The sequence below is a fragment of the Carcharhinus amblyrhynchos genome, chromosome 17 (genome assembly GCF_965287045.1).
Source record: "Carcharhinus amblyrhynchos chromosome 17, sCarAmb.v2.hapA, whole genome shotgun sequence".
Lineage (NCBI taxonomy): Eukaryota > Metazoa > Chordata > Chondrichthyes > Carcharhiniformes > Carcharhinidae > Carcharhinus > Carcharhinus amblyrhynchos.
The window spans coordinates 10,871,093-12,011,770 of NC_137340.1; the positions used below are offsets into that span (position 1 = coordinate 10,871,093).

A 1,140,678-nucleotide genomic window follows, 5' to 3' on the forward strand; every position below is an offset into this window, starting at 1 on the left:
CAAAGATGTGCAGGTTAGCTGCATTGGCCTGGGTAAATTGCCCTTTAGTGACCTGGGATGCGTAGGTTAGTGGTGTAAATCTGTGGGGTTACAGGGATAAGGCCTAGGTGGGATGTTGTTGCTGGAAACTCAATGGGCCGAATGGCCTCCTTCTGCGCTGTAGGGATTCTATGAAATGCCAGACCTGCTGAGTTTTCCGTTTTTATTTCAGAATCCCTGCATCTGCAGTATTTTTAACTTTTATATTCACCTCAATTCAGGATTTTTTAAAAACAAATAATACACATGATTTCTTTAAATATAACTTATTTTAAAAAAAGTGGGTCAGAGATACAATTTTGCACTGATAAAGGCAGATAGTAAACGCAGCCAACAGTTCATTTAAATGCAATTGTGTGTGCTGCCACTGATTAAAATCTGTGGTAAGGGTGGGGGATTTGTTTTAACAACACAGCCAGCGTGGGGAGTAGTGTGAAAAGAAGGTTGTTCGGGGAGCTCTTTGATGAAGTGAGATCAAAGAGAATTCTCAAACTCACTAACCTCGTCTTAATCAGGTTTCTAAGGGAAAGGCGTTTGTACAAACACGCCACTCTGTTAGCTGTTTCCCCTCTCCCGATTGACTGCTGCTCAATAAAACACTGAGCTCGGTACATCTAATCCTTATTAAGATGCTTGGCTGCCAAACTAATCCACCCAGACTACAGTGGCCGCTCATAAACTCCCGAAATACACGCCGATTTTGATTAGAATTGACACAGACCGGGCAAGATGTGAAGCTGGGACCCAGGGTAAAAGAGTGAATACCTAACGCCACCTCGCGGATCATCAATCAGTTCATACCCTCGCTTTCCATTCATTTGCTTTACAGTGGACGCAGCAGCAACCCGCAGCCGTCCTTTACCGTGTAGTTTATTTACATCACTCGTGTCTGTCACCTCGTTAAGAATAAATGATTTACTGCATTCAACTGGGAAACAGCAAGTTGTTTTTCATCCAGATTGAACTGTTTTTTTGCGAGGGAAATGTGCTCGGTGCCACGGAAGATTACCTAGCAGTGAAAAGCCAGGCGATCTAATTGTGTTACGTTTGATGGAAATCCTCTGTTCGATGGCTCGGGCGTTTTATGTTATGGCGCTATTGACCTATTTACAGAATACAGTGAAGAAACAGGCCATTTGGCCCATCGAGCCTGCACCGACAACAATCCCACCCAAGCCCTATCCATCTAACTCCAGTACTCACCCTGCTGTTCCCCCGACACTAAAGGAGCAAGGTGGCATGGAAAATCAGCCTGAACTGTACATCTTTAGAATCATAGAATCCCTACAGTGCAGGAGGCGGCCATTCGGCCCTCGAGCCTGTATTGTCAACAATCCCACCCATGCCGTATCTGCGTGATCCCATGTATTACCCTGCTAATGCCCCTGACACTAAGGGGAAATTTAGAATGACCAATCAACCTAACCTGCACATCTTTGGATTGTGAGAGGAAACCAGAGCACCCGGGGCAAACCCACGCAGACACGGGGAGAACGTGCAGACTCCACACGGTCACCCGAGCCCGGAGTTGAACCTGCGTTCTTGGGCTGTGAGGCGACAGTGCTAACCGCTGTGCTGACCTCTTGCTCATTTCCCCAATTGTAAATGTTCTTTTATTTAATTGGGGGCCAAAACGTTATCTGATTTCAAGAAGAAATTAGATAGTGCTCTTGGGACTCAAGGGAATAAGGGATATAGGGGAAGGGGGAACTCAGAATATTGAATTTGATGACCAGCCATGATGAAAATGAATGGCAGAGCAGGCTCAAAGGGCCAAATAGCCTCTCCTGCTTCTAATTTCTATATTTCTTTTTTGGTCACATATTTTCTGTAGCCTGAAAGTTTGAGTGAACTAAAACTGCTAACAGTCAGTTTTTTTTCCATTTCCTGTTTGCTTCAACTCAAAAGGTTAGACTGCAGAATGAGAAATACTTCAAAGGAAAGCCATTTTCTCTCAGAGTAGTTTCTTCAGCAAAAGACTGGGGTTCCAGACACTACTTACCCTCAGTGGGGAAAAAAGAACGGCTGACATTTACATTGTGCCTTTCGCAACTTCAGGACATCACAAAGCAGATTACAATCAATGCAAAACCTCCTGAAGTGTACTCATTGTTTTAAGATAGGGAAGTGACAGCCAGGTTTCACACAGCAAGCTCCCACAAACGTACAAATTAAAAACAGGAGTAGGCCACTCGGTCCCTCCAGCCTGCTACGCCATTCAATAAGATCATCTGATTGTAACCTCACTCCCACAGTCCTGACTATCTCTAACAACCTTTCACTCCCTTGCTTGTCGAGAATTTTTCTAGCTGGGCCTTAAAAGTATTTGAAGATTCTGCTCCCACTGCCTTTTGAGGAAGAGAGTTCCAGGGACTCGTGACCTTCTGAGAGAAAAGATTTCTCCTCGTTTACATCTTAAATGAGTAAGCCATTATATTTTTAAAGTGACCCCCTAGTTCTAGGTCCTCCAACAAGAGGAAACATCCTTTCCACATTCACCCTGTTAATGCCCCTCAAGATTTGAAAGGTTTTGATCGAGTCACGTTACTCGTCCAAACTCTAGCGGATACAAACTTAACTGCTGGAATTGTACTACCTCGCTCGCCCAAGGCTCATAAGATACTGCCCAATGCCGTTCCGCAAGCCTCGCCCACCCCGATTCCAGGGAGAGCGTGACCGTAAAATTCACACCAACCTCTCCAACCTTATTTCGTAAGGTAACCCTTCCATTCCTGTCATTAGTCTAATAAACCTTCTCTGAACTGCGTCTAACATATTTACATCTTCCCTTCAATAAGGAGACTAATTTGTACACAATATTCCAGACCTGATTCCACCAATGCTCTGTACAATTGAAGCAAGACCTTCCTACTTTTGTAATCAATTACCCTCACAATAAACAATAACCTTATGAGCATTCCTAACGACTTGTTTGTACCTGCATGCTAGCCTTTTGTGATTCAGACCAACCTCTTGTGAAACAACAATGTGTGAATGAGCAAACACTTTGCTTTAGTGATGGTTTACAGACAAGATACTAATAGCTAGATAACATCTAGATTGTGGGAAATAATGAAACAATATTTAAAGCAGTTTAATATTGGCCAGCAGTCTATTCCATCTGAAATGTGCTGAGATCTTGATATGGGGAAGAATCCCCATAATGATCATAAAACTTCAGAATAGCAACTGATTTGTTAGGAACCTGAAAAGTGTCCTCAGAGAAAAGTATCAGCTGGCCATCTCATCACATCAATGGCACGGCTGATGTGCCATTGTTACATTGAGGTAGTTTCGCATTCGCTTTGTCATAAATGTAACATAAACATAAACATAAGAACATAAACATAACAAATAGGAGCAGGAGTAGGCCATCTAGCCCTTCGAGCCTGCCCCGCCATTCAATAAGATCATGGCTGATCTGTCGTGGCTCAGTTCCACATTCCCGCCCTCTCCCCATAACCCTTAATCCCCTCTCTTATCAAAAACCCATCAACCCGCGTCTTAAAAATATTTAGCGAGGCAGCCTCCACCACTTCAACGGGCAGAGAATTCCAGAGATTCACCACCCTTTGAGTGAAGAAGTTCCTCCTCAACTCCGTTCTAAACCGCCCCCCGTTTATCTTGAGGCTGTGCCCCCTAGTCCTACTGTCTTTTTTGAGCAGGAAGAGTCGCTCCACCTCTATCCTATCCATCCCATTCATCATCTTATACGTCTCAATGAGATCTCCCCTCATTCTTCTAAACTCTAACGAGTACAAGCCTAATTTATTCAGCCTCTCCTCACAGCTCAAGCCCCTCAACTCCACTATCAGCCTAGTAAACCTCCTCTGCACTCCCTCCAAGGCCAAAATATCTTTGCGCAGGTGCGGCGCCCAAAACTGCACACAGTACTCCAGCTGCGGCCTCACCAATGCCCTATACAGCTGCAGCAAGACCTTCCTACTTTTATATTCAATCCCCCTCGCTATGAAGGCCAGCATCCCATTCGCCTTCCTGACCACCTGCTGCACCTGCAAGCTGGGTTTTTGCGATTCATGCACAAGGACCCCGACGTCCCTCTGCACCGTCGCCTGCTGCAGTTTTTCGCCACGTAAGAAATAGTCCTTCCTACCATTATTCCTACCAAAGTGGACCACCTCGCACTTGCCAACATTAAATTCCATTTGCCATTTCCTGGCCCATTCGCCCAGCCTATCTAGATCCTTCTGCAGACTCTCCACACCGTCCGCACAATTTGCCGTTCCCCCAATCTTGGTGTCATCAGCAAATTTCGACACCCTACGCTCGGTTCCCTCCTCCAGATCATCAAGTAAGAGACATAAGCCCATCTCCAGCTGGTAGTCTCATAGAATTCCTACAATGCAGAAGAGACCATTTGGCCCATCGCGTCTGCACCAACTCTTCGACAGAGCATCTTATCCAGGTCCACCCCCATCCCCGCTAATCCCCCTTACCTACGCATCTTGGCTCACTAAGAACATAAGAAATAGAAGCAGGAGTAGGCCATCTAGCCCTTCGAGCCTGCCCTGCCATTCAATAAGATCATGGCTGATCTGTCGTGGCTCAGTTCCACTTTCCCACCCTCTCCCCATAACCTTTAATCCCCTTGCCTATCAAAAACCCATCAACCCGCGTCTTAAATATATTTAGTGAGGCAGCCTCCACCACTTCAACGGGCAGAGAATTCCAGAGATTCACCACCCTTTGAGTGAAGAAGTTCCTCCTCAACTCCGTTCTAAACTGCCCCCCCACCTTATCTTGAGGCTGTGCCCTCTAGTCCCACTGTCCTTTCTGAGCGGGAAAAGCCTCTCCACCTCTATCCTATCCATCCCATTCATCATCTTAGATGTCTCAATGAGATCTCCCCTCATTCTTCTAAACTCTAACAAGTACAAGCCTAGTTTATTCAGCCTCTCCTCATAGTTCAACCCCCTCAACTCCACTATCAGCCTAGTAAACCTCCTCTGCACTCCATCCAAGGCCAAAATATCCTTGCCTAAGTGCGGCGACCAAAACTGCACACGGTACTCCAGCTGCGGCCTCACCAGTGCCCTGTACAGTTGCAGCAAGACCTCCCTACTTTTATATTCAATCCCCCTCGCTATGAAGGCCAGCATCCCATTTGCCTTCCTGACCACCTGCTGCACCTGCAGGCTGGGTTTTTGCGACTCGTGCACAAGGACCCCGAGGTCCCTCTGCACCGTCGCATGCTGCAGTTTTTCGCCATGTAAGTAATAGTCCTTCCTACCATTATTCCTACCAAAGTGGACAACTTCACACTTGCTAACATTAAATTCCATTTGCCAGTTCCTGGCCCAGTCGCCCAGCCTATCTAGATCCTTCTGCAGACTTTCCACACCCTCCGCGCAATTTGCCGTTCCACCAATCTTGGTGTCGTTGGCAAATTTCGACACCGTACACTCGGTTCCCTCCTCCAGATCATCTATATAAATGGTAAATAGCTGAGGCCCCAGCACCGACCCCTGGGGCACTCCACTAGTCACCAACCGCCAATCCGAATAGCACCCGTTGACCCCCACTCTCTGCCTCCTATTTGACAGCCAATCCCCTATCCACGCTAACACCCTACCCCCAACTCCATGCCCCCTGACCTTCTGTAATAACCTCTTGTGCGGCACCTTGTCAAACGCCTTCTGAAAATCAAGAAACGCCACATCTACCGGCTCTCCTCTATCCACCGCCCTAGACACATCCTCATAGAATTCCAATAAATTCGTCAGACACGACTTCCCCTTAACGAAACCGTGCTGCGTCTGCTCTATCAAACAATTCTCCTCAAGATGCCTTGCTATTTTCTCCTTGATCACGGATTCCAGCATTTTACCTACAACAGACGTTAAACTAACCGGCCTATAATTCCCTGCCTTTTGCCTGCCACCCTTCTTAAACGACGGCGTAACGTTAGCCGTTTTCCAATCTTCCGGCACTTCCCCGGAATCCAGCGAGGTTTGGAAAACAGTCTTCAAGGCATCCACTATCACCTCCGCCATTTCTTTCAGAACCCTTGGATGCATTCCATCCGGTCCTGGGGACTTGTCCACAATCAGTCCCTCCAGTCTGTCGAGCACCACCTCTCTAGTAACAATAATGTCATATACTTTGCCTGTGAACTATTGCTCCCACTTAACATAAGTAAATAATTTTAGAGTCAATGAAACCAGTTCAAATGACATTACAGAGCAAGCTGAATAAAAGGTAAATAGAGATCATCCTTAAAACAATTTTAACCCAGCCTGCTGAACAAAGACAAATTGATCCCAACTAAGAGAACTGCTGCATTGGTTGAAAATAATTTCCCAATCCTGAAAATCCCAAGTCTGCTTTCAACAATGTGCTGTCATCAGAAAGAGGGGAAATGTCAACTTCTCCACATTGGAGGCAGAAACTGTATAAGTGTATAGGCACAGATAGCAAATTCTTGAATCTGCACATCATGCAATATGCTGAAAACACGCACAATGAAGAGACAAAAACCACAATGAAGCACTTTCTATCAAATGAAAGGAAGGCTTAAACCAAAGGAGATAATTTCACATGCCAAGACATTACAATTTTCTAAACCAAGAAGAAAGAGAGAGACTATGAAGAATCTAATATGGAAAGAATACAAAAACAAGAAATGTAACCAACTTCACAATCAGGAAACTTTTGCATCTATTAAGCAATTAAAATTAAGGTTGTGTGTGATCAAAAGAGAAAAATGGCAGTGAAATAGAAATAATCATACAAATGTGCAATTTCCCACCAGGGCCAGCCTGAGTAAGAAGCTGCCTGGCCCCAATATTTATGGGGAGCCAATGAGAGAGCACAGGTACTTGTCAGTGGCTGGGAGGCCCACTAATTCCAGGAATGCAAAGGGCCTGCCAAAGTTGTCTGCCCAGCAGCCAGCCCAAGTGAAGGTTGGATGACTCTCAGGCAGAGTGAAGGGGCAATTTAACATGAAGTTGCATGGGATCAGAGGTGAATTGGCAAGGTGGATACAAAACTGGCTTCGTCGAGGAAGACAGAGGGAAGCAGTGAAAAGGTGTCTTCCTGAATGAAGGGCTGAGACAAGTGGCGTTTCTCAGGCATTAGTGCTGGGACCTTTGCTGTTATTGTATATAAATGATTTTGAGGAAAACGTAACTGGTTTGATTAGTAAGTTTGCGGACGACACAAAGGTCGGTGGATTTGTGGATACCGATGAGGACCGTCAAAGGTTACAGCAGGATATAGATCAGTTGGAGACTTGGGCAGAGAGATGGCAGATAGAGTTTAATCTAGACAAATGTGAAGTAATGCAATTTGGAAGGTCTAATACAGATAGGAAATCTACAGTAAATGGCAGAACCCTTGAGAGTATTGATAGGCAAAGCGATCTGGGCGTACAGGTACACAGGTCACTGAAAGTGACAATGCAGGTGGAGAAGGTAGTCAAGAAGTCATACGGCATGCTCGCCTTCATCAACCGGGGCACTGAGTTCAAAACTTGGCAAATCGTGTTACAGCTTTATAGAACTTTACTTAGGCCGCATTTGGAATATAGTGTTCAGCTCTGGTCGCCACACTACCGGAAGGATGTGGAGGCTTTGGAGAGGGTACAGAAAAGATTTACCAGGATGTTGCCTGGTATGGTGGGCATTAGCTATGAGGAGAGGTTGGTGAAACTTTGTTTGTTCTCTGGAATGACAGAGGTTGAGGGGTGACCTGATAGAAGTCTACAAGATTATGAGGGGCATGGACAGAGTGGATAGTCAGAAGCTTTTTCCCGGGATGGAAGAATCAGTTACTAGGGGGGCATAGGTTTAAGGTGCGAGGGGCACGGTTTAAAGGAAATGTACGAGGCAGATTTTTTTAAATGCAGACAGTAGCGAGTGCCTGGAACTCGTTGCCGGGGGAGGTAGTGGAAGCGGATACGGTAGTGAGTTTTAAGGGGCATCTTGACAAGCGCATGAATACGATGGGAATAGAAGGATATGGTCCCTGGAAGGGTAGGGGTTTTAGTTCAGTCTAGCAACATAGTTGGTGCAGGCTTGGAGGGCTGAAGGGCTTGTTCCTGTGCTATAATTTTCTTTGTTCTTAACGTGGCCGATTCACCTAACCTGCACATCTTTGGACTCAAAATTACCCATATGGTCTTGGAAATTTCATTGAATGTTTTGCATTCCTTGGGGAATGGAACTTAGATTATATATGTATTCAATCATTGTCTCTGCTGAGCTTCTACTCATGTCAATCATTGCATTCTGGAGAGATTAAATGCTGAGTGGTCTCCGCAGTAGAACTGCAGCATTAGACACCGATGAATAAACTCAAGTGGGCACCTTCTCCACCAATTAGCATGGAAATCGTGGGGAGCAGAAATCAGAAATTTAGGCCAGTGCTACATTACATATATCCACATGTTTAAATCAATGGTTCAAAAAACATAAGCAACATTTCAGATGCCCTACATGCACTGCCAATGTGTAGGGTCTCCTTGAAGAGTGCAAGGTAAGAAAAATCATATTAGGATAGTAAATATACATTTTTTACGTATCAGACTTTGCTATGTTAAGAAAGTAAAATAAAAGTCCAATATAAGTTTTTGATTTTATTGTCATGATCTCACTGTTTTCTCTAAAAGGTGCATCTGCAAATCTTTCCCTATCCATCATCGTTTGCAATCAATTAACAAAACATGATCACTGTACCAATACGTGTGACAATAATAAATCAAATACATTTTAATTAATGGTCTTAAAAATGTTTTTTTTCCCTGAACATCTGTCTCGCTTTGGAGAGTAATAATAACTTCTTTAGAAGATTCAGCAAGGGTTAAACATAGAATAGCAATCTATTCTTTTGCACAAAATTTAAAGCACATGTTCTGCTTTGGCAGTGGTCAGACATGGAAGGGGAAATCTCCACATGCTTTGCATTTGTTACCTGGTGAATCACTTATGCTTAATGTCTGCTTCTGAATGACGCTAAGGTTAGAATTTAATGTGAATTCAGTTAACCTCAATTCATTTGTGCAATTTCCAGTTTACGATGTGTTTACTTTTCTATCAGATTCTGTATTGCTCTCAACCCACGATCATCCCATCCCGAGTCAGACATTCAGGACGGTTATGGCTATGTCTCTGGACTGAGCAAAATTCAGTCGAAGCCATCTAGTCTGGAAGGCAATGTCCAAGGGCTTTCTCATACATATCTCAGTCCACTCAGTGCTTTGTATTTAGGGAATTATATTTAGAATCGAATGTCATGTGAATGAACAACACATTCTCTTTATTGAGTCACAAGGCAAAGGGTCCCTCCCTTTGCTTTGACGAGTGAGCCGATGGCTACAGTAATTTGACCCATCCTCAACAATAACAGAGCTAGACTACAGAATGCAGAGGATAAAAATATCCTCCTAGGCTTGACCTGTTCTTTATCTCTAAAAAACAGCTGTGCAGCCCTGCAACTTGCAGTGAACTACTGAGCGTGGAACTCAGTCTGATATTAAGATGAGCAGCACTGTGGCACAGTGGTTAGTGCTGCCACCTCACAGCACCAGGAACCTGGGTTCGATTCCTGGCTTGGGTCATTGTCTAGGTAGAGTCTGCGCGTTCTCCCTATTTCTGCACGGGTTTCTTTCCGGTGTTCCGGTTTCCTCCCACAATCTGAAAGATGTGCTGGTGAGGTGCGTTGGCCGTGCTAAATTCTCCCTCAGTGTACCCTAACAGGCACCAGAGTGGTGACTAGGAGATTTTCACAGTAACTTCATAGCAGTGTCAAATAAGCCTACTTGTGACACGAATAAATTAACTAAAAATAGCCATGATGCTGTGGTGAACTTGGTTTTGTTTCACCTTTTCCTTTTGCTGGCCCTGCCTGCATTTTGTTGGGACAATTGGAAGATCGCTTATTTACATTTTCTCAGCGGTTTTCATTATTTTGTGTGGTGGGGTAGTTTCTTCCGCCGTTCAAATTTCTGTTAAAATTATTTTGCATTATCTCAAATGTGAAATCTTCCATGAACCAGCACAATCAGGCAGCATAATGGAACGCGATCTCTTTTTTCCATTACTGTTCCTCAATTGTTTTGAGCGGTAAACCATGGAATTATATTAATAAACTGAAAATGGGTTCATTACCAGAAAATTTGACATTTCTATTAAGTTGTGATCGGCTTTCCTCAGTTAACCTGATTTAAAGACATGTCAAAATTATAGCAGATTAACCATGGTGAAATCTTTATTTTTTTTTGCAATAAATCCACTATCATCACGGACTAATCAAACTGCATCTGGTTACCCCACTTAAATATATCAAGGAAGATTTTTAAAAATCTTTAAAAAAAAATGTTTCCCAAGTTCATCGGATCACGATAGATATTGTAGTTGTTGATGTGTCCAAGCTAAAAACTCAACCACCCTGACAGCAACGCCAGTTTCTGGGGAGTGGTTGAGAGTGGGTGTGGGGAGTCAGATTTGGTATAGTTTTTAAAACTAACACAAAAGATTGTGCAACTTCCAGTTGAGAAGAATACAGCTGGTGCTTAAGATTCTGCAGTCTTTCGTACTGGTTACACCGATGTTAGACAGATTGCACCGTAAGAAACAACACAAGTGATTGGAAATTCCAGGCCGTTGCTATCTTCTCATTCCTTTCCTTACTACTTCAACTTGCATTTTACCCATTGGGCTTTCTTACCTTGCTGTCCTGTCCTATCCTGGCCCTGCCCTTTATGATCCATCTCACTCTTTATCGTTCCAGCCTACTCCCATCCTTACACGTCCAGTTCATCATTTCCACTTGTTAGAACACCAACCCGGTCAGTAGGAAAACATTTATTCACTGAGTCGTTGGGAGATTTTTAGGGGTTATGTTTTTCATGCTGTTATTTAGACGTCAGCAGAGTTTCCAGATATAGTTCAAAAGTAATCATCTTTATTTCAGCTCTAGAAAGTATATAACAGGCACTCTGCATTGACAGCTGCAGGGAGATACAGGACAAATCGGGGACAATTAAATATGTAAAAGTTAAAAATCTACAACCAAAGGAGTGCAACAAGCCTGAGAACAGCATTCAGTGACAAAATATACATTTTGACAAATTTGCCATGCTCGTTTATCTAAACAGAAAGCTAAATTGGAAACAACTCCCAACAAATACTTCATATAAAGTTATAAATGTTCAGTGAGTTTGATGGTAAACTTCTTGTTAGATAGAAGCAGGAAATATAGATCTTATAGTATCAGCTAGTATGTTAAATCAATGATTAAACTCAGCATTCGGATGAGGCTAAGTTTTAACATGTTATTCTGAAAGATTTTGAATTGTCAGCCAGAGCCACATTTATTGCAATTTGATTACATTAAGGAGATAATTTCACCCTAATTTTTGCAACACAGGTAAATTAAAATAAGAGGGATTTGCATATACGATGAAGTCACCCGAAGCAACGATAGTGATAGTCATGAAACTTTTTCTTGTTGCACGTGCACACATTTCACAGAAATGATGCATTACGTCGTCACCGGTTTCACAGTTTCTCTAAAACTGAACATAATAAATGGTACCACAGGATGTTTACTGCAAACTCGTACATCATATTAAAAAAAAGGCTTATTAAACCTTACAGAAGAGAGAATTTACACAGAAGCCAGCTAAGAAGGATTGATCCTTGAGGTTTTTCTGTTTTGCTTTATTCTTTCAGTTAACGCAGCATTAGACCAAATTTATAAATTTGTTTGGATGCCATGTTTTTAAGGCACTTGAATCAATGTCAAACCTAGTCTAACCTATGGGAGAAATGATCTTTACGAAGCCTTCAGGTTTTTCTTAACACTTCAGCGGTGTTGGGTTATATTACAAAATGGGGAACGTATCAAGTCAACTAAAATGAAAAGGTTAAGTCACACAAAAACGTGTCAACACCTAAAACATGTCCGCTTATTTACAATAATATGGAGCTTGTGGTCCAATTAAATAAAAACAATCATAGATATTACATTTCAAACATATAAAGCTGAAAAAAATGTGATTACAACCTCTTGACCCACAGGGTTTAGAAGTATTTGATTGCTACATCGCACAAGATTGTATCTAGAGCTTCTTCCTTCATCTTTAGTAGGCGTATTTCATGTGTTCCCCCACCCGCCAATTCCCTCCAGTCGATTTCATTTTCAATTTTCATAATTCGCCAGAAATAGAACGCGCATGACGATTCTAGCAGTATTTTCATTGATTCATTAACACGCAGAGAGCAAACATCGGTAAGGACAAACAGCCCAAAACAATTGCAAATTTAATCAGAAGCGGTAGTCGCACTATTTATAAACATGAAGAAGGACATTAGGAAACCAAGTTTATCTTTTTTGTAATTTCAGCGTGAGTTTGTATTATCAATAAAGTGTCAGCCATCTCTGAGGAAATGTAAAGCATTTCGCATCTACAGCTTAAATTAAATTTTACGGTGCTATCCCAAATATAATCCAAGGCATACTCAGATGAGATATGGCTGTTCCTGTAAAGGATTCCATATCATACATTTCCATGTCTTTCTTTGGAGTACATTTTCTTAACTAAAGACAGAACACTAAATTCAAAGTGGCAACTTGTTAGTATCGGGTGAGAAATTGGTTCTAAAGTATATTCTTAGCCCCAGTAACATTATTGGATAGTTGGGAGTGACTGGTCTTTCTGCTCTTCGTGCAGTTTTCTCCTCACTCCCTTTGTTCTTTGCTCCCTTTAGTGGTGATATTCTACAGTGATTCAGAGGAACAGGTGAAGAGATAACTTACCTTGTTGCTACAGCTCCTCTTACAACCTCAGCACGTCCCAAAATATATCAAACGCTTCTTGAAAATAAAGAGTAGAGACTGTTGTGATGTAGGAAATGCCGCAGTCAATCTGTGCACAACATGGTCCCGTGAGAGAAATGAGCAGATGTTCACTTTCCGCGATGCTTTTGAGAGATAAATCTTGGCCAGGATAAAAGAAAAAAGCTCAGTACTTTCATATGATTCATTTAGAAGTTGGGAAAGAGATACGAGTTCAATTCAAGGACATCTAAAACGTAAGTTAGATTTTTAAAAATCGTGCGCCTTTGACAGCATTACTCAGAACGCTGGCTATAATGATAAATCATTGGACACAGTTTCCATGAACCTATAGTTTTCAGCTAGCATTTAAATCCAGTGGCATATCAAACAGAAATGATTATTATTCAAACGTATCTTCAGGCAGTATTTGACCTTTAGTATTTCTGCTAGCTTTACATTGCAGTACAGAGAAACATTTTTGCATTAACAAATGTATAGGAGACCATTTTAATATTCATTGATCAGGCGGGCAGTTGATTTGGGGGGTGGGTGGGAGGGAGGGCGGGGGACAGGTCCTGATAGCATCAGCAGTTGTGCTTTCTGTATATAAATACGTGATGCCACATTCAAAAGTATTGCTGAAACCGAAAAGTAAGATCCAGACTAATAATGAATGAAGTGACTTGACATAAAAAGTGGCCTACGAATGCTTTGACAGGTCCTTTCGAGGGGTACGTACATACATACTTGGCTTGTAGTGCACAGTAATGTGAGCACTTGCACTCAGGAATGCGAATGTCCCAAATTCAATTCTATAGCAACTAACATAGTCTGGTGAATAAAAATCGCCCCCACCTCCCCCACCCCCCCTCCCCCCCCTCCCCCCCCCCCCCCCCCCCCCCCGAATAAATACCTACATTGAAAAAAAAATCTAAGTTTAGAATAAGTTTACTGGTTTCAAGTGACCCATTTTCACCTTTTGAGTAATAACTGGTCTCTGGAGCAAAGCACTAGTCACCTCAGTGAAGGAAAAGCCTTACATGTACGCGAGTAAAACAAGTTGCTCTAGGACCACCACCTCAGTTGCGAATTTTTTTTGATTCAAACCTAAAGTGTTTAGTTTTTAAGGAACACCACTGCAATTCTCGAATGGCACAGCTCCGAGTGCCACCGTCACGAGTGTCACAGGCATCAGTCAAGGCATCGTGGTGGCCCAGAGCACTAATCCTCCTCCTTGTTTCTTTCCTGTTGACTGGTAGTCTCTTTAATTTCGCCCCTTTTTTTTTAAACCAAAGATGCTGTCCTAGGCAAGGCAGAAGCAAGTTTGCAGGAGCAGGTTTAGAAATCTGCGTCCCAGCCGGAGTTATCGTCAGGGGGTGGGTCGTCATTGTCTTCGGGGAAGCTGTCGAAGTTGCTCGTGTCTGTTGGAGATGTGACCTGCAAAAAGACACACCGTGTCATTATTTTCGGTCAGTGACTCACGCCGGTGAGTAACTTCCCACTCGCCTCATCATCAAATGAGGGGGCGGAATTTTGTCAGAACGATTCTAAGTGTAAAACGGGCGTGAAAAGGAGAGGTTTGCCGTCGGTTTTTTTTAGGCAAGGTAAGTAATGGGAATTTACAGCAATCTGAAGACATGATGTGAAGCTCGTCAGGAAAGGGGGAGGGGATGGAGTCGCAGCTCACCTGTGAGCTCGAGGGATGCCATTGCTCAGGCGCCCAGTTCTCCCAGCGTACACAGTATACAGGGAGATCTGTCACCCACTCCATCATCCACCCCCCCCACCCCCCCAAACAGATATTCCCCCTGTTCCCACAGAAAACCATTTTTTCCCCATGAAACCATTGTCGATTGTCACAAAAGCCCATCTGGTTCACTAATGTCCTTTCGGGATGGAAATCTGCTGTCCTTACCTGGTCTGGCCTACATGTGACTCCAGATCCACTGCAATGTGATTGACTCTCAAATGCCCTTAGGGTTGGGCAACAAATGTTGGCCCAGCCAATGATGCCCATATCCCATGAACAAATGAAAAAAAAAACACTCTACTCACAATATGGTCCCCTCTGCATTGAGGAGATCGAACACAGATCGAGTGACCGCCTTGCGAACACCTTTGTTCAGTCTGGAGGTACATGTGACCTTGTGCCTCCAGTCGCATTCCTAATCCTGACAAAGAGCCACTAAAACTTGAAAAGTGAACTTTGTTTCCCTCCTCGCAGATGCTGGCAAACCTGCTGCATATTCTCAACACCCGCAGCGCTTTGCAGTTTGCTTTTTCATTTAAATTAGGTTCTGGCTGCAAATACAGGGGGTGAAAGAACCAGTTTGATTTGTAGAAAGCCGCCTGGAAGGACGTCTTGAATCTCTTCACATTCAATTAGTCACTGTTGTTATCTTGACTTAGAATCTTGACAGAAAGAGGCCATTCGGCCCATCGAGTCTGCACAGACCACAATCCCTACCCCCATATTCCTATGTATTTACCCACTAATCCCTCTAACCTATGCATCTCAGGACACTAAGGAGCAATTTTTAGCACAGCCAATCAACCTAACCCGCACATGTTTGGACCGTGGGAGGAAACCGGAGCACCCGGAGGAAACCCATGCAGACACAAAGAGAATGTGCAAATTCCACATAGACAGTGACCCAAGACAGGAATCAAACCCAGGTCCCTTGCGCTGTGAAGCAGCAGTGCTAACCACTGTGCTACCGTGCCGTTATCTGGATAAATATAGTGCTCATGTTTTCACGGGCAGAAAACCTGATGGAGAATTGGGCTAATCAACTTCTGACTGAGCACAGACTGTTGGACAGATAGAAGCCTTGACTGGATATTCCTAGAACAGCACCTTGGAAATGAGTAATTAGAATGCAACCTCAGGTTAACGTGTCAGCCGAAGGACTGAACCGCCAGATATATACAGAGCTGGTGCATCCGTCCAAACAGTGCAATTACTTTCTGGCGTAGTGCTCAGCAGGCTGGCCTTCCTGAGCTGGAGGTGAGAGGGCCGAGCCAAGAGGAAAGCTACAGATGTGGCTCCAGGAAGTCAGCTCTCGAGTTGCTGACGGAGAAAGGGCCTTAATTGTGATGGAAGCAACTGACCTCAGAAAGCTGTGATCACAATCAGTAATTCTGTGCAAAGGCACTTGCTGTAGTAAAAAGAATCCCTAGATTGTTTTGAAAAAGTAAAATCATGATTGACAGGGTAGACGTGGAGAGGATATTTCCTCTTGTCGGGCAATGGAAAACAAGAGGTCATTGTTTTAGGATAAGGGGGTGGCAGACCTAAAACAGAAATGAGGAGAAATTACTTCCCTCAAAGGGTCGTGAACCTGTGGAATTCACCACCCCAGACTCTGGTCGATGCTGGGACTTTGAGTAAATTTAAGGAAGAGGTGGACAGATATTTAATCAGGAAGGGTTTGAAGGGCTACTGTGAATGGACAGATAAGTGGAGTTAAGGCTGAGATGAGATCAGGCATACCCAAGAAAATATTGGAAATTCTCAGCAGGTCTGACAGCATCTGAGGAGAGAGAATGTTTCCAATCAGGATGCCTGACTCAAAACATTGGCTCTAATCTCTCTCCACAGATGCTGTCAGTCCTGCTGAGATTTTCCAGCAATTTCTGTTTCAGATTCCAGCATTGGCAGTATTTTGCTTTTATACAAGATTAGCCATGGTTGTATTAAATGGCAGAGCTGGTATGAGGAGTTGAATTGCCTACTCCTGCTCCTAGTTCCTACAATTGTTGCTATGTTGATGCAGCACTTTAAAGAGAGTGACCTAAAACACTTGTGTGTTTTCTGGTTACCTGAACCCCTCATTTAGAAACACTCTCAAAGTCATGCCACTATAGCTATTAACTGCCAAACAAAAGCTTAGAAATCTGGAAGATCACATTTAACAGTAGCATTTGGAGCCATCACAGATACGGTGAACAGGACAATTTTGGTTGTACACTTACGCTAGATACAATTGGAGGTGTTAAAGTGCCTTTCCTTAATCCTTCCCAGTTAAAACCTTCAAACCACCTGGGAAGAAAAAAATGTTGATTATTATAAATGTGAAAAATTGAAGCATTTTCCATTTTACACAAAATTAATAGCACTAAGAGCTTCTAAAGCAGGCGTCATGCAAGCTAATAGATGGTCTTTGTGTGTGTGCTCTGTATCGGAGACCTGCTCCTTTAAGACCTTGACGTACAGTTGAGGGTGGGAAGAGTGGGGGAGCACAAGTAGTCATCTGCATGTTTCAGGCTAATTTTCACTGAGATTTAAAATGACAGAACACAATCTGCCAATTTCTTCAAGAACTCAAGTCCATCCCATTGAGTGGCACAGTGGTTCTGTCTCAGTGCCAGGGAGGCAGCTTCGATTCCCAGCTTGGGTCACTGTCTGTATGGAGTCTGCACATTCTCCCTGTGTCTGCGTGGGTTTCGTCCGGGTGCTCCTGTTTTCTCCCACAGTCCAAAAGACGGGCTGGTTCAGTGCATTGGCCGTGCTAAATTCTCACTCAGTGTACTTAGGCTCCGGCGTGTGGTGACTAAGGGATTTTCACAGTAAATTCATTGCAGTGTTAATGTAAGCTTACTTGTGACTAATAAATAGACTTTAACTTTAACCAGAGACCTGGGTTTGATTCTGGCCTTGGGTCACTGTCTGTGTGGAGTTTGCATGTTCTCCCCGCATCTGCGTGGGTTTCCTCCGGGTGCTCTGGTTTTCTCCCACACTCCAAAGACATGCAGATTAGGTTGATTGGCCATGCTAAATTGCCCCTTCGTGTCCCAAGTTGTATAGTTGGATTTGGGGGGATTAGCGGGGTAAATACATGGGGTTATGGGGGGGGTAGGATCTGAGTGGGATTGCTGTCGGAACAGGTTCGATGGGCTGAATGGACTCTTCTGCACTGTAGGGATCCTATGATTTTAGCAGAGAGCTGGATAGTACTATCCTGTCTCACATCTCTGGCGAGTAAAAGCAACAACTCTATTATCCAGTGTTCAGCATTATTAATATATACACCTGTTCTTGAGCATCTAAACTCACACTCCCCCGATATCGCTTAAGAGTAAACAAAGGCGCAAATCTTTGACTTTCTTAAAAAAATAAATTTATTTTCTCATATCTAGTCATTAATTATATGTGGATCCTGACGCATTTATTCTGTCTGATGAAATGACTCATCCAGTGACCACTCCTATTGTGGAAACAATGTCCGGGATTGGGTTTACCGGGAGCAGAGGCGAGTGCTATTGGCCAGCAGGTAGCCGGCCGTGGAAAATGCCATTACCTTTGACGGAACCGGAAGAGGGAAGGAAGAGGTAATTAGACAGGCTTTGCCCCGATCATCAATAAAATGGGTGAAATGGCATCTATTTTCCAAGCTTTAGATGCGGATGTGGTGGAAGTTGGAGACTCCAAACCTGGCATATCAGGGATTTTGGGAATTAGTGTTTACAGATATTTTTTAAAAAATTGTACATGTGACATTCCACTGCAAGAAACGTTCCGATGAGAAGTAGGGTTATCTACAGATAAGGATGACAGAAAGTGTGACACGGACAGGAAATTTATTGGTGAACATTACATTAAATAGTAGGCATGCAAAGTGTAAAACAGCGGATTTTTCTTCAAGTGGCCGATAATACAATGGCTAATGTAGAAGACTAAGATTCTAACACCGAGGTTGAGTTAAGCACTGAGTGAGTACCAAAGGAGATCAGAAGTTCATACGCAATAAAGTCTCAAAAGTTAATTTAAATTGAGGCACTTCCCCCCTAATGCAGCTGCCATCACTGAATGGTGCGTCAGCCAACACAATGCTTACTGGGGACAGGTTTTGAAGGGAAAGTTTCCCTTAACTTATATACACATGGGCACTTCCTGCTCTTTGCTCAACAATGCCCCTGAAGCACCTCTCTATTCTTTGCCAGGTCTGGTGTAGCTAACGTAACTAACACACACACTAACGTACAGAAAATCTTCAATGCTGCTGGTAACTTGGTACTCCGGAATCTCAAATTTGTTCGGTGCAAAATGAGGACTTTGGGAACATCGTATCTGTACTGGCTCTCCGAACCAGCATCAAGGCTGAGTGGTATTTCCCTGCCTCTGCCCCCCACCCCAGCTCCACTCCTGCACGTCTCATCCCCCCTCTCCCCCTTCCCCCATCCCATCCCACCCCCTTCTCCCCCCAGCCCCGCCTGGTATTCCCAGCATGCGAGATGCCAGCACGTTTTGGAGCTAAGCTGACCTTGCATTATCTGGCAATAACCAAAAGCAGGTAGCCCCTGTGGGCAGGAATCCAAAACGCCTGGATTGACATCAATCCAGAAATCGGAACCTGCACATTTCCAACCACGTTTCTATGAAACCATGTTTTGCCCCAGTGCCACACGGTTATTCAAGACAAAGATCAATGCCAATGATTCTCAAATCAGTGAAAGACCACTGCCACAGCTTTGAACATTTTTAAAGCAGCATCAGTAATTTAACGTGCATGTTAATGAAGACTCAGACATTTTCACTGAACTTTGATAAATGTTGCTTAATCGGGAAACAAACCCTTAAAACTGAATCTAGCAACTGTTCAGAATAACAACTGGAAGAAACAGGGTAAAACAAATGAGCCATTCACTAAGTGAATACGCAAAATTATTAGATTAAACATACAATTAATGAGTGCAAGAACTCTGATGCTAGAGCCATGTATTATAAATAAAAAGGAGTCTCTTTGTTACGTTAAACTTACATAGTTAAGCTTTAAGTCTGATACAATATCGAATATAGTCGCCATTAAGGAAAGACTCACTTGTGCTTTTGAATATCTTTAACTCCATTTTTCAAGTTTCCAAGTCTTTCTGATGGATTGTCCCTGTCATGAGAGCAGAAATACATTTTTGAATTGTTGAATTCCTCATCAATACATTGATCTTTTCTGATGGCCGTGTTTCTGACCGAAACGTTGGAGACAAATTAATATGACGGAGGGGAGCGGGGGGGCGGGCGACCTCTCTTCTAAATGTCAAACAGGCAATCGGTCAAAGAGATTTACGACGCTGAGCAGCCCAGCTGGCTGGAATTTTTTCACATCCTCGCTACGACCATTTCTGCCAGCAGCTCACCTGCATAGTTTCTTGATGAGGTTAGCAGCATTTTTGGTAATCTTCTTTGGAAATTCAATCATGTCAATCCCACGAAGTATGATGTTGTACGTTTTCATGGGATCCGGACCTGAGAAGGGCGGGCTTTTAACAAAGACAAGGAGGCAACGTACGATTAGAAAGGGTCACACACCATCGCCACCAAGATTATCCCTCAAGCCCCACCCCTCACCACCAACAATAAGTGTAGGCCTGGTCTTTTAGCTATACTGCCCCATTAAATTAATTTTCATACTCCTTTCCATCTTCCTGTTTGATTTCCTTCAACGTGTTGCCTTTTTTCTTGCCCGCAGAGAATAAAAATCTTTCCCTGTTCTCATAAGAAGTAAGTGGCGTTTACAAAAACCACTTCACATCCTCTGGGTGTTCCAATGGTTTTTGGAGATGATTCACTTTTATTCGTGGCCAAACCAAAAAAATCAGTTTCCACGCAAGAGGAAACAACTGATTAATCTGTTTACTTCACCTCCTCCCCCACCCCCCCAACCATCATGTTGGTTGATACATGCAATTACGTGCACAGAAGGATCCACAAACAGGAATGTGACTGACGATCATCTGCTCAGTATTAGTGATGTCCGTTAAGAGGTAGAAATTGACCAGAGGTATCGGGGAGAACTGCTTCGCTATTTTTTTTCCAGCTAGTGCCACTTGAGCTGACAAGTTGGGATCTTGGCCTTCTATCTACAGACCTAAAAGGCCGCAACACAGCCAATACAGCGCTCCTCCCAGCGACACACTGCCATGTTAGCCTGGGCGGTGTGCTAACGTCAAACTTAAGCCACGAACCTCGGACTCTGAGGCGAATGCCACCAACCGTGGCGGGCAGATAGATTTTCATTAACGTCGATACGAGAATTAAGATTGCATTAGTAATGTTACAAAATTGCAGCTACGAGGAGAGATTGAATAAGCTCGGATTGTTTCTCTTCGAACGGAGGGGGCTGAGGGGGTGACTTAATTGAGGTGTACAAAAACATGAGGGGTCTGGCCAGGGTAGATAGGCAAGACTGGTTTGCCTTGGCTGAGGGGTCAATTACCAGGGGGCATATGTTTAAGGTGATTGATAGAAGGATTAGAGGGGACTTGAGGAAAAACTTTTCACCCAGAGCGTGGCGCGTGTCTGGAATTCACTGTCTAAGTTGGTGGCTGAGATTGAAAGGTCCAACTCGTTTAAAATGGACCCGCAGCTGAAGTGCTGCAACATGAAGGACCAAGTGCTGGAAAATGGGATTAAAATGAGTGGCTAGCTTCCTTTTGCTCTTTGGGTTGAAGGGCCTCTTTCTGCACCGTAACCTTTCTACGTTTCTCTGGCGCGACGGTTCCTGTCAAGAATGTTTATGAGTATTTTGGAAAATACTAGTTGTGGGCTAACACAGGGACTCGTACGTGCCCTGAGGTGATGTTTGGTACCAATTAGACCGTACGAGGGAGGTTGACTCGCGTTTTCTTGCTGCTTAGAAAGGAAAATAAATGGCTTGTTTGGAAAATGTTTGCACGCCACACTAATTGCAGTCTCTTCACAGTTTGGGAAATAAGTGTGGGACTAAGAAAATGAAATGGTTACAGGAGGTGAGATTAGATGCTGAAGCGGGTCTTCTGGAATGGCCATTTGAGGATGACATGAAGTGTGTGCTATGCACACAGGCCTTGTAATATCTTCACACTGGAGGAAAAGGCTATAATAAATTTGTATATAATATCAGGTACCCTAAGTCTGTTCCGGATTTTCTCACCTGCCAGTTAGAAGTTCATACATTAGGATTCCCAGTGACCAGTAATCTGCTGATATGTCGTGGCCTTTGTTCAAGATGATTTCCGGAGCCACGTACTCTGGGGTCCCACAGAAAGTCCATGTTTTCTTCCCAAACCCTATTTTCTTGGCAAACCCAAAGTCCACCTAGTCACACAGACAAGAACTTTAATTTGTAACTTTGTAAAGTCTTCCTGGGTCGTAACTTGCAACACAACATGTAAATAACTAAACATTAAGGCTCTGGTTTCTCCCAACTGTCTGAAGATGTGCGGGTTAGGTTGATTGGCCATGCTAAATTGACCCTAGTGTCGGGGGATTAGCAGGGTAAATATGTGGGGTTACGGGAATAGGGCCTGGGCAGGATTGTGATCGGTGCAGACTCGATGGGCCGAATGGCCTCCTCCTGCACTGCAGGGATTCTGTGATTCTAAATAACGTTTACTGTTTGGCTCAATCATTGTGATGAAGGTCAGTCTTTATTTATCAGGTTGCACCAAGTAGTGAGGCGAGTAGATGATAATTCATGCATGTGGTTTCCCTTATACTGATTACAGTTGATTTCCTTCCACTCAAGGAGGGAAGTTGACCTGGCTAAAGGTCAGAGGGTGCTGGGAAAACTCAGCAAGACTGGCAGCATCTGTAAGGTGAGAAAGCAGAGTTAACATTTCTCATCCTTTGACTCTTCGTCAGAACTGGAGCGGAAGCATTCAAAGGTTTACTCTGCTCTCTCTCTGGACAGATGCTACCAGACCAGTGGGATTTTTCCAGCTTCCTCTGCTCTTGCTTCAGATTCCAGCATCCACAGTCATTTGTTCATTTTTGCTCAAGCTAATCTAACTTTTGCTGCATGACCCGCAGCACTTATCGTCAGCCGTGGACATTTTGGCCAGGATCCTGAAAATAGATGGATTGAGGCCTGCCTTTCTGTGGGTGGCACAGTGGTTAGCATTGCTGTCTCACAGCTCCAGGGATCTGGGTTCAATTCCAGATTTGGATCGCTGTCTGTGTGGAGTTTGCATGTTCTCCCCGTGTCTGCGTGGGTTTCCTCCCATAGTCCAAAGATGTGCAGGTTAAGTGAGTTGGACATGGTAGGTAAAATGTCCCTGAGTGTCCAAAGATATCTTGGTTAGAAGAATTAGCCAGGAGAAATGTGTGACGTTATGGTGATAGGGCAGAGAGAGGGCCTGGGGTAAGATACTCTGGCAGAGAGCTGGTGCAAATGTGCCAAATGGCCTCTTCTGCACTGTAGGAATTCTATGATCCTTGTTTCAGGAAATGAAGTTGGAAATTGAAGATAGGGAAGCAAAGATTTGCAGGGTGCAGTAGCCAGGACACAAACCTGATGTCAATATTTAGATTCTCGGGCCTTAACTTCCCAGGAAAACTGTTCTTTGGAATTGTTGTCCAGCCACTAAAATGTTTGGGGTATGACTCTCAAATTCCAGTCGGTCAGTTTGGCAGAGGATCAACAGGGAGGTCAAATAAATAAACGTTAAGGCTAAAACATGACTCAGTGGGAAGAACTGAAAATCAACGAAACCCAAAACTAAAATAGTCAAAACAGAGATTGATGTACAGACAGGGAACAGCAAAATTGCACAGTTTATTTTCTAAGTGCTTATTTATTCATCCTAAGTACACCAATATATATTTGTGACTGCAGCTAGTGTTTGACTCAGCGCTGTGGTTTATGAACTGAGAGCTAAAATAGCCAGCCAAAGATTCTCTAATTCCCCTTCCCTCTGGTGGGCACTGTAAGAGTTAGTAAAAGGGTGAATCTTTTTAATAAACCAAAGCCTTCCAACACTCACCAGTTTAGCATAACCCCGATGGTCAAGGATTAGGTTCTCTGGCTTGAGGTCCCTGTAAATAATTCCTTTGGAATGCAAATAGGCAAAGGCTTCTACCACACAGGCCGTGTAAAAACGCGTGGTCGCGTCGTCGAATGAACCTCTGCAAGAAAAATACCAAAAGGCGGTTACACCAGAGGACTTCCCCCAGTCAACGTATAGGTATTGTATTAGTCATATGGCTCAAGTTGGCATGTGATGCAGCCGGTGGTGCAACCAGGCAATGGTGCTATATACTGGAGACCACCTTGATATCATGCGTGCACACTCCATTTAAAAATACCATTATAATGTAGATGATGTTCAGTATCGTGGAGGGGGCCTGGCTGGAGGGTTTTCATCCTGTTTGTCATTGCATGCAATATTATTGCACAGAACCTCAATGCCGCTGTATCGCGTTCACCTCTCCACAAACTTACTCAATTTGTTTCAAAGGAGACAGCTCCTCTGTGAAAGTATTGGGAGGCAGGAAACTGTGGCAAGGGTTTTTACAATAACATTGTATGCACATGGTCACCGCTAAGCTGTCGAGATGCTGCAGGTTATAGGAAGAGATGGACTTGGGATCCTAAACCAAAGGAGATGATGAGAAACACCAGAAACCACAGCCTGGGAAGTTGACACATACATATCCAGGAAAAAAGTTGGTGCAAATGGGCAAACTTGTCATCCCATGCAATGGACAAACACTTAACACAATGCAAATGGATTTAGTGGCGCCCTCAAATGGATGAGACAAGCTGGATGGATTGAGAGGCTTGTTTGCACGTTCCAATTTAAATGATTGCCGTTCAATTATTTTCAACACAAAGCTGCCACATACCTTTTAACATTGTCTTCTTTGTATCTACGGAAAAAGGTCAATAAAATATTATTCAAGAAAGAGGTTGCCACAATATAGGTGGGAATTTGTCTTTTTAAAGGTAGTGGTTTGTAAGGATTTGGGCTCGCAGGGTAAATACGTGGGGTTACGGTGATACAGCATGAGTGGGATTGTTGTGGGCGCAGGCTCGATGGGCCGAATGGTCTCCTTCTACACTGTAATGATACTACGATTGCTTCAATAGAGCTTGGGCAGAATGCGTTCTTGGTTTCTTTATTTAATATCTGTCAGACAGAAGTATTGGGAACAAGTTGCAACTTTACTACTTGGGCAGTAACGTGGCAGAGTGAGCTGTCTGCCTATATAGAACCCATCTGATTTTCAGTCTGTTGACTTCAATTATATAAAATTGGGTGGTAACAATAGTCAGCACGAGACTCACTCCAACAAATTACTGTCAAGATGATAATGGTGATATTACTAATCCAGTCCTCTGGGTTGCTATTTGTAACATAACCACTTTATTATACTTTAAAATGCACATTCTTCAGGTTGTTATTTTTTCTCTACCTTATTTAATACATTGAAAAATCTTTTAAAAAGATGTGTGAATAAAAAGATAGCCAAATGTGCTACCATTTCTTCTGTAAATCACAGGGCTGTTGCTTGACTAAATGCACTGATTGATAAACTTATTTGTCAAAAAGCAGTAAAATTTAACTCAGCCTTGCTTTCCCTCCTGCAAAGATGTTTCTCAAAGTACTTAAGAGATTACAGCGAAGTCACTCCAAGCAAGATCTTACAACCTACAACCTAGACACCACGCAAACAGAGAAACAATCGGCACATTGGCACAGTGGTTAGCATTGCTGCCCCTCAGCACCAGGGTCCCAGGTTCAACTCTGGGCTCAGGTGACTGTCTGTGTGGAGTTTGCACTTTCTCGCCGTGTCTGTGTGGGTTTCCTCCAGGTACTCCGGTTTCCTCCCACAGTCCAAAGATGTGTGGTTTTGGTGGAATGACCCTGGTAAATGGACCCTAGTGTCAGGGGATTAGCAGGATAAATGCGTGGGGTTACTGGAGTACAGCCTGGGTGGGATTGTGGTCGGCGCAGGCTCGATGGGCTGAATGGCCTCCTTCTGCACTGTAGGGATTCAATGATTACAGAAACAAACCACTTCCAGGAGAGCCAAACTCCTGCAGAATTTTCATGGCTCAAAATGTATAGAAGCTGTATTTTAGGGCTACACAACACATCTCAAAGCCAGCATTGGATTAGGTCACGGGTTAAATTGCTGTTCCGTCGAATTAATGTTCCGTTCTAGCCTCAACTAAGCTGCTCGTTTTCTCTCTCTATGCAATCATTTCAATGATCTGGATCTTTCAGTCAGTGGTGAGGGAATGGTGCTCATTGCTGACCTCTCTGAAAAAGCTACTCACAAAGATCTAGTCATTTCCGTGCTGTGTCCCCCTCTTTCATGACGTTAGCTTGAATCTGGCATCAGAGCACCGAGTCATAGAATCCCCACAGTGCAGAAGGATGCCATTTGGCCCATCGATGCTGCACTGGCAACAGTCCCACCCAGGCCCTATCCCCTTAACCCCATTTATTTACACTGCAAATCCCCCTAACACTAACATCTTGGGACATTAAGGGGCAATTTATCATGGCCAATCCACCTAATCCACATATCTTTGGACTGTGGGAGGAAACCGGAGCACCCGGGCGAAATCCAAGCAGGTATGGGGAGAACGTGCAAACTCCACACAGACAATGGCCCGAAGCTGGAATTGAACCCGGGTCCCTGACGCTGTGAGACAGCAGTGCTAACCACTGTGCCACCATGCTGCCCTGACATTATGGACTTCCCCTTCCATGACACTAGTTTGAACCTAGAGGATCTCCAGGCGTCCAGCTGAATTGGCAAGCAGCCAATTACACAAAGCAGTCTCACAATCAGTAAACCGGGAAGTAAAACTTGGAATGCTACCTTCGCTTATCGTTTTAATTTCCTGCAGATAGTGAAATCATTCATTGTGGCACCCCTGCTGGATTGATTTCAGTCTGGGTGAGGGTGGAAGGTGGACTTTGGCACTGCACTCCATGGACTTGGGAAACATGGAATTACTGATAGCAACTTCTGGATTTTGACATTTAACCGTGAACTCTATAGCACCGTAGAACATTACAGCACAGAAAACAGGCCTTTTGGCCCTTTTTGGCTGTGCTGAACCATTTTTCTGTCCAGTCCCACTGACCTGCACCTGGACCATATCCCTCCACACCCCTCTCATCCGTGAACCCGTCCAAGTTTTTTTTACATGTTAAAAGTAAGCCCACATTTACCACTTCATCTGGCAGCTCATTCCACACTCCCACCACTCTGTGTGAAGAAGCCCCTCCCCAATATTCCCTTTAAACTTTTTCCCCTTCACCCCTGTCCTCTAGTTATTTGTCTACCCTAGCCTCTGTGGAAAAAGCCTGTTTACACTCGCTCTACCTATAACCATCACAATTTTATACACCTCTATCAAATCTCCCCTCATTCTTCTATGCTCCAGGGAATAAAGTTCTAACCTATTCAACCTTTCTCTGTAACTCAGTTTCTCAAGTCCTGGCAACATCCTTGTAAATCTCCTCTGCATTCTTTCAACCTTATCAATATCCTTCCTGTAATTAGAACATAAGAAATAGGAGCAGGAGTAAGCCATCTAGCCCTTCGAGCCTGCCCCGCCATTCAATAAGATCATGGCTGATCTGTCGTGGCTCAGTTCCACATTCCCGCCCTCTTCCCTTAATCCCCTCTCTTATCAAAAACCCATCAACCCGCGTCTTAAATATATTTAGCGAGGCAGCCTCCACCACTTCAACGGGCAGAGAATTCCAGAGATTCACCACCCTTTGAGTGAAGAAGTTCCTCCTCAACTCCGTTCTAAACCACGCCCCCCTTTATCTTGAGGCTGTGCCCCCTAGTCCTATTATCCTTTCTGAGCGGGAAGAGTCTCTCCACCTCTATCCTATCCATCCCATTCATCATCTTATACGTCTCAATGAGATCTCCCCTCATTCTCCTAAACTCTAACGAGTACAAGCCTAGTTTATGCAGCCTCTCCTCATAGCTCAACCCCCTCACTCCGGCATCAGCCTAGTAAACCTCCTCTGCACTCCCTCCAAGGCCAAAATATCCTTGCATAAGTACGGCGCCCAAAACTGCACACAGTACTCCAGCTGCGGCCTCACCGATGCCCTATACAGCCGCAGCAAGACCTCCCTACTTTTATATTCAATCCCCCTCGCTATGAAGGCCAGCATCCCATTCGCCTTCCTGATCACCTGCTGCACCTGCAAGCTGGGTTTTTGCGACTCATGCACAAGGACCCCGAGGTCCCTCTGCACCGTCGCCTGCTGCAGTTTTTCGCCACGTAAGAAATAGTCCTTCCTACCATTATTCCTACCAAAGTGGACCACCTCGCACTTGCCAACATTAAATTCCATTTGCCAGTTCCTGGCCCATTCGTCCAGCCTATCTAGATCCTTCTGTAGACTCTCCACACAGTTTGCCTTTCCTCCAATCTTGGTGTCATCAGCAAATTTCGACACCTTACACTCGGTTCCCTCCTCCAGATCATCTATATAAATGGTAAATAGCTGAGGCCCCAGCACCGACCCCTGAGGCACTCCACTAGTCACCATCCGCCAATCCGAATAGCACCCGTTGACCCCCACTCTCTGCTTCCTATTTGACAACCAATCCTCTATCCATGCTAACACCCTACCCCCAACTCCCTGTCCCCTGACCTTCTGCAATAACCTCCTGTGAGGTACCTTGTCAAACGCCTTCTGAAAATCCAGAAAGACCACATCCACCGGCTCTCCTCTATCCACCGCCCTAGACACATCCTCATAGAACTCCAGTAAATTTGTCAGACACGACTTCCCTTTAACGAAACCGTGCTGCGTCTGCTCTATCAAGCAATTCCTCTCAAGATGCCTCGCTATTTCCTCCTTGATGACGGATTCTAACATTTTACCTACAACAGACGTTAAACTAACCGGCCTATAATTCCCTGCCTTTTGCCTGGCACCCTTCTTAAACAACGGCGTAACATTAGCCGCTTTCCAATCTTCCGGCACTTCCCCGGAATCCAGCGACCAAATTAGGTGACCAAAACTGCACACAATACTCTAAATTCGGCCTCACTAATGTCTTATCCAATCTCACCATAACATTCCAACTCTTATACACAATACTTTGATTTATAAAGGCCAATGTATCAAAAGCACTCTTTACAACCCTATCTGCCAGTGACACCACAGGGAGAATTTTCCTGTCCCGCCTGCCACGGGAATCAAAGCAGGCAGGACAGAAGATTCGATGGACTGTGCAAAGGTCCATTACTCTTGTGCAAGAGATTTCTGGCCTGGGGCGAGTGCAGTCAGAAAATCCCATTAGACGTTGTTGTTATTTGACTAGGGCAGCAACGGTGAACATCTATAGTTTCATAGTCACTGATGCCCTGAAATGCATGACCCACTTAGGATCATGTCCAGGGCAAACTTCACGGGAGTAGGGAAAATTTTGTTGGACAAATGAACCGGCTGACAGCATTAACAATGTAAAAGATTAATGAATAATTTCAATCTGTTTACATACCAAGGTTTGTGCAAACCTGAAACTTCTACAAAGTATCACAATGGAATAGACGGCCTCTGGCAGCAGACTCATTCAATTATTCCTTCCAACTGGTTCGTCTCCATTATCTGATAGTGTATTGTGCATCATCACAAGGTTATGGAAGGCCATTGGGCCCATCTACCTCAGCTTGCGGATGGGAATATTTTTATTTTAGATTGTTAAATCGGCCAGATTCTCTGCCTGAGATCACAATGTGTTGGAAAGTTAAGTCAAAAACATATTTAAGACCCAAAATAATATGTTATATCTCACCAGGCACACAGCAGGATGGATTTAAACAAATCTTCAGTTTTCTGCACTTTAGGCTGGACTTTAGCAGTTCTCTGAATAGTCAGTACCTGAGTAATGAATTCATGTTCACAAGATTCACAGGATGCTGGTTATTAATGAGTTAACCTGCAATCGGCAGCATGGTGGCACAGTGGTTAACATCGCTACCCCACAGCGCCAGGAACCCAGGTTCAACTCCCAATTTGGCTCACTGTCTGTGTGAGTCTGCATGTTCTCCCCATGTCTGCATGGGTTTCTTCTGGGTGCTCTGGTTTCCACCCATAGACATGCTGGTTAGATGCATTGGCCATGCTAAATTCTCCCTCCATGCATCCAAACAGGCACCGAAGTGTGGCAATTAGGGGATTTTCACATTAACTTCATTGCAGCGTTAATGTAAGCCTACTTGTGACACTAATAAATATTTACTTTTATTTCCAAGCAAACTGCATTTTGATCAAAAGGTGTCTTGTTATTTTAAGGCAGCAGGTGGCGCAACAGGATAGAGTTGGATAATAATGGACACTCAGTAATTGTAACTTCTCAGGAAATACAAAGGGAAGGTGCACAGATTTGATAGATTAATCTAGCAGTACTTCCTGTATTGATGCAGCATGCATGGGACAGCCACAACTTTTCAATTTCTTATCCATTGGATTTTCCACTAAATCATTCAACATCAAAATGAAACAGTAGTATTTCTGTCAGAGCCAAAAATAACAATTTGAGAGCAAGACCCCAGATGTTACAGTGAGTGTGTGTGCTCGAGGCATATATATGAGTGTGTGAAAGTGGGGGAGGGAGCGAGATGAACTGTGTTGCGTTCAGAAGTTAGTGTGAGGAGGGAGGGAGCAAAGAGGGAGAATGAGGGAGGGAACAAAGAGGGAGAATGAGGGAGGGTGGCCAACTGTGTTTGTGTTCAGATGCATGCGTGAAGGATGGGGAAGGGATTGAGGAAGGAGAGGAGGGAGAGCGAGGAAGAGGAGGGAGAGCGAGAGAAAGGGAGGGAAACAGACTGTGTGAGTCAGGAGTGAGAAAGAGAGTGAGAGTGTGACAGAGTGAGAATGAAGAGAGAGAGTGAACAGTGGGGGCAGAGGGAGGGGAAAGGGAGGGAGGAGTGGAGGGAGTGAGGGGGGAGTGAAGGGGGGGAGTGAGGAAAGAGACAGACTGTGCTTGTGAGTTCAGAAGTGTGAGTGTGAATGTGCAGCAGTGTATCTGAGTAAAAATAATCAGGAGATGGGAAATTGAACCTTCCCTTAGCCAATCCCTGAGGATTGAGGATTTAACATACAGTTTAGGGCCCTATAACTTACTGAGAGGCCTGTTTACCATTTTAGGACAGCACTGAGTGGGATGTGCAGGAGGCTCCAGTATCAGCTGGTGGCCCAGCTAAAAGGGATTACTGTAGGCAGGCTGGAAAGAACAGGAGAACGTTAACCAGTCCATATTCTGGTCTTATTTATTGTTTATTCATTCATGGGACACACCCTTCCTTAGTTGCCCCTTGAAGAGGCAGTTAAAAGTCAACCACATTGCTATGGATCTGGGGTCACATGGAAACCAGACTAGGCAGGACAGCAGATTCCTATCCTTAAAGGGCATTAGTGAACCAGATGGGTTTTTACACCAATCAGCCACGCTTTCATAGTTATCATGGAGAGGTTGGTTTGTTTTGTTGGAACTGAGAAGGATGAGAAGTGACATAATTGAGACAGACAAAATAGTGAGGGGTAGAGGGAGAGTAGACAGGAGGAACCCATTTCCCTTAGCAGAGAGTTCAAAAACCAGGGGTCACAGGTTCAAGCGAAGTGGCAGAAGGATTAGAGGAGATATGAGGAAAAATCTTTTTATGCAGAAGGTGGTGGGTGTCTGGAATTCACTGCCTGAGTTGGTGGTGGAAGCAGAGACCCTAAACTCATTTAAAAAGGACCTGGATCTGCATCTTAAGTGCTGTAAATTGCAGGGCTATGAATCATGGTAGGAAGATGGGATTAGAAAGAACATCTGGATGTCTTTGGGTTGACATGAACACGATGGGCTGAATGGCTCCATTCTATACTGCATCATTTCTATGGTTCTATTCGACTTTTAATCCCAGATTTGTACTGGATTCATCTACAGTGATGGGATTTGAACCTGGGTCCCCAGGCAGTAGCCCAGTGAAAATATCTCGAAGCCACCACCTCTCCATTCCCACTCAGAGTCACAGGGGTGCTCCACGCACACCAACCCAGGGAGGGGGGTGGCTTTCTTCCACACGAAACACAACACCAATGACATCTAGTTGCTTCATCAGCTAGCTGTCCATCCTGAAATCCAGGCCGCGTGAGGGGGGGTGGTGGCGAGAGGGCGGGGGTGTGTGGGCAACAAGGTGGGGCATGTAACGGGGCTTTGCAAGAGGGTGGGTGTATGAGAGTGAGTGGACCGAGGAGTGCATGAGAGTGTACGTGAGAGAACACAAGGACAGAAGTAATTATGAACACACTCATAAAAGCTCAGTCTCCTTGTACCAAATCTCCCCGCAGTATTTTAAATGGATAAAGATTATAAAGCAGAGGAATAATATCAGAAAGCTTGAGTTATTGGGCATTTGGACAAAACACGTGCAGTAACTTTGTTTCTCCTATTTATTTTATCTTGAAACAATTGTCAATTCCTAACAAAAATAAATTGCATTCTCGAACTGAGTCAATTCGACCAATATAAAAGAGTTTTACACAGACCTCAAGAAGAAAATTAGGCGGGTATTTTGTGCCAAAAAACAATTTCATACTTAATATTCTCAGAAATTGTAATTATAAAGTGTAGTGAAATGTGTCATTGGCTGACTAAATTGATCCCTTGGATGAGGGAGTCATCCTATGATGAGATGCTGTGAATTGGATCCATTTTCTCTGGAGTTTAGAAGAATGAGAGGGAATCTCACAGAAACATAGAAACTAGAAGCAGGAGTAGGCCATTCAGCCCTTCGAGCCCGCTCCGCCTTTCACTTTGATCATGGCTGATCATCAAACTCAATATTTTAATCCCACCTTCCGCCACCCCCCCACCCACCCTCCGTGCTCCCCCCTCCCTCCATATGCCTTGGTCCCTAGAGGGTGACATTTAAGAATCAACCACATTATACAGAAACAAAGAAACAGAGAGACTAGAAGCAGGAATAGGCCATCTGGCCCTTCGAGCTTGCTCTACCATTCATTTTGATCATGGCTGATCATCGAATTCGATATCTTGATCCCTCCTTCCTTCCATATTCCTTGATCCTTTAGCCCCTAGAGATATATCAAAGTTCTTCCTGAAATCACACAACATTTTGACCTCAACTACATTCTGTGGTAGTGAATCCACACATTCACCATTCTCTGGGTGAAGAAATCTCTCCTCACCTCATTTCTAAAAGGTTTACCCCTCATCCTCAAACTATGACCCCTAGGTCTGGACTCCCCGCCATCAGGAACATTGTTTCTGAATCTACCTTGTCTAACCCTGTTAGAATTTTATAAGTTTCTATGAGATTTCCTCTCTCTCTTAACTCCACTGAATACACTCCTAATGAAATTAGTCTCTCCTTATATGACAGACATGCCATCCCAGGAATCAGCGTGGTAAACTTTCGCTGCACTCCCTTTATAGCAAGGACATCCTTCCTCAGATAAGGGAACCAAAACTGCACACAATATTCCAGGTGTGGCCTCACCAATGCCCTATACAATTGCAGTAAATGATATAGGACGGCTTCATGAAGATGATCACACACCTCTGACAGCACGTACTCCTTCCCCTCTCATAGACATTTCAAATGTCCCCAAGTGGAGCCTACAGTCATGGCTCACCAGCACCCTGTACAATTGCAATAAAACATCCCGATCCCTATACTCAAATCCTCTCACTGTGAAGGCCAACATACCATTTGCCTTCTTTACTGCCTGCTGTAACTGCACGCTTACTTCCAGAGACTGATGCACAAGGACACCAAGGTCTCACTGAGTCGCCACCTTTCATTTACACCCATTCAAATAATAATCTACTTTCCCATTATTGCTACTGGAGTGGATAACCTCACTTTTCTCCTCATTGTAGGAGAGTCTGAAGGGGCTTGATGGGGTGGATGCTGATAAATTTTTGTTGCTGGTAGGACAATCTAAAACAGAATCTCGGGATAAGGAGCCAATCGTTAAGGGCTGAGATTACTTCACTCAAAGGGTTGGGCTTCTTTAGAATTCTTTACTCCAAAAAGTTGTGAATACCCCATCATTGAATACATTTAAGGTTGGGGTAGAAATATTTTTGATCTCTCAGGGCTTTAAGGGTTATGAGCAACGGGCAGGAAATTGGAATTAAAACCCAAGATTAGCCGTGATCATATTAAATGGTGGAGCAGTCGCAACAGGCCACATGCTTTACTCCTGTTCCTATACCTTTTGTTCTTCCATTAACATGTCACACACGCTCTGTATTTTAAGGTATTTTTGAAGACTAAATTAAGTTTTGCACATATTTTGCAATTACAGCATTTGAGGTGAATTTGGTTAAAACCGTACTTTTTCGCTCTTAGTTACTCAGAATGACCATATAACCCAAACTTTCTCCCTCTGCAGTGCCACTGACGGTGAGATGATATAATTGCAGCATGACACACTCACAGAAGCAGTTCTATTGTACATGTAGAATTTATACCTGAAGTATAAAACTAAAGACTGCCTTTAAAAGGGTTAAATTTATGACTAAATCCTGAATCAATGGTTGACACACACTACCATTTCGCAAGAAGATGACACTTGATTTTGCTTCACCATTTGCAAAGAGAAATTGACTAGTTCATTACTAAATCTTTGGTTGAGCAGTTTAAGATCTGAATAAAAGAACTGGAGTTCTCCAAATCTGATATAGCTCATCACAAAACAAAAATATCCCGATGAATGTGTCACAGATCTATTTTTGTAGAACTGAGTTATCCATGAAATAGAAAAAGCTTCAATTTGAAGCCCCATGCAAAAGGAGGCACCTCCAACAGTGTAGCACTCCCTCAGTACTACACTTGGGGTGGGATAATTGCTGAAACACTCCTTTGCAGATGATTGGTAGCACAGTGGTTAGCACTGCTGCTTCACAGCGCCAGGTACCCAGGTTCGATTCCTGGCTTGAGTCACTGTCTGTGTGGAGTTTGCACATTCTCCCTATATTTGTCTAGGTTTCCGCCGGGTGCTCCAGTTTCCTCCTACACTCTGAAAGACGTGTTGGTTAGGTGCACTGACTTGAACTGTGGCAACTAGGGGAATTTCACAGTAACTTCACTGCAGTGTTAATGTAAGCCTTACTTGTGACTGATAAATAAACTTTAACTATATTCAAAGTCGACCTTGGGCAAGGGGGGGGAAGGCATGGAGTCGACCAGTCAACAGATTAGCTCAGGGCTCATGACTCACCCCGTTCAACATTTATACAAATCAGCTGTTAATAACCACATCCCACATATCCATCTATGCCGATGACATCTGTTGGATCAGCAAAGTTCCAGCCTTTGGATCTCTGGGTCAGATCTTTAATGAAACTGTGTAAAGTGGATGGACTACTGTGGCACATGGCAACTCACACTGAACCCCTCTAAAAGCATATCCCGTGAATTTCACCCCCACAATGTCACTGCTGCCTATCTGCAAGGATGGCCAGAGACTAAAGCGTGATCCCAACTCAACAAATCTAGGTACGAGTCCACACATGACTCTGCCATCCAGGGGGCATCTGAGGAAAATAGCAGCAAAGCTCAAACACAGAAACAACCTCATAACCAAACTTAAGATTAAAGCAAAATACTGCGGATGCTGGAGTCCGAAACACAAGCAGAAAATGCTGGAAAATCTCAGCAGGTCTGACAGCATCTGTGGGGAGAGAATAGAGCCAACGTTTCGAGTGTAGATGACACTTCAGGCACACAGGCGACACACAATTCAATGAAACAATAAGAATCACATGGCAACTACACTACTTGGAAGTTCTCTTTCAAGCCACTCACCATCCTGACTGGGAAAAATATTGGCCGTTTCTTCACAGTTGCTGGGTTAAAATCCTGGTACTCCCTCCTTAACAGCACTGTGGGTGTACCTGCACCGCGGAGACCGCAGCACTTCAATGTGGCAGCTCACCACCACCCTCTCAAGGGTAATTATGGATGGGCAATAAATGCTGGCCTGACCAGCGACACCCACATCATTTGCTTGAACAAAAAGTAAACTGAAACTTTTGGCTCGATACCTCTCCCCTGGCTTCCTGTCCTCTCAAACATCACTCTGGGGATTTGCATTTGGTAAATAAAGTACTGTACTGGAGGGTCAGCTTAGGTTATGTGATCAAGTGTCTGCTGTTGGATTTGAACTCACAGACTTCTAATTGGAGATAAGAGTGCTACCCACTGAGCCAAGGCTGTTACTTAGAAAGTAGCCACTCTGAAAATAACAACTGTTTTGGTAAAAGCTGCTGTGTTGATCAATGCAAAGAGATATTGAAAGTGAATTCTGCATAAAAATAATTTCTTTCATTCCATACCTGTCCCTGAGAATGGTCCACAGCTCTCCACCAAGGCAAGCCTCCATTAACATGTATAAATATTTGCTGTCCTTGAATGTCCTATAGAGCCTGTATTGAAGAGAGAAGAGTGTCAATGATTCAGTTAAAGTGACAATACACAGTCTAGGTTTACACAACTCTTCCTTATTTCAATCCAGATTTCACTCATTATTTGTGCAGGCTTTGCTGAGATTATTAATATTTTCATTTGATTAGAATTCAGAACATTTCTCGGCAACCGTGTCTTAAGCAAACACACATCGAATTGAAAGGACTTAAGTGACAGTATTTTCCTGATTCATGTTACAGCCAAAGTTCTACAATTGAATTGTTTTACAAATTTGAAGAATACATTCTTCTGATTCTGTGCAAGTGCTGAGCTGGAGTGAAAGATAAAACAAATGGACATTCAACAAGGTTAACAGCATTGAACATCCCAGTGAATCTTCCAAAGGTGAGAGATAGGAGAACCCCAGAACACAAGGGGTGCAATGGCTGAGCGCACTGCTGTCAGTGCTGGAGCAGTGGTCCCATGAGGAAAGCGTACTGGATGTGAACTGGGATGCAGGAGTGAGGCCATGGGGGATTTGTGGGTAAAGGGCAATATTTTACAATTAATTAGTTTGGGAATGGGCAAAGAACATAGTGAGAATGGGGACAGTGCGTGAGAACCCAGTGAGAATGGGGAGAGTGCGTGAGAACCCAGTGAGATCAGGGGCAGTGTGTGAGATCTCAATGAGATCAGTGACAGTGTGTGAGAACCCAGTGAGACCAGGGACAGTGTGTGAGAACCCAGTGAGATCAGGGACAGTGCGTGAGAACCCAGTGAGACCAGGGACAGTGTGTGAGAACCCAGTGAGAATGGGGAGAGTGCGTGAGAACCCAGTGAGATCAGGGGCAGTGTGTGAGATCTCAATGAGATCAGTGACAGTGTGTGAGAACCCAGTGAGATCAGGGACAGTGCGTGAGATCTCAGTGATGATGTGCGAGTGGGACTGGGTGTTGTGTATGACACAGAGGGGCATCAGGATTTGAAGACATTGCCATTTGTGCAGTATTGAACTTGCTAGACCAGTGTGGAGAGAATTTGGGAAGTTGAAGTAATGAAAGCATGAAGTCGGGGGAAGTTGGGGGGGGGGGGGGTGCAGACAGAAGGGTGAAGGCAGAACAAACAGTCCTGGCGATGGAATGGATAGAACATTAAGGTTAAAGGTAAACGTAGCGTCAAAGATCACAAACGAGTGCATCATCGGTCTGAGTTGGATAAAGGAGCAAAGTTATAGAATAGGACTCGGGTTTTATATTTCTGGTGGACACTTTGTCTTCATCTGGTGAGAAATGGCAGAATATTCCAGCTCACCCTTGGCAGAATATCAGGGTAACAGTGTGGGTCATTCAGGATGGGAACAAAGAGGGTGAGGCAGACGCCACGGGCACATTAGTAGAAGCCGAGGTCCTGCTTATGGACAATGTAACGTTACTGAGGAGCGGCATATCAGAGTGAACCCAGGAAACACAGTTTTGGGGTGGGCAAAGGAGTGATTGCAGGAGACGTGAGGGCCACAGCCAGTGGTTTAGAGAGGTAGTACAGGAGATTAGAGAAACAGGGCCACATTGAAAGTTCCAGAGAAATTGGGCAGCACACACTGGATAATCCAGCTGTTAACTTTGAGCAGTGCAGCCCTGGTGCTATAGGATCAGAGTATAAGGAATGGTTCGGACAGCCCAATGCGGAGATGGGTGGTGATCATGATTTCCTGGATTTTGACCTCCGCAAATTCCTATCTCTTGATTTCTCTTTGCAACTCAGTGTTTAGGGTAATTCATACGGGATGACCTGTGATCCTTCCTTGTATTAGAACGGTCCTGTCTGTAAGAGTAATTTAGCATAATTAGTTCTAAAAATATTCTCACTATCAATGCTGCTACGTCACATTTAACAGCCACAGTGCAAATAAATCACAGGGGGAATGCATTGGCACACATTATTCAGTAAGAATTAGATCTGATACAAGTAAACCTCTAATAAATCATGTTGAAAACACATTTGAAGTTCACCTCTGAAAGAAAAACACTTCAGCACAAATCCAGGGTATGGACACACGAACATACACATTAGGAAAAGGAGTAGGCCATTCAGCCCCTCGAGCCTGCACTGCCATTCGGTATCATGGCTGATCTGACTGTGACCTCAACTCCACATTCCAGCTACTCCCTACGGCCATCCATTCCCTCATTAATCAAGAACCTGATCAGTCTGATCTCTTCCACAAAGGAAAACATCCTCTTAGCATGTCACGTCCCCTCAAGAAGTATAGACTAGAATCCCTGCAGTGCAGAAGGAGGCCGTTTGGCCCATCGAGTCTGCGCCATCTCTGACAGAGCATTTTACCTGGGCCCTATTTCTGTAATCCCACATATTTACTCTGCTAATCCCCCTAACTAACATATCTTGCAGGATACGGGACAAATTAGCATGGCCAATCCACCTAACCTGCACATCTTTGGAATATGGGAGGAAACCGGAGCAGAAGAAACCCATGCAGACATGGGGAGAATGTGCAAACTCCGCATAATCACCCAAGGCTGGAATTGAACCTGAGTTACTAGTGCTGTGAGGTAGTTGTGCTAACCACTGTGCTACCATGGTCCTAATTTTATATATTTCAATAAGATCACCTCTCATTCTTCTAAACTTTAATGGATATAGATTCAACCTTTCCTCATAAAATAACCCCCTCATCCCAGGAACCAGCTGAGTGAACCTTTTCTGAATTGCTCCTGATGCAATTATATATTTTCTTCAATAAAGAGAACAAAATTGTACACGGTACTTTATATGTGGCCTCACCAACGCCCTGAACGACTATAGCAAAACATCCATGCTTCTATATTCAACGTCCCGTTCAATAAACACAGCATTCCATTCGCCTTCCACACCACTTGCTGTACCTGTGGACTAACTTTGTGATTCACATACCAGGATACCCAGATTCCTCTGTACCTCAGAGTTCTGCAACCTCTCTCCACTTAAATAAAATGCTGCTTTTTATTCTTCCTGTCAAAGTGGAAAAGTTCACATTTTCCCACATTATACTCCATCTTCCAGATTTTTTGCCCACTCGCTTAACTGTACATATTTTGCTGTATTTTCAAATGATGGATTCCTCGCTTATGAATCTTCAAAGCAAGTTGCTGATAAATTTCTATGGTTTTAGTTCCTGTTTGCCCGATATGGAGAATCTACTGTATTACTGTAAGGATATAACCCAGTTATATAAATGCAGGTGTAGACTGGTAGATATAGGATCTCCAAGTGATTAAAATGGTGCAGTTTCCCAGCACAATGCATTGGTAAAGTGCCCCTCTAGTTGGTGCACCCTATCCAGTAGTGTCTTGGCCTGCTGCTTGTTTGGGAGAGAGTAGGAAAGATGCCAGCTCCCAGTGCCACCTCTGTCCATTCAGCAACCATCACACCAGATTGGCTGCTCCTTCACCCACATCCCTTCGTGGAGTTGTGGAGATACTGGGTGCAGGATTTGCATTACTGAGATTGCCCCAGAGGGCTGCATTGGGTCTTTTGTGGCATCACCTCAAGTGTCTCAAAAACTCAAATCAGAATGGTGAATGTGTGGCATGAATATAGTTGAGGCCAAAACATTGACTACTGACTTCAAGAAAAAAAAATTAGATATCGCTCTTGGGGGCTCAGGGGATCAAGGGGGCAGCGGGGAATCAGGATATTGAATTTGTTGATCAGCCATGATCAAAGTGAATGGAAGAGCAGGCTCGAAGGTCCGAATGGCCTACTCTTTCTTCTAGTTTCTACGTTTCAATGAAACCGGCCTCAATGTGTGAAGTCTGTGGTCAGAACATGTTGGGAGCAGCTGTGGTCTGTGCAAAAACATGTCATCGAGAGGGCATTGCTGCTTCCAGGGTGGGACTCACGTCTGTTCAGCAGGCAGCGTTCCAGAACTGATCTGTTATTAAAGGAGGGTGATGTGACAGCTGCATGGGTTTGTCAATTAGTTTCCCAGGCTTGGCATTAGCCATTCTCTTAGATTGGCACCAGGTTAGTGCCAGTGCTGTGGATATTGGTAAAGAGCTTTCCTCGCTACTTTCTTCCTGTTGACCCAATATTTCTTCAGGAATTCTGGATAAACCCCACTGATTCCTGCTGCTTTGTCTGACTTGATTGATATCAGGGGCTGTCTCTTATGTGTAAGGATTCATGGAGTCTGCTCTAGGGCAGTCTTGAGGACTCTTCTTACTAGTCATTTATCTTCCCTGCTGATTGGTATCTTAGCGTTTTTTGGGAGTTGTGAGGTGGTGGCATTAGCACAATTCTGGGCCAGTGTTATGGCTTGTATTCAGATGCTGCCAAGCATCAAATGAGTTGCCACAACATTTGGCTTGAGCGCATGAAATATAATGAAATGTCCCAAAAGTGATTCACAGGAGCAAAGTGTGAAACTGAGTCATACCAGCTACATCTTAGAGGACGAGAGCAAAATAGAGAGATAGAGGAGTGAAGGGAGGGAATTTTAGATGTAAGGATTGAAGCAAGCAAAGGCTTGGTCAATAATGGTGGAGCAATTATAATTCAGAATACATAAGAGATCAAAACCAACAGAACCAACAAGTGAAAGTATTCAAACTAAGTGGAACAATATAATTTTTTGAATATCCCAATATATTTACCACTGAGCTACTGGCAAAAGTGAGCTGTAGATCATTATTTTACAGACCAACCTTTACAAATGCACCATGGAAAGCATTCCATGGTTGTATCACAGCTTGGTATGGCTCCTGCTCTGCCCAAGATCACAAGGAATTATAAAAGTTGTGAATGTAGCCCAATCCATCACACAAACCAGCCTCCTATCCATTGACTCTGTCTACGCTTCCCGCTGTCTTGGCAAAGCAGGCAGCATAATTAAAGACCTCATGTACTCCGGACATTCTCTCTTCTACCTTCTCCCATTGGGAAAAAGATACAAAAGTCTGAGGTCACGTACCAATCAACTCTAGAACAGCTTCCTCCCTCCTGCCATCAGACTTTTGAATGGACTTACCTTGATTTAAGTTGATCTTTCTCTACACTCGAGCTGTAACACTACATTCTGCACTCTCACATTCCCTTCCCTATGAATAGTATGCTTTGTCTGCATAGCATGCAATAGGCAATACTTTTCACTGTATGTTGATGCATGTGACAATAATGAATCAGATCAAATTAAAATCTTTAATTTCTAAATCCTTCAGGGTAATCTAGGAGGGTTGACAAGCCTACACATGGAAATCATGTGATTTATAAGGGTGAGTTTAATCAACCTGTCCGACCAGCATGTAAACTGATATTAGGCAGACAACAGGCCAGAGACTGGGCTCAATATTAATGGTGAGGTTTCTTTAGCACAAAGGCATTCAGTTATCCATTTGCTGGTGATTTGCAGAAACTGAAAAGTCGCCTCTTACCTTTCAGCAAGCTTTATTTAACCAAAATGTTGAAGCTCAGCTTTCCAACTGATTGGTTCACAAGGGTCAGGTCATTCACACCTGGTTGTTAAAGTGTCCCGTTTGTCCAGGTCCCTGTAATACGCTCTTGCTGGGACTCACCTACTCCCAGCAGCAAGTTCACAAGGTCATAGTTCAAATGTCACTTACCCTGGTGGTGATGACCCCTCCAAGAAGATGTGTTTTTTTTAGTGATTTCCAAGTCCTGCACCTTCACACAAAAATCGTGAACGGGAGGAAATCCAATTTTACTGTAGTCCTCGCACTGCCGACATCAGTAGAACTCTATGTGTATTTTGGGCCCCAGACCGTCCCAAACCACAAAAGGATCACAGGGAAGTGGGGCGGAGTTGGGAAGGCAGAGGAAGATTGTCTTTCCTCAGGAGAGGAACAAAGTGTGCCCTGATTAAGAGTACCTTTTACTCACAACCACTCTAACCCACTAGTTGTCCGTATAGACAGCAATGCAGCAAACCATGTGAAAAATTTCCTTTCTCCTTCTGACTTTTCTGCTTAAACTTATACTTTCAAGTGGTTTACTCTTATCACCAGTTCTGTTGTGCATTTGGAAACATGACACTCAGGAGCACTTTGGTGAAAAGGAAAGGAACTTGTGGTATCTGTTCACTCTTAAGTCTGCTGCGCCTCCGTTTCCTGCGCTCTATCTCATTACGTTGGCCTCACACACACATAAAAACGGGGCCAACCCTCACAAGAATACTTTCTTTCACATATTACTTAACTGGAGCACTGGGTGGCACAGTGGTTAGCACTGCTGCCTCACAGCGCCAGGGACCCAGGTTTGATTACAGGCCTTGGGTCACTGTCTGTGTGGAGTCTGCATGTTCACCCCGTGTCTGCATGGGTTTCCTCCGGGCGCTCTGGTTTCCTCCCACACTCTAAAAATGTGCGGGTTAGGTGGATTGGCCATGCCCCTTGCTGTCAGGGAGACTAGCTAGGGTAAGTGTATGTGGTTATAGGGATAGGACCTATTTGGGATTGTGGTCGGTACAGACTCCATTGGCTGAATGGCCTTCTGCACTGTAGGATTCTATGATTCCATACTACAGCAGGGTTCTACGGCAAGCCAAAAGACATGACATACATCTGAGAATAATTTTCATTCATACAATGTTTAAAGTTTATTTATTAGTGTCAAAAGTAGGTTTACATTAACACTGCAATGTGAAAATCCCCTAGTTGCCACACTCTGGCTCCTGTTCGGGTACACTGAGGGAGAGTTTAGAATGGCCAATGCACCTAACCCGCGAGTCTTTCAGACTGTGGGAGGAAACTGAAGCACCTGGAGGAAACCCACACAGACACTGGGAGAAGGTGCAGACCCCACACAGACAGTGACCCAAGCAGGAGTCCCTGGCGCTGTGAGGCAGCAATGCTGACCACTGTGCCATCGTGCCGCCTGCACAGTAATTCCAATTTATTAATTGATAATTGTTTCACCCTGCAGAATGTTTCAATAAAATCCTTGCAGCCCAGGCAGCAGGACAATTTCCTTAAGTCTGTGTTGTTTGGCTGATCATTGTAACAATGATGCTGTTTGATTTCTGGTGCTGAGGAATCTCCTACTGCAACAACTGGTTCGTGCTCTAGCAACAGGTCTGCAACCACATGCTAACTCCCATCAATCATAGGTTAAAGCAGAACTGGAGCTGTTATTCTGGGCGAGCTCGCTGGAAATTTATCTTGGAACTGCTGCAGTGTGAATCTTTAGAATCTGTTAATGAAATGTGCTTGGCGTGAAACTGCGTAATAAAAAATGATAAGCGACATACACAGCGAACGATCTGTCAGCTGATGGTGCTGGGATGAGTTACTTTCAGTCTCCAGCTTCCGGTATCAGGACTAATGTTTCACTTGGTTGGGAAGAGGGATCTGGTTGGAATTTCTGATGTGATATCAACATACACAGGTCTCGCTGAACATCAAGCCTTGATTTCTCCTGTAAAGTCTATAAAGGTCCCAAGAGAAAAAAACGAGACGTGTTTGGCTTTTGAATTATCTTTCCTCGTTGCTTCAAATGCGTTATCAGGAAGGATTAGTGCTCCGTTTGTTTAGCTGTGCAACTGGGGAGATTGAATGGCAACATTCAGTTGAGTTTGGAATATCCAGCAAAGCGCGTGCGGCACAGTGACACAGTGGTTAGCACTGCTGCCTAACAGCACCAGGAACCCAGGTTCGATTCCGGCCTCTGACGATTGCCTGCATGGAGTTTGCACTTTCTCTTTGCGGGTTTCCTTCGGGTGGGCCGGTTTCCACCCACAGTCTGAAAGACGTGCAGATTAGTTTAATGGCCAAGCTTAATTGCCCCTTAGGGTCCCAAATAGGTGTTGGTTAATGAGATTAGCAGAGTAAATGCGAGGGGTTGGGGGGATAGGATCTGGGTGGGATTGTGGGTCAGTGCAGCCTCGATGGGCCGAATGGTCCTCTTCTACACTGTAGGGATTCTATGATACACCCCATTCTGAAGTGCGATATCAAATGAATTACGATTGTTGCAAATTAGTCAGTAATTTCACATGAAGAGAAAAGCATAACAGTTTTCTCTTTTTGGATTAGCGCTGGGAAATAAGGATAGTTTAAGTAATCCATATTCCTATTCTGTGTATTAGGAATAGTAAGTTTAAGTAACTAAGTTATAATTGTGTGCTAAGAAAGGGTTAAAACTTCAGTTTGGCTCATCGTTAAGAAAGGTACCTGCAAGTCTGTAGATTTAGTTTCACTTCAAGTTTTGCCTGCATTGCAATGAAGATTTTATGATGTAAAAGCAATCACTGGGGTTTAAAGAAAACTAAGCTGTTGCTTAGCAACCAGAAATTCACAGCGAAAAGCAGAAACAGTTGAGTGTCAGTTTGGAACCAGGCAACCCAGAGTCAGGAGAATTCCACATAAACTGCTAGAACAGGCCAGATCATGCACAGGGACAGAAAACTAATCCCAAGCTAAAGGATAGAAAGTACCAGAAACTAGGGAATGGGAAGAGGAAAGTCCCAAGGAAACTGTGGAGTCAAAGACAGTTAAAGTTAGGAGCAAAAAGAGGCTCCCAGTTTAAAGGCAGGGCTGCAAGGTACAGACCTGGAGATGTCGGCTCGCAAGAAGCAAGAGATCCAAGGTGAAGTCTAAGGTTGATGACACCTTAATACAGCCTGTGAAGTAGTGGTCTTCTGTTGGTGTGGCTGAATGAACGTGTGGAAGCTTGAAAAGATGTGGCAATTCAGAGCAGAGGAATACTGTAAGGAGAGACTGGATGTGGATCTTTGGTGAAGGCATCTAAGAAAAAGCGTTGTCTGGGAGAAGGTTCCAAAGTGTGTTCTTCGAGAGTGGAGTTTGAAAACCCTTGAGTGAAAGCCAAAATTCCAGTGAGACCAGTTGGCTGACAGTGTGATAAGCATCGAGGGGGATTTGATGAGGCATCCACAGGCGTTGTATCGGGTGGCATCCTACACTTATTTTCAGAGTTTTCTTTTATTCATTCGTGGGACATGCGCATCACTAGCTGGCCATCATTTATTGCCCATCCCTAGTTGCCCGAGAGCAGCTGAGAGTCAACCACACCTGGATTCATATATAGGCCAGGCCAGGTAAGGACGGCAGATTTCCTTCCCTGAAGGACATTAGTGAACCAGACGGATTTTTCTGACAATCAGCAATGATTTCATGGTCATCAGTACATTCTTAATTCCAGATATTTTTTATTGAATTCAAATTCCACCACCTGCCGTGGCTGAATTTGAACCCGGATCTCCAGATCATTAGCTGAGTTTCTGGATTAATAGTCTAGTGATAACACCACCCGTTGATGTGGTGGAGGCTATCTCGCTAAATATATTTAAGACGCGGGTCGATAGGTTTTTGGTAGGCAAGGGGATTAAGGGTTATGGGGAGAAAGCGGGAAAGTGGAACTGAGCCACTTCAGATCAGCCATGATCTTATTGAATGGCGGGGCAGGCACAAGGGGCTAGATGGCCTACTCCTGCTCCTATTTCTTATGTTATGTTCTTCTTATGTTCTTCGACAATCACCTCCCCAGTGTGAGGTGTCTGACCGTAGTCACAGCAGAGCTAACCACCGTGCCACCTGATTGCAGTAAATTTAAGAATAAGTATTTGATGGAACCAAATGAGTAAATGAAGATAAATATATATCTGGCCATCATAGTTTTACAAAGAATTTACAGCACAAAAACAGTCAACTCGCTCAGAGTAGCCTATCCTGCTCCTCCTGACAAGCCTCCTTCCGTCTTTTTCCCTCTGGTCCTATCAGTAGGTCCTTCTATTCATTTCTTCCATTTGTACTTTTCCAGTTTCAGCTTAAATCTATCTCAGCCATTTGCCTTGATTGTCTAATGTGGTGGCAAGTTCTACATTATAACCAATCTTAGTAATGAATTAGGATAGAATAAAATAGATTAGACCACGTCAGAGAGAAAATAGGAAAGATTGTCGTGAGAATAGGCAACATTCTATCAGAGACAGAAATAGGAGAGACAATAATCAAGGGGAATGTAGGCTAGAATGTATTAGAAATACCTGTTATGCCAGGGGCAGAGACAGGGGGTGACCCAATACAAAGCAAACCAGTTTTATATCAGACTCTTTGCTTCTGTCTCAGTGTCCCAGTGTTTCTTTTATGTCCCAAGAGGTTATCTGATGGAAGTTTACCTCACAATGAAGTCCGAGTGAGCCTCCTGCATGATCTGCTTTTCCGATCGTATGTGCTCCTGTTGCCGGGTATCCACTATGTGACGCTTTTTCAGGATCTTCATTGCAAACGTTTTGGATTCCTCACTTTTTAATTGGACCTTAAAAAGAATAGACAAAGGAAGAGTTTGATTTGCACTTGAAAGTTAAAGCTATTTATTATTGTCACAAGTAGGCTTACATTAACGCTGCGCTGAAGTTACTGTGAAAATCCCCTAGTCGCCACACTCCGATGCCTGAGGGAGAACTTAGCGCGGCCAATGCACCTAACCAGCACGTCTTTCAGACTGTGGGAGGAAACCCACGCAGACATGGGGAGAATGTGCAGACTCTGCACAGACAGTGACCCAACCGGGGATCGAACCTGGGTCCCTGGTGCTATGAGGCAACAGTGCTAACCACTGTGCTACCCTTCAAAATGCCTCAGCTGCTTTTCCCAAGAGTCCCAATACTCTGGAATTTCATTTGTTCCTCTTTATCACAAACAGCATGTCTACAGTGTTCACTCTCCTTACTCCGCAAACAAAACTTCGATCCAGAAATAATCTCAAATCTTTGGCCACAAAGATGCTGATCCCTTGTGTGGTTCTTCTACCAGGAAGTTGGACAGCCTATTTTTAGGAATTTTTATTTGTTTAAGTGATAAGAGAGTCTGATATTTCTATCCAGCAGAGTTAAAGTTTAAAGCTGTCCAGCGTTCCTAGGCATCGCACAGACAGTGACCCAAGATCCAAGCTGGGAATTGAACTCTGGCCCTGCCACTGTGAGGCAGCACTGCTAACCTCTGTGCTGCCACGCTGCCCTAGTCCACCTCGGGATGCTATCAGATTAAAGGCCCTATTTGAATGCAAATTGTTGCTGTTATGAAAGCCACAAATACCATGGGGGATTAGCAATAGATCTACCAGTGGGCTTTGTGGAGTATTTAGTGAGTGAAAGCTTGCCCGATGGGAAACAGCCATTGTAAAGCCTGTGACCCTACCCAGAGCGGGGTTGTAGGTTGCGAGGTGAAGACTACCTGATTGAGAGCTACAGGTGTAGCCTCTTCCCTTGGTTCACAATAAAGCGTTGGTGACGGGAAAGTGCCATTTAGCTGAATTTCTACAGTTGTTACACCTATAATTAATAATCCCAGTCATATAATAAAGATTGCAGCCAACTTGGCTTTATTCCAAATGTGGCTTCTTCAGCTAAACTGCCAGACTGCCTTTCCACATATTTGTCTTTTACTTGTTATAACAACTGATTAATTAAACATTGATAACATGTTGCCATTAATATTAAAACATCCACATTTCAGTTCCCCATGTTTAATGAAAATATAGACTGTTAAAGTGAATTGGCAAGAATCATTAATACCTCAATGTCAAGTGTTATCACACTTTCGGTCAGATGATGGACACGACAGGTTTATTTTCAGCTTACAGTCAGCCCGTGGAATGGAGCCATACCGAGTGGAGTCCCTGGGACATACTGCTCGAAGAATAGCAGCTGCTTGGAGTGATTATAAAGCAACAATCTTGCCTCAGGATATCAATGAGAATTTCTAAAGCTTTCAGCTTTGCTCTTGCTGCTTGTTAGATCATCTGAACCCGTCAAATATCCCAAGGACTTCGAAACTTTCAGGTCATTATTTCAAATTAAAATATAAATGGGGAGAATTATTGCACAGGTCAGGGGGTTTCCCTCCAGAGGTTAAAGCTCTCTCCCCAAGTCCCTGTTACTTCTCTAGCTTTCTCCTTTATGTTATTTAAAAACTTCCTCTTTTTCCAAGCTTTTGATCATCTGTGTCAATTCCTTATGTGGCTTGGTAGAAAACTCTGTTTGATAATGTTGCACCTTGATATGTTTTATAATGTCAGACGTATGTCAACTTGATGCCACAAATTAAAACACAATTATGATTCCTCTCTTCAAGATCACACCTCAGAAACAACACCTCATCCTTATTGTGTGACTTTACCTAGCAAACATCAAGCTTTGTCATGACATATATTTTGTTCTTGGCGATTCTTGTACAGATTTCATAGAATCCCCACAGTACAGAAGGAGGCCACTCAACCCATCGAGCCTGCACTGACTACAATCCACCCAGGCCCCACTCCCGCAACCCCACATATTTATCCTAGCTAGCTCCCTGACACTAGGGTCAATTTACCATAGCCAATCAGCCTAATCTGCACATTGTTGAACTGTGGGAGGAAACCGGAGCACCCGGAGAAAACCCATGCAGACTTGGGGAGAATGTGCAAACTCCACACAGACCCGAGGTCGGAACCGAAGTCAGATTCTTGGCACTGTGAGGCAGCCGTGCTAACTAATGTGCCACTGTGCCGTCCACTTCCAAAACTATCTTTTCATTTACGGCTGAAATAATGTCCAACTCACAGGTTCTAATTACAAGTGTTAAACAATCACAGCAGTTGATGGTTATTCAGAAAATAATTTATGTGTCAATCTTTCCTTAATATGTTTGATTTGTGTCATGTGTTTACTTTCTCAGTATGAAGAACGCCAAATGTCTACTTTAACCTACCCAACCCATGAAGCAATCTGTGATCTTGTTCAATTGCTGTGGGCACTTACAGAAGTGTGTTAATTTGTTCGTGTTTAAATGTTTTTTTAAACTAATTCTCCTCCGTGACTTTGCTCTGTCTTAATTCCTGTGCTTTGTGCTCAGTTTTTTCTTTCCTTTAGGTTTCTATAATCCTCTGTGATTTCCATACCTCTCTTCAGCAAGAGCAGATAGACACCAATAGGAAAGACATTCAGCCAATCCATGTGAACCTTGGATCAGATAAGAGCCCGTGGTGTTGGAGCTGGTATATTGGCACGGATAGAGAATTGGCTAGCGGACAGGACACAGCGGTGGGGATAAGGGACACTTTTTCAAGATGGTGACCTGTAATCAGTGGGGTTCCACTGCTGAATGCTGAGACTGCAACTGTTTACAATATATGTGAATGACTTGGAGGGAGGAAACAAGTGGACTGTAGCCAAGTTTGCAGATGACACAGAATAGTTGGAAAGGAAAGTTGTGAGAGGGATGCAAACAGTTTACAATGAGGTAGTTAAGTAAGTGAGCAAAAATTTGGCAGATGGAGTATAATGCGGGAAAATGGGACATTATCAATTTTGGAAAGGAGAATAAAAGAACAGAACATTATTTAAAAGGAGAAAAACTGCAGAAAGCTGCACCACAAAGGGACTTGGGGGGGATTGTGCACAAAATGCAGAAGGGTACCATCAGGTGCATCAGGGAATCAGGAAGGTGAATGGAATGTTGGCCCTTATTTCAATAAGGATTGCTGTATAAGAACATGGAAGTCTTGCTGTAAGATACTGGTGAGACCACATCTGGAGTACCGAGAGTAACTTTGGTCCCCTTATTTGAGGAAAGATGTTGGCTGGAATTCTCTGGCTGTTAACGGCCCACCACTGCTGCTAGTGAGGACAGAGAATTAGGCGTTCAGCCAAATCTCCGTTCACAGAAGCAGAGAATCCCAGCTGTGGCAAGGCTGGAGATCCTGCCCATTATTTCATTGGAGGCAGTTTAGGCAAGGTTCACTGGGATTATCCCCGGGAAGGAAGTATTGTTTTATGAGCAAAAAATTAAAGAGGTTGGAACTCTACTCATTGGATTTTAGAAGAATGAGGGGTAATCTGATTAAAACATAGGGGTTTGACAGGGTAAATACTGAGAGAATATTTCCCCTCATGGGAGAATCTAGGAGCAGAGGGCATAATCTCGGAATAAAGGGGGGCCAATTTAAGACTGACATGAGGAGGAATTTCTTCGCTCAGAGGGTTGAGAGTCTTTGGAACGCTTTGCCACAGAGAGCTGTGGGGGCAGAGACGTTTTGTATTTTTAAGGTGGAGATAGATTGATTTTTGATCAGTAAAGGAATGGAAGGTTATGGGGAAAGGGCAGGAAAGTGGAGATGAAGAATGCTGGCTCAGCCCTGATCCGACTGATCACAATGAGGTAGGACACGCTCGAGGGGCCAAATGGCCTACTCCTGTTCCCATTTCTTGTAGTCTTATAGTTTGACAGCCATCATTTCCCTCTGTTACTGTCACTTCCGGTTTGTTTTTTTTAACCATCCTTGTTTGGTGGCAATCGTATTATTTTCTTTCCGACTTACATTCACATTATATGATAAAGATAAAACGCTGCCGATAGTGGAATCCGAAAGAAAAACAGGAAATTCTGGAGGAACTCGGCACGTCCGACAGCTCTGCTGGAGAGAGAATAGAGCCAAGTTCCGGGCATCCAGGTCCAAAACATTGGCTCTATTCTCTCTCCATAGGTGCTGTCAGACTTGCTGAGCTTCTCCAGCATTTTCTGTTTTGACTTAGAATACCCTAGAATCCCTACAGTACAGAAAGAGGCCATTTGGCCCATTGAGTCTGCACCGACCACAATCCCACTCAGCCCCTACCCCTATATCCCAACATATTACCCACTAATCCCTCTAACCTATGCATCTCAGGACACGAAGGGGCAATTTTAGCATGGCCAATCAACCTAACCCACACATCTTTGGACTGTGGGAGGAAACCGGAGCACCTGGAGAAAACCCACACAGACACAAGGAGAATGTGCAAACTCCACACAGACAGTGACCCAAGCCAGGAATCGAACCCAGGCCCCTGGAGCTGTGAAGCAGCAGTGCTAACCACTGTGCTACCGTGCTCCCCTGTTTTCATTCACATAATATGTCTTTGTTGCCTATTTCATGCCTCCTTCCCTAATATAAAAATGCACCATTTTCTGTCCTACATTGCAGCTCTTCCATTGCCACATTTCCTACTTGTTCCTCTAATTTTTGGCTATTTTAATGGAGCAACCTCCCATGTCTGTTTCTCCCTTCAGCTCCCTGCAGAATCCAAGCAAAACGATCGTTCTCTTCTTCAGCTGATGCTCAATATCTGCCGTTCCCCATCTCCAGGTAAGTGCTGAATCAGGAGGTGAGGGAACCGTTGAGCAAGAGGTCTGTGGACAAGCAGCTTAGCAACCGAGCAGTGAAAGTAGGGAATTGCGAGTAACGTGTTGGAGATCCGTACACAGTTAACCAAAATCCAATCTGCTTCTTATTTTGACGATGCGGTTCCTGCGTACAACTTTCACCATTATTTTTTATTTTTCAGTCTCAGGATGTGGGCTCGGCCAACATTTATTGCCCATCGCTACTTCCCCTGCTTTGATAGAAATGTGCGGTTTTCCAGGCCACTTCAGAAGAGTGTTACAAGACACCCGCAGTGGTGTGGGACTGAGTCACATCGGCCAGACTGAGTTAGATCAAACCCTAAAGGTCACTGGTAAACCAGTTTGGTTTTTGTGTCAATGATCCAATTGCTTCTTGGGCACTGCTGAATTGTTTTGAAGTGAGTACAGATTTATAGGTTGCCACAGTGGGATTTGAACTCACTCCCTGCACGATTAGTCCAGGAGCAAAACCATTACCCAGGCCGAGAAGTAACAAAGATGCCTGACCTCTGATCAAAAATCTGACCACACTGATCAAGTGGATCAGGTTAGCTCTGTTCCGTACCCTCCCCTTTCCTTCTCCCCTTTGTACTGCACGAACGTCGTGTTTTGTCTGTAATAGTACGCAATAAACAATTTTCACTGTGTCTCAATACATGTGACAATAATAAATCAAACCACAGACTCACAGGTATAATCAGCACGGATTAGAGATATTGGAGATAAACCAGTTCAGAATAACATGCAAATAAAAACAACATGCTGTTTGCATAACGACTTCAGGGTTATTAAGATACCTGAGCTTTTGATACTCGTGAATATTGTTATGACAGATGGTAGTTATGGATTGGAAATCTCCAGGTCACTATCATTGTGATAAATGATTGCTCACAGACTGTGCTGTTGTGAGTGTTCCATATTTAAAGCCATAAACACATTCTTCTATTGGAAAGCATTCTGGCATTAAGTGAGCCAGCATTAGCCAGACAACCTGCTGTTTACAGCTACATGGGTGGCAGGTGGCACAGTGGTTAGCACTGCTGCCTCACAGCGACAGAGACCCTGGTTCAATTCCGGCCTTGGGTGACTGTGTGGAGTTTGTACATTCTCCCTGTGTCTGCATGGGTTTCGTCCAGGTTTTCTCTGGTTTCCTCCCACATTCCAAAGATATTAGGTAGGTTGGCCATGCTAAATTAACCCTTACTATCAGGGGGATTAGCAGGTTACAGGGATAGAGCCTGGGTGGGATTGTTGGGCTGAATAGCCTCCTTCTGCATTATAGGGATTTTGATTCATTACCTTTCCATTTCAGAGGACGAAGCGGCAGCAACACTTGGAGTGATGCAGTAAGTCACCACTATTAATATGGGCTGTGTCCTCTGCTGGCTGGTAGTTTTCGCTGTTAGGTCATTCACGTGAGTGTCAGAAAATGAAACAGCTGCTATTTTTGAGCTGCTCGGCACCTAATAAGTGCCCCTAAAATTGGCACAAATGTGATAATAAAATCATCTGTGTGAGTCAAAGATTTGGAGGAGCCAAGGCAACTCAAGTAAACTGTGGTCTTGTCAAATGCTTGGGTCTGTTCATCAGCTGCTCAATACTGGACTGGGGGAATGTGGAGTGGCGGGGGGGGGTAGTGGTAAAGTTACAAGATCAACCAAGGTCACTGAAGGCAATGATAACGTGGGGGTCAATTTTCTAATAATGCCTCTGGTTGGGCATGAGTTGGTAATGTGGATTTAGTACAGTCCCATCACGTTTGTTTCTGTACAGCCAGCTACTTTCCAATAATAAGGTCCCAGTACTTACTGGTCCTAGCATTGAGAGTTTATGCTGGCTCTCAGTTCCTTTCGTATTGCCAAGGGATATTACGGGGATATTTGGGAATGGACATGGAGGAATTGCACTCTCCAAAACAGTCCCAGCTCCTATTTCCCATGCTGTAGGGAAAATATAGCCTTAAACCCTTAGCCTGAATTTTTTTTTAAGTTTATTTATTAGTCACAAGTAAGGCTTACTTTAACACTGCAATGAAGTTACTGTGAAATCTCCCTAGTCATCACACCCCAGTGCCTGTTTGGGTCAATGCACCTAACCAGCACATCTTTCAGAATGTGGGACAAAACCGGGGCATGTGGAGGTAACCCACGCAGACACCGGGAGAATGTGCAAGCTCCGCACAGACAGTGACCTAAGCCGGGAATCAATCCCGGGTCTCTGGCACTGTGAGGCAGCAGTGCTAACCACCATGCTGCCCTCAATAGGCAGAGTAACTGCTGAGAAACATTGCTGCCTTGGCTAGAGGAGGCCTCCACATCTGACCAAGAAGAGTTTGACTAGCGTAACAACACGTCAGCAGCTGGGTGGAGTGAAACAAGACCTGGATGCAATGCTGGGAGAGAGTGTCCACTCTGTAAGGCTGAGAAATGAAACTCCTTTTCACCTCACATCATTGTCAATGTCTGGGCTTGCAGTTTGTGGTGCTTAAGGGTGTAAAGCTGTGAGCTAAAGTTGGCACATATTCTTGTGCCTCAGAAGGCTATCTCGGACAAGACAGGATGGCTGGAAGGGGGTGCTCATGTAATGTCCTAGGCATTAAAACCAGCAATGCTGATGAGCAGAGAGGGAAACAATATTGGTGGGGTGTGCCAAATCTTGCAGTGGTGTCCCAAATCTTTGGGGGGTGGGGGGTGGTGATGGGGGCAGTGGCATAGAGTGAGATGCACTGGTCATGGAGATACTGATGTTTTGGAGGAAGGTGACAGGCTGCCGAGTGACATTCACTTATCCATTATAGTAAATGTCCCAGGGCACTTCACACAAGAGAACCAGTGTGTTCAAGGGAACAGAGTATAACATTAAGGTGGTGACCAAAGGAAGGAAGTAAATTTGCTGAAGGAAGTAGATTTTGAAGTTGGGATGTAGCAAAGTGGCAGGGTTTAATAAGAGCTTTCGGAATGTAGTATGAAAACAGCTAAAGACCTTCAAGGTTGCAAGTGGGAATGAAGCAGGCGAGAGCAAGAAGGGCAAGAAACATGAAATAGAGGATGGAGAAAATAATAGGACTTATGATACACCAACGTCCATGATTTAATGGCCTACACACTGCAGTATTAAAATAAATAGGTGAAAAGGGTAGATACATTCATTGTCATTTTGCAAAGCGTTAGTAACTTTCAATTGTAACTATTATTTAAGGAGAGAAGAACATTTTTTGCGTGCATGCCAGCTTTTTGGATATCTCCCATTGGTGCGTGGATTGATTACAATTAACTCTTTGAAAACCTGGCAAGTGGGCTAAGTGTAGTATAACAGAATAACCTTTGGCATAAAAACTCCATTTAACAAGTTACTGATATTTTCAACTGTGCACTGACTTCATCTTCTTAAGTACTGTACTTTCAAGACCATTAATGTTCATGATTAAAATCTTTCCATCCAATGCATGCCCTTCGGTTTAAAATCATACCAGCAGGGTTCCTAATGGTATAAAAATCCTGACAAATTCAGATTGAATATGAATGCCAGATGATCAATGTTCAGTGAACAAGGTTAATGAGGTCAAAAATGACGAATGATATTTTCACATTCCACAAGCGGGAAACTGAAAGCACTTGGTGTCAATGCTCGACATTGAGTGAGTGGGCAAAAATCTGACAGATGGAGTATAATGTAAGAAAATGTGAAATTAGTCACTTTGGCAGGAAGAATAAAAAGCTGAATATCAATTAAATGGAGAGTGGCTGAAGAATTCCAAGGTGCAGAGGGTTCTCGGTGTTTCAGTGTGAGAGTCACAAAACATTAGTGTGCAGAAAGAGCAAGTAATTAAGAAGGTTAATGTGATGCTATCTTTTCTTCTGAGAGGGATCGATCACAAAAAAAAGGATGTTATGCTTCAGTTATACAGGGCAGTGGTGAGACCACATTTCCAATATTGTGTGCAGTTTTGGTTTCCTTTTTTAAGGAAGGATGTAAATGCTTTGGAGACACTTCAGAGGAGGTTTATTAAATTGATACCTCTTGTACAGAAGGAGGTTGTTTCCACTGGAGTTTAGAAGAGTGAGGGGTGTCTTATTTGAAGTATATATGACCCTAAATGGCCTTGACAAGATGGACATGGAAATGATGTTTCCTCTGGTGAGTGAGTCCAGAATTGGGCAGATGTTTTAAAATTAGGGGTCGCCCTTTTAGGGCAGAGATGAAGATTGTTTTTTTCTTGGGAAGTTGAGAGACTTTGGAACTCTCTGCTTCAGAAAGCGGTAGAGGTGAGGTCAATGAATATTTTTAAGGTGGGGGTAGATGCTTGATAGATGAGGGATTCAAAAGTTATCGGGGTTAATGAACTTGAAACACAGTCAGATCAGCACAATCTTATCAAATGGTGGATGGAGCAGGTGAGTGGGGCTGAATGACCTACTTCTGCTCCTATTTTGTATGTTTGTAGATATTCCATGCATATTAAATACAAACGCCCAAAGTGACTGTGAGCTGGAGTCAGCCTACTTCCTCTCATCAGTTTGCAATAGAACAGAGACTAAAACCGCATTTCATTATTGGGGTAGACAATTGCAGCAATTAAATATATAACTGAAGTATGATACAAACATGTAATACATTTTATTGAGCTCTTCAGGCCATTTTTAATCCAGTTCCCGCAGCACTCGGTTGTTCTGCACCTTCCTTCCCTTTCATAACCCCAAAGCCCACCTTACTTGCTCCAATGCCCAGCCCATATCCCAGAACGTCTCTGAGGAGTACAATAGCAAGGCAACTAGTTGAACTAAAGATTAGATCAACCAGCTTTTGGCAAAAACCATCAAGGAAAGTATCTATGTGAGCCAGAATAGCCATTTTATCTTTTGTCATTGAGATACTTCCATTAATGGGTATGAGATTAAAAACTTCTATTTGGTGTCCGGTGCTCATCCGTATCAATGTGCAATCTCAAACCACCCAGAAATGAATGCTTATTCAATGGCACCTTAAGGTACATGCAGCATCAATGGAAAAAAAACTTACATAAGGTACAATAAACTATTAAAGAACAAAGAAAGTCTTTGAATATTCAGTTATAAATTTCAATTAATGAAATTAATTAAGAAAACTCCGGTGCATTTCTATTTATATTTTGATGGTAAAATAACAGACAGTAGGCTTTCAACTTGCTGCCTGAATGTAAGACTGGCTGCAGGTCATTCTAGAAAACATTCGATTCCATTTGTGTTTCTAATATAATGGGGCAGCACGGTAGCACAGCGGTTAGCACTGCTGCTTCACAGCTCCAGGGACCTGGGTTCGATTCCCGGCTCGGGTCACTATCTGTGTGGAGTTTGCATGTTCTCCTCATGTCTGCGTGGGTTTCCTCCGGGTGCTCCGGTTTCCTCCCACAGTCCAAAGATGAGAGGGTTAGGTTGATTGGCCATGCTAAAATTGCCCCTTAGGGTCCTAAGATGCTAAGGTTAGAGGGATTAGCGGGTAATAACATGTAAGGATATGAGGGTAGGGGCTGAGTGGGACTGTGGTCGGTGCAGACTCGATGGGCCTCCTTCTGCACTGGAGGGTTCTATGATTTGATTCTACGATTCGAATAGACAGCTGATCATGAAACTGGCTGTATGCATGGGTGGTAAAATAAAAACACAGCCCAAAAAGAGAGGGTGGGCAAAATGGAATATTGCAACGTCTTACTGAAAACGTACTAGTGTTGTGTTTTTATTGTGCTTCCGATACTGACTGCTTTGAAGCGGCGGTGGTAGTCTTTGTGCCACAGGAATGGCACAACAATTCTCTTGACAAGAAGATTCCTGAGCAAAATTGGTAATGTATGGAAATAAGACATTGAAGAGGCCTAGACATCTTAAAAGATCCAGAGATGAGGGGGTTGGACTATGAAGAGAGACTAAATAGACTGGGTCTGTACTCATTGGAGTTTAGAAGGATGAGGGGGGATCTTATAGAGACATATAAGATAATGAAAGGGATGGATAGGGTAGAGGTAGAGAGATTCTTCCCGCTCAGAAAGGACAGCAGGACTAGAGAGCACAGCCTCAAGATAAGCGGGGGGACAGTTTAAATCAAAGTTGAGGAGGAACTTCTTCACTCAAAGGGTGGTGAATCTCTGGAATTCTCTGCCCATTGAAGTGGTGGAGGCTACCTCGCTAAATATATTTAAGTCACGGGTAGATAGGTTTCTGATAGACAGGGGAATTAAGGGTTTTGGGGAGAAAGCAGGAAAGTGGAACTGATCCACTTCAGATCAGCCATGATCTTATTGAATGGCGGGTCAGGCTCGAAGGGCTAGATGGCCTACTCCTGCTCCTATTTCTTATGTTCTTATGGTCCTTAGCTTGAGAAGTTGGCATCATCTCAAGATCCTCTATTTTACTTGGATCGGGACAGATGCCAGGACCAGAATAAATAGAATTGAAGGAATTGATCTACTGTATGTTGATGTTGCATTTCAGGCTGTTTATTACATGTCATTGACTACGTCACTTGCATCAATAATTGCATATTATGATCATGTTCTTGCTTTGTTCTTTCCGAATAGCCAAATTATCTGTGATACAGAAACATGATGGTTCAGCGCATGCATCTTGGCTAACAAATAGCCTGAAAGGACGTCATGAGGCGGTGCGGTGGCACAATGGTTAGCACTGCTGTCTCACTGTGCCAGGGACCCAGGTCCAATTCCCACTTTGGCTCACTGCGTGTGTGGGTTTCCTCTGGTTTCCTCCCACAGTCCAAAGACATGTAGGTGTATTGGTCATGCTAATTTCTCCCTCAGTGTGCCTGAACAGGTGACAGAGCATGGCAACTAGGGGATTTTCACAGTAACTTCATTGCAGTGTTAATGTAAACCTACTTGTAGTACTAATAGATAAATAAACTTAAACATTAAAAACAGTTCGAATGGGGGTATGAAATGTAGTAAGCTCTTGGGATTTGTCTATGAGATGTATTAACTAATAACCTTGCTTGGCATCAAGCTTCAAAAAGAATTTTACATCTTCAAATCTCAGATTTAATTCTTTTAATGTGGGTATTTTTTTGAGGACAATGTTTCAAAGCTGTGTTTAAAAGTTGTGGATGGAGACGTACTCTCAATGATCCGCCCTCCTCTATGCCACATGTGATTCAGGTACATCAATCTGTGCACTCTTGTATTCTTCTGATGCTTCCATCCTTCTCCATTTTGTCGAGTTCAACCTTCAAATTGTTTTTAACTGGATGCTGCATTTACATGGTGGATCAATTGACTGACTTGCAGTCTCTTGCAGGTGTAATATTGCAACTCCCTTGAAAGTGCCAATCTATTTGAAACATTCTGAGTATTTTGATGTTAGGTTGAGAACTGAGATGGCAAGCGTAGTTTCTGAAGTTCATCTGCCTTGAGGTGCCTGACTGATTCCATGGCTAACGATTATTGACCTGCTGGGTAGACCTGCAATCTCTGTGTGTCTTTGGTTTCCACGATATAGAACATCTGTGACACCCAGAAGAATTGATTGTTCTTGCCCTTCAAGACTATGGATCCTACACACAAGATTAGATGGATGTTTCACAGCAGTAGGTTCTGTGTCTATGGATACATATCTTTTAGAATTTGCAGAGGTACTACGTTGGCATTTGCAACTGTGTCAATCTCGACAATTACAAATAGTTACCAGCTTTCTTTGGGCAGATAATTTGAATCTTGGCAGAAACATTGGTTAGTCTGATGTTTTCCACAAGATCGATGGTGTGAAACGTGGGTTCGCTGTTCTTCTTCTCATTGTGCACATTATCGTTATTTCCTCATTTGTAAGTAATCTTATTGTATGTTTCTGATGGGAAACCGAATGGTCATTCTTATTATCCATCGATATGATCTGTTTGGACCAGTGCATGGCTCTTTATAGCTGCATCAGTCTTTGTTCTAGTACACTATTGCTGCCAATGGCCCACTTTGCCACATACTTTGAAGAATCAGTGAAAGGCTGAGCATTTCCTTAGTGCCTGCAAAGGTCTGTATCTTCCACATCTTGCTAAGTTTACATGTTCTCGTGCATTCGCGAGGGTCACTTCTTTGAATAGCTTTTCAATGCCAAACAGTTTTGAGTTTGCCTAGCGGATCTTTCTGGAATGCTTTGTGGGAGTGGAAGCAATCACCAACTCAACAATGTTATCTGCTAACTCTGCTTCTCAAAAATTGCCACCTGCCCCCTTTCCTCAGATCTGCTGACAAAGTTGTCTATGGATTCTGTAGGCTGTTGTCAAAATGACATGAATTCTAGTCGATGAACGTGTAAGTTTAACCTGATACTGAACCAGGCTTTCAACGTCTTTACTTCTTTGGGGCTGTCAATCTTCCTCTATTAATCCTGATGTGTTCAGCCTCTTCATTCCCAATTGCTAAGTGAATTTTTATAGCTTGCTTGTCTGGTTCGGACATACCTGAATCAAAAATTAATTTCTCTGTGCTGTTTAAACATTTGGATAGTAGGTCAGCTGCCAACTGGGGAATTCTGTTGGACATTCTGATAATATCCCTTTGACCTTCCTTTTTCTGTAGCACTTGTGATGAGTGTCGCTGTAGCTGCTTTCAGGCACTGTTCTTAATCTTCACCTGCGACGATGAGTTGCGGTGGGAATGCACCTCTGAGTAATTGCATTTTTGCCTTTTATTCAACTTATTGTTCAGTAAGTCCCTGTTATAATTGCAATGTTTTACAATGGACTTGTTTGTTTTTATTATTTGACACTCCCTTTGCTTATCATATGATCCCTACACTGCAGAAGCAAGCCATTTGGCCCATCAAGTCTGCACTGACCACAATCCCACCCAGCCTCCATCCCCGCAGCCCTACATATTTAACCTGCTAGTCCTCCTGACACTAGGTGGCAACATAACATGGCCAATGAACCTAACTCGCACATCTTTGGACTGTGGGAGGAAACCGGAGCACCCGGAGGAAACTCACACAGACACGGGAGGAATGTGCCAACTCCACACAGACAGTGACCCGAGACTTGAATTGAACACACAGGTCCCTGGCAGCAGTACTAGCCACTGTGCCCACTGTACCGCTTGTCGTCGGTCCGGTCCAAGCCCTGGTCACTCACCTTTCCTGACCAAGCTAACGCGGCACTGATCCTCTCAACGCACTGTCCCACTTACAGAACCAACAGGTTGTGCGCTGCAATCTCACCACAAAGAATCTGTCTGCTTTTCAGCTCTTTACTTCAGCACTTGTGTCTCTAATGCATTTCTTTGGAGTTATGAAATTGCATTTCCGGCACTCTCTGACGCTGTAATTCTATTGCGTCTGACCAGAACATTGAGGGTTGTCTTATGTCATATACCAAGATCGAAGGTTGCTTACTACGTCATTTATATTATTATCACTCATCACCATGCTGTGTTACTATAATGACATAAAATTGTTACGTAAGACACAAGGCACCAGTCACTATTAAAGGTTTGGAGAAACATATTGTGGATTTATATATTTAGACTGGGCACTCAAGAACGGTCTTATATAACTGCATAGCTTGGAGGCATTCGAGCTGTGCACGTGTGCTCTGCTCAAAGCAAAAGTGAAACTAAGATTTCCTTCCTCATAACGTGATGCTGATATATATTAGAGGCTGATTACGACACTGAGATGTTCATTTAGGGCACTGGGGCCATCTTTTTGGAAGCATACTGCCAGTACAGTGCCTGGGTACAAGTGTTGGCAAATTGCAGACATACGCTCCTCCATTTTGCGTAGGTCTGCTTGCTGAGAGGATATTAAAATATGTTAAATTTGCATTTGCTGCACTGCGCATGAATTGCCCATTTCCCACCACAATTGGAGGACCATGTATTGCATTCATTGGTTCACATTGGTTGCACAGTAACTAATACTGATTAAGAGATTAATCTGAAATCATGACTAATAATACAGTCGAATGAGCTGCTAGCCATCCAAGGGGCTTCTAGAATGTGGTCGACCCAAATACAGCATAGGGGAATTTAAACCCACACGACGCAAAGGATGAGACTAAGAAGATTCCTGTGGATTGTGTGAAGGGATGGAATGATGCTTTCTTTGCCACAGAAAGAGAATAAACACAACAGATCACCCGGATGATGAATATGTGTTGCCCAACCACACACAAAAGTCTTTGAGGAATAGCTATTCCAATTTGACCAGAGGTCTCAAAATAATTCATTGTTTGACTCAATTTGATTTCCCAATATTTGTCTCTTTCATGGAAATCTCTGCGGGGAGAGCACTACTAATTAGAAACCACTCTAACCGTTCTGGTTAGGTGCCAGCCTTGGTTCAGTGGTTGCACGCTTAGCTCTCAGTAAGGAGGTTACGGGGTCAAGTCCCAGACTAGAGACCTGAGTACGTGATCCAGGCTGGCACATCAATGCAGCGATGACTGAATGATATGTCGCACAGGAGCCATCTTTCATTTGAGACATTAATTGTGGCCTCTTAAGCCCTCAGGATGATGTAAAAGAATCCATTATATATATTCTTCAAAGAAGAACATAATAGAATTCTCATTGCCCTGGCTAACGTTTCCCCTGCGATCAACATAACTAAACTGGATCATAGAATCATTGCAGTGTGTGGATCTTGAATAAATGACTGCCACATTTCCCAACATTGCAGCAATGATTACATTTCCAAAGCATCTCATGGCATGGCGCACCATGGGACACTCTGAGGAACCTGGAAGGTGTTAGACACACACAGGTTGTTTTTGTATAAAAATTGCATCCTGTCACTAGGGCAATGAATGTGATATTCAATGCACCAGAGAGAGTCTTCTGTAATTGAATGCAGCAACACAATGAATAAAACTGCCCAGCCATGTACTCATCATGTGACATCTTCTTTTATCACAGACAGTTCACAGGTCTGCGAGAGTTAAGTATTCACCTCTTGCTGCTCAACATGTTACCTTCGGAAGGTAGTCATGAGTTACTGGGAACACAGGGTGGGTCACCAGTAACAGGTGATGAAGGTACAGTCTGGAACACCCTATCAGGGAGGACTGGTGTTAAGCACAGGACAAACATTCATGTACCTCCTTCTTAACTAACAATGAGGTATAGAAGATACTTCATCAGTCAGCCAACTGACTCAGGGTCACACTGGAAGATGCATTTGGAGCAGGCATCCCATGTTTCCAAGTATTTAGCTTTGTTACTTGAAACCTCAGGGAACATATAATTGCAGCAAGTTATATGTATGGTCAATACTTCTCTGGAAGAAGAGCAGTATGTCACAATGTGATGATAGTGTCCGATTATATATAAATAAATATTTATGTTGAAGGGGACTGTTTTAATGTTACTTTTTTTTCTCCAGGTAGTCAGCATGTCTCATAGGAATACAGCTCAAGTGCTGGGAAAGAAGAATAATTTCTTATTTTAGGCATGCAGTGTTTACTAAGATAGAGCTAATGGATTCTTGTTTACAAAATAAAAGCTTCCCTGGGATTTTTGATTACAGGAATGGAATGTGGGTTTGGGTATGCAGGGTCATGTGATAATGGAAGGACCCAGGTTCGTAGCAGAATAAAACTGCTTTTAGTTCTGGTTGGGCTTGTTTAACAACAAAGGTCAACAAGCTGCACTCTCTATAAAATTTCTCTGAAAGCTTCCAGGCTGTTTACACTCATTATAACAAGTATATTTATGGTTGCTGACTATATCTGAAGTGCCGATGATCACCATGATGTGGAGATGCCAGTGTTGATTCAGGTGGGCACAGTTAGAAATCTCACAACATCAGCTAAGTCACCTGATGAAGGAGCAGCACTCCATAAGCTCGTGATTCCAAATAAGCCTGTTGGACTTTAACTGGTGTTGTGAAATTTCTTATTGTGTTTAAAGTGGTTTTAAGTCTGGAAGAAGAATGTTGCTTATGTGGAACTGAAACAGTGATATGTTAGAAATTAGACTTGTTTATTTTCATGTTTATATTTTGTTCGACTGTTAACAGTTATTTTACTTCATTTGTTAGAGTTATACCTAAACTGTGTTATTAAATGTTTGTTTTGCTATAAAGGATTGGTTATTTGTCAATGGAATCATTCCTGGAGTGAAACATCCCATCCTCGCAATTTTACCAAAATATAAAAATTGTTGGACTTCTATTGTAACTTGGGGTTCTGGTCTGGGACTCTAACATGGAATTGTTTGTATTGAGAGATTAAATATGGAGCAGAAGAGCTCTTTTTAATAAACGGGAGGACATTGTCTGAAGATTCATAAGTGGGTAATCTCAGTATGATCAATCTACACTGGAAATAAAGCACATTTCAGATGTGTGAGATGATATGCAGAAAGGTGATTAAAGCTGTTACCTGTGATCAATGAACTGCACCTTAGCTGACCTTTGAAAAGTCTCCTGCCAATTGTCTGGAATGGTCCAGTAGGCCAATTAGGTGTGGATGTCACTTTTTGGTTGTTGTTTTAATTTTCAGGAATGGTACAATAAGTTATTGATCTTGACTCTGATGAGCACTTCCTTCCCATGCAGCTCCTTGCTGAGGTGCAAATGGCTGTTTTTTCTTTACTGCACTGGGTGTTGGAAGGCTTTCTATGCCCCTGAGCCCTCTGGAATAATCTCCCCTGTAGTTTCTGCTCCTCTTCCCAATGTCACAAATTTGATGGCTAACTCATGCTTCTGTGTTTACTCAAAGGTTTACATTTTCCCAACAAAGAAGAAACCTTTTACCTTGGTAAACCCTCAGTATATTGGCATATTTCCCAAAAAATACCTCATTAAGAACACGTGTGAAGTAAGGAAAAAAACTTTAATCTTCACATCTTCAATATGTTTAAAAACTATTAACTATCTCAAGTAAGGGGTAAAATTGAATGTTTGAAAAACCAGCATTAACACATTATTATTCATGGACAATGCATTTTACATAAGAACATAAGAACATAAGAAATAGGAGCAGGAGTAGGCCATCTGCACAAAGGAAAACTCCCCCTCGGTATTGTGACAGTAAAGCTTGGACTGAAAATTCTGACTTCAGGCAACAACTGAAAACTAAATTATCTCTCACCTTTTTTTCATTATAACAGTTCAATTGTAGATCTTTGGTGATAAGGTTGTTTGAGATGATTCGAGGTCATAAAGGGTGCCGCATAAATTCACATCCCTTTTTTAGCATTAAGAATATAAGGCAGCTTTAGATGAGTTGCTTGCAAAAAAAAAATTGCACCTACCAGTTCAACTCTCCCAAATCCTCCAACTCCGAGCGTATCGATGATGTTGAAGTCACACAGCTTCAGGTTTGAAAAGAAGGCAGACTCGGCTTCATATCTAGATTTTGTCACATGGAAAAATGGAAAGTTCTTAGTTGCGATGAAACGACAACTCTGTAGCATTATTTTAGGGCGGGAGGGCATGGAGATGGATCTGTTGTCAGCTGCTTCATCAACTGAAGCCTAGGCTTTGTCACACAAGTCGACCATATTCCGGCCCCAGAAATCCAACACCAGAATGTTGACGCTCTGTAGTTTCTTGACATGCAATAAGTCAGGAAGTTTAACTTAGGATCTTGCTGATGACAAGCCTGGACAAGGCACATTCCCCTTTATGCGTCTCACTCCTTAATTTTGCTTTGGCAAATATATCTTGTAACAGATTTTAATGACCGATTATCTGAGGCAAGGGGAAGGAGACGAAGAGTATTTCGGATTTCCAAATCTCATTATCTGAGCTACCTCAAACCAATTTCTCATCCGCAGCTGGCACAGCTAATCCTGCTGAGACGGGGCTAGAAGTGGTAATTCTGTAAAAGCTGACAGAGGGAAACCCCAGCCAGTATTCCACCGGGAAACTCTTCACAGCAGATATCAGCAAGCGTTCCACTTTAGGATTGCATCCATTTTCCAAGAATTAGACAGAGCAAGTGTTTTTAGACTCTCGCTTATTTACGTTTAACACAGTTAGGGGGAGATGCCTTTTCTGAACTGACTGCCAACGTGTAAAAGTCAACATTTAACACTGCCAAAAGCGAATTACCTGAATTTAGAGCCTGACAGACGCACAGGAGAATGTAGAAGCCCCACATCCATTTACTAACCGGCACGCAGCACTAAAAATAGCAACATGTGGTGGTCCTGGTATGAGCAGAAACATTTTGATGATATGCACTCTGGATAGACATCTGGTGGCTAAAAAAAAAGGGGAACCACATGGTCTGAGGATTGATCTTTAACCCACTTTACTGCACGGTTCCAGCTGAAAAGCACCGAGAGAACTAGTCACTGTCTCACCTGGCTGCAGCGTTATAGAGTTATTTCCCCGGTTAATTGATCAGCATATTTTACTCAGATTCCACGGTCATGACAATGCACAAATCTCCCATGATAATCAGTAGATAATTACATTTAAAAGCTTTCTTGACAAAAGACTGATCAGTCTTTATACATAGTTTGAATCTGTGGGAGAGTATTTTGAAGCCCCCCCACTCCCCCTCACAGAGACAGACAGACAGACACACACACAGTTGACATTCATGAGGGGTAAACCACTGGACAACCCTAATCAGTCAGTAGATCCTTTCAATGCAAAAGATTGTGTTATGGATTATACAAAGGATTCTGTCACTTGTGGACGATCCTGGGTGGTGTACGTACCATGCAGGGTGCACACATTAGCCGAAAATGCAAGAGAAGTCCAGAGACATTAAAGTGATGCTCCACCTACACTCTCAGGTGGATGTGAAAGACCCCACTGCCTGAATTTTTAGAATGGCGGAGGCCAAGCAGGGGCTTCTGATGGAGATACCCACTCTCCCTCCAGTCTGCCCTCCTTCCCAGGTTTCAAACCCGGAGCTCTTATCCGTCCACCAGCCTTGAAATAGAGACCGGGCGAGAAATGGTCTTTGAGAGGCCATTAAGTCTAAGAGCCTCAAGTGGGGCAAGAGCAGCTTTCCATCCAAGACGCTGCCTGGCCTAGCAATGAATCGCTGTGAGGTCAGGGAGACGGGAATCCTGTGCATACAATTTCATGCCCTTCCGCTTCCCCTCCCCCAGTCATGGGGGGCATAAAACTTAATTTAATAAATTTAAGTTGAGACATTGATAGAATGCAAGACTGGGCGGAGAAGTGGCAGATGGCGTTTAACCCAGATAAGTGTGAAGTGATTCATTTTGGCAGGTCAAATGGGATGAAGGAATACAGTATTAATGGTAGAACTCTTGGCAGTGTGGAAGATCAGAAGGATCTTGGGGTCCGAGTTCATAGGACGCACAAAGCAGCTGCCTAGGTTGAAGCTGTGGTTAAGAAGGCGTATGGTGTACTGGCCTTCATCAATCGAGGAATGGAGTTTAGGAGTCGATAGATAATGTTGCAACTATATAAGACCCTGGTCAGACCCCACTTGGAGTACTGTGCTCGGTTCTGGTTGTCTCATTACAGGAAGGATGTGGAAGCCATAGAAAGGGTGCAGGGGTGATTTACAAGGGTGTTGCCTAGATTGGGGAGCATGCCTCATGAGGATAGGTTGAGTGTGCTGGGCCTTTTCTCCTTAGAGAGATGAAGGATGAGGGGTGACCTGATAGAAGTGTATAAGATGTTGAGAGGTATTGATCGAGTGGATAGTCAGAGGCTTTTTTCCACAGGTGAAATGATTGCCACAAGAGGATACAGGTTTAAGGTGCTGGGGAGTGGGTACAGAGGAGATGTCAGGGATAAGTTTTTCACTCAGAGATGAGTGGGTGCATGGAATGGGCTGCCGGCAACGGTGGTGGAGGTGGAATCGATAGGGTCTTTTAAGAAACTTTTAGATAAGTACGTGGAACTGAGTAAGATAGAGGGTTATAGGTAAGCCGAGTAATTTCTAAGGTAGGGACATGTTCGGCACAACTTTGTGGGCCGAAGGGCAAGTATTGTGCTGTAGTTTTTCTATGTTTCTATCTTTGGACTGTGGGAGCAAACTGGAGCACCTGGAGGAAACACACGCAGACACAGGGAGAACGTGCAAACTCCACGCAGACAGTGACGCAGGCCAGGATCGAACCTGGATCCCTGGTGCTGTGAGGCAGCAGTGCACCGTGCCGCCCAATGCGTTCCCTGTGCACTAACTCCCTGCCTTTCTCTGGAAATTGTCAGGGGATAATCAAAACCACTAAGCATCTCAGTGTTGTTTCTGACTCTGAGATGGACTTGATCCAAGACCACCCACTTCCACTTCTGCCCCTCCATTCACCTATCTGCTGATGAAACTCTTATCCTTGTCTTTAGTACCTCTAGACTGAATTATCCCAGTGTTCTCCTGGCTGGCCTCACTCCTACCACCGTACGGAAATCAGAGCCGCTCCACACAGGGTTTTCCAGCACTGGAGCTGGCTCTTCATTGGCTGCTGGTGGGAACTTCCGGAACCATTCAAGTCAACGCCATGTGCATTGGTCACCAGCTGCACCATTGGGAAACCCACCAGCAGGGCAGAAGATCCCGCTGATGGGAAGGGATGGAAAATCTTGGCCTTGAAGTTGTCAAAACCTCTGCTTTCTGTATTCTGGCTCACTCTAAATCCTGAGCATCTGTCATTCCTGTGTTCCGTGGCCTAGAATGGCTCCCAATGTCTTCACGTCAAAATTCTGATCTTGCTTTCAGATCCTGCCTTGGCCTCACCACTCAATTCCTCCTATAATCCTATAAACTTTCTGCATTTCTTCAATTCTGGTCTCTTGAGCATCCCCAACTGTGGGTTGCTGTGCATTCAGCTGCTTATCATAGTTTCCCAACAGTGCAGAGGGTGGCCATTTGGCCCATCGAGTCTGTACCAACAACAAGTCCACCCAGGCCCTATCCCCCTAACCCCATGTATTTCCCCTAGCTAGTGCCCCTAGGGGCAATTGATCATGGCCAATCAACCTAACCCACGCACTTTTGGAGTGTAGGAGGTAACCGGAGCACCCGGAGGAATCCCACGCAGACAGGGGGAGAATGCCTCTACTTTCTCAGAAGACTAAGGAAATTTGGCATGTCAGCCACGTTTTACAGATGCACCATAGAAAGCATTCTTTCTGGTTGTATCACAGCTTGGTATGGCTCCTGCTCTGCCCAAAATTGTAAGGAACTATGAAAGGTCGTGAATAGAGTCATTGAGGTTTACAGCATGGAAACAGGCCCTTCAGCCCAACTTGTCCATGCCACCCTTTCTTCTTAAAACCCGTAAAGCTCATCCCAATTGCCCGCATTTGGCCCATATTCCTCAATATCCATCTTACCCATGTAACTATCTAAATGCTTTTCAAAAGACAAAATTGTATCCATCTCTACAACTACCTCTAGCAGTTTGTTCCAGACACTCACCACCCTTTGTGTGAAAAAAGTGCCCTTCTGGGCACTTTTGTATCTCTCCCCTCTCACCTTAAACCTATGCCCTCTAGTTTTAGACTCCCCTATCTTTGGGAAAAGATATTGATTATCTAGCTGATCTGTGCCCCTCATTATTTTATAGACCTGTATAAGAGCTCCCTCAGCCTCCTACTTTCCAGAGAAAAAAGTCCCAGTCTATCCAGCCTCTCCTTATAACTCAATGTAGCCCAATCCATCACACAAACCAGCCTCCCAATCATTGACACTGTCTACACTTCCCGCTGCCTCGGCAAAGCAGCCAGCATAACTGTGTGCAGTTTTGGGCGCCGCACCTGCGCAAAGATATTTTGGCCCTGGAGGGAGTGCAGAGGAGGTTTACTAGGCTGATACCGGAGTTGAGGGGGTTGAGCTATGAGGAGAGGCTGAATAAACTGGGCTTGTACTCGTTAGAGTTTAGAAGAATGAGGGGAGATCTCATTGAGACGTATAAGATGATGAATGGGATGGATAGGATAGAGGTGGAGAGGCTCTTCCCGCTCAAAAAAGACAGTAGGACTAGGGGGCACAGCCTCAAGATAAAGGGGGGGCGGTTTAGAACGGAGTTGAGGAGGAACTTCTTCACTCAAAGGGTGGTGAATCTCTGGAATTCTCTGCCCGTTGAAGTGGTGGAGGCTGCCTCGCTAAATATTTTTAAGACGCGGATTGATGGGTTTTTGATAAGAGAGGGGATTAAGGGTTATGGGGAGAGGGCGGGAAAGTGGAACTGAGCAGCGACGGATCAGCCATGATCTTATTGAATGGCGGGGCAGGCTCGAAGGGCTAGATGGCCTACTCCTGCTCCTATTTCTTATGTTCTTATGTTCTTATTTCTTATGTTCTAAGGACTCCACGCACCCCAGATATTCTCTCACCTTCCTTCAGGAAAAAGATACAAAGTCTGAGGTCACGTACCAACTAACTCAGGAGCAGCTTCTTCCCTGCTGCTGTCAGACTTTTGAATGGGTCAACCTTGCATTAAGTTGATCTTTCTCTACACACCAGCTATGACTGTAACACTACATTCTGCATTCTCTCATTTCATAGAACACTACAGCACAAACAGGCCCTTCGGCCCACAAATTGCGCCAATAAAGTTTCCTTCTCTACGAACGGTACGTTTTGTCTGTATAGCGCGCAAGAAACAACACATTTCACTGTATGCTAATACATATGACAATAATAAATCAAATCAAATTAAAATGTGCAAGCTCCTCACAGATAGTCATCTGAAGCCGGAATTGAACTTGGATCCCTGGCACTGTGAGGCAGCAGTGCTTGCCACTGTGCTGCCCCCACTGTGCCACACTATGTCCTAACTTATGGAATTAGCTCTTTAAACCTCTGTCTCTCTAATTTGCTCTCCTCTATTAAGGCAGTCTGTAAAACTGAAGCTGTTGGTCTCTGTGCTAACATCTCATGTGGCTTTGTGTCAAATTCTGTTTGATAATGCTCCTGCGAAAAGCCTTGGGGCACTTTGCTGTGTTAAAGATTTAGTATAAATGCAAGTTGTTTTTTTTGTTTCAAATAGCAAATATGATCCAAGTGTAATATGGCAACGTCTATTAAACTTACTTTAAGTTATTTTAGAGAATACTCCTAATGGTTCTTTGAAATTGAAGTGCAGAAGCTCTGGATAATTATCTCTATCAATTTTGAGATTTTATTATCTTTTCATTCCCTTTGGTAAACTAACCACCCGTAAGTGAGCAGAAACCAATCCATAAATCCGCAACAAAAAAGAATCAGCTAGCAATTTCTTCAAGATGATTTTGAATTTTTGACATTTCCTCTGGAGCAACATGATATTAAATTTGGACAGAATGCAGCATCCTCTGCCTGTAACTCCCTGGATCCCCACCAGCTACTTGCGGAGAAGACAGGTTCCTGTGTTCATTTAGATCAGGAAATGGGCTATCAACAAACACTGTCAGGTCATGAACAGGACAAGATAATATTTGATACAAAGTCATCCAGGAAAAATTCAAGCATCCCTCAAATGTAATAGCATTCAGCTTCGTCCCCTATTCTAGCTATTTCCTTCGAACTATTTGCTACACATAGTAGCTCAAAATAATATCAAATAAAATCACATAATTTAAAATAAAAACAGAAAATGTTGGATTAGTTCAGCAGGTCTGGCAGCATCTGTAGAAAGTAACAGAGGCTGGAATCCTCCCACTGTTCACGCCGGTAAGATTCTCCCATTCCGCCACAGTGAATGGAGACTTTGGCTGGCTGGACATGGGGTGAACGGCCAGTAAGATCACGCCCAGAGTTTCCCTTCTACAGAACTGGCGAAAATAATGATTTAAATGGCAGGGGTTTTAGTCGGTGCAAACTCCATTTTGTCCCCATTTCTCACGTATTGGCCTTGCGAACATGTCACAATTTTACAGAGAGACTCAATAGCATTTTAAATAAGCTGAACTTGATGAACCTTGCTAAAAGTCACCATTAACTGATTCAGATTCAATTTATTCATCAAAGACTTTTGAAATGATTGACACCAATGAGAAGTCTGCCACAACTGACATTTTACAGAAATGATCCGTGTACCTCTTAACGATTCGCAATGATAAAATTGTGTTGTATTAGTAATTCAATCACTCTTTTACTTTGCTTTCTTAATTAATTAGTGAAACAGCACTTGAATATTGTGTACAGTTTTAGTCCTTTACTTACGGAAGATGTAGTTGTATTTGAGGTGGTTTGGAGGGGATTCACTAGGTTGATTCCAGAGATGAGGGGTTTGACTCATGAAGAGAGATTGGGCAGTTTAGGCCGATACTCTGCAGAGTTCCGAAGAATGAAAGGAAGTCAAACTGAGGTGTACAAAGCAATAAGGGGGTTTCACAAAGTAGACGTGGAAAGGATGTTTCCTCCTGTGGGGAAATCTAGAGCAAGAGGCCCTAATTTTAGGGTAATGGGTGGCAGATTTAAAACAGAGATGAGGGGAAATTACTTCTCTCAAAGAATTGTGAGTCTGTGGAATTCAGAGTGTGGTGGATGCTGGGACTTTGAGTAAATTTAAGGATGAGGTGGGCAGATTTTTAATTAGTAAGGGTTTGAAGGGCTCCATGGGCAGGTAAAAGATGCTGAGGCTGTTATGAGATTAGCCATGATTGTATTAAATGATAGAGCGGATTTGACAGGCCGGATTGCACACTCCTGCTCCTAATGCTGACAATTAAATCGCTGAATTAAAGTCCTCAACTAAACAGGGGGCAGCTGGTGACACAGTGAGGCTGTTAGATGGAAGGAGGGAAGTTTAACCTTCTGAGCTGATGTTCTCAGGCACAGCTTTGCTTATTGAGAGAGATGATCAGACAATATTGCGCAGAGCTCAGCATTCCCCACTGGCAGCCCTTCCTGATTTCTCAATGGGGTATTCGGTTGGGAGGGCTGAAAATTAAATTTGACCTCCACATCCATGTAGTCTCCCTTAACTGAGGTTCTGGACCAAGACTGCCAATTCGTAAAACTAGCCCCCGGAGGAAGGTTTAGGAGATGTCTTCTAGTTAATCAGGTCGGAGATAAAAGGATTTACCACGTACAGTTATTATGGGCATCAAGTCCCTTGAGTCATGCTGGCTCTCAATACATAGGGCAATCCAATCAGACCAATTAACCCACTATCATAGAATCATAGAAACCCGACAGTACAGGAAGAGGCCATTTGGTCCAAAGCATCTGCATCAACCACAATCCCACTAGGCCCTATCTCAATATCCCCACATATTTACTGGCTAATCTACACATCCTGGGACATTAAGGGGCAATTTAGCATGGCCAATCAACCTAACCCGCACACCTTTGGGCTGTGGGAGGAAACCGGAGTACCTGGAGGAAACCCACGCAGGAAGAATGTGCAAACTCCACACAGACAGTGACCCAAGCCAGGAATCGAACACAGGTCCCTGGAGCTGTGAAGCAACAGTGCTAACTACAGTGCTAGCGTGCCACCCCTATATCCCCACAGCATTGCAAACTTATTCCCTTCAAGTGTCCATTCTATTTTCTTCTGAAATTATTTATCATTTCCACTCCGCCACCCTTGTGGTCAACTGGTTTCAGATTATTAACACTCACCATGTCAAGTTCTTCTTCATATCCCCCGTGTCTCTTACTCAAAACCTGTGTCCTCTGGGTCCTTGAGCCATCAACTAATAGGAACAATTTTTCTTTGTCTGCCTTATGTAAAACAGTTAAAATCTTGTACACTTGTTGATGATCTCCCCTCAATCTCCTTTGCTCCAAGGAGGAAAAGCACAGCTTCTCCAGTCTATTCTTGTGGGTAAGATCCCCCATTTCTGAAGCCATTCTTCTCTGCACCTTCTCAAGGACCCTCACATTCTTCCTCTAGTGTGGTGACAAAAATGGGACACATTACTCCAGTTGTGGTCTAACCAGAGATTTATAAAGGTTCAACATAACTTAGCTGCTTTCATACTGAATACCTCTATTTATAAATCCCAAGATCCCATGCACATTCTTCTTGTGCCTGCGTGGGTTTCCTCTTGGCGCTCCGGTTTCCTCCCATAGTCCAAAGATGTGCGGGTTAGGTTGATTGGCCATGCTAAAATTGCCCCTTAGTGTCCCGGGATGTGTAGATTAGCGGGTAAATATGTGGGGTTGCGGGAATAGGGCCTGGGTGGGACTGCGCACGTTTTAGAACCACATCATTCAATCTACATTGCCTCTCCTACTCCTTCTGTCAAAATGCATCACCTCACACTAATAGATTTCATCCGTCATTTGTCTGTCCATTCTGTTAATCCATCCATGCAAACAGTGACCCAAGACCAGAATTGAACCTGGGACCCTGGTACTGTGAGGCAGCAATGCTAACCACTGTGCCGCTCCAAACATCTTACTGATGTTTTGGTGAAGAAACAGAGAAGTTTGATGAAGGGAAAACAAGAGGTGTTGTCTGACTGGATTTTTAAAGAAATCTTCTCGTGGAAGACCGCATAAAAGGCTGATTCCTAAATTTGAGGTGGATAGTTGTCGGCCTCATTGTCTGCCACACGAACAAATTTGGTATCATCGTAGATTTTGAAGCTTTATTTTGTATTCCAACAACCAAGTTAGATATATATATATATATATATATCAAAAACAAAGCACTGGTCCCAGCACAGATCCTCTGGGGAAAACTACTGTCTACCAACCTCCAGTTTGGAAAAAAATTCGTTCACCACAATTGGCTGTTTTCTGTTCTCAAGCCATTTTTTCATCCGGCTGACACCAGCCCTCCTTTTCCAAGAGCCTCAAATTTAGGAATCAGCCTTTTATGCGGTCTTCCATGAGAAGATTTCTTTAAAAATCCAGTCAGACAACACCAATTGTTTTCCCTTCATCAAACTTCTCTGTTTCTTCACCAAAACATAAGAACATAACATAAGAACATAAGAAATAGGAGCAGGAGTAGGCCATCTAGCCCTTCGAGCCTGCCCCGCCATTCAGTAAGATCATGGCTGATCTGTCGTGGCTCAGTTCCACTTTCCCGCCCTCTCCCCATAACCCTTAATCCCCTCTCTTATCTTAAAACATCAATAAGATGTTTGGAGCGGCACAGTGGTTAGCATTGCTGCCTCTCAGTACCAGGGTCCCAGGTTCAATTCTGGTCTTGGGTCACTGTTTGCACGGAGTTTGCATGTTCTCCCAGTGTTGGTGTGGTTTTCCTCTGGGTGTTGCGGTTTCCTCCCACAGTCCAAAGATGTGCGGGTTAGGTTGATTGGCCGTGCCAAATTGACCCTAGTGTCAGGGGGTTTAGCAGGGTAAACGTGTGGGGTTATAGGAACAGGGCCTGGGTGGGATTGTGGTTGGTACAGACTCAGTGGGTCTTCTGTACTGTAGGGATTCTATGAACTTTCAACATGCATGATCTGCCTTTTACAAATCCTTGCTATTTCTCCAAGTGCCTATTCAAGATCTCCTCATTTTCTTTCTTTGCATCCACCACTGATGTCAAACTGACTGGCCTGTAATTACTGGGAATGCTACACTCCAATCCTTGGGCATCTCCCCGGTATCTGAGGAAGACTGGAAGATTATGGCAAGCTCTTCGATTATCATCACCCCCATTTTCCTCGGTATTCTGGAATGCAAGCCAGCTAATTGATCCACTATTAAGTATAACAAGGTTCCCCATCACATTGCTCCGATCAACTTTCACCCATCTATCACTGCTACCATTTTGTTAGATTTCTCTTCTACAATAAACATTGATACAAGGGTATCCTAACCTTGCTTGCACCTCTACATAGTACCCTTTTGACCCTAACTAGCCCCAAGCCGTCTCTTACTCCATGCTTACTATTTACATGCCAATTGAAGATTTGTGGGTTCCCTTTTCCGCTAACAGCTCTTCTTCATAGAATCCCTACAGTACAGAAGGAGGCCATTCGGCCCCTTGAGTCGATACCAATCACAATCCCACCCAGGGATTCCTGTAATCCTATTCCTGTGAACCCACACATTTACCATGGTAATCCCCCTGACACTAGGGACAGTTTAGCGTGGCCAATCAACCTAACCCGCACATCTTTGGGCTGTGGGAGGAAATTGGAGCACCTGGAGGAAACCCATGCAAACACGGGGCAAACACCACACAGACAGTGACCCGAGGCCAGAATTGAACCTGGGACCCTGGGCCTGTGAGGCAGCAGTGCTAACCACTGTGCCGCCATGCCGCCCAAAATTACTAGGAATATCACACTCCAAACCTCGGGCATCTATTCTCATAGTCTCTCTTTGCCAGTCTTATTTTCCTCTTCACTTTTCCCTCTCAACTTACTGAATTTGGCCTACTTCTTGCTTAAGTATTCACTTGACACTTATACACATTTAATTTTATCTCATTGTTTTTTTCTACCTCACTCTTTATCCAAGTGACTTTGGCTCCTTTATCTTTCACCCTTGTTGGAATACATATCTTATGCCTGAAACATCTTTTCCTTAAGGGTCACCCACTGTTTCGTTACAACTTTCCTATCAATTTCTAGTTCTAAAGAGTTATCAAAGGCAGATTAATAGGTTGACGCGACAAGATTCTCATTGTAACATTAGGCTGGTGATAAAACAGCTCCCTCTCTCTGTTACATACGGCAATTCCTCTGAGCCAGCCCCAGGGAGTTTCACTGACATCCACAAGTATTTCAAATTTTATTAATCTGAAACCTTCAATGGTAACTCGTCCTTTCCCACATTTTTTAATCAAATAAACACGAACTATAGAAGAATCAAACCTGTGAAAGTCAATTCTTTTAATGCTTTAATTCATTTTAAAAAGGATACTAATATTTTATCATTGCTGGAAACGGCAGACTTACGAATTTGGCATCCATAGAATCCTACAGTGCAAAAGGAGGCCATTCAACCCATCGACAACCAAACACAATCCAACCCAGACCCGATCTCCCATAACCCGATGCATTTACTCTAGCTAGTTCCCTGACACTAAGGTCAATTTAGCCTGCCAATCAATCTAACCCTGAACATCTTTGGACTGTGGGAGGAAACTGGAGCACTCGCTGACATGAGGAGAATGTGCAAATTCCACACAGATAGTGACCCAATCCGGGAATTGAACCCAGGTCCCCGGCGTTGAGATGCAGCAGTGCTAACCACTGTGCCACCGTGAAGCCCCCTGTTATATGCTCATTTAATGGGATGATGCTATTCTTTATCAATAGTCTCAGGATAATTTTCTTCTGCTTTATTTGTCAGGCCTTGCGAGATGGGAGCATGAGTTGCAGAATTGGTCCTTCATGTGGCGCATTTCAGCAGAGGTTCAGCAAAGTTTTCCATATAACTTTCCAGTGGAACTGTAGGCTATTGAGGCTCCCCCAATAGGCCGAGGGCAAAGGTGGGTGGGGAGGGGGAAATAAGCCTGGAGCAGTGCCAGCCTGGCACCTTGGCACTGCCCACTGGGCACCTGGGCAATGCCCAGCAAGCATTAGGGAGGGAATTCCAAGATTGTGTCCCGGCGACGATGAAGGAATGGTGACATATTTCCAAGTCAGGATGGTGAGTGGCTTGGAAGGGAACTTGCAGGTGCTGGTTTTCCCATGTAACTGTTGCCCTTGTCCTTCTAGATGGAGGCGGTCGTGGGTTTGGAAGGTGCGGCCGAAGGATCTTTGGTGAATTTCTGCATCTTGTAGACCTACCTTGCATTAAGCTGATCTTTCCCTACGCTCTAACTATGACTGTAACGCTACATTCTGCACTCTCTCGTTTTCTTCTCTGTACATGGTATGCTTTGTCTGTATAGCGTGCAAGACATTGTAGACTAATACACGTGACAGTAATAAGTCAAATCAAATCAAATCAAACCGAACAGATCGTACACACTGCTGCTGCTGAGCATCCGTGATGGCTGCAGTATCTTCAGCTGCTGAGGTTCTCTCCCTACATCACCCTACCTCTGCCTCCACCAAAATATCCTCCTTAAAACCTACCTCCTTGACTAAGCTTTTGATCACCTTTGACAATATTTCTTGTGATTCGGGTGTCAAGTCCTGTGCCTATGAAGTAGTTTTAATGGCAAATGGTAACTATTTAAATGCAAGGGGCTGTTGTTGTGGTTGACATTTTCAGTTGGTGGACTAAAAATAGGCTTCCACGTCTGAACTGGAGGCAAGTCAATCACATAATAAAAGAAATGGTTCTCGTGTTCAGCTGAGAACTCCAGTCAGGAGGCATTTGGACAGCTGGAACAGCACTGGGGAACGCAGGACAGCTGTTAGCTGACCAGAATTGTCAAAGCAGAAATGGGATCTTACAGGTTGTAAATGGTATGTAGGCCCCAGCTGCTGAAAACCCAATGCCAAGGGGTCAGGGGGAGTGGGTGAACACTGCCTCCCTGAAACATAGCCCAAAAGGGATCGACAGTTACCATCATTCCAAAAGTACGTCAACAGTGAAGCATGCATTGGGGAATGACCTCGAAGGAGCAGAATGGTTAAGTGTCACGCAGTTAAAATTAATGCTGAACACCAATAAGCAACCTCACGCCAACTCAGAGTTGCTGACACCCATACACCAGGTGGAAATAAAGATGCTTCACTTGACTAGTGCATTAGGTTGAGCAATTATTTGTCGCAGTTTGCAATAAGCCCAGCATAAAATGCACACCGATGATATTTGAAGAATTGAGCTTGGAGATGTTTGGGAACAATTACTTGACAGGCATTTCTTTAAGAAATTGTGATGTCCCACTTGCCAATCTCTCCCATCCCACCTTTCCACACCGCTGCTCAGCTCAGCCCTCTCAGACAGAGGATCCTGGGTTCAAAGCCCGCTCCACAGGCTTGAACACACAGGAGTGAGTATTCCCAATCCAACCTCCCCCCCCACCCCTCCCCCAGGGGAATCGGAGCGGGTGAGAGGTGGACCATGGAAAAGTCCGTTGACCTCAGGTGGGATTTTCCCCTTTCAGGATGAAAATCCTGCCCAGGATCTAGGCTGATAAATCCCGCACTGTACTGCACTGTTAGAGAGGCCACTTTCCAAATAAGAGTCTGTCTGCCCCCTAGGACTGGTCAGAGAGGAACGGGGCATTCTCCCAGAGCCTTAGCCAACATTTAGCGATTGACCAATGTCTAAAACAGGTCATATGATTGTTTTATTGTTACTTGTGGGACAGTATTGTGCACACATTCGCTGCCATGATTCTCGCAACAGTGGCTATACTTCGAAAGTGGTGGTAGAGTGCTGTCCCGAGGCTAGTATATAGGTTTGTGTACTCTTTTCTCAAGTCTTAGAATCTTTACAGTATAGAAAGAGGCCATTTGGCCCATCAAGTCTGCTCCGACCACAATCCCACCCAGCCTTTACCCCCATAGCCCCACTAACCCCCCTGGACACTGAGGGGCAATTTAGTACAGCCGATCCAACTAACTTGCACATCTCTGGACAGTGGGAGAAAACCAGGGCACCCGGAAGAAACCCATGCAGACACAGGGAGAATGTGCAAACTCCACACAGGAATCCGGAATCAAACCCGGATCCCTGGCACTGAGAGGCAGTGGTGCTAACCACTGTACCACTCCTACAGATTATCTGATCATTATCACATGGCTGTTTGTGGGGACTTGCTGTGCACAAATTGCCTGCTGTTTCCTACATTACAATAGTGACGATGCTGCAAAAGGTACTTCATTAGCTGTAAAGCACTTTGAGATGGCCTGTAGCCATGAAAGGCGCAAGAGAAATGCAAAGCTACCTTTCCACACATAACTTGGCATCTGTCCTTGGCAGTAGCCTGTAGCCCTATGCCATTTCCCATTACCACCAGCTGTCCTCTGCATCACCTTTGGTGGCTTTCAGTGATAGGTGTCTACTGTCAACCGCAACCCATGCTGCTGGGGGTGGGCAGGCGTGGGGAGGAATGGGGGGTGGGGGGATGATGGTAGAGGGTTAGGGGATCATCTCCCATTGTACAGCGGCAAAACATCGCAACTGCAACTCTCCAACTGAACTGAACTCTTCCGCACAAAGTTTAGTTTATTTATTAGTGTAACAAGTAGGTTTACATTAACACTGCAATGAAGTTACTGTGAAAATCCCGTAGTTGCCACGCTCTAGCGCCTTTAATTTGCCTCTGGAGAATTTAGCCAGAACCTAACCAGCACGTCTTTCAGACTGTTGGAGGAAACCCACGCAGACATGGGGAGAATGTGCCAACATCGCACAGACAGTGACCCAAGCCAGGAATTGAACCTGGGTCCCTGGTGCTGAGAGGCAGCAGTACTGACCACTGTGCTACTCTTCAAAAAATTATCAACTTATTGAAGCACCAGATTTGAATGGAGTTGTGCAATTAATGTGCAAGTTCTCACAGAAAAGGCAGTGACGTGTATCGTATATATGCAAACAAATGAGGCACTGTTCATAGAATTACTAGTAGGTAGGGATATGATCAGCCCAACTTGTGGGCCAAAGGGCCTGTTTGTGCTGTGATTTTCTATGTTCTAATTCCCTGTGGTGCAGAAGGAGGCCATTCAGCCCATTGTGTCTGCACCGACCCTCTGAAAGAGCACCTTACCTAGGCCCACACCGCTGCCCCAGTCCCTTAACCCCACACTGACTGCACATATTTGGGTTGTGGGAGGAGCACCTGGAGGAAACCCATGCAGACACGAGGAGAATGTGCAGACTCCACACTGAGAGTGGCCCAAGCTGGGAATCGAACCCGGGTCCCTGGCTCTGTGAGGCAGCAGTGCTAGCCACTGTGCCACCACGCCGAATAAAACAACAGATTCAGTGGCGCTCTTTTAAAAAGTAATTCCTGGAAAATGAAACACAATGTATTGAAAAGCTGCCCCTGTGCACAGCAGCTGTTGTTAGATGGCAAGGTTATCCCCAGCTATCAAAAGCTTCCAACTGGCAGAAGCTACGGGCATCAAAGATCAAAAGTAGCGATGCCACAGTAAAGTCCCTTGTGGTATCAGTCACCTCAGATATCATTATCGACCTGCGCTGAGGAAAGTAATGTTCAATCCGATGTTTCCATAGCAGCATATTTGAACGATGGCTACTTTTCCCCATAGCCTCGTGTATCTTGTTGCAGGAACGTGGTATGATTATCTGTTACATTAAACTTGCTTTCACCTTCCCAGAACCAAATTCCAAAGTGGCCACCGTGATTGGAACACTTTATTATATCTGACAGCTTGCCTGGAATCCTTCCTGGATCCATCCCCACACTAAGTCCCACTCGTCCATCACCCAGTCTCGTGACTGACACGTACTTCCAACTGGGACATCCTTGTATTACACGTGTGACACGAATGGAAGCTGTTTATTGACGCAGACCGGCTCCCATTTAATTGGCAAAACAATGGCATTCACATTTCTGAAATATTTGGGATGATTTTGTTCCAAGACTGGCCATTACGTAACGTGACCCTCCCCATCATCTTCATCAAGGGAAAAAGTTACGCAAAGTTCTCACGTCAAAACCTTTCCGAATCTCGATAAGGTATCAGGGGCCGAAGGGTAAAACATCGACAGATAGTGTTGCTGTTGAGTCTTTTTCATTGGCCATTATCACCATCATTAATCTTTGTATACTGTAACACATTGCCAATAAGTGTGACAGGAAGCCACACTGATCATGTTTGAATTTTACACACATGGAGTTCAATTTAGTGACCCCGTTAGCCACAGGCGCAAATCCCATAATGCCACTAAATCTCGTGAGCAGCCTAAAACAGCACTTGCGCTGGCAAGATCTCAGTTTGAGATTTTCCCCCCACCTGTGATATAACTAAGTTCAGACCCAGTGAGGCTGTGAATCTGATTTCCATATATTTCAATGAATTTTAATATAACTGATGGACATGATGCCTTACCATCTACACATGATGTATATATACTCTGTCTGCAACCCGCCCCCCTCGCACCCCCTGAGCCAGTGTGTCAACACACTGGTGCAAATTGTTACTGGTTTCAAAAGCAAAAACCATCATGATGACCATGACAGGGACACAAATGTGCCTGGGGTGGCCCAGAGTCCTGAGGGACAAAGCTGAGCAATGCCTCTCATACTGCCTTCTGATATCGCCAGGGGTCAGTCCCCGGTTGCAATGCCAAAGGGGGTCAGTGCCATGGGGACACATGAAGGGGATAGTGCCAAGGCTGCTCTGGGTTAACCCTCATCCATTGGGTTAGGTGGATTGACCATAGTTTAAAACATTGTCCCTTAGTGTCCTGGGATTTGTCCTGAGATGGACGAGCCATGGTAATAGGTGATAGGGTGGGGGAGAGGGCCTAGGTAAGATGCTTCGTCGGAGAGTCACTACTGACTTGATGGGCCAAATGGCCTCCTTCTACACCATGTATAAACTGGAGCAAAATTAATTGACATTCAGAAAAATACAGGCAAATAAATGAAAGTGAGCATGGATTTGTTAAAGCCAAGCAATGTTTGACTGAGTTCTTTGATGAAGTAACAAAAAGGGTTGATGAGAACAGAGAGATTGATGTTGCATTATGGACTTTCAAAAAATGTTTGATAGAGTACAAAAGTACAATATTGACTTGTTAGACTAAAGTTAAAGCTCACAGGATTAAAGTTACACTGGCAACATGAATATAAAGTTGCCGAGGGAACAGAGAGCAGAGAGTAGCGATGAGTGCTTATTTTTCACACTGATGGCAAGTATCGAACAGCGTAGCCCAGACATGAGTAATAAAGCCACCACATGTTTTGATATATATTATTAATGGCCTGGACTTGGGCAAACAGGCATAGATTCAAAGTTTGCAGGTGATAATGAAATATAGTCAACAATGAGAAATAACATTGTTCAGGACAACATAGACTGATGAAACAGTTAACTGGACCACAGACGAAATTTAATGCAGGGAAATAGGAAGAATTACATTTGGTTTGAAGAAAGAGGAAAGGCAATTTAAGTGAAATAGTACTATTATAAACAGAGTATTAAAGCCAAGCACAGCAACTTCGACCACCAATGCAGAAATCCTTGAAGATGGCAGGGCTAAGTCGAAAAGGCTGCTGCAAAAATAGACACAATTGTTGGCTTTATCAATATAGGCCTAGGGCACAAAAACAAGTAATGAGGGAGTATGCACATTCTCCCCGTGTCTTCATGGGTTTCTTCCGGGTGCTCTGGTTTCCTCCTATAGTCCAACAGATCTGCTGGTTAGTTGCATCGGCCGTGCTAAATTCTCCCTCAGTGCACCCGAACAGGCGCCGGAATGTGGCGACTAGGGGATTTTCACACAAGTTAGACATCAACTGGGGAAGTTAGTTCAACTTGGGAAGAATGTCAAATTCTTGGAGAGGATGCGGAAGAGGTTTACTAAAATGGTATGAGGGAATCCGTTCTGTGGAGAGACAAAAGGTGCCAGAGTTATTCAGCTCAGAACCGGGGGCAGAGTAGCACAGCGGTTCGCACTGCTGCCTCACCGCACCAGGGACTTGGGTTTGATTCCCGGCTTGGGTCACTGTCTGTGCGGAGTTTGCACATTCTCCCTCTGTCTGCGTGAGTTTCCTTTGGGTTCTCCAGTTTCCTCCCGCAGTCCAAAGATGTGCGGGTTAGGTGGATTGGCCAAGCTAAATTGCCCCTTAGTATTAGTGGGACTAGTTGGGTAAATGTCGTGGACTTATAAGGATAGGGTATGGGTGGGATTGTGGTCAGCGCAGGCTCGATGGGGTGAAAAGCCTCCTTCCGCACTGTCAGATTCTATGAACAGAGAACGTTAGGAGGAGGTTTGAAAGAGATGTTCAAAATCGTGAACAGTTTTGATAGTATAACTAAGAAGAAACAATAGTAGGAAGGCCATTAATCAGATGATTCCGATATAAGGTGCTCAGATAAGGAGAAGAAGTCACGTGAGGAAATATTTTCCAACAACTGGTTTTAACTTAGTGTGAATTGCCTGAAGGAAGCATTGAAAGGATATTGGATAAATACAACGAAACAGAGAAAGTGCAAAAGTGCAAGATTAATCGGATAATCCACCAAAGAACCAACACAGACTGAGTGGCCTTCTTCTGTAGTGCACTATCCAATCATGATTTGAAGGGCCATGCCTCCAATGGTGCGTTATGTAATCTCACAGCATTGGCCTCTGTAACTCCACCTTACAGAGCGTTGTCACAAGTCGCTGTTTAAACAAAAGCCCTGGACTGCTCGACCATATGATCTGACAGGCTGGAATGCCAGTTGAGTTTCCAGCTAGGCCTGTTCTGCATTTGAGAGAAAGGGTCTTTTGTTTGACCGCAGAGGGGGGCATCACATCACAAACCGTGGCACCTGTCCCTGCAGTCAAGTGGGTGTCGGAGCAACACTCAGCCATTCTGACAGGGGAAACACCCCAGCTGTGGGAAGAAGGAGACAATTGAAGATGTTGCTTTAGAGAAAGCAGTTCTGGGAGCATTTCAAAAGGAATCTCCTCTGAGAGTGATTATTTGTAGTTTCTGGGACTTCTCCTGCGCATCATCGGTCAGTTTTGTCAAGAGAAAGATCGCTGAACCTTAAAAGAATGCAAATGGTCACAATTTTGCAACACAGAGATTCACAATGTCTCCAAATTTTGCTCATTGCTGAATGGGGCATGGGTGCAAGATGTGCCATTGACCATTTTGTACTTTACAACGGCGGTAAGAAGCAGACCTAATGCAACAGAAACAAAGAATGCTGGAAAAACTCTGGCAGCATCTGCAGGGAGAGTGAATAAAGTTAATGTTTCCAATCCGTTTGACCCTTCATCAGAACTAAAGAGAGGGAGAGGGCTTCCTTCTTTAACTCTGAAGGGCATATGGCAAGGTGCTCCTGCAATTCAATGATAATGCAGTCAAATGTCCAGGGAAGGTGGTTAGATTTGGTCTTGTTGGAGAGAATCATTTCCTGGCACTCATATGGAGTGAATGTTCCTTGCCACTAACTTATTAGGCCAAGGCTGGATGCTCCCCAGATCTCATTGCGTGTGGGCACAGAGCTTTATTATCTGAGGAGCTGAACACTCGCCAGTGAACATCTCAACTTCTGACCCTCTGATGGAGAGAAGAGCATCCTCGAAGGAGCTGAAGATAACTCACTGACACACTATCGCCCGAGGAAATCCTCCCAATCGAGGTACAACGGGTGGGATTCTCCATGCTCCCCAAGGCGTGTTTTGAGACAGCAACGCGCCAGTAGCGTGTGGTAGGATCTTCAAGTTTCACCTCTGTCAACGGGCTTTCCTGTTATTCATGCTCTCTGCTGCTGGGTAACCTGCTGGAGGGAGGCACTCTCCATCAACAGGACCGGAAGATTCTGCTGGAGGGAACAGCCTGAAAATTTTGGCCAGTGTTTCAAATCTGGCCACCCAAAAGCCTGGTGATGTCTGAAAACCGGGCATTTTTTAACCTGCCATGTGTGAATTTTATTATTGCAAGGCGAGTAAAGTAACTTGCTGGTTTGGTGAGTTAGCTGCTGCACCAACGCCATGCTACGTCAAATAGTTATTGGCTGGAATGTAACCACCGCTCATATTGGCTGGATTTTCCCATCCTGCTTCAGTGAACGGAGATTTGGCTGGGTGCCAAATTCTCCGACCACACTGCACTAGCATGGCATGAATCATCAATAAGATGGCGCCCATTGCCTTTTCCCGCACTCTGACTGACCCTTGACCTGACCCAGCCCAAATCACCTGAACGAATAACCAGCACAATCCGAAATCCAGAAGAGACTCAGTCTGGAAGTTTGCAGCTTCTAAACACTGTATCATTTACAGGAAGTCAAACTGAACTTTAACCTAGCAGGTGTGCAATAAAAGTTAAATTTTGTTAATAGTCTTTTTTTCCTCATTAGCTAGAACCAGGCAAAGACCAACCACTTGAGAACATTAATGATAAATATTCATTTTACACACTCGCCTTGAAGTTAGAATGTTAAACATTTAGTATGACACAATAAACCTTGCAACCAAATACCCAAGGATCAAGCAAAGCTTACTGCGTCTTTGTTTCCAGAATTTATAGCGCATGTAATTGATATTTTTCCCCTAGGGTCTCTGTGAGGGAAGAGGAAAGATTCTAACTCTTGTTTCAATTTGTAAATATGTCACCTTGCCACAAATGATTCCGCCTGATACTTCCTGCTGCTACTTGTAAAACAATTTTGTGCCCTTTTTTTAATTTGATAAGATCTATTATTTTCACATATAGTAGTACTGTTTTTTGTGTGCTATACAAAGCATACATAGGGAAGGAAAGGAGACAGTGCAGAATAGAACACAGAAAAACTACAGCACAAACAGGCCCTTCGGCCCACAAGTTGCGCTGAACATATCTCTACCTACAAGGCTTACCTATAACCCTCTATCTTACCAAGTCCCACATACTCATCCAGAAGTCTCTTAAAAGACCCTATCAAATCTGCCTCTACCACCTCTGCCAGCGGCCGATTCCATGCCCCCACCACCCTCAGTGAAAAACTTACCCCTGACATCTCCTCTGTACCTACTCCCCAGCACCCTAAACCTGAGTCCTCTCGTGGCAGCCATTTCAGCCCTGGGAAAAAGCCTCTGAGAATCCACTCGATCAATACCTCTCAACATCTTATACATCTCTATCAGGTCACCTCTCATCCTTCATCTCTCTAAGGAGAAAAGACCGAGCTCTCTCAACCTATCCTCATAAGGCATGCCACCCAATCCAGGCAACATCCTTGTAAATCTCCTCTGCACCCTTTCAATGCCTTCCACATCCTTCCTGTAATAAGGTGACCAGAACTGAGCACAGTACTCCATGTGGGGTCTGACCAGGGTTTTATACAGCTGCAGCATTATCTCCCGACTCCTAAACTTAATTCCTTGATTGATGAAGGCCAGTACACCATACACCTTCTTAACCACATCCTCTACCTGCAAGACCGATTTGAGAGTCCTATGAATCCGGACCACAAGATCCTTTTGATCTTCCACACTGCTAAGAATCTTACCCTTAGTATTATATTCCTTCATAGAGTATAGGGCTAACGGTAGGACTCTGAATAGTGTTGATGAACAGAGGGATCTAGGTGTATGTGTACATAGATCCCTGAAAGTTGGGAATCAACTAGATAAGGTTGTTAGGAAGGCATACGGTGTCTTGGCGTTTATTGGTAGGGGGATTGAATTTAGGAGCCGCAACGTCATGTTGCAACTGTACAAAACTCTGGTGCGTCCGCACTTGGAGTATTGTGTGCAGTTCTGGTCCCCACATTATAGGAAGAATGTGGAGGCATTGGAGAGGGTGCAGAGGAGGTTTACCAGGATGTTGCCTGGTATGGAGGGAAGGTCCTATGAGGAGAGACTGAGGGATTTGAGGTTGTTTTCGTTAGAAAGAAGGCGGCTAAGAGGGGACCTTATTGAAACATATAAGATGATTAGAGGTTTAGATAGGGTGGACAGTGATAGCCTTTTTCCTTGGATGGAGAATGCTAGCACGAGGGGGCATAGCTGTAAATTAAGGGGTGGTAGTTATAGGACGGATGTCAGAGGTAGGTTCTTTACCCAGAGGGTGGTGAGGGATTGGAATGCCCTGCCTGCTGCAGTTGTAGATGCGCCTAGTTTGGGGGCGTTTAAGAGATCCGCGGATAGGTTTATGGATGGAAAGGGATTGGTTTAGGTTAGAGGGTCATTGCTTTTTTAATTGGTCAGCGCAACATCATGGGCCCAAGGGCTTGTTCTGCGCTATAATGTTCTATGTTCTATGTTCATCCCGTTTGACCTGCCAAAATGAATCACCACACACTTATTTGGGTTGAAGTTCATCGGCCACTTCTCTGCCCAGTCTTGCATCCTATCTAACAGAACGTAGTGTTACAGAGATAGCTAGGGCGTATGAAAGATCAACTTAATGCAAGGTAGGTCCATTCAAAAGTCTGATGGCAGCAGGGAAGAATCTGTTTTTGTGTTGGTTGGTACTTTTGTATCTTTGTCCTGATGGAAGAAGGTGGAAGAGAGAATGTCCAGGGATCCTTGATTATGCTGGCTGCTTTTCCAAGGCAGCGGGAAGTGAAGACAGAGTCAATGGATGGGAGGCTGGTTTGAGTGATGGTTTGCTTCAGAAAAACTACTGACTTCCTCTCACTCAAATGAACTTTCATTTTATGCATACATTAGATGATGACTGATAGGAATTTTCATCCTTGTGTTCTGAGGTCAAGTATGTGTCTTCACTCTTGTTGGTTCTTTCACCACCTATCGCAGTCCCAACTTGGTCTGTGGTGGTACGACTGAGCCACTCAGACTCAAAGAGTACATTCTCAAGATGGAAGATTACTGATTAATCTGCTGAGGGCAGATAGTATGTGGTAATCAACAGGAGGTTTCCTTGGGCAACGTTGACCTGGTGCCATAAGACTTCCTGAAGTCTTTCCATTTAGCACAAACCCGACATTAATAAGTAGAACTTTGCAGGGTCGACAGGGCTGTGTTTGCTGTTGTCGTTACTAAGTGATCTGTCTGCTTTCATTCCTTTTGTTTCCCTTTGAAGTGAATGATACAACTGAGTGGTTTGCTAGGCCATTTCAGAGGGTATTTAAGAATGAACCACATTGCTGTGGGTCTGCAGTCATGTGTAGGCCAGACCAGGTAAGAATGGCAGATTTCCTTTGCCAAGAACATCAATCAACCATTTGGGATTTTAACAATCATTACATTAGACTTTTCATTTCAGATGTTTCACTGAGTTCAAATTCCACCATCTGCCATGGTGCAATTCAAACCCATGTCCCCAGAGCATTACCCCGGATCTCTGAAATATTACTCCATTGACAATATCACAATGCTATTGCCTCCCTGTGGTGATCATTTAGCCCACTATCCCTGTGCTGGCTGTTAGTGTCACAAATAGGCTTACATTAACATTGCAGTGAAGTTACTGTGAAAATCCCCTAATCGCTACACTCCAGCGCCATTCACTGCGGGAGAATTTAGCATGGCCAATGCACCTAACAGGCGTGTCTTTTTGACTGTGGGAAGAAACCCACGCAGACATGGGGACATCATGCAGACTGCACACTGGTTGTTAACCAAAGCAAAAGCCAATCCCATAGCCCCAAATCAGACTCTGTCTCAAATAGTGATGTACTGTTTCCAAAAATGTTTATTTGTCTCTTCCTCAACTACTCTCAGTGGCAAAGCATTGCATGTTCTAATAACTCTGTGTAAACAATTCTCTGCTAACTTCTCCCCTCAAACTCTTTGTTGCAGCCAAGGGTAAATGTAAAATATCAGAATTGATATTGATCATTTTTATTAGTACAAAGAACAAAGAAAATTACAGCACAGGAACAGGCCCTTCGGCCCTCCAAACCTGCACCGACCATACTACCCGTCTTAACTAAAGCCCCTTACCCTTCTGGGGACCATATCCCTCTACTCCTGTCATATTCATGTATTCATGTAAAAGTAACTTCCATATCTGCTTCCAAACCTCCCCCGGCAATCAGTTCCAGGCACCCACCACCCTCTGCGTAAAAAACCTGCCTTGTACATCTCCTTTAAACCTTACCCCTCGCACCTTAAACCTGTGGCCCCTAATAATTAACTCTTCCACCCTGGAAAAAAGCTTCTGACTATCCATTCTGTCAATGCCTCTCATAATCTTGTAGATTTTTATCAGGTCGTCCCTCAACTTCCTTTGTTCCAATGAGAACAAACCAAGTTTCTCCAAGTTCTCCTCGTAGCTAATGCCCTCCATATCAGGCAACATCCTGGTAAATCTTTTCTGTACCGTCTCCAAAGGCTCCACATCCTTTTGGTAATGTGGCGACGAGAATTGAACACTACATTCCAAGTGCAGCCTAACTAAGGTTCTACAAAACTACAACATGACTTGCCAATTTTTAAACTCAATGTCCTGTCGATGAAGGCAAACATGCTGTATGCCTTCTTGACTACTTTCTCCACCTGCATTGCCACTTTCAGTGACCTGTGTACCTGTACACCCAGATCCCGTTGCCTATCAATACTCTTAAGGGTTCTGCCATTTACTGTACATGTCCTATCTGTATTAGACCTTTCAAAATGCACTCTCTCATACTTGTCCAGATTAAACTCCATCGGCCATCTCTCCGCTCAAGTCTGATCTATATCCTGCTGTAACCTCTGAGTGTCTCATTGCTACCCATAAATCCACCAACCTTTGTCTCATCTTCAAACTTACTAATCAAACCATTGCATTTTCCTCCAAATCATTTATATAAATTACAAACAGTAAAGTCCCTGCACTGACCCCTGAGGAACGCCACTTGTCACAGCCCTCCACTCAGAAACGCACCCTTCCACTGCTACCCTCTGTCTTCTTTGACTGAGCCAGTTTTATATTCACCTTGCCAGCTCACCTCTGATCCCATGCGACTTCACCTTCTGCACCAGTCTGCCATGAGGAACGTTGTCAAAGGCCTTATTGAAGACCATGAAGACAACATCCACTGCCCTACCCTCATCAATCATCTTCATCACTTCCTCGAAAAACTCAATCAATTTAGTGAGACACGATCTCTCCTTCACAAAACCATGTTGCCTCTCACCAATACGTCCACTTATTTCCAAGTGGGAATAAATTGTCTAGAAGAATCCTCTCCAATAATTTCCCTACCACTGATGTAAGGCTCACCAGCCTGTAATTACCTGGATTATTCTTGTATCCTTCTTAAACAAAGGAACAACATTGGCTATTCTCCAACTCTCTGGGACCTCCCCTATACATGATGTGGAGATGCCGGCGTTGGACTGGGGTAAACACAGTAAGAAGTCTGACAACACCAGGTTTAAATCCAACAGGTTTATTTGATAGTAAATTCACAAGCTTTCGAGGTTAAACTCTTTGTCAGGTGAATGGAGAGTTCTGTCCTCAGACAGAGCATGTAAAGCACAGACAGTTTACAGATTACTGATTAGAATGCAAATCTTTACACCTAACCTGCTATTCAAGTCTTAAAGTGGCTGACAATGTGAGTGGAAGGAGCACTGATCATAGGTTAAAGAGATGTGTATTGTCTCCAGGAAGGATGTCCCGAAGCATGGTACATTGGGGAGACCATGTAGATGCTACGACAACGGATGAATGAACATCGCTCGACTATCACCAGGCAAGACTGTTCCCTTCCTGTTGGCAAACACTTCAGTGGTCATGGGCATTCGGCCTCTGACCTTTGGGTAAGCATTCTCCAAGGCGGCCTTCACGACACATGACAGCGCAGAGTGTCTGAGCAGAGACTGATCGCCAAGTTCCGCACACATGAGGACGGTCTCAACAGGGATCTTGGGTTCATGTCGCACTATCTGTAACGCCCGTGACTTGCCTGGGTTTGCAATACCTCACATACTGTACTGTCTGGAGATAATACACATCTCTTTAACCCATGCATAATGCTCTTTCCACTCACATTGCCGGCATCTTTAAGACTTGAATAGCAGGTTAGTTGTAAAGACTCGCATTCTAATCAGTACTGTAAACTGTCTGTGCTTTATATGCTCTGTCTGAGGACAGAACTCTCCATTCACCTGACAAAGAGTTTAACCTCGAAAGCTTGTGAGTTTACTATCAAATAAACCTGTTGGACTTAAACCCGGTGTTGTCAGACTTCGTATTATGTGTACCTCCCCTATAGCCAGTGAGGATATAAAGATCTCTCTCAAGGCCCCAGCAATTTCTTCCCTTGCCTCTCTCAGTATTCTGGGTATATCCCATCAGGCCTTGGGGATTTGTCTACCTCAATGTTTCTCAAGAACACCAATACCGCCTCCTTTTTGATCTCAACATGACTCAAACTAGCTACACATCCTTTCCCAGACTCATCATTACCAAGTCCTTCTCTTCGAAGGATACCGATGCCAAGTGCTCATTTAATACTGCACCCATTTCCTCTGGCTCCACGCATAGATTATCCTTGAGTAAGTCACCCCTCTCCCTGCCCTTAAATAAGGGCATTGTGCATTATGGAAGCAAGGTGAGCAAATGGAGTTAAGATCTAGACTAGTCATGATCTAAATGAGTGGCAGGAAGTGCCTGAGGGGCTGAATGGTCCATCCTTGTCTCTATGTGACCAAACCAGATTGATGCTGTGTGTCACAATAGCCAGCTGCAGTGGGGCTTTACTAAATGTTTAGCTGGTCCTCTAAGATGCATAACAGAAAATAGGGAGCAGCTCCACTGAAATGCAGAGAAAACCAAAAATCACCACAATGAAATTTGTAACAGGGAACTGTGATGATACTGTGCCTTTAAGAAATGTATTTATATTGTGTTTTTTGTGAAGAGCATGTTTAAAATTCAGCTCTGCTTGCACTGTGCTGAGTTTCTGTACCAGGCAGCTCTCAAACTGAGAAAGCAGACTAAGAATTGATCATAACTGATGGGGTGCTTTTTATAATCTGAGCTAATACATTTTTGTTTACTTTGTTTCTCCCCCAGGGTTTCAGAACAGGGTTTGATTAGTTTGATTGACAAAAGACAGAGTCACATGCTAATGACTAATGTGCACGGTGGCACAATGCTGCCTCACAGTGCCAAGGACCCAGATTCAATTCCCAGCTTGAGTCGTTGTCTGTGTGGAGTCTGCATGCTCTCCCCGTGTTTGCGCGGGTTTGCTCCCACACTCCAAAAGGCGTGCCTGTTATGTGCATTGGTCATGCTGAATTCTCCCTCAGTGTACCTGAATAGGCACCAGAGTGTGGCGGCTAGGGGACTTTCACAGTAACTTCATTGCAGTGTTAATGTAAGCCTATTTGTGACACTAATAAATAAACTTAATGGGAGGAGTTAAGCTTACGAGGAAAAGCAGGCAGTTTCTGCTTCATTCTGAAAGAAGAAAGAGCTGTCTCTGTCTCTTTCTCTCTCTGGAGGCTGTGTTTTGGAGCTGTTGGAAGACAAATGTCTCTCACTCTCCTTCGAGATGTTCTCCGGAGCATTGAACCTGGTGGCTGTGGCGAGTGACTGATTTAAAGTGAAAACCGCTTTTTTCCTGTACTTCCGGTTCTCGGGGCTTGTTAGAGTGTAGTTTACTTCCGTACCGGAAGTTAGGCCAGGGGATTGTCGTTAAGGGGGAGCGGGGGGTATAAAAAAGGGGTAGCAGCATAGAGCGGGCAGCGTCGGGAGCGGGCAGCGGAGTGAGTGGGAACTGAGTGAGAAGGGCTTTGGCTTGCTGGGCTTAGGAGAGTGCAGGCTTGGAGAAGGTGAGTGACAGATTTCTACCTTGAGCACTTACAGGAGGTTGGGACATGGTAGGGAATATAGGGAGGAATCTAAGTTGCGTCCGGTGCCACATGTGGGAGTTCCTGGTGGTGTCACGGGTCCCCAAGGTACACATCTGCAGTAAATGTTTAGAACTGCAGCGATTGAGGGCCCGGGTCAGGCAACTCGAGGGGCGGCTGGAAGATGCGTTTCTAGTCAGGGAGAACGAGGAGATAATGGCTGGGAAACATGAGCAGGAGGAGGTCTCAAGGGCTGAAGAGAAGGGAGGATGGACGACTGTTAGGAGGGGAAAGAGGAAGAAGAAGAGTAGTCAGGGTCCCCCGGCCTCCCTGGAGGCCCCCCAAGGTTCGTCGGCAGGGGCACAGAAAAATAGGAAGGAAGGGGAGACTGACTTAGAGGGACAGAAGGGGGCTGGTAAGGTGATAGTGGTAGGGGATGGGAGGGTCCGAGGGATTGATAGGAGGTTCTGTGGGCAAGGGCGCGACTCCAGGATGGTGGTCTGCCTCCCTGGAGCAGGGGTAAAAGATATAATGGAAAGGGTAGAGGGAATTTTGAAAGGGGAGGGGACCCAGGCAGAGGTCATAGTACACGTAGGGGAGGGGGACATAGGAAGGAGGAGTAGGGGAGAGGTCCGTAGGCAATTTAGGGAGTTGGGGGCCAAACTAAAGAGCAGGACCTCTAGGGTGGCACTGTCTGGGTTGCTGCCCAGTACGAGCAGGGCTAAGAATGACGAGATCATGCAGTTGAATGCATGGTTGAGGGACTGGTGTAGGGTAGAGGGGTTTACTTATGTGGATCACTGGGAGGTGTTTAGGAGAGAAGGGCAATTGTACAGGAGGGGTGGGGAGGATTTGAACGGGAGGGGGACTAGTGTCTTAGCGGGGAGGTTAGCTGGGGTGTTCAGGAATGATTTAAACTAATAGGGAGGGGGGGTGGGGAGGTGGCTGGGAGAGAGACGGGTGAAAGGAAAATTATAAGGGAGAAGGTGGTTCCGAGGGACACTTGTGGGTTGAACTGTGTCTGTTTCAATGCTAGGAGTGTGGCAGGGAAAACGGATGAGCTTAGGGCCTTGATGTTTGTGAGGCAGTTGGATGTGGTGGCTGTAACGGAGACGTGGTTACGGGAAGGGCAGGACTGGCAGCTGAATGTTCCTGGGTACAAGTGTTTTAGGTGTGACAGAGGAGGATTGAAGAGAGGTGGAGGGGTGGCACTGTTAGTCAAGGAAAACATCACAGTAGTGCAGAGGGAGGGCGATATGGAAGAGATAGGGATTGAGTCGCTGTGGGTGGAGTTGAGGAATAAAAAGGGAGAGATCACATTGCTAGGGGTGTACTATAGGCCACCCAATAGCCCAAAGTCAGTGGAGGAGGGAATTTGCAGGGGCATTTTGGACAGGTGCAGGAAGAATAGAGTGGTTGTAGTGGGTGATTTTAATTTTCCCGGAGTGAATTGGAGGGGGCCTAGAACTGGGGGTACGGAGGGAGAGGAGTTTGTGAAATGTGTTATGGAAGGGTCGCTAGAACAGTATGTAACTAGCCCGACTAGGGGAGGGGCTATACTGGATTTAGTGTTGGGAAACGAGCCAGGGCAGGTGGGTGAGGTAGAGGTAGGCGAACATGTGGCGAACAGTGACCACAAGTCCGTCTACTTTAGGATAAAAATGGAAAGGGACGAGTGCCGTCCGAACGGGAGTGTGCTGAACTGGGGAAAGGCGAGCTATAGCAGGATTAGGAGGGAGCTGCAGCAAACTGACTGGGAGGGACTGTTAGCTGGCAAATCCACGGTTGGCAAGTGGGAGGCTTTTAGGGACAAAATGAAATGGTTGCAGGGGAGGTATGTTCCGGTTAAGCGAAAGGATGGGAAAGGTAGGATTAGAGAGCCGTGGATTACGGGGGATATTGAAGACTTGGTCAGGAAGAAGAGGGAGGCATATGTTAGGTCAAAACAAATGGGTACGGAGAGTGCGCTGGAGGAATATAGAGAGAGTAGGAGGGAGCTAAAAAGGGGAATTAGAAGGGCGAAGAGAGGGCATGAGATGGCTTTGGCTGGTAGGATTAAGGATAATCCTAAGGCATTTTATTCCTATATTAGAGGCAAGAGAGTAGTTAGAGGGAAAATTGGTCCTCTTAGGGACAAGAGTGGAGAGTTGTGTATTGAGTCGGAGGGAATGGGGGAGCTCCTGAATGAATACTTTGCGTCGGTATTCACGAAGGAGAGGGGTTCGGAATCGTGCGGTCTCTTGGAGGGAGCGGAGGTTCAGTTGCAGGATATAGTTATTACGAGAGAGGAAGTGCTAGGGCTTTTAGGTAGCGTAAGGACGGATAAAGCTCCGGGGCCTGATGGTATTTATCCCAGGCTGCTTAGGGAGGCAAAAGATGAAATTGCTGGGCCTCTGGCGCACATCTTTGTCTCTTCTTTGGACACAGGTGAGGTCCCAGAAGACTGGAGGGTAGCAAATGTGGTCCCGTTGTTCAAAAAAGGTAGTAGGGATAACCCTGGGAATTATAGGCCGGTGAGTTTGACGTCGGTGGTAGGGAAATTAATGGAAAAAATACTTAGGGGTAGGATGTATGAGCATTTGGAGCGTTGCGATCTGATTAGGGATACGCAACATGGCTTTGTTAGAGGGAGGTCTTGCCTTACGAATCTGGTGGAATTCTTTGAGGAGGTGACAAAAACGGTTGACGATGGGAGAGCCGTTGATGTCATCTATATGGATTTCAGTAAGGCGTTTGACAAAGTCCCTCACGGTAGGCTGGTAGAAAAGGTTAAGGCGCATGGGATACGAGGCCAGGTAGCTAGGTGGATTGAGAACTGGCTGGGCAATAGGGGACAGAGGGTAGTTGTGGAGGGTACCTTGTCGGGCTGGAGGCCAGTGACCAGTGGTGTGCCGCAGGGCTCGGTACTGGGACCTCTCCTCTTTGTAGTCTACATAAATGACTTAGAAGAGGGCGTAGGTGGTGTGATCAGCAAGTTTGCTGATGACACCAAGATGGCAGGGTTGGCGGGTATGGAACTGGATTGTCAGGTGATACAACAGGATATAGATAGGTTGGTGCAGTGGGCAGATAGGTGGCAGATGGCATTTAATCCTGACAAATGCGAGGTGATGCATTTTGGACGGAATAATGCAGAGAGGAGCTATGTGATAAAAGGTAGGCCGATTAGGAGTATAGACATACAGAGGGACCTGGGAGTGCAGGTTCACAAATCCATGAAGGTTGCGTCACAAGTGGAGAACGTTGTTAGGAAGGCTTATGGGATGTTAGCCTTTATAGGAAGGGGCATAGAGTATAAAAGCTGCCGTCTAATGCTTCAGTTGTACAGAACGTTGGTTAGACCGCATTTGGAGTACTGCGTCCAGTTCTGGTCACCTTATTACCGGAAGGACGTGGAGTCTCTGGAAAGGGTGCAGAGGAGGTTTACCAGGATGTTGCCTGGCATGGGGGGACTGGGTTACGAGGAGAGATTGGAGAGACTGGGGCTATTCTCCTTGGAAAGACGGAGATTGAGAGGGGACATGATAGAGGTATATAAGATACTGAAGGGAATAGATAGAGTTAATAGTGAGAGACTGCTCCCTAGACTGGGTACGAACACGAGAGGTCATCACTTACGGGTGAGGGGGGGGAGGTATAATTTGGAGGTAAGAGGAAGGTTCTTTACGCAGAGAGTTGTGGGGGTCTGGAATGCGCTACCGAGTAGGGTGGTGGAGGCAGGAACGTTGGACTCGTTTAAGATGCAGTTAGATAGGCACATGAGTGAAACGAGAATGGAGGGATATGGTAGGGGCTATTAAATAGGGTTAAACCTCGGGAGACACCGGAAGGGCAGGCTGTATGATTAATATTTTTTGTCTTTATTCCACAGGTGGAGGTCCACCTCGTGTCAAGCGAGGGGCATGCACACGGCGGGTCGTGCGTGGGCTGCTCTTGGAAGTCCAGGAGTGGCCTAGTACTTCATGTCGGTGTGTGTGCTTGATCCTGGACCGATAGACGGGCGCCACAACAGCTCAGTGACTAGCACTGCTGGCTGTGCAGATACATGGATTTGGGCCTGTGTCTGTGGGAGTTTGCGCATTCTCCCTGTGGTTGCGTGGGTTTCCTCCGGGCGCTCCGGTTTCCTCCCACACCCCAAAGATGTGCTCTTAGGCTAATCGGTTTCTACCAAATTGACACTATTTCTTCCCTGAATCTGACTGAGTAGGGTCCCATTCGTAGACATGCAGGGTAAAATAGGTGTAGGGTGATGCGGCGGCACGGGCTCGTTGGGCCGAAGGGCCTGTTTCCCGTGCTGGGTTGTTCTTTGTTCTTTGTTCTAAAAGGCTCTAGGCTGTTAACAGGTACCAGCACGCAAGGAATTTTGTTTAAATTGGAACTAATACAGGTAGGTTAGCAGTTAAGAATTGTATATTGTCATGATTAAGTACTTCAATTGGTAAAGTTAAGCTAATTCATTTGTTACTGTTAAATAAAGTGTGTTTTGATAAAAGCGTCTTGATGCGTCAAGAGAATCACAGCTCGAGTGAAACACCTTATCTGCACACTATCGCCAACATAGCAAAAAAAATGTTGGGGTCTAGTTGAGTTTCAGAACACAGTTTGGTCTAATTCCCTTCAGAACACACTACATTTCACAGGTTAATAGTACTGTCCAGGAAAAAGGCTGCTTTTTTCAGTCCACTTAGTTTATCAGTAAATACCTTTTCCATTGAATAACTCTCCTGTGAGCAGGGTTTATTCCCTCCATACAAAACAATATAATTAGAGCTAATCTATTCAGCCAAATTATAGCTATTTAGTACAGCTAATTTCAATCTCTCTGTGGAAAATAAGGGAACGGTTCTTTTTTTGTGCAAGCCTCCAATGTTGTAGCAATAGCTAATTAAAGGTTTTCAGTGTGTTATCTATTTAGCCAAACATTTCATGGCAGTCAGGCTCAGAATTACGTTGCTCATTTTCTTCAGAGAATGCTTGTCATGGCAACGTCCATTCTGTGAAGAACGTCTCGATTGCTTGTGACAAGAGTGGATCAGGTGACCATTACCTCTTTTCAGTCTGTACACAGGGCAGATTTTAACTCAATTTAAGAGTCCAGCCTGTCAGCTGCACGTTTTGAAAAGCCGAGTGCATTCTGCCTCGGATTTTATGCCCAATATTCATATTTCCGCTGATAGTTTACACCTACCTTTTTACTGAATTGTAACCAGATTACTAGTAGTAGTTGTTTAATAACGCATCACTATAACCAAGCGTCCTGGTTCCTGACAGCATTGGGCCTTTGGTAGCGTGGTCCCCTTTAAGGGGTGAGCCCTCAGGGCCAAGTGTTCAGGCAAGTACTCTATGGAGAGGCAGCGCTGGGAGCCAAGCTACTCAGGTGCAAAAGCGTACACCTTGCATCGGGGAGGAACCTCAGCTGAAGCAGGGAGGAGCCGAGAGTAGATTTGTATTGTAGTTCTGTCAGACCATCGCTTAAAAATTGTTTGATAACAAACAGATCTTAACTTGAAGTCACAATGAGTCACCTTCAGAGTTATTACGGGACCTTTTGGCATTATCTGTACAACAGCTTATTTTTCTTTTAGTATCCCTACAATGCAGAAGGAGACTGTTCCGCCCACCTGCACTGACCACAATCCCACCCAGGCCCTATTCCCGTAACCCCACATATTTATCCTGCTAATCCCCCGACATTAAGGGGCAATTTAGCATGGTCAATCAGCCCAACCTGCACATCTTTGGACTGTGGGAGGAAACCCACGCACACACGGGGAGAACATGCAAACTCCACACAGACAGTTACCTGAGATCAGAATTGGACCCAGGTCCCTGGTGCTGTGGGACTGCAGTGCTAACCATCGTGCCGCCCCTATTTCAGCACCAGCTCTGTTATAAGGCAACTAAATCCTGGCCGCCACCTTACAGAGTCCATCTTAATCAACGACTTCTCAGTCCCAGGGTCACAGATCTCTGACACAATCGTTGAAAAGGGGTTTGTTCACATGCCCACCTGTTTGCAGGTTGCACGGCTGATCCAATGCTAATTCAGTGTTACACTGCTTGGACTGCAGGAGTGGAGTTACCAACCTCGTCCATCATGGGTTCACATGGAGAGTACCTGAACCAGGGCTTCTATCAGGGATGGCTCTACATCCTGTGGATGATGATGATGATGACTGGGAGCGTAACCAAGATTGCCACCGGATAATGTCCACTTCTTCCGCCCAATTCAATTATATTCAAGGAGTGTTTTGTCCACCACCTGTGTTTGGGTTGTTGGGGGTTGCGGGTGGCCATGACATTCCTGAATTCCCACTCCAATCCCGCTGGTCTCTCACTTACTGAGAGCAGATTCCCAGCTGTCACAAAAAGTCCCAAAAACTAACGCTTGAAAACCAACGAAAGTTCACGTGAATATTTTACCAACTTCTTCCCATTAAAGATCTCGGGGGGCGGGGGGGGAGTGTTTCTGGGTAGTGGGAGGTGGCACACTGTTCGCCGGCAGCGGGATTCTCTGGTCCTGTCGCTGTCAATGAGATTTCTCATTGATACCACCCCTCTCTGCCACAAAACCCACAGGAAGGTGTGCACTGCCAATGGGGCCAGAGAATCCCACTGGCATGAACAGCCAGAGAATTCACCCCACTAAATGTAAGCAGAGCAGAGTGAATATCTTCTCAGCACCTCCACAGGTAGGTGCCACCCTTGGCACTTATTCAAATAGTCACAGCTCTAAGATTTGGGATGAGATCTTCCCAAGGTGAGATCCTTAGGGGGTTAGACAGGGGAAAGGTTGGATGGATGTCTCCACTAAGGGGAGGAGGCAGGACCAGAGTAGGCATAGCCTCAGAATAATGAGGTGCTCATTTAATATGGATTTGAGGAAGTATTTCTTCTCTCAAAGAGTGGTGAATCTTTAGAATTCTTTATCCCAGGAAGCTATGCAAGCCAAGCCCTTGAACATGTTGAAGGCTGAGATCAATAGGTTTTTAATCAGTAGGGATAAGGCAGGAAAGTGGACTTAATGAGTTGTCGATCAGCCGTGAACTTATTAAATGGCAGAACAGGCTCCAAGGGCTGAATGGCCTCCTCCTGTTCCTATTTCTTATGGTCTTAGTAGACAGACACCCTGCTCTGCCACACTGAATCTTTTGCAAGCCCAAATATATAGGTGGTACAGTGGCTAGCGCTGCTGCCTCTCAGCGCCAGGGTCCCGGGTTCAGTTCCAGCCTTGGGTCACTGTCTGTGTGGGGTTTGCACATTCTCCCCGTGTCTGCATGGGTTTCCTCCGGATGCTCCTGTTTCCTCGCACAGTCCAAAGATGTGCGGGTTAGAGTTGATTGGCCATGATAAATTGACCCTAGTGTCAGAGAAATTATCAGGGTAAATGTATGGGAATAAGGCCTGGGTGGGATTGCGGTGGGTACAGACTCGATGGGCTGAGCGGCCTCTCGCTGTACTGCGGGGATTCTGTGAATAATACTCAGATATAGATGGAGAAAAAAAATAATAATTGAATTTCTGTTCTCAGCAATTTATTACGTTTACCATTTCAATGTTTCGGCTCTTTCAGTACAGCAGCTGAGATAATTATTAAATGTTCTGCCCTCACAAGGAAATGTTTGAGCAAACTATAATCACTGGGCTCAAAAAGCTGATCACAAGCAAGAGCATAACCAGGGGAGGAAAAATAAGAGCAGGTCACTGGAGTTCAGTAACTGGCGCTCTGAAGTGTCTGTGTGAATGTCAGGCAGGGAAATGGGATGAGGACCTTTCAGTGGCTTCTCTGCAGTTAAATATCTTGCTGTCACTCGCTGTATGGATTCACACATGACCAGCAGCCAATTGAACGAGGTACCAGAGGCCGGTGACAGTGAAGAAGGCCAAAAAGGTTAACAATTAGAATTTTTGAACTGCTTACCCCTCAGTCACATTGACCTTACAAAGGAGCAACTTGAAAGATAAACGGAAGAGGTGGATCAGATGCCACATTGACAGAACAAACGGTTATCAGGGCACGCTGAATTGTACCAGGTGCTTCCACTAGAGGGCAAGGTTGTTTTATATTTCAACTAATTTGTAATTATTTCACTTGCAATGTCCCTCTATTGTTGTACATTAATGAAAATTCACTGATAATGAATGTGGTAAATGCACTGGGGAACCATGGAAACCAGTATCAAGTGAGATTGGAACATAAGGTTGGACGTTTCTTGTGACGTCAACTTTTGGTAGACAGGCAGATGATTGCCAGGCCGATCTGATGAATACCGAGGCGCAGGCAGACTGATCCGGGACTCTGGATTGTACATCACTGAAGGTCTCGGAAGACCAGAGGTATCAGAGACTCCCTCGCGTAACACTTCAGCCATCGGATGCCAAATGGCTCCAGAGTATTGTAGCAAAATACCATGCTTTCTATATCGAACACCGAGGGAAATGTGCATCCCTCCACGATGGGTCACTGAGGGACAAGGGTTATCAATTGTTTTTAATCGGCTAATGGGACTCAAACACGCTGTGTAAACAGCTGCTGCCATTTTTGGAGTCTCAAGGGGCAGCGTACCTCTAAAATATTTCATGGAGGTGTAAACTGACCCAAACAGGTGCTGGAGTGTAGCAACTAGGGCGATTTCACAGTAACTCCATTGCAGTGTTAACATAAACCCTACTTGTGACTAATAAATAAACATTACTTTTACTTTACTTTAGTCGCAGAGTGCAGTTTCATTTGATTCCTGGGATTTGCGTCTGGAGGAGGAGTGGCTCCCGCCTCGGCCGGACAAGCAAATCTTCTGCCACGTCAGGTTACTCCAACTGCAACTCTCCAAATCTTCAGCCCCTTCACCGATTGGCAATCTGACACATCTCCCTGCTGCCGCCAACCCCCCCCCCCCTCCCCGTCTCTCTCTCTCATCACCCACTTCCAGCCCGATTGCTAGGCCATTCTCCATCACCATAACTGCTGGTGTGTAGCAATCAGGGTGGCACAGTGGTTAGCACTCCTGCCTCACAGTGCCAGGGATCTGGGTTCAATTCCCACCGTGGGTCAATGCGTGCAGAGTTTGCACTTTCTCCACGTCTCTTCACGGGTTTCCTCCCACCATCCAAAGATGTGCGGGTTCGGTGGATTGGCCATTGTAGGGTTAAGGGAATGGGGCAGAGGTGCAGGCCTAGGTAGGGTGCTCTTTTGGAGGGTCGGTGCAGACACAATGGGCTGAATGGCTTCCTTCTGCACCGTAGGGATTCTACGAACAGAGCTTCATTTGTTTGTCTATTATATACTATACATGTCACTGTCTTTTCTGTGAGAACTTTCAAGTTTATTGCACAGCTCCATTCAGGCCCAGTGCTTCAGTAAGTTGATAATTTTAATATCATTCTCCAACCAACTTACCCGCATCAGATCTATCCATCATGGAGAGCAATTTTCCACCTCTTTTCAATAGACTGCCTTATGAACACACCCACATAGCAGTCAGCTTTCTGCTTGAAGATGTAAAACAATCAAATTATTGTGCACTTTAAAATCTTTCACAACAGTGAAATAACTTTAACATAATTGCAAATAGTACGCACTTTAACCTACACTTATGAATTCTGAATCAGAAATTTGAATGAATTAGTACTGAACAATAAAAGGGTTTTATCTGATACACTGCTTACATCTCTACCAGATGTCGTTACTATGGTATTCTCCCTAACTATGAATATTCTTCTTCTTTTTGCATGGGTAACGTAGTTGGGGAACCATGTTGCGAAAGAACAAGCCATTATTTGAGGGAAGAATAATTGGCAGCTGTGCCAGGAGCGTGCATAGTTTTAATTCCTGCAATTTTTCTTGTGATTTGGCGAGAATATTAACTTCCCTGTTCACTTGGCACCTGCATGTGATGATTAAGTAGAGGGGCGTGGTTCTGGCACTGGTAATCCTAGATGCAAATGACGATTTATTGTGCTTGCACCAAGACAGTAAACATCCAGCAATGAAATGGTCACAGAACCCAGCGCTGCCTTCACTGGGTGTTCAGGCAAGTCCAGCTCCAGAAGGAGTCACTAGCTAGTGCCCAAAAGTTGGAGAACTGACGTATTTTCTTCTCCCCTACGCTGGAAACAGTTCGACCCAGTGTCGAGCTCCCCCTCTCTCAGTGCCACCCGAGCTGGGATCAGTAAATGTAGAAATGCGCAGGCCCCAAATCCCAGACTTTCCGATCACACAGAGATATGAAGCAGTGCAAATGAAACCTGTAGCAAAATAAGGACATGGTTCGGGTCTGTACGTTGACAGCACGCCCCTCAGTGATTTCATGGTTCGACAGTAACATTTACATATAACCAAGGCTACATGGGGTTATGCCAATAACCTAGAATCATACAGCGCAGAAGAGGCCCTTCGGCCCACCAAATCCACACCGACACAGTAAAAATACTTGAACTCCTACCTGATCCCATCTGCCAGCACTTGAAGCATGGCCCTGAATGTTCCGACATGCTAAGTGCTCATCCAGATGCTTTTTAAAGGATGTGAGGCAACCTGCCTCTACCACCCTCCCAGGCAGCAGACCATCACCACCCTCTGGGTAAAATAAGTTTTCCACACATCTCCCCTAAACTGCCTGCCCCTCACTTTGAACCCATGTCCCCTCGTGACTGACCCTTTAACCAAAGGGAACAGCTGCTCCTTATCCACTCTATGTCCATGTCCTGCATAAACCCAAGCCCATTCAACCTCTCTTCATCACTTAAATGTCCTCTGCATCCCCTCCAGTGCGTTCACATCCTTCCTATAGTGTGACGACCAGGGACTGCACACAGCACTCCAGCTGTGTCCTCACCAAAGGTCTATGCAACTCCGGCATGACTACTCTGCTTTTGTAATCTCTTTTTCCTTCATCCTGCTGTCCCTGTAGATGAAAGGGTGGCTACAGTGCACACTACACGTGTGGAATCTCATGCTTCCTGCAGCCAGCATCAAGGCTGGTATCTAATAACCCTCATTGGGATTGATTTGGGGTTTGGAGTTTGGCCTTTAATTGGTCTTCCCTGTCCTCTTTCTCTCAATAATATCTAAAACTTGGCCAAATGTGAGGGTACTGAAATCCCTAAGTATTTTGAGGATGTAACAAGTACAATTGACCAAACAGAACCAGTGGATGTGGTCTTTTTAGACTGCGAAGGCTTTTGATAAGGTCTTACGTGGCAGACTACTATGCAAAGTTGAAGTGCATAGGATTGTGGATAGCGTCTTGAGATGGATAGAAAGCTGGTTAGCAGATAGGAAGCAAAGAGATGGCATAAATGGGTCTTTTTCTGATTGGCAGTCAGTGACTAATGAGACACCGCAGGGACCTGTGTTTGGACCTCAACTGTTCACGTCATATATTAATGATTAGGAAAAGCGAACTAAATGTATTATCTTCAAATTTGCAGATAATACAAAGTTGGTTGGGAGGATGGGCCGTGAGAAGGATGCAGAGATGCTCCAGAGTAATTTGGCCAGGGTGAGTGAGTGAGCAGATGCAGCGTAATGTAGATAAATTTGAGATTATCCACTTTGGTAGCAATAATAGGAAGACAGATTATTATTGAATGGGTGTAAATTGAAGGAAGTGGATATTCAGTGAGACCTTGGTGGCCTCGTGCATTGGTCACTGAACGTAAGTGTGCACGTACAGCAAGCAGTAAAGAACACAAATCGTATGTTGGCCTTCATAGCAAGAGGATTTGAGTAGAGGAATAGAGGCGTTTTGCTGCAATTGCACAGGGTGTTGTTGAGGCCACACCTGGAGTATTGTGCGCAGTTTTGGTGTCCTTGTATAGAGGGAGTACAGCAAAAGTTTACCTCTTTGGCAGGTCTGTCATATGAGGAGGGACAAAGTCGATTAGCGTTATAATCATTGGAGTTTAGAAGAGTGAGAGGGGGTGTCTTAGAAACTCGTAACATTCCAACAAGATTAGACAAGGGTGGATTCATTATTGTTCCTGATGGTGGGGGAGTCCAGAACTAGGGGTCATAGTTTGAGGAAACAGGGCAATCCTTTTAGGACTGAGGTGAGGAGAAATTTTTTCACCCAGAGAGTGGTGAATGTGTGGAATTCACTACCACAGAAAGTAGTTGAGGCCAGAACGTTGTGTGATTTTAAGAAAAAATTTGATGCATCTCTTGGAGCTAAAGGGATCAAGGGATATGGGGGAAGGTGGGATTAGGGTATTGAATTTGATGATCAGCCATGATCAAAATGAATGGCAGAACAGACTGGAATGGCCAAATGGTGTACTCCTGCTTCTATTTTCTACATCCCGTAACAGGATTGTACCGGCCAACAAATAAAACACTCAGTTCGGAATAATCTGACAAATACTATCAGGGAAAAAAAACACATTTGCACCTAAACTGAAGATGGAATAGAGTGGGTTGTATCAGGCACGTGTCACATTGTGAGTGGTTTGGGTCTGGAATGCACTGCTTGGAAGTGTGGTGGAGGCAGGTTCAATTGTGGCATTCAGGGGGGCTTTAGATGGTTATTTGAATAGAAATAATGTGCAGGGATATGGGGAAAAGGCAGGGAATGACCCTAAGTCATGATGCTCATTCAGAGAGCCGGTGTGGACACAATGGACCATATTGCCTCCTTCTGAGCCATAACAATACTACGATTCTGCCTTACACCCTGTCTGATTGCTTGGTAGTCACTGCACAGCTAAATGAGTGCAATACAGGTCTCTGACCACCAAACCCTTTACGGCTGGTGGGTCAGGTTGATACCAAGGCTAATAATGGGTTCAAGTCCCACTCAAACCACAACAACTTCCACCTATATAAAACCATAACAGATTAAAAACATCCCAAGATGCAACCGAGACCCAGCCTGAAACTACACTGCAGTACTGGGGGGAGTGTTGCACTGTTGGGAGTTGACATCTTTCAGATAAGACACTGAACCGAGGCCCTGCCTGCATTCTCTGCTAGTGTCATGACACACTTCCAAAGAGCAGAAGAGTTATTGCTGCTGTCCTACTCAATATTTATCCCTCAATCAACTTCACACAAATAGATTATCTGTTCATTGTCACATTGCTGTTTGCCACAGCTTGCTTAACTACATTACTATTTAAAAAGTAGACCACTGGATGTAAAGCACTTTGGGAGGTGAGGGGGATGTGAAGGGTTCTAAATAAATGCCAGTCATCCTTTCCCTCTGTGAAAATGGAATCTTGCATAGAATCAGAGAATCCCTACAATGCAGAAGGTGGCCATTCGGCCCATTGAGTCTGTATTGACAACAATCCCACCCAGGCCTTATCCTCATAAGCCATATATTTACTCTGCTAATCCCCCTGACACTAAGGGGCAATTTGCCACAGTAATTCCACAAAACCTGCGCATTTTTGGACTGTGGGAGAAAACCAAAGCACCTGGTGGGGGGGGGAACCCTATGCAGACACGGAGAATGTACAAACTCCACACATTCATCCAAGGCCGGAACTGAACCCAGGTCCCTGGCACTGTGAGGCAACAGTGCCAACCACTGTGCCACCGCATCGGACAGTTATCTCAAATTCCTTCAGCACTCAAGATGAAACCTGGAATTGCTTCCGAGTTACACGCTGCCTCCTCTGTTCCATTGTGAGTCAGTTTACACCTTGCTAGGAATGCCGATTGGAACAGCAACCCATCTGAGAGATGCAGACGAAACAGCCTTGACTGAGCAGTCACTGGATCAGCAGCCTTGCTTTCCAAGAGCACACCGCGAGGACTATGTATGATTCCTAAATTACACCGAGACCCATTGTGGTATTCCTAGCGTGTTACAGACAGATTACAAAAGCTGCCTCAGAGTATGTTCAGTTTTAGCTAGAACCAGAAAGGAAGGGAAATGATCCTCTGCCATGCATCTGATCAACTTTGGGTACTGTTCCAGCCTCTGTAATTCAGGTACATGTGCTGCTCATCAGAGATAACCGAGACCACAATACACAACACAGACTGAGCCCCAACTCAGTGCTGTGTGCAGACATGGACTTGTACTGCCTGGCAGAAAATATTCATTACTCACTTTAATCAATTTCCTTTAAAATAGAAGACTGCCAAGTTCACCTTCTGCCCTGCCATAGCGATGCTGAAGTCATTAACATTTTCACAATAGCCCCTGACCCATTGCTCTGATCTGCAGTCGACGTGTAATCCCTCAGAGAACTGATTACAATTTATCTCGTTCTACAACGTTGTGATCCTCAAACTCTTTCTGAGAGTGTCACTGTGCACAAAGGACACACAGACAGCAGTGCTCCAGAGAGAATCCCAGTTACATCCAAACATTGAGGAAGGGATTTTTTGCACAGTCAGGGAGACTGGTGGGCAGGACAGAAATCCCAGCTTCCCAGCCCCATTCCTGACACTCCCAGGTTTCACCAGTGTGTGTGGGCTGGTGCAGAAAGGTAAGGGCAGTAGGTGCATGGGAACACCACCATTTGGAAGTTCCCCTCCAAGTCACTCACTATCCTAGTTTGAAAATTTATCCCCACTCCTTTACTGTCGCTGGGTCAAGAGCCCAGTACTCCCTCCCTAACAGCACTGTGGGTGTACCTACATCACGTGGACCGCAACTGTTCAATAAGGTAGCTCACCACCACCTGCAGAAGGGCAGAAAATGCTGGCCTAGCAAGTGATGCCCAGGTCCGACATGGTGATGATGGAAGAACCAGAGCCTCAGGGGCAGCTGACAGGCAGAGGGAAGGCCCTTTGGGAAGAGGAGTTGGGTTTCCTTCAAGCACACAGGAAGAAACCAGGAGGAAACCTCCTCAGCATATTGCTTCCATAAACAGAAGCCTCTTGCAAGCATCCAAAGAGGAAAATGCAAGACATGGAGTGGCATCTTCTGGCCGTTCACACTGCTGGGATTCTCTGATCCTGCTGCAGTGAATGGAGGGAGATTTGGCTAAGGACCAAGTTCTCCATCCTCGCTTGCAGCAACAAAAGGATGTGAATGGTTGGTAAGAACGCACCCAAGGTGTGGAGCAATGAACAGAGGAGCTTCCCTTAGGAAGACTGTTATTACATTGGCAAAGCCAATTGCTGCTCTGTCCTTTCCCCCTCATCCAACTCTCTGTACCAAAACCAGATTTTCTGGTTATTCATCTGCCTTTTAAAATTGACCTAAAATACCCAGTTGGACAACCTGAAGGGAAACTTGTGAACCTTAACCTAATGTCAGTAAACTGGGTTCTCTTGTCATGAGGCTCATGGGATCTTGCTGTGTGCAAATTCACTTGCCCACTTCCTACATTATTACAAAATGACTTAACCGTCTTTGAAGGTTTCACGATGTCTACGGTCATGAAAGGTGCGACTTAAATGCAAAAATAAAAGCAAAATTCTGTGGATGCTGGAAATCCAGAAAAAAAAAGAGAGAAAAAGCTGGAAAAACTCAGCAGGACTGGCGGCATCTGTGGAGAGAGACCGACCAAATCAACGTTTTCAGGCTGTGTGGCTAAAGTTCTTTCTTTCATTCAGTGGGAGATTATATGCAAACTAAGAGATGTCTTTGGCTACAGAGTCGACATTACAGAAAGTAAGCCTTTGGTTGTCGTGCCTCCTGTGGTACCCTGAGAAGATGATGGGTTGTTCTATAAACGTAGGCACTTTTTAATGGGCATTCTTCTACAATGCTAATTACTCCGGTGAGCCCGGTGTCAGAGGACTCAGGCATCGTTTTGTAAGGTGCCCCAATCTCAGAATGCAACGGGAGACCATCTGTACCTCCCCCCACCCGCCACAGAGATCGGGATCCCCCCACCTCCCTCCCCTTACCAGAAGCATGCACCACCCCCCCCCCCCCACAGGTCATCAGCATTGGGGCCCGCCTGATGGGCCCCCCTACCTGACCCCCAACATACCCCCCCCCTCCCCCCCCGCTCAAGACCCCCGACATAATCCCAATGGCACTTTGCCCACACTTCGCGGTCCCACTGGCAAATGGGGAGACTGCTAGGAAACTCCTGGCAGCCTCTTAACAGGTCTCCCATATGTGGTGGGGGATGTCTTCTTGACGGTTGCCCCATCACCCGTGGAGAGGCCTCTGAGAGGCAAATGGTCACCTCTCTATAGTAATGGCACTACCACTGCAATATGTCTCCTTCTACCCACCCCAATGGCTGGGGCCTACATGTTTCAGATGAACTTACCTGGGCTCTGGGGACACAGAGGAACCCTTTCCTTCATCTTGCAGCCTTGGCAACTTGACACCACGAGTGATCGCTGTTGCCAAGGCTGCTCAGCTGCTAGCCCTCTGATTGGACCGACCGCTCCGAGGATGGGCACTCGACCTCATTCAGTGGCCACTTGCTGATTAAAAATGTCTCCCCAGGGTCCTGCTGCCAACTGCCATGTCAAACCCCCACCCCAGTGGCGGGGCTCACTAATTGCTAAAATTCAGACCCTGGTTTTGAAACACTGCCCCAGATTCTGCCCAAGGCTGTGACTGGAAGCTCATTGCTAATCGGAACTTGGAATTTCTAGAGTTATCACGGATTTTGACCGTACAGGTGCGAAAAGCTCTTTTTTTGCCCAAGAGGGTAGGTTCTGCACGAAGTTACCTGTGGCCAATCTAAATTAAGATGTGGAGATGCCGGCACTGGACTGGGGTGAAGTCTGACAGGTTTATTTGGAATCACGAGCTTTCGGAGCATTTCTCCTTCCTCAGGTGGGTGGAGAGGTGGGTTCGCAAACATGGCATATATAGACAGAGACACAACAGCAAGATAACGGTTGGAATGCGAGTCTTCACAGGTAATCAAGTCTTTACAGGGGCTTACAGTGCGAGTGGAGAGAGGGATAATCACAGGTTAAAGAGGTGTGAATTGTCTCAAGCCAGGACAGTTAGTAGGATTTTGCAAGCCCAGGACAAATGGTGGGGTTATATGTAATGTGACATGAACCCAAGAACCTGGTTGAGGAGCAGTGCTCCAAAAACTTATGATTCCAAATAAACCTGGTGTCATGAGGCTTCTTACTGCGCCCAATCTCATTTGATGCTGCCCGATTTGTCCAAAGTGGACACGATGGTCTAAGTGGAGGACAAATCAATACCTCTCATTACCTTTATGACTCGCTGCCACTCAAACAGTAATGATTGTAGTAATCACCATTATAACTGATGCTGGAAATCCATCCTCATGAACGCAGCCAAACATTACTCAGCTAATTACAGCAGCAGCGCCTGAAAACTGTCCCGACAGGCATAAGGCATCAACAGTGCAAAACAGCTACTTTAAGTGCCGTGATAAACATTCCAGAGCGAAGCCCGAATATCCAGGGACAAATCTGAAAGCATCATGTCTCATCTCGTATCTCATTATTCCAGCTCCAACAGCCAAAACATTTGTAGACCTGGCTCAGGGATCATTACAAAGTCATTTATACTCATTACAGGCACTCATTTGAAAACTCAATAAGCAATGTATTCATCAAAGCGTGCATGATTAACAGGCAAACTATTAGCTGCAATTATCTTTTTTGGCAACATCAACTCAATTATAGGGTGATAGAGGTTTACAGCATAGATGATCTGGAGGAGGGAACCGAGTGTAGGGTGTCGAAATTTGCTGATGACACCAAGATTGGGGGAAAGGCAAATTGTGCGGAGGGTGTGGAGAGTCTGCAGAAGGATCTAGATAGGCTGGGCGAATGGGCCAGGAAATGGCAAATGGAATTTAATGTTGGCAAGTGTGAGGTGGTCCACTTTGGTAGGAAGAATGGTAGGAAGGACTATTACTTACGTGGCGAAAAACTGCAGCAGGCGACGGTGCAGAGGGACCTCGGGGTCCTTGTGCATGAGTCGCAAAAACCCAGCCTGCAGGTGCAGCAGGTGGTCAGGAAGGCGAATGGGATGCTGGCCTTCATAGCGAGGGGGATTGAATATAAAAGTAGGGAGGTCTTGCTGCAGCTGTATAGGGCATTGGTGAGGCCGCAGCTGGAGTACTGTGTGCAGTTTTGGGCGCCGCACCTGCGCAAGGATATTTTGGCCTTGGAGGGAGTGCAGAGGAGGTTTACTAGGCTGATACCGGAGTTGAGGGGGTTGAGCTATGAGGAGAGGCTGAATAAACTAGGCTTGTACTCGTTAGAGTTTAGAAGAATGAGGGGAGATCTCATTGAGACGTATAAGATGATGAATGGGATGGATAGGATAGAGGTGGAAAGACTCTTCCCGCTCAAAAAAGACAGTAGGACTAGGGGGCACAGCCTCAAGATAAAGGGGGGGCAGTTCAGAACGGAGTTGAGGAGGAACTTCTTCACTCAAAGGGTGGTGAATCTCTGGAATTCTCTGCCCGTTGAAGTGGTGGAGGCTGCCTCGCTAAATATTTTTAAGAAGCGGGTTGATGGGTTTTTGATAAGAGAGGGGATTAAGGGTTATGGGGAGAGGGCGGGAAAGTGGAACTGAGCCACGACAGATCAGCCATGATCTTATTGAATGGCGGGGCAGGCTCGAAGGGCCAGATGGCCTACTCCTGCTCCTATTTCTTATGTTCTTATGTTCTTATGAAACAGGCCTTTCAAACCAACTTGTCCATGCCGCCCAGTTTTTACCATGAAGCAAGTCCCAATCCTTTGATATCAATCTTAGCCATGTAACTGTCTAAATGCTTTTTAAAAGACAAAATTGTACCCACTTCTACTACTCGAGCATAAAGTTTATTTATCTGTGTCACAAGTAAACTTAGATTTACACTGCAATGAAGTTACTGTGAAAATCCCTTAGTCGCCACACTCCCGCGCTTGTTCAGATACACAGAGAGAATTTAGCGTGGCCAATGCACCTAACGAGCACATCTTTTGGGAGGAAACCAGAGCATCTGTCGGAAACCCATGCAGACATGGGGAGAACATGCAAACTCCTCACAGACAGTGACCCAAAGCGGGGTGAGGTAGCAGTGCTAACCACTATTACTTTGAATGTCAGGCCTGACGTAGGAGTAACAACATTAATAGCAGCAGCCCAAAACCAATAAAACATTCAGCGCCCGGCACCTTACTCTACTTTTACAGAGCCAATCCAGGGCTGGCACAGTTATTGACAGAAATAAGCAGCTTCTACCCAGCCTCACAGAGCCAGTGGTACCTGGCTTTACTCTGGACCTCACCTCACACTCTAGTTCTCGTCTTTCACTCCTGAACCAGACCTGCCCTTATCTACATTCCTTCGTGCTTTACCACTCTGTGGTTACCTGGAATGATGGCTTAAAAAACATGGCAGGATGTCAGCGTGGGCCAGGGAACCAGACTGGTTAAAATTCCACATGTGGTGAAGGTAGTTTCTGGTGTTTGAAAGTTTATAACATATACAGATATATCAACATGATAATATGACAGTGGGTTATTGGCCAAAGAGGTACAGTACTGTGAGATAATATATGTGATTATGGATATAGTGACACAGACTGGGTTATTAAACAGGTACAATGAGATAGAGTGGGTTATTGAGCAAACAGTTCCATTGTGATGGGCTGGGATATTATGCAGTAAGTTACAGCGTGATAGATTGAGTTTTTAAGCAGAAAGGTACAGGAAGATAGGTTACACATTCAGATAGCCTGTGGTCACATAGATCAATGCAATATTCTTCACAGAACATATAATCCCTACAGTGCAGAAAGAGGCCATCTGGCCCATTGAGTCTGCAACCATTCTCCGAAAGATCACCCCACCCAGGCCCTCACCTCCACCCTATTCCCATAAACGTGGCCAATCCACCTAACCTACACATCTTTGGGCTGGAGGAGGAAACTGGAGCACCGAGAGGAAACCCATGCAGACACAGGGAGAACATACAAACAGAGAATCACCCAAAGCAATCCAAAACTGGGTCCCTGCTGCGGTGAAGCAGCAGTGCTAACCACTGTGTCCAATGTCGCCCCTTTTACTTTCTTAGCTTCTCTGAGTCATTACCTGCCTCCATGTCATGAAAACTTTGGTTGGGTCTTCACTTGCCTGCTTCCATTCCTATCTATCCAGTCATAGCCACAGAATCCCTTGCAATGGCTTCTCCTTCTGCATCATTCCCTTTGCAGTTCCCAAGTACCTATCCTTGGCTTAGCTTCTCAGCTAATTGCTATCCCTCATCATTGAAAAGCACAGTGTCAGGTTCAATGCGGATACTGGCGACACCCACTTGTACCTCACTGCCACCTCTCTTGACTTCTTGGTAGTTGGTGAATTATCAGCTGATCCAACATGCAGTGCTGGATAAAGAGGAACTTCCACCGATTAATTATTGAGAAGACTGAGGCCCATTGCTATCACCAAACTCTGATTCCCTATCTCTCCATGGTCACTGACTGAGGCTGCACCAGACTGATTGTGATACTGGTGTCCCACGTTTATTTGAAATGAGCTTTAACCTCTCCATCACCAAGACCACTTGCTTCTACCTCTGTACCGTCACGTGTCTTGGCGCCTGCCTCCACTCAGTTGCTGCTGAATCTTTTATCCATGCCTTTTTGTCCCCCTCTTGGATTTGACTATTCCAAGGTCGATCTCCCACATCTCCCCCTCTAAACATGAGTTAATACAAACCCCTGTTGGCCATATCTTAACTTGCACCAAATCCCGTCACCCCTCATTCCTATGCGAGCTGCTGGTTGATACCACAATTTTATCCTCGTTTTCAAACTCTTCCATGTGCTTGCCCCTATCTATTTCTGCTAACTCCTCAAACCTCCAGCCCTCCGAGATATTGGTTTTCCTCCAAATCTGTTCGGATAGGCATCCTCGATTTCCTTTCTTCTTCTATAGGCTATATCTTCAAGTGCAGCAACTGGCACAGCATGGTAGCGCAGTGGGTAGCACAGTGGTTAGCACTGCTGCTTCACAGCTCCAGTGACCAGGGTTCAATTCCTGGCTTAGGTCACTGTCTGTGTGGAGTTTGCACATTCTCCTTATCTCTGTGTGGGTTTCCTCAGGTGCTCCTGTTTCCTCCCACAGTCCAAAGATGTGCGGGTTAGGTTGGTTGGCCTGCTAAAAATTGCCCTTTAGAGTCCTGAAATGTGTAGATTAGCAGGTAGGGCCTGGGTGGGATTGTGGTCGGTGCAGACTTGATGGGCCAAATGGCCTTTTTCTGCACTGTAGGCTTTCTATGAACTCCAAGCTCTGGAACTCCATTCTGAAACTTCTCCACCTTGCTCATTTTCCCCAAAATACTCTTTAAAAACTTCATCTTTGACTAAGCTTTAGTCACCTGATTGAATATCTCCCTATGGGCTTGGTGTCAAATCTTGCTTGGTATCACTCCTTGGGATCTTTTTCAATGTTGAAGCACTATATAAATATTGTTGTTGCTGGCCACAGCTGACCTGCCAGCATGACTGCTTACAGAACACCACCACCTACAGTAAGTCAACAGTACTGCAGGCAAAAGCCTTAAGTGCTTGAGCTGTCCAAACTTAATTCAAAGCTCTGCAGACTTGAATTTTGGCAGAGATTGCCTGGAATGTATCAGGTTTGCAAACAGGAGCATCTTGACCCTAGGAGGGCCAGAGAAACTGAAATGCATTAAGCTGTTTATGCGATCGCTACTTGTGAAGGAAGGGGTTGCAGCCGATCAGCGCTTTGTTCTTGCTCTGCTGTTTAATAAGCTCATTGGTCTGCCTTTTAGAACATAGAACATTACAGCGCAGAACAGGCCCTTTTGGCCCACGATGTTGCGCCGACCAGTTAAAAAACAATGACCCTCTAACCTAAACCAAACCCTTTCCATCCATAAACCTATCCACGGATCTCTTAAACGCCCCCAAACTAGGCGCATCCACAACTGCAGCAGGCAGGGCATTCCAATCCCTCACCACCCTCTGGGTAAAGAACCTACCCCTGACATACGTCCTATATCTACCACCCCTTAATTTAAAGTCATGCCCCCTCGTGCTAGCTTTCTCCATCCGAGGAAAAAGGCTATCACTGTCCACCCTATCTAAACCTCTAATCATCTTATATGTTTCAATAAGATCCCCTCTTAGCTGCCTTCTTTCTAACGAAAACAACCCCAAATCCCTCAGTCTCTCCTCATAGGACCTCCCCTCCATACCAGGCAACATCCTGGTAAACCTCCTCTGCACCCTCTCCAAAGCCTCCACATCCTTCCTATAATGTGGGGACCAGAACTGCACACAATACTTCAAGTGCGGCCGCACCAGAGTTGTGTACAGTTGCAACATGTTTTTTCCAAATCTCTCAGGACCCATTTCCTAACAACAATCTAGCTATCCCATTCTTGTAAGCATCCATTCACCCTTTCATCCAAAGCCATTTGAGGGAATAAGTTCCACACTTCCATCACCTTCTCGCATGATAAAATGTTTCCTGACTTCACTTTTAAATGGACTTTTCGCCCTAGTTGGAGAACCAGCTTCCACAAGACAAAGCCCTGATGCACAGTGTGTGTGTGTGGATCTCTCCTGGTATTAAATACATTCCCAGACTCTGAGCGATCTGCAATGGCGTTCATTAACAATCTTGGCCTTCCTGTCCTCTGTCAGGCTTTGTCTGGGTTGTCTTATGAGGAAGGGTTGGACAGGTTGGGCCTGTGTCTGTTGGAGGTTGGAAGAACAGGTGGTGATCATATTGAGGTGGGGGGGGGGGGGGGGGGGGGGGGGGGGCGGTGGTTTGGGGCTTGGTGAAATGGGTGTTGAAAGGATGATCCCTCTTGTGGAAAAGACCAGAACTCGGGGACACAGCTTAAGAATAAGGGGTCTACCATTTAATTTGGAGATAAGGAAGATTTATTTCTCTCAGAGGGCTGAGAGCCCACGGAACTCTACTCCCCATTCAGTTAAGTTTAAGTTCAGTTTATTTATTGGTGTCACAACAAAGCTTACATTAACACTGCAATGAAGTTACTGTGAAAATTCCATAGTCATCACATTCTGGTGACTGTTCAGGTACACAGAGGGAGAATTTAGCACGACCAATACATGTCACCAGCACAGCTTTCGGACTGTGGGAGGAAAGTGGAGCACCTGGAGAAAATCCATGCAGACACGGGGACCCAAGCTGGGAGTCGAACCTGGGTCACTGGCACTGTGAGGCAGCAGTGCTAACCACTGTACCACCATGCTGCCCAGTTGTCGAGGCAGGGTGATTGAATACCTTTTAAGACAGAGGTAAATAGATTGTTAACTAACAGGGGAGTCAAGGGCATCCGCAGTAGGTGGGACCATGGCATTGAGATGAGACCACGATTAGATCAGCCATGATCTTATAGAACAGAGGAGCAGGTTTAAGGGACTGAAAGGCTGACTCCTGCTTCTCATTCATACGATCATACGTTTGTATGTTTGTTCTCATTTATCTGTCTTTTGCACATCATTGCATTAAATTCTCATCTGTATCTACTTTGTCTTCTGTCTTCATACTTGCTGAAATATTTTGTGGGGAGATGATGACCTTGTGGTATTATCGCTAGACTATGAATCCAGAAACTCAGCTAATGTTCCTGGGACCCGGTTCAAATCTTGCCATGGCAGATGGTGAAATTTGAATTCAATAAAAAAAATCCGGAATTAAGAATCTACTGATGATGACAATGAAACCATTGTCAATTGTAGGAAAAAATCCATCTGGTTAACTAATGTCCTTTAGGGAAGGAAATCTGCCATCCTTACCTCGTCTGACCTACATGTGACTCCAGAGCCACAGCAATGTGGTTGACTCTTAACAGCCCTTGGGCAACTAGGGATGGTCAATAAATGCTGGCTAGCCAGTGATGCCCAGGTCCCACAAATAAAAACAAAACAAATCTAGCACAATTGGAAGTATTGACTGAGATCCAATCAATGTGAATGTTCAAGTGATATAAAAATTTATGACCACAACTTGGCTAAGAATTGACTAAGTTCATTCTCAGTAATAGACTGTCCACCATCCACAAGGCACAGGCAAGGAGTGTGATGGAATATTCTCCACTTGTACCCCCAACAACACTCAAGAATCTTGACATCATTCAGGGCTTGATTGGTACCCCATCTCCAAGCATTCAATCCCTCCCCCACCGATGAACAGTAGCAGCAGTGTGTACCGTTTACAGGATGCACTGCAGGAACTCACCAAGGTTTCTTAGGCAGCACCTTCCAAACCCACAATAACTGCCAGCTAGAAGGAAAAGGTAGCAGGCATACTAGAACATCTGACTTGGAAATATATTGCTGTTCCTTTACTGTCACTGGGTCAAAATGCTGGAACTCTCTCCCTAACAGCACTGTGGGACTGCAGTGGTTCAGGAAAGCAGCTCACCACCACCTTCTCAAGGGCAATTAGGGATGGGCAATGAACACTGGCCTAGCCAGCGAAACCCACATCCCATGAATGAATAAACGAAAACTGAGATTGGAAACATTGCATTACGAACACAATAACAAGAGGCAAAGTCAGCCAGCCAGAACCATGGCAAATCAAAATGTGACAAGTTAAACGAACTGAGTTGGTTCCTCAAGTGTAAATCAGATAAGCATTATTGATCACAAGCAGCTCCAGTTATCTCTCTCACATTCCTCTGGCTCACGTAACAAATTCAATTCCGATACTAAACCTCAAAAGGAATTGTCGTCGCAAATACACCAGTGTTGAGGTTAAAAATGGTCTATTTAACAAAAAACAACGCCTGAAAGGATAGTGGAACAGAATCAATCGTAACTTTCAGTAAAGCATTGAATATATACTCTTGAAAGGGAAGAGATGCAGGGCAATGGGGGAAAGGTAGGAGAATGGAATCAACTGGTAAGAGCCAGCACACGCACAATGGGCTGAATGGCCTCCTTTTGCAATACTGTAAGTATACATGGAATTCAGGCTTGCTCAAAATGTGTCAGTCCTTTGGGAATGGTGGAAATATGCTCAGTTCAAATGGATATTTCCAGGTGGCTATTTTGCAGTGGCTATTTTATTTGACTACGAATGTTTGTGCAAGATTGTGATTTCTCCTGCTACATCTACATCACACCAAAGAAGTTTTGCAATCACATGTTACGAAACCAAAAGGATTGTTCTCCACGATAATGCGTCATGTTGAACCACCAGCAGCAGACAACAGCAATGATAGAGGCACACTTCAAAAAGGTACAAGATTGACATACTTAGCTTTTGCTTCAGCGTCTTCATAGGCTTTGTTGGAAACATCTTCCAGGCCTCCGATCAGGTGTTTGAATGAACTGCAACAATCAGAACACAGCTTTCAGTAAATCCACATTCTTACTGAACAGTGTAAACTGAAAGGAAGGACCCCAGTCAATCTAGACAGAGCAAACTCAAGGCCTAAATATAACTGTTCCTGTAACAGATAACATCAGGACAATCTAAAACACACATGCATGTGCATAGATACACATTTACACATGCATGTGCATAGATACACATTTACACATGCATGTGCATAGATACACATTTACACATGCATGTGCATAGATACACATTTACACATGCATGTGCATAGATACACATTTACACATGCATGTGCATAGATACACATTTACACATGCATGTGCATAGATACACATTTACACATGCATGTGCATAGATACACATTTACACATGCATGTGCATAGATACACATATACACATGCATGTGCATAGATACACATATACACATGCATGTGCATAGATACACATATACACATGCATGTGCATAGATACACATATACACATGCATGTGCATAGATACACATATACACATGCATGTGCATAGATACACATATACACATGCATGTGCATAGATACACATATACACATGCATGTGCATAGATACACATATACACATGCATGTGCATAGATACACATATACACATGCATGTGCATAGATACACATATACACATGCATGTGCATAGATACACATATACACATGCATGTGCATAGATACACATATACACATGCATGTGCATAGATACACATATACACATGCATGTGCATAGATACACATATACACATGCATGTGCATAGATACACATATACACATGCATGTGCATAGATACACATATACACATGCATGTGCATAGATACACATATACACATGCATGTGCATAGATACACATATACACATGCATGTGCATAGATACACATATACACATGCATATGCATAGATACACAAAAAATGCATACACAGCCATATACACATACAAATGCATACATATATACACATGGATATACATTCATACAAATATACACATGCATACACACACATTTGTATAAATATATACACATGCAAACACATGCATACAAATTCAATAGTGTTTTTTAAACTAATGCATTTTAATTAACATTTCACATTTTTACATGAAAAATATTAAGTATTGGAGACACAATGAGAAACCTTTTTACATAGTGAGTCTTCAAGATCTGGAATGTGCTGCCTGTCAGTGTAGTGGAGGTAGGTTTAATCGTGGCATCAGCAAGTAATTGGATTATTATCAGACAAGGAAGAATGTGCAGCACAGTGTGGGTTGGGGGGCAGAATGGCGCTTGGTGCAATGCTGATTTGGAAAGCTGGCACTGACACAATGGGCTGAATGGCCTCCTTCTGTGTTGTAACAGCTCTGTGATTCTGAGATTCTGCCTGTGCAGCCTGCTGAACAGCTTGAAACCTCTCTGGGTTTTGTGTCTGCACGCACACAATTAATATGTAACAGTCAGATCCTACGGACAGGGCCAGGGGTCTATGTAGCTTGATGGAAATTGGCAGTTAGGAGCTTTCAAACTGATGCAATGTCAGATATCATTTAACTGGGGAGGGATGAAGAGGGAGCCAGGGGAATGCAGAAACAAAGACGTCAGTGATGCATATTCAGTGAGGAGAAGAGGAAAGCAGGGAGTGAGAACTGATTATCAGGGGTAGCAGTCCTCAAGGTCATCACAAAACGCAACTCACATCAAAAATGAAAAGAAAATTATAGAACCATGGGTCCACTTTTCTTGGGACGCTTAAGGATCCAAAACCCTTTGGTGTGTAACGCCCAAGGTGCAGTTAGTTATCTGCTAAATAGGTCTGGCTGACACATTCAGAAACCGGCATGTGTTCTGGGGTAATGTTGTCCATTACGAATGGTGCCTTACAGCTAACTTGAGCCTCTGCCTCCTATTCCCTGGTCTTACGACACTGAGGTTTGACAGAATTCTTCCAATTGTACCAAGGGTTGTCTTTACAAATTGCTTCATATAACACTTAATTAGCCAAGACATTAACAGTCCATTGCTCTCAGGCTTGAATATATTCAATAACGGGGCATCCACAACCTCTGGGGTACAGAATTTCAAAGATTCACAACCGACTGAGTGAAGAAATGTCTCCCCATCTCAGTCACAAATCATTGGCCCCTTCCCCCCAAGACAGTGCTTGCATGTTCGAGGTTCCTCAGCCAGGAGTAGCGACCTCTGAACCCTGTCAATCTCCTTCAGAATTTTGTGTTTTCCATTCTTCCGAATTACAGAGACCATCGGTCCAGTTTACTCAGCCTCTCATACATGACAACCATTTCAGCTCCTGGATGACAACAAACCTCTCAGTTTTCTGAGGAACGGTTGTCCCATTTGATAGCTGACCTCTGTCACAGTAAGTGGCACAGAGAACGAATGTTTCAGCTCTCTAAATGCTAACCATTTCCATTTACTCATGCCTCAGTGCGGAGCACACTGAACGGGTCAGTATCAGGACCACTTTTTCCCCTCAGACCCAGAGCCTCTAACGTGAAACATTCAGCTTTCTCCCACAGTCTTGGTCCTCCCAAGATATTTTCCTGATTGGGATTCTTGATGGCCACTTTTTAAGCAAAAATGTTCCAAGAGTTAATGCCAATTCAATGGGGGAAAAAGAAAAGACTGGAATTTAAAACTTACAAATTACAGCTGGTGACAATGCTTAACAATGCTCAATATGCAGAGACAATGGCCTAGTGGTATTATCGTAGACTGTTAATCCACAAACTCAGCTAATGTTCTGGGGACCCGAATTCGAATCCCGCTGCAGCAGACGGTGGAATTTGAATTCAATAACAAAAAAAAATCTGGAATTAAGAATCGACTGATGACACTGTCAATTGTTGGAAAAACCATTTGGTTTGCTGATGTCCTGGGTGGGAGGAAATCTGCTGTCCTTGTCTAGCCCAGCCTACATGTGACTCCAAAAAGCCACAGCAATGTGGTTGACTCTCAACTACCCTCCAAGGGTAACTAGGGGATGGGCAATAAAACACTGGCCAGCTAACGACACCCATGAATGAATTTAAAAAAAACTTACACAGTTCTGTGCTTCACTATTGTAACAGCTGTTAAATTTCATATGGGCATCTTAAGCACAGTTACATCCCTGAGAGTAATTGTCATCCTCGGGTTTATTAAGGCTGTTTAATTTTTATAAAATGAGCTTTATGAGGTGATGTAGACACAGTGTAAAACATGCCTGACAGTAGGATGATTAAATGTTTGTTTATACAGGGAACTACGTTTGGTTCCAGTCAGTGTTAGCATCACTGAATCATCTCCTTCGCATCACAGTGATTACTTCTAATAATTAATACTTTACAATGCATTAACCTAGATTTTCTCGATGAGATTTTAATGGTGCCATTATTCCAATGGATCACCTTTCTGTCAAGTTATTTGAACGTTTATTTGCATTTGTGAATACACACAAATGCACGCACTCTCATGCACACACGCATCCGCACACATGTACATGTGCACACATAACATATGGCCAACTTTTCTTGCCATGCTGTGTGAAAAAGAATGGAGTGGAGATACTAGCATTGGACTAGGGTGGGCACAGTAAGAAGTGTCACAACATCGGATTAAAGTCCAACAGGTTGATTTGGAATCATGAACTTTCAGAGTGCTGCACTCACGTGAGGAAGGAGCAGTGCTCCGAAAGCTCATGATTCCAAATAAATTTGTTGGATTTTAACCTGGTGTTGAGAGACTTCTTACTGAAAAAAGCGGAGGCATGGCCTATGCTGTCAGCCTGGCAGGGCTGGGATGGAGAAAGCCGGCAAAGTCGGGAATCCTGAGATTGGGGTGCCCCAGAGGGAATTCTGTCACTACCTGCAGCACTGTCACGTGGCACTGCAAGGGTATATGGGGCAGTGTCAGATGACAGTGCCTAGGTGTTGTCCAATAATGTCCCTGCCCCCCCTCCCCAGAAGCTATACTTATCTGTGTGGGTTCCCTTGACCGCTCCCTGTTTTTAATAATCAGTTGTAAACATGATGTCAGCGAGGGGAAAATTTCTAAAAATAGAATTCCTTACAGTACAGAAGGAGGCCATTGAGCCTGACAGGACATCTTACCCAGGCAATGTGACATTAGTTAATGAACTGGACTACTTTCCATGACTTCAGTAAGTGTTTTTCTCCAATCTAGGATTGTCTTGTACATATCTGTGTATCTGCTTAATTCTTTCAGGATTCCTTTGGCAATTCTCACTGCTGCCTCAGCCTTTTCATTTGACTGGTGATAATTTGGAGATGACGAGTGGTGCTGAATTTCCCAATCATTTCTGAAGTGCCTGAATTCTTCACTCGTGAACTGAGGGCCAGTGTCACACGTCATAATCTCAGGAATGCCATAATGACGGAAGTGTGTTTTCAGGTATTTGACAATCTCATTGGTGGTCATTGATGTCAGTTTTTCCAAATCCCAGTAGTCTGAATTGTAGTCAACGGTGACAAGATAGTCAGTTCCAGTGAGTATTACAAAAACAGAAAAAATCTCAGCAGGTCTGTGGAGAGAGGATAGAGCCAATATCTCAAGTGTGGATGGGCCTTTATCAGAGTGCCAGTGAGTGGGGAGGTCTGCTCCAAGCTTCATCCATGGTGTGTCTGGAGTATCATGAAAGGCTCTTTAGCTTGCTTAGCTTGATGTTGTTATAATTCAGGTCAGAAACTCCAAAGTGTTTTATGAAGTCATATGTTTTGCACTTTGAATATAATTAGGGGGAGCATGAGATATTTCTCTTTAGGTATGACTCAATTGACCTACTAAGGAGCTTTTATCAAACATATTTTATTTAAGCATACATTTAACATATATAGAAAGAAAATTAGCAATAATTTTTACCAATTGCAAACAAAAAAACCCATGATATTGTATTAGCCTTAACAGCTAACCACCGTTCCAACCAAACAAATCCCAGAAATAAAACCATTATCAGAGGTTTAACACAGCAAAATACCAATGCTCACGTGATGCTGGAACTTAGTCCTTTGGGTGGAGAATTGAAACTCTGACTTCCCAGCCTTGTAACCTCTAGCAGCCCTCTGGAGAGGCACACCAACTAACCTAAAGACAGAACAGCTTCCCAAAACACCAGGCAGAGAAATAGAGAGACTCCAAGCAAGTCAAACATTAATTCAGGAAGGCCAAGAACCTTGCTTCCAGTTAACAGCAGAATTTCCAAAACCAGGGGAGAGAGAGAGGAAAACACTTCTTTTCAATCTGATTTTCTACCCCCTTCTAAACTAAAACTGAAAATAAATCCCTGAATTCTTCTGCTGAGGAGCCACCTGATTTTGACTCGTCAATCAATCTTCCCCCTCACAATGCAGGGTCATAAAAGATCCTAGAGTAAAAATAAACAAAACCCCATTCAAACCATTGAAGCAGCAATAAAAGGAGTCTCCAGACATCCCTGACAACAATAAAAAAAACTGAAGTTGCGATAGCTGCAGAGAACATGATTTAAAAAAAATTCTTAAAGGTACACTCGCATCACAATGTTCATTGTGCACTTCACTATTTGACACACTTTTTAATCTCACCGTTTATGTTGGGCCAGTGAAACACTTCACTTGTTTTCCTTAGACTCATCTGAATTCCTTGATGGTTGACAGGGATATTTTGCAGCGTTCCTTTTCTCATCTCATTAGACTCTAGCTCCTTTTTACAAGATGCCACCTTGGGTAATCATTTCACCCTTGCATGCCCAATACTCTCTCATAACAATAGGTGTGCCCTTGTTTCAGGCCATCAATTCATCACTGCTTCCTGCAGCACTTGGGGAGTTGCATCTCACTGTGCTGTTTGCTCTGAACAAGAACCTGTCTCTTAGATTCAGTGTCTCTGCTGGGGTGATGACCATGTCATGCTGTTGTTCCTCCTTGCATCTGGAAGCTTTCACATTCTGTATTATCATCAGCAATTATCTTCAAAGGGATTGCGGCTCTTGATAGCATGTCAATGATTACATCGGCTTCCCTGCTTGTTCTTCACTTCCAAGTTGCGTCGTTTGTAGACACTTTGAAGCAGATAGCGGTTTGAGAAGATAGAGCCTTGAAGTTCCAATAGAGGGGCAACTGAATCGACTGCCTCACCACTCGAATATTCTTACCTTAAAATCCAGGTGATCCTATCTCATCTGACTTTTCTTTTAAGGTTTAAGATTTATTTTGTTAGTCACAAGTCAACTTACATTCACAATGCAATGAAGTTACTGTGAAAATTTCCCAGTCACCACACACTCTGACGCCTGATCGGATACACAGAGGGAGAACTTAGCATGGTCAATGCGCCTAACCAGCATATCTCGAGACTGTGGGAGGAAACTGGAGCAGCTGGACGAAACCCACACAGACACGGGCAGAATGTGCAAACTCCACACAGACAGTGACCCAAGCCGGGAATCAAGCCCAGGTCCACGGAACTGTGAGGCAGCAGTGCTAATCACTGTCTGACTCAGGCCGGGAGAGATCTGGGTTGTGCAATGCATCAAGGGCTGTAGAGTTACAGATAAGGAAGTTACGCCTCTCCTGTACTGCACTCAATCCATTTTAACTTTAATGCACTGAGGTGGCCTTTAAAAAAATGGCAGCCTGACTTTTAAATAATGAAGTTGCTGGCAGGGAGGGCTCAGATGTCGTGGGACCCAACCCCTCAAGATTCCTGCACTCTGTTCCTGACAATATGGTGGAGAAAACATAAGAACAAAATAGGAGCAGGAGTAGGCCATCTAGCCCTTCGAGCCTGCCCCGCCATTCAATAAGATCATGGCTGATCTGAAGTGGATCAGTTCCACTTTCCCACCTTCTCCCCATAACCCTTAATCCCCTTGCCTACCAAAAACCTATCAACCCGCGTCTTAAATATATTTAGCGAGGCAGCCTCCACCACTTCAACGGGCAGAGAATTCCAGAGATTCACCACCCTTTGAGTGAAGAAGTTCCTCCTCAACTCCGTTCTAAACTGCTCCCCCCCTTATCTTGAGGCTGTGCCCCCTAGTCCTACTGTCCTTTCTGAGCAGGAAGAGTCTCTCCACCTCTATTCTATCCATCCCATTCATCATCTTATACGTCTCAATGAGATCTCCCCTCATTCTTCTAAACTCTAACGAGTACAAGCCTAGTTTATTCAGCCTCTCCTCATAGCTCAACCCCCTCAACTCCGGTATCAGCCTAGTAAACCTCCTCTGCACTCCCTCCAAGGCCAAAACATCCTTGCGTAAGTACGGCGCCCAAAACTGCACACAGTACTCCAGCTGCAGCCTCACCAATGCCCTATACAGCTGCAGCAAGACCTCCCTACTTTTATATTCAATCCCCCTCGCTATGATGGCCAGCATCCCATTCGCCTTCCTGACCACCTGCTGCACCTGCAGGCTGGGTTTTTGCGACTCATGCACAAGGACCCCGAGGTCCCTCTGCACCGTCGCATGCTGCAGTTTTTTGCCATGTAAGTAATAGTCCTTCCAACCATTATTCCTACCAAAGTGGACAACCTCACACTTGCCAACATTAAATTCCATTTGCCAGTTCCTGGCCCATTCGCCCAGCCTATCTAGATCCCTCTGCAGACTCTCCACACCCTCCGCGCAATTTGCCGTTCCACCAATCTTGGTGTCATCAGCAGATTTTGACACCATACACTCGGTTCCCTCCTCCAGATCATCTATATAAATGGTAAATAGCTGAGGCCCCAGCACCGACCCCTGGGGCACTCCACTAGTCACCAACCGCCAATCTGAATAGTACCCATTGACCCCCACTCTCTGCCTCCTATTTGACAGCCAATCCTCTATCCACGCTAACACCCTACCCCCAACTCCATGCCCCCTGACCTTCTGGAATAACCTCGTGTGTGGCACCTTATCAAACGCCTTCTGAAAATCAAGAAACACCTACCGGCTCTCCTCTATCCACCGCCCTAGACACATCGTCATAGAATTCCAATAAATTCATCAGACACGACTTCCCCTTAACGAAACCGTGCTGCGTCTGCTCTATCAAACAATTCTCCTCAAGATGCCTTGCTATTTTCTCCTTGATTAAGGATTCAAGCCTTTTACCTACAACAGACATTAAACTAACCGGCCTATAATTCCCTGCCTTTTGCCTGCTACCGTTCCCTGTCAGCTGACACACTGTGAACAGAAGGTCAAATGCTGCCCAAAGAGTGACATCAGATGTCATATGATTCTGGCTAGCCTATGAATCTATTCCACAAAGGCACTTCTTCCAACAGATTCTCGCATATAAATCCCTGGTGGCAAAAGCAGTTCTCAAGCTAGGAATTCTGCAGTGAATAACTCACCCTCGATTCTCCAAAGCCTCACCTCACCCAGAAGGCAGAAGAATGATGGAATAGTCTTTGCTTGTCTGGATGGGTGTGGCAGAACTCGACTGAGGACCATGCAGCCCACTTGATTGGCACCCCACTCATCAACTTAAACATCTACTGCCTTCACCTGTATCGCATAGTAACAGGAACGTGCACCATTTACAACTCGCATTGCAACATATCATCACACAACAAACATGGTCTCAGGCACACATTAAATATAGACACTGGATGATGAAATTGACCATCTGTTGCTCAGTGGGTGCACAGACAGATCAGAGACATACAGGCCAGGTAAGTCCAAGTCCCAAGCCTCAGGAGGTGTGCAGAGGAACCAAGTTGATCGCAGAATATCTAAGCCATACCAGAAAAATCCACCACGCTCCCTGTTCTCAATCTCAGAGCCAATTGTGAAGGTTACATGAGGTGATGGCCTAGTGGTATTATCACTAAACTATTAATCCAGAAACTCAGCTAATGTTCTGTGGACCAGGGTTCGAATCCCACCATGACAGAAGGCAGAATTTGAATTCAGTAAATAAATCTGGAATTCAGAATCTACCATGAAACCATTGCTGATTGTCGGAAAAGCGTATCTGGTTCACTAATGTCCTTCAGGTAAATAGGGGAGCTATAAAATATATGGCAGAACCATCAGGAGCATAAACATACAGAGAGAAGTAGAAGTCCACAGATCCTTAAAAGTGGCAGCACAGGTGCAAAAGGTGGTGAGGAAAGCATGTGGCATGCTTGCCTTCATCGGCATCGAGTATAAAAGTTAGCAAATTCTGTTTCAGTCATATAAAATGTTGATTAGACCACATTTGGAATACTGTGTCCATTCTGGTCACCATGCTCCCAGAAGGACATGGACGCTTTGGAGGAAGAACAGAAAAGGTTGACGAGGATGTTGCCTGGTATGGAGGGTATTAGCCATGAGGAGAGATTTAATAAACTGGGATTGTTCTCCCTGGAAAGTTGGAGGTTAAGGAATGACCTGATAGAAGTTGATAAAATTATCATGACTATAGATAGGGTGAACAGTTGGAAGCTTTTTCCCAGGGCAGAAATGGTAATTACAAGGGGGCACAAGTTCAAGATAAGGGGGGAAAGGTTCAGTGGAGATGTGCAGGAGAAGTTTTTTACACAGAGAGTGGTGGGGGCCTGGAATGCACTGCCAAGTGAGGTGGTTGAGGCAGAGACATTAGCGACATTTAAGACTGATTTGGATAGACACATCAACAGGCGGGGAAAAGAGTGATATAAGCGGTTGATCTAGATAGGACAACATGATCGGCACAGGCTTGGAGGGCTGAAGGGCCTTTTCTTGTGCTGTACTGTTCTTTAAAATCTGTCATCCTTATCTGGTGTGGCCTACACGTGATTCCAAATCCGCAAAGTGGTTGACTCTCAACCGCCCTCTGAAGTGGCCTACCAACCCATTCAGTTCAAGGCCAACTAGGGATGGGCAATAAATGCTGGCCCAGCCAGTGACACCCATGTCCCACAAATGAATAAAAAAAATTACACGTTGGGTGAGCATTGGGCAAGTGGCTGAGCTGAGAGGATCTCCCAGGAATAGAACAGTATGCAGAGGCTGAGAACACTAACAGGTCGGAGAGAACTGCGAACAAGGATTGTGTAAGGTGTAATTGGGGAAATACGTCAATAGATATACAGTCTGTACAGACAGCAAATGTGAAATGTGAAAACACGAATCTTACGAAAAAAAACAGTGGCGTTAGTATAATTAGCCAGGTGATGATCATTTGGGATTGAATATTAATGCACTGCGGAGTGGTGAAACTTGGATTCTCTGATATGATTCGCAATCCATGGCTCACAAGAAGAACACCGAGGCTGTAAGACATGCCACACGGTAGCCAGGGGATTCAACTGGGAGAGCAAACAGGGAAAAGATAATCTACTGTTAAACCACAGCTGCAGGAGCTGAACATCAATAACAGATTACCAACTAAAACAAGTCAGCGGATTGGTGCAGACCAGAATAGGTTATTGACCAGAACAGGTCAGCAGACAGGTATAGACCAGAACAAGTTACTGACCAGAACAGGTCAGCAGACAGGTCACTGACCAGAACAGGTCAGCGGATTGGTACAGATCAGAAAAGGTTACTCACCAGGTACAGACCAGAACAGGTAACTGACCAGAAAAGACTACAAACTGAAAAAGATCACCAACCAGCATCGATCAACATACAGACTAGACTAGGGTATAGACAAGAACTGGACGCAGACTGGACCAAAATACAGACCAGCATATATCAAAATTCAGGGGACTGATGAGAACAGATTCCAGAACTGCACAGAAAAGAATAACATCCAGAGCTGAACACAGCAGACCCCGTGAGGAACTGACCTCTCTGCCTCTGCAGCTGGGGAACCTTGAATTTGGGGAACATATTTTTATTCAAAATGATGCACTTGTGGTTGCTTGAGGTGGTCTCACTGGGCTGTAAGATTATTCTACATTAAGATCTGTCACATCCTAGACACAAGAGGGACTAAAACAAGCCTTACATACTTGGTGGCTATTCTATCCAGGGTACAGGTGCTGGTGACTCCTGTAAATGGTTTGAATATGTTGATATTGTCCAAAATCTAATTACACAGGGGTGTAACAACATCCCCCCCCCCAACACCACACCGGCGCTCCCACCACTCCCCCCCACACACACACACACACACACACAGATCTGAACTTCACATTGTGTCTGTGACATGTGTGGTTCTACAAAAGCAGTAAAAAGTCTGACAACACCAGGTTTTAGTAAAAACTTGATGTCTGTGTCGATATGTGCAATCTTCTTGGAGATCCTCTCCACTTGGATCCGGCAGTTGTCAGACTTTTTACTGTGTTTACGCCAGTCCAACGCCGGCATACCCACATCATGTCTACAAAAGCAGACAGGGTATCGAGAGGCCCGAGGTGATTTGATTGAGCTACTTTACTTCCCAACAAGGGGACACAGAGAAACTGTCAAAGCACTTAATTAGCTTAATGTCATATCTGCCCTGGAGGACATGGGGTAAACTGCACCACTTTCTCCATCATTTTTTATAGTCTGACTTGTCTTTTTTTTGGCATTAATTTATTTGAGACAATTTCTAACTGTGAAGCTGACATCCTGCATTTTTCTGAGCTTCCAGTTGAGGAACCTGGATCTCAAGGATACTTCTTGGCAGTCTTGTTTTGAAGACTGACTACTCAAGTTATTGCTTTGTCCCATTTGTGGCCTGTATTGCTGGCTTGTTCTCGAGTAGCAACGCACGAGTAGATGACGTACTTCAGTAGGATGTTAAGGCCTTAGAGAGGGAGCAGTGGAGATTTACTTCAACAGTAAGGGAGGTCATGTGGGATAACAGCTATGTGGAGAGATGAAACGTGCTGAGTTTGCTGCCTTTAGAGCACAGACGTATAGAGAGACGTAATGGAGGTGGCTGAAATTATAAAGCATAGAGTAGATTTGGCAAAATAACTTCTATCGTCAAAAGGGTTGGTAAGCAGTGGACACAGGATAATTGTCCAAACAATGAGATGGAAGATGAGGAGGTTTTGTTTTTCAGTGCAGCAAGTTAAAATCTTGAATTTATTTTTATCATTTAATTCATTCACTAATTGCCCTCTAACTGAGGGTCAAACACATTCCTGTGAATCTGGAGTCACATTTGGCCAGACCAGGTAAGGACGGCAGATTTCCTTCCCTGAAGGATTTTAGTGAACCAGATGTGTTTTTTTTCAACAATGCTCACCAATTAGATATTTAATTGCAGATTTTTGTCAAATTCAAAATTGACAATCTGCTGTGGTGGGATTCGAAAGTGAGTCCCCAGAGAATTACCCTGGGTCTCTGGGATTAAAAATACAGGAACAATACCAGCACCATCCCCACCCCGTGGATGCACCAACTGAAAGGATGGTAGATGCAGATTCAACAGTAACTTTCAGAAAGGCACTGAAGACATGTGTGAAAAGGAAAAAAGAATGCGGAGCTACGGGGAAAACAGCAGGAAAGTATTACTAACGGGAAAAACCTTTCAAAGTGTTAGCACGGGATAGATGGGCCAAAACATCTCCTCCTGTGCTTGCTGATTAGTGGTAGTTCTAAGAGGCCACATTCTAACATTCTCAAAATGAAGGTGTATCACCCTGATGAATTGACCTAAGGTAATTGGCCCTTCACAATACCGGTTGTGATTTCCACAGCCTGTTCATCATCTGAGATCAATATGGACATTTACTGCCTGCCACCTACCACTTAGTCTTTTTAAACCTGTTGGAATTCACTTTAAACACATCTAAACATAGCACAATCACAACATCAGCTCCCCAGAGACAGAAATGATTCAAAATACTAAATTGTGACAGCAAGAAAAAAAGCATTTCTCGGGGTGGATTTAGCGATTTAATTGTGAACTGTGCCTCCTAAATCACTCCACTGAGATTACCTGACTCAAGCTGAAATTTCACCTGACCTTTGTGAACATGACAGCTCGGATTTAGCGAGAATTCCCTATCCCTTTGTTAGTGAATAATGACTTTGTCACAGGTGCAAATCCAGTCCTACACGCATAGTAAAATGCCAATATTTGTTTTGGAACCAATTACAACAACAAACCATTCAGCAAATCTGTCAAACCTTTTGTTATCTGAATCAAGCGCGGTTGTTACAATTAAGGAGTGGAAACTTTCTTCGGGGGATTAAGGTTGACAGAGCGACAATCCCCACAGCTCACGTACTCTGTGTCTGCCACAGCTCAGAGTACGTGGCCCTCACCTGAATGGTCATCTGACCAGGGTGGCGACACACCTATTGTAGAAAACACACAATTTTCATTCCGACAATGGTTGCCCTCGATTGCACCTTGCCCTGTTCTCCCCGAAAAGGGACATTCCTCATCTACCCCAACTGGTATTTCACACATTTGGTGAGCATTTGTGTGTTGCCATACTAAACGTAATAATGCATGGAGATGTTACAGTCTTAGATAGACCTTGGCCCGATGCAGGTATGGAGATGTGGAAGCGATAAGATTAGTTTACTCACTCTCTGTCAATCACTAGACAGGTCACTGTTTCAGCTGCAATGACATTGGCGGTCCTCACATCCTCTCTGAAAAAGAAAACAGAAAGTACCATGTAAACTGAGATCGTAGGTTCCATTAGACTTCCTGGCACCTAGGACAATATGGGATAGCTTTACATTTCATACAATCGTAGAACTCCTATGATGCAGAAGGCCGTCTGGCGCATCGAGTCTGCATTGACAACAATCCAACCAGGTCCTATCCCTCTAACCCCACATATTTACCCTGCTATTCCCCTGAGGGGCAATTGAACATGGCCAATCCACCTAACTCGCATACCTTTGGAGTGTAGGAGGAAACCGGAGCACCAGGAGGAAACCCACGCAGACACGGGGAGAATGCGTAAACTCCGTACTGTCACCCAAGGCCGGAATGGAACCTGGGTCCCTGACGCTCTGAGGCAGCAGTGCTAACTATTTCTACAGCAGCAGGAAATCTGTTGGATATTGGATCTGCCACGTTATGTAAATTGTGATACAGAAAGAATATCGGGCTGTGTAACCAGAGGGACAGCAACATTACAGGGTCACACCCATAACTGTTGAATAGCTCCAAATGAGTGACAATAGCTGACGCACTGTTAACAACATCCAGTTCAGGAAGCTGTCAGTGAAAGCCCTGCAGCTATTCGTCTCCTTAAGCTAACATGAGGCCATTGCCCGCCTGATGGAAAGCAGACAAGCAAGCAGCTAAAATTGCCCTCGGATTTTACTGCCAGAGTTGCAGGACTCAGGCCACCAGAAGATGCCTGCCAAAGTCAACTCAAGTAACAGGGCATGGCAGTCAGCAAGCTGCCTCCGTCACTGCTGTGGATCAGGCCAGACGTAGTGACAGGGTACGAAAAATGAATGCGCAACGGTGGCACAGGTGATCATACACTGTGTATACTGTTCACTATTGTAAATGTATTTTGCATTTATCCCTCTCCCTCTGCACGTCTCAAGTGACCAATAAATAATCGATGTGATCCAAGGTCCCATTCATTCATTCAGGGATCCAATTTTTAAAAAATTCTTTCATGGGATGTGGACAACACAAACTAGGCTAGCATTTATTGCCCAAACCCAATTGCCCCTGAAAAGGTGGTGGTGAGCTGCCTTCATGACCCACTGCGGTCCATCTGGTGTAGATGGACCATAATGCTGTTAAGGGAGTAGTTTCAGGATTTTGACCTCTCACTGAACGAGTGACATTATCAATTACATTAATTCTGCAGCAGGTAGCATTTATTTACACATCGGAGACATGAATAAAGGCATTTATGATGTCCGAACAATACAACTGTGACCCTTGGATGTCAGGCAGACAATATTTGGCTTCAGAAGAATTGCTTATCAAGGTTAGTGATTACCCTGATGCTGCTGCACTGAAGTGTGTAGTTTGAGGATATGACAAGCAGTTAGCGAATGTTAGAATATTTTCACCTGATGCACCTGATGAATGGTTTATTTCATGACAAGTGAGCCTTTGCGAAAAGTGATATCCATCAACAAGCTTTCATGCCTCCCTGCTGCATGTTTTGCCTCTGTGTTTAAGGCTGAGCATTATTACATTCTTACTTCGCACTCGCTCCAATGTGTAACACCGAGTGATGGAATTGAGCCACGCTCGGTGAGATTAGGATTGTCTGCTGGAGAGGATGAGTATGTGCTGTCTCACCTGGGTGCTCATCCTCGTGCAGCCATCTATTTCCCTCTGAGGACCTTACCTGGCTCCCGAGAGGCTGCCTAGCTGAGCAATCCTTCCTGGAATCTTTCTATGAAGGCACGGTATGTAACTCCATATGGAATTCATTACACAACTGTGCACTAATTGACTGAAGGAGGCTAGAAAGGACTGGCCTCTGTGAGCTGTTGAGGACAGTCATGCTATAAAAGTGATGTTTAGACACATCCACTGAGTCCTCAACAGGATCTATCAAGGCAAGATGCTGCTAATGAGTCACTGGGCCACCTTCCTCCCGACTGCCAAGGCAATGCAGGAAATAGACTCGGCATGCATCCAACCAATGCAGGGTCAGGAACATTTGTCACTAAACTAATAGCCCTCCTGAGCATTCTCTGTGAGGACAACGTGAACATAATTTGCAGCTTTGTCGAGTAAAAGGTCACTGCATCCTGATGTCGATGGCGTATTGGGATCAGTATCAAGATGCAGCCTCTGTATTATTCACATGAGAACTGGCAATGGGAAGGCTGGTGCTGTCCAGATTTAGTTCTGGTTTCAGACGGTCAATGCTAACCATCAGAGTGTTTTTCCTTCGAACACCACCTTGTGAAGCCACAGTCATACTGGCATGAGTACATCCATGTACCAAACGGCATTTCAGCTGTTTGAAGGCAGCCAGGCTCACTGACTTGTTCAAGGGATTGAACAATGTGCTAAAGGGTGTGTGCTAGTGTAGCCCACATTCCACAGTGACCACATGTCCCCAAGGCCATGACACGCTCCGAGCATGGCCCCATCAATAGGGATGAAGGTGATTAATGTTGCTTCCGTGATTATTGTGAAGTTGATGATCTTTTGTGACATACAGACACTGGCAATGAAAGTCTGTTCTGCATCGAAGCCTGAAGTGTCAATTCTGAAAATTTCACCTCATTCTTCTTGAAATCTTGTAGCTGAGAGGTTGTCATGAGCATGTCATTGTATAGACACAATGCGGCAGACACCTTCATGTAGCTCACCTGAGTCCTCACCCTCATCAGACTCAGTCCCTTCAAAGGCCCCCTCATCTAAGGAGACTTGAAACTCCTCAATGTCTCCCTTTGACAATACATTCCCATATCCCTCGATCACTACTTGCTCACCATATTGTACATGACCATTACTTGCCAGAGAAGCCTTCCCTGCCCAAAACCAGGACCAAGAGTATGTGACTTCTAACTTGGCTTTTACGGCCAACTCTTCACTATCCCTTTCTACTGGGCCTTAGCCCCAAGACTGTTTCTTCAATATCCCCCTGACAGTGTGGACTCAGTCCCAGGGCAGTCTCTTCAATATCCCCCTGACAGTGTGGCCTCAGTCCCAGGACAGTCTCTTCAATATCCCCCTGACAGTGTGGCCTCAGTCCCAGGACAGTCTCTTCAATATCCCCCTGGCAGTGTGGCCTCAGTCCCAGGGCAGTCTCTTCAATATCCCCCTGGCAGTGTGGCCTCAGTCTCAGGACAGTCTCTTCAATATCCCCCTGACAGTGTGGCCTCAGTCCCAGGGCAGTCTCTTCAATATCCCCCTGGCAGTGTGGCCTCAGCCCCAGGACAGTCTCTTCAATATCCCCCTGACAGTGTGGCCTCAGTCCCAGGGCAGTCTCTTCAATATCCCCCTGACAGTGTGGCCTCAGTCCCAGGGCAGTCTCTTCAATATCCCCCTGACAGTGTGGCCTCAGTCCCAGGACAGTCTCTTCAATATCCCCCTGACAGTGTGGCCTCAGTCCCAGGGCAGTCTCTTCAATATCCCCCTGACAGTGTGGCCTCAGTCCCAGGACAGTCTCTTCAATATCCCCCTGACAGTGTGGCCTCAGTCCCAGGGCAGTCTCTTCAATATCCCCCTGACAGTGTGGCCTCAGTCCCAGGGCAGTCTCTTCAATATCCCCCTGACAGTGTGGCCTCAGTCCCAGGGCAGTCTCTTCAATATCCCCCTGACGGTGTGGCCTCAGTCCCAGGACAGTCTCTTCAATATCCCCCTGACAGTGTGGCCTCAGCCCCAGGGCAGTCTGTTCAATATCCCTCTGACAGTTGTCAATGCTGAAAACGTAGTGACTTATAGAAGACTTGTTAGAAACACAGTGTGATTTACATGTGTGTATTGTTTGATGTTGTTACAGTTCTCGTCTTTATGTGCTTGTGCGCTTTGCACTATATGGCAATAAAGATAACTAAATAAAAAACAGCATGGTGTCCTGCAATGCAGTGGTAGCACCCTTCCTTCTGGACCAGAAGCTCCAGGTTCAAGTCCAACATGAGGTCTTGTTGGAATAGAAAGTATGTTCTTAATCAGCTCAGGAATCCTTCCACCATTATTCCCCCAGAAGGGAAAAACAGTGTTGGTGTGAAGATACGCTAAAAGAAAAAAGATGCGGCTTCAGTCTCAGGACGGTCACTGACTCCTCCTTGGATATTCTATAACTCTTGTCCCAAGGCAGCCTTTCAAGACTCCCGTCTGTTCCTTGACCCCACTCACCCCTGTCCCATCTCCTTCTGCACTGTATGATTTGATGATATTCCCCCAAATCCTGCCTCTGTCTTCTCCCTCCCCTCTCCCTGTCTTCATCTCATCCGTCCCCTCTCATGTTCCACACCCCGCTCCACCTTGTCCTGCCTCTGGTCTCAACCCGGGTTCTGTGTGTTCAGCTCCTTTGCATTTCAAATTTGGGAAATACACCTTTGCCTATCTCTTCAACAGTTTCAGAAACGCTCAACAAATCATCGCTGCCTATTTATCACTTAACTGCATTGTGTGTGGCTGTACAAGACATTCCGTCCTCCAAGGATGTAGGCTTGTACAGCCTTTACCAAGAGAATGAACATACTTTTGACAAATCGTTTCTTTCAAGAGTTGCATAAACAATTGAGAGTGACGGGAGTCTGTTTAAAATGCATCATGACCGTCAAGCAGAGTCACGGCAAATGGAGACAAAACGTCAAGCATCTCTTTTTTGATGATGATAGTGTCCCTTTAAGGACACAGCTCTCCACACATCTCCGGTGCTTTTTGTGAAGGCAGAGGGGGGGGCAAGGGATTGATGTACTGGAAAATAATTCTCACTGATTTCCCGTCACCAGAGGTTCCAGTTGATATTAATGAAAGTGTGCAACTTTGTAAAAGGAGACCATCACTGGAATTCTATAATTTTGCCTACGGAGGAAGTGGAGTGGGCAAGGGGTGGACAATGGGAAGGTCTGTTGACCGCAAAGGGATTTTACAGTCTCGGGTCGAGCGAGGCTGTAAAATCCCACCCTGTTTTTGTCCCATTATAACATTGAGCAACAGGTTATAGATAATATCTCTCCCATAGTTAGGGTGAAATCACAGTTTGCAGTCCGTTTTTGTTCTTAGATACAATGATAAGCAGAATATTTTTAACACATGATAAGAAACACAGATCCCTGGTTAGCACGGTGCAATAATTGAGGAAATCATTAAAACTCCAATTATATAAATACATGTTAAAAATTCTAAACTCTTTTGCTATGATGTTTTAACCACACATTAGTAATTTAACATTCAGTTTTGTTCTAGATGGCTTTGCCATCAAGTGAGGTCTACTGAAAGCAAAATATTTTAGTTGACATCTCATGAACTTAAATCAGTCTTATAAGCTTCCCAAAAATATTTAACCTCTTGGCTTGGGATTTGTGAATTTATTTATCAGTGTGTTTTAATCCAAAATTATCTCATCTCCTTTTGCCAACAACTGTACTTACGTTGAAAAAAGATCTAAATTAAGTTTAAAACTCAAGGCGTGCTTCATTTACAAGAAATTTACTGGGTACAGTTGAGCTTAACAGATGAAATTTAAGGAAAGTAAAGTCACTAACTCAGTTATCTCCCCATCTGTATCTTCATCACTGCATTCTGAGGAAGAGTTCTCGAACTCTGTTTCAGTGTCTGTGTCGTTCATATTTCTCTAGAAGTTGTTGCCTTCCACTAGGCTCCACATAAAACCCTCTCAGCTTTTAAACGGTCAACTGCAGTATCCTGATCATTGGAAAGAGCCTGGCCTATGTCCAGAGCACCTCCAGGCTCAACAAGCAACAGGACACCAGGAGTTACAACTGCTGAGGGAGGCAAGAACTCGATACCACAAGGGGCTTTTCGAAAAGTACACCGTCTGTCAGAGATGTCCGTTTGCCGTACATCGCTGGGAGCCTTGCTTTTACCCAGGGCTGCTGTTTCTATCTATGTCAGCAGTTACTTGCCAATGCTTTTATACAGTATTGTTTCACTGTGATGGGATACTTCCAACTTGGCTCTTGCGTAGTCCACTGCACCTGTTTATTAACACGTTTGTCTCCAGGACAACTTTGTGTCCACTCATCAAATTGCCCTTGACATGAAACAAATGTCACCTGCCTATAAAGACTTTAATCATCGATGATCACTCTTACTCCATGCAGAGCTATGACACAAAGCACAACTTGGAATGGGATCAATAATAGGGTGAAATGAATCATTAAAACACAACCCATAAGTGGATATCCCCGCAAGTGCTGCTAATTGGGCTGAAATATCGAATGATTGTTCAGGGATCAGTATTTTGCTTTTTCTACTGAGTCGTGAATAAAGAAATAATAGCTCACGGAAACCCTCGTTTGAACTTCAACATTGAAAACACCGCAGGTCACCTTCCAATACATGGAGGAATGGATTCCTGCAACCAAACAACACTCCACCACAATGGCGGCCTGGCCATCAGGAAACTGATGTAAGATGGCGGCCTGGATCTTCATATTCATGCTTTGGACTGCTCAACATTAACTTTGCATGTGGTCTTTCCTCAGCTGTCAGCCATTCAATTATTTACTGAGTGCCTCAACGTGCAGCCTCTCGGTAACCAAGACCTTCCCATTATAACCAACTCTGTTCCTGGATTCTGGCCAGCCCTTTTCACTGAATGCCTAGAGTGCAGAAGGGGGCCTTTCGGCCCATCCAATCTGCGCTGGTTCCCTTACAGAGCATCTTATTCAGGCCTCCTCTCCCCCGCCGTATCCCCATAACTTCAAACATTTACCAAGGTTAATCCATCTCACCTATATAGACTGAAATGCGGTGTACATTGCGTCCAAATTAATGGGACAGGCAATTGCGTACACCCGTCTTCTGAAAAAGCAAAAGTGCTTTTATCATCCAGTGCTGGAGGGAGATAATTAACCAAGGTCAAGCTACATTCTCTTAACACGTTGCTCATTAGAACGAAGCAGCTCCTAAAATATACGTGTAAATAGCTCCCCTTGGCCTTCTGCGTAGTCAGGGGCTGCAGTTACCTTTTTAAGTAGCTGATGTCTACAATTAGATCGCAGCTTTCACTGGAGCATCAAAGCATAAGGAAGACCCAAAAAAAATTAGTATTTTATTGTAAGAATGTGCAGCTGAGGCTGTGATGAACAAACACATCTGCGGTCTATTTGCTGTGATCCCTAATTCTGCTCAAACACTTTCCACAGTGAACGCAAACAAAATAAAAACCGTCTATTAGCACGGAGGTGCAGGGGCAGCGTGATTTCTTACCGAAGCAAGTGGCTTGCTTCATATGAAGGATAATCTGAGAAAGATTCAAACTTCTATCAAAGGGGTTGTCGTACAGGGGTTACACCCCACAGAGCATTACTATCGGATTGATGCCTTTCCATTGTAAACCACTGAAGGGTTGAAGCAAATGTGGTGGGGGGGGGGGGTGATGGGGACGTTAGAACCTACTTTCTCAATAAATTCATTGGATTGGATTTGATTTATTATTGCTACATGCATTGGGATAGCGTGAAAAGTATTATTTCTTGCACGCTAAACAAAGCGTACCAATCATAGAATACATAAAGGAGAGGGAAAGGAGGGTGCAGAATATAGTGTTACAGTCATAACTAGGGTGTAGAGAAAGATCAGCTTAATATAAGGTAGCTCCTTTGAAAAGTTTGATGGCAGCAGGGAAGAAACTGTTCTTGAGTCAGTTGGTATAATGATCTCAGACTTTTGTATCTTTTTCCCGATGGAAGAAGGTGAAAGAGAGAACGTCCGGGGAGCATGGGGTCCTTGATTATGCTGGCTGCTTTTCCGAAGCTGTGGGAAGTGTACGCGGGAATTTCATGAATAAAGATGAGCTAAAAGCCTTCTTGTCCATAACTGTCTGGTAATCCAAGATAAATTTTGGTGCTAGGCCCTAATTAAAAGTACTACAGAATTGTATCATCTTGCAGACTGAACTGTGGTGTCCAAATTAAAGGCCACAAATGAAGGCACCCTTGAAGGAAGTGTGGGTCTCAGATCGGGCTGTATCACTGACTCTCAGCCAGTTCCCCAGTGTCATTTCAGGACTAGGGGTTTGGGGTGGAGGAAGCCGTGGAAGAGTTACCTTTCAGGGGATTTAGATTGCAAAAGGGGAAGATCATTTCAGTCAGGGTCTGGTGGTCCTCAGCAACCACCAAAAATGGACCTCTTACCTCTGAAAGCACTGGGATATATTCAGAATACTGGCTGAAAACAAATAATATTTGAAGTTAGCTTGATAATTATTTGGAAATTACAGTTCAAGAGATTAAGGCCAGCAGCTTCTGCCAGGGGAATTATGAATCATAGCGTACTTCAGCAGTAAACTGTTTGTAAATATTGACATCATTTTTATTATGTTTTAATTTAACCAGTGAAAGAATGTACAATATTGGCTCATTGAGCATTGACAAATTGACCAAATATAGAGCCTTTAACGTAGAAAAGCAATTCAATGTACTTGTCTGAACTGCAATAGGAAACAAGTGGACACTGAACCAGAGAAAGAAATATTAGGAGCGACTAAAATGTGGTCATGTAGGTCAGTTTTGAGGACAGAGAGAGACAGAAATTCAAAGAGGGCATTCGAAAGTGTGGGGAGTGTGGGATTCAGAAAGGCCAGAGATTGCGGAACGTAGAGTTCATAGAGGACTATAGAGCCAAGGGAAGCTACAGAGATAGGAGGGGGTGAGGCCATGAAGCGATTTATATCCTCCAGCCACACATGGCGCTGTAGATAATTCGACAACAAGAAGGTGTAAATGCAGAGTGGTACAGGTCATGTATCCATCAATCTAGAACCCTCAGTTCATAAAAGATGGGCACTGGTATTTGTGATGGAAGTACGACAGCTCGGTCTTGTGCCCTGATGAAGGGCCATCCAGACTCGAAATGTTGGCTCGATTCTCTCCTCACAGATGCTGCCAGACCTGCTGAGACTTTCCAGTATTTTCTGTTTTTGTATCAGATTCCAGCATCAGCAGTATTTTGCCTTCAACTCGGTTTTGTGTTGAGAGTTGGAACAAGACACAGCACCCACAAACATAAGCTTAAGACTTAGTGAGCAGAGCAATGGGCTTGCAATGAAATAAGAACACAAACATAAGAAATAGGGGCAGGAGTAGGCCATCCAGCCCTTCGAGCCTGCCCCGCCATTCAATAAGATCATGGCTGATCTGAAGTGGCTCAGTTCCACTTTCCCGCTTTCTCCCCATAACCCTTAATCCCCTTGCCTACCAAAAACCTATCTACCCGCGTCTTAAATATATTTAGTGAAGTAGCCTCCACCACTTCAACGGGCAGAGAATTCCAGAGATTCACCACCCTTTGAGTGAAGAAGTTCCTCCTCAACTCCGTTCTAAACTGTGCCCCCCCCCATCTTGAGGCTGTGCCCTCTAGTCCTGCTGTCCTTTGAGCAGGAAGAACCTCCCCGCCTCTACCCTATCCATCCCTTTCATCATCTTATACGTCTCAATAAGCTCCCCCCTCATCCTTCTAAACTCTAATAAGTACAAGCCCAGTCTATTTAGCCTCTCCTCATAGCTCAACCCCCTCAACTCCGGTATCAGCCTAGTGAACCTCCTCTGCACTCCCTCCAAGGCCAAAATATCCTTGTGCAAGTGCGGCGACCAAAAAGTGCACACAGTACTCCAGCTGTAGCCTCACTAGTGCCCTGTACAGTTGCTGCAAGACCTCCCTACTTTTATATTCAATCCCCCTCGCTATGAATGCCAGCATCCCATTTGTCTTCCTGACCACCTGCTGCACCTGTAGGCTGGGTTTTTGCGACTCATGCACAAGGACCCCCAGGTCCCTCTGCACCGTAGCATGCTGCAGCTTTTCGCCCTGTAAGTAGTAGTCCTTCCTACCATTATTCCTGCCAAAGTGGATAACCTCACACTTGCCAACATTGTATTCCATCTGCCAGTCATTTTCATTCCTTTATTCGGAAACAAAAAGCTTTCTGAAATAACAATACTAATACAGAACATTTTATACGTTGTGCGCTCTATTCTGGTTAAATAAACAAACTTAGAACAGTTGCTGGATAGCGCATATCGCCACACTCATAATTCAGTGCCGAAATAGCTCAAAGTAAAACACAGGCAACGGTGACACGGCAGTACAGTGGTTAGCGCTGCTGCCTCACAGCATCAAGGAGCCGATATGATACTCAGCTTGGGTCACTGTCTGTGTGGAGTCCGCACGTTCACACGGCGTCTGCGTGGGCCTCCCCCGAGTGCTCCAGTTTCCCCCCACAGTCTGAAAGACATGCTGGTTAGGTGCATTGGCCGTGCTAAATTCTCCCTCAGTGTATCTGAACAGGCACCAGAGTGTGGTGACTAGGGGATTTTCACAGTAACTTCATTGCAGTGTTAATGTAAGTCTATTTATGACACTAATAAATAAACTTTGAAAAGTAAATACTAGATATACACAAGGAACCCTGCATTTTCTATTATAGTAATGGTTGATAGGCAAATTTAATAGTACTGTTTCTCCTGTGATGATCAGCAATCACTCTAGGAAAGAACTTAAATTGTACAGATCTGATTAAATATATTTTGGCTACATGGGGCATAGGTACAGTTTTGGGTACAAACCAGTGAAGCAATGGTGTAACCATGCCTTTTCTGCTAACTTAACATTGCTGTTCATTACTGAATTACTCTCTTCCTTCTTGCACAATTACTTAAATTTATGTATTGCAAATTGTGGCGAACAAGTCTACATCATTTTCCTGGCTCCAAAAATAATGTTTTTGCATACGATCAATGTTTAAATCCACTGCCCAGTACCTTATAACTGGGAGCAAGAGGTCAGTGTTGCAAAGACGGATAGGAGTTTAAGACACGACCATTCTTTGCAGTCATCACTGTTTTAGAGTCAAATACAACAGATCATTTGCACACAGCAAGATCCCACAAACAACAAGATGAACAACCAATTAATCTCTTCTGACGGTGTTGGCCGAGGGACAAATCTTGGGTCAGGTTGTCAGGATGACATCCTGCTCTTTTCTTTGGAAGGGGTGGAAGGGGTGGGGGTGGCAAGAAAAGCATTATAGGATCTTTGGGATTCATCCAATCAGACAAGTGACCAGGGCCTCGACCTCTTGAATACAAAGCATACGAATGGTTCATAACATCAGACTCCATCGCGATAAATTATCATTTAAGAATTCTGAAATCAACCCTTTGCTGTTTAAAGTCTTGCTAAAGAATTAGAGAAACATATTGCAATATCTCACTCTGCCTGTTGAGATGCCCTATAAACCTGTTGGTGAAATGACTGCAGATTGGTGACTTAAAAAAAAAATACATATAAATAAACCAAGTAATAACATGCCCAATGTTAATCTAAATTGATAAAACAATACTATAAAGTCTCATTTTAAACAGACTACAGAAATCCCATTCGAACAAACTTCAAGAAACTCTCTCAATACTTTGATTTATTATTGTCACATGTATCCATATACAGTGAAAAGCATTCAATACATGCAAAACTAAACTAAATTTGCCAACTGGATTTTAGAGACACATCTCTGATTGCACCATGCAGCGGTACATCCTTTCCCTCAGTACTGGGAATCCTCAGTAAGCTGAGTTTCCCTCAGTATTTCCACATTCCAATTGGTAGAATATTTACAAGACGGTTATTTTAGAATTCTTAATTATTCAATCTTGAAAACCAATTATTCCAAGCAGCATTCAAACATCAAACCTCTAATTCTATTGTAGCTCTCTCACGCTGCAGAATTCAGGTGAAGTTCCCTTTAACAAAGTTCAACTTCTAAAATTAGAAAAAACATTAAAAAAAGACTAATCAGGAATTTTTGCATGTTTTTATCCTTTTTATTAGAATCTTGTAACTATTATCTTCCTTGACAAGATTTAGATCAATAACGCTACTGTACAATTAACAAAAGGCTTAACTGACCCCTGCTAGAAAAGGGAAATAAATCTTAATTTCCTCCACATTATCAATGAGAAACGAACACCCCATTAAAATCTTTACAGCATCTGCAAAGATATTGCTTAATAGAAATTGGTAAATCAGGTACATTTATGTTACTGTTCTCTGCTGTTTAACTGCCTGCCTTTCATAGAGCTGCAATCCCAAAAGAATTAGTTGTCATCTGCTGTCCTTCAATTAGGTGATGATGTCTACTCAAATGTCACGAGTTTCTACTGCAGGTCTTCTTGTGACTGAACAGGCCACTTCGCCGCCCACAGATCTTTGGCCAAATGAGGAAGCTGTTCCGTGAGGTAGTGGGATCAGAAGTGCAGGATTTGCTTCCTTTTCTTTTCCCCTGATTAAAGTGCGATGCAACTTGATGGATAGGTTATTGTCACTCTGAACGACAAGTAGCAAAGGCTTCTCAGCATTAAGGTCAATGCTACCATGCTGCAAGGAGATCTTTTGTGTGTCTTTAGAACGTTTCCTTCGGCCTCCCTGGAAAGTTGGACATTCAGAAGATGGGAGAATAGCTGCTGGCGGGGAGATTTTTGTTTTAGCCATCCAGACATGACAGTCCAAAGTTGATTTTGCAGTCCTTCCCAAACTGACTGACTAACCGTACATAATCTAGAGGTTGCAGATGACTGCAGTGTCATTGTGAACTCTGCACCAGCTTCACTCTCAATCTCCTTAAGTTCTGCATACAAGAAATTTGGCCTGTCCTTACATTTCCAAAACAAAACTCAGCTCAATCCAGACCAGGTCAGCCAAATATTCCACCACCCATATATATTGAAGAGATATTCTGGGACATGTTCAGCAATCCTCAAACCATGGCAGCCACCTCTCTCAAATGTTTTGGGTGCAGAGCAGTTGTCATCACCGCACTCCTGTACCACAGACTTCAACTGTGCAACACACACGCACACAGGAGAAATTCTGTAAGCAATGCCTCCACTGCATCCCTCAGATTCAAATCATTTTTGAAATCAGGTTAAAACATGCTGGCTTTAGATTCTGTCTTTAACTGGAACACCTGAATCACGATCAATTTTATATAATTGTAGGTTAAACACTGATTGCTTGAATGGAACAATGCAACTTTGTACATTATTCTATCCTGTTCAGCTCAACCTATTCTCCTGCCACTAGTAACCTCCTTGCATACTGGATCTTGCAAAATACTTTTTAATGTTGTGTTCCAAATACGTTTGTGTGTTCTCATCCCGGTTTGCAAAGCCTCCATTATCTTTTAAGCTTCACTTCAGGATTGGACAATCCATTTGAGTTTGCACTGATGAGGGAGTCATCAACCGGAAAATGATAAACATTTCTCTCTCTCCACAGATGCAGCCTGATCTGCTGTGAGATTCAAGCATTTTGTTCTTAGCTCAGAATACTGTTTTGAAAAAAATAGTACCTAGTTACTACATAGCCATCATTTTCTCCCCCAAGCTGTCAGAAGGAGCAAACCAAGGGAGCATGAAGATGATCAATAGTCAACGTCCTTTAAGTTTCAAATGAATGCAATGAATTTGTGGGGAGACTAAGAATCATAGAATCTGCAGTGCAGGATCTTATGTTTCTTTTAATATCACATGTGCTTAAATCAGTTCTGTTATTTTCACTTCATTGTCATAAAGAAAAATGACATTTTCTCACTTGCCCTGAGTGTCCTGTGTATTCGATGGGTTTTGGCCTCATTTGTGTCTGGTGAAAGACCGTTGGAGTAGCAACCTTTATACCAGTGAAGCAACATTAGATGCAGGGAATGGTTTTGTGTGAAATGTTTGGGACGGAGGCACCTTGGTCTCAGACTGAAGGCAAGCTTTCGCAGCCTAGATGAAAGAATGAGAAATCAAGGCTTCCCTGGTACCCACTAACTAGTGATCACCCACTAACCCCTGGAAAGTTCTGGAAGAATAAAAGTTAAGGCGAGCAGGACTGCGAGAGACGTGGGCATTAGATATCCACCCACACAGCTGGAGACCAACTCCAGCCCAACCGCCTGGCAAATGGACGTGATGACTTCCCTTGAAAGGCGGAACCTCCTCAGCCACTGGACCTCAGTCATTTTCAGGGGTTTGATTTGTACACCATCAGCTGAATATTGCCGCCATTTGTGGGGACGTCCTCCATGCTGGCTCTGAACACCCTCTGCCTGCGCCTCTGCTCTGAGGTGATACCTGCGACCATATGGCTTCCTCTCCCTTTCTCCCCTGTCTCCTTCCTCAGAGTACTGCTGAATACGATACTTACCTGCTGAGGTACCAATGGTGCTGACCCAAGTACTGAAGGTGCCAGAGGGCCCCAAATCTCAGGCGTCACAAGATCAAAATGTCCTGAAAGTTCCAGACTATATGTACAAACCCCCAAGGAAAGCAGTGAAAAGACTCACAAGAATCTAAACGAACCTCTCACCGAGCTCCCAATACCTGCTAATTCCTCGGCTGCCTTTGCTCCTGCCTCTTTTTATCCCACCCTTGGATGAGGAAACAACAAAAGTGGATTGCCCGCCTGCCTGCGTTGCTCTTGTGCTGACTCAGAAATCGCACCGTTATGCCATGTACTCACGGTCTGATTTTATTATCCTCTTTTCCCCCAATCTCTCAAACATCCTTTCATTGTTTGTACGGTTGGAGGTGCCTTTTGTAATGAACAAGCGTTGTTTTTCAAACTGCAGGCCTGTGACCAGCGGTGTGCCTCAGGGATCAATGCTCGGCCCACTGTTATTTGTCATTTATATTAATGATTTGGATGAGAATATAGGAGGCATGGTTAGTAAGTTTGTAGATGATACTATAGTGGCATCGTAGACAGTGAAGAAAGTTCTCTCTGATTGCAACAGGATCTTGATCAATTGGGCCATGGGCTGACGAATGGCAGATGCAGTTTAATTTAGATAAATGCGAGGTGATGCATTTTGGTAGATTGAACCAAGGCAGGACTTACTCAGTTAATGGTAGGGCGTTGGGGAGAGTTACAGATCTAGGGGTACCTGTTCATAGCTCCTAGAAAGTGGTGTCACAGGTGGACAGAATGGTGAAGAAGGCATTCAGCGTGCTTCATTTAATTGATAAGAACATTGAATATAGGAGTTGGGATGTCTTGTTGAAGTTGTACAAGACATTGGTAAGGCCACACTTGGAATACTGTGTACAGTTCTGGTCACCCAATTACAGAAAGGATATTATTAAACTAGAAAGAGTGCAGAAAAGATTTACTAGGATGCTACCGGGACTTGATGGTTGGAGTTATAACGAGAGGTTGGATAGACTGAGACTTTTTTCTCTGGAGCGTAGGAAGCTGAGGGGTAATCTTTATAGATGTCTATAAAATAATGAGGGGCACAGATCAGATTGATAGTCAATATCTTTTCCCAAAGATAGGGGAGTCTAAAACTGGAGGGAATAGGTTTAAGGTGAGAGGGGAGAGATACAAAAATGTCCAGAGGGGCACTTTTTTTCACACAGAGGGTGATGAGTGTCTGGAACAAGCTGCCAGAAATAGTAGTAAAGGCGGGTACAATTTTGTCTTTTAAAAAGCATTTAGACAGTTACATGGTTAAAGAGGGATACGGGCCAAATGCAGGCAACTGGGATTAGCTCAAGGGTTTAAAATAAAAAAGGGCGGCATGGATAAGTTAGGCCGATGGGCCTGTTTCCAAGGTGTAAACCTCTCTGACTCTAATCCAACCCTCCTGTGCCGGTGCTCTCTTGTCTGTCTGTTATGAGTAATTGGAAAAATCATAGAATCCCTACAGTGCAGGAGGAGGCCATTTGGCCCATCAAGTGTGCACCCAATCCTACCCAGGCCCTATTCCTGTAACCCCATATATTTATCCCGCTAATCCCTCTGAGACTAGGGTTAGTTTAGCATGGCCAATCAAGCTCACTCGCACATCTTTGGACTGTGGGAAGAAACTGAAGCATCTGAAGGAAACCCACGCAGACATGGGGAGAACATACAAACTCCACATACACTGACCCAAGTTCCTGGCGCTGTGAGGCAGTTGTGCTAACCACAGTGTCACCATGCTGCTCCGGTGTAGCTGTACTGTACCAATCCTTCAGAGTTTGTTTATAAAATGCGCCGCAACAGCTCGGTGACAAGCACTGCTAGCTGTGCAGATACATGGATTTGGGCCTGTGTCTGTGGGAGTTTGCGCATTCTCCCTGTGGTTGCGTGGGTTTCCTCCGGGCGCTCCGGTTTCCTCCCACACCCCAAAGATGTGCTCTTAGGCTGACTGGTTTTACTAAATTGACACTATTCTCCCCTGAATCTGGCTAAGTTAGGGGTTCCATTCGTAGACACGCAGGGTAGAATAGGTGTAGGGTGATGCGGTGGCGCGGGCTCATTGGGCCGAAGGGTCTGTTTCCCGTGCTGGGTTGTTCTTTGTTCTTTGAAAGCGTCAATAAAAATATATTTTAAAAAAAACAAGGGCAAAGTCTTTAGCTGCTAGGTGATAGTCCAATTGAGGAAAATTATCGGGCTAGAAACAAGAGAACAGTATCAGGGACACACACAAATCAGAAGTTTACTTCATTCTTTTACCATTTGAAGTATATTTCAGACTTTAGCCCAGTGTCAGGATGAACACTGACCTGATGATTCTGCCACAGTTCATTCCATACCACCACAGAGATCATATCTGCTTCCACAAGCACAGAGATGAAATAAGAATGGAAATTCTTTGTTACATGCTGTGTTGGACTCGATATTTCCTTCCCATCCATCCAACCCACGGTTCACCAAAGTTCTATTTTGTTGTATGAGATTCCGGAGATCTTGGTGTATACACAAACAGGATGTTTAGAATCTGTTCCAGACATACCCACTTTATTGCAACAACTGGACTCAATAAGTTACACTGGAGCCAATAAATGTCAAAGCACTAGAACACAGGGCAGGGTTCGCTGCTTTTCATTCACGATAACTTCATCCCATTCTCACTTAGGTCCCGCAAACTGATTGGGTTCGTTTTTTTCCCTTCACTCCCCTCCCTCAAAACACTTCCAAAGCTATCAACACCATTCAATTCAAAATAAAGAGCTATATTTATGTACTTTGCTTTTCACAAGTAGTGCATTAACAGCCAATGAAGTATTTCTGAAATGCAGATAAAATATTCATACATTGCTCATAAGGAACTATCAAATTTGAAAAATTAAAAGATCGCCATCATTGTACCATGGAAGATGGTGCGTTGCGAGGTGGATTTGCATTGGCTTTTAAAAACTGGACAGCAGTCCGTCCACTCTGTTACATTAGCAAGTTGTTGCCCTTCTTGAGTGTTCCACTACAGTTAAGAAGCTCCAGGACAAAGCAGCCCACTTGATTGGCACCCCTTCAACAAGCGTTCACTCCTTACTTCTCCACAGTAGCAACACTGTGTACAATCTATAAGACGCACTGCAAGAACTCACCAAGATTCCTTTGACAGCACCTTCCATGCCCACTGAGCACCACCGTTCAGAAGGACAAGGGCAGCAGGTGCATGGAATCGCCACGGAACATCCCCTCCAAGTCACTCACCGCCTGGACTGGGAAATATGCCAGATTTACTAGAGCCACTCTGGAGGGTGAAACTAGTTTTGGGGGGGCGGGGAGACAGTGGAATCCAAAGCAGCCGAGAGATAGAGGAGAAGTTTGAGGGCAGCACAGAAGTTAAACGGAGCACTTTAATTAATAAAGGCTGTGTCAGCAATCCTAGTACCAGGCAGATCAGACAAAAGCAAGACAGAGAGCAAGGAAAGTCCAGATTAAACTGCATTTATTTCAATGCAAGAAGCCTGATAGGCAAGGCAGATGAACTCAGGACATTGATGAGTACATGGGATTGGGATATTATAGCAATTACTGAAAGAATGGCTAAGGGAGGGACAGGACTGGCAGCTTAATGTTCCAGAGTATAGATGCTATAGGAAAGATAGAACAGGAGGCAGGAGAGGAGGGGGAGTTGCACCTTTGATTAGGGAAAGCATCATAGCCGTACTGAGAGGGGATATATCCGAGGGTTCGGCCACTCAGTCTACGTGGGTAGAATTGAGAAATAAGAAAGCGGAAATCACTTTGATAGGGTTGTACTATAGGCCCCCAAATAGTCAGTGGGAAATTGAGGAGCAAATACATAAGGAGATTACAGATAGCGCCAAGAAAAATTGGGTGGTAATAGTCAGAGATTTCAATTTTCCCAACATTGATTGGGACAGTCAGAGTATTAGAGGGTTGGGTGGAGAGAAATTTGTTGAGTGTATTCAGGAGGAATTTCTCATCAGTATGTGGTTGGCCCGACTGGAGAGAGGGCAAAACCTGACCTCCTCTTGGGAAATACGGAAGGGCAGGTGACAGAAGTATTAGTGAGGGATCACTTTGGGATCAGTGACCATAATTCTACTGGTTTTAAGTTAGCTATGGAAAATGATAGGTCTGTCCCAAAAGTTAAAATTCTAAATTGGGGCAAGGCCAATTTTGATGGTATCAGGCAGGAACTTTCAAAAGTTAATTGGGGGAGTCTGTGGGAAGGCAAAGGGACATCTGGTAAGTGGCAGGCTTTCTAAAGTGTGTTAACCAGGGTTCAGGGTAAACACATTCTTCTTAGAGTGAACGGCAAGGCTGGCGGAAGTCAGGAACCCTGGATGACTTGAGGCCCTGGTCAAGAAGAAGAAAGAGGCATATGACATGCGTAGGCAGCTGGGATCAAGTGAATCGCTTGAAGAGTATAGGGGTTGTAGGAGTAGAGTTAAGAGAGAAATCAGGAGGGCAAAAACGGGACACAAAATTGTTTTGGCAGATAAGGCAAAAGAGAATCCAAAGAGCTTCTACAAATACATAAAGGGCAAAAGAGTAACAAGGGAGGGAGTAGGGCCTCTTAAGGATCAACAAGGACATCTATGTGCTGATCCACAAGAGATGGGTGAGATCCTAAATGAATATTTCTCATCAGTATTTACTGTTGAGGTAAGCATGGATGTTAGGGAACTTGGGGAAATAAATAGGGATATCATGAGGAGTGTACATATTACAGAGAAAGAGGTGCTGGAAGTCTTAAAGCACATCAAGGTAGATAAATCCCCAGGGCCTCATGAAGTATATTCCAGGGCGTTCTGGGAGGCTAGACAGGAAATTGTGAGGCCCTTAGCCAAGATATTTGAATCATCAATAATCACAAGGGAGGTGCCTGAAGAATGGAGAGTGGCAAATGCAGTGTCTTTGTTTAAAAAGAGCTGCAGGGAAAAGCCTGAGAACCACAAGCCAGTGAGCCTCACATCTGTAGTGGGTAAATTGTTGGAGGGTATTTTGAGAGACAGGATTTACAGGCATTTAGAGATGCAAGGACTGATTAGGGACAGTCAGCACGTCTTTGTGAGTGGAAAATCATGTCTCACAAATTTAATTGAGTTTTTTGAAGGGGTAACCAAGAAGGTAGATGAGGGCAGTGCGGCTGATGTTGTCTACATGGACTTTAGCAAGGCCTTTGACAAGCGCATGGTGGGTTGTTGCATAAAGTTAAATCTCACCGGATCCAGGGTGAGGTATCTAAATGGATACAAGGTGGTTGTTGAGAGTTGTTTTTCAAACTGGTGGCCTGTGACCAGCAGTGTGCCTCAGGGATCAGTGCTGGGCCCAGTTATTTGTCATTTATATTAATGATTTGGATGAGAATATAAGGGGCATGGTTACTAAATTTGCAGATGGCACCAAGATTGGTGGCATGGTGGACAGTGCTGAAGGTTACCTCCAAGTGCAGCAGGATCTTGATCAATTGGGCCGGTGGGCTGACGAATGGCAGATGGAGTTTAATTTAGGTAAATGTGAGGTGATGCATTTTGGTAGACTGAACCAGGGCAGGACTTACTCAGTTAATGCTAGGGCGTTGGGGAGAGTTACAGAAGAGAGATCTAAGGGTACATGTTCATAGCTCCTTGAAAGTGGAGTCACAGGTGGACAGAGTAATGAAGAAGGCATTTGGCATGCTTGGTTTCATTGGTCAGAACATTGAGTACAGGAGTTGGGACATCTTGTTGAAGTTGTACAACACATTGGTAAGGCCACACTTGGAAACTGTGCAATTCTGGTCACCCTATTATAGAAAGGATATTATTAAACTAGAAAGAATGCAGAAAAGATTTACTAGGATACTACCTGGACTTGATGGATTGAGTTCTAAGGAGAGGCTGGATAGACTGGGACTTTTCTCTCTGGAGTGTAGGAGGCTGAGGGTTGACTTAATAGAGGTCTATAAAATAATGAGGGACATAGGAAAGGTAGATAGTCAATATCTTTTCCCAAAGGTAGGGGAGTCTAAAACTAGAGGGCATAGTTTAAGGTGAGAGAGGAGAGATACAAAAGAGTCTAGAAGGGCAATTTTTTTCTCACAGAGGATGGTGAGTGTTTGGAACAAGCTGCCAAAGGCAGTAGTCGATGCAGGTACAATTTTATCTTTTAAAAAGCATTTAGATAGTTACATGGGTACGATGGGTATAGAGAGGAATGGGCCAAATGCGGACAATTCGGATGAGCTTAGGGGTTTTAAACAAAAGGGCGGCATAGACAAGTTGGCCAAAGGGCCTGTTTCCACGCTGTAAACCTCTATGACTCTAAGTTACTCACCACCGGACCCGCAAATATGTCAAAACCCTGGAATTCCCTCCCTGACAGCACTGTGAGTGTGCCCACATGATAGGGGCTACAGCGGTTCAAGAAGGAAGCTCACCACCACCTTCTGAAGGGCAATTAAGGATGGGCAATAAATACTTTTCTAGTCAGTGATGACTGCATCCCATAAATAAATATGAAAAAAAAGAATTGGAATGTAATCTATTGATGCTATTTTGGCTCACAATATCAGCAAATGGTTTGGCTGGAAAGGTGTTTGGAGTGTGTATGTATTTGCATGGATCCACAGATGTCAGCCAACATGTACAAGTGGCCCTTCAGCTATGAGTCTGCAAATCAGTCAAGTGTAAGCGCTCGGAACTGCTCACCATTATTACAATGCATCGATTAACCAAAGTGTGGCACGTGGGAGGGAACCAAGTTGTTTAAAGAGAACAGTGTAGCTTTCATATTCCAGAACCGATCAAAAATATCCTGCTTTCCAGCTTCGTGGAGACCTCTCACAAATTCTTCTACAAATTCCTTCTCTTGTACTTCCGAGCAATGGTGTGGGAGACCTGATCAATGATATTGTCAATGTTCTTAGCAAAGGGATATGATAAGAATTCAAACTGGGGCTCTTTGAATGAAAAGGTGGTGCGCAAAATAAAAATATTCCATGAAAAATAACGAAGTGCTAGAGAAAGAAAATGTTAGAGTTGCTGAGAAAGTTGATGCTCATCAAGTTTGCTTAGGAAATCATTATTTCATGGCATCACAATGGTAAAATATCTTCAGTGACTAATCTGCCTTCGAACGAAGAAAGTAACACACCTCAGGATTTATATCGATAAAAACATATGAAGTGAAGTCGTCTCAAGGTCAGTCAGAAGTACAATGACCCTCATTTATTTTCAGTTTAAGAACGTGGTGACAGAGAGTTGAAACTATGAATAGGGTTCTTGCAAAACATTAGTAAAGGAGTGAACAGTTACAGCTGCTGATGTTTGCTGGGGAACTTGAGCCTCTTTTTGCACTTCACACTCAGAAACCTGATACCCTGCCAAGGATTTTCCACCATGTGATGCCATAATGTATAAGACCCCAAAGTGTAGCAGTGTGCTGGTCGTGAGATATAAACCTTGGCCATACCTCCGGCTGAGTTATATGGTTTTTAATGACTCTTTCATGGGACGTGGGTGCCACTGGCTGGGCCACCCTGTATTGCCCATCCCTAATTGCCCTAACGGGTGACATTTAAGAATCAACCACGATACATAGAAACATAGAAACTAGAAGTAGGAGTAGGCCATTCAGCCCTTCCTGTCTGCTCCAACATTCATCTTGATCATGACCGATCATTGAATTCAATATCTTGAGTTCCCCTTCCTCCCACACCCCATGATCCCTTTAGCCCCTAGAGCTATCTCAAATTTCTTCTTGAAATCAGACATTTTGGCCTCAACTACATTCTGTGGAAGTGAATTCCAGACATTCACTACCCTCTGGGTGAAGAAATTTCTCTTCACTTCAGTTCTAAAAAGTTTACCCCTTATCCTCAAACTATGACCCCCTTGTTCTGGACACCTCCTCCCCCCCCCCCCAACCATTGAGAACACTCTTTCTGAATCTACCCTGTCTAATGCTGTGGATTTGAGATCGCATTAGGCCAGACCAGGTAAGGATGACAGATTTCCTCCCTTAAAGACATTCATCACCCCATGGCTTCATGGTCATCAGTAGACTTTTAATTCCAGATTTTTATTGAAAGCAGTTGAGGTCAAAACATTGTTTTCAAGCAATTAGATGTAGCTCTTGGGGCAAAGGGAATTAAAGGATATGGGGGAAGGTGGGATCAGGCTATTGAGTTGGATAATCAGTAATGACTATAATGAATGATGGCACAGGCTCAAGGGCTGAATGGCCTCTTCCTGCTCTTATTTTGTATGTTGCTATGAATTCAAATGTCACATCTGCTCTGCTGGGATTTGAACCTGAGTCTCCAGAATATTACACTGCACTTCTGACAGTAAGTTAGTCCAATCAAATCCAACCAATCAAGGTGGAATTTTAACTCTCCGCCCATTGGTGACAACGGAGCTGCTTCATTTCTCATGTCAGAACTGACAATTGCCCATTTCAACCCCTCGGGGAACATGAGGTTCCTATCAAGCTTTGCTGGAGTCTGATTAATAAATGCAAATCAGGGTCCTTTGACAAACATGGGATGTTGCTGGTATTTTAACCCACTTCAGAGGGTTAAAGGTAAAGTTGGCATGAACATCCTTTAAAGTAAATTTTTTAACAAATCTCCAGTTAACAGGGCCAGCAGGACTAGGAGTAATGACTAGAGAAAAGTCTGGACCCTCTGTTTCTCCAGCCTCCCCCCTGTCTCCAGCTGTGAAACTTTCACAATGACCTTCCTGGGATTTGCCTTTTAGCAAGTAGCTAGTAGCTAGTTGTCAGTGCCCTGGTCACACAGTTATCACTCCTTTTCCTTCAAATCGGTCCTTTAATTTTTCATTTATGATACATAATTTGGATGACTATTTAGCACAGGCATTGATTGCAAATTGGCTAGAATTCCTTCAACCTACCATGGCACTATTTTGAAAAAGGGCAGTGGAGGTCTTCCCAACATCCCAGCCAATATTCCTCCTTCAATTACAATCACTAATAAACAGATGACTGGATCATTATCGTTGCTTGTAACATCTTGATGCACACAAACTGGCCACCACGTTTCCCATATTACTCCAAGTATTTCATTAGCGGTACAAGATTTTGGGGTGCCCTAAGGTCGTGAAAGACATTATTTAAGTGAAAATATTTTGAATGGTTATAGTCTTAAGTTCATGCAGATACAATATGGGAAAAAGGGGCCTGAAAATATGAAACAAGGTATAGATGCCACATTTGATTTCTTATCCAGCTCTCTTTAAAGAGATTTACTTTTGCTCTGTGTCGATTCCCCAAATCTATGACAGTGAGGGAAATTACATCTCTTCATATCTTCAATTTGCAATGGCTAATTGTCTATTCATGATCTTGAAAATAACTTCCTTGTATCTACTTTGTTGATCAATGTCAGAATTATAAAGGTAGGGTTGCGACCCCTCTCAGTCTTTTTCCTAACACAAATAGGTTCAGTTCTGTAAGTTTCTGTGCACCCAATCTGTACACCCAAACTTATATCAGCATGAAACATTTAAGGTGCACCCATCCAAATATCGATTTGATGTACCAGGATTCTAAAACTTCACAGAAGCACAATGCAGCTGTAACAACTAAGAGTTAATTTTATTCGAGCAATGGATATTTATTGCAGGAGTTGACTGAAAGTGTGGTTTGATTAGTTGAAAATGCATGGTGTGTGTGTCTCTGTGAACAAAAGTTTTTAATTCAAGAAACACTGGGCCCCACTATCCTATTCTTCATTGCCTTACGCCCTGAGTTCTCGCAACAAGCACTGATCACAAATTAACCAACAAAATTAATAAACTTAAGTATACATAGAGTTAACTAAATTGGCTACTGTCACCAGAGACCATGACAATGTGAGGGCAAAGCTTTGCTTAACTTTTCCCAGTAGGCTTCTACTCAGTTGATCTGCCAATTGCAGAAACTCTGGTCAAACACACACAGACTGGAGATGATAGACATGTAAAGCTAATGTAACCGCTCTCTCCCATTGGAACAATCATTATACATAATACAGTAACTGTGAGCCAAGTAGAACAAAAGCTCAAAAGTTAATCGATTTTTTTTTCGGTAAAAAGCGTTGCTTGCTAGGAAAAGCATTTATATGACTCGTCAAAATGGAGAATTGTAAGATAAATTACTTGGAAACCTTTCTCGTGCACTGTGCTTCATGCTGCTAAAACTCTGCAATGTCCTTCAAGCTGCAGAGTTGCCTTGATAGAAAGGGCAAAAGGTGTGAAATAATTCCAATGGTGCAAACAAGCGACGAGATTACCTGAAACCGTTTATCCTAAAAATGTCTGAATTTCTCTCGGGTGAGGAAGGCAGTGACAGGTAGCAAGCTTGAACAATACATTCGTATTCTCATTTCAGAACTTCCTAGCCTGCATCAGGTACCATTTGTCTACAGCAAAATCCCTGGAATATGGAGCTCGTCCCAGTTAAAACTCTGGATTTAATTTTGCTAGAAATGGAATTATAGGAATTAAAGTCTCAACTTGAACTCTGAAGTCGAGTTTGACCAGCTCAGAAAGTAAAGGAGATTATTCCACAACAACCCAATAAAAAATGAGAAGAAATTCTTCACTAAACATTGGATTTTCACCATGCAGCAATTCTGATCTTCTGGTGCAAATCTGGAGTTAAATCTTTCCTGATTCTGAAGGTGGGAGGTGGGGGTGCCGTAGGGTGTGAATTCCAATGGAGGAAACAGATTTTGACAATACCTATGTATGAACAGCCTGTTGCTTTGAACAGAGGGAGAAGGACTGAAATGCTGTTGAGAAGAATACAGTATGGATTGAAACAATATTTGAGGAGCCTATTCGAGCTTATTTAATTGCTCAAGAACTGTAGAAACGTTCCGGGAAATGTTTGGCACAACCCGAATAGAATCACGTTGAATAAACAAGATACACTGGCACTTTGGAAGCTGCCATTCAGTCCTTTAAGCCTGCTCTGTCATTGTATGGGGCCTTGTCTGCCTTCTGTGTGAGTTCCATCTATTTGCCTTTATTTCTCTTGTTACCCCTTAGCTGATAAACATTTTATTAATCCCCAGTTTGAAATTTTGATTTGCCAAGTGCCTAAAGGCATTTTTTGGGTTGGGGGCTGGAAGGGTCTGCCTGGCAGATACCAACATGTGGTCTCAGAATTGTAGCCAGAGGATAATGTACCTTGGTGTAATATGTCTTTAGGGAATATCAACTAGAAGGGAAATGTGTCATGTGATCCTGGCTTAGTTTCACTTTTGCTTTGAGCAGAACACAGACACACAGCTCTGATGTCTTTCATCTTTGTACCTATGTATAACTCTTCTCCTGTGCCTGGGTCTCAATTAATGAACTCACAATGTGTTTACCAAATCCCTTATGAGAGATTGGTGCCTTGTGTCTTGTACAGTAAATATGCCCACGGTACTGCATCTTTTTCTAATAACACAACACATCCTAAAGCAACAATTCATCTCTCATATTGGTGATACACAAGCAGAATATTCACTGGTGATCGCCATCTAACAACAGAAAGAGATTGCATTTATATAGCATCTTCACAACATCAGGATGTCCGAAAGTGCTTTCACAGCCAGCCAAGTACTTTTGGAGTGTAAAATATTTGTGATGTTGGGTATGCCACAGCCAATTTGTAGACAGCATGCTATCTCTAACACTGATGTGGTAATAAACAGATAGTCTGTTTTAATGATATTAATTGGCATGGTTTAAAATAAGATCATCTTCTATTATGTAATAGATCTTAAATGAGAGGCCTAAGTGAAAGCACAGAGCAATGTCACACACTGATGTCCTTTAGGGGAGGAAATCTGCCGTGCTTACTTGGTCTGGCCTGCATGTGACTCCACAGCCACATAGCTGGTCTGAATTAACTTTTTGTATGCCCTCAGGATAAATGCACTCATTGTTCAGTATTAGATTATCAGAACAAAAGTGACATTCTCACAAATGGTAATACGTGTGTATGCGTGTGTGGTTGGTGTGTGTGTGTGGATTCACACAATTCATGTGACTCCAGAGCCACCACAATGTGGTTGACTGTCAACTGCCCTCGGGTAACTGGGAATGGACAATGAATGCTGGCCAGCCAGCGATGCCCATGTCCCATGAACGAATTTTAAAAAAAAGCTACCTGCTCCATCAAGCCGGTTCTGTATGGTTATGGAGTACATTCTGTACATGCGCATTTTATCTCCTCCCCATCCCATTCACCTTCCTAATCTTTATTTAAACTGATAAATAGTTCATAAATAGTAAAATATTTCAATCCACCAATAAATGTTGACAAACATCATTCTGCTTCTTCTTTCTGTCTGAATCCTCAATTCTAACACGAGAACTTGGTACTTTTTTTTAAAGTTTAAAGTTTATTTATTAGTGTCACAAATGGGCTTACATTAACACTGCAATGAAGTTACTGTGAAAATCCCCTGGTTGCCACACTCCGGCACCTGTTCAGGTACACTGAGGGAGAATTTAACATGGCCAATGCACCTAAACAGCACATCTTTCCGACTGTGGGAGGAAACCAGAGCACCCAGAGGAAACCCATGCATACACGGGGCAAACATGCAAACTCCACACCAACAGCGACCCAAACCATAAAACAAACCCAGGTCTCTGGCGCTGTGAGGCAGCAGTGCTAACCACTGTGCCACCATGCCGCCCAGAGTCCTGGAGCGTAACAGTCATCCATCAGCCACGTCTAAAATAGTGAAAAGTTGCTTTGCTGAATAAATGAAGAAGTGGTGGGCCAACATGTTTATTCATAGATTTAGGGACTTGCATAATGTCCCACTGTCAAATAGTTGCCTGTATTGGAGAACTTGAATTAACTTTTTGTGCGCCCTCAGAATACACCCATTGTTCAGTATTAAGTTAAAGGAACAAAAAGTGACATTCTCACAAATGGTAATTCTGCCAAAATATAAATGATAAGTGTCACTTCACAGCATTCAGTCATTCCAAACCAATGCCAGGATTTGCGTCAACCAAGAAATTGTTCAGACAAACAATTAATATTTTTCAATAGAACACACTTTCAATGAGACAGTTCCAAAAAGAGAAAGTGTGTGTGTGTGCGTGCGCGCGCATGTGTTGTGTACATGTGCTGTGTGCATGTGTATTCACATAATTCTGTTGCTGATTGCAATCTGGTAGCTCTGTTGGTGAAAAATTAGGATTCTCATCGAGAAACTCAAAGTGTTTAATCTTAATCTCTAAATTCCACCCGTAATTCTACAGTTCCTAGGTCAGATGACCAAACTGCATTATGTAACGATTAGATTGCTTTGACTCAAAAGGAAGGAGGGGGAAGGGTCAAGTACAAAGTTCTCAAAGTTCCTTATTAATCTGCAAAATAGTAGGAATACGCAGAGATTGCCAGTAAAAATCAGGTTCTGAAATTGCCCTCTGATGTAGGAAGCATTTGTAACTAAATTAATATATTCAATTTGCTCAATCATAGTTTCCATAAAATGCATGGCAACAACCTCTCTGTGGAGTTTGCACATTCTCCCCATGTCTGTGTGGGTTTACTCCAGGTGCTCCGGTTTACTCCCATGCTCCAGAGGTGTGCAGGTTAGGTGGATTGGCCATGGTAAATTGACCTTAGTGTCAGGGAGACTAGCTAAGGTAAATGCATGGGTTTATGGGGATGGCCTGGGTGGGATTGTTGTCATTGCAGACCCAATAGGCCAAATGGCCTCCTTCTGCACTTTAGGGTTCTATGATTTTAAATTCGCAACCTGCATCACCCAGACAGCCAAAAACATTCGGTACATGAGAACACCAAACAACAGCACGATGGTTGTTTTAAAGCCATCAAAGTATTTTTGAAGGCAAACACCAAACTGACTTAGAAATATATCATTGATCCTTCATCATTGTTGGGTCAAAATCCAGGAACCCCCTACTTAACAGGAATTACTTTCATCACATGGACTATCACAGCTCAAGAAGGTGGCTTTGCCACCACGGGCAAATAGGGGAGGGCAATGAGTGCCAGCCTTGCCAGTGATATTGACATCTCATGAGTGAATATATCTTTTTTAAATGAATGTGTATACAAATTTTCCACAAGTAATGCAAGTTGCTTTTAATTGTACTACTGGTGCCAAGTCATACAGTAGGTGGCCATTTATTTGGGGTTAATTCTTGATTGCAATTACAGGAGATGTATGGACACCAGCAGTAAGCCATGTCATCTCCAATGCAACTCTGTAGACAGAATCTGCTTGCTGAAGTAGTCAGGAACTCTTACTTACTCCACCTTCTGAAAATGATTGCACAATGATTTATTTTCATGGGGCATGGGCATCGCTGCCTGGCCAGTATTTATTGCCTGTCCTTGGTGGCCCTTGAGAAGGTGGTGGGGAGCTGCCCTCTTGAACAGCTGAGCGGTGTCGCTAGGCCATTTCAAAGGGTGGTTGAGAGTCAACCACATTGCTGTGGTTCTGGAGTCACATTTAGGCCAGACCAGGTAAGGACGGCAGATTTCCTTCTCTAAAGGACATAAGTGAACCAGATGGGTTTTTCCGACAGTCAACAATGGTTTCATGGTCATCAGTAGATTCTTAATTCCAGATTATTTTTTCTTGAATTCAAATTCCATCATCTGCTGTGGCGGGATTTGAACCCGGGTTCTTAGAACATTAGCTGAGTTCCTGGATTAAAAGCCTAGCGATATTACTAGGCCATTGCCACCCCACAGTACCATGCTTTCCTCAATGGTCGATCTTGATCATGCTCCTTTAAATTTGTTGGCTAAACGTATTAGTTAATTTTTCCCTAGAGTGCTGTGCACTATATCTGGAATAACACTGTGTGCTTATAGGCAGTTTCTAAATGCTAAGGGTCACATGAACCAGTTCCAAGAACTGGAAAATATGTACGTGTAATTCCAATATCAATTTCGGTGGACTTATCTGCATTTGGCTATCAATGCAGTTCTGTTGCCGAGTGTAACTGGTAGCTCTTTGTTACAGAGTTAATATCCTAATCTCAAAATTCAAAGCATTAAAATTTGATCTCTACTGCTGTTTGGATTTCATCAGTTCTTAGGTCAGAATATTTGGCTAAGTATGATGTGATGATTAGTTACTCCACCATTGGGAGGAAGGGGATGGAAATTTCCATTGCTCACTTGTACTCAGAACAAATTCAAAGACTGATCCACCAAAATTGCACCCTTGTCACAAATCAAAAAAATCAAAAGATTTGGTACAAATTTCTAAGAGTTGCTTTTTTCTTCCCAATAAATAAACCAATATAGATGGTCAGCTGGTTCATAAATTTCATTTATGTTTCACTTAATCACTAACAGGTCTGAGCTCTTCACTATTACTGCCCATCTGGAGGAATGAGGCCCAAGGTCAGGGGACAAGCGCTCTGTGCTCCAAAAGTGCCTGGAGAACCTCCAACACAAGATTGAGTCCGTCCACTTTCCAAGTCTTCAGTGAGGCTGCCCTAGACGGGCGTTTGGCCCCTCATACAGGATGGGATTTTCAGTCCCCAACCCCCTTCCTGGGAAACCCATGGCATGGATGGGTTACTGTCAGCGGGGCGGGACTATATGACTGTGCCAGCAGAAACAGCTGGAAAACTTCAGCCTCAGACTCATGAAGGAACTTGTGTCTAATTCTCTCTTGGAAGGTTCAGGCCTGGAGTTGCTGCACCCACCCCCACCTCAGTGAGTTTTCTGGTGACGGAGGTGGATCGCCATTTGCCGCTGATGGGATCTATAGTGTTTTGTATGGCTCATCCACCCTGCTGCCTGAGATCCCATTGCGTGTGGGGGGATGGTTTAGCCTTCAGCAGGACTGAAAGTTCCTGCCTGGGGCAGGGGCTGGAAAATCCCACCCTCAGTCTCTTGATGGGAATGTCCCTGTCAAGAAGATCCATGGGAGATCTCTTGCTGAGAAGACACAATAGATTCCTTCTCACACGTGCCAAAGCTGTAAACAAAACTGTCAAACGGTATTGAAACTGTCAAAGCTGATTTTACTGCACAGAGCTTTTCATTCTATTGACAGGTTATCATTATAGGATTTGTGCTGTAATTACTTATTTTACTAACTAATATTATCACAGTGATGTTTCTGTTTTGTAAGCAGTTTTGCTGACAGCTTCAAGTGGTGATAGAATAGAAAAGCTTGTTTTATAAGAGATAATTGAAGGAATTTCATCGTATTGAGTGTCATTTTTACCAATGAGATTATTTTTAAATTGATGATGTAAACAACTGACACACATTTATTTTATGTCAGCACGGTTCCTGAGGTTTGCCCACGCTGGATACCTGGTGAGTTGGTACAGACAGGATAAAGACAATGGGTAGTGAGTGTGGGGCATGTGTTGACAGGAATGGGCACTAAATTTGCATAGACTCCATAACGAGCCATGGGGATGAGGGTGGCATGCCCTGGCATAGGAGTATAAGGGGGTATTGTGGGTGGGTGGCAGCAAGAGGTGGCATGAATGGGGCATCGGGAGTGTATGGGGGTGAAGGGTGAAAGTTGGTGGGATGTTTTAAGCTTTTTTTCCTGTTGGACACTGCCAGGGTCCTGAGGCCGGTCTTGCACCCAGTCCACATCTGCACCTGGCAGTTTCCTCATTTCTTCCTGGATTACCCTCCCTGATTCCTATTCTAGCCTGCCCACCCCACAGACTGATGTCCGGGAAGCCATTTTTAGAGGCCAGGCTCAAGGAGCCAGGAATCCTCCTGCCTCTGCACACCCAACCTTTTCCATGACCAAGCTGCAAGCAGGCCTGCCAAGGTCAAGGTTCATATGGTATTTATCCTCATCACTTGGATTCCACATTGAATACCAGCCGTGGTGGGTCGAGGCCATTAAGTGGCCACATAAGGGCTCAATTGCCCTCTGGACAGGACTCCAATCATTCCTGCCCTGGAATCAACTGGAGGGAGTCAAGTCAATGCAGGATAAAGAGTGCAGCAGATCTACAGGAAGTGAGGCAGGGGATTACCCCTGGTGGAGTCAGTAATCCAGACAGCCTGATTGGGGTATAACCTCGATAAGAAACCGGAAACGACCGCGGCAGGGATGGGGCTTGCCGCTGTGACCTCAGCGAGCAGCCGGGAATGGAAATGGATTCAGCATTGGGAAAAATTAGAAAAGTGACGTGTGACTTTGCAACAAATGCACAGTAAAGACCAGATTCCAGAATACTGAACTATATCAAGCAGGAACTGATACATAACGTAAACATAGTACAAGATTTTCCCTCTGTTTACACCCAACAGGCCATTAAAGGACAATATACAGCTTTATTTCCAGTTAGTGACCAATTAATGCTGGGAAATTTTCTAAACAACTTATTTTATCGAATTGCTCAATGAAGCATCGGCAAGAAGCAAAATCTTTAGAACTTGAATTTGTATGAAAGATGAGCCTGTAATCACCCTCACCTTGAAGACTGCGCATTGATTTGTAAATCTTGCGCAACATCAAAGTAGCTGACTTAATTGGAGCATAATATCATTAGCTAGGCATCGGTTAATTTGCTGAACATGTTAATGAGTGGAGGTCCATGCTTATTAAATTTGTTGACAGAGTTAAGATCAAAGGTCCTTTGATCCAAATAGGTTCCTTCGTTGCCCTTTATTGAGGGCTGTTCGTTGAACCCGTGTTAGCAAGATTGGATTGTTTTGCAATCGTGCTGGATGCCAAGTTAAAATTTCACTTTCTCTGTGAAATGAATGGAGTCAACCCCACATCACCCAAAATCTAATGAAGGAGCAGCCCAGGAATCCTATGGAGAAGGGAACTGTGGGAAAAGGTGGAACAGAAACCAACCCCAAGGTCAGTGTCAAAAGCAGACAAATTGACAAAAATTTAACCTGGAGACTGGGTGGTTCTTGCATGCAGCGTATTTTTGACAAAACAAGCCGAGCAAGAAATTAGGACAATATTTTCACTCAGCAATTATAAAGTTTAAAATTTAAGTTTATTTATTAGTGTCACAAGTAGGCTTACGTTAACACTGCAATGAAGTTACAGTGAAAATCCCTTAGTCGCCACACTCTGGCATCTGTTCGGGTACATTAAGGGAGAACGTAGCATGGCCAATGCACCTGACCATCACAGTTTTCAGACTGCGGGAGGAAACTGGAGCACCGAAGGAAATCCACGCAGGCACGGAGAGAACGTGCAGACTCAACAGACGATGACCCAAGCCGGGAATCAAAGTCAGGTCCCTGGTGCCGTGAGGCAACAGCGCTAACTACTGTGCCAACATGCCACCCATGGCGATTTGTAATGACCTTGGGTGCACTGGCTGAAAACAGATTCAACCGTAAATTTCAAAACGGATGTTGATCAACGCTGAAAAACAGGTGTTGCAGGTTGACAGGGTAAGAGCTGAGAAGTGGGATTGACAGCCAACACACACGATGGGCTGAATGGCCTCCTTCTGTGTTGTTTTATTCTGTCATTCTTTATTCCTGTACATTCATACATCAACATGTAAACTAATTTGCAAGATGCATTGGAACATTTACCATTCTAAATGATAAGCGTTTATTAGTTTGACTTGTCATTAAACCTCGTTCTTTGTGCCCTTCTCATTCATAATTGCCTGTGTTTAACATTAATTTCCTATTGGCATAAATATAAGTGAAGACTGCAGCCTTGCTACACTGCAGTGTTTATGAATAGACATGCTTTCTCTCTTGTTTGTATCTTTAACTTGTTCCTGGAAAACTCTCAAAGTTTCAACTGTTTGTAGGGTCAAGCCACCAGGGACTCTGGGAATGTTATTTACTTGTCAACAGCTGAACATTTTGTTCTCACAAGCCTTACCCAAAAGCAATTGTAGCCACATGCATTGTCTTCCAATGAATCCAGCTTCCTTTGTTGCTATTATTGCAATGATCCTTTAAGAAAATAATATTTAAAACGAGCTTTAAGTTTTTTATTTAAGGATTTTTGGGTGAAAAGGTGCCAAGATCTTTCTTTATCTTGGGTTGAGTTTCAGATTGCTCAATCACTTGTTATTGGGAAAAGATCCCTACAGTGCAGAAAGAGGTGATACTGTCCATCGATCCTGCACAACAATCCTACCCAAGCCCGATTCCCATAATTTACCCCACTAATCCCCAACACAATGGGGCAATCTAGCATGGCCAATTAACCTAACCCGCACATCTTTAGAGAATGGGAGGAAACCGCAGCACCCCGAGGAAATCCACTCAGACACAGGGAGAATGTGCAAACTCCACATAGATAGTGACCTGAGACCAGAATTGAACCCAGGTCCCAGGCACTGTGAGGCTAATTGCTGTACCACTGTGCCGACTCGAGAAACTTGCAGGTAGTGTCTATTTATTACTGCTTTTGTTCACAGCATAAGTCTTACAGTTACAAGTTTAAACAAGCTGCTAAAATATCAGGACCTGGATGTTGCTCCTCAGTCACACCCAATCTCAAACACATGGCTTAAAGTATCACCAATTTTGGACTAAGGAGAGTTGTCCTTTTAACTCCAACAGATAAGGCTCCTTGTTTTTTTTTACATCCATCCATGAAACCCTCTGCCCAAATGAATCACCACCCATAAAACTGCCCGTGCTGAACTCAACCGTAAAGGTCCACCACTCACATCTGACTCTCAACATTGAGCAGATTTTTAGGTGTGGCAGGGAACAGTCATTTTCTGGTTTCTCAATTGTCATTTAAATTGCCACTGTCCACCACCTACAAGGCACAAGTCAGGGGTGGGATGGAGTGCTCTCCATTTGCGTGGGTGAGTGCAGCTCCACAAACACTTGAGAAACTTGACACCATCTAGAACAAAGCAGCCCGCTGGAATGGCACCCCATCCACCATCTTCAACATCAACTCTCCACAGCACTGATGCAATGTCTGCAGTGTGGAACGTCTACGAGACACACGTAACAACTCACAAAGGCTCATTCGACAGCAACTTCCAAACCCACGGCCTCAACCATCTAGAAGGACAAGGGCAGCAAACACGTGGAACACCACTACTGGAAGTTCACCTCCAAGCCACACACCAACCTGACTTGGAAACATGATGATCTAGGATCCCCCCCTCAAGCACTGGCAGTCATTGCTGACTTAAATTTGAAGAGGGCCAAAGGTCAATTGATTATAATTGACTGGGTAGCGTTAAGGCCACACAATTCCTCTCCACCTCCTTCCCAAACCCTCTACCCACCCCATCCCGGAAACCTCCGACTCTTTCCCAACTCCTCCAAGCACACCCTACCAGATACATCCCCCCCGCCCCCACTCCCGATTCCTCTCTGCACCCTCTACACACGTTGGCAAGCCTTGGCTCTTATCCATTCTGGTAATCCCCAACAACCTTGCGTAGTGACCACCGTTACCCACTGTAGTTCTCCAAGGTAGTCATACTGTGGAGATGCCGGCATTGGACTGGAGTGAACACAGTAAGAAGTCTCACAACACCAGGTTAAAGTCCAACAGGTTTATTTGTAGCAAACACAAATAGCTTTCAGAACTGGCTTTTCCTTCGTCAGGCCTACCCACCTGACGAAGGAAGAGCCAGTTCCGAAAGCTAGTGGTGTTTGCTACAAATAAACCTGTTGGACTTTAACCTGGTGTTGTGAGACTTCTTGTGTTCTCCAAGGTACACAGGTTGCACAGAAGCATGGATAGTACCATGGTGCGTTGCCAGGTACAGGTCTCCTCCGGTGGTGTGTCTCTGAGGTCGCAGAGCCAGACTCCTGCAATAAATGGAGATCTCTAACTTCACTTCATACTCAGTGAACATTCCCCATCAGTTCTCTCATCACATGATAACATTTGCTCCTATTGATTGCAGCTTCTCAGTTGTCAGGTACTGGCTGGTACCTCTCCCAGGTGGGGTTTATGAATATTCAGGCTTTGGTAAATTCCGGCAAAATATTTGACCATGTTTGACCAATATCCAGACAGTATTTCCAGCAAGTGATTCAAGGATAACAATCAGGACTGTATAATATGGTCAACCTCCCTCCTCTCAGCACTGGGTCATTGACAATCCCTGCTGCAACTGTATCCATACACATTAAGAACTGATTTTAACCTAATCCAGCAAACGAGGCTTACTTCTTCAAAGGAAACTAAAATCAACCTGATGTCAAATGCAAATCCACCGCATTGCTGTCAGGGGGCAAGGTTAAACTGGGTCTTTAGTCACCACACCTCACAGTTTTACTAACTGAGCCAATCACAAAGATAGCTTACTTCCTCCCAGAACACATGCGCCTGGATAACGAAGGCCTGAAGATGAGGCTGCAAACAAAATGGGTCAGAACCCCGCTCTGTCCACAATGAAATTTATTTTAATATTCAGCCTCATTATTTTCCTGCAGATGTGACACCGCACGGATCCTGATTAGTGTCTCATTAAGACAGGACTTGAACTACAGCCAGTAAAGCGGCTGTTAGCAGATTTTAATTCACTTAAAAATAACCCAGGGAGAAAAAAACAAATGCATTTCCTCATTACCTTCAAATACTGAGTTTATCAGTCCAACTTTTGTTCCACGGTAAAGAAATCAAAGACAAAAAGATTCCATTTTTGAATCTGTCACACCAGTGATACAAACTTGGTCTCCATGAGTTCACATTGAAGAAATATGCCCATAATAGGTGCTTATGGCACCACAATCACTTAAATTGCACACACAGAACACAAGAACTAGAAGCAGGAGTGACCACCAGGCCCTTCAAAGCCTGCCCCACCATTCAATATGACCATGGCCGATTTATAACGGCCTCAACTCCTTTTTGGTTCCATTTCCTCAGCCCTCTCTATTCCTCAATCTATCAAACCCCCAATTTAAATACTTCTAATGATCCAGCCTCCACCACCCTTTTGGGCACAGTATTCCAGAGATTCACCACCCTCCGCGAAAAATCTTTCTAATCACCTCCATTTTAAATGACTGGCCCTTTAGCTTGTAGCTCTGTCTCCTTGTTCGAGACTCTCCCACTACTTTTACTCGGATGCTCCCAGATTTGATGGTTTGAGTTATCAGGAGAGGCTGGATAGAATGGGATATTTTCCTCTGGAGTTTTGGAGGCTTAGGGGTGATCTTATTGAGGCCTATAAAATGAGGAGTGCAGGTAAGCTAGATAGTCAACATCTTTTTTTTCCCAAAGGTAGGGGAGTTTAAAATTGGAAGGAATTGGCTTAAGGTGAGAGGGAAGAGATGCAAAAGTGTCCAAAGGGGCAAATTTTTTCACACACAAGCTGATGAGTGTCTGGAATGAGCTGCCAGAAATAGGAATTGAGGTGGGTACAATTTTGTCTTTTAAAAATTTAGACAGTTAAATGGGTAAAACTGGTATAGAGGGATATGAGCCTAACACAGGCAATTGGGACTAGCTTAATGGTTAAAAACTGGGCGGCATGGACAAGTTAGGCCGAAGGACCTGTTTCCATGCTGTAAACTTTGATGACTTTGACTCTAGTGAAAGCATCTCACCAACTACTCTCTGACAATGGATCATCTAGACTCAATGGTTGGCTCTATTCTCTCTCCACGGATGCTATCAGACCTGCTGAGGTTTTCCAACATTTTCTGCTTTTGTCTCAGATTCCAGCATCCACAGTATTTTGTCTTTCCCATCTACCCTGTCAAGCGCCCTCAGGATCTCATATGTTTGAGGAAGGTCACCCTTCACTCTTCTAAACTCCAAGCAATACAGTCCCAGATTATTTAGTCTCTCTTGATAGGACAACCCTCTCATCCCAGGAATTTGCCTGGTTAGGCTAAATTAGTCTATAGACTTAATGTCATTCACCTAATAATCTGCTCCACACACACAAACACACATCACAAATTAGCTTATAAATGGCTGGTAGCTTTATCATAGTTGGGTAGATCTTACTTTAAAATATGTGACATCCAAAAGTTATTAGAAACTTTCAATGATCTAAAAATCCACAGGGCCATTTCCATAGATATTGCAAACCCTGATGCTCTCACTTCCCAATCCTATCCAGCATAATCAATTGCAGCATCAGCGTATTTCAAAATCTTTCAGTAGCATGAACCTTGTGAAGCCTTTAACAAGCCAAGAGAGGCTGCTAATTTCAGTATCATGCTGGAACTTGGGTGGTTACGAGGAGCAATGGGGCAGTAGCAAGGTCGCTGGCTCAATGAAAGGAGGCAATGGCCTAGGGGTATTATTGCTCAGCTATCAATCCAGAAATTCAGCTAAGGTTCTGGGGACCAGGGTTCGAATCCCACCACGGCAGATGGTGGAATTTGGATTCAATAAAAATATCTAGAATTATGAATCTACCAACCACAATTGTCAGAAAAACCTATCTGGTTCACTGATGTCCTTTACGGGAGGAAATCTGCCATCCTTACCTGGTCTGGCCTACATGTGATTCCAGAGCCACAGCAATGTGGCTGATTCTCAACTGCTCTCAGACAACTAAGAATAGGCAATAGATGCTGGGCAGCCAGCGACACCCATGACCCAAGACTGATTTTTAAAAATGAGATAACTGTCACTACGATGGGTGTGTTCTATGCCATTTTATAAGGCATGTCTTTACATGGTGAATCTGATAGGGGCATACAAAGACAGGAACACAATATTGCAAGGAGATAGTGAGGAAAGGGTGATAATTCCACGCAGCTGGCCTTAACCACCCCAGAGTGAGATGCAGCAAAGAGAGGGAGGAAATTTCAGATGGTTGGGTGTAGGGGAAAGAGGTTACATGAGTAAAAATATTCATTCTGAGGGAAGTGTCCTTGTTAATGTTTATTGTAATCCCAAGTCTTCCCGGTTTGATATAATCCAGTGGCTTGCTAGATAGAACATTTCCAGTGACATGTTTAAGTGTGTATAAACTCACCAGGTTAGGTAAAGATGGTAGATTTTCTTCCTTAATTCGGGTATTGGATATTTACATTAAATAACTGCTTCACTGTCACATTTACCAGCTTTTTAGTTTTGGACTTTTTAATACCAAATTCAAATTTCCAGGCTGCCATGGCAAGATTTGAACTTCTGTTCTCCGTGTTGTGAGTCCAGACCTTTTGATCACTTGGCCAATTATAAATCCAGTGCACTGAGCCATATAAAGTCAATCGCTCCCAAACTAGGTAGCTTACAACCTTGAGAGAGAATTGATTCAAGCCATCAGCAACCAATCCATTCCCACACAGTGCTAGTTTTATGTAGCTTCTTCCTACTAGAGGTGGTAACAATATTTAATCTAAACTGAAGCAGCGTAACTATGCAAATGTAATCTAATTAGCATGCATTGCTAATATACATACCCCTTCACAGAAGTTATGTCCTTCATCTTTTATGTGTACAGGGTCTGGTTACTGGATTATATAAAGACATTAACCATCAGATAACCTGTTTTGGAAATGCTAATAAAATCAGATTAGCATCATTCATAATTCCTCATTAGTATGCCCCCTGCAAACGCAAGGTTTGAATGACTGAAAATGAGGGAATTGGCATGTTGTTGATGCCACCAATATTGCTGCCACTAAAGGTTATCATTTTTCACCGCACACTGAATACTATATTCCACCTTATCTAACAAGCAAAGTGAAAACTGGACGCTAACAAAACATCTCTACTTGAGGACATCAACAGGGTGCATTTCACCTCTTTTTGATGAGAGGTTTCAAGAACAAAAGAGTAAAGAAAAAGGAAAAGGCTGCCAATCAGATTTCTTAAAAATGTTTTGCAGATAAAAATCAAAGTTAATGAGCTCCATATTGAAACAGAAAGCTCAGCTTTGAGGGGAAACTTGGAAAATACAAACAAGGAATGCACTGCAGCAAATGGCAGGTTATTTATTTAGTCCATCATTCTTCTCTTTTAATTGGAAGAGAAAGTGTGATTAATGTATGAGAACACAGTCAGATGAAATCATTTCATTAAGAAACTTGATGTTCAGTGTCACATCTCCTCAGTCAGGTGAGAATCAAACAAATGTCCTAGATTGTAAAAAGAAAGTCCCTGGGGAAGGTTTACACCAACTCAAGTTCGCCGCTACACAAGGATCTTACCAATCCACCTGCTCGCCTCCCATCACGTCAGCCCGGCTAAGATTACCGTGCCAAGGCATAGAAGCAGAGCTCAGGTGGCAGCAGGAATAGAACCAACATTAAAAACCACTTCCTCATCACCGATCCCACAGCTCATCCACCTGACTTCAACCTACCATGCCAACATTGGGTACTCCTGAACCGTCTCCACACTTTCCAAGGTCTTTGTGCAGAAAATTGGCACATGTGGGGCCTTGCAGAGAACCTGGACTGTTGCTGTAGTGTCCCCCCATCAATAACCCCATCACTGAGGACTGCCCCCTGACCAAATTCAGTGGAGGACTCAGAGAAACTCCAATGTAGTCACTGTGGAGGCTATTGCCTAGCTTGGTGATTACTGTACATGTTAAAAAAAATTCCTACAAGTCAAAGGGAAAAGTACTCCAACTACTGTGCCCATCAATCTCCCAATCCTCACTAGATACTGCTTTTTAATCTGGATTGCCAATCTATTAACAAACATTCAGATAATTCACAGCTTCTTGCATGTAATCATTCATTTTGGTCGTCATGTGATGACAATCACATCGGCACAAAATGTACGCTCCCGGAAAGCACCATTTTAGACAAAGCCATCAATATTTCCTGAACGCAAAACTGTCTCCAAAATCTTCACTGTTCTTCACCTGGTGCTACATTTATTCTGGCAATTGTGTTGACACCACCATAGTTCCTCTCTTTGAGGGAAATGATCACTTACCAACAACAAGCCATTTCTATTTTCCGACAGTCATCAACAAAAAAAAATGAGGATGCAATGAATACACCAATCCAACAAATGAAAAAGCAAAGGCAAAACAGCTGAGTCCAAATATCTGTCAGCACTGTTTTTGGGTGCAGGCATTACTTTCACATCCGGTTTACACTGGCAACATCGGAAGTGGGCAGTACAAAAAATCTTGCGCCTTGTTCTTGGCATCTGCTTTGTATTGCCAGTTGCCCCTCTTCCCAGCAAGAGGCTATGAGATGTTGCTCTGGGGGCATGTGTAGCAGCCAGCTTGCTCTTCTTAAAGGCAACCCATCCCTCTTAGAAGAATGCAGGGTTTAATAATTTTGCTGGGATTTAAAACATGGAAGATGGAACATAAATTGTAGACAGAGGCTTCCAGGGTGAAGAATGCAATGCAATAGGCATTAGTGGAGTACATGGGCAAGGCTGGTGTTCTGCAGAGAACAAAAGACCTTTGAGGACCATGCTGAGAAGGTAATGGGGGTAAGTGACCACAGATGTCCTAACACCAGCATCACAAGAAGTCAAATGACCTCATATGGGTGGTTACTGTCAGGTGAATGTATCTTCCCGTGACATCTCATAATCACCACACCACAAACCTTCTGCACTGCACCGTATCCCAATCCCCTACTCAGAAGCCCTTGCACTCAGAACTTAAGTCCAACGTTAGGTGCTCCCTGTCACCCTCACACAATTATCAGTGCTGCAAACTCACAGCCACTGTCTCATTGTCTCCACATACCTCCCAGCGTTTCACCCAAGGCAGGATCATCATCCAAATATGCAAGACATTCAGTAACAAAATGTCCCCCATTCTTCCTGTTTGGAGGCGGAATGGTGGCACAGGGATTAGCACTGCTGCCTCACAGTGCCAGGGACCTTGGTTCGATTCTGGCCTTTGGTCACTATTTGCTTAGAGTTGGCACTTTCTCCCTGGGGCCACGTGGGTTTCTTCTGGGTGCTCCGGATTCCTTCCGCACTCCAACAATGTGCAGGTTGGTTGAACTGGTCATGATTAAGGCATGGTCATGCAGTTCGGGCGGAGTATTGGGCCGAAATAGGGCGCTCTTTCAAAGGGTCAGTGCAGACCCGATGGGCCAAATGGTCTCTTCTGCACTGTAGGGATTCTTCCAGGACAATGTGACACATAACAGAAAGGAGCAGAGCAGAACCAACAGGGAACAAGAACGCCTGCAGCTCCTGAGCTCTGTAGAGGATGTGACTCCTGCCATCACGGTGTTCATTGCAATTTGCTGAGAACATGAAGGATGTCCCTTTTCCCATGCTTATCCTTCCAGTTTAACCTCATCCTGACGATGAGCAAGTAACAAATGTGTGATCCTTTAGCTCTTGCTTCCGACCTGACCCTATTTTCCCTCCCCCATCTAATTTGTTCCTGGCTGTTATCTGCCCAGCCACTGTGACCCAAAAGGGAAGAGAGACAGGAACAGCACAGTCCTGTCACTGAAAACTCACATCCACAACCACTGGCTCAGAAACTGGCCCCGCACCTATCCTGTTGAATTGGGATCAGCATCACACGATAAGCCAGGGGAACATGAGTTGGCGAAATCCTGGTGAGCTGGAATGGACGGTTCATTTGTCAGCTGGTCGGAGGGTGAGATCATAGCGAGGTTCTACTACTGAGGACAAAGATGTGGATCTTGAAAGGTCGCAGGCAGGAGAACGTTAATACACACTGAGATGCGAGGTGCATTGGCTGGCCTGCCCGACAGTCAGTCTCCTGTCATTGTCAGAGAGCATGGCAGGAGCTGTCACACAGAACTGCCTCTCCCACTGTGGGGGGGGGCTGTCACACAGAACTGCCTCTCTCACTTGGGGGGGCTATCACACAGAACGGCCTCTTCCACTGTGGGGGGGGCTGTCACACAGAACTGCCTGTCTCACTGGGGGGGCTATCACACAGAACTGCCTCTCCCACTGGGGGGTGTGGGGAGAGCTGTCACACAGAGCTTCCTCTCTCGCTTGGGGGGGGGCTCTGTCACACAGAGCTTCCTCTCTCGCTTGGCAGGCTCTGTCACACAGAGCTTCCTCTCTCGCTTGGGAGGGGGGGGGGCTCTGTCACACAGAGCTTCCTCTCTCGCTTGGCAGGCTCTGTCACACAGAGCTCCCTCTCTCTGCAGCCTCAGGTCCATCTCTCTGTTGTGCCGCAGCCCCCAGTAGCACTGCAACTACCTGCTGCAGCCTGTGGAGGGGGGAACATGTCACCTACCCAGCAGTCTGCCCTGTGAAGATGCAGAAAACATCTCTGACCAATCCAGCAACTCAGCACAACACCTACACCACTCCCCCAAAAATTCCAGAGCGCTTGCAGACACTTTGCAGTGGAAGAAGTTTTGAAGAATGATCTTACCTGCAATTTAGGTGCCTGGCCCTTTAAGGCTCACCTGTACAGAACCCAACTTGTGACTTCGAGCGCTTGTTGTTTGAGGAGCGACGACTGAAGGCTCAGGAAAGAACACGCTGCCAGTGACCACTTGGACAGTGTGACGTCAGTGCTGCCTCATAGCCTTCCAGTGCATAATGGTGACACAACATGGCCTCGAAAACTGTCACTTCAGGGAGATTAAACCTTCACCCCTGATCTTCTGCTAACTTGGAAACGAATGATCCTTTCCTGCACCGACACGCATCAAGTGACACTGTTGTCTGATGTCTCTGTTTCGTCACTAAAGCAGAGTAACAGATGTGGCTTGCCGGTGGCTAAGGCTGTACGTTCTAATCCAGGCTCGACATACTTCAGAAGGTGCCCTTCACTTGTTGCTTTCAGCTCTGCCAGTCACAGGGGCAGGGGCACAGCGCTGGGAGAAAAGCAGGCTGGCGCACAGATGTGTCCTTCCGGCAGCTCAGCCAAACTAAAGGGAAACTGCAAGTAGCTACCCAGCGACTTACTTTAACCTTGCTTTGGTCATCCGTGTAGAAAGTGGGGGCTGTGGAGGGTGCACCTCGGAAAGAAGTGTTGGTTAGATACACTGGCCGTGCTAAATTCTCCCACAGTGCGCCCAAATAGGCACCGGAATGGGGATTTTCACACTAACTTCACCGCAGTGTTAATGTACACCATTTGTGACACTAATAAATAAATTTTAAACTTAGACTGCAAAAAGCTAACTTAATTTTAAACTCACATCGCTTCCTCCGTTATTCGCAGTCTCTCATGAAATATTAATTAAATACAGCCATATGGATTAGGGGGAGGAGTAGGCCATTCAGCCCCTTGAGCATGTTCCACCATTCAAGGAGGTCATGGCTGATCTGATTATAACCTCAACCCCATACTCCTACCTAATCTCCACCCCTGATAAAGTTTCACCCTCTTATTAGTTGATGTGGTTTGGTCTTGGATGCATGATTTGTAATAGAACGGCATTAACGTGTACATTATCTCCTTAAAGAATGGCTATATTCTCCTCTCACTTGGAAAGCACTTTCCTATATTAAACAGTAGTAAGAATAAAGAGTTCCCATATGAAAAGCCCAGAGTGTGTTTAAGGTTAAACTGGGGAGTAATTTGCAGCATGGTGGCACAGTGGTTAGCGCTGCTGCCTCGCTGCGCCAGGGACCCAGATTCAATTCTGACTTCAGGCCACAGTCTGTGTGGAGTTTGCACGCTCTCCCTACGTTTGCATGGGTTTCCTCCGGGTGCTCCGGTTTCCTCCCGTGCTTGAGATGTGCGGGCTAGGTTGATTAGCCGTGATAAATTGCCCCTTAGTGTCAGGGGGATTAGCAGGTGGGGTTGTGGGGATAGGAGTGGGTGGGGTTGTTGTCTGTGCAGGCTTGATGGGCCAAATGGTCTCCTTCTGCACTGTTGAGATTCTATGAATTTATGATTTTTTTTTACAGAATCCTAAAAATGATGGAAGCCACTTAACTGCTGACTGTCAGCTTGCCCTTTGTTTGTAAAACATTTTTAGACCTGAAACTTCAGGTTCAGGGATGGTGGAAAGCAGGTATTCCAGGATTAAGTAAATCAGCCTCAACACTGGAGAGCTTTTCTCTTTGCAGGTAAATCAGCTAATCAAACACACAAACTGTCGTTCCTTTTTATCCCCAATTCATTCATGTTAATTGTAGCAAAGCAGGGATTGCCTGTATAGGATTCATCAGATCTGTACTCCTGCCTGGCTCCTTCAAAGGAAGCTTTGGCCTGGATTTTCTCAGCAACAGAGAGTTTCCCTGAGAGGAAGAGAATGTCTCTGTGGTTGCAAAAATTGCAAAGCTGGAAGTCCCATCCTCAAACATGGCACCGACCATTTTCAAGGAATGGGAATGGGCCTGGGTCAGGATTGAGTCAGGAACGCATATACTCATTGGAGCTGTCAAAAACATCAAAGTGTTAAGATGAGCTATCAAAGGGCGTTGTCAAGCTATCGAGGCATGTTAAACCCCTGCCCTTTAACTCTGAAAAAAAACTATCTGCAGTGTCAAAAAAAACAACTGCTTGCTATTTCACTCTGTTGACATTTAGGGCTTTAGGGCCACCATTACTAGATTAGTGAAGCATGATTAATTTCACAACTGTCCTTTATCATAGCAGGATGCTTGATGAAAAGTTCCAAGTGGCTATGGATTCTTTGAAGTGGGATCGTGAATTTGAATAAGATTTTTAGGTTACAAGCGATTATGCAATTAATTGAAATGTTTGATGCTATAAGGGATCATTTAGTTGAAGAACTGTAAATGTAATTTTCATGATTTTTTAAAAATAAGTCTGCAATTACCATTTGGAGCTTTATTTTATTTCATTTCAGCATGGGCCCATAATGGACACTAGTTGAGTTGGTATGGTAGGTATAAGGGAAAAGGGTGGCATGAGGTGGTACTAGATTGGCATAGACAGCTATAAAGGGCTGGGAACATAGGTTGCCATGGAGGCTTTGCGGGGCCATGGGCGTTGGGAGTTTACTAGAAACAGATTAACAAGTCATTCATACAATTGGATATGCCCAGCAGCCACAGTGCATACTACCAGACTAAATACGGAAATGTGGAATCTATAGCTCCTTTGGTGTCAGTTTGAGTCAGTTCACAACACAATGATCTGACATTAAAGTTTCCAAAAGCCAAACTCCTCCAAATGAATAATCAGCTGCACCAGGCATTGCTGTCAATCACAGCTTCCCAATCAAAAACAACTCCAGAAGATCCACTGTTCACTGACTCTTAAATATTTTGACTGGCACCGCGAGAATTCACAACTGATCAGCCCAGCTTTCACGTCCATCAAGCACCTGGAACACTCATCAACAACCTCAGTTTCCATGTTTTAAGGTGGGATGTGATAGCGACAAAGGGACAATCTTCTAAGATTCATCGGATTGTTGGGATGGCACTGGGTATTGAAGTTATAAGAACATAAGAAATAGGAGCAGGAGTAGGCCATCTGGCCCTTCGAGCCTGCCCCACCATTCAATAAGATCATGGCTGATCTGTCGTGGCTCAGTTCCACATTCCCGCCCTCTCCCCATAACCCTTAATCCCCTCTCTCATCAAAAACCCACCAACCCGCGTCTTAAAAATATTTAGCGAGGCAGCCTCCACCACTTCAACGGGCAGAGAATTCCAGAGATTCACCACCCTTTGAGTGAAGAAGTTCCTCCTCAACTCCGTTCTAAACCGCACCCCCTTTATCTTGAGGCTGTGCCCCCTAGTCCTACTGTCCTTTCTGAGCGGGAAGAGTCTCTCCACCTCTATCCTATCCATCCCATTCATCATCTTATACGTCTCAATGAGATCACCCCTCATTCTTCTAAACTCTAACGAGTACAAGCCTAGTTTATTCAGCCTCTCCTCATAGCTCAACCCCCTCAACTCCGGTATCAGCCTAGTAAACCTCCTCTGCACTCCCTCCAAGGCCAAAATATCCTTGCGTAAGTGCGGCGACCAAAACTGCACACAGTACTCCAGCTGCGGCCTCACCAGTGCCCTATACAGCTGCAGCAAGAGCTCCCTACTTTTATATTCAATCCCCCTCGCTATGAAGGCCAGCATCCCATTCACCTTCCTGCCCACCTGCTGCACCTGCAGGCTGGGTTTTTGCGACTCATGCACAAGGACCCCGAGGTCCCTCTGCACCGTCGCCTGCTGCAGTTTTTCGTCACGTAAGTAATAGTCCTTCCTACCATTATTCCTACCAAACTGGACCACCTCGCACTTGCCAACATTAAATTCCATTTGCCTGTTCCTGGCCCATTCGCCTAGCCTATCTAGATCCTTCTGCAGACTCTCCACACCCTCCGCACAATTTGCCGTTTCACCAATCTTGGTGTCATCAGCAAATTTCAACACCATACACTCGGTTCCCTCCTCCAGATCATCTATATAAATGGTAAATAGCTGAGGCCCCAGCACCGACCCCTGGGGCACTCCACTAGTCACCAACTGCCAATCCGAATGCACCCATTAACCCCCACTCTCTGCCTCCTATTTGACAACCAAAGTTATAGCTTAGATGTGGCACAGATTAACAAATCTCCAGTTCAACTCTGATTACAGGCCCATTTTATTCTAATGCCACATGTGCATGATCTAACCCTGGGAACATAGGAGCCAGGGTAGAACATTCAACCACTCCAACAGGTTCTGACACTGAATTAGGTCACAGTTAACTGCATCTAACCCACTTGGTTAGAGAATGCTTACTATCCATGCTTAACAAAACCTATGTTGACATTTTTCAACTGAGCCAGCCAAGTAGCTTTTTGGGCAGGGGTTTCCCAGAATTCCACTTCCCTTTGTGTAAAGGAGCACTTCCTTTGAATGTCTTAACTCTGATTGTGCATCTTTTTGCAGGACTCACCCTGAGGTCCACCTGATTCAAAACAAATTTGTTTGTTTATAACTCGGATGAAAACTAAAGAACTTTGAGATCCAACTATCCAACTTCCATCTTCTGCCTCACAGGAATGCAGCAAATGCTGGTCAGAGAGGCAACATTCTTTTTGGCGAAGAGTTGCATTCATTCCAAGGCCTCGAGGGGAAACGTCTTGGACCCCCATAGGGAGGCCTAGGCCCAGAAATGTACTCCATGGATTTAGTCTGGCTTGTATGAACCTAGTAAAAAGTCTGACAACACCAGGTTTCAGTCCAACCGATTTATTTGATAGTAAATTCACTAGCTTTCGGGTTAGCACCTTCGTCAGGTGAATGGAGAGTTCTGGCCTCAGACAGAGCGTATAAAGCACAGACAGTTTACAGATTACTGATTACAATGCGAATCTTTACACCTAACCTGCTGTTCAAGTCTTAAAGTGGCCGACAATGTGAGTGGAAGGAGCACTGAGCACAGGTTAAAGAGATGTGTATTGTCTCCAGACAGTACAGTAAGTGAGGTTTTGCAAACCCAGGCAAGTCACAGGGGTTACAGATAGTGTGACATGAACCCAAGATCCCTGTTGAGACCGTCCTCATGTGTGCGGAACTTGGCTATCAGTCTCTGCTCAGCGACTCTGCGCTGTCGTGTGTCGTGAAGGCCGCCTTGGAGAACGCTTACCCGAAGGTCAGAGGCTGAATGCCCGTGACCACTGAAGTGTTCGCCAACAGGAAGGGAACAGTCTTGCCTGGTGATTGTCGAGCGATGTTCATTCATCCGTTGTCGTAGCGTCTGCATGGTCTCCCCAATGTACCATGCTTCGGGACATCCTTTCCTGCAACGTATCAGGTAGACAATGTTGGCCGAGTTGCAAGAGTATTTACCGTGTACCTGGTGGATGGTATCCTCACGTGATGATGTCATCCGTGTTGATGATCCGGCATGTCTTGCAGAGGTTGCTGTGGCAGGGTTGTGTGGTGTTGTGGCCACTGTTCTCCTGAAGGCTGGGTAGTTTGCTGCGAACAATGGTCTGTTTGAGGTTGCGTGGTTGTCTGGCAAGAAGTGGGGGGGGTGGGATGTGGGGATGGCCCTGGCGAGATGTTCGTCTTCATCAATGATATGTTGAAGACTCCGGAGAAGATGTCGCAGCTTCTCCGCTCCGGGGAAGTACTGGACGACGAAGGGTACTCTGTCCACTGTGTCCCGTGTTTGCCTTCTGAGGAGATCGGTGCGGTTTTTCGCTGCGGCGCATCGGAACTGTCGATGAACCTCAGCCAGACCCGGCTCATCCCAACCTCAGGGCCGTTCCTCAATCCACTTTGCACTCTGGAGAATTTACTGCGCTTACTATAAGATAACAAATCAGTGAGCAAAGCTGTTACAATAAATGAATCAATGTTTATGGGCAGGGACAGCTCCACTTAGTTTCCTTTTGATAGGCAATGTTCAGGCTGACAGAGACTGTGACAACGTGTCGGCAGTTTTTGTTTCACTCCTGGGAAATGAACTGCCTTGTTGAAGAAAATTATGAAGGTGCTTTATATTTATCAGTGGTGAGCAGTCCAGATGTATGTGACTGCAGTGTAAAATCAATATGGGATTAATCCTAATGTGTTATCTGAGGCAGGATGGCTGACTGATTCTGAGGCATTAAATTCAACAAACAAGATTTGCATTTGTCGCTGTGTTAATGATTTGAGATATCTATCTAAAGGAATCAATGTACCAGGCAAACATTAGGATAAAACTGAATTAGACACCTACATAAAAGTAATCTATGTGGTAGTCTATTACATCATGGATTACATTATGTTCGACTATGTTGTTATTGCTCCACAATTAGTGACTTCGCCTTCAGCTGCTGAGGTTTTAAGGTCTGGAATTCCTTCCCGAAACCTTCCCCACCTTTATGATAAAAACATAGAAACTAGAAGCAGGAGTAGGCCATTTGGCCCTTCACGCCTGCTCCACCATTCATTATGATCATGGCTGATCATCAAATTCAACGTCCTGATCTCCCCCTTCCTCCCATTTTCCTTGATAGTTTTAGCTCCAAGAGCTATACCTAATTTCTTCATGAAATCACCCAACGTTTTGGCCTTAACTACATTCTGAGATCGTGAATTCCACACATTCACCACTCTCTGGGTGAAGAAATTTCTCCTCACCTCAGTCCTAAAAGGTTTTCTTCCTTACCCTCAAATTATGACCCCTAGTTCTGGACTCCCCCACCATTGGGAGTATTCCTTCTAAGTCTACCCTGATGCTTTAAAATCTACCTCTTTGATAAAGATTTGGTCACTTGTGTAATTTTGGGGATACAACAACAACTTTCATTTACACAGCACCCTTAAAGTAATAAATCAGGAACATGAAAAAACAGAATATTCGCTGAACTTGACTTTTGCTGGAAAGAAGAGACATGTTGTTGAAGTTTTTCATCTTGCATTCTTCAGGACAGACTCAAGAATGCCAAATCTCAAAGAGAGCAAACATTTATACCGCATGGGGAAAGGGCTGTTGATTGGATGGCAAGTTGGCTTTGATTAGTTTGCATCAACGATCTTGAGTTCTTGCTCCCTCAACTCCAGGAAATAGTCTGCTTCTCTCCGACTTTCCATAAATGTTAAACAATATCCTGGCAACACTCTTCTCCATCACACCTGAATTATCACAGAATCCCTACATTGCATAAGGAGGCCATTCAGCCCATCAAGTTTGCACTGACTCTCCAACAGAGCACCTTTGCACAGGTCTTCGCACACCAACCCCCTCCCCGGGCCACTTATCTCCGTAACCCCATGTATTTACCCCACTGATCTCCCTAACTTACATATTTTGTGACACTAAGAGGCAATTTAGCATGGCCAATCCACCTAACTTGCGCGTCTTTAGAGCGTGAGAGGAAACAGAAGCACTCAGAGGGAACCCACACAGACACGTGGAAAACGAGTAACCTCCCACACAGAAGCCACCCAAGGCTGAAATCGAACCCAGGTCCCTGACGCTGTGAGGCAGCAGTGCTAACCACTGTGCCGTTCCAAGCCTAGGTGACTTCTGAATTGTACTTCAGACTATCTGACAAGTAACATTGTGCCTCAGTGGAAAGCAGCCTCAATGAACAACTAAAACAAACTAGCAATAAATTTGCTGGTATATCTTGTCAAGGGTAAACATCAGCCAGGAGTACTCAATCATGGCTTTCCGATGATGTTGAAAACTGTTCAATATTCATGCTTGTGGCTTCTGTCACCAGCATCATTTGATTTATGTACAAGATATGTATTTCTTTCTGCATTAACCAAGCATCTTGAAACTTCAATCAGATATAGGTTTATAGATGTAGAAGTTTAATATCACCAAAAAAGGTTTTTATTGTTAAAAGCTTCAGATGCATGCACTTCAGGTAATTTAATTTCTATACCAAATCAAAAGACCAGGATGAATCAGATGCTCTGTGTTTGAGTTCCAGCACGATTAAAGTCCCATTAACAAAGTGACTGTGCAATGCAGCCTCTGCAGAAATTGGATTACCGCTTACCGCAGCTATTATGTTTATGCTTTAGAGAGACAGATTGCAATCCCTCTGGCACTATTAAGACCCATTAGTCTGTTCAAAATTGCAGTTTATTATCCTCTAGGTGTCAGCACCCGACAGGATGTAAAGCACCTGCAGAGAGGCTCCCAGTCCTCAAAGGTTTTCTCTTCTGGGCAATTTGATGTGCGCCGTATATTTATTTCCAGATCCCCTCCGCTTCTTCATGCACCTATTTCTCGATATTGCGTTCGTCTTAATAACAAATCCTGCAAAATTACAAGGCATTGGCCTGGAAGTTCTTGCGATGGGCTAAACACAGCCACCACTTTCAGGGCCTGTGCGCTTCATGGGGACCAGGGTTCAACCCCTCGGACCATTCATTTTGATCGTGGTTAATTTGTACCTAGTTCCATTTACCCCCCAATGGCTCCACACACCTTGGCATCCATTGATCTCAACCTAAAAACTCCCAATGAACCCCATCATTTTGGAACAGACAATTTGAGATTGTCTTATTGCGTCACAATAAGCTTCCTGATTAGGCTGGTGAATAGCCTCATTTTATTTTTAAGATTTGTGGTCCCTCAGTTTTGATTCCCCCATTTGAGGGATCAGACTTTTCCGCAGTTCCCTTACCAAATCCATTTATCAATTCCATAGAATACCTTCAGTGCAGAAGGTCGTCATTCAGCCCATCGAGTCTGCACCAACTTTTACCTAGTCTTACCCTGTAACTACACTGATTTAACCCACTAACCCTCTAACTGATATATAAGACACTAAGGTGCAGCCAATCCATTCAACCTGCACATTTTTGGACTATGGGAGGAAACTGGAGCACTCAGAGGAAACTCGCGCAGAGAAGGGGAAAATGTGCAGACTCCACAAGTGAGTCACCCATGGCTGGAATTGAACCCAGGTCCCTGGTGCTGTGAGGCAGCAGTGCTAACCACTGTGTCAGCATGCCGCCCTTATCAGATCACACCTCAAACTTTGATACTCAAGTCGCGCGTAAGCAATCTATCCCTCTGAGTCGCAGTATTATTCTGGTGACACTACACTACCCTTCAGGCCCCCAAGTTATGCTGTAATTCCTAACAGAAAAGGATGAGTGACGACGACAATCTGCTCTGCCAATCTGCACCAGCCGTACTACAAAGCTTGCGATATGTCACTGAGGTCCCGTGTGAAATCTAATTGGGATGGATTTGGACCCAGTTATTGGGTCTGCTGCAGCTGGTTCTTCAAACAATTTCTTTATACTGGGAACACATTGGAAACACGCTCACTTTTTGTGCTGATAAAAACAGAATTCTTAGGTGGTAATTTTCATCTTCACCCTCTGGGTGCTAACTGGCAGAGACCACCCACCTCCCCATCAATAACTCACAAGATTATCGTCACATTGATGATAATACAGCCAGGAAGTGAAGGTAAAGATTAACTGCATTCTATCCCTGGCCGCTGGTATTTTTGAGAGGGAGTCTGCTTTTTCTCATAAAATCCCTGTACTGCAGAAGGAGGCCATTCAGCCCATTGAGTCTGCACTGAATCTCAGACACAGCATCCCATCCAGGCCCTATTCCTGTACTTACCCCTCTAATCTCCCTAACTCACACTAAGGGACAATTTAGCATAGCCAATCCATCTATCCAGCATATCTTTCAGACTGTATGAGGAAACCGGAGCACCTGGAGGAAAGCCACCAGACACAGAAAAAATGTGCAAACTCCACACAGACAGTCATCCAAGGTTGGAATTGAACTTGGGTCCCTGGCACTGCGAAGCAGCAGTGCTAATCATTGTACCATCATCTGTCTACTTCTGATGTGTTTCTAACAATCTTCCCCATAGGACTGCAGATAGCTAAGTTCAGCTCATATTACCCATTTCTCTGCTACTGGGCAATGTCCCTTTGCTGTGACATTCTTTTTGGTGGCACATTATAGTTATGCCTTCAATAGAGAGAGTGCCATGACTTCCAAACTGCCAATATTTTAGTCTCAAGGACTATATTGTAATGCAAGGCATTCCCTTTACATAATATATACTATAAAATAAACTACGATCACAATTTTCTCTGTGGAAACCGTTTTTCCCCAATGATGATATTCCACACGTCGTTAAAATCTGAATAGAATCAAGTCTGTTTTAGTGTGAATCTCAGAACTCGAAAGGACCTCAATCATTTACGCCGTAACAAAACCGACACCGCTAATTTTCACCTTTTGTTTCATTCACCATGGGGTTCTTTGACTGGTAATGCTGTCACAGTGTGTCACCTTCTGATCAAAGGGAGGTTAGGATAACCAGCTCCTGGTTGTTGAGAACCACCGCATGTGACCACCTCTCCTATCTGAGGACAATGTGCCCTAGGTTTCCCTGCTCCCAGGGTGGAAACACTTACCAGCGTGAACATAAACCCTGACCTTTTATGGATCTATTGGCTGGCATTTTTGCTAAACTAGCTGGGAATAGAATTTGAGAAGTACCCATTAAATGTTTTTACACTGGCAACCCATGATGCATTTTCACAACCATATTCTTGGAATGTGAAAAGCTGTACTATCATAGTCACTGTATTTATGTCACAAAAACAATTTAATTTCTGATAGGAGCAATGCTGCAGAACCCTCCCTGTGAGGCATCGGCAGCTAGCAATAATGGGTCATTCAAAACAAAATATTTGTCACCGCATCTATTTGAAAAAATTGTTGATGTGAAAGGAATTGAAACCAATACTAGAACAACATTAACAATAAAATAGAGCGGCACGGTAGCACAGTGGTTAGCACTGCTGCTTCACGGCTCCAGGGTCCTGGGTTTGATTCCCGGCTCGGGTCACTGTCTGTGTGCAGTTTGCACATTCTCCTCGTGTATGTGTGGGTTTCCTCCGGGTGCTCCGGTTTCCTCCCACAGTCCAAAGATGTGCGGCTTAGGTTGACTGGCCATGCTAAAATTGCCCTTTAGTGTACCAGGATGAGTAGGTTAGAGGGATTAGTGGGTATAATATGTAGGGATATGGGGGTAGGGCCTGGGTGGGACTGTGTTCAGTGCAGACTCGATGGGCCAAAGGGCCTCTTTCTGCACTGTCGGGTTCTATGATAAAATGAAATAATAAAATGGATATTTCTTGCAACATGACATTATAGCTGCAAGATATGTAGCACAGTGGTTAGCACTGCTACCTCAGAGAGCCAGGGACCCAGGTTCAATTCCTGGTCCGTGTGGAGTTTGCATGTTCTCCCCATCTCTGCATGGGTTTCCTCCAAGTGCTTGGGTTTCCTCCCACAGTCCACAAACATTTGGGTTAGGTCGATTGCCCCTTAGTGTTGAGGGATTAGTAGGGTGAACATGGGGGTTACGGGGAGAGGGCCTGGGTGGGATTATTGCCGGTGCAGGCTCGGTGGGCCGAATGGCCTCCTTCTGCACTATAGGATTAATAAAGAAAGCTCTTGTATTTTAAATCTAAAGATGAGCATTGCTACAGATTGCTGCTAGGTTTTAATGTAGTGCAGACAGAGTTAGTCCTGGTGGATAACTTCACAGTACATGAAAAAGAGGTGCTGCTGGTAAGACCTGAGGGGCATGAATAAACAGCACTGAAGGTTTCCACAACATCAAAATGTAATCAGGGCAGCTTTGTGTCGTACGCACGTGGGCAGTGGTCCAACTGCACACATGGCTTACAGCCCATAGCCTGAGTGGAAATGTCATAGGTTGACCTTGAAGCAGGTCCTCATTGCTGATGGATACAAATGAGAAGCAGGCAGCCAAAGCTGCTGACACAGCATTTCTTGCTTTAAGGCTAACTTATCACTCCCAGGCCTTGGAACCGGGCCACAGGATAGCAATGGACAAATGCCTGGCACATTCTGCTGAAATTCCTCACCGAGCTATTTTAGGAGGGATTTACAAATGAGCCAACTTATCCACTGAACCAACACAGAGGGAAGTTTAAGCCAAGCGCATTAGTGTTTGCATAACAGTGTCATGTTTGTTGCCCTACCTTAGGGCATTAACAGTTAACCAACATGTTCGATCCCATTACTGCAACAAAAGTCTCGGTGAAGGCCATCAAAGTGGAAATGTCTTTCACCTTTCACTAGGCACCCAAGCTGTTAAGCAGCTCACACCATCTCATACAATCCCTGCATCCCATCGAGCCTGCACCGACAACAATCCCACCCAGGCACACCCACCGTACGGATTCAATTCTCTGATGAACACATCTTGGGAAGGGTTTCAAATAAGGGATTTGAATCTTTGCCGGAGAGCGCTTGCACTGATATTTTTACGCCAATGCGGATTGTGGAACAACAGCTACAAGGATTCAGTGAGTTGAGGTTACACATGACAAACTGAGCTTCACAGAGCTATGTGGCTCAATCCCTGCGTGTGTGCGAATCAGCCAGTTTCACTTTGGAGGATATTGCAACATGCTTCAACAATGTTGAAAGATTCAGGAGATAGACACTGGGTGAAAACAGAATTAGGTACGCCTGTGGAAACTCCTGGAACACAAAAACATTCAACCTCCCATTAAAAAAAGTGTCAAGCCAGCAATTTGGCTTTAAAAGAAAACACTGCTTTCAATGGGTAATCAGTTCATAGTGACATGCTACAGCCAAGCAGGCTATCTGCCATTGGACTCACCCCTGAAGAGCCTTTTCTCCAAACCAATCTCCTTTCCCTAATGTGCGAAGGAATATAGTCTCTTCATTCGACGACTCTTCCCGTGTTACATTCACCTGCCAAAGAACCAATCAGATCGTTACTTCTGGTAACAGGACTGGAAACCATTTCCCTTTCATCCAAATTATCCTTCCTGATCTCCCAACGGCACAGCCCCCTTCTGGACAACAGGAGATAATCCTGCAACGATTAACAAGCCTCCTAGTATCTCGCCCAAATGGTCATTCCTACAGACAGTGAGGCTTACCTAGCTATTTAACCTCGGAGGGCTTCACAACAGATTCTATCACAATCCTATGTCTCCACATATGGGCATTTGGATCAGTGAATATTGAGGAGCAAGACCCAAAGGATTTTACCTTCTCCAGGCCATTCATGCTGTGGCCAACTGAGACCAACTGCTTTCCTGGCTGACTTCGTTCACTCATTGCAGGCCAAGACTGGAGCTTGGGATTTCCACTGTATAGCCCAGTGCCATATTGAGCAATACGTTGCCCCTTGAATCATTTCAGGCAACATGGATTCATTTTAAAAGAGGAATTAATGGGTGCACTTTTCAGTACGTGGTATAGTTTCACTTGGAGCTGATGTACTTGGTTACCACCTTTGCCCCCTCTGACATGGCACACTTGGGCAGTTCCATGGGCAGCAGCTGCCAATTGGCTGTCTGGGTGTCCCGGGAGCTGATGGTGCTGTGCTTGTTATTATGGGCCAGCTGGGAAGCCTTGCCCGCAACGTGCTCGAAGATATTGTTGACCAACTCGTTCATGACGCTCATGGCCTTGGAGGAGATGCTGGTGTCGGGGTGAACCTGTTTCATCACTTTGCAGATGTAGATGGAATGACTCTTCTTCCTAGACTTCCTCCTCTTCCTGCCGCTCTCGGGTGGCACTTTCTTGATGATGTTCTTGGCACCCTTCTTGGCTTCCACCATCACCCCGATTTCAGAATTTCAGAAATTGAGGAATTGCATATGGAAATAACTTTCTCCAGGTCTTGTTTGCATCAAATTCCCTTTCCAATGCATAATTGGGTATTCATTCCCAACGCTCTCCCATCCTGCCCCCAGACCCACCAAGATGGCAGGAGTCTTTGCAAATGCAGTACTGTATCCACCTGATAATTCATGGTTAAAAACACATAATCCTCTGGATTCAAATGGAATTCCAGTCAAACAGAAATGTGTCGAATCAACAAAATCATTGGGCTTGTTAAATGGAAGAAATGAAAAGGAAATCAGATGATAGATCTGGAGTTCCATTCAGGCCACTAGCAATGGATTGGTGTACGAGTTCATAGTGAGGGAGAAAGAAAAAGGTCTTATACGACAAGAGTGGCAAGAGCGTCTATTTGTACAGGGGCCATCCCCAGTGTATACATTCACAGCTTCTAATTATAAATGACTTCTTTCTTTGTTAAGAGTGGTCAGTGCCACATACTGTCAGGTGAATTTGGATCTAACTTTGGGGTCAAACCATTGCATTAGGGCAATGGCAAGAAAAATTTAGATGCTCATGTAGGATAAATGAGTCCCTGTGACCACAGCATAGAAGGCCATTCAGCCTATTCCCCTTGTGCTGGCTCTCTCTTAGAGCTATTCAGAAGTATTCCGACTGCCTTACACTTCCTTTATGTCCTAGCGTCATGATAAATTAGCTCAATCCTCAAGGAAAATTGAAGTGGAATGAGTGATATTAAATTGCAACTGCAAGAGTGGTTAATAACCTCATGAACATGAAAGAGATTCCACAGTATTACTAAATCTTTAGATCAAGGCAGACAACATTCAGGTTAAATTAAGCTACTACACCAATAAATCGTAATCATTTTCTGTGGTTGGAAATTTATTACTTTTGCAGAAAGAAAACTAAACACAGTTTGCTCGGCTGAATAGTTACATTATTAACTGCCTGGAAGCTAAAGTAAGAAGTCTCACAACATAACAGGTTAAAGTCCGACAGGTTTATTTGGAATCACAAGCTTTTGGAGTGCTGCTCCTTCATCAAGTGAGCATTCCTGGAGGCTGAGTAACAATTTTGGCAAATACTCCTTTGGAACCAAAGTAAGCTCCATGCACTGAGTACCTCATTTTCCCCAAAGCTTTAACTGTTCTTTGCTGAGGTTCCCAGCTTCACATAAGCAGGGTTAAACATCCTGCAAAGATGATAAAATGGATTTTTCCTCTGAACATGTCCATCAATGCAACTGCCAGAAACAACATCAATATTTAGATTTCTTCCTCACGGAAAGCTGGAATATTTGAGTCAATAATAGAAGCTGCCTGAGGAATCCAACTGAGCTGGTAAATTGACAGAAACAAGGTAAGAAATATTTAAAATTGATTTCCATAAATAAAAGGATGTCGAAGGGTAACAGTTACATTATGAAACTGCACTGTGTAACTGCATATAACAATCCCGGGGCTCTCATTATTTATAATACAGCCATGAGTTAGCTGTGTGATGGAGTACTCTCCATTATTGTCACTGGATTAGTAACCAAGAGGCCTGGAGTAATGTTCTGAAGATAAAGGCAAAATACGGTGGATACTGGAATCCGAAATAAAAACTGAAAATGCTGGAAAATCTCAGCAGGTCTGACAGCATCTGTGGAGAGAGAATAGAGCCAATGTTTCGAGTCAGGATGACTCTTCTTCAGAACCGAAGACAAGGATAATCAGACAAGATTTATACTAGTAAGGTGAGGGTGAGCAGGGGTCTGGAATTGATGGGAATGGCGCTGACCAAAAGACAAAGTGAATATAAACGGTGATGATAAAGGCTCTCCTGTCCACATGTCCTTCCTTCGCCTGTTTGCAATGTTCCAGTGAAGCCTAACGCAAACTGGAGGAACAGCACATCATCTTCCGATTAGGCACTTTATATTCTTCCAGACTAAGCACGAACTTCAGAGCGTGAACTTTCTCCTCCATCTCCACTCAATCTCCATTTATTTTAGTTCATTTTTTCTTTTCATCTTATTCATCCTTTTTTTATATTCTTATTTTTATTTTTCCATTCCAACATCTCAGTTTCCATTTTGTTTCCTCTCCACCTCACTGCCACATCCTACTCTCTGCATCTTTGTTCTTCCATTTACACATTCCGTTCTCTTAATGGACACTCTTAGCACCATTCTTAGCCTTTATCATCACTATTTACATTCTCTTTGTCTTTGCCATTCCTATCAATTACAGATCTCCCCTCTTCCCCCACCTCACTAGTATAAAACTTGTCTGATTTTCCTTGCTCTCGGCTCTGATGAAACATTGGCTCTATTCTCTCTCCACAGCTGCTGTCAGATTTGCTGAGATTTTTCAGCATTTTCTGTTTTAGAACATAAGAACATAAGAAATAGGAACAGGAGTAGGCCATCTAGCCCTTCGAACCTGCCCCGCCATTCAATAAGATCATGGCTGATCTGTCGTGGCTCAGTTCCACTTTCCCGCCTTCTCCCCATAACCCCTAATCCCCTTGCCTATCAAAAACCTATCTACCCGTGTCTTAAATATATTTAGCGAGGCAGCCTCCACCACTTCAACGGGCAGAGAATTCCAGAGATTCACCACCCTTTGAGTGAAGAAGTTCCTCCTCAACTCCGTTCTAAACTGCCCCCCCTTATCTTGAGGCTGTGCCCTCTAGTCCTACTGTCCTTTCTGAGTGGGAAGAGCCTCTCCACCTCTATCCTATCTATCCCATTCATCATCTTATATGTCTCAATGAGATCTCCCCTCATTCTTCTAAACTCTAATGAGTTTATTCAGCCTCTCCTCATAGTTCAACCCCCTCAACTCCAGTATCAGGCTCGTAAACCTCCTCTGCACTCCCTCCAAGGCCAAACTATCCTTGCGTAAGTGCGGCAACCAAAACTGCACACAGTACTCCAGCTGCGGCCTCACCAGTGCCCTGTACAGTTGCAGCAAGACCTCCCTACTTTTATATTCAATCCCCCTCACTATGAAGGCCAGCATCCCATTCGCCTTCCTGACCACCTGCAGGCTGGGTTTTTGCGACTCATGCACAAGGACCCCGAGGTCCCTTTGCACCGTGGCATGCTGCAGTTTTTCGCCATGTAAGTAATAGTCCTTCCTACCATTATTCCTACCAAATTGGACAACTTCACACTTGCCAACATTAATTCCATTTGCCAGTTCCTGGCCCATTCGCCCAGCCTATCTAGATCCCTCTGCAGACTTTCCACACCCTCCACACAATTTGCCGTTCCACCAATCTTGGTGTCATCAGTTTTTTAATGTTCCGGGGAACCAGGTTCAAATCCTTTCAAATGATTTCAGGAAGAAAGATACAACTCTTGGGGCTAAAGAGCTCAAGGGATATAGAGGGAAGGGGGGGATCAGGATATTGAATTTGATAATCAGGCATGATTATAATGAATGGCATAGCAGGCTCAAAGGGCTAAATGGCCTACTCTTGTTTCTAGTCCCAATGTAAATCATATCACAGCAGATGGTAAGAATTTGAACTGAAAAGAAAATCTGAAATTAAAACTCAGATGGTTCACTAATGTCCTTTAGGAAAGGAAATCTGCCATCCTTACCTGGTCTGGCCTACATATGACTCTAGATCCACACTCTTAGGAATGGACAATAAATGCTGAGCCTGAAAGAACAACTTGCCTGGATGAATGTAGCTTCAACAAAACTCAAGAAGCTCGACACATCCAGGTCAAAGCAGGCCCTATAAACAAACCTACTCTCCCTCCACCATTTACGCATAGTGACAGGCATGTGTACAACTTACAGGATGCACTGAAGGAACTCACCAAGACTCCCTGGACAGTACCTTCCAAACATCTCCACTACCATCTAGAAGTCCAGGGGCAGCAGGTTCATTGGAACACCAGCAGCTCTAAGCCACTCACCATCCTAACTGGGAAATATATTGCCGTTCTTCCCTGTCACTGGGTCAAAATTCTGGAATTCCATCTTAACAATGTGGGTACCTACATCACATGGACTGCAGCGGTTGACGAAGACAACTCACCACCACCTTCTCAAGGGCAATTAGGAATGGGCAATGAATGCTGGTCTAGCCAGCAACGCCAACATTCCTTGAATGAATAGAAGAAACTATATTTAAGATGAGAATATCAGGAGCTGGATCTTTCAGTTGTGTAAGATTATCCCTATCCCAATTTGAAATAGGTCTTGAAGAGTCTGCATCCACTTCAGAACTCTGCAACCTGTTTCACAGGTCAGCTAATCTCTGACAAGAGAACACATTAATCTTGCTTTTACATAACTTATAGACAGCTCATCCATGTTGTACATATTGTGCATTGGAAGACGTGCGTCCTTGGCTTACTGCCAAGCAAGAATTTGTTCGTATTGTCTATTTTATTGTTAGCTCTTTCTCGAATACCTCAGTAGTAATGCAACACAATCGATTCCAGCCGTCTCAAGGACCTGACAGAGGTTAGCTTGGTTTTCTGACTGCATTGCAATTATATTCCGAATGTGATTCCTTAACCTCTATATGTTAGCAATAAGACTTACCTTTCCTTTGCTAATAATGAAAAAAGTGTCCCCACGAGCTCCCTGCCGAATAATATACTCCCCGTCTTCATAATACGTCTGCAAGAAAAAGAAAACAAAATCCATCACAGCTTCCCCTGAGTTTTCAATGGCAGGTACAATGTGGTAGGATGGATTCAAAGTGTTGATAACGGATATCAAGCTGAAACTCGACAATGAAAATCAATTAACAAAAAGTCCCTTCACGTGGCCGTGTTCATCGTTCCTCTTATCCCTCCAGCACCTTAGCCGAGTGAGCCTTGATAATGAGTATTGCTGGGCTGACCAACCACTGAGTGCATCTCAGTGCAGCCTGATCCTGCCCTTAAGCAATGTCTACAGATCGGGCTTATCCTATTAGGGAACACACTTATTTCCCCTGTACTTGGTATTGAAGTATTTTATCAAAGGTCAGCAGAGGCCGCTAGTTCTGTACAAACCATAAATGTAACCTTGGATTTGCTAGTCCCTTTGAACGGTGCCTTTACACAGAAGGCTAATAGGGAAGGTACGTGCTACAGCTGCTCCACATCTCCAAACATATACTGAAGTATTGAACTCAACTTTGATTTATGTTCTGAAATCCTGAAGCATTTGCTAGGCAGTTCAAACAGAAGAGGGAGTCAGAGAGGTAACATTCACAACCACAAGGATCGTCGTGACACTGTCTCCAAGTAATAGCGTTTGCGTTTGGAATACAGCTGCAGAAGTTTAGCTTTTAGCTTAGCATGGAACCTACGTGCCTTTGCTCTCTAATTGTACTAAAGTAATGGTCTGGCCAATTTTCTAAGTATATATTATGCCATCTCTGGCAGAATCCTGAAACGTCGATAGTAGTCATGATGTGGGTATGCTGGCGTTGGACTGGTGTAAACACAGTAAAAAGTCTGACAACACCAGGTTTTAGTCCAACCTATTTATTTGATAATATACTCGCAAGCTTTCGGGTTAGCCCCTTCGTCAGGTGAATGGAGAGTTCTGGCCTCAGACAGAGCATATAAAGCACAGACAGTTTAGAGATTACTGATTAGAATGCGAATCCTTACACCTAACCTGCTGTTCAAGACCTGAAGTGGCTGATAATGTGAGTGGAAGGAGCACTGATCACAGGTTAAAGAGATGTGTATTGTCTCCAGACAGTACAGTAAGTGAGGTTTTGCAAACCCAGGCAAGTCACGGGGGTTACAGATAGCTCCATTCACCTGACGAAGGGGCTAACCCGAAAGCTTGCGAGTATATTATCAAATAAATAGGTTGGACTAAAACCTGGTGTTCTCAGACTTTTTACAGAATTCTGAAACCACAGAAGATTATCATTAATTTCAGTGGAATAAATTAGCATTTTAAAATACACGAGGCATACTTCATAATTATATCAACATTTATATGTCTAATAACTTGAGAAATTAAGCAAAAAGTCATAAATGGATTGCTTTATTTTGCTCATCCACAGTCAGTGCTGTTGTATATTTTCAGTTGATCTCTCACAAAGAGGTTCTGGTTAAACAAGCGTTTGTTGATAACACATAACTACGAACATATATACATACGGAATATAATCCAAACTCCGAGCTTCCACACAGGGCTCTGCGTACTCTCTGATCACGCGACCCTTTCCAGTACACCTTGGATGGGATGCTCCCAGTCCCACATTAACTCTTGCTTTGCCAAGTACTCTTAAGCTGCAAGCTTCAAGCACTCCCAGTCTGCATGTCATGTGGACAGGAGCGGGAATCCTTCAATTCTTAAATGGCACCTTGGTTTCCATCTCACCTTACACTCTATAATATTCCATCACTGATACATTTCTTTGTCCATTATCCACCAACAGTTCTGAGGTACAAACAATTCACTGACAACACTGTTCAAGAATAAGACAAAAAGTTTAACACTCCCTTCAATGGGGAGGTGACGGTTTTGTGAGATTATCACTAGACTATTAATCCAGAAACGCAACTAATATGCTGGGGACCAGGGTTCGAATCCTACCATGGCAGATGGTGAAATTTGAATTCAATTAAAACGATCTTGAATTAAGAATGTACTGATGACCCCAAAACCATTGTCAATTGACAGAAAAACACATCTGGTTCACTAATATCCTTTAGGTCCTTATCTGGTCTGGCCAAATGTGACTCCAGAGCCACAGCAATGTGCTTGACTGTCAACTGCCCCCTGGGCAACCAGGGACGGACAATAAATGCTGGCCAGCCAGTAACACCCATTTCCCATGAATTAATTTTACAAAAAGGAAATTAAGATGGAAGTGGGATATATTCTATCTTCACGCCACCCCCCCCCATGGCCTGTGTTAGACTGGTGTTGAGCCAGGCAATCGAAATGTCCACCTGGCTCAAACGGTCACCTCATAAATATGAGATCCTGTCACTTGCATTGAACTGTTATCGCCCAGGACACCCCCTCCCCACAACTTCCTTACCTTTGCAGAAGCTCTTCCTCCCCCACCCCTGGCAACTTTCTAGAGTGCAAATGGGCAGTGTGCAATTGTCATCTGGCTGGTGGTGAAATGTCTTTGATGGGTATGTTTCAAAGTGGGCAGCTTATGTGCTGCATTTAAAATGATGCCCAGTTTGATAAAACTAACTGAGCGCCTCATTAGTCTCAGTCAAAGAGTTAAAATTTCCTCAACCGAGTCCAGTGTAAAAGCTAGGTTACACTGAGCACGAGATGAAGCAAAGCATCTCCCAGCATGGCCATTGTATCTGTTTGGCTAACCCTACTACACAGGTTAAATCCTTCAATTACAATGCAAGCTGTCAAATTATAATGGACTGCACTCCCACTCCTTCCTTATTTCGGTTCAATTAAATGAGATTGGGCAAACAGTGTGCAGGCCATTCAAGAAAGGTAAAAGACCCTTTTGATTTCTAAGCTGTGGCACTCAGATAAGTGGGGTCAGAGGCCACAGCGTGAAAAGCTGACACTATTCATGCCGCAACTAAGTGTTTTAAAACGTCTCGCAGCAAGTCGCTGGTCGCAGAAATAAATGTGGCAAGCTGTCGGAGGCATCATCGCTTCGCGAGCTATCATTAGGCCTGTCCTCAATTTGCAGAGAAATTTGAGTCCAGCAATGCATTCAATTAGAGGTCAGGAAGTCTGCGCAAGAATAATCAATGATAATGGGAGCAGAATGCTTGAGTATTTCTCAAAATGGTTGTGTGGGAGGGCAAATCTGACACACTTCTGCCCCAACGCCTGAAAGGCAGAGTCATCTACCCAAAGGAATACCGTGTCTATGAGTGCAGAGTATCATGTTAGTGAACAGCAACAGAAACAATTTACTAACACAATGAAAAGATGCAGAATGTAGAATTCTTGAGATAGCATGCCTCCTTGCGAGGATGTTAAATTCTAAATGGGAAAGAGGCTGATAACTTTGTGAACTGTACGTTAATCCTAGTCCTGGTTTAGGAAGTTATGCCTTGAGTGTTTTGTTTTAAATTCAATTCTGGAACATGGACATCATTAACACTGCAGCATTTATTGCCCATCCCTAGTTAAGGAAAACCGTTGCCAGTTTTAAGCTTGTGGGGCGGGTGGGCAGGGGACATAGTTTGGAGGGGCCAGAGTTTGGTGTTGGTGGTGGTTCTTCCCACATATACATGTTACCTGTTGTCTGTAATTTTCCGCGTGATGAGTTTAATCACACCTGGTAGTCGCAGTATATTTACTGCCAGCCAGAGCTGGTATTATGTCTGGCAACAATTAAATGAGGTAAGATATCCTCAACTCTTATCTGTCTAACAACAGTCACAGCACTTGACTGAGCGACTCATGTGAAGCACTTTATGGTGTGATCTGTTCCAAGATAAACACAACTTGTTTTTTAAAAAAATTTTCCAATGCATTTTAAACATTGTGGTCTCCTGTATCGCCAAACAGACTAGGCTGACATTGGAACTTCATTTTGTTTTATGTTTCTATTAATTTCCCAAGGGAAACAGCTTGGCAGAACTGAGAATTCCTCCCCCTAGTATAGACAGAGGGGTTGAATTTTGACTTGGAGAGGTAAAGTGGTTGGCAGCATCTCCTACCAGTTATACAGCCTGCAGTTCCATTTAAATCAATAGCGACTGATTGTCAGACGGGATATAGAATGGGCAGCAGATGCAATATTACCTTTGCTACCTCTCCCATGTCTCTGTTGAAAGAGTTGAGATATCTGCTGCGTTACACTAAGTTATTACGGTAGCTGTTAGACTAATGAGTCTCATCTCTGCTCCAGTCAACGTACTACAAACACACCAAGTGAAAATATAAGCTAGAAATAGCAATACGCAGATCAGGGATTAGATATTCTAAAAACTCACTTTGTCTTGTTGATAATATCTGAGTAAGACCCATCAAATAAGCACAATGAACCCTGCAAAGCATTACCTTTGGCAAAAGGGTGACTAGAATCTGCTTTGGTCATTTACAAATGTTTCATTTTGAAGTTTTACCAGCAAATAAAACTCACAGACAAGTCCTCTTTCAAGAGACACTGAAAATCACAATTCTGAATGAATACACTAACTCTTCGTGTGCTGACCCTGTATTCATTATGTTTTATACTGATATGCTATTGAATATCTTGCTGCATTCTGATTGTTCTGTAAATCAATCTGATCATTTGTTTTACCCCGAACACAACAGTCACGTTACTTTCTGTCTTTTTCAATGGGTGCAAAATTGTGTGTAGGGATTAACTGTTAAACCGAGCCTTCCAGACTAATAAAGGCACATAAAGGTGTTAGTTCATAGCAGGCTCGGATTGCATTTGGAAGTGTTTACAAAGACCTACATATAAAATATATGGCCAGGAAACATGTTAATTGGTCCAACCAGTCCATGCTAGTGTTCGTGCTCAAGATTCCTTCAATCTTTTCTGCCATTGTAACCTTCTACTGCCCTCTCCCTCATAGGTTTGTCTAGTATTCCCCTTAAATGCATATGAACTATTTGGCAGTATGGTGGCACAGTGGTTAGCATTGCTGCCTCACAGCTCCAAGGAACCGGGTTCACTTCTGTCCTCGAGTGACTGCCTGTGTCAAGTTTACGCACCCTCCCAGTGCCTGCCTGGGATTCCTCCAGGTGCTCTGGTTTCCTCCCATAGTCCAAAATTGTGCAGGTTAGGTGAATTGGCCATTCAAATTGCCCCTTTGTTTCAGGGAGTTAAGCAGGATAAGTAAGTGGGGTTACGGGGATGAGACCTGGGTAGCTTTGCTGTCGGTGTGGACTCGATGGACCGAATAGCCTTCTTCTGTATTGTAGGGATTCTCTGATTCTATACTTCAACAACTCCTCATGGTTGTGAGTTCCACATTTTTATCGCTCTTTGGATAGAAGCTTCTTTCGAATTTCTCCTTGGATGTGTTGGCGATGAGCTGACAGTAATAGCTTCTTGTTGTGCTCTTCCCCACAAGAGCAAACATTCTGTCTGTACTGGCCGTCTATCCAAGAATACATGTTCGGAAAAGGCCAAATTCTGGAAAATGGATACACCAGGCAACAGCTAGTACTGCCTCAGAAGCTGCCTAAGGAAATCACAGCCGAGTTAGGGAATGCAAGGTGCCAGAAACAAAAGTATTCTGCCTTTGACAAAAGTTTTGAAATGCCCAGTACTCGCCTACTGTCACTGAAAACCAAACACATCTTTACGTGGGCAAGGACAACATTTCATAGCATCCCTATAGTGCAAGAGGAGGCCATTCAGCCCATCAAATCTGTACCAACCACAAGATCTCCCAGGCCCGATAACAATCACCTCATGTGTTTACCCTAGCTGGTCCCCCTGACGCTAAGGGACAATTTAGCATGGCCAATTCACCTAACCCGGACATCTTTGCACTAGGGGAGGAGCATCCAAAGGAAGCCCAGGCAAACATGAGGAGAATGTGCAAACTTCGCACAGGCAGTGACCCAAGCTGGGAATCGAACTCAGATCCCTGACGCTGTGAGGAAACAGTGCTAATTACTGTGCCACCCACATTGCCCCCTTTAATTATCCTTGAAATGAACAGTTTGTTTGCTAGGCTGTTTCAGAGGGTAGCTGAGAGTTAGGCCAGCAGTTACATTAGGCCAGACCAGGTACAGGTGACAGATTTCCTTCCTTAAAGGAGATTAGGGAATCAACTGGATCTCTATGACCATCACCAATGATACTCACCATTACTGAGACTAGTTTTTCAGTTCCAGAATTATCAATTAATAGAATTTAGATTCCATCATCTATCATGATGAGATTTGAACCCGTGTCCCACTGGCCAAGCCCTTAGGATTGTCAGCCCAGTGGCATTACCACAGTGCCACTATCGTCCTAGTAAAGCCAAAATCCTCATCACTCCTGTTGTACTCAGTTTCATTGGCCCGGGGCAACAACTTTCAGGTTGTCACCTTCAAACCTTCTTTTCTTCATCTCCTCCAATACAAGCCTTCTCGCTCTATTCCCTCTGTTTAATATCAGCACTGCACCAACAAACAGCACATCATCCTGCTGAAACATCTGCCCTCCGATGCTCCCTTCCTATCTTCCACCTGAGCTTTCAAACCATCGAATCCCTACAGTGCAGAAGAAGGAGGCCATTCGGCCCATCGAGTCTGCACCAACTCTACCTAGGCCCATCCCTCTGCTCTATCCCCGTAATCCCACATATTTACCTCGCTGCCGGCCCTAACCTTCACGTCTTGGGTCACCAAGGGACAAGTTAACATGGCCAATTCACCTAACCTAAATGTCTACTTTAAATCCTTCTTTTTCAATGTGTGCTTTAAAGAAAAATAAATACTTACATAGTGTCTTCCACAATCTCAGGACATCCCAAAGCGCTTTACGGTTAATCATAGAATCCCTACAGTGCAGAAGGCCATTCAGCCCATCGAGTCCACACCAACCACAATCCCACCCAGGCCCTATTCCTGTAAACCCACACATTTACCCTGCTAATCCCCTGACACTAGCGTCAATTTAGCATGGCCAATCCACTTAACCGGCACATCTTTGGACTGTGGGAGGAGACCAGGGCACCCGGAGGAAACCAACGCAGGCACAGGGAGAATATGCAAATTCCACACAGTGGAATCGAACCCGAGTCCCTGGCACTGTGAGGCAACAGTGTTAACCACTGTGCCATCCCTCTTGAAGTACTCCTGAAATGGAGGCACTGCTGTAATGTAGGAAACGCAACAGTTAATTCGTTCCCATCAAGGTTCCACAAACAGTCATGAAATAAAGATAAAAGAGATGTATTTTTGTAATGTTGATGGAAGAATTAATATTGTCCAGGGCACTGAGGATAACTCCTCTCCTCTCCTCTAAAATAGCACAATTAGATTTTTATCTCTGTGTGGGAGAACAGTAGACCTTGGTTTAACGTGTCATATAAAAAGACAGTCAGTCAGGCAGGCAGTGCAACACCAGTGCTGTCTGGACCGTTACTCTTAATCTTTGTGCACAAGTCTCGGGAGTGGGATTTTGAGCCCACGACCGTCTCACTCAAGAAGCAACACAACTCCCAACTCGGTCACATCTGGCACTGCCCACAGTGGTTCCTCTTCCCTGTCTACTGTCTGTTTGTTGGCCACCTGCTATCCATTGCATGGAAAAATCCTCTTGAAAGCTCTTTCTCTGTATACAATCTGTAATATTGAAATGTAAACAGTTGTTCAAACTCTCAGAGATCTGCAAATCACCACAAGGAATGCAGCAAGAAATTTGAAGATGATTACATTTTCTGTCGCATCGGCAAAAAAAAAATCACCATGGGAAATTGAAACCTGATAAGATTTGAAAAGAGGAGAAAATTCAAGACAATGAGGAAAGATTAAGATAGTGGGACTAATTAGATTCACTCCCTTAAACGGCAAGAACAACAGGATGAATTATCTCCGATGCTTTAAATTCTATGATTCTCTGACTATACATTGCAAAAACCCCTCCGAAAAAAAAATCATTAACGTCAAGTTCTAGAAGACGGAACAGTGCCCAAAGAAAAGCTGGAGTTTTACTGGCACGCTGGATTCTGCTGTCAGGATCAAATGTGGCCCCCAAGCCCAAGTGGACAGCTTGCTGGACCAGAGAATTAATTTGACGAGCTATATCCACCTCCATACAATCTGCATGAGTTGCATCGCAGAACTGGACATAACTCAGCACAGGCTGAGGGGAGCGAGAGGGGATCTCGTAGAAACTTATAAAATTCTAACAGGGTTAGACAGGGTAGATTCAGAAAGAATGTTCCCGATGGTGGAGGGAATCTAGAACTAAGGGTCATAGATTGGGGATAAGAACTGAGAACTTAGAACTGAGATGAGGAAAAATTTCTATACCCAGAGAGTGGAGAATGTGTGGAATTCATTACCACAGAATGTAGTTAGAGCTAAAACATCATGTGATTTAAGAAGAAATTAGATAGAGTTATTGGGGCTAAAGGGATCAAGGGATATGGGGAGGCAGGGGAAGTTGGGATCAGGACTATTGAATTTTATGATCAACCATGATAAAAATGAATGAAGGCTCAAAGGGCCAAATGGTCGATTCCTGCTTCTTATTTTCTAATTTCTAAATCTGGCACTCAGCTGTCTGCCAGTAAGGATAAGATGGTGGTAAGGCTGGGAGTCCAGATTCTAAACACAAGCAAAACATCTCTTGTGAATGCTTGCCCTGCTGCTGCTCTCCACTACACGTCTGTCCTGGTTCAACACCTGGGGTATCAATTGAGACAAAGCTTTACAGGCCACACTGTCCACCATCTAGGATTGGTGCACGTGGTGGTGGACAATGTCAAGTCAGGCCTTACTGGCGACTAGGCCCAGACTCGGGGAACATCTCTGCTGGCTAGAATGGATCAACAGCAAACCCATCTTCCTTACATTTCAAGTTATATTGAACAGATGTCAGGCATTAGAAAAGAAGATTAAGTAACTTAAGTGCTACTGGAGAAACCAATCTGTCACAATCCTGCCTCACTTGCCTCCCTGTTAGTTGCTCATGGCACAGATTTACTTTCAGAGGATCTTTGATCCCTTTGAGCAAGATGAGTTTGCCAAAATTGCCCATTTAAGCGTGCAATGACTGTAAGATCATCTGGTGAATGTACATTTAAAAAGGCTTTGAGGCTGTAATAATTACTTTACCATGGAGTATGCAATCAACTAAACCACTATAAAAGCACAGCTGCTGTAATAGTAACACTGCATGATAATCTCTCTACATTATCTGATGATTATTTTTTACATTTCTTGTCCCATGGCACCATCTCTTTCTATATCACTCTATCTGATTGAAAAACAGAGTGTGAATAATCATGGTGGAAGTGAGGGTAAAAACATAGGAATATAGAAACAGGAGTAGACACTTTAGTCACTCAGTAAGACCCTGCTTGATCTACAACCTCACTCCGTATACCTGCCTTTGGCCTATACCCCTTCAATAGATTTTGATACTGAACAATGAAAAATTCTCCAATTTCCTGCTAAAAGCAAACTAGTTAATTCTTTCAAATTCTAGGCAGATCTGAATGGGTTTTTTTTTTAAACAAGCGTTCCAGAAACATTGATGATAGACCTCTGACAGCTGTCAATTGGCACTGAGCAAGCAGCTTTTGTCTGATCGTAACTGGTAGAACCATCAGGCTGGCAGCATGGAATAAACCTCACAGGCTTTTGCTACCCTGGCACCAGAAGGGTCCAGAACTCTATTAGCCGTTGTAATTGAGCTCCAGTTCTTGGAGCGCTGTGACAAAACCACAGTGGTTAGCACTGCTGCCTCACAGCACCAGGGATGCGGCTCTGGTCACTGTCTGTGGGGAGTCTGCATGTTCTCCCCATGTCTGCATGGGTTTCCTCCAGGTGCTTTGATTTCCTTCCACAGTCTGAAAGACATGCTGGTTAGATACATCGGCCATGCTGAATTTTCCCTCAGTGTCTCTGAACAGGCGCCGGAGCGTGGTGACTAGAGAATTTTCACAGTAACTTCATTGCAATATTAATATAAGCCTACACGTGACACAAATAAATAACATTTAAAATCTTCCTCTTTAAGTTTTGAGACATAGCGGAAACACTTCAGGAAATCATAATGTATCTCTGGGCTAAAGGTTCATTTAATTTGCCATTAGGTAAAGTTTGATTCTTCCCAACTGCTGCAATCTGTCTCAATTCCCTTTCTTTTCTTCCCTGTAACTCTCTCTCAAACCTCATGAGTTGGAAAGCACATTCCCTGGTCTCTCCATGAATTCCCATCCTATTTGTGCTCTCGTGCTTCCCTTTCCGTTCTTCCTGGGCTTGTCTCTCTCTTGTCTGAAACTCTAACCTCTACTCTTTTAGTCATAGAGCGCATAAAGGGACACTTTGGCCCATGGTGTCTGCAGTGGCCATCAAGCACCTAACTATTCTAATCCCATTCTCGAACTAATGGTCCGTAGCCTTGTAATCTTATGGAGTTTCACGTGCTCATCGAAATGTTGTCAGGGTTCCTGCCTCTACCACCCTTTCAGGCAGAGAGTTCCACCTTCCCACCACTCTCTGGGTACAAAGATTTTTCCTTAAATCCCATCTAAATCTCCTATTCTTTACCTTAAATCTATGCCCCCGGTTATTGACTCCCTCTAGTAAGGAAAAAAAGATTCTTCCTATCTACCCTTTACATCCCGCCTAATTCTGTACACCTCAATCAATCCCCCCTCTCTGCCCTTTCCCCAAGGAAAGCAACCCCAGCCTAACCAGCCTCTTCTTAGCTGAAAGGCTCCAGCCCAGGCAGCATCCTGGTCAACCTCCTCTGCACCCTCTTTAGGCCAATAGTAGTTCAGGTAACCTGCTGTGTTCACATGTTATGCACCTTCTACCTATTCTCAAACCGCAGTGCAGCCCGAAAGCTCAGGCAGCATCTTTTTATTTTCTACATGGGCGGCAAGGTAGCACAGTGGTTAGCACTGCTGCTTCACAGCTCCAGGGACCTGGGTTCGAATCCCGGCCTGGGTCACTGTCTGTGCGGGGTTTGCACATTCTCCTTGTGTGTGTGTGGGTTTCCTCCGGGTGCTCCGGTTTCCTCCCACAGTCCAAAGGTGCGCAGATTAGGTTGATTAGCCGTGCTAAAAATTGTCCCTTAGTGTCCTGAGATGCATAGGTTGGATGGATTATTGTGTAAATGTATAGGGATATGGGGTTAGGGCCTGGGATTGTAGTTGGTGCAGACTTGATGGGCCAAATGGCCTCTTTCTGCACTGTAGGAGTTTCATGATTTCTATGATTTATATTAAGTTCCATCTGCTTAGCTAAGTTTCTAGCTGTTCCGCAGTTGGAGATGCTTTTTTTCTCCCCAAGTTAAGTTCCCCTCTTGCAGAAATGCTTCCAAATCAAAAGTAGCCATCTTATTTTCCATTGTTAGTCCTCTCAAAACTTAATGCTACAATGCTGTGTATTTTGTTGCAACTATTTTTCCTTTACATTATTTTTATCATCTACATCTAATTCCTTTACAGTCAGATTTAGCTCATTTGCAATGGATTGATCCTGTCCATGATCAACAAGTTTTATGTGCGAGGCTGGTTTGTTAGCCACAGCGCAATTGACATGACCCAATTTAATGATTCCACCCAAAGGTTAAAGTTTATTTATTAGCGTCACAAGCAGGCTTGCATTAACACTGCAATGAAGTTGCTGTGACAATCCCCTAGTCGCCACGCTCCAGTGCCTGTTTGGGTACACTGAGGGAGAATTTAGCATGGCCAATGCACCTAACCAGCATGTCTTTCGGACTGTGGGAGGAAACCAGAGCACCCGGAGGAAACCCATGCAGACATGGGGAGAACATGCAAACTCCGCACAGACAGTGAGCCAAGCCGGGAATCAAACCTGGGTCCCTGGTGCTGTGAGGTAGCACTGCTAACCACTGTGCTGCTCCATTAGCTACTGATGAGGAGGGAAAAAAACCTGTTTGCAATCATGTTTTTGTTCATGGTCCAATCCTTAACACTGATTTTCACAATTGGTTGTGATTGTGCACGTTTTATTTAGTTTCAGGACTGTCTGGAGCTGGACATTGCCAGTCATATGATCTACCACAGCCATCTTAAACAGCTTTGGATGCACATTTCAAAAAAAAACTTTAAAATTTACAATTTCTTCACACTGAGAGGAGAGTCGATGGAGGGGCTCGAAATAATAAAGATTTCGGCGGAACAGATGGAGAGAAACTGTTCCCATTTGGCAGGAGGGTCAAGAACAAGAGGACATCGATTTAAAATGGTTCGCAAAAGAACCAACAGCAACATGAAGAGAATATACTTCAAACAGTGAATGATTATGATCGAGAAAGCATTGCCTGAAAGGATGGTGGGAACAAATTCAATCACAGAATGTGAATAACAATCTGCCTGGGGAGAGGCGAGGGGGGGTGCGGGTTGGAATCAAAGGGGGCAGAAGAGCAATCTGGACTGGAATGATTCGATGGGCCAAATAACAACATAAGAAATAGGAGCAGGAGTAGGCCATCTAGTCCTCTGAGCCTGCCCCGCCATTCAATAAAATCATGGCTAATCTGAAAGTGATTCAGTTCTACTTACCCGCCTGCTCCCCATAACCCTTAATTCCCTTATCGATCAGAAATCTATCTATCTGTGACTTAAACATATTCAACGAGGTAGCCTCCACCACTTCAACGGGCAGAGAATTCCAGAGATTCACTACCCTCTGGAGCGAAGAAGTTCCTCCTCAACTCTGTTCTAAACTGACTCCCTCTTATTTTGAGGCTGTGTCCTCTCGTTCTTGTTTCCTTTCTAAGTGGAAAGAATCTCTCTGTCTCTACCCTATTTAGCCCCTTCACTATCTTACATGTCTGTATAAGATCACCCCTCAGCCTTCTAAACTCCAACGAGTACAGGCCCAATCTACTCATAAACTCCTCATATTGTCTCCTCATAAGCCAACCCTCTCATCTCCGGTATCAACCTGGTGAACCTTCTCTGTACTCCCTCCAAGGCCAATATATCCTTTCGCAAATACGGGGACAAAAACTGCACACAGTACTCTAGTTGTGGCCTCACCAGTACCTTGTACAATTGCGGCAAGACCTCCCTGCTTTTATATTCTATCCCCCTCGTGATAAAGGCCAACATTCCATTCGCCTTCTTGATCACCTGCTGCACCTGCAAACTGAGTTTTTGCGATTCATGCACAAGGACCCCAGGTCCCTCTGCACAGCAGCATGTTGTAATTTTTCGCCATTTAAATAATAGTCCATTTTACCATTATTCTTTCCAAAGCGAATAATCTCGCACTTGCCAACGTTATACTCCATCTGCCAGATCCTCACCCACTCACTCAGTCTATCCAAATCTCTCTGCAGACTTTCCGCGTCATCCACGCAATTTGCTTTCCCATTTATCTTTGTGTCATCAGCAAACTTTGTTACCCTATACTTGGTCCTCTCTTCCAGATCGTCTATGTATAGTTGAGTCCCCAGCACCGATCCCTGCGGCACGCCATAGTTACCAACTGCCAACCAGAAAAGCACCCATTTATTCTAACTCTCTGCTTCCTGTTAGATAGCCAATCCTCAATCCACGCTAACACTTTACCCCCAACTCTGTGTACCCTAATCTTCTGCAGCAACCTTTTGAGAGGCACTTTATAAAACACCTTCTGGAAATCTAAAGACACCACATCCACCGGTTCCCCTCTGTCAACCGCACTAGTCACATCTTCATAAAAATCCAGTAAATTCGTCAAACATGACTTCCCCTTCATGAATCCATGCTGCGTCTGCTTGATCAAACCATTCCTTTCCAGGTGTCCTGCTATTTCTTCTTTAATGATGGATTCTGTGTTTTGTGCTGTATCCATTCTGTCTGTAAGAACTGTTCAATTAAAATGAAAAAAACTATTCTTTTTAATGAGCAACAGTGTTCTCCAGGTTGCTCCAAAAATTGACCAGAGGATTAAAATCTGTAATTCTGCAATATTCCAGGATGGATAATCCTGGAAGTTTGACAATCTTAGAGCAACACTCTGAATCATGGAATTCCTACAGGGCAGAAGGAGATCATTGGCCCATTGAGCCTGCACCAACAACAATTCCACCCTAATCAAATGTATCTACTCCCTGCTAATCCCCCTGATACTAAGGGGGAACTTACCAAGGCCAATCCACCTAACCAGCACATTGTTGGACTATGGGAAGAAACCAGAGCACCCGGAGAAAACCCATGCAGACATAGGGAAGAATATGCAAATTCCATACAGTCGCCCAAGGCCAGATTTGAACGTGGGTCCCTGATGCTGTGACGCAGCAATGCTAACCACTGTGCCCCTGTACCAGCCTTCAAAACTATGCAAGCCATTCAGGCTTTCTTAGTTTGATTTAGTAAGGGATTGGTGCTGCTCAGTCCTAACAAAAGTGACTCAAGTCTCAACTCAAAAGGGCACCATTTCATATTTTTCATTCCTTCACTGCAGTGATACAAGTTTATTTATTATAAGACCTATGCAGCTGGAAGGCAGAGAAAATAGCTTGTAACCCAGAGATGAAAGGTCAGTGACTCATCAGTGTGTGTGCCAGACTCTATCCATATGTTTATTTGGCAAGCTGATAACTGAAATGCAGTCAGACCTTCTTCCATACATAACCTCAGAACATAATGACAGTGCAAGGTTTATTTCACAAATGGCCCTGAACGACATTTGTTATCTGACAGAAATGAAGGACCTTTGGCAATCGTTCTCCATAGATCAGATGGTTTTCTGAGAATTTTGCCGCACCGCCCCACTGTAATGATGTTTCAGACATTCTTTGGAAATCCTTATCTACATAACTGGTCACATCCTACTTCTCAAGTGCACTTTACACGATTATATGCTGGCAGACAGGACAACAGTCATCATCTTCTTTGGATCAATTGTTCAGCCCATTTCTTATCTTAACTCTCCCTTTTCAGGAGGGTGGAGTTTTCCGGATGTTCCTGTTGGCGGGGTCTTCAGACCCCACTAATGGCGACCTACCCTACCCCCACCCTCCACCTCATCTGCAGGTCACCCAATGGGAAACCCCTCGACAGCGGCAGGACTGGAAGATCCTGCTGCCAGCCAACGGCGGGCTGTGGGGGTTGTGAAATATCGTGCCCGAGAATTTATACCATCCCTGAATTCGAAAAGGAATGATAATCCGCTTGTTTTCTCTTTGGTAAACCGGAAGTGCATGTTCCATTTACTTCTTGTTCATTGCACCATTTTAATAGCTCTTCTATGTTATCGTACAAGGTTGGTTCCCCATGCAATCTCTTTGTGAAGGCTTGAATCATTCAAATCTTCACATTGCTTCACCCGTTCTTTAAACTTTTAATTTATTCTCATACCTATTTCTGTAGATTTGTAAAATTCCAACCCATTATATTGCCTATTAACAAGATAGACGTGGAACTGTTCAAATTGCATGAGAAAGCTTATCTCCTTAAAGCTTTTGTGAAGTTGAATTACAATATTTAAGTTCAGCCTGCACACCGTAATCTTCACTTTTATTTTATTCTAGCAGGTTGTCAATCTTTACAACCTTTGCTTCAGTCCCACGCGGGCTAATACATTTAATTGGGTGAATGAAATTCCGACTGAAACTAGTAGATAATGTTTAAAATGAAGAAGGATGTTGGGTGGAAGCAGGATGGTGAGGTTAGGTTTTGGATTGCTCCAGGAGGTATTCAGCAAAGATGCAACGAGATACAATTGACGCAAGTTCAAACTATAAAAATGCTCCAATGTGCCAGTTTGCACAGGCATTGGTCCCACTGCAGAGTTAGTGACCACCAACTTTTAGGCATCCAGTGGTGGCACAGTGGTTAACACTGCTACTGTACAGCGTCAGGAACCCTGGTCCAATTCTGCCATGGGTCACTGTCTGTATGGAGCCTACACATTCTCCCCGTGTCAGTGTGGGTTTCCTCCGGGTGTTTTGGTTTCCTTCCACAATCCAAAAATGTGCAGGTTTGGTGGATTGGCCATAATAAATTGCCCCTTAGTTTCAGGTACCTAAATGTTAATGAGGGGCTCAATATCTGTTTGAGGATGCCTGTGTAAACTTTATTCCCAATGAACAGGATTCTCCAGAGCACTCTTCTCCCCACGACTAATTTCCCCTTTCTTAAAAAAATAGAAAAACATTTAAGAAGCCAGGAAGGAGCAGGAATTCTCCCCTGCTGGAATTTTTCCAGGAAGTACCTGCCGGTTATCCACCCAGTTGAAAAGTTGGAGCAATCCAGCCTCCATCAATGCAGGAGGCCAGCAGTGTATTTTGGGGTCCTGATGCAGTTAACCATAGTCAGATGGCCCAGTGTGCGGGGGTGGGGGCAGGTAAACAAGTGGGGGCAGCCAATTCTGTTGGGAGGCCTACATTGGGCACAGGATCTCAGAATAGGGGGCCTCTCCCTGCCCAAAACCTCCAAGCCTCCAACCAAGCTGCCAGAGTTTGTCTTGCCACATGTCATGGGCATAGCATCCCTACAGTGCAGTTAGCCCGTCGAGTCTGCGCCGACTCCCTGACAGAGCATCCCACACAGACCTACCCCTCTGCCCTTTCACCATAGTGTCCACATATTTATCCCTCTAATCGCCCTAACCTTCACATCTTTGGACACTAAGGGGCAATGTAGCATGGTCCTTATATCTACCCAGCATATCTTTGGACTGTGGGAGGAAACCAAAGCATCCAGAGGAAACCCACACAGACACAGAGGGAGAACATGCCCAGTCACACAGCCACCCAAGGCTGGAACTGAACCCAGGTCCCCGGCGTCCTGAGGGAGCAGTGCTTACCACTGTGCCACCATGCTGCCCCCTTTGATTAAAGGCAGCCCATTTGCTGGTAAAATTCCAGCATTAGGGCTGCACGGTGGCACAGTGGTTAGCACTGCTACCTCGCAGTGCCAGGGACCCTGGTTCAATTCTGCCTTGGGTCACTGTCTGTGTGGAGTCTGCATGTTCTCCCCATGTCAGCGTGGGTTTCCTCCGGGTGTTTTGGTTTCCTTCCACAATCCAAAAACGTGCAGGTTAGGTGGATTGGCCATGCTTAATTGCCCCTTAGTATCAGGGAGACTAGCTAGGGTAAATGCATGAGGTTATGGGGAATAGGCCTGGGTGGGATTGTGGTTGGTTTAGACTCAATGGGATGAATGGCCTCCTTCTGTACTGTCAGATTCAATGATTGATGGGTAGGTAGGTGACAGGCAAAATGTCCCACATCTTGCCAGCAGATTTTATAACTCCACCTACCACCTGCCAGTTTGTTTAGGGAGGCATAAAATCCCAATCACAGTCCTAATGATTCTGGATCCAATCATTAATGCCTTCAGATTATCCAATCCAGCCATTATTCTGGAACTCACAAGATGGTCAGCATGAACACTGCTGGGTCAGCTAATGTGCTGTTCATGCATATTTCAGACACATTGCTGACACATTAGATCATCCAGACGCTACATCTTCTTTTGCACTGAAGTGCTCCTAGAACATGCTACAGCTTCCACCCTACATTGCACCTGATGCTGCGTTAGAGGTGGTGTGACTGGTCACTGCTGACCGCCACACTGGAAGGCTTGCCGTCGTCTCTGAGCTGCACCACGCACTTCCTCTGCATCCTAATGCTACCTCCTCAGGGTCACTAATTGCAACCACTAAGTTGTTTGCAGCACTGTAAGGTTTGCAAGAATGAATGGACATGCCACAGGGTGCCTTAAGGTAGTGTCCTATCCTGAGATACTCAAAGGTTTGCCCCTCCAGCAATGCTCCTCTTAGCTCCACAAAAGAACTATGCAAGTTGCTCTTAGCAACCTTGTTCATCTCCTCACACCCAGCACCCCTCACCTTGCCTATTCAAGGCCTTTCTCAGGGTCACACACAATTTTGTGGTAAATATGCAACTGGGAAACTGCAATGGAATATCAATTTGAGGGGTACAGCTTGCTAGGTTCACTTAGAGAATGGTCACTGCCCAAAATGGCTGACCAGGCAAGTGCAATGTAGGGTGGAAGCTGTATCAGTGGTGGCATGGTGGCACAGTGGTTAGCACTGCTGCCTCACAGCTCCAGGGATTCATGTTCAATTCTGGCCTCGGGTGACCGTCCGAGTGGAGCTTGCACATTCTCCCCATGTCCGCATGGGTTCCTCCAGATACTCTGGTTTCCTCCCACAGTTCAAAGATTTGCAGGTTTGGTTGATTGGCCATGCTAAATTGCCTCTTAGCATCCAAAGATGTGTAAATTAGGAGGATTAGCAGGGTAAATATGTGGGGTTACAGGAATGGGGCCAGGGTGGGATTGTTGTCGGTGCAGACTCGATGGGTCGAATGGCCTCCTACTACACCGTAGGAATTCTATGATTTGATTGCAAACTTTAGCAGTTGGTGGGATGGATAAGGAGGGCCTTTGGGTCACGGCTTGTCCACTAGGTTTTGGTTTATTTTTACCTTTCAATGCCACCTCAAGGGCCAGAAAAAGAATAGTTTCTTATTCAGAAAGACTGAACCACTATGACATAATAACCAAAGGATAAATGTAATGGAAAAATCAACCTATTGCGCGTCTCAGTTAATACCCGAGATACCTTTCAATTCAGTAATAATTGTACAGCATAGGACCTAAAATCTTGATCTCAAGTACAAAAAGAGCCAAAAAAGTCTTGGAAAAGGAGCTTTTCTCAACTTGTTATCTTTTCTTTTCCCTACAGAAGAGCACTGACTGTACTTGAATCCTAATTCATTGGCTGTGGAGTGCTTTGGTGTGTCTGAAGGAGATGTGAGATCCTTTATCATTGCACATTCTTCTTTTCATAAAAGACTTTGGATTTTCAAATCTCCATCTGAATGGAGACAAGAATTGGTGCAGCCATTTTCGATCTAAATTCAGTAATTAATAACGTGTTCTTCATAAAAAGGGACCTATTGTTTAAGATGCTTTAATAAATATGCACATAACAAATCTGGGTCTTTGTGATCCAGACTGCATATAATGAATGAACAAACAAACGCAGCATCTCTTTATTGAAAGCATTCAGCACTGTTTCTGTTGCATTTGGAACACTCAAAAAAAACCAGAGAAAATTATACATTTTCACATGTTTGTATTTGAACCACGAAGGATCTTAGATAATGAAATACTAAGGAAACCATTCGAATGACTTGTGATTATGGATTTGATTTCCTTTCACTCCCAAGAGAAAGTGACTGATTTTTAGAAACTTTGACTGTAAAATATGGAAAACAGATTCATAAGGAATTATGCTGCTCAGTTGCTCGTGACCCTTTGATTTTCTTGGTTCTTATTCCTGTGCTTGATTTCAATAATTGTCTATTATGCGCCCCTGAAAGAAATGTTCTAGTAGCAAGCACTATGGATAAAAATGGTTTAACCTGCATGAATCCACGGTACTTGGGTGTTAGCTATGACTCAGCAGTACTATCCTTGCTACTGAGTCAGAAGATTAAGGACCACTTCCACCTAGAAGGACAAGGGCAGCAGATATATGGGAACACCACCAGCTGCAAGTTCCCCTCCAAGCCACTCATCATCCTAACTTGGAAATACGTTGCTGTTCCGTCGCAGTCGCTGGGTCAAAATCCTGGAATTTCTTCCCTAACAGCACATGAACTGCAGTGTTTTAAGAAGGCAGTTGACCTTCTTAAGGGCAATTAGCAATGTGCAATAAACACTGGCCAGCCAGCGAAGCCCATATCCCACAAATGAATAAAAAAAATACAAGTCCCACTCCAGAGACCCCAAGCACAAAATTCAGGTTTACACACCCAGTGAAGTACTCAGGGCCTCTGCACTATTGGAGGTGCTGTCTGTCAGGTAGACATAAATAAATCCATTGAAGCATTTTGAAGATGAGTGGGGGAGTGGTGGTCTGGGCAATAGAGCTCCACAACCAACCCAGCGCGAACAGATTATTTGGTCATCATCACATTACTATTCATGGCACACTACTTAATGCACATCAGCTGTGGTATTTCCTACATTACAACACTGCCTGTACTTCAATAAGTACCTCACTTGCTATAAAGCACTTTGGCACATCCTCAGATTGTGATAGATGCTATATAATTGGACATTCCATTCTCTCTTTTACTTATTCATATTTGCTTTTAATATTTGGTCCTCCAAATATTTCCATTGACTTGTCCCTTAACATTTAATGAGATTAACATCACTGAATCCCCTAGTATAAACATCCTGGGGGTTACCATTGACCAGAAACAATTAACTGGGCCAGCTGTATAAATACTGGGGTTACAACAGCAGGTCAGAGGCTGGGTATTCTGTTGAGACTAGCTCACTTCCTAACTCCTCAAAAGAACATCCACCATCTACAAGGGCTCAAGTCAAGAATGCGTTGGAAAACTCCCCACTTGCCTGGGCAAGTGCAGCTCCAACAACACTCAAGAAACTCAACACCATGCAGGACAAAGTTCCTCACTCAGTTGGCACTTCATTCACCAACTTAAATATTCACTTCTTCTACCATTGATGTGTGGTGGCAACCATGTGTACCATCTGCAAGATGTACCACAGGCTCCTGAGAGTGCACCTTCTAAACCCTAAAAGGTCAAGGAAAAATCACCACCTGCAAGTTCCCTTCCAAATCACTCACCACCCTGACTTGGAAATATATTGCCGTTCCTTCATTGCTGCTTGATCAAAATTCTGTAACTCCCTCCCTAACAGCACAGTAGTTGTACCACATGGTACAACTGCAATAGTTCAAGGCGGCAGCTCGTTGCCACCTTCCCAAGGGCACTTAGGGATGGGCAATACAAACATTTGCCTGGCCTGTAGTGCCCAAGCCCCATGAAAGAATTTTTAGAAAATTACAAATCTCCCCTTAGGTGACACAAGTGTGAGGGATTGCCTTGAACCTTTTCTGATTCTCATTGTGTCATTAAACTATTTACTTTCAGATTTAGTTACTCCCAGTGTGCTCACATACTTCTGAGTTTTTAAATGGTCTATTGGTTGGCGTACAGCTCACAATCTGTATGCACACATGTGGAGTTTGTATAAAAGAAAACAAAATGCATTTACACAATGCCTTTCAGAATTTCAGGTTCCCTCAAAGCACTTCACTGCTAACAAAGTACTTTTAAAGTGTTGTCACGAACATAATATACGTAAAAGAGCAGGATTTAATGTATAACCACAATTACTGAGATAAAGGCTCTCACATTGCACACAATGTGACAATGTTAGACAGCTTAAAGAGGCTCTGAAATGATATCTAGAAAGATTGACAATGATCATAGAATCCTACAGTGCCAGAAGGAGGCCATTTATCGCATTGTGCCTGCACTGAAACAATCCCACCCAGGCCCTATCCTTGTAGCTCCATGTAGTCACCTTGCATGTAGTATCTCTCTGACATTCTGGGCAATTTAGCACGGCCAATTCAAACTAACCTGCACATCTTTGGAGCGAGGCAGGAAAAGGGAGCACCCGGAGGAAACCCAGGCAGGCAGGGAAAACGCGCAAACTCCACACGAACAGTGACCCAGGGCCGGAACTGAACTGGGTCCCTGGTACTGTGAGACAGCAGTGCTAACCACTGTGCCACCCCACTGCTCATGATTCAGGCCACTGCTAGCAATAAGAATGATAACATAGGCTGAAAAGAAATGTTTATAATCACGTGGTTAACACAGACGATGAAAGCTTGGTAGCTTCAAATGACATTCAAAGGGGTGTTATATGAAAAGAACAAAGAAAATAACAGGTTTCTTCTAAATGTTTTAATGCCGCCATCAATATCGTAGAGAGGCATCTCAAGCAGAGATCAGTGCCCACTGATTTCAGATAATAGGCAGCACAGTTGCACAGCAGTTAGCACTGCTGCCTCACAATGCCAGGGACCCGGGTTCAATTCTGGCCTCGGGTCACTATCTGTTGGAGCACTTTCTCTCCATGTCGGCGTGGGTTTTCTCCGGATGCTCCTGTTTCTTCCCACACTCCAAAGGTGTGCGGGTTATGTGGATTGGCCGGGTTAAATTGACTCTAGTGTCAGGGGGATTAACAGGGTACATGTGTGGGGTTACGGGAATAGGGTCTGGGGAGGATTGTGGTCAATACAAACACTTGCCTAGCCTGTAGTGCCTATGCAATGAGGTCAAATAGCCTCCTTCTGTACGGTAAGGGTTCTATGGATTCTATAATACAAATACAAGCAGTAGGACAACACATTAAGGGAGTGTGCTCTCCTGTCCGTTTTTCATAAGACTGTCTTCTTTACAGTCAGGTTTCGATATTGTTACACATAACACACAGTGGGAGTCTCCTCCATTTTGTCTATGTTAAAAACTGCATTCATTTTGATAGACTGTAAACATCTGGCAACTGTTCGTTGACTGACAGTTCTATTCTTAATATCAAGCAGCAAACATGTCAGACAAGGTAATAATTGAAACAAGATAAGTGCTGTAAATGTCATCACTCACCTCTTCAAGAACATCAGCTAGTTTGCTGAGTATTTCCTCGGAAAGGTTCTGGAACGTTGGGACGCTGTGGAATAGAAAAACACCTCATAAATAAGAGACACTTGCTCCATTATCTACAAGAAAACATCTAACGACAAGCCTATCAATCGCTCGCCATCATCAAAGTATAGCTAGGGGCTATAACGGTGCTGGAATGATGCACAAAATGGATTTACAAAATGTAATTTGTTCAGTGATAAAATGACAATAACACTGGTTGTTACAATCTTGCTTTCTCCATTGGTTGCAAAGATCCCGAGTTGGCATCACTGCCAATACTCTGAGTACTCACTAATTGGCCAGAATTTTACCGTCTCGCCTGCCATGGGAATCAGAGCAGGCGAGGGGTGGACAACGGGAAGGTCGGGATTGTATGGCTTTGGGATGTGAGGCCGTAACTTCCTGCCCATACTGTAGGATCATTGTGTTAATGCTTGCCCACGGAACTCCGCTCCATTTTTAAAGGAACTCAATGAATTCAATCGCCAGCAATCATTTTCCTTGAGATTTTCTTTGAATTTAGCCTCTGCCCGTTCTCCCCGTTTCTGCGTGGGTTTCCTCTGGGTGCTCTGGTCCCCTCCCACAGTCTGAAAGATGTGCTGGTTAGGTGCACTGGCCGTGCTAAATTCTCCCTCAGTGTACCCGAAGAGGCGCTGGAGTGTGGTGACTAGGAAATTTTCACAGTAATGTGTTAATGTAAGCCTACTTGTGGCACTAACAAATAAACTACCTGATATCTGAAAAAAAAAGAGCAATCTCCTAGTTTGGATAATTAATCATGCATGGATAAACAGTCTAATATGATAATTTCACCTAGTTTGACAAGCTTTCAATATCATGTCCAACATTCAGATACTGTGTTATGAAGTAGGCCCAATTCTCACTTCTCATTAAAATTCAATTCTTATTGAAAAGTGAAAATTAACAACGTGTAACCTCCCACAGTTATAAACTAGGTTCCAAAACTATGGACTCATGATCAAATTTGCATTAAAACTCTGAACAGCAATCAGTAACAAGACTCCCAGACATGAATTCTTTACCAACTGGTGCCAGTAGTTAATCTTAGATCGACAATAGAAATCCAGGCTTGTCATTTAGATTACTATCACACTGCCACTTTATAGCAGCTCTGTAGGTGAAAAGAAATTTACCATAGGAATCCTCCCGTTGTTTGGGGAAAGTTGAATGATTCATAGGCCTCCCTAAGTTCTTCACTTAACCTTTCCCAGTTGACCTGTGTCAATAGTAAATGAAGCTGCTAATGCTGACATCTGTCAACCTGCTGGGTGACATAGTAGCATAGTGGTTAGCACTGCTGCCTCACAGTGTCAAAGGCCTGGGTTCGATTCCCAGTTTGGGTTACTGTCTGTGTGGAGTTTGCACGTTCTCCCTGTGTCTGTGTGGGTTTCCTCCAGATTCTCTAGTTTCCTCCAAAGATGTGCGAGTTAGGTGGATTGGCCATGCTAAATTGCCCCTTAGTGTCAGGGGAATTAGGTAGGTAAATGCATGGGGTTGTGGGGATTGGGCCAGGGTGGGATTGTGGTCGGTGCAGACTCAATGGCCTCCTTCTGCACTGCAGTATCCTATGATTCTATAACTATAGGCCAGTTGCCGCCAGGCCAAAGGGAATAAACGGCAGATTGGTGGCAGGGCACTGGGCATTGTCTTCAGCTCGATTGCCACAAAGTTTCAAACATTGGCAGGATAGATAGGAAACTGTGTACGCCAAATGTGCCAATGATGGATATTTACCAAACTGTAAAGTGCATACTTCTAAACACAAACATATTGAAACATAATGTTTTGCCACTTAGATTGTAAAGCACTTGTTTCATTCCATTAGCTGTGCTATTCAAAACAAATTAGAGTGGAGTAAATATTTGACTATACTGCTTCAGGTACAGACAGGTAATCGATGCTGAGAACATATGCACTCCCGGCTTATGATCTCCAATCCAAAGAGAGGAATCCCAATGTTGGAGCTACTGTACGAAATCATTAAAAAACCAGCACTGAATATAAAATAGTCCTTACGTAGACAGAATTGTATTTATACAAGTACAATCTTTTATATTCAATTTTTTATATTATCTGTCCAATTATTCATCTATACATTAAATTGAAAGCATACATTAGAAGAAAAATGTTCTGTTCAAATGTCACTTTACACTGATTTACATAAAATTTAGGCAAGGATTATCACCTTAAGGAAATGAGTGGGGAAGGAAATGGAATGGCAACGTGCTGTGTCAAACCAACCATTTTTCCTTGCACCACAATATTCTGGCGTATACCCTGCGGGACACTGGAACCGTTTTGTAGATGAGCCTAAGTTAAGAGTCACAGTCAGTTGCATTGGTGGGAGCTGGACATTACCAAGGAGCAGAGACTAGGTTGAGTGGGTTAAACAGTGAAATTTGGGGAAGTGGGAGATCACCAACTCTGGATTCAAGGGAGACACAATAGGAATATTTTCTTAATGGAGACGCAAAAACCTGTGTGAGGGCAGTTGGATTGATGTATTCATGTTCACAAATTACTAAAAACTGACACAAAAAACCATGAAGAATTATGGTGCAGGAGGAGGTAGTTTGGTCCATTGTGTCTGCACTGGCTCTCCAAACAAGAATTATGGCTTAGTGCCATTCCCTACCTTCTCCTCGAACCCCTGAACATGGTTATTTTCAAATAATTGTCTAACGTCTTCCTGAAAACCTCAATTGAACCTGCCTCCACCACACTGTCAGGCAGTGCATTCCAGACCCAAGTCACTCCTTGTTTTAAAAGGTTTTTCTTCACATCACGTTCGCTTCTTTTACAAATCACTTTAAATCCATGCCTTCTCATTCTTTATCCTTTAACTGTTTCTCCCCATCTACTCGGTCCAGCCCCCTCACGATTTTGAACAGATCTATCAAATCTCCTCTTAGCCTTCCTCTCTCCAAAGAGAAAAGTCCCACCTTCTCCAAGCTATCCTCATAACTGAAGGTTCTCATCTCTGGAACCATTTTTGTAAACCTCTTCTGCAGTCTCTCCAATGCACTCACATTCTTCCTAATAGTGTGGCACCCAGAACTGTATACAATATTCCAGCTGATGCCTGTTCAGTGTCTTGTAAAAGTTCAGCATTACCTTGTCCTTGCACTCTATGCCCCTATTAATAATGCCAGAATATGGTATGCTTTACTTACTGCTCTCTCCACCTCACAGTTTACATTACTTTGAAGTTTTGTGTGAAATTGTCACTTGCACACTAAGATCTAGGTCATTAATGTATATGAGGAAAAGCAAGGGGCTTAATATTCCTGTTGAACTCCATGACAGACCTTCCTACAGCCCGATAAATATTCATTGACTATTACTCCTGCTTCCTATCACTTAGTAAATATTTTATTCACATTTACTCTGTCCCTTTTATTCTGTGAGCTATAACTGTTCTCACAAGTCTGTTGTGTGGCACTGTATCAAATGCCTTTTGAAAGCCATTGTTCACCATTTCAACAACATTACCCTCATTGACCCTTTCAGTTACCTTCTCAAAAAATGTCCAGCGAGTTAATTAAACATGACTTTCCCTTCAGAAATCCATGCTGACTCTTTCCGATCAACCCACATTTATCCACATGACTACCAATTCTACCAAATAATTGTTTCGAGAAGCTTCCTCATTGCTGAGGTAAACCTGACTGGTTTGTAAGCTGGGCTGTCCTTACAACCTGTTCCGAACAAGGGTATAATGTCTTCAATTCTCCCGTCCTCTGGCATCTCCACAAATCTAGGGAAGACTGGAAAACCAAGCCCAGCGTACCAGCAATTTCCAATTCCATTTGCTTCAATATCCGAGGATAAATCTCACCCAGACCCCATGCCTCGTCAACAATTCCTTGAAACACGGCAGTCGGTTTTGTGCACTGCACCCCAGGAGGCAGTTACGGAGCAGATCCATCAGAATGATAGCAGGGCATAAAGAATTAACTGATGAGGGCAGGTTGCAAAATGTAACTTGTATTCCCTTGAGTGTAAAAGGTTGAGTGATGATCTAATCAAAGTGTTTCAGCTGAAGGAATTTGACAAGGGAGCCACAGAATTCTGAGCAGGAGGATATCATCTTAAAATTGAGATAGTTAGGCTGTCCTGGAATGATGTCAAAAAAAAAACTTCTTCACATACAGTTGTGGAAATGTGGAACAGGCAAAATGCAAAACTTGCCTGGACTTTCTATTGATAAAATCCCCGGGCAGGACTTTTCCTGCATGCTTCAAGATCCTGATACAAGATCAAATGAGGGTCAGAAGCCAGCGCCATGTAGGAAACACCCTGTCCTGATTCACTGGATCACCCAGTTCTGGTTCAGTGGAATACGGATCTACTGGATCACCTAGTTCTGGTTCAGTGGAACACAGATCTACTGGATCACCCAGTTCTGGTTCAGTGGAACACTGGATGACCCGGTCCTGGTCCATTAGATCACTCAGTTCATTACATTTACAATGTTTGATACTTGTTTAACAGACTTAAATAAAAAATATTTTAATTTTTTTTGCATTTTTATGCTTTGTTAGGCACCTTCAATGCTGAGAATAAATCATATATTTGTTTCCCATTTTCTGACAGTGCTGATATCACGAGTCATAAATTGGCTGGAAGAATTGGACATTACACACAGTAGGAAATAAACATTCATATCATTCAGTTTGCAGAGAGATACAAAGCTGACAAACAGTGCAGGGAAGCTTTATACTTTGTGCTCAATTTACTGCTGAACTCGGATTTGCATGATTGTAATACCAATGAAAATGAAATGCCAACTTTCCCTTTACAATTTAAAATTCCGCCATGTAATGCAATCCATTTTAACCCATGTCCCACAGTGCGAGCTCCCGCAACTGCTGATCCCAGCTGATAATTCCAATTGCAAAGAATAGATAGTAACCGTAGGTGGTGCTGTTTGCAAACTTCAGCCTTCAGTTTGCCTTTCCAAAAGCTGTAATGGTAAACCAGTGTTCCGTACGCAGGTGGGAAGCCTTTCCCCTCCAGAAATGTCATCAGTTCAATATATCCACCCCCAGAAAATGAACAGAGACTTGGGATGTAAATCTATGGTCCCTCCTGCCAGTTTCAAGTGCAGAGTTTTCAATTCCAACAGGACCTTTCTTCAGGAGTTTCTCTCCTCAAAGCTGCTGCTGCCACTGAGTTTATCTGTTTTTAATTTCAGATTTCCAACACCCACAGTATTTCGCTTTTCTTTTGGGTGTAAGAAATACTGATAGTGCAACCCTGGGGCTACGAGGGGGCAGCAGGTAGCTGCTGAAGAGGCAGTTTGACATAGAATCATAGAAATCTCAACAGAGCAGGAGAAGGTCGTTTGGCCCATCAAGTCTGTACCGACCACAGTCCCACCCAGACCCTGTTCCCACAACGCCACACATTTACCCTATTAATCCTCTGACACTAAGGTCAAATTAGCATGGCCAAGCAACCTAATTCACACATCTTTGGATACAAAATAGTTGATTGCAAAGAGATTTGAGTCCATGAGACTAAATTTAAACATTACAGCTTGCGAGGGTTTTTCAAATAAAAACTTTAGCCTGCTACATCAGCCCCATGGTGCAGAGGTGCAACACAGAAACTATTTTACTCCTTTGGTCTGAGGATAGCTTTCCTTCCCCACCTCCACCTCCCAACCTCTACCCTTGGGACCAAAAATGTCCCCAGTGAGGGGCGGGTGGAAGTCCTCTATCATTGAGCATCCCAGTATCCCTTATACACCTCGAGCTGTGATATCTCATGAAGCAAATCTGTTTAATGGGGTGCAATTGTTAATAGAAGCATAGAAGATAGGAGCAGGAGGAGGCCATTTGGCCCTTCGAGCCTGCTGTGCTATTCAATAAGGTCATGGCTGATTGTCCAACTCAATAGCCTAATCCTGCTTTCTCCCCACAACCTTTGATCCCATTCGCCCCAAGTGCTACAAAAGAAGGTAGAATTCTAATTACTTTTTAAAAAAAAATCAGATTTTTCAGCTTAATCTCACTGAATATCATGGCTGTTCTTCCTGATGTTAGATGTTTGGAGTTTGCCTTGTAGGTGCTACTTGATTCAGCTGCCAGGACCTTTGCCCCTAAATCTCTGTCGAAGAGTTGGTGAAGACTGGATGGACTGAATGGCCTCCTTCTGCACTGTGAAGGTTCTATCCTAAATCTGGAGACAATGATATAAATGGTACTCCAGATCGCTACCACGTCACTTGGTGGAATGGTTATCTTCGGGTCAAATTTCAAAGTGTCAATTTTCTATCACGGGATGTAGGTGGCATTGGCTAGCCAGCATTTATCGCCATCCCTTACTGCCCAACACAAAGTGGTCATAGACATTGCTGCCACTGTGCGTCAGTGGTGGAGGGAGTGAATGTTTAAAGTGGTGGATAGGGTGCCAATCTGACAGGGTGATTTTTCCTGGATGGGATCCAGCTTCCTGAGTATAGTTGGAGCTGCACTCATCCAGGCAAGTGGAGAGTATTCCCAAACAGTCTTACCTGAACCTTGTGGATGCCGGACAGGCTTTGAGGAATCAGGAGATGAGTTACTTGCCAAAGCATTCCAAGCTGTTGACCTGCTCTCCGTGGCAAAATATTTCTATGGCTACAATGAATGAGCAGAATTGATACTGAACAGTGGGGGCTGTGATAAAGAGGCAGGTTTGAATGGAGCACTGGTTTGTTTTCTTGGTAATCGTGGCAGGGAACGCAGCTTTTGCAGAAGGGGTGGTCTGGTGGACAGCCAGCGAGAGATAGAGGAACAGATATGTAGGCAGATTTTGAGAAGGTGTAAAAGTAACAGAGTTGTTGTGGTGGGAGATTTTAACTTCCCCTATATTAACTGGGGCTCACTTAGTGCTAGAGCTGTGGATGGGGAAGAGTTTGTAAGGAGCGTCCGGGAAGGCTTCTTGAAACAGTATGCAGATAGTCCAACCAGGGAAGGAACCGTACAGGACCTGGTATTGGGGAATGAGACCGGCCTGATGGTCGATGTTTCAAGGGGGGAGCAATTTGGGAGCAGTGACCACAATTCAGTAAGCTTTAAGATATAGATGGATAAAGGTAAGTGTAGTCCTCAGGCGAAGGTGCGAAACTGGGGGAAGGCTAATTTCAACAATATTAATCAGGAACGGAAGAATGTAGATGGAGGCAGACGTTTGAAGGCAAATGAACATCTGGCATGTGGGAGGCTTTTACGTGTAAGTTGATAGGAATTCAGGACCGGCACATTCCTGTGAGGATAAAGGATAAGTAGGTGAGTTTTGGGAACCTTGGATAACAAGAGCTATTGTGAGCTGAGTCAAAAAGAAAAAGGAAGCATTTGCCAACGCTGGGAGGCTGGGAACACACAAAGCAAGTGTGGAATACAAGGGAAGTAGAAAGAAACTTAAGCAAAGAGTCAGGAGGTCTAAAAGGTGTCATGAAAAGTCATTATCCAGCAGGATTAAGGAAAATCCCAAGGTTTGTTATACATATGTAAAGCACAAGAGGGTAGCCAGGGAGAGGGTTGACCCACTCAAGAACAGGGGAGGCAATCTATGCATGGAGCCAGAGGAAATAGGCAAGGTATTAAATAAGCATTTTGCATCAGTATTCACCGAAGAGAAGGACTGGGTAAATGATGAGCCTGGGAAGGGTGTGTAGCTAGTTTGGGTTATGCTGACATCAAAACGGAGGATATATTGGGGTTCTTAAGAAACATGAAGGTAGACAAGTCCCCAGGGCCTGATGGGATATACCAAGAGAGGCAAGGAGGAAATTGCTGGGGCCGTGAGAGAAATCTTTGTTTCCTCATTGGCTACAGGGGAGGTCTCAGAGGACTGGAGAATAGCCATTGTTGTTCCTGCAACATGACTTTGTTCCTTTGTTTAAGGGTAGCAAAGACAATCCAGGTAACTACAAGCCCGTGAGCCTTATGTTAGTGGTAGGGAAATTATTGGAGAGGATTCTTGCATTTTGGAAGGTCTAGTACAAATAGGAAATCTACAGTAAATGGTAGAATCCTTAAGAGTACTGATATGCAAAGGGATCTGGGTGTACAGGTACACAGGTCATTGAAAGTAGCAATGCAGGTAGAGAAGGTAGTCAAGAAGGCACACGGCATGCTTGCTTTCATCGTTCAGGACATTGAGTTTAAAAATTGGCAAGTTAGGCCGCATTTGGAATCTAGCCTTCAATTCTGGTTGCCACACTACCAGAAGGATGGGGAGGGATATGGCCCCAGGAAGGGTAGTGGGTTTTAGTTCCGGCAGCATGGTTGGTGCAGGCTTGGAGGGCCAAAGGGCCTGTTCCTGTACTGTAATTTTCTTTGTTCTATGGTGGAACCTAAATTAATCTGAGAATAATTCAGACCTCAGATAGAGTGAGTGCTGCAACTGATATACTGGCTGCAACCGATATACTGGCTGCAACCCATTCTGCTTCTCTCTCTGAATCGTCCACAGGGATTCTGTTCCTAGTTCATCCTGCAGGTCAGAACCTCGCTGCTACACAATGTTGTGAAGAGTGTCACACATGGCCATTCTGGACATCATGGTGCATACTGAAGGATGTCTGCAAATCTGCTCATCCCCCGCAGTGTACTTTCAGCATACCTATTCTCTGACACATCTGGTTATCGTACGACCCCCATTGTGGTGCTCCTAGGCCTCACTGGTTGCATTCCTCACAGAGGGCATTCTCCATGTGTATCCCATGTTCCTGAGCAGCTAGTCAGCCAGCAGCTCTGCTTCCAGATACGGAGACGTCTAGTCGAGGGGATTCCGCCGGGGGCGGGTGCACAGTTAAGTATATCCGGGGGTGGGGAGGAACATGTTCAGACAATGCTTCCTGCCACCCTGACACTGCCCCCCAGAAATGCCACTGCCGTCCTGGCACCACCCTAACCCTTCCTCCAGCTGTGCCGTCCTGGTAGTGCCATGTGCAGACCTTCTTGGAAACACCGTTGGGAGGAGTTCCCCTTATTTGTGTCTGTGGGGATGGTTTTCCCTGGTGCTTGTGGAAGGGCGACTGTTCCCCGTAGCTGTGGGAATGCGGGGACAAAGTTTTTAAGCGTAGATCTGTGAATCCGGAGTTCCTGGCTCCATCAGGTCCCGCCTCATCAGAGTAACAGTGAAAACCTTGGCTCCAAAATTTCTGTGCAGAGAGTACCAGAGAATCCGGAGAGAAAACTGTGCTGCTGAAGCTTCAGCCAACACTTTGTGCACAGAGAGCATAATTCCGCCTGCTGCTCTTTTTTTCTCTCTCAAGTAAATTGACCAACAAGAGGCATATTCAATGGTGGAAACGATTGATGCTTTCGATGTGAAGTCAGGAGAAAGACCCCTGCACCTTATTGGTCTATATTTACCTTTCTGGTGGAGGTCTGTAGTCCTCTCTCTGAAAACCACAAATGAGGTCAAATGCACATCAGGCCTTCCTGAACGCTGGCCTATGCTTGAAAGCTTTCAGGGAAAACTTGTTTGGTAAAGGAGAACGTCCGATGGGTGTTAAACCTACTATTTGAACACGGAAAAGCCTAACAGCTGTTTCAGCAAGGGCCCGGGATCGATCTTTCGATGCCTCAGAGTACAGCGGGAGAAATTGCTCCTAACGACGGAAGGATTGAGAACCAGAGGGCACGGATTTAAAGCGATTGGTTAGGGAAGCAAAGGAAACATGAGGAAAAACCTTCCTTCAACAGAGCAAGAGGCCAAGATCTGGAATGCACTACTTGGGAACGTGGTGGAGGCAGATCCAATTGTGACTTTCAAACCTCACCAGAGAAAGCATCTTCAAGGCAACAGGGGAATGGCAAGGAAATAGCATTCGGTGAATTAATCTAGCAGAGTAGGATTGGCAATGGCATAGTGGATTAGTAATCCCAGAGAGCCAGGGTAATGCTCTGGGGACCTGGGCCAAATTGAATTCAATAAAAATCTGGAATTAAAAGTCTAATGGTGACGATGAAATAATTGTCAATTGTCTAAAAACCTATCTGGTTCACTAATGTCCTCTATCCTTACCTGGTCTGGTTTACATGTGACTCCAGATCCACAGCAATGTGGTTGGCCTTCTGATATGCTACTCAGTTCAAGGGAAATTAGGGATGGGCAATAAATGCTGGCCCAGTCAGTGATGCCCACATCCCATGAATGAATAATTAAAAAAAACACTACAGATGAATGATCTCCCTCTGTGATGTAAGCATTCCAAATGAACCAATGTGGTGGGCTGCACACATGTAGCTCAGAGTGTGCATGTAAACTGCCTGCTATTTTGGACACTTGCAGGTTAAAATTCATGCCAGCAACACCCATTCAAATTGGACTGATTTCAGTGAGTGCAACTTGTCTGGAACTGCTATGTTCTAAGACTGAACTAAAGGAAACAAGCTGAATCTGGGAGGAGTACTTAACTTGTGTCAAAATTATAACTGAAGAATTGGAGCCCAACCAGAGAGATGTGATGAGAGACCCCCTGGAGGAGGGAACCCCACAATAACTGGGACTGACATTACAAAGAATATAACTCCTTTTCAGCGCTACACGTTTCTGTCAGATCACCTGAGCACTTAAATTTACTGAGATAAAAGCGAATTATTGCAGATGCTGGAATCTGAAACTAAAAGAGAAAATGTTGGAAAATCTCAGCAAGTCTGGCAGCACTGGTAAGGAGAGGAAACACAGTAAAAAGTCTGACAACACCAGGTTTTAGTCCAACCGATTTATTTGATAATACTCACAAGCTTTCGAGGGGACTGCCTCTTCGTCAGGTGAATGGAGAGTTCTGGCCTCAGACATAAGAACATAAGAAATAGGAGCAGGAGTAGGCCATCTAGCCCTTCGAGCCTGCCCCACCATTCAATAAGATCATGGCTGATCTGTCGTGGCTCAGTTCCACTTTCCCGCCCTCTCCCCATAACCCTTAATCCCCTCTCTTATCAAAAACCCATCAACCCGCATCTTAAAAATATTTAGCAAGGCAGCCTCCACCACTTCAACGGGCAGAGAATTCCAGAGATTCACCACCCTTTGAGTGAAGAAGTATAAAGCACAGACAGTTTAGAGATTACTGATTAGAATGCGAATCTTTACAGGAACAGCAGGTGAGGTGTAAAGATTCGCATTCTAATCAGTAATCTCTAAACTGTCTGTGCTTTATATGCTCTGTCTGAGGCCAGAACTCTCCATTCACCTGACGAAGAGGGAGTCCCCTCGAAGGCTTGTGAGTATTATCAAATAAATCAGTTGGACTAAAACCTGGTGTTGTCAGACTTTTTACTGTGTTTACGCCAGTCCAACGCCGGCATTCCCACATCAAGGAGATGAAACACAGAACATAGAATAGTTTGGCACAGTACAGGCCCTCCGGCCCTCGATATTGTGCCGAGCTATGTCCAAACCCAAGATCAAGCTATCCCATTCCCGATCATTCTGGTGTGTTCCATGTGCCTATCCAACAACCACTTGAAAGTTCTTAAAGTGTCCGACAAAGGGTCATCTGGACTCAAAACATCAGCTCTTTTCTCTCCTTACAGATGCTGCCAGACCTGCAGAGATTTTTCCGCATTTTCTCCTTTGGTTATAAACTTACTGAGAGTTGGTTTTAAATGCCTCTATAACCATCCTGTCACTTGCTCCAAATCCGCAATCATCATCTTCAACTCTGCATTCCTCCAGTTCTTCTTCAGCACATCTAATTAAATCTCTCATCCAGGTGTGGCTGGAACTTGCCAAGACCTTCAATTCTGAATTTGCTCTTCAACCTCTCCCCACTATGCCTTTAAGATGCTCCTTAATATCCACCTTTGACCAAGTTTTTCGACCTCTGATCTACTAGCTGTTTACGTGACGCTGTTTTGAATTTGGGTCGCGAATACTGTGGAGCACCTTGGATGTTCAAGGTGCTGTATAAACACGACTTGTCCCAATCGTTGACCTGCTCACTCTAAGACAAGCATTCTCACCAGCGCTTTGAAGCAAATTGAACTGGAAGAGGAACGCTAATGAGAGAAAGACAGAAATAATTGCATCGATAGAAAGCCCTTTTTTTTTACAACTCGGAACATCCCCAAACACTTTATAATGGGTCAAATTCTGTCAAAGTGCAATCAGTGCTGCACAGTACTCAACATGAGAGTCAACTAGTGCTCTGCAGGGTCTTGCAAACAGAAAGATGGCCGTGACCAGATGATTTTTCTTGTGTGTGATGTTAGATAAGGAACAAAATCTTGTCCAGGGACACTGGGGTAAAGCGGCAGATAAGGGAGAGGGAGAGAGAAGGTGCCTCAAGATGGAGGTTAGCACTATGAAAATGGCCTAACAATGACAACCACTACCAGCCTGCTTTACATGAAGAGGAAACCCATTCTCAGGGTTGCCTGTGGCCACAGCTGTAACCTTTGACCTGATTCAGCAGTGGAGGAGGGTGAGGCCTTGAACTGCCTCAGCTGCACTGGTACGTTTGTCTACCTCTGGGAGGCTGCGTCCTCTCACTGACCCATTTCAGTGGAAGCCCCATGTTCAAACTGCAACATTCCAATTGGTGTGGGAGGGGGCGCTTTAACCTCTTATTGGCCGCAATTGGCTAGTGGCTGCTTTCCCCAAATTAACCTGTCTCCTTAAATGGTCCCAGGGATGGAACTGCGCTGGAAAAGCAGCACAGCCAACTGTGGAAAATTCCTCGCCCATCCCAAATTGGTTGGGTTCCCCAAATTCAGCTCTATGGCTCCTGGTCTCAGTCCAATAATCCCACTGTGGAAGCCGGAGCATCCGGAGGAAACCCACACAGACACGGGGGAGAAGATGCAAACTCTACACAGTCACCAAGGCCAGGATTGAACCCAGGTCCCTGGTGCAATGAGGCAGCAATGCTAACCATTGTGCCTCCGTGTTACACAGATCAAATTCTGAAAATACGTCATGTCTGAGGGGTGACTTTTTCATACAGAGGATGGTGAGTGTATGGAAGAACCTGCCAGAGGAGGTGGTAGAGGCGGGTACAATTACAACATTTAAAAGACATTTGGACAGGTATACGGACAGGAAAGGTTTAGAGGGTTATGAGTCAAATGGGACGAGTTCAGTTTAAGAAACTTGGTCAGTGTGCATGAGTTGGGCCAAAGTGCCTGTTTCTGTGCTCATCTCTCTTATGATTCTATGCCAAATAAAGTGACAATCAAGAATTCCCTCTTTTCTTAACCGTTTTTGTTTTCTTATTTACATAGAATCCCTACAATGCAGGAGGCGGCCATTTGGCCCATTGAGTCTGTACTGACTCTTACCCAGGCCATCCCTGCACAACCCCACATATTTACCCCACTAATCCACCTAACCTACACATCTCGGGACATTAAGGGGCAATTTAGCATGGCCAATCAGCCTGACCTGCACATTTGCAGACTGTAGGAGGAAACCGGAGCACCTGCAGGAAACCTACGCTGACACAGGGAGAACAAGCACAGACAATCACCCAAGGCTGGACTCGAATCCAGGTCCCTGGTGCTGCGAGGCAGCAGTGCCAACCACTGTGCCACCTGGAACAAATTCAGAGAATACATCACACAATATTGGCAATTTCAGGTCATTCACGAATAACAGGAGATTCCTAGTGCCACGTTGTGGAGAAATTTCCAAGTTCTTTTTTGTTTCACATGCCGAATAATAATAGGATCTGGAAAACTGAAACTCAAGCTGAATCATACAGGAAATGTAAAGTTTGAAAAGTCCGCAGGGAAAGATTACTGTGCGATACGCTATTATTCCCATGCCCTATTTATCACCCCATTACATTCTCTTCCACAGCCCTACTCCTTTTCCCAGCTGACTTTTTAACCAATTACACTTTGCCAAGATAAACAGCCAGCAAACTCTTTGCAGCTCACACTGGTGTTGGATGAACAATATTCACTTTGGCGTGCAGGTTCTATATTGAGCACTTGAAAACTACTGTTTCTTGCAATACATAGTGGGGGTGAAATGATTTGGTTATCAGAAGTTGCTGTTGTCTTATCCAAACTGTTGTCATCTTGCACAACCTCCATTGCCCTCAGGCCGCACAAATTTTCAAAAGGTCAAGTTTTAAGTGTCTTAATTGATAAGAGTTAACTATTATTTCTGAGTAAAATGTTTTCTTAAATAAGTTAGCCACTTCCATTAATTTCGCGACGCAAATTATGAAAGAATATAACCTTGTCAGTGTGCCCACTGGAGCTTAAAAAGGGAACATTTCAATTTCATAGAATCATAGAAACCCTACAGCACAGAAAGAGGCCCTTCGGCCCATCGAGTCTGCACCGACTACAATCCCACCCAAGCCCTACCCCAAATCGGTACATATTTTGCCCACTAATCTATGGATCTATGGTCAATTTAGCATGGCCAATCAACCAAACCCGCACATCTTTGGACTGTGGGTGGAAACCGGAGCACCCGGAGGAAACCCACGCAGACACGAGGAGAATGTGCAAACTCCACACAGACAGTGAGCCAAGTGAGGAATCGAACCAAGGTCCCTGGAGCTGTGAAGCGGTTGCCCATCTCTCTGGATGTTTTTGAAATGTCACAATGAGAAATAAGTGAATTGGAATCTCTTGTATTATATTGTATCTAATTGTAATCTATATTGTAATTGAGGCAGCACAGTGGTTAGCAGTGCTGCCTCACAGTGCCAGGGACCCAGGTTCAATTCCGGCCTTGGGTCATTGTCTTTGTGGAGTTTGTGCATTCTCTCGGTGTCTGCGTGGGTTTCCTCCGAGTGCTCCGGTTTCCATCCACAGTCCAAAGATGTGCGGGTTAGGTGGATTAGCCATGCTAAATTGATCCCTGTGTCAGGGTAAATACGTGAGGTTATGGGACTAAGACCTGGATGGGATTGTGGTTGGTGCACAGTCGATGGGCTGAAATGGATTCTATGATAAACCGGATACAGTAGTTGATTTTTCCCCGCTTGTGTTAACCCACACACTGCGCTTCAAGTTTTACAAGGTTTTCAATCCGCAAAACTCCAAAGCGAATGAGCAAGGCACCTAATTAAAACAAATGAGGAGGCAGGGTTTAAACCGCACACAAACAGGGCAAAAAGATACAAGCTGGTTAATAGCAGTCGTTATTGTGCATTAGACAGAGAGTGGGAGGAAAGAGACTTTTAATGTTGTTTCTAACAGGGAGGAAACAAGTGCAACAAAAATAACAAACCTCTTTAGAAATTCCATATACTCTGCATGCTTGATTAGTCCCGTCCTCATCATTATAGTCTGAAAACATTGTCGATCGATGGCCCAGAGCTTCACATTCGCAAGAGCTGTCAAACCATAAAAGGAGAGACACTATTAACCAACAAGTGAAAAGAAAATCTTTTTTTGATGAAACAAAATGTATTTGTATCTATTAAAACGGCAGCAAATCTACTGGAAAGACATCAGTATTCCTTTCTTGGAGATACACTTCCTGATATTCCAATCTTACTCGGCCAGTATCTTCAAAGTAAGCTTCCCACTATTCAATCAGACCTCGCATTTTGACCATGGGAAGGTTCGGTTATCTGCAACTGTGTATTCAACTCACGACATGTTTGTAATGTTCACTGTGGCAAAGAGCTCCCCATCAAAACTGCCACACCATCTAATCAGCCGGGAGGAAGAATCGAACACACTATTCAAAAACAAACACACTTAAGAAGGTTGATTGCAGATTGGTCCGTTTCATTCATCAAGAGATGGAATTTAAACATTTCTAAGTCTCAAACTTCTGTCAGCGGGCAACGCTGCGATGAGCTGCCTCAATCCTTTCCCTCCTTTTAGCAACTCTGTCCTGCTATCCACTGTCCCTACAACAGGGTGGGTGGGATTGTGTTTGGTGCAGACTCGATGGGCCGAAGGGCCTATGAACTATGATCTGTGATCTAACACTGGAGTTGTAGAGTGATCACTGTGACTGGACAGGTTCCTGGGAGGTCAGCACACGACCCGCTGACAACAGTAACCCCATCCCCCCTATCCACCACTGGTCACCTGACTCATCCATCCAGAGCATTGAACATCAGTTGGAAAGCATATAGGCTCTCATAGCTAATTTGAACATTTCACGACTTTTGAGCAAGGAATTACTTTTCAAGTCTTTGAGATTTTTACAATTAAATAAAAAATGTTGAAGGAAAATGCACGCACCGCAGTTTTTTTAAACAGCTTGAAATAACTCCTCTGGGACTGGTGTCCCTTCACCAGATTGCTTCTTATTTACAAACTTATCTCCACCCCTAAGAGTGCTTCAGATACAAAGTCAGAATCCGGAGTCTCAACAGACCTGATACTCCTCATTATATATACAGGTCAGGCTCCCGGATTGGGGCGCCAATCATTACCGCTCTTTTTGACAAACCAAAAAAATACTAAATCAAATTAACAAAAGGGACAAATTAAAATGGGCAGCCCCAAAAAAAAGGGAACTGCCCAAAACAACTGGCAAATTGGTAAGGAAACATAAAACATCAAACCAAAATGTGATTAAAGGGGTCAATAATGCACCCCGGCCCCTGCAGTGTCCAACGGGCATAGAAGGCATTAACGATACCGATCACAGAACTCATACTCCAAGAGGCCAACCTCATGGACCTCATTGAGGTCAATATACAACTTGATGATATTTCTCCCAAGACGCTTCCAGATGTGTCTGGAGATTATTTTTAACTCCTGGAGACTCCAGGACAACTCTGCAAAATTGACAGTCTCACACAAGTAGCCTAAGTGCTGAAAATAATTGTTTAAATCACCACAATGCCAAGATATACTCGGACTCTGGCCCTACAAGGGGTGGACATAAGCCATGCCTCCACAAAGATCCAACATCACAGTGTACCTGAGAGAAATCTGTACTCTGGCATTTTCACATATGATGAGCTAGGATATCCCATGGAGCAAAACTAAATCAGAGAATTGTTACAATGCAGAAGGAGGCCATTTGGCCCATCATATCTACACTGCCTCTCCAAATAAGCATGATGTGGATGTGCCGGCGTTGGACCGGGGTAATCACAGTAAAAAGTCTGACAACACCAGGTTTTAGTCCAACTGATTTATTTGATAGTAAACTCATAGTGAGTTTACTATCAAATAAATCGGTTGAACTAAAACCTGGTGTTGTCAGACTTTTTACTGTGTTCTCCAAATAAGCATCATGGCTTCGACAGAAATGTTCAAAGACCTGAGGCTACTGATGTAGGATTCTCACTGCTGTAATAGATTCAGATTTTTCAGTTGAGTTACAGAACTAATTCTTAAAAACGCAACAAAACCTTGAGATGTGGAATACAGTTTAATCAGAAACTTGACCCAACTATCCCGTGCCAGCTTTACTCTTCAGTGCTAGCCATATTTTTTTTAATCCAATTCAATCCAATCAAGTCCAATTCAGAGTCTCAACAAGTTGAGACATTCCCGATCCACGCTGACAAGACAGGGCTCTCACCTCCTGTCTCGGGCTTGATCTACATGATCCAAGCTGATTGAAGTAGGCATAACTCCTCCTCCAAGGCTTGATCTCATTTGCAGCTTAGCCAAAAGGCTGAGATGCCACTTTTAAAAATTGCTTCAAAAGAGCTAAAATGCCATATTTATCCAGGCCTATCAACCCATTTTCTTTCAAACACCTTCTTTCATCCACCAATCTTGTGTGTCAATCTAGATCCTAACTGAACCACATTTTCATGATACTATGTATAAAAGTGCCTCCCATCTTTTTATTAAATCTCTTAATTTAATTTTTAATCTATGGCCCCTCACTGCTCTCCTATCAAAGACAGTATGCTATCTACTCTGCCCCATCTCTTCATAATTTTTGCTATAATGTCCTTTGTAGCTTTGATGTAAATGTCCAATTCTTAAGTTTTTTTTATAGCAATCCTGTCTCATCAGTGGCAGCATTTTCAATCAGTGTAACTCTTTAATATCATACAGGGAGTATGGAGTCCAATACTGCACACAGCACCCTGAGATTTTATTGAGGTTTTATGTAGACATGTCATCACCTCTTGGATTTTCTCTTCTATATCTCAAGATAAAACCTAGAATACGATCGGCTTATTTAATCTTCTGCTAAATAAACACTGCGAAGTAAAATAGTCGCACAAGGTTCATGCTTCATATTGTCCCTGTCAATGTAACAAATCAGTTTGCTTTTGGGTAAACAATGGGAATGTCACAAGGTGTTATCATCATAACATCGGAGTCACAGGTGAGGAGCTCCAGATTAAACCATCCCTGGCGTTTTGAAATTCTGGAATTAAAAACCTTACAGGTGGCCACGAAACCATTGTTGATCATCATAAAAACTCACTGACTTCACTTATGTCCTTTGGGTGGGGCGAGGTTTTGTCCTTTGGGCAGCACGGTGGCACAGTGGTTAGCACTGCTGCCTCACAGCACCAGGGACCAGGGTTTGATTTTGACCTCTGTGGCTGTGCAGTGTTTGCACATTCTCCCCGTGTCTGTGTGGGTTTCCTCCGGGTGCTCCAGTTTCCTCCCACAGTCCAAAGATGTGCAGGTTAGGTGGATTGGCCGTGCTAAATTGACCCTTAGTGTCAGGGGCATTATCAAGGTAAATACGTGGGGTCATAGGGATAGGCCTGGGTGGGATTGTTGTTGGTGCAGGCTCAATGGTCCTGCACTGTAGGAATTCTATGATTCTAAATCTGCCGTCCTTACCTTGTCTGGCCTATATGTGACTCCAGAGCCACAGGAATGTGGTTGACTTTTAACTGTACTCTGAAATGGCCTAGCAAACCACTCAGTTCAAGGGCAATTAGAGATGGGCACCAAATGCTGGCCAACCAGCAACGCCACATCCCATGAATAAATGTTTAAAAATGACCAACTACCCTTCAGACTTTAAATGATAAGACCTGCATTCAACTTTCAATTAAAAGGGCAGATAAAGTACAGAATGAGACTTTCTTGTTCCAAAAGATTGCTCTGTACATATGATGAAAAGTGACGTAACCTTTAAATTACTGTGCACAATATTAACAGATGAATATTTGATTATACACATTCTTGATGCTTCTGCTTGACATTTAGCTATCCATATGTTTTAAACATTAAAATGGAACACAAATAGATCACACACATAAACTTATGTCCACATTCATTTTGCTTCATTTTGTAACTTCATCTAACAGAGGGAACACACAATCAACAAACGCAGGAAGCTTATACTTTGGCTCCTACACAATCATAAATTGGTATAAAATATCCCAGAAACTCAAGTTTAAGTTTATTTATTAGTGTCACAAGTAGGCTTACATTAACAATGCAATGAAGTTACTGTGAAAATTGCCTCGTCGCCACACTCTGACATCTGTTCAGTTACACTAAGGGAGAATTTAGCACGGCCAATACACCGAGTTAACCCGCCTTTCAGACTGTGGGAGGAAACTCAAACGCCCAGAGAAAACCCCCATGGGGAGAATGTGCAAACTCCACACAGACAGTGACCCAAGATAGGAATTGAACCTGGGTCCCTGGCGCTGTGAGGCAGCAGTGCTAACCACTGTGCTGCCCTTGAACTACAAGAACAGGGTTAGTACAATGTTACGCCAATCTTTGGCACCACAGATTGAGGGAATCCAGATGCAACTCTAAATGTCCCTTATATATGCTGCACTCAAGTATCCTGATCTTTTATGCTGATTCCACAAAGCTTCTGCCAAAATCCTCTCCTGTTCATGGATGTACCTTCACCCCTACATTACAAAAGCTCAGCTCAAGCAAAAATACCTGAGTTCCCACCAGTTCTGAATGAGCTGTAACAGTTTTAAGTGCAACAGAATCAAGGTCATACCTCTCACGTTTTCTGATGGTTTTTTAAAACAATTTCTCCCCACAGAGATCTACAATAAAGTTACTTTGAATGCACTTTAATGACAGGAGAATGATTTGCATTGTAAACCTTACAAAGAATTGTATTTTCTTAAAGATGCTGTTCCCAATGCGCATAAATGATGGTTTCAAATCTCATGCATAAAAGACGAATCAAAGAATGATTAGGGTGTATTTTTATTCATTCATTCATTCAAAGGACGTGGGCTTTGCTGGCTAGGCCAGCATTTATTGCCCATGTATAATCGCCACTGAATAGGTGATGAGCTGCCTTCTTCAATCACTGTAGTCCATGTGTTGTAGGTAAACCCACAGTGCTGTTAGAGAGGGAGTTCCAAGATTTGGATCCAGCAGCAGTGAAGAAACTGTGATATATTTCCACGTCAGGTGAGGGACTTGGAGGGGAACTTCCATCTAGTGACATTCTCATGCATCTGCTGCTCTTGTCCTTCTAAGTGGTAGTGGCAATGGGTTTGAAAGGTGCATGTTCAAGGAGCCTTAGCGCAATGCATCTTGTACTTGGTACACACTGCTGTCATAGTACATCAATGGTGGAGGGAGTGAATGTTTGTGGGTAGCATCCCAATCAAGTGGGCTGCTTTGCCCTGGATGGTGTGGATATCCTTGAGTGCTGTTGGAGCTGCACTCATCCACGCAAGTGGAATGTCTTCCATCACACTGCAGACTTGTGCCTTGTCGAAGATGGACAGATGTTGGGGAGTCAGCAGGTGAGATACTCTTTGCAGGCCACTGACCTGCTTTTGTAGCCACAGTATTACATGGCTAGTTTAGTTCATGCGGTGGTGGCTACTCATTATATGTGGTGCTTTCCTTGGGCCCCAACTGTTGTCCACTAATTATTCATTCCAGTAGTTTTATATGTGTTAGCATACGCAACTGAACATTTCATGAACTTCTGCTGTTACTCACCAATTAGATGGTTTCAGGAAATTCCAGACCTATGCCATTATTGAGAAGTGAGCATTTTATTTGTAGATAGTCTATCAGGCTTGAATCTGTAAATTAACTAATATGTTTACAGCGACAACAGGCAAGGGAGATGTCTAATCAGAAAATGGGCTTCAATTGACTCCTGTCCTCAGGTCTGTCACCTCCCAGCAATCCTGGTCTGAGATCCTCATTTATCAGCCTTTTAATCCCACCAAATAATAGAAAAGCATCAAGTGTAAATATATCAGCTGGGTTCTACTGGATAACCAAGAATTCTTTTCTCTAAATTCATGTTGCAGAATGCAGCACCACTGGCTGGGTCAGTATTTATTGCCCGTCCCTAACTGCCCTCCATTTCAGAGGGCATTTGAGAATCAACCACATTGCTGTGGCACTGGAGTCACATGTAGACTGGGTAAGAATGGCAGATTTCCTTCCTTAAAGTACATGAGTGAACCAGACAGGCTCTTATGACAATCAACAATGGTTCAATGGTCATCATTAGACTTTTAACTCCAGATTTTTACTGAATTCAAATTTCACCATCTGCAGTGGTGGGATTTGAGCCTGGGTCTCCGGATCTTGTCCTGGGTGGCCAGATTAGGAGGCCAATAGCAACTATGCCACTGCCTCCTCTATAATGATATCAACAGACTCTCTCTTCTCCTAACCCTTTCCCACCCATTTTCTTTCTTTCTTTCATCCTTTCTTTCTCTCTCTGTTTTTCTTTTCCGAGTTACCTTTAGCTTCTGGATTTAAATATGCTTTTTCTTGCTGACTGTTGCCTGTGATGGAAAGACTCATTTGTGGAGACAGGTCTCACGCTGAGTTTCAGGGTGCAGACAGCAATGTAAAATTCAATATACTTCATCCTCCCTTCTTTCTTTCTACTAATGTGATCATTTCTCGAGTGGGTATGGTCTACTGAAAATGTTCAATTTTACATTTAAAAAAAACACATTTTGGTTCATTAAGGAGCTATTTTAAATGTCATAAGGGATAAGATACTTAATGCAAAAAACAACTCGTCAATCTATGCCAAATTCTCTTCCAAGAGAATGCTTCAAATACAAAATGGTCACTGGCATGAAACATTAATATGAAATTGATGACTGAATAAATTAATTGAATAAATTCCAATACTAGCAACGTTTGTGAAATAATCTAAGAAGAACAATTTTGTTATAATTATTTTTTCAGTTCTAATGCTGGTATGTAAATAAATGAGATTATCCTCCCCCACAATCCATGCACTTTTAAAGAGAAAAATGTCCCCTAACTGAGCCACGCAGCCTCAGTTTAACAACCGATAGCTTTGAAAGTGATGGTGAATATAAAGCAGATGTTTAGAGTATTTTGGAATGAGTGTAACACCAGTCTGTCCTTTACATACCTTTGTGATTCTCTCCAACAAACACAAACCTTCACTCTCGATGACCATCAATCAGATTAAGGCAAATGTTAACAGTGTGAAGTCACTGAATGATTCAGCAACAGTCATACTTGACTGTTGGAGAAAGGAGAGCACCTGCTATGTTTCAGCCTGGTCTTTAGTTAAAGTTTCTGCGACTCTGCTTGTACTAGGTAACTTTTTGTAAAATAATGGAAGCACAGAAAGAACAAGGGACAAAGAAAATTACAGCAAAGGAACAGGCCCTTCGGCCCTCCCCCGGCAACGAGTTCCAGGCACTCACTATTCTCTACGTAAAATATCTGCCTTGTCCACCTCCTTCAAACCTTACCCCTCTCACCTTAAACCTATGCCCCCTAGTAATTGACTCTTCCACCCTGAAAAAAGCTTTTGACTATCCAATATCCATATTCTATAGCTTTCTAGTTACTGACACAAACCCATACATGATACTAAAGGACATTTTCCAGGCTGACACTTCTGCGCAGTACTGAGGGAATACTGCACCTCCCAAAGAGCTGTCTTATAAACAGATATCAAGCTGAGGGTCCAACTATCTATTCAACCGCACGCAATGTATTCTATGCGCTGTTCACAGATGAGCAAGTTAGTAATTTCGGCATTCTGTGGCTAACGTTTATCTTTCAAACAACATCGGGCACAATTTTACCATCCCAGCAAGCTGGGATGTAACACTATAAATCTACTTGCTATGTTCCTGGCCCCTTTCCAATAGCATGAACCACTTCATGCCATTTCAATACCATTAGTGCGTTTAGCATGTATACTTCTCCCCCTTCCCGGATGCTTCCCACCTCACCGGCGAGACATTCGGGACGAATCAGTGCTGGTTTCCACCAGCGGAGACCAGATCTGATGGCATCGCTGGTGGGATCGGAGGCTATTGGGTGGTCGGGAGCAGGGCTGGGCGGTGCCATTCCGGCAGTGCCCGACCTAGAATGGCCCACCAAGCACCCTGGCAGTGCCTGCCTGGAACCCTAGCACTGCTCATGTGCCATTCTGGCACTGCCCACACGGCACCATAACCGAGCTGGGGCAGTGCTAAGGAGGCGGCAGGTCCTGAGTGGGGAGGGACCAGAGTGGGAAGAGCCATGGCAGAGGGCGGAGAAAAGCAGCGAGCTCTGCAGGGTGGAAGAGGGCTGGGAGATCGGGGGGCCTGTGCCATGGTTACTCTCGAGCTCAGCAGCCAGCTTCTCTGATCAGAGGAGGCTCACCTGTTGGCACGAATTACATCCTGGTACTTTTTTTGCATCAAGTGCCATAAGATTGCATTTTCAAACACCCAAAAAAATCTGAATTTCTCCCATTTTCTCGCTCTTTTGGCACTTAGAAAGTTTTGGTAAATTGCACCCTTTGAAATTTTGGGTGCAGTTTTTGAAATTTGAAGTCACTCAACGAGATCATCTTGTCGTTATCACACTGCAGTTTGCTGTGTGCATACTGCCTGCCATACTACAACAGTGTGTACACCTCGAGAAGTATTTCATTTGACTGACGCGCACTTTGGGACACTGAGGTTGTGAAATGAGCTCTGCAAAAACCACGTAACGTTGGTTACATTTAACGGAAGCAACAATTTTCTAAGGATTGTTGTTTTTCTTTATGGAGCATTTCTGCTGCCCATAGTGTATTTGCTCTTCATGTCATAGGAGTGAATCAGGACTCTGTGTTACCTGTTTTTAACAAGGACATTGAGGTCCAATCTAAGTGATAACCTAGCCGTGTCAGAACAGCACAGCGAGCACCCAATGTTCGGGCACTGTAAAGGCATTTGCCTAAAATAGTATCATTTTCTTACCAAAGACAAAGGTAGGTTTTAATTTTGACACTTTTCAAACTGTCAGAATGCTCACCCTGTCTCCAATGGCAACCTGTGATTGGCCCGTGCCCTATTTCCTCCCCTGTTTCCCCCATGACCTACCATCGTGTCCCTGCTGGTGTTGCCCGCTCCCTAACCCGGGAATACTGATCCAATAGAATCAGCAACATCCAAGCAATTGGTCGTAACGTGCAGTGAAAAGAATTGCAAAAACTGCCTGTAGGATAAGGAGATCCTGGGTAATCTGTTTAGCAACCCACTCAAACTGTCCCCAAGGGAGTTAATCTGTGGAATTCATTGCCGCAGAAGACTCTGGAGGCCAGGCCATTGAGTGCCTTTAAGACAGAGATAGGTACGTTCTTGAATGGTGAAGGGATCAAAGGTTAAATGAAAAAAGACAGGCGAACGGGGTTGAGAAACTTATCAGCCATGATCGAGTGGTGGAGCAGATTTCATGTTCCAAATGGCCTAATTCTGCTCCTATATCTATGGTCTTATTAAATTTGGACTCAAAGTTGTAATCCTGCAAAGTAATTGGTAGCAACTTCTATCTAGTCATTAAGGTCAATGCTGAAAAGCTTCAGAGTGACTTGGAGGCATTTTTTACATCCTCCCTGAGAACGCTGACCATTTGAGAAACAAGAGCTGGTGGATGAGATGTTTTAAAGGTATCACAGAGTAAAGGCACTCTGCATTTAAAAGAAAAACAGTAAGAAGTCTCACAACACCAAGTTAAAGTCCAATAGGTTTATTTGGTAGCAAAAGCCACTAGCTTTCGGGCCTCTGACCTTTGTTAGGTGAGTGGACGCTGCTCTTTACTAAATAGCATGATAGGGTCTTTTAGGCTCATTGCGGAGGAAAAACCAGGCCTCAACGAGCCTCACCTTTTATTTGGTAGCTTTTGCTACCAAATAAACTGGTTGGACTTTAACCTGGTGTTGTGAGACTTCTTACCGTGTTTATCCCAGTTCAACACCAGCATCTCCACATCATGACTTTAAAAGAAAAACACAGATTAATGAAATGTGATGCTGCTTCCCTGTCAATGAATATTCAGTGAAGTTTCTTTGTTTTTTTTTAAATTCAACCTTGAAGACCTGCAAAAGACCTCAGTTTTGGCAATGTAATTATAGTGCTCCTTTGCAGTTGAATTATTCTAATGTTAAAAGTTGCCGTAATGAACATTCACCTCACTAGACCACCTAGGTCCTTGTCAGTGCACCCAAAAATAACATTGTATGGGTTCCCAGTTAGAAGTTGCTGCTTTGTGTTGCAGGGAAGAGGCTGCCAAATCATGCCATTCTCTGGTTTATTTTGTTCCAACAACGGGCAGATCTGCTACACTGTGAATAGGAAGCCGCTGCTTAACGTAACTGATCACATCATAGCCTTTAGCTCCTTTAAACTGACAGCTGTCTATTCCTGACAGGGTTCCCAGATTGGAAGCAAGGCTTTTCCGGTTATTGTTCCCCTTGATGTTTGTCCTCGAGAAAAGGAAGGTCGTAGATTGTAGAAATTGTTGAGATACTGTGAGCGAGATTTCTTCCCCCCTCCCATCACCCGTGGTACGTTTAGCAGCAGCAGCAGCAGAGGTGGCCCGCCACCATTGGATCTTCCAGTCCTGCCGCTGTCAACAGGGTTTCCTGCTGCTCATACCCTCCATTGCTGGGGAATCTGCAGACAGATGGGCAGGGGGTGGGGGTCACCATTAGCTGGACCGGGAAGTCCTGCCAGCAGGAACGGTCAGTAAATCCCACCCTTTATGTGGAAGGTTATGGGAGAAAGCAGGATTAGACTATTGAGTTGGATAATCAGTCACGATCGTAATGAATGGTGGAGCAGGTTCGAAGGGCCAAATGGCCTCCTCCTGCTCCTACCTTCGATGTTTTTACGTGAATTACACTGAACCTGCAGCCCACGTGGTCTATCCCAATGTTTATATTCCACGTGAAGGATATTTTGGCCTTGGAGGGAGCGCAGAGGAGGTTTACTAGGCTGATGCCGGAGTTGAGGGGGTTGAGCTATGAGGAGAGGCTGAATAAACTAGGCTTGTACTCGTTAGAGTTTAGAAGAATGAGGGGAGATCTCATTGAGACGTATAAGATGATGAATGGGATGGATAGGATAGAGGTGGAGAGACTCTTCCCGCTTAGAAAGGACAGTAGGACTAGGGGGCACAGCCTCAAGATAAAGGGGGGGCGGTTTAGAACGGAGTTGAGGAGGAACTTCTTCACTCAAAGGGTGGTGAATCTCTGGAATTCTCTGCCCGTTGAAGTGGTGGAGGCTGCCTCGCTAAATATTTTTAAGACGCGGGTTGATGGGTTTTTGATAAGAGAGGGGATTAAGGGTTATGGGGAGAGGGCGGGAATGTGGAACTGAGCAGCGACAGATCAGCCATGATCTTATTGAATGGCGGGGCAGGCTCGAAGGGCTAGATGGCCTACTCCTGCTCCTATTTCTTATGTTCTTATGATGTGAACCTTCTTATATCCAACTTCATCTAATCCTTTCAGCATAACTGTCTAATTCATTCTCCCTTACCCTATCGCTTCCCCATAACGGCATCGAATCACTCGAGCAACTCTGCACTGTCGAGAGTTCCTCAATTTAATCACTCTCTGAGTTACATATTCTCCATTGCATTTATTCGTGATTATCTTACACTAATGGCAGTTAATATTTCATTATCTTTTTGTTTTATCCTTCACTTTGGGTATTTAGAGTGGATCTTGCACTCGGTTGGACGGTAGTGTGTTACACTGCTGACTGTGTTAAAAGTTCCTAAGTTCATCAGACATAGGTGCAGAATCAGGCCATTCGGCCCATCGAGCCCGCTCCGCCATTCCATCATGGCTGATATGCTCCTCATCCCCATTTTCCTGCCTTCTCCCCAGAACCTTTTAACCCATTACCAATTAAAAATCTGTCCAACTCCTCCTTAAATTGACTCACTGTCCCAGTATCCACCGCACTTTAAGGTAATTACATGCCTTTCGCGTTGGTGGCAGTGGCTCCATCGGCAAGGTGAGCTGGGAGGCCGAGTGGTGTGGTACAATTCTCATGAAGCCACTCACCCTTTGATGTCACAAGCTGAAGACATGCCCTTTGGGGTCCGCATGTGTATGCAATGATTTTAAATGCTTTCTTTTACTTATTTTTAATGATAGCAGGCTCCAAAGCTGCTAGGAGCAGCCTGACATAAATCATCCCTTCCTGGTATTGCTATACCTCCACCCGATGGACTGCAGCAATGGATGCACCACCGTCTAGGGATAATACTGGCCTTGCCAGCGAGGCAAACATCCCCCGAAACAAATACAGGTCCAAATTTCCGCACGGGCACATCCTGACAGGATCATCAGCATGAGTTCACCCGGAGCCCAGCGGGCAGACTATAACTCTTTGGGTCGATGTCAGTGGACTCCCTGGAAGTAATGGTGAAATTCTCTGTGTTTGCAGCTATTGGGACCACAAGATCTGAGCCACTGTATTTTTGACTTTCAGGAGGTAAACATCTGACATGGCTGCCCTGCTGTGCAGTGTGGGATCCCTGAGCCTGAGGTAGGCCCAAAACCTGAGTATTGGAATTCGGACCTCACCTAAATTACAGCGGTGCTGATTAACGCCAGGAAACCGCCAAGAAAAGCAAACATCAATTCTGAAATGTTGCTGAGTTCCGTGGGAAGGGAGAAAATGGAGCAGTGGGCACTCGTAATGGTTATATACTGTTCCAATATGATTTAGGTACTACATTCACGCATATCGTAAAATCCCGACAGTGCAGGAGCAGGTCAATCAGCCCATTGAGTCTCCCCAGCAGAGCATCCCATCCAGACCTATCCACCTAACCCCACTTATTTACTCACTAATTCTCTAATCTGCACATCTTGGGACACTGAAGGGCAATTTAGCATGGCCAATCCAACCAACCTGCATATCTTTGAAGGGCAGAAGGAAACCGCAGCACCCAGAGGAAACTCATGCAGACATGGGGGGAACATATGGAGTGGCGCAGTGGCACACTGGTTAGCACTGCTGCCTCATAGCGCCAGGAACCCAGGTTCGATTCCCAGCTTGGGTAACTGCCTGTGTGGAGTTTCCACATTCTCCTGGTTTCTGTGTGAGTTTCCTTCGGATGCTCCGGTTTCCTCCCACCATCCAAAGATGTATGGGTTAGTTCGATTGACCATGTTAAATTGTCTCTTAGTGACAGGGGGACTAGCTAGGGTAAATGCGTGGGGTTATGGGGATAAGGTCTGGATGGGATGGGCCAAATGGCCTCCTTCTACCCTGAAGAATTCCGTGATTCTAACATGCAAATTCCACACAGACTGCCGCCCAAGGCTGAAACCGATCCCTGGTGCTAACCACCGCGTCACCCAAATGTGTACATGTATCTCCAGATTGTCACATCATTACACGGAAGTCTGTGTGCCATGGTGCAAAATGTACGGTTCCGTAGCACATGGTGAGATCCGAGAAAAAAATTCACCCTGCGTAAAATAACATGGTTATTTTGAACTTCTGGGAACCACAAGGCAAAGCACGACAGCAGCAGGTAGCACTGAGTGAAATGCAAACATTTTAACACTGAATTAAGGTTCAGAAAAATTAATGTGAATTTATGCCACAGAAAGAAAAAAATACTGAATAAATCATCCAAAAATGAAATGGCCATTGGTGCAGCATTAAACACGATGAATCAGAAAGCAGGTGATTTGAAGTATTTTTTAAAGTTTATTTGTCATTGCTACAAGTAGATTTACATTAACACTGCAATGAAGTTACTGTGAAAATCCCCTCGTCACCATACTCTGACGTCTGTTCGGGTACACTGAAGGAGGATTTAGCACGGCCAATGCCCCTAACCAGCACGTCTTTGGACAGTGGGAGGAAACCGGAGCACCCGGAGGAAACCCACACGCAGACATGGGGAGAACGTGTAAACTCCGCACAGACAGTGACCCAAGCTGGGAATCGAACCCGGGTCCCTGGCGCTGTGAGGCAGCACTGCTAACCGCTGTGCAACAAAAACACAGATTGACATTTAGTAGATTTCTAAAAGGTGCGAGTGAAGAAAGAAGGGTCAGCTGCATCCTTTTCTGGGCAGGAAATAAAGGTTTAGATCTTTTTGACAGCTAGGTATTGAGTGAGGACGACAGTAAAAATAAAACTTGTGAAATTCAGCCCGCATCTCCAAACTAAGCAAACTTCTGGGTCAATCAACATGAATTTCAGCAAATTGGTTGGCCCTTTGACAATTATTTTAACGGGATTGAGAAAGGCAACAAGTGAAAGCTCAAGGAGTTTGATGAAAGGCTGGGAGAGCAGCTCATTTAGGACTCTGCTTACCCTGATGTACAAAAAGCTCTGATTAGAAAGCTCACTATATCACCAGCTCTGCCTGAGCACACGACACTACGTGTGGACAGGTGAAGGCACGGTACATAAACAACTAGTTAAGTCAGGAGCAAGGCTGCAGCATTGAGGCAGTGAAACACTAAGAGAAGGGTGCAGACCGCACTGAGAGAATGATGTGTGAGAAATGTTCAGACAGAAGGAAATGTCTCTCATATGGAGCAAACTGCAGGGTGTGTGTGTGTGTGTGTGTGTGTGGAAAACCCAATCACTGGGGAAAGAGGAAGGAAAATGGTAATGAAGCTGGCAGGGGTAGAGCAAAGGACAACGATAGAGAAATGAAACCAAAAATCCTCGAAGGTGACCATGACCAGAACTCCACCATCTCCCCCGCCATGGAATCAAAGCAGATGAGGATCTGACAATGGGAATTTCTACTCATCTCGGGTGGTAATCTCCAATCTCACCTCAGCGAGGCCATAAAATCCCACCCGAGTCTGTAATAGACATAGGAACCCATATATGTATTACTGAATATCTAGAAAGTTTACAAAACCAATACATGGATTGGATGGGTTGTTTTATGAGGAAACGATGGACAGCCTAGACTTGTATCCACTGTGTTTAGAAGAGCAAGAGGTGACTTGATTGAAATATACAAGGGTCTTGACAGGGTTGATGTGGAGAATCTCTTGTGGGAGAATCTGGTATGAGGCCACTGTTTAAAAATAAAGGGTTGCCCATTCAAGACAGAGTTGAGGGTTTTTGGAACCCTCTTCCTAAAAAGGTAATGAAAGCAGTCTTTGAATATTTTTAAGGTAGATAGATTCTTGATAAGCAAAGGAGTGAAAGGTAATCAGGCCATAGGTGAGAATGTGGGGTTGGGTGTTATAATCAGATGAGCCACAGTCTTATTGAATGGCAGAACAGGCTTGAGGAGCCGAGTGGCCTACTCCTGCTCCTAATCTGTACATTCAAAAGTGACAGTTCCCAGAGAAAAGAAATACACACGACCATTCAGCTCAGGGAAAGGCCGAAAAATAAACCAACAACCATGGGCAGCATGGTGGCAGAGTGGTTAGCGTTGCTGCACTGCAGTGCGAGGGACCTGGATTCAGTTCCGGCCTTGGTAACTGTGTGTGTGTGTGTGTGTGTGTGTGTGTGTGTGTGTGTGTGTGTGTGTGTGTGTGTGTGTGTGTGTGTGTATGTGGTGTTCTCGCCATGTCTGCACGGGTTTCCTCCAGGTGCTCCAATTTCCTCCCAGAGTCCAGGGATGTGTGGGTTAGATGGATTGATAATGGTAAATGTGTGGGGTTACAGGGATAGGGTGGGGGAAAGGCCTTGAATAGGACACTCTGTCAGAGTTGGTGCAGAGTCAATGGGTCCAGCGGTCTCCTTCTACACTGAAGGGATTCAATGATTCTATGATCAATCTGGAGCGTGAAACCTGATGCCAAAGCACAGATGAACATCCTAAAGAAAGATGCTCTAAAAGAGAGAAACATCATGCTGATAGCATATGGTGGAATTGAGACTTGACAACTCAGAACAATCTAAATCAGAGGGACACACAGAGGAAAAGACATTAACTGCATGTTCTACATCACTGAAAGAGTCTCCTGCTAATCTGGGGTTAAACAGTTACAAAGAGCTGAACATTACCTCAGTACGCCGTAAGATGAAGGAGACGTCAGCAAGGGCTGAAAAGCCCCCTTAGATCAGAGGCAACACAGTTCTGGTCAAAATGTACCCAGAGTATTTTGATGAGATTTTGGATACTACATCATCATTAATCCACGGGAGAAGCTGAGGATTCATCCCCAACCAAAAGCATCAATAGAACAGAAAGGAGAGCGTGATAGTCAGAAAAGAAGCAAAAGAGATGGTCAGACTCACAGAGGCTACAGGTAAAGTAAATTCCTTTATCACGGGGGAGGGTAACATGGAAAGATAAGTGAATGGGCTGCAGTGAGAGGCTGAAATTCCCAAGGCCAATATTGAGAGACACACAGAGAGCACTTAATAGAAAGAGACAAAGTTCAGAAAGTTTAGGCAACTAAAGAAGAAAAAAGATCTTACAGCTCTCAAATATGAAAGGTTAGAGTCAAGTTGCTGATCTGAAAAGACTGAAGGCTGAGCAAGAGATCAAATGGCATATGGAAGAGAAACAGTTCACCTCCAGTTATTAGGGGAGCTATCCGGGAGGGAGATCCTGAACCTCAGGCTAAAACTTCAACAGCAGCACCCACTTCAAACAGAAGAACATGAAAAAGGAAAGAGTGACACTGATGAGCTCAGGCTGCAAGCGAGTGAACTTCAGTTTCTGCTTAACAAGGTGTCGGAGAACGCTCCAACAGTGACAAACCGCCAGAAATGCTGAAGAGTTTCAAAGAGGAACTCAAGCAGTTAAGCAGAGGGGTTCACAGCAGGGAGCCAAAACCATGGTGGAAGGCAGGATGTGGTATGCCGGCGTTGGCAGGCACAGGGAGTGGTTAATGCATCGGCTGCAGAATCGTAATGTGAAGCTTGAGGAGATAGAGTCATAGAGGTTTACAGCTTGGAAACAGGCCCTTCAGCCCAACTTGTCCGTGCTACACCTTTTTTTAAATCCCTAAGCTAGTCCCAATTGCCCACATTTGGCCCATATCCCTCTATACCCATCTTACCCATCTAACTGTCTAAATGCTTTTTAAAAGACAACATTGCATCCGTCTCTACTACTACCTCTAGCGGCTTGTTCCAGATACTCACAACCCTCTGTGTAAAAAAATTGCCCCTCTGGATCCTTTTGTATCTCTCCCCTCTCACCTTAAACCTATGCCCTCTAGTTTTAGACTCCCCTACCTTTGGGAAAAGATATTGATTATCTAGATGATCGATGCCCCTCATTATTTTATAGACCTCTATAAGAGCGCCCCTAAGCCTCCTACACTCCAGAGAAAAAAGTCCCAGTCTATCCAGCCTCTCCTTATGACTCAACCCATCAAGTCTCGGTAGCATCCTAGTAAATCTTTTCTGCACACTTTCTAGTTTAATAATATCTTTTCTATAATAGGGTGACCAGAATTGCACACAGTATTCCAAGTGTGGCCTTACCAATGTCTTGTACAACTTCAACAAGACGCCCCAACTCCTGTATTTAATATTCTGTAAAAAGTCTGACAACACCAGGTTTTAGTCATTCTGATTTAATATTCTGATCAATGAAACTAAGCATGCTGAATGCCTTTTTCACTGCTTTGTCCACCTGTGACTCCACTTTCAAGGAACTATGAACATGTACCCCTAGGTCCCTGTTCTGTAACTCTCCCCAATGCTCTACCATTAACTGAGTAAGTCCTGCCCTGGTTCGGTCGATCAAAATGTATCACCTCGCATTTATCTAAATTAAACTCTATCTGCCATTCATCAGCCCACTGGTCCAATTGATCAAGATTCTGTTGCAATCTTAGATAACCTTCTTCAATATCTACCAAGCCACCAATCTTGGTGTCATCTGCAAACTTCCTAACCATGCCTACTAAATTCTCATCCAAATCGTTAAAATAAATGACAAATAACAGCGGACCCAGCACCGATCCCTGAGGCACACCGCTGGTCACGGGCCTCCAGTGTGAAAAACAACCCTCTACAACCACCCTTTGTCTTCTGTCTTGTCCTGCCAGGCCAAAGCTCAGTTGCACTATGCTGATTTAGCTTCGCCGAAGAGGCACAATACTTTCCCACCGAACCAATACCGTGGATAATATGTTTGTGAAAGGAAAGGCGGTTACAGAAGACACTTGAGGCGTTTGGTTTAATTAAACAAGTCTATTGATAATCTTCTCTAGTTTAGATACAATATAAAAAAGGTGCTAGCTGTTGATATAGAGGCATTCTAAATTTTAAATAAAGAGGGATGCTTTATTAGTATCAAAGAATTGCTATTAGTGCAGCAGGAGGCCATTCAGCCCACTGGGTCTGCACCAATTCTGACATCCCACCCAAGCCCTATCCCCGTAATTCTAAGTATTTACCCCACTATGCCCCCTAACCTATTCATATTGCGACACTAAGGTGCAATTTAGCATGGCCAATCCACCTAACCAGTGCATCTTTGGACTGTGGGAGGAAACCAGAGCACCCAAAGGAAACCCACGCAGACACGGGGAGAATGTGCAAACTCCACACAGTCACATAAGTTGGAATTGAACCCGGGTCCCTGATGCTGTGAAGCAGGTGCCACCGTGCTGTACCCAGGTATTAAGAACAAAGTTATTTATGTTTACACAAATATATATATTGCCCTGTAAAGGCATGTCACATTCATAACTTTACCCAAGGACTGAGCTCATTGAAACTGGAAACTTTTGTCTAAAATACACACTGATGAACTGTGAAGATGGATGCCTCTGGGTCAGGTGATGTTTGATCATTCCACACAAGCTTCCAGAAAGTTCTGAATTGAATAACCATGGGTGGGGGGCCTCCCCTGGAATGGACGTACCAAACCAAACGTTATCTGTGGAATTCATGCCTAGTGCTGTTCAAAACTTATTCAGAACATAGAGTTCATAAACTTCTGAACCCAATGTCTCCAGGTTTGCAATTCAACAGCGGAAAGCTGACCAGAACATTTTTCCACAAGTTAAATGTGAAAGACCATCAGCTATCGTGTGTCAACAGCCTTTTAGCCTGAAACCATCCTGAGTGGGCAATGGCTGTTGACCATGTGACTGAAACTGGCTTCTGATACTGAGATCCTTTACTGTGCTAAAACCCAAGAGATGCCAGAGCAGAGTTCAGAACACTGACAGGACAACAGCTATGGAGAAATAAAAGCAAATTACTGCGGATGCTGGAATCTGAAACCAACAGAAAATATGCTGGAAAATCTCAGCAGGTCTGGCAGCTTCTGTAAGGAGAGAAAAGAGCTGATTGTTTCGAGTCCAGATGACCCTTGCTCAAAGCTGCAGAGAAATGCTGTACCATATTTGTATTTTATCAGATGACAGCTAGTCTGGGAAAGTACTTAACTTTCCCAGAGTAAAAGTACTCAACCTGTTCCAGTTTCAAAGTTCATCTGAGAACCAACTTTCTAGATATTCAACAGCAAGACCCCTCGCAACCAGCTGTGAACTCTTCACTTTACAAAACTTCAATTTATCAAACACTGAATCCATTCAAGAGATCACAAGCATGCTACACTGGAGATGGGAAACTATAAACCAAAGATCGAATTACCTAATCTGTAAAAATGCACTATCATTATCTGTATCCAATACATGTGTACATGACTGGATGGGTGCATGTATGACCCTGATTTTCTGATGTCATGTTCATCAGTGGTAAATATATGAAAATAAATAAATTGATTTTAAACTCTCAAAAGTTTGCTCCTGAGTTATTTATTTGCAATACACAAGACACACCTCTTTCCATACAAAAGATCAAAGAGCAAATACATGCTGCCCATGACAATATTCAGAGTGCCAAATTGTTCATCACTGCACTACATTCTGTGTAATAATGCAACAATTGATTATGTCACGATCTGAGGAACATGTTCAGTGTCCACTCCTGTATTTGTGTGAAATGGTGTGACTACTTCAATTTTCCGGGAACCCTAAGACGTACAAATGACACCGGCTCAGTTATACAAGAATTCTCAATTTGATGAGAAAGTAATCGGCAAGTGAATTAGACCCAGATGTAGCAATGCAAAATGTTTCACAGACAAATTACACGAAGAACTCTGGGTGGGAGTTTCTGACTCTACCTGCTGCTGTGAACATCCGGCCCCACCGCAAGGCCAGCCCAAGAGTCCATCACATCTCCTGCAACGGGGTCCCTGGACACACTGGGGCTGAAAAATCCTGGCCAACGTCTTGTTTACAGCACATCACTTTAACAATCTTTCAGTAACATCACCATGACAGATGGCATCAACAAAACTGTCATATTAACACTCACTCTAAATAGTTATTAACATCACTTTTAGCAATTAAACAGATGTAAAAAAAAACTCAGTGCAATAATTTTCTGGGAAAGAAAAGTCTAATTCAATGTTAGAAATGAATTTGTGAACAATCAATAGGTTCCCATTTAAGAGACGAATTCAATAAAAAAAGATTGTTCCTCCTCAGTTATCACCGACTGTACTCTGTATATCAGACATGCTGGAATGAATGAGATGATTGATGATTACATAGGGTACCTCTCTGGTGATGAAAGACCATTTTGAGCACAATTCTGGCAGCACCATGCCAATATTAAGCACTATGGTCTATTCAGACATCTGTGTTTGGATCCCTCTTTACATCTCCTCCGCAGAGGTGCAGTTGTAATGCATTTCAAAAAAATCAATGCACCTTAAATGTTGCAGCTTGCCCTGGCCACCCAAGAAATGGTTTTCGATAATACCTTTCAGATGTTAACGGATATAATTCTGATCTGTATTGACTCATCTGCTGGGCTGCGAACAGTCAAAAATGAAAGGAGCTCAGTCAGTCAATGTAGCCTTCTGTCTCAGTTCCAAAAAAAATCAAGAAAAGGAAATGCTACTTAGCGTAGCAGACTGTTTTTAGAGATTTGCACACTCAATCACCATTCCTGGAGTCAACTGTGCCAAGGCCTGGGGGCCGCATGGTGGTACACTGGTGAGCACTGCTGCCTCTCAGCGCCAGGGACCCGGTTTCAATTCCAGCCTTGGCTCACTGTGTGGAGTTTGCACATTCTCCCCATGTCTGCATGGGTTTTCTTTGCGTGCTCCGGTTTTTTCCCCACACTCCTAAAAGATGTGCAGTTTAGGTGGATTACCATGTTAAATTGTCCCTTAGTGTCAGGGGGGTATCAACAGAGTAATTACATGGGGTTATGCAGATAGCGTCTGGGTGGGATTGTTGTCGGTGCAGGCTAATGGGATGAATGGCCTCCTTCTGCCCTGTAGGGATTCTATAGTCTTACAGCGATTATCACTGCCATTAAATAAAATCAGATTATTTAACAATGGTATATCCCATTCAGCTGGCACCTTGTAAAAAGGTGAGCCCAATTAAAGGCTAATATTGTTAGTATTATTACTACAGTCAAGGAATCACCAATCCAACTGTGGTGACAAGGGCAACACAGCAGTGTAAGGAGCACATGGCCTATGTGACCAATCAGGACTCAGTATAGAGTCACCATATGATGAGTGTGTTGCTTGGACAAAGAGACATGTAGGGAGTTATCTACAGCCACAAGGCTGCTGTACAATTCTTATCAGCAAATACGTTGTGTGTTCATTAATGAAGTGTGTGAAAGTGCATCTTTGCATCTGGCAACGAGGATAAATTATCCTGACACTGCCTCTGGCCCGACAGCTGAGTATCCTGTTTTAATTGAAGTCTGAAACAAAAGATACTGCCTCTCTTTATACCAAACAAGTGCACCAAATGAATAAACAGAGGAGTTTATAAATAAACTAGCAGAATTTGAGATTTGATTTTTAAATAATTAAAATTATTAGGCTTTTAATTAGCACCATAGAATACTTGTACATGGTATTTTAATTTCACTGTCTAGAATCCATGAGGATTGTCTCCTCAAATATCTCCAACACCCCATCCTGATCCCAAAGTACCTAACAATTAAAGTACAGGGAGTGCAATACCTCCTTCCTTCTCACCCTCCAAAGTCCCAATCTCTTCCCGCTGAAATATTGATTTACTTGCATTTCTTTCGATTTATCTATTCTGTTCACTGCTTGAAATCAGGTCTCTTCTACACTGAGGAAACCAAACAACAAAAAAAAATTACAGCACAGGAACAGGCCCTCTGGCCTTCCAAGCTGCACCAACCATGCTGCCCGACCGAACTAAAACCCCCTACCCTTCTGGGGATCATAACCCTCTAAGTGCAGAATGGGTGATTGTTTTGTAGGACACTTTTCCTCAGTCTACGAGTGAATGCCAAGCTTCTGGTCATTTCTCATTTCAAATCTCCAGCTCACTCTCGTTTATCGCTTTTATTTGCGCACAGACAGGAACTCTTCACGATTCTATCACGCAAACCTTCTCTACACGCATTCTTTGCTCTTTTTTAAACTTCTCCCAATACTATTCCCTTTTGTCTTCCTGCAGTGTAGCAAGTTAAGGCTCAGATTCTGGTCAGTGAATTAACAATGCTTTATTAACAGAATAATTGTACACTTTACACATTAAGAAAAGGGCCTTAACTGCACGGGCCCAAAACTCTGACTCCTGGAGCAAGTCCTGGCAAGTCTGAGTGAGTCTCCAACATGGTTCCCGATTGGACAAGTGGGCCACATGGCCCTTTCAGGGAATCACTCCTTAAAGGGCTCCCACACTTCCACAACAAACTTAATCTTGCCTGCTTTCTACCTGATTATAGACCTTCTCTTTTGTTCTTTCCCTCCATCTATCACTTGCTTAAACCAATATTTCTCTTAACTTTGCAGAGTTCTGATCAAAAGTTACAGGCCTGAAATCTTATATCCGTTTCTCTCTCCACAACTAAGGTCTAACTTGCTAGGATTTTCCAGCGTTTTCTTTTTTTTTTAATCTCCCGGGACTGGATTGAGCCATTTGGCACCCATTTTCTTGGGCGTTACACAGTCAACTGAAACTTGTAAATGAAGTCCAAGATGTATTCATGCATTTCAATTGGCCAAAGAGTTTGAATATCTATGATGATAATGATATCAACCAGAGTGCATTGCTGCTACTTGCCAACTCCACACTCCAGCTAACCTGAAACAGTATGAAGGACAGCAAGCTCCTCATCCACCTTAAAGTTTATTTATTAGTCACAAGTAGGCTTACATTAACACTGCAATGAGGATAATGTGAAACTTGCCTAGTCACCACACTTTGGCATCTGTTCAGGTACACTGAGGGAGAATTTAGAATGGCCAATGCAACTAACCAACACATCTTTCGGACTGTGGGAGGAAACTCACGCAGGCACGGGGAGAACACGCAAACTCCGCATAGACAGTGACTCAAGCCGGGAATCGAACCCAGGTCCTTGGTGCTGTGAGGCAGCAGTGCTAACCACTGTACTGCCCCGTAGCGTTATTTCAAAGGGTTATGAACTGAGTACAGCTGACAGTAGCTGGATCATTTCTACTGGCTATGATGCTATTTTTTGGAGGCTCAGCCCTTTCACTTAGCACAGGTTCAATTATCATAATGGCTGAGGTTGTTGACGCTGCGACAACGGATCAATGAGCACCGCTCGACAATCACCAGGCAAGACTGTTCCCTTCCTGTTGGCGAGCACTTCAGTGGTCACAGGCTTTCGGCCTCTGATCATCGGGTAAACATTCTCCAAGGCGGCCTTCACAAAATACGACAGCGCAGTCGCTGAGCTGAAACTCATAACCAAGTTCTGTACACGAGGATGGCCTCAACCAGGATCTTGGGCTCATGTCAAACTATATGTAACCTCCGTGACTTGCCTGGGCTTGCAACATCTCACTAACTGTCCTGTCTGGAGATAATACACATCTCTTTAACCTATGCTTAATGCTATCTCCAATCATATTGTCTGCACCTTTAAGAATTGATTAGCTGTAAAGACTCATATTCTAATCCATATTCTGTAAACTGTGTGTGCCATTATACGCCCTGTTTGAGACCAGAACACTCCACCTACCTGACGAAGGGGCAAACCTCGAAAGCTTGTGGGTTTACTATCAAATAAACTTGTTGGACTTTAACCTGGTGTTGTCAGACTTCTTCTCGAGGGTTAGCCAGTTTTACCCTGCCTCCTCACTACTGAAAGGGCAGAGGAATTTCGAAGCAAGATTACCTTAACATTGCAATGAAGTTACTGTGAAAGTCCCCTAGTCACCACATTCCAGCACCTGTTACACTAAGGGAGAGTTTAGAATGGCCAATGCACTTAGGGATGTGGGGATAGGGCCTGGGTGGGATTGTGGTCGGTACAGACTCGATGGGCCAAATTTCTGCGCTGTAGCGTTTCTAAGATGTTAAGTAATCTTATACTCACACGCCACAACTTAAATTTAGGACAGTTAATGTCCTGTGTGTTATTACAATTGATAATGAATTCTCCAAATGTATATTTTTGCACAGTCATTTTATTACAATATTAAGTCAGTAATATCCTCAGAAGTTAAATTGTTATAAAAAAGTAATTGGACCCGTGACATTTTGATGGCAAATCAATTAGGTGCAAAAATCCTTAATTCAGCCAGGCAGAATACTGTGTGTTCTTTTCTTTACAATGCCATTTTCTGCTGTCAATAACTGATAAAGGTTTACAATCAATCTCAGGCTCAATCACTTCTTTAATGCTACTTGTCGCTGTTATAATTTGGGTTGCAAGTGAATTAAATGAAAATGAGTTAAGGCTTACATTAACACTGCAATGAAGTTATTGTGAAAATCCCCTGGTTGCCACACTCCTGTGAATACATGGAGGGAGAATTTAGCATGGCCAGTGCACCTAAACAGCATGTCTTTCAGACTGTTGGAAGAAACCAGAGCACCCAGAGGAAACTCACGGAGATACAGGGAAAACGTTCAAACTCCACACACAGTCCACGTGATTGTTGTTTGTCCAGGTTTTTTTTTCCCCAGTTACTTACTTCTGTGTGTGTCTCAGTTACACCTAAGTGCGTAATTTCATCCTTAATGGGTGGTGTAAAATGAGTGTGAATGAAATTGCGGCCTATTAAACACTTTGCCCGGCTTTCCTTTCTACTGAAAGTAAACGAAAACAAAATGGGATGGCGAATATACTGTGCGGCCAATTCAATATCACAAATTTTACACAACTGTTAAAATTACCCCATAACTCTTCTTGATGTGTATCATTATCCAGGTCAGTCTGCAATTTCTTCCCATTCTTTCTGCCATTTATGCTGGTCTCTCTTTTAGGTTCAAGCCCAAATGCTATACCAGATGTTTGATCTCAGTTGAAGGCACCTCCTCCAAGTGACAGTCAACAGTTTCTACATTAAAAATTCCATGACACCATTCAAAGCCAATTGGTAAATATTAACATTAACATCTTCTTCCTAGTGAAACATACTAGCTAACCACTTGTCGCGCACAGTCACATTTGCTTATGTAACCACAGTATGGGCGGTACAGTGGTTAGCACTGCTGCCTCACAGCTCCAGGGACCCAGGTTCGATTCCCGGCTTAGGTCACTGTCTGTCCAGTGTCTGCATCTTCTCCCCATGTCTGCGTGGGTTTCCTTCAGTGCTCTGGTTTCCTCCCACAACCTGAAAGACATGCTGGTTAGGGGTGCAGTGGCCAATCTAAGTTCTCCCTTAGTGTAATAGACGCCAGAATATGGTGACTACAGGATTTTCACAGTAACTTCATTGCAATGTTAATATAAGCCTACTTGTAACACTAATAAATAAACTTAAACTTAAAAGTCAGTGTTTAAACAACTTTATTAATTCATAACTCAACCATAGAATCTCTAGTAAAGGAGGAGGCCAATAGACCCATCATGCCTACACCAACTCTCTGAACAGTATCTTACCCAGGCCTGTCCCCTCTGCCTGCACATTTACCATGGCTAATCCACCTAACCAACACATCTTTGGGCTGGGCGAGAAAACCAGAGCACCCAGAGGAAACCCACGCCTGTAGGAGAATGTGCAAACTGCGCAGTCAGCTGAGGCCATAATCAAACCCGGGTCCCTGGTGCTGTGGGGCAGAAGTGCTAGCCACTGCCACCACGCTGCCCATGAGCTTGTACTCGTTAGAGTTTAGAAGAATGAGGGGAGATCTCATTGAGACGTATAAGATGATGAATGGGATGGATAGGATAGAGGTGGAGAGACTCTTCCCGCTCAAAAAAGACAGTAGGACTAGGGGGCACAGCCTCAAGATAAAGGGGGGGCAGTTCAGAACGGAGTTGAGGAGGAACTTCTTCACTCAAAGGGTGGTGAATCTCTGGAATTCTCTGCCCGTTGAAGTGGTGGAGGCTGCCTCGCTAAATATTTTTAAGAAGCGGGTTGATGGGTTTTTGATAAGAGAGGGGATTAAGGGTTATGGGGAGAGGGCGGGAAAGTGGAACTGAGCCACGACAGATCAGCCATGATCTTATTGAATGGCGGGGCAGGCTCGAAGGGCCAGATGGCCTACTCCTGCTCCTATTTCTTATGTTCTTATGAGCCCCTGGTATTTAAAGCAGAGTTTACAGGATTGGGGTAGTATTTTAGCATGGATGGAAGACTGATTACTGGGCAGAGAACATTGAGTAGGAACACACAAGTTATTTTCTGATTGGGAGTTTGTTACTAATGGAGTGCCACGAGGATCCTCGCTTGGGCTTCAGGTATATACAATCCACATCTACATAAGACACTCAATGCAATATATCCAAAATTGGTGACGATACAAAAGCTCAGTGAGAACATAGGTTGTACAGAGGATGTACGGTGGCTGCAGAGGGATACCGACAGGTGAAATAAGTGGATTTGAAGGTGGCAGTTGGACTACAATGTGAGGAAATATGAAATCCTCCACTTTGGTAAGAGGAATAGAAAAACAGAATATCTTTTTAAAAGGTGAGAGACTAATAAAAACTTTTGCAGAGTGATTTGGGTGTCTGCAGAAGGAAAGTTAACATGCACATACAACAAGCAAACAGGAAGATTAGCCTTTATTACAAGCAGGTTAGAGTAAAGGCGTAAAGAAGTCTTGCTGCAATTATATAGGACTTCAGTAAGACCATGTTTGGTGTATGGTATACAGTTTTACCTCTTTACCTAAGGAAGGGGATGTAACAGAGGGTTATTAGATTAATTCCTGGGATGAGCAGGTTGTCCTATAGGGGAGAGACTGAGTAGAAAGCCAATCTCTGCACTGACAGATCGGCTCGTGCGCAGTGGCCCACTCAGTGCTACGCTGCCAGTTGGGAATGGACTTCGCCCCCTGATTTTTAGAGGGAATCATGTTGAGGCACTCTGCATTGCACAGAGTGTCAGATATTCATTCAGGTAAGCATGCCCATAAAAGGGGCAGGGAATACTCTCATTTTTCTGCCCACTGGACACTTTGTTTTGTTTTGGGAGAATCCTGGCCTATATGTTTTTAGAGGGATTGAGGGGCTACACACCAAAAGACTGTTCCCCTGGTGCAGAGTCTATAACACAGTGTGGCACGCTCAGGGTGAAGGGTTATGCACCTTTGTAATTTTTACACAGAGCGAAAGATGATTGGTCATTGAGAACGTACGAGATTGGGATTGATAGATCTTTGGTCAGTCAAAGAATCATGGGATTTGGGGATAGGGTGGGAGTGTGAAATTGAGTTGGAATATCTGCAAAGATCTTACTGAAACATACAGCAGGCTTGAGGGGCTGAATGGTGCACACCTACTCCTATATCCATTGTTTATCGGTAGGTTTTTAATAAACATTCACATAAGTGTTTGTTCTTTGCTTGTTTACATTCAATGCACTCCAGTGATTCCTGCAATCTGAAGTAAATCATCATAACTTCCAAACATTTTTCAGGTTCAAGAAACAAACAAAACCCTTTGATAAATTATGGTTTCATTGAACCCTTGATCATCAGGTTCAATCTGACAGATATTTCATATTTGCTTTTCAGTTCACTGAACTTTTGACATTAAGGAGAATTTTATACAGCGTTTGATCATCCTGTTCTTTGATAGAAGCTGCAATCTGGATGGAGAAACCTTTGGTGCATCCCTTACATCTGGCAGTTTTCATTAGCAACAAGAAGAAGAAGAGAAAACGCAATGGATTTTAAAAAAAAACTAATGCCACTAAAAAGCACCAAGCGAGCAGATGATGACAGCTCTCCAAGCATTAGCTTGCTTCTCGGAGAAAATGTTCAGCCGATACAGCTCGCACAATACAACCAAACATCTGCATGTGTAAGGCGTCTGCATCCCTGGAAGCCAGGTGGAGATCATTACCATTATAAAGCCAAGCATTTTTGTTCAACACAGTCATGTATCCCTCCTGCAGCATGAGATTCTGATGGGCCTCAAAGCAAATTACAAGATGACTGTCTGCAATTTTGAATGAGTTTGCACAGAGCTCTGCACCTGCAATTTCCTGCCAGAACATTCTCGAAGAACCACAGAACAGTGCAGCACAGGAGGAGGCCATTTGCCAGTAACATCTCTTCGATAGAGCTATCCAACTTCTCCTTTCAACCTGCTTTATCAATATTAAGTTGATGCCGGAGTGCAGCGACTATTTGAGAGTTGTCCCCAACATACGGTCTAATTCTATCACTTACTTTCATTCTATACTTTAATCTGACAATGCTACACCCTAGCTATGACTATGACATTACACTCCGCTGCCTCTCCTTTTGCTTATCTATGAATAGTATGTTTGATCTGTAGAGCACACAAGAAACAATATTTTTCACTGTATAGCAATACATGCGACAATAATAAGTCAAATCAAATCCTTCCCCATAACACTGCAAAGATTCTCCCTTCAAACATTTATCCAATTCTTCAGTGTTATTATGGAATCTGCTTTCACCACCAGGCAATGCATTCTGGGTTACAACAAATTGCTCTTGTTTTCAAAAAAAATGGTTTCTGCATGTTGTTCCGCCAATCACTGTAAATCTGTGTCCTCAATTTACCCACACTTCTGGCACTGGAAACTCTTTCATCTTATTTACTTTATCAAAGCCATTCACGACTTTCAACACCACTTTTAAATCATTTCTTAATCTTGTCTGCTCTGGGGAAAGCAACACCAGCTACTCCAATTACCTAATGGCCCACATACCAGCTATGATTTTGGTGCATCATTTCTGTACCCTCATTTATGGCCTTAACACCCTTGCAGGGTGTAGGATTAAACGTAATTCTCCAACTGAGGCCTAAGCAGTATTCTACAAAGGTTTAGGCTGTTGATTCGGCAGAAGGTAGTCTTCAATTACGGGCAATAAAATGAAACAAAACTTACTCCAACAGATAAAACAAAGAAAAAGGTTTAATAAAGAAACTTCTTTACTCCAACACTTGAGGCCTTGCCCTGGGCCAATCCAAGCTATTAAACAATTCCCAGCAGGTTCTTATTTATACTGAGTCAGCCGGTCAGCTGATCATCACATCATTTTTATCATTGGTTACATAGTTTACTGGGTCAGCTGACCATTACAACTTGTTGCCATTGGTCACACCACAACAGATCCAATGTCATCACTGGTTGCCTTCGAACACAATCTAACTTTCTTTATGTATTCAATGTCTCTCCAAATATGTTTTTATTTGAATCAGCTTTCTCCTGCCACCTCTTTTGAAACATTAGTCCCTCTGTTCAGGTCTCTCTGTTCCTGCGCTCCTTTTAAAATTCTGTCAAGTTCTTCTCCTTTTCCTACCCAGCTGTATCATCATTTCACATTCTCTGCCACATGTCCGCCTCTTTCACCAGTCTGTCAATATCCCCCCTGAAGTCTCATTTTGCATTACAAATCTGAGTTTCATGCCATCTGCAAATTTTGCAATCAATTCTTATATACCCACGTCCAGTGATTAATATGCATTATGAATCTATATATTCATTCATTGTTAACGTATCATTAATATAGAGCAAAATGGCAGAGGTCCTCACTCTGATCCATGGGATCTACCTCTGTAAATAGGCCATTCACCAGCACTTTCCAGCCTATTTTGTATTCACTCTGCCATCTCCCCTTTAATCCCATCAGCTTCAATTTTACTAACAAGCCCATTATGTGATACTTTGTCAAATGTCTTCTTAAACACCATGCAGACAACTCCAGGAACTAGAAATTTAATCTAAGTTTGTATCTTGTAGCTGCAGCACAGTATTGGCACATCCTGGGAATCTTGCAGATTCCAGGGACAGGGTTCTCGGGCCACTCTCGCCTCAAAACCTGGAGAATCCCGCCTGAGGCCAATGGACCTTTGCATGGTCCGCTCTTCCCCATGGTGGGCGGGACGGGTGAATTCCGGCCTAGGTTTTTCCAGGGATTTCAAACCAGATTAGAGTTTCTGCAATCTCTTATTGGCGAGGGGTTTTGTGCTGAAGTTGACATCTTTTACTGATGCCAATTGAACTGATGCATATTTGTGTTGCTTCTTGACTTATTCCCTCCGTTAACTTCCAACGAGAATCACAATGGCACAGAGAATCAGATGTTGGGCTAAAAACAGGTTTTGCGCTGGGTGCCAAATCCGTCGCAATGCTCGTGACTTGCCCCAATGACCCCCTAGTGGGCAGGAACCCAATAAACGTTCCAATTGGCCAAATAACATACTATTAATGAGATTGAAGCCCAATTTAAACAGCTCCCACGATTCACCTCAGAGGTGTCTGCACTGGGCGTGCTTTGGGTACAGGTCCTCACAAGCAAGGACCTGGGGTGCTGGACCTCAAGGGTCTGGGAAACACCTTTCAATTTTCCTCTTACAGTCTGCCTGTGTCCAGTTTTTATAATTGATTGACTATCATGACTTCCATTCCCAGGATGTGGTTGGACCTGAAAAGGTTGGCACTGATTGTCCATCCCCAGTTGCAATGAGCAGGTGACAATAAGCTTTCTTTCCTTCAACCCCCACAATCTGACATTACAGAGAGGCTTGTTCGTCATCTTGGAACTGAAATCACATGTTCCAATGGTACATGTAGTGTAGACAAAGTAATTGTGGTTTCCTTTCCTGAAGCATCAGCCTCAGTATTTTAATTTTCACTCTTGTTTTCAAATCACCTCCCTCTCATGATAAAGCGAGTTATATAGGAAGATCGAGCAATTAGGAAAGCTAATAGAATGTCAAATAATCACCATACAATGTTTCTTTTATGCTTCAGCTGTGCAGGACATTAATAAGATCACATCTGGAGTATTTGATTGATTGCCACATGTATTAGTAAACAGTGAAAAGTATTGTTTCTTGTGCGCTATACAAAGCATACAGCTCATAGAGAATGAAAGAAGAGAGTGCGGAATGTGATGTTACAATCATAGCTAGGGTGTAGAGAAAGATTAACATAGTGCGAACTGGATGGCAACAGGGAAGAAGCTGTTCTTGAGTCTGTTGGTACATGACCTTAGACTTTTGTATCTTTTTCCCGAAGGAAGAAGGTGGGAGAGAGAACGTCCGGGGTGCGTGGGGTCCTTGATTATTCTGGCTGCTTTTCCAAGGCAGTGCGAAGTGTAGACAGAGTCAACGGATGGGAGGCTAATTTGCACAATGGATTGGGCTATACACATAACCTTCTGTAGTTTCTTATAGTTTTGGGCAGAGCAGGAGCCTTACCAAGCTGTGATACAACCAGAAAGAATGCTTTAATGGTGCACCTGTAAAAGTTGCTGAGAGTCAGAGCCAAATTTCCTTAGTCTTCTGAAAAAGTGGGGCCTTCATTAATTATCGAGTCAGCTTGCGAGGAACAGGGCAGGCTGTTGGCGATTGTGTACAATATTATTCTCCTTATCTAAGGAAGGACGTAAATGTATTAAAAGCAATTTAGAGAAGATTTATGAACTGATCTCAGGAATGAGCAGGATATCTTAAGAGGAAAAGGTGAAGAGGTTAGGTTTTTATCCATCAGAGTTTAGAAGATTAAAAGACAACTTGATCAAAACCTCTAAGATCTTGATGGACATTGACAGGGTGGATGTGGAGAGGATGTTTCCTCTTGTTAAAGAATCTAGAATTAGGAGTCACTCATTTAAAACAGAGATAAGGAGAAATCTCCTCTCTCTGAGGTCACAAGCCTCTGGAACACTATTCCTCAAAAGGCAGTGGAAGCAGAATATTTGACTATTTTTAAGGCAGGGCTAGATAGATTCTTCATTAATGAAGGGGGCAGGGAGGGGTGAAAGGGGTAGATTGAATGTGAGGTTGAGGTTACAATCACATCAGCCATGATCTTATTGAATGGTGGAGCAGGCTCGAGGGTGTGTGCATGTGCAGGCGGGTGCACGTGTGAGTGTGCTTTCTATATTCTGTCCCAGCTCTGCAACCCTTCAAGAAGAGAACAAAAGAAATTGGGACAGAAATCAACCATACCGTCCATCAAGCCTGCTCTACCATTCAGTTAGACCATGTCTGGGTTTCTACATTAACTTCACTTCCTCACTTTATCACTTCACCTTTTGATTCCTTCTGTTCTCCTCGAACTCTGACCACTTGCACATTCCCAATCTTAGACATCCCCGCCACTGGCAGTTATACTCTCGGCTGCCAGAACACTATGCTATGGAATTCTCTTTCAAAACCTCTCCTCCTTTTAAAAGGCCCTTACCTACCCCTTTCACCAAACTTTTGGTCACTTGTCCAAAATCTCCTTTTGTCGCTTAATGTCAGTTTTTGATTGTTAATACTCCACCCTAGGACGTTTACAACATTCCAGGTACTATATAAATGGACACTGTTGTGGCAAACCAATTGGGTGTCTACGACAATCCATTAGCTTCACGGTCATTTTTACTGATACTAGATCTAGTGTCATTGGCTCCCATTTTATCTTTATCATTATGTGAGTGATTGTGGTCCCATGCAGACTGACACCATGCAATTTTCTACTCTTGTCCTAATAGTACTGTTCTCGTTTTGTCACAGTTTCATGCATCCTCGACCCAAGGGAAGATTTTTGAGATCAGGTTTTCTTTAACCCGTCTGCTTTCTTGCGGATTATTTGGTGTGGGGCAACTGCTTTTCTCAGGATTATTCCACTGAAAACTTCATCAAACGTGTCTTGATAATAAATTGGCTTTTCACATTACTATCTTTATTCAATTTGCTCCAGCCTGCCTGGCAACCTTCCAGTTATGCATGGAGCCCTTAAGCTAATACTAACGTCTGCTGTCATTGTTCCACGGTCTGACATGATTGTGTTAAAAGGAGTTGTAAACTTGATCATTCCTGATGCTGTTTTTCCACTTTTTCCAGATTAAGATGCAATCCAGCTGGGGTTTTCTTGGCGTTAGAAGGATTGATATGTTCACAGTTCTCTGCTTTTCTTTCTACAAGCCTTTTATTTGTAGGTCTGGCATTGAATCCCGTGATGTAAATCCCTGCTTCTATTAATATCAGGAAATGAGTGGCCAACTACTTTTATATTCAACCCCACATTCCTCCCACAGTAAAGACATTACGGGTTGAGGTAGGCATTGGTGCTCTTGGAACGTAAATACAACCGTACATGGGCTACATTTCTTGAGCATTAACAGGTTGTTTTACTGGCCAAAAGATAATTGCACAATTCTGCAGAATGAAAGGGAATTGAATGAATTCTTGGAAGCTGCGGAGATCACAGTGCTATGGAGAATGAGCAGAAGAGTGTGACTAATTGGACAGCCTTTTCAAAGTACTGGGACAGCCACGGTGAGCCAAATAGCCTCTTTCTACACTATATGGTTCCATATTCTATGATAAATTAGCTCAAAAGGCGGACATCACTTTGTTACATTGAGGCTGAAAGAAGTCCTACTCCTCTCGCTCTGGCTCCTGGTTTATACTTTGCAGTTAAAGCAAGAACTGGAATCCATTAATCACAAAGACCCTGTTCTTTCTCTCCTTTAATCTCCTGAGAGGCAGCATTCCAGGAGACAGATCATCCCAATGTCATAACTTCTGCTTGGCTTCCCCTAACTCCTTTTACAGGATTTGCATCTGAAGTGCAAACACCGAATTTGGATCCTTTTATTGTTTTTGTGCATTCTTCATGATAGGATTTCAGCAGAGCTGTTCAAACATCGAGCTGTATAATAACGCCATGTGAGAAAGAATGCTCAGCCTCACAACGCACTGAAGAGGGATAGCACTGCTGAATAAATGTCATCCAGCAATGAACAACCTCAAGACAGAAGCAGAGGTAGCTTCAGGAAAGGAAGGGCAACAATTGGTTACACACTCACATTGAGAAGACTTATTGAAGAAGTGTGCGAAAATAAATATCCCACATCTTGGCCTTTGCGAGTTTTAAGAAGCTCCATCCACCTTGATCAAGTGTTCAATATTGTGTAATAGTATGAAATTCCAGCTAGGAGGCTCATCACCACCTTAGTGGTGTCAAACATTACCACAACAATAACGACCAGATGATGATACAGCTTCAATCTAGGTCACTTCTTCATTGCCATCCCTTTCAAATCGTCACTATGTTGGAGGATGTTCTGAGGGGAGCAGCAGTCTCCAAATAAAGATCAGGGTGGCACAGTGATTAGCACTGTTGCCTTACAGTGCCAGAGACCCAGGTTCAATCACAGCCTTGGGTAGCTGTGTGGAACTTGCATGTTCTTCCTGTGACCGCGTGGGTTTGCTCCAGTTTCCTTCCACGGTCCAAAGATGTGCAGATTAGGCGAATTAGCCACGTTAAATTTCCCCCAAGTTTGTAAATTAGTGGGATTAGCAGGGTAAACAGGTGGGGTTATGGCGATAGGCTTGGGTGGGATGATCCGTCAGTCAGTACAGACTCGATGGGCCAAATGGCCTCCTTCTGCATTACAGGGATTCGAAAATTAAGATTTCCTTAGCTTTCGTCACCACATTCGTGGAAATGTTAGGTTGATCAATATAAAAGCCAAATTAGCAGAGTAAATACGTGGGGTTACAGGTGTTGGGCCTAGGTGGGATTGTTGTCAGTGCACGCCCAATGGGCCAAATGGCCTTCACATGCAGTGTAGAGTCTATTCTATATCATCTTGGAACAAATAAAATAATGAATTTAAATTTGGAGAAGTGTACCCTCTGGTTTCCAGCCCTGGGTGACCAAACTTTGTAAAGTTAGCCAATCTTCCTGATGAGGTTTCAATTACAGCTGAATTTATTATTTTCTTAGTGGGTGAAAACTGAAAATGTTGTTCCTTTGGCCTGGGAAGTCAGGAAAATAAAGAGGGTTGTCAAAAGTACCTTGGCTGCAAAAACATTGGTGCTGATGGAAGTCATAGATATGAAATTGCAGCTACGTAAAATCTATCTCTTGGAAATCCAAAACAAGATGCATTCTGAGTCAAGTTTCCCTGTTGAATACTACATGGATACCCATTCTCTTTGGGTTAATGTTCATTCGATAAAGAATGTCACTGAGAAGTCATCAGGGTTGACTTTGCTTGTCTCATGGCAATACTGTTGAGAGAAGGGGTCTCTCAAATAAAATGGATCAACGCAACTAACCATTTACCAGACTGCTTTACAAAGAGAAATGCTTGCTCCCAGAATTATTGAAGGTCTGAAAAGAACTTGTGTGGTGAAGAGCTGTAAGAAGTGTAGAAAACCAATCATTTTCTTTGCTTGCATTTTAATTATTTAAACATGTTAAAAAGCCTTCTGTTTAGAGAAATTTGTTAATGTTCAAGTTACACAGATAACGAGCATTGTTTTATTCAGGACAAAGAGAATCAGAGTGGTTCTAGTGGTGTGAGTAGTTAGAGTGCAGTTTTGATGTTACAGAGGTTTGTGAAATGCAGAGTCTGGGTTCAAACCTCATCTCCAGCTGTGCTGTTGCACAGTGATGTTCATGCCTGGGTGTCAATGGTGAATACCTTTGAGATCTTACTTGAAAAGTGGGTGCCACAGTGGGTGGGGTGCATCATCAGCCCCCAAAATTACACTTTGATAAATTTCCTTTCTAGTTTGGTTTCAGTTACAGTGTCGCCTCACGAATTGTTAATTACTTAATTTGTTTAGGTTCTTGTTTACTGGTAAATATAAAGAGACACTTGAGATACTTAGTGGAGTTAATTATCAGTCCCCATAACAACAATTTATTTTCCTTTGACATTTTGTTTTAGTTACAGTGCCTCTTTAAGGCATGTTAATTAGCTTAAAGGCAAAATACTGCGGGTGCTGGGATCGGAACCAAAAACAGAAAATGCTGGAAAGTTTCAACAGATCGGTGGAGAGTGAATAGAGCCAATGTTATCCAAACTCAAAACACTGGCTCTATTCTCTCTCTGATGTAGAGATGCCGGCGTTGGACTGGGGTAAACACAGTAAGAAGTCTCTCAACGCCAGGTTAAAGTCCAACAGGTTTATTTGGTAGAAAAAGCCACTAGCTTTCAGAGCTCTGCTCCTTCATCAGGCGAGTGGATGTTCTGTTGACAAACAGGGAATATAAAGACTCGCATTCCAACCATTATTTTGTAAATGGAGTTTGTGTCTTTATATGCCCTGTTTGTGAACAGAGCTCCCACTCACCTGACGAAGGAGCAGCTCTCTGAAAGCTCATGATTGCAAATAAACTTGTTGGACTTTAACCTGATGTCGAGAGACTTTTTACTGTGTCCATCCCAATCCAACTCTGGCATCTCCACCTCAGAAATGCTGTGACACCTGCTGAGATTTTCCAGCATTTTCTGTGTTAAGTAGTTTGTTTTTCATTTACTAAGTGTATAAAGAGAGTCAATTGGGATACTGAGTTAGTGGTTAGGAGGAGATCTATAATGCAGTATAAACCTGTGAATAAACCCTCTAACAACAGAAAGGATTTGTGCCTCATTTCAGACCAACTGACCTGGATCCATTTAATATTGGCAATGCAGCTCTTGCTCTACTGTCTTGTGGCTGCAGAGTTCAGTGAGGACTTGCTGAAATGCAAACATCTAACACATTATTCCTCGTTGAGGTTCATGTACGAAAATTGCTCTCTGAAAATCCAGGACAGAGAACGTTTCCTGCTGCAGACCCCTTCTCTCGCCCTCCTCCTTCACTTTTCCAGCAGCTTGTGTTGTATATTCATTCTCTCAGTTAACCTGTATTCCTAGTGTAATGGATGTGAGCGTAGCTGGCTTTTGCAAAAGCCTTGAAGTGAGCAAAAATCCCCTGATCACTTGCTGCACCGTTCCATGTAGAGTCTGCATCTTGAATCAAGTATGGAAAGCATCAAACACTGAAAGAACTGAAGCAACTGCTGGAGAGATAAACAAGTAACTAACTTGCGTGCATTTGGTGATCTTTTTAAACGGCGCTGTTGGAGGAAACTTCTTGTTGCTAAACATGTTCTCAGCTCTGAGCTTAAGACAGGACATCAGCTCTAGTGCTGATCCCCAAATTGGCACTGCTGGCGTTAAATCTGAGAGATCTGTCTGTTCTGCATACTTCTGGCAGTTGTTCGCTGTGCCCCTGGTAATGCCCTCACCAAATGGCATCCAATGCGATTCGCCTCAAAGAATAGTCGCAAATGGAACTAATTTTGTAACGGACTGTGTTTCAGGGTGACACAGTGGGGCAGTGGTTAGTAATGCTGCTCCACAGTGCTCTTGAGGTCACTGTCTTGTTTGCATGTTCACACCATGTCTGCGTGGGTTTCCTCCAGGGGCCTAAACTTCCTCCCACACTGCAATGATGCTCATGTTAGGAGGATTGGCCATGCTAAATTGCCCCTTGGTGTCAGGAGGATGAATAGGGTTGATACATGGGGTTACGGGGATAGGGCTTGGGTGAGATTGCTGGCATGGCAGGCTTGATGGGTTAAATGGCCTCCTTCTGCACTAATCGGGATTCTATTCTATTCTATTCTAATTTTGCATTCTGTTCTTCAACACAGCAGTGTGGAAGAGTTTTGTTGATATGGCCTTGTGGTATAGCCGTGTCAACACGGCAGTGTTGTGCGGCCAGTAAAAAGTAATCTCGCAATAACAATCACACAATTTTGAACAAGTTATTGCTGAGGAAATAAAGAATTGATTTAGTCTTGTGAATGTACGCTTTAACTCAAATACAGTTTCTTTGGCCCAGAGTTCAGTAAAAATAAAGAATTTTTCTTTCATTTCAGCTATCAACATTTGCAACTTTTTATTATTCCCTCGAGCTGCAAACAAAGCTGATGAACAATTCTATGGGGGAAGGAAAGCATCTTCATTCTTACTTATTTATATTTTTAAAAACATAGAAAACTCAACAAGCTTTTGCTGCCCTCTCACAACACATAGTAAAGGTCCTAATTATAATTTATAGTGGATATCCTGCGGCACTACTCAGACTGAGTTGCAAAACGTGTTGGTTACAACGATCAGAGTGGTGTCAACAAAACATAGAAGCACAGAAACCCTACAGTGCAGAAAGAAGCCATTTGGCCCATCAAGCCGGTGCCAACAACAGCTCAGCCAGATCCTGTCCCTGTAACCTCCCCCCCACCACATTTACCCTGGTAACCCCCCCACCATGAAATGGCAATTTAGCATGGCTAATCAACCTAACCCTCTGTTCTCTGGACTGTGGGAAGAAGCTGGAGCACCGGAGGAAACTTACTCAGACATGGGGAGAATGTGCAAACTCCACATAGACAGTCAGCCAAGGGATTTAGGGATTGCCTGTTACTCTCAGAATATTACCATAGGCTGTTAATCATAAAAACAGACTGTTTGTTTACCCATCTAGGTACATCTCAGTACTTGATAAGAGATTGCACTGCTGCTTCTCATCAGATCTCAGTTCATTAATCATGAGTTATTGAACCATAGTTACATCAGTAGTTACATCAATATCAGGTGTTGCTGATGATAAGCTCTTTAAACTGTACATTCCTCATTTTGTTATTAATCAGCCTCCAGCTGCCTAAGCCCTTAACTCTGGAATTCCCTCATGGAAACTCTCAGCCTTTCTACCTCCGTCTCTGCCCCTCACCTTGAATCGGCCTCTCACTTTGAACCCATGTCCCCTCGTGACTGACCTTTCAACTAAGGGGAACAGCTGCTCTTTATCCATCCTGTCCATGTCTCTCATAATCTTGAACACCTCAATCAGGTTACCCCTCAGTCATCTCTGCTCCAACAAAAACAACTTAAGTTTATCCAACCTCTCTTCATAATTTAAATGTTCCATCCCGGGCAACATCCTGGTGAATCTCCTCTGTATCCAGTCCAGTGCAATTACATCCTTTCTATAATGTGGCGACCAGAACTGCACAGAGTACTCTAGCTGTGGCCTCGCCAGAGTTCGATACAACTCTAACATGATTTCCCTGCTTTTGCAATCGATGCAAAGGCAAGTGTCCCGTATGCCCTTTTCATCAGCCGACTAACATGCCCTTCCACTTTTAGAGATCTGTGGACAAGTGCGCCAAGGTCCTTTGTTCCAGAGGACTTCCTAGTGTCCTACCTTTCATTGAGTGCTTCCTTGTCAAATTACTCCTTCCAAAGTGTATCACCTCACACTTCTTAGGGGTAAATTCCATCTGCCCCTTATCTGCCCATTTGACCATTCCATCTATATCTTCTTGTAGTCCAAGATACTTTGCCTCACTGCTAACCACCCATCCAATCTTTGTGCCATCTTCATGCCCTGGAAAATACCTGTGGGCCATTGTCAGTGAGGGAAACAATTTAATGTTCTTTTTCACTAAATAGTCAAACTATTTGTGGAGATTCAATGGCTCAATCAACATTCATTTCGAGCTGACTTTGGATCTCCCTGGCAGGACTCCAAACTGATGACCATTTTGGTATGTTAAAGACAGCTTGCGTAGCAATTCACATATTCAGATTTTAGATTACAGCAATCACAAACCATCACGTCAATGGCCTCTTTAGCCCACGCATGTTGAGTGCACAGTGCTATCTTAGGGAAGTCCCATGATGATTAATTTTCATATCATTAACTCAAATGCATCATTTAAATAAAGTTTTTACATATTTAATTGAAGAGCAGATTAGGCTGCCTTAAAAGTCCCAACAGAATTTTTACCTGAGCAATATGGATCTTTAATCATTTTCTCTTTCCACATCCATTCTCAGACAATGGGACAGATCTCCCTGAGCAAAGAATCTTTCCTAAAGTGCACTGAGCAATGGAAAATGCTTATGTAGAAAAAGATCTTCACTTTCCTATTAACTCGTGTTCTCAGTTCAATTATTAAACTTGTTCTAATGATGGGGCAGACACATTTATTGTCTATTCCCCCTGTTTCCTGAAGCATTACGGTAACTACGCTCTATACAATCGAATGGATCATTAGAACATTAAGAGTCAACCATATAATATGGGCTTAAGTCAGTTGTTTTTAATTCTCTCATGAAATGTGGGCAATGCTGGCAACACCAGCGACTGTTGTCCATTCTTAATTGCTTTTGAGAAGGTGGTAGTGCAACTCTGCAGTTCGCATGGTATACGTACACCCACAGTGCTATTCAGAGTGAAATTCCAGAATTTTAATCCAGTGACACCAAAGGAACAGTGACATAATTCCAAGTCAAGACGATATGTGGCTTCAAGGGCACCTTCTGGGCGGGGGTGTTCCAATGCATCCCTGTCCTTGTTCTTCTAGGTGGTCGAGATCACAGGTTTGGAAGGTGCCATTGAAGGAGCCTTGGTGGTTTGCTGCGGTGTATCTTGAACACTGTGTCAGTGGTGGAGGGAGTGAATGTTTGTTGATGAGATGCCGATCAAGCAGGCTACTTTGTTCTGGATGTTGTCAAGCTTCTGGATTTGTTAGTGCTGCAAGTGGGGAGTATTCCATCACGCTCCTGACTTGTACCTTGAAGATGGTGGACAGGCTTTGGGGAGTCACAAAGCAAGTTACTTGCCTTGGAATGCTCAGCCACTTCTCACAGCCTCAGTATTTATATGGCGGATCCAGATAAATTTCTAGTCAATGATAATGCCCACACATTGTGAGAATTAACTGTTTGTTTTCAACAAGATGGCACCTTTCACAATCAAATTTGCTGGCATTTGAATCAGCGGATATATGAGCGGATTTCTCACATTTGCTTTAGCAACTTATCACAGCGGCAGAAGGAGGTTGAACCCAGAACCTCCAAGTTTCTCCAGTATAGTAATTAATGAACCAGTCTCTGCCTGATCAAACTCAGACTTTTCTGTTTCAATTGTATGGTAAATGGGAAGACTTGAATATGCATAGCATCTTATTAAATCTCTGCAATCTGTTTCACGCAAATTACTATAGAAAGTGTTACTCAGTATGCAAAAACAGCTGCCAATTTAATGTTCACAACTGTCAAGTTAATGTTTTGCACACCGAAATTCCACGGACAGCTGAACAAATGGTCCGTTGAGTTGTTTTTGGAGGCATTGGTCAAGGGGAGCTGTCGACCACGACGGAAGGGGACTGCCAGCTCTTCTTCAAAAAGTCCCACAGAATCTTTAACACCCACCTTAAGAGAAGACTGGACGGGATTTTCCGGCTGCATTCTCCCCAAACCGGAAAATCAACACATCCTTCCATGGTCTGACCGCCTCCCCCCAGGCAGCACAGGAAAATGCCCTGCAGGGTCTCAGTTTAATGTTTCATTTTAAGGGGGAGTGTCCCAAGACATAATGGAAACTTATTTGGGATTCACTGACACCGGCTAAACCAATGGAGTACTCAATAAATCTATTCCTCAGTTTAAAACGATTATAAGACACTTGTCTGGATTTAATTAACAATGATACAACATTTACATATTTACTACAAAAGATACGGAGTGCATTTGACAGGCAGCAGATAACCTCTCGAAGTGTAACAACCTTTCCTGTAATCATTCGGTACTCCAGATGCAGATATTAAATTTCATTACGATAAACAACTCTTACAATCACTTTAAACTTTCAATCAGCAAAACAAAGAACGATATGACCTATAAAGGGAAAAGTGTATAGACCAGTCACAACTTCCAAATGGAACTCTTGTATGTGTCACATCCAAATCTTTCAAGATTGTTACCTCTGATTTGACTGTCAGTCAATGTTAAACCTGTGTTTTGGCGATAAGCATTTATTTTCCTATTATCATGCTTCATTAATTATATTATACAAAATCGGGTTCCTTAATTTTTCATTTTCATAGAATCCCTTCAGTACAGGAGGCAGCCATTCAGCCCATCAAGCCTGCACTGACAACAACTCCACCCATACCCTATCCCCCACAACCCCACATATTTACCCTACTAAACCCCCTGACACTAAAGGGACAATTTGGCACCTGAGCCAGGAATTGAACCCAGGTTCCTGGTGCTGTGAGGCAGCAGTGCTAACCACTGTGCCACCCAATACATTCTTTCTGAAAAGCTCCCCGTACTGCTGACTCTCAGCACCAGGGACACAGATTCCATTCCTGGCTTGGGTCACTGTCTGTGTGGAGTCTGCATGTTCTCCCTGTGTCTGCATGGGTTTACATAAGAACATAAGAAATAGGAGCAGGAGTAGGCCATCTGGCCCTTTGAGCCTGCCCCGCCATTCAATAAGATCATGGCTGATCTGTCGTGGCTCAGTTCCACTTTCCCGCCCTCTCCCCATAACCCTTAATCCCCTCTCTTATCAAAAACCCATCAACCCGCTTCTTAAAAATATTTAGCGAGGCAGCCTCCACCACTTCAATGGGCAGAGAATTCCAGAGATTCACCACCCTTTGAGTGAAGAAGTTCCTCCTCAACTCTGTTCTAAACTGACTCCCCCTTATTTTGAGGCTGTGTCCTCTAGTTCTTGTTTCCTTTCTAAGTGGAAAGAATCTCTCTACCTCTATCCTATCTAGCCCCTTCATTATCTTATATGTCTCTATAAGATCACCCCTCAGCCTTCTAAACTCCAACGAGTACAAGCCCAATCTACTCAATCTCTCCTCTTAAGCCAACCCCCTCATCTCTGGTATCAACCTGGTGAACCTTCTCTGTACTCCCTCCAAGGCCAATATATCCTTTTGCAAATAAGGGGACCAAAATTGCACACAGTACTCTAGTTATGGTCTCACCAGCGGTTTGTACAGTTGCAGCAAGACCTCCCTGCTTTTATACTCCATCCCCCTCATGATAAAGGCCGACATTCCATTTGCCTTCTTGATCACCTGCTGCACCTGCAGACTGAGTTTTTGTGACTCATGCACAAGGACCCCCAGGTCCCTCTGCACAGTAGCATGTTGTAATTTTTCACCATTTAAATAATCGTCCATTTTACTATTATTTCTTCCAAAGTAGATAACGTCACATTTGCCAACGTTATACTCCAACTGCCAAGTCCTCGCCCACTCACTCAGCCTATCCAAATCTCTCTGCAGACTTTCCGTGCCCTCCACGCAATTTGCTTTCCCACTCATGTTCGTGTCATCAGCAAATTTTGTTACCTGACACTCAGCCCCCTCCTCCAGATGGTCTATGTATATGGTAAACAGTTGAGGCCCCAGCACTGATCCCTCTGGCACGCCACTAGTTGCCAATTGCCAACTAGAAAAGCACCCATTTATTCCAACTCTCTGCTTCCTGTTAGATAGCCAATCCTCAATCCACGCTAACACTTCACCCCCAACTCCGTGTACCCTAATCTTCTGCAGCAACCTTTTGTGAGGCACTTATTGAACACCAGCTGGAAATCTAAAAACACCACATCCACCGGTTCCCCTCTGTCAATCGCACTAGTCACATCTTCATAAAAATTCAGTAATTTCATCAAACACAACTTCCCCTTCATGAATCTATGCAGTGTCTGTTTGATCAAACCATTCCTCTCCACGTGTCCTGCTATTTCATCTTTAATGATGGATTCCAACATTTGCCCAACTACGGACGTTAAGCTAACCTGCCTGTAGTTACCCGCCTTTTGTCTAATTTTTTTAAACAGCGGCGTAACAGTAGCTGTTTTCAATCAGCCGGCACTTCCCCAGAGTCCAGTGAATTTTGATAAACAACTACTAACGCATCTGCTATTACTTCTGCCATTTCCTTCAGTACCCTGGGATGCATTCCCTCCAGGCCCGGGGACTTGTCTACCTTCAGTCCCATTAGTCTACCAAGCACTACCTCTTTAGTAACAGTAATTGTATTAAGGACCTCACCTCCTACCAACCCTCGATCGTTAATATTTGGTAAGCTATTTTGTCCTCCACCATGAAGGTGGACTCAAAAAACTTTATTTAAAGTCTCAGCCATTTCCTACTATTAAATCCCCCCTCTCGTCCTCCAAGGGTCCAGCATTCACTCTAGCCACTCTCTTCCTTTTTATATATTTGTAAAAACTTTTACTATCATTTTTTATATTTTGAGCTAGTTTAGTTTCATGATCCATCTTCCTTTCTTTATCGCTTTCTTAATCGTTCTTTGTTGTTTTTTAAAGCTTTCCAATTCTTCTAATTCCCCACTATTTTTGGCCACTCTGTACACATCGGCTTTTAATTTAATAGTCTCCTTTATTTCCTTCATTATCCATGGCTGGTTATCCCTTTCCTTACAGTCCTTCTTTATCACCAGAATATATTTTTGCTGAGTACTGAAAAAAAGCACTGTTTTAACACAGTGGGTGTACTGATTGGTTCAATAATACTACAATAGGACTTAATCATGAATTCTGCTATATAAATAATTTATAAACACACTCAGATTGCTACATTAACTTTAAAGCGTACATTCATTAATGAAAATAATTTCATTGATTACAACACTAAACTAAACATCACAAGCCTGAAGACTGAAGGGTGGAAAATGTTGTGCCTTTGTTTAAAAAGGGCTGCAGGGAAAAGCCTGTGAACTACAGGCCGATGAGCCTCACATCTGTGGTGGGTAAGTTGTTAGAAGGTATTTTGAGAGACAGGATCTACAGGCATTTCGAGAGGCAAGGACTTAAGGACAGTCAGCACGGCTTTGTGAGTGAAATATCACGTCTCACAAATTTGATTCAGTTTTTTGAAGGGAGAACCAAGTGGATAGATGAGGGCAGTGCAGTTGATGTCATCGACATGGACTTTAGCAAGGCCTTTGACAAGGTACCGCATGGTAGGTTGTTGCATGAAGTTAAATCTCACAGGATCCAGGGTGAGGTAGCTAAGTGGATCATAATTGCTTGATGACAGAAGACAAGAGAGTGGATGTAGAGGGTTGTTTTCAAACTGGAGGCCTGTGACCAGCGGTGTGCCTCAGGGATCGGTGCGAGGTCCACTGTTATTTCTCATTTATGTTAATTGTTTGGATGAGAATTTAGGTAGCAGAGTTATTAAGTTTGCAAATGGCACAAAGATTGGTGGCATAGTGGACAGTGAAGAAGGTTATCTAGGATTACAACAGGATCTTAATTGGGCCAATGGGTTGACAAATGGCAGAAGGAGTTTAATTTAGACAAACGTGAGGTGATGCATTTTGGTCGATCGAACTAGGGCAGCACTTACTCAGTTAATAGTAGGGCATTGGGGAAGGTTGCACAACAAAGAGATCTAGGGGTACCTGGTCATAGCTCCTTAAAAGTGGAGTCATACGTGGACAGAGTGGAAAAGGCGACATTTGGCATGCTTGGTTTCATTGGTCAGAACATTGAATGCAGGAGTTGGGATGTCTTTTTGAAGATGTACAGGACACTGGTATGGCCACATTTGGAATACTGTGTACAGTTCTGGTCACCCTATTATAGAAAGGATATTATGAAACTAGAAAGAGTGAAGAAGAGGTTTACTTGGATGCTACCAGGACTTGATGGTTTGAGTTATAAGGAGAGGCTGGATAGACTGGAACTTTGTTCTCTGGAGTGCAGGTGATCTTATATAGAGGTCTGTAAAATAATGAGGGGCATAGATCAGCTAGATAGTCAATATCTTTCCTCAAGTTAGGGGAGTCTAAAACTGGAGGGCATAGGTTAAGGTGAGAGGGGAGAGATACAAAAGTGTCCAGAGGGGCAATTTTTTTCACACAGAGGGTGATGAGTGTCTGGAACAAGCTGCCAGAGGTGGTAGCAGAGGTGGGTATAATTTTGTCTTTTAAAAAGCATTTAGACAGTTACATGGGTAAGTTGGTATAGAGGGAAATGGGACTAGCTTAGGGGTTTAAAAAAAGGGGCGACATGGACAAGTTGGGCTAAAGGGCCTGTTTCCATGCTGTAAACCTCTACGATCAGCCAAAAAAAGGATTGTAAAAACGATCAGGACAGGTTGTGCCTATACCCATCAGAGTTCAGAAGAATGAGAGATGATCTCATTGAAACATGTATGCCGAAACCCTACCACCTCGTCCGTCCCAGAACGGATATCTCCATTGGCCTTGGGTGGGATTTTACGATCTCACCCAAGCAATGCTGTAAAATCCCACCCATAAGATCCCGAGAGGATTCGACAGGATGGATGCTAAGATGATGTTTGCCTTGTGGGACTACAACCAGGGTTTAAGAATAAGGGTCTCCCATTTAAGACTAGGCCTTCTCCCCCACTCTTTCCCCATAACCCCACACATTTTGCATGGCTAATCCACCGAAACAACATATTATGCAACACCAACGGGCAATTTAGCACAGCCAATTCCCCCTAATCTGCATTGAGAGAGGAAGGACAGTAAGAAGTCTCACAAAACCATGTTAAAGTCCAACAGGTTTATTTGGCAGCACTAGCTTTCAGAGTCTCAAGCTCCTTCATCAGATGAGTGAGGACTTGTGTTCACAAACAGGGCATATAAAGATACAAACTCAATTTACAAGATAATGATTGGAATGCAAGTCTTTGCAGGTAATCAAGTCTTAAAGGTACAGGCAATGTGAGTCAAGAGAGGGCCAAGTCTTTACCTTGTCTGTACCTTTAAGACCTGATTACCTGTAAACAAAGGGTTTGTACCCACAAACTTAGCTGTGTTACCAACATTACTCCATGTTGCCACTTATCCATATTTCCGTCTGACCTTTTATGAAAGTTAAATTTTTGTTAAGTTCAGGCATAGATCCCTTAATGTGAAATACCATTCATGCAGTTATCTTGGAACACAAATCCTCCATCCTCGCTCGCAGCTGGGATTCTCCGGTGCCGCTCAAAGTGAGCAGAGTTTGGCTGGAATGCAAAATTCTCTGTTCCCACTTGCAGCCATGGATGAGTTTGGAGAATCCCGCCCCTGATGGCTCTTAACAGACACAAACATGGAATTCTCAACATAAACCAGGAGAAAGCCAAGCTTCATATACAAAACAAAATCTAATAAAGCCGGTAGGATTAAACTGCATCCGGATTCAATCCGATTTCTTGGCAATTTTCAAAATGTTGGTCATATTCAGATTGGTAGCAAGGTAGTCCAAATGTGATAATGTGACCATTTTATCATCATTGCAATACGCCAGTGCATATTGTGTTCTTCCATCTTGCTGTGTACTTCTGTAGTGCTGAGAGCAAAAGAGAGGGAGCTATTTCCCGCACTTCAAATTGTGTTAACTAGTTGTATCTTTAATGGCTGACACTAATACATCCAGGTCAAAAGTCCTGACCAACAGATTGTATTGGTTAATCTGCCTTTGGCATTCTAATTTCCAAAAGATTGAGAAGGTGACCTATGGAGTCCAACTGTCCTGGTTGCCACGTCTACAGCGATAATTTCCTCATGACCCAGAGTCAATGGCCCTCACTCCTTGTTAACTTTACACACAATTTCTATAGCTGACTGAAAAATGAAAGTCACTCATGATATCCAACCCAACACGGCCATCCATAACTTGATCACTTCTTCCCATTTTAAGGTGAGGTATTATTATGTACACTTAGAAACTTAGCCTAACCTTTAAGAAGGTTTCTTGCAATCACAAATAAAGGGTGCAATTCTCCCAAACAATTTCTAAGTGTTATCCCTGGTGGGAAAAGTGGGTGCTACTCTCATAGGATGAGAAAAAAAACCTAGTTATGGGTTACCAAAGGTCCCCCCCTCCCCCATTTCAGGTGCCCACTCCCTGGCAGTGCCAATCTGGCACTGGCAGGTTAACATTGCCAGGAGGTCACACATCTGCTCCAGTGCTGACAAGTTGTGGTTCCCGCCAGCCTCTCGTTTCACCGGCGGGTGGGGGAGGGGGGTGTGAATTCCAGGAGCCAGGGCAATCTGGCTTCAAACGGAAAATGAATTGCCCTTTCTGAGTGCAAGAGTGGCACGATGACACAGTGGTTAACACTGCTGCCTCTCAGCGCCAGGGATCCGCGTTCGAATCCCGGCTTGGATCACTGTCAGTGCGGATGCTGCATGTTCTCCCCGTGTCTGCGTGGGTTTCCTCCGGGTGCTCTGATTTCCTCCCATAGTCTGAAAGACATGTTGATTAGGCGCATAGGCCATGATAAATTCTCCCTCAGTGTACCCGAACAGGAACCAGAGTGTGGCGACCAGGAGATTTTCACACTAACTTCATTGCAGTATTAACCTAAGCCTACTTGTGACACGAATAAATAAACTTTAAACTCAATTACATCAGCAGCCAGGGTGAGGAGAATTCCGAAATGAACTCTCCTTGATGCAAGTTGCATTATGGCCCTCTCACAAGATTTTCCAGCCAAAGCATGATTTGCGCCTGTGTATGTAGGACCAGAGAATCACTCCCAAAGTCTTGCTGAATAATCCTTACAGCATAGAGAACAGCTTCCCACTGGGTGATGGGCAAACTAAGGAGACTGAATGAATGTTCCTCGATCTGTTGAATGTAGGACAATTATTCAGAACTACATTCTGTTCAGTTTGAAGGTTGAGCGCCCCACTGTAAAACCATGGGGCAGGTTTTAGTGCAGTTCGTTTTAACCTCTGTGCCAGATAGAGAGACTCGGTATTGGGCATAGAGGTGGGACTGCTGCAAGTCAACTTCCCTGCCTGTGCCTTTTGACTTTGTGGGTTTTCTCTGCGTGTTCCGGTTTTCACCCACAGTCCAAAAATGTGCAGTGCAGGCTGATTGGACATGGTAAATTGCCCCTTAGTGTCAAGAGGATAATTATGGTGAATATGCGAAGTTATGGGGATAGCACCAGGGGTTGTCAGTGCAGGCTCGATGGGCTGAATGGCCTCCTTCTATGATTCTATGATTCAAATAGAGAACTTGGAAGTAATTTGATAAGAAATTGATAAGAATGTGAAACTTGCTACAATAGCTCAGCCTATTAGGGGAACAGGAATAGTGGGCTCTCCTGATAAGATTTAGATGAAGAAAGCCAACAGTATTCTAGCATCTCGAATCACCATTAGCTTTAAAATCAACCCAAATATAATTGTTCACCTAAAATCACCACATGATGACAGCCAAAGATTAGAGATCACACTAACTAACACGCCACCTGCTTCATTAGAATAAATCCGAGAGAATTAAAACTGAAGTACTTTCCTTGGCATTATTGAAATTTAATTATGAAAAGAGATTGTCAATAGAGAAAAAACAATCACCATCACAGCACTGTGGCACAGTGGTTAGCATTGCTACCTCACAGCATCAGGGACCTGGGTTCGATTCCTGGCTTGGGTCATTCCCAGTGGAGGCTGCATGGTCTCCCTGTGTCTATGTGAGTTTCTTCCGGGTGCTCCGGTTTCCTCCCACACTCCAAGCATGTGCAGGTTAGGTAGACTGGCCGTGCTAAATTGCCCGCTAGTGTCAGGGATTAGCAGGGTTAATGAAGGTTGCGGGAATAGGGTCTGGGTGGGACTGTGGTCAGTACAGACTCAGTGGGCTGAATGGCTCCTTCTGTACTGTAGGGATTCTATGATTCAATGACCTGAAACTCCCCTTTTTATTTCAGCCACAATCAGATGGCACTGGAACTGTGAACTTGTCAAATTTAACTAATGATGATAATATCCTAAAGACCTTTCTTACCAAGTCACTGATAAAGGTGCACGTTACAGTGCATGGAGAATACCTATGATCATCTGAACAGGCAGCATAAATGACTCTCAAGCCTATCACCTCAATGACCACAATCAGCTTCCAGCTTAGTCAGTAGCTTTAGAAGCTCTATTATTTTATAGTGCTCTATATCTCTCAAATCAAATTTCATCCAGATTTCCTCTTCTCCTTTGATAATGATTTTCTGAGGAAGCTCACTGCATTTAACTTTCTGCAACATTGAATATGCAGCCTTCAGTCACAGGGTCGCCTTTATTGGATAAGTGTTACTGTAGCTCTGACCTTATCGTTTCTTGCCAATGCAAGGTTGGCTCACTAACCAGCGTGACAAAAGCTTGCTGCGGTGAGCAAAATTTCATTACAGCAGGTTCCACACAGAGGCTGGAAAACATTAGCCCGCACAGTGCACCTCTGCAGCCATCTGTCATCACACCCACATTACCACCTTGAATTTACAATACTAATCCCATAAAAGGATTTTGAGGAAGCCTGGATTGGGAGGCATGCCTTATGAAGATAGGTGAAGGGAGCTAGGTCTCTTCTCCCCGGAGAGACCAAGGTTGAGAGGCGACCTGATAGAGATTTATAAAATGTTGAGAGGAATAGATAGGGTGGATTCTCGGAGGCTATTTCCCAGGGCTGAAATGGTCGCTACGAGAGGACACAGGTTTAAAGTGCTGGGGAGCAAGTACAGAAGAGATGTTAGGGGTAAGTTTTTCACTCAGAGAGTGGTGAGTGAATGGAATCGGCTGCCGTCGGCGGTGGTAGAGGTGAACTCACTGGGGTCTTTTAGAAGACTTCTGGATGAGTACATGGGATCTAATGGGATTGGGATTACAGATAGTTCTATGGCTGGGTAGGTATAGGTGTGATCTGCGCAACTTGTGGGCCGAAGGGCCTATTTGTGCTGTAGTGTTCTATGTTCTATAAAACCTGCAGCGTGAACTTAAACTATAACCCTGAGGAAAAAGGAAATCAGACCCAAAAACAAAATTGCGCAGGTACATTTGAGAAGATCAAATTCCAAAGTGAGAGCTATTAAAACAAAGACTGAGAGAGGTAATTAAAACAGCAATATTATTTGCATGCTGATACAGTTTCACATAAATGGATTAAAGTGGTTTCATCCACAAAATGGGCATTTAATCTACTCTCACTATCCTTATTAAAATGTAAGATCAATTCTGTAAGATTTGGTGGAAGTAATTTTATTACACGAAGGATGTTTTGATGACTTTATGCACAGGATTCCTGAGCTCCTGAACGTCACCTGGATTACTTAGCGGTGGTCTGCTGGCAACCTGATTTCCACTTGGCTCCAGCTGAAATTGTACTGCAACCCTGAATTCCACCAAACAGTGGCACAGTTGTTGCATTGCTGCCTCACAGTGCCAGGGACCTGGGTTCAATTCCAGCCTCGGGTGACTGTCTATGTGAGGTGTGCACATTCTCCCCATGTCTGCATGGGTTTCCTTCCACAGTCCAAAGGTGTGTGGGTTAGGTAAATTGCCCCATAGTGTTAGGGGAAGTAGCAGGGTAAATATGTGGAGATATAGGGATAGAAACTGGGTGGATTGTGGTCGGTGCAGACTTGATGGGCCTATTGGCCTCCTTCTGCACTGTAGGGATTCAATGAACAGTTATGATTGGCAAGCAATGGAATTAGCATCTCATCTCCTGGCGATCTAGCTATTAAATGGCAGCAGAGGTAAAATTGTAAGGCTAATTACAAATGAGAGAAGTCATCGCTCTGTAGAAACATAGTGGCTTGGCAGCTTAATTACCAATCAATTAACATTGGTTCGACTGGGCCTGTATTCACTGGAATTCAGACGAACGAGACGGGATCAGATTGAAACATATAAAATTCTGACAGGGCTAGACAGACTGGATACGGGGAGGGGGGGGGGGGAGAGAGAGAGAGAGAGAGAGAGAGAGAGAGAGAGGCGGACGGTCGCAGGCTGGACAGCATTTATTGCCCATCTCTAGTTGTCCTTGGAGGGCAGCTGAGTGTCAACGACATTGTTGTGGCTCTGGAGTCACATCTAGGCCAGACTGGGTCACGATGGCAGATTTCCTTCCCTAAAGAACATTAGTGAACTAGATGAGTTTTTCTGACAATGTTTTTCATGGTCATCAGTAGATTATTAACTCCATTTTTTTTATTGAATTCAATTCCATCATCTACCGTGGTGGGATTTGAACCCAGGTCTCCAGAGCATTAGCTGAATTTCTGGATGAATAGTCTAGCGATCATACCACTGAGTCATCGCCATTTAGGACGGAGATCAGGAGCAACTTCTTCACTCTGTGGTGAAACTGTGGAATTCTCTACCACAGTAACCACAGTGGTTACTGAATATATTAAGGAGGAAATAAAGAAATTTCTACACTCTAAAGGCGTCAAGGGTTATGGGGAGAATGCAGGAATGTGGCATTCAGATAGAGGATCAGCCAGGATTATATTGAACGGTGCAGCAGGCTTGAAGGGCCAAATGGACAACTCCTACTCCTAATTTCTATGTTTCTCAGAGCCCTCCCCATCCTCAACTATGGTTGGAGTATAAGAGATAAGGCATTTGCAACAACCTTCAGCCAGAAGTACTGGTTGGATGATTCAATCTTGGCCTCCTTCCTGTCATCACACAGAGGCCAGGCCTAGGTCAATTCCAAATGATGTAAAGAGATGGATGAGCAGAATGCCAGATGCAGCAAAGACTATGGGCCCAACAATAGGTCGATTACGGTGCTACAGCTGAGTGCCAGTACAATTCTTATCTCACTCTGGCACAGCTACAAAACCTGATTGTGTGGAAAATTGTTCAAGTATCTTCCAGCCACACCAAGCAGAACAATTCTAAATGAGCCAATTACTGCCTCATCGTTGTGCACCCAATAATTAATCGAGTTGAGGGAAATATCGCATTGACAGTTTTATCATTTACTCAGCAACAGCGATCCTCAATTTAGATTCAGCCACAACCACCGAGCTTCACACCACACGACAGTCTGGGTCCCAAACATGGATAAAGGTGGTGAATTCTGGAGGTGAGGCTCGACATCAAGGCAGCACTTGACTGAGTGTGATATCAAGAGACCCGAGCAAAACTGAAGTCAATGGGAATCATCACTGAGAAACACCAGCAACTGCAAGTTCCCCTCAAAGCCACACACCATCTTGACCTGGAAACATATTGCCATTCCTTCACTGTCACTGGATCAAAATCCTGGCACTCCCTCCCTTCCAGCACTGTGGGATTATACATGTTACGTTAATGTGGAGATGCCAGCATTGGACTGGGATGGGCCTGGGTGAGACGTTCTGGCAGGGGGTTGGCGCAGACTCAGTGGGCTGAATATCCTCTTCTGCACTGTGGGGATTCTATGACAATAAACCTTTTTGCTATCCCTTTGTACCATCATTGGGAAACAGGTGATCAGCTACCAAACATACAAGGATAAGGTCAGCTCTAACCCTCCACCACCTTCACTGATCTGAAAGTTGTGGTCTCTCTTTTTCAATTGCCAGTTGGACATTACAACCTGAGTGAGTTGGAATATCCTGTCCCTTTAGCATCCAAAAGCAGCTACAGTTAATTCAACTACTTCAGAGCCTTGATGGCCACACTGGAGTGCTAGAAACAAGGTGGTTTCATCTGTTTAAATTATGGCAAACAGCTCATGGTGAGAAGTCTCACAACACCAGGTTAAAGTTCAACAGGTTTATTTGGTATCACGAGCTTTCGGAATGCTGCTTCTTCATCAGGTGAGTATCTGTGAAGAGAGAATAGAGCCAATCTTTTGAATTTGGATAATAGTGGCTCTATTCTCTGGAATTCCTTCCCTAACAGCATTTTGGGTCAACCCGCAGAACATGGAGTGCAACGATTCAAGGAGGCAGCTCACCACCACCTTCTCCAAGGCAGCTAGAGATGGGCAATAAAATACTGGTGAGCACTGCCTATGTCCCACAAATGATTAAAAAAACTCACCTGATGAAGAAGCAACGCTCCAAAAGCTCGTGATACCAAATAAACCTGTTGGACTTTAACCTAGTGTTGAGAGACGCATTACATTGACACTTAGTTCAGAGAAGTGGTTCAGCTTTCTTCATAAAATTTTCAAATTTTATTTTCTTTGTCATGTGACAGGCACTCTGATGTTATTCACCCAATGAGATTGCGCTGCGCAAATGTACATTACTATATTTAAACCAATGGAGAGAAACTGTTCTTGATTGATGTAAAATTAAGGCAGAAATTTATGTTTCAGGCAATGGTTGATAATGGGGTGTGAGAGGAACTTCACACAGACACGGGGAGAATGTGCAGTCACCCAAGGCCAGAATTGAACCTGGTCCCTACAATTGTGAGGCAGCAGTGCTAACCACTGCGCCACCCCCCTCAAATTCCACTATCTGTGCTGGTGGGATTCGAATCTGGGTCCTCAGAGCATTACTCTGGATTATTAGTCCAGTGAGAATACCACTTTGCCACCATATCTCCTGTAACTCAACAAGAACGCCTCCAGCTGAAAAGCAGCACCTGACAGACTGTAGTGCATATTGAAGAGCTTAGTTTGGATCTCCTACTGTCTCTTGCTTTCATCTCGTCAGCATCCTTCCTAAACTTGTCTCCCTCCCTCTCATCAGGTTTAGCATTTTTCTATCGTTCCAGAACTGCCTTGCTTCACTCAAACCTTGTTTGCACTGACTCCACATCTAATCTTCCTGTGCTGTATGGTTCGATTAGATTGGAACCTCACAGAGCTCCTGACTAAATGCCATTCATATCGCTTGAGGCGCAACAGCAATTAAAAGTTGGCATGGAACCTTAATTGAAATTTTGTGCTGAACAGTAAAAACAAGGAAAAAAAAAACCACTTCTGATTCTGAAATGGAGTAGAATTAATTTAATGGAAGCTCGCACCAAGTTCATTCCTATCACTCAAAATTCTTGTATAGTGGCAGACCAACTTTGTAGACCAAGTTCAGATTGCAGCTGTCACATGATCCCGATGCCAACCAAATTTACAAATGCCCAAACCAAATTTGTCTATCTTTAAAAATCTCTTACTCACAAAAATAGAATGAAGTACATTCCCCAAGAAAAATGAGACACCATGAGGAGTTTCAGCTTCCTTTTCTTCGTTCTACCTTCCCATTATATTTGAGTTCTGAGGTTGAGATGAAGAATAGACCATGAGGTCTGTGGTAGTGAACTACCCGGAACAGTTTATGGGTATGTCTGATTCCTAGGGTAGTCAGCATCAGACTGGCTCACCAAGCCCCGCCCAGGGTGGACCTTGAATCTGCAGTCACCTGGCCCATTCTCTTAAGGGGGAATCCCCCAACATACTTCCCTTCAATATTTTTGGATCTGTCTGTCTTTCATCTTTCATCAGCATCCTTCCTAAACTTTTCTTCCTCTTTCATCAGGTTCAGCATTTTCCTATATTTCCAGAACCACCAGTCTTCACTTGGGCCTTGTTTGCACTGTTTTTGAGACTCCACAGGTTGGATTCTCCAATTGCAGTCACCCCAAAACCAGACAATCTTACTCGGGGTCAATGGACCTTTGCATGGTCCGCGCCCCCGCCCCTGTGGGACGGGAGAATCCCCCTCACATACATAAAACGAAAAAGGGTGACAAAAGTAAACATTGGTCCTTTAGAGGTCGAGGAGGGGGACGTAATAACAGGAAATGAGAAAATGGCTGAGGCATCGAACAGACATTTTGTGTTGATCTTCACAGCGAAAGACACAAATAACATGCCAAAAATTGATGACATGAAGGCTATGGCAGGTGAGGACCTAGAAGCTATCATTGTCACAAAAGTCGTCGTATTGGGCAAGCTAATGGTGCTAAAGGTAGACAAGTCTCCTGGTCCTGATGGAATGCATCCCAGGGTATTGAAAGAGATGGCAGGGGAAATAGCAAGTGCACTCGAGGTAATTTATCAAAATTCGCTGGACTCTGGGGTGGTTGCCATAGATTGGAAAACAGCAAATGAGACACCATTGCTTAAAAAAAGGAGGTAGACAAAAGGCAGGTAACTATAGGCCAGTTAGCTTAACTTCTGTAGTAGGGAAAAAGCTTGAATCTATCAAGGAAGAAATAGCGAGACATCTGGATATAAATTGTCCCATTGGTAAGGGACAGCATGGGTTCGTGAAGGGCAGGTCATATTTGACTAATTTGGTGGAATTCTATGAGAACATTACATGTGCAGTGGACAATGGGGAACCTGTGGATGTGGTCCATGTGGATTTCCAGAAGGCATTTGACAAGGTACCACATTAAAGACTGCTACATGAGATAAAGGTGCACAGTGTTATGGGTAATGTATTAGCATGGATAGAGGGTTGGATAACTGACAGAAAGCAAAGAGTGGAAGTAAGTGGACGTTTTTCTGGTTAGCGATCAGTAACTACTGGTGTGCCTCAGGGATCAGTGTTGGGACCGCAATTGTTTACGATTTACATAGATGATTTGGAGTTGGGGACCAAGTGTAATGTGTCAAAATTTACAGAAAATGATGGAAGAGCAAAGTGTGCAGAGGATGCTGAAAGTCTGCAAAGGGATATAGATAATCTAAGTGAGTGGGAGAGGGTCTGGCAGATGGGGTACAATGTTAGTAAATGTGAGGACATCCATTTTGGTAGGAATAACAGCAAAATGGACTATTATTTAAATAGTAAAAAAATCGCAACATGCTGCTGGGCAGAGGGACCTGGGGTGTCCTTGTGCAGGAATCTCAAGGAATTAGTTTGCAGATGTAGCAGGTAATTAAGAAGGCAAATGGAATTTTGTCCTTCATTGCTAGAGGGATGGAGTTTAAAAGTAGAGAGATTATGTTGCAGCTGGATAAGGTGCTGGTGAGGCCACACCTGCAGTACTGTGTACAGTTTGATCTCCTTACTTGAGAAAGGATATACTGGCATTGGAACGGGTGCAGAGGAGATACACGAGGTTGATTTTGGAGTTGAGAGGGTTGGCTTGTGAGGAGAGACTGAGTAGACTGCAACTATACTCATTGGAATCCAGAAGAATGAGGTAGATCTTATAGAAACATAAGATTATGTAGGGAATAGATAAGATAGAAGCAGGGGAGTTGTTTCTACTGGCAGGTGAAAATAGAACTAGGAGACATAGCTTCAAATTAAGGGGAAGCAGATTTAGGACTGAGTTGAGGATGAACTTCTTCACACAAAGGGTTGTGAATCTGTGGAATTCCCTGCCCAGTGAAGCAGTTGAGACGACCTCATTCAACGTTGTTAAGGCGAGGATAGATAAATTTTTGAACAGTAAAGGAATTAAAGGTTATAGTGAGGGGGTGGGTAAGTGGAGCTGAGTGCACAAAAAGATCAGCCATGATCTTATTGAATGGTGAACACGCTCGAGGGCCTAGATGGCCTATTCCTACTCCTAGTTCTTACGTTCTTATGTCTAACCTTTCCATGCTGCATAGTCTGTTTGTATGTGCAGCTTCCAGCACATGACTGGTAAATCAGTGAATCAAAAGAAAATCTAATCAGTGGAGCCATATAGATAGGGAGAAGAGACAGCAGAAAACAGGTAACAGAATTAAAAAGTAACATAGGCAACAAAGACAAACATTTAAGTTGAGTTCCTCAAGGTAGAATCCTAGGCCCAACCATCTTTCACAGCTGCATCAATGACTTTCCTTCATCATAAGGTCAGAGGTAGGGATGCTTGCAGATATTTGCACCACTTCAGTACCATTCACGACTCCTCAGATACTAAAGTAATCCATGACCAAATAACAAATACCTGAACAATTTCCAGAGTTAGACTAACAAGCGGCAAGTAACATTTGCACCAGGCAATGACTATCGCCAACCAAAGAAGATCTAGTCATCGCCCCATGACATTCAATAGCAGCATCATTGCAGAACTCCTCACCATTAACATCCCAGGGGTTAGCATTCACCAAAAACTGAACTGCACTAGCCATATAAGCACTGCGGCTATATAGTCAGACATTAGAAACCTTGCAGCAAGCTTTGGCCTCCTAACTCCCCAAAGCCTGTCTAGTATCTATAAGGCCCAAGTCAGGAGTGCAATGGAATACTCCCCTGGATGAGTGAAACACCCACAACACTCAAGAAGCTAGATACCATTCAGGAAAAACAGCCCACTTGATTGGCACTCCGTCCACCACTGACACATAGAGGCAGCAGTGTGTACCAAGAACAAAATGCACTGCAGGAACTCACCAAGGCTCCTTTAACCTCCAGTACCTTCCAAACCCATTATCCCTACCCTCTAGAAGGACAAGGGCAGCAGATAGATGGAAACACTATCACCTGGATGTTCCCCTCCAAGCCACTCACTATCCTGATTTGAAAATGTGTCGCTGCCGTTCCTTCATTGTCACTGGGTCAAAATCTTGGAACTCCCTTCCTAACTGTAGTACACGTGTACCTACACCACATGGACCGAATCATAGAACCCTATAGTGGAGAAAGAGGCCCTTCGGCCCATCGAGTCTGCACCGAACGCAATTCCACCCAGGACCTATCCCCATATCCTTACATATTATACCCACTAATCCCTCGACACTAAGGGACAATATCTTAGCATGGCCAATCAACCTAACCCATACATCTTTGGACTGTGGGAGGAAACCAGAGCACCTGGAGGAAACCCACGCAGACACGAGGAGAATGTGCAAACTCCACACAGACAGTGACCCGAGCAGGAAATTGAACCCAGGACCCTGGAGCTGTGAAGCAGCAGTGCTAACCACTGTGCTACCGTGCCGCAGCAGTTTAAGGCAGCAGCTCATCACTACGTTCTCAATAAATGCTGACATGGCCAACGATACCTACATATCACAAATGGCTAAAGCACTGAAACTAAAACGTAAAAACGGGGGTAAAAAAATTAAAATATTAAAAATGCAGTACCCAAAGCCAACAAAGCAAAGAACAGGAGTAGCAAAACTGAAATGTTAAAGAACAGGGAGAATGGTGAGGTGCGCTTTGGCAGGATCAGACTGTAATTACTGTCACCAGGAAACTGTTGCTGGTCCACACGGAATATGATATTAGAATTGGATGTCAATCTGATTCTAGACAATGCTAAGCCAGATGGTGTGAGACTGCTTCAACAAAGCTCTCCTTACACTGTGTGCTGATTGTCCTTGTAAGGATCAATCTGCAGAACGAAGGACAATCACCATGCACCATAAACTACACATCTTCTAGAGTATCTCCAATCCATGACTGTACTAACAAGATTCTGTTTGAACCTCCATTCTTAGAAACTAGAAGCAGGAGGTGGTTATTTGGCCCTTCGAGTCTGCTCTGCCATTCATTATGATCAAATTCATTATCCTGATCCCCCCCCTTCCTCCCATATCCCTTGATCCCTTCAGCCCCAAGAACTATATCAAATTTCTTCTTGAAATCAGACAACGTTTTGGCTTCAACTGTTTTCTGCAGTAGTAAATTCCACACATTCACCACCGTCTGAAAAAATTTCTCCTCACTTCAGTTCTAAAAGTTAAAGTTAATGTTTATTTATTAGTCAAAGTAAGGCTTACATTAACACTGCAATGAAACTACTGTGAAATTCCCCTAGTCGCAACAGTCTGGCACCTGTTCGGGCCGATGCACCTAACCGGCATCTCTTTCAGAATGTTGGAGGAAACCAGAGTACCTGGACAAAACCCAAACAGATATGGGGAGAATGTGCAAACTCCACACAGGTAGTAACCCAAGCCAGGAATTGAACCTGGGTCCCTGGCGCTGTGAAGCAGCAGTGTTAGCCACTGTGCTACCGTGCCGCCCGTAAAAGGTTCTCCCCTTTTCCGCAAACTATAACCCCTATTTCTGGGCTCACCCACCATTGGGAACATTCTTTCTGAATCAACCCTCTTTAACCCTATTAGAATGTTACAAGTTTATATGAGACCGCCTCTCACTTTTCTAAACCGCTGTGACTATATTCCTATCCGATTTAGTCTCTCCTCATATGATAAACTGCCACCTCAGGAATCTGTCTGGTACATTTGCTGCACTCTCTCTATAGCAAGAGCATCCTTCTTCAGATAAGGACACCCAAACTCTCACAATACTCTAGGTGTGGCATCACCAACACCCTATACAATTGCAGCAAAGCATCCCTATCCCTATACTCAGATCCTCAAGCTATGAAAGCCAACATACCATTTGCCTTCTTTACTGCCTGCTGTACCTCTCTTTCTCATTATTTAAATGATTTTTCTTTCTCCCGCATGACTAAGACTCCAGGAGCTACTGGGAGGAGAAAGGGCAGTGTCACGAGTGAAGGCACATTGGAGTGTTGCGTCAGAGAAGAAGCACTCTATCTAAAACAGCCTCCAATGCAGAATGCAGAAGCCATTCATTCCATTTAATTCAGCACAAAGCATTAGTGATTCAGGTGTAGTTTAGCTCAGAAAAATGTCACATAGATGTTGATTTCATGAATCAGGTAGAATCATGGAGTTGTTTCAGCATTAAAGAGGCTCTTCAACTCATCCATCGAGCTCATGCTGGCTCTCTGCAGAGCAACCCAGTCAGTCTCATTGCTCAGCTCTAACCTTACCCCATCCCCACCTCCGGAAATGTATTTCCCTCAATTGCCCATCCACTTTCTTCTTGAAATGATTGATTGTATTTGAGAAAGCCAACACTGCAAGCAGAAAAGTTTTCTCACATCTCTGTCATTGGGTCTAAATCTCAGTAATGTAAATGTTGTGTGGCTGGAATACTCTAACTTTACAGATAACGACAAATAACAAACACATTATACCTCATTGATATGTGCAAAGCAAAAAAGATATATAAGAGAAGATGAGATAACTTACAAGAAGAATGACTGGGACAGAAGCAGGAGTATTGACAAGTACTAATGGACCCTTACCTTTAAGATAAGCACAGCTGACTAGGCAGGTGGCAATTCTTTATCCTCTATTATCTGGTTACTGACGTTCATTGCAATAAATAGTTTCCATTGTTGTTCCCGTTCCCACTGTTTTGAAGCTTTTGGACTGATTGCAAAATGGGATCTCAGGCTATTGGGGCATTTTCTATCGACCTCCAATAAAGTTAATAAGATTGAGGAGTAAATCTCCAGGGAAGTCACAGTCATGTGCAAGAACGATAACTAGGGGACTTGAATTACACAAATATCAACTGGAATTATCTGACAGCAAAGGGTGAGGGAAGGGGAGAAACTTCTGAAAAGTGTTCGGGAGAACATCTTTGATCAGTATGTTCTCGATACAAGGTGGCATTGCTGGATATGGTGCCGAGAACTGAGACAGCCCAAATCTGTGAGAGAACTCCCGGGTAAGACAGATCATTGTGTCATGAGGCTTAAATTAGCAATGGAGAATAGCAAAGGACAACTTAAAGTACTGCTTCTAAATTGGAAGAAGGTTATCTTTAACAGGACCGTAAGACATTGGAGCAGAAGTTGGCCCATCAAGTCTGATCCACGATTTGATGAGATTGTGACTGGTTTAATACAAGAATTCGCAACTCCACTTTCCTGCCTTATCTCTGTAACTTTTGATTCCCTTACTCATTAAAATCTATGTCAGCTTTGAACATAGTTAATGATCCAGCCTCTACAGCCCTTAACGGTAAAGAATTCCACAGATTCACTATCATCAGAGGAAAAATTCCTCCTCATCTCTGTCTAGAACGGACAACCCTTCCCTCTGAGATGATGCCCTCTGGTCCTAGACTTTCCCACAAGGGGAAACAATGTCTCAGCATCTACCCTGACAAGGCCCCTGGGAATCCTATATGCCTTCTAAGTTCCTTCTAGGGGATTTTCACAGTAAATTCATTGCAGTGTTAATGTCAGCCTACTTGTGACAATAATAAATAAGCTTTAAACTCCAATGAGTACAGGCCCAACTTACTCCACCTCTCCTCATAAGTAAATCCCCCAATATCAGGGATCAACTTAGTGAACCTTCTCTGGACGATTTCCAATGCCGGTATATCTTTCTTTAGATAAAGGGACTAAAACTATTCACAGTATTCCAGGTGTGGCCTAATTAACACCTTGTACGGTTTTAGCAAGACTTCCCTATTTTTATAATCCATTCTCCTGAAATAAAGGCCAACGTTCTATTTGCTTTCCTATTATATGCTGAATTGCATGCCAGATTTATGCACAAGGATCCCCAAATCCTCTGTGTTGCAACTTTCTGCAGTCTTTCTCCATTTAAATAATATTCAGCTCCTTTATCCTTCCTAGCAAAATGCATAACTTCACATTTTCCTACATTGTATTCCACCTGCCAAGTTTTTGCCCACTTACTTAACCTATTTATATCCCTCTGTAGACTCTGTCATTCTCACCATTTGCCTTCCCACCTATTTTTGTGTCACCTGCAACATTTGGCAATAGCAAATTCATTTCCTTTGTCCAAGTTATTAATATATATTGTAAATAATTGTGGCCCCAGCACAGATACCTGTGGCACTTTGAGTTATAGGTGATCATATCGAAAATGTCTCTCTTATACCAACTCTCTTTTATGAGTTATTCAAGCCTCCATCCATGCCAATATATTACCCCCAATGCCATGGGCTCTTATCTTATTAAGTAGCCTTTTGTGCATTAAGTTATTGAATGCTTTCTGGAAATCCAAACATACTACCTCTACCAGCTCTGCTTCATCTACCCAGATCATTACCACCTCAAAGAATTCTAAGAAATTTTCCAGGCATCATTGATTTCCCCTTCATGAAGCCATGTTGACCTTGATTATGTTATGCATTTCTAAATGTTCTGTTTTTGCATTCTTTATAATGGACTCTAACACTTTTCCAGTGACAGATATTATGCTAACTAGACTATAGTTATCTTTTATCTCTCTTTTTAAGTAAGGATATTTTGGAATTTTATTCATGTCTTCCAACGTGATGCAAACTATTTACTTAACTCCCCTGACACTTCCTGGTTCCTGATTATTTCCCCAGTTTCATCCTCCAAGAGACTTATGATCACTTTGGCCTATCTCTCCTTAATAATAGACTGGGACAAGAATTGGTCAGATTGGATTTGTCCTGCTTCGTGTAGATTCCTGTCCAAAGGGGGGGAACAGGTTGACTCTCTTTAGCAAGTATGGGTGCTTCTGACCCTTCTTCACTGGGGACATGAGAGGTCCTCTGTCAGGTGGACACCCAGGAATTTGCCAAATAAGTTGACAAAACTTGAACTTTCTTGGTGAACCATAGTTGATTATTACCGTCCTATAATCCTTCTTCCTCACTGGATATATTGTCATAAACGTCTGCCATTGCTGATCAACTATCTTTTCTGCTGATTCCTTTCCCAGTTTACACCAGCTAATTATACCCGAACTCTTTGTGATTACTCTTATTTAAGTGTAGCACAGTTGTTTCCCCAAGTTCCACACTCTCAAGCTGAATGCTAAATTCTACCATGTTATGGTCACTGTTTCCTAGAGGGATCTTTTATTCAGATTGTTTATTCAACTTGCCTCATTACCATATCCAAAACAGCCTGATCCCTGGTTGGATCACAACATGCTGTTCTAGGTAACTGCCCCGAATACACTCCATGAATTCTTACTCAACGCTACATCTGCCAATCCAAGATAATTTTTTGCTATCGTACTTATTCCATTTCAAACTAACAAAATTAACTCACCAATTTTTCCATCCTAGCTGTCCTTATAAAAAGTCACACATGCCCCTGAATATTTAGTTCCCAGCTTCGACTTTGATCTCCTCATGACCACATGATGAGGGGGAACGAGCCACGATAAAATGGATCTAAAAATTGAGGGGAAAATCCATACAGGAACAATGGATGATCTTTAGATGATTTTTCAGGTACAGTTTCGGCAAATGCCAACAAGGGCAATAAGTAGGGGATTTCAAGCAAGGGCTCTTCTGATGACAAGGGAGATAGAGAGTATGAGCAAATAAAACCGGGAGGGTGCAAGACACATATCAGGTGATTTTCTTTGCAGATGAGAACCAGATCACGTGCAATAAATTGACAAGGGAAGTGAAGAAGAATATAGAACTGGCAAAGAGAGAATATGAAAATAGAATGGTCCTTACAGAAAAGGGAATCCAAAAATATTCAAATAGCACGTAAATAGTAGGTGAGTGGTAATAGTAGGGTGCTACATATTTAGGGCAAAGAGGGTAATACATGATGCAAAGCAAGGCTAGACCATCTTGTGATTCTTTGTACCTGTATTTCTAAAGAAGAGAATGCTGAGAGCAATATCAGTGGAAACTGAGATGGTGGAAGTTATGGATTGAGTGAAAATTGAGAGGAGGGATATACTGGAAAAACTGATGGTGCTTCGAGTGGATAAATTGTTTGGGTCAAATGGCCTGAAACTCAATCTGCTAAAGGAAGTGGGTGTGGATAGTGACAGGGTTTACTTCAACGTTCTAATCTTCTATTGAGAAGGAGCAGGCATCAGAAGATGGGAGAATGGAAAACATGAGGTACTTGTTCAAGTAAGGATGTAAGGACAGCACTCGGAATTACAAGCTGGTCAGTTTATCAACAGTGGATAAGGTTTTAGAAAGAATAATCAGGAAAAAAATAAATCAATAGGCACCTGATTGAGGAGAGTTAACCAATTGATTTTTTTGACAAAGTAAGAGTGAAGATTGATGAAGAGAAAACAACATATGGATTTTAAGAAAGCCTTTCTCAAAAGCCACGGAAAGGACTGGTTAACAAAATCAAGGGTATTGAAATAGGTGATCCAGTGTTAGCTTGAATTTAGAAATGGCTTAAAGCAGAATGAGTCTAGTAAATAGTTGGTTTTTTTTCAGACCGGAGGCTAGTGATGTCCCCCAGGGCTCAGTGTTAGGACCGTTGCTTTTCTTTCGATACAAAGTAGAATTTCTAAATTTGCCAGTGATTCCCAACTTAGAAGCATGGAAGACAGTGAGGAAAATACAAATCAACTGCAACAGGACATTGGCAGGCCAGCAGAGTGGACAGACCAGTGATACTTTGAACAAAAACAGAAAATGCTGGAAAACCTTAACAGGTCTGGCAGCATCTGTGGGGAGAGGGATGGAGCTAACGTTTCGAGTTTGATCAACTTTTCATCACAGCAACAGCGGATGGAATTTGACTAAGAAGTCTGACAACACCAGGTTTAAATCCAACCAATTTATTTGATAGTAAACTCACAAGCTTTCGGGGTTTGTCCCTTCATCAGGCGAGTGGAGAGTTCTGGCCTCAGACAGAGCATACAACAGCACAGACAGTTTACAGATTACTGATTAGAATGCGAGTCTTTACAACTAACCTGCTGTTCAAGTCTTAAAGATGCCGACAATGTGAGTGGAAAGAGAATTAAGCACACACTAAAGAGATGTGTATTGTCTCCAGACAGTACAGTAAGTGAGGTTTTGCAAACCCAGGCAAGTCACGGGGGTTACAGATAGTGCGACATGAACCCAAGATCCTGGTTGAGGCTGTCCTCATGTGTGCGGAACTTGGCTATCAGTCTCTGTTCAGCGACTCTGCGCTGTCGTGTGTGGTGAAGGCCGTCTTGGAGAACGCTTACCCAAAGGTCAGAGGCCGAATGCCTGTGACCGCTGAAGTATTCGCCAACAGGAAGGGAACAGTCCTACCTGGTGATTGTCAAGATGGAATTTGATACAGAGAACTGGGAGCTGATGCTGATCAGGCTAGTTTTAAAAAGTGTAAGAGACAGAGAAACACAGGTTCACGGGTACGGATCTTTGGAAGCAGCAGGATGAATTGAAACAGTCGTTAGCAGAACCTATTTTTCACACCGCAAGTGGTAATGGCCTCTCTGCCGGCAAGATTGTGAAAGTGGAGGCAAGCAATGATTTCAAAAGGAAACTGGCTGGGCAGATGAACAAAGTAAATTTACAAGGCTACAGGGATAAAGCAGGGAATGAGGCTGTTTGGCTTGGTCCATGGAGATCCAGCATAGACATAATGGGCCAACTGGTTTCTTTCCATGCTGCAATCATTCTCAGATTATACACTCAAGGAATCTGATAGGAATGGATCTTCTGTTTAAGGATTATGGCAGTCTCACAGAATGCTGCATTTTAACAACACAGCGAGATTTTAAAATCACTCATTTACACACAGTCCAAATCAAGCCTGCATTTACCCCCACACTCAGTATGGGAGTCCCTTAAAAATACTATGTTACAGAGTTGTGACAGATAAACAGAGTCTCTCAGCTCACAACTGGCTTTGCTCACAAAGCAATTGGGAGTCTAAGGTCTGCATTTTGTTAAATTGACCGACTGGAATCATCTGATTGGATCTTTCTTCTTCAGGGTACTTTAGTGATACTTGTTGTTGTTGCCAGGCAACATGCTGATAACCCTGAGAGCAACAGGGAGGCATTAATACTGTAATTCTGAGCCTAATACAAAGGTTTCGTCTGTGCGATGGATCTCAAACTGTCGTTCTCATTTCAAGGTCAGTTTGAGATCAGCTATGAAAGGTATAAATGCAATGGCCATGCCAGTTATTTAGTGAATTCTTAAATGAAACCTGCTTAAAGAGGAAGATTACGCGCTGGAACTGTCACATCATTTCAAATGCCACGTTTGGGAAATGTCTAGATGCTTCCTGTTCTAACTCATTTGCCATATTTTGTTATGATCCAAATAATTTGATTTAAAATATTGGCAAGAGTATGCTAAGGAACAGATATGCTGGTGTCAATTTTAACTGGGATGGGCAGCCTTACCCCCCAGAAGTGATGGCGGCAGCACAGTGATACACAATTTAGAGGGAGGGGCCCCAGGAATCTTCAACATTGATCCTGGGCACAATCAAGTCTCATTGGCATCAGGTCAAACATGGTAATCAGCAGGAGGCTTCCTTGTCCATGTCCACCATCCACCACCTCCCCCCCACCCCCCCACCCGCCCGATGAGTCAGTAATCCTCCATTTGAAAAACATTTAAAGTACTGAAATTGGCATGAAATGGAATGTACTCTGGTTGGGGCAGCATGTTGGCACAGCAGTTAGCCTCACAGCTCTAGGGACCCAGGTCCAATTCCGGCCTCGGGTGACTGTCTGTGTGGAGTTTGCACGTTCCCCCCAAGTTTGCGTGGGTTTCCTCCAGGTGCTCCAGTTTCCTCCCACAGTCCAAAGATGTGCAAGTTATGTGGATTGGCCATGCTAAATTGCCCCATAGGTGTGTGGATTAAGGGGATTAGTAGGGTAAACGCATGGAGCTCTGTGAATAGAGCCACGGTGGATTGCTCTTTTGGAGAGTTGGCACGGACTCAATGGGCTGAATGGCCCCCTTCTCCACTGTAGGGATTCTATGCTTCTATGAAGATCTGTGGGCCACCAGAAGTAGCCACAGAATTTTATTCAACCACAATCTGTAACGTCATGGTCAATATCCCCTATTACTCTACCAATACCATCAAGCCATGGCTCAATGAGCACTGCAGGAGAACATGCCAAGAGCAGCATCAGAGATACCCAACAATGAGGTGTCAACCTGGCGAAGTTACAATACAGGACTTCTTGTATAATAAGCAGCAGAAGCAGTGTGGAATAGACAGGGCTAATAGATCCGATCTGTTGGTTGTGAGTAAAGTTCTGCAGTCCTGCCATAGCCAGTCATAAGTCGTAGTGGATAATTAAATAATTAACTGAATGAGGACGGGGCACCACAAATGTCCCCGTCTTCAATGAGGATGATGGAGAAATGCAGCATATTAGTGCAAAAGACAAGACTGAAGCGAACATCTTCAGCCAGAAATACCCGATGATCCATCTTGGCCTCTGCCTGATGCCACCAGCACCACAGATGTCAGTTTTTAGCCCAGTGGATTCACTCCAAGTGACATCAAGAAATAGCTGAAGACACCAATATTATAAAGCCCATGGGTCCTGACAACATTTTGAGGGTAGTATTGAAGATTTGTGTTCCAGAACTAGTCACATCCCGAGTCAAGCTCTCCCAGTACAGCTAAAACACTGGCATTTCCCTCTCAATGTGGCAAACTGCCCAGGAAACACTGATCCCTACAGTGCAGAAAGAGGCCATCGGGTCCATCAAGTCTGCAGCGACTCAAAGAGAATCCCATCCTCTCCCCCTAACCCCACACATTCACCGCTGCTCACCCACCTAGCCTACACATCTTTGGACAGGAATCCACACGAAGCAGGACAAATCCAATCTGACCAATTCTTGTCCCATCAGTCTATTATTAATCATCAATAAAGTGACGGAAGGGGATCACTGACAGCGCTATCAAGCACCACTTACGTACCAACAACTTGCTCAGAGATGTTTTGTTTGGGTTCCACCGGGACCACACAGCTCCTGATATCATTAAACCCTTGCTCCAAACATAGACAAAAGAGTTGCACTCAAGGGTGAGCTCAGAGCGACTGGCCCCGACATCAAAGCAACATTTAATCGAGTGTGGCCCTAAGATAATTGAAGTCAAGGGAATCGGGGTTCTCCAGGAGTCTGGTTGAGTCAGGCCTAGCAGAATGGAAGATGATGTGGAGTCGCTGGCGTTGTTCTGGCACAGTAAGAAGTCTCACAACACCAGCTTAAAGTCTAACAGGTTTACTTGGTAGCACGAGCTTTCAGAGTGTTGCCCCTTCAACAGATTAGTGACTCACTCACCTGATGAAGGGGCCACGTTCCGAAAGCTCGTGCTACCAAATAAACCTGTTGGACTTTAACCTGATGTTGTGAGACTCCTTAGAATGGAAGATGGTTGTGGTTAATGGAAGTCAATCTTCTCAATCCCAGGACATTTTCTCAAGTTGTGGGACCAAATATCTTTAGTTGATTTCATCATAAGGTCATAAATAGGGATGCCTGCAGATGATTACACAATATTCAGCAACATTCGCAACACCTCAGATATTAAAACAATCCTTGCTCATATACAGCAAGACCTATGTGGCATTCAGCCTGGGCTAACAAGTAGCATAGCACCATTCACAGTACTTAAATACCAACCAATAACCATCTCCAACAAGAGAGAATCTAACACTGGATAAGAGCAAATTACTGCGGATGCTGGAATCTGAAACCAAAAGGGAAAATGCTGGAAAATCTCAGCAGGTCTGGCATCATCTGTAAGGAGAGAAAAGAGCTGACGTTTCAAGTCCAGATGACCCTTTGTCAAAGCACAGAGGCTCATACCAAACTGACATGAAACTTTAACTATTTTTCCTTCCTCAATACAAAATTACATATATTTATAAATTCAACTGAAATTAATATATTTTTGTTCTGCGGGGAGATATAATGAATTTATCTTTTGAGGAGAGTTTTCTGCTTCCTATTAAACGATCCCTTTTTATTAATCTCTATCGTAATGATACAAGCCCGACTCCAACACTAACAGGGTATTTACATAAAAGGATACTCAATCTTTCAATATTAATTCTATTTCACATAAGTCCATTCTGATCATTACATCCATTTTCCTCCACATTTAAGCTCTTGATAAGGCATTAGCAACAATCTGGCTCTTCCTGTTACATGAAAATTTTTCAAATTACATGCATTAAAATGCCAATTAAATAGTTTCAGAATCTTGGCACGAAACTGCATTAGAAAGGTTAGCATATTCATGTCTGCATAAATGATAATCTCTACAGTGTTGTTAGAGATGAAGATTTCGTCATGCTGTAAAGTCAACACCAAAAGTCTCTTTTTCCATTGCTGAACATTTTTTCTGGCAAGAATTCAACTGAGGAAGCTAAGTAACTGGCCATTTGATTTCCATCTCTTCCTCCTCTAATAACAGTGAACCAACACCCACACTGCTGGAATCAACAGCCAGATTAGACAGTTCAGTATAATTTAGCTCTGCTAAAACCAGTGCAGAGGTCAGTACAGCTTTCAAGCTGTCAAAGGCACTTTGATGCTCCTTTGTCCGTTCAACTTCCTTTAACAAGCTTGCCAGGGAAGCCATTGCAGTGTTGAAATTCGGAATCAACTTCAAACAGAGTCCACTCTTGCCTATATACCACTAAATCTCTTGTTTTGTCTGAGACACCTGGAATTCCAAGATAGCCTTTATTTTTGCTTTTCGAGATGCTACTTAACTTGTCCCCAGAATGACCCCAATATGTTCATTTCAGTTTGACGAATCCACTTTTTGCCAAGCTTTTGACCAAATTGGCTCGTTGTAATTGATCAAACGATTCATTCCTCTCGCGTTTGACTGAACATAACCAAATCATTAATATATACCACGCAATGATACAGTCCTTCAGCTACCTCGTTGATTAAACTTTGAAAAGTTGTTGGCATGCTTTTCATTCCAAAAGGCACGACTTTGTCATGATAAAGTTCATCTGGGGTTACAAAAGCTAATATTTCTTTGGCTGCATCAGTTGAGGGAACTTGCTAATATCTCTTCCATAAATCAATTTCTATAACCAACATTGCTTGTGCAATCGTGTCAATATAGTCTTTGAACTGAAGAAATGATTATGAATATGCTTTCGTTGCACATAATCTTTGTGATAATCTACACATGATACCTGCAAACCATCTGGTTTTGACACGATTACAAAAGTTGAACTCCAATTACTGTAAATCAGTTCAATAATGTAATTTTCTATCATGATCCTGATCTCTTCCCTCACTTGGGCTAACGTCTCTGGATTTAATATACAAGGATATTGATTTGTGGGCAACACATCCCCTACATTATTAACACCCTGTGTTCACCTGGCCTATTCACACAAATCGATTCATGGGTTTGTAACAGCTGTCGCCACAGTTTTCTGGGAGATACCTTAATAGTACATCTAAATTTCTGAGCATCATTGTATTATTCGATCTGATTGCTACAGGTCAACTTCAGAACGTTCAACTTCACATTCATTCTCTGAGTATTCTGATGCTTTTCTCCCTACTTCTATTACCAGTTGATACACTCCAAACCAGATTGTCTTTCCTGTCATAATATTGCTTTAACATATTCATTTGACACACTCATTCAACTTTGCCTCTTGACTGGAGTACTCACTATATAATTTACATCACCGAATTCCTTTTTGTTTCGTTAGGTTCAGTGAACCTGTTTTTTCACGCTTCATTAGAGGGAGGTAATAATACTTTGTCTCCAGTGATAGAATTTCAAGCTTTGCCATTTTTATCCGCTCTAATTTGCATTGTTTGTTGAGCAAATTTCAAATGCTTTTTGGTCAACTCACACATTTGGACATCTATCACATCGGGCTATGCTTTGGTTTACTAATTTTTCTTTAATTAATTTAAGAGGTCTTCTCACCTCATTCTCAAATCAGTTCAAAAGGACTGAATCCTGTTGATTCATTAGGGGCACCTCCGATGGTAAACAGTAAAAATAGAATCCCTTTATCTCAATCATTAGAACATTCCTAACAATAGGCTTTAACCGGAATCTTTGAAGTTTGATGCCATCTTTTGAGTGTTCCTTGTGACTGGGGGTGATAAGCTGAAGACATAAATTGTTTTATTTCCAATCAATTCATTATTTCTTTGAATATTTGTGACATAAAATTTGAGCTTTGATCTGATTCTGGGTGGCACAGTGGTTGACATTGCTGCCTCACAGCGCCAGGGACCCGGGTTCAATTCCCGACTTGAGTCTGCACGTTCTCCCCCTGTCTGCATGAGTTTCCCCCGGGTGCTCTGGTCTCCTCCCACAGTCTGAAAGACGTGCTGGTTAGGTGCATTGGCCAGGCTAAATTCTCCTTCAGTGTACCTGAACAGGGACCACCAGACTGTGGCGACTAGGGGCTTTTCACAGTAGCTTCATTGCAGCGTTAATGTAAGCCTTCTTGCAACACTAATAAAAAAATTGCATATCTTTAGGTAATCAATATCTTGTAGACATCTTCTGATCGAGAAGGGAATTAAGGGTTACGGGGAGCAGGCAGGCAAGTGGAACTGATCCACTTCAGATCAGCCATGATCTTATTGAATGGCGGGGCAGGCTCGAGGGGCTAGATGGCCTCCTCCTGCTCCTATTTCTTATGTTCTTAAAATAATTAAACTTTTCCACAATCATTTTCGCTGCAATTTACTCCAAAGGCTCAAGAAATCACATGAAAGCATCCATTATTGTTAAAAAATACTGGTTCCCACTTCGGATTTTAGATTTGGGTTCCAAACAGCCTATTAAGACCCTGCTGAGCAGTTCTTCAAAAGCTGGTGTCACAGAATTAAAGTTTTAATTGTTGAATGAGGTTTCCCCACAACTTTTTTTTAAATAGTGTCACAAGCGGGCTTTTTCCTTATTGCCCCAACTTCACTAAATAAACAAACCCAAAAGATAGACCAAGGCTGGAATTCTTCCAAGAGTTTTGAATTTGTGTGAAAACTGGAGTAATTCACACTTTTTTCCAGTGGGAGCTCAGACCAAAATCTCCTCCACTCTGTGCACTGCAGAGGTCACCAGTACGAATATCATTGTTGGGGACCCTACGTAATCCTCGATGATGAAGGCCTCCACTGACGAGGCCTTTGCGACAAGTGAGCCCAGGCAGTTCCATCCCAGGACCACTAATAATATTTAAATAAAAATTTAGATTTTATAATCAACCTCACACACAGCGCCGCTAGTATCACGAGAGGTGGGAAAGCGAGTACGAACCCAGTACTTCAACTCGGCCAACGTTGTCTACCTGATACGCTGCAGGAAAGGATGTCCCGAGGCTTGGTACGTTGGGGAGACCGTACAGATGTTACGACAACGGTTGAACAAACGCCGCTCGACAATCACGAGGCAAGACTGTTCTCTTACTGTGGGGGAACACTTTAGCAGTCACGGGCATTCGGCCTCTGATCTTTGGGTGAACGTTCTCCAAGGCGGCCTTCACGACACACGACAGCGCAGAGTCGCTGAGCAGAAGCTGATAGCCAAGTTCCACACACACGAGGACGGCCTCAGCTGGGATCTTGGGTTCATGTCGCACTATCTGTAACCCCCATAACTTGCCTGGGCTTGAAAAATCTCACTAACTGTCCTGTCTGGAAACAATACACATCTCTTTAACCTGCGCTTAAAGCTCTTTCCACTCATATCGTCTGTACCTTTAAGAATTGATTAGCTGCAAAGACTCACATTCCAATCATTATTCATGTAAATTGAGTTTGTGTCTTTGTGTCATTTTTACAACCAGAACTCCCAGCCACCTGACGAAGGGACAGGCTGTCCCAAAAGCTTGCAGCATTTGCGACAAATAAACCTGTTTGGACTTTAAACTGGTGTTGTGGGATTTCTTTGTGTTTTACCTCAGTCCAATGCCGGCATCTCCACATCATGATGATTTCAGGGAGCTCTGCGATTAACATCGTCATTCCTGCCTGTCAGCAATAAAGTATCTGAAGTGGCCAGGTCACTTTAATCTCCATGCCATCTGGACAGCTGGCAACAGCAGCATTCCATTCTCCAGCAGGGATTTCCCTTTCTCCCTGTCAGAAACTACAGGTGTCAGCAGACCCCTTTGCTGTTCTCTTACGGGGGTTCTCCTCTCCACAGCAGTTTACTCAGCCCCAGTGTATTCATACAGCTTTTATTTGCAGTCTCTAAGCCTTCTTAGAAAGTTGAAACCTTTGAAACCCTCTCTTTTCCACTGAAAACCTTTGATCTCAGTCAATTACAGAGTGCAATAGGCTTTGATTGACAACTTAATGGATTTCTACTCGGACTTCAGTCAGCAGTGTTTATTGACCTTTCCTCCATGCTTGAATGCATCACAAGTACCCCCACATTGATGTTAACTACAATGTTTAGAAAGACTCTAAGCCTGAATGACAGCTATGGTTTTCACAGGGGATAAATGGGTCCAGCGTGTCATGTCCACCTTGGTGATGACCAAGGCCATTCACCGCCTGATGAATTTCCCATTGGAGAGGCAGGTGAATGGGCCAATGAACACTAATTGTATTACAATTAGCAGGTTCACATATTAATTGGGTTCGGGCCCACTCTGGAACCAGATCGGGGCAGTGGGCGGGGGCAAGTTGGGTGAACCCTGATAGCCCTCACGCCCAGTGGGAATCAGGTTTTAGCCCTGACACCTGATTCAGCGAGCAATTGGGATTCTCGCCATCGGTGAACGGAATCATCCCCCTCAGTATTCAAAGCTAAACGTACCTGTAATTTATTCCAAAGTAAGGCTATGTTGCTACAGTGAGAAATTTGTCCACAATACCATAAGAAATAGGAGCAGGAACAGGCCATTCAGCCCCTCGAGCCTGCTCTGCCATTCAGTAGGATCCTTGCTGATCTGTCAGTTTCTATTGCTGAAAAGGCACACAGTTTTCATGGTCTGTTGGTTCTTTCTTTGGTTCCAAGTATTAAGGAGCGTCAGAGCAAACAGGATCCTGACTTGTCTTCCAATTTGGAATTCCAAATAAAGACATTGTGTGGAAAATGTCACAGGGCTGGTTGGAGAAGCTTTAGATGTTTCATTGATTTGGTTCTGCACTTTGACATTCAAGAACCTGTTGCTGTTTGAAAGGTTTCAAGATCATTTTTCCTCTCCAAGTCATCATTGGGCTCTCCACTGATGGAGGGACTCAGGAGGTGTGCTACATCTGTGAGGAGAAACTTTCACTGCCTTTTGTCAGCACCTACAGTGGTGGGGATGTGGCACTGAGGACTCTGCAGGAAGTGGCCTGTCATAACGTAGGCCACGAATATGGATTCTTTTTCATTACCATGGGTTGCCCAGAATGCCCCAAAGCCCAGTAATCATCCAAGGGAAGAGGGAATTCAAAATACCATCCAAAAATTTGGTTCACAGGTTTTGCAGGGGCCTCTCCACTCCCCATTCCCTGACAAACCACCTGGTCCTGGCACTAGGTCCCTCTTTCCCCCTGTAGACCACAGAAATTGTTAGAAGGGGTCATTAACAGCACTATCACTGCCCCTTGCTGAGGAATAACCTGCTCACTGATGCACAGTTTGGGTTCCACCAGGGCCACCAGCTCTTGACCTCATTCCAGCCTTAGTTCAGGCATGGACAGAAGAGCTTGTCTCCACAGGTGAGCTGAGAGGGGCTGCCTTTGAAATCAAGGCTGCATTTGACCAAATGTGACATCAAGGAACTTTAGAACATAGAACATTACAGCGCAGCACAGGCCCTTCGGCCCTCGATGTTGCGCCGACCAGTGGAACGAATCTAATGACCCTCTAACCTAAACCATGCTAATGTTATCCATATGCCTATCCACTGACCATTTGAACGCCCTTAAAGTTGGTGAGTCCACAACTGCTGCAGGCAGGGCATTCCACGCCCTTACTACCCTCTGAGTAAAGAATCTACCTCTGACATCCGTCCTATAATTACTACCCCTCAATTTAAAGCTGTGTCCCCTCGTGTTAGCCATCACCATCCAAGGTGAAAGGCTCTCACTGCCCACCCTATCTAACCCTCTGATCATCTTGTATGCCTCAATTAAGTCACCTCTTAACCTTCTTCTCTCTAACGAAAACAGCCTCAAGTCCCTCAGCCTTTCCTCATAAGACCTTCCCACCGTACCAGGCAACATCCTGGTAAACCTCCTCTGCACCCTTTCCAATGCCTCCACGGCTTTCTTATAATGTGGCGACCAGAACTGTACACAATACTCCATGTGTGGCCACACCAGAGTTTTGTACAGTTGTAACATGACCTCACGGCTCCGAAATTCAATCCCTCTACCAATAAAAGCTAACACACTGTACGCCTTCTTAACAACCTTATCAACCTGGGTGCCAACTTTCAGGGATCTATGCACACGTACACCGAGATTTCTCCCCTCATCGACACTACTAAGAGTCCTTCCATTAGCCCTATATTCTGTACTCCTGTTACTCTTACCAAAGTGAATCACCTCACACTTTTCCGCATTAAACTCCATTTGCCACCCAGCTCTGCAGCTTATCTATGTCCTTCTGCAAACCGTAACATCCATCCTCACTGTCCACAGCTCCTCCAATTTTGGTGTCGTCAGCAAATTTACTAATCCATCCTTCTACACCCTCATCTAGGTCATTTATAAAAATGACAAACAGCAGTGGCCCCAAAACAGATCCCTGAGGCACACCACTTGTAACGGAACTCCAGGTTGAATATTTCCCATCAACCACCACCCTCTGTCTTCTATCAGCTAGCCAATTCCTGATCCAAACTGCTCAATCACCCTCAATCCCATACATCTGCACTTTCTGCAGTAGCCTACCATGGGGAACCTTATCAAACGCTTTGCTAAAATCCATATACACCACGTCAACTGCCTTACCCTTATCCACCCCTTTGGTCACCTTTTCAAAGCAGTCGTTAAGGTTTGTGAGGCACGACCTACCCTTCACAAAACCGTGTTGACTATCCCTAATCAGTTTATTTCTCTCTAGATGATTATAAATCCTATCTCTAACGATTCTTTCCAAAACTTTGCCCACAACAGAACTAAGGCTCTCTGGTCTATAATTCCCAGGATGGTCTCTACTCCCCTTCTTGAACAAGGGGACAACATTTGCTATTCTCCAGTCTTTAATAAAACTCGAGTCAATAGAGATCAGGGGGGAAAACCTACTGTTGGTAGGAGACATTCCTTACACAAAAAAGATGGTTGTGGTTGTTGGAGATCAGTCATCTCAATTTTGGACCATCACTGCAGGAGTTCCTCGGGGTAGTGTTCTAGGCCCAACCATCTTCAGCTGCTTCATCGATTACCTTCCCTCCATCTAAGGTCAGAAGTGGGGATTTTTACTGATGATTGCCCAATGTTCAGCACCACTCATAACTCCTCAGATACTGAAGCTGTTCATACACAAATGCAGCAACACCTGGGCAATATCCAGGCCTGGGCTGACAAACAGGTAAGATTCACACCAGGCAATGATCATCTCCAACAAGAAATTATCTAACCATTTTCCCTTGACATTCAATGGAATTACCCTCACTGAATTCTCCCACAAACAACATCCTGGGGTTACCACTGACCAGAAATGTAACAGGACCAGCCACACAATGGCTACAAAAGCAAGTTAGAGGCTGGGAATCCTGTAGTGAGTAATCTGCCCCGTGACTTCACAAACTTTGTCCACCACCTACAAGGCACAAGTCATAAATGCGATGGAATACTCTCTACTTGCCCTTTGCCACCATCAGGTTGCAGAGGAATGGTCCCCCAAGGGACACCATCCAGGACAAAGCAGCTCTCTGGATGGTTACTCCTTCCACAAATATTCACTCCATCCACCACCGATACACAGTGGCATCAGCATTTACCATCTACACGAAGGAATCCAGCAACTCTCCAAGGGTCAAAGAACAAAACAAAAAACAAAGAACAGCACAGAAACAGGCCGTTCGGCCCACTAAGTCTGCGCCGATCGTGTTGTCCTATCTACGCCAACCGTCTATATCCCTCTCTACCCACCTGTTCATGTGCCTATTCAGATAGGTCTTAAATGTTGCTAATGTATCTGCCTCAATTACCTCACTTGGCAGTGCATTCCCAGCCCCCACCACCCTCTGTGCAAAAAACCTTTCCCTGCACATCTCTAGTGAACGTTTCCCCCCCTTACCGTGAACTTGTGCCCCTTTGTGATGGTCATTTCTGACCTGGGAAGTAACTTCCAACTGTTTACCTTATTTATGCCCCATAATTTTATAAACTTTTATCAGGTGGCTTGTCAGCCTCTATCTTTCCAGGGAGAACAATCCCAGTAAATTCAGTCTCTCCTCATAGCCAACACCCTCCATACCAGGCAACATCCTGCTAATCCTTTTCTATACTCCCTCCAAAGCGTCCATGTCTTTCTGGTAGTGTGGCAACCAGTATTCCAAATGTGGCCTAACCAAAGATTTATAACTGTAACATAATTAGCCAACTTTTAGACTTGATATCCTGGCCAATGAAGGCAAGCATGCCATTTGCTTTCTTCCCTACTTTTTCCACCCTGTGCTGCCACTTTTAAGGATCTGTGGACCTACACTCCCAGGTCTCTGTGTGTCTATGCCTCTGATTGTTTTCCATTTATTTTAGCTCCCACCTGAACTGGATCCATCAAAATGCATTTTGTCCTGATTAAATTCCAAATGCCATTTCTCCACCCAATTTTCCAGCCTATCTATATCCTGCTTATTCTCCGACAATCTTCATCATTATTCACAACTCCAGCAATCAAAGTATCATCCACAAATCCCTCTGTTCAAATCACTGCATGGTCTCACCCTCTCCCTATTTCTCTAACTTACAACAACCCCACAACCCTCTATGATCCTCCATCCCTGACTGCGTTCACCTCACCATTGGTGGCCACGCCATCGAGATCCTAAGCTCTGGAATCCCGCTCTAAAACTCTTATCCATTCCACCGTTAAGACCCTCTTTAAACTGAATCATTTGTCTAAGTGTTCAGTCACCACTTCTAATGTCTCCGTCTTTGACTTAGTGCCACGGAATCGGATCACCCTTGTATGAAGTGCCTTGAGGTGTTTTATTAAATCAAAGGCAGCGTACAAGTGTGCTGTAGTTCTAAACTATACCTCAGGCAATTTGTTTTAATCTACCATGTCCAGCTTCTCGCAACACCCACAATTTCTTATTGATCCTACTTCTCTTAAGCTAGCTATAAAAATGTCAAGCAATCAGAAAGCACATTCTTTATCCTAGGTAACCTCCTCCAGGACCTGCTACTTCCTTTCTGATGTTTACCACAGGCTCTTGACGGTCTAAACACAACAGCAAACTTAGTGACGTTATATATTATTGACTAACTCAAGGTATTACACACTTGCGAATTTGAGGGTGTCTCTATGAGATATGTTATTTGTTGATGAAGGTAGATGAATGCCAGCAAATGGGCATCTTTCACGTACCCTGATCTGCTTGGCATCGATTAACAAGTTCTCTGCTCCTTCCAAACAACATCAGGTGTAACTTCCACCCCCCCAACCCCACCCCAGCAATCTTCCCATTTGCTAACTGTGCCCCAAAATCAGGCTGGAAAATTTGGATGACCTCCAGTTCACCTTCTCAATGGGAAGATGAGTTACACCATCAGAAGGAAGAATATAAAAACATGGAACTGGAGCAAAAAGATACAATTGTTACAAAGAATCATAACCATAGAAACCCTACTGTGCAGAAAGAAGGTATTCGGCCCATCGAGTCTGCACCAACAACAATCCCACCCAGTCCCAATCCCGGTTACCCCACATATTTACGCCGTTAATCCCTCTAACCTACACATGCTAAGACACGAAGAGCCAACTTAGCATGGCTAACGCACCTCACCCACACATTTTTGGACTGTGGGAGGAAACCAGAAGACCCGGAGGAAACCCTCGCAGACACCAGGAGAATGAGCAACCTCTACAAAGGCAGTGACCAAAGTTGGGAATTGAACCCGGGTCCCTGGCACTGTGAGGCAACAGTGCTAACTACTGTGCCACCGTGTCACCCATGTACAATAATGCAGAAGATGCAAGTTGGCCTTTTACCTGTGCTAAGTTGCCCTTTTATCTGTGGAATAGTGATTAACTTGTGTTCTTTTCAGTTTAGTACGTTGTACTCATTGTTGGTGATGTAGTCTCCCCTACATTGAAGAGACCAGGCACATTATGTGTCTGTCCTCAAACATGCTCCTGTGCCTCTAGTCACCCACCATCTTACCTCTCTCTTTTGCTCCTACTCTGACCTTTCTCTCCTCGAATTACTACAGCATTCCAATGAAGCTCAACCCAAACTCAAAGGATAGCACTTCATCTTTTGACTGGGCTTCAAGTTCAATTTTAGATTATAAGCTCTGCACACATTTTGCTTCATCTTTCCCACTTTTTTCCCTCTCTCTGGTTTCTCGCTTTGCTTTTGGAGAGCAAGTTTAGAGGATCTTGCTATTCGTACCTCCTCTTCACACAACTTTTTTATTTTTGCTCGTCTCATCACTACTCCTCTGATTTTTGCACCCTTAAATTTCTTATCAAATCATCTCTCCCGTCTCCCATCCTGTCACGGATCTTCCCTTCTCTCATCTTGTTCAAAACTTAAATAAATTCTGGCCTTTTCCTCTTTGGATGAAAGGACGTATGCCTGAAGTGATGGAATTCTCCCAAGTCCCTGCAGGTGGGTTCAACAGCGGGTGTGAGGGAGGGGAATATGGAAATAGGTTTCACGTTGGTGCAAGTTTCCCGCCAGTCACACACTGGTGCCTCCCACGGCGGGGTCACAAAACCCACCAGAGGCCGGCGTGAGACTAGTTAACATTCCACTACCGTCATGCAGATGAAGCTCTGACTGGAACCTTCCACCCACGCCCGATTCTCTGTGACACTGGCAGGAAAACACGCCGGTGTGAAACACGTTTGGAACAACACGGCGTGCAACGTCAGGATCATTTGATCAATGCCTGGAGCTGCCTCCAGAATTCAGGATGGAGGCAGCTCCCACAACACTGAATCACCACAGTCGGGGGTTGGGAGAAGCATGCAACTTCCAGATTCAGTGTCCTGGAGGGGGAGGGGGGGGGGGGTCCATTCTCCAGCCCCAGAATGTTCCAACAAATCCATTTTCCAATCACAACGTGCTTCCAGTGATCCACCGTCATTTTCAGGAGGTCTACCTGCTTTCCACAACAGCGTTCAGTGAAGCTGGGCAGACTTTCAGTGTGGCGCTGAGATACAATGGCAGACTGTGTGCCATTAGGCCTGCCCTGCCCTGCCACAGACTTTGGTGCAAATCACCTGGTGGCATAATCAATGAGGCCACATCCAGAGAACATGGCATGCTTTCCCATTGCCTCTGCAGCAGGAAACAATCCACTTTCCCACCCTGGGACTCAGTCCCAGAATGGGAGAATTCCACTCCAACTCTTGTTTCTCCCTCCGCAGAAGCTGCCAGATTGGTTCAGCACTTGCAGCATTTTTTTTTTTAAATTTCAGAGTGGGTGCCCAGTTTGTTAATAATAAAAATAACATTGCAGTGCGTTCAGTTAACTCCTCAGACCACGATGGACTGGTAGCTATTCACAATTTCAAGGGCATTTACCCAGTGGCGAACAGAATGGTTTCGTCTGAATCTATGGCAGATGAGTCCTAAACAAAATGCTAAAACAGCCCGAGTGATCTATCATGGTAAGCAGAGGCATTTTAGACATTCAATTCAGTGAAGCATTCCTCGAGAGGCAATCCAAGGACTTAAAGGTCACAGGTTCTCAATATATTGACAACAGTAGGCATTCACAGACCAATTTGCTTCATTCACTGGGGCAGCATGGTGGCACAGTGGTTAGCACTGCTGCCTCACAGCGCAAGGGTCCTGGGTTCAATTCCTGGCCTCAGCTAACTCACATTCTGTTTGAAGTTTGCACATTCTCCCTGTGTCTGCGTGGGTTTCGTCCGGGTGCTCCGGTTTCCTCCCACACTCCAAAGATGTGCAGGTTAGATGGATTGGCCATGCGAAATTGCCCTGTCGTGTCAGGGAGACTAGCTAGGGTAAATGCCTGGGATTAAAGGGATAGGTGGGATTGTGGTCAGTGCAGTCTCGATGGGCTGAATGTCCTCCTTCTGCACTGTAGGATTCTATGATTCTTTCAATGTCAGGTTCCTCAGCTGAATGTCTGAGGAGTATTTGAGATTGCAATAATACTGCAGTGATACTGAAGGACAGTTTCCTAATATTTCCTGCCTCCCAGCCTTAATGACCTAAAACAATTAAGATTGAAATTAATTGAAAAATAGCCAATAAACCTTCTCATGAGCATCAATTAATAATTATAATGGCCAGAAATACTGTGGATCCATTGTATGGAGATTTTTAATCTAATTATTCATGTCAGCTCATGCCAAAATCAGACATTATCTTTCTCTATAAATAATATCGGGCAATGTAATTGTACCTTTTTCGCGCGATAGCTCCAGCTAAGTTAATTCTGTCCTTGACTCCCCTCTCTCCAATGCTTTAGCTAATCATTTATCCAGTGATTAGCAGGGTAAATATATGGGGCTATGGGGGTAGGGCCTGGGTGGGATTGTACATTCTCGATGGTCTGAATGGCCTCCTTCTGTACTGTAAGGAATTCAAAATCACTTCATTCAAATAGCCTGATTGAAGCTCATCTGCATTGCTCAATTCAGATGTGATAACCCTCACAAGGTCCATGGGGGACTTGTTGAGTACGAGTTCCCCTGGTAACAGGTAGTGGCCTGCCCAGCTAGAACACATTATCTGAGCCTTTTATACTGGGCCTGCTGATGTGTCGTCCAAGGCAGGGACTAGTCTGTGTATACCACAATGGTGCTTTTACTTTGCATTCTGTAAATAAACAATGTTCCTTTCCAGTTGAGCTTTCTGTATCATTACAGATTACCAGATAATTCAATTCATTTCTCAATTAAAAACTTCATCTTAACATAGTGGATTGTATAAGATGATTATCCAACTATTAGAGTGTAATATCCTCACTTGCTTATGTGGTTATAAGCATTATACTGCATATAATGCAGTATATCATCTAGTCTATCCTTCACTCCTAGCTATTGATCCACTGCTATTAAGCCAGCATCTGCAAAATAATGGTTTGTACAATCCGGGATTTCCGATTAGTCATCTGCTACAACGCAGTATAGCTGATTACTTCAATAAATATTGGTGCCCAGGCCAGTGTTCATCTCATGATCAGCATCAGTCTAATGCGTTATTTGTTCTTTTTGGGATCTTGCTGTGTGCAACTTGGCTGCCACGTTTCTGCATATTACAACAGTGACTTCAAAAATGATTTCATTGGCTGTAAAACATTCTGGGACATCCCAAGGTAAAGAAAAGAGCGACAAAAGTGCAGACAATTTCTTTACCCCTTCAGGAGAAATCCTGCGTGCATAAATGCAACAAGGTCCTGTTTTACACAGAACTATAAAATAACTAAAGTGGATGAAAAGCTCAATTGTTTCTGAAATTCAGTTAAAACTAAGTGGTACAGGTGAAGATCACAACATAAATAAATACAAAGAGGCCTGCCTTTTTCACTAAGCTGGAATTGGGCGGTTTAAAGGATGTAACGTAAAGATTAGTCATGGCACAAATCAATTACAGCTTCCCAGATTGCCTGGATCCACTACAGTTCACCAATCACTGCAACAGATCCATCCTCCGGACACTACACACAATCCTGGAAAAACCAGGTAACAACGTTAGACTCCTATTCATAAACTACAGCTCAGCCTTCAACATCATCATTCCTACAAAATTCATCTTCATACTCCACATCCTGGAGCATGGCTCCTCCTGCAAATGGACCCTAGACTTCCTAACCCACAGACTGCAATATTTTACTCCTTATATACCTGTGACTGCGTGGCCAAATTCCTCTCCAACTCAATTTTCTAGTTTGCTGACGACACCACCGTAGTGGGATAGTTCTCAAACAATGAGACAGAGTTCAGGAAAGAGGTAGAGAACCTAGTCAACTGGTGCAACAATAATAATCTCTCCCTCAATGTCAACAAAATGAAGGAGATAGTCATGGGTTTCAGGAAACATAGTGGGGATGAAGGTCGAGAGCTTCAAGTTTCTAGGTGTCCAGGTCACCAACCACTTGTCCTGGTCTCTCCATGCCGACGCTATATTTAAGAAAACCCACCAACGCCTCTACTTTCTCAGGAGGCTAAGGAAATTGGGCAAGTCTGCAACGACTCTCACCAACTTTTACAGATGTACCATAGAGAGCATTCTTTCTGGTTGTATCACAGCTTGGTATGGCTCCTGCTCTGTACAAGGTTGCAAAAAACTACTAAGGGTTGTGAATGAAGCCCAAACTCAAACCAGCCTCCCATCCACTGACACCGTGTATGTTTCCTGCTGCTTCGGAAAAGCAGCCAGCATAGTCAACATCCCCATGCACTCTGGGCACATACTCTTCCGCTTTCTTCCATCAAAAAAGATACAAAAGTCTGAGGACATGTACCAACTGACTCAAGAACAGCTTCTTCCCTACTGCCATCAGACTTTTGAATGGACTGACCTCACATCAAGTTGATCTTGCTCTATACCCTAGCTATGACTGTAACAATACATTCTGTACTCTCATGTTTCCTCCTCTACGAATGGTATGCTTTGTCTGTATAGCGTGCAAGAAACAATACTTTTCACTGTACGTTAATACATGTGACAATAATAAATGAAATCAAATATTGAAGTCAGGAAACAAGCACAAACAATCACATTCACTAGTGGCAAATTATTCGTTAGGATCCTAAATTTGTACAGACCATTATTTATCAGGCAAGTTGTTTCCGATTCAAACTTTGAATTGAGATATTTTTTCTTTGGAAACTGCATTTGTGGTATTGCAGTTAGCACTGCCGCCTCACAGCACCAGGGACCCAACTTCGATTCGCGGCTTGGGTCACTGTCTGCGTGAATTCTGCATGTTCTCCCCATGTCTGCAAGGGTTGCTTCCAGGTGCTCCAGTTCCCCCCCCCAGTTGAAAGACATGCTGGTTAGATGCATTGGCCATGCTAAATTCTCCCTCTGTGTACCCGAACAGGTGCCGGAGTGTGGCAACTATGGGATTTTCACAGTAACTTCACTGCAATGTTAACGTAAGCCTACTTGTGCCACTAATAAATAAACTTAAAACTTCAGCAGAATTCGGATTCCGATTCCAAGATTTAATGCTTCAAAATGATAAACAAGTGAAAACCCAACTGAAATAAACAATTATTACTTTAGAATTATCCGATAATAGACATAACCAAAGATGGAATCCAATAGATTTTAAATATATCAGAAAGAAATTAGCAGTCCAACCGATAAATCAATAAGGTTAAGACCGATAGACTTTTGCTGAGTTCAGGGTTCAGGAATTAAGGGTTATAGAGGCAGGTGAAGTTGAGTACAGATAGGTCATGATCTAACTGAATGGACAGCACACCCAAGGGGCTGAATGGCCTACACCAAATGTTAGCATGCCACTGACAGATTTTAAACAAAGCCATATAGACCACGAAGGGTACGTTTAATCTGTAATTTGTTCTGTTAGTCTGTTGTGGAGATGCCGGTGTTGGACTGGGGTAAACATACTAACAAGTCTCACAACACCAGGTTAAAATCCAACAGATTTATTTGGTAGCAAACGCCACTAGCTTTTGGGCCTTTGCCCCTTCATCAGGTGACTGGGGAGTTACTCACCTGACGAAGGGGCAAAGCCTCGAAAGCTAGTGGCACTTGCTACCAGATAAACCTGATGGACTTTAACCTGGTGTTGAGAGACTTCTTACTTTTAGTCTACCATGGACGGTAGATCTGTAGAAAATTAACTCGAGTTTCTCCAGGGGAGTATGTACTCGTGCACCTGCAGCCAGACTGTGTGTGAGAGGGTGTCAGATGATCCTTAGTCATGATGTATTCCACCCACCCCAAACCCCCTGCTCATAGCAAACAGCACCAGCAAGGCTCACTAACTGCAGGCCCAGTAGTGCCCATGGAAACGTGAGACACTGCCTTTGACAGAGGACCATACAGGAGTTGAATACAAGCTCATTTGAAAAGAGATGGAAATTGTGAATTATTCATCAGAACTCTCAGAACAACAATTCCCATCATTATGAATTGGGAACATTTACAAAAATGATGACAGGCAGCAGAGATAAGCAACAATAAAGAACGCACGAAAGGGATGTACTATATTAGATGTGTGTTACTTTTACAAGCGTGGCAATTCATCACAGTTAAAGAATACAGAAGGCAAGAACAACTTCACCTTTCCCTCCCAGAGCATTTTGTATGGAAATTGTGATGATTAATGGTTTCTCAATCAGATGTGCTTGTGGTACGTGTCTCTGCAGCAAGACACCACACATTAATAAACACAAGGGGAACTCTGTCATTAAGTGGCGCAGATAAAATTCTCAATTATTACAGCTGTGAGCTCTGTTCATAGTTGCCAGTTTACGCATATAATTGCGAAAAATATAACTGCAACCATTGATTTTATTTGAATTACTTGACTGACGCATGCAGTCAGATAAACTTTCTGTCAGTTCCCTAAATCAAAGGCACCAGGAAGTCTGTATTACGTTAACCTTTTTGGGCCTCAATTCCTTTTGCGTTATACTTAGAAGCCCGATCCTAAAGCAGGCACTGTGCACTTTACATTTTATTTCTAAAGATTAATTTAAGAAAAGGTGAGGGAAACAAATCGACATTTTTCTGTCCTGTGACAGAGAAACACGTGAATCTCCGAACAACGTGAGTGGGTCATACTTCTGCAGGGCAAATTACAATTGAGAAACTAAAAGAGAAAAAAAGTTGCATCCAATAGGAAAAATAAAACAGTGAATAGATATGAAACTATTCTGCATTATTGTAAAGGACAGGAGCAAAGTTGAACTCATTTAATCTTTTGTTGTCTGTCCAGAACGGACCTTTGTGAGATTCCATGAGGACACGTCTCCAGTGCGTAGAGATAAACCTACAATTCCAGACATCAGATGACGTGTGGCAGCCATCTTTTGGTTTCGCAAATTTCATATTTAAAAAAACAAAAAAAAAGTTCAACTTATATCATTTGATTGCTTTCATGTCTTACCGATACACCAATTATTGTGCGTCTTTTGTTGCCAAGTAGAATCTACTAACCTATTTTCAAATAATTTGTTGCTGTATTGCAAGATAGAAAATCTCACTCAGTTTCAAGGACATGATTATTTCACAGATTCTGAATACGGTTGTGACCTGGTACACAGTTACTCTATACCAATCTTTCACCATCTACTTGATAGAATTTACTTTGGTGACAGATAAGGTTGTGTGAGTGTAACCATGTGAAGCTATGCGACTTTGAATACCAAGAACTGAATTTGATTCTCACAGACTGTGTCCACACCATCACAAATCACTTCTGCAGCTCTGAAACATTACTAAGGATTTAATACAGGTTTGAGGTGAGTAAATGGATTTTAGAGGGAAGCTGGAAAGAAGTCAAGTTGCTTTTATTGCCATTTCATTCTTGTAGGTCATCTTTGTATCATATTTTCACCCTCTTCCCTGTCATTTACCTTGGTATGAGAATCGTACTTGACAATCTAAATAACATTACTGGAGTTGGCAGCAGAGCAAATGAATCATCAATTGCAGTTCATCACCACAGCGTCACATCACTGAGTTATTGTCATCCCACTGTTAACATATAAATTAGGGGCAGGAGAAGGCCACTTAGCCCCTCAAGTCTGCTGTGCCATTTAATAGGCATGATGTGGAGATGCCAGCGTTGGACTGGGGTAAACACAGTAAGAAGTCTGACAACACCAGGTTTAAGTCCAACCAATTTAATACTGATAGCCAAGTCCTGCACACAAGGACGGTCTCAACAGGGACCTTGGGTTCATGTCGCACTCTCTGTAACCCCCGTGACTTGCCCGGGTTTGCAAAACCTCACTTACTGTACTGTCTGGAAATACACATCTCTTTAACCTGTGCTCAGTGCTCCTTCCACTCACATTGTCGGCCACTTTAAGACTTGAACAGCAGGTTAGGTGTAAAGATTCACATTCTAATCAGTAACCTGTAAACTGTCTGTGCTTTATATGCTCTGTCTGAGGCCAGAACTCTCCATTCACCTGATGAAGGGGGTAACCTCGAAAGCTTGTGAGTTTACTATCAAATAAATCGGTTGGACTGAAACCTGGTGTTGTCAGACTTCTTACTCCATTTAATAAGATCGTGGCTGATCTGACTGTAGTCTCAATCCCACATGCCTGCCTAGCCCTGATAACCTTTCACCCCCTTTTTAACTTGCAGGAGCAATGGACACATTGCCAGAGGCAAAAAGACCTTATATCATAAAATAATTTCTATAAATCTCCTTGGAATGTACATGTACAGTATTCTGTACAACACAGACTCCAGCTCCATATGTATGGCACAGGGCAGCTTTACTTGATCTCATTTCCTTCTTCTGATTTGCATCAGCCCATACCAATTGAAAATCTATACTTTGTTAACATCTTTGCTCAAACTTTCAGAAGTAAACAGTAACCAAACCTTTTTTTCCTTAAACGTAGATCCACTTCCAATAAAGGCATTTATTTGTCAATGCTGAGAATCAGAATTCCAACTGGGATCAGTGAACAGATTCTTGTTGTTAACCTAAAACTGAACTGGATGAGCCATGGACCTGAACTGGGGCTGCAAGAGTAGGTTAGAGGCCTGGAAGTCTATGGAGGGTAACTCACCTTCTGACTCCCCAAAGTCTGCCCACTATCTACAATAATTAGTCTCACGACACCAGGTTAAAGTCCAACAAGTTTATTTGATAGTAAACCCACAAGCTTTCAGAAACGGTGTTCCTTTGTCAGGTGAGTGGAAGATTCAGAACCTTCATGAACCTATGATAGAACCCATCACGTTCAAGTTCAGAACTTTCCACTCACCTGACGGAGGAACACCGTTTCCGAAAGCTTGTGGGTTTACTATCAAATAAACTAGTTGGACTCTAACCTGGTGTTGTGTGAGACTTCTTACTGTGTTTACCCCAGTCCAACGCCGGCATCTACGAGTCAGGAATGGGATGGAACCATCGCCACTTGCCTGAATGAATGAAGTTTAAACAACACCCAATGAGCTCGGCACCATCCAGGTCAAAGCAGCCGACATGATTGGCACCCCATCCACTACCTTCAACATCCATTCCCTCCGTGGAAGTTAAAACGTTCAGATTGAAGTTGCATAGTTTGGAAGTTAAATTGTGCGGAAGCTAAAACGTGCAGATTGAAGTTTCATGCCTTTTTTGTACAGTAGTGGGAAATGGTTATCAACTTACAGACCTTCAAAGGAGTCAGTGTCTGCTATTTCAGCACGGACAGGCTAATCTTCATCTGCGTAGGCACCGTAACATTCCGCTTTTTGGATTTCACCAGAGGGTGAGCAAGGTCAGATTGTTCCATAACAAATATCAAAGGCGAGATACGGGGATATGCCATGCAAATGAAAGATCAGTAGAAGTCAGTTTTTTATCGAATGAGAAAGGGTGAAAAGCCAGTATTTAATTGGCGAATATGTATGCAAATGAAGGATTAGAAAAATTGCATGTTTCTGATTTGCTGTAATTGACTATAATTGCTAAGTTGTTTTTCTGCAACTTCAGAAACACTTGCAGAACAGCTGTGAGGTGGTTTGGCCTCGTATGGATTATGCATGGTGTCTAGGATTGTTTGTATGCAAGTCAACTATCAGTGCCAAAGATTGCTGGTACCCAGGATCTCTGACACCTCCATCAACAACATACAGTGATAATTATCTGTACCACTGCAAGGTGCAACAACTCACCGAGGATTACTTTGCAGCAGCTTCCAAACCCACAATCCTTCATCTAGCAGGACAAGGGCAGTAGATACATGAGAACATTACCACCTGCAAGCTCCCCCCAGCAAGCCACTCACTATTCTGACTTGGAAATATATCACCGTTCCGCCATTGTGGCAGGGTCAAAATGCTTGAACTCACTCCCTAACAGCACTTTGGGTGTCCCTACACCACGTGCCATTTTGGAAGGGAGCTCATCACCATCGTCTCAAGGGCAAGCAGGGATGGGCAATGAAAATACTGGCCTAATCACAATGCCCAAAGGATAATTTAAAAAAACGTTACAATTCAGCATATTTAATCCTTTTTGTTAAGTGGTATAATTGCTTTTGGGTTAAAGTGACAATGGACACCCCCCACTGACCCTGTAAGAAAGCTGGAACGGAACAACTAGCTGATTTGTGCAGCCAGCTAATTAAAGATTATGGCTGGGATTCTCCTGGTCTGCTGCACTGCTCGAGCAACTGCTACACACTAACGGGGAGCAGGCGCCCGCACCTCGCTGGGGGGAGACCAGAGGCCCCCAGGAGGTCAGGAGGTAAAAGGAGGGGGAGAGAAAAGAGATGCCATTTGGGCAGTGCCAGCCCAGCATCCTGGCACTGCAAGGGACAAACTTCACTACTCGTCAGGCACCTTGACACTGCCCACTGGGCACAGGAATGTGCCAAAGTGGCAGGACAGAGGGCACAGGACATACAGGGACTGGGCTCGCTGCCACTCTACAAACAGGATCATGGGAGATGGAGGGAGCTGGTGATAGGGGTGGGGGGTCCAATAGGTCAGTGATCAGGATGTGGGGGGGGGGGGGTGGGGGGGTCTGGAAGGTTGGCAATCAAGGGGGTTGCGGGGCAGGTCAGCGATCGGTGGGCCAATGATTATGCAGCATTCTCCACACATGTTCAATGGCCCAGTCGGCACTGTGCTGCCTGTCTCCCGGGTGGGAGTGGGCCTCGCCCCCTGCTTTCCAGAGGGGATCATGTTGAGACCCTCTGCATTACACAGAGTGTTGGAGTTCTGTTTTGGTAAGTGTGCCCAAAAGACAGGTGGGAAATACTCCCATTTTCCTGCACATTGGACACTTAGTTTTGTTTTGGGAGAATCCCGGCCTACACTATGGTCTACAATGAAAGTTCAGAATTGAGCTTCAAAATCCTCATCATCTTTGCATCCCTCTAAGACTTTTCTCTATCCTCGGCAGTCTGGTCCAGCTCTATTCCAATTTGGACCTTCCATTCCCTGACTCTTGATTAAATACAAGTCTTTATACCCTTGATCAATGCTACAACATCCAGCTCCTAAGTCCCTCCACTACATTCTCACACCATTCCTTATTCCCTCAATATCTCCCTCCCCATCTTCAAGACTCTCGCACAAAGTTACAACATTGACCGTGCCAGTAAGCATGCCACACGGCTCCAAATCTTGTCCTGACTTCTGCTCAAATCTTCCATCCTGAAGAGCAGATTGGGATGGATGATGAAATGAAAGGTGGTATCAATATAAATTGCTACATAGAGCAACTCTGAGCTATAGCAAAACTAATTTCATCCTTACCAAGTCAAAAACTCTATCAATTATTTTGCAAGGAATACTGAAAAAATGGAAATGTTAAGAGGTGGATTAAAATGCAACCCCAATTCAATATCCAGGATTATATTTCTTACAGGATGAAAGCATTCTGTATTTTGTATTGCACAACACAAATTTAATATGGGAGCAGTGTTTATTCAGCAGGTAATTGGTCATAACCACAATACTCTAATCCGTTATTTCCCCAGCTCTGTGCAGCACAGTGGCACAATGGTTGGCACTGCTGCCTCACAGTGCCAGGGACCCAGGTCCAATTCCTGGCTTGGGTCACTGTCTATGTGGAGTTTGCACATTCTCCCTGTGTCTGTGTGGGTTCCCTGTGGGTGCTCCGTTTCCTGCCACACTCCAAAGATATGTTAGGTAGATCGGCCGTGCTAAATTGCCATGTAGTGTCAGGGGGACTAGCTAGCACAAACGTATGGGGTTATGCTGATAGAGCCTGGGTGGGATTGTGGTCAGTGTAGACTCGATGGGCTGAATGGCCTCCTTCTGCAATGTAGGGATTCTACATCAAGGTGATCACTTACATTGAGATAATTCACTAGTGAAGAAGCATTGAAAAATTTACATGTGTAATTTACACTGGGGTTTGAAAATGCTGGAGAGAATCTTAAATATTTCAATTGAGAGTTTTAGATAATGCAACATAGCATGGATAGTGTGAGCTTTGAAAATTGTGACAATCAGAATGAATTCTAACAGTGAGAAGGCAAAGTTGTATTGAATCAGGACATGAAAGCAACCAGAGGGTTAAGGTGAATGGCTTGCTCAATAAATGGTCCTGATGATTCTATCCTAAAAACCTTCGATACTATTCACTCGCTGAGCCATGAGCCGGGAGTTTTTTTTGAAATGGAAGACCTGCAGAAATGTCGGAATATCATGATGACTAAGATTGCTAGATTGGATAATTTTCTAATAGTTTCTTTGACAATGCAATTTCATTATGATGAAGAAAAAAATAGCAACCAATAATTCACTGTGACTACCCAAGCTGCCATTTTATTGGTGTGAATGTCAGAAAGTTCATTGGTGCAGTTAGAATGGGTTGCAGGAAAGGTCTCAATACAAACTGAAACAAGTAGACGTTCCTTGCAAGACAATTGATAAAGTTATAGTTTTCGACTTGGGAAGGGTGCAGTTAGTCTTGCTGCAATCCAAAGTTACCCGATGTAGTAGCTTACATTGATACCACCTTCACCGAGTGGCCCGGGTTGTATTGACAATCGTTGCAATACAGCATCACACGGACATTTTGAAGGAGACGCAATGGAATGGAAATATTCTAATGGGGGAGGGCTGGGGGAGAAGGCATGTGAATATGTCAGTGAAACAGGCAGCTTCATCTTAATGTTCTTGAGAACTCAGCAGAAGATCAGTAAGTTACTGAGTTTGAGTAGCATCAAGTTAAAGCTTGAATATGATTACTATATAAAGTAATAGCACAGGACATATATGGACACGTTTGAAAGTAGTTTGTGATAGTGTGGAAAAATAAATCAGTCTTGACGTGGGAAAGGGAATGTACTAGAGAGAGGAGCTGCCACAGGCCAAACCTTTCAGGACAAATCCCTGCAACAGAACTGGCATCAGATAAGAGCGGTCGAGAACAACTTGTGCACCATATGGCCAGACAAGACTCTCAACATACCTGGAAGCAATAGGAAATTCTAAGAAAGTTAGAGATGTGTGGGAACACAGATTACAGGAATATTTAGAACTACTGTATACGTCATTCTAGTCATATAGTCTATTATTGGCTCAACAAATTACATTGAGATGTTCATGCACACTGTACATGACTGCATAATAATACATGTCACACTAATGGAGCAGTCAGTGTGCCCTCTCCATTTACTAATATAATGTTTTGTTGAACAAAGAGCAGAACCGTACAGGAGTAAGTCCTTTGGCCTGCCAAGCCTGCGCCGGTCATGATGCCTGCTTAAACTAAAGCCATATGCATTTACGGAGTCCGTATCCTTCCATTCTCGTCCTCCTCATGTACTTGTCTAAATGCTCCTTAAATGTCGCTATTGTACCTGCTCCCTCAACTTCCCCGGGCAACGCGTTCCAGACATTCACCACCCTCTGTATGAAAAACTTGCCTCGCAAATCTCCTCTAAACCTTTTTCCCATGCACTTTAAACCTATGTCCCCTTCTCCTTGAGTTTTCTACCCTAGGAAAGAGCATCTGACTATCCACTCTGTCCATGCCACTCAATCTTGTCAACCTCCACCAAGTCACCCCGCAACCTCCATTGTTCCCGTAAGAACAAACCAATTTTATCCAACCTCTCCTCGTGGCTAATACCCTCCAGACCAGGCAACATCCTGGTAAACCTCTTCTGTATCCTCCAAAGAGGTTAAATCTTCAGGGACCCTAACTTAAGCCACGTACGCACAGGCTGCCCATTTCAAAGGAGCAGGAACCTAATTTAAAAGAAGCCATCAGGGCACGAAGGTCATTTTAAATATATGCTTGACCAGGTTCCACGCCACCAAAGGAAGCTAACAACAATGACAACCAGGTCAGAGAAGACTCAGGTTAGTCCATTTAACCCTAAATTTTAGTTTCCTTGTCGGGCTGTGAGATACAGTTCCATTGCACTCCACAAGGACACCATGGGCCTCCCAAGGTTCTATGCCAAATATGAACCTGTCAAACATCACCACCCTGCCCCCACCCAATCCCTCACACTGCCAAATTAATATTTGTCTCCCCAGGGACCATTTCATTTGTTCTTCCTGCAGAGCTCAATTCCCCACCAATCTGAGCACCTGTCCACAGTAACATCATATCTGCCAGATTTTGGCAGACATTTATCATCAGGGCATTCAGATGAGGCACCAGAGTTAAAAATCTCCGGGATCTCATCCTGCCCAGGTACCCAAGTTGTTCACCAATTGCTACAGGCCCCATACACCCCAATTCCGGTTCTGAGTTAAAATCACTCCTTTCTGCTCGATCCCCACCCCCACATCCCGACTTTCTTCGGTTGTGTAACTGCAGGGAGTACTCAGTAACTGCACTTCTTGATTTTTCTGTAAACACAAGAAGTAATGACTCAAGCACTCTTCTCAAATCCTTGTATTTTTCAGTAACCTGGATAAATGATTACAGATTTGGGGATTCATGATAAGATACAACGATGTTTACCTGAGAAAATATCAACTTGGTGGTTTGGCTTTTTCTCTTGAGGTGTGAAGAGTGTGATTTTACCACTGTAAAAGAATTGTATGTAAAAGAATTGTAGCCGAAACTTGTACTAGAATGTTCTTCTCATATGTAAAAGAATTGTCTTGAAACTTGTATTAGAATGTTTTTCTTGAAGTAGATTTAAGATGGGTGATGGGATAAGACTAGTATAGTTAATCAGCTCAATATGTGTTACTTAATGTAATTAAGTGTAACTGATATAATCAATGCATGTGATCCAACGAAGTTAGTATAGTAATCACTCATTTGTGAATGTAAATAGTAGCCACTTGGGAGAACCATGGGCACTGCCCAGTTGTCCAACTTGATCTGTGACAGTAGCAAAAGAGAGAATAAAGTAAGCATGTTTTTCTTTACTATTTGACTTGAGCTAGTTAAACTATGATTAGTATGTAAGCAGAATTGTCTGGATAAGGGCAAAGGTTTAACCACCATGGTTTCAAAAAGCAAAGAGATGTAACAATGAATGACCAATCTCAAGCAAGATAGATAAGGGGTCGACCCAGAAACAATGGTGGCTAAACAAGATTGAATTTTGAAAGAAAGATAAGAGTCTTGAGATATGGAGCTGTAAGGTGTATAAAAAGACTGTAAGCAGAATGGTTCAGTGGAATGTTCCGGACATCCTGGCTTTATTCTCTTGTGCTGGAAAATAAAGTCTACTGCTTGGAGGATTACAACTCAGACTCTCTGTTTCAATCGGGTTAAATAAGTTGTCGTCTTGGGGAACCACAACACCACCTCACCGTACCCTATGAACAGCATGGCTTGCTGGGAATGAGTGTCCAATTGGTGCTTAGTTTGCGATGTGTTCGGCCTCTATCTTTATCATCCTTTTCTATGTATCTCTAAAATGCAATGGGCTTTCCTCAATCTTGTTAATGCCTTCATGCTCTCCTTTTTCATTTTTCCCCCAACAGATTTTATTCTCCTTTCACTTTCTTGCAGTATTCAGTCCTCAGTATCCGCCCTAAGCTTCCCCTTTAACTCTTTATCCTCACCATTGTGAACGTCTGATGTAGTCTGCAGATGAAGGTGAGGTAAGCCAGAGGGGGGACAGATGGGAAGATGCCATGGGTTATAACAGAGTCAAGTTTATCATCAATAGCATCCTCAGGGCAGAGTTCAGGCATATTATGGGGATGCAATGGCCAAGTGGTATTGTCACTGGACTAGTAATTCAAAGATCCAGTAAGTAGTCTCACAACACCAGGTTAAAGTCCAACAGGTTTATTTGGTAACATGAGCTTCGACTGCTCGGCTGATGAAGGAGCAGCTCCAAAAGCTCGTGCTACCAAATAAACCTGTTGGACTGTAACCTGGTGTTGAGAGACTAGTCATTATGCCCACTCCAGTCCAACGCCAGCATCTCCACAGTAAAGGCTCTGGGGACCCAGTTTGGAATCCCACCACAGCAGATGGTGAAATTTGATTTCAATAAAAAATTGGAATGAAAAGTCTACTGATGACCATGAAACTATTGTCAATTGTTGCAAAAATCCACCTGGTTCAGTAAGTCCTTTAGAGAAGGAAGTTTGTCTTACTGGTCTGCCCTACATGCGTCTCCAGACCCACATCAATGTGGTTGATTCTCAAATGCCCTCAGAAATGGAGGGCATTCAGGAATGGGCAATAAATGCTGACCGAGCCAGTGATGCCCACATCTTCCAAAATGAATGAACATCATCAGCTGAGAATACTGGATATTCAAGTGATTGTGGAGCAAGGGTAAGGCAGCCTGGGCAGTAGAGAGCAGCAACTCCAGGCCACTTACAAGGAGGCCAGGTGGGGAAGCAAAGGGGAGCAAACTAGAGCAATGAAAGGGTATCGCCTGGAATTTCCCCAGTAGAAAGAGCATGTTTCCTGGTAGCAAACTAGAAGGCCGTTGTTTCAGAACAGATTAATCCCTTCCATCTCACAGCAGATTGATGGCCTTTGCAGGGTCAACTGGGTTTGGGATACTGTTGTCATTTCTGGTGCTTCAGTTGATATGAGGCAGTTTGTCCTTTTGACTTTTCTGTAGAGGTTTCGTACAACTGAGTGGTGTGCTAGGCCATTTCAGGAAACTGTTAAGAGGCAATCACATTGTTTTGTGTCTAGGGCCAGACTAGGCAAGGATAGAACAGCAGATTCCTTCCCTGAAGGACATTAGTGAACCAGATGGATTTTTATGATAACCCGACAGTTTTATGACATCATTAATGAAACCAGTCTTTAATTCAGGATTTATTATCAAGTGAATTTAGATTTGACCAGCTGCCACGTTGGGATTTGAAATTGTGCCCCTCAGTTTAAATGTCCAAGAACATGATCTTTATACCACTGTTCCTATGAATGTTGTTCCATGTGGTGAATAAAATGGCTTCAGCTTCTATCCTTGACTCACAAAGCAATGGTGTCAAAGGTCAGATGACTCAGAGGTCACATGACCAAGGGAAGCCACAGTATACAACAGGGAAATGTGCATTATCTCCAAACAAGCATCACTGACCGTACTAGGCCCAGAAGGTCTCCTTGGGAAGCTCCCCCTACATTTCAGATACACACTTAAAAAGGTCTCTGAAAACTCTAGACTCAAACCTTTGCTGATGCATCATCTCATCCCAGACTGGTTTGTACAGTTGTCAGAGTGGCTGAGATGGAGGTGGCACAAAGACATGACAATCCACCTCCTATGCCTCCAAATCATCACTGCTCCTCTCCCAACATGGCCCACAGTAGACCCAAAGTAAGTCTCCAGCTGTCAATAACTATGAACTGTGTGCAGCTCAGTAAACTTTGCCAGTTCCCTCAGTTGCTTCAATTGCAAGTTGGAATTATAGCGTAATTAATTCAACCTGCGAGTCGCATTCAGCAGTAAAGGCAAAGCAGCAAATATGTCTACACTTGGTACATTTTCCATTAACAATCAATTAACATGAGAAACAGCTTCAATACTCAATCTGTGTATTACACTACTTTACTCGGGACAAATTATTAATTGTACCGTCGACGTATAGTACTTTAGTATAACTCATCAATTTCTTCCACCTTAGTGTCTTGTCACTACATGTACTGAGAAATTAAAGCTTTGGATATACAGTAATCATTATGGATTGGATTATTCAATGTGTTGTTAGGGGCAGAATGTTTCATGATTGCATTGCAATAGTCATGAGAGTTTGAACCTCATAATATTATTAAGTATTTAGAAAGGCACCAACGTGCTAATTTTTAATTCCCTCAAATCATATTCATCTTACTCAATTCTTCAGGGTCAAGGGTGATTTACATCCATTCTGGTTCAATGAATGTTGAGAGAGGTTTGGAGATGGCTAAGGAGTTCCCTTCAGCTGAGATGTAGGAGATGCCTGTGCACGATACTGTTAAATCATGGCGTGTTCATTGTGCTCCAGTCACAACAATGCAATTGTCACAAGGGTTTTTTAAAAATTAATTTATGGGATGTGGGCCTTGATGACAAGACTAGCATTTATAGCCCGCTCTTAGTTGACTTTCAAGAGCTGGCAGTTCCTGAGGTGTAGGTACAGCTACAGTGCTATTAGAGAGGGATTTTGATCCAGCGACACTGGAGGAACGGTGATATATTTCCAAGTCAAGATGGTGAGTGACTTGGAGGGGAATTTCCAGCTGGTGATGTTCCCAGGTACCTGCTGCTCTTGTCTTTCTAAAGGGTAATGGTTGTGGGCTTGGAAGGTTCTTCCGAAGGAACCTTGGTGAATTCCTGCACCGCATCTTGTAGGTGATGCACATAGCTGACACTATTCATCAGTGGTGGGGGGAGTGAATGTTTGTGGAAGGGGTTGCAATTAAATGGGTTGCCTTGTCCTGCATAGTGTTGAGCTTTCTGAATGTTGTTGGAGCTGCATTTATCCAGGCAAGTGGAGAGTATTCCATCACGCTGTTGACCCGTGTTTTGTAGGTGGTCATGATGTGGAGATGCCAGCGTTGGACTGGGGTAAACACAGTAAGAAGTCTCACACCCTGATGTTGTGAGACTTCTTGTTGTAGGTGGTGCCAAGCTTTTGGTGGGGGGGTGGGGGGAGTCAGAAGGTGAGTTGCTCACTGCAGGATTCTTAGCCTTCAATCTGGTATATGGCTAGTCCAGCTCAGTTTCTGATCAATGGTAACCTCCAGGATGGTCTGAAGGTGATTAGAAGCGAGGTTCTGCTGTGGAGATTTAGGAGAGGCTGTGAATAATCATTCATGGGTACATATTCTCCAGCATTTAAAGGGCCCACAAACATGGAGCTTGGTAACTCCCCATTCTGCACTGTTACAAATTTCCCAAAGCACTGTGGACAAACAATGTTGAGGTCCTGTCCTCAAAGGTTTCATTAAAAGTGGCAAATTTGACGTCAAAAAGCCAGTCAGAAATCAGGGGTAAAAAAAAAAGCAAATTATGAGACGCAAATTGGAAAAGCTATTAGGAACAGAGGGAAAATGTATGTCTTATATAACCTTTCACAACTGCAAAATGATCCAAAGAATCAAGTGTGCTTGAAGTAGAGAGTATGCAGGAGCCAATTTGCACACAAGATGTCACAAAGTATGAAGTTAATAACTGAGTCATTTGTTTTACGGTGATATTAGTTGAAGGATAAACATTGGAGAACTCTCCTGCGTTTCCAGCAGTGTTTTGGATCTTTGGCATTATTCTGAGAGATTGTCCTCAATTTGACCTCACACACTGCAGCACTCCCTCAGTGCAACACTGAAGTGCCAGCCAAGACTAAGACCAAAACCTTTTGGCCATTCATGCCAGTGGGATCATCCAGTTCCACCAACGGTGCACCCCCCCCCCAAATCTGGGTTTCAGCGGGACGGAGGGTGCATTCAACAGGAAACCGCCATTGACAATGACCAGGCAAAAAGATCCCACCACCAGCCAATGTCTGGCCACTATGAAACAAGCAGTGGATTGCATGGTAAATCCTGTCCCAAGTCTTGAGCGCAGCTTAAATTTGCAACTTCTGACTGAGTGACAGAAGTGATGGGGGCAATGGGCAATAATACTGTCCCGGACTAGCACTTCTGTAATTTTTGACTTATGAATCAATGCAGACAAACATCTGGCAGAGCAAAATATTACTTCTATTCAGCAGTGTTCATGGCATTCAGTAGTACAGGAGGAGTCCATTTGGCCATTGTGTCTGTGCTGACTCATTTAAAGAGTTGCCGAGTTAGCCTTACTGCTTCTGCTCTTTCCCCCTAGCTCTCGAGATGTTTCTTTCTCCCGTATACTGTAAAAATAATTATTTCTCTGCCTCGTCTAATAAAGCTCCAATAGCTGGTTTTTGGAACAGATGTTGGCGTGGGAGCTGCCTCCATCAGCACTGTATGTTAGAACCAGGCAGAGTGACGTGTGCGTGGAATGAAATCAACAGGAATGCTTTGAAGTCTCCTCCTACACTCCAGTAGGATACACAGTGGAAGCTACTTCTTGTGTTGGCTTCAAATGGCACAGCGCTGGCACACTGGGAGCAGAGTTTCCCATAATTTTCTAAGCTCAGGCCCTTTCGGTTATCTTAAGTAGGCCAACAAGGCCTTTCATTTTAAAATCTCGCTACCCCTTCCACTGTGCCAAACCCAGACACCAAACATATGAGGGCACAATTGATGTCAAATACATTATCTTTTCTCCATCATTTGCAAGACATTACTACAAGCTTACCCCACATCTGGGTGAGTTTACTGTGCAGCTCCCGTCAGGAAAATCTGGGAAGTAGGAGGGGGCAGTAGGAGTGGGTCCCAGAAAAATTCCAATTGGATTTGCATGGGAGGGCCAGCAGAATTCCAATGGGAAATTTGGTGAAATGAGGCCAAGATGCTTTGCTCGCACTTTGTCCCTTAATTGGATCTCCCTTAATCTGACGTACATACAATTCCCTAAATTTCCACCCCCTTTATTATGGGTTCCACTAGAGGTAGACGAAAACGTCAACAAGTGACGTAAGACTCGAATAAGGCAGTCACTGAGTGTTAAAATGGGTGGCACGGGCTTGTAGGGCCAAAGGCCCTGTTTCCTGTGCTGTGCTGGTCTTTGTTCTTAGTTCTGAAAGTTGAACAATATTTTGTTTTTGCAGTGTTGGTGCTGGGAATGGGAAAAATTTCCTGGACACCGAATGTTACAGCACGAAGAACAGCGGAAAGTACCAACATGCACTGCACAATGATCTGGCTAATCCACAGCAAACCCAGGAAAATCTCTGCTCATGAAGTTTGAACATAAGCCCCTACTGTTGTGTTCTAATAATTTAACATTAGCTGTAAAATTGATACACTGACATCTCATCCACAACACAAGCTCTGATGCCAAGTAACTAGTTGAGCTTAGAAAAGGATTTTACAAGTATTGAAAATAACAACACTGGTAGCACCCTTCAGGAATTGCCCCAGAAGCTGATTTAGTGGGAAACGACAATGATGCAAACGTTAAGGTAGGGTCAAAAGAGGAAGGGTTTGAAAATGGGTTTTGAAGAAAGAGGTGTAAAGGAATTCTGCAGGATGACGGAGAACAACCATCGACAGCCTGAAGTTATCAATGAGGAGGCTATGTCAGAATTAGGACCAAGACTACAACATTTTAAAAAAAAATGACATTTTAAAATACAAAATGAGGAAAAACTAATCAATAGAATAATGTGCATCATATCTATTAATTAAGCCATAAAATTAATGTGGTTGAATTTAATCCAGGCAACAGCCTGTCAGCTGGAGCTCTGGTGTTGCCTCTTTTGATTTGATTTATTATTGGTGTACAGTGAAAAGTATTGTTTCTTGCGCGCTATAATAACAAGGCATACTGTCCATAGAGAAAGAAAGGAGACAGTGCAGAATGTAGTGTTACAGTCATAGATAGGGTGTAGAGATAGTTGAACGTAATGAGTTAGGTCCAGTCAAAAGTCTGATAGCAGCAGGGAAGAAGCTGTTCTTCGTCGGTTGGTATGTGACTTCAGACTTTTGTGTCCTTTCCCCCTGACAGAAGAAGGTGAAAGAGAGAATGTCTGGGGTGTGTGGAGTCCTTGATTATGCTGGCTGTTTTTCTGCAGCAGTAGGAAGTGTAGAGTGTCAATAGTAGAGTGGGCAACTCCCCCACCAGTATCAACTCATGTCCAGAAACAGGAATAGCGTGCATGCCACCTGAACGAGCGTGGGATCCATTAGCCCTGATGCACACTGGGAAGTTTCATGAAGCACTGGTCACGGATATATTTCTCTGCCCAAGCAATATCCTCATCTTCCATGGTATCTGCCTACTTTGAACTGGGAGGCATCAGGGAATGCTGTGACAGGAGGCTAGTTTGTGAGATGGACTGAGCTTCATTCATGATCCTTTGTAGTTTATTGTGATCTTGGATAGAGCAGGAGGCATTCCAAAAGGCCTTTAGGAAAGGCCTGTTGGAATTAAGTCCCCGTCAAACACTTAACTAACCAACATTGGGCTTCTCTTACGATCGAGGACCCCGGGGGTAGAAATCCCACAACCGTCACCCTTTTTGGGCTCAGAAGGCCAGTGAAATTTGTCTTTATTCGGATGAGCATTTCTTTCCTCGTGTTTTGCCTCAAATCAATTTGCATATTATATACACTGCCATGAACCAAACAGCATTTTAACCTTTAATCATTCAAATTAATGCTTTGTTTCAAAAGAGATCCCTTGATATATCCAAGCACAGTTTGATTAATAAAGCTGCAAATGGAATTAACATAAAAAAAGTTATTTTAATCCAAATGTCTCATGCGATGTGTGAGAAACCAGATTCGAAAAAACAAAACAAAATAGAATTTACAAACTACACTGAACCATTTACTGGTTATGTTAGTGTCGAGCTGTTGGAACAGCTTTTAAAAGTTCTTTGTGAGTAAGAGAAAACAGTTTAATTTTAGAGCAAGTGTATTAGTGGAAACTCCCACTGATGATGTGTTCAATTTGGGTGTGGCCAGTTTTAAACAGGATCCGTTTTAAGCACAATGTTTTAAAAATTCGTGCAAAGCATTTTGGAAACTCAATTTGTGTGGAATGTAATTTTCAATTAATATTCCATGATCTTGGATATATAACTGATATACAAATATAACCGCGTCCTGACTTGCAAGAATCCTGAAAAATACGAATTGCAAACGGTTGTGCTAAGCTTGTGCAAGTTTCTCTTTTGGATTTGGTCAGCCTCACAGTTAGCACCTGCCATGTCATAACACAGTTCAGTCTACAGTGGGACTGTTGAGCTCCTCTTAGTATGAGCATTGTTCCCCTTCCAGAGTACTTTTGTCTTTGCTACCCTCAATGTTTCTTTCACATAATGCTCAGCATGGATGAACATCAATGAATCAGCTATGGGTGGGGTGTTAGTGTTAATCAGCAGGGGGGTTTCCTCGCCCATGTTTGACCTGATGCTGTTAGACTTCATCGCAGAGTCATGGGGACTTCCAGGGCAATTCTCTCCTGACTATACCCCACTGCACCACATCCTCTGGTGGGTCTGTGCTGCAGGTGGGTCAGGGATGGCAGAATCTGGGGCATTGGCTGCAAAGTATGATCAATCTATGTTTGACTGTTGCTCGACTAGTCTATAGGACATGTCTCCCAATTATAACATAGCTCCAGTGTGGAGGCCTTTGCAGGCTTGACTGGGCTCCATGTACCTTTGTTGTATCCGGTGCCTTGATAATGTCGAGTGATCAGTACAATCTTACGCTGCTTCATTCCTGTAGTAGTTGAATACAACTGAGTAGCTCGCTGAGCCACCAATGCTGAGAGAGTACAGTCAACCACAAATGCTGTTGGTCTAGAGTTACCTAAGCTAGACTGGGGGAAAAAAAGGAAATTTCCATTCCAAAAGAACATCAGACAGGGTTTTTAAAACAAACTGGTCATCTCATGGCCACCATTTCCGATAATAACTTTGTTTCAAATGTATTTAATTTGCTTAATTGAAATTCCCCAGCCAAGGTGGGACTTGAACTTATGTTGCTGAATTGTCTACACTCTACTTGTTAGTCCAGTAACATAACTACTATACATGTTAAGTGATGGCATAGTGATATTGTCACTGGACGAGTAATCTAGAAACCCAGGGTAATACTCTATGGACCCACCGTGGCAGATGATGAAATTTGACTCCAACAAAAACCTGGAAACGTGGGAATGAAAGGCTTAACATCCGAGGAGCATTTGAAAGCTCTGCGTCTGTACTCAATGGACTTAGAGGGTTGAGGGGCAGGTGGGGGGAATCTCTTTGAAACTTACAGAGCAGGTCTAGGTGGAGTGGATGTGGGGAAGGCGTTTCCATTAGTAGGAGAGACTAGGATCCGAGGGCACAGCTTCAGAATAAAGGGACGATCCTTTAGAACACAGATGAGAAGGAATTTCTTCAGCCAGAGGGTGGTGAATCTTTGGAATTCATTGCCACAGAAGATTGTGGAAGGCCAGGTCATTACATGCATTTAAGGCAGAGATAGATAGGTTCTTGACTGGTAGGGGATCAAAGCTTACAGAAAAAAGGTGGCAGAATGGGATTAAGAAACATATCAGCTATGATCAAAGAACAGGGCAAACTCGATGGGCTGAATGGCCTAAATCTGCTCCTATATCTCATGGTCTTATGTTACTGTACCCATAGGAGTGTTTGCATCATAGTCTAGTTTGCTTTCTCATTCAAAGATAAGTTTCACCTTTAGTTAAGATGGTAACATTCCCGCCTCTGAGTTAGGAGATGATTGATTCAAGTACCACTCAAGACTGGTGCACATAATCTTGGCTGAGTACAACACAGAGTGAATGCTACGTTGTTGGAGCTGATATCTTTCAGAGGTGACATTAACTTGCAGTCCCATATGCTCTCTGAAGCGGACATAAAAAGCCCGTGACGACACTCTTTGAAGAGAAGCAGGAATTCACAAGCGTCCTGGCTAATATTTACCACTTAAGCAGCATGAGTGAAATGACACAGATCATTCCGAGATATGGAAATATAGGTTCCTTACCCAATTTCCACACACAGTGATTTTACGAAGATCTGGGCTTTCGTTCACATACGCTGCATGGTTTGGAATGACAATGAAGCCTGCTGGAGCCGTTGTTTCTCAGCATTTGTTTAACATTCTAGTCTGAGGTGTGCTATTTTTCAACCCAACAGACTCTCTGCCAGATTAAAATTTGATGAAATTTTAAACAGACAAATAGTATTGTCCTCACAGAGAAAAATGCACTGTACATTATCCCTTAGGGTGCTGTGTCTAATCTAGCCTGTGAGAAATGAAAACTGTGAACTTTTCAAAAGCTAGATTGACTGCAGCTATATTATTAGAGCACAAATAAAGCTTTTATCTCATGTAACAGCGTTTGGTTGATATCCCTTCCGCAAAGCCCTGCTTCTCATCAATTGTTGCACCACTATGGCCTTGACAAACCTAAAAACACAAATGATTTCTTACGAGCAGATCGCCCCGTTCGTAATCATTTGTTTGTTCACAGGCGTCGACAGAATGATGGAACTACAGGATAATGATGCAACGGGGTTGAAGCCCAGGATCAAACCCACTCCTCTCCTTCAAAAACAACATGTTGAAAATGCCTTTGGTAAGTCAGAATAAAAGGCCAACTGGCATTTCTTGTGCTTTGAAAACGTCACGAGGGGATAGCTCTACGTTTGCAGAGGCGCATCAAAAGGTGGAAGTTAAGTCATCCTATCAGTGGTGTCAAAAGCCCAAATAGCTATCAGTAGTGGTGGAGGAGTTTCCTCATTCCGTCATCGTCAGGCAATCGAGCAGCGCAAGCTGGATCAGGAACACTGAACTCCTGGGTAATAGCAGGCACTCCATCAAATCGTCCATGGAGAAAAACTGATCCAAGGTTACAGGCCTGAAATGTTGACTCTGTTTTTCTCCACAGATGCTGCCATTCGCTGCTCAAAGTTTTCAACATTTTCTGGTTTTTATTTCAGGTTTGCAAAGCATCACAGAATTCAGTTTCTCGAGCAGATTCTATTCTGTTGAAACTACCGTCACCCAAAAGGACATCTCCAAATCACTTCCTAACACTAAATAAATGAATTACATAATCCATCATTACTAATTTCAAAATGGACTTTGCCCGCACAACAAATACTTAAAAAAACAACCAAGCACTCGAAGCAGATCGACAGAACGCTTGTATTTGAACTGCCAACTTGTGACGATAACAAAGAAATGGACTTTATTCGTAGAATCTTATGGTGCAGAAGGAGGCCACTCAGCCCATTGAGTCTGCACCAACCACAATCCCACTCAGGGCTCCATCCCCACAACCCCACACACTTGCCCTAACTAGTCCCCCTGACACTAAGGGTCAATTTATCGTGGCCAATCAACCAAACCCGCACATCTTTAGACTGTGGAAGGAAACCAGAGCACACAGAGGAAACCCACGCAGACACGGAGAGAATGTGCAAATTTCACACCAAACCAGGAATCGAACCCTGGTCCCTGGTGCTGTGAGGCAGCAATGCTAACCATTATGCCACCATGATGAAAAACACTCATTCCCCAATAATTGCCCTGTCGCCTGCTACAGAAAATAGGGCCGAATTTTCCGACCCTTTCCACCAGTGGGATTTTCCAGTCTTGCCAATGGGCAGCCACCCCCATGCCGGGTCCCTCACTGGCGTAGCCAGTGGGCAATGCAAAATGCTGTCGATATTGGTGCAACCAGAATATCCCACAGCCAGCCAATGGCAAGCTGCCTCTGCCACCAGAAAACATGCCGTTGGCGGAGGGATGCCTCCAATAATCTTGAATCTCAATTAAATCTCCAGGACGTTGTCTGCTCCAATTCCAGCGTCTCACCTCTCTCATTGGGACTTGGGTTCCTCTTTAACCCGGTGTTCTGACCCAGCTGGGGACTGTTAACATTGAAAGAGAAATCCCAAATGATTTAACCAGTAGCTGGACTATCGAGTGGCAAATGTCAGCCACAAGCTGCCATTTTTTTTAAACAAAAGCACAAACTCGATTGTATACAGAGCAAATCATCAAAGTAAACATCACTAATTTAACACACGGGTATACAGATATATGCTACGCACTTCGGTTTACATCTTTCCCCTATTTTCTCATACATTACGCTATCTGAAAGTGATTTACTTCCCTGTGGTCCAGGCCTCAGGAAACTACTGAAATTCTCATTTCCAGCTAGTCTCAGAGATAAAACTTTCATTTACTATCTCTTAGCTGTGGATGCATCAGTCCCTTGTTTTTGTTGCCTTCTCAATACTTCCAAGCTAATCTGTTGGTTGCTTTATTTTGCCACAAGACTCAAACTAAAATATTGAAGGTGAATTTCAAGAAGTATTGCATTCTATAACCAGTGCTGGTCAGATTGGTCTTTCACTTGTCCTCATTTTGGAGGGTTGGCTGCGCTATGAACAATATTTCTCCATTGACTTCTATTCTCCACTCTCCTCACTGCCCTTCCCATAGAGATTCCAATCCGTGTTCTAACATTATCCATTCACATTAGCTTGGACCTTCTTCGTGCACCTTTTCCATCACCTGCTGCTTATATCACGTGTCCAAAGTATGTGAGTGGCTGTGGTATCACTGTATCGAGCAGGTTTAGCTTTCTCGAGCACCCACTTGTTTCATCCAGAAGGTCGTCAATGACACACGTGATACTCGGAGTCCTCTCATTTCAGACGTTCTTATTCAAACTTTGCCACTCGATAGTCCAGCTTTTACAGCCATTCACTGTCACTGGTTTTCAGAAGACAAATTTTCATTGTAATTGCTATGGTCTGGTTACTCCATTTCTCAGTGAGTTTGCAATGCCATGATCCTTGTTAAATGTAGCCCAAATTTCATTCATAGAATCAGCATCTTCAATGATGAGTGACGCAAGATAGTGGAAGGTATCAACCTATTCAAGCTGAACTCCATTAATCGGACTCTTGCAGATCTTTCCACCTATCCCCACCACCTTGGTCTTGTCGACGTTGATCGTGACACTGTATTCCCATTAACATGTTCGGGACCATCCTCCGCTTGGCCAGATGGGCTGTCCTATAAACTCTAATTTGGCAAAAAATGAACAATATTTATCTAATCGGTACTGATGAAGCACTTGCCCCAAATTCCTTTCTTGCACGGTGTGGTCAAATGGACAACAGCCTGAGCAATTACACCCAACATCAAATTGAACATTTTAAATTAATATGGCTAAAGCTACTTCTAGGAGGTTACCACAGGTCAAAAGCCAACAGGGACACATACCAGAACCAGCTCGCATATCGAACAGGGGTACTTCACTTTAACAACAGGAAAGTCATTATGACCCAAAACCAGAACCCAGACCTCTTACATATCGAATAGAGACTCAAAATTTACAATGGAAGATTCATATTGGCCTGAAACCCATCAGGAGGTGCTCACCAGAAGGCATTATGATTGTGTGTCCAGTTTCAGTCAGATTCCCTGCTATTAACCGTATCCTGAAAGGAGATACATCTAACTAGGATCACCTGGTGAAGGGACAACACTCCGAAAGCTTGTGCTATGAAATAAACCTGTTGGACTTTAGCCTGGTGTTGTGAGAGTGCGTACTGCGCCTACCCCAGTCCAACGCTGGCATCTCCACATCATAGGATCACCTGGCCTAACCTCACAGGGTGTTGTGACCCCTCACCCCTCAAAACACCCTGTCGCTACATTTGATGAAAGCCAAAGAACATTCCAGAAGGCCTCCAAGAAGGGACGGGGGTAGAAAAACTGCCATTTTCAAGACAAACTCCAGTGAAAACTCCTCCAAGCCTACTGTGACCTGGGACAGTGCGAAGAATATGCGAGATTCACTTTCGTGTCAAGAGGACTTTGAACTAATCTGTTGCCATGAGCTCAGTGAATTGAATCCAACAGCCCAATCGATTTCACCAGACTGGGTAGCATCTATTTCTCAGGCAATTAGCCTAGTTTGGGGAAAGTTAACTTAATTTATTATGTGAGAATTGTTTCTTGAACCTGTGGGTGTTTTTAATAAAGCTAAGTTTGAACTACAGTCCCTTGTCTGTCTCATAAGGTAACACCATTTGAGTAAATGTGTTTTGAGTGATTGAAATGTCTGTATAGAATATTTCATAGACAATAATGGTAAAATAAAAGGGCTTTTCATATGAATGTCGGAAAAATAACCATTCTATTTAAGACATCACACCCCTTAAGTTGAACTTGCTGCTGAGGATAATGCTATTGTTAATAACATCTTTCACACTTTCCAAGTAGCCTGCAAGTCCTTCAACTCAATTAATTTACTCACTGTTTGTTATCTATGACAGAAGTTACTAATGAGATAGTTTCATCTGGAGTCAGATATCAAAGGAATATTAGAAACATGCCTGCTTCTGCCTTTGCTTATCTTACCCCAATAGAGGTTACTTGAAATTCCAAAGATATCACAGAAGACCACGTAAAAGTGTGACTCTGCCAATAACATTCATTTCTGTTTATATTCTTAACAAAACTCCCATCTTTCATCAAATCTGTGGAAACTTTTTCCTCATTATCCAGGTCAAAAAGCAGAGCCCATCAGCAAGGCACCTCATTTTACATTGCGACTAAAGTTGGCAGAGATTGCTTTATTTGCCGATTTAAAGTCTTGATAGGACTCTAAGTCTCTTTGAATTCACAAAATGAGAAATGCAGGGCAAATTGAACTCAGATATTGATGAGGAATTTGTAAATTAATTCTGTTGTCAGTTTGTAATATTTAACAACTTATTCTCACAACATTAGCAGGCTTGTTACTGCCTTGATAAAGGAAACTATAAACCTGATTTCAAATCTTAATTATTGTCGTTACTCTGAAAGTAACTTCTTTTCTCCATTGCTTTCGAGATGACGCCAAGAGAAGCTATAATCTAACAATATTTAGAGCAAATGGAATTGATGAGTAAGATAGCACAGAGAGAAGTCATACCTTCTCTGGTGCCCATTCCATTTGTTCCATCCTCTACGCTGGCTTTGGAAAGGCCTATAAAATTCACTTTGTTGCAATATTTTTCTTAACTATTGGCTGCGTGCATCCTCATTGCCCTTAATGTGTCCTGCCATCTTCAACTGTACATATGCTCCTGGGTCTCTCTCTTTCCTGATCTCCTTTAAAGTTGTACTTTATATTACCTCCCCTCAACCCTCCTCCCAAGATAGATCACTTCATACTTCTCTGTCTTAGGCTTTATCTGCCACGTGCCCTCTATTTCACTCATCTGTCTATGACTTCCTGACCCTGTTACTATTCTCCTTATTATTTATATTTCTGATTATCCACCGAACATTTTGAAATTCTAGCCTGTATACCAAGTGCAGTTCACTAATATATATCAAATAATGATCTTAAGAGGCACCACTGCACATTTCCCTCCAGTCACATCCACGCCACACAAGTGCCAAAAAATGACCATCTCTGACAAGAGAGAATCTGACCATCTGCATTTGATGTTCAACGGAATTGCTATTGTTGAATCACCCACTATCAATATCTTGGTGTTACTATTGATCAGAAATGTAACTACTTCAGCCGTGTTAATACTATGGCTACTAGAGCACGTCAGAGGCTAGGAATCCTGTGGTGAGAGACTCCCCAATGCTTGCCCACCATCTACAAGGCACAAGTCAGGAATGTGATGGAATACTCTGCATTTGCCTGGATGGGTGCAGCTCCAACAACACTTGAAGCTTGACACCATCCAGGATAAAGAATGTGTCCTAACCGGCTCCCCTGACCACCACCTGAAACATTCATTCCCTCCACCAGCACACAGTGCCAGCACCGGGTACAAGATGCACTGTAGCAATTTGCCGAGCCTCCTGCAACAGCACCTCCCAAACCTGCCACCTCTACTACTTAGAAGTACAGTAACAGCAGATGCCTGGAAACACCATCACCTGCAAGTTCCCCTCCAAGCCACATACCATTTTGATTTGGAATCATTGCTCCTTCACTGTCACTGAGTCAAAATCCTGGAACACCCTTCCCTATAGCACTGTGGGCACTGTAGATGTGCATGTGCCACATAGACTGTCACAGCTATAGCAGGCAGCTCACCACCATCTTTTCAAGGACAATTAAGGGTGGACAACAAACGTTCATCTTGGCAGCAATTCCCACACCCCATGAATGAATAAAGAAACACAGGATAATAACCAGTCACCAACATTTCTGATGAATAGATCTTCCACGAGGCAGCAAACACTGTAGGATCACAACTCCACCTGTACATTTCTGCACTTCAATGCAGTTCCACATTTCTCCAAACTCAAATTCCCCAGAAATGTGGCGTGTACTGTACAATAACAGGCAGGTCAGTAGTGGGGGGTGGGGTGAGGTCTGATTAGGGGATAGTCAGAGGGCCAAGAGAGTTGTCATTGGGTTGAGGAGGGAGAGGTGTAGTTAGTCTGGATTACTTGGACTCTCAAAGGCCAGTGGACACATCATCAGCTGATGATGTGTACACTTTCTTATCCACTTTCTCCATTACTTCTTCAAAGAATTCAAACAAGTCAATCTGACATAATTCTGCCTTTAGGAGATCCAATGCTGGCTTTAATTCATTAAATTCCAAACACCAATTAATGGTATGCAGGTTAACATGCCTCTAAGTTTCTCCACCGGTGGCACATGGCTGAACAGCCTGTGGTTTAACTCCCTGCCTCTTTTTCCATAGAAGGTTACAGCATTTGCAATATTCCGGTACTCTGGCACCACATGCATCGAATCAAAAGACAACTGAGAAAATGGTGACTAAAAGCTCTTCAATTTTCACCTTTACTCAGTTCATCAACATAGGGGACTTTCCTACTTCTTAAAGAAACATCAAGCTTTTTAAGAACCTCCTCTCTATCCTGTCAAATTTCTCTATTATCCCCTTTCCTGCAGCATTGATGTTCTCTTTAGTGAATATAGATGCAAAGCACTCATTTAATACCTCAGCTCGACACTGTCTCCACAGAGAGGTCTCCTTTAGGTCCCTGATCAGCCTCCATTTAGCTGTGATTGCCTTGTTACTATTTATATGTTTATAAATGACGTTTGGATTCCCTTTCAATGTTACTACTAATAAGCACTAATCTATTCTCACACAGTTGCTCAGCCCTCCTACTTCCATTTTCAGTTCCCTATAAATTGTACTCAGCAGGATTCGCTATTGAATTATTGACCTGACCTTTATTCTGAGCTACTTTTTTTCATTTAATTTGTTTATCTTTAGTTATCTGTAGGGAGCTCTTATTTGGATGTTCTTCTATTCCTCCCCCCCCCCCACCCCCCTCAAGGGAAGGTAACCCATCTATAGCTGAATCATCTCTTTCTTAAAGGCTTCCCATTCCTCATTTGCATTTTTGGTCAGTCTTTCTTTCCAATCAAATCGTTCCAGATTATTTTTAGGATCACAGAAATTAGCCCCCAACCAGCAATTGAAGGTTTTCCTTTTTTAAAAAAATCCTTCATGGGCTTTTACCTGATCTGTTGGTTGGTGGAATGCTTAGTTCTGTCTATGGCATGCAGGTAGTCCTGTGATGTAGCTTCACCAGGTTGACACCTCATTTTTTTGTTAGAACATAGAACACTACAGCACAAACAGGCCCTACGGCCCACAAGTTACGCCGATCATATCCATACCTACCAGGCCATAGAACTATCTGTAACTCCCAATCCCATATACTCATCCAGAAGTCTTTTAAAAGACCCCAGCGATTTCGCCTCTACTACCAGCGACGGGAGCCAATTCCACTCACTCACCACCCTCTGAGTGAAAAATGTACCCCTAACATCTCCTCTGTACTTGCTCCCCAGCACCTTAAACCTGTGTCCTCTCGTAGCGACCATTTCAGCCCGGGGAAATAGCCTCTAAGAATCCACCCTATCTATTCCTCTCAACATTTTATAAACATCTATCAGGTCACCTCTCAACCTTCATCTCTCCAGGGAGAAGTGACCTAGCTCCCTCAACCTATCTTCATAGGTTGTTATGGCTGGTGTTGCTCCAGACATGCGCTCCTGCTTTCTTCATTGAACTCGGGCTGATCCCCTGATTTGATGGGAATGGTGGATTGGGCCTGTCTTTGGCCCACTGTCTATGCATTGGCCATCAAGCACCTAACCGAATACCATTTTCCAGCATCTGTTCTGGACTAATGACTTTGAAACCAAAAAAAAAATCTCTTTTGGATTTTGTAACAGTATCTTTGATGAATACGGTCACAACCTACTTTTTTCAATCCCTACCTCTCCTGAATATGGTAGACAAGAATAATAAACATCCATTTCTTCCCTTGTTTGAACCAAATCTCCATTATTGCCCACATGTGGCCAAGTGTGCCTTTGGATCATCAACCTTATTTACCACATTCTGGGCATTTACACATGAGGCGACACATTGCGGTTGGATATAATTCTGCTGCTGTTGCTGATGGCCCACAGCACCTCATGGCTGCCCAGTCTTTGGGTTGTTGGATCTGTTTGAAATCTATCCCACTTAGCATGGTGGTAATGCCAAATAACATGGGAGAGAATATCCTCAATGTATCCTCATACTTGCTTCTTCCTTTGTTCAACTCCAGAATTTCTTGAAACCTGAAGATATTGTGATCCATTTGTTTCCCCAAATGATCTCTGATTGAAAGATCATCCACTTGCCTCATTTCCCAGTACTAATTACAGCGCTGATTTCATTTTCAAGAAAGATCAGAAAGTGCTCCTGGCATGATTGGTGCATTCCATCCTCTTTGCCCTTCAGGCTGATATTTTCCCAGTCTATATTTAGATAATCGAAGTTCCTTATTATCGTGAGGCTAAAGTTATTGAGTCTGTCTGCAATTTGCTATTCTATTCCCTTCTCCCTATTTGCTGGCCTGCAGTTTACACCAGGCAGTATAATAGCTCCTCTATTGCTGCTTCATGGAGTCAGAGGATGGGATTTTCTGGCTAAGCTCACCCTGAAACTGGAAAATCCTGCCCGAGGTCAATGGACCTTTCCATGAGCCACCCCTCGCCCGCACAATTCCCATAGTGAGCGGAATGGTAAAATTCGCCCCAGACTGTTTTACGGCATAAAAATGGCCCTTCAGCCCATCATGTGTCTGTTGGCTTTCCTAATACCATTTTCCAGCACCTGGTCTGGACTAATGACTCTGTCTTTGAAACCAAAAAAAAAATCAGCTTTTTTGAACTTTGCAACTGTATCTTTGATGAGTATTGTCAGAATCCTCCTTTCTTTCAATCCCTACCCCTTCTGAATATGGTAGACAAGAATAATAAGCATCCATTTCTTCCCTTGTTTGAACCAAGTCTCCATTATTGCCCATATGTGGCCAAGTGTGTCTTTGTATCATCAACCTTATTTACCACATTCTGGGCATTTACACACATTCTAAACTCATTTCAGTCTGCCTTACATTTCTGCCGTCTGATCCCTTCTAATTCAGGAAAGGTATTGCTGTCTTAAACCTACAAGGCGTGCTTTTCTATAATGTTTGAAACATAATTTTTTTTATTCATTTCTAGGACATGGATGTCACTAACCGGGCAGCATTTATTGCCCATCCCTACTTGTCCGAGGGCAGTTGAGAGACAACCACTTTACTGTGGCCCTAGAATCACATGTAGGCCAAACCAGGTAAGGACAGCCGATTTCCTTCCCTAAAGGAAAGAAACCAGATGGGTTTTTCTGAAAATCGGCAATGGCTTCATGGTCATCAGCAGATTCTTAATTCCAGATTTTTTTAATTGAGTACAAATTCCACCATCTACCATGGTGAGATTTGAACCCATGTCCCCAGAACATTAGCCGAGTTTCTGGATTAATAGTCCAGTGATAATGTGACCGAGCCATCACCTCCCAAAGCAGGAGCCTATGCAGAGCAGTAAAACATCCCCAAGGAGCATTAACAACCAAAGTGTGACACTGAAGAGGTAATTAGGATAGTGACCAAATACTTGGACAAGGATGTGGGTAAGGAGCATCTTAAAGGAGGGAGAGATAGAGTGGAGGAGAAGTTTCAGGAGGGATTCCCAAAGCCTAGGGCTCAGGCAGCTAATGGCACAGACACCATTGATACAACAGTTGAAATCGGAATGCTCAAGAGGCCAGAACTGGAGGAGCACAGAGATCTTGGGGGGTTAATAGATTTCTGGAGATAAGCCTAAACGAATCAACATCTATCAACGTGAGCACTGCTGCCTCACAGCGCCAGGGATCCGGGTTCGATTCCCGGCTTAGGTCACTGTCTGTGAGGAGTCTGTACGTTCTCCTTGTGCCTGCGTGGGTTTCCTCCGGGTGCTCCGGTTTCTTCCTACATTCTGAAAAGACGCGCTGGTTAGGTGCATTGATCCAAACAGGTGCCGGACTGTGACAACTAGGGGAATTTCACATGAATGTCATTGCAGCGTTAGTGTGAACCTTACTTGTGACTAATAAACAAACTTAAAAAAACTTTACAAAAGGAAATTGATACAAGCTCTCCAGTCCAGAGTTCTATCACTCAGGAGCACCAGTAACCCAGAAATGTATTAAGCAGATCTATTTTAGTACATTCTTAGAGAGCAGAACCATGGAAGATACAGTATTTGAAAAAAATAAAACAATTTTTATTCCTATTTTATAATGTTTCATCACTGTTTTATGCTTCAGATAAATGTTTATATCTATGGTGTTTTCCGGTTTACACATTTGTGGTTAGACATTTGAACACCATTCTATAATCCAGCAAATTCCAAAGCCAAAAATGACTTGGCCTTAAGCATTCCAGGCTCAAGAAGTTATGATGTACTACAATCATTGGGGGTCATTTTCAATTTACACGTGAAAAGAATATGATTCTTTTCACGTTAGATATCACTAAAGTTCAAGTTGGATTATTTCTGCCTGAAAATCCTGTGCGAATGAAACCTCCAGCTGAGAGCCTCTTCTCCTCCTCCTTCCTCTTCTAGTAGCTTGCCCTGCTCTGCATGGACCTCTGCTCATTTTTCCAGCTGTGCTGGAACACCAATTTGGCCACCTGTATTCGAAAGCAACCGGATTGCACAAGTTACCAAGGAACTGGCTTCAAAAGCAGCCACCCCACCTTTCTGTAGCTAACTGCAACTTTAAACCACTGGGTGTCAATTTTCAGTTTGCCCAAAATGGCCAGTAATAGGATGAAATTGATCAGCCAAACCAGCCAGAATACACACATTGAGAGCATTTTTCACCTCCAGCACCCTGACTCTAAAACCAGTGGAGAAAATGGTCCATCTATGATAGATTTCCATGCCCGAACAGAAAAATTATTTCAGTGTATGTAATTTCAGTGAAAGTGGGTGAGGCAGGTACAATAGCAACATTTGAAAAACATTTGGATAAGTACATGGATGGGGAAGGATTAGAAGGATATGGGCCAAATACAGACAAATGGGACTAGCTAGGAGGACACCATGGTCTGCATGGACTGGTTGGGCCGAAGGTCCTGTTCCCATGCTGTATTGTTCTATCACTCTAATTGAATGGAAGTCAGTCGGGTTCTAATATAAGCAGCAAATCCATTCCACCAGACCGCCGCCTAATTGCACTCACTCCTCCCACAGCCTCATGCTTCAATGCATAGAGACTCCTTCCACTTGAAATCATAATCTTTTCTCCACCCTTCCCTTTTTATTTGAAAACTATTCCTTACATTCTCTTTTATTTTTAAAGTTCAGATGAACAAAGGAAAACAAATTCTTTCACGCCTTCATTATACTTTGGCCTGTTTCTACGTTCAGTAAAGAGAGAGAATTCTAAAACAGACCCCAATGATCCACATATTGCACAGTAAACCATAGGGCAACGGTATATTAGATACTGACTGGGGGCGCTTTTGTTAGAATTGGGTAAAAAAAAAACACGCGATTATTGAACAATGCAGGGAAAAATATGCTTTATTAATATTAATCAATATGTCATCTGGAACATCAGGGAAAATGCTATGTTCATCTTTGAAACAGTGCCATGGGACCTTGAAATTGACCCAAGAAGAAAATGTCTCCTTCCAAAGATGACACTTCCAACAGTGCAGCACTCCCATGAAGTACAATGGGAGTGTAAGCCTGGATTAAGTTCTCAAATCCCTATCGGAGGATTTGGATCTTACAGATAAAAGGCAGGATTTTCAGGTCATGCTCGTCCCAAGACCAGAAAATCCAGCCAGAGGTCAACAGACCTTCGCAGGGTCCTGTCCCACCCTCTATGATTCCCATGGGGAATGCGGGATGGGCAAATTCCACCTGTCTTGGAGGCAACAGTGCTATCACAAAGCAGGTCATCAATGGATACAGGTCAAGAAATTGCTTTCTAACGCAGAGTGGGTCAGGAACTTGGACCCATCCCAAAATTTGCAATCTTAGTGGCTGCAGCATAAAAAAAAACAACAAATTTAATCATCCTACTGTTTCAGATGCCTCAGCACCAACAAAAAGGGGTTCTCTGGAGTTCACTGGCTTTTTGCATGCGTTAATGAAAGTCAAACATCTGTGAAGACTGGCCAGCGTATACGATAGTTAATTCTGAATGTACAAAAGATGACAAAAAACATTCAACAGGAGGAGTGGAGAGGCTCCCCTGCCTGCGCAGTGCTCTTCAAGATTATACACTTAGTGTGACTGAGCGGGTAAGCAAACAGCATGTTCCTACAGTCCCACCATTGCAGCAGTGAAGCAATTGCTAAGTGGTTTGCTAAAGCTTCCCAGAGATAAATAACACTTTTCTCTGGCGTGCCCTTGCTTTCTGTGATGAAGTGCCTCTCTACAGTCTAGGGCAGGACAGAAACAGTGCAGAGCATTCAACTCATACCCTGGCACTCCAGAGTGCCACTTGTTGCTACTGGATTACTATGTACTCTGACAATGGGAAAAGCTTCATTATCTCAAGGATAAAGGCTGCCATTGAAACAAATCCCTTGTAAACCTGGAAGAAATTCCTCATAGATAATCAGTGTCGGTGGCGTAGAATTGGTAGAGAGAGAGAGAGAGAGACAATATGTACAACTTCAGAAAGGATAAAAGAAATTTCAGTGATGTACTGCAATATGTTGAGAAATTATTGAATTGCATGTGTCAATTTCTTTGAAAATCCCTCACTAAACATCAATGTTGAATTTGTATCCATAATAATCTGCTGCTCTGGGATATATATTCCCAATACAAAATTATTTCTCATTACCTTTACTCTGAACATTGAGAAATTCCACAAGATATGGAGGCAGTCAGAAAAAAAAATCAAGGTAAGCTGCTTAAGCAAAGCTTCTGTCCGTCTTCCACTGAAAGGGTGACTGCCAATTCGGAGAATCCCACAGGAAACCCCGGTTATCAGCCCAGTCCCTCATGGGTAAAGAACTGCATCAAGTCCGAAATACACAATGTCTAAATGAGGCTAGATTATTAAAAAAAATGGTTGTGACAGAGTGTTAAGTTTTTTTTTACTAACATTACAAGCAGATTTATATTAACACTGCAATGAAGCTGTTGTGAAAATCCCCTGGTTGCCACACTCTAGCGCCTGTTTGGCTACACTGAGGGAGAATTTAGCAGCACGTCTTTCAGACTGTGGGAGGATACTCATGCAGACACAGGGAGAACGTGAAAACTCCACAAAGACAGTGATCCAAGCCAGGAATCTAACCCGGATCCCTGGCGCTGCAAGGCAGTAGTACTAACCATGGTGCCACCATGCCGCCTAGGATTCCTGACTGAAATATTTATTGCTCGCCCTGTGCTGCATAGTTGTTGCTCATTCGTCAAGTCATGTTTTACTTGTACACTTGTCTGGGAGCAACTGGTTTGCACTGAAGCTTTGACGTCAGCACAAACTTCTCGAACATCTGCTACACCACTCCCTGTGAGGGGAATTGAATACAAAAGTAGGGAAGTTATGCATCAGTTGGAATAGACCACGGTTGAGACTATATCTGGAGTACTGTGTACTGTACTGGTCTACTTTTTTTAAGGAAAGATGTAAAAGCATAGGAAGCAATTCTAATACCAGGAACGAGCAGGCTGTATGATGAGGAATAGCTAGGCTTGTATCCACTGGAGTTTAGAAGAGTAAGAGGTGACTTGATTGAAACCTTGAATATCCTGAGGGGCCTTGACAGGGTCGATGTGGAGAGGATGTTTCCTCTTGTGGGAGAATCCGGAGCCAAGAGTCACGGTTTAAAATGAGGGGGTCACTCATTTCAGACAGAGATGAAGATGTCTCTCTTTGGAACGCTCTTCCTCAAAAAGCAGAAGGGTAATTTTTTCCATTCCACTTGCCACAGGAATTGTAGCAGACGAGGAGTGGACCATAAAAAGGTCCACCGACCTCGGACGGGATTTTCCAGTCTCGGGGCAAGTGCAGTCAGAAAATCCCACCCAGACTATTTGAATATTTTAAGGCAGAGCTTTACAGAATCTTGATTTAAAGCCGGGGGTGTTTGGGGGGGGTGCGAGTGTGGAGATTGCACAGATCAGCCATGAACTTATTGAATGATGCAGCAGGCTACAGGGGCCGATTGGCTTACTCCAAGAAAAATCCAGAAGAAATCAACCAACAACTATATGTACAACTACATGAATTCTTTATTGAGCATTGATGGGATGTTCCTTGTGTTCATCCATGTCACAGGGTTGTAAATACAGACAAAGCCATTCAACCCATCAAATCCTTTCTGCCTCTCTGTACAGCAATCCAATCAGTCCCACTCCCCCACTCTATCTCCATAGCCACACAAGTTTATTTCCTTCAAATATCCATCAAAATTCTTCTTGAAATCATTCATCACCTCCACTTGCATCTCATTCCCGGCATTTACTATTGCTACATAATAAAACTTCCTTCTTGATATTTTCTTCCTGTGTTTTGTCCATAATGGAATGGTAGCATAGCGACTAGTACTGCTGCCTCACAGCTCCAGGGAACCTGGTTCGATTCCGGCCTTGGTGACTGTGTGTGGAGTTTACATGTTCTCCCCGCATCTGTGTGGGTTTCCAAAGATGTGCGGGTTAGGTGGATTGGCCAAGGTAAATTGCCCCTTAGCATGTCAAGATGTCTACGTTAGATGGATTAACCATGGTAAATGTGTGAGGTTACATGGATAGGGGAAGGGCTTGAGTAAGTTGCTCTGTCAGGGAGTCAGTGATTAACTTCAAGTTGGATTTTCCTCTGATGATGGAAGTGTAAATTAAGTCGAGAATGAGAAAAATGTAGATGTTTTTGTAAACATTTCAAACGTGCACTGCCTTTCCCAAACCTGTGCTGTTTTTGTGTGGTTTTCACCCACGTCAGGAAGAGTTGTATTGGCATCCTGCACACACCTCTTCCAAGCTCAAGGTCACCATTGTGAGCCTGGTAAGAAATTTGAATTTGAAGTGATTTGCAAAAGAGAGAGAGAAACTACAGATTGTCAAATCCAGTTAGACTCTGTCTAAAAGCAAATCACTGTGGATGCTGGAATCTAAAGCCAAAAGAGAAAACGCTAGAAGATCTCAGCAGGTCTGACAGCATATATAAGGAGAGAAAAGAGCTGACATTTTGAGCCCAGATGACTCTTAGTCAAAGTTAACAAAAGATAACCTGGACTTGAAATGTCAACTCTTTTCTCTCCCTAAAATCTGTCTACGTATTGCGATCAGGATAAATGGGGTACAAGGTGCATTCAACCATGAAGGGAAATCAAAATAAACACTGGTGACTGGAAGATGATGGAAATCCATAGATCTGACAACTAACTCATTTACAACACACTGCACCTTTAACTTGTCAAAGGGTTCAAGTGCAATTCAGAGGGTTTCAACAATTTCTGCTGGCTGGGAAGCCACAGAAACTTCAAATCAAAATTGAGAGTATACAATGGGGCTGAATGCACAGCAGGCAGACTGGAACTGCCCCCCCCCACCCCTGCCATCACCCCAGGTGAAATTGATATCTCTCTATTGGAGGGCTTCACTGGGGTCTGCTCTCACCTGCAGCTTCTGACAGGGAGAAAGGAAAATCTCTGCTGCAGAGTGAAGTGCTGCAATGGCTTAAAAGCCTATCAGGTGACTGGGGGTGAGGGGCACGGAGGTTAAAGCGATTTGCACAGATGACAGGCAGGGGCACAGATGTTGATCACAGGGCTGCCTGAAACCACCATGCCAGGGCTTGAAGGGGCAGTCCAACCTCAACACCAGTCCACCAGAGATTAACAGAGCCAACCCCTTGCCCCCCCCCCAACCTACAAGATCCTTCCTCTATTGCTTGGTAGCAGCAGAGAGTCAAATGGCCACTGAAGCTACCTCAAGTCCTCACAGGGCCCAGGGTGCCAGTGCCAGGCTGTCAGTACCAGTGCATTGTTGGAACTGCCAAGGTGCTTGGTCTGAAGGGAGGTAGAGTGAAGGGAGATGGAGTGGAGAGAGGGGAGAGAGCCTGATTGGGGGTCTGAGAGGGAAAGTGGCCCTGAATGGTGGGGTCTGAGGGGGAGGGGGCTGAGATTGGGTCTGAGGGGGAAGTGAGCCTGAGTGGGGGGGGGGGGGGGTGGTCTGAGGGGGAAGGGAAGCTGAGTGGGGCACCTGGGTGGGAAGGTGTCAAGTTGCATCACCCTCCTGCCTGTGTAGTTTGGGGGGGGGGGGGTGGGGGCACTCTTCATTTCTAGGTGGGGTGGAGAATGTCCCTCTTTGGTGAGGGGTTGGTGGTGCTTCCCTGGTCAGTGTGGGGGGCCAGCATTGATTTTTTTGTGGTGGTGGGGGGTGGGGATAGCTCTGAGTGCGGAGACCAGGTTGCCATTTAAAAATGGTGACCTGGTCTGGGAACGGCGGAGCAGGAGGGTTGCCCGATATGAATAAATTAGCACTCATTAGGTAGGAGAATCCCAGCTGATAGATGCTGCTAACTCCAGCAGGTAACACGCCAGGTTTCCCGCTGGCAATGGGTACTTAGTCCCAACCTGGGGAGAACGGTGGCCTCGGTTTCCCACATGCCGGGGGGCTTTAACCCACAGTGTGGGGGTGATAACTTATATTTTACACAGCACCTTTAACACATCACAAGAGTATAATGAAACATAATGTGACACCGTTGCCATATAAGATGATATTTGATCAAAAAGGTGGGTTTTTAAAGAGAGTTTTACAGAGATTTAGGGAGGGAATTCCAGAGCTAGTAATTGGTTCAATCTGAGACTAACAGCCTCATTAACACATTTAAAATGTTAAAATCGCTCCCTCGGAGTGGGATGGCTTACGAGTCCCTTTTCCCATCCTGAGTAAGAGTTGGAAATTGGAGCTCAATCCTGATACACTTCCACTTTTTGGCCATTTAATTCCTTATCTCACACCCAATTTGTCCTTAATCCACATCTCCCCCACCTCAACCCCCCGAGAATCTCCTCAAGCATGGGAGTGAGAGAGAAACAGCGAAGGAAAATCAGAGGCTCAGTAAAGTAGATTGTACTTCAGACTGATTGGAGTGAAATATACTTTACAAGCTTTATTTATAAGCAACATTCCCTATTAAATCTTCTATACTGTTCTCTATTCTTTCGCAACAATAATTCCTACCAGAGTTTAGTCATGAATTCAGCCTCTGAATACTTAATGAGGGCCAGCACGATCTATTATATTGGGAATGTGTCAGTGAGCGTGGTTATTGACATGGAGAAATTAGTAATAAGTTTGTCTGATCAGACCGACTGATATCGAACATAGTGATTAGTCAGAGGGCAGAGAATACAGATTGACAGGGTGGTTTTGCTTCCTGTCCAAAACAGAACACGTTTCGGTATTTAAATTATGCAAGAATATCTGCTTTACATTAATCACATTATAAATGTCTACCCTCTGCAGAAGTTATGAGTCAGCTTCTGATTAATTAAAATTCATAACAACCAGGGCTGAATGTTTATTTCAGTTGAGGTGGACAGGACTCTGGCCATGAAGCACACGGATTCCTGGCCCCCCTCCGCGTTTGAGGCTCACACCACCTTGCACAAGTTGGGCAACAAGTAAGTGACAAGAGGGTTCTGGGTCAACATTGAGAGTGCAGTGCTCGCCCAGTAGGTAAAGACCCACGCAGACACAGGAAGAACATGCAGACTCCGCACAGACAGTGACCCAAGCTGGGAATCAAACCCAGGTCCCTGGCGCTGTGAAGCGTCAGTGCTAACCACCGTGCCACCGTTTACTCAGCACATGCCTGCTTCCTTCTTGAATATTTCTCCTGTTAAATCACTAGCATCTCTCAAATCAATTTAGGCTTCCATTTTCTTTATCATTTCAGTTGCTGATTTTCTTTGCCATTTCTCTGCCCAATTTGTGCTATTTCTTTGTCTCAACTGATTCCCTCCAACAGATCTCACCAAGGTCTACTGTTCTTGTCATCAGCTAATCCAAATCCATTTTTTCATAATATTGTGTTCTCTTGACTATAGATTGCCCCCTCCCATCAAGCTTCCTCTCAACGATCTACAGTTAGTTTATTTTACTTCTTAACCCCAGGCAGCTTTTGGGAGTTTTATTTTCCCCGAGTCTCTGTATTCCAAAAGAAAATCTGGAACATAGTCTCCTCCTGCCAGCTGCTAACATTTACGAACCTCTATTTTTAAATGGGCACATTTAATTCCAACAGAAGGAATGCCTTTGACGTTTAACACTAAGCTGTTATTCTAGGCAGTTGTTCCCACAGTTATTGTCTTAGGCTTGTTCCCCTGAGCTCAAACTTGCTGCCCCTTCTCGTTCTCTTGCCCAGAGCAACCACAAGCCTAAACTATGCCTTGTTCCCACTGAAATTTCCTTCTACAGTCAACGGATTGTTTTATGTACATAAATGTGTGATTTTTGTACCCAAGTTGTGCAATCACATTGGGGACTGTGTGTGTGTGTGTGTGTGTGTGTGTGTGTGTGTGTGTGTGTGTGTGTGTGTGTGTGTGTGTGTGTATATATATGTATGGGGGGAGGAGTTGACCAAACCTCTGTTTTTGGCTTTTATGTCAACAGGATTTCCCTGCTAGACTGTCCCCAGCCCCATGGCATAACAGGTATTCTGACTTGTAAATTTGGGACCCCCACTTACATCTACTTGCATGTGCATAGATTATCCCCACATGCTAAGACTGTCCATTCACATGAACCATGACAGTGTCCCCTCATGGTGCGCAAGCTGGTGAGCAGAACCTGTAGGAGGCACAGGACTTTGTGGGACCCACACCTTCACTTCTTTCCCCACATAAAGTGTTAAAAAGTACGGCAGGGAAAGCTGGCAGTGGATCCGGCGGGCAGCATTCCGCTTTTCCTGCCTGAGCTGGCACTTTGAAATAAATTCCATCTATGGTTTACCACAGGAGTGGTGGTAGTATTTATAATGGTGGTAGCAATGGTAACATCAACAGTATTAGTAGCATTATCAGTGCTGTTAGTCATATTAGACATAGTCCAAATAATAATGCTGGTAGTAATAACAGTGATAATGTTCATTACCATCGCAATAATAGTGGAACATGGAAAGCTACCTAAGGGAGCATTCTAATCTTCTCGACTAACGGATAAGAGTTTTAGCAGCAGGTAGGCTGATGGTAAGCTGGGCTAGAAGTGGAAGTGGGTGTGGGTTTTTATAGCAGAGTGCAGAGGTAGTCAGAAACTCAGCCTTGAATCAATAGAACAATGAGGTTGCAAGCAGCCTGGTTCAACCACATTATCAATAAGAAAGGTCAAAACCAGGTGGAGGTAGTGTATGGACCTCCCCAATCATAGATATACCACTGGAAAAAGCATTAAACTTAAAATTACTGAGGATTATAAGAAAGGCCATTGAGGAGATCTTCAAGTAGATTGGATCAATCAAATTGAAAAAGGTGGGTCCAGAAGAATATCTTGGCGACAACTTCTTGAAGTAATACGTTATGAAACCAAAGAGGGGATAAAACAATTTTAGAGCTAATATTGTGCAATGAGGTGAAGTTAATTAATAACATTATCGTAAAACATCTACTGGGAAAAAGTGATCATAGTATAGTTGAATTTCACATTAAACTTGAAAACAATATATTCCAATCACAAACAAAGATCTTAAACCTAAACACAACCAATTATATGGGTATGAGGGGAGAATTGGCAAAGGCTGGTCTGATAAATAGGAATATAAAGGTATTGTGGTGAATGAACATTGAAAGAAACAGTTCCAAATGTTCAAAAAAATACATTTCACTGAAAAACTCAAACTCAATGAGAAAGATCCATCTGTGTCTTACAATGGAGGTTAAAGATATTAAATTAAGAGAAGCTTATAATGTTGCAAAGAATAGTAGGAAGTCTGAGTATCTGGAGTATTTTAGAAACCAGCAAAGGGCCACCAAAAATAATAAAAATTGAATATGAGCCCAAAATAGAAAAACTAAAATAAAAATATAAAAACTTATATAAAATTTTACAACTATGGAGAAAGGAAGAGAGTAGCTAAAGTAGATATTGATCTCTTAGAAGCAGAGACAGGCAAAGTAAGGAAATGGCAAAGGCACCAAGCAAATATTCTTCTGCTGTGAAGACGGACACAAGTAACATACCAGAAGAAAAGTAACCTGGAGCTTAATAAGAAGTGTGGAAAAATTAAAGGTAGTTCATATAAGCAGAAAATACATACTGAAGCAACCCAATGAATTAAAATCTGACAAATCCCCAGGCCCTATGGGTCAACGTCCTGCCTTTCTAAAAGAGATTCCTGCAGAGATAATGGATTTACTGGCTACCATTTTCCTCAGATTCTGGAAGAGATTGGAAGTCAGCAAATGTAAGGATACTATTCAAGATAGCTGTTTGCTTGAAACTGTGTTCTGAGTTGAACAATAGATGAGAGATATTGGACTGTCACATAAGATGCCACATCAAAAGTTGCAGGGAGAGTGAGAAGGATGAGGAACGATAGTGACAGAAGAAGTGAGGTGCGACCGAATTGTACACCTTGAAGCAAATATACATTTGACGCCATAAAGGGGCAAACGCCTGATTTATCCTTTCAACAGTTCAGCACTGGTAACAGAGCTTATGTATTTAATGGCATGAATGATTCTGTGCATGGTCAATGAAAGTTTATCCCATTATGTTCACCACCCATCTCTCACAGAGGTTCGCTCCAAACAAAGGATTTCAGGAGAGTTGACTGGCACTGCAATTTTGAATGCTACAGGACCCCATTCACATTCTAATCTGCAAACATATGGTTCAATGCTGCTCCATTCCACTCCATTTGGATTCCATCCAAAACCATTAAACTAATACAGCTGTGAACCCAACTCTCCCCTCGATACACAGGAAGACTTCCATTTACTGTTCAACTGCCTGGCATTAGAAACACAATCACATTGGCAAACGTCCATTTCTATTAATGTCCGGAAAGTAATTATTGGTTGGAACTCTCTAATTTGAATGTGAAATCAACACCCCATTACTCTACGTAACACAACTGGTGTGATCAGAACAAATACAACTGCACAGATCTAAAATCCAATCAGAGAGAAAATGAATGAAAAGAAGAAAAGAACACTTTTACTACAGGAAGTACCGATAAAGTGAATGGTTAGTCGCACTCAATGTGATGTTATCTGCAAAGTAGATTGTAAAAGTGCATCTAATTCTTCATAGGAACCAAGCACATTCCCCTCATTCAACTACTGCCCACAAATAAAGCACATGAAATGTCTTCGAGTATCAGAGTCAAACGCTTATGAGCACAGCAGCATTGCCCAGCCTTAGCTGGGCTCGACAAGCTTGCTGTTAGGAGATCCACGCATCTGGTTTAAAGAAGGAGGGAAAATAAATGGGCCATGGTTCCTGCTGCTGATTATAGTGATTTTGGCTGGATAAGTACGTCAGAACGTTAGGAGCGGTCAAACTGAGTTTCACTGTGAAGTGTCACATGGTTAAATAACCCTGTTGAAACTCATCCACAGGGAGCACTGACCATTAAGTAATGAGCGAGGGGGTGGCTGATGACTGTATCTCAAAAGAGGAAGCCTTCAGGGCAGGAAGGGGAGAATAAATAATGAAAAATAAAGCCATTGGAAAGAAAGGCAATCAGCAGGGAGAATTATGCATTGGCATTATGGGTAATACACATTAGTTAAACGATGGGATACTCTTGCGCACAAAAGTATTTAGATTTGGAGAGTCAGATGTCGAAAGCTCCAAATCCGCTTCCCTGACCTTCACTCCGACCGAGTGAGGCCCTGGTCTAGGAGAGAAGCCTTGTCCGATACTGAACACGCAGGCCAGGAATTTCCTTGGAGATATGACTACTAACTGTGTTTACACAGATGTCCAACACCCTTCCTGTGAATTGACTTGGGCAAGGCAGGAGCAGCTCCAAATTATTGGCTGCGGATAAGGAAATGCATTTCAAGCGAGCAGCCTGCGTCTGTCTCCACCCGTCAGTGTCCCAGCTTCCTTCTAGCTGTCCAGGCCCTAAGCTCTGGAATTCCGTCCTGAAACCTCGACAAATCTGTCCTCCTCATTTAAACTTACATCTTTGATCACCTGTCCTGGCATCTCCCTAAGCGATTCTGTGTCGAGTTTTATTCGATAATGCTCCCTGAAGATCCTTCCACGCTTTACCACATCAAAAGCTCCATATAAATTTAAGTTATTGTTGTCGGAGATTAAAACTCTGGTGAAGAAAGGAATTTCCAGTAGCATTCCGTCTGGCAGGAGCTGGGAATACCATTCATAGGAAAACTGAGAAGGATGCGTGCTAGAGCAAGGGAGAGGGGTGACAGGATGAACCCCAGAGAAGAGAAGAAGTGGAGGCTTGAACTGTGGGAAGGGGAGGGTAGAATGAGATGCATGGAGAGCAGGAAACCAGCACATTTTAAAGTGGGTAGAAAGACCACCTGAGAACTTGGGAGGGAGCTAGGGAAGAATAAGAAGTCACGGAGTCATAGAATCCGTACAGTGCAGAAGGAGGCTATTCAGCCCATCGAGTCTGCATCAGCAACAATCCCATCCAGGCCCTATTCCCATCAAGCCATATATTTACCATACTTGATCCCCTGTCACTAAGGGGAAATTTAGCATGGCTAATCTACCTAACGTGCATATCTTTGGAGTGTGGGAGAACACCAGAGCATCGGAGGAAACCCAAGCAGATATGGGGAGAATGCGCAGACTCCACACAGTGACCTGAGGCCGGAATCGAACCTGGGTGTCAGGTGCTGTAAGGCAGCAGTGCTAACCACTGTGCCGTCCCAAGTGGCTTTGTTAATTCACAGTAAAGAGAAAAGGTCTTGTGGTGGAATGGCTGGCATTGCTACCTCTGAGCCAGAGGCCACAGAGTGCGGCACAGTGGTTAGCACCGCTGCCTCACAGTGCCAGGGACCCGGGTTCGATTCCCGGCTTGAATCACTGGGAGAACAGTGTCTGCGTGGGTTTCTTCCGAATGCTCCGGTTTTCTCCCACAGTCCGAAAGACGTGCCGGTTAGCTGCATTGGCCACGCTAAATTCTCCCTCAGGTGTACCCGAACAGGTGCCGGAGTGTCGCGACCAGGGGATTTTCGCAGTAACTTCATTGCAGTGTTAATGTAAGCGGGCTTGCGACTGATAAACTTTAACCATGTTTGATTTCCACTTCAGGGCTTGGTGGCCAAGGAAGGGGAATTTAAAATGCAGCAAAACGTGTTGATTTTCAACCTGGAAATCCTTCCAAAATGACCACGGCAGGGAGTCAGAACAGGAAAGGCTCCAGGTCGACCAATGCTTGATTGATTGGTTGATTATAAAGGTAATCCACTAGCAGTGAGGAGACTCCACATGAGAAAAGCCAAACAAAGTGGAATAGCCAACTGAAAGGAGAGGACAAACTTTCCAGCATTCTGGGGGCTAACATCAGCCTTTGATTGACTGGTATGGGCATATGATCCATGCGTATGACCAGCAGGAGATAATTTAATACATTTAACCACTCAATGATATAAATGACTAGATGTGTATTTGTGGTGGAGCCTAATCTCCAGCACTGCACCAGAAAAGATACAAGGTTTTTCCTGACTCAGCCTAAACTGGATTTATATTTCTTATTTACTTGTATTCTTCGTTTGCATTCTGGGCCTGGAGAATAGGAAAGGGCCACTTTTAGCACGAAGACAAAAGCAAATCACTGCAGATGCTGGAATCTGAAACGAAAATGGAAAATCTCAGCAGGTCTGACAGCATCTGCGGAGAGAGAATACAGTTGCGAGTCTGGATGAAGCTTCGTCATGGCTCTTTAAGCACTGTTGCCTCATGGTGGACCCATCTGGGATTTAATCCACCAAAGATCTGTTAAGATCCTGAATATGAGAAACCTGACGATACGTGAGAGCAAACTTTATTCAAACCGATTTGTTACTTTGAATTATTGTATTTAAAATAAAGGTGGCAAGGTCCCCTGCCTGGTTAAGTGTAGGCATCAATTTTGCTCAGACCAATGGGAACCCAACACTGGAGTCAGGCTGTCCAATTTGGGATGGAACCAGAGTTGAGACAATCATCCTCAAACCTGAGGGGCTGCCTCAGAAAGAAAGCTTCAGGGTGGGAGTTCAGTGTGTTCCGGCCCAGCGAAAGTCGGACAGCAGTCTGTGACTATGCGGAGAGGCTGCTGCAGTGAAGCAGTGTAGCCATCCTCAGCATCAGGGGAGCAGCTGGGACCTCAGGAGGGCCATGATGACTGGAAACATCCATCTCAAGGAATTCAATGCATTAAGAACTCCATTGATGTTAGATGAGAGGGGATCCCAAATCCAAGAAGGGAAACTCAGAATGGTGGTTCCTAGCCATTTATTTTGCAATTTAGTATCGTTTGAGGAAAGAGATGAAAATCAGTGAGGAAAGATTACGGCTTGTTGTAATCATTCAAATAAAAAGATATTAAGCTTAAAATACCTAACAAGAAAGGCAACAATACAGAACAAAATTAACTATGATAATAAATACCCACCCAATTTATTTGATTTAACCTTATTACAAATTTATCTATTTCCCTAAAGCTCAAGGATATATTTTATGAATGTGGGCAATTGGGACTAGCTGGTTAACATGGACCAGAGGATCAGTTTCCGTGCTGTATTGCTCTATGACTCTATATCTTCCCTAAAATAATATCCAATATGTTTTAACATGATTAGCCAAAACCAGCAACAAATTACCACATAACCTGTATTTTTCTTTTGGGAACTTTTCCATCCAGTTCAAAGAAAAATCTCTCACTTATAAGAAAATGGCCTAGTTAGTGACGAGCAGCTACTCGGGGAAGGTCATTCCTCATCAACTTGATTGAGTTCTTTTTGAAGCGGTGATAATGCAGGAAGGGCTGCGGATGTAGTTTATATGGACTTTAGTTAGGCATTTGGCAAGGCAGATGGTACAAAAACTAAAATCACATGGGATTCGGGGTGGGCTGGCTAGATAGATACAGAACTGGCTTTATTATAGAAGACACACAGTAGCAGTGAAGGGTGTTTTTCCAGAGTGGAGAACTGTAGCTAGTGGTATTCCACAGGGATCAGTGCTGGGACCTCTGTAGCATAATGATCTAGAGGAAAATGCGGGTGGTCTGATTAGTAAGTTTGCGGATGACACGAGGATTGTGGAGTTGCTGATTGTGAAGGGAATTGTCAGAGGATACAACAGGATATAGATAGATTGGAGACTTGGGCACAGAAATTGCAGATGGAGTTTGATCCAGATGAATGTGAGGTGAAAGGTCTGACAATGGAAAGTTCCAAAGAACAAAAAGGCCTTAGTGTGTTTATCCATAGACCTCAAAGTGGAAAGGCAGGTAAATAAGGTGGTGAAAAAGGTATATGGCACATTCACCTTTATCAATTGGGGTATAGATTATAAAAGCAGAGAGATCATGATGGAGTTGTATAGAACTTTGCTGAGGCCACAGCTGGACTGCTGTGTGCAGTTCTGGTCCCCACATTATAGAAAGGACATGAATGCACTGGAGGGGGCGCAGATGAGATTTACCAGGATGCTGTCTGGGATGGAACATTTAAGTTATGGAGAGAGGTTGGATAGGCGTGGGTTGTTTTCTCAGAGAAGACTGAGGGGCGACCTGATTGAGGTGCTCAAGATTATGGAGGGGCAGGGACAGGGTGGAGAGGGAGCAGCTGTTCCCCTTAGTTAAAGGGTCAGTTATGAGGGGGCACAAGCTAAAAATGAGGGGTGGGAGGTTTGGGGGGGGTGGAATTTGAGGAAAAAGGTTTTTACTCAGAGGGTGGTGACGCTCTAGAATGCACTGCTCGAGAGGGTGGTGGAGGTGGGATGCCTCATCCTTTAATAAGTTCCTGGATGAGTACCTGGCATGTCATAACATTCAAGGTCAAGTGTTGGCAAGTGGGATTAGATGGCTAGGTCAGGGCATTTCATGCGATGGTGCAGACTCGATGGGCTGAAGGGCCTCTTCTGCATTGTAGTATTCTGTAATGCACTTTGGAGGCTCAAATTTAGGTGTAAATTATATTGCAAGAAACAGAACCCTTAAGAACATTAACTTAGAGGAATCTGGGTGTGCAGGTCCACAGTTCCATAAAAGTGGCAACACAGGTGGCCAAGGTGATTCGAAGGCATATGGTATACTATATATGCTATACTCAGCTGGGACATTGAGTACAAGAATCGGCAAATCATGTTGCAACTATATAAAACTATGGTTAGGCTGCATTTGGAGTATCGCGTGCAGTTCTGATCAGCACACTACCAGAAGGATGTGAAAGCTTTGGAGGGGGTGCAAAGAAGGTTCACCAGGATGTTGCCTAGTCTTGGCTATGGAGAGAGATTAAATAAAGTAGGATTGTCTTCACTGGAAAGACAGAGGCTGAGGGGAGACCTGAAAGAGATTGATAAGATTATGAGAGGCATAGACAGGGTGGATTGTCAGAGGCTTGCTCTGAGGGTGGAAGTGTCAATTACAAGGGGCACAGGTTCAAGCTGAGAGGAGGAAAGTTTAAGGGATATGTCCGGGAGAAGTTTCTCATGCAGAATGTAGGGATACCTGCAATGCCCTGCTATAGGTAGTTGTGGAAACAGGCACATTAGCAACTTATCTGGATGGGTACATGAACAGGGAGGGAATAAATTTACGGACCTAGTAAGGGCAGAAGGTTTTTTTTAAGCATGCTTAGGTCATCATGATCGGCACAGGCTTGGAGGGTCGAAGGGCCTGTTCCTGTGCTGTACGGTTCTTTGTTCAGAGCAGCAATCTTTGGGACAAAAGCTTGGTTTCTGGATAGCTGTTTTTCCAGCTGGGTATGGCCGTGAGTGTGGTCAGTCATCAGCTGTTTTCCTCCTGTACAGGACTAACCATGCCACTGATATATGATTAATCTGTTTTGGTCTCGTCTTATCTGAGCAACCAGCCTTAGGAGTCACACTTGTTATCATATAAGTGAGATATTCATTATCCCTTTGTGAACTCCTGCTCTTTTAACTCCTATAATTCTATGCCCTATTGTTCTCCACTTTTCCAAAGTAAATTGCTGTTCACCCTGCTATTACGATAAACTGCATCTCAAAAGTCGTCAGCACAACTGAATTCCCATTACTTTGCTTTTAGACAATTTCTTTATCTTCATTTTATTCCAATTTCCTGACAAATACTCAATGACAATTATAGAATTATACAGCACAGAAGAGGCCCTTCGGCCGATCAAGTCCATAACAACAACTGAACTCCCACCCAATTCCATCCCATCTGCCAGCACTTGGGTCCATAACCCTGAAGGTTATGATCGGCGAGCAAGATACTTTTTAAAGGATGTGAGGCAACTGACCTCTACCACCCACCCAGGCAGCACATTCCAGATCATCATCACCCTCTGAGTAAAAACATTTTTCCTCACATTCCCCCAAACCTCCAACCCTTCACCTTGAATCTATGTCCCCTCATGGCTAACCCTTCAACTAAGGGGAATATTTGCTCCTTTTCCACTTTGTCCATGCTTCTTATAATCTTGTACACCTCGATCAGATCACCCCTCAGTCTTCTCTGCTCCAGTGAAAGCAACCCAAGCCTATCCAACCTCTCTTCATAACTTAGATGTCCCAATCCTGCTAATTCTCCTCTGCAGCCTCTCCAGTGCAATCATATCTTTATGGTAATGTGGTGACCAGAGCTGCACACAGAACTCCAGCTGTGGCCTCACCAAAGTTCTACACAACTCCAACATGACTTCTCATGACAATGCTGTGACCTTGCCATTTTCTGCTAGTAACTATTAAAACGGCTTCAATTCTCTCACAGCCCCACCTTCCCCCGGGCACGCCACCTTTCCCGAGTTGCCAAGGTGCTGACACATGTGGGTAACACTGTTGTGTGGTGTGGAAGCCGCTTCCCATTAGTCACCTCCATTGACATCCCGCCAGAGGCTTCCAGGATCGGACACATCCTGTCCTTGGGAAAAATCAGCAACTCGTTCCAGCCTGTATCATCAGTGGAGAGACAATGCTCAACCTGGAGGAGGAAGTGATTTCCCGTAATGGTCAGCCAGATTCCTGATGACTGGAACAGCATTGGCAGAGAGTTTGGTAATGCAGCTGACCCCAAGGTGCTCGACATTTGGCACTCGGTGCTCTAACCTAATCCTCAGCATCAGCTCCGTGAATCCCGAGTGCAATGATTAAAAACAAGCAAAGAGAGAAGTTTTGTTATTGAAACCTTGTCAACCAGAGACCCAGGCAGCTCTCACACATTTAATGAAACAGCCTGATTGGCATTTTGTCTAAATTAATGACAGAATTCTCCCTTCTAATTTTAAAAGTCAGCGCAGCTTGCCAGCCCTGATTTAGGAGCTGTCTCTTTGTATTTTTCAGCATTAGGCACTAGGGAAGGTAAGCATTATCAAGCCAAGAAACACGCCTGAAGTATTTTTATATCATGCTGCTGGGGTTCCTGTTGTGTCGCACACACAGGGATATAAATTTGGCTGCGCAATGCTTGTTTTTCAGCTGTTAAAGGACACCCTAGGACTCCAGTTTGACAGGCAGGAACCAGCCAGTAATACATCACCCACCATATTGGGAAGGGCAACGTCCACACTTTAAAACAAGCTTAATCCCCTCAGTCCCTGAACATCACTGCAGGACTTCCTCAGGGAAGACCCCAACTTCTTCAGCTGCTTCATCGATGACCTTCCCTCCATCATTATTGGCAATGTTGATGACTGCACAATGTTCAGCACCATTTACAATTCCTCGGATATTCAAATAGAATCCCTACAGTGCAGAAGGAGGCCTTCGGCCCATTGAGTCTGCACCAATCCCAATCAGGGCCTATCTCCATAACCCCATGCATTTACCCTAACTACTCTCCCTGACACTAAGGAGCAATTTAACATGGCCAATCCACCCAACCTGCACACCTCTGGACTGTGGGATGAAATCGGAGCACCTGGAGGACACCCACACAGACATGGGGAGAATGTGCAAACCCCACACAGACAGTGACCCAAACTGGGAATCGAACACAGATCCCTGGCACTGCAGCAGTGCTGACCATTGTGCCACCGCGCTGCTGCAGCACTGAAATGCAGCAAGACTTGGACTATATCCCATCTTGGGCTGACACGTGGCAAGTAACTTTTGTGCCACAGGGGCACCAATGACCATCCCAACAAGCAGAATCTAACTCTCACCCCTCAACATTCAATGGCGTTACCATCGCTGGCTCTCCCACTACCTACACCACATAGACTGCAGTGGTTCAAGAAGTTCAAGCTCGCAACCACCTTTAAGAACAATTAGGGATGGGCAATTGATGCTGACCCAGCCAGCGCCACCCACATCCTCAGCATACTGAATTTAACGGCTTACTGCCTACTTGTGGCCAGCACTGTAATATTGGTTTGCACTTTGAGGGGTAAATTAACACATGGTGAGGATGTTAAACCCCACTCAGTTGTCCATACAGACAAAATCGATGGGTTTTCTATAAGATGATAAGATATCGGAGCAGAGTTGGGCCATTCGGCCCATCAAGTCTGCTCTGCCATTCAATCATGGTTGATACATTTTACAACCCTATTCTCCTGCTTTTTCCCCTGTAACCCTTGATCTCCTTGCCAGGGTGGTTGATCCACCACTCCCCACTTTGTGCCCCCTCTGCAGTTGAACTTGATCTCCGTGCAATCTTGTTGTGGTGTCGGGGGCTACACTTGCTGGCTGCAGAGCAGGTCAGAGACTCTCATGGCCTCCCTTGAGGAACATCGGACCTTCTCCTGGAACCAAGACCTTGGGAACCAAAATCCTGCCTCGCTGCAGCTGTTGGTCAAACGGAGGCCAGCTGATCCAGGGCTCAGCAGCACCACTGAGGAGATGTGACTGCTGCCAAAGGGATAGCCCCAGAGCCTCAGGGTCACAGAGTGACCCAGGCTACAGGTAACATGGTGAGGATGGTTTTGTAGGGTGGCGGATAGGAACCAAGGGCAGTGAGTGGGCTCTCAGTAGCCTCTCCCCTGCACCGGCCTCACTCGCAGTGCCCAGCCTCTCAAATCATGCATCTGGTTCTGATCACCTTTGATCGAGGGACACCCCCTCAAAGGAGGACTAGGGTGAAAGGAAGAAGGGAACTTGGGAGACTGAAGATGCTGTGGTTCCTCAGGAAATGGACAGAGCAGATCCAGATCCCAATATTCAGGAGAGCAGAACCTCTTATGGGGGGGGGGACACATAATAGATGTTTCCAGGCAGGGATCCAGCTCCCTGCAATGGAGTGAGACTCAGTGCAGATGACACAGGCTTTCAAGGACGATTGTGCTAGCATGACGTGAGACTCTCGCAGGACAGATCTCATCTTACTGCCTTGGGGATCAACACTTGAAGGTGACGGTGGCACTTTGCTTCTCTGCAACAGGCACTCCATTCCTGTGGAGACCTCAGAGGGATGACACAGCCTGCTGCACACCATCGCATACAGGTGTTCACACGTACAATGTTCCAAAAGGCGGCAAATACATCTCCTTCACACAGAATGTTCGAAGTCAAAGACTCCAGGGATTTGCAGTGATGGCAGTTTTCCCCAGGGTGCCACTGACTGCATGGACATAGCCATTAAATCCCCTGTTGGACAGTCACCTTCATAAAGAGACAGAGTTTCCACTCACCATGCAGCCAGTACGCGACTATAAGGTAGCTCACGCTGGTGTGAGCCAGGTACCCGGTCACCCATCACGATTTATATCCTTAAGAACTCCCCCAGTCCAGACCTTTTCACTGGTCTGGATTGTTTGGAGGAATGGCTATCAGCTGAAGAAGGCAACCCACTGAAAAAATGACTAAGTTTATGTTTATTTATTATTTCCACAAGTAGGCTTACATTAACACTGCAATGAAGCTACTGTGAAAAGCCTCCACACTCTGGCACTTGTTCGGGTACACTGAGGGAGAACTTAGCGTGGCCAATACACCTAACTAATGATGCCTGGGAGGGCGACCAGAGCTGCCACAAAGGGGAGGTACAATGATACCGATGACAGCACCAGGGCCATTGTGGAGCAGACCATCAGTCTCCTAAAGGTGTGGTTCCGATGCCAGAGGTGTGTTACAGTGCTCCCGCTCATGTGCACCCCTGATGGTTACAATTTGCTGTGCTTTCCACGATATCGCCATCTAAAGGCGGGATGTCCTAAGGATGGTAACACGTTGGATGGGGAACAATCCTCTGAGGATGAGAGCTATGAAGAGTTGAGGGACCACAGCAACATTCCTGCTTGTGGATGACCATAATACTAGAGATGCCTTTATTTGGCGAACATTTCTACAGTATATCTTAGAACTGCTAGGAAGGGGTTTGGTGAAGCCTTGAACCCTTTTTCCTCAGCAATCAGCATGAGCTGGTCACACCAATCATATGCTGCACAGAGGAGGGCATCAAGGGTGGCTTCACTGAATCTGTGGCTGCTTTGCTCCTTGCAGAACACCTCTCCCCTCACTGTCGACGCAGACATCTATACATGACAATATGTAATAAACTGTACCATTTCTCAATGCCAAAAGGTGGGACATTTGCTGATTTTTAAACCTGCTGCCACCAGTCGAGATTGGGATGGTTGGCAGAAATTAACTGCACTGATATACCGAGCCAGACTAGAACATGTAGAAATCTTCACTGTCTACAGTAGATACACTTGATTGATCATCTGGAGGGAAACACAACACTGTCCTGCTGCCAAGGGACCTTCTAAAATGCTGGCTGTTACCTTGTAGGTCACACCCTGTGGCCTCAGAGACCAGACATCCCATCCACCAGCACACATTTGGATGGGATAATGATCTATAACCTTCCCTTAACCTTGACAATTACCATATTTAGGGCAGGCAATGGCCTAGTGGTATTATTGTCGGACTATTAATCCAGAAACACAGCTCATGTTCTGGGGACCCAGGTTCGAATCCCACCATGGCAGATGGTGGAATTTTAATTCAACAAAAAAATATTTGCAATTAAGAATCTACTGATGACCGTGAAACTATTGTTGATTGTCAGGAAAACCTATCGGGTTCATTAAGATCCTTTAGGGAAGGAAAACTGCTGTCCTTACCTGCCTACGTATGACTCTAAAGCCACAACAACGTGGCTGACTCTCAACCGCTGTCTGAACAAGGGCACAGTAAAAAGTCTGACAACACCAGGTTTTAGTCCAACCGATTTGATAGTAAACTCACAAGCTTTGTCAGGTGAACTCTCCATTCACCTGACTAAGAGGCAGTCCCCTCGAAAGCTTGCGAGTTTACTATCAAATAAATCGGTTGGACTAAAACCTGGTGTTGTCAGACTTTTTACTGTGTTTACCCCAGTCCAACGCCGGCACATCCACATCATGAACAAGGGCAACCAGGGATGGGCGATAAATGCTGGCCAGCCAACAACCCCATGTCCCGTGAATAAATAAAAGAAAATTATTGGACATTCATTGACGTCAGTCCGAGAAGTTGGAATGCTACTGGCTTCCGGGTGTGAGTGGTCCCATTATTCGGCCAGGATGTTAGTTTTCAGTGGCAGTTATGAACTTAGTGTGTAATTTTTATCCATCTTGACTGTTGCTTCAGTCTCAAAACACACTCCATCAATATGCTTTATAAGGCAGTTTTACCATGTGTAAAATAATGTTTGCATAGAAGTTCACAACTATAAATTAGATCTCAGAGACCTGATGACCTTGGAATTAATTCTGGGCATGAATGTGTGTGTCTCAGACCGTACAGGCAGCTGGTGTCAGCTGTGAACAGCAGAGTAACATGAAAACAAGCGCAGGATTAAATAAATCTTTCAGGAAATGTAACGGATTGTGGTAATGATAACCAGTAGCAGAGAGAGGCTTTTTAAAGGGACAATTTCATTTTGAGATTCCTGATGACAGTTGTAAACCACTTGAGCTTAATTCTTATTGTTTATTGCAACAACAGAACTCAATTAGATTACAGACACATAAATCACTCCGCACTCTTGCTGTATTTTTCATCGTGTGATAAAGTAATAATAAGACCGTCAACATTTTCCAATACACTAGTAGTCTATGAGGACGAGGATCAAATAGGGTAAACTCATCATATCGGCCAAGACCAATTCATATGTGCTCTGTATAGGGCATTGGTGAGGCCGCAGCTGGAGTACTGTGTGCAGTTTTGGGCGCCGCACCTGCGCAAGGATATTTTGGCCCTGGAGGGAGTGCAGAGGAGGTTTACTAGGCTGATACCGGAGTTGAGGGGGTTGAGCTATGAGGAGAAGCTGAATAAACTAGGCTTGTACTCGCTAGAGTTTAGAAGAATGAGGGGAGATCTCATTGAGACGTATAAGATGATGAATGGGATGGATAGGATAGAGGTGGAGAGACTCTTCCCGCTCAAAAAAGACAGTAGGACTAGGGGGCACAGCCTCAAGATAAAGGGGAGGCGGTTTAGAACGGAGTTGAGGAGGAACTTCTTCACTCAAAGGGTGGTGAATCTCTGGAATTCTCTGCCCGTTGAAGTGGTGGAGGCTGCCTCGCTAAATATTTTAAGAAGCGGGTTGATGGGTTTTTGATAAGAGAGGGGATTAAGGGTTATGGGGAGAGGGCGGGAAAGTGGAACTGAGCAGCGACAGATCAGCCATGATCTTATTGAATGGCGGGGCAGGCTCGAAGGGCTAGATGGCCTACTCCTGCTCCTATTTCTTATGTTCTTATGTATTGAACGCAACTATTGGCTGAAAATGCATCTTCTTGAGTTTCCTACAAGAACCTTGAAAACTGTTGCCAACAGGGAGATTGCTTATTCCGCCGATCAGATGCTGTGAGCTACACCGCACCATGGAGTCGATGACCCTTTTGCAGGAAGATCATTTATCATACCTGCTGTCACTTCTCCCTGGGTCTCAACTCAAAGAAACTAGGTCATCCATTTTCACACAGCCAACTCCTCCCACAAAGATTAGGCTAACACAGCCAAGAGGGTTTAGGGGTTTCTAACAGTTACAGCTGTTGGCTTCTACAATGATGCATCTCTCATTACATTCCTTCCCCCATGGTGTCTTCCCACCACCTTCAACTGTGACCATGTTGCCAATTTTCCACATACCGAAAGATGGTTCACACTTGAAGCCTCCCCAATGAATCATGTCCCAACGAGTGTTCAGTAATGAATTTGATTAGATGAACTTTTTTTTAAAAAGACAGCACTATGTCGACAAAGTACCTCTGCTAATTCATATCAGTGTACGCATAATTCTCCATCATTGCAGAACACGGCTATCAAAGGATCAACAAGTAGTGTTAATACTGTCATGAAGTTCAGTTTGTGAAGTGGTGTCCCTTTAAAAGCTGGTTGCTTAGATGTTTAAAACGCAGGCACACTGGGTACACAGATTGCAACATTTATAACAAGGATCAAGCATCAGAGTTGCCTTGGTAGCAGGCTTTTGAATTTTGTCAGCCTATCAGTTTAAAGGTGGCACTCAGCTATCAGGAACCTATCAAATTTGAATTTGCTGTTGTTGACAACATTGGACCAATTCTGGTGTAGGAAAATTGATAGGTCATCAGTTATAAAGCAGAATTCAACTGCCCACCTGCAGTTCAAGTGAAGGGCTGCCTCCTCTGAACACCGAGAGGGGGAATGGGTGATTCCTTACCATCTTAAAGTATCTCTTAAGGGAACTCTGCATCTATCCAACAAAGGGTACCAAATCAGAAAGAGCTTACAGACAGCGGAATCGACAGAAGAACACCAAAAGATATTCCAAAGCCACAAACCTGGTTGCATATTGTTTTTTTTTGAGTGACTAAATTCTGTTATTACATATTTTTTGGTAATGAATGGACCTTTATTTGAATGACATTCCAACAGTATCTTATCTTAATCGGTATATTGCTTGTTCTTGGCTGGTTAAATAAATAACTTGTTAATTGTTTATTGAAAGAGACTATCAGGTATTTCTGTTAATGAACCTCGAAACGTTAAAGAAGAACAGTTAACACTTCCCCAAATACTTTTAACAGGATGCGGCTTGGCTTTTCAAAAGGGGATCAACTTCTGTGTCGTAGCAATATGGTACCTTCAATGTAATAAAAACGTCTCAAGGTGCTTCACAAAAGAGATCATCAAACAAAACTTTTGATATTTATGGCTGGTGAAATAATATACCTGCCATAGCTTAAAAGGACCAGACCGCACTGCTGAGGTAGAGCAGGTTGCAGTGTAGACTGAAAAATTCCTAAGAAACCACTCATTAATAGACTGGATTTCCACCAGTATGGCTGCACAGTTCTTTACAGCTTCTTAAATGTATCTGCTCCACCCTGAAATGCTGGGCGTCTGTTGGTGATGCGACTATTTACTTGAGGATTATTATAAATATGCAAGCAAGAGAATGACCAGCTGGTGCAGGTAGTCTCCCTGACACACAACCCACCAACTGCACCCATTAGCTTCAAGCACTCAATTCACCAATGATTTTTATCAATCACCTCACCCTCACACTCTTAGCAATGCTCCAAGCCTTACTGCCACAAGTCCCAGCTTGCCATCACTGAGTTATTCAATCACAACGTCCACATGTATCAGATAGATTTCCCCGCTTCTTCACGACACTCACCATCACACTTCTTTCTTTGGTACTAACTGGAGGGGGACGCCTAAATGTTGACCCCCCCATGACAGGTATGGTGCTGGACATTATTTGGATGATAGTTGCTGAGGCAGCGACCAACAGCAGATCTGAACTCACTGAAGGTGGAGGTATCATCATACCTGATCTTCCTTCCCCACCCAAACTCTCCTTCATCCAGTTGATGTACAAGCTGCAGATGGAGCGAGGCTGCACCCCTTACTCTCCGCAGCTCAACATACCACAATCTTACACTTCTTTGTACATTTCATCTTTCAAACTCCCAGGAGATGCAACCTGGTCAGGCAGTGAGGAAACAACAGGAAGATAATGAGAATGAATTTGGCACCACCATTCAATGTTACACTGGCGATAACCAGCGCAGATATGGATGCTACACACAGTGAGATCTGCAATAGGGAAACAGCAGCTGGAAGTGGTTTGCAGCTAGGCTGTGAGCCAAGGATAACAGAGTCATAGCGGTTTACAGCATGGAAACAGAACCTTTGGCCCAACTCGTCCATACCACCTTTTTTACAAAATCTCTAAGCTAGTCCCAATTGCCCGCATTTGGCCCATATCTCTCTATACCCATCTTACCCACGTAACTGTCGAAATGCTTTTTAAAAGACAAAGTTGTACCCGCCTCGACATACTAACAGTGTCAGCTTGCCAGAGGGTGAGGATGCATGTGTTTGACTGCTAGAGGAACAGGCGAGGACTTAAATGAGGTGGAATGCAGGAAAAGGCAGTTGGATAAGCAGACAGGAATGGTCAGTGCATTGGTGGGCCTGCCAAAATGCCTGCAGGCAGGCTGTATGGAGCAGTACAACTTGCACTGGGCTCTGAGCAGAATTTGGAAGCCATCTTTTCCAGAATGGAAGTGATAGCCCATTCTATTTGCACACTCAGGGACCCAACTAGAATGCAGCATCTGCTGACCAATGTCTCAGCTTGCAGAACAACAAAGAAAATCCACTGTACGCCCCTAGCAGCAAGACATGGTTTTACTCCAAAACAGAACATGATGGCTAAATGGCATCAAGCTGCAAGTTGAGAAATAGTAACCGAGAAGCATTTACAGACATTTTCATCATCAGGCAAGGATGGTTAACAACCAAAGATAAATCCTCTGTTGCCATGGCATCAGCAAAACCAGCTGGTATTATCCTGAAATACCACCCTGCCAAGTGCACCCCACACTATGAAGTAACCCCACTAAACTTGGAACCAACCAAGTGTGCCAAGGGGAACAGGCATACCTGAAGGCACTAATCATTGAGACGTGAAAATGAAGATTGAAGTCTGGACATAAAGAATCTGGGAACTTAACAATATCTAGCTTTAATTTTGCACTCAGCTTGCACAAAGCGATCCCAGAGGGAAGACTTCTAAAATTCCAACAGACCTCAGGCAATCACCATTCTGGCCGCTGCAGGCTCTTGGAAGACCCCAGAACAGATTCGGTTGTGTTTTCCCATTTAATCCAGGTGCTACTGGTTAACTAAAAAAAGATCATGGTGTATGTTTCTGCAAAGCTGGATTCAAGCCCGTGAACTCCACCCACAGCCAAAGCAGATGGTTTTTGATTTGATTTATTATTGTCGCATTATTGAGATGCAATGAAAAGTATTGTTTCTTGCGCGCTATACAGACAAAACTTACCCATTCATGGAGTACGTAGGGGCCAAAGAAAGGAGATAGTGCAGAATATAGTGTTGCAGTTACAGATAGGGCGAATAGAAAGATCAGCCTAATATAAGGTAAGTCCATTCAAAATTCTGATGGCAGCAGGGAAGAAGCTGTTCTGGAGTCTGCTGGTACGTGTCCTTAGACTGTATCTTTTTTCCCGATGTAAGAAGGTGAAAGAAATAATGTCCGGTGTGTGTGGGGTCCTTGATTGTGCTGACTGCTTTTCTGAGGCAGCAGGAAATGTAGACAGAGTCAATGGATGGGAGGCTGATTTGCGTGATGAATTGGGCTATGTTCAAAATGTTGTAAATAATTGCCACAACAAGCAGCTTCCACCCAACGCCCAAGTGTTGCAGAGAAAGCTCAGCCTGCTGCAAATGGCTGTGGATGACACTGTGGAAAAAAGGGGCTGAAAGGAACCACAGCAATCTGCCCTCCAATGTATTACTGGGATTAACGGGTGGCATGCAGTTCCATGACATACCAGCTTGCTGTACTCAGGAAAACAGCTTTCGTCCTCCCAGCACGGCCAAACCATCAATCAATGCCCACCATCCAGCCAGCCCAAGCCGCTGCCATCCATGCTGAGCTGTGCATTTTGAAACTGAACCTCGTGCCCAGAACTACTCAACGTTTCCGTGTAAGGCCACATGAGGTCTCCCTGACTTAAGCATGACAGCCTTTTGCTAGCCATACTTTCACTGAAGTAAGAACACTGGGATAGGAAAAGGCATAACAGATGGATGGCACAATGATTGGCACTGCTACCTCACAGCGCCAGGGTTCAATTCCGGCCTTAGGAGACTGTGCAGGGTCTTCTCTTGTCTGCATGGGTTTCCTCTCGGTGGTCTGGTTTCCTCCCACAGTCCAAAGATGTGCAGATTAGTTGGATTGACCATATTAAATTGCCCCTTAGTGTACAAAAGTTGTGTTTAGTGGGGTAAATATGTGGGGTTACTCTGATAGGGCAGAGGGTGGGCCTTTGTCAGGGAGTTGCTGCATACTCAAATGGGCTGAATGGCCTCCTTTTGCACAGTAAGGATTCTATGATTCTACGAAGAGCAGTCACTAAGTGATAAACAGTGACACAGAGGGAAGGCAAGGTGTGAGACTTTGAATGAATGGGGCACTGGGATTGGAGTTTGTGCAGAAGCCTTGAAGTTAGCAGCTCTGAACACCTGCCACACCAATCCCTGTGAACGTCTGCAACTATAGAAAGCACTTGCAGAATCAAAGCAAGTACCAGGAGAAAATCAATTGGAATCCAACCTGTAAGTAGTTGTTAAACATTTTAAAAGGCACTGTTTGAGTTTTGAGTTTTATCTTGCTGGTGAATACATAATCTGCAGTGTGAGGTTAAGAGGGGTCATTAACTGGAGTGTTCAACTCCAAAATGGCACCCTATCAAAAATGAATTGCGCACTTGTTGACATCATGACCTGCCTGATCTTCATTCTTCACATTGCCAGGCATGGCACACTAATATCCTCACCCAACCAGCTGGCGACAGATGCCCTTTTGGTCCCCAAATGCCATCTGTGGAACCAAATACCAGGCACTGCCGAACCCAATGTTGCACTGAACAAGTCCGTTTGCCAAATATTTCATGCAACAGCTAAAATAATTCCCCATTTGATGTGACTACTGGAAAATGAAGAGCAACAGATGGAATGAGAACAAGGGATGAGAAAAGGCTACACAGGCTCTGTGGTAAGATGTGACCAGAAACCTGACAAGGCTTGTAAATCAAGGCATCACAGCAGCAGGATCGTTTGGTACACATCAAACAGACCCAACCGATTCTGTCCAATTATACGTGCAGTTTAACAGACTGCATCTGACATTCTTGGCAAAGATGTTACGAAACTGGTAAATCCAGAGCCTATTTAACAGCAAGATCCTTGTCATAAACAATTTAGTTTAGCTATACTATGAAAAAGACACAACTGAAAGAGAGTAGTTTAAATTTAAGTTTTAAGTTTATTTATTAGTGTCACCAGTAGGCTTACATTAACACTGCAATGAAGTTACTGTCACCACACTCCCGCGCCTGTTTGGGTAAACCGAGGGAGAATTTAGCATGGACAATGCACCTAATCAGCACATCTTTCAGACTGCGGGAGAACACCCAGAGAGAACCCACGCAGACACGGGGAGAACATACAGACTCCACACAGACAGTGTCCCAAGCCAGGAATCGAACCAGGTACCACGGCAGTCTAATGACACTTGTTTAAAGTTTGGATCAGTTCCACTGTGGTGCATCAAGAAATCTTTATCTCCAGACATTCCCCGGTCTGGTAAAAGAATCTCCCATATTGATTTACAATGTCATTGTCAAGAGCCTTATTATCAAAAAATGACTGAATAACAACAACGTTATTTAGCATGGTGGCACAGTGATTAGCAGTGCCGCCTCACAGCGCCAGGGACCCAGGTTCGATTCCCGGCTTGGGTCACTGTGTGTGCAGTGTCTGCATATTCTCCCTCTGACTGTGTGGGTTTCCTCCGAGTGCTCCAGTTTTCTCCCACAGTCCATAAGACGCGGTTAGGTGCACTGGCCTCACAAACTTCGCCCTCAGAGTACCCGAACATGTGCCAGAGTGTGGCAACTCAGGGATTTTCACAGTAACTTCATTGCAGCGTTAATGTAAGCCTACTTGTGACACTAAAATAAAAATGTCTGAACTTTGTTAGTGAGACAAAGACCAAGGACATGAAAATTTAAGAGTTAGAAAACTTTTCAGCTTACCCATCTCCCTTCACCCATTGATAAGCTCAATTATCATACAGTAGTTGAGATGCTCCATTGCTCGGTGATCAGCTCACTCACCCTGCTTCTGGTTCAATCTATTTTTTGTGACCTTCCATTCTGCCCGAATTGAGAACCTATTGGAAATCTTTCTGAATTCAGCAACGTGACAGCATTCATGATGCAGAACGCCCACTATTCCATCAATCCATGCAAATGATTTGAAGTTTCATTCAAAGTCTCTTCTGTTACTAATCATAAAGTCTGCTCCTCCCAACACTCATGGATATTAACTCCTTTTTGTTGTCATCTTGCATATCTTTATTCATTATTTTAAAACCATAACTCAGAATCTCCAAACCCCCCCATGTTTCATTCATTGGGTTGGGTTCACTGACTGGACGAGTATGGAACTAAAGACCACAGAGACCATGCGAGTGAACCAGCTGTAAAATCCTCTTCAGTATTATCTGGTTGTGTAACGGAAATGAGATTTCCCGTCCCTGGTCAGTACTGAATGCAAGGGACTGTGGGTGACAGTTTCCATGGTCGAATAGTCTCCGGATACTCATTAACCAAGACCACCAATATGACAAGTACAAAAAGACCATGTCATCCGTGAGACTGCACCAACGTCAGTCGCGACCCTTCAGAACCGGGATGAGGAGGAATTTCTTCAGCCAGAGGGTGGTGAAGCTGGAATTCATTGTCACAGAAGGATGTGGAGGCCAGGTCATTGACTGCATTTAAGACAGAGATAGATTGGTTCTTGATTGGTAAGGGGATCAAAGATTACAGGGAAAAAGCAGGAGAAAGGGGTTGAGAAACTTATCAGCCATGATTGAATGGCAGAGCAGACTCAATGGGCTGAATGGCCTAATTCTGTTGCTATATCTAATGGTCTAACAGTCTTCCAAAAACGGGGGCTGGAACATCAGATTTTATGAATATGACTTGGATTAGCCTCTTCCCCCCCATTCTGATTTCTAAATCATTTCAGCTCAACACTTTTGAAATAACCCCACCCTCAGTTGGTCCCAGTGCATCAAATGGTTTCACTGATGCATATTGAAACATTAGCTACATATCTAGACATAGGTGTTACAGATCGATTTACATGCCCACAATGTTATCCTCCTTCCCAGCAGCTTTCTAATGCACTGAGGGCATTCAATACCTGATAAATTATTATTCTAAATCTGGGTGGAGACTTATTGAGTAATATATCTTCCATTTTCCAATCACACTTGCTGTTCAGAATACCAGCATGACCTTATATTTCTCAATATCAAGTACCATTCATGATTCTTCTGCGTCTTTGTTTGTCCTTCACTCTGCTGCTTTGTATGCTTCTCACACTTTCTACGGTCATCAACTCTTTCTCAGCGTTTCGCTGGGATTCCACTTTCAAATCTCTCCTTCTTTCAGACTTCCTTATGGCTCCCACACTGTGTGCCTTAAACGTGCCTCTTTACTCATCCTCCATCAATCTTTTCTTGTCAAATCCCCAGGCACTCAGTAGTTTCTAACAGGTCAGAAAGGACGATGACTATCGGATAGGAAGAGGCCAGACAGGAGTCAGAGCAGCCTGTGCAAGTGAGGTATACATGATGTGGAGATGCTGGTGTTGGACTGGGATAAACACAGTAAGAAGTCTCATAACACCAGGTTAAAGTCCAACAGGTTTATTTGGTAATAAACGCCACTTACTTTCGGGGTTTGCCCCTTTGTCAGGTGAGTGGGAGTTGCAATCACCTGACGAAGGGGCAAATCCCAAAAGCTCGCGGCGTTTATTACCAAATAAACCTGTTGAACTTTAACCTAGTGTTGTGAGACTTCTTAAAGTAAGGTATGAACAGGCCTAGGATGAAGCTGGAAACGATGGCTGAGAGATTGGGACAGATAGGAAATAGAAACAAACGGGAATCTGAAATTAGCAGATGGGAGGAATCTCATGGCAAAGGCCACACAATGTTCAGAGGAATAGATCTGGGAATATTTGGGAAGAGGAATATGATGTTCTGGCAGCCAAGAATAATTTGACGGGCTGGATCTGAAGGCTCTGGCATAATAGAGACTTCTAAAGGCTGGGGTTTTCCAGTCCCGCGGACAGTGACTATTAGTGCGGATGGGACCAGAGTGCAGCTAAAGGTCCGATGACATTGGGTGGGAATTTCCAGAAGCATTGTGGGAGTTGGAGTTTAGCAAGGGAGGGTTGTGGCCAGTGATGTCAAAGAACAGTATATTAAAGACCAGGAGGACTCAGGCAGACAGGGTGTTGTATCACATTTACGCCATTTGTTCGTATGTTACATTTGGGAACTGTAGCTTTAAGTTTAGGACAAATGTAGGCAGTCATGTGACCTGCTCTGCCACCTCCCTGAAAGCAAGAGTAGATCTTGCGTTAGACATTAAAAGGCAGGCTGAGATTTTCTTACATTTATGAAGGTGCAAGGTGTAAAATCTCAGATAATGGCACAGGTGCCAGTTTCACAATGGATAGACTCTTGAGTCTCCCAAAGTCCCAGAAAGGTGTTGGGTAGCGTGCTGTAAATTATCTCTTTACTCCTGAAATTAAAAAGAGCTGTTTTCCCAAGGTAGCAATCATCATCTCTACATAGATACAAAGTTAATATTTTTCATTTGCCATGGAGAAAGAGAGCAGGGGAAGCCATTTTTGAGACCAGTCTACAGGCTTTCCTACAAATCAATGAATATCACAGAGAGACGGCAGTTCAGTACAGACAGCAGAGAGGAGACTGCTGGCCTTTATGAGCTACTACAGTTGGAAAAGACAATCTCGAGTGAAGAGACACACCCTGCAAACCAGCTATGGATCCCAGCAGATTCATCCTGGCATGGTGGGGGGCAGGGATGGAACAGGATTCACCGCTGGGGGTAAGTTTAAGAAACTCGGTAAATCTGCACTCAAAAAAACTTACCGCTCCACAAACTAGGAACATGGAAACCCAATGGAAGCCGGAAGCAATGGTGGACTGTAAATTTAATAGGACTGTAGTTGTCTGGAGAGCATGATGGGTGAGAAGTATACAAGATGAACATCATTTCTTTTTGCACTTTAAAGCATAAGTGATCTACAAAAAGATATTAGTCAATAGTGCTTTTAGTCTGTTGTTACAGTAAAATTTTAAAAACGTGAAATCTTGTGTTATTCTTTCAGCTACTAACTGGAACTAAGTTAATAGAATCTCAGTAGAAGTTTGAATCTCAGTTCAGAAGTTATCTGCCTCTACAGAGATTGTGTTGGTTGGTGGCTGAGTTCTTGCAGTAATGAAGAGGGACTAGAGTCTCGGAACAAAGATGTGGGTATGAATGATAGAAGCAGAGAATTGATGTCTGGAACACAGCACAGGGTAATGGCATCTGCAATGATTGAGGGCCTGGGAGAACGAAGTGGAAATCCAACATTTAGCTGGACAGATGGTGCGTGGGGTCTGGAAGTAGTGAGAAGGAAAGACTGGGGAATATTTTTCAAGTGAAATCTGGAAAGAGTAACAGAGAGAACAAAGTTTGTAAACATTCGTAAGGAATAGATTCTTGGGGCACTGATTCCAACTACGTGGCAGGCATCTATGCACAAGTCTTGCAGTTGAATGCAGCACGTAGCTTGAAAGTAGCTAGACAGTGCAACAAAACACAAAACCAAAGTGCAGCCTGGACTGAACCTCCATTGAGCTGAATTTAACTTTACAGCCATATTTGAATGCAAGTAACCCAAGAGATTATCCTGGAGGTAATCAGTTAAAATATTCCAAAATGCAGCCAGTCCATTTTCATTCCCCACTAACTCTGTTACAACCTCAGCGAATGTTAATACACTTGTTCTACCTACATGACACGCATTTTGCAAATCCATTTGTTTTTAATTTTGTTAATTCTAACTGCCAAGCGAGCAGAGACCCCGACAGTTCCCTGAATCATCTCGACTAGAGATGGAGAATACCAATTGTTAGTCGACTGGCCCGATCTGCCTCTGCATTTAATGAACTATTAAAGTCTTCCATATTTCACCATCATTTCTGACGTCCCTCTGATCCATTTTCTCCATCAAGTGTTGGTTTCCTCATTCCAAACTGGGATTTTCTGGCAGTGCTCGGCCCAAAACCGAAAAATTCCACCGATGCAAACGGACCTTTGCTTCACCCCCCCACACACACACACACCACGCACACGATTCCCATGGTGGGCAGAAAGGGAAAACTGCCCACAATGTCTTGATTTCATCCTGACATTTCACCGACTCATTGCTGCAGTGCAGACCTTTTCGTGCTAAATGTTTTCGCAGCTTCCAAATCCATCACCTGATGTTGAGCCATAACCTACAAAAGGAGTCAACGATCTGCTGTCGAGCTTTGAATTCGATAATGACGGTTTCCCGCTCATTCATTCTCATCGAACCATACGACACAGAAGGTGATCACTGGGTTCATCATGCTGACTGTGAAAGATGTACCCAATTAGTTCCATTCTGATGCTCTTTCCCATCTCCCAGCAAATGGTTCCTCGCTGCTTCCTGCGTACGCTTTTCCTCCGATTCCCATTGACCGCTATCTAAACATTGATATATTTCCCTCCCATTGCATTATTTATCGGGTTCTTTTGTCCGTTGCTTACTTAAGTATTCTATTCCTTTCCACTGTTGACATTTGAGTCCTTGAAAAGGAATAGCGGGTCTTCTAGCAGCTATTCTTCTCGTTCAGCATGCATTTTGTTCGCTTGTCAGTCCCTGTTTGAATTCTTCTGCGTTTTTATCAGCAGTTTTCACGCTCATAGCAATTTTCCCTTCTTTATTTTGCCAAGGTCAAATTGGCTTCAGTCAGAAGCCTTTGCTGAATGGAATTTGAATGAAGGCCACAAGTCAATCCATAACTTTGCTTTATATCTAGCAATGACCTGCATGTCTTAAAGTTTTCGATGTGTTCAAGCCGTTTCCTTCCTTCGGATTTTTCTAGTGGAATTGAAGACACTCAGCAATGAGACCAAAAATAGGATTGGTTGATCGACCATAGAATTGTTCACAGGCTATATCTTGCACTGCCTGGTTTATTCCACTGCAGGTTGAATTTTGAGTTAAACAGTTACAAAAATATAGAAGCAATGCAACCTGTGCCTGTTGGTGATACCTCTCACACAACAGCAGTAATCCTAATCCCACGTTCCCCACCCCCCAGTTCCAATATTTCCTTACATCTCTTTCATTGACCATCTCTATCTGATTCCTAAATGTTGTCACAGGCCAGGATTTCTCAGTCCCACCACTGGCTCGCATCATAGAATCATAGAAAAACTACAGCACAAACAGGTCCTTCAGCCCACAAGTTGCACCGATCATATCTCTACCTATTAGGCTTACTTATAAACCTCAATCCTACTAAGTCCCATGTACTCATCCAGAAGTCTGTTAAAAGACCCTGTCGAATTTGCCTCTATCACCACCGATGGCAGCCAATTCCATTCACCCACCACCCTGAGTGAAAAACTTACCCCGACATCTCCTCTGTACCTACTCCCCAGCACCCTAAACCTGTGTCCTCTTGTGGCAGCCATTTCAGCCCTGGGAAAAAGCCTCTGAGAACCCACCCGATCAATACCTCTCAGCATCTTATACATCTCTATCAGGTCTCCTCTCATCCTTCATCTCTCTAAGGAGAAAAGATCGAGCTCTCTCAACCTATCATCATAAGGCATGCCACCCAATCCAGGTAACATCCTTGTAAATCTCCTCTGCATCCTTTCAATGGCTTCCACATCCTTCCCTGTAATGAGGCGAGCAGAACTGACCAAGTGGGGTCTGACCAGGTTCTTATAAAGTTGCAGCATTATCTCCCGACTCCTAAACTCAATCCCTCAATTGATGAAGGCCAGTACAGCATACGCCTTCTTAACCACATGCTCTACCTGCGAGGCCGATTTGAGAGTCCTATGGACCCGGACCCCAAGGTCCTTCTGATCTTCCACACTGCTAAGAGTCTTACCCTTAATATTATACTCCTTCATCCCATTGGACCTGCCAAAATGTACCACTCACATTTATCCGAGTTGAAGTCCATCTGCCACTTCTCCGCCCAGTCTTGCATCCTATCTATGTCACACTGCAACTTCTGACATCCCTCCAAACTATCCACAACAGCTCCAACCTTCATGTCATCAGCAAACTTACCAACCTATCCCTCCACTTCCACATCCAGGTCATCGTCACGGTGGGATGGGAAACTTTGGTGAGTTGTTGACCATTAACTAAATTTTCCATTCCTGCCCATGATAGTACCTGCCGGGAGTGCGAAACCATGCTGATGGTCTCTATTTAATCATGAGCTATCATTATATCACCAATAGTGACAACAGTTGAAAGCCAGTTATGGGGCTAAAGTTATTTTTCAGCACACATTATCTGGGTCTCGCTTTTGAATTTAATCTTATATCTACATCCCCTCATCTAGACCTGCCAGTCAGTGGGAACAGTCTGATCCTATGTATTTTATCCTCGCCATCCCCAAATGTTGAAACACTTTGTAATCTCCTCTGTTCTGAGAAAAACAGCCTAATTTTCCAAGTTTTTCCAGGCAGCATCCCAGGGAATCAGTGCCAAGCAATCAGTAAGACAGAAATACTTTCTGCAATCTCATTCCATTCAAAATATTCTCTACTCTATCAGCAGTTCATTCAAATCTGGTTAAAATTTATAATCTACCCATTTCTTTTGCCATTCTTCCCCATTGTTTTACAATACAAAAAGAGGCCCTTCAGCCCATCATGTCTGCACCAGCCATCAAACACATCTATTCTCTTCCCATTGTCTAACACTTGGTCTATAACCTTGTATGCTGTGGCATTTCAGAGGATCATCTAAATACTGTGTTAAATGTTGTGAGGATTCTGACCTCGATTGCCCTTTCAGGCAGAGAGATTGCAGATTCCTACCATTATCTGGGTGAAAAAGATTTCCCTCTAAATCTCCTGTCCTTTACCTTTAATCTATGGCCCTTGGTTATTGACCTGTCTACTAATGGGAAAAGGTCCTTCCTATCTACTCTACGTCCCTCATAATTTTGTGCATCTCAGTCAGGTTCCTCGCCCCTGTCTGCCTTCTCTGTTCTGAGGAAAACAACCCCAGTGTATCCAACCTCCCTTCATAGCTGAAACACTCCAGCCCAGGCAACAACCTGGTGAATCTCCTCTGCATCTTCTCTAGTGCAACCACCGCTTTATTGTAGTGTGGTGACCAGAACTGCACACAGTACTCTAGCTGTGGCCTAACAAGCATCTCGTAGTGTGTTATCCCCTCGGCTAAAGTTTGGAAAATTTTCCATGTTTCCACGGTTTCATTTTGCAGTTACTTTAGAAAACAAGCACACTTTATCAGAGCAGGAGTGTGGGACAACTGTCGGATTTTTTTTTAAATTCAAAGTCAACCTCATTGCTGAGGCTCTAGTGTCACATGTAGGCCAAACCAGGTACGGACAGCAGGTTTCTTTCCCTGAGGGACATTAGTGAGCCAGATGGATTTTTCCAACAATCAACAACTGGTTTCATGATCAGCAGCAAATTCTTAGTTCCAGATTTTTTGTTTTTAATTCAAATTCCACCATCTGCTATGACGGGATTTGAACCCAGGTCCCCGGAACATGAGCTGAGTTTCTGGACTAATAGTCGAGCAATAATACCACCAGACCATCGCCTTCCCAATGATAACAACAGTGTATTTGTAGAAAAATACCAGTTATCAAAACTACCAAGATATACGCAAAAGGCATAACTCAAGGATGAAACTTACAGAATACTGCGACGCCTGGATAGACAGGACATGGAGAGGATGTTTCCATTAGTAGAAAAAAACTAGAAGCAGAGGGCACAACCTCAGGCTAAAGAGGCGATCCTTTAAAACAGAGATGTGGAAGAATTTCTTCAGCCAGAGGGTGGTGAATCTGTGGAACTCTTTACCACAGAAGGCTGTGGAGGTCAGGTCAGGTCATTGGGTGTCTTTAAGACAGAGATAGATAGATAGATTCTTGATTAATAAGGCGATAAGGGGTTATGGGGCAGCGGAGGGAGAATGGGGGACGAGAAAAATATCAGCCACGATTGAATGGCGGAGAAGACTCGATGGGCCGAGTGGCCTAATTTTGCTCCTATGTCTTAAGAAAGAACATAAGAAATAGGAGCAGGAGTAGGCCATCTAGCCCTTCGAGCCTGCCCCGCCATTCAATAAGATCATGGCTGATCTGTTGTGGCTCAGTTCCACTTTCCCGCCCTCTCCCCATAACCCTTAATCCCCTCTCTTACCAAGAACCCATCAACCCACTTCTTAAAAATATTTAGCGAGGCAGCCTCCACCACTTCAACGGGCAGAGAATTCCAGAGATTCACCACCCTTTGGGTGAAGAAGTTCCTCCTCAACTCCGTTCTAAACCGCACCCCCTTTATCTTGAGGCTGTGCCCCCTAGTCCTACTGTCTTTTTTGAGCGGGAAGAGTCTCTCCACCTCTATCCTATCCATCCCATTCATCATCTTATACGTCTCAATGAGATCTCCCCTCATTCTTCTAAACTCTAGCGAGTACAAGCCTAGTTTATTCAGCCTCTCCTCATAGCTCAACCCCCTCAACTCCGGTATCAGCCTAGTAAACCTCCTCTGCACTCCCTCCAGGGCCAAAATATCCTTGCACAGGTGCGGCGCCCAAAACTGCACACAGTACTCCAGCTGCGGCCTCACCAATGCCCTATACAGCTGCAGCAAGACCTCCCCACTTTTATATTCAATCCCCCTCGCTATGAAGGCCAGCATCCCATTCGCCTTCCTGACCACCTGCTGCACCTGCAAGCTGGGTTTTTGCGACTCATGCACAAGGACCCCGAGGTCCCTCTGCACCGTCGCCTGCTGCAGTTTTTCGCCACGTAAGAAATAGTCCTTCCTACCATTCTTCCTATCAAAGTGGACCACCTCACACTTGCCAACATTAAATTCCATTTGCCATTTCCTGGCCCATTCGCCCAGCCTATCTAGATCCTTCTGCAGACTCTCCACACCCTCCGCACAATTTGCCTTTCCCCCAATCTTGGTGTCATCAGCAAATTTCGACACCCTGCACTCGGTTCCCTCCTCCAGATCATCTATATAAATGGTAAATAGCTGAGGCCCCAGCACCGACCCCTGGGGCACCCCACTAGTCACCAACCGCCAATCCGAATAGCACCCATTGACCCCCACTCTCTGCCTCCTATTTGACAACCAATCCTCTATCCACGCTAACACCCTACCCCCAACTCCATGTCCCCTGACCTTCTGCAATAACCTCTTGTGGGGTACCTTGTCAAACGCCTTCTGAAAATCCAGAAAGACCACATCCACTAGCTCTCCTCTATCCACCGCCCTAGACACATCCTCATAGAACTCCAGTAAATTTGTCAGACACGACATCCCTTTAATGAAACCGTGTTGCGTCCGCCCTATCAAGCAATTCCCTTCAAGATGCCTCGCAATTTCCTCCTTAATGACGGATTCTAACATTTTACCTACCACAGACGTTAAACTAACCGGCCTATAATTCCCCGCCTTTCGCCTGGCACCCTTCTTAAACAACGGCGTAACATTAGCCGTTTTCCAATCTTCCGGCACTTCCCCGGAATCCAGCGACGTCTGGAAAATAACCACCAAGGCATCCACTATAACCTCCGCCATTTCTTTCAGAACCCTCGGATGCATTCCATCCGGTCCTGGGGACTTGTCCACAATCAGCCCCTCCAGTCTGTCGAGCACCACCTCTCTAGTAACAGTAATGTCATTAAGACCCTCCATTCCTACCATCTTTCCATCGCTAACACCCGGCAAATTATTCACGTCCTCCTCCGTGAAGACAGAAACAAAAAAGTTATTCAAGACCTTAGCCATATCCCCATCCCCTACCACTAGCTCCCCTTTCTCATCCTCTAAAGGACCAACGTTCACCCTAGCCAGCCTCTTCCTTTTTATATATTTATAAAAACTCTTGCTATCCTTTTCTATATTAAGTGCTAGCCCAGCCTCATAGCTTCTCCTACCCTCCTTTATCAACTTCTTTGTCAATCTTTGTTGACATTTAAACCTTTCCCAATCCTCTTCTCGCCCACTGCTCTTAGCTACTCTAAATTCCTCCGCTTTTAATTTAACACTTTCCTTCACCTCCTTCGTTATCCACGGCTTATTACCTCTCTTCCTACTGTCCTTGTTAACCATCGGAATAAATTTCTGCTGAGCACCAAGAAAGATCTCCTTAAAGATCCTCCACTGCTCCTCAGCAGACCTACCTTCCAACGCACTCCCCCAGTCCACATTCGCCAATTCTTCTCTCATCCTACCGTACTCCCCTCTATTCAAACAAAGGACGCGTGTCCGGGAACCCACTTTCTCCTCCTCCATCTGCACCAGAAACTCCACCATACAATGATCACTCTCTTCAAGAGGATCCTTCACCGCAAGGTCCCTAATTCTACCCGCCTCATTACATAGCACCAGATCCAAGATAGCTCGCTCCCTCGTCGGCTCCAACACACACTGTTCAAGGAAATTATCCCGGCAGCATTCCAAGAACTCCTCCTCGAGCCCACCTCATCCAACATGGGTCGACCAATCAATATGCAGATTGAAATCTCCCATAACTACTGCCGTCCCATTCCTGCACGCCGCACTTATTTGCGTGTTAACAGCCCGCCCCACCTCCAGATCATTATTCGGGGGCCTATAGACGACACCCACCAGCGTCTTCCTCCCTTTGCTGTTCCTAATCTCCACCCACAACGATTCCACGTTCTGCTCTTTGGCTCCGATATCATCCCTTGCTACCACCTTGATACTATCCTTAATCAGCAGAGCTACGCCACCCCCTCTTTCCTCCTGCCTATCTTCTGGTCATAATAAATGTTTTTTTCTCCCCACAATGATGGGCCCAAAGCAGATTCCTGATGTTACGAGAGAACATAGAACATTACAGCACAGTACAGACCCTTTGGCCCTCGATGTTGCGCCGACCAGTGGAACCAATCTAATGGTCCTCTAACCTAAACTATTCCAATGTTATCCATATGCCTATCCACTGACCATTTGGACGCCCTTAAAGTTGGCGAGTCCACAACTGCTGCAGGCAGGGCATTCCACGCCCTTACTACCCTCTGAGTAAAGAACCTACCTCTGACATCCGTCCTATAATTACCCCCCCTCAATTTAAAGCTAACTGAACTCCAGGTTGAATATTTCCCATCAACCACCACCCTCCGTCTTCTATCAGCTAGCCAATTCCTGATCCAAACTGCTAAATCACCCTCAATCCCATACATCTGCATTTTCTGCAGTAGCCTACCATGGGGAACCTAATCAAACATTTTGCCAAAATCCATATACACCACGTCAACTGCCTTACCCTTATCCACCTCTTTGGTCACCTTTTCAAAAAACTCGACAAGGTTTGTGAGGCACGACCTACCCTTCACAAAGCCATGTTGACTATCCCTAATCAATTTATTTCTCTCTAGATGATTGTAAATCCTATCCCTTATAATTCTTTCCAAAACTTTGCCTACAACACAAGTAAGGCTCACCGGTCTATAATTCCCAGGATGGTCTCTACTCCCCTTCTTGAACAAGGGGACAACATTTGCTATCCTCCAGTCTTCTGGCACTGTACCTGTAGCCAATGACGACATGAAGATCAAAGCCAAAGGCTCTGCAATCTCCTCCCTAGCCTCCCAGAGAATCCTAGGGTAAATCCCATCCGGCCCAGGGGACTTATCTATTTTCATACTCACAAGAATTGCTAACATCTCCTCCTTATGTACCTCAATCCCGTCTAGTCAAAAAGCCTGTATCTCAGTATTCTCCTCAACTACACTGACTTTTTCAAAGATCATTCGAAGGCAAGTCAGTCCACAGGACTGACTATCAGGTGAACATTAGATCTGGCATTGCAAATCAACACGGGAGACAGAGATTGAAAAACAGTGATGGGGTTTGCACTCTCATTTTCAGAGTCATTCAAATGGGTCACATTTTCTGAACCAAAATGAGTGGTCATTATTCCTACTGATTGACATCTGCCAGGTTTGTAGCTCCCAATGAGAGAACAACATCAACAAAGCCTGCAGTTAAATTACTTTCAGCCCAGAGTTAGTGCAGGAATAAGCAAAGCAAATGGAAAAAAGTAACTGACCACTTGGTTCAAAAGAGAACTTTATTTTAAAACATCTTTCTACTCAGCAGTGAACAGCTTAAAAAAAGTCAATATAATCAGGGTTTTAGTTCCTCAAAGATTCAGCAACATATAACTGAATACAAGCCACTGGATAAAATGGATGATTTAATCAATTGACTTGAAATAGTTTCACAGACCACTGAGTCTTCCTGGATGAACGAATGTAATCTAAGCCCAGGGCTGCCTCAGCTTTTATTTTCATACACATGGCACAGTAGCACAATGGTTAGCACTGCTGCCTCTCAGTGCCAGGGAACTGGGTTCAATTCCAGCCTTAGGTCACTGTCTGCTTGGAGTCTGCACATTCTCCCAGTGTCTGCGTGGGTGTCCTCCAGGTGCTCCGGTTTCCTCCCACAGTCCAAAGACACGCAGGTTAGGTGGATTGGCCGTGCTAAATCTCTCCGTGGGCAGGGTTTTCCAGCAGCGCTCACCCCAAATCCAGAAAATCCCATCCAAGTCAACTGACATTTGCGTAGTCCATCGCCGCCCGGTACGATTCCTGAGGCAGGCAAAGTGGGAAAATTCTACACAGTGTCCCAAGATGTGTGGGTAAGGTGGATTAGCCATGGTAAATGCACAGGTTTACAGAGATAGAGGGAGGGAGCCTGAGGAAGATGCTCTTCCAGAGTGTTATGCAGATACTGTTGGGCCGAATGGCCTCTTTCTGCACTGTTGGGATTGTATGGTTCAGTTAGTACCTTGGATTGGGGGCGGCGGCATTTAACACCTAATCAGGAACCAGTGAACCAATGAGTATTACAATGATAGTGGGAGGAAAAACTCCAGGAAAATTCTAAATGAAAGAGCCACAATGGGCTGACTGGCACACTTCATCCCAAATTATCCTGTGATGCCATGGTTTCTGACACTGCAGTGTTGCAAATGGTGACTCACTGGAAATTTGCCCTGAGCTGTCCTTTCACAAGTGTCAACTTGGTGACATCCAATTATATTTATTTAACCTTTACATAGCTGGGTAAGTCAACTGAGAGACAATTCTCATTTACAGGAGCAACACAGCCAAGAGGCTAATGCCACAGCAACAGAAATTAAACAACGCAATTAATTTAAAACACAAATAAAACAATAAAATGCAAATTGGCAGCGAAAGAGAATTAACATTCCAGCAAGTATCTGTCAACAGAGCCTCAGCCCCTTGGCGAGATGTTAGAGATAAGTTCTCACCTGTGCAAGCTTGGGGAGACAAATGAGGGGCAGAGGGGCAGGGGTGCTGATCAGGGGGGTTGGGGAGATGGATGGGAGGGAGACAAAGGTGGGGGCTATGAAGGTACAATGACTATGACGTGAAGAAACCCAAAACAGTTGCAGAGAAACACCGAGACAGCAGAGAGAAAGCAAGACCACCACCACCGCCCTCGGCTCCTTTACTCTAAGGAGATTCACCTGCAGGTATGCAATTCCCACAGGAGATAAAAGAAAATGCAGGACCAAAGTTAAGCAAAGAAAACAAGTAGAAGTGTGACGGCATAAGCAGCAATCACACCATAGATTATCTCAGGTTAGTAGAGCATAAAAGTAATTTAACGCAATAAAAGGCACCTCGGCGAGCAACAAATGAATTCCAAACTCGGGCAGGGCTTATTAAGTCGGCTGAGGCTGATATATTGTAAAAGAAAAATGATATCCCTGCATCTGCTAAAGATTGTGCTGCCTACTCCAGTTATGCAGGAGGCATGATTGTGACATCAAGTAATAATGAAGCCAGGAAATTGCTCTTCGGAAATGGGGGTCCAGGTATACACAACAGGAGTATCATTATGCAGGCTGATGCAATAGGTCTGACGTGGGAATACTTAAGCAAGCAGCAGGTAATAACAGACACGGCTTACAAAAGTAGAAACCTGAATGCAACGTTCACACTCATTTCGTTTAATTAACAATAGCAGCTGTGATCCAATCAACAACTAAACGGACGAAAATTCAATGTGATTATGCAGCGGCTAACGTGCAGGATCACATGCAACAACAAGGCAGCGTTGTCATTGAGTCATGGCCAGCTCTGTCAAGCTGGAATTAAGGAATGCCTGTATGAACATAGGAGCGCAGTTAGGCTGCAGAGGGGCAGTCTTGATGTTGGGCTGAATATCCACCAGTTGTCTGCAAGCACAACACTTACGGAGTTGAGGGAAAAGAAAACTGTATTTGCTGAATTACAGCATTTTAATCTTGTTTCACTTTCTGTAACTTAGCATTTTGAAATGTCTGTAATGTTCCCTGGATTGTTTTTCAAGCACCTCAGGAATTATCATCATTGATGTAGTGAACTTGAATAATATTGCACTGTGAAGGCTAGTTTGAAACATTTTGTGATGTTCTCTCAGATATTTGATGAATAAAATACATTTTCGCAAAAGAAAAATTTCACAGAATTACATTGTTATGGCGCAGAATGAGACCATTTGCCCCTCGAGTCTACTCTTCAATTAAGCAGTTCACCATGCACCATTCTTCCACCTCCTCCCCCATCACTTTGCACATCCTCTGTGTTCAGAGAACAGCCTAATTTCCTTTTTCAATGCAACATCAGAAACATGCCTAACAAATAATGGCTGGAATTTGTTAGTTAATCAAGAAGGCTAGTGTTTACCTGCATGGTGATTGTAGATTTAAGATCATCTGACATTCGAGAGATGGAATTCTGACGTTGACTGACTATTGAAAGAATCATAAGAACATAAGAAATAGGAGGAGGAGTCGGCCATCCAGCCCTTCGAGCCTGCCCCGCCATTCAATAAGATCATGGCTGATCTGAAGTGGATCAGTTCCATTTCCCCACTTTCTCCCCATAACCCTTAATTCCCCTGTCTGTCTATCAAAAAACCTATCCACCCATGACTTAAATATATTTAACGAGGTAGCCTTCACACTTCAACGGGCAGAGAATTCCAGAGATTCACCACCCTTTGAGTGAAGAAGTTCCTCCTTAACTCTGATCTAAACTGCGCCCCCCCCCTTATCTTGAGGCTGTGTCTTCTCGTCCTGCTATCCTTTAAGTGGGAAGAATCTTTCTACCTCTACCCTGTCCATCCCCTTCATGATCTTGTACGTCTCTATAAGATCCCCCCTCATCCTTCTAAACTCCAACGAGTGCAGACCCAGTCTATTTAGTCTCTCTTCATAGTCCAACCTCCTCATCTCCAGTATCAGCCTAGTGAACCTCCTCTGCACTCCCTCCAAGGCCAATATGTCCTTCCACAAGTGCGGCAACCAAAACTGCATACAGTACTCCAGCTGCGGCCTCACCAGTGCCCTGTACAGTTGCAGCAAGACCTCTGGCAGTCAGCACTTTGGACTTGTTTTGGTTGATGCAAGGTTCTGAGTTGTGAGGGGACCAGGACAGTCCTCACCAATGTTAATCCACAAGCTCTGAAATTCTACCTGGTTCTCCAGGCTCTTGGTCCATATGTTCTCAGAGTGTGCTGTATTTCAGCTTTGCTGCAGCTCAAACTGCTGAGTGGGAAAGAGGGTATGGATCAAACTCCATATCACACTGTCCATGTACACTAGTCGCTGGGTTAACATACGAGTGCAGCAGGTGTTCAAAGCGGCAATTGGCATGTTGGCCTTCATAGGCAGTGGATTCGAGTACAGGAGCAGGGATGTCTTGCCATAGGGCCTTGGTGAGACCACACCTGGAATACCGTGTGCAGTTTTTTTCTCATTATCTGGAGAAGGACATTCGTACTCTGGAGGGAGTGCTGCTAAAGTTTCCTAAACAGGTTCCTGGAATGGTGGGTGGGACTGATGTATGTGAAGAACTGAATTGGTTAGGATTATATTCGCTAGAGTTCAGAAAAATGAGGGGGGATCTCATAAAAACCTAGAAAATCCTCACAGAATTATAGAGGATATATGTAGGATGTTCCGGATGGTGGGGATGTCATGAACCAAGGGTCATGGTCTAAGGAGCCAGTTTTAGGGCTGAGATGAGAAGAAATTTCTTTACCCAGAGAGGTAAGCCTGTGGAATTCTCTACAACAGAAAGCAGTTGAGGCCAAATCATTGGCTGTTTTCAAGGAGTTAGATACAATTCTTGAGGCTAAAGGGATCAAAAGCTTTAGGGACAAAATGGGAACAGGTTACTGAGTTAGGTGATGAGCTAGGATCACAATGGATGGTGAAGCAGGCTCAAAGGGCCAAATGGCCTACTCCTGCTCCGATTGTCTGCATTTCTATAGGCAGGTCCAGTCAAGGGGAGAGCAGATAAGACCAAATAAAGGTAGTGGGATATAACCATTGAGACCCAAACTGGGATTGACTTATTAAAACAAAACCAGCAAGATAGAGCATCAATCCCATCAAATGGCATGGATGAGGGTGTAGAAGGATGGGGTAGTAAATTTGTGGATGACAGTAATGTCAGTAGAGTTGTGGACAGTGGGGAAGGATGTCACAGATTACAGAGGGACATAGATAAGCTGCAGAGCTGGGCTGAGAGGGGGTAAATGGAGTTTAATGCAGAAAAGTGTGAAGTGATTCACCTTGGAAGTAGTAACAGGAATATGGAGTACTGGGCTAATGGTAAGTTACTTGGTAGCATGGATGAGCAGCGAGCTCTCGGTGTCCATGTGCATAGATCTCTGAAAGTTGGCACCCAGGTTGATAAGATTGTTAAGAAGGCATACGATGTATTAGCTTTTATTGGTAAACGGATTGAGTTTTGGAGCCATGAGGTCATGTTGCAGCTGTACAAAACTCTGGTGTGGCCACACTTGGAGTATTACGTGTAGTTCTGGGTGCTGCATTATAGGAAGGATGTGGAAGCATTGGAAAGGGTGCAGAGGAGATTTACCAGAATGTTGCCTGGTATGGTGGGAAGGTCTTATGAGGAAAGGCTGAGGGACTTGAGGCTGTTTTCATTAGACAGGAGAAGGTTAAGAGATGATTTAATCGAGGTACATAAGATGATCAGAAGATTAGGTAGGGCAGACAGTGAGAGCCTTTTTCCTCGGATGGAGATGGCTAGCACGAGGGGACATAGCTTTAAATTGAGGGGTGATAGATATTGGACAGATGTCAGAAGTAGATTCTTTACTCAGAGTAGTAAGGGTGTGAAATGCTGTACCTGCAACAGTAGTGGACTCGCTAACATTACGTGCATTTAAACGGTCATTGGAGAAACATATGGATAATATGGGGTGGCACAATCACACAGTGGTTAGCACTGCTGCTTCACAGCTCCAGGGACCCGGGTCCAATTCCCGGCTCGGGTCACTGTCTGCATGGAGTTTGCACATTCTCCTCGTGTCTGCGTGGGTTTCCTCCGGGTGCTCCGGTTTCCTCCCACAGTCCAAAGATGTGCGGGTTAGGCTGATTGGCCATGCTAAAATTGCCCCTTAGTATACTAGGATGCTTAGGCTAGAGGGATTAGCGAGTAAAATATGTAGGGATATGGGGGTAGGGCCTGGGTGGGATTGTGGTTGGTGCAGACTCGATGGGCTGAAGGGCCTCTTTCTGCACTGTAGGGTTCTATGATGATGACTCTATATTGGAATAGTGTAGGTTAGATGGGCTTTAGATTGTTGCGCCGAACAGCGAAACCATCGAGGGCTGAGGGGCCTGTGCTGCGTTGTAATCTATGTTTTATGTTCTATATTGTATAGTGTCAGATTGTTATCGACTTCCAAATCTTACTGTAACTGACAGAGTAAAGTTTTATTATTTAACATTTGACGTGCGCTGACTTGGAAACTGATGTACAGTTGGTGAAAGGAACAGGATAGGGAGAGCTGATGTTAAATAATACAGATATTAAGAACATAAGAAATAGGAGCAGGAGTAGGCCATCCAGCCCTTCGAGCCTGCCCCGCCATTCAATAAGATCATGGCTGATCTGTCATGGCTCAGTTCCACATTCCTGCCCTCTCCCCATAACCTTTAATCCCCTCGCTTATCGAAAACCCATCAACCCGCGTCTTAGAAATATTTAGCGAGGCAGCCTCCACCACCTCAACGGGCAGAGGATTCTTGATTTACATATTCAGGATGCGTGCATGGAGCAGACTGACATGAATGTAGCTTTGCAGCAAGGCCAGGCTTTTAACTTGTTGGTTTTCTATAAATCCATGCCAACAATATGAGGTCAGGCACTGCAGAATTTCAAAAGAAGTTGCCATGGAAATAATTAGACCACTTGGAGTTAACAAAGCTGAACGATTGTAAATAATCTGAGGTAGTAAGTCAGGGAAACACAGAAAAATCATGGTAAGACTGTACAGGGAGTGAATACAGATGTAAAAATACACCACAGGTTAAACAGATGCATTCTGCTACCCTCTCCACTTACGCAGAGGGAATAATTTGCTTCATCTGAAAATGGGGCAAACTGAAGTGAGGAAGAAATGATTTAAAATCTGCACATTAGAGTGCATCTACTGCCTGTACCTCCCTATTCTTCTCGGTTTAGATATTAACTGGCCTATAACGAATCAAATCTATGAAGTAAATGCTTCATAAAAACTTTACAACAAAAATAATTAAGACCACGATACTCCTGAATGAATTGGTAGCACTGCTGTCAGCTGGAAGACTGGTAAGTTTCCTGATGGCGCTGGCAGTATTACTGAGGTGGGATTCAATTTAAAATGTAAAACAATGCCCCCATGTGAAACACACCAATTACACCAGGCATGAGAGACTCCGGAATCAGTGGTCAGCTGTCCATTTCTTGCTTTTCCTTCTCTCACAATAGCCGAAGGAACAATAAGCCAGTCTCACATTGATGTAGCAAGCATTTCATCTTATATATTTTATGAGACCAATCTTTTTGAATTATAATTCTGGATTTACCTCTGGCAGGGTCCACTGCAGCAAGAATCCAGGAAAAAAAAGTCACTGAAACCCGTAACTGAACTGCCCCTCTAGAAATTTAGTTCATTAACTTTTAAGTTTTAGTTTATTTATCAGTGTCACAAATAGGCTTACATTAACACTGCAATGAAGTTACTGAGAAAATCCCCTAGTCACCACGCTCCGGAGCCTTTTCGGGTAACACTGAGGGAGAATTTAACATGGCCAATGCTCCTAACCAGCACATCTTTCAGATCGTGGGAGGAAACTGGAGCACCCAGAGGAAACCCACGCAGACACAGGGAGAACGTGCAAATGCCACACAGACAGCGACCCAAGCCAGGAATCGAACCTGGGTCCTTGGTGCTATGAGGCAGCGGTGTTAATCACTGTGCCACACGTTTCAAGACTAATTAGATGTTCCACACAATATCCATTTAAAATACGTGATACAACTGAATCAAACCTGTAGTTTTCCCCAAGACAGCTGCATCTCAATGGTTATATCGTGCACACATATCCATGATAATGGAATGAAGTGTAGTTCTGAAATTTTACCTAGTGCAGGAGGATCAGGGTGTCACAGTGCACTCGGGTTTTGAGCTCATATACAATGAAGCTGAGAGATATCGATCAGCCCATATAATGCCTCATGAGTCTCCAATCTCATTTAATCATTGGAAGGCAAACATAGGGCAGGAGAATTACCTCAGTACAGATAAAAACAATCGGCTGTGAACGCTGGCATTTGAAACCAAAAAGGCAAATGCTGGAAAATATTAGCAGGTCTGACAGCAAGATGCTGCCAGAATGCTGAGATTTTTCAGCATTTTCCCTTTTGGTTACCCCAATGTCCCCGAGTGACCAGCTGCCCACCATCTCACACACACATGCTGAAAATGAAGAGAAAACCATCATAAAGAGACCTGCATTCTTGCACAGCACCTTATTGTTCTCGTGATATCCCAATGAATTACACTGAAATTTTATTAACAGCTCTTAAGGTGAACATTGATGAGGACAAAATAAAATTATGTAGAAAGAGCCTGGTGTTTTAATTCACCATTCTCACATGTAGCGTCTGCCATGTTTAAGTGTGGTATTGACATAACAGTCCGGTCAATTTCAAATGCAAGGGAGTCACAACAAAAGTCAGACTTGCAAAACTTCTAAGAGCCAATGAAACACCAATGAGCCAATATTCAAATGGTGAAGATTCTGTCTCCTCATCTCATATTTCATTGGCCCTTGATTTCTCTGTCACTTACCTTATTTTTCTCAACATATTTTCCTCCTGTTGCTAGTTCTCTCTGCTCAGAATCTTTGCAAATGTTCCCATCTTCCCGCCGTGTTACTTTAAAACCTCCACAACCAGGCAAAAAAAGTTTTTAGCAGCTAACTCACCAACTTTTACAGATGCACCATAGAAAACATTCTTTCTGGTTGTACCACAGCTTGTTGTGACTCCTGCTCTATCCAGGACCAGAAGAAGCTACAAAGGGTCATGAACGAAGCCCAGTCCATCACTGAAAACCAATCATTGACACCGTCTACACATCCTGCTGCCTCGGAAAAGCAGCATGTAGCCTGGACATTCTCTCTTCCACTTTCTTCCATCAGGAAAAGGATACAAAAGACTGAGGACACATATCAACCAACCCAAGAACAGCTTCTTCCCTGCGGCCATCAGACTTTTGAATGGACCTACCTTGCATTAATTTGATCTTTCTCTACACCTTAGCTATGACTGTAACACTACATTTTGCACTCTTTCCTTTCCTTCCCTATGTATGGTATGCTTTGTCTTTATAACGCACAAGAAACAATACATTTCACTGTACACTAATACATGTGACAATAATAAATCAAGTCAAATCAAAATCAGTTACTTATGCAAACACATGTCCACTAATCCCCTCTTTGAGAGCTTTAAGCTAAAAAGGGGAGCTTCAGTTGCATAGAAAATTAGGAAGTCAAAGTTAAAGAAGGTAGGAGTACAGGTTAGTGATCAGATCAATTCAAAAGTTTTCACAGAACACAGACAATAATAAAAAAAAAACTAGAATGGTGCCTAAAATCACCACCCTATGAGTGATTTCTACGTTTTCCAGGACAACAGGGAGAACCCCAAGGTCAACTCCTTCCACCCCCAGGCCAAGTCCCCTAACCCTGAGGTTCCTTTAAGAAATCCCCCTCTACAGCATGGCAGTGCCAGAGCAGCCCACAGCACAATTGGAACCAGCACCTACCTCCTTCCCGCTCCTTGGAGTTCACAGCACCAGGGCCACAAATGTCAGCAGCAGGATCGATTGGCACCCGTGTGACTTCAGGCCCTGGTGCCTGATTCATCGGGGGTCCCCACTGGGGTTAGCGGCTCCCTGAACGTCATTTACCGGCAGCAGATTTAAGAGATGAAGAAACTGAATTTACTAAGTGCCTTTTCTATTCCTCAGGCTTTTTCCAAACTGCTTCACAGCCAGTGAGTTACATTTGACACATGTTCATCACTTCTATTTAAATGGACAACTGACAATTTAAGCCAGCTCCCTCAAGTTGCACGACCAGCTTTGGTGGTGTTGGTTGAGAAATGGACACTGGTTCAGGATATAGGGAGAATTCCTGGCTCTGCTTTGAGTATTGGTTTAGGAAGCTTAGTACAATACTGAAGGGGTGTGCAACTGTGAGCTCAGCCTACACTTTGGACTTAAGCTTCACCCATTTACTGAAAGCATTTAATTTTGAATTTGCTCCATCAAATAAAAGTTACTATAAAAATAACAAATTAAAACAAATCAATAACTAATGTAGATTCATATTTCTGTGATAAAAAATGCAATCATTTCTAGAGATTAGGTTCATTCTTCTTCAATTTTGCAGTGTTTGATAATTATTTCAAACAACCTCAGTGCAGCCCCCTCTGGTAACCAGTTTTACATTGGCAGAGGCAGCCCGCCATTGGACAGTGGTGGAATCTTCCAGTCCCGCCACTGACAACGGGGCTTCCTATTGTTTGCACCCTCTGTCACGGGGAACCAGCAGGCGGGTGGGTTCGCAGTCGACGGGACCAGAAGATCCCACTGGCAGGAACAGCTGGAAAATCTCCCCCACTGTCTTTTGAATGTAAAAGAAAACCACGGTCCTATTTTCCCTGAAGGAAAAGGCAGAAATGAGGGCTGGAATTCTCCAGCCAAATGACACCAGCGGGATTCTCCAGTCCCGCCAGCAGTGCACCCCTGCCTGTGGGTGTGGGGTGACAACAAATCCTCTTGTTACCTATGGGAAATCCCATTGGTAACAGCGGGATGAGAGAATCCTGCCGCTAGTAGACAGCATGCCACCTTTCACCGCCTCGAAACATGTGGCTGGGAGGCTGGAAAACCTCGCCCAGGTTACTGACCTGAACGGGTCTTGTATACTTTAAAATGGAACATCAGTAAACCGGAGGAATAAGAGTACTGGTCTGAACTGTTTTTTCCTTCTAGGTTGTGGAGTTGCCCCCAGAGTGCTGGAGAAATATTTATCACTCAACCAACATCATTAAACGAGATGATTATCTGGTTGTTGATGTTTTGAGAACCTTGTGTGCAAATTGCCTGCTACGTTTTCTACATTGCAATGATTATTATACTTGAAAAGTGCTTCATTCATTGAAGCCCTTTGGGATGCCCTGAGATTGTGAGAAATGTCATATAAATGCAGGTCACTCTTTTCGCTTAGTGCAATAAAGAAAGCAATTGCAAACTATTTTCTGAAATGTTTGCAGTCAGCTTATAACCAATTAGGCCCATGTTCTGTGTTCAACTTTGCTCACCCATCACATCACGCACAAGAGAAAACTATTACTTCAAAAGTAGCTGATATTCAAGATGGAATATCTCATCTTTGAAGAAAGGGGGGGGGGGGGGGGGGGAGCCACAGTGACACAGTGGTTAACACTGCTGCCTCACAGCACCAGGAACCTGGGTTCAGTTCCAATCTCGGATCACTGTCTGAGCGGAGTTTGTGCATTCTCCCTGCGTTTGCGTGGGTTTGCCCTGGGTGCTCCAGTTTCCTCCCACAGTCCAAAAGGGTTAGGTGGATGAGCAGGGTAAGTGTGTGTTGGGTTATGAGGATAGGGAGGAGGAGGAGGAGGCCTGGGTAAGATGTTCTGTCAGACTCAATGGGCCAAATGGCCTCCTTCTGAACTTTAGTGAATCTATGGAAGCATTTTATGAAAAAAAAGTCTGACAAACTTGACAAAATGTTCTAAATTTCCTCGAATAGTACTGAGAAGCTATGGAAGGTCACAGCCAAGAAGTACTATTGGGTTTATGATATCGGTGTCCACTCCAAAACCAATCACAACGTTCTCTCCCTTGGGGGAAGGAGCAAAGTAGATCCTTTCAGCCATTCTCCTCACACTCTGTGAGGATTTAGAATTGATGAGCTCTTTGAAGATTCCAGTCCTCCTATAATCACCTCAGCAAACCTTCACACAGAAGATTTTACTGACTTTATAGCTTACTGACAATTAGACTTCAGTTCGGGGCATCTGTTGGTACCAAGCAAAGGTCCAAATTACTTCACTAGTCCCCAACGAAAGATCATTTATTGTGTATGTCAATCATGATCCAGAGATCATGAAGCGAAGCCACATTGATTAGCTTTCTGTGGGGGATACCAAAAGCTTCCTTATTTTCATTGAAGCGCAAGATTCTGATATACAAATTCCATACTAATGTTATTTATAAAATGCTTCACCAGCTGTCTCTACTGAATTGATATTTTAGTCAGCTAGGAGTATGAGAGTCGGAGTGTGCAGATACGGGGAAAATACATTCAACATAAAATCAGATATTAATGCTAAATTGATGGGGTTATTGACATCATAAATAGCCAACAGCAGTTTTTAAATCAGTGTATGCATTATTCATAGAATCCCTATAGAGCACAAGGAGACCATCTGACACAATGAGTCTTCACTGACTCTGTGCTAGAGTGTCTTACTCAGGCCCATCATCTCTGCCTTATCCCTGTAATCCCATACATTTCCCATGGCTAATTCATCTAACCTGCACAACTTTGGACACTAAGGGGCAATTTAGCATGGCCAATTCATCTATCTTGCACATCTTTGGACACTAAGGGGCAATTTAGCATGGCCAATCCACCTAACTTGCACATCTTTGGACTGATTGTAACTATGAATTAGAATTTTAAAAATCCTGCGCTGCTGGGTACTGCTTTCCCCCTCTCTCTAACCCCTCCAAAATAGCTCTCAGAATTCAAATGCCAAGCTCCACCCAGATTGTGGATCCCCATTGGGGTTGACAATGGCTACAACACAAGAGGCATCAGTCATCCCGAGACTGTGACCTGGATTTTCACCATGGTAACGAGGGCCTCAGTTGTGGCATAAATCACGGAAGTGTGCAAAAATTCAATGTCATACCCCCGAACACAACCTTGTGTTCCTGTGAAAATGGGGCTGGAGGCGGGCCGGTGTGTGGGAGTGGGGCTGGAGGCGGGCCGGTGTGTGGGAGTGGGGCTGGAGGCGGGCCGGTGTGTGGGAGTGGGGCTGGAGGCGGGCCGGTGTGTGGGAGTGGGGCTGGAGGCGGGCCGGTGTGTGGGAGTGGGGCTGGAGGCGGGCCGGTGTGTGGGAGTGGGGCTGGAGGCGGGCCGGTGTGTGGGAGTGGGGCTGGAGGCGGGCCGGTGTGTGGGAGTGGGGCTGGAGGCGGGCCGGTGTGTGGGAGTGGGGCTGGAGGCGGGCCGGTGTGTGGGAGTGGGGCTGGAGGCGGGCCGGTGTGTGGGAGTGGGGCTGGAGGCGGGCCGGTGTGTGGGAGTGGGGCTGGAGGCGGGCCGGTGTGTGGGAGTGGGATTGGAGGCGGGCCGGTATTTGTATATGAGCAGTTTACAGAGCCAGCTGGCCATTTAAATCAATGTGCCATTTTAGTCACCAAGCGTACAAAACCCAAAGCACACGGATTAGACCAGACACAAGGAGGTCTGGTGGATGCATCGAGATAACTGGCACTCTGGTTCATATGGTCCCAGTGTGGAGATGCCGGAATTGGACTGGGGTAAACACAGTAAGAAGTCTCACAACAGCTGGTTAAAGTCCAACAGTTTTATTTGGTAGTAAACACCACTAGCTTTCGGAGCACTGCTCCCACTCACCTGACGAAGGGGCAAACCCTGAAAGCTTGTGGGTTTATTATCAAATAAACTTGTTGAACTTTACCCTGGTGTTGAGAAACTTCTTACCGTGTTTACCCCAGTCCAACACCGGCATCTCCATACCCTGACGAAGGAGCAGCGCTCCAAAAGCTTTTGCTACCAAATAAACCTGTTGGACTTTAACCTGGTGTTGCGAGACTTCTTAATATGATCCCAGAACAGCTTTGGGAGAGATAAGGCACGCTCTGAGATTGCCAAAAGCGAACACGATGATGCTCTTTTTACTAGCTGTGCTGGCAGTGAGAGGGTAAGAGGTGATGGGTGAGGGGACATGAGTTGGCACAAGTTGGCAGAGAGTTTAATAAAAGACCATGGAGCTGTGGGAGGCATGGGGGTATGAAGAGCATGGTTTGGCATAGGGGCCATTGGGTGCAGGTGGGAGGGAGGGTACCAGAGAACTGGGAAGTAGCTAATGTAACACTGCTGTTTAGAAAGAGAGGGAGCCAGCAGATAGGAAATTATAGGCTGGTTAACCTGACTTCAGTCATTGGTAAGATTAGAAAGTCCATTATTAAAGATGAGATGGCAGAGTACTTGGAAGTGTATGATAAAGTAGGACTGAGTCAGCATGGCTTTGTCAAGGGGAGGTCATGTCTGACAAATCTGTTAGAGTTCCTTGAGGAGGTAACAAGGAAGTTAAATAAAGGAGAACCAGCGGACATGATTCATTTAGATTTCCAGAAGGCCTTTGACATGGTGCCGTTTGGGAGACTGTTTCGTAAGTTAAGTGCCCATGGTGTTAAGGGTAAGATCTTGGCACAGATAGAGGATTGGCTGACTGGCAGAAGGCAGAGAATGGGAATAAAGGGGTCTTTTTCAGGATGGCAGTCAGTAACTAATGGTGTGCCTCAGAGATCGGTGTTGGAACCACAACTTTTCTCACTATACATTAATGATTTGGAAGGAGGAACTGAGGGCACTGTTGCTAAGTTTGCAGATGATACAAAGATAGAGGGACAGGTAGTATTGAGGAAGTAGGGGGGCTGCAGAAGGACTTGGACAGGTTAGGTGAGTGGGCAAAGAAGTGGCAGCTGGAATACAATGTGGAAAAGTGTGAGGTTATGCACTTTGGAAGGAGGAATGGAGGCATAGACTATTTTCTAAATGGAGAAATGCTTAGGAAATCAGAAGCACAAAGGGACTTGGGAGTCCTTGTTCATGATCGTCATAAGGTTAACATGCAGGTTCAGTCAGCAGTTGGAAGGCGAACGCAATGTCGAGAGGCTAGAATACAAGAGCAGGGATGTACTCCTGAGGCTCTAAAAGTCTCTGTTCAGACCATTTGGAGTATTGTAAGCAGTTTTGGGCCCCACATCTAAGGAAGAATGTGCTGACCTTGGAAAGGGTCCAGAGGAGGTTCACAATCATGATCCCTGGAATGAAGAACTTGTCATATGAGGAACGGTTGAGGACTCTCACGTCTGTACTCATTGGAGTTTAGAAGGATGAAGGGGGGGGGATCTTATTGAAACTTCCAGGATACTGCGAGGCCTGGATAGCGTGGACATGGAGAGGATGTTTCCACTAGTAGGACAAACTAGAACCAGAGGGCACAACTTCAGGCCCGAAGGGATGATCCTTTAAAACAGATGAGAAGGAATTTCTTCATCCAGAGAGTGGTGAATCTGTGGAACTCTGCTGCAGAAGGCTGTGGAGACCAGGTCATTGAGTGTCTTTAAGACAGAGGAAGATAGGTTCTTGATTAAAAAGGGGGTCAGGGATTATGGAGAAAAGGCAGGAGAATGGGGATGAGAAAAATATCAGCCATGATTGAATGGCGGGGCAGACTCGATGAGCCGAGTGGCCAAATTCTGCTCCTATGTCTTATGGTGGCATGGATGGCAGAGGTTGGCAGAGATAGGCATAGGTAGTGTGTGGGGAGATGGCATGGGAGGAAACCAGAGCATCTGGAGGAAATCCACACAGACACAGGAAGAACAGATAGACTCCACACAGTCACCCAAGGCCAGAACCCGGTGTTGTGAGGCTTCACAAAGATGTAATAAGAAAAAAAATAGGTTGCCACATGGTGCTGAAGCTGGGATTTAGGATGAGTAACCAAAAACTTGGTCAACTGGATGAGTTTGAGGGAAAGTCTTAAAAAGTGCGAGGGGGAGCTGGTAAGTGGCAGGAATTCTATGCTGCCAGTGAGACAGCTGAAGGGACAGCCTCAAATCATGAGGCACAGGGTACAGAAAATCTTGGGAAGAATTTGACAACTTAAATTGAGCATTTTAACATCATCCTCATTTGGGTGTGGCGAATGACACAACAGCTCCAGGGATTTTTGAATATCACTGTGGAAAAGACTCAGTTTGCAGTTCTATGGATTACAGCAATCCAGTGTTACTCTCTGCAATTCTGTCTTTCTTGATGCTCAAGATGTTTCACCAGATTGATTTACACAGAGGCAAAACCCAAGCCAATCAGAACATCTTCACTAGTGAAAAAAAGATTTGGCCAAACACAGCAGCTGCCATTTTGCTCCCACGTTCACTTCAGTTGCAAATGGCGATTTCTCCCACCTCCCCCCTGCTGGTGACAATAACAACAAGGTGCCTACCCGGGAAGGTTGGAAACCTCATTTCAATACATGTAAATCCCATCAGTGGGCTTTCGCGCATTAACGTGCCTCTCCATTTTGAAATCGCCCCTCGCCGATGTGCCATTTTCCTGGGGCAGTGGTAGGGAGGCATGTACCCCTTCATCAGCTGGAGGGGGATCCGCTTTTGAGTGTTGCAATGTTCCCCTTGAGTGTGGGGAGTGCTCCCATGTTCTGGCGGGGGGAGCGATGTGCCCACGGTGGGGACGGGACGGTAATCTCCGTGTGTGTGTGTGTGTGTGTGTGTGTGTGTGTGTGTGTGTGAGAGAGAGAGAGACCCTGTTTCCGTGGTTTGGTGGGGGGGGCGGGGGTGTGTTTCCATGTGCACGTGGGGGGTGGAAGTTTCTATGATAAAAGTAAAATGCTGCAGATGCTGGACTCTTAAACAAAAAGAGAAAATGCTGGAAAACCTCAGCAGGTCTGACAGCATCTGTCAGGGGGAGAATGGAGCCAATGTCTCAAGTCCAGATAACAAGGAGTTGTCAGACCTGCTGAGGTTATCCAGCATTCTCTCTTTTTGTTGTGGCGGTTTCTATATCTCCTGTCGCCCTTTAAAACGGGTGCCCCGATCTCAGGATCCCCTGCTGCTGGCTTTCTCTAGCTCTGCCCTGCCAGGGTGGGCCACACCTCCAGATTTTTTCTGCACTGGAGTTTTGGATCATCTGGAGACAGAAGCCCGCGAGCTGCACCTCAGCCAGCAATCTGTGTAGAGAATGCAAAATTCCACCCTGCACTTTATTAAAACAGAGATGGGCCTCAGGAATTCACAGTGAGATGCACCTCAGTGCACATCTGAGTAATCTTTAACCGTATGCCTGAGCCTTTTGTCATTGCTGCTAACTCTTTCTTGAAATCTGCCAGTGGTTTTTTCGCGGCTGTAGGGTGTATAAAATGGAAGATCCATCAGAGCTTAACAGGAATAAAGTCCAATTCTTCCCGAAGCCTGGCATTGATCACTTTAAGTCTGTGACTGGTGTCCACACAGCATTGCATTGAATCATAAAATCCTACAGTGAAGAAGGAGGCCATTCAGCCCATTGAGACTGCACCAACAACAATCCCACCCTGGTCCCATAACCCCAGCTAGTTCCCCTGACATTAAGGGGCAATTCAGCACAGCCAATCCACTTAACCTGCATATCTTTGGACTGCAGGAAGAAACCAGAGTACCCGGAGGAAACCCACGCAGACACAAAGTGAATGTGCAAACTCCACACAGGCAGTGACCCAAGCTGGGAATCGAACCCGGGTCCCTGCCGTCGTGAGGCAGCAGTGCTAACCACCGTGTCAATGGCTTGTTGCATGTCTTTGTTCTGTTATTCAGAGTGACTAAGACAGAACAGGTTAGCACCTCCACACATTGTGGTTTCAATCCCAGTGGCCTGATAGAAATCGCATTAGGAACATAGCTTTTATTTATTACAGGTCATATTCTATAAATACTGAACACAGAGAGAATATAACTGCGAGTCACTGCAACTCCATATTCATGGGCTAATTAGAGAAGCAGGCTGAATTGTGTAAAAAGGTACACACGACACCTTTCTTCGTTGTGAATTTTTATTAGTCGTAATGGCTTATTATTCAACCACTCGGGAGGAAAACATTAAAACAAGAAACGTTTCCCTCTCAGCAGTTAGATCTTCAAGGATTCCAGCAATGGTTCAGAACCCCCTCCTCACACCAGTGCTGGCTTTCTGCAGAAACCCTCCATGGCAAGTGATTCATTTAAACTGAGCCACGATGGAAAAGCCACTTCACTAAAATTGCAAATATTAACCAAGAGGAGGGTAAACATTGTCGTTATCCGGGAGGATTGTGGCCACAGTGCTGCCACCAAGGGGAAAACCGGAGTGTTTCCCACTGGCAGCACCTGTCAGGTGGAATTTACCCATCTTTTGTAAAAAGCACGTAAAAATATACCAGCTCGGCTTCAATCCAAGAATGCAGCGCTATCCCGCCTCTGGAATTATCAACAAGGAACCAGGGGAGCTCCCCTACCCTTCCCAACAAAGGGGCAACCTCCTACCACTAAATGTTTGGATCACCTACCACCCCCCACCCCCCAACATACAGGCATAAGAGTGACCCGAATCCCACCCTTGCTCCCACCCCTCTACACCCCATCAGTTGGAATCCTTTCATCCACCCCGATCAGTGAGACACTCCTAACTGGGGGCAGCAATGGTACCACCCCTGCCAGACACCTCTCCTTCAGGCCACCCCAAACTTGCACTGCCTCTTGGCACTCTACCAGGGTGTCACCACCCAGCCAGTCACTTCTCCGGTTGGAAGCTACCTCCAGTGCCAGAACACTATTCCAGCACGAGTAGTTGAGGAAGATTCACCATGGAAAAGAAACTCAGCCAAGGTCTGCAATTCAAAGAGCAAGTCTGTTTATAAACAAAGCGGCTGTGGTTAGAAATAATGACGCTTAATAACCTGGAGCTGTCAATCAGAACAAGGCCCTTTCTAAACATGGTGATTAGAAAGCAAACAGCTTACTGGATAGTATCAACGATGAACTGTTTGATCTGCTCTGGAGCTGTCAATCAGAGTAGATCAAACAGGCAACAAAAGGCAATCCCGAGTGAAACTGACATTCAATTTAATTAGCAATGGGTTGAATCATAGGATCGCTACAGTCAGAAGGAGGCCATTCAGCCCATTGAAGCTGCACCGACAACAATTCCAGCATTATGGAAAACAAGCAGGAAAGTGGCGTTGAGGCTGAGACGAGATCAGCCATGATCATGTTTAATGGTGCAGCAGGTTTGAACTATTGGATTGTTTACTCCTGCTCCTAGTTCTTATGGAGGCTGTATTTGAGATCGGCTAACCAGGCAGCCAATTAGCACTGTTAACACGCCAGTTGGCGGTGACTTTTTGGCCTCATTGGTATTTCACTAGCCAAGGAGACCCCTGCTTAAAGTAGGTGTCTGCAGTGGACAGGATGTGGGAATGCCGGCGTTGGACTGGCGTAAACACAGTAAAAAGTCTGACAACACCAGGTTTTAGTCCAACCGATTTATTTGATAATACTCACAAGCTTTCGAGGGGACTGCCTCTTCGTCAGGTGAATGGAGAGTTCTGGCCTCAGACAGAGCATATAAAGCACAGACAGTTTAGAGATTACTGATTAAAATGCGAATCCTTACACCTAACCTGCTGTTCAAGACCTGAAGTGGCTGACAATGTGAGTGGAAGGAGCACTGATCACAGGTTAAAGAGATGTGTATTGTCTCCAGACAGTACAGTAAGTGAGGTTTTGCAAACCCAGGCAAGTCACGGGGGTTACAGATAGTGCGACATGAACCCAAGATCCCTGTTGAGACCGTCCTCACGTGTGCAGAACTTGGCTATCAGTCTCTGTTCAGCGACTCTGCGCTGTCGTGTGTCATGAAGGCCGCCTTGGAGAATGCTTACCCGAAGGTCAGAGGCTGAATGCCCGATTCGCATTTTAATCAGTAATCTCTAAAGTGTCTGTGCTTTATATGCTCTGTCTGAGGCCAGAACTCTCCATTCACCTGACGAAGAGGCAGTCCCCTCGAAAGCTTGAGAGTATTATCAAATAAATCGGTTGGACTAAAACCTGGTGTTGTCAGACTTTATACTGTGCAGTGGGCAGGCACAGCCCATTGGACTCGGAGGCTCCATCCCCCACAGAAGGGGCAACAACTAACAAAAACTGCTCCAATGCTTCAGCTTGCAATGTTTCCCTTCCAATCCTCTGGTGTGTACTTATTTTTACCTCTCCAAGAGCACTTCCCTAGTCTCCAAACTGTCTTGGAACGTTCGCCTCCTGCAATGGCCCTCCAACTGAGCAAAGGGCATCTGGAACACACCCACCATCCTCAACAGGATGGCAAACAGGTGCCGTGGAGGCTACCTTCTGGCAAAACTGTGCAGGATGTCAGCGCTCTAAAGATCTTGTGAAAATCCTGCCTTGGGGGTTTTGCTCACATTAACCTATATTGACACTGTCCCATGAAGCATTCAAATTCAAGTCTTCCTTCTCATGCCTCACTGCAATCTCCTGCAGCTACATACTCATCTCCCAATCCAAACAATGCTTTCCTCTGATGCTGACATTCTACATTCACTCCCACCCCCACCATCCTGTCCGGTGACCACACCCCACCCTCACCACCATCCATCCACATCAGTATACAAGGAAAATCTGGGCCTCTGCTGATACTCTGTATGGCCCTATCTCTACCCTATTCTCACTCTGCAGCATACATTGATACCAGTGGGTGGTGTCTGTGCCTTGCAGTTGGCAAAGGTGCCACCCTCTGGCCTACCCATGAGGCCAGGGATCAGAATTCCAGGTGTTCCTCCTGTCTTTGTCTTCATTGTCAGGTATTACTAATCGGGCAAAACATCAGTGTCTTATTGACATCACTGAACTCCAGTTTGCAAGCACCAACAGGAGACCTGCCAGAGTCAGGGTGGCACCTTTGCCAACTGCAGGACACAGACACCACCCACTGGCATCAATGTACACTGCAGAATGAGAATGGGGTAGAGAGAGGGCCATCTAGAGTGTCAGTGGAGGCCCAGACTGTCCTTGTGGACCACGGAGGAACAAGTTAGCTTCTCTTGGAAGCCTCATCTTTTTCCCTTCTCAGTAGATCTTAAGGAGATCCTCAGTCAGGGATTGGATCAGGAAGTATAGTGCAGAACATCTCCTTGTTTACATCAATGGGGACAAAGTAGAAATGGTTGAAAGCTTCAGGTTTTTGTGTGTCCAGATCACCAACAACCTGTCCTGGTACCCCCATGCCAACACTACAGTTAAGAAAGCCCACCAACACCTCTACTTTCTCAGAAGACAAAGGAAATTTAGCATGTCAGCTACAACTCTCACCAACTTTTACAGATACACTATAGAAAGCATTCTTTCTGATTGTATCACAGCTTGGTATGGCTCCTACTCTGCCCAAGACTGCAAGGAACTACAAAAAGGCATGAATGTAGCCCAATCAATCACGCAAACCAGCCTCCCATCTTATTGACTCTGTCTACACTTCCCACTGCCTCGGCAAAGCAGCAGCACAATTAAGCACCCCATGCACCCGGATACTCTCTTCCACCTTCTTCCGTTGGGAAAAAGGTGCAAAAGTCTGAGGTCAGGTACCAACCGACTCAAGAACAGCTTCTTCCCTGCTGCCGTCTGATTTTTGAATGGACCTACCTCGCATTACGCTGATCTTTTTCTACACCCTAGCTATGACTGTGACACTACATTCTGCATACTTTCCTTTCCTTCTCTATGAATGGTGTGCTTTGTCTGCATAGCATGCAAAAAAACAGTATTTTTCACTGTATACTAATACATGTGACAATAATAAATCAAATCAAAAGTTCAGGTGGCGGGGTGAGGGATCAAACTGCAAAGGGGCAATAGTTTTGTGCAGTTGTTTTAAGTGTCATTACCACGTACAGCGATCTCAAATGTTCCAATTTCTAATTCAGAAATCTAAATGGCATCCCTGGCAGGAAGAGGAGGTTAAAATTCCTTCTGAAATTTTGGGAGTAAGTATGAACTGTCACAATCTTGAACCTGACCTACACACTTGCCTTTGCATTTACTCAAAATTATAATCCATAAGCTACATGCTAATTAGAACAACTTTTGGCAGAGTGTTTGGCATGTGTAAGGGCTGGATATTCTTACTCATAGGACCCAGCTGAACTCCAGCCCACACAGAAGGGATCGAATATTTTTGTCACGACCTTAATGATTCGGAGTTCTGGGTAGTCTGAATCCAGTGCCGCACAGATCACAGCCCAGAGCAGAGAGCTAATTGGCATTATTTCAGCCATCTCGTTTGCAGGCATTATGAGAGTAGGCAGTGTGGGAAAGCAGCAGCAGACTGTGCACTAGACTTGACTGTTCTGATCTGACGATTGTGTAGGAATGTTCTTGAATTGTACATGGCCCACTTTCTGTTTAACTTCAAAGTTGCCGGATGCATCAGATCTGATGTTAGTGTTCTTCCCTGACATAAACTTGCAGAAGAAAAAGCAAAGGGAACAAAGAAAATTACAGCACTGGAACAGGCCCTTCAGCCCTCCAAACCTGCACCGACCATGCTGCCCAACTGAAGTAAAACCCCCTACCTTCTGAGGAAAAGAACTTTTGTGTTCAATCCTACATATTTGACCTGTAAAGACATATTCTGATCAATGTCCATGTGGTAATGAGTATAAAAACCTGTTAGGCTCACAGAGTACCTACAGTGCAGAAAGGGGCCATTTGGCCCATCGAGCCTGCACCAATAACAATCCCACCAAGCCTCTATCCCCATAACCCCAATGTATTTAACGTGCTAATTCCCCTGAGAATAAAGGGGCAATTTAGCATGGCCAATCTACCTAAACCCGCACATCTTTGAATACATGCAATTGCATGCGTGTGAAACAAAAACTGTTGAAACTATTTTCGTACTGTCCAACAACTGTCACACTCCACTCAAACACGGACAATCTGTTTCCTTGTTGTAAATTTGATGTAATCTTGATTGTCAACTGAAATTTACAGTACAGAACTATGATAAAATAACTTTTATTCTCTCTCTCTTCCACCACCAGCTCCCCCCCAAAACAAAAGGCAACGGGGAATTGCAAAACAGCCGAATCAATATGAGCAGCACAAGTTACATCACAGAGGTGCCCTGACTAGCTGGTGAACGCTGTAACATTTACAAAGTGGTGACGCAGCTTATGGGACAACACAAAACGGATTCAAGATTTGGTTAAACAAAATACACAAGCAAAATCTGCTTGTGTATTTTGTGTATATGGACCAAGTGGGATTGCTCAGTCCACATTTCAGAGATGTGAGGATAATGCAGTATTTGTCAAGTGAAGTTTCTCCAGGGCTCAAGAGTGAGTTGAAATGGTATTTACTGAGACGTGTAAAATTGGATGAGAGAAAATGATAGAAATGGAAACTTTTCAAGAATCATTTCTTTCACAGATAATGGGTGCAGTGGTTTTACGATAAAAGCGGTGAGGGGAAGAGATGTGATCGTGTTCATAAATCTCCTGAACATAATTCACCAAAAAAAAAATCACTGCTATTAATCTACACCCTGGCAAAAGTCAGGAGATTGAAAGGCGGGGAGGGGGGGGTGCTTGCTGATGAATGGCTTTGTCCTCTAGATGTTTGTGACATTGCCGATAGCAAACAGGAAATACTGCATGCAGGAGCCCAGCCACAATTTCAGACATCAGGGCCCAGCCATAACCATCTCATGAGGGTCAAACGCAAAGGCCAAGGGAGCGATTCTCTGGTGCCGCGAGCCCCACCCGGGGTTCCTGATCATCCGTGACCCGGGCACGAGGGCCAAAATCAGGATTTTGGCTGGGCATCAATCCCATTGCGTGTCTCTCCTCCTCCCACCCACCACCCCCCAGCTTGCTGTGCCAGGTCAGATCAGGCTCTTGTCCAGAGTGGGCGAGAACCTGATTGGAACTGAGTATATTGCAATCCAACTAGCAGGCTTGCTACCTAGTACAACGGATTCCTGAAATGCTGCTGTCTCCCAACGCCACCTCCCCCCCACACAGCGGGAAGTCACGTAGGCGCCAATTAGTCCTGGTCTTGAAAAGCAGGGGCCAGGTTCTGTGGACGCTGAGGGGGAGCAAGTAGCTAAGTACAGCCTCCAATTGTGCCCACGAGCTCCTCTGCTACTGCCGGACTGCAGGAATCAGAGGTTGGAGATTAGTCAAAGGATCTGGGACTCACGGCTGGACTTTTCCTTATCCTGGAAAATGTGGAAATCACTCACAACGGTGATTTCAGGCACATTTCTAGTAAAATCCTTTATTATTGTCTACGTTCTGTAAAATCTTTGAAGTGGCCGAGTCACATTAAAATCCACGCCCCCTGAATACCTGGAATCCTTCAAAAATCATTGCAATTCTTCAATCTGCAGTAGGGATTACCCTTGGTGATTTCAAAAGCAGTCATGATGTGGAGATGCCGGCGTTGGACCCGGGTGAACGCACTAAGAAACAGAACACTGTCTGGAGACAATACACATCTCTTTAACCTGTGCTCAGTGCTCCTTCCACTCACATTGTTGGCCTCTTTAAGACTTGAACAGCAGGTCAGTTGTAAAGACTCACATTCTAATCAGTAATCTGTAAACTGCCTGTGCTTTATATGCTCTGTTTGAGGCCAGAACTCTCCATTCACCTGACAAAGAGGCAACCCTCGAAAGCTTGTGAGTTTACTATCAAATAAATCGGTTGGACTTAAACCCGCTGTTGTCAGACTTCTTACTGGATTTCAAAAGCCCCAGGTGTTACCATTCCTCTTTTGAAGAGTTTTGATTGAAAGGAACTATCACTTTCACCAGAGAGAGATCCCCTTTCTTTCTCATTAACTCCAGCTGTTCTGAAACCTCTTAAAACAACTTTGATTGATGGGAACATTCAGTTTCACTGAATGAGCCCCCAGTTGCTCCGAAACCTCTTAGAACTGCTTTGATTGACAATTCCGCACCTCACAGAGGGGATTAGCTGAGCTTTTGTTTACTCAAGAATCTGATGGTCCACAATCTGGTAAAAGCTTTTACGACTGGCAGCTCCAGGGCTGATCAAAGGTGTACAGGTTAGGCTGATTGGCTATATTAAATTGCCCCTTAGTGGCCAAAGATGTGTAGGTTCGGGGATTAGTAGGATAAATATATGGGGTTTCTGGGGATAGGCCCTGGGTAAGGTGAGCTGTTGCAGAGTCAGCGCAGACACAAGGGGGCAAATGGCCTCCTCTGGAGAAAATCAATGATTCATTATTGATACAATTGGCTCACGGTCCACTAAGCCTGAAGTGCTTCCACTTTTCACCACACTTACTCTGCCTGGCCCCACTTTTCCTCTAACTTTGAAGTATTTTTTACAAGTCTCTGAACCCTTCCCAAAAAGGTGATGTGTTTCTATATACCACTTCTCCTTAAACACTGGCTTTTTTTCTTGCCTGCAATACTTCTCACCGAATCCACGAGCTTCTAATTACTATGTTTTTCTCTTCTTTTTAATTCCTCCAAGCTTCAGGATTGGATAGGCTGGGGTTTTATCTTGGAGATCGAAGAGGCTGAGAAGGTTTAATTGATATAAACAATGAGGGGTCTTGGCAGAGTGGATGTGGAAAATTTGGAAAATGAAAGTCGTCAACAAGGGTGCATAAATTAAGTGTCTGGCTGAGAGATTAAAGGGGAACTGAAGTAAATAACTTTAACCAGAGGGTGGGGGGGCTGCTTGGAGACAAAGCTTCTAAAACATGCAGGCCATCGGTGAATCCATTAGAAACAGCACCATGATCCACAGGGCTACTGCCAAGGGCTGAAAGGTCCCTCATGGCAGACTGGTGCAGAAGGTAAAGGCGCATGGGATCAGAGGTGAGCTGGCAAGATGGATACAAAATTGGCTTGGTCAAAGAAGACAGAGGGAAGGATGCGTTGCTGAATGGAGAGCTGTGACAAGTGGTGTTCCTCAGGGATCAGTGCTGAGACCTTTGCTTTTTGTAATATATATATATATATATATATATATAATATATGTTTTGGAGGAAAATGTAACAGGTTTGATGAGTAAGTTTGCGGACAACACAAAGGTTGGTGGATTTGCTTCGCAATGAGTGTTGTTCGAGGGTACAGCAGGATATAGATCGATTGGAGACTTGGGCGGAGAGATAGCAGATGGAGTTTAATCTGGACAGATGAGAGGTACTGCATTTTGGAAGGTCTAATACAGATAAGAAATATACAGTAAATGGCAGAACCATTAAGAGTATTGATTGGCAGAGGGATCTGGGTGTCCAGGTACACAGGTCACTGAAAGTGGTAATGAAGGTGGAGAAGGTAATCAAGAAGGCATACGGCATGCTTGCCTTCATCGGCCGGGGCACTGAGTTTAAAAGTTGGCAAGTCATTTTGCAGCTTTATAGAAAATCAGGCCGCACTTGGAAAATGGTGTTCAATTCCGGTCGCCACACTACCACAAGGACGTGGAGACTTTGGAGAGGGTACAGAAAAGATTTACCAGGATGTTGCCTGGTATGGAGGGCATTAACTATGAAGAGAGGTTGGAGAAACTTGGTTTGTTCTCACTGGAACAACAGAGGTTGAGGGGTGACCTGATAGAAGTCTACAAGACTATGAGGGGCACGAACAGAGTGAATAGTCAGAAGCTCTTTCCCAGGGTGGAAGAGTCAATTATTAGGGAGCAAAGGTTTAAGGTGCGAGGGGCAAGGTTTAAAGGAGACGTATGAGGCAAGTTTTTTTTGACACAGCAGGTGGTGGGTGCCTGGAACTCACTGCGGGGGGGGGGGGGAGGTAGTGAAAGCAGATACAGTAATGAGTTTTAAGGGGGTCTTGACAAATACATGAATAGGATGAGAATGGAGGAATATGGTCTCCGGAAGGGTAGGAGGGTTTTAGTTCAGACGGGCAGCATGTTCAGTGCCAGCTTGGAGGGCCGAAGGGCCTACTCCTGTGCTGTAATTTCCTTTGAAAGATGAATTGCTTTCAATCAGCAGGCATCTGATGAGCTGATTGGCCACCTAGATTTATTATCCATAAATCTAGAGCCAATCTCCTCACATCATTAGATGAGACCTTCAGAAGGGCCATTCATATTAAATTCAATAAGATCTCAAAATAATTGTACCAGTGACACATGAGATGAGGATTCCGAATCTTTTCTAATTGAATATTGGCTCTTTGGCTCTTAGAAGCTTCACAAGTTTGACTTTTATCGTGGATCTCTTGAATTTGAGATTGATCTTAAGAGTGATGACAATATCACACTTAAACACGCCAGACCCTTCATGTGAGAACACCAGACTCCTTGTACATGATTTTGATTTCTCTTCATCAATGTTCAGCTTCTTAAGTACTGTTCAGAAAACTTCAGCATAATTCATTGTCACTCTGGGATATCACGAGGACATGCAAGAATGCAAGTCTTTTTATGATGACTTTCTCTTCATTTTCAGTATGTGTGCACGAGATGGTGGGCAGTTGGTCACAGGGAGGTATGCAAGGGCTGTGACTGTAGTAACTCTCCCGCCCTGTGTGGGGAGTGCTTGCCTTCCAATGATTAGAGGAGATTGTAAACTCATGAGGCATTATATGTTCTGATCAATATCTCTCAGTTTTATTGTATATAAGCTCAAACCCTGATACTCCTGCACCAGGTACAATTTCAGAACTACGCTTCATTCTATTATCATAGACATGTGAGAAAGATAGAACCATTGAGATGCGGTTGTCATGGGGAAAACTACAGATCTGACTCGGTTATATCATACTTTAAATGGATATTGTGTGGACCATCTTATTAATCTTGTAACGGACGATACAGTGTTTAATACTGCGGCCTCAGAGCACCAGGGACGTGGGTTTGATTCCCGGCTTGGGTCACTGTCTGTGTGGCATTCGCATGTTCTCTCCGTGGGTTTCCTCAGGGAGCTCTGGTTTCCTCCCACAGTCTGAAAGATGTGCTGGTTAGGTGTATTGGCCATAATAAAATTCTCTCTCAGCGTCCCCAAAGAGGTGCTGGAGTGTGCGACTAGAGGATTTTCACAGTAAGTTTATTGCAGTGTTAATGTAGGCCTACTTGTGACACTAATAAATTAACTTTTAAGTTTAAGTTTATGAACTAAATATTTGAAGGAGCAGTTCGGTTATGGGCTTCAGTGACTTTTTTCTGGATTCTTGCTGCAGTGGAGACTGTCAGAGGTAAATCCAGAATTATAATCCAAAAAGATTGGTCTCATAAAAGATCTAAGATGAAATGCTCCCTCCATTAGTGAGAGATCGGCTTATTGCTCCTTCAGTTATTGTGAAAGAAGGGAAAGCAAGAAGTGTTTTGGAATATCAGCTGATCACCAATTCAGGGGTCTCGCACATCTGGCACAATTGGCAAGACTCACCTGTTGGCATTTTATTAAATTTTCGCAGTTGAATCCCACAGGAAACTTACCGATTTCCCCACTGACAACAGCAATAAGAACTCATTCAGGAGAATCGTGGCTCAAGAATGGCTGACATCCAAATCATCAGTGACATGATTTTGAGATGTCAAATTTGATATGTTTCATGCAAATCGACTAACATGTAGAAATACATGCTGCTACACTGCAGGATTCATGTCGGTCACACGCAGTTACTTGAGAAAGCACAACATAAAATGCAGCTCAGGGGACTGAAAAAAAAAACCTTTCTAATCTAGGTACTGACACATGCAGATACATAATGTTAATGATCAGAATTTTAAACAAGTTAAAGAAGTCTCACTTGCAGATTACAAATTAGGGACATTGAATTCTGACTTCAGAAATTGAAGATTGGGTTTTTTTCATTTAACAATAAAATTGTGACAACTGACCATAATGGAGAAACAATACTGAGCAAGAATTCTCAACAAGACAGCTATGGTAAATGAAGAGATGATGGTTTCTGAATCGTACAGCACACATGTAGTCTTCTGTGTAAAGTATTATCACTTTCTTTGTCTGTATTGTTGAATTTAAACTAATTAAAATTAAGACCAGATGAGCAATTGGTTCAAGATGGATATATGGTGCTAAAAAGATTAAGGTTCGAAGTGCTTGGAAGCACGGTCAGGAGGGCTAAATGTACCATAACCACTCGTGATATTATGTTCAAGCGCTACACTACTTTCCGCCCGTCACTTATTCCTCTCTCGGGCCTCTCACATTCAAGAATAAACGGGTTGGAGGACAGTCTCACCTGTCAATCTGACTGAACAATGTGACAGAGATTCACGATAATCCATGGGAAGGGATGCCTTTGGTCGCCATATTCTTTCATTATCATTGAGTCACAAGTTGAGACAGGCATGGTTACATCTCACTCACACTTAGACGAAGGATGAAACAAGTGCTTCCAGCACAAAAGATATAAAAGTTAGGAAACCATGAATGCAGCGAGACAGTGCATAATATTGTATGACAATATTTTTAGTATGTACGCAATGGTGGTTAGCACTGCTGCCTCATAGCGCTAGGGTCCCGGTTCATTTCCCGGCTTGGGTCACTCTCTGTGCAGAGTCTGCACATTTTCCCTGTGTCTGCATGGATTCGCTCCGGGTGCTCCAGTTTCCTCCCACAGTCCGAAACACATGTTGGTTACGTGCATTAGGCCATGCTAAATCCTCCCTCGATGTACCTGAACAGGTGCTACAGTGTGAGGGGATTTTCACAGTAACTTCATTGCAGTGTTAATGTAAGCCGACTTGTGACTAATAAATAAACTTTACTTTATGTTTGCTACTGTTAGGATAAATTTGCTATTTGTAATGATAAAAACCAAACGCAAGGATGTTCGCTACTTAACAGTTTATAGAGTGAACCTGTGGAAGTTCTGACTGAATCAAAGTGAGAATGAAGAATTGAAAGATTGATATTTATGCTTCAGATATTGTATATTTAAATCCCTGTGACACTGTGAACTTTATACCACAAGGATATTCTGTGCCAAAATCATGGACAAACCCCCAAAATAACTGATAGGAACAAAATGAGCAAACTTAAAACAATTCTCTAATTAAAGGCTGCTGTGGCCATTCAAAAAATCATTGGGAAAGACAGGTCTGTGTAAAGCGAGGCTTTGAGAGATTTCGGACATTGAGAAAGAAAGGTCCAAGTGTCCCACAGTTTGAGACAACGGAGATGGAAGGACTGACTGGGGATCTGTTGCACCAGGTTCAAAAATCAAAGGAATTGAGGCACTTAATCTGCTTTTAATTTTATTTGCGGCATCATGTGGCCAAGCCTTCAATGGCCAAGGCCCTAAACTCTGCAATTCCCTCTCTAATCCCCTCTGCCTCTCGAGCTCTTCTTCCTCCTTTTAAGGCACTCCTTAAAAACCACCTCTTTTCCTCACTTTCCCCAATATCTCCTTGCCTGACATTTTGTCAAATTTTGCTTTGTAATGTTCCTGCAAAGCACCTTGGGACACTATCACAGAATCCCTACCGTGTAGATAGAGACCATTTGGCCCATCAAGTCTGCACTGACCACAATCCCATCCAGGCCCTATCCCCATTACTCCATACATTTACCCTAGCTAGCCCCCCCAACACAATAAGGGCAATATACAATGGCCAAACCACCTAACCGGCACATCTTTGGACTGTGGGAGGAAACTGGCACACCCGGAGGATACACAGGCAGACACAAGGAGGACATTCAGACTCTACACAGACAGTGACCCAAGGCCTGATATTGAACCTGGATCCCTGGCGCTGCGAGGCAGCAGTGCTAACCACTGTGCTGTGGGTTCAAGGGGCTACATAAACATAAGCTGCAGTTTGAAATGGTCAGAATAGGAGACTAATTTTCTCCGCTGCAAAGAAAATAAAGGGATAATTAGTGGAGATGTTCAAATTTATTAAGAGTTTGGGTAGAGTGAACAAAGAGAAGCCGTTTCCTCTGGGACAACTGGGTTATTATCCAAAACAGTCGGATTTGAGGCAATTGACAAAAAGGAACCAAAGGAGAAATGAGGAGAATCTCTTTTTTAATGCAGCGATTTATGATGATCCGGAATACACTGCCAGCGAGAATGGTGGCGGCAACTCAATATTAACACTCAACTGGGAATTGGTTACATATTTGTAAAGATTTACAGGACTAGGGAGAAGAGGATTGAGACTAATTGGATAAGTTTTTTCAAAGAAACAGCGCTAAGCACGTAGCCTCCAGCTTTTGCTCTAACTTTGTTATTCTTGACAGGCTCAAAGTAACAGTCTGCTGCTGCATTCACGGCAAATTAAAAAACAAACCACAAATATAACAAACCTGTTGGGTTCTTGTCCCCTAAAAGGTGCATGAGAACAGTGCCTGCTCTGGAGCACTATCTCAAAGATAATCCAATTCAAAAATGTTATCATCATCAATGTAACCTGTAGAAACGTTACAGCATGTCCCCCCTCCCCTCCACCCGCCAATCAACTTGTTGGCAGGGAGATGAGAGAAGTTCTGCAGGAAAGGAAGGGACACTTCACTCATGAGTCTCCTTTCCCAAACAGACGGTGTTCCCAGGGTTTGCCAACACCCCCCTCCAGTGGCACCCGAGTGCTCCGTTTGCCACCTGCCCTCGTCTTTCTGACTTTACTTCACGCCTCCCCTCCGCCGGTCTTCTTTTCCCACCGAGAGGCCACCCGCAACTACCTGCATTCTGGGGTCCACTGGGCTTAGAATCTGGTGATTGCTTGCAATTCCAGCAGTGGCCACACTCCCTGTGGCACGACTGGGGCTCTTCTCCTTCCGTTCACGTCATGGGAGCGACGCTCACGAGGCCAGCTTTTATTATCCATCCCTGGTTGCCTTTCAGAAGCGGTGGAAGATGCAAAGTGCCAGCTTCTGGGAGCACTGTAATCCGTATGGTGTGGATGCACACACACGGTGCCATTAGGGAATTCCAGAATTTTGACCCAGCGACTGTATAGGAAATGCAATATATTTCCAAGTCAGGATGGTAAGTGACTTGGAGGGGAAGTTGCTGGTGATGGCATTCCTATATATCTGCTTCTGGGAGGTACAGATTAACAGACAGTTCTACCCAATTAAAATGTCTTTCAACTCTCTTGGGGCGCGACCTTTTCCCTTCTTTCCAAGTGTAGGGGCAGAATGGTAAACAGATACAAGGCTGCCACATTAGCTAGAAACTGGGTGGGGGGACAGCGGAAAGCAGTGTGTTGCATCTTACAGGAACACCCCTCAAAGTCCTGCCCAAAATCCCAAGGACATGGTATTGATAGAATATGTAGGTGGAAACTCACCTTGGGATCAGACATGATACTAAGGGTGGAATTGTTCAGTCCTACCGGTGGCAGGCATTGCCACAGGCAGGACGTGGTCAATGGTGGTCACTCCTGTCTCACCCACAATGATACTCAACACTGGCAGGATTGGGAAATCCCACCCCAAGACTGTGAAGGTTCTAGCACAGCAAGCTAGTTGCCAGATATGAACAGGGTAGTTGAGGAACATAGTTTGCAACAGGAACCAAATGGCTTCATTTTTCCCTATATTTAATTGGAGTAAACTTCTGCTCATCCAACCCTGGAGGTCAGGCAAGCAATGTGACAAATCAGAGACAGTACAGTGGTTCAAAGAGATGGCATTGAAACATTATTGGCTGACATGCAAAATCTGATGGTTTTCAGATCACATTCTTAAGTGGTAGCATGTAAATGAGAAATAGAAAGGGGACAATGAAAGATCCTTGGGGAATTTCAGAGGTAACAGTGTAGGACTGGGAAGAGAAGCCATTTCAAGTGATCTTTTGATTGTGGGTATGTGTGGTATTGAAGGAGGATCGTGCAGGCAACAGCGTGAAAGGTGGCAAATAAGTTGGGGAGGATAGGGAGGGGTGACTTATCACGGTCACAGTCCCAAGCACAATGTCATTTGTCATTTTGACGAGACCCATTTCAGTGCTGTTCTGTCCCTGAAATCTAATTGGAGTGATTTAAACACAGAATTGCAGGGCGCAGACTGAAGAGGTAACAGCACATTGAAGGGTTTGGATGAAGAAAGGGAAGCTTGGAGATGGCGTGGAAATTTGGGGTGACAGAAGCACTGGAGGCAAGTTTTTTGGAGATGGATGGTGACAATAGATTTCAAGGGGGTGCGGATGATTGATACTAATAACATCAGCTAACCAGCACCTTCTTTGCTGTCTCTATCTTCTTTTGTAATAAAGTGCTCCAGATGTGGTCCAGTTGAGGTTTGACACTAGTTTAACAGTTTTCCTGCTTTTGAATTCTACCTCCCAAGAAATGAGCCTCAGTGCTGGATTTGTTTGCTTTTAGATCTTATTACATTATTCTTCGTGATTTATATATTTGACCCCCAAAATTGCTTTGTTAACCCATTTGGACTCAATGCGCTTGCCTCTGTAATATCCAATTTCTTTTTCATGTGAGTGGATGCAATCCATCTGCACTGAGAGTTTTACCTCTCTAAGTTTGATTAGTTTTTCAATTCTCTCACCCTTTTTTAACCTTAAAATGTGTTTATATATCTTCATTTCCCTTTTGATGTTCAGAGTGTCATACGAAACAAACTAACTTCACTCCTTCTGACAATTTGCCACCAATAGATGAGTATGTGTGTATGTAATGCAGTGGTTAGGATTAATGGTGTCCACATTGTTCTATTGCCATTATATTTTCTCTTCCCTACTCTGCTGCCGTTCATTGCTTACCTTTGCTGAAGTAGTTACACCGGACAATTTTTAATGATCATCCCTATTCTTCGTGCTTTAGTTAACCCTGTTACATCTTGTAACTCACGAGAAACTATTACTCCCAGCGGCCCTGTTTGTTGCAGAACAAAGCACCTTTAAGATGAAGAGCAGTTTGATTGCTGTAACAATTTCCAATCCTTAACCTTTTGCATACAAAACAGCATTTTTTCCTTCCCAGAGATTTTCGGATCAGGGTCTTTTAAGGCAGAAGCTCCAGTGAGCAAGCACTAACCAGAGTCTCCAATTCACAATATTTTGGCTTTTAAATGAACGCGTGATCATTTGTTTTGCGTATCCGTTCCCCAGAACTCGTACTAGCATACTCTGTCTGCATGGTGAAAAACTTCTGTTCATTAAATATGTTGCCCGTCAACTCGTCAAAATATTAACCAGAATATAAAGCAGCATAAATTATATATTTCCCTTTGAATCAAAGATGTAAACTAAGGATTCTTAATATTCATTAAAACATACCTCAGGAATTAGTGCCGTTTCCTCACACTCTCAGCTGTCGAACTACAAAGCCTCAAGATAGAAACAGACTTATAAATTAGAAATCCAATATTAATACAAAAAACTTTACTTGTAAAGATTGGCTACTTAGGGCAAGAGGATGATTACAGCCCAACAAGTGAACGTGATCAGAAGGCAGTGAACGCCGCTGATTCTACGCGCAGTCTGTAGACGGGTAGAAGGTACAGAGGTATGCCCACCATCTTCCACAAAGTAGCCCTCTCATAGCCTGGCATCTCAGAGGGTAAATTGATGAGCAAGTCACCGCATCTAATTATAGACTAGCATGGCCTACCTGTTCATGCCATGTCACGTCAAGGCACATTAAAGTTGGAGGGGAAAATAAAACGCAAACATACACATCCGTTCACAAACTGCAGTTTAGACCATTCATGTTGCACAGCTCCTCTCATTTTGATGGATTCTCCTAACGCTTCGATGGATGAATGTCCAGCAAAAGAACAAAAATTATAGGCTAAGTCATGACTTGAATATTTAATAGTAAACGTAATTAGATATTCAATGCAGCATATCAAATCAGTGTTTCCTTGTCATTAAGGCACTTGACCCTGTTCTCCTCAAATATCAAAAGCACTTGATGACAGAGACTTCTCCATTTGGGTCTGTCCAAAGTTACCTTTTTCCCCAGGTATTGGGAAAAGCTCTGAAGTTGGCTTTCAGATTGTCTTTCGATGATGCCATGTGATCCACTGATTTTAGCGCCACCTCAACTCAACGACCAGCAAACCGAGCAACGCTGAATACGTTTCATCTGCTCTTTCTCACAGTCCTGCCCTCTTCCTCGCCTCACATCCTGAACCTGATGACTTCAAACTTTATTCTTTCTATTGGTAGTACCCTTTCAAACCGCAAGTTCATCACATCTAAAGAGGCGTTCAGAGGTTTTGAGGCCCTGAAGGAAAAAAAAAGGGCGCCTTTCGCCTTTTTGGGCAATCACTCCCCACAAAATTCCTCCGCATGCCAGCTATTAAAAAAACCCTTGTAAATCTGGTTGTGTTTTGGATCTTCACCCTAGTCTCCCTGTGGTTTACGGAGACCGCCAAACATCGTTTACGGAATAGTTTCACAGAGTCATGGCAAAATCTGCAATCACAATTTTATAAATGAATGATTAAGTGTGGCTGGTGGGGGAGATAACTGAGTCCTATTTGACCAGCTGCTCACATTGGTTCAAGTCCTTTGTGAAATGAACAGATTTTCCTTCAGGTAATTCAGCAGACCTGAACAAGACATACTTACAGTTTACAAAGTTTACTGAACATTGTAATGAAGGCACTGAGCAATGTCGTAAAAACTCAGCAATATTAGAAATGAATGAATGTATAGTGGGCGCTATGTATTTTAGAACAGACATATAAAACTAGTAATAGTTTTTTAAATGTTTCCGACCTTAAATATAAATCGAAATGGCGCGGTGAGCTGGTTTCCCCGTGTTCTCATTAGTTTGCTGATTCATTTTTCCAGTTTGACAATTACAATCTACAATTTCTATATACCCAAGGTCCAGCAGTTACTCATGGTATGAAGGCATGGCTTTCAATGTGTTTGTATGACATTTCTCAGTCCATTATTTAGAGGAGGGATTAACCTATTTACAGAGGCAGCTGGAGTCACGGCAGTAGACGGCATTCAATGTTTATCCATTATCGTTGTCAACAATCAGTTCTGGGCTATTTTTATCCTTCTCATTTGGCCTACCAAGACCTCATGGGGATAGTAACATGTTTCCAGATCTTTGTGGCGTCTTGATCCAGCTGCTTATGGGCGTCTCAGAGCAACGAAGGTAAGTTGTTAACTGATGTCCGCAACTCTTGCGTACTCAGTGTCATAAGATGGCCTCCATTGAGAATTGGCAGTACATAGAAAATGCAAGCTGCCCCTCTTACAGGTGATTGTTCATAGAATACCGACAGTGCAGAAGGAGGCCATTCGGCCCATTGAGTCTGCACTGACCACAATGCCACCCAGGCCCTATTCCCGTAACCCCACATATTTACCCTGCTTATCTCCCTGACATTGGGGTCAATTTAGCATGGCCAGTCAACCTAACCCCCACATCTTTGGACTGTAGGAAGAAACCAGAGCACCCGGAGGAAACCCACGCAGACACGGGGAGAACGTGCAAACTCCACACAAACAGTGACCAGAGGCTAGAATTAACGCTGTGTCCCTGGCGCTTTGAGACAGTAGTGCGAACCACTGTGCCATCCACCATCACCATGTTACCAATCCGTCATTTAAAAAGCAGCTTTTATTCATGATGTGAAGTTCAATAGCAGGCTACTGTATAAGATGGGTTGCCACAGTCAAACCAATCCTCCCTTCACCCACATCCATCAGATATAGATTCCTAGAAGGATTCAAGGCTAACGATTAGGAATGGAAACCCTGCATAGGAATGGGAACTCGGATTTGATTTCCTCTTTCTCAAATCAGGGGTTCTGGCCAGTTCTAGAGCCTAGACTGGGATAAACTATATTTGTATAAATCAGATTCTTGATATAGACACTTCCTAATCTGCGTGGCCTAGCCTCATAAATTGAACTAAGGCAATTACTTTCCATCATTTTGAAATACAGATTTGCTTCTCTTTTGCATTACGCTTAAACAGTCGACTATTCTGCTAATTATGGTCTCCTTTCAGTTTGCAAAATGCATGGTAATTATATTAGCTTAGCTTTTGCCTGGACTTGTTTAAACACCTCCAAGGAATTCTCTGTAATATCACTGATGTAATAAATTAACTATATGTTTCCAACTGTCTTCATCAAATCACTTCACATCAGTAATACTTGCCTGCAGAAGATAAAACAAAAACCTCAATCTTTCCGTATCTGCTACCTGAATGTTTTCATTATCAATGGTCACAGGAAAATTAAAACAGCCCAATTGCATTCTCACATCGGAATTCAGATTTATATTCAGTCAACCTCAGTATAGCTATACCAGCATAAACTTATCTTAGTCTCCCAATCGTCTCAAACCACACACACATGCATCAAAACAGCATAGTGCGGACAACCTTATAGCTGCTCAAAGACATGTTATTTCCAGAATATTAAGAACTAATAATATACAAAGTAGCACACAATCATAAAAGCCGTGTTTACTTCAACAACTTCTAGCTGGATTGAAGTGTTACCAGAATTGTTAGACTCGAGGCCATGATTTTTTGTCCCCCCTCCACACGGCCTGTTTTCCAGTGGCGGAGACAGTTTGTCCTTGGTCATCAGCGGGATCTTGCAGTCCTACTAAAGTCTTGCATGGCTCGTTCACCCCCCAGCTCCACTGCAGTGTGTGGGAGAGGGGGGCAGAATCATTGGTGGCAGAACTAGAAAACTCCAGCGGCAGGACCAGAGTAGCTCCACCGGCGGGACTGGAAAACATCATTTGAGGGAGTGGCCAGACTATCTGCTTTGAAATCGAAAGTAAGAACTTACTTACGATCCATTCTGGTTTCTCAAGATCGTTACATTGTTACTGAAAGGACTGTGGGAAATATTTAAAAGAGGTATATTTGTGCTGGAAATGCCTTATTCCAATGTCCAATGTTTTATACATGTGATAATTTTTGTGGTGATTTGAGGCATTTCTTCAAAGCATGATGAGGATATGGAACCTGCTGTCTCATAGATTGGTTGAAGCAGACAGTACTGAGGCATTTAAGGAAAGAATTGATGGTAACATGCAGTCTAAGTAGCAACCTAGAACCTATGTATATTTCTTGCCTCCATAGATTGTTATGATCTCAGAGGACACCAGTAACATGTTGAGCTTTTTTTAAGCATCTGAAAATGCAGGCATTCACTAAAATACTGAAACCACAAAGTTCATTGTTTAAGATAAAGTCATTTTACGATAAGAAATTTTCATGTAGATAATCAAAAGCATGATCAAAGAGGTGGGTTTAAAGTGTATCTTAAATGGAGAAAGGATAGGTAGAAAGCTTAAAAATTAAGGAATTCCAGAGCTAAGACCTCAGACAGCCGAAGACACCATCACCACTGGTGGAATGATTAATATCAGGAATGTTCAAGAGGCCAGAACTGGACTAGTGCAAATATTTCAGAGATTGCAGGACTGGGAGAATATGCAAAGAGTGGAAGGGAGTGAGGCCACACAGCCATCTGAGAACAAGGATAAGAATTTTAAAAACCGATGACTAGTGAATGCATGTTTGTGTGTATTAAAGTTTATTTATTAGTGTCACAAATAGGCTTACATTAAAACTGCAATAAAGTTGTTGTGAAGGTTCCCTAGTCACCACACTCTGGCGCCTGTTTGGGTACACTGAGGGAGAATTTAGCATGACCAGCACATCATTCAGGCTGTGGGAGGAAACTGGAGCACTCGGAGGAAACCCAAGCAAAGGGAGAACGTGCAGATTCTGCACAGACAGTGCCCCAGGCTGGAAATTGAATCCAGGCCCCTGGCATTGAGAGGCAGCAGTGCTAACCACTGTGCCACCCATGGTAGAGGCATCAATGCTTCTGTTGACCTCAGGGTTTGGAAAGTTAGTATTGGGAGGCCGGCCAGGAGAGCATTAAATGGGTCAACAGGTGACAAAAGGATGAATAATGGATTCAGCAGCAAAGAAATGGAGGCAAGAACAGAGATGGATGATGTTACGGAGATGGTAATAGGCAGCCTTGGTGATGTTTGGAAGCTCATCTCAGCGGTTAAAAGATCAATTTCAAAGTCCTCCAGTCTTCCCTTGGAATCTAAAGATTCGATATCAGGGACCAGCCTTCTGCTCTTCTCCACGCTGCCCACCCTCCCCACACCTCATGCTTGAATGACCTGCTGGTGGGAACTGGTTGCAGCATTATTAGAACTACAGTTTTAGCACATCTTCCACTGATCTTCATTCTAAGCTTTTAGCTAAATGATTCAATATTCTACATGATCAGCAATGCCAGCTACATCTCTGGACCGCAATGGGTTCAAATCGCACTTCAGGGGAAAATGAAGGCTGAGAGTGCAGTGCAATACTGAGGCAACAATGCAACCTTTTGGTTGAGATACTGAAACAGGGTCCCATCTACCTGTTTACTTGGATTTAAATCTCCTATGGCACCTTTTCAAAGGAAAGCCAGAAGAGTTGTCCCTTATGTCCTGGCCATATTTATCCTTCAATTGATGCTAGAAAGAATATAAAATGATCTGGTCATTGGGGAGGCACAATGGCTAGCACTGCTACCTCAGTGCCAGGAACGCAGGTTCAATTCCTGAATTGGATCACTATCTGTACGGAATCAGCATGTTCTCCCCGTGTCTGTGGTTTTCTCTGGGTACTCCTGCTGTTTTGTCCCATACTCAGAAAGGCGTGTTGGTTAGTTGCATTGGCCATTCTTCCTCAGTGTACCTAATCAGATGCCGGAGTGTGGCAACTAGGGAATATTCACAGAATTGTTAATACAAGTCTACTTGTGACACTAATAAATAAACTTCAAAAACTTTTATCACATTGCTGTTGGTGGGAGCTTGCTGTGTGTAAACTGACTGCCACATTTTCAAAATTATGAGTGACTACACCTCAAAAAGTATTTCATTATCTTTGAAGTGCTTCGATACATCTGAAGAGTGTGAAAAGTGTTACATAAATGCAAGACCTCCTGTTCCTATTCCTGTACTGCATTGGTTAGTCATATTTCACATAAACAATACTCAGGTTGGTACTTTCTATTTAGCTTGACCAAGTAATCTAGAATGATAGTCCAGGGTAGTCCAAAGGGAGTCAGACACGCCAGCCAGAATTCTCAAATCTTGCTCACAACTGGGATTATCTGGTCCCAAGACTGCCATCTCCAGAACATCTGCTCTCGTCTGAGTTTCTGGTGAATCCCTTCTCCATCCTTTTGTTACCTGTAGCTTTGACAAGTGTAAGGCTCTCCTGGCTAGTGAACAGAAATTTGGCCAAATGCCAAATTCTCTGTTCTTGCTGGCAGTGGCACGTGCGAGGCCAGAGAATTCCCGCTGTTGTCTTTCAAATGAGTTGTTAATTTGACTCTATGGGGGAGTGGGGGATGATTTTCTGGACTCCCACGGCGCGTTTCTCATGGCAGAAGGTGGGGCACTGTTCACGCCACTGTCAATGGGATTTCCCACTGACTGCACCTCACGCGGGTGGGGGTGTACCATCAATGGTTTGGGGGGGGGGGGGGGGGGTGGGGGGTGGGGGGGAGGCAGAAGATCCCACTGGTGCAAACAGTCAGAAAATCCCAGCCTATAATCTATTTCTCTCAGAAGGCGCTTTGCGTTTATTGTTCTTTGAATAGTATGCATTTCAGTTTAGTTTCACCTGGTTGTCCTTTATCATAGAAACCCTACAGTGCAGATGGAGGCCGTTCGGCCCATCGTGTCTGCACCGACAACAATCCCACCTAGGCCTAATCCCTGTAACCCCACATATTTATCTCAAAAATCCCTCTAGCCTATACATCCCAGGACACTAAGGGGTAATTTAACATGGCCAATGCACCTAACCCACACATCTTTGGACTGTGGGAGGAAACCGGAGCACCCAGAGAAAACCCGTGCAGACACAGGGAGAATGTGCAGCCTCCACTCAGACTGTGACCCGAGGCCAGAATTCAACCCGGGTCCCTGGAGTTGTGAGGCAGCAGTGCTAACCACCATGCTGCCCCCATTAGCCTCCTATAGTTGTTCTGTCATTACTTTGGGTCATTTTGTCCAGTGTCAGGACATACAAGATAATAAGGGATTATTTCAGTTAGAGCTGGCGAATCCACCTGGTGTCTTAGCCGAGCAACACCTGAATGAGATTACCTGGTCATCTATTTCACTGCCTCGTGGAACCTTGTGTACAAGGCATCTGCATTTCCTGCATTATAACAACTTAATAAGCTGGAAAGTGGATAGGGACCTCCAGCTGGTTGTAAAATAAGCCTTTCTTTAACATCTGAGGTGAAGCTTTGCCATTTTAAAAGCGAGTTCCTGTTTTATGTTGAATATTAAATTGCTCTCACAAGCTTCATTTTATCAGCTGTGAGACCTATTAGTTCTGCAGTGAGTAAAGTGCCCTAAGAATTCTTAATCACCAAAGCTCAGTGATTACAATGACCTTGTACTTCCTTTTTTTGTCCTGTCGCCTGTACCTTAAATCATCCACGTTGATCTGTATTCACAGCACAAATGCCTGAGAATGCCGGTGTGTATTTAAATAGTCGATTGATAACAAGCTCAAGAAGAAACTGCTTCAATATAGTTTACAGGGATATAAACTGTCAGGTGCGTTTACAATTCAGAAGGATAGCCATTTAGGAGCACAGAACTTGAGTATTGCTGGGAAACAGAGATATGCTGCCTTGACCAGAGCCAATCCGTGGCACTGCCTGGTTTGGATTCAAGTAAAGTTTTGGCAGTTAAAATTCTCCATGGCAACACCCCTACCAATCAGTGGCCAATTGCCAACAAATCACTCTCTTCTCATGCAGTATAAATTGTTGTTCCTTTACATTTGGTATTTTTGCATTCCTGTCCTGATGAGGGCAAGATGGAATTTAGAAAGGGTATACCAAGCTCTGTGTGAAAGTTTAGAACATACGATCTGAATTGGCAAATCAGTCCCTCAAGCAGGTCAGTCATCAAGATCTGTAAAGTAACCACCAAATCATAGAATCCCTACTGTGCAGGAGGCCATTCAGCCCATCCCCAGTCTGCACCAACTTTCCAAGACAGACCATATCCCCGTAACCGCATGTATTTACCCTGTTAACCCCTTTACCCTGCACATCTTGGGACACTAAGGGGTAATTTAGCATGCCAATCCCCCTAAGCTGCACATCTTTAGACTCACAGCCATGATTTTGCATCCGCTTTGGCCGCGAGCGCCAACAGCAACATGGGTGCAAAATATTGCGAGATTCGGAAAATAGGAAGCTCGCCAACGAGATCTTGTTTCCCAATTCTCTCCACCAGAGATGTAACGAGATTCCCACTAGGGGAAGTCGGGAATCTCACTTCAGTACATTGAAATTTTGGAATTCCCCCCCTCTTTGAATGGAACTATCATTCTCTACAACCTTACTATGACTGTAACACTACATTCTGCACTCTTCCTTTCCTTCTCTATGAACAGTCTGCTTTGTCTATATAAGCGCACAAGAAACCATACTTTTCACTGTATATTAATACATGTAATAATAAATCAAATCATGATGTCACCTCAGTGAGATTTACAACTGCTTTGTAAAAATGGGAACCAGACGAAGGAAACCCATGGGGAGACAAACAGGTAAATATTACCCCCTGGAGTGGGAGGGAAATGCCCGGGCAGTATCCTGGCATTGGCCCCGGTAAAAAGGCAGTATCGGAGTGCTGGGGACAATAGTGGGGACACCAGGACACAGTACCACAGGGGGAGCTCCATGGGGCAGCAGGGTGGGGGCCCTGTCCTTGTGGGGGTAGGGGAGGGGGTCCCTGCATTGACTCACAGAGTGCGCCCGGATCTTGGCAATTCTGGCTCCTGGCTTCTTCCAGTCCATGCCTCCGGACTGTTACGCACAGAGTACTGGATTATCTGGAGAGAAAAGTCGGTGGTGCAGCTACAGACTGGTTTCTGCCCATTGACTTCATCAAGTTTTGTGATCAGCTGCAGAATTAATACAACTTATAATGGACAGAAGAACTTATCAGCATGCTGCCATCTGACTTTTGAATGAATGTACCATGTGGTAAGTTGATCATTCTCTACATCCTAGCGATGACTGTAACACGACATTCTGCATGCTTTCCTTTCCTTCCCCCCCACGTACTCTATGAATGGTATGTTTTGTCTGTATTTGATTTGACTTGTCACATGTATTAGTAGACAGTGAGAAGCATTGTTTCTTGCGCGCTATACAGACAAAGCATACTGTACATAGAGAAGAAAAGGAGAGCGTGCAGAATGTAGTGTTACAGTCATAGCTAGGGTTTAGAGAAAGGGTCACCTTAGTGCGACATAGGCCCATTCAAAAGTCTGATGGCAGTAAGGAAGAAGCTGTTCACGAGCCGATTGGTACGTGACCTCAGACTTTTGTACATTTTTCCCTAATAGAAGAAGCTGGAAGAGAGAATGTCCGGGTTGCGTAGGATCCTTGATTATGCTGGCTGTTTTTCTGAGGCAGCAGGAAGTGTAGACAGAGTCAATGGATGAGAGATCAGTTTGCATCATGGACTGGGCTTCATTCACAACCCTTTGTCATTTCTTGAGGCCTTGGACAGAGCAGGAGCCATAGCAAGCTGTGATACAGCCAGAAAAGATGCTTTCTGTGGTGCATCTGTAAAAGATAATGAGAGTCATTGTGGATATGCCAAATTTCCTTACTCTGAGAAATTAGAGGTGCTGGTAGATTCTTAACTATAGCGTTGGCATGGAGGGATCAGAGCAGGTGGTTGGTGATCTGAACACAGAAACTTGAAGCTCTTGATCATTTCCACTTCAGCCCGTTGACGTAGAAGGAAAGCACGTCCTCCACCATACTTTCTGAAGTTGACGACTGTCTCCTTCGTTTTGTTGACACTGAGGGAAGGATTATTGTTGCCGCACCAGTTCACCAGATTCTCTATCCCATACCTGTACTCTGTCTCATCATTGTTTGAGATCCAACCCACTATGGTGGTATCATGAGCAAACTTGAAAATCGAGTTAGAGAGGAATTTGGTGACACAGTCATAGGTGTATAAGGAGTAGAGTAGGGGGCTGAGAACAAAGTCTTTTGGGGCACCGGTGTGGATAATGATTGTGGAGGTGATGTGGTCGCTTACCCTTACTGATTGCAGTTTGTAGATTAGGAAGTCTAGGATCCAGTCGCAGAAGGAGGAGCCAAATTCACGGCCACAGAGTTTTGAGATAAGTTTTGTAGGAATAATGGTGCTGAAGACTGAGCTGTTGTCAATAAGTAGGAGTCTGACATAGATGTCATTGTTATCGAGATGTTCCAGGGTTGAGTGCAGGGCCAGGGAGATGGCACGTGCTGTGAAACTTTTGCGACAGGAGGTGAACTGTAATGGATCCAGGTAGTCCGGGAGGCTGGAATTGATTCATGCCACGATTAACCTTTTTGAACTACTTCACAATGATGGATGTCAGAGCCATCAGACGATAGTCATTAAGGCACGCTGGCTTTTCTCTGGTACAGGGATGATGGTCATCTTTTGAAGCAGACAGGGACCTTAGACTGGTGTAAAGAGAGGTTAAAGATGTTTGTGAATACCTCCGCACAGCATCTGAGTGCTCGTCCGGGTATCCCATCCAGGCCAGTCACTTTCCGTGGGTTGACTTTTGAGAGGCTGATCTGAGTCTGCGACAGTGACCTCAGAAAGGGTTTTGACCAAGGCTTCCAGGATGGAGGGCGAGCTCTCGCTGGACTCTTGCTGAAAACGGCCATAGAATGCATTGAGCTCATCAGGGAGACATGCATTGCTGCCAGCGATTTTTACATGACTTCATCTTGTAGCCTGTTACACTGTGCAGACCTTGCCATAGTCGGTGGGGGTCCATGTGGCTAGCCTGGGACTCTAGCTTGGTCTGATACTGTCTGTTGGCACGTTTGATGGATCTCCTTAGACCATATCTGGATTTCTTGTGTATGTCAGACCATCTGACTTGAACGTCTCAGACCAGGACTTCAGCAAGCAGTGGATATCCCTGGTTTCTTGTTGGGAAACACACGGATTTGCTTCTTTGGCGCGCACACACACACACACACACACACACACACACACACACACACACAGTCTTTTACATACTTAGTAATGAAGTCAGTTACTGCAGTGGCATACGCATTCAGGCAGGTCACAGACTTTCAAACAGTGACCATTCCAATGACTTGGAGCAGTCCTGCAGGAAATCATCCGATTCCTCAAACCAAAACTGCATGAGTTTCTCTGCAAGAAACAGTACTTTTCACTCTATCCCAATACACAATAATAAATTAAATCAAATCAAACATTTTGTGGAGTCATAAATGTGTACCAAAAATGTAAATAGTAGAGGGGGCTGTAAAAAGTGGACAGGCTCTGGAGTGAAGGCAGAGAAAGCAGATTTCTGACTGGTTTAAAGTGCCTCAGCATCATTTAAACTTGGACGAACATGACGATCAAACAAGATGACATTGAAATTTTATTGAATCAATGAAAGGACAAGCATGAGGCAGTAACGTTATTCAATCTAAAAAGAATATCGATTGAGTACCACTAAACCCCAGCCATTGTCACCTTCCGTAATTATCTGGCCAAACTTCAACAGAAAAAGGGCAGAATTTTCCCATCCTGCCCATCATCACGGGAATCACAACGGGTGGGACAGAAAATTCGGCAGATCGCGCAAAGATCCGTCAACCTCGGGTGGGAATTTCCAGCCTTGGGCAAGTGTGGCCGGAAAATCCTGGCAACTGAATGTTTGAAAGCTCTATGACCCACCTGAACGCATATGCCACTGCAGTAACTGACTTCATTACTAAGTAAAAGACTGTGTGCACCAAAGAAGCAAATCCGTGTGTTTCCCAGCAAGAAACCAGGGATATCCACTGCTTGCTGAAGTCCTAGTTTGAGACGTTCAAGTCAGGTGGTCTGACGTACACAAGAGATCCAGATATGGTCTAAGGAGATCCATAAAGGATGCCAACAGACAGTACTGGACCAAGCCAGAGTCCCAGGCTAGCCACATGGACCCCCACCGACTATGGCAAGGTCTGCACGATATAACAGGCTACAAGATGAAGTCATGTAAAAATCGTCGGCAGCAATGCACTCCGCCCTGATGAGCTCAATGCGTTCTATGCCTGTTTTGAGTGAGAGATCAGTGAAAGCATGTTCTCCGTCCCGGAAGCCTTAGTCAAAACCTGCACGTACACGGCAAAAAAGTAATTGTCATCAAAATAAAAAGGATGCTGCTGCAATCATTAATCACACAATCAAACTAAATATTGATATCCTCACACAAACTACCCAAAAACATACCACACATTATGGCCCATTATTTTGGTGATAGGCGCAGCGCCCAGCGCCAAATGAACCGACAGAAATTCTATATTAATGAAAGCTTAAACTATTTTGCAGCAACAATGTGCAATCTTCCATGGACAGAAGCATTTTAAGAATGCATCAGTTTTATTGGACTTGGTTTCAAATCAGACTAACACATGCTAAATTTAACGAGAACAAATGTAAAAATTCTGATAATTGAAGGTGTGCCAGGGAAGCTGTTCTACCCTGCCTCAGCTCAGTAGTGAACACACAGGGGATGTTGTGCTGTGATTGCCCATTTCTCCTCTAATTTCTGAAATCCCCATGCAACACACTTGAAAGACCAGAAAATATAAAACAACCATCTCATTCTTCTTCTTCTCCTTCCCCTAAGAAAGCAAAATCTGCTCGTTATTAGAATTTAATTCCCAGTACAAGTATCATATCATCAGGCAGGTTACAGCCTGAGGCTTCACATGGTTTACTCAGGCTATCACTGTGTCATGTTGCAGACACGGGGCCAGATTTTGCTGTCCTGTTTCGTGACTGGAGTCAGGAATCAGAAATAAAATGGCCAATGAGCATCTGAGGCAAAATCCCACTTCCAGTTTATTTTTTAAAAATTTATTTCAGTGTCACAAATAGGTTTACATTAGCACTGCAATGAAGTTACTGTGAAAATCCCCTAGTCGCCACACCCGGGCACTTGTGCAGGCACATTGAGGGAGAATTTAGCATGGCCAATGTGCCTAACCAGCACGTCTTTCGGACTGTGGGAGGAAATTGGAGGACCGGAAGGAAGCCCACGCAGACACAGGGAGAACGTGCAGACTCTGCACAGACAGTACCCAAGTCGGGAATCGAACCCAGGTTCCTGGCGGTATGAGGCATTGTGCCAATGCTCCATTTTCATCTATTTTGGGAATTATAGGAATAGGTGAGGGTGGAGAATCCCACATGCTACTGCTTAGAAGTTGCTGTCAACGAAGAACAGCACAGGAACTGGCCCTTGAAATCACCAAGCCTGTGCTGATTCCTACACCTTACATAGACCTACTACTTGTTGCTTATACGCATTTTCTACCCCTCTGTTCACCTCCCATTCATGTGTCTTTCAAGATACGCCTCGAGTGCTGCTAGGCAGTGCGCTGGCAGTGTGTTCCAGGCATCCACCACTTGAAAAAGATGTATGAAGAACTTTCCCCACACATCTCTCCTACATTTACCCCCTCTCACCTTGAACCGGTGCTCTTTTGTAGTTGAAATTTCCACCTTGGGAAAAAGCCTCTGCATATCTACCCAACTATTCCTCACATAATTTTGTGGAGCTCTGTCAGGCCACCCCGAGCCTCTGTGTTTCCATCGAAAACAATTCAAGATTATCCTCTATTCTGGAAATAATGTTTCTTTTTATTAGAGTCATCCAGGTTTAGAACATGGAAACAGGCCCTATGGCCCAAATTGTTCATGCCACCTGTTTTTTAATGGCTTGCATTGGCACATATCCCTCAATGCCTATCTTACCCATATAACTATCTAAATGCTATTTAAAAGACAGAATCATACCCACAGCTACTACTGCCTCTGGCACCTTGTTCCAGAGGCTCACCACCCTAAATGGGCATTTCAGAGCTCCTGAAATTTTCAGCAAGATGCCTGCATTTTGGGTGTCTTCCTAAAACACATCTGCAGACTGGAAGCTGGAAGAGTGTTAAATGTGATTAAAAATGGTGCTGCCCCCTTTACAGTTCAATATAAAGTGCTGTTGTATCAACAACTGCATCGAGTGACGACAGTGCTGTAACTGGAAGAAGTAGGTGGTGATCATTAATTAAGATGTTTGGCAGGTTGTTATTTCTAACAACTGGAAAATATGTCAAGTGAAAGGATAATATTGTAAAAAGTGGAAAAGCATTTGGATGCATTAGAATACATTATCCACTGGATAAAGTGTTAAGTTAGATTATACAACAGTAATAGGCTAGCCTAGTGTGAAATATAGAGCTAATTTGTTTAAACTCTCCCCTGGTTTTCATTTTTTTCAAAACAGCTCAGTTGTCTTTCGGTCTGTTTGAAAGGCTTGACAGACGTCTGAGCTTTTGGCTGTCTTCAAAGGGCAGATGGAAACTGTACTACAGGATTTGTTTACATAGCTGTCCTGGGGAATGAGAGTTTGAAGACTTGGCTGCCTTGCGAAACACTAATGGATTCTTCACTCCCAGGTTTATTGACATAGTGATCCTAGAGAATGTGCCTTCAAATGCTTTGACATATTTAAGAGCTCTGGAAAAAGATATTGGTTTCAAATCCATTTTCAAGTAATGTTTGTTTTGACTAATGATGTGAAACTGAAATCAAAAACAAAATATTGGAAATACTCAACAGGTGAGGCAGTATCCTTGGACAGAGAAATAGTTAATATTTTATTGATTACCCTTCATCAGAACAAACCACTTCTGTTCTAGACAGCATTATTTTCCCTTTCAGTTGCTGAATTCCTTCCAATAACATTGTTAATGCCTCTGAAGAAAAATAATTACATTGCTTATAGCACAAAACGTGGCCATTTAGCACTCACCAGGCTCTATACAAGATCAATTCAGTTAGTCCCACTCTATGTTCCTGGAAATGTTTTCTCTTAAGGATCTTCTCCAATTCGTTTATGAAGATTGCAACTAAATCTTCCTCTACACCAGGCAATGCACTGTAGGTCCTAACCCCTCACCAAGTAAAGAAGTTTATCTTCATGTCACCATTGGCCCTTCTGTCAATCAACTTAAATCTAAGCACTCTGATTCTCAATCCTTCTCCAGTGTGAATAGTTTTGCTCCATATCTGCTCTACCCAGGCCACTCATGACTTTTAATACCTTCATCAAAATTCCTCTCAACATTCTACGGAGAACAACACAGCTTCTGTAATCATTCCACGTAACTAAGGACCTCTCATCCCTGGAGTCCACTCTTGTAAATTATTTTGGCGTCCTCTCAAAAACCTCCACATTATCCCGAAAGTGTGGTGCCCAGAATTGGACACAATGGGCGGGATTTTCTGGCGTTCCCACTGGTGGGGTCTCCTCATCCCACAGAAGATGAACACCTTGCTGTGGGCTCCCTGGCAGCAGGGGGTGTGAATGCAGTGGCGGGATTGGAATATCGAGCTGGCAGCCAATGGTGGGCCATTTCTGTCACCACAGTACATGATGCAGGTGGTGGCAGGGAACCCTGCCCAATACTCCAGTTGAGGCCCAGTTTTTTTTCCATAAAAGTTCATCGTAACTTCCTTGGCTCTGTATTCTATGCTTCTATTTATAAAGCCCAGGATCCCCTGCACCTTTGTAACCACTTCCCCGACCTGCCCTGCCACCTTCAATAAATGGTGCATACCCAGGCACCTTTGTTCTAGAATCCCTCTCGGAACTGTACGTTTTGGCTTTACGTTGTCTCGCCTCATTCTTCCTGCCAAAAGGTATGACATCCCAATTCTCCACATTGAATGTCATCTGCCATTGGTCTGCCCATTCCACCAAGCAGTGTGCACCTCCCTGAAATCTGGCATTATCCTCCCCACAGTTCATAATACTTCCAAGTGAGTGAATAACATAACTGATGTTCAATAGTTACAAGATCATGTTCACAGATCCTAGTTGGATGGAAAGAGCAAAATCACTGCCCCACTCCCAGCATGGGCTCCTCCACCCCATCAGCGAGGCATCTCACCTCACCGAGCTTCAAGATTTCCCCTTGTACACATTTGTGTAGGTCACGGATGCAGGCTTACATTTTGGGGAGCTGGGATCTGCAAAATTGGCTGGGTTATTAAAAGGGAGGGAAGCTCACGAGTCTTTCATTATTAGAAAGTTCATTGTTTTTCTGCCTTATGCTGTGAGGAAGTATGAACATACAGACCTGAAAGCTCATTCTAAAAGTCCCTCACTTTGCATTAACTCCTTGAAGATCTTATCAAAGGAGGTGCAAGTGAATGAGAATGACAACTACATACGATCCTGACAAGATATTTCCTTGTCTTGCTTTCTACTTGCACTAACTGCTTTTCAATTTTGGAAAAGTTGGTATACATTCCTCGAACTCTGAGCTTAAATTCTCTGGGGAAGTTCGCCAGAGTGCTTGGTGCAACCAACTATGAAGTGCCTCAAGCTGTGATTACACTTGTCCTGGTCTGTTCACTTTGAGAATAAGCTGTAAGAAAAGGAGGATGATTTACAATGCTTCTCTAAGGAAATGCCTACAAAGTGAAATAGGATTACAAAAGGCAAATGTAGAATCTATCCTGGGGATTATAAAAGTGTGTCAGTGTGAGGTGGATAACATTGAATGGAGAAATAATTACTCACTCCTGGAACTCTCCTTTTGAGCTTGCTCTTGCCAACCTCATTCACAGACTGGTAACCCAAAAAACCCATGTCATTGATTGAAGTTCCAATGGTGAGATTAGCCAAATGGGTGAATACCACCTTAAAAGTTCTACATTACCAGGCAATAAATGGAAAAGAAGCTCAGTGCAATCAGGAGAGGTGCTAAAATAAGTAGCCACGTCAGCCATACATGCCTACCCTCTAACCATACAGGACAAAGACAATGTAAATGCCCACCAATTTAAAGTACAAAGGGAACTTTTAACTTTCTTGCAGACAACTATAGAGTATAATTGCAGTCTTGCATAATAATCACTGATTGACACCTGTAATAAATGAAAAACACCCTTCTCGTTGGTTTGCGATGGTTTGGAATACAGGATTTTGTAGTTCCGGACAGTCGGTGATTGCTTAGGGGGCTCAGTTAATTGTTAACATTTTTCTAAATGTGTTCTGCTTACAGGTTAAGGCACTGCACAAAGCTGGGGCCAGTTCAGGACATGTGCCCAGCCAGTTACAGCAGTCCACCCTGCATTAGGAAATGACATGGGTTTTTTGGGTTACCAGTCTGTGAATGAGATTGGCAAGAGAAAGCTCAAAAGGAACGTTCCAGGAGTAAGTAATTATTTCTCCATTCAATGTTATCCACCTCACACCGACACACTTTTATAATCCCCAGGATAGATTCTACATTTGCCTAACAATACCTTTGTAATCTTATTTCACTTTGAAGGCATTTCCTTAGAGAAGCATTGTAAATCATCCTCCTTTTCTTTTCTTACAGCTTATTCTCAAAGTGAACAGACCAGGACAAGTGTAATCACAGCCTGAGGCACTTCATAGTTGGTTGCACCAAGCACTCTGGTGAACCTCCCCAGAGAATTTAAGCTGAGAGTTCGAGGAATGTAAACCAACTTTTCCAAAATTGAAGAGCAGTTAGTGCAAGTAGAAGGGAAGACAAGGAAATACCTTATTAGGATGAGTTCGTACCCTACATATACTACATGAGTGAGAAATTGGTATTCAAAGGGCTTGCCTTCAGAGAATCACAGAATCCGTGCAATACAGAAAGAGGCCATTCGGCCCACTGAAGCTGGAACGACTCTCTGAAAGAGGATCCCGCACAGGACCTCCCCTCTGCCGTAGCCCTGTAACCCTATGTCCAATCCACCTCAGCTGCACATCTTTGGGTTGTGGGAGGAAACCGGATCACCTGGGGGTGGGGGGGACCCTCAAAGACACGGGGAAAATATGCAAACTTCATACAGACAGTCACACCAGGCTGGAATCAAACCCGGGTCCCTGGCGCTGTGAGGTAGCAGTGCTAACCACTGTGCCACCCTCAGCAGGGTGGACGGAGTTTGACAAACACTGTGGAAAAGTAAGAACAAACAGTTTGATAAAGTTGACAGTTCTGATCTGGAAGGGGGAGGGACCTATCCTCGAGTGAAACAGTGTTGTGGTTATAAAGCCAACACCACAGGCCCAGATTTTCACTGTGATGGAGAGGCTCACCATTGTGTCAAAAATGGCCATAAATTCGAAGTCCCTCCCCCGGACACAACATTTCTCATTTTGACAGGTGTAGGACTGGAGTCGGGCTGGGGTTCATGTTTATGGGGTCAGCTGACCAATTAAATCACCAGCTACCTCCACTGGTCAGCGAAATCTGGAGTGTGCAGATTTGACCAGGTAAGAAGGGATCTCAACTTGCTGGATTTATTTTATAACCCATTCGGGAATGGTACTGGAATGGTCTGGGAACACCTTTATGAGAGACGAGGGGAGGCACCTTTTGGGACTGTTGGAAATAAACATGATTGTATATAAGAAGCACATTAAACTAACTGAACTGTGAAAGGATACGAAGCAAGTTAGCCTGGAGAAGGTAAGGACGAAGACTGACGGGTTGGGAGCATGGGTCGGCACTGAGTCAGCATAGAGACTGTAAAGGGTCATGAAGATGTGTGGGGCACAGGGGATATGAGGGGCCATGGGGGTTATGTAGAAGGCCATGAGGTGGCCTAAGTTGACATAACTGCGCTCAGGGAAAGTGTGTGCGTGCGTGCGCGTATAGACAGGCCTTCCAACAAATCCACTTCTATACCTGGAAGCATTCAGACTCATTCTGGGGGCAGCTAGCCTGCCTTTCAATCCAGCATGCCCCCCAGAACATAATCAGAACTGTGGGTGGCCAGAGGCAGAGATCAGAGTCACAGAGCCAGGAGTTTTCCTACCCCTGTGAATGCAATCCCAGAGCCAAAGGCATCAGTGAAATGGCTCCAAACAGTTCTCATTCATACAGTTCCACACCAATCTGTCTATTCTACACTCTCTATGCCTCCCTCCTCCGTGCCCTGCAGGCCTACACCATATACTTTGCATTCACTAATGATTATCATCCCTTGCATGGGATGCCTCATGAGCAGGCTACATTTCTGTAGCAGGCAAGTGAATGATCACAATAGATGATTCACTATTTAACCTTTACTCTACTCTGGAACTTGTAGTTGAGTTTTAAACATCTCAGTTACAAAAGATGTTTAAAACCTTTAAATCACAGAATTGTTAGGCTGCAGAAGGAGGCCATTTGGCTCATCATGTCAGCACCCAAACAAGCATCATCATTTGGTGTCATTGCTCTGCCTTCTCCCCATCCCCCAGAAAATTATTTTGATTCAAATACTCACTTATTGTCCTCATGTGAACCTGCTCCACCACACATCCGAGCACTGCATTCCAGACCGGAACCACTCGCTGTATGAATACATCTTTACTCATATCACATTTGCTTCTTCTGCAAATCACTTTGAATCAATGCCCTCACGTTCTTGATCCTTTTACAAGCGGAAATAGTTTCTTCCTATTCGTTCTATCCAGCCCGCTTATGATTTTGAACATCTCCAACAAATCTCCCCTTAGTCGTCTTCTCTCCAAGGAGAACAGTCCCAATCTCTCCTCATAACTGAAGTTTCTCATTGCTGGAACCACTCTTGTAAACCCCTTCTGCACACAAAGCTTTCATAGCCTTTCTATAGCATGACGCTCAAAACTGTACACAATATTCCAACTGAGGTCTAACTAGTTGTCTTGTATAAGTGCAGCATAAGCTGTTTGCTGTTTTGATCCATGCTGCCTATTAATAAAACAATGCAGACAAGATGGTCTGATGGTGAAGGAATATGGTAAGTGTCAACAATCTAGATGATATTTTTATGGGGCAGAAACTATGTGAACCCGTGGAGGATCATCGCTTTCTGTTCCGAACGCATTTGGGTTGACATGTGGATTCCGGCAGCTCATCCCTGTACTGTTAGGAATGGGTTAACAGACCTTCCAATTAAGTCCTAATTTAACGTCAATTGTTCAGTAGAATTCACTGATATATAAAGGGGCCACAGATGGCACTGTTTGTTGAAGGAGAATTGTGTGTGGAGTTCGAGCAAAGAAATAAAGGTAGTTTATGAAGAAGCAGAACGTGTGTCTTCTTCACTGAATACAACTGAGAGGTTCAAACATATACCACCATGAACCTTTAGCACATTCTCAGCAATGCAACATGCAAGGCAATTATCGAGATTTCAGTAAAGTCTCACTGAGCGAGCTGGGGGGATTGAGCAAACATGGGGGGAAAGAAAAAACATGCCAGATTCTTGAAGCAGAAGTAGACAAACGACCACTGCCAAAAATCTGTCAAAGCTAATTCGACCAACCTTGTCTGATGAATGAGACCCAAGTAGGCCAGGTCCGTTGAGCAAGGCACGTGGCCACTTTATAAGGGACAAACGCTTGCTGAGCTTAGCCTTGTTTGACAACAGGTAACTTGATTTAACTACTGAAATGTAGATGGAGCTTACTTGTGGCACTGTCAGCTTCCTACTGCAAAATTTGGCACCCTACAAGTTGAGTGCACCCAATGTTGTGCTCTACATGCGTCACCAGTAATACTCCATATTGCTGGCAGAGGCTTGTGACATTGAGACTTGGACCCAAAGCCTGCTTTAAATCAGCCAAACATTCAGGTGCTGATCATCACAGTATTCACAATGCAACAGTCATTCCAGTGTCTACACAAATTGCATTTCACAGCCAGACATAGAAGAATTCCCTAACTAATTCATAGGACAATTTCCAACTTACAAGCTAATGGACCAGATCTTGCTGGATCTGGGCACCTCATGGCGAATGCCATTTTTGGCAGCTCAGCTCCCAAAACTTTTACCCTTTAAATTGCTAGCGGTGCAAGTTAAGCATGGCAAAGGGTGATGGGGCATTTGGGGTTTATATCAACAGGAGGAGGGGGGAACCAATAATATTTCACCTTAAACACTGAAATTTAAATTTGGATACAGAAACAGAGGAACAAGGAAAAGAAAGGTGAACTTCAGTCAAATCAGTAAGAGAGAGTGCAAAATAAATAATGGATTGAGAGAGAAGCAAAATGCGACCGAGCAGGACAAGAGAATATATAATATTTTACACTTCCTATTAAACCTGATGAGGGGCATAGATCAGCTAGATAGTCAATATATTTTCCCAAAGGTAGGGAGTCTAAAACTAGAGGGTGTAGGTTTAAGGTGAGAGGGGAGAAATAAAAAGGGGTCAGAGGGGTAGTTTTTTCTCCCCCACACAGAAGGTGGCAAGTGTCTGGAATAAGCCGCCAGAGGTAGTAGTAGAGGTGGGTAAAATTTTGTCTTTTAAAAAGCATTTAGAGAGTTAAATGGGTAAGATGAGTATAGGGGGATATGGGCCATACATGGGCAATTGGGACTAGCTTCGGGGTTTAAAAAAAAAGGTGGTATGGACAAGTTGGGCCAAAGGGCCTGTTCTCATGCTGTAAACTTTCAATATCTCTAAGAATAGTTTACTGTCTGCAAGAACGAGACACCAGTTTAATTTGTTCCCTTTCTGGGTCAGAGAGATAACTCGAGCAATGCCAGTCAATCAGCACATTGTTAACAGGGCAGTCACGACATTAAACATCAGCCCTGGCTTTCTATGGTGAGTTCAATGGGAAATTTATGTATAAATCCAGCAACTTCTTAAAACTAATGGGGTGGCAAGGGCAAGATACCATCTGTGTGTACGATGAGCACCAGCAGATTCATAACTCACTGCATATCCTTTCTTTGCCTGAGCATGCTGGGCAGTGTATCATAAATAGCTGCATGCCTCATTATTCTTCCAGGAAGGTTCAAGCCATCATTTTAGATCCTACAGACTGGGCTGATTTGACAGTCAGTAGCTCCAACTAGCAACAGCACTGACAGGTAGCATGGGACACGAAACCAAAAGTATACTATGCTTGACCTTACTTCCATTGGATAAATGGCTGGGAGATCACAATCTGTCAATTTGCTTCTCATTCCTCTGTCAAGATTGGCATGAACCTGGTGTTATATTTAATTTAGAACATTCCAAATTTGACAGCTAAAAGTCTTACAGGGCATTGGAGCAAATGACCTACTGTGACTTTTGGGAGAAATAAAACTATTCTTCAACCTGCCTATATTACCAGTTACCACATTTACTCTTTCACTATCAAGGATGTCAAAACACTGAGGTCTTGAAAAGGTGCTATGTAAATGCAAGTGTTTCTTCTTTGCTACCATTTAACTGATAGATTTTTTTCAAATAAATTGATTAGAGATATAATCATTAGACCATTTGATGAATTATTTGTATGATTAATGTATTTCCCACTTGAAACAAATGCAGCAATTTTCTAACATATTTAATAATCTAAATTAAAATCAGTAATGTTTTAATTTGACTTGGATACCATTACAACTTAACTTAGAATTCCTACAGTACAGAATCGACCATCTGGCCCATCGAGTCTGCACTGACTCTGACAAGAGCATCTTATCCTCTCTCCCCGTAACCCCACCCATTGCCATGGCTTTTCCACCTAACCTATGTACCTTGGAAGCGCGAAGGGGCAATTTTAGCATGGCCAATCCACCTAACCTGCACATCTTTGGACAGTGGGAGGAAACTGGAGCTGCCGGGAGAAACTCGCACAGACACAGAGAAAACGTGTGAATTCCACACAGTCACGCAAGGCCAGAATTGAACTCATGTCCCTGGAGCTATGAGGCAGCAGTGCTAACCACAATGCCACATGTGCCTTATGAAAATGCTGCAAATATTCCAAATGTTTCAACGTACGCAAAATGAATGCATTCCAATAGACAGTAAAAGTAGGTTTCTTTTTCAAGCATTGCATTAAAATGCTCCTTCTGCCTGCAGGTTTTGAAGGTAAAAAATATGGAAATTATAGCAGTCTCATGGCATTGCATTGAAGTTCATTAAGTATTATGATCTTGGCTTTGGGAATGTTTGCGGCAGAATGAGCAGAGCTGCCAGTATGAATCGGAATGAGATTTCGAGTTACATGTTGCACTCACACAGACACAGCATCAGGCAAAAATCGAACTGTTCTCCTGCTTTTCATCTTTCAGACTGTCTAGAGAGCACGGACCACACAGATCAACATCAGCTCAGGTTGCCAGCTTGTACAATGAGGGCCATAAAAAGCCCCGAAAGCCATAATGGAAGTTGTCAAAATTCTCACGCGTGCAACTCTCTGGACTCTGTAAACCGACTGGTTCAACTGCAAATCACTCCAAGCATTTCAATCCAGCAATGTGCACAGCGGCGACTGTTTTTCACAATGTGGGTGGCCCTCAGGAAAACCAACTTAGTCGGGGATTCCATGCACACTCACTCGCACACACACACCACGCTGAGCACAACAAACAGCAAGAAAACAGAAAAAGGGCAAAGAGTACAGATCAGTAAAAAAAAAATTTTAAATATGCAAGATAAAAAAGTTGGCAACTCTATAGCTTTACATAGGCATTTGAGTGCAGGCAGCATGACTGGATAATCATCTCAACTTTCCCCAGTTTGTATGTAAGAATATAGGATGGAAGTGTGAGAGGCAGTTCCTGGTGGTATTGTTGTTGAACTACTAATGCAGGATCCAGGTTCAAACCCCACCACAATAGATGGTGACATTTGAATTCAATAAAAACCTGAAATGAAAAGTCTACTCATGACTGTGAAACCATTGTCGATTGTTCTAAGAATTCATCTGGTTCACTCATACCCTATAGGGAAGGAAATCTGGTCTGGCCTATATGTGACTCCAGATCCACAGCAGTATGGTCGACTCTCAAGTGCCCTCAGGGCTGGACACACAGTGACGCCCATATCCCATGAACAATTGAGAGAGAATGGGCCATTTAGCCCCTCAAACCTGTTCAGCCATTCAATGAGATCACGGTTAATCAGTAACCTGGCTCCATATACTCGTCTTTGTCCCGTGAACCTTAATACTTTCAGATAGCTCATAATCTAACAGTCTCTGGTTCAAAATTAACAACTGATCTAGCATGAAAACATTTAATGAAATGCTGGTATTTACTTCACGAGGACCTGAATACAAATCATTCTTCAGCTTCGCAAAGTCCTATCAACACGTTCTATACATAGTTTGAAGGTAGCAATCCTCAGCCATGCTTCCCATTCTATTATCTCATAATTTCTATTTTATGATTTTCTGTATGTCTTATTTCAATTCAAGCTCAAAATTGAAACAATTCATCTATTCAATACATTAAGCATTTATTCAACTACTAATTGCCTGAATATTAAGCTTTTTTTAAGTTTATTTATTAGTGTAACAAGTAGGCTTACATCAACACCGTAATGAAGTTACTGCGAAAATTCCCCAGACGCCACACTCCAGCACCTGCTCGGGTACACTGAGGGAAAACTTAGCATGCCCAATGCACCTAATCACGTCTTTCAGACTGTACGACAAAACCAGAGCACCCGGAGGAAACCCACGCAGACACGTGCCATCTCTGCATAGACAGTGATCCATGTCGGGAATTGAACCTGTGTCCCTGGCGCTGTGAGGCAGCACTGCTAATCACTGCGCTACCGTGCTGCCTTTAACATAGGAGTGGGAGTAGGCCCCTCAAACTTACTCCACCATTCAGCTAGATCATGGCTAAACAACTTCCACCTCAACACCATTTTACCCTTGGTATCTTTAATATTTAGAAATCTATTGATCTCTGTCATGTACATAGACAGTGACTGAGCCTCCGTAGCCCTCAGATAGACAATTCCAAAGATTTGCCACCCTCTGAGTGAAAGAGATTCCTGCTCATCTTAGTCCAAAATGACCTATTATCCTGAGACTCTGTTCCCTGGTTCTAGACCCCCACTAAGAAGTCTCACAACACCAGGTTAGAGTCCAATCAGTTTTTTTGATAATTTTCTCACAAGCTTTCGGAAATGGTGTTTGGAAAACGAACACCGTTTCCGAAAGCTTGTGAGATTACTATCAAATAAACTGGTTGGACTCTAACCTGGTGTTGTGAGACTTCTTACTGTGTTTACCCCAGTCCAACCCCGGCATCTCTACATCTGGACCCCCAGCCAGGGACAACAGCTTTCCTGCATCTACCCTGTCAAGCCCTGCAAGAATTATGCACACTTCAAATGAGATCAAGTCTCATTCTTCTAAACACTAGAGAATACAAGCCCAGTCTCCTCAAAGCCTCCTCACCTCACTCTCTCTGGTTAATTTGACAGCAATAAGTCGGGGGAATGAGATGTGTGACTAGCATTCCAAACAGATTTTGAGTGGGAAGTTCGGGTGTATGGTCAGAATTTTACAGCCATTCACACCGGCGGGATTTTCTCATCCTGTTGCGCTGAATGGAGATTTGGCTGGTGCCAAATTCTCTGACACTGCTGCGGGCAGGAGTGTGGCAGGAACGACCGCAAGATCGCACCCATGGTACACACTCACCCTTCAAACAGAGTCTTTAACACTCCTTTTCCAGTTCTATAAGAATACCGACATGAGCAAAGTTATCCTTCATCAGGAAACAGTGTCACTTACTCATCCCTGACCAAGCACTAGCACAGACACTGGCATCCCAATGACTCACCTACTTGAAATGAAGGTGATGCAACAAGTACAGGGGGGAGGTAATACTGACCAAAAAAGGACAAGGGTTTAATATCCAGTGTGTCAGCATTCATCGTAGATGCCCAAAAGAACATTAACTAGTTTGTTCTTGCAGTCGTTAGCCTGTAACTGCTGCATGAGATATTGGCTCGAGTGGCACAAATTTGTTTTCAACTCTGGTTGAGGATAACTATTGGATCTCTTCCATGTTGGCAGGTCTTCTTTTCTTCCTCCCCAACAAAGCTAAAAACCTGCCTCCAAAAGTAGCTCCATAAACAGCGCTCCTGTACATGGTCACATCTCTTACCACAAAGATGAAGACTCAGAAGGACAGGTAGGTTGATGAGGATTAGGTCAAGTGTGTTATTTCACCACCTGAAGTCAACCTAAGCTGTTAGCCATACCCCTTAAGGCTCAGTCTGCGATGGGACTACCAAAACATTATTTGTGGTGAACTTTGTATAAATTATTTTCTACTGCACAAGACAACGGAAACTTCGATCGTAGTAGTGCTGGAGAGTGAGCACGGGAGATTGAGCACAGGAGAGTGAGCATTTCAACAATGTTACATTAAACTCGAGGGAAAAACATCTTTTTCAGCTAGTGCTGTTTCCAAAAAGACTTCTCGGCATAATATAAAATCTCGTAATTTATACAGCAAAATTAAAAACCACTATTAAAACGACAATGTGCAGCAGTTACAATTTAAAGATAACCTTATTAGAGGCGGCAATCACGTTATTACTTGCCAATTGCTGCAAATAATTGTTCAAACTCAAGGCTTGTGGAACAAATGATCCTTCTAATTTGAAATGGAGGACTTAGGGTTATAGTTCCAAGGAAATCCATTCTCCCCAGTGCCTCAAATAAAAATTAGAAAGCCTAATTAACTGTGTCTTCATGTACGCACATTAAGTCCAAGTGGATAATTACAATTGCATATAAAGCATGACCCATCCAGTGGACTGGGGAGAATTGTGTTCAATTCAGCTTGGAACGTTGCACATTTGTACAATTTTCCTGGGCCACGTAACGAGAAATTAGCAAAGCTGTGTGCAATTAGAATGTGATCACATAGTCAGCACGTTAAGAGGAGCTTACTTTTCACCGTGGCAGTCCTGGTGCAGTTATACAGAATGGCCAGTTCGCCGAAAACCTTGCCGGGCCCCATGGTGCACAGCTTAACTCCTTCTTTCGTCACTTCAACCTTGCCCTCTGGAAGAAAAAGACAAAGCACACACTGTTGTTTCCTGCTTTATCTGAACACGATTCAAAGTATTTCAAATGAGAGCGTAAACCACACAAGGTTCAATTTCCCAATTCTCCACTCCAGCGCGGGCTCAGAATATATTACAAAATTGCAAATGCACAATACACAATTCTGTCCCATAAATGCAGCAATGTAACACTGACCCCAGCTTTCAGATAGCCTCTTGTATATTACTATGTATTTTTGCATTGTATAAATCCGTAGGCTTTTATTCTACCAAATTTTACACACAAAACATGTCTGCACGCACAATACATGGCTACATTTATTGAGTTCTTGGAAACACACTGGAGACAGTACAAATATTCATAACACGATTCATAATTGTCATTTTTCACAAGAAAGGCTTCAAGGTTCTATGTACACACATAACGATTCATTTGTCTCTGTATTATCACAAAGCTATGTAACCAAAATAGCTCTCTTTTCATTATGGATGGCTCCTGACTTATCTCTGTTCAAACTTGCCTGTTGCAAATAGGCAAAAGGCACATCATTTGAGAATAGCAACAATCTTCAACTCAAGCTATCTGACATGCACGTTTTAAAGTTTAAGAAAGAATATTTTAACACCAATCAAATCATCTTGCTACTGAACGAGACTACTGATGAGTGGAAAAAGTCCAACCAGTCCTCACTGTATGAGGAAACTCACCAGCCGGTTGCACGTTATATTACAAAGTTTTTCATAGATTCCTACAGTGCAGAAGGAGGCCATTCGGCTCATCAGGTCTGCACCAACCACAATCCCACCCAGGCCCTATCCCCATAACCCCACGCATTTACCCTAGCTAGTCCCCCTCACACTAAGGGGCAATTTAGCATGGTCAATCCACCTAATCTGCATATCTGTGCGCAGTGGGAGGAAACCAGAGCGTCCGGAGGAAATCCACACAGACACGGGGAGAATGTGTCAACTCCACACAGACAGTGAACCAAGTGTTTCAAAAATCTGCAACACTTTCAACTGAATCACATTCTTGCAGACAGTGTTCTGGAAGAAATGGTACTGAAAATGCACGGTCATCCGAACAAACCCTAGCCCACCATCACTTCAGTGAAAATTCCACAGAATGCAGAGAAACTTGGCCAGGAGCCTGAATACTGGGTCCAGAACAGCATCTATGAACAGAGGATTAGCTTTGCGATGTTGGAGCCTCTGACCATTCTTGCCAGGCCATTGCATTGCAAAAACTCTCTCTCAAATTATTCTCAATGCCTTCAAGTGGGACCCACACCTGGCGACATCAACGTAATGGTCAACCAAAGGACAGATTTGGGGTCACTGTTTATTGGTTGAAGCAGCCCCCTTTTGTATGACATTACAGCCTTTTGGCATGGCCATAGAGTCTCCACAGCGCAGAAGGGGGCCCATTCAGCCTGAAGTGACAACAATTCCACCCAGGCCTTATTCCCCATAACCCCATGGATTTACCCTGCTGGGTCCCTTGGCACTAAAATGCAATTTACCATGACCTATCCACCTCACCTGCACATCTTTGGACAGAGAGGAAACAGGAGTACCCGGGGGATTTTGATGCGGAGAAACTACGGAAGAGCTTCAATTTCCAGCCTGTCCTCTATCAGCTGAAAGGCTGTGGCCAGAGGGAGAAATTAGCCCAAATTTCTGAGTCCCTATCACACACTTAGTGACCACTACTGTATAGGACGCACATGTGGATGGAGTAAGAACTATCATTCACTGTAGGAAGAATGACCCCTTCACAAAGGGTTTCAAGTGACAGTGGAACCAGACAGCAAGATCGATATGTACCTTCAGAAAGCAAACTAATGGAAAGGAAAAATATATGAAAGAAACATGAAGGTTTCCTGTGGAATTGAGCACCAAATGTCAAACACTGGAGTTCAGCTCCGACTGTTTACCAGAGTCCCGCTTTCATCTAATTCATCACTGTCGAACCAAATCAGTTCAAGTCACAAAGTAGATCTTACAGCTGATATTTCTCACTGATGTAATAAGCCAGAAATTCCTTCAGATCCATGTTTAGACCTGAAGTGGGAAGCACGTGGGACGCTCTTCCCAACCGGAAGGCCCAAGGTCAGCCTGAAATTTGTTCCAGTGGCCCTCACTGTAATTTATTAGCTGTCAGCTTCTGGCAAACTGGCCGTTTTGAAGAAAAAGAACATGGTACTCCTTCCATGACAGGAAACATTGGGAAGGGCGGGGGGGGTGTCGAGGGGAGGTGAGTGGTTTGGAATGATGAGGGAGGGAGGGAGGGAGGGAGGGAGGAGCGGACAGCGGAGTCAGGAAAACATTCCAGCTCCTCCTAGATCCAAAGCAACAATTTCTACAATTTATTTTCTTTACTGGGTCACTGGACAATATGAAGCAGAGTTCCCCACTGATGCCCCAATCGAAACATTCGCATAGAGGTGAATCCTTGTAAAATTGTCTGGATGCCATCAGGAGGACCAAGAGATTAAGAGGGGGAAATTGGAGTATGAAGTAAACCTGCAAGTAACATAAAAGCAGACCGTAAAAACTTCTATAAATATTGCAGATTCCTACAATGCAGAAGGAGGCCATTCAGTCCATTGAGTCTGAACTGACCACAATCCCACCCAAGCCCTGTCCCCATGCATTTACCCGAGCTAGTCTCCCTGACACTAAGTGGCAATTTAGCACGGCCAATCCACCTAAATGAACACAATTTTGGAGGAAACCAGAGCACCAGGAGGAAACCCACACAGACACAGGGAGAATGTGTAAACATAACACAGTGTCCCAAGCCGGGAATCGAAGCTGGGTCTCTGGTGCTGTGAGGCAGCAGTGCTAACCACTGTGCCGCCCCCTATATGTAAATATGTTAAAAGAAAAATATTAGCGAAGACAAATGCAGGTACCTTACAGTCTGAAATCGGAGAATTTATTATAGAAAAGCAGGAAATAGCAGAACAATTAAACAGCTTTAGTTTAGGTCTTCATGGAAAAAGACAACTGCCCAGAAATGCTAAGAAACCAAGGATTAGTGAGAAAGAGGAAGTGAAGTGTTACTAAAATAAAAGTGTGCGAGAAATTAATGGGATTGAAAGCTGATAAATCCCCAGGGCTTGTTAATCTATATCCCAGGCTACTAAAAGATGCGGACATGGAAATAGTGGATGCGTTGGTTGTTATCTAGCAAAATTCTGCAGATTCTGGAACAGTCACAGCAGACTGGAGGGTGACAAATGTAACCCCACTATATAAAAAAGGGAGTAAACAAGGAATTACAGACTGGTTAGCCCAACATGAGTAGTAGGGAAAATGTGAGTTGATTGTAAAGGTTACGATAATCGGGCACTTAGGAAATGTATGTAGGATTAGACAAAGCCAACATTGATTTATGAAAATCCGTAGGAATCAGCGCTTCGGCCCAGCCATTCACAACATACAGCAATGATTTGAATGAGGGAATCAAAAGTAATATTTCCAAGTTTGCTGATTACCCAAAACTTGGTGAGAACGTGAGTGGAGAAGAGGATGGAAAGAGGCTTGAAGACGAATTAGATAACTTGAGTAAATGGACTGATACATGGCAGATTCAGTAATAATGTGGATAAAATGTGAAGTTATCTAATTCAGTAGGAGAAGCTGAACAAAAAAGTATTAGTTAAATGGTGATAGATTAGAAAATGTTGATGTCCAAGGAACCTGAGTGACAGTACACCAGTCACTGAAAGCAAACACGTAGGTGCAGCAAGCAGTTAAGAAAAGCAAAATGGTATATTGCAAGAGGATTTCAGTACAGGAGTAACGTATTATTGTTGCAGCTGGTCAGGGCCTTAGTGAGACCACGCCTGGAGTATTGTGTGCGGTTTTAGTCTCCTTATCTCAGAAAGGATACACTTGCCATAGAGAAAGCGCAGCAAGGATTCACCACACTGATATCTGGGATAACAGGATTGCCATAGGAGGAGTGATTGGTTCAACTAGGCCTCTGTAAACTGGTGGTTAGAAGAATGAGGGGGTAACTAAATGAAATACAAGATTGGAACAGGGCTTTGAATTTTGGTGTGGCCATAGCTGGAGTACTGTGTGCAGTTCTGGTCACCACATTACAGGAAGGTTGTGATTGCATTGGAAGGGGTGTAGAAGAAATCCACCAGGATGTCATCTGGGATGGAACATTAAAGTTATGGAGAGAGGTTGGATACGCTTGGGTTGTTTTCTGTGCCATGATGTGGGGATACTAGCGTTGGAATGGGGTAAACACACTAAGAGTTGTTTTCTATGCCACAGTGAAGACTAAGGGGTGGCCTGGTAGAGATGTTCAAGATTATGAGGGGCACAGAATCCCTACAGTTCAGAAGGAGGCCATTTGGCCCATTGATTCTACAATACCAATCGCACCCAGGCCCAATTTCTGTAACCCCACACATTTGCCCTGCTAATCCCCCTGACATTAAAGGGGCAAATTAATATGGCCAATCTACCTAACCCATGGGACTGTGGGAGGAAATCCACACTGACTGTGACTCGAAGCAGGAACTAAGCCACTGTGCCACCCCATCACATCATAACGTTTAAGGTTATGGGCCAAGTGGGGTTAGGCGGGCAAGTTAGGGCCTTTCATGCATCAGTGCAAACTCAACAGGCCAAAGGGCCCTCTTCTGCACTGTAGTATTCTGTTGTTCTGTGACAGAATGCAGGGATGATGTTTCCTGAGGTTGGAGGTGGGGTCTAGAACAGGGGGTCACAGTCACAGGATGTGGGGTAGGCCAATTAAGATTGAGGGAGAAAACATCTCCACTCAAAATTCTACAGCTTCACTATCCTCTATCATAGAAGGCTGCGGAGACAAAGTCATTGAACGTATTTAAAAGGAAGAAGTCTCGAGACTTCTTTGTTTGATAATTAGAACTGGGGAAAAAATGACTGTGTGAGGCAGTTGATGACATGATGAAACCTCCAAGAATATGTTCGAGCAGAGTTGGTCATTCTAGAAAAGGTCAAAGATTATCCAAATTCAGCAAACAGGTCAGAAACAGCTGTTAACGCCTTCATTTCTCAGGAACCTAACAGAGAATCTTTCCAACACAATGCAGAGTCCGAACCTAAAATTAGCCCACGCTGTTGGCACTTTGATTCCAGCTTGAGTCACTGTGTCTGCGTGGGTTTCCTCCAGGTGCTCTGGTTTTCTCCCACACTCCAAAGATGTGCAGGTTAGGTGGATTGCTATGCTAAATTGCCTCTTAGAGTCCAGAGATATGTAGGTCAGATGGATTAGCCCTGGAGAATGTATGGGACCTCCATGAGCTGAACAGTCTCCTTCTGTAGGGATTTTCTGATTCTACGATAAAACAGGCAGAACGAATCTAATTTTTATCTCAATATTTCTAAAACTATTTGTAAAATTTGACAACCAGCCAGCAATTCTGTTATCTTTTCCCCCCCTCTTCCAAAATGCCTTTGTGGTGTGCATAGTTTGATGTGTTAAAGTAGGAACATCAACAACTACATACGAGGTGTGGACTACCAGAAAGAAAAGTCTTCCAATTACCATCTCCCAATCATTTGTGCTTCCTAAATCTCTTGACTTCTTTACCCCTTCAGCCTGGGTGTACTAATTCCTTGCAAACTCCTCACTAATGACAGTTCATGCCTCTGTCTGAGTAACGTACTCAATTGCTGTATCCTTCTATTCCTCATCCTCCATGATTCATTAACACACAGTAACCTTTCAATAGACTTCCTCCAATCCTAGTAGCTCTTCTCCAACTACAGACACTAAAAGGAGAGGCCCCTCGATGAGCACTTCTTTTACAGGTCTTACTTTCACTTTGGTTGCAAAAACCGGGGGAAACGGAAACAAAATCAACTTAGAACAAGGACACAACTTATGTGCCTTTCTCTCCCCTGCCCCCTCCCCCCATTTAAGGAATGTATCCATTTAACATTGCTCTCCACCAATTCTGAGCTTCAACTGTTCATTCCTTCAATTTTAAACTTAAGAAAACATCCATTTTGACTCTCTCTCTCAACCTCACCTTTTCTTTGTATTACAGTGCTTCAGATAATCAGAACTTAAACAATGGAAAAATGGACCACTGTTGTTGTGAAATGTCATATTTTAAAAGAAAAGTTAAATAGTGGGCCAGAGTACTTTCAGAAAATATTTCAAACAATCATTGTGTCAACAACCTTGTCAGATGATTGAATAAAGGGGTGTTGAGATATATTCTCACTATAAAATACACTTAGATTATAATTAGACAGTGAAACAGTCCATTGCAGTGCCATCTGCAGGACTAGCTGGTACCACAAGCATAGAAATCAGACGAGCACACATTTAACCACAGAATTGTTACAGTGCAAAGAAATCATTTGGCCTATGTCTGCCCTGGCTCTCTTAGCACTATTCTCCCAGTCTCTCCCCATACTCATTCTTCATTTTAGGGTACCAGTCTCATTCAGCCTGCCTCCCTTCAGGACAGTGTCCTCAGCTGCTTCATCAACGACCTTCCCTCCGTAATAAGATCAGAAATGGGGATGTTCGCTGATGACTGCACAATGTTCAGCACCATTTGTGACTCCACAGATACTGAAGCAGTTCATGTTCCAATGTAACAAGACCTGGACAACATCCAGGCTTGGGCTGACAAGTAACATTCACACCACACAAATGCCAGGCAATGACCACCAACAATAAAAGACACACTAACCTTGATATTAAATGGTGTGACCATCATCAAATCCCCCCCACGGTCAACATCTTTGGGGTTACCATTGACCAGTTAACTGGAGTCATTGCATAAACACAGTGGCTATAACAGCAGGTTAGAGGCTAGAATACTGTGGTGAATAACTCATTTCCTGATTCCCCAAAGCCTGTCCACTATTTACAAGTTACAAGTGTGAAGGAATACTTCTCAGGCCCAGATGGGTGCAGCTCCAACAACACTCAAAAAGTTTGACACCAGGACAAAGCAGTCACTTGATTGGCATCATACTGACAAACCTCCACTCCCAACACTCAGTAGCAGTAGTGTGTACTTTCTAAAAGATACACTGCAGCAATTCATCAGTGGTCCTTAGACAGCACCTTCCAAACCCATGACCACTTCCATCAAGAAAGATAAGAGCAGCAGATACATGGGAACGTCACCACCTACATGCTCCCCTTCAAGCTACTCACCATTCTGACTTGGAAATATAATCGCCATTCCTTCACAGTCACTGGATAAAATTCCTGGAATTCCCTCCCTAATAGCATTGTGGGTCAACCCACAGCACATGGACTGCAGCATTTCAAGAAGGTCATTCACCGCCACCTTCTCGGGGGCAACTAGGGTTGGGCAATAAATGTTGGCCAGCCAGCGACACCCATGTCCCAGGAATGACTAAAACAAACCTATACTCTCAGGGGGTTCATTCCAACCTCAACTGTTCATTTGGCAGTAAGGATACACCAGCAGCAAGTAATAGAGAAAAACAATTATGCAAAGTAAATCAAGTAAAGGTTTAATTTTCACAGTAGCTTCCTTACAGCATTAATGTAAGCTTACTTGTAACACTAATAAATAAAGAAACTTCACCATTTGTACCACAAATGCTCTCTCCAATCCCTCGATGTTTTCGAGTTCTATTGGGTCAGCTGACAATCACAGCATGTTACCCATTGGTTATTGGTCAGCTGATCATCACAGCATGTTATCATTGGTTACTGGTCAGCTGACCACACACAATGTTACCATTGGTTAATAGTCAGCTGACCACCACAGCTTGTTACCATTGGTTAATGGTCAGCTGACCACCACAGTATTGTGGTTCTTTTATATACCCAATGAGTAAAAGCATTCCCCTGCTCAGACAGAATTGCACATTGGCCCGAAGCCTAGACCTCCCCCCGCTCCCCCACCCCCCCGGGTCAGGCACCCCACTGCATAAGCCGCCTCGCGGAAATGACCTCCATGCCCTTTTCCACTGCGCGGAGGCGTTTCCTGCACACCTTCCACTATCGCGTCCTCTCCTGTCGCCCGGATACACCTTGGCGGGCCTTGTTGCCGCCAGATGGTGGAGGTCCCCGATGGAGGTCTCTCTACAGAGGGATCTCCCCCAATTACCTTGGGGACCTGGGGTGGAGGTTGCTGCATGCAGCGGTGCCGCACAACCGTAGGTTTTTCTGGTACATGGGCTCCCGAGACTGCCCTTTCTGTGGCCTGAGGAGTTCATGGACCATGTCTACGTTTCATGTCATAGATTGCACTCCCTTTTGGTTTTCTCAAACACCTTTTATTGCTGTTTTGTTTGCACTTCAGTCCCACACTCCTGATCTACGGCACCTGGTGCAGAGAGGGGTGGGTCGGGACGCCGACCTCTTCATGAACCTGCTCCTGGGCCTGGTGAGACGTGCCATCAACAGGTCCAGGCAGCGGGCGATCGGGGGTCCATCCATCCCGACTACCTGCCCCTCTACCATGGCTACGTTCGCGACCAGGTGTCCCTGGAGAGGGGGCATGCGGTGGCCACGGGCACAGTTGACGCCTTCCATGCCCACTGGGCACCGCAGGGGCTGGTGTGTGTTATAGACCCTTATAATCACATTTTGATATAATGTTTTACGTTTCCTTTGGACTTTGGTTTCTGTTTGGGCCGTCCCCCCTTCCTTTTTGGGGGGCTGCCCCTCTTAATTTGTCCCTAAGTTAATTTGAATTCGTTTTACTCGTTGGGCCATTAAAAGAACTACCCAACAAGTAAACAAACTCAAATTAACTTAGGGACAAATTAAGACGGGCAGCCCCCCCCAAAAGGAAGGGGGGATGGCCTGAACAGAAACCAAAGTCTAAAGGAAACTTAAAACATTAAATCAGAATGTGATTGTAAGGGTCTATAACACACCCCAGCCCCTGCGGTGCCCAACAGGCATGGAAGGCGTCAACTGCGCCCGTGGACACCGCATGGTCCCTCTCCATGGACACCTGGCCGTGAACTTAGCCGCAGTAGAGGGGCAGGTAGTCGGGATGGACGGACCCCCGATCGCCCGCTGCCTGGACCTGTTGATGGCGTGTCTCACCAGGCCCAGGAGCAGGTTCACGAGGAGGTCGGCACCCCGATACACCCCTCTCTGCACCGGGTGTCCATAGATTAGGAGTGTGGGACTGAAGTGCAAAGAAAACATCAATAAAAAGGTGTTTGAGAAAATCAAAAAGGGTGTGCAATCTATAACATGAAACGTAGACATGGTCCACGGACTCCACAAGGCCACAGAAAGGGCGATCTCGGGAGCCCATGTACTGGAAGAACCTATGGATGTACGGCACCGCTGCGTGCAGCGCCCTCTTGTTCTCGATCCTTGCATGGAGGGAGAACAGTTTCTCCCTTTCTGTTCTATCCAGACTGCTCATGATTTTAAATACCTTTGTAAAGTCCCCTCTTAGGCTTCTCTCTGTCTCCCCCTCCCACCCCCACCACCACCGAAAACTATTCCAACTTCTTCAAACTATCTTCCTAATTGAAGCTCCTCATCCCGGGAATGATTCTTATGAATCTTTTCTCACTCTCCAACACCTTCACATGCTTTCTAAAGTGTGGCATCCAGAACTGGACTCAGTACTCCAGTTGAAGCCAACTAGTGTCTTACACAACTTCAACGTAACTTCCTTGCTCTTGTTCTATGCTCCTATCAATAATGCCTCAAATATTGTATGCTTTATTAACCATGCTCTTAACCTGCCCTGCCACATTCAATGATTTATGCACATATATCCCCAAGTCCCTTTGGTCCTGCACCCCTAGTTGGCTTCAACTGGAGTACTGAGTCCAGTTCTGGATGCCACACTTTAGAAAGCATGTGAAGGTGTTGGAGAGTGAGAAAAGATTCTATCCTTTATCTCGTATATTGGCTATCTATGTTTTTCTCATCAAAATGATTTCCTTCACATTGAACTTCATCGGGCACTTGTCCACCCATTCCACCAACCTGCCTCATCAAAGTGCAATCCAGTTACAGAGAAAAAGAAGCAGGAGTAAGGCCAATTAGCCCTTTGAGCCTTCTCTGCCATTCATTACGGCTGATCATTAAATTCAATACCCTGATCCTGCCTTTCCCACCCTATCCTTTGATCCCTTTAACCCCAAGAACTACATCTAATTTCTTCTTGAAATCATACAACATTTTGGCCTCAACTACTTTCGGTGGTAGTGAATTTCACAGATTCACCCCCTCTGCGTAAAGAAATTTCTCCTCACCTCAGTCCTAAAAGATTTACCCTTATTCTCAAATTACGACCCACTCCCAACACTTGCCTTTTACCCTTGCAACGTCTGCAGTGTTCTTCTCCTTCAGGTCTTTATCCCATTACCTTTTGTCGTTACTATTAAGTTGGTATCTCCACCCTATGAGGCAGTGAATAAAAAAGCATTTCCTCAAGTTACTTCTAGTTCCTCTGATAATCTTGTTAAGTGTGTGTCCTCTTGTTAACAACCTTTCAGACATTGTTTATATATTCTCTAGCTCAATCATTCGTGATCCTAAACACTTCTATCAAAACTCTCTTCATCTGCTATGCTCTAAAGGAGAACAATCCTAATTTCTTCAGTCTATCTTTGGAAGAGCAACCCCTCATACCTGGAACTATCCTAGTTAATCTCCATTGCCTCCTCACCTAAACTATCACAGAATCATAGCAGTCTACAGTACAGGAAAGGTCCTTCAGCCCAACATGTCTGTACTGGTCAAAACAAGCACTTAACTATTCTAACCCAATTTTCCAGCACTTGGCCCATAGCCTTGTATGCCTTGGCATCGCAAATTGCACGTCTAAATATTTCTTAAATGTTATCATATGTTATGCCCAGAACTGGACGTGACAGAGCAGCTGGATCTGAGCCGGTATTTTATATAGAAGTGGGGTAGCTTTCTGTCCTTTTGTACTGAATGCTTTTTTAAATAAAGATCTAGATCCCATTTGTTTAATCCACTACATTGTTCATTTGTCCTCCTACCTTCAAATATTTGTGTCTGAACTCTGACCCCAGGTCACTCTGTTCTTGTACTCTTATTTTAAAATGTACCATTTAATTTGCATTGTCTCTCTTCATTCTTATTGCCTTGTACAATGCTGCATTCAGTTTCACCTGTTGCCTGTTCTCTCTCCATTCCACCAGCCTGTCTACATCTCTCAAAGTCTTTCCACCATTCACTACACTTAATAGTAGCTAAAAATTTCAAAATAAAGACCCAAGTCATTAATGTGTATCAAAAACAAGATGATTTTAGCACTGAACCCTGGGGAATATCACTCTATATCTCTCCCAATTCTGACAAACAGCTACTCAGCACAAATCTCATTTTCAAACCCTTAACCAGCTTTATAACCATTCTGCTCCTATCCCTCTTATCCTACGGGCTTCAGTTTTTCGGACAAGCCATACACACGTGGTATTTTATCAAACATCTTTCGAATGTCAAAACACACACCATCAAACTACAATTGCCCTCACGTGCGTTCTCTGACATCTCATCAATCCACGTTAATCAAACATGATTTGCCTTTAACAGATCCAACTGGCTTTCCTTTATTACTCGCTGTTTGCTCAAGTATTAATTTTCTCCATGGATTTTTTTTTTGCAGCTTACTTATAAATGTTTATTGTCCTACTTGGTGAGAAAATATCCATAAGCAATTATTCCGATAGCAATTTCAATTGGCATCAGTTTTGACAATCAGTTGTCTTCTTGTTTCTCATTCAGATTCCAAAAGTGTAAGCATATCTTCCTCATGGACTGGCCCATTTCCATTTCAAATGATGGATTGGTTGCTGCCATTGATGAATTCCACACAGACCTGAGTACAATGGCCCTGCGAGCAAGTCCTTCCAAGAACTTTGTTAACCAGGGCCGGTTTTCCCCTACCTGTGACTTTTCCCTCTCCTGGGACTTGCAATGATTTAGTTTAATTGTTTTACAAAAAAGAGAGGGACTTGTAATGAGTTTTCCAAAAGAATTGAGCCCCATCTACATTGAATTCAATGCTAAATAGGTGAGAAAAGTTGCTCGACTAATTTTCTCTTTTGTAGCGTGGCTTCCGATTGAAAGATTTGAAAGAAAAAGAAGGGAGTTGATTGGAGGAATGGTGGTTACGAGACCTTTAACTTTAATAATCTATGTTGGAAAGATCCAGCACTGAACACATATACAACAATTAGGTTCAAATATAACACACACTTCAATGCATTTAAATCGAATTGAAACTTTAAAATTTTCTATGGGCTATGGGGAGATGACAGTTCCAAGAGATTTAATGCATTCTGGATGCAAGACTCAAAATGTATTAGTACAGTCATTCCTACTGCTCTTTTTACAAAATGGGATGTAAACTCAAGAGACTGGAGCTTGCAGATAGCAGACACATTAAAGAAATAACCATCACCACCCCAAACTATTACTGTTCCATTTGAGTGTAAATCCCAGGAAGAAACTAGTGAGCCTTGCAGTTGTTATTCTGTTTTTTTAAGCAGTTGAATCTTGCACTCAAAGGCTGCTGCACCCTTGAACATTTGTGCATCCGATACTTTATAAAGGGCGATAGCAGGACTGAAAGGTTATAATTGCAAGGAAAGATCAAGCTCATTTTCTTTTGAAAAGAACAGGTTTTGGGGTGACCTGCCGAAGATCTTTAAGACAATGGAAGTGTTTGAAAGGGCGCAGGTGTGGAAGTTATTTGCTCTTGTGGGGATATGTTCAAAGCTGGGAGCCATGGAGAAAAGATAATCACTAATAAATCCAATTAGAAACCTGAGAAGCAGCATCTTTAGCTAGCGAGTGGTTAGAATTTAGGGCACGCTATCACAGGGAGTAGCTGAAGTGAACGGCATAGATGCTTTAAGAAGAAGCTGGACGGATACATGATGCGGAGAGGAATGCAAAGGTTAGTGAAGAGGAGTGGGTGGACATGCATCAACACTGATGAGGGCCTGTGGAGCCAATGGCCTTCTTGTGTGCTATTTATTCTAAATAATTCTAAAGTTGCGCCTTATTTCATTAAAAACATAAAATATGAAATGGACAGTGGCCACCCATATATTTAAGTTTACTTACCTCAATTTAACCTGAATGTAATAAATGGTGCACACGTTATCATACATTTCTCATTTTTATTATTCTTTTGTGGGACATGGGCATCACTGGCTGGCCAGCACTTATTACCCATCCCTAGTCGCCTAAGGGCAATTGAGAGTCAACCACATTGCTGTGCTGGAGTCACATGTAGGCCAGATCAGGTAAGGACGGCAGATTTCCTTCCTTAAAGGCCGTTAGTGAACCAGATGGGTTTTTCTGACGATCAACAATGGCTTCATGGTCATCAGTAGATTTTTAATTCCAGACGTTCTTATTGAATTCACATTCCACCATCTGGGTGGCATGGTGATACAGTGGTTAGCACTGCTGCCTCACAGCACTAGGGGCCCAGGTTCAATTCTGGCCTCAGTTGACTGTCTGTGTGGAGTTTATACATTCTCTCCATGTCTGCGTGGGTTACCTCTGGGTGCTCCGGTTTCCTCGCACAGTCCAAAGATGTGCGAGCTAGGTTGATTGGCTATGCAAAATTACCCTTTAGTGTCAGGGGGTTAGCAGGGTTAATAGTGGGATTATGGGGATAGGGCCTGGGAGGGATTGTGATCAATGCAGACTCGACGGGCCAAATGGCCTCTTTCTGCACTGTAGGAATTCTATGATCTGCCAATGCGAGATTCGAACCCAGATCCCCAGGGCATTAGCTGAGTTTCTGGATTAATATCTTGCGATAATGTCACTATTCCTTCATCTCCCTCTCAGCTTATTTTCTGGCCTTTCACCCACAGGTTTGATGGATTTCACTCGGAACTGATTTTGTCACAAATGAAGTTTAGTTTCTGGAAAGATGCCTTTTCCATAAGCCGCAAGGTGAGTGAAATGCCTTCAATTTGTCTTTGGAGTGGTATCAGTCATGACAACCTATCGTTGATGTGTGGCTGAGCTATTAGGTGAGCAGCGTAACGTGTGTTCAATTCACATTTATTGTGAACCACTTAAGATCTAAAGTTAATTTTAGTATTTGAAAACTATCTTCAAGAGGCTGTAAACTTAGATTGGACATTCAATTACACCTTGACTCTCTAACCTGTGTTGATCCTCCAGAAGGAGTCCTCCAGTTATAGGCAATAAAATGAAACAGAACTTACTCTAAGTTGTAAATCAAAGAAAAAGGTTTATTGATGAGACTTCATTACTCCAACACTTAAGGCTTCGCCCGAGGCCATTCCAAGCTCCCACAGTCCCCAGCAGTTTCTTACTGACACTGGGCCAGCTGACCATCATATTATTTTATCATTGGTTACAGCATGTTACCATTGGTCACTACAACAGATCCAAATGTTAGCATTAGTTACATTCTAACCACCTACACTCATACCCAAGTGCAGGTCCCAGCAGGTTACAGTACTGAATTCGCAATCTAATTCTCAAAGCAATTTAAAGGAATGCACAAAATAAGCAGAAAAACAAAGATTGAAAAAGACAAACTTATCAAAATATACACTTGCTTTTCAATTAGGTATCTGTGACCAATCACCCTGAGAACTGTTTCCAAATAGAAATCAAACTCATTCCACAAGACATTGTGTACTTGCACCATGAGGAAAGGTATCTACTGAAATTCAAGAGCATCTCCCTGTTGGAGGGTCAGCGCTAAGGGATCGCCGCACTGTCAGAAGGTCAATGTTGAGGGAGCGCTGCACTGTCGGAGGGTCAATACTGAGAGAGCATCACTCTGTTGAAGGGTCAGTACAGAGAGAGTGTTGCAGTGTCAAAGGTTCAGTACTGAGAGAGCGCCACACTGTTGGAGGCTCAGTACAGAGGGAGTGTCACACAGTCGGAGGGTCGGTACTGAGGGAGCTCCACACTGTCGGAGGGTCAGTACTGAGGGAGCACCACATTGTCAGAGGGTCAGTACAGAGGGAACACTGCACTCTTGAAGGGTCAGTACATAAAAAGAGTGTTGCACTGTCAAAGGGTCAGTACTGAAGGAGTGCCACACTGTCGAAAGGTCAGTACTGAGGGAGCACCGGACTGTCTGAGGGTCAATACTGAAGGAACGCTGCTCTGTCGGAGGGTCAGTACTGAGAGAGTGCCACACTGTGCAAGGATCAGTACTGAGGGAGCGCCGCACTGTCAGAGGGTCAGTACTGAGGGAGAGCCGCACTGTCGGAAAATCAGTAATGAAGGAACGCTGCACTGTCAGAGGGTCAGTACTGAATGAGCGCCACACTGTCGGAGAGTCAGTACTGAGGGAGCACCGCACTGTCGGAGAGTCAGTACTGAATGAGCGCCACACTGTCAGAGGGTCAGTACTGAATGAGCGCCACACTGTCAGAGAGTCAGTACTGAGGGAGCACCGCACTGTCGGAGAGTCAGTACTGAATGAGCGCCACACTGTCAGAGAGTCAGTACTGAATGAGCGCCACACTGTCGGAGAGTCAGTACTGAATGAGCGCCACACTGTCGGTGAGTCAGTACTGAGGGAGCGCCGCACTGTCGGAGAGTCAGTACTGAGGGAGCGCCGCACTGTCGGAGAGTCAGTACTGAATGAGCGCCACACTGTCGGTGAGTCAGTACTGAGGGAGCGCCACACTGTCGGAGAGTCAGTACTGAGGGAGCGCCGCACTGTCAGAGAGTCAGTACTGAATGAGCGCCACACTGTCGGAGAGTCAGTACTGAATGAGCGCCACACTGTCGGAGAGTCAGTACTGAGGGAGCGCCACACTGTCGGAGAGTCAGTACTGAGGGAGCACCGCACTGTCGGAGAGTCAGTACTGAGGGAGCACCACACTGTCGGAGAGTCAGTACTGAATGAGCGCCACACTGTCGGAGAGTCAGTACTGAGGGAGCACCACACTGTCGGAGAGTCAGTACTGAGGGAGCACCACACTGTCGGAGAGTCAGTACTGAATGAGCGCCACACTGTCGGAGAGTCAGTACTGAGGGAGCACCACACTGTCAGAGAGTCAGTACTGAGGGAGCACCACACTGTCGGAGAGTCAGTACTGAATGAGCGCCGCACTGTCGGAGAGTCAGTACTGAGGGAGCGCCGCACTGTCGGAGAGTCAGTACTGAGGGAGCGCCGCACTGTCGGTGAGTCAGTACTGAGGGAGCACCGCACTGTCGGAGAGTCAGTACTGAGGGAGCACCGCACTGTCGGTGAGTCAGTACTGAAGGAGCACCACACTGTCGGAGAGTCAGTACTGAATGAGCGCCACACTGTCGGTGAGTCAGTACTGAGGGAGCACCGCACTGTCAGAGAGTCAGTACTGAAGGAGCACCACACTGTCGGAGAGTCAGTACTGAATGAGCGCCACACTGTCGGAGAGTCAGTACTGAAGGAGCACCACACTGTCGGAGAGTCAGTACTGAATGAGCGCCACACTGTCGGAGAGTCAGTACTGAATGAGCGCCACACTGTCGGAGAGTCAGTACTGAGGGAGCACCGCACTGTCGGAGAGTCAGTACTGAGGGAGCACCGCACTGTCGGAGAGTCAGTACTGAGGGAGCACCGCACTGTCGGTGAGTCAGTACTGAGGGAGCACCGCACTGTCAGAGAGTCAGTACTGAAGGAGCACCACACTGTCGGAGAGTCAGTACTGAATGAGCGCCACACTGTCGGAGAGTCAGTACTGAATGAGCGCCACACTGTCGGAGAGTCAGTACTGAGGGAGCGCCGCACTGTCGGAGAGTCAGTACTGAGGGAGCGCCGCACTGTCGGAGAGTCAGTACTGAGGGAGCACCGCACTGTCGGAGAGTCAGTACTGAGGGAGCACCGCACTGTCGGTGAGTCAGTACTGAGGGAGCACCGCACTGTCAGAGAGTCAGTACTGAGGGAGCACCGCACTGTCGGTGAGTCAGTACTGAGGGAGCACCGCACTGTCAGAGAGTCAGTACTGAATGAGCGCCACACTGTCGGAGAGTGGGTACTGAATGAGCGCCGCACTGTCGGAGAGTCAGTACTGAGGGAGTGCCGCACTGTCGGAGAATCAGTACTGAATGAGCGCCACACTGTCGGAAAATCAGTAATGAAGGAACGCTGCACTGTCAGAGGGTCAGTACTGAGAGAGTGCCACACTGTGCAAGGATCAGTGCTGGGGGAGCGCCGCACTGTCGGAGATCAGCACGGAGGGAGAGCCGCACTGTTGGAAAATCAGTAATGAAGGAACGCTGCACTGTCAGAGGGTCAGTACTGAATGAGCGCCACACTATCGGAGAGTCAGTACTGAAGAAGCGCTGCACTGTCGGAGGGTCAGTAGTGAGAGAGTGCCGTGCTGTTGGAGGGTCAGTATTGAGGGAGCGCCGTGCTGTTGGAGGGTCAGTATTGAGGCAGCGCCGTGCTGTTGGAGGGTCAGTATTGAGGGAGCGCCGTGCTGTTGGAGGGTCAGTATTGAGGGAGCGCCGTGCTGTTGGAGGGTCAGTATTGAGGGAGCGCCGCGCTGTTGGAGGGTCAGTATTGAGAGAGTGCCGCGCTGTTGGAGGGTCAGTATTGAGAGAGTGCCGCGCTGTCGGTGAGTCAGTACTGAATGAGCGCCACACTGTCGGAGAGTCAGTACTGAGGGAGCGCTGCACTGTCGGTGAGTCAGTACTGAGGGAGCGCCATACTGTAAGGTGGTCAATACTGAAGGAGTGCCGCACTGTCGGAGAGTCAGTACTGAGGGAGCGCTGCACTGTCGGTGAGTCAGTACTGAGGGAGCGCCGCACTGTCGGAGAGTCAGTACTGAATGAGCGCCGCACTGTCGGAGAGTCAGTACTGAGGGAGCACCGCACTGTCGGAGGGTCAGTACTGAGGGAGCGCCACACTGTCGGTGAGTCAGTATTGAGGGAGCGCCGCACTGTCGGAGGGTCAGTATTGAGGGAGCGCCGCACTGTCGGAGAGTCAGTACTGAGGGAGCGCCGCACTGTCGGAGAGTCAGTACTGAGGGAGCGCCGCACTGTCGGAGAGTCAGTATTGAGGGAGCACCGCACTGTCGGAGGGTCAGTATTGAGGGAGCGCCGCACTGTCGGTGAGTCAGTATTGAGGGAGCACCGCACTGTCGGAGAGTCAGTACTGAGGGAGCGCCGCACTGTCGGAGAGTCAGTATTGAGGGAGCACCGCACTGTCGGAGGGTCAGTATTGAGGGAGCGCCGCACTGTCGGTGAGTCAGTATTGAGGGAGCGCCGCACTGTCGGAGAGTCGGTATTGAGGGAGCACCGCACTGTCGGAGGGTCAGTATTGAGGGAGCGCCGCACTGTCGGAGGGTCAGTATTGAGGGAGCGCCGCACTGTCGGTGAGTCAGTACTGAGGGAGCACCGCACTGTCGGTGAGTCAGTACTGAGGGAGCGCCATACTGTAAGGTGGTCAATACTGAAGGAGTGCCGCACTGTCGGAGAGTCAGTACTGAGGGAGCGCCGCACTGTCGGAGAGTCAGTATTGAGGGAGCACCGCACTGTCGGAGAGTCAGTATTGAGGGAGCGCCGCACTGTCGGAGAGTCAGTACTGAGGGAGCGCCGCACTGTCGGAGAGTCAGTACTGAGGGAGCGCCGCACTGTCGGAGAGTCAGTACTGAGGGAGCGCCGCACTGTCGGTGAGTCAGTACGAGGGAGCACCGCACTGTCGGTGAGTCAGTACTGAGGGAGCGCTGCACTGTCGGAGAGTCAGTACTGAGGGAGCGCCGCACTGTCGGAGAGTCAGTACTGAGGGAGCGCCGCACTGTCGGTGAGTCAGTACTGAGGGAGCGCCATACTGTAAGGTGGTCAATACTGAAGGAGTGCCGCACTGTCGGAGAGTCAGTACTGAGGGAGCGCTGCACTGTCGGTGAGTCAGTACTGAGGGAGCGCCGCACTGTCGGAGAGTCAGTACTGAATGAGCGCCGCACTGTCGGAGAGTCAGTACTGAGGGAGCACCGCACTGTCGGAGGGTCAGTACTGAATGAGCGCCGCACTGTCGGAGAGTCAGTACTGAGGGAGCACCGCACTGTCGGAGGGTCAGTACTGAGGGAGCGCCGCACTGTCGGAGAGTCAGTATTGAGGGAGCACCGCACTGTCGGAGAGTCAGTATTGAGGGAGCGCCGCACTGTCGGAGAGTCAGTACTGAGGGAGCGCTGCACTGTCGGTGAGTCAGTACTGAGGGAGCGCCGCACTGTCGGAGAGTCAGTACTGAATGAGCGCCGCACTGTCGGAGAGTCAGTACTGAGGGAGCACCGCACTGTCGGAGAGTCAGTACTGAGGGAGCGCCGCACTGTCGGAGAGTCAGTATTGAGGGAGCACCGCACTGTCGGAGAGTCAGTATTGAGGGAGCGCCGCACTGTCGGAGAGTCAGTACTGAGGGAGCGCCGCACTGTCGGAGAGTCAGTACTGAGGGAGCGCCGCACTGTCGGAGAGTCAGTACTGAGGGAGCGCCGCACTGTCGGTGAGTCAGTACGAGGGAGCACCGCACTGTCGGTGAGTCAGTACTGAGGGAGCGCTGCACTGTCGGAGAGTCAGTACTGAGGGAGCGCCGCACTGTCGGAGAGTCAGTACTGAGGGAGCGCCGCACTGTCGGTGAGTCAGTACGAGGGAGCGCTGCACTGTCGGTGAGTCAGTACTGAGGGAGCGCCGCACTGTCGGAGAGTCAGTACTGAGGGAGCGCCATACTGTCAGGTGGCCAGTACTGAGGGAGTGCCGCACTGTCGGAGGGTCAGTATTGAGGGAGTGCCGCGCTGTCGGTCAGTCAGTACTGAAGGAACACTGCACTGTCGGAGGGCCAGTATTGAGGGAGCGCCGCGCTGTCGGTCAGTCAGTACTGAGGGAGCGCCGCACTGTCGGTCAGTCAGTACTGAGGGAGTGCCGCACTGTCGGACAGTCAGTACTGAAGGAACGCTGCACTGTCGGTGAGTCAGTACTGAGGGAGCACCGCACTGTCAGAGAGTCAGTACTGAAGGAACACTGCACTGTCAGAGGGCCAGTACTGAGGGAGCACCATACTGTAAGGTGGTCAGTACTGAGGGAGCACCGCACTGTTGGACTTGTATAAAGCTTGTATAAGTTTCCTACTGGAGTTAGGATGGAAGGCCTGAATTCCTACAACATTTCTGGACATGAAAATTAGAATGTACATCGTTAATCACGTTCCTTTTTCTCATTGCCAATCCAATTCATTAAAAAAATCTTTCACAAACATGAATCAACAAGAGTTTGATCACACGGGCTGGGCAGTTGCATTGAAAATAGATTTCTTTCTTTATTTTTGCATAAAGTATGAAATCTCAGCACTTAGACAATAAGCGACATCAGCCCTCCCGAAATATGTGACTAATGCAATTGGTTAGATACAGCAAATCAAAGTCCTGTTAGGATGACTCATCACTGCAGATCCTTCTCGAATGTTTGTATGACTTCTGTGAGTTTACAATCATTCAAACACTGTCTTCTTTTGTTTGAATCTTCCTAATCAACCAGAATTCCTTTCAGTCTTGGTTACTGTAAACATCCACCAGGTCGCGTTGTATAAATTAGTTTAAAATAAATAATTTATGAGCTGAGATTTTTTTTTGGTAGTTTATTTGCCATTGATATTTTTGCACATTGTGGCTGATTCATTTAAAATGCTGTGTCCTTTGCTCATTTGGTTGTCATCTTTGAAGCCGAGAGCAGAATTAAGCAGAAAGATGAGGCAGAGCAAAGGCTGGCGACCCAGTTTATTAACCGTAACACTGTGCTCATTATCTGACAGGTTTAATTTTCTGATTTGAAACTGGGGAAACGTAGCAGATATAAAGCAGGGAAATGAATTCAGCATTATCATTGTAGTGCTTAAGAGATGATATTCTACTGCTGCTGAAGGTTGCAATAAAGTGTAATATTGAACCCTCCTGAAATAGCTCCTCAGAGACCGCTGTCCCTTCACCAGATTCCCTTTATTTACGAACTCTATTTCACTTCTAGAGTGCAGAGTCAGGAGTGCCAGTGGACTTGACACTCTTATATTTATATATAGTGAGACACCCTGATTGGACAAGCAATTATAACCTCAATCAGATACATCTTTTGTTGAAACCTCAAGCAGGGAACTCTTCTTTTCCTCAAATAAATGAAATCAAATTAATTTAAGGACAACTCAAAAGGGGTAGTTCTCGAAAAGGAGGGGAACTGCACGAAACAAAAAACTAAATGGAAAGGAAACTTAAGAATATCAAATTAAAATGAGTTCATACTCCAAGAGGCCAACCTCATGGCCCTCACTGAAATCATTACATTCTGTATGCTGAAAATCCCAACATGACTTAATAAAATACACTTATGAGTTCATTGCTGTTTGTCTACAATTAACTGCAATGTATCCAAAGTAGATTGACGTCAAAAGTACTTCATTGGTTGCAAAGCACTTTGGAGCATCCTGGGATTATAAAAGGTACCATAAGTCTATTTTTTTCCCATTTGGTTCTTCATTGTTTTTAAAGGAAATCCTTGTTTTAAGGTCACTCGAAGTCCTGGCAAATCCAATATTGCACCCCATTGCAGCTTCTAAGATGAACCGTAACTATTATTGCACCATTTAATCCATTTGATTACCTCTGGTAAACCAATACCTCCACTGCTCCCAATGCAGTCTCCTCCACATTGGGGAGACTAAACTCAAACAGTGCGCTCGCTTTGCAGAACACCTTGGCTCAGTCACACAAGCATGTCCGCAACCTTCATGTTGCTTGCAATTGTAACCTTGCTGTCATACCCACATATCCGTCCTTGGCCTGCTGCAGTGATCCAGTGAAGACCAACGCAAACTGGAGAAGCAGCATCTCATCTTCCCGTTATAGCCTTTGGGACTCAATGTTGGGTTCAGCAGCTTTAGATTGTGGCCTTTCTCCTCCATCTTCAACCTCTTTTCAAATATTATCCCATTAATGTATTGCATCAACACAAACCCTTCCCTCTTGCCCTCCCCCTCCCACACCAGGCCATCTGACTTGCTTAAAGTTGCTACATTTTGTTGCAATTTCTCACAGCTACATTTCAGTGTCCAACACATTCTCCCTCCCTTCGGTTCTGATGTAGAGCTACAAAGGACTTGAAGCGTTAACTTTGTTTTCTGTCCTGAAAGATGCTGGGTTTTTCCAGCATTCTCTGATCTTGTTTCAGATTCCAGCGTCTGCAGTATTTTGCTTATTTAAACATTTATAACTAACTTATTTTACACACTGTTTGGCCCGCCCACTATTTAGAATTCAAGCAAACCAGCAGAGTGAAATAAATAGCGGAAAGCCCAAATGAAAACTAATCTGGGTAACAGAGCAAGGAATAATACTCACACAACTCAGGCAATCATATATAATTACATGGTCCATACGTGCATCAAATATTGTACAGGGATTAACACGGGAAACATGAATAATAGTTCACAGTAACAGCTATCCCGACACCACTGCATTTACGACACCTCCATCATCTTGTCAACTAAATACTGGCTGCTTCGTCATGCACAAAATTAAATATATAATGAATGCATTCACAATTTTTAAAAACAATGTTCCTAATAGTAAAACAAAGTGTAAGTGTGTTAAAAGGCTATTGCAACAGCAGTGATCCTTGCAAAAACTAATCGAAGTTAGAATTGCTTTCTATTCATGAGTTACATGGGAATTAGGAGCAGAAGTAGGCAAATTCAGCTCCTCGAGTCTGCTTTGCCATTCAATCAGATCATGCCTAATCTCTTCCTTGACTCAAATCCACTTCTCCACCTGTTCCAATATCTCTTTAACTTTTTTTTAGAGAAATATATCCATCTCCTTCTTGCAACCATTTAATGATTCAGATTCCACCGCGCTATGGGGCATTGAGTTCCACAAATTCACCACCCTCTGTGAGAAGCAGTCCCTCCTGAGCTCAGTTTTAAATCTACTGCCTCTCAGCCTATACCTGTGACCTCTTGTCCTGGATTGCCCCTTATGTGGAAACATTTGATCTACATTTGCTTTATCAATCCCTTTTAGAATTTTGTATACCTCGGTCAAATCTCCTGTCATTCTTCTAAACTCCAGTGAGTACGAGACCAAACTGTTTAATCTCTCCTCATCCGTCAACCCTTTCATCCCCAGAATCAATCTGGTGAACCTTTTCTGAACTGCCTCCAGTACCACCACATCCTTCCTCAAATTAGGAGATCAAAACTGGATATAATACTCCAGATGTGGTCTCATCAACACCATATACAATTGAAACAACACTTCTCTACTTTTATATTCTGGTCCTTTTGCAATAAATGCCAACATGCCACTTGCTTTTATTATTACATGCTGTACCTGCACACTAAGTTTCTGTGATTAATGAACATAGATACCCAGATTCCTCTGCCCGAACGTATTTTAAATCTGCTTTCCCAGTTTAAACCTCAAGTCTAATCCACAAGTTTACATATCCATGTCATGAACAGGATGGAATCGGAATGCCAAAAAGTAATGTCAGCTGTAGAGGATTTCATCAACTAAGCAGAAATTAATTGCCTTTGGACCACAAAAGGTGTAACATTAGGGGGAGCTTTGTGTTATACACAAAACGGCGGCGCACATACGGTGAGGGACAGTCTTTGTGCAAAATGCAAGACAATCATAGACTGAAAATGATCCAAACTGCAAGGCATGTTGACGAAATCCAAAGTGGTTCAAGTTAAAGCCTTTTCAGGAGAAAAGAATGGGTCAGGTTGCTGTGTGTAGCAACTTTGCAAATATAATTAAAAATATCACTGTGCATAACCCCCACTGCAATTCCAAGGGTCTCTGAGGGCACCAAGGTGAACTGATCAGAAATTAATCTCATTCTCCAACTTTTAGTAAAGTTCTATAACCTCTAAACACAAGAGGCTAACTCTGCTAGCAGCTACCTGTTTAATCCATGCCCTATCTCCATACATTTATTTATCCAATCCCATTTTAAAGCTGATTCTGCATTCTGTTCCCATCACTGATTTTTGGTAACGTATTTCATCTCACTACAACTCTCTACATCAAATAATTGCTGACAGCTTCTCCCTTTGTACCTTTGCTGATGTTTGTAAATTTACAATCTCTACTTCAAATCCTTTTGATAATTTTGATGACCATCATCACATATTCTTTTAATCTTCCTAGTTATAAAGGAAAGAGTCTCGGCTGAATACCCATCTACTAAATGAAGAGCTAATCCTCATATCCCCGAATGCCATATTTTGGCCGAGATTTTCACAGAATCGTGGAGACTCCAGGAACATTCTGAAATAGCAGGTGGCACGTGGATTCCAAAGTCCCACTCCCATTTCCAGTTCCTATGGGGAGCCTAAAATTAGCAGGACCATTTGAGCTCTGTGTTCAATGCAAACAGACCCTGGGTAGGATCCTCAGCATGACTCCTGAGTTCTGCCTATGTTGAAGAATGGGATGGCATGAGCTGACTATAGGTTGGCATGGGGACATAAGGGACCATGAGGATGAAGGGAGAGGGTGAACAGTCAGAAGTCGTGGTACATATTGGTCCTAACGACATAGATAAGAGGAGTGATGAGGTACTACAGCAGCAGTTTAGAGAGTTAGGTAGAAAGTTAAAAAGCAGGACCTCTAGTATTATAATCTCAGGATTACTCCCTGTGCCACGTGATAGTGAGACTAGGAATAGAAAGATAGTGCAGCTCAACACAAGCTAAACAGTTGGTGTAGGAGGGAGGGTTTCAGATATCTGGAACATTGGAGTCTCTTCCGGGGCAGATGGGACCTGTGCAAGAAGGACAGGTTGCATCTAAACTGGAAGGGCATAAATATTGTAGCTGGGAGGTTTGCTAGTGTCACAGAGAAGGATTTAAACTAATTTGCCGGGGGGGGGGGGGGGGAGAGAGAGAGAGAGAGAGAGAGAGAGAGAGAGAGAGAGAGAGAGAGAGAGGAGGAGGAGGATGGGATGGGACCCAAAGCAAAGGTGAATTAACTGATGGGGAACCAGAGACTATGGTCAGTAAAACCCAGAGAAACAGCAGGCAGGGTGGGATTGCAAATCAGAGAGGGTCTGGTGGACTGAAGTGCACCTGTTTCAATGCGAGAAGTGTAACAGGTAAGGCAGGTGAATTTAGAGCTTGGAACTACAATGTTATTGCCATTACAGAGATTTGGTTAAGGGGAGGACAGGATTAGCAGCTTAACATTCCAGGATACAGAAAATTCAGGTGGGATAGAGGGGGAATGTAAAAGGGGTGGGGGAGTTGAGGAGAATATCTACCTCAGAGGGCTCATACAGCGAGACAATATGGGTAGAGCTCAGGAGTAGGAAAGGTGTAATGTTGGGTGTTTACTATAGGCCTCCCAATGGGAGATAGAGGAACAGATATGTAGGCAGATTTTGAGAAGGTGTAAAAGTAACAGAGTTGTTGTAGCGGGAGATTTTAACTTCCCCTATTTTGACTGGGACTCACTTAGTGCTAGGGCTGTGGATGGTGCAGAGTTAGTAAGGAGCATCCAGGAAGGCTTCTTGAAACAGTATATAGATATCCAACTAGGGAAGGGGCCATACTGGGCCTGGTATTGGGGGATGCGCCTGGCCAGGTGGTCGATGTTTCAGTAGGGGAGCAGTCTGGGAACAGTGACCACAATTCAGTAAGTTTTAAGGTACTGATGGATAAAGATCAATGTAGTCCTCAAGTTAAGGTGCTAAATTGGGGGAAGGCTAATTACAACAATATTAGGCAGGAACTGAAGAAATGTAGATTGGGGGCAGACGTTTGAGGGCAAATCAAAATCTGGCATGTCAGAGCTTTCAAGTGTAAGTTGATAGGGATTCAGGACTGGCACAATTCTGTAAGGATGAAGGATAAGCATGGCAAGTTTTGGGAACCTTGGATAATGAAAGATATTGTGAGTCTAGTCAAAGAGCAAAAGGAAACATTTATCAAAGCTAGGAAGCTGGGGACACACAAGCCAGGGGGAAGACAAGGAAAGTAGAAAGAAACTTAAGCAAGGAGAAAGGAAGGCTAAAAGGAATCACGAAAAAGCATTGGCCAGGAGGATTAAGCAAAATCACAAGGCTTTTTATACATATGTAAAGAGCAAGAGGGTAGCCAGGGAAAGGGTTGGCCCTCACAAGAACAAGGGAGGGAATCTATGTGTGGAGCCAGAGGAAATGGGTGAGATATGAAATGAGTACATTATTCACCAAAGAGAAGGACTTGATGGATGATGAGTCTGAGATCAGAAATGAAAAACATTAAGGTAGACAAGTCCCCAGGATCTGATGGGATATACCCCAGAATACTGAGAGAGGCAAGGGAGGAAATTGCTGGGGCCTTGAGAGAAATCTTTGTATCCTCACTGGCTACAGGAGAGGTCCCAGAGGATTGGAGAATAGCCAACATTGTTCCTTTGTTTAAGAAGGGTAGCAAGAATAATCCAGGTTATAACAGGCTGGTGAGCCTTATATCAGTAGTTGAGAAATTATTGGAGAGGATTCTTCGAGACAGGATTTATTCCAACTTGGAAATAAGTGGACGTATTAGTGAGAGGCAACATGGTTTTGTGAAGGGGAGGTTGTGTCTCACAAACTTGATTTGAGTTTTTCGAGGAAGTGATGAAGATGATTGATGAGGGTAGGGCAGTGGATGTTGTCTACATGGACTTCAGTAATGCCTTTGACAAGGTCCCTCATGGCAGACTGGTGGAGAAGGTGAAGTCACATGGAATCAGAGATGAGCTGGCAAGGTAGATATAAAACTGGCTCAGTCAAAGAAGACAGAGGATAGCAGTGGAAGGGTGTGTTTCTGAATGGAGAGCTGCGACAAGTGGCATTCCTCAGGGATCAGTGCAGGGACCATTGCTGTTTGTAATATATACAAATGATTTTGAGCAAAACGTAACTGGTTTGATTAGTAAGTTTGTGGACGACACAAAGGTAGGTGGATTTGGGGAATAGCGATGAGGACCAACAGAGGGTACAGCAGGATATAGATTGATTGGAGATCTGGGTGGAGAGATGGCAGATGGAGTTTAATCCAGACAAATCTGAGGTAATGCATCTTGGAAGGTCTAATACAGATAGGAAATCTACAGTAAATGGCAGAACCCTTCAGAGTATTGATAGGCAAAGGGATCTGAGTGTACAGGCACACAGGTCACTGAAAGTGGCAATGCAGGTGGAGAAAGTAGTCAAGAAGGCACACAGCATGCTTGCCTTTATTGGCCAGGACACTGAGTTTAAAAATTGGCAAATCATGTTGCAGCTTTATAGAACTTTAGTTAAGCTGCACTTGGAATACAGTGTTCAATTCTGGTTGCCACACTACCAGAAGGATGTGGAGGCTTTGGAGAGGGGACAGAAAAGATTTATTAGGATGTTGCCTGATTTGGAGGGCGTTAGCTATGAGGCGAGGTTGGAGAAACTTGGTTTGTTCTCACTGGAACGATGGAGATTGGGGGCGACCTGATAGAAGTCTACAAGAGTATGCGAGTCATGGACAGAATGGATAGTCAGAAGCTTTTTCCCAGGGTGGAAGAGTCAATTACTAGGGGGCACAGGTTTAAGGTGCGAGGGGCAAGGTTTAAAGCAGATGTACGAGGCAAGGTTTTTACACACAGAGTAGTGAGTGCTTGGAACTCATTGCCGGGGGAGGTAGTGGAAGCAGATACGGTAGTGACTTTTAAGGGGCATCTTGACCAATACATGAAGAGGATGGAAATGGAGATATATGGTCCCCAGAAAGGTAGGGGGTTTTAGTTAAGTTGAGCAGCGTGGTCAGTGCAGGCTTGGAGGGTCAAAGGGCCTGTTCCTGTGCTGTAGTTATCTTTGTTCTTTGTAGCATACCTTCAGTACTGAACTAGAGCAACAACCCAGAATCTCTGGAATCATGGTTGAACCAACGCCCTTTGGAACCAAAGGGAAGAATGCTGCCATTGATGTGAGACATATGCAAACACATACTGTGCAGCGAGGCAGAAAATAACGTTGAGCCAATCTGTGAAGTCAAATTAATTAAGTCAATGTTGGTGCAGGAGCTAGATATCCTCGGGAAAGCTGATCAAATGAAAGATCAAAAGTAATTAAGAAACTGGTAAAAGCAGGCGCACAGGCATTAAGGCGATTCATCTAACGAGCGTACTTTGTGAACCCAATTAAATGAAATGTTAAATGTTGGAGGCCAACATTAAAGAGAAATAAGACGAGGTATATTTTCAACTCGAAAACTAAAATTGGGCAGTTTCTGTCCAAGTAGTTGAACTGCTTTGCCAGGTTTGCATCTGTTGAAAAAAATCTAACCGCCAAGGTTCTCGAAACAAAAGGTGGATGGTATTATCATTAATGAGACACTAGAATTTATCATGAGAAACTGCATTCGGAGGAGTCTAATTACATGGGCCTTAAGCCATTTACAGCTATTTGATTGAAATACTTCAAAGAATGACAGCACGTGGGAGATTTTCATGTTACGATTGGCAGACCAGCCAAGTGCAGCCAACAGCAGCCTTCAAAGATGTGAATACAGTTATTTGTCTTTGGAATATTTAATTCAGGGAAACACTAGGACCGAGTGTTGGGAGTTGTGTCCAAAGTGATTTTGTGTCGACTACAACAGGACACCGTGTTACTTGTGGAGAACTATGTTACGTTCCTTGACAATTAGAGGGATGCTGAGGAACACAACACCAGTGGTGATCACCCTAGTGAGAAATTGGAAACTTCTGGAGCCTATCAAGCTCAAAAGGCCAAAACCTTCCTGTGGCCTGAATCACCGTCCAATTGTCCACTGGGTTACCTTTCTGATAACTTACAGAAGACTGTAAGAAGACTGATGCTTCAAGGTGATAATCAAAACTCGGACAGAAAATTGGGTAGTAATTTTCACGACTGATTACATCCCATTATCAACAGTAATATAGCAAGGTTCAAATCTTACCCCAAACCCACAATACTACATAATGACAATAATTTAAATCAATTTGCGATACCTTCTTCAGGCAGATGCCTGAATTCACTGGTGTGAAAAGATCTCTCTCGTTGAATAACAGTGTATTAAGGATTCCTTTCTATTATATTTAATATTGGCCAAGCCTCCTTCTGAAAGCCATGAATTATACTAAGTTTACCAGTGTGTTTTAGCTTCTTTTGTCAGTTTTACTGAGTGCCTCTTAACTGCTAATTTTGAATGTTCAGATTAGCATCCATCCCATGGACTGCTGCAATTGCTTTGATGGCTAATCACGTCAATAGTTGGACTTTACTAAACTAGAAGGAATTTGCCTTACAAATATGCATTTGATGCTCTTCATGTCATACAAGTATAAATATAAGCAGGTCACTCCAAGAATTGCGTCTATTTAATATGCTGCCACATTGATAATGCTCAAATATAATGCTTCAGAGAAACAAACATTTCTGCCACAAACTGCAGAGTTGCAGTCCATCCATCCTTTGAATTTGATCTGTGATTTGAATTATTATTGTGACGTGTATTGACATACAGTGAAAAGTATTGTTTCTTGTGTGCTATACCATTCATAGAGTACACAGGAGAGAAGGAAAGGAGAGAGTGCAGAATGTAGTTTTGCAGGATAAGGAGAAAGATCAGTTAAATATGTGATAGGACCATTCACATCGATCCTGGCTAATTTGCAGAGAGAGGCTTGCATTTTTATAGCACCTTTCATGACTATTGCACAGCTCAGTATCATTGCTCCCAATCTGGGCTTACAGAGTCAGGGCAATTCCAAACCAGGGAAAAGTGCCACAGAAGTTGGGATTTCTGATCCAGCAGGGTGGGAGGGGGTGACAATTACCCACCCACCACTCTTTGCCCTTATACTTGCCATTCACCTAGTGTCCACCATGTGCATATGAACATACAAACATATAGGAACAGATCTAGGTCATTCGGCTCCTCAAGCTTGCTTCACCAAGCCTACTGTTTGTGTTTTGAATTTCAATTTCTACCCCCGATAATCTTTAATTCCCTTTTCTCAGAATCCATCTACATCCACCTTAAAAATGTTCAATAACCCTGCTTCCATCGTCTTCCGAGACAGAGAGTTCCAGACTTCCACAACGCTCTGACAGAAAAAAATCTCATCTCTGTCCTAAAAAGGGCGACTACTAATTTTTAAACAGTGCCTTCTAGTTGTGGACTCACTCAGGAGAAGAAACATCCTTTCCATGTCCACCATTCAGGATCTTATGTAACTTTAATCAAGTCACCCCTCATTCTTCTAAACTCTAGTGGAAATAACCCAGTCTATCCAATCTTTCCTCATAAGAGGAACTGCACATTCCAAGTATCAATCTAGTAAATCTCCTCTGAATTGCTTCCAATGCATTTGTGTTTCTTTTTATACGGAAATGTTATAATTGCACATAATATTCAAGATGTGGTGTCATCAATATTCTGTATTATTGAAGTATAACATTCCTTACTTTTAAGTTCAATTCCTCTTGTAATAAAGGATTGCATTCCATTTGCCTTCTTAATTACTTGATGTACCTGCATGCTAACATCTTGTGACTCATGCACTAGAACACCTAGATCCCTCTGCAGCTCAGAATTCTTCAGCCATTCTCCATTTAATTAATACACAAAATTGTGTTTAAGTAGACCCATGCTGAGATGAGAAAAAATAATTTTTTTAAGTGTCTATTGAAGAATCCATTATATTATAAAAGTTTCTCGTGATAAAATCTTATTCACTATTTCCTTTAATCCCTTACAAAAACAAACATTAGAAGTCACAGGCCCACTTCAAATAGTTCATAACCGTTTGGAGCTGTCAATCAAATACTTGACATCTGACATCTAACTATGATAAAAGGTTGTGAGCCCAAACATGCAGGATTCCTGTGATTATAACCCTCAGGTTTATATCAACGGACAGAGTGAAATAGCAAGTGCTGATTTTTTTTTTAACACTGCAGACAGTTTTTCTTTCAAATCTTTACAGGCCAGGGTTTCAAATGACTTACAGCTCCTGTTGACAACTAATAATTCCAATGAACTTGACAGCTCCAATGAGTTTAAGCAGATTTTATGTACATTCATGACTAAAGAGTACCTTTACCCTCCCTTCGGAGCACCTAATCCTAAACTCCCCAAAGATGTCCCGCCACCATATCAAAAAGGGCATCTTACCATTCCAAAAGTTGAACATACCTCTTAAAAGAACTCTGGCAGCTTTAGACCTTTCCCTAACAGGTCTGAAGTGTGTTTCACACATCCCACCAGTGAAAATCAGATCAGCCTGAGATGTCAGAAGTTTGAGACAAAGATGTGCATATTAAAACCCACCCCGTCCACGCCCTCTGTGAAAATGCTAGGTTTCTTGTTTGGAGGGGGGGCGGTGGGGGAGGTTGGGCAGGGGAGAGCGGCAGCTGGGGGGTGGTTGGGTCTTTTGGATTCAGGCCTCTGGCATCACTTTCACAATGACGGACAGGCAATTTTCATACAGCAGGCAGCAATGTGATAATGACCAGATAATCTGGTTTTTTTTAAATGTTAATTGAGAGGTAAAGACTAATAGTTGAAACTCTGGCCTTTGAAAGATTTGAAAGAAAAACTGTCCACAGCGTTAAAAAAAATCAGCACTTCTGTACATTGACATAGACCTGAGGGTTATAATTACAGGAGGAGTCCTGCATGACTGAGTTCACAACCTTTTATTATCACAGTCGAGTGTTAGTGATTTCACAGTTTGATTGACAGCTTATGTATCTGTATCTGTTCCACAACCTTTGATGCCCTTACATTAACCAATAAAATTTACTGATCTCGGCTTTGAAAATTTTGATTGCCGCAACATCTACAGTATCCTGTGACAGAATGTTCCAGGTTTATACTTTCATTGAGTATTGATCATCACAGTTCTCCCCAGGTTAAAAAGCACCATCATCCACTTGTTTCTATAGAAGAAAACATCATGTGCTTTGAGTTTAACACTCTTCCAGTCCGGCGTGTTTATATTTGACGTGTTGTCATGGATCTGCCTTGCAACAGCAGTAGCCAGCATTCAAAGTGGATGATGAAATGTGACCTTCCCAGTAACAAGATTAGCAGGCACCCAGGCAGAATCAGATGTAAATAGCTATCATCAAGAAACAGTTTATCTAGACAACTGAGAGATGAGTAGAGGTGTCCAATAGCATATTTTGAGAGTCAAGGAATGTGAGGGACACAGCCAGATCAAATATACAGAGGGAAAAACCATAAAGGAACCAGGATATAATTGCCAGCACTTACAGAAGCAAGAAGGTTAGTTTAACATCTCACAGCTGAGAAGTGAGCTTAACATTTAACAGCCAAGAAGGCACTGAAACATCTAAAAGCCGGAGAGACCAGTTTTACAGCCCAGAGACTGAGAGGCCGTTTTAAAATCTAAGAAGTCTTAGAACCAAGGCAACCTTCATAAAACCAGTTTAAGTATCTCCACTGGACCAGGAAAAGATGTTTCCCAGATGTGATCATCTGCCTTGAGTTGTGTGGTAACTCTAAGACGGATTAGAATTAGAGGTTTCTTTAATTTGGATGTTCGTTGGGAACTCCTAAGGAGTTCAGGGAGCGCAGATTGGAACAAGGGACAACTTCTATATAAACTGTGTGTGTGTTTAATAACTTATATATTTAATTGTCTTAGGGTGTTATAGTCCTAGCTGCGTGTATTTACCTTTTCTTTAATAAATAGTCTTTAGTAATTGTTACACAATGACTGGGCTGGTTTTTCACACTGGGGCATTTCATGTGACTCCTCACACCATTCCAAAAACAAAACTATACACCGCCAGTACCAATGTTTCAAGTTGAGATGCCCCCACAGATAACATCAGTGTGGTTCAGGTTCAGTGTGGTATCCATGAAACCATAGTTGTCTAAGAAATATTTATCTTTCCTCGTAAGCCACAACAGCATGGCGCGGTTCCCTTTTTCAAATGAATGACCAAGTCTTAGAATCATATCACCTGGTTAAACGCACCTCTATCTTTAAATTTCAGGAGTACTGAGGGCTGAGTCAACAAGAGAAGCTGTGTGTTATATACATCAGCTAAGGAGGTTTACAGATCGCTTCTTCACGTGTTGAGTGTTTAACATTTAATCGGGCACAGCTTGAATCAACTTACCGGGAAAAAAAAATGTATTTTTGATCGGAACTGTTTCATCTTCATCTTAAGGGTATATCAGGATGTGCGCATTGCCAGCAGTGTTCACATCCCAGAAACCAATCTGAAAAATGTTTTATATATAAGCCTCCACATTTTAAAACTCCAAACTAGAATGTTAAAGGGTCTGAAACACGAACCCACTTCATAAAGCAAACACTTCTTAAATCCTAATGTGATTTTCCTAAGAGGAGAAAAATCTGTAGTCACCAGCGCATGAAATACCAAACTTATCCTTGCAGTCTAAATAGGTTATTGTCAGATAAGAGTCCAAGGGAAATTAACATTGCTGATCCAGCAAGTCATTAATGCTTGTAGCTAAGCAACCCCAACAACAGGCCTGTGCTTAATTAGTTCCTGTATTACAGATCTGATATCAAACTTTACAAATCCTTCCCTTTAAGTGATTGGTTCAAGCATGAGAGGATACCAGTGCTGTCAACACAGATAATTTACATGTTTCAGGGTGATGATATGCTTGGCCGTCACCCTTAAAGGGGAAAAAAAATCCAACATTTCCCTGCAGGTTATCTGTCTTATCAACCGTTCTGTTATCTACGTGATTGGAGAATCCTGGTCAGTAATGCTGGTCAGTGCTGATACTGGAAAGCGGTAACATTTGAAGGAATGCCAAGTATTCTCCGCAATTCAGTTGAGTCCAGAATGTTGGCAAGGCTACACATTGCCTCCAAGCCCAACTCAATCCTTCTTGCAATTACACCTTTCACTTGCCGCTTTGAATTTTATGAGGTTTGGAAAGCAGTACGTTTGCTGCTGTTGCCTCCCTTACTGGCAAGTCATAAAGTGAATAGCCAAAACCTGCCGCCACAGTGACTTGAAATATATGCAGAACAACAGAGAGAGCAATATGTACTTTGTAAAGTAGCTGATCATCCCCCCTTCCTCCTATGCAACCTAAAAAGCAAAGAGCTTGGACAATGTGGTATAGTTGTTCCTTGTAATGAGTTCTCAGAAACATATACCACTGACATATTGGACTGTCAACGTCAAGTTATATTGGGACTGACCCGGAGGTGGGGGGCCAGATGGTGGCACAGTGGTTAGCACAGCTGTGGGGGGGGGACGGTGGCACAGTGGTTAGCACAGCTGTGGGGAAGGGGGGGACGGTGGCACAGTGGTTAGCACAGCTGTGGGGAAGGGGGGACGGTGGCACAGTGGTTAGCACAGCTGTGGAGGGGGGGGACGGTGGCACAGTGGGTAGCACAGCTGTGGGGAAGGGGGGGCCAGATGGTGGCAGTGGTTAGCACAGCTGTGGGGGGGGGGACGGTGGCACAGTGGGTAGCACAGCTGTGGGGGGGGGACGGTGGCACAGTGGTTAGCACAGCTGTGGGGAAGGGGGGGGGACGGTGGCACAGTGGTTAGCACAGCTGTGGGGGGGGACGGTGGCACAGTGGTTAGCACAGCTGTGGGGAAGGGGGGGGACGGTGGCACAGTGGGTAGCACAGCTGTGGAGGGGGGGACGGGGCACAGTGGTTAGCACAGCTGTGGGGAAGGGGGGGACGGTGGCACAGTGGTTAGCACAGCTGTGGAGGGGGGGACGGGGCACAGTGGTTAGCACAGCTGTGGAGGGGGGGACGGGGCACAGTGGTTAGCACAGCTGTGGAGGGGGGGACGGGGCACAGTGGGTAGCACAGCTGTGGGGAAGGGGGGGGGACGGTGGCACAGTGGTTAGCACAGCTGTGGGGAAGGGGGGGACGGTGGCACAGTGGGTAGCACAGCTGTGGAGGGGGGGACGGGGCACAGTGGTTAGCACAGCTGTGGAGGGGGGGACGGGGCACAGTGGGTAGCACAGCTGTGGGGAAGGGGGGGGACGGTGGCACAGTGGTTAGCACAGCTGTGGGGAAGGGGGGGACGGTGGCACAGTGGGTAGCACAGCTGTGGAGGGGGGGACGGGGCACAGTGGTTAGCACAGCTGTGGGGAAGGGGGGGGACGGTGGCACAGTGGTTAGCACAGCTGTGGGGGGGGGGGACGGTGGCACAGTGGTTAGCACAGCTGTGGGGGGGGGGGACGGTGGCACCGTGGTTAGCACAGCTGTGGGGAAGGGGGGGACGGTGGCACAGTGGTTAGCACAACTGCCTCACAGTGACAGGGACCTGGGTTCGATTCCCGGCTTGGGTCACTGTCTGTGTGGAGTTTGCACACATTCTTCCCATCTCTGCGTGTGTTTCCTCCGGGTGGTCCAGTTTCCTCCCACAATCCAAAGATGTGCAGGTTGGCCTACTAAATTGCTTCTTAGTAGCAGGGGCATAGCTAGGATAAATGCATGGGGTAATGGCCTGGATGGGGTAATGGCGGGTGCAAACCTAATGGGCCGAATGGCCTCTTTCTGCACGGTAGGGTTCTATGATTCTATGAAGCCTCAGTAGAAGTGATTAATATCTACAGTAAACAGGGACAGAACTACATTCAGTTATGATGCTCTCAGCAGGGGAATAGACACTTGACTGTTATTAACCTGACCTAAACCCGAGGAGTGACTACTTGGGCAAGCTGGAGGATTGCAACCAATATCCATGAAGCAAACTCCAGCGAGGGTACAATATCATCAGGAAAAGAGGAGCAGGAGAAATCCATGGTCAACTAGGGCGAAGAAACAAGAAAGACAGTACATATTGAACTGTCATTATAGATTCAGACAAATGTTTTGCTGCAGTGGTAACTCGTGCAGAACTGAACTTATTCTATTCAATCAGATCTGACATTGAGAGTTGTTCTGTTCCTCAAATCCCACGTAAAATGTGACTGAACATATCTAAATGTACACTTTACATTGTCTTCCTGAATTACTGTACTTTTGACACACATTTTTTAAAACAGTAAAGATGTGAACAGTCCTTTGTTTACAAATACATGCCTCGAATGCTATAGCACAGATCTACGTCAGTGTTTACGCTCCACACAATCCTCAGCTTACCTTCATCTAACCTGATCAATATGTTCTTCTGTTCTATTCTCTCTCATACACTTACCAAGGTTCCCCTTGAATGTATCTGCGCTGTTCACCTCAATTAGTCCTGGTGGTTCTGAGTTCCACATTCCATCACTTTCTAAGTGGAGAATGTCTTTGATTGAAATCTGAATTGGATAATCTCCTGGCTTTAAATTCCTGCATGTGCAAAATGTCACTATTTCTAATATATTGAATCTCTTCTAGTTTAAAGATTTCTACCAAGTCAACCCTGATCGCCTTCTCTTTTCGGGAGAAAAGTGCCCCAGTCTGTTGAGTATTTCCTGATAATTGACCCCTCTGAGTCCTGGCATCATCCCTTTGAATCTTCTCTGTATTTTCTCCAGTGCTTCTAAACCCTTTCTGTGAAGGCAAGAACTGTGGTCTACCTCGACAGAGAAGCAGCAGCAGGATGGATTCAGCCGTGTGTACACAGTACAGATATGCTAAGTGGGTCAGTCGTGAAGAGTGTCCATCAAAACCTAGCACTCATCCTCTGGCCATCTGTCCCTTTAAATAATTATGCACAGGAAATCTGTTCTCCAAATTTCAGTTCACAAAAAGATTACTATCAGCTTTATTGGGACTATGGTAACTGCAGAGATGAGACGGACATGGGTAGGTAAGAGCATTGAGTATGTGCAGCTACCAACCGCATGGCATCAATTCAATTACAGTTATCAACAGAACAGGTTTTATTTATTTATCGTCACAAGTAGGCTTACATTAGCACTGCAATGAAATTACATGAAAATCCCCTCGTCGCCACACTCCGGTGCCTGTTTGACTACATTGAGGGAGAATTTAACATAGCCAATGCACCTAACCAGCATCTTTCAGATTGTGGGAGGAAATCGGAACACCCGGAGGAAACCCACGCAGACACGGGGAGAATGTGCAAACGCCACACAGTCACCCGAGGCCAGGAATTGAATCCAGGTCCCTGGCACTGTGAGGCAGCAGTGCTCACCGCTGTGCCACCGTGCTGTCAGTGCACTCGACCTCGGTCACATGACTGATTCCAGAGCTGATAGATGTAATTCCATCATGTAAGTAGCCTCATGTGCATGAGTAAAGTTTAATAAGAAGTATAACAGGCTAATGTTCATGGAATTATAGACTCACAATTTTACAGATTGAGACCAGAATTTTACCAGCACGCAGAACGGGATTCTCCGTTGGCCTCAGACGGGATTTTATGGGCCTCGCCCAAGCGAGGTTTTAAATTCCCGCCTTAAGAGTTCAAATCCCACTGTGGTAAGATGTGAAATTAAATCGAGCATGAGCCCGGCTACTTCACTAATTTGCTTCAGGGATTTGCCATGTCAACACTGACTGGCTCATACATGACACCCATCCCTCACAATGCAGTAGGTGTAGACAACACAGGCGTAACAAGGTCTGTATGAACACAAGTGTCCAAACCACCGTTATTTCCTTATGTTTGTTTGATGGATGAGTATACAAGTCACAAAGAAGCTGAGATGGCAGATTGTGGATCAGGCTTGCACCCCCCATCACTGACCCAAAGTATCAGCAATGGCATCAATTTCACAGGTTCCCTGGATTAGAGGATGAGCCAATTCCACCAAGTGATGTTATTACTGTGAACAGTGAGGGGATTTCTGTACCACATCAAGAAGCCTGTGTTTATCACCAATCCTTCAGTGCTAAGGGATGAAAAACCTTAAATCTACACTGGAAGACAAGATAGTGCACCATAAATCAGCACAGTGGTACAGTGGTTAGCACTGCTGCCTCACAGTTCCAGGGACCTGGGCTCAATTCCAGCCTCGGGTGACCGTCTGTGTGAAGTTTGCACACTCTTACCATATCTGTGCGGGTTTCCTCCCGGTGCTCCGGTTTCCTCTCACAATCAAAAGTTGCGCAGGTGGATTGGTCATGGTAAGCTATCCCTTAGTGTCCAAGAATGTATAGGTTAGATGGATTAGCCATTCTAAATTGCCCCTTAGTGTCTCAAGATGTTTTGGTTAGCCCTGGGATACATGTACAGGCATAAGGCAGGGGCTGGACCTGGGTAAGTTATTCTGTCAGAGAGTCAGTGCAGACTTGATGGGCTGAATGGCCCTTCTATATTGTAGGAATTTTATTATTGTAATATAAGCATGGAGTAAATCACATCAAAATAATCCAGTGATTATACAGAAACAGATGACTCATACATCAAACAAAAATCTAAATTAGATTTGACTAAATCACATCAAAGGTTTAGTCAAATAATCCCTGAATATCAGAATATGTCATCATGAGTATCTGCAACTCCTGTAATATTTTACAATTTAGTTGCAATGTGAGCAAGCCAAGCACTTGCTTGCACAAACACAGTGATATGTTAGAAAACATCCGCAATGATATAATCTCTATGAAGGAAACAGTGCAGGACATCTCAGACAAGGGCTGCCGGAGTTTGTTCAGATGGGGAGATCTCAGAAGTTGCAGACTGAAGCACTTTCCAATGCCATAGCTGTGGCGATGCTGTGTCACAAATAACATTCATGTGTTCCTCTTTGTTTAACGTGTTTGTATGTGATAGATGTATGTTTGCTTACCTACAGAGTGGTACTCCCAATTTAAATACCCCCAGCAGCAAGCTTTTGTGCATTTTCAAATAAAGGAGGTTACAAGGTGGGTACAATTTTGTCTTTTAAGAAGCATTTAGACAGTCACAAAGGTAAGGTGAGTGTATAGAGAGATAAGGGCCAAATGCAGGCAATTGGGACGAGCTGGGCGACATGTTGAAATTGGGCTGAAGGGAGTGTGTAGACAACGGCTGACACTGTGTAAGATCTAACGTGGCTGGCTGCTCAGGAGGACCTAATCTTGGCCATTAACTCGTCTGACAAGCTGCTGGCCTTTTCAAACTAAAACATACGTGAAAAAAATCCCACGTGCATTTCCTGCCAGCTGGAAAGCTCGCTTTTCCTTTGTTTCTTACATTTTTGGGAATGAAAGCAAAATCTGAGTGCAGAATTAGAATGAAGAAAGATGCAGAGGGAAGCAATGAAGATGACTGTACATATCAAGAACTTAAAGTGTGAGGAAATTTGACTTTGTTTTTGGAAAGGAGGAGACTTTGTTTTCACTGAAGTGTGTTAAGAATAATAAAAGCAAATCCAAAATCAATTGGAGCAATTTGTTTATCTTATAGAGGATGGAAATTGTGGTGTTTCCTCTAAAGCCTTAGGAATCAAACTGATGTTCTTCTAGAGGTGCCTCTGTCAACTGGGAGGAATTACTTGGACCAACGGTTCCTGGGATTCTGGAGTCAGGGTGTGCGTAACACAGAGAATTCTGGAATAATCAAGTTCAATATTTGGACATATCAAGGACTTGACCTGTGTGCATCATTTTAAAAAGACTAACTACAAAAACAAAAGGAATAATTATTCAGAGGACCTTGGAGAATGAATAAAGATTTAGGATTAATATAGATTCAACTGACATGACCCTAAATGGAGCAATCAGTAAGAATAGAGATAGGTCAAAGGACAAACGCAGGAACCTGAGAAATAATTATTAAAGGGTGATCAGGAGAACAAAAGTTAGAAAAAAGCTATTGCTCCAAATGCAGAATATTGCCAATGGGACTGTTTCACTTGATATTTTGGTTCTACAATAGTAAGAGTGTAACTACAGAAAAAAATTAGAAGACTAAAAGAGACTAGCAGTGTCAAAATGGAGGGTGAGCATGGTACAGTTAATATGCTAGATGATTATTCCCTCCAAACACTCACTGGGATAGAATTGAGCAGCAGTCAATACATGAAGAGCAAATATCCAACTAAAATTAAACTCAACATAAATGTGATGGAAATCCTACAAAGGCCAAATGAGCTAAAGACAAACAAATCCCCAGTGGCGCAGTGGTTAGCACTAGTGCCTCACACTGCCAGGGATCAGGGTTCAATTCCCAGCCTTGGGTGACTGTATGGAGTTTGCACATTCTCCCCATGTCTGCATGGGTTTCATCCGGGTGCTCCGGTTTCCTCTCACAGTCCAAAGATGCATGGGTTAGGTAGATTGGCCATGATAAATTGCCCCTTAGTGTCAGGGGGATTAGCAGGGGTTTTGGGGATAGGGTCTGGGTGAGATTGTTGTTGGTACAGGCTCGATGGGCCCAATGGCCTCTTTCTGCACTCTGGGGATTCTATGATAATCAGCTGGTTTTGAGCACTGAATACTAAGAAGAGGATGAGATTTCTTTGGTAATGGTGATCATTATGAGGGGCACTATGAAGGGAATCAAAGCGGGCAGTGGGAGGGCGGGGTATGGGGGGCGTTGACCACATAAAGGGCTGTTGAGTTTTGGCAGGATTTTCTGGTTTTTGGGGCAAGCACAGCCAGAAAATTCTGCCCTACGAGCGCTGAGGAGTTCCTGGAAGATTAGGAATCGACTAACTTGGTGTCCATTTTCATAGTGAGAGACAAAACAGACCCCAGCAAGTCAGTCTGTTTATCCGTCATTCCACTGCGGATGAAGTTATGAAATCATTGAACCTGGTGAACTTAAGAACTAACTGAATGACAATCATCTGGTAATCGCTAATTAACATGGGTCCAGAAGACAAAACATCTACCTCATCAAGTTGCTTGATTTGTTTTTAAGACGACATTCCAAATGGGAAGACCCACAATATCCAAGAAATCTGTGACAAAATTTTTTGGATACTTGAGCTCAGTGGGATTTCAGAGTTTTCTCCAAATAACAATAGTGACAAATTCCTTTCATTTGCCACCTTTGACACAGAAAGAGATGTCCTCAAAGCTTTATTTTTAAACAGAGGCACAAAGGAAGATGAACAATGAGGTTAAAGAAATGGATAATAAGCTGAAGCCCGAGTTGGAGAAGTGGAGATGTTTCGAGAGGGAATTAATCAAGCAGCAGGAATCTGTTAGTGGAGCGATGTTGAGGTGGGAAAAAAAATATGCTGAGCAGAGTATCCCGTGGTTGCTATTGGGATTGTCTGGTTTGTAACTGACATTAATGATTTGGATTCTGGTGCTTGATGAAAACTAGTTACATTTAGAGACAAGACCATACAAGTTCAGTTGATTGTGAAGAAGCAGCTCAGCAACCATAAAATTAATGAGGCAAAAAGTGGATGACAAAATCGAAACATGGACGATCTTTTCAGAAGTGGTATGTTACTTTGTTAGCAACAAAGACTAATAATGTAGGGAGTGAAAACTCAATTTCCGCCATGGCCAATCATGTCAGCTGTGGCTCAGTTGGTGGCATTCGGAATCAGGGAGTTTATGGTTTCCACTGCAGTGACTTAGACACAAGGATCTAAGCTGCTGCACTGGTGCAGTACTGAGAGAGTGCAGCACTATCAGAGATGCCAACTTTCACATGGGGTGTTAAACGAATTTCTTTTTATTCATTCGTGGGACGTGGGCTTCGCTGGCTGGACAGCATTTATTGCCCATCCTTAGTTGCCCTTGGAGGCAGTTGAAAGTCAACCACATTGCTGTGGCTCTGGAGTCACATCTAGGCCAAATCAGGGAAGGATGTCAGATTTCCTTCCCTAAAGGACATTAGTGAACAGATGTGTTATTCCAACAACCAATAATAGTTTCATGATCATCAGTAGATTTTTAATTCCAGATATTTTTATTGAATTCAAATTTCACTATTTGCTGTGGTGGGATTCGAACCCAGGTCCCCAGAATATTAGTTGAGTTTCTGAATTAATTGGCTAGCGATAATTCAACCAGGCCATTGCCTCCTATCTGCTATCTGTTGGAGAGTCAATGCAGACTTGATGGGCTGAATGGCCTCCTTTTGCACTTGTAGGAATTCTGTGATTCCCTCAGATGGACATCAATAATCCCATGGCATATTTAATAGATAGTGGAGAAGCTCTGTGATCCCAGTCCTGTATCAATGTGGTTGACTCTTAACTGTGCGCTGAAATGGCCAAACAAACCCTTCGGTTGTATTCATGGCAATTAGGCTTGGGCAAGAAATGCCAACTTTGGCAGTGACACCACATGCAAAGAACGAATAAGAAGCTTGAATGTGACATGGTGAAATGCAAAGTACAGCCTAAAGAAAGAAAAATAGGCAGCAGAGGTACTCTATGAATGGTGCTGAACTGGTTGAAAGTGAAGTTGAGAGGGGGCGGTGGAATGCTATTAATAAAACTATTTCAAAATCTCCAACTAATGCAGCACAGCAAGCGACAGGGCAACAGAATGCTGAACTGGTTGGCCAAGACACATCAGAGCCATTCCTGATTAAGCTGCGTAGTTCTCTGCTGTTGGGAATTGAAACACAAGGAATCGGAATCACTTCAGAAACGAACCAGATAACTGGCTGATCACTCACATCAAGGGCTCGGGTTATAAGCAACAGTAGGAGATATCTGGGTTTCTCTATCTTCAAAAATCAAGTGAATGTCAACCGGTCTTGAAAGTATATTAGATTATGACACTGAGAAGGTAATCCCAGAGCTACTCCACTGCTCCACAGCAGGATAAAGTAACATAGGTTTAAACCAAGCAATTTACCTTTTAAAATGCAGCCGAACACTGTGATGGAGGATATTAGGATATTTGGAAGGATTAGCTGATAGGTTTCTTCATCTCTATCTATTTTGTTAGCTTTAAAGTGGTGTTCTATCATGAATGCTTCAAATACTAAGTGACAATATGCACATTGAGTACAAACACTGCAAACTATTCACATCCAACATTATTCAGTCTGGATTCAGTTAGTAGCACTCTTGTCTCAGTTGGTAGATTCAAGTCTTACCCCAAAGACTTGAGAACAACAAAGTTACTTGGACCAGGTGAACACGTACAGTGGAAATTTCCGGGGGTCAATATGACAGCTTTTCTTGATATCTATTAATAACCTAGACCTGAATAATCAGGGCACAATTTCAACATTTTCAATTGGCATATACCTTGGAAGTAATGTGAAATATGAGGAGGACAGTGATAGACATCAACAACACACGGAGAGGCTGGTGGAATGAATGGGCAGATGAAATTGAACACTGAGAAGTAAGAAGTGATGCATTTTGGTAGGGAGAATAAGGAGAGCCAATGAGTTGGGGCAGCATGGTAGCATGATGGTTTAGCATTGCTGCCTCACAGTGCCCAGGTTCAATTCCAGCCTTGGATCATTATCTGTGTGGAGTTTGCACATTTTCCCCATGACTGCGTGGATTTCCTTTGGGTGCTCCGGTTTCCTCCCACAGTCCAAAGATGTGCAGGTTAGCTAGACTGGCCATGTTAAATTGCCTCTTAGTGTCCCAGGGTGTGTGGGTTGGATGGATTAGCCATGGGGAATGCGAGGTTGCAGGAATAGGGTGGGGAAAGAGCCTGGGTAAGATTCTCTGCCGGAGAGTCGGTGCAAACTCAATGGACCGAATGGCCTCTTCTGCAATGTTGGTATTCTACAATTCTACGATTCAAATTAAAACTACAATTCTAAAGTGGGTGCAAAAAGACTTTGGGAAGGGTGAGGGTTTGGGGGGAGGTTATGTCCAGGAATCAGTGAATGTGGCAGGGTCAATTGAGAATGCTGTTAAAAAGGGTTTCCAGGATCCCAGGCTTCATGAGCTGAGACATAGGCCGGAATTGTCCAACCTCGCCTGCAGCTGGGATTCTCCGGCCTTGTTGCTGTGAACAGAGAGTTGGCCAAATTCTCCATTCTCACTGGCAGCAGCAGCAGTGGGGCGTGTGAGACCAGAGAATTCCAGCCATCATGGACAACTGCAAGGAAGTTCCTAAGAATTATTACAAAAATCACTGGTTCACCTCAACTATTTGATCCAATTTTCGGTGCCAGACTTTAGCAATGACGTGGAGATGTCGGCGTTGGACTGGGGTAGCCTGTAGCCCTTCAAATGTTTTCTCCTCAGGTCCTTGTGCAATAGCCTTCTTCTTAAAGTGGGCACAGTAAGAAGTCTCACAACACCAGGTTCAAGTCTCGTGCTACCAAATAAACAACAGGTTTATTTGGTAGCACGAGTTTTCGGAGCACTGTTCCTTCATCAGGTGAGTGGAGAGGTAGGTCTCACAAACACATATATAGACAAAGAGATGTATTGTAACCATTTAATTTTTCTTTGTTCATCCATGAAACATGAGCGTCGCTGGCTGGCCAGCATTTATTGCCCATCCCTAGGCATATATAGGCAAAAACATAATTGTAAGATAATGATTGGAATGTGAGTTTTTACAGGTTTAAAGTCCAACAGACTCACAAGATTCACATTCCAACCATTATCTTGCAATTGTGTCTTTGTCTATATATTGCCATGTTTGTGAAATCTATCTCTCTACTCATCTGGTTAAGGAGCAACGCTCTGAAAGCTAGTATTCCAGATACGCTTGTTGGATTTTAACCTGGTGTTGTGAGACTTCTTACTGTGCCCACTTTAAGAAGAAGGCTGTTGCACAAGGACCTGACGAGAAAACATTTGAAGGGCTACAGGGTGAGGGCAGGGGAATGGGACTGACAGGGTTGTGTTAGGGTTAGGGCAGGTCGTTTGGCCTCCTTCCGTTTTGTAACCATTCAAATTTTTTTTTAATTCATTCGTGGGACATGGGTGTCGCTGGTTGGCCAGCATTTGTTGCCCACCCCTAATTGCCCTTGAGAAAGTGGTAGTGAGCTGCCTTCTTGAAGCGTTGCAGTCTGCGCGATGTGGGTTGACCCACAATGTCATCAGGGAGAGAATTCCAAGATTTTGACCCAGTGACTGTGAAGGAACGGCAATATATTTTGAAGATGGTGAGTGGTTTGGAGGGGAACTTGCAGATGGTGGTCTTCCCATGTATTTGCTGCTATTGTCCTTCTAGGTGGAAGTAGTTGTGGATTTGAAAAGAGCTGCTTAAAGATCTTTGATGAATTGCTGCAGTGCATCTTCCAGGTAGTACATACTGCTGTGACTGAGCTACTGCTCCCACCTATGTGTTTTTGTAATTATTGCATGAAGTAATTATACATTACATTCAATGATTGAACATCATGAGATCTTAATTTGATGCCTCTTGTTTATTTTTCACCCATCCACGTAAACATTTGGATGGCACAGTGGCACTGTGGTTAGCACTACTGCCTCACAGCGCCAGAGACCCAGATTCAGTTCCCGGCTTGGGTCACTCACTGCCTGTGTAGAATTTGCAAGTTCTTCCCACGTCCGGTTTCCTCCCACAGTCTAAAAGATGTGGTTAGGTGGATAGGCTGTGCTAAATTCTCCCTCAGTGTATCCAAACAGGCACCAAAATGTGGCGTCTAGGGGATTTTCACAGTAACTTCATTGCAATGTTAACGTAGGCCGACTTGTGGCGCCAGTAAGCATACTTTAAAAGAAAATTAACGTTTGGAATTAGTGCTCTCTTCAACTAGATTGACTTATTGCTATTTTTAACTTCTGGTCATGACTCTAAATTGTGACTGGCAAAATAGTCTTACAGAAAGAATGGGAAGGCATCATATCAGAGAACACAGATGTTGGAACACAGAGCACCTGAGACAGAAGCTGAAGGAAACTCAATAACACAAAATGTAAAAAAAAAATCGCCTGAGGGCATGAAGGAGAAGACAGCCACTATGAAAACAGGTAGCAGATTATATCACTACCGAGTAACTGACAAGAGTTACCTCTCAGGAGGAGCTGACATAAAACAGTCAAATATTTTCCATTATTCTGCTACCTACCCTTCCGACTGGTATTATGCATCTGTTATTAGCTAATCAGAAATCCCACACAAGGTCTGGCATGTGCCGATACGAGTCTCCAAATTCTATTCACAGTCAGCTTTAAATATCCTAGTATTTCAAAAATTTCAGCCTTGCTGGAATATTCAGATTAGAAGCAAAATCTGCTGGAAAATACATAGGAAAATAATCCTCTCTCCTAATTCCACCTTGCAAACATAACTGAACAAATACCTCAAACAAAGTTGAGGTAAAGTTACAAAAATTAAACATTTATTATTTAAAAGATTTAGCAATAATAACAGAATTTGATACTGTTAGTTTCATTCCAGGAAGAGCATTTTATGAGTCAAAAAAGTACAGATCTTTGGGAAGTAAAATATTGCGTAAATGTTTGACTTTCGAATCACTGCTTGGTTGCAAAGGCAACAAATCTTTATAATTGCATTTTGCAGCCTTTCCACTTGATCTTGTATTAACTCATGTGTGGACATAAATTCTATCTTCTGAACTAGATTAATATGGATTTCTAATAAATGACAGGGCAAAGGTGGCCTGTACACAGATAGGTAAGTATTTCTGACAGCAGTACCATTGTACTAAAAGCTCCAACAGTGCTGTAACTATCCATATTCTGCTTATTCCTTCAACAGCATTTCCCCAGAGTCCCACTGGTAAGGATGATATGCAAAGTAATGGAGAGATGTCTGCTTCTCTGCATCTCATTTATCTCCTGCTTGTGTTTATTTTCATTTTAATGGCTGGTGACAATGACTGCTTGGCCATTTTCCACTAGGTCAGTTCACATCATGTGAAATCAGCTCTCCTCATCACTCAATACTTACTCATCCCAGGTCCCCGAAGTAGCTACACAAGTGGCTTAACCCATTACGTACAAGCCAGGGTGAGTTATTTAGCTGTGAAGGGTCAGTTTAGTTCAATTGGTTGGACAGCTGGTTAATGATGCAGAGCGATGCCAACAGCATAGGTTCAATTCTTGTACCGACTGAGGTTATTCATGAATGCCTGAGGTATGATGATCCTCAGGTTAAATCACCATCCATCAACTCGCCCCCTTCAAGCAGAGAGCAGCCTATGGTCATCTGGGATTATGGTGACTTTATCAAGACAACAGGCCAGTTGCCTCAACCTATTGGTGTGCACCCTCAAATTGAACAGCAATCATGCTCCCTTATCACTGCTCTGTTCACACATCTATCTGTTTCCTTTCTCCTTCTGCCACACATCTAACCTCTTCCTTGGGCATGGTCAGCATTTCAGTCATTCACCCCACACTCTCACAATACTCTATGAAATAATTTCTCTTGTCCAAACTGATATATCATAGATCTAAATGCACATGATGCAGGCCCCTATATCACGTGCTATTTCGAGCCTCTCCCTTCCATTCCTTCATTTGAAATTGCATCCTTAATTCTCTTCAATTTTAATTCAAACAGTCCCAGTTTTTCTGTCTCTGTATTTATATTTCCACATAACAGGCAGTCTCCCTGGTGGAAATGTATTTAAACTCACTGCCCTAATATCCTTCCTATAGTGTGCTGTCCATTTGGATATATTCCAGTTCCTAAGGTTTTGTATAGATTCACCATTAGATTTCTACTTCTATATTCTCTATCGCTCTCCAATAGGTAGCCTTGTCTACTTAAGATGCTGCTTCCAATATCCTGTGAAGCTGAAATGCAAAGTTCCCCCACACTTCCACATCACCCAACTTCCCCCATTTCAAAGTATTAGATTTATTTCTTTTTAACCAAAATATGTCTCCACATAATTACAGATATTGAATTCCAGATGCCTCCTCATTACCCATTCCATTTCTCATCAATAGCCCTTTGCAGCTATCCTAATCAGTGAGATCCACAGTGAACCAGGAGTGTCAAACATCACTAACTACTTCCAACCATTCCGAGAATTTGGGGCGGCGCGGTAGCACAGTGGTTAGCACTGCTGCTTCACAGCTCCAGGGACCTGGGTTTGATTCCTGGCTTGGGTCACTGTGTGTGTGGAGTTTGCACATTCTCCTCGTGTCTGCATGCATTTCCTCCGGGTACTCCGGTTTCCTCCCACAGTCCAAAGATATGAGGGTTAGGTTGATTGGCCATGCTAAAAATTGCCCTTAGTGTCCTGAGATGCATAGGTTAGAGGGATTAGTGGGTAAATATGCAGGGATATGGGAGTAAGGCCTGGATGGGATTGTGGTCGGTGCAGACTCGATGAGCCGAATGGTCTCTTTCGTAGGGTTTCTATAATTTCTATGAAAATTTCCCTAAATCTGGCCATCTTTTCCTTTCTTCACATCAGTATTTAACCTTACTTGCTCCCCTCTCTTTTGCATTCTCAGTAATGCTCTCCTATTCCAGGCCATTCCTTGTCAAAAGTGTTCCGAGACTGTGGGACATTGAAATTTCAGTTTTGATTTAATGTGGTTGACCCTTAAGTGCCCTCTGAAATAGAGGGCAATTAGAGATGGGCAACAAATTCTGAACCAGCCAGTGATAGCCACATCAGGTGAATGAATTAAAAACAACACATACACAACTCTACATCTGAATAACCAATGACAAATAGGGTAGTTCAGAACGCAATGGACTGCCTTGGGCGGCACGGTAGCCCAATGGTTAGCACTGCTGCTTCACAGCTCCAGGGACCTGGGTTCAATTCCCGGTTTGGGGTCACTGTCTGTGTGGAGTTTGCACATTCTCCTTGTGTCAACGTGTGTTTCCTCCGGGTGCTCCGGTTTCCCCCCATAGTAAAGGTGTGTGGATAAGGTTGATTTGTCATGCTAAAATTGCCCCTAGTGTCCTGACGTGCGTATGTTAGAGGGATTAGCGGGTAAATGTGTAGGGATATGGGGGTAGGGCCTGGGTGGGATTGTGGTCGATGCAGAAGGCCTCCTTCTGCACTGTAGGATTTCTATGTTACCTCCACAGGCTGCATCTATTTCATGTGTCATGATGCACTTTGCACTAAATGCCACATTAACTCCGAGAGAGGATTCACAAAGCTTTTAAAGACAGCAGCTTATACAATATATTGCTTTTTTTTTAAAACAGGCTGAGGTGCACTAACTGGGTCAGCCTGGCAGCAACCCTAATCCCAGTCACTGAGATGGAATCGTTAGTATATTCAGGGTAGCAACATAACAGAGGCTGCTTTCCTCTGAGGAGACAGGAGTTAGCATGGTGCCATGCCACCCTGAGGAGCAGACACTGAAGAGGAGGTTTGGAAACAGACCAGAAATCAATTAGTGTTTTCCTCTTGGCTGTTACAGAATTCGTTATGCCCAGAATAGGACCTTCACTCTCACTTGGAGGATTCCTTGGGTAGCCCAAGAAAGCTGTAGGTTTGTTTCCAGCTTACCTAAGGATGACCCAAGACAGTCAGCCACACTAGAGGGAGGATAGAAGCTTGGCTGGCTGGCAGAAGGCAAAGAGTGGAGATAAAGGAGTCCTTTTCAGGATGGCAGCCAATGACCAGTGGAATTCTGCAGGGGTCAATTTAGGGACCACAACTTTACACTTCATACATCAATGTTCTTGACGAAGGAACTGAGGACACCATGGCTAAGTTTGCAGATGATACAAAAATCGGTGGAAGGATAGATAATATTGAGGAAGCAGGGAGGCTGCAGAAGGACTTGGACACGTTAAGAGAGTGGGCAAAGAAGTGGCGGATGGAATACAATGTGGGAAAGTCCGAGGTTATGCACGTTGGCAGGAAGAATAAAGAAATCGGAGCACAAAAGGAATTAGGAGTCCTAGTTCAGGATTCTCTTCAGATTAACTTGCAGGTTGAGTTGCTAGTTAGGAAGGCAAATGCAATGTTAGCACTGTTAGCGCTGGAGAGAGACCAGGGGAGGTTCACGAGAATGATCCCAGGAATGCAAGGCTTGACATATGAGGAGTGTTTGAGGACTTGGATCTGTACGCGATGGAGTTTAGAAGGATGAGGGGGGAATCTCATTGAAACTTACAGAATACTGAAAGGCCTGGGTAGAGTGGACATGGGGGAAGATGTTTCTATTAGTAGGAGGGACCAGGATCAAAGGGCACAGCCTCAGAGTAAAGGGACGACCCTTTAGAACCGAGATGAGGAGAAATTCTTTCAGTCAGAGGGTGGTGAATCTGTGGAATGTATTGCCACAGAAGGTTGTGGAGACCAGGTCACCTGAGTGTTTTTAAGACAGAGATAGATAGGCTCTTGATTGTGAGGGGATCAAAGGTTATGGGGAAAAGGCAGGAGAAGGGGGATGAGAGACATATCAGCCATGATTGAATGGTGGAGTAGACTCGATGGGCCTGATGGCCTAATTCTGCTTCTATATCTAATGGTCTTATGGAGTCCAGTGGTTGAGTGATGGAGATACCCTGGCAAATCCAGATTAACTCTCCAGGACTGCATTTTGACTGTATGGTGTCCAACTTTTATTGTTGACTAAGGCTACTTTAATTCGACAGTTTTACAAGAGTCCTGCTGATGGCTGACTCAGAGTTAGATGCTGAATTAAATAGTTGCCGAAGTGAACATTTCTTATTACACAATCTGCTGCTAACATGCTACCTGGTTGTGTATGTCTCCACACATACCTCCCTTGAGAGTTCATTCTGTTTTAGAGTTGCTCCTGGCTCTTAACAACACATCAATAAAAGAACTCTAGTTGAGATTGTGAATGCAAAGCAAACAAAGCACCCCCTAAAAACCAGTGGAAGACTGTTACCTATATAATATGGAGGGTTTTCTCGGTTCTTTTGCCCTGACAGCTGAATTCCTCATAAAATGTTCTTAATTTTCTCACTTGTTCTTTTGAAACACCAGTCAATTAACACAGAATCCCTACACTGCCGAAGGAGACCATTCGACCCATTGAGTCTGCACTGACCCTCTGGCAGAGTATCTTATCCAAGCCCTCTCCCCTGGCCTATTGCCATAACCCTGCACATTTACCCCACCAATCACCCTTACCTTCACATCTTGGGATATGAAAGGGCAATTTAGTACAGCCAATCCACCAAACCTCTGGCTGCAGGTGGAAACTGGAGCACCTGGAGGAAAGCCACACATGCAAACTCCACACAGACAAGGTTGGACTTGAACCCAGGTCCCTGGCACTGTGCAGCAGCAAGGCTAACCACTGTGCCATTGTGTCACTGAATCATTACGATTCATAGTGCTGAAACTAATCCATCTTCTACTTTCTCTATTGAAGACAATATTAAGGTCATGGCTTCCTGGTGCAATGATGTGCATCGCGTACAGAGGCTGGCAGTGAACTCCAATAAACCCCAAAACAGACGGCCAGCACCAAGGGAGTTGACAGCCTGTGCACAAACTGTTGTAAGCCGATTAGTTCCTTCATCTCTGATATTTAGACAACTGTCATCAAATGGATTTTGATGAGGGACTGGGGGGAGTCCATCAATAAAGTTTAAAAACACACTCAAGTCCCTCTGGCTCACTGCCATGCAGGCCGTCTACTGCTAACTGGTCCTCTCACAACAGGCACATATCGAGCGCACCATGGGTTGCTGGTGCTCAAAAATATAGCCTGAGGTACATTATGAGAAACACGCCCAGAGTGCCTGCACTTCTTCGCATAAGGGGCAATTTAATAGAAATGTTTAAAACTATGAGAGCTTCTGATAAATTAAAACAAAAGGGAAAGGGTTTCCAATGTGGGGAGGATTGGTCACCAGTGGATGTAACTTTAACGTAATTGGCTAAAAAATCAGGGGTGATATGAGGAGATTTGTTTTTCTCTTCCCATACAGCTATTTATGATGCAATGTCTGAAATGGTGAAGGAGACAAGTTCAAGATCAACTTTCAAAAGGATTTAGTTTTAAATTACAGAGCGATACAGAAAGAATGAGGAATCGGATAGCTCTGTCAAAAATGCCTGCACTGTCACAATGGCCCACATAATTATCTGCCATGTTCTATGAACAATCATTATCCTGTACCTTCACTCCATGAAGCATCTGTATCGTGACATTACTGGCAGCATTATTGGCCCAGTTATCACCTAGTTTCTAATGGTTGTCTCCATGAATATGATCATTAAACAAGAGTTGAAAACAGTCCACAATATGCTGTATTTCTTTTATCCCTTAAATGTTGATCTTCTCCCCATCTCAGCCACATCCCAGTTCAAACAGCCATGTCTACAGCCAAGGTACACTGCAGCAACTCATCAACGTTCCTCAGGCAGCACCTCCCAAACCCACAATCACCACCAAAAAGAAGGACAAGGGCAGTAGATATCTGCAAACACCACCTCCTGGAGATTCTCCTCCAAATCACTCACCATCCTGACTTGGAAATAAATTGTCATTCCTTCACTATCGCTGGGTCAAAATCCTGGAATCCTCCCCCCCCGTCAACTAAACAGCACTGTGGATGTACCTACACCTCAGGGGCTACAGTGGTTCAGGAAAGCAGCTCACCACCACCTTTTAAAGGACTACTAAGGATGGGCAATAAATGCTGGCCTGGCCAATGATGCCTACATCGAGTAAATGAATAAAAAAATTAAAATAAAGAAACCCTTTCTCTAACCTGGATGACGAGAGATGCTCAGGAGTCAAATCTTTCTCACAAACAAGATAAATCAAAACAAAGCTTAAACTAATGGGAGAATTTATGTCCACTTTTCCATATGCCTTGTGTTTTTATAGCGCCTGTAGTGTAGTAAAATCTTCCAATGCATTCCACAAGAGCATCATCAACACAATTTAACACTGAGGTTGCATAAGGAGATACAAGTCTCTAAAAGCTCCATCAAAGAGGCAGATTTTAAGGAGCATCAAAGGAGGTGGGGGAGGTCGAGAGTCAGGAAATTAAAGGAGGAAATCTCTGAGCTCAGAGTCTCGGCAGCAAACAACATGGCTGCTAATTGTGGAGCAATGAAACTCGGCAGTGCACAAGTGGGCAGAATTAGAGCAGTGGAGAGATCTCGGCGGCTTATCAGGCTGAAGGAGATTACAGGGATTGGGAGAGGAAAGGCTGGAGAGGGACATTAGAATGATAGTTTTGAAATTGCAGACCAACTCATTTGAATGACAAATGAGCCTCCAGCACCCTAATCGTACCTTTGCTACATAATGTACATTGTATAATATTCTGGCAAAGGTAAATTGAAATTATATGAAGATAGTCACTGAATCATACTTTTAAGAAATTTTCAACTAAACTAGAGAAAGATTGGTTTTTTTTAATTAAAGCTCCGTTAGCAAGAATCATCAAGGTACACAAAGAGAAGAATTGATATGCCTGATCCAGAATGTAATCAAACTTTTATATTTACTATAAAGAGTTTGACACTGTTATAAGGGTTGTTTGTTGTCTCACAAAAGAGATCTGGAGGATTGATTGGTTGAATATCAAGTGCTTATTGACAACTCATAACTACACGTATGTCCAAATGTAGCCTTGCATGTATGCTGTCTTCCTTCCAGTCTCTTTGGCATATGATCATGTGACTCTCTGCATTATACTGTGGACAGTATTGTTTCCCCTGTCTGACATATCAAGCCTTGTTCTACCAAACACCCTTATACTACACCTGTCCCCACTTCCTTACCTAAATATATCTATAAATACGATATTTATTTCCATGCTATTCCTTCTCTCCCACTCAAGTCTCTGACTTTATAAATTCAGATGGTCCAGAGGTTTTACAATTCTTCCAGATCTTGTTCTTGTCACATCCAGAGGAGTGGTAGTTTCAGTTGCTTTGGGTTGGATTCATTGGTTCAGAGTTGACATTAGAGTATTGTGTTTTTGGCACTTGGTTATCACCTTTCAATTTATCGTTTGCACTCCTTTGAGTTGTGTTTCCTCTTATCTCCATCCCACCTTCTTTGATCAGATCCCATGGGCTTATCCCAGACTTTCCTCAGGAGATATTTGCTGTCTTCACTCAGAGTGGATTCCAGTTTTCTTTCTCCATAGAGTCCGCCATGTCCTTTTCAGGAACTTAAGTCTCAAAAATGGGATCACTATTTGTTTCATAATTTCACCCAAATATTTGTTGTCCCTCTTATTTTCCAAATCTTTCACAAGATTCAGAATCTTTTCCTTCAGCTCACCAGCCACTCTGGTGAGTTCAGTTTCAGAGTTATGACGGGACTCTGATCTAAGTTTAACATCTTCGCCTGCCCTTCAGTTCCTTTTGGAATCTTTCCTCCTTGGTCACCGACTGCTCTTTAGACTCATTCAATTCACTCTTTTCCTCCTCAATCTGTTTCTTAGAACTTTCCTTTATTGCCCTTAAAGACTGGGTTTGTTCTTTCATACCCCGCCGCTCATCTTTTATGCTTTTTGGATAATTTCATCACTCTTCGTGATGAAGCTTGAATATTTCATCAATTTTGATTGTTAATTCTACATTCAAACAATTGTTCTGATGCATCAATAACACTTTTTCTTGTTCTATCGTCAACTTCACGTTACTTGTGTCAGCTTGGAGATCATCGTTTCTGAGTTCCCCTTTGCGCATTGTTTTTGAGACTCTTCTTCAAGATCCTTTGTGAACGCTTCTACTCTCTCTCGTCACTGTTCAACTTTTTCTCAACATGCTAGCTTCTCGATTTTCATTTCAGAGATTTGGGGCGAGATTCTCCAGCCTCCCAGGCGGGTGTTTCCCACCACCGGGAGATGGTGTATTGTTCGCTCACAGCGAGATTCTGTAGCCTTGCCAATCTCAATGAGAATTCCCATTGATATCACCCCAAGCCGGCAGGAAACCCACAGCTGGGGCTGCGCTGCCGGCAGGACCGGAGAATCCCATCAGCATGAACAACCAGAGGACTAGAGGGCACTGCCTCAAAATAAGTGGGGGGGGGGGGGAATGCAGTTTAGAACGGAGTTGAGGAGGAACTTTTTCACTCAAAGGGTGGTGAATCTCTGGAATTCTCTGCCCGTAGAAGTGATGGAGGCTACCTCGCTAAATATATTTAAGTCACGGGTTAATAGGTTTCTGATGGACAGGGGAATTAAGGGTTATGGGGAGAAAGTGGGAAAGTGGAACTGATCCACTTCAGATCAGCCATGATCTTATTGAATGGTGGGGCAGGCTCGAAGGGCTAGATGGCCCTACTCCTGCTCCTGTTTCTTATGTTCTTATGCATTTGAACCCGGGTCTTGTGGATGCCTTGGTGGTTATTTTCCAGACGTCGCTGGATTCCGGGGAAGTGCCGGAAGATTGGAAAGCAGCTAATGTTATGCCGTTGTTTAAGAAGGGTGCCAGGCAAAAGGCAGGGAATTGTAGGCCAGTTAGTTTAACGTCTGTTGTAGGTAAAATGTTAGAACCCGTCATCAAGGAGGAAGTAGCGAGGCATCTTGAGGGGAATTGTTTGATAGAGCAGACGCAGCACGGTTTCGTTAAGGGGAAGTCGTGTCTGACAAATTTATTGGAGTTCTATGAGGATGTGTCTAGGGCGGTGGATAGAGGAGAGCCGGTGGATGTGGTCTTTCTTGATTTTCAGAAGGCGTTTGACAAGGTACCTCACAAGAGGTTATTGCAGAAGGTAAGGGGGCATGGAGTAAGGGGGTAGGGTGTTAGCGTGGATAGAGGATTGGTTGTCAAATAGGAGGCAGAGAGTGGGGGTTAATGGGTGCTATTCGGATTGGCGGTTGATGACTAGTGGAGTGCCCCAGGGGTCGGTGCTGGGGCCTCAGCTATTTACCATTTATATAGATGATCTGGAGGAGGGAACCGAGTGTATGGTGTCGAAATTTGCTGATGACATCAAGATTGGTGGAACAGCAAATTGCGCGGAGGGTGTGGAGAGTCTGCAGAAGGATCTAGATAGGCTGGGCGAATGGACCAGGAACTGGCAAAAGGAATTTAATGTTGGCAAGTGTGAGGTGGTCCACTTTGGTCGGAATAATGGTAGGAAGGACTATTACTTATGTGGCGAAAAACTGCAGCAGGCGACGGTGCAGAGGGACCTCGGGGTCCTTGTGCATGAGTCGCAAAAACCCAGCCTGCAGGTGCAGCAGGTGGTCAGGAAGGCTAATGGGATGCTGGCCTTCATAGCGAGGGGGATTGAATATAAAAGTAGGGAGGTCTTGCTGCGGCTGTATAGGGCATTGGTGAGGCCGCAGCTGGAGTACTGTGTGCAGTTTTGGTCGCCGTACTTATGCAAGGATATTTTGGCCTTGGAGGGAGTGCAGAGGAGGTTTACTAGGCTGATACCGGAGCTGAGGGGGTTGAGCTATGAGGAGAGGCTGAATAAACTAGGCTTGTACTCGTTGGAGTTTAGAAGAATGAGAGGAGATCTCATTGAGACGTATAAGATGATGAATGGGATGGATAGGATAGAGGTGGAGAGACTCTTCCCGCTCAGAAAGGACAGTAGGACTAGGGGGCACAGCCTCAAGATAAGGGGGGGACGGTTTAGAACGGAGTTGAGGAGGAACTTCTTCACTCAAAGGGTGGTGAATCTCTGGAATTCTCTGCCCGTTGAGGTGGTGGAGGCTGCCTCGCTAAATATTTTTAAGACGCGGGTTGATGGGTTTTTGATAAGAGAGGGGATTAAGGGTTATGGGGAGAGGGCGGGAATGTGGAACTGAGCCACGACAGATCAGCCATGATCTTATTGAATGGCGGGGCAGGCTCGAAGGGCTAGATGGCCTACTCCTGCTCCTATTCTTATGTTCTTATGTCCCCAGAACATTAGCTGAGTTTCCGGATTAATAGTCTAACGATAATGCCACCAGGCCATCGCCTCACATTCCCTTGCAGACATTAGTTCATTCTTGATGTCTCAATGATAAACAAGAGGAAGTGATGCCCACAAAACAATCCACCTGTCAGACTGGGGTCTCTTGCTTCATTTTCACATTTAGCTCCAATCTGCAGCATCTCATAACTGCCCCACAAGAAGACAGCTTGTTTCTGGCTTCAGGCACCCTCCTCGTGAGAAGCCTTCTGTTTGCAAAGACTCTGCAAGTAAACACAGCGTTCGAGTCTCAAAACTTTCTCCAAAAATGCAATTCTTCACATTGGATCTGCAATCCGAATAAATATTTATCAAATGACCAGAGGCTGGGAGTTGCGAGTTCTTGGATTGTCATAGCAACCAAGGTACTCTATCGATTCCCCCACCAGGCACTTCCATGCACACATAGTAAAATTCTAAGGTTGTACACGTGAGGGAGCACATTAGAGTGAGATTCCTAAGTCTAACTGAGCAAATAGCCTCAGGTTGATTGGCATTGGAGGAGGGAGGGTGGGGGGGAGAGGAAGGGTCCCCCCCACCCTCAATGATAGCATTGATAGTCAGGCTGTGAAAAGAATTCTGTGATGTGAGAGCAATACGGTGACAGAGAGTGCAACACTGGAAGTGGGAGAGGTTGTGCTGAGGGTAGTATATCTTTAGGGGCTTTGGCTGTGGTGAGTGGGCAGAAGCTGGGGGTACAGGGGAGGGGAAACCTAGGATCCATATGTGGGCCCAATATATTACACTATAAACTACATTTATAGTGGCACAGTGGTTAGCACTGCTGCCTCAAGCATCAGCGACCTGGGTTCGATTCCTGGCTTGGGTCATTGTCTGTATGGAGTTTGCATGTTCTCCCAGTGTCTGCATGGGTGTCCTTCCATAGTCCAAAGACATGTTGGTTAGGTGGATTGGCCATGCCAAATTGCCCCTTAATGTCAAAGGCACTAGCTAGGTTAAATGCATGGGGTTATGGGGTTAGGGCCTGGGTGGGATTGTGGTCGGTGCAGACTCGATGGGCCGAATGGCTTCCTTCTGCACTGTAGGGATTCTATGATTTCCCTCTCTTTCTCACAGCTGTCACTTACCAGAGTTTGATATTTTCTGTACAATGCAGCTAATGGTAAACAAAACCTCTGGGGCAAACTTCCAGGTTTGTGGGTGCTGGTTTTGGGCACAGATAAGATGGGCTGCGGTGCTAAAGCAGTCAGAATTAATTACCACTGCATCTTAACCAGTCAGGCCTGGGCTGGGATGTTCAAGCTGGCGACAGCAGGGAAAGAAGCTGCTCCATTTCATGGCCTGAAAATTGGCAGCACCCCATCAGTGACAATGTGCAAGGCTAACCTGTGGTTATGGAAACGTAAAATAATAGAGGGGAAGGCTCCTCCATCAAAGTTACAACAGTGGGGTGCAGAGTGTGGTCAACAGTGTGGCAGCAAGGTGGCACAGTGGTTAGCACTGCTGCCTCGCAGCACCAAGGACCCGGGTTCAATTCCCAGCTTGAGCCACTGTCTGTGCGGAGTCTGCACATTCTCCCTGTGTCTGTGTGGGTTTCCTCCGGGTGCTCCGGTTTCCTCCCACAGTGCGAAAGGCGTGCTGGTTAGATGCATTGCTAAATTCTCCCCCAGTGTACCCAAACGAGCCCCAGAGTGTGGCGACCGGGGGGTTTTCACAGTAACTTCATTGCAGTGTTAATGTAAGCCTACTTGTCACACTAATAAATAAACTTTAGGAAGTCAACATCATGGCAGGCTTCATTGGGCCCACTCGGCCATTGATCCAGGCTTCATTGGGCCCCGATGAGGTTCCTGTCCACTCCAATTAATATTCAAAACTACGAATGTGTATTTAATTATTGGGCTGATTCAATGCCCTCCCGTGATCCAACCCCACCTGGGGGAAGTGCATCAGGCAACCTTTGGTGCAGGTCCTGACAAATTTGGATCTGACACCTTGGACTCTGAGGGAAGGGCAAAGAGGTAGATGCTGTGCCCATGTGCCCCTCTGCAGCTGTCAGGCTGCAGAAGGAGGGTCTTCTAAGGGACCTGGGTGCTGGGTGGGCTCGAGCCGGAGGCAAGGGGTTGACCTTGGGATGGGAGTCTCTTGGCTGGACTCGTGTTGCCCTATAAAAAGTGATATTCACTCTGGGGATGGGGATTTCAGACACCATTCTGGGAAAGATATTCATTATCATTTGGGAGGGGGATGTTGGGAGTGACCTGTTCTTTCAGTGGTGGAGAACAGATATCCCTCTGTTCTGAGGGGTTTGGGGGGGTGGGGGGGCCTCTTTCCAGCACGGGTCGCCATGTTCAATGTAGGGGGTTGGGGGGGGGTCCCAATCTCTGCAAAGCCAGGCTGGCTGGCATGTTTAACCTTTTGAATATTTTTATGTGCTAAAGGATCCTATGTCACAAGCGCTGCTAAAGCCAACTCCTGTTTCCCGCTGGCAGGAGCACATAAGAGCGCAAATGGGAGAATCCCGGCCCAAATCCCATGATTCAAATCATTGACTGCATTTCCCTTCGGCCTATTACCAGTTGTTGAAAAACGACAATGATTCCTTGAGCAGTAATGTTTTCAGAGTGTCCTCAACAATCCACAGCAATACCGCATTCCAGAAATCCATTGGCCCAGAGTTTGCTGGAATACTAATGACCAAGTTTAACACACTCACTGTGATTGGTACAGAATCATCTCAACATGAGTGGTGAGGAGGAGATAGAACATAGAACATAGAACATAGAACACTACAGCGCAGAACAGGCCCTTTGGCCCACGATGTTGCGCCGACCAGTTAAAAAACAATGACCCTCTAACCTAAACCAAACCCTTTCCATCCATAAACCTATCCACGGATCTCTTAAACGCCCCCAAACTAGGCGCATCCACAACTGCAGCAGGCAGGGCATTCCAATCCCTCACCACCCTCTGGGTAAAGAACCTACCCCTGACATCCGTCCTATAACTACCACCCCTTAATTTAAAGCTATGCCCCCTCGTGCTAGCTTTCTCCATCCGAGGAAAAAGGCTATCACTGTCCACCCTATCCAAACCTCTGATCATCTTATATGTTTCAATAACCTCTGATCATCTTATATGTTTCAATATATCATGAGTTTCAATATATCATGAGATATATCATGAGTTGCAAGTCACTGTAAATTGAGGCCCGAATTGTCCTCCCCCCCATCAGCATCACAAAAACGAAGCTCATTGTCAACCACCCCGAGTGTCAATAAATTATTAGTGCTGCAACATAACAAATCAAACTCACTGAAGAAAGTTAAGGCTGGTATTTTATGGCGTAAGGACCCTGAGGTACAGGTACATTCCCGGCTTGAAGCACAATGGCCCAAATTTTACCAGCACTTTGTAACTTTGAGAGAGGAGTCTTGCCCGCTGTTATTCGACGACACCATAACCACAGGTTAGCCTTGCACCATGTCACCAAGGAGATGCTGCCAGTTCTTAGAGGCTCGCGGAAAAGCATTCTCTTTTGGCTTCAGTCAGGATCTTACAGGCCTCGGGTGGGTGAGGTAGTAAAGTTCCAGCAAATTTCTCCGGTCCAGAAGGGGAGCATTTGAATCTGCAAAGTCCCATTTGTACAGGTGGTAAATTGTTCATGGGTGGGGGGGGGTTTGCTAACTTTGAATTTTTTTTCTTAAATTTCCTGTCTCTTTTTTTCCTCTCTCTCTTAATTCAATCTTAACTCGCGTGCCTCCATTTCTCTTTCTGTATCTAATCAGGACTAGGGGGCACAGCCTCAAGATGGGGGGAGGTGGGGCAGTTTAGAACGGAGTTGAGGAGGAACTTCTTCACTCAAAGGGTGGTGAATCTCTGGAATTCTCTACCCGTTGAAGTGGTGGAGGCTGCCTCGCTAAATATATTTAAGACGCGGGTTGATAGGTTTTTGATAGACAGGGGAATTAAGGGTTATGGGGAGCAAGCGGGAAAGTGGAACTGATGCACTTCAGGTCAGCCAAGATCTTATTGAATGGCGGGGCAGGCTCGAAAGGTTAGATGGCCTACTCCTGCTCCTATTTCTTATGTTCTTATGACTCGTTCACCCTATTTCCTTCTCCATTCATTTTCTTTGCTCCTTTCACTTATGGTGATACTGTGCCTTTATGAGGTATATTTTAATAATGTTCCTTTGCAGGGTGTTTCCAGCAGGCCCCGGAGATTGTCGAGGTTTTTAGTTTGGCATTTCAGTGATAGCCTGAAGTGGAGAGCAGCAACAGGGCTTTACCCCTTTCTCTGAAGTTGGAGTCTTTAGTTCCATTTTCTCAGATGCTGTTTGGTGGCTTTTATCATGAGGGGGATAGGATATAAAAGCAGAGAGGTCTTGCTGCAACTGTACAAGGCACTGGTGAGGCTGCAACTAGAGTACTGTGTGCAGTTTTGGTCCCCTTATTTGCGAAAGGATATACTGGTCTTGGAGGGAGTACAGAGAAGGTTCACCAGGTTGATACCGGAGATGAGGGGGTTGGCTTATGAGGAGAGATTGAGTAGATTGGGCTTGTACTCGTTGGAGTTTAGAAGGCTGAGGGGGGATCTTATAGGGACATATAAGATAATGAAGGGGCTAGATAGGATAGAGGTAGAGAGATTCTTTCCACTTAGAAAGGAAACCAGAACTAGAGGGCATAGCCTCAAAATAAGGGGGCGGGGGGGGAACAGTTTAGAACAGAGTTGAGGAGGAACTTCTTCACTCAAAGGGTGGTGAATCTCTGGAATTCTCTGCCCATTGAAGTGGTGGAGGCTACCTCACTGAATATGTTTAAGTCACAGGTAGATAGGATTTCTGATCAATAAGGGAATTAAGGGTTATGGGGAGCAGGTGGGAAAATGGAACTGACCCACTTCAGATCAGCCGTGATCTTATTGAATGGCGGGGCAGGCTCGAAGGGCTAGATGGCCTACTCCTGCTCCTATTTCTTATGTTCTTATGTTTGGACTTGAAAGTGTAACTTGCTTACCCCTCTGGAATTGGAAATTCTGCTGTCTGAGAGTTTCTGTTAAAAACTGCTGGAGGCCAGCAGTGTCTCTCTCTCTCTCTTTCTTCAGAGGCTTTTTAGAAAGTTCCAGGACTGCAACCAGTGGACATGCAGGCTTTGTAGGGAGTGCAGAAAAGGTTTATCAGGATGTTGCCTGGAATAGAAGGTATTAGCTATGAAGAGAGATTTAATAAACTGGGATTGTTCTCCCTGGAAAGACGGAGGATGAGGGGCAACCTGAGAGTTTATAAAATTATGAGGGGTGTAGATAGGTTAATCAGTTGGAAGCATTTTCCCAGGACAGAAGTGACAATTACAAGGGGCACAAGTTCAAGATGAGGAGGAAAATGTTCAATGGAGATATGCGGGAAAAATTTTTTTACACAGAGGGTGGTGGGGACCTGGAATGCATTGCCAAATGAGGTGGGTGAGGCAGATACATTAGCGACATTTAAGACTTATCTGGATAGACACATGAACAAATGGGGAAGAGAGGGATACAGGCAGTTGGTCTAGACAGGACAATATGCTCGGTGCAGGTTTGAAGGGCCAAAGGGCTTTTTCCTGTGCTGTACTGTTCTTAGTTCTTTGTTCTTTGCTCTGATTGGGAATCTTCAGAGTTTTAATCCAACATTCAAAGGGCTAATTCACAGAAGATGTTAAAATAATAGCACAATTCAGCATCATGTGAGCATACTTACATTGTGTGCCAGTTCTAGAAAGGGCTATGTTTATGGAATGGGGTTGCTTGACTTGGAACATCATAGATAGCCAGCTGTTAATGTTTGTACTGTGTTTTGTTTGAATCTTGTAATTGGTAAAAGTTATGATAGTTCTTTTTGTAATATTTTAACTGTTCTTAAATAAACTTTGTTTGATAAAAGCTTCCTAGTGGCTCACTTGAATCATATCTGGAGTGAAACACCTTCTGCTCACCCGTGTCAAATTCAAAATGTAAGAACCTAGGGTCTACGTTATCTTCATAAAACTCCTTGACGTTTCTGGTCTTAACACACTATTACTTGTCATTGATTAAGGAGCTGGACTATTGGTTCTGTTGTTCATGAAGGTCACAGATTCCTCATTGATCACAAGTTTTACCTCACACCTCCAGAAATTTGCAATGCAGGAGTAATTGGGGCTGAAGGGAAAGGAAAGAACCCAGCTAAATCGTAGTGTTCCAAGGCAAGATGCCCTGTTACAGCCAATTTTGGAAATCATATTTCTAACACTGAGAGAACATGTTACTCATACCAAGTAAGGCTAATTCAGAGAGTATTGTCAAGTCAACTATTTGTGTACAGTCATGTGTTGTGCAGAGTCAAATGGGACTGAAGTCAGAGGCTGCCAGCATTCGGACTGCAAAAAATCAATAACCTTATCTCTATTCCACAATGATTTCAGTTTACTTCTCCATTTTATTGGTGTTGATCAATACTTCAAATCCACCAAATACCTTCGCCGAGGTGGATTAGAAGCAGCAGCAGAAGCAGTAATGAGGACTGAGGGGATACTGATCAAGGATGGTAATGCTGATCTGCTCATTATCTTCCCCTAGAACTCCGAGGCCCTGGTAAGCTCCACAAATTTGCAGCACTCCAGATATCCCCAATTATTTCTGCAAACCTTTTATCTGGACTTAACATTCAGCTGCAAAACAACACTCCACATGCTCTCATGTTGCCAGTAATTACGTCGCTGGCAGTCAACAAGAGAGTTAGTTTGCTGGGCTAAATCTCAACTCCCAAAAATAAATGGGTTAAGGTAAGCCAGACTCAAAGAGAATCTGAAGCAGGAACTGAACCAGTCTTGCATCCATCCACCTCCAGTTTTAATGAAAATGGGACAAGGAGTGGGAACCAATCCCCTCGCAGGCAGCTTATGTCCTATTTAAATGTTATAAAGTGTTTGCAGAGCTTCATTTTAACACATATTCCAAGTTTAATTCATGTCAGCCAGGTTCTGTGTAGTTGAAAGGGTACGAGAAACACCAATGAGGTTAAGTGCCTTTACAGCGTCTCTCGTGATTTAGAACAATTGCTTCCTCAAAAGCCAACCAATGACTCATTAATCTCCAAAGATATGCGGGTTAGGTGGATTGGCCGTGCTAAATTGACCCTTAGCGTCGGAGGGATTAGCAGGGTAAATACCAGGGGTTACAGGATTGTGTCGGTGCAGGCTCGATGGGCTGAATGGCCTCCTTCTGCATGATCGTCCCCCAAAATCTCCCCCACAATCTATCTGCTCTCCCACCACCTGCCCACCTTCTCCACTGTGATCCAAATTATATGAACCACCACCAGGAATTTCCCTCAGGACCAGGATGGTAACTGTCTCCCTCCCACTTACTCCCTGATTTGGAGGACACCCATGCTTCTACGCCTCCATCACCACCCCCCTGACCATAATCAGGATATACCCTGCAATTGACTCCCCAATTCCCCACGCATATAAAATCTGAACAGCCAGCCCCTGCTCCTCCAGTACACCTATCAGCTCTCAACGGCTTTGCCCCTCTGAAACAGGAAGGCCCAAAAGGCCTTCAGTGTGTGTCAATGGAACTGCCTGTACCTGACAACCTCCCTGAATCCATTCCTCTGGGATTGCCAGCCTCACAACAGGCCTCCCCCACACCAGGCACAATCTCCTCCCGGCTAAAATCCAGCCCAGTAAGTCCACCGCCAACAGCAAGATCCAGTTTTTGCCCTGCGCAAATCTGCAAACGTATTTTAGGACAGTCATAATCAACAAGCGATGAATAACACTACAAAATAGTAGTGCCTGAGCTAACATTGCCTTCAAAAACAGAGTGGTCTGCTGACTGGGCAGGACATTCTGACATCCCCATCGCTGTGTGCTTATATACCCGGATCAGGAGTATTTACATACTTCTGGACAGGATTCAGCGCCAATGCAGTAACTGCCTTATGCGGAGAAGGGAATTTTTACATAGCACTTATAACCTAGTAAAGCATCACGTGGTGCTTCATAAAAGTGTAATCAAAAACAAATCACAGCAAACCACATAAAGAGACTCCACGACGCGTCACCAAAAACTTGGTCAAAGACACAGGGTGGGATTTTCCGGCCTCCTCATGACGTTTTCCAGTAGCAGAGGTCATTCACCATTGGCTGCTGGTGGATCTTCCAATCCCATAGAACCCTTACAATGCTGAAGGAGGCCATCCCTCCATCCAGTCTGCACTGACTCTCCAAAAGAGCATCTCACCCAGACCCAACCCCCAACCTATCGCCGGAACCCTGTGCATTTACCAAGGCTAATCCCCCTCACGCACACACCTTTGAACACTAAAGGGCAATTTAGCGTGCCCAATCCACCTAACTCCACCAATACCTTTGGTGTTTTGCTTGGGTGGCCCCCTCCCACTGCAGTGGGAAAGGCCAGAAAATTCCGCCTGTAGGAATGAAGAGTGTCTTGAATGAGGATGGAGCGGGAGAGTGAAGGGGAGGTTGAAGGAGGGAATCCCAGAGGTTAGGGCTGAGGCAGCCAAAGGCACTGCCACAGCTGGCAGAGGGACGAAAATGGGGACAAGCCTACCAATAGGAATCAGGAAAGCAAAGATCTGAATCGTGCCGAGTGACTTTGCTCTTAACGTCCATAACGGAATAAATTACTCCGTGCCCAGCCGCGTGGCTCGAATCAGCCTCCTGGCTAATTTGTGATTTGAGGACATTTGAGCTGAATATGTATGCAGCTAGTGTGAAAAACATTAGTTATTATGCTCCTAGAATGAAGTATGCAGAGCTAAAAGACGCCCGATTTTGATCGGTTAAGTATGAGGCAGGAAAGTCAGTAAAGAGAGGATACAGAACCAAGATAATTGGCAACAGGTTCTTTTACCGAGTGAGTTATGAGCTGCAACAGATGACGAAACAGATTCTATCACAACTTTCTAAAAGGAGTTGGATTTACGTGTTCAAGAGAAATGCATGTAGGGTTGTGGGGGAAGTTGCCTGAGGGGAACTAATTGGAAAGCCCTGCTACAGAACTAGCTTAAGCTCCAAGGGCTCTCCGGCTTCCTAGTGTGCTGGAAGATTCTATGATTCCACAAAATACATAAATTTCAGTTGCTTAGTAACAGATATTTGTGACGAGGAATATGAATCAATAATTACACTGGGGGATAGAGAATAACGGCGTATTCACCACATACCCAATTAGGACGGTGTCGCACAGGCACCACTTGTCAAATATTAGGGTGAAATTTAACTTCAGTGGGGGCACAAAATGCAGAGCAGTACTTGGGGTGACAGTGGATCACCATTTTACACCTCACTGCTCACTTCATTCCCCTGCTACATTTGCATTTAATATGATCATCCGCATGTTTTTGCAAGTGGTTTATGGAAGTTACTGCCCATTGTTTGGATAAAGTATCTCCATCAGGTACAGGGAAACCTAATTTCTAATACGTCAAGGAATATAATCGTCAGCTGCAAAAGAGGGCCAAAAGCACTAGTGTCACCAGTTGCAATTGTACAGGGCATTGGTGAGGCCCCACCTGGAGTATCGTGCGCAGTTTTGGTGTCCTTCTCTGAGGAAGGATGTCCTTGCTATAGAGGGAGTACAGAAAGGTTTACCAGGCTGATTCCTGGGATGACAGGTCTGTCATATGTGGAGAGATTAAGTCAGTTAGGATTATATTCACTGGAAGAGTGAGAGGGGATCTCATAGAAACTTATTAAATTCTAACAGAGTTAGACAGGGTAGATTCAGAAAGAATGTTCCCAATAGTGGGGGAGTCCAGAACTAGGGGTCATAGTTTGAGGATAAGGGGTAAACCTTTGAGAACTGAGGTGAGGAGAATTTTCTTCACCCAGGGAGTGGTGAATGTGTGGTATTCACTGCCACATAAAGTAGTTGAGGGCAAAATGTTGCCTGATTTCAAGATGAAATTAGATATAGGTCTTGGGGCTAAAGGGATTAAGGGATATGACAGGAAAGGGGGGGGGTCAAGGTATTGAATCTGATGATCAGCTATGATCAAAATGAAAGGTGGAACAGGCTGGAAGGGCCAAATGGCCTACTCCTGTTTCTAGTTTCTATGTCACCTCGCTCTCCGTGCCCAGAAGGTGCCCCAAATGGGTTTTGTTCCATATTGGGTCAGCTGATATTTCAGTCATCCCAAGTGGTCTAAAACAACCACCTGTGTCACATATTTGTTGGGGGGATAGGGTGGGGGACGATGGGGTAGTGGGGGCCAGTGGCAAGGAATCAACATTTCTTTTCCGAGCCGTCCGGGAAATTGGGCTACCAAGCGCAGTAAAGCATCTTACACCATCCTCCATTTCACCTCCCATGCCTTTCACCCGTTTAGAGAGAGACTTTGGGCTGGATTTCCCCACACTCCCCCCTTCCCCGTTCCTCAGCCTTCCCTGTTGTTCTTCCTCCCTCCCTTTCCACGCATTTAATACCTATTCCACCCCTCCATCAATTTCCAGTTCTGGCAAAAGGTCATCAACCTGAAACATTGACTCTCTTTCCCCACAGACACTGCCTGATCTGCTGAACGTTTTCTGCCCAACTCTGACTTGCCAGAGATGGTGACGCCGTGACATCGCGTGTTGTTTCCTTCATTCTTAGAGGTGTTAAAAATGATGTGCTGCTCCCAGTTCCAAAACACTTCCCCGGGGACTTTGCCGTTGCCCCACATCCCATTTGCCCTTCCCCACCTTGGTTACAGCCTGAGGACTGCTGTCGGTGGGGCAGATAACCCCAAACTGGAATGCTGGCAAAGATGATCATATTAAATGCAAATTTAGCAAGGGAATGAAGTGGGCAGTGAGGTGTAAAATGGATATCTGATCTACTGACACCCCAAGTACTGCTCTGCATTGTGTCCCCCCACTGAAGTTAAGTTTCACCCTAATATTTGACAAGTGAGGGTAATGGGCAAGCTGCCTTCGATTATTTCAATGAGGCCCGGGCCTCAACTCAGGAGCCTCAGAAATGGCAATGCCAATATGCTACATCCTCAATTATAAAGCATCACTCTCCGAGTTAAATTGATTTGATCTGCAAATCCTTTACATATTCCCAACTGCATACTTTTATTATGTTTGGCTCCAATCGATCACAATACCGAAGTGTTTTGTATGGTTAATAGCAAAAGTCAATGCAACAAGTGAGTTGAAGGAAATTGCCAACAAATTAAACCACGCTTTACAGTTTCCTCATTGCATGTCTCAACAAATGAACATCATGTGAATTAATTCCAATGAAAGTACCTGGTCATTAAATATTGATAATATGGAGCATGCAAATAAGGCTGTGAATAATCAAACACTGATGCATACAAGTTGACCTAACAGCTCGGCTTTGATACAATAAAATAAAAGCAAAATCCCGCTGCGACTGGGCATCTGAAATAGAAGTAGGAAATGCTGGGAAAACTCAGCAGGTCCAGCAGCATCAGTGGTGACAGAAACAGAGATAACCTTTCGAATCCAATATCATTCTTCTTCATAGAAGCATCGAAACGAGATGCAGGATTAGGCCATTCAGCCCTTCAAGCCTGCTCTGCTTTTCATTTTGAATCATGGCTGATCATCGAATTCAATATCCTGATTCTCCCCCCCCCCCCCCCCAATTACTTTGACCCCATTAGCCTCAAGAGCTATATCTAATTTGACCCCTAGTTCTGGCCCTCCCCCACTATTTGGAACATTCTTTCTTCAAACCCAAAGTTTTGAAACTCTTTTTTGAGAAAAGTTACTTTCTTATTTTCTCCTTTTCTAGACCTCTTCACTGTGTGCTGCCCAATCTTAGTGACATTACCAGGATTTTGCCGGTGTCACTTTGTAAGTGGATGCTGAAATGTGCGGAAGCAGCTACCCCAAATGGGTTCCCCCTTATTGGGATTGCCACCTTAAACAGGAAATCCTTCATTCAATCATCAAGCACAATCCCTCACTTCCTCACATCCGCCTTTCGAATTCTCTGACCCACTGCCACTCTGACCCCTCTGTCCTCAGCCTCATGATGTGAAGTCAAGAGACAGCACCTCATCTTTCATTTAGGCACTCAGCTGATTTTGGACTCAAACAGAGTTCAACAATTTTGGACTATAACCTCTGCCACCATTTTCTGAACAGCAGCTATTGGCAATGATTCTGCCATTGCTGTTTAAACCTCCTCTGGATCCACCTTTAGCCCCTTTACTTGGCTCAATCTCCTACTGCCTTACACCATGCTCCCTTTGATATTTCAGCCGTGGTTCTCCCATCCGCGCCCACCACTTTTCTGGCGGGTCTGGTCAGGAAACACACGTCTGCGGCCTTGAATGGGGATTTGTGCATGCGTCAGGAGCACACACGCATTCTCCCAGAGCTGGCGAACAGTCGCTGGCCACTCCATGCTGGAAACTGGCAAGAAGGCAGCTAAGTCATTTAAATCTTTTTAAAATCTATTTTAAATATATAGGTCCCAATTGAATCTCCCACCCTGCCAAGAGTACTTCATTCCAATGGGGTTTATAGTAGCTCCCCATGTTGGGGGAACCAGCAGGCGACCCCACCAGAATGAAGGGGGAGGCAATTGGGGCCCCAGGGGGTTGGTAGCAGTGGGGTTGCCCTCTGGGCATGGGCATCCTGGCAGTGCCAGCCTTTGCCCCTGGCACTGCCCGAGGGAGAAAGTGCTCATGCCTGGGGGCACTTTGGCACTGTCCATTGGGCAATGGGCCGGGGGGGCTATTGTGGGCGGAGCCCAGGTGTGATTGGTGAGGGTGAGGGTCCCCCTACCACTCTGCATTCGGATCGGTCTGGGCTGGAGAGAGACTAGTGATCCGGGCAGACGGGGTTGGGGGTGACGGGCTGGGAGAGGGGGTGGTGGTCTGCCGGAGTGAGGGAGGCAGGGGGAATTCGCCATTGCTTGGGGATGCTAATGGGAGTTTGATAGTTTGGGGCTGCTGCGCATGTGCAGAGTTCCAGAACTGTCAAACTCCGGCGCAAATAGGCCCCCCCCGGGGTTTTTAAATGAGGTTCCCGACTGGGACCTCTGCAGGGCACAGACTGCGGGGATTCAGGTGAGAAGCTGAACTGTCAGAACTGTCGCGATCTAGAACAGTTTTCCTGCCAATTCAGCACTTTTGGGAGAATCATCCCCTTCATATCTCATGCTTATCACCTGCTGAGAGACTTTGGGCAGGATTTCCCCACACACACTCCCTCTCCTTCCTCCCTCCCTTTCCCTGCTTTTCCATGCATTTAATACCCCTATTACACCCCTCCATCATTTTCCAGTTCTGGCAAAAGGTCATCAACCTGAAACACTGACTCTCTTTCTCCACAGACGCTGCCTGATCTGCTGAGCATTTTCTATTTTTAATTCCAGGTTTCCAGCATCTCCGAGGTTCTGAGAATCTGTTGGTCCTGCTACCAGAAGGCTTCACAAGTCATTCCCTGAGTATCATGTCAAACGTCAGGTAATCAATCATTCTTACAGAGTTCAGAAGTTCAGGCAAGTCATCCCCCTGCCAGTTCATGACTATTCCCAGCCTCTTCTTGCTTTCAAGTTAAATAGGATACATTAAAGTGATGCAAAATTTCCTTCACTCCCAGCAAAGCCAGCGCTCAGGAAATAAAATCCTCGAGAGTTTTCGTTTTGTTTATCACTTCTGATGCTTCAAGGCAGCTGGCCCTATGTCGTTCACTGCCAAGGAAGCAGGCCGGGATCATGTTGGAAAAGTTCACTCAACTTTGAACTAGTTGCCAACAACACCCTGCCAACCTCCCAAAGCTATTTACATCCTTGTGTCAAATGGCTCGGAGATGATCAGAATCGTTAATGCAACAAACTGAACCAACCCGAGATGAAATTCATGGAGGTAAATTGAATCAGCTGCCTTTTTATCTTGGAAACCCACACAGACACAGGGAGAACAGGCAGACTCCACACAGACAGTGATCCAAGCCGGGAGTCGAACCCGGGTCCCTGGCACCCTTTCTGTACAGTTTTCTTCTGCATTGATCTTCATATTTTGATCAGCAAGCAACACTTGTAGCCTAGATTTTCCCGTGGAATCGCAATATCCCATCAGAATGGTGCTGGGGACTAAATATCATGAGCACCGATCCCAACAGTATTTCTCAGAGAAGGTTTAATTTGAACTGAGGACAGGTTCCTGGCAGTGGAAAAATCTTTTTATTGGCATTTCACTGTAGCGTTTAGAAAGCAAGAGCAGCATTAACTGTCACGCTTCACCAAAGCTCCCTCAAGATCCCTTCAATGAGCCATCACTACTGCAACAATAAAAACCCATATTAGAAGTTTCTGGAATTATTGTCTCTCAGACTGGACCCCTATTGTACCAAGTGGACATGGAGGGATTGACCATTCATAAATATGTGGAACACTTGAGGAGTGGAGAAGAGACACTTTAGCAGTCAGTGTTGCCCTAAAGAAATGTCTTCAAACCCATCAGCACTGAAGTACCCAAACCTATTACAGACATAACTGATGTTTCCGTGGAAACGAATAGTAATGATGTGCCTGTGCCAGAAGAGATAACCATTGTTGCAGCTCCTGTTAATGTCAGTCCTACGGAAGCATCTCAGGCTTGCACCGTTCTACAATAAACAGAAAGACCCATCGATTTCTAATTGTTCAACTCATGTATAAAAATGTTCAGTGAGAATGTTTAATGAGGACTGAGGAAATTCATCATTGAGGATTGTATAAAGGCAAAAAAAAAACCAGCAAATTTAAAGATGTATTTCGTAATTCTCACATTCTATGAAGAAAGGCAGACTTTAGGGGAGAGATGAATCATCCACAACTAACTTAGAAGTTAAAGATGGTATCAGGTTGAAAGAAGAAGCATACAACTTGCATAGATTTGTTGTAGCTGACAGATGAGAGCCTCGAGGGTTGCTCATTTTCTCACAAATTGAGAATTTTTTTTTTGTAGATACCTGTGAGGAAAACGTTAACATCCCGGGTTTGATTCTCACAGATTAGGCTCACTCCAAAGACTCAGCTGGGTCTTCTACAGATGCTGACAAAACTGCTGTGTATTTGCAATACTCAGTAATGAGCATTCCGCTTTCATCTGATTTCCAACCCTCAGTATTCCTTTTCCTTTTAACATAACGCTGCCGTTTTAAAGTTGGTAACTGAAGCACCGTGATCAAAAAAAGATGCACGTTAAAATCACACTTCTGAGCAAGGCTATGGTTTTTACTTTAGATGTTCTCTGTTCTTCCTGCCAGGGTTTCTTGCATCCATTCCCAATTTCCTAACCAGGATTTCCTTTCATAAATGAACCGCTTCCTGCCATCAATTATGAGATCTCTATCGCTAAAAGTCAATGAGGGTTGACTTTCTTTCAAATGATGGTTACCCAAGGGGAGTTCATGTAATGCATTCCGAAAGATTTCGACCTCTGAATGTCAGATGCAACTATAAAGGGATCATTTGCTAATGGAGCTCAGCATAGATCTTAACTCCCTCTGTGCCTCAGCCGAGCCAGGAATAAATTAGTTCAGCCCTGCTCCCGTCATATCATTGCTTATTTATTTATTTTATTCATTTAGCACCCTCACAAGTAGGTTTACATTAACACTGCAATGAAGTTACTGTGAAAATCCTCTAGTTGCCACACTCTGGCACCTGTTCGGGTACATGGAGGGAGAATTTAGTCTGGCCAATCCACCTAACCGACTTGTCTTTCGGACTGTGGGAGGAAATCGGAGCACCCGGAGGAAACCCACGCAGACACAAGGAGAACAGGCAGACTCCACACAGACAGTGATCCAAGCTGGGAGTTGAACCTGGATCCTTGGCACTGTGAGGCAGCAGTGCTAATCACTGTGCCTCCGTGCCACCCCATGGATTGGCAAATCAGGCACCAGAAACATTGCAGCTCTCCTGCTTTGTCGGAGTTGAGCGTAGCTCATGTCTGTATCTGAGTTGGAACATTGTGAAATCAAGTCCCACTCCACAGATTTGAACAGTAAATCTAGGCTGTTGCACCAGAACCGTACTGAGAGAGTACTGGAGTACTGTGTGCAGTTTTGGGCGCCGTACTTACGCAAGGATATTTTGGCCTTGGAGGGAGTGCAGAGGAGGTTTACTAGGCTGATGCCAGAGTTGAGGGGGTTGAGCTATGAGGAGAGGCTGAATAAACTAGGCTTGTACTCGTTAGAGTTTAGAAGAATGAGGGGAGATCTCATTGAGACGTATAAGATGATGAATGGGATGGATAGGATAGAGGTGGAGAGACTCTTCCCGCTCAGAAAGGACAGTAGGACTAGGGGGCACAGCCTCAAGATAAGGGGGGGGGGGGGGGTGTTTAGAACGGGGTTGAGGAGGAACTTCTTCACTCAAAGGGTGGTGAATCTCTGGAATTCTCTGCCCGTTGAGGTGGTGGAGGCTGCCTTGCTAAGTATTTTTAAGACGCGGGTTGATGGGTTTTTGATAAGAGAGGGGATTAAGGGTTATGGGGAGAGGGTGGGAATGTGGAACTGAGCCACGACAGATCAGCCATGATCTTATTGAATGGCGGGGCAGGCTCGAAGGGCCAGATGGCCTACTCCTGCTCCTACTTCTTATGTTCTTATGAGGGCCGCACTGTCAGAGGTGCTGCGTTTTGATGAAATGTTAAACCAACGCCCCACTTGTCCTTTCAGCTAGCTGTTGCTGTTTCACTCAAAAAAATTATTTTGCAAGCTTGCTGAAGTACACAATAGAAATGGGTTCAAAAAAAGAATAACTGGTTATATTTCTAAACAGGACAAAGATTGAGGAATAGGGTAAGAGGGTGGGTGGGAGAAGAACCGATCTCCAAAAAAGAACCAATTTAAATTATTTTTCTTGTTCCTTCAAGAATATATCAACTAAGTGTTTGATAGTTGTAATAACTCAGGAAGCCCAACTGGGAAGGAACAGTATTTATTGTTAATGCTTAATGCTCCGTGGTGTATGTACACAAGTCCCAGCCAGGGCAATAGTTCTGCAGACCCTTCCTAGTGCTTGCCATTGCCTGTTACCAAGGAAACTCATATTCAATGAGCCCCACAATTGGATCACTCAGAGATTCCCCACGGAAGTCATGGGGGTTATCACAATCCTGTAAGATTTCCTTGCTTCAGGCCAGGGTACAATCCTCTACAAACTCCACTTCTCACGTGTCAGACGCAGTATTCACGGGCAATCTACTGCAGCTTACTAATTAGTAAACACACAGTCATGTCACAATCATTAATCCTGCAGTGTTAACATCACTGCACACACCGCGAAGGATTTTCCACGCTCCGCGTGCCATGTTTTGAGCTGGCCCGCCATTGACTGGCCCATAGCAGGGGTTCGCCATTGACGCACCAGAAGATCCCACTGGAATATTCTGGCCATCAGATGTGAAGTCCTCCCAGTGCAAGCCTGAAGCCAAATAGAGTCAATTACTATACACAATAAACATGACACACATTATTTATGACTGAATGGTAAATTGTTGTTCTCAAAACCTCATGTTATCAAGTAATATTTTATTGTTCATTTTTATCTCAATCTCCCAGCCAACACTGTATTTATTAATGTAAGATAAGGACTGCCGTATCATCATTTACATCTTAAAATCGCCGTGTCTATCGTGTCTCCTCCAACGTAAATATTTTCCATTTTGATTGTAGCTACCGGTGTAGGTCGCCCACTTAGGTTAAAGCTTTGCCTTTCCTGGAATCCGTGACACTTGGCAGTTTAACCACTTAAAATAAACTTAATTTGAGTTGGTAAGTCGCTCCTGGCTCTGGCCTATTGTCACAGAGTGTCTGTCTACATTTCCCGCTGCCTCGGAAAAGCAGCCAGCATAAATAAGGACCCCGTGAAGCCCTCATGCTGTCTTCCACTTTCTTCTGTCGGGAAAAAGACACAAAAGCCCGAGGTCACATACCAACCAACTCAAGAACAGCTTCTTCCCTAGTGCCATCAGGCTTTTGAATAGACCTGCCACGCATTAAGCTGATCTTTTTCTGCACCCTAGTTATGGCTGTAGCACTACATTCTGCGCCTTTCCTTCTTGATGAATGGTATACGTTGTCTATATAGAGCAAAAAACAATACTTTTCACTGTATGCTAATACACGTGACAATAACAAATCAAATCAATTTATTTTTAAGTCTTGAACTTTATCATCCCTTTTGCTTTAGCCTTCACTCAGTCATTATCCTGTTAGATGCTTCACAAAACATTGTTGCAAGTTTTGAAGAACTTTTTGACTTTTTAAGATTCATCCCAACAATTTTTTTTAAATTCCCATGGTACAAGGCTTCCTTTACAACTTCTGGCCTCCTGCCAGCTTCTTCTGCTCATAGTTGAGGAATTCAACTAAATCCCTAACTGCTCCCTGACCCAGGTACGGAAAATGTTACAAAAGTATTTTGGAAAAGAACAGAGGCATCCTTCATGGGATAAAAGCAAATTACTGCAGATGCTGGAATCTGAAACCAAAAGAGAAAATGCTGAAAAATCTCAGCAGGTCCGGCAGCACCTTAAGGAGAGCAAAGGGCTGATGTTTTGAGTCCAGGTCACCCTTTGACCCAAAGCTTTTGCCAAAGAGTGATCTGGACTCGAAACGTCAGCTCTTTTCTCTCCTTGCAGATGCTGTCAGACCTGCTGAGATTTTCCAGCGTTCTTCATTGTGTCCTGGCTGATATCCATCCCTCAGATGGATATCCATCAATAGAAATAACACTGGGGCAAATCTTACCATCCTGCCCACTACAGGAAATGGAGCGGGCGAGGTCTGTGGACCTCGGGCGGGATAGTTCAGTTTGGGACTTACGTGGTTGGAAAATTCTGCCCATTATCTTTTCCCACAGGTGTTTGCCTTGCTAAGCACAAATGTGTTTCCTAAAACAGAACACTTTTAAAAGTACTCCATTGATTCCAAAGCACTTTGGGATGACCTGCAATCGCAAATGGCACTACATAGGGGCAAGTATTTCTCACTTTGTAAACTCTACTGATCTGTATTATCTTTCAGAAAATCAGCTATCTTAGGTAAGCAGTAAACGGGGAGGTAAATTGTAAGTCCCAAGGAAGGTAGTGTGATGGCTCAAGGCAGGCTCAGTTTTCAGGCACTTCCTGCCGGCGAGATCTTTCGACCCCCAGTGGTGGTTTCTCTGCCAGCGCAGCTGGCGAACGACACAAAACGCTGTAAACACCAGTGGGACTGGAAGATCCCACCACTGACCAATGGCGAGCTGTCCCAACCACTGTAAAACACGGGCAAGGGCAAATTCCCGCCCCACATCACAGGTTTGGTGGAATTAAAAGAAAAGGCAACGGCAGATACTAACTAAAAAAACTAAAAATTAATTTTCAAGGCACAAAGAGGATTCAAGATAGAAGCTAAATTGAAATCAAGATAAGGAGATACAGAAGGGTGTGTGTTTAAGAAAAAAATATCAGATGGATCAAATGGGAACACTGCAAAATAAAACTACCGACGTTTCAACAATCACAACTAATGCTGCAAACAAAAGATTGGCAAGGAGGAGCAAAGCAGTTAGATAGCATACTTCAATGGTAAGCCATTAGGCTGCACAAATAAGCAGCAGAAGTGGCATTAAATAAGTATCAGGTATTGAAGAGCTAGAAATCTCGGTTGGGAAATGTTCAAGTAATTGAACTAGAAATTAGCAATGTGGCAAATGTAATACAATAATCTTTGAGTGGGAGTAAGGAGAAAGGAACGCAACAAAGGAAGGGTCAAAGCACAAGGAGGTTCATTCAAGCTTTCAGTGATCGCTCCTCTTGGAACCAAAAGACACTCAGAGAGAGGTAGAGAGATGGGAAAGATGCTGGGAGTACATTTAACATAGCTAGTCCAGTAATTATACGACTAGGTAATTCAGGAGAGGCAGCCTAGGATGTTTTGCTGTATCTTGTGCTTTCAGTAGCCTGCATAACTATTACCAGGGGCTAAAGCCTGGACTGGACATTTTTGGGGAGGTGTTTTGAAAGTAGAAGTACATGCAAGTCCACTACATACAGGGTTTCTCAAGCTCCGCTGCAAGGGTGAAAAGGTGGTGAAGGGAGAAACACTCATGACATTTAAGAAGCATCTGGATATGTACCAGATATGGGGCATCCTCCCAGGCTCCAGGCTGAGTGCGGAAAATGGGGATTTGGTGGAACGGTTCTTGGCAGTCAAAGCAGACATTGATGGGATGAATGGCCTCCTTCCATGCTGTAAGTGTCTCTGATTCTATCTGAACACAATTGGTAGCTGAAATGTCTTTATAACCAGGATTCTCCACCCATATTTTTGGTGGTGGGAAAGGCAGAGAATCCAATGAAAGTCCCCAAACATCAGGGTTTTCAGTTCCTATTGACCCTGCACCCCCCACCACCAATGACATAATGGGGATCTCACCATGAAATGTACGAAACCGTACATCTATAGTTCATTAGTGGGTTTCCCCATTGGATGGACCCCCCACACTAGGGTCCCCCACCAGCGTGACGTCACGTTGATGTGGCTTGGCAACAGAATTCGACAAATGTGGACCTAACGATTGGTTCTTGCTGGAACGCACACATACGTATAGCCCCAAGTGGAAGGGGGCCATGTCCAGGCAGTACCCAAGCAGTACCTGAGCCCTGCCTCCTGGCACTGCCCTGCTCACTACCAAGTGGCACTGCTGGGCGGAGGGGGAGCTTCCATTGGGGAAGTCTGTGAGGGAGGGTTTCCGTGCCTATTGAGGGATTGTTTTACTTTTTTTTTAGACTGGGACGCTGTTTAAAAAAGGCGCCTTGATCTAAAAACCGAGCTTGCTGGCAGGGTAGGCTCACTCAGCACTCTCCCCTACAACATGACGTCATGGGACCCGCCTCCAGGGTTTCTTTTGACTAGTGTCAAAAAAATGGCGGGTAAAGACAGCGGTTAGTTATTGAAGATTGTATAGAGAGGAGGGATGTGGTGGTTTATGGCGATTGTCCCTTTAAGAACAGCACAGCAGAAGAGGTCACCTGGCTTGGGGGACAAATTGGGACTGGGCGTGGGTAATCACCTCAGGGGTTAGAGTCTTCCCTGAGGCAGAAGGCATGTAGGGACCTACCAGCAGCCAAGTGACTGTATGGTTTTTCTTATTGATAAGTATCTTTTTTTTACTAATGAAGTGTGTGAAAGTGCATCATTAGAGTCTGCTGGACCGGGAGCATTCAGTGTAGCTACTTCTAGAGATTTCACTGAACATCTTTCCATGGGCAGTCAGCAATCCTTCTCCCCTTTTCGATATCTCAGCCAGGTGTATCTGAACATCATTCAGATGGAAATGATCTCCTTTTCTCTGCCTCCTTGCAATGCTCTGCTCCTTTGCTTGTGTACCCCTGCCAGATCTTCCACACGATGTGGAGATGCCGGCGTTGGACTGGGGTAAACACAGTAAGAAGTCTGACAACACCAGGTTTAAGTCCAACTGATTTATTTGATCGTAAACTCGCAAGCTTTCGGGGTTTGCCCCTTCGTCAGGTGAATAGAGAGTTCTGGCCTCAGACAGAGCATGTAACACCACAGGCAATTTACCAATTACTGATTAGAATGCGAGTCTTTACAACTAACCTGCTGTTCAAGTCTGAAAGATGCCGACAATGTAAATGGCATTACAGGTTAAAGAGATGTGTATTGTCCCCAGACAGGACAATAAGTGAGGTATTGCAAACCCAGGCAAGTCATGGGGGTTACAGATAGTGCGACATGAACCCAAGATCCCGGTTGACACCATCCTCATGTGTGCGGAACTTGGCTATCAGTCTCTACTCAGCGACTCTGCGCTATCATGTGTCGTGAAGGCCACCTTGGAGAACGCTTACCCGAAGTGTTCCACATAACAGCGTAGTTAACAAGTGAAGCAGGATTGCACAAGTCACGTATTACAGTCAGTTGACAGCCAACCCGTTACATCAAATACTTTCCTAATTGCCGATAGTTCCCCTACCCTTCAGCCAGATATGGCTATTTAAAAGTTGCAGTCCAAAAATCCAGTCCACTCAACTCCTGCCTCGAGTTCACTCTGTCTGGTCACACGAGGGTTAAGTTGCTGAAAGGATATGCAGACAACTGACCCCAAAGTTTATGCCAGGGTCAAACGCTTTGATGGTGGAAGTCCTGCCCCTACAGTGCAACACCAGAGCCAAAAATTTTCCAGTTTCTTCAAAGGGTGTGTTTGTACATTAAGATGCAGAGATTTAATCTCTCCACCAATTGTATCCTCTCTATTGTAAGAAGGGATAATGATCACTGAGGGCATGAAAGAAGCTAATCAGACGTCAGCATAAGTTGATGGAAAACCGTGACAAAGCTAGGAATAACAAACATCTGGCTAAACAAGGCTGTTGACTGTGAGATCAAACTACAACTGCAATGAGTGCACACAAGGAAAAAAACCGCAACAAAGTAGATGGTCGGGGTGGGGCGGGGGGGGGGGGGGAAAGAGAGGGCATAGAATTCTCCATGAAGAAAGTATAGAAATACTTTGATGAAGACAAGGTTCTGTGGGTTGAGGGTCAAGGATAGTTCAAAAAAAAAGTCAGTGATGGATGGTGTAGATTTTCTGGACAAAGGGTGGGAATGTACATGAAATCATTTTGTAGGTGAGAGGTAAAAAAAAAAGCCAGAACGTCAATCTTGGGAATGATTACAATTATTTTGACATGGGAAAACAATAGTAGAAAATATTAAAGAGGGCTCTGTGTTTCTAGGTGGCCCAGTTTGGCTTCCTTGAAAACAGCTACAGTGTCAGGAGTTTATAAAATCTTCGTTATTGACCTAGATTTGGTTTGTAATGGAAAAATGGAGAGAAATTTCAGCTTCAACGATCCCAATCTTGTTTGAACTGAAAATCAGATAAATTCCCAAAAGCACAACAATTTTAAAAGGACGACCTTCAAGGCAATGAATTAAAATATGTAAATATAACACAACTATAATGGAGAGGTATGCATTGCAAAAAGGGGAAGCAGTCATCACTGATACTAAATCTAAATATTGAAGCATAGTAATGACTAAGCAGAACGGAATTCTTCAAAGGGCCTTTATAAAGAATCCAGTAAGCAGGAATAAGGCATAAAGATAAGCAAAGAAAGTAAGGAGACGTATTAAGAGATGCCAAGGGAAACATTTACTGCAATATTGTGGAGAACACCAGACATAATAGCGGAGTATTAAATTCAAACTGAAGATAAATGAGGAAATATTCATTAAAAGTATTTGCAATACCACTCACAGGAGGTCCTAGATTTCAACTTAATGTCCTGAAGATCATTTGCATGAGAGATCTGAGCAATTTTTAAGGACTCAGAGATGATTGATCGTGGGTGGAGACAAAGGGCGGGATTCTCTGGTCTTGGCCATGGCTACCCTCCTGCCACTGAGAATGTGGAATTTGGCACTCAGCCAAAACTCTGGCCAAAAACCTCCGACCTCATGCGCAGCTGGTGCCTCTGCAATGAACGGAGTTTTGTCTGAGTGCCAAATTCTCTGTTCTCACTGGTAATGGGGTGGGAATGGATGAGATTGGAGAATCCCACCTTCCAGTCACTTGGCAAAACAATGGGACTGATCACTTGGGAACCAATTAAAATATTGGCTGGAATTCTCCGATCTCGCCCGCAGACTCGCTCGCTCCAGTCCTGGTGCAGTGAATGGGGTCTTGGCTGAGTGACAAATTCTCCATTCTCGCTGGCAGCAGTACTGCAACGAGACTGGAGCATTCTGGTCGCTATCTTTTGTAAGGAGCTTAATTCATGGCAATCGATATGGTTCTATCCGCTATGGCTCACTTGGTAGCTCTTACTGTGCCTGAGTCAGAAGGCTAGCGATTCAAGTCCCACTCCAGAACTTGACCATAAAGCTGGCACTCAGTTGCAGCACTGAACAGGTGCCACCAGGTCACAGGTGCCACCTTTCAGAGGAGATATTCAACCAAGGCCCCCTCTGCCTTCCAAGATGGAAAAGATCCCATGACATTGGGTTGACAGTGAGCAGGGGAGCTATCCCCAGTGTTCAGGCCAATATTTATTCCTTAATCATTATCGCTAAAATAAATCATCTGATCATCATCAGAATCCTGTTTGTAGGATCTAATTGTACATCAATGCCATTTTTCCAACATTACAGCAGTGACAACACTTCAAGAGCGTTTCAATGGCTGTAGAGCACTTTGCGGCTATTCAGTGATCACGAAAGGCACGTTAAAAGGTAAATCTTTATTTCTGTTTCAAGAGGAACGCAGCCCGAATGATGTCTTTAACTTTATTTTCGAGGAAGTGATGTCCAGAATGGGAATGGGAAAACTTAGAGATACTTACTGATGTCCAGAAAAATTTCAATAAAAAGCCATACCCAATGGGATTTGATGGGATTGAGGGTTATAGATAGGCCTGGTAGGTAGGGATATGATCGGCGCAGCTTGTGGGCCGAAGGGCCTGTTTGAGCTGTAGCGTTCTATGTTCTACGTTCCATAAACTAAGGCTAAAGGAACCAAGAGAAAATGCTGGAAAATCGCAGCAGGTCTGGCAGCATCTGTAAGGCGAGAAAAGAGCTGACGTTTCGAGTCCAGGTGACCCTTTGCCAGAGCTTTGACAAAGGATCATCTGGACTCGAAACGGGTGTGCCGTCAACGGGATCGCTAACGTGAACAGTCAGGATGTTCCGGCCAAAGAGGCAATTTGGTGCAATTTGACTGAATACCGGTGAAAATGGGATTTGGCAGGGAAAAATAATAAACATTTTACATCACCATGTCAATCTAATGCTCATCAGCAACCGGGTTTTAACGTGACATAAAAAATATACAAAAATATTTTGTACTTCGACTGATGCACTGTAGAAAGGTCCCTTATTAATTTTTTAAAAATCCATTCAAAATACAAGGGGCGATTCCCCCGCTCGCTGCGTTTCTTTAGCACAGTAAGATCCCACAAACAGGAACGTGATGATGATCAGATCATTTATTTTAGGGGGCTGGGAGACTCCAGTGGAGGCCGTGCCGAGGGCTTCCCAGTGGGCGCCATGGCCTCCGTGCATCTCTGACCATCGGATTCCCGAGGTCGTCAGCTCCGCGCCAGGAATCGATGCAGAGCTGTATAAATTATTCCAGTGTTCATTTACGTATAATTAGCAGGCCCGGAACTGAAGTCTCCGGACACACTGGCCTCTCCCCCACCCCCAAACCAGGAGTGTTTCACTCCAGCAGGGTTTACAATAGCCCCCCGGTTTCAGAGAGCTGGTGACCCAAACCTGCTGGAGTGAAGAGGGGGCCATGGAGGCCCAGCCCAGGCAGTTAAGGGTAAAGGGGGATGACCCCTGGACATTGCCAGTTTGGCGGTGCCAGCCTGGTCCCGTGGCACTGTACCCAAGGGACAAAGTGGCAATGCCCAGGGGGCACCTTAGCACTGTCCACTGGGCATCAGGCAGTGCCAAGGGAGGGGGGGCTACAGGCAGTGAGGCCTACTGGGGGGAGATCAGTGGGAGGGGGAGTCCTGTTGCCACTCTGCCGTGACGGAGGGAAGCCAGTGATCGAGGCTGGCCATCGGGGTGGAGGTGGGAAGGGGTGGAGGTTGGCCTTCTAGGGGGGGCAGGGTAGGGGTCAGGGCTGTGGGGGGATAAGGTCAGGACTGTGGGTGAGGAGGTGTGTGGGGATTGCCTGTGGGGGCAGTGGGGTGGCATGCAGGGAGATCAGGACTGCTTGGGTGGAGATCGAGGTGGGTGGGGGGCAGGGGACCAGAGCTGGCCCGGAGACGTCCAGAGGGCCAGCAATTGGGGTTGGCCATCGGGGTATGGGGGAGTCGGAAGGGCAGCGATATGGAGTTGGGGGGCTGGCCAGCGATCAAGCTGGTCAGCGATTGAGAGGCTGGCAGTGCAAGGCTACTGCGCATGCGCTGATCTCTGCTATGACAGATCAGCATGTGCACAGCGGCCCACTCAGAGCTATGCTGCTGGCCTCTCCAGCAGGAATAGGCCCTTGTCCCTGGATTTTTAATGTGATTCACACTGAGGCGCTCTGCAGTGCACAGAGGGTGGGAGATTCATTCTGAAAATCCCACCGAAGGAAAAAGCAAGATTTACTCCAGTTTCACGCACATTTGACACTTAGAAGTTTTTTGGGAGTATCCCACCCATACTACTTAGTCTCCTTGTGTGTAAAGATGTGGACCCTTCCCGCAGGCCAAAAATAAGTGTGAGTAGTCGCAATATCTGACCGTGAATAATTCACTCAGGGGGCATGGTCAGTTTTTCTTGCAGTGTGATGCTTTTAAACTGAGCACAAAGGATCACAGGAGCTTAGGTGCACAGTGCCTTGTGCCTGTTACACTGATATCAGGCAAACTGTGCTGAAGGAATTAGCACAATTACTCCAGGCTAGTTTATAAATGACGACTGCTATTGGAACTGGGGTGGGGGGAGGGCGGGGGCAAAAACAGGACAAGACATGAAATCATTCCTTCACATTCACCTTAACCCAGGCAGATACAATTGTTAAAATTAAATGATCAGATTCCCAGGAATAGCAGAGGATAATAAGCAAGTTTTTTAAATATATCATGCTAACACAAAAGTTGTAAAGTATTAAAATAGCTGAAGTACCGAGGTGAGAGAATCAAGAGATAGACTAAGACGTACCACCTAGTGTGTCAACAGCTGTTTCAGGAAAACTCTTTGCAAATGATCTTGAGAAATGCACTTCTGAACAGACCATAGATTGAGGGACATGGTAAGAAATTGGGGAGGTGGGATTGATTACGGAAAAAAAAACAGCAGCTTCCGTGGATTTAATTGATTTTGTCTCCTGTTGCTGCAAATTTCTTTTCTCAGCTAACTGTCTGATACTGTAAGGTGACTGGCTCCAGACCGGGGCACAAACCTCAGTATGCTCCGATTTAGACAGTATGTGTCAGACGCAGGACTTCCTGGCTATCACTGACAGATCACTAATTAGTAAACACACAGTTATGTCACAACATTAATTCTTCAGTGTGAACATCACTACACACACCAGATGTGAAGCACTCCCAGTGTAATGCCCAAAGAGAGCTGAGTTCCACACACGATAGAAATCAGACACATTATTTATGACTTATTGGTAAATCCCTGTCCTCAAAAGCTCACATTATCAAGTAATATTTTGATTTCTTCCGTATTTCAGTGTTCCAATCAACATTGCATTCATTAAATAAGATAAAGGATTGTCTCATCCCCATCCATCTATTACTAGAATTAATGTGCCTATCACATCTTCCCCACTGTCAATATTCCTATGGAGATTTCAACGTCCTCACCTATCCATTATGATTACAGTTAGCTCTCATACCAGTAAGTCGTTGACTTGTGTTAATCATTTTGCCTTTCTTGAAGCCCCAGGGCACTCTGCAGTATAACGATTTAAAATAATCTGGATTCTGTTGGGATTCTGTGATTAGTTGCAATCTGGCTCCTGGTCAGCACTGGGAAGTATTTTCAAATCTTGAACTTTGATCTTTGTCATCCATCTTACTTTTGCTCCCATTTATGGTAATCAGCCCGGTCATTACTTGGCAAGATTTTGGTGCAATTTGTAAAGAAATTTTAGACTTTCTAAAGCTTAACTGGTTCCTGAAATGTGTTTTCTTTCTTAATTATCCTTACTTCCCATGGCATTCTTTCCAGATGTATCACAGCTTGGTATGGCTCCTGTTCTGTCCAACACTGCAAGAAACTACAAAGGGGCGAGAACAAAGCCATCATGCAGACCAGTCTTCCATCCATTGACTCCATCTACCTCAGAAAAGCAGCCAGCATAATCGAGGACCCCATGCACCCTGGGCATACACTCTTCTATCTTCTTCCAATAGGAAAAAAATATAAAAGCCTGAGATCACACACCAACTGACTCAAAACAGCTTCTTCCCTGCTGCCATCAGACTTTTGAATGGACCTACCTTGCATTAAGTTGATCTTTCTCTACACCCTAACTATGACTGTAACACTACATTCTGTACTCTCTCCTCTCCTTCCCTATGTATGGTATGTTTTGTCTGTATAGTACGCAGGACAAAATACTTTTCACTGTATACTAATATATGTGACAATAATAAATCAAATCTAATCTATTGCTCCTCAGTGGAGGTCTTCTCTTGTGGTTCAACAGGTAGTGCCCCTGCCTCTGATCCAGAAGCTGTGGGGCTCCAATCCCACCCCAGGACTTGCTGTTCATGGAAGGAGCATTCATGTCCTGGTGCAAATTTGGTGCTAATCAGCCTGCTAATCTCCAACACTCATCCACTATTCCGTAACGTGCAAGAAATGTGTGTGAAGATATGAAACAAATAAATAATGGCTCCCCTTCTAACTTTCGGTCTCCTGCTTGCTTGGTTTAGTTAATGTGTCTCCCAGATTTGTTTAAATACATCAGATTGGGAATGAAATATTTTCACTCTCACTATCAGGTGATGGCCTAGTGGTATTGCCAGTGGACTAATAATCCAGAGGACCCAAGTAACGGTCTAGGACTGAGTTGAGGAGGAAGGGTTGTGAATCTGTGGAATTCCCTGCCCAATGAAGCAGCTGAGGCTACCTCATTCAATGTTTTTAAGGCAAAGATAGATAAGATTTTTGAACAGTAAAGGAATTAAGGGTTATGGTGAGAGGGCAGGTGAGTGGAGCTGAGTCGATGAAAAGATCAGCCACAATCTTATTGAATGGTGGAGCAGGCTCGAGGGGCCAGATGGCCTACTCCTGCTCCCAGTTTTTATGTCCCCTCTATCTCTTGCCCTGGCTTCTCACCAGGGTGACTGCAGGTCAGAAGCATCAATAGCCCAATTCAAGCCAGCTTTTTTTTTATTCATCCATGGGACATGGATGTCACTGGCTGGCCAGCATTTATTGCCCATCCCTAATTGCCCAAGAGCAGTTGAGAGTCAACCACATTGCTGTGGCTCTGGAGTCACATGGGGCGTAGACTGGGTACGGACAGCCGATTTCCTTCTGTAAAGGACATTAGTGAACCAGATGGGGTTTTCCTGACAATTGACAATGGTTTCATGGTCATCAGTAGATTTGTTTTTCATATTGAATTCAAATTTCACCATCTGCCATGGTGGGATTTGAATCCGGGTCCCCAGAACATTAACTGAGTTTCTGAAATAGTAATCTAGCGATAATACCACTAGGTCATCACCTCCCCATAAAATGCAGTTGGGTGCTGATGACATTATTTCTGTACCGTCCGTTATTTAAAGAACGATCGACTGGTGTCAAATCCCCTTTCTCAGAAGAGCAGCTTAAACAAGGAGATGGCAGGAGGGAAATGCAGGATGTCAATGAGTTAGTGTCCCGGATAATTTTAATGGTCCATTCGTTTGGGTGACTCTGGGTGGGAAGGGGTTAAAAATCACCCTGATGCATTTTAAATTACTCCGATTATATTTCAGGAAAATCAACCCAGTTTAGGCATCCCTGGGTAGTGTCCTTTTTGCATACAAAATGAGGTTATTTTCTGCACACAGTTATGAGCTGACCTGATTCGAGCTGCTTTGAGAGCTTCTTACCTACTTGAAGTTGAACAAACGAGATCAGCGTGCTCTAGCCTACAGGAAAGAAATTTTAAGTTCTTGCCCTTGCTAGTGTTTAGACTGCCTTTGTTTCTCACTTCTTCATAAAAGTCTGAAAACGGCAGAGGCAAATGTTTAATGAGACTGTATGGGCCAATTTGACTCCTTTCTCTTCACCCTTAGTAAAAGACAGCTCACTTCACTGGAATTTAAAACAAGAATCAAAATTGACCAAGTTTTGCGCTGGTCTTGTTTATCCAATTGACCTCTCCTATTGAAAAATACCCCAATTGACTTCGATTTTTAATCACTTCTGATTTTTTTTTCTCTCAATGCCAAGTGTGGCTCGTTGCATTTTCCAACTCCCTCCATTACAGGCCCATGAAATTGATCCCAACGTCTCATCCTACAAATATATTTCTAGGATTATTTCAGCTACCATTCAATCTGGTAAGTAAGGAGATATTTAAGAACATTAGAACATAAGAAATAGGAGCAGGAGTAGGGCCATCTCGCCCTTCGAGCCTGCCCTGCCATTCAATAAGATCATGGCTGATCTGAAGTGGCTCAGTTCCACTTTCCCGCTTTCTCCCCATAACCGTTAATTCCCTTGCCTACCAAAAACCTATCTACCCGTGTCTTAAATATATTTAGCGAGGTAGCCTCCACCACTTCAACGGGCAGAGAATTCCAGAGATTCACCACCCTTTGAGTGAAGAAGTTCCTCCTCAACTCCGTTCTAAACTGCGCGCCCCCCCCCACCTTATCTTGAGGCTGTGCCCTCTAGTCCTGCTGTCCTTTCTGAGCGGGAAGAATCTCTCTACTTCTACCCTATCCATCCCATTCATTATCTTATACGTCTCTATAAGATCCCCCCTCATCCTTCTAAACTCCAACGAGTACAAACCCAGTCTATTCTGCCTCTCTTCATAGTTCAACCCCCTCATCTCCAGTATCAGCCTAGTGAACCTCCTCTGCACTCCTTCCAAAGCCAAAATATCCTTGCGAAAGTGCGGCGACCAAAACTGCACAGAGTACTCCAGCTGCAGCCTCACCAGTGCCCTGTACAGTTGCAGCAAGACCTCCCTGCTTTTATATTCTATCCCCCTCGCTATAAAGGCCAGCATCCCATTTGCCTTCCTGATCACCTGCTGCACCTGCAGACTGGGTTTTTGCGACTCATGCACAAGGACCCCCAGGTCCCTTTGCACCGTAGCATGCTGCAGCTTTACACCCTTTAAATAGTAATCCCTCCTACTATTATTCCTGCCAAAGTGGATAACCTCACACTTGCCAACATTGTACACCATCTGCCAGGTCCTCGCCCACTCGCTCAGCCTATCCAGATCCCTCTGCAGACTTTCCACACCCTCCGCACAATTTGCTTTTCCACTTATCTTTGTGTCATCAGCAAATTTTGTCACCCTACACTCAGCCCCCTCCTCCAGATCATCTATATAAATGGTAAATAGCTGAGGCCCCAGCACCGATCCCTGTGGCTCTCCACGAGTCACCAACCGCCAATCAGAATAGCATACATTGATACCAACTCTCTGCCTCCTATTAGGCAGCCAATCCCCTATCCACGCTAACACCTTACCCCCAACTCCATTCCCCCTAACCTTCTGAAGCAACCTTTTGTGCGGCACCTTATCAAACGCCTTCTGAAAATTGAGAAACACCACATCCACCGGTTCCCCTCTGTCTACTGCACTAGTCACATCCTCATAGAAATCCAATAAATTCGTCAAACACGACTTCCCCTTAACGAATCAGTGCTGCGTCTGCTCTATCAAACAATTCTTCTCCAGGTGCCTCGCTATTTCTTCTTTGATCACGGATTCAAGCATTTTTCCCACAACAGACGTTAAACTAACCGGCCTATAATTTCCTGCCTTTTGCCTGCTACCCTTTTTAAACAGCGGTGTAACATTAGCCGTTTTCCAATCTTCTGGCACTTCCCTGGAATCCAGCGAGGTTTGGAAAATAATCACTAAGGCATGAAGATGACCTTGAAATTCACAGGCAGTCCCCAGATCATTCAAAAACTGATCAAAATAAATGATAAATTTAATCACATCTGATCACTGATTTTGGGTTAATTTTATGGCACAGATATCTATGTTACAGAAACGTGCACCTATTGACAGCCAGAGTTTCTTGTAGGTCCTCATCATTTATAATTTTTTTATTCATTTATAGGACGTGAGCATCGCTGGCTGACAACATTTATTGCCCACTGCTAGTTGCCTGAGGGAGTTGAGAATCAACCACATTGCTGTGGTTCTGGAGTCACTTGTAGGCCAGGCCAGGGTAAGGACAGCAGATTTCCTTCCCTAAAGGACATTAGTGAACCAGATAGGTTTTTCCTGACAGTCAGTAATGGTCATCAGTAGTTCCAGATTTCTCTTTTTATTGGATTCAGATTCCACCATCTGCCATGGTGGGATTTGAACCCAGGTCCACAGAACATTAGCTGAGTTTCTGGATTAATAGTCCAGCGATAATACCACTAGGCCATCACCTCCCCCTTAAACAGCATTGCCACTGTGAGATATAGGTCACTGGTATATGTCCCAAAGAACCAAAAGGAAGATAAACTTTGAGACTGATGCATTGTAAGAATACCCATTACATTTTCTGACAACTAATCTTTACGATGAATGCTCTTCAGAGGGATGGATTTATAATACGTAGAAGAGAAGTGTAGCTTTTTTTTTTAAAAAGAAAGGTGATTAATTGATTTCCCAGGTAAGGGAGGAAACACTTATTAAAGACTAATGGCAAAGTTAATGGAGTGATAAGCAACTTATTTTCCAAGATCAATTTGCCATATGGGACGATGTGATGTATAATTCAACACACAACATCCGTCAAAGTCAATGCAGCCGCTCTCCGAGCAGGCTAGCCGTGGAATAGGGTCTATAATCAGGAGAAGGTTTAAACAATGAATGGAGACAGGCACACAAACAGGACAGCGTATTGTTTTATCTCCACACGAGGTCAAATCACTGCTTGACCATTTCTCTTAGGAATCGGGTTTGCCCATCAAAAGTTGTTTCTTACGCCGAGGGGGGAAAATTGACTTTACCTCCAGTGGGGGCAAAGAGCACAAGTATCAATAGATTGAAACAACACCTCCCGTCAGGGCCTGAAGGGACAATGGGCCTGATTTTAATGTAGCTCTGTCTAAGTCGACAGGTTTAGAGCGCGTTAAAATTCAGCCAGATGTTCAGTTTGTACGCTTAATAAGCCAGCAGCGGTATGTCACTGCAAACTTGCATTCGTTTACTCAGCACAAGACTGAAACAGATGTGTACCACAGAGCGTGCAACTCCAGAATGCTGAAAATATTGAAGCAACCAACAACTTCAACTCATGTTCCACAGATTCACTCTTACATACAACCTTGTCAAAGTTTTTGCCACTATTAACACAGCCGGCCAACTACTCCAAATATTTAAAATCCTTTTAGGGAAGATTCTTTCTCTGTTACTTCTTGCTATTTCCCAGTATATACTCCAATTCTAGCTTCCAGCTCTACTATGAAGTGAAAATTTGACTTCACTTAATTGACACAATTAACATTCTGTATCGTTGGATAAGGTTTCTCTTTAACTGTTCTCTTTCCAGACTGTAGCACTCAAGGGGCGGGAATGGTGGTGGGAGAGGAAAATCCCGCGGGAGTCCCAAAATTGTTTTTATGCTGGTGGGATTGGCTGTCTGCGCCACCCCATCACCAATGACATAATAGGAATCCTGGCTTTGAAAGTCGAGATCCCCTTTTTTGAATAGGTTTAAATATCCAATTGTAAAAAGCAAGGCGGGAATCTTACCACCATTCACACCGGTGAGATTTTTTTCCCAACCTGCTGCAGTGAACGGAGATTTGGCTGGCAGCCAAATTCTCCGATCTCGCAGCAACGGGAGTGTGGTGTGAATGGCAGGGAAGATCGTGTCTGAGAGGTTAACAGTGAAGATGAGAGAAACTTCAACTTTACAGCCTAGAAAGAAAACAATTAAAAGGGAAACCTTGTCAAATGATACAAAATATTATACAACCTCAAGTCAAATCCTGAGTATATTTCAGAGGCCTCGTGACACTGTATTAGTGACTACATTTCACAAGTACTTTACGGGCACTAAAGCACTTTGGGGCAGCGTGAAATTATGAAAGGTCCTATGTAAATGTAAGCCTTTCTATTACAATAGAGGCTTCCATTCATTATTTATTGGTGCCCTCGGCCTATAGCAGAGACTGCTGAATCAGGCAAAAGCCAGGCCAGACAACATGCTAAGGAATGGAATTGGGGTACAGACCAGCCATGATCCAATTAAATGACCAAACAGGCTTGAGGGCACTCTTATTCGATAGGACTATTCCTTTCTAATGTTCCTATATCGGAAGAAAATGGACTGATGACAGTTGAGTATATTTTACTTCATCCAGACAAGTGTATAAGAACATTTATTAACTTAATAAGATAATATTTTGTTTGCAAATGTATGAATTTGAGCATCAGGTTGTCCTACACATTGCTGCACATTGTTGGCCCAGAGTGTAGCACTGTTTGACAAGTGCTGTCCTTTTCCATAATCCAAGCAAATCAGGCCTACTTGTGTTTGTCTTAAACGCAAGGAAAGCATCGTGGCCAAGATTCATGCAGAAACACTGCTTCCCATCTCCCCTTTCATATCCTGTGGGCCTCCCTCATTTAGGAACAGGCCTTGTGCCTTATTTTAAAGACATTTTAGGTAACACCTTTGCCACACATATTGGTCATCCCAAAGCACGCAACAGCCAAATAAAAGCTTTTGAGGTTTAATCACTGTTGCAACGTAGAAACACAACAACTAATTGGCACATATCAAACTCCCACATAAAAAAAACAGATGGTCTGGCCGTTGTTGTAAGTGATGTTAATTGAGGAATAAATATTGGTCCTGATTTTCCCAATAATAATATCTTGGCATCTTTTCCATCCACATGAGAGGACAGACTGGACCCTCAGCTGAATTCCAAACCCAAAAGATGGCACTTCTGACTATGCAGCATTCCCTCAGTACTGCACTCAATCATTTATTGACAGCTCTGTCAATGGCAACTTGAAGCCTCCAGCACATTATGGATCTGACGTGTGTTAATGGAGATAGCCTGCACTTCAGTGCTGGAAGGGACAGATTCCAAGCTCTGCGCAAGGCTCTGTACCAAGTTCGTACCAACTTCTCATCCATGCTCACTGCAAAATCCTTTCAGACAGGCCTGCTGACGCGCCAAGCATTTCACTGTGCAGGCTCATCAGCCTTTCACTACACGCCTTGTGGAGATGGCAGAGCCAATGTAATACCTACAGTGCAGAAGGCATTTGACCCATCGAGCCTGCACCAACAACAATGCCACCCAGGTTCTATCCCTGTAATCCCACATATTTACCCTGCTAATTCTGCTGACACTAAGGGGCGATTTAGCACGGCCAATCAACCTAACCCGCACATCTTTGGACTGTGGGAAGAAACCAGAGCACCCGGAGGAAACCCACGCAGACACATGGAGAACGTGCAAACTCCACACAGACAGCGACCCAAGGCCGAAATTGACCGCGGATCGCTGGTGCTGTGAGGCAGCAATGCTCACCATTGTGCCACCGAGCCACCCACAAATGTGATGTGAGTAGTCAATACTATTGTTACAAAAGGAAACTGTATACACTGGGGGAGATAAAGTGTAGTGGGTTAAAAGAATAGATATGCTAATAAGCGACGTGGACAATGATGTGTCAGTGACAGTACCAGTCAGACAGGCAGCAGCATGGAGAGATGGGCCCACTTACTATCCCACCTTGTGTACATGGTGTATGGCATAAATAAACCAGTTTGGAGTAACTCGCTGAGTCAGGCTACAGCCCCTCTATAAGGTACATGTTCTAGTACCTCCATAAAACAGGAAGGGTGAGTTTGGTGGAAAAAAAGTCACCACAAAATTTGATAAGATCTAAAAGCTGGTGCAGCGATGTGTGATTAAAGTGTGCCTGTGGTTTCCGATGCAGGCAACATGCAAACTTTGCCCTTATGTTGCCCTCTGTTAAATGATTGTAGTGTGCGGAGTGGCTGGGCTGCTGAGCAGAGGGCACATCCTTACAACAAGCTGGCACAGCCTGCACCTCTCAAAGGCCAGCTCCATTCATGCCAGGGCAGCTGCTGGACAGTGTGAGCAAGGCAACCTGGCCTCTAATTATAGCACACCTCGGCAGAGAGGCGGGGGGGGGGGGGGGGGGACCTTCAGACCAGCACTGCGAAGGAGCAGATAGCTGCAGCAGGCAATACCAGAAATATCGCTGTGAGGACCTGGAAACAATGTTATAAGAAGTTCAACAACATCACATTATTGACCAGGGTTTGTGAATGTATCTTCAAATACCATCCCCCACCAACTGCACTGCACAACCTCATTCCCATCCCAGCCTGGAACTGTCGAAAGCAGCACAACACTAGTAATTCACCTAGAACCATCTCTATCCATCATGACTCACACCCTCACTCATAGCCACATCTTAAACTTCACACACTGCCAGCTATTCAACCATGACAGCCACATCAGCCAAATATATGAGCCTTTCTCACTGATACGTTTCCCTCTCTCTAGCAGAAGAAGATGCTTCATAATCATAGGCAGTAGTCGCTGACCTGTGTGGGACAGCTACATCTACGAGGTGCTTGCTGACATTTGAGCAGCTGGTGACTGCGCTGCCTGGTGGCAGAGTGGAAACCATCAAAGCTGATGCCATGTTCGTACCTAATCCTCCTTCTCACATCCTATTTCTCTCTGATTCGCAAGCTGTGGATATTTAAGCATGCACTGCTTGCTTCTCTCCAGTCACTCAACACAGCCTTACACTCATTCTTCTCATCTTCCAGATGTGGAAGGATTGCCAGCTGGCCTGACAGTGCTGGAAGAACAGGCAGACGGTGAGGATGAAGAAACATTGCCGCTCACTCTCGTACCTGCAGCCACCAGCTCAGACACTGCTACTCTGTGCTTTTGAGGCTGGATTAAAGGTGGGGTCAGCACAGGACAAGATACTGAGTATAACTGGCAGCGGGTTAGAGCAGTGCAAAGTACTAACTCTGGAGGATGGGATTACACATAAAGTTAAAGTTTATTTATTAGTGTCACAAGTAGGCTTACATTAACACTATAATAAAGCTACTGTGAAAATCCCCTTGTCTCCACACTCTGGGTACACTGAGGGAGAATTTAGCATGGCTAATGCATATTTTTGGAGGAAACCGGAGTACTTGGAGGAAACCCATACAGACACAACGAGAACGTGCTAACTCCACACAGACCCAAACCGGGAATCGAACCCAGGCCTTTGGCACTGTGAGGCAGCAGCGCTAACCACTGTGCTGCCTCTCTGCTGGATTCTGTTGAAGAGGAGTCACATAATGACTTTGAGTAAAAGGCTGATAAGCGTGCGCAGTGAAATGCTTGGTGCGTGGGCAAGATTATCAAAAAGACTATTTAGGGAGCAGTTGGCCCCAACTTCACCAGAGCTTGGAACCCAGTGCAGGCTCACTCCACTAACTCACATTCAGATCCACAATGTGACGGAGGCTTCAATCCACTATCAGTGGAGCTGTGAATACCAGGCATTGCTGGGCCCCACAGTAGACTGGCAGTCTGACCTCCAACACATTGCTGAGATTGCAGGAGTCCATCCTGTGGGGGATTGGCACTGGCTCTGTGATGCACAATAACCTGCTGCTCTCTCTCAGGGTGAGAGCGGTGATGCACCCACCATCCCTCAGTGCCCTTTGCCATTGCCTTTCAGGCTGTGTGGCTGCTGCTGACGGTGCCAAGGTGGAGTAGCTGAAAGCCCCTAAGCTGCCCAAGGTTGTCTCTGAAGATGATCCTCAGTCCACCCCACTGCAAGTCAGCAACCTTCCACCAGCCACGGGATAGGAAAATCACTTCCTAAAAACCTGTGGTGGATACATCCTCCTGCCGGGAGCTCTCTCCCCAGGCAATGCTTTGAAGACAAGTGCCTGCAGAAATACATCCTCCCTTCCTGATAATTCAATCTTTCGCCAACGGAAACAATTTCTCCTCATCAATTCTCTTTCCTAAGTTTGCCCACCTCAGAACAATCTGTCCTTCACCTCCTTTGCTTGGGCAAGCCCCAGCAGAGCGATTCGAAAAGCACAGAGTAAACTGAAGAGCAATCCCAATTTCTCCACCTTCTCTGGTAAATAATCTCCCCCAAAAGCAAAAGCTGACATTTAAAAGCACTGCTGACAGGATTGGAAGGGAGAGCTAATACTACCTGTCACATATCACCCTGACAGAGCAGACTATATCTAATTACTGAAAGCTGCAGACAGCCTGCTAGAAACTAAACCTGGTGTTGATCCCCGCTGTGTCAAAGGACCCAATTTTAACTCAACTCAAAATCTATTCACACTGACCCAGAGTTAAACCTTGGTACAGTATTTGAAGTTTATTCATTAGTGTCACAAGTAGGCTTACACTAACACTGCAATGAAGTTACTGTGAAGATCCCCTCGTCACCATACTCTGGCGCCTGTTTGGGTGCAGAGAATTTAGCATGGCCAATGCACCTAACCAGCACGTCTTTTAGACTGTGAAAGGAAACCAGAGCACCCAGAGGAGACCCACACAGACACGGGGAGAACATGCAGACTCAGCACAGAGACCTAAACCAGGAATTGAACTGGGTCCCTGGCGCTGTGGGGCAGCAGTGCTAACCAATGTGCCGCCGTGCAGTAAAGGAGCATCTGTCTGGTCTCAGCTGGATATTTCCCAATGTGACTCTCATCCCCCTCTTCTGAAATGTGCAGTAGGAGGTCGGAGCGGGACGTTAACAATGTGTAATGCTGGCCAAGAAGGATTATTCTATTATTCAAGAGATTTTAGGAGAGATATTGTTGAAACTAATGGTACTACACTGTAGAACTTTGACTTACTTTTCCCTTCCTGTCATGAGTTGTACAAATTCTGCAACTCTCTACCATCAAGACTTAATTCTCACAGCGACAGATCTACATTGATTATCGGAATATATTTATTTAATGCTCACTGCCAGTGTCATGAATTGTATTTGACAGCAAAGGAAACCAGAAACCACAAGCAGGATGTGAAGACCAAACAACAAAAAGCACATCAAGAACTATTCCCAGTGTACCAGAGGCCAAGTCAAAGCAGCTTATAAAAATAATTATACTGCAAAGGCTATGAGCCCAGACAATACCCTGGCTCTAGTATTAAAGACTTGTGCTCTAGAATTAACTATGTCCCTGCCCAAGTTGTCCCAGTAAAGCTACAACACTGGCACATACAAATTGCCCAGGTGTTGCCAACCACAAAAAGCAGGACAAGTGCAGTCCAGCCAAATTCCACCCCACCAGTTTATTCTCAATCATCAGTAAAATTATGGAAAGTCTCATGGACAATCTATCAAGCAGCACTTATCCAACAATAATCTCTCAGTGACACTCAGTTTGGGTTCCACCAGGGTCACTCAGCTCCCAACCTCATTAAGCCTTGGTTGAAACATGGACAGAATAGCTGAATTCCAGAGATGAGGTGAGAGTCACTGCCCTTGACATCACAGCAGCACTTGACCAAGTATGGCATCAAGAAGCCCCAACAAACTTGGAGTCAATGGCAATTCGGGGAAAAACTCTCCACTGGTTGGAGTTATACCCAATACAAAGGAAGATGGTTGTGCTTGTTGGAGGTTAATCACCTCAGCCTCAGGACATTAGTGTAGGAGTTCCTCAGGATAGTGTTCTGGGCCCAACTATCTTCAGCTGCTTCATCAATGACCTTCCTTCCTTCGTAAGGTCAGAAGTGGATGTTTCCTGATAACTACACAATGTTCAGTACCATTCGTGACACCCCAGATATTGAAACAGTTCATGTCCAAATGCAGCAAGACATGGACAACATTCAAGCTCAAGCTGATAAGCGCCAAGTCAACTTTGCACAACACAGAGCCAGGTAATCGCCATCTCCCACAACAGCATCTAAACATTGCCCCTTGACATTCGATGGCATTACCATCACTGAATTCCCCCCTGTCAACATCCTGGGAGTTACCATTGAGCAGAAACTGAACTGGACTAGCCATAAAAATACTGTGGCTAGCAGGGCAGATCAGAGACTGAGAATCCTCCTGCAAGTAACTCACCTCCTGACTCCCCAAAGCCTGTTTATCATCCACAAGGCACAAGTTCAGGAGTGTGATGAAATATTCTCCACTTGTCTGGAAGGGCAAGAGTCCAACAACATTTAAGGAGCTTGACATAATCCAGGACAAAGCAGCCCACTTGATCAGCACCCCGTTCGGCACTGACACACAGTGGCAGCAGCGTGTAGAAACTTAGAAACCAGAAGCACGAGTGGACCATTTAGCTCTTTGAGCCTGCTCCACCATTCATTTTGATCATGGCTGATCATCAAATTCAATATCCTGATCTCACCTCCCCCCCATATTCCTTGATCCCTTTAAGCCCCAAGAGCTATCTCTAACTCCTTCTTGAAATCAGACAATGTTTTGCCTTCAACTATATTCTGTGGTAGTGAATTCCATACATTCACTACCCTCTGGGTGAAGAAATTTCTCCTCACCTCAGTCCTAAAAGGTTTATCACTTATCCTCAAGCTATGACCCCTAGTTCCGGACTCCCCCACTATTGGAAACATTCTTTCTGAATCAACTCTGTCTAACCCTGTTAGAATTTTATAACTTTCTATGGAGATCCCCTCTCACTCTTCTAAACTCCATTGAATACAATCCTAACCAACTTAGTCTCTCCTCACATGACAGATTCCTGCCATTCTAGGAATCAGCCTGGAAAACCTCTATAGCAAGGACATCCTTCCTCAGATAAAGACACCAAAACTGCACACAATACTCCAGGTATGGCCTCACCAACACCCAATACAATTGCAGTAAAACATCCCTATTCCTATGCTCAAATCCTCATGCTGTAAAGGCCAGCATACCATTTGCCTTTTTTACTGCTTGTAAAAGCTGTACTGGATACATGATGCACTACGGCAACTCACCAGAGCTCCTTTTGACAGCACCTTCCAAACCCACGATCTGTACCATCTAGATGGTTAGGAGCAGCAGACACATGGTAAGAACACCACCCGAAAGTTTCTCTCCGAGCCACATACCATTCTGGAATTACACTGTCATTCCTTCACTCACTAGCCTTTCGCATATTTTAACCCCCACTAATTTCAGTTTCTCAGAGGACAGGTGCTTCAACAGTATTTAAATGTAGGTGTCCAACAATATCAATCAGATTCCAATGATAACTGCTGATCACAGTGGAGGATCTGCTCGTGGCAATCAACAATGGGGCTCGGTGAATTGAATACTCTTATCCTAATTCTCCGAATATGGCCTACACTGGCTAGGCCAGCGTTTATTGCTCATCCCTTGTGTTTCTTGAAATTTTTTTAGATTCATTCGTGGGACATGGGTCCCACTGGCTGGCCAGCATTTATTCACAACCTTGGTCGCCCTTAGGGGGCAGTTGAGAGCCAACCACATTGCTGTGACTCTCGAGTCACATGTAGGCCAGACTGGGTAAGAACGGCAAGCTTCCTTCTTTATTAGTGACATTAGTGAACCAGATTAATTTTTCTCACAATCAACAACTTTTCATGGTAATCAGTAGATTCTTTTTTCCAGATTTTCTTTATTGAATTCAAATTCCACCATCTGGCGTGGCGGGATTTGAACCCGGGCCCCCAGAACATTAGCTGACTTTCTGGATTAATAGTCCAGCGAAAATACTAAGAGGCCATCGCCTCCCTGTTGTGATGATGATATAATTACCATACCACCTTGGGTGGCACACTAGCAAGCACTGCTGCCTCACAGTGCTAGGGACCCAGGTTCAATTCCGGCCTCGGGTCACTGTCTACGCATTTGCACATTCTCCCCTCATCCTCATAGGTTTCCTCCAGGTGCTCCGGTTTTCTCCCACAGTCCGACGACATGCAGGTTAAGTAGATTGGTCATGCTAAATTGTTTAAGAAGGGTGCCAGGCAAAAGGCAGGGAATTATAGGCCGGTTAGTTTAACGTCTGTTGTAGGTAAAATGTTAGAATCCGTCATCAAGGAGGAAATAGCGAGGCATCCTGAGAGGAATTGCTTGATAGAGCAGACGCAGCACGGTTTCGTTAAAGGGAAGTCGTGTCTGACAAATTTACTGGAGTTCTATGAGGACGTGTCTAGGGCGGTGGATAGAGGAGAGCTGGTGGATGTGGTCTTTCTGGATTTTCAGAAGGCGTTTGACAAGGTACCTCACAGGAGGTTATTGCAGAAGGTCAGGGGACATGGAGTTGGGGGTAGGGTGTTAGCGTGGATAGAGGATTGGTTGTCAAATAGGAGGCAGAGAGTGGGGGTCAATGGGTGCTATTCGGATTGGCGGATGGTGACTAGTGGAGTGCCTCAGGGGTCGGTGCTGGGGCCTCAGCTATTTACCATTTATATAGATGATCTGGAGGAGGGAACCGAGTGCAGGGTGTCGAAATTTGCTGATGACACCAAGATTGGAGGAAAGGCAAATTGTGCGGAGGGTGTGGAGAGTCTACAGAAGGATCTAGATAGGCTGGGCGAATGGGCCAGAAAATGGCAAATGGAATTTAATGTTGGCAAGTGCGAGGTGGTCCACTTTGGTAGGAATAATGGTAGGAAGGATTATTACTTACGTGGCGAAAAGCTGCAGCAGGCGACGGTGCAGAGGGACTTTGGGGTCCTTGTGCATGAGTCGCAAAAACCCAGCCTGCAGGTGCAGCAGATGATCAGGAAGGCGAATGGGATGCTGGTCTTCATAGCGAGGGGGATTGAATATAAAAGTAGGGAGGTCTTGCTGCGGCTGTATAGGGCATTGGTGAGGCCGCAGCTGGATTACTGTGTGCAGTTTTGGGCGCCGTACTTACGCAAGGATATTTTGGCCTTGGAGGGAGTGCAGAGGAGGTTTACTAGGCTGATGCCGGAGTTGAGGGGGTTGAGCTATGAGGAGAGGCTGAATAAATTAGGCTTGTACTCATTAGAGTTTAGAAGAATGAGGGGAGATCTCATTGAGACGTATAAGATGATGAATGGGATGGATAGGATAGAGGTGGAGAGACTCTTCCCGCTCAGAAAGGATAGTAGGACTAGGGGGCACAGCCTCAAGATAAAGGGGGGGCGGTTTAGAACGGAGTTGAGGAGGAACTTCTTCACTCAGAGGGTGGTGAATCTCTGGAATTCTCTGCCCGTTGAAGTGGTGGAGGCTGCCTCGCTAAATATTTTTAAGACGCGGGTTGATGGGTTTTTGATGAGAGGGGATTAAGGGTTATGGGGAGAGGGCGGGAATGTGGAACTGAGCCACGACAGATCAGCCATGATCTTATTGAATGGCGGGGCAGGCTCGAAGGACTAGGTGGCCTACTCCTATTTCTTATGTTCTTATGTAAATTGTCCCTTAGTGTTGGGGGGATTAATGGGGTAAACATGTAGGGTTATGGGTATAGGGCCTGGGTCAGATTGTTGTCGATGCAGACTCGATGGGCTGAATGGCCTCCTTCTACGATCCAACCTTTGAACTTTGCACAGTGAACATGTGAGAATCCACCATGTTGTTTGGGCGATTGGAGTTACACACAGGAGGCCAGGGGAAGCAATAGAAAGGTTCCTTCCCTCAAGGGCATCAGTGAACCAGCTGGGCTTTTATGACAATCTGACAGCTTTTACCGATGCCAGCTTTTCATTTCCTGAGTTTTTTTTTGTTAACGAGTTGTAAACCCCATGTAACCTTGTCACACATCAGGAACTTCACTATATCCAGGGGAGCCATGTATTCAGCCAACAGGAAGTCGCTGCATAAAAGCCCCTTGTAGTTATCTTTTGCTTTGTTGAACCCAATAAGATTTATTAATGCAACAGTGGATGTGACAACTACTTGTCAATCATGATATCTCTGACTGTGATCAGCAGCAGCCACACTGTCCTGTCTACATACCAGATCACTATAAAGATTTCAGAAAAGCTTAGGCATTAGACTTTGATTCCGAACCTATAAAGAACAATTTGCATCTGAAAAAGCCTGACTGATAACTGCAGAAACTGAATCAGTGATCATTCCACATGGCCTATTGGGAAGCTTAATGAGTGTATTTCCCAGAACAGCTTGAGAACTTCCCAAAAGGTGCGACTAAGGAGCTGGGACAAGAGTTAAAGGTTCGAAGTTGCAATCCACCTGCCACCAAAACGGAAAATGCCATTTTTGTACATGGCAGAAGCCCATCCCACATTCCTGACCCAAACCCTGTCACCTGCTTGAAGCCTGTTATGTATCTCAGTGCCTAAGACTGGACTTGTAAATTGTCCAAAAGCTATCACGAACCTGTTTAAATCATCATAGAATCCTACAGTGCCAAAGGAGGCCATTCAGCCCATCAAGTCTGCACTGATCACAATCCCACACAGGGCCCTATCCCCATAACCCCATGCATTTACCCCCAGCTAGACCCCCTTGACACTAAGGGGCAATTTAGCATGGCCAAACCACCCAACCCACACATCTTTGGACAATGGAAGGAAACCAGAGGAAACCCACGCAGACACTGGGAGAATGTGCAAACTCCATACAGACAGTGACCCAAGCAGGGAATCAAACCTGGGTCCCTGCTGCTGTGAGGCAGCAATGCTAACCACTGTACCACCATACTGCCCTTGCAACATCTAATTGTTGCTAATTCAATTAATTCACTCTCTCATCAGAGGTAAACTGTAAACAACAGAGCTGGGATGTGGATTTGCAAGTACCAAAAGGTAAACTGAACATTTTTAATTTTTACACGGATGGCTCATTGCGCACCAGCTAAACACTGAGACCACACAAGTGAGCAGGCAGCATAAAGATGCGGGGTTATCTAATTTTATCCACCTCCATTTCCCTTCTTAAATTACCTCCAGCTTGTTCTCATATCCCTCAGACAATTGGAGAACTGGGAGAATACAGATAGCCAATGTTAGAAGGTTCAATGTCAGTAGCTCACGTAGTGGCAAGGGCACCGTAAGATCCCGTGAGAATATCTAGGCCACGTCAGTAATGATTTCAGACACTTTGCTTTGACCATGGAGAAATTAACTATTGATTCAAAAAAAAATTGATCTTCGGACGTGAGCGTCACTGGCTCAGCTAGCATTTATTACCCATCCCTCATTGTCCTTGAGGTGGTGGTGGTGGGCCGCCTTCTTGAACCACTGCAGTCTCTGAGAGGTGGGTACATTCACAGTGCTGTTAGAAAGGAAGATCTAGGATTTTGACCCATCTACAGTGAAGGAACTGTGATATATTTTAAAATCAGGATTGGAGAGGCACTCACAGGTGCTGGAGTGCCCGTGAGACTGCCCTTGTCTTTCTGAGTGGTAGAGATCGCTGATTAAGAAGGTGCTGTTGAAGGAACCATAGTGGGTTGTTGCAATGCATCTTGTAAATGGTACACACTACCATCAGAAGTGGAGGGAGTGAATGTTTAAGCTCTTGCTTGGAATGCCGATCCAGCGGGCTGCTTTGTGCTGGATAGTGCCAAATTTCCTCCATGCTACACCCATCCAGGCAAGTGGAGAATATTCCCTCATTCCTAACTATGATCATAAAGCTAATATGCCAGGCTTTGGGGAGTCTAGAGATGTGTTACTTACTGCAGACTTTCCAGTCCCTGGGCCTGCTCTTACAGCCATTGTATTTTTATGGCTGAGTGAGCTGAGTTTCTGGTCAATCTCAATAATATGTTCCACTGTAATTTAAGTAGTGGAATGGGCTGAAATGTACTTTGTTGCTGCATGGGCATTCTTCATTGGAGTCACAAACCAACCATGTAAAAGATAGTCCAGGGACAGAATTTTCTAATTCATCTGTAGAATGATGCAGTGGGTGGGAAAAACAGGATAAGCCGCTGGCCCCAAGGATAGATTCCACGTAGAGTCATAACGGTTTACAGCATGGAAACAGTCCCTTCGGCCCAGCTTGTCCATGTCGCCCTTTTTTTAAAAATCCTGAAGCTAGTCCCAATTGCCCGCATTTGGCCCACATCCCTCCAGACACATCTTATCCATGTAACTATCTAAATGCTTTTTAAAAGACAAAATTGTATCCGCCTCTACTACTGCCTCTGGCAGCTTGTTCCAGACACTCACCACCCTCTGTGAAAAAATTGCCGCTCCGGACACTTTTTTATCTCTCCCGTCTCATCCTAAACCTAAGCCCTCTAGTTTTAGGCTCCTCTACCTTTGGGAAAAGATATTGACTATCTAGCTGATCTATGCCCCTCATTATTTTATAGACTTCTGTAAAATCGCCCCTCAGCTTCTACGCACCAGAGAAAGAAGTCCCAGTCTAGACAACTTCTGCTTATAACTCAAACCATCAAAGAACAAAGAACAAAGAACAACCCAGCACGGGAAACAGGCCCTTCGGCCCAACAAGCCCGCGCCGCCGCATCACCCTACACCTATTCTACCCTGCGTATCTACAAATAGAACCCCTGACTTAGCCAGATTCAGGGGAGAATAGTGTCAATTTGGTAAAACCAATCAGCCTAAGAGCACATCTTTGGGATGTGGGAGGAAACCGGAGCACCCGGAGGAAACCCATGCAACCACAGGGAGAATGCACAAACTCCCACAGACACAGGCCCAAATCCATGTATCTGCACAGCTAGCAGTGCTAGTCACCGAGCTGTTGCGGCGCCCGTCTACCGGTCCAGGATCAAGCACACACACCGACACGGAGTACTAGGCCACTCCCGGAACCTCCAGGAGCAGCCCACGCACGACCCACCGTGTGCATGCCCCTCGTTTGACAACAAGGTGGACCTCCACCTGCGGAATAAAAAGACAAAAACGTTAATCACAAGCCTGCTTTTCCGGTGTCTCCCGAGGTTCTAACCCTTATTTAATAACCCCTACCATAACCCTCCATCCTCGTTTCACTCATGTGCCGATCTAACTGAACCTTAAACGAGTCCAACGTTCCCGCCTCCACCACCCTACTCGGTAGCGCGTTCCAGACCCCCACAACTCTCTGCGTAAAGAACCTTCCTCTCATATCCAAATTATACCTCTCCCCCCTCACCCTTAAATCATGTCCTCTTGTATTTGTAACCAATCTAGGGAGCAGTCTCTCACTATTGACTCTGTCTATTCCCTTCAGTATCTTATATACCTCTATCATGTCCCCCCTCAATCTCCGTCTTTCCAAGGAGAACAGTCCCAGTTTCTCCAACCTTTCCTCGTAACCCAGCCCCTCCATGCCAGGCAACATCCTGGTAAACCACCTCTGCACCCTTTCCAGAGACTCCACGTCCTTCCGGTAGTAAGGTGACCAGAACTGGACGCAGTACTCCAAATGCGGTCTAACCAACGTTCTATACAACTGAAGCATTAGACGGCAGCTTTTAAACTCTATACCCCTTCCTATAAAAGCTAGCATTCCATAAGCCTTCCTGACAACATTCTCCAAGTCCCGGTAGCATCCTGGTAAATCTTTTCTGAAGTCTTTCTAGTCTAATAATATCCTTTCTATAATAGGATGACCGGAACTGTTCACAGTATTCCAAGTGTGGCCTTACAAATGCCTTGTACAACTTCAACAAGACTTCCCAACTTCTGTATTCAATGTTCTGACCAATTAAGCCAAGCATGCTGAATGCCTTCTTCACCACTCTGTCCACTTGTGACTCCACTTTCAAGGAGCTATGAACATGTATCCCTAGATGTCTTTGTTCTATAACTCTCCCAAACGCCCTACCATTAACTGAGTAAATCCTACCCTGGTTCAATCTCCAAAATGCGTCACCTCGCATTTATCTAAATTAAACTCCACCTGCCATTCATCAGCCCAGTGGCCCAATTGATCCTATTCTGTATTAGCCACTTAGTCAAAAAAAAAGGTAAGGGTAGATCCCAAGATATCACACAACGACTTGGCTTTCCCCAATCATCCCTGACAGACACAGAACTCCCCTCCGCAACTGAGCAGCCAGCCATACCGCCCCAAATTTCTGTGTTCAGAAACTATCTGAACATTTGTGGAATGGTTTCTTTTCATGTTCTAGTTGTCTTTCAGCCTGGTACGCATGGCATTCATTGCTTGCTTCTTGCATGGTTTAACTCTCCAGTGCCTTCTGAACTGAGCTGGCCTTGAAGAATTCCATTGTTTAATGTCTCTGTGACTTCCACAGCTCTTCCAGAAAGGATTGCTGAGATAGGGTGAGATGGGAGGGGGCTCACCTGGAACAGGAGCACAAGAACAGACCAGATGGGCCCAATGGCCTGGCACTGATATTTCAAATTCTGGTCAACATGAGATCCTGTGTAAAGGGCAGTTGGGAAACTGTCAGGCTGACATGTTACAGAGCGCAGACTTCTTCTCAAAAACAAGCATTGCATCTTGATTTCTTAACAGTTATATTTTGTCCTTATTAGTCTAAAACATCAAACCTGGAACTATTCCTGTGACGAGGTTACACACATGCTTTTAAAAAAGGACCATTACATACCCATCATTCTTCAAGTAGATACTCCCATGTAAATTCACTAACTTTAAGTACTGTCCTTTAAAGTTTCAAAGTAAAGAGCTTGACATCCCATCCAACTGCTCGTCATCCATTATCGAAAACCATTACAAACAACTGGAAAAAGTTAGTTTGAGACTTGTTCAACATCGTTCATAGTAACTGATATAAAAATAGCACCATTCTCATGATGAATGAGAGCAGACTGATGAGAGAAACTTGGATTGTTTTTACAATAGAAATTTGATTCGATTTATCATTGTCACATGTATTAGTAGACAGCAAAAAGTATTGTGTCTTGCGCATTATACAGACAAAGCATACCGTAAAAAAGAAAAGGAAAGGGGACGGTCCAGAGTGTAGTGTTACAGTCATAGCTAGGATGTAGAGAAAGATCAACTTAATATAAGGCAGGTCCATTTAAAAGTCTGATGGCAGCAAGGAAGAAGCTATTCTTTAATCAGTTGGTACATGATCTCAACTTTTGTATCTTTTCCCTGACGGAAGAAAGTGGAAGAGAGTATGTCCAGGGTGCATGGGGTCCTTGATTATGCTGGCTGAAATGGTTAAGGAGCGATTTAGAGAATTAGAACTGGTTAAAAGGAGATTTAGAGATTTAGGATTGGTTAAGGGGAGATTTAGAGATTTAGGATTGGTTAAAAGGAGATTTAGAGATTTAGAATTGGTTAAGTGGAGATTTAGAGATTTAGGATTGGTTAAGGGGAGATTTAGAGATTTAGAATTGGTTAAGAGGAGATTTAGAGATTTAGAATTGGTTAAGACGAGATTTAGAGATTTAGAATTGGTTAAGGGGAGATTTAGTCGAGGTGTTCAAAGTGATGAAAGGTTTTAATAAGAGTCAGGAGAAACTATTTCCACTGGTGGACAGGTCTGTTACCAAACGATACAGACCTTAGGTAATTGGCTCAAAATCCAGAGAGGAGATGGGGGACATTTATTTATACAATGTATTGTTATACTCTGGTCTGCGCTGCCTGACAGAATGGTGGAAGCAGCTTCAGGAGTATCATTGGAAGGGAAGTGGATGAGTATTTGAAATAGAAAAGTTTGCAAGACCACAGTGAGGGAGAATGGGAGTGAATATAACTACATAGCTTTCAAAGAGCAGGCACAGGTATAATAGACCAAATGACTCTATGGCTGGAATTTTACCAGACCACCCACCACGGGAATCGGAGTGGACGAAAATTGGAGCCTGGGAAGGTCCATCGACCTTGGGCAGAATTCTATAGTTTCACGGGATGAGCGAGGCCATAAAATCGCACCCATGAATCGATTGTAAGAATGTGGCACTATCCAACATCATTGATGATTGTGAGTCAATCGTGATCTTCCTAATAATTTTACTTTTGAAATATTTGCAGAGTAATCTACGCACACTACATCACCATTACTTTGCATTTTACATGAACTGCAATGAAACAGTTGAATATTTGATATTCCAACATTTTTATCACAGTATTTTGTGTGTCAATCCTGTGTGTTGAACCTGTTCCCTAAGTCCTGATCCACATGTCTCCGTGTTCAGTTTATTCCTCTGCACTGGTGAACTCTGTAAGTTTCTTCATTGGTTATAAGAGCAAAATACTGTAGATGCTGGAAATCTGAAATTAAAACAGAAAGTGCCGGAAAAACTCAGCATCTGTGGAGAGAGAAGCAGAGCTAACATTTTGAGTCCCGTACGACTCAGTTCTGAAGAAGAATCATATTGGACTCAAAACATTAACTCCCACTTTTCTATCTCTGCAGATATTGCCATGCCACTTTTCCAGCACTTTCTGTTCTTAACTGGTTACGTAATATTCTATTACAAACCCTATTGTGCGACAGAATAAATACTTCTTCTATTACAACATTTTATCTCATTACGTTTCATCTCTCCCCAAAATTCTACTTCTCATGGGGCAGCATGGTAGCAGTGGTTAGCACTCATGCCTCACAGCACTGGGGACCTGGGTTTGATTCCAGCCTCGGATCACTGTCTGTGTGGAATTTGCACATTTTCCCCATGTCTGCGTGGGTTTCCCCCCAGGTGCTCTAGTTTCCTCCCACGTGCCAAAGATGCACATCTTAGGTTGATTGGCTGTGCTAAATTGCCCCTTCGTGTCCCAAGAGGAATCCAAATGTTCTACCAAAGAATTTCAAGATGGAGCTATTGGCAATCCTTTGATCTGTTAAAATAAGCTGACCACAGAAAAAAATAAATTCACAAAGAAGATGACAATGGGCAAAGACCATACTCCATCCTGTACGGTTTCAGAAAAGGACTTGTTCATCTGCCTCCCTAATCCAACGGTCTAGTGGGCACCCAAAATGAACTGCGCAATGTTTAATTAAGGGGAATTAGAAATATTTCACAAGCAGAAACCTAGCAGTCCGGCTGTTTGGCAATCAGTTGACGCAGTACTGAAGTATGTTCACAAATCAGAAGCAGTGGTCCTGCAAGCAAATGCGAATGGTGGTAATGAAATGGTCACGCCAGTGTGCTCTTTGTAAGATTCATCTGCAAAATAAATAAAAAGCATCCAGATGTAATATTAGTTTGATGTCTTGCCAAGGGCTTGATTTGGGACAATGCTGTCTGACACTTTGCTGTGGAATGTATTTAGACGAAGTCAACACAGCTGAAGTAAAAATACAGTCTGCTTTCTTGCACTTTTTAGTAGCTTGGAGCCATGCTTAATGGGATCTCTACAGTGCAAAAGGAGGCCATTCGGCCCATCGAGTCTGCACCTGACAACAATCCCTCACTAAGGGGAAATCCCACTCAGACCTGTCCCCCGTAACTGGGGGTTTTTACCCCGCTAATCCCCCTGACCTACGCATCCCGGGACACTAAGGAGCAAATTAGTATGGTCAATCCACTTAACCTGCAAATCTTTGGAGTGTGGGAGGAAACCAGAGCACCCAGAGGAAACCCACACAGACATGGGGAGAATGTGCAAACTCCACACAGACAGCCAAAGCCTGAATAGAACCCGGGTCCCTGGTGCTGTCAAGCAGCAGTGCTAACCACTGTGCCACCATGCTGCTCTTAAACTGTCTTTAACTGTCCTTAGCTACCCTTAGATATTAAATAAAATGACATCATTGCTTACCAAAGTCATAAATGGCATTTTATGTGAAGCGACAAAGGTAAACTATTTCTCTACGGTTCATATCTTTCTCACACACTGGCAGCTAAAAGCTTCTTAGAGAAATATCAATTTTTCCAAAATTACTGTGGGATACTGTGAAGCAGGCTGTCGGGCCTATGTGTAAATGTGTGTGAGTTAAGTTAATTGAACCCAGGGCAGTTAGACAGCAAGGTATAAATCGTCAAAGGGTGAAGTGTAAAAACAAACATTGTGAAGTGGATACCAGTATTGTAGCTGTACTGAAGCAGCTTGGCCAGTGGAGTAACTGGATCTGGGACACAAACCATCAGCGTTACAGCTGGGATATTGTCCAGGCCTGCATCCTTTTTGTGTTCACATTGTCCAGCTGATTGGAGTGAATTAAACTGGCTGAAGACTGGTGTCAAACATGCTGGGAATCTCAGCAAGAGGTTGGGATAGATCAGCCACTCAGCACTTCTGACAGAAGATGATCAGAAATGCTTGTCTCTTCCAGTCATATGCTGGACTCCCCCCATCACTGAGGATGGGGATGTTTATGGAGACTTTTCCTTCAGTGACTTATTCAATTGGCTACCACCAATGTACACAACTCTACGCGGCAGGCTGCAGAACTTTCATCTAATCTTTTGGGCTGTGAGATATCTCCACTTTGTCCACCGTGTGAGGTTCCTGCTGTTTAGCATCCCAGTCATCCTGAGATGTGACTTCACCAGGCTGCATCCCATGTTTAGGAATGTCTGGGCTGCTCCTGACATGTTATCCTGCACTCCACATTGAACCAGGGGTGGTCTCTTGACAGGATGGTAGTGAGTGATGGGCCAGTAATGTTGCTCCAAGAAATTGGTTGAATTTTTTTCTGCACCACATCCAATCACATGAGTTGTCAAGGGGACTGCATTCACCTCCAGATGTCAAATCGTACCAACTGCTTCATTCACCCCATCCCCGTAACCAACCAACAATATCTATCAGCCAATATCTAACCCGAAAATCCATGTGTTTCACCTCAATTTAACACACAGAACTACTGCAGGGTCACACGTACAACCTACAGCCTGCATGCACTGCTAACTATTCAAGCATGGCAACTGCATCACCCAAGCATATCAAAAGACTTTCCCTAAGAACATAAGAAATAGGAGCAGGAGTAGGCCATCTAGCCCTTCGAGCCTGCCCAGCCATTCAATAAGATCATGGCTGATCTGTCGTGGCTCAGTTCCACATTCCCGCCCTCTCCCCATAACCCTTAATCCCCTTGCCTATCAAAAACCTATCTACCCGCGTCTTAAATATATTTAGCGAGGCAGCCTCCACCACTTCAATGGGCAGAGAATTCCAGAGATTCACCACCCTTTGAGTGAAGAAGTTCCTCCTCAACTCCGTTCTAAACCACCCCCCCTTTATCTTGAGGCTGTGCCCTCTAGTCCTACTGTCCTTTCTGAGCGGGAAGAGCCTCTCCACCTCTATCCTATCCATCCCATTCATCATCTTATATGTCTCAATGAGATCTCCCCTCATTCTTCTAAACTCTAACGAGTACAAGCCTAGTTTATTCAGCCTCTCCTCATAGTTCAACCCCCTCAACTCCGGTATCAGCCTAGTGAACCTTCTCTGCACTCCCTCCAAGGACAAAATATCCTTGCGTAAGTGCGGCGACCGAAACTGCACACAGTACTCCAGCTGCGACCTCACCAGTGCCCTGTACAGTTGCAGCAAGACCTCCCTACTTTCATATTCAATCCCCCTCGCTATGAAGGCCAGCATCCCATTAGCCTTCCTGACCATCTGCTGCACCTGCAGGCTGGGTTTTTGCGACTCATGCACAAGGACCCCGAGGTCCCTCTGCACCGTCGCATGCTGCAGTTTTTCGCCATGTAAGTAATAGTCGTTCCTACCATTATTCCTACCAAAGTGGACAACTTCACACTGGCTCACACTAAATTCCATTTGCCAGTTCCTGGCCCATTCGCCCAGCCTATCTAGATCCTTCTGCAGACTTTCCACACCCTCCGCACAATTTGCCGTTCCACCAATCTTGGTGTCATCAGCAAATTTCGACACCATACACTCGGTTCCCTCCTCCAGATCATCTATATAAATGGTAAATAGTTGAGGCCCCAGCACCGACCCCTGGGGCACTCCACTAGTCACCATCCGCCAATCCGAATAGCACCCATTGACCCCCACTCTCTGCCTCCTATTTGACAACCAATCCTCTATCCACGCTAACACCCTACCCCCAACTCCATGCCCCCTGACCTTCTGTAATAACCTCTTGTGAGGCACCTTATCAAACACCTTCTGAAAATCAAGAAACACCTACCGGCTCTCCTCTATCCACCGCCCTAGACACATCGTCATAGAACTCCAATAAATTCGTCAGACACAACTTCCCCTTAACGAAACCGTGCTGCGTCTACTCTATCAAACAATTCTCCTCAAGATGCCTCGCTATTTTCCCTGATTCACTTCACTCTTTCTTCCAGGAGAATTTCATAGAATCTGTACAGTACAGAAGGAGGCCATTCAGCCCATCGAGTCTTGCCAACCACAATCCCATCCAGGTCCTATTCCCACAACGCCACGCATTTACCCTACTAATTCCCCTGACGCTATGGTCAACTTAGCATAGCCAATCAACCTGACCGGCACATCTTTGAAGTGTTGGAGGAAACCCACACAGACACGGGGAGAATGTGCAAACTCCTGAATTGCACCTGGGACCCTGGTACTGTGAGACAGCAGTGCTAACCACTGTGCCACCATGCTGCCCCAAGCAAGCTAGAGAAGATGGGACATAACAGAAGTCAGAAGCTGGAGGAGGCTAAGCATAACCCACATGAAGGGGAGCGTGTTGGTCACCCTGGATAGAGGAGGCATCACTGAGGCCACAGATGGGGCTGCATTGATGACAAGTATATCTGCATACCTAATCCTCTTCCCTTTGAATTTCTCCCTCATCCCACCATCAAAGCTCACTGGTGGTGAAGGTCACACAGTGGTCAGAGGAGGATGGGCCATGCTACAGTAAAAGGCTGATGGGTGTATATGTGGGATTTTTAAAAATTATTCGTAGAAAAAGGGCATCTCTTGCTAAGCAGCATTTCTGCCCAATCCCTCAGGATTGACCAGGTAAAGATGGCAGACTTCCTTCCCTAAAGGACATACGTGAACTAGATGGATTTTCCTGACAATTGACAATGGTTTCATGGTCATCAGTAGATTCTTAATTCCAGATACTTTTTATTGAATTCAAATTCCACCATTTGAGACAGGATTTGAACCCAGTCCCCAGGTTATTAGCTGAGTTTTTGGATTAATAGTCTCGTGATAATACCACTAGGCCATTGCCTCCCTCCCAGAGCAGTGACTCTGTAGAGTATAATAATATGTTGGTCTTTGCAGAATGACAGCATTTGTTCTCCAGCCACTGTCTTTGCACCAATGTCCTTCTGTCAGCCAGCCACTCCAGAGTTTTGCCATCCAAGTTGTAATGATGCAGTCCGAAGCTGGCCCTTCTAGGCCCTAGGGGTGACACAGGGGCACACTGCCACCTCACGGTGCCAGGGACCCGGGTTCGATTCCCAGCTTGGATTGGGTCACTGTCTGTGTGGAGTCTACACGTTCTCCCTGTGTCTGTGTGGGTTTCCTCCAGTTTCCTCCCACAGTCTGAAAGACGTGCTGGTTAGGTGGACTGGCCATGCTAAATTCTCCCTCAGCGTACCCAGATAGGTGCCAGAGTGTGGCGACTAGGGGATTTTCACAGTAACTGCATTGCAGTGTTAATGCAAGCCTACTTGTGATACTAGTAAATAAAGTTAAAAAACTTTAAACTAAACCTGGTGGGGACAATGTTTTGGCCAGTGATAGTAGAAAGTAAGAAACATGGGATGCTTGCTGAATGGGAAATTATAGCTGAGGTTATTGGAATTGCTTGTTGATTGTTTAATCAAACAGAAAGATTGATGATAATATGTGCGTGCTGTGTAAGCTGGCTTTTACAAGGGAACAACTTCCTCATCACTGATCAGCAGCATGAAGAGGAAGAGGAGCAATTAGAATCATAAAATCAGTGAAGGAGGAGGCCATTCAGCCCATCAACTCTGCCCCAACCACAATCCCAGCAGGGCCCAATCCCCAAACGCCATGCATTTACCCCAGCTAGTCCCACTGACACTAAGGGGCAATTTAACATGGTCAATCCATGTAACCAGCACATCTTTGGACTGTGGGGGGAAACCCATGCAGACACGGGGGTAACGTGCAAACTCCACACAGACAGTGACCCGAGCCGGGAATTGAAGCCGGGTCCCTGCTGGGGTGAGGCAACAGTGCAAACCACTGTGCCACTTTTAACCATTTAATGAAAGAGGACCACTGAATCCCTACAGTGCAGATGGAGGAGGTCATTAGGCCCATCGAGTCTGCATTGACTCTCCGAAAGAGCATCTTACCCAGTCCCACTCCCCTGTCCTATCCCCATAACCTACACATGGCTAATCCCCCTAACCTACATATCTTTGGACTGTGGGAGGAAATCAGAGGACCCGAGGAAACCCACGTAAACAGCCAGCCAAGGCCAGTATCGAACCTGGATTCTTGGTACTGTGAGGCAGCAGTACAATTGCAATAGTAAAGGGAGAAACAAGAAAAGCTGTGATATAGGAATCCCCTTCTTGCCACCCAGTTAGGTGAATGCTGATGGGCCCTTCCAGATCAGTCCAAACCAGCTGGAGTAATGCTCGATGACACGGGTGGTACACTGTATAATATTCCTTGTGGCAGCAAAGCTCTCACTGCACGAGCACACATATACAGGTTCCAGACTGGAGTCCAAGGAAATGTGGCATGTCCTCTGCGACACACGCCAATGTTTACTGATTCACCTTAGAAAGCATTCTTCCTGGTTGTATTACCGCTTGGTATGGCTTCTGCTCTGACCAAAACTGCAAGAAATTACAAAGGGTCATCAATGTGGCCCAGTCCATCACAAAAACCAGCCTCCCATCCACTGGTTCCGTCTGTACTTCCTGCGGCCTTGGAAAAGCAGCCAGCATAATTAAGGACCCCACACACCCCGGACATACTCTCTTCCGCCTTCTCCCGTAGGGAAAGGGATACAAAAGTCCGAGGTCACATACCAACCGACTCAGGAACAGCTCCTTCCCTGCTGCCATCAGACCTTTGATTAAGCTGATCTTTCTCTACACCCTCTCTGTGACTATAACACTATATTCTGCAACCTCTCTTTTCCTTCTCCTTTATGTACTCTATGAACGGTATGCTTTGACTGTATAGCGCACAAGAAACAATATTTTTCACTGTTTCCCAATACATGTGACAGCAATAAATCAAAGCAAAGCCCTGGGTTTGTCACGGATGGGTAGCCCTCATTACCCAGGAGTTAGTCTCTGAGTTGCCACAGTGGTTCAAATACAGGCGGCAGAGGAAAATGAGCATTCATCTGCTTGAAGCACGGCCTGTGATCACACACCAGCTGCACCTCAAAGGAGTGGAACCCCTTTCAGTTCATGAACAAAATAAAATTCACATGAGCTGCACGCAAGGCGATGTACATGTAATCAACGGCACAGTACAACATAGGCAGGCCTACTTTCTGTGCAAACCCTCAACCTTTTGTTAGAATGTAACCCGTAATAACGCTGGACCTGTTGTAATTTGACCAATGGAACAAGCTATAAGGGTCTGCTGACCCAGTAAACCATGTAACCAATGATGGAATGATGTGATGATCAGGTGACTCGGCATCAGTTAGAACATGTTGGGAATTGTGGGGAACTTTGGAATGGCCCAGGGTGAGGCCTCAAGTTTGGATGAATGAAGTTTTTTTTAATTAAACCTTTTCTTTGAATTATAAGTTGAACTAAGTTTTATTGTCTACACGGGAAGAGTTCCTTCTGGATCAACATCTTTCTACATCTGTCTTGGGAACGAGGGAATTAGATGTTTCTCTATGTGTAGAGATGCCTCAGGCCTCTCCCTTATGAAGCAGCGTACCGCAAATCGGGGGATTGTTTATTGTTCCAATAACAGCCGAGAAGGAACAAGGCAGGGGTCACCTTGACAGCCACAGGCAATGCTATCCTTCAGTCACTTTGAACTCGCAGCGATGGTTGCAGCAGTTGGCAGGTTTCAGATGCGCCCTCGCAGCTAAAAGATCTCTAGCACTGACTGTCATTTAAGTTTAGAAATAATTGCTCGCGATTGACCCTTGGCTGATGTAGCTTCCTGCTCTTCCCTATTCTAGCAGTTTCTTCTGCTGTGTGCAGCCTCTCGTCAGTCTGTCGGCCATGTTGAATTCTCCGAGGAAACTCCACCAGGCCACCTGTTGGCAACTGGTTTCAGCTTTGAAAATCAACAGGAAAGTTTCAAGAAAGCAGCAGCCAGGCCACTCTTTGGAGATTACTCAATTATTAGTTAAGTATAGGAAAGCTCCGAAAACAAAGGTAATTGATTCAGCATCCATGTTTTTGATAGGCAAGGGGATTAAGGGTTATGGGGAGAGGGCGGGAAGGTGGAACTGAGACACGACAGATCAGCCATGATCGTATTGAATGGCGGGGCAGGCTCGAAGGGCCAGATGGCCTACTCCTGCTCCTATTTCTTATGTTCTTATCCAGAAGAAATAATCCATCAACTAACCTGCAAGTGGTTCATGGGAAAGTGGGGGAGTGGGGATCTTTTGTGCTATTTAATGAGGTGTTTGGTTATGATTAAGACAGGAATATGGATGTTTCACATTCCACACTGACTACTGTTGTAATCTGCCTGCTCTATATACTGTCAAAGATCGTTAAAGGTGCACGTGTCTCTTTACCGAGATGGTGTCCAGCATATTTCTCATCAAACAAACACACATGCATTTCGGCTGCAATTTTCGTGCATTAGGAGGCCATGTGGCACCTCGAACCTCGGCAATACAGAGTCCAACTTCTACAAACCTCCCCCCCGCTCAACCAGGGTAATTTCCTGGGAGCAGTAGATGGATCTCTCACCCTTCAGGGATCTCATTTAAGGAGCACCAACCTGTTCCATTAGATTTCCACTGCATTTAGATTCAAATATTTGTTATTCTTTCACGGGGTGTTGGGCATCACTAGCAAAGCTAGTATTTGTTGCCCATTCCGAACTGCCCTTGAATTGAGTGGCGGTTATGAGTCAACCACATTGCTGTGGATCTGGTATCACATCTAGGCCAGACCAGGTAAGGATGGCAAATTTCCTTCACATTAATGAATCAGATGGGTTTTACAACCATCTACAATGGTTTCATAGAAGATGGGAGCAGGAGGAGGCCATTCGGCCCTTTGAGCCTACTCTGTCATTCATTGTGATCATGGCTGATCATCCAACTCAATAGCCTAATCCTGCTTTCTCCCCATAACCTTTGATTCCATTCACCCCAAGTGCTATATCCAGCTGCCTCTTGAATACATTCAAAGTTTTGGCATCAACCACTTCCTGTGGTACTGAATTCCACAGACTCACCACTCTTTGGGTGAAGAAATGTCTCCTTACCTCCATCCTATATGGTCGACCTGAATCCTCACCATAATTTGGACAAGGGAATAAAATGTAACATCTCAAAGTTTGCAGATGATACCAAGTTGGGTGGGACGGTGAACTGTGACAAGGATGCAGACATCCTTCTGAATGACCTGGAAAGGTTGGGTGAGTGGGCAAATCAATGGCAGATGCAGTCTCCCCCACCATTGGGAACATCCTCCCTGCATCTACCCTGTCTAGTCCTGTTAGAATTTTATAAGTCTCTATGAGATCTCCCTCTCATTCGTCTGAACTCCAACATCCCCGGAATCAGCCTGGTAAACCTTCGCTGCACTCCCTCGAGAGCAAGAACATCCTTCCTCAGAAAAAGGAGACCAAAACTACACACAATACTCTAGCTGTGGCCTCACCAAGATCTTCTATAGTAGTAAGAACACATTCTTCCTCCTGTACTTGAAACTCTCGCAATGAAGGCCAACATATCATTTGCCTTCTTTACCGCCTGCTGCATCTGCATGCTTACCTTCAATGGTTGGTGCACAAGGATACCTAGATCCCGCTGCACACTCCCCTCTTCCAATTTACAGCCATCTAGGTAGTAATCTGCTGCGTTTTTTTGCTTCCAAAGTGAATAACCTCACATTTACCCAAATTATACTGCATCTGCCATTGATTTGCCCACTCACCCAACCTGTCCAAGTCATTCAGAAGGATGTCTGCAACCTTGTCACAGTTCACCGTCCCACCCAACTTGGTGTCATCTGCAAACTTTGAGATGTTACATTTTATTCTTTCATCCAAATTATGAATATATCTTGCAAATAGCTGGAGTCTCAGCACCGATCCCTGTGGCATCCCACTAGTCACTGCCTGCCAATTTGAAAAGCATCCATTAATTCCTATTCTTTGTGTCCTCTTTGCCAACCAGTTTTCTACCCATTTCCCCCAATCCTATGTACTTTAATCTTGAATGATAATCTCTTGTGCGGGACATTGTCAAACGCTTTTTGAAAGTCCTAATATACCACATTAACTGACTCCCCCTTGTCAACTCTTTACATCTTCAAAGAATTCCAACAGATTTGTCAAGCCTGATTTCCCCTACATAAATCCATGCTGACTATGTCTGATCCTGCCACTGCTTTCTAAATGCTCCACTATGAAGTTCTTGATAATGGATCTGAGGATTTTCCCCACTACTGATGGTGAAATCATTAGTCATCATTCGTCTTTTATTTCCAGATTTTTATGAAATCGCATCATATGCTTTAATGGTATTCGAACCTGGGTCCCCAGGGTCTCTGGATTACTAACCCAGTGGCAATACCACTACACCTCTGCCTCCTCCTCCATCTGGGGGTATCAAAAGAAGGCTGATCTTCATTCAGAGTAAAATTTCTATAAAGTTTCCAATTCATCCTGGGGACAACAATTTTTTACATCATTGTAAAAGTTCATCTGCACCCTCACAAGCTAACTGCTGGCATGAGTTCCATTAAAAATCCTCCCAAACATCGGAGGCAACGATGATCAATTCCACAACGGATGGGCAAACATCTCATTCCCAAAGGAGCAAAAATCGACTTTCTGGCCTTACCCAGGCACCAAAGTGGCACGGAACTTCTTGCTGTTACATCTTCAGGTTGACTGTCGCTGATAGCACGTGTTTCTGACTTTCATAAGTCACCACGAATGACAATTTAGAGCCTGACATGGGAAACTGGCAATTCTCCCCCACTACACTTCTGCTGGTTAAGCATGAATCTGAGCCCTTCAGATTAAGACCTGAAGCATGTATAATCTAATATTCAATCAATATTCAAGAAGGTCAGGGGACAGGGAGTTGGGGGTAGGGTGTTAGCGTGGATAGAGGATTGGTTGTCAAATAGGAGGCAGAGAGTGGGGGTCAATGGGTGCTATTCGGATTGGCGGTTGGTGACTAGTGGGGTGCCCCAGGGGTCGGTGCTGGGGCCTCAGCTATTTACCATTTATATAGATGGTCTGGAGGAGGGAACCGAGTGTAGGGTGTCGAAATTTGCTGACGACACCAAGATTGGGGGAACGGCAAATTGTGCGGAGGGTGTGGAGAGTCTGCAGAAGGATCTAGATAGGCTGGGCGAATGGGCCAGGAACTGGCAAATGGAATTTAATGTTGGCAAGTGCGAGGTGGTCCACTTTGGTAGGAAGGATTATTACTTATGTGGAGAAAAACTGCAGCAGGCGACGGTGCAGAGGGACCTCGGGGTCCTTGTGCATGAGTCGCAAAAACCCAGCCTGCAGGTGCAGCAGGTGGTCAGGAAGGCGAATGGGATGCTGGCCTTCATAGCGAGGGGGATTGAATATTAAAGTAGGGAGGTCTTGCTGCGGCTGTATAGGGCATTGGTGAGGCCGCAGCTGGAGTACTGGGTGCAGTTTTGGTCGCCGCATTTACACAAGGATATTTTGGCCTTGGAGGGAGTGCAGAGGAGGTTTACTAGGCTGATACCGGAGTTGAGGGGGTTGAGCTATGAGGAGAGGCTGAATAAACTAGGCTTGCACTCGTTAGAGTTTAGAAGAATGAGGGGAGATCTCATTGAGACGTATAAGATGATGAATGGGATGGATAGGATAGAGGTGGAGAGACTCTTCCCGCTCAGAAAGGACAGTAGGACTAGGGGGCACAGCCTCAAGATAAATGGGGGGGCGGTTTAGAACAGAGTTGAGGAGGAACTTCTTCACTCAAAGGGTGGTGAATCTCTGGAATTCTCTGCCCGTTGAAGTGGTGGAGGCTACCTCGCTAAATATTTTTAAGACGCGGGTTGATGGGTTTTTGATAAGAGAGGGGATTAAGGGTTATGGGGAGAAGGCGGGAATGTGGAACTGAGCCACGACAGATCAGCCATGATCTTATTGAATGGCGGGGCAGGCTCGAAGGGCTAGATGGCTTACTCCTGCTCCTATTTCTTATGTACTTATGTTCAATCATTTATTAATAGAGCACAATAACCTTTTCTAAGACTGGAATGATATTCCTTTACATAGCAACATTAATGATGTAGTGTTGTTCACATCATAGCCTACTGTGTCCCAGCAGAAGAACTAACAATAATTTCCACTGGAACATCAAATCCCAAATCACGTTTTTAGCCTTATATATATGAGTTTATAAATATATCTTCTAGTTTTCTCCTCTACTGACTCCTTCGGTTATTTGGGATCCAGAAACAAAACTTAAAATCCAAAGGTTTATGCAGCATCCATATAAAAATTTTACAAAGGGTCGTAGATTCCTGGCAAGATTCTGCATAACTGAAATGTAAGGGCAAACAGGGTACACATTATTCTCCCCTGAGACAGTCTGTTCATAAATAATTACCACCAGTCACAAGTCAAAGAAAATCAACATGCACGAATTTCAGAGATGGGTTGTGGTGTTGCACAGTTACATTCAGCAAAATCCCACATAGCTTATTCATAGGAACATAGAAAATAGAAGCAGGAGTAGGCCATTTGGCCCTTCATGCCTGCTCCACCTTTCATCAAATGGGAAGGCAGTGGCATAGTGGTATTGTTGCTGGACCAATAATCTAGAGATCTAGGGCAAGATCTGGGTTCAAATCCCACCACGGCAATTGTGAAATTTGAATCCAATAAAAAGTCTGGAATTAAAAGTCCAACGATGACCATGAAACCATTGTCAATTCCTGTAAAAACACATTTGGTTCATTAATGCCCTTCAAGAAAAGAAATCTGACATCTTTACCCGGCCTGTGTGACTCCAGAGCCACAGCAATGTAGTTAAATACCCTCTGAAACAGAGGACAGTTCGGGTTGGGGAAAAGTGCTGGTCCAGCCAGCGACGCTCACTTCCCATTAATAAATTTTTTGAAATCCTGATCCCACTTTGCCCACCATATCCCTTGATCCCTTTAGCCCCAAGAGCTATATCTTTTTGAGTTGATTTGATTTATCATTGTCACATGTATTAGTATACAGAGAAAAGTATTGTTTCTTGAGTGCTATACAGACAATAAATATTGTTCATAGGGAAGGAAAGAAGATAGCACAGAATGTAGTGTTACAGTCATAGCTGGGGTGTAGAGAAAGATCAACCTAATGCGAGGTAAGTACATTCAAAAGTCTGACAGAAGCAGGGAAGAAGCTGTTCTAGAGTTGGTTGGTATGTGACCTCAGACTTTTGTATCTTTTTCCCGATGGAAGAAAGTGTGCGGTGTCCTTAATTATGCTGGCTGCTTTTCCGAATAATTTCTTCTTGAAATCGCACAACGTTTTGTGGTAGTGAATTCACCACTCTCTAGGTGAAAAAATTTCTCCTCACCTCAGTCCTCAAAATATGACCCCTAGTTCTGGACCCCCCACCATTGGGAACATTCTTTCTGAATCTACCCTGTCTAACCCTATTTGAATTTTATAAGTTTCTATGAGGTCTCCTCTCACTCTACCAAACTCCAGTCAATACAACCCTAACCGACTTAGTTTCTCCTCATATGACAGACCTGCCATCCCAGGAATCAGCCTGGTAAATGTGGCTACCCCCCTCTCCTGCCAAACAAAAACACAGAGAACCTAAATGTCTTACAAGTATCGAAGTTCCTCTCTGAGGCTTAGATTTTGAAATGCAGCAGGACACAAAGGCACTTGTCTTCTGTAATGACCTTTTCAGTTTTTTGTTTCAATTCTTTCCGAGATTTGCATGGTCTGGGAGTTTACTGTCATTTCAACGTTTTGTTTAAATCGCATCAGACTCTAATGCATTAAAAAGGACAGCTGATAAATTTAATGTTTTCCTAAATATCCTATACTAGTCGAGTACTATTTTTCATTCATTCGTGGGACATGGGCGTCGCTGGCTAGGCCAGCATTTATTACCCATCCCTACTTGTCCTTGAGAAGGTGGTGGTGAGCTGTCTTCTTGAATCGTTGCAGTCCGTGTGTTGTGAGTTACCCACAATGCTATTGGGGGGGGGGGCTGAATTCCAGGATTTTGGCCCAGCGACTGTGAAGGAATGGCAATATATTTCCCAGTCAGGATGATGAGTGGCTCGGAAGGGGACTTGCAGGTAGCGGTGTTAGAATCATAGAATCCTACAGTGCAGAAGGAGGCCATTCTGCCCATCGAATCTGCAGCGACCACAGTCTCACCCAGGCCCTATCCCCACAACCCCATGCATCTACCCTAGCTAATCTCCCTGACGCTAAGGGGTAATTAGGCATGGCCAATCCACCTAACCCACACTTTTTTGTGCCCCTTATTCCCATGCATCCACTGCCCTTGTCCTTCACGATGGAAGTGGTTGTGTGTTTGGAAGGTGCAGCCTAAGGATCTTTGGTGAACTTCTGCTGTGTATCTTGTAGATTAGTGGTGACTCAGTGGCTTCACATTTACATTTTCAAAATATTGACAACATAAAGAGCAACTCTGTAGAAGCAGAGAGATTATTTCCACTTAGAAAGGAAACAAGAACTAAAGGGCACAGCCTCAAAATAAGGGGGAGTCAATTTATAACAGAGTTGAGGAGGAACTTCTTCTCCCAGAGGGTAGTGAGTCTTTGGAATTCTCTGCCCATTGAAGCAGAGGAGGCTACCTCGTTAATTGTGTTTAAGTCACAGATGGATAGATTTTTGACCAATAAGGGAATTAAGGGTTATGGGGAGCAGGCGGGTAAGTGGAACTGAACCATTATCAGATCAGCCATGATCTTATTGAACAGTGGGGCAGGCTCGAGGGGCTAGATGGCCTACTCCTGCTCCTATTTCTTATGTTCTTATGTTCGACTTAAAGAAGGAGAATGGCAAAAGTTCCACATTCTCTCACACCCCAGTAGTCTTCATGGATTTCCAGCCTTTTAAGTTTGTTTTTAACCTTCTGGGTACTTGTTAAGAAAATTGTCGGGAAATTTTGATGCAAGTTTCTATGGTTAAGATCAGAGTAAAATTCAGTGTTATTTTCGCCTAAGTACGATCAAGAGTGTTCTAACCTATTTCTATTGCATTGAAACTCCAGTCAAGTTAACTTCAACTTTGTCAGGTAAGGCAGTGTAGCATCAATAGTCCCAGCTTCTAAATGAGATGGTGAGGGTACATTTTCCCAGTCGTTGGTGAGGGCAAGGTGCCTGTCTCACAGACAACACCTTCAGGCAAAAACACTTCATCAGAGGAGGGAACTCAGCAAATAGACCCAGGGACACCCAAAATTGGGCAAGTCAATGAACAGCCTGGTAGACAGGCATGTTATAAATGGTAGCACAATGGTAAATAGAACTGGGTGAACGTTCCAGAGGCCTGGACAAATGTTCTGGAGATGAGAGTTCAAATCCCATTAAAACAACAGGGAGAACTTTAATTTATTCATGAATCTGGACTGAAAAATTATTCTCAGTACCAGTGAAACTACCAGATTGTCATAAAAATTGATCTGGTTCACTAACGTCCTTAAGGGAGGGAAATCTACTGTCCTTACTCGGTCTGGCCTACATGTGACTCCAGGTGGCACAGTAGCACAGCAGTTAGCACAGCTGCCTCACAGGGGCAGGGACCTGGGTTTAATTCTGGCATGGGGTAGCTATATGGTTTTTACATGTTCTCCCCATGTCTGCATGGGTTTCCTCCAGGGGCTCTGGTTTCTGCGCACAGTCCAAAGATGCGTGGGTTAGGTTGATTGGCCCTTAGTGTTAGGTTATGCGTGGTTACAGGGATAGGGTTGGGATTGTTGTCGGTGCAGGCTCGATGGGCCGAAAGACCTTCTTCAGTACTGTAGAGATTCTATGCTATGAATCTATGAGGCCACAGTTATGTGATGGACTTTGAAATGCCCTTGTAAGTCACTCACTTGTATCATACCGGTACAGAAAAACCAAATAAGAATATATATGTATCTTACAAAATGGATAGACCACTGATATCAGGCAATGAAATGACAAAAATGTACCCTGTCCTATCAACCATGCAAAGCCCTCTTCACTAACATCGGGGACTTGTGCAAAAGTTGGAAGAGATGACCCACGGACTGGTTAAGCAACAGCCTGATATCGTCATACTCATCAAATCATATCTTTCAGCCAATATTCCCAGGCAGCACCATGACTATCCCTGGAGGTGCCCTGTTCCACTGGCTGGACAGACTCACCAGAGATGACAGCACAGTGGAATACAGTCGGGAGTGAGTTGCCCTGGTTTTTGAGTATGAACCCCACGTAACCTCACAGCAGTGCTTCAGGGTGGTGGCTCACCACCAGTTCCTCAAGGGATTCTAGGCTTGAGCAACAAAAGTACTGTCCTAGCCAGTGACACCCAAACACCAGGAAGGAATTAAAAACAAAGCACTCTTCATTTTCAATCCCAGGTAATGAAGTTTGCAACATTAATGCTTGGAATGTTCCTAAAACAGTGATAGAGTCTTTCACCATGTATAGAGTATGTATCCCTAAGATAGGGGACGTGGTGGCTTAATGGTGTTGTTGCTGCACTAGTAACCCAAAGGGCCAGGTTAATGCTCAGGGCACCCAAATTCCACCACGGCAGATAGCAAAATCTGAATTCAGTAAAAATCTGGAATTAAAAACATAAATGATGACCATGAATCGACTGTCGTTAAGAAAAACAACACTTTAGAGAAGGAAATCTGTCACCCGTACCTGGTCTGGCCTGTGGTTGAATCTTAGTTGCCCTCAGGAATGGCCAATAAACACTGGCCCAGGTAGCAATGCCCAGATCCCACGAGTGAATATTAAAAAGAGACTCCGAGCTCTGGTTTTGCTTGAGGGCTCGGATTCACACACAATCATCTTAATTCTGTTCTGCGATTGTAACTGCTCCTCTTCAAGGCCATTTTCATTATTCATTCTTTCTCGGGTTCGACTACAGCTGTTGTTGTTCAGTCCCCCTGGTTGACGTTCTCTACAAATTTTGCTACCATCTCCATGACAACAAGCAAGATTGAGAGCTTTCTCGGAATTTGGCCTGGATATCAAGTGGCTCCAATAGCTATCCTCATTATACTGTTTGTAAAGAAATCCAGAATTTATGATGCTCTTCGCTTCTATGCTAATCAGACGCTGAAATGTGGCACAACATACTGCATTTGAATTGTTCAAAATTGAACGGCGCACACACACAAGGGATCACTGCCATCTGCAAGATCCCCTCCTCGGGGCTGTTCAGTGACAGAGATACCAATGACCTGGCAAAATAAAATTTCAAAACTGCGACAGCCAATTTCAGAAGTTTTGTGTCAATCTTATTGTTTATCATAGAAATCTTACCGTGCAGAGGAAGGTCATTCAGCCCATCGAGTCTTCACTGACAACAATCCCACCTAGGGCCTATCCCCGTAACCCCACATATTTACCCCGCTAACCCCTCTAACCTATGCACCCCGAGACACTAAGGGGCAATTCAGCATGACCAATGCACCTAACCCCCACATCTTTGGACCATGGGAAGAAACTGGAGCACCCGGAGGAAACCCACACAGACATGAGGGGAATGTGCAAACTCCACACAGCCAGTGACCCAAGCCAGGAAGCGAACCAGGTCCCTGGAGCTGTGAGGCAGCAGTGCTAACCACTGTGCCACCGTGTCATTACTGTGCTGTTTTGCTGTTAAAAATAAGTCCACTCTTTCAGAAGTTGTGCTTTTAATATATTTGTTTACTCATAGTTTGTAACCCTTAATTTTCTGCGTTTTGCTTACTAATCATCCCATCATTATTACCAAGCTGATGAGAGGGGCAGATAAACAGCTCACCAAACCTGAGCAACTCCATACACAGCCCAAAGACATCTTGCAAAAGCAGTCGTTGATGATTTTGGTGCTGATCTCCCTCTTTCTGATCGACTATCTAGATTTCACCCAATCAGTCCTCTGAAGATCAGAAGCTCTTCAGTTTTGGAGCAACGTAAGTGAAATATAATCATGGTAATAGAATGCTCGAAGCGATTGCATCGCCTTTACTTTCCAAAACCAAGATCTCCATCATATTTATAGAAAAGGTGACATTCCAAAAAGAATGCAAATAACCTTTGGGAAGCCATTTTCAAAATCTCCTGTGAAACATTTTTTTCAAGATCATGCAAGTTCTTGTTCATTCAGGGAACATGGGCATTTATTGCCCAACCCAAATTGCCCTTGAGCTGAGTGTCTTGCTGGCCCATTCGGGTGAGAGTCAGCCACACTGCTCTGGTTCTGGAGTCACATGTAGGCCAGACCAGGTAAGGACAGCAGATTTCCATCCCTAAAGGACATTAATAAAGCAGATGGACTTTGCTGACAATCATCAATGGTTTCATGATACCATAGGACTAGAGGGCACAGCCTCAAGATAAGGGGGGTGCAGTTTAGAACAGAGTCGAGGAGGAAATTCTTCACTCAAAGGGTGGTGAATCTCTGGAATTCTCTGCCCGTTGAAGTGGTGGAGGCTACCTCGCTAAATATATTTAAGACACGGGTAGACAGGTTTTTGGTAGGCAAGGGGATTAAGGGTTATGGGGAGAAAGCGGGAAAGTGGAACTGAGCCACTTCAGATCAGCCATGATCTTACTGAATGGCGGGGCAGGCTCGAAGGGCTAGATGGCCTACTCCTGCTCCTATTTCTTAGGTTCTTATGTTCTTATGATACTTAATTCCAGATATTTTTTATTGAATTCAAATTCCACCGTCTGTCATGGCAGGATTCAGACCCAGGTCCCCAGAACATTAGCTGAGCTTCTGAATGAATAGTCCAGCAATAATACCATTAAGCCATCGCCTTCCCTGTGCTACAAAGCATAAGAAAAATAATCTTTAAATCAATCCAAAATAAAAATTGTGATCTTGAGGCAACATAAACAGGAAAATCAAACCAGAACTTCATGAGAATTTTGTTCAAAACATTTGGCCCAGTTGTTGGGTCAAATAGTTATTGTACTGTCACACACTGTGCCCAGTTAGAATCATAGATTCTTACAGTGCAGAAGGAGGCCATCCGGCCCATCGAGTCTGTACTGACCACAATCCCTCCCAGGCCCTATCCCCGTAGCCCCATGCATTTGTCCTAGTAATGCCCACTGGCACTAATGGGCAATTTAACATGGTCAATCCACCTAACCCACACATCTTTGGACAGCAGGAGGAAACTGGAGCACCTGGAGGAAACCCACGCAGACATGGGGAGAATGTGCAAACTCCACACAGACAGTGAACCAAGTGTTTCAAAAATCTGCAACACTTTCAACTAAATCACATTCTTGCAGACAGTGTTCTGGAAGAAATGGTACTGAAAATGCACGGTCATCCGAACAAACCCTAGCCCACCATCACTTCAGTGAAAATTCCACAGAATGCAGAGAAACTTGGCCAGGAGCCTGAATACTGGGTCCAGAACAGCATCTATGAATATAGGATTGGCTTTGCGAGGTTGGGGCATCTGACCATTCTTGCCAGACTATTGCAATGCAAAAGCTCTCCCTTTAATTATTCTCAATGCCTTCAAATGGGACCCAGTATATGGCTGGCACAGCCACATTTGGCGAGATCAACATAATGGTCAACCAAAGGACAGATTTGGGGATCAGTTTATTGGTTGAAGCAGCTGCCTTTTGTATGACAGTACAGCCTTTTGGCATTGTTATAGGGTTCCCACAGTGCAGAAGGGGGCCATTCGGCCCATTGAGCCTGCATTGACAACAATTCTACCCAGGCCCAATTCGGCATAACATAGAACATAGGATATAGAACACTACAGCACAAACAGGCCCTTCGGCCCACAAGTTGCGCCGATCATATCCATACCTACCAGGCCTATCTATAACTCTCAATCCCATTAAATCCCATGTACTCATCCAGAAGTCTCTTAAAAGACCCCAGCGAGTTCGCCTTTACCACCACCGACGGCAGCCGATTCCACTCACTCACCACCCTCTGAGTAAAAAACTTACCCCGACGTCTCTCTGTACCTGCTTCCCAGCACCTTAAAACCTGTGTCCTCTCGTAGCGGCCATTTCAGCCCTGGGAAATAGCCTCTGAGAATCCAACCTATCTATACCTCTCAACATCTTATAAACCTCTATCAGATCGCATCTCAATCTTTGTCTCTCCAGGGAGAAGAGTCCCAGCTTCCTCAACGTATCTTCATAATGCATGCCTCCCAATCCAGGCAACATCCTTGTAAATCTCCTCTGCACCCTCTCAATAGCTTCCACATCCTTCTTGTAGTGAGGCGACCAGAACTGCGCACAGTACTCCAAATGGGGCCTGACAAGGGTCTTATAAAGTTGCAGCATTACCTCCCGACTCCTAAACTCAATCCCTCGCTTAATGAAGTCCAGTACACCATACGCCTTCTTGACCACATCCTCCACCTGCGAGGCCGATTTAAGAGTCCTATGGACCCGGACCCCAAGGTCCTTCTGCTCCTCAACACTGCTAAGAGTCCTACCCCTGATATTGTATTCCTTCATCCCATTGGACCGGCCAAAATGGACCACTATTTATTTATCCGCGTTGAGGTCCATCTGCCACTTCTCCGCCTAGTCTTGCATCCTATGTCTTGCTGCAACTTCTGACATCCCCCCAGACTGTCCACAACACCACCAACCTTCGTGTCGTCAGCAAACTTACCAACCCAACCCTCCACTTCCTCATCCAGGTCATTTATGAAAACAACAAACAGCAAGGGTCCTAGAACAGATCCCTGGGGCACTCCGCTGGTGACTGACCTCCATGCAGAAAAAGACCCATCCACAACCACTCTCTGCCTTCTGCAGGCAAGCCAGTTCTGGATCCACAAGGCAACAGCCCCTTGGATCCCATGCCCTCTCACCTTTTCAAGAAGTCTAGAATGGGGGACCTTATTAAACACCTGCTGACATCCATTTAAACCACGTCCACCTTCATCATTTAAACCACGTTCCACTCTTCCTTCATCAATGTGTTCCGTCACAGTTTCCAAGAACTCAACGAGGCTCGTGAGGCACAACCTGCCCTTGACAAAGCCGTGCTGACTACTTTTGATCATACTGAAGTTCTCTAAATGTTCATAAATTCTGTCCCTCAGTATCCTCTCCATCAACTTACCAACCACTGAGATCAGACTCACCGGTCAGTAATTTCCCGGGCTATCCCTGTTCCCTTTCTTGAAAATAGAAACCACATCTGCAATCCTCCAATCTCCTGAACCTCTCCCGTGTCCATCGACGACGCAAAGGTCATCGCCAGGGGCTCTGCAATCTCTAACCCCATACATTTATCCTGTTGGTCCCCTTGGCAATTTACCATGCCTATCCACCTGAGCGGCACATCTTTGGAGTATGGGAAGAAACCGGAGTACCCGGAGAAAACCCACGCAGACACGGGGAGAAAGTACAAATTCCACACAGTCACCTGAAGCCAGAATTGAACCCGGGTCCCTGGTGCTGGCAGCAGTAGTAGCTAATCACTGTGCTATCTGACTCTAATTTGGCAAAAATACGCCACACTAATTCATTACACTAATGGAGCAAAAATATATTTTTTAAAATTTCTACTTCTTAGCATTGTCATTATCAGATTATTTTGGTGTCAAAATGTTGGAGACTGATCAACATGCTCTGATGTCCAAATAACAGATGTGAAACCTAAGTGATGAGAAAATTCTCTGTCCTTTCTAACCTAATGATTCATTTGCATTAGGAAAAAGCTGAAAAATCAATAAGGATTTGAGAAAAACAGCACTATTGTTTGCAGCCTCCTCACTACAACATTAGCCTCCAGTGAGCAAAACTCTAAGCACTTAGTCAAAATTCCTTCACCATTAACCCAATGGAAGGTGCAGCTGACAGTATAACGAAGGTCTGCTGCTACCTCATGGCACAGTGGTTATTATTACTGTCTCACAGTGCCAGGGATCTGGGTTCGATACCTGCTCTCAGGTCACTGTCTATGTGAGTTTGCACATTTTCCCCTTGTTTGCATGGGTTTCCTCCAGGTGCTCTGGTTTCCTCCCACAATCCAAAGGTGCGCAGGTTAGGTTGAGTGGCCATGTTAAATTGACCCTAGTGTCAGGGGATTAGCAGGGTAAATATGTGGGGTGACAGGGATAGAGCCTGGTTGGGATTGTGGTCAGTGCAGACTCAATGGCGTCCTTCTGCACCGTAGGGATTCTATGATTTCCACTCTAAAGTGCACACTCCGCAATGAAAATAGCTTTGCGTAGATGATACAATGTTTTGAAAGTCAAGAAAAGGAGTTACTGGGCTTGTATTAATATTTCCAGGAGGTCCCACAACAGAAAATTATTGCAGTGCAGGTTCAGGCCTAAGATTACTACAAAAACAGCACCCTTACAATTACATAAAGATCTCAAAGAATTGTGGAACGAGCTATCATAATGAGTGACTGAGGAGAATAGCATGGATAAATTTAATGGGAAACTGAATAACTATGAGACTAGAAGGTCAGGCAGACAGAGTTAGATGAAGAAGGATGGGTGGAGGCTTGTGCAGTTCATAAACAATGGCATAAACCATTTGGGTCAAATGGACTGTTTCTGTGCAGTTGGTAATCACCCCAAGTAGGTTTATGTGGCTCACTGTAATGGGGCTGAAATAATGGTGGTGAAGAAGGCATTCAGCATGCTTGCTTTCATTTGTCAGAACATTGAGATGGGACGTCTTGTGAAAGTTGTACAAGACATTGGTAAGGCCACACTTGGAATACTGTGTGCAGTTTTGGTCACCCTATTATAGAAAGGATATTATTAAACTAGAAAGAGTGCAGAAAAGATTCACCAGGATGCTACTGGGGCTTAATGGTTTGAGTTACAAGGAGAGGATGGATAGACTGGGAGAGCCTCTCCACCTCTATCCTATCCATCCCATTCATCATCTTATAGGTCTCAATGAGATCTCCCCTCATTCTTCTAAACTCTAACGAGTACAAGCCTAGTTTATTCAGCCTCTCCTCATAGCTCAACCCCCTCAACTCTGGCATCAGCCTAGTAAACCTCCTCTGCACTCCCTCCAAGGCCAAAATATCCTTGCATAAGTACGGCGCCCAAAACTGCACACAGTACTCCAGCTGCGGCCTCACCAATGCCCTATATAGCCGCAGCAAGACCTCCCTACTTTTATATTCAATCCCCTTCGCTATGAAGGCCAGCATCCCATTCGCCTTCCTGACCACCTGCTGCACCTGCAGGCTGGGTTTTTGCGACTCATGCACAAGGACCCCGAGGTCCCTCTGCACCGTCGCCTACTGCAGTTTTTCTCCACGTAAGTAATAATCCTTCCTACCATTATTCGTACCAAAGTGGACAACCTCACACTTGCCAACATTAAATTCCATTTGCCAGTTCCTGGCCCATTCGCCCAGCCTATCTAGATCCTTCTGCAGAGCAGGCTCGAAGGGCTAGATGGCCTACTCGTGCTCCTATTTATGTTCTTATGAATGGAGGAGGCTTAGGAGTGATCTTATGGAGGTCTATAAAATAATGAGGGCCATGGATAAGGTAGATAGTCAATATCTTTTCACAAAGGTAGGGGAATCTAAAACTAAAGGGCATAGGTTTAAGGTGAAAGGGGAGAGATACAAAAGGGTCCAGAGAGGCAATTTTTTCCACACAGAGGGTGATGAGTGTCTGGAATGGGTTGCCAGAGGAAGCAACGGTGGCAGGTACAATTTTGTCTTTTAAGAAGCATTTGGACAGTTACACGGGTAAGATGTGTACAGGGGATTGGCCAAATGCAGGCAACTGGGACTAGCTCAGTGGTGAAAACTGGCTGGTATGGACAAACTGGGCCGAAGGGCCTTTTCCATGCTATAAACCTCTATGACTCTGAGTAAATTCATGTGATTCACTGTAATGGAGCTGAAATAATTTCACTAAATAAATTGAAAAGAAACTTTCACACATACCATAATGAGCAGGCGATCCGCTCAATCAGTTCATTGCTCAGTGATAATGGTTAAACATTATCCTTATTTGCAATAATAAAATACTGGGAATCGTACATATTGGAGAATTAACCCACCTTGCACGCAGCTCAGAGAACTTATTACTGATCTGACCACTCCACAAATACTCATTTATTATTGTCACAAGTCGGCTTACATTAACACTGCAATGAAGTTACTGTGAAAATCCCCTAGTCGTCACATTCTGACACCGGTTCGGGTACACTGAGGGAGAATTTAGCATAGCCAATAACCCTAACCAGCACATCTTTCGGACTGTAGGAGAAACTGGAGTACCTGGAGAAAACCTAAGCAGACACAGGGAGAACGTGTAGATGCCACACAAACAGTGACCTAATCTGGGAATTGAACTGGGTCCCAGGCGCTGTGAGGCAGCAGTGCTATTTTCTAAAGCAATGGATTTATTAAAGAAATGTTCAGTACGTACAGAATACCTTTTAATTAAACTATGGTCATCAAAATAACAGTATGCTATTTATTCTTAAAATAGGTTGTGAGCAGCTTAATTACACATTTTCATCTATTAATGAACATGGAAACAATCCCCTAATTGCAATTGTCCACATTTCGTGAAGTTCAGTTGCTACAGTAATAAATGGAGACTGCTCAAATAACTCACCTTCCATAACATAGACCAGAGAGCCCACGTCACCCTCTTTGATGATACAGCTCTCTTTGCCATATTCCACTGGGTACATGCAGTCCACAATTTCTTGAATCTGAGACAACTCCAGATTTTTCATGAAGTCATTGTCCAGGATTGCTTCCTTAATCAATTCTTTGGACCTTAAAAGGGAAAAAAAAATGAAAAATGACTTGCCAGCAGGAATTCTATAAAGTCTCCAGAGAGTATAGAATTGGCAAAGAGAATTAAGAATATCAAAGAGAAAATGCTGGAAAATCTCAGCAGGTCTGGCAGCACCTATAAGGAGAGAAAAGCTTTTGACAAAGGGTTGTCTGGACTCGAAACGTTAGCTCTTTTCTCTCCTTACAGATGCTGCCAGGCCTGCTGAGATTTTCCAGCATTTTCTCTTTTGGGTTCAGATTCCAACATCTGCAGTAATTTGCTTTTATCAAGAATATCAAAGATTTCTTGCTGTAAAGAAATTTGAGAGCTCCAGCAAACAATAAACAATTAATATTGCTTATGTGATGTTACATACAATTAATGTGGTGTAGGCTTCAACAAAATAGACTCGAGACTGAGGGTAAAGACTTAAAAAGGTCAATGTATCTATCTCTATTGCTTCATTATTTACAATAACCCGATGGTAATTAACTTGCTTTCAGTTTGAATAATGTGCTAGAATCTCAGTGCAATATAAATCATCAGCTACTATGCAACATACTATCAAAGAGACCCATCATATGAAGAACAAAGAAACTTACAGCACAAGAACAGGCCCTTTGGTCCTTCAAGTCTTCACCGACCATGCTGCCCAATTGAACTAAAACCCCCTACCCTTCCAGGGACCATATCCCTCCATTCCCACCCTATTCATCTATTTGTCAAGAAAAAAAAAATCACTTGTCAATATATTTTACTGAAATAAAAATGACTGTAAATAAGTCCAAGTGCCTGTGTTTATATGCAGTGATATAATGCATCGTGCGAATGACAACAATAGCATGGAAAATAAATCAGACATCAATCCAGTGTAATTGTTTTAACTGGGTACAAACTACTGCTACACCTGTGAACCATTTCAAAAGATGTAAGCAATGCCAAAAGCCACAAAGAACACACTGATGGACACTGACCAACATGTACGATTCGAAGAGTGGACAAGTTCGTACTGCTGCCTCACAGTGCCAGGGACACAGAGTTCAATTACAGCCTGTGTGGAGTTTAACACACCAGGATGCTCTGGTTTCCCCCCACAGTCCAAAGGTGTGCAGGTTAGGTGGATTGGCCATACTAAATTACCCCTTATTGTCCCAAGATATCTGGAGGTTACGGGGATTAGTGCGGTAAAATACCTAGAGTTACAGGGATCGGGTCTGGGTAAGAGTTGATACAGACTCAATGGGCCGAGCGACCTTCTACACTGTAGTAGAGATTCTGTGATTCTATGATATATATTCTAAGGCATTGTGTCACACTTGCAGTAAGGAGTTGTGTAAGGATCTCAAAGTGAAGACATTGAAGAAAGGCAATGTGAACAATTCTCCAAGATAAAATCAATTCAGGGCTGACCAAATCGAACAAAAGCTGCAGCAGAAAGAGCCTATAGATTCCTGAGCTCCATTAGTATTACGGTTCTGAACATATGAATGCACGAACTACTCTCAATAAATGGAAAATCAACTTGTAGAAGGAACTTGCATTTACGTGGTGCCCCACATTTCTCAGAACTATCAAAATGGTGCCATGGCTGAGAAGGTTAAATTATGATGGCAGCACAAACTTAGTTTGCATTGGCTTGAGTAAAGGAGACTGAGACTGATAACTAAAATGTTGAAAGCACTGATAGGTTAAATAAGAAGAAACAATTTTCTTTGGTGTGGAATCAAGGACAGTGGGCTTCACCTTAACGTTTTTAGATAGGCCACTCAGGAGTGAAATCAGGAGGTGCATTCGCACACAGTAGAAATGTGGAACTTTCTTCCCCAACGTATTGTGAATACTGCGACAATTGCAGCTTTCAAGACAGGGATTATCTTTGTTAAGTCAATGTATCACGCACCCCGGACATTCTTTCTTCCACTTTCTTCCATCGGGAAAAAGATACAAAAATCTGAGGTCAAGTCCCAACCGAGTCAAGAACAGCTTCTTCCCTGCTGCCATCAGACTTTTGAATGGACCTACCTCACATTAAGTTGATTTTCTCTACACCCCAGCTATTACTCTAACACTACATGCTGCACTCTCTCCCCTCCTTCTCTGTGAATAGTATGCTTTGTCTGCATAGAGTGCAAGAAACAATACTTTTCACTGTACACTAATACATGTGACAATAATAAATCAAATCAAATACCAATGGATATGAAGTAAAAGTGGGAAAATAGAGTTGAAGTGTAATAAACCATGATCATTGCTCCATTTAATTTCTCTGATGTACGCAAATTGTTTGTTGCACTGCCTCCCCTCTAAGATTACAGCGCGTGATGCTTGTGCACAGTCTGAAGGGTGCATTGAATGCTCTTGTTGTTTGTTCCCTGCATGGTAACTCCCAAACTGTTGCACGCCAATGCAGCTTAGATGGAACCTTGTTGGTGATTAAGTTGAATAGCATCGCAGGTTCAAGGGGCTGAGTGGCCTACCCCTGTTCCAAACGTTCATACATCACTAGACTTGCATGCAAGGCATTACTTTGCTGGGATTCAAGTTGAATTTCATCTTCCAAGTGTATACGCTGTTTACAAAATATTTGCTTAGCCTCATTTAAATGAAGGTAAACGCCATAGGCAGATCCATTTATCCTGTTAAAATATTAAATTTTGAAATTTTTATCTCCACATAGAATGTTATGAAACATTTTTATTGGAAAATTATCCTTTGGAGAATTTGCATTTCCTGCCTGGACTCCCACTTACGATAACAGCTTCATCAGAATTGTCAATAATTCCCCAAGAACTAGACATGCCGCAACTAATGAAAAGTCAGACAGTAATTAATGCGGATCCCAAAGGAAACTATATCCATCTGAAATATTCAGGGAACAAAACAGTCACCAGCTCTGAAACTTTATTCCCAGAATTCTCTGATCTTCTGCACCCCACCACATCTGCCAGCGAGAACGGAGAATCAGCAAAAACTCCATTCACTGCAGCGGGACTGGAGAGTCCCAGCGAGGTTGGAGAATTCCAGTTTGTAACTACATTCCAGAAAGCCATTAGAACAATTAAAACAAACTCTTATTTAACTCAATTTTACACAGTGAATTCAAACCTATCTGATACAATGTGATTCACTGCAATAAAGCACTCATCATGAATAATGGCAATGGGACACTAAATTAGATCCTAAAACAGTGACTACTTTTTTTGACATGGGACATGGGCATCGATGGCTGATCAATATTTATTGTCATTGCAGGGCAGTTGAGTGTCAACCACATTGCTGTGGCTTTGGGGTCACATGTAGGCCAGACCAAAGAACAAAGAAAATTACAGCACAGGAACAGGCCCTTTGGCCCTCCATGCTGCCCGACTGAACTAATCCCCTCTACCCTTCTGGGGACCATATCCCTCTATTCCCATCTTATTCATGTATTTGTCAAGACGTCCCTTAAAAGTCACTACCGTATCCATTTCCATCACCTCCCCCAGCAGTGAGTTCCAGGCATCCATCACCCTCTGTGTAAAAAACGTGCCTCGTACATCTTTAAACCTTGCCCCTCGCAACTTAAACATACACCCCCCCTAGTAACTGACTCTTCTACATTGGGAAAAAGCTTCTGACTATCCACTCTGTCCGTGCTCCTCATAATCTTGTAGATTTCTATCAGGTCATCCCTCAACCTCTGTTGTTCTAGGGAGAACAAACCAAGTTTCTCCAGCCTCTCCTCATAGCTACTGCCTTCCATACCAGGCAACATCCTGGTAAATGTTTTCTATACCCTCTCCAAAGTCTCCACATCCTTCTGGTTGTGTGTCGACCACAACTGAACACTATATTCCAAGTGTGGCCTCACTAAGGTTCTATAAAGTTGCAACATGACTTGCCAATTTTTAAACTCAATGCCCCGGCCAATGAAGGCAAGCATACCGTATACCTTTTTGACCACTTCCAGTGACCTGTGTACCTGTACACTCAGATCCCTCTGCCTATCAATACTCTTAAGGGTTCTGACATTTATCTGTATTAGACCTTCCAAAATGCATTACCTCACATTTGGGCGGATTCAACTCCATCTGTCATCTCTCCACCCAAGTCTCCAACCAATCTACATCCTGCTGTTTCCTCTAATGGTCCTCAGCGCTATCCACAAATCCACCAACCTTTGTGTTGTCCACAAGCTTACTAATCAAACCAATTATATTTTCCTCCAAACATTTATATATATTACAAGCAGCAAAGGTCCCAGCACTGATCCCTGAGGAACGCCACTTGTCACAGCTCTCCATTCAGAAATGCACTCTTCCACTGTTACCCTCTATCTTCTATGACTGAGCCAGTTCTGTATCCACCTTGCCAGCAAGGTCAGACTATGACCCCATGCAACTTCACCTTCTGCACCAGTCTGCCATGAGGGACCTTGTCAAAGGCCTTACTGAAGTAAAGACGGCAGGTTTCCTTCCCTAAAGGACATTAGTGAACCAGATAGGTTTTTCTAACAATCAACAGTGGTTTCATGGTCATCAGTAGATTCTTAATATTTTGTATTGAATTCAAATTCCACCATCCAGGTCCCCAGAACATTAGCTGAGTTTCTGGATTAATAATTTAGCAATAATACCACGAGGCCATCGCCTATTGTGCTGGGATGTGGGGGAGAGGAGGGTCTCCTTCATTTCATATGTGTGAAGTTTCCAATTTGGATTGGGTTATGAGAAAGTGGCGCAGGGGAAAAGTAATTTCACCCCCCCGCAGAGACTGTTCAAAAGAACAAAAACAAGCAAATCAATCCACTCGCTGCCATTTCTCAATAGGTGCTTACAGAGCATTGAAGTGAAGGCTCGAGGACAGATGTACATCACTTCTCTCTGAGGACCAAGGAGTTTTATATGCAGAGTCTGCAGATGAAGTGTAAATCCTTTAAATAGGGTCAGAGAAAAGGGCAAGGGCAGTACCAGTGTAAAAATCCCTGCATCAGGTTTCCTTGCTAATTAATAAGATACTGCAATGTTATTGCTATCCCGTGTGCTCCAGCAATGGACGGTGCCGGCTAATCCAAAATGCTGGGTAATGGGGAGTTATATTAGGCTGGGCACAGCACAAGGTGCTGCTTGCTCTGTCCTTGAGAGGTTGAGCGGGTGAGTGGAAGAAGCTGGGCAGTTAATAGCCTGTACCTTGTACCTAACTGGCAAATAATCCCTTTTAAACATCAGGGATAGACTGTTAGATAGCCTCATCATTGTCATAAGCCTCCAGCAAATTCAGCAATGAAGCGATTCAGGGCAGTTACAGATAGGGTGAACAGAAAGATATGCTCAATATGTATAGGACCATTCAAATGGAGAGCAGGAATGGAGAAGTGGAAAAATGGAAGTAGAGAGGAGGATGATAAAATGAATGAATGAGAAGAAACAAAATGAAATAAATGGGAATGGGGTGAAGGTGGAGGGGAGAGTTCATCCTGTGAAGTTGTTGAGTTCAATGTTCATTCCGGGAGCTGTAAAATGCCCAGTCAGAAGATGAGGTGCTGTTCCTGCTTTGAGGTTCACTAGAACATTGCAAAAGCCAAGGATGGACATGTGGACAGGACAACATGGTGGTGTGTTGAAGGGGCAAGCGATAAGAAGGTCTGGGTCCTACTTGCGGACCGACCAAAGGTGTTTAGCAAAGCGGTAACCCGGTCTGCATTTGGTCCCTCCAATGTAAAGTTGACTGCATTGGGAGCAGCGAATGCAATAAACCAGATGGAAGGAGGTGCACATGAAACACATGAAAGGGGTGTTTAGGACCTGGGACAGTGAGCAGGGAGGAAGTAAAGAGCAGGCGTTGCACCTTCTGTGGTTGCTTGTGACACTGAGGAAAAACAGTTGAGAGGTGATTTGATGAGAAAGTGTGGCTTGTGTCTTCATTGGCTGAACGTTTTAAGGGCCCTAAGTATTTAAGAAAGACCCATCGGTCAAAAAGAAGCAAACTTCAGTAGTAGACCAAGCGGGTGTGAAAACAGACAGATTGCTGTGTGGGATCTGAGAGATGTGCACTTCCCAAAGGCTCAGATGTGTCTGGGCCAAGACAAAATAAGCTGGTTGCCAAAGTCAGCATTTGGTCAGATGCTTGGAAAGTTGATATGCAGAAAGGTGCCAGAGCGTGGGAAGACAAAGATGTCGAGGGATTGACTTGGTTTGTGCCTGGCACAAATACTTCAATACCATCCTGTATAATTAGGTTGTCCAAGCCAAAGCAGGTTGCAAATGGGATAAATGGGTCCTCGTAGACTCTGTTGTGAAAGGGAAGCATGTAAAGGCAGAATTCCCTGGACCGGGGAGAGAGTTATTGGGGTTAAGGAGGTTTGGGTCTATCTGGCAAACTATCAGTCAAAGGAGAACAGGGCTTGCAGAGGGACCACACCTACACATTGCATTGACTGGTGTGACCGGTCAGTGATAATGTGGAGGTGACACCTGGTAATGCTGCTGCATTTTAACATTGCTGTCCAGACATTAACAGGTCATGCGGATATGGAATAAAATATAATCACTGTCACTAATAAAGGCCATCACTTTGAATCATTTCAGAACACAGGAAAAGAGAAATAAACAGGTCTGGTATCTCAACTTCCAACAATGCAACTAGGTTGTCTTGATGATTGTTTTATTAAAATATTATTGTTCACTATTGGTGGAATCAATTCTTGGGCACATGCTGCCCATCTCTGGGAGCGTAGTGAAGTAGTTCAGGGCTGAGTATGAGTAATTTTTGTTTTATGTGCCAGGCACAGGCAGTTTGAGAATCTTGCTAATGACTTGGTCCTATGAGACCAGAGGGTGACTCATACAAGAAAGTCGTTGATTGAGTTCATATACAGACTGACCTGGGCAAGTTTCCATTTTAGAATAAGCATCTATTGCAGTACACAGCCTAATTGTGCACATTGCATAGAGACCTGAGAGAGGAAAAGCTCCAGGAAGCGAAGGAGAAGTTAAACTAACGGTATACCAAAGCAAAGGAACAGTGGACTTTAGAACACCAGAGACTGGTGGACAAATGGAATGATATTCAAGTACACTGAAACATCTACAGGTGAGCACTGCAACTGTACTAGTGCTGAGGACCCAGCAAAGCAAGGAACAAAACCAATAGTTAGAGGCCCCTGTTGAGCAGGATTTGGAGATGGCCCCTGTATTATAAAGAACTAATGTTGAACATGTAAATATTGAGCCTATGTCATCAGTGATGTAAGATCACATGACAACAATGTGTTGTGAGATAATGCTATGTAGAGTCTAATGTTAAGCATGCACTGTACCTATTAGTATAATGATCAATACAGGGTAAGGTTTACCAATAGCCTTGCCTCCAACATTATCTATAAATGCAGACTATGAACAACCCATTTAAGACCCAGAACATTGATAACAGAGCCCAAAGCACGCCTCCAGGTGAAGGCCAGCCCACACTGGAAGCTGCATTTAAGTTAAAGACTTCTGAGCCACAGGGTCAGCTGAGGTAGCATGATGTTGTGATTTTTTTCTGTAACTACATTCCCAGGAGTACACTGGAGGGCAGGGGCAATATCGTACAGTGGGGATGATAATAGCAGTGGGATTTAGCTGGAGATCCCACTGCAGGGAGAGCACGGTGGCTTTACACCAGGGTTCAGTCATTCAGAATATAGAAATGGGTGCCCAAGACACCATTACTGAGGCAGTGATGACTTAATGTCTCAGGGCACAAGAGGCCAAGACCCTGTTTAGAGAGTTAATGTCTATTAAAATTGGTGGCCATCCCATCAAAAAAAGGTGTGGAGATGCTGGCGTTGGACTGGGGTGGGCACAGTAAGAAGTCTTACAGCACCAGATCCAATGTGTTTATTTGGAATCACGAGCTTTTGGAGCGCTGCTCCTTCATTCACCTGATGGAGCAGAGCTCCGAAAGCTGGTGATTCCAAATAAACCTGTTGGACTTTAACCTGATATTGAGAGACTTCTTACTGTGCCTATCAAAACAAACACCACGACCAAAACACGCACCATGGATGGTGTTATTTTATAGGGAAGTGTGAAGTTATTCACTTTGGCTGCCAGAATTAAAAGGTTTAAAAGGTGAGGAACTTGTAAGTGTTGATGTTCAAAGAGAGTGGGGTGTGCTGGTGAAAGGAATGTAGAAAGTTAGTATGCAGATGCAGCAAGCAATTAGGAAGGCAAATGGTAAATTGGTTTTTGTGTCAAAGGAATTGGACTACAAGAATAAAGATGTCTTCCTACAGTTGTACAGGGCATTGGTGAGATCATTTCGGGAATACCAGGTGTAGTTTTGATCTCCACATTGAATAATGGATATATTTGTAATGGAGGCAGTACAATGAATGTTCATTAGACTGGTCTCTGAGATGAGGAGGCTGTACTATGATGAGAAGTTGATTGAATTGGGTTTATTTTCTCTGGAATTTAGAAGAATGAGAGGTGACCTCAGTGTAACCTACAAAGTTCTGAAGGTGCTGTGAAACTTCTTACTGTGCCCACCCCAGTCCAACGCTGGCATCTCCACACTTTTGTTTTGATGGGATGGCCACCAATTTTAAATAGTCATTAACTCTCTAGACAGGGTCTTGGCCTCTTGTGCCCTGAGACATTAAGTCATCGCTGCCTCAGTAATGGTGTCTGGGGCACCCATTTCTGTATTCTGGATGGGGTAGATAGGAGGGATCATTTCCACTGGTCGGGGAATCTAAAGCACGAGGCACAGTCTCAGGATAAAGGAATGATAATTTAGGATTGAGATGAGGGGAAATCTCTCCACTCAAAGGGATGTGAATTTTTGGAATTCTCTGTCCCAGAGGGTCATCGATGCTTCATTATTGAATACATTTAAGGGTGGAATAGATGGACTTCTGATCTCTCAGGGGATTATGGGATATGTGGAGCAGGTGGGAGTTGAAGCCCAAGTTCAGCCACAATTGTACTGAATGGTGGAGGAGGCTCGATAGATTGTGTGTTTAATCCTGTCCCTATTTCTTAAGTTCTTGTGTAAAGCTTCACACTCTGCGCAAAACTCCAGCTGTGGCCTCACCAGCATTTTACACAATTCCATTGTTGCATCCTGCTTTTGTATTCAATACCTCACCTGATAAAGGAAAACATTCCATGTGCTTTCTTGACCACCTTAATCACTTGTCCTACCACCTTAAAGGACCTGTGAACATGTACTCCAAGGTCCCTCACTTCCTCAGCCCCTCTCAATATCTTCCTGTTTATTTAGTATTCCCTTACTTTGTTTGCCTTCTTCCCAAATGCATTAACTCAAACTTTTCAGGATTGAATGCCTTCCCTGCCCACTCAACCAAACCATTGAGATCATTCTGGTGTCGGCAACTATCCTTTTGTTACCCAGACAGTTTTTGTGCTATCTGCAAATTTCCCAATCGTGCCACTCGGGTCTAAATCATTAATATACACAATAAACAGAAAGGACCCCAAATTCAACTCTGTGGAATGCCACTGGAAACTGTTTTCCATTCGCAAAAACACCCATTAACCTTTACCCTTTTCTCCTGCCACTGAGGCAGTTTTGATTCAACCTGCCACCTTTTCCTGTACCCCACGAGATCTCACTTTTCTGACCAATCTGCCATATGGGACCTTGTCAAATGCTTTACTCTAACCCACGTAGACAACATCCATTGCCCTCTCCTCATCAATCCCTCCTTGTTATTGTCTCAAAAAATTCTATTAAGTTAGCAAAGCAGGATCCATCCCTAGTAAAACCATGCTGAGTATGCCTGATCGGTCCATGCTTTTCTGGGTAAAAGTATGCTGTCTCTTGGAATTATTCCCAATAATTTGCCCATCATTCAAGGCAGACTGACCGGCCTATAGTTTACAGGCCTGTCCCTCACACCTTTACAAAATAATGGCACAATGCATGTGGTAAACTGGGCCAATTGCACCCTGAAAACAACGCTGAAAAAGGTCTTACACAGAGCAATTTGCACAATGGGTTAGATTTCCCCCCCATGTGCCCGATAGTGACTCAATCCTTGCCTCATTCCAACATGGCGTATCCCCTTGATCAGGAGAGTGTGGGTAGAGTAATGTGAACCCTGGAACAGCTACATAAAACCTAACTCAGCATGAAAGCAAACTGGTTTAGGAGATAACCTGTGGCTCTGACAGCTGGTGATGACATTAGCACAACAAATGTGGGTAGCAAAGCATCTGGGCAAAACAAAACAGCAAGTAAAAAGTTATTGCGATAAAAAAGTGAACTTTGAATATGAGATCATGGTCATCAGATACAACAAAAAAGGAACCCTAATCTTGATGAGCTCCTGTACATATTTATATTAATGATGTCCTACTGGATAGCAAGATATTGAATATAAATATTGTAATATTTTTAAATTATTCATTGTGCTGATCTTGTGATCCATGAAAACACAAACAGATTCAGACCATCACTGGTTAGTGGGTTGTATCATCTCTTCTCAAGTCTCTGAAGATGCAAAGAATTGACATTTGCTGACTGTTGTATTAAATAGTATAAAGGGCCTTTCACAATCTACAATTCAATAATGTCACAGGCCAATGATTATTGTGACTCTTAAACAATATGGTATCAGTCATTCACCCAAAAAAGTACGAATCCCCATAAAATTGCTCAACTATTAAAGTGAATAATATGTCCACAGTTGATTGGAAATTAACAGAATATAGTGAATGAACTCCAATGAAAAACATGTACAGTGGGGATAATCTGACAGCAAACTTTAATCCAAGTCTATTTTTAACTGTGTAGTAACTACTGTCATATAAACAAAATGGTCCCTGTGATGACTATTTTAGCATGATAATAATATCATAATAGCTCCAGAAAATGGATAATGTTTCATAGCCTAATCCATCAGAATGACAGAAACTTGCAGTGGCACCAATGAAGCTAATTACCATTAGTGCAAGAATAAACATGGCATTAGTCACAAGAAATGTCTAATTGCCAAAGCATAAAAGGCAATTAGAAGTAAAACACATTTTAATTATAATGCCATGGCTGTTACAGATAGAATAATCTGTAAATTTAATCAAACCATTTTACTCATTAAACATCAGTAGCAAACTCAATGGAGAAACTGGTGGAGATGGCTTCTTCTCAATATACAAATGGTAACCTCAGGCATGATCCAAGGCTCCATTATTCCTCAGATAAGAACATAAGAACATAAGAAATAGGAGCAGGAGTAGGCTAATGGGATGCTGGCCTTCATAGCGAGGGGGATTGAATATAAAAGTAGGGAGGTTTTGCTGCGGCTGTATAGGGCATTGGTGAGGCCGCAGCTGGAGTACTGTGTGCGGTTTTGGTCGCCGCACTTACGCAAGGATATTTTGGCCTTAGAGGGAGTGCAGAGGAGGTTTACTAGGCTGATGCCGGAGTTGAGGGGGTTGAGCCATGAGGAGAGGCTGAATAAACTAGGTTTGTACTCGTTAGAGTTTAGAAGAATGAGGGGAGATGCATGGTGCGATTCAGCAGAATTTTCTAAGGTTTAAGACAGGAGCAGAATTAGGCCATTTGCCCCACTGAGTCTGCTCCACCATTCGATCATGGCTGATACGCTCCTCATCCCCACTTTCCTGATTTCCCCCATAACCCTTCAACCCATTACCAATTAAAAATCTAACTCCTCCTTAAATTTACTCACTGTCCCAGTATCCAACGTACTTTGGGGTAGCGAATTCACAACCTTTGCGAGAAGTAGATTTTCCTCACTCTGCTTTAAATGTGGTACTCTGTATCCTAAGACTATGACCTCTTGTCCTACAATGCCCCACCAGCAGAAGCATCCGCTCCACATCTACTTTATCCATATCTTTTATCATCTTGAATATCTCAGTTTGACCTCCCCTCATTCTTCTAAATCCCAGAGAGTACAGACTTAAACTGTTCAATCTCTCTTCATACGACAAACCCCTCATCTCTGGAATCAATTGAGTGAACCTCTTCTGAACTGTCTCCAATGCCACTACATCTTTCCTCAAATACAGGGACCAAAACTGTGTACAATATTCCAGGTGTGGCCTCACCAATGCCTTGTATAGTTGCAACAATACCTCCTTACCTTTCTATTCTATTCTTTTAGCTTTAAATGTCAACATTCCATTCACTTTCTTTATCATCTGCTGTACCTGAATGCTAGTTTTCTGTGACTCATGAATGAGGACACCCGGATCCCTCTGCACTGGAGCATCCTCAAAGTCTCTCCCCATTTAAATAATAAGTCACCTTCCCATTTTTGCAACCAAAATGCATGACCTCACACTGATCCACATTAAACTCCATCTGCCACATGTTGGCCCACTCTCCTAAACTATCTATATCCATTTGTAAGGTTCTTCTTTCCTCATTGTAACTTACCGTCCTGCCTATTTTTGTGTCATCTAAAAATTTGGCTTCAGGGCCTTCTAGCCCTGTATCCAAGTCATTAATATCGATTGTAAATAGCTGGAGCCCAAGGATTGAACTCTACGGCGTGCACAGTGGTATGTGTCCAGCTTCTGCATTGCTATAGTGAGGCTCAGCTTCATTCTCCTGTCTCTATCCTCTATTTTACAACTGTTGCTCTACTATTGGACTGTTATGTACAGACCAAATGTTGTTCCAACTAAACACTAGCAAGACTGAAGCCAACTTTGCCAACTCATATCAGAAACTTTCACTCAATTCTATTGCCTTGCTCATTTTCTGCTCAATGGGACACAACCTCAGTATCCTTCCCAAACCCGAGCTGACTTTCAACATCCACTTCCAACCCATTATCAAGATTACATATTTTGATCCAGAATATTGTCCACTTGCATCTTAATCTCACCTCTCTCATCACTGGAACACTCAACTATTGCCATCATCAGACCTGATCGTTCTAAAAGCCAGCCAAGCGAAAGCCAATTCGCCAAGAATTTCACCCACCACAACACAACCCAGATCAAAACTCAGTCACCCATTAAACTCTTTTCATTGCTCTCCCTTGCATTAACTCTCCAACCACTAGTCTAATTATTTCTAAATCTTTTTCCTCATTTACGAGCTGGCTTAAGCAACTCCCCCCAGCACTGTGTCTGATCTCATATCTTCTGCTCTACTGAGTCTACATGGCACGCGTTGGTGACAGAACCTTCAGCAATCACGGTTCTGCACACATTCACCACCTACCTAAAACTCGTCTTGTCACTTTTCTCCAACCATACTTTTGGCCACCTTCCTTCATTCCTTACTCAATTCCTGCTGAGTGCTAGGCAAGTTCCTCGATGTGAATTCCTCTCAGTGCCTTGAGATATTTAATTGCATTAATGGTGTTCTATTCTAAACTGGGCGGCACTGTGGCACGCTGGTTAGCACTGCTGCCTCACAGTGCCAGGGACCCGGGTTCAATTCTGGTCTCGGGTCACTGTCTGTGTGGAGTTTGTACTTTCTCCCCATGAATGTGTGAGTTTCCTCCAGGAGCTCCAGTTTCCTCCCACAGTCCAAAGATGTGCAGTTTAGGTGGATTGGCCATGATAAATTATCCCTTCGAGTCGGGGGGATAAGCCAGGTAAATGTGAGGGAATAGGGCCTTGGTGCGATTGTGGTCAGTGCAGACTCAGTGGGCCAATGGCTCCCTTCTGTACTGTAGGATTCTATGATTCTAGTTTTAAAGTTTATTTATTAATGTCACAAGTAGGCTTACATTAACACTGCAATGAGGTTACTGTTAAAATCCGTTAGTTGCCACACTCCGGTATCTGTTCAGGTACACTGAGGGAGAATTTAGCATGGCCAATGCACCTAACCAGCACGTCTTTTGAACTGTGGGAAGAAACCGGAGCACCCGGAGGAAACCCATGCAGACACGAGGAGAATGTGCACACTCCACACAGACAGTGACTCAAGCTGGGAATCAAACCTGGGTCCCTGACGCTGTGAGGCAGCAGTGCTAACCACTGTGCCACCCTTACTATGCCTAAGCTGAAGAAATCTGGGAAACCATGAAGGAGATTGTAACAATTTTAATGCTTACCACAGCAGTGATCACCCTCAGACACTTATTACTTCCCTTGCAATCAATGAAAAACATGTCACAATGGGTTTAAAGCACACACACCAGCAAAATCATGTTAGAACTTGGATGAGAGGGAATGGACAGGCTGTGTTCAAGAAATGAAGAAAAGGTCAAAATGGCTATTTTCTGCTAATTCAGCAATCTGCCCAGAAAATTTGGCGAATCAAAGGGGGGTGGGGGATGTTACATTAGAATCACAATCATTCTGACGGAGGGCAAAATGAAGGCAGCCATTGGATTAGCTGTCGGTGTTTTGAAACCCGAACCTAACCTGCACATCTTGGCTAGGCTACATTGACCCTCGTGTCAGGGGGATTAGCAGGGTAAATACGGGAATAAGGCCTGGATGGGATTGTGATCTGTGCAGACTAGATGGGTCGAATGGCCTCTTGCACTGTAGGGATGCTCTGAGTCTTTGAAGCGACATCCTTTTTACTCTACATGGTTCTGGACATGAATTATCAAGCTAAACACTGTTCCTCAAATGAAATGCTTTCTGTTAACAAGCCTGCAAGTGTATTTTGAGAGGTGTTAAGTTGAAGATTGGCCATGATCCCACTGGCTAGCAGAGCAGGCCTGAAGGGCTGAACGGCCTACTCCCTGCCCCTATTTCTTACGTTCTTTATCTAATAAAAATAGCCTAGACCACTGACGGAAAAGTGATATTGCTTAGTTTTTAAAGATTATTAAAAAGTATAGAATTTATAGAAGTATAGAATAGAGCAAGAAGCCATTTAGCTCCTTAGGCCTGGATCAGTATTAGTTTTTACTGGAGCTATGTATTCTAAGCCTGTTTCACTGCCCTTTCCTGTTTTCATATTCTTCCTTTATAAAGCTTCGTTCATATCCCTTTTAAAGGTCACTTTCACTTGTAACAAACCATGTTGTGACGCTTCTTCAAATGCAAACATTTATTTCAACTTGCCCATTTTAAAGATACTCCTGAGTTTAATCTCTCTGATTCGCCAAGCATCTGAGATAAAGGCTTTCATAGTTTGAACAAGCTCTATTAGATCACCAGCCAACTTTTGTTGCCTCCGTGTACAATGAGCCTTCCTTACTGCCAAGCTTAATTTCTGGGCATCATCTACTCGACCTTTGCTGCACCTTCTCCATGACTCAATATACTTCTTATACTGGAGTACCAAAAGCCACACGAAATATTTAGGCTTAAATTTTATTAGTGTTCCAAGTAGGTTTACATTCACACTGCAATGAAGTTACTGTGAAAATCCCCAAGTCGTCACACTCCAGCGCCTGTTCGGATACACTGAGGGAGAATTTAGTATAGCCAATACACCTAACCAGACTCTGGGAGGCCCAGTAAGTAGTTTCACAATGCTAGGTTAAAGTCCAACGGGTTTATTTGGTCGCATGAGCTTTTGGAGCATTGCCCCTTCATCAGGTGAGTGGGCAACACTCCGAAAGCTCGTGCTACCAAGTTAAACCTGTTGGACTTTAACCTGGTGTTGTGAGACTACTCACTGTGCCTACCCCAATCCAACACCGGCAGCTCCATATCAAGACTGTGGGAGGAAACTGGATTGCCTGGAGGAAATCCACACAGATACAGGGAGAACGTGCAGACTCTGCAATGACAATGACCCAAGTTGGGAATTGAACCTGGGCTCCTGGTGCTATAAAGCAGCAATGCTAATTATTGTGCCACCATGTCACCCTGGATTCCATCTGCCCTAACTGACGTTTTGCATAAATTTTCTATCATTTCCTTAGTTGTGCATTCAACACCTCTCTTTATAAAACTTAAAAATCCATTTGCATTTTCCACCTGTATTACTGCCTACAATTATCTACAATGTGCTCTGTTAGAAAGAATGATTTTGCATCTTTATTACGAGTTAAATAGCTAGGAACCTACCCAATGTACTGTTAAGTATCAATTTAAAGCTGTGAGCTTTAAAATTACATCTGTCACAATCAAACGGATATGACTAGAAACAAAAAAAGATTTTCTATAATAAACCTGATAAAGCAAGTTAAAATCCAAAACTGTGGCTCTTTTTTATTGCTCTATCTCGACTTTAATAGTTCCAATTTGTCTAATGTATCATGCATGAATATTCCAGATGGGTTTATATTAGGCTTTCAACTGAATAGCAGTTGCATCTTCGCTGAACAGTAAAATGCTTTAACAGTAAATGGTAATACATAAGGGAGCGTGCATTGTTTGAAGTATATGACAAGGCAATAACACATTGATCAATTACAATGGTGTCAAACTGAGAACTAAAATTAATCTGTCTGATGAACGTTATCTTGGCATTTGGATAGATTGAATCTTTGAAAAACACTCTAACCCATATTGCCACGCAGAATTCTTCCAAGTGAGGCGCTCAGATTAATTCTTGACGTCATTTTAAGAGGCAGCCTTCAGAACATGGGGAATTTTTCAATCAGGTAAAATTTTACAATTTGTATTTACAAATTACTTCTATCACGTACCAACTCTTGATTGCTGATACCCAACAAAAAACCATTTTGAAACTTTCTCCATCGGGCAGCATGATGGCAATGTGGACTCACAGCACCTGGACAATTCTGACCTTGGGAGACTGTGTGGAGTTTGCACATTCTCCCCATGTCTGCGTGGGTTTCCACCCAGGTCCCTCCCAAACTTCAAAGATGTACAAGTTAGGTAGATTGGCCATGCTAAATTGTCTCTTAGAGTCCAACAGCACAGTGGTTAGCGCCGCTGCCTCACAATGCCAGGGGTCCAGTTTCAATTCCCTGCTTGGGTCACTGTCTGTGCGGAGTCTGCACATTCTCCCCGTGTCTGCGTGGGTTTCCTCCCACAGTCCAAAAGACATGCTGTTTAGGTGCATTTTCCATACTAAAATTCTCCCTCAGTTTACCTGAACAGGCGCCAGAGTGTGACGACTGGAGATTTTTACAGTAACTTCACTGCAGTGTTAATGTAAGCCTACTTGTGACAATAATAAACAAACTTTAAATGTGTAGGTTAGGTGGATTGGCCAGGATAAATGCACAGGATTACAGTGATAGGGTGGAGTGGAACAGCAGGGTGAGAAGCTCTTGCAGAGAGTCAGTATAGATGATGGGATGAATGGCTTTCCTTTAGCATCATAGGGATCCAATGATTCTAGGTGATTATTGGGGTGTGCAAACTGACATGGCTAATTTTCTGGATTGCCACTAAGATTCATAGCACCATCCTTTGCTTTGAGGTTATATGTTGATAACCATTTACAGCCAAATTCAACGTTTTGTTGCATGAAAAGGAATACCAAGCAACAACCTTGGCAACGATTACATCTTAGATGGTACGCTCTCTCTTATTTCGGGTTAGGGGTACAAAGGGCTGGATATGAGCACAAGGCTCAAGTCTTATCAAGAGTTAAAAGTAGTCAATGGTAAAAAAAACAACATTCTGAATGTCAGAGCCCAAGGTGAGATTCCACAACTCAACATTTCCAGTAAATGGCAAGTCCCAATGAGTAGTGATCAAGAAATCACAGGCTTACAGTCTATGATTTTCCATCCATTTTTAATTAACAAGTACACAAGAGTTATGAAAGAAAGTTGTATTTACATTGCGCTTTTCATGACTATATGTTTCAAAGCACTTTACAGCCAATTAATTTATTTTTGAAGTATAATGTCAGGGACCCAGATCAGAAACCTCAAGGTATGTTATGGAGCCCAACTAGACTCCAACTGTACTATTTATTTTGGCATTAGTATGAGGATAAGGTGTTTCACTCCAGTTATGATTCTATTGATCCACTAGGAAACGTTTACTCAAAACAAACTTTGTTTAACAATACAGTTTAACTGTAATGAATTAATTAGCTCAACTTTTACCAAATTAAATACTTAAACATGACAGGATGCAATTCCTAACTGCTAACCTATCTCTATTAGTTCCAATTTAAGCAATATTCCTCATAAAATTAAACTCCTCTTCCAAATCAGTTAGCAAACAACATGTGCTACATGCTGGTACATGGGCTGCTGGTCCTCAAGTCTCCAAAACACCTCTGGAGAGAGGTATCTATTTTCTAGCAGTCCCAAACAGCAGACTCTAGAGAGAAAAAGTGACTTTTTGCTCCTTGCAGACACAAGCAGGAACTGTCTGCTTTTTCTCTGTTAGCTTAGCTCCTCCTCTGTCAATCAACCTATTCAATCCCTACTCCGAAACCCTACGGAACAATCGAAAAAAATAAACACAACTGCATTAGCTCAGATTAAAACAAACACCCCAATATTTCGGATCAATTATTCTTCAGCATATGGGCTGCCAGGAGCAGGTAAATTGGCATTGTTTAAACAGAGCAGGCTGTTAAACATAACCCTCACAAGAACCATGATAGAAATACATTTCTTAAAGGCACAGTATCGTCACAAGTAGTCATTGCTGCAATGTCCAAAACAAGACAGCCAATCTTGTGCACAGCAAGCTCCTATGAGGAGCAATGTGATCATGACTAGATTTTAATCCTCTGTGAAATTGTGCAATGGCATCTTTAACATCCATCCAAACAGGCACTTGGGGCCTCAATTCAGTATATCATCCAAAAGATAGCAACTCTAACAATGCAACACAGTACTGCACTGGAGAGTTAATGTTGATTTTACGCTGACATACTGGACAGGGAGTTGTAACACTGGAACTTTGTAATTCAGAAGCGAGAGGGCAGCCAACTGAGTCAGAGCTGACACAATAAATAATAACAACAGATTAACATATCCAGCTCATCCCTGATTTAGCAATTAAGCAACAGAAGTAGACCTTTCAGCCCCCTGAGGTTGAGTTAAATTGGATCAGACTGATATCTTAACTCCGTATACCTGCCTTGGTCCCAGTTCCCTTAAACACCTTTGCATAACAAAAATCACACTTCCAATTGCTCACCCTTTCATAATTTTCAATTGATCCAGCCTCAGCTGTTTTGTGGTGAGAGAGTGTCGGATTTCCATTGACCTTTGTGGCAAGAAGTGCTTCCTGTCAACAATGGGAACAGGCCGAGTCTAACTGTAATCACGTAACCCTTTGTCCTGGATTTCCCCATCAGAGAAGGTAACTCCTCTCTATCTCCCCTATCAACACCTTCAATCATCTTAGAGGCCTCAAACAGACCATCGCTTAATCCTCCCTCCTCAAGGATCGAGGCACACATTATTTAACCTCTTCGGGAGTTTATGGCTCTTAATCAGCGAGACCCAAAGTGGAACTGCAGGTGCACATTTTCTAAACTCCAAAGGCTTTGTGAATCACAACATTCCCAGAGACAAGAACTGCTGACACTCAATAAACAAAGAACAATACAGCACAGGAACAGGCCCTTCAGTCCACCAGCCTGTGCAGAAAAGCAGTTTTTATCCCTCTGTTCATCGTCTGTCAAAATACACCTTGAACGTTGCCAACATGCCTGCTTCCACCATCTCCACTGGCAGTGCATTCCAGGTACCCACCACCCTCTTTAATCGCCCCTGAGCCCCGCCAGCATGGCCATCGCTGCTAGTGGAGAACAGTAGTGATTCTTGCCAGTTTGGGCTGGGCCCAAAGGCCCAGAGAATCCAGCGTCAAACAGGCTATGCCTATTTAAATGCTACTTTAAATATGCTAATCAGCTCCATGTCCTTTTTTGGGTGCGATCTGGTTTGCTTCATTAGAAAGGGACTGGGAACGACTGCAAACCATTTGGCGCCAGGCATGGAACCGATCTGTGGGTCGATTTTCCGGGAGTAGTGCTATCCGTGCGGGCGCAGCAAGGTCGGAATATCACCCCTGATATCTTTACTTCATTCAAAGGTACAGAGTGGTGCAGTATTTCACTAAGCGGCAAGTGGAGGCTTGAGCACAGCCCAAGCTGCAACAAATTATCGATGCAGCTCTTGCATTTCCAGTTGTTTGGAAAATAAATAAATTCGAACATTCTGACTGCAATTACACTCGTCCCTTCAATACCACGAACATTTCAAACAATAGGATATCAAAGAACCTTACAGCACACGGTAATCTGCCTGTGCCACATCTTTGAAAGGACAATATAATTCCGTCTCATTTCCTAGCTCTTTCTCTACAGCCGTGTAAATTCTCCACCCTCAGATATATATCCAATTTCAATAAAGCAGAGGAGAATGTATCAGATTTTAATGACTGTGCTTCAACATTACATTGCTTCCTCAACCAACGTTTCAAGGCCGCTCAATTATTTGCCCCTCAGCAGAGAATAATCTAAAAGCGGCATATAACGTATTCATTCCCTCTATAAGGTATATTAAAATCACACTTTTAAATCTGAATGTTTCTCTTTTTATTATTTTCCAGGATTAGATCAAGGCCGATTGCAGACAGAAACATATAATCCAGGCTGTCACTTCAGTAAAGCATTGAAGAGGTGCTGCATTATTAGACCTGCCATCTTTCAAGTGAGCTGATGAATCGAGACTGGGCTGCCTGCTCAGGTGGGCGTAAAAGATCCCGTGGCACCATTTCAAGAACAAAAAGTTCCCTTGGCCAATGCTTTATAATTCGCCCTTCGATCAACTCCCAACCAGAATGTCCATTGCCTCACTACCTATTAAAGGTTCTTGACAAATATAGTCCACAATCATTTCTAGCTGATCATGTTCAATTTCTATGTGCACACTGTAAAGATATAAGACCTTATCTGTATTTCTTTTCAATAAAATATATCGAGATAGTATCATTGTTATCTCCAAAAATTTCAAACTGGACAAAGAGATAAAATGGTTGAATCTATGTCTGTCTGAACAAAAGGAAACTCACACATCGTTATCCTTGGAGAGTTACTAATAACCCAACTCCCGAGTCCTTCTGTGGGCAAATTCAGAGAGATCAACACAAAGGCCATTTGTATTTCGTAACCTAGGTTAGCCAACAAGAAGTTGTTCATCTGCTGAGACAAAGGGTCCCGCAACCTTCCTTTCAATTCTTAGTGATTAGGACATTTAACAATCTTGGAGATGACGGATGAGGGATGCACATTCTTTATCAAAGACATTGTGGGGAGGTGGGTGCCATGTGACATGGGCTTATGGAACCAGTAACATTGCCTTGCTGTATTATAAAGTCTCAGTCTGCTTTTTATCATCTGACCAGCAGCTTCACAGACAAATTGCTCTGGCTCACCTTTGGGGTCCTGATCCTATCTACACTGCTTCTTCTGGAAATTCTGCACCATTACCCTCAAGACTGATCATTTCTGCGTGCTTATCTCATCGTCAATGCCACTGGAAAAGTGAATTATACAGCATCGTTTTCAGCCTGCCAAAAGGAATGCCTCACTGGGCTTTGATTCTAGACTCTGGACCCCACGTGAACCCACATTTATTTTCTCTGTGATCCCTGCACTGTAAATCCTTCTTTTCACTATCCCTCTCTTTAGTGTCTGAGTGTGGAGGTGACTTTGCAACCCACCTCAGTGTGTTTTGAGTGCATGCAAATAAACTAACCCTTTGATTTCATCCTATCTCGAGTCTGCTTTGGATTACGGATAGAAAAGTGAACGGAACTAAAAGCGAGGGATTGGGAAATACGTCACTGTCATAAAGAGGGAAACAAATCAAAAGACCTTTCTGGGTGGCGAGAGGGGAACTTATTGTTGTTTAAATTAACCCCCCTTTCTGTCTATGACAATACTAACTGCTTTTATACAGAAAATGGAGATTGGTATCTTTGGACAGTTGACTGGTCACCTTTCCCACTGTGGATCAAATGGAGGTTATCGACGTAAGTACTGATATTTTATCGGCCAAGGCTGGTAAAATCCCGCCCGAGGCCAACGGAGAATCCCGTTCTGCAAGCCATGCCCATCCCCACTCCGAGGCAAGGCATGGCGGTAAAATTCCGGCCAATCTGTATACATGCACACTTGAATGTATTTGCTGAACTCCGCCCCCTTGGTGGATAATCTTTAATGCTTGGAAATCACAATCAGACCTTCCGTGTCATCGAGTGTTAAAAAACTTTTGAGGAGAGTTTCACGTTGTAGACTTGGAGATCGCACCAGCACCTGGCTGGTGAGGTAGCTTCCATGTCAAAGTACATCACAAGATTGAAAGTGTAATTGCAAACTTAATAACTTACAAGTACTGTCAGCAACGACTGCTTTCCTTAACTCTGGATTTGCTGTTCTCATATCTATCTCTATATCTATTGTGTTTTTAGGCTGCCAATAGCAACCAGTCAAACAGAAGCAAGCACATCTTCAAATTATTGAATTCTTTTTTGCTGTAGAACTAAACAAAAATGTTATCCTCTTCCAGTGAACCAATACCGCACCTTTCACTGAAAAGACAAGTCTAATCTACTCAACTATCCTGGGACTGGGAATGTAACTGGCAGGTAATAGCATGAGGGAAGACAGGTGCCTCAATGGATGAGAACAATAATGAAAAGGCTGACTTGATTCGCACTTTTGTGAAACTTTGATCTCTTGTAATTTATGAGAGAGCAATTACTGAGCAGCGAAACAGGGCATCTCATCGCAAACTGAAGGCTGGTGTGCTGAGTGCAGCACATTACATGTCATTAGTGGGAGCTGGAAAGTGAGCGGGAAAGAAAGTAATTTAGAGAAGATATCACTCCAAGATCTACAGAGAGCTCTGTACAACATATGCTTCTCCAGAGAAAACTTTCAGAGGCAGACGGTGGTGCATTTGGGGTTGGGGGTTGGGCGGTGGTTTACAGCACGCTGGCAGACCAGCGTCCCAGGTAATTGCAAGGACCTCTCCTCAGTGGTGGTCTGACAGCTGTGGCCATTTTTATTTTGTGTATTTTCAAAATGCTGAGAGGGTGCCTCAAGATGGAGCCACCTCTCTCTCTCCCTTGCCCGCCATGGCAGGCTGCAACCCTTTCAGTGCTACAAGACCTCCAACTGGCTCTCCAACTGCCTTAATTGGACAGTGAGCACACCCCCTGGCCAACCAGGGCCAAATCAATGTGGGATGGCCAATGCCAACATTGTGTGGGTGTGGAAACTCACCTTTGACCTCAACATGGGAGCCCCAATCCAAAACAGGAAATGTGGTCCAGAGTTTCTCATGTTCCTTCTTTTGGACCAGAGGATTGAGTGGGAATAGGCCCTGCCCACTGATTTTCAGTGGGAATCTCTAGGGCAATCTGTGATATACAGAGTGTGAGTGATTCAATCTGAAAATCCTGCTCAAAGACCCAACGGCAGTTACTCCCATTTTCACATGACTTCAAATTTTTTGGGAGGATCCTGCTCAAGGTGTTTATGTCGTCAACCCTGCAAAGTCTGGTCCATGTGTTTCATCACAGAACCATACAGTGCTGAAGAGGCCCTTCAGCCCATTGAGTCTGCACTGACACGTGAGGAACACCTAACCTATCCAACTAATCCCATTTACCAGAACTTGGCCCATAGCCCTGAATGTTGTGACATGCCAAGATACTTTTTAAAGGATGTGAGGCAACCCGCCTCTACCACCCTCACTGGCAGCACATCCCAAACAACCACCGCCTCGGATAAGAAGGCTTTTCCTCACATCTTCCCTCAACCTTCTGGCCCTCGCCTTGAACTTGTATCCTCTTCTGACTGACCCTTCAACTTAGAGAAACAGCTGTTCCCTATCCATCCTATTCATGGTCCTCATAATCTTGTATACCTCCATCAGGTTGCTCCTCAGTTTTCCATGCTGCACAGAAAACAACCCAAGTCTGCCCAAGATAAAAGCAAAATACCGTGGATGCTGGAATCTGAAACGAAAATGCTGGAAAATCTCAGCAGGTCTGACGGCATCTGTGGAGGGAGAATAGAGGCAACATTTCGAGTTTAGATTACCCATCGTCAGAGCTCAAGTCTACCCAACTTCTCTCCATAACTTAAATATTCCACCCCAGGCAGCATCCCAGTGAATCTCCTCTGCACCCCCTCCAGCGCAATCACACCCTTCCAATAATGTAGCAATCAGACTTTTTCAATCTCGTCAACCAAAGTTAATGACTGAGATTCCTGTTAAGCCATGGGTAAGTCAGCAAGAGCATTGGGTGTGAACAAAAGGCTTAATGAAATGGTGTTTAAAACTATCTCACTTCAGTCAGTAACATCCTCACCCCAGGTGAGGTGAAATGGGGTTGGGGAGGGGGGTGGTTCTGTTCACTGGATTTGGCGCAGGTCTCTGGTCACTTCTCGCAATTTAGTTACCAATTTAGTCCTTTCTGAATCAAACCTGCAGCAGTTATTAAGAGATACAGAGTGGAGCAACACGCTAAGCCACTGAGATGTAGCAGCCAGTCTACCTCTTCTCATTCAGCGGACTGTCTAGACCCGTGGGCGTAGTTCCCTCAGGTCTCCTTATCAGACAGGAGCCAGTCTGTGCATCACGCAGCTGAAAAGGGAGAAAGCTTTCAGAAAGGCGTCCTGTTCACTTCACAGCCGCCGATTTGCTCTTCCAGTGCAAGGCAATGTTCGACCATGTCAAATTTGTAAACTGACAATGAACCTGCAGTCAAGAGAGCTTCGGGACTCAAAATTAAGGTCTTGGGTACAATGCCACACTTAATCTATTCATATCATCATAAATTCACCAGGCACCAACACTCAAGGATTGTGTTTAAATTATACATATTGGAGTCACCAAGTTCAGCAGGAGACAAATTACTCCGGCATCACTGAGTGCTGCACGGACCCACAAAACATTGCATTTATCCATTTGCTGACTGAGTATTTCACCCTGAGTGAATGCAACATGATTCGAATCCTGTCTCAAAAATGGCCAGCGTTAATTTAGTTTGGATTCATTCAGTTGTTCCCGTTGGCCCAGCCTTTCGAAACAACATTGCTACCATTATGGAGAAGGATAATTGTAAAATGATAGTTACCCTGGCAACACATGGCCACAAGTAAAACTCTTGGCCCCAATTTAACAACTGTTCAGTTTTTAAGTGCATCACGCACAATGAAATATTAATTAGTGCCAGTTGCGCGCGCATGCATCGACAGTGTGCTATCACCGATTTCTGATTTACTCCTTACCTTCCTTGAGGCAGCCATTAATTAAGAACAAAGAACAAAGAAAATTACAGCCTTCCAAGCCTGCACCGACCATGCTGCCCGATTTAACTAAAACCCCCTTCCCCTCAGGGGACCATATCCCTCTATTCCCATCCTATTCATGTATTTGTCAAGACGCCTCTTAAAAGTCACTGTTGTATCTGCTTCCACTACTTCTCCCGGCAGCGAGTTTCAGGCACCCATCACCCTGTGTAAAAAAATTTGCCTCGTACGTCTCCTTTAAACCTTGCCCCTTGCACCCTAAACCTGTGCCCTCTAGAAATTGACTGTCCCACCCTGGGAAAAAGCTTCTGACTATCAAATTACTAGCCACGGTTCCATGTGTTTCAGCATACGGTCACCAAATGCCACCCTTTTTACCTCAGCGTAAACAATAAATGTCCATAAATGATATTGTTACGGAGGGAGTCACAAAGTCTTGTCCTTACCCAACAGTTGGGCAGGTACGTGGAAGGGAATAGTTTAGAGTGATATGGGCCAAATGCAGGTAAATGGGGCTTGTTCAGTTGAGGAAATCGTATCAGCATGAACGAATTGAGCTGAAGGGCCTGTTCTTGTGCTGTATATCTGTATGACTCTAATATCTATTCACAATTAGGGAAGGGGTATGATTGATCTGAATCTGTCTCACTCGGTGGGTAAATATTGGCCAAGCCAGCGACATCCTGCCTGAGTAAATAAAGAAAAAAATTCCTGAACACCACTGCTTTAACTAGGCCTTTTTTTTAGGTAGCCGATGTTTCCGCCTGGGTAAAACTGAAATGTCATTAATATTGGGTTTTAACGTTGCCACCAGGATTCTAATGACATTTTAACTGATGGACTAAGCTGGATACTAAGTGCACTTGTGTAAATCATGTCAGGGATTAAGTGGAGGGGCTTGGCCTAGACGCATGGCAGCATCTGTTCTTGGGCACCATGCCCACTGTGCTGGCAGCTCGTACTCCAATGAGTAGCCTTGGGCTTTGGGACTGACACTCTGTTATCACGTAGCAGCACACTCAAGATCACACGTCAAGTAAATGATTGGGTAGGAGATTAGCCTTGAGAATAAGGGAGAGATATCTGGGGACCAGAAGCACTGGTGATTATTGCAGTAGCGCAAGAATTAGGAGCAGGAGTAGGCCATTCTGCCCCTCGAACCTGTTCCACCAATCAGTAAGATCATGGTTGATCTGATTGTGGTCTTTCACTCCACTTTTCTGTTGACCCTTAACTGACCCACAGCTTCCTTGTCAATCAAAAATCTATCTAACTTGGCCCTGAATATATTCGATGAGCCAGCCTCCACTGCTCCCTGGGAGGCATGATGGCACAGCGCTAAGCACTGCTGCCTCACAGTGCCAGGGGCCGGGGCTCGATTCCTGACTTGGGCCACTGTCTATGTGGAGTCCGAACATGCTGCCCGTGTCTGTGTGGGTTTCCTCCGGGTGGTCTGGTTTCCTCCCACAGCCCAAAAGGTGTGCTAACTTCTCCCTCAGTGTACCCAAACAGATGCTGGAGTGTGCCGGCTGGGAGATTTTCACAGTAACTTCATCGCAGTGTTAATGTAAGCCGACTTGTGACCACAATACATAAACTTAAAATTCTTAAAGAGAAATCTATAGATTAACAATTCTGAGAGAATAAAATCTCCTCATCCCAGTCTTAAATGAGAGATCCCTAATTTTTAAACTGCGTCCCCTGTGTCCTCAACTCCTCCAGGTGGGAAACCCAGCATCCACCTTATCAAGTTCCATCAGGATTTTATCTGTTTTTACACTATTTGCCATTCATTGTATCTCCCAGCAGCCCAATACTTGATCTCAATTAAACCCCTCTCCCACTTGCCCACCACTGCAGGATGGCAACACTGACTGCCTTTCTCCAGTATCACGGTGGCCCACCATAATGCCTCATGAGATGGGTTAGCTCAGGCCAGGCGTCAAACTGGACCTGGGCCCTGTTAGCCTGTCAGGCCGTCATGCTGCACCAGATGGTGCCTTTACTCAGCAGGGCATGAGGGAAGCCTTGCAGTCTGTTTAGTCAAATATTCAGACCGCACAATGACACAGGGCATTTGTACAGCGATGCTTTCTGCGATGGAATGATGGGACGATGGCTTTCCCCATTTTCAACCAGGACCTGAGAGAAGACTATCCCAAAGCAACCGGACAAGAATTCCAGGGCCGATTCATGCGTTTGAAAGGAACTGATGAAGGAGCAACTTCATGACAGGACAGGTGTTTGGAGCACTCGGCTAGCTTCTGCCCTTCCTCCATGCTAGGCATTATAACATGCACAACTCAAGGCAGAGGGAAGAACAATAATATAGAGGGTTTAAAAAGAAAAGGTTCTGAATCTGCAGCTGTATTTACTACAAGCTTTTCTACTGACTGGACTGCTTCCAGTCTGTTTTTCAACTGTGCCAATTTATCAGATAGCACCACAAGTTCACATCCATTCAAGCCTGTCCTTTCGATTCACAATTTGACTTGTGAGACACAGCGACAATGCTCAACACAAACATTGATGTGACCGAATGGCTTCTCTCTCTCATAATCACAACTGTAGAGGTTAATAGCGCTCTGACTGCCTTCGGGTACATTGCTGTAACTTCATTAAAACTGCCTCTTCAATGCTACTTGGGACAAAGCAGTGACAGCTACAATGGCGACGCAATGAGAATCTGACAATGTGGTGGCAACATGAACTGACCCACTGAAAACTGTTAGCTTTTTAAACTCATTTCTAATCCTGTCTGAATCACACGCATACTTAGATGTGCAGGTGTGTGTGGGTACATGCATGTGCAATAAATACATGTGTAAGCATTTGTGATATATGTATGCACAGGCATGCGTGATTCATATATGTACAGGCAGTACATTTATGTTGATTGGCAGAGTTCTTCCAAGCCCTTGCCAGTGTGTTTGACAGCACACGGGGGGTGGGGGGTGAAAATGGCATAAGGGCCAGAAATCGGTTTCATGCCAGTGTGAATTTACATCAGGATTACCAACCTGCTGTTGCCCACCATGGCAGGTCAGAAAACCCACCAGAGGTCAGCACGCCTCTTAAAGGAATACTGACGGAAGTCCAAACCCTCCGCACCCGATTCTCCACGATAGCGATGGGAAAACACACCAGCGTGAAACACGTTCATACAATGTGGCGTGCAAATGTCAGGATACACCTGAGCAACGCTGGTACTGTCTCCGGAGTTCAGGATGGAGGCCGCCAGCAAGCCTGGACCACCACAGCAGTGGGTCAGGGGTGCATCTGCAAGTGGACGTTCCAGGTCAGGTTTCCTGGAGGGGGTCCATTGTCCAACCTCAGAATATTCCCAGAGATCCATCTTCCTTCTCAAGAGATCCATCTACGTTCCTCATTAGTGAGTCAGTGATGTTGGGCGCCTTTTCAATACAGGACACAATGGCAGACCATGCACCATCCAGGTCAGGCCCACTACTAAATATATCATGAAACATTCAAGTATATAATTCAAGAGGTTGGGGCGGGAAGATTTGGTGTGTTTCCTGCTGGCTGCAAAAGAAACACTCCACATTCACCCTCCCTCATAGTCCCAAGCTGGGAGAATTCCACCCAATGTGTGTTACATGTATGTGTGAAGCATGTAGATGTAGACATGCTCCAGTGGCACAATGTAAGTCAATGAGGCATTGTGAAAAGTCATAAAATTGAGTGGACTAGAAATCAAAGCGCACACAGCCAATGACTGGGGATTGAAGAGTAAATCTCCAACTACTTGCAAGCTTGTTTATTTGACTACCAAAGGTGGAATGTGTAAATTGTCATTGGCTGATTGCCAAGTGATATTGAACTATTTTATTGTCTTCTTCCTGCAACAGGCCTCCAAGCCAAACCCAATGTTCTGACAACTTTTTCATTATTCCTAAGTGTTGCAGTAGTCAAATGGTCAGATCTTTGGCAAGGAGGTGGGTCTTGGGAGCCAGGAACTTTTCTGACTCAAGAATCCCATCCCCATCCCCATCCTGGAAGATGCCTATTTTCTGGTCAGGAAGGTAAACATGAGTTAGAGCTGCACTTGAGGCAGCAAGAGGCAGGCAAATGGTGAGAGCAGCTTGTTAGAAAGTCCACCTCTGCTCACTGGGACATCAGCCCAGTTGTAATCTTAGCTCTTAGGCTCTCTATCCCTCACCTCCCATCACCCCAAATGCCCCTGCAGCCACCTCTACCCCCCTTCATATCTCCCATACCCCCCTGCAGATCCACTCATCCAGTATGCACTTAGGCAATAATCAATGAGTCATTAGGACACTGTAGTTAAGAAAGCCCACCAACGCCTCTACTTCCTCAGCAGACTAAGGGAATTTAGCATGTCCATTACAACTCTCACCAACTTCTACAGGTGCACTATAGAAAGCATTCTTTCTGACTGTATCACAGATTGGAATGGCTTCTGCTCTGCCCAAGACCGCAAGAAACTACAAAGGGTTGTGGTCACTCAAACCAGCCGCCCACCAACTGTCTTTCTCCACACTCCCCACTGCCTTGGAAAAGCAACCAACATGATTAAGGACCCCACACACCCTGGACATACTTTCTTCCAACTTCTTCCGTCATGTACCAACCAACTCAAGAACAGCTTCTTCCCTGCTGCCGTCAGGACTGGACTTATCTCAGATTAAGTTGATCCTATAACGCTGCATTCTGAACTGTCTCCTTTCCTTCTCTATGTACAGTATGCTTTGTATAGCAGGTAAGAAACAATACTTTTTACTGTATATCAATACATGTGATAATAATAAATCAAATCAAACTACAACAGCAGCAAGTTTTTGAAGTGTTTGTGCTCAAACACACTGAAATTTTGGGAGGTTTGAAATATCCATACCCACAATGGGATGAGTATTCTCTGTGCAGGCTCACTCTCCGCAACCTTATACAGCAATTAACAAAACTGCTAGAAACAGGAATGAGGAGGGCAGGAATTCCAGAATCCATCGATGGCAATACTGAAAGACTAGTAAAGCACTGTGATCAGTAGCAGTTATAGCAGAGTTTACCAGTCACAGCCCCTTTGCATCCTTGGGAATGGCCAGGATAGCCATGGGTGTGAGTCCACATAGATTATTGAGGACCATTTCTGGGCACCATCTTTCTACGATTGCTGGATGCTCACTCCAAATGGATGCAGGTTTTGAGATGAGAAAGACAACCGCACAAGAAACTGTGTTCCACGGAGAACCTGAAGTCTCAGATAACAGGACGACTTTCACAAATGCTGAATTTTAAAGTTTCAATGGGATAAAGTACGTTAGGAGTGCGCCATATCATTCCTCATCCAACGGACTGGCTGAGCGGACAGTCCAGACTCGCAAAGCTGCTTAAAGAAACATTTAGCTGCTTTTTTGGAAATAAAACTAGCTTACAGGTCCACCCTGCATTCGACTGCCAGTAAATCTCGAACAGAACTCCCATTGGCTATGGACCAGGCTAAGCATGGTATTCCCAAATTTATCAAGGAGGATAGAGGCAAGACAGTGCGACCAAAAGAAGAATCAATTTGACTACAAATGCAAGATCATTCAAAATAGATGATACAGTCTATGTGAAAAACTTCAGAAGTGGCCCAAGCTGGGCTCCAGGAGTTGTTGTGACAAAGACAGGACTGTCATCCTATGAAGTGAGTGTGCAAGACAGGATTTTGAGGAAACATGTGGATCACTTGTGCGGACGTGAGTGATTTCGAGAGCCAGTGTTTCTGATTCACTGTTGCCAGCTGGCAGCGTTGTTGGCTGCCCAGGAAATGAAATGTCGGATTAATCTGTGACAGGCGAGGGTACCATTCTGACTGGGCCAGAGGAGGATGGAGCATCAGGACAAGAAGGGTGAGCAAGGGTGACAGATTCTATAGGAAGTGGCCCCAGCAGAAGCATCCCAATCATTGGAGTTGCCCTGCCCTACAAGAAAGGAGAAACCACCAGAGAGAGACTGAGTTTTTGATGCAGTGATTAAAAAAGTGTTCATTGTTGTAAATAATGGGGGACTCTATAAGTTAACCATTATTGAGGGGGGGAGAGAGTGACGTGGTATCTGGCCCCTTTAAGGGGTAGTCTTCTGGAATGATCACATGACCCAGGCTAACTAATCGGAAAATCGAGTCGGGGCTTCACTCCAACTTGTCTCGGATTCCCCAGCAATGAGGGCCAAGAATCATATCTGGAAGCATTAAATCTGCCGACAATTGCTGTTCATTAATTAATGTCGATAGTTTATTCTTAACTGGTGGAGAAATCACACTTCTCCAACCCAATAGCATTCTTTCAACCTATTTATTCCCTGTCTACTAACCATTTTTCCTATCCAGTGGCAAAATTTATTTTCACCTCCTCTTCTGCGATACAACAGAAATTTTGTAACAAGGCTTATGTGGCACATCTTATCCAACACCACTTAGATTCTTCAACATCCGATTTTGTTGAGTTATTATTAGAAGCGTAATGAATAAATGTTGTCGTCATGTTTTCAAATGTTTAAACTCTGGGGCAAACAGCTAAGATGCTTGGCATAAATTGTCACATTCATCAGCTGCTTCACTCTTGCTTCTATATAATCTTACATTTTAATAAATAGGAGTTCATGTGTAGTTGCCTGAGCTGGCTTCATACAGTATTGCGCTTGTGTGGCACCCTGCATTAAGATCAGCAGGGTCCTGTCCTGTGCAGGTTCTGTTGTGCCAAGTACAGTTTCAGAGATGCACTGCATGTCTGTAATGTGCAGTGTAGGTCTCAGTTGATAAGCGAGCTGTCCCATTTCCAATCAGTAAACTAAACAGATTGTCGTGTGCAGGAAAGCCACTTGAACAGCACAGGCTATGAATTAAGTAGCTGCAAAGTACAACACACACCACCGCTCAATGTTGGTACGAGGAGAGTCTCTATAGTGCTGCTGTCACGCACAGAAGCAACTTTGGCTGTCTGCAAGAGTTTAAAAAAAAACCTTGTATTTATTAAAAAAAACCTCTCATCTTCTCAGGACATCTCAAAGCACTTCACAGAGAGGAGATTAAATGACAGTCATGAACTTACACATAACCAGCAATTTCACAGCTATTAAGCTTAATACTGATGTTGGTTTACAAGCTCATCTTAGGGAAAGGCAGAGACAGAGATGAAATGGATTCAGGAAATTAAATATAAAAAGAATCTCAATATTGAGAGTATAAAGCTACCTCAGAGTAAATACACATGGAACAAGTACAATCCATCCACATTTATGAGGTTTACTCAGACACAAGATGTAAGAGTAGAAGACCATTCAGCCCATCGAATTTGCATTGCTACTGACTGATCTTTGGCTTCAACTCCACTTTCCTGCCCATTCCCTGCATCCCCCAATTCCTTGAAACACCCAAAATCTGTCTATTCCAGCTTTAAATGTATTCAATGACTCAGCAACCATTCTCTGGAGTAGAGAATTTCCAAGATTCTCAACCCTTGGTGTGTGAAATAATTCCTCCTCTTCTCAGCCCCAAATGATCATCCCCTTGTCCCTGGGACTTCTCCCCTATGTTCTGAATTCATCGGCCTGCGGAACCTACGGGCAAAATTCTACCAAGGCCTCGCCAGTGGGTTCGATGGTGGGCATGGGGTATCTTCTGCTGGTATCCACACCATGACGGTGCAAAACCTACTAGCGGTGGAGCATGAATCTCCTTGCATACTGTTAACGGGTTGCAAATGAAGACCTGACCAATCCCCGGTCCCTGCCCTCACGTGAATTCTCCGCAACGCCAGCATGAAACACATTCAGAACAACCTGGCATGCAGACTCATCTGAACAATGTCTGGGGCTGCCTCCAGAGTCCAGGATAAGGGCAGCCACGATCCTGGACCCTGGAACACCACAGCCGTGTATTGGGTGTATCTGCAAGTGGACCTTCGAGTTATCCTGGAGGAGATCCATCTTCCAGCCTCAGAATGTTCTGGAAATCCATCTTCACGTTCAGGAGGTCCATCCTCTTTCCTCAGTAGTGGGTCAGTGGTGTTTGGCACCTTTTCAATATGGTGCCAGGAAATATAGGCGTAGGCTACATGCCATCCAGGCTTGGCCTGCCATGGAACACAGTGTAAATCACCCCAGTGCAAAATTACTGAGGTCGGGGCTGGAAGATTTGATGTGTTTTCCGGCCAGCTCCCACAGCGGGAAACAATACAGGTTCCTACCTCTGCCACAACACAGAAAGATTTCAAAATGAGAGAAAATTCTGCTTAATCTGTCTACCCTGCCAAGCTCCTGCAAAATGTTCCAATCAGACCAACTCTCCCTTATCTAAAATCCAGAGAATATAGACCCAATTTATTCATCCTTTCTACCTGGGATCACCTTCTCACCCCAGAGACCAATCTAGTGAACCATCGCTAACCAGCCTCTACCAAGTATACGCAAGAATATCCTTCCTCAAATATGGAAACTAATCCTGTACACTTTACTCCAGGTGTGCTCTCTTTCTCTGCTGCCAATTTTCTCAGGAATCTACGAGCTCTCTTATTATGCATTTAAACCCTGAGCTTGTTCTCATAATTACGATTGATTCACTTTCAAGTAAGGTATTGTAAGTGAATTACTTTTGAAACATTGCCTTTGAGGTGCCCTATAGATCTTTTCTACTGAACAGTTATTTAAAGTTTGAACTGCTGTCAGTGGACTGTGAAGGAAAATGCAAATGATGTGGTCCATAAATAATACACATGGATTCTATCCTCTTTCATTCACTACCAATCCAAAAGTAAGCAAAAATATGAAGCGAGGAATACTGATGACTGGCATTGACATTTGCACAAGAATTTGCAAAACAAGAAAATATAACCCTGTGAGAACTCGGTACTAAATGCAATATGCCTGACTCAAATCCGCAAGGGATCATTTCATTTTCAAACTAGGCGGTACAACTCCACAGCTACATTGCAAAATCAAGATAAAACCCCTTCACGAAATAAAAAAACAATTTATATGGAAATTTGTCACTTCCACCAATTTGAAGGGAGAAATTCAAGAAAAATGGAGAAATGATAACGCTATTCTTCCCCCAGGTGGATGGGAAAGTATTTGCTCTCCAATGATTGTAGCTATGAAATGTGATAGTTCTTTATGTCAATGCAATAATGTCAGGGGTGCATGTTCTTTCAAATATTCTTTGTTAATTGACATAGCACAACATATGTAGATATACAGAGCATGGCAGTGATAATATAGCCTGTTCTATGTCATTTTATGTGAGTACAGTAATCACCAAGCCAGGCAATAGCTTCCGCAGTGACTAAATGGAGTTCTATGAATCTTCTGCTGAATTTTCATAGAATCCTTACAGCGAAGGAGACCATTTGGCCCAAAGTGCCAGAATCAACAACAATCCCACCTAGGCCCTTTCCCAGTAACCCCACATATTTATCCTGTTAATCCCTCTGACACTTTTAAAGCCTCACTCGATTGAGACCAGAAATTCCTGCCAAGGTTAATGGAGATTTCCGACCCTCGCCCGCTCCAATTCTGTGGCAGGCAAGGTGATAGAGTTCTGGCCTATGGGTCAATTTGGTGTTGCCGATCAACCTAACCCACTCATCTTTGGACTGTGGAAGGAAACCGAAGCACCTGGAGGAAACCTATGCAGACACAGGGGGAATGTGCAAACTCCACACAGGCAGTGACCCGAGGCTGCAATTGAACCCAGGTCCCCGGTGCTGTGAGGCAGCAGTGCTAACCACTTTCTGTCAGGGGACAGTCTTTAATAATGTGATTCATTGATTGGGGTGCATCACACATGCAGTCCAGTCCCCTGCAAGGCCCCACTTGTATTCTGCATGTATACACTGGACATCCAGCATCTCATTTTGACCTCCATACTGATAGAATGAAATAAGCAACTAAGACCTCTGGAACTGGGCGGCACATCTGGTTAGAGTAACGATCCTGAAAATCTATGGACCATAGTCCTGGTGGTGTCACACAAGTGCCCTGAAATGTCGATTCTGTGGGAGTTTGTGGCATCAGTGGGGGGGCACCACGGGGCAGATGGGGCAACTGCTCTTGAGTGTGCCTGCCCTCATGCCAATGAAGTAGCAAATTCCTGCACAGGGCTAGCCAACTGGCTTCTGGAAACTTTATTTAATTCATGCAAAGAACAGCGTTAATGAGATCATGATGCACACTGCTAATAATGCACAAATCAGAAAGGATGTTCAAAAGAGAATGGACAGTGTCAGGACCTGCTGGGCTGATGTACCTCTCCACTGGTAACCTCACACAGAATGTTCCTCACCCTCAAGCATCCCATTATTATTTGGAATTTGCACACTGAACACAAATTAAACCCACCGTAGCAATCTACAGGCGAGGTTTAAGAGTGCAAGGACTCTTTGAACAATTTGGTAATTGTTAATGCAATGCCAATTAATCTTTCTGGCCCAGAAAGGCAATTAATTAATCTTCCGAGTCTCACTCATTCATGTAGAAAGCTCTTCTTAGAAATTTAAAAAATCATGGGGTGAAAATGTGTCTCGGGCAGTGATGCAAAACAGATACCACCTATTATATGCAGGACCCAATATTGAATTCTACTGACTGCAATGGAACTAAACAGCAGGCAATGGGTACGACATGCTTCTGAACTGATAGCACTCATTTTACACCACAACAACCGAGATAAATTTCTAACCCTATTAATCTTTACAGATGAGATTTTCCACCCATCATAGAATCCCTACAGTGCAGAAGGAGGCCATTCGGCCCATTGAGTCTGCACCGACCGCAATCCCACCCAAGCCCTATCCCTGTAATCCCATGCATTTACCCGAGCTAGTCCCCCTGACACTAAGGGCAATTTAGCACGGCCAATCCACCTAACCTGCACATCTTTGGACTGTGGGAGGAAACCGGAGCACCCGGAGGAAACCCATGCAGATACACAGAGAATGTGAAAACTTCACACAGACCCAAGCCAGGAATCGAACCCAGGTCCCTGGCGATGTAAGTGCCAACCATTGTGTCATTGTGCCACCCATCACCACACCCTATTTTGCAGTTACAAGGCAGCCAACCATTAGCTGGCAGTGGGACATAGCAGTCCCACCACTGTCAATGGGGCTTCCCATTGTTCACACCCTCTGCCACCAGGGAGCCAACAAGAGGAGGGTTGCTATCGACGGGACTGGAAAATCCTGCTGATCGTCCTTCTCTTAATTGTCAGTCTCTTTTTTTTCTCTCCCTTAATCTAATGTTTCTTTCCCTAATCTAATGTTTCTTTCCCTCCTTATTTCTCTGCCTGTACTTGATTTGACTTGGCTTGTCCACTCTAATTCGTGGCCCTCCTCATCATTTCTTTCTCAATCCTTACATTTCTCAAATTAAGGAGACATGTTGTTGGGGTAGAGTTTCACACACCCTCCCAGGTGGGTTCTGAGGCAGGTGGTGGGAGTGGAAAACATCATGGACAGGACTTCCGCCAACATCCTTTCCGCGCCCACCCAGGCGCTGGAGTGGGCAGAACTTCAAGCAGGAAACTCAACCTTACCTCTACCAAGGCCCTTTAAACAGCCAATTTATGGACAATTAAGTGCCTTTTCCTGCCTCGCCTCAATTTAGGCCAGCAGAAGCAGGTGGGAAACTGAAAAAGAAACAATTCTTCATCTTGTGCAGGAAAGTGGGATGAAGGGGAGCGTCAGTCTGACAGCCCCTTCAGATTTGGGGCACCCTCCGCTCTGGAACCTCGGAGCTCTGACCCCCCTCCTAACCCCTCTTCACCTGCAGGTCTACCCCTTGACATCATGTCCACACCCACCATCACTAACACCACTGCCTCCCCCCCTCTCCCACCACCCCCTTCCCTCCCCAGCCTCCCGTGGGTATCCCTAACCTCCTGTCGCTCCAGGATGTATCTTAAGAATGGTCCCAGAAATTGGTGCCAGGCAGAGTGCTGCAGTACCTCTTCTCGCCACTGCAGCAGTGTGCCTGGATGAGCAGCATAGTGACACTGCCGCTTCACAGTGCCAGGGACCTGGGTTCAATTCTGGCCTTGGGTCACTGCCTGTGTGGAGTCTGCACATTCTCCTCGTGTCTGCGTGGGTTTCCTCCGGGTGCTCCGGATTCCTCACACATTCCAAAGATGTGCAGATTAGGTGGATTGGCCATGCTAACCTATAAAACACAGAAACATAGAGGACAGGAGCAGGAGGGAGCCATTTGGACTTTGAGCCTGCTCCGCCATTCATTACAATCATGCCTGATCATCCAACTCAATAGCCTAATCCTGCTTTTTTCCCATAACCTTTGATCCCATGGATCAGCTGGATATAGCAAATAGGGCTGGATTTAGCCCCAAGTGCAATATCCAGCCACCTGTTGAATACATCCAATGTTTTGGCATCAACTACTTCCTGTGGTACTGAATTCCTCAGGCTCACCACTCCCCGAGTGAAGAAATGTCTCCTCACCTCTGTCCTAAATGGTCTACCCTGAATCCTGTGACTGTGACCTTTGGTTTCCCCATCATCGGGAATATTCTTCCTGCATCTCCCCAGCCTAGTCCTGTTAGAATTTTATAAGTGTCTATGAGATCCCCCTCTCGTTCGTCTGAACTCCATCAAAAGCAATCCTAACCTCGTCAATCTCTCCTCATACATCAGTCCTGCCATCCCCGGAATCAGCCTGGTAAACCTTCGCCGCACTCCCTCGAAAGCAAGAACATTCTTCCTCAGAAAAGGAGACCAAAACTGCACACAATACCCTAGGTCGAGCCTCGCCAAGGTCCTGTGTAATTGCAACAACACAACCCCGCTCATGTATTCAAAACCTCTCGCAATGAAGGTCAACATTTGCCTTCTTTACCGCCTAAATTGCCCCTTGGTATCCAAAGATGTGTAGGTTAGATGGATTAACCATGATAAATGTGCCGAGTGAAGGACATAGGGCAGCAGTACGGGCTTGTTCATAGCAGACTCAGTGGATGAATGGCCTCCTTCTACACTATGGAGAATCTATGGGTTCTATGAAAATTTAAGAATTGAGAGTTTTAGAGCCTCCTATTATAGGAAAGGTACTAAAATAGTGGAAAAATTTAGATTTACTAGGATGTCACCAGAGATGGTGGGATTACATTTTAGAAGGTGATAGATACTTCACAATCACAAAGGTTCATGAAATATAGATTTTTTCTGCTAGTTGCTATTATGATAATGAGAGGGCAGAAACTTAAGTCAATAATGGGAATGACTTAAAGGAGGAAATGATGAAAAATAATCCCACACAGAGAATGGTTAAAATATGAAATTATCTGCTGCACACTGTTGTTGAAACAAGAGTCTATAAATGCTCTTGAAAAGAGAATGTTAAATTGTATGGTGATCCAGTAAATGAGTGGGATTAGGCTCTGTGCTTATTATGGAGGATAAAGGATGGTACAGACTTGATGTGCTGAGTAATCTGTTTTCATGTTTTGATATTCTTTGATTCAATAAATTTAAAGGGACTTGTCTGACTTGTTTGCTTTGGTTAATCTTTTGGCATCTGTCTCCTGACTCATCATATTGCATCAAATTATACAACACCTCGCCTCTTCTGCTTACATGTATGCATAATCCTTGTTCCAGAACGGATTGAATCGAGCAGCTTAGTCCATTCGGCAAAGTGTCTGCTGCAGCTGATATAAACTGCCTTCCACAGTGAAGGAAGATGCAGTTTTAGTCAGAGGGCGATTCAGAATTGGAAAGGAGGGGGACTGATGGCACGCTGCACCCCACGTAGTAAATGCATACGATTAAGCCTCGGGTCACAAGGAGCACTGTCTCACCAAATGTAAACTGTCGCTCGCAGTGCTATTTAGAAAAATACTGGGAGTAAATCCAATTCCAAATGTGCTGTTCTTTCTGTCAGCTTAAGTGAAATGAAAATGTGACATCTCCAGTTTATTACCAGTGAGATCTGCAAACAACATATGTACTTCAGTGCAAATTGACAATTTAGGTCCGCATTTATGTTACTCGAGCACTGAAGCAATTAAAAAAGGAATGCTCCGGAATATCTGAAGCTTAGTCGCCCTATAAACATTCAATTCTGTGCTAATTAGAATAGGTGAGGTCAGTAGATAAAGGAACATTTACAACTAAACAATCTCTCCCTATCTCTCCCAACCACTTATTCCTTTGGACTCTGATATCTGTTAACAAAGGAAGAAGGACTTGTGTTGAGACAGCGCCTTCTGCAACCTCACCACATCTAAAGTGTTATATTGCTTGCCGTAGTCATTGATACAGTGGGGGAAACACAGCGGCCAATTATCACACAGCAGGCTTCCGCAAACACCAATGTGATTTACATCAGTGACATTGATTGAGGGATGAATGTTGGCCAGGACATCTCAAAAGGGACTCCCCACCTTCTTTCAAATAGTGGTGTGGGGCTTGGTCATGTCTCATCTGAAAGACAGCAATGCTGACAGTGCAGCATTTCCACAGTACTGCGCGGGCCTAGATTTCTCTAATCAAGTCAATCTGCAGTCCCCCTTTCAGTTGTTCATTCTCTCCCCTTCTTTGTGTTGGCATTAAGTCACAAGAAGAGACCTCTAGCTCTCATAGATAATCACCAGCAGGTCTGGTCAACCCATTTCTGCTAAAGCTGCAGCAACAAGAGTGAACATGGGGAAAACAAGCAACGAGAAAATCTGGACTGAAAACCAACCCAAAATTTCCTGCATTTAGTGAGGCAATTTAGTTGCATTTTTTGTAAGGGTTTATTTAATGTCGCCGCGCGGTAAATGAAAGCATTCCACAGCTTTCAAAATAACCGGTTCTCCACAGCAATTCCATAAAAACAACTATATCGTAATGCAATCTGCAGCTTTTAATCAGTGATCTGTTACGTAATCAGCAGCATCTGGCTAAAATTGGTTAATGCAATCCAAAAATTGTTAATCAGAGCCATCAACTGCTAATCCGCATTCAATTATGTGTAACAGTGCTGGTGCTAATCGCATTAAAGGCAGCTCCAGCCCGATACTGCCTCAGCGATGGCCAACAATCACAACGTAATTTTGCACGGTCAAGTCATCACAATTCATCTGGAACTGTGAGAGCCATGCACACCGTACAGGCCTCGGGCTGCGAGCCACTTGCAGCAGGCTCCTCAGGCACTCAAACTGCGAAGGAATAGCTGTAGGGGGAGGTGATGGCCTAGTGGTATTATTACCAGACTATTACTCCAGCAACTCAGCTAGTGCCCTGGGGATGATTTTATTTTTTAAATGATATCAAATGGCAGATGGTGGAATTTGAATTCAATACAAAATATCTGGAATTAAGAATCTACTGAAACCATTGTCGGAAAAACCCATCTGGTTCACGAACATCCTTTAGGGAAGGAAATCTGCCATTTTTACTTGGTCTGGCCTACATGTGACTCCACAGCCACAGCAATACGGTTGGCCCTCAACTGCCCTCTGAAATGGCCTGGCAAACCACACCAATTGGTTCAACGGCATGGGGAATAAATGGCGGCCAGCCAGCAACACCCATGTCCCACAAACAAGTCAAGAAAATTGTCCTCTGTGCGGCAACTTGTCTTTCCTGACAACGCAGCTTTGGCAAAAGCAAAATACTGTGGATGTTGGATGGTGACCTTGCATCGCAATGAAAGGTCGTTGACCTGGACACAAACTCTGTCTCCATCTGCAGATGCTCCCAGGCCTGCTGAGTGTTTATAGTATTTTCTATTTATTATTGAGATCCCTGTGCACTGTGGGTGAAGAGCTTTTACCCCAAAGTCATGAATAAGCTAAAAAAGAGAGAGACCTTTATTTGTATAGCATCAGGATAGCCCAAAGCACTGTTGAGTAATTCTGAAGTGTCTCACAATGGAATGGAGGAACAGCAGCAGTCAATATGCACACACAGCAATCTCCCAGAGATAGGAATGTAATGATCTATCTTAATGATGAATATTGAGCCAGACACCAGGAGAACTTCCTTGATCTTCCTCAGGATATTGCTATGGAATCTCTAACATCCATGTGAAAGGACAGACTTTGATTTAACATCTGAGCTGAGAGATGACACCCACAGCACTACAACGCTCCCTCAGTACTGAAAGGCCAGACTAGACTTCATGGAAACTTAAACTCACAACTTCCTGACTTAGAAGCAAGAATGCCACGGGGTGGGTTTTACAAAATCAACAGTGGTCATCATGAGACCATTAATTCCACATTCTTATTGAAAACAAATTTCACCATCTGCCATGGGGAGATTCGAACCTGGAACCCCAAAGCATTGCCCTGGGCCTCGAGATTACTAGTCCAGTGACAATACCACTGCACTAGTGCTTCCCCTGGGATCATTGCATTGCAGAAGCATTCACCAAGAATAGGAAGAAAGGAAGGGTTGAAAAATGTTAAGAGAGCACAAAGGATAAAGAAAGAAGGGTTACAGAGAAGAATAAGAAGGAACTGGGTCAAGGCAAATCGAGACAGACATTTGGAACTGCAGATTTATTTGATACTCATGCCATGGAGTGGGCAAATATGATTTCCTACAGACTAAATATCTTAACTGAGCTGTGATATTATGGAAAAGTTCCAAGGAAAGGCCATCAATTCTCAATGCGATGGAGGCAAAATTAGAAGCTATGACATTCACTCATCATCTGAGCAGAGCACATCATCACTTAGATTATTAGTGCACCAAATCGGGTGTAGCTCAGACACTGAGGCTAAAGACACAATACATCATTGTTAGACATTTGGAGTGGTTGGTAAGCGAAAAGTAGATTTTATTCCACAAAAAGAGAAAGATCTGTTATTGCAATGTCCTTCACAAATTCACTCAGATGCCCTCTGCTCTCTATCCAATTTCAGATACAACTCCATTTATCATTGCCATTCTCACTCTCCCGTGGTCTGAGCCTGTGATGTTTCTCCAAGCTGAACTGTAGCTTTTTTACAGTCATTCCTGGGATATGGGCACCACTGGTTAGCCAGCTGTTATTGCCCACTCCTAGCTGTCCAAGGGCAGTTGGGAGTTAATCATATTGCTGTGGCTCTGGAGTCACATGGAAGCCAGACCAGGTAAGGATGGCAGATTTCCATCCCTCGTGAACCAGATGGGTTTTCCGACAATCGAGAATGGTTTCATGGTAATCAGCAGATACTTAATTCCAGATACTTTATATTGAAACCTGCTGTGGTGGAATTTGAACCCGAATCCCCAGACCATCAGCGGAGTTTCTGGATTAATAGTTTAGCGATAATACCACTAGGCCATAACAGCTTACGCAGAGTGGATCAATAACCTGCTCATTCTCAAAACTAGGTCAAAGTCCAAAGGGTTTATTTGGCAGCACAAGCTTTTGGAGTCTCAGGTGAGTGAGGAGTTGTGTTCACAAACAGGGCAGATACAGACACAAAATCAATTTACAAGATAATAGCGGCAATGTGAGTCCTTACAGGTAATCAAGTCTCAAAGGTACAGTCGATGTGAGTGGACAGAGGGTTAAGCACAGGTTAGAGAGGTGTGTCTTGTCTCCAGACAGGACAGTTACTGAGGTTTTGCAAGCCCAGGGGGGTTACAGATAGTGCGACATGAACCGAAGATCCCGGGGTGAGGCCATCCTCATGTGTGGAACTTGGTTATCAGTTTCAGCTCAGCGATTCTGCGTCGCCATGTGTCACGGAGGCCGCTTCTCCGCTCTGGGGAAGTACTGGATGACAAAGGGTACTCTGTCCAGTGTGTCCTGTGTTTGTATTCGGAGGAGGTTGGTGCAGTTTTTCGCTGTGGTACATCGGGACTGTTGATCGATGAATCGAGCGCCACATCCTGTTCTTATGAGGCCTCTTTCAGCGTCTGTAGATGCTTGTTGTGATTCTCCTCATCTGAGCAGATCAGATCGCAACAGACACCTACAGGTGCTGAAAGACACCCTCATAAGAACAGGATATGGTGCTCGATTCATCAATCAACAGCTCTGACGTGCCACAGCGAAAAACCACACCAACTTCCTCAGAAGACAAACACGGGGCATGGTGGACAGACTACCCTTCATTGTCTAGTACTCCCCCAGAGCGGAGAAGCTTTGACATCTTCTTCAGAGCCTTCAACATGTCATCAATGAAGGTGAACATCTCGCCAAGGCCATCGCCACACCCCCACTTCTTGCCTTCAAACAAATGCACAACCTCAAACAGACCATTGTCCGCAGCAAACTACCCAGACTTCAGGAGAACAGTGACCACAACACACAACCCTGCCACAGCAACCTCTGCAAGATGTGCCGGATCATCGACACGGTTACCATCATTTCACGCGAGAGCACCATCCACCAGGTGCACGGTACATACTCTTGCATTTTGGCCAATGTTGTCTATCCGATACGCTGCAGGAAAGGATGTCCTGAAGCATGGTACATTGGGGAGACCATGCGGACGCTATGACAACGGATGAATGAACACCGCTCCACAATCAACAGGCAAGATTGCTCTCTTCTAGTCAGGGAACTCTTCAGCAGTCACGGGCATTCAGCATCTGACCTCCGGGTAAACATTCTCCAAGGCGGCCTTCACAACACACAACAGCGCAGAGTCACTGAGCAGAGACTGATAGCCAAGTTCCGCACACATGAGGACGGCCTCAACCGGGATCTTGGGTTCATGTCGCACTATCTGTAACCCCCGTGACTTGCCTGGGCTTGCAACATCTCACTAACTGTCCTGACTAGAGACAATACACATCACTTTAACCTGTGCTTAACCCTGTCTCCACTCACATTGTCTGTACTTTTTTTAAGAGCTGATTACCTGTAAAGACTCGCATTCCAACCATTATCTTGTAAATTGAGTTTGTGTCTGCATACGCCTGATTGTGAACAGAACTCCTCACTCACCTGAAGGAGCCTGAGACTCAAAGTTGAGCTACCAAATAAACCTTTTGGACTTTAACCTGGTGTTGTGAGACTTGTTATTTTGCTTACCCCAGTCCAAAGCTGGCATCTACACATCATTATCAAAACAACAGGGGCCCCTCTTTCTTCAGTTGCCCGCTAAATACACATGTTTTTCTTTCTACGAAACCATCACTGTCACTGTAGTTAGCAATATGCGGTTAGGACCTCGTATTTGTGCCTTTGAGGCACAGTCTGGTTACGTTTTTCAAAATATCAGAGTACAATTTTCTGCTGAACAGGGAGAGTCACATGAACATTATGGTGACAAGGCCAAGTACAGTACCTAGCAACAACTGCTCACTTCCTGATCTCTCAATGCCCCTCTGTTATCAACATGGGTCATACCACCCAGGACGTAACTGTTTTCCTGATTGACAGCACTGCCACTAAATTTAATCGCTTCCATTAACACACACTTTGGCTGTGACTTGGTCTATCTACAGGAGGTATCACCGAATTTATTTCCAGGGCACTCCCTCCTCCGTAACATTGTGTGGCACCAGCATGAAGGGGAAAAGCATTAATGCTCTGGAAATACTAACACCTTCAATTGCCCCTCTGAGTCAAACACAGATGTAATCTGACATAGAAGTACTATGACTTCACCCAAGAACAAATTAAGGCATAGACACAACGTTTCATTTCACTCTCAAAAGTTTCAACCTCGGGAATACTAGCATGGAGTAGAAATACTTGAAAAGTAAGGAAAACTGGAGGAGGGGTCACACTAGGTGAAAAAAAATCTCCAGTCATCAGCTTAAAAATGCTACTGACTGAAGTCTAAGGGCAGAATTTTACACTCCCCCCTCCCCAAGGTCCCCCTTCTAACAGTCGCAGCGCCGTGCCTGGCTGGGCTGAAGAGCTGTAGCCCAAACTGATTGGTCGACAGCTCTCACGGATGGGACTTCCTTCCAAGGATGGAAGGAAGTCCCAACCACTGCCAATCGACACGCAAGACTGCCTTAAATGGCAGCGGAAGCTCAAGAGTTGGAGGCTGCACGTTCGGCACCAACTCTCAGGATGGCCATCCTTAAAATTCTACCTTAGAGTGGGTTATCTGATTTACTTGTTGTTCTGTAATAATGAGGTTCACAGTAGGGCACGTGACCAAAACATTGGTCACAGAGGTAGGTTTTTAGGAGCATCTCAAGGGGAGGGGGAGAAAGAGTTGGAAAGTTTTAGGGAGGGAATTCCTTTGAACCAAGGCCGCTGAAGGTACAGCTGCCAATGGGTCAGCAATGAAAGACAGGTGCCAAGAAAGTGAGGAATTTATAATATTTTTCTTACAGCAATAAAACTCATATTTCTCTAGTACTAGAAAACAGGCTGGCGTGGGTATGATTGTTAGACTTGGATTTGGAGACAGAGTGACTGTAAGGGTCTAAAAGCAACAGTAAAAAATGGTCAATGAGCCAAGAAGAACATCAATAAGAATTTACGTAAGACAATAAAGGAAGCAATTTTGAAATGGATTGCTTTTAATTCCGAGGGAGACATAAGTAAACAAGGGAATGATAGGGTAAATTTACTTTTTAAAATGTAAGAGCTAAAAGTAAAGAAAGGAGTTTGATCAGTTCTAGGAAAGCGGCACTTCTGAAAAATTGAATATAACAATAAATGATAGAGAGATCAAAAGGGAAAGAGCACAGTTAAGAAAACACTGAAGTCTGTGAGGGGTTAGCTGCCCAGATGTCCAGAAGACAGCTCAGTAGCTGTTCGATCTTCCAAAAGATTGTATGGGCAAGGCCAGAACTGGAGAGCCAGTTGCTGTCAGCCTCAGAGGATACCCCAAGAACAAAAGGGCAATGTGCGGTAAAATTACTAGAATTCTATTGATTTAAAGGACTGCTGTCAACCAGAAAAGGGAAGGCCAGCTCATTTAATGTGAAATCTTTTGGAACTGTTTTGAACTACTGTGAACTGTGTGAAGTCATTCTTGTGTTTAAGTGTTTTTTGTTTAGCTTTCCTAATAAACATTTACTTTAATATAAAATCGGGTCTGAGATGTCATTTCCTGATTTCAGAATATGTCCTCATAATACACAAATTGCAAAAAAAAACATTTTAGCAGCTGTTTTAAATTTCTCTTTGAGATCTGGACAGCTTGGCGTTCACCATCAGCTGTGAGTTGTGAATTGAACCTGAGTGCCTGGCACTCTGACCAGTGCTCACCACTGTGCCACCATGTTGCCCAGTTATTTTGTGCCATCCAGTTGAAGGATATCATTGCTGAGGAGTAAGCTCTATTCTACTGTTGACATCCTTATCAAATCACAGGATGGCATGGTGGCACAGTGGTTAGCACTACTGTCTCACAGTGCCAGGGATCCAGGTTTGATTCTGGGTTTGGGTCACTGGCTGTGTGGATTTTGCACTTTCTCCCCGTGTCTGTGTGTATTTCCTCTGGATGTTCCGGGTTTCTTTCCACAGTCCAAATTTGTGCTGGTTAGATGGATTGGCCATGCTAAATTCTCCTTCAGTATACCCGAACAGGTGGAGTGTTGCGACTAGGGGATTTTCACGGTAACATCATTGCAATGTTAATGTCAGCCTACTTGTGACTAATAAATTTACTTTAGTGTTCCCAGTTCAGACACACTGAGGAATTTTCCACGGGATCAATGTTAGCCCTGGGTGATTATCAAGCAAGTGGCACGATTTAACCACCCACCCAATGCCCACAACATGTGGTCTGAGCTGTTTGAGGGCAGCTTCCCTCCAGCTTACAATCAATGGATCTCACAGGGATCTCCACAGTTTGGAAGTGTCCCTTGGTATGGCTTTTAAATAAGCTGGAGGCTTTATCTCTGGCGGGTTGGGAGAGGAGGGGGATAGTTGGGGGAGGGGCCGGTGACACATAGAGAAAGGGCAGATGGCAGAAACAGTGAGACAGGTAATCTTGTTGGGAACTGTGGGACACTTGTTAAGAAAACAGAGTCTTGAGTTTTTCTAAGTGGGCCACACATGACTTTGGTCAACATTTTACTCAGTTCTTGACCAGTCACTCAAATGACTTTAGTCACATGACAAAGGACACCACGGAACATCCACCCACTGACTGGACGACTGACCAGGGACTGTGAGACAAAGCAATGGACTTTCTCTTCAGGGAGTTGCTTCAAACCTGCAACCTGATGGGTTGAGAATCTCACCATGCTGACTGTACGTGAAGTCTACATGAAGAATATTTGAATCGTTCACAGCAACCTCCAACTGGGAAAGAGTAAATGGCACAAAACCACTATTCGCTTCAGGGATGGTCAATATGGGAACATTCAAATTCCAAAACTGGCTTAAAAGCCATCACTGGGGTTGGAGAGGGCAGTCAATTTGCACATTCTCTACCTGCTAGCAATAGAGCCAGTGACAGCTATCAGTGGCATTATAATCACTTCACTGGTCCTTGCGTGCTGTTTCCCACCCCAGCCCCACCCCCACAACTACCATTTTTGTTGGAGGGGTAAGGTTTCACAGCAGCCTCTCTGTTTCAGATTGGAACCTCTGTAAGACATGCTTCAGAGTTCTGTGCCACATGTAGGGCCAAATTAGATAGAATATTATCAAAACCATAAGAATTCAGTTTCATTTGAAAATAGAACATAGAACATTACAGCGCAGTACAGGCCCTTCGGCCCTCGATGTTGCGCCAACCAGTGGAACCAATCTAATGACCCTCTAACCTAAACTATTCCAATGTTATCTATATGCCTATCCACTGACCATTTGAGCGCCCTTAAAGTTGGTGAGTCCACAACTGCTGCAGGCAGGGCATTCCACGCCCTTACTACCCTCTGAGTAAAGAACCTACCTCTGACATCCATCCTATAATTACCACCCCTCAATTTAAAGCTATGTCCCCACGTGTTAGCCGTCACCATCCAAGGAAAAAGGCTCTCACTATCCACCCTATCTAACCCTCTGATCATCTTGTATGCCTCAACCAGGTCACCTCTCAACCTTCTCCCCTCAAACGAAAACAACCTCAAGTCCCTCAGCCTTTCCTCATAAGACCTTCCCACCGTACCAGGCAACATCCTGGTAAACCTCCTCTGCACCCTTTCCAGTGCCTCCACATCCTTCTTATAATGCGGCGACCAGAACAGTGTGCAATACTCCAAGTGCGGCCGCACCAGAGTTTTGTACAGTTGCAACATGACCTCATGGCTCCGAAATTCAATCCCTCCACCAATAAAAGCTAACACACCGCACGCCTTCTTAATAATCTTATCAAACTGGGTGCCAACTTTCAGGGAGCTATGCACACGTACACCGAGATCTCTTTGCTCGTCAACACTACCAAGAGTCTTTCCATAGCCCTATATTCTGTACTCCTGTTACTCTTACCAAAGTGAATCACCTCACACTTTTCCATATTAAACTCCATTTGCCACCTCTCAGCCCAGCTCTGCAGCTTATCTATGTCCCTCTGCAAACTGTAACATCCATCCTCACGGTCTACAACTCCTCTAACTTTGGTGTCGTCAGCAACAGGTATTTGGTGAAAGATACAGTCCTGGGGTCAATTCCTAATGTGCTTACATGATATAAATTACAGTTTCCATAACCCTTATGATCTGAAACATATGGTTCTATTCCCTTGGTAAATGTAGCCAATGTCTGACAATTAGCTGAATAAGAACAAATTACTTGTTGGGAAATATATGGGATTTTAATCTGATCTTCTATGTTCCAAGGCATGGTGGCACAGTGGTTAGCACTGCTGCCTCACAGTGCAATGGACCCACTTTCAATTCCAGTCTTGAGTGACTGTCTATGCAGAGTCTGCACTTGCTCCCCATGTCTGTGTGGGTTTCCACTGGGTGTTCTAGTTCCCTCTGCAGTTCAAAGGGATGCGGGTTAGGTGGATTGGCCATGCTAACTGCCCCTTAATGTCTCAAGGTGTGTAGGTTAGGGGGGGGTTCGCGGGGTAAAGACATGGAGTTATGGGGACAGGCTCTGGATAAGATGGGTCAGTGCTGACTTGATAGATCAAATAGCCTGCTTCTGCACGCTAGAGATTCTATGTCTAAACCAATATAATTCCACGAAGAAACTTGAGTTTTTTTTTAAAGTTTATTTATTGGTGTCACAAGTAGGCTGACATTAACACTGCAATGAGACTGTGAAAATCCCCTAGTTGCCACAGTCCGGTGCCTGTTCGGGTACATTGAGGGAGAACAGCAAAGCCAATGCACCTAACCAGCACATCTTACAGACGGTGTGAGGAAACTGGAGCACCCGGAGGAAACCCAAACAGATACAGGGAGAACGTGCAGACTGCACACAGACAGTGACCCAAACTGGAAATCAAACCCGGGTTCCAGGCACTATGAGGTAGCAACGCTAACCACTGTGTCACCATGCCGCCCAATACAGGATAAACTAGGGTCCTGGACTTATTGTGGAGCAGTGATATAAAGAAGAGAAAAAGACATTATCTAATCCTAAACAGCAGCTGAATGACAAAAATAGAAACAGGCCACAAGAGGATTCTCTTTACGGAGAGCTGTTGTTTTAATGAATCTTGCAATGCAATAAACAAAGCTTCCCACCTCTTTGCACAAGGAAGAACATGCATTGATATTGCATCTTTCACAACTTCAGAACAGCCCAAGGTGCTCTGTAACTTTCTGCTATCACAATTTTACAGACACGGCAGCTCAACATGCACATCGCAAGCACCCACATACGGTAATGACCAGATCACCTGTTTTAGCTACTGGCTGGCCAGAACACTCCTGCAAATGTTTGCAGGCAACATTTGCAGTTGCCTCAATCTCAAGATTTAAGGGACCTTGACTTTAACATCTTCGAAGATATCAAAAGAGAGCACCTGCTGCGGTACGGCACTCCCTCAGCACTTCACAGAACTGCCAGTCTAGATTTTGTGCACAAGTTTCAGGAGTGGGGCTTGAACCTACAACCTTCTGACTCAACAGACAAGTGCTGCCAATGAAAACAAGGTTAGCAGTCGCAATCTGGAAGCTTTTGGGCTGAGTGTTCTTCCCGCATCACACAGATTTCTGGTCTTCCTCCATCCAAGCTGAAGTACAGCAGACAGCCTGGCAAACTTAGCTAATGGAGCTTTGATAGAAATCCAATTTGTTGCACAATTAGGCAAGCAGAAATGCGAGCAGCCCCCGCACCTTCCTAGGGAAAGGGATAATGGTTCGTATCTGCTGCTTTCTCCACCAAAATGACCTGCCGGTTTTGGCACTTGACAATAATCAGAAATTGTGTTTTGATCTGACAAAGGGCCGCATTGATTAGCATTTTAACATGCTGTTTTTCACCATCAAAGTAGATTGCCACCCCATTCATCAGAGCGAACCCTGCCTGATTCTCACAGATACAGCATCTCTCCATTTTGTGGGGTTACTGGAAGTAAAACTAGTTCCATTTCAAGCTTCAGCTTTCCTGAAATTATACGGCATAAAAGACAAACATTACAAATTCTGGTATGGCGTAGATAATTTCCCAGGTTCAGTGATACCCATTGCTTGCGTACAAGTGAGTGCTTTCCTATCACGGGAGCTGACACACATTTCCTTAAACCTACTTATATTAGTGTAATCCTGTAAAAGTAAACTTTATTTATTAGTCACAAGTAGGCTTACATTAACACTGCAATGAAGTTACTGTGAAAATCCCCTAGTTGCCACACTCCAGCACCTGTTTGGGTACACCGAGGGGGAATTTAGCATGGCCAACGCACCTAACCGGCACATCTTTAGACTGTGGGAGGAAACTGGAGCAATCAGAAGAAACCCACACAGACCTAGGGAAAACCCAAGCTGGGAATCAAACCTGGGTCCGTGGCATTGTGAGGCAGTAGTGCTAACCGCTGTGCTGCCGTGTCGCCCAGCGACTGTAAGAAAATGGTTAATTCTAAAGCTGCTGCTGAGATATTGCTATTGATTTCTCCGATGGTAGTAATTGTAACCTCTTGCCATTGCGTGTGAAGTGAGGAGGAAGTCAATCTGAATGCAGCGACCACTGGTGCTGTTAAACTAAGGTTGGCCTTGAAGCATCTGTCAGTGTAGTCATCTATAAACCTAATTAAAAATCTTCCCACGCATACTAATTCTTAGATTTCAGAGAACTTTTATATCGTTGACAACAAATTCTGCAGAAGCAAATATCGGTGAATACATTATCCCTTTTAGAAACAGGAGATTGATTTGGAGGTGGTTCCCATTCGAGGTTTCACTTTGTAGAATGGAAGTTAAGGGCCAGATTTTGCGACAGAGATGGGAGGTTCAAGTCAGGAAATTTTCTGACTTGCTGGACCCAACACAGTAAAAAAAAAAGTGTTCCGAGTCACATGACTTTCACCCTGGGAAGTATGGTAGGGACACTGTGGGACGGAGTCATGGCCATAAAGATGGGCGAGTGCCGAGGCAAGCTTATATCTTTTCTCAGGGATTGGTTTACAGTTATGTTAGAAGATTTTGGGTCCGATAGCCCTCAACCCTCACCCACAACCACCATCTGTCCCCTCCCCCACCGCCATGTTCCCTCATAATTCCATGCCAGAGCAAAGAATAGGACAGCACAGGAACAAGCCCTTCAGCCTTCCCTCAATGCCAAGTCATGCTCCACAACCACCTCCATGCCAACTTATTACTTGTTCATACCACTCACCACCCACTTATAGTCCTTCTCATCCTCCAGTCTAACTCCATACCACCCACCCAGTATCCACCATGGGCAGACCTCAGAAGCCATGTGGAAATGAAATGAAATATACATTTAAAACTCCAATATAGCCCTCATTATGCAGACTTGATAGTGAAAATAAAAACCCATTCATGAGAGTTTTTAAATGCATCATGGTTAAGCTCTTACATAAACAAATCAATGTTCATATGGATAATCATTTAATAGTCTCTTTAAGCTGTCAATCAAACCATGAACTCAGAATCACTATTGAGACAATTATAGCATTTGAAATTCAGCCAAACATTCATTATGCATAGCCCTGAAGTAAATTTGCAATAGGGACAGCACGGTGGAACAGTGGTTAGCGCTGCTGCCTCATAGCGCCAGAGACACAGGTTCGATGCCCAGCTTGGGTCATTGTCTGTGCAGAGTCTGCATATTCTCCATATGTCTACATGGGTTTCCTCCCACAGTGTGAAAGACATGTTGGTTCGGTTCATTGGCCATGCTAAATTCTCCCTCAGTATACCCGAACAGGTGCCAGAGCATGGCGACTAGGGGATTTTCACAGTAACTTCACTGCAATGTAAGCCTACCTGTGACACCAATAATTAATTTTTTTTGAAAACGTTCATCATACATGCTTTTAAGTGCATTTTTAAGTACAGTCTATTAATAAACCTGTCACCTGAAGCTCAATAATTACAAAACCTTTGATGTGAAGAATAGGAAACCTTTGCTTTCCAACAGGAACAATATTACTCTCCGTAATGGACACTGATGCCTTTCACACCTTTACTTCTTGAATCTCTTGATAGGCAAACAGAGCAACCATTTGATGAGATGAGGCTTGATACTAATTTAGAAGATGAGTTAGATGTTTAGCTTAACTTCTGTACTGTGGAAAATGCTTGAAACAAGCATCAAGGAAGAAATAGCAAGACATCTGTATACAATTTGTCCCACTGGCAAGACACAGCATGGGTTAGTGAAAGATAAGACATGTTTAATTCCGTGGAATTCTTTTGAGGACATTACGAGCGTGATGGACAACAGGGACGCGGCGTATTTGAATTTCCAGAAGGCATTCAACAAGATGCCATACAAAAGGCTGCAGCGTAAGATACGGGTACATTATGGGTAATGTATTAGCATGGATAGAGGATTGGTTAACTAACAGAAAGCAAAGAGTGGGGGTAAATGGGTGCTTTTCTGGTTGGCAATCAGTGACAAGTAGTGTGCTTTGGAGATCAGTGTTGGGACTGCAATTGTTTACAATTTACAGAGATGATTTGGAGTTGGGGACACTAAGATGAGTGGCAGCGCAAAGGGCACTGCAGAGGGATATAGATAGTCTAAGTGAGTGGGCAAGGATCTGGCAGATGGAGTGCAAATGTTAATAAATGTGAGGTCATCCATTTTGGCAGGAATAACAGCAAAATGGACTACTATTTAAATGCTAAAAAATTGCTACATGCTGCTGTGCAGAAGGACTTGGGTGTTCTTATACATGAATCACAAGGAGTTGGTTTGCAGGTGCAGTAGGTAATTAAGAAGGCAAATGAATTTTGTCCTTCATTGCTCGAGGGATGGAGTTTAGAAACAGGGAAGTTATATTGCAGCTGTATAAGGTGCTGGTGAGGACACACCTGGAGTACTGTGTACAGTTTTAGTCTCCTTACTTGAGAAAGGATATACTGGCACTGGAGGGGGTGCAGAGGAGATTCATTAGGTTGATTCCGGAGTTGAGAGGGTTGATTTATGATGAAAGACTGAGTAGACTGGGGCTATACTCATTGGAATTCAGAAGAATGAAGGGAGATCTTACAGAAACATATAAAATTATGAAGGGAATAGATAAGATAGAAGCAGGGAGGTTATTTCCACTGGTGGGTGAAACCAGAACTAGGGGACATAGTCTCAAAATAAGAGGGGGAGCAGATTTAGGACCGAGTTGAGGAGGAAGGGCTGTGAATCCTTCACAACCCTTGAAGGGTTGTGGAATTCCCTGTCCAGTGAAGCAGTTGAAGCTACCTCATTGAATGTTTTTGAGGCAAAGGTAGATAGGTTTTTGAACAGTAAAGGGATTAGGGGTGATGGTGAGCGGGCAGGTAAGTGGAGTTGAGTCCATGATAAGATTAGCCATGATCTTATTCTATGGCAGAGCATCTTGAGGGGCCAGATGGCCTGCTCTTGCTCTGAGTTTGTATATTCTTATGATCTATTTTACAGCTTGTAAAACAAAACAAAGAAAAGCAGCTATGATTAGACCACATTAATTCAATCCATACAATTTATCCTTGTGCAGTAGCACAAATTGAAGATGACACCACTCTGCATCAATATATCACCTTAACTTAAATATGATGCCTTCTAACTATTTGTTGATATTGTTAATTTCTTCACCTTCCCAACAGCTCACCTCATTCTCTCAGACTAAACTGACTGCAACACCATGGTATCTAGAAGCTATAACACTGTCCTTTGCCACCTTAGTGCCATAATGTCATCAAACATGACAAACAAGAGAATATAGGTCCACGTTAATTGAGCTGTGTGGTAATGCGTTCTTACCACAGTTAGTGTAAGTGTATATCACAAAAAGGAATCACTATATTCAGCACTGCAGTGCCTCAATCTGCCAATCTGTCCAGTGTCCACCCTTGGATTCTGTTAACTCTTTCCTACCCTACATATTTAATAAGCTCTCTCTAGTGGCCATATCACCATGTTCCAACATGTCCCCGAGTATCTACTTGTTTTAATCATCCTGCTTAAACAATTTTCATAATTCCTTCGCTATTTGAACATAAGGGTGGTGAATCTCTGGAATTCTCTGCCCATTGAAGTGGTGGAGGCTACCTCGTTGAATATATTTAAGTCACGGGTACATAGATTTCTGATAGACAGGAGAATTAAGGGTTACGGGGAGAAAGCGGGAAAGTGGAACTGATCCACTTCAGATCAGCCATGATCTTATTGAATACCGGGGCAGGCTCAAAGGGCTAGATGGCCTACTCCTGCTCCTATTTCTTATGTTCTTATTTTGCTCCATTGTTGTATGTTACTGAAATCTTCCTGACTGATATCGTGGGCAGGACTTTTGACCCCTACCAAGGTGAGAACAGAGGCAAGCAGAAAATGAAAATACTGGCATCAGCCATTTTAGCCAAGGCAGATTTGGGGTTGGCAGGTCTACCCAGCTCCACGAGGCAGGCAGCCAATTAGACTCATTTAAAAGGAGGCTGATTGAGATTTTCCAGACCGCCTGCAGTTTTCCACCCTGGAAGGAGGTGGGGAGGGAGCAGTTTCTACTCGATTCCAAATACACTATCTACTTTAATAAATTGGAATAGCTGGATCAGATCCAAAGTCTACAACTCTCTCACAAAGACAAGGCATCAAGACTATCTCCAAAGCTTGACTTAGGACATGGATCTACGTACGGTAAACTGTTCTTCCTCGTGGAATTTTAGAATGGTTAGAAAGCCATTCATCTGGTCGAGTCCATGTTAACTCTTTGCAGGAGTAATTTAGCTAGTCTCGCTCTCTTACCCTTTCCCCTTATCACCAAGGTTTCTTTTCTTTTCAGGTGTTTGTCTAATTCCTTTTTGTTGGACATGATTGAATCCTAGGGTGCTGGAAACAAAATTGTACACAATACCCAAAATGATATTGAGAGAAAAACAATTAATGGGCCGATTAGTGCGGCCCCAATTCTGCACTGAATAATCTGGGAAATGTAGCCCCAGGCCCTAATCTGGCCGTGGACTCTGAGACACTGCACTTCAACATTCAGACAGCCTGAGTGATCACACTTAACCTTTTCTGCCTCCCAGTTGCCTTTAACCTACACCACTCATGCTTTTTTTTATATTTGTATTCCATGCCCCCACGCACATAACAGGCCATGTTTCTATACGGAAAGCCGTCTACCAATCTTGGGTCAACTTCCCGCCTCTCCAGATGTATTTTTCTCTTACAAATTCCTTATCCCACCACACAGTTTAGCAAATCATCAGCAAATGTAAATACTGCACTGCCTATGACCTTCTTCCTATAACCTTCTTATAACCTATAACCTTCTTCATATAAATGAATGAGCACAACAAACAGAAAGGATCCGAACATCAAACCTATTTGAACCCACTGGACGCGACTTCAATTCAAACCGCTTGTTGTTTTTGGTTCTTTAGCCAATTTGTCATTTCACCCTTCATTGGACTTCACTTTCTTAATCAATCCCTCATGAGGAATTTCATCAAGATAATATCTACTTATTCTCTCTCACCCAATCACACTGTTTCCTGACTGAAATCTTAAGGTGAACAATTCTGTGGCAGAACCAAAGAGGTTTCTCTGTACAAGTGGATCATAAATCTGTCAAAAAGACTGGACAGGACACACACTGGCATTAAGGCACGAGTCTAACCTACAGTCAAAGAACCCAAATCAAGGAGGTTGAACAGGACTTTCCTTTAAGAAATTTGAGGCAACACGATGGCACTGCTGCCCCACAGCGCCAGAGACCCGGTTCAATTCTGGCCTTGGGTGACTGTCTGTGTTGAACTTGCACGTTCTCCCGTATCTGCACGGGTTTCCTCCAGTTTCATCGCACAGTCCAAAGATGCGTAATTTAGGTTGATTGGCCATGCTAAATTGTCCCTTAGGGTCAGGGGGATTATCAGGATAAATACGGAGTGTTAAGGAGGGATAGGGCCTGGGTGGAATTGTTGTCAGTGTAGGATTGATGGGCTGAATGGCCTTCTCTGCACTGTAGCGACTCTTTGGTTCCATGAATGGGTCTGAGCATATAAATGAATGTCATTTCTGGCAAGTATAAATGAGCCAACATTGCTGTCGATAAGATCCATCGAATGGCCTAGCAAGCCTATCTGTTGTAACCTGGGCAACAATGGGTGGGCAACAAATGCCAGTGGCACCTTGAGGGTTAATTCAACAGTAAGCTGAACAAAGTAACAGGAATAACTTTTCTCACAAAAGAAAACTTAGGCAGAGAATAGTAACTGAAGCGAAACCAGAACAGCTTCTTCAAGTCTAGCACGTTCACAGGAAGTTCAATAGAGACATTCAAAATTATGTGCAGAGTAAATAAGGATATACTTTTTACATTTGCAGGAAAAATCAGCAACCAGAGGACATAGATTTATGATCATTTTCAAAAGTACCAGAGGGGAAACACATAAATGTGTTTTTATAAATGCAGTATGGTCTGAAATATGCCTCCTGGGGGAGGGTGGTGGGGGGTGTTGTTGGTAACTTATTCAGCAGTAACTTTAACAATGAAATTAGATACATATCCATTAAGGGGAAAACTGCAGTGCTACAGGGAAAGACTCAGGACTAATTCTTCTCAGGGACTATTAAGAATGGACCAAAAAATAAGTGCTACTCTTCTCAGCTACATCCACATCCATGGGCGACACAGCACCTCACAGCACCAGGGACCTGGGTTCGATTCCCGGCTTGGGTCATTGTCTGTGCGGAGTCTACACATTCTCCCCTTATCTGTTCGGATCTCCTCCAGGTGCTCCTGTTTCCTCCCACAGTCCAAAAGAAATGCTGGCATTGGCCATGCTAAATTCTCCCTCACTGTACACCAACAGGCACCCGGGCGTGGCGACTAGGGGATTTTCTCAGTAACTTCATTGCAGAATTAATGTAAGCTTACTTGTGATACTAATGAATAAAGTTTAAACATCCTGTGGAAGAATAAACAAAAAGTTGGATAGCTTTCAAAAGAGCTGGCACAGGCATGATGGGTTGAGTGGCCTTCTTCTGTGCTTTAAAGTTCTATTCGATGTCTCTTTAACCTCCTTGATCTAGCACTGAAATGACCTCTTCAAAACTGCCTGAAATTTATCAAAGATTCAAATCCATTACGGGATATCCTGCACCAACACTGTACATTCTAGATTATTCATGTTATTATCTCTAATGTTGTTCCCCGCCACAGAGGGTTAGACTCACTGATCTGTAGTTTTGACGGCTGACTTTATTCATTGTTCAAAACAAATATGGGAACCACATGTGTTGGATCTGCTCCAGCTCCCAAGTGAGCTATTGAAAATATTCAGCCTACTATCACACAAGACCTTCAATACTATTTTCCAGGATAAATTATATCTGGTCCTGCTGCCTTTTTCCACGCTGAGATCTTTCTACTTGGCACTATTTCTTCGTCATCTTAAAACAATTCATCTAAGTTCCAATTTCCTTGAGTTAGAAACAAATGTAAATAAAAAAGGTCAATTCCATGTTTGGCCTTGCAATTTGCATCATTTGTGACTCTCTTCAGTGTCTCAGAGGTAGCACAGACATCTAGGGCTCAGAAGGTTGTGGGTTCAAGTCACACTCCAGGAACTGAGCGCAACAATTTAGGTTGTTGGCCCCATGAGGGAATGCTGCATACTCAGTGGTTTCACCCTCAACACCGGTACCCCACAAGGCTGTGTTCTCAGCCCCCTACTATACTCCTTATACACCGATGACTGTGTGGCCAAATTCCCCTCCAACTCGATTTTCAATTTTGCTGATGACACCACCGTAGTGGGTCAGGTCTCAAGCAATGACAAGACAGAGTACAGGAATGAGATAGAGAATCTGGTGAACTGGTGCGGCAACAATAATCTCTCCCTCAATGTTAACAAAATGAAGGAGATTGTCATCGACTTCAGGAAGCGTAAAGGAGAACATGCCCCTGTCTACATCAACGGGGGCAAAGTAGAAAGGGTTGAGAGCTTCAAGTTTTTAGGTGTCCAGATCACCAACAACCTGTCTTGGTCCCCCCATGCTGACACTATAGTTAAGAAAGTCCACCAACGCCTCTACTTTCTCAGAAGAATAAGGATATTTGGCATGTCAGTTACACCTCACACCAACCTTTACAAATACACCATAGAAAGCATTCTTTCTGGTTGTATCACAACCTGGTATGGCTCCTGCTCTGCCCAAGACCACAAGAAACGACAAAGGGTAGCGAATGTAGCCAATCCCATCACGCAAATCAGCCTCCCATCCATTAACTCTGTTTGCACTTCCTCGGCAAAGCAGCCAACATAATTAAGGATCCCATGCCCCCCGAACATTCTCTCTTCCATCTTCTTCCATCAGGAAAAAGATACAAAAGTCTGAGGTCATGTACCAACCATCTCAAGAACAGCTTCTTCCCTGTTGCCATCAGACTTTTGAATGGACCTACCTTGTACTAAGTTGATCTTTCTCTGCACCCTGGTTATGATTGTAACATTACATTCCACACTCTCTCGTTTCCTTCCCTATGTACAATATGCTTTGTTTGTATAGTGCGCATGAAACAATACTTTTCACTGTATACTAATGAGTATACAATAATGAATACACAATAATAAATCAAATCAAATCAAATCCTTTGGCTGATTAAGCCTTGGGCCCATATGCTCTCTCAAGTGGTTAAAAAAGATCCTGCAACATTACTGCGGGGACAGCAGGCGAATTATCCCGTGTTTTGGGCAATACTTATCCCTCAAATCACTAGACAAAATCAGACCAATTGCACAAAGAGGTTTGACAACTTAAGTCGGTGGGTTCTTTTATTTGAAGGGATTAACCCAAATACAACATCAACTGGGAGGTTAGTTAACACATCCTGGTCTCTAAGACAGTTCTAATCGTCTCTCCAATGATTATATGAGTGTATATATCACATCTTGTCTGGTGATGCACTGCAGTTTTAGAAACACCCATTAATGGTATATTACAGGGTACTTGCTATGCACAAAATAGCTGCTGCATTTCCTACTTTACAACAGTGACGAGAAGTCAAAAGTAGTTCATTGGCTGTAAAATACTTTGGAATGGCCTGTGGACGTAAATGTAAATCTTTGGTTGGCTATCAGAAGTAGAATGTACCAATTGATTTGATAATTTTCCGTGATCCTCCATTCTAGGTTCTATTTAGTTAACTTGTTACTTTCTGAGTTGTGCTGTTTCCTCTAAAATACTTTTCTGTCTAAAATGTAATCACTCTATTTAAACTTCTTCAAAATATTTATTACTGAGTGTTAGTTGCTGAACTAGCTCCCCAAAATGCTGCTGTGGCTTTCCCTCATTGTTTATTCTCCTTTTTGTCAGAACAGATAAGATTCGTTTTCCTGAGATGGTATCTTTACAAGTTTTTTCATACACAGCAGCATCTGCACCCAACTTTTAGAATCTCCATTTCATTCTCTTCTCATTACTGTAAAACAACTCTTCACATGACTTGGACACCTTATAACAATAGTTAGCACTGTTGCCTCACAGCGCCAGGGACCTGGGTTCGATTCCCAGCTTGGGAATCTGTCTATGTGGAGTCTGCACGTTCTCCCAGTGTCTGCATGGGTTTTCTCTATATGCTCCAGTTTCCTCCTACAATCTGAAAGACGTGTTGATTAGGTGCATTTGCTATGCTAAATTCTCCCTCAATATACCCAAACAGGATCCAGAGTGTGGCAGCTAGGGGATTTTCACATTAACTTCATTGCAGTGTTAATGTTAGCCTACTTGTGATTAATAAATAAACTTTAACCCCATTTACAAGTTCTGCAACATGGTCCAAATCTTCAAACTCACTCCCTCACTTCAGTGTAATTTGCCAGATATGGCTGAACATCCAAACTTTGCGTCATGTAGCGTTAATCTAACAGTGAAAAATCAATCATATACGTGTTGAAAACAATCTCCTCTTGGAGGTTTCTCCTTTCTTGAGTCTACCTCTCATTTATTCACTTTAGAAATGGACAAGGATGCTTCCCCGTCACTGTTCCCTTTCCTTCATCTTGGCCATCAGAAAGAAGATACAAAAGTCTGAAGTCACGTACCGACCGACTCAAGAACAGCTGGTTTCATGCTGCCATCAGACTTTTGAATGGACCTACCTTGCATTAAGTTGATCTTTCTCTACACACTAGTTATGACTGTAACGCTACATTCTGCACCCTCTCCTTTCCTTCCCTATTTACAATATGTTTTGTCTGTATAGTGCACAAGGAACAATATTTTTCACTCTATACCAATACATGCGACAATAATAAATCAAATCTTTCTACAGTATGACAATAGTTTTCCTTTAAGAAATGTATTTCAATCATGTTCCTCTGTAGCACTTTATTGGTGCCATGATGTCTGTAACTGGTGGCCTTTACTGTTCTTGAGGTCGTATGAATGACATCATGTTTATTTTTAATCTGGTCTAATGCAGTGTCTTCTGGTTTAATGGACCTTTGGGGATGGCTAAGTGAAGCCTGATTTGAGATTGACTGACAGTTTATTTCATGGGGTTGGGGACAGTTATACCTCAGAGAAAAGTCCAGTTTTAGTTTCATTTCTCAGTCGCTGCTAGTTGCTGATGGAAGAAGACACTCTCGCTCTCTCTGTCTCTCTTCAGAGGCTTGTAGAAAGTTCCAGGACTGGGAAGCCTCAGAGATTTAATCAAACATTCAAAGAACCAATTCACAGCAGGTATAAAAAGCTGAAAGCCTAGCATCATGTGAACATACTTGCTTTTTGTGCCAAATATGAAGAAGGGTGTATATCTGTGGGAAGATGTTTAACTTGGAACAACAGAGATAGCTAGCTGTTAGGAATATACCATGTCAGATAATTGGTAAATGTTAAGTTCTTTTTGTTATATTTTAACTGTGTTCTTAAATAAACTTTGTTTGATAAAAGCTTCCTAGTGAGTCATTTGAATCATACCTGGAGTGAAACATCTTATGTTACCCCAATACCAAAATCAAATGTAAAAACTTAGGGTCTAAGCTATGTTCATAAAACACCTTAGAGTTTCTGGCCTGGGTCTTAACCACTGTGACACACCTTCATTCCCCCATCCCGTCATACAAGGAGTTCAACCAGCCCTCTGATACAGTATTTATAACAAACTCAACCTGGGGCTGAAATCAAGCCTTACTTGCAATGAATTGCACTGATAAATTCCTATCCAGTAGGAGGTAATAAACAGGGGCAGGAATTCATGCTGTGCTGGTGCAGCGATCCATGATGGGAACCCTTATGATACATTCACGCACGAGTTGCTAATAAATGTTTTTCCTTTCAGTTACTTGGAATGAGTTCAGAGGTTCAAATCCCAAAGCTGTGAACCATGATGGAATTCAATTCCCAGCAATAAATTCCAAGAGCACCCCGGCATTTCTTTATTTACAACATTTTAGTAATGAACGTTCAGGTCTAGGTTTCCATTGAACATCGCTCAAAGTTAACATCAAGCTCAGTCCATCACTACCTATTACGCTCACCAAGTTCTGTCACATCTGTCAAATATAACAACAAGTTTTAAGGATCGTGCGCATTTGTCCAGCTCAGAATGACAGAGCAAGAAGCACATGACAATAAACCACACTGTCTGGAAGGATTTTTTTTTTGAATACTGTTTCAGCCGAGTTTTATTTTGGTATGTTTCTGACTGCAGTCCAGTGCCAAACTTCCTTAAAAGGGTATGAAAGACAGCACTTTCATTCTGCTGTAGGCAAACGACAACACTTTCCAAACTAGTTTCTTAACAATTTACTCGCCAGTGGTTAGGAATTTTCCCTTTAATATTCCAGAGGAAAACTGAAATCGCATATCAGCAGAAAGATCGTTGGTTGGACAAATCACAGAATCCCTCTAGCACAGAAGGAGGCCATTCGGCCCAGCCCCGACAACAACCCCAGCCAGGGCCTATCCCCAAAACCCCACGTGTTTACCCGAACCAGCCCCCTTGATACTACAGAAGCAATTTAGCATGGCCAATCCATCTAAACTGCACATCTTTGGACCGTGGGAGGAAACCCGAAGCACCTGGAGGAAATCCACACAGACACCGGGAGGATGTGCAAACTCCACACGGACAGTCATCTGAGGCCGGAATCGAACCCCAGTATTGTGAAGCTGCTGTGCTAAGCACCGTGCCATCCATGATGAGCCTGGCACAACAGCTTCATCCTTAACTCCAATACTTGTCCCTTGTTAACTATTACCACTCTAGGCATTTACAGAATGTTTCAGGATTCCCAATGCAGTACACAAGTACATCCCCCCCACCACTTCAGGATCCCTCTTTACCTCCTCAAGTTTCCTCTCCCCTCCCCAACATACCCCACGAACAGAAGAAACCAACCCCCTGTTCCTTTTGTCCCCCCACCTAAGGAATACCCAGCTCTCCGTTCACCACTCCACACAAAAAAAGATTAATATTAATAAAAATGGAAAATCTCCAGAGGCCAAGACAACAAGCCACAATACAAAGGCAAGTCATCACAAAGGGCAAGGGTTGGATGTGGGGCAAACAATAAGTGATTTTAATTTGATTTATTATTGTCACACGTATTGGTATAGAGTGAAAAGTATTGTTTCTTGCCTGCTATACAGACAAAGTATACCATACATAGGGAAGGAAAGGGGAGAGTGCAGAATGTAGTGTTACAGTCATACCTAGGGTGTAGAGAAACATCAACTTAATTTGAGTTAGGTCCATTCAAAAGTCTGATGGCAGCAGGGAAGAAATTGTTGTTGAAGTGACAGAGCAAGAAGGAAACATGTCCTCTCGCTGTTCGACTCCAAAAATCCAATATAATTCCAACAACTGGTAAATGAAGGGTTGTAAGTGAAAATGTGTATTTATAGAGCGCCGCCAAGGTAATAAAGTGGCCCAAGCTGCTTCACAGGAGCATTTTCAAAGAAAATCTGACCTCAAGCCACACAAAGACGTGCCAAAGGTTTGGTCACAGTTCAGTTTTAAGGAGCATCGTAAAGAAGGAACGTGAGAGAGACAGAGACACATTTAGGGAGGGAATTCCAGAACTTTGGAGCTGAGGTCACGGCCACCCAATGGTGAAGCAAATCAAGATGTGGAGATGCCGGCGTTGGGCTGGGGTAAACACAGTAAGAAGTCTCACAACATCAAGTTCAAGTCCAACCAATTTACTTGATAGTCAAATAAATTGGTTGGACTTAAACCTGGTGTTGCCAGAATTCTTACCGAAGCAAATCAAATCAGGGATGTTCAAGCAGCCCTAATTCGAGGGAGGTTGATACATCGGAGGGCCATGGGACTGATGGAAATTAGAGATATGGGAAGGGCCGGTACCACGGAGGGGTTTGAAAACAACGATGAGTACTTTAAATTTGAGATGTTGTTTATGGGGAACCTAAGCACCAGCATAGGCCTGTTGGGTTAAATGGCCTGCTTTGGTGCTGTGCAGTCATGCTGCCACATTTGCTAGCCTCCAGCATCCATCTTTGATGTTAAACATTAACTCATACAGCTGTTTGAAGGTGTCCCACTCTGCACCAGGACTGGACTGCTGCACAAAGACAGAGATGTCTTTGATTCTGACTAATGACTGAGAGGATGTTTTGGCAGAAGGAGCGATTCATTTAAAAACCAATTGTACCCAACAATTTACCCTCGTACATTTCTAAATTCAGAACCTATGCAGCTGTCCGGAAGTTTGAAGTCACTTTTCATAACATACTTTATACATAGTCTTTTACTGAATAACCTTTCCTATTATTTTACGGGCAGCTCCTGTAATGGTGCTGGATACCCGCTTCAAGATACCCTCTGCTCACACCAAACGTGCAGCGGGTTAGAAAATGATGCCCAGAAGTAGACTGTCCTGTTTTTTTCCCTGACTAGGGAAGCACGCCCTGCAGGAGAACCTACCTGGTCAAAGAAAGGAAACTTTACATTTTTCAACTTGGAATGCTAGAGCACTCCAGGGTAATCTCAAGAGCGACTGGACGGAAAGGGGAGCTGCAGTCATATCACGTGAGCCGTCAGGGATCCACATGGACACTGCTGTCCTGTGAGAGCTGCCTTCCTGGGGAAGGTACAGCTGAAGCAATAAGGAAGGGAATGGGCCTTCTAGTGGAAAAGCTGATAGCAGCTCTGGTGCCCATGGAGTTGGTTTCGTCATGCGGACTAGGATCTTGTACGCACTGCCAGAGCTCCTCAGCGCAGTGCCTTAGGCCTAACAATCTTCAACTGCCTCATCAATGGCCTTTCCTCTGTCATAAAGTCAGAAGTGGAGATGTACTCTGATGATTGCACAATGTTCAGCACCATTCGCGACTCCTCACATACTGAAGCAGTCCATGTTCAAATGCAACAAGATCTGGACAATATACAGGCTTGGGCTGACAAGTGGCAACTAACATTCACACCACACAAATGCCAGGCAATGACCATCACCAATAAGAGACACTCTAACCGCCACCCCTTGACATTCAATAGTGTACCATCACTGAATCCCCCACTGTCAACATCCCTGGAGTTACCATTGACCAGAAACTCAACTAAATGCATCAGATAAACACAGTGGCTACAAGAGCAGGTCAAAGACTAGGAACATTGTGGCGAGCCACTCACCCCCGACTCCCCAGAGCCTACCCATTATCTACAAGGCATAAGTCAGGAATGTGACGGAATACTTCCCAGTTGCCTGGATGGGTGAAGCTCGAACGATACTCAAGGACACCATCGAGGACAAAGCAGCCCACTTGATTGGCACCACATCAACAAACATTCAATCCCTCCACCACCGACGCTCAGTAGCAGCAGTGTGTACTATCTACAAGATGCACTGTGGCAATTCAACAAAGGTCCTTAGCTAGCACATTCCAAACCCACGACTGCTTCCATCTAGAAGGACAAGGGCAGCAGATAAATGGGAACACCACTACCTGCAAGCTTCCCTCCAAGCCACTCACCATCCCGACTTGGAAATATACCGCCATTCCTTCACAGTCGCTGGGTCAAAATCCCGGAATCCCCTCCTTAACGGCATTGTGGGTCAACCCACAGAACATGGACTGCAGGGATTCAAGAAGGCAGCTCCCCACCACCTTCTCAAGGGCGACTAGGGAGGGGCAACAAATGCTGGCCAGCCAGCGACACCTACGTCCCATGACTGAATTAAAAATATATAACTGATAAACTCATGACACTTCATCTCAAGGTCAGCTGTAATCAATACACCAGAACCATCAGCTGGACTCTGATAAGGATGCTGTGTTCTGACATTGATAAAGTCCCTACTGTCATAGCGTAAGAAGAAAATAATTTAATACCACGGCTGATCTTCATAGAATCCCCACGGTGCAGAAGGAGGTCATTCGGCCCATCGAGTCTGCACCAGCCACAATCCCATCCAGGCCCTATCCCCATAACCCCATGCATTTATCCTGCTAATCCTCCGACACTAAGGGTCAATTTAGCATGGACAATTCATCTAACCCGCACATCTTTAGAGTATGACAGGAAACCACAGCATCAGGAAGAAACCCAACCAGACAAGGGTAGAACATACAAACTCTGCACTGACGATGACCCGAGGCTGGAATTGAACCCGGGTGCCTAGCGTTGTGAGGCAGCAGTGTTAACTACCGTGCCGTGGTCTTCACTCCAATATCTGGAGCAGAACCACTGGATCAAACAGGGTGGGAAAATCTCCACGCATCCAATTCAATTTCCAAACAGTGGGATCAAATGAAGTCAGCTGTATTAAACTCCTGTGCTCAGTCCATTGGGTTCGAGCACCCTCATCACCAGGGCTGCTTCAATGAAAGCAATGCTGAAATATGTGGCTTCCTAGATCAAAACGAGCAGCTTTCCCATTCTGGCTCAACAATCCAAGGCAGCAAGTCAAGAAGGCCACATTCCAGCAGGTCAAGGCTGATGCACAAAGACAAACTGGGAAGATGAAGGACATTTACTAAGAAGTGTTTACTAAGAGTTTGTGAAGCGTGGTCCTGTTGAAAACTGGTTTTGTGTCAGCGCTTGGATGTTTAAAATGCAGGCACACCGGATATGCAGACTGCAACATTTGTAACAAGGACCAAGCATCAGGTAACTGGCTTTGCAGGCTTTTGCATTTTGACAGCCTATGAGTTAATAGGAGACACTCAGCTATCAGCAACCGATCAAGTGTGAATTTACTGTTGTTGACAACATCAGACCAATCCTGGTGCAGGAAGTTGATTAGGTCACCATAGTTATAAAAAGAGGAACTCATCTATCTACCAGTAGTTCAACTGAAGGGCTGCCACCTCTAAACACCAAGAGAGGGCAAGAATGGTTCCTTGTCAGCTTAGCATATCTCTTAAGAGAACTCTGTCTATCTGATGAAGGGGACCAATCCAGAAAGAGCTTACAGACAGCTGAACGAAAAGAAGAACTCCAAAAATTTTCCAAAGTCAAAACATCAAGTTGAATACTTTTGAGGGCCTAAATTATCATTTTTTTTTAATAATGAAAGATCCTTGTATTTATTTGAACAGCATTCCAGCAGAACCTTATTTTAATCAACATGTTACTTGATTAGTGAAAGTTCCCGGTTGGTTAAATAAATAACTTGTTAATTATTCACTTAAAGTGAGTGTCAGGTATTTCCATTGATGAACCTCTAAATATTAATGGAGAACAGTTAACACCTTCCCAAACACTTTTAACAGATTACAAAGCGAGGTAAATTCTCTTTGGGGAATTCGGTATGGCTTCTCAAAAGGGATCAACCTCTGCATCGTAACAGAAGAGAAAGCCCAAGAGATCCAACATTACGCTGACCATCATGATATGCAAAGCTTTTATGAAGCCACCAGGGCCATGTATAGACCAAGGTTATAATGGACAACATTCCCTTCACTCACAGAATGGCATTTCCCTTAAGGATGACAATACCAACCATCAATGCTGGAAACAACATTACCAGCAGCTCCACAACTGTGAATCCACAGTGGTAGCCCTCCTGTACCTGTGGTAGAATCCATGGGTGGACCACCATCAATACTAGAGCTGCAATAAGTAATCAAACCGAGGAAAAACAACAAAGCCTGTGGCCCCAGTGGTATTCTCACTGATGGTGGACTCTTGCTCACATCAAGATTCTGCACTCGTCCTATGGATTTGGGGAAGGGGGGGGTGGGGGAGAGAAAGAATTCTCCCCAGCTTCAGAAATGTGACAATTGTACCTAATTCTTTCCAACTGTGGGCAGTGCAGTAGCACAGTGGTTAGCGCTGCTGCATCACACCTCCAGGGACCTGGCTTCGATTCCCAGCTTGGATCACTGTCTGTGTGGAGTTTGCACATTCTCTTCGTCTCTGCGTGGGTTTCCTCCGGGTGCACCGGTTTCCTCCCTCAGTCCAAAGATGGGCAGGTTGAGTTGATTGGCCATGCTAAAATTGCCCCTTAGTGTCCTTAGATGCGTAGATTAGAGGGATTAGCGGGTAAAATAAGTAGGGATATGGGGGTAAGGCCTGGGTGGGATTGTGGTCGGTGCAGACTCGATGGGCCAAATGGCGTATTTCTGCACTGTAGGGTTTCTATGATTCTATGATCCACTTTTATAAAGGGAGACAAATCCTGCAGTGGAACCTATTGAGATATTTCCCTCTTGTCCATAGCAGGGGAAACGCTGATGCATATTCACCTGTATCACATAGCTCCTGTAGCTAAGGAAATCTCCCCAGCAATGTGACTGCAACTGTCCTGAGTGGTGGAGGTAAGACAAACACCTTCAGCATCTGGACCAGGGTCAAGCAAGGTTGTGCATTAATACTATCACTCACCTTCAAGCCAAAACTAAACTCACCACCAGTGACGTACATCATCTACAGCTAGCTTGTCCAACATCCTGCAAAGCCCCCCACCCCCTCCTCCCATGCAACCCCAGAACCAGTTTTCTATCAAAGGGTTGAGTTTCAATGGACAATTCTCCTTCAATCACAGGCCATTTCTCTCCGTTTGCTGCTGATAGGCTGACTAATGAGTCCATCAGCAGCAAACATGGGAGAGAAACAATGTCTAACTGGTGGAACAGTGAACACTGACATTCATGAGTGTGCTGAGGGTTACCAGGTTGAGGGAAGCAAAGGTGTGGCAGGGTTGGAGCCTAGACAGCCAATCAACAGTGGGGCTGGAGCCCAGAGAGCCAATTAACAGCGGGGCTGGAGCCCAGAGAGCCAATTAACAGCAGGGACGGCACCCAGAGAGCCAATCAACTTGGTGAAGAGGTGGGGGAGATGTTATGGCTGGAGCTTGGAGAGCCAATCGATGATGAGGCTGGAGCCTGGATCAGTCAACCAACAGGGCCGCTGGAGCCTGGGGATCATGCAGTTTTTTCAGCTGAGGGAGGGCAACATCGTATTGAACCCGTGGGGGTGAGGTCATGTTGGACCTGGGGTAGGTAGGGTGCCATGGTGAGCATGTGAGAGTCAAAAACTGGGTGTGCGTAGGAATGAGAGTGACTGAGAGTGTGTATGTATGTGTGTGTCGGGAAGTGCGAAAGACTGAATGAGCGTGTGAAGGGGAGTGAGAGAGACTAAGTACGTATGTGGAGAGAGTGTGATAGACTGAGTGAGTGAGGCAGAGTGTGGGGGGGTTAAAAAAGAGTGCAAGAGGCTGAGTGAGGGTGTGTGGGGGTGCGAGTCTGCCTTACGCCCATTCACGCTTACCATAACACACACACACATACACACACCCTCATGCAGTGACCCCCTCACACTCTGCACGTCTTTGTTGCTTATTCTTCTGTAACTTAACAATTTATTGCTATGACGAGGCTGTACTCTTGCTCAGCAGTTGTTCCTTTCCCTAAAACCTCAACTGCTGTTTAAAATTCAGTTTATTGTTCCGCCCGACATTATCTTTTTGAAATTTACTCATCAGCTCCTTGAGTGAGAGAAACTTCAAAGGTGGCCCCTGAGCAAAAGTGTTGGACAAACTTGGTCTGCAGTTTTTGGGTGACTGCAATGTCATTGCTCACTCTGCACCACGTTTACCAGCCCCTCTCCATCTCCTCAACGCTGCGTACAAGAAGCACAGCCTAGCCTTGAATGCTGCCAAATCAAAACTCCTATATCAATCCACGCCTGACCAGCCAACTGTTCCACATCCCACATAAGTTGAAGCAGTGTGTCTGGAATATGTTAAACACTTCCAATTTCTTGACAGCCACCTCTCTCTAAAGGCCAACCCAGCTTTCTACAAGTTTCAGCAGTTAGTGCTTGACAGAAAAGACTTTCGCAAGTTAACTAAATCCTAAGGTCCAATGCAGTTGTTATCACTGCACTCCTGCACTGCAGCAAGACCTGCGTCAGCGTCACTGTAAGAGTGTCAGAGAAATTCCATCAGCAATACCTTCACTGCATCCCTCGGATTCAATGGAAGGATTGCCAAAACAAACGCTTGTGTCTTTGTTGAAACAAGCTCCACAAGAATTCAGGCAAGCCTCCTGAAATTTATATATTTAGTGAGTGCAAAGTCCCTAAGCCAAACAGTTTCTTCTGCTGCCGCTGTGTTGAGTGTGGATGAGCCTTTGCTGAGCCGGTTGGATTGGACACTCTTCAATGGTGTGGTGCACAGTTTGCTCTCTCCCACAGGGCGCATAGGGGGCTGGCACTAATGCCCCATCGGGGGCTGGCACTAATGCCCCATCTGTGGGGGTTGGCCAAGCAGGTGCCATGTCCAGTCCACAACCTGAAGAGGGTGGACAGGTCTTTCCTTGGAAGGTTGCTGTGGGGTTGGGTTTGAGACCAGGTACTTGTTTGCTATGCCCAATGATACCTATGCATTTGTCCAAGTGGAATTTGCGTTAAAGTCCTGTGTGGTAAGGTTTTCCCAGATCGGCCTTCTTGATGGGAGTTGCACCTCGAGTCCCCTGCCAGTTCCAGTTTTCATAACTCTCAAATGGCCACTGTTCTGGGAAGGACAAAGAAAACGCTTCAAAGTCACTCTGAAACGCTACTGGATGAGCAGCAGTATTGACATTAATGACTGGGAGGACAGTGTTACCAATCATTCCAAATGGAGACAATTTGTCCATCAAGCTGCATTACACCAAGTGTCAGAGCCTCTCATTGATGAAGCAGCGCAGTGGCAGAGAAAGAAAGAGAAGGACATCAATCCTGCACTGTGGATCCCATTACCTCGTGGGACCACACACCCCATTTCCCCAGCGACCTGGGGGTCAAGAATCAACCTGCTTGGTCACACAGAGGCCAAAGGTAGAAAACACAACCTCGAGTAGCCATGATCCTCGAATTGAGGGATAGCCATCGACTGTGCATTGGTCCAGTGAATCAGATGGAGCAGTGCGCCTGTTCTGCTGTTGTTGCTAGGATACCAAACACCACTGCAAGCTGAGCTGAAAGATGTTCAAAATATCTCACTGTATTGACATTCAAACAAGAAAATTTACTATTCTCAAATGTATCTCCCCTTTTATTCTCATGAAAAATAAACACTGTCAGCCAAATAATACTCCCTATTTGTGGAATTTCTAAAGTTCAGCGTCTGTAACATCTGTGGCGCAGTGGTAACGTAACTGGACTAAATCATCAGTCTATTGCTCTGGGGACATGGGTTCAAATCTCATCACAGCAGAATTTATTTTCAATTAATATACCTGGAATATAAAGCTCGTCTCAGTAGTGGTTAAACCATGAAAGCACCATTCGTTGGCATTACGAGAAAACACCAGTTCACTAATGCCCCTTTAGGGAAGAAAATCCTCCATCCTCACCTGGTCTGGCCTACATGAGACTGTAATCCACAGCAATATGGTTGACTCTTAACTACCCTCTGAAAAGGTCAAGCTAGCTACTCAGTTAATAGGGAGTTCCAGATGAGCAACCAGTGTTGGCCTTGCCAGTGACTCCCACAGTCCATGGAAAAAAAAAGCCATAAGACATAGGAGCAGAATTAGGCCATTTGGCCCATCGCGTCTACTCCACCATTCAATCATGTCTGATAAGTTTCTCACCCCCATACTCCTGCCATTTCCCTGTAACCTTTGACCCCGTTACTAAATCAAGAACCTATGTCTGCTTCAAATATACTCAATGACCTGGCCTCCACAACCTTCTGTGGCAAAAAAAATGTGAATCCATATTTCTATCAACATTGGCTATAGTTTCTTTAGCAAAACATTACAGCAAGAATCTGCTTCTTGGGCTAATGTAACGTCTGATAGATTTGATGAATTTTGAATTAAAGAAATGATGATATTATCAGTGAAATGTGGTACGTACCACCTGACTTTGTGTCCGTTTCAAATTACACTGCTTTGTTGAAAACAGGGTTTCTTCACATGGGAGGTGGAGTGATATCAATGTTTCATTTGTAACTGAAGCCCAGGGCCTGGAGCACCTTGAAGATTTATTGGATTAAAGTGAGACCTGCAAGATTACTGATTTGGGTTACGTTCATAGCCAGACCATGCCTATTACATAGTCATCACAGTCAATCAGGAATGAACAGTCTCAGTTCATGTCAGCTACCGTCAAAATGGGAAATTGTGATCAGCTTAAAATGGATCAAATTCTACATAACCTGAATTCAGGACAGAAGAGATTGCCCAACACGTGGAGAGTGCCTTTTGGGTAAGATTGTTACAAATAAAGCTACGTCCTCACTGCACAAAGAGATTGAAATCCTGACAGTGGCAGCAATCACGCCTCTGTTCTTTGGAAGCTCTCTGGTCTCCCTGTCAGACTCGCACATGTAAAACAAACCTACTGAAAAACAGTGGCAGGCGAATATTCAGCACATAAATCAAGACTGCTTTGAGATTACCCATAATGAAGATGTCAAACAGCAGTGTCAGGCTTTCTACAACTGTGCTTTTGAACCGCATGTCCCGACTAGAAAAACAAAGCAACGTGTATCCGATAAGCCCTGGATGACAGACTCACAAGTAGCAGTCTGTCTGTCAGCATGATAATATCAATCTGAATGGACATGGGTAAAACAAGGTGAGCCACACAATTATGGATACAAAGTGCAATTTTTACTTCAAGTGAATACAGTGCTTGAAACACAGTGATCCAGCAGGATGGTATCGAGGGATATATTTGATGATGTTTGGTTTTCGTCTCTCTCTATATCCCCAAGACCAGCTTACACGTCATTGTCTAAACAGTGCAGAATAACACAACCGCAGCCAGTTTGCTATGACCCAAAAGCCATAAACACATTACGTGCAGAGGAAACCGACAGTATCTCAGTGCATTGAGTCATAGAAGTAATGAATGGGATGGATGGGATAGAGGTGGAGAGACTCTTCCCGCTCAAAAAGGACAGTAGGACTAGGGGGCACAGCCTCAAGATAAAAGGGGGGTGGTTTAGAACGGAGTTGAGGAGGAACTTCTTCACTCAAAGGGTGGTGAATCTCTGGAATTCTCTGCCCGTTGAAGTGGTGGAGGCTGCCTCGCTAAATATTTTTAAGACGCGGGTTGATGGGTTTTTGATAGGAGAGGGGATTAAGGGTTATGGGGAGAGGGCGGGAAAGTGGAACTGAGCAGCGACAGATCAGCCATGATCTTATTGAATGGCGGGGCAGGCTCGAAGGGCTAGATGGCCTACTCCTGCTCCTATTTCTTATGTTTCTTAAGTTTACAGCATGGAAATAGACCCTTTGATCCAACTTGTCCATGCCACCCCTTTGTTTTTAACCACTAAGCTAGTCCGTATCCCTTTATGCCCATCTTACCCATATAACTGTCTAAATGCTTTTTAAAAGACAAAATTGTTCCACTCACCACCCTCTATATGTAAAAATTGCCCCTCTGGGCCCTTTTTCTATCCCCTCTCACCTTGAACTTATGCCCTCTAGTTTTAGATTCCCCTATCTTTGGGGAAAGATTTTGACTATCTAGCTGATCTATGCCCCTCATTATTTTATAGACCTCTATAAGATTACCCCTCAGCCTCCAATGCTCCAGATTAAAAGTCCCAGTCTATCCAGCCTCTCCTTATAACTCAAACCATCAAATCCCAGTGGCATTCTAGTAAATCTTTTTAGCACTCTTTCTAATTTAATAATATCCTTTCTATAATAGGGTGACCAGATCTGTACAAAGTATCCCAAGTGTGGCCTTACCAATGTCTTGTACAACTTCAACAAGATGTCCCAACTCCTGTACTCAATGTTCTGACCAATGAAACCAAGCATGCTGAATGCCTTCTTCACCACTCTGTCCATCTGTGACTCCACTTTCAAGGAGCTATGAATCCTTACTCCTAGATTTCTTTGTTCTATAACACTCCCCAACGCCCTACCATTAACTGAATAAGTCCTGCCCTGGTTCGATTTACCAAAATGCATCACGTTGCATTTATCTAAATTAAACTCCATATGCCATTCGTCAGCCCATTGGCCCAGCTGATCAAGGTCTCGCTGCAATCTGTGATAACCTTCTTCACTGTCCACTCTGCCACCAATCTCGATGTCATCTGCAAACTTACTAACTACACCTCCTAAATTCTATCCAAATCGTTTATATAAATGACAAATAACAGTGGACTCAGCACCAATCCCTGAGGCACACCGCTGGGCACAGGCCTCCAGTTTGAAAAACAATCCTCTACAACCACCCTCTGGCTGTCATCCAGCCAATTTTGTATCCAATTGGCTATCTCATCCTGGATCCCATCTGATACCATCAAAATTGGTCTTACCCCAATTCAGAATTTTAATCTTTGGGCCAGACCTATCATTCTCCATAGCTATCTTAAAACTAATGGAACCAACGTTTCGAGTCAGGATGACCCTTCGTCAGAGTAGCTGACAAAGGGTCATCCAGACTCCAATCATTAGCTCTGTTCTCTCTCCACGGATGTTGTTAGACCAGCTGAGATTTTCTAGCATTTTCTGCTTTTGTGGCACCTCCAAACACTTGATAATAGAACTCACAGGACCGCTGACATGTACTCTCAACAAACCACACCACGTTGACAGAATCTGCTGCCAGTGGAATGAGCAATTGTCAGCCTAGGGCCAAAGTCAACCCCAAATACTGTTGAGAATGTGCTCTCACTAATCACTTTGTCAAATTAGCCAGAAGTTTCATTGCAAATGTCGAAATAGTCCGGTAATAGAAAGGAGTTACCCACAGTCTCATGCATCTCCTCAATACCAACAAGCAGAAAACATCATTACAGTAGTCCTCACTGATTTTAGCAAAGTGTTTGACTGTGTAGATCAGAACATTACAATCAACACTGCTTATAAGAACTGAGCCCATCATGTATTTGGATCCAGAACTCCCTCAATTGTTGGCAACAATGCATTCAACATGAAGCAAGTACTGTCAGTTGGATAATATCATACACTGGTGTTTCAAAAGGACCCAGGCCCCAGGAATTAGGCCCTATTATATTTTTCATCATTATAAACAATGCATATATTGATATTATCACGTTTATTCATTGGTATAAATACATGGATGACCTAATCGTCTTGGGGAGACGCAATCAAGGCCATGGATCTCACATGTGACGGACAATCACTTTGTTGAGTGATTTGGTAACAGTGAATCACACGACACTGAACCTCCAAAAGTGCAATGCCACAGAATTATTTTTTGTGCAACCGCCCCCCCCCCCCCCCCCGCCCCACCCCGCCCCGCCCCAAGATAACTGTAGTGATTGTCCCTTTAAGAGCAACACGACAGAAGAGGGTCACCTGGCCTGATGGACCAATTGGGACTGAGAGTGGGTAATCATCCCACAGGTGGAGCCCCCTCTTAACAGGAGGCGTCTGGAAGTGATGTAGAAAACGAAGAGACTGGGGCAGCTGGTGGGCATTTATAGTGATAATACATTTGATGTGGTAATGCACTTAAAGCAGCAACTACAAGAAGAACTAAATGACTATAGGCAGGAAAATTGGAGAAGATCCCAAAAAGAGGGCAACTCACAAAAAAAATCCACAAAAAAATGAAGATCACAAGGAAGAGGCAATGCAAGACCCTGGCGGAGGCAATAGAAAAACCAGGAAGGCAGGAGGACACTGAAAGACCTCCCTCCCCCCAGGATAAGGACACCAAAAGAACCCCCCACCCCAAATGAGGACACCAAATCCACCCCCTCCTCCCCCCTCACCACAAATGAGGACATTGAAACCACTCCGATCTCCAATGAAGACACCGAAAGACCCCCAGAGAGAGGGCACCGAAAGACCCCCAGAGAGAGGGCACCGAAAGACAATAAATTACCAAATGAAGTATAACGAGAGAATTGCAGAATGGAAACACTTTATCAGAGACAGACCCACTCAACAGTGGAGCCAAAAAGACAAGTAGAAACGAAGACTCGATTTGTGAATGTACATGTCCGGAAAGAACATGATGGATTTCCCTCAGAAGTAATACAGAAATTAAAAACTTCAAAAGAAGCCAGGAACCATTGAATATAAAGAGGAATCAGCAAAGAGGATTAAAGCTCTGGAGAAGATATTAAAACATGAAGAAGAAATGATTGACAGCAAACTTGGAAAAAAAAGTATTGCAAAAACTTACAAAATGAATTTAAGTAGAAGGAGAACGTAATAAGACAATGTAGAATAAGATGAACGCCATGAAAAAGCAACTAGAAAAATGAGAACAAGTCCAGTGAGGAATTGAATCAGGAAAATAGGAACTTGAAAAACGAAGTTTGACAATGAGAGATTAACTGACGAGGTAAAAACATTGAAATTGACAGCAGAATCAGCAATTCAGACAGAGAGAGCAACTGAGATTCTGTGCCAGGACAAGATTTCTGGAGTGGTCACATGAATCGAAAAGCAGCAAGCCTGGATGGAAGAGTTCCAGTGCAAGACCATATTTGGAACTGTACATAATTAAAGCCTACCGATAAAATTGTTTATGTTAAATACACTAGCCTCAAGATCTCATCAATAAGCCACCACAACTGCAACAATAAAAACCCACGTTAACAACATAATATGACATGGTGACACAATATGAAAGCTTTAGCGGATCAAGTCAGATCTCTGGAATTATTGTCTCGATGATCAAGTGGATCGTTTGTAAACACCAGGACTACAGGAGGAGTGGGAGAGACGCTCCAGCAGTCAGTGTTGCCATCAAGAAACATTTTTGAACCTGTAAGCATCGAAATACCTGACTGACTTGTTATAGACATAACTGGTGTCTCCAAGGAAACATGTAGGAATGAACTACCCATGCCGTAAAAGGTAACCGTTATTGCAATTCCTGTTAATGTGACTCCTGTGGAAGCATCTTAGGCAACAGAATTACACCGCTCCACAAGAAACAGAAAAAACCCTCAAAGACTCCATTTATAATTGTCCAACCCATGTGTATAATGTTTCGGACAAACTAACTTGGTTAGTGAAGATTATATAAAGGGGGAGGGATTGTTCCTTTATGAACAACACAGCAGAACAGAATCACCTGGCTTGAGGGACCAATTGAGATTTTGAGAGTGAGTAACAGCCCCTTAGAGAGGGGGTGGAGCCCTCTCTAAGGTAGAAGATACGTAGAAGACATATAGGGACTGGGGCAAACGATAGGCTGCTCTAGTGCAGCCGAGGGGACTGCTGACCTATGTACAGTCTTTCCTTATTAATAGATACCTTTTGTGTTCCTGATTAAGTTTGTGAGCTTGTGTCATTTCAAGCCCCTTCTCATTAACTTAGATGATGCTGAGATTAATGCATGCTTTAAACTATTAGGAATCTACATTCAGTGTAGGATCATGAGGGGTATGAAATGCTTAAGATAGCAGATGGAAGATTTCATATGGTACACCTTCTCAAGCATCAAAACATATCTCAAACTGACCTATTCATTGTGTTTAATAATTACACAGGGCTTGCAGTTGAATATTGTGTGGAATATAGCCAGAATTGAATACAGTTTGCTTGGGATTCTGGACTTAACAAGTATCAAGAGAACAAGCTTGAGAGCATTCAGAAGCCAGCACTGACATTAGTCCTGAGTAACGTGTCCCAAAGCTACTCCTGTACAAGGAATGCAAGGTGTGTTCCTTTTCTGTAAGGCAGAAAAAGTTCTGTCTGGATGTCAGAAGGAAACTCTTGAGTCTCACCTCCCACAGTCACAACCACACAGAAGTAAATGTGCAACGGAGCTGATAAAAGATACCATTCCACAAATAAGACCCAGAACAAAACAGGCTCCAAGACAGCCTAAAACTCCTAAATAGTAGATAAATGACTGAGAATTCAATGAGCTTGACTTGACAACATATGAACTTGGGTCATTCATACAAAATGCAAAGTGCAGGAGGGCTTCCATTTTTATTCTGTAAATTAAGGGAAGTGGAATTTTACAATTTGTTGCCATTATTTGTATGGTGAAATTACCATAACTGTGCGATCCTTTTGTCAGATTATACTTTTTGAATGATGGTCTATAACTATGTCATACATTATGATGATATGTTTTATTTATATCATTTGGCACTCGTCATCATGCGCACGTGGGTCTATCCATCCATCCATTAATCCATTTATCCATCACAAGGTGTCAAATCAAATGTTACAGCAGGTTTTAAACACACTGGGCAAGCCTTTAGCCAGCTAAGCACCTATTTTTCAGTCACTATGCGTGACCATCGAGCTCTAAAATGGCCTTTACTGCACCCACGTACACTTGTGTAACTCGTCATGCTGAGCTCCATATTGGTGCAGAGCATGGTGGGCCGACATGATGCAGGGCGTGTCATGAGCTCCGTCAGAGTACAGTGATGATTTAACACCAGCAATACAATTTTAGTACTCAACTCTCCAGCCAACACTCTCTCTTAACCTTGTAAAACTGAATATGTATTCATCAGCAGAAAGGAGCCATCAACAATGCTACTTAAAGGGATCATCAGCTACTTACAGGCTGGCTGATTCTGTCTGCTGCTGTTTTGATTCTACAAGTGTTTAGTGCTTTGTGGAGTTGTTTCAAACTGGAAAGCTGACAAGCAGTGGCGTGGCATTGATGAATCATAGCATCCCATTTTTATCATAGAATCCCTACAGTGCAGAAGGAAGCCCAAATAGTCTGAACCACACTCCAACAGAGCATCTTACCCAGGCCCTATCTCCATAACCCCACGTATTTACCCCACTAATCCCCCTTACATACATATTTGGGACACTAAAGGGCAATTTAGCATGGCCAATCAACCTAACCCACAAATCTTTGAGCTGTGGGAGGAAACCAGAGCTTTGGATTGTGGGAGGAAACTGGAGCATCAGGAGGAAACCCCACGCAGACAGGGTAGAAAGTGCAAACTCCACGCAGATAGTCACTCAAGGCTGGAATTGAACACAGATCCCTGGTGCCGTGAGGCCGCAGTGCTAGCCACTGTACCTCCCACGAGCGTTTGCTGGCTCAAAGCTGCTGCACAAACCAGTTGTTCTCAGACGTGTACGCACCATGAGACAATTAATTTGGAATAGGCAAGAAAGAACAGAGCTCATACAGGGTAGGACACCTGCAGGAAGAGGGAGGAGGAGGTGGTAAATGGCTCTCAGCTGGAGGCCAGCAAGCACAAGAAGCAATTATCCTGTCCTGAAGCTCATAGCTAACAGTCTGTGTGAAGAGTAAGGATTATTCCAGTGAAATATATCGCTTGCTGCAGGCTACAGCATTCACTGCAACCTTAGAGCAGGGAAAGGAATACATTTCATGTGCCTGGCTCCTTTCAGGTAGGAGCTGGAGATACTGTAAGATGTAGAAGCAGAAGTAGGTCATTCGGCCCATCGTGTCTACAATTCAATGAGATCATGATTGATCTGATGTGATAATCCTCAACTCCACTTTCCCAACTTATCCCCAGAACTCTTGATTCCCTCACTGGTTAAAAATCTGTCTCTCTCAGCCTTAACAATCCAGTCTCTATAGCACAATTCCTCCTCATCAACGTCAACCCCTTTTTCTGAATTTAAGCCCTTTGGTCCTAGACTCTCCCACAATGTGAAACAACCTCTCAGCATCTACTCTGTCAAGGGCCCTGAGAATCCCATACATTATCACCTCTCATTCTTCAAAACTCCAATGAGTACAGGTCCAACCTACTCAACCACTCTGCATAACAAAATCCTTCCATATCCGGGATCAATTTAGTGAACCTTCTTTGGACTGCCTCCAATGCCTGTATATCTTTCCTTACATAAGGGGACCAAAACTGTTCAGTAATCTAGGTGTGCTCTAACTATTGTCTTGTACAGTTTTAGCAAGACTTCCCTATTTTTACATTCCATTCCCTTTGAAATAAAGGCCAACATTCGATTTGCTTTCCCTAATACTGAATTTGCACACCAATTTTTTTTGATTTATATACAACAACCCCAAAATCTCTCCATGCTGCAGCTTTCTAAAGCCTTTCTCCATTTAAATAATACTCAGCTCCTTCATTCTTCCTACCAAAGTGCATAACTTCACATTTTCCTGCATTTTATTCCATCTGCCAAGTTTTTGCCTACTCACATAACCTGTCTATATCCCTCCATAGACTCTATGTCATTCTCACCACTTGCTTTCCCACCTATTTTTGTCTCATTCATAGACTTGGCAATTGCACATTCACTTCCCTCGTCCAAGTCACTAATATATATTATAAACAAATGTGGTTCCAGCACAGATCCTGTGACATTCCACTAGTTATTTTGTCCACTGTTTTTTTCGTCTCCCTCCCTACAACAGCTGGCAGTTTGCCATTCATTGTTGGTCACTGAAGCTCTCTATTCGAAAACCATTGATTACATTTTATCCCTTCTCGTCAAACAGAAACAGGCAAGAGAAAGCAAGCTTCCTTACTAGAATTAGAGTCTTCTCCAAGCATGCCCACTCTGGCCTATACTAAAACTGAAAGGGGTTCCACGCCCTCAATGTCCAGCTAGTATGCGACCATGACAACAACTTCAATTTTTATGGTACCTTTAACATAATAGGTTATTGCGAAGAACATCACAGGGACATCAGAAAACAAAACATGATGCCGAGACACAAAGCAATATTAGGTCAGGTGACCACAAAACCTGCCTGAACAGGAGAGTTTGAAGGACTGTCTTAAATGAGAAAAACAAGGCAGGGAGGTAAAGGGGTATCTAGAGCCCACTCCTGCTCCCAGTTCTTATGTTTTATGTTCTTAGGGAAGAGTGGAGTCTAAAGCTAACAAAGGCATCAGACAGGCAGAAAATCATGCAGCCTCATGCTGAGTAATCAGTAGCAGTTTTGATTTCTATAATTTTGTAGCACTCTGCTGTGCCAACTGCATCTGGGCCAAATATCAACGCAAAATACTGTGGATACTGGAAATCTGAAATATTCTGACACAAGTGCACAGGCCTGAAACATTAACTATGTTTTTCTCTCCTCACAGTGGTTGTCAGAACTATGAAGTATTTTCTCAATTTGCTGTTTTTTATCATGGCAAACCAAAGGAGAGATGCAAGGGCAATCTGCTGTTAAAATGGTTGATGGTTGTGGCACTGAGGCTGGTTGAGTGCAACTCCAACAACACTCAAGAGTCTCGACGCCATTGAGGAGAAAGCATCACACCAGATAACCCATTCACCGCCTCGGACTCTCACTCCCTCCACCACTGCTGCACAGTGTGTACCATCTACAAGATACACTGCAGTAATTCATCAAGACTTAGAATCATAGAACCATAGAATCCACACAGTGCAGAAATAGGCCATCTGGCCCACTGAGTCTGCACTCACTTCCAAAAGTGCATCCCACCCAAGCCCTCCACTCTGCTCTATCCCTGTAACCCCGCACATTTACCATGGTTAATCCCCCTAATCTCCACATCTTGGCACACTAAGGGGCAATCACGTAGCCTGCACATCTTTGGACTATGGGAGGAAATCAGAGCACCCAGAGGAAAGTGGGGGAAAGTACAAACACCACACAGTCACCGAGGCCAGAACTGAACCTGGGTCCCTGGTGCTGTGAGGCAGCAGTGCTAACCACTGTGCCAACATGCTGCCCTTGTTCAATAGCACCTTGCAATCCTGTGGCAAGGGAAGAGGACACCTGGGAATACCACCCCCTGCAAGCTTCCTCCCCCTATCACACTCCACCCTGACTTGAAATGATACTGCCATTCCTGCACTGGGTCAAAACCACTAATGTCCTCCCTTGCAGCACTGTGGCTTTGCCAATTGCACCAGATGGTTGAAGGAGGTGGAAACCAGCAACTTCTCAAAGGAAATTAGGGATAGACAATAAATGCCAGCCTTGCCAGCAATGCTCACATCCCATGAATGAATAAAAGAAATAAAAACACATTTGTACACATGCGTAGCACTCAAACGAAAGCCTTGCTGCCACACTGCACAGATCACTGAAGCACTGAAACAATGCTTCCTCTCCCGGGGTCAATCAGAACAAGATCCACAATATCAGTACAGCGGACGTCAAATTCATACTGCATAATCCCAGCATCACGAGGAGGCAGCCTTCACCATGAGCTACGTAGCTGAGAAAGGCATTGTGCGAGAACGATGTGAAACATATTCATGATGAGGCCTGATACAAATTGTTGTGGCTGTGTAATGAGGATGAGATGAATTCAGAAGTGACAGAGGCAACTGATGTAGCTAGTTGGATAGGACAGTTAAAGATGCACTCACTGATCTCCAGCGCTTGTGAGAGGTTCTCAGGGTTTGACTACCGGCACTGATCTCCACAGTAAACTGCTCTCACTGCTTTCTGACTCCATGTCTGAAAGGGTCCCTTTGTTACACTCCCAATCAATGTTATGACTGGACAGTGAGGTCCCAGAATGAGTTCAATAGATTGTAACTTTTATTTCTTGTTTAGAGACAGGGATGAACAGACTGACAGGACTGCCAATTAACTTTTAACAAAAGAATAAAACATTTGTTGAAGAAGAAATGATTAACTATAATACACCACTCCTTTACCCCACCTTTATCTTCACACGTGTGCACAGATTTTTAAGTATAACATAAGATACAAAATGTATCTTGTACTCTAATGTTCTCAATAAGTACAAAGTCTATGTAAACCAAAAGGCTAACTGTGGTCAGACACCCCACACTCTGAAACCAAATGAAGGATGCCACCCACTTCTGTGGATTTCTCATCAAATCCCCATCTCAGATGCTTGTTATCTGGTCTCCCTGGAACGCTGACTTCCACATGTGCAATTTCCAAATTACACTCTTGATAAAATATGCCTTAGAATCATCTCCCAAACAGTGTTCTCTCTCAGGTGCTTACACCAAGGATTCACTTCCAGGATCTCAATTCCTCCTTTCAGTATTCCTCTGCCTTGAATTGTTACACGCATTCAAGCTTCTACACAATCTACTAGGTCCCCAGCCATGCCAACAGACAACTACTGCTTCACAGGCTGTATTAATATGTCACCAAGTTCTTAACTTACCTCAAGACATCTGGCTTCTTCAATCTGGTTCTTTCAGCTGTCTCTTAAACTCAGGTCATTTTCTTTGCTTTTTATTTTAATTTCATCCTAACAGATCTTGTTCAATGTCTTGTTCTTGGTTCCTTTAACTTAACTGTCTTCCTGAAACATATTTTTTGTTCTTTGAGGAAGTCTGCTCTACAGCTCCCTTGTCCACTGCAGCTTGTCTATATCTAGCTTAAAACTAAACTCAAAAGCTCTTTCCAGGGTGGGCCCTGGTTGCTAAGCAACAAACTAGGTTTTCCTTGAAGCCCTATTGATTTTCACACAGTTAACTCTTTAGTTACAATGTTGGCACAGTTTAAAGTGACCAAAACCCACAGACATGCAGGCACCTTTGTTTAACATGAAATTAACTCAAGTTTTAGACTGTCCAATTTAGAACAACAAAAAAATAAACTTAGTTGAAGCTATGCCTTATTTCTAAAACTACAGGTACAGAAATGGATTACTGAAAACTCCTGTTTCCTGACACTTTCCCCTCACTGGATACTGGACAATTCTCTACACTTGCATGTCTTTCACCAAGGGCAGTGTGTGAAGGAACTGAGCCAGTTCTCTCTTCCCTGTTGTAGCATTCCTCACACTGTCCCACATCAGATTCCCCAAATCACGCTCTCCTTTAAGGGATGATGGCTAGCTTTAACCATTTTCTAATCCATTGAGTCTACACTGCCTGCTACCTCGGAAAAGCAGCCAGCATAATCAAGGACCCCCACGCATGCCAGACGCAAGGTGGAATTTTGCAGCCTCACTTGGGCAAGACCGGAAATTCCTGCTCAAGGTCGATGGAGATTTCCGTTGTCAGACCCTTGCCCGTGCTGATTCCATGGTGGGCGAGGTGGTGGGGTTCCGGACATACACTCTTTCATCGGGGAAAGAGATATAAAAGTCTGAGGTCACGTACCAATCGACTCAAGAACAGCTTCTTCCCTGCTGCTGTCAGACTTTTGAATGGACTTACCTCGCATTAAGTTGATCTTTCTCTCCACCCTAGCTATGACCGTAACACTACATTCTGTACTCTCCCGTTTCCTTCTCTATGAACGGTATGCTTTGTCTGTACAGCACGCAAGAAACAATACTTGTCACTGTATACTAATACATGTGACAATAATAAAATCAAATATGTTTGCCATTCAAAATATTGGCCCCCTACTGATGTATCCAACTAATGGATAATGCGATTAGTGCTGACTAAACTGAACCCTGAGATCATTCAACTCAGCAAACAGCATGAAGCTGGCCTACATTGTAATCAACAGCTAAACCAAAGCAGAATATAGCGCATGCTGGAAATCTGAAATAAAAACAGCAATGCTGGAAAACCTCACCAGGTCTGGCAGCATCTTCAGAGTAAAAAGTCTGACAACACCAGGTTTTAGTCCAACCGATTTATTTGATAATAGACTCACAAGCTTTCGGGTTAGTCCCTTCGTCAGGTGAATGGAGAGTTCTGGCCTCAGACAGAGCATATAAAGCACAGACAGTTTAGAGATTACTGAAACTCAGCACACATGGAGCAGTTGAACCAGGGACACTCCTCGTCACAATGGATGTCTCGGCGCTCTACACCAACATCCCCCACAATGATGGCATTGCTGCGACTGCCTCAGTACTCAACGCTGACAACTGCCAGTTTCCAGATGCAATTTTACAACTCATCCGCTTTATCCTGGACCACAATGTCTTCACCTTCAACAACCAGTTTTTCATCCAGACACACGGAACAGCCATGGGGACCAAATTCACACCTCGATATGCCAACATCTTCATGCACAGGTTCAAACAAGACTTCTTCACTGCACAGAATCTTCAACCAATGCTATACACTAGATAGATCAATGACATTTTCTTCCTTTGGCCTCATGGTGAACAATCACTGAAACAACTATATGATGATATCAACAAATTCCACCCCACCATCAGACTCACCATGGACTATTCCCCAGAATCAGTTGCATTCTTGGACACATGCATCTCCATTAAGGATGGTCACCTCAGCACCTCACTGTACCGCAAGCCCACAGACAATCTCTCAATGCTCCACTTCTCCAGTTTCCACCCTAAACATGTTAAAGAAGCCATTCCCTATGGACAAGCCCTCCATATACACAGGATTTGCTCAGAGGAGGAGGATCGTGACAGACACCTCCAGACCCTGAAAGATGCCCTCATAAGAACAGGATATGGTGCTCGACTCATAGATCGACAGTTCCGATGCGCCACAGCGAAAGACCGCACCGATCTCCTCAGAAGGCAAACACGGGACACAGTGGACAGAGTACCCTTCGTCGTCCAGTACTTCCCCGGAGCGGAGAAGCTACGACATCTTCTCCGGAGTCTTCAACAGATCATTGATGAAGACGAACATCTTGCCAGGGCCATCCCCACACACCCACTTCTTGCCTTCAGACAACCACACAACCTCAAACAGACCATTGTTCGCAGCAAACTACCCAGCCTTCAGGAGAACAGTGGCCACAATACCACACAACCCTGCCACAGCAACCTCTGCAAGACATGCCGGATCATCGACACGGATACCATCATCACACGTGAGAACACCATCCACCAGGTACATGGTAAATACTCTTGCAACTCGGCCAACGTTGTCTACCTGATACGTTGCAAGAAAGGATGTCCCGAAGCATGGTACATTGGGGAGACCATGCAGACGCTACGACAACGGATGAATGAACATCGCTCGACAATCACCAGGCAAGACTGTTCCCTTCCTGTTGGCGAACACTTCAGTGGTCACGGGCATTCAGCCTCTGACCTTCGGGTAAGCGTTCTCCAAGGCGGCCTTCACGACACACGACAGCGCAGAGTCGCTGAACAGAGACTGATAGTCAAGTTCCGCACACATGAGGACGGTCTCAACAGGGATCTTGGGCTCATGTCGCACTATCTGTAACCCCCGTGACTTGCCTGGGTTTGCAAAACCTCACTTACTGTACTGTCTGGAGACAATACACATCTCTGTAACCTGTGATCAGTGCTCCTTCCACACACATTGTCAACCACTTCAGGTCTTGAACAGCAGGTTAGGTGTAAGGATTCGCATTCTAATCAGTAATCTCTAAACTGTCTGTGCTTTATATGCTCTGTCTGAGGCCAGAACTCTCCATTCACCTGACGAAGGGACTAACCCGAAAGCTTGTGAGTCTATTATTAAATAAATCGGTTGGACTAAAACCTGGTGTTGTCAGACTTTTTACTGTGTTTACGCCAGTCCAACGTCGGCATACCCACATCATGAGCATCTTCAGAGACAGAAGGATCATGTGGACTCAAAAGGTTAACCCTGTTTTTCTCCCATAAGATGCTGCCAGACCTGCTGAAGTATTTGCCACATTTTCTATTTTTATATTATCGGTTGTCATTATTATAATCATGTTTTCATGGACCTTCCAATTCAGCTCCTATTTTTAGGTCAACTCCTGGTTTCAGCCACTGTCAAACTCAGTTGCAAGTCTCATTACATCTACTTGATTAGTTGAAATACTGTTGAGGTTGAATTATTATGCATGGAACTTATATAACGAGTAGGGTTGCAAACTCTAACAGTGGTTAGCACTGCTGCCTCACAGTGCCAGGGTCCTGGGTTCGATTCCCAGCTTGGGGTCACTGTCTGTGCGGAGTTTGCACGTTCTCCGTGTCTACATGGGTTTCCTTCTACAGTCTGAAAGACATGCTGGTTAGGCGGATTGACCATGCAAAACTGTCTCTCAGTGTGTCCAAAGAGGCGCCAGAGTGTGGCAACTAGAGGATTTTCACAATAACTTCATTGCAGTGTTAATGTAACCTATTTGTGATACTAATAAATAAACTCTTTTTCTTCTTTTAACTGTGATTCAATATATTCCTGGTGGTTTTGTCATCTGACTTGCCCCACACTCCTGCCACTAATTGGCCAACACATCTATCATTGTGATATTCTGCTTTCCTACACCAAGTGGAAAGCAAAATACTCATTGGTTAATTGGAGGATGCTTGACTGTCAGCCAAGCACAGTTGGAATATTTTTATATCTTTGTGAAGCTAAGCTTGCTTTATCCTGAGCCTTCCTTTAATTCCATAGCATCTCAAGTGCCTTCTGTTGTGCTTCCATTCTGCAGTTCAAGGCATTCTTTATTTCTTTACATTGCTGAATGGTTACGCATTCCTTCAGCGTTTGATTTTGAAAGAAAACCAACTTTTCTTTCAACTGTTTATTTTCCAGTTCCAGTTCCACCTTTGCGCTGCCGAGCACCTTTACACAGCAATGGCACGCAGCCACACAGGAACCCACCTCCGTGGAGTAGTCGAGAACAACTCCATGGGGGAAACAGTGGTGTAGAGGTAACCTCATAGAATCCCTACAGTGCAGAAGGAGGCCATTTGACCCATCGAGCCTGCACCAACAACAATCCCACCCATGCCCTATCCCCATAACCCCATGTTTTTATTCTGCTAATCCCCCTGACACCAAGGGACAATTTAGCATGGCCAATCCACCTAATGTGCACATCTTTGGACTGTGGCAGGAAACCCATGCAGACATGGGGAGAAAGTGCAAACCCCACTCAGCCAGTGACCCAAGGCCGGAATTGAACCCAGGTCCCTGGCGCTGTGAGGCAGCAGTGCTAACCATTGTGCCACCGTACTGCCCATGTCACTGGACAGTAATCCAGAAGCCCAGACTAATGCTCTGGTACATGGGTTCAAATGCCACCTTGGCAGCACATTGGAATTCAAATTCAATGAATTAAAATAAAATCTGGAATTGAAAATTAGTCTCAGTAATAGTAGCCATGAAACTATCATTCACTATTGTAAGATCCTATCTGTTTCACCAATATCCTTTCCAAAAGGAAATGTGCTGCCTCTGGTCTGGCCTACATGCGACACCAGACACACAGCAATATGGTTGACTCTTGACTTCCCTCTGAAATGGCCTAGAAAGCTCCTCAGTTCAAGGGCAATTGGAATGGGCAACAAATACTGACTTTGCCAGTGATGTCAATATCGCATGAAAGAATTCTTGATCCTATGCCCATGCTGCCCTGGGAAAGTTCCTGACCAGCGGGAATAGGTCAGGGAGCCATTCTGACGTAACTCCCTGCTATTTTCCCAGCATCCCACCCTCGGGCTCCAAGCTTGCCACCATGTGGACGAAGAAAATTCAGTCCATTAACTCTTATTTCTCTCTTCATGGAGACGATACGAATTGATGAGTATTTTCTAATGGTTTATTCAGATTTCTAGAACCACAGTATTTCATCATTCTTCATAATGCAGTGATGTCATCCCATAGAACCACAGAATCCCTATAATGCAGAAGGCCATTCAGCCCATGGAGTCTGCACCAACAGCAATCCCACTTATCCCAGCAACCCCAAATATTTTACCCGCTAATCCCTTTAACCTACGCATCCCGGGACACTAAGAGGCAATTTAGCATGGGCACAAAACCTATCCTGCACATCTTTGGAGGAAACCAGAGCACCTGGAGGAAGCTCACGCAGACCACAAGGATAACTTGCAAGCCCCACACAGATAGTGACCCAAGCTGGGAATCGAACGCAGGTCTCTGGAGCAGTGCTAACCACTGTGCAGCCTCCTCGACTCCAGCTCACCCCTACCATCTCTTCCAATGACCGGATTAATGAAGGTGACAGTAACATCCAAAAGACAAAAAAATAAAGAGCATCGAAGAAGAAGCAGGATGTGATGATGTTGAGCAAGTACAGGGGCATCTCAAATGGACACCAAGAATCATCTCCAAGTAATGTTATGTTAATTCAAAAGGAAAATGGGAACTTCTATCTGTCCTTTGGAAAATTTAATTTAAAGTTGAACATTCGAACAGGTCTGAATAATCCAGAAGATATGAATTCTTTTCATGAGAATGTGATGATTAGTTAATGATTAGCTAAACTATTGTGGTTACAAATCGGGAGATGGCACATGGGAATGCATGCTCTGAATATGTTTGCGATTAATATAATGTCTGTACTCAAATCCAATTAATACAAAATGATTATTTAGTACAATGAATTACCAAAAGTTACATACAGGCACTTTGCCCAGAGATTTCTAAAGCTGGAGAAATAGCTTACTTCATTATTAAGTAAAGATTCTTGCTTATTCCCAGATAAAGGTAATCCATCTTTAATCATTAGAAATCTTAAGCGCAGCTTGAGACTTACAAAGAGATGATAAATCCTTTCTGGGCCTCCTCCCAAAGAGCAACAAATAAAGGTGAATTGAAAGTTAAACCAACATTTGGTCAGAACCCTCAACACTGCAGCACTGACTGGGATTTTCGGTGTTACAAATGACAATGGCAGAGTTCCCACCACTATCAACATCCTGGGAGATAGTTACCACTGGCCAGAAATTTAACTGGACCAGCTATGTAAATACTGTGGCTGTAAGAGCAAGTCAGAGGCTAGGAATCTTGCGGTGAGTAACTCACCTCTTCTCCCCAAAGCCTGTCCGCCAGCCACAAAACACAAGTCAGGAGTGTGATGGATTACTCCCCACTTGCCTAGATGGGTGCAACTCCAAAATACTCAAGAAGCTTGACACCATCCAGGACAAAGCAGCCCGCTTGATTGGCACCCCACCCATAAACATCCACTCTCTCCACCATTGTCACACAGTAGTAGCAATGTGTAACATCTACAAGATGTACTGAAGGAACTCACCAAGGATCCTTAGACAGTACCTTCCAAACCCATGACCACTACCATCTCACAACAGCATCAGCCACCATCGAGAGAAGCCCAGCAGCTGACACATCGGAACAACATCAGCCTCTAAGCTCCCCTCCAAGATACTCACCATCTTGATTTTGGATGTTTATCCCTGTTCCTTCACAGCTGCTGGGTCACAATCCTACAACTCCCTCCCAGCACCTCATAGACTGCAGCAGTTCAAGAAGGCAGCTCACCACCTGCTCATGGGCAAATAGAAATGAACAATAAATGCTGGTCCAGCCAGCGATGCCCACATCCCATGAATAAAAACTAAAAATAAAGAAAACAGCTCTCTGCATCTCATTTCCAAATTGGAAGTAGGACCCAGGTTTTAGTCACCGGTGCACACTGCTCAACTTTTAATGTAAAAGAAACACAAATTTCAATTCCAGAAGAATGGCTGACGATGGGGACCCTTTGTTACTCAGAATTTTAACTTCAAGTCACGATTTTCTTTTTATGACTCAGGTTGTCTCAAAGAAAATCTCAAGGATTGCTTCGGAATGACTGCAAGTGCCTTGCAGAATTATATAGGGAGGCTGACACTCACTAGCAATAATGTTTTATTTAGACCTGTAATCCCCCAACTTGCAAATAAACCAGCACAAGTGATAACAATGTCATTCGGAGAGCAGGGATACTTTCAATAAGCCACTGCCCCTGGAATTCACAGTCCTTTAAGTAATCCGCAGACAGCTACATCCTTTCCGTTACAGAATGCCCTGCACATAATCTGGACCACAATCGTAGACAATTGCGATTGATTCTCTTATTGTCTAACAACACATGTCACATCTGATGCAAATGAAACACGCAACCAGGAGAAATGAACACATTTTGTGACTCCAAAAAAAATTCAAAGATCTTCCTACAGAGATGGTGACTCCTTCCCGACAATGTAAATATCCCGGAAACGGTCACTCTAGCCGACAGTCACTGCAGCCTACAATGCAATACCCACTCTACCATAGTGTGAAAATGTCCCAAAAAGGGTCACTCCACAGCCTACAGAGTAACCCTAGGGATGCCCATATCCATCCGAAGGGTGGCACAGCGGCGCATGGGCATCACAGTGGCTAGCACTGCTGCCTCACAGGGACCCGGGTTCAATTCCCGGTTTGGGTCTGTGTGTGTGTGTGTGTGTGTGTGTGTGTGTGTGTGTGTGTGTGTGTGTGTGTGTGTGGAGTTTGCACGTTCTCCCTGTGTCTGCATGGCTTTCCTCCAGGTGCTCCAGTTTCCTACCACAATCTGAAAGACGTGCTGGTTCGGTGCATTGACCCAAACAGGCATCGGACTGCGGCGACATGGGGGAATTTCACAGCAACTTCATTGCAGTGTTAATGTAAGCCTTGTGACTAATGAATAAACCTTTTCCTTTTTTTTCAGTTCCCTGCCCAAAGGCAGGTCCTTGGCGAATCCTCGCCGAGCCATGGTGAAGTACTGTGATTTTTCTGACTATGGGTGGTGCCAGGGGGCCCCACGCCAACCTTAGCAGGAACAGGGCTTCACACACTGTGCTTTAGGAGTTAAACTGATTCACGGATTGTCTAGCTAACCAGCCACTCTTACTCCACCCTACACTGCAAATACCCTAAAGAGGATGTTTTTCCAGGAACTATCTTCCATTATTTACTTTTTTCTCCGATCTACCAAAATAGAAGTGAAAAATTTATCAGGTAAAATTCATATTTATTAACATAAATAAGAAAATATTTTGCTGGGGGTGAGGGTGTCGCTTACTGAAACAAAATAAAAAAGGGTTTTCCAAGTTGGATGATATAGTTGGTGACTGATGAAAGCTCTGGGTTGAGTCTAGGAAACTCCAGATTAACCTTCCGTTAACAGAGTGGAAAGCCCATGGCACTGTTTGAATTGGAGAGTTCTCCTCCAAACTCTGCAATCAAGCATCACCTCAAAGGAGGTTAACTGTCCCATCTGCTGCTGATGACCCAGTGGGCAAATTATCTGCTGTATTTGTCCACAAGATAACAGTGATTTCACTGAGAGATAATCAATTAGCTGTGAAACACTTTAAATTTTTTAAAGGTGTCTAAGGCACGATACAACAATGTCAATTACTCAACAAATATATTCCTTTATTATGAGATGCAGCATGAAGGAGAGCTATGTGTTGCCCATTACAAATATTAATTCTCTATATGATCCCATGATACAATATTAACATTTAGTTTTATACACTTGCCTGCTTAAATTAATTGTGTCCATTCAAAAGCAGGGGCACATTAAGGGTCTTTGGTTGACGACACTGGGACAGCCCAGTTTATCCTGAAGGGTTTTAGAAAAAGGTACAGTATGGTGGCACAGTGGTTAACACTGCTGTCTCACAACGCCAGGTACCCAGGTCACTGTCTGTGCGGAGTCTGCATATTCTCCCTGTGTCTGCGGGCAACTCCGGTTTTCTCCCACACTCCAAAGATGTGCGGGTCAGGTGGATTGGATGTGCTAAATTGCCTCTTAGTGTCAGGGGGTCTAGCTGGGGTAAATGCATGGGGTTATTCTGTTCCTATGTCTTATGGTCTTATACGGCCTGGGTGGAATTGTGGTCGGTGCAGACTCGATGGGCCAAATGGCCTCCTTCCTCAGTAAAGGATTCTATGACTCCACCTGAAAAACTGGTTTGGCCTTAAATGCAGCATTGTGCCCAGTTCTGGGCACTTCACTTCAGGGAGAATATTAAGGCTTTAGAGAGGATGTAGAAAGGATTTCTTGGCAATGATGAGGGATAGGAAACCTCAGTTACAGGGATAGATTGGAAAAGCCAGGACTGTTCTCATTGGAGAAGTGAAGGTTAGGAGATTTGATAGAGGTGTTCAAAATGGTGGGGTTTTGTATAGAGAAGATAGGGAGAGACTGTTCCTACTGATGATAAGATCTAGCATCAGAGGACACCAGCATAAGGGGATTGTGAAGAGGAAGCTACTACAACGGGAGGAAAAACTTAAATTTTTCCACATTAAGTAGGATTTGGAATGATCTAACTCAGACTATGGTGGAGGCAGATTCAATCATGGCTTTGAAAAAGAAACCGAATAATTATCCAATGGGGAAAGCAGTGCAGGGTTACTGAGAGAAAAGATGGGATGGGAGTTCAGAGACTGGCTGAGTGGCCCTGAGAGAGGGCCATCACAGACACAATGAGCCAAATGGCATCCTCCTCTGCTGTAACCATCCTATTCTCCAAGAAGCCCCAACCCAATGCACCGGAAGCAAGAACTTAATAGATAAAAACCGAAACAGTCCTTCAGTCCAACAACAAAACAAACTGCAGCAGAGCTACAGGAGTGTGCTGGAACCTACAGCAAAGGATAAATGTCCTGAACACTGCTGAGAGCAAGCAGCAAAAACAAATCACAGCATCATGCAAATATTTTCTTCAACACTTCTGTTAATTTCAAAAAATATTAATGAGTGGGTACAATTTGACCAGGACAGACCATAGAAAACCTCGTAAGAGAAACCTTGAGGAATCCATCCAATCTGACTTGGCGAACTCACAGGGTCCACAGGTTCAACCGCAACAAGCTTTCGGAAACCTTCAGCAAGTCCTGACTGACAAAGTGACAAGCTGGATTCCACTGGTGCCGGGAGCACTGATGAGCTGCTGAAGGTCCAGGTCCCAAAATTAACTGAATAGAGTGCAACTCACCCAGGGAAGTGGCGGGGAGCACAGAGCAGGAGCTCAAAAAGGGGGAGAAATAAATCTGTGACGGATAGTTTATACTGGGCACCAGCAACCTCCGGGTCATTCCGTCCATTTATCAATTCTGTAAAATATTAGTGAAGAGGGGAGTGGATACTATTCAAACATTATACGGACACCGGCATATACCCTGTGCTGCCCAATGAGGGGTAACCGCAGGCCAATTTCTAGTACCAGAGGTAAGCGTAAGAGTGAAGGATAAAGAGTGAAGGGTGTGTCACAGTTTGGTATGGTTCCTGCTCTGCCCAAGACCACAAGAAACTGCAAAGGGTTGTGAGTATAGCCCAGTCTATCACACAAACCAGCCTCCCATCTACCTACTCCATCTACACTTGGAAAAGCAGCCAGCATAATCAAGGACCCCACACACACTGTACATTCTCTCTTCCACCTTCTTCTGTCAGTAAAAAGATACAAAAGTCTGAGATCACATACCAACCGACTCAGGAACAGCTTCTTCCTTGTTGCCATCAGAATGGACCTACATTAAATTAAGCTGATCTTTCTCTACACCCTAATTGTGACTGTAACATTACATTCTGTACCCTCTCCTTTCCTTCTCACCTATGTTTAAGTTTATTAATAAACATTAGTGTCGCAAGTAGGCTTAATTTAACACTGCAACGAAGTTACTCCGAAGATCCTGGCGCCGGTTCTGGTACACTGAGGGAGAATTTAGCATGGCCAATGCATCTAACCAGCACGTCTTTCAGACTGTGGGGGGAAACCAGTGCACCTGGAGGAAACCCATGCAGACATGGGGAGAATGTGCAGACTCTGCACAGACAGTGGCCCAAACCCGCAATTGAACTCAGATCCCTGGCACGGTGAGGCAGCAGTGCTAACCACTGTGCCATCCTATGTACTCTATGAACTGGATGTTTTGTCTGTATTGCACTCAAGAAACAATACTCCTCACTTTATCCCAATACATGTGACAACAATAAATCAAATTAAATAAACAATGTAAACATTGCAGCAACTGTAGAGCAAAGCACAAGAAAGGAACTGAAGCCAGTTTGAGCCAGGGAGCTGATATTTCACATTTGCAGCTATCTTTCCTGGTTATATAAGGATCTTTGCAAGGAGGTTGTGTTTGATACCATATTAGATTTTCCCATTAAACCAGCAGTTGGCCTCTCCATCACCATCATTGAAAAAACGCAATCTAATGCAGGCACTTTTTCTCCCATTTATGTTCTAATAAACTTTCAATCCAGGTTGTCGAACATCTTATTCAAATCTGTTGGTATCTATGCAGTACAATGATTACTAGAGATGACTGTTTAGAACATTACTGAAAGACATGTAGAGATAAGGCGCAGAGTGCTGCAACAGATTACTCTGACTGAACTTATTCCAGCTTCCCTTTCAGTTGAGTCGCATAGAGTGAACAGATGATGCCTAGTGCAATGTGAGGTCAGTGGAGTCTGAATGCCCAGAAATCAATGAACTAACCCTTCTGCTGCCCGCCTACACCCCCAACCCCCTTTCCTGGTGCCATTCTGCCAAGTTACTGTTCAAAGCTGTTCCCCTTTTAACTCTCAATCACACACATAGTCTCACACACTCAGTCACACACAGTCTGTAACACACATACGCAGTCGCGCGCACGCAGTCTGTTGCACTCATCCACAGTCAGTCACACACAAAGTCCATTACACCCATACACAGACACAGGCACAAACTCTGCTACACCCATACGACAGGGGTTGAGGGACGAGCTGATAGAAGTCTACAAGATGATGAGAGGTATGGACGGAGTGGATAGTCAGAAGCTTTTTCCCAGGATGGAAGAGTCAATTCCTAGGGGGGCACAGGTTTAAGGCACGAGGGACAAGTTTTAAAGGAGACGTATGAGCAAATTTTTTACATCGAGGGTGGTGGGTGCCTGGAACTGGCTGCCGGGGAAGGTAATGGCAGCAGATACAATAGTGAGTTTTAAAGGGCATCTTGACATATACATGAATAGGATGGGAATAGAGGGACATGGTCCCCGGAAGGGTAAGGCTATTTAGTTCAGTCGGGCGGCATGGTCAGTGAAGGTTTGGAGGACCGCAGGGCTTGTTCCTGTGCTGTAATTTGATATACAGTCATACACACACAGTCTGTTACACCCATTCACAGTCACACACGCACAAGACAAGGTTTTATGGCCCTGCTCGACCCAAAACCATAAAATCCCACCTGAGATCAACTGGCCTTTCCAAATACCACCCCTCAGCAGCTCAGATATCTGTTGGGCAGCACGGTAAAATTCCAGCCGCAGTCTGTTACACCCAAACACACTCCATCTCTCTCTCACACACACAGTCACAGGCACACGCACACACACTCACAGGCACACGCACACACTCAGGCGCACGCACAGCTTGTTACACCTGTATACACACACAGTCACACACACACACACATACAGCCTGTTATACTCATACACAGTCACACAGTATTACACTCATACACAGTGTTGCACTCATACACAGGCACACACAAATACAGTGTTACACTCATACACAGACACACGCACACACTCAGTCTGTGACCATGCTCATCCCAAAACCATAAAATTCCGCTCAAGGTCAAGTGATCTTTCCAAGGTCTGCCTCTCACCCGCTCTGGTTCCCGTGGTCGGCAAGACGATAAAACTCCAGCCACAGTCTGTTACACTGATACAGTCACACATACAGCCTGTTACATCTGTACAACTCAGTCACACACAGCCTGTTAGACCTGTACACACAGTCACACAAAGACACACACAGTCTGTTACATCTGTACACACTCAGTTACACCTGCACACACAGTCACACACACAAAGAGCCAGTTACACCTATATGCATTCTGTCACAGCCTGTTAGACCTGTAACACAGTCACACAAAGATACACACAGTCTGTTAAACCTGTACATACTCAGTTACACACATACACAGCCTGTTGCACCTGTACAATCACAGACACAGCCTGTTACACCTGTACACAGTCACACACAGCCACACACACAAAATACAGCCTGGCCACCTGTACATATTCAACCACACACACATACAGCCTGTTACCCCCGTACACACAGTCACACACACACAGCCTGTTACACCTGTACACACTCAGTCACATGCACGCAGCCTGTTGCACCTGTACACACTCAGCCACACACACAGCCTATTACACCTGTACACACTCAGCCACACACACAGCCTGTTACACCTGTACACACTCAGCCACACACACAGCCTGTTACACCTGTACACACTCAGCCACACACACAGCCTGTTACACCTGTATACACAGTCTCACACACACACAGCCTGTTACACCTGTACACACTCAGCCACACATACAGCCTGTTACACCTGTATACACAGTCACACACACACACACACACACACACACAGCCTGTTACACCTGCACAGTCACACACACGCAGCCTGTTACACCTGCACAGTCACACACACGCAGCCTGTTACACCTGCACACAGTCACACACACGCAGCCTGTTACACCTGCACACAGTCACACACACGCAGCCTGTTACACCTGCACACACAGTCACACACACACACGCAGCCTGTTACACCTGCACACACAGTCACACACACACGCAGCCTGTTACACCTGCACACACAGTCACACACACACGCAGCCTGTTACACCTGCACACACAGTCACACACACACGCAGCCTGTTACACCTGCACACACAGTCACACACACACGCAGCCTGTTACACCTGCACACACAGTCACACACACACGCAGCCTGTTACACCTGCACACACAGTCACACACACACGCAGCCTGTTACACCTGCACACACAGTCACACACACACAGCCTGTTACACCTGCACACACAGTCTCACACACACACAGCCTGTTACACCTGCACAGTCACACACACAGCCTGTTACACCTGTACACACACAGCCTGTTACACCTGTACACACACAGCTTGTTACACCTGTACACACACAGCTTGTTACACCTGTACACACACAGCCTGTTACACCTGTACACACACAGCTTGTTACACCTGTACACACACAGCTTGTTACACCTGTACACACACAGCCTGTTACACCTGTACACACAGTCACACATACAGCCTGTTACACCTGTACACACAGTCACACGTACAGCCTGTTACACCTGTACACACAGTCACACATACAGCCTGTTACACCAGTACACACAGTCACACATACAGCCTGTTACACCTGTACACACAGTCACACAAAAAGCCTATTACACCTGTACACACAATCACAGACACAGCCTGTTACACCTGTACACGCTTAGTCACACACACAGCCTGTTACACCTGTACACGCTCAGTCACACACACAACAACCTGTAACACCTGTACACGCTCAGTCGCACACACAGCCTCTTACACCTGTACACACTCAGTCGCACACACAGCCTGTTCCACCTGTACACAGTCTCACACACACACAACCTGTTACACCTGTACACAGTCACACACACATACAACCTGTTACACCTGTACACAGTCACACACACACATACAACCTGTTACACCTGTACACAGTCACACACACAGATACAACCTGTTAGACCTGTACACAGTCACACACACATACAACCTGTTACACCTGTACACCGTCACACACACACAGCCTGTTACACCTGTACACACTCAGTCACACACACAGCCTGTTCCACCTGTGCACACTCAGTGACACACACACAACCTGTTACACCTGTACAGTCACACACACAGTCTGTTACACACACACATAAACACGGTCTGTTACTCATACATCGACCTTCAATTAGCTCTCACTCCCATTGAGCAATCAATCTCACACTATCCCTCACATTAACTCAGTTACACATACCAGTTCCCGCAAAATATCCACACAGTCTCTCAGTTCCAGATTGGGAATCATTCTGATCGCTGCTACACACTGTTACTCACAGACGCACTTGTTTCTGACCACTTACCCGGTCATGTCCACTGGAACCCTAACCCATGGAAATCTTCCTTTCTATCCATCGGTATAATTTCCTTCCCTAAGTCCCTGTCCCGGGCTCAGCTTCCCACTGCTGGCTATCTGTATCAGTCCAGCTAATGACTGCAGGGTTTGAGAGAGAAGTGGGTGTAATGTTCCTGGCTGTCTCCCTACCTGCTGGGCTAGTCTATGGTGAGAGTGGGAGGTGGGCAGTGTGTGTGGAGGAGCTTGTCCCTGTGTGTGTGTGTGTGTGTGGAGGAGCTTGTCCCTGTGTGTGTGTGTGGAGGAGCTTGTCCCTGTGTGTGTGTGTGTGTGTGTGTGGAGGAGCTTGTCCCTGTGTGTGTGTGTGTGTGTGTGTGGAGGAGCTTGTCCCTGTGTGTGTGTGTGTGTGTGTGGAGGAGCTTGTCCCTGTGTGTGTGTGTGTGTGGAGGAGCTTGTCCCTGTGTGTGTGTGTGTGTGTGTGGAGGAGCTTGTCCCTGTGTGTGTGTGTGTGTGTGTGTGTGGAGGAGCTTGTCCCTGTGTGTGTGTGTGTGTGTGTGTGTGTGGAGGAGCTTGTCCCTGTGTGTGTGTGTGTGTGTGGAGGAGCTTGTCCCTGTGTGTGTGTGTGTGTGTGGAGGAGCTTGTCCCTGTGTGTGTGTGTGTGTGTGGAGGAGCTTGTCCCTGTGTGTGTGTGTGTGTGGAGGAGCTTGTCCCTGTGTGTGTGTGTGTGTGTGTGGAGGAGCTTGTCCCTGTGTGTGTGTGTGTGTGTGTGTGGAGGAGCTTGTCCCTGTGTGTGTGTGTGTGTGTGTGGAGGAGCTTGTCCCTGTGTGTGTGTGTGTGTGGAGGAGCTTGTCCCTGTGTGTGTGTGTGTGTGTGTGGAGGAGCTTGTCCCTGTGTGTGTGTGTGTGTGTGTGTGTGGAGGAGCTTGTCCCTGTGTGTGTGTGTGTGTGTGTGTGTGTGGAGGAGCTTGTCCCTGTGTGTGTGTGTGTGTGTGGAGGAGCTTGTCCCTGTGTGTGTGTGTGTGTGTGGAGGAGCTTGTCCCTGTGTGTGTGTGTGTGTGGAGGAGCTTGTCCCTGTGTGTGTGTGTGTGTGTGTGGAGGAGCTTGTCCCTGTGTGTGTGTGTGTGTGTGTGGAGGAGCTTGTCCCTGTGTGTGTGTGTGTGTGTGTGTGTGGAGGAGCTTGTCCCTGTGTGTGTGTGTGTGTGTGTGGAGGAGCTTGTCCCTGTGTGTGTGTGTGTGTGTGTGGAGGAGCTTGTCCCTGTGTGTGTGTGTGTGTGTGTGGAGGAGCTTGTCCCTGTGTGTGTGTGTGTGTGTGTGTGTGGAGGAGCTTGTCCCTGTGTGTGTGTGTGTGTGTGTGGAGGAGCTTGTCCCTGTGTGTGTGTGTGTGTGTGTGGAGGAGCTTGTCCCTGTGTGTGTGTGTGTGTGTGTGGAGGAGCTTGTCCCTGTGTGTGTGTGTGTGTGTGTGGAGGAGCTTGTCCCTGTGTGTGTGTGTGTGTGTGTGTGTGGAGGAGCTTGTCCCTGTGTGTGTGTGTGTGTGTGTGGAGGAGCTTGTCCCTGTGTGTGTGTGTGTGTGTGTGGAGGAGCTTGTCCCTGTGTGTGTGTGTGTGTGTGTGTGTGTGGAGGAGCTTGTCCCTGTGTGTGTGTGTGTGTGGAGGAGCTTGTCCCTGTGTGTGTGTGTGGAGGAGGAAGCGGCAGCTTACTGTGGGCTTTTGGGGTAGGAGGGCAGGGTAACGTGGCTGAGGTCCTGGATGTCGAAGGCGGTGGGTTCCGCTGAGATAGCCTGCCGCTTGGTCCGCTGCTGCTCCTGGACTGAAGGCTGGCTGGCCGGCTGCTTGCTGGCCGGTTTGACCACCGAGCGGTACTTGTCCAGCTCATTCTGCAGCCTCTGGATCAGCTCGTCTTTCTGATCCAGCTCCAGCTCCAGCTCGTCTATCAGAGCATCCCTCTGCCTCAGCTCCTCGATCTTCTCCTGCAGGGCGTACTGCAGGTCCCTCAGAGTGCCCATGGCAGCAGCACAGCCACCGGCCAACTTTCCAAACTCTCCGCCGACTTTTGCTGAACTTTCCGCCGCCGCCGCCGCCGCACCGACCGGCTCCAGTCCGCCTGCCTCTGGAGCAGACTTTCACAGCACACAGTCCCCGGGGGGAGAGACAGGAGCCGGGGGGGTCGGGGGAGAGACAGGAGCCGGGGGGGTGGGGGGAGAGAAGCCAGTTGGGAAGATGCTTGGAAATGAAAAGGTTTTCTCTCTCCCCTAACAGTTGCGCCTCCTGTATTTCCGGAAATCCTCTGACTGCAGCCCAGAGCTGTGAAGACTTTGCTCATCCCGCCTCCCCTCCCAGCTCCATCCAGAAAGCAAGCGTGGCGCCTACAGGCTCCTGCTCACCCTGCGCCTCAACCTCCCCCCCCCCTCCCCCCCCTCCCCCTCCCCCTGTCTCCCCCTCCCCCTCCCCCTGTCTCCCCCTCCCCCTGTCTCCCCCATCTCCCCCTCCCCCTGTCTCCCCCTCCCCTGTCTCCCCCTCCCCCTGTCTCCCCCTCCCCCTGTCTCCCCCGTCTCCCCCTCCCCCTGTCTCCCCCGTCTCCCCCTCCCCCTGTCTCCCCCCGTCTCCCCCTCCCCCTGTCTCCCCCATCTCCCCCCTCCCCCTGTCTCCCCCATCTCCCCCTCCCACTGTCTCCCCCATCTCCCCCTCCCCCTGTCCTCCCCCATCTCCCCCTCCCACTGTCTCTCCCTCCCACTGTCTCCCCCACCTCCCCCTCCCCCTGTCTCCCCCTCCCCCTGTCTCCCCCTCCCACTGTCTCCCTCTCCCACTGTCTCCCCCATCTCCCCCCTCCCACTGTGTCCCCCCTCCCACTGTCTCCCCCATCTCCCTCACCTCCCCCTCCCACTATCTCCCCCATCCCCCTCACCTCCCCCTCCCACTATCTCCCCCCATCCCCCTCACCTCCCTCTCCCACTGTCTCCCCCTCCCACTATCTTCCCCCATCCCCCTCACCTCCCCCTCCCACTATCTCCCCCATCTCCCTCACCTCCCCCTCTCACTATCTCCCCCATCTCCCCTCACCTCCCCCTCCCACTATCTCCCCCATCTCCCTCACCTCCCCCTCCCACTATCTCCCCCATCTCCCTCACCTCCCCCTCCCACTATCTCCCCCATCCCCCTCACCTCCCCCTCCCACTATCTCCCCCATCCCCCCCACCTCCCCCTCCCCCTGTCTCCCCCCTCCCCCTGTCTCCCCCTCCCCCTGTCTCCCCCTCCCTCCCACTGTCTCCCTCCCACTGTCTCCCCCATCTCCCCCCTCCACTGTGTCCCCTCACTGTCCCACTGTCTCCCCCCTCACCTCCACCTCCCCTCCCACTATCTCCCCCATCCCCCTCACCTCCCCCTCCCACTATCTCCCCCATCCCCCTCACCTCCCCCTCCCACTGTCTCCCCCTCCCACTATCTTCCCCCATCCCCCTCACCTCCCCCTCCCACTATCTCCCCCATCTCCCTCACCTCCCCCTCTCACTATCTCCCCCATCTCCCTCACCTCCCCCTCCCACTATCTCCCCCATCTCCCTCACCTCCCCCTCTCACTATCTCCCCCATCTCCCTCACCTCCCCCTCCCACTATCTCCCCCATCCCCCTCACCTCCCCTCCCACTGTCTCCCCCTCCCACTATCTTCCCCCATCCCCCTCACCTCCCCCCTCACTATCTCCCCCATCTCCCTCACCTCCCCCTCTCACTATCTCCCCCATCTCCCTCACCTCCCCCTCCCACTATCTCCCCCATCTCCCTCACCTCCCCCTCCCACTATCTCCCCCATCTCCCTCACCTCCCCCTCCCACTATCTCCCCCATCCCCCTCACCTCCCCCTCCCACTATCTCCCCCATCTCCCTCACCTCCCCCTCCCACTATCTCCCCCATCTCCCTCACCTCCCCCTCCCACTATCTCCCCCATCCCCGTCACCTCCCCCTCCCACTATCTCCCCCATCCCCCTCACCTCCCCCTATCTCCCCCATCTCCCTCTCACCTCCCCCTATCTCCCCCATCACCCCCAATCTCCCTCATCTCCCCCAATCTCCCCCTCCCACCATCTCCCACATTCCCCCTACCACCACCTCCCCCCTCCCCCTCCCCCCTCCATTCCCCCCCATTCCCCTTCTCACTATCTCCCCCCTCCCCCTCCCACTCCTACTATCATCTCCTGCCCATCTCCCCTCTCCCACTATCTCCCTCCCCCTCTCATTCCCACTTTCGCCCTCCTACTCTCTCCCTCCCCCCTTCCCGCTCTCCACCATTCATTCCCCCACCCCCATCCTCTCACTCACCCTTCAGTTTACAAGCCCTTTGCGAGATGAATGCTTCACATTTCACTAACCTGTGCTTTGAAATCAGAGACAATTGGGGCAGTGGGCTGTGTGTATGGTTATGTGTAGCTGTATGAGGACATATATGTATATAAATATGTATTTGTGTGGCTGTATGAGTCTGTGTGCGGGACTATATGTGTGTGTGGTTGTGAGTATACGTGTGTGCTTGTATGATTATGCATGTGTGTGTGGCTGTTTGAGTACATGTGTGTGTGAGGTTATATGTGTGTGTGATTGTGAGTATACGTGTGCTTGTATGAGTATACATGTGTGTGTGGCTGTATGTGTGTGTGTGTGTGTGTACTTGTATGTGCGTACATCTGTGTGTGTGTGTGGCTTTATGAGTATATATGGGTATGTGTGTGTCTCCCTGCCTGCTCCCAGGGCTGTTTGAGCTGGAAGTTATCCCAGCCTGGGCAAACACTTTCCTCTCATTGACTGATAGATTAAATCTATTTTGATAATCACTTGGATATGAGTTTTTATGCAATAAATGACATCGCAGTATTTGAGTTTAAATCTCGAGTTCTTTAAAAAGGTTAAATTAAAACATAGGCAAACCAGAACAGCAAGGCACACTTCAAACAAAATGTGCTAAATACAATCTGTAGTTTTAAACTAAAATGGAAACGGTTCTGTTTATGGTTCGAAAATAAATACCATAAATAAATAAATAAGCTTAAGGTGCATTTTGCTGGAAAAGAGACTGAACGATATCAGTAAAGATCCACTCAGAACGTGAACATCTCTCTCAATACCATCGCTATGATCATTTATAAACTTCAATGTAGAAATAGATTCAATAGATAGTTAACATTCCTGGTTGAATTAACTTTTAAAGTTTGATCAAGCTCGCCCTTTGCTGGGCACAGGGACGTTCCCTCTTGATTTTAATACTTTCAACCTCTGTTTCACGCATCTTTCCACATGCCTGCCAGATATTTAACACAATTGCACCTTTAAAGATCACGGGAGGCAAATTGGGAATGGTGCGGTCCCGCTGCAATATGGAGTGAGGGTTAGAATATATTTCCCACTGTTTAAATGATCCCAGTCCCTGCGAAGTCCCTTCGAATTTTAACACAGGGTAGGCAATAGCGCCGACTAGTGCACCATCGCGATTGTGTCTTCAGTTATGAACCTAAAATCTTTTTTAACAAGAGGGGATTGATTTAATTCAAAGTTCAAAATGCAGCACATAAGTGTGGCGCGCTCGGCATTTGCAGCTGAATTATCATATTTACAATTCCTGGTGGTCTCATTTTTTTATTCACTCGTGGGATGTGTGGACATCGCCAGCAATTGTTGCCCATCCCCAATTGCCCTTCAACTGGGTGTCTCAGTAGCCCATTTCTGAGGGCATTCAAAAGTCAACCACATTGCTGTGGATCTGGAGTCACCTGCAGGCCAGAACGGGTAAGGACTGCAGAGTACATTCTGTTACCCCAGCCACTCTCAGTGCTGATTTCTCATTTCCGTAACCCCCGATCCTCTTATTAATCAAGAACCTATCTATCTCTATCTTAAAGACACTCAATACACTGGCCGCCACAGTCTCCTGTGGCAATGTTCTGATTCATGCGCTGAGGGGAGGCAGTAGGTGGTAAGCAGCCAGAGTTTCCTTGCCCATCTGTTTGCCATGAAACGTCATGGTCAATTTTGATAACTCCCAGAGTGTGTTGCCCTTAAAGGGACAACAGTCATGGGCAACTGCTTTCTAATCGTGCACCACTCAGTCACCACCTCTGGTATCCTGTCGGTGAGGCAGGACTGACCCAGGGATGGTGATGGTTGTGCCTGGGACAGTGTCTGTAAGGTGGTTCCAATTTTGGCACAAGCCAAGCTAGTAAATTTGTAAGGGGGACTTTGCAGGGCCAATGTTTTTCCAGTGCCTCAGTTGATCCTGGATAGTCCATAGAGTTTCAATCCTTTTAGACTTTGTAGCAGTTTGATACAATTGAGTGCTTTCAGGGGACAATTGAGAGTCAACCACATTGCTGTGGCTCTGGAGTCATATGTAGGCCAGACCAGGTAAGGATGGCAGATTTCCTTCCCTGAAGGACATTAGTGAACCAGATGAGATTTTAGACCACAAGGCCACTCAGCCCATCAAGTCTGCTCCACCATTCAATCATGGCTTATATTTTTCTCATTCCCATAACCCCTGATCCCCTTATTAATCAGGAATCTATCTATCTCTATCTTAATGAACTGGCCTCCACAGCCTTCTGCGGCAAAGAGCTCGACAGATTCACCACTCTCTGGCTGAAGAAATTCCTCCTCATCTCTGATTTAAAGGATCGTCCCTTTAGCCTGAGGTTATGCTCTCTGGTTCTAGTTTTTCCTACTAGTGATTTTAGAACAATTGACAGTGGTTTCATGATCATCACTAGATTCTTTATTCCAGATTTTTATTGCATTTCAAATATCACCATCTGCCATGGTAGGATTTGAACTTGGACCCCCAGGGCATTACCCTGTGTCTCTAGATTATCAATGACAGTCTAATAATCTGATAATCTAACCAAAGATCTGGCTGTAATGCTTGACTATTCTGCAAGCAAAACATACTGGGAAAAAAACCTCAACAAGTCTAGTAGCGTTCGTGGAGAGAGAAACAGAGTTAATGTTGTGAGTCGGGATTACCCTCCTTCAGAATTTGTTTCACCATATCTGTTGTGCTAACCTCCTGTCTTTCTTTTGATAATAATACAATGGCCCAGATTTTGCTTCCAAAAGAATATTAAATGCTGTTTGAGAATGTGTAAAATGCCCTTTAAGAAGCATAAAGAGAAACTTTGTGATTGTATCAAATCTCCACAATTTGCCAGGTGCTTTGTGTCAGTCTGCCCTTTGCCTCATGATAACAGCAAGCTCGCTCTGAACTTTCCCAGGTCTTTCATGCAGTTGTTGCATTTGCACATTGAATCTGCCACAGAAAGTTTGGTATATTACGGCCAATGCTTAATGTTGTAAGTACCTTTAAAATAGCCCAGAAAGGGAGCAATTGAAATGTAGAATCTCATTCCTGCATGTAGTAAATTGTTGTCAAAGATTTTTTTCTTTAATTTAAAACTTATATTTCTTTCCTGCCTTTTCTTTCTTTCCCTGTCCTTATTTCTCTGTCTGAACCTGACTGGATACCATTTCATCTTTTTTGTTTCTCCGTCACTCCTCAATGTCTTTCGCAAAAACCCAGCTTGCAGGTGCAGCAGGTGGTCAGGAAGGCGAATGGGATGCTGGCCTTCATAGCGAGGGGGATTGAATATAAAAGTAGGGAGGTCTTACTGCGGCTGTATAGAGCATTGGTGAGGCCGCAGCTGGAGTACTGTGTGCAGTTTTGGGCGCCGTAATTACGCAAGGATATTTTGGCCTTGGAGGGAGTGCAGAGGAGGTTTACTAGGCTGATACCGGAGTTGAGGGGGTTGAGCTATGAGGAGAGGCTGAATAAACTAGGCTTGTACTCGTTAGAGTTTAGAAGAATGAGGGGAGATCTCATTGAGACGTATAAGATGATGAATGGGATGGATAGGATAGAGGTGGAGAGACTCTTCCCACTCAGAAAGGATAGTAGGACTAGGGGGCACAGCCTCAAGATAAAGGGGGGACGGTTTAGAACGGAGTTGAGGAGGAACTTCTTCACTCAAAGGGTGGTGAATCTCTGGAATTCTCTGCCCGTTGAAGTGGTGGAAGCTGCCTCGCTAAATATTTTTAAGATGCGGGTTGATGGGTTTTTGAGAAGAGAGGGGATTAAGGATTATGGGGAGAGGGCGGGAATGTGGAACTGAGCCACGACAGATCAGCCATGATCTTATTGAATGGCGGGGCAGGCTCGAAGGGCTAGATGGCCTACTCCTGCTCCTATTTCTTATGTTCTTATGTCTTTCTCAATCCTAAAAATCTCATTGTTTGAGTGGACAAATTGTCCATCATTAAGGTCTCAGGGCCTGTGTTGTCTTCAACAGTATCAGCTCCCACTTCCAATATTCTGCAGATGTTCTGTCTTTTTGAGGTGTTATCCGTCGTTGCAATATTTGTAAATAGATAAGAACCTTAGCTGGGAATCAATGTGTTGTATGTAAGTGTTCCGGGATGCTACATTTCACTGCAGCACTAGAGATTCATGTGACAGAATAGAACCATTTCAGTCTGGACCTTATATTGCATAAAGCAGCACAACAACATCAAACATAAAGAATTCTGACTTTTTAAAGCCTAATATATGATTATGGGGTCCAATACTGGCTGGTTAGTATTTATTGCCCATCCATAGTTGCCCTTGTGAGGGTGGCGGTGAGCTGCCTTCTTGAAACTCTGCAGTCCATATTCTGTGAGTTGACCAACAATGCTGTTTGGAGGGAATTCCAGGATTTTGACCCAGCACCTGTGAAGGAATGGTGATATATTTCCAAGTCAGGATGGTGAGTGGTTGGAGGGGATCATGCAGGTTGTGGTGTGCCCATGTATATTGTCCTTGTCTTTTAGATGGAAATGGTTGTGGATTTGGAAGGTGCTGTCTAAGAATCTTTGGCGAATTGCTGCCATGCATCTTATAGATAGTACACACTGCTGCTACTGAGCACTGGTGGTGGATGTTTGTAGATGTGGTGCCAATCAAGCAGACTGCTTTGTCCTGGATGATATCAAGCTTCTTGAGTGTTATTGGAACTGCACCCATCTGGGCAAGTAGGGAGTATTCCATCACACTCCTCATAGAAAGAATGTCCTCGTAGAAATCCTACAGTACAGAAAGAGGCCATTCGGTCCACCGAGTCTGCACCCACCACAATCCCACCCAGGCCCTTCCCCCCTATCGCTCCATATTTACCTCTAACCCACGCACCTCAGGACACTGAGAGTCAATTTAGCATGGCCAATCAACTTAACCCGCACATCTTTGAACTGTGGGAGGAAACCAAAGCACCCGGAGGAAACCCACGCAGACACAAGGAGAATGTGCAAACTCCACACAGTGACCCAAGCCAGGAATCGAACCCAGGTCCCATGGAGGTGTGAAGCAGCAGTGCTAACCACTGTGCTACCGTACCACCCAAGAAATCAGAGCAGCCGGAGGAAACCCACGCAGGCATGGAGACAAAGTGCAAACTCCACACTGATAGTTACCCAAGCCGGGAATCGAATCCAGGTCCCTGGCACTGTGAGGCAGCAGTGCTAACCACTGTAAGGCACAAGACAGGAGGCACGGTGGTATAGTGGTGGACAGGCTTTGGGGAATCAGGAGGTGAGTTATTTGCTGCAGTATTCTTAACCCCTGACCTGCTCTCGTAGCTACTGTGTTTATGTGGTGAGTCCAGTCGAGTTTCTGGTCAATGGTAACCCCAAGGATTTAGACAGAGGGGGACTGAGTGATGGTTACACCATTGAATGTTAGGGGTTGGTGGTTAGAGTGTCTCTTGTTGGTGATGCTCATTGTCTGGCATTTGTGTGGCATGAATGTTATTTGCCACTTGATAACCCTATTGAATATTATAGTTTTACCATAGTTTTAGCCAGTCGCTTAATTTATTGATAAGTCTATGTGATTGGATGCTTTCATCTGCATTGCTTACAATTCCACCGAACATTGTGCCGTCAGCAAATTTGGACCTGTTGCTTTATATCACATCGCCTAATTGACTATTAAATATGGTGAATAGTTGAGATCCCACAAGCCAAATAACTTAAAGATGGTAAACAGTACAAAAAGTAAGCAAAGTGACAAAATCTCAAGAGAGGCTAGAATGTAAAGACGATGAAGTTATAACTGGTCAAATTCATCTGGAGTACTGGATTTGCACATTTGGAAGGATACTTAAGCCTTGGATGGGGTGTAGCACAGATTCTGTGAAATAATCTGGGAATATGGTGGCACAGTGGTTAGCATTGCTGCCTCACAGTGCCAGGGATCCAGGTTCAATTCTAGCCTTGGGCCACTGTCTGTGGAGTTTGCACATCCTCTTTGTGTCTGCATGGGTTTCCTTCAGCTGCTCCGGTTTCCTCCCACAGTGCTGGTTAGGGGGATTGGCTATGCTAAATTGCCCCTTCATGGCAGGGGGTCTGCAGGGTAATACATGGGGTTACAGGGCCTGGGTGGGATTGTTGTCAGTGCAGGCTCAGTGGGCCAAATGGCCTCCTTCTGCACTGAAGGGATTCTATTCTATGAGATGGTGCAGGCGACTGAACGCGCTCAGCAGGGTGTAAGCGAATTACAAAGCGTGCTCAGAAGGTGAACCATTTGTGGTGGGTTACAGCTGCTGCGATGAACAGCCCGAGTGAGGGTGCAACAGAGCTCAAGAGGGGTAATACAGCACTGGGATGGACGCTTGTTTTCATTTTGCTGAAGAGCATTCCCAGGAAATGTGCAGCAATCATGTCTGTTTCTGTTGCAGGAGGAAGGGTCATTTACAAGCCTGCTGCAGAATGTACAGGAAAAAAACAACAGTTATTTTAACACCATTAAGGAAACTTGCTGAGGAGCCCAACAAGGACTCGTAACTTACATTCATATCTTACAAACCAGGTCCAACTCCACAAGGTGCCACTTACTGAATTGACCTTGATGGTCAATGGCAGATCTCTTGAAATGGACATGGACACAGGAGCCTCGGCTATAATCAGAGTGGAGTAAACATCCCAGTGCCTCCAGAAAGGTTTGCAACCCTTGATGTTGAGCAATTCAGAAACGATTTTGTCTATGTATACAGGAAACGTGCTAAAGACAGTAGGATCAGTTACAATAACCTACAGAAACCAAACAACACAATTACCTCTTCCAGCGATTGGTCACAGGCCCTGGGGGGAATTCTCCGGCTCCTGGCTGAGTGTTTTTTGGCAGTGGAAGACAACATGTTGTTCCTGGCGGTGGGACTTGCTGTTCCACGCACATGGGATTTCCCATCGTTGCCACCCAAAACTCACGGGAAAGGGTGCACTGACAGTGGGGTCGGAGAATCCCCCCGGTATAAATGGTTTGAAAATTCAACCCATTGACTCATGGTCTGAGACAAGGAACTGGGATGAATGAATGAAAGGGGCTGAAGCCAAAATTTATTTGAACCCTGTGGCAACACTTAAATTCTTTTGGACATGCCCAGTGCCTTATGCACTCCATCAAAAAGTAGAAGTGGAGCTAGGAAGATTAGAAGACTTGGGTGTCATAAAATCGGCACACTTTGCTGAATGGGCTACGCTCATAGTCCCTGCTTTGAAGCCAGATCTCACTGTAAGAATCTGTGGGGATTATTAACTGTAAGTCGAGGAACTCTGATAGATAGATATCCCATTCTGAGAATTGAAGACCTTTTTGCCAAATTAGCAGGAGGCCTTAAGTTAGTTCTCAGTCACACCTACCAGCAGCTGGAGTTAGATGAAGATTCACAGAGGTTAGTTACTATCAAGACCCACAAAAGGATATCAGTACATACTTTTACCCTTTGGAGTCTCAAAAGCCTGTGCCATTTTTTAGTGTATGATGGAAAGTTTATTGCAAGGCATTCCTAAAGTAGAGGCATATCTGAATGATGTCCTCATCACTGGAGCATTCCCTGAGGAGCAGGGGATAAACAGGACAAACTTAGAAGAGACCCTAAAAAGATTTAAAGAAGTTGACTTTCGGTTAAAATTACAGAAAATGCATTTTCCAGGTGGATGAAGTTACATTCCTGAGTTTCAAGGTGGGCACAAAAGGCCGACATCCTTTGGAGGAAAAGGACAATCTCAACAAAAAGTGGCAGAGTGTTGTTTCCAGCGAGAAAACCTGCGCACTCTTATTCAGAACTGGTCAGTTTTCTCTCTAAATTTTACAACGCTCTGCCAAGAAAAATAAAAGGATGTGTGTTTCACACTGTTATAAAGATGGGTGGGTGCTGGAGGGGAATTGGGGTGCCATCTTGAGTAAACTCGCCTCCCCCCCCCCCCCCCCCCCACCCAGCCCATCACAAAGGACTCAGGGGCTCCACTCCCCACTTCAATCAGAGTCAGCACTTCTCTATACCTGCCCCCATCACAGACCCCTCCTCACCAAATCCCACCTATACATCCCCGATCATAGACCCCTTCTCACCACACTCCACCCCACCCCGATCATAGTTCCCTTAACACACCCCCCACCCATAATAAGCCCCTCACCTATTAATAGGCTCTCACTCCCGTCGCCGATCACAGACCCCCTTCTCACCACATCCCACCTTCCCCCCCCAATCATAGACCCCCTCTCACCATACTCCACCCCCCCCCGCCGCTCATACCACACCTTCTTACCACACCTCACCCCCTCCGATAATAGGCCCCTCACCTATTAATAAGCTCACGCCCTCGCCACCAATCATAGACTCTTTCTCACCCACCCCCAGTCATTTCCCACCTTCTTATAAAACACATCGACAATCTTAGTCCCACTCCAACTTTTGAAGAAGTATCAGCGATGGAAATGGGGGAAAGCACTAAAAGAGGCGTTTGCTGAAGCAAAGCAAGCTTTACAATCCTCAACACTGCTTGTGCACTTTGATTCAGCCAAAGCATTGGTAGTTACCTGTGATGCATGACCATTTGGAGTGGGAGCAGTCCTGTCCCTCAAAATGTCAGATGAAATAGGCCAATTGCGTTTGCATTAAAAACCTTATCCGATGCTGAGAAAAAGTATCAGATTGAGAAAGACAGTCTGGCAGTAATTTGTGTGTAAAGAAGTTTCACCTATAAATATATATGGTAGGTACTTCACTATTGTATCAGATCACAAGCTGCTGTTGAGATGATTCTGCGAGGATTGCCTCTGCGAGGGAAGAGATGGGTCTTCTTGTTAGCTGTGTTATGGTTCAGGCTAGAAACCCCAAAGTGTTTTATGAAGCCTGCCTGAATCATAAGCTTTACATCTTGAATTTAGCTAAGATAAGCATGATATATTCCACTTCAGGTGTGATTCAAAAGACCCACCAGGGAGCTTTTCGCAAACAAAGTTTATTTAAGAATATAATTAAAGTTTATAGTCAGATAATTAGCAAGAACTTTTAGCAATTAGAAACAAGAAACAAAACAACCAGTATAATGTATAACTCTTAATGAATATCTCTAATGTGTTCCAATTAAAACAAAAATCCTTTTCACAGACTTAACACAGCACAGACTAATGCTCACATGATAATGATAGAGTTTCCTGGGTTGAATGCTGATTACAAATGATCTTGAAAACTCAGAGCAGTTTGTAGTGGTATCAGCTCCCCAAAACACACATTCTTTCCAGCAGGATGGCCATAAGCTGTGCTTTCAGCTAACTGGTAACATTTTCAAATTAAAAAGAGAGAAAGATACTTCTTTTCCAGCTTGATTTTAAAACCGCCCGTAACACTGCAGCCAAAATGAATCAAACACGTCACTTCTTGTCACCTGACTTGGCCACAGTTTTTCTCTCCTCCCACAGTGAGGCTGTCATCATGATTTTAAAAAAAACCTCTTAAAGGTACACTAACATCACAGCTGTGTACAGGTACTCTTTCCAAAATAGGCCAGGGATGCAAATATAGAATGTGGTTGCCCTCAGCCACCTCCCCCTGCCACAAACAGTACGATCACCACCTGTACCACAGGAAATAGCGTTCGCATTGCAGCTGGTAAAGACTTTGCAGGTCTCAGCTACTCATGAAAAATCTTGGATTGAAAGGGACCCAGTGCTATCAAAAGTTAAGAGCATGGTGATGCAAGGTTGGTGCTCTGATAAGTGAGAGCAAATTCCCTGCACTGTAGGATGGAGATAACACATAAGGACAGTGTGTTATTGTGGGGGCTGGTGATTTAGTGCCAACCCATGGCCGATAGCGTTTATTACAGGAATTGCACGATGCACACCGGACAAAGCAGGATGAAGGCACTGGTCTGAAGTAATATCTGGTGCCCTGGCTTCGATAAAGAAATCCAATGATTGGTCAGGCAGTGCCCGAGTTGCCATTCCCATTAGCCAATGCTGCCACCAGCTCTTACGCATCAGTGGGAATGACCAGTTCGCCATTGTCACGTTTGCACATAGACTTTGCCAATGTCCGTTCATGTTCCTCATCCTGGTTGATGCACATTCAAAATGGTTCGATGTTCAGTTAATGAAATCTACAATGACTGTAGTCACCATTGACAAATTGACAAACAGATTTCTGCCATCCTTGTCATCCCAGAGGTCTTAGTGTTGGACAATGGCACAGCATTTACAGCTGAAGAGTTTCAAAAATTTGCTAAGTTAAATGGTATTTGCCACATTTAATCAGTCCCTTATCACCCAGCTTCCAATGGCTTAGCAGAACGAGTTGTCAAAACTTTGAAATCATCTGGGGAAAAAGTAAGATTGGCAAATTTGTCGTCATACCGTACCACGCCAAATACCTCGTTAATGTGGAGCCAAGGAGACGGAAGCTACGGAGGAGGATTTCAATCCCGGATTGATGAGTTTGTCTTTTGCATCTGCCTGCCCGGATTCCATCCTCACAGAAGGACCCAGTGCTGTGTTGAGAGATTCTCTCAAAATCCAGAAGTCTCCAGACCAATTGACCTTGTGAATGACTTTTTTTTCTTGTGTGTCCCTGATATGTCTGTATGCATAGGTTCCTTCTGTTTTCATTCAGAGGTGGATTGAGGTTTAGGGGCTGGGAGAAGGAGCGTGGTAACTTGGTCCCTTCAAAGGGGCAATCCTTGAGGGTCATGTGGTCAGGCCAGACCCTCTATGTGGGAAGCCGAGCCAATCGGAAGAAAGGACACATGCCTCCGGGGATGTGGAGGAACCTCACTTGTAACCAGGGAGAAGTGAGTAGACTGTGTAATAGTTCCGTCAGACCCTTGTCGTGTATTTATATGTTATGTTAATAATAAATTGTTCATTGCTGAAGCCACAATGAGTCACCTCTGACTTTACTACAATAACCACCAGTGCACTTTAATGAATATCTTCATTCAGAATTCTGTGGTGATAGTTTTTTTCTAATCCATCTAACATTTCCTTCAAGGTTGCTGGACCAGTTGAGAAAGCTATTGAAAATAGCTTTGAAGTACTCAGCTTTACAAACAGCAACTTAAAGGACAAAAAACAACTTTATGCCAAATCTTTGTAAATCAGTGGTTATGTGTCAACAGAATATTATTTTCAATTCTGAAAACACCTTAGGAAGGATGTGAAAGTTTTGGGGAGGTTGTAGACAAAATTTATCAGAGTGATAACATAGTAAGGAGAACTCCAACTGTGTGGAGAAACGGGAGAATTAGCTGTATTTTCCTTGGAGCAGAGAAGATGAAGTCATGATTTTGTAGAGATGTTCAAAATTATGAAAGGTTTTGATAGGAATAAGCTCCGTCCACTGGTGGGAATGTCAGATTATAGAGAAAGTAAGGTACTATATATAGATTTCATATATTAGGGTATTTTACTTCAAAATTGAATAAATGGTTGCAGGCAGAAAAGAGACCATTAAAACCTAGTGCACACACACAGCTCTGAATTTAAAAGACAGATGAAGATAACTTCATGTTTGTAGAATCCATTGGAATTTTAGAAAGGTTTTTTTTTGGACACAGTTTAAGGCTACCTTGTCATGATCTAAATGCTTTATTTTTTAATCAAAGGAATTTTAAAACAATGGTAACATCTAAAGATAATAGTTCAGTCTGGAACTTGGCATCATTATCTCTTAAGGATTCTTAAAACCTGGTTCAGGATATTTTGAAAGGTGAGTGTGCTTCTTGGAGTCAGAATTGAACATAATCAATGAGAAGGTAGTCCTTAAAATTAACTAAAAGAAAACAACACGATGATTAAAAATGACTTTTTATACTAGAGTTTAAATACAGAAATGAACGATGTTAATCATTGTTAATGTTAACTAGAGAACAATCATTTATTGACTATATAAAATGTCCACATAATAAGGTACTAAGAACATAAGAACATAAGAAATAGGAGCAGGAGTAGGCCATCTGGCCCTTCGAGCCTGCCCCGCCATTCAATAAGATCATGGCTGATCTGTCGTGGCTCAGTTCCACTTTCCCGCCCTCTCCCCATAACCCTTAATCCCCTCTCTTATCAAAAACCCATCAACCCGCTTCTTAAAAATATTTAGCGAGGCAGCCTCCACCACCTCAACGGGCAGAGAATTCCAGAGATTCACCACCCTTTGAGTGAAGAAGTTCCTCCTCAACTCCGTTCTGAACCGCCCCCCCTTTATCTTGAGGCTGTGCCCCCTAGTCCTACTGTCTTTTTTGAGCGGGAAGAGTCTTTCCACCTCTATCCTATCCATCCCATTCATCATCTTATACGTCTCAATGAGATCTCCCCTCATTCTTCTAAACTCTAACGAGTACAAGCCTAGTTTATTCAGCCTCTCCTCATAGCTCAACCCCCTCAACTCCGGTATCAGCCTAGTAAACCTCCTCTGCACTCCCTCCAAGGCCAAAATATCCTTGCGCAGGTGCGGTGCCCAAAACTGCACACAGTACTCCAGCTGCGGCCTCACCAATGCCCTATACAGCTGCAGCAAGACCTCCCTACTTTTATATTCAATCCCCCTCGCTATGAAGGCCAGCATCCCATTCGCCTTCCTGACCACCTGCTGCACCTGCAGGCTGGGTTTTTGCGACTCATGCACAAGGACCCCGAGGTCCCTCTGCACCGTCGCCTGCTGCAGTTTTTCGCCACGTAAGTAATAGTCCTTCCTACCATTCTTCCTACCAAAGTGGACCACCTCACACTTGCCAACATTAAATTCCATTTGCCATTTCCTGGCCCATTCGCCCAGCCTATCTAGATCCTTCTGCAGACTCTCCACACTCCTCAACTATTAAATCGTTATCAATCTACCGGCACAGTGGTGAGCACTGCAGCCTCACAGGGTTCAATTCCACTCGTCTGTGTGGAGTTTGCATGTTTTCCCCATGTCTGCATGAGTTTCCACTGGATGCTCCAGTTTTCTCCCATGGTCCAAAGATGCACAGGTTAGGTGGATTGCCCATGCTAAATTTCCCCATAGTTTTTGATTTGATTTATTATTGTCCCATATATTAGTATACAATGAAAAAGTATTGTTTCTTGCACGCTATATAGACAAAACATACTGTTCATAGAGAAGGCAACAAGAGACTGCAGAATGTCGTGTTACAGTCATAGCTAGGGTGTAGAGAAAGATTAACTTAAAGGCAAGGTAAGTCCATTCAAAAGTCTAACGGCAACAGGGAAGAGGCTGATCTTGAGTTGGTTGATAAGTGTCCTGAGATTTTTATGTCTTTTTCCCAACGGAAGAAGGTGGAAGACAGAATGTCCGGGCTGCACGGGGTCCTTAACTATTCTGGCTGTTTTGCCGAGGCAGCGGGAAGTGTAGACAGAGTCAATGGATGGGAGGCTGGTTTGCGTGATGGATTGGGCTACGTTCACGACCTTTTGTAGTTCCTTGCGGTCTTGGGCAGAGCAGACCGAAGATGGTAAATGCTCAGAGTTATGGGGATGAGGCAGAGGGAGGGCCTGTGTGGGAAGCTCGATGCAGATTTGATGGGCCGAATGACCTCTTTCTGCACTGAAGGGATTATATGTTTCTAAATCCAAATTCTCAAATTACCATGGTGGAAGGTGAGCCCATATTCTCTGGATTAATGTCAGAGTCTGCTGGATAACTAGCCGGGTGGTTACTACTTTACAAGTCGGAAATCCTTGATATTATTTGTGCTCTTCGGACATTCCTGATTTTCTTCTCCCCTCAATTGCTACCTGTGCCTGCAGCTTTCCAGGACCTAAGCTCTGGAATTTCCTCCCAAACCTCTCTATTCCTCTGACCACCTTTAACAGCTAACCTTCAAAATCTGAGCCTTTAATCTATGGCTCGCCCACCCTTCAATGCTCAGCATCAAATTTAATCTGTGTCCTCTGGTGACTGACCTTCCTGGAGTGAATTATGACTTTAACCTTGTTGAAGCTATCCCAAATCAAGAGCAGTCCTTTAATAATTACCTCCAACTGCTTTTGAAATAGCTAATTTCTGTAGACAATTTTTTCAGAGCTAAGTAAGTTAGCCATTTCTCCCTCAATGAAGATAGTCATCAAGAGATATTACCATCTTCCAGATACCCCCTTTTAAAATGGCAATCAGCTGGGTTATAATTATCCAAATATTAGAAAGTCCCGGGATGTCTCTTCACAAACAATGTCTCTCTCCATTTTAGGAACATACATGGGGTGGGGGAGAGATCCTTAAAGTTGCACGAGCAGTTATATTTTACTGAATTATTTATAAGTTTATTAAAGAACCACAACACGTAATACACTTTAACATTGTGATCTACTTCATTTGCTTTAAAGATTATAGAAAGGTGGAAAACATAATTTTAATATAGAATCCGCTAAAATCGCACAGGATATCCATCCCATCAAATATTTAAAGCAAAGTGCTAACTTAAATCCCCAAGAGGCCACTCAGCCCATCAAATCTGCACAGACTCTCCAAAAGAGCATCTAATCCAGGCCCCCCCTATCCCTGTAACCCCACACATTTACCATGGCAAATCATCATAGAATTCATAGAAACCCTACAGTACAGAAAGAGGCCCTTCAGCCCATCAAGTCTGCACGGACCACAATCCCACCTAGGCCCTACCCCCAATCACTACATGTTTTACCCACTAATCCTCTCTAACCTATGCGTCTATGGTCAATTTAGCATAGCCAATCGACCTAACCTGCACATCTTTGCACACCAAGGGGAAATTTAGCATGGCCAATCCGCCTAACCTGCAAATCTTTGGACACTTATGGGTGGCACAGCGGTTAGCACTGCTGCCTCACAGCACCAGGGACCCGTGTTTGATTCCTGGCTTGGGTCACTGTCTAAGTGCAGTCTGCACGAATTTCCTCTGACAATCCAAAAGATGAGCTATTCAGGTGCATTGGCCATGCTAAAATTTCCCTCTGTGTACCTGAAAAGACACTAGAGTGTGGCGACTAGGGGATTTTCACAGTAACTTCATTTCAGTGTTAACGTAAGCATACTTGTGACCAATAGATAAACTTTACTACGGGGAAACTTGGCAGGGTGATCCTCAAACTGGGCATATTGTCTGCCTGCCTGAACCCAGCAAATTCCCCAACTTACTTTTTCATCTGATCCCATGGTGCCTCAAGCCTACTTTGAAAAATATTGAAAAAGTTAAAAAAAAATTATTAGTCACAAATAAGGCTTACATTAACACTGCAATGAAGTTACTGTGCAATTCCCCTAGTCGCCACACTCCGGAAAAAACTAGGATGTTTTTCAGACTGTGGGAGGAAACTGGAGCACCCGGGGGAAAACACACGCAGACACAGTGAGAACATTCAAACTCCACACAGACAGAAATAATTTCAGATTGTAATCACATTGATTTTTCCTTCATTTGTATCTAATCTTTGTGTCTGTGATAGTGTGTGTAAGATGTGCTTACACCGCTGGGGCAAGTGTGTGCTAGTATGTAACGTTTTTCTATTTGAATACATAAAAACTTGCTGCTGGAATAATTTAAAATGGGGCTATTCGTGACAGTAAGAAAACACATTAACCTGATGCCTTAAAACACAGACAACTATAAAACCAACAAACTACATCCAGGACAGAAATTATGCTTTGAAAGTATTTCATTGGCTGTAAAGTGTCCCGAGATTGCAAAATTTGATGTATAAATACAAATTTGCACAAGAGAAATACTCTGCTGTAAACAGAAATCCAATCACAGCAACTTAATTCAATTGACTGAGGCTGGCACACAGTTCATTAGCTGAAACAGATTATTTACAACGTGCAATAGAAAATCTCTACCAAAGGCTCAGCTTTTATATTCTGTTATTAAGAAAAACATTGAATCTTATTGAAGTGATAATTAGCAAACTCGTGGGCCCTTTAGAGAGTCAAATAGAGGTAAATAATTTACCACTGGTCAACCGAGAGAATTGTTGGGCAGTTTCCTGCATTCCCAATGGTGAAAGCCGGAGACTGTGATGTAGTGGTATTGTCACCAGACGAGTAATTCACGACCTCAGGGTAATGCTCTGGGGACCTCGGTTCAAATCCCACCATGGCAGATGGTGAAATTTGGATGCAATAAAAATCTGGCATTAAAAGTCTAATGATGACCATGAAATTATTGTCATGTGTTGTAAATTATTTATGGTTTATTAATGCCCTTTAGGGAAGGAAATTTGCCACCTTTACCTGCCTATAGGTGACTCCAGAGCCACAGCAATGTGGTTGACTCTTAATACCCTGATGGATGGGCAAGAAATGCTGGCACAGCCAGTGACATCCACATCCCGTGAACTAAGACTCCCATCAGAAATTTGTTATTCCTTCACAGTAAAACATTTATGAAAACTAATATATGCAACTAATAGCAAAAGAAAAACATTAAAGTGTTATTCCAAACGCAGTCCTGAAGGAGGCAGCAGCTACAACACTTCTTTGTACCCGAATTGTTTATTTTAGCTGAAGAATTCTGCAAATGTAAACATGCAATTATAGAAAGATGTAGGATGATTTCTATATCCAATCAGTACCAGTATAAATCGAGTTTCTGACTAATTAGTCAGTCTCTGAACACTGCTTGGCTATAGTTATTGACCTGAAATGGAAAGCAGAAATTCACAGAGTTCAACATTCTGAAGTTGAAAGTGTTTTGTTGAAGCACAGCGAGCAAAGCAAATATTTCCAAATGAACCCCAAAGGGAGGGATTCAACTGTGGAGGCCCAGATATCTTGACCTTTAGTGTACACACACTCCATCCGTAATGTGCGTAAATTTTAGTTTAAATAGCCTGTAATGTTCACAGAGTGGTCATCTCCTCTGGATTTCCACTCTAGACAGGTTTACCCTTGCTGCAATTTCACAGCTCCTGTCTCGCCCAACTTTCCACGCTCAGGTAGGGGAGACAGGAGGTGTGCACCCCAGGCAGCCTCAGTGCAGAGGAACAGGGGCCCAGAGGGGTAAGCCACTCTTTACAGCAATAGTTGCTGGAAAGGGGATATTTAAAGGCACAAGGGAGCAGGTAAATTTCACTGGTAAGCAATGTACTATTGGGGGGGGGGGGGCGGGGAGGCGGGGGGAGGAGGAGGAGGTAGGTGGTCCCTGGAGACATATGATGGTGGGGGTATGATGGTCAAAAAGGATAGTAGGAGGAGAGGTAATAAGCCGTGGATAACGAAGGAGGTGAAGGAAAGTGTTAAATTAAAAGCGGAGGAATTTAGAGTAGCAAAGAGTAGTGGGCGAGAAGAGGATTGGGAGAGGTTTAAATGTCAACAAAGATTGACAAAGAAGTTGATAAAGGAGGGTAGGAGAAACTATGAAGCTGGGCTAGCGCTTAATATAAAAAAGGATAGCAAGAGTTTTTATAAATATATAAAAAGGAAGAGGCTGGCTAGGGTGAACGTTGGTCCCTTAGAGGATGAGAAGGGGGACCTAGTGGTAGGGGATGGGGATATGGCTGAGGTCTTGAATAACTTTTTTGTTTCTGTCTTCACGGAGGAGGACGTGAATAATTTGCCGGGTGTTAGCGATGGAAAGGTGGTAGGACTGGAGGGTCTCGATGACATTATTGTTACTAGAGAGGAGGTGCTCGACAGACTGGAGGGGCTGATTGTGGACAAGTCCCCAGGACCGGATGGAATGCATCCGAGGGTTCTGAAAGAAATGGAGGAGGTGATAGTGGATGCCTTGGTGGTTATTTTCCAGACGTCGCTGGATTCCGGGGAAGTGCTGGATGATTGGAAAACGGCTAATATTACGCCGTTGTTTAAGAAGGGTGCCAGGCAAAAGGCGGGGAATTATAGGCCGGTTAGTTTAACGTCTGTGGTAGGTAAAATGTTAGAATCTGTCATTAAGGAGGAAATTGCGAGGCATCTTGAAGGGAATTGCTTGATAGAGCAGATGCAGAACGGTTTCATTAAAGGGAAGTCGTGTCTGACAAATTTGCTGGAGTTCTATGAGGATGTGTCTAGGGCGGTGGATAGAGGAGAGCCGGTGGATGTGGTCTTTCTAGATTTTCAGAAGGCGTTTGACAAAGTACCTCACAAGAGGTTATTGCAGAAGGTCGAGGGACATGGAGTTGGGGGTAGGGTGTTAGCGTGGATAGAGGATTGGTTGTCAAATAGGAGGCAGAGAGTGGGGGTCAACGGGTGCTATTCGGATTGGCGGATGGTGACTAGTGGAGTGCCCCAGGGGTCGGTGCTGGGGCCTCAGCTTTTTACCATTTATATAGATGATCTGGAGGAGGGAACCGAGTGTAGGGTGTCGAAATTTGCTGATGACACCAAGATTGGGGGAACGGCAAATTGTGCGGAGGGTGTGGAGAGTCTGCAGAAGGATCTAGATAGGCTGGGCGAATGGGCCAGGAAATGGCAAATGGAATTTAATGTTGGCAAGTGTGAGGTGGTCCACTTTGGTAGGAATAATGGCAGGAAGGACTATTACTTACGTGGCGAAAAACTGCAGCAGGCGACGGTGCAGAGGGACCTCGGGGTCCTTGTGCATGAGTCGCAAAAACCCAGCTTGCAGGTGCAGCAGGTGGTCAGGAAGGCAAATGGGATGCTGGCCTTCATAGCGAGGGGGATTGAATATAAAAGTAGGGAGGTCTTGCTGCAGCTGTATAGGGCACTGGTGAGGCCGCAGCTGGAGTACTGTGTGCAGTCTTGGGCGCCGCACCTGCGCAAAGATATTTTGGCCTTGGAGGGAGTGCAGAGGAGGTTTACTAGGCTGATACCGGAGTTGAGGGGGTTGAGCTATGAGGAGAGGCTGAATAAACTGGGCTTGTACTCGTTAGAGTTTAGAAGAATGAGGGGAGATCTCATTGAGACGTATAAGATGATGAATGGGATGGATAGGATAGAGGTGGAGAGACTCTTCCTGCTCAGAAAGGACAGTAGGACTAGGGGGCACAGCCTCAAGATAAAGGGGGGGCGGTTTAGAATGGAGTTGAGGAAGAACTTCTTCACTCAAAGGGTGGTGAATCTCAGGGATTCTCTGCCTGTTGAAGTGGTGGAGGCTGCCTCGCTAAATATTTTTAAGACGCGGGTTGATGGGTTTTTGATAAGAGAGGGGATTAAGGGTTATGGGGAGAGGGCAGGAATGTGGAACTGAGCCACGACAGATCAGCCATGATCTTATTGAATGGTGGGGCAGGCTCGAAGGGCTGGATGGCCTACTCCTGCTCCTATTTCTTATGTTCTTATGCTCTTATGTGTCCCAGAGGAAAGGGGATTTGTGGGTGGGGGGTGCGGGTAGGGAGGGGGTCGGAATTGGAGCCAGAGGGGCAGAGAGGGTGCTGGGACCTGGCGTGACACTCGGACCGGAGCTGGAAGGGGTGTCACTGCCAGAGCCAAAGCGAGGGGTCAGACTGGGAGGAGGGAGTTGGAGCCAAAGGTTGGCTGGAGAGGTGGGGGGGAGAAAAACTGGTCTGGGGGTGGGCGTGTTTATAGTCACTCCCATGTAAGACTGGTGTTTAGACAGTTACTCTGGAGTTTGAAGTTTTTTTTCCCCTCTCTTCTCACTATTTCAGAGTAACTATCAGGGTAAAGCTGGTAGACCCACCCAAAATTTTTTTAAGTAACCCAAAGTTACTGATTTAAATCACTTCTGTCGATGGTTCTTAGCCCAGTGCAATTGTCCAGAGGAAGTTAGCACTTCTGGGCAATTGCTGGGTATACCCTTATGTGGGAATCTCCTGGAGGGATTCCTCGTTGGGTACTCCTCTGATGCAATGCTGAAGAACTGGGAAGTTATATCCTGGAAAGTCTCCAGCTTATTCATACAAAGGCAGGAAATTGTTCGAGGACCACTTTCATTTTGAACCAAGTATGAGTGCTGGTTAAAATACAACATAACTCAAGTTAGGGAAGCAGAGAGACAGTAGCTGCATGGAGAAATATAAAAGAATACATTTTCAAAGTAACAACTGAAATGGATGACATCAGTAAGGGGTAGAAATTTAAATGGAGTAACATTGTAGAGGGGACATTGGGGTAGAAATACACTGACCATGAAGGATAGCAGTGTGAAAAATCACGGCAACAAAAAAAACCCTTTAGATTTGTTTGTCGAGGTAGATACGAAGTGAGGAGATTGTGTTGAATTTGTACCAGAAGAAATGTGGTGCATTGTATAATTTCAGGCTCTAGGCAGTGAGTATAAAAGCTTAGGAAATAGAACAAAGACCAGTACTGTACAAGAACAGGCCCTTCTGCCCTTCAAGCCTGCACCGATCATGTTATCCTGTCCAGGCCAACCACTTGTATCCCTCTATTCCATGTCTGTTCATGCGTCTATCCAGATAAGCCTTAAATGTCACTAATGTATCTGCCTCAACCACCTCACTTGGCAGCGCATTCCAGGCCCCCACCACCCTCTGTGTAAAAAAAACTTCTCCCACACATCTCCACTGAACCTTTCCCCCTTTATCTTGAACTTGTCCCCACACGTAATTATCATTTCTGCCCTGGAAAAAAAGCTTCCAATTGTTCACGCTATCAAAACCCCTCATAATTATATAAACTTCTATCAGGTCGCCCCCTCAGCCTTCGTTTTTCCAGGAAGAACAATCCCAGTTTATTCAATCTCGATACTCAATTCGAATGTAACATAAATTAACCGGAGGATACTGGAAATCAAAGCATACAGCCAGGAAGTAAAGATTTAAACATTAGAGCAGCAGAGAAAACTGACAGCAATTGCTTAGATTATCAAAGACATTTGTTTGGGTAAATAATTTTTTTCCGCTATTCAGCAAATAACAAGAGGCAACAGTTGAGAACTTTACAAAAAGAGTCAAAACAAAAGTTACCTAAGAAATACTTTACAGAGAGAGAGCTAAAAGTTGGTGTGCAACAATATTTGGATGCCGAGGTCATGACTCGGAACCTACCTGCACCGGTTCTGGTGAAGGTCGCAGGAAGCGACCTCATCTCATGTGTGCAGCCTTACTTCCCTTCTTAAAGACGGTCTGTCCCTTTTTAATCTGCACTGAACTACAGGGACTGCTACAATTACAAACAAGGAAAATAGAATCCTTGGGAAGGGAGAGGCAAGATGCTGGATGCAGTGCTGGTGACTTTAGTGGTGGAGACGGACTAGCAAGAGATGTCTTGATATTGCAGGGGCCAACAAACCCTCAAAGACAACCACTTGGAAGACTCTGGGCATTAGATGACCAGGAAGACCAATTCCTGGTATCTGGAGCCAAGGACCTGATAGCAATGCCACAAGGCGTCTGTTGACTTCAACTGGTCATGGTGAGCAAACTTTTCTTCACTGACATCTCTTAACCATCACTCCACCAACCTCCTACTCTGCTCACCACCAACCCCCCACCCCTCCCCGAAACACTCACCCAGGTGCAGTCCCTGGCACTCAGGATCTACACCTGACATCCGACATCCAGATACTCCACCTCACCCTGACGTACTTACCAAAGCTGCTGTCCCTCAGTCCTCATATTCCCACTCCTGACATTTCCCTGGGGCACCACGGTGACACAGTGGTGAGCACTGCTGCCTCACAGCGCCAGGAACCCAGGTTCAATTCCAGCCTTGGGTCACTCTGTGTGGAGTTCTCACCATGTCGGGTTTCCTCCGGGTGCTCCAGTTTCCTCCCACACTCCAAAGACGTGCTGGTTAGGTGCACTGGCCATGCTAAATTCTCCCTCAGTATAGCTGAACAGGCGCTGGAGTGTGGTGACTAGGGGATTTTCACGGTAGCTTCACTGCAGTGTTAATGTAAGTCTACTTGTGACACTAATAAACTAAAACTTATCTCCACCTGTTTCACTATGGCAAGCACATAATCCATGTGTAACATAATCACTGTAATTCTGCTATCTCTCTTGTGGGACACACAAAGGAAGAGAACAGCACAGATCAGAACCAATGCGGAGATCCTGCGAGTCCTGAGGCCCTCGGAGAGCTGGCTCTCACCACCATGGGGAGCAGCTGCATCAGAACCCATGGCATTCAGCATGGCAGCATGCTCCAGCCTTATAGACACTCCCAATTCCCAGCTCATCCTTATTCTGCTATCCGGCATGATAAGCAAGTTACTGACGGTGTGACCATCATCCTCCTACTTTCAGTTAACCCCATGTTCCTCACTCTAACCTACCACTTTCTGATTTTCATCTCTCAGGCACCCAGAACTAGTCAACTGCCCAACCACAAGAGCCCCAGGAGGAGGAGAGAGAGCAACAGGACTACTGAGGAGACCCTATCATGGAATCCTACTGTACAGAAGGAGGCCATTCAGCCTGTCGATTCTATAGTAACCATAATTCCACCCAGGTCCTATTCCCATACCCCCATGCATTTACCTTAGCTAATCCCCCTGACACTAAGGGGCAATTTAGCGTGGCCAATCCACCTAACCCGCACATCTTTGGACTGTGGGAGGAAACCGGAGCATCCGGAGGAAACCCACGCAGACATGATGAGAATGTGCAAACTCCACACAGACAGTCACCCAAGCCGGGAATCGAACTCGGATCTCTGGTGTTGTGAGGCAGCAGCACTAATCACTGTGCCCATCTGTCAGGCAATCTGACACAACAGACACCAGCTCAGATACTCGTGTACCTTAAAGGCTGGCACAGGGTTAGGATCAGCGAATGTAGCTTTTTGGGGGGCTAAATCCTGGTAATGTACCAGCTCACAGGAGAACACTAGTGAGCATGAACATTGTGATGTTGGGTGCAAAGCCAGGAAGGTGCTTATGAACTTGTAACCCTGTGATACCCAATGTAGCCGATATATACTATATGCAATTGCCCATTTTCAATCCAATATTCCACAAGACAATTAATAATTGAGTTTTTCATTATCTTCAATAGCAACCAATTGAGTGTGGTCAATGCTTCCTGAGTGTTGTAACTAGGTGAGAAATGCAGCATTGTGAAAGATGGTTATATCTGAGCCCCCACTCCAATAAAACTGGTTAAATTGATGCCCGCAGACCAGCAGTGTAACAACATTAACACTTTATACCCACACCTGAATAGCCAGATAGGCAGGGTACTGCTCAAACCTACTTCTGTTTCCAGAATCGTTATATAACAGAATGGACATGACTAATGAGCAAAAATATCACTTCATTGTATTTGGTCTCAGAAGCTCTCTCTCCTGCAGTGGCGTTTGGTAATCTATTAGTTGTGAAGCACTTCTGAACATCCCGAGGATAATGAGGTATTGTATAAATACATTTTTTCTTTCTTTTCAATGTTTTCAGTCATGGCTGATGAAGTACCTCTCTTGTAGAGAACAAAACATAACCAATAATGGCTTTTGTCACCAACTGACATTCAATAAAGTCACAATGCTTTCCAGGCCAAAAAGTAATGCTCATTATCCAGCATCATATCAATTGAGTTAGTTTTTAATTACACAGTGAATACTAAGTAAATGGGCTATTAAAATGTCTGATCGGTGTAGACGTCACTGCCCACATGACTGGGGTAAATGTTGCTTGAGGGCGTCACACCAACATTTGCAACATGCTGCCTGGACATGAAACCTGCAATGCGGACCAACCAGCAGATACCCAACCCTAGGGAGTGATTACAAAATCTGCACTTATTTTAGTACATGCTGAGAATTCAAGGACAATCACTGTTCATGGGACTGGTATCACGCAGCTATGTGAATTATTTATTTGGCTAACCGCACTGGGTAAAGGAATCACCACTTTAGTTTCTAGGAACCAATGAAAAGCCATTTGTTCCACAGTATCTGGTCTTGTCTAGTTCTTTCCTGGAGTTGTGCTACCCTGCTTTGTTAGCTAAAGCTATCAAGAGAGTCATACAGGTTTACAGCATGGAAACAGGCCCTTTGGCCCAACTTGTCCATGCTACCCTTTTTTTTGAAACACCTCAGCTAATCCCCATTGCCCACATTTGGCCCATATCCCTCTACACCCATATAACTGTCTAAATACTTTTTAAAAGATAAAACTGTATCCTCCTCTATTACTACCTCTGGCAGCTTGTTCCAGACACTCACCACCTTCTGTGTGAAAAAATTGCCCCGTTGGACACTTTTGTATCTCTCCCCTCTCACCTTAAACCTATGCCCTCTAGTTTTAGACTCCCTACCTTTGGGAAAAGATATTGACTATCTACCTTATCTATGTCCTTCATTATTTTCTAGATCTCCATAATGTCACCGCACAACCTCCTGTGGTCTGGTCTATTCAGCCTCTCCTTATAACTCAATCCATCAAGTCTTGGTAGCATCCTAGTAAATCTTTTCTGCACTCTTTCCAGTTTAACAATATCCTTTCTGTAATAGGGTGACAGAATTGCACACAGTATCCCAAGTGTGACCTTACCAATACCTTGTACAACTTCAACAAGACGTCCCAACTCCTGTATTCAATGTCCTGACCGATGAAACCAAGCATGCCCAATGCCTTCTTCACTACCCTGTCCACCCATGACTCTACTTTCAAGGAGCTATGAACATATACCCCTAGATCTTTGTTCTGTAACTCTCCCCAATGCCCTACCATGAATAAGTTGTGCCCTGTTTCAATCTACCAAAATGCATCACCTTGCATTTGTCTAAGTTAAACTCCATCTACCATTCGTCAGTCCACTGGCCCAATTGATCAAGATCCCATTGCAATTGAAGATAACTTTCTTCACTGCCCAATATGCCACCAACCTTGGTGTCATCTGCAAACGTACCAACCATTCCCCCTATATTCTCATCCAAATCATTAATATAAATGACAAATAACAGTGGGCCCAGCACTGATCCCCGAGACACACCGCTGGTTACAGGCTTCCAGTTTGAAAAACAATTCTCTACAACCACCCTCTAGCTTCTGTCAAGAAGCCAATTTTGTATCCACTTAGATACCTCACACTGGACCCAGTGAGATTTAACTTTGTGCAACAGCCTACCATGCGGTACCTCGTCAAAGGCATTGCTAAAGTCCTTGTAGACAACATCCATTGCACTGCCCTCACCTACCTTCTTGGTTACCCCTTCAAAAAAACTATTAAGTTTTGTAAGACATGATTTTCTACTCACAAAGCTATGCTGTCTGTCCCTAATCAGTCCTTGCATCTCTAAATACCTGCAGATCCTGTCTCTCAAAATACTTTCCAACAATTTACCCACCACAGATGTGAACTTTCTGAAGGTTGTAACTTTTTTTTCAGATTCGTTTGACTGGATGTTAGCTCTCAGAAATTAATTACTTGACTGTCCCTTACTCATAAAGCATATATGAAGTTCTACTGATGCAATATCTCAGACAGTAGTGAATGCCTGTAGTGGGGATCACAAGCAATAATGAACATCTAACATCAACTGTGGGACCTGATGAGATATATCCCAGGATGTTGTGGGAGGCTAGGGAGGAAACTACGGGTCCCCTAGCTGAGATATTTGAATCATCGATAGTCACAGGTGAGGTGCCTGAAGATTAGAGAGTGGCAGATGTTACGCTGAGAGATGGAGCAAAAGTTGATTAGTGGAGTTGAGATGCCAGTGAGCCACGATCTAATTAAACAGCAGAGCAGGCTCAAGGAGCTGAATAGTCTTCTGCTGTGTATAAGTGTCACCCTTTTCCATTTCCACATAGCAACTCCCTCACCTCTCATTGACGTAAAAGGTAATGGTAAGGTCGATATAGTCCCAGATGACCATAGGCTGCTCTCTCTCCTTTGAGGGGGAGAGCTGACTGGTGGTGATTTAACCTGAGGATCACCACATCTCAGGTTGAGAAAACAGGGCCTTCATAAATAACCTCGGCCAATATAGAAATTGAACCCACGCTATTGGCATCACTCTGCATCTCAAACTCTTGTATCTACATAAAAGTTATGAGCTAAACGTACGCAAAGACACGGGAAGTCTGTTAGTTTGCAAAGTTTTGCATTGAACAATGCCTGTATCCATCATGGCTCAGGCATCACTCACAATGCGTGTCACAATTGCACCTGATTAGGTCAAAATTGCAGGAAATCGTAACTGAAATGGTGCTGAATGTGTCAATCAATCTCAGGCAAGTTTCTGATGAAAAATTACTATGAAAATAGTCAAGCCATAATGTGTAATCAGTGAAGGCTATGAACAAGATAAGAAAGAGCCAAATATTAAAATAAAATATCGTAGTGCAGAGTTCCATTTGTCACACACTCAGCAACGTAGAAATGAACTTTGCAACTTCTTTTTCTGAGGTAGTTTATTGAAATAGTAAATTCTAGAGATTGTTTAGTTAGCAAATACAGCAATGTTGCACTTTGAAATTGTTTAGTTTGTGTTTAAGTGTCAACCATGCATCAAGCAGCTGTATCTACAACTCTCCAGTCAGAAGATCCTTGGTTCAAGCCTCCAAAACATTGGTAAATGACCCAGGTTAACAAATGTGTACAGGAGGAGAAGACACTGCGTGAAGTTCTATCCCGACAGGTCCACATGCAGCAGGTGGGTGCTCAGTTGCAAGTCAGGAACCCATTTGCCATTAGAGAAAATGCCAGCAGGTCTGGCAGCATCTGTAAGAGGAGAAAAGAGCTGACGTTTCGAATCCAGATGACCCTTTGTCATCTCAGTCAGATCCCAGCGTCTGCAGCAATTTGCTTTTACCCATTTGCCGTTGGTAAGGCTTTGCCAGAACTCGTTAACACAGTCACGGCATGGGGCTCCCACTTCCGGGTTTCCTGACCAGAGAAGGCAGGTGGGATAATGCACCCCAATCTGTCAAGGAAAGGAATTTGTTTCAAAAGGGACTTTGGCAGGGGCCAGAATTGCTGATATGTACATTGATTCCTGAGGCTTCAGGAAAGCAGTCACTACTCTATTAGACTCCTACCTGAGGCTCCTGATGAGGGACTGAAACAAGATTCTGTTTTCCGAAGGCAGGAGGAAGATAACACCCTCTCATCCCAAGAGGGTGTGGATTGAAGTGACTGAAGAAATCCGCAGCAGGAGTGTGGATCCTCAAACCTGGTGACGGAGTCCCAACAGGTTCAAGGATCTCAGGAGGGTGGGAATGGTGAGTGGAGAACACTTTCAGCTGTCAATCCCCACAATCTGACATTCCCTGTGTTTTCCCACGCAAAGCCCCTCAGAGCAACACTCTGAAACTCCATTCATAGACAGTGAAGAAAGTTATCTTTGGACAATGAAAAAAGTTATCTCCGATTGCAATGGGATCTTGATCAATTAGGCCAGTTGGCTGACGAATGGCAGATGGAGTTTAATCTAGACAAATGCGAGGTGATGCATTTTGGTCGACTGAACCAAGGCAGGACTTACTCAGTTAATGGTAGGGCGTTGGGGAGAGTTACAGAACAAAGAGATCCAAGGATACAGGTTCATAGCTCCTTGAAAGTGGAGTCATAGGTGGACAGAGTGGTGAAGGCGGCATTCAGCATGCTTGGTTTCATCGGTCAGAACATTGAATACAGGAGTTGGGACGTCTTGTTGAAGTTGTACAAGACATTGATAAGGCCACACTTGGAATACTGTGTATGGTTCTGGTCACCCTATTATTAGGGAGGATATTATTAAACTAGAAAGAATGCAGGAAAGATTTACTAGGATGCTATCCTGATTTGATGGTTTGAGTTATAAGAAGAGGTTGGATACACTGGGACTTTTTTCTCTGGAGCGTAGAAAGCTGAGGGGTGATCTTATAGAGGTTTATAAAATAATGAGGGACATAGATCAGCTATATAGTCAATATCCTTTCCCAAAGGTGGGGGAGTCTGAAATTAGAGGGATTAGGTTTAAGGTGAGATGGGAGAGATACAAAAAAGGTCCAGGGGTGTTGAATATCTGGAACAAGCTGCCAGAGGTAGTAGTAGAGGCAGGTGTAATTTTGTCTTTTAATAGCATTTGGACAGTTACATGGGTAAGATGGGTATAGAGGCATGTGGGCCAAATGTGGGCAATTGAGATTATTTTAGGGATTTAAAAAAAAGACAAGTTGGGCCGAAGGGCCTGTTTCCATACTGTAAACCTCTGACTCTCTCTCTGTCCAGGCACCTCACATCACTATCTGATGAATCAACATTCAACCTCGCCTTTGTGCCAACTCACCGCCATGTGTCACAATCTCCTTTCACGTTGTGCTTTCCCACCTCCTGACGTATTCCATTTCTTGCAAAGAACTAGGTGTCAGGCAACATAGCCTCAGAGGCTGAGTGTCTGCTGAGGTACTCGTGCTCAAAAACAATGAGGGAGCTGATGCTTTGCCCATAGACACTGTGTTGACAGCCTCACCCCCACCCCTAAGCTGGATCTCTGTGTCCTTTCTTCGCTGGGGAGCAGCAATGTGGCTGGGGGTGAAGGCAGCTGGCCCTGTTTTGTGGTGTTACTCCTCTTCTTCCTCAGAGGCCCAAGGTAGAGCTGAACAAGCTGCTCTACGCTGCAACGACGGCTGGCATCCGGGAAGTGTACGAGTCAAGGTGTGTCAAGTCCAATGCTGGTCAACTAACTTCCAAGAAATTGCCTGTCAAGGAGCGGGAGCACATTCCCAGAAATGGTGTGTGAACTCCAGCATCTTAACTAGACATGGCTGCAGATCTTCAGTTTCACTGTTTGAAGGTTTCCCAGCCTGTCAGTTGCACTGAACAACCATCGTCTACTGTCCTGCCAGCCTTACTGGCCCTGGCGAGTTCCACATTGCAGGAGAACCCCAGAAAATAGGCCGTTAAAGTGAGTTAAATCCTGAGTTAACTGGGGATTTTACACATTGAAATGACTTGCCTGACAGATCCACAGGGGTTTTTCGCTTTGCATGCAAACCAGCCTGGGGTTAAACCTGGAAGTAGAACATAGAACATAGAACATTACAGCGCAGAACAGGCCCTTCGGCCCACGATGTTGCGCCGACCAGTTACAAAACAATGACCCACTAACCTAAACCAATCCCTTTTCGTCCATAAACCTATCCACGGATCTCTTAAACGCCCCCAAACTAGGCGCATTTACAACTGCAGCAGGCAGGGCATTCCAATCCCTCACCACCCTCTGGGTAAAGAACCCACCCCTGACATCTGTCCTATAACTACCACCCCTTAATTTAAAGCCATGCCCCCTCGTGCTAGATTTCTCCATCAGAGTGAATGGGATCATGTCAGGTTCCCGACTCTATGCCACGTTTTGGGGCTACAACTGCTACTGCTCCCCAGCCAAGCCAGCCATTCACCGCCCCTCTCCCACCCTCATCAGTTAAAATTCTGCAAACTGTCTTTCAGATGTAGATGTCAAACTGAGCTCAAGACGGGTGTAAAGATGCCCTCCCCACTATTCTGAAGAACAGAGAGGTCTCCAGATACCCTGGCCAATATCTGTCCTTGAACTAATATCGTTAAAGCAGGTTACCTCATCATTTTATCTCATTGAGAGAGGCAATGCTTTAGTGGTATTGTTATTAGGTTAGTAATCCAGACACCCAGGATATTGCTCTGGGGACCCGGGTTCAAATCCCACCATGGCAGATGTTGAAATTTGAACTCAATAAAAAGTGTAATGATGACCATGAAACCATTGTCGATTTTCATAAAAATCGACCTGTTCACTAATGTCCTTTAGGAAAGGAATTCTGCTGTCCTTACCTGGTCTGAGCCTATATGTGAATCCAGATCCATAGCCATGTGGTTGACAATAAAAGCCCTCTGAAATGGCCTAGCAAGCCACTCAGTTCAGGGCAATTAGGGATGGGCAATGAACGCTGGCCCAAACAACGACACCCACATTCCACGAACAAACAAAAGAAAATTCTGCTCAAAGTGCTTTGAAAATTGGCTGCCACATTTCACCTACATCATAACAAAGGCTACGGCTGGAATCTTATTACCATTTATGCCGGTGTAAATGTCCTATCCCATTGCAGTGGCTGGAGGTTTGACTGGCTGCCAACCTCTTTGAACTCGCTGCAACATGAGCGTGGCATGAACAGGGCAAGATCGTGCCCGATACTTTGAAAGTATTTCATTGGATATGAATTTGGCATGTCTTGAGGATGTGAAAGAAATGCTATAACCTTGTCGAGAGCCTTCTAGGAATCAAAATACATCATATCCTCTGGTTCCCCATTGTCCACTGAGCTCATAATGTCCTCAAAGAATTCCATTCAAGGTTTCTAAGGCAAAGATAGATACATTTGTGAACAGTGAAGGAAGAGTTTTGGTGAGCGGGCGGGTCCATTAAAAGATTAGCCATGATCTTGTTGAATGGCAGAGCAGGCTTGAGGGGCCAGATGGTCTACTGCTGCTCCTAGTTCTCATGTTCTTAAATGCAAGGTTCATTTCTAGTGTATCGTAAATGGATATAGCAGCACTATTTATTTTGTTTAAGCATTTTTGCATGTCATTTGAGCTGTTTGTCCATGCACTTGGGAGTTTGTATCACTTAAAAAAATTCTATCAAGGAAGAACGCAATATTATTCACCTTTAACAGGGAGATTGTGATGAAAGATCCTGAATTTTAAAGATGTTTATTTCAGCATAATGTTGCAGTAAGGAATGCTGAAACAGAGGTGTGTAATAAAGCAGGCATTATTCACATTAATCTTTTCATGGGTTTTTAATGAATAGTCAAATTCTTGGCAGGTGGAACATTCGCTTGAAACATGGGGAAAAAGTTGCAGTCCTTTTCCCTGTGAGGCTCTGGGATTTATTTATTTAGCTGTGACATGCACAAGGAACAGCTGTGTTTATTGATCGACCGACAGTAGATGATGATTTATGTTCTGCAAAATGGTTAATAAAAATGTCCTTTGCTGTTTCTGAGCAAAACTCTCCCAAATTCATTTCCGGATCTTCGCACTGAAGGAGCAGTGGAGGGGGGGGTAGGTGGGGAGGCATCCACATGCCTTAGGAAAGGATTTGGAAAGAAGTTGGTAAGAATTCTGCTCAGGAACTGTCAAGAATTCCTCTTGCAACAACGTGATTTTTGGTAAGTGACACCACTACTATCTATCTGTTGTGTGAGAACCATCTCTCGTTTCTTTAATCCGAGAATTTAATTGAAAAAAGAATCGAGTGTCTGGCTGGAGTTTGCGCATTCTCCCCATGTCTGCATGGGTTTCTTCCAAGTGCTCCAGTTTTCTCCCCACAGTCCAAAAGTGTGCAAGTTAGGTGGATTGGCCATGCTAAATTACCCTTATTGCCCCAAGATGTGTAGGTTAGGGGAATTAGCAGGAAAAAGTGTGAGGTTACACACATTTAATGAGCACACATTCATGCCCATTCTTAACAATTCCAAATAGTGCCTTTCCTCTCCCAAATGGTAGTATACCTCTCCCAAAAGTGTCCCAAGACCAAATTGGCACTGCTGCCTCACAGCGTCAGGGACTTGGGTTCAATTCCAGCCTTGGGTGACTGTCTGCATGGAACATAGAAACTAGGAGCAGAAATAGTCAAATTCAGCCCTTCAATCAGATCATGGATGATCTCTCCATGGTTTCCCCACCTGTTCCCCATATCCATCTTTTAAAAATATATCTATCTCCTTCAATCGTTTAATGATTCAGACTTCACCGTGCTATGGAGCAGCAAGTTCCACAAATTCACCACCCTCTGCGAGTGGTTGTTCATCGTCATCTCAGTTTTAAATCTACTGCCCTTATTGTCCCAAGATGTGTAGGTTAGGGGAATACCTGTGACCTCTTCTTCTGGAATGCCCCATAAGAGAAAACATTTGATCAACGTTAACTTCATCAATACCTTTAAAAATTTTATATACCTCAATCAGATCCTCTCTTGTCCTTCTAAACTCCAGTGAGTACAAGCCCAAAGTGTTTAATCTCTCCTCATACATCAACCATTTCATCTCCAGAGTCAATCTGGTGAACCTTTTCTCAACTGCCTCCAATGCCACCACATCCTTCCTCAAATAAGGAGGCCAAACCTGGGCACAATACTCTCGATGTGGTCTCCCCAACACCCTATACAATTGCAACAACACTTCTCTACTTTTATACACCAACCTTTTTGCAATAAATGCCAACATCCCATTTGCCTTTTTTAAATTACGTGTTGCACCTGCAAACCAAGTTTGTATATTTTTCCCCCGTGTCTGCGTGGATTTCCTCCGGGTGCTCCGGCTTCCTCCCACACTTCAAAGATGTGCAGGTTAGGTGGATTTGCCTTGCACAACTGCCCCTTGGTGTCCCAAGATGTGTAGATTAGGGAGATTAGCAGAGTAAATACATGGGGTTACAGGGTTAGGGCCTAGCTGGAATGCTCCATCAGAGAGCCGATATGGACTCAATGGGCCAAATTGCCTCTTCCCGCACTGTAGTAATTCTATATCCAAAGGGGGAATGGAGGCAGTTGCTGATTGAAAAGGGCAGCTTCCATCACAAAATATGCATGGGCAAAACATGACCCACTCCCAATCTGCCCCTCCATTAAACCTGGGAGAGGGTCTTCTGGATTCAGTCTCCATGGCCTTTTTTGTGATGTGGTCTCACCAATACCCTATACAATTGCAACAACATTTCTCTATTTTATACACCAGTCCTTTTGCAATAAATGCCAACATCCCATTTGCCTTTTTTTAATTGCGTGTCTCATTTGCAAACCAAGTTTGCACCCTCGTTCATTGCGAAAACCCAGGTCTTGTAAATGAAGTATAGCATAGAAGCAGGGCATTTGGCCCAATTGGTGTTGATGCTCTGTACAAACTCCCTGTCCTATTTCATCTGACTTTATTAGCATAACCTTCAACTTTAGAATAGTTCATCATCAAACAGATAAATGCATACACAGGTATGGAGATAATGGATACTTGGGAGTGATTCCAAAGCACTAATGTAACCAAGGGATTCGGTTGATATCAAATAGCAGATGTGCAGAACTAAGACATTTATCATCATTTGAATTCTAAGCTTTATTTGCAAATTTCCACTGGTGTATATGTTACGTGCCCTCAGCCCATGAACCCGTCTCTCCAAGGCCTAGTACTATGGTTAAAAGAATGGTTGTCAAATAAATTTCAAATTGAACGGTGATTTTAACGGGATATTTCTGCCATATTTTATAATTAAATAAAACTCTGTGTCTGGGTAATCTGATTTTTCTTTTCTCTTTATCGACTCAGGATAGCAAACAATGTCATTAGATGTGCGATCCCTATGCAGAAAGCAACTGAACACGAGCGTTACCAGAAGTCAGCATGTTGCTTCAACAACAATTTGAATATAAATCACAAACAAAACAGAAAATGCTGCAAAAACTCAGCAGGTCTGACAGCACCTGTGAAGGGGGAAGCAGAGTTAACGTTTCACGTCCCTGTGACTCTTCTTCAGAGTTAAAGTGAGGTAGAATTGCGACGGATTATGCACTGTATGAGAAGGGGTGGAGCAGAGTAAAAGGTCAGCGACAGGGGGGAGCTAGGAGAGATTGCAACAGTGATGTGTTGGTCACAAGACAGGAAGCTTTAACCACAGGAGAAGGTGCTAGTAATTATATAAAAGAAATATATCAGGATGTGTTAATGGGAGAATAAAAATCAGTGCTCAGTGAAAGCAAAACTAAAGAACAAGTAACTGATGGTCAGGGCGAGGTGGGGACTTTTTAAACATTGAGACAAAAACATGTTTTGGCTTTATTAAAAAAAGACACAGGGGTGAAGGTGGAGCAGAAAAATCACAATCTAAAGTTATTGCATAAATATCCTTGCCTTTAATAAAGATAATAATCCAGGGGCTTCATACGAGTGTAATTGGACAAAATTTGACACACAGAGTTCAGTCAAAGAGTTGGGTTTTAAAAGATAAGGGTGTGTTCAGAAGTTTTAATGAGGGAATTATAGAGTTTCAGGCTCAGACAGCTAAAGCCACGGCCATCAGTAAAGGAGTGATGAAAATTGGAGATGTGCAAAAGACAATTGGAGAAGAACCAAGATCGAGCAGTGTAGGATGGAGAGTGTGAGAGAGAGGATGAGGTCATGGAGCAATTTGTGAACAAGGATAAGGGTTGTTTCTTATTTCTGTTTATTGAGTTTTAAACAACAATTATAATGAACAACAGTGCAGAAAGTAGTTTTCAGTACAGCAATAATTTAATAAATGTACATCTGGAAGATAAAGAAAAAGGGAAACAGAAGTAGGAGGAAGAAAAAGAAAACCCTCCCTAGTCGCAATCCATAAATAAAATTAACAACAAGCATAAGACAGATCTAGTTTCAGGTTATATAATACAACATAATTAGGGCCAGTTAATGAAAGTAAAGAGCTGTAGTTCCTCAAAATAATCTAGAAAAGGTTGCTAGGTTATATGAAATCATCAGTGAAGCCTCTTATTGTGTACATTATTTTTTCAAGTTCGAGATTCTGCATAATTAGTAAAAGAGAGCAGAGCAGACGGCTTCCAATTTAATTAAACACTGCATCTTGCCAATAAAAATAGTCATCATAGTCCCAGAGAATGCTCTCCCTTTTGAGGCAGAGAGGTGACTGGTAGTGATTTAACCTGAGGGTCACCATATCTCAGGCAAGGGGCAAGGTTGAGAGGGTGGGGCCTTCATGGATAACGTCAGCCTGAACAGGAATTGAACCCATGCTCTTGGTATTAGCTGTGCGTAATGAACCAGCTGTCCAGCCAACTGAGCTAAACCAACCCCCTAGCCAATACTATTGAAAAGGTGAGTACAACGAAGTTTTGTGAAAGGGATGGCCTTTAATTCCACTCCGAAGAGTGCTGTAATTGGCGAAGGTTGAATGTTACTATTAAAAGATAGTGAGCATTAAGTAAAAGCAAAATGTTTGCCCAAAACAAAGCCAATTTAAGACATAGCCAAGGATAAGAATTTTAATGTTACGATGTTACTGTACCAGCATCCAATAGGTTATTGAGCACAGGTGTAGAGGACTTGGTTAATACACGATGTCAAGTGTGTACATGATGCAAAACATCCCATGTACAGTTCAAACTGAGAACAGTAAATGGCATCCTCAGATAATTCCATATCCTCTTCTATGAAGATGTACAAATCCATATTCATAGAGGAGGTGATGGTCTAGTGGTATTATCGCTAGTGTATTAATCTAGAAACTCAGCTAATGTTCTGGGGACCCAGGTTCAAATCCCGCAGATGGTGAAATCTGAATTCAATAAAAAAAATCCAGAATTTAGAAGCTACTGATGACCGTGAAACCATTGTTGATTGTCGGAAAAACCCACCTTGTTAACTAACGTCTCTGAGGGAAGGAAACGTGCCGTCCTTATCTAGTCTGGCCAATGTATGATTCCAGAGCCGCAGCAATGTGGTTGACTCTCAACTGTCCTCAGGCAACTAGGGATGGGCAATAAATGCTGGTCAGCCAACGATACCCGTGTCCCAAGAATTAATAAAAAAAAAGTTACTGTTTCCCAAGAACTTGGACAAGTTTGAGAATGTGTCTTGGATTTTTTTTTTAAAACATAAAACATAAGGAATTTAGATCTGTAGTTGGAATCATGTTTTACTGTAATGGAGACATGAATTGCTGTAAAATGTTAAAAGACCACAAAAGATTTTCAACAAAAGAGAATCCTTTTATGACACATTCTTGTATCATTTGAATGATAGAAGGCTTGGGCAAAAATCTAATTTCAGAACAACGTAACCATCTTCCTTGAATGGGACATTAACGGGATTCAATCAATCAGACATCTGGATGAGGAAGAGTTGAAATAATTCAGCAAGACATCCCTGTAGCCAATAATAAACAAAGTGGGAGCATCTGAGTTTCCTGCACTTCATTTAGTAGGAAGGGTGAAACATACAGACATTCTGGTCTGATCCAGAATTTACACACACTTCCACCATCTTCATTCAACAGGGTACAGGTTATTTGAAAACCCAGGTGGGCAGTTGATGGTATAGTGATGTTGTTACTAGACAAGCAGTACAGAGACCTGACCACATGTGTTCAAATCTCATCATGGCAATTGGTGGAATTTGAATTCAAGTAAAATTCAATTTATTCATTAAAAAATTACAAAGCTGAGGACTATAGAACCACCACTGATTGCCAGAATCTGGTTCACTAATGTCCTTTAGGGAACAAAATCGGCTGTCCTTACCCGGTGTGGTCTATGTGTAACTCCAGACCCACAGCAATGTGGTTGCTACTTTTATAGCAAGATATTCCATTTAAGGGCAATTAGGGACAGGCAATAAATGCTTACCTTGCCAGTAAAAAAAATATAACTGGAATACCACCCAAGACCCAGTTTTGAATTGTTTATTCTCTAGATGCCCAGTGATGATAGGCTTATGATGGTCTGAAAGATGTGAAGGAAAGATAGGCCTTGCAGCCTGTGGAGACTAGTCACTCCCAGAGGGAAAATTCTTTTAACTGCAACACAATCCTATATCAATGTTATCTTTAATTTATTTAAAAGCTCAGGCGATCTTACTGTGCTGTGGCCTCTGAGCTAGAAGCTTTGGATTCAAGTCTTACTCCAGCATTTATGACCAGGAAAGTTGCACTCATAACATGTAGCAACTTGCAAATCCTTCCAAAACATACCAATCACATTGAGTAAGAGCGGGAGAGATTCCTGGTCAGCCATGCAATGTAAAGATAATTGGAGCCTCAACCATCACTATTCAAAGGCCCAGACTACAACATGCATATAAAAGAGCATGTTGCCATAGCAACTTGGACTCCTCGAGATGGCTTGATGACTGGTGTGTCTCAGTTTGGGGGTTTGATTCCCATTTCGGCTACAAATGGATTCAGGACCTGCCTCCTTGCCTTACCCACATTGGAGGTTGTCGTATGGGGGTCAGACAATAGAAGAAGAAGAATTATTGTTTAAACCAGAGAATAAATTTTATCCAACCCAAGTTCTCAATAGTGAATCTAATAATGTGCTCATAAGAACACAAGAAATAGGAGAAGGAGTAGGCTATCTCGCCCCTCGAGCCTGCCCCGCCATTCAATAAGATCATGGCTGATCCGATAGTGGTTCAGTTCCACTTACCCACCTGCTCCCCATAACCCTTAATTCCCTTATTGGTCAAAAATCTGTGACTTAAACACATTTAACGAGGTAGCCTCCACTGCTTCAATGGGCAGAGAATTCCAAAGATTCACTCCCTTCTGAGAGAAGAGGTTCCTCCTCAACTCTGTTCTAAATTGACTCCCTTTTATTTTGAGGCTGAGCCTTCTAGTTCTTGTTTCCATTCTAAGTGGAAATAACCTCGCTTCTTCTACCCTGTCTAGCCCCTTCATTATCTTATACGTCTCTATAAGATCAGCCCTCAGCCTTCTAAACTCCAATGGGTACAGGCCCAGTCTACTCGATCTCTCCTCATAAGCTAACCCCCTCGTCTCCGAAATCAACCTGGTGAACCCTTCTCTGTACTCCCTCCAAAGCCAATATAGCCTTTCGCAAATAAGGGGACCAAAATTGCACACAGTACTCTAGGTGCGGCCCCACCAGTATCTTGTACAGTTGCAGCAAGACCTCCCTGCTTTTATACTCCATCCCTCTCGCCATAAAGGCCAACATTCCATTCGCCTTCTTGGTCACCTGCTGCACCTGCAGACTGAGTTTTTGAGATTCATGCACAAGGACCCCCAGGTCCCTCTGCACAGTAGCAAGTTGTAATTTTTCACCATTTAAATAATATTCCATTTTACTATTATTCCTTTCAAAGTGGATAACCTCACACCTGCCAATGTTATACTCCATCTGCCAGGTTCTCGCCCACTCACTCAGCCTATCCAAATAGGTCTTCACGGAGGAAGACGTGAATAATTTGCCGGGTGTTAGCAATGGAAAGGTGGTAGGACTGGAGGGTCTTAATGACATTATTGTTACTGGAGAGGCGGTGCTCGACAGACTGGAGGGACTGATTGTGGACAAGTCCCCAGGACCGGATGGAATGCATCCAAGGGTTCTGAAAGAAATGGCGGAGGTCATAGTGGATGCCTTGGTGGTTATTTTCCAAACGTCGCTGGATTCCGGGAAGTGCCGGAAGATTGGAAAACGGCTAATGTTACGCCGTTGTTTAAGAAGGGTGCCAGACAAAAGGCAGGGAATTATAGGCCGGTTAGTTTAACGTCTGTTGTAGGTAAAATGTTAGAATCCGTCATCAAGGAGGAAATAGCGAGGCATCTTGAGGGGAACTGCTTGATAGAGCAAACGCAGCATGGTTTCGTTAAGGGGAAGTCATGTCTGACAAATTTATTGGAGTTCTATGAGGATGTGTCGAGGGCGGTGGATAAAGGAGAGCCGGTGGATGTGGTCTTTCTTGATTTTCAGAAGGCATTTGACAAGGTACCTCACAAGAGGTTATTGCAGAAGGTAAGGGGGCATGGAGTTGGGGGTAGGGTGTTAGCGTGGATAGGGGATTGGTTGTCAAATAGGAGGCAGAGAGTGGGGGTTAATGGGTGCGATTCAGATTGGCGGTTGGTGACTAGTGGAGTGCTGCAGGGGTCGGTGCTGGGGCCTCAGCTATTTACCATTTATATAGATGATCTGGAGGAGGGAACCAAGTGTATGGTGTTGAAATTTGCTGACGACACCAAGATTGGTGGAACGGCAAATTGCGCGGAGGGTGTGGAAAGTCTGCAGAAGGATCTAGATAGGCTGGGCGAATGGACCAGGAACTGGCAAATGGAATTTAACGTTGGCAAGTGCGAGGTGGTCCACTTTGGTAGGAATAATGGTAGGAAGGACTATTACTTACGTGGCGAAAAACTGCAGCAGGTGACGGTGCAGAGGGACCTCGGGGTCCTTGTGCATGAGTTGCAAAAACCCAGCCTGCAGGTGGTCAGGAAGGCGAATGGGATGCTGGCCTTCATAGCGAGGGGGATTGAATATAAAAGTAGGGAGGTCTTGCTGCAACTGTATAGGGCATTGGTGAGGCCGCAGCTGGAGTACCGTGTGCAGTTTTGGGCGCCGTACTTACGCAAGGATATTTTGGCCTTGGAGGGAGTGCAGAGGAGGTTTACTAGGCTGATACCGGAGTTGAGGGGGTTGAGCTATGAGGAGAGGCTGAATAAACTAGGCTTGTACTCATTAGAGTTTAGAAGAATGAGGGGAGATCTCATTGAGACGTATAAGATGATGAATGGGATGGATAGGATAGAGGTGGAGAGACTCTTCCTGCTCAGAAAGGACAGTAGGACTAGGGGGCACAGCCTCAAGATAAAGGGGGGGGCAGTTTAGAACGGAGTTGAGGAGGAACTTCTTCACTCAAAGGGTGGTGAATCTCTGGAATTCTCTGCCCGTTGAAGTGGTGGAGGCTGCCTCGCTAAATATTTTTAAGACGCGGGTTGATGGGTTTTTGATAAGCGAGGGGATTAAGGGTTATGGGGAGAGGGCGGGAATGTGGAACTGAGCCACGACAGATCAACCATGATCTTATTGAATGGTGGGGCAGGCTCGAAGGGCTAGATGGCCTACTCCTGCTCCTATTTCTCATGTTCTTATGTTCTAAATCTCTCTGCAGACATTGTGTCTTCCACATAATTTGCTTTCCCACTCATCTTTGTGTCATCCGCAAACTTTGTTACCCTACACTCGGTCCCCTTCTCCAGATCGTCTATGTATATGGTAAACAGCTGAGGCCCCAGCACCGATCCCTGCGGCACGCCACTAGTCACCGACTGCCAACCAGAAAAGCACCCATTTATTCCAACTCTCTGTTTTCTGTTAGATAGCCAATCCTCAATCCACGCTAACACTCTATCGCCAACTCTGTGTACCTTTATCTTAGGCAGCAACCTTTTGTGAGGCACCTTATTGAATGCATTCTGGAAATCTAAATACAGTACACCCACCGGTTCCCCTCTGTCAACTGCACTCATTACATCTTCGTAAAAATCCAGTAAATTTGTCAAACATGACTTTCCCTTCATGAATCCATGCTGCGTCTGCTTGATCGAACCATTTTTTTCCAGGTGAGCTGCTATTCCTTCCTTAACAATAGATTCCAGCATTTTCCCAACTGCGGATGTTAAGCTAACCAGCCTGTAGTTATCTGCCTTTTGTCTACCTCCCTTTTTAAACAGTGGCGTTACATTAGCTGCAGGCGACGGTGCAGAGGGACCTCGGGGTCCTTGTGCATGAGTCGCAAAAACCCAGCTTGCAGGTGCAGCAGGTGGTCAGGAAGGCGAATGGGATGCTGGCCTTCATAGCGAGGGGGATTGAATATAAAAGTAGGGAGGTCTTGCTGCAGCTGTATAGGGCATTGGTGAGGCCGCAGCTGGAGTACTGTGTGCAGTTTTGGGCGCCGCACCTGCGCAAAGATATTTTGGCCTTGGATGGAGTGCAGAGGAGGTTTACTAGGCTGATACCGGAGTTGAGGGGGTTGAGCTATGAGGAGAGGCTGAATAAACTAGGCTTGTACTCGTTAGAGTTTAGAAGAATGAGGGGAGATCTCATTGAGACGTATAAGATGATGAATGGGATGGATAGGATAGAGGTGGAAAGACTCTTCCTGCTCAAAAAAGACAGTAGGACTAGGGGGCCCAGCCTCAAGATAAAAGGGGGGCGGTTTAGAACGGAGTTGAGGAGGAACTTCTTCACTCAAGGGTCGTGAATCTCTGGAATTCTCTGCCCGTTGAAGTGGTGGAGGCTGCCTCGCTAAATATTTTTAAGACGCGGGTTGATGGGTTTTTGATAGGAGAGGGGATTAAGGGTTATGGGGAGAGGGCGGGAAAGAGGAACTGAGCAGCGACAGATCAGCCATGATCTTATTGAATGGCGGGGCAGGCTCGAAGGGCTGGATGGCCTACTCCTGCTCCTATTTCTTATGTTCTTATGTTCTCCCCAGAGTCCAGCGAATTTTGATAAATTACAACTAATGCATCTGCTATTACTTCTGCCGTTTCTTTTGTTACTCTGGGATGCATTCCATCCAGACCCATTGAAGGAAGTAATGGCAGCAACTGCAGTTCCTAAATTCTGATTTTATTACTTCGTTATAGCTTTGGAGTCACTCTGGAATTTTAGCAGAGTGAAACCATATCTTGGAGCTTGCCTCCAAGAATACAAGGAGAATCTAATACTGCCCTGTTGTCAGCCATGGGCAATACTGTCTGGCTGTTTGAATCGGCCTACAGTGACACAGAAGGAATCTGTTGGCTTCCAAACACGTTGGTAAATGGACCTTGCTTTGCAAGGTGCTGGTGTAATGTTTACGGGGTTGTGCGCACACATGGGTGAAGGCAAACAGAAAAAGGAGCAAAGAATGTGTGAAGAATGGTTCTAACTTGGGGCATAATTTCAGTGCAGGATCAGTCTGGGTTTTTGTGAAGTCTTCAAGGAGTTTTCTTATTCTCAAAACATTTTAAAAATTGATCAGCCGTGCAAGCAGGCAAGGTCAAGGCAGCCCTAACCACAACACGCGTGCTGCCATCTGTAAACCGTTTCCTGCCTCAGAGCAGTACAGCAATATAACCTGAGCCTCTGCACCACAAGGTACTTTTCTCTCATTTCCCAGAAACTCAATGAATAACGGCACTCTGGTAAGAAGCAAAGTCGAAGCCTCAAGGGGGTAACTCGATACGGTGCAGATCTGAGCTTGAAGAGTCACTGCCTCATGTCATTGAAAAGCTCAATGCGTGCAGCTCTTGCACAGATCATCTTCATTCTTTATGAAACTCATGTCACAACAGTAGAGAACAGGACAATTACATGTGTTCTATTCTTTGTGGTGATGACAAAGTCAAAGATTGGCGCATCGAACAAAGAGAAACGCTTCTGCAAAAAAAATCAAGTACGTGGCTGCCAGTCAGAGATAACAATCACTTGTAAAAATGCCAAATTTTAATCAAGGTAATGTTTTATTTGCTGGATCTTTCATCCGGTTAGTCAAACATATGCCTCAAAATGACTGAAAATCCAAGAGGAGGAGTGGACATTATAAATAAAGCTCACCTTTATCTATTATCTTTGACATGATCATTCTACAAAGACTAATTGACGACCTCATGAGTAAATATCCAAACATGTTTTGCAAATTGCAGACATATCTTTGCTTTTCCTTCTGGACTCAGTGTAACGCAAAAACCTGCACGTCAGTGAATGCTGCAAGAATCAAACTATATACCATCAGGGTCAAAACAGAATTAAAAACCACAGCTCACTGTTCTGTGGCTTATCCGCGCAGCTCATGGTTACACAAACTCGCTGCATGATTCATCGAAAATAGAGGCAGGAGTTGGCCATTTGGCCATTTGAGCCTACTCCATCATTCATTTTGATCATGGCTGATCGTATTCAACATCCTGAATTTCCTCCCCACCCCCCCCCACAATATTCCTTGATCTCTTTAGCCCCAAGAACTACATCTAATTTATTCTTGAAATCACACATTTTATCCTCAACTACTTTCTCTGGTAGTACATTCCACACATTCACCACCCTCTGGGTTCTTCTCACCTCAGTCCTAAAAGATTTACTCCTTATCCTCAAACTATGACCCCTAGTTCTGGGCTCCCCACCATTGGGAACATTCTTTCTGAATCTACCCTGTCTAACCCTGTTAGAATTTTACAAGATTCTAGGAGATCCCCTTTCACTCTTCTAAACACCAATGAATACAATCCTAACTAACTTACTCTGTCCTTGTATGACAGAATGCCACCCCAGGAACCAGCCTGATAAATCTTCACTGCACTCCTTCTGTAGCAAGGACATCCTTCCTCAGGTAAGGACACCAAAACTGTACACAATACTCCAGGTGCAGCCTCACCAACACCCCATACAATTGTAGTCTTCACAGGAGTGAAGAGTGAGAGATAGCAAATTACCAGCCTATTCAGAATTGGATAGGTGTGAAACAGGCTATCACCAAATACAGCTACCATACCCCATCCACCACCCTTGTACCTATGGTCCCTTACTGTCAGATAAGTTGATCAAAAGATTGTTTCAACCCTGGACTGCATTTTGCTTTCAAGAGAAGTGGCATACTAGTATACAAGCAGGCATGTCCCATTAGGATCAAACCCTTGATTTCCTAGGCATCCTTCCATATTAAAACATGGAGGCAGCACAGGAAGGAGAAGTTACAGCCAACAGCAAGCTCAGGTTTGGAACCATTCCTCACCTATTCTTTGTTCCTTTTTCCACTTGCCCACGTGCGCACACAACCCTGTGAACATTATACACAGAACCTTGCAAAGCAAGGTCTATTTACCGATCTGCTGGGAAGCCAATAGATCCCTTCGCTGTCACTGTAGGCATATAGGAACGGGCAGGCAGCATGACCCACGTTCGATAGCAAGGCTGCACTACACGCTCCTTATATTCTTGGTGGAATGCAGGACGCACTTACACCATTCAGGAGCGCGATAAGGAAGGACTTTCTCACAAAAGGGCAACAGAAATTTGGGACTTGCTTCTTGAAAATGCTGTGGGTGCTGATCCACGTGGATATTTGAAACTAGAATTCATCAACTTCTTCAGGTGAAGATAGCAAGAGTTACAGACTAATGGCAGAAAGAATGAGTTAAGGTAAAGATCAACTATTATTCAATTGAATAGCAAAACAGGCTTGAGGGGCTGAATGATCTATTCCTATTGCTAATGTTACTATGTTTGCACAAGCACCTCTGTTGGAATGAAGTAATGTTTTCTACCGACAGTCAGAGTCAAAGATGGTGGTCAAATGGTACACTTACCTGTTTGATACCAGTACCATACAGAACACTGCAGTATTAGCCTGGAATAATCCAGAAACATAACCAACTGAGGATAGTGGTGACATTGCTTGGTATTGGCCATATTAACCATATAGGGACTATTTTAACCTCGGGCATAATACTGGTGGGATTGGATGAACAGAAGCAAATGGGCAGGATGTTAAATGGACAGTTGATGTGAAATCACAGATTGCCGGCTCCCTCTGTCACCAAGCCAAAGTGCAGAGTGGAACCTCCAACCCCCACCGATCTCCCCCCAGAGGCCCTGCTCCCCACAACTGGGTCCCACCTCCATTAGATGTCTGCCCCCTTGGCAGTGCCTGATGCCCCAGTGGACAGTGCCAAGGTTACAATTAACCCATCCACTGCAGTTCAGTTGTGATCTCCTTCTAAAGAGCTGATCTGAAACTCCTATGTCTGCTTGTACAATACTGAGATAAATGATAACGAAAAGTTCCACACAAGAGCGTCCAATTTCTACTTGAGTGTCAATTCAGTTCTCTTTTCTAGAGATGCACAAGGAATACTTTGTATTAGGATCTCTGGGTCATTATTCACAGGTAGGACAGGACATTGAGCAGAGGTCCGACGATAGTGAGAATATGACACTGATAGATGCAGCATAATCATGCCTCTTTTTATAAAACCGACTTGAGATTCAATTAAATGCATTCCTCCATCTCCAAGATCTCCTACTCTGTTACTTACACTTGACATTTTATTTTTGCTCGACATCACATTGTGGACTCTCCTCTGATCAACCACACCATCACGACTTCAAACAACTTTAGGGGCAATTCTCTTCCCCACAAAAATTCTAAGTGTTGAATTTGCGTAGAAACTGGAGTAAATCATGCTTTTTTTTTCAGCAGGAGTTTCAAAATGAATCTCCCACTCATTGCACTGCAGAGGACAGTGGTGTGGCTTACGCAAAAAAAAAGAATCATGGGCAGGGCCTATTCCCGCTGGAGAGGTCGGTAGCAGAGCGCTGAGCGAGCCACTGCGCATGGGCCGATTTGTCAGCACCGAGATGGACACGTGCGCAGTTGCCCCGCACTACCAGCCTCCCAATCATTGGCCAGCCCCGCAACCCCCCAGTTGTATCCAGGCCAGCCTTGCCCTACAACCCCCCCTCTCCCTCCACAACCGCCGCCCTGATCTTCCACCCCCTCCACGTGGCAGTCCCGCTCTGCCCTACCCCCTCACCAAGTACCACACTCCCTCCACCTTCCCAGTCCCGATTCCCTCCCCCACCAAGATTGCTGGCCTCCCTCTGTCACTAAGCGAAAGTGCAGAGTGGCAGTGGGACCTCCAACCCTCACCGATCTCCCCCTCCCCCACCCCCCCCCCCCCCCCCCCCACAGAGGCCCTGTTCCCCCGCAATTGGGTCCCATCTCCATTAGGTGCCTGCCCCCTTGGCACTGCCTGATGCCCTGGTGGACAGTGCCAAGGTGCCCCCAGGCATTGGCACTTTGCCCCTTGGGCAGTGCAAGGGGGCCAGGCTGGCAATGCCAAGGCAGCACCCCATCCCTTATCCCCCGATCCTCTAAGGAGGTCCTCAATGGCCCCCCCCCTCCTTCACTCCAGCAGGGTTGGGCCGGAAACTCTCAGCAAGTGGGGAGCTATTGTAGACCCCTCTGGAGTGAGATACTCCTGGTGGGGGCAGAGGGGCTAATGGGCCCAGACACTTCAGACCCAGACCCGCTAATGAAATGTAAATAATATGATAATGAGTTTTAATGTAATTTACGCTGCTCCACGACGATTTCTGGCCTGGAGCTGACAATGTCAGAAATCCAGCGGCTCGAGGCTGTGGCACCCAGAGACTCTGCTCGAGTCTCTTGGCCTATAGCAGCACAGTGAGCTGGGCGAATCGCCACCTTTGTTTCACTCAGTATTAAATTTCCTCATTGCCACCCGATTCCCCACGATCATGCACACTGGACCCTCTCCTCAGTCAGTCAGAAGGGCTCAGCCTGAATCACATTTGGCACAGATTGGCATTGCCCATCAACTGCCAGCCCTGGGCTCCCCCAGTTAAGCAATGTGAACCCCCGTTCACTGCAGCCAATTCTTCGTCACAATTCCAGGGTTTGCCTGGCGGAAAAAGACTCCTTCTCCCACCACTGACTATCTCTTCTGATTTCCTCTGTCTGCCCTTACTCTCAACTCCCCTGTGAGGAGAAGGATTACTTCATTCTTCGGATTTAGACTATTAATGACTTCGATGCCGCTGACACGAACTGTTTCTCCATTGCTCCAACCATTTTCTCCGCCCTGTATCTGTTTCTTCCCATCTCCCCTTTCCACCACACAAGTGTAATTCCCTTCATGTGACCCGCTCTCCCAATCCCGGTCCCAATCATTCAACTCCAACACCTCACGACTCAATTCCAGCTTTCACTCGGTCATTAGCAGCCCTCCAGCATTCATTCTGTTCCTCAACACGTCAATAAGCCACAAAACGGTCACTCCTACCCTCATCAATTTTATGTCCTTCCTCCATTCTTACTGTATATTCCTCTCCAACCTTCTTTTCCAAGGTTCAAACTACACCCACAGGTCAGCATAAAAGATCCCATGGAACGATCTCAAAGAACCATTGAATCCCCACAGCGCAGAAGACGACCATTCGGCTCATCAAGTCTGTACCGACTCTCCAAAAGAGCATCCCACCCAGGACCCTCCCCTCAGCCCTATCCCCATAACTCCGCCCATTTATCATGGCTAAACCACCTAACCTACGCATCTGTGGACAACAAGGGGCAATTTAGCAAGGCCAATCCACCTAACCTACACATCTTTGGATATCAAAAGACAATTCAGCACGCTCAATCCACCTAACTTGCCCACCTTTGGGCTGTGGGAGGAAACTGGAGCACCCGGAGGAAACCCACACAGACAGGGAGAGAATGTGTAAACTCCACACAGACAGTTACCCAAGGCCGGAATTGAATCCAGGGCCCAGCGCTGAGAGGCAGCGTGCCACTGTGACACCATGCCACCCTCATTGTTTGACTTTACACTCCTTCTGGGGTATTTTACCCACTTGGACACAGAACAAAACTTCAGCAAAACATCTCCTTGATGTCCTGCTTAATAGTTATCCCTTAACCAACATCACTAGATAACGGTTTATGTGGCTATTGACCCCATTGTTGCTTGCGGGAGCTTGCTGTGCACAAACCGCCATATTTCCTAACTCACCACAATGAGTGCACTTCATAAAACATTTGATTATCTGTAAAACACTGTGGGACATCCTGATGCTGTGAACAGTATTATATAAAAATGCAAGTCTTACTGTCTTTCTTTACAGCAAGTGTTAAGCCTTAATGAAGAGACTAAACACTACACTCTAGTGGTGGAAATATGCAGTTTGCTGGATTGTTATTTGAATAATTTATTTTAATTCTGGTGCCACAAGAGAAATAAAACCAGGCTCTGATAGAATTGACGGCACTTGGAAGCCCATTACCTCATTCCAAGGGGGACATGTCTTCCATGTGTCTCCGAGATATATTTAGTGTTGACTGCACTTACCTCAGAATGACTCCCAAACTTTCAATAAATGTGACATTGTCCCTCGTACAGAAAAGCAAACAGTAAATCTCAACAATCCCAATTAGCTCCCATTTCCCCCAGCAGATCACTACAAAGCCCTTGCATTCAAATTCCACAAATGACTTAATTTAGAAAAAAATGTTGACATTATTTTCCACCCACTTATCAGAAAAAAGCAAGTAATTGATGCACATTTATTTTCCGTTTTACACAGTAAATGCCTGGATTTTAAAATCGCTGCTCTCCACATTATCTTTTCAACAGGAGCTAATTTTAAAGACAGTCAAGATTTTGCAAACATTCTATTTTCCCCAAATTTTTGTAATTAAGTCCTGACTGTTGCTGTTGTGGTGGTGGTTTATCCCCAATATACCATGTAAGGAGTCTCACAACACAAGGTTAAAGTCCAACAAGTTTATTTGGAATCACGAGCTTTTGGAGCACTGCTCACCTGATGAAGAAGCAGTGCTCCAAAAGCTCGTGATTCCAAACAAACTTGTTGGACTTTAACCTGGTGTTGAGAGACTTCTCACTGTGCGCATTCCAGTCCAGCGCCGGCATCTCCACATTATGTCCAATATACCAAGAATCAGATTTAAAAAGAGTGGGGGGGGGGGTGCAGAAACAGTTAATTTGACCACTACCCAGTGTGCATACTAGTTTTGTTAAGCAGTTTTGTAATGTTACATTTTCTGAAGATCAGAATGTGTAGCATCCCACCCTCATTCCTTATTGTAAATCTGAAAAATAATCAATTCATACAAGTTGGAAACCAAAGAGTATTGAAACACATCTGCAGTTTCTAATGTTCAAAGTCACAAATTATTTTGATAGTGTAAATAAGGAACATGTGTTACAGAACAGGCAGGAACTAAAGGTGACACAAAGGAACTTTTATTAAAAAGACAGTGAGTGTTGTTGTCTAGAAAATGACTGCCTGGAAGGGTGGTGGAAGTAGATTCATTCATAATATTCCAAGGATAATTGGATTAATAGCTAAAGGGAAAAATAAATTAGTGGGCTATGGGCAAAGCTCATTGAATTGCTCTGCCAAAGAGTTGGCAGAGGCATAATGGGCTGAATGGTCACCTTCAGTGCTGTTTCGTTCCATGATTCTATCATACCAATATTGAAAATCAGACAGTATGAGTATCAGTAAAGCACAGATTGGAACAAGCAGAGCCTAAGTGTAGAATAAAATCCCTCCACCACATTGCCAATGGTATTTAATGCCACCCTCAGGAGGAGACCTCAGACCATATAGCTGCTGGCATTACCAGTCAAATATCAGGCCTATATGCGACCTCCTATCTCAATTATTTTGTTGAGTCATGGTTAACGTTAAATTGCGGACTCATGCCTATCAGAAACCGGAGAGAGTTTTCAATCTCATTTAATTTAAGCATTGTCATAGCTTGTAAAGGGAGAAGGCTGTCACTAAATCACACACTACCGGATTCAACCCCCAATTCCATAGATCAAGCAACAGAATTCTAACCCACCATTCCGTAGAGCATTCATTCAGATGTATATTTGAACGATGTACACACCTCACTGAGAATCAAATCAGTTATTCCTTGATGGAAGAGTAGAAAAACAACACATAAAATATTGTGCCAAATTATAATGCTGCTGTTAATGGTCTTTCGGAAATATTATAGCATTAGAGGTGATAAGAATGTGCCTGCTGATCCACTTATGCAATTGCAGCATAGGCTTGTTTCAGAGCGTACGCATACTATCAAATTAATAATCCATTAGAAGAACTTTTTGAAATATAGTACTCCGATAATGGCTGCTATGATTTAGCTCTTTATCAATATTAGCAGTTGATTTGGAGACTGAATTTGGTACATTTTGATGGTCTCATAGTTTTCAATGCCTATTTTAGTTTAAAAGTAACTAGACTAGTAGAACTGGCGAATATAAGTAATCACATCACTGTAAAAGAAGCTTATGTCTATTCTTTTAGATTGCATTTTGTCCATTTTTATGCCTCTGCCCTTGAAAGCACCTCGGACAAAATGGGTGGTTTCAAATATCTCCCTTTACTTCCTGACAAGCTCTTCCGATTGAAATCAATAGCCACATGAGCAGCTTGAATAATCTATTTTCCAGAGCAAGTCAGAATGCTTCTGTCCAGTATTAACACTATCTACCTTTCCTGTAAGTGTCATCTGAATGAGAAAAAAAGGCACAAGTCCATACAGGTGTACGGATATTCCAAACACACGAGGGTATTTACCCAATCCAACACCCATCAACTAGGGTGCAGAGTGCGAACTGAAGTTGCCAAACTTTGCAGGAATGTCCCTTTGCTGCCCATCATTGTTCACACATACATAAAGAAGTCCGATGGAAATTTGGAATGAGGATTCCGTAGAATCATACAGTTCAGTGGGAGGCCTTTCGGCCCATTGAGTCTGCACTGACCTTCCAAAAGAGTGCCTAGGCCCATCCCTCTGCCCTATCCCCATAACTTTGCACATTACCATGGCTAATCCACCCAACCTCCATATATTTGGACACTAAGGCGCAATTTAACATGGCCATTCCACCTAACCTGCACATCTCTGGACTGTGGGAGGAACACAGTAAAAAGTCTGACAACACCAGGTTTTAGTCCAACCTATTTATTTGATAATATACTCACAAGCTTTCGAGGGACACCCTCTTCGTCAGGTGGGTGTCCCTCGAAAGCTTGTGAGTATATTATCAAATAAATAGGTTGGACTAAAACCTGGTGTTGTCAGACTTTTTACTGTGTTTACGCCAGTCCAACGCCGGCATACCCACATCATGACTGTGGGAGGAAACCAGAGCACTCAGAGGGAACCCACAGACTGAATGTCTATGTGGAGTTTGCACAGTCACCTAAGGCCGGAATTGAACCCAGGTCCTTGGTGCTGAGAGGCAGCAGTGCTGACCACTGTGCCACCCTATGAGTCCTTGGATTGTTTATTTAGATTGATTCAGATCAGCTTAGCAGCTTTGACATGTGGGCCAGAATTTTCCTGCTGTTCACACTGATGGGACTCTCCGCTCCTGCCGGCAGCGCACACCCGTCTGCGGGTTTGCCGCTGGCGTGGGGTGATGTCAATGGGAATTCCCATTGATAGCAGTGGGATTCTTTGGTCAAACAGTGTCCCATCCTGCCAGCAGGAAACATGTGACTGGAAGGTCGGAGAAACTCACCCTTGGGATTCAAAATTTTCCAAAGCTTTAAAAACCAAAACTTTAAAAAGCACATTTAGCAGCTTACAACAGCCAGCTCAGGAATGCACTGCCTGAAGAGCGATGGAAGCAAGAGATTTCACATCAACATTCAATAGAGAATCGGACTGATATACTTGAAAGTTAACTATTTCCAAGGCTCTGGAGAATGACTAGGGGAGTGAGCCTAAGTGTATACATTTGTAGAGCTAGCATAGGGCATGTGGATCAAGTGGCATCCTTCTGTGCTGCATGGTTTTTTTCTACATGGCAGGTCAGCTCCATGCCAGCATGGTCTGCATACAAGAAGCGAGATCTGGTGTCAGCCAACTACAGGGCGGCACGGTGGCACATTGGTTAGCGCTGCTTCCTCACAGCACCAAGGACCCGAGTTCAGTTCCCAGACTTGGGTCAATGTCTGTGTGGAGTTTGCACGTTCTCCTCGTGTCTGCATAAAGACATTCCTCCGGATGCTCTGGTATCCTCTCACAGTCCAAAGATGCGCAGGTTAGGTTGATTGGCCATGCTAAATTGCCCCTTAATGTCAGGGGAACTAGCAAGGTAAATATGCAGGGCTGAGGGAATAGGGGCTAGGTGGGATTGTGGTCGGTGCAGACCTGATGGGCCGAATGGCCTCTTGCACAGTAAGGATTCTATGATGCAGAACCGTAGCCAAACAAACTAACACTCCACATCTTGCTATGAGGCAAAGTACTGGGAGAATTAAGCGGAATGTATTTAAATTATACTTGTTTAAAATTGATTCATAAGTGTTACAAGTAGGCTTACATTAACATTGTAATGAAGTTACTCTGAAATTCCCCTACTCGCCACACTCTGACACCTGTTCAGGTACACAGAGGGAGAATTTAGCACGGCTAATGCACCTGACCAGCACATCTTTCAGACTGTGGGAGGGAGCCCATGCAGGCGTGGGGAGAATATGCAAACTCCATACAGACAGTGACCCAAGGCCAGAATTGAACCCGGGTCTCTATCACTATGAGACAGCAGTGTTAACCATTGTGCCACCATGCTGTGCCATCCAGGATCCTGGACACCACACTGCTTTTGTTGGAAGATCCACAGTCCGTCCTGAACAGCCTGACTTTGGAACCTCCACTTATGGATTTGGACCCTGAAGCTGATATTGGGCTGACAACATAAATATAATGGTGGCATCAGGTTCCTGTGCATTTAACTCTTGGGCCTCTCGTCTAACATCTGCTGTTACATTGGATCTACCATGGTTTGAGAATATCCACATGGAAGGGGTATGAGTGAGGCTGTGGAAATTGGTTACCCCAAGACAAGAATCATAGAAACATCGAACCCTACAGTGCAGAAAGAGGCCCTTTGGCCCATCGAGTCTGCACTGACCACAATCCCACCCAGGCCCTACCCCCATATCCCTACATATTTTACCGGCTAATCCCTCTAACCTATGCATCCCTGGACACTAAGGGGCAATTTTTAACATGGCCAATCAACCTAACCCGCACATCTTTGGACTGTGGGAGGAGACCGGAGCACCCGGGGGAAACCCACGCAGACACGAGGAGAATGTGCAAACTCCACACAGACAGTAACCCAAGCCGGGAATTGAACCCAGGTCCCTGGAGCTGCGAAGCCACAGTGCTAACCACTGTGCTACCGTGCCGCCCACACCACTGTGCTACCGTACATATTGTACATACTGTATATACAAGCAAAGAACAAAGAAATATACTGCACAGGAACAGGCCCTTCCAGCCCCTGCTGATTATGATGCCCTAACTAAACTCAAAAAAACCTGCTGCCCTTATTCGGACTGTATCCCTCTATGTAGCCGTCTAAATGCCTCTTAAATATCTTTTACCTCAGGAGCTTTTGATCAGAATCTTATACATCCCTTAAGTTCCTCCACTGACTCTATAATATTCACTGTTTAAACCCCGATCACCACCACAGCGGCTTTGAACTTTCTTGCAATGAGTATTAACACAAGCTCTCCGATGGGGAAACAGTCAATCTTTGATCAAAGCTTACAGTAAAACAGGATCTTGTACAGGTTTGCTTTCCACAAGCAGTGTAGTAAAGGTAAAAAATGCTCCTTCAAACGTCATATTGCCCCACCTCAAGTAGAATGCTGGCCTAACTGAAGAGCTCCATCCAGCAGTCAAAGCAGCAGGGTATGTTGTGTCTACACATAAACCAATTATTCAACACAACTGGTCTATACTGGTGTCAATGATACACACTCATCCCACGGGAATTACTTCTTCCCACTCTGCCCCCTTCCATACCTGTCTGCCCCCTTCTCCATCGTAAGTTAAACTTCCTCTTAAATGCGGCAGTGCTGTGTGCTACAATCACACCACGTGGCAGTGAGTTGCATATTCTCATCGCTCTCTCTGTAAAGAAATCATTGCTAAATTCTTCATTTGTTCTGTCGGTGGCCATCTTATATTTATTCCTTCTTGTTTTGGACCCACCAACGCCCACCCCCACCCCGTCCATCATATTGAACCTTTCATAATGTTAAAGATCTCTGTCATCTCTCCACTTCCAGGAAGCCGACATAAAATCCAGACCTTTCAAGCTGAAACCTAATTCTTAATTAATGAAGGCTCGAGCTACGACACATCAGACACCATTCAATTTATGGTGACACGAGTCTGACTCCAATCCCCCAAGTGATGAGAATTCCTTCCTGTAAGGAACGGGTTTACATTAATTGTCCTCTTAGCGCACAAATTCCAGAAAATGCTGGCAACCCAATGCTGGACGGGACATCGGTTAACACTACTGCCTCACAGCGCCAGGGACCCCGGGTTTGATTCCCAGCTTGGGGCACTCTCTGTGTGGAGTCTGCACGTTCTCCTGGGTTTCCTCTGGGTATATCATAAAATAGAACGATAGAATGACTATAGTGCATAAATAGGCCATTCGGCCCTTTGAGTCTTCTTTGTCCACAATCCCACCCAGACCCTATCCCCATATTTACCCTTTAATCTTCTGACTCTAAGGGGCAATTTAGCATGGCCAATCCACCTAACACGCGTGTCCTTGGAGAGTGGGAGGAAAGTGGAGCAGCCAAAGGAAATCCACGCAGACACAGGGAGGATGTGCGTAGTTTGCACAGTCACCCAAGGCCGGAATTGAACCTGGGTCCCTGAAGCTGTGAGGCAGCAGTGCTAACCACTGTGATGCCATGCTGCCCTGGGTGCTCCTGTTTCCTCCCACAGTCCAAAAGAAAAGCTGGTTAGGTCCATTGGCCATGCTAAATTCTCCCTCAGTGTACTTGAACAGCTGCTAGAGTGTGGCGACTAGGGAATTTTCACAATAACTTCATTGCAGTGTTAATGTAGGCTGACGTCTAATACTAATAAATAAAAACTTGTAGAGAGAGAAGCAAAGTTTCTGTTCGATGGCCAAAGCTAATGAAAAGTTTGTCTGAAAAGTTAACTCTCTTAGCCAACGTTACGAGCATTTTCTATTTTTATATCAGATTCCCAGAATCGTCAATATTTTGCTGTTCTTTTGTCTCATTAGATTACAGATTTAGATCAAAGCTGAAGTGTGTTTTTCTCATAGTAGTTAAGGTCATGTTTAAGCACATTGCTACAAGCTTTTTCCAAAAATAAAAACAGCTTATAGTGCTGGCCAACATTTTAACAGTCAACATCAGGAAAGAAACAAAGAGCCAGAATGTAGGGCAAGCCTGAGCCCCATCCTAAGGTAAAACACAGCAATACTACAAAAAAACAAATGGAAACCAAGCATAACAAATGAAACAGGATATCGAATCATTGAAGTGTCACAACGTCCACAGTGCAAATGAAAAAAGAGCGTGTGTCAGTCAAGTCTGAACTGAATTGTACTCACTTAAAAGAAATTGCACCTACAACAATTGAAAATTGGCATTAAATGTTCCATCCCAGGCAGTATCCTGGTGAATCTCCTCTGCACCCCTTCCAGTGCAATCACATCCTTCCAATAATGTGGCGACCGAAACTGCACATAGTACTCCAGCTGTGGCCTCGCCAGAGTTCTATACTACTCCAAGATGACTTCCCTGATCTTATAACCTGTACCTTGATTGATAAAAGGCAAGTGTCCCATCTGCTTTTTTCACCACCCCACTAACATGACTTTCCACCTTCAGAGATCTGTGGACAAACATGCCAAGTGTCCTAATCTTCATTAAATACTTTGTCAAATACTCCTTCTGAAGTGTATCACCTCACATATTTTTAGGATTAAATGCCATCTGCCACTTATCTGCCCATTTGACCATTCCATCTATACCTTCTTGTAACACAAGACACTCTGCCTCATTGTTAACCATCCGGACAATCTTTGTGTCATCCACAAACTTACTAATCCTACCCCCTATATAGTCATCCCTACCATTGATATAAATTACAAATAATAGGGGGCCCAACACAGATCCCCATGGTACATCACTGGACAATGGCTTTCAGTTACTAAAGCATCCTTCTATCATTACCATCTGCCTCCTTTAACTGAGCCAATTTTCAATCCACTTTATCAAATTACCCTGTATCCCATTTGCATTTTCCATCTTTACAAATCTTCCATATCAGACCGTGTCAAAGACTTTGCTGAAATCCATATAAACTACATGAACTGCACTAACCTCATCTACACACCTTGTCACCTCCTCAAAAAATTCAACAAATTTGTTAAACATGACCTCCCTCTGATGAAGCCATGCTGACTATCCCCGATCAAGCTTTGCCTCTCCGTTTGGAGATAGATGCTCTTCTTCAGAAGTTTCTCCAATAATTTCCCTACCACTGACATGAAACTCACTGGTCTATAGTTCTCTGGGGTTTGTCTCTCCAAGCTTTCTTTAATAGTGGAACCACATTAGCTGTTCCTCAGTCATTTGGCAACTTCCCTGTGGCCAGAGAAGCATTGAAAACTTGGGTCAAAGCCCCTGCAATCACCTTCTTGCCTCCCATAGCAGCTTAGGGCACAATTCATCTAGACCTGGAGATTTATCCACTTTTCAGGCTGCCAACACCATCAATACCTTTCCTTCTTATGTCAGTTAGGTCAAGAACCTCACAGTTTCTCTGAGGTTCTTGACCCTGAATTCTTTACAATTGTCCTCATTCTCTCGCGTGAAGATGGGTGTGAACTATTTTAAAGGCAATGACGTGAGGAATATCATTGCCAACCATGTCCTTGCACACAGGTTACGTGGATGGGCTGAGAGGTCTTGGAGATTGTGTTTAGGTATGTTTGTGTGAGGGTTGTTGGAGATAGGGGACTAGACGTATTTGGGTTGACAGAAGTTAAAATATTAGATCTGTGTGTTTGGGTACAAAGGGGTGTTAGAGTCCAGTGTAGTTGGAGTGAGGGGGCGATAGATAGAGAATTGTGCTTCGATGTAATTGTGGTGGCTGTTGTTTGAGATCTGGGCCTGGGTGTGTTTTGGAGGAACAGGAAATTTGGGTGTGGGGGTGTGTTTTGCATGGGGGGGCAGGGGATTTGGGTGCGGACATTGGAGGTTTGGGTGTGGGAATGTTTTGGGTGAGCTAAGTGTTGAGAATTTTGGTGGGGGTGTGTTTTGGGTGTGGCTTTGTTTGTGTGAGGGGGTGTTGGACGTTTGTGGGGGGGTGTGTTTTGGGTGTTGGGGATTTGGGTGTGTTTTGGGTGGGAGGCAGTGGGTTTGGTATTGGAAATTTGGGTGGGGAGAGCGGGAGATTTGAGTATGGGTGGGGGTGGGGTGAGGGCAGGAGGTTTGAGTGGGGGTGCAGCAGATTTGAGTTTGGGTGGTGGGGGGGCTGGGGTATTGGATTTCTGGTGAAGAAAGTGAATGACATCAGTGTCTCAGACATGACCCGCAGAAAGCGCGATCAAAGTTTCAATTGACTGTCTGCTCCTGTCTCTGGCATTCCCGGAAAGGCTATTATTTTCCAATGGCCACATTAATTATTTACCATTAGCTTTAGCAACAGCAGTTACATCCGGAAGCATTGCATCTGCTGCTGAACTCCGGCCCAAGCACTCAGATGCTGCCTCTCCTTGTACAGCCTCTGTCAGTACCGAGAGGGTTAAGTGGTGCTGATGGCCTCCCCTTGGTACTGCTCCCATTAGCTGGGAGCTTCTCATCCCGTTCTCGCTGTTCCAGCCGCTGCTTTCGGCAGCCTGCGGGACAGTCAATAAAAGTCCATTAATTGAAAGTGACTTTCTGCTCGGCTTATTGACAGCTGAACTGACTCCTCCCCGGGACACTGTGCAATCCTCCTGGAACAACTGAAGCTTTTGCAACAGCGCCCAGTTAGACTTGTCAATTCTTGTTCAGTCAAGCGATCCCCCCCACCCCCTAGAAGTGTCAACCCCCGTGTTTCAATAACTGTTTAAGAAGTCTTTGCCAGATTGTAAAATTGACAATGAAGTTCAGAGAATCGAGTCTTTGACCCCGTGGCGGTTGCAAAGTCAGAGACTAAGCTCCAAAATTGTTTGATTGATTGGGTTTCTATGAAGGTTGACAGTGAGAATCCCCTCTCCCTCGGTGGAATTGAAAGAATGAAACATTTGCACGGGATTGAACAGTCCCAGCTCACTGGCAGTGTAGGGGCAGTCAGAAGTGATATTCCCCATCATCATCATCATCACATATTTAACATCCTTTCTGTGTGCAGGAGAGGAGCAGAGAGTTCTTGGGCAAGTGGTGCAGACAGGGGAACTATCTATGGCTAGGGGTGTGTATGTGTGCAGTCATGTTATGATAGTGTGTGACTCTTGCTGACAACATCACCGCTCTCCAGACTCGGGACCACTTTCTTTCTGCACTCTCTGACAACAGTTCCGACCCACTGTCAACTTTTGAATACTCACCCATATTGAGTTGGGATGAGGGAGAGAGTTACTAACATGTAGCTGTGCAGCTAACCGTTCAAAGTTCATTCATTCATTTCCACGTTCAGTTCCTCCAAGCAGCCAGCTCTGCAGTAACTGACAGGTGTTGGGGTGTCTTTTGTTCAGTTGCTGTTTGCTGAAATAGGTTTATCCTTTGGTTATACCCACGTGAGGGTTGTAGTGGGAACCAGCGCCCAGCCTGGGCTCAGAGGGACCCTGGACGTCTTAATCCGGATTAATAAATAATGTGTCCCCTTCCCCTCCTCCAGCCCATAACATCAGTCAACACACACACAAAAACAGCCTGTGCTTCGCTGTTGGTAAGTGCCAGGAGGCTGTTAATGCCTCTCCCCCCTCCCCAGACTAGGAGAATACTGAAATTACAGAGAGAGAGAGATTCTTACCTCTCAGACTTGGCGTATCTCCTGAAGGACTGGGACTGGCGGGTAAGATCCTGGAAGGAGCGGTAAGTTTGCGGCTCCGCCGAGATGCCCTGTGCCCTCCTGGTCCTGGGAGCCATCTGGGTGCTGGGCAGCACCGACTGGCATTTGTGCAACTTTCTCCTCAACTCCTGGATCTCCTCGTCTTTCTCCAGCAGCCGGGACTCCAGCTCCCGGATCCGGTTGTCCTTCACCATCAGGACAGCGGCGAAATCTTTCTCCAGCTCGCACATCTTTCCCTCCCTCCCGTTCACACAGTCTTCCAGCAGCGGGGAAGGCGGGGGGAAAAGGGGGAGGGTGGGGGGGAGGGGGTGTAGATTAATTTAAGACAAAAACACACACACACACACACACAATAGGATTTGAGTGCTGAGCCTGGAGTGGAGTGTGCCTGCGAGATGCTCTTACTAATTGTTTCAATGCTGGATGGAGTGTGGGGAAAGTGGGATGGGCTCTCAGTTAAATGCTGTGGATGGATGCTCAGTGCTAACCCGGACCTCCTCCCCGGGGGGAGCCATGGATTATCTTTCATTCAAAAACCAATTAGGGGTCCTCCCTCCCTCCCCCAGAGTCTCTGGTACAACCAATCAGCCAGCCATCCGCTCAGGGGGAGCGGACAATCGGATTTCCACTCTATCCAGAGGGTGTGGGTTCACGGGGGGGTTGGCTTCTTTTCAGTCGCAGCAACCACCACCCCCAACCCCCCCTCCCTGTCTGATCAGGGAACACAGCAACCAACCCCCCCGCCCTCCCTGTCTGATCAGGGAACACAGCAACCAACCCCCCCGGCCCTCCCTGTCTGATCAGGGAACACAGCAATGCACTATCCTGTACCTTCCCAGCACACTTCCTCGATATTAAACACTAACACACTTCACTTAACCCCCAACTACCGGTTATCCGGCAGCTGGAGCTCCCCCCCACCTCTCTCCAATACCAATAGCCACCCCACCATGGGCTATAGGAAGATTCCAGTCTATCCCCAGTTGCAGTTACTTCACACAGATGGACCTGTCACATTCGGACCAGTGCTGAATTCCTCCTTTGGGACAAAGACAGCCCTTGGGTTAAAAATGGACGGCTTTTTTTATTACAGCCTCTCGTCCTTCAAGGCAATCAAAGGGCGCGCACAGTAATTATTAACTTTACAAGGGCACCCAACATCTTATCCTTTGGCTCCTTTTCTCCCCCCCACGCAGCCTCCAGGAACAGCAGTGAACTGACTCTCCCAGTGAGGGAGATTACCTGGGACAGTTTCCCCCCCCGCCCCCGCTGCTCCTCACTCAGCACTATCTACCCGGGGATGGCTCCAATCCACTCCTGATGACACTTGGCGGTAAGTAACTCTCCACTCTGCAAGACTTGCAGTCTTGTCCCGCTTGTCTATCCGTTTGATCCCCGCTGAGAAGGGGGGGGTGGGTGGGCTCTGAATGACTGACAGGACAAAGACCCTCATTCAACCCCACTGCCATTCTGCATCAAAGTCAGGGTTAAACCAGACGGGCAGTGCTAATGCAGTGTTTATAAACTGGCTGCAAACTCACATCAGGAAGATTTTGTGATCAATCCCCTCTTGGTAGAAGTGCTGTTGACTGTTTCACTTCATTTGTGTGGTGGAAGGTTATCTGAAAAACTGCTTTAAGGAGCCCATTGTAAAACAGATAGTTTCTGTCTCAGAGCGACAGGAAACCTAGCACACCCCATCGCCCCAAATTTAAGAAAATAATAGTTGCTGGGGATAAATGCCTGCCTTTTGACTGGGTTAAATTCTGGATTCGTGAACAAAAGTGAAGCTATAACGTGTTAGAGCCGAAAGAACCGCCTGTCTTGGTTTACTGATTGTGATCTGTGAAGTGCTGGTGTGCCTGCACAAGCTTCGCTTTACTTGGGGCAAGGCAGAAGTTCGACAGGAACACATCAGAACGCCTTTTCCTCCCTACAGGCGAGAGCCAGCGCCATCCTGTGGGATATTCCCACCATCGCCAATTGTTCCGACATGCAGAGTGTCAAATTCATTCGCGATGGGGTGAGAGAGACACTGCTGCAAGCACTAAGTACAATCAAATTGTGTTTGTGGATGCTATCCATCATCTTTCCCAGCAACGGGTGGCAACTAAAGCAATAGGCCTGTCTGAGCCAGCTACACACAAACTACTGGTCAATGGATTCACTCAATCATAGCGAATGAGGGGGGGGGAAGGTGCTCAACACCACCAGGTCTCAGGGGAGATTTATTTCAGAATTCAAATTAAACCATCACCGGGGTAAGATTCGAACCTGCAACACCAGAGCATTGCTCAGTGAGCCCCAGGTGCCCTGTTTTCTTCCCACACTCTAAAGATATGCAGGTTAGGTGGATCGGCCATGCTAAATTGACCCTCTGTGTCAGGAGGACTAGCAAGATAAATACATGGCGTTACAGGGATAGGGCCTGAGTGGAGTTGTTGTTGGTACGGGCTCGACGGGCCAAATGGACTCCTTCTATGATTCTATACCAACTCAGTGACCTATAGCGCGAGGCCACTGGAAGAGCTTTCAGAGGGGCGGACAGGGTGCCTTCATACTGGTAGCTACGAGGGGATTTGTCTTAAGTGCCAATTTAGTTAGAAAATAATTGCTAGCTAAACATTGTCTGCAGAAACACATTATTCTCTCATATATCTTTGTGAGCCAGCATAATTAACCTGGGAATAGCAAATTCCTCTTTAGTAAAGTGACATTCTCCCTCCTGTTAGTTTCATTTACTGACAGAAATCTAGCCTCTGACTACAACAAGCTAATTTATTTGTCAATGAAAACTCAACTCCAGATATTGTGTACAATTGTTGGCAGATAGAGAACAATGAGGTTCGTGCCCTGCTCAATGAAAGAATCTACCTACAGTACATGGTCAAAGAGGCAGGACAAGGTTTGTCCCCATATACATAAAATTACCATTGAACTTTGAAGCACAGAAGGAGGCCAGTTAGCCATTGTGTCCCTGCTCATAGAATAGAACAGAATCCCTACAGCACAGAAGGAGACCATTTGGCCTATTGAGTCTGCATTGACAACAATCCCACCCATGCCCTGTCCCCATAACCTCACGTATTTGCCCTGCTAATCCCCTCTGACACTAAGGGGCAATTTAGCATGACCAATCAACCTAACTCGTACATCTTTGGAGTGTCTGGGAGAAAACCTGGAGGAAGCCCACACAGACATGAAGGGAATGTGCAAACTCCACACAGACAGTCACCCGAGACTGGTATTGAAGAAGGGTCCCTAGCGCTGTGAGGCAGCAGTACTAACTGCTGTGTCACCATTTCTGTGCTAGAATCAACCACACTGCTTTCCCCGCTCCACCCCCATAGTCCTGCATATAGCTTACAGCTTGTGCATTTGCAAATGGTTTCTTTCAATTGTGCTCCACAGAATGATCTTCAGAAAATGATGTGAAACTTGAGACTCCCCCCTGATACTGTGATATAAATAATGTGTACCATCTTTACTGAGTGGAGCTCGGCTCCATTCAAAGTCTTGGTTTGCACTTGGAGGAGGTGACTGTGTGCTTCTCATTGGGTGTGTACAATGATGTTCACACTGCAGGATTAATGCTCAGGCCTTACTTTATGTTTACCAATCGGTAATGTACGGTTGATTTCCAGGAAATATTGTGCCTGGCACATGCTATAAATCAAACAAGCAGAGTTTGTAGAGAATGGCGTCCTGGCTGAAAGCCCAGGAATCTTACAATTGTTCAGTTCTATCTACCTGCTTAATTTCTAATGACATCCTCCAGTCTCAACATTGCAGAAGATGCTTAATGGTCCCTTCATATAAACATCGAAAGCTTATCTGCAAATACACAGCAGATAAGTTAATATTGATAAAGTGAAAAGGCACAGACTAGAGGTTTGGGATAACAGCTTGCACTTAAGTAGCACTTTTAATGCCATATTTTGTTTTATAATGTGCCTGCGAAGCACATTGGGACATTTTTCTATGTTAAAGGTGCTATATAAATGAAAGCCATTGTATTGAAAGCCAGGTAGATGCAGGAAGGATGTTCCGATATGGGGGAGTCCAGAACCAGAGGTCACAGTCTGAGGATTCGGGGTAGACCATGTAGGATGGAGACAAGGAGACATTTCTTCACCGAAAGAGTGGTGAGTCTGTGGAATTCATTACCACAGGAAGTAGTTGATGCCAAAATATTGAATTTATTCAAGAGGCGACTGGATACTTGGGGTGAATGGGATCAAAGGTTATGAGAAAAAAGCAGGATTAGGTTATTGAGTTGGATGATCAGCTATGATTGTAATGAATGGGAGAGCAGGCTCGAAGGGCCAAATGGCCTCCTCATGCTCCTCTCTTCTATGTTTCTATCTTCTTCTTAGGGAGGCAACGGCCTAGTAGTATCATTACTAGACTATTAATCCAGAAGCTCAGCTAATGTTCTGGGGACGCAGGTTGGACCCCTGCCATGGCAGATGGTGGAATTTGAATTCAGTTTTTAAAAAATCTGGAATTAAGAATCAACTGATTACCAAGAAACAATTGTCAATTGTTGGAAAAAACCCATCTGGTTCAATAACGCTTTTAGGAAAAGGTTTGGCCTACACGTGACTCCAGGCCCACAGCAATGTGGTTAATTCTCAACTGCCCTGAGACAATAAATGCTGGCCAGCCAGCAATGCCCATGTCCCATGATTGATTTAAAAAATATATTTATAATGGTAACATAGAATAAATGCATTTCCTCTCATTTTATCTGTTCTTAAATGACAAGCAAAACAACAATTTTGTCCAAAGATGTGTGGGTTAGAATTGATTGGCTATGCTAAAATTGCCCCTTACTGTCCTGAGATGCATAGGTTAGAGGGATTAGTGGGTAAATATGTACGGACATGGGGGTAGGGCCTGGGTGGGATTGTGGTCGGTGCAGACTCGATTGTCCAGATGGCCTCTTCCTGCACTGTAGGGATTCTATGATTCTATGAATTATTGCTATTCCTGGTTACCTCAAGGAGGTGATGTCAGGTCTCTTTGTTGAACAACTGCAAGCAACCCTTGTCTCAATGAATCTTTACCCATTACAAAACAGCGATAGATCTTCAAGTCAGGATGGAGGTTCCCATGATACTGTCGCTTTTGTCCTTCTCAATAGAATAGGAATCAGGCTGTCAAGTAAGTTTGGCAGGGTCTGGAAGTATATCCTGTAAGTATAGTACAGCCTGCAATCACAGTGCACTGGCAATTGGTGGGATGAATGTATGGAATCTAGTGGCAGGAGTTCAGCCAATTATAGTAGACACAATCCACAACCTGTAACATTAGACTAGTTTCCATCACATTTAACTGCAGGAATTCTAGCTGATCAAACAGTGTCTTACCTTTTCACCAAGGCACCTAGAAAGCCGAGGTAATTTTTATCGACAGCTCAGTGCTCCGACCAGAGAGAAGATTGACTCGACTTCACTGATTGCAAAAAAGGACAAAAATGCAGAAATTAAATGTTGGAACAGGGAGACAGACAATTTGCTTTGCTAAGGACAGAGCAAACACTTACTTGTAAATTGAAACCAGAGCTACGTAAGAGGTTTAGTCTATTATTGATATTAAGATAGCAATAGGAACACAATTATATTAAACTGCCAACCCTATTCTGTTTGTTCATGTGTTATAAATAAAATAAACCAATCCTTTCTCTTACAATTGCTCTCACCTCACTTGAGTTCTTATCAATCCTGATTCTGGAGGATAGAAGAGAGGGATTTGAGGATGGGGCACTGGCAAATTTAAGTCATGTTATCATGTGAATACACATTTGGCAGTAATGGTGATCGTAGGGATTGTAAAATTCATTTCTGGAATTGGATCACAGACAAAAACATTTCTAAAGCAGGCCCAAAAATACATTGCAAATCCCCTCCAATTACCCCCTCACCCAACCTCCCCTCCACCAGCAATTCCCCTAAACTCAACAGTGATGATGCAAGTAGACACTGGGGAGCATTGTTTTGATGGAGATACCCTATTAACTTGTGTGATGCCAATGGTAGTCACAAATAATAATCCCAAACATTGAGTGCTGTCCAGATCCTGTTGTAGGCTGGCATGGGCTACTTCAGTAATCAGAGGAGCTATGAATTGGAACACTGGTATATTCAGCAAACAGCCTTATAATGAGGGGAGGGGTATAAATGAAGCTGGCTGGGTCAAGGATTTCAGAAAATGAATTGCCATCCTTGGAAAACTGTAAATGTTTCAAATGCATTCAAAGGAATATGCAGTGGCTAGAAGACAATTGATATTTTTCCGGCCCTAATTTCTATCATTACACTATGTATTAGTACATAAATATGTACCATTCCAGAGATCTGAGTGTATAATCTCGGTTGACACTCTAGTACAGTACTGGAGGGAATGCTACATTGTTGCAGGAGCTGCCTTTCAGATTAGAGATGGAAATTTCAGCACAACCCGCCCTGTTTCATGGAGGCCGAGACAGCCCGCCATTGGCTGGCGGTGGGATCTTCTGGTCTCACCACTGTCAACGGGGGTTCTCTTCTCGCTGGGAAACCCACGGAGGGGGTGCACCGTTGGCACGACAGCTGGAAAGCTCCGACCTAGAAGTTTAAACTGAAGTCCTCTCAACCATCTTGGGTGGACGTTCAAGAGCCCATGATGTTATTTTTGAAGGCATCCTGGTCAACGTTTCTCTTTGAACCAACATCGAAAAAAAGATGATGTGGTGACTTATTTTGTTGCTGGTTTGTGAGATGCTGCTGTTTGCTATTTAGCACATGATACCTGTTCAAGATCCGTAACTGCAGCAGACTGACACATTTTCCACAAAGAATCAAGTAGTGCATTCCATTGACAGGTTGAAACAAAGGCTCTAATGCTTTGATAGGTCGGGGATATGCTATTTTGCAACCACACTAAAGAATCCAAATAGGAGGCTGTAGGCTATACAATGTTACTCTCAGGAGCAGGACCATCAGCCATTTACCACACTACAACATCTCAAAAGTACTTCGTTATCACTAAATCACCTAGGGCACTCCAGAGGTGGTGAAAGATGCTAGATGGAGTCACTGCTTACAGTGAGCAAGGTGTGCTAACACATTTTACCCACCTATGCTGAACAATATATATATAGATTTAATTCCATTCATCATTTTTTTTATTTGCCCCAACCTATCAAATGGAGCAAAATTCCAGTAGATTTGCAAATTGACTTGCACGCTTATAAACAAACATTCAATCAGATCCCTTGCATTTAAAAGTGGATAATGTATTTCTTTGACAAAGGTGTGAATGACTCAGTGAAAAGTTAGATGGAAATTCACACGAGTCGTCGTCTGGCCACAAACAAAAAGGCACATACGTGATATAAGAACATAAGAAATAGGAGCAGGAGTAGGCCATCTAGCCCTTCGAGCCTGCCCTGCCATTCAATAAGATCATGGCTGATCTGTCGCTGCTCAGTTCCACTTTCCCGCCCTCTCCCCATAACCCTTAATCCCCTCTCTTATCAAAAACCCATCAACCCGCGTCTTAAAAATATTTAGCGAGGCAGCCTCCACCACTTCAACGGGCAGAGAATTCCAGAGATTCACCACCCTTTGAGTGAAGAAGTTCCTCCTCAACTCCGTTCTAAACCGCCCCCCTTTTATCTTGAGGCTGTGTCCCCTAGTCCTACTGTCTTTTTTGAGCGGGAAGAGTCTCTCCACCTCTATCCTATCCATCCCATTCATCATCTTATACGTCTCAATGAGCTCTCCCCTCATTCTTCTAAACTCTAACGAGTACAAGCCTAGTTTATTCAGCCTCTCCTCATAGCTCAACCCCCTCAACTCCGGTATCAGCCTAGTAAACCTCCTCTGCACTCCCTCCAAGGCCAAAATATCTTTGCGCAGGTGCGGCGCCCAAAACTGCACACAGTACTCCAGCTGCAGCCTCACCAGTGCCCTATACAGCTGCAGCAAGACCTCCCTACTTTTATATTCAATCCCCCTCGCTATGAAGGCCAGCATCCCATTCGCCTTCCTGACCACCTGCTGCACCTGCAAGCTGGGTTTTTGCGACTCATGCACAAGGACCCCGAGGTCCCTCTGCACCGTCGCCTGCTGCAGTTTTTCGCCCCGTAAGTAATAGTCCTTCCTACCATTCTTCCTACCAAAGTGGACCACCTCACACTTGCCAACATTAAATTCCATTTGCCATTTCCTGGCCCATTCGCCCAGCCTTTCTAGATCCTTCTGCAGACTCTCCACACCCTCCGCACAATTTGCCGTTCCCCCAATCTTGGTGTCATCAGCAAATTTCGACACCCTACACTCGGTTCCCTCCTCCAGATCATCTATATAAATGGTAAAAAGCTGAGGCCCCAGCACCGACCCCTGGGGCACTCCACTAGTCACCATCCGCCAATCCAAACAGCACCCGTTGACCCCCACTCTCTGCCTCCTATTTGACAACCAATCCTCTATCCACGCTAACACCCTACCCCCAACTCCATGTCCCTCGACCTTCTGCAATAACCTCTTGTGAGGTACTTTGTCAAACGCCTTCTGAAAATCCAGAAAGACCACATCCACCGGCTCTCCTCTATCCACCGCCCTAGACACATCCTCATAGAACTCCAATAAATTTGTCAGACACGACTTCCCTTTAATGAAACCGTGCTGCGTCTGTTCTATCAAGCAATTCCCTTCAAGATGCCTCGCAATTTCCTCCTTAATGACAGATTCTAACATTTTACCTACCACAGACGTTAAACTAACCGGCTTATAATTCCCCGCCTTTTGCCTGGCACCCTTCTTAAACAACGGCGTAATATTAGCCGTTTTCCAATCATCCGGCACTTCCCCGGAATCACTAATATTTTTGATGTAAATTTAAAGTGCAGCGATACATACTGAATGAAACATTATTGTAATGTGAGTAAACTAAATTAAGTTTCATTTATTAGTGTCATGAGTAGGCTTACATTAACACTGCAAGAAAGTTACTGTGAAAATCCCCTAGTCGCCACACTCCAGTGCTTGTTTGGGTACACAGAGGGAGAATTTAGCATAGCCAGTGCACCTAACCAGCATCTCTTTCGAATTGTGGGAGGAAACCGGAGTTTAGGCAAACTATCCCTCCTCCATCGCAACCAGTCTGCACCGACTCTCCGACAAAACATCTCACCCAGGGCAACTCTATCCCCATAATCCCAGATAGCTAGCCCGCTAATTCCCTTAACTTATACATCTTTGGACACTAAGGGACAATTTAGCATGGCCAATCCACCTAATTTGCACATCTTGGTAAACTAAGGCCTCCTCTGTCCTCTAGGGAGATCCCACGTCACTAAGGCATTCTCCCTGTCTTCTCAAACAGAATGTAAAAGCAGATTACTTGGTCGTTTATTTCACTGCTGTTTGTGGGATCTTGCTGTGCCCAAATTGGTTCATGATGCCCGCCCGGAACCTGCAACTGAAAGATAAAAAGGCAAGGCACATGTTTCCCCAAGGGTACAACAGATGATACAATAAATTCACTGAACTACAGGTCTATAACGTCTGGAATGTTTTAATCTGTAGCCACAGAGTGCAGTGCAGAAATGATGGTAATGCACTGTGCATTGTACAACCTTGCTTTCATGAAGCAGGTGAGTGAAAGGGATCAGGTAGACCTTGAAGGGGGAACAACAGAGATGCTGAGGCTGACACCTTCCTGCAGTCAAGCTGCAGCCAGGAAGGAAATTCAAAAAAAAACTCAGTTCAATTTCATGCTTGCCCTAGCACAAGTCATGCTGGATAATGTTCTGGGCGAAATGGCTCATCAAATGACATGCCCTGTTATCATCCTCTATTTGACCTCTTCAAGCACGCGTGCCCATCCATTCACCTCTCACTACAGATATCTGCCTCCAGTACAAATGAACTCTCTTCAGAATGGGTCATAGCTCTTAATTGATGTAATTGTATTTTTTTTAATGTAACCCTTTGATCGCATTCAATACTGACAAATCGATCCACCACAGGAAGGGTGAGAGCACAAGTTAAATAGCCCTAAATGGCTTTATATGGTTGAACCATAAGTAGTGTGCAGTCATGCATTTATTAGTTTTGACAATCTTTTGAACACGAACCCCATAACGAATTATTTTTACAAAGAGTAGTGTTTTCTTCCAATCTAACGAATACTGCACCCGGTGTGAATATTAAACAGTCCCCCTTTGGCAGAACAAAAGGAATCGGCAATTTCAATACTTTCATTGTTGTTTCTTTGAATCTATTCTCTCTACCTTGTGAATTGTGACATCTATGAACTTCCATTTTTATTTTTGTTTAAAACCTGTATTAAAAATGACAAATACAAATGACAAGTCTTGAGTAAGTGAGACATTTTGACATGCAAATTGAGAAAGGCACCACCCATTCTAGAACGCAGAAGTTTTTGCGAACACAAAGAGATCTAACAAGTGAGTATCAATGAGCAAATAATGCTAACGTGGTCCATAAATCCCTGGGACCTGATGAAATGTATCCCAGGACATTGTGGGAGGCTAGGGAGGGAAATACGGGTCTGCTAGTACAGATATTTGAATCATCGACAGCCACAGGTGAGGTACCAGTAGATTGAAGGGTGGCAAATGGTGTACCTTTGTTTAAGGAAAATCCTGGGAAATATGGCCCAGTGAGCCCAACATCTGTCGTGGTAAGATGTTAGAAGGTATTCTGAGGGATAGGATTTACAGGTATTTAGAGAGGCAAGGACTGATTAGGGACAGTCAGCATGGCTTTGTGCGTGGAAAATCATGTCTCATGAATTTGATTGAGTTTTTTGAAGTCTAACCAAGATGGTAGATGAAGGCAGTGTAGTCGACATTGTCTACATGGAATTTTAGCAAGCCTTTGACAGGGTGCCTCACAGTAGGTTGTTGCATAAGGTTAAATCTCAGAGGATTCCAGGTGCGGTAACCAATTGGATACAAAATTGGTTGACAACAGAAGACAGAAGGTGGTTGTAGAGGGTTGGTTTTCAGACTGGAGGTTGTGACCAGCGTGTGTCTCAGAGATCAGTGCTTGATCCATTGTTATTTGTTATTTATATTAATGATTTGGATGCGAATTTAAGAGACATGGTTAGTAAGTTTGCAGATGACATCAAAATTGGGAGACATAGTGGACAGTGAAGAAGGTTATCTCGGATCCCAATGGGATCTTGATCAACTGAGCCAATGGGCTGATGAATGGCAGTTGGAGTTTAATTTAGATAAATGTGAGCTGATACATTTTGGTAGATTGAATTGGGGCAGGACTGACTTAGTTAATGGTATGGCATTGGTGGGAGCTATAGAACAAAATTATCTAAGAGTACAGGTTCATAGCTCCTTGAAAGTGGAGTCACATGTGGACAGGGTGATGAAGAAAGCATTTGTCATGCTTGTATTCAGTGTTCTGACCATTGAAACCCAGAGTTGGGACGTCTTGTCGAAGTTGTACAAGACATTGGTAAGGCCATACATAGAATACTGCGTACAGTTCTGACCATTGTTGTTCGTCCATTGTCGGTGAGGACCACAACACCAGTAGTCATTTTGAGGCTGGATGCGATGTGTCTGAAGATGACTGATCAGGCCAATGTCCTGGCACGTATTGGACAGACTTGTGTAGGCACTGTAGTTGTTGCACTGGTGGCTCTGGACTTGGGCAGCTCGCGCTTAAGTTGTGCAGGACGATAATGATGATGATGATGATGGTGGTGTCGAGACCAGCGCTTGGTTTGGATTAAAGTGAGGGAGAGTTGTGCAGCGTGAGCCTCACTTTATCTTCCCAATTCCCATCTGGATCCAGTGGCAAGACAAGAGCCAAGATGGCTGGAGGTGGGATTAGGCGCATTGGATGACTAGGATGTCTTCTGTGTCTTGTCCTGCTCTTCGCATTCCACAATGCTTGCAGAGCCCACCTTCTTGACCGTTGGACCTTCCATTGGTCTCGTCCACTCAATCCGCCAGAGTTTGTCTTCACATGCTGGGATATCCCAGCACAGTTCTGATCACCCTATTATAGAAAGGATATCATTAAACCAGAAAGAGTGCAGAAAAGATTTACTAAGATGCTACTGGGACTTGATGCTTTGAGTTATAAGGAGAGGCTGGATAGACTGGGACTTTTTCCTCTGGCTTGGTGGTGATCTTATAGAGGACTATAAAGTAATGAGGGGCAAAGATAAAGTCAACATCTTTTTCTGAAGATACAGGAGTCTAAAACTAGAGGGCATAAGTTTAAGGTGAGGGGGAAGAGATACAAAAGGATCCAGAGGGCAGTTTTTTCACTCAGAGAGTGGTGAGTGTCTGGAACAAAGTGCCAGAGGGAGTAGTAGAGGTGAGTCCAATTTTGTCTTTTAAAAAGCATTTGGACAGTTACATGAGTAAGATGGGTATAGAGGGATATAGGCCAAATGCGGACAATTGGGACGAGCTTAATGGTAAAAACTAGGCAGCATGGACAAATTGGACCATTAGGCCAGTTTCCGTGCTATAAACCTCTATGACTTTAACAGTAATACTTAGTCTGAGATCCTGTTATTTCCCAGGCAAAAAGAAGCTTCACTAAATGCTGATTTGTGAAGGTAATTAACACTATCAACTTTTTAAAGCGCATTTTGCTTTATATCTTTGCAGGTTGAATGTACAAAGGGCAAAGAATTGAAAAATGCAACATATTGTAACGTGGATACTGAGTCTCATACTTTTCAGCATGTTTATTACTAATTCATTTTTCATTTGCATTGATTGTGACAGTCCAATTTCAAACATGCCTCAATCGTAATGTAAACATGGTTTCTAAAATTTGCCCAGGTGAAACAGCTACATATCATATTGTCACTAGTTTATCCTGGCTTGTGCTGAAACTAAACATCCCGTGCACACTGTATTCTGATGCTCATGCAACTCGAACACTTGGTTAGGCTATTGGGCCATTTAGGGATTTACTAAATGTGGAAACCTCAGTGGCATTATGCAGCGGCTGTACACAACAGCATCAGGGTTTTCACTGGTGCTTTGTTTCAAAGAGCAGGGTTAACTCGATAGAGCCAGAGAATTTGCAGCGATTGTCAGTTTCCCTAAAACTCAAGGAACTATTGACTGCACACATCACGCAAACCAGCCTCCCATCCATTGACTCTGTCTACACTTCCTGCTGCCTCGTCAAAGCAGCCAGCATAATCAAGGACCCCACGCACCCTGGACATACTCTCTTCCACCTCCTTTGGGAAAAAGATACAGAAGTCTGAGGACACATACCAATCGATTCTTCCCTGCTGCCATCAGACTTAGGAATAGATCTACCTCGCATTAAGTTGCGCTTTCTCTACACCCTATGACTGTAACATTACATTCTGCACTTTCTTCTTTCCTTCTCTATGAACGGTATGCTTTGTCTGTATAGCACGCAAGAAATGATACTTTACACTGTATACTAATAAATTTGACAATAATAAGCAAATCAAAATCAAACATAAAAACCAGAAATCCTCCTATTAAACAGCCCTGCACCTTCATTAACAGGAAAGGCTTCCAGTTGTTGAACATCTAGCTGGCTTGTGCCAATATTGACGGATAATGCAAGCACGTGCCTGGTACCTGGGCAGCAACAGCCATATACCTTCATTTTGTGAAACTCACAGATGCCAGACCTATTCAGTAGCATCAGTGCCCTGGATGGATATCTCTCGGTGACATGGATTATCCCTTTGAAGATCTAGCTCATGATGCCAGTGAGGGCACCCGGAACAGAGGTGAAGAGGAGCTTCAGTGACAGCGCTGAGTTTCAGCAAGCAGTTTCCTTTGGATGCTCTTGATCCTAGAAACCACATGTCTCCCAGTGAAGACCCGAACTTGCAGTGCTCAGCCAGCCATCAAAGTCTGGTCAGGATGCTGGAGACAGCCTCTCCTGGCTGCCCAACTGCAGAATGGAATTTGTATCTTTGCAGAAGGTCAGGGGTTATAGTGATCCTTGAATAATTTGACTAACCGGTCGAAGGTTTTGTGTCTGAAGCTACAGGTGATAGCAAACTCTTCATCAGGTTGTCAGTCTGTGGCTGTAAACTGTGAGCAGTATCGCCTGTTTCACATCAGCTGCTATTTTGTTTGCCAGTGAAAAATACCACAATGTACTGACTCCAACTCTTTTCCTGAATAGCAGAGTCTTTAAATGGAGCCTGTACCTTTTAACTTTGATTGTTCACCATCCTGCCCCCTCTGACTCTGCACTGCAGGCTTTCAACAACTGATCCAGTTTAGAACATAGAACATAGAACACTACAGCACAAACAGGCCCTTCGGCCCACGAGTTGCGCCGATCACATCAACACCTACCAATCTATAGACCTATCTATAACCCCCAATCCCATTAAATTCCATATACTCATCCAGAAGTCTTTTAAAAGACCCCAGCGAGTTCGCCTCCACCACCACTGACGGCAGCCAATTCCATTCACTCACCACCCTCTGAGTGAAAAACTTACCCCTAACATCACTTCTGTACTTGCCTCCCCGCACCTTCAATCTGTGTCCTCTCGTAGCGACCATTTCAACCCGGGGAAATAGCCTCCGAGAATCCACCCTATCCATTCCACTCAACATTTTATAAACTTCTATCAGGTCGCCTCTCAACCTTCGTCTCTCCAGGGAAAAGAGTCCCAGCTCCCTCAACCTAACTTCATAAGGCATGCCTCCCAGTCCAGGCAACATCCTTGTAAATCTCCTCTGTACCCTTTCAATAGCTTCTACATCCTTCCTATAGTGAGGCGACCAGAACTGCGCACAGTACTCCAAGTGAGGCCTGACAAGGGTCTTATAAAGTTGCAGCATTACCTCCCGATTCCTAAACTCAATATTGAGTTTGTCCTCATCGCCAGTGTATTAACCAAGGTGATTCGATGTGGCAAGTAGCAAACTAAAGAATTTATTCATTGAGAAGAACCACGTTCAACTAAAGGTTTAACAGCACTGGACTGGCTGGAAATACGTAATGTCCAGGATGGAGGATTCGAAGAACTCCTATGTAATTATCAGGAGATATCCCAGACAGAACTGGGTTGGATAAAAGGCGTTAGAGCTAAAATTGACCTAAAACCTGAGGCTGCACCTCAGTTTTTCCGAGCTTGTCCAGTGCCATATCTGTTACGCCAGTAAAGGTTCCCTGTGCCCTGTGGAAACTGACAATCACTGCAAACTCTCTGGCTCTATCGAATTAACCCTGGTCTTCGAAACAAGGCATCAGTGAAAAACCTGATGCTGTCGTGTGCGTAATGGCACTGAGGTCTCCACATGCTGCCCAAAAGCCCCCTGAGTGTGGTAGTGACTTTTAGAGCTATAGGCATCGGTGGTCTCTAGTGTAGGTGGAGGAGATCTCCCCTGGTAGCACGTCACAGAGTGCTGTGACTGTGGACTGTGAGAGGGCCCCAGCCTCCTCTTGTGTTGTGTTTCCAACATCTGTGGCTAGCACAGCCTCAGCCTAAACACTCGAGGGGCTGCGCAAGTCCCTCGACCCCTTTGCTGATGATGTATGACCACTTCACCACCCCCTGGGTCTGGCACACCTCTGGCATCTTCATGCACCACCACTGCATCCCGAACCTCTCAATCTGCCCTGCTCACTCTCCTTCTCCAGGAGAACATCTCCTCTCCTCCTCACTTGGGGGCCTCACACAGCACAGTTCCCATTTTCTGGTGAGTTTAAAGCCTAGGGTGGTGGACAAAGTCTCATCAGGAGGAATAAGGCCTTCAATGAAGTTAAGTTTGAAATGTAAACTCTGCTTCTCGCATGAAGCACTCCCAGCAGTGACAGAACTGGGAACGAGTTGAAAACTACCCTAACAAGCTGCCTCATCAAAAAAAAACAGGAACACCATCTGGTGTGAATCAAACTCTGCAAGCATTTTTATTGCAGACGCTACATATTATTCAGGTCAATTGCCTCATTAACAAACTTAAATACCCACTTTAATTATATTTGAATAACACAAGCAGGATCCTGATTTTTAGCCCCACCCACTAGCCATATTATCTGGAACTTGGCGTGATGACATTGGGAACACAATCTGGAGTCATCATGCCTAATAATACACTGGTGTGGGTGCAGAATAATCCCATTTTCAGAACACGTTGTGCAGGTACACCTACAGTGCTGTTCGGAAGGAAGTTCCAGGAATTTGACTCAATGATAATGAAGGAACAGTAATACATTTCCAAGTCAGAATGATGCTTGGCTTGAAGGAGAACTTGCACGTGGTGATGCTTCTCCACACTTATTGCCCTCTTCCTTCTATCTGGTGCAGGCTGCAAATTAGAGATACATTCTCAAAGAAGCATTAACAAGTGTGTCTTGTAGGTCAGTGGTTTCCAAGCTGTGATCTACAGACCACTAGTAGTCCACGACTGCAGGTGGTCCGTGGGGGAAAGCAACATTATAGAATCCTACAATGCAGAGGCTATTTGGCTCACCAAGAATGCACTGACCACAATCCCACCCAGGCTCTACCCCTGTAACCTCATGCATTTACCCTGCTAATCCTCCTGACAGTAAGGAGCAATTTACCAGGGCCAATCCATCTAACCCACACATCTCTGGACCGTGGGAAGAAACCGGAGCACCTGGAGGAAACCCACACAGACATGGGAAGAATGTGTAAACCCCTGACAGACAGTGACCCAAAGCGAGAATCGAACCCTGGGTGCTAACCACTGTGCCACCATGTCACACCCCTCATTAACCACATTGTGGTGGAAAAGCAAAAAAGATAATGGAAAGAAATATTGAGAATGAATGATTGAAGCCAAATAAAGTATGCAAATTATGATACTAAGCATAAATTAACTTGTAAATTTTTGATTATATTTCAGTTGAAACAACAGCCTAAGTTTCACACGTTGTAGAAAATGTACCAGCGTCTAATTTCCCTTTTAAGGAAAATGCTCACTTATATCCTGCATCCAGAAGTGCACTTAACACAAACGCCTTCTTGATGGTTCCTAAACATAGAATTTGATTATATTTCAAGGGTCCATTTTCAGTCTCCACCTTCTTGTCAAAGAAATATATTAGTTCATAATCCCAGCCATTAAATTATCCTTGCATTACCATAACATCCTTCAAACAAATGTTGCCAAGGAATATAAATAAGCAACACAGTAAGTAATCAAAAAACACTCCACAAAATATTACATTTCACTCAGCAGATAACCATTTACATTCAATTTAAATGCAAACCATGGCAAAAAGACATTGATCTTTTGTTTGGGTGTTTGTATGCTAAAGCAACAAAGTGTTATAAAAATATAGAAATAAATAAGTTCACACAATCACACTCCCACACCCTCCACCCCGTACAAATGGTCACCCACCTCACCAGCTTAGGCCAGAGGGAAAGCTGAAATCTTCCTCATCAGCCACGTGGTCTTGTCTCCAAAGGGGAATGGGCAGAGGGCTGGGTGCTGGGGTGAAGGTACTTAAAGTTGAGGAAGCTATACCAGTGGATAATTCAGGAAGATAGAGTGGCTGAGAGCAAAGCTGGCTGTCAAGGGATCTGTGCCAATGGCCATGGTCGGTGAAGGAAGAAATAGGGGCTATAAGGGCATTAAAATGGACAAAGAGATTTTTGTGTTTTGAATTTAAGTAATTAGTGAGAGAGAAGCTAAAAAACCTGAGTGTAAAATGCCCAGGTGCAGCCTACTTACTTGACGTCGACTCACCCGTGTCCATACCCACTCTCACTCTCTCCCTCACCCATATCTACCCTCACCCTCACTCACCCATTTCCACACCCACTCTCGCCCACACTCACCCATTCCCTCACCCACTCCCACTCTCACTCACATCTGCCCTCACCCACTCTCACTCACTCCCTCCCTCATCCATATTTACTCTCACCCACACTCACCCATTTCCACACCCACTCTCACCCACACTCACCCATTCCCTCACCCACTCCCACTTTCTCCCTCACCCATATCTATCCTCACCCACACTCACCCATTCCCTCACCCACTCCCACTCTCTCTCACTCACCCATTCCCTCACCCACTCCCACTCTCTCTCACTCACATCTACCCTCACCCAGTCTCACTCACTCCCTCACCCGTATCTCCTGTCACCCACACAGACTCATTCCCACACTCACTCTCACTCATACCTTCCGACTCTCGCCCACCTTCTCTCTCTCACTCACACTCCCACCTCTCGGGGACACAGCCCCAATTCTTCTCAGGCTCCCGTGACTCTGTCTCTTCTCGCATCTCCCAGTTCCAGCTCCTCTGGGCGTCTCTTAGGTCCTGCTCCCTCTCTCCACACACACATACACTCCTGAACCAGCAAGTGCCTGCAGAAACTGTGTTTGAACATCTATTTTGTCTATATTCTAAGCCAGAAACAATCCAGCAAGAGATATAGGTGCCGGGTGTGGTAACCAATGCTGGATTTTTGCCCATTTTTTCAAATCTGGGATGTCATTTGTGGAGATTTAACTCTGAGCTTAGGAAAGTAGAGGGATTTAGAACAGGGTGGATTTAAATGTACTGTGTATACCCATTAATGGAGTTCAGCATTTGTTTTTAGTTGCCTTTCTTGTTTCTATGTTTTAATGTTTAATAAACATTTACCTGGTTCAATTATTACAACAAAACATTCTTCCCTGGTCTTCATATCTTTCCTCACATTAAATCAAAGTGCAAAGAGTACAGTTAGGCACCAACATTCCAGGTTTTTCTTTCTGGGATTTGGAATACTAGAGTATTTTAACACCAGCTTAGTTCTTAACACTGGTTATTTGTTACTCATTAGTCATTATTTCCTTCATTGTTGTTACTGTGGATGTGTTAATCTTGATGGATCTCTAACCCTGATTCACAATAGCTTTCCTTCGATCTTCAGCATCCTGGTCTCTTCCCAGACTGAAAATAATGCAAATCACTGCTGATTGTAAAATCCAGGCCAATCCCAAAGGGGAAACTGACAATCCAAACAGCTGATCTGACTATCACACAATCCAATGTTGTTATGAGTAGCCAATTAGCACAGGAACGAAATGAGGCTAATTGTTGGGGAGGAGACAGAATGACTGACCCAGTGACTTTTCATTAAGGATTTTAAATTGGGAAGAAAACTCAGTGTGTCTGCCAACATGAGAAAAAATACCAATTATCTGGAAAAGGTGAGGAAAAGATTTTTCCTAAAAGGCCAAATATATTTAATCCCCAAATTACTATTTTCATAAAGACTTTAAATTCAAACAGAGAAATTCTCATCTCCTGATGCATGTCGGTGGCACTGTGGTTAGCGCTGCTGCCTCACAGGGCCAGTAACCTGGGTTCAATTCCCGGCTTGGTCCACTGTCTGTGCAGAATCCGCATGTTCTCCCCGTGTCTGCGTGGGTTTCCTTCAGCTGCTCCGGTTTCCTCCCACAGTCCAAAAGACATGCTGCTTAGGTGCGTTGGCCATGCTAAATCCTCCTTTAGTGTACCCGAACAGGTGCCAGAAGGTGGCGACTAGGAGATTTTCACAGTAACTTCATTGCAGTGTTAATGTAAGCCTACTGGTGACACTAATAAATAAACTTTGAATCTGAAGGTAGGTATATGGAGTTAGTCACAGAATCCCTACAGTATAGGAGGAGGCTATTTGGCTCATCGAGCCTGCACCGACAACACTCCCACGTTATCCCTATAACCCCACACATTTACCCTGCTAATCCCCCTGATGCTAGGGTCAATTCAGCATGGCCAATCCACCTAACTGCACATCTTTGGACTTTGGGAGGAGACTGGAGCACCCGGAGGAAACCCACGCAGACATGGGGAGAATGTGCAAACTCCGCACAGTGACCTGAGGCTGAAATTAAAGCATCACTGGCACTGTGAGGTAGCAGTGCTAACCACTGTGCTACTATGCCACACCCCACCCCCCCAGCCCTCCTCCCCTTCCCCCCAGAGATCAACCATGATCTCACAGAATGATGGAACAGGTTGCACATCTTGTTTAACAGTGATAGCTGGACTTTCCAGCCGGGGAGTGGAAGATCTTTTCAGAAATGGCCAACATGAGTAAACACTTACACAGTTTCTCCAGGGTATCTACTGCTGTTCTGCAAAGACTATGACGGGAGACTGGAAGAACTCTCCTACTCCACTCCCCTACAAGCCCAGAAATTCTCCCCTAGTCTGTAAAACAAGATGAAATTGCTACATGCAAAGGAAAAATAAGCCAGTCAACATAGATTTCCAAGTGTGAAGGACCACATTCTGGAAGTTAAGGTTAAAAGCAAACATTTTAATTGGTAGAGGAATCTTAGAGTGTAGACTATTAAGTGACTGAAGATGATAGCACATACAGATATGGTTAGGAGAAAGACACAGAATTCATGAAAACTCTGCAGTAAGGAGGAGGCCATTCGACCCATCAGGTCTGTGCCAGCTCTCCGACAGAGCACCGCACACAGACCCCACCTATGTACCCCACTGATCCTCTAACCTGCACATTTTGGGATACCTAGGACCAATTTAGCATAGCCAATCCACCTAACCTGCACCTCGTTTGACCGTGGGAGGAAACCGGAGCATCTGGAGAAAAGCCACGCTGGCAGGGGATAACGTGCAAACTCCACGCGCACACACACACAGTCACCCAAGACCGGAGTTGAACCTGAGTCCCTGGCACTGTGAGACAGCAGTACTAACCATTGTGCCACTGTGGTCATATCTAAGAAGAATTCTTTGGTCATAGCTAAAAGGTATAGAACACAAAAAGATGACGGTAATGTCAAACTTAAACAGGACATTACTTAGGCTGCAGTTCAAAAATCTCACTGGGTATAAGCACCTCATTTTGGGATCTGAAGACAATAAAAAAGGGTGTAACATCCTGTCTCGCTTCACCCTCTGACTCAGGCCAGGTTAGAATCGTGCAGGATAACACGCTCCAGAGGCCTTTGATTGAACGCTGGAAAGCCAGAGGCCAGGAGGCCATGCACCACTGGCTACTGTAAATCAGGTCTATTTAAACATCAACCAGGGAGAAGGTAGGCCTGTCAGGTAAATGGTTAGAATTAGGGAGAGTCGGACAACTGGGGAGTCAGGGGGCGGGGGGCAGGGGGGTTCCCCTTATCTCCGCTATCTTCCCCTTTATCCCTACACTCCCCACCGTCCAAAGCCCCATATTCTCTTAGCAGGTGAAGCAATGTTTCATCGCACCTTCTAGAGTTTAGCCTGCTGAATTAACTGCTCCCAATGTGACCTTCTCTACACTGGGGAGACTAAGTGCAGACTGGTTGACAGCTTTGTGGAATCTCTTTGCTCGGTCTGCAAACATGTCCCCATCCTTTCTGTCACTTTCCTTTTTAACTCAGCATCTTGTTTACATGTCCACATTTCTGTCCTTGGCTTGTTATGATATTCCAGTGAAACCCAATGCAGACTGAGGGGAGAGCATATCATTTTCCGATGAGGCACTTTACAGCCTCCTGAACTTGACACTGAGTTCAACAACTTCAGACCATGAACTCTCACCTCCATCTTGACACCCTTTTTTTTAAATCCTTTTTTGTCCCAAAACCCCTCCCCACAACGCCCACTTCCCCCACAGAACCATCTGTCAGTTCTTCTTAGGCCTTGCTTCCCCAGAGTGCAGAACCTTGTTCTGATATTAACACATTCAGCTATCTTACCTTTATGCTACTATCAGCACCTCCTTTAGTCTTTAACGTGACCATTAACACTCCTTTTGTCTTGTGCCCATCACATCTTTGCCAAATCTCTCCGAGCTCCCACCTATCCCTGGCCTTTCTAAAGTTTATTTATTAGTTAAAAATAGGCTTACATTAAGACTGCACTGAAGTTACTGTGAAAATCCCCTAGGGTCTGAAAGTGTCTACTTTGCTTCCCTGCTCCAGCCTCTCTTGAACAGTACAAACTCCATCACATTTCTCCCTCTCTTCATCATGTAGGTTGGGGACAAAGCCACTTTAAGGGAATGGGTCATGGGACCTGAGGTAGCTGGAGGTCTGCCAGGGACCACCCTGGGAGGGCAATCAGAGTTGGAGAGTACAGCAAGTGAGACCTGCAAGTAAGTACCTATGTTCCCCAACATCTATCTGTGGAGTCAGTTCTTGGGATATACCCCCAGTAGCCGAATACACAACACTCAGCTCTGAAGTGAGCTTGACATGTTAACTCTTGTTTTTCTCTCCACAGATGTTGCCAGACCTGCAGAGTTTTTCCAGCATTTTCTGCTTTTATTTCCAATTTGCGGCATCTGCAGTATTTTTGCTTATATTCATGACTGATGCTTGGTTTAGAATTCAAATCATTCAGACCAACCCCCGATCTGCAAGTTGAAATTGTGCTGGTTGGGTTGGAGAAGACTTGTCAAGTTTTATTCATCTTCCTAGGCGAGAAGGCACATTTACAAAAAAAAATTTACTAAGAAGCTGACACCTGCCAACGAGACAATTGTGTGATTCAGTACACTTTTTATGAGTCCTTTTCAATCTTTTAAAATCAAGTTATAGCATAACGAAAGTCTATGCACCCTTCATAAGAATGCGTGATTTTCATGATAAGCTCATTTTCAACTGTCTAAATAAAACTGCATAAGAAGTCTCACAACACCAGGTTAAAGTCCAACACCTTCATTTGGTAGCAAAATCCACTCGCTTTCGGAGTGCTGCCCCTTCGTCAGGTGAGTGGGAGTTCTATTCACAAACAGGGCATATAAAGACACAAAGTCAATTTACAAAATAATGGTTGGAATAAGAATAATCAAGTCTTAAAGGTACAGACAATGTGAGTGGAGAGAGCACAGGTTAAAGTGATGTGTATTGTCTCCAGACAGGACATTTAGTGAGATTTTGCAAGTCCAGGCAAGTCATAGGGGTTACAGATAGTGTGACATGAACCCAAGATCCCGGTTCAGGCCGTCCTCATGTGTGTGGAACTTGGCTATCAGTCTCTGCTCAGCGACTCTGCGCTGTTGTGTGTTGTGAAGGCTGCCTTGGAGAACGCTTACCCGAAGATCAGAGGCTGAACGCCCATGACCGCTGAAGTGTTCCCCAACAGAAAGAAAACAGTCTTGCCTGGTGATTGTTGAGCAGTGTTCATTCATCGTAGCTTCTGCACGGTCTCCCCAATGTACCATGCCTCGGGACATCCTTTCCTGCAGGGTATCAGGAAGACAATGTTGGCTGAGTTGCAAGAGTATGTGCTGTGTACCTGGTGGATGGTGTTCTCAAGTGAGATGACGGCATCCGAGTCAATGATCCGGCACGTCTTGTACAGGTTGCCATGGTAGGGTTGTGTGGTGTCGTGGTCACTATTCTCCTGAAGGCTGGGTAATTTGCTGTGGACAATGGTCTGTTTGAGGTTGGACTTTAACCTGGTATCGTGAGACTTCTTACTGTATTTACCCCAGTCCAACACCGGCATCTCCACATCATAAATAAAACTGCACCAGATTAACACTTCAATACATCAAGGAATATGTTTTAATAGAAAGAGAAATGACAATTATATCCTGTGTTGTTGTCTGTTTGCATTGATTCAGTGAATATTTTTGGTTTGAGTTTCCGCAAATTAATTTTAGCAGAAACGTAACCTAACCAGTTCAATTTGTTGATTATGTCCAAGGCAACATCTCTACCGCACAGAGAGATATAACGAAAGGTGACCGTTCCTTCAATATTTCATTCTTCAAATCACGCAAATTCCCCATGGTGTTTCTTAATGATTCAGAAATGTTTTATAAAGACAGAGATTGTTTAAATACGAAACTAATGGTGCATCATTCTACTGCTTAAGTGTCTACAGTAGTACCTTAATGGACTGGCAATTTAGAAATTGCAGGTTCAAATCCCACCTTGCCTGTTTGAGATTTTTAAAAAATCATTTTTTAAAAAGCTGGTTTCTATAAAAGCATCGCTAAAGCTAACAGAATGTCATAAAAATGTTCACTAACATACATACTTACCCAGTCTGAGCCTGTGGCTGGAATTTTATCAAGAAATAGCAGAGTGTTGGTTCTGACACAAAAAATAGAGTGATTCCCATTGATGTACCAGTGTGACCTCAGATTGAACCTTGTGCCTCATTGCTGAAAATTTTTATGCCTTCAGATATGCTGCCGGACTTACAGCGTGTTCCCCAGACTCACCCAACTGGGAACCGCTGCAATCACTGGGGAACTTCATACAACTGGCTCCTCAGCACTTATTCCAGATCGATTACAGGGGATGACAACCAGGAAGTCCGCATCTCACTTTTCAATGGGAGCCCGCACCAGGATGCCTGATGGAGTTCAATAGAATTGGGAGAATTCCCATTCTATCCCACCATTCGATGAGTTGGGGGAATGGACCCCCATCAAGGCTGGCTGCCCCCCAGCCAACTTGGAAGCAGGATTTCCACCCCTTACTCAGGTAGAAGCCCGCCCAAGAGAACTGCCTGGTCAATCATAATGGTGGGCATCTCCGTAGTACCAGCAACTCCACCTAGAGCAGCAGACACTCCTGGGGCTTCAAGCCATCCGTAGATTCTAAGCTCTGGAGTCCAGGATCTAGGTACTTGTTGGGGGTCTTGCAGTGGGAGAGGCATCTGCTGGGTGATGAGTAGAGGGTTCCTCGGTGCTGTCGTGCCAAGGCCAAATGAGAAAGGAGCACCTGAAAATGGAGCAGGGGGTGGAGCAGACTTTGAGGGAGGTGCCCAGTGGTGGAAGTGGGCCAATAATGGAGGTGAGCTCTAGATCTGAGCAGGGTGATATGCCAGGCATTCCCCTGCTCCCGAACCTCTCCTGCTAGCTGAGAAATTGCAGAGGGCGGCAGGCAGCCATTTAAGGGCCTCATTTGGGGAAAAGGCTTCATCCACCCCCTGTAAAATCGTGGACTGGTCAGGGACAGTCAGGAAAGCAATGGGAAGGCCTCCCAAGGTAAATTTACAGCTGCATATGCCTGCAAAGGCACCAGCCAGAGACCGTAAAATTCTGCCCGTTGTTCATCACTCGCCTGCATTTCAACAAGGATACGATTCACTCAGCAACCCATGATGCATGTTTTATCCTTTTAGTTGAAAAGGAGGAAAGATTGGAGCTCTCAGTCCCTGTTTATTATTGTCCAACCTTGCCTCAAGAGGAAGCTGAGGTGACTTGAAGGAAAACAGTGGCAACATCTCAGAAAGTTTTGCAATTCCATCATTTCAATTGTTCACAGGTTGCATATTGTCATGGAAACCATTCAAGTACCAACGAGAGGGGAAAATGAAAATGCTAGTGTAAGCATTAAGTTAGGAAAAGCAATGATGAAAGGCATGAAGAGAAGGAATTATAAAGCTGTGCAGAGAACATTAAATAATGTTTACCTCAGAGACATAGAGTCAAGGGAGAGAGGGAGAGGAAATATGGAGAACACGGTTGGGTAAGGAACAAGAACTACTCTTAATTCAGAGCCAGGAATGGGAGTATGTACCAGAGGGAAGAGTGATTGAAATTGTACTATGAAACTTGTAATATTTAAATCAGTACACACTTTCATTATGTAAAATTTAGCCCTCGTGGATGAAGTAATGACAATATGGAGATTTCTCTGCTCAAGGAGTTTGCTGCACAGAGACCAAGAATAAAATATTACTGTTTGGAACAATTAGAATAAACTACTCTTTTCCTGTTTTATCTTTGATATCAACTGCAATTCAATTGTCAGAATCTGACAGAACTTTGCTTCATCTGGCACTTTAGCAGACAAATATTAGTAAAATACAATCGTTGGCCTTCTCTCTGTCTGGAGTGATCATTGCTTCCAATTCAAAGTTCTATACCTCTGAAGAATTTAACGCAGAGCATTCCATGAATCTCGAGCTCTGACCACTGACACTCCACAGATCTAGTCATAAGAGTTTTACAGCACAGAAAGAAGCATGTCTGTGCCAGCCATCAAATACCGATCTATTCTAATCCCACGTCCCAGCACTTGGTCCCATAGCCTTACATACTATTACATTACAAGCGTTCGTCTAAATGCTTCTTAAATGTTGTGAGGGTCCCTGCCTGTATCATCCTTTCAGGCAGAGAGTTCAAGATTCCCACCACCCTCTGGGTAAAAATGTTCTTCCTCAAATCCTGCCCCTTAAATCTGTGCCCCCTGGTTATGGACCCCACTAGTCTACAATCTTCTCATTAAATTTGAAGCCACAAGCCTAGACTTTTTCCAACTTTGTTGCAGGTGAGGCAGAGAGGCCATTTCAAAACCAGCAAAGGAGACCTGTGTTGAAGGTGACAAGCCAACACGGAGGCAGTAATCTCTCAAAGGCACCTCTCCGCTGAAACATTTCAGGGATGTCCTCAAAGCAACTCTGAAGAGGTGAAACATCTCCAATGACTCATCGGGGCTGATCCAAATGGGAGAAGGTTCATTCGGGGAGGTGCCAAACGTGGAGGGACTTCACCAGTACATATGGAGCTGGAGTCAAAGCAGTGGAGAAAGTGAAAAAACAAACACTCCAAACATCTAACTGATCCTCCAAGCGACAGCTGACCCACACCTACAGCAGCAGAGCCTCCATCGCACTTAACAGCCATCTCAACACTCATCAAACCAGAACAGAGGCAAGTTATCCTCAAACCCTACAGACTGCCCAAGAAGAAAGAGAGACTGGCAAATGTTATCTCATTTGAATTTTATATCAAAGTTCTTTTATAGTTAGTAATTTATTTTACTTGACAAATTATTTCAGCTCAGGGTGCGCAGTACTGCAGGTATATGCAACCACATTTCAACTTGTACATTGGTTTTCCAGAGTGTGAAATGTCCAAAAGAACCCAACTCTGGACTAACAGTGAAACTAATGATTCACTTAAAGTTGTTTCTCTTAAAGTCAAAATTTTATTAGGACTTTAAATGAGGACTTACTGTAGACACTTGAAAACGTTCAGGAGTAGACAATAAACTGTTCCATTCCTTTTTTAGATAACTGATTCTGCTGTTGCCATTTACACCTCCTCTGGACTCCTCTTCATTGTTCCATTACCACCCATTTTAGCCACTCCTGCCTTCAATCCTATTACAGAGTTTCTCTCGTGTTTACTTCTCATCACATCCTCAAACTTCGAATCCTCTGGATTCGCTTATAAACTATTAACCCTCAAACTTCCTCCAATTCTGACAAAAGACATCAACCTGAAATGTTAACTCTGTTTCTTTGCTGCCTGTCCTACTGGGCATTTCCAGTAATTTTTTTTGTTTTTATTTTAGACTTCCACCATCCGTAGTATGTTGCTTTTGAACGAATTGGTTCAAGGGAAGCTGCCCCCTTGTGTCCAAGCTGAGAAATGTATCTCGAGGATGCAGCTGAACCTTGTAGTCCCATTGGTGGCACGGTGGCACAGTTGTTAGCACTGCTGCCTCACAGCGCCAGGGACCCAGATTCGATTCCTGGCTTAAGTCACTGTCTGTGTACAGTCTGCACGTTCTTCCTGTGTCCGTGTGGGTTTCCTTCAGGTGCTCCAGTTTCCTTCCATAGTCTAACAATGTGCGGGTTAGGTGGATTGCCCATGCTAAATTCTCCCTGAGTGTCAGGGGGATTATACTTGGGGTTACAGGATTAGGGCCTGGGTGGGATTGTGGTCAGTGCAGACTCGATGGGCTGAATGGCCTCCTTCTGCATTGTATGATCCTACGTGTCTATATTGCAGTTTCAAGTCTGTGCTTTTCACTGGATTATAGATTCAGGACGATTTGTAAAATTCAAGATTTTATCTGTGTAAGCGAGGACTGAAGAAAGGTCAGTTTGGGTTTCCCACTCTTCAGTGACGGCTGATCACATTGGCTTATTATGATGCCCCTCATGGTATAATATCCCAGCAGTGTTCTCATTTAATTAATAAGGGGGAAAACACAAAAAGAATGCAAGGTGTGAAGAGCCTGCAATGATTTAAACATCCTGTTAAAATGAAGAGATTTTTGGATCAATTCTAGAATAAGCCAAACAAATAGGTCCTGTGAAATTAAAATCCGCATTAAGAAATTAAAAGTCTGGGCATCTTATGGACTCAACACTGAACAAAATTAATACAAACACCAACATTCATCTGGGTCTACACATTTACACAAGACAGTAGAATCAAAGAATCACTGCAGTGCATAAGAAGGCCATTTGGCCCATCCAGTTCTGCACTGACTTTCTGACAGAGCACCTCACCCAGGTGAGAGGGGAAACTGGAGGACCTGGAGGAAACCCACGCAGACAGGGTGAGAATGTGCAAACTCCACACAGACAGTGGCCCGAGGCCAGAATTGAACCCGGGTCCCTGGTGCTAACCGCTGTACCACCCTAATCTATAATATTATAATGGATGTATATGTGTGCACAGATGCTTGCAGAGCTCGCGTATTATGAATATGCACTTCATTTACAATGATGTTAGGTCTTCCTGAACAGAAAGTTTTTTGCTCCACAGTTACACTCAAAGTAGCAAAAATACAACATGGACCGTAATTCAACTCAGTCCGTCACTCCTATTGAGGCACGACCGACTGATGTACTGATAGGCCAGCAGAATACCTGACACAGCTAAAGTGGAACCAAATTCCTATAAACCAAAGCACAATAAATCACATCACAGTTTATAGGCAGTTTAAGGTCAACCTTGTAATTGTGTGTGTGTACACCTGCCTTGTTAACGTGCCCATACAAAGATACACTAATGTATAATTGCATAATCAGTGTTTCAAGTTATGTACTAATGTAGAAAATAGGAGGAGTAGGCCGTTTCGAGCCTGCTCCACCATTCATTATGAATCATGGTTGATCGTCTCACTCACTAACCTGATCCTGTATTTCACCCCACCCCCCCATATTCTTTGAACCTCTTTGCCCCAAGAAGCTATATCCAATTGCTTCTTGAAAACATACAATGTTTCCTATGGTAGTGAATTCCACATGCGTACCACTCCTTGTTAGAAGAAATTTCTCTCCAACTCAGACCTAAAAGATTTACCTCGTATCCTTAGATTTTGACTCCTGGTTCTGGATCCCCCGTCATCAGGAACATCCTTCCTGCATTTACCCTGTCTAGTCCTTATAGAACTTTACATGTTTGTATGAGATTCCCCTTCTTTCTTCTGAACTCCAGTGAGTTCACTGCACTCTCTCCAAAGCAAGGACATATTTCTTTAAATAAGGAGAACAAAACTGCACACAGTATTCCAGGTATGACCTCACCAAGGCCCTGTATAATTGCAGCAAGTCATCGCTGCTCCTTTACTTGAAGCCTCTCGCTATGAAGGCCAACATACCATTTACCTTCTTTACCACCTTCAACATCTGCGTGCTTACCTCCAGCGATTGGTGTATGAGGTTGCATTGCAGATTCCCCTCTCACAATTTAGAGCCATTTAAATAATAATCTGCCTTCCTGCTTTTGCTACCAAAGCGGATAATGTCATATTTACCCACATGGTACTGCATTTACCCACTTATTCAGCTTTCATCTCTGTATCCTGCTCACAGCTCACCCCACCGCACCCCCGCCCCCGCGCACTCACCACCACCACCACCACCACCCCCCCCCCCCCCCCCGCCTGCTTTGTGTCATCTGCAAATTTTGGGGGAATTACATTTAGTTCCTTCATCCAAATCATGAAAATACATTGTGAATAACTGGGATCCTAGCACCCCACTGGTCACTGCCTGCCATTCGGAAAAAGACCTGTTTATTTCTATTCTTTGTCTCCTGTCTGCCAATCAGTTATGAAAGAGCTGCTTGGGCAGAGTGGTGTTGTGTGATTACAGTGAAGCTTACAATGTGATTATAGTGGAGGGTGAAGTTATGTATAAGTTTGCAATGGGTGGAGCGGTGTTCTGTGAGTTACAGAATGTCACAGTGCCCCAGTGTACCCAACTGTGTATAACCCGGCCGGCATTGTAACTGAGGCATTATTCCAAACATTTCATACCAGCAGGTTAGCAAGACCGCTGACATACTGTCACCAGTTAGTGCTGAACAGATCCGATTCACTGCACACTTGAATTTGTGTCAAGCATTTAATCAGTGCTTAAGGTGGCAACATTTATCCAAGGAAATGGCCCTTCATCCTCATAGTAAAATTTCTGCACGAGAGTTTGCACTAATCAGCCCAATCGACAAACTTAAATCCTTCTGTTCATCAGAAAGCCAGATGAAAACACAAATATTCCTTCACAAACTCTATTCATCATCAGACACAGAGAGGGAAGGGGTAATACTGAAACTACAGCTCAATCTTTGGCCCAGGTCAAACAACCACACCAGCCTTAACACTGAAGCAGCTATGATCCATGCTTTTTCTTTAAGTTTAAAGTGTATTTATTAATGACACAAGTAGGCTTACATTATGTTACAGTGAAAATCCCCGAGTCGCCACAATCCGGTGCCTGTTCGGGGATACTGAGGGAGAATTCAGCACATCTTTCGGACTGTGGGAGGAAACCGGAGCACCTGGAAGAAACCCATGCGGACACGGGGAGAATGTGCAGTCTCCACATAGACAGTTCGACCAAAGATGGGAATTGAACCCAGGTCCCTGGTACTGTGAGGTGGCAGTGCTAACCACTGTGCCACTCGTGACTTGATGCGACTTATCAGGCAAGCCTGCCACAAGATTTTACACAAATTATTTAATATGCTAATTATTTTTTTGTTTTTATTCCAATTCAATCCAATCAAGTCCAATTCAGAGTCTCAACAAGTTGAGACATTCCCGATCCAAGCTGACAAGACAGGGCTTTCACCTCCTGTCTAGGGCTTGATCTACATGATCCAAGCTGATTGGAGTAGGCACTGCACCCCCTCCAAGGCGTGATCTCATTTGCATCTTAACCAAAAGGCTGAGGTGCCGCTTTAAAAAATTGCTTCAAATGAAGCTGAAATGTAACCTCGCGACCTCAACCAAGCACAGCATGTCAGTACTACACTTGATCTTAGCCAAAAGGCCGAGAAGCGATAGCCAGGGCAGGTTTGCAAATTTCCCTGCATGGGCTGGCAATTTGAGGGTTAGAAACAATAGAGTGTTTCAATCATCATGGTGACTGAGTTTCTGAGGTATTTCTGATTTGATTTAATAAAGATACACTGTGCATACGTCAAGTGCAGGGTGATTGAACCTCCTCAGTTCACCTCACCCCAGTGAGCACATTCAATGTGATCAGCTGATTTGCTGCCAGGGCCTTGTAATTTCTTTCCAAAATTCCTATCGGTGGGCAGTTGATTCCAAGGCACTGGCTCATCAACAGTAACAGTCACGTTCAATCCAACAAGTATTTCAAACAATGACTCTTTCTGAAAAAGTAGTGCAATGTTTAAAATTCTTGAAAGGTTTCTGTCGCTTCTGAAGAATGTTCAGCATAGAGTAAACTTTGAATGATTCATTAAGACTTGATGTGTGTTAATAGGTCCTCAATAGTGATAGATTTTGACATTTAAATGGTATAGGAGCTTTGGTTTTTATTTCATTGTCTTTGATGTATTTAGACTATTTGTTTGATATTGTCAGCCAAATACTTTGGCCACTATGTTCTATTTTAAGTTAACTATGCTTTCACAGTCGGTCATTACAGTTAGCACACTGTGGTCCACGCAAGATTTGCATGATAAGGAGAGGCTGGATAGACTGGGACTTTCTTCCCTCCAGGCAGGAAGATGAGGGGGTGACCATACAGAGGTTTACAAAATCATGAGGGGCAAAGGTAAGGTGAATAGCCACGGTCTTAACCCCAGGGTAGGAGAGTACAAAACTAGAGGGCTTCGCTTTAAAGTGAGAGGGAAAAGATCTAAAAGGGATCTGAGGGGCAACTTTTTCACGCAGAGGGTGATGCGTTTATGGAATGAGCTGCCAGAGGACATGGTAGAAGCAGGCACAATTAGAACATTTAAAAGGCATTTGGACAGGTGTGTGGATAGGAAAGGTTTAGAAGGGTTTGGGCCAAAACAGGCAAATGGGACTAGTTCAGTGTAGGAAACCTGGTTGGCATGGATGAGTTGGGCTGAAGGGCCTGTTTCCTTGCTGTATATCTCTATGATTCTATGATATTTTAATGAATTAAGTCTCAAATAACACGCAGCTGACGCTAAATGTTTCTACACAATGTGAAACTACACTTCCCCTCATTGATAGGTTTGATGCTTTAAAATAACTGGCAAGAGTACTCATGGATGCAGTAATTTTGTGTAATGGTCCCCTTGGTGTAGCTGATTTCAGTTGCCCCTCGTCACTCCTCCCAAAATCCACCCCGCTAAATCCCTCACTCTTCCCCTGCATTACAGGCAGCAGAAGGTAATGTCTACAGCTACAGAGAACAATATCTGTCCCCTGGCTATATTGTCTCCTCTCACTACCACGTTCCTTTTCGCTCTCTCCCCAGTTAAATGGCATCCTGCACCATGGTGCCACATTAAGTTTGCTCATCCACCCTGCAGTACTTGGCTCTCATCTGCACAGTTAGTAAGTATCTTGCACCTCATGGTCGAAGTCAAAGGTTCCTCTGCCACTACATGCTGCAACCCCATATTTGCCTCCACACCCTCTGTCCCTGGCCATTGATCAGCTGTATAAATCTACATAACTTAAGGAGTGTGACTGCCTCCTGGAACAAAGTACCCAGATAACCCTCTCCCTTCCGGCTTCTCAATCACCACAACTCAGACTCCTGCTCCACAACTCTGAGCCCAAGATGCCAAAACTACAAATAGTTACTGCAGATAAACGTCAAAACTAAGTGTGTAAGTTAGGTGGATTGGCCATGTTAAACTGCCCTTTGGTGTCCAAAGATGTGTAGGTTCAGTAGATCAGGTATGGTAAATGTGCGGGATTATGGGGATAGGGTGGGGGAGGGCCAGGATAAGATGCTCTGTTGGGGAGCCAGTGCAGACTGAATGGGCTAAATGGCCTCCTTATGCACTGGAGGGATTTTATGGTTCTACCTGGTTGCCTGGAACTTCAATGCATTCAAAAGATACCACATGTTGAGGTCACTGTGCACCACTGGCCTGCCATCTCTGTCCAACCTTATTTATTTAATTAGTTAATTTGGTTAGCTAAAGTAATAACCATTTGCAGTTTCTGAGCTTGTAGATGTAAGAAGGACACCCAACAGCTCCATGAGCAATGAATAAAAAGCAACACTTCTTTCCCCTCTGCACCAGCTTCCCAATTTAGCAATTGGTTTACAAAAGCACTCAGTTCTTGGATCGCTCTGTGCTGTCTCATGCCATGTGGTAGCAAACCTGTCTATCTTAACCCGGTGGTAACACTTGCCTCTAATCCAAAGGTTTGTGGGTTATAGGTCCTGCCACATATTCTAAGCTAACTCTCCAATGTGGTATGTCATAGCTGCCACTTTGGAGATGAGGCATTGGCTGCAATCCTCCAGCCGTTCACGCCCCACTGCCACTGATTTTGGTTTGATTTATTATTGTCACATGCATTAGTATACAGTGCAAAGTATTGTCTCTGGCGCACTATGCAGACAAAGCATACCATTCATAGAGAAGGAAACAGGAGAGTGCAAAATGTAGTGGTACAGTCATAGCTAGGGTGTACAGAAAGATCAGCTTAATGCAAGGTCGGTCCATTTAAAAGTCTGATAGCAGCAGAGAAGAAGGGAACAAGCAAGGATAGATAATTTGGCGCTCTGCCAAATCTCCATTCACCAGAGAATCCTGCCAGTGTGAATGGCTGGAGAATCCTGCCCATTAAACCAATGTTTCATTTACCTGCTCAGGTGGACTTAAAAATTCTATGGAGCTAATTGCAGACAAGCAGGGAGTACTCCCAATACCCAGGCAAATATTGGTCTCACAACCAACCTGACTGAACAGGTATTTTATCTCATTAAAGTTTGTGAGGTTTTGCTATTTGGAAAGAGATTTATGTTCGACAACATTGCAACTAGAGCTACACTTCAACCATTAATTAATTGGGAATGTGAAAGCTGCTTTTTAAAAAATCGCGTGCTGTTCTTTTTCTAAATATTTTCTATTCCTAGTTCTAATTCAAGTAATCTGTTCTCTCTTGATGGTAGTCATGATGTGGAGATACCGGCATTGGACTGGGGTGAACACAATAAGAAGTCTCACAACACCAGGTTAAGTTCAACAGGTTTATTCAACAGTAAACCCACAAGCTTTTGGAACACTGTTCCTTCGTCAGATGAGTGGCGAAGGAACAGCGCCTAACGAAGCACCTGACTAAGGAACAATGTCCTGAAAGCTTGTGGGTTTACTATCAAATAAACTTGTTGGACTTTAACCTGGTGTTGTGAGACTTCTTACTGTGTTCTCTCTCCACAGATGCTGTCAGACCTGCCGAAACTTTCCAGCATTTTCTGCTTTTGATTCAACCAACACAACTAGATCCACGTGAGATACAGTTTAGTTTCCATCGTTGTGTCAAGCACACGTGACAATTCAACAGAAATCAGTTGACTTTTCAGCTTTTTAATTGATGTGCAGCCACAATCTCACATGGTGTTTAATATATTCGGGTCAAAGCTTCTTCTGCACTGCATAGTTCATTTGCCAGTGACCTTGCAAGATGCAGCAGCATACTATTGATTTCGAGATGCCACCAAGGTCTCTGGCTGATCCTTGGAAGGAGCCAGAAGCAAGGCGGCTGTGACCACAGGTAAGGAGGGTTGGCAGGTGATAGTGTTGGTGGCATACCAGGCAGGTTTGACCATGTCTGACACAATTGGAAAGCAGGCACAGTTGGTGTAAACATTTATTTTGGGCTGAAAATCTTGGTACCATTGAAGACTACTTCACTTTCTAACTACTTTTCGTACTGCTCTGTTTGTTATTTGGATGACCAGTACTGAAATTGACCATTAAAAAAATGAAAGGGCTGTTTAGTTTGTGTTGAAATGGCTCTATTCATACTTTGCGTTTCACAAACTGTTCCCAATTTTAGCAACAAGATTTAGCCATATTAAGAATATTTTTTCAACTGTTTTCATCTAATTTCAAAACTGAACAAAACATGTAGCCCTATGCCCAGAATATACAAAGGACCGGTCCCTTGTAACAGAATCACCTTGCCTGTTCAGAATTTTTAACTGGATGCTTATGATTACATCCACTGGTTGTATTTTTGAAGACAGTCAAAAGTATCTTTTATGAAAACTATAGGAAGGCAATCAAACCAAGTACAAGAACTCGTGAACTTGCTGCATGCTTGTACAAACTAACTCAGATCCTGAACATTGAAACTCAACTGGGTGAGAAATACAGACGTGTTGGCAACAACGTCTCCCGTCAGATTTTCCTAAAAGATAAAATTTTGCTTTAACACAATATTTATAAAATATAGTAACCACAAGGCTGCAGCCAGGCTCTTCAGGTTGTGCAAGTGTTGCTATGTTAACTTTACCTTTATAACAGTTTTTATAGCTCCCTCAAACATCAATATCAATCACATTTACAAGGTGCTTAACCTTTACTGCACAGGAACCTAGTTTTTAAAGTGTCTCAGAGGCAATTTTTAAACAACCAATTTTTAATCATTCATTGAGTTTCATCACCAAAGATGCACAAAGGCCACCTTTGCACTCCTCCACTCATTTGTCGAAGGTGAACAGTTAGTTTAGATTTAACAGTTTACAAAGTTAGTGGTGAATGTTTGAGACAAGTAGCTCATTAAAAGGAAATAGTCCTATGTGGTGTTAGTGAACGGTACAGCTCTGTTTTAAATCTGCCACCCTTTATCCTAAAACTATGTTCTCTTGCTCTAGATTGTCCCACATCCTCTCCACGTCTACTTTGCCAGTTCCCTTATCACCTTGTACACCTCAGTTAAATCTCTCCTCATTCTCCTAAACTCCAGGGAGTTTCAGTCTAAGCTTCCCAATCTCTCTCCGTAGGACAAACCCCTCAGCTCTGGAATCAGTCGAGTGAATCTCCTCCAAACCATCTCTAATACAATTACATCCCTCCGCAAGTAAAGGACTCCAATTGTATATAATATTCTCAGTGCAGTCTCGTTAATGCTTTGTACAGCAGCAGAAACACTCTACCATTTTTATATTCTGTTCCTCTAGCAATACATGCAAAGATTCCATTTACCTTCCTCATTACCTGCTAGTTTTGTGTGATTCATTCACCCAGATCCCTCTGCACTGAACCATTCCAAAGATTCCTTCCATTGAGATAATAATTACCTTTCTATTTTCCTACCAAAATGGATAACTTCACACTTATCCATAGTAAGCTCCACCAGCTCCACTCACTCAACCTTTCCATATCCATTTGTAAATGTCTTATTGCGTTGTCACAACTTACTATCCCTGCATTGATAGATGGGTCTGCGTGATTGGGTGTTCTGGTCACTGTTGGGCTGCGGTTTTATTTTAGTGTCGTATGCAAATTTGGCTCCAGTATTTTCTATCCCTGAATCCAAGTCATCAATCTAAATTGTAAATAGTTGGAACCTGAGAGCCGAACCTCACGAGCTGAATCTTGCCAACCAGAAAGAGACCCATTTTTCCTGACTCTCTGCTTTCTGTTGGTCAGCCAATCCTCCATTCAAACTGATCACTTACCCCAAATGCCAACTGAACTAACCTTGTATATTAACCTTTTGTGTGGCACCTTATCAAATCCCTTCTAGAAGTCCAGATATATTATGTATAGGCAGCATGATGGCACGGTGGTCAGCACTGCTGGCTCACAGCACCAGGGATCCAGGCTCAATTGGGTGACTGTGTGCACATTCTCCCTGTGTCTGTGTGGGTTTCCTCCCATAGTCCAAAAATGTGCGGATTAGGCTGATTGACCATGCTGATGAGCCAAATGGCCTCTTTCTGCACTGTAGGGATTCTAGGATATACAGGATCACCATTACCCACCTTATTTGCTGCATCTTTAAAGAACTCGAGACAGTTAGTCAAATATGTTTGCCCTTCATAACACCATGCTAACTCTGGGTTGCATTTTGACTTTCTAAATGTCCTGTTATTACTTCCTTTGTAATGGAATCTAACAATTTCCCAACAACAGATGTTGAACTAATTGGCCTATAGTTTTCTACATTCTGCCTCCTTCCCTTTTTGAATAAGGACATTATATTAGCATTTTCCAAATCCACCGTATTATCCCCACATCCAGGGAATTTTGGAATATTGTAACCAATGGATCCACTATCTCCAATGCCACGCTCTTAATGACCATGTAAGCCATCAGCTCCTGGAGACTTGCCTGCCTTCAATCCCAATACCTTGCTCAGTACTTCTTCTCGAGTGATAATGATAGGTAGCAAGGCTTTGGATTAGCTTAGGTTTACCGGAGACTGAAAGTGGAAGATGGACTAGGGAAGCATTAGAACGGTCAAGTCTAGAGGTGACATAAGCATGGATGAGAGTATCAACAGCCAACCAGCTGAGGCAGTGGAATGAGGTGGTCTTGGTGACAGAGAAGATGTAGGACTGGAACCACAGCTGAGGGTTAAATAGAGAACACAAATGAAAGACAAAACAAAGTTTGTTCTTAATTTTGAGTTTGGAACTGGACAGATTACTGTGGGGGTCTTACTCAGCCCTATATTTCTGAGTCATTGGATAAGGTTCACAATGATTAGAATCATAGAATTTACCTTGCTAATTCCCCTAATACTAAGGCGCAATTTTAGCATAGCCAATCAACTTAACCTGCACATCTTGGGACTGTGGGAGAAAACCGGAGCACCCAGAGGAAACCCATGCAGACCCGGGGAGAATGTGCAAACTCCACACAGACAGAGGCCGGAATTGAACCCGGCTCCCTGGTGCTGTGAGGCAGTAGTGCTCACCACTGTGCTGCCCCAAATTCCCAAATCTAATGTCCATGATCATTATAATTATAATTACAATGCAATAAAGTTTATAGACGATTGAAATTGTTAGAATTTGGTGCTCTTATGGGTTCACCCATTTTAGTTGAGGACTAAGACAGGAATGTTAAAGTAGTCAAAAAATGCAACAAACCGAAAGATGTTTTTTCTCATCCTTGTTGTGATATACTCATTAGACAAAGGACAAAGACATTTTGCATTGCACATGTACAATATTGCATCCCCAATAAAGGATGCAATAAAGTAATCATTAATCTGTATCTCACAATGCCCAGTGCATTTTCCTTTCCATCACAAATTAGGATAGCTTTATAACTTTCTGCCCAGCCATCAAATAGTCATAGAATCCTGACAGTGCAGGAACAGGCCATTCAGACAACAATCCAACAGGCCCTATCCCCCAACCCCAAGTATTTACCCTGCTGGTCCCCCTGACACTGAGGAGCAATTTACCAAGTCCAATCAACCTAACCCACACATCTTTGGAGTGTGGGAGGAAACCGGAGCACCAGTGGAAACCTATGAGGACGTGGGAAGAACATGCGGACTCCGCAGAGACAGTGATTGAGGCTGGGATTGAACCCAGGGCCCTGGCTAACCACTGTGACACACTGCCTAGTCCTATTGGATTGGCTGCCAGGATAGGAATTCACCTAATTCTCACTTAAATGGACGACAATGGAAATGAAAAATCAGGCAATTTCTGAAATGGACAAAGCCTGTTACACAATCTTTGTTCCATTGCAAGTGACAAGTTGAGATGCCACACCACTGTATTCCCCAATCCTATAAAATCTCTCTTGGAAAGCTTAATGAAAATTTAGGATTCTGATCAATGCTACATAATGATGCCTATAATTGCTCAGTGTTATCATGAAACTATAACCCAGATAATAACAGTCAATAGTTGATTTAGAATCAGAAAAAGCACCACAGTGCAGTTAACACCTGTTAATATTTCATATCACTTCACTTACATCTATATTACAGTTACAAATTTTATCAATATAAGAATTGTAAAGATGAAGAAATGTAAAGTTAAAGCACATGGGTTTGCAGATAATGTCTTGAGATCTATAGAAAGCTGGTTTGCAGATAGGAAGCAAAGAGTTGGCATAAGTGGATCTTTTTCTGATTGGCAGTCAGTAACTAGTGGGATTCTGCAGGGATCTGTGCTAGGACCCCAACTGTTCACATTATAGATTAATGATCAGGAAGAGGGAACTGAATGTATTATCTCCAAATTTGCGGATGATACAAAGGTGGGTGGGAGGGTGAGCTGTGAGGAGGATGCAGAGATGCTTCAGTGTGATTTGGACAGGCTGAGTGTGTGGGCATATACATGGCAGGTGTAACATATTGTGGATAAATGCGAAGTTATTCACATTCGTAGCAATAATAGAAAGACAGATTATTACTTGAACGGATGTAAATTGAGAGCGGTGGATACTTAGCGAGATCTTGGTGCCCTTGTGCATTAGTCACTGGAAGTAAGCTTGCAGGTACAACAGTCAATAAAGCAGGGAAATAGTATGTTGGCCTTCACAGCAAGAGGATTTGAGTATAGGGATAGAGATGTTTTTGCTGCAATTGTATAGGACATTGGTGAGGCCACACCTGCAGTATTGTGTGCAAGTTTGGTGTCCTTATCTGAGAAAGGATGTCCTTGTTAGAGAAGGTTTACCAGACTGATTCCTGGAATGGTAAGTCTGTTGTACGAGGAGAGATTAAGTCAGTTAGGATTATATTCACTGGAGTTTAGAAGAGTGAGAGGGGATCTAATAGAAACTCATAAAATTCTAACAAGATTAGACAGGGTAGATTCAGAAAGAATGTTCCCGATGGTGGGGGTTCAGAACTAGGGGTTTGAGGATAAAGGGTAAATCTTAGAACTGAGGTGGGGAGAAAGTTCTTCATCCAGAGGGTGGGGAATGTGTGGAATTCACTACCATAGAATGTAGTTGAAGCCAAAACATTGTCTGATTTCAAGAAGAAATTAGATATATCTCTGGCAGCCGACGGGATCAGGGGGATCAGGATATTGAATTCGATGATCAGCCATGATTAAAGTGAATGGTGGAACAGACTCGAAGGGCCAAGTGGCCTACTCCTGCTTCTGTTTTTTATGTTTCTATATCATTCACATAATGTTCAGTCTTCAAAGATTGCAGTGGCTGGATTGGGATAATCTCCCAGGGATGGGGTGGCAGGTGGGCAAAGGGGACCATAACACTGGATGCCATGGCAGAAACATGACAGACATTTGGCCGTGCAATGTGAGTGACCTTCATTTATAGTCCCCCTCTGACCATCAGAGTTTTTCCCAATAGGTGATTTTCACCCCTGGATTTCCCCCTACCCCACCCTGATTGTCCTGGCTTCCCACACCCCTCACTGGGGCCTGGCCTTGGCAAAACCCTGGGCTTAGATTTAAGTCAAGGAGTTGGTGTGTCCTCATTGAGGCTGCCTGCAATTCCAGGAGTGGCCTCTTCTCCCAGTGGCACTGTTGAGGCAAGAGAATTGCCAGCCACTTCCTATCTGATCTGGACGTTATATGGCTTTGCAACGAGCCAGCCAATTGCAGGCAGGCTCAATGCTGACTTTCACATTGGGTGGGGCGGGGGTTAAGTGCAGAGTTTCCCCTGCAACGGCTCAGTGCCCCCATTTAAGGAAGTCATCAATGCATAATTCATGAAGGCTGGAGAGCTAGTGTTCTTCCAAACTGAGCATGAAGGCAGGGCAAAGGACTCCATTGGCTTCAATGCCATTGTACCACTGCCTCTAACGCAAGGTACTGATTGTACATGTGACCGTCAACAATGTGTCAGATCAGACTGCAGCCTTCATAAACAGGAAGGGGTTCCATTCAATCAACATTCAACTGTTCTGCAACCACAGAAGCACACCCTGCATTTGTGTGCCCAGTTCTCTCAGAGCACTCAGCATGTCCAGGAGCCGCAGCTGTTCCAGCTGCAGACACAGGGATGGATCCTTTATGACAAGGAGTGCCCTGTGCTTGGCTGATGACGCCAGTGAGGAACCCTCACACTGCAGCCAAGGAATGCCTGACACCAGTCGACCTGGACACAGGCCGAGGAGGCCACTGGCTTCCTCGAGATGAGATTCTGGTGATGGGAGTGCTGCAGAATGCCCCAAGGAGGATTTCCCAATTCCATCGTCATCTGCTGTGCCCGGCAAAACCTCATACTGAAGACAGGGGAAGTCTCGCATCGGAGGTTGTAGATCATAGAATCACTACACCACAGAAGGAGGCCATTCAGCCCATCGAGTTTGCATCAATCACAATCCCACCCAGCCCTCATATTTACCCTGCTAATCCCCCTGACACTAGGGTTAATTTAGCACGGCCAATCAACCTAACCCATAAGAGCAATTGATTGCAAAAGTACCATTGTTCCTCACGGGTTAGGTTGATTGGCCATGCTAAAAGTGCCCTTAGTGTCCTGAGATGAGTAGGTTAGAAGGATTAGTGGGTAAATATGTAGCGATATGGGGGTAGAATCTGGGTGGGATTGTGGTTGGTGCATACTCGATGGGCTGATTGGCCTCTTTCTGCACTGTAGGGTTTCTATGACTTCTAAAGGGTCCTTTACTGTGAGGTTTACATTTAAACATTACTCCTTCTTAAACCTTCATAATTTTGTGTACTTTCCTTAAAATTAACCGACTTATCTCACCATAAAACAAAATGTCAAATATTTTACTTGGGGCTTGATCATAAGAAGGTCAACTAAAGTGACAGCAGTCACATTCAAATGGTGGGAAAATATCATGTGATCAAATGTCAGCTGATCAAATCTCCAGAGACCCATCAAACCAGACTTGGCGACTCCATTTACAGGCCAAAACAGCATTTTCAGCTGAAAAGCGTAGCAACAACACCAGAGCTGTGAGATTTCCATTCCAGTTAATTCCAACCCAATAATTGTCAGAAGAGTGTCTTTCCTCTTCACCTTTCTTTTGTTGTTCCTTTATCCTCAATTTGTGCTAACCGGAAAGAATACTGAACAAGTGGAGCATTAAGACATTTCACCTCACAACTCCTGACCTTCATATGAACTTCAGTATAGCTACTGCATTCATTGCAACAAAAAAAGACGTAATTTTAGTTTTCACAGAGTCCGACAGTGCAGAAGGCGGCCAACATGTCTGCACTGACCACAATCCTAACCAGGCCCTATTTCCATAACCCCATGCATTTACCCTAGCTCGTCCCCCTGACACTAATGGGCAATTCAGCATGGCCAATTCACCTAACCCGCACATTTTTGGACTCTGGGAGAAAACCGGAGCATCTGGAGAAAATCCACAAAGACACGGGGAAAATGTGAAAACTCCACACAGGCAGTGACCCAACTCAGGAATTGAACCTGGGGTCCCTGGCGCTGTGAGGCAGCAGTGCTAACCACTGATCAAGTATTGATGAAGGAGTCAAATACTGCAGTAAGGAGGGATCATATCCTAGCAGACCCCTCAGCTGAAGCCACACAGATATGGAGCCAATGTGTGAAGTCCACAGACAGAGGCGGGAATTGAACCCGGGTCCTTGGTGCTGTAAGACAGCAATGCCACCCACTGTGCTACCATGGACCAATGGAGGAAGTGAATGGGACCAAAGAGAGAGAGAGAGAAGGATAGCAATCAGGAATCACTGTGCCACCGTGCCGCCCATCCACAGCTTTCAACCTTTTAACTTCAGCAACTGAATCATTGGTTATGCAATCAATTTCTGCAGCCTTTGAACACCGTGAGTAAAGTGTGCAAGGATGCATGTGAAGAGTATTGCTGAAAGCTTTTCACATTTCAGTGCCAAACCGCCTTGTAATTTCATTGCCTTGTCTATTCAATAGATCAAGTTAACTATCACTTGCCCTGTATGGGTCTCAATTAACACTGTCAGTTATCCGTCTCTGGGATTTAGTATCAAAAGAATAATTCAGAGATCAGACAGTTTGACCTCCCAGACTGTGGTAGAGTCAATGGTCAGGGTAGCCGATGAGGTTGAACTGGGCATCACATGATACAATTTTTCAAAGCCATCTCATCGCTTTGCCTCAGATGAAATGTCAGATCAAGCCCAAGATCGGAGTGCCCCATTTTGTCAGCCTGTCTTGTAGGGACCATGGCCACCATCAACAGCGCAAACTGCTGGCTCCAAGTGGAGAGGATCTCCAAGAAGATCACGCATATTAACACGCACATCATGGCTACCATCAACAGCGCAAACTGCTGGCTCCAAGTGGAGAGGATCTCCCAGAAGATCGCGCATATTGACACTGTCTTGTGGGGACCATGAATTGGATCCAATTGCAATTTGGATTTGGATTGAATAAAAGTAAAAAAAGAGAAATCAATCCAGAGATCCAGGGTAATGCTCTGGGAACCAGGGTCCGAATCCCACCACGACAAATGGTGAACTTTGAATTTTTAAAAGATCGGGAATTAAAAGCTCAATAATGATCATGATGCCATTGTCATAAAAGCCCATCTGGTTCACTATTGTCCTTTAGGGAAGGAAATCTACTGTCCTTACATGGTCTGGCCTACATGTGACTCCAGATCCACAGCAACATGGTTGACTCTTAAATGCCCTCTGAAATGGCTGAGCAAACCACTCAGTCAGGGGCAATTAGGGACAGGCAATAAATGCTGACCCAGCCAGCAATACCCACATCACATGAATTAATTTTAACAAAATGATCAGATCACCAAAAGCAGGGGAAGAAATTCCTTCCCGTCTCATTTCTACTATTTAACACTATGGTACAAACTAGTACTTGTTAACCCTGTATGGAAGCACATTCTGGGTGGAACATTGTGGTCTGGAGATGAGGGGGTTAGCCTATGAAGAGAGACTGAATAGACTGGGTCTGTACTCATGGGAGTTTAGAAGGCTGAGGGGGGATGTTATAGAGACGTATAAGATAATGAAAGGGATGGATAGGGTAGAGGTAGAGAGATTCTTCCCACTTAGAAAGGACAGTAGGACTAGAGGGCACAGCCTCAAGATAAGGGGGGGACAGTTTAGATCGGAGTTGAGGAGGAACTTCTTCACTCAAAGGGTGGTGAATCTCTGGAATTCTCTACCCGTTGAAGTGGTGGAGGCTACTTTGCTGAATATATTTAAGTCACGGGTAGATAGGTTTCTGATAGACAAGGGGATTAAGGGTTATGGGGAGAAAGTGGGAAAGTGGAACTGATCCACTTCAGATCAGCCATGATCTTATTGAATGGTGGGGCCACTTGTTACTGCCTATGGCCTTCTGGGACTATGGTGATTTTACCTTTTAGTAGTTGTGTCAATCAGTGAGTAATGGGCTAGAATAAACCAGTGAATATGATTTGAAATCACACACTGGCAGTTTGAGAATATGAATTTAGTTTAAAGAAATTTGAGAATGATAAAATAATAGAACAGAGAACATAGAAAAACTACAACACAAACAGGCCCTTCAGCCCACAAGTTGCGCTGATCATATCCCTCCCTACTAGGCCTACCTATAACCCTCAATCCTATTAAGTCCCATGTACTGATCCAGAAGTCTCTTAAAAGACCCTTTTGAATTTGCCTCCACCAATGGCAGCCGATTCCACTCACCCACCACCCCCGAGTGAAAAAATGATCAGTAAAAGTGAGTAAAGAGCTGTTACGTTATAGTTAGATCCCAACTGATGTACCATAAAACCCCTTCAGGAAGAAAACCTGCTGTCTTTACCTGACCTGACCGGACCTTAAGTGGCTCCAGTCCCACACCAAAGTGGTTGATATTTAACCATTCTCTAAAATGACCCATCAAGATATCCTATTATATTAAACTATTACAAACATCACATGGACTGCAACAGTTCAAGAATGCTGGCACCACCACTGCTTGTGGGCAAATAAGGATGGCCAATATATACTGGCCCGCCTTGCCAGCAACAGCCTTATTCTGAGAATGATTACACTCATTCCACACTGGTCAGGTCTTGTGATAAGCAATCAGATTAAGACCAATTAATCACTATTTTTAGTGGCATTGTTTAAGTGAGGCATATCAGCCAGGATACAAGGAGAACACCGCCACCTTCTTTGAAAGTTGCTACAGACTCCATAACACACAGGCAAACATGTCCTCAGTTTAATAGCACAGCCCCAATTTCCTCCCTGTTCTTAAAGAACAAAGAACAACCCAGCACGGGAAACAGGCCCTTCGGCCCAACGAGCCCGTGCCGCCGCATCACCCTACACCTATTCTACCCTGCATGTCTACGAATGGGACCCTACTCAGTCAGATTCAGGGAAGAAATAGTGTCAATTTGGTGGAAACCGATTAGCCTAAGAGCACATCTTTGGGGTGTGGGAGGAAACCGGAGCGCCCGGAGGAAACCCACGCAACCACAGGGAGAATGCGCAAACTCCCACAGACACAGGCCCAAATCCATGTATCTGCACAGCTAGCAGTGCTAGTCACCGAGCTGTTGTGGCGCCCGTCTACCGGTCCAGGATCAAGCACACACACCGACATGAAGTACTAGGCCACTCCTGGACTTCCAAGAGCAGCCCACGCACGACCCACCGTGTGCATGCCCCTCGCTTGACACGAGGTGGACCTCCACCTGTGGAATAAAGACAAAAAATATTAATCATACAGCCTGCCCTTCCGGTGTCTCCCGAGGTTTAACCCTATTTAATAGCCCCTACCATATCCCTCCATTCTCGTTTCACTCATGTGCCTATCTAACTGCATCTTAAACGAGTCCAACGTTCCTGCCTCCACCACCCTACTCGGTAGTGCGTTCCAGACCCCCACAACTCTCTGCGTAAAGAACCTTCTTCTCACCTCCAAATTATACCTCCCCCCCTCACCCTTAAGTGATGACCTCTCGTGTTCGTACCCAGTCTAGGGAGCAGTCTCTCACTATTAACTCTATCTATTCCCTTCAGTATCTTATATACCTCTATCATGTCCCCTCTCAATCTCCGTCTTTCCAAGGAGAATAGCCCCAGTCTCTTCAATCTCTCCTCGTAACCCAGTCCCCCCATGCCAGGCAACATCCTGGTAAACCTCCTCTGCACCCTTTCCAGAGACTCCACGTCCTTCCGGTAATAAGGTGACCAGAACTGGACGCAGTACTCCAAATGCGGTCTAACCAACGTTCTGTATAACTGAAGCATTAGACGGCAGCTTTTATACTCTAAGCCCCTTCCTATAAAGGCAAACATCCCATAAGCCTTCCTAACAACGTTCTCCACTTGTGACGCAACCTTCATGGATTTGTGAACCTGCACTCCCAGGTCCCTCTGTATGTCTATACTCCTAATCGGCCTACCTTTTATCACATAGCTCCTCTCTGCATTATTCCGTCCAAAATGCATCACCTCGCATTTGTCAGGATTAAATGCCATCTGCCACCTATCTGCCCACTGCACCAACCTATCTATATCCTGTTGTATCACCTGACAATCCAGTTCCGTACCCGCCAACCCTGCCATCTTGGTGTCATCAGCAAACTTGCTGATCACACCACCTACGCCCTCTTCTAAGTCATTTATGTAGACTACAAAGAGGAGAGGTCCCAGTACTGAGCCCTGCGGCACACCACTGGTCACTGGCCTCCAGCCCGACAAGGTACCCTCCACAACTACCCTCTGTCTCCTATTACCCAGCCAGTTCTCAATCCACCTAGCTACCTGGCCTCGTATCCCATGCGCCTTAACTTTTTCTACCAGCCTACCGTGAGGGACTTTGTCAAACGCCTTACTGAAATCCATATAGATGACATCAACGGCTCTCCCATCGTCAACCGTTTTTGTCACCTCCTCAAAGAATTCCACCAGATTCGTAAGGCAAGACCTCCCTCTAACATAATCTTCTTCCAGATATCCTTTCAAATGATTGACTTGATGTTTGGAGGGAAAAATAAGATAGGTATATGAAAGAAAACCCCTCTGAAAGAAACCCAAGGAATTATGAAGAGAGTCATCAGACTTCTCTAAACCTTTCTCCTGTATTTTGACCCTGGGGCAAAAGCAGAGGAAAATCAGCTCTCGCTTCTAAAGAACAACATTTCAATGCATTGCAGTGAGCTTTCATTAATCCTGCATTAAATTGCACACTGTATAAGGCATCCTATCCAGATGTATCACGGCTTGGTATGATTCCTATTCTGCCCAAGACCGCAAGGAACTACAAAGGGTTGTGAACGTAGCCCAGTCCATCATGCAAACCAGCCTCCCATCCATTGACATTGTCCACACTTCCCGCTGCCTCAGGAAAGCAGCCAACATAATCAAAGACCCCACGCACTTTTCTGTCCGGAAAAAGGTACAAAATACTGAGATCATGGACCAACTGGCTCAAGAAAAGCTTCTTCCCTGCTTCTGTCAGTCTTTTGAATGGACTTCCCTGATATTAAGTTGATCTTTCTCTACACCCTAGCTATGACTGTAACACTATATTCTGCACCCTCTCCTTTCCTTCTCTGTGTTTTGTCTGTATAGCTGGTAAGAAACAATACTTTTCACTGTATACCAATACATGTGACAATAATAAATCAGTTTAGAGTCCTGGCCTCAGGCTGAAGTGCAGCCCCTTCTGATTTGCAACTGAAACAAGCTAACTCCATTTGCCAAGGATCGTCCGATCTCGTTCACCCCGCCACAGCTGCCAGCAAGAATGGAGAATCTGGCACTCAGCCAAAACTCCATTCACTGCAGCCGAACCGGAGAAACCCAGCCACAGGCAAGGTTGGAGAATTTTAGCCTTTAGTTAAGAAAGCAAGGCCATTGATTGAATCTACTGTATTCATAAGTAAGAAATAGCAAGAATAATTATTATTGCTTGCCAATAAGATTTAGTGAAATATTGGAACTCTTACGTATTAACACTATTCATCCACAGTCATTTGCTGTGCATAAGATATGAATGGGAGTGTGGTAGCATAGTGGATATATTACTGGACTAGTAATCCAGTGATGTGTATTCAAATTCCACCACAGCAATGGGGGGAGTTCAATTAATTAAATAAATCTGGAATTTTTAAAAACAGCAAGCCTCAGTAATGGTGAATAGGAAACTATTGGATTGTCATACAAACCCCGTTGGTTCACCAATGTCTGTCAAGGAAGAAAATCTGCCATCTTTACCTGATGTGGCTCCAATGTACAGTAATGTGGTTGACTCTTAACTGCCCTCTGAAATGTCCTAACAAGACATCCAGTTGTACCAGGCCGCGACAAGAAAGTTGAATAAGCTTAATAATGCATGAGACGCCCTGCGCTGACCTAAGCACTGGATTCAAACATAACAAAGATACACCCTGCAAACTCCGTCTCGCTCACTTCCGATTACTTGTACCAACACTGGGAGACTTGTTCCATTGACTGGCCATACAACAGCCTGACATAATCATACTTATCTCGGAGCCAATGTTCTAGAATATCCCCTGTACAAGAGATGGCAGCACAGTGCTACACAATGCTACACAGTTAGGACGACATGGCTTTAAGAGTCTTCAACATTGATCTCAGACCTCATGGCATCATGTCATACATGGGCAAGGAAATCCACTAGCTGATTATCACCAAGTGCCAGTCCTCAAATGAGGCATGTGAAAGAGGCATTGAGGGGTGTAAGTGCCCAGAATGTACATTGGGTAGGTTACCATCTCTACTGACCAAGCTGACAAGTCCCAAGGGACGTAATTGCCTGACTGGACTAGCAAATGGTAGTGAGACAACCGACACAAAGGATGCAGCAAGAAATGAACAACATTCAGGCTTGGGCTAATAAATGACAAGTAACATTCATACCACACGTATGCTGAGCAATAACCATCTCCAGCCAAAGGAATTCTAGCAAACTCCCAATGACGTTCAATGGCATTAACATCATTAAATCCCCCACCGACCACCATTGACCAGAAATAGGATCAGTCACACAAATACTGTGACTATAAGAGCAAATCAGGCATTGAGAATCCTGCGGTGAATGATTCACTTCCCGACTCCCCAAAATCCGTTCACCATCTATAAGGCACAGACTGTGATGAAATACTTTGAACTTGGCTGAATGATTGCAATTCCAATGATATGCAAAGGGCTCAAAGCCATTCAGGACAAAGATTGATTGGCAGCTTACCTACCACCATAAACATTCACTCGCTCCACCAAGCTGTGGCTGTAATGTGTGCTGTCTACAAGACATACTCAGCACTCCAAGCCTCCTTTAGCAGCACATCCAAAACCTACACGACCAGAAGGAAAAGAGCAACTGGCACGTTGAAACATGAGCACATGCGAGTTCTGCTTCAGGTCGTACACTATCCTGACTTTGAAATATATTGCTGCGCTTCCATCGCCACTGGGTCAAAATCCTGAAACTCTCTCACTAATATCACTGCACGATTATCTTTACTACATGGGCTGCAGTGATTCAAGAAGGTGACTCACCACCAATAGCAATTAGATATGGACGGCAGATGCTGGCCTTTGCAGAGACGCTCACATCACATGAATGAATAAATAAATAAATCAATTGAAATACTCCAGTCCAATCCCTCTTACACTCTTGTGTACAGCTCTTACACACTAAGTAATTTTCCACCACATGTTGCTTTTTTTTTGGTGCTTTTCGATTTGATCTGATCAGTAATTGATTTTGAAGATGGCTTGGTTCAATCCACTTCAAAAATAAGTTACATTCTCTCCAAAAGTGAAGGATTCCAATCTTTTGTGAAGTGCGCTACAGAACCATGTACAAATATTGCAAAGTTGATGGTAGAAATCATTTATATAACGCACCCATTATCACATCTAAGTTGATTATAAATATTGGACCAAACATCAGTTTTTGTTTGAAAAATATATTTTACAAGCATTATAAATAAGTTAGTAAAATTTAAATGTTTATTGCAGAACGCAAGTATCATTACATTTTTAAAAAATTGATTGCACTGATGCCGATCAATGGCAACAAAATATGTCTACATTCTTCATCGCAAAAATAATTAGCTTAAAGTTAATGTAATTTAAGTTATTAAATCAAGGCATTTATTTCAAGGTTCTGAATTTATGTTGCATGGTATCATTATTTTAAAGTTTTTTTTCCTGTTCAGGCTTAATTTAAAACAGTATTTTCCACGGTCACAATTTTAGGGTTTCACACTGGATAGTTCCTTGAGTTCACGAGCACACAGAGTGGACTTCACACTCATTACAATTAGAATGCATCTTTTCCTGTTCTTATCTGGCTAACATATAGCATCACCCAGATCATAACATGAACCTTTGCTCTGTGCACTTGCTGAAGTGTGTTATCAGTTGCCAAGTGAATTCTGCTCTTGGTGGAAAGTGGATTGCGCACACGCTGAAAAAATAGTCGCAGGTTTCAGATCAGTGGAGTGGTTTGTTTACACGAGCTGTATGACTGAACAGTACAATATGAGAATATACATTTTCATATAAACTCCTTAGCATATAAAACGATAAAGACAGGATTTGCTTTGTGTCAAAATTTGGGCCTTTGAGATCATGTGCAGGAGCCTCATCCCTCACCACTAAACTGGTTCAAGCTTTAAAACACAGACAGTCTCTTGGTTGTTGGTTAAGAAATTTACATACAATTTGACTGACCGTTTCTCAGTGAACCGTCCCTGGTAGATTTGTGAGGTGACATTTCTGCCTGCCAGACTGTCAGACATGGAGACATTTAGCCAATCAAGGGCTTACCCTATCCTTCACAATGTGGAGGTTTGAGACTCTAAATAATATTTCCTCTTGAGAAGATGAACTAATTAGCCCCTCAGATTCAAGTCATACAAGCTGAAAAGAGCATGTATATTAAAAAAAAATATGGTGGGCAAATAGATTGGCATCAGGCTGAGATTCAACAATGGAAAAAGCATTGGGAGCTGCCCCTGTACAGACTGAATCCAGCGTTCAAAAATGTTAAGAGTTTGCAAAGCAGGAAAGTATCTAATTTGTCACCTGCAGTTTGGAACAGAAAGACGATACAAATGGCACAATAAAACCAGGATAAGCTCTGTTAAAGCACAACAAAAAGCAATTAAACTGGGAAACAGCAACTGATACACACAAACACACGTTCACTTTCTCACACACACATTCACACACTCATGCATACACATATCTCTTTCACACACACATACACTTTCACACACACTCACTCACACATACACACAAAGTCATTATCACATGCACGCACACACATTTTCATATGCACACACACTTTCATATGCACACACACTCACTGACACTCATGCACTCACATTTGCACACATGCTCACATGCTCGCTCACATACATACGCACTCACTCACACACACACACATGCACACTCACTCACAATTGCACACATTCTCTCACTCTTGCACATACTCTCTCTCAGTCTTAGACACACAGTCTCAAACACACACAAATTCTCACTCTCTCACACACACACACTCACACATACACACACACTCTCGCGCACACACTCACACACACAAACACTTACTCTCTCACACACACATTCACTTACTCTCACATACACTCTCACACACACATATTACTCTCAACTGTCACTCACATACACACTCACAAACACACTCATATATTCAAACTAAATACATTGGTCATGTCGCACTCTGTAGTGCTTAATACATTTGTATAGGGTTAGGATTGAACACACAATCTGAGAGGTTTTTAACCCGGTTACTGCCTTGGTGTACATTAGCTGAAAGGCCTTTCCCCTGGGTCCTTGGCAGAGGTTGCCTCAAACTTGAGTGCGTCCCTCAGCACATAGTCCAGTCTGCCACACACGGTCGAGGACAGCTCTTTGTACTGGAAGATCAACAAGTTCCAGCAGACCAAAGAGTGCCTTTCACCAAGTTGATGACCCTCCCGCAGCAGTTGATGTTTGGCTCGATATGCTCTATGGGCTGTTCCAAGGACATATAGAGTCCTGCGTCACAGAGCTGCTCAGGATGAACCTCACAAAAAACCACTGCATCTCTCTCCAGATCTATCAATTGCTGCTTATGTTGTTTGACATGCAAGTAGCCCTGTTTTGTAACTTCAATGTGCAGAATAGGGAAAAGGCAGGAGAATGGCACTAAGTCATGATGCTCATTCGAAGGACCAGTGTACTCACGATGATGGCCTCCTTCTGCGTCATAACAGTTCTGTGATTCCGTGATTTCTAAGGAACACCTTCAGCAGTAACTGGACAGACTCTGTCTCTCCTGTAAATCATTTGGTTTAATCATCAGCAACAGGAAGAAAAACGTCATTGTCCAGAATGATGCCACACCACCACCCCTATTAGCATTGATAATGTGAAGCTGAACATTAGCTTCACATATTGAGGCTCCACAATCACCAGCAATCTATCACTTGATGTGAAATCAACTCATGCATTATAAAAATTACAGTTGTTATGCCCAAACAGTTTGAATGAGCAGGGAGCAACAGCAACCTGACCAAGGACACCAGTCAAGAAAGGCTGCACTCTCAGTACACTCCTCTGCAGTGGTGAGACCTGGACAACGTATGTTAGGCAGGAGAAAAGGCTGAATATCATCAGAAGCTCTTCTCAGGACAAAGTTACCAACTTAGAGGCCCTGGAGAATGTTAATTCCATCAGCATAAACTAAGGCAACAATGTATGTGCTGATTTGGCTATACTGGATGATTGGTTCCAAATGGTGAACTGGCCACTATGTCTTAATATCCAGGGTATCTCCTTCTTCTGTTCTGAAAGTGAGATATGAAGATGACCGACATTCACATTGACAACTGGGAGACAGCGGCAGATGGTTGTGCCATCTGACTGGAAGGGCATTGGAAGAGGCGATCAGAAACTGAAGGCTCAGCTGGCCAAGAGAACCCAGAGAAGGCAGAGGCCAGTGAAACGCACACCTTCTCTTCTTCGGTGGCAAAGGTAGTAAAGATTACTATTCCAGGGGCAGGAACCCACACCAGGCTATGTTTAACACAGGGTTTATGTAAAGATGCCAGCATTGGACTGGGGTGGGCACAGTAAGCAGTCTCACAACACCAGGTTAAAGTCCAACAGGTTTATTTGGCATCACAAACTTTTGGAGCACTGCTCCTCCTACTCCTAAAGGAGCAGCACTCTGAAAGCTCATGATTCCAAATAAACCTGTTGGACTTTAACCTGCCATTGTGAGATTTCTTACTGTAACACAAGGTTGATCACGTCAAAAACCACAGTCTCTGGAGGTGTAAGGCTGCTGAGCACAATTCTGAAATACATAAAAAGTTTCCACTAGCAAACATCATTCTTAGAATCTCGAAAATTGTTACTTGGGAATGTAACTGTCAATCTTTTTCTTTCAAACTTCTGAGCATGCTTGGATATATATCTGCTTTCTTTTATCAAATATTCCGACTAATTAGGTGAGAGCAAGCGAGATGGGATACAGGATCTTTGCCGGTTACTATGTAAAAACAGACACAAACAGTTTGGCCTGAATAAAAAAACACAATTCTTCTGCCAGCTTTCACAGGGCTACTGGAGTCTTATTCAAGGTTATCTGACATTTCTGATTCCTGCCCTTGGAATATTTAAAACAATGAGCTGTGGAACAATCTAAGTCATTCATTTTGAACTCGGGGGTAAGCCAGCAATGTTTTTGGTCGTTGTTAAACACAGTGACTGACATTCATAAAGCACGTGGTTCTGCAAATAATTGATGGACGTCTGCCGAGTAAAACCATCACTTACCGTCACTCTTCCAAATGAGTGATCAGCTGAATCACTACCCAATGGGCCGAATAGCCTCCTTCTGCACTGCAGGGATTCTGTGATTCTATAAATGAAAGCAAAATCGAATGAAAGGTATGTTGCTGCACTTCTAGCATCAAAGCGGGAAAGGTTGGTAAAATTGGAATCAGTGGTGCTTTCCGAAACAGCACGTCTGCTGAGTTAATCAACCCCTTCAGCACAAGTTGTATAACAGCTAAGGTAATCAAACAGCCAGTACTCTCTTTGACATCTTAACAAATGACAGAGCCTTATATCAGTTTGGGCATTGCATCATAAAATGACTTAAATGAACGCATGGGTCCCCGATTCCTGAAGATGTTAACTCTTGAAGACCTTTTGGCAGAAAGCTAGTAAGCGAGCGAAAACATTGTACATTACAACTATCCAGATTTTCAAGGTTTGAAGTAGGAAGGTACTTGCGAAACCCTGTACAGATTTATTTTGAAATGAGTGTACCATTGTCACTGAAGCTGGTGTCTGGATTAAGATCAGTCTTTTCATTTGCAATTTTGCTTTGGCAGTGATCGCTTCCTCTCCGCCCATGTTGCGTCAATGGAAATATTGATCATCAAGGCCTAAGGTCTTGAGAATTTGAAAATTGGTCTCCGCCAAAACATTTTGAACGTACCAAGGAAACACCTTCAAGGTGCGGATGAAATGGGAGTGGACGGCGCAAGGAAGCCAGCAAACTCTTGTGAGAATGGAGACATAGGGAAGTTATGCTCAAGCTGGTTTCAACCCTGGATAATCCAGTGCAGGATTTTCCAGTCATGCCCACTGCGGGAATTGTGACGGTTGGGGTGGAAAATTTGCCAGACCAGCAGATGGGTCCGTTGTCTTCAAGCTGGGGATATCCGGTCCCATAGGCTGGAAAATCTCCCTCTTGTGTGCAGTTCTGATCACCATATTATGAAAAAGATGTAAGGGCACTGAAGATAGCTCAGAGAAGATTTATAAAGATGCAACAAAAATGAATGGGTATGTCTGTCAGAGAAGGATTCTCACAACACCCAGGTTAAAGTCCAATTGGTTTATTGGTGAGTAAACTCACCTGATGAAGCTTGTGCGACCAAATAAACCTGTTGAACTTTAACCTGATGTTATGAGACTTCTCATGATGCAATACCCCAGTCCAACACCAGCATCTCTGCATCAGAGGAGGATTGGCAGGCTGGGTCACTTATCTCCTGAAAAAAGATGACTGAGAGGTGACCCCTTTAAACTTATAAAAGGTTTTGATGGAGTTGATACAGAGAGGATGCTTTCTCTTGTGGGGATATAGAGGATATTAAAATATAGAAGGTCAGCAAAAACATCAGATGGCAAATTCAGAAGAACCTCTTTGCACATAGATGTTGAGTATTGTGGAACTCACTACCAAAGAGAACGATTGAGGTGAATACGAGAGGCATTTTTGAGAATGAAAGCCAAGCATCAGAAGGACAAAGTGATAGTATGTTATGTTGATAGATATCAATGAGGAAAGATGGGAGGAGGCTTGAGTGAAACATGAACACTGGCCAGGATTAATTGGGCTGAATGGCCTGTTACTGTATTGTATATCCTGTATAATCACTTGTAATCATATCTGTGCCAGCTTTTTGCTCAAAGGGAAACTAATCGCCAATATCTCATGATCTCATCAAAAGCTCTGCACTTTCTGCCTTCTTCAATTAGTTACCTTGAAACATAATATGGTCCCTGATTCAACTTCTTCCTGCAGTGAAGCATTCCGTACTCCAACAGTTATCAACAGAAAGATATCTCTCCTAATGGTTTACTCACATTTGGAAACAAATGGACTTATTAGTGCTAACAGTATGGTTTTGTGAAGGGGAGGTCGTGCCTCACTAACTTGATTGAATTTTCGAGGAAGGGATGAAGATGATAGATGAGGGAAAGGCAGTGGATGTTGTATACATGGACTTCAGTAAAACCTTTGACAAGATACCTCATGGTAGACTGGTAAGAAAAGTGAAGTCAACAGGGGATCAGAGGAGAACTGGCAAGATGGATACAGAACCGGCTTGGCTGTCGAAGACAGAGGGTAGCAGTAGAGAGGTGCTTTTGTGAATAGAAGACTGTAACGAGGGATCCGCAGGGATCAGTCCTGGACCTTTGTTGTTCATCGTATATATAAATGACTTGGAGGAAAATGTAGTGAGTCTGATTAGTAAGTTCGCAGATGACACAGAAATTGGAGGAGTTACGGATAATGAAGGTGATTGTCAGACAATACAGCAAGATATAGACAGGTTGGAGAGTTGGACGGAGAATTGACAGACGGAGTTTAATCTGAACAAGTGTGAAATAATGCACTTTGGAAGGTCAAATGCACGTAGGAATTATACAGAAAATAGTCGAACCCTTAGGAGTATCGACAGGCAGAGAGATCTGGGTGTCGATGTCCACTGATCACTGAAAGTGGCAATGCAGGTGGATAAGATAGTCAAGGAGGCATACGGCATGCTTGCCTTCATCAGTCGGGGCACTGAGTATAAAAATTCATAGATCATTCTGCAGCAGTACAGAACCTTAGTTAGGCCTCATTTAGAATATTGTGCACAATTCTGGTCACCACATTATCAGAACGATATGGGTTCTTTGGTGAGGGTACAGAAGAGATTTACCAGGATGCTGCCTGGAATGGAGGATATTAGCTATGAGGAGAAGTTGGATAAACTTGGTTTGTTTTCACTGGAGTGATGGAGGTTGAGGGGTGATCTGATAGAGGTCTACAAGATTATGAGTAGCATGGACAAAGTGGATAGTCAGATGCTCTTTCCTCGGGTAGAAAAGTCAAGTATGAGGAGACATAGGTTTAAGGCGTGTGAGGAAAAGTTTAGGAGATGTGCGAGGCAACTTTTTCACACAGAGGGTGGTGAATGTCTGGATCGCACTGCCAGTGAGGTGTTGGGGCAGGTACAATAGTAGCATTTAAAGGGCAACCAGATAAATACATGAATAGGATGGGAATGGTAGGATACGGACTCTGTAAGTGCCGACAGCTTTAGTTTAAGAAGGCATCATTATCGGTACAAGCTTGGCAGGTTGAAGGGCCTGTTCTTGAGCTGTACTTTTTTGTTATTTGTTCTGGACGGGATATTTCCCCCGCCTCCCTCCATGGTGTGTTTGTGGTGGCTCGAAGCAACTTGCCGCTCATTGGCAGCGAGATCTTATGGTGCCGCAATTGTCAATGGGGATTGAACGCACGCACCCCTTGCTGCCAGGAAACCCACAGCTGGGATGCACCATTGGTGGAACTGTAAGATCCCGCCAGCGAAAATGCCAGCAAGGTTTCAGTGACTATCTCCCTTCGTTCACAAGTGACAAATATAAATTAATAACCCCTGGATTCGAGCACCACTCTCCCCTGGATCAACGGATTCCAGTCAGAATATAATTGGAGTGCTCCCATTTATCTCCAATGCTTGTGGATTGAGGATGATGATGGAAAAGTTGGGAAGGAGAGATAGGAAGCGAAGAGAAAGATTTATTTCTGCTCTCTAATGACCTCTGCTAAACCAGGTCTGAGAGTACAGGGTTAAGCCCAGATGCAATGTATCACGTAGTTATTTACCGATGCTCAAATTCTCAGTCTACACATAAAGACTGGGCACATTAGGTAAGGTCCTAGGGTGCAGAAGCCACTCACGTGGCAGGGGTCAGCATTTTAAAATAAATTTTGAGATAATATTCGATGGCAGGAGGACTTATCTTGCGTGGAAAAACAAAAAAATTAAGCTCAGTAAACAGAAGCTTGAACCTTTGAATAGCCTTCTGCAAAAATAAATAATTTTGACCTTCAGATTTTTGACAAAACTGGCAAACAGGAACATTAAAAAAAAACACATCAGTTTATAGAGAGACTGATCATTTATTAAAAAACCTGTTCTCATCTCTCAAACATCTGCAACTTTCACATACAGTAATTAGCTTCAAAGAGCAGTGATAATTGGTAAATATCCAGTCCAATGTTGCTTTGGGATTAGACAGATAGGATCTCAGGCATACACTGAGACACCACTTGTCACATGTGGAGAACTATATTAGTCCACAGTACCAGAGTTCAGATAATGGATCATGAACTCACAATCTTTAACTCAGAAGTGGGAATGATATTGATGGAGCTGGGTTTATGATGTTACAGTTTAAGATCACTCAGCATAACAATAAGCAAATGTGCACTTGCTAGGGATTGAAATCAGCTCCCTTTGCAAGACGTGAATACGATACCATAGTCCAGAACTTTCCATTACTCCCTTCCCTTTTAATTTTGCAACAGAGAGTACATGGTGCTGTCAATCACAGGTGCTTTCACAGCTTGGTGTGGCTCCTGCTCTGACCAAGACTACAAGAAACTGCAAAGGATCGCAAACAAAGCCCAATCCATCACGAAAACCAGCCTCCCATCCATTGACTCTGTCGACACTTTCTGCTGCCTCGGAAAAGCAGCAGCAAAATCAAGGACTCCACCACATTCCGGACATTCTCTCTTCCACCTTTTTCTGTTGGATACAAAAGCCCGAGATCACCTATCAGCCAATTCAAGAATTGTTTCTTCCTGCTGCCATCAGACTTTTGAATGGACCTACCGTATATTAAGCTTATCTTCCTCTACACCCTAGCTATGACTGTAACACTATATTCTGCACCCTCTCCTTTCCTTCCCCCATATGTACTCCATGTTCGGGTATGTTTTGTCTGTATAGCGTGCAGGAAACAATACCTTTCACTGCATACAAACACGTAACAATAATAAATCAAATCACATGCGTCTGTCTGTTTTTAATGCAACAATTATCATCCTTGTTGGTTGAAAACTCATTGACAAATTTATTCACATGTGGGATAATTACACAGAAGCAGAAGATATACAGAAGGTGGCTAAAAGCAGAGCACAAGGCTTGCAGAACACACAAATGTTTCAATAAAAATGAAAGATCCTAAACACTTGTAGCTTTTATTCAATCAACGGAATCTGTTGAAATTCAATGAATTCTACGTGGGAAAGGCAGTGCGAAACAGGCAACTTAAATCCTTAGTCAAAAAAATCCCATTTCATAAGAACATAAGAAACAGGAGCAGGAGTAGGCCATCTCGCCTGCCCCGCCATTCAATAAGATCATGGCTGATCTGACAGTGGTTCAGTTCCGCTTACCTGCCTGCTCCCCATAACCCTTAATTCCCTTATTGATCAGAAATCTACCTACCTGTGACTTAAACACAGTTAACGAGGTAGCCTCCACTGCCTCAATGGGCAGAGAATTCCAAAAATTCATTACCCTCTGAGAGAAGAAGTTCCTCCTCAACTCTGTTCCAAATTGACTTCCCCTTATTTTGAGGCTGTGCCCTCTTGTTCTTGTTTCCTTCCTAAATGGAAAGAATCTCTCTACCTCTACCCTATCTAGCCCCTTCATTATCTTGTATGTCTCTATAAGATCACCCCCTCAGCCTTCTAAACTCCAACGAGTACAGGCCCAGTCTACTCAATCTCTCCTCATAAGCTAACCCCCTCATCTCCGGTATCAACCTGGTGAACCTTCTCTGCACTCCCTCCAAGACCAATATATCCTTTCATCTAAATCTCCCCAGGAATGCAAAAGTAGACTTTAAATAAATTCATCATTCAAAAGTATGAACAAGAATGCAGGGAGAGAGAAAACAGATATCAGGCTTCAGGAAGATTCTGGAATCTATTATTAAGGAAATCCAATGCATTTAAAAAATCATTGTCTGGCCAGATAGAGTCAACATGATTTCACAAAAGGGAAAATTGCCAAAAGAGTTTTTCAAGGATTAACTGATTTCATTAATTGATGTAACCAGTAAGGTAGATGAGGGGAGCCAGCAATTGTAGTATACTTGGACTGCCAAAAGGCATCCAATAATGTGCCACATAAAAGATTAAATGGCAAAATAAAAACTCGTGGAGTTGGGAGCAATATATTAACATGGAAAGAGGATTGGTTACGCTCAAAAAGCAGACAATAAGGATAAGTATGGCATTTTCAAGTTGCCAGGCTAGTGAGTGCCAAGGCGATTGGTGCTGGTCTCTATTTACAAGGTGTATTATTGACTGAATTACAAAGGGATTGAAAGTATTGCACCTATGTTTGCTGATGATACAAAGCTAGGTGGGAATGCAAGCTGTGAGGAGGACACAGAGAGGATGGAAAGAGATAGAGACAGGTTAAGTGACAGAGAAACAAGTGGCAGGCAGATGGAATATAAAGTGGAGAAGTGCAAGGTTACTCATTTTGGCAGGAACAACAGAAAGATAGACTATTTTTTAAAATGTATGTAACTTTCAAATGTTGATTTTTGTAGAAACTTAGCTGTACTCAGCCAAGGAACATGAAATATAAGCATGTAAGAACAGCAAGATACTACGGAGGCACTTGGCATGTTGGCCTTTATTGCAAGAAAAGTAGAATATTAGAACAAGGAATTCTTGCTGGAATTGTATAAAGATTTCTTGGGGCCACACCTGAAGTATTGTGCACAGTTCTGGTGTCCATTTCTCAGAAAGGATATGCATGCATTAGAGACAGTGCAATGAAGATTCACTAGATTTGTTCCTGGGATAAGAGGGCTGTATATAGTGTGAGGTGGAATAAATTTAGAATTTAGAAGAATGAGAGGTTATCTCATTAAAATACGAAAGGTTCCAAAAGGGTTTCACAGATAAGCCACTGAGCGAGGGCTCCCCCTGGCTAGAGAACCTAGAACACCAAGGGTTAAGGGATTGTTTATTTAGGACAAAGATAAGGAGAAATGTGACCATTCAAAGGTTAAGTGAATCTTTGGCACTCTCTACCCCAAGGAGTTGTGGATGCTCCAGTACGGATGTGGCACAGAGGTATAGTGTTTAACACTGCTGCCTCACAGTGCCAGGGACCTGGGTTCAATTCTGATCTCAGGTCACTGTCTGTGCAGAGTTTGCACATTCTCCCCGTGACTGCGTAGGTTTCCTCCAGGTGCTCCAGTTTCCTCCCACAGTCCGAAAGTCGTGCTGATTAGGTTCATTGGGCATGCTAAATTCTCCCTCAGTGCATCAGGACAGACACTGGAGTGTGGCGACGAGGGGATTTTCACAGTAACTTCATTGCAGTGTTAATGTAAGCCTACTTGTGACTAATAAATAAGCATTAGTAAGTAACCCAATGTGTATCGAGTGTTCATACATCTGCCAAGGCCTGGAACAATCCAAACTGAAATCTTAGCATGAAGAAAACATGCTTAGTGCTTTTGCTATTCAGAACAGTGAGATTTTTGTTTTGTCCGTGGATGTAAAGCCACTGGGTGGAACAGGATTGGAGGCCAATTACCTGAATTTGTCAGAAATCCCGCTAAGTTTCTGGTTTCACCATAATTTGAACTTTTGGGACAAACTACAAACAATATTGTTTGGGATGGCAACTTGCCCATTTGGGAGGTTGTATATCAGATGTCACTAAGTCTCAAAGGCCTACAGCAGCTTAAAGAAACAGAGTGCCTCTCTTAGTTAAACTGCATCTCCAGCAGTTTCACTGCCACGTCTTTCATAGTCAAAGATGGTAGGTGTCTGTGTTCTTAGACAGAGCCAATGAGACACTTGTGGAACGAGCTGGGGCCACAAGGAATATCCCGTTTCTGGTGCTATATCTCACTAAGAATTAGAGTGTTGACAGGAGGTCCCCAGACATGTATATCTAATCCCCAATCTCCTCCCTGGATACACCTTCACATGCTGTAAAAGCCCCAAAAGCAACCCCACCCTTTCCCCAAAGCAAGGACCATCTCTGACTGCTACCAAAATCCAGGATACGCTCCCCACCTCAGCATTGCTCAAATGCACCCCCTTTCTGAGTACCAGTTGTATTCTCAGCTTAACGAATAAAAAGGAAATGCATAGGTTGGACCTGATAATAACCATTCATTTACAACTGACACAGAATAATTAGAAATGCAAGGCAAAAGTGAGAAATCCCAGATTATTACATGATTATGAAACCTATTCAGTCACTGCAAACCTCGGTGGCACAGTGGTTAGCACTGCTGCTTCACAGTTCCAGAGACCCGGGTTCGATTCTGGCCTTGGGTCACTGTCTGTGTGGAGTTTGCACGTTCTCCCTGTGTTTGTGTAGGTTTCTTCCAAGTGCTCCAGTTTTGTCCCACTGTCCAGAAATGTGCGGATTGGCCACGGTAAATTGCCCTTAGTGTCCCAAGATGTGTAGGTTAGATGGACTAGCCATGGTAAATGTGTGGGGTTACGGGGATCGGAGAGGGTATGGGTAAGATACTCTGTCAGTCAGTGCAGATTTGATGGGCCAAAATGCCCTCTTCTGGGATTTTATCGTATCTTCCCTCTCCCCCAAACTGCTGCCCCCGCTCATCCCATCTGTTACTAGACAGTGTGCCTGATGCCACATGTAATGCTTTGGAAGATACATTGATACTATTGGAAATGTTTTGCATCCAGCAATCCCTTCATTATGAAGGAAGAAAGATTTGCATTTAATAAAAGCAAATTACTCCGGATGCTGGAATCTGAAACCAAAACAGAAAATGCTGGAAAGTCTCAGCAGGTCTGGCAGCATCTATAAGAAAAGAGCTGACGTTTCGAGTCCAGAGTACTGTGTGCAGTTTTGGTCGCCGTACTTACGCAAGGATATTTTGGCCTTGGAGGGAGTGCAGAGGAGGTTTACTAGGCTGATACCGGAGTTGAGGGGGTTGAGCTATGAGGAGAGGCTGAATAAACTAGGCTTGTACTCATTAGAGTTTAGAAGAATGAGGGGAGATCTCATTGAGACGTATAAGATGATGAATGGGATGGATAGGATAGAGGTGGAGAGACTCTTCCCGCTCAGAAAGGACAGTAGGACTAGGGGGCACAAGCCTCAAGATAAAGGGGGGGGCGGTTTAGAACGGAGTTGAGGAGGAACTTCTTCACTCAAAGGGTGGTGAATCTCTGGAATTCTCTGCCCGTTGAAGTGGTGGAGGCTGCCTCACTAAATATTTTTAAGACGCGGGTTGATGGGTTTTTGATAAGCGAGGGGATTAAGGGTTATGGGGAGAGGGCGGGAATGTGGAACTGAGCCACGACAGATCAGCCATGATCTTATTGAATGGCGGGGCAGGCTCGAAGGGCTAGATGGCCTACTCCTGCTCCTATTTCTTATGTTCTTATGTTCTTTACCAAAGCTGTGCAAAGATTTGTATTTATGTGGCGCCTTCAAGATGCTCAGGAGCTTTTCAACCATTGCAGTACTTCTTGGGCGACGAGGTGGCACAGTGATTAGCACTGCTGCCTCACAGCACCAGGGTCCCAGGTTCAATTCCAGCCTTGGGTCATTGTGTGTGGAGTTTGCAAGTTCTCCCCATGTCTGCGTGGGTTTCCTCCGAGTGCTCCGGTTTGCTCCCACAGTCCAAAGATGTGCAGGTTAGGTTGATTGGCCATGCTAAATTGCCCCTTAGTGTCAAGGGGATTAGCAGGGCAAATGTGTGGGGTATTGGGAATAGGGCCCGGTTGGGATTGTGGTTGGTACAGACTCAATGGGCCAAATGGCCTCCTCCTGTACTGTAGAGATTCTATGATTCTTTAAGTGGTAGTCACAGCTGGCCCATGAAAAATGTGAGCATTCTCCTCCAAATCTGACTTGCTCCTTTCCATTCATCGCCAATACTGGGCCAAAGGGAAATAGGCCAAAGGCCAGGGGGAGGAAATTTAAAATGTAACCAAGAGGCAAAGCATTAAAAGGAAGAGTCTCACAGGTCACAGGAGGTCCCACACTTGTTAGCTCCATGTGTGTTAACTAATGTTAAAAGAGGAAAAAAAAGGTTTTAAAGAGAGCAGTCAGCTCCCTCCCCAGCTTGAGTCTCACTCTCAGCCTCTGCACAATAACCTTCCAAGTTGCCAATCACACCGAGCAAAGGCTGCCGTGTGGGGAGATAGAGTGAGTTAAAGTTTAACCTGAGCCGATTGTTAAACAGCCGCCCGGCTGAACCTTTGGATTTTTTGATATGATGATTGCAGAATAACATTGGTGACACGTCGCAAACCTCATCATAATCAAGGAGGATTTTTTCCCGGGCGCTGATCTCTGAAATTGCTCAGGTATTGCCTCTTGTTTTGTGTTGCTGTTGCTTTCCTGGCGGGGGGGTGAATTCACAAGTTAGTGGCGTTGCCGGAGGGGCGAAACGAAGGGAGAGGTAGAGAGGGAGCTCAGCTGTGTGGAGAGTTTGTGTTTTTCCTCTGTCTGTGCTGATGGTTGAGGTTTAGCAATGGGCTGGGTGGCAGGGGCACTTCAAACTTAGCTCGAGCATTCGAGTGAAGTTTGGGAAGAACGTGAATGAGCAGAACAAAAAAAAATCATTGATTCGCTTAGCGAGAACGCCCCTGTGTATAATCTCTTACAGAAAAACATTCCAGAGTAATTGTTACACGCACACACAAAGTTGCACCTTTAAAAATAAATGTTCAGAAATCCCATTCTGTTGTTGCTGGCTTTCCAGATCTATAGTCAGATGTGAGGGGCTGTTGCAATCTCCTGTGCCAAGGCTGGGGTGCCTTTCTTTAACTGGGTCGCACTGTAGTCTCCCTCACCATATGGGGTTTTTTAACTAAAGTCAACATGCCTGCAACAAGCCACCATCGATCTGCACAAGACAAACAGCCGAATCGCGTTATCAGGCGTGGGCAAACAGTAACCAGGCTCCTCCAGAGAGCTCTTTCACTCTGCAGCTCAGCAAGCACCAGGGACACAGTTTGAAAGTTTAAAGTTTATTTATTAGTGTCACGCGCAGGCTTACATCAACACTGCAATGAAGTTACTGTGAAAATCCCCCCAGTCATCACACTCCCCGCCTGTTCGGGTACACTGAGGGAGAATTTAGTCTGGCCAATACACCCAACCAGCTCGTCTTTTGGAAACCAGAGCACCCGGAGGAAATCCACCCAGAGAACGTGCAGACTCCACACACACACACACACACACACACAGAGAGTGACCGAAGCCAGGAATCGAACCCAGTTCCCTGGTGCTATGAGGCAGCAGTGCTAACTACTGTGCCATTATACCGCCCTTATTGAGCAAGGCTAGCAGGAGTTTAGCCAGCCTGTGTAATCCAACCTTCTCAAGTAGCTGCACTGGCAGAGGAGAGTGAATGCCCAGCTTTGGGTAACAGGACTGTCTTATCATCGTGTGGGTGGTGGGGTTGAAAAATGTAGTTACGATAACGTGTCCCTTTTGGTAAAATACAGGAAATCAACAGCTTTAAAGTCATAAAGCGACAATCCAAAGAGTGCAGTCAGTAACCAATAATCCTTCTCAGTTAATAAAGCAAAGGGAAGTGTTTGACAGTCTACCCTCTTCTACCTGGAAATATTTTGCTGAAATTCTCCCATCCTAACAAAAGGAAAAAAAACTGTCGGTGACTGTTATCCATATTAGGTGCAAAGGCACAGGACATGTTTGCAGGTTGCACACCTCAACTTCTTACTGAACGTAGGTATTAACCCATTAGTGTTACTGATTTTAAATAATGGACGGAGGCACATTGTAAACCTAATAAGCATCGATCACTTAATATGTCAAAGTATTTTATACGAGATTTACCGTCTTTAAAGCAATGAATTTTTCTGGTGTGGATAAGCATATAATTTTGCAGCACATAGAGCTTATTTGTGCCATTATGGCTGAAGTATAGAATTATAGAATCCCTGCAGTGCAGGAGGAGGCCATTAGGCCCATCAAATCTGCACTGAGCAGAATCTCACCTGGGCCCTATCCCTGCAACCCCACCTATTTATCCTGACACTGCTGGGCAAGTTAGCATGGCCAATCAATTTAACCCACACGTCTCTGGATTGTGGGAGGAAATCCATGTAGACACAGGGAGAATGTACAAACTCCACATAGACAATGAGCCAAGGCTGGAATTGAACCCAGATCCTTGGCACTGTGAGGCAGCAGCATTAACCACTGTGCCACCGTGCTGCCCAAGTAGTTATCACAGTCATAGAGGTTTACAGCATGGAAACAGGCCCTTTGGCCCAACTCGTCCATGCTGCCCTTTTTTTAAAAAAAACCCCTAAACTAATCCCAATTGCCCACATTTGGCCCATATCCCTCTATAATCATCGTGCCCATGTAACTATCTAAATGCTTTTTAAAAGATAAAATTGTACCTGCCTTTACTATCATCTCTGGAAGCTTGTTCCAGACAGTCACCGCCTTCTGATTGAAAAAATTGCCCCATTGGACACTTTTGTATCTTTCCCCTCTCACCTTAAACCGATGCTCTCTACTCTTAGACTCCCCTACCTTTGGGAAAAGATATTGACTATCTATCTTGTCTATGCCCCTCATCATTTTATTGACCTCTTTAAGGTCACCCCTCAGCCTCCTATGTTCCAGAGAAAAAAGTCCCAGTCTATTCAGCTCTCTTTATAATTCAATCCATCAAGTTCCGGTAGCATCCTAGTAAATCTTTTCTGTACTCCTTCTAGTTTAATAATATTCTTTCTGTAATAGGGTGACCAGAATTGCACACAGTATTCCAATGTCCTGTACAAATTCAACAGGACGTCCCAACTCCTGTATTCAATGTTCTGACCGATGAAACCAAGCATGCCAAATGCCTTCTTCACCAGTCTTGTCCACCTGTGACTCCATTTTCAAGGAGCTATGAACATGTACCCCTAGATCTCTTTGTTCTGTAACTCTCCCCAGCACCCTACCATTAACTGATTAAGTCTTGCCCTGGTTCAATCTACCAAAATGCATTACCTCGCATTTATCTAAATTAAACTCCGTCTGCCATTCGTCAGCACACTGGCCCAATTGATCAAGATCCTGCTGCAATTGGACATAACCTTCCCCACTGTCCACCATGCCACCAATCTTGGTGTTATCTGCAAACTTACTAACCATGACCCCTATATTTTAATCCAAATCATTAATATAAATGATAAATAACAGTGGGCCCAGCACTGATCCCTGAGGCACACCACTGGTTACAGACCTCCAGTTTGAAAAACAACTCTCTACAACCACCCTCTGGCTTCTGTCAAGAAACCAATTTTGTATCCATTTAGATACCTCACACTGGATCCGGTGAGATTTAATGCAACAACCTACCGTGCGGTACCTTGTCAAAGGCCTTGCTAAAGTCCATGATGGCAACATCAACTGCACTGCCCTCATCTACCTTTTTGGTTACCCCTTCAAAAAACGCAATCAAATTTGTGAGACATGATTTTCCACTCACAAAGACATGCTGACTGTCCCCAGTCAGTCCTTGCCCCTCTAAATGCCTGTAAATCCTGTCTCTCAAAATACCTTCCAACAATTTACCCACCACAGATGTGAGGCTCACTGGCCTGTAGTTCCCAGGCTTTACCCTGCAGCCCTTTTTAAACAAAGGCACAACATTTGCCGCTCTCCAATCTTCGGGCATCTCACCCATGACTATCGATGATTCAAATAGTCACATTTTAAATATTTCTTATTCAGGTATTTATTGATTCCTTTCCTAATCATGATGATAGATTGTAGCAGACATTCTTTGCCCCACACACCTGTTGTGGAAAAATGTCTATTTGATGATCATTTTAAACAGTGATGGGCAGTCTAGGTTAGTGAGTATAGCGCATGATTGGCCCTCCATCTCAGTGGGCGAGACCGAAATCTTCACTATGATCCTTAAGAAAGATTAAATTCACACCAAAATATTTCATAGTAAATTATAGAAAATGCTTAATCATTTGTATATATTAATAGAACAGTCAACTCCAAGTGGCAAAAACAAATGAAATGCTTACACTTTGGACTCAGAATTAGCGGATGGCTTTCACAGTCAATGGTGCGTTCAATCAACACGCATCTCACTTCACTTGCCCTTGCTTTTCGTGTTTCAGTTATACTGGTCAGAAGAAAATTACATAGATGGAAAGCAACAAAATGTGGCAATTCTGCACATGGGCAACAGGCAACAACATGTCTCATGGGTTGCACTCAGAACCCTGATGGGCTGCAGGTTTCCCACCATTGTATTCAACAGATCCCGTCTGGTTAAGGACTATTACTTACATGGCGAAAAACTGCAGCAGGCGACGGTGCAGAGGGACCTCGGGGTCCTTGTGCATGAGTCGCAAAAACCCAGCCTGCAGGTGGTCAGGAAGGCGAATGGGATGCTGGCCTTCATAGCGAGGGGGATTGAATATAAAAGTAGGGAGGTCTTGCTGCGGCTATATAGGGCACTGGTGAGGCCGCAGCTGGAGTACTGTGTGCAGTTTTGGTCGCCGCACTTACGCAAGGATATTTTGGCCTTGGAGGGAGTGCAGAGGAGGTTTACTAGGCTGATGCCGGAGTTGAGGGGGTTGAGCTATGAGGAGAGGCTGAATAAACTAGGCTTGTACTCGTTAGAGTTCAGAAAAATGAGGGGAGATCTCATTGAGACATATAAGATGATGAATGGGATGGATAGGATAGAGGTGGAGAGACTCTTCTTGCTCAGAAAGGACAGTAGGACTAGGGGGCATAGCCTCAAGATAAAGGGGGGGGGGCAGTTTAGAACAGAGTTGAGGAGGAACTTCTTCACTCAAAGGGTGGTGAATCTCTGGAATTCTCTGCCCGTTGAAGTGGTGGAGGCTGCCTCGCTAAATATTTTTAAGACGCGGGTTGATGGGTTTTTGATAAGCGAGGGGATTAAGGGTTATGGGGAGAGGACGGGAATGTGGAACTGAGCCACGACAGATCAGCCATGATCTTATTGAATGGCGGGGCAGGCTCGAAGGGCTAGATGGCCTACTCCTGCTCCTATTTCTTATGTTCTTATGTTATGTTCTTATGACTACTGGAAACAGCTTTCCCCAGTTTACTTGATCAAAAGCTATCACATTTACTGCCTTTATCAATTCTCTTCTTAAGCCTCCTTGTCAAAAGTTTTTAAGTTTATTTACTAGTGTCACGAGTAGACTTACATTAACACCGCAATGAAGTTACTGTGAAAATCCCCTAGTTGCCACATTCTGGAATATGTTCAGGTACACTGAGGGAGAATTTAGCATGGCCAATGCACGTCTTTCAGACTGTGGGAGGAAACAGGAGCACTCGGAGGAAACCCACGCAGACATGGGGAGAATGTGCAGACTCAGCACAGACAGTGATCCAAGTGGTAATCGAACCTGGGTCCCCGGCACTGAGAGGCCGAAGCGCTAACCGCTGTGCCACCGTGCTGCCTCAAAATGAAAACAATCACGGTTTCTCTGGCCTCTCCTAATGAGGAAAGCTATTCAGCCCTCATGTCACCTTTGTGAATCTCATCCATATGAACTTCCTGTCCTTGAATTTTCCAGAGATAAGGCAGTGAGGCCTGGACGTAACTGTGCCCGAATTGACTTTTCATGAGAACTTCATGTAGTTGCTCAGGAATACAAAGTTTGAGTTTCACTAAAAAAGAGACATGCTGTTGAAGCTTTTCATCTTACAATCACCAGGACAGATGCAAGAATGCCAAATTTCATAGGGAGCAACAATTTATACTGCATGAGAAAGGTGTGTTGATTGATTGATTGCATGATACTGCAATTTGACTCACTTACGCTTGCTAGATCTAAATATATTCATGTACAAGGACCTGTCCTCTGCTGGCTAAAGGAATATGTCCAGGCATTATGCCTTTTTGAATTAAACAAGAGCATGGGGGAGGGAACACTAGTTAGCAGATGCAATCTCCAAGGGAACATCTCAACCAAACAGTGTCAATTTGCCCACTTATCAGCACTGTTTTCTCAGGTAGTATAAATTGTTGATCCCTTTGAAATTTGGCATTCTTGATTCTGTCCAGATGAGTGCAAGATGGAAAGCTTCAAAAGTATGTCTCTTTTTACAACAATGCTCAAGGATTACACAGGCAACCGAACTGTCACAAGCATACCCAGTTGTCCTTTTGATCTGAAATGTGGCAATCAAGATTCACTAATCACAAATCAGCACAAATTATAGGCACTGTGGTATGGTATTGCAATGTTAGCCATGGTTCATTACATCACACCTCTGAATCAGGAGGTTGTGAGTTCAAGTATCACTCAAGGACTTAAAAACAGAAGTCTGTGCTGATACACTAGTAAAAAGTCTGACAACACCAGGTTTTGGTCCAACCGATTTATTTGATAGTAAACGCACAAGCTTTCAAGGTTTCCCTCTTCGTCAGGTGAATGGAGAGTTCTGGCCTCAGACAGAGCATATAAAGCACAGGCAGTTTCGAGATTACTGATTAGAATGCGAATCTTTACACCTAACCTGCTGTTCAAGTCCTAAAGTGGACTTGAACAGCAGGTTAGGTGTAAAGATTCACACTCTAATCAGTAATCTGTAAACTGTCTGTGCTTTATATGCTCTGTCCGAGGCCAGAACTTTCCATTCACCTGACGAAGAGGGAAACCTGGAAAGCTTGTGCGTTTACTATCAAATAAATCGGTTGGACCAAAACCTGGTGTTGTCAGACTTTTTACTGTGTTTACCCCAGTCCAACGCCAGCACATCCACATCACTGATACACTAGTGCAGTGCTGTACTGTCAGAGGTGCTGTCTTTCAGGCGAGACAATAAACTGTGACCCTGTTTGCCCTTTCAAATGGATATGAGATATCCCTTTGCATTATTCTGCAGAGTTCTCCCCAGTTTCCTGACCAACATTCATCCCTAAACCAACATAATCAAAGACAGACAATCTGGTCATTATTACGTTAATCTGTATTTGAATTTGCTGTGTGCAAGTTACCTCCTGGATTTCCTTCATTACAATGTAATTCAAAAAGTGCTTCATTGGCTGGAAAGTGCTTTGTGGTGTCCAGTAGTTGTGAAAGGTGCTATATAAAGATGTCTAAAGATATGCAGGTTAGGTAGATCAGCCATGCTACATTGCCCCTTAGTGTCCCTAGATGTGTAGGTGAGGGGAATTAGCAAGATAAACGTCTGGGGTTATGGGAATTTTCAGGAGGGACTGGGCCTGGGTAAGATGCTCTGTCGGAGAGTCTGTACAGACTGGATGGCCCAAACGCCTCCTTCTGCGCTGTAGGGATTCTATGATTCTATAAAATGCAAGACTTTCCTTTCTATCTTTTATTAGTGCGTCAATGTCTGTCCCATCTCTCTGCACACCACAATATTCTGCCTTTCTCTCGTCATATACTGAAGAAGTGCAGCCTGGCCAAGCAGTACAGGGACTTCAAGAAAACAGTGAGGATAATGATGTAACGTCATTGAATTTCATATTCATAGCTACCAGTTTATAGCATAGAGGTGGGATCTGCACACTGTGAGACACCGAGTATGAGTGGCCAGCAACCAGGACATGGAGAAAGGACAGCCCAGGTGTCAACTCGTTGGAGAGTGAGACTGCACACAAGTTCTGCTGTGTAGGATTCCGGCGAGAACTTTGGCGGGACAATGGACAGGTGAACATGGGAATGCACAACGCAAGGCTGCACCATTGGGAAGCGTGCCAGAAAATCTGTGGTCAGTGGTAAAGAGCAAGGAGGACTTGACACAGGTCTTTGTGCGGATTTGGAGCCCATCCCTTTGGGACAGAAATGTGTTCATACATTTGTAGATCTAATTGTGCTTCAGTGTTTGATAAAACAGCTTCTAGATGTAGCATAATGCAATATTTGAGTGTTGCAGTGGAAGCTCAGACTCTGTCATTGTGACTGCTGATTATATTGTGCACAAAGGGCATGCAGTATATCACAACAGTCAACAATTTGTCCTCCAACAGGTCACGAGGACTGTTCTGTCTATGCCTAGGGGAATGGCAGTGGCTCTATGAAGCATGAAGCTGCCGTCCTCTCTCAAGAAAACAACCTTGGCCCTCCCATCTCCAGTACCCTTGCTGTTGCTTGTCCATCCAAGATGATGCGATCCCCCTCGCGTGCCTTCTAACCCCAGATATGCAGCTGTGGCTGCAGCAGGTGATGGATTCCACCTGCAACATCCTTAATGAAGCACAGACATCGAACACTTTGTTCCTCACTGATGTTCCAAGTAGAATTGTTCCTGGAAATCCGAGACAAATATGGTCCCCATCACCTTCTTCCTCTTCCAGCAACTTGACCTGCTCTGCATGGCCTCTGTTTCTTCACCAAGACATGCTGTATTCCAGGGAGAATACATCCAATAGTCTTTCACTGCATGTGTGCTCATACCTTACTCATGTGACATCTGGCAGGATTTGCCCCAAATATTTGTGGTATGCTGCAGACACAATTTGGAGCTCTGAGGACACTGATAGTATCCATATAAAATGGTCATAAATGATCCCAATCTCTCTTCCACGATGCCCCAAACATTGTGGTAAAATCGTCAAACCCCTACAGTGCAGAAGGAGGCCATTCGACCCATCGAGTCTGTACTGACCATAATCCCACCCAGGCCCTATCCCTGTAACTCCACATATTTACGATGCTAATCCCCCTGACACTAGAGTCAATTTAACATGGCCAATCAACCTAATGCACACATCTTTGGACTGTGGGAAGAAACCGGAGCACCCGGAGGAAACCCACGCAGACACAGGGAGAATGTGCAAACTTCACAGAGTGATTGGAGGCTGGAATTGAACCCGGGCCCCTGGCACAGTGCTAACCACTAAGCACTGTGCCACCTATTAAAGGTGGAAATGGTCACATATTCAAATCTTAATCATAGCTTGGGCTACAAGTTATACCATGCACACCAGTCTGCAATCAGCACCGTGATGGACATCAGTCATCAAGATGAAACTTCTGGCTCAGTTCACAATCCACTTTTTCCCTCTAGTTGGTAGGCCATTTGAGACTCCCCACACATGATAGAAGTAGATGGACTTGTGCAGAAACAACCACGTGTACACACGGGCATATGTTATTTATATGGAGTTCCTGTAGGTGCGCACTAAGCGGAACATTCCTGAGCAGGTCAGTGGTATTCCTCATAGAATAAAGGACAGAACGTGTGGTGGTTGTGCTCAACACAGCAGAAGGGGGTCACCTAGCTTAGGGAACCAATTGGGATGGAGAGCGGGAGTGGGTTATCACCCCAGGGTGAGAATCTTCTCTTCGGCAGAAGGCAGCCTGAAACCATGTTGTATACAGGTAGGGACTGGTGGTGGGGAGGGGGCCCGGGCAGCTGGTGGGCTATTCTCAGGTAGCCAGGGGACTGTTCCAGGGCAGCCTGGGAGGGGGAGCTGTTGGCCTCTGTACTGTTTCCCTAATTAATAAATGCATTTGTGTTTCTGAGAAGCCTGTGAACGCACATCATTACAGTTTGGTACTTCCATTGTCTTTGTCCAGGAAATTCCTCCCTCAATGAAGCTTTGGAGCCAGGTCTCACATCAGTGACTGACAGCTGAGACATTGATTGACTCGCTGCAAAGCACAATGCCTGCCTGAAGCCATAAGAGATCATTCCAAACATAGAAACAATCCCTTCCTCAAATAATTTATGTTGCGGTGCTAGGTATAAAGTGTCTACTGCCCGACCCTAAAATTTCCTGCTGTCTAATACCAATTTAATGGCCCACATCTCCCCGTTATGACAGTGCCTGTGAAAGGTGAACGATTAAAATGGGAGACAATACAAGGAAAATTGGCATCTGATGGGAACGCTTAATAAACCAAACTTAAAGGCGAGCATGCTGACTTGTGATCTCTCCCCAGTTAGACGCTGATGAAATTTGTAGCATGTCATGCTGCTGAAGTCGTCAACATCTGCTCTCTCTCTGTCCAATTGCTCGTGTCCAATTGTATGAGAGCTGCCCTGTCACCATAATTAAAACTTTCTGAACTGGAAACCTCCTTTAGTTATCCCATTTCATTCACGTCAGCCCCCTCCCAAAGCTGGGGGCAGAATTTTACAAGACTGCGATGGTGGGTTTGCAGGCATTGACAGGGGGGCATAAAACTCCCTAGGTGGTCTTTGTGCCAACCTTGCACTCACTCTGAGCTGCCTGAAACATGCCGGGGAATGGGCTTTGCCGAGGGCGGCCAATTAATGCCACTTTGGGGCTGCTTCCTGCTCAATTTTGAGGTTTGTGGATGGGGTGGAGCGAGAGATGGGGGAGCGGGTGGAGGGCGAAGGTCAGGCCCAACATGTCATCCTGCGCAGGCCTTGGAGGCAAGAGGTGATGGGTTTCTGTTGCTGATCACATTTTGAGATCGGGCGCAATCCTTCTCTCCCCACTAGTTTTTCAAACCATCTCCTTAACCCCCTCCCAAGGTCTCCCTACGAGCCCCTTGTGTCCTGTAGGCTCCAGCACTTTGACCTGGGGACCAGCTCCCGGCGGCAGCTGCTGAGATTGCCGTGCTGCCGGTTATTCAGATTTTCTGGGTCGAGACTCCTGTCCGCGTAAGGGGCAGAGGTCTCACCTTCAGACCATGAACACCTCTTGGAGCGTTAACTGGCTGTGTGGCAGCCAGCAACCTCACCAACATGACTAGTGACAGTGCGGCAAACTCCTCCATCACAAAACTTCTGCCTTGGTGTCACAAATATCAGAGTTACTAATAGATCTAACAGAGAATTCATGCAGGACTTCTTTATCCAGAGAGTGGTCAGCATGTGGAACTTGCTGCCGCACAGATTGAGATGAATGACATTAATGCCTTGAAGAGGATGGTAGGTAAACACACCAGAGAGAGTGGAATAGCAGCATGTGCCGATAGAGTGGGTTGAACTGTAGGAGATTTGAATGGAGCATAAACTCCAGCCTGGACCAATTGGGCCGAATGGCCCATTCTGTGCAGTAAATTCGATGTAATTCCATGTAATTTAATGTAATTCTATAATGTAGGTTTTGTCTCTCACTCATGGGTAAAATTTCAGATTAATGGCAATTTTTTTTACAGAGCTTAAAAAACAAACGCACCAAGCATTTTAATGTAATTTGACTTAAATACGTGTTGAATTTGGATTTGATTTCAGTGAGCACCTCTAATTATCCTGATTTATTTTGCTGATAATCACACACAATGGAATCAAATCAAAAAAACGGGGATGGATTGACCGGAACTCAAAAAGAGGCAACTTTACGTGCATTGATTCAGCGCACAGGATATAGCTTGGTACAGGTAGGAGTACAAAATCACCAGGTCAAAAGAATGACGTTGATTTTTTTTTAACCAGACGGCTTCACATTGGTGCCCAAGAACTCAGGAACAAAAAACCAGGCCGTTGAGCTTACTTTGCTATTCATTTAGATTATGGCTAACCAGCACCCCAATTCCATTACCTTGCCTTATCCTCATATCCATTGATGTCCCTGCCTGCCAAGGACCTGTCTGTCTCACTGTCCAGGTGGAGACGGTTCCAGATTCCTATAGACTCAGTGGGGGGAATTTTCCCGGGAATCGTGGGGGGGGGCGGACCATGCAAAAGTCCATTGACTTTGGGCAGGATTTACCGGTTTTGGGGCGAGACCAGCCAGAAAATCCCGCCCACTGTCTCCAAACTAACTTTCTGAAAACTGGCAATGTCTGAAAACCGGATTCTTATTCAGCTGCCATGCAAGGAGTCTTCTTTTTATTGGATGATTAAAATGACCTACTGGCTTGGCGGGCTAGTTGCTTTATTGGCACGGTGGCATGCCAACTAGTGACCAGCTTTACCTTTCTGCCTTCTCCTCCGCTCCCACTTGGTCCCAGCTGAGCCAACCGCAACTGCCCGACCTGAAAACTGGCACCATCCAGATTCCGATCTGAGGGTACCAGTTTTGAGATACCGCTCTGTGGGCGGGGTATTCCAGTCCTTCCCGCCAGCAGGCTCTTCCAGTCCTACCAAAGGCGACCCCCACCACCCCCCACCCCTCCCCACCTGCGGCAGGTTTCCAGATGGCCGGAGGAATGAGCCACCCAAAACACCGTAGAGATTGGTGAGACTGGAAGATCCTGCCAGCAGTGAACCCTCTCCACCGGCGGAAAACATGCCACGGGGGAGAGGCAGAAATCTCCCAGCATGTGTGTGTGTGGAAAAGCTCGTCCTGATTTCATAAGAACATAAGAAATAGGAGCAGGAGTCGGCCATCTAGCCCTTCGAGCCTGCCCCGCCATTCAATAAGATCATGGCTGATCTGAAGTGGATCAGTTCCACATTCCCACTTTCTCCCCATAACCCTTAATTCGCCTGTCTATCAGAAACCTATCTACCCATGACTTAAATATATTTAGCGAGGCAGCCTCCACCACTTCAACGGGCAGAGAATTCCAGAGATTCACCACCCTTTGAGTGAAGAAGTTCCTCCTCAACTCTGATCTAAACTGCACCCCCCCCCCCCCTTATCTTGAGGCTGTCTCTTCTAGTCCTGCTATCCTTTCCAAGCAGGAAGAATCTCTCTACCTCTACCCTATCCATCCCCTTCATATACATCTCTGTAAGATCCCCCCTCAACCCTCTAAACTTCAACGAGTGCAGACCCAGTCGGCCAACCCCCTATGAAGAGAGACTAAATAGACTGGGTCTGTACTCATTTCACTCTGAATGATCAAGTAAAGATTAGATCTGCAATCAATGCAATAACCTGCAACATTAAATACGAACAGCTTATCATTTGTAAATGTTACTGATGGAAGAATTGCACAGAGGCAAGTGTGATCCACCCTCAAATAAGCATAGTCCAAAACTAATTGATCGATCCGATCCCATTTATTTTGCTCACACAAATGTCTGGATTTACCCCTACAATAAGTGACATTGATGTGCTGAGCAGGACTTGGGAGGAGTAAAATTCATATTACAACAATCCAGAATCAAGAATGCAGTAGAGATCTGTTTTGATTTACCCTGATATTTATAGAATCCTTACAATACAGCAAGAGGCCATTCACCCCATTGAGTCTGCACCGACCCTCCAAAAGTGCACCCCATCCAGGCCATCCCCTCCACCCTAACCCATAACCCTGTCCTTTTGCTGTGGCTGATCCACCTGATGCACATATCTTGGAACAACAAGGCACATTTTAGAATGCCAAATCCTCCTACTGTGGGAGGAAACTGGAGCACCCAAGAGGAAACCCACATAGACACAGGGAGAAGGTGCAAACTCCACCCAGACAGCTTCCTGAGGCTAGAATTGAACCTGGGTCCCTGGTGCTGTGAGGGCGCAATGCCAAGCACTGTGCCACATTTGATCTGCTTAAGCAAAACAAGTTGTTTGTGAGTAATTAATGATGCAAACAGAGGGGATTGAACTTAAAGGAGGATAATTAGATTGAAAATTTCCTTCCATTCTGTATTGCTAGAATGAAATGGCACCAAGTGTACAAGTACGAGCAATTGGTGTTTATTCAGGTACATTAAAGACAGCTCCATTTTTATTAAATCCCAAATTAATTTTTTGTAGCAACGTTCAGGGCCAAAAAGCAGGATAAAATCTGAGGGAAAGTATTGGACCTTCAAATAACATTGTTTGCTCAATTTTAGGTCAAATGTGAATGGGGAGCAGATTTGATTTTATGGGTAACAAATTTAAACAACTGGTGTAAATAGGCTTTTTTGTGCTAACACTCTGAGATCTTAGAATGTTTGGTGTAAAGACAAATCTCAATAAGAGATCACACTGAGGTGAATCGCACAGAAGGACAGAACTGACACTTGAATTAAGAAAGAAAAACCTGCTGTCAAACTAAGTTTCCTTTCACCTTATTATCTTATTCTAATCCTGTGGGCTTCCTTCCATGTTAGAGAATGAAATCCTCTCTTTGGTCTTCTGGATTTAAATATCCATCAGTTCGCCACGTTGAAGCCATGTTCAGCTTAATATTTGTAGAAAGCTTCTTTTTAACACAAAAATATGAACAGCGACTACCTGATGTCTCTCTCTCTCTCATTGCAGGAAAATGGACAAAGAAAATATGGGGGTCCCCCCCCAGGATGGGAAGGCCCACCTCCTGAGAGGGGCTGCGAGATTTTTATTGGCAAATTGCCACGGGATCTTTACGAAGATGAACTTGTACCAGTTTTGGAAAAAGTAATGCTTTATAAGATCTGCTTTTTAGACTAGTTGGCGTGTATTTAGTTTCACTCGGCAAGGATTTTGTTGCAATTAACCAGACAAAATTTGATAAAGTCAGAGATTTTAACTTGCTCGAAATCCATTTGCTGGAACGGAATTACTAAAAAAAAAATCGGGCTTCCACTGCGTGTGATTGGTAGATAGACATCTGGGTTTTTCATCAACTGATAGGTTTATCAAGATTAAATTTTAATATCAGTTGCTAAAATGGCACTGGAGCGTGGTGACTTCTTGCAAATTTTCCCTACCATATCCTCTAATTCTGTCTTTGACTCTTGTTCTATACTTTTAAAACTAACTCTTCCAAACCCTCTAATTATGTTAATGGACCTACAATATAATAAACTGATCTTTCTCAACACCCTAGCAATGACTGGTGTGGAGTTGCCAGCGTTGGATTGGGGTAGGCACAGTAGGTAGTCTCACAACACCAGGTTAAAGTCCAACAGGTTACTCACCTGATGAAGGATCAGTGTTCCGAAAGCTCGTGCTACCAAATAAATCTGTTGGACTTTAACCTGGTGTGGTGACCTATTTACTGTGCCTAGCTATGACTGTAACACTACATTCTGCAACCTTGCCTTTTCTTCTTCCCTTTGGACTCTATATATGGTATGTTCCATCTGTATAGAGCACAAAAAACAATACTTTTCACTCTACCCAATACACGTGACAATAATAAATCAGATCAAATTAAAATTCAGTCAGGCATTATCTTCTTTCAAATTACTGTTGGGTTGCTGATACAGAGAAATCTTTTTGTACCTTACTCAATGTCCATTGCCCCCTGCTTGAAGTCTCCCAGATCTTCGCCAACGGTCCTTGATATAATCATTAATAGTAAATTCGGGGTGAATTCCATTTTTAATGTTTCCTGGAAAAGTCCAGATAAAATCACAAGTTCAATGTTGTGGGGGGAATCCCTGCTTGGGATCTCTTTCCACATTCCTAGTTTGCCCCCTCTGAGCCAACTTTGCGATTGAAACATTAGGTTGTTAATGTGTACCAAAAGTAGAAATGTCCCAGGACAGACTCACGGAAACTCCATTCTGTGCCCCGTCCTTTGTGACCAAACTCCTCTCATTAATAACCTCTGTTCCCTTTCCTTTAGTTAACCATCAGCTTGAACCTCTGTGACCTTAGTTCCCAATAGAATCCATCACACAAAATATCACAGGCATTTCGAAACTCTAGAATAACATATAGTTGCTCCTTTTACAAAGTATATTCAGGTTCGTTGATTACCCTTCTAAAGCTAAATGGGTGTCTTTAGTTAGATTATTTTTACACAGGTGTACTTCCTTTTGACTTCTGGCTATTGATTCCAATACTTTTCCAATTATAGAGATCAGGTTAATGAGTCTCGAGTTGCTTTGTGTTACCCTTCTTGAATATGGGAAACAAATTTGCCTGCTGGCAAAATTTGGCAAAACCAAATTAATCCCTGTATTTATTGGCTCGCTCAAAGTGGTAATTACGGTCTCAACAGTCTCCTTTCTGGACTCTCTGAACAGTAAGGATATCCTTGTTGATTAATTAACTTCAGCACCTTAATTCTGTCTGGAGTTCTAAGCTGCGGTGTAAGAGTTTAAGTATTGTGGAGGTGGGCGATGATTAAACTCGAGGTAAACGAGAATGCACAAAACTGGGATATCAAAGCAGCAAATGTTGGGAACACAGTCAGCTTCAACGGAGAAAATGGACTCAACACCATTCTAAAGTCATTCTTCAGACCCAGCGCATTTTATCTAAAATAATATTATTATACTTAACATTCACAAAAGAAAGAGGTATTATGAACCATTTTCATTTGACTTTTGGCATTAAGACCGTTCTTTAGCAGGAATCCATGCAACACTGTACTGTCAGACTTAATTTCTATACTAAAATATTACAGTAAGAGGTCTCACAGCATCAGGTTAAAGTCCAACAGGTTTATTTGGTATCATGAACTTTCGGAGCACTGCTCCTTCATCAGGTGAGCCCCAGTGGAGTCTCCTCTACACTGGGGGAGACTAAACGCAGCTTGGGTGACTGGTTGACCATCCCTCTGTCCATAAGCATGACCCCACCCTTCCTGTTGCATGTCATTTTATGCCTACATGTCCGCCCTTGACCAACTGCACTGCTCTCGTGAAGCCCAGTATGAACTCAAAGTACAGCGCCTCATCGTCCGATTAGGCATGTTACGGCTTTCCAGACTCAACATTGAGTTCAACAACGGTAGACTGTGAATTTTCCCCTCCACCTCAACCTTTTTGGTTTTTATTTATTAGTTCTCTTCGTTTGCCCTAACACAACCTCACCCCTTCCCCACATGTTCACATGTCCCTTGTTGGTCAATTTTGCTCCCACTGAGCCCTGACTTGTGTTCTCCTATTAACACCTTCTGCGATCTTACCTTTATGCCACTATTAACACTCTCCAGTCCTTAATAGCACCATTAAGGCCCCCTTTTGTCCTATATCCATGGTGTCTGTTAGTCTCTGTAGCTCCAATCTATCCCTGACCTTTTGTTCTGCCCCATCCCTTCTCCAACCATATAATTCATTACATTTCTACCTCTCAAGTTCTGTAGAAGGGTCTCACGTGGACTCAAAATGTTAACTCTGTTTCTCGCTCCACAGACTTGCTGAGTTTTTCCAGCGGTTTCTGTTTTTAATTTTTGTCAGGTATTTTCAGGAAAGTTTCCATTGATTAAAAATCCATTTGTCATCAATACCAATTGAAATCTCAATAGGTTGTACTGTTGGTGGCTGTGGATTTGCTGTGGGATATTCTACACACGAAGCCAGTAGCTGGTGGCACGTTCTGTCCGAGCAGGGCAAACTGCAATTCTCTGCATTATTCTAACATCCTAGCAGATACAGTGAAGGCTACTCATGGCCAGTTACAATGATTGCACGTGGAATCGATAGACTGAGATATCTAGCCTGTCACAAGGGTTTTTGACACACAAATTGTTGGTAAAGAGCTGAGTGAAAGCAATAAGTGGATCCATTGCTCAGCACCTGTTTGACAGCGATAGCCCGACTGGCTTGACTCCCACAGGAAGTAAAGAACATCCCTTATCGTGTACGAGTGGTAGGAACCAGAGTGCGACTAGTTTGACATCTGCACAACAAATTAAATGATCATTTTCTGTTTTGGACATCGCTGTGTACAAAATGGAAACCAATTGTGACTGTAGTACGTAACATAAAATATTGACACTATTCAAGAAAAATAGAACTTGCACAAATATAATATATATATGCATATATAGCTTTCCTCATGACCTCAGGATGTCCCGGAGCTCTTTGCCCTAACTAATACTTTCTGATACGTAGGCTGATATTTCCTGCCAATGGGATATTCCAGTCCTGTCGATGGCGAACCACTGTGCCATGTTCCCCAGTGACAGAGGGTGCAGGGCGTGCAACACCCCATAGATATCGGTGGAAGGTTCCACTGCCAGCCGATGATAAGACCCCACCACCTCTAGAAATTACGTCGTGTTGGGAGGGAGGAAAACCCACCCAGAGTCAGTGTAGCAACATGGGAAACGTGGCAGCCGACTTGTAGCCAAGAAACTCCCATAAACAGATCAAGAGCCAGATCACTTACTGATGTTATTTGAAGAATAAATATTAGTCAGCACACACAAGTGCAAAAAGTTCAAACTTCCACTTGATTCTGCTGAAGTAGCTTACACTGCCTGCATTGGGAATGATTAGCCTCAGTGCAAATATTTCACAATGTTCTTGCTTCCTCCCTCAGATCGGGAAAATATACGAATTACGGATGATGATGGATTTTAATGGCAATAATAGAGGATATGCCTTTGTATTGTTTACCAGTAGACAAGATGCCAAGAATGCAATTAAACAGCTTAATAATTATGAAATAAGGTAAGTTTGTGACGCAGCCGAGATATACAAGTGTAGTGTCGGGCAGGGCCTTGAATTTAAGACTTACGTATCACATACCAGCCGTCCCTTATGTTGACTGGAGCTTTGGAAAATATGTCATAACATAAACAAGATGTGGATGAAGGAACATTGCAGGTTCTCATGTTGCGATAGGGCTTGCTACACCTTACAGGGGAGGCAGCGGCATAGTGGCATTGTCATTAGACTAGAATCCAGAGACCCAGGGTAATCCTGTGGGGACCCCGGTTCGAAACCCACCATGGCAGATGGTGAAATTTAAATTAATTCAAAGTCTAATGATAACCATGAAACCATTGTCAATCGTCCTAAAAACCTATCTGGTTCACTCGTGTCCTTTAAAGAAGCAAATCTGCCATCGTTACCTAGTCTGGCCTACCTGTGACTCCAGACCCACACCAATGTAGTGGACTTTCAAATGCCCTCTGAAGTGGAGGGCAGTAAATACTGGGCACAGCCAGCAATGCCCACATCCTGTAAAATGAATAAATAAAAAATATTGGCAAGTGGCACCCAATAAATACAACAGAAAATCAACTTAAAGAGCAAACTGGAATTTTAAATCATAGGCATGTTTCTTTTATTGCTGCAGTTTAAGTTTAGGTGACACAGTTCTAGTCACCTATTCATGGGGGAGTTTTTACTTCCAAACACACTGGAAGTGGTATCAGGGGTTGCTCCAGTAGCATGTGGAAAAGCTGGAAGCATGGGCCTTCCCGCACAGGGAATTTTAACTCCATAACCTAGGGCGTTTGGCCCTGGCAATACTTCACCAGGAAGTCAACATGATTGACAGACTGAGCGACCAGTCAAAAGTGGAGCATGCCACAGGAAGCTGCAGGAACAACGGGGGGATGCTCCAAATCCCAACCCTGGCTGCGGTGAGCGGGGGTGGGAGGGGGGATGCCCAGTCACGAAGGGTTTCCAACCCTGAACAATGGGAATGTAACGTGGGTTGGATGATGGGATTCTGATGATGGAGAGCTTGCATGGTTTGGGAGGAAGCACTGAACTTTTCCCACCTGTAAGGCTGAGCTCACCTCCATGGGGCTGCTGGGTTTGTTGACCAGGCCCAGGATCGTTGAATGAGCAAAGCAGCTTAAATGCAAGGCTCTCCTCCACATTAACATATTTAACCCACTGCCTGGGTGTGGGTTATCCTGCTTCAATGAGAGAAAAAGCCAGTGGGTTGGAGCCAACTTCCCTCCACACTGGGAACACTTTATTCATTTAATCCCCTGACCCACACCCGATTACACTCACTTCCCTTCCCGGAATGTTTTAAATACTAGATCCTTGTACAAATATTCTGACAGCCCAAAAACATTAATAGATGCTCATCCCAGCTGGTCTCTTAGTTGTGAAGCCAGTGTCATGTTTACCAGCAAAAGCATTTTGTAAACCAGAAGCTGAATTTGATATTCGTTTAAATGCATGCATGAACTTAAATTTAGTTGAATGTAAGTAATACTTTCCTGCTGGCATTATTGACTGACACCGTGGTCTGAAGAATGCCAACTAACGTCAAGAGGGGAAACTAAAGGGTTAATTATCCAACTTCTATCCAAGTATCAGGACTGCGTTGGGTGAGCAAATTAATCTGTTGAAATTCTTCCAATAATTCTGTGTCACTTTTCATAGAATCATACGGTGCACAAGAGGCCCTTCGGCCCATCTGCACTGACGCACGAGAAACACTGGAACTCCCACCTAATCGGTGGCACAGTGGTTAGCACTGCTGTGGCACAGTGCCAGGGCCCCAGGTTCAATTCCTACCTCGGGCTACTGTCTGTGTAGAGCCTGCAAGTTCTCCCCGTGCCTGCGTGGGTTTCCTCCCACAGTCCAAAAGACGTGCAGGTTAGGTACATCGGCCATGCTAAATTCTCCTTCAGTGTACCTGAACAGGTGCTGGAGTGTGACAACTAGGGGATTTTCACAGTAACTTCATTGCAGTGTTAATGTAAGCCTACTTGTGACTAATAAATAAATACGCTTTAATCCCATCTGCCAGCACTTGGCCCATAGCCTTGAATGTTACGATGTGTTAAGTGCTCATCTTTTTACTTTTTAAAAGATGTGAGGCAACTTGCCCCTACTACCCTCCCGGGCAGTGCATTCCAGAGTGTCACCACTCTGAGTAAAACGGTTTTTCCTCACATTTCCCCTTAAAGCTCCTGCCCCCCACCTTGAACCCATGTCCCCTCGTGACTGACCCTCCAACTAAGGGGATCAGCTGCTTCTTACCCACGCTGTCCATGGCCCTCATAATCTTGTAAACCTTTACCATTGTCGATTGCAAGTGTCTGGAGCACTGGGTTCTCACTGTGGAAAATTTCAATGAGTTTCCTCTCATGTAGAAGAACCTTTTTAAAAAATTGTAAATACAGACACGCTGTGAATAAGCTGGAGGGAAAAGTCAAAATAAAGATATCCCAGGCTAAGAATAGAAACTATTCCACTGGCAGCTGTGTGGGTTACCAGAGGACATTGATTTAAGATAATCGATAAAAGGATCAGACGGGAGCTGAGGAGAATTTTTTTTCCCTGTCGTGATTTGGAATGGTCTGCCTGACAGGACACACATTCAACAGAAACTTCCAGAAGGGAATTGGATTTTTATTTGAAGGGGAAAAGGTTCAGGACTGTGATGAAAGAGCAAGGGAGTGGAGTTAATTGGATTAACTCTTCGAAGGAGCCAAAGGCAGCACCGTGGGCTGAATGTCACCCTTCGGTGATATGAGATCCCTGGAAGGATATTTATTCGGTGATCCGTAACCCAGGTCTCTGCTTTCCCTGCAGGAACGGCCGGCTCTTGGGTGTGTGCGCCAGCGTGGACAATTGCCGGCTGTTTGTTGGCGGGATTCCTAAGACAAAGCGAAGGGATGAAATTTTGGCTGAGATGAAGAAGGTTACGGAAGGGGTGGTTGATGTGATTGTCTACCCCAGCGCAGCAGACAAAACCAAAAATCGAGGGTTCGCCTTTGTGGAATATGACAGCCATCGAGCTGCGGCAATGGCAAGGCGCAAATTGTTACCAGGTTTGAAGCTTTCTTGTGGCATGTTTTTGCAAAGAGCAGTTGAAAGATAAGCCGAGCCCTATCCCGTGATCTCACATTAATGTTCATGTACATATACAGTGTGATAATCTCACTGAGCTAAATTAGCTGCCAAGTATATAGATTTTCATTTTGTTTGGCTCACTAGGAACTGATATCGTTATTGGGGTGGCACAGTGGTTAGCACTGCTGCCTCACAGCGCCAGGGACCTGTGTTGGGTCATAGTCTTTGTGGAGCCTGCACGTTCTCCCCATGTTTGCATGGGTTTTCTCTGGGTGATCTGGTTTCCTCCCACAGTCCAACAATGTGCGGGTTAGAGTGATTGGCCATTGCCACTTGGAGTGGGGGAGCTAGCAGGGTTACGGGGATGGAGGGGGTGGGTGAGATTGTGGTCACTGCAGACTCAGTGGGCCGAATTGGCCCCTCCTGTAACGTAGGGATTCTTTATTGCGGAGTCATTTTGAAAATTGAATATATTGTTAAAAGTCGAAGTTTTTGTGTACATCTATTATGGGATTTAAAGATATGCACAGTTTAAGGGTTTTAGTGGTAATGTATGAACGTCAGAACACTTAACAGCCAGCCGAATATAGCCAGATTAGCAATGGAACAGCAATGGGATTGCTTTAGTCTCTGGATAGGGAGGAGGAAGTCTTCTGACCAAGGCTCTCACTCCTGATTGTCACACAATGCTTCTCTGGCAGCACACGGAAAGTCACGGCCTTCCCCATTGGCAAAATCTTTTCAAAGCCCTTCGCTGCAGTTTACATGAACCTGGTGAGTGGTCAAAAGCCACCAATCCTCCCTAGTTATCAGCAACTCTGTCTGCTTTTCCTGACCGTTCCAGGTGCAAAGTGCAGCAGTGGCAGTAAAAGGAGGGGAGGGGTTAAGTTCGGCATGTGGGGGAATCGATGGCCGAGTGGTATTATCGCTAGACTATTAATCCAGAAACTCAGCTCATGTTCCGGGGTCCTGGGTTCGAATCTCGCCACGGCAAATGGTGGAATTTGAATTCAATAAACAAAGCATCTGGAATTAAGAATCTACTGACGACCGTGAAATCATTGTTGTTCATTAATGCCCTTTAGGAAAAAAGATTTTCTATCCTTACCTGGTCTGGACTCTCAACAGCCCTTGAATAATTAGGGATGGGCAATGAATGCTGGCTAGCCAGCAACGCCCATGTCCCACAAATTAATAAAATAAAAATGTCATCCAGCTGCCAAGAGTAGGCGGGAGATGCTTTCTTTAGAGCAGTGTCTTGCTCAGTTTGATTCTCACCCAGTTGCTGAGTACGAGTACATCCAGCCAAGCAATGATGATGCCAATCTAAGCCAGTCTGAGGCCTGAGCCAGTGCCAGCTTTTGGCTTAATTTCACTGAGAATGGGAGATACCAAATGGGTCTGCACTGTAGCGTACTGGGCAGGGAGGGCTAGTTCAGTGCAGTCTGGGGCACAGAAGATCACAGTGCAAAACTGAGAGGTCTTAACACTGTAAAATGAAAAACCTAAGGTTGTGAGTTTCTCTCCTTTTAATTAATTTTAAACCCTTCTTCACTAGTGGTGTGTTTATAAAGGAAATTGTCTGTTTACATCTGATTCAAGCCTGCCTCTCAGTATGTGAAAAGCCTGACTATAAAGTTCATTCAGTCTTGAATTAATACATGTCAATTCTGCCAACCTCTCCTCAAAACCAAGTCCTGCAATTACTAATGTCACTCTTGTCTGACTTATCTCCAATGCACCAACATCCTTTAGAAAGCAGTGCAATGATACAGAGTATTGCATATGTAGCTCACCGCTAACCTAAACAAGGCTAGGTTATTTATATAAAACTTTATGCTATCGCAGCCCCAAAGTTGGCTTCCTACAAGATAGTCTCTGTTTATACTGCCTGGATAAACTCATATCTCAGAATCATTGAATCCCATAGGAACCGTACGCTGCAGAAGGAGGCCATTTGGCCCATCAAGTCCGCATCCACTTTCCAAAAGTGCATCCCACCCAGGCTCTTACCTCTAATCCACGCATTTACCACGGCTAATCCACCTTAGCTGCACATCTTTGGAGTGCGGGAGGAAACAGGAACACCCGGAAGAAACCTGCGCAGACACAGGGAGAACATGCATTATCCATACAGTCACCCAAGGCCAGAATTGAACTCGGGTCCCTGGCGCTGTGAGGCAGCAGTGCTAACCACTGTGCCACCGCTGCAGTGCCGTTTTGAATAACATCCTGGCCATCCAGCGGGATCTTAATGAGGTCATTATTGCAATTTAACGTTTTCAATTCAAGATCAGCTTTAGCCCACGTTTAGGGTTGGGTCAAATTATTCGGAATGATACCACATGGCCTGCAGTGGTTCCAGAAGGTGCTTCCCACAACCACTCGGCAACAGCACTAACCACTCTGCTACCGTGCCTGGAGTGAATTTGGTGAATATTTGGTAACAAGCACATACAGATCATTTCTCCCAGAAGGCAAAATGTAAATGGCTTTGAGGCAACACTCGGCAACAACCCCATATCTAAATACTTAAACTCAAATCCCCAGGAGGGAACATTTGACTCTGTAGAGGAATTACACTGAAGAGCTTGGTACAAATCAGAAACTGCATCGTGGCAAGGCTAATGCTACTGTGTCAAGTTAGTTAAATGACTTCTCGATCCAGGGAGAGGTCCCTTTTCTTTATAAGGGACAGGAATTACTGGAATAAGGTCATCCCGACAGAGGGGGCTCGTATTTCTTGGAAAGGAGCCTGGTACGGTTATCCTGTGGTGACCCAGCCACTGGTTCTTGAAAACTTCGGAAAAACGTGCAGTCAGGAAGGCCATTTGACCCATCACATCTGTGCTGACTCTTTGCAAAGTGTCACTCATATTTGATAGTCCAGGCGGCGCAGTGGTTATCACCGCTGCCTCACAGCGCCAGGGATTTGATTCCTGGCTTGGGTCACTGTCTGTGTGGAGTTTGCACATTCCCCCCGTGTCTGCGTGGGTTTCCTCCGGGTGCTCCAGTTTCCTCCCACAGCCTGAAAGAAGTGCTGGTTAGGTCCATTGACCCAAACAGGCGCAGGAGTGTGGCAACTAGGGGAATTTCACAGTAACTTCATTGCAGTGTTAATGTGAGCCTGACTTGTGAGACTAATAAATAAACTTTACTTTAGCCCTGCAAATTGGTGTAAATCATGAAAGAGAGTGTACACATTTCCACAACAGGCTTCCAAAGTGAGCTGCCATTCATGATACTAACAATCCCCTTAAGTTTCTTTGTTGTCTGCAGCCTTTCCATGTAACTGTGTGGGCCCTTTAAATTATTTTGCACTTAAAGGAGCTGACTTGATCTCAACCTGTGCTTGACAACAGCAATGTTGCTGGCTGTCTGAAGATCCTCTTTACCTGGTACCAAATTCCAGCCAAAAGACGGGTTGGGCAGAGAAAAGGTGTGTTCCCATTCATGGAGGAATCCGTAGGGACCATAAAGATAAGATAACCGCTCACGAGGGCGGCACGGTAGCACAGTGGTTAGCACTGCTGCTTCACAGCTCCAGGGACCTGGGTTCGATTCCCGGCTCGGGTCACCGTCTGTGTGGAGTTTGCACGTTCTCCTCGTGTCTGCGTGGGTTTCCTCCGGTTTCCTCCCACAGTCCGAAGATGTGCAGGTTAGGTTGATTGGCCATGCTAAATTGACCGTGGGTGCATAGGTTAGAGGATTAGTGGGTAAAATATGTACGGACACGGGGGTAGGTCCTGGGTGGGATTGTGGAGGGTGCAGACTCGATGGGCCGAATGGCCTATTTCTGTACTGTGGGGTTTCTATGATGATTTCTGGAGGAAATTCAGAGGCCCTGCCTCTACAAAGAGGTGAGAATTTGGAGTTCACTACCATGGGGAGTGGATGAGGCGAATAGTATTTTGAGGAAAAGTTAGAAAATTGCATAATGTAAAAAGAAATAGAAGAATATTCTGACCGAGTTAGATGAAGCAGTGTGGGAGATGGTTGATATGGAACTCCCAACACTGGCATTGGCTCAGCTGGGAAGAATAGCTTGTTTCTGCACTATAAATATTGTGTAATAAAAGGTAACTGGATTCAGAATTCAGATTCTTTGATTGAAATTTTACCACCCCGCCTGCCACGGGAATCAGAGTGGGCGGGGAGCGGACAGTAGAAAGATCGATTGATCTCGGGCAGGATTTTACATAGAGCATTGAACATAGAACCCTACAGTGCAGAAAGAGGCCCTTCGGCCCACCAAGTCTGCACCGAACACAATCCCACCCAGGCCCTACCCTCATATTCCCAAATATTATACCCACTAATCCCTCTCCCTACGCATCCCCGGACACTAAGGGGCAATTTCTTAGCATGGCCAATCAACCTAACCCGCACACCTTTGGACTGTGGGAGGAAACCAGAGTACCCGGAGGAAACCCACGCAGACACGAGGAGAATGTGCAAACTCCACACAGACAGTGACTCGAGCCGAGAATTGAATCCAGGACTCTAGCCGGGAATTGAATCCAGGACTCTGGAGCTGTGTAGCAGCAGTGCTAACCACTGCGCTACCACGCCACCCAGTTTCAGGAGGACGTAAAATTCCATCCATAATCCTTTTGGCACACACATATTTTACAATCATTAGCGTTTTTGGGAGAGTGGATACAGAGGGAATGTTCCCTCTTGTGGGGCAGAGGATAACTAGCATTGAGGTCTTCAGTATAAGATAGTCACCGAGAAATCCAATAGGGAATTCAGATGAAAGCTTCTTTACCCAGAGAATGGTGAGACTGCGGGACTCACTACCTCAGGGAATGGCTGAAGCAAACGGCATCATTGCATTTAATGGGAAACAAGGTAAGGGTATAAGCGAAATGGGATGGAGATAGGGAAAAATCAGGAAAGATAAGGGGAGGTTTGAGTGGAGCATAAACACCAACATGGACTGGTTGGGGCACATAGCCTGTTTCTGTGCTGTACATTTTAAGTAATCCAATGTAATTTGAATTCCAGGTTGCTATGCAGATACTTACCTGTCAGGAGTGAAGCCAAGATGATGTTGGTGATTCAATTTGAATTTGAATTTGAATTTGATATTTTGGAGCAAAGAGATGGATTGTGGATTGGCCGGTCCACACTGAGCATTGGCTTTGTAACTTTAAAAAGGAGCAAAAAAAATTGTTAAAAAGTAGAGGGTGAGTTGGGTAGATCTATAATAACCAAAGCTTATTTGGTTATTATAGATAATAACCAATCTATTTTCAAGTACCGAATCACACAACACAAACTGGTAACTAGCTCACACCACTTTTAGACCTCTCAGTCCTGTTTTACCATTTAATGGAGAAATTAGCAAATGACACATTCTGCCTTTCCGATGCAGGAAGGATTCAGTTATGGGGACATCCGATAGCAGTGGACTGGGCTGAGCCAGAGGTCGAAGTTGATGAGGAAACAATGTCATCTGTCAAAATTTTATATGTACGTAATCTTATGCTACCAACCAGTGAAGAAACGATCGAAAAAGAATTTAATAGCATCAAACCAGGTAAATACAGCACAATCCAAACATTAGCACTGTGTTATTTGGGGGGAATTAATCGGATTATAACATTTTTCATTTATATTTTAAGAATGCCTGAGCTAACTATGATGAGGGGAGCACTTGGTACAATGTAGCACAAATCTTAAAATATCACAATCTTGATCTTTTTAATTGGTGTATCTTCAGCAGTTTTTCTGGGGAGAATTCCAGGCTGTCAGTACACTCTTTACGATGATGTGCTTTCTGGCAATGCCCCTGAATAATCTAACTCTTATTTTAAGAATATGATCCCCTGTTATGGACTCATCTGGAGAAAATAGTTTTTCCATCTACCCTATCAACTGCCATGATCAACTTTAATACCCGAAACTGACCACACCTTAATTTCGTGTGTACGATCAACAATGCACTTGGCTTGAAAAGGCTTCTTTCACAACACCTCTTATCTATCATCTAGAAGGACAAAGGCAGCAAATGCATAATAATATCACCACTTGCAAATTCTCCTCCAAGTTACACAACATCCTGCCTTGGAATTGTGTTACCTTTCCTTCATTGTAACTGGGTCAAAATCCAGGGGAGGTGGATTTGAAACCAGGGAGAGATCAGCCATAATCTGATTGAATGGCAGAGCAGGCTGAAGGAGCTACTTCTGCTCCTAATTCCTACGTACCTATGTAACTCCCTCCCTAACAGCACCATGGGTTCACCTACACCAGATGAACTGCAGCAGCTCAAGAAGGCTCGCATTCTGAACCCAACCCCTGACAACCCAAGAATGAAGAAGGGGATTCAAGGGGATGCACCTCAGTCTATGTAACCCATCCACATGGTTCAACACTTTTAGCCTCAGTGTCATTCTGGGGCGTCTGCACTGCAACCCAGTGAGAACAATATTGTAGTATCTCAGTGACTGGCAACCACCAGGTTTGAAGAACAACAAGCTATTTATTAAGACAATTACTCCTGTGTACAGAGTGCTCGTGTGCTCCCGACTTCTCCAATTCCGAGATTGGGAATCTGCCCAGGAAAGCCCACACTCAGTTCTGGGATTCCTGCTCTTCGACTGATGGGGTCACTTGACATTGAAACCTCACCCCTCAAATGGGCTCACTACTACATCCCTCCCGCCTTAAGTCCCTTACTATAACATGCTATAAAAAGTTAATGTATTTACAAAGTAACAGCAAAACTAAAAATTTTAACACAATTTATTATAAGTTCAGTCTATCAGGTGACTTTCTCTTCTGCTGGGAGTAATGTAGCTCAACAGGTCGTCTCTCAACAATGGAGGGAGTCCCATGTAGATTCTTAGAAACCTGACTTTCTTCTTACAAAGGTGCATCAGTACTCATTATTTCATCAGTTTCCTCTCGAATAGGACTTGGCCCTTCGATGACTGTGTGGCCAAATTCCTCTCCAACTTGATTTTCAAGTTTGTTGATGACGCTATCGTAGTGGTTCGGATCTCAAACAATGATGGGACAGAGCACAGGAATGAGATAGAGAATCTGGTGAACTGTGCGGCAACAATAATCTGTCCCTCAGTGTCAACAAAATGAAAGAGATCGTCATCGACTTCAGGAAGCGTAACGGAAAACATGCCCCTGTCTACATCAATGCGAATGAAATAGAAATGGTCGAGAGCTTCAAGTTTTTAGGTGTCCAAATCACCAACAACCTGTTCCCCCATGCTGACACTATAGTTAGGAAAGCCTATCAACACTTTTACTTCCTCAGAAAACTAAGGAAATTTGGCATGTCAGCCACGACTCTCACCAACTTTTACAGATGCACCATAGAAAGCATTCTTTCTGGTTGTATCACAGCTTGGTATGGCTCCTGCTCTGCCCAAGAAAGCAAGAAACTACAAAAGATTGGGAATATAGTCCAATCCATCATGCAAACCAGCCTCTCATCCATTGACTCCGTCTACACTTCCTCAGAAAAGCAGCCAGCATAATTGAGAACTCCACGCACCTTTGGGGTATCTTTACCCCAAAGCACCTTCTTTCTTTGGGGTATCTTTACCCCAAAGCACCTTCTTTCTTTGGGGTAAAGATACAAAAGTCTGAGGTCACGACTCAAGAACAGTTTCTTCCCTGCTGCCATTAGTATGTGAATGGACCTACCTTGCATTAGGTTGATCTTTCTCTACACCCTAGCTATGACTGCAACACTACGTTCTGCACTCTCTCCTTTCCTCTGTGAATGGCATGCTTTGTCTGTATAGCGAAGTAGAAACAATGCTTTTCACTGTATGCTAATACATGTGACAATAAATCAAATCAAATTCTTCCGGCAGATTCACCTTCTCAGCTCCTTGTCTAACAGTCACATTACTGGCAGGTATTATCAGAGTGAACTGCTCCTCTGGTTCTTAAAGTCACTCCCATCTTCTCAAATGATCCACATATGTTTTTTTTAGATTCTATCCAGTACCTCCACCTCATAGGATACCAGCTCCATTTGGGGGCTGGGACCTGGGATCCAACACTCTCCACTTCCAAAATTTTAGACGAACACATTTGAAACTTCACCCCGAAAGAGGCTCGGTCCTACAAATACATTCCTGCTGAAGTATTGTGTTCAGGATTGAATGTGGTATTTCAGATCAGATTTAATCAGTGCTGTAACAAACAGCTATAACATAACTTCTACCCCTTTGTATTCCAGCCTACCTGAGGTAAATCCCAACATTCCATGAACATTGTCATGCCTGAGAATTTGTGTCCCCTGAATTGACCCAGTGTTTCAATAATCCGGATTTTTAACCTGAACTTGTTTCCCTCCCAAGAGATGACATGTCAGCTGGCGCTGATCTGGGGGAGGAGGGGTGGGGGGGGGGGTGGTGTTGCTGCAGAGGATGGGGAGGGGACGATGGAGTGTTACAGCATGACTGAGGAGGACACATGGGAGCAAGAGTCTATTTTGTTACATTCTTCCCAGGAGTTCATCGTGGACAGGGCAAATTAATTCCATGAAAGAACTTTATATTTTCCGTCATCATGAGACTTTAAAAAAGTGATGTTTTGAATTGGTGTGATTGTACATTTGAACATTGCATGATAGGGAGCTATGAGATGTTACACAGTGTCACGGGTTTGTGATTCCTATCCTGTATGGAGATTCCACGTAGAGATCAGTGCAGTCTGTCAGAATTGATTGGAATAGCACAAACAATTGAGGAGTTTTATCACTATTGGGACTTCAGATATTGTTGGATAAGACGGCTGTTTCCATGTACATGAACTTGGCTCAAATGTGTTACTTTCAGGCACAGTTGAAAGAGTCAAGAAAATCCGAGATTATGCATTTGTTCACTTTGTTACCCGCGAGGATGCGATTAATGCCATGAACAGGATGAACGGAAAGGTATTACTGGAATTTCTAATACCCAAGGCAAACCGTGAGTTATGCATTGGAAGATAATGATGATAACACATACTTTCTGTGCAATCCTGAAGGTGTTGGATGGTTCTCCAATTGAGGTCACGTTGGCCAAGCCTGTGGATAAGGACAGCTACGTGCGTTACACCCGAGGCACAGGCGGCCGAGGGGCGTTGCTGCAAGGGGAATATACCTACACCTTAGGACAGGTGTATGATCCTGCAGCTGCCTACCTAGGGGCCCCCGTTTTCTATGCACCCCAAGCCTACGCTGCTATTCCAAACCTGCGTTTCCCAAATAAGGGCCATCTCAGTGCCAGGGGGATGATACGGACTCCTTCCGTGAGAGGTAATTCCATCTTTCTGCATCTATCCCACAATAATAGCAGAAATCGCAAGCGTTGATTGTAAATGTTCAAAGCTGGTGCCTCAATAAGTCACGAACAGCTTAGGAATTCCTTCCTTCAAATCGGAAAAGAAAATGGGATCGATGACAGAATTTAAGAATTACGATTAGGATGTAGCATCAGTCTTATAATTCCGAAATACTGTTGCTGCCTCCTATTGATTAGAAATAAAGCAAAGCACGAAGGTCACACAAACATTGACGGATCTGTTATTTGGAGATCTCTGACTCAAAAAAAAAACCAGTGGATCAATCAGATTGCAGTAGACGTTCAGGCAAATTTAATGCGTCAAATGGTAACATCACTGAACTAGATTAAGGTCTTAAAACCACTCCCCCATAATGTTAAGTTATTTTGGCAGTTGAAAGACCGGGGCCAGAATCCCACCACCGTTCACGCCGGTGGGACATTCCCATCCCGCCACAGTGAATGGAGGTTTGGCTGCCTTCCAAGTTCTCCGACCTTGCTGCAGCGGGAATGTGGGTGAAGGGTCCCTGACCTTGCTGCAGTGGGAGCGCGGGTGAAGAGCCGGTAAGATCACGCCCCAGGAAAGCATTAACATCAACATGGTCAGTGTGTGTATACACATGATGTGAAAATGGGACTGGAAAATGGTGGAATACGAAGAGTACAAATCTGCTTGTATTTTTGATATAAATCTGGTGCCTCAGGACCATAACCAGTGCAAGCTGAGCTCCCCATCAAGAGAACCATGAGATATCTCATTAAATTTAATTTCATTGACTAGATTTGGATTGTTTTTGCTGGAGTTCAGGTGAACGAGAGGGGGATCTCAAAGAGATTTATAAAATTCTAACAGGACTAGACAGGGTAGATGCAGGGAGGATATTCCTGATGGTGGGGGAGTCCAAAACCAGGGGTCACAGTATGAGGATTCAGGGTAGACCATTTAGGACAGAGATGAGGAGACATTTCTTCACCCAGAGAGTGGTGAACCTGTGGAATTCATTACCACAGAAAATAGTTGAATGTACTTGAATTTATTCAAGAGGCAGCTGAATATAAACACTTGGGACAAATGGGATCGAAGGTTATGGGGAGAAAGCAGGATTAGGCTATTGAGTTGGATGATCAGGCATGATTGTAACGAATGGCGGAGCAGGCTCGAAGGGCCAAATGGCCTCCCCCTGCTCCCATCTTCTATGTTTCACAACCACTCCTCAGGCCTGGAGGGCCACGCTGTGACTGTAGACTGGCCGGGTTCCCTCTCCACAGTGACAGTCTGGCAGCTGAGGTCACTTTTTAATCTGTAAACTTTGGAATTTCTTCATCTTGAGATCTCCCACCATTCCATTGTCCAATCTAACCCCTGCACCCCATCTCATTCACCAAAGGGCAGTGGTTAGCACTGCTGCCTCTCAGCACCAAAAACATGGGTTTGAATCTGGCCTTGGGTGACTGTCTGTGTGGAGTTTGTACCTTCTCCCCCGTATCTGCGTGGCTTTCCTCCAGGTGCTCCAGTTTCCTCTCGTAATCCAAAGATAAGTGGATTGAGTGGATTGGCCATGTTAAATTGTCAGGGGATAGCAGGGTAAATGTGTGGGAATACAGGAATAGAGTCTGGGTGGGATTGTTGTCAGTGGCCTCCTTCTGCACTGTAGGGATTCTATGATCCTTCACTCCCCTGACCCTGCCATCTCATTCCCCAATCGATATCGGCACTTCCCACCTCTGAGCGTAGAGCTGCCAAACCTCCGGGTTGGAGGATCTCCGATTGACCTTGCAGCCTCGGGGCTCTAGTTGCAGTCCTTTAGAATCTGCAGTGCAGAAGGAGGCCATTCAGCCCATCAAGGCTGCACTGACAACAATCCCATCCAAGCCCTATCCCCACATATTTACCCTCTTTTATCCCCCGACACTCGGGACAATTTAGAATTGCCAATCAACCTAACATGCACATGAATCCAAGACATCTTTGGAGTGTGGGAGGAAACTGGAGCACCCAGAGGAAACCCATGTTGACATGGGGAGAACGTGCAGGCTCCACACAGTGACCCAAGGCCGGAATTGAACTCGGGTCTCTGACGCTATGAGACGGCAGTGCTAACCAATGTGCCACCATGCCGCTCTCTTTATGGGACACAAAGGAGGCCACTTAATTGTCTAGCTCCTCTAGAATCTCCCTTGGGGTCCCACTTCCGGCATTTGATGGTTCTTGACCTGTGATTCATTCCAACAGCATAATCGGGACTCAGAAAGCAAAATGCTGCCTAGTGTGTGGGCGACCATGTTCACCCAGTAACACAGGTCATTGGTGTATCAGTGCAGCATTCAGCCATCTCACTGAGAGAAAAGAAATATTTGAAATACAATTATTTCCCAATTTTATGCTCAAGTGGATGCAGTTCCTAAACCATTACTGCTAACGGGAGCCATCTATTTTTCATTTCTATTCAAGACAAACCAAATGTGTTACAGATTTGAGTCTGCACAAAATCAATGATGGAAAAAATAGTGTCGAGAAACAGTTCAGTTGTTGCAGTAAAACTGCGAGATTTTAAATTTTTGCAGGTTTTTAATCTTCGGTGTGTGAATTTATATATTTTATTTTAAAATTGAAGGCATTTGAACATGATCCTGACTAATGAAATGGTTTGAAATATCTATATGTCACCTAAAACTCAGAGAGTGGAAGTTTGCTGTCCCACCCACCACGAGAATTGTAGCGGGCGGGACACAGACCGTGCAAAGACCATTAACCTCGGGTGGGATTTTCCAGCTTTGGGGGTGAGCGTGACTGGAAAATCCCACCCAGAAAGTGGGATATTTGCCATTTGGATAATCAACATCGGGAGTACCTTGAGCTAAAGAACTTTTCTCTTGCTTTGCATCTTAGTGAATCCTGTTAGAATGTGTGTGGTGTCTTATTAAGGGACCAGCTTAATTTTGACAAACGACTATCATCATGAAGGAATAGTCTTGTGGTTATACATTCAAAGCATGCCATACTTGGAATGGGGATGGTTTCCAATCAATAATCATAACTACTTTGATTTCTTTATTCACGAATTCAAAATTAAAATCTAAATTTCCATAAAGGAATCGCAAATCCAATCAGAGTGCCTCCTATTTTGAATTGCAGTGTTTTGCTATCAGGTACCTTGCATTCGATACGGAAATGACAAATCAGAATCAGCTTTAATCTGTGCATGTTTTAAATAAAGCTTAACCTCAGACGTAAGTAGCAATTTGAAAGATGAGCTCATTGGAAATGAACTGGCGTCATTTTCGCATGCAGTTGATGGGCTGATTAAAAGCTCCTTCTGGGGTATGAAAACTTGCCCCAGGATCTCTGACCCCCCCCCCCCACCCCCGTTTCTAATCTGCAACATTTAAAGAAACTGATGTAAAAAAAACATAACGGATCATGGTCGTTCTCTCCCTGGGCTGCAATTTAGGGAAATATTTCACCAGTGTGAGCATACCACATGCCGGAGTTGTATGTGCCACAGTGGTTAGCACTGCTGCCTCACAGCACTGGGAGCCTGGGTTCAATTCCCAGCTTAAGTTACTGTCAGTGTGGAATTTGCACATTCTCCCTGTGTCTGTGTGGGTTTCCTCCCGGAGCGGGTTGGGTGGATTGGCCATGATAAATTGCCTCTTAGCGTGCCAAGATATGTAGGTTAGGAGCGTTAAATATGTTGGGTTACGCGGATAGCGCAGAGGAGCTGGCCTGGGAGAGATGCCCTGTTGGAGAGTCGGTGCAGACCCGATGGGCCCAATGGCCCCCTTCTGCACTGTAGGGATTCGATGATTATTCGTTGCGCGGATGCCATCTTTCAACCAGCTTGGTGACTGAGGTTCAGCCTTTTCATTTATAAACGAGAATCAAGGTGATTTCTGGTGATTCAGTTTGATGCCTTCTTGCATTCCTAGAAATTTACATGAATGTACCTGTAGGGGCTGCAGGAGTTAGAGGGCTAGGAGGACGAGGTTATTTGGCTTACACGGGTATTGGGCGTGGTTATGCAGGTTACCACGTGAAGGCAGACAAGAGGCAAGAGGAGAAACTTTACGACCTCTTGCCTGGGATGGAGCTCACCCCAACCAACCCAGTGACCCTAAAACCACAAGGAATGAAGCACCCGTCTCAGGTAGGAGCTTTCGTGTGTTCCTCCAAAAGATTTCCAGGCTTTGTAGATGTTAAAATCTGTTCAATGATGCTCACACGGGCACAAAATGTGATTATGTTTCAATCCAGATCTTAGAGGACATATGCCAAAAAAATAGCTGGGGACAGCCAGTTTACCAGCTTCACTCTGCGATTGGACCTGATCAAAGACAACTCTTTGTATACAAGATCACCATTCCTGCTCTTGCCAATCAGTACACCAACATGTAGGTTATAACATTTAATTTTGCATTGTATTTATATAGCTCATGTTTCTGTAAATGATCATGTGTTGAGGCTACTGACAACAACAGCAAAATTATAGACTAAACTGGAATGTATGGGGGAGTTTTCCTGTCCCGCCTGCCACGCGTATTGTAGCGGGCAAGGGGAGGACCATGCAAACATCCATTCAACTCAGGCAGGCTTTCTGAAAATCCCACCCATAATCTTTATCATGATGCATTAAACAAAGCAGCCAATTTGTGCACAGTAAGGCTGTACGAAAAACAAGGTGATAATGACCAGATAATCTAGATGAAGTAGAGAGATTCTTCCCGCTCAGAAAGGGCAGTAGGACTAGAGGGCACAGCCTCAAGATAAGGGGGCGGGGGTGCAGTTTAGATCGGAGTTGAGGAGGAACTTCTTCACTCAAAGGATGGTGAATCTCTGGAATTCTCTGCCCGTTGAAGTGGTGGAGGCTGCCTCGCTAAATATATTTAAGTCACGGGTAGGTAGGTTTCTGATAGACAGGGGAATTAAGGGTTATGGGGAAAAAGCGGAAAAGTGGAACTGATCCACTTCAGATCAGCCATGATCTTATTGAATGGCGGGGCAGGCTCGAAGGGCTAGATGGCCTACTCCTGCTCCTGTTTCTTATGTTCTTATGTAATCTGCTTTTAGTGATGGGAGATGAGAAATATTGGTCACGACACCAGGAAAATTCCCCTGTTCACCCTCAGCATCTCCGATGATACAGCATCCATCAGTACCTGCATTGAGATATCAGCCCCAATCATGTGCTTAATTTCCTGGAGCAGGCCTTAAATTCATACCCTTCTGACTCAAGGGTGTGAGAAAGCTCAGATTGAGCTTATGGCTGACACCACTGCTGGTAGCGCTCAAGAACAAAGTTTCATAGAGCTCCTCAGTTGAACTCCAGTGTAGTGCTAGACCACATTTGCAAAGTTGCCATGATGGTCCATTGCACCTTCTGAGGATCTTTCAAATTTATGCATCCTTTGGAATTTTTGCAAATCTATCCTTATGAGTGCAAGGTGAAAAACTTTGACAGCATGTCTCATTGTTGTGATTTCAGTCTGAGCTGAAATACTCTTTTTGATATCATTGGATTTGAGGTCTATTTGCAAAATGGGGAATTTATTTCTGCTTTTTATACACCTAAGAACATAAGAAATAGGAGCAGGAGTAGGCCATCTAGCCCTTCGAACCTGCCCCGCCATTCAATAAGATCAGGGCTGATCTGAAGTGGATCAGTTCCACTTTCCCATTTTCTCCCCATAACCCTTAATTCCCTCATCTATCAGAAATCACCTGGACATGACAGAACAACTGTGTCTGATGGAGATGATAACAAGAATTCTTTTGCCCTGGTATTCAAGAAAGATCAGTTTCAAAGATTGAAAAGCTAATTAAGGCTTGTACAAAACACTTCGCAAAGCAAACACAATTAAACCCTTCTGGTGTCTCAACTCTCAATGTTTTTATTAGTCTCACTAGTGTTATCTTAATATAAAAACTGAGTGCAAAGTAAATCTTAGCCACCACCAAAGAGACAGTTCAGATGGAAGATGATGTGAAAGAAAGACAACTCAGTCTATTCATCCTTTTTGAAGCAATCTTCAAGCATTACTTAATGAGCTTTTTTCAATGTTTCTGTATCATTTCGATTCAGTTCACATTCAACAGGCACTTTTAAGAGAGTACTTGATTTAATGAACTGATCTCAAATTAACAGATTAGCAGATGTTCTCTTTTGTTGTCACCGTCTAGGGCAAATAGACACTTGGACGCGCGTGCATAGAATGTTCAGTGCGTGGTACAGTCAGCAGTGTAACTTGAACTTGTTACTTGAGTTTTACTCTCAATAGAAAGTTTTGATCCAGTACAATTGCACCCTTGTACATAATGGGGAAATTATGGTTATTTGGTAGCAATAATAGGAAGACAGATTATTACTTGAATGGGTCTAAGTTGTGAGAGGTGGATACTCAACGAGACCTTGGTGTCCTCTTGTATCAGTCACTGAAAATATAAGCGCGCAGGTACAGCAGGCAGTAAAGAAGGCAAATGGTTTGCTAGCCTTCATTATAAGAAGATTTGAGTATAGGAATAAGGGTGTTTGTCTGCAATTGTACAGGGCATTGGTGAGGCCACTCCTGGAGTATTGTGTGTAATTTTGGTGTCCTTATGTGAGGAGGAAGGTCCTTGCTACAGAGGGAGTACAGCGAACGTTTACCAGGCTGATACCTGGGATGGCAGGCCTGTCAAATGAGGAGAGACTAAGTCAGTTAGGATGATATTCACTGGAGTTAAGAAGAATGAGGAGGGTTTCTCATAAAAACTTATAAAATTCTAACAGTGTTAGATAGGGTAGATTCAAATGGTATATTTTGATGGTGGGCGAGTCCAGAACTGGAGCTTATGGTTGGAGGATAAAGGGTAAATCTTTAGAACCATGGTGAGGAGAAATTTCTTCACCCAGAGGGTGGGGAATGGGTGGAATTCACAACCACAGGAAGTAGCTGAGGCCAAAAAGCTGTTCGATTTCGACAAGAAATTAGACATAGCTCTTGGGGCAAAAGGAATCAAGGGATAGGGAGGAAAAGGGGGTACCAGGATATTGAATTTGATGATCAGCCATGATCAAAATGCAGGCTGAATAATCCAATCCTGCTTCTAGTTTCTATAAGGTTGTGGATAATTCCATACAGAAGAGCATATTGATTATTGCCACAAACAGGGGATTACTCATTGATGCTCCTTCCTACCACACCTTGGTTCAGTAAAGGTGGATAGGGTACAAGGCCAAGAGAGAGCAGATATAGGTTAAGGCTAAAGCTTGAACTCCACATAGATTGTGACAACAATAAGAGATGAAAGAATGAATCACAGGAAGGAAATGGTCTCAAATGGAAGTCTTCAATAGACAACAATCACTTGTTCTCAGTTCTTAGCGTTGAGATTTTACAATTATTCATAAATGAGACAAAACAGCCAGGTGAAGAACATGGTAGGAGAAGAGATATAATTCTGATAAGTGAAAGATTCCCAGATCCTGTTTGAAATTTGAACTGATGTTAAGAAACCCGAGCTAATGATTTTTTTTTTGCTGTGTAATGAAATGCAGGTGATCAGCATATGAGCGTTCACTTTCCAACATCCACTTTAGCAAACAACATTCTCCCTCGAGGTAAACTTAGTAAATTCCAATAGCATTGTGAATGCCACAGAACTTGTGCCAAATGCAACTTGACAAGGTAGACAAACTTGAGTCATCCCTGCAAGGTGGATGAGGGAGACGGATTAGAGACCTTACAGAAAGAGGCAGGTGAAAGATGATGACCTACTGAAAGGGTGTCCTGAGGAGTGTTAAACAGGTTCCAGTGAAAATAGTCTAGCTCTTCCTGCTACCGCAGAATGGATATGGCAGGAAAGTCAGACTGCTGTTCCTGAACTATGTTAAGGGAGGGGAAGGCAAGTCTCTAACAAACCTATCATACACTTGAGAAGCACCACAGGATAGGGAATGCAGGGGTGTCCAAGTATTCATTCAGGAATAGATAGTGAACCCAGTGGAACCTGGATTATAAAACCCAAAGAACACATTGAAAGCCTTGGCAATTAATGCCCTCCCATGTCAAGCAAGAGCATTTTGAGCAGATACAGACAAACAGAAAAAACTTTTACTGTCAACACATTAATGACCAAGTAGTGATTCCAAAGGCCAATGAATATTTGGAAATTATTCACTGCAATATTCACTCAGGCAACCAGATAAACATTCTATCCTTCATTACTTATTCCAAGACCAAGCTCAGAGTTAGAACAACAGCAGAGACAATGATTTATGAATAAATTTTGGCTGTAAACCACACATTTCAAAAAACAAATATAAGTGACCGGTTTTCACTACTTAGATGGAAGATCCAGTCAAGACAGGTCCTGGCTCGACAGACCTCTCTCTATATGTGTAGACTGGGCACGCACTTCTTTTCCTCTAGGGGAGGGGGAGGGGGGTAGGGGTGAGAGTGAGTCGATACCACTGGCCTTGAAACAATTAGGATACAGCTACTGAGACAACCAAGTGCAGAGGTAGGCTGGTTACCTGGACTACCTCCTAATCCCTCACACCACCCACCACCCCCCACTCTCCAAATAACCTTCATGATCCCAATGTCACACAGACCCCTTCTGTGGTCTCCATGTCATTTTGTGACCCCCAATGTCACCTCCATGTCCACTCCCACATGTCCAATCATCCAGTATGTTCCAGTATGAACTGTACAATTTTAAAAAAAAATCATTTATGGGACATGGGCTAGGCCAGCATTTATTACCCACTGCTAGTTGTCCTTCAGACGTTGGTGGTGAGCTGCCTTCTCAAACTGCTACAAGCAGTGTAGGTACACCCATAGTGCTGTTAGGGAGAAAATTCCATGATTTTGACCCAGTGACAGTGACGAAATGGAGATATATTTCCGAGTCAGGGTGGTGAGGGACTTGGAGGGAAACCTCTCGGTAGCGGTGTTGCTCTTAGATTTCCAGATGATAAAGGTTGTGGGTTTGGAAATGCTGCCTAAGGAAGCTTGTAGAGTCCCTGCAGGGCACCTTGTAGATGGTACACTTGCCTACGCATTGTTCACAGACGGTGAAGGGAATGAATGTTGTGGAAGAGATAGCAATCAAGTAGGTTGCTTTCTCCTGGATTCGAGCTTCTTGAGTTTTGTTGAGACTGTCCTCATCCAGGCAAGTGGCGAGTATTCCACTGCACTCCTGACTTGTGCTTTGTAGATAGTGGACAGGCTTTGGGAAGGCAGGAGGTAAGTTATTTGCCCGAGAATTCCTAGCCTTTGACCTACTCTGGTAGCCACAGTATTTATATGGCTGGTCCTTTAACACCATCCTGTGCCAAGTATGTTTTAGTCTATTGCTTTTGCCTGAGTACTTTGGCAGTTGATAACACTTTCTGAAATTTTTATTTTAATATTTATTCAGAATTTACATTTGTTTTTAATCATCCCTTGCTCCTGCATTTTTAATGGACCCACAAGCAATAATCTACGCTCACCTGATCCATCTTATTTACTATTTTCTAAACTTCAATGGACGAACATATGGACTCGGAGTAGGAGGAGACCCTTCAAACCTGTTCTATTGTTCAGTCGGATAGTGGCTAATCTGGCTGTGGTCTGAATTCCACATTTTACTGAACCCCAATAAGCTTCGACCCCCTTTTCAATCAAGAATTGATCTGCCTCTGCTTTAAAAAATATTCATTGACCCCGTCTCCGCCACTCTCCGAGGAAGAGAGTTCCAAAGATAAATTCTTCTTATCTCTGCTTTAAATGGGAGACCCCTTACTTTTAAATTATTTCCCCTGGTTGTAGTCTCTCTCACGAGGGGGAAATAATCTTTGAGCACGGCCCTGTCGAGTCCCCTTACAATTTCATTTATTTAAATGAGATCATTTCTCAAACTTTTAAACTCTAATAGACACAGGCCAGCTTGTCCAACCTTCCCTCATCCCAGGAATCAGTCAGAGTGAAACTTCTCTGAACTGTATCTGATGCATCTCCCTCGAACCAGCATCTTTAAATTATAAAGATAGCTATGAAGATTAAGATCTCTATATGCAACCATTAAGACCATATAATATAGGACCAGAATTAGGCCATTCAGCCCATCAAGACTGTTCCGCCATTCAATCATGGCTGATAAGTTTCTCAACCCCATCCTCCCGTCTTTTCCCCATAATCTTTGATCCCCCTTACCAGTGAAGAACCTATCTTTCTCTCTCTTTACTACACTCAACGACCAGTCCTCCACAGTCTTCTGTGACAATGAATTCCATAGATTCACCACCTTCTGGCTGAAGAAATTCTGCCTCATCTGGGTTCTGAAGGGTCTTCCCTTTCCTCTGAGGCTCTGCCCTCGGATCCGAGTCTCTCCTACTAATGGAAACATCTTCTCCATATCCAGTCTATCCGGGACTTGACAGGCAGGAGGAGGTCAGAGGTGGGAGTGTGACATTAAAGCACTAAAATATGGGGAACACATCCTAACCCATCACATTTATGCCCATTGCCTCTCTCACAGTGGGTATTCTACCTCAGAGAGAGAGGATTCCTTTCAATGCTTGTTTTTAAATTACTCAGTACAGTTGCTCAGAAAGTAAAATATGTGTACTTTTCCCAAGGTGGTGGTAAATATGTTTGAAAAAGGTAATTAGCTCTCCGTCAACTGATGCACTTATAAAGGAACTTGATCAATAAAAATTGATTGACCTGAGATTTATGAACCAAATCTAGTAATCCTGGTGGCCACATGGGAGCCATGCAAGGAGTACGGAAGGAGAGAAATCCCAATGGGGGTTTTCATAGTCCAAGCTGCGTTCTGTTGCTGGCCACGTGAGAGAATTAGAGAAATAAAGGCCTTGATATTCTTAGAAAAACCACTGTCACGAGGTAGAGAGTTTGCCACAAAGACCTGGTGAGGCCCAGTGCTGTGGAGGTCCTGCCAAACTTAACAACAAGACCTCATTATAGTTTCCTATTTTCCATTGCTGCACCCAGCAGTTGAGCAAATAGGCAAGTTCGCCAGCTATCAGACAGGAAAGACAGAGGCAAGAACAAGGGATGGTCTTCTCCAGGGAACATCACACTGAGGACAGAGATGAATGTCCCTGTTTCCGTGCTGTACATTATCCCTATGTATTCAATTACTATAGATTAGTAAAATGTAACCCCATGTACTTATCCAGTTATAAGGAGAAAGGAGGGAAATTATGTGTAGAACCAAAGGAAGTGGGTGAGATACTTAATGAGTACTTTGCATTGGTATTCACAAAGGAGAGGGATGTGTTGATTGATGGTGTCTTGGAGGGCTATGTAAACTCTCAAGAGCAAGTCTTCATTTCAAGGGAGGGAGTGTTAGATGTATTAAAAAGCATTAAGGTAGACAGGTGCCCAGGGCAAGATGGCATCTATCCCAGATTACTGAGGGAGACGAGAGGAAATTGCTGGGCTTCTAACAGAAATCTTTGTTTCCTCGTTGGCCCAGAGGATTGGAGGATAGCCAATGTTGTCCTGTTATTTAAGGGTAGCGAGATAACGCAGGTAATTATAGTCAGTGAGCTTGACATGAGTGATAATGAAATTATTGGAGAAGATTCCTAGGAATAGGATCCATACACATTTGGAACTGAATGGTCTTATTAGTGACAGCGTGGTTTTGTATGAGGGGGGGGTCATGTCCCACAAATTTGATTACGTTTTTTGAAGAGATGACAAAAATGATTGATGAGGGAAGGGCCGTGAATGTTGTCCACATGGACTTTAGTAAAGCGTTTGACGAGGTCCCTCATTGGCAGGCTGTTGCATAAGGGGAAATCACATGGTCTCAAGGATGAACTAGCTAGATGGATTCAGAACTGGCTTGGCCAGAGGGTAGCAGTGGAATGGTTTTTTTTTAATGGAGGTCTGTAACTAATTGTGTTTTGCAGCGATCAGTGCTGGGATCTCTGTTGTATGGAATAGATATAAATGACTTGGAAGAAAACATAGGTGGCCTGATTAGCAAGTTTGCGGATAATACTAAGATTGCTGGAGTTGCGGATAGTGACGAAGACTATCAGAGAATACAGCAGGATACCGTTAGGGTGGAAAATTGGGTGGAGAAATGGCAGATGGAATTTAAGCCGGACAAATGCGAGGTGATACTTTTTGGTAGATCCAATTCAGATGGGAGCTACAAAATAAAAGGCAGAACAATCCGGAGCATAGGCACACAGAGAGATCTGGGAGGGTCCACAGATCCTTAAAAGCGGCAGCACCAGTGGAAAAGGTGGTGAAGAAAGCACGTGGAATACTTGCCTTCATTGGACGGGGCATCGAGTATAAAATTTGCTACAGTTGTATAAAACATTGGTTCGGCCACATTTGGAATACTGTGTCCAATTCTGGTCACCACACTACCAGAAGGATGTGGAGACTTTGGAGAGAGTGCAGAAAAGGTTTACCAGGATGTGGAGAGCATTAGCTACGAGGAGAGACTGAATAAACTGGGATTGTTCTCCCTGGAAAGACGGAGGCTGAGGGGCGACCTGATAGAAGTTTATAAAACTATGATGGGCATAGGTAAGGTGAATAGTTGGAAGCTTTTTCTCAGAGCAGAAATGACAATCACAAGAGGGAACAAGTTCAAGATAAGGGAGGAAAGTTTCATTAGAGATGTGCGGGGGATGTTTTTTTACATTGAGGGCAGTGGGGGCCTGGAATGCACTGCCAACTGAAGTGGTTGAGGCAGACACATTAGTGACATTTTAAACGTATCTGGATAGATGCATGAACAGGCGGGGAATAGAGGGATACAGGCAGTTGGAGATAGGACAGTGTGATCAGCGCAGGCTTGGAGAGCCAAAGGGCCTGTTTCTGTGCTGTACTGTTCTTTATTCTTTGTTTTAAATGATGCATTCGCCCGGTGTAAAGGATTGTAATGGACGGCCATACTGAGAAATGAACAGAACATCTCTTCTCTCGCAGCCAACCATTCACACCCCCCAAACTCTGCACAGCCGTGGAGGAAGCAAAAAGTTACGCAGCGGAACACGTACTTCAAATCCTAGGTCTTCAGACGGAGAGCACTGAACCACCTGCAGCTTTCACAGGTATGTGAAGGTGTTGACTGACACCATCTACCATAACCTGGAGGGCCCCACGTAACAGAGAGGCTGAGACACCCCTTTAATACAGGGCGCATTAAGCTTCGAGGTTAAACATTGGGACTACATCAAACTCTGAAGGGGAAAACTAGTTCTGCATGGCGGTCTGGGGTGGGTATTTGAATTTAGAATTACATTGCAAAAAGAGTGGACATGGCAAAGTTCAAGTGGAGAGATGGAAGTCGAGATACATCAAATTTACAAATAGAAAGGAGTCATTCAGTTTAACCAGTCTCTGGTTTTAACCTTCCCCACAAGCAAATAGTTCCAAACCTATTGAATTGGCCACTTCCCAGGTCCACTCAAACCCCCTTTTCCTTCTTGCGCCTATCCAATCTTCTTGAGGTTGCTTAACTCTCCTAGGTGCTACAGTCGGAGCAATATGGGCGGTGGTCTGGTACAAGGATAGTCTCCTACTGCCTCACGCTGATGATATCTGGTGGGGTGTGATTCTCTGGCCTGCCCTCAGTGTTCGGGGGAACTCCGAGCCATGATTAATGTCCCCCCACCCTTCCCTGCCCCCGTTTTCAATCACAACATAAAGAAGAGAAGATTAAAGTGTAAGATTCATATTTTCAAACACAAAGTGTTGGAAATAACTCAGCTGGTCAGGCGGCATCTGTGGAGAAAGCAGCAGAGTTCAGGACCAGGATTCTCTGGGCGTTCACGCCAAATAGATTCTCTGGTCTCGCTTGCAGCAACAGTGAATGGCTGGAGAATTCCAGACAATGTTTCGGGTCATAGAATCTCTACAGTGCAGAAGGAGGCCATTCGGCCCACCAAGCCTACACCTACAACAACCTAACGCAGACCCTATCCCGTAAACCCATGTATTTACCCTGCTAATCCCCCTGATACTTAGGGGCAATTTAGCACAGCCAATCTACCTAACCCGCACATCTTTGGACTGTGGGAAGAAACCGGAGCACCCAGAGGAAACCCATACGGGGAGAATGAGCAAACTCCACAGAAACAGTCACCCAGGGCCGGGAACGAACCTGGGTGCCTGGTGCTGTGAGGCAGCAGTGCTAACCACGCCATCAGTGAAAGGTCATTACTCTCTCAAGGTCATCGTTATCTCGATTTCTCCTGCCTGATCTGTTTGCAGCATTTTCAGTCCAAATGTCAAGTTTCAGGCATCCACTGCATTTTCTTTTTATATTCATATTTACAAAGTCTTCACTCTTGTCACGTTATAAGTCTGTTTGACCCAATTGGAAAAATAAGCCTGGTGACACTCTGAGTAAAGTTGACTTGTAGGTTGCTCTGAAATGGGATTACTTATTGGCTATCCATTTTGAGAAGAAAACATGCAGTCAGGCATGATACAGTCAGAATTAGGCTTGTGTTTAAGATAGCCCCATGTAAAGCACCCCAAACAAATCTAAAAGGAATGGCTCCAAAATCACCTCCAGGGCTGAGAAATGCGACCAGCAACTGCACACATGCCTAACAATTAAATTTTATGTTAAAACAAAAGGAGCCGACATGAGCGAAATACCATAAAATCAGAGATTCAGAGAATTGCTACAGTGCAGAAGGAGGCCATTCGGTCCATCAAGTCTGCACCAACCACAATCCCACCCTAGCCCTATTCCCGTAGCCCCACATATTTACCCTGCTCGTCTCCCTAACAGAAAGGGGCAATTTATCAAGTCCAATCCCCCTAACCCATTCATCCTTGGATTGTGGGAGGAAACCAGAGCACCCGGAGGAAACCCACGCAGACACAGAGAGAATGTGCAAACTCCACACAGTGTTCTGAACGGGGAACCGAACCTGGGTCTCTGGCGCTGTGAGGCAGTAGCTCCACACACTGTGCCGCCCTATGAAAGCAGACTTGTACAAGAAGATGTGACAAGCACTTACCCTGGGTGACTGATGTCAATCTGTCTCGAGCACGTTTCTGGTGAGCAATCAGGATTCTGTCACTGGATCTCTTACATTTCGCACTGAACCATCTCGATAAGAGCACTGAAATACAAATGATGTTTGAGGTTCATTTCGTCGTATGTCATGCTAGTAGTTTGTCTTGGATGCACGTGCGGGTTAGGTTGACTAGCTGTGCAAAATTGCCCCTTTGTATCAGGGTACGAGTAGGATAGATATGTGGGATTACTGGGATAGGGTCTGGGTGGGATTATCATCAGTACAGGCTCAATGGGCCAAATGGCCTCCTTCAGCACTTTAGGGATTTTATGATTCTATGTCAAATAGTCCTGGGCCCTTTGCCTTTCTGACTGGCACATGGTGGAGAAAGGCCAAGTTCTCTGCTGCCAGCATGGGCTTGATAAGATTTCCCATTTTGCGTTCCTCACCACAAAACTGAAAACCAACAAAAATATTGTGAAGTCAGGCATCCTTTGGTAATGATGCATAGTGGGACCAGCTATTAAGCAGAAAGCAGGTCACTTGGCAAAACAAACACTAGCTAAAAAGTAATATTCAACACACTTAAAATTTCCATTTACTATCTCCAGCTCGTAACCAATAGTCAGGGTAATGCTGGCTTTGCATCTTCTTTCTCTGTCTATGCCTGTCTCCTCTTTGGCTTCAGCCACTGATCTCCTGTTCCCCATGTTATGCTGCAGGATACGCATTGGCAGGCGCAGCCACCACCGTGGCAGCCACACAGTTGAAACAAGCAGTCGCCCTGGGCCAGGACCTGGCTACGTACGCCACGTATGAAGGTTATCCAGCGTTCGCAGTGCCTACACGCGGAGACACCTATGGAGCATTCTGAGCGGACATGGACAAGGATGAACAGGCTGCCAAATCACTTTACCAGCATCAATGGGAGTATTGATTTCAAATTAGCAGCATAGTCACAGATAAGCAGAATGCGGTAATTCTTAACATGATTCCAATAACTACATTCAAGATTTCAATAATAGCTAGAATCTAATTAAATTGCAAGCCTGCTCAGCTTGTATACAAATATATCTAACTCTAATATATATATATATATATATATATATATATATAAATACATAGCTATATATATATATAAATACATACATTAAGGATGTATCTTAAGTTAAGAGAACTTTTAAAACAAAGTAAGAAAGCTATATATCCCTTTAATATTTTTATATTTCTCAGGTATAATTTGGCTTCATGTTTACATTATACTTCATGCTTTAGCCATACTGAAACTTAGTTATTAGAGGACTATGAAAGTGTTTGTGTAAGGTGTGTGCATCTTACTTTAGGTATACATGGTTAGAAAATACCCATCTGCGCCATCTGTTTTTACTGACGCAGTTCATGTTTATTAAATTTAAACACATTACTCGGGCTGCCACGTGCCAACGATGAATCTCAACCAAGGTTTTGGTTAACTACTATGACTAAACTTGCAACTGCGTTGGCACGTATCCTTGAAAACATTGCTACGTCCAAGTGTAAAGCGTCCGATTTATACCTTGCAGGCAATGTTAGCAGGAAGAATTACAAGTTATTTTGAATAGTTTTGAACGTACAGCTGCTATATACTATTATCTATAAGTAGATTAACAAATAAAGTTGAGTTTTCTTTTCTGTATTTAGCATCTCATTGTTTTCCTAATAGTCAAATCCTTTTCTCTGTTGCTTTGGCTGACTTTTTTTTAGTTTAAAATGGAACAAAACTATGCTTTATTGTATTGTGTGAAAAAAAAAGCATTGACGTTGTACTGGAATTTTGTAAGGTATTCAGGAAGGTGCCAAAGCAGTAAACAGTGATAACAGTATTAAAACACGCGCCTGTGAGCGCTGAGAACCTATTTTTCTACCATTCACAAAATATCAATGTTTGTACAGAATATAACATTTTCTCTCAGATATTGAAATGTTATTTAAAGAAAATTATCATTCATTCAAAAAACTGTTATCGGGGAAAAATGACTGACGAATAAAAGATATGAATAAATCGGCACCACAGAATCACGGGAATACAATTAAGTTTTGTCTGTAACCGTAAGTTATAAACCAAGGAATAGCGTGAGCCATAGTGCGTTTCATTGCATTTTAATTTCTCTTTGCCCACAGTGATACAAGAGATTCATCTCAATTCCCTTATCAATAATGACACTGTAATTTTTCAGGAATGTATTCACACGAATAATTAAAGATGTTTACTTCATTATCAACTACGTTTCCGATAAATGTTTTGCATATTGTATTTGCATATTAGGTACAAAGGTGATTTCAGTCACGCAAGCAGCTCCTACAGTGTCAGCTATAGTTTGGTTAATAGCACGCTCATCTCAGAGTCTGAATTGCGTGGGCTCAAGTATTAGTCCAGAGACATGAGTGCATAAAGTATCCTAACACGAGAATACAGTGCTAAGAGAGCTTTGTTGTTAGTCCATCGTCATCGATGAGGCCCTCGACACCATTAGTCATTTTGAGGCTGGTTGCGGTATCTCTGAAGATGACCGATCAGGCCGATTCGGGCACAGAATGTCCTGGCGCATATTGGACAGACTTGTGTAGACACTGTGGTTGTTGCGCAGCTGGCGCTTAAGTCGTGCTTCAGCAATTCATCTTGCTTCGTGAGCTTGACCGCCTTTGTGGATGAGGCAGCGCCAGGTAGGGCAGTTTTGTGCCAGCATTTCCCAGGTGGTCGTGTCAATGTCAAGAGACTTTAGGGAGGCTTTGAGTGCACCTTTGAAGCGTTTCTTCTGTCCTCTATGCAAGCGTTTTCCAGCAGAGAGCTTTGCAATCTTTTGGAGGTCTTTCTGATCAGATGTCTCATCTGCCCCATCAACTGGACATAAATAACCCCCATGGCACTATTTTGAACAAGAGGAGAGAAGGGGGCAGTCCCAAATGTATTCACTAATATTTATCCCTTAAGTAAAACCAGATTATCTGCTCATTATTGCATTGCCAACTATTGGACCATACTGTACGCAAATTGGCTGCCTCATTTTCCACTGAGCAACAGTGAGTGCACTTCAAATGATATGTCATTGGCTGCAAGGTGCTTTTGGGTTTCCTGGGGATCTCAGTGGTGCTTTATAAACACAAGCCTTCATTTCATTTGCCTACTTTATGTGCCAAGTTACATCATCCACTCTTTCAAACTAGGCTTCTTCTACATTCTTCCCTGCTCCAACCTTCAGCTTTCAATGTGCGACTGTCCCTAAATCCTTCAATCTTGATAACCCCCTTCAAATACCCCCTCAAGATCTCCGCCTTTTGACAGTGTCAACTGAGCAATATTTCTCTTGCTATGGCAGCAGTCTCTCCTCTGCAAAAACGACTTGAAATAATAAAAGGTCCTGGATGGATGCAAGTTGTTGTTCCAACTCACTGGTTCTTGGCCTTGGTGGGAGAATTTAAAAAAATCCTCCTTGGAATGATGGCTTCTATTAATTGCTGCAAATTGCAGTAGTAAACGGAAGAAACATTAAAAAAAAGTTTTTAAAGTTTATAAAATATCTTTCTTTGATATACAAACTAAAGCCAGATAAACAAAAGAACTATTTTTGAACATACCAGCTGATACACGAATGAAGGGTTTGTCATATGAGGAGCAGTTGGGTCTATACTTAATGGAGTTTAGAAGGGAATCTAACAGAACTTACAGAATACCGAGGGTCCTGGATAGAGTGGTTGTGGAGACAATATTTCCTCTCGTGGGAGAGACTAGAACTCAAGGGAACAACCTCAGAGTGAAGGGACACGCCTTTAAAACTGTGATGCGGAGGAATTTCTTCAACCAGAGAGTGGTGAATCTGTGAAATGCATCGCCACAGAGGGCTGTGGAGACCAGGTCATTGAGTGTCTTTAAGACAGATATAGATATGCTCTTGATCAATAAGGGGATCAAGAGTTATGGGGGAAAGGCAATGGAGAATGGGGATGAGAATCACATCAGCCATGATTGAATAGCGAAGCAGACTCAATGGGCCGAATGGCCTAAATCTGCTCCTACATCTTATGGCTTTATTTTTTGAAGTCAAGTCCAAAATGCCGGATTCCATCAAAACTACGAATCCTCTCGAGCTACATGACTGAATAGGTTCCAGATCTATAACAAACCCAAATGGCTTGGGGCTGGAGCTTAAAAGTACTTGACTAATTAGGTTTGAATTCACATAAAATAAGCCAAAATTTTGTTATTTCCAAAACAAAAGAGAAAGGGGAAAAGGGGAGATCTTTTAAGATGAAGTATTATTTTGCGATCCCACCATTTCATGAGAAAACAGGTCAACTAAAATGGAAACGTGATTTTTTCCCCTGGAATTATGTAAGATGATTGAATTATATTCAAGAACGCAAGTACCCACATCCCATCCCACTCCAATTATGTCATTGTGATGAGTGTCAGTGTCCCTTTGCACGTGGAATGAGGGGGTCAGGTCCTTTCTTTGGTGAGTTGTTGGACTTCAAAAGGAGACTCTAATTCCCCATCTTCTCCTATTACAAGTGAAGAATAGTTAGTTTAATTCCTCATATTTCTGCTCTGGTCATTTGGAATATAGCTCTATACATCCTGAATGATAATTCACATACAGGAACATTTTACATTGCACAAGCAAAGCTGTCTTTGCAAGTCATTCCCATTATTTTTGTTTAATAGTTGTGACCAGTTTACTCTCTCAACTGGATCAACTGATATGCACCACTCATTGCTAGTATTACAGCAGTTCTTTAATATCATGGATGCTACCTAGAACTTTGTGCTCTGTTTCAGGTTGTGTTATTAAGTGCCTTCATTGTAATCTGAATATTCTCAAGCATCAATGGCACATAAGAACATAAGAAATAGGAGCAGGAGTAGGCCATCTAGCCCTTCGAGCCTGCCCCGCCATTCAATAAGATCATGGCTGATCTGTCGTGGCTCAGTTCCACCTTCCCGCCCTCTCCCCATAACCCTTAATCCCCTCTCTTATCAAAAACCCATCAACCCGCGTCTTAAAAATATTTAGCGAGGCAGCCTCCACCACTTCAACGGGCAGAGAATTCCAGAGATTCACCACCCTTTGAGTGAAGAAGTTCCTCCTCAACTCCGTTCTAAACCGCCCCCCCCTTTATCTTGAGGCTGTGCCCCCGAGTCCTACTGTCCTTTCTGAGCGGGAAGAGTCTCTCCACCTCTATCCTATCCATCCCATTCATCATCTTATACGTCTCAATGAGATCTCCCCTCATTCTTCTAAACTCTAACGAGTACAAGCCTAGTTTATTCAGCCTCTCCTCATAGCTCAACCCCCTCAACTCCGGTATCAGCCTAGTAAACCTCCTCTGCACTCCCTCCAAGGCCAAAATATCTTTGCACAGGTGCGGCGCCCAAAACTGCACACAGTACTCCAGCTGCAGCCTCACCAATGCCCTATACAGCTGCAGCAAGACCTCCCTACTTTTATATTCAATCCCCCTCGCTATGAAGGCCAGCATCCCATTCGCCTTCCTGACCACCTGCTGCACCTGCAAGCTGGGTTTTTGCGACTCATGCACAAGGACCCCGAGGTCCCTCTGCACCGTCGCCTACTGCAGTTTTTCGCCACGTAAGTGATAGTCCTTCCTACCATTCTTCCTACCAAAGTGGACCACCTCACACTTGCCAACATTAAATTCCATTTGCCATTTCCTGGCCCATTCGCCCAGCCTATCTAGATCCTTCTGCAGACTCTCCACACCCTCCGCACAATTTGCCGTTCCCCCAATCTTGGTGTCATCAGCAAATTTCGACACCCTACACTCGGTTCCCTCCTCCAGATCATCTATATAAATGGTAAAAAGCTGAGGCCCCAGCACCGACCCCTGGGGCACTCCACTAGTCACCATCTGCCAATCCGAATAGCACCCGTTGACCCCCACACTCTGCCTCCTATTTGACAACCAATCCTCTATCCACGCTAACACCCTACCCCCAACTCCAAGTCCCTCGACCTTCTGCAATAACCTCTTGTGAGGTACTTTGTCAAACGCCTTCTGAAAATCCAGAAAGACCACATCCACCGGCTCATGTTCAAAGATTTTATAGAGAATCTCATCTCAAACAACCTCCCCTCCACAAACTTACTGATTGTTTGATACAACAAAAATCAACTTATTCCCTGTAAAAAATCTTCAGTTATCATTATGTAGGAGCGGGAAAGAAATAGTAAGCTTGGAGTGGCATGGTGGCACAGTGGTTAGCATTGTCGCTTCACAGAGCCAGGGACCTGGGTTCGATTCTCAGCCTGAGTCACTGTCTGTGTGGCGTTGGCACATTCTCCCCAATGTCTGTGCGGCTTTCTTCCAGGTGCTCCACTTTCCTCCCACAGTCCAAAGATGTGTGGGTTAGGTTGATTGGCTATGCTAAATTGCCTCTTAGTGTCAGGGAGATTAGCAGGGTAATGTGTGGGGGTTACGGGGATTGAGATTGGTACAGACTCAATGGGCCAAATGGCCTCTTTCTGCACTGTAAGGATTCTTTGAGTCAATGAAATGACAAAAAAAACGTACAGAGACTTTACATTCTGTGGAAGGCTCCTTTCTCATTTACACAATATGGTCTATTTTATTGAGATGGTTCCACCTCCTAAAATCTCAATAGTTTCCACTGCATGATATATCTCCCTTCTTGAGAGGTATAATTATCACATCACTGAAGTGGAGGGGTGTGGGATAGGGTTAGATCGCTATCCTCCAAATCCACAGAACAGTTGCATGGAGTCTTGATGTGAGCACCAGCTTTGAAAACCTCAGCTGGAACACCATCAAGGCACAGGTTTTGTTGTTTTTCATTCATTTGATAGCTCGTTGCAGCTCTCCCATCAATGGTAGTTCACACACAGTGTCGGCCACAGAGTGTTGGGAGAATAGACTGGAAAGTATCAGCTGCCATCGCAGATTGAGGACTTGTTCAAAATGTCCTTCCCAGCATTGACAGTGAACAGAAAACATGATGGGACCAAATACCTCGGCCCTCACCATCAGTTCCAACAACAAAAATAATCTCCATTTGGTTGGGTGCAGAATAGAAAGTAGAACAAGGTTAACCATGAGTAAAGAAAATACATTCCAGAGAGGAAAATACAATTCCGATATCATTCTCCTCACAAACAAACTTTCAATTGGCATGATATCTTTTTCTGAACACATTCAATAGAACATAAAATCCCTGCTGTGGTTTCTGGCATTTTTTTTTATTCATTCATGGGCATCGCTGGCTGGCCAAAATCTTTTGCCCATCCCGAGTTGCTCAAACACAGTTGAGAGTCAACCACATTGCTGTGGCTCTGGAGTCACATTAGGCCAGACCAGGTAAGGACAGCAGATTTCCTTCCCTAAAGGACATTATGAGCCAGATAGGTTTTACCAACAATTGACGATGGTTTCATGGTCATCAGCAGATTCTTAATTCCAGATACTTCTTATTGAATTCAAATTCCAACATCTTGTGTGGTGGGATTTGAACCTGGGTCCCCAGAAGATTAACTGAGTTTCTGGATTAATAGTCTAGCAATAATACTACTAGGTCAATACCTCCCTAGTTCAATGTAGAAGACACGGTAACCAAAATGGCAGATTGTTGCTGCAAAATTTACATTCCTGAAACAGCTTAAAGAGCTAAACATCAAACTCCAAACAGGAAGTTGGAATCTATAAGGCAACCCTATATTAGGATGCGCAGAACATCCTCCCCACCTCACGCTTCACAGATGAGGTGGTGTGGCAAGGCTTTGGAAGGGCTGTACTTACAGGTGGAGGGAAGCAAGGAGGCCTGCTGAAAAAAAAATGGAGGGAGGCTGCCAGAAAAATAACTGTTAATGAAAACACCAAGTTAAAGTCAAACAGGTTTATTTGGAGTCACAAGCTTTTGGAGTGCTGCTCCTTCATCAGTTGAGTGGCCCATGGTAAATTGCCCCTAAGTGTCAGGGGGATTAACAGGGTGTATATGTGATAGGGCCTGGGTAGGATTGTTGTCAGTGGAGGCTCGATGGGCCAAATGGCTTCTTTTTGCACTGTAGAGATTCTATGAATCACATTTTGCACGTGAAGTTTACTAATCAAGATAATATTGTTTCATGGCCACTCACGTGATGAAGGAGCAGTGCTCTGAAAGTTCATGATTCCAAATAAACGTGATGCACTTTAGCCTGGTGTTGTGAGACTTCTTACTATGTCCAACGCCAGCATCTCCACATCATGGTTAATGAAAACAACCAATATACTATTTTTCCAAATAACACCCTCATTATCTCACTTCAATGTACTTGAATGGATGTATTACGTGTGGGTCATTGATAAAAAAACCCACCAGGTGAGGGAATGATGAACAAACACTGTGCTATATAAATTCATACAATATCTCAGTGTAAAGAACATAACTCAGAAGCAAGGAGCTATAAAGTATGTATGTGGTGCCTTTAAACAAAGCCTGAAGATATCATTTCTTTAATTGTGTTTGTGTGTTCACTCTCCTCATCCCATCTTGCAGCGTTTATTACAATAACCATGTCATTCTCCATCTCAGTGGGGCTTCACTTGGTTTCACATTCACCAATGCATTCGTATCCAGGACACAGCGCCTATTCCTGTGTCATCTCTCAACTCACTTATTCTCATGCTTTCCTAGCTAACCTCACCTTCTCCACGTTCTGTAATCTAACCTGCTGCTCCCATCCTAACCTGCACAAATTTCTGTTCACCCAACACTGCAGTGTTTGCTGAGGTGCATTGGCTCCTGGTCTCTCAGTACTTACAGTTTAAAATCTGTCCCCTCATGCTGAAATTGATCCATGGTTTTGTCCCATCCGATCTCTGTAACCTCTCCAGCCTTGCACACCATGAGTCCTCCCAATGCCAACTTCAGAACTCTGCCCAGCAGACACTGACCCCCACGCTGGCAGCGCAGTGGCATAATGGCTAGCACTGCTGCCTCACAGCATCAGAGACCCAGCTTCAATTCCCAGCTTGGGTTACTGACTGTGCAGAATCTGCACGTTCTCCCACTGTCTGCGTGGGTTTCCTCCGGGTGCTCCGGTTTCCTCCCACAGTCCAAAGGTGCGCAGGTTAGGTAGATCTGGCCATGATAAATTGCCCCTTGGTGTCAGGGGGACTCGCAGGGTAAATATGTGAGGGTTACAGGATTAGGGCCTGGGTAGGATTGCTGTTGGTGCAGGCTCAATGGGCCAAATGGCCTCTATCTGCACTGTAGGGATTCTAAGAATGCACATGGAGTTTACCAATTGAGATAATTTTGTTTCACGGTACACGTCTAACTTCCAAACAGAAATCCCACATTCTGATTTGTACATTTACTGTCAATTCGCAACAACTTTTTACAAGGACAGATTGATCAGCCTATCAAAGTACTTTTTTTTCCCCACAACTAAACTTATTTGTGGTAATAAGGTCTTCGGACATGGTTTCTCCCCTGGAGACGATGGTTTATTTTCCAGATTTTGCAAGGTAAAGTATACAAATCAATTCTGCGTTCAAATCTGGCCAATGACAGGGTGATGATTGAATTTAAACTCACTGGAAAGGTGGTGAAATCGCCATGCAGTCAGGAGAAAACAATCAACGTGCTTAAATCAGGATAAACCTTGGCATGATTACCGATTGCTGGAACACATGGCAATGAATTCAAGACGGCTGCCACAGACATGTTGGGGGGAGTTTTCCCACTCCACGGGAATCACAGCGGGCGAGGGGCAGGCCCTGCAAAGTCTCATTGATCTCGGATGGGATTTTTTGGTTTTGGGGCGAGCACAGCCAGAAAGTCCCACCCGTTGTTTTGGCAAAAAGTTGGCCAGGTGGTATGTTTTGATCAGATTATATCGTGAGGGTTGGCACGATATCTGTCCACTAAGAATTAGCGTTCCTCTTTAATCCAAATGTAATGAAGAAAACTATTTAGTGAAGAAAACTACTTAATTCAATCTAAAACATTTCACTTGCGCAGTTGTCAGTAGATACCGCAGAAGGATAATGCCTCATTGAGAAATTTACATTTAATCATTTTGCTTAAATTCTTGCGAATTCCCCACCTTTAAGTATCAATAATTATACATGTCCTTTAATCTACAAATCTGAAGTCATAAAGCTTTTGACTGGAGGCTGTCTGCAACCTTAACCACAACAGCAGCTTAATATAATAAGTGAAGGAAGAGGATAACTACTGAATATTAGCATGCTAATGCAAGGTTTAAAAATCTAAGCCATACTTGCTTTGTTAATACTGTTTTATTTTAATTAAACAGTAACATAACTGCATACATGTTTAATGATTTGGTGCTTTCAATTAGAAAAGTCAAATCAAATACGTCTAATTGCATCTAATTTTCTTTTATTAATTGACAGTCTTTCTTCGGGAATACCAATTATTTAGGGATTTAACCAATTATTCCATTACCACCAAGGAGAATTCCCGGTAATGACTTGTTATGGTCAGTATAATTTCAGGAATTTTAAATCTGCTTTTCATCTGAATGGACAAACTATATTGAAAAATATTCCTGATCAAAACCAAGGCTGTGTGTTTGCGGGGGAGGCGGAGGCAGGGATTGCGGGGGAGGCAGAAGCAGGGATTGGGGGGGGTGGGGGGGAGCGGTAGAATCAACTTTGTCAATATTATTATTTCATTTATTTTACTGACTAATTATTAACCACACACTCAGCGTGGGGAAGTTAAGCAATCTCCCAGATGTCACTGCAATTTATCGCTGTTTTTGTGTGGTTCAAAAATTCCCTTCTTATTTCTGTCCCAGGAAGGCGCTTTGTGACAGTCAACAGTGAACCCCTCAACCAGACAATCGGTATAATGCCCAGATTTATCTTTTAAATTCACAGCCCTACGCCATGGTAAATTGAAAAATGAGGTGGTGACATTATAGTCGATGAGTTTCACTTTCTCACTTCAAACGGGGAAGAGACGCCCTCGTAAGGAGTGAAGACTGGTTTCAGTGACTGGCGTGTCTTAAAATGGCCAAAGTGACGAATTTTGTACGTCCCACTCTCTGCAGTGCGAGGGATGTGCCAGGCCACTGTGACATTGCTATAACCTTTCGGTGCTTTGTCCCAGTACAGTCTGAAAACAAAAACAAACTACTGTTAGAAAATGCATACAGAATAAATCACTTGAAGTGCCAGTCACCTGCAGAGAATCTCTCAACTTTTAACATTACTAAGTGGATTGAAAAACCAGCTGCAGAGTGCTTACTGATCAATGTGCACAGGGAGATTGTCACTGGCATTCACCGGGATAGAAATTCATCTTGGGTGGTGTAGTGGGGAAAAAAAAATCACAAAGATGGCGCATAAAAAAATTACCTGGGAGAGGGACGTTAAGCAGGCGCTGAATTTTAGCGTAGACAGCGACTTGAAACTAAAAACATGCAGGATCGACAGTTATTTAAAGTTTAACATGCAGGAATCAGATACTGAAGGAAGCCAATAGAGAGCTTGAAGCACTCTTAAGATAAGGACAGACCTAGGACAATAGTGAGATTAGCCATAAATGGGAATGGGAATACATAAATGCAGGAAAACCAATTACTGTATGTATAGATTGAAACGAAGTCATTGATAGTCACTGATAGAGGAAATGCATCCGTTCTATGAAACAACGCTATGTTAAATGCCAATGTCTGTATACGTCTGGCTGTAACGATGTGTTAAACTATCAATCCTACTCAACTATAACGATGTGTTTAATGGCTAACGTCCGGACTATCCATTGTCTGAAAGATATAAAACTAAACCGCTCCTATTGTATTATTGGGAGAAGGTAGCTGCCTAGTACTGTGGGGTGCCAGTGCCTTTTTTCCAAGGAGCTTTGTTAAGTAAAACTGTATTGTTGCACCCCCAGTCTGACTCCGAAGTGGTAATTTCCCACAACAGTGGTGACCCTGGAGAAGGTGGTAGTGAGCTGTCTTCCCAAACCGCTACAACCCACGTGTGGTTGAGTCTTTTTAAGTTAGCGTTGCTGAGAAAGTTTATGTCAACTTCCAATGCAACAGCCACAACTATCGGAGCCACTTATTAATGAAGGTCTGCTATACATGAATCTCAGAATCGTTACAGCGCAGGGGGCTGCCATTTGGTCCATCGTGTCTGTGCTGGCCCTCTGAAGGAGCATTTTACCCAGAGCCACTCCCTGGCCTTCTTCCTGTAGCCTTGCACTTTCTTCCTTTTCAGATAACAATCCAGTTCCCTCTCAAAATGCCTTGACTGACCCAGCCTCCGACATACTTTCAGGCAATGCATTCCCAATTCTAACCCTGCAAAGATTTCTCCTCATGTCTTTACTGCTTCATTTGCCAATTACCTTACATCTGTGACCTCTTGTTCTTGATCTGTCCACCCGTGGGAACAATTTTTCCCCAGCCACTCTGTCCAGACTCCTCTCGATTTTGAATACCTCTATATTGAATCACATCTACACATTTTTTTCTCCAAGGAAAACAGTCACAGCCACTCCAATCTATCCACAAGACTGTATTTCCACATACTTGGAACCATTTTTCTGAATCTTTCCTGCATTTTTCTTTAATTCCTTCACCCTTTTCCTAAAATATGTCCCTTACAGACCCCTGAGTTAGAGGAGAATTGTCAGATGTCACTGAACCAGCTTCAGCAGGCCAGGTTCCATGGGGCATCTGGACTACGGTTTCTCAACTTCAGTTCAAACCTTTTAGATAATGCTGGTAAACATTGCACTGGGACTATTTAAATAGGCCAGGGACAAGTTCTAATGTTCCAATTTTTAACGCCCGCCTGGTATAAATGAGATAATGTTGGTTCAGATGCCTACAGCCAATGATATACAATGTTCACAACTAAGAAAAATGCAGGCAGCATCACGATGCTTCAAGTTCTCATTTTGAGACATATATTTACAAAGACACTTTCCTTCTAAATTACCAAGGAACTACAGAGGGCAATACAAATTCAGGGTCATGTGCTGTACTGCAAATGCATTTAAACTAGCCTGTGTCCAATTGAGGGTGAAATTAGTTTTAAAACTACAGACCCCCCACCCCCTCCCACCCTAAAAATGGTGGATTTATACCTATGATTTTATTATGGTTTACGTCACTGTACTTACTTAGTGGGTCAGAAGTATGAAGCCACTGCACAAATCATCCAATCCCTCCCTTCATGCACTCAAACCAGCAGCTCGCGTTTATTTTTAGAATTCCTTTAAATCCTCGCGCCAGACACCTTTTGCACAGTTTTAATTGATGTCTGTGCGCCCTCTGCTCCCTTGTGGGCAAATTGAAGTTCAAGGCAAACGATAAAACGGAAGGGGACAGTGCTCCACTTAGAAAGGAAACCAGAACGAGAGGGCACAGCCTCAAAATAAGAGGGGGGCAATTTAGAACAGAGTTGAGGAGGAACTTCTTCTCTCAGAAGGTGGTGAACCTCTGGAATTCTCTGCCCATTGAAGTGGAGGAGGCTACCTCGTTGAATATGTTTAAGTCACGGGTAGATAGATTTCTGATAGACAAAGGAATTAAGCGTTATGGGGAGAAAGCGGGAAAGTGGAACTGATCCACTTCAGATCAGTCACTATCTTATTGAATGGCGGGGCAGGCTCAAAGGGCTAGATGGCCTACTCCTATTTCTTATGTTCTCCAGTCCTGCTCTTTGCCCTTAAACATTTTATCCTGTCAACCCGTAATGATTTCCATTTTAGCATCTAGTCAGAAAAGCACTTCAGCACAGAATTTGCTTTTGAAGGAGGGGGGATGCATTTGCTAAAGTTCATCACTGCAGGAATTTAAAATAAATCAGGAAAAATCCATTCGAGTAAAGTTCATCGTGCTGGTTTCAAGATACCTTAAAGGCTAGGGGAGGGCGGTGGCGGGAGACAGAAAGAGAGAGAGAGAGACAGAGTGAGTAAATGATCTGTAACGGAGGCAGACAAGCCACTTAGGGATGTGCCCCTCCATGGCTTACTTCACTCACAGGCTGAAGTTTAGTTTTTGAAGCTAACAAATAGTCTCAGCCCCTGGACGTTGTCATGTCCATCAGAGCAAGCAGCAGCCCGCCGGTGCAAACTGAACTTCAATATATGACAAGTCAGTTCATGTTAAAAATCCTGCACCTCAGGCAGAGAAACACCACCACAACACTGGGCCTTAAATTGCTGGATAGTTGCCGGTATTTTGTGACCTCGCCCGTCCGAGGCTCGTAAAATCCCACCCGAGGCCAATGGAAAATGTTGAATTCTGGGGTGGGCAAGGTAGTAAAATTTCAGCCAGTAACTGTGTACCTGCAATGAATATTTGCATCTGTTAGCAATATAGAATTAGGAGTACATCATCTTTGAGCCCGTTCCACCATTTAACATGATCATGGCTGATCCATTATCTCAATGCCATGCTCCCGCACTTTTCCCTATACTCCTTCACAGTCCAGAAATCTGTCTATTTCCTTCTTCAGTATATTCAGTGACTTGGCTGCCACAGCCTTCTGTGATAGAGAATTCCACAGGTTCACCACCCTCTGGGTGAAGAAATTTCTCCTCATGTCAGTCCTTAATGGCTTACCCCATATCCTAAGACTCTGATCGCTTATTCCAAACTCCCTCAAACCAGAGGAAAAAAAAATCCCTGCCTCTAATCTGTCCAGCCCTGTCAGAGTTATGTACGTTTCAATGAGATCCCCTTTTAATTCTTCTAAATTCCAGTGAATACAGGCCCAGTCAAGACAACAGTCCCACCACCCCAGGAATCAGTCTGGTGAATCTTCATTGCATTCCCTCTCTGGAAAGCAAGTCCTTTCTTAGGCAAGAATGTTTTGAAGTCTACCATGTTTTCAAAGTATGGTCCAAAAAAAATGTAGGGATCTAAAGGTCCAGTGGAAATGAAGAACGTTGCAATTAGTAACAAAAATAGCACCGGAGAACTTAAAGGCAGCGAATTCTGTGGACCTGACATCCTGTATCCTAGGGTTTTAAAATAAATAGCTGCAGAGAAATTGGATGTATTGATTTTAATCTTTCAAAATTCTCTAAATTCTAGAGCAGTTTCTAAGAATTGGAAGATAAGAAGTGTAACCCCACTATTCACGAAAAGAGGGAAAGAGAAAACAGAATTAGGGTTCAAGGGATGGGTTAGTATATGATCATAGGCTGAGGATTGGTTAATGGGCAGAGTGAAAATTTCCTCTTTTCTGGCTGGCTGTAACTAGTGAGAAGCCACAAGGGTGAATGCTTGGGCCTTAGCTATTAACAATTTAGCTCAATGACTTAGATGAGGGGACTGAGTATAATCCAGCCGCATTTGCTGATGATACAAAGTTAGGTGGGAAAGTAAGCTGTGAGGAGAACACAAAGAAGCTTTTCAGACAGGTTAACTGAGTGGTCCTCAGCAGATGGAATATAAAATGTGGAACTGTTTTACACCCCTCAATTCTCATATCCCTGTAAATTTTATAATTTCAGTTGTCTGAAATTCCCTTTAGAAAGTTGTTACTGAATCCATTTTCAGCAACCTTTCAGATCGTGCATTCCAGATGGTAACAATTCTCTGCATCTCTCTCTTGGTCCTTTTGCTGGAACCTTCATTCTTGGTTGCCTGATACTCGCTGTAGCCTTACACCAGTAGAATTTTCTTTGGGCGGTTTAACCTGTCACCACTAAAACTGCTGCTTTAAATAAATTCAAACTTTCAGTCATTTCCTGAATAACTCCCAGCTATTTCCTGAAACAACTATGCCACACAGTTTCACATTTTAAACAAAATCTTGTATGGTATAAGAATTAAACAAATTCTTAATTTAGCACAATATTTTGTAAATCTTAATCCTATCAAATTGCTTCCTGTTCTATTTTTATTTTCATCTAAGAGTTATTTTCCAGTATCTTGAAGGTTCTTTCATTTCTCCTGGGACCAAACCAAGGCGTGCCTCAGCTCTCAGGAATTCACTTTGACTCTCCTCGGTTTCCCAGTCTGGCATGTAGACTTGCAGAGCGCTCTCACGTTGCAAGGATTCCACTACTAATTTCTTCCACTCGTTTTATCGAGTTGATCTGAAAAGTTTAATTCCTCAGGAATTTAAACTATTCATTCCAAACAAAAGCCCCACTCAGTGTTTCCTACCCATGATACCCCCAATTCTTAATGGCCGCTATGGTCCTTGCTCAGGCTGTCTTCCGATACTCAACTGCCTTCCAAGCTCACCCATTTGTTTCTGAGAGAAACCATACAAACAAACCCAAAACAAAACACTCCCTCCCTACAATCTACCCCAACGTAGCCTAGTGAAGATGCCCCACATAAAGATTTCAATGAATTAACTTTCACTTCCAAGCTTGTGTTTTGTTCTGAAAGTTACATGGGTAGTTCAAGATCTCCATTTATTTACCCTTTACTTTCAACAGGGAATAATTTAATTCTCTTATTAAGACCCCTTATTATGCAGGCACCTCAGCTCCACCAAGCTCATTCTATTGCTCAGTCTTTTCCCAATTCCAACTCTGACCTCATTAAGTAAACATGGACAATCGTTTGAATAGTAATTATCTTCAGGGCATTTACCAAGTCCCCGAAACCAGACTTTCTTCCACTTAACTTACGTTTCAAAATTCAATTTCCCTAAAGCCAGAAGTTGCTAAATTATGAAATTAGATGTTTTTGTCACTCCAGACAGGACCTTGGCTTGACATCTCATCCAAAGAACAATTACTAGACCAATAACATTTTTGCTAATTAAACATCCTTTTATCTACTCTACACAGCTTGTGGCTTTACAGTCATGCTTGCAGATTTTCATGAGCTGTATTCAGTCTTCTGTTCAAATCAGTACAACTACAAGGGCTGCAGAAATATGGGTTCATCTCGATTGAAATAACTCCATAGACAGTGCTCCAGGCAGGAAGGTCTGGACTCGGGGAATAACATGCTCAATGTGCCTAGGACTTAATTATGTACTATGATAAGTACCACCTGGAGACATTTGGTCAGAATAATACAAAGTGTCTTTTAATAAGAAGCTGTAATGACAATTGCCTCAGAGTAAGCTGATTTACTCACTGTAATTTTATTTTATGTTAAATAATACTTATCCCGAGCAAGGTGGAAGATGTTTAATTGATGGTCGGTCTGCGTCAAAACAAATCAACTTTAATGTGTTGCTATGGCAATATTTTTGAATGCTGCGTAACTTAGAATTCACAGTATGCAGATCGCATTACAATAGCAATTTTCATTGAGTTTTTACATCAAGTACATCAGTTATATCATTAATATACCCATAACTCACTAACAATATGGGTAGGACATCATGGGATTAAATTAAAAGTGTAAATAAAGTCTATTTTGAATTACACACTTGTGGGTTTATCTGAGTGGTTGGATGTGATAATATGATACTACCTAGAATATGATACTGTCTATAACATCAACTGTGGTTCATGCATAGGGGAAATTGCAATGGGTGGTATAATGTCTTCAATGTCCATCTACAGCTTTCACTAGACTAACTATCAAGCCAGTCCATAGATTAATCAAAAGAATCAGTAAACAGCAAAAGACAGTAAGAAGCTTCCGAGAGCTTGTGCATTTGCTATCAAATAAACTGGTTGGGCTTTAACCCGGTGTTGTGAGACTTCTTACTGTGTTTACCCCAGTCCAACGCGGGCATCTCCATATAACAGCAAACGAGCTATAAATAATACAGCAGGTTTTGACAATTTGTTTCTGGCAGGAATGTCTCCTGGGCCCTCTCATTGTGTTACAATTATATTTTAAGTTTTAAGTTTGATTTTCAACATCAACAATAATTGGCTCAAGTCCCATGGAAGCTTAGACTTTATAAATAAAGACAAGGAGTTATAATGATCTTTCCCAAACAGTGGTTTGACCTCAACTGATTCAGCGTATCCAATTCTGGTTCTTGCATTTTAAGAAGGATTTGAGGGTACAGAAAAGATTGATGAGAGTGACTTGAGGGATGAGGGACTTCAGTTACAAGAACAGATTGGAGAGTCTAGGACTTCTGTCCAGAAAAAGTTGAGAGGAAATTTGATGGATGTGTCCAAAATCATGAGGGGTCTTGACAGAGAGAAACTGTTCCCATTGGCCAAAGGTTTGATGATGCAGGTATAACATGATTGGCAAAAGAAATAAAGGTGACATTTTACTCAGTGAATGATTACAATCTGGAATGAACTGCCTGAAAGAGGGGCGACAGACTAAATTATGGCTTTCAAAAGGGAATTGGACAATCACCTGAAGGTAAAAAAAATGGCGGGGCTATCGGGAAAGGGCTGGGGAATGGAACACACTCCATTCTTTTTGCAGAGGGTCAGGGTGGCCGAACCATTCTTTGTCCCAAATGTCCTCTGTTTCACTATCACAATTAGAACCCAGAGCTTTTCTGTGAGACTATTGTTTGATTTTGCACTGTTAATATATTAAATAAGCTCAGTCTTCACTTTGTTAGTCGGGTTTTGCTACCCAAAGTTGTTGATGTTTTCCCAGTGCTGAGCTGAAGGAGAAACAGACTTTGCAAAAGTAGCTCATTCAGATAAACAGCTTCAGGAGCATCATGACTTCACACGCTGTACAGCTGGGAGGGTATTGGTTTGTGAGTTAATGACAATAACTGTCATTGGCAGTCATACCAAATCTGCGTTAAGATGTAATTATTGTTTAAGAACAAGGCAGTTGAGTTACGCGGGCAGCATTAGAATTGAATTCTGAATCACTTCAAAACTATTATTGCTCAAACAGGATTGCCACCAGGCCTACAAATTACTTTCTGAAATATTCCACCCCGTGTTTACATTGGAATCATGCAAACACAGAAGCAGCCATTTGGGTCATAGTACACATGCGGGCTCTTTCAAAGAGTTATCTAATTATTCCCACTCCCCTGCTCCTTTCCCATAATCCAGCATGTCTTTTCCATTCAAGTACTTACCTATTGATAACCCCCTTTTGAAAGACACGATTGAATCTGCCTCCGCGATATTCTTAAATTGTGTGTGCCGTACCCGAACCACTCACTGGGCAAAAAAGTTTTTCTTCATATCGCCTCTCGATGCCTGCCAATATCTTTAAATCTGTGCCGTCCAGTCTCAGACCCTTCTATCAGTGGAAACAGTTTCTCCCAGTCTACCCTCATGAATTTAAACACATCAGTCAGATCTGTTCTCACCCCTCTGTTCTAAGAATAACCACACCTTCTCCAATTGATCAAGCAGTTGAAGCCCTTTCTCCCTCAAGTCATTGTCATATATAACCATGGAATAACTACAGAATCCTCTGGTGCAGAGAGGTGCCATGTGGCCCATCGAGTCTGCACCGACTCTCCGAAAGAATATCCGACCCAGGCCCTTTCCTCTGCCTTATTCCTGTAACCCCACACATTTACCATAGCTAACCCACCTACCTTTGGACACTTAGAGACAATTTACCATGGCCAATCTACTTAACCTGCTCGGCTTTGGACTGTGAGGGGGAACCGGAGCAGACCCACACAGCCACAGGCAAGACGTGCAAATAGACACAGTCACCCAAAGCCAGAATCAAACCTAGATCCCTGGTACTGTGAGGCAGCAGTGCCAACCACTGTGCCACCATGTACCATATCATCACATATCACTATAGTAACGTGACAATAAGGTCCACTACCTTGGGCTTATTTATTGCAGAAGACACAAGGCAGCGATTGCTCTTCAGGGATTGGGGAAACACATTGTAGGGTCATTTATTCAGATTAAGTACTTCAGAATAGTTTTTAATCGATGTATAAGGCTTGAAGACACAAGAGCAGAGCTGTGGTCTGCTCAAAGTAAAAGTGAAACTGAGATTGGATCACAGGACACATTTCTCTAGTGATCACAGAATCCCTACAGTGCAGGAGACCATTCAGCCCATCAAGCCTGTACTGGCAACAATCTCAACCCAGGCCCTGTACATGTTGCCCCAAGTATTTACCCCCCTAATCTCCCTGACACCAAGGGTCAATTTAGCATGGCCAATACACCTAACCTGCACATCTTTGTACCTTGGGAGGAAACCGGAGCACCTGGAGGAAACCCACGCAGACACAGGGAGAATGTGCAAACTCCACACAGTCACCTGAAGCCAAAATTGAGCCCGGGTCCCTGGCGCTGCGAGGCAGCAGTGCTAACCACCATGCCACCTCTTGATGTCATTGGCATCTTGACGTCTCTTGTTCTTCACTCAAAGGGTGGTGAAATCTTCACTCAAAGGGTGGTGAATCTCTGGAATTCTCTGCCTGTTGAAGTGGTGGAGGCTGCCTCGCTAAATATATTTAAGACGCGGGTTAAGTTTTTGATAGGCAAGGGGATTAAGGGTTATGGGGAGAGGGTGGGAATGTGGAACTGAGACACGACAGATCAGCCATGATCTTATTGAATGGCGGGGGCAGGCTCGAGGGGCTAGATGGCCTACTCCATGTTCTTATGTTCTTATGTCATGTGAGGTGCCATAAGCATAGACATGGGTCAAGGGTGGAAGAGGAAAAGCACAATGTTAAAATGGTGGCACGGGCTCGTTGGGCCGAAGGGCCTGTTTCCCATGCTGTGTTGTTCTTTGTCCTTCTTTGTTCTTTGTCATACTGTGATCCCTTAAAGTCATCTTACAACCCTCCCCCCAATTTCTTTTCAATTATACTTCCCTCCAATACATGTTCATATTTAGTTACCATTATACAGGAGTATAGAACTGATTAATCTAGGATCTCAAAATCTCAAAAATAATCTTTGTACGTCCTGATCTTGCAATGGTAATCTTGATTTCTTCGGTTATTCACAGTGATGTGTGAAATTGCCATTCTTGGATGTTGTTCCTGGTTACATTTGGGGTCTTGTCCTACATACAGTCAGTTTGTTCGGTGGTGGAGGAGTTGGAATGGATCAGTCCTTGGTTATGCCTCACTATTGTGTCTTTGTGTGCAATGACTCTATAGGAGCTTGATTCTGAACGAATCCTTGTCACCTCGGCTGGTTGCCACGTAGCTTCTGTGGAATCCTGAATGCACATTTACTGACCCAACTGTTAACCTGGCAAACCAGTACCTGAATTCCTATTGTGCAAGTTGCTCATCTTCAAGAAGTTTAAAAACTGCTGTCTGGTTCCTGAGAAAATAGAATGGGTCAGAGTAGGTAAATTGGTTGCATTGGTCTGCCAAAGATGGGGATCGGGCCAGGGTAAGGTGCCCTCCTTCTGCGTCGTAGGGATTCTGTAACACCTTTTGTGTGAGACTTTCGGAAGTCCACACAACACCACATCAACCGCCATTACACTCACTTAAAAAAAATTCAATGATGTTGGATAAAGATAATTTGCTTTTAAGAAATTTATGTTGGCTTTCTTTCATTATTCCAAACTTGTTCAAGTCGTAGATTTTACTAATTTAGGGATGTGTGCTAATGACCTGAGCTCGACAGTGCACACTCGATTTGAGAGAAGTTTCTATAATTTGTTGATCCAGTATGAAATCCAACATAGAGGGCCAAATTTTTACCAACAAGTAACCTACTCAACCACTCCTCGTAAGAAACTCTGTCCGTACCTGGGATCAACCTAGTGAACCTTCTCTGGACTGCCTCCTGTGCCAGTGTATCTTTCCTTAGGTAAGGGAACAAAACTGTTCACAACATTACATAGTTTCAGCAAGACTTGCCTATTTTTATATTCTATCAGCTATAAAGTTGTGCTCGTTTTCAGGCATGAGGCGCGTAGCACGATCCACACCTGCCTCCTCACCAATCGCTGAAAATGGCCACCATCTGGACGATGCCCGAATTGTGCATGCATTTAAATTGACTTAATGGGCTGCACATCCAAACTTAACAGCACTTCCCTCCTTGCACTGCGTTCACCCGTCCAGACTTGGCACGAAAAAGACATGGTCTGCAAAGGTCCGATTTGGGCACTCCAGCTTTTGAGGAGGTAACTTCAGAGCTTCTGGCAGCTCTGACTCAGACCGGTGGTGGCAGGAGTTGGGAAGAGAGTCAGGGGACGGAGGTGTATCGCTGCCACTCTGCGTACGATCTGTAGGGGGAATAGAAGCAGGGGGCCACGATCAGTCTGGGTAGTGGGGTGGGCAGGATGTTGGGGAGGCAATATTGGGCCTGGGAGCGATGTGGCAGGGAGCGTTTATCTATTTTTGTTACGGTGCACGCAGAGTTGAAGGCTCCAATCGGAGCTGCAGCATTCCGGGGGTGACAAGACCTTCCCACAGGCTTCTGCGGCGCGATTCAGAACGACTGATATTTATTCAGGCGGGGTGTGTATGGGGGTGGCGGAGAACGGGTCTAAAAGTCGGATCTGAAACACTTCCAGTTTCAGCACTTAGAATCGAAATGGTAAAATTGGACCCACAGAGTCCAACATCAAAGTAAAACCGTCAGTAAATACTAGTGAGCCTTCCGTAGCATTCTCCAGGGTCAGACTGAAGCAATTGTTCCACCAAGTGCAAGATTGCTTTGCTAGCTGTATGTATACATATGATGGGAATGTGCTGCCCCGGGGGCTTATTAAGCCCTATCTAAAAGTAGAAAAACGCAGCTGCAGAAATGAAACTGTCAGAATTAATTATATTCATAAGACCAGAAGATATAGGAGCAAAACTCAGCATTTGGCCCATCGAGTCTGCTTTGCCATTCAATGAGGTCAAAACTGATCTAATATTTCAATCCTCAACTCCACTTTCCCACCTTATCCCCATAATCCTTGATTCCCTTACTGATTAAAAATCTATCTATCTCAGTCCTGAACAGCTCTACAGCCCTCTATAGTAAAGAATACCGTAGATCACTATGCTCAGAGAGAAGAAATTCCTCCCCATCTCTGTCTTAAATGGGGGACACCTTACTCTGAGATTCTGCCCTCTGGTCCTAGGCTCTCCCATATGTGGAAACAACCTCTCAGCATCTACCCTGTCAAACCCGAGAATCCTATATGTCTCAATAATGTTGCCTGTCATTCATCTAAACTCCAATGAGTAAAGGGTTAACCTACTCAACCGCTCCTCATAAGAAAATCAGTCCATACCTGGGATCAACCTAATGTACCTTCTCTGGACTACTTCCAATGCCGTGTATCTTTCCTTAGGTTAGGGAACAAAACTGTTCACAACATTACAAGCATGGTCTAACTCGTGCCATGTACAGTTTCAACAGGACTTGCCTATTTTTATATTCTATTTCCTTTGAAATGAAGGTCAACATTTAATTTGCCTTTCCTATTACCTGCTGAACTTGCATGTTAGCTTTTTGTGATTCATGCACGAGCCTTAGGATGTGGGTTTGGTCTTGAGATGTGACGGTTTTTGGAAATGCCAACATTTATCTTCACTTTTCATTGCCCTCAGATGGTGTTAGTGGTTTTATGTGACTGGCTGACTTGAGGTCAATTATATTGGTGTAGAATTGGAATCACGTATTAACTGCAAGATGGCATTTTCCTTCCTTCATGACAAGAGTAAAGCAGTCGCATTCTTAACAAGCAGCTGATCGCTTTTGCTGAGAATTGTTGTGTATTTCCAAATATGTTTAAAAACATAAAACAAAATATAAAAGATTGAATTCTTAGACTGTCACTGTAGGATTTGAATTTGTGTTCTCCGGATTTTTAGCTCTGGCTTCTGGTTTTCAAATTAATTTGATAATTGAATAGTGGCCCTAAACGCTTCCCAACTTGCAGCCTTTAGTTCAACGGGACATGTATAGGTTACATATGTTGGGGCGTAACCCCTTTAACGGAATGGGTTATGTGAACTCGGGTTTGGGGTACACTGTTGGGAACCGCCCTGTGTGTGCAGTCGACATTTGGAGTGTGGAGCAAGTGGACCTAATAAAGAGCTGTCCCCTGATGCCTGACCTGTGGAGCAGTTAAGGAGAAGCCCAAGTACAATGGATTTAACACATGCAAAGCAAATCAAGGTTAGCAAATAGACCTGCAGATGGAAGACCCTAATAGAATCAGTAACAATCCCAGGATGTTTCCTATGACATTTCATGGTAGGCCCACACAAGCCAAAAGTTACACGTAGAAAGACCAGCTGTTCCATCGATATTCCAGTGCCAACGTGGCTGCCCTAGTCCATGGGCATTGAGAGTCACAGAATTCATCTGGCAGCAAAGCAGTCACAAGAACAAGGTTGATTCAGAGTCAGTCAGTCAGTTAAGTAGACTAACGACCTTGAACAACCTGATTCTAACCGGAATCTTGCCAAATTTGGCATGCAGGGAAATGCAAATGACATTTTGTTATAAATGATCATATAATCTTACGGCAGAGGCTCTGAACTAATCCAGGCTGACGTTCTCGTGCAATGCTGAGGAAATGCTGAACTGTTTGTGTCGTGGTCTTTCATACGAGACATTACAGCAAGGCCCTGTCTAACCTCTCAGGGGGGTGGGTGGAAAGATCCCACGGCATTATCTCGAAGAAGAGGGAGTTCTCCTGGCGGTGGTGGCACACCTGGCTCTCAACCGAAAGCAGTTTTACCCGGTCACTATTCCACTGCTGTTTATGGGAGCTTGCTGCATGCAAATTGACTGCTGCATTTCCTACATTACAACAATGAGAGTACTTCAGAAATCCCTCATTGGCTGGAATGCACTTTGGAGGTTGGGAAAGGCGCTATAGAAATTGAATTTTCTTTTAAACTGTAACCATAAAAATTTGTCCATGGGTTGAAAGTTATTTGCATCTAAACAAATTAGATTTGAAATATAAACATGACAGAAAGGAAGATTTTCTATAAGGAAATGGAAAGGTCATTGCTCTAATTATATTTTTGGAGGTATTTACTTCAGGACAAAGTCTTCAGATTTGAAAATTACAAAGGTCACTATGTAAATCTCAGTGGTATGTGAGAAGCCAGAGACTTTGGCCTGGTTTATTTTAGCAATAAAGTAGTCACATATAAAGCTTGGGATGTTTTACTACATTAAAGCTGCTGTATAAATATAAATACTTGTTGTTTAGGTCATAGAATCCTTACTGTGCAGAGGAGACCACTCGGACCATCAAGTCTGCACCGACAACAATCCCACCCAGATCCTATCCCTGTAAGCCCACGTATTTACCCTTCTAGTCCCCCGATACCAAAAGGCAATTGGGCACGGCCAATCCAGCTAACCTGCACATCTTTGGACTGTGGGAGGAAATCAGAGCACCCGGAGGAAACCCACACAGATACGGGGAGAATATGCAAACTCCACACAGTGACCCAAGACTAGAATTGAGTCCCTGGCGCTGTGAGGCAGCAGTGTTAACCACCGTGCCATCCTTAAATGATCACTGTAGTGCACAGAAGGACTATTAATCTCCAAGGAGCCCTTCCCCTCCTAGACACACCAACCACATTAATGAAAACACTAATTTTAACTGATTAATGCCCTGTTAAAAATTGGATGACCAGCTTGGACTCTCATAACAATTCCTTAGCATTGGAACACCCTGAGCCTGGAATTCTACTTTCCCACGCCCTGGAATTTCAGTACAATGTTTCTGCTGCACCATCCAAACAAATAAACACACCAAGTTTTGTATCTTCTTCTACATTGTGGGGACTACTTTGCTTAAATACTATTCTCAGGGACTTCCATTTCACTGGAGGAGGTTTCAAAGATCCCGCTAGTAAGAACACTGTTTGTCTCGAGTATCCTTTGGGCACGGTGCAGAGTGTGAAAAGGATTTTCAGTGTGCTGGAAAACAATCGGTTCAATCACATTGTGAACACTCCTTCTGTGGGAGTTGAACCCAGGGCCCTTTCCTCTCGGAGTGCTACCAACTGCTACACAAGACTTCCACTGAAACTAGCGAGTCACGCAAATGAGTTTTCTGCACACAGGCAATGGGGAAACAGCTATAACTGGACATCTCAGAGGACCACAATGAGGAAAGGGAGACCAGGAGAGCTAGGGAAAGTAGGAAGCTCAGACTAGGATTAAGCAAAGCCCATTGGGAGGACTCTTCTGCGCTGTTTAGTGGTCAGTTTAGGCGCATAGCAGGTACGTAATTAGATGGATAATGTACCTGGACCCAACTCCCCTCGATAAAGGTGCTTGATGCTGGATCGAAGAATTGGACATCAGGAAGTGGGGGCAGGGAGCACAGCGCCATCCTCCTAGTTGCTTCTCAACCTCCTGCTCCATCTCCTCTCAACACCCACCTTCCCACATTACATATCTGTAGCCTGAGTCCTCCCCAATCCTGGGACTCCTGGGGTGCCTTCTGATTGGCTGACAGCTCTCGCCAGGTGGGACCTCTGCCTCTGAGGTCTTGATTCCAGGGAGATTAGGTGGCCTTGCAATTGCCTGATTGGCTTGTAGCTCAGTGGGCCTTCCGGAAGAGAGGTACTGTGGGTCTCTTGATAGCTCCGTAGCCAGCAAGAAAAACCCGCTAATGCCACAAATCAATTCTGCCATTGTGTTCCATTGCAACACAATCAGTAACCTTGACATGACAAGCGGGGCAATGGATGCGAGGTTCAGGGTCATATTGAACATCTCAGGAGTTGGCTGCTTTGTCAGATACCAGTGAAAAGTTAACTGCAACCTACCATAAAGTATCTTGCTACAGTTTGAGCAGCAGCAGAAAAGGAGGCAGTGGTAATTCTTCACATGACTGGCCTTCCCAACATATAGAGCATCATAACGTGTATGCAGTAAGGCATTTGTACAACCAACAATTCTATGTCAACCTCAAAACAAAAAGGATATCTTCCATCGCTGTGTAAATGTGGTTAGACCACACCTGGAATACTGTGAACAGCTTTAGTCTCCTTATCTAAGGGAAAGGTATGGTGGGAAGGTTCACTAGGCTGATCCCAGATATGGAGAGATTCTGTTACGCAGAGTGGTTGGGCCTTCACCCGTTGGAGTTTAGAAGAATGAGAAGTGACCTTATTGAGACACATAGGATTATCTGGGTCCTTGACAGGGTAGATGCTGAGGGATTAATTCCCCTTGTGGGAGAGTCTAGAACCCAAGGGCATCACCTCAGAGTGAGGGGTTGCCCATTTAAGACAGAGAGGAGGAAGAATTTCTTCTGAGGGTAATAAATTTGTGGAATTCTTTACAGCAGAGAGCTGTTGAAGCTGAATTAAGCATGTTTATGGCTGAGACAGAGTTTTAATCAGTAAGGAAATCAAGAGTAATGGAAAGAAGGCGGGAAAGTTGAGTTAACATCGAACATAGAACACTACAGCACAAACAGGCCCTTCAGCCCACGAGTTGCGCCGATCACATCAACACCTATCTATAACCCCCAATCCCATAAAACCCCATATACTCATCCAGAAGTCTTTTAAAAGACCCCAGCGAGTTCGCCTCCACCACCACTGACGGCAGCCGATTCCACTCACTCACCACCCTCTGAGTGAAAAACTTACCCCTAACATCACTTCTGTACTTTCCTCCCTGCACCTTAAATCTGTGTCCTCTCGTAGCGACCATTTCAACCCGGGGAAATAGCCTCTGAGAATCCACCCTATCTATTCCTCTCAACATTTTATAAACCTCTATCAGGTCGCCTCTCAACCTTCGTCTCTCCAGGGAAAAGACACCCAGCTCCCTCAACCTAACTTCATAAGGCATGCCTCCCAGTCCAGGCAACATCCTTGTAAATCTCCTCTGTACCCTTTCTACGTCTTTCCTATAGTGAGGCGACCAGAACTGCGCACAGTACTCCAAATGAGGCCTGACAAGGGTCTTATAAAGTTGCAGTATTACCTCCCGACTCCTAAACTCAATCCCTCGATTAATGAAGGCCAGTACACCATACGCCTTCTTGACCACCTCTTCCACCTGCGAGGCCGATTTAAGAGTCCTGTGGACCCGGACCCCAAGATCCCTCTGCTCTTCAACACTACTAAGACTCCTGCCCTTGATAGTGTACTCGTTCATCCCGTTGGTTCTGCCAAAATGGACGACTACGCATTTATCCGCGTTGAAGTCCATCTGCCACTTCTCCGCCCAGTCCTGCATCCTATTTATGTCCTGCTGCAACTTTTGACATCCTTCCAGACCATCCACAACACCACCGACCTTCGTGTCATCAGCGAACTTACTCATCCATCCCTCCACTTCCTCATCCAGGTCATTTATGAAAATGACAAACAGCAAGGGTCCTAGAACAGATCCCTGGGGCACTCCACTGGTGACTGACCTCCATGCAGAAAAAGACCCATCCACAACCACTCTCTGCCTTCTGCAGGCAAGCCAGTTCTGGATCCACAAGGCCAAAGGCCCTTGGATCCCATGCCCTCTCACCTTCTCAAGAAGTCTTGCATGGGGGACCTTATCAAACGCCTTGCTGAAGTCCATGTACACCACGTCCACGGCACTTCCTTCGTCAATGTGTTCAGTCACATTATCGAAGAACTCAACTAGGCTTGTAAGGCACGACCTGCCCTTGACAAATCCATGCTGACTATTCCTGATCATGTCAAACCTCTCCAAATGCTCGTAAATCTTGTCCCTCAGAAGCCTCTCCATCAGCTTACCAACCACTGAGGTCAGACTCACCGGTCGGTAATTTCCCGGGCTATCTCTGTTCCCTTTCTTGAAAATAGGGACTACATCCGCAATCCTCCAATCTTCCGGAACCTCTCCCATCTCCATTGACGACGCAAAGATCATCGCCAGGGGCTCTGCAATCACTTCCCTCGCCTCCCACAGTATCCTGGGGTATATCCCATCTGGTCCCGGTGACTTATCTATCTTGATAGACGTTGAGGATTATCACATCAAATCAGTCATGATCTTACTGAATGGCGGAGCAGACTCAATGGGCCAAATGGCCTAATTCTGCTTCTATGTCTTATGGCTGCCTCCTACATAAAATTCTGCAGCAGTCCTTAGAAATACCAACAATGCTTTCATCCTGAGGAGATCTTTGAAGGGGAAGGGAGAACAATAGCTTGTTCTTCAGGTCTATTGAGTAATAGCTGAAACCTCAGGCTACTGAGCGTTTGAGAGCACTCAGTGTGCAGGCACCTGAGGTGCTGAATCAACAATTTAACTCTTGAATTAATCATGGAGAGTTTCACTGCATCTTATCTTCCTTTTAAACATCTCAATTTCTTCTGGGTCTGTGGCCACCAGGGGCAGTACATGCCACATTCTCACAACCCTCTCCAAGGATTGCCTCTTGGTTTCTCTTGTTGTTACTCTGCCCAAATTTTCAGATTGCGGACAGCGATTAGTCTGGACTATTTGCGTCACATGAATTTTGCCTGGTAATACGTGGGGGGCACAGGGAGGCTTTTAGAAAATGCACCCAAGTGAAAGTGGGCAAGAAGCAAGGTGGCAGTGTGGTGAACACTGCTGCCTCACAGCTCCAGGGACCCAAGTTCAATTCTGGCCACTGCCTGTGTGGAGTCTGCATGTTCTCCCCACGTCAGCGTGGGTTTCCTTCGAGTGCTCTGGTTTCCTGAAAAGCAGTTTAGCTGTGGGTGAAAGAGCGAGTATACAAATGGAGATATTGCTGATGTATCCCTTTACATTCAAGGTAGCTCACAGTCCGGTTGTGTCACCGACTTGCCTATCACACATTGTCATTTCCCTAAATCTTGCACATTGACACATACTGCCCATCAATTCAAACACACAGACTTGCAGTCAACCAGCTATTCGAACATCCAAACTAACTCAATATTGGGATCTGACAGGATCAAACTCTCCTCCCTTCAGCCGCACATAGACAGGCCTGTCAGCTATGGAATCGATGGAGCTCATTCACCTCCTCCATAACATTACATGATCAATTGCTCTACAATGCAGCTCTTCTTTCAATTAGAAAATTATTTTCCTGCCACAAAATCTGCATTAGCTTCATGGAGTGAATCATTTCTCACTCTAGCAGCTCGATTACGTTGAGCAGAGCTAACAGTTTTGATAAGTAAGCATTCAGCTCATCAGCAATGGAACCGGCCTTAGAAGTTCAAAGTTCAGTAACTTCAGATGCTGACTTCCAGTCAGGCCATGAACTTCTGTCTCGAAGGTGCTGGTCACTTCACTCCCTCACTATTGGCAAACTAATTTATACAGGCCATTTCTTGTAATAAAGCACACATACTAGATTAGATGAGAAAAGATTAACATAGAAAAACACTTGATCCAAACCAAATCCCCTTCTCTAATGGGGCAGCAGTTGCCTGTGATCAATACTGCCTTAAAATTTCTGAGCTTCTACACAACAGTACAGAGGAGTTGCATGGCAAAAAGCAGAACAGGGTGGCAATGAGAGAACATTCAATATTTACAAAGCGGCACTTCCATTTTTATTGGCCCTTATCAGCTCAAGATATTCCAAGTGACTGACCATGATTCAGAGGTTGATGTCATTTAGGGAGGTGGTGGATTGAATTTGGATGTTTGTTTTGCTGGTGTTGCAGATGCATTGCAAACTTTAATGAATTAACAACTAACACCTTCCTGTTGTAATGCACCAAAGTGGGCAGGAAAATCGATCTGTGTTTAAAATGAAAACAGGGTTCTTGGTGCTCTGTACATATTCTGAACTTTTTTTTTAAAAAAAGTGAAACCCCTGTCTGGTCCAAAGTAACCTTCTGACTTATTAATTTATCCAGTATAACCTTCTTACTAATATAAATTTCATTTGATTCCTTATTCTCCCCAGACCCTTGGATCTCTAATTCTGGGAGGATTTCTAATATCTTCTTCATTGAAGACAGACAAAGTAATCAAAGAACCATAGAACCCTACAGTGCAGAAAAAGGCCCTTTGGCCCATCGAGTCTGCACCGACCACAATCCCACCCAGGCCCTACTCCCCTATCCCTACATATTTTACCCACTAATCTCCCTAACGTAAGCATCTGAGTGCACTAAGAGGCGATTTTAGCATAGCCAATCAACCTAACCCACACATTTTTGGACTGTGGGAGGAAACAGGAGCGCCTGGGGGAAACCCACGCAGACACGAGGAGAACATGCAAACTCCACACAGACAGTGACCCAAGCCAGAAATCGAAACCAGGTCCCTGGAGCTGTGAAGCAGCAGTGCGAACCATTGCGCTACTGTGCTGCCCACAATCATTTAGCTTCTTTGCCATTTTTCTATTTCTTGTTATAAATTCTCCAAACCCTGTTTGTAATAGACCCACATTTGTTTTAGACAAACATTTCTTCTTGACATTTGGAAGCTTTTGCTGTTTCTAAAATACATTCTTTCTGACTTTGCATTCTATGATGCTTGGACCCTGTAAGGGGCCATCTTCTGAAAGGGTCACATAACCCAGGGTAACCCATCAGGAACTGAGTTGGGGCTTCACTCCAACTTGTCTGGGTTTGTCCTGGCAGTTAGATCCTAAAGTCATGTCTGGAAGGAATGAATCTGCATCACCCTGTAAATAGTTCATTAATAAAGATTGTCTTGAACTGGTGTAGCTAAGTTACTACATTTGGTAACGAGGTTAAAAAGCAACAAATGCCATTACAAGGTCATCAGCACAGAACCTGGTCCATTTAAGGCAAGTTTGTAAAGTAGAACAGAGGTGCCTGTCTTTGCAGAGTGGATCCTTTTGATGCATCTGAAGAGTGGGTACAGTACGTTGAGCAATTCTAACATTTCTTCAAAGAAATTGGAATAGAGGAGGAGGAGGAAAGAAGATTAAGTGCTTGTGGGGCCCAAACCTATAAATTGTCTGTAGCCTAATTTTCCCTAATGTGCCCGATGAAAGCTCGCTTGCAGAGATTGTGAATTTGGTAAAAGGGCTCTACCACCCAAAGCTATCCATGAGTTTGCAACAACTTAAATTCAATTCTGCAAGGAGAACCCTAGGAGAGACCATTGCAACCTGCAGAGTAAGGCTGCAGCAAATTGCAGAGCATTGTGACTTGAGGACAAAACTAAATAACATGTTGAGGGATCGATTAGTTTGTGGAGTGAATGATGAGGCTATACAAAGGAGGTTGTTGGCAGAAATTTTAAAACGTTGAGAGAAATAGTGCTGAATTTCAAAGTTTCATGTCTTTCAATGAGATAAAGCACATAAGGAGTGCACCATATCATCCCTCATCCAATGGGCTGTCTCAAGGCTGGCTTAAAGAAACATTCAGCTGCATCTTTGGAAACAAAAATACCTTGGTTCTTCTTTGCTTACAGGACCACCCCGCATTTCACCAGTATATTTCCAGCAGGCCTACTGATGGTTCATTGCCTAAGGACCAGGCTAAGCCTCATATTTCCAAATTTATCAGGAGGGTAAAGGCAAGACAGTGCAACCAAAAGAGGAACCAATTCAACTAAAAATGCAAGATCATTCAAAATAGATGACAGTTTATGAGACAGTCTTGGGTAGATAGACTTCTGATCTATAACGGAATTAAGGGTTATGGGGAGCAGGCAGGAAAGTGGATCTGATCCACTTCAGATCAGCCATGATCTTATTGAATGGTGGGTCAGGCTTGAGGGGCTAGATGGCTTACTCCTGCTCCTATTTCTTATGTTCTTACAAGAAAACCTTTAGAAATGGCCCGCGCTGGGCTCCAGGCATTGTCGTGCCCAAGGCAGGACTGTTGTCTTATGAAATGAGTGTGGATTTTGAGGAAATGTGGATCATTTACATGGATGTGAGTCATCCTGAGAGCCAGAGCTGCAGCCTGATTCTTTATTGCCAGCTGGCAGTGTTGTTGGTTGCCCGAGAAGTGAAATATTGACTCAACCTGTGACAGGCGAAAGTAGTGTTCCAGCTGGAACAGAGAAGGTTGAAGCATCAGGACAAGAAGAGAAACCAGATTCTACAAGAAATGTCCCAGCAGAAACATCCCAGTCATTGGAGTTGCTCTGGCCTTTGAGAATGAGGAAGCCACCAGAGAGACTGAGTTAGTGATTGACTGATTAAAAATATTAATTGTTGTAAATTCTGGGGGGACTGTATGAGTCAACTATTATTCTGTGTATAAAGGAACTCAGAGGGGGAGGGACGTAATGCCTGACTCGATAATGGGCAACCTTCCAAAAGGGTCACATAACCAGGGCCGTACAATCGGAAACCGAGCTGAGACTTGACTCCAAATTGTCAGGGCTTGTGCCAGCAATGAGATCCTAGAGTTATGTCTGGAGCACTGAATTTGCATCACCCTGTAAATAATTGTTGTTCATTAATAGTTAATAGTTTATAATAGATAACCTAATCTATAGATTGTTCTTAACTGCTGGAACTGGTTTATTACACATTCATAATCTAGTCTCTCATTCATTGTCCATTTGAGGTCAATGCAATCATCAAGTATAAATTCATGGATGGCAACAGCTTTATCCTCCTCCAAATTAACCTGAGTCTTCGGTTTGATTTTGTGATGGCCTTATTGATCTGTATCACAAAACTGGTAGTTATTTTTGTATTTGCATTCCCAAATCCCTTTGCTCCCCTACCCCATTTTACTTATTTTTCAGGTGGTACTTAACCTCCTTATTTTTCTTATCAACAGCTCACACTTCACACTTTTCCAAGATGAAATTCATTTCCTAATTACATACAATTACTACAAGTTTTTTTTATGTCCTCTTTCACTTGTGCAATCCTCCTCAAAAGTGACTATTCTTCCCAAGTTGATGTGATTTGCAAATTTAAGAATTAGTCTTATGATTTCAAAGCTTAAATTGTTATTTTTAATTGGGAACAATAGTGGTTCCAGATTAGATCCTTGTAAAACACCACTTCCTATCTTCTACCACTCCGAATAGCTTTACCCTTACTCCCTTCTCTTGAACCTAGCAATGTGTGCATTTTGTAACTTGTCTCCACTCCACATGCTTTGATCTTGGTCATGAGACCATAAAGCGTTACCATTTGAAGACCAGTTGGAAAGCTAGATATATTACATCTATTACACCCACCCTCGTCAACTCTTGAGATAATATAATCAGGGCCTAGTTTTAAGGATGATTAAATTGGATATCCTAAATTAAAGAATGGGGCATATTAAAATCAAACACAGTCAAATCTCGGGCAGGCCAATTATACAAATACGTAAACATGTCTGGGCCTAGCCCATCAATCACCCATTAAAGATCATTGCACTCTACTGAGCAGGAGATCGTGGCACCCCATTGAAATGCATTGGCCTATTGTTAGAAGGCCAGATCGGGCCAGACTCTCTGTCACCTAGAGTTCCTGCAGTTACCTTATCTGGCAACAGGTTACATGTAAGCAACAGCATAGAGATGGATACCTGGGGACGGGCCCCGTGTCCTGTCAGGCAGACAGCAAGAAACCCTCTCCTGGGAACACATTGGCCAGAAACCAGAGAAGTTCCTGGAAAGGTAGGCAGGCAGGGGGATGAAGGTACACACCTCAGATACATCGGCAGTGAAGATTCGATGAAGGAGGCGACCTTGACCATTAGGAAGACTGACCAGAGAAGGAAGGAAGGAAGGAAGGAAGAAGTTGCCATTGAGACTCAGCTTCGTGACAATGGACGAGAGGGACTCAGAGAATCGAGCCTGCAGTTTAACCAAACCATCTTTGCGGGTGATATACTTGAATCTGGGGTATCCTCTTGTTTCATGTGGGTAACTTAAGGGTTAATACTATTATTAATAAACTTATTGAAACTTGATTTGTGTTTATCCTTTGTCCATCTTGCAAATAAGGGCACTGAGGTAAACCCTTGGAGTAAGCAAACTAGTCTAAAGTATCTGAGAATTAACGGGTACAACACTGTTAAATCTTCAAAGAACTAAATGAGATTGATTGATAAAACTTTTGCTTTCAACACTCATGCTGACTATTCACTGCTTTATTTTTGGTTTCTGGGAAGGGGGTGGGATGGATTTTGCATCCCTGTTTTCAGCGGGCGAGAATAGCGGAAGGGATGGAGATTTGAAAGGGAGTCCCAAAATAGCTTTTCCACCAGTGGGTTTTCCCTTCTCGACTGTAACAGTGTTTCTGCTACATAATGATGGACATCACATTTGAATTCATTAAATATAGGTAGTGGGCTTCCTCACTGGAAAATCCTCCATGTACAAAAGTTGCTGCTAGGTTTTTACAAATGGTGAACAGAAGCCACCAGGGGCGTGCAGATAAGTGCAGCTCCGAAGGGGAAGAAGGTCATGTCTGGGCAGTACTCTTGCACTACTCCCTGGGGGGGGGCTTCCAGCAGGGAGGTTCGAGTTGGTGGGATGGAGGGGTTGGGGAGGGGGTCCATGTTCGTGTTGGGGTGGAGGGGGGGGGGCCTTCCCTGCGAGGAAGTTTCCATCTCTGTGGGTGGCAGAGGTCCCCTTGGGCTCTGGGGGGATGGCGGGAGTTTCCACGTCAATGGAGGGGAGGGTTCCTCTTTGAACACTTTTTTTTAAAACATTGTTCAATCCTTTTTATGTCAGGAGCTGAGGTTGTTGGTGGGGTGAACTCATTCTGAGCACCCCCTGCCAACATAACATAGTGGGAGTCACCTGCCGGATATTTTCGGTGTGGTTAAAAATTTGGTGGGAGAAGCCAGCAGCACAGTCAATGGGCTACACACCACTTTTCCCACCCGAGTTGATACTTTGGGAAAAAATGAGAAAATTCCCTAGATGTTTTTCTATTTCTGCCTTTAGTAGGCATCCCATATTCTGTGCTACTCTCAATATGAAACCAACCTGACTACAGTTCCCAATTATGTTCTATCTGCCTTATATAGAGGTATAATATTAGGCATCTACCAGTTCCCTTGTACCATACCGTTTCTAAAAATAATCAGTACGAGTAAAATAACGTCTTTGCTATTTCATCTTTTAAAATACAATCTGCCCATACCAGTGTCTTATTCTCTACAAGTTGGCAGCAAATGTTATATCTTCCCTCTTTTTTATTTTAAACGTTCTCGTAGCAATACAACTTTCACCTTCAAATGTCATGTCCAATGTTCCCTCTAATTTCTTTTTGCTGTGTGCAGTCTGCTAATTGTACTGGATATTATCTTTCAGGTCAGAGATGCACACATTTCCCAAAGGGACATTGGTGTCTGAGATTCATTTCTTCCCTGCACAGTCTGCCAATCATGTATTCGCACAGCTCATTGGGAACATTGACAACGTCCACTCATTCCCTCTCCTTGCTAAATACCAAAGCTAAATGATGCTTTAATATTTCTGCCATTTGACATCATATTTTATCTTGGCTAGTCCTAATGGTTCTGTTTCCATCTCAGCTTTCCTCCTTTATTTTTAGAATATTTCAATATTTTGATTTTATGTTTCTTGAAAAGTTAGTTTCAAAGTTTTTCTTTGCCATCCTACTAGCTTTTGTCAACTTTTCTTCTAATCTCTTCCAATGTTCCTTGTGCTCTCACCACTCTGCATGCAATTAATGTATGCCTCTTTGCCTGCCCGTAAATTTTCCTTTCTGTTTTAGTTCATGCATAGCGTCTCATTATTGTTTAGAACATAATTCTGGATTGCTACTGAACAGAATTTTAAATGTTTCCCGTTTCTGTCCTATGTCATTGTTTGCTGATATTGTTCTTTATTTTAGTTCTATTCACGCCCCCTCAAAATGACCTTGTTGCCCATTACTACTCTGGTCTTTGTCACATTCATATCTTTCTCCATCGTCAATTTCTCACAGGGAGATGGTGGAATAACGGTGATGTTCATTGACTAATAATAGAGGCCCAGGCTAATGCACTGGCACACAAGAATAAATCCCACCTTGGCAGCTAATGAGATTTGAATTGACTTTGTAAATCTGAAATATAGATTAGGCCTATATAAGGAAAGGTTGAGGGCACTGGGGCTTTTCTCTTGAGAGCAGAGGAGAATGAGAGGTGACTTAACAGAAGTTTAAGATGATGAGGGGGATAGATAGAGTGGATATTCAGAGGCTATTTCCTCCGGTGGATGTAGCTGTTACTAGGGGGCATAACTATAAGGTTCATTGTGGGAGATATAGGAGGGTTGTCCGAGGTAGATTCTTTACTCAGAGAATGGTTGGTGTGCGGAATGCATTACCTGCTGTGATAATGGAGTCGGACACTTTAGGACTTTTCAAGTGGTTATTGGATAGGCACACGGAACACACCAGAATGATAGGGAGTGGGGTAGCTTGAGCTTGGGTTCGGACATAGCTTGGCACAACATTGTAGGCCGAAGGGCCTGTACTGTCCTATGATCTGTATTCTAGAGCTGGCAAGCATGAAACTACCACCAATTGCTGTAAAAACCTGTCAGGTTCACTAATGTCCTTTAGGGAAGGAGATCTGCCCTCCCTACTCAGTCTGACTGCACAGTAGCAAGTAGTTAACAGTGCCGCCTCACAATGTCAGGGGCCAGCATTGTGATGAGTCTGCATGTTCCCCGTGTCTGTTTGGGTTTGGGTTTTCGCTGGGTGCTTCAGTTTTCTCCCACGTTCCAAAGAAGTGCAAGATAGATTGGCCGTGCTGAATTGCTCCTTAGCGTCCCAAGATGTGTAGGTTCGGGGGATTAGTGGGTAAATCAGTGTACTTACGGGGATAGGGCCTGGGCAAGATGCTCTGCCTGAGAATTGGTGCAGATTTGATGGGCCAAATGGCCTCCTCTCTACTGTAGCAATTCTATGATATTACGTGCAACTCCAATTTAACAACAGTATGGTGGACTCTTACCTGCCCTCTGAAATGGCCAAACAAACCACTGTTCAATGGCAATTAAGGATAGGCAACAAATGTTGGACTTCGCAACAACGCCCACATCCCACGAAAGAATTAAAAACCGTATTAAATCATATCATGTATGATCATCAATGCCTAGAAATTTCTCTACTTTTACTCCTCGTACATGTTTTGGTTCATAATTGGGTACAGTAGTGAATCCTTCTTTTCAGGACTGAGTTAGAAAAGAGTCATGCTTAAAATCTGTTACACACTCTGACTTTTTCCAGTTCTAATGAAAGGTCCATTACCTGAAACTCTGAGGGGGAATTTACCCATCCTGCCCACCATGGGAATCATAGCAGGCGGAGGTGCAGATCATGCAAAGGTCTGTTGACCTTGGTTGGGATTTTCCAGGTTTTGAGGCAAGCACGGCAGGAAAATCCCGCCCATTATTTTTATTTTTCTCTCCATAAAGGCTGTTAGACCTGTTGAGCAGTGCGAGCATGTCCTGTTTTTATATATTTGTCCACCGCCTACAAGGCACAAGTCAGGAGTGTGATGGAATACTCCCCACTTGCCTGGATGGGTGCAGCTCCAACAATGCAAAAGAAGCTCGACACTATCCGGGATAAAGCAGCCCCGCTTGATTGGCATCACATCCACAAACGTTCGCTCCCTCCATCACCAATGCACAGCGGCAGTCGTGTACATCATGTACAAGATACACTGCAGGAAATCACCGAGGCTCCTTCGACAGCACTTTCCAAACCCACAACCTCTACCATCTAAAACAGGAATGGGAATCTTTTTCTTATCAAGGGCCAAAATCAGTGGTGGGCCACACACACACACACACACATTAAAATGATGAATTAAGTTTGTTGTTAAGACATAATACAGAAGCATTCAACTCACCCGCCACTTTAATGTATGGCTAAGTTTACTTTTCCTGAAATAAGTTGCACAGCTTCTGTGTGCCAATCACAGCACTCCTGAAATCCAGCTCAACTTTTTCTTTCCTTTCCTTTCCCCTCCCACACTCTCACCACTCCCACTCTCTCCAAAGGTGTGCAGGTCGGTTGGGTTGGCCACGCTAAATTGGTTCTTGGTGTCCAAAGATGTGTAGATTAGGTTGGTTGGCCATGGTAAAGACATGCGATTACGGGGATGGTTGGGAGGAGGGACTGGGTGGGTCAGTGCAGTCCTGGTGGGCCGGATGGCCTCTACTGCACTGCAGGGATTCTATGGTTGGTCTGGATCTGTCTCTTTCTCTACTCTGTCTGCCTCTCTCACTCCCCTCTCCTTTACCATTCTGCCTCACCTCCAAAGCAGCCCAGACCTGCAATTCAACAACCCGAAATCCACTCACAGCCCAAGGCTGCACTTGGGCCTGCTTCTGAGGCCTTTCCTTCAGTTTGCAGGGGCTGAACCTCTGTCTTAGAACACGACTGGAGGTGGGAGGGAAGGGAGTTGATCCACTGTTGCAGCTATGTGTCCTGCTCCTCTTCTCCCTTACTACAGCTAACTCGCACTTTACCACCCAACTGGCAGCCAGCAGCCTGCCATCACTTCCCTGTGGTCCAGCTCCTGGATTTCAGGCCTTGTTCTCCCCTCACAGCCTCGGCCTGTGGTGAGGCTCAGGCATCAGACATGGTGGCAGCAGGTCCTGAACGCAGTATGCAGGGGGCTGAGGCCAGATTTTGAAATCTCCCTGGATGAAAAAGTGCAATGGGCTGAATCTGACCCCCCACCCAGCTGGGGGCTCCTTCATTTCTGATCTACAAGGGCAAAAACGCCACCACCTGCAGGCTCCTCTGAAGTTACTCACCATCCTGATTGGAAACATATCGCCATTCCTTTACTGTCACTGGGCTGAAATCCTGGAACTCCCTCCTGAACAGCACTGTGGGTTTATGTATACTCCATGGACTGCAGCGATTCAAGGCTCACCTAATTCTCAAGGGCAATGAGGGATGGGCAATAACTACTGGCTTAGCCAGTGAGGCCCACGTCCCATGAATGAATAAAAAAGATTACTTTGAATTAGGGCGCATTGATTTGATGGGAACATTTTGTTCGCTAATGAATAATGTATCTAGCCCAGAGTTAATTCTGATGATAGCCTGACAGTGGACAACAACAAAATGATAAAGGAGAATTACCTGGTGTCCCAGGAAGCATCATTGTACATGACAACCCAACTGCCACTGACAGTCTCATACTTTTCCACAGTCAGAAATGTTCTATCAGCCTAAAACAGACACAATATTGAACAAGTATTAAAAACAGGCCAACTTATCAATGTCATGAATGCAGAAATGAAGCAAAGAACCAGTTTAATAGCTAAACCAAATGACAATGGAATCTCAATTATCCTCGTTCCCATTCCTGATTATCTGCAGGAATCTTTCTCCCAGTGGAGAAATGTCTGGTTAACCACGTCTGTCAGATCACAGCACTATCCCTGGAGTCCAGGCCCCTGACCTGCTACAGGACAGAGCAAGCCAGGTCAAAATTGCTCCCCCAGCAGTCATACCAACCATGGGCTTCCCATTGCAAAGGGGAATGTTACAGGTAGCATATACTGATCTCCATACGACCTGACCTGTGGATACGAGCTCACCAATCTCATTGGAATCAGCAAATCTAAATCAAGCCTGTCTGCTTAAGAGTATTTGAGAGCTGACCTACTTGAGGTGTTGAAGATGGTGAAGGCATTTAATCAGGTAGGTATGGAGAAACTACTTCTTCCACTGATGGGAGTCCAGAACAAGGGGGTAATGGCTTAAAAATTCTAATTTGGCCATTCAGGTGCTGTTGTTAGGAAAGAACCTTCCCACACAAAGGGACATGGAGAAGTGGAACCCTCTCTTTGCCCAAAATGCTGCTGAGACTACACCAACAGAAAATGTCAAGCTTAAAACTGACAGATTATTAGGTGAGCACATTAGGTTATAAAACCAATGCAGCTTGATGGAGTTAAGATACAGAGGCGGTGGCTCGGTTGTATTATCGCTCGACTGTTAATCCAGAAACTCAGCTAATGTTCTGGGGACCTGGGTTCGAATCCTGCCATTTGAATTCCATAAAAAAAAATCTGGAATTAAGAATCTACTGATGACCATGAAACTATTGCTGATTGTGGGAAAAACCCAGCTGGTCAGGGATGGAAATCTGCCATCCTCAGCTGGTCTGGCCTACATGTGACCCCAGAGCCGCAGCAATGTGGTTGGCTCTCAACTGCCCTCTACGGGCAACTAGGAATGGGCAATAAATTCTGGCCAGCTAGCAATGCTATGTCCCATGAATGAATAAAAAAAGTAGCCCTGAACTATACTCAAGCCCCCTGTCACCTACCCCCCCCACCCTTCCATCCCCCAATCACCCCCCCACCATTCCTCTTTTCCCCCCATGTGCCAGCTGGTTGGATGTATTGAGCGAGTGTTGCTGGCTTTGAAAGCTGCTGTTCAGATGGATGTAGGGTTTCACAGCCAGCACTACGGCTGGTCTAACACTCTTAGCAAGATAGCCTGTGAGATATGAAATACACAATGTATGCTGGGGTTTGGGATGTGTACTGCCCCTTTAAGAGTGCAGGTCAGGTGACCCCCTAAGGGATTAGCTCCTCCCACACCTCTAATAAAGAACTCCCAATGTTAAGTTACTGCGCCTACCTCATGATTCTTTATGCACTCTAAGTCAATAAGTGCATCCATAATAAAGTTTATTTATTAATCAAGTAGGTTTACATTCACACTGTAATGAAGTTCCTGTGAAAATCTCCTAGTCGCCACGCTCCGGCACCTGTTCGGGTACACTGAGGGAGAATTTAGCATGGCCAATGCGCCTAACCATCTTTGGACTGTGGGAGGAAACCGGAACTCTCGGAGGACACCTTTGCAGACACGGGGAGAACGTGCAACTCCACACAGACACTGACCAGAGGCTGGAATTGAATCCCGGTCTCTGGCGCTGAGAGGCAGCAGGCTAATCACTGTGCCCCCGAGCCAACCCTGTCTGCTGTAAGGGGTTACCTTAGGACAATCAGAGGACAGAATCCCCTTCCCTTTGCCAGTGAGGTTACTGCCACTCTGAGTGAGCACAGCCCTCGTTTAAAATTCAGAATTTATGGTACTCCTGAATCTATCATACAGCAAACATATGGCCTGATGTTTTGTTGGAACTTGCACCCATTTCTCCTGAAAGGCTGTATTCTGGTCAAAACAGACCTGCATTAAAAGGGTTAAAAGAAATCTTTGATTGAGAAATGTAGCACACCTTCAGAAAACAACATGCTCATTCAAGGAAATTCTTTCAGCCGATCCCTCTCTCCAAAAATCCAAATGAATGACATACCATAGAAGTAACTGAGTTCCTGGGATTCCCACTCACAAACGTCACTTCTGCAACATCTCCCTACAATAAATACAAAATAAGACCATTGTGACTTGTATCGATCCAGGTTAATACTTCACGGTAACAAATTTCACTCGTTCTAAACCTGGGCAGATTAAATATAGTGTAAAATAAGCATATTTTCTCATGCTCACCAAGTCTTGTAACAAAACAAATCACAAAATATTGTCCAGCTGTTGGCTGGTGTTACTTTGTTCATTCCATGGTCAGCGCTTAGGTCTCACCAGGGCCCTATTCCAAGACAAGAGACCTGCCTTGCAAACTGGTAAACACATCACACCCATTGGGGGGGAATTTTTCAGCTATGTTCGCCCCAAAATCGGAACACCTTGCCCCACGTCAATGGACCTTTGCATAGTCTGCCCCCATGGTGGGTGGGATGGGAAACTCCCCGCATTGAGTCCAGAGATCCCTGGTCTCAGGCACTCAGGGGAAGTTGTCTAAAACAATTCACTTGCTTAAGCTGTAAACTCAAAGAAATGAAGATTGAGGGCAGCAACACTCACCGTTAGTGGGGTTTTTAAAACAGAAAGCTATATGTGTATGTGTTCAGCAGGTTCAGGAGTACACAGGAGGGCAGACAGAAGCATTAAGTTTTTCAAGTTTAGAACATAGAACATAGAACATTACAGCGCAGAACAGGCCCTTCGGCCCACGATGTTGCGCCGACCAGCTTTTAAAAAAAACAACACTAACCCACTAATCTAAACCAATCCCATTTCGTCCATAAACCTATCCACAGATCTCTTAAATGCCCCCAAACTAGGCGCATTTACAACTGCAGCTGGCAGGGCATTCCAGTCCCTCACCACCCTCTGGGTAAAGAACCTACCCCTGACATCAGTCCTATAACTACCCCCCCTTAATTTAAAGCCGTGCCCCCTCGTGCTAGTTTCTCCATCCGAGGACAAAGGCTATCACTATCCACCCTGTCTAAACCTCTAATCATCTTATATGTTTCAATAAGGTCCCCTCTTAGCCTCCTTCTTTCCAACGAAAACAACCCCAAATCTCTCAGTCTCTCCTCATAGGACCTCCCCTCCACACCAGGCAACATCCTGGTAAACCTCCTCTGCACCCTCTCCAAAGCCTCTACATCCTTCCTGTTTAAGTTTTTAAGTTTAGTTACTAGCGCCACAAGTAGGCTTAAATTAACACTGCAATGAAGTTACTGTGAAAATCCCCAAGACGCCACGCTCCAGCGGCTGTTCGGGTACACAAAGGAAGAATTTAGCAAGGCCAATCCACCTAACCTTGGTCTGTGGAAGGAAACTGAGCACGGAGGAAACCCACGCAGACACAGGAGAACATGCAGACTCCAGACAGGCAGTCACCCAAGCTGGGAATCGAACCTGGGCCCCTGGCACTGTGAGGCAGCAGTGCTAACCACTGCACCTCAGTGCTGCCCGTTTTGTTTTAATTTAAATAAAATGATCGTCTGATATGAGTATATGTCGCATACTTCTTATTTTGCATTATTCCCTGAAATCAACTGTACTGTAGGATTCAGTTAGCGCGACCAATAATTTTGTTCTGTAGGTTCATTTGCTGTGGGGAAAAAAAACAGTAGATTAAAGATTTGTATCTGACCTCACCTTGCCAGATGCTTTCTCAGTTTGGCAACAAAAAGATTGGAGAGGAGGGCAGCCACATTGTTAAGGACCAGATCAGGGACTCCGAGGTATTTTGTGAAGTTAGCCTTAACCCTAACTTCTTTATTTGGTTTTGGGACTAGGGTGAACATAAAGTGGTTCACTCCAGGTCTGGTTCAAGTGACCGATTAGGAAGTTTTTATCAAAATAAACTTTATTTAAGAACACAATTAGAATATAACAAAATGAATTAGCACAACTTTCACTAATTAAAACACTTAGACATGACAAAATATAATTCTTAACAGCTAGCTATCTCTGTTGTTCCAATTCACCAGTATTCTCCCATAGGCATAAAACTCTTCTGGAGAATCAGCGAGCATAGGAACAAAAAAATGCTCATGTGATGCTAGATTTCCAACTTCTTAACACTTCTGAACAGAGATCCAGACAGCAGTTTTCAGAGAAGGTATATTCTCAAAACAGCAAAGCTCCAGAGACGTGAACCTAGTCTCTGGGAGCTCCTACTCCCCAAATTTAGGAGAGGGGAAGAGAGAGATTCTGCTCTCTATCAACTCAAAACTAGCATCTAAGAACCAACTAAGCTGTAATTCTCTCTGTAAGCCTAGCTTCAGCCTGTCACATGACCATACTTATCAATCATCCCAATCAAATGCCACTCTGCAAAATCCCAGGGGAACACCAAAAACAGCAGAACAGTATTAGTTCAAGTTAAGCAATTAAATTGCACCAACAATACAGAATACCAGTTGTAGACAGAATGGATCCGATGAAATGCAAGGGACTGCTAGAAACATCCTGCACAGAAACATGACTGAAATACATTTCTTAAAGGCACAGTGTTATCATAACATGAGCATTTGGTTCACAGCACAAGGGAGAACATGTGCTGTGAACCAAAGTGATACAATTTTCCCTTCAATCTATGCTACTATATGGAAGATATTGGACAATGTAGGCACATCTCTTGAGGCAAGTCAGCAAGCCATTAACCCAAGTGAACAACATCGCTGCATCGGAGGGAATATCTCAATTTTGTAACCATCATCTAATTCCCATTCTCAGTCCTGATAGTGAGATCAGACATCGGTCACTTATTACCCTACACAAGAGGAAAACAAGATTGCTGGGAGCCACAAACTATCTCCGTAGGCCTTGTAACAAGAGTTATCTGAGGCCTCGTAAGAGGCCCATTGCCTTATGCACCATAATGCAGTTTAATCATACTAATGCTACAACCATTAACCATCTCAATCTCTATTCAATTGCTGACACCAGTATATTTAGAATGATGGAAGGAGAAAAATAAAATTATAAAATGGAATGTGCCCCACAAACTTGTTTAAACTTACGCTTGGATTAAAATATATCACCACTAAATTCACAAGTCAACCCTTAAAAAGTATTTTGTGCATCTGAAATGTATGACACAACATCAATTCTCAACTGGACCATTTTAACATAGCCCGTTCTGTAAACTGCTAAAAGGCCTCAACTTGAATTTTGCATTTCACGATGTTCAAATAAATCATTGTGCAATAAATTAGTCCAAAGTTAGTACTCACATTTAATCTGCTGCTTTGTGTGTGATCCATTGCTGCAAGACTCTGATGACTACAAATGTCAGCAATGGCACACTGGACAAACTTAGCTTAGTTTTAGACATGGCCAGCACATGGCACAGAAAATGATTCTAAAGGTCATTCTGGCAGCTCTCCAAGTGTGTGATTGGCAAATGCATTGCATGGCATGTTGTGGCAATGGGTAAATGCACTGCTTGGTACACTACTGTGATGGGTAAATTCACTGCTTGGTACATTACTGTGATGGGTAAATGCGCTGCTTGGTACATTACTGTGATGGGTAAATGCACTGCCTGGCATGTTACTGTGATGGGTAAATGCACTGCTTGGTACGTTACCGTGATGGGTAAATGCACTGCCTGGCATGTTACTGTGATGGGTAAATGCACTGCTTGGTACGTTACCGTGATGGGTAAATGCACTGCTTGGTACGTTACCGTGATGGGTAAATGCACTGCTTGGTACGTTACCGTGATGGGTAAATGCACTGCTTGGTACGTTACTGTGATGGGTAAATGCACTGCCTGGCATGTTACTGTGATGGGTAAATGCACTGCTTGGTACGTTACCGTGATGGGTAAATGCACTGCCTGGCATGTTACTGTGATGGGTAAAGCTCTGCCTGGCATGTTACTGTGATGGGTAAATGCACTGCTTGGTACATTACTGTGATGGGTAAATGCACTGCTTGGTATATTGCAGTGATGTACAGACCGTTGTCCTGTTTCTCGGGGTAGAATGGTACAAAGCCACAGTTACTCTTCAGTGACCCTGGTTACAATTGCACATGTGTAATTAATCAGAGGACAGGAGGCCAAGTTCAACAGTGACTGCTCTTCACAGTGCAATAGCCCAACTCCACTGACATATACTTCAGGGAGGGTTGAGCTATCAGAGGGATTTGTTCCCCACCATAATCCAGTGACTTCACCAAAGGCAGTGAACAAAGAAAGTCAAGAGGGAAATTAGAAAGGATGTGTAACACATGTCCTGATGATTAATAGCTGAAATCTGTACCAGTCGTTTCAAGGATGGATCAATTTGTAATTCCATCTGTTTTCCAGATAAAAATACGCAAATAAAATGTGGATGTATATAAAACAGGAAACATGCTTTACTTACCAGTCTATATGATGCTTGTACATCTGTTAAGACGTCACCAAATGACTTACTGGATGGTGCTTTATCGACTGGATTGGGCATCAGGAGTGAGACCAGCTTTTTGTCAGAAAAGTTGGGTGGCTCTGGACCCTTAAGCAACTGATCAACAGAATTCTAGAACATCAAAAAATAATTACAGATTGGAATAAACTTCCTGGTGGAAGTAGGAAGGATAGGATTCTGAAACCGGTTTAGAAAATTGAGTAATGTATCGTTCTCATAAATTCAAATGGAAGTATCATTTCTGAAGTTGGATCCTGAATCAGGATAAAGAGTCAAAGGCAAGTTCACTTTTCAACGCTCAAGCAAGATTGTCTAAACCCAGAGATTAGCACTGAAAAACATTATTTATACAGTGCTAACTGAAGGACAGTGCAAGATCATTTGTGCTTTGTGAATCAATAGCTAATGGACTACATTGTCAAATGAATCATAGAATCCCTACAATGCAGAAAGAGGCCATTCAGCCCATCAAATCTGCACTGACTCCCTGACAGAGTATCTTACCCAGGCCCTCTCTCCTACCTTATCCCAATAACCCCACACATTTACCATGACTAATCCATCAAAGGGTCAAATTTACCATGGCCAATCTATCTAACCCTGCACATCATTAGATTGTGGGAGGAAACCAAAACATCCAAAGGAAACCTACACAGACACAGGGACAATGTGCAAACTCCACACAGACAGTGACCCAAAGCCAGAATTGAGCCCTGGTCCTTGGCACTGTGAGGCAGCAGTGCTGGCCGTGTCACCCCAAATTTAGATGGAATTGATTCTGAAAATGTATTAATCAGTTGTGAAATAAAAAGCTTTAAAAAATGTAAGAAAAATTGAGTACAGGCAGGGCTTGAAGTAAATAAATGTATAGTCTGTACTTGAGTATCCACCATCAGTAATTGAAAAGACTGAATCAAATTCATTATTTCCCTAAGTTGTATTGGAGAAAGTATTTTTTTTTACAAAGCATTGGATGTTTTTTTCTTTATTCATGTCCCTTTTGCAATTCATCCACTTTATACTCAATATTCTCTGTACTGAAAGGTAAATTTCTTTGCGAAACCTCTTTTGGCCATTTTCAAGTTATTACACAAAGCCTAATATGCCTGGAGTGGCTGTACTGCATGAATCAAAAATATGGATTGCACTCAAGCAACTCTGATAAGAATAAACTCTACTCTACCAAGCACAGTGCTAGTGTATCTAGCCGTAATCTTTAGCATTACGTACAATAAGATCACAGAGGCGGTTCTCTGGCCTCATTCTGCCTGGCGCAGATCGTGCTGACGAGAATAGTGCAGGGGTCTAAAAAACAGTATCGCCTCCAGTGCCTGATAATTTGCAATCATCCCAGTTTCTTTCTACTGGTGCACACCAGATCACACCCAGAAAGACTCTGAGGCCTATTCAGATATTTAAAGTAGCATTTGAATATGCATAGATCATTTGACGCTGGGTTCTCCCAGCTCCCAGGATCATCTGAGCTTCAACTGTGATAATCACTACTCGTCTCCAGCTGTGAAAACCAGGCATGATGGCCACACTGGGGGCACAGAGGACATTGGATCTCTGGTAGTCAGGCACATAGTTGGGCAATGCCCACACTGCCAGTGTGCTGGGGCAAGGCCAAGTGGGTGAGGCCTGAGCAAGGATGGTGTATAACAGGGGGTGGGGTCTGAGGAGCAAATGAAAGGTGGGGGGAGGGGGCTATGACGATGGGAGAGGGGGGGTTGTCGCTGGGCCAGCTACGGCAGGGCATCTTTATGCAGGGGAGGAGGGGGAGAGCTCTGTGGGGGACAGTGAGGGAAGCTCAGCAGGGGGGGAGGGGGGAGCTCAGCTCCATGGGGCGGGGGGAGGGGGCAGCAAGGTCTGCAGAGGGATGGAAGCTCCATGGGAGGAGGGGGGGGCGGGTGGAAGCTGTATGGAGGGGAGGGAGGAAGATCTACGGGGGGGGGGGGGGGGGGGGTGCTGTTCAGGGAACGGGGAGGGCGAGGGCTATTTGGGGAGGGGGGAGCTATGCAGGGGGTGGGGGGGGAGCTATGCAGGGGGTGGGGGGGGAGCTATGCAGGGGGTGGGGGGGGAGCTATGCAGGGGGTGGGGGGGGAGCTATGCAGGGGGTGGGGGGGAGCTATGCAGGGGGTGGGGGGGGAGCTATACAGGGGGTGGGGGGGAGCTATGCAGGGGGTGGGGGGGGAGCTATGCAGGGGGTGGGGGGGGAGCTATGCAGGGGGTGGGGGGGGAGCTATGCAGGGGGTGGGGGGGGAGCTATGCAGGGGGTGGGGGGGGAGCTATGCAGGGGGTGGGGGGGGAGCTATGCAGGGGGTGGGGGGGGAGCTATGCAGGGGGTGGGGGGGGAGCTATGCAGGGGGTGGGGGGGGAGCTATGCAGGGGGTGGGGGGGGAGCTATGCAGGGGGTGGGGGGGAGCTATGCAGGGGGTGGGGGGAGCTATGCAGGGGGTGGGGGGAGCTATGCAGGGAGAGCTGTTTGGGAGGGGCTCTTTGGGTGGGGGGGGAGCTGTTCAGGGAGGAGGAAGGAGCTGTTTGGGGGGAGGGGGTTGGCAGAGGGGGGAGCTGTTTGGGCAGGTGGTAGTGCAGGGGTGGAGCACGATGGGGAGTGTGTCGTTGGCCATGGACGGTAAGTCAGGGGTCATGAAGTGGGACCCATTTAGAGGGCCCCTGTGTCCTGATACCAGGAGGGGTTGGGAGCATGTCACTGATAAGAGGGGCGGTGTGGGGGGGTGGGGGTGGGGAAAGAGAGGGGCTGATGTCCGTGGGGAGGGAGGGAGGGAGGGAGGGAGGGAGGGAGGGAGGGAGGGCACGTGTCCCCCAATGCACTGAGAGTTCAGGGCACACTCTCAAAGCAATGCCTGCTGCTGGGCTGACCTGCTGTGTTTCTGACCCTCCCAGAACCAGCACACAGCTCCCCACACTCCCGAAAAATGAGCATGTGTGGGACGATTGCAGCCCAGTCTGTGTCGAAAAGGCAGGAATTGCTCCAGTTTTCTTGCCAATCACGGCCCATAAGTTTACAAAAGAGCAATTTTCCACAAGCTATCATCCAATGGTGCAATAATAATAAATATGTACTAACTATGTAGATCTATATGATCATTTTAATTGTGTAAATAAAACAAAAGTGATGGAAAGAGGCTGATTTGTATTTGCTTCATCCAGTGGCTGGCTACTCCTTTTCATTCTGGGATTAGACCGAACAGGTTTGAAAATGAAATACAGTGAACACTCATGCTGACCTCTGCGATGGCCTTCGCCAGACCTTTAAACAGCTGGATGTAGGCAGAGAGAGTGTGAGGACCGTATATTGTTGATGCACCCTCGTAGCGTTGTACCTGTGGATAAATGAACATTAATTAATAAACCCAAGCGGGTGCAACTTCAAAATAAGCTGCAACTCTCTTTGTGACTGAGCGCAGAGCTGGGTTGGAGAGCGGGTTGGCCCATTATCTTTTTGATATTAAACTTTGGGCCTCATTGATCTAAGGGCGGTGGATTACACTGCTGGACATCTCTAGGCAGTTTGCTCAGCATCATCAGCTGTGGTCAGAGCGGCCCAGTTTCCTAAAAGGGGCTCCAAACAAGCATTAGGATCCTGATTGACATTCACAAAGAGCTGCACCTCCCCCCTCTACCCCATTTCAGAGGCTGGTCCTGGCCTTTACTGAATGATGGATAGCACGGTGGTTAGCACTGCTGCCTCACATCGCCAGGGATCCGGGATCAATTCTGGGTCACTGTCTGTATGGAGTTTGCATGTTCTCCCCATGGGTTTCCTCCGTGTGCTTCAGTTACTTCCCACAGTCCAAAGACGTGCGGGTTAGGTTGATTGCTAAATTGACCCTAGCGCCAGGCGGATTAGCAGGGTAAACGTGTGGGGTTACGGGAATGGGGCCTGGGTGGGATTGTGGTCGGCGCAGACGCGATGGGCTGAATGGCCTCCTTCTGCACTATAGGGATTGTATGTTTAAGTGGTGCACCCATGGCGCATAATGAGCGCGTGCGCCCATCCACCAGGCTGAATGTCAAGTTGCCCATTTTGAACCTAAATAAAAGGGTGTGGCTGCATTGAATTTCTTGGCCAGAACCTCAATTGCATCAGGAGAGAAAAAAAACTCTTTCAACACATGCTAAAACATGAGTTGGAATGATCTTCAGAATGCATCGTACACAGCTCCATTGGTGAAGTCATTCCTCAAGTCTCAGCCCAACCCCAGCAATTCCCAGACCAGAGAAACATGATTTCAGCAATAAAACCCATAGTGTAGATTGAGGATTTTTCACTTCACCCTACTTGTAAGTGCAAAGCTACATCCTACACCTTCTCCTTTCCTTGTTCTCCTACGAACGTTACGTTTTTGTCTGTATAGTGCGCAAGAAACAATATTTTTCACTGCATCCCAATGCATGTGACAATAAGAAATCAAATCAAAAGGGTATTGAACATTGGGGCAAATTTTCCCGTTCTGCCCACCACGGGAATTGTAGCGGGTGAGGGATAGACCCACGGAAAGGTCCATTGACCTCGGGCGGGATTCTCCCGTTTCGTAGCGGGCGTGGCCTGAAAATCCCGCCCATTGAGTTTCAGTAAGGGACACCATTGGGCCAGGTAGGTAGCTCTAAGATTTATACTGCACGGATTTAAACACAGGTTCAAACTTTGAACAGAATCTAAAACAAGGTGCTTGCTAAATAGTCATTCAAGTCAGTCACGTTCAACGTCTTAGGCTCCTGGCCTGCAAGTTCAGCCTCCATGTGGACTGGGCAAAATCTGTCAGCTTCCGGCTGGACCCACTAGATGGAGCACTGTACTCAAGCAAAGCTATTCAGCATCCCAGCTTGGAGAGAGCAAGGAGGGGATGCGGAGTGAAAGGGATGAAATGACTGTTCGATTTTACACTAAGAAGTCTCACAACACCAGGTTAAAGTCCAACAGGTTTATTTAGTAGTAAACGCCACTAGTTTCTGGAACGCTATTCCTTCATCAGATTAATCTGTTATAGCAGATTAGCTGTAAAGACTCACATTCTTATCAGTATTCTGTAAACCGTGTGCACCTTTATATGCCCTGTTTGCAATCAGAAATCTCCTGACCATGGAACAGCGTTCCAAAAGCTAGTGGCATTTACTACCAAATAAACCTGTTGGACTTTAACCTGGTGTTGTGAGACTTCTTACTGCGTTTACCCCAGTCCAAAGCCGGCATCTCCCTGTCATGTTCCATTCTACAACAGACCTCAGTTGAGGCATCTCAGACCTGTTCAGTTTCACTTGATAATGACACTTAAACGATTTAGCAAACATACATTTTAAGGTGTTAGTGGGCGACAGCCACATTACATAAGAAATAGGAGCAGGAGTAGGCCATCTAGCCCTTCGAGCCTGCCCCGCCATTCAATAAGATCATGGCTGATCTGTCGTGTCTCAGTTCCACATTCCCGCCCTCTCCCCATAACCCTTAATCCCCTTGCCTATCAAAAACCCATCAACCCGTGTCTTAAAAATATTTAGCGAGGCAGCCTCCACCGCTTCAACTGGCAGAGAATTCCAGAGATTCACCACCCTTTGAGTGAAGAAGTTCCTCCTCAACTCCGTTCTAAACCGCCCTCCCCTTTATCTCGAGGGTGTGCCCTCTAGTCCTACTGTCCTTTCTGAGTGGGAAGAGCCTCTCCACCTCTATCCTATCCATTAAAATTACAATACCTGTTAGCTGAAGTGACAATTGCACTCTGAAACGCAAAAACCCTCCCATACTCATAGGGATTTTCTCCTGGAATCAAACACACCATGAACTTTAATCCCATTTCCCCAGTGTTGACACTTCTGAAACTCACAGGCCATGGTAAAATCCACAGTCTAATCTCCACTCCCTCACTTTGAATAGAGACCAGGCTCCAGGAAATAGGTGGGAAGCCAAATGAGAAGAAAATCCATGCAGAAAATCCAGTTTGCAACGATCCTGCGCATAATCACCCCACCTTTATGGCAAATCGCTACTTAATGCTATTGATCAGCTGTTAATGGACAGTTTATCATAGAATCCCTACAGTGTAGGAGGAGGCCATTCAGTCCATTGAGTCTGCACCGACCACAATCCCACCCAGGCCCTATTCCTGTAATCCCAGATATTTACCCTGCTAATCCCCCTGACATTAGGGTTAATTTAGCACGGCCAATCGACCTACTCTGCACATCTTTAGAGTGTGGGAGGAAACCAGAGCACCCAGAGGAAACCCACACAGACACAGGAGGAAAGTACAAACTCCACTCGGACCAGAATTGAACTTGGGTCTCTGACGCTGTGAGGCAGCAGCGCTAACCATCAAAACCACTAAACACTCGTGACCTGAGTATTTTACAGGAAGTTGAAACCATGAGAGAAAATGCTGAAACATCTCAGCAAGTCTGGCAGCATCTGTAAGGAGAGACAAGAGCTGATGTTTCGAGTCCAAGTGACCCTTGGTCAAATGTAAAAGGCATAGAAAGTGGGAGATACTTATACTGCAGAGTGAGGGAATGAAAAATGAACCATAGCCACAGAAACAAGGGGAAAGACTAAGAAGTGCTAATGGCAGTCCAGAGAGAGTATAGAAGGTGTGAATGATCAAACGACAGAGAAGCTGAAATCAGAGGGTAAACTGTGACAGATGAAGATGTGATGGGGATTGGAAGGGGGGCTAGTGAGATGGGTGGGAGAGAGGTAAAATTAAGGAAAAGGAGAAAAGGAAAGCAAAGGGGAAGAAAAGGTAAGGAAAAGGGGGATAAAATAGGGGGAAGAGTGGTGGGGGAAAGAAAAATAAAGACAATAAAGAAATAAAACGTAGAAAACAGTTAAAAATAAAATAAAATGAAAACAAAGGGGTCGAAGTGGGGTAGAGCTAATCATCTAAAGTTGTCGAATTCAATGTTGAGACCGGAAGCTGTAACATGCCTAGCTGGAAGATGAGGTGCTGTTCCTCCAGTTTGTGTTGAGCTTCACTGGAACATTGCAGCAGGACAAGGACAGACACATGGGCATGGAAGCAGGATCGTGTGTTCAAATGGCAAACAACTGGAAGGTCAGGGTCCAGATTGCGTACAGACTGAAGATGCTTTGCTGAGCATGTTGTGTATGTGCAATCAGGACCCTGACCTTTCTACAGGATCTTGTAAAGTACATCAACTGGACCCTGAACTTTTTACAGGATGTTGTACAGTACATTATCATCTGTTCATCAACTCTGCCAACAGTAATAGGGAAATACCCACACAAAACCAAATAACTGAAACTGACCAGCAGAAATAAAATCACTTCCAAAAGAACAAGATCAAGGCAAGTTGTGCATAGACAGATTGCTGGGTTACATAATGTCACTGCATGTTAATTATACAGTTAGATACACAAGTGAAGGGCATTATTTGATTAAGAACTTAGAAGACTTATAAAAAGAATTGGGTTAGTAAATAAGAGGCAGACAGAAGTAATTCTGGATGCAAAGGAACTATCAAGAAAAGATTTTCTTTTGAATTCCATACTTCACCATCTGCCTTGGAATCCAATATTACTGCATTTCTTCTACCTTTTTTTAGAATGTTCAGTGTCCGTGTATAACCACAGTATAAGCAGATTTATGCTGGAATGTGTCTCCATGTATGTAATAACTTCCTACCCCATGTGTACTCGTACAATCTTCAGGCTTTTAAAAGCTTGAGATCACCAACTCACTCCATCTGAATTTATCAAGTCTTCTTTTAGTGATGTCTTGTGCAATGAGTACTTGCTCCTCATCTTGGATTTTCCCTCTCCCAATCTCTGAAATCTCCTCCAGACCCACTGCCCATTGAAAGCTCTGCATTCCCCTGACTCTGTGCATCTTTCACTCCACTATCGGCAGCTGCACCTTCAGCTGTCTTAGCCCTTATGCTCCATAATTTCCTCTCGATGTCTCCCCATCGCTCTTTCATCCCTCCATAAAATCCCAACTCTGAACAAGCTGACCATCTACTCTGTTTGCTGGAGCATAAAGATGAACTTCATTCCTGGGAATAAGTCACCTAAATTGTCAGGCATTTTAATAGTCTGAATATAATGCGCAAATATTTCCTATATAATAGTTTCTAAAATCCTTACCATCCAGGGCATCATATTGTCTAAACAATTATGATAAGATTTTGGTTTGGCTTCAGTTTTTGCCTGATTACACAATTGTGGAGCACCTTAGGACATTTTTCTATGTGACGGGTGCTATTAATAAAAGTTGTTGCTGTTGTTCTCAATTATTTTTAAATCTAATTGCGTCACTGGGTGAAGAAATGATGTGGTAGATGTCTGTCATGTATTCTCCACATTTACACAAATGAAAAAGAAAAGATAGTGCATTCAGCTTAGCATTCTGATGCTTAGCCTTCAACTGATGCTATCCATTCCAAACCCATTCCCTGTTAAAGTCTTTCTTTGCCAATTACTTCACTGAACCTCATTTAAATAATATAGACACAACCTCAAAGCAAGCTAAACAGAAAACATGTATTGGAGAATCAAACAGAAAGGAAATATGAGAATATATGTTATTAGCCAAAACAAGATGGAACCCAAAAGTCTTTTATAAACATATAAATAGTAAAGGGTAGTCAAATGGAGACTTGGACTAAGGACAAAATAGGTCTTCACTGGAGCTGGGAGATAGGACTGAGTTGCTAAATGAGTACTTTGCACCTGCTTTCATTACAGAGGAGGACATGGCCAATGTTATGGGTAAACGAGAAGGCTGGAGCAATAATACATAGGATAACAATAGATAAAGAGGAGATATTTAAAGGACTAGTGGCCCCTAAAGTAAACAAGTTACCCAGTCTGGATGGTATGCATCCTAGGTTCCTGAGGGAAACAACAATGGAAATTGCAGAGGCCAAATTCAAAGGTCAGTGACCTATACTGTCCTGCCTTCACAAAGATACTGAATGAGCAATATTGCTTTAGACCCTCGGCATGAGCATCTGAACCATGAAATCCTCTGCATGCGCTAATAAAGGGCCCAATGACCACCTCAGGACATCTCATGGAAACTGGGCTATCCAGAGCAGACAAAGATTCTACTTTTCTCCACTCAGGATGTACAGGCATGAACGAGACTAGGCAAGCAACCATCTCTAGAAAGATGTGCAACGAAGGCATACTTTCTAAGTTTAGATGTTGAGCCAGAATGAGGAATAATGCTCATTTCTGCTGAACAATACACCTGAAAGCCATGGCCTATCAAGAGTCCCCTCCACATTCCCGAATAGGCATGATATCTAACAATTCGATCCTGTGAAGGATGAGCTCCACATGGAGTCTGGAGTCTTTTGGATGGTGTGGGCAATGGGGTCAAATTATTGCTTTCCATGGCAAAATCTGTAGGCACCAACAGATTTTAACCCTGAATATAACTATAAATGGAAAATAGGAAAAACTATAACAGGAAAATCAGGAAAGGAAAAAGTATCTATAGAGTGCTCCTGGGGAACTCTTAATACGAATTAGATTTCCACATGGACAGAATATCTTTTGTTAAATCATCCTCATGAAGACAGAGAGTAGCACCATACCTGGTATTCTTCATATGTAGTGATATAATGTGTATAAACGTTACATAGGCCTGAAACAACAACATCAACATCCTTCAAAGACCCAGTGGATTCCAATACCTGCCAGGGAAAAAGCAAGTCATCTATTATTGCTGCTGCTCTAATTAGTGCAATTGGTTGCATAATAATATACAATAATATTAAAAATACTAAATAATTAATTCACTTCATTCTCATTCATTGGTGTCTTGAAAGCTTCTGGGCAACTACTAATGCTAAACATGATTAAATAATATCTGCCAATGCATTAAAAAAAGGCCAGAGATTTACGTTTTTGGAGCTTACTGAGGGCGGGTTGGAGCTTACTGAGGGCGGGTTGGAGCTTACTGAGGGCGGGTTGGAGCTTACTGAGGGCGGGTTGGAGCTTACTGAGGGCGGGTTGGAGCTTATCGAGGGCGGGTTGGAGCTTATCGAGGGCGGGTTGGAGCTTATCGAGGGCGGGTTGGAGCTTATCGAGGGCGGGTTGGAGCTTATCGAGGGCGGGTTGGAGCTTATCGAGGGCGGGTTGGAGCTTATCGAGGGCGGGTTGGAGCTTATCGAGGGCGGGTTGGAGCTTATCGAGGGCGGGTTGGAGCTTATCGAGGGCGGGTTGGAGCTTATCGAGGGCGGGTTGGAGCTTATCGAGGGCGGGTTGGAGCTTATCGAGGGCGGGTTGGAGCTTATCGAGGGCGGGTTGGAGCTTATCGAGGGCGGGTTGGAGCTTATCGAGGGCGGGTTGGAGCTTATCGAGGGCGGGTTGGAGCTTATCGAGGGCGGGTTGGAGCTTATCGAGGGCGGGTTGGAGCTTATCGAGGGCGGGTTGGAGCTTATCGAGGGCGGGTTGGAGCTTATCGAGGGCGGGTTGGAGCTTATCGAGGGCGGGTTGGAGCTTATCGAGGGCGGGTTGGAGCTTATCGAGGGCGGGTTGGAGCTTATCGAGGGCGGGTTGGAGCTTATCGAGGGCGGGTTGGAGCTTATCGAGGGCGGGTTGGAGCTTATCGAGGGCGGGTTGGAGCTTATCGAGGGCGGGTTGGAGCTTATCGAGGGCGGGTTGGAGCTTATCGAGGGCGGGTTGGAGCTTATCGAGGGCGGGTTGGAGCTTATCGAGGGCGGGTTGGAGCTTATCGAGGGCGGGTTGGAGCTTATCGAGGGCGGGTTGGAGCTTATCGAGGGCGGGTTGGAGCTTATCGAGGGCGGGTTGGAGCTTATCGAGGGCGGGTTGGAGCTTATCGAGGGCGGGTTGGAGCTTACCGAGGGCGGGTTGGAGCTTACCGAGGGCGGGTTGGAGCTTACCGAGGGCGGGTTGGAGCTTACCGAGGGCGGGTTGGAGCTTACCGAGGGCGGGTTGGAGCTTATCGAGGGCGGGTTGGAGCTTATCGAGGGCGGGTTGGAGCTTACCGAGGGCGGGTTGGAGCTTACCGAGGGCGGGTTGGAGCTTACTGAGGGCGGGTTGGAGCTTACCGAGGGCGGGTTGGAGCTTACCGAGGGCGGGTTGGAGCTTACCGAGGGCGGGTTGGAGCTTACTGAGGGCGGGTTGGAGCTTACTGAGGGCGGGTTGGAGCTTACTGAGGGCGGGTTGGAGCTTACTGAGGGCGGGTTGGAGCTTACTGAGGGCGGGTTGGAGCTTACTGAGGGCGGGTTGGAGCTTACTGAGGGCGGGTTGGAGCTTACTGAGGGCGGGTTGGAGCTTACTGAGGGCGGGTTGAGTTTTAGACAGGGAGTTTATTGAGTTTGGGTTTTGATCAGGGATTGTGTGCTCCCTCCTTTCTTCTGGTTCAATGGGCCATATTTTAGAGGCAGAAGCAGAGGTGGTCAGGCAGAGAAGTTGCTGCCAGACAGCAGTGTGCTGCTTGTCAGCAGCTCGCCTCCACCGGGCCCCTTTCAAGGAGGCCTGGTTAGATGGGCAACAGCTGCAGCTTCCTGGCAGCAGATTGAGGGAGCGAGCAAGCAATCAGGATGGGCTTTCGACCAGCCTCCCACCCCTATCCAATCCAGAAACATGGCTGCAGCCACAAACTGCTCTGTGGAGGCTTTCTCCTTCGCAAAGGCAATCGCGCAACTGTGGCTCTGTTAGCTTTCGAAGAGTTTGAAAGTGTTGAGTGAGGATGATGGGAGCTTGCTCAACATCTTTCATTGGACAGCAAACCTTCCTTCTGTTCACGAATGAGCCAATTCCTTTCAAAAATCACACTGGCTGTGTCACACTGACAACAGGCAGGGTCATGATTCAGAAATCAGCCCATATACAAAAGAAAAATCCTGCCCAATATTTGCGTTGGACAAGAAAAGTCATCCACATTTGTCACCCGACTGGGGTTTGGGGGGAGGGCTCGCCGACTGGGGCCCGGGGAGGAGAGCTGGTGGTTGATGTTTGATATTGAGTACATTTGTAAAGGATGCAGCAACAAGGAAAAATGACTTTGAGAAAGGGCTGAGTCTGTATGAATGGACTGGAATAATCTACAGTCTGATCGAATTAGAATCACTTGTTTAGCCAATAAGAACATAAACATACCCAGGAAACATTCCCAAAAAAAGTAACTGAGTCTGGAGCTATGCTGCATACAAACTCAGCATTTGTAGAAAAGGAAAGAGGATTTACAGTCATGTAGTGCCTTTCACAACCCAGGAAGCCCCAAAGTGATTTACAGCCAATTAAATAATTGTAGTTTTTGAAGTGTAGCCACTGTTTTAAGGTTGCTTTTGGATTTTATCTCCTCTTGCTGAAGGTTGCCTGCATGTGCCACCTATAAATTTAAATTATATTCCATCTGATGTTTACTCTGGGGGAATGGGACAGAACCTGCTGAAAGAGAGATGGAAAATAAAATACTAAAAATGATGCTACTTGAAGCTTCCTGGTTGTGACTTTTTCAGTGCACCTATATCTATGAGGGCAGTAATGGCAGGTGTTTTAGTACTCTAATGGATGTCTGGGTTCTCAGCCAAAAAGACACAATGAGGCTTGACTGAGAACCGAGAGATCCATTAGTCCGTTGAAACACCTGAGCCCCAGAGAAAGCACTGCTCGAGTGAGAAGACTTGTCAACTGTAATAATTCCTAATGACACTTAACTCGGGTGTCAGCTTTAACTCAGTGAGTAGCCCTCTTCCCTCTGTGCCCAAAAGTTCAGGGTATAAGACTTGTTCCAGAGACCTGAGAGCAAAATCTGGGTTGGCACTGTGGTTCTGCACTGAGGGAGAGATGCACCTTCATTCTTTGAGTGAGTGAGACATTAAACCAAGACCCTGCTGTCTGCCCACTCAAAGTAACGGTTTTCATGGTACTATTTCAAAGAGTGAAGTTGTCCCTGGTGCCACAGCCAAAAGTTATTCCTCAACCAAACACAATGGAAAATAATTATTTGAACTTTGCAGTTTGTGGGAGCTTGCTGTGCATAAAGTGGCTACATTCCAACAGTGACTATACTTCAAAAATAAAACGCTCTGGAATTTCTGGAAGTTGTAGAAAACACAGGGGGTGATTTTCCACCTTTGCCATACCTGGCATGGAGCACACCGATCCTGGACAATAGCATGCAGGCCTAAAAGTTGGTTTTGTGCCCAGCTCAGATGATTTGCAACCGTCCCAGTCCCTTTCTACTGCTGCAAACCGAATTGCGTCCAGTAACGAAGCGATGTCAATTAGCATATTTTAACGAGCACTTAAATATGTTTAGCCCATTTGATGCCAAATTCTCCCACTCCCAGGACATTCTGATTTTTGGGCCTGGCACTAGACCGGTGAGAATCATTACTGGTCTCCATAGCGGAGACCAGACATAATGGCCATGTTAGGGAGCTCGGAGAACGTTGAAGCCCTTGGGGGTGGGGGGCATGGCTTGGCAGAACCCACCTAGCACTTTGGCAATGCAGGGGTGGAGCCCAAAGGGGGAGTGTACGGGGGGACATGAGTGGGGTGGTGCATGTCAGAGGTCATGAAGGGGAACCAATGGAAGGCCCTAATGCCAGCGATCTTCGTCAGGAAGGATGTGGAGGAGAGATAGAGGGGGGGGATCTTGATGTCTGTTGGGGGAGGGAAGGGGACCCTCAGTGTAATGTGAGATCAGGGCGCCTTCTCAAAGTGGTCCCCAAACAGCTTGCAGCCAGGCTCACTGGTGTGTTTAGCCACCCCTCCCTCTCCCACCAACCCCCACCCACCAGAACTGATGTGCAACTGAACAGAATGACCCATGCATCACTCCACTATTCTCACTATTACGCTGGGGGCAAATCATGCCCACGATGTTTCTTCTTATCAATTGATTTTTTTTTAACATTTTGAAGGTTTTATAGGAACACTTACGGGTTTAATAGGGCAGTTTATCTTAGCAACGAAAATAAACAGAAGTGGAGGATGTTCTGATGCAAAGCCTGGTATTAGAGTTTCAAGGAGCTGTCTCTAGTGGCAGCATGTGGAAGTCCCACGTAGCATGTTCAAGGTTAGAGGCACCATGCAGAGGCACTTACAAGGTGGAGAATATCACAGAGTGGCTCCAGGCCATTTTTGTAAAGGTTTTACACGATTGAATAGAGAGGCAGTGCAAGGTCTGGAGTCTGGCTGCTGTTTCTCAGCAAGCATGGGCCTTTTCAATAATAAAGTGTCAGGGACAACATAGAAGATATGAATGCAATAGTACTTTGCATGCAAGAGTGGTGTGCAATCCATTCGGAATCGATGTTCACCTCAATTTGATTTTGTATACACAATGAGCATTGGCGATTTCCAGCCTCTGTCCCTCAGTCACATGACCCTCCCCCCCTGTTCAAGTATCGCCAGAGTTTCAGTGAACTATTCAGCCACAGAGGGCGTCACAGCTGTGCCTGATCCCTGTTCCCATCCCACATTCACACAAGCCATTTTTTGACAAGTACCGCTGTATAGCGATTAGGAGGAAACTTGGGTTAATTGTTCCTTTAACCTGCACTCGGTACTTGGTGCATAAAACACCTTAAAAGCTCTCCTGGCTTAGATCAGTTGATAAAGCAGAGGCCATGAATCTCACCCAGGACTATCTGACCTGACTGGCTTAATGCCGCAATCAATTGTGCTTTTATCCCCCGGATCACTGGGGAGCTCATAACTGAGCTATTTTTGACGTACTTCTTGGCTTAAGCACCCTTGAACGTATCTAAAGTACTCGGCATTACTTGGCATAGATTAATCACTTACATGCTTCACAGCTTCTCGCAGTCTTCTTCCTGACATAGTTCTAGAGAAAAGAAATCAGAAAGAGAAATCTGGTGAACTTTAAAAACTCCTTTTCACAAGGATAGAACCACAGAAAATTACAGCTCAGAAACAGGCCTTTTGGCCCTTCTTGTCTGTGCCGAACCATTTTTTGCCTAGTCCCACTGACCTGCACTTGAACCATATCCCTCCACACCCCTCTCATCCATGAACCCATCCAAGTTTTCCTTAAATGTTAAAAGTGACCCCGCATTTATCACTTTATCCGGCAGCTCATTCCACACTCCCACCACTCTCTGCGTGAAGAATCCTCCCCTAATATTCTCTTTAAACTTTTCTCCTTTCACCCTTAACCCATGCCCTCTGGGTTTTTTTCTCCCCTAGCCTCAGTGGAAAAAGCCTGCTTGCGTTCACTCTATCTATACAGTATCCATATATCTATAGATCTACATCTATACAGTATCTATATCTCTATCTATAGAGTACCTATATATCGATAGATCTACATCTATACAGTATCTATATATCTATAGGTCTATATCTGTATCTCTATCTATACAGTATCTATAACCATATCTGTCTATATGGTTAATCCACCACCACCCTTCCACTCCCTCTCACCAACCCACCCCACCTTCCCTCTCCACCCAACGTACAAACAATCAATCCAAATAATTGATTTCACTTGACTGCTATCTGACAGCGAATGATGGGAAAGTGTCACTGAGAGGGTGTTGTTAAAATGGACAACATGGAAACAAACACAGGCACTTGCAGCAAAGCAGACGCAATGTGCCTGGCAGAGGATTATTCCTTTTCTAAGATAACTGGAAAGAAGAGATTTCATTCCCCCCACCCCACCCCACTTCTTTTCTCCCCAAGATGTCAAGGGGAACAGACAGGGTAGGTGGAGAGACACTACTTGAGGATTTCAGGACTGGAGGGCATAGTCCAAGTGAAAATGGGAAACATTTATACTTGCGAGGGGTAGTAGAAAGTTGGAACTCTCCCCACAATTTTCTTATGAAATTCCTCAGCGGGATGTGGGAGTTGCTGGATAGGCCAGCATTTATTGCCCATCCCTAATTGCCCTTTAAAAGGTGGTAGTTAGCTGCCTTCTCGAACCGCTGCAGCCCATGTGGTTTGGATACACCCTCAGTGTTGCTCAAGAGGGAGTTCCAGGATTTTGTCCCAGGGGTGGCGAAGGAACAGCGATATATTTCCAAGTCAGGGTAGCAAGTGGCTCAGAGACGAACTTCCAGGCAGGTGTTGTTCCCCTGCGCCTGCTGCCCTTGGTCCTTTGAGATGATAGTGGTTGTGGGTTTGAGGGTGCTGTCTTAGCTAAGTGTTGGTAGATCAAGTGTCAGTCTTAAAATTGGGATAGGATTGATTTTTTTTGTATTCAGGGACACTGAGCAAAGGCAGGCACGTGGAGGTAGCTCACAGATCAGCCTGATTTACTGACTAGCAGAAACGGCCTGGGGGGCTAAATGGCATATTCCTGTTCCTGTATAGGATCATAGAATCCTACAGTGCTGAAGGAGGCCATTCATCCCATTGAGTCTGCACTGACCACAATCCCACCCAGACCCTATCCTCATAACCCCATGCATTTACTCTAGCTATTCCCCCGATGCTAAGGGGCAATTTAGCATGGCCAATCCACCTAACCCGCACATCTTTGGACTGTGGGGGGAAACCAGAGCACCCGGGGAGAATGTGCAGACCCCGCACAGTGACCCAAGCCAAGAATCAAACCCGGGTCACTGGCAGTGTGAGGCAGCAGGGCTAAATCAATATACTGTTACATACTGGCACAGTATACAGTATATACAATATACTGGGTTTCCCCAGAGTCATCAACTAAGAAACAAATAAAAATGCCCCCTTTTTCAAAAAAATACATTTTAAAAAGTAACCAGACAGAAAAAGGGAATCCTGTCAAACTCAACTGCTAAATACTACTGGAACTGGCTTACATAGAACAGTACAGCACAGTGCAGGCCCATGGGCCCTCAACGTTGTGCCGAGCTATGTCCGAAATCAAGATCAAGCTCTCCCACTCCCTATCATTCTGGTGTGCTCCATGTGCCTATCCAATAACCGCTTGCAAGTTCCTAAAGTGTTCGACTCCACTATCACAGCAGGCAGTGCATTCCACACCCCAACCACTCTGAGTAAAGAATCTACCTCGGACATCCCTCCTATATCTCCCACCATGAACCTTATAGTTATGCCCCCTAGTAACAGCTACATCCACCCGAGGAAATAGTCCCTGAATGTCCACTCTATCAATCCCTCTCATCATCTTATAAACCTCTATTAAGTCGCCTCTCATCCTCCTCCACTCTAAAGAGAAAAGCCCCAGCTCCCTCAACCTTTCCTCATAAGACCTACTCTCCAAACCAGGCAGCATCCTGGTAAATCTCCTCTGCACTCTCTCCAAAGCTTCCACATCCTTCTTATAGTGAGGCAACCAGAACTGTACGCAAAACTCCAAATGTGGTCTCACCAAGGTCCTGTATATTTGCAGCATAACCCCACGGCTCTTAAACTCAAACCCCCTGTTAATAAACGCTAACACACTATAAGCCTTCTTCACGGCGCTATCCACTTGAGTGGCAACCTTCAGAGATCTGTGGATACGAACCCCAATATCTCTCTGTTCCTCCACATTCCTCAGAACCCTGCCGTTGACCCTGTCATCAGCACTCAAGTTTGTCCTACCAAAATGAATCACCTCACACTTAGAGTTAAACTCCATCTGCCACTTTTCGGCCCAGCTCTGCATCCTATCAATGTCTCTTTGCAGCTTACAAGACCCTCCACCTCATCCACTACTCCACTAATCTTGGTATCATCAGCAAATTTACTAACCCACCCTTCAGCGCCCTCTTCCAAATCATTGATAAAAATCACAAATAGCAGAGGACCCAGCACTGATACCCGTGGCACATCACTGTGTACCACATTTTTCCTTCACCATCACCCTCTGTCTTCTATGAGATATGATGTGGAGATGCTGGTTTGGACTGGGGTAAACACAGTGAGAAGTCTCACAACGACAGGTTAAAGTCCAACAGGTTTATTTGATAGCAAAAGCTAGTGGTGTTTGCTACCAAATAAACCTATTGGACTTTAACCTGGTGTTGTAAGACTTCTTTCTGTGAGATAGCCAGTTACTTATCCAATCAGCTGAATTTCCTTCTATTCCACACCTCCCTACTTTCTTCATGAGCCTACCATGGGGAACCTTATCAAACACTGTACTAAAATCCATGTTTATGACATCAACTACTCTACCTTCATCTACATAGTTAGTTACCCCCTCAAAGAATTCAGTCAAATTTCTGCGGCAGGACTTACCCCTCTCGAATCTGTGCTATCCCAGTTTAAGCTGCATTTTTCCAAATGATCCTAATTCCTATCCCTCAGGACCTTTTCCATTAACTTACCGACCACCAAAGTAAGACTAACTGGCCTATAATTACCAGGGTCATTCCTATTTCCTTTCTTTAAGAGAGGAACAATGTTTGCCACTCTCCAGTTCTCTGGCACAATCCCCGTGGACAGTGAGGACCCAAAGATCAAAGCTAAAGGCTCCACAATCTCATCCCTTGCCTTCCAAGGTATCCTAGGATGTATCTCATCTTACTTATTGACCCTCAGGTTTTTCAAAATTGCTAATACATCTTCCCTCAGAACATCTACCTCCTCCATCCTATCAGCCTGTATCACACAGTCCTCCTCAAAAACATGGCCCCTCTCCTTAGTGAACACTGTAGACAAGTATTCATTCAATGCCTCATCTATCTCTTCTGGCTCCATGCACAAGTTCCCACTACTATCCTTGACCAGCCCTAGCCTCACCCGGGTCATTCTTTTATTTCTCAAAGAGTAAAAAGCCTTGGGGTTTTCTTTGATCTGACCCACCAAGGACTTCTCATGCCCCCTCCTAGCTCACCTAAGCCCTTTTTTTTAAACTCATTCCTTGTTAACTTGTAACCCTCAAGCAACCCGACTAAACCTTATTTTCTCATCCTTACATACACTTCTTTTTTCCTCTTGACAAGACATTCAACCCCCATGCGATCCATGGTTCCCTCACTCGGCCATTTCCTCCCTGCCTGACGGGGACATATCTATCAAGGACCCGTAGTATTTGTTCCTTGAACAAGCTCCACTTTTCATTTGTGCCTTTACCTGACAGTTTCTGTTCCCATCTTATGCTCCCTAATTCTTGCCTAATCGCATCAGAATCACCCCGGCCCAATTATAAACCTTGCCCTGCTGTGTGACCTTATCCCTCTCCATTGCAATGATGAAAGACACCGAATTGTGGTCACTATCTTCAAAGTTCTCTCCCACAAACCAACCTAACACTTGGCCTGGTTCGTTACCCAATACCAAGTCCAATGTGGCCCCACCTCGTCACATAATATCCACATATTGTGTCAGGAAACCCTCCTGCGCACACTGTACAAAACGTGCCCCACCCAAACTATAAAGGTTCCAATCAATATTTGGAAAGTTAAAGTCACCCATGATAACTACCCTGTTAGTGAGTCTTTGACAACAGAGTTTACTAGAACAAGTATGAAAAGGAATCCCTGAAACCATTAGCTTCCTTCTACTGCTGTCTGGAGTGCCCTTATGAAATTTAGCAGCAACTCACGTGAACTCTCCAGGAACAGCTGCAATCGCGAAGGTCCCAAGAGTAAGAATTTGTACGTCCACAATTTCTGGATGCCAAGGCAGAGGTTTCATCATCTGAAAGGTGAGGTCACAGCAGCCAGTTAAATATGACACTGCTGTGAAAAAGGTTACATTTGAAGGGAAGGAACAGTCATGCACTGCACATAAAAATGGAGAGGAATTACTGGCAAGTGGAAATAACGCGGCAAGATGAATTCATCACTGAAGGACAAATTCACTGCGTCAAAATTAGAGTATTTTCTCAAGGTCTTTATGAAGAGGGGGCTGGGGTGGAGGTAGTAATAGCAATCTTGTAATTGTGAGATCTAATTACACAGCATTAAACAAAAGGGAGGTTTATATTCCCAGTCTATTTCTTTAATGCAAGGTCATTAAACCAAGACATATTTCTCAATAACCCAGTCTTGTGGAAAATCAGTTCTCAGGGTCAAGGAGAGGACTTGGTGTGAAAGAGGCACCCTCTAAGATTACTGCTTTACCATGCTTCAATGGACTTCAAATCAGAAATTATACCATTAGATTTTCATGTAAATTGATGTCTGCAGTGTCGACCTCAGAGCACTCCATCAGAGTTCACCTCTGCAACTACCCTGAGCTGGAAATCCGTCAAGGTGGGAATACCAAAAGTGACGAGGAAGCTCCAACTATCTCCACGTCCTCCGGAATGAATGTTTCCAGTGTCCGTGACACAAGATTCTATCTAATAAACTCAGCCTCCAGAATTGCAAAGGCAAGGACATGTTAAATTCCCAGCACACATTGGGATTGATCTGCATCTTTTCAAAATTGGTTCCCAGAAGGCTGGTAAAGGGAAAGAAATCCTCGGCTTACGTTCAGAAGAATGGATTAGATCTTAAAGATCCTTCCTGTAACTTCACGGCAGCATAGTGGATAGCACTGCTGCCTCACAGTGCCAGGGACCCGGGTTCAATTCTGGCCTCGGGTCACTGTCCGCATGTTCTCCTCGTGTCTGCGTGGGTTTCCTCCGGTTTCCTCACAGAGTCCAAAAGAGGTGCTGGTTAGTTACATTGGCCGTGCTAATTCTCCCTCAGTGTATCCAAACAGCTGGAGTGCGGTGACTAGGGGATTTTCACAGTAACTTCATTGCAGTGTTAATGTAAGCCTACTTGTTACTAATAAATAAACATCGAACATTTTTTTGCTTTAATCTTTTACAAATGGGTACAGATTTTGATTGGTGAAGATACCCCTCTGTTGAATGTGGGCTATTAATTTGGTTCATAACTTGCACTTTATTGTTGCCCAACAGTACTTATTTTAAGTTATGCCAAATACTGGTGGGCCAAATGGCCTCCTCCTGCCCCTACGTTTCTATGTTTACTTTCTATCTGTTTTGCCATTAGACATTACAAAAAGACTTGCCTGATAATATTAGTAATCAGGGGTCAGGGGAAGATGGAGAACTTAAAGCAATTAATACTAATAAAGAAAAGGCACTGGAGAAAACAGTGGGACTAAAGGCTGACACATCCTCTGGCCCTGATGGCATACATACTAAGGCTTTTAAGCATGGTGGCTGAAAAATAATAGGTGCATTGGTTATGATTTTCCAGATGTATACAAACGTTGAGCAAGAGACAGAATCTTGTAATATACAAACTTTCAGGACATTAAATAAGGAAAGATGAAACTTACTTCTCCTGTATTGAAAAGGATCGGTTTGGGGTGGTGGCAATCCTGAGTTTCATTGGAGGGTTTTCCCAGGAGCATGTCACGGATTGCATCCCAGAACGGGTCTCCTTCAACTGTTCCTGTGGGCACATCATCACAACGCAAGTTGCAACCAATTCCCCGAAGAAGTCATTGGGTGGAATTTTCCAACCCCTTCCCTGCCTGTTGTGTTATATATGCGACAGACAGAACTTTTCATTTGCTGTTTTCACAGTGGGGTCAGGGGAAACCATAGAAAATTACAGCTCAGAAACAGGCCTTTTGGCCCTTCTTGTCTGAGCCAAACCATTTTTTGCCTAGTCCCACTGACCTGCACTTGGACCATATCCCTCCACACCCCTCTCACCCATGAACTTGTCCAAGTTTTTCTTAAATGTTAAAAGTGACCCCGCATTTACCACTTTATCCAGCAGCTCATTCCACACTCCCACCGCTCTCTGCGTGAAGAATCCTCCCCAATCATCCCTTTAAACTTTTCTTCTTTCACCCTTAACCCATGTCCTCTGTTTTTTTTTCTCCTCTAGCCTCAGTGGAAAAAACCTGCTTGCATTCATTCTATCTATATCCATCAAAATCTTATACACCTCTATCAAATCTCCCCTCATTCTTCTACACTCCAGGGAATAAAGTCCTAACCTATTCAATTTTTCTCTATAATTCAGCTTCTCAAGTCCCGGCAACATCCTTGTGAATCTTCTCTGCACTCTTTCAACCTTATTTATATCCTTCCTGTAACAGAGACATTTTTTTTAAAAGCAGTTTGAAAACTCCTGCCTTGGTCCCAGACTTACCCTGTGTAAAGTTAAAGGCTCCCACTCCATCGGTTGTTCCAGCAGCAAAGCTGTACCCAAGGGCAGGCTTACACGTATGACCCTGCAAGATACAAGTTCCGTAAATATACTGCTACAAACTCAATATTCACTGGTTATACACTGCCAAAACACTGGGCAAACATTTTCAAACAACAAAGTCTCATTTTGGGAATTTCATTCACGCGGTTAATAACAAATTCTTATTGTATGTTCATTAAAACTGAGAGTTACCACATTTACTTCCATCACCCATGGGAAGGGAGTCAGGCAGGTATTAAATCTCAAGGGATAGTGCAAAAAAGTGGTGGACAGCATTAAAATGCAAAAGCAAGATTTTCATGATTGCATTGGAAATCATTACCACAAGTAGTAGTTGATGCCAAAACTTTGATATAGAACTTGGGGCAAATAGGATCAAAGGTTAAGGGGAGAATGCAGGATTAGGCTATTGAGTTGGACAATCAGCCACGATTGTGATGAATGGTGGAGCAGGCTCCAAGGGCCAAATGGCCACCTCCTGCTCCTATCTGCTATGTTTCTATGTTTATTTTCTATCTGTTTTGCTGTTAGACATTACAAAAAGACTTGCCTGATAATATTGGTAATCAAGGGTCGGGGAAGGTGAAGAACTTAAAGCAATTAATACTAATAAAGAAAAGGCACTGGAGAAAATAGTGGGACTAAAAGCTGACACATCCTCTGGCCCTGATGGCATACATACTAAGGCTTTTAAACATGGTGGCTGAAAAATAATAGTGATGTGTTGGTTATGATTTTCCAGAATTCTCTAAATTCTGGAGCAATCTCAGTGATTCAACCTTAAAGAGATTGAAAATGCTTGTCCTTAAATTGGCTCGTTCCCCAAAATTAACTTCCCTCAGCGGAGTATTGCATTCCCATGTCTTATCTGAATCTATCCCTTTCTCAGTTATATTGCCTCTTCTTCTGCTATCTCATGTCCAAAGCAACACCGACCATCAGGAACCACCAAGGAAAGAGAGTACCAGGGAGGAACTCCAAATTTCAAGAGTCTGTTTGTCTAGCCAAAACAGTGAATTTTTAAAAAATTGACAAGTTAATAAAATATTGGGGAAGAGTAGGAAGGGCTAAGGAGATGGTAAAGGAGATGCATTAAGTTTAACCACCAGCGTAGACCAGTATGGCCGAATGTCCTGTTTGTGTAATGTGCACTCTCTGTAATTTCATGCACACTATACAGCAGCAAGATACCGCACAGTTTCCCCACTTCCTGAACCCTCTCCATCTGAAGCGCCCGCTCTCTATGTATAAACTAACCCTAACTCAGAAGTTCAGTTGGACAATAATGCAGTGTGCACACAGGTAACATTCGGAAATTCTGATGAAAATCCCCATCAACAAGGCTCTCTGGAACTTAGACCCTTGAATTCTTTTCTTTCCCTTTAACCTTCTTCACTGTAAACTCACCACGCAAATGGCCTCCCTCTTCCACATCCTGTTTGTTCGCAAGTTACAACCACTGAGGTTCAATATTCGACTCTCTTAAATGACTTCATTTTTATCACTGGACAGGACGAGCATCAAATTCATACATCAGGGTCAGGCTGAGCGGTGTGAGGTTGCATTTCAATCAATACATCCCATAAACAGAGGTTTCAACAACAGGTTGTGGTAAAAAGTATCTTTTCTATGACGATTTTCAGTGCATGGTGGTGCAATGGGTAGCATTTCTGCTTCACAGCGCCAGGGACCCAGGTTTGATTCCCAGCCTCAGGTAACTGTCTGTGTGGAGTTTGCAAATCCTCCCCGTGTCTGTGTGGGTTTCCTCCCACACTCCAAAGATGGGTGGCACGGTGTGGGGGGGGTGGGGGTGGGGGCGGGGGCGGGTGGTGTTAGCACTGCTGTTTCACAGCTCCAAGGACCTGGGTTTAAATCCTGGCTTGGGTCACTGTCTGTGTGGAGTTTGCACATTCTCTCCGTGTCTGCTTGGGTTTCCTCCAGGTGCCCCAGCTTCCACACTCAATCCAAAGATGTGCAGGTTAGGTTGATTGGCCATGCTAAAATTGTCCCTTAGTGTCCTGAGATGCGTAGGTTAGAGGGATTGGTGGGTAAATGTGTAAGAATATGGGGGTAGGGCCTGGGTGGGATTGTGGTCAATGCAGACTCGATGGGCCACATGGCCTCTTTCTACACGAGAGGGTTTCTATGTACAGGTTAGGCTGATTGGCCATGCTAAATTGCCCCTTAGTGTCAAGGGAATCTACAGAGTAAATACGTGGGGTTACCAGGATGGGGCCTGGGTGGAATGGTTGTCGGGATAGGTTCAACAGGCCGAGTGGCTTCCTTCTGCACTGTAGGAATTCTGTGATTTCATCCTCTTGATGCCCACTGGGTTTCCCTTGACAGTTGTCCCTCCAGGATCATGTTATAAAGGTTCACTTAACTTAGTGACAACAACAAGACCCTCTGTCTAATGAAGTGAAGGTAATCATATATAATACAGCAATTGAAACAAAAAGCCTGGTACTCACTGTGTGTGTTGAATTAAATTGGACAGTGACGTCAGTCATGTTAGCCCATTGGTGTGCAAAGTTGATCGGACCTCGAATTTCTCTTGTGGCTGTTCTGAACAGCTCCTGAAAATGAAATACACACAAGATCAGGAATCCCAAAACACAACAGCAGCAATTCTCTATTTTCATTCACAGATCCTGCACATCCATGGATTATTTTTCAAATATACAAGATATTCTTTACATCACTGTTACATTGTATTCTAGAAGGTACAACTAACATTTCAATTGAGAATACAAAAAACTGCTGGCATTCTCCTAAATGTAAAGGAATCATGCCACAAACCGCAATACTGTACCTGCTTGCCAACTAAGTCTAGAATCATAGAATCCCTTCAGTGCAGAGAGAGGCCATTTGACCCATTGAGTCTGAACCAACATTTACCCAGGATTACCGCATAACCCCATTTATTTAACCCGCTAATCCCCCTAACCTATATATATCATGGGACAGCAAAGAGCAATTTAGCATGGCCAATCCACCTAACTACATGTCTTTGGACTGTGGGAGGAAACCAGAGCACCCGGAGAAAACCCACACCAACATGGGGAGAACATGCAAACTACAGAGAGTCACCCAAGGCAAGGATCAAACCTGGCTCCCTGGCACTGAGAGTAAGCAATGTTAACCACTGGCAGTGTTTCTTTAACAGCCTATTTCTCCTCGAGTGATCATAATCCCAGTTACGTGCCTCCCACAAGCAGTAAGATCATTGATCCTTTAAGGATGCCAAACAAAAATGTGACATAGCACAAAGAGAAGTGTGGAGCAGCAGCTCCTATTCCACAACACTGATGTCAGTGGATTTGGTCAAGATTTGTGTTTGTGCTTCCCTTTTAGTTTTGTAAACACTTTCACAAAAGCATCAGAAGAGTGTGCCTCAGACAGAAAATAAGCCAAGGCTTATAACATAGGTCAGGACATCAGAGCATTGGTTCTTCCAAAACGTTACAGTGCGCTTCTTCCACCTGGTTACAATGTCCGAGCCATTTATCTTTGACCACCAACGTTGTTGGCGAACTGTAATCTCACTGAGCACCCACCTTTGCTTGGTTGTAGATATGGCGTCCAATGATAGCCGTGCTCTCAAACATGTCCCCCCCAGGACCTGCGGACATGCACATTGAAGGCTGTAAAATTAGAGGCAAAAGGATGCATCAGATCAGCACAAGTGATGAATTTACAGAAGTGGTCAGTGCACATGCCTGATCTAGAATGAAGGCTAGCTGAAGACAGGAACTCTCTGGGTGGCCTCGCTCATCCCTAAACCGTAAAACCCTGCCCAAAGTCAACGGACCTTGCCATGCTCCACCCTTCACCCACTTCGATTCCCGTGGTAGGCGGGCCAGTAAAATTGCAGCTTTTGTTCTTGGTTTAGAGTCAGATTAACTAAACAGCAGTCACGGGACTGAGGAGCTAGAGATTTTTTAATAATTATTTGATGGGATATGGACATTGCAGGCTGGGCCAGTATTTATTGCCCATCCCTAATTGCCCGAGTGGATTCCTGGGCTATAACTCTGCTATACGAGCAAAGTTCAGCATAAACTCATAGCTGTTGAATTTGAAGCTCAAACAACAAATATTTAAATACATACTGAGCATACAAATAAACCCTGATTGTTTAAGTAAGGACTTATTTTTATTTGGCTGGCTGAGTGATGCAATGGGGAGAGAACATGTTACTGAATAGCTGAGGCTGATAACTGTGGGTACGACTGCGAACGAGGCATTGGGTGGGCCTTGCTGAACGCTTTCTGGTTTACTGGCCACGATGTGTGGTCCATGGTCTCACTGACCTGCCAATATGCGTGCTCAGAAATGTGCAAATATCCCACTTACCCCTCCTATAGGGCAGGTGCTGTCAGGATTGTTACATGTTTCACCTGTGTTCACGCAGTGAGGGCCCCGTGTATTCGAAGAGACGTCCCCCAGATTGGAGGAGGCGAACGCAGCAACAAACGGTCCCTGTGTGCGTGAACATAAAATCAAAATAATGATTTGCCTGTTGTGCAAATTGACTTGTCCTGAACCGCAAACAGGCTTTGGTGGGGTGGTGGATTGTGAATAACCAAGGACATAACTGACATTTAAACAACTGAATTATTCAGAGACTTGCATTAATATCGTGTACATAATTTATATTAGGTCAATTAATATTTTATGGTTTATAGGAAGGAATAATTAAATTTGCAAATCATATTAAGACTCCAGAAACAGAAGCAGGGTGAAGTACAGAATTGGCTTAGACACTGATAAAACCCTTCATCACATTCCAGTGAAGAAGGGATTGAGGGCCCCGTGAGCCCCAGGCGTAAACTGTCTCTCTCTCTCTGGCTCTGCTTAATCCCTCATTGGGATTTTGAGTGAATAGATCACTTTCTTTTCAGGTTTGCTTTCTTATTTGCTCATATTGGGCTATTTGAGACATAGTGGTTAGCACTGCTGCTTCACAGCACCAGGGACCTGGGTTCGATTCCCGGCTTGGGTCACTGTCTGTGTGGAGTCCACACATTCTCCCCATATCTGTGTGGGCTTCCTCCGGGTGCTCCGGTTTCCTCCCACAGTCCGAAAGACGTGCTAGTTAGGTGCATTGGCCATACTAAATTCTCCCTCGGTGTACCCGAACAGGCGGCGGAGTGTAGTGACTTGGGGATTTTCACAGTAACTTCATTGCAGTGTTAAAGTAAGGCAACGTGTGACACTGATAAATAAACTCCAAAACTATTCCGTATAACCACCTGCAGTACCTTGGAGACATCGCCTGCAATTTCCCCTTACTGGAAATTGACCTCGTGCCATCACAATTGTGATATACCCATTGCAAACTTACACATTGGTGCAAAAATCTCCGAGGTCTCAACTAACAGCTCATCGTCTAAATGGTAAAGAGAGTAACATCCTCTGCCCTCTGTGCCTATTCACTAGAACCACAATCGCAAAGAAGAGATTAGGCTTAACTGTCCCTAGTCACAGCAATATTTTTCATCAGCCGGTTTGTAAGGCACATAGTGTATGGTAAATTATTATTTTTTGAAACGTATTTAACAAATTCATATCAAGTTCCTGTGCTGGGATGCAATTTAGAATACACACTGTATTATAGATTATTACATAGTGATAGCTATGCCTTCAACTCATCACAACTAAACAGCAATGGCTTGGCTTGTGAGAACCAGGTTGTATCTTTCAGATACTAGGGTGTTCTACAACATAATGGAGTCCGTTAATAATTATTTTTTAATGGTGGATTCATGAGGGGGAAACAATTGGTTAAGGTTTATCCAGGTGTTATTAATAGTTAGACCATCAAACAAACAATTCCAGACTGTTAGAGGGGCAATCTTACTGCCAGTCAATCAGCGTGGCAGGAGATATACGCAGTGCACTGGGAGATTGGGCACCTGTGCAATGGCACCCCTTTCCAGGGAGAAAAACCTCTGCCCACACTCTACTGGCGAGAATCACATTTTTTTTTAAACTACGTGCTGTTACAATTGCAACTGGGAGCTCCTTCAAAAAAAAACCCGGCACAATTCTCTCCTGTTTTCACACTCATTCAGCACTTAGAATTTCTTATGGTAAGATCATCCTCTTACCCTTTCTCCTTTCGCTCTGTGAAGATATTGACACACACACACACAAAGAGCCCGTTTATTGGGTCGGTGTCAACCCTGAGTCCCTGAGCGCCGTATGTTCAGTCTCCATTTTGGAGCCGAGATTGAGAGGATTGTCGTGTGGTTTAGCCCCATGGAGGGAGGTGGAAAGCACAGCCGAACGCTGCGATTCACACCTCCCATTTCTCAAGCAGCAGCACGGCATTAGGAATCATGGATTGGTGAGGCTGATAACTGTGGATATGACTGGGTACTGGGTAGGACTTTCTGGCCATTTTGTGGTTTACTGACTGCGATGCGAGGTCCATGGTCTCACTGAGCTGCCAATATGGGCGTTCAGATAGTACCAAACATCCTATGGAACCATGGATGGGTTTTTCTCTCCCTAACACTGAAGCATCCAATATCAGCACAGGTGTCACATGGACAGAAGCAAGATAACACACAGAAATAAAGCCAATAATCTTCCTACTTTATTAGTTCAGCCTCACTTTTGGAAATGCACTTAAGCTGAGCCATTACAGGAGGCCAGGGTGGGAGTTTAAATGTTTTGTTTGTGTGAAAGACAGACAGAAATGCATTTATATACTGCCTTTCACAAGAACATAAGAAATAGGAGCAGGAGTAGGCCATCTAGCCCCTCGAGCCTTACCCTGCCGTTCAATAAGATCATGGCTGATCTGATCGTGGTTCAGTTCCACTTACCCACCTGCTCCCCATAACCCTTAATTCCCTTATTGGTCAGAAATCTATCCATCTGTGACTTAAACACATTTAACAAGGTAGCCTCCTCTGCTTCAATGGGCAGAGAATTCCAGAGATTCACTACCCTCTGGGAGAAGAAGTTCCTCCTCAACTCTGTTATAAATTGACTCCCCCTTATTTTGAGGTTGTGCCCTCTAGTTCTTGTTTCCTTCCTAAGTGGAAATAATCTCTCTGCCTCTACCCTGTCTAGCCCCTTCATTATCTTATATGTCTCTATAAGATCTCCATTGGTAAGCATCGGTTATTCATTCCCTGTTCTTTTTCTACTTCCATGGAATCTTTTAGATCCATCTGAGAGCAGACCAGGCCAGGAACGAAGAGCAAAGAACATGACAGGAACAGGCCCTTCGGCCCTCCAAGCCTGCACCGACCATGCTGCCCGACTGAACCAAAACCCCCTCACCCTTCCGGGTACCACGTCCCTCTATTCCCATCAAAAAATTAAAAATAAGTAAATGAATAAAGGTTTAGTATCTCATCTGAAAGGCAGCACCCCTGACACTGCAGCACTCCCTCAGTACCGCAGAGGAGCATGAGTCTAGATTTTGCATTCAGGTCCTTGCAGTGGGACTTAAAACATCTGACTCGGGGCCAAGGACACCATCACTGATACACCGCAAACAGCGGTCAGAATGTTCCATTCCTGTTTGTCTTGGGCAGGTACAGCAGCGGTGAGGAAAATATCACGAGAAGTGTCAAGTTGTGTTTTACACAGCATCAAAGTGTGAAACGATTGTTGCCTCCTCCCATTCGACATTGGGTTCCTTAATTGAATTTAGTAACATATAATTATCTGGCTCATCAGCGAGAATCATCACCCCGTCCCGTCAAATAATCCATCCATGGCAGCATGAAAGCAGGGCAATGGAAAATCCAACAGGTCTCCGAAGGCACACACCCGGCCTGCAGACCGCCCAGCTCAACTCAGGAGAGTGCGGCGCTCAGTGGGAGAGTGTCATGCTTAGGAACTGTCTGGGTGGTGCTCTGGCATTGTCTGGGCATGATCAGGACACTGTCCAGACATTGCCTGGGTGATGCCCAGGTAATGCCCAAGGGGTGCCAGGGTGCCCGGATAGTGCGGGGTGGGTTGCAGGGTTAACTAGCTTAGTCGCTGTGCACAATGGCAACCTTTAAAAATGACAACCCAATCCTTGAGTTTCGAAGTTGCTGGGGAGGTGGGCAAATTAGAGGCCACCTCGCTTGTGATAGATAGATCCTGGTACTTGTCTCTTGAAGTTTTGCTCTAAGTACTGGATGATATGGCAAATAAAGCCGCCATTGCCATCAGCAGCTTCAAAGCCACTGTTCCCAGCCGACATCAGCTTTTGCCAACATGTGGGAAAAGTGCCCTCCATCACCCCACCTTCTCCCTCCCGACCTCCCCCCCACACACCAAGCCCCCTTCTCCCTCCCGACCCCCCACCCACACACCGAGCCCCCTTCTCCCTCCCACCTCCCCCCCACCCCCACCCCCGCCCACACACACACACACCCCCCCCTCCACACTGCCCCAGTGTCTCTAAATTTGCCTTTAAGTTCCCAAGTTAAAGTTTGCCTTCAGAAACACTGCAGAGCATTGACCCACTCCAGTCATACCGACCTGTCCAGGCAAATCTCCTGTGTTCTTTTCCTGTTCAAACAGGTAAGATGCATATCCCATGTTGTCACTGCTAACCAGGTGATTGGTATTGTTCATGCTGACAGGGTGGACAGCGAACCAGCTACGACAAATCAAAAAAAACTTTAAAAAGTGATTGCTGAAAATGGTTAACAAATCAAGCTGTTGATAGGGAATCCAAACTGAGTTTGAAAGGTAAAGTTGTATCGTTATGCTTCTGGTCTCTTCCAGATGCTACTTTCTCCCCAAACGTATCGGTCAGAACATTGAATACAGAAGTTGGGACGTCTTGTTGAAGTTGTACAAGGCATTGGTAAAGCCACACTTGGAATACTGTGTGCAATTCTGGTCACCCTATTATAGAAAGGATATTATTAAACTAGAAAGAGTGCAGGAAAGATTTACCAGGATGCTACCAGGACTTTATAGATTGACTAATAAGGAGAGGCTGAATAGACTGGGACTTTTTTTTCTGGAGCGTAGGAGGCTGAAGGGTGACCTTGTAGAGGTCTATAAAATAATGAGGGGCACAGACAAGGTAGATAGTCAATATCTTTTCCCAAAGGTGTCTAATTAGAGGGCATAGATTTAAGGTGAGAGGGGAGAGATATAAAAGCATCCAGAGGGGCAATTTTTTCCACACAGAGGGTGGTGAGTGTCTGGAACAAGCTGCCAGAGGTTGTGATAGAGGGGGTACAATTTTATCTTTTAAAAAGCATTTAGGTAGTTACATGAGTATGATGGGTATGGAGAGATATGGGCCAAATGCGGGCAATTGGGATTAGCTTAGGGGTTTTTTAAAAAAAGGGAGGCATGGACACATTGGGCCAAAGGGCCTGTTTCCATGCTGTAAATTTCTACGACTGTACCCATGATATGGAGATGCTGGCGTTCGACTGGGGTAGGCACAGTGAGCAGTCTCACGACACCAGGTTAAAGTTCAACGGGTTTATTTGGAATCACGAGCTTTCGGAACACCGTTTCTTCATCAGGTGAGCTGCTCTTTTGAAGAAACAGTGCAGATGGGCCTTCTGCACTGTGGGGATTCTATGGGATATGTTGACCTAGAAGGGAATACCGTGTAGATTATCAGCAGATACTTGGACACAAAGGGTTAAAATCTGAGGATCTAGCACAAAAACTAAGGCTTGTGTTCCGAAGATTAAGAGATTATTTGATCAAAATTTACAAGAGATTAACAGAATAAAACAGGGCAAGGAGAGAGGAACTCTGTATAAAACTAGGGCACATAGTCTAAATAAGTAGAGGCAGGCATTTCTGGAGAGAAATAAGAAAATAGCTCGAGACACAATGCCTGGAAGAAATTTGGAACTCCCTTCCACAAGTAGTTGATTCTGGGTCAATTAATATTAAATCTGAGCTTGATAGATTTCCGGTAACTAATGTTCAGGGATTCAAGCCAGAAGCAGATACATTGAGGCACAGGTCTGACTGAATAGCAGCAGAACATGTTTGAGTGGTTAGATGGATCACTGCTGCTGCCATGAACCTCATGCCCTATAAATCAGCGTGTCTATACCTATTCAATATGTTGCTAAATGTAGCCAGCCCCAAGCTCTAACCAAACACTGTCTTTGTTCTCCAGCTTATTGGAATCTATCGTGTCACCATGCGATAGCTCATTTTTAATTGGTAGAAGAATATACACCATCAATCTATAATTAAACCAATAACTGTATTTAAATTCAACAAATATATGATACTTAGTACAAAAGTATATTTGTAGAAATGACTAACTACCTTACTTCTTAGAGTGTTAAAATACAGGATACCCACAGTGACCTCACTGTCGTGTAGTTTCTACATCTCAGAGTGGTGTAGGGATGACATCAGTGGCTATGTGTGCAACAAGTTTTATTCACCGTGCTTTGAAATGTCTAGTCCACGCTTCAGCTCCAGGCTGTGATTTTGCACCCACATTCACTGCGAACGTTAACGACGCATGGGAGCAAAATATTATAAGAGGCAGAAAATGATCATCTTGTAGGCGGCACCCCATCACCCACCACCCCCCTCCTCCCCCCACCCCATCACCCACCACCCCTCTCCTCCCACCACCCCATCACCCACCACCCCTCTCCTCCCACCACCCCATCACCCACCACCCCTCTCCTCCCACCACCCCACCTCAACATTAGGAATTCCCCTCGTGACACATCACATTGGCAAGGTTTACAAAATGTGAATTAGGCGCACAGGTAGGTATAGCCCCTGGGGGAAAGGGACAACGATAGTAGTCATGATGTGGGTATGCCGGCGTTGGACTGGCGTAAACACAGTAAAAAGTCTGACAACACCAGGTTTTAGTCCAACCTATTTATTTGATAATATTCTCACAAGCTTTCGAGGGGACAGCCTCTTCGTCAGGTGAATGGAGAGTTCTGGCCTCAGACAGAGCATATAAAGCACAGACAGTTTAGAGATTACTGATTAGAATGCGAATCCTTACACCTAACCTGCTGTTCAAGACCTGAAGTGGCTGATAATGTGAGTGGAAGGAGCACTGATCACAGGTTACAGAGATGTGTATTGTCTCCAGACAGTACAGTAAGTGAGGTTTTGCAAACCCAGGCAAGTCACGGGGGTTACAGATAGTGCGACATGAACCCAAGATCCCTGTTGAGACCGTCCTCGTGTGCGGAACTTGGCTATCAGTCTCTGTTCAGCGACTCTGCGCTGTCGTGTGTTGTGAAGGCCGCCTTGGAGAATGCTTACCCGAAGGTCAGAGGCTGAATGCCCGTGACCACTTGTGGTCACGAACCCTTCAGTGGTCACGGGCATTCAGCCTCTGACCTTCGGGTAAGCATTCTCCAAGGCGGCCTTCACGACACACGACAGCGCAGAGTCGCTGAGCAGAGACTGATAGCCAAGTTCCGCGCACATGAGGACGATCTCAACAGGGATCTTGGGTTCATGTCGCACTATCTGTAACCCCCGTGACTTGCCTGGGTTTGCAAAACCTCACTTACTGTACTGTCTGGAGACAATACACATTTCTTTAAACTGTGATCAGTGCTCCTTCCACTCACATTGTCAGCCACTTCAGGTCTTGAACAGCAGGTTAGGTGTAAGGATTCGCATTTTAATCAGTAATCTCTAAACTGTCTGTGCTTTATATGCTCTGTCTGAGGCCAGAACTCTCCATTCACCTGACGAAGAGGCTGTCCCCTCGAAAGCTTGTGAGAATATTATCAAATAAATAGGTTGGACTAAAACCTGGTGTTGTCAGACTTTTTACTGTGGAAAGGGACAACCCCATGGCAATGCCATGCCATCCTGGCACTGCCCCCTTTCAGTGTTTAAAGTGTCCATTCCTGAAATGGAGCTGGCAATGGCGGGAGCTGTCTACGTGGGCTAACTGCCTGTCCTTGACCCTGCACCAACGCAAATTGCTAGGAATGGGAATGAGGGCGAGAATCCTGGAACTGAGTCCCACCCACCAGTTTTAAAGGATGCCCAAGTCGTGGTAATTCAGCAAAAAATCCAGCCCAGTGTCTCGGAGAACGTTGCACTTCCTCGATACTACACTGGAGTCTGACTCTCGATTAATCCTATCATTGGAGATTGAACCTCACTCAGCCAGAACAGTGCTAGCACCAAGCTAAGCTAAAAGAAACTAAGCTCATAATATAATTCCTCAAACAAATCTGCAATATCTCTGTGAAACTCTGTCAAGCAGCGCAGCACAGCGATTAGCACTGTTGCCTCACAGCACCAGGGACCTGGTGTTCGATTCCCAACTTGGGTTGTATGTGTGGGTTTCCTCCGGATGCTCCAGTTTCATCCTGAAAGATGTACTGGTTTGGTCGTGCTGAATTCGCCCTCAGTGTACCCGAACAGGCGCCAGAATGCGGTGACTAGGGGTTTTGCATAGTAACTTCATTGCAGCATTAATGTGACACTAATAAACAAACTTTCAACCAGGTAAAAATTAAGTTTGTGCTGATCCAGAGCGTTGAATTTGGAATATTGCAGTGACTGCAATTGTGTGGAAATCCTGTACCTGAGAGTTCCAATGTCATGTCCATCCAGGTCCACCATTTTGAGTAGAACCAGCTCTTTGTCTGTATTTGATTTGTATCTGTAGAAATGATAGCATTTAAATAAATTATAACACAGACTTTATTTTTTAACATATTTAATTAAACGTATATAACTTTTTAAAAGATCGATCACTTTATCTGAGTCTTCAATCATAGAAAAACGTTGAGCTGGATATACATCCTCAAGGTGGGGTCGTGGGAGTTGAGTGAGTCGGTTATGCTCAGTTGGTTGGTTTGAGATACAGAGCGACGCCAACATCACGGGTTCAATTCCTGTACCAGCTGAGGTTCTCAGCCTTGCCCCTCGCCCGAGGTGTGGTGATCCTCAGATTAAATCGTCACCAGTCAGCTCTCCTCCTCCAAGGGCAGATCAGCCTACTGTCATCTGGGACCATGGCGACTTTATCTTACACTGGAGTTGGGAAAACTCTTGGACCGGGTGGCCCACCTCGGGAAAAACGCCAGGAAAGCTGGGATTTCAATTGTGGGTGGGGGAGGGGAGGATGGGTGGTAGTGGTGGCCAAGGAGGGGTCAATGTGGGCTGCAGCCAAGAGACTGTCTTCCCGGTACTGGGGGTATTGAGGCTTTATTAAATGCCCCGTCACCCCCCGCCCCCCCCATCTCCATGCTGTGGGGCTTCATCCCCGTAATAATGAAAAATGTCTTTCTCTCTCACAGTCAGTCATGACACCCCTTCGCACACGCCCCATCCATGAAATCGCAAGCTGCTCCCCCCCCCCGCCGCCCACTCTCTGATCTGAACCCCACCCCCACTCTCCCGACTCCACTCCTGTTAAAACTACTTTCAGTTTTGGAGCATTGAATAAGCAGCAATGGAAATAGTGTTTCCAAATGATGGTACAGAGCTCTTTAAGATTTCCCAGTAAGAAGTCTCGCAACACCAAGTCCAACAGGTTTATTTGGTAGCACAAACTTTTGGAGCGCTGCCCCTTCATCAGGTGAGTGGAGAGTCTGAAAGCTTACGCTACCAAATAAACCTGTTGGACTCCAACCTAGTGTTGTGAGACTTCTTACTGTGCTTACCCCAGTCCAATGCCGGCATCTCCACCTTAAGATTCCCCACACGGTGGGTTATGGCACCGTTTAATTATGAGGACCCTGGAACTGGTCCACAGTTCAGGTACATTCGGGATTTTGGAGGGGACAAAACAACTGAAACTCGGCAAGGAGACACAAACCAGGGCCGAAGGCCTCCATCCTGGTCTGTGGCTGGGATTCTCTGGTGCCGCTGAGATGGAGTGGGGTTTTGGCTGGAACCTTCAAACTCTCCATTCTGACCGGTAGCGGGGTGACCACGGACAAGATCGGAGAATCCCGTCGTCCCACGTTTAGGAAAAGAAGTCATAATGCAGCAGAGTGGTGAATTACCCTGGTGCTCCCGTACACCTTACCATGCAGTGCTAGGGGAAGCAACTCAATATGCTGAAAAATCAAATTATTTCTGAAGTGAATTGATGTTAACTGAACAAGTACGAGGACCATTCTGTGTTGGCAGCATTCCCCAAACAGCAATGAGAAAGGCAGCTGACAGATTTACGTTTGTATCGCATATTTTATGATCTCAGGGTGTCTCACAGTGCCTTTGAAGTTTTGCCATTCTTGTGCTTTAGGCAAATCCACTCTAGTTTCATAAGAACATAAGAACATAAGAAATAGGAGCAGGAGTAGGCCATCTGGCCCTTCGAGCCTGAGTTTGATGCTCAAGTGAACCCACAACCTGTGAGTCAGAGCTATTGACTGGGCCACAATTGACACCTAAAGATCTTGTGTAAAAATCAACTTAAATGGCAGTGTAGTGTAACAGGTAGTTAGTTTTCTTTTAAATTATGAATGAGGCAGTGATGACTCTTGTAGTTGCTCAGAACATAGGTAAGGTCGCCATCGTCCCAGATGACCAATTGCTGCTCTCCCCTTTGAGGAGGAGAGCTGACTGGGGCTGATTTAACCCGAAGACCACCACACCTCAGGTGCGGGGCAAGGTTCTGAAGACAGGGCTTTCATGAATAATCTCAGCCGGTACGGGAATTGTGGGTTTCGCTCAGCATCACTAATCAGCACCCAGCCAACTGAGCTAAACCGACCCTGTGTTTGGCTCAGATTTGTCTGACTGTTACTATGTCATCTAATACATACAATGCAACACATCCTGACCTCCAATCCATAAAACTGAAATGTCTGCATTTTCTAACGTAATACTTCCCAATACAAGTAAATAATTCGCAAGTCTCGTCCCAATGAAATGGGTTCGATTTTTGAATGGCAATAAATACAGAAGTTGTTTATATTTTGTCAGATATTAAATATTAACTCACTAGATGGAGCTATGGTCTGCTGTTCTGAGCAATGTTAGTGACAAGTGACCACAAAGGAAAAATAACTTGAAAAAAGGGAAAGTAATTTGGTCCATTACACCCATTGGCTTGAAAACCTGTGGAGTATGAATTTCACTCATACAGGGACATCATTACTCACCAAACTAATGAATGTATAAAGACATTATACACAATATTAGTATCGTTCGTATAAATTTATAATGATAAAGAAAATCTAAATGGGTCATAAATAGCTATCTCAAGCATCATTAACTAATTGGCCTGGAGTTACAATTACAATGGTTACAGTACACACACACACACACACACACACACACACACACACACTATAACCCATATGGATTTCCCAATTCTTTATCAGTTGTGATGTGGAGATGTCAGCGTTGGACTGGGGTGGGCACAGTAAGAAGTCTCACAACACCAGGTTAAAGTCCAACAGGTTTATTTGGAATCACCTGATAGCCAAGTTCTGCATGAGAACGGCCTGAACCAGGATCTTGGGTTCATGTCACATTACATGTAACCCCCACCAGTTGACCTGGGCTTACAAATTCCTACTAACTGTCCTGACTCGAGGCAATTCACACTTCAATAAACCTGTGATTATCCCCCTCTCCACTCTCAATGTCCGTACCTGCAAAGACTTGATTACCTGTAAAGACTCACAGTGCAATCATTATCTTGCAATTGTGTCTTTGTCTGTACATGCCATATTTGTAAAACCTATCTCTCCACTCACTCGAAGAAGCAGCGCTCCGAAAGCTCATAATTCCAAATAAACCTGTTGGGCTTTAACCTGGTGTTGTGAGACTTCTTATTTTATCAATTGTAGCTAAGCCTAGTGTTCAGCTGGTTGCTATTTGTGTTGGGCACCTGGCTCGTTCTTCTGCAGAGTTCTGCAAGTAAGAATAGGGGCTCCGGTTTATGTTGCAGCCTTCAACAGTTCCCTTATTTATAAATATTCTTCCCGCTTTCATGTTCTCGTGTGCAATATCGATGCTCTGAAGAGATAGGAATTGAAAAGATATATTTTAAAACATGCTTTAAGTTCACTTATTAGTGTCGCTAGTAAGCTCACATTGACATTGTAATGAAGTTACTGTGAAAACTCCCCAGTCGCCACACTCTAGCATCTGTTCAGAAAGACAGAGGGAGAATTTAGCACGGCCGATGCATCTAACCAGCACATCTTTCAGACTGTGGGAGGAAACCGGAGCATTGAAAATTAAATTCCTTCCATACACTTGCACCTACCAGGATGACCTTTCTTCAAGATATTTCTTGTTGAGAAAAACATCACAGACACGGGGAGAACATGCAGACTCCACACAGAGAGTGACCCAAGCCTGGAACTGAACCCAGGTGCCTGATGCTGTAAGGCAGCAGTGCTAACCACTGTGTCACCATGTCACCGGTGCCACACTAATGCAAAATTGCCCCCCCAGGCTACACCATTTGTAGTATTGGAAATATGGAAATGATGTTCAGAGTGTTTAGGAATGGAAGTTTATTCCTGTGATCCCCATATTTAAAGGGTTCACATTTCAACAAGGTTTCAAGAGGTGTTTAAAGTCTTCTCAGTTGAGAGGGAGTGACAATCAAAGGGAAAGTTGATCCATATTGTTCTCACTCACCCACCTGCCCCAATCCCCACTAGCTGGGAAAACAGAGGTGTGACTGAAGATCGGGGAAAAAAAATCAACATGCGAACCCTCTCTATTAGAGAGTTGTCTCCATCGTAAAAGATACTCCAGGGAAGAAGGCAATTCATATTTGGCAAGATACCATACTTGAAAACTAATTTCCTTCCATATAATTGCATCCACCAGGATGACTTTTCTCCCAGATATTTTTTGTTGAGAAAAGCAATTATGATTTTATATCTAAAATAACTTTTGTAATGTAGGTACAAATTAGTCGGAACAGGAAATGGCCATTAGACTCAATAAGCCTTCTCCATTTAGCATATAATTTATTGAAAGCTTTCCCATATCTAAGCAGCACAATTTGGTTCCATCATCATTTTTCTGAGTGATGATAGCAATGGGTAATTAAGGGAAGATTCCATTTAAAGTGTTTGAGGTTGCACTCCTTTTCTGGAAGTGTCATCCTAGAAACACAATTTCCTTTAGCTTATTCCGAAGTGAAGGTTGTTGTTGCCAGCATCTGATCGACAAAGAAGGTGGCATACCATGGGACCACCTTGCCCATATGCCTTGCTTCACTCTGCAACCCTGCAGTCATAGGGTTAAAAAGCAGCCACACTCTCAGAAGTGGTTAGCACTGCTGCCTCTCAGCGCCAGGGACCTGGGTTCAATTCCCGGCTTGGATCACTATCTGTGTGGAGTTTGCATGTTCTCCCCTCATCTGCACGGGCTTCCTCCGGGTGCTCCGGTTTCCTCCCACAGTTTGATATGCTGGTTAGGTGCATTGACCCGAACAGGTGCCAGAGTGTGGCGACTAGGGGAATTTCACCGTAACTTCATTGCAATGTTAATGTAAGCCTCACTTGTGATTAATAAAAAATCTTTACTTTTTAAAATGGCCCAGCTTGGTTTGATACAATAGGTACAAATATAATTCTTCTGTGTGGTCAAGCATCTTAAGAGGGCGTGTCATTCAAGGGAAATGCAAACATCTTATGCCATGTTTGCCAATTTGTTTGATTGGCACCTCTCCAAGCTTGGCCACACACTTAAGTTTCCTACGTTCTGTCAGCTTTGAGAATTATTTCTTATCGGGAATTGCAAACATTGGGTAGTCTACTAAATATCGGAAATATGTCAAAGGGAAATCCCACTTATTGTCAGTGGCAAATTGCCACAAAGATTAAGGAGAGAGAGGGAAAAAAAAGGCAAAGTAAAGCACTTTGACTTCTCGGGAGCTTTATACAATCTTGAGATATTCCTAAACACTTTACAGCCAATGAAACATATTCAAAGTATAATCACTGATAGAAGTCTACAAGGCAATGAGGGGCATGGATAGAGTGGATAGTCAGAGGCTTTTTCCCAGGGTGGAACAGTCAATTACTAGGGGGCACAGGTTTGAGGTGCAAAGGGCAAAGTTTAAAAGAGATGTTTGAGGCAAGATTTTTCACACAGAGGCTGGTGGGTGCCTGGAACTCTCTGCTCCAGGTAATGGAAGCAGGTACGATAGTGACTTTTATGAGGCACCTTGACAAATACGTGAATGCGATGGGAATAGAAGGATACGGTCCCCAGAAAGGCGGGGGGGGGGGAGGGGTTTAGTTCAGATGGGCAGCATGGTCGGTGCAGGCTTGCAGCTGAAGGGCCTGTTCCTGTGCTGTAATTTTCTTTGTAACGTGGGAAACACGGAAGCTCCTCCCACGAACGGCAATATGGTAATAACTTGTTCTTAATCTGAGAGATTTTGTTTGAGGGATAAATATTGAATGCCAGAGAAGACACCTTTCCTTTTCTTTAAATGCTGCCATGAGATCTGCCACATCCAGAATATCAGGTCGTTACTATATTGCTGTTGGTGGAAGCTTGCTGTGTGCTCTAAACTGAAGTTAAGTAAGAAGGATTTCCTGTTGGATCCTTGGTCTCCATACCTCAATACTGGGCAGGAAAGGAGACACATCCTGGCCGATAGGGACTAAGAGCTCAACTAAGAGAATACCTCGAGTTAATACTCCAAATCTTATCCATTAACTATTAAACTAAACAAAATACTGTGGAAATCTGAAATAAAAGCAGAAGAAAACCTCAGCTGCTCTGGCAGCGTCTGTAGAGAGAGAAAAAAGAATTAATGTTGGAGTTTGTATGACTTCTTTGGAACTCTTGAGAATGATGTTGATGGTGGGGGGGGCGAAATCAGCAATGGCAATGCCATTGAATGTTAAGGGGTGATGGTTAGATTCTCTCTTGTCGAAGAGGATCAGGGCCTGGCATGTGTGTGCCAGGAAAGTTACTTGCCACATCTGATTTTTTTTCTCTAGGTCTTGCTGCATTTGAACATGGACTGCTTCAGTGTCTGAGGAGTTGTGAATGGTGCTGAACATGGCGCGAACATCCCCACTTCTGACCTTATGATGGAGGGAAGGTCATTGATAAAGCAGCTGAAAATGGTTGGGTCTAGGATACCACCCTGAGGAACTCAGTACAGCACAGGAAACAGGCCCTTCGGCCCTCCAAAACTCCTGCAGTGATGTCCTGAGGCTGAGATGATCGATCACAACTATCTTCCCTTGTGCTGGGTATAACTCCAACAAGTGGAGAGTTTTTCCCCGAATTGCCATTGACTCCAGTTTTGCTAGGGTTCCTTCACTCGGTCACTGTTAATGACCCCTTCCATCACTTCACTGATGATCAAGAGGAGACTGATGGGGCGGTAATTGACTAGATTAGATTTGTCCTGTTTCTTGTGTACAGGATATACATGGAGAATTTTCCACATTGCCAGGTAGATGTCAGTGCTGTAACTGTACTGGAACAATTTGACTAGGTGTGGCAATTTCTGAAGCACAAATCTTCAGGACTATAGCTGGAATATTGTCAAGGCCCAGTGATATCCAGTGCCTCCAGCCATTTTGTGATATTACACGGAGTGAATCAAGTTGGTTAAAAACTGATATCCAGGATGTTGGGGACCTCCAGAGAAGGCCCTTCACTATGGTCTGACTGGCTATAAGCAATGCTGGCTAGCTGACCTTTCCCAATTTTAGTTCACCTGTCAGCATATCTGAGCATTCAGAAGTATGCTTCACACTGGTCTGCACACTGCAATCATGGGGTCAGAAAGCAGCAGGTCTGTGGGCAGCCTGTAGTGCAACATACAGGCATGGCCTAATTGTACATTGTAAATCCCTTACCAGAAAGTTGAGAGCTCAAACGGTGCAACAGACCTGTCCACATAACCTCAAGGAAACCTGCAATGAAAGCGATCATTGCACTTTGATGTCTGTCTGTTCAGTTGGATGCTAGTATCTGAAGTAGAGCAGAAAGGTCTTCTCATGCCCTGGCCCACATTCTACCCTCAACTCTCAGCACGGAAATCAGAGGATTTATTCATTTACTGTTCATGAGACACAGCCGTGCAAACTTGCTGCCAAACAGTCGTGACGACATTTCAAAAGTAATCAATTGATTGTAATGCTTTTTTGGAACGTTCCTGCTTTATCCATGAGCAATTCCATAGGGGAAATTTGCTGTTTTGTACTGTACATTCACATCTTACAAAATTAATCAACATCCATTATTTTTTGTTAGTATTTGCAGAACATATTACTCTTAAATATAGCCAGTGCTCCATACACAGAGGAAAATGTCTAACCTTTACAATGCCATTGATTAAGGCATTGATGGATGGTTTGATGTAGCCTTTACTTGTGATTAGGCAGAGTGTATATTGAAAGTAGCCTGCAGGACCAGAGTGGGTGTGAGTACCACTCAAGACAACATTGTCCTGTCTGTACAGATCCTTGTATTTGCTCTTCAGTTTTTTTAGAACCTAAAATAGACAACATTATTCATATTAGATTAAATATGACATAACTAGCTCAAAGAAATTATATTGAGTAACCTGTTGGTGATACATTTTTGAACATAAAGGCAAAATAAGAGCAATTGTATTTCCTTTTTAATGGGATTGAATTTATAAGACACTAGCATCTAGTTCATTTTAGAGTTTCCAGTAATTTTATCAATACAGAACAAACGGGCAGCCCGCTGGCACAACGATTAGTACTGCTACTTTGCAGCTCCAGGGACCAGAGTTCAATTGCAGCCTTCGGTCACTGTCTCTGTGGAGCTTGCACGCTATCCCTGTGTCTCTGCAGAGTTTCCTCTGGGTGCTCCAGTTTCCTCCCACACTCCAGAGGTGTGCAGGTTAGGTGGATCAGCCATGCTAAATTGCTCTTTAGTGTCCCAAGATGTGTAGGTCAGATGGTAAATATGTGGGGTTGTGGTGATAAAGTGGGGAGAGGGCCCGGGCAAGATACTCTGTCAGAGAGTTGGTGCAGACTCAATGGGCCAAATGGCCTCCTCTGTACTGTAGGGATTGTATGAATGGATCACCAGGAACATATGACACAGAGTATATTGATTCAGATTATAAATGACATTGATGATGTAATACAACAATAGTTGAGGAAAATAGCTAAATACATACATTAACATGTATGAAACTTCTAAAATAAGGTGTAAATGCACAATGCTAAGTTAGAATTGCTAAGACAAGCTCAATAATTTTGTACTATGACTTTTAATGTTTGAACAGTGACACAATAAAGGCTACTTTCACACTGTTCAGCAGGTAAAGGTCTATAATAGTTCTAAGGAAAAGAGAAGGAAATTTTGGGACATATTTAAAAATCCAAAGCGTAGTCCAAGATTAATATCAATGCACGAGCTACAGTGAAAAGACTGAGCAGATTGTTCTACCTGCTTGGCAAGATGAAAACGCATGAAGCCTTTATGGCACCAACTCTAGAAACAGATAAATACCCCGTGATGGCCACATCTGAGCTTGTAGAAATGCTGGGAAGGGGGGTGGGGGGGCGGGGGGAAGAAATTCAACTCATTCCCGGTTCCAGCAGAAAATGGGTGGTGCAATCTGGCCAGGGCCATGGGGGAAAAGGTAATTAAGGCTGGTCTAGCCGGTGACGCACATATCTCACAAATGATTTTTTTTTTAAGATACGGAGCTCCACTGCCAGTCATCAGCCTGGGGCCTGATCTGTACAATCTCAGCGAGTTCTGGACACCACTTGGGTGTCCCAATTAATACAGCTTGCCAGTACTACCCTGACATATCGTGTTTCAGGATCGTGTTCCAATTCTGAGTTAGTCATTGTACTATGAAGGGGGACATGATTGCATCAGAGAGGATGCAGAGGAGATTCACCAGGTTGTTGCCTGGGCTGGGGTGTTTCAGCGACGTCGGGAGGTTGAATTGACTGGGGTTGTTTTCCTTAACGCGGAGAAGGCTGAAGGGGAACATGATCGAGACGTACAAAATTTTGAAGGACGTGGATAGGGTAGGTAGAAAGAAACTTTCCCTTCAATGGAGGGGCTCAATAACCAGAGGGCATGGATTTAAGGTAAGGAGCAGGAGATTTGAGGTAAACCTTTTTTGTCCAGTGGGTGGTGGGAATCTGGTACACTGCCTCAAATAGGAACCCCCCCCACAACAATATTTAAGAAGCAGTTAGATGAGCACTTCAAACTCCATATCATACGAGACTACAGACCAAGCGCTGGAAAACGGGATTGAAATTGATAGATGCGTGATGCCCAGAAAAGGTATGTTGGGCCAAAAGGCCTCTCTGTGTTGTAAACACTATGACTCTATGGCCCATGCTCTTGATTTTGGATGAGGATGGAGGCAACTTCAAAGTTGGGGGGGGTGGGGCAGGAAGAGCCCAGGCCAGCAGCAACCTGCAATACTCTTCTGGTACCACAGAAATGGAACATTTGAAAGGTTTGCTCACCTTTCTCTGAAGGGCCCACTAATCATTAAAATACAGCTGAGGTCAGGTTGCAGAGGCAGAAAGGAAGCAGGAAATACTTCAGTCGAGGTGGGTACAAGAGCTCATGCTTACCTCTAATCTGAGCTTCTGAGATACCATTCCAATGTCCGCACTGACAAACACAACTGTCCTGTTTGGGTCTGCAACAATAAAAGCTCGACTGTATAGGCGGTTATGGAGGCCTGCAGCCGTCTGCTCCGGATTGGCATATCCCATCTGCACAATAGCAAAAGCAAGTGTTTACTGCTTGAAAATCATGAGGCACTTTCCTTTGATTCACATCAGAATGATACTGATTGGCCTTTCATATTGTTAGTAGTTGTTGTTCACCTGGTAGTTCTCACTGCCAGTGCAAAAAGCTGATTCTGTCACCTTCGCTCCTTTGAGGTGTAGCAAGTCTGGTGTTTACAGAGCGACTTAATTGTAGTTCAGAGAAATTTATTTTGTAAGCTGAGAGATCTTCGCCCTGTTTGCTGTATTCATGCAAAGACCTCATTTTTAAGATATTTCTGCCTATGCAAATACATTTGAAAGCTAGACCATAGGAATTAACTAACATTGTTAAACTTGATTACATTTTAAAACTCAGAAGGCTAAAGGTTAGCTGCAAATTGACTGCAATCCTGGAGATTACACAACAGGCAAAAGAATTTTGATAACATCAGCTGTAAGACCTCTTTTCTCCAGACAGTGACAGACTGCGAAGGACACTCACAATAACAAGACAAGGATTAAAATATAGTTTGGAACTGCGTGATCAGTACAGCGGCTGGCAATAAAAGCCAATCTCTCCAAGTTTGCTTGCTCTTTTCTGCTTTGCTCATGTTAATTTAATTCTTTTAACTTCCGCTCAATAAAATAAGTTATTTTTAAATTTTGTACCAAGTGCTGTTCTCTCGTCTATTCGAATGAATGAATGGAGCCTACATAAGCTTTGGGAAACTTAAGGGAACCCTGTATCGGATAACTATTACGTTTTTGCCCAATGCCGATCAAGCTTCAAAAGGTTCCGTGTGCACCAGCTGGGGCTATAACAGTGCGAGGTGCAATAGTGGGAGAAACACTTTTCTTCCTCCCCCTTGACATGGCTTTCAACACAACCATATCTCTGACAGCTGGAAGGATTGGACATGAATTGAGCTTGGAAGTTGTCAGAGGAGTTGCTGGCAGGGTTTGAGTCTAAAGCACGAGGTATTAAGGGTTATGGGGAAAAAGCAGGTAAGTGGAACTGATCCACTTCAGATCAGCCATGATCTTATTGAATGGCGGGGCAGGCTCGAAGGGCTAGATGGCCTAATCCTGCTCCTGTTTCTTATGTTCTTAAGTATTTTTATTTTAAAAGCAATGCTCTCGTGAGAAGCATGCCGATTCACGCATGTGAGCATGTCTGCGTTTGCACTGTTGATTAGGTTCAAAGACTGAAGATGGAAATCTTCTGCCCAAAATGATAGGGCAATTTCACCACTCCCAAACATGGAATGACTTATTTAAAACTGCACTTAGGCTAATCTGGGGCAGCTGGTTGAAAAAGATTGCAGGAGGGAAGCAGGGAGCAAGGGTCTCTAATCTGTGGACAGATTTGGTACAGAAGATCAAGAGATAAAGAGGGCAGATTCCACCTGAACAAAGCTGTCAGCAGTAACCTAGCAGCAGGAAGAGAGAACGCTGTGGACGGGAGTTTTAAACCAAATTCAGAGTCTGTCGGAAATCCCCACGCAGCAAGTATTTAAAAATAAGTACAGTGAAAGAGTCTGAAACAGTCAGCCCAAATGTTTTACAGGAAAAAAACATTAACCTTGACAACGTAGATAAAGAGTTGAGATGGAAAGCAAAGGCACTGAGCTGTGTTTATGTATTTATGAAGAAAATGTTAGAAATAGAGAACAAGAGACTCTAATTGCAATAACAGGATACAATGGTTATCACTGCTGCCTCACAACCCTAGGCACCCGGATTCTATTTCAGGCTCAGGTCACTGTCTGTGTGGAGTTTGCACGTTCTCCCCATGCCTGCGTGGGTTTCCCCCCAGGTGCTCTGGTTTCCTCCCACAGTCTGAAAGATGCACTGGTTAGGTGCATTGGCCATGCTAAATTCTTCCTCAGTGCACCCGAACAGGTGCTGGAGTGTGGCAACGAAGGGATTTTCATAGTTACTTCATTGCAGTGTTAAGGTGAGCCTACTTATGACACTAATAAATAAACTTTAAATAATGTTGTACTGTTTGTAGAAAAGTGGCAGAAACAAGACAGGACTGAACTAAACTAAACTGGCAAAATAACTTTCAAGGGAGGGAGAGTGTGTTGTGATGGCCTGGATATTTAAGGATATTGATAAGGCGATTGAAAGGATGGTGTAAATTGATAATGCTGCTCAGATAGAGTCCATCTGTATAGAATTAACACATAGCGATGATATTATTTTGGAAGCAAATTTTATGGTCAAAGTAGGAAAGGTTTTTAGAATGCATCCTAGATTATTACCTTAATCACAATGTTATACATCTAAGAAGAACACAATGTTAGATTTAGTACTAAGAAAACAAGATGCACATGAGACCACTGGGTAGATAATTGGAGAACCAGATTCACATTGGAAATACAAAAAGGAAAATGCAAAGTCAAGATAACTACTGAACTGGGAACAAGTTTATTTCTGTGATGTGAAAGAGCACACTGTCCAGAATCACTGACGGGAACAAACACCAAACCAGCAGGGGGAGGTATTTAATAACCACACGGATATAGGGCAGGGTAAACACTTCCGAGTAATCAGTACAGCGGATTGTCAAAAGCTGGGATTCCCTGGATAAACAGAGGGATTAGAGTAAAAAGCAGCACAGTAGAGATGCAAAGTGGAGAGGGATTAGGAAAGCAAAGAGACAGCACGTGAAAATAATAGTGGGCAACAAAGGTTTGGGGGTGGGGGAGGCAGGGGCTTTTAAAGAGTACGATAAGTAAAAGGACATCAAAGGAGGGGTGGGACAATCTGGAGATAGTATCTAGTACTTGAGAGTAATGTATTGATACATACTTTGCCTTCATTTTGAATGGGAGTGGAACAATGTGGGTGACTGAGACATCTACAGATTTGCCACTAATGAACATTAGGATTCAAAATGAAGTTATTTTTAGAAAATGAAAAGGAAAATTAAAATGTTTTTAGACATGTCTTTTTCTATTAATTTACGAGATGCAGGCGTCACTGGATAAGCTAATATTATCCATCTCTAATAGCTCTTGAGGTGGTGACGGTGAGCTACGTTCTTGAAATTATAGTCCATATAGTGTAGGTAAAGCCATATAGAATCACCGTATCCCTACAGTGCAGAATGAGACCATTTGGCCCATTTAAGTCTGCACCAACTCTCAGAGCATCTTATCCAGGCCCCTTCCCCTTAACCCCATGGCTAATCCATCTAACCTACACATCTTTGGACTGAGCGAGGAAAGCGGAACCCCACAAAGACACAAACTCAACACAGAATCATCCAAGGCCAGAATTGAACCTGCGTCCCTGGAGCAGTGTTAACCACAGTGCCACTGCATTGCCTGTGCCACCATGCTGCTAGAGATAACAGAGGGATTGAGGATATAGTAGAGGCAGGAATTATAAACCATAAAAATCTTCTTAAGTACAAATTGTCCCTATAGTAGCAGCAAGTGCTAAACGCCAGTTCCTGAAAGGAGAGATGGATAACCCAGGAAAATGTAGGCCCGTTCAGCTTGTCTAGGTATCGAGTAACTTCCAGACCATTATATCTGATGAAATTAGTGAAAATGTGGAAAGGTTTGGGCCATTCCAGTAGAATCAACACAGAGCTGTAAAGAGTAGCCTGTGCTGGACTAATCTACTCAAAGCTTTCAAAGCAATCAGAGTGTATAAAGTGAGCGCAATGTCTCTTCTTCCTGGACTTTCAGAAGGCACTTGATAAGATACCATAAAAGCTCAAGAGAAATGTAATAGCTTGGATAGGGCAATGAGAAAAGGACAAAACACAAGCTTAGAGCAGCAAGAGTTAGTCAGTGGAATATCTCAAGAAGCTGTTCCACAACGTCTTTTCTTCTGGACAAAGGCTTTTCTTCTCTATGTTTTGGACGTCGATGCAAAAGGAATGATGGCTTGCTGATTATGTTAGACTAGGGGGTGGCTAATTGGAATGTTCCACAAAGGAGGATCCCTCACATGCTGGTGCTTATCCCAGTTCCAAGCACAGTTTGTATAACATCACTCACTCAGTTCTGTAAACGCCCCAATACATTCTTTTTGTCATATATTTACTGTGTGGAGAAACCATGCATTGCCCTAATCCTTCATACAACGTGCCCCGTATCTCACTACACCTGCACAATCTAAGGTTTCTGGCGAGGAGTCATCCTAACCCTGCAAAAACGTAATGCTGGCTAAATGTATGGAACTGTCTAACAACTGTGAGGAAGAACGCAGGAGGATAGCAAACTTGGCAGGTGCTGTGTCCCGTACAAGGCAGAGAAACATGTATAGGCTATCATTTCAGTTCTTTTTTAAAAGCCACAAAGCCTCGCCTATACACTGCCTGGTCAGAATCTTAACAGACTGAAGGGGCAGTAGGATCTGGAGGTGTGGAAACATTTATTTTGAAAACTGGGAGTTAAGGCAGCCAGAACAATAATGAAAACCTGAGCTTCTGAGTTTATACACAAACATTGAATTAAAAAAAAACAAGGAAATAAACCAAATTTTGTACAAAGCTACTGAACAGGTCATAGTATCTCAAATAAAACAATCCTAGAGTCAAAGGGATTGTACAAGGATTTATCGGAACGAAAGTAGGAAAAATTGCAGTGACAAAACTAAGACTTTATTTGATTTGATTTATTCTTGTCACATTTATTAATATATAGTGTAAAGTATTGTTTCTTGCATGCTATGCAAAGCATACTGTTTATAGACAAGAAAACAAGAGAGTGTGCAGAATGTAGTGTTACAGTCCTTCACTCTCAAATTCTCTGACTTATGAGAAGGAAATGTAAGGAATTGGAGGCAGCCTCGTGATACGAGGTGGAACTTGGCTGGAAGGTAGGAGACAGTAGGAATAATAGGCCGATTGGCAGCGTGTGATTTGCAGCATTCCCGCGGATCTGAAACAGGGCGTCAACTTTTCCGCATATTTAAATTAGGAGGCCATTCAGTCCGTTGCGTCTACATCGACAACAATCCCACCTAGGCCGTAACCCCATAGCCTGACGTATTTGCTCTACTAATTCCTCTGACGAAGGAATAAAAAATTGTATATCCATGTTTGTAGATGACCCTATATAAAGAGGCACAGCAAATATTGCTGATGGGAGGAAGAAGGTACATGCAGACACGTACTAGATTGAAGGAGTTGCCAGAACTGCCTCATAGTCAGGTAAGAGAAATTGGATTATGTTCTATATTTGAGAAACTGGGAGTGAGAAGGATTAGAGAAATGTGGCAGCAGAATCCCCAGAAGTTATGGTTACAAAAGGCAATCAAGAATGCTAAGGGCATGTTGGGGCAAATCTCAATGGGGTTTGAATACAATGGGAAGGAAGAGAGACCCCAGTTGCAAACAGCCTTCGTCAGATCCCCATCTGAAGTATTACGTTCAGTTCTGGGCACTACACTCAATCAACTGAGGATATACTGAATTTAAAGGTCATGCAGTGCAGATATATAGCAGAACCTTGTGTGTTAAATTATGAAACAGGTTGTGTAAATGTGGCTTGTAAAAGATTAAGGGTGATCTAACATAGGTACTGAAAATGAATTTTTAAAGAAAGATGCACTGGAATCGAGGAAGGAAAATTATTTCCTTTGGTGAAGGATAACAGAACAAGGTCAGTAGGGCAAGTGTTTGGTCCAACACACATCCAGGTCGCTAACCGCAGTGAGGAAGATGCCATCGTTTCCAACAGAGGAAGAGAATCACTGCGTATCATGCATGGAGCAGATTGGAGGCTACACAGATTGGATACATGGCATTGGGAGTCTGCAAGAGGTGAAAGGGAAGCCTATATTGTTACAGAATAGTTAATATGAACAAATAGTGATTCAAACAAACTAACGTACCAAAGGTAGGTCTGCTATTGGACCAGTGCAATCAGCGCGGCCAACACCAATCTGATAATAGCTTCGCGGTACTTCTGTTGGTTCTGAACCTGTAACACAAGACGAAGAATTTCAAAGGACATCAGATTGAATATCAATTTCAATAAAATCTTTGAACTCTGATCAGCTTTCCAAGATGATCATGCGGTAATCCGGTACAGTGCGATTCCCAGATACCTTACAGATCTTCAATCACCAATTTGTGAATACCCCCGACAGGAGGGGGAAAACTAAAAGGACAAACATTTCAGCAGTTAACTACAACTTTATACCAGGCTGGATTTGTGCTTCTGCCCAGAGACTCTGAACAAACTTGCTCTGACAATATTGAATTTTTTACTCCTAGCTGGAGGGCCATCGGAGAAACTACAGTCAGTGCAGAGAAACCTGTCACTGTTGGTGGAAAAAAAATGAGGAAGGGGGGGTGACCCAAGAGACCATATGAAATTAACAGGACCAAAAATATTATACTTGAGCCTTACTGTCTCACTTCACCAGTGTGGATTGTAGGAAATTCTGGCATAAATAGCACTGACTGCAATCTGTAACACAGACCTTCTACAGCTCAAGGTCATTCTGGGTGCAAAAGGTGACACCGGCTAAGCTGGTCAATTTGTGGTGCATTCCTCAATGAAGTAATCATAGATGGAGCTCATACGCTCATTGTCACTGGCTATAATTCTCCACTTGCCCTGCTGTTATTCTTCTGGACTGACACAGGGTATAGCCAGAGGACTGTGTCACGAAGACCAAACTTACCTTGGTGGTTGAAAGCAGGAGTCAGGAACTTCAAATCCTAATGGATCCTGGAGCTTTTGCACAGATCAGGTGTGAGCGGCACATGTGCAGTTTGACATCTTCATTTTTTTTGAGCCTAGCACACCAGTCCAGGAAGAGGAATAGGAATTTGGAGTGGAATGCAATTGTCAGCAAGCACCTCAGACAGGGGAGAGTGAGAGACGAGATTGAAACTTTGTGAGGTAGACCGACATTGATAGTGTCTGAATTGGACAGACTTGTAGACAGCATTCCAAAGTTAGACCTTCAAAACAGAGACTGGAATCTCTCAAGTGAGAGACAGAGTTTCAGTGAGGTTGGTTGACTCAGTATTACTAACATCTGGATGATTGTTGAGAAATCCATGGCCTCTGTCTTGGTCAAATCTGCCATTTATTGTGTAGTTTTAACGGTGCGTTTGACCACAGTTTGCTTGTACACATATTAGTCCTGAATATTAGAGTATAATTTTGATATTGAAAATTGCTTTATCTTTCTGACTTTGGGCAATGAAGTTTAATTTTATTTGTTCAAAACCCATGGAAATTTCAGGTTCTATACACTGAGTAAATCTTAAATCTTAAACTGTGCACATTTCAAACAAAACGTTATTGGTCTCGAATTAGATCTTGTCAACAATTTGGAGGTTTAACTAGGATCAGAACAACTGGAAAATTGCAAATTCTACACCCTTGTTTATAAGTCCACCAACTACAGGCCAGTCAGTTTAACCTTAATGGTGGGGAATCATCTAGAAATGAAGTTCAGGACAAAATTACGAGTCACTAGGGCAAATGCAGGTCGATTAAGGAGAGCCAGCATGGATTTGTGAATGGTAAATAGGGATTAACTAACTTGCTGGAGTTTTTTGATGAACAGGGAAGGTTGACAAGAGTAATAGAGTTGATGTGATATACATGGACTTCCAGGAGTCATTTGATAAAATGCTGCACAACTGACTTGTGGGCAACGTTAGAGCTTATGGAATGAAAAGAATAGCGATATGGATACAAATTGGCTGAGTGACAGGCAACAAAAAGCAATGGTTAATGTAACGCAATAGACGTTTCCAGGCTAGCAGATGGACTGTAGTGGAGTTCAAACTCTTGCTCTTCCTGATAAATATTTATGACCTTGACTTTGGTGTACTGGGCAAAGTTTCAAAATTTACAGATGATAAGAAACTTCAAAGCGTTGTGATCTACGAGGCAGAAGGCTGTTGTTTTTACGAGGAATGCAAGCTTCTTCAGGTACAAGGCTTAACTGACGATACCAACACGGCTTTGAGTTTTCAGATTGCTGCAGACATGCCTTTCTTACCTCATATGTTTTACTTGGAAAGAGGGCTTTCTTTCTTTACCTTTGGAGTGTGCATTCTGATCAATTAATGCAGCAGCCAGCTTTTGAGAGTTCAAAATAAAAGGTTATTTCTTCTCACACATTTATCCTGAATTGATATCTCACGCTACACTTTGAAAGATTAATGTTAATCCAGTCTCTGATTTACAATTTCCTGTCTCCCTCATGGCGGGCCGATGGCTTCTGGAATGGATTTGATGATTGAAAGTTGAAGTGAGAGTCCCGGGTCTGGTGAAGTACTGGTTTCACTTTCTTGTCATGGAATATTCAGGAGATTGGTCTGAACTTCTAAATTGGAACAGTTTAGGTACTTTGGCTACTTGACAGTTGTGTAGTTAGTCTGATTGTCAGACTGGCTGACAACTGATGGTTCTTGAAAGACAAAGGCAAAGGTTTCCATTACAGCTGCTGTCATGCCAGTGTTCTTCTGCAGTCTGCCCAGGTCTCTTCTGGGCATTGAGATAATAAAGGATCTCAGTGTCAGGAGTCAGTTTCGCTCACATTTTCAACAGCCATTATCCAGCGAGAATGGTTTCAATAATCAGACTCTGAAACTAGCTACACAACAGTCAAGTAGCCAACGTACCTAAACTGCTCCAGTGTCAAGGTTCACCTGAGAACCAACCTCCTTGATATTCCACTGTAAGAAAACTCATGAATTGCTGTGAAACCAATGTTTCACAAGGCCTGAGATCCTCACTTCAACTTCAAATGATCAAATCCATCCCAGAAGCCAATGGCCCATCATGAGGGAGATGGGAAATTGTAAATCTGAGACTGGATTAACATTAATCTGTAAAAGTGCACCGTTATTATCCATATGCAGTATGCGATGTTAATTCAGGATAAGTGCTCGAGAAGAAATAAGCTTTTATTTTCAACTCTCAAAAGCCTGCTGCTGCATTATTTAATTGGAATTATTCTCCAAGGGTAAGAAAAGGTAAAGAACCATCAATATTCAATTGGGGATCGATGGTGGTCTTTCATAGAGTCACGGATGTTTACAGCATGGAAACAGGCCCTTCGGCCCAACTTGTCTATGCTGCCTTTGTTTTTAAACCCCTAAGCTAATCCTAACTGCCTGCATTTGGCCCATATCCCTCTATACCCATCTTACCCATCTAACTGTCTAAACGCTTTTTAAAAGACAAAATTGTACCCACCTCTACTACTACTTCTGGCAGCTTGTTCCAGACACTCGCCACCCTCTGTGTGAAAAAATTGCCCCTCTGGATCCTTTTGTATCTCTCCCCCTCCACCTTAAACCTATGCCCTTGTTTTTAGGCTCCCCTACCTTTGAGAAAAGATATTGACCATCTGGTTGATCTATGCCCCTCATTACTTTATAGGCCTCTATAAGATCATCCCTCAGCCTCCTACACTTCAGAGAAAAAAGTCCCAGTCTATCTAGTCTCTCCTTATAACTCAAACCATCAAGTCCCGGTAGCATCCTAGTAAATCTCTTCTGCACTCTTTCTAGTTTAATAATATCCTTTCTATAATAGGGTGACCAAAACTGTACACATTATTCTAAATATGGCCTTACCAATGTCTTGTACAACTTCAACAAGTCGTCCCAACTCCTGTATTCAGTGTTTTGACCAATGAAACCAAGCATGCTGAATGCCTTCTTCACCACTCTGTCCACTGTGACTCCACTTTCAAGGAGCTATGAACCTGTACCTCGAGATCCCTTTGCTCTGTAACTCTCCCCAATGCCCCATCATTCTTAACTTGTGGATAACTGGTTTCATCAGCTTTCCGCTGTTAAACTGTGAGCCTGGACACAGAGTCTAGGAGTCCATTGACTCTGTATCTTTGAGTAAGCTTCGAAGAATGGCAGCAGTAAATCCCACAGATAACATTCATCTCGGCGTGTCCATTCTAAGGGGAGGCCCCCACCCATCCTTATTCAATTTGGAACTTTCCAGAAGCGTGATAGTTTGCATTGAATAAGCAAAGGTCACCTGATCTTTTGGCAGGCCATTTCAATGATTCAACAGTTTCCAGTTTAAACAAATAGAAGAAGCTTGCAAGTTAGGATCTAAATACCTTTATTGGGCAAGGCAAACTGAAGATCCAGTGTATTCATCAACACAAAGGCCTGTTTCTTGAACATACAAACACAAAATAGGAGAATTTGGCCATTCAGCCTCTCCACTCAATGCTGTCATTCAAAAAAGTCATGGCTGACCTGTGTTGAGTTTGATATTCCCTATTTACCCCGATTAACCTTCGATTCCCTTTTCAAAACAAATCTATCTACCACTGCCTTAAAAATATTCAGTCATCCGACTTCCACCACCTTCCGAGGCAGGGTGTTCCAAAGTCACACAATTCTCAGAGGAAAAGATTGTCCTCATCTCTGTCCTATAAAGGGTGACCCCTAATTTTAAAACAATGACCCCCTAGTTCTGGGCTCACTCACAAGAGGGAACATCCTTTTCACATCCACTTAGGATTTTATATACTTCAATCAGGTCGTCACTCCTCGGTCTTCTAAACTTCAGTGGAAACAAGCCCAGCCTTTCCAACCTATCCTCCTGAGATAACCTGCTCATTCCAATATCAATCTAGTAAACCTCCACTGAACCTCTTACAATGCATTTACATCCTTCCTTAAATAAGTAGACCAATGCAGCACATGGTATTTGAGATGCTGTCTCACTAATACCCCGTATAGCTGAAGCATAACAGCTTTACTTTTATGTTCGAATCCTCTCATGATAAAGGATAGGTTTCCATTAGTTTTCTTGATTGCATGATGCGCCTGCATACTAACCAACTGTGGCCCAGGCACAAGAACATCCAAATCCCACTGCATCTCGACATTCTGCAACCATTCTCCATTGAAGAAATACTGTTTTTTTTTATTCTTGCTGACAAGCGAACAACTTCATACTTTCCCAAATTATATTCTGTCTGCTAGATTTTTGACCTCTCGCTACACCTATCAAATCTATCTGCAAACTCCATCTGTCTTCTTCACAACATGCGTTCTGATCTATCATTGTATTGTCTGCAAATTTAGCTGCCGTCCTTGATTAAAGTGCTACCCCCTCCACCTTTACCTAGCTTCCTATGGATGATAGGGGTGAACTCAACGAGTCCTGATTCAAAAGATTAGTTGCAGATTGCAACAACTGGGCCAGGAACAGATTTCCTTTTGCACAACATCCCAACCAGATTTCTATCATGCAGTCACACCAGCTTCGCAGCCTGAAGGCACAAAGAAGTCAAAATCAATTGGTTCAATTGAATTAAGATCACAAGTTCCAACCCACTTTGATGACTTTTAGGTTTTACCCCAACAATTCCATATTGGAAGCTACTCTATATTAAAAAGATCGCAATGTCTGTGTAGATGACATGTTAAGGGTCTGATCTGCTTTTTTTGGTTGGATATGTAACATCCTGCGGAACTAGCTTCAAACAGAGCAAAATTCAAACAACAAACAAAAATCGATGATTTGGTCACTCATTCCTGCGTTTGTGAGATGTTGCTTTGAGTACATTGGCTTCTGTGTCCATTGATATCAGCAGTGACTGCGCTTCCAAACTAATTGTTTGTGAATTACTTTGCAATGTTCTCAGGATATGATAAGATGTTGTAGTAATGCAGGTTTGTTGTTTCTTAGACAATACAATATTAACTATTGGTGGAATAGCTTCCTGATGCAAACATTTTGTTTCTCACTTTGTAGCACAATTTGCTGTTGAGCTTTTCCCCAGTCACGATAGTCAAAACACTTTGAGAATGGTTTCCCTAACCTACTTACCCTCATCATTGACGAAGAAAAGAACAACGAAGGCCACAGCCACTAATGTCATGAGCGTAAACAGCACGCTCAGCACAATTTCCAGTGTTGTACATTTGGAACCCATTCCACAGATCAAACCTGATGAGAAATAAAACAATTAGATCCAGTGTAGTAACCTAATCCACTCAAAAAGGGGCAATTTGCATTACAACACTGCAATGACTGATAGTGTTAGGGTGCCAAATCAAAACCCCAATGTATATTCTGAAGCCAGACTAGATCCCAACAATTTTTCCATCTTGGCATAAATGTAAGAATAAGATGTTTCCCTCCAGGCATGATTCTAATGACAAACTAGGGAGCTTTCATTGAAACAAACTTTATCGAATAACAAAGTCTTAACTATAAAAAATGAATTTGTTTAACATCTAACAGTTGAGCAATGCTTAAAATGAAAACAAAAACTCTACTGCTAACCTATCACCATTCCAATGAAGCAAAATTTCTCTTATAGACTTAAAAAGGCACTTTAAATACAGTTAGCAAAATACATGTATAAATGCTTTAACCTTTGTTAACAGTCTTGGAGTTTTCAAAGAGAGAGAGGGAGAGAATGAGTTTCAGAAGCTTGCATGAGACCTCTGACTTCAAGCAATTCCATTCTAAAATTGAAACTAAAACCAGCACAGAATCCTTGTTACAGACCTAGCTTCTCCTTAATTGAATTTGAACTCAATTGGATTTGAACCCATATCCCCAGATACTAGTCCAGTGGCAAAGAAGGCTAATGGGATGCTGGCCTTCATAGCGAGGGGGATTGAATATAAAAGTAGGGAGGTCTTGCTGCAGCTGTATAGGGCACTGGTGAGGCCGCAGCTGGAGTAGTGTGTGCAGTTTTGGTTGCCGCACTTACGCAAGGATATTTTGACCTTGGAGGGAGTGCAGAGGAGGTTTACTAGGCTGATGCTGGAGTTGAGGGGGTTGAGCTATGAGGAGAGGCTGAATAAACTAGGCTTGTACTCGTTAGAGTTTAGAAGAATGAGGGGAGATCTCATTGAGACGTATAAGATGATGAATGGGATGGATAGGATAGAGGCGGAGAGACTCTTCCCGCTCAGAAAGGACAGTAGGACTAGGGGGCACAGCCTCAAGACAAAGGGGGGGCGGTTTAGAACGGAGTTGAGGAGGAACTTCTTCACTCAAAAGGTGATGAATCTCTGGAATTCTCTGCCCGTTGAAGTGGTGGTGGCTGCCTCGCTAAATATTTTTAAGACGCGGGTTGATGGGTTTTTGATAAGAGAGGGGATTAAGGGTTATGGGGAGAGGGCGGGAATGTGGAACTGAGCTACGACAGATCAGCCATGATCTTATTGAATGACGGGGCAGGCTCGAAGGGCTAGATGGCCTACTCCTGCTCCTATTTCTTATGTTATGACCAATATGCTACCATCGCCCTTTCCTACACACTTTAAATCTCTCTCTCAAACCATCCCCGTTTTTTTCCTCCCTCTTGTGTCCCACCTGAAGCTGCCTGCATATTTAATGAAGGAACATTGATCTCTGTAGCGACGTGTGAATTCAAGCTTTAAAGTCCACCAGAACACTATGAGAACTTTGAAGAACAGCACAATAGAGAGAGAGAGAGAGGGAGAGAGAAAGATGACAAAGGCACCTCAGGGGATGACTCTTTAACTGGCTGCACCAAACCTTTGAGACTGCCTTCAAGGTAAGAAGCAGATAAAAAAAATGACCACTTAATATAAGCAGAGACTTAAATATCTCACTGATGCTCTGTATTCTACTTGCCTTCCGACCACAGCCTTGTGTTCAAAGGAACTATTGGCATAAAACATCTATCTCTGACAGATGGTGCACAAATTAATATTTCCTCCCCACCCTCCTGCTGCACTTTAGTCAAAACATTTAAGAAAAAAAACTTAAATGAAGGAAAAAAACGCAATTGCTGAAAATCAGTGTCTCATTTCAGCCTCTAAGAATTAGGGAACATGTTTAAAAGGCATCCTAGTGGCTAAATCAGCACTCTCAGATATTACTAACCCTTTCAGGATAAAGAAATCAAAAGAATATGTCCAAAGTACAGTGGAGACATTTGGAATTTGTTTTCATCTGTTTAGTAATCCATTCCACCTTTACTTCCTCTGAAAGATGGAACATTTTAAATATCCATTTTTATTATTTGGGCATGTTTCAGAAAATGAGAATGCCACCCGCTTCTTGATCTGGTACTGGGTGTCATCTGTATGTTTTCCTTCAGTAAATTTGAAATCCCTCATTCAACAAAATAAGATTAGATAAAAAGCATCCGAGCTCTGCTTCCTCCAACAATAATCTCTTCCTCAATGTCAACAAAACGAAGGAGATTGTCATCAACTTCAGGAAGTGAAAAGCAGAATATGCCCCTGTCTACATCAATGGGAATGAAGTAGAAAGGGTAAATGGCTTCAAGTTTTTAGGTATCCAGATCACCAACCTGTCCTGGTCCCCCAAAGCTGACATTATAGTTATGAAAGTCCACCAACACCTCTATTTTCTCAGAAGACTGAGGAAATTTGGCACGTCAGCTCCAACTCTCACCAACTTTTTCAGACACACAATAGAAAGCATTCTTTCTGGTTGTATCACAGCTTGGTATGGCTCCTGCTCTACCCAAGGCTGCAAGGAACTACAAAAGGTCATGAACGTAGCTCAATCTATCACGCAAACCAGCCTTCTATCCATTGACTCTGTCTACATTTCCCACTGCCTCAGCAAAGCAGCCAGCATAATTAAGGACTCCACGCACCCTGGACAATCTCTCTTCCACCACCATCTATCAGGAAAAAGATATAAAAGTCTGAGGTCACGTCCCAACTAACTCAAGGACAGCTCCTTCCCCACTGCTGTCAGACTTTTGAATGGACTTACCTTGTGTTAAGTTGATCTTTTCTACACCCTAGCTATGACTGTAACACTACATTTCTGCACTCTCTCGTTTCCTTCTCTATTAATGGTATGCTTTGTCTGTATAGTGTGCAATAAACAATACTTTTCACTTTATGTTAATATGGATGACAATATAAATCAAATCAAAAGTTGCTAAGTTTGCCAATAGTTAAGCCCCGTCTGTCAGGGCTGGCCCCGCACCCTTGTGCCCTTCTGAAACCCCCTCCATCCATACATTTCTAGGATTTATAGTCAGGATTATCCAGAGGATTGGGATAAAGAAATTCCATTTGTACTTTTTTTTGCAATGAAGGATGCATCAAATGAATCGACTAAATTCAATCCAAATTGATTTTTGGTCATGAGGTAAGAGGACTATTTAAATTGATCAAGGAGAAATCGATTAGTCAGCATTCTGAGACTATGGCTGTGTGTCAAACTTTAGCGAGAAATTAACTAGGGCTGGTGAGTTGACTAGACAACATTTAAAAGTGGAGCAGCATGTGATGAAAACAAAGCAGATAAGAGATCAAAAATTTGTAGTTTTGTTGGTGGAGAGAAAGTAACAGTATTATTACCAACAGTAGGTGAACAATTAAAAGCAAGATTTGGCTGGCCCAAAGCAAATTAAGTGAGGTGAATTATTTGATAAGAATGTCAGGTCAAAGGAAAACTCAGTGTCATGCAAATATGCTCAATGGTATTTTGATAGGAAAAGAAAGCAGGAGGAGGATGAGTTGTTACACCTCAGAGTGAAGAAATAAATCGAGATGATTCTGAATTTGGCATTTCTCAAATTATTCCAGGTTCAATATAGAGTTCAGGTTTTCTGGATGGGGTTGTTTAAAGACGGAAGTCTGCAAGCTGCTCTGAAATTCATAACCTCTCTGAAAGTTTCAAGGCTGTTAACAATTTATAGCAATTATATCTGGGCTTGCTAACTGTACTTAAAGTGGCACTTAAGTCCAAGAGGAAATGTTGCTTATTTGAAAATGAAACAGCCATAAGTTCGAAATTAGAATTGTTTCTTTTCATTTCTCAACTATTGATCAACCGTTAAAAGTCAAGATGCTTCATTTTGTTAGAGTTATATTTAAACTATGTTATGAATAAAGCATGTTTTGATAAAAGGTCCTTAATTTTGTCAGTAGAATTACTCCTGGAGTGAAGCATCCTTTCCCCATATTTATGCCAAAATAGAAGACTTGTTGGGGTCTAGTCTGGGGCTTCACAATATATCCTGATGTTTGTGTCCAGACCCCAGCACCAATGCTGACCTGGCTGTCAGCTCAGACATGGCCACAGTCTTTCCCTGCCAGCTCAGCAGCCTGCTGTCCAAATTAAGAGGGGGATTGGATTTCCCTCCCGTTTTATCTTTCCCTCCGGTTGTGGGCAGCCTCTTCCTGAATAATGACATCAGATGGATTGAAAACATGTATGATGAAACATCAGGTCACAGTCTGCCAATTCCATGGCTGCTAACTCACCTCGCCATTCCCCAAAACCGGGGCCACGATATGCATGGCACAAGTGAGGAGAGAAATGGAGTAGTCTCCAATGGCCAGGCTGAGTGCAGCTCTCGGAACACTCAGGAAACTGGACACTATCCAGGACAAAGCAGCCTGCTTGGTGGACACCCCATCCAGTACCATAAACATTCAGTCCCTCCACCACTTGTGCACAGCGTTCCAGGTACAAGGTGCACTGCAGCAAATCACCAAGGCTCCTGGAACAGTATCCCCCAAGCCTACAGCTCTACCAGCTAGAAGGCCAAAGGCAGCAGATGCATGGGAGCAGCAACTTGTCATTGTGCACTGTCTCTTCATTGTGCCTGGGTGAAAACCCTATAGTTCCCATGCAAAGAGCACAGGATATAGACTCCAGAAACTCAAGACAGCAGCCCAGCACCTTGTCAAGGCCATTTAGAGAAGGGCAAGAGAAAAGCTGGCCTTTCCAGTGAAGAGCAGTAGACGTGGTTTACATGGACTTCAGCAAGGCGTTTGATAAGGTCCCCCATGCAAGACTTTTTGAGAAGACGAGAGGACATGGGATCCAGGGGGCTTTGGCATTGTGGATCCAGAACTGGCTTGCCTGCAGAAGGCAGAGAGTGGTTGTGGATGGGTCTTTTTCTGCATGGAGTTGGTCACCAGTGGAGTGCCCCAGGGATCTGTTCTAGGACCCTTGCTGTTTATCATTTTCAGATATGACCTGGATGAGGAAGTGGAGGGATGGGTTAGTAAGTTCGCCGACAATACAAAGGTTGGTAGTGTTGTGGATGGTCTGGAGGGATGTCAGAAGTTGCAGCGGGACATAGATAGGATGCAAGACTGGGCGGAGAAGTGGCAGGTGGACTTCAATGCAGATAAGTGTGTAGTGGTCCATTTTGGCAGGACCAATGGGATGAAGGAATACAATATCAAGGGTAGAAGTCTTAGCTGTGTTGAAGAGCAGAGGGATCTTGGGGTCTAGGTCCATAGGACTCTTAAATCGGCCTCGCAGCTGGAGGAAGTGGTCAAGAAGGTGTATGGTGTACTGGCCTTCATTAATCGAGGGATTGAGTTTAGGAGTTGGGAGGTAATGCTGCAACTTTACAGGACCCTTGTCAGACGCCACTTGGAGTACTGTGTGCAGTTCTGGTCGCCTCACTATAGGAAGGATGTGAAAGCTATTGAAAGGGTGCAGAGGAGATTTACAAGGATGTTGCCTGGATTGGGAGGCATGCCTTATGAAGATAGGTTGAGGGAGCTAGGACTCTTCTCCCTGGAGAGACGAAGGTTGAGAGGCGACCTGATAGAGGTTTATAAGATGTTGAGAGGAATAGATAGGGTGGATTCTCGGAGGCTATTTCCCAGGGCTGAAATGGCAGCTACGAGAGGACATAGATTTAAGGTGCAGGGAAGCAAGTACAGAGGAGATGTTAGGGGTAAGTTTTTCACTCAGAGGGTGGTGGGTGAATGGAATCGGCTGCCATCGGTGGTGGTGGTGGAGGCGAACTCGCTGGGGTCTTTTAAAAGACTTCTGGATGAGTATATGGGATCTAATGGGATTGGGGGTTATAGATAGGTCTATGGCTTAGTAGGTATACAAGCGATCGGCACAACTAGTGGGCCAAAGGGCCTGTTTGTGCTGTAATGTTCTATGTTCTATACAAGCCCCATGAGACAAACACAGACGTGAAGTAGGTTGCAAGGGTAGAAAGGTTTGTTTACACTAACCACTTGGATTAAATCATTAACCTTTTTCCTCTCTCTCACCTCCTTGGCTACCTCCTCCTGTGCCACAGTGGTCAGCTGGGATGGTCTCTGCAGCCACCCCTGGGAGAGGGGACATTCCATCTTTTCAGAACTGCCTCCAGGAGATGGTCCAGGAATGAGTCACTGAAATGAAGACCTGCGGCCTGCTGCCTTCTCCTCCTCATCCTATCCTCCTGCCGTTAGTGAGGTTATATTTAAATATCATGCCCAGACGTCATGGCGGGGTATCCAACCCCCTGCCCACCCCGCTGCAAGATGGAAAACGGACATGCATAACTAATAAGGCAGAGTGTGCAATGTGTATGTACTCCGTCTTTCTCATCCCACCATAGAAGCCAAGACGGGAGGGACAATTTTCAATTGTCTCCTTTTCTAAACTGAGTTGTCCTGTAGTTTTAATGTTTTTTTTTATTTTTCGTGGGATGAGAGTGTCACTGGCAAGGCCAGCATTTGTTGTCCATCCTCGACTGCCCTTTAACTGAATGATTTGCTTGGCCATTTCAGAGGTCAGTTCAGAGTTAAAAACATTGCTGAGAGTCTGGAGTCACATGTAGGCCAGACTAGATAAGGATGGCAGATTTCCTTCCCTAAAGAACATTGGTGAACAAAGTGGATTTTTAAATAGCTGACATGGGAATAGCTTTCAATTTCAGATTTATTAATTGAAGTTAAATTTTTCCAGCTGCCACAGTGGGATTTGAACCCATTTCCCCAGAGCATTAGTCTGGGTTCTGAATGACTAATCCATTACCACCACCCCACTATCACCTCCAGATTTTAGAATATGCAAGGATCACGCAATAATCTTCAACATAAATCTGTCTGAAAAGCTCAGTGTTAGATAGCCTGAGTTGGTAATCATACAAAAACATACGCACAAGAAAGTGAATTATAGAAATTATCTTTCTTTTATTAGGAGTTGAGATTGCTGGAAATATATATTATTTGTTCTCTTGCACGCCAATTCATTTGGCAGTTCTAGCCTAAAATAAAGCCGGGGATAAATTCTGCCATTTCTGAAAACCACGAGGTAGATTCCGGAGCTTTAGAAGTTCCGCCATCACCCTAATCATGCTTTATTTTATACATCAGAGCAAGTGTTTACACACCCAACATTTGAGAATAAAGGCTCACCAATGCATCACCTGAAAGCACAGAGCAGCGAAAAAAATACCTGGGATGAAAATAGAGTGTCTGACAGAAACTAATCACAACCAGATGATCAGACTCAAAATAAATGCGGATAACAGATCATTCCAAAAGACTTGAGTCATGATCTAAGAAGATTAACAATTGCAATACTAGAGTACAAGACTGGCAGTGTTTGAGGCATTTCTAGCTAATAATGTCAATGAGACTTGTAAATCTTCCTGTTAACAGATACTGACCTATCGTTATGGAACGCTACAACTGATCGGATTTAGTAAGAATGAAATCCCCAAAATAGATCATTATGAAATAAGATTTAAAATGCCCATTCATTGGCCATGAATGGTCCTCTAATGATTTTCATTGGTCCGCTTTTGTCCTCCTCAGGCAGATTCATTTGGAGGCCAGTCTTTCAAAAGCAAAAGTTCTACCCAAGACCCCCAGCTTGTAAAATACATTCATGTTAATCAATACTGATCTTACCTTGCACTTCAGCTGCAGGCACCACGAAGGCGAGACTTCAGCTATTGACGAGATACATTGACCATTTCGCATTTGGTGACTGCACATTGCACTGAAACTGATTAGATAACAGTTTGGAACAAGCGCACAGAGGCCTATCAACAGTCGATGCGGTGGACTTTCACCTGCTCCAAAAGAAAGGGATCATTTTCCTATCTTGTGAATGATAAATAAAAAAACCCGAAAAGACCAAACAAACGTTAAAGAAAAAAATCGATGGCTGGATGCCACTTTCATTCTGCATTCTGAAATGGGGCAAATGTATACAAATTAAGACCAAACAAAGCGCAAACTCCTCAGTTTTGCTTATTTCCTCGACCACTGCACTGAAGCTATTATGCTTTGTCTTATTAACCCAGATAAGATCTGCATGATCACACTGATAAAGTGAGCATATTGTGCAATTCTACTGAGCACCACATCTTAAGGGGGAAGGTACAAACTTCCACAAGCGTGATAATATTACACATGACTCGTGCTGTCAATGTCCAAGGAGAATAAAGTCAAGGCGTCACTGATCCATCTGCTTTGGAGTCCTGGCACACATTGATTACTCTATGAGAATTTCTGGTTAAAAGTTTTGAAAAAATTTTCCAAAAGCTTAACAAACCGAGAGAACAAATTATACCAAGAGGAGATTTAAGGTTTTGTATTGTTGAAACTTTGAAATGCTGTTTAAAAAGAGTGAAATTTTATTTTCAGGGAGCATAGGTTATTTATAATATTCAAGATATTTCATCCTCTGCCCTGTTCCCCCATATTAACATTTCTCAATTGTTTTGCTTTCTCGACTGCACATTTGGAGATAGTTTGTCGTGGTTCACATGTCCCAGTCTTCAAATATCAGGATTTCAACCTTCCCATTTTTGTCTGTTCTTCCTTAACTTAGTCTTGTTGCTCTGCTGCTCCTGGTATTATACCTTAGGCAGTGTCTACTGAAATAGAAACGAAGAAGCTTAAGGAATCTAAACTGAAAAAATAGAATTCTTGTATTGAACCTGTGTAGTGACTGAGGGATAACCAGCTACATTCACACCCAGCAGTAACTTAAGCCAGCCACTGGAACACTGGACAAAGCAATTCAATGTCTGAACCTGACCTTCAGGATTCATCAAACTTTATTTAATTGGTAACACAGTCCCAAGATGCTGCGTCACGGAAGTTTTAAGCACAAATCACAGGTAGGGGCAGGGAAGTACCTGGGGATAAGATAGAGAGTTGGTGCAGACTCAATAGGCCGAATGGCTTCTCCTGCACTGCAGGGATTCTATGACATGGACTCTGGGATAAGTGATAATTACACAGTCTTCTCTCCTTTGTACTATCAACTATTTGTCAACCAAGCAGAAAAGCTGCCAGTCTATTCTTGTTTCCAGTAACTTGATTTGACAATGACTTAAATGAGCTAGAAGAGAATACCCATAATGATCAACTACTGGTCTTTCTTTTACCATCCTTTCACCTGCAGATTGTGCTTTTCCAGCAACATGAACAAGATTTTGAGCTGTGTTCGGGAATGACGGATACAAATTCACGTTCTAATTGCACATTGAAATAGGACAACATTTAAATCCAGAGTAGTTTTTTTCTTGATTTTCACGTCTCTACAATTAAAAGGACTGCCCTTTACCTTAAGGTCTGGTACATGGGAAAACATCTGAAATATTCAAACAGTAGATTGCAATATATTAAAATGATTTAATTGAAACTAATTTCACATTGCGTTAAAAGACAGATGAAATGGTATCACTTACAAACTCAATTTTCATGCTGAGTCCATCTTTTTCTTTAAAGCTTGCATCCTTCAATACATCTAAAAAATGAAACATATTTCATTCTTTGCCAATGTCGCCTCTTTTACATCACTATAATAAGCAATAGGTGTAAAACTTTAGCTGTGCCAAGGCTTTAAAATTGCAATTCAATTCTGCTTACATACTATACAGTCCATCAACTAAACAGACATCAACTTTTTGTCCTGTACTTGCCAGTCAAAAGCAGCTCAAAAATAGAAAAGAAACAAACAGAAAATGCTGGAGAAACTCAACAGGTCTGACAGCATCCATGGAGAGAGAACAGAGCCAACATCTTTAATCGGGATGACCCTAAAGCTTCGAGATTATACTGTCAGCCTGTGTCACATCACCTCTAAAAAATCAAATAAATCATTTACCCTAATTACTCCTAGCTACCAAGCCAGTGATTGATAGATACTTCTTCGCTCACTATCATTTTCTTATCTGATTACGATGCTAAGTTATATATGTTGGTAGTGAGTCTGTGGGGCCCAGTCATTTGTTCCTGTGTCTCCTACTGCAGCTGCTGTCATTTAGAGCAGTTGTTTCCAATCACGTCCCTGTGAAAATCCCTTAGTCGCCACACTGGCACTGTTCGGGTAACACCGAGGGAGAATTCAGCCTGGCCAATGCACCCAACCGGCACATCTTTGGACTGTGGGAGGAAACCCACACAGACATGAGGAGAACGTACAGACTCTGCACTGAGTGATTCAAGCTGGGAATTAAACTTGGGTTCCTGGTGCTGTGAGGCAGCAGTGCTCAACACTGCGCTACCCATACTGAATTACATTGCCTCAGAGACACTTACGGTGGTCATACATAAAAAGAAATCCAAAGGAATATCAAGACTCTTAAGATAAAAGAGGAAGGAGATAATTAGGTAAATGTAGAGGGGATAAAATTCCTAATCCAGATTGCCTGCGTTTACACATTCTAAAAGCAGAGGAGGAGCTACCAAAACCTGAGGCAGTATTGCATATATAACTCAACACGAAAGAATGATATCAGGGCACTGGCAGACAGCCACTGATCCTCAATTTAAAAAAGGGAAATAGAATACATCCATGGAACTATAAAACAGTTGAAGTCAGCAATAGAAAAGATATTGGAACCTTTGCTCAAAAGAGACTGAAAATAGAATAAATAGCATGGATATCAAAGAGGAAGTCATGTTCAACAATTCTTATTGAACTAGCAGAAAGGATAAATTTAATGCAGTGGGGGTAATATTCTTTGGCTTTCAAAAGACATTCAGTAAGGCACCGCATATTAGATACGCGTCTAAGGTCAGAGCATTTGAAGTCAGGGATTTCAGTAGCAAAATGGTAAAAACCAATGACAAAACAGAACAATTAGGGTTAAAAGTGCTCAAGACAGGAATGGAAAGTGGTGTTCCGCAAGGATCTACTCTGGGACCACGTGGTTCGCAATTTATGGAAATTTGGATTTGGAAACTTTGCTAAATACACCAAATTGCGGTGTACAATTAGTACTGATGCAGACTTCAACAAATAAAAGACATTAGAAAGATGCAAAATAGTCACAAAATGAAAATTAATTTCAATATAGATCAAGTATGATGTGGAATAGAAAATACTGGATATACGCAGCAGGTCTGGCAGCATCTATGATGAGACCTAAAGTTTTGATCCCACATGACTCTTCCACACAACTTTGTAGTTCTGTCAAAGTTGTATAGAAACACGTATGCGTTTGCTGCCATACATGCTGAGTTTAACCAGGATTTTCTGTTTTTCAGATTTCCAGCACCCATTGTATTTTGCTTTTATTCAAGTAGGAGGTGGTACATTTTGGTGAGAAAAAGGAAACTATTCACTTCTAGCAAGGAAGAGATTAAGTTGGGGAGAAGCACAAACAGACCAAGTAATACATACATGTCCCCAGTTCATTCAAATTCGTAACATAGGTTGATGAGTCTGGTTGATAGATCTATCAAAAAACAAAAGCACATTGGGGTTTATTTCTATTGTAAGTTATGTTGTACAGAACCTTGGTTAAACCATACTTCATTCTGTGCACAATTCTGGTGTCCACTTCACAAAAGGAATGTCTGGCCAGTGAGTGGGTTACATGAGTGGCCTTTCTTCACCTCAGTGGGCTGTGATATTGAAAATCAGGTTTATGCACTAACAAAATTAAATACATTTATTAATCACCAAATATTACATAATGAATTTACAGAAAATGCTTAATCATCTTTATATTAATATAGCCATTATCAACTTCACATGATAAGAACATAATGTTGCACTAATGCATCTAGAATTTGCAGGGTGTTGCGATTGAATTGTAGCTTTGATTGGACACAGTACGGCTCTCACAGTCAATATTGTGTGCAATCAACCTGCGCCTTATGGGTCCTTGGCTTAATGTGTGTTTCACTGATAATAGTGGTAGGTGAGTGCAAAATATATTTACAAAGGTGATATCAGAATGGAGAGAGTAAAACAATTAGGGAATATTTAACAGATTGGGCCTTGTTTCTTGATAAAAGAGATTGAGGTGTGATCCAGTAGAGATCTTTAAGATTATGAAGGGCTCCGATGGAGCAGATAGTGAAGATCCTTCCACTTGTGGAAGAGTACAAAACCGGGGTCATAAATAAGGTAGTCACATTTAATCTGATAAGGAATTTAGTCGGAAACTCTCCATTCTAGACTGTGGTAAGAATGTTTTTTTCTTAATTTATTAGTGTCACAAGAATGCTGACATTAACACTGCAATGAAATTCCTGTGAAAATCTCCCAGTTGCCTGCTGGGGTATACTGAGGGAGAATTTAACATGGCCAGTGCATCTAACCCATATGTCTTTCGGATTGTGGTAGGAAACCAGAGCACCCAGAGGAAATCCATGCAGACGTGGGAAGAATGCGCAGACTCCACACAGGCAGTGACCCAAATCAGGAATTGAACCCTGGGTCCCTGGCGTTTTGAAGCAGCAGTGCTAACCACTGTGCGACCGTGCTGCTCCCTATGTTAAGAGAAAGGTTGAGGTAAATAGAATATCTATTTAAGGGGAAGCTAGACCAGGGCACGAGGGAGAACGGAAGGATATATTGGCAAGGCAAGGCAAATTAAGGTGGGAATTGTTTGCACGGAGTGTAAATAGCATCGGGCCAAATCCTCTGTGGCTGTGCTGTAAATTTTATATAAACCTACGATTCTAACCCTATGTTCAAGCATGAGCAGAAAAGCAAAAGTCAGTCACATATGAAAAGATAACAAAAATAGGATGGAACAGGGGAGATGGGAAAAAGGAAGCTCAAAATGAAAAAAGCAAAACAGGTAAAATTCACTGAATGTTGTGTGAACCACCAGGAAAGCTACCAAACATGCATTTGCAACATAAGCAGTGGTGCTGTGGAAATCATTCATTAAAACAGTTAGGCATTAGAAGAAAGTATCACAAAATGAGGCATAAATATATTTTGTAATTGTGACACTATAAATGTTTTTTGTATGTTTTATTCTTCCTTTTAATAGCATCTGAGTATTTTGGAAAATGCCAGAAATATTTTCAAGTCTTAACTCAGCAAATTATGTTCAAAGCTTTAAAGCCAACTCACTGTGCTATTTAAAAAAAATGAAGTTTTTAAATGAATGCAATAATGGGTGAAATTTTACCTCATTCAGAACATACTGTCTGGCACAGAGCTAATTTAGGACCCGTAACTTTTTATTTGCATGTACAGAGATACAAAAGGGAAAATAAAGAGACCAGCATGAGCCATAAGCACAGCACCAGGAAACAAAGCACATATAAATAAATACATGAACAAAGAAATACTTTTACATAATGCTTTTCATGACCTGTGGATGTTCCAAAACACTTTAGACCCAATTCACTACTTGAAAGCGTTGGCACATTATTGTAATGTATGAAAGGGTAGCCTTTTTGTGCATCAAGCTCCCACAAATAATGTGATACTGACCAGATAATCTGTTATTGTGATAACGATTGAGGACTGAAAATTGGCTAGAAGATTAGGGATGACTCTCTTGCTCTTGTTTGAAATTGCACCATGGGATCTTACATTTCCTCCTAAAGATGGTGTTTCAGTTTAACATTTCATCCAAAAGACGGTATGGCACTGCCTCAGTTCTGCACTGCAGTTTAATCTAGACTTTTGGGCACAAGTGTCTGGAATAGGGATTGAACCCTCAACTTTCTCATTCTGAAGCAAATGTGCTAACTCACAGCTGGCACACTGGACAAGAGAAACTATAAATCCTGTAAAAGAAATCCAGTAAAGCAGCTTTTGAATGTGTAGGTCGATGTTTATGGAGGGAACTCCAAACCCTCATCATAATTTCTCATTTTCTAACAATATGGGAGAGGAAACAACATAAGAGTTGTTGGATAAAGTTTGCTCTGTATTATAAAGCAATGTATTTCCGTGTGATGAGGGACGTGCTGTGATGTCAACAGAGGCATTTGCAGGTTTTAGCCTTTCTTCCATGTTAGATTTCAATGAGGCAATCCCTTATACATAAAGCTGCATTGGTTTGTTTAAGGAATCCACAGCGTGGAACCTCAGAACTCCTTTGTCCTTGTTGCCAAATCAGTCAGAAACATTTAGACGTACACAATGATAACCTGGCGACAAGACGGTTTTATGCAGAAATTGACCAGATTCTGAAGATTTTCTTCCAACCACAACAACATCAGCATGAAACAGAACATCGACATAGGTAAGGGCAAAAGAAAAATTCAGCACCTTGACTCAAATAGGTCAAAATACTATCCACGGCAAGAAAAAACCCCATGAGTAGCCTTGGAAAAAAGTTAGCTTACTGTTTAGAAGCTGCATAGACTTCCGAAAGGCAGTAAAGTTAAAGCTCAAATTTTAAAGTTCATTTATTAGTCACAAGAAAGACATACATTAACAGTACAATGAAGTTAATGCGAAATTCCCCTAGCTGCCACAGTCCAATGCCTTTTGGGGTCAATGCATCGAACCAGCATGTCTTTCAGATTGTGGGTTTGCTCCCACACAGACACAAGGAGAATGTGTAAATTTCACACAGACAGTGACCCAAGCTGGGAATCGAACCTGGGTCCCTGGCGCTGTGAGGCAGCAGTGCTAACCACTGCTATGACCTGAGGCAGGACCTCACATGTAAAGGCTGCAGCAACTGGATCCACGCACTCATTAAAAAGAGGTAGCCTAAAAAGGGAAGTTACTACTCCAAATAAAAAAAATGAAAACCAAACAAGAATTAGAAGTCTTTTTGTTTAGGGAATACATATGCAATTGCCTACCATGAATAGTTTGAAAAATGTGCCTATCCAACTAAAAAAAATGCAACTAATAATGGAAAAAGAAAAAAAATATTCTGCAACTTAGTTACCAGTAACTGCAATGGTGAGCAAAGGCAGTGCCATAGAGTCACTCAAAGAAAATGTGGAAATATTGAACAATTATGAAGAGAGATTTCAATGTTATCTGATTGTGAATAAGCTACCAGATAAATTTAAAGTAGTTCCTTTCCTAAGTTTAGTAGGGTATGAAACCTTTACACTGATGGCGGCACAGCGGTTTGCATTGCTGCCTCACAGCACCAGGGACCCAGGTTCAATTCCAGTCTGTGTCGGCGTGGGTTTCCTGCAGGTACTCCGGTTTCCCCCTCCCAGACCAAGGATGTGCGGGTTAGGTTGATGGGTCAATTTATCATGGCCATAGTGTCAGGGCGATTAATATGTGGGATTGCGGGAATAGGTTCTGGGTGGGATTGTGGTTAGTGCAGACTCAATGGGCTGAATGGTCACCTTCTGCACTGTAGGGATTTTATGATTGCTACTTAGCCTGTCCATCCTGAGAAGCCTAGTGAAAAATACTACAAGGAATTGACCATGATCCTCAAGTCATTTCTTGCCTAAACTTGTGATATTTATGGAGAGATTACGATGGAGCTAAGAGGGCAAAAATATATCACAATTTGTTGCAAAGCTAAGATTAGCGTTGAACTGCGAGTTTGGTTCAATCCGCAAAGACGTTGTGTGAGACAGTTTGTGGACTTCGAAATGAAGCAATTCAAATAAAATTGCTTACCAAAAACTCTTCAAACACTAAAACTTGCAACCCTAAGGAGTGCAAGTACAAGAAGAGGTCAAGATCTAAAAGAAAGGGTCTACAAAATATCAGATGAGGATGAATTTTTCCATGATGATCGGACTAAATGATCTGAAAATGTAAACTTGGGTATCCTGTTCATGAAAGGGGATACTCTGGGTTTATACAGAGTTAGGTAGACAAGATGAAAATAGATACAGGAGCTGTTATATAATTTCTCCCAAGGAAATCATAGTGAGAAGCTTAAACACTTAGCAACAAAATTTTCAAACATAATGCTGCAAATTCACACTGAAGAGATGATTCCACTGCAGAAATATATCATGGTTCAAGGAGAAACCAATGGTCAGAATTGTCTCTACACACTGTAAAGGGAAATTTCCCTCTACTCTTTGGAAGACCATGGTTATATAAAATCAAGCTTAACTGGGGCGCAATTAAGCAATTGGTTGACAGCAGGAACGCATTACCAAAACTTCTGATAAAGTATAGGAAGATGTTTGAGGATCCACGACTGGAGGTAAAGCTCAAGATCAAACCTGATTGTAACCCGAGACGCTTCAAGGCAAGATCTGTGCCTTATGCAATTAAAGCAAAGGTAGAAGCGGAATGGAAAGATTAGTCAAGGATGGAGTGATTGAACACGAAACAATGGGCAATTGGACAACCTCAATTATTAAATCCAACAGTTCTGTATGTATCTGCAGGGACTTTAAGATGACAATAAATCCAATACGGTTCATTGGTCACCCCGGTCACACTCTGGTCGAAGAACTATTTGTTGGACTGGCTGGTGGTCAGCAGTTCAGCAAGATAGACATTTCCACCAGATGAAGGTGGCAACTGAGTCGCAACCACTGCTAACGATTGTTACTCATGAGGGATTGTTCATGGGTAACAAGTCCCTACCATTTGGAATGGTACTGGCCATATTCCAGAAATTAATGGACCAAATCTGAAGCGGTCTCAGGTGGTGTCTGGTGTTATTTAGATGACATTCTAAATCACAGGCAAAACTGAACATTGGCAAAACTTAGAAGAAATGCAGACTGTCCAGTGATGTAAACTTCCCCAAGAAGTGAGTTTTTCAAATTATCCATCTATTACCTAGATCATTTAAAAGACAAGGATGGCCTCCGCAAAGACCCCAAGAAAATGACAGTGATCCTAAATGCTCCAAGACTGCAGAAAATGTCACTGCTGCAATCATTTTTTAGGGCTAATCAATTACTAAGGGAAGTTCATCCCAAACCTTGCAATGTTAATAAAGCCACTTCATACTGCGTGTTAACCAACTATGGAATTTGATGAATGTGTGATAGCACGTACAAAGTAGTTAAAAATATACTTAAGCAATCAGAGGCATTGGTCCACTTTAACCTAGAGTTGAAAATTCGACTACCATCAGCCCACAGGTGGGTGCTGTTATATCTCACTTTATGGTATCTGGGGAGTGGTGATCAATAGCGTTTGCATCACAAACGGTTTCAAGTGCAGAACAAAATTATGTACAACTTGTGAAAGCAGCATTCAGCGTACTGTTTGGCGTTAAACAATTTCACCAGTGCCTGTATGGCAAATAATTTACATTGTTGACTGACCATAGACTGGTGACAACCATTTTTGGTCCATTCCAGGAAATTCCATCATTAGTCACAAACTGTCTTCAAAGATGACATAGATATTAGTGCATAATTATGAAATAAAGTATGGCGATCAGAGCAACATGCTGATGCAGATGCCTGGAGATTACCACTTCAGGACAAAGCTGAATCACAGGGCTGTTACATAACATATTGGCTTCTAACTTCTGACTAGCAACAGAAAGCCGTGAGCCAAAAATAGATTTTTTTGCCCACTTACTTGTGCTCAGAAATTGTGTTCTGACTGCCAATGGGAGCAACAGCCTTCGGATTCCAGCATGACAATCTCTGCAGGACGACTCTAACCATGCCCCCTTACGATGGGGTCAGATTGGGAACACGCATGTTAAGAAGCTAGCCCTCTAACAGTTTACAATGAAGACAGAAATCAGAAGGATTGAGTGCTATTATAAAGGAAAGTTGAAATTTTTTTTGGCTATTTCGTTTAAGCAGTTAATCCTACTGTTATTGGCTCATTTAAAGTGTAACTTTTAAGTTTGTTTTTATGCTTGAACGCATATTATTTAATATGTATAAATGAACATGGGTTTGATTTTAAATCTGAAATGACTATTTAAATCTGCATTATATTATTGGCAAGTCACACAAAATTATACAAGTCATAGAGGTTTACAGCATGGAAACACGCCCTTGTCCATGCTGCCCTTTGTTTTAAACTCCTAAACTAATCCCAATTTTCCACATTTGTCCCATATCCCTCAATTCTCATTGTACCCATGTAACTGTCTAAATGCTTTTTAAAAGACAAAATTGTACCCGCCTCAATGTTCATATGTTTTGTTTTGTTTTTATTCCAATTCAATCCAATCAAAGTCCAATTCAGAATCTCAACAACTTGAGACATTCCTGATCCAAGCTGACAACGTAAAAGGTCCAAAGCCGGCACATGTCAGACTTTTTACTGTGTTTACCCCAGTCCAACGCCGGCACATCCACACCAAGCTGACAAGACAGGGCTCTCACCTCCTACCTTGGGCTTAATCCACATGGTCCAAGCTGATTGGAGTATAGCTCCTCCTCCAAGGCTTGATCTCATTTGCATCTTAGGCAAAAGACCGACATGCCGCTTTAAAAAAATTGCTTCAAATGAAGCCTCAGTGTAACCTCATGACTTTAAACAAGTGCAGCACATCGATATTACACTTGATCTTAGCCCAAGCGTTCGTATGGTTTTAATTTAGAATATGGAAGCCGAAAATGTAATTGGAACGAGGAGAAACTGAACTTGGACCATGATTTGGATACTTTATTGCACAAGACTGAGCAAAGGAGATCACACATTTTGAACTATGGTAACCTAAACACCATGTGTTCATTCTTCTGCCCTGTTTACTTCATTTATAATTCTCATATTTTAACTGATCTGACATTTAAAGTATTTACATAATTTCATATTTAAAAGTTTTGTTTAAATGTTTCAATAAAGCATTAGTAGAATTTTGTAAAGAACGGAAACAATTAACAATAATGTCATAATACAAAACTTTGATAATTTAACATTTAACTAAGTATTTTACTTTAGTAGCTGCACTGTGACATTTCGTTTAATTGCTTCACCTTTCCAAGTTTCTTGCATAAAATATATTTTTCCTCTTTAACAACCATCTTTTCTTTTCAAAACTTTAACATAATGTTTACAGGGACAACAGAACCAATGTGCTAAGGGAGGGAAGGAGGGATGGATACAAGGAGGACACAAAGAGGGGGAAGGCGAGGGTTTTTTTTAAAAAGGCAGCCTGACTCATCTCTCATTATCTCTGCGCCTAGGTTGAAGCTTCAAAAAGAACTTCAATGATTTTAAAAAACCAAATTGAAAGTGTGATCTGCACGGGATTCTACAATACCGATCAGACAGATAGTTTACATCAGCTTACAGGAGACTTGCATATGTCATCTAAAGGAATACACTTTCCTAAAACATTTAAAATAGCCAAATTGCATGCATCCCACTGTAAACATAGAACTCATTTTACCCTATATTTTGAGAGGCTTCTAAGGATCAACATTCCATCAGGGAGATTCTTAAAATTGGAATAAGCAACACAGCTTAAAATACATAGCATAATCCACATGGACTTTAGCTGAAAATTACAGACTCTGCAAATCCACTGTTACAAATGAACATACTTTTTACTGGAATTAGTGTGTCATGGCAAAGTTGCAAATTTTTTTTTGAATCTTTCACTTTGTGCATTACATATATTTTAAATATCGTTTGACCACATTTACAAAATAGATCAACTCACCCAAAGAACGCCTGCTGCATCTACTCACTGCAACGAGACCAAAACAAAAGCGTGCAAGTGTAAATACTCACCTACCATTGGCACAACTAAGTGAAGTTAGAAAGAGACTACAGTGCAGCACTTCAAAACCAACTGCTTGACAAAGCAGAATCAACACGCTTTTTAGCATGCATGCCCATGCGCAAGTTTCATATTATCCCGACATGCATGTGCAGTGCACAATCCATATAAATTGGAATTTGGGCCTGAAGTTATGGGCCATTGTTTCTCCCAGATAGGGAGATGTTCTAATAACATTGTCTCAGGTGCAAAGGCACACAAGGGATGCTCCAGCAATGGGTAGGGTCATGGACATGGTTTTTACAGGATCACTGGACAAACAGAAGAGAAATCCTGAATACACTCCTTATATCATGAGGGAACTTGAATTAACCATCAAAAATGGAAGATTGCTATGGGGGAAAAATCAGGGTGATCATCTCTCCGTGATCACAAAGCTGAAATCAGCTGCACACAGGTCATCTACGGTTAGTGCAGATGAAAGAGCTCACATGAAGCTATTTGTGATAGTAGGGATTTGACTTATAGAAGGAAGCAAAAGTGGGGCTAAACCAGTCATGCACTAGACTACAAAATACTCCACCTTTACAACACTCCATCTGTGTGGGATGGTCCAAAACAACCTTGATGTGGAGATGCCGGCATTGGTAAACGCAGTCAGGAGTCTCATAACACCAGGTTAAAGTCCAATAGGTTTATTTGGCAGCACAAGCTTTCGCAGTGTCACTCCTTCTTTGGGTGAATGAAGAATTGTGTTCACAAACAAGGCATACATAGATACAGACTTGTAAATTGAATCTGTATCTACGTTTGCCCTGTTTATGAACACAATTCTTCACTCAAAGGAGCGACGCTCCAAAAGCTTGTGCTACCAACTAAACATGTTGGACTTTAACCTGATGCTGTGGAACTTCTTACTGTCCAAAACAACTTTGGCAGAGGACACACATGGACTTCACGGGACCCATTGGATGCTACACATTTCTTGGCATAATGGACAGGTATTCAAAGCAGCCTGAAGTCAGGACCATGATGAAAAGAACCATACGAGAGTTGGACGAATTGTTCTTAAGCTTCAGACAACCCGAATAACTCATGATAATGGATGCAATTCACATCCCAGAAATTTGTGGATTACCTAGAGAACAATGGTACAAAGACTACCTCATATCTTCTATCCACTAACGGATTGGCGGGTAGGCTAGTACAAACACTGAAACATGTCATCAAGATGCCGAAAGACAAAAGTTCACTATCCATCGAGTAAATAACCACCTCATGTCTGATTGGAATACGGCCAACGCCACCACTCAAAATTCACTGGCAATGTTGCTCCTGAGAAGGAAACGGAGAACTAAATTTGATCGACTCACACCACCTGACAATACTACAATGGCAGAGTGACAATAGGCACAAGTTTATTCTCATTAAGCAAAGAAAACAGAGGAGCTTTAACCAAAGAAAAAGCTTTAGTGTGAAGTGAACCATTCTAGCTAAGACAGAAACAGAAGATGCTGGAAAATCTCAGCAGGTCTGACAGCAGTGAGGAGAAAATAGAGCCAACACTTCAAGTCTAACTGACCCTTCAATACAGCAAGCCACAGGGATTTTCCAGCATTTTCTGTTTTTGTTTCAGAGTCCATCATCTGCAGTATTTTGCCTTTATTCTAGCTAAGGCAGGCCTGGTCAGAAAGATTATGAAATTCCCAAACCAAGGATTACTATAGAACCAAGTTCAGCTTCTACTCTAGTAGAATAATCTCTCTGGAAGGTGGCAATGAAGCAACTTTACAAGCTAAAGTACCTGATATTCTTGAGGAACAGATTACCAAGGGATGTCAAAGATCATGGCCCAGAACGTCATATCTTACCAAAACAAAATCAACATTCACCAAAAAGACTCTTGTATTAATTGTATATATGTAGATAATAATGCTCAGTAATGTAAATGTTTGTAGTGGGTTTGTTGTTGGACTACTGAAGTAAAGCAGGAGGGATGTTACGCATTATAAAATAATGCAGTCACATGACATACTGCAACAGAGGCATTTGCAGGTATTAGTCCCTCTTCCACATTGGGCTTCAATCTGGCAAAACCTTGGAAATAACATGGCAATTATATGTTGAAGTAACCCACAGTGTAACACCTTAGAAATCCTTCTCAGTATGAAAAAAAATTACACATACACAACAGTTTGTAATTGCCAAAACAAGTTAGCAGTGATAGCGCACACAATAATCCTATGTGTTCAAAGTCAGATCTCTTCACTCCCCCCTCCCTTTCCTTTCCCAAAGCTCTTGTGAAAGAAAGGCCTGGTCAGGAAAATTAATGGACTAATCGCAAGGCAGAATGAATTCATTGAGGGGTTCTCAATTTAAAAAAGAATCCAGAAGCACATTTTGAAGCGAGTCTGAAGAAGGTGCATTAACAACATTTATGCAAAAGGAAAAGAAAATGCTTACATTTAAAGCTTTTTATTTTCCATCCTTCACCATAATTGTTTTACAATACAAATATCACCTTGTGTATACACAAACTACAGAAAAAAACTCTCACATAAAATACAGAATGGAGATCATATAATTTGCAATAAAAAACTATTTCTCACATTGGCAAATAGACTTCATTTTCACGACTTTTGATTTGGGTGATACTACATGCATCATTTGCACAAATATAATAAAATTTATAGAAATAGAGTATCTCTGTAGCAGATTTACCAACTAATGGGTCAGAGGAGCATGGACACTTTGCTAGTACATTAACCTCTGCACATAAATTCGGTTTTTTTGCCTTCATGTTATGACTTGATATTTAAGAAAAATGCAAAATCTGTAAAAAGGAATTTGAAATACAACAGTTAAATTTGCTGTGCTGTATTTCCCATTTATATAATAAAATAATTTACCTGTACAGTAATATATCTAACAGGACATGCCCATAGTTAGTGAATTGAATATTACCGTTTTCTTTTATTTTGCACCCAATATCTCAAAAGTATTCAAGACAATGTGTGCGCAAACGTTAACTACAAAACTGAATGCTCAGTGTTGAGCTTACATTTTGCAATTCTGCAACAGTTAATTATTAACTCAATACTCAAGGTAATATACATATAGGCTTTTGAGTTTTCATATACTATATCTGAGACCACCTACTGACCATACAATCAGGACAAGAAAAGGCACTAGAAAACAAACAATATCTGTCAAAATTCCCACCCAGTGCTGATTTCATTCTTGCTAATAATGAAAGTCTCGGAGTCCACCATTATGTGCAGACTTCACTTTTAAATACTTGAAAAACAGTATAGATTTTTTTTTGCACTGCCACATTCATTTAACATAAATAACAAGAATGATTGCTATAAAAAAACATTTTTGCACTTAGTTTCTTTTGCCATATTTGGTTCCAAAATGCACAGAGTTTGTTTGCAAACAGAACCCAATCCCTATTCATCAACCACCTTTAATATCTAAACATTTAAGAAAATGGCTTTCAAGCCCAGTCTTTGGGGCAAGGATTATTAAAGATGAATTTCTGATTGAAAAAACACAATTTATCCCAGACATCTTTGCAGACATATGCTAAAGAAAACACTAGCAGACAGGACACAATTGCCACTGATGCAGTTAATATCAAATACAATTGAATGTGATTTTGTGTTTATGGCATATACCAAAGACAAAAAGACAATTAACTAAAGATTATACAGTGCATGTCAATTGTTTTTGTTCTACATAGTCCTTTGGAAAGATCACAGTGCTGACCAGTTAATTGGAACACTTCATTATAAGTGAATGTTGCAGGGCATGAGTTAGCAGAAAGTTCACTATGGCATCAGCTCAAGAGGAATTTTCAGCACTTTTGCACAGTCCCTCAGATTATCTGGTGTTATGTGTCCGTTACTAATCTGCTGTATTTAACTTTTCTCCCAAGGAACTGTGATATGGATGACCAGGAAAGTGGCAAATGATATGTACGAGGTACAATGCCTTGAACGTTGCTTTCCAAAAACTGAAAGAATTTATACCACCACACCTGGGATAGAAAATTAGTCTTGGAGGGCTCCTTTAATACCTGAAAAGAAAGGGATATAAATATGTTAGTTAGATCATAATAGGGGAAAAATTTACAATAAGTAAACATATTAATATAATTCAGGAGTTACACACGAAGACAATGCAGCAAGCCAAAAAAAATTGTCTTATCTTGGGCAAGTGGTTTACAATTTTCTTAACTGCAGGAAACTTTTATATCAAGTACACCATCTCAACAATATACTGGTACTGCTAATATTTTACACCCAGTTAACCACCTTTCTGCTCATCTGAGAACATCTCAGCAGTGGACATCAGAATTACATTTTGTTTTGGTGCTTTCACTTTATCTCCTTTGTCACTAAAATCAGATCATATTTATTCTTTACACTACTTTTTGTTCCGATATCTAATGTGGAACACGTGTACATACAAGGTCTAAGTTTTTGGGACTCTCGATTATGTCAATTTCCATTGTCTAAGGTTTGGGCTGCGAGGGGGTGGAGGAAAGAAAGGGGCGCGGGAGGTGCTGCAGATATTATGGAAGGAATTAGAAATGCCACAATATTTTTTGAGAATTATTTGAATAGGTTCAGGTGCTTTTATAGAAATTGAAGGAGAACTGATGTTGGAGTCATAGCCTTAGACAGAGTTTGTATGGTCCCATTAGGACCACTGAGTTTACCATGGACCACCATGTCACCTGTCACTTGAGTAATCCAGTCTGTTTCATTTCCCGATTCTAACCCTGTGGCTCTGCAAGAGTTTTCCTTCACGTTCCCATCCAATTTACTTTTGAAATCGCTTGAACACTGTGGTAAGCAATGAGTTCCAGGCCATTCCCACAGTGTAAAGAGTTTTTCACATCCTCCCCATCTCTCTTGTACAAAATCTTAAATTGTGACTCCTAGTCCTGATATCCTAAGCTAATGGAAAAGCTTTGCTTTGTCTATCTTAACTAAAGCTGTCAAATTTGTGTACACATTTATCAGATCTTCCTCTCTATCTCCTTTGCTCCAAGGGGAATAATCCCAGCTTCTTTAACCTAACCTTGTAACTAAATTCTCTCAAGTTGACATTCAAATCCTCATGTAAAAGCTCAACGTTCTTGTCTTCCAAGTATCTCCAGAGAGAGGGGAGGGGAGGGGAGGGGAGGGGAGGGGAGGGGAGGGGAGGGGGAGGGGGAGGGGAGGGGGGGGGGAGGGGGGTGTGTGTGTGTGTGTCTCAACGGCTTTGGATTCCAACTATCTCCTGGTCCCCAGTGGGCTGCATTCTCAATCACAGCCAAGCCATTTTGCAGAGTTGATGAAATGCAGTAACTATTTTGTACAGATAGAGGGAGCGGCATTTCAACCCAACTAAATAGGGGATTTCCTCAAAAAACACAGGAGACAAAGAGCAAACTGAAATTTATAATATTTCCTTAGGTGTACAAAAAATCTGATAAACCTTAACATAATTAAAAATACTTGGTCTGGCATTTATATTTGCAAGTTCAGCACAAAACGTTCATAAGGAAAAAGACAAAATGGCTGATAGATAATCCTCAAACATACTTGTTAGAACGAGTAATTTGTTTTCCAGTAAAAAGAACAATCTGGCACATTCTCACTTTGCTCCAAACAAGTTCTTTAAATTCTGGCAAACCTCGAGTGGCTGCATATTTCAAATTTCTAGAGTCATCTTACTGCACACAATAATGCAATGTATTAAAAGTTTAAGTTATTGATAAGGGAGGTTGAAAGGCAAATGGTCTCTTAACTATGAATTGCTGCGCTAAATGATATGGTAGACTACAGGGAGAGCAGGCTCACCTGCTCCTGGACTGGATGCCGCTCTATTCTGGACTCTCCACTGCTATCCACATCCCTCCAGGTCAAACTCTCTTCTCTCTGGCTTTCTCTCTCCCATTTTCCCTCCGTGCGCGCAGTGGTAGCAGCATGTGGAAGAGTCAGCATACATTAAAATTCAGAATTTCCCACTGAGGGAGCTGTGGTGACTGATCATGCATATTATATGTGGGTATGAGATTTTTTTAAAAAAGTTGAAGGATTCTTAGCTGAAATGTAGGACATCTCTTTTCAGATGTACAGCATTTACACTATGAGGTTAAAAACAGGATCTTTTCAATTTCTGGTCCATTCAGCTTACATCTGACAGTAGAAACAAAGCACAACATCCCATGGATTCTCTTTGGGATCAGCATAATCCAAATTAGCCAGAGTTGGAACAGAGCCTGAATCAGCCTTGATTGACCCACACAGACTGGCATTTTAAAGTGGGGTGTTTTTAATATACATATGATGCTAAGCTTTTATTTAAACATTCCAAGCATAGACTATGTGATCAATATATTGATTCCACAACTTACCTGTTGGTTGGCCATGGTATGGTACCACCAAAAAAGACGTGTAGTGATATAATATGCCACCACTACATCCACAGTGTAGTGGTCATGTGCAAGAAGAATGCAGAAAACCCCAACAAAACTGAGAATCCAGCAACACCAGTGATACCACCACCATCGCTTTGGAGAATCTGAAATAAATAAAATCAAAACTTAACATTTACAATAATGCTGATGGTCTGAAACGTAACTTGTATTTGTCTAGTGCCTTTAACATAATAAGGCACTTCATCGGGGAATTAAGAAACAAAATATGGCACAGCCCCCCACAAGTGGGGAGACACCCAGGGCAAATAACCAAAGGTTTGATCCAAGAAACAGGTTTCAAGGTGCCTCAAGAGAAAAGCATGGTAAAGACAAAGATTTAGGGAGGAAATTCCAGAACATAAGGCAGCCAAAAAGGTGCTGTCACCAATGGTGAAGCCATTAAAATCAGGGATGCTCAAGAGGCCAGATACCAATGGAAACTTTTCACCCAAACACAGAATAGGAGTAAATTTAATTGGCAATTAAAGTGATCAATATATATGCATAAAATTTGGACATTTAGAGTGTTAACTTGCAACATTAGTGTTTCACACAAAATACAACTGCATTTTGCTTGTTGTATTACACATTTACTGAACCGATTCATTACATGACTGACAATTTTATGCATCTTAATAATACAGGAACAAACAGATATATTGAGATATAGGATTTATCTTATTCTCCTTCGATTTTAGAAATTTAAGATGGAAGCAACTCTGCAACTCTTTCCAAGACTATGTCAGTAATAGTGTTTTCTTGCTTCTAATGGTTAATTTCCAATATTTATTCCAAATATATTCATTCTTCCCTTCTCACTTTCCAATATCTGTTTTTCCATTATGAACTCAATTCCAGAAGACTTTTTTTTCCCCACACTTACTTCCAAAGTGGACCTGGAATTGATCAGTTCAGCCTGGTTTCTATGCACCACAACTAATATGATGAGAGAGTAGGAGTGGAACCTGCTCTGCCATTCGACAAGATGATGGCTGATCTGTTTGTGGCCTTAACTCCACTTTTCTGCCTGACCTCTTAACACTCAAATGTTCCCTTGTCAATCAAAAAGCTACTTAACTCAGTCTACAATCTATTCAATGACCCAGCCTTCACTACTCTCTGGGGAAGAGAACTCCTTTGACGGTTTGCCTATGCAGCAGAGGGTGGCACCATGGCAAGTACTGCTGTCTCTCAGCACCAGAGACCTGGGTTCAATTCCGGCCTTGGTTGATTCTGGGGAGTTTGCATATTCTCCTATCCACGTGTATTTCCTCCAGGTGCTCAGGTTTCTTCCTGAGTGGGATTGTCGTTGGTGCAGATGCGATGGGCTGAAGATGCTCCTTTGGGGAATCTGTGCAGACTCGATAGACCGAATGGCCTCCTTCTGCACTATAGGGATTCCAAATTTCAGAGTCCCATCTCAGATATTCCAAGGCTTCACCATTCTTCATTGTCTGGTCATCATTTGAATCAAGCTTGGCTCAGTTCAGAGTGCTGCACTCATTCCCGCTTATACACTAAAATGAATATTTGACTCAATCTAGACTTGTAGTACAGTAAGTACTACATGGTTGGAGGTGCTGCCCTGCTGTTAACAGGCAGCTCAGGTGGACATCAAAAATCCCATGACGCCAACATGCTTTTAAATCAATATCAAAACACAGACCAGCTACTCTTTAATTGCATTGTTTGTGACTTTTGCAGATGCAGAATGATGACTCTTCTACAGTGTACTTCACATACTACTTAATTGTGCTTTTCAAGAGATTTAACTGTGTTTGAGATTTGATTTAAAAAGGTCGTAAGAAGAGAAAGTGTGTGTGTTAGTCTGGTTTTCCCCCATTTGAAGAAGAATTACCAGCAAAATGTCCAAAAACACTGAAAATCTACAATAAATTAATTTTTAACTAACAACCTCTCATCTCCAAACACCTTCAGAACATTGTCATTTTCTCTATGCTTGTGGCCACAAGCACCCGGACAACAATGCAGTTCAGAGAAATAAGATAACTGGTTCAAGGAGAGTAATTAATGCAACAAAGACAGAAGAATAGGAGAGGCGCAAGAGAGTGAGGAGATAAAGTTTGGTTAGCAGTGAGAGAAAAGAACAAGAACACAGCAAGAATGTCACAACAATTAAGAGGAATGAGGGGATTGGGATGAAAATAGTGCGCAGAATGAGGCATAGTTGGTCTGAGATCATTCTCCCTATGGATTCCTAGGCAGCAAACATTGAATAATCTTGACTATAGTTGAATACCTAACAGGTTGGCCAAATCAAACTCTGTCCTCCAAGCCCAACATCCACACATGCTCCATCTAAGAATGGCCACTGTTTCCTCTGGATGAACCATTTTTACACAGGGCAAGGGTCATAGATGGGATAGTTTTGCAAATGATCTGTCCATGCCATTACTAAAATATTATTTCAATAAAAACAAAAGACTTCACTTTTTTTAAATCTACGGTGTCATTAAATTATTTTTGGCACTGGGAAACAACCATTGATGGAAATGTTTGAAAAGGAGCCATAAACCTCTCCATAAAATAAAATAATGCAGCATGGTTGCCTTATACAAGTGCACAACACAAATATGCTAAGACAAGAATAAAACATTAGAAATGTCAAGAATGTCAAAAATCCACAAGACGTAACATTAGACAAAATGATAAGGTTCCTCAAACTGCACTCTAATTATAAACCTCTTGGGCAACCTACATGAATTTAAATGTTGTGGTCTGAATATAGAACCCACTGACACTGAATCTACACTATTAGACAACCTTCAAATTCAGCATATCTAACACAGAGTTAGAAACTTCAATAAGACCACAAGGACAAACTGCTGTAAATAGAACACTGGATGTAATAGGATCCAATAGGATCCACCCTCCCACTCCCCCAGTTAGAATTTGAGGTACATTATAGATCTTGTATAATGCCTGCAATCTCTTTTGAAATGTGTGAATAGCCTGCTCTGTAATGGGATGCATCTAACACGTTCAATGTGCAAAAATAGTGAGTAGTTAAATCAATATCAGCTTAAATCTATTTGCATTCCACAGAGACTTGTGTTACACATATTTAGAGAAAGTTTGCACTAAATCTGAACTGCAATATCAAGAAATGCTCCCCGTCACTGTATGCAGGGTATACAAGCTCCCTTATTCCAGCACATGTAGGATCCAAATCTGTTACAAGCAAACAAGTCAGAACCATTTGAATCTACAGTTCTGTGACCCTTCAGTACCTGACAGCTACTATTCTGCTGCCCCTTAGCTGGGCATGAATGACCAGTGAACTACGCCAAGAAAGTACAAATATGCTCAAAATTCAAAATGAAAAGTCAACATAAATTTTTAAAAAGGTGGCAACTTACACTCTTTGATAAATAAGTAGGTGAGTGTTAGCATAACAGTATGGCCACTGTACAGGTAGTCTCCACACATGGTGTGCGCTCCTGTGATTGACAGGCCACCTCCAGCTATCATCTTCATAATTCTCCTAAACTGTGCTTCCACATCTCCAAACAGCTGCAAAATGAGAAAGAAAAACAATGTCTTAAATCAAACTGAAATAAAATTACTAGGACTAATCAAATGTTAAACATGGAAAACGTGAAGTAACATGGTTCTTGCAAAAGACTGCCTGGAACCACAACAAACTATGTTTCATGGTGCTACGCACAGCAACTTTGCTCCAACAAAAGCCACAGTTGGTGTGTTTTAAAAGGGGCATTCCCTGGGAAGATAAACAACTCCTGAATCATTAAGGGTTTATAATTATGCAGAGGTTAGCAGCTGCTAATATGACACCACTCTGGCTGGTTTCTTCCCCAGTAATAGGTTCTCCACTTTGTTTAGTGGACAGGTCGGCTCAGCACGTGGCCAGATGTACTATGGTAAACCACAAACCACCTCAAAAAGTTTCCTTGAACTGTGCTTGATCGCAACTCTTTTCAGTTGCTAGCCTCAACAGAACATGGTGACGCAAGTTTTGCTGCATTTTGTTTGACTTGCCAACAGCAACGCAGGACTGGTTAAAAAGACAGTGGCGAATATACTTTCTAACAGCTTTCACATGTTCTGGAACCTGAAACATCCAAAGTATTTAAACTATTTATGCGATTCTGATTTTGACTACTGACAATACTACTGGGGCCAAGAAACTTAAAATTACGAAAGTTGGCAAAAATGAAAGAAATGTCAGGGATGAAATGTTTAAAAAAAATGCAATTAACGGTACATCACCAAAAATAGGTTTGATTTCTGAAACACATCTTTTCAAAGGAGGAAATTTCCAACTGTGTTCAGCCTATATTTAATAAATATTCAGCAGAGGACAAATATTCATAATGAAGAAAGATATGCCCCTGGAACAATGACAATTTACTGCAAAATAATAATCATGGTTTGTCCTAAAAATTTACATCTCCACTCCCAAGTGAAGTTATGCTGCCATTCAGAGAGAGATATATTTGTTATTTTTGGAAGGGGGAGGCCGCAGTTCACCTCAACTGGAAGAGAAGTTAACTGATGAGCCTGATCATATCTCTGGAACATTCTTGATCACTTCAGATTTAAAAAGGACTATTTCTGTTGGATTAAAGCCATTCCCTAGACCTTAAATTTTGATCCATTTCACTCTATAGAGCAGAATTTGAAAGAAGTGGTCCTCACGATAGTCCCCATTTGCATGCTGCTGGAATAAGGGAATTATTCAGTTTTGTGCTTTAAGAAACATCTCAAAAAGGTCAAGCTTAAACCCCACAGCCAAAACCAACTTCCACGAATTGTGCAATTTGAAAACTATAAACAATAAATATTTTTATTTTCTAATGCAGCAATAGCTCAGAAAAGGAAATCGATCACAAAACACAGCCAGAATTGAATCAAACTTAATTTCAGAACAAGAAAAATGACCATGGGTGCTGCCGGATGCTCTCCAGGGAAGGAAACCTGATCTGATTTGAGAGGTTAACTCTATGCTTTCTCAAATTGCCCAACAAGCTGAATAATTGTGAAAACAAACTCAACGAGGCCAATAATTCCTTCTCAAGCCAACAGGAGGTTGGCAATGAGGGCACCCTTGCCAGCCATTCAAAATACAAACTGAAAGAAAATTTAGGGTTTCAGCATGACTCCATCCCATGTTATCATGATTACCATGCTCATTCTTGCAGAAGATGCATGCAATTCCATTTCATCACATCTGACCATCACATTCTAGGATTCAATTGACAATGGTGATCATATAACCTTTCCAATACATATTTGTGCTGGACTAAAATGATGTGGCTAGTCTGTTGGTCAGGCTTTTGAGCAGACTCACGAGCTCAGCTGATGTCATTCAGGGCGTTCAATTTCCAAACACTCAAGTAGACATAATCACATTTGTTAGGGTGCAGGAGGCCATTTGGCCCATCACGTCTGCAACAGCTCTCCAAACAATCATGACTTGGTGCCAATCCCTTGCCTTTTCACCGTACTCCTGTACATTGTTTACATTCAAGTAATCATCCAATACCCTCTTGAATGCCTCGATTGAACCTGCCTCCATTACATTTTCAGGCAGTACATTCCAAACTCGATCCACTCTGTGAAAAAGTTTAATCAAGTTCAGCATGCATGCTGATGACACAACTTTATCTTCCTGCATCACTCCTCAATTCCAAGACCGGTTGCTGAGCAACATCAAGTCTGGACTTAATGTAGATAAAGGTGAAGCCATTATATTGAATTGCAATTGGTTCTTACACTCCAGTGCTTTTAACACCGCAGATCAAGCCTAGTGATGCAGAACTTAGCCACATTACTCAATGTTGAGCTGACCTGCTTAGCCTTTACCAGCTTCTTTATCAAGACCACCTTTTCCACTATTAAAACATTTCCCACATCAGCCTCAAATCTCCCTCATGGTTATCAAGGCTCTAAACTGCACACTTATCACAGAAAGCCTGATTTCTTTAAATGCTTTCCAGCTGGCCTCCCTATTTTTATCTAAATACCAAAGAATGATAAACTTGCATTTATGTAATGACTTTCATCTAATCAAGATGTTCCAAAGCATTTCACAGCTCCTAAAATACTTTGGAAATGTAATCACTATTGGCCTCTAGAAAAGAAACTGGCAACCAATTTAAACATCCGATCTCAGTCAACAAGATAAATGACCAATCTGTTCTGATGGTGTTGATCGAGGGATATACATTAGTAAAATTATAGCTCTTCTGCAATACTCGAACTTCTATGCACCTTATCACATCTCATCTATAAAACAGCACCACCCAATAATGCCACATTCAAAAGCACTTCAAGTTTCAGCCTGCATTGTGCGCTTATCTGTAGATTGAAACCGTAATCAATAACCTTCTGACTCAGAGGCAAAAGTGCCATTATGAACTCCACGTCACTGCTAATGTCAATATCACCCATTTACAATCTCGCACTTACTGTGCTAGTTCACATCATCATTCGGAACCTACAAATCAATTTCATAACTTTGACATTAACTTTGAAGTGCCTCCATGACCTTGTCTCAGCTCAGTGACTTCCCTTGGCTCTAGTTACATTCATCGTTGCTCCTTGGTTAATAGTCTGCCCATTATTCCTTATTCTCTTCACTCCACAACTGGCAGCTGTTCTTTCAGTTACTCAATGCCCATTTCTGGGATCGCCTCTTGAAAGCCTTTTGTCATCATCATCCTTCCTGCATTCAAAAACCTGGTATAGACTCTTTCTAATGGCTCTCTTAGCCCTATTTCTCTACTCCATTCTACTTAATATTTCCCTTGCTGGTGTACATTTCATTCACCGTTTTGTACAATGCTCAGGAATGTCATTCCAATATTTGGAATGCAAACACTAAGGAATACCATCATTAAAAATACTAGACAACTTCATAAAAATAGGCATTACCAGCATTTTGCAATTGGTTTATTTCACAAGAAAGGCAGAACACCCCACCCCAAATTGGTGTTAAATCTGGACACATCTTTGTTGGTCAGGATTTTATCTGCTACAGGGAGCATCGCTGGCCTTGCGCTCTCAGCGATAGCCAATGCCACCTGTACTCACTGAGCTGTATTTTGTTTTCATGTAAATTAAAACATTTTTGAAAACTCAAAGTACACATTTACCCTGTGATCAATTATGAATGGATTTAATTTCTTTAGCTTGGCTCAGGATTTCTTGATCACACATTCTGGGCTGATACTTCAGGTCAGTGCTGAGGGAGTGCTGCACTGTTAACACTACCTTCTTCAAGATACAAAAATTCAACTGACATTAAACCAAGTTCATACTTAGCCCAAGTTCTTTCCCCATCCCCACCCTCTGTAATGTCACTCTCCATAGCCCATTGCATCCACAAATGGACAGAGCAAGTTGAAGCAAATGCATAATAGACAAAAATTTACTATATCCTCATCTCGTTAACATGGGTGTGCCTCTCCCAAGATAGCGTGTTGATAAATGGATCGGATATAAAGCAGTATTTCCTGGTTAATGAGGTTAAATTGTCACCAAGTTAATTAATTCCCTCTACTGCAAAGCCAAATGAAAAAAAAAGTGATCAAATTTAACCTGTTGTAGCAATAATAAAACTGGATAGAAAATAATATGGATTGCAGCCACTGACTGTAATCTACAGCTGCACGTCAAAACTCAAGCAGAATGCCTTTAAGCCCAACATTCACTAGACAGTTAGACTAGAAGCACACAGCCAGGCAACGTACATGACAGGGGACATGGTGCAATGCGGCCTTTGCTTGGCCAGAATGTTTCACTTAGACTGATTCAAAGCATCTCAATCTACCATGTTATTTTACTACAAGAAATCTTCTGCATCAACCCCGAAAAGAGCAAATGTAGAAATAACTGATGAGAACCTAAAAATAAAACTTTAGCAACCAATCCCTCATATTATAATTTATGGATAATTCATCTACTCTTGTGCTCCAACATTTTTTGATTTTTGGGCTCCAAAAGGAATTAATATTTCAAAACAATTTGTTTAAAGGAAGAATCTTCTTTTACTTTTGTGAATTGAATTTGCTCCTTCCCCTCCACTCAATAATTAAAATATTCAAACTCAGCACACATTAGGTGGAATCTCTATTTACCTCTTACATGACAAAACAGATTCAAGAACATTTCAGAAGTTATCTCTGACCCTATCTAAAGCTCAGCTCAGACACCAAGACACAAACAAATGCACAGCAACAGAGCAATTCAAGTGGCAAATGTACTTCATTACCACACCATCAATCCTATTCAAGGATCTGAAGAGAGAAGCAAAAGTAAACCTGGGTCCCTTTGACATCAAGACATGTGAAATTATGATGGGAACTCAGGAAATGGCAGACGTGCCAACAAATATTTTCTGTCGTTGCTCACAAAATGCAACAAAGTGATGGACCAAGAAGCTAGTGACACAGTGAAACTTCAGGCAATTAATACTAATAGGAAAAAAGCATTAGAGAAATTAAATCAATTCAAAACCAACAAAATCCCTGGACCTCAGGGCCTACATCCTATGATCCTAATTAATCAAAGTAGGGGATGCATCAATGGTTGTGATCTTCCAAAAATTGAGAATCCAAAATGGTCCCAGTGGATGGGAAGGCAGCAAAAACACCCTATTCAAGGACAAAGGGAGAGAACATAGGGAACTAGAGGACAGTTACCCTGATATCAATTGTTAGGAAAACGTTGAAATCCATTAAGGTGATGATAATTGGGGCATGGAGAGGATCATATAGTCAGACACAGCCCAAATAGTTTTAAGAAAGAGAAATCACATTTGACAAATCTATGCATGTTCTAAAGATATAACTGGCAGGGTAGCCAAAAACAGAACCAAAGGATATCATAAATTTAGACTTTCAGGTGGCATTTGACAAGGTGCCACCGAAAAGGTTACTGCTCAAGTAAGGGGCTCACACTGATTGGGGTAACAACATGGATAGAAGGTTGGTTAAAGCTCAGGAAACAAAGCAGGAATGAATGAGTCATTTTCAGGTTGCTAGGCTGTTGCCAGTGAGGTTTCCATAAGGATTAGCGCTGATGTTTCAGTTATTTACAATCAATTTAACCTCAGTGGTGGGAATGCTTTTAGAATAATTTCAGGCAATATCTGTCACTTGGAAATATGCGGATTAATTAAGGGATGCCAACAAAAATTTAAAAGGGCAAATCATGTTTAACTAACATGATTAAACTTTTGAAGAGATAGCAGGAATGGTCGAGGAGGTTAATGCAGGTGATTTGCATAACAGGCTTGCAAAGGCATGTGTGTCATGTAATGGGTTTGTCGGCAACACTGAAGCTCATGGAATAAATGAGACAGTGGCTGCTGGCATACAAAGTTGGCTGACTGACAGGAAATTTTAGTGGCAGATAGCTGTTCTCCGGATTTAAGGAATTTTTTTTTTTAGGACTTGCCAGGATTTTCTCAACCATGACCACGTCTTTTCTTGATCTATATTATTTACCTAGACTTGGCTGCGCAGATCATCAAATTTGGCAGTTATTATGAAATGTTGTGAACGGAGGAAGATAGAATGGTTTGTTTTACATACAATAAACAATACTTTTCACTGTATCCTAGTACACATGACAATTATAAATCAGATAAATTGGTTGGTGGAACGTGGCGAGTGGGGCGAGAAAGACAAATGACAGGTGAAATTTAATTCACAACTGTGAAGTGATACAGTTTGATTAGAGGAATGAGGAGAGGTAATATAAAGGATTAAATTCTACAGCAGATGCAGAACTTGAGATCGGCAGTATACACAAATTGTTGAAGGTTGCAGAGCAGGTTGAGATAGCACTGACCTTTATTCTGTTATTCACAGCTTTGTTTCTTTAAGTCCATTATCACTCCCATTGCCTAATGTTCCATGACATCTTTGTCAGTTAATCAAGTCTCCCCTCTAACCTATCCCTGACATTAGTCTGTTCTGCCTGACTGTCCCACTTTTTCCTTTTTGTTCTGATTGCCCACACATTTTCAACAGCATAAAATGTACCACACTCCTACCTTAAGTTTCAAAAGAGGACTGGAAATGTTTCTTGAATAGAATAAAATAGCTACAGTACAGAAGTACGCCACTCGGCCCATGAAGTCTGCACAGACTCTCTTATAGAATATCTTACTCAGGCTCTCTCCCTGATCCTAGCCCCATAACCCCACATTTACCATGGCTAATCAATTTAACCTACACATCTTTGGACAAACGGGCAATTTAGTGTGGCAAATCCATCTAAACTGCATCTCTTGACTGTGGGAGGAAACTGGAGCACCCAAAGGAATCCCATGCAGAAGCAGGGAGAATGTGCAAACTCTACACAGTTACCCAAGGCCAGAATTAATCCCTGGTGCTGTGAGGCAGCAGTGCTAACCGTTGTGCCACATGCCGCCCTATTGAGCTTTTTTGGCATTGTTTAATTTGAGAAATAGAACTGGATGACCAACATACACCTCTGACACAAGGCAGCTGCTGCTGAATGAAATGCCCAGCTCAGCACAATTACACAACCAGAGAGAACATGCACAATATCTATTCAACTTCAAGTAGCAAAGCTATATACAGATGCATATAATAAATATAAACTGCAAAAGATTATAACTCCTATATGTTAAATTGCATGCACTACATGGTATTTGGTCTTCACCACAAAGCAGAAATATCTCAAAGGAATACAAAGAAGTGAATTTCAGAAGCATTGGTTCAGATAAAGCATGGAAGAAATCTGGAATTCTCTCAAAACGCAAAGTTGAATCAATTGAAATTTCTTACGGCTGGGATCAATTAGATTTTTGCTAGCTAAGAATGACAAGGGATGCAGAGAAAATGTGGGTGAACGTAGTTGAGGTACATATCAATCACAAGCTAACGGAAAGTAGAACTGATCTGAGGGCTTGAATGGCCTGCTCCTGTTCTCATCTTTCTACGTTAAATACTTTGCACAAAGTTGTTCAAAGTATTTAGCTGCATAACATTTTTCCCCAAGTCAGTGTTTAAAAATACTGAAATAAACAAAATAATTATGAAACACAGATTACATTTTCAGAATACTTGGGGTTAAAAAGTAGTTGACATCTGTTTAACTAATTAAGCAACTCATTGGAACAAACCTTGAAATCCCTTGTAACCTGTGGGCTCAGGGGATTTTATAAAAGGCAACAGGTAATTCGTAAACAAGGCTGAATATAGTAAACTGTAGGCCAACAATCTCTGAACCTGATTCACCTGACACACTTCATCTGTCAGTAGGTGTTTCATTCTATTGCACTGGAGCACATTTCTTTTTAAAATAAAACACTAAAGTTATACTTTCAAAGTCTGATAAATATCCAACTCTGAAAAAAGTTAGTGAACCAGTAGAAAGTATTTGGGTACACAAGGTAAAATTCCCGTGATTACAGCTGAAAGTTTCATATGATACCCATCAGCAAGATTATAACTACTATATTTTGAAAATGCCTAAAATACACAAGATCCATATCATTACCTCTTATAATTTTGGCAAAAACATTATAATGTAACCAGAGTACTGCTTGGATGTGATAATGGAATATTTGTGTTTATTACTAAAGTAAGTGCCCCCATTTCCAAAACAAAGATTAATATCAGTGAATAGCATTTATTTTGATGGTTAAACATCAAAATGGTTAAACAAGTTAACACACAAAACATTCGACACATTCAATAAAATTGATCATGTTATAATTGAGGTTCGTAAGATTATATCTTTTGGTTTATAAGACTTATTATAGTTTGGGGCAGTATCTTCATATTTACGGGAAATTAACAGGGCCATGCGACTTCTGCTGGAGTCTGCCTGATCAAAAGACCGGATGGCTTAATTGATGGGGGTCAAAAGAGACTCTGTTTTACTGACAGGGAGGTGCGAGGTATTTCTGCTTGGCACTCATGCCAGCAGATACTGGTATACAATGCTTAGATCCCAATTTTCCCGAAGTTCCAGAAAGATCTCCTAGCTATTAAGTTGTAAACTACTGTTTTACTTCTAAGATGAAAGGAGTGTTATGATCAGAAATTATCTGTATCCCACTGCCATGGGGAAGAGAAAGCTATTTTGAGATCAGATTATAGAACATAAGAACATAAGAAATAGGAGCAGGAGTAGGCCATCTAGCCCTTCGAGCCTGCCCCACCATTCAATAAGATCATGGCTGATCTGTCGTGGCTCAGTTCCACATTCCCGCCCTCTCCCCATAACCCTTAATCCCCTCTCTTATCAAAAACCCATCAACCCGCGTCTTAAAAATATTTAGCGAGGTAGCCTCCACCACTTCAACGGGCAGAGAATTCCAGAGATTCACCACCCTTTGAGTGAAGAAGTTCTTCCTCAACTGCGTTCTAAACCGCCCCCCCCTTTATCTTGAGGCTGTGCCCCCTAGTCCTACTGTCCTTTCTGAGCGGGAAGAGTCTCTCCATCTCTATCCTATCCATCCCATTCATCATCTTATATGTCTCAATGAGATCTCCCCTCATTCTTCTAAACTCTAGCGAGTACAAGCCTAGTTTATTCAGCCTCTCCTCATAGCTCAACCCCTTCAACTCCGGCATCAGCCTAGTAAACCTCCTCTGCACTCCCTCCAAGGCCAAAATATCCTTGCGTAAGTACGGCGCCCAAAACTGCACACAGTACTCCAGCTGTGGCCTCACCAATGCCCTAATATCATATGACAGACTGGGTTGCATCTAACTGTATTGTGGTGAAGTGGTATTGTCATTGAACTAATCCAAAGACCCAAGTCTAGGGACACAAGTTCAAATCCTACCATGGCAGTGGGTGAAATTTGAATTCAATGAAAAATCTGGACATTTAAAAAAGTCTAATGATGACCATGAAGATATTGTTGATTGTCGTAAAAACCCATCTAGTTCACTAATGTCCAAGAAATCTATCGCCCCTACCTGGTCTGCCCTGCACGCAACTCCAAATCCACACAGAGTGGTTGACTCTTAAATGCCCTCACGGATGGGCAACAAATGTTGGCTTAGCCATCTAAGGCCATATTGCACAAAATAATTTTTTAAGACATAGAAGGCAAGATATTATCCAGGCTTTGAGAGAAAATGTCGACTCAATCATACACCATACAGAATGCAAATGGGAGTATATGCTCAGTTTGAAAAGTTCTTGGAGTTAAGAGAGACTGGAAGATTTGCCTAGCTTGGAGGTAGACTGACATATCTATAGTATTGCATCTACAATGACTGTCAGTTCTGGGATTAGAAGCTACCTGGCTAGGGAAATAAGGAGGAAGCAACTACTGGAAGAGGAAACAAGCGAAATGTTTGAGACTTGTAATACTTGCTTCAGCAATAAGCAACAAGAAATTGTTTATTTCAAGAGTACAAGTTGCCGAAACAAAAAATCATGCTTTTAATAGACTTTTGATAAAGTAAACACTTAAAATGTTAGATCTTGATATCTCATCCTTTCTGCTAATACCTGAACATTTGAATTTCTCTTTAAAAGAGATGATTCCCTATGAAGATCATAAAAGTGAAAGCCATGATGTGGGGATGCCGGCGTTGGACTGGGGTAGGCACAGTAAGTCTTGCATCACCAGGTTAAATTCTAAAGGTTTATTTGTAGTGACAAGCTTTCGGAATGCTGTCCCTTCACCAGGCGAATGGTGAGTTGTATTCACAAATACGACATATGTAGTCAGAGTCAATTACAATATAATGATTGGAATTTGCTACCTGGTGATTGTCGAGCGGTGTCCACTTATCTGTTGTCCCAGTGCTTGCATGGTCTCGTTGATGCACGATACTGTGCACAGAAAACTGCTCAGCCTTCAGGAGAACAGTGACCACGACACCATACAACCCTGCCACAGCAACCTCTAAGACATGACGGATCATCGACATATATGCCATCATTTCACGTGAGAGCACTATCCACCAGGTACACAGTACATACTCTTGTGACTTGGCCAATTTTGCCTACTTGATAAGCTGCAGGAAAGGAAGTCCTGAGGCATAGTATATTGGCGAGACCATGTAGATACTACAACAATGGATGAATGGACACTGCTCGACAATCACCAGGCAGGAGTATTCCCTACCTGTGTCGGAGCAGCAATCAAGGGCATTCAGCCTCTGATCTTCGGGTAAGCCTTCTACAAGGCGGCCTTCAAGACACACAAGAACACAGGATCGCCAAGCAAAAACTGACAGCCAAGTTCTGGACAGCCTCAATTGGGATCTCGGGTTCATGTCATACTACCTGTAACTCCCATGAATTGCCTGGGCTTGCAAAATCTTACCAGCCGTCCTGGCTCAAGACGATTCACATCTCTAACTGTGCTTAAGCCCCTCTTCACTCGCTTTGTCTGTACCTGTAAAGACTCGCATTCCAACCATTATCTTGTAAATTGAGTCTGTTTATATATGCCCTGTTTATGAACCCAACTCTCCACTCACCTGAAGGGACAGCACTCTGAAAGTTTCTACTACCTAATAAATCAGTTGGGCTTTTAACCTGGTGCTGAGAATTCTTACTATGAAGTGTAGAACTTACTATGAAGTGTACTATGAAGATTTACTGTAGTCCAGGCACCTTCAAAGCTGGGGAAGATTCAGCAAATCAGAGCAGAATTCTTTTCACATGGGCAGTGGTGCAGCAGTCAGTGTACATTATTATTATGGAGCAGAGTTCAGGACAAGGCTGCCGAGGATGCAACCATTAACTATTACGACCTGAGCAGTTTATCCATCAAAACATTCAAGTTAGTTGGGGACCAAGCAGCAGCACTGGAGGTGACATAGGTTCATTGGGGAAGCTGTGACTGAGATATGCCATCTCAGCCATGCAACTAGCAAGAACAATAATCTGGCACTGTTTAGTGAGTGACAGAAAATTTCAGCACCATCAACTTTTGGGATCTTATCACATGCAACTTCCAGACACCCAAGCAACAATAAAGAAAATGGAGTCATTGAGCAACAATGCAGGAGAGCATCAAGTTTGAGAATTTTCCTTTCCTATTTTTGCCTCCTATAAACATGCAATCATTTCCATTCATTTAGTGATCTAGATAATGCAGTAAATGCATGAATAAACACCAATAGTCATTTGTCAATAAATGCGTAGTTACATAAAATTGGAAGGCAAAAAAGATTTTAACAAAAAGCAGCACATTGGAGACTGGAAGCAAAGTGTACAATATCTTGCAAGAACTTATTTTGTCATTAGTATGCTACGTATGGCACACACTCTGTGGGGCATGAGCTGGGGAATGCAAAAGGAATTGAAAATGGAGCAATTGGGTGGAGAATCGGGACCCAGGTTCCATTCCCGGCTTGGGTCACTGCCTGTGTGTAGTTTGTACATTCTCCTCGTGTCTGTGTGGGTTTCCTCCCACAATCTGAAAGACGTGCTGGTTCGGTACATTGACCCGAACAGGCACCGGAGTGTGGCAAGTAGGGGATTTTCACAGTAACTTCATTGCAGTGTTAATGTAAGCCTTACTTGCGACTAATAAAGAAACTTTAACTTTTGGTTTCAAGTGCATAGAAGTTATAAACAAGGTTGAATCACAGTTGAAATAGAATGGGTTTCCAGCTAGAGAACTGACAGCTTGAGGCAGCACAATTGGTTCCGTATAACATGCAACACAGTTAATTATACACACAAGCTGCATTGCACGGGTTACACCAGTGAATAATGTATCTCTCTCTCACCTATCTCCCCCCCACCAAGTCATTTACCACCGCTCATCTGAAAAGGGGAAATAAAGGACTTACAGAGACAAAAGATATAGAGGTTAAAACAAAAGGCAATGGAGGCTGACAAGAGAGACAGAAACTGAAAGCGGCATTTACCATGTGTAGACACAGCCCGAGAGATCCACTAGCAATAAAAGTTAAAATGGTATGTGTGGAATTTTCTGTCCGTCACATCTAATATCCTGCGTCACACTTCTCCATCACCCCGTGGGCAAACTTATTTCTAAGCAACTCGACAAAAATCTACCTGCATTACAAAAACATGACACTTCAGATGTCATTCACTTCAAACTTCTACGTTTCATTTGAAAGAGTGGAAACAAACAAAGGAAAACAGTAGCAAAATCATCTTGTATCCACAAACTCTCCAGCAATTGAAACTAACCAAATCACAATGTCTACAGCTTCCTGATTAGCTATGTACTGAGACAGCCAGTGATTATTCATCAAATCGATGATTAACCTTAAAGAAATATTAAAAATGATACCTAAAGCAGAACTTTGCTATAATATTGATATACTGTCCCTGTCCTTACGTGCTATGACCATGGAAGGTCAGCTAGTCCCTTAAAGAAAAGCAAAGATCCAATATCTGAAACAGTAGAGAAATTTCATTCCTTCGCTTCCTGACAACCTGATTGGCCCATGGCCCATCATCCAGAGAACTCCATGCCCCTTTCCACCAACCCCCAATGCAAAAAAATCTCAATGTGGAGGAAAATATATACGGGGTACCTATTACTATTGATAGGAAAAATTAGCTCAACGACCCGGCCAAAATAAGCACACTCATCCTGGATTATGACTTGTGACCAGAACAGCAATTAAGCTCCTACACCATTCCCTTTGCTAAATATTAGATATGTGAACTATTTATTTATTAGCAAATGGCTATTGACATAACAAAATGGCCAGTTAAGCTGCAAATATAAAACATGGGAAAGTAAGTTGGGTAAGAATTCAGAAACTCTTCCACGGAACTGCCTAAAGGGAAATGTTAGCAGAAAAACAGCCAAAAATTGTTATAACAGGATGTAAGGCTTGTTGGCAAGAAGTGCATGTCCACATAATATTTTTAAAATATAGATTATTGCATGCTCAATTTTTACATGTACTTCCAGTGTCAGATTCATTACAAGTCATTGTTTTCATCGAGCTTAAATTTTCCTATTTATACACTTACAGGCAGCACAGCACTATCTGCTCGTGACCTGCAAAAATTGTGTTCTAGCCCATCTCATGCTCTCTCTTCTATTGCCAAAGCTCACACCTAACATGACCACTTAAGGCTCTCTGCTGCCCAGAGAATCACAGAAACCCCAAAAAGCCATTTTACCACTCTGACCAAACTGTAGTTCAGGTCAGGTCATTATTGTGCTTTCAACAAAGGGATTCTCCTGGGTATGATGGGAGAGGGAAAGATGAAATTTCTAAAAGAGCATGATAACTACAATAAGCAATTTAAATTGCAAAACTGAGGTGCTAACAGGAAATGGGAACACTAATCTACTGTACTCCGGATACTGCACCACCCCTTATTAACTTCTACACGTACACCAAGTACCCACTCCTTCCACTGCTACCCATCTCGAAGAACAAAACATCTATCATGGCACCACAAACTGTGCCCCATTTGTATTACAGTAGAAGCTCACCAAAAGCTGCAAAAAGAATTTGCAAAGCCAATTTCCAGCTTGTTTAGCACTTTCAACACCCTATAACTCCTTTCCACTCTTCATCCCTGCAATTCTACTGCCAGCAACAGCTTCCAGATGTTCCCACATGGGACAGCCAGCCTCCTACACTTCCAGGCCCTGACTATCCCCTCCCATTGATGCAAGATACAAAGTTACTTGCCCAATATTCTCAAATTCCTACAGTGCTTTGTTCCTGCCTCCTCCTCATCAGCACCTTCCCTAATATTATCATCTGCATCATGGATTTTTTTAAAAAAAGACAAAATTATTTATGTTGTCAAACATACAGAGGTTGCTAATTTAATAATTTGAAAAGAATATGAACAAAATTGAAGAAAATATTGATAATTGCATTAATTTACAGACAGCTGGACAAAGCTTTGTAAAGAATGCTAAAGTTGGGAATTTGATGCTAGTGAGGCTTCAGTTAAAAAGGCGAAGGGGTGCGACAATTCTATTCTTTTTGCTTCACCCCCCCATAGGTTTCGACTGTTCTTCCTTTTGTCTTCGGAAAAAAAAAGCAGGTTGCAGCTTTCTAAGTTAGTGATTGATCAACTAATCAAATAAATAATGTCAGACAAAATGGCAATATAAGTGCTGTGACACAAGTGTAATACGTTGGAAATTATGGAGTGCACCGCAATCTTGGAAATCTGTGTAAATGCATGCAACTCGAGCTCAGTTTTTATGACAAGTGATGCTTACTATTACTGAAGCTAGCTTTCAATTGTAGATTTATTCATTTGAAATTCCACCAGCAGTCAGTGGAAATTGAACTCAGCACCTCTGGATTATTAATTCAAAAGAGATTACCGCTGTGCCATTGTCTCCTTCTTCCTATTGACTGAACAGATCAAATGGGCAAAGGTGGTCTGGCAGATAGGTTTTTGGAACAATACATTGTAGAACCAATTAGGACAAGAGTTATTTTAGATCAAGTGTTAAGCAACGAAGCAGGGTTAAAGATCCACTGGGAAAATGTGATCACAACACATTTGATACAAATGAGGAGAGAGTTGGCTGAGGCTGATTGGTAAACTAGAAGTTATAGTATTAAATAGTGGGAAACTTGAAAACACTTCAAAATGTTCAAAAATACATTCCACTAGAAAACAAAAACAAAAAAACTATCCATGACTTTCTTGGGAAATTAAAGCTAGTATTTGATTAAAAGATACTTATAGTATTGCAAAGGTAAGAGTAAGCCTGAGGATTGGGAGAGCTTTAGGAAATAGGAAAGACCAAAAAGTTCAAAACAGTTGGGAAAACATATTGTAGGCATATAACGGGCAGCACAGTGGCACAGTAGTTAGCACTGCTGCCTCATAGCACCAAGGACCCAGGTTCGATTCTGTGTCAGTGTGGAGTTAAGGTTCTCCCAGTTTCTGCGTGTTTCCTCCCACAGACCAAAGAATGCGGGTTAGGTGGATTGGCCGTGCTAAGTTGCCCCTTAGGGGGAATAGCTAGGATAAATGCATGAGGTAATGGGAATAGGGTTGGATAAGATAGTGGTCAGTGCAGATTCGATGGGCCAAATGGCCTCCTTCTGCACCGCAGGATTCTATGAAAAAGGGGAGCAGTTAAGGTAAGGCACTTTAAAAAGTCAGACAGGAAATTATTAGGAGGAATGAGGAAATGGCAGACATGTTAAAAAGATATTTTGTGCCAGCCTTCTCAGTAGAAGACAAATGATATACCAGAAATCAACAGTAACCATAGGCTAAAAGTGAGGTATCCTTGGTAACTGATAGAGAGAAAAAGGGGTGGCACAGTGGTGAGCACTGCTGCTTCACAGCTCCAGGGACCTGGGTTCGATTCCTGGCTCGGGTCACCATCCGTGTGGAGTTTGCACATCCTCGTGTCTGCATGGATTTCCTCTGGGTGCTCTGGTTTCCTCCCACAGTCCAAAGATGTGCGGGTTAGGTTGATAGGTCATGCTAAGAAATTGTCCCCTAGTGTCCAGGGATGCGTCGGTTAGAGGGATTAGTGGGTATAATATGTAGGGATTATGGGGGGTAGGGCCAGGGTGGGATTGTGTTCGGTGCTGACTCGATGGGCTGAAGGGCCTCTTTCTGCACTGTAGGGTTCTATGACCTATGAAAAATAAAGAAACACCAGGGGCAATAAATCATCAAATCCTCAGAACTTAATGGTCTTAATTCTACGGTCGTAAAAGAGGTAGCTACTGAGTGTGGAAGCAGAGGCAATGATTTTCCGAACAATTCCTACACGCTGGAAGTCTTAGTGAACTGGAAGCTCCCAAATCTAACACTGCTTTTCAAGAAAGTGGGAGGGATAGGGGAAGGGGAGAGAAGAAATTGGGAACTACAGGTCCGTTGGGCTAATCAGTTATTGGAAAAATGCTGGAATGTATCATTTAGAAAGTCTTAACAATGCTCTTAGAAAATCATGAAATGATCAACGTCAACATGATTTTAGAAAAGGAAAATCATACTTGACAAACTTATGTAGTTTTTTTGGAAATGCAACAAACTCGATTTCCAAAAAGCATTTGATAAAATATCACACCAAAAGCTAATATGCAGGATAAATGCTCAGAGTTTGGGATAATCAATTAGCTTTCACAGTAACTTCGTTGCAGCATTAATGTAAGCCTACTTGTGAAACTAATAAATAAACTTAAACCTGGCTGGATGGAGGATTGGTTAAAATGGATAGGAACACAGAGCTAGGGCACATTAGAGTATTTTCATTTAACTGGTGGAATGCCACAAGGATTAGTGCAATGGTCTCAAACATTTACAATTTACATTCATGACTTTGAAGAGAACAAGTGTAACAAATCCGAATCTCAAACTTTTCAAATTCCTTCACGGCCTTGCCCTTCCTTGCCACTGTCATCTCTTCCAATCCCATAATTCTCCAGGTTATCTGCCTTCATCTTACTCTGACCTCTTTACGTCATTTTATTCCTTTAAAACTCTTCTTAGAAACTTTGACAGAGCTTTTACTCATTTGACTTAATGCAGCTCAGGGTCATGATTTGATTTATAATGCTCTTGAAGTGCCTTGAGATGTTTTATTACATTAAAGTCAATATATAAATTGAAATTGTAATTGTAAATGATGCACTTCCCCTGTATTTCACTAATAATATTTCCATAATGTTACTCACATTATTTCCTCATGTACATTAAGTGATTTTGATTTGATTTATTATTGTCATATGTATTAGTATAGAGTGAAAAGTATTGTTTCTTGTGCACTATATAGCCAGAGCATACTGTACATAGAGAAGGAAACGAAAAAGAGTGCAGAACGTAGTGTTAGAGTCATAACTAGGGAAAAGGGAAAGATCAACTTAATGCAAGGTAAGTCCATTCAGAAGTCTGACAGCAACAGGGAAGAAGCTGTTCGAGTCAGTTAGTCTTTCTCTGACAGAACACAATGTCCAGGGTGCGTGGGATCATTAATTACGCTGGCTGCTTTGCCGAGGCAGCAGGAAGTGTCGGCAGAATCAATGGATAGGAGGTTGGTTTATGTGATGGATTAGAACTTTTGTAGTTTCTTGCTAGGATTTTAGTAAATAACAGATTGTTTAATATAGAAAGGCATTGGGGAAGCTGCGAAGAGAGTTACTAGAATGTCAGAATGGGTGGGGGGTTTTACAATGTTGAGGGAAAAGTGAACATGCTGGGATTGTTTACTCTAGAAAAGGAAAGGCTGAAAAGTGACCTGATCGAGGTCCTTAATGTAATGAAAGGATATGATTGAGTGGTCGCAGAAAAAATTCTTTGACTTTAAGGAGACACCAGAACTAGGGGTCCATGCATAAATGTTCGTCATTAATTAATCCAGAATGATATTCAGGAGAAATATCTTTACTAGAGAAAATTATAAATACAAGACTCATGACCAAAGGGAGTAGCTGAGGTGCACAGCATTAATGGGATGCTGGATAGCCATATGCAGGAGAGAGAAACAGAAATCTGTATTGAAGGAGTGAGAAGCATCAACACTGGTACAGACCTTTCAGGATGTTCTGCTTCTGTGCTGTAAATACTACTATGTAACCATTTAAGACAATGCAACCTACTTGACAGGCAATCCAACCACTACCTTAAATATTCACTCCCTACATCACCAGTACATAGTGTGTACCATCTGTAAGATGCGCTGCAGCAACTAGCCAAGCCTTGTTCAAAACCACCTTCCAAACCCATGGTGTTACCACCTAGAAGGATAAGACAGCAAACATGTGGGAACTCAAAACACCTGCAAGTTCCCTTTCAGGTCACGCAGCTGCCTGTGCCTTCACTGTTACTGGATCCATCCTAACAGCACTGGCCGTGTCTATACATGAACTGCAGTGGTTCAAGGAGGCAGCTCAACACCTTTTCAATGGAAATTAGGGATGGGCAATATTTGCTAGCCTTGCCACCTAAGTATAACATCCCATCAATCTGGGAAATAAATGGAATTAGCCAAAGCTCTCCAAAACATTTCAAGCATGCATATCCGTCACATCTCTCAGAACTTCAAATGCTCACAAGGCTTTCTTGTGATATGATGTAGACCAACAGTTCAAAACTATTTATATATCATCCACATGACCAAGATAATCTTGAACTTTAACCAGTCTGGCAGTATATTCTTCAATAAGATCAGCAGACTCAATTGCAGAAAACAAAAACAAAGTTACTGTACAAATTATATTTGACAAAAGCAAAGTATTGTGGATACTAGAGATCTAAAGTAAAAGCAGAAATTGCAGGAAAGAATAGGACTGGCAGTATCAATAGAGAGAAAGCAAGAATATTTCGAGGTAACACAAGGTCACAGACCCAAAACATGTGCTCTTTCTCTCTTCACAAATTATATTTTTGTGTCTATGAGTTGGCAACTGGATGTCAAGTACAACAAACTATAAAGGTAATTTACACATAGTGGAGAATTTTTAACTTAGCTAGCCCTCCACTTTGTATAAGTTTAACTGAGAATCATTGTCCTTTCTATACATTTAGAAGTCAGCAGCTCTCGGTCCTATTTAAATATTTCTCAAATTCTATTAACTCACTAGTTCTTAGTTTATGGTTTCACAGTGATAGAACCTACAAACTTCAATTTACTGCAGAACTGGTATAAATAGATCTATTTAATCCCAGCAATTTAACATTTTCATGATTTTTATGTAGAAAGACCAGCTGGGAGCACGCAGAGTTAGAGGTAAGAGGCACTGAATCATCCCAGGAAGCTTGTCGAAAGGTTAGCACTAGTTAAATTCTCCTTCGATAAGACAGATCAAACAAACAGCATCACTTCCAAAATAGGAAAATGGAATTCTACCACTCACATCAACACTATGAACCTACACCAGTGAATGGACTGCAGCAATTTAAAGAGGCCGCTCACAACCAATTTTTCAAGGGAAATTGGGGACGGGCAATAAATGCTGGCCTCGAGAAGAGGTATTATAATAACAAGCCTTGTTCCATGCAACAAATCTGTCATCATAAAGTGCTCCAAACTTTCAAACTGAGAACTTATAACCCACAGGATGGTCAAAGATAGTTTGAACCCAAAAAGAAAATCAAAGAATCTTGGGATTAAATGCTTTAACATATCTAATTGGGTAAAACCTGTTCTTTAAACCCATTATATTCCCAATTGCTAGAGTCAGGAATTGAACTTAGCTGGCTGAATGCCTAAGGACAAGAATTTTATGGCATGCTTCTCTTGTACTGAGCTTAATAGCAGAAAGTTGACCTCTGTTTCATCCACAGAAAAACAAATAACCCGGCCAATTACTGCTCAATTAGTCTGCCCTCGCTCATCAGCGAAGTGATGGAAGGCATTGTTGCAAGTACTCTCAAGCACCACTTACTCAACAATAATGTGCTCACCAATACTTCACCAAAAGCGCTCAGCTCCAGGTCTCATTTGAGCCAATGGTCCAAACATGAATTAAGAGCTGAACTCCAGAGATGAAGTGAGAGTGACTGAGCTTGACATCATTTTATGACTAAGTATATCAAGAAGCCCTGATAAAATTGGAAGTCAATGGGAATCAAACAGTCCACTGGCTGCAATCATACATAGCACTAAGGAGGTTGCATTTGTTAAAAGCTGATCACCTCAGCCCCAGAATGTTGTATCTCAAGGCACTACTGTAGGTTCAGCCATCTTCAACTACTTCATCAATGAGCTTCCAACCATCATAAAGAGAAGATAATGTTGGCTGATAATTTTGTAATGCCCATTCCATTCATAGCTCCTCAGATAACGAAGCAGTGCATATCTGCACAGACAGACCTGGACAAGATTCAGACTTGGCTATTAACTATAGCGTGCCATAAAGTGACATGAGGTGGCCTTCTCGAATAACCAAGATTCTAAGCATCTGTCCATGATATTAAACAGAATTAGCATTGCTGAATTCCCCCGACATCATCCTGTAGGTTACCATTGACCAAAGATCAGCCAACTAAGTACCGTGGCTATAAATGCAGGTCAGCAGCTGGGAGTTCTGTGGCCAATAACACCAATTCATTCCTCGAAACCTTTCCCACCACCTAAAATGCACAAGTCTGGAGTGCGATGCAATACTCTCCACTTGCCTGAATGAGTGCATCTCCAACAGTCAAGAGCCCAGACAAACAGGTAATTTGACTGGCACCTCATCCACCAACTTAAAACATTTACTCCTCCACCAACATGTCAGCAGTGTGCACCATCTACAAGTGGCACTTTTACAACTCACCAAAAAGTTTCTTCAATAGTCCCTAGCAAACCTGCAGCCTCTACCAGTTAGAAAGGCAGCAGGCACAATTCCACTCCAACTCTCACACCATTTTGACTTGGAAATATATCTGTGTTACTTCACTGTCAGTGGATAAAATTCCAGGAACTTCCTTTCTAACAGCACTGTGGGCACACTGACACCAAAATGACTGCAGCAGTTCAAGGTCACAGTGGTTCACCATCTTCTCAAGGATAATTAGGAATGGGCAACAAACAATGGCACAGCTAACGAGGTCCATATACAAAGTTGACAAATCTTTCCACTCTATGTTCTACATTAATTTGCTATTTGTACAAGTAAACTCAACCACCCATGAATTATGTTCTCCTTAATATATATCCTCATAATTTGCATGCATTTATTTCTAACAACTAGTTAGCATTTTTCAAAACCTCCCTAAAATAGTTTAATCTCTATTTAGAATGCTGAAGACTACAATCCATATACTGTAGCTACAGATTTCTCTAGAACATAAAAAAATCCATTTTCTTCTGAAATCAGAAAGGGATTGCACTTTTTCCGCCTAATGTTAGCAGTAAAATACTTAGTTCTACACATTTACAGAGTTTAGAACTTCTGATTAGTTACCCCCTACTGTGGAGGCAATTAAAACTCACCTTTGGAGAACAGTTGAAGTGCATGCCAGGCACTGGAAGTGTTGTTACATACATTGTAATACATCTGTACAGGTAAAGCGTGCCAACTATGAAGAAGAATCTCCTGCCCACAATAGATCTGATTGAGGGAGGTGGTGAAGGGAGGGAGAAGAGGGAAAAAGAACAATTAAAATTTCAAATTAATATAGTGTAGTTGCAATCAAATAAGGCAGCACTGTTTAAATTATTTCCAAGCCACTTCATATATAAGACTGATGATTTTTTTTTAAATCCTTTTTATCTTCACTCCTGAAGAGAGAAAGGGAACCTTGGATAGGTTAGAACTCTACAGGTATGCACTGGTTACAGAAGAGGCCTTATAGCCAAGCTGAACCTGCCCTCAGCAGGAGTCTGTGTCCATTTCACAGGAAGCAGGGTATGATGGAGCATCACTGGACAACAATCATGAACAGAGTCTCCAGCTGAATTTCCCCTTCCCTCAGACCATTGCAACACAGCTCTGGCACAGAACAATGACCTCACCACAGATTAAGGATTAAAACTAGGAATTTCCTACTCCATATAACTATCACATTTCAGCAGATACAGATTTATTCAACTGTCAGCAATACTCTAATTTTGTCAATCGTTAAATCACATTCAAAACTCAAAGCAGAAAGAAAATGAAATTGAAATGCCAAATAGGATATTATGCTGGGCTTACTGTTCTTTTTCATTTCAACATTTAAAAGAAATTGTTCAGGTCTGTCTTCCAAAGAAATTCCAGAGACCTCCATGAAAATCTGACATCCTGCCGAAGAAAACGCAACATCCTTTCACCCCCATCTGGAGGAAGTTACTACTCCGGTTACAAACAAAACGTCCAATGTCACATAACAAATACTACGACAGCTTTAAGTGCACAATCTATAAATGGAACTGGAAAGATATTCTACACAGTAAAACTCACTTCCTTCAAATTTGTAATGAAACAGGGTTCAGAACTTATTCATCAATTCTTAATTTGATCAAAGCGCAAATTGCCCCAGGTAAAACTTCAAGACAAAAGCTGAATTCATCTCTGACCTGACCCCAAAAGGGCAGGTCAAACCCCAGGCCATATAACAATCCAGTATTTGTCTGAAAGAGGCTCAAGTCCCATTAATGCTGGAACTATGATTGTACACACTGATGATTTAACTCTACACTTATTCTTATGCCTTCAATCGCTTCTGTTATCAAATATACATCCAGCTCCTCTATAATCAAAGTAACACTAGATCACTTCCATGCCATCTTATTTCATATTATCTGAGAGTCTTGTAAGCTGTTGTACTCTCTTCTCTCTCCCATGCAATTAAATTATAATTGCCAAGAATGTGAGCAGAAAATTCACAGCTATGATTACCCAGGTTGCATTATGAATTCCACATCTTATCAACTAGATGAAATCTTAATGTGTGCCTACATGCTCGCGCTGGCTCCATTATTACTAGCAACATTTGAAAATGGTTACTTTCACTAATCAAGATTCTGTCCAAGTTTACAAAGCAGCCAACAGGTCCAATGCACTACCTGACCCACTGTACTGCATTTATGTTACATGGTGAAAGTAGGATTCCCACCTTCCCAGAAGTCTTGCACCCATGTTCCAGTCAAAATAAAATGTAACAAATAGTCACTTGTAAAATATAACATCCTAAATTAGTTTCATTCCTTGCTTCGACATTTTTAGATTCCAAAATTAATTCCTCAAATTCAATTAGGTTAGTCCATTAAACTGATGGAGATCTGGTATCTTCACAAAAAGAAATAAACTAAAATTACAATTTTCTAACTTACTGATCCTTCACCTTAAAAGGTAAAACCAGAGAGTAATATTCAATTCTCTGACTTGTTTCAGGTTATTGAGAGATTTTTTTCCCCCAAAAATGCTGGCCTATTTTCAGTAATTCACATACTAGCAAGAAATATTTGATGAGACTTCAAAAAGAAAATTTAATTCATTTATCGCTTACTTTACTTACTTGTACTCCATTAGCACCCACTGAACCAGCCATAATCCTACAAGTATCATGCCGTTAATTTCACAGATGGAGAAGGCCCATTCCACTCTGTTAAAATAGTCAAAAAATTTATCTGGTAGAGGTGGCTGCTCCTCCTTGGGAGGCACGCGTTCGTGGACAACTGAGATCATCACTGTGGTAAATAGAAAACAGAAAACTGCATAAAGGAAAGCGACACCAGTCTTCCACCATTCCAGAGAGGATGGAATTTGCTCCAGTTCTGGCATGGGGATTTGAACCATTTCTTTTCGGTAACCATTTGCCAAGCCAGTTCTTTTGGTTTTATTATGGACGTCATTCTCGCTGCCAGCATTCATAGAACCCATGTTAAGATGCCCATTGGCATGACCATTCTTGTGCACTTCAATATGATGCTCCATTTTTAGTGTTTCTATTTTTTCTAGCAGTTGCTGACCATTGTCTGAGGCAACAAGAGACAAAGGCGGTCTTTGGAAATCTTCCCGAGACAGTTTTAATAAGCCCTGGCCATCAAGCTTGTTCTGAAATGCATCGGTGTACTCCTGCATGCCATGCTCGGTCAGCCAGGCAAGCACGTCTTTGGATGACCATTCCACCACCTCCATTTCAGTAATAAAGAGCAAACTTCAGACGAACGAAAAGTGGGCACCAGTTGGCAGCATCTTCAAAACTGTTATTTTAACCTTCCCAGGTAAAAAAACGTTCTTTCCATGGCTTGTTCATTCTGCCTAGAGAACATTAACAAAATTTGTCTTTCAAGAACCCAGTTTGGCACATGAAGCCGATCTGGTGATTTGTTTTTCTAACAGCTAGCACATCATGGCATCCTCTTTGCTTGTATCTTTCAGGTGCAAGTAATTTCCATTTTGAGAGGTGAGTGAACCTGGGGTGGGGGGGGGGGGGGGGGGAGGAGATGGAGGAACAAGAAAAAAAAATTAGAAGCGCATATGTAAAAAGAAAAAGAGCCTCTCTGTAAAAAGACAAATAGTCAAAGAAGCAGAACAATAGCAAAGTGAAATCAAAACTAAATTTCAAACACCTATCATTTAAGTTTAAACATAAAATTGAAGTCACCACGGATGTGTTTGCTCAGCGTTAAGGCTTTCCAGTGAAGGCAAGCAAAGAAAAGCTACTGAATCTCTGAAGGGAAAATGTAACTACGAATTAAAGACCTGTAAAGCAACTTCACTTTGAAGTTGCCCACATACATGAGCAGACTTGTACCTTCCATTCCCAATTTAATGGTGTGCTCAATTTAATTAAATTTATGTGGAGATGCCAGCATTGGACTGGGGTAAACACAGTAAGAAGTCTCACACCACCAGGTTAAAGTCCAACAGGTTTATTTGGTAGCAAAAGCCACTAGCTTTCAGAGCTGCCCCTTCGTCAGCCACTTAGAAGCTCCAGAAGCAAATGATAAGGAATTTACCTCCACCCAACACAGGAAATCATCCATGTGCATTACAAAATTAAAACATTGCTGGATCTGCTTTTAGTTGATGACACCTTCATCAGGTGATGAAGGTGCAGCTCCGAAAGCTAGTGGCTTTTGCTACCAAATTAACCTGTTGGACTTTAAACAGGTGTTGAGGCTTCTTATTGTAATTAAATTTACACTGAACAAAGATGAGTAATGATATCATGCTCAGAGCAAAAATGGGAAATGTCATGACAACTCTGATTGTAGGTATAGATCATAACACATGACCAACACATGTTTAAGCACTTTGTAAGCAGTCAACTCTTACAGCCCTAATCTTATTGAACATGTTGCAATTACAAGGAATTTGGCTATCCAGTTTCATAATACATCATACAAACTGTTTTACTAGATCATATGGTTTTGTGCGCTTTACTACCAAATTCAGTTAGGTGTATATTACACGCAGATATTCATGATTAAAGATGAATTCCAAAATCAGGTTGTGAAAATAAGAGAAAACAGGATGTTTTGGTAGAGACTGTTTATTGCTCACCACACAGTATACCTCCCCACTCCGACACAACCTTCCTTGTGCTGGATGATTGTTTAATATACACATCTGAATATAATTAGCTAAATCAATACCTATTCACATTTAAAAATCTAGCAGTTTAGATCCATCAACAGAACCTATTAGATACTAACAGATTTCTCTCAGAATTAATTGGCTTTCATACAAAAATTCATAAGGTATGCCAAATGATGATACATGTTGTTATCTTACTATGCAATCAATCTATAACACACAATATTCCCACCACCTTGAATACAAAACAATCAAATAAGGTCATAACATTGAAATGTCAATGTTCTCATAATGCATATAAGGGGCCCACTTGGAGGCTATCCAACCATTTCTTTGGACCAGCAGCTCTTTATGAAACAAGTTAACAACTGGTGACGTGCCGACCCATTTCATTTTGGAAATCTCCTTCCTTTCCAGTATTGTTTTATAATCACAAGATCAATCCTCAAAACACACCCCCTCTCCACCCCACCCCCCCAACCCTTCCACCCCCATGACACTGTCAAATGGATTTGTCCCTAGCTACCCTTAGGAGTTCCTGAAAAATACTTCATAAAATGTAGAGCCATATCTATCACTTCTATCGGCGCCAAGTATCTCCGCAGCCAAGAAACCTCTAATTACTCTATTTTCTTTGATTCCCAGGTTAATGGGCAACGTTAATAGTTTCTTCCCACTGAAAATATAATGAAACCTGCTGTATTCTAACCACCATCCAGAAGGTTTGCATGTGAGGCATCACTAAATTTAACTTCATCCCTTCTGGATCACGCAGGTCTGGAAACTTGTGCACACATTCTTCTGAACTGGATTTCTTTAACACCTTATTTGCTGTTAGCACTTCGCCAACAACAGATTTCAATATAGTGCTTAATTTTAATACATTGTGTGCATCCGGTCTAATGTGTGTAACAATTTTAATTGCCTAATTAAGCTTCTTAATTGAAATGCTCCTTCCTTGGTTGCAGAAACCCTGGAGGGGATCTGACCCCACTTATCAGCATCCTATTAACAGTCTTACCTGAAGAATGTTAAGTCAGGGTTATTCCCCTAGTGTGCCTAATGCCATATGTACTTAGAAGCTCCAGAAGCAAATGACACAGAATTCACCCCCACCCAATGCACAGGAAGTTATCCATTTGCATTGAAATATTAAAACATTGCTGCATCTGCTTTTAGTTGAAGACAATCACTTTTTATAGGACAGAGCTAACCCTGGATGCATTGTTCAGCTTATGAACACAGTGGAGTAAATATGGGGGGCTAAATATCTTTTGGAGGAGGCTTCAAGAATCGTTCTCTTTGAAAGTGTTTCCCTTGTAGACGTGTTGCTTTATGGGTTTACATTCCCATGAGTATGGTGCAAAAAGGGGCTGGTTAGATCTTCAAACTTACTTTCCTATTATTGGGAAATCTATTTCAACTGCCTGGTCTTTCAGTCCCCAAATCCCCAAGCTATAAGACTGGTTTTCACTTCATACGTAGCATAAGGAAGTACTTTCTCCACACAAATCTAACTTGATGAGTACTTCTAGGTTAACACCAAACTCTCTCCAACTGTCAAGTTCTTTTTGCTTTGCCTCCTTTACCAATTTACCATTTAGCTTGTTAGCAGCCACTACAGCTTCTCTATTGTGGGGGCTTCTATTTCTTGTGGCATTCCTAGTTCTGCTCTTTGGCTCTTGCCAAAGACTTTGTGACCCTTTCTGGACAACGACAACTTGACCTGCCACTCAACTTCCTTTCACAAGCTCTTGATCTCTTCCTTGGGCTGTGACCACCATCAGGCTCACTGTCTGAACTGACACTGCATTTCCTGACTTGCCACATTTTTACTTTCTGCCAATCCACAATTCTGATATTCTGCCCCATGTCTTCTCCATCCAGCCAGTTTTTCTATTTCTTTGTGGCCTTTTCTACCCTTCCTAACATGGTGGCTTCCCTAGCCCCTTCTAGCATATGTCACCCTAGGTTCCACTTTCAGCGGTTCATCCTGATCTTCGCTATCGCTTGGTCTACTTCCAATTAGCCCGTTAACTCCCACAATCCGTTGTTTGTACATGTTCAGGGTAAGTGTGTGTGCAAAGTGCATGGTCCATCTTCAATTTCCTTCTGTTCAGGTTTTCATAATGTGTAATCAGTGCCAGTAAGCTGCGTAGATTGTACTTTAACCGTTTGATTACCATGTTGCAAAATTGTTCTGCCATCAGTGCCTATAATTTCTCTTGGGCTGCTCCATTCTTTCAGTCCTTTTCCTTTATGAAGGAACCACGTCTCTGGGCTTACAAATCCCTTCCAACTGCCTGATTCCGTGTTTCAACTCTCTCCTGATTTTTTTGTGAAATATTCGCTTTAATAAATACATGCATGGCATTCAAATGTTCTACTAAGTAGTCCCCACCAAACATGCTTGAATTCCCGTCACAAACTGATAGAGGCTGCAGCCCCTACCCAAAGTATTTTTTTCCCCCACATGTACTGCCCACACTGTGGCAGTTGTCAATTTACAATTCATTGGTCAGCTAAATTTTTTCCTCAACCACGGCGCAATTTCTTTCTCACATCCCACTGTTAATGCTATGTGCGCATTGCCACAATATTCAGACTTTCACACATACGCCTTAATTCATCAATGGTAAAATTTTCATCCATCATCCGTGAAGAATTTAGCTGGAGCCCCCCGCCCTGTTGCTATCCATCTTTCCATCATCTTAATTACTTTTTTTTGTTTTTACGATAAATTACTGTTGATATAGTTGCTACGACCACAAAATGCTGCAAAGATATGCAGGTTGGATGGACTGGCCATGTAAATTTGACCCTTAGTGTCAGCGGATTAGCAGGGTTAACGCACAGGGTGACAGGGATAAGGCCTGGGTGAGATCATTGTCGGTACAGGCTCAATGAGCCGAACGGCCTTCTCTGTGGAGTTTTTGAATGATGATTCCAAGCATCTGATCTCTGTTTTCTTCCTCCTTACCATCTTATGCATGCTGCTCATTATCTTCATTTCCAATGTGACATTTGCTATGCATTCGTGATAGTGTGCAAAGCAACTGAGGCAACCTTTTCAATATCTATGGCTCTGCCCTGATGCTGCACCAGTGCCAATTCCCTCCTTTGCCAACCTATTATCATAACCATTGACATAATTAATTATGAACCTGAAAACAAGGAAAAAGAAATTTGCAAGTCTCTTATTAACTGCTGTTCAATTAGATCTAAAGGAAAGAGAAATCATGTAGACTGGGCTTATTGAGTTGTGGATGAATTGTATCCTTTTCCAGTGTTTTAGGAAAGTGCTGGAGAAGCATGAAGAAGGATTATATAGGTGCGGTTGAGATTAGAAAGGAAAGAGTTATAATGGTTTTTAAATCAATACTCATCCTTGTCTTCCTGAAGTGCAATTATTTCTACTACAAGAGCAGAAAAGGAAAGCAAACCAAGCCAAGCATTCTTTGCCACAGGAGCGTTGACTATAATTAAGTTTATGGTTAATACTTAGAACACTTATAATTAAGACTTTGTGCCTCCCTATAAAAGATTTAAATCAATATCTTTTCACATTTCATTAAAATATCAGGCAATTCATTACACCAGTCAGTGGCATGGAAGGACATTTCTACAATAAATCTGTAGTTGGGGCAGCACCATGGCACTGTCTCAGCGCCAGAGGCCAGATTTGATTCCCAGTTTGGTCAGTCTGTGTGGAGTTTGCACATTTTCCCAGTGTCTGCGTGGGTTTCCTCCAGGTGCTGTGGTTTCCTCCCACAGTCTGAAAGATGTGCTGCTTAGGTACAGTGACCCCGAACGGGCCCCCAGAGTGTGGTGACTAGCGGAATTTCACAGCAACTTCACTGCAGTGTTAACGTAAGCCTTACTTGTGACTAATAAATAAACAAACTTCAAATGACTGTTGAAAAGTTGCATAAACAAATTATTTTTAAATACTACTGGACAGTCATTGCAGGGGTTTTCAGCCACAATGCTCAATACCATATATGTTTTACTCTCAACAAAATTCATTCTATTTTGGATAAATAGTAATTCCTGCTCTTCTACTAACCTACCCTTGGTTCCATGTCCGACAAACTAAAACGTAGCTTCAAACGTTTTACAATATATTTCGCATTAACAATCTACAACACAATAAAAGTCCCATTTAAAGTGGGCTTGGGTAACGCTCAGAGTTGGTACAGATTCAATGGGCCAAATGGCCTCCTTCTGCATTGCAGGGATTTTATGATATTCCATGATAGAGTATCAGATAAAACTGTTTGGAGGAAGGGCTACCAGCAGCCTTGCAAATATTTAACAAAGCAATATATTTTAGTGGTCTTCAACAAAAAAAAAAGATATTCTTATGCAACTCCTTCACATGTATTGCAACTTTTGTTTTTTTTTAAGTACAATGCTTCCACTTTTAGAAATGGAGCATGCTGTGACTGGCCAAGCTGCTACCCAAAATTAATTCCAGACCCAACTCCTCTGGCTGGTGTCTGGGGATTGGAGAGGTGTCAAGCGAATTAACAATCTGCTCCCTCTCCATTTTCTCTACTGTCAGAGAGAGTGGCTTAATGTGCCCCATCGTTATGGGTGCGATATTGTGCTCAGCGGCTCTCCTGGAGAGCAACATCTTGCAAGGATTTGGAAAGAACGTAATTGTAACTTTTTCAGTAGACCACCGCAGAAGTTAAGGCATCAGATAATTAGATATTGGTGATAATTAATTCAAATGAAATATTCCCAAGTTACACAAATTATTTCTTAAAGAGAGGTATGAAGAGGACATGGTAATTGCATATATTAAGGTTAAGTGTACTGGAGTGGAGTGGAGTGGGGGTGCGGGGGAGGGGAGGGGAGAGCAGAGTACTTGTTGGAATATTACTTGAGCATGAGGTGAGACACTGCCAGTACACTTAAGGCTTTTCGCAATTGGTTAATTTCTCCCCAAAGTGTTATTTTAAGTTTCTTTTCAAGTTTCATTTTTGTTACACTGCCCATTTAAGAGGCCATGTTAATTTGTTTTCACTGGTGGACAGTACAAGGAGACACTTATTGGCACTGGTGGTGGATTGTAATTAGGAGCAATACATTTGTAATAGTTCACTTTGTGAACATTTTAAAAACTGGAGTAAAGTTGACTTCTCGTCTCTTTCTTCACGAACTAGCTGTCAGAAGTTTCTGAATTATGCTATAACAAACAACTGTGTGTCAACTAGTAGGAGATATGCCCATTGCGTTCTTCTTTTGGATTCTCAAATTGTACTTGGGATTGCCAAAAATCACTTCACTCCCTTCAGTTACCCACTCTCTTCCAAATGCATTCTGGTCACCACATCTTTCCATCTGGTCTTAGAATCTCCATCACTTACCACCATATTTCCTCTCTGCAACAGGTGACCATATCATGTCTCTCCCTTTTGGCTACTTTCTTCAATGTTCTCACAATTTTCACTGACATCTTGATGCACTAGTTCCTGATTATGTCCTTTCCCGTTGTGAAACAACTATCTTTGCATCTTCATCTCATTAGCATCCAGTCAGTGTTCCTCTTTTGAATGTTTCCAACGTTCCTGCGGTACATGACAAGACCAGCCCCCACTAAAATCTGCGACTTGAAATTCCTCAAAGCATATTTTTCCACAAAATGACATTTTGAGATGCATTCCAGGCTTCCCACAAGGCAGAGTGAACCTCAAAACTGATTATAACAACTGCACCCACCCAATCCAAAAACAGACCCCCACATTTCAACCTCTGTCCTAATCAACACAGCAGCTTGTTCAGAAGAGCAGGTTGGAATTTTAACAAACAGTCCAGTGAGATGCTGTATTGAAATTGATGCATTTTAAAAAGGCTTTGGAATAAAGGTGTGGGTTCACGAAATGGAGAGTGCTGACTCAAGACAAAGTCCGAGCACTTCCATTATTCTAGAGTCAAGTCACTCATTATAAAATCTTTAAGGCTGTTATAATTTTCTCTCCAAGTACTGTGCTTCTGTGGTTTATTTGATGTCCTTATATGCATCAGAAATTTTTCATAATTTTCATCCACACTGGAATCGGTGCTTAGTTCAACAATATGATCATTGTTTAATAAAATTAATCCTATATAGGAACACCAAAATAAGAATATTTTCTTTTTACTTGCCATTAAACTCAATATGAAAGAGTGTACTGGTAACTTCTACAATCTATGAAACTTCAAGTTATACATTTACAATCATCTGGAGTACAGAACTTGAGTATTGGTGAAAGGAAACTTAACCGTCAAAGCTTTTCATCTCGCACTCATTAGGATAAAACTAACAATACCAAATTTCAGAGGGATCCAAAGGGTATTGGATTGGTTGGCAAGTAAAGACTGATTGGCTGAGACTTCACCATGCCAGGTGAGCAAAAGCTTAGTCAGCATATATGTGGCTGTTACCGATGTCAATTTTATGCTCTAGATACTTCAAGTTATCCCGGATCACAACAAATTTGAGCAAGCTACCATTTTATGCTGCTATACAATCGCAAAATGAGTGATATTCTCCCCTAACAGGATACTGCTGCATTAAGTCAAAAAAGACATTCTGCTACCACACAATGAATAATGTAACATATGAATTTTAGTGCCAGTGTAATGCAAGGTATGTAAGCCTTGCGTCCCAAAGACTGGTAAATTGTATCAAACAGCATCTGCCCAAGATGTTTGTAACAGGCAGAAAGAGTACTTACTGTACGGTACCAGATGTGCTTGCAAAACTCAGATTATAACACTAGATTGGATATCACTGCCTGAACAATCCCTTCTCGACCTTTTGGCTAAGATCAAGTGTAGTACTGACATGCTGTGCTTGGTTGAAGTCATTAGGTTACATTTTAGCTGCATTTGAAGCAATTTTTAAAAGCGGCATCTTGGCCTTTTGGTTCAGATGCAAATGAGATCACGCCTTGGAGGAGGAGATATACCTACTCCAATCAGCTTGGATCATGTAGATCAAGCCCAAGACAGGAGGTGAGAACCCTGTCTTGTCAGCTTGGATCGGGAATGTCTCAACTTGTTGAGACTCTGAATTGGACTTGATTTGATTGAACTGGAATAAAAACAAAAAAAAAATTACATTAGTGAACAATTAAGATTAGCTGAGCTTGCAACATAGATCACTTGTGCTTACTAGAAGCTACATATATTCATTGGCTGGGCCTTGTCCTCTTCAAACAGAAGAAATTTATCCAGGCATTGCATCTTTTTCAATTAAACAAAAGCAGGGGAGCCTGTTCCCTGGTGCATTCCCCATGGCAATGATTTGACAAATCAGAGCCCACTTGTCATTTCTGAATTTGGACAAAATCTTGAGGGTTGTTGTTGCCCTGATGCATTCATCACGACAACAACTCAACCAATTAGCAGCCTTTTTTTCCCTGCAGTATAAACTGATGTTCCTCTTGAAATTTACATTCATGTGTCTGCCCTGATGAGTGCAAGATGAAAGGCTTTTAACAGCATGTCTCTTTTCAGCAAAATTCAAGCATGTATTTGAACATTCTATTATTGAGAAAGCTAACCCCAAAAAGATATTTACTTTAATTCTACATATGGAAAATCTTGACTTTTTTGGTAGCATATTCGTACTTAAGACTGTCTTTATTTGCATCAAATGCACAGCTTTTGAAAAGTAAATTTATGAATCATTGCTCTGCTCAAAACATAGTGAAATTCACTTACCATAAAATCAATAATGGAAATGTGAACTACACTTCTTGCATTATAATCAGCCATTTATCTCCTTTAAAATTCTTGTCTGGGTAACATACCTATAGGCAAACACATGAAGCATGGCCAATCACAGCAGCAAACAAGCAGGCATTAGAATTGCAGTACATGTCATACACTGCTGGGCAATGGGAACATGCAAATTGCAGGAGGCTATGTCAGCAGTGACTGTACCTCACCAAGAATCCATGCCATGGTGGGAGGGTAGTATTAAAGTGAAAAATTTTGCCAGAGAGAGTGTGCTGCCTAACTGTACCCCAGTAAAAATCCATGTTTGGAGATGTAAGTGGTCCTTTAATCATATCAAAGGGAGATTCTATGCCAAGGACATGTAGTCAAGAGTCTGTGATGGGAGAGATTTGTTGGGGGTGGCACAGAGAATGAGGGAACCATACTCCAGCCCACTTTGCACTGTTTGGGCTAAAGAGCCTGATTCTGTGCCATATATCCTATGCAATCCTATGTTACATGGTCTAACATTACAAAACAATGTTTCATTCGATTGCATGCAAATCCAGAGTTCTTTGAGATTGGAAATATTGCAATAGTCCCCCTTCATGCCATTGCGTCATTTATGTTTCTGACACCATTCAGCCCAATGGACATGGGTGATCATCCATTTAAATGCCTTTTCCCTCTATGTTAAAATCCCTTTGCTATGAGGCCTTAAGTGCAACATTTAGCCCATCAAGTCTGCTCCATCAATGAGATCATGACTGATCTAATATAATCCTCAACTCCAATTTCCTACCTTATCCCCATAAATGTTGATTGCTTTACTTATTAAAAATCTGTCTACCTCAACCTTGAACACATACTTAATGACTCAGCCTCTACAGCCATCTGGGGTAAAGAATTTCACAGATTCACTATACTTAGAGAAGAAATTCCTCCTTATCTGTCTCTAAGGTGACCCCTTACTCTGAGATTACGTCCTCTAATCCTAGGCTCTCCTACAAGGGAAAGCAACCTCTCAACATCTACCCTGTCAAGGTGCCTGGGAATCCTATATATCTCAATAACATTGCCCCTCATTCTTCTAAATCCAATGACTACAGGCCCAACTTACTTAAGCTCTTCTCATGAGAAAAACCCTCCATACCCAGGATCAACTGTCTGAACCTCTTCTGGACTGCCTCCAATACCAATACATTTTTCCTTGGATTAGGGCACTAAAACTGTTCACAGTATTCCAGGTGTGGCCTAACTTGTGCCTTGTATACTTTTGGCAAGACTTCCCTATTTCTATCCTCTATTCCCTTTGAATGGAAGGCTAACATCCCATTTGTCTTCCCTATTACTTGAACTTGCACGCCAGTTTTTTGTAACCCCACCCCCCCCAATCCCTCCATGCTGCAGTGCAGTCTCTCATTTGAGCAACATTCGGCTCCTTTTTACTTCCTACCACAGTTCATAACTTCACATTTTTCAATGTTATATTCCATTTGTCAAGTTTCTGTCCTAACCTGTCGATGGCCTTCTGTAGACTCTTTACGTCACCCTCACCACTTGCCTTCCACGTAATTTTGATGTCATCTGCAAACTTGGTAATAGTACATTTACATATCCAAGTCACTAATATCTATTGTAAATAATTGTGGCCCCAGCACTGATCTCTCTAGTACTCCATTAGTTATAGATCATCCTGAAAATGCCCATCTTATCCCAACTCTATCAGTTAGCTAATTCTCTACCCATGTGAATATACTACCACCAACACTGTGGACTCTTAAGTAGCTTTTTGAGATACTTCACAATGCTTTTTTGGAAATCCAAGTATATTACATTTACTGGTTCTCCTTTATTCAATCTGCTTGCTACCACCTTAAAAGAGTTCTAATAAATTTGATAGGTATGATTTTCCCTTCATGAAGCTATGTTGATTCTACCTGATATGTTGCATTTTTAAAAGCTTTGTAACACTTCCTTTACTATGGACTTTAACATTTTCCCAATGGCATAAGTTAAGCTAATTGGTCTTACAGTTACTTTTTTTTTTGTCTCCCTCCCTTTTTGAATAAGGACTGTTTCCCAATCCTCTGGGACTTTTTTTTGGAATTTAAGGATTCTTGGAAGATTACAACCAACGCATCCACTATCTCTGGAGCTACCTCGTTTAATATCCTGGGATGCAGCCAATTAGGTCCAGGTGTCTTATCAGAGTAGTTTTTCTCTAGTGATAGTTATTGTATTTATTTCCTCTCCCCCACCCCCTTCTGCTCCTCAATTATTTAGTATTTTTGGAATGTTCATGTCTTCTGCCGTGAAGACTGACACAAAAGTATTTGTTTAACTCCTGTGACATTTCCCAGTTCCCGATTATTATTTCCCCGGTCTCGTTCTCCAGAGGGCCAATGTCTACTTTTGCCTCTCTCTTCCTTTTCATATCAATGTGGTCACTGAAGTTACACAACTGTTTCTTTTTAACTACTTCAATTTGACCCAATCCAAGACACCAAAGGCTTGCCACTTAGCAACAGCAATACACACTTCAAAAATATTCAGCAGAAGCACAATGCAAGGTAGAGCAGGGGCCAATATATTACACATGACAGCTCATAACCCAACACCATAGTTTCAACACGTCTCTAGGGGGTTCAAATAAATGCCCCATTAGTGCCCACCACCTGCATCCAGTTGAACAGAAATAATCAATTACTAGATTTTCTTTAAGAGTTAATAAACACAGCAGAAATTTTAGAAGTTAGATCAACACCCCCATATTCTGTACAAAACCAGGATGTTGAGAGATGACTGTATCTGAGGATCCCTAACAATTTCTTTGTACATCTGACAGTGATGACTTGCATCACACATCAAAACATAAAGATCTCTTTTCCCTACTGCATTTGTTTTAAGCCATAAAAAAGGTCAACGCACGACCTTTTCTCACTCATTTTTCATAATGTGCTTCATCTCACAATGAACATACATCTATTTAATGGGTGTACAATATTCTGCCTGGCCCCATCACAGAATATCTTAAAAAAATTTCACAAATAGAACCCCATCTCCACTACCTCTGAACCACTTGTTCTTGCAGCAGCTAAAGTATTTTTAACAACCCAGTTGCACAGCTGCACTATAGAGCCCACCAGGAAGATTAACATGTGGAGCATTGCTAAAAATGACTAGTTTCGTACTTTGGGGTCAATTAAGGATGTACATTTTAAGTATACCCCCTTCCTGATTTAATGTTCTATTTGCCGTTAAAACAGTCTATTTTAGTTTTTTAACGTCACCAAAACTCAGCATCTGGTCTAATTTGCATGCTCAGTCTGTTTAAGTGGCCAATCAAGAATTGCAATTGCTCTTTTTTAAATACATATTTCAATGATGGCCTGTTACAATTAACAAGGATAGGAGCAGCACACTAAAATGCTTGTAGCTGTCTGAGCGTTTTGAACAAAGTAAAGCTTAAACCAAGCTTGATCTGTTTTTGCAGAATTAAAAAAAATTAGAGCTGTTAAATGATCGTAATCAAAAGGAATTTTAAAAATTAACAAAAGGAAAAAAAAGCTTCTAAAATGTAAATCACCACTTGCCTCTTGGCTTCCGATTCATGTCTACAGATGAGTAATTCACATCAGAGCAAAACATACTGAGAAGTTTGGATGTGGAAATAAAAGCAACGCTGATTCAGTACTGTGACTATAACTATTTCCACTTAACAGGCAGAGAAGCAAAAAGCAATCCTATTCAAAAAGCAGGATATACTCGACAAGACAATGAATACTGTGTGTATTGCACTATTTTATACAATGTACCCGTTCTGAGTTTGTACATTAAAACATCAGCCACCTCAAGATCATGTCATTTTCAATGAATTGACATAATTGTGAATATTTTTCATGCTTAGAAATCTATTTTCCCATTATGGGAAGCATTTATCATCTAGCCGCACTGTTAACTGTCAAAATCACTTTGCACTTCTGCCGGATCTTGGTGGCAATTTCATTGTTTAAGCTGGGTTAACATTTTACTAAAATGAAACCTGTGGTCACTAAGTTGTCATTAGGATATTGGTAAAGCATTATGGCAGGCATTCTTCAATAAGCAGGTTTATAGCTTTCACAGGACATTGCAATGATTTCAGATGTTCTGTAGGATGTGGTGTTTACATTGAAAGTATTTTCTGAAGTGTCGCCATTGCTGTAACTCAGCAAATTTGGTGCACAACCAATCTCATGTTGCTTTCAACTTTTTTCCAAAAGCATGAAGCAATTTGAAAAAAAACCCATCTCCTTTTCTGGCCCTTCCAAAATAGCACCAGAAACTTGTGGCAAAGAAAAAGGTTCTTACCCCGAGCACTAGTGTAAACAGGGCGTTATACGAACAAATGTCGTTTTCAGACAATCACCTCATTTCAACCAGACAGGACTAGCAAAAAAAAACTACCGTTTAGTGACTTGCTAGTCAAATGCTCTTCCTTCACTTTAGACCATTCTGCAAAACCAAATGTCATGCTTTATCTTAAATAAATACCTCTGGCACCTGGTTTATCACCATCATGTCAACACAACGTAACTTTCATATACCTTAACAATTCAAACTGCTATATTTGCTGCTCTGCCACTTCACAAAAACATTCACACTTCATCACTTTTCGAATTCATGTGCTTTCTTGCAAACCTCCAACCAGCTCTGTGGAGATTTGTGGAGGTCAGTGCAAATCTTGTTATGTTATTTTATGCTTCCCAAGAGGTTTCCACTCCCAAAGAGCATACTTATGTCAACCCTTTTGCATATTTTCAAGAACCAGCAGGATAATCATCATCTTCAAATCAGATTCATCACTGCTGTCAGTCATTTCCTCAAAAAGGAATTGAGCACTCCAAAGCTGGGTTAACCAAAGTGCTTCATTATACACATGGGAAGAGCCAAAAGCAGCAATATTGCAGATGCTATTTCCTTTAATTGCTGGCCCCAAAATTACTTTCCCACAAATCGCATTATGGGTGTGCATTTCAAGAATTCCTGGGAGGCACGTTAACTTATGAAAAACATATATTTTGCAGGTTTCTATCAAGAGGAGGCATCCTTGTGTCCACACATTACCAGCACTTCCCCTCAAGTCTGTTCTTTATCCATGAAATAAAAGAGTCTTGGTTGTGCTCGTTGAAGTAAGGGATCTCAAATGCCACAGTTGATTTTAAACATTTAAATTCATTGCTTCACTAAATTCATAAGTCTGCTCACAAAATGGACTTCAACAGTAAACGTCCTGGGAAAATTTAACTGCAAGTAATTGGCTTTTATTCACCACTGCTATAATAGAGAAATAATCATTGGGATTCACTGCCATATGATTCTAGAACTCAACCCCTCCCTCCTTAAAAACACTGAGCGTAGCTCAAGAGCAGTTATCACAAAGAACACACCACCACTTTTTTTTAAAAAAAGCATCAAGCTTCCTGCTGTTCAATCTTACTTTTTAATAAAGGCCAAAGTATATAAAATTACGTGTAAACAGTTTTTTTTTGGTAATACAGCAGTCGCTTGACAACTGATCTGAGAATTACAATTTCACATACTTCAATGGCACAAATCAACATCAAGCTTTATCAGTGCAAAGCCCATTAAAGAACAAAACTTACATTCAGAAGGCCTGAACTGTAGCTGCAGCAACACTCAGCATGTCAGCTGTTATCTCAACAGGCCCACTCAAAGAATTAACCTCTTCAGTTCATACAAAATGCAATTCTTAAGTACATTACTGTTACGAAGGTACCAAAACAAACTACATTACGGGGAAGTTATGCTCATTAAACAAGCAACAAAGCTGAAAGAAGGGCAAGTAATGGCCTGGATGAGAACAGGCAGAAGCCAGGATAAAACTGATATCTACATACAAGGAGCAGTGGCATACAGCTGGCAGCAAAATGCTTTAGGAGACTGCAACTCATCAAGGCTTTAACTAAGAAACCAATCACAAGTTAATTAATTAAAATCAGTGCTAAAATATTGGTATGTGGGAACATATCATCAACTGGAAAGAATAAAAAGACTTAAGGGCAACGCAAACATCCAATTTACAAACCCATTATGTTGCTCAATGGGAACTGTAAATCCTCTGGTAAAAATACACTTGCTTACTTGAGAATCACAGAATGGTTATAGCACAGAAGGTAGCTAATCAAGTTCACCGTCTGTGCCAGTGCTCTCCAACAGTAACCAGGGTAGTTCCATTACCTTTTCCCTGTAACGTTGATTTTTTCCTAATTTGCAGATTCCAAATCCAACTCCTTCTGCAATAATTACCCCCCCCCCCACCCCACCGCAATCCTAGGCACAGCATTTTAGATCCTAATTATTTACTGTGTGTAAAAAAAAGTATGCCGCCAATGATTTCTTTGCCAATCATCTGAAATCACCTCTTGTTCTTGACCCAAAAGAACAGTTTATCTTCATGATTTTGACTACCTCTACCAAATCCCCTCCCAACCCACTCTGAGGAGAGCAATTGAGCACTATGTGTATTTAGTGGTCAGCAGATTATAGATCAAGGTCAACTGACAACCCAGTTAAAACCCCTTGTACTCGGAATTTGAACTTTGGATGACAAAGCAATTAAGCTAGAGTATGGGATTATTTGTCATGACTAATTAACGTGCTGCGTCAATGAACTTGCTGCTCAGAATTTGATTGTTCCTTTTGAGTGTGACTTTACATTGGCCACAGCAGAGTTTTTGGTTGGTAACTCTGCCATTAAGTGTCCTGTATAGTTCACTTAAGAGTCTAAATACCCCTGTTCCCATCCCTCAACTTTCTACATAAAATGAATTGCACTTCAACCATGGAAAATAGATTGTAGTAAAAGATTGATTTGGTTTGATGCACGTTTGTCTTCTTTCCCTCACCACAACCCCCACACGCGCACACGTTTAGTAACCTAGTCAAAACCACACAGCCAAATGGATCCAGCGTGAAGAAAACCACAGGACCTATTCATTCTGTTTATTCAGGAAACAACACTTAAAACCAATTGAAGTAGAATTCACACAGCTATAACCGTGGTTCTCACTAACGGGCATACGAAGCCTCGGAACACTGATGGCGTCATAAATTCTATTTTGAGACAGAATCATGAATCTCATTCTACATCCTCGTTAAGTATTCAAAACGAGAAGCAGCTCATAGAGGAGAGATGCAGCTTACAGGAATGAGGTATTAAAATATACAACTTAATTATCCTTGGTAAATAATAAAATGGGATTTATTTCTGAGAAAAACTACAGCTGCAATGACGCAAACTGAGTGAACAGATCACATGACAAGCAAAAGGTCAGACTGTGTGCAATGGAAATACAAGCGTACATTTCATTGGAAGACTATCACTTATACTTATGCTCCAAAAACAATGAACACATTCAGGGATTTTTGTAACTTGATTTTAGCAACTTGATTTTAGCCCACTCAAAACCCATTCACTTAGTGATCTCTTAGATTATATTAATTATATCTTAGACCCAATAAAATAATCAACGATCAGTCAATGCATTATATTGGGCCAGCTCGCTAGTTTCAGCTGAGGAGATATGTCTACAATAGTACAGCTTATTTTCAACGTACGAGACAAAAGTCAAAACGATGAACGCATTAATTTGTTTATAGTCCAATTGGAAAGCAGCCGGAGTTCATAGCCAATGAAATATTCACTTTTTTGAAACACAAAAGATGATCTTTTGGTCCCTGAAACATTAAAACACTGCATCGAAAGAAAAAAATATTTTACTGAGAAAGTACTTCAACCTACCAACTTTGTAGGTCTTTTCTCAAGCTTAAAGTGAAGCCATGGTTGATTAAGGCTCAGGAGAGAGTGCTCCTGTAAAACAAAGTTTTTCAAACCATTTGTTACATGAACTGAACAGGCATTGAGCCAGACAGAATCTTTCATACAACAGCATTGTAGATAACAGAAAAGTGACTAATACCATACCTACAAGTCTAAAAATTCCAAAGTATAAAAATAGTTTCCTTTGCCTCGTGTTCTTTTGCACTGGTACAACAAATACTACTCTTATTAGCCAACTTAAACTCCGCATTGTATGAGAAACAGAAATCTCTCCGGCGTCCTAGCCGAAAGGTTTATTTATTAACAGGGCTAGTTAATAGCAAACCAGACTAGATTAGTATCTCTGTTGACTCTTAAGCAATAACCATGAACTGAAAAATTTAAAAACATATTTCACATATTTCCTGTACTTGGAGTATTTAAAAGCAGTTAAGATTTGGCTTGTTATATTCCCATGACTATTCTTCAATGGCTGTCCTTTGGGACACCGATCTTGAAAAATGCAAAGTATTTATTTCAACAAAAACAGTTTATATTTTCACATCAAAGTCACACCACAACGTGTATTGGTCTTGAAAACAACAAACTTCGGGAATGAGGAGAAACAGGGTCCTCTGACTGACCCCAAAAGAACTATATTGTCAATTATCTAGTAATTGCTTTCTGCACTAACTGCCTCTACAGCCTCCCTGGCAGACGACTGCCTGGAAAAACCATTGGCTTGCATTTCAATTCAAGTGATTCCACTCTAGATCAGATGTGACACTGTTTCAGAATCATCTCTCCACAAAAAGTCATCTTCCTCTGTATACTGAATTGGGTATGCTGCATTTTTTGAACGTTTTGATGTTGGCTTGTGTGTTAATAGCATTCCACAACATGACGACAAAAATCACACGTGACAGCAGAGGGGCAGCAGGATCACGTCCACTCTTGTAATGGTTTATTTCTCCATCAACAATCCATCTATTCCATTCAGCACAAACACGATCCTTGAATGGCTTGCTGAAACACACAAAAAGGTTTAACTATAGCTTCAATAAAGCTGCAATTTGGATGTTGGAATGCAGATACCTCCTGATTACATCAATTTTACATGACCTGAAGACAACCCATTAAATAAGCTCCTTCACTTGTGTAGGAGATCAGGACACTTATTCCACACATCCATAACTTCTCTTCATCCTCATCCATCCAACTGTCGTCACGGACGTCCACAAAACCTCCTGCAGAGGACTTGATTTTTCACATGATTTGGAGATTTTGAATAAACATAGGTGTTTCAATTTGTTCCATCAGCCAAGCAGGTGAGTGCCATTGTGAATCTTGTCTTCTCATGTCTTATAGTTTTCACTAGAACTGTTCATGAACACTTCCACTCCACAATTCATTTGCTGGACATATGAAAATTAATAGGTGTTTCATCCACATTGCTGGATCCACATCGTTGAAGCAATATAACGAGTACTTGTGTTTTTGCCACTGTCTGATGAATAACTGAGAACCGACAATTTTAGGTCTCTTGATAGTGATGTTGGTCGTCTCCTACATCACTTAAGACAATTTTGTTCTATAAAAGCAAGTGCAGCAACTTGAAGCTGCTCTGAAAACTTTGCTGGACTCACTAAGTGCATGCACTGTACTTCTGGTGACAATATAGCCGTTCTGATAATTCGAGGACCCATTCCAATACATGTTGCTCAAAATCAGTGGCTGGTCTCTCTTCTCATGGCAAACTTGGTCTTGGGCATCTTCTGAGTGGATTCCTTCCTCCGTTTTCACACCAGTTTTTCACTAACACCAAATTCCCAAAAAAAATTGGCATTGAGCCTCAAGAATTAGGGCAGATGAAAAAAGCTCAGTCATAAAAGGTAGACTTCACAAAATTTCGTAAAGGTGGAAAAGGGAGATAGAACTTTTTTTTTACAAAGGGGGAGAATTCCAGTGCTTAGGGCGCTCAGTGTGAAAAATAGAGGAATGCAAATGTTAGAGGGTCATGGGGCAGAATATTCACAGTAGGGCCAAAGGGATTTGAAAAGGATGAGAATTTTTAAAAGCAAGGAATTACTTAGGATGCATTTCATCAAGCACAGGAGTGTTAGATGAACATGACATGGTGACAGAACGCAAGGTCATCCAATCGTCTGCTGCTCAGTTTTACGAGAGCACAGCCAGAGAAGTGCAAAAGGCTGGAGGTAACCAAGTCATGGATGAAGGTTTCTGTAACAGAGGAAGGCACATCACAGACAAGAGTTGGGTGCCATTAGGGAGTTTGAATTAGGCAGTCTTGTTGATGGTGCGGTCGTGGTCAGAAGTCCCCAATGAATTGAAGGTCTAATTAACTTCTCAAAATACTGCTGCACAACTCACTTGGTCTACCCACAGAAACTTCCTTATTCAGCTTACACTTTTCATTTAGTTACATTTCATGTGTACCACCATTCATTAATCCATCTCCTTCTACTAGTTAGTCTCTTCCTCACTGGTCACCTTTGCCTTGTCCTAATTGGTGTCACCTGCAGCATGACATTTGGTTTTCCCTAAGCTACAATTGACCACAAGAAGCAATATGACAACACACGAGTGACTATTTGGATCATTGAAGCAATTTGTTTCAATTCAACCTTGTTTTAATTTGATTAGCTAGCAGCACGGTTTCGTTAAAGGGAAGTCGTGTCTGACAAATTTACTGGAGTTCTATGAGGATGTGTCTAGGGCGGTGGATAGAGGAGAGCCGGTGGATGTGGTCTTTCTAGATTTTCAGAAGGCGTTTGACAAGGTACCTCACAATAGGTTATTGCAGAAGGTCAGGGGACATGGAGTTGGGGGTAGGGTGTTAGCGTGGATAGAGGATTGGTTGTCAAATAGGAGGCAGAGAGTGGGGGTCAACGGGTGCTATTCGGATTGGCGGATGGTGACTAGTGGAGTGCCCCAGGGGTCAGTGCTGGGGCCTCAGCTATTTACCATTTATATAGATGATCTGGAGGAGGGAACCGAGTGTAGGGTGTCGAAATTTGCTGATGACACCAAGATTGGTGGAACGGCAAATTGTGCGGAGGGTGTGGAGAGTCTACAGAAGGATCTAGATAGGCTGGGCGAATGGGCCAGGAAATGGCAAATGGAATTTAACGTTGGCAAGTGCGAGGTGGTCCACTTTGGTAGGAAGAATGGTAGGAAGGATTATTACTTACGTAGTGAAAAACTGCAGCAGGCGACGGTGCAGAGGGACCTCGGGGTCCTTCTGCATGAGTCACAAAAACCCAGCCTGCAGGTGCAGCAGGTGGTCAGGAAGGCGAATGGGATGCTGGCCTTCATCGCGAGGGGGATTGAATATAAAAGTAGGGAGGTACTGCTGTGGCTGTATAGGGCATTGGTGAGGCCGCAGCTGGAGTACTGTGTGCAGTTTTGGGCGCCGTACTTACGCAAGGATGTTTTGGCCTTGGAGGGAGTGCAGAGGAGGTTTACTAGGCTGATGCCGGAGTTGAGGGGGTTGAGCCATGAGGAGAGGCTGAATAAATTAGGCTTGTACTCGTTAGAGTTTAGAAGAATGAGGGGAGATCTCATTGAGACGTATAAGATGATGAATGGGATGGATAGGGTAGAGGTGGAGAGACTCTTCCCGCTCAGAAAGAATAGTAGGACTAGGGGGCACAGCCTCAAGATAAAGGGGGGGCGGTTTAGAACGGAGTTGAGGAGGAACTTCTTCACTCAAAGGGTGGTGAATCTCTGGAATTCTCTGCCCGTTGAAGTGGTGGAGGCGACCTCGCTAAATATTTTTAAGACGCGGGTTGATGGGTTTTTGATAAGAGAGGGGATTAAGGGTTATGGGGAGAGGGCGGGAATGTGGAACTGAGCCACAACAGGTTAGCCATGATCTTATTGAATGGCGGGGCAGGCTCGAAGGGCTACTCCTGCTCCTATTTCTTATGTTCTTATGTTCTTACAATTCAAAAGTGTTTTCAATTCCCCATCTACCTTTAAAATAAAAATTTAAAGCACAATATCAAGAATCTTACTAAAACCAAAATACTACATCCACAGGATGCCAAAAACCAAAGATTCCTCCAAAGAACATGCCACAAACCCATGATAATTTCCCCTTAATATATTTATCCAGCAACAAAGCCATTACTGGTTTTAGAGATCACTTCCTTAAATGCCCAAGTATTAACTATATTGTAGCTGTTGCCTCGTCCACCTTCAACTTACTCAGTCCTGGAACTATTTTTTCACTAAAACTTCTTCCACTTCCCCTCCCCAACCTGTTCCATGTAATAATCCACAAATCATAGTTTCACTCCTAATGGCACCCTTCAGATATTTGTCAATTGACCTTTATGTAAATTGAAGTCATCAGTTGGAATATTTCTTACAGTCACTTTACTCTCTCGGTTCAACAACTCACCCTAATCTGATCTACAGAAGAAACCAGTGTCCCAACTCATCAAATGGCTGGATTGACGAGTCGGTTTCAGGTATGTTTTCACACACAACTCAACTGGGCGGCACTGGTTAGCACTACTGCTCACAACTCCAGGAACCTGGGTTTGATTCCCAGCTTGAGTCACTTTGTGCTGAGTTTGCACATTCTCCTCATGTCTGCATGGGTTTCCTCCAGGCGCTCCGGTTTCCTCCCACAGTCCAAAAATGTGCGGGTTAGGTCGATTGGCTATGCTAAAATTGCCCCTCAAGTGTCCTGAGATGCAGAGGTTAGAGGGTTAGCAGGCAAATACGTAGGGATGGGAGGATAGAGCCTGGGTGGGATCGTGGTCAGTGCAGATTCGATTGGCAAAATGACCTCTTTCTGCACTGCAGAGTTTCTATGATTCTATAACTCAAATCTACATAGTGGTGGGTAGGTGTATAGTCAAATTATTGGTCCAATACTTTCCTGAAGTATCAGCATCTGCCTGTAAATTGCCACCTACGCACTCACTGCTCGGTACCAATAAACTCATACGTTCACCATCATCGTCACCTTTTCTGTCATTAACCTCACTTTACTTTGGTATCCCACTTATTTTGTAGTTTAAGTAACATAACTATTAACCCTTTCTAGTAGGACACAAAGATAAGTGGAAAAGCAAATTGTGCGGAGGGTGTAGAAAGTCTGCAGAGGGATCTAGATAGGCTGAGCGAGTGGGCGAGGACCTGGCAGATGGAATACAATGTTGGCAAGTGTGAGGTTATCCACTTTGGCAGGAATAACAGTCGGCGGGACTACTAAAAGGGCGAAAAGCTGCAGCATGCTACGGTGCAGAGGGACCTAGGGGTCCTTGTGCATGAGTCACAAAAACCCAGCCTACAGGTGCAGCAGGTGATCAGGAAGGCAAATGGGATGCTGGCCTTCATAGTAGGGAGGTCTTGCTGCAACTGTACAGGGCACTGGTGAGGCCACAGCTGGAGTACTGTGTGCAGTTTTGGTTGCCGCGCTTGCGCAAGGATATTTTGGCCTTGGAGGGAGTGCAGAGGAGGTTCACTAGGCTGATACCAGAGTTGAGGGGGTTGAACTATGAAGAGAGGCTGAATAGACTGGGCTTGTACTCGGAGTTTAGAAGGACGAGGGGGGATCTTATTGAGACGTATAAGATGATGAAGGGGATGGATAGGGTAGAGGTGGAGAGGTTCTTCCTGCTCAGAAAGGACAGCAGGACTAGAGGGCACAGCTTCAAGATTTTGGCGGGGGGGGGGGGGGGGGGGGGCAGTTTAGAACAGAGTTGAGGAGGAATGTCTTCACTCGAAGGGTGGTGAATCTCCGGAATTCTCTGCCCATTGAAGTGGTGGAGGCTACCTCGCTGAATATATTTAAGACGCGGGTAGATAGGTTTTTGGTAGGCAAGGGGATTAAGGGTTATGGGGGGAAAGCAGGAAAGTGGAACTGAGCCACTTCAGATCAGCCATGATCTTATTGGGCAGGCTCGAGGGGCTAGATGGCCCATTCCTGCTCCTATTTCTTATGTTCTTAGGACCAATTCTACAATTACTACTTTCGAAGTCTTGCACGTAAAGCAAAACTCAGCTGAAACTCAGCCTTTTTCTTGGGTTACTGTGAGCCATTTGTGCCAACTTATTTCCTCCTTTCAATGATAATGATTTTTAAAAGCAACGTACAGAGGATTATAGGCTGTTTATAGCTTGTTTTACTTCCTTGAAGAATCAGTGTGCTAAGATCAAATGTATTTCTCATTTCTCCCCCCGACCCCTCAACAAAAGAGTTAATCCAGTCATATATTCAGTTACATTTGAAATATTTGAAATCAGAGTTAAAGCGGCAAAATTTTCTTTGCTGGGTCAAAATAAAACAAAGAACAAGGCGGCACGGTGGTTAGCACTGCTGATTCACAGCACTAAGAACTTGAGTTCGATTCCTGGCTCGGGTGACTCTGTGGAGTTTGTATTTTCTCCTCATGTCTGCATGGGTTCCCTTCCACTGTCCAAAGATGAGAGTTAGGTTGATTGGTTATGCTAAGTTGCCACTTAGCACCAGCTGGATCAGCAGGGTAAATGTCTGATGCTACAGGGATAAGGGCTGGGTGAGATTGCGGTCAGTGCAGACTTGATGGGCCGAATGGCCTCCTTCTGCACTGTAGGGATTCTATGAACAGTAATTGAGTTAGCCAGCAGTATATCCAGCATTCTATCCCAGATCATCCACATACACAATAATTCAAGGATCTAGTAAGAATTTAAAGTGGAAATACATAAGCATTCTGAATAGGAAAGATTTTAAAATGGGACAATTTGAGCAATATCCAATTTGAGAAACAGAATAAAAATTGTGTTAATCGGCGTGGAGAAATGCATTACACAAATCATGGAATTTTTTTAGCACAGATCACATTTGGCCAAACTGTCCAAAAGAACATTTGCGTAGTGCCATTCTCCACTTTCTCCCCATACACCGCACACTCTTCCTTTTCAGATAAGTCAAATCCATTTTGAATGCTTGAACCTGTATCCACCACACAAACAGTTCATTCAAGACCTTGATCACTTGCTACATTAAAGGTTTTCTTATGTCGCTTTTGCTTCTAAAATGGGCCCCCTTCATTCTCTGTCTATAATAATGAGGGGTACACATCAGCTAGATAGCCAATATCTTTTCCCAAAGGTAGGGGAATCTAAAACTAGAAGACATAGGGTTAAGGTGAGAGGGGAGAGATACAAAAAGCGTCCAAGGGGACAATTTTTTCACAAAGAGGGTGGTGAGTATCTGGAACAAGCTCCAAAGACGATAGTAGAGGTGGGTACAATTTTGGTCTTTCAAAAAGCATTTAGATAGTTACATGGATAAGATGAGTATAGAGGGATATGGGCCAAATGTGGGCAATTGGGATTATCTTAGGAGTTTAAAAAAAACAGCGTGGATGAGTTGGGCCAAAGGGCCTGTTTCCATGCTGTAAATCTCTATGACTCTGATTCTCAATTCTTTCAGGAATGGTAACAGTTTCTCCCTATCTGCACTCTCGATTCTTGTATCACATCTCTTCTCAACCTCCTTTTCTTTAAGGAAAAGTCCGTTTTCCAGTGTTTCATTACATCTAAAGTTCCTCATCCTCAGAACCATCTTGTGAATATTTTTTCCAACCTTTTCAATGCCTTCACTGCCTTCCTAAAGTGCAACTTCCAAAACTTGATGTAATGCTTCAGCTGAGGTCAGATTAGTGTCTCACACAAGTTCAATATATCCTCCTTGCTCTTGCACTGCATGCTCCTATTAATGAAACCTGGAACATTCAAAGCCTAGAATATTATATGCAGTATTACTGATCCCTTAACATATTCTGTCACCTTCAACTACTTATTCACAAATTGCCACACTGCTCCTGAAATTGCATCCATGTTGTTCCCATCTAAATGAGTCACTTCATATTTCTCCAGATTGAACTTCACCAGTCACCTGTCTGCTCATTCCACCAACCTACATCCTTTTGAAATTCTATACTATTCTCCTCACAGATTACAAAGACTCAAGTTTTGTATCATCTGCAGATTTTAAAGCTGCATTCCATACACCATGATTTAGGTCATTAATAGGAGTCATGAAATCAGGGGTCCCAATAACATCCTCTGGGGAACTGCACTACAAACTTTCCTCTGACCTGAAAAACATGCATTAACCACTAGGCCTCGTCTGGAAAACTGCCTAGTTCTGGGTGCCATACTTGAAACAAGATATGAAGGCATTAGAGACAGGACTGAGGAAATCCACAAGAATGATTCATTCAAACAATTGTTGATATCGGATTGGGTCTGTTTTCCTTTGAGAAAAGGCAACAGAGATGTTTGCAATTCTCTTATACTTGGGGCTGGTGTCTAAGCACAACGGCCAGTGCTTCCACCATTTCCGCTCTCAATTCCCTCAGTATCTTTGGATGCGTCTCATCTGGCCCAACTTTTAAGTTGACAACTTACCCAATACATTCTCCTGTTCAATTTTAATCCCTTCAAGTATCTGAATTACGTCTGCTTTTGCCACGGCCTGGGTAACATTTTCTTCCCTAATAAAGGCAGGTGCAAAATATTCATTGAATACTCAGCTCTGCCCTCTGCCACCTGATACAAGTCCCCTTTTTAGTCTCTAAATCGGTCCTAATTCTGCTTTTACCATCATTTATATGCCTAGTGAAGACTTTGGGATTCTATTTTATGTTGGTGGCCAGTCTTTTTTTTCATGCTCCCTCTTTGCTTCTCTTATTTCCTTTCTCACTTCCCTTTTGAAGTTTCTATATTCAGCCAGGTTCTCTATTGTACTTTCTACTTAACATCCGTCATAGGCATTTTGCTTCTATTTTATCTTAACCAAAATCTCTCATCACCCAGGAAGCTCCGGATTTGCTTGCTCTACTTTTTCATTTCTCAGAAATAGGGGTATACCTGACTGTGCCGAACTCCTCTTTCTTTGAAGTCCATTGTTGAACTACTGGTTCCCCTGCTAATCTTTGACTCCAATTTATTTGGCCCCAATCCATTCTTACCCCCACTGAAGTTGGCTTAAACAAAACAGTAACATTTATTACTAATTACATGGAAATATGCGCAAAATATCTGGCTAGTAAAATATATAGTCAGTGTAGAGGAAAGTTGCAATTTTCTAAGGCAGAACCTCCATGTATATAGTATTGCACTTCAGCATACGCCAAGCACTAAAACATTCTTCTGAATTATCATTGTTCCAACATTTCTTCTCTGAAGAGGGGAGAGAATCCGTGGAATTCTTTAGCTGTACAGGCTGGGATCTTATGTTCAAGGCTGCAATAGACAAGTTATCAGTAAGGAAATCAAGGGTTATGGGGCTGAGATGGGAAAGTAGAGTTGAGGTTTATCACCATCAGTCACACTGAATGGCAGATGGGTTGAATAGGCTACTTCTACCCCTATATCTAATGGTCTTATGGAGTATACATTTTAGCTGTTTCTAAAGTGGTAAGACTGATATTTACTGAGTAAAACTGTATAGTTTTTAAGGTTAACATTTCAGACAATATCTGGAAGCAAACTAAAGGATTGCTTGACAGGCAAAGATGACACCAGATTCTACACTGCCAAGCTACAGAGACAGTCTAAGGAAATTAAGTTAACTCTCGGTGGAGGAAGGAGAAGGGAAAAACAGCCTTTTTAAAAAAATGCCAAACAGCAAAAGATTAAAGTACCACGGACGTTCACACAAGTACAAATAAAGAGCACTGACAGATGCAAGTTAATCATAAACTAGCAAACACAAATAGCAACTTACTGGAACATTAAAAAACAATTTCCAGTTCAGAGAAAAGGATGATAGTTTGATACAGAAAATGGTCACTTTTAGTTCTAGAATACAACAATAGAATAATTAAACAGGCTTGAATGGTGTTCTCTTACCTATTACTTATGTAGTCCATAGAATTTGACTATATTAGCCCAAAGGAACTAAAACGCCCTCATGTACTAACAGCCACTTTGCAGACAGAAAAAGACAGATAGAAAAAGGGAGAAACTAGATAAGGGTAAAGGAAACAATTCCACAGCTATATTTCAGATATAAAAATGCTAAACATTGCAAAGTACATCTCCTGTAATACTGGAGAAACTCAGCAGGTCTGACAGCATCTGTCAACATTAACATAGACTTTTATAAGCATATATATGCCTATCTAATGTAAAAGTCAATAGCATGACTTTTGAGCTTAAATAGATGTACTTTCTCAGCTGGTGTAAAAGGTCAACCCTAGTTTTTTGAACGATCAAACCTGTTGTGATTAATTACAACAGTCTGAAGGTACACCACCCTTTGGATTTTCCCTCTGCCAAATCTTGCAGCAATCGTCCAGCGAATCGACAAGACTACAATACACCACTCGATCTTTCGCCATGCCTTTGAGGGATAACGAGTACGTAGCTCAATTTAAAATGAAAGTCACAGCAATTGTCAAGACAACTTACATTCAGCAGAAAGAGTTTAACAATTCTGAGAAAGTAAAGATTGTAGAAAGATATTAGAAAAGATGCCAAAGAACCAAAGCTCCAGAGGAAGGCTAATCAAATGGCCTCATTTGGAGAAACAAGCAGCAAAATGGTTAACGAGAACCAACAAGAGTCATAATATCACCCACAGAGCAATCCAACAATATACCTTCAGAGAAATGAAGACAGATGATATTCCAGATTCAAGGACAGTCCATGTGATGCACCGGTTCAGGTAAAGGTACATGAGTTCTTCGTCACGAAACAAAAATTTCACAGCATCTACCATCCTGAACTCAATGTTAAAATCAAATAACACCATTTTTGTCATTTGACATCCAGAGAAGAATGGGTATTATTTGGCCTACATTGGAAATCTGAATTAAATAATGATAAACTTCAACACGCCAGCAAACAAGATTTACCAAGATTGGTGGAAAAGCATCACCCTTGTGACTGGCTATAAGAAGACACGGATATTGTGATTCCATCTTGTATGGTGCTGGATGGCACAAAATTCAAACCAATGGTGAGATACGAGCACAAAGCTCTCCTTAAAAAAAACTCAAAGACATTGTCATCTATGTTCATGAGAAATACCGAATGAATGAAGATAGTGGCAAGAAATAAGGCAAACAAGGGTGAAATTCAAGACTAAAGATAACAATGGAAAGAAGGGTTGCACATCAAGGACACATTCAAATTCCACCTTTTCAGCGTTCAGCCCTTGGATAAATGCATAAATAAACCTTTCAAGGATGATAACCAAAAGATGTGGAACAACTGAACACTAGAAGATAAAGGAACATTCATTAAGGGCAGAAATACACACCCTCATTACCAACATTGTGTTAATGGCTCATAGATATGCATATTCCACATTAGAAGTGATTCTTTTGAACATCAAATGCACTCGACTGGTCCATTACTTATAGAATGCTGATACACAAGTGACTGATACTAGCAAAGATGATGTTATACAACTAGCTGTGGGGATGACTTGTTTGGTGGTTCAAATGGGGATCAAAATGATTTAAGGATTTCAATAGGAATTATTATGTTGCTAATGTGTTGTGGTATTTCTGTATATTATAAGGCATGAAATGCTCGTAATGTCATAACATTAGTAATGGAAAATATGAATGAAATGTATATAATTGTTAAAAATGTTAGAAAATTCATGAATTATTTCACTTTTTAAAATTTTTTTTCCCTATTGTTAGTGATTCTCTTTGGACCTAAAGCAAGCACGTATGTTAACCTCATCGGAAGAATTACCTATGTAGAGGTCAAGCCCATGACCTTTGGTCTAAAAGAACAGGTCTCAAACACAAGAACATATGTTATTTCGTCTGGTGGTAGAACACAGAGCACACAAAAGTAAAAGCCAAAGTATATAGCAATGAAGTCAGGAGGCATTTCTCCCTTCTCCCACACAAAAGAGTAGGAAAAACCTGGCATTCTCCTACCCGTCATCCTAAAAAAACTGGATGTCAGATCAAAGGTCGATTAATGAGTAATGTGTGGATCTGGTAGAATGATAGAACAGACACGAGTTGCTGAAAAGCCTGCTTGTATAATCAATACAAAAAGGCTTTTTCATGCATTATAATTCCATTTCGACTATTAGATCTTGAATTTAATGGAATTAGCAACCAGAAGTCACAAAATGTTTTGAGTTATCAGTTCATCTTGCCCCTTTTCAATAAACTATTCGAGACAATATTCACTCTTCAACAAGATGCCACTAAAAACAGATTAATTGGTCATTCATTTGGTTGCTCCAGAAACATTGTTGTTCCAAATTTGGCTGTTGTGCCTGCTTCCAAAAATCTGTACGGTGCTTTGGGATGTCCTGAAGATGGGAAAGGCTGTTTGGAAATACAAGACCTCCCTTTCAAGATAAAAAGCTGCTTGTAAAATGGATATATAAATGCTCCCACTTTTGGATAAGCAAATTCTTCTTCCAACGACGGAGTGCAAACACTGAAGCCACTGCCTCGGTTCCATGCCACTAACTCCATCCCTTGAGCATAGTTTCAATTACTTAAACTGTACAAATCCACTCAACTTTGGTATCCTGCTTGACCAGATGAGCTTTTGAGTTCATAACTGCACCAAGCCTAACAATTTCCAGCTCCATAACATTACTCAACTCCTAAATGTGCTTTAGTTATTCCAGATTTGATGACTCTAACACCCTTCTGTCCAGCCTCCTCCATTCTGCCCTCCAGAAGTTTAAGCTCATTCAAAACTATGCCGCCAAACTGTGCCCCAACTTTCACCAATTCCTATTCACACATCCTTTTGCTCAATGCTACGTACGACTTCCGGTCATATCCCTCAATGGTTTTGCCCCTAATCTTTGTAATCTCCTCCAGCTGCAAAACATTCCAAGTTATCTGCACTCTTTATAATTCTGGCCTCTTGAGCATCCCCATTTTAATTGCTCCACCAGTGTCACCCTTTCCCAGCAATTTCTCCTTGATGACAAAACTTTCAGGCATCTCTAGTTACTACCCAACCATGTCTTTATCTGACCAAGCAGTCGACTTTAAAATTTGCTATCCTTTTTTCCAAATGTGAAATTTACTGGGGCATACGTTAAGAAATGCATCCACATCTCTAAATTTAGACTGGAACTGCTGCATACCTAAGGAGAACAGTACTTCTGAAATAAAATTTTAAATGTGTTCAAAATATTGAAACCACAACGAACGTAGATACTGTGCCCTGCAGCAGCAATTTGCTTACTATTTGTAGAACCAAATACAATTACAACATCAGTTACAGGTTTTGTAGCAGGTTCCAGCTGCACAATTAAATAGAGCACCACCCATCCTTTGGGGAACATGCACAAGTATTGTAGTATTCTCACTTCCTCCCCTTTCAGATTGATGATAATCAAGCACATATATCTTGGAAGTGAAGCCAAAAATATCTTTCAAGTTCAGGAAGTGAATCCTCTATGTGGATTTATTATGATTGAAAAAAAAAAGGACAAAGATTATGAGGCCCAGTCAGTTTATTTCATCTGGAATCACTTAATTGTCGAACATGTATTTCGCTCTATATTGCCCCTTTGTTTCACTGACGAGTTTGTGTCTTCCATGTTCCTACCAGTCAGAAACTTGCCCTTCTTCACTATTCAAACGACCAGGGGGCTTCATGTATGTCACTATCAATAGCAGCCTCCTGCACATCAACATCACACTACCAGATTGGTTAACACATTAGTCTATCTTAGTGGCAGCCCTAAATCAACTTACATTGCATGACTAGGAGTTATGGGGTTTTTTTTAAATTCATAAGTCACACTGGCTAGGCCAGCATTTATTGCCCATCCCTAATTGTTCTCCAGAAGGCAAACTGCCTTCTTGAGCCACTGCAGTCCACGTGGTGTAAATACACCAACAATGCTGCTAGGAGGGAACTAATACATCCATGAAGGAAGAGGGATCACTCGGAAGATGTCTAATTATAAATCCCAAGGATGTTTTTCCTTGTCCTTTGCACAAGTCAATCCAAGGGACCTTGGTGATATCAGTGCATAAAGCAGATTCATGCAATGTGCAATTAAAATTTAGAAGAAAGAAAAATTTATGCTTTTATTAAGGCAGCATAAAACACCCAACATGTTCCGATCCATCAAGCAATGAGTTTTCAAAATCAGAAATAAATGATTTAAAACTAAATACTTAGAAAAAACAATACCTGGTTTTATCAGATTACAAAAAAATTAGTGCAATTGGCTTTAGATTTAATTAAATTATGAATTACTCTGACTCATCCAAAAGAAATCCCCTAAATGTTTTTGGGATTTTGAGAAAATCAAATGGTTTTAACACTGGAAAGCAGAACACTTCAGATGTTGGACATCCGAAATAGAAACAAATGCTGGAAACCCTCAGGTCAGACAACATCTGAAGAAGAAAGGTAATCAGACCGAAATATTAACTCTTGTTCACACTTCACAGATGTTGCCTGATCTGCTGTGTATCCCAGGATTGACACTGGGCTCCTTAAAAACTCAGGCAATTTAAAAGAAAATCAGCAACGAAAACAGTTCTGATTCTGGCTATTGCTAAAACTCACCATAAGTCGTAAGGAGCTAAAACCTGGAGCCACGCTGAATAACAACCCATAATTACACATCCAGAGGACACTACTTTAATAGGGCTCGCCATCAAGCTATCACACATTTTTAAAGAAAAACACGCACTAACAACCCTACGTTTGCTATTATAACTCCAGCTACTTACCTACCATTATTACGAGGGGATCTACGTGCAATCATACTTTATGAAATAATGGCTCAATGGGAAACTAAATTCAGCCTTTGATTAATTACTTCAATCTTTTAGTCTGCAGGGGATGACTGTGGTGAATGACAGAATATTTGCTGTGCCCAAATCGAAATGATCTGCTGCATCATAAAGAATGTAGTCCCCTCAGTAGTGCTTAGAAATGATCAATGCCTGCTTGAATACAAATCCAAATTGCAGTCTCGTATCCTGCCAAAACTCAGCTCCACAGACATGTGTGCATGTTATTGAACTCAAAAAGGCATTTACAGCTTTGTGTGCTCATGTCACGTATCAACAGCTGATCTCAATCTTTTTCCTCCTAGCATTCGAATACAAAATGTATTTTCAGAAAAAAAACTTCACCATCCAAAATAATCCATGAATTTAGCAGCAGAAGAGAGTGAAAAGCAACATTAATGATGCCTAATTAAATAAAACAACCCAAACAGGCTAGGTCATTGATTGCAACTTAAAGAAAGAACTTGTGTTTAAAATCACTGCTCAATGTGTCCACAAGGTTATTTATGGCCAATGGCTTATGTTTGAAGTAATTACAGTTGTTATAAGGCAAATGCAGCAGCCAATTTGCACAAAGAAAAATAACAAGTACTTATACAGCTCCTTTGTGTCTCAGATGTCCTCAAATACCTTACAGCCTATGTATTACTTCTGAAGTTAAGTTGCTGTTGTAATGCAAGGAAGCACAGTGAACAGGGAAATAAGTGACCAATTAAACTGGATTTGTTCTGCAGGTTTTGGGTATAAATATTGCCACAACTGTGGGAGTACCCCCTTGTTTTTCTACAAGAAGATTATTTAGGCCCAAGCAGAAGGGTACACAGGACCTCAGTTTAATATTGTCTCCAAAAACAAACCCCCCAACACCACAGCACTCCTTCACTACTGAACTGAAATGTCAGTCCAAATTACAAGTTTAATCAACTTTGGCTCAGAGATGACACTGCTTCTAACTGTATAGGGGCATAGATCTTTGAAGAATTGATAGAATAAGGGGAATAAGATTACTGTTACAGGGTAAGAACAGTGAATATAAAAAAAAGTGAAGAGAGGGTGGGTAATCGGCACAAGATGTCTGTTATGTTTGAGTATTGCATATGTTCATTATAGTGAGCTATAGTACCAGGTTCAAAAACATGCCTCATTCTCACAATCAGAAAAACACTCTACAAAGTGTAACATTTCATCCAATTCCCACACCAGCTTCTTCCCTCACACCACCCTATCTAACCCCTCTGATGCACGAAATTTGGAATGAAAACTTGGTCTTTATTTACTCCCTAAAATTAAATGCATGCTATTCCTTAAAGCTCTAAGCTTTTTACTAAGGATAAGATGAAATCGCTCTTAATTTGAAGAGTTAAGCATCAATTGAACATTTTTGCTGTTATTTACATAGTAATAAAATTATCCAAATTGCACAAATTTAAAATTTTAAGCACAAAATAGACTTTGAATTAGCAAGCATATATTGCAATGGCTGAACACACTAAATGTACAGTTGAAAACAGCACTCCAGCAATCTTTTGGATTACTTTTCAGATTATAAAGCTCAATTGCTATAAAAGGTTTTCCAGTGGCTTATATGGAACAATACACTCAAATGTTCCAGAATAAAAGTGTGCTGGGTTTTACTGTTAATCCCCATAATATGAAGTCATTATCCACCAAGAAAAGTTACTGGATCTACAAGGTTTTTAACACCTCAATGTACTTGATGGGCAGATTTCAATTTAGCAAGTCAGCTAAAGCAAAAATAATCCAAAATTAGGCAAACAAGACATTGCAAAACAAAGTGAATGTTCATTACCAATATAATGCTTTTATTACAGTAGTCTGCTGACCAGTGTAGCATTGTTTAATAGTCTACAATTTGAGCCAATAATTACGTTCATTTCTAGCCACAGGGTGTACAGCAAGAATTTCTCCACGTACCAGAACTATAGAGATAGGTAGAAATAACAACTTGTGTCTACATAGTACTATTACAAAAGTAAAAAACAGCCCAAAGCAAGGGAGGAGTATAATTAAATAAAATTGAGCCAGTCAGAATAAATTAGGACTGATGACCAAAAGACTGGTGGTGAGAGAAGTAGCTATTCAGGAGTGTCTTAAAGGAGAAGAGAGATCGAGAAGCAGAGAGCAAAGAGGTTTAGGGAGTGAACCCATAAACAGCCAAGTGCAGCAGCCAATGGTGGAACAATTTAAATAAAAAAAAAATCGGGGACATGCAAGAGACCAGAAGTGGAAAAACAAAGATCTCAGAGGGCTGGAGAGTGCTACCAAAAGACGGAGGGATGAAGCTATGGATCTATTCGAAAACATGTATGAGAACTTAAAATTGGAGGCTTTGCCAGACCAGGAACCGAAGTAAGTCAATGAGCACAGCACTTGATGGGAGTTGGACAGCATAGTTTTGAATGGGCTGAAACTTAATGAGGGTACAAAGGAAGCCGATCAGGACAACATTGGAATAATAGGGTCTGGAGTTAAAAAAAAGTGGATGAAGACAGACAAATCTGATGGCAAGTTAAAAAACCATACACGTTATCACTTAGAATATGAGCAACTTTTGGAATGCAGAATTTGTGCAAGATTGAGAATGGGAGGTCACTGGAATAAATTTTTATCTGTCACAAGTAGGCTTACATTAACACAGCAATGAAGTGACTGTGAAAACCCCTAGTCGCCATACTCTGGCACCTATTCAGTATACTGAGGGAGAATTTAGCATGGTCAATACACCTAATCAGCACATCTTTTGGACTGCAGAAGCAAACCGAAGCACCTGGAGGAAACCCATGCAGTCGCGGGGAGAGGTGCAGACTCTGCACAGTGACCCAAGTCAGGAATCGAACCCAGGTCCCTGGCACTGAGAGGCAGCAATGCTAACTACTGTGCCATCCCATTTAGTTTATAGGTGGCAAAAAGCACAGATAAATGTTTCAGTAGCAGAAGCACTAAGGTATGGGTGCAGTGGGCAACATCAGTGTAAATGGACAGAGCAAAACCTGGTCTAAAAAAAAAGGATAATATTGGAGTTTGTAAATCAGTCCAGCAAGCACCAGAGCTAAGCTCTCAAAAAGCAGGGGATAATAAAAATTGAAATAAAGATGGTGGAAAGAATCAAGGAGAAAATTCAGAGCGGTAGACATTGGTTCGGGAACAGTAGAAATAACATTCAGAAGTGAAGCTGATGAATCCAGAAAAACTATAACTAACATAATCACACTTATGTTTATAAAACATGGCAGACATTTCCAGAAGTTTAAGGAAAACAGAAACAGAAGGAACAGAGAAATGAGAATGTTTTAAAAAAGGTACAAGACTTAGAGATGTTTCAGATGAGAATTCCTGAGTATGAGGAAAACATTGGAAATCCCTCAACAAATATTATTGGAAACAAAAGGAAGATGCGCTGGAGTCAAAAACAACAGATAATGGGCATGGGATACAAGATACAGTGGAAAACACTGCAGAGGTGGAATGGGGTTAAGACCATGGAGAGGTTTAAAGAAGATTTGAAAATTTAATGCATCTGTTGATGGGGTGCCACTAGAGGTCAGCAAGAACAGGGGTGTTGGACAAACAGAAAAAAAAGTCACAAAGCTGATTGCCATTTTTAGTTTTATGCATCATTAGCAAGTATAACTCAACTAAACTTGAAAAGGTGTGAATGCATCATCCATACACAAAATAACACAGAAACATGCACAAATTTGCATTTTTGTCACAGTAGCCATAATAACAATGTTATTTTCAAGTAAATACTGCATAATAATGGCCTGGAAACAAGCATGATGTGGGTATGCCGGCGTTGGACTGGCGTAAACACAGTAAAAAGTCTGACAACACCAGGTTTTTGTCCAACCTATTTATTTGATAATAGACTCACAAGCTTTCGAGGGACACCCTCTTCGTCAGGTGAATGGAGAGTTCTGGCCTCAGACAGAGCATATAAAGCACAGACAGTTTAGAGATTACTGATTAGAATGCGAATCTTTACACCTAACCTGCTGTTCAAGACCTGAAGTGGCTGACAATGTGAGTGGAAGGAGCACTGATCACAGTTTAAAGAGACGTGTATTGTCTCCAGACAGTACAGTAAGTGAGGTTTTGCAAACCCAGGCAAGTCACGGGGGTTACAGATAGTGCGACATGAACCCAAGATCCCTGTTGAGACCGTCCTCATGTGCGCGGAACTTGGCTATCAGTCTCTGTTCAGCGACTCTGCGCTGTCGTGTGTCGTGAAGGCCGTTTTGGAGAATGCTTACCCGAAGGTCAGAGGCTGAATGCCCGTGACCACTGAAGTGTTCGCCAACAGGAAGGGAACAGTCTTGCCTGGTGACTGTCAAGCGATGTTCATTCATCCGTTGTCATAGCGTCTGCATGGTCTCCCCAATGTACCATGCTTCGGGACATCCTTTCCTGCAGCGTATCAGGTAGACAACGTTGGTACACGGTAAATACTCTTGCAACTCGGCCAACGTTGTCTACCTGATACGCTGCAGGAAAGGATGTCCCGAAGCATGGTACATTGGGGAGACCATGCAGACGCTACGACAACGGATGAATGAACATCACTCGACAGTCACCAGGCAAGACTGTTCCCTTCCTGTTGGCGAACACTTCAGTGGTCACGGGCATTCAGCCTCTGACCTTCGGGTAAGCATTCTCCAAGGCGGCCTTCACGACACACGACAGCGCAGAGTCGCTGAACAGAGACTGATAGCCAAGTTCCGCGCACATGAGGACAGTCTCAACAGGGATCTTGGGTTCATGTCGCACTATCTGTAACCCCCGTGACTTGCCTGGGTTTGCAAAACCTCACTTACTGTACTGTCTGGAGACAATACACGTCTCTTTAAACTGTGATCAGTGCTCCTTCCACTCACATTGTCAGCCACTTCAGGTCTTGAACAGCAGGTTAGGTGTAAAGATTCGCATTCTAATCAGTAATCTCTAAACTGTCTGTGCTTTATATGCTCTGTCTGAGGCCAGAACTCTCCATTCACCTGACGAAGAGGGTGTCCCTCGAAAGCTTGAGAGTCTATTATCAAATAAATAGGTTGGACAAAAACCTGGTGTTGTCAGACTTTTTACTCTGGAAACAAGCACCAAGGAAGGATTTAACTGAACATTTGGCTGAATTGCTGCCAGAAATTTGACATCCTTTGTATTCTGCCATTTTATGTTAATGATTATCTATTTTGTGCAGTAAACAGAGCAGGAAGAAATAGATGCAAGGAAAATGAGAACAGAAACATGCATCACTATGGGATAACATGCACATGTAGCTTTTACATGGTCGCTTTTTCAAGGGAAGGGAAAGATTGAAGGTTAAAAGCATTTCTTAAATAATTAAGATTTGATCTCAGGGTATGGTAACACTAGTAAGGCACAAACATTTATTACCTATCCCAAATGCATTCAAGGCATTGTTCTACTAAAAAAGTAATAGCAAGCCTTTACTTTGAGTTCATGATAGGGGGAGGCAGTGGCATAGTGGTATTGTCATGGGACTAGTAATCCAGAGACCCAGGGTACTTGCACTACAGCACGTAATGGATTTGAACTTAATAAAAATCTGGAATATAGAGGATGACCATGACATCATTGTTGACTGTCATTAAAAAAAATTCCATCTGGTACACTATGTCCTTTAGGGAAGGAAATCTGCCATCTCACCCGATTTGGCCCATATTTGACTTTAGACCCAGAGCACTGTGGTTGACTCTTAACTGCCCTTTGAAATGGTCTAGTATGCCACTCAGTTCGAGGGCTACTAGGGATGGGCAATAAATGTTGACCTTGCCAATGACATTTGTACAACTGAATATCCCCACAGAACTTGGCTTCTTGGGTGGAAATTTTACTTTTTTCTCATCACTTCAAGCTCTCAGGAAAGGACAAACAAAATTGCCACACTTCCTCGTGGTCCGTAGATGAGTAATACTGAAACTAATGCCTTTAGACATTTCTTGCAACACAAAAAAACAAAGCCTACGAGGCCATGATAGCAGGTTATAAGAAAATGCAAGTTAAATGAGTTTCAGGAATCAAAACTGGATAACTTAGTACCTCTTCGGAAAGATAATATTTAGTTGGAATAAAAATTAACCGTTGCAGCTGAAAATTTCAGCCTCTAACAAATGAGAATCATCCAAACAATCGGTTTCTTCACTGATACAATTCATAACTCACGTAGATCTTGACTACAAAATCCTCTACTAAGAGTAACGGAGGATGTGTGGAGAGGGTCATGAGATTTAGCTCCGATGACTGAAACCATAATGACATAGGAGTTCAAGCTCTTGCACCCTCTTTACACCTTCATTTTCCCATGAAAATAAAGACTATGATAAAATTATGGGCTACTATTACACTAATGTTTCAATATAACTGCTTGAGCTGTGATTTTTAAATGCTCAGGTGATTCCTTGAGTGCAGTTACAAATTTCTCCTCCTCACAATCAGGAATTTACTTTTAATCACAAGACATCCAACCCAAGGTTGTAACAATGAAAATCCCTGTTTATTAAACTGGAATCTGTCACCTTCCATACCAAATCATGTTTTCCAAAAAGTGGAAGAGCGAACGTATTAAAGTGAGATGAGGCAAACTGAAAAAAAAAACAGATGAATTTAGTTTACATACATCATGGAAATGAGTAGTGTTTAGTTATATTTAAATCAACCTTGCAATGCTCCTCATAACTTAAATGAAATATGTCACACTGGTTGGAGATTAAAATATACATTTTTGATAGCTAGTTCCTCCAAATGCTTAGCAAAAAGCCTGACTAGGGAATGCTTTCTTCATTCCCATTTTTCACTGGTTCACCCCAACTGACTGTTGGGAGCAAATCAAAGGAACAATTGCTGACACTCTCTCAGCATTCTGTTGACGACTGACAAGTTGAGCTGTGAATTCGACTAATTACTTTTGTAGGTGTAAGCTACCCTTGCTGTTTAACTGAAGCCAGTCCAATGTACGACATACAATTTCCTTTTTGGATGTACTAATGAACTTCACTTTCTCATATAGGTGCAAGTGAGAAACATCATCTTGTTTTAACTAAATCTAATGCACATTCCCAGAACGTGCACCTTGAAGATTTACTCCCTCATGAGTGACATAAAACTTGAAGATTATTCTACATAATCGTTAACAATCTCCAAATACACATTGGATGTTAAGAGTACACACATTCTTCCACATGTACTAACTATTAAAATTGTAGCCACCAGCATCAGATTTCTTATTTATTTAAGCATGTACCTCCAGGACATGAGTTCCAGCTGGAATTAGAACAAGAAATGCACAGTATACTGGAACCTGTACTGCAGCTGCCAATGATAGTTTGGTTCATGATATCATCTCCATTTCAGCTAAAATGACTGTGGGTTCAAGTCCCACTCCAAGATTCCTTTTGACCCCTGAAGGACCACCAATGTACATTAACTGGATACTTATGTCATTAGTTACCAGAGGGATCTTCATATTAATGAACTGACAACTACAGATGTTACAAAACAAATGCAACCATACTTCAAAAACTAATGCAGTGACTACAAAATGTCAATACATCCACACAATATGAAATAGAACTTACTATTCCAGATTTCATTAGCTGGTATTTATATTTCACACAGGACTGATGTAAAACATTTCTTTAAGTACATAATCTGCTTAAAACATAAACACGGATATAATGTAACTGAATTTTTAAACAATGCAGAAAGTCAATTTACTGAACCACTCCTCAGGCCCAAACTAATTTTACACATGTGGCGTGTCACTCTTTTAGATGAGCATTTAAAAGTTCCATTACTGGTAGAAATCATTACATTTTACTTTTTTCAAAGTCTGATATTGCAGCTTCCACCTTAATCCCATCTGTCCATCCCAATCTTTGTTTTGCTTTCTGCAAAATGATTAAAGGTCAATTAAAAAAAACCCTACTTTTTCACTTCCTGCTTTGTTGCATGTGAGAATTCTTCAGTCTGGTTGCTTGTCTTCTATCTGTTGCCAGACATCACTGATAGCAACAAATTTAAGATCACATCAGAAAAGACATCAACACTTTGGAAGCTGCTAAACCTTTGTGGACAGCTTAGTAAGTAGTGAGCCCTACCCACAAAATCCAGGACCTAATAAACCATTTTTAAAGCAGAAAAACATTGATGTTCATACCTGGGGTAGTGTATGTTATTATAATTTGGTTCCACTGTCAAAAATTTCTGTTCACGAAGTGCAACTTCAATCCTGTATTGGCAAACCTACAAGAAAATTAAAATAGGAGTTTAGTTTCAATCATTTCAGAGACATGTGACTGATAATTCTAATTACCAATACCTTCAAAATGTTTCCTCTATTTTGTCCCCAGCAAGAAAATAACCAAATCTCACCTGCAGCCCCATCATCTCACAGCAGCCCCCCACAAAGTGGATTCCAAAATGATTTGAAGAACTACAAATGCACGTCAAGCATTTCCCTTCTATGAACATTTGAGCTAAGAGACATGCGCCACTCAAGCTTGCTCTGCCATTCAATAAAATCGTGGTTGATCCGCCTATAGCTTCCCACCTATCCTGGACAGCCGTTCACCACCACCCCTCACACCTCTTGTTCATCAAGAATCTATGATCCCATGACTTAAAATTATTCCAAGATTCTGCTTCCACCATCTTTTTGAGAAAGGTGTTCCAAAGACTGACCACCTCAGAAAATAATCTGTCTTAAATGAGTAACCTCTTATGTCTGAACAGTGACCTCAGTCCTAGATTCTCCCACAAGAGCAAACACATTGCCACATCCGCCTAGTCAACATGGTTTTGTGAACTAATTTATTGGGGTTCTTTGAAGGAGTCACGTGTTGTGGATAAAGGAGAACCGGTGGATGTACTGCACTAAGATCTCCAGTAGGGCACTTGATTGAGTGCTACAAAGACCATTGCAGAAAATAAAAGCTCATGTAGGAGATATTATGTTAATGAAGTGGGGAAAATCATAAAGATGGTTACCTGACACACAAAATGGTGACCTGAGAAAGAGACATTAAGGCACAGACAGCTACTTGAAATTAAAACACACAGAGTTATTTAAAGTTAACCATGCAGGAAACAAATACTGCAGGAAGCCAGTAAGAGTTTGAGGCACTTTAAAGATAAGAGCAGACTCAGGACAATAAAGTCTGATAAACAGTTTAACCATAAAATGGGAACGGGAATACACAAATGCAGGAAAACCAACTACTGTATGTATAGACCGAAACTAAGTCATTGATAATCACTGATAGAATATATCCATTTTATGAAACATTAAATACTAATGTCTGACTGTAACAACGTGTTAACTATCGATCCTACTCAACTATAACAATGTCTTAAATGGCTAATGTCCGGACTATCCATTGTCTGAAAAGTATAAAAATGAACCACTCCTATTGTATTATTGAGAAGGTAGCTGCCAAGTACTGCGGAGTACCAGTGCTTTCTCCCCAAAGCTTCGTGGCCAGTAAAGCTGTACTGTTGAACCTCCAGTCTGACTCGTGGTAATTTCCCACATTAACATGGATAGAAGATTGGTCTACTAACAGGAAACAGCAGGCATGAATAAGCATTTTTTCTGGCAGGATATAATGCTGCTGTGGCACATGGATGAGTGCTGGAGCCTCAATTTATACAATTTATATAAATTACCTGGATGAAGGGACCAACAGTATGGTTGCTAAATTAGCTGAAAATAGGTAGGAAAGTAAGTTGTGAAGAAGAGCATGAGGCTATCAAAGTACATTGCTAGGTTATGTGAATGGGCAAAAATCTGGCAAATGGAATATAATATGGGCAAATTTAAAATTCCCCAGTTTTGCTGGAAGAATCAAGAAGCATATTATCTAAATGGAGAGAGATTATAGAGATCTCAGATTCAGAGGGATGAATTTCAAAAGGTTAGTATACTTGGTACAGCAAGTAATTAGGAAAACTGAATGTTATTGGTTATTATGAAGTTAATTGAATGAAAAGGTCAAGATGTTATGCATCAATTATACATGGCATTTATGAGATTATATCTGGAGTATTATGTACATTGTTGGTCTCCTTAAGGAGGCAAATACATTAGAAGCAGTTCAGAAGGTCTACAAGAATGGGCGGGATGTCTTTTGAAGAATGGTTGGCCAGGCTAGGCTTGTATCCACTTGGGTTTGGAAGAGTCAAGAGGTAACTTGATTGAAACATTAACTACCTGATGGCCTTGAATTTAAGTGCCCTGCCAATAGTGACTTAATCAACCTAGTGTCTCAGATGTGTGAAAATATCACAACTAAAAGATAACCTGCTACTGAGTGCAAATAATCTATCCAATTCACAGTGTAGAACAGATGTGAAAATGTTAAACAGTTGACACTCCTAACTCTACAACACAAATTTATTTAGTGTCTTGAACATTCTAAACTGTTCCAACACCTCACAGAAACATCAAACAAAATCTGAGAGCTACACAAGGTGACCACAAGTTCATCAGACATTTGAAACAGCATTTTAAAAGGAGGAAATAAAATTAAAAAGCAGAGAGCAAGTAAGAATTTCTTGATGGGGGGGAATTCCAGGAAGTTAATTTTTTTTGTTTTTGTTTTATTTATTCTACAGGTGGAGGTCCACCTCGTGTCAAACGAGGGGCATGCACACGGTGTGTCGTGCGTGGGCTGCTCTTGGAAGTTCCGGGAGTGGCCTAGTACTTCGTGTCGGTGTGTGTGCTTGATCCTGGACCGGTAGACGGGCGCCGCAACAGCTCGGTGACTAGCACTGCTAGCTGTGCAGATACATGGATTTGGGCCTGTGTCTGTGGGAGTTTGCGCATTCTCCCTGTGGTTGCGTGGGTTTCCTCCGGGCGCTCCGGTTTCCTCCCACACCTCAAAGATGTGCTCTTAGGCTGATTGGTTTTACCAAATTGACACTATTCTCCCCTGAATCTGGCTAAGTTAGGGGTTCCATTCGTAGACATGCAGGGTAGAATAGGTGTAGGCTGATGCGGCGGCGCGGGCTCGTTGGGCCAAAGGGCCTGTTTCCCGTGCTGGGTTGTTCTTTGTTAAGTTGAAAAAGAAAACCATGGAAGATTATAGAAGGTCCCTGGTTATAGAGTCTTCAGATGTGATAGAGTGGGAGTGGGAGATAAAAAAAGGGGAGTAGCGCTGATAGTTAAAGAATCAATTCCAGTTGTTAGATGGGATGATATATTAAAACCAGTTCAACAAACGAGGTTTTATGGGGTTGAGCTTAGAAATAAAAAAAAGGGGACAGTCATACTACGGGAGAGTATACTACAGTCCCCCAAAGAGTGAAAGGGAGATAGAACAAATATTTAGGCAAATTTCTGCTTGCAAGAACAAGAGGGCAATAATGAGAGGAGACTTCAACTATCCCTATATCACCTGGGGTTCAAACAATACAAGGGACAATAAAAGACAAAAATTCATGCAGCGGGTCCAGGATTTTTCTTTCAATTAGTGACAAACACAAGAGATGCAACTCTAGACCAGTATTTGGTAACAAAGAAACGCAAGTGGTGAAGTGACAGTTGGTGACCAAACCAGGGAAAGTAATCACAATTCAGTTGGATTTAGCCTTACCATAGGAAGGACAGAGATAAAGCAAGAGTAAATTTTGTAGGAATAAGAAAAGATTTGATTGAGGTGGATTGGAAAACACTTTTGGAAGATAAATCAGTGACAAACACTAAAAAGCGAGATCCTAACTTCAAAGTCAACATGTCCCCTCCAAAAATAAGTGTAGTTCTGCCAAATCTAGAAATACAGGGGAAGGTCAAACAGCAAAATAAATTGTACAATAGGCACAAAGAACTAAGCACAGCAGATAGCCTAGACAAATATAGGAAATGCAGGGGTGAAATAAAAAAAGGTAATAAGGAAATCAAAGAGAGGGCAAGAACAAAGACTAGCAAGTTAAAGAAAATCTATCAGTAACAAAACATGATAGATCCTGAAAAATGCAAGTCTATAGTATCCTTTTCAAGATTCACCATGTTCAGCTTCTGTTTTCAAACAATTTTAAATCTGGACAAGATCTGAAGAGAAGGAAGGTGATAAGTGGAGTTCCACCTTTTGCACCTCCTGTCTAAACGCACAGGTAGTCATGGTGTGGAGATGCCGGCGTTGGACTGGGGTAAAACAGGGAGAAATTCCACAACACCACTTTAAAGTCCAAATAGGTTTATTTGTAGCAAACTTTCGGGACGGCCTGTCCCTTTGTCAGGTGGCTGGGAACTAGCCACCTGACAAAGGGACAGGCTGTCCCAAAAGTTTGTGGCTTTTGCTACAAATAAACCTATTTGAACTTTAAACTGGTGTTGTGGAATTTCTTTCTGTTAAACGCACAGGAACGTGATTAATTTGCATAATCTAAAATTAAAACTACCTGCTGGCCACAGACATTGCCTATCAATAATGAAATGAATTCTGAAAGTTACTTTAACATTTAATTTTCTTTCAATATACGAGTACATTTTACATTTAAATTGTGTTTCCCACAAAATATCTCAACTTCTTTCAACACTTCATAGCTACAGCTAAGAACATCATGCTCTATTATATTCAACTCCATACTATGCTGACAGATTACACCCATAAGGCTATAATCTCAGTGCAAAGAACAGATATTAAAAAGAAAAAGCCAATTTTAGCTCCCAATGCGATGTTCATTTTTTAAATTGCCAATATCCTGAATACAGTATCACTGACGTTTTAAATAATTTAAACAGGTTTCATCCAGTCTCTGAAGAATGAATTTATTTCCTCTGTTCCTGAAACTTCATGATGTTTCCTGCAACACATGAGGAACTTCAGTTACGTGAATGTACTGGAGAAGCTGCAGCTCATTCTCACTGAAGAAGAGAAAATTAAGAGACTTGATTAAGATATTTAGAATCTTAAGGGTTTTGACAGACTAGGTAGGGAGAAACTGTCCCCGTTAGCAGAAGGATTGAGAGCCACAGTCAGAGTTGAAGGAGGGTGACGTGTGGCAGAACAAATAGCAGCGACAGGAGGAAAAACGTTTTTACATAGCAAGCTGTTAAAATCTTAGAGGTAGATCCTTTCAAGGCAGTGTTAGATAAGTAGATGAAAAAAGAAAATTTAGAGCTACGGGGAAAAAGGCAGGGGAATGGGAGTAGATGAATTACTCTTGCAGAGAAAGAACACAGTCAGAACAAGCCCATTCTGTGATTTCAATAGCAATTAAGGGCGCACATATTTGTTTCATTCCTTAAACACTGAAACCGAAATGTTAGGGCCAATTCAAACGTGTTACCAGCTTAATCAGCTTCCACCAGGGCAAAGCATTTACTGTATCAAGTAACAACACAACTACTAATCTAAATTTGGCAACAGCATTCGTTACTACAAATATCCAAAGAACTCGTGACCCAGATAATCTAAACTGGCATCTCACCGTATGAGATACAACCATTAATTTCTGTACCAAGCTAACAGGCACAATTGTAAAATCCCATTGCCAAAAGAACCCAAAATCAGAGGCATGGAACTGCCATATAACTGAAGGAATATATTTCAGAAGCAGAAAAAACAGATATGCCACTTCAATTACATGCCATCTCACTTGCAGAATCACTGAGCCAGGCTTCAAGCCAAATGCAGCACAAGGGTTAATCAGTCAGTCAAAACAACAGAGATGTAAGCACTTACAAGTCTTCAAAAAAAAATTTAGATACTCAGAATGCATCCTACAGTAGCAATTTCTGTAATTAAATCAATTAAAAATTAATCAAATCATACTTTCTCAATTAGTCACTGTAGCCCATTGCCTTGACACCAAAAGACTGGACAGATTATAAAGTACTTAATTCCATGAGCTTATTTCATTGATCTGTTTTGTAATACCAGACTTTGCATTTGCACACTGTCACAAAACAGCCGCATTTCACAAAGGATAGAGAAAGTGAATTAACATTTACATAAAAAAAGTAAAAAAAACTACTTTCTGGCTCCATTATTATTTCCACATTGAACAATAAATTACGCAGTTCTTCTTGAATCCGAGGTTTATGGTGTACTGGCTCATACAGAGCGTAAACACTGGTGCGGACGAGTTAGCCAAAATGGCCTGTTTCTGTGCTGTACATGCTATGTGATCTACTGCCATCATTGCAATCCAGCTCCATAAGAAAAAGGTTAATTACAAGCAGGCCATTACTGCATTGGCAGGTCAGCCACTATTATTTAGCACTACTATGTTCCCCACTTTTCACCTAGTTAGAGAAAGCAACGTTAAGAAGAAATGGTATTCCTATTGTTTACAGTAGAGCCAAGGTAAAACTGTCTCTACCATAAGGGGACCATAGAATGAAAAGACTTTTCACCCAGGCAAAGGGTGATGGGAAAGTCATGGTCCCAAACAACAATCTTTTGATAGAGACACACAAGAACAAGAATGGAGCGCAAGAACATGGCTGCACTGTACCTCAGCTCCATTCACTAGCCTTCGCTCCACGTTCCTGAATACCCTTAGGGAATTTATTGATCTCTCTTCAACATCCTAACTATCCTAGTACCACAATATTTTGGGTAAAGCTTCTAAATTTCTACCACCATGGACATGAAAAATTGCATTCTGATTTTACTCCTAAATGACTCATCTTTAATATTCAAAAAATGGATTTATATAGCGCCGTTCTGGACCTGATGTCTCAAAGTGCTTTCCTTCCAATTTTGTAGTGTAATCACTGTTGGAATGTAAGAAATGCAGCAGCCAATTTATAACACAGCAAACTCCCATAAACAGCAATGGCCAAGCAATCTGTTTTTTGCGCTGTTGATTGAAGGATAAATATCAGCCATGATACTAGAGACAAAGTTCTTACTCTTCTTAATGCAGGTAGTGTCTCAAATCTGGCTGTCCATAAACTGAAGATGTCCAAAAAAACATACCTTTGTATAAGCTGCCAAGCATGAATTTTAATTCTTATTAATTGACCAAAATAATTTACTGCCTTGTCTGGCTAGGTGCTGCATTGGCACGCCGAGTTAGTTACCAGGTTTGCACATCAATCTTTTCCCCGCGCTCGATTGGACCAAGCAACCCTTGGCCCTATTTGACCTAGTCCAACTCACCCAAACCAAAAACCAGCAAGCTGCAAAATCTGGCACAGACTTTCTTCCTAGAGTGCCTGTTTTTAGGTATTGGACCAACAATGCCATGGGACCTTTCACGTCCACTTGAGCGCTCATATGAGACCTTACTTTAACACCACATGCAAAAGCTGGCACCTCCAACAATGTAACCCTTCTTCATTAGTGCACTAAAATTGTTCAACCTCAAGATTTGAGGTTGGAGTTAAACCCACAATCTTCTGAGTGAGAGGTGAGTGTGTCACCAACTGAGTAAAGTTTCTCCATATCTACCCAAACCAATCTTATCACATTTTAAACACTTGCATCAGGTCACCATCAATAATACAACCTTTTCACAAAATTTAATGGACAGAATAAGACAGACCCAAGCAACAATAGGGAAAAACACAATACTGAAATCTTAGGTCAACAATTTACATGCCAAATGACCCTAACAAAATAGAAGCAAGGGGACCAAGTTGCTGATTTTCATACCATTTAAATTTGGCTTGCTTGCAAATAAAAGTAAAACACACGGATGTGGAATTCACAAAAGCTGCAGCAAGTATTTGCATTGCAAAATCTCTCCGAATTCAACATTTCTTTTAAACAGGGTCCATAAGTAGAAAACATCCTACAGGAAAAAAATCTACATGATAACATTTTTAAACATTTAACATTATTTCAGTCTGCACAAATGATCTGCTGGTCCAGCCAACTCCAGCTTTTCTAAATGCTGGTGCTAGCCATTAGACATTACAGTAGCAAAGTGTCAGGTTAATACTTAGTCTAACAACCACCTTTCAAATATGGAAACATGCCTAGTACAATGATTTATGCTTTAGAAATCTACCAACCAAACATATAGTCAGACAACGCATCTCCTAAGATATCCAGAGATATTCAGCCACGACAATCCAGTGCAAACTGGAGCTGAATGATGTATCATAATACAACAGAATCTTTTTAATAGTGCAAACTGTTCTGTATCCACAGGAGTGGCAGAGAAAAAAAATGGATGTACAAACGATGTATATGGAGGACAGAAGGTGAAACAGTCTAGTCAAAGGTTAACGGAAGGCCAAACATTTGGTCACACAAATCCCCACAATATCTGTCAAGGATTTCTGTTCCTACAGATTATATTCTGGGTTCAAAGTTTCCTACAATACAAAGTCAAGAACACAAGAAATACAACACAGTCCTTCCAGCCTCTTGGGGGAAACAATGGCAAAGTGTTAATGTCACTGAACTAGTAATGCAGTATATGGTCTGACAACACAGGCTCAAATCCCACCATAAGAGATGGTGGAATTTAAATTTAACAAAGTAATCTTGAATTGAAAGCTCAGTAATAGTGAACATGAAACTGTTATAGATTTATACAATAAAGCAATCTGGTTCACTAATAGAAATCTGTCATCCTTACCCGGTCTAGCCTACATTTGAATCCTAACCCATAGCAATATGGTTGATTCTTAACTGCCTTCAGTATTGACCAAGCCAGCCGTTCAACTGAAGAGCAAGTTAGGATGGACAACAAATGCTGGCCTTGCCAGCAATGCCTGGAAGAATAAAACAATGTTTCAGCTTGCCCTGATTGTCCATATCTGGAGTAAGGTGAGCAGTTATTTACCAAAGTAAAGGGTTTTTTTTATATTTAGGGCTACATTGAGGAGATCACACAAGGATATTTTCCCTGGAATTTAGAATGTTATGGATGTTTTGATCTAAATTTTCCAAGACACTACGAGGAACCGATAAGCAAACAGATAAACTTTTTTTTAAGTGATTGGGGAGTCTAGGACTAGGGAGCGTAGTCCAAAAATCAGAACCAGATCATGCATGAGTGAAACAAAGGAATACTTTTACATCCAAATGTTGGTAGAAGTTTGGAACTCCATCACAAATAACAGCTGATGCTTGATCAATGTGGTCAAAGAAGGTTTGGCAAGGTGGACAAGGAGTTAGACCACAGATCAGCTATAATCACAATGTCTGTACCTCAGTCTCTGAGAAGGATACAGAGACAATCAGGCAAAACGTAGTGCCAACTGCAATTTGCAATAGTATATACTTTATTTTCCATGCATAGTCCCAAAAAACTGAGATAAATTCTCCTTCTCTTCCTGCCATTTCCCCATCCATCTTATTTGGTAATTTTCCAACTTCTCAGGACTTGCCAAGATGATCCAGAAGGATACTTGTAGTTGGAATCTTGGAACATAGAAACTGGTCATCTGCAGCCCATTCTAAATGAGAGCATGCCATCCACCCTGGAAGCCTCGGATGAGCCTGTATCTGAGGACACCATTGCAGACATCAGTGCAGCCTTCTCAAAAGTCAATCCACTGGAAGCAACTGGCCTAGATGGGATACCCAGACGAGCACTCCGATCCTGCACAGGCCAACTAGCAGGGTATTTACAGACATTTTCAAACTCTTTACACCAATTTGAGGTCCTCATCTGCTTCAAGAAGACGGCCAACATCCCTGTACCAAAGAAAAGCAAGGCAGAGTGCCTTAATGATGATTGTCTGGTGGCTCTGACACTCATCATTATGAAGTGCTTCAGAAGGTTAGTCATGGCACGAATCAATTCCGGTCTCCCAGCTTGCCTGGATCCATTACAGTTCACCTCCTGCCGCAACAGTTCCACAGCAGGTGCCATCTCCCTAGCCCTACATCCAACCCCAGAACACCTAAATAAAGACACCATGTCAGACTCCTATTTATTTACTACAGCTCAGCCTTCAACACCATTATTCCTATGAAACTCATTTGCAAACTCCATGGCCTGGGCTCGGCTCCTCCCTCTGCGACTGGATCCTGAACTTCCTAACCCAGAGACCAGAACCAGTAAGGATAGGCAGCAACACCTTCTGCATGATCATCCTCAACATTGGTGCCCCACAGGGCTGTCTCTTCAGCCCCTTAATATACTCCTTATACACTTATGACTGTGTGGCCAAATTCCCTTGCAACTCGATTTTCAAATTTGCCGATGACACCACCATTGTGGGTCAGATCTCAAACAATGACATGACCGAGTACAGGAAAGAGATAGAAAATCTGGTGAACTGGTGCGACGACCACAATTTCTCTCTCTACGTCAACAAAACAATGGTCAAAGTGAAGTGGAAGATATGCCCTTCTACATTAACAGGAATGGTACAGGAACGGTTGAGAGCTTCAAGTTTTTTTTAGGTGTCCAGATTACCAAAACCTCTCCTGGTCCCTCCATGCCAACATTATTGTTAAGAAAGCCCACCCATGCCTCTACTTTCTCAGGAGACCAAGGAAACTTGGCACATCTGCTATGACTCTCACCAATGTTTATAGATGCACCACAGAAAGCATTTTTTCTGGTTGTATTACAGCTTGGTATGGCTCCTGCCCTGTCCAAGACTGCAAGAAACAAAGGGTCATGAATGAAGCCCAGTCCATCACACCAACTGACACTGCCTACACTTTCAGCTGCCTTAGAAAAGCAGTCAGCATAATTAAGGGCCCTATGTACCCTGGATATTCTCTTCCACCTTCCTCCATGGAAAGATATAAAAGTCTGAGGTCACGTACCAACTGACTCAACAACAGTTTATCTGCTGCCAGACTTTTGAATGGACCTACCTCACATTAAGTTGATCTTTCTCTGCACCCTAGCTATGACTAACACTATATTCTGCACTCTCTCGTTTCCTTCTCTATGAACAGTATGCTTTGTCTGTGTAGCACACAAAAAACAATACTTTTCACTGTATGATAATACATGTGACAATAATAAATCAAATCATTTGAAAGTAAATTTCTTACCTCAAAAGTAGAGATCAAAATTGGGAATTTAACTCAGGGTCAGGATTCTCTAACCTCATCCCATGGCTGGAATTCTCTGATCCCGTTGTTGCAAATGGGGATTTGGCTGAGCATAAAATTCTCCATTTTCACTGGCGGCAGTAGCAGGATATACGACATCATAGAATTCCAGCCCCGAGCTCTCAAGGATTCAAAATATTCTACCAATTATTATCCAATTTCTGTTGAGATTCACGATTCAATTACACGACCTCTGTCAATCTAATTGTCTCTTTTAGCCTTCCTGGCCTCAAGTATGTTTGAATTATTGAATATCAGAATCAAAGCTAGCTGGTGTCATGAGTATATTTGTACCTTTGATTCTAATGCCCCTTAGTTTAGTCAAGACATAATTAAATGGTAAGATACCATAGCAAAGAGGTGAGCAGTGGCTATTTACACGAGTCTTCCCAAACTATCCAGACACAAAAACAGCTGAAGTGAGGAATCTCAAGATATAAAGTTCCTGCTTTGACTGACAGATTTGCACCACATAAGTTTCCACATTCCTAGTTGCCTGCTGGAAGTGCAGCAGAACGCAACTCAATTGTTTTCCATTACACAACCCTTACTTGCCAAAGAATTTCCATTTAGTTTGTTGGTTGCTCTTTGTTTAATAGCAACAGATGTATGTTGGATTCATTAAGCTCTAAGTGCATCATTGTCTGCAGCAACGGAAGTAGAACACAGCAGCTTTAATGAACAACTCATGCTCAAGTGTCTCGGATCAGTTCAGATTAACCCTGTAATACTTTGTTTTTCTACCCAAAGTATCTTCCAAACTCAATGCAAAAAAACTTTTTGGGATACTTTGACAAGCAGATTAATAGATTTTCATTGAGCAAACGAATTTACTACCAAATGTCAGCAGCTGTGGTCACCTTGCTGCAATAACCACGGCACAAAAATAAATCTTACAAAGGAAACTGTTCACATGTTGAACAGGAACAAAATCAAGATGGCAAATTAATAATCCAACACAACATTTCAAATTAAATAAACCAGCCTTTTGTGACAATATTACACAAACAACTTCAATTTTAATTTTTCAAGTTTTTACTCAGCAGGAAATGGCCAGCATTTATTGCCTTTACTTAGTTGCCCTTGAGTGGTCAGCTTGTACAACTGAGCAGCTTGCTAGGCCATTTCAGAAGGCAGCTAAATGTCAACCACATGGCTGTGGCTCTGGAGTCACATGTAGGTCAGACCAGGTAAGGTGGCACATTTCCTTCCCTCAGGACAATAGTGAGCCAGATGGGTTTTTCTGACAATTGTTTCACGGTCAATTGGTTCTCAATTACAGATTTTTGTTTTTATTGAATTCAAATTCATCTGCCACAGTGGGAACCTGGGTCCCCTCAATATTAGCTGAGTTTCTAGATCACTAGTCTAGCGATAATGCCACTAGGCCATCCCCCCCCCCACCCTCCTTGTTCACACTTATGTATTGCTGCTGTACTGCTCATCAAAATCCTTCAGATGCACTAGTCTAGTAGTCTCCAGCCAACTCCACAACCTTCAATGTCAGTCAGATCAGTAAGCAGAAGGATTATTCAAGCAGTCAAACAGATTACATGGATTTTCTCTTCATTCTCTAGCCTCCCTTCCTGCATTCCATTGATTGACCAGGATTCTTTTAAATGTGTTAAGTACTTACTCGCAGTTCAAACTTAGACACATAGGCCATGAATAAACTACCTCAGAAGTAAGGTAGCAAAACATTCTTAGAAGACTGAAAAGTGAAAACTTTAAAGGAACAGAAATACACAGCGTACTACAATTGGGAGAGACGTTTACATCCCTGAATTTCTTTTGCTCTTCTTTGAGATCGATTTCCATTGTTCAGCCTACAAGACTGGTCAGAAACAGAGTTTCCCATGTCCCATAGACTGCACATTTGCTATGGTATGTTAGGTAAAATTAAAGAAATCAACTGAACATAACTTTTAGCAAATCTCTCAAATGTTTTGAGTGGCTTGGTCCAATCTCAGTTGGCCTTTATTTCTAGGCAAAGGTAACTGCAACAGAAACGAGCTGGAATGTTTTTCTAAAGTGAACAGGGGTTAACCCTTATGTATAATGACAGAATTAAAAAGGGCAACACCAAAGTTAAGCTTCTAACAGAAATGCGTTTTTCTATCACAACTGACCACTTGACTACCTACCCATCCACCTACCAAACCTATCCACTCACTCTTTCAATAACATTCTAAGACCGGACCTTTAAACTTAACAATATGGCAGCTAACTTCTGAAAAGATGGCTTGTCCTAGCTTCTCCTGACACCACTCTGCTCCAACTGTTCCCCAATGAATGCTGTACTGCAGATTTCAGTGACAACCAGGATCAGAAGACCCAGGAAGAAACATGCAGCAGTGTCAAGTTGGGGAAATTCAAGTACAGCGGCAATCTGCTCATCATTACCACTGATTTGATTTGTCAGATGCATTAGTATACAGTGAAAAGTAGTTTCTTGCATGCTATACACAGCATGCTGTACATAGCAATGGAAATGAGTGCAGAATGTAGTGTTACAGTCATAGCTGGGGTGTACAGAAAGATCAACTTAATGCAAGGCAAGTCCATTCAAAAGTCTGACGGCATCAGGGAAGAAACTGTTCTTGAATTGGTTGGTACGTGACCTCAGACTTGTATCTTTTTCCCGACAGAAAAAGGTGGAAGAGAGAATATCCGGGATGTGTGGGGTCCTTGATTATGCTGATTGTTTTTCCAAGGCAGCAGAAAGTGGAGACAGAGTAAATGGATGGGAGGCTGGTTTGTGTGATGGATTGGGCTACATTCACAACCTTTTGTAGTTTTTTTTACTGTCTTGGGCGGAGCAAGAGCCATACCAAACTGTGATACAACTTTCTATGCTTTCTGTGGTGTATCAGTTAAAAACTGGTGAGAGCTCACAAGATTCAGGCCAACACAATCATTGACCTGCAATCAAATTCCACATGCTCTACTTTGCCCACACCCCTTAATACCTTAACAAAAAATGTATTAATCTGACATTTCAAATCAACAATCTAGCACTAACTGTAGTTTGTGGAAAAGAACTCCAAACCTATATTACTCTTATGTGCAAAGTATTTCCTCATTTCACTCGTGATAGGTCTTGCTTTAACTTTTATGTTATGTTCGAGTCCTAGACTCCACAATTAGTGGAATTAGTTTTTCCTCAATCAACTAATTTTGTTCTTAATATATTGAACATTACAATCAAATTACCTTTGACCTTCTAAGTTTCAGGGATATAAGCCACATTTGTGCAATTGTTCATAATTTAACCCTTGGAGTTCAGGTAACATTCAGTATATCTACACTGCAGTCTCCGCAAAGCCAGCATAGCCCTTAAAGTTGTACCTAGAAACATTACAGTGCAATTAGTTGGGGATCAAAAGGAAGCATTAGGTCCTTGGATCTGAGGGCTGTCACTCAGACAGGTGGAAACTACTGCGCCCACTTGGGACCCCTTGGGTTGTAGCATGTAGATGAATCCTCCGAAGTAAATGCACCCAGCAGGGAAACAGAACCATCTCTGGGGCGTTCTAGCTGCAGTTAGACAGGTTGGAGCAAAACCATACAAATGCCAGTTACACAGAAGCAGATCAAAGACAAGGATGGTTTAATTCACCAATGGGGGGTTGCAGTCAGAAATAGTCAACAGATGCTTCAAGTTAATACTGGTAACACATCAAGTCACATGTAAAAGGAAGAAAACAAAACCTGTCTGCAAACCAGAGTGCATTTACTTTCCCTGTGGAGAAGTATTGTCCCAAGGCAGCACATTTACTGGATGTGAGCATTCCTACAAATACACAGCTCACATGATGATGGCTCTACTCTTTATACAAATGTTTCTAAGTTTCAATATATTTAAATCTTTACAGGATAGAGATGAAGGAGGAGGGCTAATCTATATCAATAATTTGGATGCAGGGATAAAAAGGTACTACAGCCAGATTTGAGATGGCACAAAAATAGGTGGGATAGTAAATTGTAATAAAGAAATAATCAATTTACAAATGGAGATGGATAGCTTAGATGCAAATGGGCCAAAATTTGGCAGATGGAGTTTAACGTGGATAAATTTGAGGTTATCCACTTTGGTTGGGAAAAAAAAAGCAACCCAAGTGCCAAAAGACTTCAGGCTTTTGTCTCTTTTTCCTCAGCCTTTTGGCTAAGATCAAGTGCAGCATCGACATGCTGCACTTGGTTGAAGTCATTAGGTTACATTTCAGCTTCATTTGAAGCAATTTTTTAAAGCGGCATCTTGGCCTTTTGGCTAAGATGCAAATAAGATCAAGCCTTGGAGGAGGAGCTACACCTACTCCAATCAGCTTGGATCATGTAGATCAAGCCCAAGACAGGTGGTGAGAGCCCTGTCTTGTCAGCTTGGATCAGGAATGTGCCAACTTATTGGGACTCTGAATTGGCTTTAATTTGACTTGATTGGATTAGAATCAAGTAAACAAATAAACTAAAATAAAACACCCTCTTTGTATTGTTATTCAGGTGAACTGCTTTCTTGCCAGTCAAACTGAAGGTTAGGTAGTACATGGGCCCATCACTTATCCATAGACTTGTACATTTACATTGGATTTCTCATTTTGTTTCTTTTCTGGGCATTACGCAAGATCTAGAAGGAGCAGACAATTCAGTCCCTCTAGCCTGCTCAGCTATTAATACAATCATGGCTGATGTTTTCTTGGCTTCAACTCCATTCTCCTGCTGGTTTTCCATAACCCTTCAACACATCTACCTACTAATTAAAATCTGTCCATCTCCTGCCTAAATTACCCAATGTCCTGGCATCCACCACACTCTGGGGAAGTGAATTCCATAGATTCATGAGACTTTGAGAAGTAACTTCTCCTCACCTCAATTTTAAACTAGGACCTCTTGATCGAGATAGCCTCAAGAGGAAATATCCTCTCTACGTCTACCCTGTCAATCCCTTTTCACATCTTACATACCTCAATTAGATCTCCCCACAATCTTCGAAACCAATGGTCTCCAAGCCGGATGCAACCCGCGGGCCGTAGTCTGGAGACCCCTGCTCTAAACTCTTGAGCTAATAGGTCTAAACTGTTCAATCTTCATAAAACAATCCCCTCATCTCTGGAATCAAGCTGGTGAACCTCCTCTGAACTGCCTCCAACGCAACTATATCCCTTATGTGAAGGGACCAAAACTGTGCACAATATTCCAGCTGTAGTATCATTAATGTCTTATACAGTCACAGTAACACTTTCCTACATTTATATTCTATTCCTTTAGCAGTGAATGCCAAAATCCTTTTTGCCTTCATTATTACCTGCATACTTGTTTCTGCAATTCATTCAAAAGGACATGATCCTTCTGCAGTCAAGCACTCAGAAGTTTCTCTCCATTTAAATAATAAGTTGCCTTGCTATTTTCCCAAACAAAATGGATAACCTCAGACTGTGAGGAAGTAGTGCTAACCACTATGCCACTGTGTTAGGGACCTGGGTTCGATTCTTGGCTTGGGTCACTGTGCAGACTCTGCACACTCTCCCCATGTCTGCGTGGGTTTCCTCCAAGTGCTCTGGTTTCCTCCCACAGTCTGAAAGATGCGGTGGTTAGGTGTGTTAACCTGAACACGTGCCAGAGTGTGGCAACTAGGGGAATTTCACAGTAACTTTATTGCAGTGTTAACGTAAGCCTTACTTGTGACTAATACTTTTTTTTTTAAATCCATGTTAAACTCCATCTGATAAATTTTGGCCCACTCACACCTAACCTACCCATATCCATTTGTAAATTGCTCATTTCCTTATCGCAACTTCCTACCCACCTATTTTTGTGCCAACTGCAAATCTGGCTTATAGCCCCTTTTATCCCTGCGTCCTTATTAACAGATTACTACTTCTCCTTCACCTCCATCATGCCGAAGATTTAAGTACATTGAAAGTTAGCAACATTGTATAAAGAATAGAGCCTTCATCATGGTTTGCTTGCCCAATCAGACAGCAGTTCCAAGCCAGAATAGCCAACAAGCAGCTCCAATAGGCAAAGTACAAAGAGTATCCAATCGCATTTGGACAGAGCAGGGGTGAACCTAGTGCAACTGCACATCACATTTCTTTCATTGGGCTTATAAAGGGGAAAAAAAACTTGCCCAACACTGAAGAACTCTCTTGTTGAACCTCTTCACTTCAGTTTCTCCCACTGAAAAAAGTTTCCTCAAACCAAAGTTTACTTCTATCGCCAAGCCAGAAGTAACACAATCCAGCATCTATGATACTGCCTTCTCAGTGTCCACCACGTTCCTGCAAAGCACCTAGTATATTTTACTACACACCAACTGTTATACAAGTTGTTGTCCACGAATTAAAATGAACTGCACAAAGATTTATTAATGTCAATAAGTATAAATTTAAGGGAACATTTCAAAAGCTATCAAATTCAATTGCAAATTAAAAATTGTGTTATTTTAGAATTCAGGCGCAAGTGTCTTCTGTCGAACACAGATACATTGGCTGGTATACAGCATTTGACCAGAACACTAAACCATTCTGTCAGAGAGAATAACAGCACTTGACAGTCTAACCCATTGACTACATACTTAAATGAGATCAGGCACTACACAAATTATTTCGGAAGGGTAATGGGAAATAAACAGAACAAAAGGCCACTGCACTCAGTGTTAAAGAGGCTTTAGTAAACAACTTTGGGTAGGCCTTCATCTTCAATTTTACCCAGACTACTGACATTTTCATCTTGCATCTTCAGAGGGGGGAAATGGGTCAAATGTAAATCTGCAGTCACCAAGCTCATTACAAAATTTCACCAGTATCATAATCATACAACCCAACCCTCAAAACTAAAGAAAACGGAGCATACTTCATTTTTGGTAATTATTGAATTAACAAAGTGGTTCATACAAACTAGGAGCAGGAGTAGGCCACATGACACCTTGAGCCTGCTCTGCCATTCAATAAATTCATGGCTGATTTGATTATAATCTCTCAACCCCACATTCCTGTCTACATAACTTTGTATCCCCTAGTTAGTTAATCAAGGATCCATCTGGCACGACCTTAAAAATGTTCAAAGGCTGCTTCCACTGGCTTCTGAAGAAGACACTTCAAAAGACTCACGACTCAAAAGGAAAAAAATTGTCCTCATCTCTTAAATGAGTAACCACCTATTTTTGAACAGTGACCCCACAAGTTCTAGACTCTCCAATGAGAAGCAGCACAGTGGCACACAGGCAGCTTGGTGACACAGTGGTTAGCGCTGCTGCCTCACAGCGCCAGGAACCCGGGTTCAATTCCGGCCTTGAGTGACTTTGTGGAGTTCACACATTATCCCTGTGTCTGCATGGGTTTTATCTGGGTGCTCCAGTTTCCTACCAAAGACGTGCAAGTGAGCTGCACTGGCCATGCTAAATTCTGTCTCAGTGTACCCGAACAGGTGCCGGTGTGAAGCAACTAGGGGGTTTTCATGGTAACTTCATTGCGGTGTAACATAACCGCACTTCTAACACTAATAAATAAATGGGTCAGCCATGGTAAATGTGTGGGATTACAGGGATATGGCAGGGGAGGGGGCCTGGAAAAGATACTCTGTCAGAGAGTTGGTTGCAGACTCGATAGGCCAAATGGCCCCTTCTGCAGTGTAGGGATTCTATGATTTCCCACATTCACCCAGACAAGATCTTAGTTCAACTGTTCCAGCACAACTCAGGTGCAATAACACAGGACTTCAGCTGCAACTTAGTAAACTGCATCATCCCAAAATGACAATCAACTTTGCTTTATGCAGATTAATTCTGCAACAGATTCTTATGTGAGCAAGAAAATAGTAGCACCAAAACCAGTAACATCCCAAACTTGCAAAATAATTTGGATATAAAAAGATATGCAGGTAGTTGCACTATGCGAGCACTCAGATCATAAATTCAATTCAATGGAGATGACAACAATGTTCAAACAGTCCAAATGGTTAGGTGGATTGGCCATGCTAAATTCTCCCCCAGTGTACCTGAACAGGCACTGGAGTGTGACAATTAGGGGATTTTCAGGGTAATTTCATTGCAGTGTTAATGCAAGCTTACTTGTGACACTAATAAATTTATGTTAAGCAGCTTCCTCAATGGAAGGAAATATGGGCAAAGAAGATGGAGTGCTTTTAAGAAATTATACAAACCCTTTCTTCCCTCCCACTGCAACCACCTCCCCTCTCCCCCAAACAACCAAACATTTTTCTCCTTCCTTTGCAGAATTAGTTGTCAGAAACCCTGGCCATAAGTCATAAACAGAGTAAGAAGTCTCACAACACCAGGTTAAAGTCCAACAGATTTATTTGGTAGCAAAAGCCACTAGCTTTCGGACCTTAACCTGGTGTTGAGAGACTTCTTACTGTGTTTACCCCAGTCCAATGCCAGCATCTCCACATCATAAGTCATAAGCACAGAGACATAGTAAAACCAACACCTAATTACACATTGATTCTCCCTCTCTTATATCATGTTCCTAAAGTCCCCATTGATGACCCTACTGTTACCTTATTATAAGGCCACAAATACTGACTAAAGAACACACGTGACATCTACTTTGCACAGATGCAGTAGTGCGAGCCGATGAAACAGAGATCAAAAATTAAAAAGCAGAGTTCACCAGCTAGACAAAGGTTTAAAAGTTAAAAGATGCCTGGATATAATTGTACGCTGAAGAATACTAACATCATCTGGCTCAGGATGAGGTATATCCTCTAACATAAGACAGAAACAGAAACTGGTCTCTGCAAATCATGGGTATATATCACCTCAGTCAGCCACTGAAGAATTGTAAACTATCACACTTTAATGGACAACTTCAAATTTTAAGAATGCCCCTAAAAGCAGCCGAGGAGAATGTGCTCCAATCTAAGATAATTGTGTAGCAAGGAAGCTGCCACCATCTGCATCCCCAAGTACCCTATTTGCTCAAAGGTTGTCAGCACATGTTCAACACGCTTCCTGGTGATTCAGCTCTTATGACATAAGCCTCAGTAGGATTTTTAGATTATTCTGATTCATTCCAGCAGATTTCAAGATAAAGGCGTTAGCTACTGTAGTTCAACAACAATACTCCTCCCCTTAATTTGGGCAATGGTATCTCGCTGCACTCTTCTGCCTTCTACTCAGGGATTTAAAGTGAATACTATTTTTAATATCTACCACTATTTAAAACCAGAATTTTCTTATAGAAACAAGATTCACCTTCTTAGGATTACTGATGTTGTGATTCCTTTACCATTAAATGTGAATTGCACAACTGGCTCTATAATGTTTTATAGAAGAGATATTGTCTCATTGGGTCTACTGTATCCTAACTTGAGAATCATTCTCTGAACACTTTAGTGGAGGTGCATTACTGAGGAGATGACCAGGTTCTCAGAGCATCCAGGTTGCTATAATCTGGCTAAAACTTGTTTAGGAAGCTACCTGGAGGACAGTAATATTCTCTGGTGGTTCCTTGCCTTCAGGGAGAAGTAGGTCAGCTCTTCAGACCCAAAGTGCCTGAGATCAGTCTTTCTCATCCTTAAATGAGAGTGATCATCCGAGGAGTATGTCTGATCCAGAATAATTCTAAAATGGGCTATGACTATAATCCACTTCATGTGAATAATATTTGCAGATCTATCAAGGAAACTGAAGCATCAAATGTAGCAAAAAAAAGTTAGTGACTTCTGAAAGCAAGAATTTATGAAATACTATTCTTGCACAAGTAGAGAAAATCTTGAAAATAAGAACATAAGAAATAGGAGCAGGAGTAGGCCATCTGGCCCTTCGAGCCCGCCCCGCCATTCAATAAAATCATGGCTGATCTGTCGTGGCTCAGTTCCACTTTCCGGCCCTCTCCCCATAACCCTTAATCTCCTCTCCTATCAAAAACCCATCAACCCGCTTCTTGAAAATATTTAGCGAGGCAGCCTCCACCACTTCAACGGGTAGAGAATTCCAGAGATTCACCACCCTTTGAGTGAAGAAGTTCCTCCTCAACTCCGTTCTAAAACGCCCCCCTTTATCTTGAGGCTGTGCCCCCTAGTCCGACTGTCTTTTTTGAGCGGGAAGAGTCTCTCCACCTCTATCCTATCCATCCCATTCATCATCTTATACGTCTCAATGAGATCTCCCCTCATTCTTCTAAACTCCGAGTACAAGCCTAGTTTATTCAGCCTCTCCTCATAGCTCAACCCCCTCAACTCCGGTATCAGCCTAGTAAACCTCCTCTGCACTCCCTCCAAGGCCAAAATATCTTTGCGCAGGTGCGGCGCCCAAAACTGCACACAGTACTCCAGCTGCGGCCTCACCAATGCCCTATTCAGCTGCAGCAAGACCTCCCTACTTTTATATTCAATCCCCTTCGCTATGAAGGCCAGCATCCCATTCGCCTTCCTGATCACCTGCTGCACCTGCAAGCTGGGTTTTTGCGACTCATGCACAAGGACCCCGAGGTCCCTCTGCACCGTCGCCTGCTGCAGTTTTTCGCCACGTAAGTAATAGTCCTTCCTACCATTCTTCCTACCAAAGTGGACCACCTCACACTTGCCAACATTAAATTCCATTTGCCATTTCCTGGCCCATTCGCCCAGCCTATCTAGATCCTTCTGCAGACTCTCCACACCCTCCGCACAATTTGCCGTTCCCCCAATCTTGGTGTCATCCGCAAATTTCGACACCCTACACTCGGTTCCCTCCTCCAGATCATCTATATAAATGGTAAAAAGCTGAGGCCCCAGCACCGACCCCTGGGGCACTCCACTAGTCACCAACCACCAATCCGAATAGCACCCGTTGACCCCCACTCTCTGCCTCCTATTTGACAACCAATCCTCTATCCACGCCAACACCAAGTCCCCTGACCTTCTGCAATAACCTCTTATGAGGTACTTTGTCAAACGCCTTCTGAAAATCCAGAAAGACCACATCCACCGGCTCTCCTCTATCCACCGCCCTAGACACATCCTCATAGAACTCCAGTAAATTTGTCAGACACGACTTCCCTTTAATGAAACCGTGCTGCGTCTGCTCTATCAAGCAATTCCCTTCAAGGTGCCTCGCAATTTCCTCCTTAATGACGGATTCTAACATTTTACCTACCACAGACGTTAAACTAACCGGCCTATAATTCCCTGCCTTTTGCCTGGCACCCTTCTTAAACAACGGCGTAACATTAGCCGTTTTCCAATCTTCCGGCACTTCCCCGGAATCCAGCGACGTCTGGAAAATAACCACCAAGGCATCCACTATAACCTCCGCCATTTCTTTCAGAACCCTCGGATGCATTCCATCCGGTCCTGGGGACTTGTCCACAATCAGCCCCTCCAGTCTGTCGAGCACCGCCTCTCTAGTAACAGTAATGTCATTAAGACCCTCCAGTCCTACCACCTTTCCATCGCTAACACCCGGCAAATTATTCACGTCCTCCTCCATGAAGACAGAAACAAAAAAGTTATTCAATACCTTAGCCATATCCCCATCCCCTACCACTAGGTCCCCTTTCTCATCCTCTAAAGGACCAACGTTCACCCTAGCCAGCCTCTTCCTTTTTATATATTTATAAAAACTCTTGCTATCCTTTTTTATATTAAGCGCTAGCCCAGCTTCATAGTTTCTCCTACCCTCCTTTATCAACTTCTTTGTCAATCTTTGTTGACATTTAAACTTCTCCCAATCCTCTTCTCGCCCACTACTCTTAGCTACTCTAAAGTCCTCCGCTTTTCATTTAACACTTTCCTTCACCTCCTTCGGAAATAGCTTTTTCATTTTCATATAATTCTGTAGTTCAGAAGTGAATTCAAAGGGTTTATGTTTTAATGCTGATAAATACAAGTCTGATTTTAGCACGGCTTCATATTATTTGAATAAAAAATTGTAACTTTTTGGAGGTATATTTTTTAGTTCAAACATTCTGAAATCAATTCTCAGGAGTTCAATAACTACATGATTTTGTAATCCTGCTTAATCGGCAGCCCAAGAATTTTAAGGCGCGATTCCACAACCCCAGCACAATAGCCCTCTCTACAGACACATGCATACATGCCTACACAGTGCAGGAGTAGCAATATAACTCAGGAATTAAATTAGGAATCTGACTTGTGTTTTAATGCTGGAGTGTGAAACCAGTTTCAAATTGCCTTGTTGTGGACATACAATAGTTAAATCTGTGCCCAACAGAAAGACCTCTACAGACAGCAATCATTTAGCTTGGTTTTATTAATTCAATTGACTGGATATTAGGTGACCATAGGACAAACCTGGAAGGTGTGGAATAAACCACAATACCTGGACAACTTGAGCTTTGTTTACTGACATGAGAAATCATTAAAATTCTACACAATTACATCCACTACAAAAATAATATTTTATAAATGAACTTTGTGTTGCATCATTGCCCATAAATAGAAAGGTCAGAGGACTAACAGTAAGATCAACATCTCGTTGTGATTTGCATTTATAGTACCAGGACTATCCACTATGAATATTTTATTGACACCGACATGGCACAGAACCAAGTTGAGGAGTAAGTAATATAGACAATGCTCCAACTGGGTCAGAGATTAATTTAAAGGGATTGTCATGCAGTGATGATACAAAAATAAAACCAAATAATTTGTAATCAAACTCAACGTATTCCACGAACAAGTTGATTCTTTAACACAAATAGGGCAACTTCAAAGTAGGCCCATTGAATTTTTCCTTTTATCAGAATTTTCCTCGACAGAATCAAAATTTCATCCACATGGATAAATGAAAATTATGGCAAACGTAAAGCAAGTTCTGTCTGAAATCCAACCACAACATTATGGGACAAATAAGCACCATGAAGAATGCCCACTGTGGATAATAGGTGTTATGCTCTGCTAGTTTGGTGAATTTGTGACCCAAATCCCCAATCTTAGTGAGGTTGCTACAGTTTTATCCACTCATTTGCCTGCTCATTCTGACTGCCATTTCATTTTATTTTCCACATGTACACTGGTACATGTATTCTGTATGAATCAGTTCATACAGAAAAAAGTAGTCAACACGATTAGTAGAGCCAACAGCATAATGTAGGGCAACTCCATTCAAACAGATTAAATTGCTGACAACAGATTACAGTCTGGGCTTAAAATGAGTGTTATGGTATCCCAAGGACAGAATGATAAGGCTGATCCTCATTCCAGACAAGCAGATGGATGATTATTTGTTCTTAATCTACCTTCCTCTAACACATCTCTTTCAAAGACTTGAGGCCAATTGTTATTTCAGCTTTTAAAATAAGGTTTTATTGGTTTAGGCTACATTCCTATACCAGAGTGGCAAGATACAAAAGGTGATTCAAGTTCACAATCTTTCACAGAAATATAATGACAATTCCATTAAATGACCATACCTTCTACTCGGAAAGATTTTTACTTGGCTCATTGTTGCCACATTTTACAGCTTCTACTTTTAACATGGAGAACATCTGCAATTATCTGCTTTACATGCAGTTGAGGTGCTCAGTGAAATTGCTGCACGCTAAAATAAAGGAGTGTGGAATCTGAGGTTTGAGCATTAACAAAATCAAAACAAAGCTTGCATTTAACATAAGAAATCCAAGTACTTCACAGAAAATATGACGTTATTAGCAAAGCAGTAAGTTTTAAGCAGTACTTTAAAAGGAGGAGAGAGGGGCGGAGAAGTTCAGGGAGTTAATCCAGAGTTTAGTGACTCAGCCAGTGATGGAGCAATGAAAATACAGATGAGCAGGAAGCCAGAATTGGAGGAATGCAGAAACCTCAGAGTTGTCACGTTGAAAGAGGTTACTGACAAAGAGAGGGGTGAAACCATAGGAGGAGAAATCAAGGATGAAAGAGATTTCTAAAAATGCAAGAGGCAGTTCCAGCCCAGGAGCCAATATAGGTCAGCAAGCAAAGGAGCAACGAATACAATAGGACACGGTAAATGTTAGGATACAGGCAACTTCATTTTGGACAAGCTGAAGTTTACAAGGTGAGAGCCTAACCAGTGGAGCACTGGAATGGTCACAGTGAACAGAGGCATGGATTAGTGAATCATATACAGGTGAGTTGAGATAGTGGTGGTGCCAGACAATGTCAAAGGTGGACATAGATGGTCTTGTATGGAGGAAATGGAGTAGCTCACCTGATGGTCAAATTGGACCGAAAGTCGGTTTAGCCTAAGACAATGGGCAGAGAGAGAGAGAGAAGGTGGTTCATATTATTTGTGATTGAGATTGATAACTACAGCTTCAAAACCACACTTTGGATCCACAAATTATTCAACAACTTAGTGGATTTATCATATTAAAACATCCCAAGGTACTTTACAGAGACAGCAAAAATCAAAATATGACACCTAGTGATGCAAGGTGATACAAGGGAAGACAACCAACCAAAGGTAGGTTTTAAAGCGTACCTTAAAAGTAGGAAAGACAAGCTGAAAGGCAGAGAAATTGAGGGAGAGAATTCCAATGCTTAGGGTCTAATCACCTGAAGCATTATCATCAATGCTGGGGACAATTAAAATCAAGATGCTCAAGAGGCCAGAATGAGAGGAGTATTGAGTGCTGTGGGCTGTTGGAAGTGAGAGGGGGAGAGAGATAGAGATATTTGCACAAGGATCAAAGTTTTTTAAAAAAATCAAGGTCAGTGAGTTGAAGCGTGATATAAAAACAGGATTGGATCTTAGTTAGCAATTAGTTTTGATGGACAGTAGAATGTATAACCAGTTTTCACACCATATCACAAATGTAACAGCAACTCAATAAACAGAATTGACAAATTAAGATCAACTCTGCATACGCTGGTTCCACGATCCATGAAAGAAGCAATGGAATATCATTTGTCAAACATTTGACTAAATTGTGGATCCAACTTGTGCAAATTCAACATGCATCACAGCACGACACATGCTGGAACTCCATTAGTCAAAAGGCACTTCATCAGTGCATAAATACAGATCATGCTGACTTCTACACTGTTCCTAATCTTGGAAAGCCACTATGCATTTGTAGACATAACTGCTTTATTGCAAAAGTAACTTTACATACAATAGTGGTCTAATTTTTGAGCACATCAATGAGCGAGTTAAGCAAGCACGCAAGATTGAATACCGTTCCCTCCACATTGTCCAATATATTTAATGATAGAGAATTTACTTCATTACAGTGATATTACCATTTTCCCAATGCAAACCACAATAGCCTGCACTTTTATTGTGCTTTGAACACAGAAAAATGTCCCAAACGTACTTCACAGAAGTGTAAACAAAGTCATCCAGACAAAGCAGGAAGTTTGAGAGGATAAATAAATGCTTGATCAGAGGCAGGTTTTTCAGAAAATTACAAATGAGAGCAGTAGAAGGATTTAGGGATGAAATGCACAACTTAAGTTTCAGATGGCATAGTCAATGTTAAGACAAGAACTGAAAGGATGGTCAGGAGAACAGAGTTGGAGGAAAATAGTTCTCAAACAAACAGTCATAGGGCTGGATAGAGCTAGGGAGGGAATAGGCTGTGAAGGAATTTGAATAGGGTAAATGAGAACTTTAAATAAAAGATGTGGAGGACTAGGACCAACATAGGTCAGCAAACACAGAAATAATGAGAAAGAAGGACTTAATGCAGGATAGACATGGACAGCTGAGTGTTGGATGAGCTCATGGAGGGTAAAGAAATGTGGAGTTAGGATGGAAGGCTGTTCACAGGATCACGAAATTGCTCAACTGTTATCAACTTACTGGCAGCTTATAGCTATAAGACTTAAAACCGTTCTCAGTTTGGTTGATCCTTCATTAATTTGGTCTTATTAGTAAATAGTATAACATTGGCAACAGCAATTCTGTCACAGTATACAAGGTGTGTGGAGAGAGAAAAAAAGAAAATAATCGGCTGTTGGCATCAATGCAAGTCACGCGCACACTTGGCTCAAACAGTAATAACAGAGGCCTAGCAACCCATCAGAAGCAACCAACAATGCAATGGAATATAAAGACACTTCAAAAAGTGTACAGTAAATAAGTTTTGCTAACAGTTACAGCTTCTAATGCACTTAAACTATTATAATGCATGAAGTACTCAGATCTTATGCCATTATTGTTTTTTGAATTTATTTTCAATCACAAGTATATTTCACATGCCACACAGATGGTGAAAAGGTCTAAACAGCCAGCAGTTTCTCAAGTGTAAATAGTAAAAAATTGTACATGACATGCAAACCGGGCCCCACCAGAGGCCCTTGCCATTTCTATTTTTCCAAAACTACCAAAGTCCTGTGAAGAGATTTAACAGAACATAAGAAATAGGAGCAGGAGTAGGCCATCTAGCCCTTCGAGCCTGCCCCGCCATTCAATAAGATCATGGCTGATCTGTCGTGGCTCAGTTCCACATTCCCGCCCTCTCCCCATAACCCTTAATCCCCTCGCTTATCAAAAACCCATCAACCCGCGTCTTAAAAATATTTAGCGAGGCAGCCTCCACCACTTCAATGGGCAGAGATTCCAGAGATTCACCACCCTTTGAGTGAAGAAGTTCCTCCTCAACTCCGTTCTAAACCGCCCCCCTTTATCTTGAGGCTGTGCCCCCTAGTCCTACAGTCCTTTGAGCGGGAAGAGTCTCTCCACCTCTATCCTATCCATCCCATTCATCATCCTATACGTCTCAATGAGATCTCCCCTCATTCTTCTGAACTCTAACGAGTACAAGCCTAGTTTATTCAGCCTCTCCTCATAGCTCAACCCCGGTATCAGCCTAGTAAACCTCCTCTGCACTCCCTCCAAGGCCAAAATATCCTTGCGTAAATGCAGCGACCAAAACTGCACACAGTACTCCAGCTGCGGCCTCACCAGTGCCCTATACAGCTGCAGCAAGACCTCCCTACTTTTATATTCAATCCCCCTCGCTATGAAGGCCAGCATCCCATTAGCCTTCCTGACCACCTGCAGGCTGGGTTTTTGCGACTCATGCACAAGGACCCCGAGGTCCCTCTGCACCGTCGCCTGCTGCAGTTTTTCGCCATCACATATGTTTCTAAAACATACTAAACTGAAACACCCAAATTGAGAAGCACACCCAATTGAGAAACTGCCCGAAGAAAAACATTTGAAAAACCCAGAAACAAGTACACTTCTTCAATCAATAAAACAGGCCTCCAAATCTGGAAATCGCTCAGCACCTCTGGAGTATTTCACTCAATAAACATACATGCACAATAGAATAACCTTTCCAATTAAGTTACAAGTCAATTTATAGAACATTTTGAAATTATGCTGCTCAGAGTTTTGCAATTTTGCATGAAATCACACCAAAAGTTAACTGCACCAGTGACTTATTACAAGTCAAATGCATATTCCTCAAGGAACACCAAATCCAAAGATGTGCAAGTTAGGTGGATTGACCATGCTAAATTGCCCCTTAGTGTCCCAAGATGTGTAGGTTCGATGCAGTAGCCATGCTAAATGTGTGGTTTTACAGGGTGAGAGCCTGGGTAAGATCGATGGGCCAAATGGACTTTTCTGCACTGTACCGTGCTAAGACTTTAAGTTAGCCATTAGCTGCACGATTCCTTGTTAAATATTGCAGTACTGAGTCCTTATTTGTCCATTTTTAGTATACTTTCTCCTCACGACTCTTTAGTTGCCAAGTAGTCTGTTTCCACTGCTTCTGTTTCCACTGGCAAGTGAGCAAAACTGCCAATCGTGAAAACCTTCCTTTCTCCTTCCTTCAATCACAGAAGCACATCAAGTAGCAGAAGGCAATGACATCAAAAGACAACTCCTACCCATCATAACCACCATACATAAAGACCCATCCACAAAGTAAACTGATATTATACGACCATAATTAAAGCACAGTAATCGCGATAAACTTCATGCTAAATCGCCTCATACTTTTCCTACAGTCCAAAATTCTGTCCATTTTTCACCGTCAAAGCAAATCACAACTGGCAACCAATTTGTGAGAAAGGTTAACCACGTGTAGAATAAAAATTAACAATTTTTTGTATGTTTAATCCCTTTCGTATTTTTCTCGTGTAGTCCTAGTTTCTCTTCAGTTTCAAGAGAAGTACGGCGAAATGAGTCACCCCGCGAGAAAAACTCAATGAACCACACCCGGTCAGGGGTCGGAACATAGCAGAACAGTGAGCGTTTCCTCGTTTACAATGAGCAGAAAATATGACCTGCAGGAGGCAGAAGTGCCAACACATGTAAGCAAATTAAACTGTGCATGCACGGGTCAAAGACACAGCATGACTGCACCAACAAATCAATCGGCCACAGGAGCATTTGTGCCTCCACCACGCTCTCAGTAATTTGTGGGTGCCCTATGGTATCTGGGTTTGGTCTTGGCCGAGGCGATGTCCTCATTAGCAGAGAGGTTTACGGTTGCATAACCAAAGCAAATGCAAAGCGGAGCAGAGAAAAAGACAGTGAACACGCTCACATGTAGGGGCTAAAACATCGAAAGCAGGACTTCTCAGAGCGATGGGACTTTCCGAATGAATGTAAGAAATGCATCTCCTCTGACTAGTGACTACATATGGAGGTGTGGACTGGCAGACACACGCACACGGTGGCTGACTACTCCCTCAGTAAACGCTAGCAGCTCTCAAACCCCACTGCACACTGGCACAGCAAGATCCCACCCCCCAAAAAACCGCCACCGGCACAGCAAGATCCCACCAACCCTCCCCAAAACACCACCGGCACAGCAAGATCCCACCAACCCCCGCCAAACGCCACCGGCACAGCAAGATCCCACCAACCCCCCCCAAAAAAAACGCCACCGGCACAGCAAGATCCCACCAACCCCCCCAAAAACGCCACCGGCACAGCAAGATCCCACCAACCCCCCCCCCCAAAAAAACGTCACCGACACAACAAGATCCCACCACCCCCCAAAAACGCCACCGGCACAGCAAGATCCCACTCCAGAAGACACTTTAAGAATAAATGATTATTAATAGTGATTGCATTTACTGTAAGGGGTCATTCACAGACATACACCTAACTACATTCACAGCCTCTCTAATTCAATGTGTCTGCTACTTGGCAAAGAAAAGCCTTCCTTCCCGAGGCAACAGCTGAGGGTTTGAGCAGAAAGAAAAAGCTCCCAGAGGGAATCAGCCCCAAGTTAAAGCTCCAGCTCAAACTTGGCTCCTGGGGAGGGGCTGGAGAGGAGGCGGGCGGGGGTGGGGGTGGGGGTGGGGGTGGTGGCGGGCGGGGGGGCTCCCCCCCCCGGGCCAGGGAAGGAGGCCAAGCCACCGAGCTGAGGGGGCGGTGAGGTGAGGAGGGGGGGGGAGGCCCCCCCCAAACTTTTCCCCAGCAGCTAACAGGAGCAGCAGCCCCTCCCCTGGCCTGGCGCGGCCGGCCCTGTCAGCACCACCACCCCTCCCCCCCGGGGGCTCCCTCCAGTCCAGCCTTCACACCCCGCCCTCCCCTCCCCTCCCCTCCCCTCCTTCCCTGGGGCCGAGCCCAGGCCGGGGCCTGTCGTGCTGAGGGAGGGGAGAGGCGGCACTGATTTGTCCCCGCGGCCGGGAGCCGGGCTCCGGATCCACATCCTCTCCCCTCCCCTCCCCGCTCACCCTGTTGCGCAGCCTCCTCTCCCGGGCTGACGGGGACGGGGAGCGAGCGGTGAGGCGGACCCTGCCTCCCTCCCTCACTATCTCCTCCCTCATTAGCCCCTCACTCCCGCCTCTCACCTCAGAACCGCCGCCTCGGGGCCGCCGCTGGAACCCGGTGTCGGTGGCCGCGCGCTGCCTCCCGTCCGCCTACACTGGACACCCCCCAGGTCCTACTGCCCACCTTGCACTCGTACTTAGAGCCTCTGGGTCCTACAGTCCGCCCCTTTCACAGACTGGGCGCCGCCACGTCCTATCGCCCACCCTGCGGTAACCCTTGGGGCCTACGGCCCGCCCCCTCTAGCGCTGGGGGCTCCCAGTTCCAACTGCCCGCCCTCTCTTACACTGAGCGACGCTGGGTCCTAGCGCCTGCCTCCTCTACACCGGGGTCTCCCAGGTCCTACTGCCCACTCACCCTTACACTGGGCACCTTCGGGTCTTATTGCCCGCCCACCCTTACACTGGGCATCCCCGTGTCCTACTGCCCATCCATCTTACACTAGGCACCCCCGTGTCCTACTGCCCATCCATCTTACACTGGGCACCCCTATGCCCTACTGCCCACCCCCACTTACACTGGGGAACCCTGGGTCCTACCACTTGCTCTTACTAACACTGGGGGTCCCTGGATCCAACAGCCCACCGTGCTGTGGTTCTTGGAGCCTCCGGGTCCTACAGCCCACCTCCTTTGACACTGGCCACACCCCAGGTCCTACAAGCCACCCCTTTTTGCACTGGGTCCTACTGCCAGCTCCTCTCATACTGGGCACAGCCGGGACCTACAACAAACCCTGCTGTAGCACTTTGGAGCCTCTGGATAGGAGAGGAGACTGCGCAACAGGGTGAGACTGGGGGGGGGGGGGGGGGGGGGGGGGCGGTGATCCAGAGCCCGGCTCCTGGCCGTGGGGACAAATCAGTGCCAACTCCCTCCCTCCTGCCCATTCTGAGACTCGGGTCCTACCACTCGCTCCTTCTGATACCGGATGTCTCCAGGTCCCATCTGACACACGGAGATCCTACCGTGCACCCCCGCTCCCGACCTCTAATACTGGATACGGCCAGGTCCTACCACCCACTGTGACACTGGGTGCCACAAGGTCCTACAGCCCATGCTGCTCTACCTCTTGGAGCCCCCAGGTTCTACCATCCACCCTATCTGACACTGGGTGCCACCAGGCCCTATCGCCCCCCCCCCCCCCACCCCCCTCCCAACTCCTGACTTTGAGCACCATCAGGTTCTACTGCCCACCCCCACAACTATGGGCACCATCAGGTCCCACCATCTGCCCTACCAGGCAGCACAGTGGCACAGTGGTTTGCACTGCTGCCTCACAGCACAGGGACCTGGGTTCAATTCCCGGCTTGATTAACTGTCCGTGTGGAGTTTGCACATTCTCCCCGGGTCTGCGGGAGCTTCCTCCGGGTGCTCTGGTTTCCTCCCACAATCTGAGAGACGTGCTTGTTAGGTGCATTGACCATGCTAAATTCTCCCTCAGTGTACACGAACAGGTGCTGCTGTGTGGCAGTTAGGGGATTTTCACAGTAATTTCATTGCAGTGTTAATGTAAGCCCGCTTGTGAGGTTAATAAGTAAACTTAAACCTTCTCCATTCTGGGCACTACCACGCCCTGCCCTTCTCCTCCAGTCCTGGTGCTGCCAGGTCCTACCACCTGCCCCCTCTACCAGTTGGTGCCAGAGGGTCCTACCAGCTGCCCTCTCTGCCTTCGGGTATTGCAGGGTCTTAACATCCATCCTCTCCAACTCTGGGCCCTTCTGGATCCTATGCCCCCATCCTCAACCTTTGGTTGCTGCCCAGTCCTATCACCTCCCTGCAACACCCCCAAACCACCCCCCCCCCCCCCCCCCCGATTCCCCCGTCCCCCTGCTCCACCACTGCCTCTCTCGTGGCCACCAGGCTCTCCTGCCCATCACTTTGCCTCTGAATTTTGATCCACTCCCCTCCTGTTCCTACAGTCCAGCAGGAAGCAGGGAGGCTGGCAGCTGCCAAGTACATATGGTTCTCCAGCCCTGACACACCAACATGTGTCTTTATCAGATACATGGAATGTAGCACATGACTCATTGGGGACTAGTACTGATACGTTGTGCCTGGTTTCCTGTAAACTTACACCAAATATAATAACTACGTCCAGTTCAGCATGTAATGCACGTACTGAATGAGGATATGGCTGGTATTGACATATTGAGTAATAGTTTCAAGTTCCTTGGGCATGCACGTCAGTAATACACTGACCAGCTTTGTACAGCTCTGGGGACAGGCATGACATTGACACACTGAATGATATTGACACACAGAACAGCTGTATCTTACTCTGGGGACATGTGACACTGATGCACTGAATAGCTGTGCCTGGCTATGGACACATTGATTCAGTGGGCAAATGGCTCCATCATTGGCAGAATCAAATATTGGACAGCAAAAATGCTCTTCATCACGGCCCAAATGTCTGTTCAGTGGAGATGGACTACCAAGGGAGGCTTTGAGCATACATCCTTGGCACTGATACCTCAAGAGGCGTAGGTTGGTTTCAGTGACATGTGAAAAACTGATACACTGATTGGAATGACTGATCCCAGGAATACATGTAACACAAGACATCAAATGGCAGAGGCTAACCTGTGACACACACGCACAGCATGCCACACTAAGTTGTTGACACAGACTCCAGGACATGCCACTTGCATAGTAGCGGAGACCAGATATAAACATGGAAATTCAGCACTTACATTGTATGACTTTAATAGTATTTGATTGATGCAAAGAAATTAGGTGCCAACTGCTGATTCACACCAGCATTCAAGGGCACTAATGGATGTCACCTTTAGCCTGAATAGTTTTGTAACTGTGTTGGGAAATAGTGAAAGGATTTTTTTATTCATTCGTGGGACATGGACATTGCTGGCTGTCATGATGTGGAGATGCTGGTGTTGGACTGGGGTAAACACAGTAAGAAGTCTCACAACATCAGGTTAAAGTCCAACAAGTTTATTTGATAATAAACCCACAAGCTTTCGGAATGCTGTTCCTTTGTCAGGTGAGTGGAACTTTCTGTCAAATAAACTTGTTGGACTTTAACCTGGTGTTGTGAGACTTATGGCTAACTAGCCAGTACTTAGTACCTATCCCTAATTGCTCTTGAAAGATGATGGTGAGCTGCCTTCTTGAAACACTGCAGTCCATGTTGACCCACAATGCCGTTAGGGAGGGAATTCCAGGATTTTGACTCAGTGACTGAGAAGGAACAGTGATATATTTCCAAGTCAGGTGGTGAATGGCTTGGAGGGGAACTTGCAAGTGGTGGTGTTCCCATGTATCTGCTGCCATTGTCCTTCTCGGTGGAAGAAGTGCTTTTGAATTCCTTTACTTTAACGGAGAAAAGATCAGCTGGGTTCCGTTACAGGCATTTACAGTTCTGCTGCATTATTTTCCAATATTTGCTGCATCCAGAACAACCCAGGAAAATATCATGTAGCTCTCGAGACTGAATCAGATTAGCTCATCAGATCCCTGTATGCCCATGGATTCAACCTATCAATATGTGCACATTTTCAAAACAGGATTTGTTAGTATCATGCAAGTCCCCAGACTGGCTATTTAGTTTGCTTTTGTTCGTAGAGTCATAAAATTTTATAGCACAGATAGAGGCCCTTCAGCCCATTGTGTCTTTGCCGGCCATCAAGCACCTATCTAATCCAATCCCACTTTCCAGCACTTGGTCTGTAGCCTATTCATGTTAAACTGTAGCAGAACAACTGACTGTGGTCCAAGGGTAACTAATCTTTCTGGGAATATGTCTAACACCAATAAAGCAACCGGTCAAACAGGATTACACAATACAATAAGGGGCAATCCATAGGCATTGACATGTTAACATCTATGGGTGAACGAATAAATATATGTGTGATAGTAACACACTCTGTTCAACAGTGACCGGGGACCATCTTGAACCTCCCTTTACTGGGCAATTTATGAACAATTATGGGTAAAATATAATCTCAAACCATTGTATTGACAACAGACTTAGTTTTAATTTGTAATGAGTTATTGTATGCATTCGTAAATCTATAAGGTACCAATACATTAACATGAATAAACCAGGATCTTGTTTCAAATCTAAGGAATGAATTAACTTAATCTATTTCACAAATTTGTTGCAAAGGTTGGAATTATTTCTGTCTTATATCATACTGCACTCTTCTGGCTTGAAAGAACTTACCAATTGGTTTAATCCTATTTTACCTTTAATGAAACATGCAAGCACTTAATGTTTTGAGCAGAAACCTTATGAAGCTCTGTATGAATGGATTATTGTATCTACAATAATTCACTCAGAATACTGGAACTCGTGCATCAGAACTGAAATGTTTTGAACAATTTCTGGGTTATAGAATTACACAATTCAAACCTAATGGTGCTTGCAGACTTAATGGTGGCGGCATCATTGGAATGAATTACTTAGATGTCCAGGTCCAAGAGTTGCAGAAGATCCTGAGGACAAAAGGAACCATCTCGAAAATTGATGATAAAAATTGCAGTTTTTCTTTTAATTTCTGCAATGTGATTTAGGAACAATGAAGAGTTGCAGTGAACATTGTGAATTAAAATATAGAATTCCTGTGTATTCTATTTTGATATCTCTTGCCAATAGTCTAAGCTATAAAATACAGAATAATTTTGGCTGCAGATAACATGGGGCCTGGGTAGCCTATGTCAGCCGTAGATCAGTTCATAGAATTGCTATCACTGAAGGTTGTAAGTTCAAGTTCCACACTAGAGAATTGAACACAATTTCTAGTTTGACTGTCAGAGATCAACCTAACTTGCACATCTTTGGACTGTGGGAGGAAACCGGAGCACCCAGAGGAAACCCAAGCAGACAAGGGGAGAACGTGCAAACTCCACACAGACAGTCACCCGAGACTGGAATTCCCTGGCGGTGTGAGGCAGCAGTGCTAACAAATGTGCCACTATGCTGCCCTCTCGATACAATAGACTACACTTCAATAAAGTACTTAATCAACTATAAAGCACTTTGGGATGTCCTGAAGCCATGAAACACACTATATAATTACAAGATTTTCTTTTCTTCCTTTAGGTTGCCAAACCTGCTGAAAATTTCCAGCATTTTCTGTTTTTATTTCACGTTTTTAGCATCTGCAATAGCTGGCAGTTGTGCCCATCCATGTGAGATTGTTTCCTTGAAGCAGTTGGTAATGATTGCACACATTCAAGATCATTGGCAGGGAAGCCAGGAGTGACTTGATGAAACAAAATTTTGCAGTGAGTTGTTGCTGTGGTGTTTGCAGGATTGAGGCTAGGAGGCCACAGAGATTCAGCACATGAAGGAGCTATAGGAAGCAGATACGTTCAGTGCAGGCTGCAAACCCAAGCTGCACCATTACCTGCGCAAATGGTTGATGGCATCGCTTCCATTGACGTCACGCATGCATTATCTCAAAGGACTCCATTCAGCTTCAATGCCACTGGTAAGAAATCACGATAAATAATAAGGGTGGCATGGTGGCACAGTGGTTGGCAGTGCCAGGAACCTGGGTTTGATTCCCATCTTGGCTCACTGTCTGTGTCGGGTTTGCATGTTCTCTATGGCTGCATGGGTTTCCTCCAGGTGCTCCAGTTTCCTCCCGCAGTCTGAAAGACATGCTGATTAAGTGCACTGGCCATGCTAAAATCTCCCTCAGTGTAACCGAACAGGCACTAGGGTGTGGCGACTAGGGGATTTTGGCAGTAACTCCATTGCAGTGTTAATGTAAGCCTAGTTGTGACAATAATAAATAAACTTTAGACTATAAATACATTTCAGTTATGATCTGGAATGTGCTACCTGAAAATGCGGTAGAAGCAACTCATTCATAACTTTCAAAAGGAAATTGGAGAAACACTTTTTCAGGAAAGTTTTACACAGAAGAACCAGGGAGTGGGACTAATTAAATGGCTCTTTCAAAGGGCTGGCATTGATATGATGGGCCAAACAGCCTATTCTATGCTGCATCATTCTACGATTCTATGGAGTGAGACCCCAAACACAGGCCAGTTATGAGGCAGTTTCTGGCCTCTACCATGTCCTGTACGAAAGAAATGAAATCAGTCTACATACAGCTAGGTTACAGGAAAGGATGTGGAAACTCTGACACCGTAGGTTTAACTGAAATTAGAAAATGAATAATCTCTGGAACAGGGCCCATTCATGTTGTCACCTCTCTTATTTTACTGCTTTATCACAATCCATGCTTTCGTTCCAATGATCATCAACTTTTGGAATGCCAACCTTGCTAGCTTCCTCGCTTCCATTCTTTACAAACTCAAACTAGTCTCAAACATTATGACCTATTTGATCTCCCATATTACACTGTGCCTTCCTATTCCATTGTCCTTATAAAGCTCCACTGACTCCCTGTTCCCCAGTTTTCCGAAACTTTGCCTTCGTTGTCGCAGCTGCACTTCTCTGTGTTAGAAGTATCTTTGAATTCCTGCAACACTTGGATTCCCATCCATTCCCCACTCTCTCTTTCTGTCTGTGCCATTCAGCGGCTGTTCCTTCTGTTCTTATCTCCCACTCTTTCAAATCATGCAACCTTGCATAAAACATCTTAGGGGAAAAAAAACATGCTTTTGGCGCTGTAAATTTCTTCTCTCTCCTACTGTTTTTCCTCACCGTTACCTACCCTGAGTGATTGTCGTATGATTGACAATATACAAATGCAAGTTGTGATCCATCCAGTGTGGACCTTGCTCCAATGGGATAACATACACTGTGTATGTTACACACTGCCTTGCAGATTATTACTCCAGTTATTCTTATTAGAATGTAATATAGGATGGCTGTAAACTAGACTTAGATTCCACAATCATTTGATGATTTGAACTGATGTGGCTTCATTGATCTACATTGCAAAAACAACTCTTAAATTAAACTGAAGTAGGTTGATGAATCAAACCTTAAACTTGAGGGGATACATGAATAGTATTTGCACTCAGGGCAAATATTTTTTGTTAAAGTCACTCAGTTACAATTTTATTTAAACTGCTTGAAATGTGGAGATTATTTGAATCAATCCAAATGCTTTGTTGAAGCCTGGTGACAAGTATTTAAACCCACATTTTTTCCAGTCCTGCATTTGGATGTGAGTGGTACATTTGAGACTGGGATTAAAGAAAACTTTAGTTTGCCAATCATCAAAACAAGGATAATATTAATTATCCAAATAACCATCATAAGAAAAATAATTTACTTTCAGATGACAACAGTACAATAACAACTTGCATTTATATAGTACCTTTAATATAAAAGAATACCAAGGAACAAATTAAGGTATAAAAATTAACACCGAGCCAAAGATTGTTATGATGGGGAACTGTGATAATGACGTGGCGGTGCTGGCATTGGACTGGGCACAATAAGTAGTCTCACAACACTGCTCCTTTATCAGGCGAGTGGAATATCCACTCACTCCACTCACATGATGAAGGAGCAGCACTCTGAAATTCATGATACCAAATAAACCTGTTAGATTTTAACCTGGTGTTGTGAGACTACTAACGCAATAATAGTAGTGCAATATTGTTTTTCTTTATGCTACAAACAGTCAGCATGTTTAGAAAGAATGCAACTTAGATGCTAGGAGAGAAAGATAATTACTCATTTTAGCCTTGCAAGTGGTTATTTTAAGTCGAGTTATTGGATTATTGTTTATTTAAGTTCCCTTTGGATTTCTGATTAGAGTGGCTTACAGGGTCATGTGATGATGTAGAGTCCTAGCTATGTACAGTCCTAGGTCTATAGCAGAGAAAAAAGGTTTTTGCAGAAAATTAGTTTGCAGCTGAAGCCTGGTTGAAGTTAGGACTTTGTAAAGTTGCTCTTATACTCATTTTCTTCTAGAAATCTTCAAGACTGTCCACACTCATTATAGCAAGAATATTTATGGCTGCTAACTGTATTTAAATTGGCATTTAAGTCTGTAAGAGAAATGTTGCTTATTTGGAACTAAAACAGTGATAAGTTAGAAATTAAAGTTGTTTCCTTTCCATTTTAAATATTATTTGACTGTTAATAGTTAAGTTGCTTCATTTGTTAAAGTTATATTTAATCTGTGTTGTTAAATAAAGTTTGTTTCACTTTAAAAATCCTTACTTTGTCTGTGGAATCATTCCTGGAAATAAGAATCCTTTCCTCAAAATAGAACAATTGTTGGCATCTGGTCTGTCTTTATAATGTATCCTGGGGCTCTGGTCTGGGACCCTAACCAACTAAAAATTTAATCAAAGTGGTAATCTTTAGGAGACCTCCTTTTCTGGTACATTGCTGGATCGATGCAGTTTCTTACCTCTGCTCTGAATTGGTAAACTTCAGCAACTTTGCTTTCCGTTTCCATCCTCTCTCATCTTCACATGATCCACCTCTGACTCTTCACTTCCCTTCTTCAACTATCAGAAAATAGTCATTCTTAGTCACTGACTCATGCAGTTACCATGACTACACTTCCTCACAGCCTACACCCTGTAAGGACTCAAGTTTATCCTTCCAATTTCTCCATTTCTGATGCAGCTGCTAAAGCAATCTTTCACATCAGACCTCTGATATAGAATCCTTACAGTGCAGAAGGAGGCCATTAGACTCATTGAGAATGCATTGACTCTTTGACAGATCATCCTACCCAGGTTCTATCCCATGTATTTACCCTACTAATCCCCCTAACTCACAAATCCTGGGATACTAAGAAGCAATTTAGTATGGCCAATTCACCTAACCTGCACATCTTTGGACTGTGGGAGGAAACCAGTATACCTGGGGAGAACATATAAACACCACTCAGAAAGTCACCCAAGACCGGAATCGAACCTGGGTCCCTGGCACTGTGAGGCAGTAGGGCAAACAACTATGCTATCCACAAACATGTCTTCCATTTTCCTCAACTGAGGGTCCTCCTCCCCATGATGGATGACAGGGCCCATGACCATGTCCAACCCATTTACTGCACTTCTGCCCCCATAGCTTGTCCTCCCTCCCAGAATGACAATAGCATCTCATTTGTCCTCATCTTCCATGCCACCAGCCTCTGTACTCAACAAAGCAACCTCCACCTTTCCATCACCTCACAATTAAAGAGCCAACTAAAGTCATTAACAAACCAATGGACAGTGATTTTGCACTGCCCTTGTGATCTTCAGCTCGTTGCACAGGCAAAACATGTGGACGCTAATAATTTTTTTTGTACGTCCTCACGTAAGGGTATGAAGAAAGGCCCCAAAGCAGCAGCACTTTCTCTGTCATTGCACGTTCATTGCTCCAGAGGTTGGAGAGGATGATTCCAGTGATGGGCCAGGGGAAAAGCCTGGGGACATACTTGATGAGGACATTGAGGTGGATGACAGAATGGTTCAAGGGATAGAGACACCAGGGATGATTTGATCTTGTAAACATTCAGCAAGGCATCCAAGCTTACTGGGGCCAATGGCACTTAGAATCATAGAAACCCTACAGTGCAGGAAGAGGCCATTTGGCCCATCGAGTCTGCACTGACCACAATCCCTCAGGCTCTACTCCATATCCACCCATTAATCTCTCTAACCTACACATCTCAGGACTCTAAGGGGCAGTTTTAGCATAGCCAATCAACCTAACCAGCACATCTTTGGACTGTGGGAGGAAACCAGAGCACCCAGAAGAAACCCACGCAGGCATGAGAAAAATATGCAAACTTCACACAGACAGCGAGCCAAGCCGGGAATCGAACCCATGTCCCTGGAGCTGTGAAGCAGCAGTGCTAACCACTGTGATACCGTGCTGCCTGTACTTTCTCCTTTACAAGCCACCATTAACTGGGAGCCCAACCCAGAATGCCAACGCTACGCAGTTACAAGCCTATGCAACATCTGGCACCTATTCAAGCATCCAGCCAACTCAGCCCATTAAAGGAAAAAAATGGTTGTATTACTTTACATGAGCAGAAAAATAGCATAAAAATTTTCCAACCCTAACACAAATTTCAATGTAACCAACAAAAATAATGTTACCTGTGACAGGTTCCTCCTGTGCACCAAGTGCCTTCAACTTAGGTCTGCAAGTGTTGCCTGAGCCCCAATCCCTGCACCCCATGACTCAACTCCTGGACCTGCCTCTCTGTGAGAGTCACCACTCACTCCATGGAGGAGGCTGTGCGCTCTATGTTAACAATCAATGCAGCACACAAATGCTCTGCATGGACTCCTCAATGAAGGGAATCATGCCACACAGACCTTTGTCATTCTCTGCCAGACTTGCCCACGCATCCCTTGGATATCCAGCATCTGCCACCATCTGCCTCGGATGCAGTATGGTCCTGGTCTTTATCAATTCTCCCACTGTCGGTGCCCTGTGACCTCTCTGCTTCTGCCAACTCCTCACACAAGTGTGATGCACCTTCAGTACTGTGCACTACCCACCCGTGCCAACAAGCTACTGCCTACTGGCATGTGAATATCTGCACTGGTGCCTGGTTCCAAGAGACCGTGTGATGCTGATGCAGGAATAATGTCTTCCTGGGAGCTTAACAGGAGTTCCTTGGGGTAGCCAGAGGCTCCTGTGAATGACGAATCTGCAGAAGGAAGGCACAAGATCAGTAAATTCAATTATTATAGTCACTATGTATGCCAGACGGGCTGAGGAGGCATGGAGACCTGCTGCATGATGCCATCTGTGTTGGAAATTTAATAGGCTGCAACAGCTTATCTTTTGATGAGAGAACCCCATTATGTTTCCAGTAACCGCAGCACACACATCTGTATTATTGAAGAACTCTCACAATACGTAAAAAGCACAATACGTGAAATATTATCCACATTTTAATCATTTTGTGGAAAGTGAGAGATGGTTGGGAGAATCCCTACAGTGCAAAAGGAGGCCAAGTGGCCTGGAGTGGGACTAGAACCTGGAGCTTCTGGCTTAGAGGCAGAGATGTTATCCTTTGCACCACAAAGCCTCTTTATAATGGTGAACGCCATCATAAATTCTTGGCCTATTAAGCCTGCACTGACACCAATCCCACCCAGGGATCCTCATAACCCCATTGCAAATGTTTACACTGCTAATTCCCCACTGGAGGGGACAATTTACCATGGCCAATCAACCTCACTTACATATCTTTGGACTGTCAGAGGAAACCGGAGCACCCAGAGGAAACCCACACAGACATGGGGAGAACGTGCAAACACCACACAAACAGTGACCCAAGGCTGGAATTGAACTCGGGACACTGAGCTGTGAGGCGGCAGTGATAGCCACAGTGCCACATATATCATAAATATTCCTTAAGAAATTTTGTTATTGTGTATTTAAAAATCTATGGAATTTTATCAAGAAGAGGAGGGAATGACAATCCAGACTTTTAAAATTGTTTTTTTTTCAGAGCCAGAGAGGTTATTGAAGAGAATTTATGATGGAGTTCACCATTACAAAGAGGCTTTGAGGTGCAAAGGATAACATCTCTGCCTCTATGCCAGAAGCTCCAGGTTCTAGTCCCGCTCTGGGTTCAATGTGCACTCCAGGAGTTGCTGGCCAAGGAAGCTGCATTCATAATGGGGCCAAACAAGTTGAGTATTACCTGGCAAATCAGTCCAACATGCACTGAAGCCAAGTAATGAGTGTAGGAATAATTTCTGTTCTGACATGCAATGGAATGAGTGCTGGAGTCTCTCCCATAGCCTCAGATTACAATGTATACTGCGTGTAAATATTTTTAAGAAGCGGGTTGATGGGTTCTTGATAAGAGAGGGGATTAAGGGTTATGGGGAGAGGGCGGGAAAGTGGAACTGAGCCACGACAGATCAGCCATGATCTTATTGAATGGTGGGGCAGGCTCGAAGGGCTAGATGGCCTACTCCTGCTCCTATTTCTTATGTTCTTATGTTCTTATAAGTGCATGTTGCCACATCAACTCAGAGTCCGAGATAACACACCAGCATCAGACTAATAAGAACTCAGTTCTACCTTATTCAACGAGGCTGAATTCAAGGCCTTTTGGCTAAGATCAAGTGTAGTTTTTGATGCTGCACTAGATAGAGGTCAGTAAGGTTACACAGGCTTCATTTGAAGCAATTTTTTGAACGGCATCTCAGCTTTTTGGCTAAGATGTAAATGAGATCAAACACTGGAAGGGGTGCAATGCCTGCTCCTATCAGCTTGGATCGTACAGATCAAGCTCAAGACAGGAAGAGGGCAGCCTGTCTTGTCAGCTTGGATCTGTAATGTCTCTCTTTGATAGGGACTTTGATTGGATATAGCTAAAAAAAATTCAACAAGGCTGAACAGTTTTTACAGTGAGAATAGTAAAAGTGCAGCTTCTGGCACTTATACAGTTAAACTCCAAAGTCCAACATTTATTGCTAATGATACCCACGCCTCCATAAGGTTCACTGTTGTAGTCTTTGTAGATAACACAGAATCAGTGATTCGACCTGAACTTTTGCTTTCACAACATTGTGTGAAAAAGTGGCTATTAATTTCACGCCTGTTGGCTTGGTTCTAATTTCCCCTTATTGTTTAAACCCCACGAAAGGAAATAATTTCTCTGCATCCTTGTTATCAAACCCTTTCAATATTCCAAGCATCTCAATTACTTCACCCTCAGATCTTTTACACTGAGAGAAATAGAAAGCACAGTTGACACAACCTGCCCTCACAATTTAACCCTCCCAGCTGTGGTAATCTTCCGGTGAATCCTTGCCAAACCCAACATGTGCTTCCTGAGGTGAAATGGCCAAAACTGTACAAAGCATCGGTCATTTAAAGTACTAGTGAATGGAATTTATTGTTGAACGTGACATTGCTGGTTATTTAACGTTCAACAACTTTTTTTTCCCTCACAGGAACTTGAAACAGGGAACTTTAAACAAATGGAATCAGTCAAATTCCATGTTTATCAGGATTTACGCTTGGTCAATCACATTCTACCAATTCATTCACATTAAACAAAGGAAAATTGCACAGACCACAACTCAAGCACCCTAATCATGATGCTTGAACCCCTAGTGTGTGCTCATTTTATGTTCAACTCTGGACTTGGAGCATCGAGTCACAACATTTATCCCTCTATCAATAGTGGTTTTCATTAACCCCTGGAGCAGGAAATAGGTCCCACAGCCTGGAGTGACAATTGGAAGTTGCACATACATTGGCACTTCTGAATAAGACACCTCGATTATCATTAAAGAGCACGTGAATTAATATCACAAGTGAAAGGGAGTTTTACCAATAGAAGCATAAACCTGTGCACTCAGACTCTCAGGATATTGTGCCAACAAAATTAGCTGTGCTCAAGTTCCCTAATATGTGGTGATTGAAACTCTAACCTTGATGGAATGGGGTTGACTGCTCAGATCGCCTGAAGTAATCCTTAAATCCTAATAAATTACAGCATTTAAATGGAAGGATTATCATTTAGTTTTTTTTTAAACAATGCATGTATACGGATTTGAAAAGTATAAGGCACATCTTTAACAAAATGCAGAGTCGTACTGGGCTGTCGAAAATTAAACTGAAAATTGACTGTGGTTTTGTTGAATGAGGACTTCAACACAAGAATGTTCCCATGCCCTCGATATTAATGAGGGTGTTAACCTGTTTAAATAAATGGGTTGGTGTTGCTATTAAAGGAGCTAATTAAAAGAGAAGTGGCAATGTGAACGTGTGAAGTGCTCACCACCAGTGACTTTCGGTTTGAGAAGTGAACTGTACGTGCAGGGGGTGACAGTCGGTGAGAACAAGCCAAATTGCTGTGGGACCGTGCCTGGCTGCAAACCATTTCCTAAGGACCTAACCAAATAGTGAAATGAATCTTTCGCAAAAGAAAACGGAACTGTCTCAGTACAGCAGCTAAACCTATCTGATTGAAAAGGGGTCCAAGTTGCCCAACCGAGAACCCAACTCTGTCAACTGGCTGGCGCGACTTGCCTTCTGTTACATCGCTGGCTGCTTTCTTGAGCTGTGAGCTGTTGAGGAGCTAACTTTTGTGAAAGACATACACTATTATGTAACTAAAACAAACACTGCCCAGGCTTATGAGGCCGTGAAGCTGAGTTGAAGTTGAGTTGAAGCTGAACCCGATTATAGCTGCGCTGCTGGAATTCTGAGACCAAATAATTGTTCTCGTTGCTGAAGCTTTGCTTTGACCATCACATTATCATTGGCCGTGCCCGTGAGATAGTTAAAATAATTCAGTCTCTTAACTTTGAAGGCGAACTACAAATTGAGTGACCAATGTTGTGCCAAATCCACTTTCTGTTGGAGTCCATGTGTGCAGGCGCTGTGACAAAATGTTTGGTCTTTGAAGAGTTAGGTTAGGCCAGTTTCATATTTTAAAAAAAACTGCATCAGCCAGATGTGTCCACATATAACAAAGATAGTCCACAAATGGCCGATTCAACACGCGAATAATCTCTTCACGTCGAGTTGATTAAATGTCCATCTGAGCCTGTTGTCTATTGAATTCACCAGTCACCTTGTCGACTGATTCATTGTAGGGGTGTAATCAGATGTGTTTTCACTGTTCTTTATATCCGTGTCTGCCTGCCAAAGCCCAGCGCTTTGTTTGTTTCTCCTCTGCAAGGAGATTTTAAGTGAACCCATCCGTCTAAAGACCTAATTCCCAACTGTTGTCAAGAGTTTTAAAGGCAGGCAAGTTGAAACGTGTGAGTGGCATCGAGAAGAGATATTGGCAGCACCCTTTGTTTAGTGAGACATTCTTCTCCTCAGATGCTCCTTGTTAAAGGTAATCTTCAAAGGGGCCTCTTCTGTTGCAAAAGGAACCAATCAATAAATGTCAGGCCTTCGAGCCATTCATTAGTTCTGTTCGTTGCCTATATGTAACAGGAGTTAACAGAATTGTGTTCCTAGCACTTATCCATGTTCCTCCAGACATTAATTTTTCAAGGGTCGGGCAGGAGAAAGTAAAAGAACTATATAATCACTTTTTTTAACATTAATCCCAAATACATGTACTGTAGGGTACTGATTATTTAGAGTAGCACTTTGAATAAGTATTTGCACAATGTGCTTTTTACTATAAAAAGCTATGCTAAACAATAGTTAACCCTCACAAATATTCCCAACGATGGAGTCATTTCCATTGTCCAAATAGATGGGAGATTTTGTGAGCATCCCATGCATTCTCCAGTAAGCATTCTATTGTGATTAACTGGACCACGTGGAGGGAACCCACGCTGACACGGGGAGAACATGCAGACTCTTCACAGACAGTGACCCGAGGCTGCAATCAAACTCGGGTCCCTGGTGCTGTGAGGCAGCAGTGCTAACCACTGTGCCACCATGTAGGTCTGTCAGAGCTCCTGGACATCAGGTTAGCATGGATGTCACCTGCTTCCATTGTGAAAAAGGGGCACATTAAATTCTGCCCTTAGTGTGTAAGCCACTTTCTCTAACACACTGTTAAACCTGGTCTACTCTAACTTGAGGCAACAATAAGAAGTCGCACATCACCGGGTTAAATCCAATAGGTTTATATGGAATCACAAACTTTCAGAGCACTGCTCCTTCATCAGGTGAGTCAGGTTCACTCACCTGATGAAGGGACAATGCTCTGAAAGCTTGTGCTACCAGATAAACCTGTTGGACTTTTACCTGCTGTTGTCAGGCTTCTTACTGTGCCCATCCCAATCCAATGCTGGCATCTCCACATCATGGCTACCATTGATACCGCAAACCATCAGCTCAAAGTGGAGGGGATTTTCAAGAAGATTGGACATATCAACTCACCTGATGAAGGAGCAGCACTCTGAAAGCTCATGCTACCAAATAAACAGCTAATCAATTCTTAAAGGTACAGACAATGTGAGTGGGCTGTAAAGACTCACATTCCAATCATTATGCATGTAAATTGAGTTTGTGTCTTTGTGTCATTTTTCGACCAGAACTCCTAGCCACCTGACGAAGGGACAAGCTGTCCTGAAAGTTTGTGGTGTTTGCTACAAGTAAACCTGTTTGGACTTTAAACTGGTGTTGTGGGATTTCTTAATGTTGACTAGGGCAGCAAGCTGGGTGAGATTCAACTATTCCTCTCTACTTAGTATGTAATTTGTTGCTGTTTTGCCTTTCCAATGACACGTACTATCGCAGACACTCCTCGCTTTGACTTCAGAGCTAGATTGATACATACAGTGCAGGAGGCCATTCAGCCCATCGAGCCTGCACCGACAACCATCTAACCTAGGCCCTATCCTCATAACCCCACGTATTTACCCTGCTAGTCCCCGAAAAAAGATTCACAAATGCTTTTTTTATCTTACAATTTTACCAACAAATTCAGAAAAAAAAGTTACACGTGCAGATTCCATGCAAATAAGAATATTGAGATTCCATTCTCTGTGACAATAAGTATTGCTCATTTTCACTTACAAATCAGAAATACAGTAGCCACACGTGGGATGTAAAATTCTTCTTGCCAGCACTGATGGAATTGCTGATTGCAGGCAAAGTTAAACATTTACTCTGCAGTGTTTATTCTGGTGTTTGTTATTTGGAGTTCTGATCTGAAATCTTCAACGACTAGATAGTCAGATGTGATCAGCCACTGACCCTGGGTGCAGGGGAAGAGAAATCAGTCTATGTCGGCTGTGTCAGAGAGGATCATAAAGAACTGGCCACTCTTTTCTCTTCATGTCAATTCAAAGTGAGTTTAAGTTTATTTATTAGTGCCACAGGTAGGCTTACATTAAGACCGCAATGAAGTTACTGTGAAAATCCCCTAGTCACTACACTCCAGTGCCTGTTTGGGTACACGGAGGGAGAATTTAGTGTGCCTAATGCATCTAACTAGCACCTCTTTCAGGCTGTGAGAGGAAACTGAGCACCCAGAGGAAACCCACACAGACAAGGGGAAAACATGCAGCCTCCACACAGGCAATGACCCAAGCTGGGAATCGAACCCAGGTCCCTGCCGCTGTGAGGCAGCAGTGCTAACCACTGTGCCATCACGTGGCCTGCAAAATGGAGCGTGACGTAACTAGACTGTCAATTGGTCCTGACTCCGTTTCATGCTACAAATGTAGACGAATTTGACTCTCATTTGCCTCTTAGTGTCAGTGCAAATTGGAAACACAGATGGTCCGAGGCTGCTGTGTGAATGCACAGTCAGTGACATCAACGGTTCAAACTGTGGCAGGAAACAGTAATTCTACCAACTCATCTGCCAGAAGTTCAGAGATGAAAATTGGATGGTCTCAAGTTTTGAAATTCTGTTTCCTGTGGTTTTATACTTGCTATAATAAAGTCAGTCGGACTGTTTTTATTCTGCGTGCCAAACATTAAAACTTGGGGCTGGGTTCCAAAAACATGTAGGCAGCTCCACAAGTGAGGTTGTGGTTACGTGAACAGATAAAAGTAACAACGGATATAATTTGATCAAATAGAAGGGGAGGATTAATTTTTGTAGCTGTGCATTCGGAGGAAGCCTAAATATAGCAGCAACGTTTCCCTCCATTTCTATTGCTATTTCTATCTTTTAGAACACAATTTCACAGAGAAATAACATGAAAAATCTTCTTGCTATGTTTGCAATGACACACTATTGGGGCAGTCGGAGGATACCTCCCCATGTTGAAATTTTTCCTAAAATGTCATCAAAACCGATATCTTAATTGTAAGTTTCTGAGAAATCCCTGACTGTTCTTTCACTTTATCTTTCTCCCATAAGGGTGGAATTTTCCCAAGCAAAAGCTGGAATTTTCTGACCTTGCCTGTGGCTGAGATTTTCCAGTCTGCTGTGAATGGAGATTTGACTGGTTCTCCATTCTCGCTGCCAGCGGTAGGGAGAGACTGGAGAATTCCAGAAAGAGGCAGTGCGAGACCAGAGAATTTCAGAAAGAGTGTCAGGTCCTGACTGAAGCCCAATGTGTTTCCCCCCCCCCCCCCCGATCTTCCCACATTCTGCCATTTTAAAGGTGGGGACTGTATTTTGCACCTTCGTGGTGAGGACTGGGGCCTAAAGAAGTCAACAAGCTTAGCTCCACAGAGACCAGGGCACCTTTTCAAAAGGGTATCCCAATTTCAAATCCACACTAAAGACACATCCGTTTCCCCCTGGCGTCCATTTGCTGGCATCAGGTCTTTGAGGGAATGCACCCACCACTGCCCCCCCCCCCTCCAAACAGCCCCCTCCCCCTATCTCAGGTATCAGGACATTGGTGCCCTATTCATCATGCCCCCCTTATCCTGTATGAAGAGAATGCCCGCTATTGGGTTGCCTTTGGAACACAGACCCTTCTGGCCATGCCCTTTGCTGGTGAACCAGGTTACCATTCAGTTAAATACATTAAGTATGGTAAAATGGCTTAACACCAGATCATCATATGTTTCCAGTTGCCAGCTTGGCACTGCCAGGGGGCAAACACAGTAAGAACTCTCACAACACCAGGTTAAAGTCCAACAGCTTTATTTGTTAGCACAAGCCACTAGCTTTCGGAGCGCTGCTCCTTCACGCTCCGAAAGCTAGTGGCGTTTGCTACCAAATAAACCTGTTGGACTTTAACCTGGTGTTGTGAGATCTCTTAGTGTTTACCCCAGTCCAAAGCTGGCATCTCCACAGCAGGGGGCAATGCCAGGGCATTGTCCCTGACCAGCCATGTCCCTGACCAACGGTGGCTACACTGGCCTCAAGCCCCTGGCATCATCATCATCATCTCTGTCTTTGGAGACCAGTAGAGATTCCCAATGACGTTACATCACACTGGCAGCTGAGAACATGCGATGTTTCCAGATGATATTGCGTTAAGCCATTTTACCATATTTAATGTATTTAATGGTAATCTGATTCACGCCCTCACTGGGCATGAACCTGGCAACATTACCGGTGGGGAGAATCCTGAGATCTCCCCGTCGTAAATCCTGTTGTGGCCTGCTTGTGAGAGTTTCTGGTTATATCGGGATTTGAGCTTGTGTCAAACAGGGTTAAAAAAATCACCCCCTAATATCAATTGTTTTTGTAGTCCTGCATTTATTCTTATTATTTGATATCCCCAAATTCTTTTGTCTTGTTTGCAATTTTCTGCTCACTGGCTGTTTTTAAACTATTATGAGTCCTGAGGAGGATACATTTCCTTCTTTGCTTTTGAGAGAAGGGATCATGAAGTCATTTTTCTTGGAATTTTGCCTTTGCAATGTCTTGAATGGACCAACTGAGCAGCCAGATGCAGTTTCTTAGGATGCTTTTTATGCATATATATCTGCATTTTTTGTTTGCAATCTCATTTTGCAGGAACAAAATCCTAACAGAAACGGTAACAAAGGAAAAAATGATAAGCGTTGAAACAGCAGATCAATTAGGTGAGAATCTTATCACACTCAACTGCAATATGTGGTTGCTTTAAAGACATACGTGTGACAGATCAAGAACCAAAAGGCAATAAAAGGAATAGGTTGCTTGCTTGCACATCCATCATTCCCTTGTAGAACAGCGGGGTACATGTACTGTCACAAACATTCCACTGTTTAATTGACATAATGATGAGAAGAGAAGCTGAAAAATGATAACAAAAGGACGAGAAAGCTTTTAGCACTTACGTAACGCCAAACATGATCTGTAAATCCAACTAGATCTCGAAGCGTTTCAATTTTTTCTAATATTCCATCAACGGCTGAAACATGCTCTCAGTATAGTGTTGGATCCGTTTGTTTCCTTGTGCAGGTTGGAATATTGGGCCTTAGCTGTCAAAATAAGAGTGAGGCTAATGTTGCTTTCTGTTAGTTACATGGTGCAGCAATAGCAGGCAAGCAGCAAATACTCCAAATATTGCATTGTATTCATGGGCAAAAGCAGCAAGGCAGTATTTGACTGAGTGTGGCGTCAAGGAGCCTGAATAAAACTGAAGGTCATGGAGAAAAGTCTCCATTGGCTAGACTCAAAGAAACACAAAGGAAGGTCGTTGTTGGAAGCAAATCATCTCAGCCCCAAGACATCACTGCAAGAGCTCTTCAAGCCAGTGTCCTAGGGCCAATCACCTTCAGTTGCTTCATCAATGACCTTTCCTCTATCATTAGGCCAGAAGTGGAAATGTCCACTGGCGATTCAATATTTGTGGGCAGCATGATGGCACAACAGTTGGTACTGCCACCTCCCAGCACCAGGGATCCGGGTTCGATGCCCAGCTTGGGTCACTGTCTGTGTGGAGTCTGCACATGCTCCCCGTGTCTGCGTGGGCTTCCTCCACGTGCTTTAGTTTCCTCCAACAGTCCAAAAGATGTGCTGGTTAGATGCATTGACTATGCTAAAAATTCTCCCTTAGTATACCCAAACAGGAGTGTGACAACTAGGAGATTTTCACAGTAACTTCATTGCAGTGTTAATGTAAGCCCAGTTGTGACACTAATAAATAAATCCCACCAGCATGAATGATGTAACATTTGAGCTGGAGTCTTATTCCTTCAGATATTAATTGTTGTTGGGGATATTTTCAATATTTCTTGACCTTTCTGTTTTTCTTTTTGATGCTGGATTCAACATTGAATTCACCCACTAAAAATTACATTTCTTTCCCTTTCCTGGTGCTGATGATCTCAAAATTCTTCAATGTGATTAATTAAGGAAATGCACAGTTGTTAGTTGTATCCCAGAAACAATATTTTTCACTGTATCCCAAAACATGTGACAATAATAAATCAAATCAAATCAACAATGCTCAGTTTTCCTCACTGCCCTGGTAACAGCTCACAGCTCCACCAACTTGCCGTGCAAAAGTAAAAAACTAACTGTCCCTGGCAAGTTTAACAGGTGACGTGGAGATGCCGGCTTTGGACTGGAGTAAACACAGTAAAAAGTCTCACAACACCAGGTTAAAGTCCAACAAGTTTATTTGGTAGTAAATGCCACCAGCTTTTGGAGCGCTGCTCCTTTGTCACGTGAGTGGACAGTTCTGATCAGAACTCCCCACTCGCCTGACGAAGGAACAGCGTTGCGAAAGCTAGTGGTGTTTACAACCAAATAAATGTGTTGGACTTTAACCTGGTGTTGTAAGTCTAACAGATGCCATGACACACTCTTCTATTGAAAAATAGCACAGTGGAGTCTGAATCATTAAATGGTTTCAGGAAGGAGATAGGTACATTTCTGACAAAATACAGGTTAAAGGGACCTAGGGAACAGGGAGGTGGATTTGAGACCAGGAAGAGATCAGCCACCATCAGACGGAATGGCGGAGAAGGCTGAAAGGAATGAACTGCCGACAGCTCCGAATTCCTATGAAATACGACCCAATGTGAAAGTAACAGAAAAAAAGATCACAAATGATACGTTCTCAATTCATTGGATCCCAACAAACATGATGCTCTGTTGAACTCCGTATGGTCTGCATGTGACTCCAGAGCCAGAGCAATGTGGCTGACTCTCAAACTGCCCTCTGAACAAGCGCAACGAGGGATGGGCAATAAATGCTGGCCAGCCAGCGAGGCCCACAAATAATTAATTAAAAATACGTCTAAGGCAACAGCGTCAGACGGACTCATCATAAATCACGGAATCCCTACAGTGCAGAAAGAGGCCATTTGGCTCTTCAAAAGAGCATCTTACCCAGGCCCTCCCCTCTGCCCGATTCCTGTTACTCCACGCTTTTAACGTGGCTAATTCACCTCACCTACTTCTTTGGACACGAAGGAGCAATTTAGCATAATCAATCCAGCTGACCTGCACAGCTTTGGAGTTGGCAGACAATTTTTCACCACACTAGTTTCTAATTTCCATTCTAAACAATGTAAAAATGACAGTAGAACTAGGAAATGAGTCTTCAAAGAGCTTGGGCTGTCGTTCTGTGAGCATCAGTGGAAAGTATAGCAGGGGTGATAAAAATCAGCTGCCGATTTGTGATCTGCCCGTTTCGTAGTGGCATGGATCACTCGCACCCCCCTCTCCACCCCCACCCCTCACAGACTCCAAAATCTGGGTGCAGGTAGTCAGTGTGAGGAAGGGGAGACCAAGGGGAACAGTTGAGGAATTCTAACGTGCACCGTTCCAAATTTAGTTCTGTTGTTGAGAGGGCTAAGGAGTGGAGGATCACTTGCTTCAGGGGAAAAAAAGACAGTGGGGAAATTAAATCGCAATTCAAATGCTGTGACAAAGTGTCAGAATAGAATGGATCAGTGATAAAGTGCCACCACTAAGCAGACTTTCTTGTGTAATGAAAATGCTCACTAAAATTCAGCTACAACTAATTCTTACCAAAGGTCAGTGTCACAGACAGCCATGCGCTGTGAGAAGTATTTCCAGTTCTGAGGTAATTGAACAATTTGGTCAATTAGACTTGTGGAGATATTTAATCCATGTACTAATGCAACAAAATAAAACAAACAACAAATTATTGTGAGGAGCTTCACGACAGGATAGTAGCGCCAAGTTATTGCATTATAAACTTAATGTAGCTGTGCTTGAGTAGAAAAATGATGGTTATATTTGGGCACCACTTTTAAAGGTCATTACTGCATTTGTCCACATTCTAACAATGACTGGGGGCATGATTTTGCTCTTTGGGTCAGAGCCCTGGCCTCAGGGTCAAATGGGGATGCAACTGGGGCGAGGGGTAATACCCACCTGATGGTGATTTTTTTTTCCCAGATTGGCCAATTACGGCCAGAGAGTGGGCTTGCTGTCCAATTGAGGGGAATGGGTGGCGTGTTTGAAGCTGGAAGCCCAATAGGAGGTCCTCCAGCCCCAAGGATGCAGAACTACGCAGTGCAACTAAGTGTGAGAGCGGGTGCATACATTTTGAGATGCCCTCTCCCTGACTTTATAAATGTTTTCATTTAAAAGTGTCTTCAGTAGTCGGGCCACTGTCATGGAAGGGTCCTCCTCTGCAGAGCAGCCGGCAGCTGTGACCAGTTAGGCCTCGAGGCCGGCCTGGAAAGCTGGCAGGTACTTTACAGGAGGCCTGCATGGGTTTCCTCCGGGTGATTGGAGTCAGCAGTGAAGAACCAAAACGGTGGCTGCAATCTTCCCAAAATCTCGTTGGAGGAACTTCCTACTCATAAAAATTCAGGAATTGAAATGACCTTTGCCTCAGCTTTACTTGTTTTGTAATTAATAAGCGCTCAAGTAGATATGATTGCAATCTGACCACACATGAGCGCTGCCAGAAGTTATTATGAAAAATATAGGCCGTGAGGTCAGGCAATAGCGTTACAATGTTTTGTTAATGCAGAATGCCATGTTTGTTGCATACACAAATAATTGGAGGAGAATCTGAATTGTGTAAATCAGTAGCACACACTTCGGACGGAATTCTCCGGCTGTGCTGGTCTAAAAGCCGGAAATTCCCGCCTGGCCGTCAATGGCGTTTCACATTCACCGCCGCCCGCCCGCTAAAATTCCAGTGGCGGGGCGGGATGGGAGAATTCCGGCCAAGGTGTCTCCTGACTAATAATTCTTTGTTGAACTATTCCCCGTGGTTTTTATTTTAAAATATCAAACTATGTCAGAAACTGCTTGACATTCCTGGAAAGCACCCACCCCTCTCCCATCAGAGCGTCAGTAAGAAGTAAAAGAAATGTGTACCTCTGCATAGATGTAAACAAGGATTGGAGAAACCGTCCCCTCGGCGCACAACAGATAAACTCGGCCGAATTTAGTTTTTTTAAGGAGTGTCACATTTTGAGCTGTAACCTTGCACGGGCACGCATTTCACAATGAAGAATAAAAATAAAACCAACAATATTCAGGGGAATAAAATGCTGGATAAACTCAGCGGGTCTGGCAGCGTCCACGGAGAAAGAAACACTGTTTCTCTCCCCTGATAATACGACCTGTTGATTTCATTCACCATTTTCTGTCTAAATTTCACATTCACAGCATCCACGGTATTTTGCTTTAAATGTTCAGAGGAAAGCGATTTTGCAGAAACAGATTTTCGTTGCATTCCAACTTGTGAGGACTGTTCAAAAGCGCTCCACTGGCTGTCTGGCACATTTGGACATCCAAGGGTCATTAAAAGCTCTGTATAAATGGAAATAGGTCTTTAGAAGAAAATGTCCAAATATCCTTTCATTCTTACCCTGACCCAGAACCGGAAGAAAAATTAGAGAGAATCTTTTCGTCTCCATTAAGTCCAGTGATAAAGAATAAAACAGGAGCCCAACTTATATAAGTTTTTATTTACAGGGTTATTATAACAAGCATCTCCCAAACTGAATCCTGAATTCCATAGAATCCCTACAGTACAGAAAGAGGCCATTCGGCCCATTGAGTCTGCACCGACCACAATCCCACTCCCATATCCATACATATTTTACCCACTCATCCCTCTAACCTACACATCTCAGGGCACTAAGGAGCAACTTTATCATGGCCAATCAACCTAACCCGCACATCTTTGGACTGTGGGAGGAAACCGGAGCACCCGGAGGAAGACCACACAGACACGAGGAGAATATGCAAGCTCCACACAGACAGTGACCCAAAACAGGAATCCAACCCAGGTCCCCGGAGCTGTGAAGCAGCAGTGCTAACCACTGTGCTACCGTGCTGCCCTATTCCAGTCTGCTCTTATTTAAAGGAACACAAGTGAATTACTCGTTAATGGCCAAAATCTGCCTCAAATTAAACACAATGAGGGGACTTTTCCCATTCTGCCTACCATGGGAATCATAGTGGGTGGGAGGGTTGTGGGGGTGGGTGGGGAACCAAATGTCTGTTGACCTCGGGCGAGATTTTCCGGTTTTAGGAAAAGCGTGGCTGGAAAATCCCACCCTATTAATATATTACTTACACAATAAACAGGGGAAGTAAAAACGTGAACCAGAACAAGAGATTGTGAAAGCCCCAAGGGGAAAAAAAAATGAGAAGTAATTTTAAAAAAGTATCGTGCCTTTGTTTTCCCCACTCTTCGTTTGCTATGGCTCCACTCCTGTGCATTTAAATCTTTCTGCAGTCTATAGCAGCCCTTCTTTCAGACAGATCTCAATCAGAGACTTAATTATATATTCCCAAATGTCTATGTCTGCACTCAGCTCATCTGCTCTATTCCCCAGAGCGCGTCAAGCTCCTTTGTTGTCTGCTTTCCAGCCATGTATCCTCTGTCTTCCAAACACACTCACTAGCTTTCTGCCATCCATCGTCACCCTTCTAAGTCTGCCTGCTGGTTCTCATCACCCCGTCAAACTAGTTCAAACTCTCCTGAACAGCACTGGCCAAACTCCCTGCATGAATATTGGTCCCATCCCTGCTACACTTACGAAAGCCATCTGGATTGTACAGGTCCCATTTCCCCAGAAGCAGTCCCAAGGCCTTAGCAACCCAACTACCACACCCACCCCCTGTCATTATGGTATTCTGGTCTTTATCAGCTTTGCTTTATCTCATTTCAGTAACAGATGGCTCCAGTTATCATCTGGAGATTATTATCTTTGCGGTCCTCCTTCTCATTCTCTCCTAACTGCCAAAACTCCGTGTTTAGCATCTCACCTCTCCCTCCAGCCAATGTCATTGGTGCTGATGTGAAACATGACCTCTCCCCTCAGAATGTCCTGTAGCTGCTCAGTAACATCCTTGACCCTAGCAACAGGGAAGCAATATATCATCCTAAATACGCTTTCCGTGCTACGAAAGTGGGCATCCCCCACCCACCTTATTATTCAGTTCCTTACTGCTGCTCTCTCAGATGGTCATCAGAGATCCCAGAGTAATGAGGAACAGGGGAGTTATGTCCATAAGGATGTAGGAGCAGATGTAGGCCATTCGATCCGTCGCATCTACTCCCTCATTCGATGGGATCATGACTGATCTGAAATAATAATCCTCAACTCCTTTCCCCCACTTTAACCCCCCATAACGCTTGATGCTCTTACAGGGGAAGCAATGGCCTAGTGGTGTGATTATCAGGCTATTAATCCAGAAACTCAACTAATTTTCAGGGGACCCGGGTTTGAATCCCACCACAGCTGGTGGTGAAATTTGAATTCAGTAAAAAATAATCTGGAATTAAGAATCTACAGATGACCATGAAACCATTGTCAACTGTTGGGAAAACCCATCTGGTTCACTAATATCCTTTAGGGAAGGAAATCTGCCGTCCTTACCTGATCTGACTTACATATGACTCCAGAACAACAGCAATACACTTGATCCTCAACAACCCTTCAAGGGCAACTAGAGATGGACAACAAATGCAGACCAGCCAGCGATGCCCATGTCCCATAAATGAATTTTTAAAAATTAAAAAGCTGTCTATTAAAAATCAGTGGCCTGGTCAATATTTATTCCTCAGTCAATATCAATGCATTATCTGATCATTATTACATTGTGGGATCTTGTGTGCACTTATTGGCTGTCTTATTTTCTACAGTACGGCCGTCACTACACATCAAAAGTACCTTCATTGGCTGTAAAATGCTTTTGGACATCCTGTGATCTTGAAAGGAGCTATACAAATGCAAGTCTTTCTTTTAGATCATGGTCAGTCCGTATCTCAGTTCTACTTATCCATCATCGCTCCATATGCTTTGATAGACTTATCACCCTAAATAATGAAAATGTTTTGGCTCAGTTCGTCTTCCCTCCCCCCAAAGTTTTGCAAAGAGTTCTGAAAAAAACTGTGACAAAACCTGAATACTATTGAAGGCATCAGAAGAAAAGTATTCATACAACATTTTGAGATAGTTAATGTTTCTGTGAAAATAATAGGCAGTTAGTTGGCTTACAAGTATAAGTACCAATTTGCCTCAACCACTGTCTAAATACATCCAGACTCACTTGTATTTACAGCATACCTAATTTTTAAATCCTTCATACTTTTGAGGAACTATTATAACTACTTATCACAGCTGTATTATCTTCTACACTACAAGGCAGCACCTCCCAAATCCTCAACCACTGCCATCTTGAAGGACAGGATCAGCCGATATCTGGGAACACCGCCACCTGGAGGCTCATTTCCAAGCCATTCGTAACCCTGACTTGGAAATATATCAGGCGTTCCTTCACTGCCGCTGGGCCAAAATACTGGAACTCTGTCCCTAACAGCGCTGTGGGTGTACGTACACCTCGGGGACTGCAGCCGTTCAAGAAGGCAGCTCACCACCACCTTCTCAAGGGCAACTAGGGATGGGCAATAAATGCTGGCCAGCCAGCGACACCCACATCTCGTAAATGAATTTAAAAAAAACTCTCATAGGTATTACTTCTGCAACCGGGCTGAAAGTGCCTTTCCACTATAAGTTCAGCATACTTGGTTTCACCCAGGCACCGACCTTGCAGTGTACAGTACAATGTGAAAGGGAACTGAAGAGACTTGTTTCCGGGCAAAAAGAGTCTTATGGACTTTTACCATGGAACGGGAGCCGACATGGTGCCCGATCCATTCTAAAGCATGATCAGGGGTCAGTTATTTTTGTTTTAAAAACGCTGACTTCAAAATGAAGTGTTTCGCATTCAAGCTCTCACAAGAATTTTGCTCCAACTGCCAGAGGAACCACACCTGCCTACATGTCACTCCTGCACAGAGTGATTGATGTTTGAGGAAGGCAGGCCACGAGTAGCATAAACAGGATGCTGCTGGGCCGGAACTCATACTTCAGCTCCACGTTCTCAGCTAATGTGTAATATGAAGAGAGGCAGAAATGTTTTACTGGCACCACTCCAATGCACAATTACTCCTAATCTAATGGAGCACTTTGACCAATCTCCCATATCTACTCAGGAGCCTCCTACATTTATCTTTGGGCAGGATAATGGCGCTGGACCAGCGTTCTTAATGAAATTAAAGCTCCATAACTTGTGCCATCAGAATCACATGCCAGGTTATCAGATCTATCATGAACAGGGGCCACTAACGTTTATCGAAACCACCTGATTATTTACATCCTGGCAACAATGAAATGATTGTTCTGATAAACCAATGCAATGCAGATTTGTACAAAACTGGACACCTTAATTGACTTTAACCATAGTTGACAATGGGATTTAATGGAAGTGGAATTTTATCAAGAGTTCAAAATTTATGTTAGCTTTTCTTCACAATGGTTTGTGGCACGCTGATAGCCAGCAGAGAACACGGATGCTGTCAGTGATGTTTGCCTGTTGATTCCTCAATGCAATAGTAATGTAGGCAGTGCATGGTGGCACAGTGGTTAGCACTACTGCCTCACGGTGCCAGAGACCTGGGTTCGATCCAGCTTGGGTTACTGTCTATGCGGAGTCTGCACTCCTTTCCTGTGGCTGTGTGGGTTTCCTTCAGGTGTTCCGGTTTCCTCCCACAGTCTGAAAGACGTGCTGGTTACACGTACTGGCCTTGCTAAATTCTCCTTCAATGTACTTGAACAGGCACTGGAGTGTGGCAACTGGGGGTTTTCAAAGTAACTTCATTGCGGTGTTAAAATAATGGTGATGAATAAATAAATTTTACTTTAAGCCCTTTGTTCTATATTCTAATGAGCACAAACAGAACCCACTAATTTACCTCACGTACCAGGTAGACAGGCTGCAATAGCGGTTCCTGAACATCTAGAAGGCAAGTGACGCAGTGGTTAGTACCATTGCCTCACAGGTTCAATTCCAGCTCAGGTTCAATTCTGGCCTTGGGTGACACTGTGTGGGATTTTCACCGTGTCTGCACAGATGCTCTGGTTTCCTCCCATAGTCCAAAGATGTGTAGGTTAGGTGGATTGGCCTTGCTAAGTCGTCCCTTAGTATTCAAAAATATGTAAATTAGATGGATTAGCCATGGTAAATGTGTGCGATTATAAGGATAGGGTGGGTGAGAGGGCCTGGGTAAGATATTATGTCAGTGCAGACATGATAGGCCAAATAGGCTCCTTCTGGCGAGTTACTTTCTGTCTGTACAGGTGGACATTAGAATCATTTTTGTATTCTTGCAAAATGGTCCCGTGTTCTGACAGAGACTGAAGGAGTTTAGTAAGTTTCTTGGGCAGGCACTGGGCAGAAAACAGGAGAAAAAGAGTTCAGGCCAGTATTCTTATTTCTCCATTTTACTGCCGTTCTATGTTAAGATATATAAAACAAGTTATCTTATTTCTCTGTTTTACCTTTTTCTCCTTCTGGGTGACCTCCATCCTCCTAGACCTCAGCTAGGATAGCATCGGTTCCAGGAGCTTTGCTATGAGGCAAGAGTTTTTCTGAATTCTCCGAATTTGCGGGATGATTTAGTAAATATCGTGCTTGGATAGTGATGACTTGTCATTGAGGCAACGCTGCAAACGTAATGTTTCACTTCCAGTTTTTTGCATTACCTCATGCAGGAATTGCGAAAGTAAGTTCAGCAAACATTGAGCATTGGTCTGGAAACAAAGAAAGTCTATTGAGCAATGTTCACTGTGCTCTACCCATAGAATCATAGAATCCCGACAACGCCCATCGAGTCTGCGCCGACAACAATCCCACCCAGCCCCTATTTCCATAACCCCACATATTCATCCTGCTAATCCCCTGACACCAGGGTCAGTTTAGCATGGCCAATCCACCTAACCCACACATCTTTGGGCTGTGGGAGGAAACCGGAGCACCTGGAGGGATGTCACGCAGACACAGGGAGGATGTGCAAACTCCACACAGTGACCTGAAGTCAGGTCTCTGGCGCTGTGAGGCAGCAATGCTAACCACTGTGCCATTGTGCCACCTCGAAGATTTCGACTGTGCTCCAGCATTGTACCAAGTCTTCCAACTCTCATTTCAGTTGCCTTTGGAAGCTCCTGTAGACAGGATGGCAGGAAAAATGTCTGACACTAAGGAACCCATCCTTAGCAGTGAGAATTGAGACTCTTCCCACTGGGAAATGTTCAAATGAACTGCATTAAAGTAAATCACCAGTCACTGGTGGGTTCGAATCCCACCACGGCAGATGGTGGAATTTGAATTCAGTTAAAAATATCTGGAATTAAGAATCTACTGATGAAACTATTGTCAATTGTCAGAAAAGCCCATCAGGTTCAGTAATGTCCTTCAGGGAAGGAAATCTGCCGTCCTTACCTGTTCTGGCCTACATGTGACTCTGGACTCACAGCAATATGGTTGATTCTCAACTGCTCTGGGGCAACGAGGGATGGGCAATAAATGCTGGCCAGCCAGCGACACCCATGATCCACGAATGAATAAAAAAAACATATTCAAGCCTGACTGATATCATCATGATCCAGCACGAGAACACATCATAAATATTCCCTGCTGGTCTTAAGACAAACAATCTCTCTCACCAACACAAATATTTCAGCCCAAACAACACATCTATCTCTGAATCTATATTTAATTTTTTAAATGATGATGTAATGCTATAAATTGAAATATTTTCATTTCTCTCCTTGCCACTTGTTTATTCCAGTTATTATTTATAGATTTTCTGCCAGAGCATATTTTGGGGAAGTCTACTCCCATTGAATCATAGAATTCCTACAGTGCAGAAGGAGGCCATTCAGCCCATCCAAACTGCACCAACAACCCAGGCCCTATTCCCATAACCCCATGCATTTACCTTAATTAGTCCACCTGACACTAAGGGGCAATTTAGCATGGCCAAACCCACACATCTTTGGACTGTGGGAGGAAACCAAAGCACCCGGAGGAAACCCACGCAGACATGGGGAGGACGTGCAAACTCCACTCAGACAGTCAACCAAGGCCAGAAGTGAACCCGGGTCCCTTGCCTTGTAAGGCAGCAGTGCAAACCATTGTGCCATCATGCCGTCCCTTTTCACATAAGAAGGGAATAAAAAGTAATTGCCATGGTGCATCCCTTTTCCATTGGGTTAATGTGAAAACATTTGGATGCACTTCAAATGGTAATGCTTATGATCACCGGTTTTTCACCTAATGATAAAAATTACAATGACTGCCACACGTTTTTCCACGTTGGGGAAAAACCCCCCAACATCCAAACTTAGGGGTGGCACGGTAGCACAGTGGTTAGCACTGCTGCTTCACAGTTCCAGGGACCTGGGTTCGATTCCTGGCTTGGGTCACTGTCTGTGTGGAGTTTGCACATTCTCCTCATGTCTGTGTGGGTTTTCTTCAGGTGCTCTGGTTTCCTCCCACAGTCCAAAGATGTGCGGGTTAGGTTGATGGGCATGCTAAAATCGTCCCTTAGCGTCCTGAGATGCATAGGTTGAGGGAATTAGTGGGTAAATATGTAGGGATATAGGGGTAGGGTCTGGGTAGGATTGTGATTGGTGAAGACTCGATGGGCCAAATGGCCTCTTTCTGCACTGTAGGATTTCTGTGATTTAAGATAACATTTCTAACTCAAGGCTCCCAACAGAAAGGCAGTTTGATGAGCAAAAATCCTTGTTGGCTGTAGTGTTCAACCTTCTAATTGATCTGTGTTTGATTGTGTTATTCTTTGCTCTGATCCATGCAACTGAACTTGATTGCTTAAGCCTGTGGGTTGAGCAGGAGAACTAATTATACTGAGAGGATTCTCGAGAAAAGCCCCTGGTTCTGACTGACATCACGGGCAGAAGGTTCTGCTCCTGCCAGCAGCAGGAATTCCGTCAAGGGGGATCAAGATTTGGCAGGAGGCTAAAAAAATGGTTTCTCAATGACATGGAATTAGTTTGGAAAGTTATTCTCCAAGTTTTCATGGTGGTTTAGAGGCAGGTCAAGTATCCTGTTGGGACCCCCATTTGCATCTCATGAATGCCCATTAAAAGGTCAACACAGTTTTGTTCCCCTGCCAAATTAAACTCCCCGTTAGCAGGAATTTAGAACGTCCAGTTTCATGATTATACGTAAGTGGTGTGCATCTGGCAAGGCAGACTTCTTCCCGGACTTTGAGTCAATAGACACTGCTTTCACCTTCATAGTGACACATTCAGAACCTTCACTCTTATCAGGCGTCAATAGCCAAAGCTGTACCGAGGCTGGAAACCTGAGGCAAGCGAAAGGTGCAGAGGTGGAAGGTGGAGTGGAGACTGGACAGAAAAGGCAGATGAAGGGTGAAGTGAGGGTGGAAGGGTGGAGCGGAGGCTTGAAATGGGTGCCAGGCAAAAGGGTGGAAAGTGGGGGAGAGGCTAGAAATGGGTGCCAGGTGAAGGGAACAAAGTGGGGGGAAAATGGGGGGAGTGGAAATGAGGAATGGTGGTTCACGAATGGCCTTTAGGGAAGGAAATCTTCTATCCTTACCTGGTCTGGCCTACGCTTGACTTCAGATCTACAGCAATGTGATTGACTTTTAAATGGCCTCAGAAATTGTCTTGCAGCCACTCAGTGCATCAAAACAGCTAGAAAGTCTACAAAAAGGAATAAAACTGACAGATCAGTTAGTTAGCATTGCTGCCTCACAGCACCAGGGACCGGGGTTCGATTCCCGGCTTTGGGTCACTGTCTGTGTGGAGTCTGCGCGTTCTCCTTGTGTCTGCGTGGGTTTCCTCCAGGTGCTCTGATTTCCTCCTACAGTCTGAAAGACTTGCTGATTAGGTGCATTGGCCATGCTAAATTCTCCCTCAGTGTAGCCGAACAGGCGCTGGAGTGTGGCGACTCGGGGATTTTCACTGTAACTTCATTGATATAAGCCTACTTGTGACTCTAATAAAGTTTAAGCTTCAAACAGATTAGTCAAGCACAGCCTGACAGTTATACTCAGGGAATCATACATTACAGGCAATGTCCTGGATATCATCATCACTATTCCTCTGCATGTCCTGTCCCACCAGCGGAGCAAACCCACCAGAGATGATGGTGCAGAGATGTACAGTCTAGAGGGAGTTGCCCTGGGAGTCCTCAACATCAACTCTTGACCTCATGAAGTCACATGGCATTAGGTTAAAAATGGCCAGAAAAGCCTCCTGCTGATTGCCATTTTCCCCCCTCACTCAGGTAATGAAATAGTACTCCCCCATATTGGACACTACTGAGAGTGGGAGTAGGCCACTGGTCTGCCATTCAATAAGATCATGGCTTCCCACCCACCCCTGATAACTCTTCATCTCCTTGTTTATCAAGAATCTATAAACCCCTGCCTTGAAAACATAAGAAGGCTATGCTTCAACTGCTTTTGGAGGTATAAAGTTTCAAAGACTCACTACGCTCCGGGAGAAAAGATTTCTTCACATCTCTATCTTAAATGGGTGAACCCTTATTTTTAAACTGTGACCCCCTACTTCTAGATTCTCTCAGAAGAGAAAGTATCTTCTCCACATCCATCCTGTCAAGATCCTTTAGAGTCTTTTATGCTTAAATCAATTCTTACTGTTCTGAACTCCAGTCAATACAACCCAATCCTGTTCAATCTTTCCTCATAAGACAGATGACCCATTCCTGGTATTAGTCTAGTAAACTTTCTCTGATATTGTTCTAATGCATTTACATTCTTTCTTAAATAAAGAGACCGATATTGTACACAATATTCCAGATGTGGTCTCAGCAACGTAATGAGTAACTGAAGTATGATCTCCCTACTTTAGTGTTCAATTCTCCTCAAAATAAACAATAAAGTTCTAGCAGCTTTCCTAATTACTTGCTGTACCTGAAGACTAGCCTTTTGCAATTCATGCAATAGGACACCTAGATCCCTCTGCATATCAGAACTTTGCAATCTTTCACCATTTAGATAGTAAGCTTATTTATTATTTTTCTTGTCAAAATGGACAATTTCACATTTGCCCACATTATGCTCTATTTGCCAGATCTTTGCACAGTTACTGAATCTATCTCTCCCCTTGCGCCCTCCTTACGTCGTTTCCACAACTTACTTTCCTAACTATCTCTGCATATTTAGCAACGTCTGTTTCACCCCTTCATCTAAATCATTTACACAGATAGTAGAAAGTCGAGGTTCGCGTCACTGACCCCTGTGGTACACCACTCATTACATCCTGCCAACCAGAAAAGGAGTCATTTGTGTTATCCACAGTTTCCGGTTAGCAAGTCGATCTTCTATCCATGCCTATATGTCACCTTATCAAATGCCTTCTGGAAATCTAAGAACAGTACACCCACTGATTCCCCTTTATCTGTAACACATCAGACTTCTTAATGAACTCCAGTCAACTGATTAAACATGATTTTGACTGCATTAAACAGGGTTAATTTTGTCTGATTGCCTTGAATTTTTCTAAGTGCCCTGCTATGGGATTGTTAATAAATCACATTTTACTTATAATAGACATTAAATTAACTGGCCCTATAGTTTCCTGCTTTCTCTCTCTCCCCATTTGGATTGAGGAGCTACATTTGCTGCTTTCCATTCTAATCGTACCTTCCCCAATTCCAGGGAATTTTGCAAAATTAAAACCAACACATCAGCAATGTCACAAGCTTCTTCTTTTGAGACCCTAGGGAATCCACCGGGATCTAGGTGTCTCATCAGCCCTCAGCTCCGACGGTTTACTTCCCTGGTGATTGTAATTTTCCTGAGTTCTTCCCTCCCTTCCAATTCCTGACTTGCAGCTATTTCTGGGATGTTCTTGTATCTTCTGCAGTGGAGACTGATGCAAAATACTTGCTCAATGCATCTGCCATCTCCTTACTTTCTACTCTAATCTCCAGGCTCATTTTCTCCAGGACCGGTGCTCACATTATTAACTCTCCTTATTGGAGGAATGTGACACACAGTGTACTCTGGCTGAGGGAGTTCAATGTCCCATCATCAAGTGTGGCTCAGTTGCACTAACACTAACAAAGCTGGCCCAGTGCCGAAGTACATTGCTGTGAGACTCAGTCTGCGGCTGGTGATAAGAGAATCAACAAGAAGAAAAACATAATTGGCCACTTCTTCGCCAATCTACCCTGTTGCAGGTACATCTGTCCATGACACTATAAGGAGGAGTAACCTTATGGAGATGAAGTGCGGTCTTCACACTGAGGATACTCTCCATTATGTTGAGCGGCACTGCTAAATGGGATGGATTTTGAATAAATCTAGCAACTCAAAACTGGACATCTATGAAGTGCCATGGGCCATCAGCTGCAGCAGAACTGTACTCAACCACAATTTGTAATCCCATAGCCCAGCATATCCTCCCACTCTACCATTACCATCAAGCCAAAGGATTAACCTTGGTTCAACATAGAGTGCAGGAGGACATGCCAGGAGCAGCATCAGGCAAACCCAAAAATGAGATGGTAACCTGATGAAACTACAATACAGGACTACCTGCACGCCAAACAGCATAATCAACAAATAATAGACAGAGCTAAGCAAGTCCACAACCAACAGATCTAAATTCTGCAGTCCTGCCACACCCAGCCGTGAATGGCGGTGGACAATTAAACAACTCACTGGAGGAGGAGGCTTCACAAATATCTCCATCCTCAATGCTGGAGGATCCCAGCACATCAGTGCAAAAGATGAGGCTGAAATATTCACAGCAATCTTCAGTCGGAAGTGCTGATTAGATGATTCACCTTGGCTCCCTTTGGAGGTTCCCGTTATCATGGATGCCGGTCTTTTCCCATTTAATTCAGTCTACGTGGTATCAAGAAATGGCTAAAGACACTAGATCTTGCCTTGATATGGGCCCTGATAATATTCCAGCAATAGTGCTGAGGACTTGTGCTCCAGAACATGCCACATCCCTAACCAAACTGTTCCAGTATAGCTACAACACCAGTGTCTACCCAGCAATGTAGAAAATTGCCCAGGTATGCCTATCCATAAAAAGCAGGACAAGTCCAACACGGACAATGACCATCTCATCAGTAAAGTGACCAAAGTGGTTATCGACAGTACCACCAAGTAGCATGCTTAGAAATACATGTCAAATGAGAAGCAATTAAGGAGTCTGGGTCTGTACTCAATGGAGTTTAGAAGGATGAGGGGAGATCTCATGAAAACATACAGAATACTGAGAGGCCTAGATAGAATGGACGTGGAGAGAATCTTTCCACTAGTGGGAGAAACTAGAACATGAGAGCACAACCTCAGAGTGAAGGGACACTCCTTTAAAATGGTGAAGAGGAGGAATTTCTTCAGCCAAACGGTGGAGAATCTGTGGAATCCATTGCCACAGAGGGCTGTGGAGGCCAGGTCATTGATTGTCTTTAAGACAGAGTTAGGTTCTTGTTCAATAAGGGGATTAAGGGTTACAGGAAGAAGGCAGGAGAATAGGGATAAGAATCATATCTGCCATGATTGAATGGTGAAGCAGACTCAATGGGCAGAATGGCCCAATTCTGCTCCTATATCTTATGGCCTTACTCTGTTCACTGATGCTCAGTTTGGGTTTCACCAGGGCCACTCAACTTCTGGTCTCATCACTGCCTTGGTTCAAACATGGACAAAAGAAATGAACCCCAGAGGTGAGGTGAGAGTGACTGCCCTTGACATGGGGGTGGAGCTCCCTCAAAACTTAAGTCAATGGGAATAAGGGGGAGATCTCTGCACTGGCTGGCGTTATACCAAGCACAAAGGAAGATGATTCTGATTGTTGGACAGTTTGTGATTGGATGTGTCAAGAGTGAGCAGCATTTGGAGACCTCCAAGTCTCCCCTCGCCACTCTAATGGATAAATTCTGGAGGGGCATCATCCTGTTATTGACCCTCAACAACCCATCGCATATTTGGACACAGTGACCCCTGCAACTCCACATCGTGCACACAAAGCTGCGAGGTGTGTTTACATTGCCCAAACAGGAATTTCCTCACCAGTAAGGGGAGGGTGTTAAACTGGGGGAGGGCTAGATACAACCGGATTAGGCAGGATCTTAAAGATACGGACTGGGGTAAGCTGCTTGATGGCAGGTCGACGCTGGGTATGTGGGAGTCTCTCAAGGGAAAACTAAAATCTTTGCAGGAAAGGCACGTGCCGGTCAAGAGGAAGGATGGGAAGGGTAGGATTAGAGAGCCGTGGGTAACTAGGGATATTGAGGACCTGGTCAGGAGGAAGAGGGAGGCGTACATTAGATCTAGGCATTTGAGGACAGAGATAGCGTTAGAAGAATACAGAGAATGTAGGAGAGAACTTAAAAGGGGCATCAGAAAGGCAAAAAGGGGCCATGAAATGGCTTTGTCGGGTAGGATTAAAGAAAATCCTAAGGCATTTTACTCCTATGTTAGAAATAAAAGGATGGTTAGAGGGAAGATTGGTCCTCTCAGGGACAGAGGAGGGGAACTATGCTTGGAGCCTGGGGGAATGGGGGAGATCCTGAATGAATACTTTGCGTCGGTATTCACGCAGGAGAGGGGCCTGATGTCTGGTGCTGTGCTTGAGGAGTTTGAGGATCCGTTGAGGGATATAGTCATCACGAGGGAAGAGGTGTTGGGACTTTTAGACAGTATAAAGACGGATAAATCTCCGGGGCCTGATGGCATCTATCCCAGGCTGTTAAGGGAGGTGAGGGATGAAATTGCTGGGCCTCTGACGCAAATCTTTGTCTCTTCTTTGGACACAGGTGAGGTCCCAGAGGATTGGCGCATTGCAAATGTAGTACCGTTGTTTAAGAAGGGTCAGAGGGATAACCCAGGGAATTATAGGCCGGTGAGCTTGACTTCAGTTATAGGCAAGCTAATGGAGAGGATCCTCAAGGATAGGATGTATGAACATCTGGAGCGCTGCAATCTGATCAGGGATACGCAGCATGGCTTCGTTACAGGGAGGTCGTGCCTTACGAATCTAGTGGAATTTTTTGAAGAGGTGACAAAAACGGTTGACGAAGGACAAGCCGTTGATGTTGTCTATATGGATTTCAGTAAGGCGTTTGACAAGGTCCCTCATGGTAGGCTGATAGAAAAGGTGAAGGCTCATGGGATACAAGGCCAGGTATGTAGATGGGTGGAGAACTGGCTTGGGAGGAGGAGACAGCGAGTAGTAGTGGAAGGCTCCTTTTCCAATTGGAGGCCTGTCACCAGTGGTGTGCCGCAGGGCTCGGTACTTGGACCTCTTCTATTTGTGGTATATATTAATGACTTGGAAGAGGGGGTAGGTGGTGTGATCAGCAAATTTGCTGATGACACCAAGATGGTTGGATTGGCGGGTACTGAGGAGCAGTGCCTGGCAATGCAACAGGACATAGACAGGCTGGTAGATTGGGCAGATAGATGGCAAATGGAATTTAATCCGGAGAAATGCGAGGTGATGCACCTTGGCCGGAATAATGTGGAGGGGAGTTATACGATAAAAGGTAGAACTATCCGGAGTATAGATACGCAGAGAGACCTGGGGGTGCAAGTGCATAAGTCCCTGAAGGTGTCGGTACAGGTGCAGAATGTGATGAGGAAAGCGTATGGTATGTTAGCCTTCATAGGAAGAGGTATAGAATATAAGAGTAGGAGTCTGATGTTGCAGTTGTATAGAACGTTGGTTAGGCCTCACTTGGAGTACTGCGTCCAGTTCTGGTCGCCGTACTACCGGAAGGATGTAGAGATCCTGGAGAGAGTGCAGAGGAGATTTACCAGGATGTTGCCTGGTATGGAAGGGCTGTCTTACGAGGAAAGATTGGATGAACTTGGGCTGTTTTCCCTTGAGAGACGTCGGCTGAGGGGGGATCTAATAGAGGTTTATAAGATTATGAAGGGGATAGATAGAGTAAATGGTGGTAAGCTTTTTCCGCTACAAGAAATGGATAGAACGAGGGGTCACGGGCTTAGGGTGAGGGGGGCTAGGTATAAGACAAATATTAGAGGGCAGTTTTTCACGCAAAGGGTAGTTGGGGTGTGGAATGCACTGCCGAGTAAGGTGGTGGAAGCAGGCACGCTAGGGTTGTTTAAGAGTCACTTAGACAGCCATATGAGCGGGCTACATATAGGGGGATATAGTAGGCCTTACTGAACATTGTAGGCTTGGGAATATGTTTTGCCTCAGGAATGTTAGTCTTTGCCTGTTTAATAATGAATTTTTTTGTCTCCACAGGCATTTAAGTCCAGCAAGGGGCATGCAGGCGGCAGGTTGTAGTGGGCTGCTCTTGGATGTTGCTTCGGGAGTTGCCTATTGCTTCATGTCGTTAGTGTGCTTAAACTGGACCATCTCGAGGGCAACATGACAGCTCAGAGACTATCTCTGTTGCTGTGCGGACACATGGATTTGGGCCTGTGTCTGTGGGAGTTTGCACGTTCTCCCCGTGGTTGCGTGGGTTTCCTCCGGGTGCTCCGGTTTCCTCCCACATCCCCCAAAGATGTGCTTTTAGGCTGATTGATTGGGTACTAAAATTGTCCCTAAATTGGACCTCCCTGATCCTCGCACGTTAGGCGTAGACTAAAATCATGAATAGGTCACTGAGATAGTAGGACGGCGGCGCGGGCTCGTTGGGCCGAAGGGCCTGTTTCCCGTGCTGTGTTGTTCTTTGTTTTAGGACAATGGGTTTACCTGTTTACTAACATTCTAGAGCCTACATTTGTCAGAAACCTGCAAAGTTTCTGTCCCGATGACCTTAGCATTACAGAGAAACTTGGCCCAGTCAGTAGTGACGCGTCAGCCAATGATAACTTCTTTCTGAATGGACCCTGGGGGCGGGGGGGGGGGGGGGGGGGGGAACGTGGGAGATGTGTAAAAACAGCACTTTCAGAGCACACCGTTCCTCAACACTGTCCAGCTCACAAAGGCTGCACTTTCCACTGAGGCCAAGTTATTAGAGGGGATTTTGAGGCAGCAGCGTAAACAGTGACAGGGGCCCAAAATCCCACAAGAGATGGGAAACAAGATTCTCGCCGGCAAGAATCTTTTTCCCCTGATTTTCCACCCCTGTCGACTGTGATGTAAAGCGGTTCCCGCCAAGAAAAGGCAGCAGGAACTTGATTTTGATCAATTTTAATAAGTTTAAAAGTGATTGTAACAGGCGGACAGGGTGAATATAGCAGCAGCAAAGTGCCAACTAAGGACATCTTGTGGGCTTGGAGCAGAAAGCCTGACAGAGGCAACTTGGGACAAGTCGCTTCACTGACTCTGCGTAAGGGAAGGGCTCTCGGAGAGAGCTACAACCCGGGAAGCAGTGTTACAGAAAGAAGACACTGAGCTCAGAGCTCAGAGAGGAAGATATCCGGATTGAGTGATTGAAACCTGGCCAGCTCCCTCACCAGTGTGGAAAATATCTCGATCCCAGCAGTGAGCCTGAATCTTCTCTCAGACATCACAGTTAAGCTAACTCTTCTGAATAAAACAGAGTTGTAATAAATTTTGGTGTTTTTATCGTGTCTGCGCTAAGCTGATCGAATAGGGTCTGGTTCAACGTTTGGCTTCCTGGATGGACTCAATTAAAGTTGCCGCCTTAAGGCCACAGTTGAGCTGGAACCCCCAAAAGCCTGGGAGGCACAAAAAAGTTTATATATTAGTGTCACAAGTAGGCTTACATTAACACTGCAATGAAGTTACTGTGAAAATACCCTAGTTGCCACATTCCGATGACTGTTTGGGTACACTGAGGGAGAATTTAGTGCAGCCAATGTGCATAACCAGCACACCTTTCGGACTGTGGGAAGAAACCGTAGCGCCTGGAAGAAACCCACGCAGACATGGGGAGAATGTGCAAACTCCACACAGACAGTGAGCTGAGGTCAGAATTGAACCCAGGTCCCGTGAGGCAGCAGTGCTATCCACTGTGCCACTGTGTCGCCACACTGGTGAAGCCTGGTACAAGGTACTTCAGCAAGCCGCTGGGGTACACAAAGGGTGGGATCTTCCGGCCACCTTGTCTCCAGACCGGAAAATCTTACCCGAGTTCAACGGGCCTTTGCATGGTCCGTGTCCTGCTGCGAAATTCTGCCCAAAGTGTCTTGAACTATCTCTAGAAGGTTTGGGATCCACTGGGAGCCAGTTGACGGAGGGAAACTAAGAAACGACTAGGCAAGAAAGCCACTAATGTTGAAAAGCCTTTGGCAATCGCTTGTCAATCAACTTTGTCCATGAGGCTGCAAAGGAAAATAAAAGCCTCCAGGAGGGAAAAACGCCCTTGAAAGACAAGGTCTTGAATTCAGGAAAACGACTGAAAGAGGAAGTAAAGAAGGATGAAATGACTCAACTCTAACGTCAGTGTGAAAGAATTTACCAAGAAAAGGAACAGTGTGAGTAAAAGGTGTGGTGGAATCAGAGGGTTGCCTGTTAACCGACAAACGCAAAGATCTTAAAGCGGCAGTCAAGGTTCTGCATCAGGAACGAGCGGGATCGCCACCTACTGGCAGAGCATACAAAATGCTGCCGAGAAATAGGATGAAATCACAGCCATCATTCCAGAGAGAGATGATTATGCGCAAATGGGGGCGTTGAGGAAGCCACAGGCAATGATTTTATCCTGTCTCTCCGGAACCGAGAGTGATGTGCACGTTGAAAATCAATCTAATGCCCATGGATTGTACCTTAGCGATAATGTGGAGCTGCCGGCTTTGGACTGGGATGAGCACAGTAAGAAGTCTCACAACACCAGGCTGAAGTCCAACAAGTTTATTTGCAATCTTGAGTTTTCAGAGCACTGCCTCGGTGACTCTGCATGTCGTGTGTCTTGAAGGCTGCCTTGGAGAACGCTTACCCGGGGATCAGAGGCTGAATGCCCGTGACTGCTGAAGTGTTCCCCGACTGGAAGGGAACACTCCTGCCTGGTGATTGTTGAGCAGTGTCCATTCATCCATTGTCATAGCGTCTGCATGGTCTTGCCAATGCCTCGGGACATCCTTTCCTGCAGTTATCAGGTAGACAACGTTGGTCGAGTTGCAAGAGTAAGTGCCGTGTACCTGTGTATCGCTGCGCAGAAACTGATAGCCAAGTTCTGCATATAGGAGGATGGCCTCAACACGGATCTTGGGTTCATGTCTCACTCTCTGTAACCCCGACTTGCCTGGGCTTGCACAATCTCACTAACTGTCCTGGCTTGAGACATTTCGCACCTCTTTACCCTGTGCTTAACCCTCTCCCCACTCGCATTGTCTGCACCTGTAAAGACTTGATTACCTGTTAAGACTTGCATTCCAACCATTATCTTGCAATTGAGTTTGTGTCTGTATATGTCCTGTTTGTGAAGCCAACTCCTCACTCACCTGATGAAGGAGCAGTGCTCCAAAAGCTCGGGATACCAAATAAACCTGTTGGACTTTAACCTGGCGTTGTGAGACTTCTGACTGTACCTTAGAGATGCGAGGAGGGAGGAGACTTAGAGTTGGATATATGGGCAATGGTACCTATTGTGCCACCACTAAACCAACCTCATACCGGCCAGGGAAGTTAGCCTGCCCAATCATTCAGTCATAGAGGTTTACAGCATGGAAACAGGCCCTTCAGCCCAATTTGTCCATGCTGTCCAGTTCTTACCACTAAACTAGTCCCAATTACCTCTATTTGGCCCATATCCCTCATTTTATCCAAGTAACCGTCTAAATGTTTTTCAAAAGACAAAATTGTACCTGCCTCTGCTACTGCCTCTGGCAGGTCATTTGAGACACTCACCACCCTCTGTGTGAAAAAAAATTGTCCCTCTGGACCCTTTTGTATCTCACCTTAAACCTATGCCCTCTAGTTTTAGACTCCCCTGGGAAAAGGTGTTGACTAACAAGACCTTGTTAGTCAAGACATCATTCTGTTTCTCTCCAGAAGTAGCTGCCTGTATAGGCACAGTGAAATAATAGACAAACACAAACGATCAAAGGTCACCATTAATGTCACAGAGGAAATGAGAGGAAACTGGAGGGACTATAAGAGAACGATCTAGCTGAGATAAAGCTATTGCCTGATCAGTTAAGGATATTGGAGAAGAAACTGGAAAGGATGCACAAAACGCATGTCCAGGTGGGAGAGGAAACAGCAAAGATCAGTGAAGAGATACAAAAAATTAAACAGATAACCTGGTGGGATGGCATTTGGGATTGGAACACTAATGTGGGGAAATTTGGATCCACATCTTCTCGCACATCGTTGTTTTGGCTACTGTTCTTGTTACTATACATCAAGGCTTTATTGTAATTATGCTTAAAAGATGAAAAAGGAACATAAAAGAATAATTGAAATCCAAAGTAGCTATAATGTGTAAAGAACGATTAATGAATTAAACATTCGGTTTTTTTATGTAATGATAATTAATTGTAAACTACTGTATGATGAATTGTTTCTCAGGCTCTCTCTGGGAGATGGGTGTGCCCAAACTTGGTGATCCCATATGTTTACACCAATGGGATCAAAGAGGGGAGTATAACAGGCGGAGGTGGGGAGGGCGGGGTGAGAGAGGGACATGTGCTGCATGTTGCATGTTGATGTTTTGTCTCTTTTACTCCGCAAGTGTGTCGGTCCACCTTGTTGTCTAACGAGGAGCATGCACACAGTGGGTCGTGCGTGGGCTGCTCTTGGAGGTTTTGAGAGTGGCCTAGTGCTTTGTGTCGTTGTGTGTGCTTAATCCTGGACCAGCAGACTGGCACCACAACAGCTCGTTGACTATCACTGTTAGCTGTGCAGATACATGGATTTGGGCCTGTGTCTGTGGGAGTTTGCGCATTCTCCCTGTGGTTGCGTGGGTTTCCTCCGGGCACTCCGGTTTCCTCCCACACCCCAAAGATGTGCTCTTAGGCTGATTGGTGGAACAAATTGTCCCTAAACTATTCTCCCCTCAATCTGGTTTCCAATGGGGGTACCATAAGCATAGACATGGGTCAAGGTAGGTGTAGGAAAATGCTTTGTTAAGATGGCGGCGTGGGCTTGTTGGGCCGAAGGGCCTGTTTCCCGTGCTGGGCTGTTCTTTGTTCTTTCTTTGTAGGTCTGGGCGCTGCCCGCCAATCTGGTAGTGCCAGGGCAGGCTCTCTGTGGAGGCCCATTGGGAACTTTACCCTGATGTTTGGATAGGGGACGGGGGAGGTTGGGGGGGGGGGGGCGGGGGGAGCAATGCTTTTGGTGTTGGTGTGTGGGGGTTTGTGATGCTGGTGGTGGGGGTGGGGGGGAGGTCAGCAGTGGGGGGGCATGTCCCGATGCTTGTGTGGGGGGGTGCAGGGAATGCTTATGGAGGGGGTGGCAATGATTGTTGGGGAATTCGGCGGGGGGGGGGGGACAATGCTTTGGGGATGGTGTACCCCCTGTGTCCGGAGGGGGGAACCGAGTTTATTTTTAAAACAGATCAGGGCACCATTTAAAGATGGCGGCTTGATCTCTGAGGAGCCAGTGTTGCCAACTCTGTCAGGCCCCAACTGCCAAGAGTGATGGCAAAAGCCACGTTTCCCCCCCCCCCCCACCCCCCATCACCCCCCCCCCCTTCCCCCCCCCCTCCCCCCCAGCTTTTGTTTTGCAGAGTGCACGAAAAGTGGAGGGAAAACTCGGTAGTGCGGCTGGAGAGCTGCATGCCAATTTTCTCTCCTCAGTCAACACTGTGCACGGACAGGGAGATTCCACCCAATGGATGTATCATCATGCAATGAATTCCTTATGGAGTTTTACACAGGTAGGCCACAGAGTGCTGCGGAGCAACGTCCAGGAGCAACGCTGGATCCTCACAGCCAATGAGACCCACCTCTGACATTCGAGACTTCCCTGGGTGATCCTTACACCCCGGGTCAGCTTCCTGCAGGGGGAGAGTGGGGACTATAGGTTGAAAGACGATCAGCCTCAAACATGGAGGCAATCACAAGGAAGCCTGAGGTGTCTGATATCACCTTTCCCAAATACTCACTCTCATAAAGTAACCGCCATCGTAAGCTATGCATTAGGGTAATTATGGTATTGGGGGGGGCAACAGCAACTAATTTTGCCATTCGCAAGTAACAGAGATCAGTGTAAGAGCTGCAGAATCATTAATAAGTCCGCTGAGCGAATCTCCTGCACCCAAATGATGTGTGCCTGGGATTTCAGCAATGACAGGCATCATCCTCACATCTTTTTGCTGACGGCACATAAAGGTTACTCTCTGTGCTGAAATTGTGTGAGCATCAATGCAACTGAAATTCCAGATGGGAGATCTTTGCGGGGGGTGGGGGGTGGGGGGGGGCAGGCGTGCATGATTGATCTCTGAATGCACACAGGGTGTTGGTGAGACCACATTTGGAGAAGTGTGTCCAGTTTTGGTCTCCTTACTTGAAGAAGAGTGTGGAGGCAATTCAGAGGAGGTTCACCAGATTGATTCTGGGGATGAAAGGGTTGACGTATGAGGAGAGATTGAACAGCTTGGGTTTGTTCTTGCGGGAGTTTATGAGGAACGATCCGATTGAGGTATATAAAATTTTAAAAGGGATTGATAAAGAAAATGCAGACCAAATGTTTCCTCTTATGGGGCAATCTAGGACAAGAGATCACAGATGTAGGTTGAGAGACGATAGATTTAAAGTTGAGATGAGGAAGAATTACTTTTTGCAGAGGATGGTGACTCTGTGGAACTTGCTGCCCCATAGCGTGATGGAGTCTGAATCATTGAATGGTTTCAAGAAGGAACTAGATATATTTCTAATAATAGAAAAAGGAGATATGGGAAAGAGGTAGGGAGGTGAATTTGAGGCCAGGGAGAGATCAGCCATGGCCTGATTGAATGGTGGAGCTGGTTCGAAGGGCTGAATTTGCCTCCTTCTTTTTCTAATTCCTATGTTCCTATTGAATATCCATTGAATGCATGATACCCGGAGAAGGAATAAAGCAGAGTATCTTCACAAAAGTGCAAAGCTAATACAATGAGTGAACACCCATGCTACCATTGTGTATTCAAAACTTTTTAATTTTCTCACCCGACTGCTGGTCCTATGTACAACACGAACATTTACAGTGTAGGTGGGGGCAGCCTGCTGGCTGCTATGTCCCATTGTATGAGATTACCTTGATGGGTGTCCACCTGAGGCTACGAGGACCCCACTCTGCTAAGGGACATGTATGCCCACCCTGGCATGACTTCTTGGAGGTGGTAGCAAAGGGGAGTTGGAGTGGCAGGGCACCCTTGGACTGTCCTGGGTAGATGCCCCCTTAGGTGCCTTGATGGTGCTTCTCCTCCCTACAGGACCCTAATGCTCCCACCATGACTTCTTAAGAGGAAGGTCAAAGTGCCCAGGCCTCTCTCACTTAGCCACTACTGGAATGCATTCCTGGCTAGAGTAATATGGGGCAAGTTTGAACACAAATCCAGCAGAAACTGTGCATTCTGTGTCTCCAAGCTGGCTACCACCCTTCACATATAGACTTTGATGTGCCTGCATGGCAGAGCCACAACATCAGAGAGAACATGAACACACTCCTCCATCCTTCATCCCATCCTGCTAAGGGGCTCTGACAAGTATGCCTGTTCTTCCCCTGTATCTCCAACAGATCTCTCAGGACCGATCACAGAGACTCATCATTGCTCTAGTCTCCAACGAACCTCTGAGTGTCAGAAACCCCAGTTGTCACAGCCACTGCCAGCCATGGACCAATGTCTGCGGGATGATCACCAACTTGTGAGCTGGAGACCACTCTAGGAATAGGTCCCACCAAGCTGTGTGTATCTGCACTGGTGGAGATGTAGGTGAACATACTGATGAATATATATAAAGCACCCTCTCTTTCCTTCTTTGAGATGGCTGGGGACTGGGCTTTCCCCTTGTGGGGGACAATGTCCTCCCCTCTTCCTGCTGATACCTGAAATGAAGAGAAGAGAGAATTAGGGATTGGCAAGGGAGGCTCTTACAGTACAGAGGACACATTGCCTGCATGTGTATAATAGATGCTTCCTCATTATGTTGTTGGGGGAGGTCAATTTTGCCTTCCGCACAGGCCTGGTCAGTGTTCTTCACTGTCATGTCAGGAGCCTACTCCTCAAGTGGGATGAGGGTACTGAGGTTCAGGCTGTCCCCTCTGCTCCTGGCTCCCTTACGCTTGTTATAAACATTCTTCTGCATAGAGACAGCTGGACTGAGTGTGAGCACTATGGGTGAATGAACAGTTCAGAAGCTTGTGGGCCTGTTGTTTGTGCTAAGCCCTCTCCAGTAAGGGATTAAGATGGCATTTGTGGAGGGACTTACATAAAATGGTGGGTTTTAAGTGGCTCTGACACATTGAGTGCTGATGTGCTTATCTGCTGATCATGAATGGTATCCATGTAGACTGTAATCCTTGGACCACCCAGTGCCCTAATAGAAGTGTTAGTTTGCAGTAAGTAAAATTTTGATCTTCCGTAGCGGGGCAGATCATTCCCCCATTTTCTGTACTGCAGGGTGGTCCTTCTTTGGGCTCCACTGGTGCTTACCTCTCTGGCGACCTCCAAGACAGGCAGAGTCAGACGGGAGAGCCTCCTGTTCCCAGCTCTTGGAAGGAGGACCTCCTGCCTTTCCACATCAGCCTGGAAGTGATTGTTCAAAGGGAGCATTGCTGAACCCTGTGACTGAATATTACTATTTTCTCCTGGGGATTCTGTTAATGCAATCTGGAGATCTTGGTTTTCAATGCATGAATAGCTACTTGGGCGCTGTTTAAATATGACACTGAGATGTTGGAGCCTATGAGGTGACGGCAGGGAGTGCAACTTCTTGCCCGGCCCTCATGGATGCATCACCAATGAGCTGGACAGCACAAACTCTCATGTGTTCAGCCATCATGCACTTCAGTGGTAGTCACTCCAGCTTTCACTTCTGCTTTCGGACTCCAGAGCTGAAAATTCTGTCCCATGTGTGTAGATAATCCTATAAGTTCTGAGACATTTTAAAGTGTTGTAACTATTGTAAATTTGGAGCTAGCCTTGTCTCTACAACCTAACAATTACATGACATAGGCATTTCTAGAATCAATCATTTCCAGTTTGTAATTTAGGAGGTATTGTTATTCATTCCAGTTGATATTATAACTGGACAGGAAGATCCCAGAATGGAAGCCTGGCTCAGAAGACCACAACTATTCCTTCTTTATTATTAAACACGGAGGAACAGAGTCACTAATTAGTTTTAACAAGAAAAAAACATTTATTAAACATGAAAAAAATGGATTATGGTACAATACACCTTTACTCTCCCCTTATCTTAACAAATACACACAGGTTTTAAGGTTAACACGGAATATGAAGTATCTGGGTGGCATGATGGCACAGTGGTTAACAATGCTGCCTCACAGCGCCAGGGACCCAGGGTTCAATTCCGGCCTTGGATGACGGTCTGTGTGGAGTTTACACATTCTCTCCTTGTTTGCCTGGGTTTCCTCCGGGTGCTCCAGTTTCCTCCCACAGTTGTGCAAATTGGCCGAGCTAAATTGACCTTTGGGGTGGAATTTTATTCGCATGTCTGCCCGAGCTTTGTATGATCCTCCCCAAGGCCAATGGAGAATTCCGTTCTCCGAGCCTCACCCACCCCCAGAATCGGGGCTGGCCCTTAGCAGTTTCCATTCCAAAATCCAGACAGGTTCATTCCTTCCATTAATACCTCTTACTAATACTCATAAAACTTCCTTCATATCATATCAGCAGGTACCGTCAGTGATTGATCTGGTCCGGTATCTCTTAAAATTTTGATCTTTTTACTTAATTTGTTGGACAAGTGAAGGAAAACTTCTCTCTTTGAAACTAACCATCCAGAACTTCCAATAGTCTGACTTCCTTAAACAGAACTCAAATAATTCTCTCAACTACCTTGAGACCTAGCCCTCTTTCTGATTCATTCCGAAAGAGCTTGTTTCACCTGAAGCACTCTGACAGTTTTAACAACCATTTCCTTATCAGCTGTATCCTTTGGTATTACTTCAACTGGTTTTTCATTTAATTTCCAACAATCTGCCCCAAGTGTCCCACTTTGTTACAATGGAAATGTCATTTCCACCATCAGCAGCCTCCTTTTTGATCTGAGATGAAATGTCCTGACCATTCCCAACCATTCCATCTGTTTCTTGGCTATTTGTTTTCTTTTCTCCTTCCCACTTTCTATCCTTCTCATGTTTAAGAGGATGACAGAAAAAAAGCCAAGTGCTATGGACCAGTCCACAATCATCAGCTAACACTGCTGCCTCTCCAGCAGCTTTAACTTTTTATTCCTCAACATGTCTCAAAAACCAAAGAAAGTGAATCTTTAAATTCTTCTGAAAGAATTACCTCTCTCAGAGCTTCATATGTTTTCCTTGCCTTTAATGTCCGTATCCAAGAGTCAAAATCATTTTGCTTCAAGCTCTCAAATGTGAGTTTGTCCTGTTGTTTTCTTGCATTTCAGAATTTCTGCCTGCACGCCTCAGGAACCAACACGTATGTACTAAGGATAATTTTCTTTCCTACATCATAATCTACAGGTCCCTTTTCCAATAATGATGCATGAACCTCACTAGCTCTACCTAACAGTCTAAATTGTAAAATAAAGTCCAAATTTCTTTTGGCCATTTCATCTGGTTAACCGACTTTTCAAAAGAAATAAGGAATGCTTCCACATCCTCTTCCTTAAATTTTGGAAGTGCTTATATAACTTTAAACATTTCCCCACTAAGTTCATGTTTAGAATTAGTCCCTTCCTCAGCCTGCTCTCGTGTCTCTTTTCTCACTTCCCATGTTTTAAGCTGAAATGCTCTGCAGGTGATTCTCCCAAAAAATTTCTAAGTGCTGAATCTGGGGCAAAACTGGTGTAAATCACCATTGTTTTTACAGTGGGAGTCCACAATCGTGAATATCATTAAAAGCTCAGGGGGCGCAGGGCCCATTCACACCAGATTCTGACAGTTCCGTGATCTGCGCATGCGCAATGATCCCGAACTGTCAACCTGCTGGTCAGCTCCATCGCTGACCAGCCCGGGAGCCCAGTCTGATTGTGGCCTCCCTGAGCGTTAACGGATCAGACTCGACCCCCATTCGTCCAGAACATTCCAGTCTCCAACTACTGTCCAACAGTGACGATCCCCTGACCCCCTGGCAGACCCCCATGGCAGATTCCCCCTCCCTCCCACCACCCCGGGAGGCAGACTCCTGGCAGACCACCTCCCCAGCCTGCCCCATTTGCTGGCCTCCCTCCTGCTCTGACTGATCTCCGTGCAGAGTGGCAGCGGGGGCCCCCAAGCCCACCGATCGCCCCTACGCTCCATCCACAAACGGCCCCACCCCAGAAGCCCCTGCCCATAGGCCTCACCCTCAGACCCGCGCCCTTGGCACTGCCCTATGCCTGATGGGCAGTGCCAAGTTGCCCTCTGGGCATGGGCAGTTTGCTCCTTGGACAGGGCCAGGGGGCACCAACACCCCTCCCCATCACCCAAACCCCTGGAGGGCCCCCCGGCCCCTCTTCACTCCAGCATGATCTCCCGCTACTGATACACTTTGGTAGGAAGAACATGGATGGACAATACAAAATAACGGATAAAATTCTTAAGGGCGCGCAGGACCAAAGGGAGTGAGTGTACTCAGAGGGTAGTAAGGGCATGGAATGCCCTGCCTGCAGCAGTTGTGGACTCGCCAGCTTTAAGGGTGTTCAAATGGTCGGTGAATAGGCATATAGATAACATTGGAATAGTTTAGGTTAGAGGGTCATTAGATTGGTTCCACTGGCCGGTGCAACATCGAGGGCCGAAGGGCCTGTACTGCGCTGTAATGTTCTATGTTCTATGTGCATCGATCACTGAAGGTAACAGCTTGGAGAAAGCAGTTAGAAAAGTATTCAGTATCTTGTGCTTTATTAATAGACACATAGAGTATAAGAGCAATGAGGTTATGCTGAGCTTATACAGGACATCAGCTGGAACATTGTGTATGGTTCTGAGTGATATACTATAGGAAGGATGTGACTGCATTGGAAAGAGTGCAGAAGAGGTTTACAAGAATAGTTTCAGGAATGAAAACTTCAGTTATGAGGATAGATTGGATACTTTGGAATTATTCTCCTTGAAGAGAAGAAAGCTGAGAGGAGATTCGATAAAGACATCCAACATCAAGAAGGGCCTAGACAGAGTAGATAGGGAGAAACGGTTCTTGCTTGTAAAAAAATTGGGAACAAGAATGCACAGAGTTAAAATGATTTGCAAAATAAGCAAATGCGATGTGAGAAAAGACTTTCTCACACAGTGAATGGTTTGGGTCTGGAATGTTCTGCCTGGGAGTGTGGTGGAGGCAGGTTCAATCAGAACATTCAAGAGGACATTACATCATTATTTGAATAGAAACAGTGTGTAGGGGTACGGGGAGAAGGCAGGAGAATGGCACTAAGTCACTGTCTTCATTTAGAGAGCTTGTGCAGACACAATGGGTCAAATGGCCTCCTTCTGTACCATAACAATTCTGTGATTCTGCAATTACTCCTCCAGAGTCCTTACGCCTGCAGCTTGCAATTGGAGAAGTTGGCGGATGTGAGCAAACGCAGCCTGGGACATGAGAGGGTGCCTCATATGCTGCTTTCACTCAATTCTAGGTAAGAGCACTGCTGGCAATACACCCAGTGTAGGGCCGAGGCTCACTGTTGCACTGGTGCTTGTTTGCCAGCCTCTCGAAATTACAAAGGCCCCACTGCCTCTCCCTCTTGGGCTATTGCTTCCACTGGTGCTGTGCCAATCAGCAAGACGCCCCTCCTTCTGCTCATCTGGATGAGAACCAATACCAAGGCAGGGTTACCTGCAGCATTGACACCTCAGTGGACATGTGAGTGAGTTGAAGTGATACGTTTAGTGAGTATGTCCTTTGAAGGTTTTTCTCCATCTGAAAGCCAGCAAATCCAATACTAAGTCTCTTGCCTGGCTTCCATCCAAACATGGCATCCTCACCCCAACCCCTCCAAGTAAAGGCCATCTTTGAGGACCAGAGATAGATGTTCCTCCAATTCATACAAGACTGCATACGGAGACATTGTTCTTTGACACATGAGCTGAGAGCCAAGTGCAAGAAGCCTCATATGGACACTTATATTTGTCTCCATTACCCCTGAGATTCTATAGACAGACCATTGCCTTGGCAGCATGGAAAGACTAACAGCATGATCCCTTTTCAGCCATGACCACTCACCGGGGAAGGTGGAGGCTTGGAGTCATGAGTTGGCTGCCCTCCACCAGCCTGGCCCCTTGCAGGCATTCCATCTCCCTCTCTCCCTTCATCCCGACTCTAAATGTAACCCACTGCAAATGACACAGAATAAATAGCAGCTCCACACCTTGCTGGGATCTCCATCTTACGAGACCCATAGGTTGCTGCAAAACTGACATCACCATAGCGAGAACACAAGTGAACATCGTTTACAGCCAGTTGCGTCATAATTGTTTGAGTGTCCTTATTGTCACCACTCGTTCTGGCCTTGAACTCCACCCATAAGGAAAGACTGTCTTCCCACTCCGAGGAACATCACTGACTGACAAAACGCACCGTCAAGGCCAGCTTGGAAAAATGGTGTGCATCATCTTTCAATCTCACTCCATCACTTTCTATCCTTTCCCTGTCACCCAACAACTCTACCCATCACCCTTGGCCCACTCAATGTCACCATTCCTCTCCCCTCTGCTCCCTGGTTACCCTAGACCCTATCACAATCCTCTTCCACATGCCTTCCTCCCCACTACAGAGCCAGCACCCATTACCATGCTTGTGCTCACCCTGAACCTGCCGCTTCCTGGTATCTAAACTACCGATCTTGTCCCCTTCATGGAAAGAAGTCTCAAACACTAGGTTAAAGTCCAACCAGTTTATTTGATAGTAATCCTAGAAGCTTTCGGAAACGCTGTTCCTTCGTCAGGTATGTGGAAAGTTCTCACACTTTACCCAAAGTGACCAAAGGTTGGAACTTCCCACACACCTGACGAATGAACAGCGTTTCCGATAGCTTCTAGGATTACTATCAAATAAACTGGTTGGACTTTAACCTGGTGTTGTGAGACTTCTTACTGTGTTTACCCCAGTCCAACGCTGGCATCTCCACATCATGCCCTTCATGGAACGCTTCACCTAACTGAATGTCACCCTGGGCCTGCATCTGACTCGCCCATCTCTGACTGTGACTGTTTCCCAATATCAGCGGTACCCTGAGTTCTCCCTCTGGACCCCACCGTTGGAACCACCAACCTCCGCTCTAAGGCACTGTCTTCCATCTTTCCTTGAACATTCTCGTGCACACCCCTACATTCACTTCCCAGGACATTCCCCCCGCCTTTCCCAAAACGTGCCTCCCTTGTCCGCCTGCACTCCACCTTTCCGAATTACATACACACCACACCCCACCTCCCACCTTCCCCCCATCTCCCCACCCTCCCCGCCCTCTTCAAACCTTCACCTGCCTCCCCTGTCCGGCCTTTGTTAAAAACTATGAATGAAGTTATGTAATGTCCTGAAGAAGGAGAGGGAAACAGTTATGGACCTCAATGTCATGGAAGAGTGTCACTCGCCAAGACCTCGCCACTTAAGTGCAGTTGTAAACCTAAACGTTCCCTGGTGTGGAACTTAATCCGGAAAAGGAAATTCAAATGGATTCCTGATATTTTCCGTCAGGAACCTGTGCCCACCTTTGACCCACCTTGAAAGTCAAGAGGACGAAATTCCAAGTGTTTAGCCCATCGTGGTGAAGCTTAATTTTTGGCTCCCAACAATTTAAGTGCCCACCATGAACCCCACTGCTGACATTGTGGAAAATTCCACCCAAAACCATTTCAGCCAAGGTACCAGAGAGCTACTTGTATTCATGGAGCCCAACCAGGGAAGGAATAGAGGGAAAATCAATGAATCAAAAGAAGTGACAAAAGAACTTGTATTGTTTTAATGTCACAGCAATGGAAACATTCACACATAGATTACAACACTCAGTATTTTGTTTTTTTGTTGACTGAGCAAAATTCAGGCTAATAGACTATATATCCTGAATATTTTCTTTACATCAGATGTAGTGTTGATTTGAGAAGTTACAAGGGGATACGACAATGCAGCAATGAGAACCGATGGGTTTAATATGAATGCGTTGATGATCAGTTTACTTAAGTCTATCTAAGCAAGTCTTCACTTCAGTCGGAGGTCACTGGCTGGAAACATGCATGCTGCCTTCCTTCTATAGCATCATAGAATCCCTACACTGCAGAAGGAGGCCATTTGGCCCATCGAGCCTGCACCGACAACCATCCTACCCAGATTCTATCTCCATATTTACCCTGCTAAATGACAGCTGAGGTCATTGTAATGACTTTAATCAGACAACTGAGGTTGGCCCGTTAGACGATACACTCCCTGATTAACAGCCAAATTGATGTGCCAATCAGGGAGCCTCTTGCTTTGTTTTAGGACACCTGAGACCAAGTCTGGGCACGAGAGGTCCAGGTAAGTTCATGGGATCCTGGATCAGGGAGGGTAGAGAAGACCTGGGAGGCCCAGGAAGGCTTGGGCCTGAAGAGGGTGACCAGATTCTCGGAAAAAAGGCCGGTGGGGGAGAGAGGGCTGGAATTCATCGGATTGGGGAGGTGGGGTTGGAGTTGGGCAGCGGGCGGTGGTGGGGGTGCGGTGGGGAGTGGAACTAGATTTTAGAAAGGGATTTCTGATGGAGACTCATTGCTCCCCTTTCCACCCAAGATGTGACACTGTTGGTTTTAGGCCATTCTCCCACGCAAGTACAGCCTCTCGCCAGTCTAAAGATTAGTGGCCAGAGAAAATGCCATCCCTTTTATTTCACACCCCCACCCCACCCCGCAGCCCCATCCTCCATCCTCCCCGTTTCAAAGCCTGCCTGTCGGGGAGTGCAAGATTCTGGCCATGTTGTTAATTACAGACACAACTAGATTAAAGATAATGCCTCAGGTTCCTGCTTCAGCGAATCATCAGTACCAACATTTTGTTGAAGACTCAGGGGACCTGCTATCTGTTTGGATAGATTCCATTCTTCCCAGTCAGCTTAAACACACACCCAGTTGGACTTTAACCCTAGCCTGCCAAAACACAGCCAAAGCGGTTCAAATCTACCCAGTGACATAAATGCCCGGATCCTATCGTTTCCACTTCTCACTGGCACGCCAGGACAGGCGGCAGTAAGCCACCTGTCTGTATGGAAGCAGCACCATGCACGGCAGTAACCTGCGACCTGTAAATGGTTAAAGGCCACCAATAAATAGTTCACGGTCAAACGTACAAATCTCAAAGTAAAGTACATCACTGCACATTGTATTAGAACAGGCAGGACTGTGGCAGCTAAAGTCGCCATGGCCGTTAACATTCCTGAAACAGTCTCCTTCCAGGTGACGTATCCCAGTTGGCTGTACACTGCTACATCCAGAATGTCACAGAGACTCTCCACACCGGGGAATGTACACACAGCACCTTCCCAACTGACGGATTGCAGCAAGTTCCCATCAACACTTTTTAAAAAATTCTCTTGTGAGAGGTCAAGCTCAGCATTTGTTGCTGGTCCATAATTGCCTAGGTAGCAATGAGCTGCTTTCTGTATATTTTGTGATACTGATCAGCGCATGTTCTTTCAGTGATGTTGATTGAGGAATCGGTATGAGTCAGGAGGCCAGGCGGGGGGAATGAATCTGCTCTTCTTTGAAGCTATGCCACAGGCCACTCACATCCTGCTGTGAGGACAGGTGAGACTCAGCTTAATGTTTGATATGAAACATTGCATTGCAGATGGTGCAGCACTCCCTCAGTACCACACTGAAATATCAGCTAAGATTGTCTGCTCATGTGTCTGACTTGAATCCATGAGGGAAGAGAGCTACCCACTGAGCGATAGTTGACAAGACAATCTCCCCATGGGTCCTGGTTCTGTGTCCTCTGCATAGACGATCAACAATCACAGCTTGACATCTACTTCCTGTCTGCAGTTCCCATCCTCAATACTTGCCAGCCTTGTTACATTCCTTAACAGCATCAACATGCTCCCATATGTTACTGTACGTAATTCATTTGTAGGAAATAATACCTTAGCTTAATTGGAAACAACCTACAGTAAATAGAAAACCATTTTCAGGGTTTCTTTTGAAGATGAATAAATTGGAATAATTCAATTGTATGAGCAGTTGACCAGCTGATCTCACTGGTATTGCTTACCGGTGGTGAGGGAACTGCACCTTGCATTGGGATGCTTAGCACCAGTCCCACTTATCAGAGTGCAGTGAAGCACATCAGGTGTTTCAGCAAATAAGGAAACAAAAGGAATGGACCTCAAACAAGAAGGGAACACAATGGGGAAGTGGTATCAGTGAGGACGGGGTATCTCTGAGAAACGGGTATCAGTGAGGAAGGGAACGCAATGAGGAATGCAACACAGCGGGACTGGAACACAGGAACATAGAAACATAAAAGATAGCAGCAGAAGGAGGCCATTTGGCCCTTTGAGCCTGCTCCACCATTCATTAAGATCATGGCTGATCATCCAACTCAATAGCCTAATCCTACTTTTTCTCCATAATCTTTGATTCCATTTGTCCCAAGCGCTACATCCAGCCGCCTCTTGAATATATTCAATGTTTTGGCATCAACTACTCCCTCTGGTAATGAATTTCACAGATTCACCACTCTGAGTGAAGAAATGTCTCCTCACCTCTGTCCTAAATCATTTAGCCTGAATCCCCACAATGAGGACTAGAAAACAGTGGGACAGGAATACAATAGGGAATGGAACACAATGGGGACCGGAACAGAATGAGGAATGGAACACAGTGGGGACCGGAACACAATATGGACTGGAATGCAATGTGAACTGGAATACAATGTGGACTGGAATACAGTAAGGAATGGAACACAATAGGGAACGGGACACAATGGGGAATGGGACACAATGGGGAATGGAACACAATGGGGATTGGGACACAATGGGGAATGGGACACAATGGGGAATGGGACACAATGGGGATTGGGACACAATGGGGAATGGGACACAATGGGGAATGGAACACAATGGGGAATGGGACACAATGGGGAATGGGACACAATGGGGATTGGGACACAATGGGGACTGGAACACAATGGGGAATGGGACACAATGGGGAATGGGACACAATGGGGAATGGAACACAATGGGGAATGGGACACAATGGGGAATGGGACACAATGGGGAATGGAACACAATGGGGAATGGGACACAATGGGGATTGGGACACAATGGGGAATGGGACACAATGGGGAATGGGACACAATGGGGAATGGGACACAATGGGGAATGGGACACAATGGGGATTGGGACACAATGGGGACTGGAACACAATGGGGAATGGGACACAATGGGGAATGGGACACAATGGGGAATGGGACACAATGGGGAATGGAACACAATGGGGAATGGGACACAATGGGGATTGGGACACAATGGGGACTGGAACACAATGGGGAATGGAACACAATGGGGAATGGGACACAATGGGGAATGGAACACAATGGGGAATGGGACACAATGGGGAATGGGACACAATGGGGATTGGGACACAATGGGGACTGGAACACAATGGGGAATGGGACACAATGGGGAATGGGACACAATGGGGAATGGGACACAATGGGGAATGGAACACAATGGGGAATGGGACACAATGGGGAATGGGACACAATGGGCAATGGGACACAATGGGGAATGGGACACAATGGGGAATGGGACACAATGGGGAATGGAACACAATGGGGAATGGGACACAATGGGCAATGGGACACAATGGGGAATGGGACACAATGGGGAATGGGACACAATGGGGAATGGGACACAATGGGGAATGGAACACAATGGGGAATGGGACACAATGGGCAATGGGACACAATGGGGAATGGGACACAATGGGGAATGGGACACAATGGGGATTGGGACACAGTGGGGACAAGGTAGGAAACAAGTTACAGAGTTGTAAATTAAAACACCCAGGAGCCAATGGAAGTTGGACTCTCTATTTTAAATTTAGATAACTGTTAATCAAGGAGCATGAACCACGACTCATTTTATCACTGACTGTAAGAATGGTCTTTCTTAATTCAACAACAACTTACTTATCAAACACAGTATCCATGGCCAGTGCTGCAGCTCCATAACACCACGTGTAGACCGAATGTACTTGTAGACCAGGCGGTCATGTGACGCAGTGATGCTGCGGCTGCTTAAGGGGTCATGTGTGTCGGGAGTGCAGAAGTTCTCCCCGGAGTGCGGGGCAGAGTTACAGCCTATAAGAACTGCTCTCAGTACTTAACAAACTCTTGTTATTCCTTGGTCACCAGCCATTGGAACCCAGCAATGTTACACTGGGGTTAGGATTTCATGGAATGGCACAGGAACTTTGCCAAATCGGCCTGCTCTTGTTCAATGAAAACATTGCGAAAATCTGGACAATGTTCGAAAAAGAGTGGCGTGGCTACTGCGATGCCAGTTTACTGGGCAAATCCAAAAAGTTACAGGTCTACACTTTTCTAAATCTAGTGGGCCCCGAAACTATCAAGATGTTCAAACCTTTTGCTTCCAAATGGAAAAGAAGATGATCTCAAGATACAGTTCAAAATCTTTGAGGGCATTTGCATGCTAGTGAAGAAAATCATACTTGTTAGGCACACATTTCACACTACAGGCTAAAGACTTGACTAGTCAATGCAGCCCTCCACGATATTTCAAAAATCTTAGTAAAAAGTGCACATTTGCCACCAATACTGATGAGCTGGTCAGCGTTTTGCACAGCCTGTGGAATCCACACTGATCTTTCCTATAAGCAGCTTCTTCCTGAGAAAGATTTAACAATGTAATCAGTCATCAGCAAACTGAACAAGCAGTCAGATAAAAGCAGCAAGGAGTTAAGGCGGAAAGAGACACGCCTTGCCCAGCTGTGGTGGCCACCCCTACCCTCGGAACAGAACTGCTTGTCTAGCATTTGATAAACGCTACAGTAAATATAGCAAATGGAACCATTTTGTGAAAGGCTGGAGATCCAAAGCACAGTAGCTTTTCTCTGCCACTTGCAGAGAGTCATTCCCCCAGGGTTTGGAGTGTGAGCAAGGTAAACGAATCAGAGCAACCGAACCACTGAGTTTCCAACAACACTCTACTGTAAGCGTGTCAACACCATCAGAGAGAAGGGTGCAGTGGATACAAATCTACCCTGGACAATGTTTGCTGTAATGCAAAACTGAAAGTAAAGATTGAATCTGGAGCAAAGTGCAACATCTTGCCCAGGCAAATGCTGAGGGAACTTGATCCATTTTCAGTTCCAGGCTTAACCATCAGATGGAGCTCATGGGCCTATGGCAGATAAACCATTCGTGTGGAAGATGTGGCCACTCTCCATTGCACAAGAGGCAACTTCAAGTTTCATACAGTTGGCCAGAATGTAAGACCTCTGCTAGGTCTTTGGGACAGCATCACATTGAGGTTCATCCACCTTGGTTCAGGTGTACAAACTCTGCAACACCAGGCCCCAGGAATGATAACAGTATAAAGGCCTATACAACTACAACGTCATTGACAAGAGAAGAGTAACATTAGCTATGAAGCAGAAAATAATCAGAACTCCATCAGATGAAGACACTGGGAGGGGGGAGGGGGGTGAATTTTCCCATTCCGCCAGCCACAGGAATTGTAGTGGGTGAAGGGCGGACCATGGAAACCTTGGGTGGGATTTTCCGGTTCTGGGGCGAACGCAGCTGGAAAGTCCCACCCTGGGTCCAATAGAGGAGGCTGCAGAATGGCTTTCAGCAATGGTGGCTGCAGCAAAGAAAGATGTACAGTCAGGATTTGCACTGACCCAGTTCACTTAAACAAACCTCATCTCCCAATGAGGACAGGTGAGGAGGTTACTGCTGACGTCCCCAGTGCTGTGGTTTCAGCATCCTGGATGTGAAATGTGGGTTCTGACAAATCCCACTTGATGAAGAATGCTCAAAACTCACTATGTTCATGTTTCTGGTAGGTAGATGCCATTTTCTCAGCACGCCCTGTGGGATCCCCATGAGCATCCTGCAGTGAAGCACAGAGCAGCTCTTTGCAGGCCAACCCTGTGAAATCATCGCTGATGACATCTGCCTTTGGGTCATGCTGTGCAAGGACATGATGCACATTGTCATCTCATTCTCAACAGAATTAGGCTCAACCCTGCTGATTCAGGGTCAGCCAGATTCCCTACATGGGTCACTTACTCACAGCTGACAGTGTGAAGCCAGATCCAGAAAAGGCTATCCAACAGATGACCATTCCTGTGGACAGGCACACTTTGCAGTGTTTCCTTGGAATGATGAATTATCTTTCATCAGTGTTACAGTGAGGTCACTGGACCTCTTTGTCAGCACCTCTGCGATGTTGGGAGCAGTATCACACGGTGGTCTTCAACAGAACCAAACAGGCACTCTCAGCCCCACTGGTGCTACATTGAAGTTCAAGCATCTGTACTTATATCAGCAGACACATCCCAGCACGGACATGGTGCAGTCTACAATGGCAGACCAATAGCCTTCCCATTAAGGGCCCTCCCTAACACTGAGACTTGTTCTGCACAAATTGAAAAGAAACTCCTTACTTTAGTCTTCACCTGTTCAAAATTCCATGACTTCGGCTATGGTCATCCTTTAAATATCAAAACTGATCAAATGCCACTCAGAATTATTCTGAGTAAGTCTCTTCACACTGAACTCATGGCTACAGTGCATGAGGCTAAAGCTGCAATACTACAATCTCAATATCATCGATAAATATGGTAAGGAGCTACAGACACCATTTCCAGCACCTTCCTATCCACCACAGAGCAGGCAGATTGTGAGGAAGACCTCGCCATCGTGACCATAGAGGTGTTGTCTTCCCTGTGGAATCCAGGAACTCAAAGATGCCTTACAGGCAGATAACACATGTAGACAACTTCACAATGGCATTATGAACAGCTGGCCTGGGTCCTCAGCTTCCCCGTGGGCTTCACACATTCTTCACCATCAACGATGAGCTAAGCATACAAGATGGACTGATATCGTCACCCCTGCCACTGTCCCCAGCAACTCCACCCTAGGGCACCCAGGTTTGGAAGCAAGCAAGTGGCAAAAGATTCACTATAGTGGTCCTCCAAGTACTTAACATGGAGATGGAAGTATCAAGGTGTGCACCATACAATGTACTCATGCTGCATCAAGCCAAAGAACCACTGAACCCACATGAGATCCTGGACTGTCCATGGTCATTTATAACTGGTGAATAAACATCGCAGTATAACTTGTAGGTGTTACACACTGCTGTTACTGTGTGTCAGTGGTGGAGGGACTGAATCACACTCTTTGTGGCTTGAATTTGACCACCTGCCAAACACAGTAGCACAGTCATCATCAAACTTAAGAGACTCCTTGTCATACATGGCAACCCTCAGAGGACAGACAACAATCGCCAGTTCATCTCCTGCGAGATTAGGAATTTTGTACACACATGGGGCTTTGAGCATATCATACATAGCCCCCTATACCCACAGTCTAATGGCCTGGCAGAGTGGGCAGTACCCTCAGCCAAGCAATTGCTGAGATTATTGTGCTGCACTCCTCAGCCTGCAACATCTGGAATGACAGGGCCAGCCTTCATCAGCACGGCAACTGTTCTCCAGATGCACCAGGACCACATTCCCCACTGCCAAGCCGTCTGTCAGCTAAATATCAAAACCAATCTGACGGTGACCTCATGGAACATTGAGTAAGAGGGAAAAGTTAGCACGATAGACGTGCCCAGAGACTCGGCCCACTAACACCTGGTTAAACAGTCTGAATCCAACCCACACACAGTCATGGCAAATTGCCAATGGTATATACCCACGCTGTACAGATAAATGGTTTATGCGGTAGCCTCGGGCAGTGCCCACTACACATGAAAGCAGCTTCACTTACTGAAGGAACCAGCACCAGTAACCACCCTAGCCAACTAGCCTACAATGTAGGCCTCTTACACCAGTGGAAATGGCGGAACCTCCAGAGGCCTACACAGCAAGCACAACAGCCACTGGGTGCACTGAAGGGATGTCTCAGGGTCATCCACACTGAGGATACCAGCCCAAGAGCATCTCCATCACAGTCAACTAGCATAATCACATGCTCAGGACATATGACCCAGCCAATTACAAGGTTCCAGCACCATGTAACACCTACAACTTGATGGTTTGAGTTATAAGGAGAGGCTGGATAGACTGGGACTTTTTTCTCTGGAACATAGGAGGCTGAGGGGGATCTTATAGAGGTCTATAAAATAATGAGGGGCACAGATCAGCTAGATAGTCAACATCTTTTCCCAAAGCTAGGGGAGTATAAAACGAGAGGGCATAGGTTTAAGGTGAGAGGGGAGAGATCCAAAAGAGTCCAGAGGGGCAATTTTTTCACATAGAGGGTGATGGTAAGTATCTGGAACAAATTGCCAGAGTTGTAGCAGAGGTGGGTACAATTTTGGCTTTTAAAAAGCCATTAGACAGTCACCTTTTAAACAACAAAACATAGGGCGGGGTGTGCATAAGGAGATGCAATGGACTATGCACCAGCTGCAGCAACCTAATTGGTGGTTCACATAATGTAAGTAGTTATGTATTATTAACCTGTTGCATTTGTATTCTGTAAAATTGTTTCCATACAGTGACTGTTCATACACACTCTTACACCTCAGTACAACTGGTTGTACCAACTTGGCCAAAGAAGATGTAGACCAACTGGTAGAGTAATAGAGATTTTCAGCATGGATACAGGCCCGTCAGCCCAACTTGTCCACGCTACCTTTTTTTATCACTACGCTAGTCATAGAGATTTACAGCATGGAAACAGGCCCTTCGGCCCAACTTGTCCATGCCGCCCTTTTTTTAACCATTAAGCTGGCCCCAATTGCCCGTGTTTGGCCCATATCCCTCTACACCCATCTTATCCATGTGACGGTCTAAACGCTTTTTAAAAGCCAAAATTGTACCCACCTCTACTACAACTCTGGCAATTTGTTCCAGATACTTACCATCACCCTCTATGTGAAAAAATTGCCCCTGTGGACTCTTTTGGATCTCTCCCCTCTCACCTTAAACCTATGCCCTCTCGTTTTATACTCCCCTACCTTTGGGAAAAGATGTTGACTATCTAGCTGATCAGTGCCCCTCATTATTTTATAGACCTCTATAAGATCACCCCTCAACCTCCTATGTTCCAGAGAAAAAAGTCCCAGTTTATCCAGCCTCTCCTTATAACTCAATCCATCAAGTCCCGGTAGCATCCTAGTAAATCTTATCTGCACTCCTTCTAGTTTAATAATATCCTTTCTATAGTAGGGTGACCAGAACCTTCCAAGTGTGGCCTTACCAATGTCTTGTACAACTTCAACAAGATGTCCCAACTCCTGTATTCAATGTTCTGACCAATGAACCAAACATGCCAAATGCCTTCTTCATCACTCTGCCCACCTGTGACTCCACTTGCAAGGAACTGTGAACCTGTATCCCCAGACCTCTGATCTGTAACTCTCTCCAACACTTTACCATTAACTGAGTAAGTCCTGCCCTGGTTTGATCAACCAAAATGCATTACCTTGCATTTATCTAAATGAAACTCCATCAGCCCACTGGACCAATTGATCAAGATCCTATTGCAATCCTAGATAACCTTCTTCACTTGTCACGTGTAGGGAGTACTGGAACTCTCCCTGGAGTGTGGGTGGAGTTACAGCATGTAAGAACTCTCAGAGTACTTTATAAACTGTTGTGGTTAAAAATCCTTGGTTGCCAGCCATTGAAAGCCAGCACATACACAATGCTGACTAAGGCGCTTTGGTGAGTTCCTGCACTATCTTGTAACTGCTACACACTGCTGCCACCATGTGTCAGTGATGGAGGGAGTGAATGTTAGGGTGCAAATCAAGCGGGCTGCTTTGTCTTGTTCAAGTTTCTTGAATGTCGTTGGAGCTGCACCCATTCAGGCAGATGAGGAGTATTCCATCACACTCCTGACATGTGCCTTGTAAATGGTGAACAAGCTTTGGAGAGTCAGGAGATGAATTAATTTTTGCAGGACTCCCAGCCTCTGACCTGCTGTTGTGGTCATTGTATTTATTTGATTGATCCAGTTAATCAATGGTAACTGGAATTCCTTCCCTAATGGCACTGTGGGTCAAACCACAGCACGTGGACTGCAATGATTCATGAGGGGTAATGAATGCTGGCCAGCCAGTGATGTCCATGTCCCATGAATGAATTAAAAAAACTATTACTTTATTTCCATTAATTTTGCCGAGTCCCTTTCGTCCATTCAGTATTAGTTTCCTTGAGATTTCAAGCATGCTGACCATTTTCTATACTGCAAGTGCACTCACAAAGTAATGATTTCACATGTTCACCACTTCCTTATTTTCACTGACAGTTATTCACTGACACATGATGTGGAGATGCTGACATTGGGCTGGGGTAAGCACAGTAAGAAGTCTCACAACACCAGGTTAAAGCCTAACAGGTTTCTTTGGTAGCAGAAGCCACTCTTTTGCTACCAAATAAACCTGTTGGACTTTAACCTGGTGTTGTGAGACTTCTTACCAAGTTATATCACAGTCAGCAGTTGTCAAAAAGCCCCACAATGATTCTGATCACCTTGGCTTTTTTGTCAAACATAAAAGTTTGTGTTAATTTTGATATCTCTTGCAAGTTCCTTTGCTCACTCCCCTTTGGTAGCTCTCATTGTCTGAATGGTATCAGTCAGTGTAGGCTGAAACAGAGGTCACAAACCTATGATCAAAAACTCTTTCGAAGGGGAGGAGAATAATCCTGGTTACAAGGTGGAAGTGAGATTTATTTTGGCTTTTGCAATTTATATAAGAGTGTATATTTATAAAATGGCTAAACAATCCTTTCATTGCAAACTGGGTAATCATGCCTGGATTTTGCCCACTGATGCTCTCCTGCACCAAACCAATTGCACAATGTAGGAGAGTGATTTCAAGAAGAAATTAGGTATAGCTCTTGGGGCTAAAAGGACCAAGGGATATGGGGGCAAGTGGGGGATCAGGATATCGAATCTGAGGATCAGCCATGATCAAAATGAATAGTGGAACAGGCTTGAAGGGCCGAATGGCCTGCTCCTGCTTCTAGTTTGTATGTTTCTAAGATTGGGCCACTGAGGACCCACACCAATGTGGGCAGCGCAACTTGCCAATCTGACAACACAGAAAAACCCAGTCCTCGACTTCCCGACCAGGGGATGAGCCCGCTTCTTCCCAGTAATTCCCTCATACTCACATCACCCTCCTCCCGTAGATCCCTGGCATGTTTCAGTATGGCTCGAAGCAGCCTTAAGAACAAAAGGAATACTCAGCGCAACTTTCTGCCACTCTTACTACCCTGTTTCATCACATTTACGTTTTTTCATTGAACTTGACACAAGGGGCAAGGCAGAGCCTTCAGTCTGTCGAGCTTTTCTGTACTCTCACCTTAACATTCAACATGTCACCAAACTTCTTGAATCTCCTGATTGTGTCTGCATAGCCAAACAGCTCAGGACAGTGCAGCCCATTTCTGCTAATGTGTCATTCAAAATGTTTCAGTAAAATGTTCCATTACAATTCAAACCAAAAACACGAGCAAGCATTGCTTATTATTCTGTCACCTGCTTACCGGGGGGGAGGTGGGCTTGGGGAGCAAAGCTGTGACTTCAGCTGTACAAATATTAAAATAAAAACTGAATCCAGAATAAATATTATTTCAACAATGAATTAAGATATCAAAGTACTCACGCTCAGCCCCCTGGCTTGGTGCTGTGGGTTCTGTGGTTTAAAAACAGCACCGTGCTGTCTCTCGCCTGCAGGTTGTCAATCCAATTTGTTGCTACATTGCTCCATTGATTGATAATGATGGAAAATAAGAAAAAAAGTTTTGAAGCCACTGCCCGGTTTTCCAGATGCCAGTGCCAGAGTTGCTTACCTCACATCTTCAGACTGTGGAGCGGCCAATGAGGTTTGATGTTTTGCTTTCCTGATCCACACAACAGGAGCTTGTCGGCTTGTCTGGGGCTGGAGAGAGTGCAATCCAGCAGCTGACGCTGGTCGGAAGGCAATATTAAAAGGTGGAGGAGGGTCTCATCACACTCTTTATTTGCATTTGCTAGTGGGTGTGAACTGTGGGCAGGCAGTTTGTTGCCCACCCCTAACTGCCCTTGAGAATGATGGCCAGCCTCCTTAGACTGGTGACAACAGTTGAGTTCAGCCCCGGGAACTGTAGTGTGGAATGAGACAGATGTTGCTCCAGGAGAGTCAGACAGATGCTGAGAGGAAGTGAAGATTTGGTTGTGTGCGTGTGTGGGCTGGTGAGGGAGTATAAAAGAGAGAACTATATAAACACCCTCCACACACTTAAAATGTCCCAAAGTGCTTTCCAGGCAATGGACCACATTTGAAATGCTGTCACAATATCAGAACAACCAGCAATAAATGAATAAATGGCCATTTATGACAGATTACAGGGAAAAAGTAGGGCTGATTAGAGACCAAAACAATACCTGCCAAATGAACATGGAAGATGTCAGTTTAGTTCAGAAAGAATACTTTGCCTCTGTCTTCACAGAGGGGGGCTCAATGTCAACAATGGAGTTGAGGAGGGGGTAAAGTGAAAGATTAGATAGTATAAATAGAGCAAAAGGAGAAGCAGGAAAGGGATTTATCACATCCGAGCAATTGGATAAATCACCATGCCTGGATAAAAAGTCACTAATGAAACCAAGAGGGGAACTAGCAGAGGCTAGTGAAACATGCAAACATATAAACAAGGAGTAGGAGTAGGCCATTCAGCCCCTTGAGCCTATCCACCATTTAATAAGATCATGGCTGATCTGATAGTGAGCTCAAATCTGCATCCTGCCTATCCCCACTAACATATCATTCCCCCCACCCCTGTCCCCCAACCTGGCCACCTTGTTTGCCAAGAATCTATTTACCTCTGCCTTAAAAATATTCAAAGACTATGCTTCCACTGCCTTTTCAGGAAGAGACTTCCAAAACGCATTTCCCTCAGAATGTAATTATTTTGCCTCACTGCCATTTTAAATGGGCAACACTCTATTCATCCTTATCTACCTTGTCAAGATCCCTCAGGATCTAATTTATTTCAATCATGTTGCCTCTTACTCTTCTAAAGTCCAGTGGATACCAGCCTAACCTGTCTAACTTTTCCTCATAAGGCAACCCACCCAAGCCAGGTGTCAGTAAATTAAACATACTTTTGTTTTTATTCATATATGGGACATGGGTGTCACTGGCTGGCCAGCATTTATTGCCCGATAGCAATTGGGAGTCAACTGCATTGCTGTGACTCAAGAGTCGCACGTAGGCCAGACCTGATAATGGTAGCATTAGTGAACCAGATGGGTTTTTCCGACAATCGTTTCACGGTCATCACTAGATTCTTAATTCCAGATATTTTTTATTGAATTTCAAATTCCATCACCTGCCATGGTGGGAT

General features: G+C 43.9%; 4 protein-coding genes and 1 pseudogene across 13 annotated transcripts; 1 reads left to right on the forward strand and 4 right to left on the reverse strand.

Moving 5' to 3' along the window:
* Window positions 1–13,758: 13,758 nt before the first annotated feature.
* On the reverse strand, window positions 13,759–737,886 carry prkg1b (protein kinase cGMP-dependent 1b). Of its 5 annotated transcripts, none has more exons than XM_080205468.1 (19): window positions 677,276–677,646; window positions 576,987–577,153; window positions 445,915–446,028; window positions 229,364–229,469; window positions 214,106–214,169; window positions 191,623–191,700; window positions 186,069–186,163; window positions 130,928–130,993; window positions 117,401–117,475; window positions 64,425–64,521; window positions 46,168–46,307; window positions 35,951–36,040; window positions 24,443–24,466; window positions 23,581–23,722; window positions 21,750–21,913; window positions 19,975–20,097; window positions 19,662–19,724; window positions 16,816–16,882; window positions 13,759–14,277 (listed from the first exon to the last, which is right to left on the reverse strand). In XM_080205468.1, exons 1-19 carry the CDS (start codon window positions 677,578–677,580, stop codon window positions 14,179–14,181), a joined length of 2,079 nt encoding a protein of 692 aa, XP_080061594.1. In that variant the 5' UTR covers window positions 677,581–677,646; the 3' UTR covers window positions 13,759–14,178. The 5 variants fall into 5 exon arrangements, with proteins under 5 accessions (XP_080061594.1, XP_080061598.1, XP_080061596.1 ...); XM_080205472.1 differs by lacking the exon at window positions 677,276–677,646 and adding an exon at window positions 675,590–675,644; XM_080205470.1 differs by lacking the exon at window positions 677,276–677,646 and adding an exon at window positions 670,386–670,404.
* Window positions 737,887–768,537: 30,651 nt separating this feature from the next.
* LOC145354608 (U2 spliceosomal RNA) lies at window positions 768,538–768,659 on the reverse strand (annotated as a pseudogene).
* A 32,593-nt stretch (window positions 768,660–801,252) lies between these two features.
* On the forward strand, window positions 801,253–848,872 carry a1cf (apobec1 complementation factor). The gene is made up of 12 exons (XM_080205474.1): window positions 801,253–801,426; window positions 812,276–812,421; window positions 815,181–815,315; window positions 819,120–819,250; window positions 822,089–822,327; window positions 827,730–827,894; window positions 831,169–831,266; window positions 831,359–831,629; window positions 835,585–835,802; window positions 835,910–836,046; window positions 844,603–844,727; window positions 847,373–848,872. The coding sequence occupies exons 2-12, from the start codon at window positions 812,323–812,325 to the stop codon at window positions 847,522–847,524; spliced, it is 1,770 nt and encodes a 589-aa protein (XP_080061600.1). The 5' UTR covers window positions 801,253–801,426; window positions 812,276–812,322; the 3' UTR covers window positions 847,525–848,872.
* An 8,531-nt stretch (window positions 848,873–857,403) lies between these two features.
* On the reverse strand, window positions 857,404–949,667 carry asah2 (N-acylsphingosine amidohydrolase 2). The gene is made up of 22 exons (XM_080205247.1): window positions 949,562–949,667; window positions 949,466–949,474; window positions 944,760–944,765; window positions 943,608–943,696; window positions 937,608–937,751; window positions 935,339–935,515; window positions 930,914–931,041; window positions 927,647–927,724; window positions 923,605–923,725; window positions 919,465–919,590; window positions 918,666–918,752; window positions 917,580–917,684; window positions 915,049–915,130; window positions 914,222–914,337; window positions 912,525–912,619; window positions 907,832–907,871; window positions 902,641–902,739; window positions 896,313–896,408; window positions 893,020–893,172; window positions 888,642–888,701; window positions 886,448–886,536; window positions 857,404–857,793 (listed from the first exon to the last, which is right to left on the reverse strand). Exons 1-22 carry the CDS (start codon window positions 949,665–949,667, stop codon window positions 857,610–857,612), a joined length of 2,190 nt encoding a protein of 729 aa, XP_080061373.1. The 3' UTR covers window positions 857,404–857,609.
* A 22,067-nt stretch (window positions 949,668–971,734) lies between these two features.
* On the reverse strand, window positions 971,735–1,073,899 carry sgms1b (sphingomyelin synthase 1b). 6 transcript variants are annotated; one of them, XM_080205480.1, is made up of 9 exons: window positions 1,073,675–1,073,899; window positions 1,043,164–1,043,249; window positions 1,020,160–1,020,228; window positions 1,016,706–1,016,783; window positions 1,002,613–1,003,513; window positions 1,000,607–1,000,724; window positions 979,131–979,284; window positions 975,688–975,854; window positions 971,735–973,356 (listed from the first exon to the last, which is right to left on the reverse strand). In XM_080205480.1, the coding sequence occupies exons 5-9, from the start codon at window positions 1,003,233–1,003,235 to the stop codon at window positions 973,171–973,173; spliced, it is 1,248 nt and encodes a 415-aa protein (XP_080061606.1). In that variant the 5' UTR covers window positions 1,003,236–1,003,513; window positions 1,016,706–1,016,783; window positions 1,020,160–1,020,228; window positions 1,043,164–1,043,249; window positions 1,073,675–1,073,899; the 3' UTR covers window positions 971,735–973,170. The 6 variants fall into 6 exon arrangements, with proteins under 6 accessions (XP_080061606.1, XP_080061602.1, XP_080061603.1 ...); XM_080205476.1 differs by lacking the exon at window positions 1,016,706–1,016,783; XM_080205477.1 differs by lacking the exons at window positions 1,043,164–1,043,249; window positions 1,073,675–1,073,899 and adding an exon at window positions 1,020,343–1,020,465.
* Between the last annotated feature and the right edge of the window lie 66,779 nt (window positions 1,073,900–1,140,678).

Excerpts from the sequence above, each read along its gene's own strand:
- asah2 (XM_080205247.1), bottom strand. The coding sequence starts at position 949,667 with ATGGGTTCCAAATGTACAACACTGGAAATTGTGCTGAGCGTGCTGTTT. Across the intron at positions 931,042-935,338 it reads TAATCAATGGCATTGTAAAG|AGCATCGATATTGCACACGA; the intron begins GTTAGACATTTT and ends CTATCTCTTCAG. Across the intron at positions 919,591-923,604 it reads CAGGAGATTTGCCTGGACAG|GGACCGTTTGTTGCTGCGTT; the intron begins GTCGGTATGACT and ends TCACGCACACAG.
- sgms1b (XM_080205479.1), bottom strand. The coding sequence starts at position 1,003,235 with ATGGAGGTGGTGGAATGGTCATCCAAAGACGTGCTTGCCTGGCTGACC. Across the intron at positions 1,000,725-1,002,612 it reads TGGGTGCTAATGGAGTACAA|ATCTATTGTGGGCAGGAGAT; the intron begins GTAAGTAAAGTA and ends TCCCTCAATCAG. Across the intron at positions 975,855-979,130 it reads CTACTTATTTATCAAAGAGT|ATTCTCCAAAGCGATGGTGG; the intron begins GTAAGTTGCCAC and ends TATTTATTTCAG.
- prkg1b (XM_080205468.1), bottom strand. The coding sequence starts at position 677,580 with ATGGGCACTCTGAGGGACCTGCAGTACGCCCTGCAGGAGAAGATCGAG. Across the intron at positions 117,476-130,927 it reads TGTCTAGTGATTGACAGAGA|TTCATTCAAACACCTGATCG; the intron begins GTGAGTAAACTA and ends TGATTGTTGCAG. Across the intron at positions 19,725-19,974 it reads CTCATCAAGAAACTATGCAG|GGACAATCCATCAGAAAGAC; the intron begins GTGAGCTGCTGG and ends CTCTCATGACAG.
- a1cf (XM_080205474.1), top strand. The coding sequence starts at position 812,323 with ATGGAATCAAATCAAAAAAACGGGGATGGATTGACCGGAACTCAAAAA. Across the intron at positions 819,251-822,088 it reads CTTAATAATTATGAAATAAG|GAACGGCCGGCTCTTGGGTG; the intron begins GTAAGTTTGTGA and ends CTTTCCCTGCAG. Across the intron at positions 835,803-835,909 it reads GAATGAAGCACCCGTCTCAG|ATCTTAGAGGACATATGCCA; the intron begins GTAGGAGCTTTC and ends GTTTCAATCCAG.